The sequence below is a fragment of the Lissotriton helveticus genome, chromosome 10, assembly GCF_964261635.1.
Source record: "Lissotriton helveticus chromosome 10, aLisHel1.1, whole genome shotgun sequence".
NCBI lineage: Eukaryota > Metazoa > Chordata > Amphibia > Caudata > Salamandridae > Lissotriton > Lissotriton helveticus.
The window spans coordinates 495834332-496987764 of record NC_136071.1 but is presented as its reverse complement, the minus strand read 5'-3'; the positions used below and the strand labels follow the sequence as shown (position 1 = coordinate 496987764).

The 1153433-nt window shown below is 45.4% G+C and overlaps 4 protein-coding genes, 1 non-coding gene and 1 pseudogene across 7 annotated transcripts; 4 read left to right on the top strand and 2 right to left on the bottom strand.

The window, feature by feature from the left end:
• Nucleotides 1-92969: 92969 nt before the first annotated feature.
• TRNAG-CCC (transfer RNA glycine (anticodon CCC)) lies at nucleotides 92970-93040 on the top strand. Its single transcript has one exon. It is a non-coding gene; the product is annotated as a tRNA-Gly (tRNA).
• A 405-nt stretch (nucleotides 93041-93445) lies between these two features.
• METTL26 (methyltransferase like 26) lies at nucleotides 93446-152763 on the top strand. The gene is made up of 6 exons (XM_078663003.1): nucleotides 93446-93850; nucleotides 115036-115198; nucleotides 130193-130252; nucleotides 132414-132481; nucleotides 145625-145703; nucleotides 151529-152763. The coding sequence occupies exons 1-6, from the start codon at nucleotides 93654-93656 to the stop codon at nucleotides 151574-151576; spliced, it is 615 nt and encodes a 204-aa protein (XP_078519129.1). The 5' UTR covers nucleotides 93446-93653; the 3' UTR covers nucleotides 151577-152763.
• Nucleotides 152764-334643: 181880 nt separating this feature from the next.
• Nucleotides 334644-383334, bottom strand: WFIKKN1 (WAP, follistatin/kazal, immunoglobulin, kunitz and netrin domain containing 1). Its single transcript, XM_078662745.1, has 2 exons — nucleotides 383173-383334; nucleotides 334644-336837 (listed from the first exon to the last, which is right to left on the bottom strand). Exons 1-2 carry the CDS (start codon nucleotides 383332-383334, stop codon nucleotides 335347-335349), a joined length of 1653 nt encoding a protein of 550 aa, XP_078518871.1. The 3' UTR covers nucleotides 334644-335346.
• Nucleotides 383335-585207: 201873 nt separating this feature from the next.
• On the bottom strand, nucleotides 585208-764057 carry RAB40C (RAB40C, member RAS oncogene family). The gene is made up of 7 exons (XM_078663002.1): nucleotides 763634-764057; nucleotides 716999-717355; nucleotides 655303-655363; nucleotides 625963-626023; nucleotides 613621-613698; nucleotides 603583-603805; nucleotides 585208-586406 (listed from the first exon to the last, which is right to left on the bottom strand). The coding sequence occupies exons 2-7, from the start codon at nucleotides 717150-717152 to the stop codon at nucleotides 586111-586113; spliced, it is 873 nt and encodes a 290-aa protein (XP_078519128.1). The 5' UTR covers nucleotides 717153-717355; nucleotides 763634-764057; the 3' UTR covers nucleotides 585208-586110.
• A 126-nt stretch (nucleotides 764058-764183) lies between these two features.
• Nucleotides 764184-1100419, top strand: MGRN1 (mahogunin ring finger 1). 3 transcript variants are annotated; one of them, XM_078663000.1, is made up of 18 exons: nucleotides 764184-764313; nucleotides 839208-839301; nucleotides 841564-841682; nucleotides 866313-866401; nucleotides 866964-867110; nucleotides 869839-869956; nucleotides 876647-876713; nucleotides 895624-895667; nucleotides 905123-905170; nucleotides 962598-962666; nucleotides 983222-983381; nucleotides 992718-992827; nucleotides 1004338-1004555; nucleotides 1048317-1048434; nucleotides 1048650-1048695; nucleotides 1048995-1049099; nucleotides 1071766-1071810; nucleotides 1099833-1100419. In XM_078663000.1, the coding sequence occupies exons 2-17, from the start codon at nucleotides 839214-839216 to the stop codon at nucleotides 1071804-1071806; spliced, it is 1587 nt and encodes a 528-aa protein (XP_078519126.1). In that variant the 5' UTR covers nucleotides 764184-764313; nucleotides 839208-839213; the 3' UTR covers nucleotides 1071807-1071810; nucleotides 1099833-1100419. The 3 variants fall into 3 exon arrangements, with proteins under 3 accessions (XP_078519126.1, XP_078519125.1, XP_078519127.1); XM_078662999.1 differs by lacking the exon at nucleotides 1071766-1071810; XM_078663001.1 differs by lacking the exons at nucleotides 1048995-1049099; nucleotides 1071766-1071810.
• On the top strand, nucleotides 803964-805282 carry LOC144784044 (metal transporter CNNM3-like; annotated as a pseudogene).
• Nucleotides 1100420-1153433: the final 53014 nt, after the last annotated feature.

The following is a 1153433-nucleotide window of genomic DNA, read 5'->3' as shown; positions in this document are numbered from 1 at the left end:
TATAAGAGCAATCTTGAAGCAGGATCCAAAATACCCCGTGGCACTTCATATAGCCAAGTGTCAACCTAATACAGACGACTTTCATGTTTCTTTCTATGGAATAGAAACCGTACCCATTCACGTGAGAGGTGGCAATCGGGAACTACTTCTTAGACGTAAGGAAGCGACTTGGATTATGCGTCTTCGTAGCATTGAATGCGGTTTAAATTATGACCCTGAACTGCAATTTTTCCTGGGCAACTAAAATATTTACCTGTGTACAATTATATTTATGTTGCTGTATCTCTCTTTTCCCCCATACAGTACTCCGAATTGAATATGTACATGTATATAACCTACTGTTTTTCATTTATACCATGTTATTGTTCGCATTCTGCGTTCTGAACCGGTATATATAGTAACGAGGTTCAGGAGTAATTTCAAAAAAAGTTGTGTTGCTCCATCCGACCACAATCACGTAGTCAGGATCAACTCCTGATCCTCTGGGCGATGGAATAATTCGCAATTCGCGATCTTTTCAATGACTTTACCCCTACCCGGAGAGTCCAATGCATTGCATTTCGCATACGTCTCCACACTGAGACTTTCGATATTTACAACATGAATATTTTCTTATCTCGACTTGTAAACACATTTACATGGTTAAGCTCCCATTCACATGGCTGGGTGTTCAGTTACATATTTTTATTCATCCCATCGTGTACTTGATGGTTTAGTAATGAGGTTGCAGGTGGGCCTCACAATACAGTTGTACATATCACCTCCCTAAGGTTACTTATATTTTGCAATATATTTTGTTGGAAACGCGGTGTATTCCAAGGTTGGCAACACTGAACTAGCAACGAAAATTATAAATCATATTTTTTTCGCGCACGAGTAATAGTGGGTTTTGACACCACAATTCCGTGCTAGACTTTTGAGCGTCGGCCGGTAATTAACACCTTACTCTTCATATAGAAATTTCAATTTTTAATTTTACCCTCCAACTCGAGGTAGTAACTCTTCTTTTTTGGGCCACTCGTAGCTATTTGAGCTCTAGGACTACTGTTCTAGTCTCTGAACTCACCAACACGGAAACAGTATTTAAACAACCCCCTCTTCCGGTCACGTGTCCGTTTTACGAAACACGGCGCCGGGAAACTTCAAGAGGGGGAATTCCGTCCGACAGGTAAGCGCATTCATACCCGTAATTACTGCGACCCCTTGTCAATCAGTATCGGAACAGGAAAACGATATGTTTTCTTCAGAGTACTCGGAGTCTAACTCTCGCCCGTTTTTACTCTCGCCAATAGGACCAGGCTCTTTGTGGGTCAAGAGTGCACCCGCCCTAAAACCACAAAGGCCTCTCTCCTCCCGGTTTCCACTTAACCCACCTAATACCAAGGTAGGATTTCAATCACTACTATGCGCCCTTGAAAACAGGTTGTATTCTTGACGTAGTTATTCAATTCTAGTAAATGCGCTGTATTTCTTATTTTTGTTGCAGTTGTGTTTATCCACACAGCAGGTATCTTTGTTAATAACGCGATACTGCCGCCACCGGGGTAGACACCCCCAGTGCGGGGAAGCCAGATAGACATCAATATTTGGTTAGCTTGGTGAGTTTCTGCACGTACAATAATATAAATTCTTTAATTTTTACTTTTTTAATCTTCTACTTTTGCGATTGTTGAACGTTTTTTCAAAAAATACCCCTCCGCATAACTATTGGCTCGCAATTGCATGTAGCTCCGGGTAGTGGACCTTACTGATATTTTGTTTCTGTAGTTCTGTTGAAGTCTTAGAGTTGGTCACATCAGACCACTGCATCAATCCTTATCCCTCGCATAGAATATGCATGATTAGACTCAATCCGCCTGCCTCTTATGTTAAAATAATTTGTAACGCCCAGCGTGTTTCTCACTGTGCTGTAATTCATACAGCTCTCCACAATCTAGTGTTTATAATTTTTCCTCCGTTTCTCTTTCATCTGTCGTTTTGAAACCTTCTCACTAACGATGAACACAGTCCACGACCTGACCGGTCCTTTCGCGCCCTATGTATGTCCACTAACAACCAGTACATCCTGGCCTGAAAGTCATTCTCCAGGTATGTCTGGGATGCTCAAACTGCAGTCCAGCAGCACAAAACCAATTTAATAAAGTGCACACTTTAGAATAAAAACAATTATGGATACTATACTCTATACGCACTATACAATGGACAACCACAATTATTTTGTATTTTCCAATATTGTCAATCCTAATGTGATTCAATTACGTTCACATGTGTCACGCACGAGAAATTTGGGAAACCGTCCTTTGTAGATCACATACCACCTATCTCATCATTTTACTTTCACAACCGGCCAGGTTTTGATCAAGTATTGATCAACAAGTCACACCAGTCACCTTGTTCTTGAGTAAATATCGTTTGGCACCACACAAACCACCAAGTCACTTATGTCATGTGCGCCAAGACTGTTCCTCACATGGACACTAAGTCACAGTACCACCCTCTGCGCATGCCGTGTCCACCAGGGTGACACCATGAGTCACCCATTGTCTGCATAGATATTATAAACCAAACATGTATAGTAAAAACAGACCCTGTATTTTTTGTTTAGCCCTGAAGATTCGCATTTGTTCCTTGCGATGAAACACGTGTTGGCTTTTTGGAAATGGAACAATAAACAGAAAATGGACACTCCAAATACAGACTGTTGATTGACTTACCCGTCTCAACAGATGAATATTGTCACTGAATTACAGTTCTCTACCAATTGTTTAGATTGATGTGCTATATGTCACTATTGCATGCATACAATCATATACTAATTTTGAAATTGTACACATTTGTGTAAGTGCAGGGGCACAGTTGTTCATATTCATTGTAGACCAGGTTTCTGGTCTTCCAGAGTGGTTGTGAGGTATTACCACTCGCCCCATTGCCTACACCATTTTTACTTTTGCTTGTCACCATTTGCGGTTACCAAGGTGTGCGCCCAGTGTATCTGGAATTCCCTAAAAGACCTCAACAGGTGCTATTTGTAATATCAGATCGCCAGAGCGGGCTGCCCCCCGCAAGCACTTCCTAGAACTGCACCCTCTGAACTACATTACAATCTAAACTTATCTCTCACCCAATGGATCGAGACAAAGTAGCCGCAGACCTCTTTGAAAATTTAGCTAAAGGCATGCCTACACACACAGCAGCAGCGATCTCTGGTCCCCCTCGGGTGGAGGGCCTCAAAGAAAAATTTAAAAGACTTGAAAAATTAAAGATGCAAGAGAACTCACGATGGTGGGATGCTACTACCTTGAAGCAATATATGCGCCTCAAGCAAATCCCCAGAGGTTTACGCTCTCAGATCTTTCCTACCTATGATAATCTGGATGTAGATCTTATGAAAAAATGGGAAGATTCTGTGAACAACAATTCTTTTGTCCTTATGGACATTCTTATAGAGAGTGCTGACCGCAAAACACTGAAACTACAGGGTGAAATTGCTCTCCTTGAACAAGAGATAAAAGACCTCAACCTGCCAGAACCAACTGTAAAAAACTACACCATTCTGGATGAGGTTTTACTCAAACATCAGGAGGAAATAAAGAATAGAAAGGCAAGACAAATCAAAAGAGACGATGGGGACTACCGCAACGGTAGAGTGTTCACCTTCGATCGAAAATATGATGCTCTGATTCCTTCTACTAAATTAAAGAAACCTGATGGCAATACATCTGCCCCAGGCTCCATCTCTTCGAGTACCACATCCTTAAACACTGTAGGTACTAGCGAACCAGAGACAGAAAGTGAAGATAATTTAGACGCGAACAGCAATCCTTTTTTAGTGGAAATGGAACGCATTCGCAAAGGGAACAGGGCGCCATCCCGAAGAGGTCCTACACCTCCAAAACCCACAGAGGGTCCAGGGGTGGCAAACGACGAATATCGCAGAAAACTCAGATCAGGGAGAACACAGAAATAAGCAATACCAATACGGAAGTACAGGTGATCAACCTATCCTCCTTCCCCCTCACGTCCGATATGACGAATTTACTCTCTAAAGGTTTGAGTTTCAACCCTTACTCCACTGGCGACATATGTCAAATCAAAATAGATCTCTTCAAATTTGTCCGTAACCTTAAGATCAAAAAATACTTTGCAGGGAAAATCCCGACTAAGAAAAATATCAAAAACATTCCTGATGTATTGAGTGATAATGTTGTAACTACAATAAAAGATATTCAAGCAGTCCATCTACTTTTGTCAATCACTGAACTAGAGGACAGCCCTATGGAAATGGGGCAACTTTTGGAAGAACTTAACATTGATATGGATGTTGGGGTAGCCAGTGGTCTCAAATCCAAGTCCACATGGACTCCTACCCTACCAGGCGGTAACAGCATTGACAATTTTCATAGACATGTGTTAGAAGACCTGAACAAGGTCGATACTAAAAAATTACAAGAAAAATTCATATTCAAAGATAATTTAACTAAAGGAGAGCGTCAAGCTCTATCTGCACTGACGCTGAATCCCTCCATCATTATTCGTGAGGCAGATAAAGGAGGAAACATTGTGGTAATGAACGCAGAAGACTACAACAACGAAATATTGACCCAATTAGCAGACCTCTCCTGCTATGATCCTATTGCATCCAACCCTATGGGGGTGCTCACAAAGACGATTAACAACCATCTACTCAAATGGAAAGAGGATGGTCTCCTTAATGATGAAGAATACATGTACCTGAAAGTACTGAAGCCAACGTATCCATGGCTTTACACACTACCTAAGATTCACAAAGATCTCCCATTTCCCCCTGGTAGACCAATAGTATCAGGAAATGGAGGTCCAACTGAGAGATTAGCGGAATATGTTGACCTGTTTCTGGGCCCACTTGTCAGAAATCTCCCCTCATATATTCAGGACTCCAAACATATTCTCAGCCTTTTAGGAGATTTGGAATGGCAACCAGGTACCACACTAGTCACTATGGATGTGGTTGCTCTCTATACCAGTATTAACCCTAAACTGGGCATTGAAGCAATCACCAAAGTTTTGTCTAAACGGCCCGCATCTCTCTGGTCGCACACTCAAATGCTTATCTCTATGATGAGTTTGATCTTGGATAACAACTTTTTCATGTTTAAAAAGCAATGGTACCAGCAGAAACGCGGAGTAGCCATGGGATCCAAATTCTCACCCTCTTTCGCTAATCTCTTCATGGGAGCATTTGAAGCAGACCATCTCTGGGGTACTTCCAGTAGTCTATACACAGATTCCATTTTGTTCTGGGGTCGCTACATAGACGACTGCATCTTACTATGGACCGGAACTGATGCTCTACTACAAAGTTTTTTTAACTTTCTGAACAATAATCTTTGGGAAATCAGTTTCACTATGAAACAAAGTAGATCGCACATTGAATTTCTAGACTTAGAATTCTATATAAGCAACAACACCCTACAGAGTAAATTGTATAGGAAACCTACATCTTGTAATTCAATTCTAAGAGCAGACAGTTTTCATCCCGTCCATCAGATCAATTCTATACCCTTTGGCGAGTTTCTTCGTGCAAGACGCAACTGTAGTGATGACGAGCTACTGGATAAGACAATCGATGACATGAATCAGAGATTTACCAAACGAGGCTATCCGAAAGCAATTTTGTCGAAAGCAAAATCAAAATTAAATAAAATAAAGAGAGAGGAAACGCTTAAAACCAAAGATCCCCAACTCAAGAAAGAGAGTACAGTAAGAATGATAACAGAGTATAATGCTCTACACAACTCGATCAGAACCAGCTTGACGAAACACTGGAAGCTGTTAAAAGAGAATTCGACATTAAAAGAAATAATCCCAGCCACCCCTCAAATTACATTTCGTAAAGGGAGGACTTTGAGAAACAGGCTCAGTCCCTCAGTCCCACAGTGCCACGGGTAGATAGAAATCCCACATGGCTAACCCAACGGGGCAATGGTTTTTTCAAATGTGGGTTATGCCCGATGTGCAAATGGGCCAAGCACAAGACTAAACACTTCACAGGCCCCTCAGAAGACTCATACGAGATCAGAACCAACATAAACTGTACCACCAAATATGTAATATACATTATCGAATGTCATTGTGGGAAAAAGTACGTGGGCAGTACAATACGAGCGTTGAAAGAAAGAATCTCCGAACATATAAGAGCAATCTTGAAGCAGGATCCAAAATACCCCGTGGCACTTCATATAGCCAAGTGTCAACCTAATACAGACGACTTTCATGTTTCTTTCTATGGAATAGAAACCGTACCCATTCACGTGAGAGGTGGCAATCGGGAACTACTTCTTAGACGTAAGGAAGCGACTTGGATTATGCGTCTTCGTAGCATTGAATGCGGTTTAAATTATGACCCTGAACTGCAATTTTTCCTGGGCAACTAAAATATTTACCTGTGTACAATTATATTTATGTTGCTGTATCTCTCTTTTCCCCCATACAGTACTCCGAATTGAATATGTACATGTATATAACCTACTGTTTTTCATTTATACCATGTTATTGTTCGCATTCTGCGTTCTGAACCGGTATATATAGTAACGAGGTTCAGGAGTAATTTCAAAAAAAGTTGTGTTGCTCCATCCGACCACAATCACGTAGTCAGGATCAACTCCTGATCCTCTGGGCGATGGAATAATTCACAATTCGCGATCTTTTCAATGACTTTACCCCTACCCGGAGAGTCCAATGCATTGCATTTCGCATACGTCTCCACACTGAGACTTTCGATATTTACAACATGAATATTTTCTTATCTCGACTTGTAAACACATTTACATGGTTAAGCTCCCATTCACATGGCTGGGTGTTCAGTTACATATTTTTATTCATCCCATCGTGTACTTGATGGTTTAGTAATGAGGTTGCAGGTGGGCCTCACAATACAGTTGTACATATCACCTCCCTAAGGTTACTTATATTTTGCAATATATTTTGTTGGAAACGCGGTGTATTCCAAGGTTGGCAACACTGAACTAGCAACGAAAATTATAAATCATATTTTTTTCGCGCACGAGTAATAGTGGGTTTTGACACCACAATTCCGTGCTAGACTTTTGAGCGTCGGCCGGTAATTAACACCTTACTCTTCATATAGAAATTTCAATTTTTAATTTTACCCTCCAACTCGAGGTAGTAACTCTTCTTTTTTGGGCCACTCGTAGCTATTTGAGCTCTAGGACTACTGTTCTAGTCTCTGAACTCACCAACACGGAAACAGTATTTAAACGACCCCCTCTTCCGGTCACGTGTCCGTTTTACGAAACACGGCGCCGGGAAACTTCAAGAGGGGGAATTCCGTCCGACAGGTAAGCGCATTCATACCCGTAATTACTGCGACCCCTTGTCAATCAGTATCGGAACAGGAAAACGATATGTTTTCTTCAGAGTACTCGGAGTCTAACTCTCGCCCGTTTTTACTCTCGCCAATAGGACCAGGCTCTTTGTGGGTCAAGAGTGCACCCGCCCTAAAACCACAAAGGCCTCTCTTCTCCCGGTTTCCACTTAACCCACCTAATACCAAGGTAGGATTTCAATCACTACTATGCGCCCTTGAAAACAGGTTGTATTCTTGACGTAGTTATTCAATTCTAGTAAATGCGCTGTATTTCTTATTTTTGTTGCAGTTGTGTTTATCCACACAGCAGGTATCTTTGTTAATAACGCGATACTGCCGCCACCGGGGTAGACACCCCCAGTGCGGGGAAGCCAGATAGACATCAATATTTGGTTAGCTTGGTGAGTTTCTGCACGTACAATAATATAAATTCTTTAATTTTTACTTTTTTAATCTTCTACTTTTGCGATTGTTGAACGTTTTTTCAAAAAATACCCCTCCGCATAACTATTGGCTCGCAATTGCATGTAGCTCCGGGTAGTGGACCTTACTGATATTTTGTTTCTGTAGTTCTGTTGAAGTCTTAGAGTTGGTCACATCAGACCACTGCATCAATCCTTATCCCTCGCATAGAATATGCATGATTAGACTCAATCCGCCTGCCTCTTATGTTAAAATAATTTGTAACGCCCAGCGTGTTTCTCACTGTGCTGTAATTCATACAGCTCTCCACAATCTAGTGTTTATAATTTTTCCTCCGTTTCTCTTTCATCTGTCGTTTTGAAACCTTCTCACTAACGATGAACACAGTCCACGACCTGACCGGTCCTTTCGCGCCCTATGTATGTCCACTAACAACCAGTACATCCTGGCCTGAAAGTCATTCTCCAGGTATGTCTGGGATGCTCAAACTGCAGTCCAGCAGCACAAAACCAATTTAATAAAGTGCACACTTTAGAATAAAAACAATTATGGATACTATACTCTATACGCACTATACAATGGACAACCACAATTATTTTGTATTTTCCAATATTGTCAATCCTAATGTGATTCAATTACGTTCACATGTGTCACGCACGAGAAATTTGGGAAACCGTCCTTTGTAGATCACATACCACCTATCTCATCATTTCACTTTCACAACCGGCCAGGTTTTGATCAAGTATTGATCAACAAGTCACACCAGTCACCTTGTTCTTGAGTAAATATCGTTTGGCACCACACAAACCACCAAGTCACTTATGTCATGTGCGCCAAGACTGTTCCTCACATGGACACTAAGTCACAGTACCACCCTCTGCGCATGCCGTGTCCACCAGGGTGACACCATGAGTCACCCATTGTCTGCATAGATATTATAAACCAAACATGTATAGTAAAAACAGACCCTGTATTTTTTGTTTAGCCCTGAAGATTCGCATTTGTTCCTTGCGATGAAACACGTGTTGGCTTTTTGGAAATGGAACAATAAACAGAAAATGGACACTCCAAATACAGACTGTTGATTGACTTACCCGTCTCAACAGATGAATATTGTCACTGAATTACAGTTCTCTACCAATTGTTTAGATTGATGTGCTATATGTCACTATTGCATGCATACAATCATATACTAATTTTGAAATTGTACACATGTGTGTAAGTGCAGGGGCACAGTTGTTCATATTCATTGTAGACCAGGTTTCTGGTCTTCCAGAGTGGTTGTGAGGTATTACCACTCGCCCCATTGCCTACACCATTTTTACTTTTGCTTGTCACCATTTGCGGTTACCAAGGTGTGCGCCCAGTGTATCTGGAATTCCCTAAAAGACCTCAACAGGTGCTATTTGTAATATCAGATCGCCAGAGCGGGCTGCCCCCCGCAAGCACTTCCTAGAACTGCACCCTCTGAACTACATTACAATCTAAACTTATCTCTCACCCAATGGATCGAGACAAAGTAGCCGCAGACCTCTTTGAAAATTTAGCTAAAGGCATGCCTACACACACAGCAGCAGCGATCTCTGGTCCCCCTCGGGTGGAGGGCCTCAAAGAAAAATTTAAAAGACTTGAAAAATTAAAGATGCAAGAGAACTCACGATGGTGGGATGCTACTACCTTGAAGCAATATATGCGCCTCAAGCAAATCCCCAGAGGTTTACGCTCTCAGATCTTTCCTACCTATGATAATCTGGATGTAGATCTTATGAAAAAATGGGAAGATTCTGTGAACAACAATTCTTTTGTCCTTATGGACATTCTTATAGAGAGTGCTGACCGCAAAACACTGAAACTACAGGGTGAAATTGCTCTCCTTGAACAAGAGATAAAAGACCTCAACCTGCCAGAACCAACTGTAAAAAACTACACCATTCTGGATGAGGTTTTACTCAAACATCAGGAGGAAATAAAGAATAGAAAGGCAAGACAAATCAAAAGAGACGATGGGGACTACCGCAACGGTAGAGTGTTCACCTTCGATCGAAAATATGATGCTCTGATTCCTTCTACTAAATTAAAGAAACCTGATGGCAATACATCTGCCCCAGGCTCCATCTCTTCGAGTACCACATCCTTAAACACTGTAGGTACTAGCGAACCAGAGACAGAAAGTGAAGATAATTTAGACGCGAACAGCAATCCTTTTTTAGTGGAAATGGAACGCATTCGCAAAGGGAACAGGGCGCCATCCCGAAGAGGTCCTACACCTCCAAAACCCACAGAGGGTCCAGGGGTGGCAAACGACGAATATCGCAGAAAACTCAGATCAGGGAGAACACAGAAATAAGCAATACCAATACGGAAGTACAGGTGATCAACCTATCCTCCTTCCCCCTCACGTCCGATATGACGAATTTACTCTCTAAAGGTTTGAGTTTCAACCCTTACTCCACTGGCGACATATGTCAAATCAAAATAGATCTCTTCAAATTTGTCCGTAACCTTAAGATCAAAAAATACTTTGCAGGGAAAATCCCGACTAAGAAAAATATCAAAAACATTCCTGATGTATTGAGTGATAATGTTGTAACTACAATAAGAAGATATTCAAGCAGTCCATCTACTTTTGTCAATCACTGAACTAGAGGACAGCCCTATGGAAATGGGGCAACTTTTGGAAGAACTTAACATTGATATGGATGTTGGGGTAGCCAGTGGTCTCAAATCCAAGTCCACATGGACTCCTACCCTACCAGGCGGTAACAGCATTGACAATTTTCATAGACATGTGTTAGAAGACCTGAACAAGGTCGATACTAAAAAATTACAAGAAAAATTCATATTCAAAGATAATTTAACTAAAGGAGAGCGTCAAGCTCTATCTGCACTGACGCTGAATCCCTCCATCATTATTCGTGAGGCAGATAAAGGAGGAAACATTGTGGTAATGAACGCAGAAGACTACAACAACGAAATATTGACCCAATTAGCAGACCTCTCCTGCTATGATCCTATTGCATCCAACCCTATGGGGGTGCTCACAAAGACGATTAACGACCATCTACTCAAATGGAAAGAGGATGGTCTCCTTAATGATGAAGAATACATGTACCTGAAAGTACTGAAGCCAACGTATCCATGGCTTTACACACTACCTAAGATTCACAAAGATCTCCCATTTCCCCCTGGTAGACCAATAGTATCAGGAAATGGAGGTCCAACTGAGAGATTAGCGGAATATGTTGACCTGTTTCTGGGCCCACTTGTCAGAAATCTCCCCTCATATATTCAGGACTCCAAACATATTCTCAGCCTTTTAGGAGATTTGGAATGGCAACCAGGTACCACACTAGTCACTATGGATGTGGTTGCTCTCTATACCAGTATTAACCCTAAACTGGGCATTGAAGCAATCACCAAAGTTTTGTCTAAACGGCCCGCATCTCTCTGGTCGCACACTCAAATGCTTATCTCTATGATGAGTTTGATCTTGGATAACAACTTTTTCATGTTTAAAAAGCAATGGTACCAGCAGAAACGCGGAGTAGCCATGGGATCCAAATTCTCACCCTCTTTCGCTAATCTCTTCATGGGAGCATTTGAAGCAGACCATCTCTGGGGTACTTCCAGTAGTCTATACACAGATTCCATTTTGTTCTGGGGTCGCTACATAGACGACTGCATCTTACTATGGACCGGAACTGATGCTCTACTACAAAGTTTTTTTAACTTTCTGAACAATAATCTTTGGGAAATCAGTTTCACTATGAAACAAAGTAGATCGCACATTGAATTTCTAGACTTAGAATTCTATATAAGCAACAACACCCTACAGAGTAAATTGTATAGGAAACCTACATCTTGTAATTCAATTCTAAGAGCAGACAGTTTTCATCCCGTCCATCAGATCAATTCTATACCCTTTGGCGAGTTTCTTCGTGCAAGACGCAACTGTAGTGATGACGAGCTACTGGATAAGACAATCGATGACATGAATCAGAGATTTACCAAACGAGGCTATCCGAAAGCAATTTTGTCGAAAGCAAAATCAAAATTAAATAAAATAAAGAGAGAGGAAACGCTTAAAACCAAAGATCCCCAACTCAAGAAAGAGAGTACAGTAAGAATGATAACAGAGTATAATGCTCTACACAACTCGATCAGAACCAGCTTGACGAAACACTGGAAGCTGTTAAAAGAGAATTCGACATTAAAAGAAATAATCCCAGCCACCCCTCAAATTACATTTCGTAAAGGGAGGACTTTGAGAAACAGGCTCAGTCCCACAGTGCCACGGGTAGATAGAAATCCCACATGGCTAACCCAACTGGGCAATGGTTTTTTCAAATGTGGGTTATGCCCGATGTGCAAATGGGCCAAGCACAAGACTAAACACTTCACAGGCCCCTCAGAAGACTCATACGAGATCAGAACCAACATAAACTGTACCACCAAATATGTAATATACATTATCGAATGTCATTGTGGGAAAAAGTACGTGGGCAGTACAATACGAGCGTTGAAAGAAAGAATCTCCGAACATATAAGAGCAATCTTGAAGCAGGATCCAAAATACCCCGTGGCACTTCATATAGCCAAGTGTCAACCTAATACAGACGACTTTCATGTTTCTTTCTATGGAATAGAAACCGTACCCATTCACGTGAGAGGTGGCAATCGGGAACTACTTCTTAGACGTGAGGAAGCGACTTGGATTATGCGTCTTCGTAGCATTGAATGCGGTTTAAATTATGACCCTGAACTGCAATTTTTCCTGGGCAACTAAAATATTTACCTGTGTACAATTATATTTATGTTGCTGTATCTCTCTTTTCCCCCATACAGTACTCCGAATTGAATATGTACATGTATATAACCTACTGTTTTTCATTTATACCATGTTATTGTTCGCATTCTGCGTTCTGAACCGGTATATATAGTAACGAGGTTCAGGAGTAATTTCAAAAAAAGTTGTGTTGCTCCATCCGACCACAATCACGTAGTCAGGATCAACTCCTGATCCTCTGGGCGATGGAATAATTCGCAATTCGCGATCTTTTCAATGACTTTACCCCTACCCGGAGAGTCCAATGCATTGCATTTCGCATACGTCTCCACACTGAGACTTTCGATATTTACAACATGAATATTTTCTTATCTCGACTTGTAAACACATTTACATGGTTAAGCTCCCATTCACATGGCTGGGTGTTCAGTTACATATTTTTATTCATCCCATCGTGTACTTGATGGTTTAGTAATGAGGTTGCAGGTGGGCCTCACAATACAGTTGTACATATCACCTCCCTAAGGTTACTTATATTTTGCAATATATTTTGTTGGAAACGCGGTGTATTCCAAGGTTGGCAACACTGAACTAGCAACGAAAATTATAAATCATATTTTTTTCGCGCACGAGTAATAGTGGGTTTTGACACCACAATTCCGTGCTAGACTTTTGAGCGTCGGCCGGTAATTAACACCTTACTCTTCATATAGAAATTTCAATTTTTAATTTTACCCTCCAACTCGAGGTAGTAACTCTTCTTTTTTGGGCCACTCGTAGCTATTTGAGCTCTAGGACTACTGTTCTAGTCTCTGAACTCACCAACACGGAAACAGTATTTAAACGACCCCCTCTTCCGGTCACGTGTCCGTTTTACGAAACACGGCGCCGGGAAACTTCAAGAGGGGGAATTCCGTCCGACAGGTAAGCGCATTCATACCCGTAATTACTGCGACCCCTTGTCAATCAGTATCGGAACAGGAAAACGATATGTTTTCTTCAGAGTACTCGGAGTCTAACTCTCGCCCGTTTTTACTCTCGCCAATAGGACCAGGCTCTTTGTGGGTCAAGAGTGCACCCGCCCTAAAACCACAAAGGCCTCTCTCCTCCCGGTTTCCACTTAACCCACCTAATACCAAGGTAGGATTTCAATCACTACTATGCGCCCTTGAAAACAGGTTGTATTCTTGACGTAGTTATTCAATTCTAGTAAATGCGCTGTATTTCTTATTTGTGTTGCAGTTGTGTTTATCCACACAGCAGGTATCTTTGTTAATAACGCGATACTGCCGCCACCGGGGTAGACACCCCCAGTGCGGGGAAGCCAGATAGACATCAATATTTGGTTAGCTTGGTGAGTTTCTGCACGTACAATAATATAAATTCTTTAATTTTTACTTTTTTAATCTTCTACTTTTGCGATTGTTGAACGTTTTTTCAAAAAATACCCCTCCGCATAACTATTGGCTCGCAATTGCATGTAGCTCCGGGTAGTGGACCTTACTGATATTTTGTTTCTGTAGTTCTGTTGAAGTCTTAGAGTTGGTCACATCAGACCACTGCATCAATCCTTATCCCTCGCATAGAATATGCATGATTAGACTCAATCCGCCTGCCTCTTATGTTAAAATAATTTGTAACGCCCAGCGTGTTTCTCACTGTGCTGTAATTCATACAGTTCTCCACAATCTAGTGTTTATAATTTTTCCTCCGTTTCTCTTTCATCTGTCGTTTTGAAACCTTCTCACTAACGATGAACACAGTCCACGACCTGACCGGTCCTTTCGCGCCCTATGTATGTCCACTAACAACCAGTACATCCTGGCCTGAAAGTCATTCTCCAGGTATGTCTGGGATGCTCAAACTGCAGTCCAGCAGCACAAAACCAATTTAATAAAGTGCACACTTTAGAATAAAAACAATTATGGATACTATACTCTATACGCACTATACAATGGACAACCACAATTATTTTGTATTTTCCAATATTGTCAATCCTAATGTGATTCAATTACGTTCACATGTGTCACGCACGAGAAATTTGGGAAACCGTCCTTTGTAGATCACATACCACCTATCTCATCATTTCACTTTCACAACCGGCCAGGTTTTGATCAAGTATTGATCAACAAGTCACACCAGTCACCTTGTTCTTGAGTAAATATCGTTTGGCACCACACAAACCACCAAGTCACTTATGTCATGTGCGCCAAGACTGTTCCTCACATGGACACTAAGTCACAGTACCACCCTCTGCGCATGCCGTGTCCACCAGGGTGACACCATGAGTCACCCATTGTCTGCATAGATATTATAAACCAAACATGTATAGTAAAAACAGACCCTGTATTTTTTGTTTAGCCCTGAAGATTCGCATTTGTTCCTTGCGATGAAACACGTGTTGGCTTTTTGGAAATGGAACAATAAACAGAAAATGGACACTCCAAATACAGACTGTTGATTGACTTACCCGTCTCAACAGATGAATATTGTCACTGAATTACAGTTCTCTACCAATTGTTTAGATTGATGTGCTATATGTCACTATTGCATGCATACAATCATATACTAATTTTGAAATTGTACACATTTGTGTAAGTGCAGGGGCACAGTTGTTCATATTCATTGTAGACCAGGTTTCTGGTCTTCCAGAGTGGTTGTGAGGTATTACCACTCGCCCCATTGCCTACACCATTTTTACTTTTGCTTGTCACCATTTGCGGTTACCAAGGTGTGCGCCCAGTGTATCTGGAATTCCCTAAAAGACCTCAACAGGTGCTATTTGTAATATCAGATCGCCAGAGCGGGCTGCCCCCCGCAAGCACTTCCTAGAACTGCACCCTCTGAACTACATTACAATCTAAACTTATCTCTCACCCAATGGATCGAGACAAAGTAGCCGCAGACCTCTTTGAAAATTTAGCTAAAGGCATGCCTACACTCACAGCAGCAGCGATCTCTGGTCCCCCTCGGGTGGAGGGCCTCAAAGAAAAATTTAAAAGACTTGAAAAATTAAAGATGCAAGAGAACTCACGATGGTGGGATGCTACTACCTTGAAGCAATATATGCGCCTCAAGCAAATCCCCAGAGGTTTACGCTCTCAGATCTTTCCTACCTATGATAATCTGGATGTAGATCTTATGAAAAAATGGGAAGATTCTGTGAACAACAATTCTTTTGTCCTTATGGACATTCTTATAGAGAGTGCTGACCGCAAAACACTGAAACTACAGGGTGAAATTGCTCTCCTTGAACAAGAGATAAAAGACCTCAACCTGCCAGAACCAACTGTAAAAAACTACACCATTCTGGATGAGGTTTTACTCAAACATCAGGAGGAAATAAAGAATAGAAAGGCAAGACAAATCAAAAGAGACGATGGGGACTACCGCAACGGTAGAGTGTTCACCTTCGATCGAAAATATGATGCTCTGATTCCTTCTACTAAATTAAAGAAACCTGATGGCAATACATCTGCCCCAGGCTCCATCTCTTCGAGTACCACATCCTTAAACACTGTAGGTACTAGCGAACCAGAGACAGAAAGTGAAGATAATTTAGACGCGAACAGCAATCCTTTTTTAGTGGAAATGGAACGCATTCGCAAAGGGAACAGGGCGCCATCCCGAAGAGGTCCTACACCTCCAAAACCCACAGAGGGTCCAGGGGTGGCAAACGACGAATATCGCAGAAAACTCAGATCAGGGAGAACACAGAAATAAGCAATACCAATACGGAAGTACAGGTGATCAACCTATCCTCCTTCCCCCTCACGTCCGATATGACGAATTTACTCTCTAAAGGTTTGAGTTTCAACCCTTACTCCACTGGCGACATATGTCAAATCAAAATAGATCTCTTCAAATTTGTCCGTAACCTTAAGATCAAAAAATACTTTGCAGGGAAAATCCCGACTAAGAAAAATATCAAAAACATTCCTGATGTATTGAGTGATAATGTTGTAACTACAATAAAAGATATTCAAGCAGTCCATCTACTTTTGTCAATCACTGAACTAGAGGACAGCCCTATGGAAATGGGGCAACTTTTGGAAGAACTTAACATTGATATGGATGTTGGGGTAGCCAGTGGTCTCAAATCCAAGTCCACATGGACTCCTACCCTACCAGGCGGTAACAGCATTGACAATTTTCATAGACATGTGTTAGAAGACCTGAACAAGGTCGATACTAAAAAATTACAAGAAAAATTCATATTCAAAGATAATTTAACTAAAGGAGAGCGTCAAGCTCTATCTGCACTGACGCTGAATCCCTCCATCATTATTCGTGAGGCAGATAAAGGAGGAAACATTGTGGTAATGAACGCAGAAGACTACAACAACGAAATATTGACCCAATTAGCAGACCTCTCCTGCTATGATACTATTGCATCCAACCCTATGGGGGTGCTCACAAAGACGATTAACGACCATCTACTCAAATGGAAAGAGGATGGTCTCCTTAATGATGAAGAATACATGTACCTGAAAGTACTGAAGCCAACGTATCCATGGCTTTACACACTACCTAAGATTCACAAAGATCTCCCATTTCCCCCTGGTAGACCAATAGTATCAGGAAATGGAGGTCCAACTGAGAGATTAGCGGAATATGTTGACCTGTTTCTGGGCCCACTTGTCAGAAATCTCCCCTCATATATTCAGGACTCCAAACATATTCTCAGCCTTTTAGGAGATTTGGAATGGCAACCAGGTACCACACTAGTCACTATGGATGTGGTTGCTCTCTATACCAGTATTAACCCTAAACTGGGCATTGAAGCAATCACCAAAGTTTTGTCTAAACGGCCCGCATCTCTCTGGTCGCACACTCAAATGCTTATCTCTATGATGAGTTTGATCTTGGATAACAACTTTTTCATGTTTAAAAAGCAATGGTACCAGCAGAAACGCGGAGTAGCCATGGGATCCAAATTCTCACCCTCTTTCGCTAATCTCTTCATGGGAGCATTTGAAGCAGACCATCTCTGGGGTACTTCCAGTAGTCTATACACAGATTCCATTTTGTTCTGGGGTCGCTACATAGACGACTGCATCTTACTATGGACCGGAACTGATGCTCTACTACAAAGTTTTTTTTACTTTCTGAACAATAATCTTTGGGAAATCAGTTTCACTATGAAACAAAGTAGATCGCACATTGAATTTCTAGACTTAGAATTCTATATAAGCAACAACACCCTACAGAGTAAATTGTATAGGAAACCTACATCTTGTAATTCAATTCTAAGAGCAGACAGTTTTCATCCCGTCCATCAGATCAATTCTATACCCTTTGGCGAGTTTCTTCGTGCAAGACGCAACTGTAGTGATGACGAGCTACTGGATAAGACAATCGATGACATGAATCAGAGATTTACCAAACGAGGCTATCCGAAAGCAATTTTGTCGAAAGCAAAATCAAAATTAAATAAAATAAAGAGAGAGGAAACGCTTAAAACCAAAGATCCCCAACTCAAGAAAGAGAGTACAGTAAGAATGATAACAGAGTATAATGCTCTACACAACTCGATCAGAACCAGCTTGACGAAACACTGGAAGCTGTTAAAAGAGAATTCGACATTAAAAGAAATAATCCCAGCCACCCCTCAAATTACATTTCGTAAAGGGAGGACTTTGAGAAACAGGCTCAGTCCCACAGTGCCACAGGTAGATAGAAATCCCACATGGCTAACCCAACGGGGCAATGGTTTTTTCAAATGTGGGTTATGCCCGATGTGCAAATGGGCCAAGCACAAGACTAAACACTTCACAGGCCCCTCAGAAGACTCATACGAGATCAGAACCAACATAAACTGTACCACCAAATATGTAATATACATTATCGAATGTCATTGTGGGAAAAAGTACGTGGGCAGTACAATACGAGCGTTGAAAGAAAGAATCTCCGAACATATAAGAGCAATCTTGAAGCAGGATCCAAAATACCCCGTGGCACTTCATATAGCCAAGTGTCAACCTAATACAGACGACTTTCATGTTTCTTTCTATGGAATAGAAACCGTACCCATTCACGTGAAAGGTGGCAATCGGGAACTACTTCTTAGACGTAAGGAAGCGACTTGGATTATGCGTCTTCGTAGCATTGAATGCGGTTTAAATTATGACCCTGAACTGCAATTTTTCCTGGGCAACTAAAATATTTACCTGTGTACAATTATATTTATGTTGCTGTATCTCTCTTTTCCCCCATACAGTACTCCGAATTGAATATGTACATGTATATAACCTACTGTTTTTCATTTATACCATGTTATTGTTCGCATTCTGCGTTCTGAACCGGTATATATAGTAACGAGGTTCAGGAGTAATTTCAAAAAAAGTTGTGTTGCTCCATCCGACCACAATCACGTAGTCAGGATCAACTCCTGATCCTCTGGGCGATGGAATAATTCGCAATTCGCGATCTTTTCAATGACTTTACCCCTACCCGGAGAGTCCAATGCATTGCATTTCGCATACGTCTCCACACTGAGACTTTCGATATTTACAACATGAATATTTTCTTATCTCGACTTGTAAACACATTTACATGGTTAAGCTCCCATTCACATGGCTGGGTGTTCAGTTACATATTTTTATTCATCCCATCGTGTACTTGATGGTTTAGTAATGAGGTTGCAGGTGGGCCTCACAATACAGTTGTACATATCACCTCCCTAAGGTTACTTATATTTTGCAATATATTTTGTTGGAAACGCGGTGTATTCCAAGGTTGGCAACACTGAACTAGCAACGAAAATTATAAATCATATTTTTTTGGCGCACGAGTAATAGTGGGTTTTGACACCACAATTCCGTGCTAGACTTTTGAGCGTCGGCCGGTAATTAACACCTTACTCTTCATATAGAAATTTCAATTTTTAATTTTACCCTCCAACTCGAGGTAGTAACTCTTCTTTTTTGGGCCACTCGTAGCTATTTGAGCTCTAGGACTACTGTTCTAGTCTCTGAACTCACCAACACGGAAACAGTATTTAAACGACCCCCTCTTCCGGTCACGTGTCCGTTTTACGAAACACGGCGCCGGGAAACTTCAAGAGGGGGAATTCCGTCCGACAGGTAAGCGCATTCATACCCGTAATTACTGCGACCCCTTGTCAATCAGTATCGGAACAGGAAAACGATATGTTTTCTTCAGAGTACTCGGAGTCTAACTCTCGCCCGTTTTTACTCTCGCCAATAGGACCAGGCTCTTTGTGGGTCAAGAGTGCACCCGCCCTAAAACCACAAAGGCCTCTCTCCTCCCGGTTTCCACTTAACCCACCTAATACCAAGGTAGGATTTCAATCACTACTATGCGCCCTTGAAAACAGGTTGTATTCTTGACGTAGTTATTCAATTCTAGTAAATGCGCTGTATTTCTTATTTTTGTTGCAGTTGTGTTTATCCACACAGCAGGTATCTTTGTTAATAACGCGATACTGCCGCCACCGGGGTAGACACCCCCAGTGCGGGGAAGCCAGATAGACATCAATATTTGGTTAGCTTGGTGAGTTTCTGCACGTACAATAATATAAATTCTTTAATTTTTACTTTTTTAATCTTCTACTTTTGCGATTGTTGAACGTTTTTTCAAAAAATACCCCTCCGCATAACTATTGGCTCGCAATTGCATGTAGCTCCGGGTAGTGGACCTTACTGATATTTTGTTTCTGTAGTTCTGTTGAAGTCTTAGAGTTGGTCACATCAGACCACTGCATCAATCCTTATCCCTCGCATAGAATATGCATGATTAGACTCAATCCGCCTGCCTCTTATGTTAAAATAATTTGTAACGCCCAGCGTGTTTCTCACTGTGCTGTAATTCATACAGCTCTCCACAATCTAGTGTTTATAATTTTTCCTCCGTTTCTCTTTCATCTGTCGTTTTGAAACCTTCTCACTAACGATGAACACAGTCCACGACCTGACCGGTCCTTTCGCGCCCTATGTATGTCCACTAACAACCAGTACATCCTGGCCTGAAAGTCATTCTCCAGGTATGTCTGGGATGCTCAAACTGCAGTCCAGCAGCACAAAACCAATTTAATAAAGTGCACACTTTAGAATAAAAACAATTATGGATACTATACTCTATACGCACTATACAATGGACAACCACAATTATTTTGTATTTTCCAATATTGTCAATCCTAATGTGATTCAATTACGTTCACATGTGTCACGCACAAGAAATTTGGGAAACCGTCCTTTGTAGATCACATACCACCTATCTCATCATTTCACTTTCACAACCGGCCAGGTTTTGATCAAGTATTGATCAACAAGTCACACCAGTCACCTTGTTCTTGAGTAAATATCGTTTGGCACCACACAAACCACCAAGTCACTTATGTCATGTGCGCCAAGACTGTTCCTCACATGGACACTAAGTCACAGTACCACCCTCTGCGCATGCCGTGTCCACCAGGGTGACACCATGAGTCACCCATTGTCTGCATAGATATTATAAACCAAACATGTATAGTAAAAACAGACCCTGTATTTTTTGTTTAGCCCTGAAGATTCGCATTTGTTCCTTGCGATGAAACACGTGTTGGCTTTTTGGAAATGGAACAATAAACAGAAAATGGACACTCCAAATACAGACTGTTGATTGACTTACCCGTCTCAACAGATGAATATTGTCACTGAATTACAGTTCTCTACCAATTGTTTAGATTGATGTGCTATATGTCACTATTGCATGCATACAATCATATACTAATTTTGAAATTGTACACATTTGTGTAAGTGCAGGGGCACAGTTGTTCATATTCATTGTAGACCAGGTTTCTGGTCTTCCAGAGTGGTTGTGAGGTATTACCACTCGCCCCATTGCCTACACCATTTTTACTTTTGCTTGTCACCATTTGCGGTTACCAAGGTGTGCGCCCAGTGTATCTGGAATTCCCTAAAAGACCTCAACAGGTGCTATTTATTCCTATTAGCATGTTCTGTAAATATTCTAGATCAAATTTCAATTTCTTGTGAAGGTTAATAGCAGTCCATGACTCATAAGCAAATGTTTGTCCATTAGTTACCATTCTTCTACAGATACCTGGTTCAGGTAATAGCAACAAGAGTTGACTTTGCCTTTAGAGTGTGAGTTCATAATACATAAAATGGGTGCGGCCATCTTATTACTAGCATCTTCTTAACGTATCATAAATTACTATTGAAACATTCCATAAATATTCTAATTTGCATCATAACTGCTTAAAGATACTGTTTACTTTATTTGGGGTTCCGACAATTCTTGAGTGCCACTAATGTAGGGTGGACCAATATATATATATACATTACGAAGTGCGTCAAAATTGCAACAGGTAAGGGATGCAGCTCTCTTGTAAATGGCATCTCGTAATATATCTACATTATTATGCCTGGCAGGTGGCAACAAGTGTATCGTGGATAAAATCAGTTCCCATATACTAAATGTACTTAAATATTCAACCCGCAAGTGGTCTCATAGAAGGGAAGAGTTAAAGTGAAAAGATAATAAAGTAAAGGGGGAGTGCGGTGTTAGGAAGTTTCATCTAAAATCAAGTTAGTGCATATTATTCAGCCACAGTTTTAAGTAATCAGAGATTTTGGTATAGGAGGTAAATCTTACCTAAATTCTCTATACATAATGCATATCCGATTCATGCATATACAGGAGATATCTCATACAATACATTCTAGCCATGTCTACTAAAACCACAGTGTATTTCATAAGATATTCCGATAATCACAATTGCCATTCTTCAATGGTATTCCCCTGGTTGTCAGAGAAATACATGTCCAATCCCTAAGTCTTATTATAGTACATACTGATTACGTTCATCCAATCATTGTCACACCATCTGAAGGTGTCAATCTTCTGTCATTCACCCAATAAATAGTGCCGTTCTTGGTCAATGTTCAGACCCATCTCAACCGCTTTGAGACGCATTATCCACATTGCCTCTTGTTGTCGCAGTTTAAACTCGCGATTCCCAACTCTCTCGTTTTGTTGTATCATTTCAAGGCCATGAAATTGGAGTGTTCTATGGTGGTCCTGTTTTGCACATGTTAGAGTATTCAGTGGAAAGGGTTATTTTGGGTTCCCTATTTTTTACTGCCCTGAAATGTTCCATGACTCTTTCTTTGACCATTCTGATCGTACCACCTACATAGATTTTCTCACATTTGCATATTAGTACATATACAACAAAGCATGTGGTGCAGGTGATGGTCTGTGCGATGCTTTATATCTGACTGTTGTACTCAAACGTTGTTAGTTCTCCATTCAATGTACACATAGTGCAGTGTCCATATTTGCGGAACCCCATATTTAGGCATGCCAGCCAGTTGGAGCTAGGTTTTTTACCCGGATAACTGGGGCTGATCATTCCTTTAAGTGCCTTGCCTCTACTGAACGTGATACCCTTATTTTGGTTAATGTGCTATGCAATGTACTGTCTCAAGTACATGATTTATGTGTATTACATAAAGCACTCTGACACCCGCATTGGGTTGCCTAGCGCTATAAAAAGATATAAAATAGTGCTATTGAAATTATTATTTGTCCTAATACTGAGAAAGGCCAACCAATGCATCTGACATTCTTACAGTGCGTGCATCTCTTATGCAGAGGGACTGAACACAGCTAAAAGCATGCCTCTCCTAAGTACCTGTGAAGAGATAAGCTGTGAGCATTTGTTCCCCTTCCGTGGCATTTACATTTAAGTGTGAGGATCCAGGCCGCCTCCAGTTAGGATATTCAAACCAAACAAAAGGTGGCCTGATGGCCCCTTAACTTCGGCCCAGCTGGAGGTGAATTAAAAAGCTCCCTTGCTGCCTGCACGTTGTTGCTGGGAATGGAAAGCAGACAATGTACAGGAACTACTAAACGTATCCCGGTGTCAGAAAATTACACCGGAACAAGTTGGGCATATATGTCTGTGGGGCCCAATGTCTTGGCTGGGGGAACGGCATCCATCCTGTGAAAATAGTCGGTGGACACCGTGTACCTGCCTGTACCCCTGACTTGTGCCCTGGTACTATGTGATTTGGACTGAGACTGCTGTTCCCAGAGATGGTGCGTAATTTTCCCAAGAACGCACTTCTGGCCCAGCAGAGAGATGGTATGGACTTGGGTATCAGTGGTGCAGCAGGTGCATTGTCACCTGGTACTCCGGATGCAAGAGTCCCACTGCACCCCTAATATAGTTCGGCTTTTTTCTAACTAAATTTTATTAGTTTCTGTAAAACACCATAAAGCCACAGCAGTGGAATACACTCAGTATGCTACCCAGTTGTCTTTCCCTAGGTCTTCCCCGACGAGTCTCCCCTATCACCCATCCCCTTCATTTGATTATACCAGAATAGTTCTACCATTGCACCATATGTTGTCACCCTTGCATGGACTTCTCCTGGCCCTATATATGGGTTCTTCAAGCTTGGCAAACCAGTCCATAGGCGCTATCCATGATGAGCTATTAGGAGGCAGTTTGGCTGTCCAATGGAGTGCTGTGTCTCTTTTGGCCTCCAGTGTGGCCATGCCCACCACCACATGGTCACCCCTGTAGCCACTCAAATCCTGCAGCATTCCCAGTAGTGCAATCCTAGGGGAGCTCTCCACTGGTCTTCCTATGACTTAAGTTAGTATTACCCCTATGGCTTTCCAGTATGTTGCTATATCTGGGCGTCCCCAAACCATGTTGTAAAAATCCGCCTCAGGAGAGCATCAAGGTTTAATGCTGAACTAACATACTCTACAGAAACCCACTTCCAGCACCTCTACTTTTGAGAAAGCACCGCCCCCAGGGCTGTGGTGCTGGCATATCCTGACAGCTCATTCTGATTGGCTAGGCCGAAAAACACTAAGATGGTCTTGGCAGACAAGGCCTACTTGGTGTTCTGGAAATGCTTCATGATTTTTCTCAGGTCTTTGTAAGCTTACAGAGTGGAGCGGTGAGTGATGCCAAGTTCTTTATGAATTTTCCACAATAATTTACCACCCAAGAAGCTTCTCACCTCCATCACTGAGGATGGTAGAGGTGCAGCTTTTATGCTTCTCTCCTTGGCAGGGTCAGGAACCGCCCCTTCAGATGAAAACCTGTACCCAAAGAGGCTGATACCTTGGAGCCTTTCTACCACCTTTTTGGTGCCAAGCACAAAACGCTCTTCTAGCGATGAAGCAAACACCAGAATGTCAGCGCTTACTTAGAGATCGCTGTACTACCCACACAGCATCTCACTGATGGTATTTTGGAATACCTTGGCTGCACTTGAGATTCCAAAATTAAGTCTCTTACACTGGTGAAGGCCAAGATGCGTGGATATGGTGGTAATGTACCTCAACTCCGGGTCTAGCTGGATCTGATGGTAACTGGACTGCAGGTCCATTTTAGAATACCAACAGCTCACTCGCAATGTTGTCTATTGTTGGCGTAAGGCGCTTCGCACTTTTATTGGCTTGATTTAGGATGAGTATGTGCACCCAGTCTCAGTTCACCTGACTGCTTGGGTTTTTGGGTCACAACATTTTGCGACACTAGGGGGATTTGCTCTTTTACTGCTTCGCTTATTTCTGCATCTTCCAACTTTCCCAGCTTCTCTTCAACCTTGAGTCACAGGTGAAATGACACTCAACAATGTCTCAGGAAAGAGGTTTGGATTGTGGTGTCAATATGCAAACGCACTATTGTCTCTTTAAAGCACCCAATCCCTTGAAACAGTTATTGAAACCCATTAAGAAGTCCATTTAACGCTGTAGCATGTATGTGGGCTGTAAACTGGATAAGCCACAGCTTCTAAGCTGTTTATAACAATTCTTTATGACCATTTGAAGCGCAATGTGCACCAAAATCAATACAGTGCTAAAAGAGGGGTTTACAGTAAGCATAGGAACACAATGAAACTGAAATTGCTCCGATGGCAGAGAACAAGCAAACCTGTATTCATAGTATTCAGAAAGAAGCCTCCATAGTGTCTTATACAACCCACAGCTGTTTGGTAGCTTAGCAGCACTCCTGTGCCCTCTTGTGTAAAAGACACACAAGTGATGGACGGAATGTAGAACAAATCAAAACATTCACCCCCAGTCAAGAGATCTGGGTTAAATCCATCATTATTTTGCTCACCATGCCACCCCAGTTTAGACCTGGCCATATGCAAATCAGTCTTGACCCTGTGCCTCATAGGAACAGTCCAGCCCGAAATGCCAAGCCAGGTCCTCCCTGGACCGGAAACAAGCATCCTAGGACCGGTTTAGGGGTTTCACCCCTCTTCAGCCAGGATAGCTTGATTCCAGTGGCACAGTGAGTCCAGGACCCACGTCTGGGCATACATGGCGCACTTAGGGCGAGAAAGCAAAACACTTGTGTGATATATACCTTTGTTTGGGTGCCATGGCATTCGTAGGCAATGTCTGGGTTGAAAACACCTGCCAACGGCAAAGGAGTTGGGTGTTTTTAGGCGTAGACCTTGACCTTCATGGGTGTTGACATTGGTTGCGTTCTTAGGGTGTCTTAAATGTGTTTGTCCATCACATTGATAGATGATCTCCTGCCAATGATAGCGGTCATCGAAAGCCACCAACCAGTATCTGGCACTATGGGGATGCACGGGATTTGCTATGGTGCCGATAAGTGGCACAGACTGTGTGTACTGTTCCCTTCCTCATTATCGTCCATGTAACCATCTAATGAGTCACTTGTGAGGCGTGTGATATCGTTGATTGTTTTCTAGAGAGTTGACTTTGGGCCCCGGAATGATCGTCACACTTCTCCAGAATGATTCATCTTCCCACACACCGTGTATTGTTTTCCACTGGTGGGGAATCGCCTAAGTGGAGAAATAGTCCTCCCCAGGGACCACAAGGGCAGCATTTCCTCTGAAGCCCGTCAGCCTTCTGTGATTACTCCTCCTTGGTGATCTGGTTTATAGGCTTGGTCTTTATAGGTTTATGCAAAGCAGCCTTCCAGTTACTTGGAGTGCCCCAAGGTCAGAATGTCTTGTAGCGATTTGCCTGGTCTGAGCTTTGCCGTGGATTAACTGCACCCTGACTTCCTCCATTTTGTCCTGAAAAGAGCTTGTGTTGGCTAAGTTCTTGAGATGAGCCTTTGCCAGCGTCCACTGAGCCCTTGCCAGCCTCCACTGAGCCCTTTTGTGCTTGTCGTAGTAGGAACCGCTGATAGTTGGGATTGGCCATGGGTTTTAGGTGACCTTTGAGGGAACAATGATAGCGTAGGGGAAATTTGGGATCTGATTTGGGAAAGTTGCATGACAGCTTGTAGACATCTTCCCCTGGAAGGACAAATAACAGATAGTATCTCTGGGTGTCTTCCACTGCAGTGACCGTAAAGTACCCACAGTCTCTACTTGGATTCTTGCACCAACAGTGATCCGGAGGTGAAAAATGGCTTAATGGCAGGTATGTTGGTCATGCTAGGGTACCTTGGTTTGCAGTGCTGTGGGGTGTGTCCCTACCTGCGCCGATGTCTGGGCACTGAGTTCCTCTGGTGTTCTTCGTAGTCCTGGCAGTGGTGTCACTCTTGTTGGCAATGTATGTGCAGACCAGGCCAACTTTGACAGCTCATCCTGGGCTTGCTTAGCACTTCCTAAGGTCCACCTGTAGTATGGCTTGGCCTTTGCCAGGGGGACAGGTGGTGCCTGTATTGGGTGAATTGTGCATGGTTCAGCCAGGACTCGCCGTGGAGGTGAGCATAAGCACCCCTGGAATGTGCTGGCTGGCAGCTGAGAAGTGTATTATTGAGCATGGGGCGAGATCTGATACCTTGGAGTCCTGACCAGGGAAATCTCTCAGTGGCTCCCAGATGCAGCGAGAAAATCACTTTGCGTCGGAGTCGTTGATTTTTTTTTCATGAATAAACTTCTTTTTGAAAAACAAAAAACTTTGCAGAACAGGCACATCAAACATGGGCCCACTTGGCAAAGCTTCACTGCCTTAAATGGAGCTTCATCAGCGGTGGTTTCATTGAAATTAGGGTGATCTACCTGACAGGAATAACTAAATATTGTGAGTGGTCCTCCACCAGGGGAGCATTATCCATAGCTGTAGTGATGTAATAGAATGTATGAGGTCATAGCCACATATAGAATGTTAGTTTTCAAGGAGTCGTTCAGTTAATATTTCTGGTGAAGGGCTGAGGTCAAGGAGCAGTTGAAAGAGCTGTGTCTACAGCTTCGAATAAACTCATCGTCTGCACATCTTGCCTCCCGTACTTCCTATTCCTTACCAACCTGTCACACATTGGCGCTGAGCGCCAATTGAACTTGGAATGCGCACACCTGAAGACTACTAAAATGGAAGTGCCAATAGAAGAAATGCATAAGAACTGCCTGTAATTTCAACAAATTATCAGTAAGAGCGCAAGCAATAGATTTATTTAAGCACCCATGCAGCTCTCACCAATCTGAGGTATCAATCGATGATCACGAGCACATGTGCGCTCGACAAGTATTCAAATTAAACTAATGCACATGTTCAAAGAAACAATGCAATATTTTGAATGTCATTTGATGGAGCGAGGGTGAAAACAAACATTTTTGTATACCCCTTGTTAAGTTGGCTTCCCATAACTGTAATATGTATTAATCGTGTGGTTTTAAAATTAACCAACGTAGAATAGAAAGCACACACGCAAATACACGTGGGATACTAATATGATTGTGTTGCAAACTTAATCCATTAGTTATGTGAAGTCGTCTTACTAATATAGGGGTCGATTATGATTGCGGTGAATCCGCATCCTCCGGGCCGGTGGAAGCCACCACCGGCCCAGAGGATGCGGATACACCGCCGCGTTCCGAGAAAACACCCACCGCCAGATTAGGATGGCGGTGGAAACAGCGGCGGACGGCAGGTCCGTCCGCCGCTGACCCGCGGAGTGGTGACCGCAATTTGGTGGCAGTGTCTGCAAGACACCGTCAGCCAAATTAGGCTGTGTGTGTAAACATGCTTTTCCGCGGCGGCTTTTCCGTCGCCGAAAAGCATGTGGACCTTTGCTTCTGGGGGCCCCTTGCGGACCCCCAGAGTGAAGGTGGGGGGTGCACATGGGGGTACCTATGGTACCCCCCTGCATTTGCATGCACAAAGCGGCAGGCACCGCGCGGTGCCTGTCGCTTTGTTCATGCAAATGCAAAGCATGCACTTTTTAACCTTGCGGAGGGTGCTTCTTGAGGCAGCACCCGCCACAATGTTAAAGATACGGGATGTGACCGCCAGGGTGGCGGTCACATCCTAATTGGTATGGAGGGAACGCTGCTGCCCATGCGGACGGTCCCTCCACCTCGGGGGTGGCGGACGGACGCAGGTCCGTCCGCCATCATAATCGACGTCATAGTGCGGAAATGCTATAATCTAATGAAAGGCTTTGCATGAATGCATTTTAAATGTATTATTGTGGCAGAAAGGATGAAGAATGGTAAGAAAACAATGCATAATTGTTGCTAAAAAGGCTAGGTAACCGCTAACAGAATGGGGGAGGTAAACAAAAGGGCTATACTTCGAAATCTAACGTTTAATTGTGTTTGTTTCTAAAATAGTTCCCGCTATGGCCCATGCGGCCTAAATAAAAATGGAGGGTTTGCGAGACTCCGAGATAATGACTTTCTACGCATGAGCGACTATGCTCGAGAGATGTGCAAGCAGTCTGTGCCTGTGCAGCGTGGGTCAAGGCCCGCGTGGCCTGAAGAGCAGAACGGTGCCAAGATTGAGATGTCCGAGTCATGAGCCTGGGAAAGTTGGGTGAAGTGACAAGTTAAAGGACACGAGTGAAAAAAATGTAATAACAAACAATCGGAACTTTATTATGGTTAGAACTATGACTTGGCGGAAATATGGACAATGAGGAGAAGAGGTGATCCTCATCCACCTCTTGAATGGACCAATAAGAATTGAGCGTGGACCCTAAAAGTTTCAAATTTTAGATAGATTGTTAGGGAAAAAGGGTATAAAAGAGGTCGTTTGGAGGAAAGAAAGGAGCGTGCTTTTGAATTTATTTTTTGCACCACGACATGCTGTCGGCATGATTGATTTTTCCATGGTGCAAAGACTTTGACATTTTCTTGACTTTAACTTTTGATGTGGACGGAGTCCTGATGGGAGGTGAACATTGAGAAAGAATAGAGAGGCTGTATTTGGGAACCATTCTACGCTAACTCTGATTTCCATTGCCGATATCATTGTTTTTTTTTTTTTTTTTTTTTTTTTTTTTTTTTGAAAACCTTTATTAAAACAGAGAAAGCTCACAAATACGGGCCTACAACCCACCAGGGCTGGCCACCACATAGCAAAAACAGCAGGAGACATATATCAGATGTCACAATATACAAAGGCAACAAATCAGGGGAAAGAACAAGCATCTTAGAGCAATCTCAGGAGCAAGCAAATAGAAAGGTAGTTTTCTTTTTTAAAGAACGGGTGTGGGAGGTCAGGAGCCTGGCGGGCCATAACACAAGCCAGAGGGGCGGGGTCGCGGCGGGCAGCAACGCAGCGATCTTAAAAACACAGGAGAAATAAATACGACAGAGATATACCAATAAGTACCGGGTAAAACAACGGGTAGAAAGAAAAGCAATTGTGCACACAATCCACTGCCCGCCCACCGCGGCCACCACCCGTCCCACCGATCAGCACAATAAAGGACCCAAATACCAAAACAATACGAAATGCACCCCCAAGTAGAAGAAAACCCCACAAAAGGGGGGGAGGGGGAAGGGAAAGGGGGAAAAAAGAAAAGGAAGGGACCCCAACCCATCCACCCGCCCCCAGGTGACACAGCAGGAAAAGCAAAATTCCGGTACAAAATCGACCACAAAATAGGAAGACAAACACAACAAATCACCATCTTTGTAACACCGGAAAAATACACCAGAAAGACACCCGGGGGGACAGACGGCGATATAGAGCCCCGAAAAAGGGGATACACAAGGGCCATAGAACCAAGTAGGGAGAAAAAAGGAGGAGAGAAAAGACCCCTCCAAAAACAACAACAGACCCTCCCACCCACCCCACAAGCCCTCCCTACACCCCTGCAGAGGGCTATGGCCTACCCCCCGGCAGCGTGCCTGTCGCCCTAAATAGAACCCGAAATATAGAAGAAAGGAACAGGGTAGAAACAAAGACAAAAGGGAAGGGGCAGGGAAGGGGAAGGAACAACGCACACGGGGGAGGGCGAAAAATCAGTATCATCTGCTTCCATCCCGCCACCTGTTACAAGGGAAGGGTATAGCCCATGGGAAGTTAACGATAGTAGGAAAAGTTTCAGGAGTCCCATAAAATTACACGAACATCACAACAGCACTTGTCAATCACGTAACAACGAAACCAGACTACCGCATATAAAAGTCGTTTCAGCCCTGTCCGCTTTTGTCCAAGGTTGTAACCATCCGAACAAACAAAGAGCAAACGATGAGGGACACAGGGCTCAGGAGAAAAGTTCGCGGCAGTCCAAAGAAGAAACGTGAAAGAAGATAGTGAAGATCCAGGAAAGACACAGCACAACAATCGCATCGCAGACAGAGTTCCAAGGATAGTTCGAACGAGGCAGGCCCAGCCGGGCCGGAACATACTTCTCGGTCGGGGAGTCGACGCGAAGAGAGACTGGAAGGATCGTCGAGGCCGGGCCAGGATACAAGCGGACCGCAGCCCAGTGGCCGAGGCAACCAGACAGGACAACGAGGGGCGTCGGAGACTCTCCGAGCCAAGGATGCGGTCCCCGCCGGGGGCACAGAGTCCAGGAGCACATCAGTCGCGAACATCAACGAGGAGGCCAAATCCGATGGCGGGGGCCCACGTTGTTCAAAATGAGGGTCCGCCCCCACAGTGGAGACAGACGCAGCCACGGCAGTCCGCCAGGAGTTCAGTGCATCCAGGACAACTCGAATCGCAGGAAACTCTTTACAAGATCCGACATCCGGGCCATTCGGCGGGCCCCCAGTGCTCGCCCGGGCCCGGCAAAGACTCCCAGGGCCGGCCGCCATCTTAAGAGCCCAGCAAGTCCCCGTCCGTCGGGAACCCCGACCGGGGTAACACCAGAGCAAAAGGAGGTCAGCTGGACTGCGGCAGGGCGCCCCAAGGCAGGAAGGAGAGCCACCAGAAGAAGGATGTCCGTCGGTCCCCCCGTACCGCCGGCCCCGTTCTCGAGCCCGGGCGGAAAAATTCAAAATGGCCGGGCCGGGGAACAGAAGGGGGACCCGACCAGACAATTGAGTAGGCTCTCCTGCGAGGAGCAGCGTTCGTACCTCTGGGCCCAGGCCAGTCGGGTCCGTCAAGGGGCACAGCCGGCCAATTCGCACATCAGCCTCCGCGTCCAGCTCCACAGCGCCAGCAAGGGCCGACCAACATGTTCCGTCACGGCCCAGCGTAGCAAGGAGGCCCGGCCAGACCGCCCCGGAGGCTCCGAGCGAGATCACTGCACAGGATCAGCAGCACTCAGGATCACCGGAGCAACGGGTAAGTGTCCGCTAAGTGACTGGAGTACCGAAACACAGCAAGGAGGGCTTCCCGGGGCAGGAGCAATACAGGATAAATGAAGATAAACAGGCGGCTGGACGGAGCCGAGCTAAAACGCGGCCATCTCGGTCGCGAGCTAGGCTCCTCCCCCGCCGATATCATTGTTAATATGTCTTTGACTTATATTTTCTGAACTATTCTGCTAATAAATGGTAAACTGTTTGAATGTAATCTTTTTCTTTAGGTGAATTTAAAATGTTTAATGGTTTTCAAATTAAGGTTAAATAAAATAAGGTCATGCTAGGAGATAACATTTTTAAATAAAAATTGGATGTACGACATTACAACGCATGCTTTTACATCGCATGCTTTTACAACGCTAGTTTTACAACGCATACCATTACAACGCATAATGCTTTTAGGCGCTGGATAGTGAATTGTTTAATTTACTATTCCAACTCCAGTCCCCGTGGATAGTAGGGAAGGTGTTGGATAGTACATTAAACACATTCCCTATCCTAGAGCGCCCCCCAGCGCATTTCGTTGTAATGGTTTGCGTTGTAAAAGTTGCGTCGTAAAGGCACTGCGTGGTAAAAGTTGCGTTGTAAGTGATGTTCCCCATAAAAATTAAATAAATGGAGAATTAAGCTGGTCTTGTTGTCCATTAGTTAACTTTTACTGCTGACCAAACAGTGGGATGTTTTAATGTTTCTTAAGAGTAAAACCATGGTAAGATCTAATAAACTGCAGATGTATATAGTGTATAACATTTAGATTAAATAGATGAAATATGACACTCCGCTAATCCAGCAGCTCATCCTCTGGTTTTCACTGATCTTGGGAGCAGGGTGATTTGTGTGAATGAATGACTCGCGGTGTCATGGGCCCCACTGATAAGTAAAGTGTGATAGCTCCTAGGATATATAGTGATGGTTTGGAGGTTTGGTTTGGAGCAGCACTGGATCAGTTTTTCTTGTTAGCAGGAGTCTGGTTGCTATAGGTTAACTTGGACAAGTAATGTATAGAACTAGTAGGGTAATGTATATAGAGTTTTGATGTGCAGAAATTATGACTAACATTATATGTTGAGTCTGTATTACGTTATGTGTAGTCGGAATTTTGAGGTTTCTGGGAAGTAGGAAGCTGGTTACTCTGCCTAGGAAGAGGAGAGTGTGGCAACTAAGTCACACATCACATAGTCTGTTTCAAAGTGGTAACATCGTTGTGTGTTACAAGTTAGGGACATTTCACGTGTAAAAGTGGTGAATGTATAGCGAATCACACCTGTAAAATCTTGGCTCTAAGCACAGGAGTCAAATGTACTCTGCATAAAACGTAGCCGTAAGAGAGTAACAGAATTGATACCAGAGCTTGAGAGAAGGGTAACGTAGAGGGAAGTGCTACTTTATCGGCAAAACTAAAATTCTGTGATAGGCAAGAGGTAAGCGCTGTCTACTGGAAATACAGAATACTTGTCAGTTTGAGGAAACTATCACTTCGGTTTTAGCGAAACAGATGAATGGAGATGTTTTATGTGGTTACTAACTGGTTTTAGTTGTATAAAGGTGTAAATACAGTGTGCCGATAATTTTGGTAAAGGAGGTGTCAGCCGAAGCTGCAGAAACCGGAGCAGGGCTGACGTCAGAAGTGTCGCGCTGGGATTGGTCCCCGTGACTAGAACGGAGTGAGCGCTGATTGATGCGCTAGCAAAAGTTGTGTAAGCATTGTTTGAGAATGATTGGACGGTATTCTATTCTGATTGGTGCGTTAGTGTGAGCCGCGCTGTGATAGGTTGGTGCAGCGAAGCAGTCCATGGAAGAGGGCGCAATTGTTTGAAAGTCAGGAAACCGTCGAAAAATTGAGTTTTATTTTGGAGAAGGGAAAAACCTACATGGTTTATGAAATTAAAGAACGTGTTTAAGAAGGATAAGGAAATAGTGACAAGAGAGGGAAAAGTGCTTCCTCCACCTAAAACGCTTGCATCGTACATGATGACAAAATATGGCTATCATACATGTATATGGTTAGAAAGTGGGGGTAGATGCACTAAGAATGACGGCGTATTAGCATTTCCAGAAGTAGGTTCTTTTAGCACTTCTGTAATACGAAATTTGAGAGAAAAGATGACTAAGCTTGAACCAAGACCTAGACCAACTCTATTTGAGGCATTGACCGAGTGGGAAGATGAGATGCATGAATTGGAGCGAGAAAGGTTTGAGGAGTTCAGAGGACCTAGGAGTAGAGTGCGAGGTTTATGGAGAACAACTCATGAGAGTAGAATGCGGAGATGGAGAAACCCTGATATGTGTGATGGAATGGTAGGACGGAAGTGTACGGAAAAGAGAAATAATGTGGAACCCGAAAGGAAGAATTATGGGAATTGTGAGACAGAGGATGAAGTGCTGGAGGAGATATTAAATAGAAGACCCCTCCATATCAACCGAGTTCTGTAACAGTGACTCCAAATGCTCCGCCAATGGAGACCAGATTTACTGGTACCCCAAAACAATTTTCTGAAATTAAAGACAGTAGGAGAGAGAGGAATTGAGATATGATTCTAATGCCTCATTAATGGAAACCAGACTTACTGGTAATCTCAGACAAAATTGTGAAATTAGAAGTAGCATGGCTAGAGCAGAGAGGAGATTTGAAGGAAACCCAAGTACGTCCGAATATGTGCGGTCTACTAATGAATTGACTGAAAAGATACAAGAACTCACAAAAAATATAGAAGCTGTGACTGTCCCAGTAACAATAGGTCCTGTAATTCCAGTATTCGAAAGCCAGAAAATAAAAGAACCATCGTTAACTATCCCTTTGAATTAAAGTTTGCAAAAAGTAAGAGAAAAGGTTTATCCAGACTTATCTGAAGTTAGGCATACTAGTCAGATGACTCCGCCTGATTTGACCTTTAATCAAAGTCTCCCATATAAGTTTCCAACGGGTGCGGAATCAGATTTTGCAACACCCGAAAGAAGTATAGAGAACATTGATTTGTCACAAACTCCTGTAGTACCAACAGAACAGGAATTAAATGATTGGCTTAAAACACTAAAAGTAAAGGATCGAGAACCTAAAGTGTTAGATGTGGTCAGATTGAAAATTGACATGGAAGAATTAATAATTGGCACAATTGGAGCAGATAGGTTATAAGCCTAACCAAGATGATTAATTAATGTTCATGTGTAAACGCATCACATGGAGAGCAAAAAAACATGCATGATCGACTAGAAGTATTGGCAAATGAACTCAGTATAGACTTTGCAAAGACTAAAATAATACAAAAGCCTTACAGAGTAGATTTTACTGAAAAACATATTGACAATATGAATACTGCCGGAAGATTAACCCAGATAAAGGAATTGATTGTGTTGTTGAGGAAGTGGGGAGATGTAGAACGGTGGAAGAATAAATGGACAAAGAAAAGGGAAGAAAGCAATGATAAAACCTCATTAGCGTTTCCAATTAGAGAAAATGAGCCTGTAGCGAATCAATTTCCTATGAGAGAAATACCAGGAGGGTATGTGCATGTTCCTTGGACTAGACAGGATATATTGTCATTTACAAATGATTTCTCTAGGTTGCGAGAGAAACCAGTGTAATGGTACCGACAAGTGGATCGATTAGTAAAAGTCTCAAAAGTACTATAGGAAGATTTAGATGGGTTGTTTGACATTGTAGTTCCAGCAGACCTATGGTCTGAATGTAAGATAACTGTGGACTGGCCAAAAGCTGAATATCCAAGAGATCCTAGAACAGGTGCTCCTGGACCTGAGGTGATGCGGAGGTATGAACAGGTAATAGTATTCTTGAAGAATAAAATCCCTCCGAAAGAAACAGATTGGGTAAATATTGACAGGACATTGCAAGAACCTAAATAATCAGTACATTCATTTTATGAGAGATTGTTGCTAGTGTTTAAGCAATATAGTGGATATGAGGAATCGAGTGAAAAGGACATAAGTCATTTTGTGTATCGTTTTGTCTTTGGATTAAGACCAGAGATAGGAGATATGATCAAGCATAACTTGATGGGTTGGCAGTCATGTTCTGTCGACAAAGTGATGAGGCATGCGAAATATTACAGTGATAAGATTGAGGTTAAGCAAAGAAAGCTTAAAGAGAAAGCCATGTGGGCACAGGTGAAAGTGGCTGAACATCAAGTAGCTCAATTAGAGAATAAAGGTCCTGAAGGAGGTCAGGTGAAAATGAAGGGACATTTAAATAAAGGAAAAGGAGTGGGTAATTTGGAAGAGGCAAAGAAAAAGTTTCCATGTCACAATTGCGGCAGGTTAGGGCATTGGAAGAACGAGTGTAAGTTGCCACCAAGAGTTAATCTCGAAAATACATCATTGACTCCGCAGGTGCAGAATGAGGTAATTCAGCAGTCATCACCACAGCAAAAGGTAGTTACACTACAGAGTCAGGTGCCACAACCACCACTTCCACACAGTGTAAATCTACAGAAATACAGTGCAGAGACAGGAATCTTCGGAGGAGAACAGGTAACGAGATCACCTAGAGTGAATGTGAGTCCACAATATTGGCTGAAGGAAGATGGGAGTGAGTCTGATGATAGCAACTGACGGTGCCTAGGAGAGGGAGAAGAGTGCTTACTTGGCGCAACTCTAGAGGTAGATCAATCTGGTCTTTTGTGAATGGAAAGGTGAATGATGTAAATGGGACTTTCCTAGTGGACACAGGTGCTAACCGTTCTACTGTTAGATCAGTAGAAGTTCAAAATCTTCCTCTCTCAGGAGACAGCATCCAAGTAGTAGGCGTAGCGAATAGACAGATTAAAACATCCCTGACAGAACCAGTTGAAGTGGAAATTGAAAATTTCAAAGATATGCATCGATTTGTAGTGTGTGACAGTGGTCCTGTTAACCTTCTTGGAAGGAACATACTATGTAAAATGAATTGTGCCATTCATTTACTGTTCATCAGATGGTATTGAACTCCAAACCCCAGATGAAGATAGATTGTATAAATTGACTATTGTTCTGATAGACTCAGAACAAAATAGCATGTTTCCTGTATTTGACAAAGAAAAGATACCGGGTGAGTTAAAAAAATCAGTCAAAGAAAAAGTGTGGGATTTCACAGGAGAGGATATTGGATTGATGAAAGGTGTGGATCCTGTGAAAGTTTCTGTAAAGGAAGGAGTGAGTTACCCAAATATTCCCCAATATAAATTGACAGCAGAAATAATCGAAGGAATAACGCCAGTGATAAACAAAATGATTGAACAGGGAATTGTAAGAGAAATAATAAGCAGTCCATGTAATTCACCTATACTGGGATTGAAGAAGCCTAATGGAACATTTAGGATAGTGCAGGATTTACGAAGAATTAATAAAATTGTTGTCCCATGCTGTCCTGTTGTGCCAAACCCAGCAGTGATCCTGTACCAAATTCCACATGATGCAGAAAGGTATACAGTCATTGACCTATGTAATGCGTTCTTCACAGTTCCATTACACCAAGATAGCCAGCCAATATTTGCTTTCCGGTTTGGAGACCGTATTTTGGCATGGTGCCGAATTTCTCATGGGTATACTGAGAGTCCCTCCATCTTTAATCAGCTGCTAAAAAAGTCATTGGAGAGTTTGAACATGCCTGGAAATTCAGTATTGGTTCAATATATTGATGACCTGTTAGTTGCATCAAGAACCAAGGATGCATGTGTTTCAGATACCATTGCATTACTGAATCATTTGGCAGAAGGAGGACATAAGGTGTCACCATCAAAGTTACAGTTCTGTCAGAAAGAAGTGCAGTATCTAGGTCACAAGGTTGCCCAAGGAGTTAGACAAGTTACCATAGAAAGAATCAGAATGGTACTGGGAATGAAACCTCCTAAAACTCAGAAACAGGTGAGAATGTTCCTAGGAATGGTAGGTTACTGTTGACAATGGATCAGTGGATTTTCCCTGATAGCAAAACCATTGCAGAGACTGACAAGAGCAGATGTAAGAGACCCCATAGTGCTGAACAAAACAGAAATGGAGGCTTTTGAACGACTAAAACCAGTGTGTGTGAAGCACCAGCATTGGGAATGCCTGATTATGAGAAAGAGTTTGAACTGTATTGCAGTGAACGTGAGGGATGTGCATTATCAGTTCTATTTCAAAGACATGGAAAACTGAGAAAGCCAATTGCATATTTCTCAGCTGTTTTGGATCCAGTTGCCAAAGCATTGCCAGGATGTTTGAAAGCAGTAGCTGCTACAAGTGTGAGTTTGGAACAGAGTGAAGGTATAGTGATGGGATATCCGTTGAGGGTATATGTACCACATTCAGTGGAAATTCTCCTCACTAGGACCAAAACACAGTTCCTTACCAATTACAGGATGACAAAGTATGAAAAAGTAATTTTGGGTGCAGATAATATGACAATCGCACGATGTGTGAATGTAAATCCATCTACTTTGTTACCTGATGCCATGGATGTGGAGGTGAGAAATGAAGTTGATCATAAGTGTTTGGATGTTCTTGAATATTGTACCAAACCAAGACCTGATATTAACCCCTTGCATGCTGATGACGGCCCCCAGCTGTCATGCACTACAGTGCTTGTGTGCTGATGACGGCTGGGGGCCATCATGATCGCACCCGCGATCGGAATGTGCCGCAAAGGCGCAGAATCGTGGCAGCATGAAAGGGGTTAAACATTAGCCATTGCCTGAATCTGATTATGTAATGTTTGTAGGTGGTTCATGTTTGAGAACAGATGATGGTGCTCTGAGTGCTGCATATGCTGTATGTACAGTGGTAGACGTTCGGGAAGCATCTTGTCTGAAAGGAATTCGTTCTGCTCAAATAGCAGAGTTGAATGCTTTGATTCGAGCATGTAAACTGGGAAAAGAAATAAGAGTCACCATAGTGACTGACAGGCAGTATGGTTTTGGGATTGTCCATGATTATGGTCAACTGTGGTCCCAAAGAGGTTATTTAACTTATGCAGGATCCCCCATCAGAAATGCTGAGTTTGTGAAAATGCTGATTGATGCAATCTAGTTACCTGATAAAATTGCTGTTGTAAAACGTGCAGCTCACAAGAAAGGAGATGATTAACCAGAGGCAACCGCTTTGTTGAGTCTATTGCTAAATACTGTGCTAAAAATCTTGCATCTATATATCGGTACAGAAAAGCTGAACATGTTTCAAGTCCTTTAATGCTAACCACAGTAGTTGAGACTTGGCAGGAAGTAAAACAGATGCAGGAGGAAGCAAGTGAGGAAGAGAAGGACATTTTGTTAAAGTCTGAACGTAGACAAAGAGAAGAGGATGAAATTTGGGTTTATAAAGATGAAAGACCAGTAATGCCTCATAGCATGTTCTCTAATATGGCCCACTTCCGCTCGCTGCCAGACGGGAGGTACCGACGGAGAGAGCGGGGCCTCATACTCCCGAGCGGTCGCCGGGTGAGGTGAGGTCTTCACCCACACAAAGCTGGGAAGAAAACACGTTGATCTCCTTCCAGTGGACACTTAAGTAATCAAGTTCCTGGTAGACAATAATTTATATGTTGTTTTTGTAGTACATGTTTGCGTATCCTTCATTTAAGGTGCAGTAGTCAATTTATGTTATAAGGTCCTGAAGAAAGCCGGGGTAATGGCCCCTATGGCTGAAACATGTCGACCGCTCTGCACTGCGCCAGTAGGCAGCTTTACTACTTGGCGCATTTTTTAACTTCTGGCACATGGACTCCTGTTTAAACACACCTTGGAGTCTGTGTAGTCATTTTTATCCATCACGATCACTGTAGCACTGCACCTGTTCTCCAACACCACACTGAGATGTTGATCATGACTACATTATTATTACTCATTCCCATACCGGCACTATATGGTCGTATGGAATGTTTTAGCAATTCCCATATGATGTAAAATCCACCAACAAGGGTGGTCTGATGGGAATTGTTTTGCTCAACCATTGTTGTTAGAATGTGTTCTCAAAGAATCCACACAGACAGCAACCTTCTACCTGCACATACACTACGTTTGCCTGCAGTGACTGGTAGAGCCACATATTGTTCCCAGACCTGGTCTGCTCCTTTGTGTATTGTGTCCGAATTTTCCATGGACAAGCCCCTATTGGGAGGGATGCCATGATCAGGATGTTTAGACTGACATGGTATAATCCCAAGTTCAGGATGATCGCTGAGAGCCTTTGTCAGCGATGTCTTGTTTGTCAGCAGTTACACCCAAGAAGAAAAACAGTTGTGAGTTTGGGAACCATAGGACGGGAGGGAGATCCATTTACACGAATGCAATTGGATTTTGTCGAGTTGCCACCCTGTAATCGGGTACGATATGTACTTGTGATCCTTTGCTTATTTTCCCGGTGGGTGGAGGCCTTCCCTACCAGACGGAATGATGGAGTGACTGTTGCAAAACTATTGTTAAGAGAAATCATTCCACGTTTTGGTTTCCCAGTAACAATTGGGACTGACCGTGGAACACATTTTCACAACGAGTTAATGCAAATGATTTGTGAAGCACTGGACAGTCGTCAGAAATTACATTGTGCTTACAGACCAGAGGCTTTTGGGGTAGTTGAGCAAGTAAATGGAACCATAAAGAACAGAATTGCAAAAATGTGCTTTGCCACTTGTTCTGATGACCCTAAGGAGCATACCTGATAAAAAGACAGGATTGAGTCCACATGAAATTCTGATGGGAAGAGTAATGAGACAAGCATTTGTGCCAGTTGATAAACTATTGACTATTAATGATGATATAATACTGGATTACTGCAAAAACCTGTCTGATGTGGTAACTTCTGTGTTCCATCAGGTGGGAACTGAGGCAAGTAAATGGAACCATAAAGAACAGAATTGCAAAAATGTGCTTTGCCACTTGTTCTGATGACTCTAAGGAGCATACCTGATAAAAAGACAGGATTGAGTCCACATGAAATTCTGATGGGAAGAGTAATGAGACAAGCATTTGTGCCAGTTGATAAACTATTGACTATTAATGATGATATAATACTGGATTACTGCAAAAACCTGTCTGATGTGGTAACTTCTGTGTTCCATCAGGTGGGAACTGAGGCAAACTCGAAAGAGAAACATCCAGCTCATGATCTAGTCCCTGGAGATTGGGTTCGCATAAAGGTACACAGGAGAAGAAACTGCCTAGTTCCTCGTTGACAGAAGCCCAGACAAGTCATTCTGGTTAGTAAGACTGCAGTTAAATGTGCTGGTGTAAAGAGATGGGTACATGCCAGCCATACCATCCGTATGCCTGAGCCTGAAAAGATTTGGTAAGGTCTGATACCAGTGTGGACACTGACCAAAGTGAAGACAAAACTGGTAGTGAGATAAGTACTGAAGGACAGTCTGAAAGCTCTGAAAGCAGGAACAGAAATCTTGAAACTGGTGAAAAGGAAATAACTCACGATAAGGATGAGCTTCCAAGTACGAGCTATGGAGAGGTTCCTAACAGAGTGAAAGAACTGACCAAAGAGAAAACAGATTCAGTAAAGAAAACAGACATTATAAAGTTCACCATAAAAGAAACTGATGAGAAATCTGAAACTGAGTCTGATGACAGTGAGGATGAAACTCAATTGAGGAGAAGCTCAAGAAAGAGAGCTTGGAGAGTGGAACGTAACACTGTCGGACCTGAAACCAAGAAACCACGTAAAGGAGATAATTGGCCTAAGGAAAATGACGGTCTGAGATTCAAACTGGTTAATAAAGCAAAAATCCAAGAAGATCAAATAAATGAAATAACCAGTCAAAAGGAGTTGTTGGGAGAAAAGATAGAAATTGTGCAAAGGCCAAAAAGAGTAAGAAGACCAAATCAAAAATACAAGTCACCTGAATGGTCATGCATCGCTTTGCCTCCAATAAGGGAAGTAAATAGCAGTCAAGGAAATTTGAATTATCAAAGTGGAAAAAACGAAAGTGAGCAAACTGAAACTCAAAAGAGGGAAAAAGGAGTACCTAAACTGGGAAACCAAAGAGAGGGAAAAGTGAAGGAACAAGATTGTTGAATTTATTGGTGGTAAGGATACTAACAAGTGCGAAAGAGATTTGAAAGAGAAAATATAAAGACAGAAAAGATTGTGGAAAGCGCTGTGTAAAAAAAAATGGCTATTAATGATGTAACAAGATCAAAATGTACTATTTTTAGAAAATGGTGTAGAATGTGGTTAATATGTACAGGGCTATTGATGTTGGTATGGTTGTTATTAGCTATTATTATTCCTTTAAAGCCAAATTTTGAAAAGGCAAATGAGAGTATGAAAGAAAAGGCCTATGAGTCAAAGGGTGAAATAATGCATGTGTATAGACCTGAGGTACATTAAGATAATTTGATTAGTGATTACTCCAAGTATATATTTTCGAAGTTATTATCTGAATATGTGAGAACAATGGATGCTAGTGATTGCTACGTCTGTGTGAAATTACCAGCATCTGTATCAGAGAGTGTGACGTACCACCACCTTCCATTAACATATGGGGTTACATGTAGTGTGTTAGCTAGTTTGTTTTACAGAACAGGTAAATTAGAGTATTATTATTCCAATTCTGATGATGTTTTGCAAAATTGAAAATTGTGGCTGAATTGAACCAAATCAAACCTGCATAAGGTTTTTGAGAATATTATTTGGAAACACAAGAACTGACCCATGACTATGCGTTCAAACATAATTTGACTTGTAAAATGAGAAATGAGGAGAACGCCTTTTTGGATATGGTAGAGGAAAGAAGGAATCAATACAAGAGGAAGGAAAAAGCAAAGAAATCTAAATCTACAATGTGGACATTTGAGGATGATAATATAGAGGGACATAATGTGAATGTGGCTATAAATATAGATACACCATTATTAGGGAAATTATGTATTCGAAGAGACAACACGGTGTATGATAATGTGAAGTCAATGTGAAATACATATATTATAAAAGGGGGATGGGGATTTAAAGGAGGTGATGATCCAGTTTTCCCTGGCATATATTTCTTATGTGGGAACAAAGCTTATTATAGATTGCCTGATCATTGGTGTGGGTCCTGTTATGTAGGTCTGGTTTTTCCTAAAATTTCCATGTACATAGAGGAACTAATGGAATTCATGAGATAGGTAAACCTTTAAGTCGTAGGAGAGGGGAAAGTGTAATAGAGATAATAGGTGATGTTTTTGGAGCATTGATACCAGCAGTCAGTACATCTTTTAATGTAAACAGAATTCGGAAATTGTCAACGATAGTAGATCGTTTGTCAACAGATACTGCAGGGGGATTTTTAATGGTAAACACTGAAATGGTGTCTATGAGGGCTATGGTGATGCAAAATCGACTTGCTCTTGATATAATTTTGGCAAAAGAGGGAGCAGTCTGTGGAATTTTGAAGGTATGGCACTGTTGTACCTACATTCCTGATGAAAGTCAAAACATTGAAAGATATATTACAAATCCTACAGAATTGCATAAAGAAATTATATCACTGGAGGTTCATGGTGTTCTTGAGAAACTTGGTAGAAGTTTTTCAGCCGTTAAGAAATGGTTTTATGAAATAGGTAGATCCATAATAGGGAAAATATTAGTTCCAGTAACACTTATAATAGTGATATTTTTAGTCTTAAGATTAGGTTGTAAACTTAGAAAAAGAAGAAACCTTAAAAAGTCTATAAAAAAGGAATTTGTAGAGAGGCAAGAAAGAGAACGTGAAAAGGGGGACATTGAAATGGAAGAGTTTAAGGAGAAACCTTTTCAAGACAGAAAGAAAATAGAAGATACTAGAGTGGATCTCGTACTAATTAAAAAGAATTTGAAACATGTTTTGAAAATTTGATGAAAGTTTTGGGTGTTATTTGGTGATAAATCACCAAAGGGGGGAGTTGATGGAGCGAGGGTGAAAACAAAAACTTGTGTATACTACTTGTTAAGTTGGCTTCCCATAACTGTAATAAGTATTAATCGTGTGGTTTTAAAATTAACCAACATAGAATAGAAAGCACACACACAAATACACGTGGGATACTAATATGCTTCTGTTGCAAACTTAATCCATTAATTATGTGGAGTTGTCTTTCTAATATAGTGCGGAAATGCTATAATCTAATGAAAGGCTCTGCATGAAGGCATTTTAATGTATTATTGTGGCAGAAATAATGGAGAATAGTAAGAAAACAATGCATATTTGTTGCTTAAAAGGCTAGGTAACCGCTAACAAGGTAAACATAGAATGGGGGGAGGTAAACAGAAGGGCTATACTTCGAAATCTAACGTTTAATTGTGTTTGTTTCTATAATAGTTCCCGTTATGGCCCATGCGGCCTAAATAAAAATGGAGGGTTTGCGAGACTCCGAGATAATGACTTTCTTACGCATGCGCGACTATGACCAGAGATGTGCAAGCAGTCTGTGCCTGTACAGCGTGGGTCAAGGTCAGCATGGCCTGAAGAACAGAATGGTGCCAAGTTTGGGATGTCCGAGTCATGAGCCTGGGAAAGTTGGGTGAAGTGACAAGTTAAAGGACACAAGTGAAAAAAATGTAATAACAAACAATCTGAACTTTATTATGGTTAGAACTATGAATTGGCGGAAATATGGACAATGAGGAGATGAGGTGATCCTCATCCACCCCTTGAATGGACCAATAAGAATTGAGCGTGGACCCTAAAAGTTTCAAATTTTAGAAAGATAGTTAGGGAAAAAGGGTATAAAAGAGGTCGTTTGGAGGAAAGAAAGGAGCGTGCTTTTGAATTTATTTTTCGCACCACAACATGCTGTCGGACTGATTTATTTTTCCATGGTGCAAAGACTTTGAAATTTTCTTGACTTTAACTTTTGATGGGGACGAAGTTCTGATGGGAGGTGAACATCGAGAAAAAATAGAGAGGCTGTATTTGGGAACCATTCTACGCTAACTATAATTTCCATTGCCGATATCATAGATAATATGTCTTTGACTTATATTTTCTGAACTATTCTGCTAATAAATGTAAACTGTTTGAATTTAATCTTCTTTTTCTTTAGGTGAATTTAAAATGTTTAATGGTGTTCGAATTAAGGTTAAATAAAATAAGGTCATGCTAGGAGGTAACATTTTTAAATAAAAATTAATGGAGAATTACGCTGGTCTTGTTGTCCATTAGTTAACTTTTACTAGCTGATCCATTGACCAAACAGTGGGGTGTTTTAATGTTTCTTAAGAGTAAAACCATGGTAAGATCTAATAAACTGCAGATGTATATAGTGTATAAAATTTAGATTAAATAGATAAAATAAGACACTTGTCTAATCCAGCAGCTCATCCTCTGGTTTTCACTGATCTTGGGAGCAGGGTGATTTGTGTGAATGAATGACTCGGGGTGTCATGGGCCCCACTGATGAGTAAAGTGTGATAGCTCCTAAGATATATAGTGATGGTTTGGAGGTTTCGTTTGGAGCAGCGCTGGATCACATTCATGGCTGTCACAGTCCCACTCACCTGAAACCCAGGTTTCATGGGAACAGAGATAGTCCATTCTCTCACCTCCAGGCTAACCCTACACACCAAATTAGCAATAAGTGAGAGCGATTAGCCTTAAGGGTAAAGGGGTAAGAAGTTAGTAAAAGAAAGGAACATTCTTGGATATGTGGCGATTATCGGTGTGTTACTTGTACAATCCCTTCATGTAATGACACCAACTCAGATTCCAGTCAGAACATCCAATAGCCGCATGCCCATTCAACAAAAGAAACATACAACGGGGTTAAGACTTATAATAACACATAAGGTTCCTAGACCAGGGGCAGCTGCTCCGGAGTGGCAGAGGAGGGTCTCCCCACTGGCTCAGAGCCAGCCCCTGAAAAATTAAACAATATGCTTTTGTCATTCTTTTTTCAGTTGCTAGCTGACCCAGCGTGCAGTAGTGAGGTACGGGCCCAGGGCCATGGGATGGGGGAGGAGTGATTGTGCACTTCTAAGTGTGCCTGTGTGTTTGGCCAGTCATCTCAGTCGGACCAAACACATATGTGCATGTAGATTTCTCTAACCCGGCTGTATTGAACAGTCGGGCTGGAGAAACAGCACAGACTCCCTGTCCTGAGCATAGTGTCTTTTCAGCCCGCTCAGGCCAATCCCTGCGTTACTCTCATAGTATGAGAGTAGCGCGGGGATTGCACAGGGAGTCTGTGACGTAGTCCCAGTGTCTACTGGGACCAGGAAGGAAGCGCCGTGCTGCAGGTAAATGTAATTTTAATTTTTGTTTTTTTACTATTATGAATAAACTCCCTCCCCCTGTTCTCTCCCTTCCATACCCTGCATCACTAATAATTGTCAAAAATCCGGGAGAGGAGGAAAAACGCCTAAGGGGTCAAATTACTCACCCGGAGGAGGTACATAAGGGGAACAGATCGTACATGAAGCACAAGTCTTAACAACAGCGGCCATCTTGGAATCAGGCAAGTAACGCAAGACTAGACAAAATCTCAGTGGCCATCTTTGAGTCAGGCACAACAATGGATTCCTATGGAGAAAGCCGTCTTAAGGCCAGGTAACAGTAATACACATTAAAACAAGCATATTTGACAAACAATAAAAAAGTGAACATATCTAAAAAACTGGATGTTCCCTAAAAATAAGGAAAATTTAGATAAACGTATACAAGTTTATAGATGCATTTATTTAGAATATTTTGAAAGAGGGTGAAAGTGCAACGGCAAACACAGAAATGGATGATATATACATTCAAGATAATGAGAATATTTCCAGCATAATTTTTCATTGACCTTTAACGTTTGACATAACAGATCAACGAACTTGCTCAGAGATGGGATGGAGATTTCAACTCTTCCTGAAAGCAACATGCAAAGGATACACTTATGATCAAGTTAAGGACTTATTATTTAACTTGGTAGGTGTTGAAGCTGTAGATCTAATTGTAATATTCCCGGATGCAGACAAGAACATGTATAAATGACTTCTGAAATGTCTAAATGAAAAATTTGATCCGCAAAGAAATTTACATTTTGAAAAGTATAATTTTAAAATGGCCTCTCAAAAAGAGGATGAAACTATTGACGAATATGTGACGAAATTAAGAAAGTTAGTAATGTTTTGTGAATGTAACACATTTAACAACAAAGAAACAGTTAGATTGAGAATCATTCATGGATGCAATTCACCAGAGCTCAGAAAAAAACGACTGGAAAAACTTATGATTTACAGACAATTCTTCAAATGGCTCGAACTGAAGTGCAGTCTAAGAAACTTGCTATTAATATGGAACAAGGTAGAATAAAAAGCAATTGGACAAGTCAGACAAATGGTTAAAAAGGACAGCAACGCTGATAAAATACATTTCGCACAGAGAGACAAAAGGATATGTACCAGATGTGGATTATAATTTCCACGCTCAAACACAGGTCCAGTATTAGGACAGCAGTGTAAAGAATGTGGAGAATTAAACCATTTTGCAAGTGTTTGCAAGTTAAAGCAGGGAAATAGCGAGAAGACATGGAAAACGCAACCAAGAGGAAACATTAAACATATTAGACAAATGGAGAGTTCTAAACATGATTATTTGGAACATTTTGAACAGTCAGAACCATTGTACATGAGGACTACCATGTCACTGGATGTGGCTTCTGCTTTGCTCAGGTTTATTATCGCTATCACTGTAGGACAGTGGCAATGCTCTGCTAAGCACAGAGGCACGAGGGAGGAATGTGCTATGATATAGTTTCTGTCAAAGGACAGAATTTGACACTTGTCAACATAACTCACATTGTTTTTAGAGTACTGGACCAGCTTTCAAAGTCAACTGAGGCACAGGGAAATAAATCGATCTTAAAACACTGGTGCAGTCTTTTCCCTGATCTCAGAAGTGAACAACTTTGTATTTTCAATTTTGTAATGAACTGTACATATTACAACACATGAACATTGCAATTTACATAGCACAGTAGGTGCCTGAGGACAGTCCACATACACGTTCCCGCTCCTTTCGGTGTCCCTCCCCAGTTGGGCATCCAACACCTACGCCCCTGTTGTCCTGGAGCTGCTCTGTGTCTTCTATGTGCTCTCCTATGTAAAAGAAATTACATTTCATGTGTTCCTCATAGCTTGTTGAATAATCATTTCGAATCAATAATGCATCCTAGGACCAGTTTTACCGCAGTTAGGGCTATTCAGCTAGGTATAGATTGGTTCCAGTGGCGCAGTGAGTCCGGAACCCTCGTCTGGACATACACAGCACACTTATTTGTCAAATACAAAAACAACAAAGTGATGGATGGAATGCTTGAACTAATCCCAGCCGTTGGCAATCGCTCGGACAGAACCTAATTCATTGTTTTTCACCCTCCACGCTACCTCAGTTTGGATCCAGCAATATGCAAACCAGTCTTGACCCTACTCATCATGAGAACAGTCCAGCCTGAACTACCAGGCCCAGTCCTCCCTGAACCAGAACACAAGCGACCTATGACCGGATTCTCCTTATTTAGGGCTCTTCAGCTAGGTAAGGCTTGGTTCCAGTGGCATGGTGAGCCTGGACCCATGTTTGAACATACCAGTTGCACGTAGGCATCAAACGCAAAAACAACATGGTGAAGGATAGAATGCTTGAATTGATCTCAGCCACTGGCTGTCACTCAGGCCGCATCCCAATCTATCGTTTTTCGCTCACCATGACACCTCAGTTTTGACCCATCCATATGCAAATCAGTGTTGACCCTGCTCCTCATGGGAACAGTCCAGTCCGACCTGCCAGGCCAGATCCTCCCTACTTGTGTTCTGGTTCAGGGGGTACCTGGCTTGATAGTTCGAGCTGGACGGTTCCCATTGGGTCAGGATGAAGACTGATTTGCATGTAGGTGGGTCCGAAATGAGATTGCATGGTATGGAAAATAACAGTGGTCTGGGATGCGGCCCGAGTAATTACCAGTGGCTGAGATTAATTCAAGCATTACATCCATCACTTTTTGTATACTTTGATGTGTCGCCTTAAGTGGGACTGTTATGCCCAGACCTGGGTCCCGTGCACACTGCATCACTGGAAACAAGTTGTACCCAGCTGATGAGCCTATGACTAGGATGAAACTGGACCTGAGTTACTTGTGTTATGGTTCAGAGAGGACCTGGCTTTTCAGTTCAGGCTGGACTGTTCCTATTGGGGCAGAGTCAAGACTCATTTGCATATTTCTGGGTCCAAACTGAGGTGGCATGGTGTGCAAAGTAATGATGGATTGGGATGCAGCCGTAGTAATTTCCAGTGGCTTAGATTAATTCAAGCATTTCATCCATAACTTTTCCTATACTTTTATTACTCTCGCTTCAGTACAGGCTCAAGCGTCTTTTATCAGTCCGTCAATTCAACCATAGCAACTTTAGAACTTGATAAAGGGTTCTCACCTTTAATATTGTTTCATACTCGTTTGCTCACTTGCGTCACTCACAAAAGCCCCCGTGTTCCTCCTCACTGGGTGTAAACATTTGTACTTTTATAAGAGCAAAACACTCACCACCTGGCCCCGACATTCACAGAAGCTCTGGTTACTCTGTTCCAAAGCGCACAGCGCCATCTAATGGGAAGAAATAACACTAACTAAATTACAAATATATAGGAATAATAGCTAGAGAAAAATCATATCATCCATATAAACTATTTTACACTTGAATATCCATTCGTCCTACATCAAATTATGAGTCTAAATCAATCTAGAGTCAACTCCCCCCCCAGCTTTTTGATGGTCCCAAGAAGGAAACCAATAAATAAATAGTAGCAGAGTGTCAATTCGGAGCGATGACACAGATGAATTGATCAGGGCCTTATTTATAGTCCAATGTTCCAGTACCTAAAACCCAAGAAAGACTATGGGCTGCCAACAATACCATAACAATGGCTAAGGTGGTTGAGGAATCTGAAAAAAATGCATGAAAGAAATGCAGCGGATAGAAATAAGGAATGCTGAAGCGGTAACTGCAATAGATGACACACCATATCAAATTGATTCAAGTGCAAGGGCTACGTGAAGATCTTGCCACAGGTGTGGAAGCAAATGACACTCAGGAGGCTTTAAGAACTGCCTTACTATAGATAAAGAGTGTTGTAACTTTGAAAGGGAGGGACATTTGGAAAGCTATGTAGGGCTACCGGAAGGGGTCAGATCTCCTTAGTTGGTGAGGCAAATGATGATCCCAATCTTAAAGTCTTAAGTGTTGAGAATATGCACACCGATGACCTTGACGATGAATTGAAAAGCAAGGTTCGTCCCAAAGCTAACTTAAGTGTCAAGGGCAAAGATGTCTAATTGAAGGTGGAATCTAGATCTCTACATACTTTAATACATAACCAATTGTTTGAAGTCACATTGCCCGGAGAATCACTGAAACCAAAGAATGTGAATTTAAAGGGTTATTAATAGACAATTCGGGGATTTTTACCCAATCTCCACGCAATGCAGTTTCAATCAAATCTTCTGATTCCATTGGTGGACTTGCTGGGACGATCAAAAAGCAGGGAGGGGGGGGGGTTGACTCTAGATTAATTTAGACTCATAATTTGATGTAAAACGAATGGATATTCAAGTGTAAAATAGTTTATATGGATGATATGATTTTTCTCTTGCTATTATTCCTATATATTCCTATATATTTGTTGTGTTCTTCCAAGATGTTATATTGGGTTTGGGAAAAACTGTTGCTGAGCACAATTGCAACACTGCATGAAGTTTTGAGTAGAAAATCTGCTGATGTGGGTTTAGCACTCTTCACCGGCATCAACAAGCCCCTACTCCCAAACTCCAGACAAAACAGAACACCGCCGCCAGACTAGTCCTCGGTATCCCTCGACACAAACACATCAGCCAACACCTACAAAGTCTCCACTGCTCCCCGTGGAGAAAAGAGTCACTTTCAAAATCCTCACTCACGCCTACAAATGCCTACACAACAACGGACCCAAATACCTCAATGACAGAATTAACTTCCACGTACCCAAAAGAAACCTCTGATCTTCCAACCTCGCAAGGGACGAAACCCCGTGTATCCACAGAGCCAGAGCAGGTGGAAGATCCTTCTCTCACATTACAGCCAAGACCTGGAACGAGCTACCGGAAGACATCAGACGCGCCCCCTCCCTGAACACCTTCAGGAAGACCCTCAAGACCTGGCTCTTTGGCTAAACAGATCTGCGGACCACCCCCCACCCCACCCCCTCAGTGCATTGAGACCCTCACAGGTGAGTAGTGTACTTATAATTCCCTGATTGATTGATTGAGCTTGTCATAAAGAAAAATGAGGTTCCTTGTACAGGTAGAAGAGCATTTGGGGTACCTTATTTCAGATGAGGGAGTAAACCCCAAATTAAATTTAGTTAGTGCAGTTGTAAATGCAGCTGCACCGACCAACAGAGACAAGCTTGAATTTATCATGGGATTGGTGGTGTACTATTCCAAGTTTGTACAGGATTATACCCATAAATCAAAAGCTTTGAGAATTTTGTTGAAAAAATGGAAGACATTTATTTGGGGAGAGGCTCAACAGGTAGTGTTTCAGGATGCAGAGAACAGTATTGCTAATGCTCTGGTCTTGGTTCCATGTAAGGTAGGGTTAAAAACTATTCTCACATTCAATGAAAGTTCTGTAGGCATTTGAGCAGTACTGTCACAAGTTCATGGCAGATTCGAGAGAACAGTGGGATTTTCTCACTCTTTTTTTAAATCAGAGAAAAAATATGTATTAAATCGGAAGCCCTTTATTCGGCGTGGGCTAACTGCTATTTCCATACATACATTTAGGGAAGTTGGGTAATCTTTTAAATGGACCATAAAGCATTACTTAGAGTTTTAGAGCCAGCAGGTGCAAAAGACTGTTCAGGGCGATTGTCGCGTCTAGCAGTGAGGATGCAGAATTTGACTGTTTAGTGGAAAATGACCCAGGTTGTTGAAACATAGACACAGATTGGTTGTTGAGGTTGCCGGATGAGGTGGCCCATGAGGATGAGTTGGAGACTGAAGAAGTTAAGGTGAATGTGAAAGACAGGGGGGGGTTTCTCTGTTATGGCGGAGAGGCATCGCCCAGCCCCCGGCTGAAAGCCAGCAGAGGCAACCAACACAAATAAAATGATTATTAAACATTTTTACTATCATTTTATTTGTTGTCCTACAGGCTGCGAGCTGAGGGAGGGGCGGGCCATTCATTCATCCTGACGCTGCAGCTGCAGCACCAGAGAGGAGGATGAGTGGTGGACACTGCCAAGTGTGCATGGAGGTTTGGCCGGCTCTCTGGGGCTGGCCCAACTGTCATGCACACTTAGGGGCCCATTAGGATGTCGGGCGGATTGCCCCCGCCAGGCTGGCGGTAGCCACCGCCGGCCTGGCGGGGGCAATCCGCCCGACATCCTCACCAGAATTCCCCCCGCCATATTAGAATGGCAGGGGGGACCGCGGCGGACGGAAAGACCGTCCGCCGCTTTTCCGCCCCGGTCGCAAGGCGACCGGAGTGGAAAAGGGTTTCTATGGTGGCGGTGTCTGTCAGACACCGCCTGCCATATTAGGATTCCTTATTACTAATGCCTTTCCGTGGCGGCAATGCCGCCACGGAAAGGCATGCGGTCTTCACTCTGGGGGCCCCCTGCGGTCCCCCAGAGTGAAGAAGGGGTGGGGGTTGCACACGGGGGGGGGGTACCTGTGGTACCCCCCTTCATTTGCATAAACAAAGCGCCAGGCACCGCGCGGTGCCTGCCGCTTTGTGTATGCAAATGCATTTATGCATTAATAGCATTGTGGCGGGCGGTGCAGAGAGCACCGCCCACCACAATGCTATTAATGCAGGATGTGCCCGCCACTGTGGCGGGCACATCCTAATACCCCTCCACGGGATCCCCGCCCTAATGGCGGGCGATCCCGAATTCCGACAGGATGGCAGGTGGACAAAGTCCGCCCGTCATCCTAATGAGCCCCATAGCCTTTGTCCACCTAAGTGTGTTGTACAGCTGGGTGGAGAAACCAACACAGGCTCCTAGTCCATGTCTGAGCACCAAACCGAGCATTCCCAGCATCTGAGCAGTGCTGGGTTTGGGAACTGGCAGCCTACTCAGTGTGCAGCAGGCTCCTGACAAAGACGCGAGGATCAGGAGCCTGGCAGCCATCAGAGCAGCTAAGTGTAATTTTTTATATTTATAATTGTTTTTTCTTTCGTTTGTATTTCCCCCTCCCCCACCCATTCACAATATAAGTGACCGGTACTAGTGAAAGATCTCACTAAGGGTTTAGGACGCGCAGTTTCTAAAGAAGATTATATTGTAGTTATTGGTGATAATAGCAAATTGAAAGCTGTGGTTGCACTCATCAAGGGTGGGAGAGAATGTGTGCTTCCGGAAGCAGTTCCCCATTCTACAGGTTAGTGGATGAACTGTCATTGAATGAGGAGAATGTCATTATGAGAAATGACAAATTTGTATCGCCCTTTGGAGTAAGAAATAAGCTGGTCAGGTTATTGCATGAGGGACACTGTTGCAGGCGATGACGCTCGAGAGGTTGAAACAGATTTTGATGGACGGCGATGGACAGATAGGTGAAGGACTGGGTGTGTGCATGTAGTGGATGTAGGAGTTCAGAGAAGCGTTTTGAGGTGAGTTTAGGAACCTTGGGTGATGCTCAACAAATGGCAGAAGATGATTTCGTCTGGGAGAAAGTATTTTTGGATTGTATTGGTCCCATTGCGTTTTTGCCAGCCAAGAATGATTTTCTGCTGTCGAAGTGGAAGCCAAATCGAAGTGGATTGAGGTAGTTTTTATGAGGAACATAACCACACAGTCCAACTTAGAAGCCATGGCTGGGATTTTCTGGAGGAAGGGTATTTTGTCTCTCTTAGTTACTGAGACAGGCTAGTTGCCATTTTAATTGATATGGGGCAGGTCGCCAGCTACCAACTTGGTTTCTTCATTGATGAGTGATTTGAACTCACCTGCAACAAGCCACAGCAGTGGAAATTATCAAAGCACCCATCTGATAAACGCTGGTGATTGGGTAAAAGTCAAACCCAGAGGCACAGGCCACAGCTTGTCTACATTTAGGGGCCTATGTGAGGTAAGAAAACTTGGAGGATATTGAGTGAAGTTGGAAAATGGACAAACATAGAATCTGTAAAGGGTGGCTTTATTTTAAAAAATGGTGCTAGTGGTTATGGGATGAAAGAGGATGATGATGGTTAAAGTGGTTGACTTCTAATGAACTTTACTGACTTTCAAGCTAATGATACGGTGGTGGGAAGACAAAGTGCCAATTTGTGGCAGCACTGCGGAAAGAACTGAAGGAGTTTCCAGTTTCTTGCTTGAAGCAGGCCAACAGGGGATTTACCTGCTGGAAGATGAGCGTTGAGACCACACCAGCTACCAGTGTAGATTGGAGGGTTCTGTGAGTGGGTAGGTCTCTTCCTCACTTTTACTCTACAGATATGTTTGTGTTGTTGGATTTCTGGTTGGTGTGTCTGTCACATCTTTTGTGGTTGTATGCCTTCTATCTGGTCGGTCTCGTTTTATCACTGTCTTCATTCCCTTCTTTGGGCAGTCCCAAAGTCAACTTTTTATTTTTTGTTTAAAGGGAAGGAGATGTGTAGTAATCTCCTTTACTGGCATGAAATTCCTTCCTACCGAATTCTAGCTATGTAATGGAATCTTATATATATATATATCATGAACTAGTTCTTGTGCTGTTTATCTTAGAGCTGCTCTGTTGAGTTGCTGATGTGGTACGTGGCCAAAGGCGTCAGAGGGTTGTTGCCGATTAAAGTTTAGCTTCAGTCAAGATTTGATCAACTTCGTGAGTTCTTCACAACAGTTCATTCTCAAAATTGAGCAATGTTTGTCGGGTGCAGCAGGTGAAAATGGCCCATCAAAGACCTTATCAGAACCTACTGATGGTATACTACATTCTTCACTTCGACTACTCTGGATGTCGACCGGGGACAAATCTCCTCCTGGTGAGTGGAAAACGACACTAAATGGCAGGAAGCTACAAATGAGAAAAATTTGTTTTGTTGGCAGTAAGTGGAAAGGGACCACCAGTCACATCGCCATACGTCTACTTGGCACTTTGTCTTTCATATTGTCATTTCTCTTCCTTGGGGACAGAACAGCACGGTTTGTCTTCATGCGGCCCCAAGAGAGTTCAAATGGCCACCAGCCACCAGGGATTTTAATGAGCCCAATATTTTTTATTTGGATGGATATGGGAGAGAGCCTTTGAACCTGGACCTCATTCCCACCTTCCAGAGGCCATAGATGTATAATTTCGACAAAAACCTTTGCTTCAGGTTACCTTCAGTAAAATGTGTCCCTAATATGATCCCTGGTGTGGTAAGTTGGTGACTTTGGTAAGTGAAATGTAGTTTTGTACTTAATTTCATTTTGTGGTAGATACTGTTCATGATAGCGAAAATTGAAGATTTTGGGGCTGATTTATAAGTTGGCGGAAAAGGTATTCTTGTGCAACAGCGACAGAGAACCCTTTCCACCAACCTGAAGTCTGCCCGCCTCATTTAGAGTCCAGCAGATCTTTGGTGTGTAGACAGCGGCAAATACTGTGACTCCACCACCTACACACACCTCTGATGGTCCGATAGGGTAAGGGCCATCAGAGGTTTGCCATATGTCCGTCCACCTGATTTAGAGTGGCCCGACACATGGCCAGTTTTCAATGCCTGTCACCATCATGAAATACATAGAGGTAAGGGGCAATGAACACTTTTAAATGAACCCCCTCGCCATGGAGCATTTTCTTATTTTCAAAAAGAAAATTCCGCTTTGGGATTTTCTTTTTGAAAATAAACAAAAAGTTGTAAGTTTGACAGACGGCTCCTCATATTGATAGAGCTGTCCTTCAAACTTACAATGCATTTCCAGGAACAGCCATCGTGGTGGTTCCTGAAAATGCAAGAGATGTCCACAGACGCAGCAGACATCTCTAAATATGGTGGGCGGAGTAGCCTTGCCACAGCCGGAGTAAAGTACTCCGGCATGGCAGCAGGAATTATTCCATTCACCAACATTTAAATCATCCCCTATGTTTTGTCGAGGTGCACGGTGCAAAGTCTTTTGTTAGTGTGTTTCAAGAAAAGTCTGCTGATGTGAAATTCGTTTTGTTAAGGTTTTATTTGATCAACAAAATAAAACTTGTCAATTTTTTAAGCAGGTCTCTGTAGCTTTCCACCTTAGCATGTCCGTTGCTGAGATGGCCAGAAAGCTGATCGAGCGCACCTCTTGCGTGTAGCCTGACATGGACCCTGCATGAGAAGTAGCGGTTCCTGCGGAAGATTCAGGGGGGAATTGCCTTTCCTCACTGAATCTTTCGAAAACAAATCCACCTCAAGTGCACATGAAGCGGCTCACCTTCCACTGGCATCTCTAACAGGTCTTCTCCATGGAAAAGGCACTATGGTGCCGAAAGAACAGTGAGTAGATCAGCAGCCTGAAAGCATATGCTTGTAATTCTTACCCACAGATGTAGATAAAGGCTACCTTACCTCAATTATGCTCTAGCCTATCCTGCCACATTCTACTGGTGCAAGCAGATGCACAATAAAAACCGACTATTTTTTGCCAGTACATTTTTCCAGCTCTCCCTGGATGATCTTTTCCTGGAAGCCATTGTTCAGCACAGCAGCAAACACTTTTTGAGGGGTTACATTGCATTGCTAGGACCCCATTACATTTGTACTCAGCGTAGCAAGGGGGCGGGGGGGCGGCCGGCCCAGGGCAGCATGAGTGTTGAAGGCTTTAGTGACTACATTCCTCCTGTATCTAAAAACAGTTGGGGCCACATGTACGACCCTCAGTGTTTGCGACTTACAATTTGCAGAGTGGGAGTCGCAAACACTGATGTACAACCGTGTCTGAGACACTGTTTGCGATTCCCAAATAGGTTGCAAAGGACCTGCCTCATTAATATTCATGAGACAGGTCGCATTTTGAAAACCCATAGGAAATGGCCAGCACTCACACGAATGGTGACCTGTGGAGTTCAGCAGACCGCCATGACTGTGACTGCTTTTTCAATGAAGCATTAAAAAAAATGCAACCCATTTTCCTTAAAGGAAAACAGGTTGCATTTAAAAATGAATCGTTTCTGTTTAATTTTTTAGGAACAGGCAGTGGTCCATGGAGCCACTCCCTGTTCTTAAAGCACATTTTCACTGCCAAACAAAAAGGGAAAGGGACCCCCTAGGGACACCGTCCCGTTTCTGGCTGGCTTACCACCAATTTGAAATTAATGGTAAAAGCAATTGTTTTGCAACCACATTTGCTATCTCAAAACAATCTTACATGCCCCTGTGACTCACTATTAGGAAGAGAGGCCCTTGGCATGCCCCTTCCTAAAATAGCATGTCGCAAAACCTATTTTGCGAGTTTGTAACAGGTTACCGCCTTGCAAAATAAGTTTGGTACATGTATGTATACACAAATATCCCCTGTTTAAAACTGAATTCTGTCTTCTTTTCAGAAATGTATAGTTTTCTGGGTTTACTTGTAGGTTTTGTACCTTTTTACCCAACTAAATGCAGGCAGGTAAAACAGGCAGGTAAAATACACAAGCATTTAACATATTGGCCACCTCTTAAAAACTGCAAAAATCTAATTGAAAAAGTATTTAATTTTATTATTGTGCTGGAAGTTGAGAAGAGGGTGCTTGGAACAATGGAAAACTACACCATTTTTTCCACAGCAATTCCCAAATGAAAAAGCATTTACATATTTTAGCCAATTTCTTGGACTCTTTCAAGATAACTCACAAACTCTGTACTTTTTTAGTCCCCAACATGTTGAAGAAAAATGATACAATTTACCACCTGTAAACAATGCTACTTTTTAGTTGCAAAGAGCAGTTTTGTTACAAATGTGGCAAATGCCTTTAAACATAATTTCAAGACTGCCTAACATATATCAATCAGAACATTTGTATAGCGCACTACTCACCCGGAGGGTCTCAAGGCGCTGGGGGGGGGGGGGGGGGGGGGGGGGGTCCGCTACTGCTCGAACAGCCAGGTCTTGAGCTGCTTCCTGAAGGCGAGGTGGTCCTGGGTCAGGCGGAGGTGGGTCGGGAGGGAGTTCCAAGTCTTGGCGGCCAGGTAGGAGAAGGCCCTTCCTCCTGTGGTGGCTCTTCGGATGCGGGGGACGGCGGCGAGGGCGTGGCTGGTCGATCGAAGCTGGCGCGTGGGAGCGTAGAAGTTGAGGCGGCTGTTGAGGTATCCTGGTCCTTGGTTGTGTAGGGCTTTGTGTGCGTGGGTGAGGAGCCGGAAGGTGATTCTCTTGTTGACCGGGAGCCAGTGCAGGTCTCTCAGGTGTCCGGAGATGTGGCTGCGGCGGGGGATGTCCAGGATGAGTCGTGCTGAGGTGTTCTGGATCCGCTGGAGTCTCTTCTGGAGTTTGGCGGTGGTGCCGGCGTAGAGGGAGTTGCCGTAGTCCAGCCGGCTGGTGACGAGGGCCTGGGTGACCGTCTTCCTGGTTTCGGTGGGGATCCATCGGAAGATCTTGCGTAGCATTCGCAGGATGTTGAAGCACGACGAGGAGACGGCGTTGACTTGTCTGGTCATGGAGAGGGAGGAGTCCAGGATGAAGCCCAGGTTGCGTGCGTGGTCAGTTGGTTTGGGTGCGCTGCCCAGGGCGGGGGGCCACCAGGAGTCGTCCCAGGCGGAGGGTGAGGATCCCAGGATGAGGACTTCCGTCTTGTCCGAGTTCAGTTTCAGGCGGCTGTTCAACATTCATTTGGCTACGTCTGTCATCCCTTCGTGCAGGTTGGCTCTGGCGGTGGCGGGGTCGTTGGTGAGGGAGAGGATCAGCTGGGTGTCGTCTGCGTAGGAGATGATGTTCAGGTTGTGCTGGCGTGCGATGGCTGCGAGGGGGCTCATGTAGACGTTGAAGAGAGTTGGGCTGAGCGAGGAGCCTTGAGGGACGCCGCAGATGACTTCGGTGGCTTCCGATCTGAACGGGGGGAGGCGGACTCTCTGTGTCCTTCCGGCGAGGAAGGAGGTGATCCACTCCAGTGCCTTCTCCTGGATTCCGACGTTGCTGAGGCGCTGTACTAGGGTGCGGTGGCAGACAGTGTCGAAGGCCGCGGAGAGGTCCAGGAGGATGAGGGCCGCTGTTTCTCCGTTGTCGAGCAGGGCTCGGATGTCATCTGTAGCTGCGATCAGGGCGGTCTCGGTGCTGTGGTTGGCCCGGAAGCTAGACTGCGAGAGGTCGAGGGAGCCGTTCGTCTCGAGGAAGGCGGCCAGTTGCTTGTTGACGGTCTTCTCGATGACTTTGGCTGGAAACGGGAGCAGCGAGATGGGGCGGTAGTTCTTGAGGTCGGTAGGGTCTGCTGATGGTTTCTTGAGTAGAGCGCTGAGTTCGGCGTGCTTCCAGCTCTCCGGGAAGGTGGCGCTGTCGAAGGAGGTGTTGATGATGTCCCGCAGGTGGGGTGCGATGACAGCGTCGGCCTTGTTGAAGACGTGGTGAGGGCAGGGGTCTGTTGGAGATCCGGAGTGGATGGAGTTCATCGTGCGGATGGTGTCTTCGGTGCTGATCGGGGTCCAGGCGCGGAGGGTGGCGGTGGGGGGCGGTGGTTCGGTCGTGGCGTGCGTTGGTTGAGTGCTGAAGCTGTTGTGTATGTCCGCGATCTTGTTGTGGAAGTAGGAGGCGAGGGAGTTGCAGAGGTCTTGCGAAGGGGTGATGTCGTTGTTTCCAGCGTTGGGGTTGGAGAGCTCTTTCACGATGTTGAAGAGTTCCTTGCAGTTGTGTGCGTTGTTGTCCAGTCGTTCCTTGAATGCGGTTTTCTTGGTGGCGCGGATCAGCTGGTGGTGTTTTCGGGTGGCGAGCTTGAGGGCAGTCATGTTGTCCGGTGTTGGGTCTCTGCGCCAGGTTTTCTCGAGTGCTCTGCAGTTCTTCTTGGAGCTCTTGAGTTCGTCGTTAAACCATGGGGCTTTCTTGCTGCCGGGTCTGCTCGGCTGGGTCTTCAGAGGGGCGAGGTCGTCTGCGCAGTCGCTGATCCATTTCGTGAGGTTGGTGGCCGCTTGGCTGGGGTTCGTTGTGCTGGTGGGAGGGTTCTTGCTCAGGGAAGTAGTGAGCTGGTCTGCAGTGATCTTGTTCCAGCTTCTGCGGGGAGCCTGTTGCTGGAGATGGTGGAGCGTGGTCCTTCTGTAGCTGAAGTGGACGCAGCTGTGGTCCGTCCATTGGAGTCCCGTGGCGTGGCTGAAGGCGATGTCCTTGCTGGAAGAGAAGATCGGGTCGAGTGTGTGTCCGGCGTAGTGGGTGGGGGTGGTCACCAGTTGCTTGAGTCCGAGGTTGGCGAGGTTGTCCAGCAGGGTGGTGGTGTTGCGGTCGTTGTTGTTCTCCAGGTGGAAGTTGAGGTCTCCGAGGAGGATGTAGTCGGTTGAGGGGAGGGCGAGCGGGCTGACGAAGTCGGCGATGTCCTCGCTGAATTGTGCGCGTTGTCCCGGGGGTCTGTAGATGAGGGTGCCTCTGAGGGTGGTCTTGGGGTTGACGTGGATCTGGAAGTGCAGGTGTTCGGCGGGTGCGAGGTTGTCGTCGGTGTTGGTCGTGATGCGGATGGAGTTCCTGTGGATGATGGCGATGCCTCCTCCGGTCTGGTTGACGCGGTCCCTCCGGATGATCTTGTAGCCGTCCGGGATGGCGATGGCGATGTCGGGCGCTGAGGAGGCGTTCATCCAGGTTTCCGTGAGGAAGGCGACGTCTGGGTCTGTGGTGTCGAGCAGGTTCCAAAGCTCGACGGCGTGTCTGTGGACGGAGCGGGTGTTGAGCAGGATGCACTTCAGGTGGGTGCTGCTGGAGTTCGGCTTGGTGGGTGCTGGTGTAGCGTGGGTCCGGTTGCAGGTGAACTTGCAGGAGTGGCAGCTGAAGGGTCCGTGGGTGCGTCTCGGTGTGGCTCGGTAGCAGCGCGGGGTTCGGCCGGTACAACCTATATCTATAATAAAATAGTAAGCACACACACTATACCCTATATTTGCTGGATTATGCCTTGTATTCGTTTTCATTGGCATTGTACACCAAGGCCTTTCTTTTTCCCTCCAGATTCTAAGACTAGGATGGATTTGTGCATTTTAATAATGACCTTTTCTTTCAAGTCAAACTCCCTTTTCTATGAATTCCCAAGAACATCTCTCTTATTCACTTCTTGTTATAGTCTCTAATAAAATCATGCTTGGTTTCACTCAGTTTACATACATTCTGTATAGCACCTTCGATTGTTAGTACAGTGAAACACTATAGCACCCATAAAAGGATAAGCTGTCCCAAAATTTGCAATCACAGGTCATCTGGTTAGTTTCTTCTAAAAATAATCTTGGTGCATGATGATTGCATAGAAGCTAGAACATGAAATACTGTACCATAGACGTATATGTACACAGTAATACCTTCAGTAACTGAATGAGGCAAATGATTAAAAATATAACAATCAGACAAATTCATTATCCCTCTATAATTCTTTAGTAAATCTATACAAGAATTTTCTCCAAAGCCTTAACTATAACTATCTTTACAATCAAACCTATGATTTTTACTATCAGTATCATTGTAGAACATTGAGCTTTTATTTAGGGTTGAGAGATATTCAGCAGGGAGATACAGATACATCAACACACTAATTTGTGCATTTGAAGTAAGAATTATATATTTAGAAAGTATTTATTTTCTTGAAGACATCAATTCCCAAGAGGGGTATGTTTGGAACTTCCACTTGTCTGACAATGGAATGGATAGCAGTTGAATCAACCAAAAATGATAAAGCATGGCCATTAACTTCTCCATCTGTATATGGGCCATTCTTGTCTCCCTCTTCAACTGCACAAACAATGCAATCCTCCTCCCAGGCACCGTCATTTCATCTGACTCAGTCAATAAAGAACTCTGAGTGTAGCTGCAAATTGTTGAGAAGTGTCACAAATTACTGATTGTTTCATTTAACATTTAGCTAGACTTTGCAGTGCTTCACGAAGGTGAGAATAATGGAACATAGAAGCAAATTTCAAAAAAATTATGACCAAGCTTACAACTCACTTTGTGGAGATGAACCATACAGTAGAACAAAGTTTCACTGGACTTTACTAGATAAAACCACAATTCCCCAAGATGTCTGGGATGTTTGTTCTGTTTAAAAGGGAACAAAAATGGATTTATAGATTGGTAGCCATGAGGTTGGCCTGAGTGATGACATCCCCTGGCATCAACTGAACAACCTGTAAGGGGATAACTGAATGTTTGATTCCAGGCAGGAGTGGCGCAGTGGTACAAGGGAGGCTCTGAATATATGCAGATATCAGGATGCACTACCCTGTTAGGTGTTCTTGTGCACAGTTAAGATTATGGGACACTAGCTACCTAAGTAGGAAGGTTAGTCTTCTGTATTTTTAAGGCTAAAAACAGGTTGTCTGTGTTTCACAATATTACCGTGACCCATTGGGGACAGACGAGTCATGACATATGAACTAGTGCTAAATCTGTTTAAATAAAATACATTTTTCTCTTGGAATTAATTTGAGCAAAATCCTTTTTTTCAAACTCGGGCCATTTATACCATTCTGAATACGGTTGAGCCATTGGTTTGTTTAGTCGTGAGTGGAGTCTGATGCCTGTCTCCAATATGTCACTGATAGTGGGACCTAATAGGATGGGCGTAAGTAGACACCGCATGCCAGGGCAGGGAAAGGTAACCATCGCAATGCACACATAGTGGATAAGGGGAGTCGACCGGGACAACACAACACTGGAATGAGAAACACTTGGTGTGCGTGCATACAATACAGTTCGGTTACCCTCATCATTTAGGGCCGGACCGATTCTCCGCTAAATGAGAAGCAGAGGTTTACTGACACAGAGTTAGCGCTCCGGTCATGTGACCGGATGTACATTATTATTATTATTAGTTAGCATTTGTTAAGCTCATAGCTACCCACAGGCATCCCAGCGCTAGTGGCAGCAAGCAGACAGAGTTAGGGGTTGTAAGACAAATTCTGGAATAGCCAGGTCTTCAATTGCTTTCGAAAGGAAAGATGGTGGGCCGATGACCGAAGAGGACTAGGAAGAGTGTTCCATAATCTAGAGGCATTGTAAGAGAAAGAGCGGCCCCCGGAGCGGGCTCTCTTGTTATCCGAGAAAACATCCAGTTTGTAGATCTGCATCTGCTTGATTGCGAGGAAAGAGATGGAAGCCCATTTCTGGTGATACACAATGCCTTCATAAGGCCACAGGAGGCCTTCATTGCCATTCATAATTTGGGGTTAATGACTTTGGATAGTGGGAATCCACAGTATCATGGGAGATGTAACGTTTAACAGCATCTTACCTCTAATGTTGTGACCTCAAGATGAAATTCACATTCTTTACATCTTAATTCAGTTTTAGTGGTTTGAGAGGCAAGCGCTGGTAGCCTAGGTAGAATATTCTGTTGGCTAGTCAGTCATTCAGTGCATCATTTGGACAAAGCTGTCGAGCCTTAGCTGATGTATGCTGTATTTATTACTAGCTTACCCGTCGCGCGTTGCTGCGATCTCAGAAGAAAGGAAATTCAAGTAAACTCGTTATGATGACATTCAATTTACATTGTGTCATTTTTATTGAAACATTCATTTTAATATGGATAACATTTCAAAGTGTTGTTTTAATTCTATTTATTTATTCGAGTGCTTTTGACACCGTCTGGTGCGTACACAAATAAATCGGAAGGTTTTCCGACGCGTGAGCTGGCCACATACAGTTGTCCATGTGAGAAGCACGGATTCTCCAAATCTAGTCCACACACTTGCAGCGATTGTCCATGTGCTTTGTTGATGGTCATTGCAAAAGCGAGTCGCACCGGAAACTGTAAACGTTTGAATTCAAATGGCATATCTGTTGGGATCTTTGGAATACGTGGCAACAGTACATCTTCCCCCTTGAATTTCCCATTCAAAATTGTAGCTTCGATGACATTGTTCATCATCTTTTTCACCGAAAGTCTTGTACCTTTGCAAAGTCGTGGTTGCGAATTAAAATGGCATATCTGTTGGGATCATTAGAAAACGTGGCAACAGTACATCTTCCCCCTTGAATTTCCCATTCAAAATTGTAGCTTTGATGACATTTTTCATCATCTTTTTCACCGAAAGTATTGTACCGTTGCAAAGTCGGGGTTGGAAATTCAGTATTCGAAAGATTATGAGGGCCCTGGGGGGCCGATCTTTAAACAAAATGTATGCCAGAAACCTTCGCGGGAGTGTACTCAACAACTTCCCAAAGTTTCATGGCGATCAGATGAATGGTGTAGTAATGCATTAAGGATAAACAGACAGACAGACATACATTCGTTTTTATATTTATAGATAAACAACCGTCAACCAATTGCCACCGAAGGGCAATTGGGGGTTGGCTTGAATTCCCCCTGCATACTTAATGGCGGTGAAAGAATTGCCTCTGCACCTACATGGGGCAGTGAGAGGCACAATTTAGTGCGATCTTTCCCTTGATGATGTAAGCATTGCAGTTTGGCGGGAGCGGGTTGGGTAATTCGAGATGTATGTTGACATACCGAACAGCAATACGGTAGCAATGGGCGTGCTTGTTTTATTAGTGTGTTGTTTCAGTATGAGCTCAGAACTGCGTAACCCGAGGGGATTTGAAAATACAGTCATGTGCTAATGAATGTGTGTCTTTATACTCCATTATAAAGAGTTTGACTACTGGGAGACGCTCCTGCTTGCACTTCAGTTTCAGCTATATTAATGATGAAACTTGGTAAGCGACACAGTTGTAGTCCTTATCTTTCTTTCAAAAGCACTTTAACCTTTGGCTGATGATTATCATTGGTGGTGGCTTGCCCATGTTAGTGGGCTGATAATGGGCTTGATTGTTCATAGAATAGCATGATTGGAAATATATACAACGTGCATTGAAGATGGTGAAGATGCAGCTTTGGAAAGATGCATATTTGGGCATTTATGTGTATGGTTTGTCATTTCAGGTATCCTGAGTGTGTGATCAAAAGAGTGACACGTAAGGCCTATATAGTGGGAGAACATATCTCACTAAATTTTCTAACAAAAAATCTCCTTCTTAAAATAATGTGTGTAAGGGGACAGAAATAAGTGGGATCGCTAGTCCTGAAGCGGGCTGAATGACCCCGTTTGGGGCAACATAGAACAGCCAAAACATGTTGACAATATGAGCAGTATGAGAGGAATGAAGGGGCACTAATTATCCTCTAAAGCACAGCTTTCCAAACTGTGTCGCGACACGTTACTGTGTCGCGAACCACACCTAGGTGTGTCGCGCGATGTGACGCGATGACGTCTGCCGGCCGTCCGGCCGATATTAGGGGAATGCGACTCGAGCCCCCTCACTCAGTGTTCGTGATGTGCACGCGACCTGCAAGGCGGAAGGCGGAGCAGCTGCAGAGCGGAGCCTCGTGGACAGGAGCTCCAGTGAGTATTGACCCCCCACCCCCTTTTCCTGAAACAATGATTAACAGAAGCCTTTCTCCAGCTAGTTTTTAAAATGTAAACATGACAAAGCTGACCGCTGAGGAACAATTCCTAACTTTTGAAACTGTACGCAGTAACGCAGAGTACTTTCTCAGCCCTCTAGTTCGGCGAGGGACTTGGGAGGGATTCTGCCCCCCTTTTGCACCACTTTGCTCCCACAATGATAATGATTAAATGTGAAGCCCGCAGTTAAAGAATTCTCTGACACATTCTTTGCTAAAAAAGTCAAGACCTCCTTGAAGGGGTCACAAAACCTGTGGGGCAGCTATGCGGGGACTGACTCAGCCTTTCATCTTTCTGAAGTCAAAATGAGTATAGTTGAGTTTAGCAATAATCTCCTCTTCTTTAAGAACCCAGACACGGTTCAGGTAGTGCCGCTTGTCACATTCCCGACAGTCTTCAGTGCGCAGCAACAGTGCGCCACCCTCTCGTGGCACGACGGTCCTTTTAGCGCAGACCAAAAAGCAAACTTTGAACCGTCCAAGTCACAGACCCGGCCCCGCCGGCACCCCATGGCCCTGTGTCCGGAGAGGATGCACCCGTGCCCCCCTGGCAGCAGCCTGCAGGGCCCTCCTCTCGGGCAGCCAGGCCTTTGATGGTAATTGGCCCCGAGACCCGGGGCTCCGAGGCTGATTAACTCTGAGGGTCTCTCCGCCGGTGCCAAGCCAAGAAAGGGGCCTCTTCAGTGCTCACTCGAGTGAGTGCAAGTTCACGGATTAATCCCACTATGAGGCGCCTGGAGGGGGCTGAAGCTGCCAGGGAGGGCCCGGGGACGCTCCCTTGCGCTTTTGGCCTCTCCTCGGGCAGGTCAGATCCACCCATCACCCCACTGGGGCCTACACCTGAATATATAATAAATATGGAACATTGTGTACCTTAGACGGAGCTTGGAAGCAGAGGATGTAGGAAAAGCCTTGCCCCTCTCAGAGACAGCCCCAGTGGGTACCTTCGACGTGACACCTGGCTCTCATTTCAGTATATTACAGCAAGGAATCAAAGTGGGTGTGTGGTGCCGCCTTGGCACCTGAAGACCAAGAGTTGCATGTAAAAGTAACGACCTGAGTTTTACGTAGCGCCTATTCTTAGCTTGTTTCTAAGCACTGATAACTTCGGCTAATATGACGACGGAGGCACTGAGACCTAAATGGTTTGCCCAAGATCACACCAACAGCTAGTTCTAGCTTGTTCTCTAATGGATTTGAAATAATAAAAAATGCCCAAATCGGGCATGACCAAAATGTGCACTTTTCCAAACTTACACTTTTCACATCTACATGTGTGCAAACTGGACGAAAGCTGATTGAGTTTAGTGAACGGGGGAGGCGAACAGGCAATCAGCATATTTGCACTTGGAATTTAGGAGTGGCCAACAAAGGCAAGTCAAACTGATAAACAGCAGACCTATTGTGTCCTGATTCACCAATGTGGAGCAAACGATTTGCCCCCAGGTTTTTTAATCCAATTCCAAACAGGCCCAACAATCCTGTAGCATTGGTAAAGAGTAAAGATGTGCGTTTTGCCATCACCAGCCCATGTTTGGATGGCTGAAGGTTTGAATGCTAAAAGTAGGGTTCTGTCTTTTCTTGTAAGCAGCTGATAACCTTGATGATGGTCAAACTGTGCACAACAGGCGTTGTTTCTTGTCGAGGTGGGCAGTCCCAAAGGTTTTATGGACTGCTGTTGAGTGTCTCTCAGTTATATAGATTTTTTCCCCCTGAAAGTGGGTGTGTGTGTGTGTGTGGGGGTGTGTGTGGGGGTGTGTGTGTGTGGGGTTCTGTGTGTGTGTGTGGGGTTGTGTGTGTGTGGGGGGGTGTGTGTGTGTGGGGGTTGTGTGTGTGGGGTGGTTGTGTGTGTGGGGGGGTTGTGTGTGTGGGGGGTTGTGTGGGGGGTTGTGTGTGGGGTTGTGTGTATGGGGGTGTGTGTGTGGGGGTGTGTGTGTGAGGGGGTTGTGTGTGTGGGGGGGTTGTGTGTAGGTGGTTCGGGCTCGCTCGCTGCCCTCGCGTAACCATGTCCCCGAAATTGTTTTCACAAAAAGGTGTGTCACCAACATGAAAAGTTTGGAAAGATGTGCTCTAAAGCATCCCAAGTTGTTTTCTCTGTTTTAATCCTATTAGGGCAGTCATCAAATAAAATGAGTTTAGGGCATCCTGAGATAGTTCTAATAATTTTCCATCGGTGTTACGCTGTTATGTTATGCTGTATTTGATCCTGGGATCTATGTTTGTATTGCCTTTCCCCTTCCATTTGCTCCATCCCAGGCGTTGGTTTGCGCAGGGATGTTGTAGCAGCCCTATGATGAAGCATGCCGCTACTAGTGGGAGTGGGCGCTTTTAAAAAACCCTAGGGTTGATTAAATGAACTAAAAAGGAAGGTTTGGGCCTGGTAAAGGGTTTATTTCAGCAGGTCAAAATGGCAGTTTAAAGCTGCACACACTGGCTGTATTGGCAGGCTGACATGTTTAAAGGTCTACTTAAGCTGGTGGCACAATCAGTGCCACAGGCATACTAGCAGGATTTAATTTACAGGCCCTGGGCATATGTAGTACCACTTTACTAGGGGCTCATAAGTAAAGTAAATATAGCAATTGGGTGTATGCCAATTCTACCACGTTTAGAGGAGAGAACACAAGTCACTTAGCACTCATTAGCCGTGGTAAAGTGCACAGAGTCATAAGGCCAACAAAAACGGGATCAGAAACATAGGGAGGAGTAAGGTAAAAACTCTGGAAAAACAAGCATTTACAATGCAATGGTCTCGGCATTATTAAAGGTAGAGCTATTGGCATTGCTCATGACATTTTTTTCATTTTAAAAAACCCCATAAATAAATGGTATTGTCATTTACAATGGCAATAGGTGGGCATTAGAGAGTAGTAGAGAGTATTCGCAGACACAGAAGCACACACAGACACACACACAGACAGAGCCGTGCACACACCCAGACAGAGCCGCACACACACACAGAGACAGAGCCACGCACACATACACACCCACACAGACAGAGACACACACACACACACACAGACAGAGCTGTGCACACACCCAGACAGAGCCGCACACACACACAGAGACAGAGCCACGCACACATACACACACACACAGACAGAGCTACACACACAGAGACAGAGCCTCGCACACACACACACACAGACAGAGCCACGCACACACACACACACACAGACAGAGCCACGCACACACACACACAGACAGAGCCACGCACACACACACAGACAGAGCCACGCACACACACACAGACAGAGCCATGCACACACACACAGACAGAGCCAAGCACACACACACACACAGACAGAGCCACACACACACACAGACAGAGCCACACACACACACACACGTACAGAGCCACGCACACACAGACAGAGCCACGCACACACACACAGACAGAGCCATGCGCACACACAGACAGAGCCACGCGCACACACAGACAGAGCCACGCGCACACACAGACAGAGCCACGCGAACACACACACACACATACAGAGCCACCCACACAGTCATTCACATAGAGCCGCCCACACACACAAAGCCACCCACACACACAGCCACCTACACACACACAGAGCCACCCACACATAGAGCCACCTACAAAAAAAAGCTACACATACAGACAGACAGAGCCACACACACAGACACACACAGACAGAGCCACACACACAGACACACACAGACAGATGACACTGGGCTCACGTTCCTTACAGAAAGCAGATTGAGAGTACCAAAAGGGACGCATTAAGTTCTCAACGTCTTTTAGCCACGCGCACACACAGACAGAGCCACGCGCACACACACACACACAGAGCCACGCGCACACACACACACACATACAGAGCCACCCACACAGTCATTCACATAGAGCCACCCACACACACAGAGCCACCAACACACACAGCCACCTACACACACACAGAGCCACCCACACATAGAGCCACCTACAAAAAAAAGCTAGACAGACAGAGCCACACACACAGACACACACAGACAGAGCCACACACACAGACACACACAGACAGATGACACTGGGCTCACGTTCCTTACAGAAAGCAGATTGAGAGTACCAAAAGGGACGCCTTAAGTTCTCAACGTTTTTTACTGATGATAAATGTGCACAAAGTTCTTCATAATCCCATAACTAGATCCTATAACACTATCCTGCATATCTCCATCCACTGAAATCTCACACCACAAGTCCATCATACCACTCTACAACCCATATCTCCCTATTTAGGACTACACCCCATATCTCCAGCCTATAACATTGTGCCCTAGATCGTCATCCATAATCACTACACCATACAACTCCATCCTATAACATGACACCCTGTATCTCCACCCTGTAACACCAAACCCTAAATCTCCATTCCATGACGCTGCACTCTATGTCTCCCTCATATAACATCAAAACTCATAACTACACCCAATATCTCCATTAATAGCACTGCACCTCAAACCTCCACCCTATAACACCCCAAAATAGCCACCCTATAGAACTTTACACCCTAAAGTAATCTTATAAAACACCTCCATATCGCCACCCTATAACACTGCACTCTATATATGCCTTCTGCCCAGGATGCTGCTACCCTACCTGCAGGTTGGAGAGGGGCTTGGCTCTTGTCCGCTCCTGGCCCAGGAGCAGCAGGAACCCGCAGTAGGCGAACTGTCTCATGTCCGTGCCTTCTCGTCTTCTGGATGTCTCTTCTTCGTGGTGCGCTCCCGTCTTCCGCTGTAATGTTGGCCTCCCTCTGAACGCAGATGCCTTTATAGTCCATCACCCCTCCCTGCTCCCTCATAGCAGACCCACACCCCCGATGCCTGCCCCCTCAGAGCGCCCTGAAGCAGCAGGAGCGGGCTGGGTAAAAAATAAGACTGTTGCTTTAAGCTTTCGGCACGCCAAAGGAAATGAAAAATGATTTTTCTTTCATACAGGGTTTTTCTCCCTTCTTTTTTTGAGTTCTGTGAGGGAATTCCAATTGAACTGCTTCAGATAAGGAGTAAAGGTCCCCCGTAATCTATGCAGTGCCAGATTGTTAAATAGAATATCATGGATTTCATTCTGTTTACGGGTTTTTGTGCAGTGTGCTCTGTATTAAGCAGGCTCTATTTATTCCAAACTTATTGGACAGCTCGGTGGCTCTTCGCACCGGCTTCTGTGCTGTTCAGTGAGTGGCACGCTGGGCGCTATTATGCCACAGCATCAAGTCGTGTGCAGTAGAATGAGGGTTCCTGGAACGAGACGGGGAAACGCGTGTTGTGGGTGAAATCTATTCTGAAAATAATTCCTGGGGCTTTGAAACAGAGGCGCTCTTCCTACCGCTGCACTTGTGCCTCGAGGCAGGCAGCATGCTCTTCAGTGCGCTGTGGCACAAAGTAAGGTGTTTTGTCTTCATTGAGGAGGTGGTTCAGACATTATGAAAGGAAGTCGCAGAAAAAAACACCACAAAAAAAGGCAAGTTTCTCGAACCTCGCTCTCACTTCTCGGGAATTTCACTGCCGCCCTTTGCTAGATTATTAGATTCCTGAAAGTAAACGCTTATGTGACCGCGCAGCCCCCCCTGTCGGATTTGATCTGAGGAGGCTGCCTCATGGGCACGAGTTCAGGAGAAACGGGAGAAGGTGGCAGCCAGAACGACTGGAGAACCCCGGTCTGAATCCGGGTCCTGGAGGGAAGCACTTCCGGGTCGCCGCGGGCAGCGCGGCGGCCCCTTCAGGTCACTGCAGGCGGTGCGTCAGAGCTCTTCACAATAGGAACAGAAATTATCCATGAGAAGATTACGATACGAGTGAACACGTTACAAAAGCAGACGTTAAGTTACATGAGGCAAAAGTGACAATTGTGAGCAAACAAAATACAAGAGGTAGCAAAAGGTACATTACAGGAGGAATAGACTGGGACCTCGGCGAGAGGGAGGGTGTGGGGGGGTGGGACTTAAAAAAAGAGACAGAAACGCCCACGGATCGCATCAAGCCGGGGAAAAGAGTAATTGACACACATCTCTTCCAATGGCTAGCCTCCATTTACGAAGCTAGCAAATGGAAGAGAGAGGCGGGTTAAAGCCCCACACTGTTGAAGTCATGAAATCTTCGGCTCCGCCCCCCACTGCTTCGCAGTGCGACGGTAGCCTCGACCTAAAAACACTCTAAAACTAACAGGTCTAACATGATACCCCAGAGGAGTGAGAAAAATAGACAAGTCTGGGAAGAACCAATGCCTGTAGAAATGTTTTTAGGGCCTGTTCTGGGTGAGTTGCCTGGTTACCCAGTGCGTTCTTTGCCATTGCCGTGATGTGGCTCTGGAGGCTATGTTGGCTGCCGCGAATGAAGCCAAGTGACTTGGCATTCTGAACAATGGAGGGTTGGCATTCCATGGCTGGGGGGGGGGGATTCCATCCAATCTTGTGGAGATAGGTTGGCTTTCTTCAGAGATATCAGAAGGAATTGTGTTTTTTGTAAGGTGTAGTTTGGGGTGGTGAATTTATACTACTTGGAAGCTGTTCGTTAGATAGCAAATGAACCAGTTAAGGACTCTACCTTCAATGCCCAATCAATTTTTCAGGATTTTTACCGGAGCTTGGTGTGTAATTGTGCTACAGCAGAGGAATAGAGGAGAGCACTTGAATTTCCAGCCTCAAGGATGCCGAGAGCGTCATGCACAATCTGCAGAATTGCGGTCTGGGTGATGTAGCCCTGCCTGAAGCCAAATTGGAGAGTGTTTGTGTGAATGCGAAACAACAGTTGGGATGTTACGTAGCTTTAAATCACCTTATCTAAGAAGAGAAGGGTAGACGCTGTACGGAGGATTTTAAAGTAATCGGGGTCCAAATATTGTTATTTTAGAAGAGGAGAAATGTGTCCAACTTTTAGACAAGTCAGTAATGTATGCTGCTTCAGGGAAAAGTTGGCCAAGGTGTTCCAAATTTGGCGAGGCCCTTGCTGATAAAGCCAGGAATGCTTTGCAAATAAGGTTTGTGGGTTTTCCCTTGGATATGGTGTGTAGTTGTTCTGTCACTGAAACTGTGGAGATAGAGGGGATAGATGCTGCGCTGTTCAAGAATTCTTCTCCTTGACTTTATTGTCAAGAGTGGCTGGCATCAAGATGTTTTTGTCTTTGGCTTTTTTGTTGAAAAAGTTGTTGCACAAGTCTTCGGAGGACTTTGGTGGCATATTAGAGGAAGGATTTTTAGCCTGTTTGATTACTTCAAATAGGAGTCCGGGTCTGTTCTTTTTAAAAAAATATTTTTTATTGGGGTTTTCTTACTTTTGTGAAAGCGTCACATTACATCATACCATATGTAGTACAGAAAACATAGGAAATTACTTGTCAGCAGAACACCAAAATGGCAGAATAGCTCAGCAGTAGTATGCTTGTATACTGTGACTGGTCATAATGTAAGAAACAGTAACAATCAAATATATGCCACATAGTGTGCTGCTTCATGTAGCAGGTCATGAGGTCCGTAACGTACATCCACGTAGAGGCAGGGGCCTAGGAGTAAAACCTTAGTATCCCAGGCGCTCCGTATGAGTGAATGCAATTAAAAAGGAAAGGAAAATAGAAACTTTGTTCGTGAACAAGACAAGCAGGAAAGTTGGGGAAAAACGTGAAACATATGAGGTAATCATGGTAAGGGAGGCATCGGGTGAGCATAAAAGCACATTAAGTTTGAAGTCCTTTATTGTTTATGAGATCGCAAGGCAATTTTTGACAACTGAGTGGCAGTTATGCAGCATGCACCTGAAGTAAGATGTGGGTTTATGCACATAGTGACCGGGTGTGTAGAGGGGACTTGGATAAGATAGGCGTGATTTTAAGTGGAGGGAAACGTGTGAATTTGGGTAAGGGTCCCTGCGGTTCATGATGATGGTGGAAATGGGGAGCTAGTCTTGTGTGTGGGTTTGGTGTTTTCATAGCTTTCAACGAGATTGTGTAGGTCTTTTTCACTGCCGGGAGAAAACGCCCGTTTGGTTCTAAGGGAGCGGTTGTCCTGGGGGATATTGATTGAATGTGATCTATTATTCTGATAAGGATTTTGTAAGCAGCTTTCATGGATTGTTAGAGAGTCACTAAACAGAGAGGAAAATCATGAGCCAACCTAATGGCAAGGATCTGGCATTGGTCGACAATCTATGTGTTACTCTTAAACTCCGCATCTTTTAGTCACATCCAGCACTGTTACCTATCCCCGTCTTACTCTACTTGTGTTCTCTCTATCCCCCTCTCCATGTGATTCACCAACCAAGTCCTCTCTCCCTTTACTCCCACCACGGGCCCGCTTTCACCTACAACACTCCCCAGCCAGGTGCTCCCCAGCCCCCTCCCTCGCTCCCCCACCAACCGCGCTCCACTGTCCCCTTCCCTCTAATTAAACTGGTGAGATTATCCGCTCCACCGTCCGGTCCCTTCTAATCACACTTGTGAGACTAGCACTACCACCCCAATGGCCTCTTATTCCCAACTGTCTACTAATCCCCACTCCCCCACTCCTTGCAACCTTCCCGTCTCTCCATCCCCTCACTCCACCACCTCCCACTCTGTGACCCGTTACTATCTAGCCAGCCTCCCACCATCCTCACCAACTCCCCAACTTCTCTCCTTTAAGTAACTAATACTAAATTACCAGCATCTCGTGCCCAACTTTTCTACTTCACCCACCCTCCTCTCCTCGGCAACCACCCACACCCATCACATCCTCCTTTCTCTCCCCCCTACAATTCTGGGATTTCCCTGGCTTCCTTCATCAGTTGGTCCTCCACCGGCACTTCTGAACCACAAGCATAACTTCCGACCCCCCTTCAGAAGTGCCACACAAGCCCCTACGCTCTTCTGAGCCTCAACTGCCACCATCATGGAACTTCTGTCCCCTTGATCACATTTTAGGAAGAAAACCAAAATCGTTACACAGGCATCCTCTCTGTTTAGCCCAGAATTGTAGGGGGGAGAGAAAGGAGGATGTGATGGGTGTGGGTGGTTGCCGAAGAGAGGAGGGTGGGTGAAGTAGAAAAGTTGGGCACAAGATGCTGGTAATTTAGTATTAGTTACTTAAAGGAGAGAAGTTGGGGAGTTGGTGAGGATGGTGGGAGGCTGGCTAGATAGTAACGGGTCACAGAGTGGGAGGTGGTGGAGTGAGGGGATGGAGAGACGGGAAGGTTGCAAGGAGTGGGGGAGTGGGGATTAGTAGACAGTTGGGAATAAGAGGCCATTGGGGTGGTAGTGCTAGTCTCACAAGTGTGATTAGAAGGGACCGGACGGTGGAGCGGATAATCTCACCAGTTTAATTAGAGGGAAGGGGACAGTGGAGCGCGGTTGGTGGGGGAGCGAGGGAGGGGGCTGGGGAGCACCTGGCTGGGGAGTGTTGTAGGTGAAAGCGGGCCCGTGGTGGGAGTAAAGGGAGAGAGGACTTGGTTGGTGAATCACATGGAGAGGGGGATAGAGAGAACACAAGTAGAGTAAGACGGGGATAGGTAACAGTGCTGGATGTGACTAAAAGATGCGGAGTTTAAGAGTAACACATAGATTGTAGACCAATGCCAGATCCTTGCCATTAGGTTGGCTCATGATTTTCCTCTCTGTTTAGTGACTCTCTAACAATCCATGAAAGCTGCTTACAAAATCCTTATCAGAATAATAGATCACATTCAATCAATATCCCCCAGGACAACCGATTGTTAAAGATGGAGATTGAAAGGTTACTGGCCAAGCCGAGGGGAGATACACATTTAGCTTGTGTCCAAAGGGAATACTTGTCAGTGAGGAGACGTGCCACTTATTTTGTAAGGAGCAGGACCATAGGTTGGTAAAATGGGTAAAGAGAATGGTTTTGAGGATTCATTTCCTAATGCAATGTATTGGTCTGCTGAAGGGGTGTCAGGGAAATCTCCACCATTTTTGTGTTTCAGGGTTTTCATCAAGTATTTAGAGAGATTCAAAGGGAAAGTGTTCTTAAAAGCATTAAATTTGGAGAAGTGGTTTGTGAGAGATGTGGGATCAGGGTGTGTTATCGCCATTGTTAGTTGCGACATGGATCTGACGGATAACAAAAAGTAAGCGGCCTGGCTCTGAGCTCCTTAGAGATTTCCGCATTCCAAGCTGTTTTACTATGAATGGGCGAAGTTTAGAAGAGGCGACCCTGACACTCACTTCCAGCCAGTGAGAGATTCATGGAACCTGGTATTCTTACAACTTTCATACAACTTTGGCTTTTGCAGTAATACACAAATACTGGGATTCTGTCCCTAGAATCTTGAAAGATGTAATGTAACTGCCATTGACACTATATTTCTAAGAATATTGATTGGGCTAGGAGAGATATTACCACTAATAATAATAAAATACTTTATTTTAGACAATTAAGTCCAAAAAACTTCAAACATTTTTGCTAATATCATGCTTTTAAATGCATTCTTGATAAAACATGCATCCCACTTGTTATAGACACATAAGACTTTAAGAAACCAGGGTGGTTCAACTCATACTAGTTAAAATACATTAGCTATAAAAGAGCTTCGGCTAACAGTGTTCATAAAAAATGTCAGTAGCTGCCAAAAAACTGTTCTTTTACTAAACTACTATTACTAAATATTGGACTTCACCAATGGCACCGTTATTGCTGGAGTGGAAGAAGGGGAATAGAGAGATGAGTTACACTAAAATGATTTGGCCCACATGAGCATGTTAAAATCTGGCACTCATGGATCAAATTCTTTGTCCTTAGCTAGGGCCAACACCTTTACTGGAGAAAAATGCTGGCTGTATAGTCATGTTTTAGATTCTGCAAAGCCCCAGGCATAAATCTTGCAATGTGCCACCTGGACCCTATACCCTATATGGGGTGACTCCATGACCCAGATGTCAATTGCACAACATCCTCTGTCCAGGCGCAGCCAGAGGCTATAAATAAAGGGGTTTAGACTGCATGTGGTCATTACCCGTACTGCAGCACATAGTGTGACTTATTCAGTCCCAGCGTGGAACTCTGCTGCTTTCGACACTGTCTCCCACCACACCCTCTGCACAAGACTTCAGGGTGCTAGAGTGGATCCGGTCCTTCCTCACCGGCCAAACCCAGAGAGTCAGGCTCCCACCGTTCTCTTCAAAACCTACAGAGATCAGCTGCGGAGTCCCCCAAGGTTTGTCTCTGAGTCCCACCCTCTTTAACATCCACTTGGCTCACTTGCAGCCATCGTCAGGAACCACAGACTCAACCGTATCTCCTATGCCGACACACAGCTGATTCTTTCCTTCAATGACGAATCTGCAACTGCTAAGAGCAACATTCATGATGGGATGACGGCAGCAGTCGCCTGGATAAAGGAGTACTGCCTCAAATTCAACACAGACAAAACCGAAGTCCTCATCCTGAGCTTCACTCCCTCCGCATGATATTCTCCTAGTGGCTAGCATCGCTTGGAACCCCCCACACCCACCGACCACGCATGCAACCTCGGCATCATCCTCGTCTCCTCGCTCTTTTTGAACTGCCTAATCAATGCCATATCCTCCTGCTTCCACACCCTCCACCTGCTCCAGAAGATCTTCAAATGGATCCCCACCGAGTCCAGAAGAACGGTTACCCAGGCACTCTTCAGCAGCAAGCTCGACTAAGGCAACGCACTCTACGCCGATACCACCCAAAAACTCCAAAAGAAGTTGAAGCGCATTCAAAACCCCTCCGGCAGACATATTGTGGACATCCCCTGCCAAAGCCACATCTCCAGTCACCGGAGAGACCTCTACTGGCTCCAGATCAACAAAAGAAACCCCTTCAAGCTCCTCACGCATGCCTACAAAGCCCTCTATCACACTGGAACTGAATACTTCAACCACCTCCTCCTCTCCTTCTACACACCAACCAGACATCTCTGCTCTGCCCACCTGGCCCTGGCCACTATCCCATGGATCCGCAAGACCTTGACTGGAGGAAGATCCTTCTCCTTCCTCGCTGCAAAGTCCTGGAATTCACTACCTCTGCATCTCAAGCAATCACTGTCACTGCCTCAATTCAGGAATGACCTCAAGACCTGGCTCTTCGACTAAACTGAAGAAGCCCCCCACCCTGCCCCCCAGCCTCTTTAGACACTTACGGGTGATTAGTCATGCTCTACAAGAACTTAATTGATTGATTGATTGAAGAAAGGCTACAAGCGGCCCCTCACTGGTGAAGCACACGCCACATTTGAACAGAAGGGAATAATCAAGGCTCCTGTGGACATTCTCAAATATACTACTGTTAGAAATGGGATTTCTGGTTGGCTAAGGTTTGCACCAAAGCCAAGCGGAAACCACCACTCTAGTCAGGATAAGGGAGTTACACTCCTAAAATAACCCCTGCTCGGCTCCTTGGTAGCTTGGCACGAGCTGTCAGGCTTATCTTAGAGGCAGTGTGTAAACATTTGCACAAAACCAACAGTAATACAATGTAAGCACTACAAACTGACACCACACCAGTTTAGAAAAATATCCAATATTTTTATATACTTAAAACAAGACCAAATACGATAAAATTCCACAGTACAGTACTTTAAAACTAGGGGGCATATTACCAAGCAATAGCGATAATTATCGCTATTGCTTGGTTAGAGACAAAAATGTATCGCCGACCTGCGGCGATTTTTATCGCAGATAAGCCTTGGTATTACCAAGGTTTATCGCAAATGCGATAAAAATCGGCCGGAATGCATGAATATCGCTGAAAAGTCAGCGATATTCAGGCATTACCGAGCTAATGCTCTTAGCCATGTTATCCACCTCCCATTGGATAACATGGCTAAGAACTGCTCAGGGCAGGTGTTAGCTTTTGGAGATATTCGCGCTTAGCGCGAATATCTCCAAAAGTTGGTAATAGGAGATAGCGATGTTAGCGACTGTTTCCAGTCGCTAACATCTTGGCACGCCCACTTTGCATGTCATTAGTGATAAATGTATCTGACATGCAAAGTGGGGCCCAAGATGGTCGCTATCTCCCACTAGCTGTCGCTAACTGGTGTTAGCGACAGCTAGGTAATAGGGAGATAATTTTATCTCCGCTTTCTTGGCTTTTAAAGCCAAAAAAGCGGAGATAAACCCCCTTGATAATATGCCCCTAGATGCGTTGCAAGATGTCTTTAAATTGCCAAGATACTTTGGAAACACAGTTCCTTGATGTCGATAGCTCCGTCCGGGCTATCTCGGCGTCGCGGACAAACAAATCCAAACAGTTCTGGCTGACTGCGGCGTCGCGGGTCAGCTGCAGTGTCGGGAAGACCAATAGGCAACAAGGGGCCCCCTGGAAACACGAATATAGGGCAGACTAGCAGGGGAAACAAGAGCTAATTCAAGAAACAGAACAATCTGCCCCTTCTAATATAAATCAAGGCTCAACTTGAGTCCTATAATGAAATTCAGAGTAGTAAGCTCACTGGGACCAGAAACAAAACAGACTTCTTCAAAGCCAACTCATTATAGAAAAAATGTTCATTGTTTATTTGATTTCTTTAATATAAATATATCTTTTTCCACAAAAACAGGGCAAAATAGACAAAACATACCAATGATAATACAATCGGGATTATTCAAACAATATCCCACACATCCCGTCAAGCATTCAACATGCTTCAAATAAACTCACTCATTCTTCAAGCATCCAATACCTCAATGAATTCACACATACTCATACATTCTTCAATCATCCCATATAAATCATGCTTCAGTTGCCAGATGTTGCACATATATTGCGTCCTGGAGCGTCTCCCGACAGGGGATAGGAGACTGGATGACCATGTGACAGGACAGACTCAAAGCGCCAACGTGCGTTTCGGTGCTAGGCCAGGTCTAAATCCACACCTTCGTCAGGGCACACAGAAGAAGGGAGGGGGACGAGAGACAGCATACAATTTCACTGAAGATGTTCACTTCACTTCGAACGTTTCGAGCATGTTTCAATTTTCAAGATTTCGGTGTCGGGAAGACCCGCAAACAGTACCTGCAAGTCTTCGATGACCTCTTGTTGTCGCACCCGTTGCAGGTAGATCTCCTCTCTGATGGAATAAGGAGTGCTGGCGTCGCCAGGCATCGTGTGCTGCTGTGCAAAGTGCGGTGCCCTCAGGTCGCGAGCAATGGCTCGGTGGCGGCATCAGATGGCGTCATCAGTGAGACCAGGGTCGCTGTGTGAGATGAAGGCGGTGCTCGTCACGGTGCTGGCAGGTCACGGTGCAGCAGCGGCGTCGCTGTCGTTGAAGCGCTGTCGTCAGCTAACAACTGGAGTCGATGGCACCGGCGTCGGTAGGCCATGGCTGCGGTGCGGGATGAGGGCGGTGCGTCGTGTAACTTTACGAGGGATGCCCTCTAACCACGGTGCAAGCAGCGGCGTTGAATCCAAGGCATCATTGTGAAGCGAGGCGGTGTGGAGTGCGGTGCCCACAGGTCGCGGTGCGAGCAGCGGCTCGGTAGCAGCGTCAGCAGGCGTCGTCGGTGAGACCAGGGTCGCAGTGCAGCGTTACTGCAGTGCCCTCTGCAGTGCCTTCGGGATACAGAGTCGGCAGCGGCGTTGTAGACGGCGTCGGGCTTGAAGTCTTTGCTGTTCCTGAGACTTCTTGAACAGGGGCAAGCTCTACCTCAAGCCCTTGGAGATACTCAGCACAAGTAGAGAAAGTTCAGTCCAGTCCTTTCACTGCCCAAGGCAGAAGCAGCAGCTGCAGGCCAATCCAACAAAGCAACAACACAGCAAAGGGGCAGTACTCCTCCTGGCAGCTCTTCCAGCTCTTCTTCTTGGCAGGTTCCTTGATTCTAGCAAGTTCTGAAATCTTGGGGTCTGGGCCCCAATATTTATGCCAGCAATTCCTTTGTCCTCCGAAGGCAGAGGGGCCTGGACCTAGTTCAAACCAGTTTGGGGTGCATTCTGCCAGTGTGCACCTTCTTCTTTTGTCAGTGTGGGCCAGGGTCCTCAGACGCAACACAGGAGGTGGAGCCAGCATTGTGGAAGGTAAGCCCAGCCCTATTCAGACCCAGGTGCTACGCCTCCCACCCATCTATGTGTAGATGTGCCCATTCAGCCCTGCTGACTCATCCTGTCTCCGGGAGTCTCCCCTAGCCCCTGTCACTCACAAACCAGACAGCTAATACACAAGCTAGCAGTGGCAGGCTGGATGGTTAGGTCAGAAAATACCTACTTTCTAAAAGTGGTATTTTCAAACCCAGAATGTTAAAAACAACTTCAGTAAAATATGTATTTTATCATTCTGAGTTCAGGCATACTAAACTCGAACTTCTACCATACTCATTGAGTCAGTTAGGATTATAGGATGGTGTAATCAAACTGCCTACTCTGGCCTAAGGGGAACAGGTAGCCTTGCAATAGTGAAAAACGAAGTAGGCTGTAATTCACTATCAGGACATGCATTAACCATCTGAGGGGCCTTTGGTCTGTCTGAACCCGGAAGTGAGTCCCAAACAGGTATGGTCTCAGCTTCTTCAGTGCCCAGACCACAGCGAAAGCTTCCCTTTCTATGGCACTCCCCCTCTGTTCCCTGGGGAGTAGTCTCCTGCTAAGGAAGACTACAGGCTGATCTAGGCCCTCTTCGCTCAGTTGTGAGAGCACCACTCCAACACCTTGCTCTGAAGCCTCAATCTGCTCGACAAATTCCTTGGAGAAGTCAGGTGCTTTGAGCACGGGCGCCGTGCACATGGCTGCCTTCAGGACATCAAAAGGATCTGGCAGGACTCAGTCCAGATCACTTTCCTGGGCTCCTTCTTAGAAGTCAGCTCTGTTAAGGGGGCAACAATGGTGCCATAGCCCTTAACATATCTCCTATAGTAGCCGGTGAGACCTAAGAAGGCTCTCACCTCTGTTCGAGTCTTGGGCACTCCCAAGCCAGAATGGTGTCAATCTTGGGTTGTAGGGGCGCCACCTGGCCGCTTCCTACCTGGTGCCCCAAGTACACCACAGAACCCTGCCCGATCTGGCACTTACTGGCCTTGATCGTGGGGCCTGCTCCTTGCAGAGCCCTCACACTTTCTCAAGGTGCTGTAAATGTTCTTCCCAGCTGGAACTGAACATAGCAATGCCATCCAGGTGGGCGGCACTGAAATCCTCGAGTCCAGCCAACACCTGATTGACCAACCTTTGATAGGTGGCAGGGGCATTCTTCAACCCAAAGGGCATCACCCAAAACTGGTAATAACCTTGTGGGGTTGAGAATGCTGATCTCTCCTTGGCCCTATCGGTTAAGGCAATCTGCCAATACCCAGATGTTAAGTCAAACGTGCTGAGGAACCTGGCAGCTCCCGACCGATCAATGAGCTCAACAGCTCTGGGGATGGGGTGCGCGTCAGTCCTGGTGACAGCATTGAGCCCATGGTAGTCCACACAAAACCGCAGTTCTGGAGTGGCACCGGGTTCAGCAGCCTTTGGGACCAAGACCACTGGGCTGGCCCAAGGACTTGGAGGGCTTGATCACCCCTAATGTCAACATCTTAGCGACTTCCTCCTTGATGCTGGCCCTGACCCGGTCAGTCAACCTGTACATTTTGTGCTTTACAGGAAAGCTGTCACCAGTGTCCACGTCGTGGGTACACCAGTGAGTAAGACCGGGGGTCAGAGAGAACAGTGTGGCAAACTGTCCAACAACTGGCGACAGTCCCCTTGCTGTTCTTGAGTCAGTGTAGGGGAGAGGATCACACCCTCCACGGACCCATCATGCTCCTTAGAAGACAGGAGGTATGGGAGAGGCTCACTATCCTCTTCCACCCCATCATCTGTCGCCAAGAGCATACTCACTTCGGACCTCTCGAAGTGGGGCTTGAGGCAGTTCACATGCAGGACCCTCAAAGGGTTCCTTGGAGTCTGCAAATCCACCAGGTAGGTGACGTTACTTTTGCGCTCCACCACCTCATATGGCCCAGTCCACTTGTCCTGCAAGGTGCAAGGTTCCACAGGGGCCATGACCCACACTTTTTGCTCAGGTTAAAATTCGACCACAGTGGCATTCTGGTCATACCACTTCTTCATTTCTTCCTGGCTTGCTTCTAGGTTTGCCTGAGCAAGTTTCCTGAAGCAGGCAGTTTAGTTTCTGAAGACCCACATGTAACTAAACACATCCTGGGGTGTTTTCCTGGGAGCTGCCTCCCAGCCTTCCTTTACCAAACTCAGAGGTCCTCTGACAGGGTGGCCATACAGGAGCTCAAAGGGGCTGTACCCAAGAGACTTCTGAGGCACCTCCCTGTATACAGAGAGAAGGCATGGCAAGAGGACGTCCCACTTATGCCTCAAGGATTCTGTTAGTCCCTTGATCATGCCTTTCAAGGTCTGGTTGAATATCTCCACCAGACCGTTTCTTTGGGGGTGGTAAGGAGTGGTGAACTTGTAAGTTACACCACACTCCTTCCACAGGGATGTCATATACTTGGATATGAAATTGATCCCCCTGTCAGAAACCACCTCTCTGGGGAATCCCATGCGGGAAAAGATCCCCATTAACGCCCGGCCCACCACTGGTGCCGTCGTTCTCCTGAGAAGGATTGCCTCCGGGTACCGGGTGGCATGGTCCACCAAGACCAGGATGTACCTGTTGCTCATGGCTGTCTTGGGATCCAGTGGTCCCACAAAATCCATCCCTACCTTTTCAAAGAGTGTTCCAACAACAGGAAAATGTTGGAGAGGAGCTTTGACCTTCCTCCCACTCTTGCCACTTGCCTGGCACGTTTGGCAAAACCTGCAGTGTCCATCTGACTGCCTTCGCATTTTGGGCCAAAGGGAGTGGGTGACAAGACTGTCAAAGGTCTTGTCCTGCCCCAAATGTCCTGCCAAAGGCACAACATGAGCCAGACCCAGTAGGAAGGTCCTGAAGCGCTGGGGTACCACAGCACACGGGCTGACCCAGGCTCAGCAACCTTAGGTTCACTGTATAGGAGACCATTCTCCCACTAGATCAGATGTGACCCTGAGTGATTACCAGCTGCCTGGTCTGCAGCCTGCCACCTCAGACACTCCAGAGTAGGGCACTCTTTATGCTCCTTGCAGAATTCCTCCCTAGTGGGACCCCCTTCTTACTGCCAATGGGTTAGCTCAGAGATGTCTCCCAGTTTGGCTACCTGCTCCCCTGTAGGCACCGGGGCGTCCCCCTCGAGGTCCGCCTCCTCCCGGTCCGTGGAAACTTCAGGGGCCGGTTTCCCATGCCCCCGGCCCTTTAACTTGGAAGGGACTTGGGCCACTGTTTCAGGCTCCAAGTTCTCTTGATCACCCTTTCTGGCTGCCATTAAGCGAGTAGACACGCATGTCCACTCTGGCAACCCAAGCATCTCCAAGTGAGACCTGAGCTCAACATCCTTTCACAAGGACTGCTCCAGGTCATTACCTAGCAGACAATCTACAGGCATGGTAGGGCTCACAACCACCCTCATGGGACATGAGGCCCCCCCCCCCAATTCAAAGGGAGCCTGCCCCACCATACACTGGCGCTCAGAGTTGTCCACAGAAACTACTTGGTGGAATGCCCCTGGGACTACCTGCTTCTCAGAGACCAGGTGACATCGGACTGAGGTCACACTGGCTCCAGTACCTCTGAGAGCCTCTACCCTTTTCCCATTAATGGTCACCCAGGTGCTATATTTCTTTGTGTTAGGGGCACCTGGTTTCCTGGGACCAGCTTACTGTCCCCTAGTGAGACAAGAGTCATTTCTGCGGGATCCCCACCCTCCTGTGGGCGCTCCTCCCCCCCAAGCACTACACTAGCCAACACCTTGGTCTGCCCACCGGTGGGTGGCTGCGTCCCCTTGGTGCACCTGGGGTCCCCCTTCATGTGACCCACCTGGTCACAGGCATAACACTTGCGGGGCCGGTCTCAGCAGGCTTCCCTGTAGAGACCCCTTTCTTCTTATCACCTGGGGGTTGGGAACCTTTACCCTGGGTACTAGTTTGGGGCTATTTAGAGAACTCCTGAGTTTTACCCACTTTTCTGCTGAGGACCCTGCCCACCTTTGGCTGAGTCTCCCCCAAACGCTTACTTGTGCACCCTGGTACTCACCCAGCGGTCCGCCTCCATAGCAAGCTTCCTGGGGTCATGTCAGCATAGGTGAGGTCCTGCCCCTTACCCAAAGCTATCAGAGTATCCCTAGCTTCTTCTGGAAAGAGAGACCACAACCCTGCCCCCCAGTTCCTCTCAGGGACCCCATTCATATGAATAGACGATTCATACCCTTGAAACCCCCTTTGTATGTCATCCCCCTTTTTGTACTCTTTACCTACATTCTTGGGGATGTGTACAATCCTGTCTGTGTGTGCTGAAGAGTTGCTGCCACCATCTGAGCTGGATCTACTCTTTAGCTCCAGCTCCTTAATAATTCTCTCATGATCTAAGATCATCTTTCTTTCCTTCATAGCTATTCTTTTGTCTTCCCTCTCACCTTCTATTCTGAGTTTCTCCAACTCAAACTTCCTTGCTTCACGCCTGTCCTCCAGCTCCACTGGGGACAAGCAACTGCTGCCTTGCCTGGAGGGTTCCCCCCTCCCAAAAGCACATCCACCCTAGGAACAGGCTCCTCCACCTCTCCACTGAGATCACCATATTGCCCACTGGCATGGCTGGCTGCTACCCAGGCCTCCAGGGCCTTTTGTATCTCATCCTTCCTGGTGAGGCCTCTGGCCTGGACTTTCAGGTTCTTACAAATAGTTTTCAATTCCTTTACGTTGCAGGATTCCAACCTATCCTCCTCAAAGGCAATTTAGTAGGATGCAACAGATGATGCAATTGATTCAGGCATGTTGAAGTAGCAATTTCAAATTGGCAAGATATAAAATAGGCCAAAAAGAAAAGGAACCAGTATGTGGCACGTAATGGTCTGCGATATGGTAGTAGTGCACACCAATCACCGTAAGTCAAGTGCAAACACAAGTCCTATCCTCACCGCTGACAACCAATGTTAGAAATGAGATTTCTGGTTGGCTAAGGTTTGCACCAAAGCCAGGCAGAAACCACCACTCTAGTCAGGATAAGGGGGTTACACTCTTAACCACTTGGACGCTAAGGCATGCCGATCATGCCCATTGACTTTCCATTGAAATCAATGGAAAGTCCATGACGAGTTACCCCTGTCATTAGCGCTGAAGTGGTTAAAATAACCCCTGCTCACCCCCTTGGTAGCTTGGCACGAGCAGTCAGGCTTATTTTAGAGGCAGTGTGTAAAGCATTTGCACAAAACCAACAGTAATACAATGTAAGCAGTACAAACGGACACCACACCAGTTTAGAAAAATATCCAATATTTTTATATACTTAAAATAAGACCAAATACGATAAAAATCCACAGTACAGTACTTTAAAAATAGATGCATTGCAAAATGTCTTTAAATTGCCAAGGTACGTTGAAAACACAGTTCCTTGATGTCGATAGCTCCATCCGAAATATCACAGCGTCGTGGACAAACAAATCCAAACAGTTCTGGCTGACCGCTGCGTCGCGGGTCAGCTGCGGTGTCGGTAAGACCCGCAAACAGTACCTTTCAGAGATGCAGGTCGTCGATGACCTCTCGTTGTCACACCCGTTGCAGGTCGATTCCCTCTCTGATGGAATCAGGAGCGCTGGCAAGCTTCGGGTGCTGCGGTGCAAAGTGCAGCAGTGCGGCGTGTGGTTTCCTCAGGTCACGGTGCGAGCAGCGGCTCGGTTGTGGCGTCAGATGGCGTTGTCGGTGAGACCAGGGTCGCGGTGTGAGATGAAGGCAGTGCGCGTCACGGTGTGGCAGGTCATGGTGCAGCAGCGACATCGCTGTCGCTGAAGCGCTGTCGTCAGCTGACAACTGGAGTCGATGGCACCGGCGTCGATAGGCCAAGGCTGGGGTGCGGGATGAGGGCGATGCGCTGTGTAACTTTATGAGCGGTGCCCTCAACCCACGGTGCAAGCAGCGGCGTGGAGTCCGGCATGGAGCGTAGTCGTCTGGGATATCTAGGCGTCGTCGTGAAGCGAGGCGGTGCGGAGTGCGGTGCCCACAGGTCGCGGTGCTAGCAGCGACTCGGTGGCGGCATCAGCAGGCGTCGTCGGTGAGACCAGGGTCGCGCTGCCCTCTGCTGTCCCTTTGGGACACGGAGTCCGCAGCGGCGTCATAGACGGCGTCGGGCTTGAAGTCTTTGCTGTTCCTGAGACTTTTTGAACAGGTGGCAAGCTCTACGTCAAGCCCTTTGAGATACTCAGCACAAGTAGAGAAAGTCCAGTCCAGTCCTTTCACTGCCCAAGGCAGAAGCAGCAGCTGCAGGCCAACTCAACAAAGCAACAACACAGCAAAGGGGCAGTACTCCTCCTGGCAGCTCTTCCAGCTCTTCTTCTTGGCAGGTTCCTTTATTCCAGCGAGTTCTGAAATCTTGGGGTCTGGGCCCTAATATTTATGCCAGCAATTCCTTTGTCCTCTGAAGGCAGAGGGGCCTGGACCTAGTTCAAACCAGTTTGGGGGTGCATTCTGCCAGTGTGCACCTTCTTCCTTTGTCAATGTGGGCCAGGGTCCTCAGACGCACCACAGGAGGTGGAGCCAGCATTGTGGAAGGCGAACCCGGCCCTATTCAGACCCAGGTGCTACTCCTCCCACCCATCTATGTGTAGATGTGCCCATTCAGCCCTGCTGACTCACCCTATTTCCTGGGGTCTCCCCCAGCCCCTGTCACTCACAAACCAGACAGCTAATACACAAGCTAGCAGAGACAGGCTGGATGGTTATGTCAGAAAATACCTACTTTCTAAAAGTGGTATTTTCAAACCCATAATGTTAAAACCAACTTCACTAAAAGATGTATATTATCATTCTGAGTTCAAGCATACTAAACTCGAATTTCTACCATACTCCCTGAGCCAGTTAGGATTATAGGATGTTACAATCAAACTGTCCACTCTGGCCTATGGGGAACAGGTAGTCTTGCAATAGTGAAAAACGAAGTAGGCTGTAATTCACTATCAGGACATGCCACACACACCAGGGCATGGCCTACCTTTTACATACAATGCACCCTGCCCATGGGGGTACCTTGAGCCTACCTTAGGGGCGACGCACATGTAGAAACAGGAAGGTTTAGGGACTTGCAAGTGTGTGTATTTGCCAAGTCGACATGGCAGCCCCAGGCTGCGCACAGGCTCTGCACTGGCAGGCCAGAGTTACACTTTACGGGCTGTTTGCGTGGGTGGCACAATCCAGTACTGCAGCCCACCAACAGCATTTGATTTATAGGCCTTGGCACTCGCAGTGCACTTTACTAGGGACTGACACATAAATCAAATAAGCCAATCATGGAAACACCAATCCATAACACATTTTATACAGTTGCACTTGCACTTTACCACTGGACAGCAGTGAGGAAAGTGCGCAGAATCATTACACCAGCAAAAACAGTCAAAAACGGGAGGTCAGAAAGCAAAAAGTCAGGGGAAACACGCCAAAAGATGCCAAGTCTAACAACTAAACGTTACCGAAACAATGGTAGGTATCCTCCAGGGGCACCAGACCAGCTACACATGGCTGATAATAGGACAGTGAGTCCACAAAGATAGTTCACCATCAAAGAAAGCGGGGAGGTCACCTGACTACATGAGGATAATAGCAGATGAGAACAATGCCACGCCACATCACGGGCCACTGCAAGGGCAGGTCCAACAGCGGCATGACCTGCTATGTGTGCTTCCGCCACTTAGCTAGTTGACCCGGCTACGGCTGCCCCTAGGTGGGAGACATGGGTATAGAGACTGGATAATTATTTAATCGCAACCCGGGAAGATGATGGGGCAGTCAAGCACACCCTGCTGCTTCACTGTGTGGGGAAGGAGATCTATAAACCTTTTGAACAACTTCCCAGTAGAGGATCAGCAGATGACTACAATGCGATGGCGACGGCTCTCAATGCGCATTTTGACCCGGTGCTGAATCCAGATTTCGAAAGAGTAAAGCTCTGCCAGGAAACGCCAACAAGAGGGTGAGTTCATTGACGCTTTTGATGCCCGCCTCTGCGAGTTGGCAAGCATGTGTATGACGGATGATTAATCAAAGGAGATCAGGGTGCAAATCATTCAAGGGTGCTGAAACAAAACCCTGCGAGGCTTAATACTGAGGCAACCGAACATCACTTTAGATGATATTCTCATCATGGTGAGATCTCACGATCTGTCAGCTACGAGGGCCACAGAGATTGACATGGCGATAACACAAGCACCAAATAAACACCAAAATGTGAAAGGGGAGTATGCCGATACTGTGTCTACAAAGTGAAGGCAACCCAACACAAGGTTTCAGCAGCCTGCCACACAAGCTTAACGTAGAAACTGTAGCCGAGAGGAACACCCCCTGGAGAACTACCAGGAGTAGAAGTGCACATGTTTGAGCTGTGGGAAGCTCAACCACTTCACAAAGGTGGGTAGAGGTGGTCCATAGGGTAAATGGGCCTGCAGGAGGCAGCCCCAGACAAAAGCCATTTGGCATTTGTCACTGGAGAACCCGGAGCTCCAAGGAGCAGCCAAGCATGACACTGCCGGGAAGAATCACCATCAGATAAGGGGGAGGAAGTGTTCCTCATCTCGTTCACAGGAGACCTGAAGTAGCATAGAAAGCCACAACCCACATCAGCAATTAGAAATCCCAGGGCCACAGTGAATGTAATGGGCATCCACAATATCAACGCCTCCGTCCGAGGCCTGCCTTGTCCTTGTCCCTTTCAAAAATCGACATGTACTGAGAGAACACTCCATTGCCACTCAAAGGACCTATGAGGTTGTCTGTCCAGTCCAATGACCAGTCAGTCTTTCATGTTATTGACAAAGAGGCAGATACATTGCTTGAGTGTCATACAGCAGATCTAGGCTTGGTGTCATTAGCCAGGAATGTGTAAACATATCAGGTGAATGAACTGTTGAACCAGTTCCCAAGGCTGTTGAAAGGGTTGGACTGCCTGTGAGCTACACCGATCAGTCTACATATTGACACATTAGTCAAGCCGGTGGCCTAACGCCATCGCCATGGACCATTCCACTTGTGGCTACTTGTGGAACAGGAGCGGGACAAGCTTAGGGGTGATCGAGAAGGTGTCTGTTCCGACACCCTGGGTATCCCAATGGTGAAAGCCGAGAAGCTTAAACAGCCTGGCAAGGTACGGCTGTGCATAGATAAGCGCCTTCCAAACAGGGTCATCAAAAGGGAGAGGCCCATCACTCCCAAGATGGATGACATTATAGCAGACTTGAACGGGGCTAGGTGGTTCTTCAAATTGGACCTCAATGCTGAATACCACCAACTCCAGCTAGCGGAAGAGAGCCTATACATATCAACATTCTCAATGCACTGGGGTTTGCAGAGATTTAAGTGACTAAGCTTCGGCATATCATCTGCAGCAGAGGTATTCTAGAATACCATAAGGGAGGTACTGTCCTGATTACAGGGCATCATGAATGTCAGTGATGACATTTTATTTTACTCAACAACAGCAGAGGAACATCACCAATGCCTGCCTGCTACCCTAAAATGCATAAGTGAGCAAGGTGTCACCCTCCATCGGGAGAAGTGCTCTTTCTTCCAGACCACCATTGTATTCTTCTGATATGTTTTCCCACAGAAAGGGGTGCAGGCCAACCCCCCCACCCCTCCTGAAAATCGCATGCCATCAAGCAGGCACCAGCACAAAGCAATGTCTTTGAGGCACACAGTTTATTAGGAAGGGGCACTTATTGTGGAAGGTTTATTCCCTACTTGTACTTGGCAACCCTTGCGGAACCACTGTGGGCACTGACAAAGGTGGATGCTCATTGGGTATGGGGCCCAGGTGAAGAAGAGGCTTTTCAGAGAATAAAATCTACACTCCTGGGCAAGGCAACATTGCCATACTTTGCCCCTAAGAAAAGAACAGAACTGGTGGTCGATGCAAGCCTCGTAGGCCTTGGGGTGGTGGTTACACAGGAATTGGACCCAGGGAGATGGCACCTCTGGCGTTTGCAAGCAAAGCGCTCACTCAAACTAAAGCAAGGTAAGCCCAGCTCGAAATGTAAGCCCTTGCCATCAATTGGGCATGTGGACACTTTCATTTGTATCTAAGTGAGCGAACGTTCAGCATGATTACTGATCATCAGCCATTGGTGCCATTGTTCAGGGGCACGGCATCCCATCCACCACCTTGCATCGAACGGTTGGCCATCAAACTTCAGCACTACTAGTTTGAGGTGGTCTACAAGCAAGGGTCCAAAAACGCGACGGATTTCCTGTCACACCATCCGCCCCAAGGGAATGAGAAAAAGAAGCTAATCCCACGAAGGAGTACGTCCGCCTGGTGTCTCAAGGAGCCTGCCTGAAAGCATTGAGCCTGCCAGGCATAAAAGAAGCAACTTCTGGTGATCTGGTGCGCACAAAGGTTCTGGGGCACTGCAGCGAGGATCATGGCATGATTTTATTCTGGACACCAACAGCTGGAGTGACCCGGACGAGGAACATCTCACTCAACTATGGAGGATACGGTACAAGCTCAGCTCCACCTAAGAGGACCTCATTCTGCGGGTCCATGGGCTGGTCAGCCCTGAGAGTCTGCAACGGTGGGTAGCAGTGCTGACCGATGGAGGGCATTGGGGATGGCAAAAATTAAGTCTCGCTTGAGGGAAGCAGTGGTGGACGATTTGGTACAGCAATGACCGCGTTCCAGGTTACCAGCATCCCAGAAACGCCTGCTCCGGTCATTAAGGAGGATTCATGTATCACCCCATGGTCCAAGGTGAGCATGGACTTCAGGAGCTTCCTGGATGGAAGGAACACCATGGTCTTCGTGGACAGTCATTCGAAATATCCTGTGGTGGAGCTCATTGAGTCAATGGTGTTTGCAAATGTGGCGCCTGCGCTGGAAAGATGTTCGCCCTGTTCAGTCTGTCTGAGGAAATTAAACCGGACAACGGACCAAGGGAATGAGAAAAAGAAGCTAATCCCACGAAGGAGTACGTCCGCCTGGTGTCTCAAGGAGCCTGCCTGAAAGCATTGAGCCTGCCAGGCATAAAAGAAGCAACTTCTGGTGATCTGGTGCACACAAAGGTTCTGGGGCACTGCAGCGAGGATCATGGCATGATTTTATTCTGGACACCAACAGCTGGAGTGACCCGGACGAGGAACATCTCACTCAACTATGGAGGATACGGTACAAGCTCAGCTCCACCTAAGAGGACCTCATTCTGCGGGTCCATGGGCTGGTCAGCCCTGAGAGTCTGCAACGGTGGGTAGCAGTGCTGACCGATGGAGGGCATTGGGGATGGCAAAAATTAAGTCTCGCTTGAGGGAAGCAGTGGTGGACGATTTGGTACAGCAATGACCGCGTTCCAGGTTACCAGCATCCCAGAAACGCCTGCTCCGGTCATTAAGGAGGATTCATGTATCACCCCATGGTCCAAGGTGAGCATGGACTTCAGGAGCTTCCTGGATGGAAGGAACACCATGGTCTTCGTGGACAGTCATTCGAAATATCCTGTGGTGGAGCTCATTGAGTCAATGGTGTTTGCAAATGTGGCGCCTGCGCTGGAAAGATGTTCGCCCTGTTCAGTCTGTCTGAGGAAATTAAACCGGACAACGGACCGCCGTTTCAAGGGCTTGAGTTCAAGGATCCGCTTGACCATCTAGGAATTGTGTCCCTCCTGTATTCTCCCAGCATAAGGCCTGTGGGGGGCACTGCGTGGTGCAGTGTGATGTGCCCCGTAATTCCCTTATGAACCGATTAAGGCTGAGTTCTGGGCTAACACCTTCATGTGTGGCAATCCTCAGGGTTTTGTCAAAGTCTGCATAAATCTTCCCACCTTCCCATTTGCTTGTGGCCACTACGGGTAATGTGGAGGTGTTGAATTCCTGTTCACCTGGAGTGGACTCGACCACTGTATGACCCGGAAAGGGGCCAGACCAGGCGGACCCAGAAGGCCACAACCCACCGTGTGGTCGAGATAAGAGGATTGGATGTCAAGTCCCTCATCCCACCTGCACAAATCTTAAGTAAAACTTTATTTGAAGTGTCTGTATTCTTTTTTAACATGCCCTTTCACTCTTTATTTGCTTTTATTATCAGTGTGGGATCATTAGGGGAGCAGTAGAACACATTTGAAAGTGTTTTCTTCTAGTATTTACTGTTTAAAATATGTACTTATAAGGGAAAAAATACGGCTTTAGGTGATTTTTTGAACATGCATTAGTTGTTTCTAATTGTTGTGTTACAACTGTAAAATCAGTAAATAAAGAGTTCTTAATACAAGGTTTCTGGCTGATTCAAAGTCGACAAGAAGTCCATGTTCCAATCCTCGAATTTTATTTTCATAAACCATTGTTTTCAGCTTTTAGTAATTGAGCAAACTGAAGTGAGGCGCCTTTTAGCTCGGCTTCGCTTGACTTTACTTTGCCTGACTCTAATAGGGCGGATCCTTCAGACATAGCTCAAATCTCACGTGATTTTATCTAATAAACCGAATGACGACATGCTGAGTTCTAACGCTGTATTCTGCAGTGTTCCTGAGGCTTCCATGAGCGCCGCTGGTGTAGTGGTATCATGCAAGATTCCCATTCTTGCGACCCGGGTTCGATTCCCGGGCGGCGCACTTGTTTTGTAATTTAATTGCTTTTAGCCGTTTTCTGCCCTCTGGTGTTTCGCACGCTTACATCTTACCAACGTTTAATATACTTTAAAGATTTGAGCCGTTGGGCAAGCAGCTCGCAAATTGAAAATTGGGGTAGTAAACTTCGACGTTTAGTGTTTTGCTAACATTGTCCACAGATCTGGTGATCACTTTATATATACACATAATTTGAAAATACGCAGAGTAGGGAAAAAATAATCGGTTTATGCACATTTGAAGGGGCGAGTAATTCGGGGCTCTTATAACCTCTTAAATGGGGTACATTCCGTGGGGTTTGTAGTTTAGGAACACACTATTTCCCAGGTTTCTGTAGTTTTTTCCGGCGAGTTTGAATTAGTTTGAACTACAATCCCCAGTAACCTTTAAGGGGCGTATCTTGTTTCAGTTCAGGAGCCAGTATCTAGCTTTTGACTACCGCTTCTTGAGCGTCCTTGCACTCTGTATATTTTGTGCGTGTGTTCTTCAACCATTTTAAGTCCCCTTGCGATTTCTTAGCATCCGCTGCACAGGGCTTCCCTTAAGCGTAGCAACTTCCTTCACAACGGTTACTCTTACTTTTCGAAGGACTTTTAGGATGTTGACTGCGGCAGCCGCCGATAGAAACAAACAGCCCATTCTGGATGTGCTCCGAGGCTGCGTGGATCCCCACGCCCCCGCTGTCCACGTCCTGGAGGTGGCCTCTGGCACTGGTCAGCATGCTGCCCACTTTGCACAGGCATTGCCCAATGTAAGATGGCAGCCGTCGGAGATGGACAAGAAATGCATAGAGAGGTGAGATGTGGCACAACATTTTTTTGCAAGGAGTGCGTCTTTATACCGTAAATTTAGTAGTTATCCCTGTCAATATTTCCTGTGACTTATGATATGCTGTGTGCATGTTGATTTTAATGTTTCCATGTAAACACTGACAGAGAACACTACAGAGACACTGAACAGACTTGCACTGTAAAACAGTGAAAAGGTGATGGGTAGTCTCAGCCACTAATAATAGCTTGGCTTAATTCCAGTCCATCGCCATTTGCCCTCAGCATCACTCCAGACAAGGGGGCAACATATGCACATTATATTTGTCCTTACTTCACTATCAACAGTCCGTCCCGGCCTGCCAGGCCATGGTATCTCTTGCCAGAAACTCAGCAATCTTTAGTAACTACTTGCTCTCTGGAAATTGAGTCATGGATGCTCAAGAGTTCGCTGAAACTCAATTTATCTAAAATGAATTTATCATCTATGGGACACCTGTAAAACCCTTCCAACTTTTCTTCAACCATGTATGTTTGGTGATATACATTTGTAGCAGTGCCTACCTCTTTCAATGAGCTGCAAGTGTCTGTGGCGTCAAAGAAAATCTTTTTTCTGTTTGACTGACAATTCTTGCCAATTTGATCCCAGCCAGACACAGATCAGTTCTTGTTAAACCAGGTTGGTAGTGGTGTCCCCTATAGGGGGATTACCGCACCTCAAAACAAAAGCATAAGTAAAAGGATCTGATAGTTAGGGGCAACCAATAAGTAGATTGCTGTAAATCCAGCGTGGGTGCTTGGGAGACTAATGTCACTCACTACCAAAAGTGACTAAAGCAGATCACAACTTATATTTATAGTCCATATAACACAACCAAATTTAAATGATTACAATATCCTATACATTTCAGGACTGTATATAGAATAGAGGTGTAATATCAATGTGATGAATTAGCAAATCTCCAATTATGGCAAGACAAGATGACCCGATGGAAGTATGTTCTTGAGATTCAACCTCTTCAAAGGAATAAGACGTCAATCATAATTTACTCTACATATAATATTGAATTTTGTACCTTCACTAAACTTTACATTTTGGACCTTTCTACTTTTGACCCATTCATATGATAGTATTTTTGGGGCCATCCAACGTACATCAAGACAGTGAGTGGATATATTGAAGTTACTTCGACCGCTTGCCTTAGCCTTGAAAAAGTCTGAAATACCAACTTTGTATAGACAAAACACGTGTTGGCTGCCTCTTACGCTTGAATTTGAATACGAAAATAAAGAAAACTACATGTACCAATACTTCCATCGGGTCATCTTATCTTGCTATAATTGGAGATTTGCTAATTCATCACATTGATATTACACCTCTATTCTGTATACAGTCCTGAAATGTATAGGATATTGTAATAATTTAAATTTGGTTGTGCTGTATTGACTATAAAAAAAAAAAGATCAGTTTTTACTGACTCTTTAGTTAATTCTTGCTTGGAATATTGTATAGCTTCATACCCAAGCTATTTCAGGTCCACCTAGCCATCGGTCCAGAGGAAAAGTGATCTTGCGTGCTAAGCTTGAATAAAATTGCACTGTCTTCCTATGGAGTTGAGAATTAAGTCTGTGTGCAAATGTCTTCACTGGAATGCACGTGACTATCTTTGGGTGTTATCAGGGCACGAGTTCAGGTACCACGCGGGTGGACAGCGTTGCCCCACTTATTTTCCAGGGTGGATGCTGTCCACCCTTCTTATCAAAATGCTGTCTACCTTGCCCTGCTCATCCAAAGCGTGATAAGAGCGCGCACCAACTAAACCACACATTTTCGGGTGATTGCCGGTCACCCTGCACCTACTTGCGTAGGTTGACTTGCCCGCCTATTTTGAGCGCTACCTATCGCAGCTCTTGCCGGGTCTGGTGGCCTAGTGGAATTATGCATCCAGTGCAGGGGCTGTGTTTGACCTCATGGTCACAGGTTCAAATCCCGGTGGGTCCACTCAGCCTTTCATCCATCTGAGGTCGATAAAATGAGTACCATTGAGTAACAATAAGCATCTGTTATTCAGCGCCTTGAGACCCACGGGTGATAAGTGCGCTTTACAAATACACGTGGTATGTTATGTTATGTTTGCTCTGTGAACCTGCCCCCACCACTTCGTAACCTTGCCGGTGACCTACCGGTAGACGCGGTGATCTGCGACCAAGTAGCGGACGTCACTGGGTGAGTGTGTCTGCAACTTGGCAGTCCCGCCATTGTGCTCCATAACCCTTTATTAGGTCTCGCTGAGCCAGCGCATGCGCAGCTCCGAAACATTTAGTATTGGGGTTTTCAAAGTGCTGCCTGGTGGCCTAGCGCTTGCGTTCACGTGAGCAGCCGTCATCTGCCTCCGCCATCCCTTCTCTGCCCACTCCCTGCTTCTATCAGTCTCTCCCTCCCCAAATCTCTCCCCTTCAGTGTTTTCTGTTCCTTCCTCCTTGAGTGTCTCTCCTCCTCTTCCTCCCTCACAGTCCCTCGCCCCTCCCTCTGTCATCCCCTGCTGCTCAGCCCCCTTCAGCTTCTCCTCTGTTTCCCAGACTCTGTGCGTCGGTCTCTTTTCCCCTCCGTCTCAGCCCATCTCAGCCTCTCTCATCTTGTGGCTCTCTTTTTTTCCGGAGTTTTCTTCCTTCCTGTCTTTCTCATCACATCCATCCCACAATCTGTCTCATGTTTTGTCCAATCAATTACTCTTTCTCCTCTCTGTCTCTCCCTCCGTCCCACCGTCTTCCACTGATTTGCCCTCACTCAGACTTTCTTACCCAACACTCTTTTTTTTTTCCTCTGTACTCTAATGCCGTTCCCCCCTTCAGCCTCTTTCTTCCCCGTCCCACGTCTGCCCCATTCCCCGTCTCCCTTCTCTCAACTCTTTCTTCCGGATTCTCCCCCCTTCCTGTGTATCCTCTGCCTGCATTCCGCAGTCTCTCACTAACCATTTGCTTTTAAGCTCTCAATTACCCTTCCCTCCTATCGCAGTCTGCCCTTTTCCATAAGTCTTTCTTCTCTGTGTGCCCACTCTGCCTCCTCAGTTTCCTCCTCTGTTTCACTGTCAGTCTTTCTTTTGCGACCTTCTCTCCCTCCCTCTTTACTTTTAGTCTACACACTATTTACCACACCCTCATTTCTCTTTCGTCGTGTGCCTCTCTTGTCTCTTTCCCTTCCTATCTTTCCTATTACTGTGCCTTGAACCTCGCTCCATCCTGTCTCACTTCCTCTGCCTCTTTCTTAGTCACTCTCCGTTTCTCCCCCTTCGAATTCTGGAGTTTTGCACTTCTTTCTCCAAATCGCCTCCCCGTAACCTCTATTTAATTTTTTCTTTCTCTCTATTTCATCTCTCTTGGTCTCTTATTTATTTTACTCTTTCTGTTCCGGCCCACTTACGACTGACTCTGTAGCATCGCTACCTCGGTATATTCTATTTGACTGATTTTACTGTTTATCTCTTTTGGTCTTTCACAATGTTTCACCTTCCACTATCTCCCGCTCCTTCTAGGTGCGATAGTTATTCTCTATTACAGTTGTCCATACATTCTCCCTTCCTCCTTAGGACGATGGGCACCAGTCCTGTCACATTAAGGTGCGTTCCTACTACCCTGTCGATAGGCAGCAGCCCTGTCGCAATAATATGCACTAGTTCTATCACGACAATAGCCTCCAGTCTTTTCATAATATGATGTACTATTCCTCCTATCACCACGATTTGCTCCACCCCTGAGGATAAAGTGCACCAATCCCAAGTTGACAGTAAGCGGTACTGATGGCACAGTGAGGCGCACTGCTCCTAACACAATCATACCCCTGCCCCAGTGCCTGACAGGACTGCAGTGAAACTGGTGTCCTGACATTTGCTTTGGCTCTTTTATCACGCTCATCTAGCGTGTATGCAGAGGCCTAGGTGTGTAGTTGGTAATGCGAGGTCCAGAAACTGGTCTGTGACCCGGAGGGGCGCACACATCGTGCCCGGATTGTGGACCCTGGACCAGAGACGTTTTAAGGCATGGGCAAAGGGCTCAGACCTAGGGTGCCATCCTTTCAGGAAGGCACCTGATTGAACCAGCTCTATTCTGCAGAGGGCCTTGCTCTAATTACCTTGATAAATTCGGAAACAGATTGTTTTAAATGCCGTTTTCCTTGATTTCCTTGAATATTTTTTTGTGGGTAATGCATGGGAGTCTATTACAGATATTTTGCAGAGAAATGTTCATGTTTTTTAAACATGATGCAACTTACATACAAGCATTGGCATAGCCAATAGGTCTCGCTTTGGGGACCTTATAAGTGTTTAGCCATGCAACAGTTGGTGTTGTTGCACCAAGGATATTCTGCTGCATAGCTAAATACTTATACGGTCCAAAAAGCGAGACCTATTGGCTATGCCAATGCTTGTTTTTCAGGCTACTGAATGAGTCGTGACATGATGGTTTCTCGTAGGCACCAGTTCCCACTCGCTATCTCTCCCATCCTTGAGAGCTGAGGTGAGGGTCTCTGCTACTGCTGTTACCTTGGCAATGAAGCGCTGGGCGCAGAGCACATTACGTATTTAAATTCCCTGTTCTACAGGTATTCTGTTTATTCTCCTTGCGTTGGCGTTGAAATAAGTTGAAAGAACTTTAGTGAGTGGTAGCACGCGATTAAGATAAGCGCGAAAATTAGTTTCGTGGAAATTCACTCTAGTTCTGAATACACATCAGGCAGGTACTTTTTAAACCACACACTCTTATTAAAAAAAAATAATAATAATTTAAAAACCGACCCAGCTCAATTGCTTTGGGTTGCAGCAACAGCTATCATTGCTAGCTGAGGGAGAGGAACGTGACCAACATTGCTGTTTCCTTGTATGGCTGTGGGTGTTTTGTGGGGATTATGTTTCTGTCACTTCCTTCCATTATTCAGTAATGTGCTCCTTTAAAATGGTATGCATCCCTGAACGTATTGTTACTATTTGACTGTAATATAGAATGTATTGTTACTATCTGACTGTTCTATAGCACACCGTCGCCCGTGAGTGTGGACGTGCAGCACTTTGGGTAATCCGGGGATTACTTCCCTGGCGAATTTGAGGTTTCTGTCGTAGACTGGCAGCATCACATTAGACTTGCCCACTGGCAAGCCCCAGTCACATCTGCCTGGCCACAGGGCCTGGCTCGTTTCCAGGACCGCTTCACAAAAGACCCTAGGAGCGAGGTGAAGGGTTCTGTTGGGTGTATGAGGATTGGAACCACGATATCGTGGGTAGACTGCTTTATCTCCCAGCAGTACCAATCAGATGTTTTTTGCTGTATCTAAGACAAGATCCCAAACAGTGGACAAATACATATGCTCCCCACCACTACCTCAAGAGCAGCTAACCAATGTGCACATGTGTACACCCAACTTGCACAAATTGCACTGGTTTTTAGTAACTTTTGATCCGTTTTGGCTAGAAACACTTTTTGTGTGAAAATATGCACATGATGGATTATCTGCGAAATCCATAATTGTGTGGAAAACGCTACGGCCACAGAATCCTGCAATTACTGTGACCCTGATGTACAAGAAGTGAGTTTGCAAGGCTGGTATGTTTACATTCGAGATGATACTAGACCAGGTAAGCATGCAACTAACCAACTAACTCGTAATAACTTAGAGGATAGACTCTGGAGCCGTATTGTGAAAGGGGGAGAAGCACACAGAGGGGGGAGAGAGTAACACAAAGCATGGAGGGAGTTTGCAGGGGGGGAAGTACACGGGGAAGAGAGCAACACCGAGCAGATGGAGCATTTTCCTGGGGGAGAAGCACAGAACGGATAGGGAGGCTTGACTAATGTAGTTGTTCGCCAAACTTCATCGACATTTGGGCTGTTAATTCCTCCATACAGGGACCTTAAGTCACAGGCTTAAGTACTGAGCAGCTTCAATTGTTAAATCTTGCAATATGTGCAAATGATATATCTGCTGCACATGTGAATTCACTTCCTGCAGTGATGTCACTCCTGCCGTGATGACACTTCCTGTGACACCACCTAACTTGGAGAGTCCACCCACTTCTATTTTTAGGACTTGTGCCCTGGGTTTTAGTAACTAATCATGTTCCTGGGAGGAACCTCTATTCTTCAAATAGAAATCCAGCAGGCTGTATCCCTATGTTGTCTACTCTGAGAAGAAATATTTAGTTTCTGTGGTGCTTGCCTTGGGACTGCTTTAATGCTACGTTGTCTGTTGAAGGAAACACTGAAAAATTCCTTTGTGAACTGAAAATATATCTGTTTTAGCAAATCGGGTATTGTATTGTGCTCTATAACCACGTTTACCAAACTGCGGGTCGGCAGCTGATTGGTAGGTTGCAAAGGTGCAATGAATAAAGTTGCCTTTTCATTTTGTATTTATCTTGTCACATTTGCTGTGCTTCAAAGACAGAGGTCAAATGTCAGGCTAATTTATATCTTCTGACAAATTGCTGCTTATTCTTTTAACATGGGGATTTGGTGTTTACCTTTCTTTCTCTGACTGCAATGTGAGAGGATTTTGTAAAGTGACCTATGTGACAATCTCACGATGGTACATGGAGTGTGAAAGGAAAGGCTGTAGGATGTAATCTGTAACACAAAATTTAAATACCTGTAAATGAACAGTACACATATGTCGGAACAAATCAACAATAAGGAAAGCAACAAGCATTTGTAACGCAAAAGTTCTTGCACAAGCGAGAGTTGGAGCTATTGGCATTGTAAATGTTTTTTGCTTACGTTTTTCGGATTGAGTGGATGTATGTGGTGTGTAGTGGAATTATGCGGATAGTCAATATGTGGTATTTAGTGTATAGGAATTATGTAGTGGGATTGTGTGTTATGGAGAGTAATTATGTAGTATTGGATTTTGTGTTGTGTTATGTAGTGGAGTTTAATTATGTGGTGTGCTGTTGAATTTTGTGGTGTGGAACTATGTGGTGTGGATAGTTGGTAGTATGGATTTTTGGAGGTTGCATTTTCCTCGGATGAATCACGTAATGTAATTTACTGCAGCGAACTGTTTTCAAAATATTTTATTCAGGACAAAAATTGCAAGCTAGATTTATTAATTTGTCAATGCTTGTTTAAAGTTAGTCAAAACTTTCCCTGGATGCCCCAAAAATGTGTTTTTAACTGACCAGTTAGGTATTGGCAACATTCGATTGCTATTCTTTCACCCTTAGCCAACTCTCCCCCAAATAAGACCGTTCACTTGTAAGTTTTCTAACTGGGTGAATGAATACCTGTTATCTTGGCAACAGTGGTGGGGCTTATTTACGCCCCAGCACCGGATGGGCCTGGAGAATCTGGACGTCTACACTGATGTCAGAAAAGATCGTCCAAGAGGAAGGAGGTGGAGCTCAATACATAGTGAATGCCCGAAAACAGGTACTCGTTGCAGGGCTTATTATTAACAGTTATTTACACTTGTCTGTGGAACGCACTTTATCAACCTCTAAAGGATGAATGGCTGAGTCCGCCATGCCAGGTTTGAATGTGAAGTACATGGTGCTTTGGCCTGGCACTTGCCCACCAAATTTCTTTGTTAGCATATCACCTATAGATCTGTGCCTTCAAAAAAGGCATTTTTACAGAGAGCGAAGCAGAATAAAAGTGCTTGAGGAGAGAGATCTTGGAGCTAAGGAGCATCTAGGGTACCATCTGTAGCAGCACAGTGGTCAACAATGGCTTGGTGGTCTCTGTCTGCAGCAAGAGGAAGAATCTGTTCTAGCAATCCCAAGGGCACCCTATTATTCACCAAATATGAGATCAAGATAGTTCATGCTGCCAAATGCCAGTCAGGGGTGCAAAATGACAAAGTACCCACTTAAAGATGATCGCACTCCCAAAACAGTGTCTCAACATACGTGTAGACTTAAAGCATGGACATATCTATTTATGAGCAAGTGTAAATGTAAGAAATGTCTGTAGCTAAGCCGAACAGCAAACCACAGCAAACCGAATACAGCAAGTCCAGAACCTTTTGTAAAGAACCATTTCCCTGAGATGCAGAACCAAAGATTCATTGAATAAAAAAACCCTTCTTCGGATGTGGCTCTCAGAGCTACACACTGACATCCCAAAGCAAGGCTTTCTGAAAGCACTGGAGGAAACTTCCTAATGAGTGCTTAGAAATGGTCCTAGGTGGAATAATCGCTAAGCAAACAATGGGCCTTTTTCACCAAGATTACTTCTGAAGCAAATTAGGCATGCCAGATTCTCACGAGCCGCTTTGGGTGGTATTAACAAAGATCCCTTGTGGAAAGGTGCAGTCACACGGGCCATCTTTAAGATCCATTTAGAAAAGCATCAACTCTGTTTGTCCAAATGCACCTTAAAGATTTCATAACAAGACCGGAGGCTACATTATGCAAAGTGTTTTATTGCAGACGCAGACCCAAGCAGCCGCATACATCACAATAGAGTAAGCTCTAAAACAGAACAATGGCAACACATAAAGCCCATGAGACAGCAATAATCTGCCACTTTTAAATGTGGCTCCAAGCAGATAAGTTGGCTCTTTCTTATTTACGTTATGTAACTTATTTACTTATGTTAGATTATTTTCTTCTAACTTTTTCTTTCATGGTGTGTCTGTTTGAAGTGTAGCCTCCACCCACCCCTTCCACACCCATTCCTACTAATCTCCAATTTATGGAGATTTTCACCTGTTCGCCCTTGGTGATCGTTTCCCCTTTTTTTGTCTGGACTTTATCTTCTCCTTGTCTGTGAATAGTTATTTACTCCCCTGGTTTTACCAACCAATTTACTCTCGCCTCAAGCGCTCTCTTCTCCGCTTTCAACTCCAACGCCTCGTTCGGCGAGGGTAATGCGAAAGCATGAATTGGAACCCAATCTGGAGCCTTGTGTCCGGTTAATCCCGATACACCCTCCACAACCCCTCCCCCCGTTCCCCCCCCCCCCCCGGCACCTCAACCGATAGCGCGTGCCTTTACTATCCAAAGCGCTTGCCTTACCGTTAGCGCTGACACCCGTGCCTCTGATATCTGACACGCTCGTCTTCCCGATAACGCGTGCCTTTCAGGAGCGCTGTCTTCACTCTCCTCGATAGTGCTCCTATGTCCGCTCACTCTTCGGCCTTTCCGGCTGATTTACCGCGTCTTTCCCGACTTTTAAATTAGAGGAAAGGACGTGGGCAACACACGCGTTGCATGTTATTATTGCCTAGAGCCTTTCCTCAATACCTTAACTCACAATGGGCGTCCCTATAGCAACAGATGATGGCGCTCGAGCAGTTTGCCAACACGATCAGCTGCTTTTCTCTGCGCTTTTGGCCGTTTATTCCATTAACCATCGATTTAAGCTATTTTTCTGTCATTTAACTCACTATAAAGAGACCTAACTCTCTTATTATTATTAACCCTTTATTTAAAGGTTATTTACTGCTTATCTAATATTGAATTTTAAAAGATATTTACTCTGGCATTAAGCTTTTGGTTACTTACCTGTTTCTAACCCCTTCATTACATTTTCATTCCCCTATTATGTCCGAATCAGATTCTGATGGGGCATCAGCCCCTACCCCAGGTCTGGACAAAGGGTCATTTAAGGCAATGCTCCACATGGAGGTGCAATCCTGCATGATGGAAAGTTTGTCTGAGTTGATGTCTTACAAACGTCCACTCCCTTTGGAGGACGTTACTCATCCCCACCCTCTATGTAATGGAAACCCAAAGGGTAAAAGACTTAAAAAGAGTAATCACCTTGAAAGCAACCATTCGGGAGGTCCTGGCACCTCAACAGACAATGGAGGTCTTGGCACCTCATCTAACAGTGGAGGCCTTCGCGCCTTTAACACCCAGGGTGCCCTTGGCGGCACAAATTTTGATATGGAGGATGACGTGTTGATTAATTCCTCTGAATTCATAGATGAATATGTCTTTGATCTTAACGATAATCAAGAGGGCTTTGATGAATTTATGCATGATCTATCTTCCTCATCCAAAAGCGCGATCCTCGACCCCTTGGGGAAAGAGATGCTTTCGCCACAAAATCTTAAACATCCCAGGAGTTCAGACTGGGTACCTCAAGATCATGTCTCAAAATTGATCAAAAAGTGGCTCAGAAAACTCCTTGACAGAGGGACTTGGAACGTTCTCAGAGCTGAGTGCTCAAGGCCTTCCTTGAAGACAAAGTTTGTTATACACCTAATTTTGACCCAGAACTTATAAAGTTTTTATTCAACCTTGGGCGTGACCCAAGGAAAGGAGTAGAAAAATCCTTTAAAGGATGCCAGGACCGTCTCCTGGATGTTCTGGGGCCTCTAGCCAGAATCCTGGACTCGGCAGAGGAGTCCCAAATCAACGGTACTCCATTGGATACCCAAATGATCAGAGGTTGGAGCCATAGAGCCATTATCCTCCTTGGGAATGCTAACGCTTCCATTAATTCTGAAAGACTTAGGGTTGTCCTTACTAGGATAAATCCAAAATTAGGAGATCTGGCCGATAAAGAACCCTTCAAAAATCCTAAGGACCTTCTATTCGGAGAGGACCTAATAAAATTTCTTGGAAAATATGTTTCCACCTTTACCGCTCTTGATAAGGCGCAACAGAACATGCGCAAGGTTTTTAATAACAAAACCTTTTTGGATGGGCCGGAAGACGAGGCCAATCTTCCGGCCGTTACAATCAAAGGCCCTTCTCAAGAGGTCGTGGCTTCGGCAGGGGATATCAACAGGAGTTCAATACTCCACAATTCTACCCACAAAGGGGTAGTGGCAGAGGTTATAGATCCTGCGGAACAAGCAATTCTAACACACCCTCAGGTGAGTGTTTTTCTTCCTTCTCCTTCTTTTTCAGTAAAAGTGGGCGGAAGACTCAGACATTTTTTAACGAATTGGAAATTGATTACTCAGGACTCTTGAGTTTTAAATACTGTAAAAGGATTTATGATAGACTTCACTCATCCTCCCATACAGACTTCCTTTCCAAGGAATATTCACATGTCTTTGGAGCAAGAAAAAATTGTAGAGGAGGAGATCTCCTCCATGATTCAAAAAGGTGCAATCTTATAAGTCCCTATCGATCAGTTGGGATTTATAAGCAACCTTTTTTTGGTAGAGAAAAAGAGAAAAGGTTGGAGGCCCGTCATCAACTTGCGAGACCTAAACAAGTTCTTGACTTACAGACACTTCAAGATGGAGGGCATCCATCTTCTCAGGGATCTTCTCTTGGAGAAAGATTGGTTAGTCAAACTGGACCTCAAAGATGCCTACTTTACTATCCCCATGGCCGAGGTTTATCAACCCTTTCTTCAATTCCTTTGGAAAGATCACTTGTATCAGTTCCAGGCTCTTCCCTTCGGGCTCTCTTCTGCCCCTTGGTGTTTCACCAAGGTGATGAGAGCGGTCGTGTCTTATATAGGATCAAGAGGGATTCGTCTGATTATTTACCTCAACAACATCCTTATTATGTCCCAGGATCCTCATCAACTGGTTCAAGATTTGAATTTCTCCATGAATCTTCTGGAAAATCTGGGGTTCATCATAAACAAAGAAAAATCATCTTTGACTCCCGCGATGTCCATAGAGTTCTTAGGCTTCACCGTAGACACGATACGCTGTCTTCTCCTTCTTCCCTCAAAGAAAGTTTCCAAAATAAAAATATGATACGTTCTGAGACATCGGGACTTCTCTCTGAGAGAGCTTGCGAGACTCTTGGGTCTTCTATCGTCCTCCATCCAGGCTATTTTCCCTGGACCACTCGATTATCGAGCCCTCCAGAGGATCAAAGCAAGGGCTCTGAGATCCGGACTGTGGTACGAAGACCGAATTTGTTAGGATCTAGAAGCCTGCTCAGAATTGAATTGGTGGCTAGTCAATTTGGAAGCCTGGAATGGCAAAGCAATCTTTGGCCCCAAACCAGAATTTGTCTTTCTTAGAATCAGATGCCAGCCTTAATGGCTGGGGAGCTTGTTTACTCAATCAAAACACTGGTGGTCTTTGGTCTCGAGAAGAATCTCCTCACCACATAAACTTCCTGGAATTGACTGCCGGTCTCTATGCCCTTATGAGTTTCAAGCACTCCCTTCAAGGGAGGTCCGTCCTTTTGAAGATGGACAATATGTCAACTGTGGCTTACATCAACCGCCTAGGCGGAACGAAGTCCTCAGACTTATCGAACCTAGCCAAGAAACTTTGGATGTTTTGTCTGGAACACAAGATATCCCTCAAGGCAGAATATTTTCCGGGAGAGGCAAACTTCTCGGCGGATTGGAACTCGAGATTCCTTGTCGATTACAGCGATTGGAGACTGAACGTTTCTGTTTTCAACACCCTGAACAAGATCTGGGGTCCTCTAGATGTAGATTTGTTCGCAAGCAGATTGACTTTTCAAATTCCGAAGTACTTCAGCTGGATGCCCGACCCGGGTGCTCTAGCAGTCAATGCCTTCCTACAATCTTGGAAAGACATCCGGGGATATGCTTCCCCCCCCCTTTTGCGATGATTCAGAGGGTCCTTCAGAGAGTGAGACAAGAACAATCTTGCCTTGTTTTGATAACTCCTTTCTGGACCTCTCAAGCTTGGTTCCCGACCATTCTGGAACTGACATGCATTCCTTCCCTGGAAGATCTTCTCACCGACCTAGACGGTCGAATTCACCCCTTAATTCTGAACAATAGTTTATCCCCTCTTGCCTGGAAAGTGTCAGGAGATCTAATGAAATCTCAGGACTTTCGGAGTCGGCTTCAACCCTCCTCAGAGAATCTTGGGCACCTGGCACACACTACAGATACAATAGTATCTGGAGAGTATGGGTACGTTGGTGCCTGGAAAGGGACCTGGATCCCTTAGAGGCCCCTATTGTTGACATAGTCAACTTCCTGGTTGAACAGTTTGATAGAGGGCTGAGTTATAGATCTATTAATTGTTATAGATTTGCTATATCTGCCGGTCATATTCTCATCAATTGGAAAACTATTGGTAAAAATGTTATTATCTGTAGAGTTATGAAAAGTATCCGTTTAAGGAGACCCCCTAAAGCCAGGTATGAGACCCTTTGGGACGTCAATTTGGTTCTTGATCTCTTCAACAATTGGCCTCCTAACTCACTTCTGAACAGAAAAAAACTTTCTATTAAATTAGCCACTTTGTTGTGTCTAATTTCTTGCAGAAGAGCTTCTGACGTCAAAGCTCTAGATATTTCAAGACGTTCTTACAATGTCTTTGGCGTTAAATTTGATATTTTTAGGAGGACTAAGACTATGTCTGACTCTCTCTTATCCTCGTTTTGACCTTTGCCTCTGCGTTGTGGAGTGCATGAAAGAATATGATCGAAGGATGGTTCTTCTCCGTCTTCAAGGTGTCACTCAATTGCTTATTTCTTTGGTTAAACCCCATAAAGGAATTTCCTCCACTTCGATCGCTAGGTGGATCAAAACTGCTATGAGTCTTGCTGGTGTTGACTTAAACAAATTTCAAGCTCATTCTTTAAGAGGCGCTATGGCCAGTAAGTCTCTCTGGTCTGGAGGTAAGTTAGATGACATCCTTAAGGCTGCTGATTGGTCTAATGCAAGTACCTTTGCTCGTCATTATTGTAAACCTATTGAGCACATGTCTAATGTTGTTTTGGAAAGCTACCAACATGCATAACGTAGCCTCCGGTCTTATTATGAAATTGCGATTCTCATATTAACATGTCTAGAGAATCTGGATTTCATTAAAGACACAGAGGCTGACATTATCCCTCCCTCCCCCCCTCTGGTGGTGGTGATGATGTTTTATTAATATTGTTATTTATAATAATTTACTGTGTTGCATTAATTTGCTACTGCATTATTGTTTATTACATTTGATTATAATGCATTCTATTGTTGTATTGTAGAAAATTATTTGCCTTTCTGCAATTTATTTTTTCGGAACTTATTTTTATTTTCTCTTTTCAGAAAATCCTTGATTTCTGCTTCTCATCATTATCATCGTTTGATTTCCTTTCATCATCCATTTACTCATCGTTGTCACTCTTCATTTTTCTTCATTCGTTCTACATTTGAAGTTTAACCTGGATTTAAGACATTTTTTAAGTTCTTCCTTTCTTGGACTGTTCATTTAAAAGAGGCAGATTATTGCTGTCTCATGGGCTTTATGTGTTGCCATTGTTCTGTTTTAGAGCTTACTCTATTGTGATGTATGCGGCTGCTTGGGTCTGCGTCTGCAATAAAAGACTTTGCATAATGTCAACCTCCCTGTCTTTAATGAAATCCAGATTCTCTAGACATGTCAATATGAGAATCGCAATTATCTGATCACCTTCAGGCTTGCTCCAGTGCCAAACTTTGCAAAGTTAGTGTAAAACAGTTGGTGTAAATCTGCAATGTTTCCAGCAGCTCCTTATTAGTTCCATGGCAAATCTCGGAGAATTGGTTACACATATACCTCTGCATTGTCGCTGGGCCATTATTCAACAAGGCTATCACGTGGGCAAATAACAACCACATCACATGTGTACAGGGCATACCTAAGAGCCAGCACTGGCTTGGAGCACGCCGCTTGCAAAAGAAATTCAGATTGGGGAGAGGGCTCTTAATGCTAAGGGAGAGGTGGGAAGAAAAAGTGCTTGAAGGAGCATGCCGCAGTGTGCAAAACAAAAGAAAGACTGAAAGAAATTCCATGTGAGGGAGGGCTCTTAATGCGAAGAGTGAGGGGGTAAGAAAAAATAAGAAAAAAGGCCAGAGTTGCCGACTTTGGATCTGGGGAACCAGATTCTAGTCTCGGCGTTGACTCAACATCCTGTGATTTTGGGCAACTAGACAATCTCTGTGTCAACAAAATGAATGTGTCCTTGACGGGGCACAAGTCCTAAAAAAAGAAGTGGGGGGACGCTGTCACCGGAAGTGATGTCACGACAGGAAGTGACGTCACAAAAGGTGCCGAGCTCCTCGTCCCAGAGAGGCCAAAGAGTGAAGTCCAGCTGTTTGGCAGGGGGGACGGCGTTCCCCCGGTAAAATAAGTGGGGGGACACCGTCCAGCAGCGTGGTACCTCGCCTCGAGCCCTTGTCCTTGATTAATGCAAATGGTGCTCCTGTAAAGTGCTCAAATACCTTCCTGACGAAAACCTGCAAAAAAATAAAAACTGATCACACTGTGAAACAAAAATTGGCTAGCCCGCGCAGCTATTGTCAAGGGATGTTAAATTAATCGGTCCCCGGGACGTGGCACACACAAGGTGCTTGCAAAGAATGGGCCAGAGCTATGCAAATGGAGAATGGCGCCCTAACGACTCCGAGGGACAATGTGGCAGAGAAGGGGTGAAGCATAAGGCCCCACTACCTTGTGAAGTGTGAAGAAAGCACGTGAAAAGGTTTAGCCAATGGTGGCTGAGGACAGCAATTGAATAGGACAGAATCGGAGGGCAGGGGAGGCGATTTAAGCCCAGGAAAACTCGAACGGTATCCGTACTAGTCGATGTTTAAATAGAATTTAAAAGAAGTTGTGGTTGTGTCTTGATAGGAGTCGAAGGCGAGAGACCGTGTGTTGGACCTGGCCCTTTTGGCAGGTTCACCCCGAAACTTTTCGCTTTTTTCTAGCCTGTTTCTGAAACCTGGTGTTGGTGATTTTAGGCCTTGGCGCACTTTTTCACTGTGGTACAGTGTAAAGTGCGTGAGCTGTCTGTGTATGTATGGTGAGTGACCTGCCCTCCCATAGGAATGAATGGGGAATATGTATGCCCATGGTAGTTCCTGATGTGTGGGGAGTGCAGGGTCGAGTTTGATATGTGCGAACTCGTGAGATTGAATGCTGCGTACTGGTGTATGCGGCATGGTTGTGTCTAGTCTAGAAGGGCTACTTTGAGAAGTTGGCATATTTGTGTAATTTGTGTCTGGCGTGGGATTGGCTGGTGAGCCTGACCCAGAGTGCCTAGGCCTGCTTGTGGATTGACTGTCTGGTTTGAGTGTGACAGGGGCTGCAGAGCCCCCAGGAGGTTGTCTGAGTCAGCCCGTGGATGAAAGGCAGCATCTGCTGCCAGGGAAGTGGGTGGAGAAAGCACCTGATAGTGAGTGAGGCTGTGCCTGCCTGCCACAATGCTGGCTCCACCCCCCCGCTGGGCGACTGTCACCTCTGTCCCTGATACTGACAGGACTTCCCTATAACCAGTTCTAGCTGGTTCTCACACTGCCTGCACAAAGACTTTTCTGTGTATAAGAAGGGGCTGTGTCCCCTTCCAAAATGTTCTTGTTTCTGACTTGAATCTACCAGGGGCGGGCGCTGCCCAGCCCCTGGATGCCTGGAGGACTTCTGGGGGACCCCTCTGCCTTGCCTGGGCTGAGGGGGGGGACTTGGCTTTGCCCTGGATTCCTGCTGTTTTCCTGCTGCCCTGAAGGACTTTGCTGGACTTGTGGACCTTTACTGGTCCCTAGCGCTGGGAGTGCTTTGCTTTCACCCCTAGCGCCTGGTGGCACTGTATTTCTGCCTTTAGCGCTAGGAATGGTTCATTTTGCTGTTGTAGCGCTTGGGAGCGCTTGATTTTGGCCCCCAGCGCTTAATAGCGCTTTACCTTGTTGTTTCTAGCACTGGGGGCGCTTTTATTCCTACTAGGACCTTGTTGGCCCTCTAGCGCTTGGTAGCGCTGTGATTCCCCTTTTTTATTTGATTATTTAAGGCCGGTGCCCACCCGGCATTGCCCCGTGTTCTCACCGCCGCGGCCGGGGTCCTGACATGGACCAGAAGCTGTCCCCCCCGCTCCGCAAAGCCGTGGAGAAAGGAACGAAGGGGCCGCGACCTGATTGGTCGAGCATCGAAAGGAGCCGCGCTCTGATTGGCCTTTGCCGTAGGCCTGCCCCCGAGAGCCGCGCTCTGATTGGCTGAATGGCCGAAGAGGCTGCACGTCAGCGGGAGGCTCGTCCCGAAGGCCGCGCTGGGATTGGCCCAGCGCTCGTGGACGCCTGGAGGAGAAGAGGGTGTGATCTGGAGGGAGCCCCGGGAAAGAGAGGAGGACGTCGTTTCCGCCTCTCCCTGCCGGGGGGAAGCCATGGTGTGCCCGTCCGGTCTCCCGTGAGGAGAGGGAGACCGGAGCTGCTGCGCCGAGGAAAGCGTGCCGAGTAATGGCTGCCCGGGGCTCCCGTGAGCTGTAGAGAGAGAGCCCCGGGGCCGCCACGAGAGAGCCGCCACAGAGCACCGCCAGTCCTGGTAAGTGTGGCGTGAGAGGATAAGGGAGGAGCGCCGGGACACATTGTCGGTGTCCACCCCCCCCAGTAGCGCGATCTCGCGCTTATTGTCGCTGGAAAGCCACGAAGGCTTCAGGGGCATATCTTGAGTTTCGAGCCCTGAGCGTCTCCATGGCCCCACAGTTGTTTAGAGCCACGAGGGCTCTAGGGGGCATTTAGCAGATTCAGATCCTCAAAGGCTCCGTGGGCATTTTTGATAATTCGAGTCCCCCTGCGAGGGACTCCCACGAGGTCCCAGTGATATTGGTCGAGCCTAGAGAGGCTCAGGGGGCCATTTGGTTTGTTTAGAGCCCAGTGAGGCTCTTGGGGGCAGAGAGTTCACAGAGCCAGATGGCTCCAACGCCCCTCAGCTGTCTGAGAGCCTGTGTGGCTCCAATCCCTGCGGCGCAGTTTTGTCTAGGGCCAGTGAGAGCCCTTGCCGCAGTTTGAAGTTCCCCCAGCTGCCCAGCAATTAGTGGGCAGCTGCACCGTTTAGGTCTTGGGATGTCCCAGGTGCCCAGCAAGTAGTGGGCACCTGCACCGTTTAGGCCCCTGACATTGAGACTCAGGGCGTCTTAGCCCCAACAAGGCCAGTTGGCCTAGGGACTGCCACAGGTGGTGGCTTATGTTTAGTTTTGCGCAATGTGGTTACCTGCTATGTTTAGGATGGTAATTGCCTACTGTGTGTTTTTGCGCTATTGTATTGTCCTGGCACCTCTGAATGTTTTCAGGCATCATGTGTCTTTCTTTCCCTGCGCTGCACCTCTGAATGTTTTAGGCGTCATGTGTCTTCTAGCGCTACACCTCTGAATGTGTTTGTGATGCATCATGTGCTCTGTTCTTAACACCGCTGAATGTGTAGGTTTATGCATCATGTGTTTCCCTTTACTACTCCTCTGAATGTATATTTATGCATCATGGGTAATGTGTTCTTTTCTAGACCCCTAAATGCTGTGTGATACTGAGGTGGTTGTTCTTTTTGATACAGGTGGTCCTAGTGAGGTCCTGGTCCCCTGCGTGACATTCTCCTAATGTGGTTAGGGTTGCGTAGGTGGTACTTACCTGTTGCCAGTAGATACTGGTTGTGATTTATAACTGTTATTTTGTGCTATACTTATTCTAATTTCTGACAGTATTTCTATATCTACAAAGTGTTGATTCTGACAGTGGCCCATGTGGCCCTGTCCTGTACATAATCCCTTATGAATGTTGCCCGTGCCAGTTGGCACAATGTACATGTGTGATTTTTATCTGATGTGTGTTTACAATACAAAAGTTATTTTAATATAACCTTGTGTGGAGTCCCTTTTGTGGTGTGCCTAGGATGTTGTTGCTGTTGTGTGCTGGCGCAAATGCTTTACACATTGCCTCCGAGTTTAGCCTCACTGCTCGTGCCAAGCTACCAAGGGGGTGAGCAGGGGTTATCTCGCCCTGACTAGAATGGTGGTTTCTGCCTGGCTTTGGCGTCCGCCTTAGCCTACCAGAAATAGCCAGTTCTAACACCGTGGATCTGAAGTTAGTCATGCATGGGCGGCTTATCATCCAAAAAGTGCCAAACTATTACACTGAAGACAAAGTGCATCTATCTTAAGAAGGAACAAATGAATTCTTAAGAAGCATGATCCCAGCCCTAGAAGTGAAAAGCCGTCAGGTCCTCCGCGGCACCTCCGCTGCACAAAAGCTATCGGGTCCTCTGGCATAGCCGATGCACTGGTCCAGGGTTAGAGCAGGCTTCTACGCCCCAGGCCATCAACGTGACTGCTTGCAGCTGCTGGTTCCCACGGAGATGCCTTCTTCCATGTCTGATTTCCATTCTACGGTAAAGGAAGGGTTGTTGAGAAAAAGGAGTGCAGCCAACATTGGCTGCTTTTCCGAGGGGGAAAAAGAAAGATCCGCAGCTGCTATAGTAAAAGCATGCCGAGCTTGCAAAAAAAAATAATTATGCAAATAAAATGGAGCGAGTCAGAGGAAAATAAAGGGGTGCCGCTGCTATAGTGAAAGCGCGCAGAGCTGCGAAAACAAATGAAAATAATGCAGATGAAAAGGAGCAAGTTGCATATAAAATAAAAGCGCACGGCGGCTATAGTTAAAGCGTGCCGCGTTGCCCAAAAAAATTAATAAATAACATAAATGAAAAGGCGCAAGCAAAGCGGGCGCCATTGCCGAAAGCATGTTGTGTCTACAGTAAAAGAAAATCATTAAAGAAAATAGTGCTCGCAGACTGTAAATAAAACATACTGTGTAACACAAGTAAAAGGGCCAGTCCTCATGGGAGGTTACAAATGTAGAAAAGGCAGTACCAAGTGAGGAACTAACATGCCTATTACCGAATCAGAAGCCAACATTTACAAAGGACACTGACACAAGCCAATGAAAAATATGGGCAGAGAGTCGACAGAGCTTCAATTTCATACCTGATACAGCATGTCTCGAAGAGACCGCGCTAGCGCCTCCTAGGCGAGACCTAAAAAAGAAGCATATCTTTCTTGTAATTCTGAAGTGTGATGAAATTAAAGATTATAACGATTTTAAAAGAATCAAATCAAGACACTTTTGCTTGGTGATGTACAGATAAATTTTCACTGAAACCCGACTTTCACACATTATTATTTGTGTTCTACATAGTTTTATCGTAAAACTGTATGTCTGTGCAAATTTAGTAGCTATTTCAATGGAAAAAGTGCTGTCTGTAAATGAGTGCAAAATTGCACAATGCTTTAGTAATAAATTCGCGACTATGTGCTCCGAAATGCACTACCAGCTACAACTACAGCCTTACCACTCTCCTGCTGAATACATTTGCTACGCTTTGTGGGAAGCTAGGATTTTTCCCAATCCCTATGACTTCAGTGATGCAACATTGATGTCAGTACCCCCAGTCTGAAAATTGTTCGAGCAGCACCAGTGCAAAGGTGCTGAACCATGCCCATAAGTTTAGTTTTAAAATAAACCTTTGCCAAATCTTTTCCCAATCGAGATTTAGGGTGACCTCCCAGTATTGTTTGCTGCTGCTTTTCTTAACTTCACTAAGCCATTAGAACAGAGAATGTGCTCGCTCTATGTAAACACAATCGTCCAACTTGTTGTATGACTTTCACTCACCCTCACACACCCTCTCACCCTCACTCACCATCACTCACCGTCACACACACACCCTCACACCCCCTCACACCTTCACCCTCACACGCTCTCACCCCCTGTCACCCCCACCCCCACCTCCTCACCCTCCCACCCCCTCACCCTCCCTCACCCTCACACCCCCTCACCCTCCCACCCCCTCACCCCCCCCTCCCTCACCATCACCCTCACACCCCCACATCCTTTCCCTCGCACCCCCTCACCCTCCCTCACACCACACCCCTTACCCTCACATGCCCTCACACCCCTTCATCCTCACACCCCGTACCCTCACACATCCTTCACCCTCACACACCCTCACATCCCCTCACCCTCGGTGCTCTGTGTGTGTGTGTGGCGCTGTGTGTGTGTGGGTGTGTGTGTGTGGCTGTGTGTGTAGCTCTGTGTGTGTGTGTGTGTAGCTCTGTGTGTGTGTGTGTGGCTCTGTGTGTGTGTAGCTCTGTGTGTGTAGCTCTGTGTGTGTGTGTGTGCCTCTGTGTGTGTGTGTGTGTGTGTGGGGGTTCAAATGCAATAGGTCTCGCATTTGCGAGAAATTAAGCTATTGGCATTGTAAATGACAATGCCATTTATTTATCTGTTTTCAAAACCAACAAATAACAATTTTGTCATTTACAATGCCAATAGCTCTAACTTTTGCAAAGGCGAGACCGTTGCATTGTAAATGCTTGTTAAGATAAATGAGTAGAACATCGATTTCCCAGGTTCAAAAATGTAAATGCGGGAGCCTTGACAATTACAGGCCAGAAGGTAACATCTTAATTAAACAATCATCGACAAAGAAATAGAGGGGGGATTTAGCTTCTAAAATAAAATAGCATCCAGTGCGTCGGTCCGCCTGTTTTGCAGTCTCTCTCCAAAGTGTCTCTCTTGTGCTCCACTTAGCATTGCCGCCTACACGTCGTCGATGAAGCTGAAGAACGTGCTGCCACCCCTGCTTCTGGACTCCTCCAAAAGCTGGGAGAGCTGGGGCAACCTGCAGCCTAACTCGCTGGACTTGGTCGTCTGCAGCAACATGATCCACATCACCCCCTTTCAATGCACGAAGGTGAGTGGGCCTGATCCCTAGATAAAATCAACGAGGGACAGTTTTGTTTGTAATGAAACCATATGTTCTCCCCTTTTGTTTTGACATTCTCCATTCCTCCTGAAAGTATGCTTTTCCAAGATGCCTTCCTTCCCAGCTAGAGCCTGCAGCACCAATCTAGCGACATCAATGCTTTGGTGCACTGAAGCCACCCTGTACAAGTCCTCATAACAATCTTGTGGTTTTTCTGTGGTGATGTGCAGTTTTTTGTTAACTTTCAGATTAAAATAAGATTGATCAACTTTGAACTACAGAGTGGTGGGAAGTTGTATTAAAACAAGCAAAGAAAATTAAACAAGCATAGAAAATTGATATGTATTTCCTGACAGAGCCACCCAATACCTATTTCCTGGTAATGGGTGGGATGCGCTCTGATGCATCCTGCAGCAGTTTGAATTAAAGGGATAGAACTGTAATAACGACTAATAGTTGCATTTAAATCTTCCGTCAGATGAAAGATGGTGCATTATTTAAAGAAATCATGGGACGATTAGCATTCACCATCTTATATTTGATAATTCTTTGTAGCATTGTATTGTCTTTGTACCAAGTAATCCTTGAATAATGTGGACTGGTTTTAATTATAACTTTGAAGTATATGATTTAAATTATGTTTTTAAATATTTATTTTATTTTATTCTGATTGCGCTGAGGTCTGCGCTATAAACTTCTCTCCTCTTAATAAAATCAACTCTGTGTCACAGTTGAAAGAAGGATGTTGATACTTGGTAGCAGGGGGTCAAACTACATGATTTTTTGATTACATATTGTGCACATATTTTATCTGATTCAGTGTGTCGGGGGTTTCCTTTCCAGATTGGAGAAGTTTATATCTGCAGTTCTGCAAATACCTTAACTTGTGTTTTAACTATACAAGTTTGTCCTTCAGTGTAACGCCAGTTGACCGGGTCGAGCAATGTATCTCATGCTCTGTACATTAAAGTCATAGATCATGCTGTTTGGAAGAGTTCAGAAAAAGAGTAAGTCTAATTATTTTTGGAGATGCACCAAACTGTAACTGGTCATTACTTTCTAATCACGTGTATCATTAAAAAAATGTAGGGCAGCTTTTCAAGGTGAGATTATGCGTTCCAGAGTGGGGTAATCAGGTTAGAGTTGGGCCTGAACAGTTCAGCAGGAGAAGCTGAGGGTAATTGACTTATGTAGGCTTCTTAATTAACACAAGCCATCAGTAGCTGCAACGAGTTTGTAAGTGATTCTTAAAAGTTAGTTAAACTGGGAAAAGTCTATAAAGTGTTATAGTTATAATGTATTAAATATCAGTTTACCAATGCCTAAACTCTCCTTGAAACCCTAGTGGGTGAGTAGTCGTGCTTAACAAACACTGATTGATTGATGGTTTGATTCCTTATCAACCTTATTCAATCAATCAATGTGATTTCGAAAAGGTGCTCTGTTCCAAGTAATATAAAATACATAAGTTAAAACAAAGAATCAAATATAGATTCCTGTCGAGCAATCAAAAATCTATTGCTGTTTATCTCAGCAACAGCAAAACAAATATAAAAATCAGTGGATCAAGAGTATGAAAAATTATAAACACTTTCTCAACTCGTAAAGTGTTAAAGCACCAGGATCAATGTCCATACAGGGGCTTTCATGCACCAAATTCAAAGTACATCAATCCAAAGTCAAATAGAAAATGTCAATCCAAAGTTCTGTTCTGTCTCACGAGTTCTTTATTCACTCGAAGAATTCCAAAGTTCCACGGTAATAAATTTCAAAGCAAAATTTCAAGATTTCACAACTTCCAATGTGCATCAGCACCAGCCAACACGTGTTTCGTTGGGCAATTATCAATGCCAACCAACTTCATCAGGGCTGCAAGCCAAAATAATACAGTATGATAATCAAGTATATGCTCCAGATTATAGGTTCAATTTAAGAGAGGTTAAGTCAGGTTACAAAAATTCACCACCTAGGTGAGAGCATAAACACAGCACCCTCTTAATAGTGACACATCTAATATACATTAAGTGGATCCCAGTGAAAAAACATAACACACAGAAAAAACATTCTGTCCTTGTGCCAAATTCATTCCACCTAATTTAATTACCTTCATCTATTAATTTATGTCCTTAAATCTCTAGCAGTTTCGAGCTCTAATCTGGCTCTGCAAGCAACAATTCCTGGAATGAAATAGGGAGGCTCTAAACAATGTCACCACAATCATCACGAACCATATTACTTAGGTCCATCTACATCTGTAAAGCCATACACGACCATTAGAAATTAAAATGGTGAAACTAATCTCAATATTTCAAGTGAATATATTCACAACTTAAAAAACGATAATTATCAAAGTATACCTCTCTCCGTTCTCACTCGCGTTAATATCTGATGCCACAAATTATCTCACGTTTGTCTGTCTGTCAGAATAAATCAGAACATGCCTCTGTTATTTATCTTGCTGTATGTAAGAGACAATAGCGGTAATATTAATTCGCCATACTCTCTCTTACCTAGTCTTGCACCCGTTAGACATCCCGCACTCTCGTTCCGAGATGAGTCCGGTATACAGGGTCTATCAAAGAAGAGCCATTAATTATGAATCTCCTGTCAATAAATATACTTAGTATAGATAGCGGTACAGAGGATAACTCTTACCTATATCCCTCTGTCGCAATGACTCCTCGTGTATCAACAACCGGCGTGTGTAGTAGCCGCCATCTTTCTAAAGTAAGGTAAGGTAAGGTACTACCGGGCCAACTTAAATTGTCAAATGGCAGCCGCCATCTTTAAGCATGTTCGTTAAACACGTTAGTCTATGTTAATATAATTTATTTGCCCCATTGTATTTAGGCATAAAAATATATCAATATAACAAGCATTACGACATTGTTGCTCCATATGTCAAATGTCCCATTTGTTCAATGTCTATTATATTCGATCGCGGTAGCCAGTTTCTTACCGCCATCTTGTAATGGGTAGTATTTGCGAGAGGGAAGTATACGGTCGCTAGGCCACTGTTCTCCATCTACAAAATTCATATCAAACTATTTATTCAAAAGAATTGTTATTTGTGTGAATAAACTAAATAGTTATTTAATCCATATGCCGAATTATCACAACGGTGTAACATGGATCACGTAGGTCAGATTTCCGCCGCCATCTTGGAATGGTTGGGATTATCACTAATCTATAGAACGAGATACCTATCACTAACTACTGTAATTCAATTAAGAAAGGGGTCACGACTCTATATATTTTGGAAGTATCATCAAATTCAGTTAATAGGTCATGAAGTCTACAAAGTGTAAAATTAACTAGTTTGGTTATGTGGTGACAGAGTGTTGAGCGTCCCGCGTCATTCCTATATTAAAACCCGATAGAATTCAAACATTATCAATCTTAAGGGGTCATGGCATAAACATTTGAAGTACCCGGGTTTCATTAAGTAATAAAATTTTCAGTTGTAACACTGTATTGATACCATACGTAAACAGACAAGAGCCAAATCAAGTACTATTACACAATAAACTTGATTAATCTCCTAAGAAATATTGCAGTTCTGTATCGATATTAAGTCCTTCTTCTACAGCCCGAAGGACCATAATCCAGCGTGCCTCTCTCCGTCTTAATTTCAGTGTTCTATCACCTCCACGTTTATCAAGTACCACCTGTTCAATACCATGGAATGAGAATTTATGATTCTCCTTATCATTGCTGTTTTGTATAAAATGTGACGCTATCGGATATCTCGTATCTCCATTCTTGAGTGCCCGATAGTGCTCCACCATCCTATCCTTTAGCCTCCTTACAGTACTCCCTACGTAAATTTTTCCGCAGGCACAGGCAATGACATAGATAACAAAATTAGAATCACAGTTAATGAAAGTATCAATGTGATGAGTACCTGTATCGTTGTATTCGAATGTCAAAACTTTCCTCCGTGCCCACCAACATGAACTACAGTTGCCACAGTAATGGAAGCCTTTGGGACGAGCACGTAACCATTCACTGTATCCTGGGTGAACACTGGGTTTAGGGTAACTCGGGCTGACAATATTAGCAATCGTCATTCCTTTTCTAAAGGTAATACTTGGGTTATCTTTAAGGTAAGGTTTAAGATCTTTATCAGCATAGAGCATATGCCAGTATTTTTTCATGATACCAAAAATCTTATTACTCCCCACACCAAAATTAGTAATCATTCTGATAGTCTGATTATCAGTAACCGTATCCCTCTTAATTTTAGGTTTAAGAGTCACTGATCGTTCAAGTTTATGTACCCTATTCACAGCCTGATTAATGACCCTATTCGAGTAACCTCTGTTCTTAAACCTCATCTTCATATCCCTAATATTTTTGTCAAAATCAGTATCACTAGAGCAGTTTCGTCTAGCTCTAATCATTTCCCCATATGGGATTGAATTGATCTGGCTCTTAGGGTGGCAGCTGTCCGCTCGTAAAAGAGAGTTGCAACTAGTCTCTTTACGAAACATACGACTGTTAAGTTTCTTACCCTCCACAAATAATTCAATATCAAGGAAGGTTAGCTTCACTTTATCATAATGTGTGGTAAATGACATATTAAGATCATTTGTATTTAAAAATTCCAGGAACATCTTCAATTCATCAGTAGTACCTCTCCAAAATAATAAACAGTCGTCTATGAACCTTCCCCAGTAGTATATATGGTCTATCCATTGACTGCCCCTAGAGCCCCAAATCCACTCCGCCTCCAACCTCCCCATGAAGAGGTTCGCGAAGGACGGAGCAAATTTAGAACCCATCGCAGTCCCAGTCTTTTGCTTGTACCAGGAGGATTCAAAGAGAAAGTAGTTGTTTACCAAAACCATTCTGGTCATCTCTAATAACATAGAGGAGTGATCTAAATATTCGGCTGGTCTTTTATTCAGGAAACTCTCAATTGCTAGGATACCCTGTTCGTGGTCAATATTTGAGTATAAAGATACCACATCCAGAGTTACTAAAATCATATCATCATCCCATACTACATCACTCATAATGTTCAGGACATGTTTCGTGTCTTCTATGTGTGATGGTAAATTATAAACAAAAGGTCTTAAATATGAATCAACAAATTGAGATAATCTCTCCGTGGGCCCCCCAATACCCGAAATTATCGGTCTGCCCGGTGGTTTCTGTCTGTCCTTATGTATTTTGGGTAAACAATACATACAAGGGGCCCTAGGGGATTGTATCTTAAGATACTGAAATTCATCGTTATCCAAAAGACCTTTATCATACCACTCTTTCAGTTTTGTATTGATTGTACCTTTAATCCTTTCCAATGGGTTAACAGCTACCTTCTCATAATATTTATCATTTCCAAGTTGGGACAAAACTTCATTGTTGTAGTCAATACGATTCATAACAACAATGTTGCCACCCTTATCAGCACTGCGTATTATTAATTCAGGGTGATCAGTAAGTTGACGTAGTGCTTCCCTTTCATCTGTTTTCAAATTGTCACGTTGAAATTTCTTATTTTGTTGTCCTTCTCTTTTAATTAAATTATCTATATCCAGAGTAACTGCTTTGTAAAAGGCATCGATAACATTACCGGAAGACAATTGTGGTGTCCATTTTGATTTATCCTTAAACCCACTAGGAGATGTTAGACCAGGATTAATCTCAAGATCTCTAAAAAGAGAGTTCATAGTTACAGGGTCATCTTCTGATTCAGTCAAGGACAATAATAGTTTCGTGTCACACAGGTCTTGAATAGTAATCTCAGTCAATAATGGTTTATTTGGTGTTTTTGTCCTTACGTTATCTTTCAAAGAAAAAAACTTTTTTAGTTTCAGTAAACGTACAAACTTATACACATCAATTTTAGTCGAATACCAATCAACATTCTTGGTAGGACAATACCCCAAACCTTTCTTTAATACATTACTCATACTGTCAGACAATTCAACAGATGAAAGGTTAATCACTTCAATTTCTTTGGAACTGGTATCTATTTCCTCCATGACCTCAGTCTCTCCCTCATCCCCGGGACCGCTTCTCCTGCGTTTGCCACGGCTCCCTCTCCTTGTCTTCCTATTTGTGCATTGCCGAATCTCCCTCCTGTATCTCGAATTCCTCTTTTGAACCTCTGAACCTCTACTAAAAAATTGTTAGTATTTGTGGTATCCCCACCCTGGGCCACAGGAGCTCCTACGCTACCTCCATCAGTGGATATACTACTAGACGAAGTGTTAACAGCTGAGCTTAAGGGAGTCAAGTTTCTTTTGTTATTATAATTTTTTTGAAAAAGATAATCAAATTTACGCGCAAAGGTAAACACCCTACCTGATGTATAATCTAATTCGTCCCTTTTTAGTTTACGCGCTTTTCTCCTTTTGATGTCTGCTTGCAGGTTAGTCAAAATCTCATCCAACATATTGTAGTTCTTAATAGTTGCCTCGGGTAAATTTAGTTGTTTCATTTCCTCTTCACATGTTTTAATCTCAATCAGAAGTTTCTCGATTTTACGTTCTGCATTATCTATAAGTATCCTTATTAAATTACTGGAACTGGAGGTGAGCTCCTGTTCCCATTTATCCAATAGGTCAGGTTCCAAGTCTTCATAAGTAGGAATGATGGTAGATCTGAGACCTCTAGGGATGCGGTTAAGAGAAATATATTGTTTTAGTGTAACCGCGTCCCACCACTTATTAAGTTCTGCTCTTTTAAGTTTCTCTAGTTTTACGAATTTGGCTCTTAGACCTTCCTGTTTTCCTGTAGACGTAGAGGCTACTGCTGCATTTACAGTTGAGCCTGTATTTAAATTATTGAAAAGATCTTGAGCTTCTTGTTCACGATTCATCATTGTTCGTATTTACAGCCTCTAGCGGCAGCCCAACCCAAGAAATGCTAACAAAAAAGGGGAGGCAACAAGGACAAAGGGCGCTCAGCTATAAGTAAGGCTAAATTATAATCACAAAATTATCCAACCGACTGCTGCAAGACTGGAAGGAAGGTTACCAAACTTCCTTAAGTAATCTTGGAGACTCCAAGATAGAAACTAAATATAGATTCCTGTCGAGCAATCAAAAATCTATTGCTGTTTATCTCAGCAACAGCAAAACCAATATAAAAATCAGTGGATCAAGAGTATGAAAAATTATAAACACTTTCTCAACTCGTAAAGTGTTAAAGCACCAGGATCAATGTCCATACAGGGGCTTTCATGCACCAAATTCAAAGTACATCAATCCAAAGTCAAATAGAAAATGTCAATCCAAAGTTCTGTTCTGTCTCACGAGTTCTTTATTCACTCGAAGAATTCCAAAGTTCCACGGTAATAAATTTCAAAGCAAAATTTCGAGATTTCACAACTTCCAATGTGCATCAGCACCAGCCAACACGTGTTTCGTTGGGCAATTATCAATGCCAACCAACTTCATCAGGGCTGCAAGCCAAAATAATACAGTATGATAATCAAGTATATGCTCCAGATTATAGGTTCAATTTAAGAGAGGTTAAGTCAGGTTACAAAAATTCACCACCTAGGTGAGAGCATAAACACAGCACCCTCTTAATAGTGACACATCTAATATACATTAAGTGGATCCCAGTGAAAAAACATAACACACAGAAAAAACATTCTGTCCTTGTGCCAAATTCATTCCACCTAATTTAATTACCTTCATCTATTAATTTATGTCCTTAAATCTCTAGCAGTTTCGAGCTCTAATCTGGCTCTGCAAGCAACAATTCCTGGAATGAAATAGGGAGGCTCTAAACAATGTCACCACAATCATCACGAACCATATTACTTAGGTCCATCTACATCTGTAAAGCCATACACGACCATTAGAAATTAAAATGGTGAAACTAATCTCAATATTTCAAGTGAATATATTCACAACTTAAAAAACGATAATTATCAAAGTATACCTCTCTCCGTTCTCACTCGCGTTAATATCTGATGCCACAAATTATCTCACGTTTGTCTGTCTGTCAGAATAAATCAGAACATGCCTCTGTTATTTATCTTGCTGTATGTAAGAGACAATAGCGGTAATATTAATTCGCCATACTCTCTCTTACCTAGTCTTGCACCCGTTAGACATCCCGCACTCTCGTTCCGAGATGAGTCCGGTATACAGGGTCTATCAAAGAAGAGCCATTAATTATGAATCTCCTGTCAATAAATATACTTAGTATAGATAGCGGTACAGAGGATAACTCTTACCTATATCCCTCTGTCGCAATGACTCCTCGTGTATCAACAACCGGCGTGTGTAGTAGCCGCCATCTTTCTAAAGTAAGGTAAGGTACTACCGGGCCTGGAGCATATACTTGATTATCATACTGTATTATTTTGGCTTGCAGCCCTGATGAAGTTGGTTGGCATTGATAATTGCCCAACGAAACACGTGTTGGCTGGTGCTGATGCACATTGGAAGTTGTGAAATCTTGAAATTTTGCTTTGAAATTTATTACCGTGGAACTTTGGAATTCTTCGAGTGAATAAAGAACTCGTGAGACAGAACAGAACTTTGGATTGACATTTTCTATTTGACTTTGGATTGATGTACTTTGAATTTGGTGCATGAAAGCCCCTGTATGGACATTGATCCTGGTGCTTTAACACTTTACGAGTTGAGAAAGTGTTTATAATTTTTCATACTCTTGATCCACTGATTTTTAGATTTGTTTTGCTGTTGCTGAGATAAACAGCAATAGATTTTTGATTGCTCGACAGGAATCTATATTTAGTTTCTATCTTGGAGTCTCCAAGATTACTTAAGGAAGTTTGGTAACCTTCCTTCCAGTCTTGCAGCAGTCGGTTGGATAATTTTGTGATTATAATTTAGCCTTACTTATAGCTGAGCGCCCTTTGTCCTTGTTGCCTCCCCTTTTTTGTTAGCATTTCTTGGGTTGGGCTGCCGCTAGAGGCTGTAAATACGAACAATGATGAATCGTGAACAAGAAGCTCAAGATCTTTTCAATAATTTAAATACAGGCTCAACTGTAAATGCAGCAGTAGCCTCTACGTCTACAGGAAAACAGGAAGGTCTAAGAGCCAAATTCGTAAAACTAGAGAAACTTAAAAGAGCAGAACTTAATAAGTGGTGGGACGCGGTTACACTAAAACAATATATTTCTCTTAACCGCATCCCTAGAGGTCTCAGATCTACCATCATTCCTACTTATGAAGACTTGGAACCTGACCTATTGGATAAATGGGAACAGGAGCTCACCTCCAGTTCCAGTAATTTAATAAGGATACTTATAGATAATGCAGAACGTAAAATCGAGAAACTTCTGATTGAGATTAAAACATGTGAAGAGGAAATGAAACAACTAAATTTACCCGAGGCAACTATTAAGAACTACAATATGTTGGATGAGATTTTGACTAACCTGCAAGCAGACATCAAAAGGAGAAAAGCGCGTAAACTAAAAAGGGACGAATTAGATTATACATCAGGTAGGGTGTTTACCTTTGCGCGTAAATTTGATTATCTTTTTCAAAAAAATTATAATAACAAAAGAAACTTGACTCCCTTAAGCTCAGCTGTTAACACTTCGTCTAGTAGTATATCCACTGATGGAGGTAGCGTAGGAGCTCCTGTGGCCCAGGGTGGGGATACCACAAATACTAACAATTTTTTAGTAGAGGTTCAGAGGTTCAAAAGAGGAATTCGAGATACAGGAGGGAGATTCGGCAATGCACAAATAGGAAGACAAGGAGAGGGAGCCGTGGCAAACGCAGGAGAAGCGGTCCCGGGGATGAGGGAGAGACTGAGGTCATGGAGGAAATAGATACCAGTTCCAAAGAAATTGAAGTGATTAACCTTTCATCTGTTGAATTGTCTGACAGTATGAGTAATGTATTAAAGAAAGGTTTGGGGTATTGTCCTACCAAGAATGTTGATTGGTATTCGACTAAAATTGATGTGTATAAGTTTGTACGTTTACTGAAACTAAAAAAGTTTTTTTCTTTGAAAGATAACGTAAGGACAAAAACACCAAATAAACCATTATTGACTGAGATTACTATTCAAGACCTGTGTGACACGAAACTATTATTGTCCTTGACTGAATCAGAAGATGACCCTGTAACTATGAACTCTCTTTTTAGAGATCTTGAGATTAATCCTGGTCTAACATCTCCTAGTGGGTTTAAGGATAAATCAAAATGGACACCACAATTGTCTTCCGGTAATGTTATCGATGCCTTTTACAAAGCAGTTACTCTGGATATAGATAATTTAATTAAAAGAGAAGGACAACAAAATAAGAAATTTCAACGTGACAATTTGAAAACAGATGAAAGGGAAGCACTACGTCAACTTACTGATCACCCTGAATTAATAATACGCAGTGCTGATAAGGGTGGCAACATTGTTGTTATGAATCGTATTGACTACAACAATGAAGTTTTGTCCCAACTTGGAAATGATAAATATTATGAGAAGGTAGCTGTTAACCCATTGGAAAGGATTAAAGGTACAATCAATACAAAACTGAAAGAGTGGTATGATAAAGGTCTTTTGGATAACGATGAATTTCAGTATCTTAAGATACAATCCCCTAGGGCCCCTTGTATGTATTGTTTACCCAAAATACATAAGGACAGACAGAAACCACCGGGCAGACCGATAATTTCGGGTATTGGGGGGCCCACGGAGAGATTATCTCAATTTGTTGATTCATATTTAAGACCTTTTGTTTATAATTTACCATCACACATAGAAGACACGAAACATGTCCTGAACATTATGAGTGATGTAGTATGGGATGATGATATGATTTTAGTAACTCTGGATGTGGTATCTTTATACTCAAATATTGACCACGAACAGGGTATCCTAGCAATTGAGAGTTTCCTGAATAAAAGACCAGCCGAATATTTAGATCACTCCTCTATGTTATTAGAGATGACCAGAATGGTTTTGGTAAACAACTACTTTCTCTTTGAATCCTCCTGGTACAAGCAAAAGACTGGGACTGCGATGGGGTCTAAATTTGCTCCGTCCTTCGCGAACCTCTTCATGGGGAGGTTGGAGGCGGAGTGGATTTGGGGCCCTAGGGGCAGTCAATGGATAGACCATATATACTACTGGGGAAGGTTCATAGACGACTGTTTATTATTTTGGAGAGGTACTACTGATGAATTGAAGATGTTCCTGGAATTTTTAAATACAAATGATCTTAATATGTCATTTACCACACATTATGATAAAGTGAAGCTAACCTTCCTTGATATTGAATTATTTGTGGAGGGTAAGAAACTTAACAGTCGTATGTTTCGTAAAGAGACTAGTTGCAACTCTCTTTTACGAGCGGACAGCTGCCACCCTAAGAGCCAGATCAATTCAATCCCATATGGGGAAATGATTAGAGCTAGACGAAACTGCTCTAGTGATACTGATTTTGACAAAAATATTAGGGATATGAAGATGAGGTTTAAGAACAGAGGTTACTCGAATAGGGTCATTAATCAGGCTGTGAATAGGGTACATAAACTTGAACGATCAGTGACTCTTAAACCTAAAATTAAGAGGGATACGGTTACTGATAATCAGACTATCAGAATGATTACTAATTTTGGTGTGGGGAGTAATAAGATTTTTGGTATCATGAAAAAATACTGGCATATGCTCTATGCTGATAAAGATCTTAAACCTTACCTTAAAGATAACCCAAGTATTACCTTTAGAAAAGGAATGACGATTGCTAATATTGTCAGCCCGAGTTACCCTAAACCCAGTGTTCACCCAGGATACAGTGAATGGTTACGTGCTCGTCCCAAAGGCTTCCATTACTGTGGCAACTGTAGTTCATGTTGGTGGGCACGGAGGAAAGTTTTGACATTCGAATACAACGATACAGGTACTCATCACATTGATACTTTCATTAACTGTGATTCTAATTTTGTTATCTATGTCATTGCCTGTGCCTGCGGAAAAATTTACGTAGGGAGTACTGTAAGGAGGCTAAAGGATAGGATGGTGGAGCACTATCGGGCACTCAAGAATGGAGATACGAGATATCCGATAGCGTCACATTTTATACAAAACAGCAATGATAAGGAGAATCATAAATTCTCATTCCATGGTATTGAACAGGTGGTACTTGATAAACGTGGAGGTGATAGAACACTGAAATTAAGACGGAGAGAGGCACGCTGGATTATGGTCCTTCGGGCTGTAGAAGAAGGACTTAATATCGATACAGAACTGCAATATTTCTTAGGAGATTAATCAAGTTTATTGTGTAATAGTACTTGATTTGGCTCTTGTCTGTTTACGTATGGTATCAATACAGTGTTACAACTGAAAATTTTATTACTTAATGAAACCCGGGTACTTCAAATGTTTATGCCATGACCCCTTAAGATTGATAATGTTTGAATTCTATCGGGTTTTAATATAGGAATGACGCGGGACGCTCAACACTCTGTCACCACATAACCAAACTAGTTAATTTTACACTTTGTAGACTTCATGACCTATTAACTGAATTTGATGATACTTCCAAAATATATAGAGTCGTGACCCCTTTCTTAATTGAATTACAGTAGTTAGTGATAGGTATCTCGTTCTATAGATTAGTGATAATCCCAACCATTCCAAGATGGCGGCGGAAATCTGACCTACGTGATCCATGTTACACCGTTGTGATAATTCGGCATATGGATTAAATAACTATTTAGTTTATTCACACAAATAACAATTCTTTTGAATAAATAGTTTGATATGAATTTTGTAGATGGAGAACAGTGGCCTAGCGACCGTATACTTCCCTCTCGCAAATACTACCCATTACAAGATGGCGGTAAGAAACTGGCTACCGCGATCGAATATAATAGACATTGAACAAATGGGACATTTGACATATGGAGCAACAATGTCGTAATGCTTGTTATATTGATATATTTTTATGCCTAAATACAATGGGGCAAATAAATTATATTAAAATAGACTAACGTGTTTAACGAACATGCTTAAAGATGGCGGCTGCCATTTGACAATTTAAGTTGGCCCGGTAGTACCTTACCTTACCTTACTTTAGAAAGATGGCGGCTACTACACACGCCGGTTGTTGATACACGAGGAGTCATTGCGACAGAGGGATATAGGTAAGAGTTATCCTCTGTACCGCTATCTATACTAAGTATATTTATTGACAGGAGATTCATAATGAATGGCTCTTCTTTGATAGACCCTGTATACCGGACTCATCTCGGAACGAGAGTGCGGGATGTCTAACGGGTGCAAGACTAGGTAAGAGAGAGTATGGCGAATTAATATTACCGCTATTGTCTCTTACATACAGCAAGATAAATAACAGAGGCATGTTCTGATTTATTCTGACAGACAGACAAACGTGAGATAATTTGTGGCATCAGATATTAATGCGAGTGAGAACGGAGAGAGGTATACTTTGATAATTATCGTTTTTTAAGTTGTGAATATATTCACTTGAAATATTGAGATTAGTTTCACCATTTTAATTTCTAATGGTCGTGTATGGCTTTACAGATGTAGATGGACCTAAGTAATATGGTTCGTGATGATTGTGGTGACATTGTTTAGAGCCTCCCTATTTCATTCCAGGAATTGTTGCTTGCAGAGCCAGATTAGAGCTCGAAACTGCTAGAGATTTAAGGACATAAATTAATAGATGAAGGTAATTAAATTAGGTGGAATGAATTTGGCACAAGGACAGAATGTTTTTTCTGTGTGTTATGTTTTTTCACTGGGATCCACTTAATGTATATTAGATGTGTCACTATTAAGAGGGTGCTGTGTTTATGCTCTCACCTAGGTGGTGAATTTTTGTAACCTGACTTAACCTCTCTTAAATTGAACCTATAATCTGGAGCATATACTTGATTATCATACTGTATTATTTTGGCTTGCAGCCCTGATGAAGTTGGTTGGCATTGATAATTGCCCAACGAAACACGTGTTGGCTGGTGCTGATGCACATTGGAAGTTGTGAAATCTTGAAATTTTGCTTTGAAATTTATTACCGTGGAACTTTGGAATTCTTCGAGTGAATAAAGAACTCGTGAGACAGAACAGAACTTTGGATTGACATTTTCTATTTGACTTTGGATTGATGTACTTTGAATTTGGTGCATGAAAGCCCCTGTATGGACATTGATCCTGGTGCTTTAACACTTTACGAGTTGAGAAAGTGTTTATAATTTTTCATACTCTTGATCCACTGATTTTTATATTTGTTTTGCTGTTGCTGAGATAAACAGCAATAGATTTTTGATTGCTCGACAGGAATCTATATTTAGTTTCTATCTTGGAGTCTCCAAGATTACTTAAGGAAGTTTGGTAACCTTCCTTCCAGTCTTGCAGCAGTCGGTTGGATAATTTTGTGATTATAATTTAGCCTTACTTATAGCTGAGCGCCCTTTGTCCTTGTTGCCTCCCCTTTTTTGAAAAACAAAGAATCAAGTGGGTTCAATTGATAACCATGTCCTCCAGCAATTTTCATTATTTAAGTGTGATGTGAGACAGTTCACTTCATCAAATGTTAATGATGATAAGAATAGGTCTAAGTCCTCATCATTCGGTCTAAATGTGCTTAAGGAGAACCTTAATTGTAAAGACGTGTTAAAAGATGCTTTGGAACATTTATTATTGAATTGCCTGAAATGTAGTAAAACGAGATCAACGTTTCTGTGAACATTACTAGAGAAATGTGAAGTTTAATAATATGAAATAAAACGGATCTTTTTTGTGAGAATACAGAAACGTTTCTGCTGCATTGGGGTTCTTTTTAACATTAGTTTTGCATTTGATTTTTAACATTGGCTTTTAATGTAGTTTTATTCTGATTTTCATTTATCTTTTATAATCTATTTGAGTGTTTTTTGTGTGGGCATGCCGGTGCCTCAACACACCATAGTAGTTCTTCTCTAGTCAAAGTTATCTTTGTAATATTTCTTTAATTGTTTCAGGGTTGTGTGTAAAATGTTGGTTACATTGTCTCCTTCTCCAGGGATTGTTTGAAGGGGCGGGAGTCCTGTTGAAACCCGGTGGTGTCCTCTTCACATATGGGGTAAGTTTTGAGAAACTCATTGTCTGGCTACATAGCAGAAACTGTCAGTGCCAGTGGGAGTGTGAATGATGAAGGGTTGGTTGTTAAAAATAGGTCTACAGGGGATTATTTGGAGCTTGGTTAGGACTTGGTTAGGACTTCCGGGAAAAAAGTATGTAGCAGTGGCTCAATATTTAAGAATTTAGAGTGACTAACTCAAGGGGTTGGAAGAAGCTTGCCTCGGATTGCAAGGTCTTTTTTTAAAGTCTCTGTATAGAGACTCCTTGATTGGAGGCCTCGGGATATGTACATTGCTTGGTGATTTTAAGATACATACATTTTTCTGGATAGCCTCAGAAGAATGGGGTTGCTCAGTCATTTGTGGTTGGTGGTTCTTGCTTGGTGTCTCAGAATACTGGTCCTTTACGGTGTTCTCTCGATGCAGGACTGCGTTCCATTGTCGCGGGATACAACGCCTGGCTTAGTACTCTCCAGCTACAAGGCTTTGCTGGTTTATCTCCAGATGCAGGACATTGCGCAATGGTCTCAGAATGCACAGTGTTGCTTGGTGGTCTCTAGATGCATGATTTTGCTTGGAGATTGATTTCTGGGCTCTCGTTCATATATAATTGGTATAAGTTTGGGCCTTTACTCAAAATTCTGCATTTGCATCATTTTAGCTCCAGTAGCGCTAACTTGGCTTTCAGGTCGAGAGCAGAACTCTGGTTTTAGTCATTTTCTTTTTGTTTTTTGCAGAGTTTTATATAGCGCGAACTAGACCCGAACCGAATCAGGTATCAGAGCGCTTTACATAGCACCAGTTACGTTACATGAGGACGGACCCACATTCATTTTAGGCACGGGGAGATTAAGTGATTTGCCCAGAATCACAGGAGGTTTTTGCGTCATTACCGAGACTCGAACCCAGATTCCGAGGTCGAGCGCCCTAGCCGTTAGGCCAACTCCTCTCCCCAATACTCTCCTCATTGGGTCATAGATTCAGGTGTGTCCTCAAAGAATCCGCTCTTTTGTTCTGCAAGTAGTGCAGCTGATAAAGTAAGGGGACTTCTGTCTATTAGTTGGATTTAGTATTGTTGTGTGATTAGTTTTAAAGACTTATTTTTAGTTTTACTTCCTCCATGTACCAGATAGAAAAGAATTGTGTAAAGGTGAGGCTGCTGCCTGGCTTTGACAAATTGCTTAGCAGTTGTCTGGAATTGGCACACGAGTTGTGGAAAAGCCTTCCTTTTTTAAAAAATTGAGCTTTATTAGCTCTTATATTGAAACTTGCAATTACTGATGCAAGTGATCACAAATGATGTCTACTCAATCGAGATATTAGAGAAATACCTGCCAGGAACTTGGCATAACATTATGCAGACCACAACAACAAATATATGACCTTATTCAACTAGTCAACCTTCCATGAAAATGTTTTCCTTGTGGAGTAGAATTTGCTGTACCACACTGGAATGGCCTGCCAGCGAGCCTCTTTAGTCTACATCTCTGCTCTGAAGGAATCCAGAGTAAGACAGTGGAAGCAGTTAGTTGCTTTTTTTTAAATAGTAGTGTTGTCGCCTAAATTGAATGATTCTGCGATGTTGCAGGCGAGGTTTCTTCAGTGCAGCTTAGGTCTACTGCAGTGTTGTTGTGTTGATGGTTTTGGAGAGTTTGCACTGCCCGACTTAAAAGGAATTTTGTGGCCAGTGAAGGTGTGGTCCTTTCTACAGATGGATTGCGCTCCTAACTCCAGAGGTAGTGGACAGCGAAGGGTTTCACAATCTATCTTTAAAGATTTTCATTGAAAGATATTCACCCAGACTGTACATCTTGCTCTTAATTGGGGAATGGGAGGGAGAAGGGAAGTGTGTGTTCCCCATTAAGTGAACTGACTTAATTCTTTCATCTGCTTTGGCACCCTATTTTTTCCTATCTTGAACTTCACATTACTCTGTTTAAGCAGCATGGCTCAGAAATGTTGATTGCCTTCAGTTTGATGTGTTGTTTTTCATGTGGCCATCTAGAGGTATATTGTTGTTAAGGTGTTTGAGAGTGGCTGAGGATGACCGGTTAAGAGCTGCTAAGGTATTGGTTGTTGGCTGTGTCTGGTTCTCATACTAGTGTAGGTGTGTTTTATCTATGATCTTTGTGTCTGCTTCAGCTTTGCTTTGTGTTTTTACAGCCGTATGCTGTCAACGGAGTTCTCACGCCACAGAGCAACGTGGATTTTGACAGAAGTCTGAGGCACAGGTAGGAGGAGGAATTGGCTGGGTTTTTTTTCTCGTTTTTTTTTCAATTTATTTTTCTCTTCAGATTGCAGTTATCTCTGTTTCAACAGGTGACGTAAAGCTTCTGCTATTGGAGACAAAATACTCCATCCCACACATGCCCTTGCTCATCCCCACACACTCCCACGCCCACACACTGCTAACTTTACCTTTCCTGGTTGTATGGATGTTGCACTTGCAGCAAAATAAACAAAACACCCCAATTGTAAAATTGCACAAATAGTAACAAATGGCAGGCTATTGTGGCCCTCCTACTGGTTGGAGCATACACAGATATAGGATTAGTCCAGAAAAGTGGAAGAACCCACATAATATGATCTAAATGAGTATCAAGTTAAATTCTACCTTCCTAAGGTTTCTCTTTTAAGGGCGCATGAACCTTACCCGCCGATGTTTCATTAACTTTTTGTCTGTACCTCATCCAGGTGGATGCTCAGAATGGCTGATGGGCTCCTCTGTATGTTAAATATACCTATATGCCGCCAATAACGCCCCTCATATGTGTCTCCTATAGTAAGGTTAAAACACACAAGTATCGATGTTGAGGTTATTAACCACCCCCCTCATTCTAGAGTTACCATATTTCAGCCATCAACTATGACCCCCCCGCAGGGGTCTGTGGATTCTTCAGGACCAAGAACCCTATTTAACTACCCAAATATCTAGCCATAAATGGTGTGTTTGTTAGGAAGCATGCAAAAGGGAAGGAAATAGAAATAAACCAATTTCTGTGGCTGTAGTCTGGATAATACCTATTTATTTAAACAAGAACTTTTTTAGGGAAAGTTAGGGTGGCCCAGCCGAACTACATTTGCGCATGTCTGCTTCAACAATGTATAAGGCTTAGCTAATCATTGATTAAATAGTAGCAAAGCCTCATTAACCTATAATAACCCAAACAAATGTATATAAAAGCACAGTACATGCACGCATATGTGCCACATGGTGTTGTAAGATAATTTAGCACAAGAGTTAATAAAGAGGCATGGTTTATCCTACTCTAAGTTGAAAGCATGTTCCCTGCTTTCCCGCTTGTGAGTGACGAACCTTAGAATATTGTAGCTTTTCCACACAAATTTCAGCAGGTAAGATCTGGGTCTGTGCAGCTATTTAGCCCAACCTGTAATCCTGAATCTGGCGCAAAAGACAAGTTGCAGTGAATCAAAATCATTGGCCTGTTTGCAAAGAGGGCCTCTGTATTTTACCAATATAGGCTACTTATGTGGTGGTGTGGTTGCATGCTGGCGTAACCAGGACAACATGCCCTGTAACCGTACCAGAAAAGAAAGTTAGGGAATCCCTGTAAAGCAGGTGTTACCCGTTAAGTCAAAAACGTTATAATTGGAGTGCATATTGCATTGTGCCCCATCATATCATGAACATCCGCTGGTCTTACTTCCATGCAAATGCTTCACAAGAAGTATGTTGGCCACGTGGGCGACATCCTTTCCAAGCAGTGTGTGTCTGTAGAATAATGGAAATGATTTAAAAAATTTGTGGCTATGATGAGGTGAAGCGTAAGGAAACAGCTTGCTGTGTTCTTAGCAGTTGCCTTTGTCCCTTGGCTGTGGGAACAGTGTCCCCAATAGTAGGAGTGGACAGACAAATGAAGGTACAGAAATCAAGGAATTCCCCTCCTCTTCGGCTGTAAGGTATATTAAGATGTGCATGTTTCTTACAAAAACCTGTAACGCGTTAAATGAGGTAAGTACCACACCTCGGAGCTGCTGGAAAAATTTACCTATGGGTCTGTCACAGTTGGCCATCAATCTGTATGTCGTACTGAAGCATTTGCACCACCTCATTAATGAACAGACGCGCAACCTATTTTGTGTACAAAAATAATATTTTTTAAGTACCTACCAAGCTTACCTCCTGCTGGATTTGAAATGTCACTTGGATTAATTTCTGAACTCCGTAATCAGATTTATGTAGAACAGATACATTTTTTTTGGGTACGCAAACTGTATTGTAAATCTTCTTTCCACATTTCTAATAATATTTATTTCTTGTTTTTGAATAGTGCTTACCCACTAAGACCTCTTAAGAGACCTAATAGCATGACAATATTTTTCAAATCCTCATAAATATTGTGGGGTAAAGCCCTTGCTACCATTATGAATTTATGTATTAATGTTGTCCTCATTTCCTGTGGTCATGACTTCTAGGTGTAGAGTCTTCTACACCTTTGCCTTTTCCCCACTTTTCCCCTCTTTCTTTGCTCCTCGACATTTGCATCTCCTTCATGCTATCTTGCTACTTCTGCTCTTCATTTTTTCAGAAGACTGCGACGTTATAGCCTCAATTTAAAGGCAATGGTAGCCTAGCTAGGAAATATGCTAGATCTCTGAATTTGCCACTAATATTTGCTCATAGTGGCTAGGGTATCCGTTTCTAGGAGGCAAGTTTCGATTTTGAACCAATGTTTCTGTTCTGTAGCTTTCTTCAGTTTGTCACAGATAGCCAAAATCCTGCTATTTGGGTGTCAATCCGAAGGTATTCTACATTCTAGTCACTCATCCGTAGGGAGCCCATATATCTTGCTGAGTCTTTTGGGGGGTGAGGTAGGTTCTGTGGAGAATGTTGAATTGTAAAACTTTAAACCTATTATTTCTGGGAACCTTGGTGATATAATCTAATGTTAATGTCAAGCCTGAGTCGTCAAGATTGCGTCCAATGGCATGAGACAATTTTTCTCAAAAGTTGTTCAGGCCAACTTTAGTCTATGTTAGAAGTGCCCTTTTGGGGTTGTCACTAGTTTCTTACCTTCCCTTATTGTCAACATCTTTTGGAGGACTGTATATGTTTGAGGTTCACCATCAGCTCTGCTGATGAACTGGTTGAGGAAGTCGATTATTATGCATACGTCAGGAATTGTCCTCTCTGTGTGTCCTCGCTGGAATTCAGATCCATGACTTCTCGCCCTGCTCCACTAGCGTCTAGTTTTCCTAATGTGTCTTTTCCTGCCTCCTCCGAGATTTCAAGTCTGTGCTGCCATTCAGGTCCCTTCCACCAGGTAGTCCCAGTATTGAGATTGCTGATGCTTATACAGTCTCCACAGCTGCCCTTTTTGTATATATTTTCCAGCAGTACAATGCCACTTTGATCAAACCTAGTAGCTTGTGTGCTCCCACCCCAGACACCAAGATCATCCAGCTGAGTGTCTCCTAAAGGAATTCTGCTGCTTGAGCTCCTTAAACTAAAACATTATTTGTTCACAGTGAACTTCTTCATAATGTGCTGCTGTTTCAAAGATGGCTTTTCCAGTGCATCAGAATGTGCCAAACCTAGTCCATTGCTGCTGTGGATAATGTGGAGCTGGGTATTAAGAACAGCAAATAATTTGCTTTGCATTGTCAATCAGGTAGAGATTATATTTGTAGAGGTAGTATGAAGCCAAACTCTACATAATGGGTTAAAAAGCACATTTATCTACCCCCTCATCTGTTCATTCACCCACTGGCCGATCCATGCATGCATTCGCCTATCCATAGATTTATCGACTTGACAGTTAATTCTTCCATCCATCCTTCTATCTAGCTACCCTCACATTGGATCAATCCATCTACTTCCCCGTTCATTGACCCACCCATTCACCTACCACAATTTCCTTCACTCACTCACCTCTTCACCTACCTACTTGTCCGTTGACCCACTCCTTTCACTACACACCCTGTACGTTGTTCTCTCACGTGCACCTCTCCTGGCAGTATCTTGTATGCTGCTTCATTGTACCAGTAATGAGATTCTCCACCCTTTTGACCATGGCTTTCTTGTTAGTGTCACAAACGGGCCTGATTCTCTATTTCTTAAAGTTCTCTGTAGGAAGTCTTTTTTGCAGCCCACATCCAAGCTGTTTTTTAGGGTGCCTTGTCCAGTCTGTAGCTTTTCACCTTGGTCAGTAGGATTCCCCTATGTGTGGGTTGCTCTAGTTTCCTTCATCCCCTTGAGCATCAACTTATTTGACTCGATGAATGCATCAATCTTTGTGTGCCTCGCTCTCAGGCCTTCTTGTGGAGATCAGTGGTAAATGTGTAGTACACTGGTACTGGAACAGAATCTTCACACCAGACTTTCCCAACACACTTTGTCTTCCCTATTGGCAATCTGTCTGCTCTACCAATATAAGAACTCTTCACTCACTAGCCAGTAATTCATCACAATGTCTATCTCCCTCTTCCTTACCTATTTCAGTTCTAAGACTCACACAAAGCCTTTCAGATGTCTCGCTGTTATTTTGCAGTGCTCTACTTTTCCAGACCTTGTCCCGACTCCTTCCCACAAACCTCTAACTCCTAAAATGCCTTTATCCTAGTTTTTCACCACTATTACAGAATAATTTATTTCTGCATTGCACTCACAAAAGAAAACAAAAACATGAGGTAGCATAAAAAAGTTCAATACTTCGTGATGGCTGCAAAGTGCTGTCTCTTGGTAGTGGAATACTGTGACGGCTAAGCCAGTACTTTGAGAATTGAATGTTGCAGCCTTACATTGAGTCCAAAGTAAATGATGGCATTGTAGCATCAGAAAGAGTATATGTATTCCTTATAGTTCACAGACGCAGAACATTTTGGACGCAAATGTTGTCCACAGCAAATTGTGGGGATACATATGAAGAAGGTTAGGAAAACGTTTTCATGAAGTGACGTTAAATGTACGTTGTTGGAAAAATGATTCATGCCAATATTTGGTTATGACTGGCAGAGACAATATATAGCATGCGTACATAAGCAGGTGTGTTACTATTTGGAGTTTACTTGTTTGGGAAACTAAATATACTACCAGAGTGGCTGTTACAAGTACACAATTATTAATGTATTTAAAACGGTTTGGATTTCCGGTTTCACAACACGTTTTTAAAAAAAATCTGTCGTTGAAATCCTGGAGCAAGATAGAGGCAATAATCTCCAGTGGTAATTCGTTCTAGAGGAGTTGGCCTAAGAGGTAAAAGGCTATACATTTAGATAAGGCAGTGGTTTATGTGAAGCCCATCAGGTTGTGATTGTTAAAATAGAGGTTGCACGGTGATGAGTAGTGTGAAAAGGTGTCAGTTGTGGCATTGTGGCCAATATATGCTTTGAGCTTTATAGAAGGGTGAGAATGAGCCCTGAGATTCTAGCTGCTGAGACAATTTTCATTGAGTAACATTGATTGAAACAGAGATGGAAAGGACAGCAGATGCAGAGGACGAGGGAGAGAAGAGCACCCTTTTTTGTTCAGGATTGTCAGAATGCACTAACCTGAATTTCTGGAACCAGCTAGAGTGACGTACTTTCCACACTTGTCTGTATACACAGCTAGCCATTTATTTACAATTGTAATATGTTGGTTAGCAGTCCTCCCGGGAAAAGGCAAATGGGATAAGAGAAGGAAACAGTTACTGAACTCCCCACTCTCTCTCATCACTCAGCCCGGGCACTGACCTTTACACTGCAGATGCTTACATTTGCTGGTGCATAGAGAATATCTAAAGACAAGATCAATATTTTATATACCTCTATCTCTTAATAGAGTCCTCTTCCCTAGTTGTGACAAAAGGTATAACTCCAGAATATCTCTGTCTCAGACTCTCTGAGATATTGATGGAATTATGCCACTCTGGAAATGAAACACACATAGAATCTAAATTTAAGTAATTGTATACTTTATTTTGACGCAAGCTCGTTCCATTTTGTAAGTATCTACCTTCTATAGTTTAGGTACATGCTTTGTGATTTTAATATAGGTTCACGGTTGTTTAACACACTGCAATATAAATACTCATCAGAATGATATAGTTCCCTCTGGCATCAATGAATAGTTTTTTACCTAAGAAACAAGGACTACCTTAAAAACAATATACACCTGATGAAAAAATCAAGTCCTTTAAGGTGCTAAGGGGCTATAACGCTAATGAATTTGAAGTAGTGGACTGACGCACCTGCTGAGTGCAGGAGGGTGAATTTATGTCACAGATCATTACAAGAATTTATCATCAGTGAATGTTTACCCATCCATTGATAAATGACTGGAAGACTGTCAGAGATTTCTGCTTGAATATCAGTGAATTTGAAAAGCACAGAATCTGGGTATCGTCGGCATAGAGGTGATATGAGAAGGCAAAGGAGGAAATGATATCACAGATGGCGGTGTTGTATAGAGAGAACATAAGAGGTCCATTTTCTGAGCCTTGTGGGACACCCACGCGAAGAGGAGTGGGTATAGAAGTCTTGGATTCCTAGTCACCTGTAAATGAGTGGTTAGAGATCTAGGTATGTATCCCGGTGTGCACTGATCAAGTTATTGAATGAGTCTCGAAGTCTGCGGAAAAGTCAAGCAGTAGGGAGATTGAGTGGCGAGCAGTCGTGATGAAGAAAGGTAAATGAGTCTGAGCTGTTTCAGTGGAATGATAGGTTGAGAAGCTGACTGTACTGGGTGGAGGGGAGTTCGAGGCATGTGGGCTGCTAAATTCATATCTATTGCATAGATCGCCGCCTAGTGTTGGGTCCGGATGATTGCACATTGTTGTCCTGGAAGAGTCTTCGAAGTATCACGAGATAGGTGGCTCCTCCCCTGGACTACAGTGCGCATGGGCATCGACTCCATCCCCAGATTGTTTTTTTCCGCCATTGGGTTCGGATGTGATTTCGACGTCTCCTGTCGGAATCGATAAAAAACAGTTCTCTGAAGGCCAAAAGGCTTTCTAACCTCGTCGGTATTGTTGGCGTTCGGTTCTCGTGTATACTCCAACTCTTCGAGTCGGTTTTCTGGGGAGTCGTGTGACTCTTCGGTCATCGAGGCCCTTTGACGCAGCAAGACCCCGACGAAACTACAATGGAACGAAGTCCGTTCAAAAAGTGTCCCGTGTGCGGTTCGAAGTACCCACACATCGACGTGCATCCTGTATGCAACAAGTGCCTGTCGCCGGACCACAACGAGGCCGACTGTATGGCCTGTTCGAAGTTCAGGTCGAAGAAGACGCTCAAGATTCGGCGCGTGGCGCGCCTTGAGGCCCAGCGATCGGCACCGGCCCCGGTGGACATCTTCAACGACCCCGAAGCAGACGAGCAAGAGCTTCAGCTTCAGATCTCGCCTCCATCGGCGGAGGTCGAGGCCGACTACGGAGAGGCCGTGGAGAGCCTGGACCAAGACGAATACGTCGAGGAGGTAGGGGACGACGAGGAAGTTTATGGGGCCGCGGAAGATAGCTCAGAGGAAGAGCTATGCCCCGTCCGTACCATAACTAAGGCTCAGGTCACGGGATCGCCACTCGGCCTTACCCAAGACCCTCCACCTAAGTCCTCGGCCCCGCCTTCTGGCCCGGCTACAGACATTTCAGCGGAGCCTCCGTTACAGAAAACGAAACCATCGGCTTCGACTTCTTCTAAGATGGCCGACACGCCATCGAAACCGAAGACGGCAGAGACTGCTTCAAACCCGTCGTCTACGGAGGCTTCGAAGCCGAAAAAGGCAGTCGAACACGGAAAGGCACCCAAAGGGGCCAAGGAGGCCGGCTCCAAGAAAGTCGTCGAGCATGTATCGAGTAAGGTGGTGGAGTCGACGTCCAAAAAGAAGACTGTCGATACACCTTCACCCAAGACTGCCGTGCCGAACTCTGAGGCCACGACGCAAAGGGGAAAACCTGCCGATCCGAAGCCGGCGGCGTCCACGCCTAAGGCCAAGACAGAGGACCGGACCCTTGCTGTCCAGGGTGCGTCCGCGCACAAACAGAAGTCGTCAACGCTCGGATCCTCACCTGGTGGTGGATCGAGGGCCTCGGTCGGATCGACGAAACCGTCCGCTTCTTTTACTAAGCAGGTCGCGGACTCCCTGAAGAGGATACGGGACAAGGCGTCAGAACCGATAACGTCCTCGGTACCAACGGCGGATGTCCCGCTGAAGAAGACCTCGACGCCAATCCTCTATACTCTGCCGCCGAAGGTAGCGCCGAAGGCTTTCGCACCTCGTACGGTGCCCGATGCCTCAGAGGGGCTGCAGCAGACTCAGCGTACTGGCAGCTCTGCTCGACCACTTTCGCAGAACGACGATTCGGAGCATTTCATCGACGCCGACACGGGCAAGTTATTGCTCTACAAGAGGAAAATTACATCCCAGCCAGTAGACTCCTATGTAATCCCTCTAAAAAAGAAGAGGCCTGCACCAGATACTCCAGAGCTTGTGGAACCCATTCCTGAACAGCCTAGGAGGAGTCCGACACCTTCACCCACCTACTCAGATGGGGATGGAAATGAACAGAATGATGAGTATAACTTCCCTGCCAATAATGACCCTGATGAACAGCAGGACTCATGGATAGACACTGGTGACCAGGGTGACCAACAGGTGGTTAGTGACCCACAGCTTTATGGAATAAAGACTTCTCCTACTGAAGACTCGGCGGCATTTAATGCCTTAATTGAACGGGCGGCTGCAAATCACAAGGTGGAGATGCATGCCGACCCTGTGGAGGTTGACTTTTTGTTTGATACATTCTCTGCATCAGAAAAGACTGTCAAAACACTGCCAATGCTTAAAGGGGTTCTCAAGCATGCCAATGACATTTTCAAGGAACCCACCAGGGCTCGGGTGGTCAACCCGCGTATAGAGAAGAAATACAGGCCGGCACCTGGGGACCCTGCTTATATACGAGGCCAGTTGCCTCTGGACTCTTTGGTCGTTTCCAATGCCCGCAAGAGGGCGAATTCACAGACAACGGGTGAAGCTCCTCCCCCGGACAAAGAGTCAAAAGTGCTGGAGGCAGGGGGCAAAAGGGTGGCAGCACAGGCTGCAAACATATGGCGCATATCCAATACACAAGCCCTGTTGGCTAGGTATGATAGGGCGCATTATGACACCTTGGAACAGCTTTTGCAACACCTTCCAGACGAGTTCAAAGAAGGAGCTGAAATGTTGATCCAAGAGGGCAAGCTCATTTCTAATGCTGCGATTAAATGTGCGCTTGATGTTGCAGATACAGCAGCAAGGGCGGTGAACACTAGTGTTATGTTGAGGCGTCAGGCTTGGCTCCGCATCTCAGGGTTCAAGCCCGAGATCCAAACAACTATCCTCAACCAACCCGTCAATCCAGACAGACTGTTTGGCCCGGAGGTTGACACCACCCTTGAGAAGATTAAAAAAGACACTGAGACGGCTAAGTCCATGGGTGCACTTCAGTCTCAGCAATACAGGGGCAACACTTTTCGTCACTCAAGTGCAAGGGGTGTTGCCAGAGGACACTTGGCACAGCAGACAAGTTTCCGTAAAGGAGGCGCCCAGGCCTCTTACCCCAAACAGAATAGAGGTGGTTACAGAGGAAACAGCGCCATGGGCAGAGGCAGAGGCAACAATACTTCCCGTTCCTCTGCTGCCAACAAACAGTGACTCCCTGTCGCTGCCCCCCGACCATCCATCACCTGTCGGGGGCAGACTCCAACAGTTCCTGCCAGTCTGGAAAAACATCACCACAGACAGGTGGGTAAGGGAGCTTATCCAGTTCGGGTATTGTTTGGAGTTAACGTCCACTCCCCCCAACATACCCCCAAGACAACGTCCTATGTCAGCAGAGCACTTGCACTTGTTGCAGCAGGAGGTTCTCGTAATGCTGCAAAAAGGAGCAATAGAGCTCGTGCCAGTGGAGGAGGAAGGCACAGGGGTTTATTCCCTGTACTTCTTAATACCAAAGAAGGACGGCTCACTCAGACCCATTCTAGACCTACGCCCCCTCAATCTATACATACTCTCGGAACATTTTCACATGTTAACGCTACAACAGGTTCTTCCACTTTTGAACCAGGGAGACTTCCTCGCAACCTTGGACCTCAAGGATGCTTATTTTCACATACCACTCCACCCATCCCACAGAAAGTACCTCAGGTTTACCATACAGAACAGGCATTACCAGGTCATGGTCCTACCCTTCGGAGTGACCACTGCCCCCAGAGTGTTCACGAAGTGTCTGGCGACCGTGGCGGCGCACCTCAGGAGACAGAACATACATGTCTACCCTTACCTGGACGACTGGCTCGTTCAAGCCAAGTCGGAACAGTGCGCCGCGGACATGTCCCACACTATTCACCTCCTTCACAGTCTGGGGTTCTCCTTAAACTATCCAAAGTCGCACCTCCAACCTGCCCACGTGCGGCAGTATCTGGGCGCGACCATCAATACTCTGGCTGCCACAGCACAGCCAAACCCGGCGAGGATCGACAACATCCAGTCGCTAATCCAGAGGTTCAGACCCCAACACTCACTCCCAGCGAGGGTGTTCATGCAGTTGATAGGCATGATGGCCTCCTGCATCTTCATAGTCCCGCACGCGAGACTGCATATGCGTCCGCTCCAGGAATGTCTAGCACATCAGTGGACGCAGGCTCATGGACAGTTGAAAGACCTAGTGTTGGTAACCGGTCGGGCATACAACTCTCTGCATTGGTGGACTCCACACAACCTTTGCAAGGGCCGACCGTTCCAAGAGCCTGTACCACAGATCATCCTCACGACGGACGCCTCTCTCCAGGGTTGGGGGGCTCATGTGCTCCACTACACGGTGCAGGGACTATGGACGACACAGCAAAGGAAGATGCACATCAACTGCCTGGAGTTGATGGCGATCTTTATGGCGTTAAAGTCCTTCAAAGTACATTTGTGCAACAAGGTCGTGCTGATCCCGACGGACAACATGACGGCCATGTACTACATCCAGAAGCAGGGGGGTACGCACTCTCCACAGCTGTCTCATCTGGCTCAGAGCATGTGGAAGTGGGCCATTCAGAGGAACATCTTCCTCATGGCGGAACACCTTCCGGGCAAGGACAACCAGATGGCGGATCTGCTCAGCAGGTACAGCCATCAAATGCACGAGTGGGAGATACATCCATCTGTACTCCGCCCGTACTTCCAGCAGTGGGGTCATCCGGAGATAGACCTGTTTGCCACAAGGGAAAGCGCAAAATGCCAAAGCTTTGCCGCCAGGTTCCCTCACCCACAGTCGCAAGGCAATGCGATATGGATGAACTGGTCAGGCAGATTTGCGTACGCTTTTCCCCCAGCACCTCTCATTCCGCTGGTGGCAAGAAAGCTAAAGCAACACTCGATGACGCTCATCTGGTTGCTCCAACGTGGGCACGCCAACCATGGTACACCACGTTTCTAGAACTCTCCGTGGTACCGCATCAAAGGCTGCACCTCACACCCAGGCTCTTGACGCAGAACCATGGCGACATTCAGCATCCAGACCCGCAACAGCTCAATCTGGCGATCTGGCTCCTGAAGTCCTAGAGTTTGGCTACCTTAATCTGCCTCCTGAATGTATGGACATCATCAGAGAGGCAAGAAAACCCACTACCCGAGCTTGCTATGCAGCGAAATGGAAGCGTTTTGTCATCTACTGTACATAGCATGACATAAATCCGCTAGATGCATCCATTCCAAACATCATTTGCTACTTGTTACATCTTTACAAATGCAATCTAGCGTACGCTTCCATTCGAATACACTTGTCAGCCATAGCAGCTTATCTTCAGAACAGGCAGCACCTCTCTGTTTTCAGGGTGCCTGCCATTAAAGCTTTTCTAGAAGGGCTGAAGCGGGTCATTCCTCCCAGAACCCCACCCGCTCCAATTTGGAATCTCAACGTGGTCCTCACTAGGTTGATGGGTCCACCCTTTGAGCCTCTACATTCATGTGAGATTCAATTCCTGACATGGAAAGTGGCTTTCCTCATTGCCATCACGTCTCTCAGACGTGTTAGTGAGCTACAGGCGCTCACGATACAAGAGCCATTTATTCAGGTTCATTCCAACAGGGTGGTGCTCCGCACTAACCCCAAGTTCCTTCCAAAGGTGGTGTCACAATTTCACGTCAATCAGTCAATTGAACTGCCCGCATTCTTTCCAAATCCAGAGACAGTAGCGGAAAGAATGCTCCATACCTTGGACATTAAAAGGGCGTTGATGTACTATATTGACAGAACACAACCATTTAGAAAAACACAACAACTATTCGTTGCCTTTTCCGCTCAGCACAAGGGCAACCCCATTTCCAAAGCGGGAATAGCCAGGTGGATCGTTAAATGTATTCAGATTTGCTATCAGAAAGCTAAACGCACTTTATCGATCCCACCCAGAGCACACTCCACACGCAAGTTAGGAGCCTCCATGGAATTCCTGGGAAACATTAGAAGACATTTGCAGAGCAGCCATGTGGTCCACACCACACACGTTTACCAAACATTACTGCGTAGACGTGCATTCCAAACAGCAGGCAGCTGTAGGACAAGCTGTTCTCAAGACTCTATTTCAGACTTCTGCAGCTAGCACGGGCGGCCGCCGTTAATGGAGGGACTGCTATATATTCTATGCAATAGATATGAATTTAGCAGCCCACATGCCTCGAACTGAATATGCTACTTACCAGTATGCATCTGTTCTTGGCAGGTAGGGCTGCTAACAGAAATTGTCAGGACGAGTGCATTAGGGGTTAGCATTTTTAATGGTAAGGATGTGTTCAACTGGTGAAGTTGCTGTGAATTCTGAGGAATGTCAGGTGAGTAATGGTTGTGTGGGTTCCTGAGGGGTACTTTTCTCCTAGTTTGATTGTAATATACACAGTGCAGTTGAGATATTCTAGCCTTGGATATTGTGTCAGGGATATCTTATCGCTTGGGGGTTGCAACTTCAGATGAGAAGTAGAAAGTGATGATGGGAAGTGCTGGCGTTTATGTGAGCCACTGATAATCATTCTGGGTGCATGCCATCCCTTCATTTTATGGCTGTTTTCACCGTTATAGAAGAACCTTAAAGTATCAGTTCATCCCAAACTACCAGGGTATGCAGATTTGAAGCAAAACGCAAGCAACCCCAGACATGTTTGAGACTTTTGGTGGGCCTCATCCGGAAGTGGAGTACCTTTGGCAAAGCGAGTTGGGGAACCATCTCTTGCCATGCCCACTCCCACTCAGGGTGGAGCCATAAAAACAGCAAAAAAGTAAATGGATGAAATGCTTGAAAAATCTGATGCCTGAGTGCCCTTTATTCCATTGTGTTTGAGCTTGTGGGTAGGCCTTTGTGAAACTACCCCATTTTTAATCCACCGCTTTAGCTTATGCTCTTTGATTTATTTCCAGCAATCCTGCATGGGGCATTCGGGACACAGATGTTCTGCAGCAACTAGCTGAATTAAACTGCCTGCAACTAGAGAAAATGGTAAGTTTAATTTCCAGTCTCAGCTGCTCCTGTGGCGATGTTATTCTGAGGAACTGCCTTGCCTTCTCCCCTTCTAATTTTTTTTTAACTCCCATTTCTGCTCTGCCTCCCCACCACCATTCAACTGTTTGCTGAAAGTTGTCTGAATTGTAAGGTCCACTAGTTAATTCTAGAGTCCTTAGGAAAATGTTTTGACTAAGATTCTCTGTGCTCTCAGCAGTTCTGGAGATTTGGGCAGTCATCGGGTCCAACCAAGGTGGGCTGGTAGCAGGTGGTCTCAGAAATCCATTCTCCTCTCTGAAGACCTCAGATATCAAACCTAGCTTTAAAAGAATGGAAGTAAGAGGCTGGCTTGTTTACTTGCAAAATAAAATGTGCCCTGAAACACTTGCAACATGAAAAAAGAAATTGCACAAAGTTAGCAGATAGATTTGGCAAGCTGTTCTGCATTTTTGTACGGTTGTTTGAATATAATTTCTCTAAGGCATGAGTTTGTAAAACATGGTTGATGCATGTAAAACATTGACATAGGAGAATCTATGTAAAACCCAGCATTGATGACATGGAAAGCAAGCTTTAGCAACACCTATCCACGTTTAATGTACCAACTCATGTGCTACTGGCACATTTGAGCGAGGCAAACAGAAGGGAGCAAGCAAAAGCAGGCAGAGAGAGCTGCAACTACAAGTAAGCCCTGCTTTCTGCTGTTGTACAAAAGAAACCTAAATAAATATTGAAAAGAGCCAGTGACGTGGATACTCCAATGGAACCCAACAAGGTAGACCTGGAGAGGGCTTTGGAGGGCCCGGGTGAAACATTTTACACAAGGCCCCTCAGACTGCTTTGGTCTAAGTATAAAACAAGCACTGGCAAAGATATTAGGTCTAGGGTTAACTTGCTCATAAAGGTTGGGGGCAAGGGACCCTTCTTAAAAATCATTCTTTAGTTTTTATGACTTAGCAACAAAAGTGCTATAATGGAGGCACCTTTGTCACCCTACATTCTTTTGACATAAAAACAAAAGGAGAACTGTTTTGAAGGCAAGGGAGCCTCAATATAGCCCATCTTTAATTTCCATGAAACTGAACACAATACCAAGTCCCAGCGGCACTTAAGAGAAGTCGCCGGGAAGGAATAGGATGTGTTCTTCATATATTTTTTCGTATATATGTGTGGAATAAGTGTATATAGGAAATACGTTTTAATATCTCTGCATCATTTAGATGAAGTCGTGTTTTTAATCCCATCCTTTGTTGTATATACTGTTTTTGTCTATGTATGTCTTGTAGAATTGTAGTTTGTAATATATCTATTTTTTATGGTCATTTCAGCCCTGACGAAGTTCCGTCAAGGAACGAAACGCGTTGGCTGTGTGATTTGTTTGGTATTATTACCGAAATAAAGAACTTAACTATTTTGGACTAAGAAGATTGTCATATTTCAATGAGTGCGCCTTCCGCCATTTGATGAAAGGAGGGAGGTAGGTAGGTGCTGGGGGGAGCTACGTGATGGCTGCAAGTGGAGGAAACTGGGATGTCACAGAAGGAGGGAGAGGTGTGAAGGGGGCGACTGAAGAGGAACATAGTGAGACACACCGGAGGGTGGAGTAGGAATAGACTGAGATGACCATTGTTATAAAGGGATCACTGAACTCAAATGGAGGGGAGGGACACCGAGAGATCCCCTAGGGGCGGATTCGTTGCGCCTAGTAAATTATAACTAAAACTAAATTAAACAGCCAGTAGCATTGGGTGACGGATGAACACTCCCCAGAGAGGAGCGTAGATGTAATTTGACAAAATCAAACTGTAATGGCGAAGAGAAACTGGTCGGAAAAAGCCAGTGATTGAAAGGGGCGGATGCAAAGCCCGCTCTATTTATATTTTAATCTAAAGTTCTGTGTTACTATGTGCGGTTAAAACACTGACTTAAGACAAATGTCCTCATGAAAATAAAATACAGATCCAGCATCTGGTGCCATCTACTGGTAGGCAATGGTAGCTACAAATAAAGTGCAGGCTTGCTTTAGAAGTTGGATACAGCAGACGCTGGGGGGACTACCAAAGAGCGCTGTGTCCATTATGAATAGGCAGTCATCCTTTGAAACCATGCCATTCCCCGGCTGCCTTTCAGCATACTTGATCTTGATGAAATCCTGGTGGTTTCAAAGGACCTAGAAGAACATAGAAAGTTAAATTGAGAAAGAATCCTGCTTTAAGAACACGTTCCTTCAATGCCTAGGCAGAAAATGAAACGGCTACTTACCTGTAGGAGTAGTTTTTCATCTAGATGAGTTTTCTGGATTCACAGTTGGAACCAAAATTATCTCCTTTTTATGTCGAGCCTGGACAGAGCATGTTCTGCTCTGCGAGCCATGCTGTGCTGGAGTATGTACTTGAAGCCCCTCCTACTCTCCACCCATATTTGTCATTGGCTTGTATCATTGTCCTTCGTAAATGCTGGCTTCTGATTCGTTATTAGGCTTGTTAGTCCCTTCTAAGTACCGCCTTGTCTTCGTTTGTAACCTCTCATGAGGACTGGCCCTTTTATTTTTGTTGTTACACAGTACGTCTTCTTTAGTCTGTAAGCACTATTTCTTTAATGCGTTTCTCTTATTGCAGAAGTTTCTTGTGTGCAGTTGTGACCACCAGCATGCTTATTTAACCTGTAGTAAACAGGGAGCTCTTCAGGGGCCAAGGGCGACAGAAGGGGACAACTCAGCAATGCCTTCAAGCATTTGGAATGCAGTAGGTCTCGCATTTACGCGACTTTGAGCTATTGGAATTGTAAATGCAGAATCCAGTTGTGGATGGGTGAAACAGGTATTTTATCATCCATGCAGGCCACATACAGGCACCATCGACCAGGTTCTCTGGTTTGCAATAATTTATTGGAGGGTGGTGATATTAGGTGGCGGCCTGCTCTTTGCAGCTTTCATTGATTTAAAATCAGCTTTCGACTTGGTGCCCCGAGATGAAATGTGGAGTAGTTTTCATGACATGGGGATGCCGTCTGAACTGCTTGCAGTTTTAATTACCTTACATAGCTCAAACTTGCACAGGTACGTTGGGGCATGAATGGGGAAGTTACCAACACGTTTCCCATCGCCAAGGCGGTACGCCAGGGGTGTGTTTCGGCCCGACCCTGTTTTCTCTTTTTATTAATAGGGTTGTGGAATATTACACTAACTACCCAGCAGACGCTCCATCTATATCTGGCATGAAAACACCATTGTTGATGGGATGACACCTTAATATTATCTAAGACCCAGAGAGGAATGCAGATAGCCCTTACTAGGCTTGAGGAGTTCTGCCGCGACCATAACCTTGAGGTCAATGTGGAGAAGACGATGTTTATGGTTCTCCACAACCGAAAGGCCTTTAAAGGGAGTGTTTTTATGAATAAAGTCCAACTAGAGCAAACCGATGTCTTTACATATCTAGGAGTCACCTTTGAAAGTAAATTGAAATGGACATCCCAGATTAACAAGTTGGCTCTTAAACACGCCCAACTGGCCGGTGCCCTTGTGAAGGAGCAGAGACTGTCCCACACAAAACCTGTGGCTCCTGTACTGAAGATTTATAATTCCAAGATAAGTACCTCAGTACTTTACGGGGCGGAATTATGGGGCTTTTCAGATTTAACTCCTTTAATTGTTGCCCAAAACAAGTTTGTTAGAACCCTACTATCCCTCCCTTCTTCGACACCCCTGTTGCCTTTTTATCTTGACCTGGGTTGCAACCAGATAGAGGATATTGCCCGTTTTAGATCTGTGGCAATATGGAGAAGATTGTGGGCTACCCCCAAGCTGTCCCTGTATGCCCGAGCATTGCTTGAAATCAGGCAGGCTGACACCTCTTGTAAGATCTCCTGGTTGAGAAGGATTAAATCGACTTTGAACGACATGGGGATGAATGGTATATGGGAAAATCCTCAAGGCAACCCTCTTCCTTCAAAGAAAGAGTTTAAGACAGCCTATTGGAACATGGTTAGGATTAAACGTTTTTCATCAATCATGAGTCCGACTTTGACGAGGAATTTCCTGGAGAGGAAACATGAGTATCATTACGAGTCTTATTGCGATTACATCACAGCACCACTCAACAGGAAACTGTATCATCAATACAGAGTGGGCACTCTCCCAATTAAGGCTTTTACTTGCAAATGGCACCCACTGAAGGATGAATGCAATACATGCCCATCGCAGAGGGAAACCATTGCACATGTCCTCCTTGTCTGTCCAGCTTATATAGTCCCTCGATACAGATGGCTCAAACCCATCTGCTTAAACCTTGGTACCAGGGTGGGCATGGAGGCACTAAGGATTTTAAAGACTGACACAAGCCAACCCATTATAATAACCCTAGTGACATTTTTGGGCATGATGTGGGCCATTCGCAGTAAAATCGCTGAGGCTCAGAACGCAGCGAATACATAGGGTTAATCCTCTCACAACTCAGGTTTCTGCAGCAATGTATAAACATATGTTAGCACCCAGGATGAATTTTAAAACGTTTTTATGTAACTGATTTGATACATTTTCACCGTTTTTAATGGAAATATGAATGGTAACTTAGAAAGGATCATTTTATGGTTTTATGAGAATTATTCAAACTTGGTTTTAATAATGTAAAAAATATTTGTATGGTTAAGTTCCTATCATTTTTAGATTATGGTGGAAATTAATGGTCCACAATATGAATTGATTGATGTACTGTTGTCTTTAATGATTTGAAAATCGAAAAAGATTAAATAAACTAACTAAATGACCATTCTTTTTATATATGTTTTAAAAATCAAAACTTAAGTAAAAGGCATTGTCATTTGCTATGCCAATAACTCAAACTCGCGTAAATGTAAGACCTATTGCATTGCAGATGCTTGGTTCTTTTTTCCAACGTTGTAAGTCTGTCTTCTCTGTGATGTCAAACCGGTACCCCGGAAGTACCTGTGTGTAGTCGCCAACTTCAGATTCTTTTTTTCTCCCACGGCGACTTGTATATGTTCTAACTTTTCTTCTTTTCCTGCTGTGTTGTAGTGTGTTTGGGTATGGTGATAAGATCTTACTTTACGCCCCCCAAAAACTTAGATAATTCACTAAAACAAAGGTTAAAGTAACATTATAGTTCGGTGTGGTAAATGCATTCTTACTCTAGCTTAAAAAAATAGATATATTAATTAGTTTACCGAGCTAACTATAACATGTGCCCCCACCATGCTCTGCTTGCGACTTCACAGTTTGCATCTCCATGACCTGTTTAATTACATCATTGATAATATCTAAAATAACATCATTGATGACAACACTGGGCATGGTGATGTTAAGTTTTAACATATGTTCACCTAACTATACCATCACTTTAACCTATGTTGTTTTTTTCTGTGGAAAACAATATATATGTATGTTTAGAAGCTTTCAGGCAGTTCTCTTCATCCATTGGTCTGTCAGTGTATCATTAACAATTTTGTTGTGCCCACTACAGTGTATAGTGTGGGGCACAGGAACAGCCCACTTCAGTCGATGGCTTACCTCTCTGTGAGTGATGACATTCTGTTCTTTCACAATGTTCACTTACACACCTTAAGTTTTTCCTTCATACAGTTTTTCAAAAGAATGCGAAAATATTGGCAAAACCAAATGTTAGCACCCAACACCAGATCTATTGGCTTTGCCAAGGCTTGTTTTCATTGTACTGCTGTGACTTACCATGACGTCATCGCTGTCAGAGGTCGTGTGATATTACTTCCACCTTATGCCAATCTGTTCTCACTGCTAAGATTTTAAAAACTGTTCTAACCCTGGCCTTTTTCTGACTTTTCCTCAGGTGGACATGCCCGCCAACAACAAATGTCTGCTCTTCCGCAAGCAGTGACTGGTGGGAATTGCCGATTCCCTCCCTGTGGGGGCTGCCTAAGTTTCCCTGTCTGTCTGCCTATCTATGGAAGCGGAAGATTGACAATTCTCTCCCTGCTCGACTGCCTCCTTTGGTCACATTTTGTGTATATTTCATCAATGACTCTATTCGTGTAAACAAACCTTGTTCCTCTCCTAGTGGCCACAATGGCAGGCCAAGCTTATCTAATTGTAGAAACCCTATGCAGTGTCTCTGGGACGATTTCTAGACTCCCTGTATGATTACAAGAAGCCCCAAACCTCCTTGCTTTTGTGCCTTGCAGTAGATAAAGATTTTGCGATACTGACTATTTGATTTTCAGTATCTTCAGGAAATCTGGCCATGTGCATAGTGCTGGCGGATTCCTACCATTTCGTGTTTATACTAACAACAGTACCTCCATCAGACCAAGAAAATGAGAACCATTGAGTTTGGTAATGTTAAAGTAAATCTAGGTAAAGTGTACCATGCCATGACATCAGTTGCTATGTAACATGCTAGTTACTGTCAAAACCTAAGGCACAGTTTACATGGATCCTTATAGTCTTTCTGGGCATTTGCTTTCTGACTTGGACAGGCCTGTGTTTCCTTGTACATAATTTGTGTAGCTTCAGCACTGTCTAGTGACCAGTAATGTTATAGGGCATTCCTGCAAACAGGATATCTTCAGTGCTTTTGCAGTGGAGTAATAGGCTTTGCGGAACGCCAAGAAGAAAGCCTTGGCCAGCCAATGACTATTCTGGTTGTGACACTTTCGTGTTGCTAATTGGTACTAGTTTACCAGGATATCCCCTCCTCTCTGGTTCAATTTTAGAACATGGGTTTCGAGCGAATTTGGTCTGCCCGTTGTACATTGTATTTCCAGATGACCTTGGGTTATATTAGGTAACTTTGTGCGGGTGCAAAAAAAAACATGGCTGATCTATTTGCAAAATTTTGTTTCTTGTAGGTCAAAATTGGGGCCAACAGATTTGCATCACTTAAAAATTATGATAATGCATTATGTAAACATGCTTTACTCACTTTTTTAATATATATATATATATCAGTATAAAAAAAGATCTATTTCAATCTAAATAGTAGTCCATTTTAAAAGAGTACAACTGATGATTTTGTTCTTTTTCCAGCGTTTGTAATGATTCAAAAGAAGATTGGTTTTCCCTCAACTATGGTCCCATCTTTCACATTTGAAAGTAAAAAAGTAAATGTTTCCACTTCGTACTATCTAAGTACAGCTAAAACATATTTTATTATTACATTTGTGTAGCTCTTCATATCCCTGCCAAGGCCACAAAGATTTGCATTGGTACCTAGGTGGTGTCTTTTGAAAATTTATGGTTGGGAAGGTGTTGGTTGTAGAATGACACGTGGAAAATGTTGGTTGACAGTCTTAAATCAATTTGTGTTATATTTTCTATAGAGCAAATGCATTTATTCCATCCCCTATTATACATGCTGGAAAAATTATGCAAATTAATTTGTCCTGTCAAGCTTCATTTCTTTGCACCAGTGAACATTTTCTGTAAAACTTTCCTCGCTTGACTGTACTCTGTTATCATGTGCACAACTCATGTGCCTTCTCTCTGGTTGCCTTTTGTGATACATTGGGAGTGTTTGGAAGTATGCTGATCACCACTATTAAGTGCTGTGTATATTCCTTATCTACATAATGGTGGGAGAAGCAGACCTACTGAGACATGCCCCTTGACGTGCAAAAATCCCTTTTATGATCACTCTGCTTAAAACACATTTTGGAGCTTGGCAGTACAACATGCTTGTATTTGAATTAGGGAGTTACAGACCCAAAATCCTTTTCAAACAGAGTGCTCTAAAGTAGGAGAGGCAGACTTGCAATGTTTTGTGGCAAGATATGTCATCCACCCACCCCTCACTTGTAGTAATGCCATTTGCCTCATATGTATGTATTTCCTGTGGAAAGCCATCCTTGAGCTTAAAAGTTACATTGATTTAATTTCACCTTTTTTATTTGAGTGTTTATATAGCTTGCCCTAAGTTTCTGAAGATAGAGGAAATGTTTACATTGGTCAGAGAGATAGATCCCAAGATGTGCATGTGAGAAGTGCACACTTATACTTGTATAAGTAACGGGGTACATGTCCTGTAATGATGGTTGGAACTTCAATTATATATGCTGTGTCTGGTGACTTTGTGGGCTAATCCATGAACTAATGGGATCTATGTTTGACCACTGAGGTCACGGGTTGAATTCCCATCTAAGCCATTCAGCCAGCAAAGCATTCTCTTGAGGTGAATAAAACGAGTACAATTCTGAAATGGGCCTTTGTTGTTCTGTACAACAGTATGTATCTGTAATCATGCAAAGCTTTACTCCACATAAGGTAGAACAGTTCAAACCAATATAGGGAGCGCTACAAAATATCACATGGACAGTTAGTAGTTTATTCTAACTAGTATAAAAATAATGCAAATCAGTCCATCAGGATAGGTGATTCTTTGTTCAATCTATTACCCCCAGGTCCCTCCGTCCTCGACACCTTCGTCTAAAAGTGAGATAATTCTATTTCCGACAGAAAAAAAGAAAGAAGGAATGCTGGACTTACCCCCCACCCCCCTCCCGCCGGGAGTACAAAAGGATACATATCCCAGCATTCCCTCTGTTCTTTTTTTCTGTCATTCTGACAGTGGAGATTGAAGCGCGAGGAGCTCCCGCGCTGGACTTACTTGGACGTTGTCGTCTGGATCTTTCTGCCTCTCCCCCCCTTTCGGGCTTGGGGGGAGTGGCGTGGGGGCTGTTTCGCGCTGGTTTGGCCACGCGTGGATGATGTTCCGCGTGGTCCAGCGCTTGCCCGATGGTCGCGCCTCCCGGTCTGCCTGGCTTTCTGGAGGGCGTGGCCTCCTGCTCGAAGCGGGATTGGCTGTGGTGTGATGACGGCTTCCGGTTTCCTCGGCCTGACATCCGTCCTCATGGAGGTCAGGCGCTCCTGTCCCGGGCTGATTGTTTGGTGCTTAAATAGCGGGGCAGTGGTGAGTACCGCGTAGCGGTTTTTGGCGATTCCTGCTTCTTGCTACTTTCTGTTTGCTGTGCTGTGCTTCTTTGGCCGTTTTCTGAAGATGGGCAAGTGTTCTAAGAAGCGACGCCATAGGGAGAGGTCGTCTTCCTCTTCCTCGAGCTCATCTCGTTCTCCTTCTCCTAGGGCCAAGTCCAGGCGCCCTGATGGGGTGATGATGCGCGTTTGAAGCGCTTAATTAAGGAGACCATTGCTGAGATGGGTGCTGGCAGAGCTCGCAGCAGGGGGGCGGCTTCTGCTCCTGTTTCTTCGGACTCCTCTGGGGATGAGTCTGCGGTGGCAGGGGACTCTGACCTCAAGGGGAAGTATGTTGACAAGGACGCTCTGCCGGATATTTTGCGTCATGTCAAGGAGAACATGGGCTTCGCTGATGTGGCTACCCCCAGTACTTCTGGTAGTTCTTTGCTGAGGCAGTTCCAGAGTTCTGCCACGGTGGATGTCCCGGTGCACCCCTTTATTAAGGATGTTTTGAAGCGGGAGTGGGCTGATCCTGATCGTATTCTGGTTCCGCGTTTTATGGCCCGGCTTTACCCCCTGCAGGATATGGCTTCGGAGCTCCCGGATTCGATCCCCATTGACTCTTTTGTGGCAAGTTTGGTGGGTCGCACTTCCTTGTCGGAGGACGCTGTGCTGAAGGATCCTGTGGACAAGAAGGCTGACGTTGCTCTCCTGAAAGTGTATTCTGGCTCCCATCTGGCCTTGAGGGCTGGTGTCTATGGGACTTACGTGTCGCTGTCCTTGCTGTCTGACATTAAGTCCCTCTATCAGTTTATGGATGATGCCACGGACTGTTCCACTCTTCTTGGACACATCGAGCGTCAGGTGGAGCTGCTTTCTGATGTCTCTTTTGACGTGGTGCGGGCGGCTGCCCTCTCCGGCGGCGCTTGTGTGGCGGCTCGTCGCAGTCTTGTACTGAAGGACTGGAAGACGGACTCTGCGCAGAAGTCTTGTGCTCTGCGTATGCCCTTCCAGGGTTCTATGCTGTTTGGGGGGGAGTTGGAAGACAAACTGCACAAGCTGTTTAAGGAAAAGAAGCATTCTTCTTCTTTTAAGGCTTCTTCTGCTGCCCCTGCTCCCTTTAAGCCTCGGCTTTTCTTCCGCCCTTCTTCTCGGAGGCAGTTTCGGAGTGGCCAGGGGAGGTTTTCTTCTGGTCGGTGTCGGGATCGTAAGGCTAGGTCCCCTCCTCCTGCTAAACCCCGTTCCTGACTCCTTGGCTGTGGTTCCCAGGTTGTTGGTAGGAGGACGGCTGCGCTTCTTCCTGGACGCCTGGGTTCAGTCCTGTTCCGACGATTGGGTGTTGGACCTCTTGCGCGAGAGTTATCTGGTAGAGTTCTCTGCCCCCCGCCCCCCCCGGACTCCGGTGTCCGCCCAACTCCTTGGCCTGCATGCCGATCCAAAAGGTTTCATCTCCCTCGAGGGGTGGAGGATCTTCTTCTAAAGGGGGCCATTCAGGAGGTCCCTCCTGCAGAGTTTGGGTCGGGCTTTTATTCCCTGATTTTTCTGGTGCCCAAGGTCACGGGGGTTACCGTCTGGTTCTGGATTTGAGGGTTCTGAAAAGGTGGGTTCTGAGAATTCCCTTTCGCATGGAGACGTTGCAGAGGGTGATTCCTTTGGTGCTTCCGGGACACTTCATGTGTACCCTGGATCTTCAGGATGCCTACTACCACGTTCCGGTGCATCCTCGGTCCAGTCGCTTCCTGAGGTTTTGTGTTCAGGGGCGTCACTTCCAGTTTCGTGTGTTGCCCTTCGGTCTGCGGTCTGCCCCGAGGGTTTTTACGAAGGTAGTGTCTCCCTTGGTGGCTTGGCTTCATCTTCAGGGGGTGATGGTGTACCCCTACTTAGACGACCGGCTGATTCATGCTCCATCCCGGGTCCTGTTGTTGGAGGCGCAGGAGTTGGTTTGCTCCGCGTTGTCAGCACGGGTTCCTGATCAACATCCCAAAGTGTCAGTTGTCCCCGTCTCAGGACTTGGTGTTCATTGGGGCCCGGTTTCGTACGGACCTCAACCGTGTGTTCCTGCCTGTCCCTGGTTTCCTGGCTCGGCTGTTTCGGGCTGGGGGTTGTTTTCCGGTCCGCCTCTGGTTGCGGCTTATGGGTCTGATGGCAGCGACGGTCTTTAAGGTGGCTTGGGCTCGGTTCCTTCTGCATCCCCTGTGGAGTTATCTTCTGTCCCATTGGGATCCTGTGTCTGGGAATTTGGGGTTCCTTCTGCCTGTGTCTCCCGTGGTCCTCCCGACTCTTGTTTGGTGGTCGACCGGGTTGCATCTGTCTCGGGGTCTCCCTCTGCAGCCTTCCCCTTCTCTGGTTTTGACTACAGATGCGAGCTCCCTGGGGTTGGGGGGGCCGACCTTGGGGTCTCAGTCCCTTCAGGGTCATTGGTCCATCCTGGAGTGTCGCCGCTCCTCCAACTGGAGGGAACTGACGGCGGTTAGTCGAGCTGTGATGGGGTTTCGTGCTCTGCTCCTGGGTCGGAACGTTGTGGTGCGTTCCGATAATCTGGTGACTGTGGCGTATCTGAACCATCAAGGGGGTGTCCGTTCGGCATCTCTGAACGCTGTGGTTGTTCCACTGTTCTGTTGGGCGGAGGGTCACCTTCTGTCCGACGGCGATTCACATTCGGGGAGTGGACAACTTTGTGGCGGATGCCCTGAGTCGTTGCTTTCCGGGGTCGTTGGAGTTGTCTCTCACCCAGGTTGCGTTTCGGCTTGTGTGCGTGAGGTTTGGGCGTCCCTTTCTGGACCTCTTTGCCTCCCGGCAGAATGCGCAGCTGTCTCCCTTCTGCTCCCGATTCCTGCAGGAAGGTTGTTGGGGTGTGGATGCCCTGTCGGTTCCTTGGCCTCCGCGCCTGCTTTATGCCTTTCCTCCCCTGGCGCTGATTCCTCGGTTTCTGGCGCGCTTGTGTCTAGAGTCTCGGGATGTGGTTGTGGTCCTGCCCTTTTGGCCTCGGAGGTCTTGGTTTCCGACGGTTCGTCTGTTGGTGATCCATGGCCCTTGGTTTCTCCCCCTGTCCCCGTCTCCCCTGCGTTCGTCCCCGTCCCTGTCTCTTCTCCGGTTGCGGCTGTCGGTGTGGAGGTTGAGAGGCAGGGTTGGCGGCGACGTGGCTTCCCTGAGCATTTAGCTGTGGCTCTTCAGGGTTCCCGTAGACCTTCTACCCTCCGATCTTATGATCGTCATTGGAGTAATTTCAGTCGTTGGTGTGTGGGGTTGGGCCTTTCCCCTTTGCTGTGTTCCTTGCAGACTGTGCTTCAATTTTTGTGGGAAGGTTTCGAGAGGGGTTGGGCTGTGTCCACTTTGCGGGCTCAGTGGGCGGCTGTGAGGGCATTTAGTTCCCCGTGGGGGTCCCTGTCGGATGATGAGGACTTGGTTTCTCGTCTTCTCCGTGGGTTTTCCCTTTCTCGTCCTGTGTCCAGGCCTTCCTTTCCCTTGTGGGATTTGCCTTTGGTCCTTCGGGCTTTGCTGGATCCTCCTTTTGAGCCCTTGTCGGACGTGGACTTGAAGTTTGTTACCTTGAAGGTGGTGTTTCTGGTGGCCATCACCTCTGCTCGACGCCTTGGTGAGTTGGGGGCCTTGATGGCGCGTGAACCTTTCTTGTCCTTTTCGGAGGGTGGGGTGGTTCTTCGCCTTGATTCTGCTTTCGTGCCTAAGGTCGTTTCTCAGTTTCACCGGGCCCAGGAGTTGGTCTTGCCTGCTTTGGGCCCTGATTTTGATTCCCCGGGGGGTCCTTGTTGGTCCTTGCTGGAGGTGTGCAGGGCTCTGCGTGTGTATCTGGAGCGCACTTCTGCCTTTCGTGTTTCGGATTCCCTTTTTGTCTCCTTTGGGGCTGCTTCCCGTGGCCGTAAGGCTTCCTCTGTCTCGATTGGTAGATGGCTGAAGCAGGTCATTTCTTTGGCCTACTCTCTTTCTGGTTCCTCTCCTCCGGTGGGTGTCCAGGGTCGTTCTACTAGAGGGGTGGCGGCGTCTTGGGCTGAGGTCCGGGGTGTTCCTCTCTCTGAGATTTGTAGGGCAGCCACTTGGGCTTCTCCCAATACTTTCATCCAGCATTATCGCCTTCCCAATTTGCTGGGTGTGGAGGGCGGTTTTGCTTTAGGGGTGTTGGGTTGTACTCGCCCTTGATTTCTGTATTTCCAATAAATCTCTGGGTTTCTGTGCTGTCCTGGTGGTTTGTTGTGTTTTTTCTTGTGGATGAATGCCGGGTTGCTGCTTGGTAGGTCTCACTTGTAGACGAAGGTGTCGAGGACGGAGGGACCTGGGGGTTATGTCCTATTACGTATGGTAATCTTCATTACTCCGGGTCCCGTAGTCCTCGACACCTTCGTGACTTCCCTCCCTTTGTGTGCTGGCCTTCATCTTGGGCTTGGTATTTCAGAGGGAATGCTGGGCCATGTACCCTTTTGTACTCCCGGCGGGAGGGGGGTGGGGGTAAGTCCAGCATTCCTTCTTTCTTTTTTCTGTCGGAAATAGAATTATCTCACTTGTAGACGAAGGTGTCGAGGACTACGGGACCCGGAGTAATGAAGATTACCATACGTAATAGGATCCACAAGTTCTTTATATTCTTCACACATCGGTTTCCAGACAATGTACTACAGGAGTCTGACAAAGGTGGAAATATTGTTATTATGCAAAGATCATATTATGGTAATGAAATTACAAGACAACTGAGTGATGATGCATGTAATGTAAAGGCGAATGGTAACCCTTTGATAAATAAAAAATTGCTGATTTTTGAGAAATTGTATACCTAGAAGAAAACTGGGCTTATCAATGAAGCAGAATATAGATACATTAGATTTGAAACCCACATTATCCTTTTAGATACATTCTACTGAAGGTACACAATTCTAGAGATTTTCCACCAGGACAACCGATTACATCTAGTTAGCCTTACCATCTGTCAGAATACGTTGACATCTTATTAAAGCCTTTGGTGGTCAACCTGCCTTCCTATGTAAGGGATACTATGGACATCCTAAATAAGCTCCATGATATCCTCTGGGACTTTAAGAAGTTTGTTTCTCTGGATGTTGTTGGTCTCGAAACATGTATTCACAAGGAATTTAGACCCAAGGCTTTGGGTCATTTTCTGTCAAACAGAAGTGCAAGTCTAATTGAACATTCTGAGATGCTGGTTGAAATGGTAGATATTATTTTGCCTAGCAACTTTTTTCTGTTCAGTGGTGAATGGTACCACCAGGTACAGAGAACCACGATGGAGTCTAGGTTTGTACCCTCTTATGCCATCTTTTTATGGTTTGGTTTGAGAAGGCGCATGCCTGGGCCTTTGCTGCAAGTGAATTGAGTGAATACATTTTCTTTTCGGGGCGATTTATAGATGACATCCTTATTATTTGGACTGGACAATTTGGATGGCAGGCACACAACTTCAACACTACTTGACCTCCATGCATCAAAGGGGTACATTGCGCTGAGACTTTCTAAACTCCTTGAGCTAATATGTATATTTTATTTTTGTTAGATTGTATGACTCTCGCATGACGACTGTTGTAAAGCGCTCCAATACCTTTCGGGTCTGGCCAGCGCTATAGAAAACTCTTAAAATAAAATAAATAAATAAAATAATGAATACCTGCACTATTTGAATGACAATGTTTATAATGTACGGTTTACCATTTGTTGTGACATCAGTAAAATCTATTTTCTGGATGTGTAATTGTATGTAAAAGGAGACTCCATTCATAGTAAACTGCATAGGAAATCCACTGCCACTAATAATATTCTTCCGGCAGATAGTTTGCATCCAAATTCTTTGATTAGATGTATCCCTTATCCAGAAATTGTTAGACTACAGAGGAATTGTAGAATAGACCCAACATTCTGAGAATGGAATCTTGGATTTGAAAAGCATGTTGAGGGTATAGTGGTACTCCTTTTTTTGTTTGTTTTTTTGGGGATCAAGCTGAAAGGAGAATCCATAATGTTAATAGGAGTAGTACTCTTGTACAGAAACCAAAGATGACATACGGCAACAGATCGGCATTGGTGATTAGTTACAATTAGCAACACAAAGCTATTTCCAAGACATTACATAAACATTAGTCTCTTCTTTCAGGGGTACCAAGATTGGTTAATATGATTTCTGATAAACCGTTAGTCACCTTTAGGAGAGGATATGCTGTGAGAGATGGGGTTATTAGGAAATATTTATTACCAGCCAAGAAAAAAGATAATTGGTTAACTAGTCCACCTAAGGGATTTTTTTACCTGTACAGATTGTAATATTGCTGGTGTGGCTTAAATAAAATCAAGAGCTTCAGATGCAACACATATCCGACAATTTATTAATTGCAATAGTGTCTATGTGCTATATGCAATTATTTATGACTGTTTTAGGCTGTACGGAGGCAGTACTAAGGAAACTCAGGACTGTCAAAAACCAGGATATGCGTCCTCCTCCGGCCCAACATATTAAAGAACACAATCCCAACAGGATTAATTTGAAGTTTCATGGGTTACAGAGGATTGAAAATTATCCATAAGTTGGTGACATCAAATTGAGGCTCCGCCAAATGGAGGGGAGGGGGACCAGCAGATTGAGAATGGTAAGAAAAGGGATCAATTTGATAATAAATTAAACTAATATTGATTCATATAATATTGAATATTGTCAATGGCTATTATGGTTTTGACATTCATAGATTGAATGTGAATTAGAGTGAAAATTAATAGGGTGATTGATGATAGACCTGTTCTTTAGGATACGACTGCATGAGTATAAGTAGTGGTTTGAAACAGTATTTTGAATATTTGTGGTGTGTGACTTTTAATTTCACTTAGGATTGTTGTAGAGACTAGATTGTGAGGTTTGGGGATAATAGGATTCTGTTATGATTACTGTTGTGTTAGCTATTGTTGTATATGATACTAGCAGCCCGTCCTGACGTTGTCCGGGTAGGAATTGCTGCCGGCCAGTAGTATATTGTTTTGTAGGATTTCGTTTTGATAGCATTTCATACCTGTGACAGACCTGTGAAACGCTCCGATTCACAGTGCACTGCTGATGCACTGAAGAGTGCGCGTTCAGTAGTGTGTGAACTCGAGTTTCCCTACTTTATTTTTCCTTTCAATATTATATAGCGCGAACTCGACAACATGGCATGAGCACAATTTCCATTTTTCCATTTTCCAATCTTTATTTCGGCCATTTGGCCATAAAAGATGAACAATACACATATACATCACAGATAAATCAGTTCATAAAGAGATAAAACCATTGGAATGCATATACAAAAATGCTTTTAAAAAAAACTGTGGATCTAAAATTTTAAGAAGGACCCAACATCTTTAAAATAAGATTACGAGTATGCCAAACCTTGGTAAAAAATTTTGTTAATGCAAAAACAGTTGGGCCAGAGAGATCAGATTTTAGAATCCTATACATTGGTGCATATTCCCTGCAGCCCATATTCCTTATCAGTGGGAGGAGCCAGTATTTTCTAGCTACCTTGTAGGCTGGGCAGAAGAAAGCCACGTGTAAGTCAGTTTCCTCCATGGCATCACAGGCCGGACACTGCTTTGCAGTGGAGGATGATGACCAAGTGCTTGTAAAGGACCGGAAGGGCAGCGTGCCGTATCTCCATTGAAGAAACAGCTTTCTAGCGAGTACAGGAGAGATAGGATCCAATACCTTCTCAAACCTATATAGGTCCTTGCTTTGCAAAAACACAAAAGATAGAGACCCTTCTGCCTGTATAGCTTGGGCCCTAGCTAGTTTTTGTTCATGGTATATGTTAGCCAGGGACCTTTTGGAGATGTTTAATGCGGCATTCGCCGGCTCCGTCCATAAGTCAGGGAGCCCTAATTCCATACAAGTGGCTTGGATGTTTTTGACCCAGGGGATGCAGAGCGCTTTTGGATGGTTCAATAATTCGACCAATTCCGCCCTGTATTCTGCAAGATCGTTACTGCTCCACAGCCTACGCCAGAAGGCTATGGGTCTCAGGCTTATTTCATCGGCTAGCGGTCGTAGGCCCAAATCAAGCCTCAAGGGGAGGAGCGGGGTACTGGGCGGGAGTGCGGCTATCTGCCTTATAAACTTGTTTTCCGTTAATGACAGACTCCGACAAGGTGTATGGCCCCACAATTCCGCCCCATACATGATCGCTCCCCTAGCCTGAGCCTTGTATATCTGGATTAGTGCCCCCAATGGGCGGTATGATGAGCCGGTCATCATCCGGGCAATACCCCCAGTAGTTTGTGTGAATTTGAGGTTTGCTCTAGTCTGGTGGGATCCCCAAGACATGGTTTCGTTAAGAGTCACACCAAGGTATTCAAAGGTGGCTACTCTCTCGAGTCGTACAGCTCCCAGTTGCGGATTCAGCCGCAATTTTTTGCTCGGGTTCAAAACCATGAATTTGGTTTTTTCCGCGTTGATTTCTAGCCCCCTGTCTGCACAGAAGGCTACAAAGGAATCGAGGATCCTCTGTATCCCCATTGGGGTTTTGGATAACAGCAGGGTGTCATCTGCAAACATAATTGCGGGCACCCTGCTGCCATTCAATTTGGGGGCGTCAGTATAATCAGTGGCATTCAGGTGGGCGATTACCCCGTTGACGAAGAGGCAAAACAGGGTCGGTGCCAGCACACAACCCTGTCTTACCCCCCGGCCAACGGAGAATCTATCGGTCAGTTCCCCCGACCGCCCACACCTCACTCGGGCGTAATTATTATGATGCAGCCTCTGTAAGATTAATAGGATGTCCGGGGGAACGCCCATCTCTGCCAGGACGCTCCAAAGTTTCCCCCTAGGCACCAGGTCGAAGGCGGCCCGTAAGTCCACAAAAATTGTGTACAGACTGCCGCCCTCGAATTTTGCTACCCTCCAATAGATAAGGTTCAATCTGAAAACCTGGTCCACTGTGGATACCCCCCTCCTGAATCCCGCCTGGTAGGGACTAAGGGCACCCACCTCCTCCATCCAATCCTGGAGCCGATTCAGCAAAACCCTACCAAACAGTTTCTGTGCTACGTCTATTAAACTGATGGGTCTGTAGTTGGCTGGGAGCAGAGGCGAGCCCTTTTTAAAGATGGGGACCACCTCTGCCCCCAGCCAAGTACTAGGGATTTCCATGCCGCCAAGGACTCCATTGAAAAGGACAGTGAGGTAGGGCGCCCAGACAGTGCTTAAACATATCCCCAGGTAAGCCATCCAGTCCCGGCGCCTTTCCAGAAGCTAGACCTGAGATGGCAGCAGTGACCTCACCCAGCGTTATTGGCTCCCCCTCGTAGCCCGGCCAGCCCGCCTCAGTGACAGCAGGAGATTCTCCCGGCTCAGAGCTATATAAAAACTGGAAGTGTGCCTGCCACACCCCTGGAGCAATGTTAGGCTCTAATGCCGATTGTAAGTTCCCCGACCCTCCGCTCACTATCCTCCAAAACAGACGATGGTTTTGGATCGCTAGGGCCTTGGTGAGTTCTTCCCACTGATTTTCCTCCCATTCGGCCTTAGCGTGGGCAACAAGTTTCTTGTAGGCTCGCCTACTTTGTTTTAAGCTATCCCCCCCTAGCCCCTCCTTAATTAGTCTGAGGAGTTCTGCTTTTGCCCTTCTACATGCTGAGTTGTACCATGATATTTTGCCTTGCCGCGCCTCTCTTGGCTTTCGTGAACTACAAGAGAGATGAGGGGCCTCAGCTTTTATAAGGTCCTCGTGAGCCTTATACAATTTGGCCTGGGAATCTTTATTGTTTGCCTCGGTATCCAAGCTCCCCACAGTTTCCAAGATGGGAGTTATCCCATCATAGAGCATGGGGAGTTTGTTCTTGCTTGTAACCAAGTGCTCCCACCTGATTCTTCTCCTGCTATTATCCAGGAGAAGAGCAGGTTTGTTCCCTTCCGCATTGATCGCGAGAGCTTGGGGACCAGGGTGGACAAGGTCAAGCTCAAGCGGATTGTGGTCACTATCGGTCCTCTCCGTCACCCTAAAGTCCTGTATTGTCGGCCACTTCACTATTTGGGCCAGGACATAATCCAGGCGAGACTCTCTTCCCAGTCTGTTATAGGTGGTTTTACTGGGTATGTCAGATTTCATTCGCCCGTTACAAGCTCTAATTCCAAACTTTAGGGTAAGGGCTGTGATTTGTAGTGCTAGTGGGGTCCAAACCTTCGGGGGGGGAGCTTCCACTAGGGGCACTGCCCATCTGGCCTCTTCTTCCGATGAGAACCCCTCCAGAAGGCCAGGTAGTGGCTCAAAGTGGGAGTTAAAATCCCCTCCCACCACATAAAATGAATCACTCGGTAATTCAGATATATAATTCGAGAGTTCATCTATGGTCGGTGATTCCTTTACATTTCCCACTGGCCTAGAATAGATGTTAATAAACACAAGTTTAGCTTGGTTAGGCCAGGATAATGAAACCACAAGGATGTCTTCAGAGTTAGCCGACTGCTGTGTTGCCACGCAGCCCAGATGAGATGCAACCCAGGTCGTAAGCCCCCCTGATGGACGGCCTTTGCCTTCCCACCTGGCTGGAATGAAAAATGACATGTAGCCTTGGTGACCATAATCCTCTCTGGCCCAGGTTTCCTGGAACATACATACGTCTCCAGTCTCGATGTAATTTACCCAGTCCGGATCACCCAATTTATTGGCCAGTCCAGCAACATTCCAGCAAATTAACCTCAAGTGTTCAGGGGTGTTAGTTGCCGTGCTAGAAGGGTTGAAGGGGATGGTTTCAGACACTGTTTCAATCAAGAGTTCTGACGCATTACCAACAGTAGGGGCAGGAGGCTCAGGAAGTCTACAGGAGCCATTATCCACAAGCACCGGCTCATTCAGTATTCCAGATGCATTGTCAACATTATGGACAGATGGATCAAAAAGTCCGCTGGTGCCATTATCCGGAGTCACTGGATCATGCAGTGGTTCCGGAATTTTGCCAACAGTCAGGGAAAATGGCTCAAAAAATATACGGGAGCCGTTATCCCGGGGCACTGGGTTGTGAGCGGAAAGTCAATCAACCCCATCCAAGCCGTTCAAGCAATTAAAACGGTTGAAGTGGAAATAGGGTGTGTCCGGCAGTTGGAGATTTGGGCGTTGTGCATAATCCTTGAGTCTGCGTCTATGTTCCACCCTTATCCATTCATCATGCGATGGAGCATTGTGCATGCGAATAGGAGGGAAGAAAAAGGATACTGGAAGGGTCTGAATAGTGGAGTCCAGTGAACGATTTACGCCTTCACAAATATGCAAGACAGTGCCCGGATCTTTAAAAGTTACCAAAATGCAGTCCCCTATTATTGTTTTTCTGGACCTCCCTAACCAAGGGACCCTTCTAACCATAATGATCTCATTATTAAAGTGTGATGGTAGGGGTCGGTTCCAATTTAGCCATTTAATGACCTTTTTCTTTAGGGATAGGTAATCTTCGTGTTCTCCTGTTCTTAGATGGGGGGCGCCAGCTAGTACCACCGTTAGACTATTAGCTTCTGGCGGGAGGTCTGGTCTCCGTAGTCTTGGGGCTGGCCGACCCGGGGAGAATGCAAGGGCGCTACCAGCTTCATAGTGGCCATCAATGGTCCCTAACTGGGAGCTTTGAGGGGCAGAGACTGTTAATTGTGAAGGCCCACTGGATGGATTATTGCGCGGTACCTCGACTGAAATAGCCATTAGTGGCTGCAAGGGGGGAGCGGTAGGCGCGCTCGGAGGGGGGACTTTATTGACACCCTGTGAGGCTCCTGTTTTAGGAGGGTTTCCTACGGGGAGATAAGGTCCCACATTTTTGGATTGCTTACTAACTAAGGTGTTCAAGGTAGTAAGGGATGTCTCTAGTAGAGTTAGCCTAATCTCAACTTTTTTCAGGCTATCGCTAATGGGCTGGAGAAGGGAACGGAATAGGAATTCTATGCTCCCTATAGATATGGGCGGGGAGTTTGTATTGGATGTGTTGGCCACTGAGTCGCTGTTAATAATAGCTATGTTAGAGCTTGGGACCTTAGAGGGGACAGCAATAGGCGCGGTCTCATTATCATTCCCAAATTGGAATACGTTCGTATGTTTTTTCCCAAAATCTAAATGGGATAGTTTGGTTTTCCCCCGCCCCCCCAATGACTTCCTACTGCGTTTGCTAGGTGGAGGCCTATGCAACTCCACCACAACACTTGGTTTTGACTTGCTCTTCTTATTTATGTTCAAAGCGGGAGTTTGTGTAACCAGATTCACTGGGGTAGCGCATGTCATGGGAGGAGTTGTGTCTGTGATCTTTTTAGGCACCATACCGGGGGTGCTTGGGATTTCCCGAAGTAAAAGGGGGAAATCCTCAAGAGGCGGGGGATTTGAGCTGTTGGGGAACGTACCTTCCTCTTGAGAGATAGGATACGGGATAATTTCTGTCGAGGTTCTACTCTTCATGGACTCAATAGAGCGCCGACGCTCCGCCCTGCGTCTCTCTAGGGAGTTTTCTTTGGCCCCATCTCCTTTGGCAGATTTAAAATAATTGTCCAGCGTCCCTGTGTTGCTGCCCGCCTCTCTTAATGGGGTTTCACATACTGCCGGCGAAGGCATCACCTTAGTCAGAATGGAAGTTGGAAATAAACAGTTAGGGATATGGCCCAGCCCGGCCTCCTTTGGCCCCTGACGGCCACAGACGGTCCCGCCCTTGTCCCGGGCTTCTCCCGGGACGCTCCCGCGCAGCGGTGATGGATACGTCGATTTATGCAACTGTAGGGGAAGGGGAGGAGCAGACAGGGAGAGCGGCCCAGGTGTTCAGGGTTGGGGCTGGCAAGCGCGCCTGGGAACGGTAGTCCAGTTCCTGCGCCTGCACTCGCTCGCAGCCCCGCCTGTCACTCGCCTCACTCACTCGACGTCGCGGTGCTCAGAAGTCCTGGTGAGACCCCACACGAAGCGGGAGCCGCGCAGCGGGTTCCGCGAGAGGTAGGCTCAGACGTGGCTCAGATGTGGCTGTCAAATGGTATCCGTGAGAAGTGCGCAATTTACATTACAGAAGAACACATTCATTTGTGGTAGGCACGGGGAGACAAAGCGATTTTCCTGGAATCACAGGATGTTGAGCTGATGCCGAGATTCGAACGTAGCTCCCCAGCTCTAAAGTTCGCGATTCTAGAACTTGTGGCGGGAGGTGTGTCTAAAAGTGTATGGCGGTGCTGGCCATCAATGAGAGAGACCTTTGCATTTGTCAAATCGGTGGTGAAAAAATAGGAGTATGTTGCTGGAGATGTGGGCCGCCGTGCCACCAATGTACTTACCGGGGGAGGGTAAACACCCATTATTCCGCAACTTTCTTTCCGCATACCATCACTCCGCATACTTTCATTATGAAAGTGCCATGAATCCACAATGCCATTATAACGCATGGCATTACATTTTATATGCTTTTACCACGTATACATTTACAACGAAATTCGTTGTAAATGCATGAATGGTAAAATCATGTTTTTTTTTAATGTTTGGATAAGGTAAGTATGGGTATAGGGGTATATGTTTTGGGGTACTGAGGTATATGTTTTGGGGTGTTTGGGTATTTTAAGGGTTCAGATATAGTTTTGGGTTATGGGGTACTGGGGTAGTTTTAGGGTTTAGGGATATGTATGGGTTTTGGGGTACAGGGGTATTTTTAGGGTTCAGGGCTAGGTTTGGGTTTTGGGGTATAGGGGTATTTTTAGGGTTCAGGGGTAGGTTTGGGTTTTGGGGTACAGGCGTATTTTAAGGGTTCAGGGCTAGGTTTGGGTTTTAGGGGGAACAGGGGTATTTTTAGGGTTCAGGGCTAGGTTTGGGTTTTGGGGTAGAGGGGTATTTTAGGGGGAACAGGGGTAGGTTTGGGTTTTGGGGTACAAGGGTATTTTTTTAGGGTTCAGGACTAGGTTTGGGTTTTGGGGTATTTTTAGGGTTCAGGGGTAGGTTTGAGTTTTGAGGTACAGGGGTATTTATAAGGTTCAGGGCTAGGTTTGGGTTTTGGGGTACAGGGGTATTTTTAGGGTTTAGGGATAGGTTTGGGTTTTGGGGTACAGGGTATATTTATAGGGTTAAGATGGGTTAGTGTTCAAGGGTGTTGGGGTATTTTAAGGAGTAAGGGTGGGTTATGATTATGGGGTGCAGGGGTATTTAAAGGGAGCAGGGTGGACACCCGGAGCTGGAATGTACAGAACCTGGGAAGAAAAAAACAATGAAATATTGGGCACAATGCTCGCTTTTTTTTTCGTAATCCCTCGCCCCGCACACGCCCACAGCACAAGATATGAGACATGGCATGAAGGGTGGAACGTACCACATGCCCCCAGCGTTTGTCACGCCTCCAGCACACGCCCACAGCACAACGCAGACACGCCCACAAGGGACTACTTTTCTGGCACGGTTCTTTCACCTTTTAAATGTATATGGTGGGCGTCTGCATAGCCTTTGTCCTTCTGCTGCAACTGCCCTTTCCAACGCTGTATTGGGTGTTGTGATTGGTGCTGTGGTTCCTGAGATTACCCACCTCAAAGGTTTGGGCTCTCTCTTTATTATATTAGTATAGATATAGATATGAGCTTTTTTGAAAAGTAACACTGATTTATTCTGGTTTGAGATTTAGATTTATTTTGGGTGGCGAGACTCTAAGGCTATTACCACTACTGTTATGTGAATCGTAGTTTGAGGTGAGAGAAGTAATAACACAATCCGGTTTCAGAACCAACCACAGTGTTAAAACAGCCCTGATCACAGCAACAGACTACATCCGAGCCCTACTCGACAGATAAGAATCTGCTGCCCTCATCCTCCTGACTCTCTCCTCAGCCTTCGATACCATCTTCCACCACACACTCATCGATTGTCTTTGCTAGACTGGAATCGCAGATGATGTGCTCAGATGGATGGCATCGTTCCTCACAGGATGCACCCAGGGAGTCCGCCTCCCTCTCTGCACCTTGTAACCCAAGCACACCATCTGCGGTGTTCCCCAAGGCTTATCCCTTAGCCCTACCCTCCTGAACATCAACATGACTCCACTCGCAGGCATCGTCACATCACACCATCATCATCTCCTACGCCAACGACACTCGACTCATACTCTCACTTTTAAGAACCCCACCTTAATGAAAACCAACTTCCATAACTGCATGATGAACGTCACAACATGGTTGAAAGACAAACTGCCTGAAACTCAAACATGGACAAAACTGAAGTTCTGATCTTCTGCAGGCACACCATGCTTTGGAATGACTTCTCGTGGCCAACGGACCTCGGACCCACTCATACAAAGCCCTCCACAACCAAGGAACAGACTACATGAACCACATCCTGATCTCCACCGACCCTCTAGAAACGTCCACTCTTGCCACCTCAACATATCCGCCGCTCCAGAGGACATTTCTTCTTTCAACTCTCTCCCCAAAACAACCTCTTTAGCATAAATGTAGTCACTAAGTGATCTCCTTCTATCGCTATTTAGGCCCTGGTGGACCCCTAAACCTGGAGAGCTGGCTTTCCTGAAGCACTACGCCCCAGTTGCTGCATCATTCTTCCCTGTTGGACACACGTCCATTCATTTTGAAAACTTATCCACTCACACCAGTAAATACTTTTTTTTTCAATTTTTTTAAATTAAATCTTTATTTTCAGTTTTACACATAAATAGCAATACGTAATGGTCACAGCGGTACATAGCAATTGTATCTTCTTATCCCATTGGTATGCAATATATGTCACACGTTATATTTATGGCTACAGTAGGCATTCGAACAAGAATGAAAACCAATTTCTGCCCATACCCCTTCCGTGGGTCACTGTCAGCAACTATCACAGACCAGCCAACCCCAGCCCACCCTCGCACCTCAATATGGCGGCAGCAACACCTAGCTCAGAAAAAACAATCGTAGTGTACAAAAATAATTTGATACATCCCGCCCTAAACAACTCCTTCGGGGACAATTCCATTCGAGACCTGTGTGCAAGTCTCTCTACGTTTCTTGGCAATATATGCTCTGTACGGACCTCATATATCCACCGGTCGTGAGAAACTGGGCACTAGAGTAGCATATTCCTCGCAGTTCATATTACAAAACCCTAGGCTGCGAAGCCATGCCTGTAGTGTAGGGACCCTTCTACTACCCACAATACCACAACCTCTCGCTTGGCCAACAGGAACCCCAAACCCGCCCCGCTCATACAGTAGTGTCAAGGTCTGCCAGCTCACCTGTGATCTCTTGCCACCCCATACAAGCCCTAACAAAAGTTGCCGCAGCTGCAAAAAAAAGGCCCGGGTGAGAAGGATGGGGATGTTGTTAACCCCATCCGCGCTAAGCGTTTTACCGCTGTGCGCTAAAGATTCGCAAATCCCGCGTTACATGACGAGCTCAGCTCGTCATGAGCATACGACAGGCGTACCTCATGACGAGCTGAGCTCGTCATAATCGTGGAAGTGGTTAAATAAATATAGGAATCTCGGGAGTATCACCATTTTAATAATGGCCACTCTACCCGCCATTGACAAAGGCAGTCGAACCCATATCTCGACCTGCGATTTGAGTGATCTAATTGCGCGACCATAGTTTAATCTAATGATAGTGGCTGCATCTAAGTGTACATACACCCTGAGATACCTAACAGCATCACTGCACCACTCCAGAGGAAACTCACATTCCCATGCAGCTGTGCTGGCCGTTAACGGAAAAATCACAGACTTGTGCCAGTTAACACTCGGACCCGAAAACCTGCCAAACCGAATAATTTCCCCCTATAAGGGGATCCAAGTTAGTTTGTGGCTGCCGGGCGTATAAAATAGTATCGTCAGCATACAGAGATACCAACAGAGGGCCGGTACGAAACTGCAATCTACGATGTAAATGCTTCTCCTGAAAATGTCGAACCAGCGGGTCCATCGCTAATATGAAAAGCAATGGGGACAGGGGACAACCCTGACGGGTGCCACCGGACAGACGAAACGGCTGGGAGATAGTACCATTCAGGCGCAATCTAGCTATGGGTTCAGTATACAGCAGCGAGACTGTAAAGACGAAACACTCGGGCATTCATATGCGGCGCATCACAGAGAGAAAAAAGGGCCATTCAAGCAAATCAAACGCCTTCTCAGCATAAACCAGTACCACGGCAGCGGGCGTATTGGGGTCAATCCTATATAATACTGTGAATAAGGTTCGCAAATTGAGCGATGTGGACCTATGGGGGACGAATCCAGACTGTGCAGGAGAAATAACATATTCCATCAATAAAGATAACCGGATGACGATCACTTTGGCCAGTATTTGGTAATCGAGATTGAGCCGGGACAATGGCCGATAGGAGCCGCAAAGTGCAGAGTCTTTACAAGGCTTAGGGAGAAGGATAATAACAGCCTCTCTGAAAGTTGGAGCGAGGATACCAGATTCGAGAGCCTCCGCATACACCTCTATTAACCGCGGCACCAGTAAATCCTTATAAGCTTTGTAAAAATCAGCAGAAAACCCGTCAAGGGCGGCGTCGAGGAACGTTTAAGCGCATCTATCACCTCCAATACGCTATCCAGAGATATGGGAAGGGCAAGGAAGTCCTGCATATGCCTTTCAAGGCAAACCAAAGCGATTTCAGCAAGGTACTCTCCTTGCTCACGGAGGTCCCCATCAAGTTTAGAGGTATACAGAGTTTTAAAATGTGTAAGGAAAGTGTCACAGATATCCAGAGTGGAATGGAACACCTGGTCATTTGGGCCTTTGATTTCAGTGATATAGGCCCTGTCACATGGAGGGCGAAGTGTGTGCGCTAAGATCTTACCGGGCCATTCCCCCTCCCCATATCGTCTGGCAATGTGTTGCTTACCGAGGAACAATAGTTCCCGCTCAGCAGTCTCCCGAAACTCCAACATCAAGGCTAATCGCCGAGCCTCGCCGGCCTCCAACCCCCTCTCTATCAATTCCAAATCTAGGGCTTCAATTTCTTGCTCAATGCGGTTTAAAGTGGATCGCAAAGCTCTCAGGACCCTGCACTCTTCGCTATGCACACTCCCCTGATGTAGGCCTTAAAACCCTCCCACAGCACCGCCCAGGTATCCACCGACCCTGTATTTATTTCAAAGTATATCTCAATGGCTTCCCTTATTTATTCAAGAAACGCCTGATCCTGAAGTGACCTCCCAGGGAAGTGCCATTGCCTATCATAACCCCCGGGTCTCTGAATGTAGAGTCGTAGCAGGACCGATGAATGGTCAGAAAACGTTTGTGGCAGTGTCTCCAACCCACTCAGCCAACCAGCCACTCCTGGTGAGACCAACCAGTAGTCCATTCTGGTCCAAGTGTTGTGGAACCCAGAATAATGTGTATAGGATACGTGGTGCAGGTGATGTACACGTTCAATGTCCACCAGTGAAAAGTCTTGTAACGCCCTGCGTGAATGGCGCTTGGAGTCTGGTGCGGAGGAGGTACTGTCTCTGACTGGTTCCATCAACAAATTAAAATCACCCCCTGTGACGTGGGGGACCCGGATGAGGGGCCCCCTGGTATGCCTATTAATGTTTCTACCCTTTTTGTCCAGCATACAGAGGCATGGAATACCCCTGATGTCATACGTAGACGGCCAGATGCGGAGAACCGGCAAGCTTACCCCTTTAAGGGGGCGGATCTGGAATGGCGGCACGCCCTCCCCGAAGAGGTAAACCCCATCCCGGAGTCGACCCAGGTGTGCGAGACACCCGGAGGCGGAGTAGGAGACTGGTGGCGTGAGTGGAGAGACAGCGGAGCGGAGTGGACGGAAGAGGACGGCGATCGGAGGGCGGAGGAAGGTCAGAGAACAGAGGACGAGGAGGAAGGAGAGCGTAGTACGGAGGCGGAGGAAGTGGAGGAACATCGTAGGACACAAGAGGGAATACCAGCGCGACCTCGGAGGAGGACGGGGAGAGAATCAGAGGCGGAGCGGAGCTACGAGGAGACTCCAGGAGAGAAGGCGAAGACAGGACCGGAGGACGAAGCTGAGGGCGGCTACCGCTATAAGCCAGGAGGCTCTGTGGAACGCGCATCGCCCAGCCACACTAACACGGAAGTGTGGCTCGACCAGGTACGGTCGAAGTTCACAGGGTGGGCAGGCATCAGGCGAGGGAAGCCCCCTTAAATGCACGAAACCCCCTCTGCACACCCTTGTTGTTGTTTTATGAACACAAGGGGTCACGTCACTGAACAGGGGTATTAGAGTGCACGTGTGTTTTCCTCACCCCCTTTCCCCTACAAGAAGTGTCTTACTGAACACTTGTACTGAGACGGATTTTCTTTTCTTTATCTTATACCGGCACGACGAGGATATCGAGACGGCGGGGAAAAGGCCTACATCTCCCAGGAGACCTTGGGATCGACGATCCGGAGGGGGAAGATCCACGACGGAGGAGGCAGAACAACCCCTACCCTTTTACCGTGTGCCTGTACAGAAACGCAGACTGTATAAAATAATAAAACCTGCTCTACCCCGACAACCCGTGTGTGCGAATCTATTTGAGACCCCCCCCTGAAGTCCCACAAGTGGTGGAGAATGCGGGCAACCAGCCAGTGATAGACATCGAGGACACAACGATGGACGCGATCCTGCAGGCCCTCGTGAAGGGCCAAGAACAACTAGCGTGGGCGGTAGAGCAGCAACTCGCCGCCGCCCAACTAGACAGAGACACGTTTCGGAGCACAGTGGTCCAGCAACTGGAAGGAATGAGGGGTACCGGCGACCCAGCCAGTCTCCCTGTCCGTGAGACCCGGACCCCCCCTACACCCGCAGGTATCTCCTTACAGAAATACGTTAGTGGGGAGGACCCAGACGCCTTCCTAACCAACTTCGAAAGGGTGGCTCTGGCGTGTGGCTGGCCTTTGGACAAGTGGCCCTTTTTCTTAGCACCATTACTGAACGGAGAGGCCCAGGCAGCATACCAGGTAGCCAACAGCAATGGCACCACCCCATATGCCCAGATTAAGACAATAATTTTAGATCACCTAGGCTTGGACTCTGAAGACTATAGGGTACGGTTCCGTAAGGAGAGGGGGCAAGCCGGCGACAATCCCAAAACATTATTCTTTAGACTGAAAACCGCCGCGGATAAGTGGCTTACCCCAACCGCGAGCTCCAAAGAACAAATCATGGATAAAATATACCTGGAGCAATATCTGGAAGCCCTTCCCTATGGCACACAGCGGTGGCTACGCCAACATTCCAACTTGTCTACAGCCCAGGCCATGGAGATGGCCTCCACCTATGCCAGAGCCCAGCCCCGTCTTCACAACGTGGAACCAGACAGACCAGTAAAGGGACCGACCAGACCCGAACGCAGAGTAAGGGCTCCGCCTGGACCCCTCCCTCCCCCTCCACGACCATCGGCTGCGGCACATACTCCATTTCGGGGTCCGCAGTGCTTCGACTGTGGACAGTGGGGCCATATAGCTCGCCTATGCCCCCAGAAACGAACCCAGGAAGAACCGATGGACATCAACTACCTTCCCAAGGCGGTGCTTTATTCAGCAGAATTAGGAGGCTCCTTCCACGTGAGTGTTTCGGTCAATGGGGTGGTGGTCAGGGCCCTCCTTGATTCCGGGTGTAAGCAGTCCGTCATACAAGGGTCTTATGTGAATCCTCTACAACTGCTCCCTGAGACCAGTGTGTTCATAAAATGCGTACACGGGGATGTAAAGGAATACCCGGTAGCACACCTCCCCATTGGGTTGGAGGGTATGGAAACGATGGTAGTAAAAGTGGGAGTAATGGACGCCCTGCCTGAAACATTGATCCTGGGTACCGATAACCCCCATTTCCTGAACCTGTTCAAAGCCCATTTAAGCCAGGACAGTGACAAGGAGGTAGCGATACCGAACCTCTTATCTACGGGTCCCTGGGAAGGAGATAGGTCGTTTCGCTTCGCCCAAGCTAACGACGACACCCTCCTCAACGCTTGGGAACAAGCCCATGTCGGGCTAACCAACCCTTCCCACACCTACCCCCTTTTTCTGATCAAGGATGATCTACTGTACCGACAAGCCTCTCGGGATGAGCCGATGCAACTGTTGGTGCCCGCCTGCTTTCGAGAGCAGATTATGTTCTATGCGCATACCCACCTGTTGGCTGGACATATAGGGAGTGAGAAAACGACACAAAATGTACTCAGGAACTTCTACTGGCCAGGCATCTATAGCGATATAAAAAAGCACTGCCAGACCTGTGATCTTTGCCAAAAGAATAATACCCAGCGACCTCCGGCCGTCCCGTTGCAACCCCTTCCAGTCATCGGAACCCCCTTTGAGAGGGTGGGTATGGACCTGATAGGCCCCTTAACAACCACTAAAAGAGGCTTCAGATACGCTCTCGTGATTGTGGACTACGCCACCAGGTTCCCCGAGGCGTTTCCTCTAAAAGCCCCCACCTCCAGGAACATAGCCGACAAATTTCTGGAACTATTTTCTCGAGTGGGGTTCCCTAAAGAGATCCTCACGGACCAAGGGACCCCATTCATGTCCAAAGTTATGCAGGAAGTGTGCCAGCTATTAGGATTGCACCAGATTAAGACTTCCGTGTACCACCCGCAAACAGACGGGTTGGTAGAACGGTATAACCGGACATTAAAGACGGTCCTAAAGAAAATGGTTGAGGTGAATCATACAGACTGGGACTCCTTGTTACCACTTGCCCTGTATGTGATCAGGGGCCAGAGACAAAGTAGTCTTGGGTGTTCGTCATTCGAGATGCTCTATGGGAGACAACCCAGGAGCCTGCTGGATATGACAAAGGAGATGTGGGAAACAGAACGAGGAGGAGAGACCAGAGCTCTTCTCGAATACAGCACAGGCTTAAGGAACAAGTTGGGAAAAATCAGGGAACTTGCATTTACCCACTTAGAAGAAAGACAGAAGCAACAACAGACACACTATAACAGGGGAAAAAAATGGAGAACCCTGAACATTGGAGAATGGGCCCTGGTACTACTGCCGTCGACGGCTAAAAAGTTCCATACCGAATGGCAGGGCCCCTATGAAGTTATAGATAAGATAGGCAAGACGACATATCGACTACGCCTCACAGCAAGGAAGTCCCAGATTTTCCACATTAATCTGCTGAAAAAATGGCTAGGGACAACTCCAGTGGCAGCCCACCTGGTAACGACCCCCAAGACGGTACCCTCAACCACTATGGATGATTTGGTTGTCAACGAGGAGTTGTTTAAAGACGAGCAGGAGGGACTCCGACTAGTCCTGAAGAAATACGCACATGTTTTCTCCGACCTTCCCGGAAAAACCAGCTTGGCAGAGCACAGGATTGATACGCCTGCTGGTACCATAGTAAAGCAGCGTCCCTACAGGATCCCGGCGGCCAAAAGGGAAGCCATAGCCAAAGAGGTTGCGGAAATGCTCAGGTTAGGCGTGATACGGCCGTCCAGGAGTGAGTGGTCATCCCCCATTGTTATGGTGCCCAAACCTGATGGCAGTAGCCGTTTTTGTATGGACTTCCGTGCTTTGAACAAAGTATCAGCGTTCGATTCGTACCCGATTCCCAGGATCGATGAACTCATCGAGAAACTCGGGGACTCAAAATACATAAGTACGCTGGACCTGACCAAGGGGTATTGGCAGGTGCCCCTTCGTGAAGAGGACAGGAAAAAAACAGCATTCGCTACATCTGAGGGACTGTTCGAATTTACAGTTCTGCCCTTTGGACTGCACGGAGCCCCCGCCACATTTCAGAGACTCATGAATACGGTCCTACGGGGACACCATCGGTATTGCTCTGCATACCTAGATGACATTATCATTTTCAGTCCCTCATGGGATGCACACCTGCACCATCTTGAGGTTGTACTGCACCTGCTTGCCTCCGCGGGTCTACACGTAAACTCCAGGAAATCCAGAGTAGGATACCATAATGTCAAGTATTTGGGTTACCTTCTGGGACATGGGGTCATTGAACCGCAAATCGAGAAGGTGAGGGCCATCGCGGACACCCCATTCCCCAAAACCCTGAAGGATATGCGCGCCTTTTTGGGCCTGGTGGGCTACTACCGGCGGTTCATACCGGCTTTCTCTGAGGTGGCGGCACCCCTGACCGATACCCTCAGGAAAACGAGGACCGGCCCGGACTTCCACAACCCTACGCCGGCCATGTGGACAGCCTTCCAAACCCTTAAGAAGGCTATCACCACCAGGCCAGTACTAACGTCTCCGGATTTCAACAAAACCTTTGTCCTGCATACAGATGCTTCTGACTTCGGCATCGGGGCTGTGTTGTCCCAGGACACTGGTGAGGGGGGCCTTCGGCCCGTCCTCTACATCAGCCGGAAGTTATTTCCCCGGGAGGTCAGGTATCCAACTATAGAGAAGGAGTGCCTTGCCATCCGGTGGGCGGTGGACAAGCTGCGCTACTACTTGGAGGGGCGTTCATTCCTGCTGTATACGGACCATGCCCCTCTTTTGTGGATGGCGAGGAACATTTCGAATAACCCTCGTGTCATGCGGTGGTTTTTGGCCTTGCAGCCCTTCAGGTTCCAGGTCCGGCACCAGAAGGGGTCCGAGAATGTCAATGCGGACTTCCTGTCTCGGTACCCTCTCCCCGATCGGGAGAATCCTGGGGGGGAGGTGTGTGACGTGGGGGACCCGGATGAGGGGCCCCCTGGTATGCCTATTAATGTTTCTACCCTTTTTGTCCAGCATACAGAGGCATGGAATACCCCTGATGTCATACGTAGACGGCCAGATGCGGAGAACCGGCAAGCTTACCCCTTTAAGGGGGCGGATCTGGAATGGCGGCACGCCCTCCCCGAAGAGGTAAACCCCATCCCGGAGTCGACCCAGGTGTGCGAGACACCCGGAGGCGGAGTAGGAGACTGGTGGCGTGAGTGGAGAGACAGCGGAGCGGAGTGGACGGAAGAGGACGGCGATCGGAGGGCGGAGGAAGGTCAGAGAACAGAGGACGAGGAGGAAGGAGAGCGTAGTACGGAGGCGGAGGAAGTGGAGGAACATCGTAGGACACAAGAGGGAATACCAGCGCGACCTCGGAGGAGGACGGGGAGAGAATCAGAGTCGGAGCGGAGCTACGAGGAGACTCCAGGAGAGAAGGCGAAGACAGGACCGGAGGACGAAGCTGAGGGCGGCTACCGCTATAAGCCAGGAGGCTCTGTGGAACGCGCATCGCCCAGCCACACTAACACGGAAGTGTGGCTCGACCAGGTACGGTCCAAGTTCACAGGGTGGGCAGGCATCAGGCGAGGGAAGCCCCCTTAAATGCACGAAACCCCCTCTGCACACCCTTGTTGTTGTTTTATGAACACAAGGGGTCACGTCACTGAACAGGGGTATTAGAGTGCACGTGTGTTTTCCTCACCCCCTTTCCCCTACAAGAAGTGTCTTACTGAACACTTGTACTGAGACGGATTTTCTTTTCTTTATCTTATACCGGCACGACGAGGATATCGAGACGGCGGGGAAAAGGCCTACATCTCCCAGGAGACCTTGGGATCGACGATCCGGAGGGGGAAGATCCACGACGGAGGAGGCAGAACAACCCCTACCCTTTTACCGTGTGCCTGTACAGAAACGCAGACTGTATAAAATAATAAAACCTGCTCTACCCCGACAACCCGTGTGTGCGAATCTATTTGAGACCCCCCCTGAAGTCCCACACCCCCCAATATCAATAAACAAGGATCCAAAGCTAGAAGGCGCACCTGTAGTGCATGATAGAATTCAGGCGAGTCCACATTCGGACCATATATACCCACCAGAGCCACATTATGTCCCATCAAGGAGCCAACTACCATCAACAAGCGACCCTCTCCATCAGTCACTACCTTGTGCAGTGAGAAAGGAACCCTTTTATGGATGAATATTGCCACCCCTCTCACATAACTACTGTAGTTAGAGAAGTATCTGTGGGATCCCCAGCTTGCCGCCATGGGTGGAGCATCTAAGTTGGACAAGTGAGTCTCTTGCATGCCACACCAGTAAATATTTAAATCCATTCACTGGGAAGCAACATGCAACTGCGCATTCATCCTCCCTTGTGCAATATCAGATGGTCTCTGCTCTAGTCTTGTAAGGGAAAGGATTATACTGCGTGGGGACACAGGCATCTCCTCCTGGTAGGCCCATGCTTTATTCATTATTCGGCTCACATCCATCATCAATCCACCTGTTCATCTGGTGTTGCACACCATTGTGCTTCCTTTACATTAGCTTGCAACAATTGTCTCTGAATAAGCTGTATTTTTGGAATGCTGTATTCATTAGTCCCATTTGCACGGACTGTAACATGCTCTCATTTAATGCTGTCAGTGATGGCATTACCTTTGGCTAACTTAGTATTAGCTCCTGTGTAGGCTTCACATTTTATTACCGCTATCCTGGAGTATAATAGTATTGCTTTTAACAAGATCCTTACCAAAGGACCATTATCCTTACCAAAGGACCATTTTTAATACGGCGCCCTGCTTCTTTTATGAATCCATGATACTTCCACAGCTGGCCACAAATAAGAACTGCAAAGCATAATGTGAATCAGTGTAAATGTTAGCAGTTTTACCCTTGACCAGTATTCATGCCTTTGTTACAGCATACAGCTTATCTTACTGGGTAGATGTTTCAAGTGGCAGAGCTGCACTTTCAACTTTGTTGTCTGCTATTGCTATGGCATACCCTGCTCTGTAATTAGTGTCTATCAGTCTGCTGAAGAAACCATCAGTGTACCACTCATATAGTCTGTTTTTCCTAATAGTGTCTAATCTTGGCGTGGTGCCGTTTTCTACAATCTCAACACCAACTTACTTAGGGTTCTCATCTGTCTCTAAGAGAATGGATCTCATCCGAATAACTTATTGCAGGTAATACTTTTGCCAAATTAACAGGTGGGCATCTTATTATGACATTACGGTTAGACAACATGGTGCCATTTTAACCTGTGTGCCTGCCAGGAGAAAATGTTGTTGATCCAGACAACAACTGTACTAAATGCATGCGCACCAAATGTGGCACCTAGACAGCAGTACAAGTATAGTCCAACACAATGAGAGCCGTCTTCTCTACCACCACAGCTGCCGACTCCCAATCAATGCAGAAAGCAAAGTCACATAGTTGTGTCCCACAGGCCTTTCTTTTCCAGCTATGTCAGCACACCATTGGCAACACCACTTCATTTGCAATGTTATTTAGCTCTGAAACAGAAATGGAAAGGCAGCTTGTAGTCTGGCAGTCCCCATGATGGTGCAGTACACAATGTCTCTTTCAAATGTTCTTGAAACAGTTTGCAAGTTCATTAGTCATAGCATCTGCATTTAGGGACCCATTGGTGGCAGCAGTTCATTATCCTCCAGGAAGGAAACCAGTCCTTTCTTGGTGGACAGCCGCTGAATGCCCTGAAACAATTTTATTCTTTCAGGGAGCATGCAGCGTGTTCCTTGGAATATCACAAAACTCAGGTAAGTCTCCTCCTTTTTTTTTTTTTTTTTGGGGCAGCACTGGCATTCTGACAATGAGGCTTTGTGTTTTCTCTTCTGGAGGTGGTTCAGCAGAGCCACAGTGTCTTTTTCACAGGCCTCAAGTGACGGAGATGTCACAAGGTGGTCATCAGCCTACTGCAAGGCGATGCTACCACCTTCCAGGCATAGGTGGTCCAAGTCTCTCTTTACTGCCTGCGCATTGACATTGGGACTCACAGTGAACGAAGTGTACTGGGTATACCAGCACAACGACAAAGAGGCTTTTACTCTGTGGATGGACTTTACTGCTAAAACCCACTGAGGAGAAAAAAAATAATCTGCCTCTACAGGTATAAATAATAATATAGTACTGGTGTCAGGCACAACAGGCTCTAAGGGAACCACAAGTTCATAAGGTTAGGTAATCACCTTATGGGGACAGAATGTTTTCACCACCCTCTTTTTATTAATTTTTTTTATTCACCTAGAAACACTGTGCAACAATAACACTGATACCCTACTCTTATGTACTTTCTTTTATCTACGCTGTGTCCCTTGATAATGTTATTCAGTAGGATAAACACCACCCTGCATATCTCCTACAAAGGTATTATTTCTCAAGAAAACAGTGATACCCCCATCTGCTCCTAAATGTTACCTAAAACAGATCTGTGGTGTCCAATCTAGTTCCAGGAAGGCTTAATCACTGCCATAGTTTCATTGAAACAACTATGTAAATTCTTCCATTTCTTAAATTTAGTTAAATTACTAATGACGATACCCTGAATATCATTTACAGGAATTGAGAATTAATTTGACCCTAATTTTCCTAGGCACATGATAGCCTCAGATATCATTAGAGCTAAGTTTATTTAGACCAAAATAGAAGCAAAACTGCTGAAAAGGAATATCTTCCCCGTTCAACCAAATACAGCCATGTTTGTTTATTTATTTGTATTGTTACTACAAAGGCAATAGACTAAATGTATATCTTGCAGTTACACAATTATATATGTACATGTATACATCAGGAAATATTGTGATGCTTTCATAGTCTAATGTAGGCCTCTAAAAGTTGAAATCACACACACCTTTTTTTAAGATACTTTAAAAGTTCTGACTTATTTTATTTCTACAAATACTTCTTTTAGCTTGCACTAGAGAGTCGGTGCATGTGACTCTCTGAAATCGTTTAGATAACATCAATGTTATCAGTAATCTGCTAACGAAACGTGTTTAAATAAAGGACTGTCACAGTGGCTAAAAATGCTCAAAACATCCTGCATTGGCATTTTTAGCAGTGCTAGTTAGTGCTAAATACCGAACTTAGCCTCTGACCCTTAACCCCTTGTATGCTCATGACGAGCTGAGCTCGTCATGGCATACAGTGCTCGGGTGCTCTTGACGAGCTCAGCTCCGCGGGTGCCCGATCTATTTCGTTTTCACGGGGGAGGAAGGGGACACATAGTTTCGCTTTCTCTGGTCCCCCCAGGGGGGGGGGCAGAAGTTGCCTATTTAAAAAAAAAATACGGCATTTTGAGGCATTGTCTGTGCGTTCGGGGAGTGGCCCCTTGGGCAAGGGTCACTCTCATTATGGGGGCCATTTTGTGCAGCCCTTTAGTTTATTTTTGTTTTGGGGAGCGTCCCCTTGGACAAGGGACGCTCCTGTATTTGAGGGGCAATATAAATTTTATATATTTTTTTTCCCTGGGGCAAAGAACAGTGGAGTGGCCCTTGGGCAAGGGCCACTCTTTTTTTGGGGGCTATCTTGTGTGGCCCTATTGTTTTTTTAGTTTTTGGGAGCGACCCCTTGGACAAGGGTCGCTCCCCTTTTGGGGGCAGTAGTATACAAATGTGTCTATGCACTGGGGCAAAGAGCAGGGGAGTGGCCCCTTGGGCAAGGGTCACTCTACTTTTGGTGGCCATTTTGAGTAGCCCTAATGTTTTTTGTTTTGTTTTGGGGAGCAACCCCTTGGACAAGGGTTGCTCCCCCTTTAGGGGGCAATTACTTTTGCTTTGTCTGCCCCCCGGGAGGGCATTGTTTAAATATTTTTTTTCATAGAATCCATGCATTGGGGCAAACTGGCCCCTTGGGCAAGGGTCACTTTCTTTTTTGGGGCCATTTTGAGTAGCCTTAGGGGCATGTTGTAAGCTTATGGCTGCCCCCGGTGGGGGGGAGAGCAACTTTTAGAAAAATAACCATAATGGTCAGTCTGATTTGCATGATTTGCATGTCTGAACTGGGTTGGTGAAGTGAGCTAAACAATGATGATGGATTAATTCAAGATCAGTTGCCTGGGGGTGAGTGTTAGATATGCGCTCCGTCCGCCATCCCCTTTGGTATCACCTGGAAGGGCAGTTCTGCTTTTTTTTTTTTTTTAACGCCACTAGGGCACCAGGGTTTATTGATCCGCCCCATGGTCATGGGTCGGTCCCCTTCCTTTATGGGAGGATGATTGTGGCCTCTTCTGCCCTCTTTGAGTGGAAGAGTAGCAGTCCCATCTGTTCCCAAGGGGGGCAGAAGCCAGTGGACCCCAGAATTTTTAATTTTTTTCTCTTTTTAGGGGTGGCCTCAAGGGCAAGGGTTGCTCCCCTATTGATGTTATACTGTTAGGCCCACCTACCTCTTAACTTGGCATGTTGGACTGGTGTATTTTTTGTGTATGTGAATCTGTTTTTTTTTTTTCTTCTTTTTAAATCTAGTCTCAAGCTTTTGATTCCTGTTTGCGGTTTCGACAGTGGTTGTTCTGCCGTTTTGTGAATTTGCATCCCCTATTGATACTGTTAAGCCTACCTACCCCTTAACTTGGCATGTTGGACTAGTGTATTTTTTGTGTATGTGAATCTGTTTTTTTTTCTTCTTTTTAAATCTAGTCTCAAGCTTTTGATTCCTGTTTGCGGTTTCGACAGTGGTTGTTCTGCCGTTTTGTGAATTTGCATTTTTGTAGGTAAGAAAATTATTTTTGTTGTATGTACTCCAAATGAGTAATATTGTAATGTTTGGATTATTTTTTGTAAGTGGTGTCTCAGTGGCATTTAGTTAGTGTTTTGTGCATGAACATTTTTGTGATGTGTTTTGCATTGTCTTATGTCTATTTTTTTTCTCTTTCTTTTTTAGTGGGATATTGTTGATCCATACTGTGTCAGTGCAGACTACGTGGTGGTGAGTTTAGTTGCTTCTGGCAAGTGAGTGGTATTGTTTTGCACTGTGTAGTTATTTTTTATAAAGGTGAATTTTGTTCATTGCTTATTTCACATAGTGATTATAGTTGTTGACTTGTGTGTCAAGTTACCTTTGTTAGTAATCATTATGGCTAGCCGTAGAATGACTGCTCAGCAGGTGGTAGGTATGCTTCTTGAATCTTCCTCTGAGCCGGATTATGACACTGACAGTGCGTCTGAGGGAGAGGAGGGAGGGGAAGATTCTGGCAGTGAGTTTTCTCTTCACATGGAATCATCGGATGATGAAGGTACTCTCAGTGCAGATGAAGGGCCTGTGTTAGAGGAGGACACTGCTGTGCCAATGGTGCAAGAGGCAGCTGGATTTCAGCCTGAGGCTGCTAGTCTTCCTACTGGAAGTGTTGGGCTCTGGGTTGATCCGAACATGGTGCAGCCAGTGTTGTCTGCCTTTAGCGGTGATGCAGGGTGTAGAGTGGATTGTGAAAACATTTTGCCTATACAGTATTTTCAGTTATTTATGGATGATGTGTTTTTGGGTGAGATTGTTGAGCAGACTAATTTGTATGCTGAACAGTTTTTGAGGGTCAACAGTGACAAACTTAGCCCCACTCTAGAGCTACCCAGTGGACTCCCACAAATCTGGAGGAGCTGAAGAAGTTTTTGGGATTGACTTTATTGATGGGTTTGTTAAAGAAGCCGAACCTGGCTTCATATTGGTCTACCAGTCCTTTGATGGCAACAGCCATATTTCCAGCTGTTATGACTCGTGATCGGTATTTACTTTTGCTACGCATGTTGCATTTTGTGGATAATTCTGAGGCGTTGCCACGTAGTCACCCTGACTGTGACCGTCTTTTTAAGATTCGGCCTGTTCTTGATCACTTTGTTGATCGCTTTTCAGAGATTTACATTCCTGGGAAAGAAATTTCTATTGATGAGTCTTTGGTTTTGTTCAAGGGTCATTTGGTTTTTAGGCAGTACATCCCTAGCAAGAGGGCACGCTATGGAATTAAACTGTATATGTTGTCTGAGAGTAAGACAGGGTATGTTTTTAGTTTTCGTGTGTACACTGGTAGAGATTCCACTATTGACCCCCCTGGTTGTCCGTCCACTTTTGGAGTGTCAGAGAAAATTGTGTGGGATCTTGCTAGAAGACTGTTCAACAGAGGCCACCATTTGTACCTTGATAACTTCTACACTGCTGTGCAATTGTTTAAAGAATTGTTTAAAGTGGACACTTTTGCATGTGGCACAATCCGCTCTAACCGCAAAGGTTTTCCAAAGGAGCTTGTTTGCAAGAAACTTCAGAGGGGTCAGTGCAGTTCCTTACGTTGTGGCGAACTACTAGCTATGAAATTTGTGGACAGGAGGGATGTGTACATGCTGAGTACCATCCATGATGAGAGTACTTCACCTCTGCCAGTTTGGGGTCAGGTTGCTGAAGTGCACAAACCTGTGTGCATTCAGGAGTACAATAAGTACATGGGTGGTGTTGACCGAGTAGATCAGAGGTTGGAACCTTACACTGCTATTTGGAAGACTTATGTTTGGTATAAGAAGTTGGCCATTCATTTTTTCAACTTAGCAACTTTCAATGCTTTTATTGTGTTCAAGGCGTGTTCTCCTGGGTCAAGGTTGACCTTTCTTCAGTTTCAGCACTCTGTGATATCTAGCCTTGTTGTTGTGGAGCAAGTAAGTGTTCCTAGATTTGGAGTGGTGGAGGATGTGGCTCCATTGAAAGATCGCCACTTTCCTGATTACATTCCTCCCACATCTACAAAAGACTTTCCCACTAGGAGATGTAGAGTCTGTTGGCGAAGAGGTTTGCGGAAGGAGACTCGTCTTTACTGCCCTGGGTGTCCTTCTAACCCTGGGCTGTGTGTGCCTGCTTGTTATAGAGCTTACCACACACAAAAGAATTTTTGGGAGTATCCATGAGTGGTAAAATGTACTGCCTGGTCTGTGTTTTTTAAATAATTTGTATTCTTTTTTAAGGTTGGCATTTGTGCAATGTTTTTAGGTACAGAATTTGTGTTACTAGATTTGTAACTATTTGAAATTTTTTTAAATTTTTTTTTTAAAGTTCAAAATGTGAAGGTGTGCGTAGGCTGGTGGTGTGGGCGGAGTGGTGCTTGGCTGGCGGTGTGCGTGGTGTCGCGCTTGGCTGTCAGTGTGCGTGGAGTGGCTTTTGGCTGGTGTTGTGCGTGGAGTGGCGCTTTGCTGGTGGTGTGCGTGGAGTGGCGCTTTGCTGGTGGTGTGTGTGGAGTGGCGCTTGGCTGGTGGTGTGCGTGGAGTGATACTTGGCTGGCTGGGCACGTAGTGGTGCTTGGCTGGCGGTGTGTGTGGAGTGGCGCTTGGCTGTCAGTGTGCATGGAGTGACTTTTGGCTGGTGGTGTGCGTGGAGTGGTGCTTGGCTGGTGGTGTGCGTGGAGTGGCGCTTGGCTGGTGGTGTGTGTGGAGTGGCGCTTGGCTGGATGGTGTGTGTGGAGTGGTACTTGGCTGTTTGTGCATGGAGTGGTGCTTGGCTGGTGGTGTGTGTGGAGTGGCGCTTGGCTGGATGGTGTGCGTGGAGTGGTACTTGGCTGTCTGTGCACGGAGTGGTGCTTAGCTGGCGGTGTGCGTGGAGTGGTGATTGGCTGGCGGTGTGCGTGGAGTGGTGCTTGGCTGGTGGTGTGCGTGGAGTGGCGCTTGGCTGGTGGTGTGCGTGGAGTGGCGCTTGGCTGGTGGTGTGCGTGGAGTGGCGCTTGGCTGGTGGTGTGTGTGGAGTGGCGCTTGGCTGGTGGTGTGTGTGGAGTGGCGCTTGGCTGGTGGTGTGTGTGGAGTGGCGCTTGGCTGGTGGTGTGTGTGGAGTGGCGCTTGGCTGGTGGTGTGTGTGGAGTGGCGCTTGGCTGGTGGTGTGTGTGGAGTGGCGCTTGGCTGGTGGTGTGTGTGGAGTGGCACTTGGCTGGTGGTGTGTGTGGAGTGGCGCTTGGCTGGTGTGCGTGGAGTGATACTTGGCTGTCTGTGCACGGAGTGGTGCTTGGCTGGCGGTGTGTGTGGAGTGGCGCTTGGCTGGATGGTGTGCGTGGAGTGGTCCTTGGCTGTCTGTGCACGGAGTGGTGCTTGGCTGGCGGTGTGTGTGGAGTGGCGCTTGGCTGGCGGTGTGTGTGGAGTGGCGCTTGGCTGGCGGTGTGCGTGGAGTGGTGCTTGGCTGGTGGTGTGCGCTGAGTGGTGTTTGGCTGGCGGTGTGCATGGTCTGGTAATTGGATGGTGGTGTGGGTGGACTGGACCTCGGCTGGCGGTGTGTGAGTAGTTACTTTCTGTTGGTCACTACACACACTGCTAGTTGAGTGACACTCCACGCAGTCCATCATTTTGTGTAGTTGCAGTGTCAGAAATGTGGGCGTGTGAAGGTGATGGGCCCTTGAATGGCGCTGTCTGCTGGTGTGAGTGTTGTAATGTGATGGGTCTGCGGCGTGAATGTTTTGTATGTGTCACACGTACAAAAGGTGTATGAATGGCCTGTAAAGAGGTTGGTGCCTTGACGTGGCTTTACAGCTCACGAGTTGTGAGTCAGTGGTTCAGTTTATCATACTTTCAATTATACGCAGTGTATTTCATTTTTGTGAAATTACTTGCAAATACAATTGTATGTACTGAATCATCACTCACCCTCGTGCCAAATCCAACCAGTATGTGTGTGTGCTTGCGGATTGGATGGCTGTGCAGTAATGTGTGTCTTTTTTTGTCTTTCTGAAGTAGGGTGTACCTTGTCCCTTTTTGTGAATGTTGTAATGTGTTGCTTTTCCTTCCGGATGGTGTCAATGGTCTGGTGTGTATCAGGTATGAAAGGTGCGTGAATGGCCTGTAAAACGGTTGGTGCCTTGTCGTGGCTTTACAGCTCACGAGTTGCGAGTCACTGGTTCGGTTTTTATGCATTTATTTATTGACAGAGCATTTCATTTTGTTGAAATATCTTGTTAATAACATTTTATGTACTGAACCATCACTCGCCCTCGTGCCAAATCCAACCTGTATGTGTGTGTCTTTGAGGAATAGATAGCCGTGCTTGAATGTTTGACTTTTGAGTAACTCTGTTAAGGTGTACATTATAGCTATAAATAACTTACTAAATTTAGATATTATTGTTAAACCATGGGAGTATATGGTCATGTCTTTCTGGTGAATTCTATTGTTTTTTTTATCCACAATCTCCTGCAAACTTGAAAATGTCTGTCACAATTTCCATGCAATATTGTCCCAAGAATCGCACGCTCTCAAATTGAAAACTTAATTCATTCAAAACAATTTGGTTTTGCAAGGGGGTTCACATGAGTTTTTGGCCCGGGGCTCGGTGGCCATCTTTGGAAACTACCAAACGCAAACAGTTCTAAAAACTAGACAACCGGGGGAGTCCAGGGAGGTATGGCATGCGTGGGTCCCTCAATGTTTTCCTACCCAGAATTCCCTGCAAACCTTAAATTTAGGTTAAAAAACACTTTTCCATACATTTTTGCGTGGGATCTCCGTGCCGGCACAAATGTCCTACCACCCAGCGTTCCCCTTGATCTCCCGAGTAAAATGATACCTCAATTGTGTGGGTGGGCCAAAGGCCTGTGACTAGGATGACCCCAAAACAGTAGAATTCTCTGTGCTTAATTTGTCAATCCTCAATGCTACAATTTCTAAAAAATACATTTTTGTCCTGTTCTGCTTTGGCCCACCCACACAAGTGAGGTATCATTTTACTCGGGAGAACAAGGGGAACGCTGGGTGGTAGGACATTTTTGCCGGCACGGAGATCCCACGCAAAAAAGTATGGAAAAGTGATTTTTTTACCTAATTTTAAGGTTTGCAAGGAATTCTGGGTAGGAAGACATTGGGGGACTCACGCATGCCATACATCCCTGGACTCCCCCGGGTGTCTAGTTTTCAGAACTGTTTGGGTTTGGTAGTTTCTAAAGATGGCCGCCGAGCCCCGGGCCAAAAACTCAGGTGCCCCCCCCCCAAAAAGAAGGTAGTTTTGCTATAGGTTATTTTTAATTCTCCACCGTACGATTTGGGCCTTTTCCTGTTGCAGCCACTTTGCCTACCCAGGCAAGTGAGGTACCATTTTTATCGGGAGACCTGGGGGAACACGAGGTAAGTGGAAATTTGTTGATCCACGCAGATTCCAGAACTTTCCACCACAGAAATGTGAGGAAAATGCTTTTTTTTGGTAAATTCTTTAGGTTTACAAGGGATTCTGGGTAACAGAACCTGGTGGGAGGCAGTTGAGTCACCCCATCCTGAATTCCCCTGGGTGTCTAGTTTTCAAAAATGTATAGGTTTGCTAGGTTTCCCTAGGGGCCGGCCGAGCTACGGTTCAAAAACAAAAGGTAGACACTTTGCCAAAAAAGGGCCCGTTTTCACTGCGAAATTGCGGTGCGAACACATTGCGTTTTGCGCTGTTTCCTGTCGCAGGCATTAGGCAGACCCAGGCAAGTGAGGTACCATTTTTTTCGGGAGACCTGGGAGAACACGGGGTGGGTGGAAACTTGTTGATCCACGCAGATTCCAGAACTTTCCACCACAGAAATGTGAGGAAAATGCGTTTTTTTGTCCATTTTTTAGGTTTGGAAGGGATTCTGGGTAACAGAACCTGGTGGGAGGCAGTTGAGCCACCCCATCCTGAATTCCCCTGGGTGTCTAGTTTTAAAAAATGTATAGGTTTGCTAGGTTTCGCTAGGGGCCGGCCGAGCTACGGTTCAAAAACAAAAGGTAGACACTTTTCCAAAAAAGGGCCCGTTTTCACTGCGAAATTGCGGTGCAAACACATTGCGTTTTGCGCTGTTTCCTGTCGCAGGCACTATGCTTACCCAAGCAAGTGAGGTACCATTTTTTTCAGGAGACCTGGGGGAACACGGGGTGGGTGGAAATTTGTTGATCCACGCAGATTCCAGAACTTTCCACCACAGAAATGTGAGGAAAATGCGTTTTGTTTGTCAATTTTTTAGGTTTGCAAAGGATTCTGGGTAACAGAACCTGGTGGGAGGCAGTTGAGTAACTCCATCCTGAATTCCCCTGGGTGTCTAGTTTTCAAAAATGTATAGGTTTGCTAGGTTTCCCTAGGGGCCGGCCGAGCTACGGTTCAAAAACAAAAGGTAGACACGTTGCCAAAAAAGGGCCCGTTTTCACTGCGAAATTGCGGTGCAAACACGTTGCGTTTTGCGCTGTTTCCTGTCACAGGCACTAGGCAGACCCAGGCAAGTGAGGTACCATTTTTTTCGGGAGACCTGGGGGAACACGGGGTGGGTGGAAATTTGTTGATCGACCCAGATTCCAGAACTTTCCACCACAGAAATGTGAGGAAAATGCGTTTTTTGTCCATTTTTTAGGTTTGCAAGGGATTCTGGGTAACAGAACCTGGTGGGAGGCAGTTGAGTAACCCCATCCTGAATTCCCCTGGGTGTCTAGTTTTAAAAAATGTATAGGTTTGCTAGGTTTCCCTAGAGGCCGGCCGAGTTACGGTTCAAAAACAAAAGGTAGACACTTTGCCAAAAATGGGCCCGTTTTCACTGCGAAATTGCGGTGCGAACACATTGCGTTTTGCGCTGTTTCCTGTCGCAGGCACTATGCCTACCCAGGCAAGTGAGGTACCATTTTTTTCGAGAGACCTGGGGGAACACGGGGTGGTTGGAAATTTGTTGATCCACGCAGATTCCAGAACTTTCCACCACAGAAATGTGAGGGAAATGCGTTTTCTTTGTCAATTTTTTAGGTTTGCAAGGGATTCTGGGTAACAGAACCTAGTGGGAGGCAGTTGAGTCATCAGATTCCAGAACTTTCCACCACAGAAATGTGAGGAAAATGCGTTTTCTTTGTCAATTTTTTAGGTTTGCAAGGGATTCTGGGTAACAGAACCTGGTGGGAGGCAGTTGAGTCATCCCATCCTGAATTCCCCTGGGTGTCTAGTTTTCAAAAATGTATAGGTTTGCTAGGTTTCCTTAGGGGCCGGCCGAGCTACGGTTCAAAAACGAAAGGTAGACACTTTGCCAAAAAAGGGCCCGTTTTCACTGCGAAATTGCGGTGCGAACATGTTGCGTTTTGCGCTGTTTCCTGTGGCAGGCACTAGGCAGACCCAGGCAAGTGAGGTACCATTTTTTTCAGGAGACCTGGGGGCACACGGGGTGGGTGGAAATTTGTTGATCCACGCAGATTCCAGAACTTTCCACCACAGAAATGTGAGGAAAATGCATTTTTTAGGTTTGCAAGGGATTCTGGGTAACAGAACCTGGTGGGAGGCAGTTGAGTCACCCCATCCTGAATTCCCCTGGGTGTCTAGTTTTCAAAAATGTATAGGTTTGCCAGGTTTCCCTAGGGGCCGGCCGACCTACGGTTCAAAAACAAAAGGTAGACACTTTGCCAAAAAAGGGCCAGTTTTCACTGCGAAATTGCGGTGCGAACACATTGCGTTTTGCGCTGTTTCCCGCCGCAGGCACTAGGCAGACCCAGGCAAGTGAGGTACCATTTTTTTCGGGAGACCTGGGGGAATGCGGGGTGGGTGGAAATTTGTTGATCCACGCAGATTCCAGAACTTTCCACCACAGAAATGTGAGGAAAATGCGCTTTTTTTGGTCAATTTTTTAGCTTTACAAGGGATTCTGGGTAACAGAACCTGGTGGGAGGCAGTTGAGTCACCCCATCCTGAATTCCCCTGGGTGTCTACTTTTCAAAAATGTATAGGTTTGCTAGGTTTCCCTAGGTGCCGGCAGAACTAGGGTGCAAAAACTACAGCAAGGCACTTTGCCAAAAAAGGGTCAATTTTTAACTGCAAAATTGAGGTGTGACCACGTTGCATTTTGCGCCGTTTCCTGTCGCAGGCACAAGGCCGACCCACACAAGTGAGGTACCGTTTTTATCGGGAGACTTAGGGTAATTCAGATTTGTAAATTTACTGTTATTACCTATTGAGTTTTCATGCATTTCTCCCTTCCCAATGAAAGACATTGTGTAAAAAAAAATCTTTTTGAAAAATGACCAATAATTCAAATGCTAGTATGAGTATTCCCAATTTTGAAAATGTACAAATATATACTGTTTCTAAACTGTATAATTTGTACCCAATTCAGAAATACATAGGTGTCTTTCATACCGATTTTTCCATGTATACATTTTCCAAGGATAAGTGCTCTATACCCAGTAAATAATAAAATACCATTGAAAGTTGCTGCTCAGTTTTTGGCTCTGGGTTCGTCGGGTTCTTGGTGAAACTACAAGTCCTATATATCCCCACAACCAGGAAGGTCACACAGATGTAACGGTATATTGCTTTCAAAGAGCTGTCAAAATTACAAGAAGTTATAGGTGAAAACGTTGAGACAAAAGGCTGTTTTTTTCAACTAATTTTCAATTATTCCAATATTTAAATGTTAGTTTCTATAAAGAAACCTTCATGGATTTAGACAAATGACCCCTTTCTGAATTCAGAATGTTGTCTACTTTTCGAAAATGTATAGCTTTCCAGGATCCATTATTGCTTTCAAACTCATTTCTACCATTAACTGGAAGGAGGTTGAAAGCTCTAAAAATAGCAAAAATAGGCTATGTCCCAGAAAAATGGCAAAACTGTGTGAAAAATGTTGGTTCTCTGACAAAAGACTGTCATTCCCTAAAAGCTGAGAAAATGGAGATTTCAGCCCCACAAACCCTTTTTTAATAACATTTGCAGGGAAAAACCCAGAGGCTTTCATTTGCAGCCCGTTTTTCCTATTTTTCTGAAAAAAAATTAAATTTCACTGTATTTTGCTTAATTTCTGGGACCCCTCCAAGGGAATCCACAAACACTGGGCACCTTTAGAATCCACATGATGTTGGAAGAAAAGGACGCGAATTTGGCGTGGATACCTTATGTGGTCAAAAAGTTACAGGGGCCTAAGCGCGCACCACCCCAAATCGCCAAAAAAAGGCTTAGCACAGGAGGGGAAAAGGCCTAGCAGCGAAGGGGTTAAACCTGCTGTCCCTTTTCTGAGCAAGGTTACCCCCAAAGTAACTCTCCAGAAGCAGGACTGAGGGTGCCTCCCTGCTCTGTGCTGATATTTTAAAGGTAAGCTGTAACTTTTGCTATTTTATTCTTTATTCTTGTGCACTGTGCTTTCTATCACCTAAAGAACTGGCTCAAAATGTTCGATTTCAGAATGCCATAATGCGCCCAGATCTATTGTGCATTAAGGCGTGCAATTTAATTCACATGTCTCTAGAGCTACTCTTTTTGCATAACTTTTAATAGACTTTGCATTTGAGAAATCATAATTGAAGTTTGTCACTAAGAGACAGTAATATTGGCGTTGTTAGGTAAAATAATATTCACCCTTTTTAGGTCTCGACTACATAGCATTGCTTTAGCAATGCTTGTTTGTGGAGATTATAGTGAGGCTTTCAAAAGTCTACCCAAACTGCTGCGGATTGGGTACAGTTCATGTGAGCCAGGCGCGTGCACATCGCACACCACCATTTGTCTGAGCCTTGGCATCAGACGTCAAAGGAATGCGCTCCCCCGACCCCGCCACAGCAATGCAGAGAGCTTGATTTTTTTTACAATACAACAGCTTGAATTAGTTTGGTCTGAACGTTAGTGGTTGGTTTATTTGCTTTGTAAGTGTGCTCAGAGTGGTATATGTGATTGGTGTGATATGAATGTAAAGGAATGTGATTGGTGGTAACATTATTTAAATTTCGTATTGCTTTATGTTGCACCTTTTTTATTTTCATGGCAGTGAGAACCGTTACGAAATGGTAAATTAAAAGGTTAGTGTTTTTGGGATTGTATGGATAGTTATTTTGTTTTGTTGTTTGTAATATTGTGTAACATTTTGTGAGTTTGTTAGATTAGTATTTTAATGTAAGTTTCTACATGCATCTCTGACATGATGCTTTGCGAATAGATGTTGAATCCTGCTTATAATATGAGCATGTAGTGATTGGTATGGGGTTGACAAATCTGATAAGCTGCTCTTAATAATGCGTGGGGGGTTTTAGAATGAGGAATGGCGAAAGATTTTTTTTAAACGATCCAATGAAGTAGCTTGAAGGATTTGTGTATGAATGTCAGTGATTGGCTTATTTGCAGAAGAAGATGGTTCAGACAGAAGTGTGATTGGTGCAACAAGAATGAGAAGGGATATGATTGGTGGGAATGTGATTAAAATATTGTAGTGTTTTGGTCGCGTTTTTTGAAGTTCACATGGAAATTACACTGTTACGACGTGAAAAACTAAAAAGTTGAAAAAATGTTGTATGTGCATGGTTCGCTATTGTGTTTGGCTGTACAGTTGTATAAAATATAATGAATATGTTAATTATTATTGAACTTAAGATTTGACAAGTCTAAAGGCGACAGTGCCGTGGATACTTGGATGTGCAAGTTAAAGACTAGAGGAAATAAACTGTTAATAGATGCTTACGGGGGAAATGGGGAGGCGTGACTGTATATTGAATTCAACTATGGGTGAATAAAAAATTCCTTGTTTCTTTAAAGCCAACATTGCACATAATTTATGTGATCCTCAGTGCATGTTGGAGAACATGTTCATTGTAGGAAGAAGATTATGATAGGCTTACGAATACTTTTTTTATAAAGTTTAATGAACAAAGATTTTAGTTCAAATGGGATGTTTAGTTAATTTTGTTGTTTTTGTGAATCCTGATTTCTAGAGTTCTGTTGTTAATATATGTAAATAATAGTTTTTGTTATTATGTAACCAATGCAGTATTACTTGATATTGGGAATATGGTAAATAAATAAGGTGATGCAATATTCTGTTTGTGCATACCAGGAGTTTTTGGAATTAAATTCAGTCCCGTATTCCTATTGTTCTGTGATATATGTTCAGTTTGGGGGCCATAACAAATGTTTGTTTTGGTGTTGTTTTATGCGGTTTTAGGAAGCAATTTGTATGTTTAGTCTCAGCCCTGATGGACCTTTTAAAGGGACGAAACACGTTGGCTGGGCTAGAAATCAATGTGTGAAGAATGAAAAGGTCTTGTGGATTCAACATTATAGCTCCTGTGTATTAATAGACTTGAATGAAGACTCACCTATTCTAACAAGCTGATTTTCATTATTTTGATACTAGTTAGAATGAACTGCTAACTGTCTGTGATTATTTTGTAGCGCTCCCTATGTTGGTTTGAATTGTTGTTCAAAGAAGTGGGGTTTATGAGCAGTAGGACCCTAGGAGGTAAAGCGCCACCCTCGTTGATTGATTTACTACTTTCGCTTTTGTGGTCTTGTGGGGCTGTTACAGCTCTCCTTGGGCTTTTTGTCCACATAAAGTAGTTTTAAGTGGATTTAAAACCAATCAATTAGCTTTATTGCATTTTTACTGCAAAATCAGCAGGATTTCCATACTGCCTGTTGAACTGTGGTTAATTCCTGGTTATTTGTGAGATTTCTCACCCTCCAGTCCTGCATGGTTTCCCAGTGCTAGAATCGTGGAGCCAAAGAGCATTACAGAGTTGCCAATGGCTAATTAGTGGCCAAGATTTAAAGTCTGCCCTGGAAGGAGATTGCTGTATAAAATAATAGTATTTGTACTGTTGCAGGGAAGGCAGATTTGGAGGATGTTAAGAAGATCGTGGTCTATAAAATTGCTTTTCAGATGCCTCCCAGCTTATCAGGAGTATACGTGGAACAACTAGAGCCTGATTTAGAGTCCAATAATAATGGTAAATGCCCTGATATCTGGAGGAAGCACTAATTCAGCAGGAGAACTCACCCACCAGTAAAAGTACTTCCACCTAAGGGATAGTAGAGTTCATTTTGAATTAGGGCACACTCACTGTGTCCCATACTCATTGACCCGTGTATCCCAGAGCCAAGGAAATTGCCTCCTCGTCCCTCACATGCTTCCATCTATTACACAGCGAGGCAGGATTTACTCCATAACCACGTATTCTCCTGAATGAAAAGCCCCTCCCCTACTAGCCTTGTTTTTGTTTTTTGTTTCCATAAGATTTACCATGGTGGCCGTGTGCTGGACAGTGGCTGTCGTCTCTATTGTGTGGGTCGGGCGCACCCCCCTCTGAAGCATCCCTCAGAGAGGTTATAACTGTGGTAGTGGTAAGCATCACAAAGTTAACTGAGTCGAGCAGAGATGGTGTTTATCCACCCCAAAAGTGCTAGGGACTGACATACCAGGTCGGGGAAGGCAGAGCAGCATCTTGGAGATGCTGCATCCACTGAGGGAGTACTAAGGCTCTCCCAAGTGGATTTGAAGCCAACAAGGAGAGAGAAAAGTCACTCCTCACGAGACATTATTTATTACATTTTGTTTGAGTGGCAATACTTTATATTATTGGTTGCCGTGCTGGGGGCCCTTCATTGTTGGACTCATAGGGACAGCTTGGGCTTCCCTCTGTTTACTTGCATGGAGAATGAAGGGGGGGGGGTTGTTCCTTCAATATGAGAAGCCTTCTTTGTTGGCCATGCCTCCGCATTAAAAAGAAAAGACTTCATTTATGAGGGATGGAAGTAGGTTGATAAAGCAAATATACCCAGGTTTCTTCTGAAACGTTCTCCATTAGATGAGTTGAAGAGGTGCAATATCATAATATAAAGGCAAACTCTGTTCTGGAAACATTGTTTGGATGGCCGTCAATAAACCTAAATGGCTGTTCTCCTACCGATGCAGGTAATCAAAAGGTGGCCAACTCTAAAGTGATTGTCCACAGCTAAGAATATTTGCCTTAAAACTGCCAATTACGCAACCTATGCGGCTCAAGCTTTAGTTAAAGATTTTGAAGCTCTTTCAGTGGTGATTCAGGAAGATGTGGACTGCTCAGACTTGTTTGTATAGATGGAGCAGGAAGCTAAGTTTATGGCCAGCGTCTCTTCGGAGGCCCTAAAATTAGCTTCAGTAGCTATAGCCACCATGGTTTTAGGCCATGGAAACCTGTGGATGCGTGATTGGAAGGTGGATGCTTTGGAGTACATTTCCCTTCTGAACAAATCCTTTGATGGAAAGAAATTGATGATCAATTGGATGCTACGATCAACAAAGCTGTTAAAGGCAGGAACCCCACTCTACATTACATGGGGAAAACTTCACATTCTTAGAACTCTTGGGGCTATTCTTCATATGAGTCCAGCACAAAGGACTACATGTCTCACTCTTCAAGGACGAAGAAATTTCAGCCAAGAAAAACAACTTCTAAGTGAAAGTCCTGTAACTATCCTCCTCCACCACCAGTTATGAGTGGAAGAATTCAGCTATTTTTCCGGGCATGGCAAAAATACATCTAAGATGCATGGGTCTTCAATCATCATCAAGAGAGGCTTCTCCGAACTTCCTCCACACTAGGTGCTCATCCTTTATTCTGTTCTCAAAGATCCTTCCAAAACTCTGTGGGACAGCTTTGGGCTGTATTAAAAAAAGGAGCCATCATTCCTGTTCCTCAAGAAGAGATTGGACTGGGAGTTTATTTCATCCTGCTTTTAGTCCTACTATCTTTGGCATCTCATAGGCCAGTCCTAATGTTGACCCCACTGGTAGCTCTCCTTCACCAGGAAGGAATGATTTTGCATTTATATCTGGACGACTGGCTGGTTCACTCTTCATCACAGGTGTAATTGCAGTTTCACACAGAGAGAGCTCTGTCAGTATTAAAGAGCGTTGGTTTCCTGATCAACCAAGATAAATCGGAGCAGGACCGATATTTCATAGGGGGAAGGTTCTTCACAGGCAGGGTCTGGTGACATTACCAGATGAGAGAGCAAATAAACGATGATTTCCAATTTTGGGGTTTCTCTCGCACTTGTTTCCATCAGTTGCATCATGCCAGCAGGGTCCATGAGATCTGGCAGCAACTATATTTTTGATTCCCTGAGGCAGACTTAATCTTCACAAAGTCATGGTGTACATTCTGGGATACTGGAATCCAGCTTCACAGGGCCTATCTCTTTATATTGATCAGTCGCAAAGGGCACCTAAGAAATTACAATGGTGGATGGACACTGTCTGTTACGAGAGATCCACCTTTCTCCTCCAGACTCTGTAGTAATTACAATAGATGCCAATCTGTAGGACAGGGGAGCTTGGATGGATTCTTACTGGACAAAGGGACTTTGATCTCTATTTCAGAGCTTAATGTCCTCCAACTGAAGGGAGTTAGAGACTGTTTGTCTAGCCCTCTTGGCCTTCTCCAACTTTCTGATGGGTAGGGTAGTTCTGATCAGGACTGACTGCATGATTGCAAAGTTGTACATAAACAAGGAGAGTTGAAAGCACCATTCCTTTACAAGATATGAGACAAGCTTTTTGCTTCGGCCGAGCTGAATGTGGTTTAAATCTCAGCATTTTATATCCAAGGGACTTACCACTCCATTTCCACATTTAGGACTTACAGACATTGGGGGGGGGGGCAAGTTATATATCTCCTTGCATCGCCTCTTAATGCTCAAGTACAGGTATTTTGTTTGAAGGGGATAGATGTACCCTGTTGACAGTGGCCTTGGGGTCTGCTTTATGATTTCCTTCTGATCCTGCTTCTTCTTCCATTCTAAATCTGGATAAGGAGAGAAAGCGCATCCATGATCTTGATTGCTCTGATAGTACCCCACTCTGACTGTTTTGCTCTTCTGATAGCTAGGAGGAAGGGTCAGGAGATTCTGCTTCCTACCTACTAACCATCTCTTCTGTTATTTCCGATATTGCTTTAAAAGACATTGGCCAGGCTCCAGTTAGCAACTTAGAGGTTGAAGGTTGAAAGAATAGGTTGTAAAAGATAGTGGTTTTTCCGATACCGTTGTTAGAACCCTTCTAGCGTCCAGAAGACAATCTGCTTTAAGGTCCAATTGAAAACATTGGGAGTTTGTTATTATCTGATGCACAACTAAGCAGTTAGATCTGCAGACTGTTGATTTTTTCCCTCATATTTTACTTTTTCCAGGATGTTTCCACATGGTGCTAGAAGTTTCTACAGTGAAAATCAGTATGTGGCCATCAGAGCAAACCTTTAGTAGAACCGAGGGAAATATCTCGTATGACAAACGTTTAGTAAAACATCTATTTAGGGGGTTTAATAATGTCCTCTCAGTTTTTGTTCCTACCTTTCCTTCTTGCATTTGTTCTTAAAGTTGAAATCCTTGAAAGATTCCCTTTTTTGAGCCTCTTGACTCAATATACTTTGAGACCTTGACTTAAATCTTTTTTCCTTGTGGAAGTCCTTACAGCGAGAAGGCTTGGGAGTTGGGCTTGCTGTCATCAAACATCCTTTTTGTAAAGTTTTTGAGCAAAGGATTGTCCTTTGCCTAGGTCCAGCTTTTGTGCTGAACTTTAACTCTTTTTTTCATTAAGATCGGGAAGTGATTTTGTCCCAGTTCGTACCTCACCATCAAAGGAAAAGATCAGGCTTCACAAATCCAAAGTGAGAAGGGCTCTTCTCATATATATTAATAAAGTATCCTCCTTCAGAGCAGCCGACTTGTTCTATGTCAACTTTGGAACAGTTAAAAGGGCTGAAAAAATGTCAATTGCCTAACAAAATAGATCCCTGGTATCTTTGGGTTACAGGGCAATGGGAATTCAAGGTGGGTCCTCAAGGGGTATGTCCACCTCCATAGAAGATGTCCTGGAGGCTTCTAATGCAGACATTTACAGGGCAGCCACCTGTTCTTTGTTCATGTTTGGTAAACATTACAAGATAGTTGGATGTCAAGGATGTTTTTGATTCAAAGGTTCTTTCCTCAATGGATTAATAGGGAAATAACTCTTGCTGTGTAGATATAATATAGTGTTTCAGTATGCAGCCTTGATTGTCCTGGACTCTTGCTTTGGTATAGCTCATTGTGTAATAATACAGAATACCCAAGCTACACCAAAATTAATATTTTTACATAGGAGGGCGTGTAAATGTTGCTGCACACAGATCAATGATTTTTCAACGCCCTATATCCAAAAAGAAAGACTGTAGAAAATAGAGTCAATTAAGTAATGAAATGAAATGAAATGAAATGAAAAGAAACTTGCTAAAGCGCACTGCGGCCAAGCGGCTTCCTGGCGCTGGGGGTGGAGTCGGATTCTTCAAAGCAACCAAAGGAGCTAACCGGGGAAGGCCTGGGAGAAAAGGAAGGTTTTTAAGGCTTTACGAAAGGAGGAGTAAGTGGGAAGGGAACGAATGGACAACGGAAGGCTGTTCCAGAACTGGGGGGCCAAAACCGAGAAGCGGGTGCCACCAATTCTGGATTTGCGGTAACTGGGTACTTGGAGAAGAAGAAGAGATGAAGAGCGGAGGGTACGAACCGGGGTGTAGGGAATGATTAAAGAAACAATAAAAAGAGGAGCAGAGTGTGTATAAGCCAAAAAGGCTAAGCAGGCTAGTTTAAAAAAAGATCGGAAGTGCACCGGGAGCCAGTGAAGGGACTTGAGAACAGGCGTGATGTGAGAGAATTTAGGGAGATGAAAAATGAGACGGGCTGCCTGGTTTTGGATGGCCTGTAACCGTCGTGTTTCAAAGGCCGGAATGCCAACATAAAGGCCATTCCCGTAATCAAGACGGGAGGTGATGAGAGCCATGATGATCGATTTGAGGGCATTTGCAGAAAAAAAACTGGACATTTTTCGGATGAGGCGGAGGGACAAAAAGCAGGATGAGACGACGGAGCTGACTTGGGCATGCATGGAAAGGTCATTACTGACCTTGATGCCCAGGGTCCGGACAGAGGGAACTGGTGAGGGGGGGGGCCAAAGGAAAGGGGCCAATGAGACGGGGACCAGGGATTAGTGGGACCACCCGTGAGGACAAGCTCCGTCTTGTCCGGATTCAACTTGAGGTGATTCGTGATCATCCAGTCCGAGATAAAGACTAAGGTGGAATTAAGGAAAGAAGGAGAGTCAGAAGTGGAAAGATCAAAGATGAGCTGGAGGTCATCCGCGTAGTTATACACGGAGACCCCCAGCTCACGAAGAGAAAGAATGAGGGGTAGATATACAGATTGAAAAGAAGAGGGGAAAGAGAGGAACCTTGAGGGACCCCACACACGAGGGGGCGGGGGGGAGCGGAGAATCCTGCAAGGTGGACTGCCTGGGATCTGCCTTGAAGGAAGGACGCTATCCAAGAGAGTGCCACACCCCTAATGCCGGCTGCGCTGACACGGTCGAGAAGAATGGCATGGTCGACCGTGTCAAACGCAGCCGACAGGTCGAGGAGCACCAACGCCTGGGGAAGATTTGAGTCCGCTTTTCCCTTGAGCTCATCCAAGACAGCGGTGACGACGGTCTCGGTGGAAGGCCCGGGCGGAAGCCCGCCTGATGGGATGCTAAGAGGCAGTGCTCCTCAATGTGTGAGGACAGGCAGGATGTGACATAACTTTCCAAAATCTTCCCCAAATAGGGAAGAAGGGAGATGGGCCTGAAATTGGAGGGAGAAGACGGATCCAAGCTCGGTTTTTTAATGATGGGAAGAACTATTGCGGTTTTAAAGGAGGAAGGGACAGAACCAAGAGCCAACGAAGAATTAAGCAAGGTGAGAGGGGGTCCAGGACAAAAAGTGAAGAGGGTTTGAAGGATCCGGGCCGGAGCGCAGTCAGCTGGAGAGCCGGACTTGACTTTAGCAAGCAAAAGAAGAAATTGTTCGGTAGTGATAGGGAGGAAGTGATCCAACAAAAAAGGCGGCGATGGGAGGGGAAAGGTGGCTTGGGTTTGGGAGACTGCGGGGATGTTGGCTTTGATAGCAGCGATCTTGTCAATGAAATAGTTATTAAGTGCAAGGCAAAATGATTGAGATGGGGCAAAGCTGATGTTCGTGCGATCAGAGGTAGCAAGCTGCTTGACAAGAGAAAAGATCTCGCGGGGTTTATTTTCAGAGAGGGCAACTTTCTCTGAAAAGTAATCTGTTTTGGCCAACACAATTGCTTTCTTGTAGTTGTTAAGCAAGAGTTTATATTTAGTGCGAAGCAAGGGGCAGTATTTGCGTCTCCAGTGGCGCTCCGAGCGCCTGAGATTAAGTTTAAGGTCTTTAAGTTCGCTTGTGAACCATCTGTGGGCATCGTGTGGTCGGGCAGATTTGACTTTCTTTAGGGGGGCAACGATGTCACAGGAGGAAGAAAGCCAAATGCTGATGGCGTCAGCTTGGGATTCAAGAGGGAGGTCTATCAAGTCAGGCACTGAGGAGGCCAGAGAAGAGGAAAGAAGAGTGAGGTCAGTCTGGTTCCAACAACGGACTGACACATTTTTGGAGAAAGGGGTTTTTGCAGAAGAAGCAGAAAAAATACTAAAAGAAATCATAAAGTGATCCGACCAAATGCACGGAAGGGTGGAGGGAGAAGAAATTTGACGACGCAATGACCAGATTTGGTCCAATATATGGCCCTTATCATGAGTGGGGACCGTGATGTGAGGAATGAAGTTTAATGACTGAAGAGTAGCAGAGAAGTCTTTGGATGCAGTACTTTCTCTGGGATCATCAGGCCAGTAATTGAAGTCCCCAAGCAGGATCACTGACGAGTTGTTTACTGCCAGGGCGGCCAAGCTTCTGTCTTGAAGTCAGTTATTTAATTTCCACAAGTTCATGATAATCCAAGTGACAGCCGACGCGCGTTTCGCCCACAGGGCTTTCTCAAGGCTTGGTTTTATATCTTATGACCTGGAAATTATTGAATAGTATTCGAAAAAACATTTGAAGTGGTCACCGTTTGTAATACGCGAAGGAACGACTCGAGGGCACACCATGGATAACAAGCATTGGAAATGCAATAGGTCTCGCATTAGAAAAGTTGGAGTTATTGGTCTTGTAAATGACATATTTTATTTATTTGTTGGTTTTTAAAATTGCTAAATTGATGGCTTTGTCATTTACAATGCCAATAGTTATAACTTTCGCGAATGTGACACCTATAGCATTTGGAATGCAACATGTTTTGTATTTACGTGACTTAGATGGCAGCTCTGGTCGTTAGGCCACATCTCCAGAGAGCAGGAGAGTGCAGCAGGGGAGAGAAGCACAGCAATGCAATAGGTCTCGCATTAGGATAGGAAAGTTTGAGCTATTGGTATTGTAAAGGACACATTTTTTATTTATGTGCTTGTTTTGAAAATAGCGAAATTAATAGCTTTGTTATTTACAATGCCAATAGTTTTATCTTTCGCAAATGTGACACCTATTGTAACACAATATGTGTTGTGAGGGTGAGTGAGGGTGAGGGGTTGAGGGTGAGGGGTTGAGGGTGAGGGGTTGAGGGTGAGTGAGGGTGAGGGGTTGAGGGTGAGTGAGGGTGAGGGTGAGTGAGGGTGAGGGGTTGAGGGTGAGTGAGGGTGAGGGGTTGAGGGTGAGTGAGGGTGAGGGTGGTTGAGGGTGAGTGAGGGTGAGGGGTTGAGGGTGAGTGAGGGTGAGTGAGGGTGAGGGTGAGGGGTTGAGGGTGAGTGAGGGTGAGGGTGAGTGAGGGGTTGAGGGTGAGGGGTTGAGGGTGAGTGAGGGTGAGGGTGAGGGTGAGTGAGGGTGAGGGGTTGAGGGTGAGTGAGGGTGAGGGGTTGAGGGTGAGTGAGGGTGAGGGTGAGTGAGGGTGAGGGTGAGGGGTTGAGGGTGAGTGAGGGTGAGGGTGAGTGAGGGTGAGGGGTTGAGGGTGAGTGAGGGTGAGGGTGAGGGTGAGTGAGGGTGAGGGGTTGAGGGTGAGTGAGAGTGAGGGGTTGAGGGTGAGTGAGAGTGAGGGTGAGTGAGGGGTTGAGGGTGAGTGAGGGGTTGAGGGTGAGTGAGGGTGAGGGGTTGAGGGTGAGTGAGGGTGAGGGGTTGAGGGTGAGGGGTTGAGGGTGAGGGGTTGAGGGTGAGGGGTTGAGGTTGAGGGTGAGTGAGGGTGAGGGGTTGAGGGTGAGTGAGGGTGAGGGGTTGAGGGTGAGTGAGGGTGAGGGGTTGAGGGTGAGGGTTTGAGGGTGAGGGTGAGGGTGAGTGAGGGTGAGGGGTTGAGGGTGAGTGAGGGTGAGAATGAGGGTGAGGGTGAGGGTGAGGGTGAGTGAGGGTGAGTGAGGGTGAGGGGTTGAGGGTGAGGGGTTGAGGGTGAGTGAGGGTGAGGGGTTGAGGGTGAGTGAGGGGTTGAGGGTGAGTGAGGGTGAGTGAGGGTGAGTGAGGGTGAGGGGTTGAGGGTGAGTGAGGGTGAGGGTGAGTGGGGGTGAGGGTGAGTGAGGGTGAGGGGGTGAGGGTGAGGGTGAGTGAGGGTGAGGGGTTGAGGGTGAGTGAGGGGGAGTGAGGGGTTGAGGGTGAGTGAGGGTGAGGGGTTGAGGGTGGGTGAGGGGTTGTGGGTGAGTGAGGGTGAGTGAGGGTGAGGGGTTGAGGGTGAGTGAGGGTGAGTGAGGGTGAGGGTGAGGGTGAGTGAGGGTGAGGGTGAGTGAGGGTGAGTGAGGGTGAGGGTGGTTGAGGGTGAGGGGGGGTTGAGGGTGAGTGAGGGTGAGGGGTTGAGGGTGAGTGAGGGTGAGGGGTTGAGGGGTTGAGGGTGGGTGAGGGTGAGTGAGGGTGAGGGTGAGTGAGGGTGAGTGAGGGTGAGTGAGGGTGAGTGAGGGTGAGGGGTTGAGGGTGAGTGAGGGTGAGGGGTTGAGGGTGAGTGAGGGTGAGTGAGGGTGAGTGAGGGTGAGGGTGGGTGAGGGTGGGTGAGTGAGGGTGAGGGTGAGTGAGGGTGAGGGTGAGGGGTTGAGGGTGAGTGAGGGTGAGGGTGAGTGAGGGTGAGGGTGAGGGGTTGAGGGTGAGTGAGGGTGAGGGTGAGTGAGGGTGAGGGGTTGAGGGTGGGTGAGGGGTTGAGGGTGAGTGAGGGTGAGGGGTTGAGGGTGAGTGAGGGTGAGGGTTTGAGGGTGAGTGAGGGTGAGGGGTTGAGGGTGAGTGAGGGTGAGGGTGAGTGAGGGTGAGTGAGGGTGAGGGTGGGTGAGGGTGGGTGAGTGAGGGTGAGTGAGGGTGAGTGAGGGTGAGGGTGAGTGAGGGTGAGGGGTTGAGGGTGAGTGAGGGTGAGTGAGGGTGAGGGTGAGTGAGGGTGAGGGGTTGAGGGTGGGTGAGGGGTTGAGGGTGAGTGAGGGTGAGGGGTTGAGGGTGAGTGAGGGTGAGGGTTTGAGGGTGAGTGAGGGTGAGGGGTTGAGGGTGAGTGAGGGTGAGGGTGAGTGAGGGTGAGGGGTTGAGGGTGAGTGAGGGTGAGGGTGAGTGAGGGTGAGGGGTTGAGGGTGAGGGGTTGAGGGTGAGTGAGGGTGAGGAGTTGAGGGTGAGGGTGAGTGAGGGTGAGGGGTTGAGGGTGAGTGAGGGTGAGGGTTAGTGAGGGTGAGGGTGAGTGAGGGTGAGGGTGAGTGAGGGTGAGGGGTTGAGGGTGAGGGGTTGAGGGTGAGTGAGGGTGAGGGGTTGAGGGTGAGTGAGGGTGAGGGGTTGAGGGTGAGGGTGAGTGAGGGTGAGGGGTTGAGGGTGAGTGAGGGTGAGGGGTTGAGGGTGAGTGAGGGTGAGGGTGAGTGAGGGTGAGGGTGAGGGGTTGAGGGTGAGTGAGGGTGAGGGTGAGTGAGGGGGTGAGGGGGTGAGGGGTTGAGGGTGAGGGGTTGAGGGTGAGTGAGGGTGAGGGGTTGAGGGTGAGTGAGGGTTAGGGGTTGAGGGTGAGGGGTTGAGGGTGAGGGGTTGAGGGTGAGGGGTTGAGGGTGAGTGAGGGTGAGGGTGAGTGAGGGTGAGTGAGGGTGAGGGTGAGTGAGGGTGAGGGGTTGAGGGTGGGTGAGGGTGAGTGAGGGTGAGGGGTTGAGGGTGAGGGGTTGAGGGTGGGTGAGGGGTTGAGGGTGAGTGAGGGTGAGGGTGAGTGAGGGTGAGGGTGAGGGGTTGAGGGTGGGTGAGGGTGAGTGAGGGTGAGGGGTTGAGGGAGGGTGAGGGTGAGGGGTTGAGGGTGAGTGAGGGTGGGTGAGGGTGAGGGGTTGAGGGTGAGTGAGGGTGAGTGAGAGTGAGGGTGAGAGGGGTTGAGGGTGAGGAGTTGAGGGTGAGTGAGGGTGAGGGTGAGTGAGGGTGAGGGGGAGTGAGGGTGAGGGTTTGAGGGTGAGTGAGGGTGAGGGGTTGAGGGTGAGTGAGGGTGAGGGGTTGAGGGTGAGTGAGGGTGAGGGGTTGAGGGTGAGTGAGGGTGAGGGGGAGTGAGGGTGAGGGTTTGAGGGTGAGGGTGAGGGTGAGGGTGAGTGAGGGTGAGGGTGAGTGAGGGTGAGGGTGAGTGAGGGTGAGTGTGGGTGAGTAAGGGTGAGGGGTTGAGGGTGAGGGGTTGAGGGTGAGTGAGGGTGAGGGTGAGTGAGGGTGAATGAGGGTGAGTGAGGGTGAGGGGTTGAGGGTGAGTGAGAGTGAGGGTGAGTGAGGGGTTGAGGGTGAGGGGTTGAGGGTGAGTGAGGGTGAGGGGTTGAGGGTGAGTGAGGGTGAGGGGTTGAGGGTGAGTGAGGGTGAGTGAGGGTGAGGGTGAGTGAGGGTGAGTGAGGGTGAGGGTGAGTGAGGGTGGGTGAGGGGTTGAGGGTGAGTGAGGGTGAGGGGTTGAGGGTGAGGGGTTGAGGGTGAGGGTGAGTGAGGGTGAGGGTGAGTGAGGGTGAGGGGTTGAGGGTGAGTGAGGGTGAGGGTGAGTGAGGGTGAGGGGTTGAGGGAGGGTGAGGGGTTGAGGGTGAGGGGTTGAGGGTGAGAGGGTGAGGGGTTGAGGGTGAGTGAGGGTGAGGGTGAGGGGTTGAGGGTGAGTGAGGGGTTGAGGGTGAGGGGTTGAGGGTGAGTGAGGGTTGAGGGTGAGGGGTTGAGGGTGAGGGGTTGAGGGTGAGTGAGGGTGGGTGAGGGTGAGTGAGGGTTTGAGGGTGAGTGAGGGTGAGGGTGAGTGAGGGTGAGGGTGAGTGAGGGGTTGAGGGTGAGTGAGGGTGAGGGTGAGTGTGAGGGTGAGTGAGGGTGAGGGTGAGTGAGGGTGAGGGTGAGTGAGGGTGAGGGTGAGTAAGGGTGAGGGGTTGAGGGTGAGTGAGGGTGAGGGTGGGTGAGGGTGAGGGTGAGTGAGGGTGAATGAGGGTGAGTGAGGGTGAATGAGGGTGAGGGTGAGGGGTTGAGGGTGAGTGAGGGTGAGGGTGAGGGGTTATGGGTGAGTGAGGGTGAGGGTGAGGGGTTGAGGGTGAGTGAGGGTGAGGGGTTGAGGGTGAGGGTGGGTGAGGGTGAGGGTGGGTGAGGGTGAGGGTGGGTGAGGGTGAGTGAGGGTGAGGGTGAGTGAAGGTGAGGGTGAGGGTGAGGGTGAGTGAGGGTGAGGGTGAGTGAGGGTGAGTGAGGGTGAGTGTGATGGGAGATGTATATGGGCATATAACGAGAAAGCGAAAGTGAAAGAACAGGTGATGTGGAGGACTCAGAGGTAATCAGAACGGGGCCGAACGCAGAGGAGATAGCTTCGAGCTCCAGTACACCACCCTGGCAGCAGGTGTAAGGTGGCTGAAGCAGACAATGCGCATCTTGACGACGGAGAAATCCCATTTCAAAAAGCATCCAGGGCCCTGCATTATAGCTTTGGGCTTTGCTGACAATCACTGATCAGGAAGTCCTTTGCTAACTGGTAACGACCTCTGCTACTGGACGCAGCCTATGGTGGGCACATTGCTTGTACTGCAGAAAAAGACAGAGTTTAAGCAGCACGTGAGAAGATACCTCGGGCTGCAGGTGGGAGCAAAGTACAGGCCCTGCACCCTCCTCAGTCTGCATGCATGCACGGAGCTTGAATTGCCGTGGCTCTGAGATTTTGGTGGCTTACTGCAAAGTTGCCAGGTTTTGCATGTATGTGCACTGAACACCAGGTTTGTAGAACTGAGCTTTGATTTAACAAACGAGTGTCTTCTGGGAGTTGTAGTATTCGTGTGCCAATATGTAAAAAAAAAAATAGGCTAATCTCCATGCCCGATAACTATCTGTAGTAGAAAATATCAGGAGTAAGAGAGATGGTGATCGGCACAAATGAACGGCTGGTAACCTTATTTGTGGCACAGAACCGTTTGCAACCAAAAAGATTGGCTTTCTGGATAAGAAAGTAAGGTTAGCAATAGGCAAAGAAAAGAGACTGCTAGAGGCACACACAAAAGCCAGCTGCTGCTGTGTGTAGGACCACCGGTGAGCCCAGCCTGCCTTGAGCATGTAAACACACTCCATTCAGCGTCATCGGAGTGCAAAGTTCCCAGAGAAACAAGAAAGGAAACAAGACGGAGGGCATTGCTGTGGGGAGGGGGGGAGGAGAAATGCACACGGCGGGCAGGGGAGGGGGCGGAGCGGGGAGAGCGGCATGAGGGTGTGAAGCAGCCGGGGCCTTTGAAGTGAAGCTAAGCTTCACTTCAAAGGTGTGGGAGGAGTGCGGCTGAGGGAACAGACGGCGATTTGGTGATGTGCACGCACATTTTAGGTCAATGCGCTTGCGCATTGACCTAAAAGCCACGGGCACAGCAGCAAATCGCCACAGTTAGGTAAGCTTTGTTTAAAGCCCTATAGTCTCGCTTCTCTCAATGCGCATGCGCATTGATAGGTCACGAGACCTAAAAACTGACAAGCTTAAGACTTTGGGATCTATCACAATCCCGTTTAATTCGTTGCTATTATGATGAGGAAGTCTGGTCAACAAGCCTGATTGGACATTACCTTTCGTGACCACTTCAAATGTTTTTTCGAATACTATTCTGAAGCCTGAACAGTTATACACTGATCTATAAGTGTGCCACAACACTTGCGTGAAATTGGATTATTCAATAATTTCCAGGTCATAAGATATAAAACCAAGCCTTGAGAAAGCCCTGTGGGCGAAACGCGCGTCGGCTGTCACTTGGATTATCATGAACTTGTGGAAATTAAATAACTGACTTCAAGACAGAAGCTTTGATTGGACTACTTAATTGACTCTATTTTCTACAGTCTTTCTTTTTGGATATAGGGCGTTGAAAAATCATTGATCTGTGTGCAACAACATTTACACGCCCTCCTATGTAAAAATATTAATTTTGGTGTAGCTTGGGTATTCTGTATTTTCACATGTGACCTGGATTCGGCTGAATGCAAGGACGTATTGACACCTTGGTGGGTAGGTGTCATATACCCTTTAAGCACCCTGGCCTGGGTTGCCGTGGATACTATTAGACTATCAGAGCATAACTGGCACTACCTTGAAGAAGTGCGGTTCGTCTGTAAGCAAACCCATAATTCTTGTGTATATAGCTCATTGTGTAATGAAGGGAAGCAAGGGAAGGACAAGGGGATAATGCTTACCAGTAATTGTATTACTCCAAGATCCACTCCCTCGCTTCCATCCATTTCCAGCCCACCCACCAAGTCCGTTTGAGGCCAACTGGTAATGTTGTGTCTCTTGACTTGGTGTTAACAGAATGAGGGAGCGTGTGAGGGTCATTTTATTCAGGAGACTAAGTGGTGAATGGGTCTGTGGCAGGAAGCTTGCCTCTTTGTGTAATGGATGGAAGCGAGTGATGGGACTCTGAACAATTGAACAATACAGTTTCCGGTAAGGGAGTCAGTACAGCTGAGACTTTGTTATACATTGTGGGGCCGTGAACAAATACAGCCTCCACAGCAGTAGAGCCTTCACTGGTCAAGATTTGGAGACAGTGCTGCTGGGACACTGTCACTCACTGCCAGCCCTCCCACCCACAGCCGGGGGGGGGAAGGGGGGGGCACGTCTGACCTAAGCTGAAGGCGCACTCTGTCACAAACTGTGTTTCTCTCTCTGCCCTCGCTCCTCGCGTCCAGCAGAACTCCCACAGCCCTATGGTTGGGGTTAATCTGTCTCTGTTTATGTAATTGGATAGTATTGAGTAACCTTCCAGCATTCAGCAGCCGAGCTCTGGGTTAGTCTTTGTCTGCTTTTGTGACAGGATAGGTTAATCACTGCACTGAAAATATACAAAATCAGTCGCAGGTCTCAAACCAAGCACCAGCCAATCTCAGTACAAGCGGAAACACACATCAGGAGTGTGTGTTGCTTGTGTTTCCTTCTGGTGAGAGTAATATCCTTATGTAAGGGTGACACTGTGCTATGGTGACTTAAGTAGGCCAACAGCTGCCTTTAGACTTTTAAACAAATTGGCTTGTGTTTTTGATGTGTGTATTCATAATAAAGGATTGTTAGTTTTAAAAAGAAAGTTCTGTCTTTTATAAATATTGAAAATATTGCGCCTGGCAGTTCTACTATGTTTCAACATCTAATATACAGCTTCAAACTCACAAGTGTTGGAACCTGTTGCTAAAAATTAGTTTTTTACTTAAAAGCAGAGGTAGGATGAACCTTATTCTGTGGCGTTCAGCTTCTGAGTTTTTCATGTCTAACTGTCCCTGTCAAAGGTTCATTTTTGAGATTCTACAAAGTGCCAGATATGGGCACTTTTTAAAATTCATATGCTGTCGCTTCATCAGTTAATACATTAAAGTGCATTTAGAAAATCAATGTATATGTCCTGTAGCACATGAATACAGTTTGCACTGTCTTATTTCGTTTCTCTGAAATGTTAGTCCTATTACTCACAATTTTCATACATTTCAGTTTGTTATTTTTCACCATTTCTTTTCCCCCCAGATATTTTCTTGTGTTTACAATGAGAACAAACAATAGAGGATACCGCAGTTCAAGAATCTATCTGGTTTACGATGTTGCATATTTACTTGATAGGTTAGCAACCCTCCTGTCACTCATCCTACCCCCCCACTCAAACCCAGGTGGAGTGAAGGGCTGTTAGTCATTACATTAGGAATACCTTTACATCCGGGTTCTTTACATTGGGATAACTTAACTTTGCAGATAAGGTGGTAAGTATTTTTCGAAACCAATATATATATATATAAATATGTATATTTATAAATTATATATGAAAAAAACAAATGTTAAAGTAACATATGTCAGTGACCACATTTACATTTTTGAACTAAAAAAACGCAGAAATTCACACATTATAGTTAGCAGGGCTAACTATAAATTGTGCCTCTGTCATGCACTGCTTATGACCTCACATATTACATCACTCATGACATGTTCTATGACATCATTTGCATCATCACAGATGACCTCTCCAATGACATCATTCAATGAATATCCTACATAGTTTTATAGTTTCCTTAGTGGCGGGTAACTACTGAATTAATTTTCTACCTAATTTTGTACAGCTTGTGTCCAGGTACTGGGTGTAAGTGTTTACAAAAGGGATGTGTAGAGGTATTGAACAAGATATAAACCTTAGTATTGAAGAGTAACTCTGTGGGCAGAGGACAGTTGGTGAGTTCTGTCAAGTATGTTCCACACAAGTGTTTTATCTCTGCAGAAAAAGTTTTTAACAGGACAAAGTTTCCAAGTAGTAGATACTTAATATTGTAAGCAGCCTTGAGTTATTTGATGGAATCATCTCAGCATGACAATGTCTACATAACATAGAAGTCCGTGTGCACCTGGTACTAACCTATGTGCTTGTTTTAGAAGATGATGTATCTGTAAAGTAAAGCACCAAACGAAACTGTGCAGGTAGTAGGACCTTTAGCCCCTGCAGACCTTAGTTATTTTAAGTTTGAATAGTGTATCTTTGGACACGTTTGCATAAAGTGTACACTGTTCGTAGTAGATACTTTTTAATATTCTAGTGTATTTCTCATGAGAGGTTCACTGTCTGCAAACAGTGTGGTACTGAGTAAACTCTCTCCATCGAGCAAACAGTGTTAAAGTACCCACTTTTCCACTTGTATCCACCTCATTTCTCAGTGTAGGTTCGGTGACTGTGAGACCGTTTGATTCAGTTCCAGCCTGTCTGTATTAGGTTATTCGTTTTGGAAATGACGTTGAGTATCTTGAGGGACTTGGCTTTCTCTGAACACTTGAATACAGATTGAACACTGCGTGCAGTAAGGGTTTCCCATATATATGTGATAGTGGTAATCTAAACTAGGTTACATGTGAAGTGTATGGTAGAGTGTTAATGGTGCACAAAACCAATGCTTTCTACACTCAAGGGAGATTTACATCCCCCTCAGGGTTGTTTTTTGTTTTAAAGGGGGGCACGTGGCCCCCCCAACGCTATTACGGCCCTGGTGATCCCATCCCCCAGGGACGTAGAGGTGTGTGTGTGTGTGTGTGTGTGTGTGTGTGTGTGTGTGTGTGTATATATATATATATATGAGACAGCGTACAGCGTGCCCCTTCCCATAGCCTATTATGGCCCCGGGCACTCTAAACCGCCCCCCACCCCCCGGGCGATATATATGTTAAAGGGGAGGGGGCCGTGTAGTGCCACTCTTTGAGCATATTTAGGCCCTGGGGACCTCATCTCACAGGGATGTGTTTTTACACCGACACCGGGATTGCAGTTTTGAATATGCAGGTTTATTCAGCAGTCAGGAACGACGCGTTTCGATCTCTAGCGAGATCTTCGTCACATGACCTTCTGTGGAATCCACACATCATTTAAAGGTGCATAACATTTGCACGACGCAGCGGGCATGGACATAAAAGACACACTGTGGGAATTTGGATAGTTTAACACATGACTTTAGTTGACTTTGTAAATAAAGTTTTGAATTTTACAAAATTTGTTTTCATAATGAATCATTTGAAATACACAATTATAACACAAACAATTGCTGGTACATTTAGTGAATGTGTAGTACATTTAACTATAGTGGGAGTACGATGAATTTTCAAACCAGAAGGAAACAGTGGTCTAGTACCACTATGATATCACCTCTCAGATGGGGATCTGATGGAGTTAGGGTTTGTCGGGCGTTGAAGTGACCTCTCTAAGGTTGAATGCAACTGTGGTTCTGAAAATTCTGGATTCATGTAATCGTTCTGGAATAGAGAATTAAAACTTCGTCGAAACATGACGAATTTGGTATCAAAAGACCGAGAATGACGAGCACACCATGTACATATATTTTCAGCATATTCGAGTGACGATTTCACCTCGAAATCGTCACTTACGTTCTGAACCCTTGGCTTCCATTTATGTGTTGCCCTTTACATAGGCCTTAATCCAGCTGAATTCAATTCAGCAAGGACACGTACTCCTTAATCGACTTTCCTATGACCTGTGCAAGTTGGAACCATTGCCCCAGGCCGAACTCGTTAGGTCAGTTCCCCTCCCAGTGGCCGAACAAGATAGTATCAAGGCTCAACAAGCCATAAAACCATTTCAGCGTGCACACCTGCTGTATCTTGCTCACATCTGTCTCTACTCTTTTTGCTTCACTTACTTTATGGTGGGGAGGTGCCTGTTTTATTGGGGGTCCACCGATATCTGATGAAATGTTGGGCCTTGCCGGGTGATTTGTTGTAGGCAGCACGATGTGAAATATGTACATGTCATCATGACTCTGCTTTTCTTTTGTAACCAAGACCTGTAAATGATATATTGCAAATTCGAAGAATGTTTGCCTGAAGCTGAATATTCTGTATAAAGAGAGAAGCCTGACTTTGTAAATTCGAGCAGTCTCCTGAGAATATACTTCCCCGTGTGTTGTACTTCTAGGACACTTGTTACCTTGGTTGCAGCCAATAAATCGATCTTTGACTTCACCTAGAAGACTCTGAGTTTCTGTGGTCTGGGTCAGGAAGAACCCGAGGTCTCTGGGTGTACCCTGACACCGCTGGGTTACCGGTTCTGTGCCGGTTCTTAAAAACCCAGTACCTCAGCTGGCGCCCAACGTGGGGCGATTCCAGTGGTACCAGTCAGCCAGAGGTTCGTGAGGAGCTTCGTGTGAAAATTCCGGAGGACGGCCAACCACCTCATCGACCCCTGCATGTCGACGTGGTCCGAAGGTCTTTGCTGCGAGGTTCCCCGCTTCCCGACGGCTACAAAGGACTGCTGCCCTGGCTATCGCCCTGATTTGGACCCTTGAAGTTTGGTAGAGCGAAACACTAAGACGAGTCTTCTGGTGACGTCATCAATATCTCAGTTAAGTATAAGTGGAGCGTCTCCCAGTCCTTAGTTGGTCTTAATCTTGGGTATCCTTTAGGATAATTGTTGGTACTTGCAAGCACCAAAACCGAAGGACTCGTGTATTCACGAGAAATATCGTAATCGACAATCCTTTGAAGTTTGGAACTAGACTAGAGAGCAAAGATGCCTAGTCTTAGACTTGGAAATTTGTTTTGTCTTGGTTGTAATAATAGGGACTCCCGATTGGAGGACTCATGTCCGGTTCCTCCGGTTGGAACTCCAACTTACGAGTTATATGTCAAACACGGAGTAGGTCCCATCACATACAATGAAGTGTGGATCAAATACACCAGAAAAGATGGTGTTTTAAAATGGTCCCAATATGGTAGCTTTGATACCGAAATCTTAGATAACCTTGAAATTAAACTTTTCAAAAAGAAAGCCCGGCCGGCAATGTTTGCCTCCTTTCGCCTATGGCGTAAAGAGGCCAAACAGAAGGAAATCAAATTAGCTAAGAAAAATAAGAGAGAAGGAGAACTTTCAGTAATGCAAGCTGCTATGCAGTTTAAAGACAATGAAGAAGAGCAGATGAGTGAGCAGTTGCACAGGCAACGTAAAATGGCGATAGATAAATGCTATCCAGTTTTGCAGTCTCTTCAGCAAGAGGCAGCAAAAGAGCGTGAAAAAGATCCATTAATGTCGCATTTATTAAGTTCACCACTCCCCTATGCGCAAAATGCCACGGCACCCCCGCAACCTTTAGTTGTGCAACATGTGCCTCTTATTCCTCCACAGCACCCACCAGCTGTTCTTCAGCGGACTCCTGTCTCTATGGTGCAGCCTCCTCCAGGCCCACCTACCACATCTGCTTCACCTATGCTTTCTACGATTTTGCCTACTGTACTTTCTACTTCTCCTAATGCTCCCTCTACGATTTTGCCTAGTGCTCCTTCTATTTCTCCGGTTGCCTCCTCTGCTATTGTCTCCGCCCCTGCCTTGTCTCACCCCGTTTCCCCACCTGTTCTTCCTTCAGTTTCACCTTCCATTCGGCAGAAAATGGCCAGCACTGTCACTAACCTCTTCTCACCTCTTTTCAGGTCGCCTACTACGACCCCTAAAATGGAACGAAGACAGGTGCGAAGTCGACTGCCTGACTATCAAGAGAGAGACTCACTGGATCGTTTAGCACGGAAATGGGTTATGGACACGGGAAAGTATGATGTAGAGTCTGTCATGGAAGTCTTCCATCAATGGGAAGCACCAACGCAGAGATATGTTTTCGAACAGATGTGTGTTTTCCTTTGTGAGGATTTGGAAGATAATGATCTAGAATGCAACCCGCAAGAATTGTCGTGTACGGTTTAAATTTGGAGAGGGCATGATTGTAGGTCCCGATGTAGAGCAAGCGGTTGAAATATTGTTATCGTATCAGAGTAAGGGGAGCAGTTCTGGGTCACAATCTGAGCCTGGTGCCTCTAGTAGGAAAAAGGCGCGACAATACCCGATGAGAGAAGTTCCCCCACAATGGAGGGAGGGTGACACAACTGTTAACCCACCTATTCTGCCACACTTTCAGCGTGTATGGGTACATGTCCCATGGAAGCGGGCTGAAGTTTTAGCCCTTAAACAGACATTACCTGATCCGCGTAAAAATCCTGCAGGGTATTACAAAGAGTTGTCACAAACCGCTGGGGCATGTATAATGAATTAAGCCGATATCGATATGTTATTTGGGAATGTTCCACAGCCTTTACGGGGTAAAATTCGTCATACAGATCATGATCAAGAGTTAGGTGACTCATGGGCTAATATTGCCGCTGCAGATGCCCGACAAGTTGGTGGTGCTAAGCTTGAGCCTTTGATAGCAGAACTCCCTGGTAGAATAGTTGATTACATGAAAACGATAATGCCTGCAATACGTGTAAATTGGGATAAGTTGCCTGCATGCAAGCAAAAGAAAGAAGAAACTGTCTCAGATTTCTTCACCAGGTTTGAGGAGACATTTGTCGACCACAGCGGTCAAGATATGACCACAGAAGGTGGTCAGAGATTGTTTGTCGATAAATACGTGCACAATCTGCTTCCAGAATTGTGTAAAAAGTTAAAGGATTCAGAAAGTTCTTGGGCAGTCTCATCTTCAGCCCAGATATTGGCTACTGCACAATATTACGAAAATAGAGACAAGGACGAGAAAGATAGAGTAGAAAAGAAAACTAAAGAATTAAAAACGAAGGTTTTGCTACAGCAAGCATATCCGCCACGTGGTGGTGGTAATCAGAATAATAATGGTCAGAATAACTATCAGAGTAATTTCCAGCAGCCTCAACAGTATCAGAGGAACTCTCAAAGAGTCGAGTACACTCAGCCACGTGTCCCTGTAGGCCCCAACCAGTGTTCATATTGCAAAGAAGAGGGTCATTTCAAATATAGTTGTCCTATTTTGTTACAACGTGCAAATGGTGTTTCTGGTCTAAGAGGTCGTGGTGTTCAGCAAACGCCTAGAGGTAGAGGACGTGGAAACGTCCCCCAGAACACACGTCCCCTTCCACCACAAAATTCTATGAATAGATTCGATCAGCAGAACAACGCATCTGACAGGACAGCTCAATACTATGTTGATGATTACTATACAGAAGATGAGTATTTGGAGGGTAATGATTGCTAGGACAGCCATAGACAAAGAGAGGGAGTTGTTTCAGTTCCAGTAGATCAGAGTGGACCTTATGTTGAAGTGATTACATCAGGTGTGTCAGAACCTTTTCTGTTGGATACTGGTGCTACAAAGAGTTCTATTATACACGCCAAACTCCCTGGCGCACCTTTGTCTGGCGAAATGAACGTTTCTGTAGGTTTTTCTGGCGCCCCAGTTAGAAATCCGATTTCTGACCCTTTGTCTCTTACTGTTGGTCCTTGCGAATTCGAAGCACCCCTTATTCTGACAACAGGTTGTGGTGAAAACTTGCTAGGATTGGATTTGTTAAAGAGATTGTATGCAACTTTGTACTGTTCTCCTTCAGGAGTACAACTTACTTTAGGTAAGAAAGTGGTTTCTCCCATGTATTTGTCGAGGGACAAACTTCCAGCAGAATTGTCGTTTCTTCCAGATATTCTTTGGGCCGCTGGTCCTAATGATGTAGGCCTTTTAGAAATTCCACCATATGTTGTAACATTGAAAGCCAATGTTCAAATGCCACGAATTCCACAATATAGGATATCTAGTGAGGGTGAAAAAGCTTTGCTAGCGATCGTTTACGAATTGATTGAAAAGGATGTGATTGAAGAAACACGAGGCAACGTTTGCAATAGTCCTGTTCTGCCTGTTTTAAAACGAACTGACCCTTCTCAGCCACCTGTGTACAGATTTGTGATTGATCTGAGAGAGGTGAATAAAATAGTTGTGCCACAATTCCCAGTTGTCCCCGACATTACCACATTATTGACTATGATTCCAGCATCTGCCTCTTGGTTTTCGGTGATTGACCTGAAGAATGCTTTCTTCAGCATCCCGATCGCTGAGGAGAGCAGGGATATTTTTTCCTTCAGTTTAGGAGGTCGCAGCTTCCGCTTTAAACGCGCTCCTCAGGGCTACTGTGAAAGTCCATCAATATACAGTCAAGCTCTAAAAACACAGCTTGATACGATTGTTTTACCTGAAGGTGCTACTCTTGTACAGTATGTGGATGATTTGCTCATTGCTGCAGACACTGAGGAAATTTGTAAAAAGGCCACGCTGTCATTATTGCGTCATCTGTGTGATCTTCATCACAAGGTGTCACTTTCCAAACTGCAGTATTGCCGACAAGAAGTGACCTACTTAGGTCACCTCTTATCGAAGGAGGGAAGGAAACTGACCCCAGAAAGAATTCAGGCAATAGCGAAATTGAGTGTGCCAAGAACACAGAGAGAAGTGCGTGCTTTCTTGGGCATTACATCGTACTGTAGACAGTGGATTCCGAATTTTTTGTTATTAGCCAAACCCTGGATGGCATTAACGTGCAAAAATACACCCAATCCCATTCCTTGGTCTGAAGAGTGTCAGCAAAGTTTTCTCGAATTACGCACAGCATTATGTTCGGCTCCTGTGTTAGGTACCCCCGACTACAGTAAGCCTTTCACATTGTATGTCCACGAGAAAGAGGGCTGTGCATTGTCAGTGTTGACCCAGTTGTTTGGAGGTAGGCAACGTCCATGTCCCTATTTTTCGTCGACCTTGGATCTGGTAGCACAAGCATTGCCGAGTTGTTTAAGAGCCACAGCAGCAGCAGCTGTCTCTATTCGACAATCTGCTGGTCTAGTAATGAATAATACACTAGTCGTGATGGTCCCACATGCAGTAGACACGTTGTTAAATAGAACCAAGACACAGCACTTAACTAGTGCTCGATTGTCCAGTTACGAATTGACACTATTAGCGAGTCATGTGCACATAAAAAGGTGCAGTACCTTAAACCTAGCTACGTTGTTGCCAATTGCAGAGGAATCAGATGTCTCAGAACAGCACAATTGTTTTCTCAGAACAGAGGAAGAAACGAAAGGGAGAGTAGATCTATCCGATACTCCTCTTGCTGAATGTGATGGTACATTATGGGTGGATGGTTCATGTTTCAAGCTCCCGAGTGGTGACACGACTGCAGCATATGCTGTCACGACTTTGCATACAGTTGTTGAAGCTGCACGTGTCCCACATAATTCAGCTCAAGCAGCAGAATTAATTGCACTCACGAGAGCATGTGTGTTGTCTAAAGGGATGAAAGTGACTATCTACACTCATAGTCAGTATGCATTTGGAGTGGCTCACAGTTTTGGGCGATTGTGGAGAGAACGTGGGTTCCTGACTTCGCATGGAGCTAAGATTCAGCATGGTCAGTTGGTGAATGAGCTTCTTGAATCACTGACCTTGCCCCTGCAAATGGCGATTGTGAAATGTAGTGCTCACAAGAAGGTGACTGATGATGTTGGTCGTGGAAATGCATTTGCTGATGAGATCGCGAAAGAAACGGCAAAGAATGTAATGAGCCGAATGTATGTTACAGGCCCTGCAAGATGGACTGGTGATGTTGGAATGTGTGAAGACACAGTAGAGAGCATGAAGTCCATTCAAGCTGAGGCCACAGAGAAAGAGTTGAGTACGTGGAGAGAAAGTATGGGTAGAATGGATGCAAACGGGTGTTGGATTGAATTGACAGAGCATCAGAGATGGTTGTTACCCGATGCATATGTGCTTGCAGTAGTTACAATGGCTCATGGAATGGCTCATATCAGCGTGAAAGGGATTTGCGAGTTGTTGGCCCCAGTATGGAAGAATTCAGGGATTCCCAAAGGTGCAGAGAATGTTGTCAAGAATTGCATGGTATGTTTGAAACACAATTCTGGTAGGGGAACCCCAACTCCAGCTGGTCATTTTGCACCTCCTACGTACCCGTTTGAGGTTTTGCAGCTAGATTTCATTCACATGGAGAGGTGCAACAATTTAAAATACGTACTCGTTGTTGTTTGTGCCTTCTCAAGATGGGTGGAAGCCTATCCCCTAAAAGACAATACTGCCTTGTCCACAGCAAAAGCCCTTGTGAAAGAGTACTTCCCCAGGGTCGGAATGCCTAGAATGGTCTGGTCTGATAATGGAAGTGAATTTGTGGGTCATGTGATGAAGAGAGTGTGTGAAGGGCTAGGTATTCGGCAGAAGTTCCACGCTGCAAATCACCCCCAATCAGCTGGATTAGTAGAATGTTACAACGGCACTTTAAAACTTAAACTGGCCAAAATCCAAGCGAGCACAGGTCTTAAATGGCCTGACGCTCTACCCTTAGCACTCCTGTCCACTAGAATGACTGTGCATTCACGAGTGAAACTTAGTCCATATGAGATAGTTTTTGGCCGGCCAGCCAACATATGGGGAGTGCCTAGACCCACTAAGTTCAGCTAGCTTGAACACCCTATTTTGCTTAATTATCTGTATGAATTGACGGCTAAATTGCGTGTTTTGCATCAACAGGTCCACAACACCCTGCCTCCGGTCTCTGAGACTCCGGGTCACGCCATTGACCCCGGTTCCTGGATTCTTGTCAGGAACTTCCAAAGAACGAAGAACGACCAGCCCAGGTGGACCGGGCCTCATCTCGTCCTTCTTTCTACAAGATCAGCCGTTCGGGTGGAGGGGAAGGCCAACTGGGTCCACGGGATCCATTGTAAGAAAATCCCTTTCCCTCTGCCCTATGACCAGTGGGTCCAGAAGGGTGTCGCTGACCCAGAACCTGATACCGTGCCACATGCCGTCCCTTTTAATGATTCGCATGTAAAAGGAACTGACTCTGAACGAGAAAATGAAAACATTTTGCACAAGGCTGTGCCGCCATCCAATCGGTTGAACACTACAGAGCCTGACCTCTTGTTCCAGGATCAGACAATACCTGGGAAACAACGATATAATTTGAGACCGAGAAAAACGAACTAATAAAACACTTTCTTGTTGCAATTTGAGACCAAGATCCATGGACTAATAAATAGATATTTCCTTTTTTCCTCCCAAGTACCATTTTTGAAAGTGCAGCTCTCCCATCTAAGAAACTTGCTTATTTTTTGTTTTTCGAACCGCCATCCGGGTTCTGCTGCTAGGGCCGCGGTTGATTAAAGTCTTTGGGGTGCAGCTGACGATGTTAGGTCGGTAGTTCTGGTTGGTCCAAGGGAGTTGCCCTAGACTGACAGAAGCATCCTTTAGCAGAGGCAACCTACCACCGCGGGCAGCACTTTAGAGAGGATGGAGTTTCCCGATGCGGAGAGACCTGCCAAACGAACGAACTTAAAGCACAAATTGTGCAACGTGATGACAAGGAAAAGTTTTATAATGTTGTGTATTTCTATGCTATTCAGTGTAATGATATTTTTGATAAGTTATGTTTTATTTTCCTTTCGTGTAACATTTGCACCCACTGCATCACCCATACCTCCTCCTACTGTTTCCTTCCATTCTTTCCACCCTCTGCCTGACCACGAATCAAATAGGAGATTGGAGTTCATTAATAACTCCTTTGTTCAGCTCTTGCCAACACCAACTTGTAATGAACACAACTAACTGTTGGGTGTGCGGTCTTATGCCTCACACAACGGATAAAGGTATCCCTTATTTGGTCCTGCCATTTAGTGACAATGGTTCTGTATGGGCATATAGGACAATGTTCATATATGCACACGAAATCTACCCCCTGCATTCTATAACAGACAATCCTAGAAAAAGTGCTCTAGTCAAAGGTATAGTAGACATGATTAAGGAAGGTATTTCTTATGAGACTATCCCTAGAGATGAGACACTATTATACATAGGATGGAACATGACTGGATATGGAGCTACTCTGAGTGAGAAACAGCCAGCTAAGAGATCGTCCCCGATTTGGATTGTACCCCATCAGGGTCATCTGTGTCTGCAAGGTAATGGCACGAATCCCAGGGCTCAGTTAGGGAAGAGTGTCTGTACTGAAACGTATGTTTTTGGATCTCAGACTTCCCCAGCGTTTTTAGAAGCTAAGGGTACTTATTTCATCTGCCACGATAGAGCCTATACATGGTTGCCCCCTGACTTTTCGGGCTCATGTTTTGTTTCCTTCCTGTTGCCTCCCACCTACACAGCAGCGGCAGACTACCACAGGACAAGGATAGTTAGAGGTGTTTTGAGTGAAGAAGACACTGCAGGTCAAGAATTTGGAGACTTTGCAATGGGTTTTCTGCCGTTCTGGGGATCCATGGCTAACAGCAGGAACATAAGGCAATTGACAAAGGTAGTTGAGTCCACCGTGATAGAAACTACTGGTGCCCTTAGTAACTTGACTGCTGAGCTCCAGTCGGATCGACTTATGACCCTTCAGAACAGGGGCGCTTTAGATGTCATACTTGCAGACCGAGGTGGGGTATGCAGATTGATCCAATCTAGTTGCTGTATCTTCATCCCTGATAACGCTCCAACAGTGTACCAGGCCATCTCCAAACTACATAAGATTTCCGAATCTATTCATCTGGATAAAGGAGATTGGTCGCTTATGGGATGGTTCTGGGAACTGATATCTGCCTGGGGATGGAAAATTCTAATGGTCATTGGGATGGTCTTAGCCATTCTTTTCCTGTTCTGTCTGTGCATACAGTGTGCTCCTGCAATATGTGGCCTCTGTGTTACATCATGTGTAAGGAAGCCTGTATCAAGAGATGAACTGAATACTAGAATGATGTTACAGCAACATCTCAATGACTTTAGGAATATAGGTCTGGACTCAGATTAACATGAGGATAGATTAATTGCCTATGTAAGGGCAAAAGGAGGGTTTGTGGTTCTGAAAATTCTGGATTCATGTAATCGTTCTGGACTCAGGAATTAAAACTTTGTCGAAACATGACGAATTTGGTATCAAAAGACCGAGAATGACGAGCACACCATGTACATATATTTTCAGCATATTCGGGTGACAATTTCACCTCGAAATCGTCACTTACGTTCTGAACCCTTGGCTTCCATTTATGTGTTGCCCTTTACATAGGCCTTAATCCAGCTGAATTCAATTCAGCAAGGACACGTACTCCTTAATCGACTTTCCTATGACCTGTGCAAGTTGGAACCATTGCCCCAGGCCGAACTCGTTAGGTCAGTTCCCCTCCCAGTGGCCGAACAAGATAGTATTAAGGCTCAACAAGCCATAAAACCATTTCAGTGCGCACACCTGCTGTATCTTGCTCACATCTGTCTCTACTCTTTTTGCTTCACTTACTTTATGGTGGGGAGGTGCCTGTTTTATTGGGGGTCCACCGATATCTGATGAAATGTTGGGCCTTGCCGGGTGATTTGTTGTAGGCAGCACGACGTGAAATATGTACATGTCATCATGACTCTGCTTTTCTTTTGTAACCAAGACCTGTAAATGATATATTGCAAATTCGAAGAATGTTTGCCTGAAGCTGAATATTCTGTATAAAGAGAGAAGCCTGACTTTGTAAATTCGAGCAGTCTCCTGAGAATATACTTCCCCGTGTGTTGTACTTCTAGGACACTTGTTACCTTGGTTGCAGCCAATAAATCGATCTTTGACTTCATCTAGAAGACTCTGAGTTTCTGTGGTCTGGGTCAGGAAGAACCCGAGGTCTCTGGGTGTACCCTGACACCGCTGGGTTACCGGTTCTGTGCCGGTTCTTAAAAACCCAGTACCTCACAGCCAGTGTGAGGACCTAGTTTCCTTGGAGTTAAGTGGTCAATTGTGTAGGGACTTCTGGATGACTGGTTTAGACTATAGGTGACGAAGAGACACCAGTTCAGTGGAACATGTTGGTCCTCATGTGCTCATAACTTTAAAGTAAGTGGCTACTCTTCATATGTGGGCGTTCTTCAATCTGTTGAAATATAAGCAGACAGGTCAGTTATGAGGAAGAGAGTTGTCCTTGATACATCACAAAATAGTTAAAAATAGAAAGTTTAAAAATTGTGTGTGTGTGTATATATATATATATATTCGCTCCACAAATCTTCCAAATTACGAAGAAAACGAGACACCCAGAGCTGCAATTCGAAGATTTATTTGGCAGATGAACAAATCTCCACGACGCGTTTCGCCATTACGGCTTGGTCACCGGCGTGACCAAGCCGTAATGGCGAAACGCGTCGTGGAGATTTGTTCATCTGCCAAATAAATCTTCGAATTGCAGCTCTGGGTGTCTCGTTTTCTTCGTAATTTGGAAGATTTGTGGAGCGAATAAAGTAGCCTGCTGGTGGCTTGAACGAGACTGCCCGTGACAGCGTGATTCTTTACCAGCACTGGTGGAAAGAGATATATATATATATATATATATATATATAAAATATATCTTTAAAAGGGAAGTGTCACGAGGGTGGCTTTCAGGTACACAAGATGTGAGCTGGCCCAGGGGGATTGAGTCCATAGGCCCATAGATGGCTCTGGGAGCAGCACCCACTTCATAAAAAAAAAAGTTAGGCGCCCTAGGGGATGCGATCCCCACCACCTTTAGATATTGTGTGGAAGACCAGCGCCTGGCCCCATTTGATGACATTTCGGCCCCAGGGGGTGGGATCTCCAAGCGCTGTGATGGCTCAGGGAGGTCATTTCTGGCCCAGTGGTGGGTTCCTTGTGGCCTATAATGGTTTGGGCCCCCTCCTCCTATTGAATATGGCTCTGGGGTGGGCTCACCATGGCCTATAATTGAACAAGCCACCATTTTCCCACTCCTATCCTGCGGGATCACAGCAAAAGTTGCTGATTCGTTTTTGACCACAAGGGGTGACACTGAGTCCCTCCCCGCCCCATGGGGCCTAGGGACCTACCTGTCCCCTTTTTTTTAATTTAACACTTCAGGGTAGGGGACTAAGTCTCCGAGTCCTGTAATGGCTGCCTGCAACATTTTTCTGTTGTTGCTGGAAGCCAATGAGAGGACTCACTCCTACGATAGTCTGAATCCCAAGGGAGTGAATTGGCCCAAGGGAATAAAAGCTCCTTAGGACAATCAGAACGCTGAATTTTTAAACTGACGCTCCATCAAAAGTGTCTTGAGCATTTTGCAGACCCAACCACCCAGATATACAAATATTTTTTACCTTTAATTTCTAAAAACTACTGATCAAATTTACACCAAATCACAAAAAGCATGATCTGCGGTCTAAGATTAAGCTTCCAGGCAAATTTGGCAATTCCGTTCAGCAGTTTTTATTGTGCCCCTTCCTAAAGAAGTCTATTGAAAACGCATGGGGATTTTGTGTTTTGGGACCCCCTCTTTTTTCTTGGCCCCCGCTTGAAGGGTCACCCCAAAACTTTCCACGCACAAACTAGTCAAAAAAGGCGAAAGGTTTTGTGAAGATTCGTCAAATGGGGCTAAAGTTATTAGCAACACAAAAACTCCTTTTCACCTGAACAGCTGACTGAACTACCCAGTGGTGACTGCCACTGAGTAATATATGTAAACACACATATACATGTGTATATGTATACATATTCTATCATGTAATTCAATTTAATGTAGTAGGGTAATTAATATTTTTACTTAATTTGTTTTTAATAATTCTAATTACAAATTTAATTTTAAGTTAATATTACATTATTTGCTATTTGCATTTATTTTTTAAATATAAATTGGAATTGCTATTATAATAATTTAATTTTAAACTGCCCATCTCGGAGTCCTGAAAACTCTGTACTACCCCAAGTAGTTGCTGTATCCATAAGTCATTTAAGGATACATAAGACATAAAAGCCAAAGTTGCTCCCTTCTTTCTAGTAGAGTATACTTTTGGCTTCACATCCAGAGATTTATTTGCTAAATCATAGCAAACTTTCATAGCTTTTACCATCATCTGGCAATAGGTCCTCTAGATAGCGCTGTACTAAAACTTGTGGTGAGTACTCTACAAAGAAACCTTCCTGTTGGATGGAGTACATATAGCCGTTCTTGTGTCTAATCTATATAATGCTTTGTCTTCTGCGTTTGTTGACTTTTGGAGAAAAAAAAACGGTTGTTGTATTGTTTGATGTACACGCAAAGGTCAAACCACCACAGGTGGAAATCTTTAGAACACATACTGCAGTCTTCAGACTTTTTTATATAGTGCGGGGGTGGCAGGGCAAAACATGCATATCTGTTGTTGGTCCTTAAGGTCGAACTTCAGCAGCAGTTGGTTAGGAATTTGAAAAGTGTGCCCATGCTACACATCTGCACTACTGCGATGATATTCAAAAGGCAAAACAGAGCATTATTATAGCTATAGTTTGAGCACTGATATTTTAAGCTGAAGTGTTGCTTATGGTACACCTCCTGACACTCTGTATTTCCAGTTTCCAGTACAATTTAAAACTCTGCCTTTCTTCTGGCATGAACTACGAATATGTTTCGATATAGTAACTGAGGAGGCGGCAGCTTGACAATAAGCTTGATTACCAATGAAAGATACCTTCAAACTTAGGAAATATATTTCAATGCTTGGTTTGAATCCAAGGTGACAGATGGATAACTGTACCATGAAAGTATTCATTTGCACTGGATTTATGGTTTCTAACTATGGTCATATATGTATTCACTGTGTTTGATATCAGCATACTAAAAACAAAATACGTTTGTGCTAATATACATACATTAGAGTATGAAATACTTAATAACCCACAAAATGGACCACGAGGAATTTATACTTTGTGCTTCAAGATGGCCGCAAATTCTGCAAGGCTCGTCAAAGTCCTGTGGGCTCATGTCATTATTTAGGTGTGTGTGTTATGCAACGTGTCCTTCAAGACACAAGGCTTCTGTCCAGGTAGTACCCAACTCCTGTGCATCCTTCAATCCTCTTCTCATGAAAACATGAACTCTACTGAGTCTTGGAGTAGCAGGTCATGTCGAACCAGTGCGAATGCGTAGGGTGGCTACGCCGCTTCTTGACAATAATGGTTTTTTGCTGAAGGCTGATTGGTGGACGTTTGGAGTTGTACACCATTTGTATAAATGAGTTTGCCAACCGTATTTTTTTGTCATAGTTTTATGATCGTGGTTTATTTAATAAATGTTTTATGGTCATGTACATAAATGGATTAATATTTTAACAGTTTTAGAGATTAAATAATGTATGCTATCTATTTTATTGCATTTGTGTTTTGTGGTTTGGTGTACTTTTCTGTATTGAAAAGAAATGCAAAATAAAGAATGAATTGAATTGACTTTTCACTGCAGTCTCAACTCACCCCTGAACCCACCAGCGGGAACAAAGAATATAAAATGGACGTTAAGTTGAGAGGCATTTGTAGGCTTATGACTGACATTATAGTGAGTCCTACTGACTGTGTAAGTCAATGCCCAACAGGAAAATAAAGTTGAAAATTGTGGATAAATACACAGCTTGTGAATATATAAAACATTAATGCTGTAAGATACATTTTGTAAGGTATGCGTAGATTTCACAACTGCCTACAAGTAAAAGTATCTCAGCAGTTACTCCTATCCCATGATCACACCTTTCAGGTAGTGATGAAACAATTAATGAAGATGCTGCTCTAAGAAATTAGGCACTTCATTCTATGAGAATTTATATAAGGAAGATGCAGGGGATACCTCCCCAGATACTGCATGTAGGCACTACCCAGATTTAGGCCCCAAGCTAAACCAAGACGAATTGGCAAGCCTCGAGTGCGATATAACCATGGAAGAAATACTGGAAGCATTGTCTCAGTTAGCCGCAGGTAAAGCTGCTGGCTCTGACAGTATACCCTTAGAGATCTATAAATGCTTGAAGAGCGAGATAACACCATACCTGCTAGACCTTTTTAACGGAATGATATGTACTGGTATAATACCAGAAACGTGGAGAGATACCAACATTGTGGTATTCCATAAAAAAAGTAAGCCAAAAGAAAGTACTGGCTCGTATAGACCAATTTCTCTTATAAATTCCGATAACAAACTATATGCAAAAATCATAGCCACAAGGCTGGGGAGGGTCATTGGTGGCCTCGTCTCCCCTTGGCAGCATGGGTTCATCCCTGGTCGTGGCACAACGGACCATGTGAGAAGAGCTATATCTATATTTGAGGCTCATGCTGGGGGGAGGGGGTCGCCATGATCCTCCTCGATGCCGAGAAGGCATTCGACCGTGTTAGAGGGCAGTATCTCTGGGATGTACTACAGGGGAGAGGCTTCGGCCCTAAAATATTGATGGCTATTAGGGCCATGTATCGCGACCCGTTGGCTTGCATACAGATGATGGGTCTGAGTTCGGCTGTGATCAGGATAGAAAGGGGCACCCGCCAGGGATGTCCCTGTTCGCCAATCTTATTTGCCCTGTATATCGATCCATTGATTAGGCAGATATTGATGAGCAACAGCATAAAACCAGTTATAACCAATGGGTTTGAGAGCAAAATCCTTGCATACGCCGACGATCTAGCGGTTTTAACACCTGACCCGGTAGAGACTATGCGAACATTAGTAGAGATTACCAAACAATTCGGATATTGTTCTGGATATAGGTTAAATGAGGAAAAAACACTGGTGATCTGCTCAAAGAATATAATAAAAACGGATCAACGGTATGTCGATTCTGCTACATATCTGGGGGTTATTATTAGAGCAGAGACTGGGTTAATTATACAGGATAATTTCAACCCACTCCTCAAAAAAATAGAAACAGACTTAAAACGTATGGATGCATTACATCTATCTATCATTGGCAGAACAAATGTTTTGAAAATGACAATGTTGCCCAAACTTCTGTATCTATATAGATCTATACCCTTTTTGATCGAGGAACAAATGTTTAAAAAAACGGAATCTATCTTTAACAGCTTTTTGTGGCAATATGGCAAGATTAGAAGGGCAGCCAAATATATGTCTCTTCCCCAGGAACTAGGAGGTTTGGGTGCCCCAAATATAAGATTCTACCACTGGGCATGCTTAATAACTCAGATGTCTATTTTATTCCAAGCTGGAGGTGGCGAGAGTCATATTAGGGATCCAGCCTCTAATCTTTATATTCCTCCTTCAATATACGAGCTTCTTATGGGGCAGGAAGCCGTGGGTGCCTTATTGAGAAAAAATGGTCGCAGATTTTTTAAGAAAACAAGGCTTAAGATTATACTGGGAGCTTGGGACTTATGGAAAATAATTCAGAAATACCTGCAGATTTCCAGAATTAATAGACACTCACCTTTATGGAAATCAGGTTTTTTTCCGAACCTTAGTATGGACGGGGCATGGAAATGTTGGGAGCAACATGGCATCCAGACGATAGGTGATATTATGTGCGATGGCAAGTTGATGTCATTTGAAGCTATCCAACAGAAATACGATCTATCTATAGGCCACAGCTTTAAGTATATCCAAATTGCACGAACTCTTAGAGCAGACGTAATCACCACTTGCTCTCTCGCTTCTAGCCCTATCCTCAACTATGTAGCAAACGATGGTGATAGGATAAGGGTAGTTTATCAGGAGCTGCTGGGCAGGCTGCCTAATGATCTTGAGAAGCATGAGGCAGCTTGGGCAATGAAATTACAGGACCCAGATGCAGACCTTGATAAAGCCCTATCCTTAGACAAGCAGGTACTTAGGTCCTCTAATTTGAAGGCTCAACATTTCATGACTGTTTTCAACCTTTATTATACCCCCGCTAAGCTACATGACTGGGGGATGAGAGAAGACAGCAAATGTCCTAGATGTCAACAAGATTCGGCCGATCTGGTCCATATGTTTTCTCTCTGCGACAAACTTGCCACAATTAAAACTGAGATCGAGAAATTTCTGGAGGGGCTGCTAGGTTTGAAGATCAGCCTATCCCCAACAGTTATGATACTCGGGATTGATGGCAAACTAGGGTTGAGTGGAAGGAGAGAGGCAGAGGCCTTAATTTTCCTAGCAGCAGCCGTTTTACGAATCTTGATATCAGCTGCTTGGAAGGACTCCTCTCCCCCCACTTTCTCTATGTGGCTGGCCAGATTCCTCACTATACATAACATAGAATCCTCTCTGTATTCTCATAAAGGTAAAAAATTGCGGGATTTTGGCCTTGAAATGTGGGCACCAGTGAAGTTATGGAGGGAGGGTACGTCTTCTAACGGTGCTTTTATGTAACTTATTACTATTTAGTTTGAACTTTGTCAACCACTTTAAACAAGGGTATATATGTACATAGCTATAAACTGATTTTTTCATATGGATTGATTGTTTTACATACTTTTTTTTGTAAATTCAGGTAATATCAATTTTAAATCTAAATGCTGCATTGACGAATTAATGGGATGATATAGGATATGAATTTTCTGATTTGTTATTGATGTATCACATATGTATTTTGATCTCTGTTTTTATATTAGGTCAATTCTCAATAAATAAAAAATAAATAAAAAAAAAAAAGAAATTAGGCACTTCAAAAGAATGATGGAGAGAAAAGAAAAAGAATGCTAACGAAAGGAAAGAAAAATATAGAAACAAATCAAGAAAGAAAGGTAAAGTAGAGACTGAAAAAAGGAGATAAATCAGGAACGGCAATAGAAAGAGAGTGGCACTGAAAGGAAGCAGAAAGAAAGAATGCTATCTGCATATAATGTACTCTCATAAAGAATTACATTAACGTGCTTCCCGTTCAAGATGAGTGATAGAGCTCTGAGGATTCAAGAAAGGAGAAGGAAGACTGCTGATGACTTTATGAAGAATAAGTCGTACTGTAGTGTGTTTATTTTTTTTTTTAAGATGCAGACTGTTTTTACTTACTGTGTATTCCTGATGCATTACCATTTTATATGCGTGCTTGAAAACATACTATGGCAAAAAAAAAAACATGTGCAGATTGTTTTAGCTGATTGGAAGATTCTTAAGCATGGGTCTTATATGATAACAGAAAAGTATTCATATTTGACCATCAAATACATTTTAAACCAGATGGAACTTGGAGACATGGCTGCCTTGCCCAGCAACAGTTGACCGAGAATTTGTAAACGGTGCAAAATTAAGTGTCCCACTGACCTAGTTTGAATTCATAAAGAAATGTACCTCACTGAAGAGTGTTGTGATTTGTAACATGAAACGAATCATTTTCAGAATGATTAGTATTGTTATGTGAACTGTAAATGCATGAAAATAAGATAAAATGCAAATAAAAGATTTATTTTAAAAAATGAAACAAATTATTTTCAGGGATAATACCTTGCCATGGACAAGTTTGACCCTTGGGTGAAAATGTTTGCCTCCCTGACCTTCAGCTGTCTCAGGCGAATATATCTAGGTATGAACCTGGCAATAATTATGATAGTTGCTTGTTTTACATATACTGCAAGTAATATTATAGTACTTCTAAGTGCTAAATCTGAATCTAGTGTAAGAAGAGCAGCCGGGTACGCTGTATCAAGGATGAGGCTATTGTTAAAAGTCAACCCGTTGTCAAAGGGGTGAAATAATGCGTCTGAGTCTAATGCCGCATTATCAATAGGTAAACATCAGTGAATATGCAACATGCCTGACTGATGGTCCTTAATAGGCGATAAAACTACCGTCTCACAAAACTGAAAGAAGTGCAACACTGAAGAAGTAGAACACAAAAGCAACATTGGTACTTGAAACCTGAAATTATCCATAAACACACTTCTTTTTTACTTCTATTTACAGTTTGGGCCTTCATTGCAAGTTGGGTGGAATGGGTAGTTGGTGTATTTGCCGCACCTCATAAATAAAATTACTCCGAGGTAAGGTATTTACTGGGTGTGGTAAACTCCTCATATTTTGAATTTTCAACTTGAAAATGAGGCATGAAATGCAGAAACACTACTTGACTGTGTTGGACATGGCCCTTTTTGCAGGGTTATCCCTAAACGTTTTGCTTTTTCCTCCTATTTTTCCCTGACCTGTTTTTGTTGGTTTTAGGACTCTGGGCACTTTACCACTGCTGATCAGTGCTAAAGTGCATATGCTTTCTGTGTAAACTGTGTTATGGATTGGTGTTTCCATGATTGCTTTATGTGTCAATCCCTAGTAAAGTGCACTGCATGTGCCAGGAACCATAAATCAAATGCTGTTGGTGGGCTGCAGCCCTGGATTGTGCCACCCACACAAACAGCCCGTAAAGTATAACTCTGGCCTGCCATTGCAGAGCCTGTGTGCAGCCTGGGGCTGCCATGTCTACTTGGCAAGTGAACACACTTGCAAGTCCCTAAACCTTCCCTTTTCTACATGTGAGTCGCCCCTAAGGTAGGTCCAAGGTACCCCCATGGGCAGGGTGCATTGTATGTGAATGGTAGGACATGCCCTGGTGTGTGTGGCTTGTCCTGATAGTGAATTACAGCCTACTTCGTTTTTCACTATGGCAATGCTACCTGTTCCCCATAGGCAGGAATGGGCAGTTTGATAAAAACATCCTATAATCCTAACTGACCCAGAGAACATGGTAGAAATTCGAGTTTAGTATGCCTGAACTCAGAATGATAAAATACATCTTTTAGTGAAGATGGTTTTAATATTCTGTGTTTGAAAATACCACTTTTAGAAAGTAGGTGTTTTCTTACCTAACCATCCAACCTGCCTCTGCTAGCTTGTGTATTGTCTGTCTGGTTTGTGAGTGAGAAGGGCTGGGGGAGACTCCAGGAGACAGGGTGAGTCAACACAGGGCTGAATAGACCTATCTGCATGTAGATGGGTGGGTGGAGTCGCACCTGAATAGGGCTGTGCCTGCCTTCCACAATGCTGGCTCCACCTCCTGTGGTGCGTCTGATGACCCTGACCCACACTGACAAAGGAGGAAGGTGCACACTGGCAAAATGCACCCAGAACTGGTTTGAACTAGGTACAGGACCCTCTGCCTTCAGACAACAAAGGACTTGGTGATATAAATATTGGGGCCGAGACCCCAGAACTTGAGATTACTTCTGAACTAAGGAACCTGCCAGGAAGAAGTACCGGGAAAGCTGCAGGAGGAGTACTGCCCCTATTGAGGAACTGAAATCTGAATTAGGCCCTGTGAGCAAACCAAAGACACGTAGCAGTAGTTAGAATTAGCGTGATGTACCTACTTAGTTCAATGAGAATGTTTGAGCTTTTAATATACTCATACATATATTAGTTTAGGGATTAGTATACGACTTATATTTTTGTTCGTCTTCTAATGGGCAAGATAGATTGGCTTGACCAGCGCCATTTTGTGGTTTAGTCTGCTCGTAGCCGTAGTGGAAACCTACTGTTACATTTAGCAAGAACTGTTCTCTCGAGAAATAGTCTGACAACTATAACAAGCTTCTGCTTCTGCATGTTGGGCCTGTCAAGGTTGTAGTTGGGGGTAGGCTGAATAAGCACATTCCAGGAGGCGCTGTACGGACTCTCCTAAAGGCTGGCAGAGGGGAGTCACCCATTTCGACCTTGCTATAACGAGCTGAGCTAAACTAAGAATGCTTTGTGTCCCATATATGGTCTTTCCTTTGCAACAACCTGTACCAACTTGTATTTTCCTTCTTAGGTAACGGTTTCGAAATGTGACAGTATATATGTGGTCTCTTGATAATGTGCCAGCAGTCTTCTCGGCGGACCTCGAGGGGATAGGTCGCGAGAGGCTCCTCTGGCAGAGTTGTTTGTTTAATAAACGATTGAACTTTCTACATTGCCAACTGACTGATTATTGGTAATTGGTATTGGGGGCTATTAGTAAGTATAGCTCTATAGGGTTTATTATTTTTCGGTACTTCAGTTGGCGACTGCGCCGGGACTTTGCATTGGGGTCGTACCTCCATAATCGGAGAGGAGTGGGACATTGGGAAGGGTAATCTTGGTCGAGGGGGAGGACTGACCGAAGTTTGAGGGTTATTCTGCTCTCTCGATCAGGAGAGCCCCAGCTGCTAGTGACCCCACGCCGGAGTCCTATGGGTGTAACCCAGAAGTAGACCGTGTTGGTCTTCAGGAGTTTGCAGTGGAGAAACTTGCAATCGAACCTGAGTGCACCAGGTGAGTGAATCGTCTTGTTTTGTGTTGGATATTCTCTTGATTTGGAATTTGGATATTTGGTGGTTTGAGACCACGGAGAACTCGAATGGGGTTCTGACGAGGCAATATTGAGACTGCACGGGCAGGCGCTCCTGTTTTGGGACGACTTGGTGATTAATAGAGATTTGGATCAGACGCCTAGGTGTGACTTGAGGAAGAAGTTCACATCCGGCCGGACTGCTCTCGGGAATGCTGGCAGTCACGATTGGGTAGCCCCAGGGCAGATCTGGAGCAGTGCTTGAATAGCACGGGAGGTGAACCATGAGGACTGCCGGATGGCCGTAGGTCGGTCTGTGGTTTAAAAACCTGTGTGGCTATCGCTAGGTAGTCTAAGGACGAGACTACTTGATTTTGGGTTTTTGAAAATCTGGAAAGATACACGAATTCTCCATAGGCAGGAGTCGACGGGCTCTGCTTTTTGCTTGGTACGAGATTGCATCCTTTATGTTGTTCAAAGGATTGTTGTTTGTGTGTTGTGAGTGCGTAATTGAAGTTGAGTTGAACATGGCCATGTGTATGAGAGTGTTGTAAATAATAATTTTTCCTTTCCAGCTAAAGTAACAAGATAGAAAAAGACAGAGCCGTGCTTTAGTAAGCTATGTTTTGGTTGTATTTACCGGAGGGGTACGAGACTGGATGAAAGCCAGCCGGCCCCTCCGGAGGGGAGCCCCAGTCACGATATGTATTGTAAGCACGGGATTGCACCACTTTTGTTCAATACTTTGTGGCATAAATACACCAAAGATAATGTCGAATTACAGTGGCCGCTGACAGGATCCTTTGATGAGAAAAAGATTCAGTATTTACAAGACCGTCTGTTTGCCAAACGAAGTCGGCAGGCCATGTTTGATACCCTCAATACATGGCAGAAAGAACCAAAACTGAGGCGGATAAGAGCAGAGAAATTAATAAAGATAAAACAAGGACAGACTGTGACCCAGAAAGCTATTGCCCATGATAAAAATCAGACTGAACAGAATATTGACTGTTTGGATAGACAGTTTAGGTTACAGGTAGACAAAAGTTATGTGACTGGAAATGAAGCTGGGGACGAAATAGAGGATTTATTAAACGTTCGACCTCCCCCACCGTATGCTCCACAACGCATATACCCTGCAGTACCTCTTCACTCGGCTACTGCCCCTCTAGCCTCCGCCCCAGAGGTGGATGTGTCTCTAGCTCCCGCAGGTACATCTCGTGCCGCACCTACTTCATTGAGAGACACAGCTACCCTTATTCCTGATGCACGACAATCCTTGGGAAATTCCCCCATACTTTTGGCAACTCCAAGTCCCATATGGACATCCCAATCGACTGGTGCGACCCCTGAAGTGAGGAACAACACTCCACTAGGGGATACAAGCGGGCTGAACGTAAGGCGGTTATTCACAAGAGCATCGGTGGGCTATAGCGAAAAGGAAGCTTTAACCGAACAGGCAGTTTAATGGATGAGGAAAGATATATATACAGTGGCGGATTTATGGAGTACCATAAGGGACCTTGAGCCTGTTATGCAGCAGCATGTTTTGCGTCAAATGTCTCGCTACCTTATTGAAGTTTGGGAAAAATGTTTTCGGGATGGGATGGCTCCTCAGATACTGTATGATATTTTGGATTGAACTCACAAATTTGATTTAAGTCCGACAGAAGTGTATAAGAACGTAGAGACATTGGTAAAATATCGAGGTAGAGTGTGCGATGTCCCAATTGGGATTCTCAACATCCTATGAGGGAAGTGCACCCCATTTTTCATCCTGAAATACCTGAAGTACGGGATAATCAAAACTTGGTTACAAGGAATCGAGTGGAGGCACGGTTTCAGGAACAGTGGGTATACACTCCATGGAAAAGGAGTGAAGTTTTAGCTTTAAAATCACAGCTTTCTGACCCTCAAAAGAATCCCACAGCTTACTATAAAGAATTAACTGAAGCGGCAGCCTCAGCTGTAATGACTTTGGCTGATGTAGAACTGTTTTTCGGACTGTTGGTCCCTGTAGATATATGGCGACAGGTTAATGACACTGATCATGCAGAAGAGTTGGGGGGGGACCTGGAACCAGTTGAAAGACTGGGATCGGGATCGCAAACCTGGGGACAAGCCAAGAGATGAGATTACTACTCTCCCGTCGAAAATAATTGCTTACATGCACACCTTGATTCCTCCACGTAAAGTTGACTGGGATAAATTGACCGCCTGCAAACAAAAGAAAGACGAGAGTGTTTCCGATTTCCTTACTCGGTTCGAAGGTACATTCATCGATTTTAGCGGACAGGACCTTGCCACAGAAGGCGGGATCCGATTGTTTGTAAATCGCTTCGTAACCAAGTTGTTACCAGAAGTCTCTACCCAGCTACAAGCCGCCGAGAGCACTTGGACTACCTCCACTCCTTCTGTAATATTGAGTATGGCCCAGTACTATGAGCATAGGGAAAATGAGAGTAAGGATAAGACAGAAAAGAAGGCTAAGGACCTTAAGACTCGGGTGTTGTTACAACAAGTTGTTAGAGGACGAGGAGGAGGGAGAGGCGTCCGAGGGCCAGTGTCCAGAGGGGTGGAGAAAGGAAGGGGTGGAGGCCCAGCCCCGTCATTGGGGATAAATCAGTGTGCGTACTGTAAACAGGAAGGACATTGGAGAGCCCAGTGTCTGTTACTGTTAGCACAGAACGGAGCTGTTCGAGGGCGGGGACGGGGTCGAGGTGGTCCAGACCGAAGTGACATGCGTAGAGAAGAAGTGGCGCAAGGAAAATACGAACAAAATCATTTTGATAATCCTCAAAGTAGGCAGTACTTTAATGAAGACTACGCATTCGGGGACCAATATGGGTATGCTTATGCATAGGACAGCCAAGGACAGAGTGGGGGCCAAGTGTCGATACCAGTCAATCAACAAGGACCCTATGTGAAGGGGGAATTGATGGGGACTTCCGAGAATTTTCTAATTGACACCGGAGCAATGAATAGTTCTGTTGCTCGATCATTGGTCCCAGGGGCGGCTCTGTCCGGGCAGAATAATGTTTCAGTGGGATTTTCAGGAGTTCCGGTGGTAAGCCCCATCCCTAAACCACTCCCATTCACTATCGGTCCAGCCACTATTGATTCACCCTTCTTGTTGAATTCGCATTGTGGTGAGAATCTACTAGGTTTAGATATGTTGAAGAAGTTGAATGCGAAAATTTACTGTTCCCCCGATGGTGTTTATTTGACGATACAACCTCCTAATAATAATATGAAACAATGTTTTGCTAAAAATGAACCTCTTCCACCTGAATTTGATGCCATCCCTACTACGTTATGGGCAACAGGGGATGCGGATGTCAGTAAGTTAGACATCCCTCCCGTCCACATTACGCTGAAACCTGGTGTTAAATTACCACGGATACCCCAGTATAAAATCTCGCCGGCTGGCGAGCGAGCCTTATTGTCTATTATACAGGATCTAATTGATAAAGGTGTAGTTGAAGAAACAGCTGCAAATGTTTGTAACAGCCCTATTCTCCCGATTCTGAAAAAGGCTTCTGATTCTGGGAATTCAGAGAATGTCGATACATATCGTTTTGTGATTGACCTGCGGGAGGTTAATAAGATTGTAGTGCCTCAGTTTCCAGTGGTGTCTGACATAACTACCATTCTTACTATGATCCTTCCAACCGCCAAATATTTCTCAGTTATCGATCTGAAGAACGCTTTCTTCAGTACTCCAATTCACCCTGATAGCCGTCAGATCTTCGGCTTCTCGTTATCTGGCCAAAGCTTTAGATTTTGCCGCACACCTCAAGGCTATACCGAAAGTCCCAACATCTATAGCCAAGCTCTTAAGGCAGTTCTGGATGATTTGCTCCTGCCTGCAGGTAGTGTGCTTTTGCAGTATGTGGACGATTTATTAATAGCGTCCGATACTGAAGAAGGTTGTAAGGATGCCACTGTTAAATTATTACACCACTTAGCTGTGAAAGGTAATAAGGTATCTCTGTCCAAGTTTCAATATTGTCGACAGGAGGTGACCTACTCGGGTCATCTACTATCGAAGGAGGGAAGGCGTTTGACTCCAGAACGTATTACTACTATTTCTAACATGTCTGTGCCTTGCACCCAGTGTGAAGTTCGTGCTTTCCTTGGCATTACCTCCTACTGTCGCCAATGGATTCCTAATTTTTCTCTTCTTGCTAAACCTTTGTTACATTTAACCACTAAAGACGTGCATGAACCTCTCCCTTGGACTGCTGAATGTCAGTCTTCTTTTGATTCTTTGAAATCTGCTCCTTGTTCTGCACCCGTCTTGGGTACTCCTGATTACCGTAAACCTTTTGTACTATATGTGCATGAGGTCGACGGCTGCTCGCTTTCAGTGGATTTGGTGGTAAGCAAAGACCTTGTGCTTACTTCTCGGCCACATTGGATAATGTCCCCAGAGCGCTTCCTAGCTGTCTGAGGGCCACTGCAGCTGTAGCAGTGGCCAATCCGGCAGTCGGAGGGGCTTGTTCTAAATTCTAGTCTAACAGTAATGGTGCCTCATGCTGTGGATGCATTGCTAAATAAAACAAAAACGCAGCATCTCACAAGTGCACGCCTTACCGGTTACGAATTGACTCTGTTCGCCCCACATGTTACAATTAAGTGATGTGCCACTTTAAACCCTGCCACATTGCTACCCCTCCCTTCAGGGGAAACTAAAAATGATGCCCATGATTGTGTTTTTCGGACAGAGGAAGAAACGAAGGGAAGAATTGACCTCACAGACATTCCTCTATCTGACCCCAAGGGGAATTGTATGTGGATGGGTCTTGTTTCAAGTTAACAGATGGAACAACAACAGCTGCATCTGCAATCACGACGCTAAAAACAGTAGTTGAGACTTCTCGAGTTCCCTATCGATCAGCTCAAGCTGCTGAGCTGGTGGCATTATTACGAGCCTGTGAATTGAGCGAGGGGTTAGAGGTTAACATCTATACTGACAGCCAATATGCCTTTGGCGTACCCCATAGCTTTGGGCGGCTGTGGAGAGAAGGGGGTTTCCTCACCTCTCATGGTCAGAAGATACAGAATGGTCCCTTGGTGTTGCGACTGCTTACAGCCCTAACATTACCCAAGAAAGTAGCAATCATAAAATGCAGTGCGCATAAGGCAGTAGTGGATGAAGTAGGTGAGGGTAATGCTTTTGCGGACCAAGTTGGTAAACAGACCTCTCAGTCCACATTTTCCTCTATGTTTGTAAACTCTTCTGCAAGATGGGTGGAGGAATCTGATTTATTTAATAACACCATAGAAAGTGTGCAAGAGATACAGAAAGAGGCTACCCCAGTTGAGTTGGCTCGATGGGAACAGGAAATGGGAAGGTTGGATGAAAATAACTGCTGTGTGGATTTGACTGAAAAACAACGATGGCTGTTGCCCAATGCTCTGGTACAGGCCGTTGTAACCATGGCCCAGCTCATATTGGGGCTAAGGGCATTTGTGCTTTACTGGACCCAGTGTGGAGTAATCCCAACATTCAGAAGACGGCTGTCCCTTTAGTCCAATACTGTATGGTTTGTTTACAACATAATCCCGGGAAAGGAGAAGCTGTCTTGAGTGGGAATTTCGCATCCCCAACCTTACCGTTTGAATTGCTCCAGATGGATTATATCCATATGGAGCACGTCAAAAATTTGAAATATGTTTTGGTGGTGGTTTGTGCTTTAAGCAAATGGGTTGAGGCTTACCCCACTAAGGAAAACACTGCTTTGGCTACAGCGAAAGCCCTCATTAAGAAATGTATCCCTAGATACGGATTGCCCCGTTTGATTTGGTCGGACAACGGGGGACATTTCCATGGGGCCCTTGTCAAATATATCTGTAACAGGCTTCAAATCCGACAAAAATTTCATGCAGCTCGACATCCCCAATCAGCAAGATTAGTGGAAAAATATAATGGAATTTTGAAATGAAAGATGGCAAAAATCCAAGAAAGTACTAGTCTGAAATGGCCTGACACCCTACCACTGGCCCTCATGCCTTTGCGAGTCACCCCTCATTCCCGTTCTGGCCTTCCACCCTATGAAGTAGTTTTTGGGCGGCCCGCTAATGTATGGGGAGTACCTAGACCAAGATCATTTACTGATGTTGAATATCCTATGTTAATAGACTATCTGTACACTTTGACTAAAGATCTCCGTTCTATTCATCAGCAGGTAGCATCTGTGTTGCAGCCCCTGCCAGAGGGCCCCGGACATCGATTGGAACCTGGTCAATGGGTACTGGTGAAGAAATACGAGCGAGACACTAGCCTGGCTCCGAGGTGGTCCAAGCCATACCAGATCCTCCTAGCCACGCGAACGGCAGTGAAGGTGGACGGGAAGAGACACTGGATCCACGTGTCTCACCTGAAAAAGCTGCCCCTCCCGCTTCCATATGATCAGCGGCATCCCAATGGAATTCTGACACAGGAGGGTGAAAGAGCCACCAGATTTGTTCCTTTTTCTGACGCCTATGAAATAGAACCAAGGCAAGAAGAAGGAGTGACGGAATCCGGCGAGGCAGTAACAGAGGAATCCACAGTTGCCCCTGATCCTGTCCCTGTTACTTCTGTTGGTAGTGGCTCTAATGAAGAAAGCGCACCTTCTCCTGTTTTATTTTCTGATAAGGAAGTCCCGGTTCATGTACGTTACAACCTGCGGCCAAGAAAACATCACAGTACCTCAGACAATACAGTTAGGAGATAAGGAAAGAAAGTAAATAGGGCTTGCTAGATTCTCGTCTGAGGTACTGAGCGAGACACTGGACTGAACCCGTTGAGAGCTGGAACTTTGATGCTGTGCTCTGTTCAGAAACAAAGACTGTTTGCCTACTAAGGCCAGGTTGTACGTTGCATTTCCTTGAGGCATCACGACGTGGAACATCACTTGATGATTTTGTTTTCTTGAGATGAACGATAGGAGTCTGCCTGTGGGGCTCTAGACGGACACAGGGAAGAAGAACCCTCTGGCAGGACGGTCTGCTTTGACCCAGATTAGATTTGGACTTTTAGCTAGGAATGTACCCTTTCGGTCGTATTGTACCCGAAGAAGAACGCCCTTTTGCTCCACGATATTTACCCTTTTATGAGCCAATGTTTTCTACTTGGACCATGCATGTAAAAATAGCTTTTGTGGTGGTAATAACAGTCATATTAGCAATTTTTATGAGTATATTCATATATTTAGAATATAAACATCCCATGCAAGCTATGCTGCCATCTACTGTTGCTCCTCCAGAGCATTTGATGTTTACCTTAGCCCCCCATAAGGAACGACATCGCCAGACCTATGCCAAAAATGTATTCGTAGAAATGCTTCACCAAACGCATAGCACTACTAATATGACAGATTGTTGGGTTTGCTGGCTTCTGCCATCAGTCATGCATAAAGATGATTTATTCCTCTCTCTACCTTTATCATATTTAGGAAGTTGTGAAGCATGGTCTCAAATGTTATCAACAAGAAAGTTTAAGCCAGGGTGCACTCCTTCCCTTTCATATAATCCAAGTAATCAAACATATTATTGAGAGCGTGCAAACCGTAGTGCGTGACCTGTCCCAGGTCACGTGATTTGAAAATGAGAAGATGATGGTGCGTTCCAGGCGCGCCAAAACTGATGCACTGCTTGAAATTGGGAACTTTTCCCTTTCTACTATTTAATTTTCATCCATATTTAATCAAAGCTTTACCAATGTAATCACGAATTTCATCCAGCTTCACTTGATTGAAACCACGGAGACAACGAAATTCCTTTTTGATGTTTATTAAACATTTTCAAATGCTGCTGCATTCCAATCCAGGCTTTTAAGCAGCAGCACGTGCAATTAAATAAACTTCAATTTAGACCCAGTTCATGTAACCCAATGCATTTCGAGCCGTTGGCTCTTCGTCAGGGGTTTCTGTAAAATACAATGAGAACAGATGTACTCTTTGCAAAAAAAAAAAAAAACGAAGTGCTAATCAAACAACATGAAAGTGCATTGAACTAAGCATTTCTACCACCCCTACGTGATGTGCTAGCTTTTAATCCACATATTCTCACACACTATCAAGTTACCACCCGCTTCTAAGATCACCCATCATCTACCTCCGAAAAATTATCTTAAACATAACTCTTAATAAACCTCAGTTTATGCCCACTGTTTACCTAAAAAAACTTAATACTGTTGCAACGAACAAATTCCTTCAACAATACCCATTATTTACCTGAAACGTGAGCCTGTGCTTTTGAAACAGACGATCTCCTCTCTGGCTCTCCCGTGACCTTCTCTCTCACTCACCCTTCCATACGCGCCCTTTTAAAACATCATTCTTACACTCACATGTTCTCAATTATCCTAAAGAATCCCGCCACAAAAATCCCTCCCACATCACTCACAAACTATCACATCCATAATGCACTACCCTAACCTGTGACGATCATCCTACCGGATCAAAACCTTCCCTCCCCTGCTCCTTCTCCTCAGTAAAGCAGCAAGAGAATTAACACATTAGTTACCCTAAATGAAGGGGGGCGTGGCTTGGACGCCGATCGGGATGGCGGCGTGAGCCTGCAGCTCCGTGCCTGATCCCGCCGAACATCCTGAAAACGACCCGCCCGGGCTGCTTGCAGCACGGGGGCCCTGCACAGAGCACCAGGGGAACAAAAGGTCGTTGTCGAGGGCCGGCGAGGGTCTGCCGATGATGCCCGGACCCGACCTCGAACTTTGAGAGAGCTGCGTACCGGGTTCAAGATGGCGGCAGCCTGGGACTGAGAGACCTGCCCTCCGAGGCGAACGGCGCCATAGCTGGGACACGACACTGAGCGCGGTGCAGTGGGGTGTGAGGAAGGTGGCCCCTGCCGCTGAAGGCTCGCTGATCATAAGAGCAACTGGGAGTAGTCCCCGCCGTACCGGAGATCTTGGACTGGGGCGCCCCTCCCCTGGCACCTAGTGCGTAGGACTGGAGCTGAGGACATCGCGGCCTAGCGGGTACCTCTGACGCATGCAGTGGTTGGGTGCCGAGCGTCTGCTTTGGGCCTAGGAGAGCTGAACGGAGGTGGCCCTCCGAGGACAACCACGAGATAGCGGCTGCTGTGATCGACCTCGAGGAAGATTGCTGACCCCGCACCGGAGCGTCTGGGACGCACTGCGGGACGAAGAGGAGTGTGGAACCGGGGAGGCGGCGGAGCCGAGCACCCGTCGATTGGCGGCAGGACTCGGTGTCCGCGCAATGGTGGTGTGTCGGGGTACAGAGCCGACTGGAGATCGATGAGACGGCCTGTTGTGGGACGACGCCCCAGAACTAGCCGAGTGCCCGGTCAGGCGCAGAACCGCTCGGCCGAGCGAGGGCCGCTGAACACTTCGTGCCCCCGAATGGGATTCTGATTCTCCCTAGCCTGGGATTGTGGAGCGCTGCTTGGTGGCTGAGAAGGCCTTCCGGCATGAGGAGTACTAGACAGTGGGCGGCCATCTTTGCTAGCCGGTAAGGGCCCGATAGTCACGGAAAACCTGACTCCTGGAGGTGGCTGCCTCCTCTGGAGGGGATACTGGACAACTGAGCGAGCAGAGGGCTTGGGGGCCTTCTCCCCTGATCGAACGACCGTTGGGGCCGGAATAGTCCCTGGAAACGGCACTGGGACGTTCTCTGCGGAGATGGCCGCCGACGGCAGCGGATTGCTGCGGCACCAGGAACAGGAATGGGCGAAGACGCCGGATGCGGGTGGCGGAACATGTACTGACCCGGAGAGCTCGGCACAGGAACGGAGGCTGACTGCGCGGCTGGATGGGATATTGGAGGCGATTACTGCAACCAAGGAGGCCCTGCATCAGGATATAGCGCAAGTGGCCACGGGGCTTGGCCTCTTGAAGGCAGATCATGCTAAACTCAAGGACAGGGTAAAGGAAAATGAACTACTGCTGCAAGAACTGAAGCCGGCGGTGGTGACCGCGGAACATAAACTATCTGACATCCTCAGTCGCTTGGCGACGCTTGAGAAGCGAGCAGAGGACTCCGAAGGCCGCAATAGGAGGAATAACGTGTGGGTGGTGGGCCTTCCGGAGAAAATTGAGGGGGATGACGCAGTAGCGTACATGGAGAACTGGTTTAAATCGGTCGTGGCCCCGGAAGGGCTTTCCCCCTTCTTCTCTCTCGAACGCGCACATAGGGTCCCGGCCCGTCCACCTATGCAGGGCCGCCCTCCCAGACCGATGGTAGTCCGCCTGTTGCACTTTAAGGATCGTGACCTATTGATACGAAGGGCACGCTCTGTGGGCCCCTTCCAAGTGGACAACAGTCCGGTCACGGTTTTCCCCGATTACACGCAGGAGGTCCAAAGAAGCAGGGCCTCGTATCTGGCCGTGAAGAAGGAACTACGAGATGAGGGCATACAGTACTCTCTGCTCTTTCCGGCAAAGCTGCGAGTGATCATAGATGGCACGACCCAGTTCTTTCAAACCCCTGATGAGGTGTGGTCATGGCTCGAGTTATATCGTGCTGGTACGGACCGTAAAGGTAAAGGGGGTAAGGAGAGTCTACCACTGGTCAAGGTGCGGAAATCACAGCGTCTCCGCAAAAAGGATAAACTCAAGAGAGCGCAGCTGGCGGAACAGATGGCGGCAGACAAGAGGGGGGCGCTTGCTGCGACGGCGATCATCACGGGCTCGCAGCAAGAGAGAACCTCACTGGAATCGGACTCTGGTGAGGACGATGGCAAGTCTAAAGGGGACGCCTCGGACGTTGATAGCTCCGGGGGGCCAGCGGTTACCCCGCAGACGGCGGATGGTCTATTTAATGAATGACATTGCCTGCGGAACTTGTGTTCTTGCTTCCTGTTGGAGTGAGCTGCCCTGGTGCTCTGAAGATGGGCAGGTACTATGTTGAACCGCTGACTGGGGTCGAGGGCTCGGGGTGAGGGCCCACCTGCTCCGGGTCGGCCCTGACTACCCCTCCCGTGGCCCTTAAGGCCTTCTGTGGTGACGACCACAGGATAGTGGATTGTGTGTTGTGTTACGGGTTTGGATGGGAACTGATACAGCGTTGTTAGGTCCTGTTCTGGGGAGTGGGGTTGAGGGAGTTTGTTGGGGTGTTTTGAATTGGGGGATAAACTGCATTGATGTGGGTAGTGGGTTGATTATGAGTAACTGGTTGGGTGATGGTGGCAATGGGGACGTTACCTAAGTTGAAATGCCTCACATGGAATGTTCGCGGACTCCGAACTATGTCTAGACGATATAAGGTACACGCCCATCTGGTGAGGCGAGGTGTCCAGATTGCACTGTTGCAGGAGACTCACCTAACCAAGCAGGAATGTGCTGCATTGCAGAGGAGGTGGCATGGCCAGGTGTTCGGCACAGCGTATTCGGCGTTCGCCAGAGGGGTACTGATATGGGTGAGGGCAGGGATCCCCTTTCAGGCTACGAACCAGTTGGTGGACCCTGAGGGTCGTTTTGTGGTGGTAGAGGGAAGATTGTATGGTCGTGATGTGATATTGTGTAGTGTGTACGCCCCTAATTCTGACCAGGCCCGTTTTTTTGACGGCTTATCCGGCTCGCTAGCGCACTTTCTGGCGGGCCCTATCATCCTTGGAGGGGACTTCAATTCAATTACTGATGTTGCACTGGATAGATCACATCCCCCACTGTCTGACTCTCCAGTGCGTAGGCTAGCCGCCCATAAGAAAGATTGGCAAGAGAGGTGGGGCCTCATAGATATCTGGAGAGAACAGCATCCTGAAGTCAGGGATTATTCCTTCTTTTCAGCGCTACATGCATTACACGTTAGGATAGACTCCATCTTGTGTAGCGGCCCTTTGGCAGCCATGGCGGCACATACTGAATACCTGACTAGAACCCTTTCGGACCATAACCCCCTCCTGATGACGATGCAGTGGCAGCAGGCGAGATCGGCGGTTCCATCATGGAGGCTGCAGCCTGTTGCTTTGGAGGATCCAGTGTTCAGTGACATGGTCCTCCAGGGAATCGAGCATTATTTTGCTGAGAATGAAGGTACTGCTACCACGAGATCGGTTGAATGGGATGCACTGAAAGTGGTGGTGAGGGGTGTATGCATGGGTAGGTTCCCGAATGAAAGAGCGACGGTTGTGGCTGATCTGGAGAAGGCAGAGGGAGTACTGAGGGATCTAGAGCAGCGTAGGCCGGAGCGACCTGAATTACAGGGCCAACTGCTAGAGGCGAAAGAATTGGTTGCAACGGAAACGGAGCGCTTGCGTTGTTTTGACTATAAGTTATACGCCACCAAAATACATGCAGAAGGGGATAAGGTGGGAACGCTCCTTGCTAAACTCGCCAATCCGGACCCTAGGGGCGCCCCGATCATGAACATTAAAACAGAAACGGGGGAGGTGGTTTACTCACAGACTGCAGTTGTGCTGCGCTTCCAATCCTATTACAGGAATCTCTATAAGAGTAGGCTGGAAGTGGAGGCTCCTGAGATAGGGGAATATCTAGCGACAGTTTGTCTACCGGTATTGCAGGCCGAGATCGCGAAAAAACTAGGGGGCCCTATCACACTGTCGGAAATCCGGGTAGCCGTCAAGCAGATGGCTAGGAATAAGACGCCGGGGATGGACGGCCTACCGATTGAATTCTATGCAAAGTATATTGATGTCCTGGCGCCCAGGCTGTTAACGGTGTATTCTGAGGCAATGACGCTGGGACACCTGCCCCAATCGATGAGGGAGGCTTTGGTGGTGCCGCTGCTAAAACCTGGCAAGGAGGCTTCTGATGTGACGTCTTACAGGCCTCTGTCTATGTTGACAGTGGATTATAAAATTTTGAGTCGCATCCTCGCCACTAGGCTACTGCCGCACATGACAACGCTGGTGCACCGGGATCAAGCCGGGTTTATCCCGACTAGAAACACCTCCATAAACACTCGCCGTCTGGTCAGGATATTGGACGGTGTGAGGGAGTCGGACCAGTTACCGGCAGTCTTATCAGTAGATATAGAAAAAGCTTTTGATAGCCTTGAATGGAGATACCTGGATAGGGTGCTGGAGAAGTTTGGCCTGGGAGAAGGTTTTGGGCGGTGGACGAGGGTTCTTTACTCGTCAGCTACGGCCAGGGTGTGATTGGGATCCGTCATATCCTCGGATTACCCGGTGTGTAGAGGGACGAGACAGGGGTGCTCGCTCTCCCCCCTGCTGTTCGCACTGGCAATGGAGCCGCTGGCAGCACGAGCGAGGTCGGGAATGTGGTATGAAGGGATTGTCTGTGGAATGGAGAATCACTACATCTCGTTATACGCGGACGATTTGCTGTTATACCTGGAGGACACAGAGAGGGTGCTAGAGGGAGCAGTAGGGCTGTTGTCTGATTTTGGCAAACACTCAGGCCTTAGGGTCAACTGGAATAAGACATGCGTTTTCCCATTACGGGCGAATGCGCGGTATCCCCCTCTACCCGTTGAGGTGGTTTGGGAAGAAACATGCTTAACATACTTGGGAGTCCGCATTTACCATGAAGCCGCTCATCTGCTAGAAGGGAATGTTGGCCGTTGTGTAAGGGCTCTGAGAGGATGCATGGCCTTTTGGACCACCCTCCCCTTGTCGGTACAGGGCCGGGTAGCACTGCTAAAGATGGTGGCTCTCCCGAGATTATTATATTACTTCCGTACCCTACCGATTTGGATCCCTCAGCGGATATTCAGAGACCTTAGGTCAATGACAATCGACTTTATCTGGGGGAACGGGCGGCGTAGGGTGGCTTTGAACACTCTGATGAGGCCCAAACTTGAGGGAGGGTTAGCGGTTCCCGATTTCGAACTGTATTACCTGGCTGCCCAGTTACAGGTGTTGACGCAAAATGTAGCTACAGAGTTTAGAGGCCCGGAACAGGACCGAGGGTCCGGAATACAGCGTCATGTCCTCTCATTCATAATTATGCAGCAGAAATTGGACTTGAAAGGTCTGACTGTAGAAGAGAGGACTCTCCGGCTGAGCTGGAATAGAAGCCTACGGAGGGCGAAGGCAACCCGCCCGTACGCGCCAGAGATCCCGCTGGGGATGTTGACGGCGCTTCCGCATGGGGGCGATTGGTCCCCGCTGCGGGAGTGGGAAGAGCTGGGTTTACAGATGGTGGGGGACTTATTTGTCGACGGATTGTTGGTCCCCTTCCAGGTGCTGCGGGACCAATATGGCCTTCACGATGGACACTACCTACTGCATGCGGCGGTGGTGGCAGCGATACGGCAGTATTGGAAGGGGGGACTGACGGAGCCGACCACGACTTTGGCCTGCCAATATGTGGTGATGGCGGCGGGAACGATTAAGGCGGTGACCTGCCTTCACTCTAGAATGCTGCGTGAAGGATTGGAGCCACTGACTACCCTCAAAGAAAAGTGGGAGGAAAGTGTGGGCAAACCGATACCGGACACGGTCTGGAGCCATATAATGGAAAGGACATGGAAGAGTAGCAGGAATGCCCGCTTCCAGCAGGTGCATTTTTTTATACTACACAGGGCTTATCTCACCCCAGGGAAGATCAGAAGATATTTTAGGGTACAGGACGCAGCGTGCCCAAGGTGTTCAGCGCTGGAGGTGGAGCTGGATCACCTATTATGGGATTGCCCGAATTTAGGAACATACTGGCCTGAGGTGGGTGAACTTCTTAACGCGGTGACTGACAGGGAGGTGGAATTCGACATGGCAACGTGCCTGCTACTTTGGTTCCCTCATACAAAGCGGACAAAACTTACGAGTAAATTTATAGACCTGGGACTCGTATTGGCCCAGAGAGAAATTACCTGGCATTGGAAATCCAAGGAGGGCCCCTCCGTTAGGAGATGGTCGAATGAGTTGCTAAAAAGGTCCAGATGTGAGAGTGTGGTGAGAATGCGGCAGGCCACCAAGGCGGGTAGTGAGAAGGGTTTGGAAGCAGCGAGAGCTTGGGAGACAATTGTGCAGGCGCTGCGTGATCACCTGACGTCTGGTGAAGAGCGAGAACGACCAGAGAGTGAGGTAGAGTGAAGCCTGGAAGTGCGATAAGCTGACTTTAATAGGTGGAGAGCCCCAGAGCCGAATCCCATGAATATTACCCACATCAACTGCAGTTGGAGAGGGGGGTGGGAGGTGGGTAGGTGTTAGAGTCCCGCTGTAGTACTAGGTAGGGAGCCTGTAGTGGGGATCCTTCACATATCAGATTGGGCGTGACTAATGGGTGTAGAGTATTAGATATGGGGGTAATGGTCCTCGATAGACTTCACGAGCAGCCACAATGGGAAGGTACTGATAAGGATCCATGACAGCGGGCACAGTTGATACTGACGAAGCCCATATAGGCTACACAGCTACACTAGGCGGGGCTTCGGGGAGAGGGGGGGTTTTGTTGGTTAGAAAAGGCAGATACTGAGTTTTGTTGTTGACCAGGCATCTCAGTGAGATGGTCACCGTGACACTATGCCGGAATAATGATACGCCACCCAGCCTCCGGGATGTCGGCGAAATGGCTGTGTGCAATTGTGTGGATACTACTGGGCATTATGGGGTCAAGGGTGTACTGGTTGACTTGATTGGATGCTTTTTCTCTTTTCTTTAACTCTGCAATAAAAACATATTTAAAAAAAAAAAAATTAGTTACCCTAAATGAAATAATAAATGACAAAACATACACCAATTAGTATACAATTCAAACAAAATAAAATAAAAACTGAGCTTTTTAAGTGCAACAGTCCCACATTGTATAATCTATGATGTCAGTTCATAATCAGGTCTTTTTACGATGTAAAACATCCGATGTCTCCGTTGTTCTGGGTTAAACTGTAAACTCATCTTCGTGCTTTGGGGTGCACCCGTCTTTGGGACAGATGAATTGTGAACAACAAGAAAGTTTAAGCCAGGGTGCACTCCTTCCCTTTCATATAATCCAAGTAATCAAACATATTATTGAGTAGCGTGCAAACCGTAGTGCGTGACCTGTCCCAGGTCACGTGATTTTAAAATGAGAAGATGATGGCGCGTTCCAGGCGCACCAAAACTGATGCACTGCTTGAAATTGGGAACTTTTCCCTTTCTACTATTTAATTTGTATCCATATTTAATCAAAGCTTTACCAATGTAATCACGAATTTCATCCAGCTTCACTTGATTGAAACCACGGAGACAACGAAATTCCTTTTTGATGTTTATTAAACATTTTCAAATGCTGCTGCATTCCAATCCAGGCTTTTAAGCAGCAGCACGTGCAATTAAATAAACTTCAATTTAGACCCAGTTCATGTAACCCAATAATTGCGAGCCGTTGGCTCTTCGTCAGGGGTTTCTGTAAAATACAATGAGAACAGATGTACTCTTTGCAAAAAAAAAAAAAAAAAAAAAAAAAAAAAAAAAGAAGTGCTAATCAAACAACATGAAAGTGCACTGAACGAAGCATTTCTACCACCCCTACGTGATGTGCTAGCTTTTAATCCACATATTCTCACACACTATCAAGTTACCACCCGCTTCTAAGATCACCCATCATCTACCTCCGAAAAATTATCTTAAACATAACACTTAATAAACCTCAGTTTATGCCCACTGTTTACCTAAAAAAACTTAATACTGTTGCAACGAACAAATTCCTTCAACAATACCCATTATTTACCTGAAACGTGAGCCTGTGCTTTTGAAACAGACGATTTCCTCTCTGGCTCTCCCGTGACCTTCTCTCTCACTCACCCTTCCATACGCGATTAGCACTTCGTTTTTTTTTTTTTGCAAAGAGTACATCTGTTCTCATTGTATTTTACAGAAACCCCTGACGAAGAGCCAACGGCTCGAAATGCATTGGGTTACATGAACTGGGTCTAAATTGAAGTTTATTTAATTGCACGTGCTGCTGCTTAAAAGCCTGGATTGGAATGCAGCAGCATTTGAAAATGTTTAATAAACATCAAAAAGGAATTTCGTTGTCTCTGTGGTTTCAATCAAGTGAAGCTGGATGAAATTCGTGATTACATTGGTAAAGCTTTGATTAAATATGGATAAAAATTAAATAGTAGAAAGGGAAAAGTTCCCAATTTCAAGCAGTGCATCAGTTTTGGCGCGCCTGGAAAGCGCCATCATCTTCTCATTTTCAAATCACGTGACCTGGGACAGGTCACGCACTACGGTTTGCACGCTACTCAATAATATGTTTGATTACTTGGATTATATGAAAGGGAAGGAGTGCACCCTGGCTTAATCTTTCTTGTTGTTCACAATTCATCTGTCCCAAAGACGGGTGCACCCCAAAGCACGAAGATGAGTTTACAGTTTAACCCAGAACAACGGAGACAGCGGATGTTTTACATCGTAAAAAGACCTGATTATGAACTGACATCATAGATTATACAATGTGGGACTGTTGCACTTTAAAAAGCTCCGTTTTTATTTTATTTAGTTTGAATTGTATACTAATTGGTGTATGTTTTGTCATTTATTATTTCATTTAGGGTAACTAATGTGTTAATTCTCTTGCTGCTTTACTGAGGAGAAAGAGCAGGGGAGGGAAGGTTTTGATCCGGTAGGATGATCGTCACAGGTTAGGGTAGTGCATTATGGATGTGATAGTTTGTGAGTGATGTGGGAGGGATTTTTGCGGCGGGAATCTTTAGGATAATTGAGAACATGTGAGTGTGAGAATGATGTTTTAAAAGGGCGCGTATGGAAGGGTGAGTGAGAGAGAAGGTCACGGGAGAGCCAGAGAGGAGATCGTCTGTTTCAAAAGCACAGGCTCACGTTTCAGGTAACTAATGGGTATTGTTGAAGGAATTTGTTCGTTGCAACAGTATTAAGTTTTTTAGGTAAACAGTGGGCATAAACTGAGGTTTATTAAGAGTTATGTTTAAGATAATTTTTCGGAGGTAGATGATGGGTGATAACTTGATAGTGTGTGAGAATATGTGGATTAAAAGCTAGCACATCACGTAGGGGTGGTAGAAATGCTTAGTTCAGTGCACTTTCATGTTGTTTGATTAGCACTTCGTTTTTTTTTGTTGCAAAGAGTACATCTGTTCTCATTGTATTTTACAGAAACCCCTGACGAAGAGCCAACGGCTCGAAATGCATTGGGTTACATGAACTGGGTCTAAATTGAAGTTTATTTAATTGCACGTGCTGCTGCTTAAAAGCCTGGATTGGAATGCAGCAGCATTTGAAAATGTTTAATAAACATCAAAAAGGAATTTCGTTGTCTCCGTGGTTTCAATCAAGTGAAGCTGGATGAAATTCGTGATTACATTGGTAAAGCTTTGATTAAATATGGATAAAAATTAAATAGTAGAAAGGGAAAAGTTCCCAATTTCAAGCAGTGCATCAGTTTTGGCGCGCCTGGAACGCCCCATCATCTTCAAATGTGATCAGCCATGTATAATCATTATGTAGAAAACCCCAAGCAATATTCGAAGAAAGATTATAACATGATCTCGGCCTATATTGAGACACACCAGGGTTTTGATCCAGCAGGAAATGGAGGAGAAGGATCATTGGACCCAAATGCCTGTATGAATTTATACACTAGTAATGAAAATAATACCTGGTTGATCAATGAACTTTATGATTTTGCTAACTTCAATCATTCGCAATATTTCCAGCAGTTTATCACTAGGAACGTCACCAGTGAACGCATTATGCCCATCCCTATTCTGAATACCTCCTCTGCTTTTTGTGTGCAAGGAATAGGGCATGTGCAGGTTAGGAATAGTATCTGTAATTATACATAGAGAATGAAAATCTTTAGCAGCCCCCCACTGTTAACTCCTCCAAATGTGTATTTTGTATGTGGGGAAAATGCTTATACCTGGTTACCGCGAGGATGGGCAGGTCAATGTTATTTGTCGTTCTTGTACCCTCCTGTATATATAGCTCCTTCAGATTATCACAAAACTCATCAGTTATATCGTGCAAACATGGCTCCTCATAGGCAACGGAGACAGCTCGGAATGACTGAAGTCGATCAGACCGATACTTCCTTACAACAGTTTACTGATTTTGCCAAAGGGTTGGTCCCATTCTGGGGCCCGATATTCACGAGTCGAGAAGTTAGACGATTGTCTAGGGTGGTGGAAAATGTCATTAATATCACCACTGATATTATGACAAACATAACGGAAGAGCTTCAGGCCACGAGGCTCGTTTCTCTTCAGAACCGAATGGTTTTGGACGTTATCTTAGCTGATCGCGGAGGAGCATGCCGGGTGATCGGCAGCTCCTGTTGTGTTTACATTCCAGACTCCGCCCCCACAGTTCATTTAGCTATTCAGAAGCTGCATCGATTTGCTGCGGAAATGCATACTGACCATGGGTCTTGGTCACTTTCTAGCTGGTTCTGGGGACTCCTATCTACCTGGGGATGGAAGCTATTGATGATAGTTGCTGGAGCTGCAGGCATTCTCTTCACCTGCTGCCTTTGTATGCAATGTGGTCCAGCCTGTTGCTCTTATTGTGCTACCAAAATGACAGCTATGATCGTCCCTTCTCCTACCCCTTCCAAGTCTCAGATGCTCCAACAGGAGATCCGTGAGTTAATGGCCATTAATGACGAAGTCTTCCAGGATTAGTCCTGGATTAGTTAGCTACATCACGCTAAAAGGAGGGTTTGAGGAACTGAAATCTGAATTAGACCCTGTGAGCAAACCAAAGACACGTAGCAGTAGTTAGAATTAGCATGATGTACCTACTTAGTTCAAGGAGAATGTTTGAGCTTTTAATATACTCGTACATATATTAGTTTAGGGATTAGTATACGCCTTATATTTTTGTTCGTCTTCTAATGGCAAGACAGATTGGCTTGACCAGCGCCATTTTGTGGTTTAGTCTGCTCGTAGCCGTAGTGAAAACCTACTGTTACATTTAGCAAGAACCGTTCTCTCGAGAAATAGTCTGACAACTATAACGAGCTTCTGCTTCTGCATGTTGGGCCTGTCAAGGTTGTAGGTGGGGGTAGGCTGGATAAGCACATTCCAGGAGGCGCTGTACGGACTCTCCTAAAGGCTGGCAGAGGGAAGTCACCCATTTCGACCTTGCCATAACGAGCTGAGCTAAACTAAGAATGCTTTGTGTCCCATATATGGTCTTTCCTTTGCAACAACCTGTACCAACTTGTATTTTTCCTTCTTAGGTAACGGTTTCGAAATGTAACAGTATATATGTGGTCTCTTGATAATGTGCCAGCAGTCTTCTCGGCGGACCTCGAGGGGATAGGTCGCGAGAGGCTCCTCTGGCAGAGTTGTTTGTTCAATAAACAATTGAACTTTCTACATTGCCAACTGATTATTGGTAATTGGTATTGGGGGCTATTAGTAAGTATAGCTATATAGGGTTTATTATTTTTCGGTACTTTACTATGCTGCATGTTGTGGGGTTGGCCTGCATGGTTGCTTCTGTCTTGTGTAGGGAAAGGATTGGACTGTGCTTTCATCATCCTGCCGTTAGAGGTTTCAACAATGGCTTGAAGTAGAGCTTGCCTCCTGTTGCAAGTCTCAGGGATAGAAAAGACTTCAGAGAACTTGCTGGAATCAAGGAACCTGCCAAGAAGAAGAGCTGGAAGAGCTGCTGAGAGGAGTACTGCCCCTTTGCTGTGTTGTTGCTTTGTTGGGTTGGCCTGCAGCTGCTTCTCCTGCCTTGGGCAGGGAAGGGACTGGACTGAACTTTCTCTACTTGTGCTCTGAGTATCTCCAAGGGCCTGAAACTGAGCTGGCCTCCTGTTAAGAAGTCCCAGGGACTCCAAAGACTTTACCACCCTCTGGGTACTGCTCCTGGAACCGCTGTTTCAGTTGCCACAGAGAAGAGGGAACGGCGACCGACTGTCACAGATTCCGTTGCTGGCCTTGTGTCCTGAAGGCACCGCAGGCCGCACCGTCTCGCCCTGCACCACACACCTTGATCTCACCGACGCCGTCTGCACGAATCGCCACCAGGCTGCTGCCTGCAGCGCATCGAGAGGCACCGCAACCCACACCGCCTCGCTTCACTTCACTGGCCTGGTCTCACCCACACGATCACCGCTGGCTTGACACCTGTGACTGCCTCGTCACGCACAACTGTGCGGCTCAGCCAGCGGCAATTCCTGCCATCCGGCTCTGTCGCTTGCATCGCAACCTGCCATCACCGCATCGAGCACCGTCTCGCCCTGCATCGCACGCCTTGGTCTCACCGACGCCATCAGCACGATCGTCACCGAGCCGCTGCCTGCACCGCATTGAGAGGACACCACGCCCTGCACCACTTCCACTTTGCACCTTAACCCCTTAACCGTGACGGATGCCACGACCGGCTCTGTCACCTGCACCGCAATCTGCCAGCACCGCATCGAGCACCGTCTCGCACTGCACCGCAAGCCTTGACCTCACCGACGCCGTCTGGACGATCGTCACCGAGCCGCTGCTCGCACCGCATCGAGAGGACACCTTACTGTGCACCGCTTCCACTTTGCATCGCAACCACGATGGATGCCAAGACCGACTCGCACCTTCTTGTGAGCAGCACTAAGAAAGGTACTGTTGATGAGTCTGTTCACGCTGTTGTCGGCCCGTACCGACACGGTCAGCTGGAACTGCGAGACTCGCTTGTTTTCAGCATCGCGGTAGGCTCGGACCAAGCTACCGACTCGCACGAACTGTGTTTTCAACGTATTTTTGCAATTTAAAGACATCTTGCGAATTAACTATTTTTAAAGTACTGTATTGTAGGATTTTTATCGTATGTGGTCTTGTTTTAAGTACATAAAAATATTGGATATTTTTCTATACTGGTGTGGTGTCCTCTTGTAGTGCTTACACTGTAATACTATTGGTTATGTGCAAATGCTTTACGCACTGCCTCTAAGATAAGCCTGACTGCTCGTGCCAAGCTACCAAGGGGGTGACCAGGGGTTGTTTTAGGAGTGTAACTCCCTTATCCTGACTAGGAAGAAGGGTCCCTACTTGGACAAAGGTGCAAGCTCTTGCCAACTAGAGACCCCCATTTCCAACAGATGCACTGAATTCTAAGGGGCATATTCTCAAGGACTTATCGCCGAGTTATCAGCACTTCATCACAGCCAAAGTGGTGATAAATTTATCGCATGAAGAATGATGGCCCGCATCTTGCAGGTCATGGCGAGTTACACAGCTGTGTACACATTAGTATTCCAAATAATTTACTTTCACCTCAATTATTCCAAATGTAATCCATTTTATTTCCATGTTTTATCCAAATTTCATTGTCACGCCAAAGCTGCGAAATTCATTTAAACTTCTGCGTTTAATTACTTAATGATTGCCTATCCAGGCCCAAACATGAGCGTAGTCTGAATCTTGAGTCCTCCAAATTATGCAAGAATTACATTACACCCAATGCATTTCGGTAATAACCTTCATCAGGGGTATCTATGATATAAAAAAATACATGTTTCCGTCACTTTAAATTAACGTTCCGCATGATTGACAAATGTATTGAAGTAAACTGCCAACTTTAATTCTAACAAACCTTCCCAATTGGTAACTGCTGTCTTGTCTGTTTGTCTGGTAAATGTATCGCCCCATTTACAAGCTGGTGTTAACAGCCGATATCACCAGTTTCCCTGTGATAGCCGCAAAAAACATCGCCACAGAGGACACCGGCAACTATCGCTAATGAGATGCAGAGTACGCATTTCCGTGCAAAAAGCTGCGACAACATACCTTCGCAACATTCTCAATGACCAGCCAGATTGGAGATAAGATCATAAGACAGGCGATAAGGCACGTTGGCAGAGGGAACCTGCTCTTACCTGGTGTAAAGTCGGACTACAACCTGCACCAGAAAAGGGAACCCAGCCCAGAGCCACACCAGAGGAACAACAGATGCCATGGAGCTACTTATCATGCAGCTTGGACACCCAAGAGGGCCACAACACCCACCACCACCACCCCCAGGCCCGCAACCCAACCGCACTACCACAGAGGCAGCGCAAGCAAAGACAGCGGATCTTCAAAAAACGCACCAGCCTCACAGACCCAACACCAGAGGATGTCAATGCCCACTACAGGCTTGAAAGGGCAACCATCCTCCGCATCCTGACCATCATTGCCCACAGGTTGAGGGTACCAACACAGCAGACAACAACATCCCTCCGTAGACATAGCTGCTGGCTGTGCTGCATCTGGTGGCATCTGGTACCTTCCAACCAACAACCGGCAGAGTTGGAGGAGTTTACAGCCAGCTATATCAAAGTACCTCACAACTGTCTTGGATGCCATCATCAGCTTGGTACCCTAGTACCTTCACTTCCTCCACACTGCGCAGGAACAGCTGGAAATCAAGCAAGGCTTCTACGCCATAGCTGGCTTCCCGCACATGTTGGGGGCAATTGACTGCAAACATGTCCTACTTGTGCCCCCTGTTTACACTGCACACAATTACCGCAATTGTAAACATACACATCCCATCAATGTGCAGGCAATAGTGGACCACCGGGGACTCTTCACCAATGTCGTTGCCAACTACCCAGGCAGTGTGCATGATTCCTACATCTTTCGATAGTCCATCATCAACCAGCGCTTCCAGGATGGCACCTACGGAAATGCCCTGCCCGTTGGGAAGTACCAAATGGACACACCGCACACCCAAACTCCACAATCATGCAACTCACAACTCTGGTAATGCACACATTACAAACTCACATACAACATGCCCACCCACCAGACACGACAGCACAACTTACTGTGATGACCTGGGCTAGCCATGTACATGAGCCATCAACGGCACAGCACCTCAGCCACACAATAGCAGAATCTGGGGAGAGGTGGGAACCAGGCATGTGCGAAGGAGGCAAGTGACCCATAAATGAGTATGTACACAATGCCAAGAGTGGCGTGGATGTGCTGGCCAGACTGCAGTATGCAGACCACAAACATATCCATGTCGACATACACTGTTGGTGTTTGGAGACTAGTGGACACCATGTCACCCCAGACAGTGGGGAAGATCGCGGAAATGTAGCTTTTTACGTCCCCCCTGTAAGCATGAGCGGAATGGGCTGGCCTGGCGTATGCCAGGCTAGCGTAAGGGTGTGAATAAACAGCACGTAGCATTGGGTGTGGTTCTCTTACGGAATGGCCAACGTGTGTACCAGGGCTGCACCTCTCACCCCTCCATGAGGCTGATGCCGTGAGCAGTGTTGCCTGCGATCCTGTGTGCCTGATGCAGCCCAGGCCGCTGGTCCCCAAACCCGTCTTGCTCACCCCTGCGCACCCAGGCCACACTGCTCACCTGCCGACACCGGCATTTGTCAAAGAGGGCCCACCACGTGCCGGTGCAAGCTCCAGGCCCGAGGCCCCCGACCCGCCACCTTGGCAGCCTCCTCAGACCATCATGGCCTCTTCGACACGGTCCTGCAGCACTCCATTCTTGTTGACGTACACCACCGCTGCCTCTGGCCTACACTATGGTCAAGTAGGTCACACATTTGGAACTGAGTCTTGATAACCTGATGGGCGAGTTCATATGTTCATGGGACGTTTGATATCACTGTACTCCCTTCAATGTGGTATCAGCCAACTCTGTGCATAGCTTTCCAACCACATGTGTCTGTGGTCCCTTGCTGAATACTGCCTTCCGCCCACACTGCGGTCCAGTAGGTCACACATTTGGAACTGAGTCTTCATTTCTCACTCGTAGAGTTCATATCATTGCACACAAGGAGAGGTGTAAGAGGAAGACGCGTTTCAGTCCGGAGGAAAAAAGGATCATCATTACGGAGGTGATCAAACACTGCCAACAACTGCTCTGGTGTCACTAACTCTGCGCATCGCAAGCCAACGACACATGGCTGTGTGCCCCTGCTGACCGCTGCCTCCGACCTACACTGCGGTTGAGTTGGTCACACATTTGGAACTGAGTCTTGATTTATTTATGGCAGAGTTTATATCATTGTACAGGCCTCCTCGCAGACTGCATCCCCTTTCAGCTCCGGTACCACTAAGTCTGTGCCGCGACATTCATGGTCACTCTCTGGTTGAACTTTGGTGGCGTCTGAGTCTATGGCCTGGGGGTTGTCTTCATTATCATGTAGCTGATACTGACTTGGTAGTAAAAAGTGAGGCTGTAGCATTACACTCCTCCATTTGCCTGTTTCTGCCTGCTTCTGCCCTCTACATCATGCCCTGGAAGGACACTCTCCACTGTCCCCCGCAACCCTCCACAACATTCACCTTTGATGAGGACCCGCTCAGCTCACTTGGCCCTACATCAGTGTACCGCAAGTCACCGTCCTGTGGCGGTGTGCCTGTGCCAGCCGCAGTGCATTCGGAGCCACTAACTCTGTGCAGCTCAAGTCATGGAACCTGTCTGAGAGAATATTGGATGGCCTCTGGGTCGATGGCCTTGGGGTCATCAACGCCATTTGTCTGTGCCCCTGCGCTGTCTGCTGCATCCTGCCTCAACTGTGGTCCACCAGGCCTCACACATCAAATAGAGTCCTGACCTGGCCGGACGTCGCATCACCCCAGGAGGCACACGCCACCACAGCAAGGAGCACCTCCAACCAACAACTTCCAGAGTCGAAAGAGTCTTACTGCCAGACTATCAGAGTTGCTCACATCTGTTGTGGATGCCTTCATCTGCTTGATACCCTGCTCAGCTCTTCAGGTGCCACTAACTCTGTGCACCACAACTCATGGACCATTTCTGACTGGGTTTTGTGCTGTGGACAGCTCACGCAGCAATGTCACCTCAGGCAGTGTGGAAGACCTAGCACGATGATGAGGAAGATGATGCAGGTGTAACACACCCCATTGCAGCTGCAACAGGAATATCCCAAAGGGACACAATCCTAAACAATGTAATCACATGAGCACGCTCAGCTCTGGTATCCCAATCTCAGTGCACTGCAAATTACGGACACTTCTGATTGCATAATGGGTGACCTCTGTACTTGCTCCGGCTACCACCATGATGCTTCACAGTTGTTTCTGTAATGCTGGTGTTTTCTGTTTCCGCTTTAATAGTGATCAATGTTCAAGTTGTTGCCAGCACCAACCACTCCGTGAGGGCTGGCTTACACTCATCCCACACACATCCAGCACAGGCATCACTGTACATGTGACCCTGGCAATAAAGGTGCAGGGCGCATGTGCCTGTAGCCGGTTGTCATAATGTATGCATGAGGGCCCCAGGCCCTACAACAGTACATTGTGCTGTGTACAGCGGACGCAACCATGTCGCCGTAGGCACCGGGTGAGACCTTGGACATGTAGCTTTGTCGTCCCCCACTCAATACATAAGAGGAGAGGACTGGGCCGGCGTACGCAAGTCCAGCATGGGGGTGTGAATGATTATCCCAGGGATCTGGGCGTGGTTCAGTACTGGAAATGTGCAAATGCATGTGTCTCTGTCGCAGTGTGGGTCTCCGTTGGGGAGTGTAAGTGGTCCCTGATTGGACTTAGACACCCATGTATGTGATCATGTTCGGCTTCCATGAGGTCGAACCCCATCCGCACCTGTTCGGCCACCTCCTTCTGGCAGTCTGACACCTGGCCTTGGAATGGGATTTGGGCTTCGGTGAGGTGCAGGGAGCCAGCTGTGGTGGTGGGTGCTTGCTGCTGTGTGGTCTGTGCAGGGGGTGAGTCTCCTCAATGCAGCTGGGCTGCCCTGCTCCTGGAGGTGGGATGTCCATGAGCTGTTGTAGGGCGTCGGTGTCGCAGGTGTGGTGGTCCTCTTCAGCATCACTGATGCGTTGTCTGGTCTACTCTGCTGGAGGTGTTGTTTGTCCCTCTGCAATGTGATGGGGAGATGCATTTTGACATTGTGTTGACATGTATGTTGGTGCATTGTTCAAGTTTACATACAGACTGTATGACAATGTACATTGTGACTGTTTGGGAGGAGCTGACTATTTGATGCGGGACAGTGGTCATTTGGACTACATGACGGATGTGAGGTTGTACACGTACATTTTCATCTCACAGTATCCTGCTATGTCAGATGTGATTGGCCAGTTTCTACGCACAAGCGGACCCAGTTGTGTCCTCTGTTGTGCAGTGTAAGTGTTGCACTTTGTACCACAATGTTGTCAACATGGATGTGCTGGTATTGCTATGTGTGTGTTGCATTGTGGGAGAGTTGCCTCTGCAGCTGTGATTTTGCTGCCCCTTATCCCTTTTAGGCGGTGTGCCTTTGACTTTTGTGCTTTTACGGTGCTGAGATGTTGGCGACTTGGGTCGTTTGTGCTCTTGGACGGTTATTGTACTCTTGTGCATTGTTTGTCTGCAGATGTATTGTTGACGTCAGGGGATGTTTGTGGATGTGTCAGAGTGTGACCTGCTCGTTTCCGGATGTGGTCCACACTCAGCCACCTCAGTGTAGTGGTGTGCACAATGTCATGATGATTGTACTGCAGCCATGCTGATTGTAATGTAGTGTCACTTACATTGTCAGTGTGGCTCACAAATACACATCTTTGCTGGTTTTTGCATGTGTTGGTTGTGGGATTGTTGATGTGTGGGGTGGGACCCCATTGGGCACATGGTGGACGGGGGCCTACTTGGTCTTTGTATGTGTGCTGCAGTGTGCCACGGGGATCAGGAACATGATCCAGGGTCATTGTGGGTGTGCACTGTGCTACACATCATTGTGCATGTGTGCCATTGTGCCCATCTCCCCCCATCCACCCAGTCCCTGGTCGTTACTCACCTTGTTGATGTTGTGTCAGGTCACATCGAGCTGTGTCGGGACTCCCAACTCCTTTCACCATCTCCACACTGATGACTGTGGCCACCATTTCCTCCAGCTCCTCCTGTGGCACAGGACTCCCACATCGAGTCGCCGTTGCTGCCTTCTCTCCTAACTTTTAATATTCATTTTCCACTTAATTTTATCTCTCTGTTTCTTTGCCCCCTTAGCCCTGTTGAATGCATTATCATACTGTAACTCTTTTTCGCGTGATTGTTAATTTTATCTCATAATGTTCACCATCCTTGTAAAGCGCTCTGATACTCTTGGGTCCAGTAGCGCTATATAAAACCTTTGAAATAAATAAATAAATGTGGCTTTTCACATCATGCTGATACAATAGGGGATGATGGACGGAACGTTTGAGCAAATCAAACACTCACCCCCAGTCAACTGATCTTGGTTTAATCCATCACCATTCTTTAGCTCACTCCGCAGTTCAGACATGGCCATTTGCAAATCAGTCTGACCCAGTGCCTCATGGGAACAGTCCAGCCCGAACTGCCAAGCCATATCTTCACATCATGCCAGCGCCTCTTGACGTCCTCGACACTCCGACTACATTCACTTTGTTCCCGATGGAATGCCATATTTCTGTTTGTGTTGCCAATGACACAGTGGAGGTGACGAGCAGTTGTTGGTAGTGTTCTGTCACGTCCGTGACGATTATCCGGTTTTCCTGCTGACTGAACCCCGTCTTCCTCTTCTACTCGGCCTTCCCCGACCCGAGGTTCCTTGCTCGTGGTCTGTGGCTCTTGTGGGGTTCGCGTTGACCTCTGCACTCGGTCCGGGTGCATCCATGGTGCTATGCAGTTTTTTTCTGCTTTTATGGTGCATTTTCCCGCATGAGGCGTGGGAATTGCAGGCCTGTCGCTGGTTATGACTGATTTTTGTATCGCGATTGGCCTAATTGCAACTTTTTTCACGTTCGTGTTATGCATTTTTGTGGTGTCGCGTTAATTTTAACGCGGTCATGTGACACGTTATTGTGAGACTATTGCATGGTACCGCCGTGTTGAGAATACAACGTCAACCCGGCGTTATTTCCCCGCAATGGATTGCGGTGTGAAGAGTTGTGTTAAGCTAATTTTGCAATAATTATCACATGTTCTTGAGAATATCCCCCTAAATGTTTTTTCCATTTTTTTCTTGGCTACCCCTTGCCACAGTAAATTTGGACAGGTTTGGCCTGCCAGACGCTAACAGAGTAAAAAATGCTATGGTGTGATAATTATTACACAACTCATAACTGCAATTCCTGTGCAAGTAGTTTACACAGGGATCTGAATTTAGCACTGAACTTGTAAACGAGGGTCAAAGACGGGTATTAGCAGTGGCATGCTCATTTCATGAGAGAATAGGTTGAAGTATAACCCACAGTCTGTAGCGTTGCAGGAAAAGATTTACGAATGTCCAACTGTAACATCTAAAAAAATGATTCCTGACCTTTGTATTTGTTTGAGTTGAGTTTTTATACACATTCGGAAAAACAGGACATATTTTATTTTAGCTTCTAGATTGGATACATTACTTATCATCTGGAGAAGGGCTACTCTGGACAAAATGCTGTGACAATTACTTCATTGATGGCTCAGCATCAAACTAGTGAATCCGAAGAATTAACAGCAGATGAATGTAAACATTACCACAAGTTTTAAACACATTACCAGTGATAAAGATTAATTACGATTTAATAGAAATATCGTTGTGGGAGATATTCGTTTTGGGCATTTCGTAACTGCAATTGTTGAGGTACTTTCTAGTGGACCCACTACTACAAGTTTGGAACTGATTAATTGTACAAAAATGTTTTTACAAATCAGTCTGCACCACTCAAACTGTTCTACTTTACTGCAGGCACCAAGTCTTCAACAGGATGTTTGGATCCCAGCAAATGATCTGAGGGTCTTCATCATAATTTTGAGTTTATATAGCTCTCGCTAGACTCAAAGGTATCAGAGCGCTTTACATGTTACGTGATAATGTTTACAAGAGGTTCGTGAATTGATTCATAAGACTCAATGTTGAACAATACAGCATTAAGTGGTTATAAAGTCACACAAGTATAACATAAGGACACATTAGGCTTACTGTTTTGAATAGTTGTCATGCTTATAAGCACGGTAACTGCATTTACTACTCTTTCTTTTCCGCCTCACCTTGGCTTCTCAGTTGTCTCCTCCCAAACCCAGCAGCTTCGAGTCAGCGATGTACTGACCCAAATCTAAAAGATGCTCAACCAAAGCATGTGTTACACAGGCCAATATAAGAGACCAACGTTTTCCAATTCACTGTACTTTTCAAGTTTTGGTGGAATCCTTCCTCTTTGTCTCCCAAGATTCATGCAGCATATTCTACCAAAATTGTTTAACAACTGGATCATTCATGCTCACAGATTGGTGTCTCGCACTCAGTTCAATTATCGCTTTCATACTATAGAGAGGCAACCGGCTGAGTGGATGCACTCCTTTTACCACCTCACTAAGCTTGTGAACCTCACATTACAACTGACACGTTGACAGAAACAAGTCATCTTTGCCCACAGATTACATCTGAAAAACATCTTATCTATGGGGAAGTAAGGGATGGGAGGGAAGAGTTTACAAGGGCGGCCACAGCAAGAAGTGGAGCAGAGTGAATGTTAAAGTCCTCCGTTCTTAGTTGCTCTACTTCAAGACCATGAGCCCTACCTTTCTTCTTTCCTTCTGCTCCCTTTACAGCTTGTTCTTCTGGAACACTATATTTTCCTCAGATAATGTCTCTATTCCTGTCTCTATGTACCAAATCTGAAGAGCTAGGGATAAGCAGGCTGGGAATCCACAGGACTGGCATTGAGTGGCTACGGTGATTCCTCAAATATATAATCAACTGGGTCTTTTTCCCGCCTCCTTTTTACCCTTCTCACAATTTACCTAGGTGATCTTGTTTATATCTTGTGTTATCATGACTCCGAGATACCTTATTTCTTCTTTTTTGACTACACCTTTCACCTCTAGATTCCAGGACATGATCTCCGTTTTGTCCCGATTGATCTCATAGCCGGAGACCTTCCCAAAATTAGTCGTCAGAATCATGATCCTCCCCAGGGTGTCTGCCAAATCTGTGGTGTAAACGAGGATATCGTCAGCATATAGACCTAGTTTTTTGCTCCAATCCTTGTATCTGAAAGGTGTAATGGCCCGATCCTCCCTAATTTTTCTGGCAAGTGGTTCTATGTACAGATTAAAAAGGAGGGGAGACAGCAGGCACCTTGTCTCGTGCCTCTGGAGATATACACTGGATCTGTTATGGAGCTGTTAATTAAGATTCTGGCTACTGGGGATTCATATATGTCTGCCAACGCCTACAGAAATTTGATCCCAGGTTCACAAACTTTGCCACTGTTTTTAGATATGTCCAATTGACCCGGTCAAAAGGCCACAATGGCCAGGGGAAGCTTATAAGTCGTGGCCAGATCAATAGAGGCCACCAGGGAATATGTTAGATCTTTTAAAGTTCTACCCTGCATAAACCCCTTCTGGTCTTCAAGTATCAAAACGGCCATTGAACCATTCAACCTATCGGCTAGAATTTTAGCGTAAATGTTATAGTCGCTGTTCAATAATGATATCGGCCGATAGGAGTCGCATTTCTTAGGGTTTTTCCCTGGCTTCGGAATTAATTATATCGTGGCTTCATTCCAAGAAACCGGCATTGAGGACTTTTCAATACATAGAGCGTTAAATAGCCTTGTCAGAATAGGTATTAACGTATCTCCTAGGGCCTTATAGACTTCTTGAGGTAGACCATCAGGGCCCGGGGACTTCCCCTTCTTTAGCTGCCTAATTACCTTTTTTGTTTCATCTACTTCTATTTTCTTATTCAGGAGCTTTTCTTTATCTAGAGGGAGAGGAGTTACCAAATCTTGTCCCAACCATTCCTTTATTGTTTCCACTGTTTGATTTAAGTCTTCACAGTATACTTTACTAAAGTAGCTGTAGAAAGCTTGTTGTATCCCTTTAGTGTCTCCAATCAGAGCCCCATTTTGCTCACATATCACCTGATCTATTCGGGTTCTTGCTCGGTCTTTCTTAGCCTTCCAGGCCAGCAACTTAGTGCACCCTTCGCTATACACAAAGTGAGCTAAACGGCTTGCTTCCCACCTGTTCCTCACTCTACCTTCGAGAACAATTGCTAGTTTGGATTTCACTTGTGTTATTTCTAGGTGTAGCCTTAATCTCACTTCTTCCTCTATGCCTGAAGGAACTATTCGTTTTTCCAATGTGCGAAGTTGCTCTTCCAAAGCTTATACTTATCCAAAGTACTTCCTTCTTTTCTCCGCCCCTAAGGCTCCTAGTCTCCCTCTTAGAAACACTTTATAAGCATCCCAGGTTATACCAGGGGGAGCTGAACCCCAGTGGTGTTAGAAAAACACCTCAGTCTCTTCCTTCAACATATCAATAATACCCTCATCTTGGAGAACTGTACGGTTTAGCATTCCCCTTGATTGAACCGCCAGCTCTCCAGACTTAATTTGGAGCATCACAGCCGAGTGGGCAGATAGGTGAACTCCCACATGCTCCAAACGATGCACCATGTTTTTATATAACCATCGATCAGAAAGTAGTCTATTCTTGATTGGTGCTTGTATTTTTTTTATTATAGAAGGTGAAGCCTTTCTGTATACCTGCTCTCTGTCGCCACAAATCGCATAACCCCAGATTAACCATTATCTGTTTAATAAATGTCGACATCCTAGGTTTAGTCAATGCCCTACTGTGTGATGACCTATCCACCGCCTGATTTAAAACGACATTAAAATCCCCAGCTAAAATGATTGGGTCAGTGGAGTTGAGTAGCTCTGTCATCAGTTCTCCCAGAGGATTAACATCGTCCTGATTTGGGCCACAGTAGCCAGCTAAAACAAAGAGAAAGGATAGAATCCTAAACTTAGCTACTAGCCACCTCCCGGCTTTAAAGGAGGCTTGCAGTCTTTTAAAGATGTGGTCCCACCTCCAACTATCTCTCCTAGGGAGGGTGAACTTAATCAAGCTGATAATTCTCCCCAAATGTACCTTTCTCTTTAAAACCATAACTCTTCCTTTTAAAAAAGAATGGCTAAAAAACATGCAAAGCCAAATTAGCTCCTTTATTTGGTCGAGCAAAGGTCCCAGGATAGCGTGGAAAAAACTCAGAAGGAGGGTGGAGAAGGGAGGACTGACTTTGCCAGACCTGCTCTAGTATTCCTAGTCTTTCCTCTTAAAGAATGGGAAAAGTATTTTTGGCTACCCAAGCACAACTAGGATGGGAGGCATGTGGGCTGTGATGGCAAATTCAGAACTAGGTGCCAATCAAGGTTTTTTATTCAAATATGCGCACCCCAAATATTTTAAAAAAGTTAGGTTGAAGACTCTTGGAAGCCTAGCAGAAATTTGGTTCAAGGTTAGGAAAATGGCAAAAATTCCTTACCATAGTCTTCTAGCACCTATCTGGGACTCCCCGGGCTCCCCAGAATGGACAAAGGATGCCTTAGCAAGACCTCTTTTAAAAGCATGATGTGTTCGCTGGGAACATATAATTATAGAAGGGGAGCTGATTCCGTGGGAACTTTGTAATCAGCAAACAGACAACCAACTGTCAAGGTTCAAATACCTACAAATGAGAAGCTGGCACCAAGCTGAGGAGACAAAGGTAGGGAGTCAGAACGAGTTGGAAACCTGTTTGGCATCACAAACTGAACAGAAGAAAGAACTGGCGGCAATCTACTGGTTGCTGATTGACTCAGAAGAAGGAGCTTTTAAACACCAACAGAACTATGGGGAAGATACTTGCCGTAGGCGCCTCTAGAACATCTATGGCAAGTATCTATGAGCATGTTGTTTAAAACAGTCAAGCCTGCATACCTAAGAAGGAATCACCTTTTTTCCATCCATAGAGCCTACTGGTCCCCCAAGAGGCTGTCGAAGTTCGGGAGAGGAGGGGATGTTGCATGTCCTAAATGTGGCAGTATGAAAGAGGACGATGTCCATATGTTTGTGACGTGCCCAGAACTGCAGGTCTTCTGGAGTAACGTAAGTAAGGCCCTTTCTGAATGTATGAATATCAACATCGAGGTAAGCGTTATGCTTGTCATTTTTGGGCAATGTGATTCGGGGGTGGAGGTCACAAACAACCAGGCTAAGCTGGTCTTCTACAGTTTATTACTGGCACATAGGGAGATTTGTAAGTTATGGGTGTCTGCAAATACTCCAAGATTTGAAAATTGGGTTCTCTCTGTTAAACATGTAGCCTCCCTAGACAGGATGGGTCCAAATAAAGGTGATTTTTGGCTCCCGATATTGGAATGGTGTGAAAGATGAAAGTTGAATAAGAAAAGGTCGATAAGGTTAGAGAAGTCCAATGATTAAGCCTCATGCATGTATAAATTCCCTCTTTTCTCTTTCTCTATGCTCCCCTCTCTTCGAGGTTGGTGAGAAAGGGTCAAAGACTGAATGCGAAGGAAGGAGATTTACTCTCCAAGGGCGGTACAGTTTGAAATCTCTTCATCCATCGATGGTGATCTCTAATGCACTTTGAGTTTCGGGTTACTCCCGAGAATTGTAGTGCGTCAGATTGAAGTGTTGTTTTTGCTCTCCAATGAGGCAAATGAGGACAAAAAAGAAAAACAAAATCAACAGGGTCTTTTTCAGGAACAGTCTCTCCTTTCTGTATTGGCAGGTGCTTCAGCGGGGACTATTAGGACACTGGTTTGAGCGCTGTTGTTTTTAATTGGCTAGTTCGGCATCGTCCTATCACCAATTCTTCATTCCTAGCCTCATTGATTTCTATAATCTGATCCATAGCTACTGTTTCAACGGTTAACAGATGAATTTAATTGCACTAGAACATCTTGGTTCCTAATGCACAGATTTCGACCCACACCACCAGCCGCTAGAGTCCGGCTTTTTCTCCAGTCCTCAAAATTGGCAGCACCACTTTGAGTTTCTGGATCCAGCTAGCACCAAGGCAGGAGTGTGCGGTAAGCACAGCAATGACGGGCCAGTGGATCTGCAAGTGGGGCAAGGGGACACTTCTGGGATCCCAACTACTGGGATGGTGAGGGGACTACATTCAAGGCCACGTGGGACATAGGCTACAGACTACTGGAAAAGGAAAGATATTATCAGAGGGAGTCCAAAGAACGTGAAGAAGCCAAGATAGACGCAGGTTGGGTCATCACCCAGCTCACCTGCACTTGAAAGTTGATCCTGGGCAGCCCTTGTCGGTCTTTGGGGAGAGATTCAGAGAACTTAATGGTGCTCTGTTTTCCTCTCTCTAACTCCTTGCCCTGGGTGGGGTCATGGTTTCATGCAGTTGAAGGAAGCAGCAGGAAAGGCCACTAGAGCTTCTTCATAGCATCTGATTTAGATCTAATTTTAAGGAAATGGGGGGGGGGCACAGCTCCATGTTTAGGCAGCACCACAGCAGGTTGCTCCAAACAGATCTGTGTCGATGGAGATCTTCCCTTTCCCCTATATATGCTCAGCCCTTGGCAGTTGGCCAATGGCCCACTACCAGTTAGTTCGAGTGCGTTCTATTCACGCATTCCAACCAGTCAGTGCATTTTCTCAGAGAGAATGCTGGGTACAGCACGCTTTTCACAGCACACGGATTGTATTGTTATGGATGATACCTATGTAGTACCTGGTGGGTGCATTATTCATTGATCAGCTCTGGTGTCACACCCAATGCATGCCCGTCACACATGCCCTGGGACAAACGGGCAAGGCGGAGGAAGAAGCAGCGGGTGGTGTGTCCATCTTGGTTCTTCGTAGGCAGAGCCATCTCTTATTGTACACTCACCATTCAAACCAAAATATCTTCACGGTAGGTGTAGCACTTACAGCAGGTGCATCGAATGTCAAAATGATCAGTCTTTTATTGGTTCTTGTTTCAATGTTTGCTGTCATTGTTGCAAATACAATATGGCTAATGTTTCTCACACTCCTATTAATTAAACACCACATAGGGTGGCGCTTTACCAGCAGTCCCTGGATGTAATGTACACTTGGAGGCCATTAGGCATTACCAGTTGGTGCAGCGACTACTTCTGAAAAATACATAAACGCTGCCTCCCACCAGGACCTATGTAAATGGGTTGTGGGGATCTCCCTTGGGGATGGTACATCAAGGCTTTCCCCCCTCCCTGATGCTCCGCCCTGGATGTGGCTACACCAGGGCGTCTGTAGCAGGCCCTATGACGAAGCATGTCACATACTTCGGTATGTGAGTGAGGGCAGTTTTTTTTTTCTAATTTGGGAATTTCCCGTTATAATGTTGGTGGACTCTATATACCCATTTTGTATGCGATTTCATTAGGGATCACCAGACTTGCAGTGAGCACTAAGGGGACAAATGAAACATGGAGGACATCAGGCAGCCTTCACAGTTGGAGTCTATGGTCATTACCAAGACAAATTATCAGCAAAGACTATTGAGAAGGAACTGGTGTGCATGTGCAGCTCCACATGGAGGGAGCGTAGCTAGATATCAGTTTCAACATTGATTTGGTTTTCAGAACCCTTTATAGAATTTGTTTATGTTACAACGTTACTAGGTGTAGCCCTGGGGTTTCGGGTACACTAGTCAGAGTTAAGGCGAAATTTACAGTTTTCAATGAGGAGCTCTGGAGAGAAACAATTCATCCAAGGAAGCTCGGATGGGAGCAGCCTTAGAATAAATTATTTTAGCTTTTCTAAAAGAGACAAATAAGAAATGTGAATGTGTTTTAATAGGTAGGAAGTGAATGGCCTTTAGAATCTTGGAAATTTTGGGAGGGTTGACCTGATAAAATTGACCCTCGAAAACTGATTCTTCTGCTGCATGCAGTAACAGGAGTTATTGCACATACCTGAATTTAAAAAGCCACTAGCAGTGAGACTGTAACGACCTGGGGTTGCCCCAAACATTGGTATGTGGTCCAGCTACAAAGACGAAAAGGTCAAACTCTACCTCTAACCCATTGTACCCTCTGCAGAATATCGACACGAACATAGACTCTCAAACAGAACACTGGCCCTTTAATGAGGATTGGGAATTCCAATGGGAGGAGTCACGTCAGGACACGGAGACGTTTTATGCCACGGAATACGAATCAGGGGTGGGCTTGTTCACCCAGGAGGAGGAGACGGAGAAGCGGAGCGGAGTAGGAGAGAGCGTCGAAGCCGAGCGGAGTGCGGAAACGCGGGACGAGACGAGGGCAGGAGGCGTTGCAGGAAAGAGTGAGGACGAGAAGCCAGGAGGCCACCGACACCACGAGCCGCCCAGCCATACACCCGCGGGAGGTGTATGGCTCAGCCAGGTACGTGACAAACTCCGGGGCTGGGTCAAAAGCAAAACTACGAGTACCGACGTACCCTGAGGCATCCCCTACCAATCTTGGTGTACCCCTTTCCTGAGCACTAATTCCCCATCACGTCGGCATCTAAGTTAGGTGTGTTGCACCGGTAGGGTGACCCTCACTCCCTTTCCCCTGTAAGCAAGTAGAACGTGTGGACAGAACACTGATACCTGCTATCTTTCTCTCCCTGTGCACTCAACCGAGCGGCAAGACGGAGATTGACGAGCCTGTTCCGCGAAGAAGACTCGACAGGGAACACCGAGCCTCGGCAGCGGAATCTGGGATCAGGAAAACCGCGAGAAGTCGTTCTCCAAGGGGGAAGTTAACATCTAAAAAGAAAAGTTCAGACTCTTTGTATATGAAAATAAACCCTACGAGAACTAAGATCAGCGTATTGCCTATTCCTCCCGCAACCGTAACAGAGACCCATAGTTGAAGTTAAAAATAAGCAGGAAAAAAGAAATCATAAAAAAGATAGATCTTGACAGAAGAACACATGAAAAAGGGAGACAACTGTGAAGCAGAAGAGAGTTGCTGGGATAAAATGTGAAACACACAAACCAAGCCAGGAAGATAAAGTGAGTTATAAAAGAGCAGTGAGAGAGAAAGCAATGCCAGAATTAAAACAAAATTCGAGAAGGGTGCATCTAAACTTGGAACATGAGGAAGAGAGCAACATAAACAGAAAAGTAATATCATGGTAATGGTTAGGCTAACCAGAAGAGAAGTCACAAGAGTATATACACTGTAGCACTTAAAACAGTATAGTCATAGTCAATTGTAATGTATAGTTAATAAAAACCTTCACAAATAGTAATAGAGATCTATAAAATCGCCATTACAACGATTTTATTTTATTGATTACAACCCATGCCATTACAACGCATGCCAACACAATGCAACTACCATTACATCGCAATGCCATACAACGCATGACACTACAATGCATTTGCCTTTACCACGCGCTGTTCTTGGAACGTCAACGGCTAAGCACAAAGTTGGAGGAAGACGATTTCATAGAGTTCATCACACAACACAACATACTTCTGCTTCAGGAAACCTGGCAGACAAAAAACTCGCCACTCGTGGGATATAAAGAACATTTCATCCCAGCACAAAAGGAGGCACGGCACGGTAGGACAAAAGGAGGGCTATCAATCTTTATATCCACGGACTTCCTTTGGAGAGATGTCTGTATTGATTTAGATTCGACATGGATGCAATGCATCAAAGTCGAAATCTCTCCTACCGTGGGTCTATTAATTCTGATTTATATATGCACCCAGCAGGAAAACTAAAGAGAAAAGAATTAAGCAACTAATAGCTGCAATTACAGCGCTGAAAACCACCTACCCAAGTGATAATATGATGATAACAGGTGACTTCAACATGAACCTAATCCAAGGACAGGAGAGAAATTTAGCGACCTTTATACAGCCACGATAGGGCAATTGAAGGAGACAAGATGCAATGGGGAAGAAATGTGCAGCAAAATTGGAAGGCCTCTTTCTGCACACGCTAAATGGAAGGGGTCCCTTGGACAGACCTGCAGCCCTAACGAGGGTCACCAGGAATACAGGCTCAACAATAGATTTGACATTAGCGGACCTTGATCTATTTCCTTACATTAAAGATTTCCATATCCTGGAACGGGTTGAAAGTGACCTCTATCCCCAGATCTTTACATTATCTATCAATCCAAAAGAGTCGGAGCAGGCGCATTCCCTAACATTGAACACTAAACTCTTTAACTTACAACGATTAAACTGGAATGAAGACAACATCTCCAATCTAATGGAGACATGTCGCTCATTGCTCTCACTGTCAGTAGAAGCTCAAGATACAGTAAAGGTCTGGGAGTCCTTCGTAGATAACATCAACAAAAAATACCAAAACAAGTGCAGAGGACACAAAATAACCAGAAACGGAGGAGGGAAGTGGTACACGCTAAAAATGCATTCAATAAAAACACGAATGAATACATACCTAGGGTCATTTCGAAAAAAGGACCCCCAATTATCACAACAAACTCTCACATCAATAGAAAATGTTAAAAAGGAGCTAAAACGTGAAACCAAGGTGGCCAAGCAAAAGTATAAGGAAAACCTCGAGACCACCATACTCCATGCCAGCAAGCTGCGAAATTCCAAACAGTTCTGGGCAAAAATAAACCTTATGCTTAATGGTTAACAGCGGCAGTTCAACTCGGACATGACAGATCAAATCTGGAGCGCTCACATTGATGCAACATACAATACCACACTGGACACGTGCATAGACAATACAACTGATATGTCAACAGAGCTCAATCCGACTCCTAGTTCGAGAACAACCCAAGAAGCTGAGAATCCCAGCAAGCAAAAAGATTCACCTCATGCACTCAGTCTGGTACTGGTGGAAGCTTCAGCTCTGGACCCAATAAAGTCATTCCAAATCAAAGAAAGCAGTAAGTCAGCCTTTCTAGAGCATAAAGGAGAAAGAGTGCAGATAACTCAAAAGCAGGTTCTGAAGATTATAAATCACCTCAGAGCAGACGGGACTCCTGGACCAAATGGCCTACCCAACGCAATATTTAGGCAAGATCCTGCGTTTTGGTTTAGCTTCTTATACCCCTTGTTTTGTAACAGCTTAACGACCGGGAACATTACCGACTCCTTCAGGGGCAGCATCCTTCAACCAATTCATAAATCGGAGCCACGCTCAGACCTCAACAACTACAGGTTAATAGCCCTAATAGACGTTGAGGCCAAGATCTGCGCATCCAACTTTTTGGCAGATCTGGAGACTTGGGTCAGAAGTAAAAACTTGATCCCAATGACACAAATAGGATTCCAGGCCGGTATGGGCACCCTACCAAACTTATCAGCACTAACTCTCCTAGCTAAGAAAGCAATTGATAACTCTAACATCCTATATACATGCTTTCTACACCTCAAAGCTGCTTTTGAAAAAGTGCCAAGATCTAAACTATGGGCTAAAATGAAAGCTTGGGGCGCCGCTGCCAACTTATTGGGAGCAATCATCAACTTATATTCGCATACCTGGGTCCAAATAAAACAAGCATTTGGAATGCAATAGGTCTCGCATTAGGAAAGTTTGAGCTATTAGTATTGTAAATGACACATTTTTTATTTATGTTTTGTTTTTGAAAATAGCGAAATTATTAGCGTTGTCATTTACAATGCCAATAGTTATAACTTTCGCAAATGTGACACCTATAGCATTTGTAATGCAATATGTGTTGTATTTACGTGACTTACATGTATTGATATTACAAATAACAATGGCTTTTAATTTTTTTTCAATAATTAATACTTAAATAAAAGTTATTGTAATTTATAATGGCAATAGCTTAAAGTTTTGTAAATAACTTTTGTGAAGATTATGTTCAGTGTATTTTATTGTGACGAAAATCCAAGAACAGAAGTTAAATATTAACATCTTTTTGTTACATTTGTAATAAAGCTTGAAACATTGAGAGAACATATTTGAACCAGGTGTTGTTGAATGGTTGCACAGATTGATTGCTGTGGTGGCGCTGAGTGATGTGATGGCGAACAAGTGATGCTGTGACGTTCAGTGATGCTGTGGTAGCGCATAGTGATGTTGTGGTGCCCCTGAGTGATGCTGTGGTGGTGCTGAGTGATGCTGTATGCTATGCTATGTTTTGTTTTGCTATCCTATGTTTTGTTTTGTCATGCTATGCTATGTTTTGCTATCCTATGCTTTGATTTGTTATGCTATGCTATGCTGTGTTTTGATATGCTATGCTATGTTTTGTTATGCTATGCTATGTTTTGCTATGCTATGCTTTGTTATGCTATGCTATGTTTTGTTGTGTTTTATGATGCTACGCTTTGTTTTGCTATGCTATGCTGTGCTATTATATGTTTTGTTTTGCTATGCTATGTTTTGTTGTGTTTTGTTAAGCTATGCTATGTTTTGTTGTGTTTTGCTATGTTTTGTTATGCTATGAGTTGTGTTTTGTCATGCTATGTTTTGTTATGTTATGCTATGTTTTGTTATGCTATGCTATGTTTTGTTTTGCTATCCTATGCTTTGATTTGTTATGCTATGCTATGTTTAGTTTTGCTATCCTATGCTTTGTTTTGTTATGCTATGCTATGTTTTGTTGTGTTTTGTTATGCTATGCTATGTTTTGTTGTGTTTTGCTATGCTATGCTTTGTTATGCTATGCTATGTTTTGTTATGCTATGCTATGTTGTGTTATGTTTTATTATGCTATGCTTTGTTTTGCTATGCTATGTTTTGGTATGCTCTGTTTTGTTATGCTATGCCATGCTTTATTATGCTATGTTTTGTTATGCTATGCTGCTTTGTTTTGTTATGCTATTCTATGTTGTGTTTTGTTATGCTATGCTATGTTTTGTTGTGTTTTGTTATGCTATGCTATGTTTTACAATGCTTTGCTATGCTACGTTTTGTTATGTATGCTATGTTTTGTCATGTTTTGTTATGCTATGCTGTTTTGTTGTGTTTTGCTATGCTATGTTTTGTTTTGTAATGCTATGTTTTTTTATTCTATGCTGTGTTTTGTTATTCTATGCTATGTTTTGTTATGCTATGCTGGTGAGGGTGTGTGAGTGTGAGTGAGGGTGAGGGTGTGTGAGGGTGAGGGTGTGTGAGGGTGAGGGTGTGTGAGGGTGAGAGGGTTGTGAGGGTGAGGGGGTGTAAGGGTGAGAGTGTGAGGGTGTATGAGGGTGTGTGAGGGGGTGTGAGGGTGAGGGGGTGTGAGGGTGTGTGAGGGTGAGGGTGTGAGGGTGAGGGGGTGTGAGGGGGTGTGAGGGTGAGGGGGGTGAGGGTAGCGCATAGTGATATTGTGGTGCCCGAGTGATGCTGTGGTGGTGCTGAGTGATGCTGTATGCTATGCTATGTTTTGTTTTGCTATCCTATGCTTTGTTTTGTTATGCTGTGCTTTGCTATCCTATGCTTTGATTTGTTATGCTATGCTATGCTGTGTTTTGTTATGCTGTGCTATGTTTTGCTATGCTTGGTTATGCTATGCTATGTTTTGTTATGCTATGCTATGTTTTGTTGTGTTTTATTATGCTATGCTTTGTTTTGCTATGCTACTCTTTGCTCTGCTATTATATGTTTTGTTTTGTTATGCTATGTTTTGTTTTGTTATGCTATGTTTTGTTATGTTATGCTATGTTTTGTTTTGCTATGTTTTGTTTTGCTATCCTATGCTTTGTTTTGTTATGCTATGCTATGTTTAGTTTTGCTATCCTATGCTTTGTTTTGTTATGCTATGCTATGTTTTGTTGTGTTTTGTTATGCTATGCTATGTTTTGTTGCACTTGCACTCCTAATGTGCGTGCAAGTGCTTGTTGCCGAGAGTTGTGCTGGCATGAGTTATGATGGAGTCAAACTGCTAGAAATATATCTATATTAAGTAAACCACCAACTAATCAGCCTTACAATACAGTGCAGACTTTACAAACAAGCATTGGCCACGCGGCCGGGCCGCAAAGGAATAATTAAAAAAAACAAGCATGGGATGAATAAAAACGCGGTAGTGAGGATTGGAGGTGAGTGTGACAAAACTCTGCAACTTGTTCCGCCTCAGTGAGGTATATGGGCACTGAAACGGCAACTGGCTCAGCCCTACTGGGGAATTGGTGTTGGGCAGTGGTATCACTCTGGAGAGACTACGTGGTGACTGCGTTGGTCAGTTTCAGAATCAGGAGGGGCAGAGTCAGCACAGTCTGTGAGGGATCAACGTGTCTAGAGGCAAAGCATAGCGGATGTAGCATTGCAGCTAGCAAGTCGAATGTTTTCAAGGTGAGTTTCCCTGGTGAGATGGCAACACAGCAACAGCATTTGAGGAGCAAGGCTACTGTAAACAAGCACGGTAGGCTTTCACTTTTGTCCAGAAAAAAACGAGAAAGGTGCAGAGAATGCCGAACAAAACACAGCTTCCCCGCGAAATGGACGCAAAAAAAACCCCAAACTCTCGGCATTGATGTGGCGGGGGGGGAGCGCATTACTTTGAAGTCTGATGGGGTGGGCGGGGGAGCAGCTTGGGAGCGGATTCCTTGAAGTCTGATGCCGAGGCTCAGACAAATGGTGGTGTGCGAGCGGCTTCCTTTGAAGTCTGATGCCAAGCCGATGGTGTTTGATGTGCACGCGCCTGCCTCACATGCCTGCCTCACATGAACTGTACGCGATCCGCAGCTAGGTAGACTTTTCGGACTGCTTACTATAATCTCGCCTATTCAATCCCTAACGGGATAGAATAGGCGAGATCTAAAAAGGGGACGGTCGGCGCCTAACAAAGACATTTCCAACAATAAACTGGTTAAAGCCTGGATGTGTGCTGGCCTCTAGCCTATTTAACATCTATACTGCCGACCTAGAGAGCGACCTAGGCACAATCCAGGGTGACCCACCGAAATTGGAACAAACACCCATAGCGAGTCTGCAATACGCAGATGATATCGTGCTCCTCTCTCAAACTCCACTTGGTTTACAACGGCTGATCTCACAACTTGCGCTGTACATCTCAAACGCACAATTAACAATAAACCTCAAAAAATCTAATTTCCTATGTTTCTTCAGCACTTGTAAAAAACGACCAAAATTTGTTTGGAGGATAAATTCTGGTATTCTAACCCAGGTGGATGAATACAAATATTTGGACATCCTAGTAGATCGCCAATTAAACTACAAACATCATTTAGACCTTGGGAATGCAAAACAACTTTAATTTGCTTTCAAAACCATATAAAAAAAACTAAGCAGAGGTTCAACCTATCACCTGCTAAATGTTGTAGCAGCAAAATTTCTGCCTTCAATCACATATGGCTCAGAAATTATGGCCAGCAAGGACTCTAGAACGCTAAACCTTGCCCAATCAAGATTGTTTAAAAAACTCTTCTCAATTCCGCAACATATTTCCCAAGCGCAAATACGCTTGGAATACGGATTAACAAACCAGATACCGGCCAGACAAGGGGTCCTGGCCAAATATTACTGCCGCATGAGGGATGCTGAAGGCTCAGACAAATGGTGGTATGCGAGCGGCTTCCTTTGAAGTCTGATGCCGAGGCCGATGGTGTTTGATGTGCACGTGCCTCCCTCACATGCCTGCCTCACATGTACTGTACGCGATCCGCAGCTAGGTAGACTTTTCAGACTGCTTACTATAATCTCGCTTATTCAATTCCTAATGGGATAGAATAGGCGAGATCTAAAAAGGGGACCGTTGGCGCCTAACAAAGACATTTCCAACAATAAACAGGCTAAAGCAAGGATGTGTGCTGGCCTCTAGCCTATTTAACATCTATACTGCCGACCTAGAGAGCGACCTACGCACAATCCAGGGTGACACACCGAAATTGGGAAAAACACCCAGAGCGAGTCTGCAATACGTAGATGATATTGTGCTCCTCTCTCAAACTCCACTTGGTTTACAACGGCTGATCTCACAACTTGCGCTGTACATCTCGAACCTTGCCGAATCAAGATTGTTTAAAAAACTCTTCTCAATTCCGCAACATATTTCCCAAGCCCAAATACGCTTGGAATACGGATTAACAAACCAGATACCGGCCAGACAAGGGGTCGTGGCCAAATATTACTGGTGCATGAGGGATGCTGAAGATAACACGCTTGCCCATCTCTGTTGGGAAGAGGTTGACAAACAGGCTAGGCAGACCAATTCCACTTGCAAGTCTCTTAGGCAAGCGCTTCTATCGCTAAATCTGGAAGAAGCTTGGCATTCACCAATGTCATATCTTGTTTTTAAACAAACCACCAACAAAGCCGTCAAACAAGCATCGTTGCTAATAGACAAAGCATTAGTGGCTGGCAAAAGTCATGCCTGGATCGTGATGCCAACATATAAACAACTGAAACAACAATCCTATTTACAAGAATGTTTCAGGGATCACTATAAGAGGAAACTTAGCTTATTGAGGTTGGGGTGGTTTCCGAGTAAAGACCTCACCCCAAAATGGTTACGGACCTGGCAAAGTCTGGATTGTCGCCTCTGTGATAAGGGAGTAGAGTCGCTATTGCATCTATTATGTATCTGTCCGGCATTACAAAATCAAAGGAAGATCCTTCTGAGGCCACTCCTAAGAGAAACACAAGTCGGGACCTGCAGGGCGGCTGTGATAAAATGCCTCAGTGGGTCTTCGATACAACTTTCCTGCAAAACGATAAAATTCCTGACACTTGCTGCTCAAGAGCTCGAAAAAAAGGAAGGAGCAAAACAGGAACTGGGACATATGGACACCTTGCAGCCGTACCCAGATCCTCTTTCATTCTCTTTACAGCCACTCTCCCCCCTTCTTCTCTTTTATTTTAAGACACTGCAAGCATTTTATTTAAGACAAGAGGGGACAGTTACATCCAATCAAATATAAGCCCTTATGTGTGCAGCACCCATTGTTATAACTGTCCTTTTCTGGCCCCAATCTTTTAATGAGAGGGCCACCGCCTTATAAAAATGCTACCCCTGTTTCCTTTTATCTTTGTATATTTATTTTAAAACGCTCTCCCTATTTTTACTTATCATGTATATCTGTGCAAAGTCGCCCAGGACACTGGGCATGTTTTATGCTGTTTTACGCTGATTCAATATGTTGATGTATATCACATGGTGGTAAGTTCCACCCTTTTACGATTTTAACAAATCAAATAAAAGTATTTATGTTGATGTTGGCCTTTACCACGCATGCCTTTACAACAAATTTCATTGTAAAGGCATGAATGGTAAATGCATATGTGTTTTACATGTAAGTATAAGGTAAGTATAGGGTTTAGGGTGGGTTTTGGGGTGTAGGGGTATAGGTTTTGGGATGCCAAGGTTAATTTTAGGGTTCAGGGTGGATTTTGGTTTCGGGGTGCCAAGGGTAATTGTATGTTTTAGGGTGGGTATGGGTTTTGGGGTAGTAAGGGTAATTTTAAGGTTCAGGTTTGGTTTGGGTTTTGGGTTGCCCAGGGTAATTTTAGGTTTCAGGGTGGATTTTGGTTTTGGGGTGCCAAGGGTAATTTTAAGTTTTAGGGTGGGTATGGGTTTTGGGGTAACAAGGGTAATTTGAGGGTTCAGGGTGTGTTTGGGTTTTGGGGTGCCAAAGGTAATTTCAGAGTTCAGGGTGGGTTTGGGTTTTGGGGTGCAAAGGGTAATTTTAGGGTTCAGAGTGGGTATGGATTTTGAGGTGCTAGGAGTAATTTTAGGGTTCAGGGTGGGTTTGGGAGTGCCCAAGGTAATTTTAGTGTTCAGAGTGGGTATGGATTTTGGGGTGTCCAGGGTAAGTTTGAGGTTCATGGTGTGTTTGGGTATTGGGATGTAGGGTTAATTGTAGGGTTCAGGTGGGTTTGGGTTTAGGGGTGCGCAGGGTAGTTTTAGGGTTCAGTGTGGGTTTGGGTTTTGGGGTGCTAAGGGTAATTTTAGGGTTAAGGGTGGGTTTGGGTTTTGGGGGTGCTAAGGATAATTTTGGCGTTCAGGGTGGGTTTCGGTTTTGGGGTGCCAAGGGTAATTTTAGGGTTTAGGGGGTATAGGTATTGGGGTGGTAAGGGTAATTTTAGAATTTTAGGGGGGTATGGTTATTGGGGTACAACAGGTAATGTTGGGGTTTTAGGGGGTATTTAAAAAAATATATATAAATATATGTTATGTATACCATTACTTACCTTAACCACTTCTACCAGGTATATGCCTTTACCACACATGCCTTTGCGTTGTAATGGCATTCTTGGTAAAGGCATATGCGATGTAAAAGTGTGCGTTGTAATGGTAATGTGTTGTAAAAGCACTTGCGTTGTTACAACCGCGTTGTAATGGCATGCGTTGTGTTGGCATGCAATGTTACGTCATATATTTGTTCCCTTGCTCAGGCCTGGCCCAGTACGTTTGGTTGGGGCGTTTTGAATTTGTTGACCCAGAGCAGACCATCATTAAGGTGCGAACAGAGCTTAAGATTTGAGAATGTCGAGCCATGTGCAAATTACTGAGCCTGATCGTGTTCCCTCAAGTTTAGTATATTAGATAACAGGCCATGAGTCTTGGTATAGGATGTCGACCAGAGTGGAAATGCACCATCTAGTTTCCAGTTACTTGCCCGATGCAGCCCGGACGATAGATTTTGTAATTTGTCCGGTGATATTGATGGTCGCAGTGAAGCTGGTTTGGTGCAGACCTAACAAATTTTTTGAGATCTGTGCGGGGTGTACTGACTTGCATGGAATCAAGCTGAGCCTGTGCTTGTGCAAAGGATTAAAATCTGTAACTGGTTTCAGAGGTTCTAGTACGGTCCTAATGATAGATTATGTGACAGTTCCGTCACATATTGGGGTCGCGAGGTAAGGGCCATACATTTGTAGCTGCCGGCAAAAGTAAGAAGCTGAAGGCCTCATGCTAGATGATTGCCTGATACTATCCGAGCTCAATGTTTCATTGGTGATGGTGACTGCGTTTAACGCTGTAGTGCCGCAGCCTCAGAAGTGCTTGCTGAGCCTATTTTGGTGGCTGTGATCCAAAGAAATTTAACAGTTTTGATATTTAATTGAGAATTTTGCGGGTTCAGGCTGGCAATTACTGCCTGCCGGGATGTGTGTACGCCTAGCGTGATGATGTCGGCTCCGAGAAGAAATTGCCTTTGCTGCAGTAGCGGAGGACAAATACATAAAAGATGAATTTGGAGTTCCTCTTCCTTGGCCGCATAGGCGGCAGCTTGTGTCGTGGTTGGCCAAGATGGAAGATGATCTAAAAAGTTCTACTCACCCATTCTTAAAGCCACAAGCCGGGCTTTAATCCATATTGGAAAAGTACAGGTTATGAAGTTGTGTTGATTTATTGGAGAGGACCAATTCATGACAGACCACGGGTGGGCGTGTTTACACAGAGCTGCCTTGTCCTCCAGTTCCGACGTTGTTTTGGTCGTGGACAATGTACCTGCTGGGAAAGTCCCTCATTTTCTAATCAAGATGTCTGTATGACGATCCTTGTCCAAATTACTCGAGTTCGCTCCAGATTAGAGCATGCATGGAATCAGGCATCATCAGTGTGAGCGGGTGGCAGAAGTTGAGAAAACAACTGCCACTGGCCCAGTGCTGCTTTGTGATGTTGTATTCTACTCACACTTGTACCGGCTAATGCTCTTTTCGGAAGGCGCAGTGTGGCTTTGTAAATTCTAGTGATCAGTTTGACCACAGGCATCACTTAAAACAGTATGTGTATGCACATCAATGAGAAGAAGCTAATGGCTACTAGGAAATGGAAAGAACCAAGGATCCAGAGATGATGGAATCACAAAGTGTCAGTTAATGCTGGAAGGGTAAGATATTCATTAAATCTGGGAGAAGCCAAAATTGGCAATAGCACAGGGAAGAAAGAGAGGCCAATGGAGTTTGGCGAAGCGGAGTGAAGCAAGGAATTTATAAAACATGGGGTAAGAATCCTAGGAAGAAGGAGGAAAGAGATGAAGCCAAGTGTTTGAGGAAAGGAGGAGGGCCCAGAGATGCTGGGATGGAGACACCAGGTGATCCAAAATATATGAGAATTCCAGGGACCGCAGAGAAAATATGACCACTTACTCTTGCTCGACATAAGAGCTGTGTTTTTGAAGGAAACAGACACAAGACACCTTTTAGCTCCACCTTCCCTCACTCTGTCACAGTAGGTGATCAATCAGTCCATCATGTGGGGAGAGCCAAACCGGTCCATCCTCAGCTGTTAAAAGCGTTTACCATGAGACAAGTCTCACTTACCTGAGGTTGTGGAGGAACATCCTCATGACAGCCTTTGGAACAACAGTAGTGGTGGAGCACAACAAGACCACTCTTGTGTCGCTCTGACAGTAGCCTCAAAACATTGACCTTTCATATCAGGTTGGTGCTATATGTTACAACACAGAAGGAAACAAGTATTTTGTTCATTACCAGCGCCTCCTGCATCAACCCTTGAATAAGCTCCCCAAACTTGCTGCTTTGTTCCTCAAGAGTTCTAGAGATCCAATGAGCTTTAATGTGTTATGAAAGTAATCCTTAAGGGAGAGGCATGAGAGAACCATACCATGACCCTCTTTGTGTTTGCATCAAAGGCTGAGGCCTCATAAGAAGGCAAAAAGCAGGAGGTGTGTCCGAGGTACTAACTTTTCATTCACTTTCCACCTGATACCTTTGGTGGTTGAGCTTGCTCGCAGATGCTGGGTCACCAATAACACTGTCATGTTTGCCATCTCTCTCTTTCGTCTCATCTTTTAGCATCAGCGTGAGAGGTGCCTCTACAAGGGAGGTCTTTCCGCTAGTGGCTTTCACCATTGGTAGACTGTTCTGTCAATCTTCTTGTTTTGCCCTATTGAAACCTGTGAAACAATTATGCACTCAAAAATGTAGTCTGGAATGCCAGTTGGACTGCACTTACCATTAAAACCAACACTTTATACGCCCAACCACGTTCTTTTGCTGTCCGTACGCACACATAAGAATTTGCGTCCATTGTATTTGTACCATAAGACACATTCGGTTAGCATGCTACTTCTGATTTGTCTTCTCCTTTTTGCTCAACATGTTAGTTGAGGATACCTGAGATAAGGACAGCGATAGGGCAATGGAATTACTGTTCTACATGTCTTACATTCCACTGACAAATAAATGTCAAAGGACAATATTTGTGATGTCGGTGCGCTCCTCTTGGCCAGGAATAATACTTTGACAGAAAAATGTTGTGAAAACCAGTAAAACTGTGGGCTGGCAGATAGGGATATTCCACTAATCAGGCAAAAGGATACCTGAAGTTCTCTAAGAAATAGGCCCAGAAGGGAAATTTTCTGGCACAAAAAGGGAAATTTTGCTGCATTTTATTTTACCTGTGATCCAGCTTTGTGAATCCTTCTAGTTGTTTCAGAAGGACTGAAATAGGCCCCCCACCCTATGCTAAGTTCCCAAAAGCCCATCTAACAGAGCTTGAAGGGCGTTGATAAAATTCTACTCACATTTTGCCTTTGGCGCGAGGCTGCTGGCAGCTCTCGCTCTCTCGTGTTCCCTCTCCCCCCCCTCTCTATCTCTTTCTCTCTCCCCTCATTCTGTCTCCATTTCGCTCCTTCTCATCAGCTGAAACCACGACCTCAAGAAACGTCTCTTACCCTCTTTTTCCTCTCATTTCCTTCATTTGTTCCCCTGAGAAATGGATCAAAAAAAGCACACAAAAAAAACATTGCTGAAAATTCCGTCTTTTTCAGACGCTTCCCTTCCAAAGTGCAGCCTTGGGACAGAGAAACAAAAGGAAGAAAAAAAATATTCAAACAAAACACAGTGGCTGCAAAGTGACCAGACCGGTTTTAGTCACACCCAAACAAATTAGCGCCACTTTAAGGAGTTTGCCAGTGAAGCACTACTTTTGTTTTCTCGTCTTTCTTTCACAGCATTGTTTTCCGCCTCAACTGGCTTCCCATGGAAGGTAGATGTATCTACAAACTGACCTGCATCACACACAAGGCCCTTCACGCACATTCCCCCAACTACCTAAACAGCAAACTGGTAAAAGCAGGAAAATCCAGAACCCTTAGAAGCACCAACTCACTCCTTCTCATCCCTCCGAAATGGAAAAGGGAAACGACCCAGTGCCGAGCCTTTTCTGGTAACGTACCCAGGATGTGGAACTCATTACCTATCGACCTCAGATGCAACCCCTCCTTCTCCTGCTTCAATAGGGACCTGAAACTCCATCTCCTCAACAATTACTTTACCGTCGAAACCAACTAACCTAGGCTTCAATAACCTAGTGGACTCCCCTCTCACTTGGCCTTCAAGGATGGGTGGTTATCTGACTGCTCCAACCACCTGTGTTTTTCTCCCCTTCACTGTATTCATTAGTATTATGTTTTTGCTTATATCTTTATGCTCCCTCTTATCCTGCGATGCAATGCACATTTTTATTTTCCTTTGTGTATGTAAAGTGCCCTGATACCCACGGGTCAAGCTAGCGCTATATAAAGCTTTATAAATAAAATAAATAAATAATTATGTGAGGTGAGCGAAGCTGAGAATGCAGACTCTTAAGGTGTACAATCTTGTAAATGGGCACTGACACGATTGTGCTTTTGTAATCCTTAATGTGGCAGGAGGTAGGAAGCAGGCAGCTTTTATGGCTCTACTTTATCACGTAGTGACGTATGTGTACGTACAGCCAATAAGATGGCACTCGTTTTTTTCCTGTCTGATGGAGACCATTTTTTGCGGTGGTCTGTCTAAGGTGCGCACTAGGGCAACCTCTCAAACTATAATCATCCTCTGTGCAAGGATCCCTCAGGAGCGAGCATAACAAAGGGGTCCCTTTGTTGACAATTAAAAGAGTTCTTGGCTCAAAGCAGATGGCAGGCATTAAATACAAACAAAAGACCCAGACGGCATCAACAGGGAAGGCTAGTTTTGTTGGGTTTTTTTAAACGCTAGTTTCATATTGCTAGAGTCTGGTTGCAGGCTCAAATAATTTTCACTGTGGACCCCTTTACATTAGGAATCTGTTACTGCACAGGACAGGTGCTGTACTGCTGAAATGCATTAGTGGATTGAAAAAATAATGCATACATTAAAATCTGTTCATCTATTTGGCATGTCTCTCATTGAAAGCTTATAATGTGAGCAAACTGTGCAGCCAACATACTTCTGCTTTATTTGCAATTGATTTCACTGGTATGTTCATCCTTTCCTGAACTCGGTGTGTCTGTGAAGTCAGGAAAGGCCTTGGCATTATGGTACATCTTCATACTTGCTTTGTACTTTTTTATTTTTGAAAGAGTAACATTGTCTGATTGATCTAAATGTTTATGATTTTATATATATATATATATATATATATATATATATATATATATATTACCTACTGGCGGTCGCCAGTAGGTATATATAGTTAGGATTTTTTCTCTATGGGTTTTTTGAAAATTCTATGTCTAATAACTTTGGCGTTTGTGGACGGAATTGGCTGAAATTTTCAGGAAAATGGCACATTTTGTTTCTGAGCAGCCCTTGAAAATTTGGGGGGGGTTCGTCCAGGGGGGGCCGAGAAAAAAGGGGGGTCCCAAAACGTGTTTTTAACATTGAGTTTTCCATAGGGCGGTTGGCCTCACTTTTAGCCCGAACGGCTGAATGGATTTGCACGAAACTTGGCAAAATTGTAGGGACTGGTAGCCCGATGTGCCTTTTGTAGGTCTCAATATATGTGCTCCAGTGGATTTTGAGAAATTAACGTTTAAAAAAAGATATATATCTGTAAGCGCGGACCAGGCAGCGCTCTGGTTCGCGGACTTTTCGCGCAACGGAGCTTTGTGAAGCGAAGCTGATTGGTTCTCCGGCGTCTGTCAACATTCCAAACAGTCCGTAGCGGCCGCCATCTTGTCTCTCGGTAGGATCGAGAGACAAGAGGAGGTCAAAACAAAGGGGGAAATAACTATAAGGGGGCATAGTAGATCCTCGCTGACCCCCTAGGTTTGATGTGGAGGTTTTAAAAGGGCCCCGCGGGGCAAAAAAAAATAATAAAAATAATAATTGAACGGCTGAATGGATTTGCACGAAACTTGGCAAAATATTAGGGACTGGTAGCCCGATGTGCCTTTGCTAGGTCTCAATATATGTGCTCCAGTGGATTTTGAGAAATTAACGTTCAAAAAAAGATATATATCTGTAACAGCGCTCCGCTTCGCGTAACGGAGGTTTGCGAAGCTGATTGGTCATTCTGTCACTGGGCTATAGTTGGGCTACATCTGGCTGATATTTGGGCTACATTTGTTTTTTTGTGTGTCTGGCGGCCATCTTTGGGCTACATTGGGCTACATTGGGCTTCATTGGGCTACATTCGGCTAATTAGCAAATAGCTCATCGCAAACTAGGAATGGTAAAGAATCGCTATTTATTCCTTAAAGTTCGCTATTTAGGAAATGCAAATAACTGATGATACATATGGCGGTTCATCTCTAACAAGATAAGAAGCATAGGGATAGATTTATGATGACTGGCGCATCACCAGGGATGTGTTAGTCATTCTGTGCCGCTGTTCCGTCACCTATGGTGTGCTGCATTTACAATGCGGCGCATCATGGGGCAAAAACAGCACAGATGCGTGATGTATCTGTGCCGTAAAGGTGGCGCATTGCTGGAGTTGTATCGCAAGTGTGATGAAGCTCCAGCAAGGGTCGGGGGTGCCCCTGTCGCAGGGTTTCTGTTCTCACACAGAACTGTGGACAGAGGATTGGAACCTCGGCGAATTAGGGTGTCCCAAAACTCACGTTAGTAATCAAAAACTATTTAGCAAGCTAGGTACAGTGTCACATTGGATATAACAAACTCTCAATGTTTAGACAATCCAGAATATGAACTTATAGTACCTCAGGATACGTGGAACTCATGAACAGTCGGTCGTTATAGATTTCTTAGAAACCAGAACATGGAGTTAAGAAGAACAGATGTGTATTTGAAATGTTTATTTACTAATGCCGTCTTCTCAGGCGTAGTACCTTAGATAATAAAAGTACACATATTATCAGTAGCAAAATTACCAGCATAGTTACTAGTACATAAAAAGTGAATGGTGATAGTATGTTAACATGCTGTAAATGAATAAGAGTTAGCAACACTTATAAGCAGCCGCGGGCCGTGGAGGGAGTTACGGTGAGGCAGGGAGGCGGGGAGGGGGAGAAGCAGGGTGGAGAATACAAGTACACATATTATCAGTAGCAAAATTACCAGCATAGTTACTAGTACATAAAAAGCGAATGGTGACAGTATGTTAACATGCTGTAAATGAATAAGAGTTAGCAACACTTATAAGCAGCCGCGGGCCGTGGAGGGAGTTACGGTGGGGCAGGGAGGCGGGGAGGGGGAGGGGCAAGGTAGAGAGGGCTCCACCCTGCTTCTCCCCCTCCCCGCCTCCCTGCCCCATCGTAACTCCCTCCACGGCCCGCGGCTGCTTATATCTCACCCTCCCTAATACACATATTATATTATTTGCTAAGAAGGTCTCTTTGTGTTGGTTTAGGGCGTGCCCATACTTTAGTGTCTTAGATTTGAAGGAATCACATCAGCATACACCAGCTCTCTCTTCATGTGAACCGCATCAACTGTTGTGTATGTGTGTTCGGCAAAGCAATATAAAACCCGCCTCATGCCCAGAATTGGCAGAAGTTGCACTTATGTTATGAGTATGAAGTCGTGGAGATCAGACCTCATAACAATTCTGTATCGTGTTGTTCTTGAAACTTTAGCACTCGCTGTACAGATATAGTTTAACAAGTAAAGCAGATAGTAGACCAATAACATATTATTCTCATGTAAACCACGATGAACTACTAGGTGGAAAGCTAAAGCAACAACTAAGTGTCGTGTGCAGAAGTTGCAAAAAAGGAAAAATGGCGTTTAAACCGGTAATGAGCCCATGCTAACTTAACACGGTGTAAAGATATCCAGGACCTAGATGACACCTCCTCATGATCCGGAAACGAACTGAATAAGATAATAGAAGTGCCATCTCATGAGAGCAGATTGCAAGTTTATATGTGGACGGTCCGCAAGGTAAAGCATTAAAAACTAGGAAAATTCAATGCTAAAGAAAAATAAAACAGCCAAGTACTTTATCGAGTCTTAAGCCAATAGGCAAGGTAAATAATAAAAACTTGACAAATAAGTCAATGAATTGTCAATGAAATGCTAGTACTCAGCATATCAAACATGAAAAAGGTCTATGACATAACTGTGTATGCAAAATAAGCTGCAACAGCCTCCAATAGGAAGTCACCGTCTTCATCCGAAAACAGTTCAGCCATCCAATTTAAAAGCGGAAAAGAACATACGTGCTCTCCCAGCACCGGATCCTCTATCACCATCAGAGGACAGCTCGGTGGGTTTTCAAGAAAGCTGTGTTCCAAGAAAGACTGTGCTGCCGCCAGTAAATTCCAGGGACCAAGTAGTCCATGCATCAATGCCACAGCCATAATCCTTTCGCCAGGACAAATCAACTCGTGAGTAATGATAGGAGTCATCAGCTGATTAAAGTCGACGTCAGGAGAAACCGGTCCGCAGAGACACAAATCAATGGCCCAATCGAAATCACAGGTCAGGCAGTGAAATACAGGCTGGACACAGGTGAAGTAGGAGAACCGAAAAGATAATCCATATGCCGTGCTTAATATCGCCAACGGCATTGTGCCATAATATTCTAGCATGCGATTGCGGAACAGTGTCAGCAGCTGCAGGGTCGGAGGTTGCATAGGAGGGACATCCATATTTAAAAATGTAAAAAAGCACAAGAGCGTCCGCTGGTAATGCAAGTAAAAATGCCAATCCACGAACCAGAGTGCAGAAAATACAATGAAAGGGAGCAGGGATGACTCCAAAGATTTTCTCAAATGAAGTCACGAGACCACTGGTAACAACTTTAAAAAAGTGTGCCAGGGATTTTGTGGAGGATGCGTTAAAGATAGTCGGAAACATGTTGCTGAAATTGAAAGGCAAACCTGTGTACGGGTGTTCGCTATGTGAAGTACGAAAGTTTCACGGGCCGAACTCAAGGCCACCTCTCTCTGAGACAAAAGAGCTCTTATTCTTGCCATGCCGTTGAAACGTGTCCCAAGGTTGGTATTTGTGGCCAGATTGAAAACTCCCTATGTTCATGTGTGGGAGGAAATAGAACATTTCTGCAGCAAATAACCCGTTCACTTACTGTTACGATAAAAGGAATACTTTTAATTAACTCAGAACAATCTTCATTATTGAGCATCAAATAACTACCATTTTCCAACAACTTGAACGTGGGGATGATAGCAGGAACTGGCGTGCCTTGCAACACGCAAGCCATATTTGGTCGGTGTTTGTTGCATGAATCGTGTAACTGTATGTGCCTACACATTAGTGAATGATCTGGCGTCTCAGTGCATTCCTCTCCATTCAGATAAACTTCTTGATCATCTTTGAAACATCTGTATGTGTATGGAAGCGACCAGACCTCATGAACAAAAGCACTACCTAAAGGTTCATAAAGACCTATTGGTATATATTTCATACAATTTGAAAACTTATATAAAGCAAAAGGCAGCGTTATTAAACCGTGGATAAGGCATGTTGGCAAAAAACCCGCAATCCTCTGCTGATGATGTCACTGAGCATGTCATGAATGATGTAATATGTGACATCATCAGCAGTGGATTATGGGTAATAGTATCTCTAGTTTACTCCCCTATAGCTGTCTTTCTTTTAACATAAGTGTGTGTTTCCTTCCCTTATACTTACTGTTTTTGGTTCGCTTCCAGTTCGCGTACCAGCGAGCGAACTAGGAAGCGAACTAAGAGAAATAGAGGTTGGCACAGTTCCAAATATTGTACCAATTTTTTAATAACGGGGAGGTAGTTCTGAAAAGAACTTTTTTTTTTATTTTTCTGAACATTTTTTTACTGTTTTTGAATTTTTCGGAACAGTTTTATATTTTTTTGGGTTTTTCTTGGAGGGGGCAATGAAAACGATTCATTGTAAAGGGCTCAACAGGAGCAACAAAACAAAAAAAAGAAGTATTTATTATTTTGGGCGTTTCGGACAAACTTGCATATGATAGTCAATAGCTCTGTTGATCAGAGTGATGCTTCTTTCTCCGTAGGAAATGAATCCATCGCAAAATACGCAGGTGTGTTTTACTTCACCAAATCTCATTTGTATATTTGGCACCATCTCCCTGCCCTCTGGTCCCGTTACTTCCGGTACAACAGATCTTCTGGCCATAATAGGGAGATTATCTAGGTCGTTCCGAAACTGTGCAGCACTGTAGTTGTTAGGATGCCACCTAGTCATATGGCGATGCATTGTGTAGTTTCCGAAACTGTATTTTTTGTCGGTCCCTCTGGACAGTCTATCTTGACATATAAGGCAAGTTACGTATCTTGCATTTACTTTTTTCTGACCTTTGGGAATTTTAAAAAATTGCCAAATGAAGTTTTCTTTCCGGTGAGACGTCTTGGGCTGCTCAGGCAAAAACTGCCTCTCTTCGTGCTCGTCCTCCTGTTCCTCTTCTTCTTCTTCTTGTTGAATTACAACTTGAGCAGGTGGTCCACTCTTCCTTGGATGTGGTGGAGGTGGTGGGGAAGCACCAGCTGAAGCTACTAAAGAAGCCATTGCTCAGTGATCACAAAGGGTCTTTCTCTCACAATGATGAAAGTCAGAGTGAGGAAAGAAGGAGGGATTTTCATCATTTGGGAAAAACAAGAGTTCTCAACCAATCAAAAGTGTTCATTTTAGATTATATGACCTAGTCTTACATCATTAGGAAACCAAAAGTGAAATGAACCAATGAAAAGTGTTATTACCAAGTCACATGACTTGCTGTGTTTACGTTAAGCGCTTTGCAGGGCCTCCCGGTTTGCTTCCAGAAACCTGCGCTTTGGCACTCGCTTCGCGTACCAGTTCGCTAACGTAGCACGTCATATGACGTATCACGCGACAACGTGAAACGTCATGCGGACGGGAGGCGTCACGATGTTGTTTTCTAACGCGGCACTTGCGGTAAAGAAACGTTTACCGGCTCGCGGTCTATTTCGCGGCATCAAGGTCAGCTAACGGGAAGCTTCCCGATTCGCGAAGCGGGAACGAAGAAAAAAAAATATTTAAAAAAAAATTATTCATAAACATATAAAATATATTTTTGGATTTAAAGAAGAATACATTTTACAGCTACAGATATTAGCTGTTAAAAAACCAATGAAATTCACAGAAAAAACCATAGGTTATAGACCATATATAGTTAGGAATTAGCATTTACAAAACCTTGAAAATTCACTGAAAAAACCATAGGTTATAGACCATATATAGTTAGGAATTAGCATTTAGAAAACCTTATTTTACTCACACAAAACCATTGAAATTCCATATATAGTTAGTTGCACTAACTATATATCGCGCACCCGCAATCCACTGCTGATGATGTCACATATTACATCATTCATGACATGGTCAGTGACATCACTGATGACATCACTGATGACATCTCAAATGACATCACTGATGACAACATCCAGTGACTGTATGTTTCTGTAAAGTTAAAATATGTCTTAGATATTGAAGAATGAGTGGATGTATAAGTGTCTGGATGAAGGATTTAGTAGGTGCGTGACTGACTGTATGAGTGAGTGATTAAATGTGTCTCACTGAATGCATGGGTTAGTGACTAAACTGTCTTAATTTGTGCATCATTATGTCTGTTGTGATGTAAACTGCTGCATGTGTTGATCATTAGCTATACGAGAGGCTATATGTGTTATTAATTGGTTGCCCAAGTATTTCTATGGGAGATTGAGTTTGTGTGGGGGTGGCTGGGAGGTGTGTGACTCTGTGCATAGATGTGTGAGCAGTTGATTCACTAGGTGTATGAGTTCAAGAGTGCATGTGGAAAAAGCTACATGGGCGGTTGACTGTGTGCATGAGTGTATTGATGAGTGAATGGATATCTCAATGCTACATGTCATAGTAAGTACATATGTAAAACACAGTACATGTGAGAGTTGGCATATATAAATAACTGTGCATGAGAGCCACTGAATGTGTGAGTGGCTGTATGGATCATTGTGAACTTGTATCAGGGATTGTATAAGAGAGTAAATATGTGTTAGTATATGTTTGAATAAGTAAGGTGTGTATAACTGTATAGTTGAGGAAATGGAGGTGAGATTGTTTCTTTGCATGACTGACTAGGTGTGTGAGTAACTCCATGGATGAGTGACAGTGTGTGAGTGTCTGTATACACTGAGTGTATCTAAGGTTATATTAGAGTCTGAAGAGGTTTATCGTATTAGCACAAGAATGATGTCAAATGAGATGTCATCAGTGATGTCATCAGTGATGTCATTTGAGATGTCATCAGTGATGTCATCAGTGATGTCACTGACCATGTCATGAATGATGTAATATGTGACATCATCAGCAGTGGATTGCGGGTGCGCGATATATAGTTAGTGCAACTAACTATATATGGAATTTCAATGGTTTTGTGTGAGTAAAATAAGGTTTTCTAAATGCTAATTCCTAACTATATATGGTCTATAACCTATGGTTTTTTCAGTGAATATATATATATATATATATATATATATATATTCACTGAAAAAACCATAGGTTATAGACCATATATAGTTAGGAATTAGCATTTACAAAACCTTGAAAATTCACTGAAAAAACCATAGGTTATAGACCATATATAGTTAGGAATTAGCATTTAGAAAACCTTATTTTACTCACACAAAACCATTGAAATTCCATATATAGTTAGTTGCACTAACTATATATCGCGCACCCGCAATCCACTGCTGATGATGTCACATATTACATCATTCATGACATGGTCAGTGACATCACTGATGACATCACTGATGACAACATCCAGTGATTATGTGTTTCTGTAAAGTTTAAATATGTTTTACATATTGAAGAATGAGTGGATGTATAAGTGTCTGAATGAAGGTTTTAGTAGGTGCGTGATTGACTGTATGAGTGAGTGATTAAATGCGTCTTACTGAATGCACGGGTTAGTGACTAAACTGTCTGAAAGTGTGCATCAGTATGTCTGTTGTTGTGCAAGCTGCTGCATGTGTTGATCAGTAGCTATATAAGTAGCTATATGGGTTATTGATTGGTTGCACAAGTATTTGTATGGGAGACTGAGTGTGTGTATGGCTGGCTGGGAGGTGTGTGACTCTGTGCAGATCAATGTGTACTTGTATCAGTGATTCTATAAGAGAGTAAGTATGTGTTAGTATATGTTTCAAAAATGTAAGGTGTTCTGTGTTTAACTGTATAGATGAGAAAATGGAAGTGTGATTGATTCTTTTCAGGACTGACTAGGTGTGTGAGTAACTCCATGGATGAGTGGCAGAGTGTGAGTGTCTGTATAGGTGTATGAGTGCATATGATAGTGTTGTAAAGATGAGTGATTGTATGTATGAATGATTGTATGAGTGAATGTGTGTGTAGACATAGGAATCAGTGAGTGCGTATGTAGTAACTAGTATTGGTGTGTCAATGGTTTCAAAAATTATACTCTCTATTTAACACTGGGTGTAACGGAGGTTATATTAGAGTGTGAGGAGATGCATTGTATTATCACATGAATGATATCATCAGTGATGTGATCATTGATGTCAAGTGAGATGTCATCAGTGATGTCATTTGAGATGTCATCAGTGATGTCATCAGTGATGTCACTGACCATGTCATGAATGATGTAATATGTGACATCATCAGCAGTGGATTGCGGGTGCGCGATATATAGTTAGTGCAACTAACTATATATGGAATTTCAATGGTTTTGTGTGAGTAAAATAAGGTTTTCTAAATGCTAATTCCTAACTATATATGGTCTATAACCTATGGTTTTTTCAGTGAATATATATATATATATATATATATATATATATATATATATATATATATATATATATATATATATATATATATGTGTGTGTGTGTGTGTGTTTAGCTACCCAGAATACTTTACTCTTTACTTAACAATGATGGGTCTCTAACCCCGAGTACTTGATCCCAGCCCCTGGGTGTCACGTCACAGTATGTAAGAGCAGTGTTAGATGACTGTTCATTCAATCACATTCTTTTGCTGTTCGTACGCACACATAAGAATTTGCATCCATTGTATTTGTACCATTAGACACATTCGGTTAGCATGCTACCTATGATTTGTCTTCTCCTTTTTGCTCAACATGTTAGTTGAGGATACCTGAGATAAGGACAGCAATAGAGCAATGGAATTACTGTTCTGCATGGCTTACATTCCACTGACAAATAAATGTCAATGGACAAAATTGTGATGTCTGTGCGCTCCTCTTGGCCAGGAATAATGCTTTGATAGAAAAATGTTGTAAAAACCAGTAAAACTGTGGGCTGGCAGAGAGGGATATTCCACTAATCAGGCGAAAGGATACCTGAAGCTCTCTAAGAAGGAGGCCCAGAAGGGAAATTTAAAAAATAAAAAAAACGAAGCGCTGGCTCTCGTGACTCGTTATTAATTAGCCCCCGGTGGGCCAAGGCCTGGGGGCTGTGAAAAATTAAAATTGCGGGGGCCCAGACAGGCCCTCGCAGCCCCGGGGACCATCACCCCTGGGGCTTGCATTAAATATTTGAGGGGGGCTCACGGCCCCCCCGCAGCCCCGGAGATGCCCCGGGACCACCACCCCCGGGGCTTTGCTTTTTTATAATGTGTGGGGGGGGCTTTGGAAGGCCCCGGAGACCGCCACCCCCGGGGCTTTTATTAGTTATTTGGCGGGGGCACGCGCCCCCCGCTACCCCAGGGACCGCCACACCCCGGGGCTTTTAAAAAAAAAGTAATAGTCCTGTGTGGGGGGGCTCGACCCCCCCACATGACCCAGGGACAGCCACCTTCCCGGTGCACTAATATTTAAATGTGGGGGTCCGTAGTGGACCCCCAGCCCCAGGGACCACCACATCCCCGGGGCTTTATTCAGATAGGGAGGGGGCCGCGCGGCCCCCCTCCTGGAGCCCTTTATGGCCCTCGGGACCGCCACCCCCCTGGGCCAGCTCCTGCAGTGTCCCGGGGGGCCCACCCCCGGGACACACTTCTGTTGCTTCTTTCTGCATTTCTTTTGCTTCTTTCTGTGCGTTTTTTCTTCTTTCTTCACGTCCTTCCTCTGTAGGCATAGTTAGAAACTAGCATTTAAAAAACCTTTGCAATTCACTTAAAAAAAACATAGTTTTCAGGGGTGTTATAGTTACCTGGACATTTCACTCGTACAAAACCATAGAAATTCCTCTGTTATAGTTAGTTCTGCTAACTATAACTCGCGCGCCCACAATACACTGCTGATGATGTCACATATTACAGCATTCATGACATGGTCAGTGACATCACTGATGGCATCTCAAATGACATCACTGATGGCATCACTGATGATATCACCCACATGACAATCTGATACACCTCATCACACACTAGTATAACCTTTGATCACTCACTGTAAAATACAGAGTACCATATTTGAAACCATTGATACGCCAATACCAGTTACTACATACCTACTTACTGATTCCTAAGTCTACACACACAACTACCCATTCACCCACAGAATCACTTATACATACAGTCACTGATCAATAGAATACTATCAAATGCACTCATACACCTATATAGACATTGACACATCAGCAAGCATGCTAATCGGTTATGCAGTCATCCTACTCACTCATGAAAAGAATCAATCACACTTACATTTAATCATCTATAGTTATACACACAACACCTCATTTATTCATACGCATAGTAACTCATAGTTACTATGTTATAAAATCACTATTACAATTATACACTCATCCATACAGTCACTCTCATAATCATTGACTCTTACGTATACTTATTTATATACACCAATTCTCACATACAATGGTTTTTATTTTTGTACTTCGTTGGAGATGTAGCAGTGAGACATATATTCGCTCACCGACACACCCATAACACACTCAGTCACCCAAACAACTGTTTCCACATGCACTCTTAAACTCATACACCTAGTCAATCAACCACTCACACATCTATGCACAGAGTCACTCACACCCCACTCAACCACACACACACTTAGTCTCCCATACACATACTGAGCCAACTAATCAATAACTAATATAGACAATCATGTAGCTAATGACCAACTGATACAGCAGGTTACACAACAACAGACAGAGCGATACAGACATTTAAACAGTTTCGTCACTAACCCATTTTTTTATTGAGACACTTTTAATTACTCCGTTAAACAAGCAGTCACACAGCTACTAAAACCGCTATCCAAACACTTATATATCCACTCATTGTTCAATACAGATTGGTATATATATAATACATATTTAAATTTCAAACAAAACCACATTCACTGGATGATATCATCAGTGATGTCATTTGAGATGTCATCAGTGATGTCACTGACCATGTCATGAATGATGTAATATGTGACATCATCAGCAGCGCATTGCGGGTGCGCGAGTTATAGTTAGCAGAACTAACTATAACGGAGGAATTTCTATTGTTTTGTACGAGTGAAATGTCCAGCTATCTATAACACCCCTGAAACCTATGTTTTTTTTCAGTGAATGTATATATCCCCGGAGTATTGCCACGGACTCACCGTATTTGCCCGCAACGGAGGCTGCAGAAGGAGTTGGGCGGTGGGGGTGAATTGTTACAGCCCCAAGCGGAACTTTTCCGAATCCTGGCAGCCTGTCCAAACATCCCACCACTAGGGATGCTGGTAATTGCAGTCCACCATCTTTCCCCCAATGAGGAGGATGCATTCAACATTCAAAAGGGACTGCAGCAAGGAGTCAGGAGGGGAGCACAGGCATCTGAAGAGGGACGAATCCTAAAACACGTCATGCCTTACGAATCTCTGTTCACAATTACCTTCCACTGCCCGCTGAGTTCCTCGTTGTCTTCCTGGTGGAGGCGACTGTTTCCTGATATTTTTTGCGAGGCCACAGCGCAATGGAGGTAACCCGCCCTAACGAGCCAAGCACCTTTTGTGGCACACTGGAAGAGTATCGCGGTAGCGATGGTGTGCTTGGAGCACTACAAGCCAAGGGAGGGCGTATACTGGGCCCTGTTGGGACCGCGACTTCACAGTGTAGCCCGGAGTATTGCCACGGACTCAACATATTTGCCCGCAACGGAGGCTGCAGAAGGCGTTGGGCAGTGGGGGTGAATTGTTACAGCCCCAAGCGGAACTTTTCTGAATCCTGGCAGCCTGTCCAAACATCCCACCACTAGGGATGCTGGTAATTGCAATCCACCATCTTTCCCCCAATGAGGAGGATGCATTCAACATTCAAAAGGGACTGCAGCAAGGAGTCAGGAGGGGAGCACAGGCATCTGAAGAGGGATGAATCCCGAAACGCGTCATGCCTTACGAATCTCTGTTCACAATTACCTTCCACTGCCCGCTGATTTCCTCGTTGTCTTCCTGGTGGAGGCGACTGTAGGAGAGTAGGGTCTGCTATCCTATGGTCACCCCAAATTTTTGCTTTTTGCTTCACTGGTTTATGACTTAATGTGGCTGTGGGCCTGCTAATCAGACCCACAGCCTGCTGTTCTCTCTCTAAATTGTTACCCATGTACTTTAGGTGCATAACGACATTGGAACTGGTTCACCTTATTGGCCCCTGTAACAGTGTACCCAGGTACCCAGGGCATAGGTGCTACCAAGGCCTACCAGGGGCTGCAGCATGTATTGTGCCACCCCTGGCCTGGCCTCCATATTTGACACAACTGGCTGATCACTCAGCTGGGGTAAGTCGGTGTAATCACCCCTTACTTAGGTGTAGTATGCCTATACCTAACCTAAAATGGACACATATGTCCCTATCAGCCACTCCTATGGAAGGCCTCATCAATCCTGGAGGCAGAGTGCTTGGGAATATGTGAGATAGTGCTCTGGCATAAGCTGAGCCTGTCTGCAGCTTTCGGAACCATGTCCTTTAGCTGTTTCATGATACTGCCATACCATATACTCTTAAGTGCATTATGAACCTCGCGGTTAAATGCTATCTTGGGTTTGGCTTTATCAAAACATGTCGAGTAAGGTGTCATACGAATTGGAATACTACCCCCTCGCCAGTTCTGGCGACGGGGGTAGCATTCCACCCTTCTAGAGGGACACGACATGTACCTAGCCTGAACCCCGGTTAAAGTTAAACAGAGCCTCAGCATCACAAAATGGATGCTGCCACCACAGACACAAGTCTGACCTCCTGCTGCTGGGAGTCCTTCCAGCGAGGGCAGCTTGGACAAAGGGTTTCCTGCCTGGGGAGGTGCTAGCACCACCCCAGACAGGATTTTGTGTATTGGGTAGGACAGGGCTGAATAGAATCAGACATGCCTGGGGCACACAATGTGTCCCTGTGCATAGGCCAGTTCAAACCGGTGCTGGGGCTTTCCAGCCCCAGTCCTGGCGCGAAACTGGACAAAGGAAAGGGGGTGTAACCACCCCCCTTCCTGGTTCCACCCAGAGGAGGGACCTAGTAGGTGATCCGGCCCCCCAGATTCGAATAAGAGTGGGAACTGTGTCCTGAGACTTCAGATCATCCTGAATCAACTTGAAAAACAGAAGAAGACTGGACTTCGACATTCTGCTGCACAGAAGACGGAAGAGAATCTCCCTTGTGGCCAAGGAGTGACCACCCTGTGAACACAGGCACCAACCAGCAACTCGACGTCTGCTTTGCCGCTGCCTCCGCCGGAGACCGAGCCCAGAGCCCGACAAGACCCAGACTCCCAGACATCTCACAGCCCGATCCACAGTCCCTGCAAAGAAAGGGACCCGTGGAGGCATCGAGAGACGTGGGACCGGACCTCTTGGAAGCCCCCGAGAAGCTGACTGCGCAGCACCCGAGGCACCCTCGACACTGTGCTTTGGGGTTTGAGAAGCCCCAACCTCGAGCAGCCCTTGCACCGAAGATCAGCCCCCCAGCATCTCCACGATCTGCGTGGGGCCCTTTTGCACTGTGCCACTCGACGCGCCATCCTGTCCACTTGCCACGTGGCTAGCGGCCATCTTGGCGACGAAACCTTCAACTTACACTGCGGGTCTGGTTGCTCCAGACTTGCCCTCGCTCCTGTAAAAGGGAGCACCTGCTCTGACCTTGCTGGTCCGAGTAACAAGCCTTTTTCGATTCCTGCGTGGCTTGTTTGCTCCAATCAAGTTGCCGACACCGCCAACAGCGAGAAGCCTGCGTGGGACAGCTCGTGATCGACTCCTGGACGTCCTCGACCCCTCGTGTCCACGTGGCTGCAGAGAGAAGCTACATCTCAACGCCTGTTTGCACCCGACATCGCCTGGTTCCAATCTGGTTCCACGGTAGTCACTGGCTAGTGACTTTGAACATTGTCCCCTCTGCTTTCAGGTCTTCACCTCTTCAGATCCACCCTTGGATCCACCGGAACTCTTCACATCGAGCCGCCTGCAGCATCTTCAGCTCAAGCACCATCGACCTGCGTGACGAAACCCGACACTACTTCGACCCTGTGCACCCGCTTCCTGTGGGTGAGGTAACTCAGCAACGCCGGTGTTCCCACACTGGTATACACCTCTAGTGTCTGTGTCTAAAGTTTCATCCTTCTAGGTCACTCGGAAGGTTCTTTAATAACCAACTTTGTAACTTTTACGCACCATTGACATTGCATTGGTAAAGCGTGCACTTTCCGCACTGCACCCGAGTCCCGCGGGCCTTTCCCGACTTCTTCACTGCTAGTCCCGAACAGCTCCAGCGATTCCCCAGGCCCTAGGCCTCTTCACTTTCCCCATAGTGGTTCTTATACCACTATTTTAGTATATGGTTTAGGCGGCCCCTAGGGCTCATCCATAATTGTGCAACTTTTGTGTATTGAAACTGTGTTTTGTTTTAACGCATTTGCTTCTGTGCTCATAAAGAGTATCAGGGTTATTTGTAGAAATAAATCTATATATATTTTCAATATATATCTGTGTGGTGTCCTTTCATTTGGTATTCAAGGGATTGTGTATGGTAAAACAGCTTGCTTCACATGCCTTTACAGAGTTTAGCCTAAGACTGCTTAGTCCATGCTACCCCTAGGATAGCTTGTCTATAAGGTTGACTTTACAACCTGCACCATAAGGGTTGCTTGGCATGGTACAAGGTGATCACTAGAACTAGTGAGCATCATATACCAGGCCAACTTCTCACATTGGTGAGCAGCGGATTGGGATTTGAGCTTGCTGTTGTTTTACCATTACAATCTTTGAAAATATCATTTGAAAGATCATACAGGTACCTGATAGGTACACTAAAACAAAACTAGATATACTTAAGTTCTACCTAACTTAGTTGTTGTAGAGGATAGGGAGTAGCACACCCTGACTACAACTACTAGATAGGTTTTGTAGGAAAACACAAGTGTAGGTAGATTGCAACACATCCACCACACTAGAGCAATGTCTGGAGCAGAGGGATCCACTGGACCCATCTCTGTTGAGAGTGACCCTCCAAGGGCACCATCCAAATTTGCTATCTTTCCATTTAAGGAACTGAGGCAACTGTGTTCCATGAGAGGAATCAAAACAGGTCCTACTCCTACAGCAGGACACCTCAGAGAGCTGTTAGACCAGTCTGAAGCTCTAAAGAACTCCAAACCAGGCCCCTCAGGGACTGGTGGGGAAGGTTCTCCTTCTGAAGAAGAAAACACTGATGCCCCTGCCCCTGTTATCCACATAGATGAGGAAGCCCAGGTCACTGGAGAGACTCAGCCAGAGGATGAGGAAGAAGAGGAGGAGGAGGAAGAAAGTGGGTCTGATGATGAGAGAAATAGCCAGGTGTTAGTCAGCAGGCTTAACCAGGCTAACCTAAGCTTATTTGGGACTGAAGGTGGGTCCAACCCATTCAGACCCCCAAATGGACTTAACCAGGAGCATAGGAGGAGGAGGAATCACTCAGGTGAGTCCAATACTTCCCATGTTTCTAGAGGTTCTCATGGCAACTCCAGAAGGGAGTTGACTAGCCCTCAGAGAAGGGAACATGAGGCCAAAATGAGAGAGGCTGAACTTAGGATCCAGAGGCAAGAGTTAGAAGTTGCCCTGGCCAAAGAGAAACTTGCTAGAGCAAGGCAGCCTAGAGAGAGTGGATTAGAATCCACTGGTGGCAGCACTATCCCTAAGGATAAAGACAGGTCCTATGACAATAGAAACCTGAGTAAGATTGTGCCCCCCTACAAAGTTGGGGATGATATCCACAAATGGATGACTGCACTTGAGAGAGCTTGCAAAGTACAGCAGGTCCCTCAGGAGCAGTGGGCAGCAATCTTGTGGCTCTCCTTTGAAGGTAGAGGCAGAGACAGACTCCTCACAGTTAGTGATGGGGATTCTAGAAACTACCTGGTCCTGAAGAGTGCTCTGATTGATGGGTTAGGCTTAACCACTGAACAGTACAGGTTAATGTTCAGAGACACCCAGAAGACACAGACTCAGGACTGGTCTGAATTTGTTGAATGTGCCACTAAGGCTCTGGAGGGCTGGTTGCTGGGAAGTAAGGTTACAGACTATGAAGGATTGTACAATTTGCTTATGAGAGAACAGATTTTAAATAACTGTCAGAACCAGCAGTTGCATCAACATTTGGTTGACTCAGATCTAACCTCTCCCCAAGAATTGGGAAAGAGTGCAGACAAATGGGTTAGAACCAGAGTTAAGCAAAAGAACCAGAACCAGGGTGGTGACCAAAAGAAAACAGACCAGAAGGGTGGGGAGCAGAAAGCTAAAGACCAGAAGTCTTCAACAGGGCCCCAAACTAATACTGAGGGTGGGTCCCAAACTTCCAAGAAGAAGAAGAAAGAAGGTCAAAGAAAACCCTGGTGTAGCTTTTGCAAAAACACCACTCACTGGACAAGTGATTGTAAAAAGGGTGGAGCCCCCAACACTGCAGCCCCTAAGGCACCTGCACCCACTAGTAGAGTTGGCAGTGTTGGTCCACAGACTAAGGGGGTAGTGGGTATCACCTTGGGAACTGATGGAGATTCTGACCTAGTCAGAGTCCCCACACAGGCTGTTCTGATTTGTGATGGGGAGATTGATTTTTCCCCTACTGTCAGTCCCAATAATTTGGGCAAGTACAGACAGACACCTTTAATTAATGAAAAAGTGGCTCAAGCATACAGGGACACATGTGCCAGTGTCACTATGGTGACGCCTAGCTTTGTGGACCCTGGACAATACATACCAGGTGATAATTACCTGGTGACCAATGCCAGCAATGTCACTACTACACATAGTGTGGCAATTGTTAACTTTTCCTGGGGAGGGGTAACTGGCCTAAAAAGAGTTGTGGTCAGTGCTGATCTCCCAGTAGAATGTTTGTTGGGCAATGACCTGGAGAGCTCTCTATGGTCAGAAGTTGAGTACAGGACTCATGCAGAGATGTTAGAGATATCATCACATGTCCTTGCTGTGACCAGGTCACAGGCCAAAAAGTGCCTCTCTGAACCTCAGGTCTTGGATCCTGGAACAATGGACCAAGTACCTTCCAAGACAAGGAACAGGAGGGTAAAGGCTGTGCCTTCCCAAATGCCTACAAGTGAGGATCAGCCTTCACAGGAAGATGATTCTGAGACCCCTGAAGGAACTGTCCCTATAGAGCTTGAACCTGATCAGGTTGAGTTTCTGGGGACAGGGGGACCTTCTAGGGCAGACTTGGGGCAGGCCCAGTTATCCTGTCCTTCTCTTGAACCCCTCAGACAGCAGGCTGCTGCTGAGGCTGCTGGGAATGCTCAAGGTACCCATAAGGTTTATTGGGATGATGGGCTCCTTTATTCAGAGGGTAGAGACCCCAAGCCTGGTGCAACCAGGAGGTTGGTCATACCTCTGCAATTTAGGGGCTTCCTTCTTACCTTGGCACACGATATTCCCTTAGCAGGACACCTAGGCCAGAACAAAACATGGGACAGACTTGTCTGTCACTTTCACTGGCCTCACATGTCAGAAGATTCAAAGGAGTTTTGTCGCTCCTGTGTAACCTGCCAAGCAAGTGGCAAAGCAGGTGGTACCACAAAGGCCCCCCTAATACCATTACCTGTGGTGGGGGTGCCCTTTGAAAGGGTAGGGATTGACATTGTTGGACCAATGGATCCCCCTACAGCATCTGGGCACAGATTCATACTGGTGGTGGTGGACCATGCCACCAGGTACCCAGAGGCAATTCCACTTAGGACCACAACAGCTCCTGTTGTGGCCAGGGCCTTACTTGGAGTTTTCTCCAGAGTGGGGTTTCCTAAGGAGGTAGTATCTGATAGAGGTGCAAACTTCATGTCAGGATACTTGACAGCCATGTGGAAGGAATATGGTGTCAACTATAAGTTCACCACTCCCTATCATCCACAATGCAATGGGCTTGTTGAGAGATTCAACAAGACCCTAAAGGGCATGATCAAAGGATTACCTGAGAAGCTCAGGCGAAGATGGGATATCCTTCTGCACTGCCTTCTGTTTGCTTACAGAGAGGTCCCACAAAAAGGTGTTGGCTTCAGCCCCTTTGAATTGTTGTTTGGACACCCTGTAAGAGGACCCCTATGTCTGGTGAGGGAAGGATGGGAGTTACCTCTCAAAAAGCCCAAGCAAGACATAGTGGACTATGTACTTGGTCTCCGCTCCAGGATGGCTGAGTATATGGAGAAGGCATCCAAAAACCTTGAGGCTAGCCAGGAATTACAGAAAGCCTGGCATGACCAAAAGGCTGTCCTGACTGAGTACCAGCCTGGACAGAATGTATGGGTGTTGGAGCCAGTGGCCCCAGCAGCACTCCAAGACAAATGGTCTGGACCCCATACAATCCTTGAGAAAAAGGGAGAGGTTACCTACTTGGTGGACCTTGGAACTCCCAGGAGCCCCCACAGGGTGCTCCATGTTAACAGGCTGAAAGCATATGTTGACCGGAGAGACATGGGCTTGCTCATGGCTACAGATGAGGGGCAGGAGGAAGAGAGTGACCCTCTCCCAGACCTGCTGACTCAGAATCCTGAGGATGGCTCAGTTGATGGTGTGGCCTTAGATGGCAGCCTCACTGAACATCAGCAACATGACTGTAGACAGGTTTTGCAGTCATATCGACATATGTTCTCCCTGACACCCAGTCAGACTAACTGGTGTACCCATGTGGTGGACACTGGTGATAGTCTTCCTGTAAAGAACAAAATTTACAGGCAGCCTGACCATGTCAGAGACTGTATCAAGGCTGAGGTGCAAAAGATGCTGGAGTTAGGTGTCATTGAGCCTTCAGAGAGCCCCTGGGCTAGCCCAGTGGTTCTGGTCCCCAAACCTCACACCAAAGATAGAAAGAGAGAGATGAGGTTCTGTGTGGATTACAGATGACTCAATGCTGTCACCAGGACAGATGCACACCCAATTCCGAAGGGCAGATGAGCTCATAGACAAATTGGCTTCTGCCAAGTATTTGAGCACATTTGACTTGACAGCTGGCTACTGGCAAATCAGGTTAGCTGAGGAGTCTAAGGCCAAGACAGCATTTTCTACCCCCAGTGGGCATTACCAGTTTGTGGTGATGCCCTTTGGTTTGAAAAATGCACCTGCCACCTTCCAAAGGTTGGTGAATCAAGTCCTTACTGGGTTGGATGACTTTTGTGCAGCATATCTGGACGATATTTCTGTCTTTAGCTCCACCTGGGAGGATCACCTGGTCCACCTGAAGGAAGTGCTAGAGGCTCTGCAAAAGGCAGGCCTCACTATCAAGGCAACCAAGTGCCAGATAGGGCAGAGAAAGGTTGTGTACTTGGGCCACCTTGTGGGTGGAGGCCATGTTCAACCACTGGAGAGTAAGATTCAGACCATAAAGGACTGGACTCCTCCAACTACCCAGACTCAGGTCAGAGCTTTCTTGGGCCTGACTGGGTACTACAGGAAGTTTGTTAAGAACTATGGGTCCATTGTGACTCCTCTTAATGATCTGACATCCAAGAAGATGCCCAAAAGGGTTCAGTGGACAGAATACTGTCAAAAGGCATTTGATGACCTGAAGAAGGCCATGTGCTCTGCACCTATCCTGAAGAGTCCTGACTACTCAAGAGAGTTTATTTTCCAAACAGATGCTTCTGAGTTGGGAGTGGGAGCTGTGCTTTCACAACTTAATGTAGATGGTCAAGACCAGCCCATTGCTTTTATTAGCAGAAGGCTGACCCCCAGAGAGAAACGTTGGTCAGCCATTGAGAGGGAGGCCTTTGCTGTGGTGTGGGCCCTGAAGAAGTTGAGACCATACTTGTTTGGCACTCACTTCAAGATTCAGACCGACCATAAGCCCCTCTTATGGCTTAATCAGATGAAGGGTGAAAACCCCAAACTGCTCAGGTGGTCCATTTCCCTACAGGGGATGGACTTTACAGTGGAGCACCGCCCAGGGACTGACCATGGTAATGCAGATGGTCTCTCCAGGTACTTCCACTTAGAACATGAAGACACAACTGGTCAAGGTTAGTCTAATGTCCCTGCGCTTGGGGGGGGGTTGTGTAGGAGAGTAGGGTCTGCTATCCTATGGTCACCCCAAATTTTTGCTTTTTGCTTCACTGGTTTATGACTTAATGTGGCTGTGGGCCTGCTAATCAGACCCACAGCCTGCTGTTCTCTCTCTAAATTGTTACCCATGTACTTTAGGTGCATAACGACATTGGAACTGGTTCACCTTATTGGCCCCTGTAACAGTGTACCCAGGTACCCAGGGCATAGGTGCTTCCAAGGCCTACCAGGGGCTGCAGCATGTATTGTGCCACCCCTGGCCTGGCCTCCATATTTGACACAACTGGCTGATCACTCAGCTGGGGTACGTCGGTGTAATCACCCCTTACTTAGGTGTAGTATGCCTATACCTAACCTAAAATGGACACATATGTCCCTATCAGCCACTCCTATGGAAGGCCTCATCAATCCTGGAGGCAGAGTGCTTGGGAATATGTGAGATAGTGCTCTGGCATGAGCTGAGCCTGTCTGCAGCTTTCGGAACCATGTCCTTTAGCTGTTTCATGATACTGCCATACCATATACTCTTAAGTGCATTATGAACCTCGCGGTTAAATGCTATCTTGGGTTTGGCTTTATCAAAACACGTCGAGTAAGGTGTCATACGAATTGGAATACTACCCCCTCGCCAGTTCTGGCGACGGGGGTAGCATTCCACCCTTCTAGAGGGACACGACATGTACCTAGCCTGAACCCCGGTTAAAGTTAAACAGAGCCTCAGCATCACAAAATGGATGCTGCCACCACAGACACAAGTCTGACCTCCTACTGCTGGGAGTCCTTCCAGCGAGGGCAGCTTGGACAAAGGGTTTCCTGCCTGGGGAGGTGCTAGCACCACCCCAGACAGGATTTTGTGTATTGGGTAGGACAGGGCTGAATAGAATCAGACATGCCTGGGGCACACAAGGTGTCCCTGTGCATAGGCCAGTTCAAACCGGTGCTGGGGCTTTCCAGCCCCAGTCCTGGCGTGAAACTGGACAAAGGAAAGGGGGTGTAACCACCCCCCTTCCTGGTTCCACCCAGAGGAGGGACCTAGTAGGTGATCCGGCCCCCCAGATTCGAATAAGAGTGGGAGCTGTGTCCTGAGACTTCAGATCATCCTGAATCAACTTGAAAAACAGAAGAAGACTGGACTTCGACATTCTGCTGCACAGAAGACGGAAGAGAATCTCCCTTGTGGCCAAGGAGTGACCACCCTGTGAACACAGGCACCAACCAGCAACTCGACATCTGCTTTGCTGTCGCCTCCGGCCGGAGACCGAGCCCAGAGCCCGACAAGACCCAGACTCCCAGACATCTCACAGCCCGATCCACAGTCCCTGCAAAGAAAGGGACCCGTGGAGGCATCGAGACACGTGGGACCGGACCTCTTGGAAGACCCCCGAGAAGCTGACTGCGCAGCACCCGAGGCACCCTCGACGCTGTGCTTTGGGGTTTGAGAAGCCCCAACCTCGAGCAGCCCTTGCACCGAAGATCAGCCCCCCAGCATCTCCATGATCTGCGTGGGGGCCTTTTGCACTGTGCCACTCGACGCGCCATCCCGTCCACTTGCCACATGGCTAGCGCCCACCTTGGCGACGAAACCTTCAACTTACACTGCGGGTCTGGTTGCTCCAGACTTGCCCTCGCTCCTGTAAAAGGGAGCACCTGCTCTGACCTTGCTGGTCCGAGTAACAAGCCTTTTTCAATTCCTGCGTGGCTTGCATTAGCCAAGGCCTGTTTGCTCCAATCAAGTTGCCGACACCGCCAACAGCGAGAAGCCTGCGTGGGACAGCTCGTGATCAACTCCTGGACGTCCTCGACCCCTCGTGTCCACGTAGCTGCAGAGAGAAGCTACACCTCAACGCCTGTTTGCACCCAACATCGCCTGGTTCCAATCTGGTTCCACGGTAGTCACTGGCTAGTGACTTTGAACATTGTCCCCTCTGCTTTCAGGTCTTCACCTCTTCATATCCACCCTTGGATCCACCGGAACTCTTCACATCGAGCCGCCTGCCGCATCTTCAGCTCCAAGCACCATCGACCTGCGCGACGAAACCCGACACTACTTCGACCCTGTGCACCCGCTTCCTGTGGGTGAGGTAACTCAGCAACGCCGGTGTTCCCACACTGGTATACACCTCTAGTGTCTGTGTCTAAAGTTTCATCCTTCTAGGTCACTCGGAATAACCAACTTTGTAACTTTTACGCACCATTGACATTGCATTGGTAAAGCGTGCACTTTCCGCACTGCACCCGAGTCCCGCGGGCCTTTCCCGACTTCTTCACTGCTAGTCCCGAACAGCTCCAGCGATTCCCCAGGCCCTAGGCCTCTTCACTTTCCCCATAGTGGTTCTTATACCACTATTTTAGTATATGGTTTAGGTGGCCCATAGGGCTCATCCATAATTGTGCAACTTTTGTGTATTGAAACTGTGTTTTGTTTTAACGCATTTGCTTCTGTGCTCATAAAGTGTATCAGGGTTATTTGTAGAAATAAATCTATATATATTTTCAATATACATCTGTGTGGTGTCCTTTCATTTGGTATTCAAGGGATTGTGTATGGTAAAACAGCTTGCTTCACATGCCTTTGCAGAGTTTAGCCTAAGACTGCTTAGTCCATGCTACCCCTAGGATAGCTTGTCTATAAGGTTGACTTTACAACCTGCACCATAAGGGTTGCTTGGCATGGTACAAGGTGATCACTAGAACTAGTGAGCATCATATACCAGGCCAACTTCTCACAGCGACTATTTCCTGATATTTTTTGCGAGGCCACAGCGCAATGGAGGTAACCCACCCTAAGGACCCAAGCACCTTTTGTGGCACACTGGAGGAGAATTGCGGTAGCGATGGTGTGCTTGGAGCGCTGCAAGCCACGGGAGGGCGTATACTGGGCCCTGTTGGGACCGCGACTTCGCGGTGTAGCCCAGAGTATTGCCACGGACTCACCATATTTGTCCGCAACGGAGGCTGCAGAAGGCGTTGGGCAGTGGGGGTGAATTGTTACAGCCCCAAGCGGAAATGTTCAGAATCCTGGCAGCCTGTCCAAACATCCCACCACTAGGGATGCTGGTGATTGCAGTCCACCATCTTTCCCCCAATAAGGAGGATGCATTCAACATTCAAAAGGGACTGCAGCAAGGAGTCAGGAGGGGAGCACAGGCATCTGAAGAGGGACGAATCCCGAAACGCGTCATGCCTTACGAATCTCTGCTCACAATTACCTTCCACTGCCCGCTGAGTTCCTCGTTGTCTTCCTGGTGGAGGCGACTGTTTCCTGATATTTTTTGCGAGGCCACAGCGCAATGTAGGTAACCCGCCCTAACGATCCGAGCACCTTTTGTGGCACACTGGAGGAGTATCGCGGTAGCGATGGTGTGCTTGGAGCGCTGCAAGCCACGGGAGGGCGTATACTGGGCCCTGTTGGGACCGAGACTTCGTGGTGTAGCCCGGAGTATTGCCATGGACTCACCGTATTTGCCCGCAACGGAGGCTGCAGAAGGCGTTGGGCAGTGGGGGTGAATTGTTACAGCCCCAAGCGGAACTTTTCCAAATCCTGGCAGCCTGTCCAAACATCCCACCACTCGGGATGCTGGTAATTGCAGTCCACCATCTTTCCCCCAATGAGGAGGATGCATTCAACATTCAAAAGGGACTGCAGCAAGGAGTCAGGAGGGGAGCACAGGCATCTGAAGAGGGACGAATCCCGAAACGCGTCATGCCTTACGAATCTCTGTTCACAATTACCTTCCTCTGCCCGCTGAGTTCCTCGTTGTCTTCCTGGTGGAGGCGACTGTTTCCTGATATTTTTTGCGAGGCCACAGCGCAATGGAGGTAACCCGCCCTAACGAGCCAAGCACCTTTTGTGGCACACTGGAGGAGTATTGCGGTAGCTATGGTGTGCTTGGAGCGCTGCAAGCCACGGGAGGGCGTATACTGGGCCCTGTTGGGACTGCGACTTCGCGATGTAGCCCGAAGTATTGCCACGGATTCACCGTATTTGCCCGCAACGGAGGCTGCAGAAGGCGTTGGGCAGTGGGGGTGAATTGTTACAGCCCCAAGCTGAACTTTTCCGAATCCTGGCAGCCTGTCCAAACATCCCACCACTAGGGATGCTGGTAATTGCAGTCCACCATCTTGCCCCCAATGAGGAGGATGCATTCAACATTCAAAAGGGACTGCAGCAAGGAGTCAGGAGGGGAGCACAGGCATCTGAAGAGGGACGAATCCCGAAACGCGTCATGCCTTCCGAATCTCTGTTCACAATTACCTTCCACTGCCCGCTGAGTTCCTCGTTGTCTTCCTGGTGGAGGGGACTGTTCCTGATATATATAGATAGATAGATAGATAGATAGACAGATAGACAGATAGATATAGATACACACACAAACTATCAATGTACATTTATGTAGAGGTAAAGTAAGCATGATACTCTGGAGCAAAAGTTCCCTCAAATTATTTTTCTCAGTGTGCGGCAATGTAATGTTTGTGAGTGCAATTTTCTGAGAGGTGGGCGCAACGGAGTCATAATAAAACAAGCATTTGCAATGCAATGGGACTCGTATTTACACAAGACCTATCGCATTGTAAACTGAAGTGCGGATAGGCAGGGGCAGGGGGGCTAGAAGGTACAAACAACAGGAGTGCGGGGGAGAGAAGGCATGGACAGCAGGAGGGGGGAGAAGGCACAGGAAGAAAATAGTGCTCATGCAACACTGAAAGTAAAGGGGCCAGTAGCCATGGAAGGATACAAATGACAACCTGTCCGTCATAAGGAGGGACTAAAGCCTATAAACCAATCGGAAGGCAGCATTTAGAAAGGACAAAGGCACAAGCCAATGAAAAAGATGGGTGGGGAGTGGGCGTGGCTTCTCTCCTGTACTCTACTACTACAGATCAAACCCAGAGAAGCGCTTGCGCGCTGGCTCAGGGCTCGAGCTAAAAATATATATATTCACTGAAAAAACAAAGGTTAAAGTAATGTTATAGTTAGTTGAATTTCTCAGTGACAATGTTAATGTTTTACACTAAAAGAAACATAGCAATTCAACAGTTCTAGTTATTAGCACTAACTATACATTGTGCCCCCACCATGCACTGGTTATGACCTCACATATGACATCACTCATGATGTGTTCTATGACATAATTTATGACATCACTGATGACATCTCAAATTACATCATTGATGACATCACTGATGCCATCAAACCCGTATTTAACACACACTACCTCCTCCTCAAAACCACAAATAAAATGGCCCTCCAAGACAGAATCAGCGCCAATGCACACAACATCAAAGAACTCTTCGCTATCGTCAAGGAGTAAGAAAAGCCCAATAACAAAACCACTGCCTGTAAAGCGTATGCTGTAGGACCAATTTTGTATATAATGCTTGTTTTCAACATCTAAGTGAGTTGTTTGTGTGTAGTGGCAGTTGAAATGGGTGATTTTCTCCTGAGCTATTTGGTAATTACAGTCAGGCCTCCAATGTTATACTAATTTATAGAACAATATGTGTGAACGTTTGGAGGATGTCATCAGTGATATCATTTGAGGTGTTATCAGTGATGTCATAAGCAGTGCATGGTGGGGGCGTAAATGATAGTTAGTGCTACTAACTATAAATGCGGAATTTCTGTGGTATTGTCAGTTTAAAACTTTAACGTTGTCACTGAGAAATTCACCTAACTATAATGTTACTTTAACCATTATTTCAGTGAATTTCTAGGTTTTTAAAGTAAAACAAAAACATATTTTTATTACAACTAACTATAACGTTACTTTAACACATGTTTTTTTCAGTGAATTTCTATGTTTTTTAAAAAAGTAAATACATTCTTTTTGTGGGCGCATGTATGGTAGAACAACTTTATATTATATGTTGTGTTCAGGCATTATTTCGTAAAGGAATGTTTCTTTTTTTATTGTAACAAAAAAGGATATGGTTCACAGTTTGCAAAATCTTTGTAAAATGTGTGTGAGTATTAAACAGATATATATTCAATAGTATTTGTTTATTTGCTCATTTATTTTAACTTTGATATGAAGACATGTCACCAGCAATCTTTTTTTGAGGTGCCATTACTCTCACAAGAGGATTTGCAAGATGCTCGCAAAACACTCATGAGTTCGTAAAGTTCTAAATTTCATTGTCATCTATTGTATATGGTTCTTTAACATGTTTTCAGTTATTATTCAATGATAATCTATAATATAATAGTGAATAAAAGATAGTTGATTTTATTTTTTAAGTAATGGCTCTCACAAGCCACTTGCGGTAGGCAAATACACAATCCCCTGCATGGACTCCAAGGGGCTGGTCTTGCTGTTTAGCTCCCGCGAAGCAGTCATGAGATCATACATTTAGAATTAAGCTAATTCCAGTGTTTTAATGTAATTTATTTAACAAAATAGAACATTAGACATTTTGTTTAAGGTAGAAAAATGAATTTCATACTGTTCCAAACAATATATAAAGGACGTTTTTTTTAAGGTCTCGCAAGATGCCCGCGAGACATTTGGGAGAGGTCTGGGAGAGGAAGCACATCCTAAGGCTGTGGTTCTCAAACTGTGCGCCGCGGCGCCCCGGTGCGCCGTGATGAGGTGCCAGGGGCGCCGCGCACACTAGGGTGACCAACCGTCCGTAAATTCCACGGGCCTTTTATCTGTAATTTTTGCCATCACAGGGAGCAGCGCTGCTCCCCTGTGAGAGGCCTCACCCCTGCTGCTGGAGGCGCCTCGCTCTCCTCCAGGAGCACGAGAGCAGCCCTCCCGCCCATTGTCATTCAGTATGCCGCTGATTGCCACTTACTGAATGACAATGGGGCAGTCTGGGGGTGTCACACCATGTGGTCTCCTCCTGCCTCAGGGTACAGAAGGGCATTCTGTACGATAAAAAGTAAAACGCCCACTCTGCAACTTAGAAAACACTTCATTCAAAGAAGCCTGTAAAATAAGTTTAAAAGAACAGGTTATCGTTCTCTCACTGTCCTGTCATTTTAGAACTGAAGTATTTTCAATATTGTATTCAACAAAGCCATGGTTGCTCCTTTTTTTTTTAAAGGAACTAGCAACCATTGACAAAACCAATAGTCCTGGCTTGTTGAGGTGTAATGATACTTGCTGTATTATATATCTGGATGCAATGACAGAGACAACATAATACCAGTCAGGCGGAACACTATGCTAAGCGCAGATGTTTAGCCTAGGTGCTTTAAGCTGCGCTCTTAATTACGTCAAACACCCCCTTTGAAGAGACCCCCCAGTTTTTTTACACCGCTTAAAGCCTTGAAAACAAAACACCATGTTACAGTAACCTCACATCCTGGCACTGTGCATCATGCATGACTTCTACGTTTTCAGTCTGCCTATGTGCAGGGGCATAGTGAACTCTCCACCAGCCCACCCCTTGCTGTAGTTAATTCTTGATGGGACTCTTCTGCCTGCAACTCTGCAAACAAAGGCTCAGCTCATAATGAGAAAAGGTGGGTGAGTAAATAAGTGAAGGAATGTCTGAATGGCTGGATGGATTACTGAAAGGATGAATGCGTGAATGAAAGGGGGAATGGATAGATAATGAAAGAAAGGATGGATGGATGAGTGAATGAATGGAAGTATGGATGAGAGAAAAGGTAAATAGATGGATGTATGGGTGGAAGGGTAGATGTATGGGTGGAAGGGTAGATGGATGGGTAAGAGTGTGGATGGGTGTGTGAAAGGATGGATGGATGAGTGAAAGGGCAGCTGATGGGCGAGTGAATTGGTGGATGGGTGTGTGAAAGGATGGATGGGTGGATGAATGAAAGGATAGATGATGGGCAAGTGAATGGGTGGATGGATGAATTGATAAGTGAAATGGTGAATGGATGGACGAGTGAAAGGGTGGATGTAAGTATTGATGAGTTAGTGAAAGGGGTAGATGGACAAAAGGATGGATAGATGAGTGAAGTGAAAGGGTGGATGGATGAGAGAACGGATGGCTGGATGAGTGAACGGATGGTTGGATGAGTGAAAGAATGGATGAGTAATAGGATCAATGGATGGATTCATGAATGGATGAGTAAATGGGTGGGTAGATGGATGGATAAGTGAAAGGGGGATGAGAGAGAAAGGGAGGATGAATGACTGAAAGGGTGAATGGGTGGAAGGATAAATGACTGGGTGAATGGATGAGTAAGTGAATGGGTGGATGGATGAGTAAGTGAATGGATGGCTGGGTGGAAGAGTGGATGCATTGATGATTGTACAGATGGATGGGGTGAAAGGGTGGGTAGATAAATAATGGATGGATGAGTGAAAGGGTGGATGGAGGGATGGATGAGTGAAATGGTGGACGGAAGGATATATGGTGGATAGGTGTGCAAATGGTTGAATATGTTTGGATATAGATGGGCACACAGATGGAAGGACAGACCTTTTTAGTGTAAAAATAAGGCTGGGGATACTGATTACGACAGACCAAACTCAATGTTCCATTTTCTCAGAGCGGGTCTCAGTACCAAAAGGTACTGAAAGCAGCAGCTGGCATAAATAAGGGTTTGGGACCAGGCACTCTGTTGGGGAAAAAAACGATGGATTGGGATGCAGCCAAAGTGATTGCCAGTGGATGAGATTAATAATTCAAGCATTCCAACCAATATAATACCTTCGTTGAGTCCCAAATACTTTAAGGAAGATAACAGGAGGTACACACCACCCACCCACCCACCGGTAAAAAAATGGCGGGGAGCCACGGCCAACTGCCGATTAGGTCAGGGGAGCCACAGGTCAAAAAAGTTTGGGAACCACTGCCCTTAGGAATGATTCTGATTAGTTCATATGGATGTCCTTATTTGAAAGAAAATTACATCATTTTTGCTTTATTTCACTATTGGACCTTGGTGAGAGTGGACATATTTGGCTTGCTCTCTAGAAAGATGCCTTCATCAGTTTCAGATGAACAGCCAGGGACTTCCGCACCAGTTCAGCCATGTCAGCCACACAAGGAATCCTTGGTGTGGCAATTCTTTGAAATTAGGCCAGTTGTCAAGAACGTTTTTGTTAAGTACGTTACCTGTAAACTTCGCAGCAAAGATTCAGTCGGGTGAGCAGAAATAAACAATATAGCATAAGTACCATAGAGATGTGGAGACACTTTAGATCCATGCATCTCTAAGGCTTGCACGAGCAGAGTTGGCTCATGCTGGGGAGCAAGACAACTTTACAGGGGCTTCAAAATCATTTGCTCCAGGAGATACTGTGCCTGCGCAAGTTTGAAGTGCACAAGCTGCAATAGCCCTATTTAAAAAAAACAAAAAAAAAACGGTATTAAGCTGCTTGTGTAATCAGATACTTTTTTCATCAGAGACAATCCGGTCTGTCCAGTAGAAGCTTATCCAAGAGCATAAGTGCCCCTCTAGGTAGTACGTTTTTAAAACAGTATTTTGTAAGTTTTCCTCCTTTTTATTTTTAAGGAGATGCTGTTGGTGTTTAACACTTGAATTTGTGTTTTTTTGTTGTACCCTTGTAAAAATAATTAAAATTCTCAAAAAATATAAAAAAATGTTTGAAAACTATTTTTTATAGTTGTTGAAAACTATTAACAAAAACACTTCTTTTCAGAGCGACACTCTACGTTTATGATCCATGTTGTTTGCACTGTTTCCCCTTTGTAAAATCTCATGTGAAACTCCCTCGAGAGCCAGGGAAGAGTGTTAGAATCTACATCTCTTGCGAGAGTTCGTGAGCACTCGTGAGAGCCAATTCCTCACATTCAGTCTGAGGGGGCACTGCATCCTGGTCTGGTCTACTGTGACTTTCGCGACAGTGGGAGCACACAAACGCCTGCCTCCACTTGTATATTTCTCATAGTCTTACGAGTGTATCGCGAGCTCAAACACTTAGCTTGTGTGAGATGGATAACAATCCTGTATTCTTGAATGTGGGTAGTAGAATCTGCAAACCTATAAGCCTCTCTGCTGAGACTTCTCTCAGACAGATTTTCTCTACCTCGCCTTATTTTTTTACGATCCAGTGAGAGTCTAGCGAAATCACAAATTTTGGGGGGAGGGGATAGATTTCACACTTTCTTTCATTACAGTACTGATCATTTATAGTTCCCACTACTAGGGTATGGAGAGAAAGTGGCCTCTCCACTCACCGTGTTCCAGACTATATCAGGAGTGCATAGTAGTGTGTAAGGAGAGACTGGCCTCTTCACTGACACATCTCCTCATGTTGACCAGTATGCATAGTAGTGTGTAGGAGGGGCTGGCCTGTTTCCTGACACTTCTCTCTCTGATGTTGGGTGACCATAGTAGGGTGTGTGAAAGGACTGGCCTCTCAGCCGAGACCCCTCTTTTCGAGGATGGGTGTGTGTAGTAGGATGTGGGGAGAGACAGGCCTCTCTGCTGAGACCTCTCTCAGTAATGATAGCTGTGCATAGTAGGGTTTGGGGAGGGGACTGGCTTTCTTTTTAGATCTCTCTCAGATAACTGGTGTACATAGTAGGGTGTGTAGAGGGACTGGCCTCTGGTGAGACCTCTCTCTGTAATGGTGGGTGTGCATAGTAGGGCTTGGGGAGGGACAGCACTCTCCTTTAACAACTCTCTTTCGTATAATGGGTGTGTGTAGTAAGATGTGTGGATGGAGTGCCCTCTCCTTTCAGACCTCTCTCTCAAAAGATAGCTGTGCATAGTAGTGAGTGTGGAGGAACAGGCCTCTCCTTTCAGACCTCTCTCTCAGATCAAGGGTGTACATAGTAGGGTGTGTGGAGGGACTTGACTCTCTGCTCAGACCTCTCTCTCAAATGGTGGATTTGTGTAGTAGGGTCTAAAGAGGGACTGCCCTCTCCATTCAGACCTCTCTCTCAGATGACAGATGTGTGTAGCAGGATGTGTGGAGAAAGACTGGCCTCTCCACTGAAACCTCTCTCTCAGATCATGGGGGTAAGTAGTAGGGTGTGTGGATGAACTGTCCTTTCCTTTCAGACCCCTCTGTCAAATGAACGGTGCGCATAGTAGGATGTGGGAAGGGAACTAGCCTCTTCTTTCAAAACCCTTTCCCACGTGATGGGTGTCTGTAGTAGGGGGTGGAGAGGGACTAGCCTGTCAGATCAGATCCCTCTCTTGGATGACACCTGTGTGTAGTAGGGTGCGGAGAGGGACAGGGCTCTCCTTACAGATGACCGATGTGCATAGTAGGGTGTGTAGAGGGACTGTCCTTTATGATGGGACCTCTCTCTGTAATAATGGGTATGCATAGTAGGGTGTGGGACTGGGCACTCCTTTCACCCCCCTCTCTCAGATGATGGGTGTGAGTAGTCGGGAGCAGAGAGGAACTGGCCCATACCAATACTTACACACAACTCACTGATTCATAGATCTACACACACATATACTCACTCACCCATACAACCACTCATACACCCACTCACTAATACAGCCAATGACGTCCACTCATACAGCTATACAACGACTTACATACTGAGTCAGCCACCCATAGAGCTGCTCACACCCCTATTCACTCACCCATACCGTCAATCACACAGCCATTTGCTCACCCATATAGTTACACACACACACACACACTTACTTACTCATACAGATACTAACATGCACTCACTCACCTATAAAGTCACTGACACAAGCGCACACTCACCCATACAGCCACTCTCACATTCACACCCTCACCCATACAGTCACTCAAAAAACCCCATCACTCACTGATACTGCCTTTCATATACCCAGTTAGTCACCCATAAAGTACTGACACATGCACTCACCCATACACGCACTCATTTACCCATACAGCCGCTCACACACACACACTCACTAACCCATGCTGCCACTGACTCAACCGCTCACGCATCCATACAGTCAGTCATCACATCCCATCACCTACCCACACAGACACCCATACAGGTACTCAGACACCCAATCAATCACCCATATAGCCAGTCACGTACCCACTCACACACCCACACAGCCACTTAGGGGCAGATTTACAAGAATGTGACGCATCTGTGAAGATGCGTCACTTTCCCTGCTCCACTTTGAGAAACCCTTGCTCCACTATGGATGCGCTGTATTTACAATACCGCGCACCATGGTGCAAGGATGGACAGAAGCAGCAGAAATTCTGATGCATCTGTTGACGCAAAAGTCACGCATTGCTGGAGTTGTGTTTCAAGCACGACGCAACTCCAGCAATGCAGGGGGATGCCTATCATTGTGCTGAGTCACTCCTTACGCCTGCTTCAAGCAGGCGTTACAATTTGACGCAGTGGCGTCCTAGAAGTGGCGCAGTGAAATCTTGTAGATTTCACTGCGTCACATCTATGGGGCTTTTTTGCGTTGGAACGCCCACCCTGCATACATTATACCTGACGCAGCTATAATGTGATGCAGGGCTTTACAACGTGATGCATCTCCCTAGATGCACCACGTTGTAAATGGGCCGCATTTTTATGCTGCTGCTGCGTCACAAAAAGTGATGCAACTGCGGCGCAAAAATGACGCAAGGGGCTTGTAAATCTGCCCCAAAGTCACTAACTGACAGGCTGATACAAACATTTACACAACCAGTCACTCACACATTGTCAAGCAACCACGCTGCCTCTTACCTTATCTTCTTTTGACATGCGTGGATGTAATTTCGCAGAGACGTAAGGGACCAACTTCCCAAATACCTATACAATAACCTGCAACTAAGATACAATAACAAGCTATATAATAGAGATAAGGAAGGAGGGCTGGATACCGGTCGTTAGTGGTTTCTTGCTGTCGACCTGCGAAGCAACAAGGAAAATCTTACTAATCTGCCTTAGGTTTAGCTTTCTATTTCTTCTACAAACAAGTGGTTCTACTATCAGGAATTTAATACCTTACCTACCTGCGAGCAGTAGAGGTTATAGCCTAACATCTCAGTATGTCTCGACAGAAAGATGAGGTGATTGGGCTGAGTGGAACAGGCGACGTAATCTTTTACGTTGTTCTTATGCTATGGCAACTCTTGGGCGCGATGACACCATCAGCTGGAAGAGACAGGTTATCATTAAACACAACTCTCTACCAAGTACTGGAGTTGTAATATTGTGCTCACTCTATACTTACTGTAGTGACACTTGAATGCTTGTTCTCTGTTCCTACTAGATTGTCAAAAAAATTAAATACAGATTTCAACCATGTAAAATCATAACTCTTATCAGTTAAGCAATCACTATATAGCTCCTTTGAGCTCTATAAACTAGGGCACTCTTGGTGCTCTGGAATTGTCCAAAACAAAGTCTGTAAAGTCTCTATGTTAATCTAAAAAAATATATATAATTGTCCAAATATTCTCAACTCGAGATTCTCTGTTCTTTCTTGCGATGGGTGCCGATGTTTTGTAACTTTTTTACTTATCTTTTCTTTCCTTGTGTTGTAGGTCCAGCCCTTATCAAATCAGGAAAGATGAAGACCTTCAGGATCGCCGCCTCTTGGAACAGGATCACCGCGTGATGAATCAGGTAAGCTTTGAGGATTCTTCAAAGCTTCTTTCTCGTAACGCGTCCGGAAGGCAAAGCACCTTCTGGAAGACGGTTGTGGCTTTTATAGCGAGCCACACCCGAAACGGCCATTATGCACGTTCACGTTCAGACGTGCATACACCGCTACCGCTACAGCTTGGTAACTTATCTATTAAACGTGCATTGTAGCGCGATCTTCAGTGTTTGTGTGCAGTTCTCCAAACATGCTCCAATAATGTGCGTTACATTGTCTGTGACCATACAGAAAACAAAGCAATACAATATTTCCCTAGACAACGAGTATCAGAATAATGCAAATCAGAATAATGCAAACTACAACAAATGTCTCACAAAGTCATACCTTAATAACATTCATGGCAGTGCTGGTGCACAGGATTGTGTGGGATTTTAATGCTTACAAACAGATGATGCGCACCCTTTGATCGTACAGCTAGTCATGTATTCATGACACACATACATTCAATGAGACACCTAGTCACTCACTTATACAGGCACTCATGCACCCACTGATTCACCAGTACACCTTTGTATATATAATTAACACTCATAAACTTTTTTTTTAAACTCACAGTCACTGGATAATGTCATCAGTGATGTCATTTGAGATGTCATCAATGATGTCATCAGTGATGTCACTGATCATGCCATGAGTGATGTAATATGTGGGGTCATAATCAGTGTTTTGTGGAGGCGCAAGTTATAGTTAGCCCAGTTTATATATATATATTCACTGAAAAAAAAACCCATAGGTTTCAGGGACGTTATAGTTAGTTGGACATTTCACTCGTATAAAACCAGAGAAATTCGGCTGTTATAGTTAGTAGAGCTAACTATGACTTGCACGCCCACAATGCGCTGCTGTTGACATCACATATTACATCACTCATGACATGCTCAGTGACATCACTGATGACATCATCCAGTGACTGAGTGTTTCTAAAAATATCAAGAACGTTATATCTATATATGTCAAGGTATATTGAAGAATGATTGGTTGTCTGAGAACCTGTATGGTGCTCGAGTGTCTGTGTTGGTGAGGTGGTGTCTGACTCCCTGCATGGATGTGTGAGTGGGTGATTTACTGGGTGTATGCATTTATGAGTGTGTGTGTGTTAGGTAGTGTATCAGTAAGTGAGTGTACGTATAGCTGTGTTGGTGAGTGAACGGATGTGTTAGTGGTACATGTGTAGGTAACTACATATGTGAAAGGCGGTATTTGTGAGTGTTGGTGTATATAAGTGAGTATATGTAACAGTGAGTGAGTGTGACTGTGGCTGCATGGATAAGAGTGTGCTTATGTCAGTAATTGTTGAAGAAAATACCTGTCTGTATGAATAAGTGACGTGGTGTGTGTATGATTGTATAGGTGAGTAAATGGCAGTGTAATTAATTCTATGGGTAACTGACTAGGGTTTTTAGTAACTCTTTGGGTGAGTGGCAGTGTGTGAATGCCTATATGGGTGTATGAGTGGATATATCAGTGTCTGTATTGATGAATGACTGCGTGTATGTGTGACTGTATGGGTTAGTGGGTGGATGTGTGTCTAGACATATGAATCACTGAGCGGGTAGGTCCTAACTGTTATTGGTGTGTCTATACTTTTGATATTAGTAGTCTGTATTTTAGAATGGGTGTATGAAAGGTTTTATTAGGGTGTGAGGATGTGCATCAGATGATTATGTGGATGATGTCATCAGTGATGTCATTTAAGATGTCATCAGTGATGTCACTGAGCATGTCATGAGTGATGTAACATGTGACGTCATTAGCAGTGCATTGCAGGGGCGCGAGTTATAGTTAGCACTACTAACTATAACAGCTGAATTTTTCTGGGTTTTATACAAGGGAAATGTCCAACTAACTGTAGAATCCCTGAAACCTATGTTTTTTTCTGTGAATCTGGAGAACTGACTTCGGGTCTCGACATTGACGCTGAACATCCTGTGATTCTGGGCGATTCACTTAATCTCCCCGTGTCTAACAAAAAAGAATGTGTCCTCATGTAATGCAACTGATGCTATGTAAAGCGCTCTGATACCCGATTAGAGTCAAGTTCGCGCTATATAAAACTCTGTAAAATAAAAAAATAAAAAAAATTAAATAACTATAACGTCTCGGAAACCTATAGTTTTTTCAGTGAATTTCTAAGGTTTTTTAAATGCAAATTTCAAATTATAACGTCCCTGAAACCAATGTTTTTCCAGTGCATTTCAAAGGTTTTTTTAAATGCTAATTTGTCACTATAACATAGCAGTCGAGTTTGCAGAGTGGTGGAGAAAGGTGAGTGTGGCCTCCGAACACCTCTTGGCAATCCCACTGTGTGGGATTTACTGGAGGTAACAGGAGGGGTAGTTAACCCGCAACTTCAACCGTGGGTGCCAACTACCCCTCCTATTACCTCCAGTAAGTCCCACACAGCAGGATTTCTAACTTCTCATACCAGGCCACACTCCCTTTCTCCACCACTCTGCGCCCCCTGGCATGTTGTAAGTTGGAGAATGAAATCCCCTTGAATACTGAGAGTTCCTGGGAGCCAACTAGCCCACCAGGTACCTCCAGTAAGAGCCACAGAGCTGGATTGCAGAGGTGTGGTCCGAGGCCACGCCCCTTTGTACATCCATCTGCAAACACGGCTCCAAGGGGTTCGTTTGCAGAGTGGAGCAGGGAGGGGGCTGGGCCTCCGGCGAGATGCCATCTTCCTTTAAATATTTTTTTGTAGAAGGGAGACTGTGTGCCCCCCCCTCTATCATTTTTGGGGCCCTGGGGACTTCATCCCCCAGGGTCTGACCCCTTTTTCTAAACATTTATTTTTTTTACCGCAAGGGGGCCATGCGGCCCCCCTCCCAAGGCTAATTTAGCCCCCAGGGACCCCATCCCCCGGGCATGGCCAGAATATTTTTTTTAATTTATATTTGGAGGGGGCCATTTGCGCCTACTCCTAAGGCCAATTATGGCCGTGGGCACCCCATCCTCTCTCCGTTTTCTTTTATTTTTGGGGAGGGGGCCACGTGGACCCCCCTCTCAGGCCACTTCTGGCCCTGGGGAACCCAGGCTTTGCCGGAGCCGGCCCTGGGGGTGGTGGTCCCAAGGGCCATCAAGGGCTCCAGGTGGGGGGGCGCGCGGCCCCCATCCCGCATTTTTAAAGCCCCGGGGAGGTTGTGATTCCCATGGCCCAGGGGTCCGTAACGGACCCCCAAATTTAAATAAACAGTGCCCCAGGGAGGTGGTGTTTCCCAGGGCAGTTTGGGCTCGAGCCCCCCACACACTTTATTTATTATTTATTTTAGCCCCGGGGAGGTGGTGGTCCCCGGGGCTTTGGGGGCCTGTGAGGCCCCCAATGGTATATTAATGAAGCCCCAGGGAGGTGGGGGTCCCCGGGGCTTTGGGGCCCATGAGGTCCCCCCACCCTATTCAAATAAAGCCCAGGGGAGGTAGCGGTCCCCGGGGTTGCGGGGGGCCGTGTACCGCTCCACATTAAATATAAAGCCCCGGGAGGTGGCGGATCCCGGGACTGCGGGGGGCCCTGCGTGCCACGCTACAAAATGCAGGGTTGCCCCGGGGACCTGCCCCACCATTTATTTTTTTCATTTTCGACATGGTACGCGCACCCAGTGTAACCCGGCAAACATTGTAAAAAAACAAACTATTTTTTGGGGCCTGGGGGTCCCTGTGGGACCCCCCTGAGCAGGCTTGGAGGGTCAGGGTGTTTTGACCCTGCCCCTTTTCTTGTTTTTAATCTACCTCTCACCTTTTTCCTTCTCCCTCGGTGTGAAGCACAAGATGGCTGCCAACACTTCCTTGTTTGAAGTGTTGGCAGCCAATCAGAGGCAAGCTCGTGCTCGGAGGTCTCAGCCAATCAGATTTTACAATTCTCAAATATTAATATCTGTAAACCTTTAAATATCACAAAAACTACTGAATGGAATTACACCATTTATAAAAAAGCTTGCTCTCTGCTGAATTTGGTGTAATTCCGTTCAGCAGTTCAGGCTGTAGCTGTGTCTAAAGTTTCCTACGGAAATGACCATGGAGAAAATACGTTTTATGACTTTCTCTTGCCCCCCCCCCCGCTGGACGCATCACTCCGAATCTTTTAAGACGGAAGCTCACCTGAGTGAACAATTAGTTTTGAACATTGCGTCAAACTGCACCAACATTATTAGCAAATCAAAAAACGCTTTTCCTATGGAAACTAGGTTTTAACTATAACTACCTACTGGCGACAGCCAGTAGGTAAAATATATATATATTATTTTCGTTGTTTTGAAAATGTCTATATTTTTAATATGCTTGCATTGTTATTTGTGTTACCCCATCCAGGGCGTAATATCTAACAGTGAACTTTAACAAGATTTATACCACTTAGTAATGGTGGTATTTTGATGCAAGAAATATGTTCTTTCTTTATGTTTATGAACGGATGTACTTAAACTCTGCCTAATGGTGGCGCTGGCCTCTAATTGACGAAGGCGGTTGCCGAAACGCGTCTTAGAAGTGTGTTAAATAATATTGGACTCGTCCCTGCGAGTGCTGCGTACTTTCTGTACAAAATAGCTTTGGTCTGCAAGGGACCAGCGTGGTGTCCGTCACCCCGCCCGAGCAGCACCCGGTCGCGAGTGAGGGGGAGCTGACGGAGAACAAGCCTGATATATATATATATATATATATATATTTGTATATATAGGTTTCAGGCCTGATATAATTAGGAATTGGCATTTAAAAAACCTTTGAAATTCACTAAAAAAAACATAGGTTTTAGGGGTGTTATAGTTAGCTGGACATTTCACTCGTACAAAACCATTGAAATTCCTCAGATATAGTTAGTTGTACTAACTATAACTCGCGGGCCCACAATCCACTGCTGATGATGTCACATATTACATCATTCAGGACATGGTCAGTGACATCAGTGGTGACATCTCAAATGACATCACTGATGACATCATCCACATGACAATCTGATACACCTCATCATACACTAGCATAATCTTTCAACACTCATTATAAAATATGGAGTACCATATCTGAATGCATTGACACACCAATACAAGGCCATAATGTGCCCCGGGGACCCCATGCCCCGGGGCATGGGCCTTTTTAAAAAAAATATTTTGTTTTTGGAGTGGGTCTGCCTTGCCCCCCTCCTGTGACCACTTATGGCCCCGGGGACTCCATCCCCCAGGGCCAGCCTTTTTTTATTATTATTTTTTTTAATTACATTTTGGGGAGGGGGCCGCGTGGCCCCCTTCCCGGGCCACTAATAGCCCCGGGGACCCCATCCCCTGGGGCTGGCCCTCTCAATTGGGGACGTGGGGGGGCACCAATCCCCCCACGGTTCCAGCCGGCTCCCCGTGTCCTGCGGGAGCCGGCATTGCTTTCCACATGGGGAGCAGCTAACATGCTGCTCCCCTGTGGAAAAGCAATCAGCTTTGCTATTTGGAAGAAAGAGCAGGTTTCCTGGCTCTCTCTTCCAAATAGCAAAGCAGTTTGCAATGACAGTGTGGGAGCTGCGAGGCTCCCGCCCTGTCATTGCATACAGCAGTGTCCTGGGGGTGGGCACCCCGGGACACTGCAGGAGCCGGCCCTGGGGGGTGGCGGTCCCCAGGGCCATCGAGGGCTCCAGGAGGGGGGCCGCACGGCACCCTCCCCACAATTTACAAAGCCCCGGGGTTGGTGGTCCCCGGGGCTGGGGGTCTATCACGGGGGCCACGGGGGGCCGTGAGCCTCCTGCCATTCATTTGTTTAAGCCCTGGGGGGTGGTGGTCACTGGGGTTGGCGGTCCCCGGGGTGGCGGTCCCCGGGGCTGGGGGGGCCTGAGGGCCCCCCCAACAAAGAACTAGGAGCCCCGGGGGTTGTGGTCCCCGGTGTTGGAGGGCCGGAGAGCCCCCAACTAATTTTAAGAAGCCCCGGGGTGTGGCGGTCCCCTGGACTGGGGGGGCCTGAGAGCCCCCCACACCAAATTTGTAGAAGCCCCGGGGGTGGCGGTCCTCGAGGCTGGGGGGGGCCTGAGAGCCCCACCAGTCAATTTAAAGATGCCCCAGGGATGGCGGTCCCCGGGGCTGCGGGAGGGCCGTGAGCCCCCCGCATATATTATGATAAAGCCCCGGGGCAGTGTGGGGGGATTGGGGCCCCCCAATTTTTTTCATTATGCCCCCCGGATCTGGCCCCCCGGGGGCTAATTATATCCAAGTGCAGGAGCCCGCACAAGATCCGCGCATCCTGTGCGGATTTTGCCGATTGCGTCAAGCCTGGGGAAATTGAGCGTCCTCCCGCTCATGCCTTTTCCCCCAACCCTCACCTGACACCGCACTGCAGTAAGTCTTTCCTTTAGCATTTATTCCCTCATTCCTTAAGGAGCTTTCCCAGAATAATGTCTTGCCTGTCAGGAACATCAGAGCACTGGCGAGGGGGCTGCCCCAGTACTATTTTAAGGGCATATATATTTTTTAATGACCACACCCTCCACATAAAATGCAGTCCCATCTGGACCATGGTTATTCCTGCAGGGGCGGACATGCTCCTTTCTAGGGTCATTTCCCAGGCGCTGGTCCCCCTGCAGGAAAGTGTTGATAAACTGTCTGCCCAGGTCTTCGAGGGCACAGGGATACTGGGATATGGGGGGCTGGGCCTAGTGGAGTGACCCTGGGTCACCCACGTAAGGTTAATAAGCGTGACGCGGGGCACCATGAAGGCTTTACCGGCTGGCTGAAGTCTTTCACAAGAGTGAGCAAACTCTTGAAGAGGCACCCTACCTTTAGAAAGAATTACCCGGGGTTAACAACGATGAGGTAGCCACAGATTTCGACACCAAAGAGGGGTTCCCCGACATGGGGGAGTGTGATCTTGAGGAGAAAGAGGGTTCCTCTGATGAGACACTGGATTCAGGCAGGTTTTGGCACCCACAGTCTACCAACTCCATCCCTGGTGATGGGGACGGGGCCTCATTCCGACATGTTTGACCCTGAAGGTATTTTTAGGCCATGTTGTGCGGTGTGGGTCCCTGACAGGAAGGTGGCTGAGTATGTGGGCAACAAGTTTAGACAACCACTGAGCTATGAGGTGAGAGCCTGCCTCAGATCAGAATGCCCTCGGCCATCAGTGGCCAACAAGGTCACAGCTACCTCCGAGATAGACCCCGAGCTGTGCACTTTCTTCAGTAAATATATGAGTGACCCCAAGAAGGGGATCGATAGATCCTGGAGAGCATGCCAGGACAAGCTCCTGGACGTGGTGGGACCATAAACGAAAATCATAGCGCTCACGGAGCGGTCAAAGGAGTCAGGTCAGCATCTAACCACAGACGATGTGGTGGGTGGCCGCAGAGGGCGGTATGCCACCTGGGCAACGCCAACTGTGCCCTCTCAGCAGAATGTCGTCCCTCTCTCCTTCTAAAAATTGACCCTAAGTTGGGGAAACTCTCCTAGGCAGGTCCCATAGCCCAGGGCTCCCTCTTCGGCTACCCCTTTGTCGAGGAGCTAGAGAAGTGTGTGTCGATGGTCTCAGCTCTTGACAAAGCCCAGGCATCGATGAAGAATATCTTCACGGGGATGATTTTTAGCAAGCCGGAAGAGGCAGGGGTCGCTCCTCTGGCCGCCAATCCTACCAAGGCCCTAACAGAGCCAAGGCAAGATGAAACAATGGCTGGCAGGGCCTCCTGTGGTGCTAAAGGCAGAAACAACTGTGCCGTGGAGGGGCCCTGTAGGAAGGTGGATACCTGACAATGGTTACCCCAGATTTTTTTGCCTTGTGTTTAGCTGGTTTTCGACTTAGTTGGCCTGGGATCCTGCTAATCAGGGCCCCAGGCTATCTGCTCTCTCTCTAAGTGGACTCCATGTACTATAGGTACATAACCAATTTGGTACTGGACACCTTGTCAGCCCCTATCCAGTGCACTATAGGTGCCAAGGGCATAGGTGCATCCAAGGCCTACCAGGGGCTGCAGCATATCTTTTGCCACCCCTGGCTGGTACTTAAATCGACACAACTGGCTGTTCACACAGCTGGGGCAAGGTGGTGTACTCACCCCTTGCTTAGATATAGTATACCTATGTCTAAACCTATATCTGGACACATATATACCTATCAGTCACTCCTATGGCAGGCCTTTACAATCCTGGAGGCAGAGTGCTTGGTTTTATGTGAGATGGTGCTCTAGCATGAGCTGAGCCTGTCTGCAGTGTTCGTAACCATTTCCTTACTGCTGTTCCAGTGATACTGCCATACCATATACTCTTAAGTGCATTATAATCCTCGCGGTTAATGCTAACTTTGGTCTGGCTTTATCAAAACATGTCGTGTTTGGTGTCATACATTTTGGAATACTACCCCCTCGCCAGTTCTGGCGACGGGGGTAGCATTCCACCCTTCTAGAGGGAGAAGACATGTTACTTACTGCAAATGCGGTTAACCCTAACCAGAGCCCCAGCATCACAAAATGGATGCTGCTGCCACAGACACATGTCTGGCCTCCTGCTGCTGACTGAAACTCGGCAGAGGACGCCTGGACAAAGGGTTTCCTGTCACAGGGAGGTGTCACACCACCCCAGACAGGAGATAGTGGATTGTAGCAGGGAGGGTTGAAAGAAACTAGACACTGCCAGGGGCGCACAAGGTGTCCCTGGGCAGATTCCAGTCAAACCGGTTCTGGGGCCATCCTGCCCCAGTCCTGGCGCGAAACTGGACAAAGGGAAAGGGGTGTAACCACCCCCTTCCTGGGTCCCACCCATAGGAGGGACCTAGCAGGTAATCCAGCCCCCAGATTTGGAATATAGGTGGGAGCAGTGCCAATGCACATCAGATTATCCTGACTGAAACTTATGAAATGAAACTCTGGACCCTTCGACATCCCACTCCTCGTGGAAGACTGAAGAATCTCCCTGTGGTCAAGGAGTGACCACCCTGTGCAAACAGGCACCATCCAGCACCTCGACGTTTGCTTTGTTGCAGTTCTCGCCGGAACTCGAGCGACAGAGATCGACAAGAGCCAGCTTTCCTGCCTTCCAACAGCCCGATCCACAGTCTATGCAGAGCTGAGACCCGTGGAGGCGACCTGAAGCGTGGGAGTGGCCATCTTGGATAAACCACGAAGCACTGACCGTGCAGCAACCGAGGCTCCCTCGAAGCTGTGCATTGAAGTTTGAGAAGCTCCAGCCCCAAGCAGCTTTTGCACCGAAGCTCAACTCTCCACACTTGACGAGTGCTGCGTAGGGCCCCTTTGCATTTTTCTGCTCGACGCGTTGGTCCGGTCGCTTGCCCCTTGGCTAGTGGCCCCAGAACCGACGAACCTACAAATTTACACAGCTGGTCTGGTTGCTCCAGACTGGCCCTAGCTCCCCTGAAAAGGAGCACCCGCTCAAACCTTGCTGGTCCGAGTGTTAAGCCATCTTCGAATCCTGCGTGGGTTGCCTTTGCCAAGGCTTGTTGACTTCGATCTTGAAGCCGACACCGCCGACAGCAAGAGCCTTCGTGGGACAGCTCGTGATCCACTCCAGGACATCCTCGGTGCCCCAGAGACCACGTGGCAGCGGAGAGAAGCTACATAACATCGACCTGATTGCGCCCGACATTGCCTGGTTCCTTCCTGGTCACTGGCTAGTGACCCAGACTCTGTCCCCTCTGCTTTCAGGTACTCTACAACTTCGATCCACCCTTGGATCGCACCGGACACTTCTCTTCTGGACGTCTGCAGCATCTTCATCTCCAGGCACCCTAGATCTTCATGACGAAACCCGACACATCTTTGCACCTGTGCACCCGCTTCCTGTGGGTGAGGTAACTCTTGAACACCGATGCTCCTGTAGAGGTTTACACCTCTAGTGTCTAAGTCTAAAGTTTTGTCCTTCTAGTCCAGTCGGAAGACTCTTAAAACTGTAACTCGATAACTTTTACGCACCATTGACTTTGCATTGGTGCATGCCTGTGCTTTCTGCACTGCACCCAAATCCCGCGGGCTACTCCCGTCCTAACTGTGGTTAGTCCAGTGTAGTCCAAGCAATTCACAAGGCCCTAGGCCTTACCCCCGATCGATTAGTGATTGTTATACCACTTTTTTGATATATGGTTTGAGTGGCCACCGGCCTTATCCAAAACGTGCAACTTGTCTATGTTTAACTGTGCTTTTATTTAAACGCGTGTGCTTCATTGCTCATAAAGAGTAGTGGGGATTATTCTAAGAATAAATACCTATATTTTGATAATATATAACTTGTGTGGTGTCCTTTCATTTGATATTATAGGATTGCATATGGTAAAACAGCTGGCTTCACATGTCCTCTTGAGTTAAGCCTTTAAGGCTGCTTAGTCCATGCTGCCCCTAGGATAGCTTGTCTATAAGGTTGACTTACAACCACCACCATAAGGGATTGTTTGGACTGATACAAGGTGCCCACAGAACTGTGGACATCATATACCAGGTCAACTTCTCACAGGCCCACAACAACTCCAACGGATACAGTGGTAAGCACCAATCTGTTAACACCTCTTCGTTTGGGAGGGAGAATAAGCGTACTTTCTCACAAATGGGCAGAGATCTCCTCAAACGGTAAGAGGGTACCACATAGAGTTTTACGGAACTCCAGTACAAACAGCCAAACCCCATCCACTGGTTTCTTCCTCTGAGGATAAATCTCCCATAGATCTTGAGGTCCTGGACCTTCTGTTTAAAGGGGCAATATGCCACTCGGAATTGCATCCCAGAGGTTTCCTAAGCAACCTGGTTTTAGTGAAAAGAAGGACAACAAGGGCTTCCGCCCCGTCATCAAACTCACGTCCTTCAACGAGTGGCTGGTGTACCGCCACTTCAAGATGGAGGGGATTCACCTCCTCAGGGATCTCACTGGCTGGCATGCCTCGACCTCAAGGACGCCTACCTGTCTGTCCCCATCTTTGCCTCTCACCGCAGATTCCACAAATTTGAGTGGAGGGACCATAAATTTGAGAGGAGGGAGCAGGTCTTTGAATTCCAGAACCTCTCTTTCGGCCTGTCTTCAGCACCATTGTGCTATACCACTTCCTCAAGCCAGTGGTGGAACACCTACGGACCCTGGGCATCAGGCTGATTATTTACTTGGACGACATCCTGTTGATGGATCAGTCCAGTGTACGACTAATAGCTCACCTAAATACCACCATAACCCTACTCCAGAGTCTAGTGTTCACCATCAACCAACAGAAGTCGGACCTGGTCCTGCAGCAGAGCATGCTATTCTGAGCTTTTGGATTGATTCTAAGGCTGCCACCCTGAACCTACCGGCCAGAAGATTGCCAAGATCAAGAAGGAACTGGGGAAGGTTCTCAGACGGGACAGAGTCTCGTTACGTCAGCTGGCCAGGATTGTTGGCTTGTTATCATCTTCGGTACAGGCCATCTTCCTGGGACCGCTGCACTACAGAGCCTTGCAAAGACTGAAGTCATCCCATCTCCGGAGGGGACTCACTTACTACGAGCTAGTCTCTCTGATACAGGAAACCAGGATGGAGCTCCAGTGGTGGATCGACCACATCGAAGCATGGAACGGACGGGCGATCTTTAGCTCGCAACCGGATCTGTGATAGAATCGGATGCCACTCGCCTGGGTTGGGGCGCCAGATGCGGATCGACCTCCATGGGAGGCAGATGGGCGGAGGAGGAGCTTGCTCCCCATATCAACTGTTTAGAGCTACTGGCAGGCTCTTTTGCTATTCAGTGATTCACGAGAGACAGAGTCTCGTGTTGTGTACTCCTACGCATGGACAACACAACAGGGCCGGCTCTAGGCTCACGGAGGCCCTGAGCAGGGAGTGTAGGTAGGGGGCCCGAGGCCGCCAAATCCCTGCCAGGGGCCGCCACGCAAATATGTATCTAAGGATATATATTGGCGTGGCGGCCCCTGGGGTTTGGCGGCCCTGTGCAGGTGCACAGCTTGCACATGCCTTAGGCCGGCCCTGAACACAATGGCGGTGCAGCACATCATCCGTCTGGGTGGCACCAGATCAAGAGCTCTAGCGGAACTTTCCAAGGACTTCTGGCATTTCTGCCTCCACTGTCAGATCTCAGTGATGGCCGAATATCTCCCTGGATACAGAACTCCGTGGCGGACTGGAACTTCAGACACTTCAGAGATGCCAGAGACTGGAGACTCGACCCAGCAGTATTCCGGGCACTGACGACACTTTGGGGTCCATGCCATGTGGACCTGTTTGCTTCCAGGTTCAACGCTCATCTGCCCCGATACTTCAGCTGGAGACCAGACCATGGGGCGGAAGCGGTAGATGCCTTCCTGCAGGACTGGTCCACTGACCCAGCCTACGCCTTCCTGCCCTTCTTCATCCAGCGGGTGGCAGTGCAAGCCTGATGCCAGAGGGCCTCGATAATCCTGGTCACCCCAATCTGGCAATAACAGGTATGGTTTCCCTCTCTCCTGGAGCTGGCTTGGGCCGCCCCTGTACATCTTCCTTCGTGCAAAGAATCCTGTTGGAGCCTCAGGGCCACCCTCACCCTTTGGTTCTCCAGGGCCATCTCCATCTCATGGCGTGGAGGATTTCAGGCGACACTGGTAGGATGTCAGACTTTCGCAGGGAGCTGAGTTCCTTATCCAGCAGGCTTGGGCCCCAGGGACCATCAAGAGGTATAGATCGGCTTGGAGAAGATGGGTAAGTTGGTGTATGGCGAGACACCTGGATCCCGTGGGCACCAGCATTACTGATACAGTGAACTTCTTGGCGGAACATTTTCAGGAAGGATTGGCTTATCGAACCATCAACTCATTCAGATTGGCTATTTCAGGGGGTCATTCTCCGTTAAATAATGTTATGGGGGGGGGCACGCCTGGGTGAGTAAACTCCTCAAGGGCATCAGCATTTTTCGTCCCCCCCGAACCTTGTTATGCAGGCCTGTGGGACGTCAACCTGGTCCTTCACCTGTGTTCATCTTGGCAGGGCAATCAGTACCTGTACAGGAAGGAAATATCAGCAAAGTTGGCAATGTTGCTTTGCCTCATTTCATGCAAGAGATCTTCAGATGTGAGGGCCTTATACCTATTCGCTAGAATTTTTACCCCAGAGGGGGTCACATTCAACATCTCAAGAAAAACGACGACGAGTACCAGGTCGGTATCCTATCCAGCTTTTCCTGAACCTCCTAAGTTGTGTGTGGTTAGATGCCTAAAGACCTATGAAGACATGACATGGGAGGTAAGGCCTCCAGGGGAACAGCAACTGCTGATTGCCATAAAAAACCTTCAAAATGTTGTCATCCCTGATCATTGCCAGGTGGGTGAGATGGATTATGGCAGAGGCAGGCATCGAAAAAACTGAGTTTGGGGCACACTCTGCTCGAGGGGCTATGGCTTCCAAAGCTGTCCAGGTCGGGGGCAGATTGGAAGATATTATGAATGCAGCAGATTGGTCACCTAACTTTACTTTCAAGAAGTTTTATTTTAAACCAATCCATGAGGCAGCCGCACTGGTGGTAAGTAAGCTTTAAAAATGTTTAATCCTCACCTCCGGTCCTGACATATAATGAAGGAATTCCTAGTTAACATAAAGGAAAGTTTCAATTCTATTAAGGATGTGGAGGCGAGGATTATCCCCCCAAAGGAAGGAAATGTTTAATTCTCAGTAAAACATGTACTTCCAACAAGAGCAGCCTGTCAGTTGATTCTCTTGTGTTTTACTGCAGCCTCTTAGAGTGTCCTAAAGAAAAATAGAGCGCTAACAGTCTTACTTATGACAGAAGTATGGTACACCTGAAGCCATCTTGATTGAATCAAAACAGTAAAACTTCAAACAATTAATTTAGAAAGGAACAAAATGAGAGGATCATTTAGTCATAGGAATTATGGTCAGTGCTTTAGAAAGAAAAATGTAGGACACATTTTAAGTGAGTTCTCAAATATCTTGCTCTTCTATCCCCTTAAACACATTCTGACGGGCAGACTGAAACATGTACTTTCAACACCTGCAGCAGACTGCCAGTTAACTCCCTGGTGATCAGCAGCTTTACTACAATGTTCTGATGAGCAACTAGAGTCCTAACATTATGAATGCATGCCAAAGATTTGGCACACCTGAACGCCATCTTGATGGAATCGAAGTGGAAAACTGAAACCATTTTCTACTATGGATACTGAAGTAAATGAGGAAATTTGGGAGCTTCATAACAAATAGGTCTCCCAAGATGACCACCAGAGAAAAAAAGTACCTAAATGTAACACATATATCACCTAAATGTTGCCCAAGATATAGCCCAATGACAGAAGTGTACAAAACACTTCATTATTTAGTTTTGTATAGTGCAGGCTTGAACCAAAGGTATTGGAGTGCTTTACATGAGCATCACTTATATTACACAAGGATACTTTCATTTTGGTTTTATGCATGGGGAGATTAAGTGATTTGCCCCAAATCACATGATGTCAAGCTGACCCCGAAATTCGAACCTCGTTCCCTAGTTGCAAAGTCTGCAGCTCTGGCCTTAAAGCCACAACCTCTCACCTAAGTATACCATATAATCAGGTGATCAACTGGATAAAAAAAACATAAAGATAGCAAGTAATTTAAAAAGGGCTTTGTCTCTATTTGAGAACTCAGAAAATATGTCCTCATTTTAGTTTTTTAGAGCACTAACTATAATTTCTATGGGATTAAGACCCTCATTTGTATAATTTCCAAAGGAAATGCTGTAGGCATTACAGTTTTGATTACATCAAGATGACGTCAGGCGTGCCACACATTTGCAATAAATATAAAATGTTAGCAATTTAGTTGTTCATTAGAATACTGTTGACAGGCAGAGGTCAGGGGCACGAACTCGGATAATTGAGGGCAGGGAGGAGTGTGCAGAGGCAACAAGTTGACCATGCTGGGCAGGCGGGAGGGGCAGTAGCAGCACAATGTACCATAGAGGGCAAGAGAAAGGGGGGCAGGGGCAACAAACCAACCATGCAGGACAGGCACGAGAGGCTGTGGCAATATAACAAATCATTAAGGGGAGAAGGACGTGGCAGTGGCAGCACAACAATACATGCCAACAGACCCATTTCATTCAGGAGATTCCCAATGTTTTTAAGCCCAAAAGGGCTTCCTTTTATCTGTCTACTGCCTAAAATCTCCTCTTTTTCAAACTCTGCCTTATTATATATGTTTAACACTCATAAACGTTTACAAAATATTCACAATTACTGGATGATGTCATGAGTGATGTCATTTGAGGTGTCATCAGGGATGTCACTGACCATGTCATGAGTGATGTAATATCTGAGGTCATAAGCAGTACATTGCGGAGGCGTAAACGATAGTTAGCTCAGGTAACAATAAATGCTGAAATTCATTGGTTTTGTATGAGTGCAATCTGTGCCTAACTATAACATCCCTGTAACCTTTGTATTTTTTCAGTAAATTTCGATGATTTTTTCAAATGTATTTCCTAACGGTAACGTCCCTGTAACCTTGAATTCTTTCAGTAAATATATATGTATATAAACTCAAGGAATGTAGATGTGGAGTTTAGAATAGTACATCTGGTCTTACCTTTATGCATTTATGTTTTCGATATTTTGGTCCTCTACATTTTGAACACAATGTTTCTGTCGACGATTTTTTTTAAATACAACACCCTAAGAGTGAAATGAAGGAGGTGGCCCCAAGATTTATTAAAGGGAGTAAATCAGCAGTAATGCAGTCCACTGAAATCTTTGGGATTCACTAAAACTGCTGTATCGAAGACTCAGCTGAAGTCTACGGGAAATATTCAGGCTGCAACAAATGTGACTTCACTGTGGTCCATCATGGCCACTGACTACAGTTAATAATATTTGACTGATGTCTGTGTTGGGGGGTGGGGGTTACTGATGATATAGTAAGTGAGAGTCCACTTAATTCTGTGGTAACAACTGAAACTGTTTAATCTGTGGGATAGAGCGAGGTCCAAGAGTGAGGCTCACAGCAGTTCACATTGCCCTCCCCAAGGCTTGTTACAAGGATGAGAACACTGGAATCTTTGGAGGCCCTTTTGATTGGCTATGAGAGAGACCTCACTTACGTCAATAGATGACATTACGACTTGCCACAATGGGAAACAACTGAAATCTGTTGTGGAGCTCTTCATTGAAAGAAACAACATTGTTATCCATCTATTGGACTTTGCCATGCAGGAGAGCACACAGAAGTCTATGGGACTGTTATGATGGACAGTAGTCTAGAAGGACTGAGTTGTATCAGTCAATTTAAGTTCAGTGACAGAGACACTGGTTTCCAGTGCACAAGGCACTGTACAAGTAAGCTAGATGTAATCTGTCCCATATGTCATCAAAGAGGGACAATTGTGTCTATCTAGTCTTGGAACCTGTTGAGCAGCTCACAGGTTTTCTTCTCCACCAGTTCCCGGATTCGTTTTAGGCGTTTCTCGTTGGCTGTCCGTACATAACTGGTGGGATCTAGAACAGCCATGCCCTCAAGGACCTCCCCCATGATAATCAGCAGGCCATCCTCGGGTGTCATATTGGGGCATGGGCAGTTCCAGTCCATGTCCGTCAGAGTCACTTCCAGGTATTTGATATTGAAGAACTCGAGTCCCATATTATCATCCTTTAGCACATCTTCTAAAGCAAAGCGGGCAATGCCTGTATCCTGGTCCTCAATTATTTCCATTAGTCTACCAACAATGGCAAAGTCGCTGCGGCAGAAACTGAGGGCCATTTTGCTTCGGAGCTTGCAAGCTTTACATTGTAGTGACCGGGGGAAAGGGCACATGTCCTCACATGCCTCTCGGCTTTCAAAACTGTTATCATTGCCCTCGCACCCCCCATAGATAAAGGAGTGGCACTGCCTCATTAAGTGGTTGTATGTCCAGCGTGGCTCCCAGTTCTTACATGGGCCCTGCACCACTGGCAGTGCACAGATATTGATAGCGTCGTTCATGCAAGACATTCGGCACTCTTCATAGGTCTCAAAGTGGTTCCTGTTCCCATTGCAGCCACCGTACCTGAAAGTGGAACACGTCACTTTCTGTGCATCGAAGAACCAGCGAACATGCTGGTTTTGGCAGTCACGTCGATCGGGCTCCTTCTGGCACTCGGCTATCGGGAACTGACTGGTTCTTAGTGACTGGCTCTCCCTTAAATGTTCTCTTTTGATAACCGACAAAGGGAAGTCAGCCCGCAGCAGCCCGGCTGAGTTTCTGGCTGTGCAGGTGTAGATCCCAGCATCTTCCTGTTGCGCATTGTAGATGACCAGCTGACCAATGTTGGTCACTACTACATTGCCGTACAGCTGGTCTGGCCTCATGATGAAGTTCTCTTGGTGGTCACTTTGCTTCTCCCAAGTTATATCTGGCCGGGGACGGCCACTCACATCACACTGAAAACTTACTGTACCCCCTGTGTAAACGGACTGGTGCTGTGGATTGTGGTAGAGGGCTGGTGGGACTGGCACCTCCCGGGGTAACAAAGGTGTTGGCTGCATTGTGGTGTCCGGGGGCCCCGGGCTTGTGCTGGGCCAGGAGAAGATAAATTTGCAGGCCACCACACTCAGGCTGATACCTCGTATGCAGGCTTCAGCGTCCATGTAGCACTTGTTATAGTAGGTGAGGCCATCAGAGGCGCACGTGAAGCTCGGCTCCTTCTCGCAGCGGTCCCGGCACTTGCAGATGGGCTGGCCATCCCACATGTCACAGTCCGACCCTTGCTGGGTGCATACAAAGCTCTCACAGGAGGCCCCTTGTGATGGGTCCAAGGAAGAGAAGCTGCCATCAGTGTAGCGAGCTGCAACACAGCTCTGCAGTCCACAGACGTTGGTGCAACACTTCTCAAAACCTTCGCAATCCTAGGGAAAGAGAAGAGAAGAATCAATTTGAGCATCAACTATAATAGTTCTGGTCATTTCACAGGTGCCAAATGCCACTAAATTGACTTAATGTATGGTTCATTTTTAAATAGCACAATTTTCACTGACTTTGTGATTCAAGAAGCACATTTTGTGTGAGCTTCTTTAAGGCTTAATGGTGGTTGTAAAAGAGTACGGTCAAAGCCGGCTCAAATCAAATAAAGTAGTTAAGATATCATGACGAAAGCAGTACTTCACAAAATATGGATCAACAGTGAAATGGTGATGGTAACACACACACACAATCGAACAGTAAGTACACACTGATGCTTGTGGCAAGTCTTGCCTTCTGGCAATCTATTGTGGGAATGCTTGAAGCTCCAACATCATGGCAACCTTTACAGATGCAGGTCCAGGCACATGGCCCAAGATCATGACTTGTGTGCTTCTGTTCATGCCAGGTTAATATAAAGTACCCCTGATGTTTTGGCAAGTCTTTCTGTCACCTCGGTGGTCAAAGATTTCTTCTGAATTCACGTGTTATTTAGGGTCGAGATTGCGTGAGCTCTCGTTTGCGACACACTATTGCTTACAAAAACGGCTTCAAGCCTGTGCGTTACTTACAATTCACTGGCATCAATTTTCTTAACTGCCATCTAATTTGGCTGCTCAAACCAGGCGTCAATTCCTACATCATTGCCGTTCCTTGTGAGGCGCATGGATGAAGTACAAATTGATCTCTCTTAATTAGTGTCCGCCCACTGCTTGAGCTGTAATTGTACTATTTATCCTTTTTTTTTTTCAACAATTGGTTTATAGCAGGAACTCGACCCAATGGTACTGGAGCACTTTACATGAGCACAAGTTAGATTACACATGCTCACATTGTTGAGCGTGCACCTTTGTGGGAAGTGTTTATGGAGCTTTGTACTTGACAGCACCTGTGCATGAACGACTCCTTGTGTGTACATTTGTTTTGCCCTTTTCTCCGTGCCACTCCAATCCACTGCAGTCAACTCCACTCCACGCCAATCCACTCCATTTTAATCCAATCCATTCCATTCTAATCCACTCTAGTCCACTCTACCCCCCACTGCAGTCTAATCCATTCCACTCCAATGTAATCCATTCAAATCAACTCCACTCTTATCCACTCTAATCCACTCCAATTTAATGCACTGCAATCCGCTATAATCCACACCAACCCACTGCACTCTAATGTAGTCCACTCCACTCCACTCTAATCCATCCAATACACTCCACTCTATTCCAATCTAATCAATACCAATCAACTCCACTCTGATCCACTCTAATCCTCTTCAATTGAATGCACTGCAATCCACTTTAATCCCCACCAATCCAGTGCACTTTAATCCAGTCCACTCCACTCTAATTCATTCAAATCCACTCCAATCCATGCTACCCCACTCCACTTCAACCCATTCTAATCTACTCCACTTCAATCTAACTCACCCTATTCCACTCCACTCCACTCTAATCCACTTCATTCCAATTCACTCCAATCCACTCTAACCCAATTCACTCCAATCCACGGTAATCAACTCCACTGTAATGCAGTCCACTCTCATTAACACACTCTAATCCACTCCACTCCAATCCACTCCACTCTGATCTACTCTAATCTACTTAATCCACTCCAATCTAATATACTCCCCTGCAACACACTCCGCTCTAATCCACGCCACTCTAATCCACCCCACTCTAATCCACACCACTCTAATACACTCCATACTAATCCAATCCGCTCCTGTCCACTCCACTTCAATCCAATCCAATCTACTCAACTCCATCTGCTGTGATCCTCTCCAATCTAGTCAACTCCACTATAATCCACTCCACTCCAATCCACTCCACTCTAATCCACTCCAAGGTGATCAACTCCACTCCAATCCACTAAACTCCAATCCACTCCACTCTCCTGCACTCCAATCACTCCACTACAATTCACTCCAATCCACTCCACTCCACTTCAACCCACTCCACTCCAATTCACTCCACTCTAATCCACTCCTGTCTAATCCACACCACTGAAATCCATACCCATCCACTCCAACCCACTCCACTCCAATCCACTCAACTCTAATCCACACCACTCTAATCTACTCAATCTACTCTAACCCACTCCAATCCACTCCAATTGAATTTGCTACAATTCACTCTAATCCACACCAATCCACTCCACTCCAATACACTCCACTCAAATCCACTCCACTTAATTCTACTCCACTGCAATCCACACCATTCTAATCCACTCACTCAAATCCACGCCAGTCCACACTACTCCACTCCACTGTACTCCCCTCCACTCTAATCCACTATGATATAATCCACTCCACTCCACTCAATCCACTCCCCTTTGATCCAGTCTAATTTACTGTACTCCACTCCAATCTAATCCTCTCCACTGCAATCCAATTCACTCTAATCCACACCAATCCACTCCACTCCAATCCAAACCACTCTAATACACTCCACTCTAATCCAATCCACTTCTATCTCCTCTCATCCACTCAACTCTAATCCATCCAATCTGTGTGCACTCAACTCCAATCCACTTTAATACCATCTAATCTTCTCCACTCCAATCCAGTCTACTCCACTCCATACACTCAACTCAAGTCCACTCCACTGTAATCCACTCCACTCTAATCCACCCTAACCTATCTCCACTTGAATCCAATCCACTCAACTTCACTCCAATCCACTCCATTCAAATCCACTCCCCTCGAATTCACTCTAATCTCGAAAAGATAGATTTCAGTTGGCAATCCCACTCGCGCAGCTGCTAGGCTGCCCTGATGGCCCCCTACCCCACAGTGCATGATTGCTCGCCCTTGTTTCTGCTTTCGGGCAGAGGACGCTGACCGGACCGGAGAACGAGGCAGGCTGGGTGGAGCCCCAAGTAGTCTTGTCTTTGCTGATCGGAGAGGGGACTTTCCGCTTGTGGCTTGAGCGAGAAGGCCTGTCTGGAGGCCAGAGTTGCCCGAGTGCTCACCGAGTGTTTCTCGCCCTCCCTCCCCCTTGGAGTTTGGGAGCAACTGAGGACGCCACTCGCAGGCATAGAGAGACAGATGAGCGGATTAGACCAGCCTTTTTTTGTTGTTGTCCTGGGGCTATGGTTTTTGCTGTTCGCCTCCCGCAGTCCTGCACTCTGGTAGAACAATAAATATGTAAATATGAGGCATCCTATCCCACATATTATACTTTGGGGACCTCTTGCTTTCCTCCTTCTCCCATCTCGGAAAGAAAACAAGCATTGGCAAACTTTGGGACCTTATAAGTGTTTAGTTATCCAGCACACACAGTATCCTTGGTGCAACAACATCAACTGTTTAATGGCTAAACACTTATAAGATCCCAAAGGCGAGACCTAATGGCTATGCCAATGCTTGTTTCCTCTTTCAATGTGTGCTCCATTCTGTAGCACACATAGAAAGAGGAAACACCTCTCAGGATTGTTTTTGTGCAGGAAGGTGCCCCTACCTGCACAAACAAAATCCTGCCTACGTTGGCACTAGGCTGCAGAAACGGCACAAGCGCAGGCAAAAATGTCAGGAAAGCGCTTAAATACGGTACATCTCTGCGCTTTCACTTTGGCATAGGGCAATGCAGCAAGGTGCCTTGCTGTGCTGCCCTATGCCAAAATGCCATAAATTAAGCCCTTGGTGCTTTCCAAACTGTATGCATGTCCTACAGCGCTTCGACGACATGGACGACGACACAAATGATGTTGAAATGAAGAGAATAATTAATTAGGTAACCAATTGGAAAGCATTTTAACAGTCAACGCCAAGGTGTCACAATTCATTTGTCACACATGTCACAAATCTATTCTGCAACAGCATCAATGACATATTCATAAGAGTGTTGCTTGTACTTAATTGGTTAAAAAACTGTCTATTATTTTTAATTGCCATAATAAATAATACATAAAGAAATTGTTTCAAAAAATCTTCCAGGTGTTCAACTCGCAGAGGAGATTCAGAAACAACCATAATAAGGCACATCTACTGACAACATGGCAATGTTTTGGCTGGAAGCCCCTGGTGTCAGAGTGCCTCTGAAACTGAAGTGAGGACAGAGTGGTTGGCATAGCTCTTATAATATATTGTCTTCTGTCAGTCATCCTCATGAAGAGGGCGCCCCGGCTCATCATAGGATAGCAGACCTGCAGCTGCCACTCAAACGACGGCAAGCAAGGAAAAATACTGAACATGCAACAAGGGTGAAGGCAAAAAACAGCAGATTCAAGTTTAAAAAGTGAAATACAAGGACCTATTGCATTTGCACACACACACACACACACAGAGCCACACACACACACATAACCACACACACAGAGCCAAACACACACACAGACACACAGAGAGAGACACACACACAGAGACATACACACACACACACGCACAGACACACACACAGACACACAGACACACACACACAGTCACAGAGACACAGAGCCACACACACACAGAGCCACACACAGACACAGAGCCACACACACACACACAGCCACACACACACACACACACACACACAGAGCCGAGACCTAAACAAGTGGTCAACAACATTTGTTTCCTTAAGCCAGTAAAGGGAAGCAAATGCGTCTCTAGCCACATAAAATGCAGATGGCAAACTGCGTTTTTTCCTTTCCCCAGGTCTTGGGAGCTGTGCGCAGCGAGAGTTCCCAAGATCAGGAAGGGCTGCAGGCTGCAACAGACACAGGCATTTTCCTCCCAGCTGGGACATGCACTTCCTGGAGTCACACTTCCTCTCACTCCCAGACCCTCCCAACATCCCGTCAGCCTTGCGCAACGTCCGAGAGCTTCACCATCCCTGCATGACGCACGGTCAGGAGCGGCCTCTTGGGATCCGAGGGCATCCGTGTATCATGGACCACCACAGAGAACAAGTGGATTCCAGTGAAAGGCTGGGCACCGGAGGGGCGCAATCCCCTCGTGGTGCAACACAGGCCCACCTTACAGTAGGTGCAATCATGGAAAAGCACAGGCTAAATCTTAAAGAGGTGGGCATAGTTTGCCAGCCCCCATCACTCGAGTTCTGGGAGTATTAATCAAAGATGAGTCCGACCACGTACACTCGCGGCGCAGTAAACAAGACCTAGCAGTCACAACTAGTGTAAATGCTACGGCAAACGTTATGATTGGTTTGACTTCTAATACACCCAGCCAAGTATTACTCGCAGAAACTAGTAAGAAACATGGCCAGCTCATTATTTAAGGAGTAGGCAACATGTCAGATGTTAAAATCCAATGTTGGGAAGAACAGATGCCCTAGCCTTTTGCCTCTACTCACCCTTCACCAATACATCGGAGCCTCTCATTCCTATTTGCTCTTCTTGAAGACCTTTACCGCCATTATCCTTTCTGCAGACACACATGGCCCATCAGGTTGCGCCACTGCCCTAAAGCCATCCGAACGGCTTTCTTGCACAGCTAACCAATGGCTCTTCTACAGAGCTCTAAGATACCACTGTTAATAACAGCACTCATAGCCCCCTACTAGAGCTTCCATTGCCTCTTACACATCGCATCTCTCCTGCAGAACAGCTCATATCCAGCAGCGTCTGGCCTGAATACACCACTAGTAGAGCCACCGCTGTATGTAACTGTCATAATCCGTTATACCGCCCCAATGCTTCTCCGCAGCCTACCCGCGTTCACCATCCCCAGCTCATCGGTGCCTCTCCAGCTAAGACCATAACATACACAGCCCATCAGCCTCTCCTCCACAGCTTATCAGTGCCCCTCCCGCACAGACCACTGGCGCTCGTGCGTTTCCCCTTCGGTCCCGAATTAGTTTAATTACATATCAATCTAGCTCCCTCGGTACCACCGATACATCCCAGTGCCCAGGACTCACCATGAAGTACCTGCAGAAGCTGTCTTCACCACAGGGCTCCTTCCTCTCCATGGCTCGCACCCGCTGGATAAAGCTCCGTAGGATCACCGCCTGCTCCATGCTGCCTTGCGGTGTGCCCGTTCCCCTAAATCAGCAATTGCCCTGCAAGCCCCCATCCAACCCAGTGCCGGGTCGCTCATCATGCCCGGTGGCTGTTCCCAGCCTGGCTACTCTTCCTAAGCTTGGCGACTCCTCCGGGTAAGGGAGGGACTGGCCGGAACTGGTGGCGCCGAGCCCTCCAACGCCCACACAGAAACAGAAGACCGTGCGTGCGTGAATAAAGAAGAAGGACTGGGGAACCGTCACCATGGCGCTAACGTGCTGCCATCATCCAATGGGAGCAAACTCAGTCCCCAACTAGAAAGGAATTGAAAAGAAATAGAAAAAACATCTATTTCTTTCATGTTGGTATAATCGCGGCACCCGCGCTTTACTTATAACATTTTAAAAGTAAAACGCGGGTGCCGCAATTATACCAAAATTATAGAAATAGATGTTTTTTCTATTTCTTTCATATTGGTATAATTGCGGCACCTGCGCTTTACTTATAACATTTTAAAAGTAAAGCGCGGGTGCCGCGATTATACTAAAATGAAAGAAATTTCTCTTATAGAGCCGTCCCACTTGGACGGACTACCCTGCTGGCATAAAAGGTTTATTATCTTCTTTATGGGGCCATCTGTTTCGCCCCATAAAGAAATAAGAAACCTTTTACCACAGCAGTATGTCAAGAAAACCAGTCTGAAAGGGACGGCTCTAAAAGAGAAAAGAGTACGTCACTGGGACCTCTTTTCCAATGGCTGGCCACCGTTTAGCATGAACGGTGGCACCAGCCAATGGAAAAGAGGGGCGGGACTTAACCTCGCTAGTGAAATGTACTCTGAAAACGTAAAATCTCGCCAGCGAGCCTGCGCATGTGCGCAGTCTACGTTAGCCGAGACCTAACAAGGATAAGGGGCGAGGCAGGTTATGACGACGAAGGAGAGAAAATTAAGGAATTAATAGAAGAGAAGGATGGATGACAAAGAAAGGAAGTGCGACGAAAAGATGAAATGTTATGTTATGTTAATAACAACTTCTACAGCGCTCTGTCATCCATAGATTTCATGGCACTAATCGTAAAGAATGTTGCAGCAGAGTGACTATGCATATGCTTGCTCAAACAGCCAGATCTTTAAAGCTTTCCTGAAGCCCAGGATATTGTCACAGCTCCTGATTGTCAGGGGAAGGGAGTTCCAGAATTTAGGGGCAAGGTAGGAGAAGCGGCAGCCTCCTTGCCGCTTCCGTTTAAAGGAAGGAATGGTGAGCAAGTGAAGGTGGGCTGATCGGAGACTTTGAACGGGGGCGTGCTTTAAGATCATGCTATTGATGAATCTGGGGCTTTTGCAGTGTAGGGCCTTAAAGGCCAGGCAGCCGGTCTTGAAGTCAACCCGCTGGGCTATAGTTAGCCAATGGAGATTCAAGAGCAGGGGTCTGGCTGAGAGCCATTTAGGTTGTTTATGGATAAGTCTGGCCACTTGATTTTGAACGATTTGTAGGCGTCTTGTTAAAAAAGCTGGTAGACCAAGATAGATGGAGTTCGAAAAATCAAGCCGTGAGAGTACCAGAGCTATCACCACCTGTATGAGAGCGGAGTGGGTCAGCAAATGGGCAATTTTCTTGATTTTACGCTATTGATGGAAGCTAGAGGAGATCACTGTTCCCACCTGTCCTCTAAGTGAAAGATCTGCGTTAATGATGATCCCGAGACTTTTCACCGAGGGAGAGGGAGTGGGAGGCGGCCCAAGTTCTATCGGCCAGTAGTGCGGGCCCCAACTGGTCTCGCTTTTCCCAGGAAGCACCAATTCCGTCTTACCTGGGTTGAGTTTCAGGTGGTTCAGATCCATCCAACGCTGGATGTGAAGCATGGTGGCCTGAAAGGCCAAAGCAAAGGGATATAAAAAGAAGGAGATTGAGAAACAGGGCAAACATTGTAAAAGAGGGAAATAAGATAGAGGGAGAATAGGGATAAGGGAGAGAAAGGAGGAAGCAGAGAAAGACAAGCATTTGCAATGCAATAGGTCTCGCATTAGGAAAGTTTGAGCCATTGGTATTGTGAATTACATTTTTTTTATTTATGTGTTGGTTGTGAAAATAGCTATAGTAATCGCTAAAGTAATAGCTTTGTCATTTACAATGCCAATAGTTTTAACTTTCACAAATGTGACACCTATAGCATTTGTAATGCAATATGTGTTGTACTTTCACGAAAATCCAAGAACAGAAGTGAAATATTAACTTTTTTTGTGACATTTATAAGACAGACGTCATTGTTGTTTGAGTACTTTACGCTGGTGTTTGGATTCCTGTAAATCCCCAGTGTTGCAGGGTGCTTAAGAATTTTGTGATCACAGTGGTACTGTATTCCGGGCTGGGGGGAGGGGAGGAGAGAGAGAGAGAGGGAAGGGAGGGAGGGGAGGAGAGAGAGAGCGAGAGAGAGTGAGGGGAGAGAGGGAAGGGAGGGGAGGAGAGAGAGAGAGAGAGAGAGACACACAGGGGAGGAGAGAGAGAGAGGGGAGGAGAGAGAGAGAGAGAGAGAGAGAGAGAGACAGGGGAGAAGAGAGAGAGAGAGAGAGAGAGAGAGAGAGAGAGAGAGAGAGAGAGAGAGAGAGAGAGCTTGGGCTATAGTATGCGGCAGCGTTGGGTATAAAAAATAAAAATAAAAAAAAGAGGCCAAATTATGTGGTAACAAATGTATAAAAATCACAAAGTTGTATAAAACAATTATCAGTTATTGTATGGAAAGGCGAGGTGGGATGGCGCGACTTGAAAGCAGTAAACCTATTGGAAACCAATGAAGAAGAGGTTAATTGGGGCTAGACGGGCCCACGGTGCTACCAGGGACGTACCAATATGCTGGCTTTACTGTAAAGGTCCTTGGTAGGTCTGTGCGGGCCATTCACAATGTTGAAAACCTGCTGCACACACTTGTAGAAAAGGACTGCGAACGCTTCAGCAAGTGAAATGTGACGAGGGGGAGGAAACGATACGAACTGACTCACCCGAGCTAGTTCAGTCAGACCAATTATAGTTAATTATGCGGTCAAAGCGCCAGACAGGCGAGCGGTGTAACTTGAGCTTCAGATGAAATCCTATTAGTCTGTCCCGCTTTTAATTCTAAGCTTTGTGCCATTTAATTGGGTAATAATACAGGAAGTGCAATCTTGAAATTACAGGAGCGTGAAGGGAAGTGCTACATAGGCAGCATTTTATTTTAATGTCAAAACGTCACCTATCCGTAAACATTAAGTGGAACAGCAGCTGTCTAAGAACGACTTTATTCTGTGACAGACAGCTGTGCCCACAAATGAACAGTGAGGCATTAACCGCCCTATTTCAAGTCAGTCGAATATAGGTGCAGGAATGAAGGTGTCTCTTTTCAGTCGTCATCTGCATGACGTCACGAGCTGTCAGCAAAACCAAGCGCTGCTGAGTTTCGGAGCAGAGACAGAGGGTCCGAAGCGCTAGAAGCGGGTCCGAGGCGCTAGAAGCGCATCCGAAACCAGACATCCAGGAACACAAACCAACCGGCAGCATCGAAAGAGAAGCTGAACACTCGTCAGAGGTTACAGCTGCCAGTCAACACTGCAGGGCACGGGAGCTCTCCAGAGACACCGGGAACTTCCTGAGACAAGCATTGTGCACCCCGAGGTGTGTACATTTCCATGCATAACCTGTTCTTCAAAAGGGACCTCAAAGTTATCCTCCTCCAGTGACACCTCCAAAAGTAATTCACGTCCTCTTGCTATTGTGAGGAAGACTTCCCACTACTGATAATTTCTACTTTCCATGACCATGGAAGTGCCTTCCCAGTGTATGCCTGTGATTGGAGGGTCTGCCTTTTTGCAGTATTTTCCATGTACTGGTGTTCGGTGCCCTTTTGTAACATGCACACACCACTCTGCCCTTGCAACACACGGCTGCTACCTCTCACATGTCTTTACCTTTGATACTTGCACAAGTGCCACCTTGCCCATGTAACGCTTGTTCCTGAGCCTGAGTGTCTAGCACTTATTGCAGGACTATACCTCTAATCATACTCTGTTTTCTCTTATAACTGCACACTTGTCACTTTCATTTCCTCTTGTGCACTTTTGACTACCTCATGTATTTTGGTTGCTCACAATTGTCACTATTACCTTATGTAAGTAACGTATGTTTTTGCAACCTGTTCTTTTGTAATGTTTCTCATTATGTTTCATTTCTGTTCCTGTTGTGAAGCCTCCGACGCCTTCGGGTAAAGTCCGCGCTATATAAAAATGCATAAATACATGAATAAATAAATACCGCCTTCGGGTAAAGTCCGCGCTATATAAAAATGCATAAATATATGAATAAATAAATACCGCCTTCGGGTAAAGTCCGCGTTATATAAAAATGCATAAATACATGAATAAATAAATACCGCCTTCGGGTAAAGTTCGCGCTATATAAAAATGCATAAATAACTAAATAAATAAATACCGCAAATCCAACATCCTCGTCACTCTGCCGGCCTGCGACCAGGAAGTCAGGCAGGCCGGCGCGACAACCGGAAACAGGAAGTAGGAGGGCGGGAGCCTACCCCGCCTCCCACGGAAGAGCCGCGATTGGAGCCGTGTTGGGAGCACCGGAGCAGGCAGGAGCCTACCCTGCGCCCCGGTGCCGAAGGAGGGAAGAAGAGTCCTGCTGCCGCCTTGCAGCTGAGGAGAGGAAGCCGGTGAGTGCGTTGCTGAGCTGCGGGCGGGCGGGCGAAGGGGCGGGGAAGCATGTGTGTGCGCGCGCGCGCGTGTGGTGGCGGCCTGTGTATGTGTGTGTGTGTGCGTGCGTGTGTGTGTATGTGTCTTGGAGTGCGTGTGTGTGACTGTGGGGGAGGGGGTGTGTGTGTGTGAGCGAGTGTCTGACAAAAACGAACGAAAGCATTCAGTCTACAAAAACGAAAGAATTCAATTAAAGCGATCGCGCTCGAGAAAACGAAACTGACATCACGCTTACACAGCCAAAGCGCGTGCACGCAGTCAAATCCAGGAGAAGGAACGCTCGTACACCTTCTCGTCCGTCCTTCCCTCGAGACAGATAACTATAAGTCTCCAACCTGGACGCTTCCTTCGGAAGCTATTCCAGGCGAGACCTAAAAAGGGGTATTTAAATCACCAGAGATTAAAGGCAGTGGATTGAGCGTAACAGTATGAGATGGCGGGTGGAGAGGAAAGAGGGGTGGAGACAGGATGTCCTGATACAGCAAATCGGCACAGATAAGTGAAGAGAAACCTCCCCGGGAAAGTGCCAGCACCAGCCTGATTGCAAGCGGCACCGAGAGAACAGAATAGGCTTGCGGAGCAAGAGACACTTCTGTGTCTGGCCAGCCGAGGCCGAGCACAGAGGGGGCTGGCCCAGGCAAATGGACTCTTGGAAGGCCGTAGGACGGGGGCTCCCAAACCCAGGCCCTGGGCCAGTCCCTGCTTTCCAACCCAACCAGGCTGGGGAGATCAGGGAGTCTGCCCAGGCACGAGGGACCCCTGTCCCGGGCACACGGACCCTCAGGACGTGCCCTTGTTTTCCACAAATTTTTTCCAAAATTCTGCATAGTGTGCGTAGTGGCGCTACGCAAACTACGCCCAGCCCTAGTTATATTAACAGTTGGATGTGAATTTAAAAGTGTGGGGTCTCTTGGATGACCATACCTTACCCTGGGAGTTAGGGAATGCTACCTTAACTTTTTTCTCCACAATGCTGGGACCAGGTTTTTTTCATGTAATAGTAGGCACAACAGATTTTTCCCTGTTGCAGGCAGCCTTTCAGTTGCTTTGGGTCTGCAAACCTGGCTTTAGGTTCATGCACCAGAAATGGATGACATCCAATCAGATTTGAGCATTTTTAAAATTTAGCCCAGAGAAAGTCCCTTTGAACCAATTCAAGCTCACACCTAAACCTTTTTCAATAGAAATTGCTAACAAAAATACTGCATGGATTAAGACCAAACCAAGCAAAGGTACTTTCTTGTGTACATTTCTACTTTCATGTTAAGTTTGGTGTAATTCCCTTCAGGCTGTTTTTCTGTAACATAAAGCAAGGAGTCCTTTTGGAGTAAAAATAGGAAAACTAAGGGGCATATTAGCAAGAACCTCGTTAAAATGATCGCCGTTTAAGTGGCAGGAAACTGCCGCTAAAACGGCGATAATGGTCCTGCTAAGATGCGTTATAGAATTCCAATAGAAGCCCAGGTTAGTTGTCCTGCACATCTAACCTGGGCTTCTATTAGAATTCTATAACGCATATTAGCAAGCCCATTATTGCCGTTTTAGCTGCAGTTTCCTGCCGCTAAAACAGCGATCATTTTAACGAGGTTCTTGCTAATATGCCCCTAACTTTTTTGTTCCCTCTGTTTCCCGTTTGTCAGATTTGCAAGAAACTTCCCATGCTGAACTCAAATTGGATAGACTCTAGTTTTTGGGAAACAAAAAAATGCCTTTTGAATGTGAACTCTGACCTCACCATAGCTGCAGAGCTACACAGTCATTATGACTTCTGCTGTAATTGTTTTGAGTATGTTTTTATCTATTACATTTTGATTTTAGGTGTTTTTTAGGTCTCGTGACCTTTAAATGCGCGCAAGCGCATTGAGGGAGCGAGAATTCAAGTGCTGAAAACAATCGTGAAACCAAGGGTTTAGTTCGTGCGATTTTCTTAAAGTTCACGTGAATCACGTGAGCAAACAAGAACGCGCATTCACGGCCGCACAGCACATCAAAGGGCTTCGCCCAGCGTGCGCTCTGCGGCTTCTCCTCCCCTAACACGATGGCATTCACGGCCGCACAGCACATCAAAGGGCTTCGCCCAGCGTGCGCTCTGCGGCTTCTCCTCCCCTAACACGCTATCTCAGCTCTCCTGCCCCCATCCGGCTTCCCTCCGGCCACTCTCTAATTACCAACAGCCACCCAATCGCCCTACTACAGCAAGAAGGATGCACTGCATTCTACGAGACCTACTGGCAACGCCAGTGCTTGTTAATTATTGTGAGGTCAAAAGCATTGCATTTGGTGTGTGTTGAGTCATAAGCATTCCATTTGGTGTGTGAGTTATTGTTTTCGTTTGTATGAGTTGTGGATATTTTTCCCAGTAAGGTGCTCAGTGCAAATAAATAGCAACTAACACTCAATATGCTCTCCCTTGAGAGAAAATGCTGGGAACAAATCCCAATTAAATAGATGTGGGGATTGAATTGCATAATTAAGGTGCTGCAAGGTCATTGTGCCACGAAAAGTGATATCCCAAGAGGTTAGGTCATAACTCTATCATGTCCTACACTTTAACAGGAAGTGGCTAGCGAAGCTCCCTTGTTATTTAAAACCATTTAAAATCAGAGCAGTCCAATTCACTCTAGAATGCTCGTCTAATCGAACAGAATAGGGTTCATAAAGAATTTTACTGGGTAGCCTGGGATATGTTTAACCGAGATTAGGTCTACAATATGACTTAGTCATTGTTTCTACTGATATTGGGTAATCTATTCTAGGTATAAAAAACATGTGTTGCAAAAAGCCAAGAATTAAGCCTAGTTGCAGGCTAAAATGTTGAAAGAGTCAAAACCTTGCAGGTACTGACTGGTGGGGCAAATATTTAACCCACTGACAGGACCTTAAACAAAATCCCAGCAGCACCCTTACTCTCAACGCCACAGCTCTCAATCGTGGTCTGTTTTAAACAGTGTTTATGTCGGGCCATGATTGAGAGCTCTGGAGTTGAAGGCACTGCGAGTTTCTCACAGCGCCTATCAATTAGTTAAATATACATTTTTGTAAATTAAATATTTACCAACCTACTGACTCATGCGCTGTGCTCCTCTTCTTTCTCTCAGCAGTGGGTGGCTCGAGTACTGGCTCCCAGAGCCTCATCCAATTCTTCGCTACCAATCCTGGCACTGCTCTCATGGTGATCAGGCAGCATAAGAGAAGCACCAAGATTGGCTGGAGCGCGCTCTCCACCTATCTATCTAAAACAGTTTGGATTGCAGTGTTTAAAGTGCGCATGGCAGGCTGGCTGTCACAAGGCAGCTGACCAAAGTGACATACTCATTTTAAACTGAAGTGCTCATTGTTCCTCCCTGCTGCCGACCCAGCCTTCAGACTCGGCTGTTGCCAGCATGAAAAATAAAATAGTAATAGATGTGTTTTATTATAATTTTATTTTTCATATTTCCTTCACCCTCAACGGAGGGGGGCGCTCCTTCCCCCTCATGGAGGCACTGCCATTGCTGTGCACGAATATTTGCAATAACTTTATGAATTGTTTAATATACTTTTGCACGGGCACACATGTGATACGATACAACTCAAAGCATTGCATTGATTTACTTACTATTATATCAGCCTGCAGATGCAACACAAAATTATGCTTGGCCACACGCACCACCGCAAACCTTAGTAAATCTCAGCCTTTGTTTTCAACATTTATTGTTATTACATCTTATTGTACCATGGAGGTGCACAAAAGCGAGACATCTTGCAGAATCTGAGGCCTGGATGCCGAAATTTCAGTAGTTCAGGAGTGTCTGCCCGAGTTTACATCATCTGCATCGATGTCTCTTAATGAATCTTTGATCAATATTGGAATATAGCAAGTAGTAACATCTGTGGATTTTTGGGGATTAAGCATGGATTTTTTGAATTTGCAATTAAGAGATTATCAAAGGCAGAGTCAGTCTATCAAATTCCTTTAGCTATTAGTCTAAATTATTTGCAATTATGTGTTTAGCAACATTGAACACTACCTTCATGGTTATTACTTATTATTAACTGAATTCTGATAAATGTACCATGCTGAGGAGCTTTTCTTTCAGCTTTTTTATTGCATGATCGTGGTTTGAGGAGCAATTGTTTAAATAGTTGCACCTATTCGGTCCTGATCATTTTTAATGTTTTTTAATGTTTGTATTATGCAGATTGTGCAGCTATGTGCTATTTTAGATTGTAACTACTGCTTCCAGTTTTCCGTTTTTACTGATTTTTGCAGTAAAATACAGACCGAAAACAATGTGTTTACTGCCTGTATTTATTTTTAAAAACTGATAAAATACAGAAAATGGTTCTTTTGTGAGAGACTCCCCATGCTGACCGTTATGAATTCCAATCAAAGTGCTGAGCGGGTGGATAGCTAAGGGAGTTATAAAACAAGATGATATTTCGTTAAATACAGGCATATGTTAACATAAATTTCTAGTAGCATACTAATATGTACCTGTGGGTGAAGGGTTTTGTAATATTTGACTGCTCAATTTGCTAAAATGCAAGAGGCATCAAAGTTTGAGCGGATGTTTATTAGTCAAATAAAAATGGAAATAGCCTATTATGCAACTTCATTAATTCTCAAAACACTAACTAAATATGGATAACTACCAATAAGATGGCCAACAAATAAATATGGATAAATAGAGACGGAAATGTTAAAAAACATAAATACCATAAAACTGGTAACCCTCATTTTAACCCAACAAAACAATTAAATAATAACAGTAATGTGTCTTATTTCGGGTTAAAGCTATCGTTCAATGTTGTATCAGATATGCAAATAAATGCCTTGATACAATGGGCCGACTCATAGAGGCATGCAAGAGAATGTAAAAGAGTGCCACTATATGAAAAGATTGCTTTAAGAACACCTGCATGTTTACGCTATTATATTGTATATATGTAATTTATCAAGTTAATATCAAAGAAGACATATCTCATCGAATACACTTATTTGAAATACATTACTGAAAGTGTGCAATGTGACACAAGCAACATTTTCTATCCTGGAAACTTCAAATTGTGTGATAATGTTATACTTTTATTATTTCAAAAAATCTATCAAATGTGTGTGGGGGGGATGTGCCTGAGCACCAAGCAAAATGGCAACGTTCTTGCGTGGCTCCCACATGTTGCTTACAATATTCCCTAAAATCCTGTTAAATATCCACTAATCCAGGTGTAGGAAAAGACACGGAGGCAGGAAAGCAGTTCCAAACAGGTTTAATCAATATTCATGTCTTACAAGCTTCCCAGGTGATTTCTTAATGACTCATTGTTCTCTTTCCCTTGAAACCGCCAACCCCCTGTCATATACCTATAACACAGTACTAACCCAACACAAATTCCACCCGTATAAATTAAACAAAAAAATTAACAACAATATAGCTTGAAGACACAATACATTTAAACAATAAATGTATACATATTTCTACTCTGCAGAATACTTAATTCATAATATAGTCTTTATACCTTACAGGTAAACAATGAACTCTAATACTTCTTGTAGAAGAATTACCAGAATCATTAGAACAAGAAACATTATGTTCATCATTGTGTAATTTGATATCCAAACATACATTACTGTCATGATCACGTTCTGAACATCTCACTCCTTTAAATATAGAAACTCTATTCAGATTCCATACACTTCCTCCTTCAACCCTGACAGCATGTTTAAATACTTCCACAATTTTTTTCGGTTGTGACCAAACCGAAGATCCTTTTAAAACTCCTTCACTTTTTTTTATGCGAACTAAGTCTCCAATTGAAATTTCTTGTTTACTTATAAACCCTTGTTTCTTTTCAATTTTCTTTTTCATTTTCTCTTTGTATTTATTCACCCTACGGCGAACCAAGTTGTAATCTACATTAGAAAAATGACGGTCCACATTTAGATTTTGTTTTAACCACCATGGAGTAAGTTTAGTGCTTGGTTTGCATCCTCTTAAAGGCTCAAACGGGCTAACTAAAGTAACAGTATTTGGAGACGTTCTATATTACAGCAACATGGACTGTAATGCATTACGCCAAATTAAACCACCCCTTATAGAAAGTTGAATAGCTTCCTTTACCATGCAAATAAATCGCTCAACTTGACCATTTGCTTCTGGGTGGAAAACAGCGATCTTCTTATGCAAAATACCACACTTCTGAAAAAAATATCAATCTCTTTACTAACAAATTGTGGTCCATTATCAGTAACCACTTCTTCCGGAATTCCTTCTCTGCAAAATACATCATCTAAAAACTCTCTTACACATTCTTGGATGTGACATCTTTTACCAATTTTACTTCCGGTCATTTTGAATAATAGTCGATTAAAACAATACCAAATTTTTCTTGTCCAGAAAGAATACCAAAAGGCCCAATAATGTCAAGGCCAAGTTTCTGCCATGGACTGGATGGATATTCCACTGGGCAGGGTTCAGAAAGTAAAGCTACTGCAGACTTATCACTATAGGCACACTCTGTACAAACATGCACAAAATGTTCTACACATCAATTCCTGGCCACTAAAAAGATTCTCTTATGCGTCTCCTTGTGAAAGAAATGTCTAAATGGCCTTCATGTGCAATTCCAATGATAATATTTCTCAATGAATGAGTAGGAATGAATGTATCTCCCCTCATAAGCAACCCATTCTCCACAGCTAACTCATCTTGTACTTTAAAGTAACTCATCATGTCACCAGACACTTTCCTTTAATCAGGCCACCCTTGCAAAATATACTTTTTGACATTTGTTAATTCTACATCCTTCTGCATTTCTTGTAACCACGAATCTTCACTTATAACCATTTTTTCGCCACAAGTTAAATTTACATCATGAGATGTAAAAGCAACTTCACATTTTTCATCCTCTATTTGATCATAAATGGGTGTATATAATCTAGACAGACAGTCTGCATGAGTGTTTCATTTTACCTTGTACATATTCAATTTGATATTGAAATGACTGCAATCTTGATGCTAATCTAGCGAGATGTGTGGGTTGAAGGAGGAAGTGTATGGAATCTGAATAGAGTTTCTATATTTAAAGGAGTGAGATGTTCAGAACATGATCATGACAGTAATGTATTTATGGATATCAAATTACACAATGATCAACATCATGTTTCTTGTTCTAATGATTCTGGTAATTCTTCTACAAGAAGTATTAGAGTTCATCGTTTACCTGTAAGGTATAAAGACTATATTATGAATTAAGTATTCTGCAGAGTAGAAATATGTTATAAATGTATTGTTATTGTTTACATTTATTGGTTCTTCAAGCTATATTGTTGTTAATTTCTTTTTATTTACTTTTTTTTGTTTCATTTATAAGAGGGGAAGGAGTGTTGGGTTAGTACTGTGTTATAGGTATGTGACAGACACGAGAACGGTACTGTGTATCATGTCTCGTGTCTGTCTCGTGTTGGATGCGCAGTGTTCGCGCACTTGGTTCTGTTGTTGTGAGCATCTTTCAAAAGGAATTGGGGTTGGAGGTTTCAAGGGAAAGAGAACAATGAGTCATTAAGAAATCACCTGGGAAGCTTGTAAGACATGAATATTGATTAAACCTATTTGGAACTGCTTTCCTGCCTCCGTGTCTTTTCCTACACCAGTGCCATCACAGACAGAAATGATGCCATGGACGCACTGTTGACCATGGAAGAGGACAAAATAACTTCCAGTAATGGGTTAACAGAGCAGATGAGCCCGGCACACAGCTTTGCTGCAGCGGCAGCCGCGACATGACGGAGGCATCCAGTACGGTTGACTGTGAGTGGAGGATAATGCTTTGTGAGCCTGGGGAGGCAAGGAGTGCATGGTACACCTTGACACCCCCCCCCCCGCCCCCAGTAAGCCCTAGACAGACAGGGTGTGGTCTGAGGACGGGGCAAGACACTATGTGGTGGACCTTTCCTCCGGCTTGCGGGCCTACAGTAAAGGGCTCCAGCATCAGCATACGGACGGCTGTGAGTGCAGCCCTGGGGGATGAGTGCAGGGGTGGCTCCTCCACTAGGACGGAGGAGCGTCGCCCCACTGCTTTCTAGCAGTGCGAGAAAACCAAAACATAAATTGGTAATATCTTTCAGTTATTACCATTTTATGTTTGCTTTGCGCATTTCGGGCAGGCGGGCAGGGCTGCTCTGCGAGCAGGGTAGGAGTGGATTTGCCCACTCCAGAATGTGCAAAGACTGTTTGGTCAGCCCTCTTGCGCTGCCCAAACCAGTCATGCGCACTATGCCCTTCTCCACGCAGGCTGCATTGCAGGCTGTATGGAGAACATGCCCAACCCATTAGCCCCTTGCTGGGCTCCATCCCGACCAATCACAATGCTGCTTGCAGCATTGTGATTGGCTTAGGGGAGTGAGTCTGGTGGCCTGCTTCCTGTTCAATCAATCAATCAATCAAGAATTTGTAGAGCGCACTACTTACCCGTGAGAGTCTCAAGGCGCTGGGGGAATAAAGGGGGGGAGGGGCGCTACTGGTCGAACAGCCAGGTCTTGAGTAGCCTCCTGAAGGTCAGCAGGTCTTGGGTCTGTTGTAGGCTCAGTGGGAGGGTGTTCCAGGTCTTAGCGGCGAGGAGGGAGAAGGATCTGCCGCTGGTGGTTGTTCTTCGGATGCGAGGGACGGTGGCTAGGGCGAGGTCGGCGGAACGGAGCTGGCGGTTGAGGATGTAGAAGAAGAGTCGTCTGTTGAGGTAGGCTGGGCTGGTCTTGTGGAGTGCCTTGTGTGCTTGGATGAGGAGCTTGAAAGAAATCCTCTTGTTGACGGGGAGCCAGTGCAGGTTTCTCAGGTGGGGGGTGATGTGGCTGTGCCGTGGAACGTCGAGGATCAGGGTGCAGAGGCGGTTTGAATGCGTTGCAGTCGTTTGATGATCTTGGCCGGGGAGCCCGCGTAGAGGGTGTTTCCATAGTCGAGTCTGCTACTGACGAGGGCTTGGGTGACTGTTCTTCTTTGTCAGGATCCCCCTGTAGATCTTGCGGAGCATGCGTAGGGTGTTAAAGCAGGAGGAGGAGACTGCGTTGACTTGCTTGGTCATGGAGAGTGTTGAGTTGAGGATGACTCCCAGGTTGCGTGCATGGTCGGTGGGTGTCGGGGCTGCTCCCAGTGCCGTAGGCCACCAGAGGTCGTCCTAGGGTGAAGGGTTGGAGACGAGGATGAGGACCTCTATCATGTCCGAGTTCAGCTTCCGGCGGCTGATCTTCATCCAGTCGGCGACGGCCTTCATTCCTTCGTGGAGGTTGGATTTGGCGGTGAGGGGGTCCTTAGTGAGAGAGAGGATCAGCTGAGTGTCGTCGGCGTAGGAGATTATGTTGAGGTCGTGCTGTCGGGCGACTTGTGCGAGCGGGGCCATGTAGATGTTGAACAGTGTCGGGCTGAGGGATGATCCCTGGGGTACGCCGCAGATGATCTTGGAGGCTTTGGATCGGAATGCGGAGAGGCGGACGCTCTGGGTTCTGCTAGAGAAGAAGGAGGTGGTCCATTCCAGGGCCTTGTCTCGGATCCCTGCGTTGTGGAGGCGTGTGCGTAGTGTGCGGTGGCAGACGGTGTCAAAGGCGGCGGAGAGGTCCAGGAGGATGAGGGCCGTGGTCTCACCGTTGTCCAGCAGGGTCCTTATGTCGTCGGTGGCGGCGATGAGGGCATTCTTGATGCTGTGGTTGCTGCGGAACCCTGACTGGGATGGGTCCAGGATGCTGTTTTCTTCAAGGTATCGGGTTAGCTGTCTGTTGAGGATCTTCTCGATAACCTTGGCTGGGAATGGAAGCAGGGAGATGGGCCGGAAGTTCTTGAGGTCTCTCTGGAACGCCTTGGTTTTTTTTTAATAGGGCGTTGATCTCGGCGTGTTTCCAGTTATCTGGGAAGGTTGCGGTCTTGAAGGAGAGATTGATGACGTTGCACAGGTGGGGTGCAATGGAGCTGCTGGCATTGTTGAAGATGTGGTGTGGGAGTGGGTCTGACGGGGAGCCGGAGTGGATTGTGCTCATGTTCTTGATGGTGTCATCTATGTTCACGTTGACCCAGGCTGGCAGGGGGTCGTGGTCGATGGTGTGCGGGGTGTCTGGAGTGTCGATGTCTGTTGGGGCTGTCTGGGCGTTGAAGCTGTTGTGGATGTTAATTTTGGAGGCAGAAAAGCAGGTGCTAAGAAGACGCGACACCCCCTGGGAATCCAACCCCCACGACCCTTCGCGCCCACACCCTCAACCGCGAGCAATGCCAGCCGCTACTGGACGAGCGTGACACTGCCTGAATATTCTACTCTGACGTTCCCCGGGGACACAATTGCTGGCAGAGAGGCCTAGGTCTCACAGAATGGCCAATGAGAATTGAGGATTGGAGAGGGGCAGCTTCGAGAGAGAACATGCGGCCTATGCATTATAGGAACCTGGTAGTGCAGCTCATGAACCCTTGATTGTGGTAAAGAAGCCCAGGGGCAGCTGGAGCCCTGTGCATCACTGATTCCCTCACTTTGATGAAGAACACACCAACCGGTGTAGTGAGGGGGTTTGCGCAAGAGGGGCTTCTACCTGACTTCGGGAACGATATGACCATTCTCCTTTCCCGCCACTCACCATTCTGGAGATTTTCCCTGCTGCCTCCTCTGGATGAGCGGAGTGTGGAGGCTGCTCTTGTGGAGGAAGCTTTGTGGAGGGTCCTGTGGGGGAATGGAGGGGGGTGAATTGTGCTGGGCCCCGCCATCTGATGCCAACAATGCGGTCCCCAGCTTGGCGCCTCCATCATGGGAAGCGACAAGCCAGAAAAAAAAGGGTTCAACACAATAAACTGGACGAATATGCTTTCTTTAAATACCCCCAGGTGGGAGAAGCTAAACCACTTAAATGGATTTAATGTATGCGGTCAAAGACAGAAAATTCACTTTAGAAACTAAAATTGATAGTGTGCCTGTTGAGATGTCCTTTATGCGCACATAGCTCCGTAAAGTGACTGACAGGATGAGGTTGGTGGAACTTACTGTTGTCAAGCTGTACACTGAAGTAAGAACTCTAAAATCAATGGTATTCGTGTTTAAAAAGAACACAACTAGGGAGGAGCTTGGCGGGCATCCGTGATGGCCGCTTGAGCACAGCGCTCTCCGGACCCTCGCCGCTCCCGGCGATTTATCCTGACTAGATCCTGATTTCTTGTAAGAATTCAAGTAGAGGACGTTTGGCTGATTACCCTGGCACTTTTCGGAATTTGCTTTGGATCTCGTACTCCTGAGCTACGGTGGTCTGAACTTTTGGGCTCCGCCCTTGAGGTGCGCCCGGGACGGGGTGCAGATCTGTGGCCGTCCTGGAATTGAACAACAACGGCAGGAGATCTGGCCTTGTGAGACCCCCTTCCTGAGTTTCGGTTTCGATTCTGTCTCGACCTGTGCCACGAGTGTGCGTATCGCGCTTGGCTGAGACTTGGAGACAGTTCGGACACGGGGCTTTCCTCTTGTCTATTTGCTGGTTTGGTGGCCTCCTCCCGAGTTGAGCCCTTCTTTTGGGTGTACTTTTGATCCTGAGTTTTGGGTGTTTGGCCCGTCGACCCTGGTGGCTTGTCCCGTGACGCATCTTCAAAATGGCGGGCAGAGGGGACAGAGAAACGCGCAAGACGAAAACACCTCTGCGCGGAGCGCCGGTTCAGACGAACGTCATGGACCGTTATACTCAATCTAAGGGGTCCCCCGGAGCTGCCCTACCTGGCCACAGTACGGCGTCTGAACGAATTTTGGAAGAGTCGGCGGAGCCTTCCCTACAGGATATCATGGGCGCCATCTCGGGAGTGAGGGAATCCACCGGCCTTCAGTACGAGGCCTTGGCCCACAAACTTGACACCGTGGCCATCGAGGTGAACCTGATTCGTGCTGATCTCGGCAAGACGAATGAGAGGGTGCAGTCATTGGATATTAAATCGTCTAGCCTCACGAAGGACGTCTCGGAGCTCCAGACAGAGGTTGGGAATCTTCGTCGGGTGAACGACTTCATGACCCGACGCCTGGAGGATTTTGAAAACAGGGCACGTCGCTGCAATGTTCGCCTGGTTGGTGTACCGGAAAACCCTGAACCCCACTCTGTTGATCTCCTGGTTGAGGGTCTGATTTTAAACCATCTTGCCCCCTCCGGGCTTACCAAATTTTTCACGGTTGAACGTGCACATCGTGTCCCGGGGGGCAAAGTTAAACCGGGTGCTCCGCCAAGGCCTATTGTGGCTAAACTGTTTCATTATAGGGATCGGGACGCTATCCTGCAGGCCTCACGGGTGAAGGGCCCGGTGGCCTTCGAGAATGCCTCAGTGAACTTCTACCCGGACTTCTCCCAACAGGTTCAAAGACAACGGATGGAGTTTCGTGGTGCTAAGAAACGTCTTCGAGATCGGGGTCTACGCTATGCTATGCTTTTCCCCACCAGACTTCGTGTCGAGTATAATGAGCGTACTCTGTTCTTTGATAGACCGGATGCTGTTAATGACTGGCTGGACTCCTTGCCTGACCGTCCTCCTGAGACTGAATCTGCCGCTCACCCTGGTGGTGCCGAAGGTGGTGTGGAGATCTGATTGTTTGACTCTGATGTCTCGTTTTGAATACGTTCCCAGGAGTGGTGGCCAGCGTACCTCTGCAATGTGATTATTTATTTTTTGTGTGTTGTTTCTTGCTCTTACTGTAGTCTGGGGGCGGGTGGAACGGAGACCTTTCCTCCTCCGGGTCTTTGTGTGGACTAGGGGTTATGGGGCGACAGGCACACTGCAGGTTGGGGTGGCTCTTTAGCTTTTTGCAGGGGTGCAGGGTGGGGGGTGTTTCCTTTCAGCTTGGGGGAGGGGGGATGGGAAGTTCTTATTTTTTTGTGTGTTGTTTTCAAGGCGAATTGCTTCTGTCTTTACTGATGTTTCTGATGTCTAGCTCTTGGATGGGGGGTCCTGGCTCGGGTGGGTGGGATGGGGGGTAGGGGGTTGAAATTTGTTTCCTGGAACGTTAATGGCCTGGGAGATCGCATCAAGCGCAGTGTGGTGTTGAAATATATAAGACGTTTGTCACCGGACATTGTTTTCCTGCAAGAGACCCATTTGATTGGAAATGTATGTAATGCAATGAATAGATGGGGCTACAGCCTTGTGGCACACTCGGGGTTTACTTCAGGATCCAGGGGTGTGGGTATCCTTGTTCGTAACTCCCTCCCTCTGGCGATAGATGAGATGATTCGGGATGACCGTGGGAGATATATTGTTCTGGTGGGTAGATATGAGGGCCGCACCCTGTCCCTCTTTAATGTTTATGTCCCCCCAGGCTTGCAAACTGCTACTTTCACTGATTTAGGCCGTGTCTTGTTGGGCCTTCCTGATAGTGTACTCTTTCTTGCCGGTGACTTTAATTCAGTGCTTTCTGGCCTTCACGATCGCCATCCCCCCAGGGATACCCCGCATGCCCAGCGTTGGTTGGGTGGGTTTTTGGATACTTTTGGCCTTGTGGACTGCTGGCGATTGTTACACCCTACTCAGCTTCAATACACTTTTCACTCTGGTGCCCATGGTAGCCTATCTCGGCTAGATTATTTCCTGATGCCCGCTGCCCAGTCGTCGGCGGTCCGTGAGATTATACATTTGCCAAGGGGCATCTCTGACCACTCGCCGCTCTGGCTTCGTTTTGAGGTTGGGATAGAGGCAGTGGGCCGAGTGGCTCCCATTAACCCATGGTATCTCTCCTCCCCTGAGACTCGTGCCCTCTTGCTCAAGTCCATAGATGCTTATTTCCTGGAAAACGAGGGGTCGGTCCCTTCGGCGGTGTCCCTGTGGGAAGCCTTCAAAACTGTGATTCGTGGACAGGCCCTTTCTTTGATTGTTGAAGCTAAGAAAGCCGGGAAGAGGGAGGTAGTGGACCTCGAGGGGGAAATTTCTGCCTTGGAGGACGAGTTGGGATCTGGTGTCACGCCTGAGAAACTTCATGCCCTGGGTCTAAAACAGTTTGCATATAAATCCCTAGTTACTGACGCTGCAAAAGTGATGTTTCGTGAGCAACAAGGCAGATTGTATGATGTTGGTGATAAGGCGGGTAAACTCCTGGCGTGGTTGGACAAGAAAGAAAGAGCTAATCGTGTGGTGCCTGTGATTCAGTCTGCGAGTGGTGAAAATGTGATTGATCCGATCGCCATTGTAGATCGTTTTGCGGAACATTTCCGTGTTGTCTATGCTCCTGTGTCTGTGAGGGATGTGGCTGACTCTCGCCTCCTTTTGCGTGATATTGCATTGCCCTGTGTCTCTGATTTGGACCGTATCGCTTTGGACTCCCCCTTTACGGTTGATGAAATTGCTACTGCCATTCGTTCGCTCCGTTCGGGCAAGGCGTTGGGTCCAAATGGTTTGCCTATTGAGTTGTACAAGTTGCGACCCGATAAAATGGCGCCATATCTCCGCGCTATGTTTTTGGAGTCACGTGAGCGTAACCTCCTTCCCTATGATCAGCGTTTGGCGACGATAGTCGTCATCCCTAAAGACGGTAAACCTCGCGACCTTTGTTCCTCATATAGACCCATCTCCCTGTTAAATGTTGAACCCAAGGTTCTGGCGAAACTTTTGGCGACCCGACTCCTATCGGTTCTTGGGGACTTAGTTCATCCGGATCAATCTGGTTTTATCCCGCATCGCAACACTGCTTTGAATCTACGTCGTCTTCACGGCGTGATAGCGAGGGCGGGGCGTCTGACTGAACCGGCCATTTTGGCGTCCTTGGATGCCTCCATGGCCTTTGATACTGTGGAGTGGCCTTATTTATGGGCGACTCTTGAGAAATTCGGTTTCGGGTGCGAGTTTATTAGCTGGATTAAGTTATTGTATGCGGAACCTTTGGCGCAGGTTGTTGTGAATGGTAGGGTGTCTGCTCCCTTCCCCCTGGGCAGGGGCACCCGCCAAGGTTGCCCCTTGTCCCCGCTACTGTTTGCGCTCGCCCTTGAGCCGTTGGCGGCCTGGCTCCGCTGGGAACCGTCTCTTAAAGGGATCCGCTGGGCCCCGGACTTCGAGGACCGAGTCTCGCTCTATGCGGACGATATCCTCTTGTATCTTACCTCCCCTCGTAAGTCTTTATCTGTTTTATTTGACGTTCTTGTGTCCTTTGGTGCTAACTCGGGCCTCGTAATCAATTGGACCAAGTCCTGTGTGTATGTTTTGTCTGGTGTCTTGCCTCCATTACCGAGCAGGCTCCCTCTTCAGGTGGCCCGGGATGGTTTCAAATACTTGGGAGTTTTCGTTACTCTGGACTCGTCTCTTCGCTTTGATCGTAATCTCCTTCCTCCGTTGCTTCGACTGCGTTTGGACGTTGCTCGTTGGCGCAGGCTTCCCTTGTCTCCCCTTGGTCGGGCAGCCCTGTTTAAGATGATGTCGTTACCGAGGTTTCTTTACGCTCTCCAGAATTATTATGATCCTGTCCCTCAGTCCTATTTTCGGGAGATTGAGACCCTTCAGAGACAACTTGTCTGGGATGGACGCCCGCGTATTGCTCTTGCTAAGCTTTCCATTCCTTGGTATGACGGTGGCATTGCACTCCCCGATATTAAGAGGTATTATTGGGCCTCACACTTGTCCGCTATCAACCACATCATGTTCTCGCCGGGTCGTAATCCGGCGTTTGAGATGGATAGACTTCAGCTTCCGGGAGGTGACTTTAACAGAGTGCTTTACTCTCGCCCTGCTGGGCGCCATCTTGTGGGTCCTACGTCGATTGCTTTGGCGGTGTGGCGGGCCGCGACTCGGAGCCTGGGCTGGGAGGATCGCTTGACGTTAGCCACGCCGCTTTATGCTTCCGAACGTCTGGGCGGTCTTTGGTCTACCAAGGGTTTCGATCGTTGGGGCATGATTGGAATTTCTAAAGTGGGAGATGTATATTCCAAGGGCTCTGTGCGAACATTTCAGGACCTCCAGGCTGAATATGGCTTGAGTGGTCGGGAATTCTTTCGATACCTACAGGTTAGGCACGCCTTGACCGCTGTATTTGCTCCTGGTGAGATTCCGCCTGATTCTTCCCCCCTTGAAGACCGTGTCCTTGACGGACATCTTCCTGACAGCACTATCTCCCTGATGTACAAGAAACTGATTAATAATCGGACTGATCTGTTGGTTCGACTCCGGGAGGCATGGGTTCGTGATGGTTTGGAGCTTGATGACGAGGATTGGCAGTCGGCCCTCTCTTCTCCTAAAGAGGTGGCTATCCCGGCTCGTCTCCGTTTGGTCCAATTGAAGATCCTTCATCGGGTGTATGTTACGGGACCTCGTTTGCTTGTGATGGGTTTTTCTTCCGATGGGTTGTGTAAGCGTGGATGTGGTTTGAGTGCGACTTTCCTACATATTCTTTGGGAATGCCCGATGGTGGTTGCTTACTGGACGGCTGTGCTTGAGGTTATGGCTGTGGTGACAGGGGTGTCCTTGTGTCCGGAACCTCGTCGTTGTCTTTTGAATGTTTGGGAGCTTACTGACTGCTCGGTGGCCCAGACTAGGTGGGCCACCCTGGGTTATATGGTTGCGAAGCGAGATATTGCTCAACTTTGGGGGGCCTCCAAGCCCCCTGAACTATCGAAATGGGAAGACGACATGGATTGGTCTATGTTCCGTGAGAAGACTGTCTACGTGGCTAGGGGCAGACCCAGGGCATGGACTAGGGTGTGGGGTCAATGGAATGAATATCGTGGTGCCATCTGTACTCCTCCCCTTGTGGATGACATTGAGCTTTCCCGGTCTCCTTAGGCGAGCGTTCTTGGAACCTTGCGTATAGGGGTTGTGCTGGTTTTCCGGCTCCCCCCCCTCCCTTCTTTTTCTCCTTCATGCCCCGTCCCCCCCCCCCATCCGGGCTCTTTGGAGCTTATAGCTTTGATTCCATTTTTGTTGCTGTCCCCTCCCGTCCTTTGGGCTGACCTTCAGTAATACACTTTCGCCTTTTTTGTGTGTCTGTTCTTTTTATAAAACAAAATCTGTTTTTGTTCTGTCTATTATATGGAGTATTGCACTGACGATTGATCGTTACCGCTACGGAAGTGTATATTGTGTATTTTCTCCTCTTTAGCGGCTGGCCCGTGTGGTTGTAGGCCCATCCTTGTATTTTATTGCATACTCAAATAAAGGTTTTTAAAAAAAAAAAAAAAAAAAAAAAAAAAAAAAGAACACAACTATAAAATCTATAAAATGTGTATCATCACTCTGAAAAATGTGAAAAGTACATGTACAAATAATTTCCTATCAAATTCTTTCCACATTACAACTTAAAGAACCATAGAAATAATCAAAGTTTAAAGCATTTTAAAAGTAAGCGGGGGTGGGTTTAGTTGTAAATATAAGTGTGTAGTTTTCAAGGAGTAAATAAAACATTCTCATTGTATTAGCCATTTACTTTGGATTGTATCCCAATATAAAGCTGCGCAGTGCACTGCCTTGCATTACTTTGTGTCAAGAGGGTGTTCCATGGGTGGAGATCAGTGTTCCCCTGCAACCTCACATTGGTTTGGACATAAACCCTGTCTACAAAGTACAGTACTCAGGGAGTTACACCAAAATCTATTGCCTCCCTGAGGCAGGCCTAATGAGGAAAAAAAATTAATTTCTCCTTGTTTTTGCCACTTTGCATGTGTGCTTCATTGTACAGCATACGTGCAAAGTGGGGAATGCCTTAAAGCAGTGGTTCCCAAACTTTTGACTCCTGAGGACCCCCACTGAATCACTACTGGAAGCCGGGGACCCCTAAGCAATTTGTACAATTTAAATTTCTTTTTAAAAACGCCTTTTGAAGCAGAGGCAATTTCAAGAGGGAGACAGCCTGAATTGGGTCTATTGGCATGGACATGTATGCATACAGCAGTGTATTATTTTGTGGTACAAGTCTCCTGCTCTCAGCCAAATCAGCACCTCTACATTCTCATTCCACAGCCTTGAAGTGGTGATCCTACCTTACAGCAACAGGTTGAATGATTGTGAATTATTAACATTTTTACCTATTCACAGTTTAAGAAGGTCTAAAATATTATACAATTATGAAGCATTTTATAATAAAGACATGCTCCAAGGAGCAACGACTATTGTGAAAATTCTAACAAGATAGTGCACAAAGCGATGAGTCCAGTGTACAGAGCAAATTCAAGGTCTACATTAGGAGTTCATCATGGAAGTGCAAGAGATGGCAGGAAGGTATCTGCACAGGAGGCATATTGTTTCAGCGAGATCATGGAACAATGCTATGCCAATTACATAAACCCCTGTTAGCCAATCTTTAGTCACAGACAGCAGAACAACATTTTACCACCAAGGGGTGAGCAGTGCAGGTAAGGCATATTTCAGAGAGGCCTCGCGTGGCACCTGACATGACCCTCTCCTGTTAGGATGCCCACTGCCCCGTCCCTTGCCAACATCAAACTGCAAAGGCTAAACAGAATAAGAGCTTGATATATCTAAATATGAAAGCTTGACAGCACACATAATTCACCCAAGGGCTTGTGAAAGTGAGCAATCAGACAGCAGCACGAAAATCCTACTGCTGATCCCGGCTGCATCTATTTTTACCTGCCTGCCAAGTAACGGTAACCTATACACATGTGCCTTTCAACGCTTTATTGCTTTTATTGTATTGCCTGTATTTTCATTGTTGTGTCTGTGACTGCTGTTGTCTGTCTTCCCCTGCTACCTGTACGTGGTCCGTGCCCCTTTTTCTTCCCTCTGTTCCCCTCGCTGTCCCCTTGCTCTCTCTGCCTGGTCTTTCCTTCTGTACCCCTTGCTGCCCAGTGTATCTGCCCGGTTTTCCCTTCTGTTCCCCTCGCTGCCCCCGTGCGTCTCTGCCTTTTCTGCCTTCTGTTCTTAGCTGCCCCAATATTTCTGTATTCTGTATTTTGCTTCTGTGCCACTCGTTTTTTATGCCTGTCTGCCCTCAGTGCCACTCGTTTTCCCCTCGTTTTTGTGCCCCTTTTGCCTTCTGTTCCACTCGTTTTCCCCTCGTTTTTTGTGCCTTTCTGCCCTCTCTTCCACTCGTTTTTTGTGCCTTTTTGCCCTCTGTTCCACTTGTTTTTCCCTCGTTTCTTGTGCCTTTCTGCCCTCTGTTCCACTCGTTTTTTGTGCCTTTCTGCCCTCTGTTCCACTCGTTTTTTGTGCCCGTGTGCCCTCTGTGCCACTCGTTTTTCCCTCGTTTTTGTGCCCCTCTTGCCTTCTGTTCCACTCATTTTTCTCTCGTTTTTTGTGCCTTTCTGCCCTCTGTTCCACTTGTTTTTTTGTGCCTCTCTGCCCTCTGTTCCACTCGTTTTTCCCTCATTTTATGTGCCCTTCTGCCCTCTGTGCCACTCGTTTTTTGTGCCTTTCTGCACTCTGTTCCTCTAATTTTTTTGCCTTTCTGCCCTCTGTTCCACTCGTTTGTCCCTCGTTTTTTTGTGCCCTTCTGCCCTCTATTCCACTTGTTTTTTATGCCTTTTTTCCCTCTGATCCACTCGTTTTTCCCTCGTTTTTTGTGCCCTTCTGCCTTCTGTTGCACTCGTTTTTTGTGCCTTTCTGTCCTCTGTTCCACTTGTTTTTCCCTCGTTTTTTGTGCCTTTCTGCCCTCTGTTCCACTTGTTTTTTTGTGTCTTTCTGCCCTCTGTTCCACTCGTTTTCCCTTCATTTTATGTGCCCTTCTGTCCTCTGTTCCACTCGTTTTTTGTACCCTTCTGTGCCACTCGTTTTTTCCTTGTTTTTGTGCCCCTTTTGCCTTCTGTTCCACACATTTCCCCAGCCGCTGTGCACCCTGTGGCCCCGCCCCCCTGACTACCCACTGCCCATTTGCTGCCCCCGCCTCCCGATTGTATTGTTGTGGTCTCGCCGCCCCTGTGCCAACATTCACAGCTCTTGTGTGCTGTGAGGACGCATGGGCGTTTCATTTTTCACTACAACGACAGGCACTCGAGTCCTGCGGACCCCCTGGGAATGTCTCACGGACCCCTGGGGGTCCGCGGACCACAGCTTGGGAAACGCTGCCCTAAAGCATACTTATGTAATTTAAGAGACCCCTTCTTGTACAAAACCTCTGGTTCCCACAGCGCAGATAACCTTGCAATGTGGCATAAGGGTGCAGGCAGTAAACATGGCGCTATTCTGCTCTTTCTCTTTCACACAACGCAGTGCAGCAACTTTACTTTCTGCACAGTATTCAGGGGGGTAACACAGGCCCCCTCAGCCCCCGCGATACAGGGGGGCCTCCAAACTCTCAGCACCATATTCTGGCTGGAGAGTTCCTGATTGAGTCCAGAGGGGGCCTCTCCACTTACCTTGCAGGGGGGTCCCCCTCAAGTTTCGTCACGTAAGTGACTGTATTATGTGACTTCTATATAAGCCTGCGCTTAGATTGAAAACCTTTACAGTCTTTTTCAGTTCTGCGAGACCTGAACGTGAATATTAATGTGGCTTGGGCCCCATGGGGCCTACATGTGGCACATGAGGCCTAGTGTTGAACTGTTCTTATTATAAGGAAGTTCTCTTCTGACAGCTTGTGTAAGAAAATAAATGACAGGGTTACTTTGAGAGATCACAGTATCCCTATTTAGCCTCATAGTACAGGGCAGATATGTTGTTAAAGGCCCACTCTCAGGATCACGAGCATGTCTGTCATGGGGAGAGAGGAGAGATAGGTGGAGGGGGCGCTCACAGCAAGCAGTCAATAATTCCAGTGTCCCTGGTGATAATGCTACTGCAGACTGGCCCCTCTGAGGGACAATAGGCTAAGGCAGCGCGAGGCCTGGGAGAAACGGTGTGTAGTAAAGAGCCACTACATATATGGGTTTCAAAGTACGACTTTATTCAGTCAAGTACAACAGGTGCTCCCAGCTGGGCGGCAGTCATGACTCATGAACATTCTAACACGCACTCCGGGAAGTAGAGTGGGCTGTACCAAGAGGAGAGAGGAAATGAGGGGTGGATGGGGGAAAAGAGGGAGAGGTCACAACACACCTTCCCCCCTAAGGAAAACAGAAGAGAGGGAAAGGAGAGGCTCCGGACAGGAGAGGAAGAATACCAACAAAGGAAAGCATGGAGAGGGGGTGGGGGTGAAGAGAGGAGTGGATGAAGGGTGGGAAGGAGACAGGTGGGAGAGAAATGGAGGGAGGAGGAAAAGAAAACAGGGGTATGTCACAGCAATCCCATAAACTCACACTGTGAAACCAACACGAAACTTCGGTGAGGAACTGACAGGAAGAGTTTAGAAAATTAGGTTCCTTTGGTCCACTTGGACCCGGGACGTGTCCTGGCTTTTCTACCTAAGGGCGAACACCTTGATACAACCATAGGTGTAGCTGGTAGGGCCGATCCCTGGAAGTCCGTTTCTGCCACCCCGCCACAGCGCCTCTGTCAACAGCGGGATCATTCCCCAGGCAGGGTGGAAAGCAGGGAAAAGTGCAAATTACTTTTGTTTCCCTTGGTTCCTCTGAGTATGAACAAGCTGTACGGTTTCTTCCAACCTGTAATTTGGTGCTCCTCTACGAGACTTCATGTACCCCTCAGGTTGGTTGTCTAGGCAGTGACGCTGTTTCATTCCTTGGCTATAACTGGGGTCCAAACACACCCCGCCTGATCCCTCTGACATGGTGGGACTCTCTCTCAACGTCATCCTCGTAGGCTGGTCTGGTCCCTCTCCTACCCTCCTTGCCTTTGCCGTGGGCGGAATCCAGACCTTTACGAACTCCGTTTCAAAACACTCCAGATCATTGTAATCAGTCTCGGCTGACCTCAGTCTGTTATCCTGCTCTCTTCCTTTACTCCCCTGGAAAGCCTCCGTTGTATTTCCTGGGCCCCGGCATTCCCGCTTGCTAAGATGAATATCAAGTGGACTCTTCTTCCCTGACATGCCTCTAAGTGAGATACCTTTTATCATTTTCTGCATTTCCCCACTCTCACTCTCCATCTCTCCGCTGTGATGCCATAGAGAGTGTTTGGCTTCATCCTCATCCTTTTCCTCCCGCAAACTCATATCCATTACTCTTTTCTGTCCTCCATAGTCCACCATTTCTTCCCTTGTTTCAGTACTGAACTCAACCAAAGTGGTATTACGCTTCCTCTCACTGCAACTAAAATGGTTAATCCTACATTTTATTTTCCCTTGCTCAATGGTTGCATTTTCTATGCATTCTCCTTTACTCTCGAATTCACCGTTTTTCGCAACCTCACTTCCTCCACCTTTCCTCTCGCATTTCTTTCGTATTTCTCTTTCGTCCACCCAGCTTTGGTACGTCTTTATTTTTATTTTTAGTTTGTCCTTTGCTACTTCTTTTCTAAATCCTTTATTGCTTGCCGTGTGAGCGATCCATGTTTCACCCTCGGTTGTAACCATGTTGATCATTCTCCATATAACTGTTTTCTCTCGCCCCAGTCTGTGGAGATTAATATCTCTTTCTAGTTCATATTTGTCTTCATTTTCCTTCATCATATTGTTCCTGGACTCATACGATGTGGTTCTTAGCCACGTCCCTTTGTGATTGAATTGGTTATCCTTGCATTCTATTCTTTGCCGTTCATTAGTTATAGTAATAATGCATTCTCCTTTTCTTTCGGATTCTTCTTTTTCCCCACCTATTCCTTCTCTGCCATTACTCTCATGTTTCTCTACTTCTTTTCCATACTCTTTATTACCTGTAGCTTCTTCCATAACCCACGTACCCTTTGATGTCGGCGCATGAGTCTTCAGTGCTTCACTATTAGATCCCTGCACGCTTTGGATAAGCGCCCGTTCACCCTTGTGTTCTTTTCTTCTTCCATCACCTTTTATTTTCAAACTCTTTAGAACACCCTTGTGCATTAAATCCATTATTTCGTTACCTACTACGTTGAAGTTCTCCCCGGTGAATGTTTTTTGGGATAAGTTGGCACCTTTAAATTCATCTCCACTTTTCTTTGCTAGTTCTATATTCCATTCCCTCTTGTTTACCCACTTATAATGCCTTCCTGAAACTAAGACATTATCTGTCTTTACTCCTCCTAGGAATATGGCACACTCCGGGTTTATTTTCCTAGTATTAACTTCCTCTTGGTTATCCATTATGTCCTTGATCACTTCAACCCTTCGAGCCTTTACCCACGAGACTTGTTTTTCGTATTCATTCCATGCACCCAAGATGTCTTTATGTACATTTCTGTCTGACCCTTTCGTGAGTGTATTTCTCATTTTGTGGTACTTTTCCCGTTCTTCAGTCCCTAGACTGTAAAATGCTGTTTCGGCCTTTTCCTCTGGTATGAGAGCTACATCCTCTTCCTTAACAACTGATATGTGCATCTCAACATATGTTTTCCTCTTACCCCTTCTGCCGTGTTTCTTTTATACTCCTCCATAAACTGCACTGGTGGCGAAGAATTATACCTTAGGGCTCTCTCCATGTTGTTTTTAAAACTCTATCTCGGAATTCACTTGAAGATATAATGTCCACCTCGAGCAGACAGGTAGCGGTGGGTGTGCACTATTGTAGAGTTCTCTGTCGCCCTGTTCCGATTGAAAGTAATGCACAGGCTGTGGGCGCTGGGGTTTTGAATGTGAAGGACACGTTACCTACTTCACCTACTATTGTCCTTCTTGTTTCCCCCCCCCTTGAAATCACAGGATATGTATTGCTTGCGCCGTCTGTAGGTTTGTGGCCCTTGCAAATTCTCTGTCACAGGACGTGCTGCCTCAAATCAGTATTGAATCTGCCACCGGGGTTCCTTGCACAATCCTCACACCTCTCAATGCACTGCTACCGTCGGCTCCACGTTATACAGTTAATTACTAGAATGCCTTCGTAATCTTGTATTTCCAGTAAGGGTGGGAGGAAGAGACTAACTCAATCAAATTTTTCCTTCAGAACACCTTTCTTTGCTCATCTCAAAAATTTTTTTTTTTTTTCACAGCGTCATACCTCAACTCTTTCCAGTGTGAGCGATCCAACCGACAGGCTCACTACTTGGAACAGATTCTTTCTGGGAACGCTTCTCAGAGAAGTGCCGTGCACACCGTCTCCTAAGCACAGCTCACGGCAGGGCCCAAGTTTCAACCTTTCATCATTCCTCCATTGAAATCCCCGGCCTTCTCTTCACCCAGAATCTCAGTTAGCCCTACGTGCCCACTAGGCTAGGAACTGCCACAGCTTGACCTACATGCCTCTACGCATGTCACCTCTCACCTCGTAATAGAGCCTTCTCCCACGACGGCTTGCCTCCTTTGTAAGTGGTACGGTTAACCCACCGGATACTCCGCCACCTTCCACAGCTTAGACTTCATCTGCTACACACTCAGGGGCGTTCACAGTTGTCCTCTTTCTTTGTCCATGTCCTGCTTCGTGCTGCATGGGAGTGACGCAATGCCAGGAAGAATGGCGGCGATGTTATCGGGCCAGTGTCTTTCCTCAGGTAAAGACTTTCGCGTTTTCCCGTGCTCACTATTCTTCTATGCCACTTACACCAATTTCGTCCTCCGCACAGCCCAGCTCTTCTCATGCGCTTCAACAGCTCGCTTCACGAGCTTTCGCCGCGTCTTGGGTCACACTCCTTCCCGTTTTTCCTTTTTCACAGACTTTCACCATAACATGAACCCCGCTCAGTTCCTATATTTAGTTTCAGCTGCTCACAATATCTCGTCAATTACAATGCTCTTCCACTTACTCCTCTTCACCACCTCAATTTCAATGGGACGCCATATAGATCCTCACATCCTATGGCTCCGTTTCTCATTTAACCGTCTGTCACCTACAGAGCTCTTTCGTCGACTCCTTCACCAAGGCTTCTGTTTACACTTCAAAACGCGGTGGGAACGATTAACAGCAATTTCGTCTCCCGCTCCGCTCAGCTTTCCACATTAACTTCGGCTGCTCACCTGACGAACTTTCTCACCGTTCACTGTTCATCCACTCGGGTCTTACTCCTCTTAAACTTCTCAAAATCCTTGGGACGCCCGACGCAGCTTATCAACTCATTTCTTCCTCTTTTCTTTTCCCAGTCACTGGTTACACGAACCACCTCTCCAGCGGACCTCAAGTCAGGAAGAAACGTTTTTCTTCTCCTCACGGCACCAGTACTTTCACCGAAACTTCACACCCGACTTCCAGAGGGTTTCCGGAATCGAGAATTTTACGTCCCCCGCAGAGAACACATCGGTGAGTACAGCCTGGTTTACCGGTCTGCTTTCCAGTGAACTTTCAATTCAACTGATGAGTCCTTCATTTCAATTAACAACTCCGCCCAAGCCTCAAATCATCCAGGGGGGAGAAACACCACGCTGACCCTGGCTCAGCTCCTCGTCCTCGTCGCCAGAAATGTAGTAAAGAGCCACTACATATATGGGTTTCAAAGTACGACTTTATTCAGTCAAGTACAACAGGTGCTCCCAGCTGGGCGGCAGTCATGACTCATGAACATTCTAACACGCACTCCGGGAAGTAGAGTGGGCTGTACCAAGAGGAGAGAGGAAATGAGGGGTGGATGGGGGAAAAGAGGGAGAGGTCACAACACGGTGGCATGTTGGTGAAAGGGCCACTTGGCAGCCATGACCAGCCCTCTGCCGCTCCTGTGCAAAGAGAGGAGCCGCAGCATAGTGGGACGTCACTGACACAGGTAACTCAGAGGGTTAACAGCTTTGCTCTAAGTCTAAGCTTTAAAAATACCCCTGCTACGTTCTACCCCATCAGTGGCAGCAAGCGCTATATAAATGCAAACCTTTTTCCCTCTTCTACCCCTTCACTATCCTTCTCAATCCAAATAACTTACTAACATAACCACCTCTCAAATTACTTTCATATTTTCACTGTACTGATTCACAACTAACCCTTTATGGGTTCCGGAGTAGGGTGCTACTCGTCGAAAAAGCGCTTCAACGCGTTGTCAGGGGCAGTAAGTGCTATATAATGCAATTACAATACAATACTGGCAGCTTAGACTTCTGCAGACTGAGTTCGACAGGGAATCTTGCCTGCCTGCCACCCCCCCCCCCCCCCCCCACAGCTCTTTCACAATGGCGCGCCCTCTGAGATCCCTGTCCGAGTCTCAGGCGCCCCCCACACACAATGCGTGCTCCATGGCTCAGTGTCTGACCCTTCCACCCTGAGGTCACAGGTCACATCTTAGCTTTTAGTACATGGAGACCCATTTGACAGCTGCTCAGTGGTTGGACATTGTAGCTCAGTGGGTTCATCGCCAGAGGCTGAAAATATTGATCAAAGAAGCAACTCTACCTTAGTCTTGAAATCGATAAAAACAGGGAGCGCATCTGGGTTGTGCAATTAAATGTATGATTTATAGCACAAACGGGCCTTCCAGAATTTGGGTATGGACTCGGAGTATGAAAATGGCCAGATTTCAGTGAGTCAGTTTCCCTAAAAGCTCAATGACAACTGGCAAGAACGGTGACATTATTATTAGCCTCATCAAAGTGGGGCATTCGTGGGGTGGGCGGTCAGAAATACGGTTGTCCCGACTAGTCGTGATATGTGTGGTAATTCATGCTACCGCACATAGTGCAATGACTATTTGTGTGATTAACACCGCACCCACGAAACTTGCTGAAATTTACTGAGGTAAAAATGCCATGTAGATAAGACGACGTGCATATTATGCATCATTTTTACAGCAATGCTCGTATTCGGCTCTTATTTCACACACCCAGTAAATTCCAAATTCCTGCAGTGCATGTTATGCCCCATTTTCCCCGCTATAATACTAATAGTTATTTATCGCGCCCAATAGACTCTGATTGTCGCGCTATTGGACTATGGGGCATATTACCAACAAGTAGCGATATTTATCGCTAAATAGGCTTAGCGATGATTTTTTTTATCGCTGCTATAGCTGGATATGTTAGCGGAGAAAACATGCTATTAGCAACGTTTTTCTCCATTGTGCTAAAATATCCAGCGATAGCGGCGAAATGCGTGAATATCGCTGAGAATAGAGCGGTATTCATGCATTAGCGACGAAATGCTCTTAGCCATGTTATCCATCTCCCATTGGATAACATGGCTAAGAACTGGTGTGAGCAGGCGTTGGTTTTTGGCGATAGCGGGAATATTTCCATCGCTACGCCTGCCTTGCTAATAGGCGATAGCGACGTTAGCGACTGCTTTCAGTCGCTAACAGGTTGGGTACGCCCACTTTGCATGTCATAAATATCGCTGACATGCAAAGCGGGCCCCAAACCGCTCGCTATCGTCTAAAAGCTGTCGCTAACATCAGTTAGCGACAGCTTGCTAATAGAGCGATAGAATTATCGCCGCTTAGAGGCCGAAAACAGCCGCTAAACCGGCGATAATTGCCTATCGCCACCCTTGGTAATATGCCCCTATATCCGTGCGAAAAATAACTCCTCCTTTTCCCGGCCTACCGTAAACGGGACCGGGGATAATGAGGGTGAATAGTGGATTCCCTTCTCACTCTTTTATTGAGATTTCGGATAACGAGGCCAAGCTTAGAATGGTCATTGACACCAACATTCTCTGTAAACATGAAGAGGTTCGAGCAGAAAGAGGCCAAGAACGATTTGTGTGCCGAGACTTATCTCTCCTCTCATACAGAAAGGAGACGACTGCACATCAGGGTAGACGTGCGTCGTGGCAGGGTTGTGCCTACCATGTGCCTGTGGCATGTGTGTGTGTTTGGGAAAAGGTGTGCTGCATCTGTTGTATGCACAAGCCGACCTCCGGCTGTGTGCTATGTAGCTAGCTTGCACTATTCTTCTTAATGCTACACCTGCTGTGTTTGAAGGAACCTTCCACAGCTCCTGCCACAGCTGGGTGTAATCTATACATGAAAGAAGCTTGCACAGCTCATGTCTGCGCTGGACGCTATCTATATATGCAAGAAGCTTGCACAGCTCCTGTCTGCGCTGGGCGTTATCTATATATGAAGGAAGGTTGTACAGCTCCTGTCTCTGCTGGACGTTATCTATATATAAAAGGAAGCTTGGACAGCTCCTACCACAGCAGGGTGTAATCTATATATGAAGGAAGCTTGTGCAGCTCCTGTCTGTGCTGGACGTTAGTTATCTATATATCAAAGGAAGCTTGGACAGCTCCTGCTACAGCTGGGCGTAATCTATATATGAGGGAAGCTTGTGCAGCTCCTGTCTGTGCTGGACGTTAGTTATCTATATATCAAAGGAAGCTTGGACAGCTCCTGCCACAGCTGGGCGTAATCTATATATGAAGGAAGCTTGTACAGCTCCTGTCTGTGCTGGACGTTAGTTATCTATATATAAAAGGAAGCTTGGACAGCTCCTGTCTGCACTGGACGTAATCTATATATGAAGGAAGGTTGTACAGCTCCTGTCTCTGCTGGACGTTATCTATATATAAAAGGAAGCTTGGACAGCTCCTACCACAGCAGGGTGTAATCTATATATGAAGGAAGCTTGTGCAGCTCCTGTCTGTGCTGGACGTTAGTTATCTATATATCAAAGGAAGCTTGGACAGCTCCTGCCACAGCTGGGCGTAATCTATATATGAGGGAAGCTTGTGCAGCTCCTGTCTGTGCTGGACGTTAGTTATCTATATATCAAAGGAAGCTTGGACAGCTCCTGCCACAGCTGGGCGTAATCTATATATGAAGGAAGCTTGTACAGCTCCTATTTGTGCTGGACGTTAGTTATCTATATATAAAAGGAAGCTTGGACAGCTCCTGTCTGCACTGGACGTAATCTATATATGCAAGAAGCTTGTACAGCTCCTGTCTGTGCTGGACGTTAGTTATCTATATATAGAAGGAAGCTTGGACAGCTCCTGCCACAGCTGGGCGTAATCTATATATGAAGGAAGCTTGTGCAGCTCCTGTCTGTGCTGGACGTTAGTTATCTATATATAAAAGGAAGCTTGGACAGCTCCTGCCACAGCTGGGCGTAATCTATATATGAAGGAAGCTTGTACAGCTCCTGTCTGTGCTGGACGTTATCTATATATAAAAGGAAGCTTGGACAGCTCCTGCCACAGCTGGGCGTAATCTATATATGAAGGAAGTTTGTACAGCTCCTGTCTGTGCTGGACGTTAGTTATCTATATATAAAAGGAAGCTTGCACAGCTCCTGCCACAGCTGGGCGTAATCTATATATGAAGGAAGCTTGTACAGCTCCTGTCTGTGCTGGACGTTAGTTATCTATATATAGAAGGAAGCTTGGACAGCTCCTGCCCAGCTGGGCGTAATCTATATATGAAGGAAGCTTGTGCAGCTCCTGTCTGTGCTGGACGTTAGTTATCTATATATAAAAGGAAGCTTGGACAGCTCCTGCCACAGCTGGGCGTACTCTATATATGAAGGAAGCTTGTACAGCTCCTGTCTGCCCTAGACGTTAGTTATCTATATATAAAAGGAAGCTTGGACAGCTCCTGCCACAGCTGGGCGTAATCTATATATGAAGGAAGCTTGTACAGCTCCTGTCTGCCCTGGACGTTAGTTATCTATATATAAAAGGAAGCTTGGACAGCTCCTGCCACAGCTGGGCGTAATCTATATATGACGGAAGTTTGTGCAGCTCCTGTCTGTGCTGGACGTTAGTTATCTATATATAAAAGGAAGCTTGGACAGCTCCTGCCACAGCTGGGCGTAATCTATATATGAAGGAAGCTTGTACAGCTCCTGTCTGTGCTGGACGTTAGTTATCTATATATAAAAGGAAGCTTGCACAGCTCCTGCCACAGCTGGGCGTAATCTATATATGAAGGAAGCTTGTACAGCTCCTGTCTGTGCTGGACGTTAGTTATCTATATATAGAAGGAAGCTTGGACAGCTCCTGCCACAGCTGGGCGTAATCTATATATGAAGGAAGCTTGTGCAGCTCCTGTCTGTGCTGGACGTTAATTATCTATATATAAAAGGAAGCTTGGACAGCTCCTGCCACAGCTGGGCGTACTCTATATATGAAGGAAGCTTATACAGCTCCTGTCTGCCCTGGATGTTAGTTATCTATATATAAAAGGAAGCTTGGACAGCTCCTGTCTGCGCTGGACGGTATCTGTATATGCAAGAAGCTTGTACAGCTCCTGTCTGCGCTGGGCGTTATCTATATATAAAAGGAAGCTTGGACAGCTCCAGCCACAGCTGGGCGTAATCTATATATGAAGGAAGCTTGTATAGCTCCTGTCTTTGCTGGACGTTAGTTATCTATATATGCAAGAAGCTTGCACAGCTCCTGTCTGCGCTGGACGTTATCTATATATATGAAGGAAGCTTGCACAGCTCCTGTCTGCGCAGGGCGTAATCTATATATGCAAGAAGCTTGCACAGCTCCTGTCTGCGCTGGACGTTATCTATATATTTATGAAAGAAGCTTGCACAGCTCCTGTCTGTGCTGGACGTTATCTATATATAAAAGGAAGCTTGGACAGCTCCTGTCTACACTGGACGTAATCTTATATGAAAGAAGCTTGTACAGCTCCTGTTTGTGCTGGATATAACCTATATATGAAAGAAGCGTGCACCGCTCCTGTCTGCGCTGGGCATTATCTATATATGAAGTAAGCTTGTACAGCTCCTATCTGAGCTGGACATCATCTATATATGAAAGAAGCTTGCACAGCTCCTGTTAGCGCTGGGCATTATCTATATATAAAGGAAGCTTGTACAGCTCCTGTCTGAGCTGGGCGTTATCCATATATAAAAGGAAACTTGCCCAGTTCCTGTCTGCGCTGGGCGTTGTCTATATATGAAAGGAAGCTTGGACAGCTGCTGCCACAGCTGGGCGTAATCTATATATGAAGGAAGCTTGTACAGCTCCTGTCTGTGCTGGACGTTAGTTATCTATATATAAAAGGAAGCTTGCACAGCTCCTGCTTGAGCTGGGCATTATCTATATATAAAAGGAAGCTTGCACAGCTTCTGTCTGTGCTGGGCATTATCTTTATATAAAAAGAAGCTTTAACAGCTCCTGTATGTGCTGGACGTTAGTTATCTATATATAAAAGGAAGCTTGCACTGCTCCTGCCTAAGCTGGCCATTATCTATATATAAAATGAAGGTTGGACAGCTCCTGTCTGCACAGCAGCTGTCTGCATTGCGCACGTTCTGTGTCTGAATGACGTTTGCTCAACAGCTGTCTGCATTGCACATGTTCTGTGCATGAATTAAATCTGCACAGCAGCTGTCTGCATTGCACATGTTATTTTCCTGAATGAAGTTTGCACAACAGCTGTCTGCATTGCACATGTTCTGTGCATGAATTAAATCTGCACAGCAGCTGTCTGCATTGCACATGTTATTTGCCTGAATGAAGTTTGCATAACAGCTGTCTGCATTGCACATGTTCTATGCATGAATTAAATCTGCACAGCAGCTGTCTGCATTGCACATGTTATTTGCCTGAATGAAGTTTGCACCGAGGCTGTCTGCATTGCACATGCTCTGTATCTGAATGACGTTTGCTCAACAGCTGTCTGTATTGCACATGTTCTATGCATGAATGAAGTTTGCACGGCAGCTGTCTGCATTACACATGTTCTATGCATGAATGAAGTTTGCACAGCAGCTGTCTGCATTACACATGCTCTGTATCTGAATGAAGTTTGCACCGAGGCTGTCTGCATTGCACATGTTCTATGGGTGAATGAAGTTTGCACCGAGGCTGTCTGCATTGCACATGTTCTATGGGTGAATTAAGTTTGCACCGAGGCTGTCTGCATTGCACATGTTCTATGGGTGAATGAAGTTTGCACCGAGGCTGTCTGCATTGCACATGTTCTATGGGTGAATGAAGTTTGCACCGAGGCTGTCTGCATTGCACATGTTCTATGCATGAATGAAGTTTGCACAGCAGCTGTCTACATTACACATGCTCTGTATCTGAATGAAGTTTGCACCGAGGCTGTCTGCATTGCACGTGTTCTATGGGTGAATGAAGTTTGCACCGAGGCTGTCTGCATTGCACATGTTCTATGCATGAATAAAGTTTGCACCGAGGCTGTCTGCATTGCACATGTTCTATGCATGAATGAAGTTTGCACAGCAGCTGTCTGCATTACACATGCTCTGTATCTGAATGAAGTTTGCACCGAGGCTGTCTGCATTGCACATGTTCTATGGGTGAATGAAGTTTGCACCGAGGCTGTCTGCATTGCACATGTTCTATGCATGAATGAAGTTTGCACCGAAGCTGTCTGCATTGCACATGTTCTATGGGTGAATGAAGTTTGCACCGAGGCTGTCTGCATTGCACATGTTCTATGCATGAATGAAGTTTGCACCGAGGCTGTCTGCATTGCACATGTTCTATGCGTGAATGAAGTTTGTACAGCAGTTGTCTGCATTGCACGTGTTCTGTGCGTGAATGAAGTTTGCTCAACAGCTGTCTGCATTGCACATGTTCTGTGAATGAATAAAATCTGCACAGCAGCTGTCTGTATTTCACCTGTTCTGTGCGTGAAGGATGTTTGCACACCTGCTGACTATATTGCACCTGTTTAGCATGTGAAGGACGTTTGCATAGCAAATGTCTGTATTGCACCTGTCCTGTGCATAAAGGACGTTTGCACAGCAGCTGTCCGTACGATATCGGTTCTGTGTGTGAAGGGAGCTTGTACTGCTGCTCTCTGACTGTACTCCCTTATCCTGCCTGTGCTGTACCCATGGCATTAATGGAGGGCCAAGGTTTCACTGCTGCTGCCAATGCTGCATCTGGCATAAGGGCCAAGTTACAGGGGTTAACTTCTGATACCCATGGTGTGTTTGAGGGATGTCCAGGCAGCAGCTGTCTATGTACCAGTCATTCAGAGGGTCACAGAAGCCTCCTGTGCTGTCCATGTGTGACGGCTTTAATAAAGCGCTGACATATTCACCTAGGTTGCTTCAGGGTGCTAAAACCAAGCTGTGGTTGTATGTGCTGTGCCACACTTTGAGTGGCAAAAGCTTTCACTGCTAATGCATCTGCTACAGCTGTTCAGTGTGAGGGCAGCTTGGCACAGTGTGCATTGTGCACTCTCTTCTGTGTATGTGGGAGGGTGCCCCACTGCCCTGTAATGGCGTGTGAGAATGAAGCATGTACGGCTGGCTTCTCTACATACATCTCTGTGTGATGGGAGAGAGCACTGCTGCAGGCCATGTTGCAAGGGTGCACTGTAAGTGTGCACATGCAATCAATGAGTCTACCACCGTGGTTAAGAAAGACAATCCATCCATGATACCAAACACTACACCCTTCAACCCACCCATCCATCCACCTAGCTGTCATTCTAACAATTATACACCCACCCATACATGCATCTATCCATTCATGCAACCCAGAAACAACCATCTACCTAATCTGTCCACCCATCTATGTATTCATCCGCTCATCTATTCATCGGTTGTCCTACAATTTCAAGCTCACCCACTCACCACCATTCTTCCAAACTCACGCACCCATCGTTTCAAACCCCAAAAACCCATACATGTATCCATCCATCCATCGAGGCAGTCCAGATCCACCCACTGTTTGGCTCAAACACCACCCATGGCTCCATCAATCCACCGGCGCATCCAGCTATCCATCCATTCATTAATTCATCCATCCGTTGTCCCCGAAAAGCCAACTCATCCATCCACCGCCAGCCTCCCAAACTCCGCCACTTATCCATCCATTGTTCAAAAACCCAACCACCTAAACATGTATCTATCTACTCATTCATCCCAAATGTCTATCCACCCATGAATCATCCTTGGTCGCCCCTTTCCTTCCCTCCTAGAGTCCAGAAAAGCAAAGGTGCTCATAAAATAAATGGAACCAGCATATCCCCTGCTTGGCCTCGTCTCTCCTCGCACTTTCTCCTATGCTCATGCTTAGCCAGTTCTTGGCCACTTGAATTATGCGATTTCGTAGCTGTTGTGCTTTTTTGCAGTCACGTTCTTGCTGCATTTGCCACATAATCTATCATCTGATGTATATCTACAGATTGCAGCAAAACAAAAAAAGTACTTCTAGCTCAAATGGATCAACAAATACTAAAAACGCAGTAATACTTGTTGCTGTGCAGTGGTAGGCCCTCCACAGAGGTTGGCTGGTCACCCTTCTGTTGTTTATTTCTGTCTTTGGGTGTCAAGCTGGTGCTAATGAGGCAAAACCTTTGCTCAGACCTCGTGCATTTATGTAAAAAAGCAAAAAGAATGAGGCAATGCGAATTTAAAATGTGGCACATTATGCCGCATAATTTGCCATTTCTCGCCGCATAATTTAGTCACCTTCCTCCATACTTTGGTCCTCCTTTGCCGCATAATTCCAGGTGCCCTTGCTATAGGTAAGAAGGTCAAAACAATGTCTACCATAAACGCACCAAAACAAAACGTTTACCACCAAAGAAGCCAGCCCAACGTTTATGCCCCATTCCTCCGTCTTGTTCGCTTCAAATATGCGCATAAATAAAACATTATGAAAACACAACTGTAGTCCTCACACAAGACATCATACACTCCCCATACATAACATCCCAAGTTACAGGCACTCTTCCATCGACGTCACTCGAGCGAAGTAGCGTGCTAGGTGTTCGCAAAAGCATTTAGGCGCCTTGTGAGTAATAAAGCGCTATGCAATGCAATAGCATTCTAAGAGCACTGTTACTTTAAACCTGATTTGTTACCCAGAGAACAGCAGCTCTCCACTAAATGTACTAATCGCGGTGGCCCACATGGTACCAAAGGATGCTCGCGCGAGACTGACCCCGAGGAAGGAAAGTTCGGAGGCTCGAGGCCGCAGAAACACACTCTAGCAGCGGAGGTGGACCTGGGCTCGGAGAGGAATGGAAATGTAGCCGGGATTCTCATCATTCTAGCATACATTTCCCTTGTGATCTTCTGTAATGGACTTTCCTGGAATGCATGGAGAGTTAAGTGCAAAGCTAAGTAAATAAAATGAAAAGTGCATTAAAAAGTAAACATGTATGTGCAAGACCAGGGCAAGCATAATGCATCTTTTTTCTCTTGTGTATTATTTTCTGTAGTAATAACACCAACTATGGGCATCACAGCACATACAATTAACCGTGAGTGTGTGGGGGGGTACACTCTGAGGTCTGTTACCTCTACTTTTATGAGCTTGTAAAAGCATGCAGGGCAGATTTACAAGCCGCTTGCGACACCTTTGCGACGCCGTTGCATCACTTTTGTGATGCAGCGGCAGCGCAAAAAATTAGGCCAATTTATAACTTGACGCATCTAGGGAGATGTGTCACGTTGTAAAGCCCTGCGTCACATTATACTGGCTACAGGTAGAATGTATGCAGGGGGGCGTTACCATGCAGGAAAGCCTTGTAGAAGTAACACCGTGAAATCTACAAGATTCCACTGCGCCATTTCTAGGACGCCACTGCGTCAAAACCTTACACCTGCTTGAAGCAGGTGTAAGGAATGACGCAGTGTAATGGGAATAGGCCTCAAAACGCATTGCTGGAGTTACGTTGTGCTTGTGACTCAACTCCAGCAATGCATGACTTTTGCCCCAACAGTTGTGCCAGAATTTCTGATGCATCTGTCAATCCTTGCGCCATAGTGCGCTGTATTGTAAATGCGGCGCATCCATGGTGGCGCAAGGGTTTCTTAGGGTGGCGCAAGGAAAGTGACACATGGCTACAGATGCCTCACTTTCTTGTAAATCAGCCCTGCAGAGCTGTATACCATTTGGGAACTGTATAGCGCCCACATGCTGCCTGAAGCTAGAAGCCTGGTATCTCACCTGGTCGGTCTTGCACTCCCTTTCGCACGTGCTCTGCGCATCCACCCAGAGGTTGGGGTTCAGCTGGTTGGGGCACACTCCCAAGTGGCTCACTCTGACCGGCCGCAGGTTGGCCCCCTCTGCCAGGACAATCAGCAATGCCAGTCCGCCTGCTGCCCACATAGCTGCCGACCCTACCGGTGCCCCACGTGAACCCATCGTCGAAAGTCACTGCTTTTTAGACTCACTCCTGTCTTCTCTCTGCCTTCAAATCTTGCCTAAGAGACTAAAAACGTGTAAAACGACTTCCCGCCACCGACACGTCGATCTGTTAGCACTCTGGTTTTAAAATGTTAAAAAAAAGAAAGTAGTTCCTCGGAGAAGATTCAAGGCGCTAGGCAGAGTAGATTTGGTCCGGCTCTAGGCATCCTCAGGGGGACCTGTCCGTCTGTCCACACAGTTGGTTGGAGCAAGCTGCTTCTGAGACGGCTGTCCTCGCTTCCACACAATGTGGCGCCCTTCAGGGCGCTATCACCCCGCCATCAAACGTCCGCCTGGACACCGGCGCAGCCTTCCTGCAATGGCGGGAGATCACAGCGCGTGCGGCCTAGCTGCGCCCCTCACAGAGGACCGAGGGAAGAGGCGCCACAACAGCCCTCATGCTGCGGGAAAAGGATATTCTCTGCGGGGAGGGGACGGGGCTGTCAGCTCCCAGGATGGGAGGGAAGTGAAGGGGTGGGGGCCGGGAGTGAGCTCGTCTGCTGGGCCTGACCTCAGTCACTAACCCCTGTCTGAGTTAGGCTGACCGGGCAAACAGCGTGGGAAGATCAAAGACCGCACGAGAAAAACACACCCACACAAAGAGACACTGGGGGATTCAGTTACTCTGGCAGGGAGGGGGCAGTCGTGGTCGCTTCCGTTGCAGGGACTGCTTACCTGCGAGGCCTGGCGGGGCGGCACGCCCTCACCAAGGGTCCCAGTATCAAGTTCTGAAGCTTGTAAATACTGCAGACTATTTTGACGCAGATAACAAAACACATTTGCCTACTTTAAAAAACTTTGGACACCAGAATGACACCGAATAAGGCTTCTACGTGCTACAGTTTCTGGCAGGTAATCTATGGGAAAGAAAAGTGTTTTGTCGGCAACATGAGATGATTTATTGAACTACGAAAGTCTGGGTTAGACTTCGGAATCATTTATTTGTTTGAGCACGCATTTGGACCATGCTCCTGAGAAGCCAGATGTGTCACCTTGAGGTGTGTATCTTTGAAGGTGATGCGCGCTTTGCTTCCTGCAAATTCTGGTGCAAATTGAGGTTCATTGATGAATCTTTAGTTGCATTTCAATAACGTGAAGCATATTAGACTCCACAAAGAAGAAAGCGAGTGGTTACATTGCATACCGCAAAGATTCATAAAGGATTAGCAAAGTCACTAAAAGTGATGTTCCTGTGGCGATAAGGGCTTGTAAATATGCCCCAAGTGTTGTAGTGCTGTAGGCCAAATAGCCTGTATGAGTGGGCATAAAGGCACCCTCCAAGAGGAACCTCCTATTAAAGAGACCCATTACCTCCCCTTCGTTTAATTGGAGGACATGAAATGTACAACATCAAAATAGAGGGGAAGAAAAAAAATCACAAAAATGTCTCAATATTATCTTACTCTTACAATATTCTCTTAGTGAAAAGAAGCATCATAGCAATACATCGCTTAATCACAAAGTTAAAACAAATCACAGAGAACATTCAGCCCACACTCGTGGCTGCTCAGTATAAAAATCCAACGTTGGTCGTTCAAAAAGAAGAATTGTTTTACATCTCGGGTTCAAATTGGTATATATGGTTTGTCTTTTACTGTCCGGTCAAATTATCTCATTGTGACCAATTGCTAGGTAGTGTGTACTAGTTGAACATTTACAACTTACGGTACTTCGATCTTCCTGGGGTACGTCTCCTCACGTTCCTTACTGTCATTCCCATATAGTGGAGGCCACAGGGGAAGGTGATCATATAGATCGATCTGTCACTTGCAATTAGTGTGTTGTCATAACTCCCAAGGGGTAGTTAGTCACTCCGTATTTTTACATTTTACCCAAAAAATCAACAAACCACAATGCCCTCCGCCAGGTAGGCTGATTTTTTCAGGCCTCAAGTCTCTTTTGAAGCCTCTTTCACAATTTGTGGATGTTTTCTTGAGGCCTTTAGTGACTGCTATGCCATCCTATTTCCAAGAATGTAAAGCCACCGTAAACACCTTGGAAGATTTACCTTTTGATATTACAAAATACCTCTTGTTGTCTTTTGATGTAGAATATATCTGCACCTGAATTCCTCAGGACAAAACCCTACAAACTATATGGTCCTTACTAGTAAACAGCCCCCTGACTACATCACACCAGTCTCCTTCATTATGGAGTGTGCCCAGTTAGTCATGAAAGAGAATTTCTTTCAGTTTGATTACTGCTTTTACCTGTCTGGGACATCTATGGGCAGTACTTTTGAACCAGGCACAGCTAACCTCTATATGCACAGATGTGAGACCACCCATAATTACCCATATTCCAGCCCATTCAGTGAACATCCGAGACTATGGAAAGGATACATCAATGATATAGTGGTGATTTTAGGAGGTGAAGTTTTGACCATTCTTGAGTTCAGTACATGGTTGAACTCTAGAAACTCACATTTGAAGTTCACCTGTGATTACAGTAAGGACAGATTGCCATTCCTTGACCTCCTGATGTACCCCCTGGATAGGGTGTTAGAACCAGAACTCTACAGAAACCCCTTGATCAGAACTCTTTATTGTCTGTGAGAGTGTTAATCCCAAAGCATTAAGAGATAATCCGTATTTGTAAAGCGCAAGCTACTCACCCTTACGGGTCTCAAGGCGCTGCGGGCTGTCGTGGAATTTAAGTGAGCTATTGCCCAGAGTCCCATGGTGCTGAGCTGAGCTGCCGCCGGAGCCGGGGATCGAACAGTGAACCCTGTGCTCCGAAGTCAGCTGCCCTGGCCACTGCACCACATCTCTCCAAACTATATATACCAAGAGACACCTGAGATCTGACACAATTGTTTTTAAAAAAAAAAAGAATATTGGATTTTTAGACCGAGAAGCCATGAGTGTGGGCTGAATGATGACAGCCCTAGGGCGAGTTTGTCTGTGATTTGTTTTCACTTTGTGACTACGAGATGTATTGCTATGATGCTTCTTTTCAATAAGAAAACAATATTGAGACATTTTAAGTGCTTTTTTTCTCCCTCCTTTTTTGGTGTTCTACATTACATGACCTCCAGTTAATTGAAAGGAAGGTAATGGCTCTGTTTAATAGGTTATCCCTTTTGGAGGATGCCTTCATGTTCACTCATATAGGCTATTTGGCCTACAACACTAACAACTCCCATCTGATTCTTGGTGTCATACTCCCTTTCTCAATTACAATGAAGGGATAGTAGTGAATACATTACACTTCTTAAACAAATTGGGCAGTGATTTTCTTTGTAGGATGCCAATGCTTTCATGCACATATATAAACTATCATGATAATACATTTCATTATTATCCACTGGTAGGGGTTCCTGTTTTTGACGTGACTCAAAGTATTGCCACAAAGGGTTTCCACTTTCTAAGAGGCAGTGATGTGTTTACTGATAACACCGCAGTAACATAAATTCAAACACAGTACTTGAGAAAATATTCAAGACTGAATGCTAGTTAATAGCTTTTATTCTTATTTCTGATTTTATCAAAAGATACTTTTTCATTTTGTGAAAACGAACATGTAAAAAACAATTTAATGACCAAAATCAAAACTGGGGGTGATCGTTCATCATATCACTCATATCACAACCATACGATAAACAATCATTCAAGGGGAGAAGGGGAGCACTAAATAAGAGAGCTACAACATTTATCAAAACATACAATATTTACAATATAATACAATACCATACATAAAACAAGAAAAGCCAGTGTCTGCAAAACACTTAGATAATACTTTCTTTTGATACACAATCAATTTTAATTTTAACGTACATTCCTATAGTTAAGTATATAAAAATACTTCTTGGATCTTTAGAAAAAGGATAATGTACAAAAATTAGTGATAAGCAACAATTATCATAGCATTCACGCTTATCACTAGAGCAGACAGTAAGGTGGCTGGGGCCTACGCGTTTCGAATCCCAATGACTTGTAGGGATTCTCTTCAGGGCCTTTTGGGGTTCTCTACAAAATTGAAAAGAGAAAGAGAGAGGGGAAAAAAGAATTAGAAACAACTCAGACAAGCAAGATTAAATTTAATCACAAGATCAACATCAGTCACCTACACTCAGTGGCCACCCAGAATTCCTCAGACTAACCGCTAGGCTGTACACTTACAACTGACTAGTACAGGACGTTTTAATGAGTCTTAAAAATACCGCAAGCGGAGTAATACATCGAAGGTAGCAAGGCTTTACTCACATTCTGTATTTTGAAAAATGAATAGTCTCAAGGTGGGGATTTGGTTGACACAGTTGGAAGGTGGTAGACCTATAAGGGGGATTGAAATTTATTAAGGAGGGGGGGATTGTATATTAAATTTGAGGTGATTCCAGTTTAAGAGAGAGTCTCACCTAGTGAAATGGTGTAGGAGACCGCGTCTATAAAGGCTGTCCGTTTTTCGTCACTGGACGTGTCTTGGGAAAATGGAAGAACGCAACACTCAGTATAACCTTATAAAGCGTTAGCATGGTCAAAAAACACAGCACATATAACTCATTACCAAAATGCGTTGTTCTACGAAGAGATAAAGTAGCACTTGTTCGCGGAAACCGTCTGAAAAAAGGGGGACTTTCAACGCGTTGCTCATCTAAAAAAACACAGTGGACACCATTAACCGCCAGCACACATTCTCCTTGAGGAAGTAAGTTAAAACGGGGGCGGCAGCTTACCGGCATAACAAGTCAGCTACGTGTGACCACGGTAGGTACGGCACACGGTTGTTTTTGAGTTCAAGACGCCTGTGGGCTAGAGTGGAAAATGAAGCGCGTGAGAGTCAATTACTTTAACAGAGCCGCAGAAGACAAACACGTGGAACGCGTTAGTTAGTTTGTGCTCAGACATGGCGTGGCATAAGAGATTAATACAACTCAGGGCTTACCGGCACATCTTTGTTCAACGCGCTCATCGGTAGATATTAAACTAGGGAAAAATGAAAAGCCAGGGTAAGAAACTAATTTTAACTGTCTAAACAGAGCGTAACTTGGCGGGTTAGCAGTTTAGAGTACTTACTAATTTTAATCAGGGCGAGTTTTCAAAAAGGCAGCGTCCAAGACAGCACTATCCGGCGGCTCCTGCGCAGTAGCAGGCTATGGTTAAACTGCTCTGCCTATATACCTGGCTGATGAGCAGAAGGGCCGCCCATTCAGTGGCCAGGGTTACATGAGAATACTGGACTGGATCCAAGACGAGCTATGGATCGGAGTTTCAAAAATGCGCGAACAACACAAGTGTTTGCCTGAATACATTTCGTTGCAGGACTGGGGAATGGGTTAAATGCAGGTCATTTACAATTTGAAGATTTCACTTAATTCATTAAGTCCAGATACTGCTGTATCAAACTTCACGATAAGGAAAGCTTCACGTTTTGATAGTGTCAAATTTAAATCGCCACCTCTGGGATTTCGCTCTATTTTAGAGATTACTGTCCACTTGAGGTCACTCACAGTATGCTGCAATCGCGTCCAATGTTGCACCAAGGGGGCATTTTCAACTTTCCTGTTGATCCTTGATTTATGTTGCGCGATCCGTTGCCGGATCTCTTGATTGGTTTTGCCAATATATAGCAATTGACATGGGCATATAATACCATATACCACATATTTGCTCTTACAGTTACTCATCGTGTCATGTTTCCATGACACTCCGTTATGCTGGAACAAAGAACCTTCCATGGTTGATTCACAGCATAAGCAGTTTCCACATTTGTGGTGTCCAAGAATGGGTGGCATCCCCATCATTTGGCGTAACGTTTGTGGTTTAACAATTGGCATGGCAGCTCGAACAATATGGTTTGCAATATTATTTTCTTTTTTGAAGGCAAATAGTGGTTCATTTGCTAGACTAGCATCGAGATTCTTGACCAAGTGCCAGTTCTGTTTGATCACCCTTTTTAGACGGTTGGCGTTGGGGCAGTAGGTTGTGACACATACTTGCTTTTCTAAGGCAGGTTTGGATTTACGCTCCAGAAGTGTTTCACGTGGGGTCCATTGGGCTCTTTTCATGCAATTTTTGACAAGTTTCTTGGGGTAACCCCTCTCGCATAACTTAGATGTGAGGTTTTCTGAATGTAGTTCGAAATCTTTTTTAAAAGTACAGTTTCTGCGAACTCGCAGAAACTGCCCATACGGGAGGTTTTCTCTTAGATTTCTAGGGTGGTTGCTGTTGAACATAAGAGACTTGTTGCGGTCCGTAGGTTTAGTGTACAGGGTAGTTGCTAGCTTGCCTTCGGAAGGAAAGACTTCCACGTCTAAGAATGCGATCCTGCTGGTGGATTCAGAAATGCTGAATTTTATGTCAGCTGTTCTATCATTAAGCCATTGGTAAAACTGGTTTAGAGTGTCACCATCGCCTTTCCATGTCAAAAAAATATCATCAATAAAACGGAACCATGTTCCGATGTATTGAGAAAAAGGGTTGTTGTTATAGATGTATGCATTCTCATACATGGCCATAAACAGAACTGCCAATTCTGGGGCAAAGGGGCAGCCCATAGCCACCCCCTTGACTTGGTAATAAAATTCACCGTTAAAGCAGAAGTAATTCTTTTTTAAGGCGAAAGTTGCCAAGTCCACTATGAACTTAGTGGGCACCCGCGTCGGTCTTGGCCTAGAGTCAAGAAAGTAAGTAAGTACTGCTATAGCCTCGTCTTGAGGGATCTGAGTGTATAGTGCAGTAACGTCTAGGGTGACAAGCCTGTCACCGCCTTCATTGAAATCTATATTTTCAAGTTTTTTAATGAAGTCAGTAGTATCCTGGAGATAGGATCTGACCTCAACCATGAATTCTTTCAAAAAGCAATCCACATATTTTGCCGCTGGTTCTAATACCGAACCGCACCCTGCCACAATGGGTCTGCCCGGTGGATGGTCGGGGTCTTTGTGTATTTTTGGCAATACATAAAACATGGGGACTTTAGGATGTTTATTTTTCAAATATTCGGCTTCTTTCGGGCCAACGAAACCTAAATCAAAACCCTCTTGCACAATAGCAAAGAGCTCATTCTGTAGTTCCATGGTAGGATCTTTGTTTATCTTACGGTAACAGGCAGTGTCTTGTAGCTGTTTCAATACTTCAGCAGTGTAGTCATGGATATCCCACACCACGATTGCCCCGCCCTTATCAGCTTGCTTGATTATAACCGTGTTGTCAGTTTTAAGGTTATTTAAAGCCGTCATTTCTTTTTTAGTGGTATTGAACTTGATGTATTTTTTCTCCTGTTCCATAGCCGATATGGCAGATAATACACTTTTCTCAAAAGTTAAAAGGTTTTTAGGGACTTTGTTGGCTGGGGGGCAGAAAGTAGACTTATTTCTGAGGCCAGTGACCTCTACGGATTGGGTAGTTGGATTTTCACTAAAGAACACCGTCAGGCGTAGTTTTCTGCAGAACTCTATAAACTCAGACTTCATTTTAACGAAGTCGGTTTTTTTGGAGGGTACGAATGACAACCCTTTTGCCAAAACACTTACCTCATCCGGTGTCAACACTTTTTTTGAAAGGTTGAAGATTGGCGACGCGTTTAGTTTTTGTAATGTTGTCGTCGCGTTTTCATCTCCCACTGGACGTTGCTTCTCGCTCGACCTCTCGGGAGTGTTTGGCCTCTCCCTAAAAAATTCGACGACTGGTTCTGCTGTTGCTGCTGGTTAGTGTTCCAATTTCTATTTCTGTTAGGACGATTGTGTGAGCTTGCGGAGTCACTATCCGTTCCAGAAGAGGAGGTATCAGAAAAAGAAATAAATTGTCTTCGGGATCTGCCCTGGTTTCCTTGAAGGAAACGTCTAGATTCCGCTTTGGAATAAAAATCAGCCTGTAAATAAGGATATATATTGTCTAAAGAAAAACCTTTTTTATCTTTTTCGAATTGGTTGGACTTCTGAGTAATCGTGTAGTCCTTAAACTCTTGTATTTCTTTAGCAACTTTTTCTAAGAGGGTCTTGGCATCTGCTATGGTGGGATTACCACTAATTTCAGACTCTAGCTTGGCGATCTCAGCTAATTTGCCCCAGAATTGGCAGTTCTGTTTATGGCCATGTATGAGAATGCATACATCTATAACAACAACCCTTTTTCTCAATACATCGGAACATGGTTCCGTTTTATTGATGATATTTTTTTGACATGGAAAGGCGATGGTGACACTCTAAACCAGTTTTACCAATGGCTTAATGATAGAACAGCTGACATAAAATTCAGCATTTCTGAATCCACCAGCAGGATTGCATTCTTAGACGTGGAAGTCTTTCCTTCCGAAGGCAAGCTAGCAACTACCCTGTACACTAAACCTACGGACCGCAACAAGTCTCTTATGTTCAACAGCAACCACCCTAGAAATCTAAGAGAAAACCTCCCGTATGGGCAGTTTCTGCGAGTTCGCAGAAACTGTACTTTTAAAAAAGATTTCGAACTACATTCAGAAAACCTCACATCTAAGTTATGCGAGAGGGGTTACCCCAAGAAACTTGTCAAAAATTGCATGAAAAGAGCCCAATGGACCCCACGTGAAACACTTCTGGAGCGTAAATCCAAACCTGCCTTAGAAAAGCAAGTATGTGTCACAACCTACTGCCCCAACGCCAACCGTCTAAAAAGGGTGATCAAACAGAACTGGCACTTGGTCAAGAATCTCGATGCTAGTCTAGCAAATGAACCACTATTTGCCTTCAAAAAAGAAAATAATATTGCAAACCATATTGTTCGAGCTGCCATGCCAATTGTTAAACCACAAACGTTACGCCAAATGATGGGGATGCCACCCATTCTTGGACACCACAAATGTGGAAACTGCTTATGCTGTGAATCAACCATGGAAGGTTCTTTGTTCCAGCATAACGGAGTGTCATGGAAACATGACACGATGAGTAACTGTAAGAGCAAATATGTGGTATATGGTATTATATGCCCATGTCAATTGCTATATATTGGCAAAACCAATCAAGAGATCCGGCAACGGATCGCGCAACATAAATCAAGGATCAACAGGAAAGTTGAAAATGCCCCCTTGGTGCAACATTGGACGCGATTGCAGCATACTGTGAGTGACCTCAAGTGGACAGTAATCTCTAAAATAGAGCGAAATCCCAGAGGTGGCGATTTAAATTTGACACTATCAAAACGTGAAGCTTTCCTTATCGTGAAGTTTGATACAGCAGTATCTGGACTTAATGAATTAAGTGAAATCTTCAAATTGTAAATGACCTGCATTTAACCCATTCCCCAGTCCTGCAACGAAATGTATTCAGGCAAACACTTGTGTTGTTCGCGCATTTTTGAAACTCCGATCCATAGCTCGTCTTGGATCCAGTCCAGTATTCTCATGTAACCCTGGCCACTGAATGGGCGGCCCTTCTGCTCATCAGCCAGGTATATAGGCAGAGCAGTTTAACCATAGCCTGCTACTGCGCAGGAGCCGCCGGATAGTGCTGTCTTGGACGCTGCCTTTTTGAAAACTCGCCCTGATTAAAATTAGTAAGTACTCTAAACTGCTAACCCGCCAAGTTACGCTCTGTTTAGACAGTTAAAATTAGTTTCTTACCCTGGCTTTTCATTTTTCCCTAGTTTAATATCTACCGATGAGCGCGTTGAACAAAGATGTGCCGGTAAGCCCTGAGTTGTATTAATCTCTTATGCCACGCCATGTCTGAGCACAAACTAACTAACGCGTTCCACGTGTTTGTCTTCTGCGGCTCTGTTAAAGTAATTGACTCTCACGCGCTTCATTTTCCACTCTAGCCCACAGGCGTCTTGAACTCAAAAACAACCGTGTGCCGTACCTACCGTGGTCACACGTAGCTGACTTGTTATGCCGGTAAGCTGCCGCCCCCGTTTTAACTTACTTCCTCAAGGAGAATGTGTGCTGGCGGTTAATGGTGTCCACTGTGTTTTTTTAGATGAGCAACGCGTTGAAAGTCCCCCTTTTTTCAGACGGTTTCCGCGAACAAGTGCTACTTTATCTCTTCGTAGAACAACGCATTTTGGTAATGAGTTATATGTGCTGTGTTTTTTGACCATGCTAACGCTTTATAAGGTTATACTGAGTGTTGCGTTCTTCCATTTTCCCAAGACACGTCCAGTGACGAAAAACGGACAGCCTTTATAGACGCGGTCTCCTACACCATTTCACTAGGTGAGACTCTCTCTTAAACTGGAATCACCTCAAATTTAATATACAATCCCCCCCTCCTTAATAAATTTCAATCCCCCTTATAGGTCTACCACCTTCCAACTGTGTCAACCAAATCCCCACCTTGAGACTATTCATTTTTCAAAATACAGAATGTGAGTAAAGCCTTGCTACCTTCGATGTATTACTCCGCTTGCGGTATTTTTAAGACTCATTAAAACGTCCTGTACTAGTCAGTTGTAAGTGTACAGCCTAGCGGTTAGTCTGAGGAATTCTGGGTGGCCACTGAGTGTAGGTGACTGATGTTGATCTTGTGATTAAATTTAATCTTGCTTGTCTGAGTTGTTTCTAATTCTTTTTTCCCCTCTCTCTTTCTCTTTTCAATTTTGTAGAGAACCCCAAAAGGCCCTGAAGAGAATCCCTACAAGTCATTGGGATTCGAAACGCCTAGGCCCCAGCCACCTTACTGTCTGCTCTAGTGATAAGCGTGAATGCTATGATAATTGTTGCTTATCACTAATTTTTGTACATTATCCTTTTTCTAAAGATCCAAGAAGTATTTTTATATACTTAACTATAGGAATGTACGTTAAAATTAAAATTGATTGTGTATCAAAAGAAAGTATTATCTAAGTGTTTTGCAGACACTGGCTTTTCTTGTTTTATGTATGGTATTGTATTATATTGTAAATATTGTATGTTTTGATAAATGTTGTAGCTCTCTTATTTAGTGCTCCCCTTCTCCCCTTGAATGATTGTTTATCGTATGGTTGTGATATGAGTGATATGATGAACGATCACCCCCAGTTTTGATTTTGGTCATTAAATTGTTTTTTACATGTTCGTTTTCACAAAATGAAAAAGTATCTTTTGATAAAATCAGAAATAAGAATAAAAGCTATTAACTAGCATTCAGTCTTGAATATTTTCTCAAGTACTGTGTTTGAATTTATGTTACTGCGGTGTTATCAGTACTGGCAATTTCTCTTTTGTTATGTTCTATGAAGGCTCAGCCATACTGATTAGAGCCAACCCTTAGTTGTTTATTGGTGATGTGTTTACAACACACTACAAATCCCAATAACCTCTCTCGATGTGACATTGTGCACATTACCCTCCTTCTGCATCACCACTATCACTTTGTGAAAGGGGGAAGCATGGGTTTTTGAATTTCTCGGGCAAGGAAATACTCGCTGAAACAGGAGCTGAACACTGGTGAATAACAGTTGTTTCAACTCTCTGTACTTGTTGCGTTGTTTTAATCAAACAGCATTTGTAAATCGCAACACAGTCATCCCTAGGGGTATCTAGGTGCTGTGTCTACGGCGAAGGTCTTGAGTCTCTTTTTGAAGTCTGCCAACGAGGGGGCTGTACGGTGTTGGAGGGGAAGGTAGTTCCAGGCCTTGGCAGTGATGTAGGAGAAGGAGCGACCACTGGTGCGGCTGCGACAGATGCAGGGTGTGTGTGCGAGGGTGAGTGAAGAGGAGTGCAGGTGTCTAGAGGGTTGGTAGAAGTTCTGTCAATGATTGATGTTGGTCATGGAGGGCTTTGTAGGCGTACCCAAGGATCTTGAACTGGCATCTCTTCTGAATGGGGAGCCAGTGAAGGTCTCTTAGGTGGGGAGTGATGTGAGTTCATGTGGGGTGGCCCAGGATGAGTCTGGCTGCAGATATTTGTATGGTCTGGAGTCTTCTGAGGAGTTTGGTGGGGATGCCGGCATAGAGGTCGTTGCTGTAGTTGAGGCAGCTGGTGGCGAAGGCCTGAGTGACAGTCTTTCTGGTGTTGGCTGGGATTCATCTGAAGATTATGTGTATCATGCGAAGTGTGTGGAAGCAAGAGGATGAGACTGCTTTGACTTGTCATTTCATGGTCAGTTGGCTGTCTAGGATGATGCAGAGGTTGCGTGCATGGTCAGTCGGTGGAGGCGTGGGTCTCAGTTCTGCAGGCCAGCAGCAGTGGTCCCATGTGGAAGTGTTCTTCCCGAAGATCAGTACTTCTGTTGTGTCAAAGTTGAGTTGGAGGCAGTTGTCTCAACCCCCACTCCCTTGTTCTTTACTTTAGACCATAAAGTGTGCCAAAGTAACACAACTGTAGTTGTGTTAAATGTGCACTGCATATGCCGAGAGGACAGTTTTTAGGTCTCGCGACCTGTCAATGCGCATGCGCATTGAGCGGAGCGAGACTATAGGGGCTTAAACAGACTTTAACTAACTGGCGATTTGATGCTGTGCCCGTGCGCTTTTAGGTCAATGCGCGTGCACAGCATCAAATCGTCAGCCATCTGTTGCCCAGCTTGGTGCCGCTCCACCCCTTGCGGCATCAAAGGCTTTCACGGCAGGCCGGCCGTGCTTTCAGTTTGGCGCTCCACCCCCTGCGGCATCAAAGGCTTTCACGGCCGGCCGCCCGTGCTTTCTGTTTCAAGAGCACTGCATTGTTTGGCCGGCCGTGACTCGCATTTCTTCTTCCTTCGTGCCCAGCCCCCCTCTCAGCGCTGCCTTGTTTAGTCCAAGTGAACAATTTATTTATAGCACTTGAAGGTGATATAAACTGCCTGTCTTTGTGCCAAAAGTCATCATCCACGTTTTAACAGTCCGGTGTCTCTAAAAGTGGGTCACGTACTTCACCCGGTGTATATGCTTATAACTCCTCACGCATCTAAACATGCCTCGTGCTCGCTTCTCTTTTTCAGTATACCTGAGGCGCCTCAACCTATCCGTCTGTGCCTCAAGCGCCTCACCCTTTCTGTACACACCTCAAGCTTCTAACTCACCGGTCTATATGACTGAGGCTCCTAACCCTATGTATATATTCCGCATCCCTCCTCATCCTCTCTTTGTATAACCTGGCAAAGCTCAAGCTCCTCACCTCTCGGCATATACCTCAAGCGCTTCATCACCCTGTGTACATGCCTCGAGTTCCAGCTCACCCTGTGTATATATATTCCTCAAACTGATCCTTATTGTATAAACCAGCTGTAGCTTCCTGAAGCTCCTCAACCTGTATATATGCCTCGAGCTCCTACCTTGTACCACCACCACCAGTACTACCACTATCAGTACCACCATCACCAGTACCACCCCCACCAATACCACCAGTACCAGTACTACCACCACCAGTAACACAACCACCAACACCACCAGTACTTCCACTAACACCACCACCACCAGTACTACCACCACCAGTACCACCACCACCAATAACACTACTACCAGAACTACCACCACCACCAGTAATACCACCACCAGTACCACCTCCACCAATACCACCACTACTACCACCACCAATACCACCACTACCAGTACTACTACCACCAGTACCACCACTATCAGTACTACCACCACCAGTACCACCACCACCACTACCAGTACTACCACCAATACCACCACTACCAGTACTACCACCACACCACCAGTACTACTACAACCAGTACCACCACCACCACCACCAGTACTACCACCACAGTACCACCACCACCACCAATACCACCACCACCAGTACTACCACTACCAGTAACACCAGTACCACCACCACCAGTACTACCACTACCAGTACTACCACTACCAATACTACCACTACCAGTACTACCACAACCAGTACCACCACCACCAGTACCACCACAACCACTAATACTACCACTACCAGTACCACCACCACCACCAATACTACCACTATCAGTACAACCACCACCAGTACTACCACTACCAGTACCACCGCCACCACCAATACTACCACTACCAGTACCATCACCACCAATACTACCACTACCAGTACCACCACCACCAATACTACCAGTACCACCACCACCAGTACTACCAGTACCACCACCACCAACAACACTACCAATACCACCACCAATACTACCAATACCACCACCACCACCAGTACTACCACCACCAGTACCACCACCACCACCAATACTACCACCACCACCAATACTACCACCACCCCAATACTACCACCACCAGTACCACCACTACCAGTACTACCACTACCAGTACTACCACCACCAATACTACCACTACCAGTACCACCAGTACCACCACCACCAGTACTACCAGTACCACCACCACCAGTACTACCTCTACCGGTACCACCACCAGTACTACCACTACCAGTACCACCACCACCAGTACTACCACTACCAGTACCACCACCACCAGTACCACCACTACCATTATTACCACCACCAGTACTACCACCACCAGTACTACAACCACCAGTACTACAACCACCAGTACCACCACCTCCAGTACTACCACTACTACCACTACCAGTACCACCACCACCAGTACTACCACTACTACAGCCACCAGTACTACCACTACTACAGCCACCAGTACTACCACCTCCACCAGTACTACCACCACCACCACCAGTACTACCAGTACCACCACCACCAGTACTACCACTACCAGTACTACCACTACCAGTACTACCAGTACCACTACCACCACCACCAGTACTACCACCACCAGTACTACCAGTACCACCACCACCACCAACAACACTACCAATACCACCACCAATACTACCAATACCACCACCACCACCAGTACTACCACCACCAGTACCACCAGCACCACCAATACTACCACCACCACCAATACTACCACCACCAGTACCACCACTACCAGTACTACCACCACCAGTACTACAACCACCAGTACTACAACCACCAGTACCACCACCTCCAGTACTACCACTACTACCACTACCAGTACCACCACCACCAGTACTACCACTACTACAGCCACCAGTACTACCACTACTACAGCCACCAGTACTACCACCTCCACCAGTACTACCACCACCACCACCAGTACTACCAGTACCACCACCACCAGTACTACCACTACCAGTACTACCACTACCAGTACTACCAGTACCACTACCACCACCACCAGTACTACCACCACCAGTACTACCAGTACCACCACCACCAACAACACTACCAATACCACCACCAATACTACCAATACCACCACCACCACCAGTACTACCACCACCAGTACCACCAGCACCACCAATACTACCACCACCACCAATACTACCACCACCAGTACCACCACTACCAGTACTACCACTACCAGTACTACCACCACCAATACTACCACTACCAGTACCACCAGTACCACCACCACCAGTACTACCACTACCAGTACCACCACCACCAATACTACCAGTACCACCACCACCAATACTACCACTACCAGTACCACCACCACCACCACCACCAGTACTACCAGTACCACCACCACCAGTACTACCACTACCGGTACCACCACCAGTACTACCACTACCAGTACCACCACCACCAGTACTCCCACTACCAGTACCAGTACCACCACCACCAGTATCACCACTACCAGTACTACCACCACCAGTACTACCACCACCAGTACTACAACCACCAGTACTACAACCACCAGTACCACCACCTCCAGTACCACCACCTCCAGTACTACCACTACCAGTACCACCGCCACCAGTACTACCAGTACCACCACCACCAGTACTACCACTACCAGTACCACCACCACCAGTACTACCACTACCAGTACCACCACCACCACCACCAGTACTACCAGTACTACCACCACCAGTACTACCAGTACTACCACCACCAGTACTACCACTACTACAGCCACCAGTACTATCACTACTACAGCCACCAGTACTACCACCACCACCAGTACTACCACCATCACCAGTACTACCACCACCACCAGTACTACCAGTACCACCGCCACCAGTACTACCAGTACCACCACCACCAGTACTACCACTACCACTACCACCACCACCAGTACTACCACTACCAGTACTACCAGTACCACTACCACCACCACCAGTACTACCACCACCAGTACTACCAGTACCACCAGTACTACCACTACCAGTACCACCACCACCACCAGTACTACCAGTACTACAGCCACCAGTACTACCACTACCACCACCACCAGTACTACCAGTACCATGACCACCAGTACTACCACTACCAGTACTACCACTACCAGTACCACCACCACCAGTACCACCACCACCAGTACTACCACCACCAGTACCACCACCACCAGTACTACCACTACCAATACTACCACTACCAGTACTACCACCACCAGTACCACCACCACCAGTACCACCACCACCAGTACCACCACCACCACCAGTACTACCAGTACCACCACCACCAGTACTACCACTACCGGTACCACCACCAGTACTACCACTACCAGTACCACCACCACCACCAGTACTACCACTACCACCACCACCAGTACTACCACCACCACCAGTAATACCAGTACCACCACCACCAGTACTACCACTACCAGTACTACCGCTACCAGTACTACCACTACCAGTACTACCACTACCAGTACTACCAGTACCACTACCACCACCAGTACCAGTACCACCACCACCAGTACTACCACCACCAGTACTACTAGTACCACCACCACCACCAGTACTACCACCACCACCAGTACTACCAGTCCCACCACCACCAGTACTACCACTACCAGTACTACCACTACCAGTACTACCAGTACCACTACCACCACCACCAGTACTACCACCACCAGTACTACCAGTACCACCACCACCAGTACTACCACTACCAGTACCACCACCACCACCAGTACTACCAGTACTACAGCCACCAGTACTACCACTACCACCACCACCAGTACTACCAGTACCACGACCACCAGTACTACCACTACCAGTACTACCACTACCAGTACCACCACCACCAGTACCACCACCACCAGTACTACCACTACCAATACTACCACTACCAGTACTACCACCACCAGTACCACCACCACCAGTACCACCACCACCAGTACCACCACTACCACCAGTACTACCTCTACCACCAGTACTACCACTACCAGTACCACCACCACCAGTACCACCACTACCAGTACTACCACCACCAGTAACACCACCTCCAGTACTACCACTACTACCACTACCAGTACCACCACCACCAGTACTACCAGTACCACCACCATCACCAGTACTACCACTACCAGTACCACCACCACCAGTACTACCACTACCAGTACCACCACCACCACCAGTACTACCAGTACTACCACCACCAGTACTACCAGTACTACCACCACCAGTACCACCACCACCAGTACTACCACTACTACAGCCACCAGTACTACCACTACTACAGCCACCAGTACCACCACTACTACCACCACCACCAGTACTACCAGTACCACCACCACCAGTGCTACCCCTACCAGTACTACCACTACCAGTACTACCACTACCGGTACTACCAGTACCACTACCACCACCACCAGTACCACCACCACCAGTACTACCACCACCAGTACTACCAGTACCACCACCACCACCAGTACTACCACTACCAGTACCACCACCACCAGTACTACCAGTACTACAGCCACCAGTACTACCACTACCACCACCACCAGTACTACCAGTACCACGACCACCAGTACTACTACTACCAGTACTACCACTACCAGTACCACCACCACCAGTACCACCACCACCAGTACTACCACCACCAGTACCACCACCACCAGTACCACCACCACCAGTACTACCACCACCAATACTACCACTACCAGTACCACCACCACCAGTACTACCACTACCAGTACCACCACCACCAATACTACCAGTACCACCACCACCAATACTACCACTACCAGTACCACCACCACCACCACCAGTACTACCAGTACCACCACCACCAGTACTACCACTACCGGTACCACCACCAGTACTACCACTACCATTACCACCACCACCAGTACTAGCACCACCAGTACTACCACCACCAGTACCACCACCACCAGTACTATCACCACCAGTACTATCACCGCCAGTATGAAAGCCACCAGTACTAGCACCACCAGTACCACCACCTCCAGTACTACCACTACTACCACTACCAGTACCACCACCACCAGTACTACCAGTACCACCACCACCAGTACTACCACTACCAGTACCACCACCACCAGTACTACCACTACCAGTACCACCACCACCACCACCAGTACTACCACCACCAGTACTACCAGTACTACCACCACCAGTGCCACCACTACTACAGCCACCAGTACTACCACTACTACATCCACCAGTACTACCACTACCACCACCAGTACTACCACCACCAGTACTACCAGTACCACCACCACCAGTACTACCACTACCAGTACTACCACTACCAGTACTACCAGTACCACTGCCACCACCACCAGTACTAACACCACCAGTACTACCAGTACCACCACCACCACCAGTACTACCACTACCAGTACCACCACCACCAGTACTACCAGTACTACAGCCACCAGTACTACCACTACCACCACCACCAGTACTACCAGTACCACGACCACCAGTACTACCACTACCAGTACTACCACCACCAGTACCACCACCACCAGTACTACCACTACCAATACTACCACTACCAGTACTACCACCACCAGTACCACCACCACCAGTACCACCACCACCAGTACCACCACTACCACCACCACCAGTACCACCACTACCACTAATACTACCACTACCAGTACCACCACCACCACCAATACTGCCACTATCAGTACCACCACCACCAGTACCACCACCACCAATACTACCACTACCAGTACCACCACCACCAATACTACCAGTACCACCACCACCAGTACTACCAGTACCACCACCACCACCAACACTACCAATACCACCAAGCATTGGCATAGCCAATAGGTCTCGCTTTTGGGACCTTATAAGTATTTAGTTATGCAGCACAATATCCTTGGTGCAACAACATCAACTGCTGCATGGCTAAACACTTATAAGGTCCCAAAGGCGAGACCTATTGGCTATGCCAATGCTTGTGTCCCTTTCTCCCCGTAATTGTTTTTATTGGATTGTTAATGTTGACACATTGGTTACTGATAAGGCAGACAATATTTGAGGATACTGCACAGGCTAGATGAGTGTCTCAGCAGCCAGACCCACTGTGGATCAAGCACAATAACAGCTTCCTGTGCACATTACTATTACAATTTTTTTTTCTATTTGGTTGTCTGAGCAGAGCATTAGTACAAGGTTCTTTTGATATGTGCCTCAGAGCTGCAGTCCTGGGTTAATTGCCAAAGTAGCTTCGAGTGGAGGCAGAACACCCGACAATAGACGATAAGCATGTATTGTTTTTTTTTTCATTGATGGGTGAATGAGCACTTTTTGCACATTCACTGGATCTATCATTGGAAGCATGACTTTGCACTGTGTTTTAGGGTGCGTTGAATACCGTCAAGATATTATGGGGCAGATTTATGAAGGCCTTGCGCCGCCGGTGCGTCATTTTTAACATGGGAAAAAGTGACGCACCGGCGGTGCAAGGCCTTCATAAATCTGCCCCTATGTAGTTATGATACATGTATACCTATGAATGTATGATGTTCTGACTTTATACCATTTCTATTTCACAAGTAGTCCAAGAAGGTGGATCTCCCTGGCTCTTCCGGGTACCACCGGTTGTACCAATTCTTCTTTTTTTACACCACATCTGTTATGCATTCATCGCAAAGACATCAGGGGCGGTTGTGTGCCAGTGGAGAATGTTCCTTGTTGCCCATGTTGTGTTCCTTCTAGAGTCATTCAGCCATACAGGAGTTGTATTCTCATATAATAGATTGGTGGGAGCAGATGGTCTGAGAGACTGAACTACTGTTCCCATGATTCCTGATAAACTGGAAGTATAAAAGCAGCTTCCGAGTTCAGCACGCTGCAGATTATTCTTGCCAGATCTCTGTAGCAGAGCTGCTGTGCATTTATATCAGAGTCTTCTTGTGGGTAAGGGTGTAGTGCACCAATCAAAGTTTGGATTGCTGAAGTGGTGGCTGAGTGAAGGCTGCTCTCTAATCACCGCTTGGCTTTGACTGTTTAAACAAAGCGGACATTTCTTTCCGTGTTGGGAGCATGTTCCCCAAAAACATTTTTTATGGTGAAGTATTTGCCGGTATTATGCCTAAGATTATTCACGGTTCGGTAAGTATTCTTCACCTTGCCCGGATAACTTGTTCATATCTGAATTCTTTGGCAAATAGGGGAGAGAAACAGCTGTGAATTTTACCAAAGAAAACACCAAACAACTGTGTGAAAGGATCGTGGCTTCCCTGCAATATTTTGATAGACTATCAGAATATCGATTTTGTTGCTGAGATAAAAAAAACTCCTAAGGAACTTATAAACGATACAAAAGGAAGTTGCGGTTATGAAAATGAATAATAACTGATTCCTGATTGCTAGGACACAAATCTGTTACCTATTGGAACATTTATTAGTTCTTTTGTATTCTCTTTTCGATTTCCTAACAGGGGATCATTTGAGTCCTGGTTGGTTCAATCCCTGTGAGGCTTGTCTTCTTGTTCTATTTGGTAGGTATTCATGATTATGGGAATGGTGAAGAAAATTCACCAGTAAAAGTTTAAGTAGATAAATTGTATTTTTATATTACAGTATTACTCTGAGGAAAGAGGATAGTGGAGTATTTGGACTCTTGTCCTTGGACACAAGGTTATCCAGGGTTATTTTCTCTTGCAGGTAAAAATTACATATACTAGTATAGAAGAATTTTGATGATCATTAATCATTTTATATATATATATATATATATATATATATATATATATATATATATATATATATATATATGTTCATATGTTATGTTTTAGAGATCTCTTTCCCTGCCATTCCCTTCCCTTCCTTCTCTCACTTGATCACCTTAATAATCTGTGCTGTTATAGCAATCGGATTTAAGGCTATCGAAAGGTGGACCGCTTTGATCAGCGAGCAGATCCCGAGGAACTCAATTATTGAGACTCAACAACATCACAGGTTGTTTTAGTGCAAGCAGAGTGACTCTCCTAGGTCTAACAAATACCCCCTACATCTCATTAAGGGTATTATTTGGGTAGAAACATGTTGACCTGCTAATGTTAAGGTTGGATTGTTTGCCTGCATTTTCTCACTGTTTTTAATCCTATCCTTGATGGATGGACTAAAGTTGCAGTATCCCACCAGGAGTTAGGTTTAGGCTCACCATATTCTCTTTAAACATTTTGCACTCTGGTGGTTCACCCACACCGTAGACTGTCATAGTATAGTTTTGAAAATCCAATATCTCCTCCTATTCCAGGAGCTGTAGCCCACACCACAACAGGCTGCTGTGGCGTGAGATGGGATCCTCTGATGAAACATGGGACCTCAGATGGGAGAGGGTTCTGGTACTAAAGAAATCCATTTTTTTCTTTTGTCAGAAACATCACTATCTAGTGCAGAGGTCTTCAATCTGTGGGGCGCGACCCCCAGGGGGGGCGTGGAGGCTTGGGAAGGGGTTGTGCAAAACATTTGCTAAAAGAAAACAAACGTCCCAGAGTAGTTAAAATGCTTTCCCTGGATTGTTATTCAGGGACTCTCTTGTGCTGGGAAATCAAAGCCAGACAGACAGCTAAACACGTCTTTCTACCAGTGTGTTGCTGGCCTGAAAGAAAGGCAATTGTGCACAACAAGTTAATCTGCAAATGTAAAGGATTTGCAGATTAACCCCTTCCATGCTCATGACGGAACGGTTCCGTCATGAGCGTCGGTTGAGCTGTGCTCATGACGGAACCGTTCCGTCATGGTTCCATAAGCCCAATGGAACGTTCAGCACAGCGCGAAAATTCGCGCCGCGCTGAAGCGGTTAACTCTTTGTGCACATTTACATTTCTTTCAGGCCAGCAGCACACTGGCAGAAAGGTGTGTTTAGCGGTCTGCCTGGCTTTGATTTCTCAGGACAGGAGAGTGCTGTTGCAGTTAATTCATCAAATCACTTGAAGCTTTGGAGTGGTAGTATGCAGAGTTTACTGAGCTGTGAAGTGCTTGCTTTTAACTGTCATTGTATTTACATAACGCTTACTATCCCTGCGAATGTGTTGAAGGGACGGTTATGTAAAAAAATTGCATTACATAGGGTCTGGATACTACTAAAATCTATGGGGCTCATTTACAATGAAATGAAGCAGGGCAGCTCCTCGAGTATTTTTGATGCGCTGCCCTATGCCAATTCAAATGAGCAGGAATGGACTGTATTGATACTATACAGTGCACTCCTGTTCTTTCTGCTGGTGCACAATTTGGTGCCTAGCGCCAACGCAGGCACCATGGTGCAAGGGTGTCTGCATTGTTGGCAGGATTTTTCTTGTGCAAGAAGGCACGCCTTCCTGCGCAAAATCAACACATGGAGGCCTTTTCCTCTTTCTATGTGTGCCACACATAGAATGAGGCAACAATTGAGGAGAAATAAAGATATTTCTCCTTGTTACGCATCCCCTGGGGGCAGCGTACAGTTTTGACACATCCTCAAGTTTACAGATCCTTGTTAATCTGGGAATGTGTCAAAACCAATGGGAAAACCCACTGCAACGCCAATGGAACACCCCCTGATGCAGTGTAAGGCAACTCACCGACTTGCGCTGCGTTGCCTTACACCATATCTAGAAGGCCATGAAAAGCCACGCAAAGTGAGTTTGCATGGCCTCGTAGATATGGGTCTGCTCTCTGCACAACCAGAGGATCATAAAAAATGCATTAACTAATAGAGGTTTCATAATTTATTATAGTGCATTTTCCACAGAGTAACAATTTTTAAAAATGTATTTATTATTCATTGAAGCTGGGCATTATTTTATGTGTAGCTACCTGAGACCTAAAAATGTACATATGTTTTAATTATGATGAATGATGTTCAGCTACCTCCAGTTACATGCAGCTGTAAATGCCAAGCTGTCAGCATCCCATGAAATATAGTATGGCTTTCCTCTAATGCTGTGAAATAAAGTTGCAGCCCATGCATTACAGCTATTATACCAAGGGCCACTGGAATTATGTGATTGTGCAGCCGCAGAGATTTTAGCATACTTATAGATTTGCCGCATTTGCCACATAATCCTTCTGACGCATAATTTGCTGATTTTAACAAACAAAAGTTATTTACTCCAAAGGCTTAAAAGTTACTAAAAAGCAGCTACTGGAGTTGCCGCTCTTTAGAAGGCCCTTTGTAAAGCTGTGCTGGTCACTTTTTTGTTGCTTATTGCTATATTTGGGTGCTAAACTGATAATAATGAGGTGCAACCACATATTGTCCGTTTCTCTGGACAACATTTATGGTTGTCAATCATAAGGACTACCAGGTTCTAGAAATGTTTGGTTAGGAGGGGTCCTTAAGCCAAAAGAATTTTTGATGGGGGTCTCGGTATCAAAAAGTTTGAAGTCCACTGATCTAGTGTCTATAGATATCATCGCTTAGACACCACATTTAGAAGTCTGTCACTTGGCCTCAAGGCCTCCATGTCACCCCACAGGCTAAGGCCAAACTCTATACATATTACCACACTGAAGATCAGTCAGCAGTCTTCCTGGGGTTCCCACCGCCACTGTAAAGCCATTGTCTTAGCATATCTATAACTGGTGCTGCTATGTATTCTCGATTACGTTAACTTTTCCTAAAGAATGTGCCCATATATGATGCTCAGAGCCTGTTTACACCTCTTGGCTCTCCAGACGAGAAATCATTGAACAGCTTGCGTACCCCAAAAAGTTTACATTCATGTAACAGTGAAAGAAGTCTTATTCCATTCTGTTGATCCCAATCTCTGACATCTGTGTACCCCCTGTGGTCTATGAAACCATATAACTCTCACTGGAATCCTGTTTGTAAAGTACTATATATTTGTGTTTTGACTTTGCTTAGTTGCGCTCACTATTTTATGTTTTTGAGGGGAGCTCTTTGTGAACTGAGTCTACGATTCACTAATATTTTTTTCTTTTGTTAATAACATTTTTAGACATAATTTGGTGTAAGTGTGACACCACATACAAGAGATCAACCCTGAGATGCTGTCCTTCTCCTCCTCTGAGAAATGAGGACACTTCATCCACATCCAGGGGATGGGTGACACCATTAAATTCTTTGGAGTTTCCTCTGCAAGGATGTAGGAAAATTGCGACATGCAAACTAACAGCTGAATAGCCGATTTCTGTGTCCAAGTAACATTGTTTAAAAAAAAATAGGTTTAAGAAGCTTTTCACAAATACCAGTATGTGTGCAAAAAGTGAATTTTATATTGTGTGTGTAAACAGAGGAATTTTCTGTCCTTCCCTTGAATTTTCCATTAGATTTTGGTCCTCTGGAAATAACTTTGAAGCTCAATCTACATTTTAAGATACAGTACAGGAAACTTCAGTTTATAAGCTTTTGGGTGTATCGGAATACATCCTCCCTCACATTGTTTCTAGTGTTAAAGTTTCTTCCATGCGTAAACCATGTCATGATTCTTCAACTTTATGGCAGCAGAGTTTTATAAACCTTTTTATAGGGGACCAGAGCTCATGATTTTTGTTACTTTGAAGCATCACACCTGAGACTGGTGTTTTTTTCATCAGGTATTCGCTACAGTGTAGCAGACCACCAGCTGCCCCAGCCTTCTTCCAATTCCAGTCCTTTTCATCTCCCAAACTTTGAATTCATCGCAACACCCAATCCCACTGCCCAAGATTCCAACCCCAAGATTGTTACTGCCCAAGATTACTACCTCAGGATTGTATGTACTTTAGCCATTTTGGATGATAAGGTCAGACAAATTTCGTTCCTGATGGCCTGAACATGGACCCTCTGGGCAAATTTACTACTCTTTCAAAGAGGTACTTTCCAAACTTTCCCAGGTGCGTATTGGGATTCAAGCATAATACGTCTGCTTCATAAAGTTCAACAGTTGAAATTTTTAAGGGCAATGCTGTCAAAAGGGCATTAACGAGCAGCCTCCATATTTCTCATTGAACCTTATGAACGCCCGTCAATATTGCTGCTCTTATTTTTGAGGATTGAAAATTATCTGTCCAGTTTAGACTACTTGTTAAAATCACCCCTATATATTCATAGCTTTTGAATTCCTCTATTCTTTCTTTTGAAAAACAACATTTATAATTAGTTCCTTCTTACCAAATATCTTTTTCTTTGTCTTCTCTGTGTTTATACTTAGAGATTTTGTCGTGCAATATTGGGCAAGTGCATCAATTTTTCTCTGTCGGGCGATGGCCATATTTCTCATTGTATCTTACTAATGAACCTGTCAATATTGCTGCTCTTATTTTTTAAGGATTGAAAATGATCTGTCCAGAGTTTTTAAACCTTTTTTACAGGGAACCAGATGCCATGATGTTTGTTTATGTTCATGCATCACACCTGATATGGTAAGTTGTTTCATCAGGTTTATTCAGTACAGTGTAGTGGACCACTAGATTCCCCACTCTTCTTCCAATTCCAATCCTTTTCATCCCCCAACCGTCGAACCCATTGCCTAACCCAATTCCACCGACCTTGATTCCAACCCCAAGATTCTCTGTTAGATTCCCTGTTAATACATATACAACACAGATTAAATATAACACATCTTTTTCCCGTAACAAAATAATGTAAAGCAAAAGAAATACATAAAGAACAAAGAACAAAAACTTGGAGCAAAAATAATAGAAAATTAACTAAACAAAACAAGAAACTATATGATACTTAAGAACTCAACTGCCACTTGAACATAACCCTTCACCAACCTGTTAATTCGCTCTGCCAACGCATTGGCTTGTGGAGAATATAGCGCAGTCTTAAGAAATTTTTATGTATAATCCTGACAAAAATGTACTCTTCTCTTGAGAAGTCAACTGTGCCCCATTACCATTTCAAGAGTACTTTCACACAAAAAATCATCTTTCAAAAATTCCAATCCACCTTGGACACACATTTGGTTACTATCCATTTAGACTTGTAGTCCACCCAAGAGAACATACAGCTAACAATTCAAATGGCCCTGAAATGCCAAGTCACTGTTTCATCCAAGATGGGAAAGGATCTCCACTGGTGCCAGAGGAGCATTATGTTCTAATTTATTCTCATCATTCTGTGCACACAACAAACATTCCTTGACTACAGATTCAACATGATGATCCATTCTCGGCCACCAATACCACTCACAAAGTCTAGATTTGGTCAAGTTTCTTTCTTCCCAGGTGTCCTTCATGTGCTATGTTGACCAACATCTCCCATAAAACCACAGGTGGTACCTCCCTACCACCTCTACAAATATTATTGTCCCAAATACAGTTACTTATGCACATTCCAAAATCCACTCAGATCCTAAGAAACTTCCTTAAGCTCCAGCCATCCTTTTAATTGTACTATATATTCTTTCAACACTTGCAACTCTTCATCTTCTGCAATAGCATCAGGCCATTCGCCATTATTAAATGCATTCTCGTTTATCCAACCCACCAAACACATGTCATCTAAAATACTCTCACTTTCATTTGGTAATCGGGACAAGCAGTCTGCAGCGTAATTCTTTCGTCCTGGAAAGTACTTCACAACAAAATTGAAGTCTGTTAGACCCTGCGTCCATCTTCTTAGCCATGGCGAAATAAAATCAGAAGTGAAAATTTGGGTCAAGGGACAATGATCTGACCTCACAATGAAAAGTAATCACCACAGATAAAAATTAAAGTGCAATAATGCCCAAGAAGCTGGCAGTGCCTCTTGTTAAGTTACAACTCTAACAAGTGGTGCTTCAATTAAAACATTTATTCTTGGCTCAAACCCCCCGCATCGGCAACACAGTAGCGGTCCTCAACCCCCTCCTGTCATCTGCTCCCACCCAAAATGTTCCCCATTGTAAACCTGCCTATAGAACACTGTACCAATGGTAACTGACCATGGCAACCCCATTGTTATTCCAACACTGTCTCATGCCACAAACACAACACCTCCCAGATCTCTGATCATTGGGTCTCTTCTTTAATTTGCATACCCATTCCTCCTTTCTGGGCTCTTCTAGACCCTGTTCCTTAGCAGAATGAATTGTGGGGGCCTCAATGAAGTACTTTTTGATGTCTAATCCCAACCTGATGAAACCATAGGAAAATAAGACGCATCCTTCTGGTGGCAACTCCCATTGGCTTTCTGTGTACTCTGGCATTCGCCTAGTGAACAGTGGCATTGGGCATTGGGGTTCCTCTTACGGTAAGCTTGGTATCCATCAAGTGCTGGTGTAACAGATCTCAGTCTGCTATCTGTTGCAACCAGATTATATACGCTTCAGCATCATATCTGTTTAGTCTGCCCTCAGTGATTCGAATGCTATGCTCACACATGCCCACCAACCTGCATATGTTTCTAAATTGTAACCCATAATCCAGCCACTTGGTAATTTTAGCATCATTCTTTGTTTTGAAAGATTATGGGACATGTGGCATTGTGTACCCTGGTATGTTACCTGTCTCTAATACATGGAGATCATTAACCAATTTGTAGGGAAATTCTGCAAAAGAAAAAGTGCTACGTTGCCTCATTTTATTTAAGATTCGTTGGGGAGGGTGAGTCCTAATCATCCTTGGGTAGACAATGCTTCCATAATACTCTACAAGAGCATTGGAGTAGCTTAATCAGATCTCTAGAGCCAATTTGTATGAAAATATAACTCTAAAATGTGTGAAATAGCTAATTTAGGTGAAAATATCACCCTAAAATGTGTGAAATAGCCATGGTGATTTTTAAAATTGTCTTGAGTCTGGGAAAAATCCCAGAAGTCCGAGCTGGGATAAATTACTTTGCTCACTCTCTCAATCCCATTTGAGGCAGGTCTTCACTCCCCACAGCTCTCAATGTCCACCAGCGGCCATCGACGGCCATTGACAGCCGTTTTCCTTTACTTGTAAAAAGGTGCTGCAGAATGAATTATTCTACGGTCCTGATTCTGAGTTTGTCAGAGCAGTAGGCACTATATAAGTAAAATCAGACACAGTGGGCGTGATTCACAAAGGGCCTCAACTGTTGTGGCATTGGCCCCGCTGTGGTAGGGGAGTCTCCACAATGAGAATTCTCATTACGGAGATTCAGCCCCAAGTGCGGACACTCTCCCACGACTGCGGGGCCTCCACCACAAGTGCGAAGGAAGGCCCTTTGTGAATCACGCCCCATGGGTTTATATTTATCAGGGGGAATAAATAGCCCTATTCTGAGTTTTGGGGGAATAACACATGGGTTGTGTTGCTTAATCCATCCAAATCAACATGTTCCAGTAAATATTTAACAATGGGGTGTGGTAAATACCACTCTACTCTGAGTCCTGACAAAACCAACCCACTCATAATCAGTGCCTTTGATGTAGGTAAAGTTCAACTGCATTTGTTTGATCTAGGTGACCCTATTTAACCTGTCTCCCACCAGGTCATGTGACAGAAAAAAGTACGTATAATCCAGTGTCTCTGCATCTGGCCAGCGTGTCCTAACAAGCGTGGAGTAGGACTCATTGATGTCTTCACAGCACTGTCTGTGCCAAGTGAACGCGCCACTATGTGTCAATATCAACACTGGCAGGCTGCACCACAAGGTCTGGGCAAGTCACACAACAAAGAGCAGGGCATCAGTGTTAGGCAAACAGCGGCTAGGTGAACGGTCATGCAGACCACGTGGGAGGTCAACAGGGGATTTTCCATCACAGGTGACATCAACCCTGGAGTCTACACGCCATGAGATTAGCACAGTGTGGTGTGTGTGTGTTGCAAGAGGAATTCCACGACATTCAGGTAGGTATTCCACTGTATGTGTATTGCAGCAAAAAGTAGTAATATAGATGGAACCCACAGTCAGCGCACCCTGCGCATCGGCTGCTCAGCAGTAACTGCTCTGACTATCACCAAGGGCAGCACAGGCCGTGACATCCACATCTAAGCATAAGCAAAATATAAAGGGGTGCAGGAGACACTAAAATTCTGGGGGGGACAGGGACAACCTTGTGGACTTTCCAGTGGCCCTATACAAATCGCCCCTTGTTTGAGACCGTAAACCCGTTAAACAAATACAATTGCACAGTTTTGAAGTGAAATATTGAGAAAAGCAGGCATGTAGTCACAGTTTGCAAGTATGTTTTATTGTTATTTACATTCATAGTAATTAGACCAAATGTGGAAAAAAATGCACATGAATCTTGCTACTTCATGTACCAAGCAAACAAAGGTCGCTGACTTTGGTTGGGGGCGTGGTGTTTGCAACTGCGTTATGGTTTGAAAAGTACCTGCTTCTGCATCCCTGCTGTCCAGCAATTTTCAGGCAACAATAAAAATATCAAGATAACTCCAGTGATTAATGTTATTCATTGAGAGAGTTTGGAGGTTTGTGTAGTGGAAGTTTTGACTCATAGTAAGGTAGACACAGCGGGTTAATATGCCTGCCGCAAAGAACGTGTACCATGCAGGTCACAAAGTACATATAATGTAAATAGGTCAGTGGGTTACTGTTTTTGTCTGGAGATTCTTTTGTTACTTGTAGTTTATAAGCTAAAATCCGAACATAGAACAATGTCATCTGGTACCTTTACTAGGCTTCATTGGTGAAGCAAGAAGGCGCAGGGAAAGTGCCCTATGCAGTCCGTGATTCCTAATTTCAAGCTAACTGTGATCTGCAACTGCTGTGACTGTGGGGTTAGTCAAGCTACGATAATAGTTCAATTCATGAGGCCTCGACATTCAAAACACAATAAACAGGAAACAGTGGTTGAAGTGGGGGGAAAAAAGTAGGAAAACTGTGGGCTGAGAATCGGAGTGCGAAAATAACCTGAGATTTGGGTCTGTGGGAGCAGTCAGAGCTGTGCCCACAAAGAGCAAAACATTTCTATTTTTGTATTTGTTTGGAACTTCACTGACCAGTTACAGCGTATCACGTTATTTATTTCAACCAATACACATGTTTATTTAAGGTTTAGTATGAGTTATTGAATTAAAATACATTAACAAAGTGGGATATGCTTCTGATCACAGAATATGCCAAATATGCTTAAAAGTGGAATCACAAGCCATCTGTTTACGAACCATGGAGTTTCTGTCATCTGCACGTCTCCCTTTTTCCACAAGAGCAGCTGAAACATAAATGGCAAAATATCCTAGTTTACAAATGTTTTCCACTTAATTATGGCTGTACCATATTTGCTGCATAATACATCATCTGCTGCCTAATATGACGATTTCAACAAAATAATTGTTTGTAGCTCAAACGGATCAAAAATTACAAAAGACATTCAGCCTGATTCATGTACGGGCCGTTTTGCGTGGCCCTAATAGCGAATCATAGCGACTCGCTATTGAGGACACGCAAAACGTCATTCATGTAGGAATTGCTAAATCAATAGCGATTCCTACATGTTCTCTATTTGCGAGTAGCAATTTGCTACTCGCAAAAAAAGGAATAACTCCCCATTCATTCCTATGGGCCAAAAGGCCCATAGGAATGAATGGGGAGTATCCCTTATTTGCGAGTAGCAATTTGCTACTCGCAAATCAGATAGCGATTTTAAGGGTGCCAGGGGTGTCCAAAGGACACCCTGTAGCACCCCTAAAATGCACATTTGAACAGGTGTTGCGCACACACATGTCCAAAGGACATGTGTGTGTGCAACATGCAACTTAGAAAAATGCTTTTAAAAGCATTTTTCTATGTTTTTGCTATTTACCGAGAGGTCTGACCTCTCGGTAAATAGCGTCCCAATTTTGCTAAATCGCAATTTTTGCAAGTGTCATGAATAGCATTTAAGGAATCTCTAATAGAGATTCCTTAAATGCTAATCCTCGCATATTTGCTAATTCCTCATTAGCGATTTTTGCATTTGGGATTGTGAATCCCAAATGCCAAAATTGCACTCGCAAAAGGCAAGATTCTGAGAATCTTGCCCTTTGCGAGTGCAATTTTGCTTCATGAATCAGGCTGATTGTGACTTATGTTGCTGCGAAGTGGAGGGCCCTTAGCAAATGTTGACTGGTCACCTTTGTCACTGCTGCATTTGTATATTACACAGGTACCAATGAGGCAAAATATTTGCAGAGGCTGTTAGTGTATATATAAGAATGTCAAAATAATTAAGTATCATAAAATGTACAGCATTATGCTGCAGTCTTTTCTTCTGCATATTTTAGCTAACACTGTGACAGAATGTTGTCCTCCTTTGCTGCATAATTCCAGTGGTCTCAGAGCAGGCAGCAGATGTTTAAAGTGCTAATGCATGAAGCAGAGAAACTGTGAAGTTTGCAAACTTAGTTTGGTGTGTGTGCAAATCCTGGATTGCCGATCCCCAGTGAATAGCTCTACTACTGCTGAAAAAGGCCAATAGAGATACCAATGGGCGAGGTGGACTGTCCTCCAGCGTCTTGTAACCGCAGTGACAGAGTCACTATCGCTCTAGGGTGTGCTGCTTCAAATGCCTGCCCACAAGACTGGAGGTGAACTTCAGTATGGATTGTGGTGGACAGGCCTTCAAGGTTAACCCACATTTGTCACCGCAAGGGTCCACCTACTGGTGTTAAGACACCAGGGCTTCTAAGGTCTGTTGGGGCCTTCTAAGGTGTAGCATGGGAATGTGTTCCGCCAGGAGAGTGTTCTGGTGGACTGGTCATGAAGGCTGAACCTGGTTCTCCAATTCCACATTTGTCAGATCTGGCCACAGTGCCAAATCCTCTACCCCACTGAACATTATACTGCCCCACTAAGAGAAACTGGCACTCCCTTCATCTACAACCCAATTGAGCTGCGACTCAATTCAAATTATGTACTAGACAAGAGTAATATCCTGCCTGAAGAAAAAAAGTAATAACATATTGGAAAAAGCACTCATAGGAAATGCAAAAATAAATAAAGCAGGTGAAATCTAAGCACGAACAACATGGTTACCTGAACGCTTTTACACTCATTATTCAGAAATCAGTGAGTGCTTTTGCCTCAAAAGTTCAGGACATGACTACAGGGCCTGGACAGTGCCTGTTCCAATGTCCATTGCATATATCCTTACAAAACGTAAGGAGTTTGGTTTAAAAAGACCACATCCCTGAACACAGAGCCACTGAACACATTATATAAGCTAAAATAATTAAAACAGTTGAAAAGGATCACCTTAAATGTTTTCCACTCACCCATCAACCAGGTATTGCAGTCCCTCTAGGAATGGTGCACTTCCCCACCCTGGGAAAGCAATGTTATTCAAAGAAAGAAGATAAAAAGAAAGTAGCGCTTCACTGGCAAACTATGTAAAGTGGCGCTAATGTGTGGGTATGAATAACACCAATCTGGCCTGTCTGCGAGCACTCTGTATTGCTTTATTTAGTTATTTATTTTTCGTCTTTTGATCCTTTTTTTCCTCTTGGTCTGGAGGTTAATTAAGAAAAAAAGAAAGGTTGCACTTTGTAATAGAATAAGGTCAGAAAATGACAAAATTTCCAGCCAAAGTGTTACTTTCTTTTTTTGGGTCCCTTTCACAGTGTATTTTTTCCTTCTCTGCCCATCTCAGAGCGCCAAGCCATATCCATAGGCATTGGCTTTTTCTATGGAGGGTGCAGCATAACAAAGGGCAGGTGGCCCCTGTGACTTGAGGAAGGTCACAGGGCAAATGCAGGGCCATTATAGGAAGCGCTTTCGAGAGCTAATGGCCATGCTAATCTCGGAAGGGAGAAGGGAAATTATTTTGTTTCCTCGTCCCCAAAACCCTTGTCCCCGTGTCCCCCCCACTCCAAAATCTGGGGGGATATATCCCCCACGTCCCCCACACTTCCTACGCCCATGATATATATACCACATTGAGTACATGAGGAGGCTCACACCATAACAAAAGATGCACAACACATTTAAGGAATAACACTCCATAAAAACACACAGAGTCATACCTAAAACACCTTCTCGTTTTTGAAAAATAAAGGGGGAGCATTACTTACCTTGCGGAGCAGCCTGTCCTTCGCCGGGGGCCATAGAAACCACTTCGCCGCCACCGGACGCCACCATTACCCGCGCCACCGCCCCGGGACTACATATCCCGGTATCCTCAGTGGCGGCGCGCACCAGTGACGAGCCTGCAGCGCCAGGAGGCGCATTTAGAGGCGCGCACCTCGGTGGAGCGGGGGGAGCATTACTTACCTTGCGGAGCAGCCTGTCCTTCGCCGGGGGCCATAGAAACCACTTTGCCGCCACCGGACGCCACCATTACCCGCGCCGCCGCCCCGGGACTACATGTAGTCCCGGTATCCTCAGTGGCGGCGCGCACCTGTGACGAGCCTGCAGCGCCAGGAGGCGCATTTAAAGGCGCGCACCTCCGCGTCGCGGACGAGCCGGGCGGGCCCGTTTAAGCACGTTCAAGGACGGAAAAGGACGGGACGGGCTACACCCCTAACATCTGCATTCAAGCAAGGACAGTGAGTACCCGCAAACGTTTCTTTGACTTGCAGAATTTTGGGCAGGGTATCATAATTAGGAGCAAACCTTATCTGTTGTAAATATCATGGCTACTTCGCCAACTGCAGGAGGGAATAGTAGGAAATCCACTGGTGGAACTTTATTGGGCACTCTGGATAATTTCCTTGTAAGAGTGTCATCATCTTTGGCCAAATACATTGAATTGACTGAGCAGAGACTATCTCTTGACACACCCTTTGATAAGCGATCCTCAATAGGAAGTCTGGCAAGAGCTAGATCACCTGTCCCTCAGCAGGCTGACCCCCAGGATACACTGTCTTCTTCGGGGGGTATGAGAGGAGTTGCATTTTACAGACAGCTGGGGCCCTAATACCACCGGAACCATGATCTAATATCCCATTGGCTAGGACTAATCCGAGTATTATCTCAAAGAGGCTGCCTTCACCTAACATTAAGACCAGGTCAGCCAGTAATGCCAAAATGGGTACAGCTCAGCACCCACAGTGTCTGCTATCAAGAAGGAAACGACCCGGGGTGCAAGCGCAAGCACTAGCAGGAAAAGCAAAAAATGTGAAGGAAGCCGTGCCCAAGGAAAACCCCACCCCAAGTGCTTTATCTTGTTCTACATCACTGTTACCAGATAATGAAGGGGCTAATTTATTGCCAAGGGCAGGGGGTGTATTATCGGGTGAGTTGGGACCTTCGTTCTGGAATAGGCTAGAATGTACTGTTAAGAAGATAATTCACCAGATATATGATAGACTGGACTGCATTGAAAACAGACTGGTGTGCTTGGAACTCTCGCTTGACTCATTACAGTCACGGGTGGGAAATTGGGACAATGGCCCGCATTGCACACAGTTACATGCAGCAGGACAAAGTGTTGTGGGCGTAAATCCTAAAGACCCACCAAATGGCAAGAATAGTATTGTAGTAAATGTTCCCCCTGTGCCCTGTGTCTCAACTCCCTCAACTAACCTAGTAGGTGCTAATCAAATAGTTCAGAGGGACAAGGCTAAAAATGTGGTGGCTAGTAAACCTGCTATGCAACCTCAACTATTGCCCAAATCTCCTCCAGCTCATACTGTAACTAGTCTGTTCTCAGGGGGAGACTGACCTGCAAAGTTGCTGCAGCTCCTGGCGGCCCAACAATCCTGCAGCTGTTTCTGTTTCTGGCAGGACCCACTGACCAGCGCCGATTCTCGCCGTGAGTCTGCAGAGGGCCTGGAACTACATCACCCAGGGGCCCCGGGACCACGGCGCACCAGTGACGCCATCGCAGCGCCCGGAGGCGCTTGAAATCACCGGAACACCTCCCGCCCCGCGGGACGCGCGCGGGCGGCGCAGGGCTAAGCCCGGGCAAAGGGCGGGCCCTCTGTGGCCCTCAGAGGCTGGAAGAGGCTGGGCCGGGCCACCCCCCTGAACCTACAATACTGCTACATTTAAGGTACCATTTTAACTAGCTTGTTATAACGGTCAACAAAGCTGTGCATTCCGTGTTGAAAGTGACTAACCATGAGGAAGCTAACCAAAAGCACTAGAATGCCTACTCTAAGAACGAGTGCCAAACAAAAAGCGGATATCCCACAACCAGTCCCTACACTCACTGTTATCGACAAAATGTTACAGCAGACAATTGGGGTCGTAACTAATGCGATAGCAAATACAGAGAGAAGGATGTCTTTACCACCAATGACAATTATTCAAGATACACAGGAGGTGGCTACTGATCTCTCTGTGGTTACCTTAGACGCTTCAGAAGACCCAGAAACTAGCCTTGGAGTTACTTCTTCCTTTGCGGATCTCCCGTGCGCGCAGGCTGTTACTGAGAACACGGAGGAGACAATGAACACTCACCCTAATTTAACCCCCATACGTGATATAAAAATGGCGAAACCAAATAACATGGAGAGAAAAAGGCCCAGAAAATGCTTAAAACAGGCCAAAAAAAGAAACAGTCAAAGCAAAAGTACAAATCATAATTTAGTGGCACCCATAACCCCCTCTACATCAGGAATTCCTTGTTGGGTCGCTAATATGGTGGCTGACTTGAAAGCTGATATAGAAGATACAATTACTGCCTTGGTCAAACCCCTCATGTCTAAAATTGATAGACTAACATCTTTAATAAACAATAAGGGAGTTGGCCTAACAAAGCAATTGGAACAGGACAGCGTTCCTCCAAAAGTGGGACATAAGGGAGGCTCGTCTAAAAGATCAACAAAAGATAAGGTGGCTTTAACAAATGAATTAGCACTAAATACATCAAAGAGTGCACATCAAAAGAACACCCCAACAGCACAAAAAACTCTACCATCCTCTAATCCCTGTAGCTCTAATGAAACCACACAGGGCGAAATAATACAGGGCCAAATAAAACAGTGTCAAGAAACTGCGCATGTAGTAAAGAAAAAGACTGATCAAACCACAAAAGATAAGCCTATGGCGAACTCCTCCCTGCCAAAGATTGCCCCAGTAAACAAAATAACATCAACTCGATTCAGGACAATCAATCTTCCACCTGAAGCTCTGCCTTTTGTGGTCGTACTGACAGGAGTTCCACCGCTAAAAGAGGGGAAAAGGGAAACACACTCTGAATTAAAGAACAAATGTGCGCAGTGGCTGCAGATAAACAGACCCCTACCCCCTAACATCTATGGTGAAATCCTCTCAGTAAGAAGGGGGGAGTGGATTGGGAGAGGAATAAAAACAATAGCAGGGGATATAACAGTTAATTTTAGAGACATTGCAGCAGTGAATTATATATGCAATGCACCTCCCAGCAGATCGCACACACAAATTCACCCCTTACATTTATCATATTTCTACCCACACACCCCCCAAAGACCGGTCCACATAAATAGAATTCCCACGAATAGGGCTCCACAGATGGAACCACAGTATAGATTAGCTCAATGGCAAATGCCCTATCAAGCCACCCCAGCTTATGACCCTTTCCTAACTCAACATGCGCACTGGAATAGGTTCAGTGCTCTTGAGGAGGTGGACTGACTCGCCCTGGAGAAATCTAGTGTCCCTAGCACCCTTAGAAGATCAGAGGAGGAAGGGCTCATTGTAACAGGAAAGGGAAATCTGAACACCATAGGACATAGTGATGGTAGAGAACAATTAGATCAAAATAGGACCCCAGATCAAAGCAGACAGGATAATGTCATCATGTCAGAACCCCGCACTAACATAACATCAATAGAAATAGGTCAGGAAGAGCATTTATCGAGGAGTTTAATAGAACTGTCCATGGGGGCAATCAGGAAAATCTTCGGGTTATATCCTGGAATATTGCAGGAATAGCAGCTAAATTTGGGTCCCAGGAATGGCAGAACTACATTAACAACTTTCAAATTATATGCCTCCAAGAAACATGGGCGGTCGACCCAAACCTATATAGTTTAGAGGGGTACAAATGTTTTTCTGTCCCGGCCACAAAGTCATCATCGGGGAGAGCGATGGGGGGACTAATAATGTATGTAGATCTTCTTATGCATGGAACCAGGTTCAATTATAATTGGGACTCATGCAACATACAAGTTGTAGGGTATCGTTTTAAAAAACTTAATTTCCTTTTAATAAATTGGTATAACGCCGTAGGCACGATGGGAAAGGGTCCAGTCGTTAAAGAACTGGACTCTTGTTTAGCAAAGCTGGACTCCTTAAATAAGACACCAAACTCCCCCAGCATAATACTTATGGGGGATTTTAATTGTCATCTTTGTGACGACTTAAAACCATTTAATAGTGACTGGTCAAGATGCACTGTAGTAAAAGGCCCAGACTTTGTACATACAACTGAGGGATGGGATCTAGAGAAATTAACCAAAAGGCACAACTTGGTCCATACCATGGACCTTGCCGAGTTAGGCGCAAATGGAGACCTCAATCCAACATTTGGAGGTAGAGGTTGCCAGTCATATATTGACTTTATTCTAGTCTCGCCCCTCATAAAAAGAAACATCAGTAGTATGACCATAGATATAAGTATCTTCAGTGATCATAACCCTCTGACACTCACATTAATGGGTTTTGACTTTAAAAAATTCACACGTAGAACAGACGTCATGGAAAAGGCAGTAGACCAGGGAAGAAGGATTAGGTGGACTAAGATGGATGGAGACAAATTTTACCGGAGTTTAATAACAGAAGGCCTAAACGCTATAAATACATGCCTGGATCCTGACGTGGGAGGAGCATTAGTGGTCAGTGCATTTGAGGAAATTGCACGTCATGTGGACAATCTACTAAGGGCCTCTAAAGATAGTAAATTACCCTCCACTCCGCGTTGGTTTGACTCTGCCTGTACTAAGGCATATAAAAGACTTAAACTTAGCCTCCACTCTAAACCCAGAGACAATCTCAAAATAACACAATATAGAACTGAATACAAAAAAGCATTGAATTGTCGGAAAAGGAGCTTACAAACTCAAGCTTGGGAGGACCTAAGGGAGGCGGCAGAAAGGCGAGATACCTCAGGATTCTGGAAGGTTATTAATGCTCCATGCTTCCAGGATCCAGGAGCACCAAAAATAATAAATACCATTTTACCTGAACAATGGCAGGCCCATTTCCAAAATCTTTACAACTATACAGGACAACTAAGCCAATGTGAAGGACCAAGGTAAAAAATGGACTTTTGCCTAGAAGAAGTGGAATTGGCAATAGTAGGGCTTAGCAAGAACAAAGCGCCGGGTCCTGGTGGTATACCCCCCGACCTTTTCCTGAGTAACACAGAGCTTTGGGCCCCACTCCTTACGAGGGTCCTGAACGAGGCAGTGGTGGCAGGACTGCCTCGCTCCTGGGCCACAGCAACCATAGTCCCGATCTACAAAAAGGGGAATCGCGATGACCCCCAATGTTATCGCCCTATATCCCTCATAGATGTGTCAGCTAAAGTATTGGGCCGTGTTATCTTACATCGTCTGCAGGAGTGGGCAGAGGAACACCAGGTTCTGACAGATGTCCAATACGGTTTCAGGGAGGGCAGATCCACCACCGATCAATGTTTAAACCTGTACATCTTAACAGCAAAATACACCGTTGCCAGCAGTGGGACTATATACATGGGTTTTATGGACCTCTCCGCGGCTTTCGACCGTGTAAATAGAGAAAAACTTTGGTCGTTACTGCTAAACTTAGGAGTGGATCAACCCCTTGTAGATGTCCTAAAAGCCTTACACTGGAATACGTCTGCAAGTGTGAGATATAATCAAGAGGGAAGTAGGACTGAGCCCTTCCTATGTACCAGTGGAGTGAGGCAGGGCTGCATTTTAGCGCCCTTCCTGTTCTCTCTATATATTAATCTCTTGGATAAAGAACTACTCAAATTACACGTGGACTCACCCCAAATTGGACATCGAGTGGTGCCGGTATTACTCTATGCCGATGACGCGGTATTGCTAGCCAGAACTCCATTGGGGCTACAGAAGTTGATCGATGGTTTTGTCGATTTTATGGCCAAACTCGACTTATCAACAAACTTGGAAAAATCCCATATTATGTCAACAGGAGTTAAACCAAAAGGAAAAGGAAAATTCATATACAAAATTGGGTCACTCAAGATTGGCCAGGTTAAGATCTTTTCATATCTTGGTGTACTGTTTGACAATCAACTGAACTTCATCCCCCTAGCAGAGAAACATGCAACGAAGCTGGCAGCGTCATCAGGGGCCATCATGGGGTATGGGAAAAGACTGGGTAGATGGTCCCCAGAACAGATATTAAATTTGTATAGATCGATATGTTGTGCTAAAGTTACCTATGGAGCAGAGGTATGGGGCTTTTTAGGAAAAAAAAAAAAATACAACAGATCCAGGTGGAAGAAAATAAATTCCTCAGGAGAATATTGAAACTACCGCAGAGTACCCCGGCCTTTATTATTCATGAGGAAGTGGGAGAACCCTATATTGAAGACAGGATTAAAATTAAACCCCTTCTTGCTTGGGTCAAAATTTGGATTAACCCAGAAGCGGGCCTTACAAGACAAATCATAAAGGACTGTTTGAAACGTGACAAAGGGGGCCACATTCCCTGGCTAAAGTATATAAAGGATACTATGGAGGCAATTGGCTGCAAAAATTTCTTTACAGACCCAGAATCCTTAATTGGTCAGAATAAAATAATGGTTAAAAAACTTTTTTCAGATTGGTCACTCATGATGAGGGCCGAGATGGAAAGATGTAAACCCACTGTTTCATCTTACTGCGAACTAACAGTTAAGCAAGGAATGGAACCATATCTGAGGGTCATGCATAACGCTCAGGACCGATATCATATGACCCGATTCAGACTAAATATGCTCCATCATTTATTTGCGGTTCCTTCTGGGTTTACTTTGACAGTGGAGGCGAAGGGTACCTGCGGCTGCGACGCTAGGTCTCCGCAGGATACCCTTCACTTTGTTTTGTTATGCCCCTATTATTCTGCCCCAAGACGCAAGTTTTTGTTAGGGATTCTGAAAGAAGTAAAACTCAGACAAGCAAAAAAGGCCCTGAGGTTTCTTCAGGAGGCTGCAGATGCCCACACGTTGTTTTGCATCATAAATTTTATCCGGGTTGCATTGCAGCTAAGGAACACCAGAGAAATAACTGACTCTAATGCTATTTAATTGCGTAATGTAAATTCCTCTTTCCCCTTATTCATGAAATGCGTTTTTAGCCATCAATTTTTAAAACTTATATCTTTTTTTAAAATATTGAATTTATAATATGTGTATATTGTGTATGTGCTTTTATGGTGTCTTTTTAAGTGCCGAATAAAGATTTATAATTGAAATTGAATAGTCTGTCAACTATAGAACTCCCCCCGAATCAGCCCCTTATGTGGTGGTACTGGCGGGGGTTCCACCACTAGAGCAGGGGAAGAGGGAGACATATATGGAACTCAAGAACAAGTGCATCTTTTGGCTTAATGCTAATCGACCGTTGCCAATTCATATATGTGCAGAAATTCTATTTGCTAGAAGAGTTAGTTGAGTGGGAAGGCGGACAAAGTCTGGTGGGGGTGATTGCAATATTATTAAGTTTAGGGACAGGAGATGTGTTGAACACATTTGTAATTGGCCACAAAAAGATTTCATGTCCCTTATCCAACCACTTCCCCTCATTTATTTTTACGCACCAGTACAGGCTTCACAAAGGGAAATTTTTCCAGGGGATGAGGCATCGAACCATTCCACTTTACGGAATATAAGGCTATATAATAGGTTCGATGCCTTATCTGGGCTGGAGGACTGTGATTGACAGCAAATATCTGAAGGCCATACCAGTGCGAGTGTAACACGATTGCCCGGCGAAAATGTAGCCAGAAGGGAGGGCCAATTGAACGACTATGAAAACTCCCAGGCAGGTGCGATGGGGCAAACCTAAATAAAGAAAGTGTAGCTATCACACGGAAGGGTGGCAAACTTCCACTCCAGCATGCATTGAGTAGGGCAAGTATTGTATTGTATTGTAACTAAACTTATAATGCGCGCAGCTACCCGCATGGGGTCTCCCGGCGCAAGCAAGAGGTAGTAGTGGTAAGGTCAAGCAGTCATCACTGAGAGAAAAGCAAAGTTTTAAGCTTTTTACGAAATTTCGTTAGGGAAGGCTTGAGTTTTAATGGAGCTGGAAGAGAATTCCACAGTTTAGGGGCAAGACAGGAGAAAGAACGTCAGCCCATTCTTGCCAGTTTGAAACGTGGAATCAAAAAATTCTGAGGAGGCGGGAGGGGGAGAGTAAGGTTGGACGAGAGACTGGGGGTAGGCTGGGGCAAGCCCCTGCTTGATCTTGTGCATGAAGCAGAGGGCCTTAAATTTGATTCTGCTTTCGATGCTGAGCCAATGTAGATCTTTAAGATAAGGGGAGATGGGGGATCTCCAAGGAACTTTGCAAAGTAGACGAGCGGCCCAGTTCTGAACAAGCTGGCGTTTCCTTTGAGACTCCGCCGTGGCTCCGAGATAAAGTACATTGCCGTAGTCCAGGCGCGAGATGACTAAAGCCTGGACTACAGTACGCCTTGTCAAGTCCGGGAGCATCCAGAGGATTTTGCAAAGCCACCCTAGGATGGAAAAGCAGGTGGCTGCCACTCTGACTACTTGGTGCCGCATAGATAGTGACTCATCCAGAACAAAGCCAAGGTTATGTACCTGCGTAACAGGTAGGGGCAGTGGGCCCATTTCTGGTGGCCAATGTTGAGGGCCCCAGAGATGTTTATGTTTGCCTAGGATGACCACCTCCGTCTTGTCTCCATTCAATTTCAAGAGATTAGTCTGCATCCACTCCGCCACTCGGCTAAGCCCTAGTCTGAGAGCAGACGGGGCACACGCCTTAGCCGGGGAGAGGGAGAAGATGATTTGAGTGCCGTCCCTCACCCTCTGTGCACCAAAGTACCCCGCCCCGGTGTAATTCCTCTGCAGTGGGGGATGACATAGTTGAAAGAACTGCGAGCGTATTTAGCTTGACATCGCTAATATCGTGGAATTTGGCGGGTATGGGGCCCAAGTTAGCGTCACCATGCTGGCTGAGTTACATTGATGAATTTGATATTTGTCTCTTTCAAGAGACCTGGTCTGTTGAACCAGTGTTTAGATTAGGCTACCTGAACTTTTATGTACCTGCTGTGAGAAGACAAAAGGGACGTCCGGTAGGAGGACTGGTTATCTGGGTTAAACAGAGCCTACGCTGCAGTACTCAACTGCTTCCTGTTTCACACTGCGATATTCTCGCAGTAAGATTTAGTTTCCCACATAGCCTAAAAATTGACATTATTAATGTTTATGCCAGAGGTGTACCTGGAGGGAAGAAATCGGAGGTAGTAATGGCTCTAGAAGCTCAGATTGAAGCCAATCCAGATAATGTATGACCACTAATTGCGGGAGACTTTAATACAACTTTTGAGCCCCTAGGGCTCGAAGATTTGAATCTGACAGAAGAAGAAGATTCTAGATGGGGTGTCCCCCAACTTGAGACCAGGCCTATACGTAAATGGACTGAGGCCGCACTGCATCTGAATGGGCTCTGCCTAGGGAATCGGCTGAGGACCGCTAATGGTCGAACACCGTCAGACAGGATGATGAATAAAACCTACGATAATGGCATACGGTCAAGTAATATTGATTATTTGCTTGTTCACTTAAAGCTTTGGCATTCTCTTGTGGACATGGAGGTAAAGACTCTCATAGAGAGTGACCATAATCCCTTGACCTCACAATTTAATTTGGGTTTAGAGGGAACGGTAGGAGTGACCCAAGAACTAACAGCCCCAGAAATTGTTTTAACAAATGATGAGCGCCACCTTAAGTGGTGTAAAGTTGCTGACCACCCTGAAACAGAAATTGCCATTAAAGCTAGTGTAGACACAGCATTAGCTATTTTGGGACCAGGTGTAATAAATGGGACAAAGCACAGCCATTTTGTGGAAGTCCATGCTGATCTCTTTGCCAACCTTAAATCCTATTTCTGCAAACCAAGCTCGGCTAGGAGAAAACAAAGGAAAAAACCAGAGAGCTGGTACAATAATTCTTGTAGACAAGCCCGGGCTGAGTTGGGCCTAGCACTAAAATCTAGGAATCCAAACATAGTAAAAGTGGCTCGTGGTAACTATAGGAAAATAAGGTGTGGTGCGAAAAGAGATTGAGAAGACAATAAGTGGCAGGAACTCAAGGTGGCATGTTTGTCTAAAAATCCGAAGCTATTTTGGGATACTTTTAAATGGGATGTAGGTGGGTGTGCTGATAGCCCGCAGAACAATGTCCCTCAAAACTCTTGGATTGAGTATTTCAAACCCCAATACGCCAATACAGAAGACATCCAAGGCGAAGGGGCTTTTGTTTTAACATTCTATGAAGATGCTGTTTTTAACCTAGGGGATGTTGACAGAGCACTAGACTCAGTAACTGAGGGGCGAGCCCCGGGGATGGATTGTGTACCTGCGGATCTATTCTTAAATGATAAGGAGAGATGGCGACTATATATTGTCCAGTTATCAAACGCCATAGCTCAAGGGATGGCCGTTCCCCATTCATGGAAGGGAGCAGAAATTGTGCCTGTTTACAAAAAAGGGGATAAGTCCTTAGCAGGCAACTACAGACCTATTAGTCTGATTGACTCTATCCAAAAAATTATGGGTCGCTTAGTCTTGGGAAAGATACAGACCTGGATGGACGAAGAGAATATCTTGAGTCTATTCCAGGCCGGGTTCCGTCCCAGGACTAGCACGATAGATCAAGTGTTTCGGTTTAATATTTTATATTGGCGTTCCGTGGTTCTAGAGAAAAAGGTACTATATGCGGTATTCGTTGACTTGAGGGCGGCCTTCGACCTAGTTCCGCGCAGAAAACTTTGGCATGTCTTGGAAGAGCTAGGAATGGCCCCGGAACTGTTGTCCTTGGTCATCCACTTGCATGAGGATAACTTCGCTAGGGTCCGGTGGGGAATGCGTGGAGAGGTTACGGATGCCTTCCCTGTTGAGCGGGGAGTGAGACAGGGTTGCGTTATGGTGCCTACCCTGTTCTCGCTCTTCGTGAACGGGGCGGCAGACTACCTCTCCATGGTCCCTACTGACGCCCCTGTGATGGCTGGCAATTGCGTCCCGATCCTCATGTTTGCGGACGACACACTGATAATCTCAAAAACACAGAGCGGTCTCCAACGGGCCCTCCGGCGCTTCACAGACTTCTGCCTGCTGCGTAGACTTGAAATAAACACCGCCAAAACCAAGTTTATGTATCTGAGTGAGCATAAACCTTCCAAGTCCTTCAAACCATTTAAAGGAAGCATATAAATGAACAACTGCCCATTAGAGCAGGTTGACGCTTTCACGTACTTAGGGGCCACCCTGCGTAGAGACAAGCGCTGGAATAGTCAATTAGATCTGACTGTATTAAGGCACCAGCAACAGGCAGGTCTTCTCCTTAAAAGGTTTAAAACATCACTTACGAAACCTATCAGCCCACTCCTTGAGATTTACGGGATAAAGGTATTAAGCTCGGCCCTTTATGGAGCCGAACTGTGGGGGTTCGAAAATCTGAAACATCTGACAATAGTAGAAAATGAATTTTTGCGCAAGGCTTCTAGTGTTCCCGCAAAGCACCCCCCTAATACCTCTGTTCTGGGATCTTGGTATAAGAGCAGTACAAGATCTGGCTATTCTGCGCCCATTATTGTATTGGCGCAGAATATGGACAACTGAAGAACTGCGATAAACAGCGTCTATATATATTGTAATTCTTAGATTTGCTTTTAAAATAGATTGATTTTAACAGGCTTTTTAATTCTATTCGTATATTCGACATTAGTCTTGTGGAGTTTAATCTTTTTCTTAAATATTTATATAATTGTATTTTTGTATGAGATTTTATTCTGTGATAAATGTATGTTTTTATGTGATACTTTTATGACTTAATTGTCGAATAAAGTTATGAATCGAAAAATAAAGATAAATATTACAGCAAAGTGTACAAAAATCCTAAACCAAATTCACATCAATTCAAACAGTTCGTGCAAAACAGTAAGGTTTGGATTTTGCGGGCATGCCAACATTGCGTGTAACTCTGGACACAAACCCTTTGACCCACCTGTGAATCTACACTAGACACAACAGAAACATTGACAGGGTCACATGGTGTAGCAACAAAGTCAGGATCACAGGGTACAGAGACCATGGTATCAGATCCACCGCCAGAATGCACTTCAGAATTCACCCCCACAAAATCATTAAGGGGTGTTTCATCACAACCCCTAACAGATTGGATTTTCTGAGGTTGAACATATATATATATATTTGCCGACATCTCTTCTGCTCCACCAACCTTTGTAAGGCAACAGAAAAGATCGTTTTGAAACTTTCTTCACTCTTACAGATGTTGGAAATTCATATTCATTTGTCTTCACCCTTGTGGAAACCCTGACCAAAACCCAATCACCATAATCTCTATGCTCTTGACATTATACTTCTTTTTGGTGTGGGTTTGACTAATTTTCACTGCATCAGGTACAGCACCCAAATTGACCGGTTTTGTTTTACTCAACTCCCTGATCCCCTTCTGACACATTGAACACTTGGGAAACCTCTTGAGTAATAAAAACAAAAGTGCACACACCTGTAGTGCTATGATGTATCACTAATTAGGAACAAACCTTTTCCTTTAGAAAAGACTACGCCTATTGCTCCATCGTCAAAGCTGTCTGCACACCTTCTTTCAGAAATTTGTTCAAGCTTTCCTCAAGGCCATTTGATGAAGGAGAGTGAAGGTCCACTTTAATGTGAGAAATATGAAAATCAGCAACAAAGTTTCTCATACAACTGGGTGTAAAATGAATCCCATTGTCAGTCTCTATCTCCCTGGGTGCCCCTTCAATGGCAAAAACTCTTTACAAAAATGTAATGTTGGAATCAGTGTTGGGAATTGGCGTGAAATCAAAATACACCCACTTCGAAAAATAATCTACAAGGACCATCATGTATCTTTGAGATTTTGGTAATAACTCGAAGAGCCCTGCAAAATGTAGATTAACCTTGTGCCATGCTTCTACAGGAAACGGTATTGTGTGAAGCGGAGATTCATGCACCTGCCAATGCTTGTCTGAAACCAAGCATGCCGTACATTCACCAACAAACTTCGCAACGTGAGACTCCTTAGCGGGCTACCAGTAAGATTGTCTAAGCACCTTATTGGTGCTGCGAACAGTAAACACCCAAATGACCTTAATGGGCCTCCTTGAGTAGAGCGTTTCTGAGTGACATTGGTGGAACACGAACACCAGCTCGCAATAAATAATACACCATCTACCAGAGAAATGTCCTCAGACACTTGGACATATGGTCTCAGGGAGGCTTCTACATTCCTCTCTCTAGGCCACCCGTTCTACATATAGGTCCATACAGCTTGCAGGATAGGATCCTGGCTGGAAGTCTCTAATCAGACTTGGTGTGTGACTGGCAATATCAAAAGAAAGAAAGAACCCCTGCCATTAATTATAATGTCCTAGATCCGGATCTTGGATAATTTTACACCTTCGGGGCCCAAGGGCAGTACCCATTCAAAGCACAGTGAACAAGAAAATTGTCTTTAATTTCTTTTATTCATACATTTCATTAATTTTTTTCTGTTTTGTTGTTTTCTCTAATTTTGGTGCATATGCTTAGTTTCTCATCAGTGGATATAAACATTTAGTAATACAAAAATACAATCAATAACATTTCATAATACGCAGTGTGGTCCCAAAACACCAGGTATAATAGGTCAAACTAACAATCACTAACATTCATACAATCACAATCATTCTTTAGACTATTTAAAAAAAAAAAAACTCTATTCAAAAAGCTTAAGAGCCTGAGTGGAGGAAAAGATGGACTTGTTCTTTCACACTAAGGGTAGAGGGTTGATCAGATGGACAGAGGCCGATGGGTGGAAGTGGATCAATATCTTCAAAGAAATCAAAACGCCTACGCGCGTTTCGGTGAAGAGGCCTGGTCAAGCCATGTTGGTGTGTGACTGGGCCTGAATGATCTAGAATGTCATTAACCAGCAGAACTGCACACTCCTCCTCACGGACACAGTCATGCAACAATCATCCACAGGCAACCTGGACAATCAGTCTGCCTGTTCATTCTTTCCACCAGGAATTTATTTATTTGTATGTTTTATATAGCGCAAAATTGACCTGAAGGTATCAGAGCGCTTTACAGAGTGAACACAGCAATAATAACATAAAGTACATAGCGGGTGCATAAAAACATACATAGTGACGGAAGACATAAGCACAATGATAGTAACATGAGGTACAAAAGGGGACCCTAAAACTATATATGGAGTAGTGGTAGAAATGCTAGATAAATAAAATAATGGTAAAAAGAAATATGCACGACGGTATAACATGAGGTAAAAAAATAAGCACAACAATAATGACATGAGGTACATAAAGACATATATAGTAGAGGTAAAAATGCAAACAGGGGACTCTGGGAAAAGGAACAAGATAGCAGCATATACCGGAGTTACATAAAACCGCGATAAAAATAAAGAACAACTATTGACTAGAGGAAGAGTCTAAAGGACAATAGGATTCATGAGGGTTTGTAGTGTAGTTCCTATTATCCCAATAGGCTCTGCGCATTGGAATAATACCTCCAATAGTATAGACCTAGACCAGACGTTAACTAGGTCTTCTACTGTCGATATTAGACTTAAAGTTTTGGGTTTGCCAGCTAGCTCAGAGTTCACTAGAAACTTTCTCGAATAGGCAAGGAGGAGTTGAACCTCCTTGGATAGACAAGAAGGGATTTAGTTTCTGACAACCATAGAACATGACAACATTGCTCTCCCCTAATCAAGAGTGTATCTCTAGAGTCGTGTGAAAACAAAAGACAACTTATTTTACTCAGTCAGTACGTGCATTCTTAGTTTCACCAGATTGTAGAGAAAAGGAAGAGACGGGCGTGTTCAATAAAAGATGTTATTTATTGATCAGTCTCTTTTCTCGTACAAGAGAAATGGATCGATATTATCGCAATACTTATGGTTAAGTAAAGTGCATACAATAAAAGCAGAAGTATAAAATAATACTGTAAAAACATGTATATGGTTTCTAAGCCATATGGTGGTTTAAAATGGATAAAATAGATACATACATATAAACATTTGACTAATCGTACTCAACTGGTGCTTCTAACTACGCCTACCCCAATGTACCTGACCTAAGCCTAATACGTGGGCGGGGATAGAAAGTAGCAGTTTAAGTTAAGTTTGTTTTGCCAAGTGACTGATTCAAGAATTCTCTGCAAGGGGTTATTCAGCTCCGTACCTTGAATCTAGGATGATTGAGGGATGGTATCTCTCATCTTTGGTCTCGATATTCCAGGCTGCATGCAAGGGCTGCTCGGAATCGCCGGAGCTGGATTTCTCGGCAGGAGAAAGGCAGCGTCTCATTCTCAGCGCGTCAGGAAGGCGGGGCAGCTAGTGGGCTTCGCTCTCTGCTGGGCTTCGGCAAGTCTCGCTGCTCCGATCTCGTCACCACCGCGTGTGTTTGCTTAAGGCAATATCGGTAATATTTATACCTGTAAGGTGCCGAGATTGACGTAAGGATGGACATAGATACGTCAATAAGGATGTCATACGAGCTGGTCGTTAGCACATTCTTTTACTGAAGTTCTCGGTGAAATCAAAACAATGGCCGCAGGGTTTTTCCCAGGTTGTCATAGGTTTGATTTGTTTTGAGAACTCCGTATGCCTTATCAGGGGCTGGAGGAATATTGCTTTGCCTAATTAGATGGCAAGCGTTATGACCTAATCAGATAACGCGCTCCTGTGCCGTGTTCTGGCGTAATCAGATAACGGTTTCTGCATCATGGGATGGCTGCTAGTTAACTTGTTAACCAGAATAGGGTCAGGAATAGGGGGATCGATACAGAACCTATAGGAATACATCACAGGTTGAGGGTCCTGAGGAAACTATGAGAAGGGAGTAGTCAGGGGGGGGAATGTAGATGCATAGATTAGTCTGAGATAGTAAGGCATAAGGCATCTTAGCGATGGACACCTTCCCAGACCCATTTCCATTGAGTAAATGCAACAATAGTTTGTATACATATCAAAATGTGTAGCCTAAATGAAAGGTTTTTATCTCTCAACTGTCCAGGAACATGCCAACGCATCCTGCTCAATTGTACTGTAATGTGATTCAGCAGTACTGAGAGAGCGTGAGGCAAAAGCGATGGTGTACTCCCTACCCAGGACGAATTAGGAAAAAACAGCTCCCAGACCAACCTGACTGATGTCAACTGTAATAACACATCTTCTGCCAGCCACAAAAGGAGATAATGCAGGGACAGAGATCAGACTTTTTTTACCATTTGGAAAGCTTCTTTAATCTCATCTTACCAAATATACTTAACACCCTTTTTAAGTAGATTTCTAAATGGCTGACCAATATATGCATATTCCTTGACAAAACGTGAGTAGTACTCACTTAACCCTATGAAGGAACGGAGAGTGTCTTTGTCCCTTGGTGACTAGACTTCCTTATAGCTTTTATGAGGGAATACATGGGAGAAATCCCAGTGGGACCAATGGAATGCCTCAAATAATCAAAACGTTGTGCAAGAAATCTGCACTTGTCAGTGCGAAGTGTGATGCCATGGTCCTTAAACCTCTCAAATACTGTGGACAAAATATGGTTGTGCTCAACCAGCGTCTTTGTAAAATTAAGAACATCATCTTCTAAGGCCTCACGCCAACAACACCCTCCAAGATAGTGTCCATCTATTGTTGTTGAAATTCGCTGGCCACAGAGGCCAACGCAAAAGGTAACCTGGAAAAGGTGTACACCCGAACGAGGTAACCAAGTTGGTGAGTAATTGTGAACTATCACCAAAGGAATCTGATGATAAGCCAATGTGAGGTCCAACAAAGAAAAGAACTTTGAATCACCAATGTTGGCCAATAAGTGTTGGAATTTGGGAAGTGGGTGGAAATCCACTACAATGCTTTTGTTCAAACTACGCAAGTCAGCACACAGTCTGATGGCACTATCCTTTTTGCGGACAATAACTATTGGACTGACCCATTCAGAGGAATCAACATTCTTAATAATATCATCTGTAACAGTTTTTTCAAGGAGATTCTTCAATTCAGGTATCACACTAAATGGCACAGGTTGGACCTTGTTAGTGACCAGCGCTGCATTTTTTTAACTTCATAGAATGTACAAAGTTTTTAATGCACCTAATTTTGTCATTAAAAAGTCGCTGTTTCTGATGGTCCTGTGGCGATAGCGGCTTCACCTTATTTACAAGCAAGCATTAAGCCACTTAACGGGGGTTAACGCTGCCTTGTAAATAAGGCCCCCTTTCACGCTATTCTTAGCAAGAAGGAGGATGGCAATGGTTATTGCTCTGGCAATTCCACCGCAACACCCATTGGTTCTGGTGCTGCCCCCTATTCACAAGGGAGGCGTAAATAGGTGGAAGCACCAGAATTAATACCAGGGAAAACCTGGTCTATTCTTGTAAATATGGTGCAGCCCTGCGTTTGCAACATATTATTGTAAATATGGTGCAGTCCTGCATTTCTGAAGTGGCGGAGTGAGGCACTAAGCCAGGAAGGATAACGCTCACTCCGCCACTTCCCTTGTAAATATGCCCTACAGAGTAAAAAGAACTCTCTGAGTAGAATGCTAAGTCCGAGGGAGAGCTCACTCTGCACAGAGATACATTTCTACAACAGTGTGTTTGAAGTATATATGTTTATTACATTTCGGGCAGGGTATTAGCATGTTTTCTGACTCTATGGTTGAGTTAACTTACCCACTCCTGGTTATCTGTTTGCAGTGTAGCACTTTTAGTCCTGAATTTATAATAGCATGAACAGGATTACAAGAGCCTGAATACAAAAGCTGGAAATGCTACCTATGCAAGAAATGGATTTACTGGTCAACTCTTCAGTTGGTATCTTTTCAGCAGTCTAGCAACGGGGCCTTGGAGTCTAATGCAAGCACAGAACATGGCCCCTTCCCCCCAAGGCTCAATATTCAAAGGCGTTCATAATACTGCCAGTTGGGCCCTCGCACCCTTGGTAACTAATGCCACTGTTTTATAAACTACAACTAGCCTGACCTACAGTACACCTGATACTGAAGATGCGACACTTGAAGGGTTTCCAATACTTTCCAATTCCCTCGAGAGTGTGTTCCCTATCACTACTCACAGTGTCATGGTGTATCAAATTTAAAATGTCATCAGACCATCATAAAGCAAATTTCACCCAAAAGTAACCAGAAAAAGTGTGGGGAAGGAGAGAAAGCACCTCACGGTAGTAACACCAAGGGGGTTGCTGGCTGGTACTCGCCGGCATACCCACTTATCATCATAGGTTACTTTCTCTCCATACAGTAAAAGAAAGTGTGTGTATTCTCTTGAAAAAATCTCAAAACCAGTGAAGTAAAGAAAGACAGTAAAACCCAACTGTAAATAAACTGTCAGTGCCTAATATCTTTGCAAGTGCCCATTGGACCCCTGTGAGAATATATAAGTATAATTCTCACCATTAAAAACCAGTGAAGCTTACTGGCTCAACGTAACTGAACTTTATTAGGTGCTGTAAGCTTCCCCAATTAAAAATGGTTTCAGTCAAATCATAATCAATTTTCTAAAGCCAACATGTTTTGTTGCTGAACCGTCATGCAACTTCCTCTGGGCTGTTGGGGTTCCAAATATATCTATATCTGTACTTATATATCTTTGAGTTCATCATTCTACTTGTCTACCCACTCTTCTTCCTATTCCCATTCCTCTCTCTTCTCTACCTCTCCTCCCGTCCACTGGCTGACCTTCCTTTGAACTTCCACTTTCCCTCTTTCTCACTCCTCCTTTTAAACTTCTTGTTTAACGTTTTCTTCTCTTCTCATTGCTCCCCTCCAAGCTCTCCTCTTTTTCTATTTGTTTAGCTCTCCGACTTAACTTCTGTCGTCTGTTGTATATCTATGTCCTACCCTTCCCTCTACACAGCTTTTCTTTATTCACTGACCTCTTTTAATCATTCCTCCCTTTCACATTTATATCTTGTCTTCACTTCTCCTTTACTATCCATCTCATTTCCTTTCTACTGTTCTCTCCAACATTCTTATTTCCGGTGCTTTCTTCTGCTACTTATGTCCCTTTGCTTGCTATTCTCATTCCTTCAAATCTATATCTTCTTCAACTCTTTCTTTTTTTCTGCTCCTTGCTACATTCACACTTTCCTTTTCTTCTACTATTTCTGTTCATCTACATTTTGCCCATATCCGCTCTAATTATTTTTTCCATTTTAGCTTACCTCCATATTTCATCTTTTCTCTCTCTGGGGCCTCCTCTTGCCTGGTCCCTCTTTCTCACTCTACACCAAATCTCCACTTTCCTTTGTACTTTCTAATCGCTATCTCCTCCTTCTTGTTTTTGACAATTTTTGAGTGCTTCTTGTCGTTAACTCCTATCTGTCCTAGCCCTTCTTTCTTTTTATTCAGTCTTTCCCATGTATTTCCCTCTTGCTGTTTCATTCTGTTTTCTCCTTCGCATTCCCTTGCTCCATTATCCAGCTGTGGCTGGCATCTAAGGGGAGGGAGGGCGGGCTGGCGCACGCATGCACATTTTTTAATTTTAAAGAACCTTACCTTAACCGACGTCCTCCAGACCGGACCTCTTCTCAACCAGATGCTGCAGTGCGGGCACCAATCCTGGTGCTGCTCTCATGCTGTGAGAGCAGCGCCCTGATTGGAGAGAGCAGCCTTACCTTCCGCTTTGAAGGGCACCGGAACCCTGCACTTACTCTGACTCAGCTGTCTTAATACAGCTGGGTTCGAGGTTTCAAAGTGCGCATGTTTGCTGGCCGTCGCAAGCCAGCCGGCCAAAAAGACGTGCACTTTGAAAAGTGCAAACACAACCCAATCTCCTCCCTGCTGCTGTCATTCAGCAGCGGCCCTGCCCCCGTTGTGACGTGAGAGTCAGGAAGGCAGGATGAAAAATAAAATGGTAATGTATTACCATATTATTTTACATCTTTGGGGGTTAACATAAGTGGGGCAAATCTCCTCCACTCCAAAGGAGGAGCCGATCTGGTGTTATCTCACCCTGTCTTCTTCTTCCAGGAGTTGCATGCGTGACACTGCCCAACACCCACAGTATTCCAGCTATGCACTGTCTTGGGCGGATTTGTAAATGGATGACTGACTGCGGTCATCAAATTAACAAAGAAGCTCAGGTAATGACAAGTCCAGTTATAGAGCGTCTGATCTTGTCTCACTCGATGTTGTGTGTGCTACTGCCTTCCTGTGCCCTACTGCACCCTCTATGAGAGCCAGGCCCGCACGAGGACTTCCAAAATAATTTCTTAGCATGTGCCCTGTTTATTTAATTGCAACTGTTTCAGGGCTGGCGGGTCCCCTCGCTGTTTGGGTCCTCTCGCTGTTTGGGTCCTGGTGCCACTGCACCACATTTCAACACTGAGAGCTACACTCCTGTACTCTTCGGCTCACATTTACTAACAAGCATTGAGAAAGCCAATAGTTTTCACCTATGCGATTGCTAATAGCTATGGCAATGTGTTTCAGCCATGTTGTACGGCTGTGTGGCTGCTGTTCAGCATGACTAAAAGTTAGTGGTGTGAGGTGGGGTAGATTGGAGAGGGGTAGTTTGAATAGAGTGGCGTGGAATAGATTGGAGTTGAGTGGGGTAGATTGGAGTGGGGTAGATTGGAGCGGGGAGTGGGGAAGATTGGTGTGATAGATTGGAGTTGGATACATTGAACTGAGGTGCATTGAGGTGGAACAGGATAGATTTGAGTGGAGAAGGGTGGATTGTGGTAAACTGGAGTGGAGTGGAGTAGGGTAGATTGGGGTAGACTGCAGGGAGAGTAGGGAGGTGTAGATTGGAGTGGAGTGGGGTAGATTGGGGTGGAATGGGGTAGATTTAGATTAGAATGGGATAGATAGCAGTGGGGTAGATTGGGGTAGAGTGTAATAAGGAATAAAGTGGTAGCTTAGAGTGGGGTAGATTTGGGGAAGAGTGGAGTGGATTGAGGTAGATTGTAGTTGGATAGATTGGAGTGGAGTAGATCGAATGAGGTAGAGTGGAGTGGATTGAGGCAAGATTAGGGTGGAGTGGAGTGTGGTAAATTGGGTGGAGTAGGGTACAGTGGAATGGAGTGGGTAGATTGGAGTAGGGTAGATTGGGGTGAAGTGGGGTGGGCTAGATTGGAGTGGGGTGAAGTGGGATAGATTGAGGTGGAATGGGTTAGATTGGACTGGAGTGAGGTAAATATGAGTGGAGTGGTAATTTGGAATAGAGTGGAGTGAGGTAGATCGGGGTGGAGTGGAGTGTGGTAGATTAGAGTAGAGTGGAGTGCAGTAGATTGGAGTGAAATGGGGTAGATCGGATGGATTGGAGTAGGGAAGATTGGAGTGAGTAGGGGTAGATAGGTGTGTAGTGGGGTAGATTGTGGTAGATTGGAGTGGGGTAGATTGTGGTAGATTAGAGTGGGGTGGATTGGGGCAGAGTAGCGTGGGGTAGATTGGCTGGAATTGGAAAGGGTGGAGTGGAGATTTGAATGGAGTGTGGTAGACTGGGGAAGAGTGGAGTGGAGTAGATTGGAGTAGAGCGGGTTCATTGGAGTGGAGTGGGGTAGATTGGAGTGGTGTGGGGGTAGAATTTACTGGGGTATATTGTAGAGTGGTAGTTTGGAGTGGGGTAAATTGGAGTGGAGTAGATTGGAGTGGAGTGGAGCAAACTGGGGTAGAGTGGAGCGAGGTAGATTGAGGTTGGATGGGGTACATTGGAGTGGGTAGTATGGGGTAGAGTAGAGTACATTGGAATAGATTGGGGTACACTGGAGTGGGTTAGATTGCAGTGGGGTAGATTGAAGTTAGGGGTGGGCGGAATTTGCGTAATCGCGTTGCGCAAATCTCAGCGAAACTGTAAAAAATCTCAGCGAATACGCAGAAATTCCGCGAACACGCGGAATTGCTTGTTCGCGATGCTTTTTTACTGTTCTCGATCGCTGTTGCGTGCTCGGGGGGGAAATATCTCGCGAACATGCATTTTGAGAACGCGAACAAGCAAAAAATTTAGCAAATTCGCGGAACGCAGAATTTTGTGCAATTGCTCGTTCTCCGTGGAACGCAAAATTACCCAAATTAAGGTAGATTGGGGTGTTGTGGGGTTCGGGTAGACTGGAGTGGGGTCGAGTGGAGTAGAGTGAGATAGACGAGTGGGGTAGACTGGGGTAGATTGTTGTGGAGTAGAGAAGGATACATTGACGTTTAGTGGGGTAGACTGGAATGGAGTTGGGGTGGGGTAGATTAGAGTGGAGTTGATTGGAATGGAATGGAGTGGAGTAGATTGGGGTAGTTTGGAGTGGGTTAGAGTGGAGTGGAGTGGGGTAGATTGGAGGCGGGTGGATTGGAGTAGGGTAGATTAGACTGGAGCACTGGGGGTTGATTGGCGTTGTAGGTTGGAGTGGGGTTCAGTGGGTTGGAGTGGAGTAGATTTGAGTGAAGTGGAGTAGATTGGAGTACATTTCAGTGGATTGAGGTGGTGTTGGGTGGATTGGGTGGGATGGGGTAGATAGGAGTGGGGTAGATTGGAATGGAGTGTAGGGGGTAGATTGTATTGGAGTGAGGTAGATTGGGGAAGAGTGGGGTAGATTGGAGTGGGGTAGATTAGAGTGGAGTGGGGTAGAGTAAGGTGGATTGGAGTGGGGTAGATTAGGGTGGATTGGAGTAGGGTAGACTGAAATGGAGTGGGGCATATTGGAGTGGAGTGAGGTAGTTTGGAGTGGAGTGGGTTAGATTGGAGTGGGGTAGATTGGAGTACAGTGGGGTAGATTGGAGTGAAGTGAAATAGATTGGTGTATGATAGACTGGAATGAGGTGGGGCAGATTGGAGGGGGATAGATTGGGGAAGCGTGGGTTGGATTGGATTGGTGTGAAGTAGATAAGGGTAGATTGGAGTGGTGTAGATTGGAGTGGGGTAGATTGAGGTGGGGCAGATTGGGGCGGAGTGTGGTGGTGGATATTTGAGTGGGGTGGATTGGGCTGGAGTGGGTTAGATTGGACTGGATTAGAGTAGATGTGAGTGGAGTGTGGTAGATCGGAGTGAAGTGGAGTGTTGTAGATTGGGGGAGATTGGGTGGATTGGAAGTGGGGTAGATTGGAATGGAGTGGGGTTGATTGGAGTGGAGTCAGGTAGCTAAGGGTGGAATCGAGTGGGGCAGATTGTGGAACATTGGAGGGGATAGAGTGTGGTAGATTGGGGGATAGATTATGGTAGATTGGAGTGGGGTAGATTGGGGTGAAGTGGGAAAGATTAAATGGGGTAGACTGGAGTGGAATTGGATATACTGGAGTGGAGATTTCAGTGGAGTGGGGTAGTATGGCGTGGAGTGGGGTAGATAGGATTGGGGTCATTTGGAGTGGGTAGATTGGAGTTGAGTGGGGTAGATTGAGAGTGGGGTAGATTGAGAGTGGGGTAGAGTGAAGTGGGAGAGAGTGGGGTGGGGTTGATTGAGATAGCGTGGGGTAAATTGGATTGGGGTGGAGTGGGGTATAGTGGGAAGATTGGGATAGAGTGGCGCAGGGTGGGGGTAGTGTGGCATAGAGTGGAGTAGGCTACAGTGAAATAGATTGGGGTAGATTGGAGTGGGGTAGATTGGGGTGGAGTAGGTTGTAGTAGGGTGGAGTGGGATGGACTGGAGTGAGGTAGATTTGAGTTGAGTGTTGTAGATTTGAGTGAAGTGAAGTGGGATAGACTATGGTAGAGTGGAGTGTGGTAGATTGGGGTAGAGTGGACTGGGGTAGATTGGGGTGGAGTGGGGTAGATTGTGTAGACTGGAATGAAGTATATTGTAGTAGATTGGAGTATGTAGATTGGGGTAGAGTGGAGGGGGTAGACTGAGGTAGATAGGAGTGGGGTAGATTAGAGTAGATTGGAGTGGGGTAGATTGTAGTGGAGTGGGTCGATTGTTGATACTCCAAACTACCTCACTCCACTCCAATATGCCCCACTCCATTTCAATCTACCCTACTCCAATCCACCCTAATCTACCCCACTCCAATCCACCTTACTCTACCCCACTCCACTCTAATCTACCCCACTCCAATCTACCCCATTCTTCCCCAATCTACCTCACTCCAATACAATGTACCCCCTACACTCCATTGCAATCTACCCCAATCTACCCCACTCCTATCTACCTCAACCCACCCAATCCACCCAACACCACCTCAATTGGATTGGGGTAGACTGAGGTAGATTGGAGTGGAATTGGATTGATTGGAGTGGAGTGGGGAGAGGAGAGGATATGGCATAAGGGCCAGAGCTGGCAACTTTGGAAAAGGAGAATCAGGTTCAAATCTTGGCATCGGCTCAACCTCCTGGTAAAATCACTTAATTTCCCCGTGCCTACAAAAAATGAATGTGTCCATCTGTAATGTAACTGGTGCTTATGTAATGCACTCCAATACTTTTGGGTAGGGAAGTTTGTATTAGGGTAGATTGGAGTGGAGTGGAGTGGGGAAGACTGATTGGGGTGGAGTGGGTAGATTTGAGTGGAATGGGATAGAGTAGAGTGGGGTAGATTGGGGTGGAGTGGGGTAGACTGAGGGAGAGTGGTTTGGATTCAGGTAGATTGGAGTGGGGTAGGGGATAAGGACCAGATTGAAAGACCTGTTTACAGAAAGCAAGTACTGTTGGACCCGGCCTCATGGCGTGGTCCTACCCCTCCCGCATGGCGGGCCCAGGACGATATCCGCCCTCCACCAGACCTCGGGCGGCCCCTTCGGCCCGATCCTGCACGCCCCAACTCCACAGGGCCGGCTACCATCCCGGTCCACCAGCGCAGGCCTGACCCCAGCGTAGGCCCATCACGACCTCAGCACGAGGCCGTGCCCGACTCCATCTTGGACCCGCCACGTCACAACCACGTGGCCTCGGCCCCAGCCCAGGCCCCAGCGAAGCCCCGACATCGAGGCACCAAGATCCACCCAGGTGGTCGAGTGGCCACTCGACAGATCCCGGAGGAAGGGGAGTTTCGATGGGCCTCCCGCCGTCCCCAGTCGCCTGGTATCGATCGCCCTCCGGCCTCCCTGGGCGCTGGCTCCACCCCCCTGCTGGGTGTCTGGACACCATCATCCCGGCCCCTCTGACCCCCAGGCGCGAGGGTCTGGACTTCAAAGACCTCCAGACCTATATCTGGGGCAACCCTGGATTAAGACCTCAGTTGTATCCTGGACTGGAAGCCCTGCTGACGCTGTCACGGCCGACACCAGACGAACTCGTCCGTAACCCGACGACCTTCTGAGAGCCTGCTGGCGCTGCCGCGGCCTACCTTGCTGAACCTGCAGAGAGCCTGCTGGCACTGCCGCGGCCTATCTTACTGAACCATCTGAGAGCCTGCTGGCGCTGCCGCGGCCTGCCTTGCTGAACCTTCCGAGAGCCTGCTGGCGCTGCCGCGGCCTATCTTTTATTTATTTATTTATTTTATATGCTTATATAGCGCCTGAATAGACCCCCGAAGGGGTATCTCTGCGCTTAGCCATACAAAGAAACCGACAGCTCAACCCGAGCAGTGCTAGAGGGTGGAGGGAAGTGAAATGGATTAAATGCTGGAAAAAAGGTAAGTTTTCAGGGCTTTTCGAAAAGACAGGTGGTCAGTGCTAAGCTTTAATGCGAGGGGGAGGGTGTTCCAAAGAACAGGCCCTGTGTATGCCAAAGACTTGCCTCCTTGACGAGCTTTTTTAATTTTTGGAACCTTAAGGAGTTGGAGATTGCTCGATCGTAGTGAGCGACCCGGAACATAAGGAAGGAAGGCTGTGGAGAGGAATTTCGGGCCTTTCCCGATCAGGCACTTGTGGATTGTACATAAGATTTGCTGAACCATCTGAGAGCCTGCTGGCGCTGCCGCGGCCTACCTTGCTGAACCTTCCGAGAGTCTGCTGGCGCTGCCGCGGCCTACCTTGCTGAACCTGCCGAGAGCCTGCTGGCGCAGCCGCGGCCTATCCTGTCGAACCATCTGAGAGCCTGCTGGCGCTGCCGCGGCCTACTTCGCTGAACCACCTTGCAAGCCTGCTGGCGCTGCCGCGGCTCGAACATCTCGGAACCCCCCGGCTCGAGGATTGAGAGCTGTGCGTAGGGTATCCCTTCCTCCGCCCAGAGTAAGACTGTCCCGCTACCTTACCCCCCTTTAAGAGGCTTTCCAGATCCCTCGATCTGCTTGTACATACTGCCAAGAACCAGCAACCGTTTATTCCCTATAAAAGCTTGAGAACTTAACCTCTTGTGTGGTGTCCCTCTGTAGTGTTGTGATTACTCTGTTGTACGATCCTAGGAGAGGACCCTCATTCAGGAGGCCTCTCAGCAACCGCTCGGCTACTCCTCGACGGAGAGGTGGACCTAGGGGGGGTCAGTCAGACATCTCCTGCCTCCCCCGGGGACTCCTTTCTAACATTGGTGGCAAGCGCTGGGAGCCGAGCCCACGCAGATCGTACAGAGAGTAATTCGCTCACTACCAAGAAAAAAAACCACTGCAACCATGAGCACAGAATTCCAGAAAGAGAAAATGGAAGACTACAGTCACAAGGAGCTAAAGCAATTCTGCAGGGACTTAGGCATCGCTACCACTGGCTTAAGTACTAAAGAAGACTTTAAATCGGCCCTGCAGGCCTGGGTGGATGCCGGCGAGGCGCCACCCCCGAGGGAAGATAACCCGGGCCCGAACGGAGGCACGGAGGCTGCGACGAACCCAGCGGGAGGGAGACCCGCGAACCCAGACACGGGCCTCTCCCACGAAGATGCCAGAGAACGAGAGAAGAACCGGCTCCACGAATTGGAGCTCGTTCGACTCAGGCAAGAAGGAGAGATCCAACTGGCAGAAAGGAAGTTAGCCCTCGAGCAGCTACGGCTAGAAGGAGACCTAGAAGAAAGGCAAAGACAAAGAGATCTCGAGGAGAAGAAACTCCTGCTCGGGCACGAGCGCGTCCTCAAAGAAATGGAATTTAAAGCCAAGGCAAACGAGACTGATCGCTCCGGGGGGAAGACCTCACCCCCCCGGGGGACACAAAGGTGCACATACCTAAGGATGTCGTCAAAGAGTACTATAAGAACGACGACATCCAACAGTGGTTCAAAGCCTACGAGGTCGCCATGACCGCCCATCGAGTACCCCTCAAGGACTGGGGCGCTGGCCTGTGGGGGAAGTTTATCAACGAAGGGAGAGACGCCCTACTAGAGCTCCCCGACGCCGAGATGACCTCGTACGAGCACATGAAGACCGCCCTCCTCACTCGCTACGGACTCACCCCCGAGATGTACCGGCAGCGATTCCGAGACTGCAAAAAAATCCCCGGTACCACGTGGGTGGAGTACGTGAACTATTACAGCAGAGCCTTCGAGGGGTGGACTCGGGGCTGTCAGGTCACCACCTACCAGCAGTTGGTCGACCTCATTCTGTGGGAACATCTATCCAATAACTGCTTCATCGAACTCCGGCAACACCTCCTCGACAGCAAACTGACTGAGCCACGAAAACTCGCTGTTGAGGCGGATAGATGGGCGAGCACCCGAGTCGGCCGGGGTCCGACGGAAGACTCCGGTCGGGGATCTCCGGGAAACCACCGACCCCGAGGCGGCAGAGTCGGCCAGAGCCGGGGACGAGACGCCCCCCAGGGGTCATCCCCTGCCTCCACGTCGCCACCCTGGGGCCAGAGAGGGGGCCCCCCAGCCAGACCAGGGCCCCGGCCGAATGTTACGTGCCACAGATGCCAGCGACAGGGTCATTACGCGAATGACCCCCTCTGCCCGATGAATCAGCGACCCGGCCCCACCGGGCCCCCAGCCCGCCAGATAATGGCCATGGCCCTGGGTGAAGAAGGTAGTGAGGAAGAGGACAACGGCCCCGAGCAGGCCGAATGGGAGCCCGCCGCCATGACCTTAGCCTGCCTGGGGACTCACGACCTAATCCCCCGAGGCCCGATCCCCGGCAACACCCAGAAGTACCGCCAGTGGGTCACCATCAATGGTCGCCGAACCGAAGCCCTCCGTGACACTGGAGCCAGCGTAACAGCAGTCCGCTGCCATTTGGTGACCTCCGAACAGATCCTTCCTAACGTCCTGTGCCCAGTCCGGTCCGCAGATAACTCAGAGACTTTGTGCCAGATGGCCCGCATCCCCTTCGAGTGGGGGGGAGTGTCGGCACGCTAAAAGTGACTGTCCGCGACGATGCCCCCGTGGACTGCCTCCTTGGGAACGACCTGGAAAGTTCCCCCTGGGCAGGCGTCGAAAGAAGAGAGCACCTAGGGATGCTAGGCCTTCCCGAGTGGGTCTGCGCGACCACCCGTTCCATGTCCGCCCGAGCCTCCACCCCAGCGGGGGAAGCTTCGACTGAAGAGCCGGAGTGGCCCGCACCGCCGCCACCCGTCATCCCCGAGGACCCTGGCCTGGAACACGGCTCCCAAGAGCCCGACCAAGAAAATCTCCCCGAACTCCAACACCTCCCCGAACTCGCGCAATGGCGCCAAGAAGGGGGTCCCACTCGCGAACAGTTCCGGCAGGAGCAGAAAACCTGCCCCTCCCTTGAGGGGGTCCGACAGCAAGCCGCTACTCAAGCCGCGGGAGACCCCGCGGGGTCCCACTGGGTCTATTGGGACAACGACCTTCTCTACAGTGAACAGAAGATTGCCGAACTAGGGGCCAGCCGGGTGCTGGTCGTGCCCCTCCGATTCAGAGACTTCCTCCTAAACTTAGCACATGATGTGCCCCTCGCCGGGCACCTGGGGCAGGACAAAACTTACAGCCGCCTGGTGACCCATTTCTACTGGCCAAAAATGCGGAACGATGTGCATAACCACCGCAGGACCTGCCCGACCTGTCAAGCCAGCGGAAAGAGCGGGGGGAAGGTGAAGGCCCCGCTCCAACCTTTTCCCGTGGTCACCACCCCCTTCGAGCGAGTGGGGATCGACATCGTAGGGCCCCTGGATCCTCGCACCTCGCAGGGGCACCGCTTCATCCTCGTCCTTGTGGATCATGCTACCCGCTATCCCGAGGCCATCCCCCTCCGAACCATCACGGCCCCCGTGGTGGACCGAGCCCTCATGAGCATCTTCTCCCGAGTCGGCTTCCCTCGGGAAGTCGTGAGTGATCGGGGCTCCAACTTTATCTCGAAGCATATGCGGTCCCTCTGGCAGCAGTGCGGGGTCGCCTACAAGTTCACCACTCCGGATCACCCCCAAGGAAATGGGCTAGTCGAACGATTCAACAGAACACTGAAGGGGATGATCAAGGGCCTAGAGGAGCCCCTCCGGCGCAAATGGGATGTCCTACTGCCTTGCCTCCTGTTCGCCTACCGAGAGGTACCCCAGAAGTCCCTGGGGTTCAGCCCTTTCGAACTCTTGTACGGGCACCCGGTCCGAGGCCCCCTCAGCCTGGTCAAGGAAGGCTGGGAGACGGCAGCCCGAGATGCCCCACCTGATGTCTACCGGTACCTCCTGACCCTACGCAATCAGACTCGGAAGTTTTGGGAACTTGCCGAGGCCAACCTGGAGGCTAGTCAGGAGGAGATAAAACGCTGGTATGACCAGAACGCCTCGTCCATCGAATTCGAGCCGGGCCAGCAGGTCTGGGTCATGTCCCCGGTCGAACCTTGTGCCCTCCAGGACAAGTGGACGGGGCCCTTCAAGGTGGTGGAGCGCAAGAGCCCCGTCACCTACTTGGTAGACATGGAGTCCCCCAGGAACCCCCTCCGGGTTCTACACGCTAACCGGCTCAAGCCGCACTTTGCCCGCACTGAACTGAGTCTGCTGCTGGCGACCGATGACGGAGCTGAAGACGACTCCGAGCCACTACCAGATCTCCTCAGCACCACCGAGAAAGACGGCTCCTTCGAAGGGGTCCGGCTCTCCTCTACCCTGACCCCAGAGCAGCAATAAGACTGTCGGAAGCTGCTGGGGCAGTTTGCGGATCTGTTTTCCCTCACGCCGGGGGTCACCCGGTGGTGTGTCCACGATGTGGACACCAGAGACAGCCCGCCCGTGAAACACCGAGCTTTTCGAGTACCCGACCGGGTTCGGGCCTGCATCCAAACAGAAGTGGCCAAGATGTTAGCTCTGGGGGTAGTCGAACCCTCCAACAGTCCCTGGGCCAGTCCCGTTGTCCTGGTCCCTAAAGCCGCCGCCCCTGGGACAGCTCCGGAGCTCCGGTTTTGTGTTGATTACCGGGGGCTGAATGCAGTCACCAGAACCGACGCCCATCCTATCCCCAGGGCAGATGAACTAATCGATCGCTTAGGAGCTGCCAAATTCCTCAGCACCTTCGATCTCACGGCGGGGTATTGGCAGATCGGCCTCACCCCGGGTGCACAAGAACGATCAGCCTTCTCGACCCCCGATGGCCACTATCACTTCAAGGTGATGCCCTTCGGCATGAAGAACGCACCAGCAACCTTCCAGAGACTCGTGAACCAGGTGCTGGCCGGACTAGAGGAGTACAGCGCTGCCTATCTCGATGACATTGCTGTGTACAGCCTTCACTGGGGTGAGCACCTGACCCACCTCTGGACGGTCCTGACGGCCCTTCGGCGGGCCGGACTCACCATAAAGCCAGTAAGTGCCAGATAGGCCAAGGGACTGTGACCTATCTGGGACACCAAGTGGGGAGCGGCCACGTGGCTCCCCTCCAACCAAAGATCGACGCCATCCGGGACTGGGAACCCCCAGTCACCCAGACCGCCGTCCAAGCCTTCCTGGGGCTCACTGGATATTATCGGCGGTTTATAAAGGACTACGGGAGCATTGTGGTGCCCCTGACCGAACTGACCTCCAAGAAGCTACCAAAGAGGGTGCACTGGACCCCTGCATGCCAAACGGCCTTTGAGACTCTAAAGACTGCCATGTGCACCGCCCCTGTGCTCCGGGCCCCCGACTACAGCAGAGAGTTTGTAGTCCAGACCGACGCCTCGGAGCACGGCATCGGGGCGGTCCTGTCCCAAGTCAACCCCGAAGGAATCGACCAACCTGTGGCCTTCATCAGCCGACGCCTGCTGGCGAGAGAGCAACGCTGGAGCACCATCGAGAGGGAAGCCTTCGCCGTGGTGTGGGCCCTCAAGAAGCTCCGGCCCTACCTCTTCGGCACCCATTTCCGGGTCCAGACCGACCACCAGCCCCTGCGTTGGTTGATGCAGATGCGGGGAGAAAACCCGAAGCTGCTGCGCTGGTCCATCTCGCTGCAGGGAATGGATTTCACCGTGGAGCATCGCCCCGGCAACGACCACGCCAATGCTGATGGCCTGTCCAGATTCTTCCGCCTTGGCGAGGAGAATCCCCAAGAAGATGGGTGACTCTCCCCTGCCTTCAGCTGGGGGGGACGCCTGTTGGACCCGGCCTCATGGCGTGGTCCTACCCCTCCCGCATGGCGGGCCCAGGACGATATCCGCCCTCCACCAGACCTCGGGCGGCCCCTTCGGCCCGATCCTGCACGCCCCAACTCCACAGGGCCGGCTACCATCCCGGTCCACCAGCGCAGGCCTGACCCCAGCGTAGGCCCATCACGACCTCAGCACGAGGCCGTGCCCGACTCCATCTTGGACCCGCCACGTCACAACCACGTGGTCTCGGCCCCAGCCCAGGCCCCAGCGAAGCCCCGACATCGAGGCACCAAGATCCACCCAGGTGGTCGAGTGGCCACTCGACAGATCCCGGAGGAAGGGGAGTTTCGATGGGCCTCCCGCCGTCCCCGGACGCCTGGTATCGATCGCCCTCCGGCCTCCCTGGGCGCTGGCTCCACCCCCCTGCTGGGTGTCTGGACACCATCATCCCGGCCCCTCTGACCCCCAGGCGCGAGGGTCCGGACTTCAAAGACCTCCAGACCTATATCTGGGGCAACCCTGGATTAAGACCTCAGTTGTATCCTGGACTGGAAGCCCTGCTGACGCTGTCACGGCCGACACCAGACGAACTCGTCTGTAACCCGACGACCTTCTGAGAGCCTGCTGGCGCTGCCGCGGCCTACCTTGCTGAACCTGCCGAGAGCCTGCTGGCGCTGCCGCGGCCTATCTTACTGAACCATCTGAGAGCCTGCTGGCGCTGCCGCGGCCTGCCTTGCTGAACCTTCCGAGAGCCTGCTGGCGCTGCCGCGGCCTATCTTGCTGAACCATCTGAGAGCCTGCTGGCGCTGCCGCGGCCTACCTTGCTGAACCTTCCGAGAGCCTGCTGGCGCTGCCGCGGCCTACCTTGCTGAACCTGCCGAAGCCTGCTGGCGCAGCCGCGGCCTATCCTGTCGAACCATCTGAGAGCCTGCTGGCGCTGCCGCGGCCTACTTCGCTGAACCACCTTGCAAGCCTGCTGGCGCTGCCACGGCTCGAACATCTCGGAACCCCCCGGCTCGAGGATTGAGAGCTGTGCGTAGGGTAGGTCCCTCGATCTGCTTGTACATACTGCCAAGAACCAGCAACCGTTTATTCCCTATAAAAGCTTGAGAACTTAACCTCTTGTGTGGTGTCCCTCTGTAGTGTTGTGATTACTCTGTTGTACGATCCTAGGAGAAGGACCCTCATTCAGGAGGCCTCTCAGCAACCGCTCGGCTACTCCTCGACGGAGAGGTGGACCTAGGGGGGGTCAGTCAGACATCTCCTGCCTCCCCCGGGGACTCCTTTCTAACAAGTACTCAAAAGGATACAGTAAACAAACGGTGCTCGCAGGAGGGACAAACTCAAGCTGGATAGCCTAAAGCAAATAAAGCCAGCACATAGAAAGCAAGCAAGTGTGAGTTACAAACGACAAGGCCAATAGTAAGCAATGGGCGAAATAATCTCGCAGGGAAGTTTTCAGAATGCCCACAAGAAATCCTAAGCAAATCAGACATCTATGCTGTCTGGTAAGCTTCGATCTAAAAAATCACATAATGCAGCGCAGCTAGTAAAGTTGCAGTGCTGGGTTGCACGAATGGGAAAAAGCAAAACAGTGCCATATCTACTAAGATGTGGCGTGGTTCTACTCTTTCGCTCCACTGGAACAACGCTGACACTCTGCATAGTGCAATGGTGTCAGGGTTATATGTTTTGTACAGGAAGGGGTTACTTCCAGTATAAAAGCTATGCTTTAATGCATTTTCCACTTTGTGCGTTCTGGAATGCAGCACATATGCAAAGACGGGAAAATGAGGAGAAACTAAAACGTTTCTTGTGTCTACCTCGAAGATTTTGGCGCAAATCCATAGCGACAATTTTTTGTAAATAGGAATTTGTATCAAAAACCACGAGTGGTTGCACAGGAACATCCATGCCCCACCCATGGATCGCCTTGTTGATGCAAAATAACGCAAGGCAACGCATTCCATAGCTTTGCGATACTCTGGGCTACAATCCATACCAATCCAATCGAGATTTGCTTTGGATTGTAAATCCCACATGAACACTTTGCATCAGGTTTGAGTTGGAAAAGCAACGTTAACCAAATGCAAAGCAATTGTAAATCTGGGCCCACCACCACACATCGCATTGGGTTTGTGCTAAAAAGGAAGCGCAAAACAGACGTAAACTCTTTGTAAATCTGGGCCGCTATGTGTATGTACATTATTTGTGCACACTTGTGTGCATGTACATTTGTGTATCTTTGTGTATCCCTTGTCAGGCTTGTGCTTTTAGGTAACAGCATGTTGCATACCTGAATTTGTAGTTTCACTTACAGTGTGCAGCACTTTGGAGAACAGATTTACTTAGACGTTGCGCAAAAGCCACGTAAAGTGACATATTGTCTTGGTAGGGTATTTACTTTCCAGCACAAAAGGTATTTTGATTTGCAAAGGTGCCTTTTTCTCAGGGCACATAGCATTTTGCTCTATGTTGCTTCAAGAAGGCATCACATGGGTGTGAAATGGGTGGATCATCACAAACACTCATAGGGTTTGATACAAAGCTCGACATACTAAGATAGTCACACAGAACTTTGCATTAAAACATGGCTCTGAGGGATAAAAGTTAGATTTCCCCTACATGAGGAGTATTAGACATATATTGTGTTAGCATGATGTATCTATATATCCTCTTATGCTTAATATGCACATTGCATAACCTCTATCTGCTTTAGTTAGTAGGAAAAGGTTTATTCTGTCCGTCTGTTCTATACTAATAGAGTAGGCCAAGAATCATACAGACGCCATCTTTTCTCTGCCTGTGTCAGACACGAGCTGTGATCACGTGTTACTCTCCACTAGTTGTCCGGTACCAGTTCATTTGAGTTACAAAGAGCAGCTGAAAGTAAACTGTTCTCCCTCTGTCCTGGGGCTCAAGGTCGCATCTGGCTTTGGGTGCGATAAGCGCATTCCTGGAGGTGCCGTGCCTACACTCCCGGGCACCAGGACGAAAGGGAGTCACCCTTCCTGACCTTTCCAGTAATAACTTAGCAAGGCTTTGAACCAATCATGTGTGCCATATATGGTCCTTCCTCAGGGCCCAAGAGCCAAGTGGTGTTTTTCCATTTACGGTGACTTCATGTGTTGAACTGAAAGTATATATGTGTAGTTTTGAATGTAAGCCAGCAGTCTTCTCCGCGCACCTGATGGGTGAAGGTTGGAGAGGCTCCTCTATAGAGTATTTTGCTTAATAAATGATTGAACTTTCTTCACTGCCAACTGACTGGTTATTTGGTAATGGTATTGGGGCTATTGGTAGGTATAGCTCTTTATGTTATTTTTATGGTTACGTCAGTTGGAGACTCTGGTGGAACTCCGCAATAGGGTTGTCCTCCCGTAACCGGGTAGAATGGACAAAGAAAGGGGAGCTCTGGTCGAGTGGGTGGACTGACAAAAAAAAATTATTCTGACTTACTCCGCTCTCGCAATCAGGGAGCCCCAGCTGCTAGTGACCCTTCGCCGGAGTCCTACAGGCGTAACCTGGGAGCTGACCGTGTTGGTCTTCAGGAGTTGGCAGTGGAGAATACGCAATTGTACCTGCGTGCACCAGGTGAGTGAATTGTTTTTCTATGGAATGCGCTGTTGAGCAGTGCTTTTGAAACAGTTGACTGTATTGGATTTGGTGGTCAGTGTACCACAGAGAACTTTGGGGGTCTGAAGGGGCACCATTGTGGCTGCACGGGTAGATGCTCCACGGACTTGTTTTGTGAACAATAGAGACACTGATCGGACGCCCTGGTGTGGCACGTGAGGTGCGCACCCGGCCGGACTGCTCTCGGAAAGGCCCCTGGTTGTACCTGGGTAGCCGTCGGGACATATCTGAAGCGATGCTAAGGCAGCAGGCTTAGTCGGAATAGTCCCGAGGGTGAACCAGGAAGATTGCGGGATGGTCTGTAGGACAGTCTGTGGTTGATACCTGTCCAACGGTCTCTTGGTTGTCTTTGGACTGCTTGATTTTGGTATCTGTTGGTCTGGAATCTGAATTGATTAGTTCTCCATGAAGGGGAGTCGACGGGCTCCGTTCCTTTGTTTGGGAAAAGACATGTCGATGTGAAACTCTTTCTTGGTGAATATATGTATGTATTGTTTTGTCTGCATTTGATTCTGAGAATAATTGACAGGAGTAAGGATGTGTGGACATGCCATGTTTGAAAGACTGTTTTCCTAAATGAGATTTAACTGTCAACAATAATAATGCCGTGTTTTCGTAAATGATGTTTTGGATGTTGTTGTCGCCGAAAAGGCACATGTTTGGATGAAAGTCAGCCTGCCCCACCTGAGGGCATCCCAAGTTATGATATGTATGTTAAACATGGTATTTCACCCATTCTGTTTAATGCGCTATGGCATAAATATACCAAAGACAATGTGGAACTACAATGACCCTTAACCGGGTCCTTTGATGAGAAAATGATACATTTCTTACAAGATCGATTATTTTCTAAATGAAGTCGGCAGGCACTGTTTGATTCTTTAAACATGTGGCAGAAGGAAGCGAAGAGTAGACATATCAGAGAGGAAAAGTTATGTAAAATGAAAGGAGGTCAGACGATTACACAGAAAGCAATAGCTTACGATAAAGCTCAAACAAAAAAAGGAATTGATTGTACAGGTAGACAATTCAGATTACAGGTGGATAAAAGCTACGTAACTAGGACTGAGCCAGAGGATGAGATAGAGGATTTATTGGATGCGCGTCCACATCCCCCTTATGCTCCACAACGCATATATTCTGCGGTCCCTTTAACTCCAGCTCCAACGGCTTCTGCGCCAGTTGTTTCCTCTCCCCCCGCCCCTCTGGGAACGTCCTCTGTTTTATCTCCCTCAGCATTTGGAACAGCCACTTTATGGCCCGATGCGTTGCCGTCTCCTACTGTGTCCACGGTTGTTTTGTCTCCCCCCACTTCCGCTTGGGCTTCCCAGTCCTCGAGCACGACCCCAACTCTAGCTGACCCTACTCCCTCTCGTGCTCTGGGGGATCTTGGCGCACGAAAATTGTTTACTCGTTCAGCGGTAGGACTAGAAGAAAAACAGACAATTGCGAATCAGTCATCCCAGTGGATGCGCAATACTATTTATACTTTAGCTGATGTATGGATTACACTTTGAGATTATGAGCCCGTCATGCAGCAGCATGCCCTAAAGCACATGGCCATACGTCTTATTTCTCTATGGGAGCAGTGTTTCCAGGGAGGAAAGGCCCCTCAAGTAATGTATGATATACGGGACCAGGCTCATAAATCTGAATTAGGACTAGAGGAAGTGTACAGGAACATTGAGGTTTTATTGAATTATTGAGGACGGATGCACTCGAAATGTCCAACTTGGGACTCCCAGCACCCTATGCGGGAAGTCCATCCTATTTACCATCCTGAAATACCAGAATTAAGAGACAATCAAAATCAAGTAACTAGACCTCGTGTAGAGGCACGATTCCAAGAGCAATGGGTTTATACCTCTTGGAAAAGGAGTGAAGTCCTTTTACTAAAATCACAACTGCCCGACCCCCGAAAAAACCCTTTGGCTTACTATAAAGAGCTTACAGAAGCGGCTTCCTCAGCTGTTATGACCATAGCTGACATAGAGCTATTTTTTGGGTTACTAGTCCCCATTGATGTGTGGCGTCAGGTGCATGACCAGGACCATGCCGCAGAGTTGGGAGGGACTTGGGATCAGATCAAAGATTGGGACATGGATCGAAAACTTGGTGATAAGCCGAAACCCAAAATATTGGCTTTACCGGGTCGGATTATTACCTACATGCATTCCTTAATTCCTCCCCGTAAGGTAGATTGGGACAAATTGACAGCGTGTAAGCAGAAGAAGGACGAAATTGTTTCGGATTTCTTCACTAGATTTGAGGGTGTATTCATTGACTTTAGTGGGCAAGATTTGTCAGTGGAGGGTGGTATACGATTATTTGTTAATCATTTCGTGACAAATCTGTTACCGGAAGTCTCCGCACGGCTACAAGCCGCTGAGAGTACTTGGACTACTTCTACACCTTCGGTCATACTGAGTATGGCTCAGTATTATGAACATAGTGAAAATGAGAGTAAGGATAAGACGGAAAAGAAAGCAAAGGACCTTAAGACACGAGTGTTGTTACAGCAAGTCATCAGGGGACAAGGCAGAGAGAGAGGCGGTAGAGGGTTCGTCCCGAGGGGGCGGGAACAGGATGAGGCGGAGGACCAGCTGTTGTTTTGGGAATAAACCAATGCGCTTATTGTAAACAGGAAGGGCATTGGCGAGCTCAGTGTCCATTGTTGCTGGCTCAGAATGGGGCAGTAAGAGGGAGATGAAGAGGTCGAGGTAGTGTGGATCGAAGTGATATGCGGAGAGAGGAAGCAGCACATGGTGAATCTAAGAAGAATTATTTTGATCATCCAAGAGGTAGGCAGTACTATAATGAAGACTGAGTAATTGATGGGACCGAAGGGTATGCTTACACATAGGACAGCCAAGGACAGAGTTGCGGCCAGGTGTCAGTGCCCATTGATCAGCAGGGTCCTTATGTGCGAGGGCGGTTGATGGGGACATCTGAAAACTTTTTAGTTGATACGGGTGCGATGAATAGTTCTATTTCTCGTTCACTGGTCCCAGGGGCTGCTCTGTCCGGGCAGAATAATATTTCGTTGTGTTTTTCTGGAATTCCGGTGGTGAGCCCCATTTCTAAACCTATGCCGTTTACAATTGGTCCGGTCACAGTGGATTCTCCGTTTTTGTTGACTTCACATTGCAGGTAACATCTATTAGGGTTGGATTTGTTAAAAAAGTTGCATGCAAAGATTCATTGTTCTCCTGACGGTGTTTATCTTACTATACAATCTCCTGGTACACATACATTACAGTGTTTTGCTAAAAATGAACCCCTCCCTCCTGAGCTTGCTGCCATCCCAGCGACACTGTGGGCCACCGGAGATACAGATGTAGGATTACTTAAGATTCCGCCTGTTTCTATTACTCTGAAACAAAATGCTTGTTTACCACATATACCTCAATACAAAATTTCACCGGCAGGTGAGAAGGCTTTACTCTCTATTATACAAGATTTGATTGACAAGGGTGTGGTGGAAGAAACGGCTGCCAATGTATGCAACAGTCCCATTCTGCCGATTTTGAAAAAGGCCCCTGTTGGAAGCGACCCTGACCATGTTGACACTTACCGTTTTGTAATTGACCTGCGAGAAATTAATAAGATAGTGGTGCGGAAATACCCTGTGGTCTCTGACATCACTACTATTCTCACTATGATCCCTCCCACTACTAAGTATTTTTCCATTATTGATTTAAAGAATGCTTTCTTTAGCATTCCGATTCACCCTGATAGCCGTCATATTTTCGGCTTCTCTTTATCTGGTCGCAGCTTCCGGTTTTGTCGCGCTCCCCAGGGGTACACCGAGAGTCCTAGCATTTATAGTCAGGCCCTGAAAGCCCTGAAATTATTGGATGATTTGACCCTGCCCCCTGGTAATGTGCTCTTACAGTACGTTGACGATCTGTTGGTGGCTTCTGATTCTGAAGAGGGTTGTAAGGACGCCATTGTTAAATTATTGTCTCATTTGGCGGCTAATGGTAATAAGGTGTGTCTTTCGAAATTCCAATATTGTCGACAGGAGGTGACCTACCTTGGTCATCTACTGTCGAAAGAGCGGAGGAGACTAACCCCTGAGCCTGTAACTATCATTTCTAACATGTCTGTACCTCGTACTCAGCGTGATGTTCGTGCATTTCTTGGCATAACTTCTTACTGTCGCCAATGGATTCCTAATTTCTCTCTTCTTACTAAACCTCTCCTGTACTTAACCACTAAAGATGTGCATGAACCTCTAACTTGGACTGATGAGTGTCAGAAAGCTTTTGATTCTTTAAAATCTGCGCTTTGCTCTGCACCCATCTTGGGTACTCCCAATTACCGAAAACCTTTTGGGCTTTATGTACACGAGGTGGACGGTTGCTCGCTTTCTGTGTTAACACAAGGATTTGGTGGTAAGCAAAGACTTTGTGCCTATTTTTTGGCAGTGTTGGATAACGTCGCCAGAGTGCTTCCTAGCTGTTTAAGGGAAACTGCTGCAGTCGCTGTGGCCATTCGACAGTCGGAAGGGCTCATTCTGAATACTGACCTCACAGTGATGGTACCGCACGCTGTGGATACATTATTGAACAAAACGAAGACCCAGCACCTTACGAGTGCGCGTCTTACTGGATACGAATTGACTTTGTTTGCTCTCCATATTACCATTAAACGGTGTGCCACTCTGAATCCCGCCATGTTACTACCCCTTCCTTCGGACGAGAAAAACAATGATGTACATGATTGTATATTTCGGACGGAGGAAGAGACGAAGGGACGGGTAGATCTCACAGACATTCCTCTATCTGACCCCCAAGGGGAGTTGTATGTGGATGGCTCTTGTTTCAAGTTAGCAGAATATAGAAGAACAACGGCGGACTCCAGGTGCTGCACTAGCCTTGGACGGCGTACTCAGAATGAAGTTTAAAGTTAAAAATCAGAAAAGTGGTGTGCACAATCCTCTCCTGCGCCTGCCGCTGAAGGGCGCAACCCGTACTGGCCGGGAACAGATATGGACTGAACAATGGAGCGGTGCACTTCCCAAATCATGTAATGTCCAATAAGGAAGCCGAATCAGTATCTTCTTTGCAAAAGACTTTATTTAGATTTCATCAAACATAATTAGTGAACATCAGCCAACGCGTTTCGTTCGATTTCCGAACTTCGTCAGGGCTTATATAATGTGTTCTAACCGACGTATACTGGTTCCTGGATGGTGAATCCAAGGTCGTCTTGTGTAAATAAATAGTCAGAATGTCAGGGCAGCCTCCATATTAAGGGCTCTCAGTCAATAATCTGCCGCAAGTATCGGGCGTGTCTGCAAGTTAGCAGATGGCACGACAACAGCTGCATATGCGATCACGACCCTTCACACTATAGCTGAGGCTTCTCGAGTACCCTATCAGTTAGCACAGGCAGCTGAGTTAGTGGCATTGCTACGGGCCTGTGAGTTAAGTGAAGGATTGAGAGTAAATATTGACACAGATAGCCAAAACGCCTTCGGCGTGGCTCATAGCTTTGCCCGACTGTGGGCGGAGAGGGGTTTTCTTACTTCCCATGGTCAGAGAATACAACATGCCCTTTGATTCTATGATTACTGACCGCATTGACATTACCAGAAAAGGTGGCTGTTGTGAAATGCAGTGCACATAAGGCAGTGGTGGATGCAGTAGGTGAGGGTAATGCTTTGGCCGATCAGATAGCTAAAGAAACTGCAAAATCTAAAATGTCCTCAATGTTCGTAACTTCTTCTGCTAGGTGGGTGGTGGAGATGAAATGTTTGACAACACTATGGAGAGTGTCCGAGAGATACAGAAAGAAGCTACTCCCGCTGAACTCGCTCACTGGGAAAAGGAAGTGGGGAGATTAGATGCAAATGATTGCTGGGTTGATTTAACTGAAAAACAGCGATGGTTGTTGCCTAATGCATTCGCGAATGACGTAGTGACCATGGCACATGGCTCAGCACACATTGGGGCAAAGGGTATTTGTGCGCTTTTAGACCCTGTATGGAATAACCCTAATATCCCAAGAACTGCTGCTCATTTGGTGCAATATTTCATGGTTTGTTTACGACATAATCCTGGAGGGCGGTAACCTGTTCTGAGTGGGAATTTTGCACCATCATCTTTGCCTTTTGAGGTGCTCCAAGTGGATTATATCCAGCTGGAGCGAGTGAACAATTTGATGTATGTCCTGGTCGTGGTGTGCGCCTTCAGTAAATGCGTGGAGGCCTACCCGACCAAAGAAAACACTGCTCTGGCAACAGCAAAGGCTCTGATAAAGGAATACTTCCCACACCACGGATTGCCTCGGGTGATCTGAAGTGATAACGGGGGGCACTTTAATGCAGATCTTATCAGTCATGTTTGTTATGGGTTGCAAATTAAGCAGAAATTCCATGCGGCTCGACACCCTCAGTGTGCTGGACTGGTCGAGAAGTATAATGGAATACTGAAGCTCAAACTGGCAAATATTCAAGAGAGTACTGGGTTGAGGTGGCCAGATGCCTTACCATTAGTATTAATGTCAATACGAGTTACCCCACATTCTCGAACTAGCCTGTCCCCCTGTGAGGTAGTCTTTGGGCACCCTGCCAATGTTTGGGGTGTCCCGAGGCCCAGAACGTTTCGTGATATTGAATATCCTATGATGACAGATTATCTGTATGCTTTGACTAAAGATCTTCGTTCCATTCATCAACAGGTTTTGGCAGTATTACAGCCCCTGCTGGAGGGTCCCGGACATCGTTTGGAGCCAGGCCAATGGGTCCTGGTCCGCAACTATCAGCGGAAATCCAGCTTGGACCCTCGTTGTTCCGAGCTTCATCAGATTCTACTGGCCACGCGGATGGCGGTGAAGGTGGACGGCAAGAGACATTGGATCCCCATGTCTCATGTCAAGAAGCTGCCCCTCCTGCTTCCTTATGATCAGCGAAACCAAGAAGGAGTTTTGACCCAGGAAAGTAAACGAGCCCCTTGCTTTGTCCCTTTCTCTGATGCCCTAGAAGCCAAAGAAGGGCCAGGAGAAGAAGCACCGGGTTTGGAAGGGGTTTTGCCATCTGCACAAGTGATTGCCCCGGATTCCATTGCACCTGTAGTTGAATGAAAGGCTTGTGATATTCCTGTTGCTAGGGATTCACCATCCTCTGTTTTGTTCCCGGATCAGGAAATGCCTGGCCATGTTCGATACAATCTGCGGCCCAGAAAACGACACGGTACCCCAGATGAAGATGGTAGGAGGTAGGGAAAGACTTGAGTAATAGGGTTTGTCCGAAACATTTCTGGGGTACTGAGCGAGACACTGGACTGAACCCGTTGAGAGCCTTGAACATTTGTTTGCTCTGTTCAAAAAGAAAGACTGAATCTCCTATTTGAAAAGGGGCCCAGATTGTTATTTCTTCAAGGGTTGTGTGAGAACATAACTCCAACATGAAAGTCTGATCTGCTTTTTTCTTTGTGATGAACGATAGGAGCCTGCCTGTGAGGCTCTAGGACACAGGAAAGAAGCACCCTCTGGCAGGTTGGACTGCATCGCCCGAGTTTATTTTTGGACTTTTAGCTAGCATGTACCCTTTTGCTTGTTTTGTTCCCGAGGAGGAACGCCCTCTTGCACCACGTTATCACCCTGTATATATGCCTGTCTTTTCGAGTTGGACACAGCATGTTAAAATTGCATTCGTGGTCACAATAGCGATTTTGTTCATAATATATATGAGTGTGTTTATATATTTAGAATTTCGTCACCCTATGCATACTGTTTTAGGAACCACTGCCCCGCCTCCGGAACATATATTCTATGCCTTAGCCCCGCATAAGGAAAGACACCGTCAGACTTATACGAAAAATGTTTTTGTTGAAATGCTTCATCAAACACACAGTGCTACAAATACTATGAACTGTTGGGTTTGCGGCCTTTTACCCTCTGTTATGCACAAACATGATCTATTTATCTCTTTGCCCCTGTCTTATTTAGGAAGTTGTGAAGCATGGTTTAAGTTACTCTCTATGATGTATATGCATTATACAGTAGATACTCAAAGCTATTCGGAGAAGGACTACAAGATGATTTTAGCATATATATAGGTACACCAAGGATTTGACCCAAAGGGAAATGATGGGGAGGGGTCTTTAGATCTGAATGCATGTATGAATTTGTATACTGAACATGAAAACATCACCTGGTTAAAAAGTGAATTATGAAGAATTTCATTTCACCCAGTATTTCCAACAATTTAAGGAAAGAAATGTTAAAGATGATAGAGCAGTTCCAGTGCCTATTTTAAACAGTACCTCTGCATTTTGTGTTCAGGGAGCAGGGTACATATCGGTAGGAGAAAGTTGGTGCAATTACACCTATCGGTTATGTACTTTCAGCAGCCCCCCATTGTTGACTCCCCCTAATGTATATTTTGTTTGTGGAGAAAATGCTTATACCTGGCTTCCTCGCGGCTGGGTCGGCCGTGGTTATTTGTCTTTCTTGTCCCCCCTTCTAATTACCACAAGGATCATTGATTAGACAAACTGAGTCTGCCACTCGCCAGGAATGAGAGAGAGATAGATACAACTGACTTAGATCAAACAGATACTCCCGAGCAGTATTTTATTGACATTGTAAAAGGGGTATTTCCTATTTGGGAACCCATCATCACTAGTAAGGAAGTACGGCGCCTGTCCAGAGTAGTCGAAAAGGGTGATCAATACTACTGCAGGTATATTGACCAATTTAACTGTAGAGCTTCAAGCGACGAGACTCGCTTCGCTTCAGAATCTAATGGTTTTAGGCGTCATTCTGGCTGACCGAGGAGGAGCATGCCGCGTGATCGGCAGTTCCTGTTGTGTATATATCCCTGACTCCGCCCCCTCTGTTCATCTGGCCATTCAAAGGTTACATCGTTTGGCATCTGAAGTACACGCAGAAACTGGTACCAGGTCTTTATCTGGTTGGTTTTGGGGTCTGTTGTTCACCTGGGGATGGAAAATTCTGATGGTACTGGCGGGCATAGTCGGTATCATATTCACCTGTTGCCTTTGCATACAATGTGGGCCTGCATGCTGCTCTTACTGTGCTACTAAACTCACCTCCTCTGTGACTAGCCCTTCCCCAGCAGTGGTAAAAGCCCAATTAGTTCAACAAGAAATAAAAGATATGATACAGATTGATGAAGGGATCTTTGAAGACTGAAACAATTTTAGTTAGCTACATCATGCTAAAAGGGCCGTTCTGAGGGATAAAAGTTAGATTTCCCCTACATGAGGGGTATTAGACATATATTGTGTTAGCATGATGTATCTATATATCCTCGTATGCTTAATATGCACATTGCATAACCTCTATCTGCTTTAGTTAGTAGGAAAAGGTTTATTCTGTCCGTCTGTTCTATACTAATAGTGTAGGCCGAGAATCATACAGACGCCATCTTTTCTCTGCCTGTGTCAGACACGAGCTGTGATCATGTGTTACTTTCCACTAGTTGTCCGGTACCAGTTCATTTGAGTTACAGAGAGCAGCTGAAAGTAAACGGTTCTCCCTCTGTCCTGGGACTCAAGGTCGCATCTGGCTTTGGGTGCGATAAGCACATTCCTGGTGGCGCCGTGCCTACACTCCCGGGCACCAGGACGATTGGGAGTCACCCTTCCTGACCTTCCCAGTAATAACTTAGCAAGGCTTTGAACCAATCATGTGTACCATATATGGTCCTTCCTCGGGGCCCAAGAGCCAAGTGTTTTTTTTCCATTTACGGTGACTTCATGTGTTGAACTGAAAGTATATATGTGTAGTTTTGAATGTAAGCCAGCAGTCTTCTCCGCGCACCTGATGGGTGAAGGTTGGAGAGGCTCCTCTATAGAATATTTTGCTTAATAAACGATTGAACTTTCTTCACTGCCAACTGACTGGTTATTTGGTAATGGTATTGGGGCTATTGGTAGGTATAGCTCTATGTTATTTTTATGGTTACGTCAACTTCTTGTAGGAGGTGCTAACTTGGAGAATGTTTTTATTTCTCCAAACATTTCACACTCTGCATGCGTGCTGCACTTTACAGCACACATCCAATGGGTAGAATTCACACACTCAAACACAAGTGCACACACGCACATGCAGGCACACACACATACACACACTTGCAAGTGGCGCACCAGCTCAGGGATGACCACCAAATATGGCTCTACACTGCTTTCTTCCCCTTTCATGATGCAGTGCAGCCACCTTGGTTGTTGCCCTGTGTTGCGCAAATAATGTATAAACCTGCCCCTTTGTCGCCCTGCGTGTGGCTTTCTGTATATGCATGCCTCAATATCATTTTTGCTCAGTATAGCACCTGCCTACTGATAAGGTCTACCTTAGCCTGCACAACCCTTCGTGCTTCGTGATATTTGTCACACCCTTCCCCACTGTATCCTTCCTCTACTTAACTCTTCCCTTAACTCAGGCATAGTCCCCAGTTCATTCAAAGAGGCCGTACTGGTGCCCCTCTTAAAAAAGCCAGGTGCCGACCCAGCAGCCCTGGCTAACTACCGCCCCATCTCCCTCCTGCCCTTCCTATCTAAAATCCTTGAGGCTCATGTTACGACCTGCCTCTCACATTTCATCGAGGAGTCCAACTTCCTGGCGCCCAACCAGGCCGGGTTCAGACCAGCCCATTCCACCGAGGCTGTGATCCTCGCTGTGCTGGACAACCTTAGACGCAATGATGACAGAGGACAACCCCAGGCATTAGTTTTACTCGATCTATCGGCGGCCTTCGACACGGTGGACCATAACATCTTAATCCACCGTGTCGAATCCGCCGGAGTCTGTGGGGTTGCTCTGTCCTGGATTAAATCCTTCCTAGAGGAGAGGTCCCAGGCAGTCAGCATGGGTCCATTTCGCGCCACCAGCGTCTCATCATCCTGTGGAGTCCCTCAAGGATCTTCTCTGTCTCCCCTTCTTTTTAATTTGTACCTCCAACCCCTCCTTCACTCCTTAGGTAAGTGGGATATCACCGTGTTTAATTACGCGGATGATTTACAAATTATTTTTCCCCTCACTTCTCCTGACGCTGTCATTAACTTCCAGACAGCCATGACACATATCCAGCACTGGATGAATCAAAACCAACTCAAGCTCAATCCGGGCAAGACTGAGCTCCTTCTCCCGGGGAGAAGTGCCCCTTTTTGGGGCCCTCAGTACTGGCCGATTGAGCTCGGAACACCTCCCTCTCCTGCTGGATGTGTCAAGAGCCTCGGAGTCTTGATTGATTCCGGGCTCACTCTCAAGGCACAAGTGAGCGCAGTAACATCTTCCTGTATGTTCCAGCTCTACAGGATACGGAAAATCGCTCACCTCCTATCGCCTGAAGCCTTGCTGCAAGTCCTAATAGCCCTGGTGATGTCCCGGTTGGACTTCTCGAATTCAATCTACTACGGTCTCCCTAAATCTCAGTTATCTAGGTTACAGATCGTCCAAAACCAGGCTGCTCGGCTGGTCTTTAAAATCCCCAAATGGCAGTCGGCCCAACCTCTATTACGTCACCTTCACTGGTTACCAGTGAGCGAAAGAATCACTTTCAAGGTTCACTGCCTGGTCTTCAAAGCTCTCACAGGCCCCACCCCTGCTTTCCTCAAGTCTCTAATCACCTCCTACTGCCCCCCTCGCACCCTGAGGTCCACCCACCTCCAGCTCCTTGTCGTCCCCCGCTTCAAACTCTCTAGATCGGGTGGCCGCAGCTTCTCTTGTCTAGCCCCTAAGCTATGGAACTCGCTCCCTCTCTCACTTAAGTCATCTTGCTCCCTTCTTTCTTTCAGGAAATCCCTAAAAACACTACTTTTCCCCCACTAATTTTCTTCTTTTTTTTTATCCCTGCCCTTTCCTCCTCTTTTCTCAATCCGATTAGCGCCAGGAAACCTATGGTGACAGTGCGCTCAAGAAATTTGTTATAACATAACATAACACTACGCTGGTGAGCAGAGGAGCCAACTTCCAAATATCCCCAGTCTATGGAGGAGCTGAGCTGTAACACAAAAGATTGCAAACATGTAGCTTCACCTGAAGTGACATCACTAGAAGTATTGTAATAAGTAGCAGCATGGAAGGCACTAGACATACAGAAAATGTGCTAAAGATCTTGTGCATTGTACCAGAGTGTCTGAAGTACCTACTGACTGGTCACAGTTGCCCCAATTAATTGAGATGTGTGCGGTAACTTCTGCTACTGCACATATCCGGAATGTGTGACACCACTCGTCTCGTTACTAGGCGCCCACACAGATCGCTGTGGAAATGGTCGTACCCACCATTCCTCACCATGTACCAGGATTATCTGTCATGGTACCCCCTGCTAACCCGTAAATGCCGGGTCAGAAATATCACCGGCTACGTGAACCCCATATTATTGGAATTACTCAGCCCTGAAGAGTCACGGGCCAAGTGCCCGCTTGACGAAATACGTGTCGGCTGTCTGTTTGTTTTTCGTTGAAGTCACTCTTCCAGAAAGGAGGAGTCAATACACTGCTTTTTGAAAAGAAACCATACATATGGGTCTACCTTGTTTCATTTCATTTCACTTTGTTTTGTTTAATTGGTGACTACCAAAACGTATTTGATAGAACGTGTGCACAAGACTTTTGTTGTTAAACTTGTCTATATGATTGATATTCTCAAGAAACCCCTGTCGGCTGCCTCTGGGATTCACAGGCTATTCATTTTGTCTTTGTTAATAGCCGGTTTTAGACTCAACTTAAATGTGGGGAGAGGAGATTTTATTTTGACATTCAGATATCTTACAGATCTAGTAAGTAGAAGATAGGACACTTTGTCCCCTTGGGGAAAGTAGAGGGTAAGTATCTCCTGACACCCATATGGGTTCAACTTCAACACTCCCCTTCCACCAAAGAGATTGGGGCTAGATTCTTGGGAGAGTTTGGATTGTCTCAATGCCAAAGGTCTCCCTGCAATGTCTCACCCTTGCACTGTACATTTGATTAGTCCTTGGCTAGCGTGGCTCACTTCTGCTGTTTAGGGTGGAGCTGTGAAACTGGCAATGGTATATAATACCACATTTCAAAGAAGGAGAGGCCGCATTGACTCCTCCCTGGCTGAGGCTATTTCTGGCCTCTGTGTCTTGTGTGCAGGCGCCTGATAGGGTTGGGTGGATCTTGTTTTAAGGATCTTTCTTGGGTCCAAATACAAACCCACTCAACTAACTGAACAGCCTACCCTGGGGGCATCAGATGATCAAAGTGGAGTCAATGTAACTGGCAACTGTGTCTTTAATCTGGATATGGCATCGTACCTCTAGTGGTGTGTTGTCTTTTGTTGATCAAGCCACTGAATGTGGTTGCATTTTTTCTATAGAGCCAAACCATCATAGGTTAATTGGCTTCTCTTGAGAAAATCAATTAATGTGATTGCGATTTTCCTGATTGGCAAGCCATCATGGGCATTTATGCTTCTAGGCAGGCTTCATGGGCCCCAGCGTTTTGAGACTTCTATGCACGGTTTGGTGGTACAGATGCATTTCTGGGCTGCTGTGTTCTGTTTCCGTTTATTCTGTCCAATTCCTTCACTGTCCTCCTCTTTAAGCACCCTTTTGTTTATGAAAGCATACCTCTAAACACCTCTCTTCAGTAGTGAGTTCATTCCCTTAAGGTTGTCTTAAAACAGCTGTTTCTGTTAAGGTGAGAACGGCAAGGCTCCTGTTCTCAAACCTAGCAAACCTCTCCGCAACCCTGGAGCACAGAAGAGTTTCTGGGTCTTAGATGGAGTGGGAGCTCAGATACTATTTGATGAGGAATTTTGGCACCTCAACTTGTAGTTTCTGCCGCTTACATTTGCCAGTTTTGCAGACAGATTGTCTATTTCACAAGTCAACCTCAGGGACTTCCTGACCTTTGAATATTCCTTCCAGAGCCTAGCCACAATCCTTGTTCTTCAATGTCAAACGGAAATAGGATGGGATTCAGTGCTTCTTGCCAGGGGAACTGAAAGGAAAGGCACAAAAGAAGGTCATGCATCCTCACTTAACCACTTCTGAACCTGTTGGGGGTTACACCGGATCAGGAAAGAGGCAAGGGTTTTGTTTGCACCACAAAGGGGGAATGTCTCCTGCTTGTCATATCCTAGAGACTGGTCCACAAGAAACTACGTGAGAAATGATTTGCGGAAAGTCCTGCAAATCACGCTGTTGTCTGGCAGGCTCTCACCAACCACAATCTTAGGTACCACTCATGTGAAGGAAATCAAATGGATTCCTAGGAAGCCACAGCAGCGCACAGCACACACACCATGCACATGCTACTGCATGCACACACACAGAATGCACATGCAACTGCACATACAGACAGTAAATACATCTGCACCTTCTATATTCCACACAGATGGTCCAAAGAACATACTTATGGGTGACTGACAGGCCAATTTTAAACAGAAGAGGACAGTAGGCAAGTGTCCCTGGCATGTGACAGGTTTAAAGGCCTGTCCTTCTACTATAATCCATTGCTGTCCCCACTCTCAGTCCACCACAGCACAGTGAGCTGACAGCAGTTCCGCTCATTAAAGGAGGGTGCTCACAGGGCGCCCCTCCTGATAACAGAGCCCCTATCTGGGTCGCTTTCTGTGTCTAGCGGGCCTTCTATGCACGAGCAAGATTGTTGTGTATGCGGAGGCCCAAAAAATCAAACCCATCTGAAACCCGCATAGGGACATGAAGAGCATGGTGAGCTTTCCCATCCCAACAGCTTCCTTTCACCGTTTGGAAAGACACATTTGCACACTGCAAACATGAAAAGAGCAGGGCTCTAAGTGGGACAGGTCCTTTGAAACGAGAGCTGATTGGGCCCTATATGAATGTCCTTATTCTTGCTAGCACAATCACTGATCAATTTCACAAAAATGACAACAAAATAATTCATGCAGCAGTGCAATCCATGTTTACATTTTACATGTTTTACTGCATCTTACATTCCCTAAGACTATTTGCTTTTCTCAAGAAGTCTGTAGTTTTGTATTACAACATATGACTCTTGTACACAGCCTGGTTTGAACTCAGTCGCCTGTAGGTGCCTGGGTGGGCTCGGGTTGTGGTGCCCATTTGGGAGCACGGTTGAGAGCTTTGAGGTAGAGGGAGAAGGCAGTACATTTTCTCTGAGTTCATCAGTGGGTCATTGAGGTGTTCAGACTAAGGGACTTATTTATGAGGCCTTGCATCACTTTTTTACGCTGCCGGTGCCTAACTTGTTGTGACGCACCAGCGGCGTAACAAATGCGCCATGTTGCGCCCTATGTACAAAGTGATGCATCTAGGCAGATGCGCCACTTTGTAAACTCCTGTCTCAGATTATACCTGTGCCAGGTATAATGTATGCAGGGTGGGTGTTTCCCCACAAAAAGCCTCGTAGAAGTGGCACATTGACATCTATGAGATTTCAGTGCGACTCTTCTAGGACGCCACTACATCAATATCTTACTCTTACCTCACAGCAGGCGCAAGGCTGACACAGGCCAAAGGACACATTGCTGGAGTTGAGTCTGTTTTGAGACACACCCCAGCAATGTGTCACTTTTGTGCCTACAGATACATCAGAAATACTGATGTATCTGTAACTCCTTGCGACATGATGTATCATACAGTAAATATGACGCATCCATCATGTCGCAAGGAGGGCGGACTGAAAAGTGACACATCCCTGTTTTCATGCAGCGATGCAACACTTGTCATAAATAAGGCCCTAAATGTTCACCCAATCCTGGGCCTCTCTGCAGAGCGCACACCTCTATAATCGCATATGTGATAATTGTCGTATAAAGTGAGATAAAGAGATGGAGGATTTGAGAAAGATGTAGGAAGAAAAGGGTGAAAACGTTGACCAGAGTGAGAGCCTCAGAGTAAAGTGGCATGAAGGAGAGAACTGGAATGACTGAAATACTACGAACAGCAGTACTCCTGCCTGAGTTCATAGTAATGTTTAATTCACAAACTCACATTTTCAGAATTGAAATATTAACAAGCCAACTGATCTTTTTTATTTTAGAGTTTTATATAGCACAAACTAGACCCGAGACATGGGGTATCAGAGCGCTTTAGATGAGCACCAGTTTCATTACAAATGGACACATTCATTTTCTTTTTTTTTGTTAGGCACGGGAAGATTACGTGATTTGCCCAGAATCACCGGATGTTGAGTGTCATTGCCGAGACTCAAACCCGGTTCCCCAGCTTTGAGGTCGACCGCTCTAGCCGTCAGGCCACATCCCCTCCCCTTACTTGTTTTAGCCTTATATTAGATGTTGGCGATATGTATGGATGCGATGACAGAAAACTCATAAAAAAGGAGGCGCGCAACGCCCATTGGGTTAAAAGGGCTTCAAATCCCCCGTCATGTGTCTCAGCCTGGGTTACTGCAGCTCGAGTTGCAGTGGGCTCGGCTAGGAAATGTGTAGGGTCTATTCTCCGGCACGCCCCAATTTTTCTGACGTCTTTAAAGGCAATTTGCATATTTACAAACCTATGTAAGCCGGTTTCCGAGCCTTCGTTTTTTTTCTGGTTCCAGTAAACCCTGGGCCCTAACTGTGGCTATTCCTTACATCTGTGTTTTAAATTTTTTGCCCAAGTGTGAAAATGCACTTCATGAAAAGGAATATATATAATATAGGGTTGCCAAAAGAAAAATGCCAGCCACGTGTTGTTTAAAGAGCCTGCAAAGACCTCGTCTTGACACTAAATAGGGTTATAAATAAAAAGTATGTATTCATTTGTAATGTGACTTCTCTGTGTTTGTTCCCTTTATCAGTCATGGATCATTCAGGCAGCCCTCGAACACAATTAAAAGTGCTTTGTATTTATATCTGCTGTTCGAAGTATGCACAGATAAGTGCTGAAAATACGACTTTAGGTGACTGCTTATTTTTGTACCGTCTGGGACATGAAAATAATGACCTGGTAACCTTAATCATAACACTAGAAGTTTGTTGCAGGATAAGCACATTATTTATTTGCTCCACCTTCGATCCCTGATTAATGCCTAAAAGCAGGTGTTTCAAGTGGGCTAGGTGCTGCCGGTGCTTAGCACCAAGACGGATTCCTTATCGGGCTCTCCATTTTCACCCTGTTAATATGTTATGTTAATAAAAAATGTATTGAGCGCACTGACACCGATTGGTTTCCTGGCGCTATCGAGAAACAGAGGACGTAATCAGAGATTTTCCTTACTTTTTAATGCGTGCACAGTTTATTGTTATGCTTGTTTATAAAGCCAGGTCTTTAGTGCTTTCCTGAATGACATGAGGTCCGGACAGATCCGGATCTCCAGAGGGAAGGCATTCCACAGGCGGGGGGGGGCCAATGTTTCAAATCTGCAGCTGCCTAAACGCTTGCGCTTGAAAGACGGAATCTGTAAAAGACCCAGGTGGTGCAGATTACGAGACGGGACATGCTTCGTGATAAGTCTATTGACGAATCTAGGGCTTTTACAATGTAGAGATTTAAAAATCATGCAGCCTGTTTTAAAGGTGCAACGTTGGGCCACAGGGAGCCAGTGGAGTTTCATAAGCAATGGGGTTGCCAGTTGCCATCTAGGTTGGCTCAGGATCAGCCTGGCAGCGTAGTTCTGTACCATCTGAAGGCGTTTCGACAGATAGAGAGATAGAGAGGCAGGCCCAGATAGATGGCGTTCGCGTAATCCAGGTGCGATAGCACAGTGGCGATCACCACCTGGATAATGGCCTCCGGGGTAAGAAGGCGCCGAACCTTCCGAATTTTCCTGAGTTGAAAAAAGCACTTGGAGACCACATGGCCCACTTGAGTTTTCAGTGAAAGACCACTATTCAAGGTGACTCCAAGTGTCTTTGCCGAAAAGGAAGGAGTCGGGGCTTGCCCCATGTCTGGCGGCCAATAGTGTGGGCCCCAGTATTTGACACTGTCTCCTGTGAGAACTAGCTCGGTTTTTCCCGGATTTAATTTCAAGTGATTTTGGTCCATCCATGTTTGGATGTACCTCATAGTCGACTGAAAATTAAGGATGGAGATTTCCGAGTTGTCTATTGTGAAGAGCAATTGCAGGTCGTCTGCATAATTGAGCACTGTCACTTGTTTATTTCTAAGAGCCTGGATTAGGGGACAGATATAGAGATTAAACAAGTGAGGTGACAGGGAGGAGCCCTGAGGTACTCCGCATGTGATGGTCTGTTTGGTGCCAACTAGGGGGCCGATTAGGATTGCAGTGAATCCGCATCCTCCGGGCCGGAGGAAGCCACCGCTGGCCCGGAGGATGCGGATTCACCGCTGCGGTGATTGAAAAGACCCCCGGCCAGATTAGGATGGCAGGGGGGTCATCTGTGGACGGGAAGACCGTCCGCCTCTTTTCCGCCGCGGTCCCGCGGCGGAAAAGCTCTAATATGGTGGCGGTGTCCATCAGACACCACCAGCCATATTAGGATGCATGCAGAAACATGCTTTTCCACGGCGGGTTTTCCGCCGTGGAAAAGCATGTGGTCTTTGGCGTTTGGGGGCCCGTTGCGGGCCCCCAGGGTGTCGGGGGTGGGGGGTGCACATGGGGGGTATCTATGGTACCCCCAGCATTTACATGCACAAAGCGGCAGGCACCACGCGGTGCCTGCCGCTTTGTGCATGTAAATGTTAAACATGCATTTTTAACCTTGCGGCGGGTGCTGCTTCAAGCAGCACCCGCCGCAAGGTTAAAGATACAGGATGTGACCGCCAGGGTGGTGGTCACATCCTAATTGCACCGGAGGGACCGCCGCTGCCCCTGCGGACGGTAGCTCCACCTCGGGGATGGCGGACGGACGCAGGACTGATCAGCATGTATTATATAATAGTTCGGTGGGAGTGCTGCTATAATATCAGGGGCAGAGTCAGGGGTCAGCCAGGTCTCAGTAAGTAAAAGAATATCCGGTTTGTCCGTATCTAGCAGAAGAAAGATGTCAAACTGGTGTTTAACCAGGGAACGGGTATTTAGATAGAGAATAGCTAAGGAATGAGAGTAAAAGCCAGGCTCCGCCTGACTGTTGGGATCAGAGCTTACCGCATTGGAAAGATCTATGGAGGGGGGCAGTCAGCTAGGAACCCTTGTCTATTGGCCCGGGTATATGTTTCCCTAGGTAGATATCCCTGGCCTCTGTTAAGTTTCATGAGGTCCTTGCGGGAGTATGAGAATAGACCGGCAGCATGGCTGGCCCTAGGTCCCGTCTGGGCGCGGACGGCCCTCCTTAGCTTAGTAAGATGGCGGCTCTGGAGCTGGACCCCAAGCAGCGCCTAATCGGCTGCGGTGGGGACGAGCGGTGTAAAAACAGAGTGGCCAGTTAGAATTAGCAGGTCAGTCTGAGCCTGCGCATTGAGCGCAATTATACAGTTTAAAAATTAAGTGAGTGAAAAAATTACAATCACTAGTGCAATTTTAAAAACAATTCTTAAAGCAGGCACCCGAACACATACAAGTCCCGGTTTACGCCTCAGGACCTTCACAACCACGTGCAACTGTTAATCGGTGCACGCGAAGGGTTTCAGGGTTTTTATGCCTGCAAGGGCGGGAGGGGCCGAGCACTGGTCCGCTCGCCTGCTCCTCACCTAAGATGGCGGTTCGGGAGCTGGACCCCAGGCAGCGCCTAATCGGCTGCGGTGGGGACGAGCGGTGAAAAAACAGAGTAGCCAGTTAGAATTAGCAGGTCAGTCTGAGCCCGCGCATTGAGCGCAATTATACAGTTTAAAAACAAAGTGAGTGACAAAATTACAATCACTAGTGCAATTTTAAAAACAATTCATAAAGCAGGCACCCGTACACATACAAGTTCCGGCTTCCGCCTCAGGACCTTCACAACCACAAGCAACTATTAATCAGTGCACGCGAAGGGTATCAGGGTTTTTATGCCTGCAAGGGCGGGAGGGGCCGAGCACTGGTCCGCTCGCCTGCTCCTCACCTAAGATGGCGGCTCGGGAGCTGGACCCCAGGCAGCGCCTAATCGGCTGCGGTGGGGACGAGCGACGAAAAAACAGAGTGGACAGTTAGAATTAGCAGGTCAGCCTGAGCCGGCGCATTGAGCGCAATTATACAGTTTAAAAACAAAGTGAGTGACAAAATTACAATCACTAGTGCAATTTTAAAAACAATTCTTAAAGCAGGCACCCATACACATAAAAGTCCCGGCTTCCGGCTCAGGACCTTCACAACCACGTGCAACAGTTAATCGATGCACGCGAAGGGTATCAGGGTTTTTATGCCTGCAAGGGCGGGAGGGGCCGAGCACTGGTCCGCTCGCCTGCTCCTCACCTAAGATGGCGGCTCGGGAGCTGGACCCCAGGCAGCGCCTAATCGGCTGCGGTGGGGACGAGCGACGAAAAAACAGAGTGGACAGTTAGAATTAGCAGGTCAGTCTGAGCCCGCGCATTGAGCGCAATTATACAGTTTAAAAACAAAGTGAGTGACTAAATTACAATCACTAGTGCAATTTTAAAAACAATTCTTAAAGCAGGCACCCGTACACATACAAGTCCCGGCTTCCGCCTCAGGACCTTCACAACCACGTGCACTCTGAAAGGAAATCTTAACTCTGCAGCACTTTACTGTTTTGATGTTACTTATATTTTTTGCAGTTCTGTATTGCTAAACTCAATGGGGCATATGATCAAGAAGTGGCGGAGTGAGGCGTTAGCCGTCATGGCTTAAGGCCTCACTCTGCCACTTCAGAAATGCTGAGCTGCACAATATTTACAACGATATGGTGCAGCCTTGCGTTTCCTCCTGTGCTGGCGCTACACTTAGCAGTGTAGAGCCAATGCAGACACCCTTGCACCACAGTGCAACGGTGTCTGTGTGCAGGGGAAAGATTGTTTATGTACAGGAAGGTCTCCCTCCCTGTACATAAACAATCTTTAAATGCCATTTTGTCACTCCTATGTGTGCTGCTTAATGCAGCACACATGATGTTACAAAATGGCTTTTTTTTAAAGATTGTTTATGTACAGGAAGGGGGGCCTTCCTGTACATAAACAATCCAAGGCATTTTGCTTTTTCCATATGTGCTGCACAAGGCAGCACACATGGAAAAAGCAAAACAAGGAGAAATAATGCATTTCTACTCATTTCGCCAACTTAAGACCAGGTTTTCCCTGGTCTTAATTTTGGTGCTGCCTCCTATTTACGGTGCCCTTGGAAATAGGGGGCAGCATCAAAAGCAATGGGTGTTGCGGTGGAACGCCCACCGCAACACCCACTGCCCACCCCTTTCACGCTAAGCATAGTGTGAAAGGGGGCCTTATCTACAAGGCAGAGTTAAGCCACATTAAGCGGCTTAACGCTGCCCTGTAAATAAGTCAAAGCCCCTATCGCCACCACAACGTCGTAAAAAGTGACGTTGGGGTGGCGATAGGGGCTTGTACATATGCCCCCACGTGCTTTACATGAGCACCAACAAGGACATCTTCATTGATTTTTTTGGTAGGCACAGACAATTAAGTGATTTGCCCAGAATCACGGGATATTGAGCGTCATTCCCGAGACTCGAACCCGACCACCCTAGCCATTACACCACAACCTCTCCCTCAAGAACTAAAGCAGTTTTAATATTATATACAACAAAACCATAGTTGTATGTATGCATGTAGTATATTTAACTTATGCAACTAGAGGATGTGGTCTAACGGCTAGGGTGGTCGGGTTCGAGTCTCGGGAATGACGCTCAATATCCTATGATTCTGGGCAAATCACTTAATCTCCCTGTGCCTATATAGAACGAATGTGTCCTTGTGTAACGCAACTGGTGCTCATGTAAAGCTCTCTGATACTCTATACCATCGGGTCAAGTTTGCGCATTATGAAACTATGAAGAAAAAAATAACATATTTGACAAAGTCAATAGTCCTGGTTTGTTGTAGGTGTAATGTTACTTATGTGGAGGCAATACCAGAACCAGTGAAATACCAGTTGGGTTGAAATGTTTTAAGCCACGCCCTTAATTATATTGACCACGCCTCTTTGAGAGACCCCCCCCCCAGTTTTTCCATCTCACTTAAAGCCCTGCCCAATAGCAATGGTATAACTTATAACTGAAACCCTACACCACCGTCAATAACATGCTGAGTTAGTTCAAGTGTCTGGGAATGCACTTTACATTCAGACAACTCACTCCTCATTCTCGCCCTTCACTTTCACACTCACCCTGCACTCACAGAGATCACAACGCACTCACACTGATCACCATGCATTCACACCATTCACCCGCTCACCCTGCACTCACACTCATCACTCACAATGCACTTGCGCTGTTCACCATGTACCTCTACCCTCCCTGCAATCACACGAGCACACTACTCACCCCGCACTCATGTGACACTTTACTCACCTGTCCCCCTCACTGCTCAATCTGCAATCTCACTCAAATAAACCCATCACTAACCATGCTTTAATTTGGTCACCTCAAACACCCTGCAGTGACTCCTCTTACCCTACTCTCACACTGTCGCATGGCTCACCGTACACTCACATGTGCACTCCTGCCACCCACACAGTGCAGAGGGTTAATGTGCATGCTAAAAAGAACGTGTACCATGTAGATCACAGAACTGAGTGTGAGTAAACTATGAGTAGCGCTATAAAAAATGAAATGTTTGTCAGAAAGGTGCTATAGAGAGATGAGGTGCATTGTTGGTGAGTGGTAGTGAGGTAGTTCATGGAGAAGAAGGAAATTGGGGAGGGACGCCAAAAAAGACTGTTGCCTTACACCCCCCTGGGTGTTATGCATTCTACACTGTGTATTGAACCTCTGTGAACTAGTACAGATGCTTGATATGTATACTGTCTCCCAATTATGTTTCAAAATCGCTTGACATGTCGATATTGTTCAATAAAAATAATTTATTAGAAAAAAAAACTTGCACAATGTGCGACAAGTGCTAGGCCCAGCACTGGCTGGGAGTGTTACACCTCCCCCCCCAAGTAAGGGGCTAGTTGCGCCCAAAAAGGCACCCAAATACTAGTCGGGCGGCACATGTGATGCACAAGGTTTTAGTTTACATGTTTTAAGCCACACCCTTACTTACAAAGGCCACATCTTTTGGAAAGGAATCCTAGTTTAGTATTTTTGGGCATGAACCATTTAAAAAAGCCCCCAACTCACTCCCACATATTTCAACACACCATGTTCTGGAAAAGGCTATCTGTACGGAAAGCAACTCGCAACACGAATCAAACACCTCAGTTTCAATTTCTGGGTAAACTGCATGAGACCCTCTCATACCGGAGTGCGCAGTTCAAAGCTGTGGAGGCCTGAAGAGCCGTCTGCCTCCGAGTGAGATTGATAGAGGCGACAGGGGCCTGTGCTCGCCATAACTCACCCAACGAGACACCTCACACATGCACCATCCCGAGCTGGGACGCTTCCCGCCACGGCTGCACCGAGCTTCACGAGAAGGCCTCACATGCCTCACCGCCATGCCACGCAGATCAAAAGGGAAGGCAGGGGCGTCTGGAGAGAGCATCCTATAAACCGCCCTTTGTTTCCAAGGTCCAAGCTGGGGGGGGGGGGGAGGAGGTGGCCATTCCAGCTCCTTTGCATTTCAGTGGAGCTCGCGTGACCCTTGCCCATGACCCGCTGTTCCAAGAGGAACAGGGCCTGCCCTCCCGTGACCTTGGTGTAGGGTGGAAATCAAACCCAGTGAGAATCCGCTCAATGCCGCCTGGGAGGTAGGCCCGGCCCTGCAAGGTTGCTTGGAATTTCAAATGGCTCCAAACAAATTCTCGGGAAAGAAAAGAAGTTATTTGCACAATTAACACAGAGGTTGCTCTGAAAGACAACTGATTGCAGGGCCGGCTTTGGGGCTGTGCGACCGGTGCAGCTGCACTGGGCACTGACCTGTTGAGGGGGCGCTGACCCCGTGATTCAGGGTGGCGGGGGGGGTGGGGATTCAGTCGCTACTTTTAGAAATAACTTATGATTGAGGTGAAGGGCACTTTTCCCTGGTGGTAGTGAGAGAATCTGAATTGGCTTCATTGGGGGTGGGGCCGCCAATAATGATTAGCGGACCAGTCGCCACCAGACCTAAAGCTGGCTCTGACTGTTTGTAATAAAAGCTGTTCATGGCGAAACTGAAGTACGTGGACAAGTTCGTGAGGGAAACGAAGGAGGGACACACACACTAAGTGTGGGCCCTTTCCTCTGTGTGTAAGGTGAGAGAGGGGTGATGGGCAAACAATAGGGTTCCCAGGGCAAGACACTTTCTCCCTCCGCGCACCCTCCACTGGGAAAACCCAGAACGATAAACTTCGCACATGGCAACTCCTTATAGAAATGCTGGATGCTTGAAGATGTTTTGGAAGTTGTCAGCTGCAGCTGTATTTAACATTGCACAAAGCCACCCTGCTTTGATTTAATTGCGTCGTCATAAATCATCCTGCGCCCCCATAACTTAATATCATGAACCAGGATCACTGTAGAGCATGCCATAAATCACACTGCCTGGCTGGCACCAGGTCATAAATCAAATCGTAAATCAATCATCATGTCATAAATCAAGGCCATCAATCAAGTCGTAAAGCAAAACAGAGACCGTAAATCGAGTCTTAAATCAAACGCACAGACACATTTAGGGCATATCATGTGGATGAGGGGCATTGCACCATCTCTTTATTAGGCCCAACTCACTCCCATACTTATTTGGTGTGGTCTGCCGCGGGTGGGCCAGGGCTGCGAGTGCAGTGTTCTAGGAGCCCTCCCTCCTCTAATATACCTTACCCTGCCGTGAGGCATCCCAAGGTAAGTACCAGATCTGCCACTCTGTTGGTGGCCTTTCAAACTCTTGCGCTCCATTCAACAGACTCTTTACCGCCATGCTGCATGCAGGCCTCCGTCCTCAGTCAGCTTGCCTTGTTTCAGTGTTCGATCTACTGACAGCCTGCTAGCATCATGGCTGACCATAAGTTGGACCAGAAAACCTCCAGCCATGTGTCTGAAAAATGCACTCCATCCTCTGACAAGTACTGTGGGCATCTTAAATTGATTAGGCCATGCTGAATAGCTTCCCAGCCGTGGGCCCTACAAAATGTTGCCGCTGTCACATTAAGCTTCTTCCTGGACTTCTCTAGGGTGCTGGTGGACCAAGCACCTTTCCTCTTCTGCCTAGGTACCATTTCGGCCCACAATAGGCTGGTGCTGCCAAGCCACCTGAAGGCTCTAATTAGACCTTGTCTGATGTCATCTAGTAGTACTTTTCTAAACGCGCCAGGTCATTCCCCCTTAGGCACACAACCAACACTTCTGATTTGTTTGGGTGCTCCTTGTGTACTCTTGCCAGTGTTGTCTCCAGTTGCTTACAGCACATACCGGGTGTTCCCACTCACCTTAGTCTCGTGTTAATTGACTCGGGGAGCCTTAGGCCTTACTTTTGGGACCACCACTCTTGAGTTCTCTGGATCAAAGAGTGTTCTACCACCCAAACCGTCTTCCTCTTCACACCTGCTATGATAAATGGTGAGAGCTTGGCACGAGTTCGATTGCAAGCATTTGTTGGTGGGGCGGAGAGGGTGGTCGGATGTTTGTATGTCATGGGCTTTCTCATTGCAGCAACCTCACAAAAATGCCTGTGTGCTCCTGAATGCCATCTTCCTACCTTCTGTGTAGCATCTGCTACAGCCCCCACCTGGCTTCTGTTGTCGGTGCCCCAATGCGGAAGGAATGGGTGCCAAAGTCCACAGCAGGTAAGCCTGACATTTTGAGGTGCCAATTTTACTACTGCCCAAAATTGGAACCTGCTCGGCAGGCCCCATGTTTGTGCTTCTACAGTGGACGACCTCCCGCTGGGCGGATTGTCCAACATTCATGCATACAGTGTACAGGATACAGCTTGCTGCTTGTCAGATCTTGCAATTTTACCAGTGTGCACTTTGCCTTCTGATCCGCCTTGGACCTTCTCAGGATCACTTTTATTTGCACGGGGCTCAGAAGCGCATCCTGTGCTTGGGGACAAGCCCCTGTGAACCCACACTTAGCTGGAGCCACCAGCTCGCTCAACCTAAAGGCGCAGAAGAAAACTAGCACAAAGGCTGCCTTGCATAACGTGACTTCTGATGCATCTGCACAAGTTTCAGGCAACACCCTTAGGAGTCGCACCAGTGTGCTGAACTCTATGTGCTTCCTTTTGTCCTCCTTCATGCCTTCTAGGCACTGCCAACCCTTCATTGCTGCTTTGAGGTAAGTAGTTGTGGTGGAATGTTCCCCGGTGGCCAAAGGAGCTATCGCTGATAAGTTGGCCTGTGCCCAAGATCAGATTTTACTGTGATTAAAAGCCCACTTCACAAACTGCTGCACTGCAAGAGCTGAGCTGGCTGTGTCCTCGAAAGATTGCAACCCTGTCAGCCTCAAAACTGTTTTCTCATGGGTAGAATACCTCTGCACTGTCTTGGGTGCCACTGCATGCTCTACCAGCTGGGATAGGTCGAGTCCCCTAGGGATCACAGCTCCTCTGGGAAGGGGTCATGGCACTCTCTGCTGTGGGAGCCAGCTCCCTGAAGTTCTCCATCTGGAAACAAGAGAGTGCATACCCTTTAGCATTATTCATCCCTTGGACATGTCTCGCCCTTACCTCCAGGATTGCTTGTCAACCGTAGCCTGATCAGTCTTCTTAGTAACCTTAGAACTAATGGGCATCTTGCCGCCCCTTTATTGATACCTGAACTACAGCTTGATTATCTGACCATAGCGTCAGCTTCATGTTGGTTAGCCTTGCTTTCCATATTGTCAGCTCCACAATGGTTGGGAACAACTCTAGGACTGAGATGTTCTTAGTTATCCCTGCAGCTGCCCAGCTAGGGGGCCACCTTTGAGCGGAGTACATGTCCATAGCACTGCGCAGAAGCCTATGCTTCCTGCTGCATCTCTGTAAAGGGATAGCTCTCTGTCCGAGACCCATCCTTCCATCCAAATGAGCACCCCGTTGAAATCTTGTAGGAAGGAAAGTCAGTTCTCCAGATCCTGTTTTGCCCCTGAGCTTAATCTGATGTGGTGGCGTTTGTTTCTCAGACCTTTTGTGAGTTGGATCAGTATTCTTGTGAATACCCTCCCCACTGGGATAACCCTTGCTGCAAAATTCAGTTTACCTATCGGCTCCTGTAGGTCGCTCAGTGTGGCTTTCAACTTCCTTATTAGTGCCATGACGTTATATTTGATGTCTTGGACCATATCTAGAGGAATTTTTGGTGTCCACCTTGGAGTCCAGCCTTATCCCCAAGAAAACGATTTTGGTAGGTGGCCCCACAGTTTTGCCCGAAGCCAATGGCATGCCTAACTCTGCCACTAGTTGCCAGAATGCGTTAAGTAGGTCCCCACACTCTCCACCCCCCCAGTTTGCCCACAAACAGGAATTCATCCAGGTAGTAAATCTTGCCTCCCTCAGGGTGTCATTTATGCTATGTCCATTCTAGGAACATATTGCATTTCTCAAAATATGTGTAAGTTATTGAACATCCAATGGGAAGCGCTTGTCCCTGCTCCTTCTTGGGTACCACTCCAAGTGGGGAGACCACCAAACCAGCTGGCCTCCCAAAGCCTAGGGGACCTTCTATTCTGTCCAAATCTTTTTCCTTCAATATTTTCTTCCGCACTACTTATGGGTGGAGAAGTGCTGAGCGCATATTCTTGGATCTGCCTGACTTGACCAGCCCCATTACTGGAATTCTGAAACCTCTTTCAAATCCTTCACATAATAATTGTGCGTCTGCCTTGTTGTCATATTGATTAGCTAGCAGCCGTAATCTGTGAGTACTGATAGGGGAAAGTGCTAGCTGAAAGCCCCCCCATCCCGCTCCAGCCTTCACAACTCCTGAGCTACTTTTTCTTGTCTTCTCTTTTCTTTTCTCTTCTGCTACTGCCTTTTTTGCAGTCAACCTGCTGGGTGACCCCCAGCAGGTTGAGCACACATGCCTTATCTTACAGGACAGGCCCCAGGTGCACTCGTCCTTGTCGTATTTGTATCATACCACTGTGGATCTCTTGCTTTCTTCCCTTTCCCTGGCAGCTAAATGGATCCACTGAAGCTGGTGCCACCTTGCCGCTGATGGGGAAAGAAGCCTGTTGACTCGAGGAAGCTTTCTGACCGCTCACAGGGGCCCAATACTGCGTGCCCAGAAGAAATCCACGAGGCCACAGGCATGTGCCCGCAATGTACCCAGGTGCCCAGAGTCGTGTCGCCGCACCCAGCAGTGGTCCTCTGCCAGCACCGTGCATGGCGTTGAGTTGCAAACTCTGGTCCTACCATGGTGGTGAAGCAGGCTGACTTACAAATGGGTCACGTATCCTCCAGCAAACGGGAGGACCTGTGGAATGAAACCAGCCCTGCTGGGCTGGGAACGAGTCGCCGTCTTCCCACAATCGAGTGCCGCTGCCTCCGATGAGTCAGAGTGTTCCTCCTCTCTTTTGGTGATCCTGCAGTGCTGTCCCAGCATGAACAGTGATTGTGTGCAGGTGACTCTCCATTAATAGGGCCTTGATGCCCTGCAGGCACATCCCAAATGCTGCAAACCTCCCACCCCTCAATTCCCCAATTGACCGGCAAGTTTCACACCACTCCTTGCACTTTTGGCAGTCTCCCTCCCCCACACCACAGTACCCGGGTCTTGGCACCGTTTACCACACCAGTCCCTCTAGTTCCTTCTGGATGTGGGCCTCTACTAATCCAAGCTGATTGCTCACTCTCACAGGGGAAAAGTCTCTTAATTTGTCAAACCATGTCTAATCTGACATTACATGGAACCTTCATGGCCACGCTTAATGATTCAGGCTTATGCATGGGGTGCATGCCCAAACTCCTCTAGTCTGATCTTAGAACCCCTTGGGTATTGATCTAACTATAATAAAATTTATATTAGGGGCACTACCCAGCCGGGAGGGTGATGTTGGCATGGTCAGACAGGGACAGAAAACACCCCCAGGCACCAAGATAAAAGTGGCCCTCATTTGTGAATTAGATAGCTAAAAAAGTGGCTCATGATTGCAAATTGGGCAGCTTTAAACTTATAAAGACATGCTGTTTAAGGGGTTTGCAAGATATGGAAGACTGCATGGATTTGAGCTTGCTACATGCAATGTTTGTTTTAATATCCGGGAAATTAACAGTATAAACTGGCCCAGCAGATCATAAAGCAGGCTTAGAAACAGCCAGAAAAGTGACCCACGCAATACCCTTTCGGACTAGCCGTCAGGCACTGCCTGACTGTCCTATAGGTCAGCCCAACCCTGAATGCTGGTGCCAGCCATTCAGGTTACCTTAAAAAGTGGGATTTTAGTGTTTTCCATAATTTGAAGTAGAGTCTAAGATGAGCAGGAATTGCGTTCCAAACAGATGGTCCATATAGTTTAAAAAATCTGCATCCTGTAGACTTGAGTTTGGCATGGGGAATGTAGAGGTTTTAGGTCTTGCCTATTAGGCAGCTCATGTGCTGTCTATTGCAAGACGGATTATTAGCTGTCTATGAGTTTAGAGCATGCCGATTGCTTACCATTGGTTGGTTTCATTATCACTCTCATTGCTTGCTTCTTATTTGTTAGCTTTTGTTTGTCCCTCCCTTGGAGCAATAAACACATTATTTTATATCCTTCTACTGCTCATTTTTCAGGTGCTACTTTTTTCTTTTTGTTTAAACACTCTATAAGAGTGCATATGTTTTCCATCTGTCTCCCTAGCGCATGTCTCTTCCCCCTATGCATTCTATGCTACACATTCTCTTGCCCAGGCAATTCTCTCACACTTCTGTTGCTCTCTTCCAAGTTTACTTTCCCTCCCCATTAGTTCACTTCCACTCACCCATGCCCCTGTGTTGCTTCCCCAACGCTGTTCTCAGTGATTCTGGCCACCCACCCTCCATTGTGTTTCCAGGCCCCCAGCACCTAGAGCTCAACATTGCTGTCTCTTTTCTGTATGTCTTCTTTGCACTGTACTATGAGAGAAGCTGACAGTGCTACATTTGAGCCCATGGTTGCAAGTGCGGCCTACTGGCACTCATTTTTGGGACCAGCACTAATCTATCCTCATCAGATTTTGACACAAAGTAAAAGAGAGGGAAAACGGAAATGGGTGACAAAAGAGAAATATAAAGGGAGAAAGCAGGAAGCCGCAAGAGTGAGGTAAAGGATTAGGGAGTGTCTGGTGGTGGACTGATCTGGAATCAAGATTATGGTATTCAGCATTTAAACATTTATTAGCCCTGAGCAATGGCCAGGCGCTTAATCTTTACAAATTAAGTAAACACTGGAAGCTGAGGATATTTGGATCTACCTTGCCAGGAAGCAACTGCCCTGCATAACGTTTGGATTAATTTCACCCATGAACAAATACTGTAGCTCCGCTTCTAATGGGGCCTGGTGACAGCTAGAGCCCCAGAACCAACAATCACAGCCTGCGTTGTCATAGTGGAGGAGGTCAAGCCCTCAGCTTTCTTTCACTGCAGTGCACGACCGCCCCCCTGTGACACAAAACACCAGGTGTGCTCCTGCCCACCAGAGACGCTGCATTGTCAGTGATGTAGAGGAGCAAGCAAAGAAGCTGCTCTTTCTTTCTGCGAAACACGTTTTAGATTTGACTCCAAGGACCCCACAGTTTTACAACTTCGCACGTTTTAGTTCTTGGCTACGAGACAGCTTTAAGCCGCCCTTGGGGAAACGCTATTATATTATGGGGCATACAGCCTGATTCATGAAGCTAAATTGCACTCGCAAAGGGCAAGATTCTCAGAATCTTGCCTTTTGCGAGTGCAATTTTGGCATTTGGGATTCACAATCCCAAATGCAAAAATCGCTAATGAAGAATTAGCTAATATGCGAGGATTAGCATTTAAGGAATCTCTATTAGAGATTCCTTAAATGCTATTCATGACACTTTCAAAAATTGCGATTTTGCAAATTTGGGCCGCTGTGGAGAAGTGTGGCTCACTGGTTAGAGGAGGCAGACCTGGAAGCAGAGGTTCAATTCCCGGCTCGGCGGGGTCTTGAGTTCTAAAATGTCCAAGGACTCGACAATTCTCGCTCCGATGCCTACTCGATTCACGGGTTCACACTCTGCGACTCTGGGCAATAGCTTGCTTAATCTCCACAACGGCCCCTCGCGGCGGGATGCCTGGCTTTCACCTTGCGGATACCCTGCCGGGGTTATCTCACAGGGGAATACCAGGACGGGTTCCCTAAGCAAGCGCTTAGAAACCGCTTGGTGATTTGCGCTATATAAATTCCTGTACACATTTACCGAGAGGTCAGACCTCTCGGTAAATAGCAAAAACTTAGAAAAATGCTTTTAAAAGCATTTTTCTAAGTTGCATGTTGCACACACACATGTCCTTTGGACATGTGTGTGCGCAACACCTGTTCAAATGTGCATTTTAGGGGTGCTACAGGGTGTCCTTTGGACACCCCTGGCACCCTTAAAATCGCTATCTTATTTGCGAGTAGTAAATTGCTACTCGCAAATAAGGGATACTCCCCATTCATTCCTATGGGCCTCTTGGCCCATAGGAATGCATGGGGAGTTATTCCTTTTTTTGCGAGTAGCAATTTTCTACTCGCAAATAGAGAACATGTAGGAATCGCTATTTATTTAGCAATTCCTACATGAATACCGTTTTGCGTGTCCTCAATAGCGAATCGCTATGATTCGCTATTAGGGCCACGCAAAACGGCCCGTACATGAATCAGGCTGATAGTGCTAAGTGGGATGAAAAAAGTGATGGGGGCCTATATAACTGAGGGCATGGCTTTAAACGTGAACTACAATTCTGTGTTTTACACAGCATGTTGCCTGACCAATGTTATGGTGTCCTTTTCTCACTTTTCTGCTACTGCAAACAAACATATGCCTAAAACAAGCCAGACCTAATGGCTTTGTAAGTGTGTGTTAGTAGTTTGATATAAATGAGTAACAACAGTGATGTTGTTGTAAATAATTAGAACTAATAATTAAAGATGGTACATATGTGACAATTAATATACACTCACTTGCGACAGGCCAGAATTGGATGAGTATGCATTCTCGAACCTTGTATGGTCCACTGACTCACATTACCTTTAGCCTCTATTCCAGGTATCTTAATCGTACCCCATTATGAGCACCCTCTCTCAACCAGAACTCGCCCGGAGATCTAACTTCGACTCAGCTCTGATGTAGTATACAAGCATTGGAAACCCCGATAGCTCAGCTCTTTAGAGCCGAGACCTCTTGGCTTTGCCAATATTCAATAAAGTCAATTACAATACAAAATTGCACTAAAGCAAAGAGAGGTTCAAATTCAAAGTCTTTACTTACATCAACTATGCACTGTAGCCACACTGACATGTTGCTAAAACCTTTAGCTTTTGTCAATTCTTGTTTTGTGTGACTCTAAAGTAAATGGGGGGATGGTAGGGAGCAATGAGGAAAACTAGGTAATGAAGGCCCTGATTGTTTTGGGAAGGTGGGGTAGAGCTGCATCTGCAGTCGCGGCCGGCATGGCTCACGGGTGGGGGGGCCACAGGGGGGTGGGGGGGGGGGTAATTTAATAATAATAATTAAAAAAAATGAAACTTTCCTTCCCGCCGGCAGGGTCCCGTGTCTTCTATGCTCCAGCGATCCTGCCTCTGGCAGGAACAGGAAGCAGACAGCCAGGCTCCCTCCCCATAGCTAATCACAACGCTGCAAGCAGCGTTGTGATTGGTTGGGTCGCCGCCCAGCCAAGGGCTTATGGGGAGGCCATGTTCTCCATGCAGGCTGCATTGCAGCCTGCATGGAGAAGGGCAGAGTGAGCATGACTGGTTTGGGCAGCTCCAGGGGGCAGAGCAAACAGTCTTTGCACACTCAGGAGTGGACAGGCACACCACTCCTCCCCTGCCCTGCTCGCACAGCAGTCCCGCCCACCCGCAACCAAACATAAAATGGTAATAACTGAACGTTAGCAGTTGGACGACGTTCCTCGGCCCTAATGGAGGAGCTGCCTTTGTGCATCTGTTTCCCAAACTTGCGTCACCTCTTTGTGTGAAAAAGGCCTTTAATTTGATTCATCGGCCTGATAGATTTGGGGACACTCTCCCATTTAAGAAATAAGAAAAGGACAATTTGCTTTTATGAGAGCAATCACTAACATCTCCATATTACTGCTGTTATTCAGAGCGTGTGACTCCTGGGAGCAGTCCCTCTCCCCATTCCTGAGAGTTAAGAGTTCTAAATATTAGGGCAAGCATGACTTCAACGTGCTATGTGACACCAGTGGACACAATATTCACAAGTGCTTTATGTTGCGCCTGTTTGATGTTTATAACTGGGGGGCCATCAAATATTGATTGCTTCTAGTATGGTGTGTAAATTTCATCTCCTATTTTGCTGGAAAATATGTTTATTTTGGGATTACCAGTAGAATACAAGTCAGTATGCTTGACATAAGTTGAATATTTTTTTGGCCACTTCAACATTTAAAATAGCATAACATTTACACTACAGACACTGAGTGAATAGTAGGGAATTACGTACCGACATAATCCATCGAACTACAAGGCAAGGTAGTTGGCTGAAAGATTCGATAGTAAGACCCGATACGTGACGTCCACCCAAATCTATTTTATTTTCTGTTCGAGGAGTCCCATATTAACAATGATAGGACTATTCCTCGGGCAATTTTACGCTCTGTTTTTTTTCCTTATGTACAATATCAAGAGCTTCCTCCCTGGAGGCCGATCCAACTCTGGGTGAGAGTGTGACCCGTCGATGAAACATGCAACTTTAGTTGGTGAGTTGTCACCTAAGGATATCAAATGACTTTTGCTTCCTCTCTTTTTTTTACAAAATACCAAGATTTTATTGTGTGCTTAAGCTACCAATACACTGTCGCCCTATCACAGGTCTCCACTCCCAAATTAAGGACCGTAATAGCTTCAATGAACCTGGCAGCCATAAACAAGAAGAATATATTTTTGTTTCTTTTTTTCCCAAACCTGTTTATAGTAATACTCGTTTTGTGAAGGGCAGGTTAATTAATACTAAATCCATGCCCAAGCACTAGGACATATTACCCTTTTAAATAGAAGTTATCTTAGAATTTTGGTGTATCATGTAGCTGGTTTAATTAGTACAGTAGTCCAATTATTGAAGTAGTAGTCCATGAGAGTTAAAGCATACTTAATGTTCCATAGCTGGAGAGCGCAGAAGAAAGTTTGAAAGAATTTCTAAAGATACCATTATCCACATGGTCCGCCGACTAAATTTTCCCTCTTGAGGAAATGTCGATCTACTGTATTACCGCTCCCATTGATTTAATGGTCACATAGAGCTGCTCTGGCCATAACGAATAGTTACTTACCTTCAGTAATGCCTTATCTTGTGGGGGCTCTCTAGCCGCAGATTCCGTACCTTAGAATTATCCCCAGACTGGATCTGGAATTTTTCCGTGAGCAGTATCTTCATGCGCCAGTATGTGACGTTGTTCGCACCGGACGTGAGGCGCGTGGTGCCTTTATAGGCACCACCAAAGCACACTGACATCAGTTTCCTTTAGCGACTTTCCACGACAGGCGTGCAGAGCCAAAAAGAACTCTGAGGGCCCTGGTTTGCCACACCAGTGGTCAAAGGGTAACAGCTCTGTCCCTAGAAATCCGTTTGCAGAGCGGGCTGGATGGGTGAGTCGGTAAGGAATCTGCAGCTAGATAAGAGTCTCTACCAGATAAGGCGTTACCGAAGGTAAATAACTTGTTCATCTGGTAGACTTCTAGCTAGAGATTCCTTACCTTAGAATAGATACCAAAGCAATACTTCCTTAGAGGTGGGGGGTCTGCAAATCTGTTTCACACTGGAAAGTCCTGAGGACCGAACGAGCAAAGTGCCCGGACCGACAGACCTGACAGTTCAGGCATTAATGCTTCATGAATGTGTGTAAAGAAACCCATGTTGCTGCCAAGCAGATATCCAGGAACGGAACTCCACGTGCTAATTCAGTGGTTGCAGCCTTAGCTCTGGTGGAATGATCATGCAAACTCTCAAGAGTGTTGCTTTCTGGCAAAAACGTAGCAGATCTTAATGCAGAACACGATCCATCGGGAGATGGTCCATTTCTGCACGTCTTTACCTTATTTGCTCTGACATACCCCACAAAGAGTTGGTCATCCACCCGGAACTCTTTTGTGTGGCCAAGGTAGAATGACAACTTTCTTGTTAGGTCCAATTGGTGAAGTCGCTCCTCTTCCTTAGAGGGATGTGGCAGAGCCTAAAAAGTAGGTAGGGTGATGGACTGGCCTACACTAAAAGGAGTGACGACTTTAGGCAGAAAGGAAACCCTAGTGCGAAGAACCAGCTTACCAGGGTAGGTATTCAGGTACAGAGGCTTGGATGTCAAAGCCTGAAGCTCATTGATCCTCTGGGCAGGTGTTATTACCATTAGGAAGGCCGCCGTGATGGTAAGGAGCCTGAGCGGACAGTGGAGCAGTGGCTCAAATGGAGCGCACATCAGAAATGTAAGGACGAGATGGAGGTCCCACAGAGGAACCTATTTACATCAGGGAATTTGAACAGGAATGGCTGATCTGACAACCGCAGAAAGGCTGAGATGGCAGAAAGATAGCCCCTTTAAGGTGCCCACAGCAGAACCCTGCTGGACAAGAGAAAGGATAAAGAGAAGGGCCTGAGAGAGGGGAGCCGAAAGAGGGTCTCTACACATCATGCCACAAACTTGTCCCAACAGCAGGTTTATACAGTCTTGGTAGAGGGACACCTGGTTGGCAAGATAACATTGCAGACTTCGGGTGTAAGGTTGAAAGCTGTTAACTGTCTCCACTGAACCTCCATGCATTAAGGTGGAATGTTGACAGGTTCCGGTGGAGAACTCTCCCCTGCTGCTGCAACAGAAGATCCTCCCAAAGGAGCGGTCTGATAGGGTGACGATGGTCATGCTCAATAGCTCGGGATACCAAACTCCCCTAGCCTAGTCCGGAGCCACAAGGATGACTTGGGCCCAGTTGTTCCTGATATTCTTGAAAGCGCTGGGCAGGACCGGTATGGGTGGAAAGGCGTACAGAAGGCCTGAGCTCCACTCAATATGAAAAGCATCTTCAAGCGAGAGCCACCTTGGAAACTCTAGCCCGCAAAACTGATGACATTGCGTGTTCTCGGCAGTGGTGAACAGATCCAACCATGTCTCTCCCTGATGAAAGAGACCTTGCACCTCCTGCTGATGGAAATGGCACTCATGATCCGCTAGGCAGGTGTTGAACCACCAGGAATATTCCCTGACGTTCAAGCCATATCCAGACACAGAGCCTCTTGACAAAGGGTCCAAGACCCCACCCGCCCTGTTGTAGTACCACAAGTGGTGGTATTGTCCTTGAACAGCTGCACTAACCTTCCCTTGATAGAGGGTAGAAAGGCTTCTAATGCCAGCTCGATCGCCCAGAGCTCCAGTAGGTTGATGTGGAGCCCAGATTCCGCCTGAGACCAGAGGCCATCGATCTCCACTCTTCCCAGGTGGCAGACCCAAACCAAGGAGTCACACATCTGTCATCATTGTCAGATATAGTTGGAGAAAGGAGAGGCATCTTCCATGACCCAATCTCGGTTTGTTCACCACCACTGCAGATCTTTTGCAGTTCCATCCTGGCAACCATGATCTCAGTAGATGAGCTGCAATCACCACATTCACCTTGGTGAACATCCGAGGGGCGCTGGTAAGACCAAAAGGGAGTACAGGAAACTGAAAGTGCTTGTGGCCTACAGTGAACAACAGGTAATGCCTGTAGGCAGGTAGGACGGGAAAAGGGAAGTATGTTTCCTGCAAGTCCAACACTACCGTCCTGTCTCTCGGGTCCAGTAAAGACAAGGCTCAAGCAAGCGTGACCATCTTGAACTTCTCCTTTTTGAGGAAGAAATTGAGAGGGTGCAGGTCTAGGATAGGATGATGGCCTCCAAGCTTCTTGGGCATCAGAAAGTAGCAGAAGTAACAACTACGCCCTACTTCTGGCACTGGAACCCTAGAGAGCTGTTCCTTCCCAGCGGAGCAAGGAGAGATGGTCCTCTGTCAGCCTGTCACAAGTGGGTGGCATGGGTGGAGGGTTAGTCACAAAGGGGAGCGAGTAGCCCCTTCGAACAATCTGAAGAACCCAGAGGTCTCACGTTATGGACCTTCAGTGGGGCAGGGGAAAGCATATCCTGCCTCCCACTGGGTGTCCATGATAGTGAGAGAACAAACTAAAGGGGTTTGGAGGCTGTGGATTCTGGGGAAGTTGCAGACTGTCTTGACGTCTGGCTGCCCAACCCAAGAGGTCTGTGGGTATGTGACCTTGGCCACATAGAGGCTGGGAAGCTTGCACGCTGTGGTGGCTGGACAGGTAAAGAGGCATCCGGAAACCTCTACTGTGGCCATGAAAGAAGCAGAAGATGGACTGGGGTTCAGGAGGGGCAATGGAAAGGCCCAAGGACCTTCGCCATAGCTTTGCTATCCTCGAATTGCTCCAGCACTGAGTCCGCCTTGTCTCAAGAGATGGGAGCCATCAAAGGGCATGTCCATGTGCGATGCTGGACATCCGTAGAAAAGCCAGTTGTTCTCAGCCAGGTTTAGAGTCGTAAAGCCACCGACGAAGAAACCTATCGGTCCCGCGAGTCGGTCATGTCCAGTGCACATCAAATTGTGAACTTCGCTGCATCTCTCCTGTGAGACATATCGCGGGACAGTATGGCCGGAGCCTCCGCCGGGATCATGAGCAGCACCTGCGCAACCGAATCCCACAGGGCATGAGAGTAACGGAACGTGATGTTTATGGAGCGCAGTGCCAGGCTGTTGGAAGAAAATATTTTCTTTCGTAAGGTATCTAGCCTCTTGGATTCCCTATCTGGTGGAGTGGTGGGGAATGTCCAAGGATTTACACAGGAGGTGGAGGCTTGGACCAGCAAGCTCTCCGGGGTAGGATGCTGCGTGAGGAAGTTGGGATCCCATGGGGTTGGGCGGTGGCAGCGGGCAATTGTCCTGTTCACAGGAGACCCTGTGCAGTGTTTGGACCAAGTCTCAAGCAAGACGTCCGTGAGGGCTTTGTTAAATGGGAGATGTAGTTCTGAGTGGTCACTCAAGGCTGAAGCACCTCAGTCAAGACGTTAGTCTTGACTGCCACTGAGAGTAGGTTACAGTCCAGAACCTAAGCCATCATTCTCATCACCATAGCAAAAAAAAAAAGGACCCTCCTCCATAGCCATGGTAGGAGGAGAGAGCATGCCAGTATCTGGAGAGGTGCCCAATCCACTGGCATGCACCAATTCCTCATGCCAGTCCATGTTAGGTCCAAGAAGCTGGTAGTCAGTGACCCCTCCCAATCTTCCCAGAATCCCAGCCCTTACAAATAGGGCTCAGGCTCTGGCCTGGAAGGAATGCTTCCAGTTGGCTCTGGAGTCGTAATCAGCCAACGCCTCTCTGGCTACATGTCGGGGATGAGAATGAGAATGGTGACAGCACCGCTGGTGGTGCAATGAGCATCAGCCTCGTACAGATCCATCCGTGGTTCCATAGGGCCTGACTGGAATTGGGGATGGTCCTGCCGGTGGCGAGCCAGTCGGGCCCCTCCCCAACTGGAGGGGCCCAAAAGCATGCCAGTGAGGATGGGCTGCCCAAATAAGAAGTATATTACCTCACAGAACCTGTGAAGTTGGGCGGGAGTTGCTACATCTCCCAGAAAAGGCCTTAAATGATGATGCTCCTTCGTCTTGTCGGATCACTTCGACAGACAGGTAAAAGTCGGAGACCTCTTCAACTTCTTACTCTTCCTAAAATTGTGGGTCTTACCTGAAGTCAACTTGGATTGCAACGAGGATTTGGGCTCTGCGACTGATTCCGGAGCCTTCCTCTTGACCAGAATCGAGACTGTCATGGCGTTGCACATTGGGAGGCAAGGAGTATGAGGCCCCCAAGGCCTGGTGCGCATGGCGCAGCAGTCGACGTCGGTCTTCATGTCGTAGTAGCGCTCAAGGCACCAAAGGCAAACAAAGCACGTCAGTCACCAGCATCGCTCAGTGACAGGCACTGCAGAGTTTCAAGCTGGCCTTCCTAGTTGACATCCTGCTACACCAGGAGAAAAATCCCCAAAAGACTGTGACAACATTTTGAAAAAGTCAGTCATAAATTGCCTGAGGGTAGCTCTCGTTGTTTCTCCGCTGACTGGTGCGGAAAGAAAATAATTTATTTCAGCTTCCTGGGGTGGCACCTATATAGTCACAATACCGGTCACTGCCACCGCTCAGAACCACGCCACCTACTGGCTCACAGGGGTACTGTTCACAAAAGATTTGCAGATCCAGTCGGATGCCCGAGGATAATTCTAAAGTAAGGAATATGCGGCTAGAAGTCTATCAGATGATACACTTATTAATGAGTCAGCAGTCCTGCTCATTTTGCAGACCCTATAAAACAATGGGGTAGCCCAGTACAGTGCAGAACCTGGGGGTTAATACTATAAGTGAACAGTGGTTCTGCCACTCTTGGAAATCAAAATATCTTTATACAGTTATGTCTCTCCAAATGATTGAGAACAATCAACAAATGAAAGAGCGAATTACACCTTATGTCCAAACCAAGAACCGCAAAACTCTTGTATTATTTTTCAAGATATATTTTTTATATCAGTATTTTGAAAGGTGAGTGTAAATTTATTTAAATACATATCTTTACATTCACACAGAATGATTCTTCTGTACTAACATATAAGACTTGTGAACTTCAGTGAACACAAACATTTAAATATTTACATATCACGACACATTACACAAAATACATGGCCATATACTACAAAGAAAAATTATATCTAAACACAGTGCAAAGTTTTTGAAAATATAAATATCAGCCCAGTGAGCGATTAATCAAATTATTTCTTTGTTATCCTGGGCGATCATCAACACTTGGCAATAAAGTGTCGACGTTTCGGTGAGATTTTATCCCCAGACATATGGAGAGATCCAAACCAGGAGGCAAATCAAGAGAATTATAAATCGGAATTGGCACCTAGAATCAGATGAAATAGGTAGCACAGAACACCCGCTGTTTGCATTCAAAAGAGGGAAGAATATCAAAGATCATGTTGTTAGCTCTTATCTCAAAGAAGAGCCAGTGCCTGGCACACGTTCACTCCTAATGTTGCCACCATTGCAAGGACATTATAAATGTGGACATTGCAAGGTGCGGTGTGTGAACTCACTGTGGAACAAAAGGAATTTACCCATAATGGGAAACAATATAATCTACACCATCACACAAACTGTAACACACAAGATGTAATCTCCCTAATCAGATGTCCATGCCAAAGAGTATATGTAGGACAGACGAAGCAAAAGGTTAAGACACGTATCCTGCAGCACTGCTATCGCATTCGCTGCACGGTTCAAGGCGCACCTCTTGTCGAGCACTTTAGCGAAGAGAATCACACAAGTAACAACATTGAGTGGTGGGTGTTAGAGAAGAGAACGCCAAATCCCAGAGGGGGTTCTATATCTGCCATCATGAACCTGTGTGAATGTAAGTTGATTCATTTGCTTGATTCGGTCAATGGAGGTATGAATGAACAGGAGGAGATTTCTAGACAGATATCTGCTCAGCATTACTAGCAGAGATGATTTATATGACTGTGTAGACATTCGTACACCAGCTGTCATGTGTTTCCAGACCAGGAAGATTTCATTAATGAAGCCTGCACCGAACAGGGACCTGTTGGGTGGGGCTTACATTTGTTGACACATAGGAACTTCAATAACCACAGTAAGAACAGATATACAGATATGAGGTTGAATCAACATCAAACAAGGTGCATGTAACAGGGACCTGTTACTCATTCAAATAGCGTAATGGCAATAGGCATGTTGTTCAATCTAATTACTGCTAACACAAACACGCAGAGATTTAGGCATATGTATATGTAGAAGAATGCAAAATGATTCACAAAGTTGATGTACAATAATTATCTTACACTGTGTAATGACCAATGTATAAGTACCAATTGTCACTGAAGACTAAATACATTCAAATTCCATAAATGAGTAATTAATGGCTAATAGGCGGTCCCTTGGAAGAAAAAAACAGAAACCACAATTTAGGTGTTTTTGCTTGCCATTCTATTACGAATTCTAGGTTTTTAGGGCTTGGGTTTAATGAAAAACGTAGGTATCCTATTGGATGATGGCCTATCCATGTATGAACATGTTAAAAGCATATAGTGAATTAGTTTTGGCCTAATGCGCATGCTTAGGAAGGTGTTTCCTTGGATTCCTCTTTCTGCCAGAAAACCCTGACCAAGGCTCTGATAGTGAGCCGCCTGGATTTTGGTAATTACCTAATGGTTGCTATGAATGAAGGCATTTTCTCTAGGCTGCAGGTGGTGCAGAATACAGCAGCATGCCTTGCCCTCAATCTTCCACCACGCTCACCATCTGAACCTCTATTGCGCCTTCTTCACTGGATGCCCGTAAAAAAGCGGGCTCTATTTAACCTCTTACATCTGGTCTTTAAAACCCTGCATGGAAGGGGACCATGCTACCTGAAAAATTAACTACAGCCATATACTCCCACCCGGCTACTTAGATCTGGTGACCAGTTATTACTGTGCACCAAACAGATTCATAAAACCAGACTGGAAGGTCGCCCCTTCTCTTTCTTGGCCCCCCACCACTGGAACCAGCTGCCGTTATACATTCGCTCCTGCACTAACTTAATCCATTTAGAAAACTCCTCAAAACCTGGTTGTTCGATACCTAACCTTGACATTGCTCTACTAATTGTTGTCTGATGCTGCGGCGCCGAGAGATCCCCTCAGGGATGATTTGTTGCGCTTAACAAATGATAATAATACAATAATAATAATGGCCTCTCCTCTGGTCCACCTACTTAAAAAAATCTAATTCCAAACAAAACACTGGTGACATTCTACTACTTTAATGTAGAGGACAGAGTCTCAATTCCCTGACACAAAGGGAAGTATAGTGATTCAATTTCTGTAAATTCATACATCCCAGTAACTTCTGCTCATTTCCAAACAACCCTACTTCTCTAAGCTGTTGGAAGCTTAGAGATCCCTTTCAATCCGAGTTTGGCCCAGGAATTCTGTGATTTTAGAGTCGACTGAAAAACTCAGGCAGACAATTAACAATAACAGGGTTAGCATTGTCCCTACGCTTTATCTCTTAGCGGCATTTGAAATGGTGGTGTATCAGATTCGGCTTGAACATCCAAAGGAGCTGCAGGTTCTGATCTACAGTAGATATTGTCCTCTTCATCTGGGCAGTCTCAGCAAGTGTATATTAACCCATTTACTTCTTAGGTTTAGCAGTTTTACTAAGAGGTGGTTAAGAAATCCTAACGTTATCTCTAGCCAAGTTTGTTTCTAACCAATAAAGGTGATTGTTTTGTTTTTCTCTTATTAACATGGATAATACCAACATTTCCTGTGTTAAATGTCTTAGATAGGTTATGTCACTGCTATCACACTTAACCATCTGCCTCGACTCCTCCCTCACATCAATCTCTGCATCCTACAGAACACTCCCCACCATACATCACACAAATACTGACCAGCGTACGACACAGACATTTCTGTGCACAGTCTCTATCCCCGTTAAAGGTATTAGTATTTGCAATAGTTGACAAAATTATCACATTAAAGGTGTGCGACTTTTACATTGCTAGCAATACATCAGTAGTCATTACATCATAGGTAATTTTAACTACACTTACATCGGGGGTTACAACGTTACAGGTTAGTATTAGTAAATATTTGAAAGTAAATAAATGTACCTAACTTTTACCAATATATACAGGAATATATATGAAGCTTAATGCATATTTTATAGCAATTGGTTTCTACAGGCAGCAATAATTCTTGGTGGCAACAGGTAAAGTCATAATTTGTGGCGACGACCAACATTGGACCAATGAATTCAGCCAAAATAAGGGTAGCAATCTAATCTGCATCAGTAGAAGCAGGGACACAAGCAAGCATGTTCCTGTTTAATTGAGTTTTATCTAGAAAAGGAGTAAAAAGAAATCCACTTCTGACACATGGGTGCTTCAAGTAATTAAGTTTGGCTACAAAAGAGAGTTGCCATCTACCTCTTCGGAGTCACGGCTCAAGATCACTCCTTTGCCAGAGACTCAGAAGAGATTGTAGTTTCTCAAAGTCATACTGGACTTACACAGTCAGTCTATGTCTTAAGAAGGTAGAAGGAACAGGCAGTCATTCTATCATCAGTCTAGCCACCAAATTGTCTGGGAGGCTTAGGATGGTGGCAGATCGATCATTTTGGAATCTATGACTGACAATTCTGCCATTCACAATAGAGGAACTTCAAAAGATCAATCTATTTAGTCAAAGTGGCAATTTCATGATAGGTAACAGGAGACTTGATGGGCGCATATTATTACATTCCCGTAGGGCAGTTCATTCAAATATACTCAAGATTTTGTCTTCAGAAACATTCTGGTCTAATTTTAAGTACTACTGTTTGGCCTCAAGACTGCTCCTCGAGTCTTCACAAAGATGGGGCGGGTCCCTTAGTGGCTCCTCTACGTCTACAGGGCTGGAGAGTGAATCCGCATCTGGATCGCTGGCTTTTTCATGTTCAATCAGAATCTCAAACTAGACAAGATCTGAACGTAATTCTGAACTGACTATCTTCATGAGTGACTGATCAACTGGAAGATATGTCAGCTCAGTGGGGCACAGGTTGAGGATCTCCCAACAATTTATGAGCTACCGCTTGGGGAAAGAGCAAGTGCATTGTTTTCACGTGAGTTGGAACCAGCTACTATAGGAAGGTTCGATTTAAGATTGTACTGAATGCGTAGAAAATCTGGGGTATAATACAAAATACATATGAATATCGAGAAGATAAAGTATACACCCATTTGGAGATCATCCCTATGTCCCCCGTGTTTTATGATGTTATAGCCAAACAATGGGAGCAACTTGGGCTACGGATAGTGAGAGATATTCAGCCAAATGGCCAATTATATCTGTTCAGTGAGCTACAAAGAGCATTCGGAATTCCGGATGGCAAATATCTTAAATATCTACAAATAAAGGGGGGGTTTGGTAAAAGGAGACAGGCAATCTCTAGTGCTAAAATTGCATTGTTTGAAACCATGGGGAGATCCGCCTGTAAAACTAAACACATATAGTATGATGATGGCGCAAGCTCTGGATGATATTGAAAAAACTGTAACTAAATGGTCCAGTAGATTAGAGGACGAAGATATTGATATGTCACTACAGTTAGTAAAGAAAACGCTCCTATCCGCTAATTTAAAATCACAAAATTATAAAACGATATATAATCTGTATTTTACTCCGGCCAAATTATTTAAATGGGGGAAAAGGGAGGACGATAAATGCCTGATGTGGGGTAGGGCCAGCAGAAGAGATTCATATGTTTTATGGGTGTCCACAGCTTGACTCGATAAAAATCGAACTGGTGAAGTTCTGGGAGAGGATCCTTGGTAAAACGGTGGTACTAACCCCTTCACTTATGATGATTGGATATGACAGCAGTGCTGAGCTAGATCAAGCTGAGATCAGTATCATATTTATCTCAGTTACTATAATTAGGCTACTCATTGCAACTAGATGGAAGGATCCAATGTCCCCATGCTTTCATGAATTCCTGGCCCGTCTTATAGCCGTATATAAACTCGAACACGCTTTGTATACTTGCAAGGGGTACCAGGCTAAAACATGGGGTATAAAATTGTGGGCTCCAGTTGCAAAGTGGTTAAAAGGGGTAGGGTAATGTATATAGATTAAATTTGTGCTAATATAAATGTTTTTTATGTATTGTCTTTCCTCTGCTCTTTTTCCTCCTTTTGTAACAGTATTAATTTGGATTAATAGATAATTATCGACAATGTATAACAAATGAATTACTTCTGTATATGATTATATGTACAATGTCTCTCTAAATATCAATTTAAAAAACTGGGAGAAATGTCAGCTCAATCATTCTAAATACTAATTTCCTTTTTTTTTTAATCAGAGCGATGTTCATGATGAATTTGGACATGGCCTTCCTCTAGAAAACGTTTTAACCATTTATAACCTGGTGTCATTATTGATAAAAATGTCTCAGGCACCAGTGTGATCAGGGTCGGGACATGAAAGATATATGGTGCCATGCATTTAATGGTCCCATAGGCTGCACACATCTGTATAGACCCCTGCTTCATCTTCACAAATTCTGGCCACCATGTCTAGTAGCAGACCAGATCAAACAAGTTCTGGAATGGTGGCAAAACCTAGACAATGCAAAGAACGGGCTCAATTGCATCCAGGAGGTCTTTGCACAATAGCAACAGATGCAAGTTCTTTGGATTGGGAGCCACATGTCTGAGTCAATGACCCACATGTATGAACCAATTCAAGGCTGCTTGGCCTTGACAGATCACTTCAATTTTTCCAATTGGACAGAGTTGTCAGCAGTTTTCCGAGAGCTTATAAAGTTCCAAAATCAGATTTAAAAGAAAAATATTTGTGGGTTCAGACAATTTTGTGAAAGTCAGATATATGAACTATCAAGATGGGGGAATCACGCAAAATCTCTGGATTCAGTAGCATTTCAGCTGAGTTCCTGGGAGGAGATTCACCTGTTGTTCTTGAAAATGACATACATCAAGGAAGTGGACAACATTGCTATGAATCATCCCAGTAGGATATTTTCTCACTCTCAGGAAATGGCAGTGTCGCTGATCGTTTTTGAAAAGATATGCAAAAGCCTTGGGCCCCTATTCTCGGATCTGTTTGCATCCCAGAGGAATGCGCAGGTTCTGATGTTTTGTTCCAAGTGTCCTCAGGTGGGAGACTGGGGTGTGGATGGCTTTTCCATACAATTGTCACAAGAACTCTTATATGCTTCCCAACTACCCTTTTCCTTTAATTCCCAGGTTATTGGAAAGGATCAGGTCAAGAGTTCAAGAAGAGTCAGTAATTGTTCCATTCTGGTCAAGGAGCTCCTGGTTCCTCATCTTGAAGTTCCTGGTCTTCCTTGGAAAATTCCTCAGGAACTTTTACCTGTTCAATCCAGTTCGGTCCCACTTTCAAAAACATTTGCATATTTCAATTTGGAAGTTGAAAGGGAGAGGTTGTTGAGGGAATAGTTTCCTGTAAATTTATCAGAAGTCCTTCAGAGATCATGAAGAGCTTCCAGATTAAAAATACATTACAAATGTTTCCAGAAACTTTGTGATTCACATATGAACTTTCTAGGACTCTGTAGTTCTTGTGGGACGGGGTTTAGAAAACCTTTCTCTTTCTCTCTCTACTCTCAGGGTTCAGGGGTCATCTATTACGCCTTGGAGAACCTTGCAGGAACTTGGGTATGTGATGAAACGTTTGCATCCGGTCTGACTTAAGAGCCTTTCTTTATCCAGTCCAAGTTCAAAATCATTACCTGCCCCATGGGATACACGTTCAGTCCTTGCTAGACCACACATTTGAACCCCCCGAGTCTAGAGATATCCAAATCTTGACAATGAGGATAGCTTTTCTGACAGAGGTCACCTCAGCCAGATTAGGAGAGTTGGGTCATTTGCTATGTAGGACTCTCTTTCCGAATATTTCAGAAGACATGGTGGTTTTAAATCCCGGTCCTACTTTTCCACAGTTTCTACGGGTTTTGTTAAAGCTCAAGCAGTAATAATACTAGAGTTCTTTTTATCTCCTTCCTCACCAGAGGAACAACATTTGCACTTGCTAGACAATAGGAGAGCTCTTTTGATTTACTTACAGAGATCATGACCCCTTAGGAAATCTGATCATCCCCTGGTGACATTTGTTTTGGCTGGACAAGAAAGAAAGGGCTCCTCTATGATAATCAGCATACACATTCCCTGTACAGTTGTCTTGGCAACTCAGTGTTGGGTCACCCTCTACCTGGAAGCAATCAAGGCAAATCCACAAGAATGTTGCCTGCATTTTTGGCGGAGCTTGTTCCTTTGGCTGAGACTTGTATGCCAGCAATATGAACCATTTCAGATACCTTTGTGCAGTATTACAGTCTGTAGGGCATTGACAGTGATGAAAAGAACATTTGTGGTGGGGCTCTAAGTTCAGTTTTGTCATAATGTAAAGGGTTTCAGTAACGTTCACTGGGTGTAGAAGATACTAAGTGTCTGGTTTATTTTTCCTTTAGACGAATCGAGAGTACTTGCTTGGGTATTTTTCACAAGTAATAATAGGGACGAGGATGTAGAGGTAATTGTCTAGGATTACTGGACTATGGCCAGGTCTTGCATCCAACCCTCTGCAGGCTGCTAACCCTCAATGCACAGGGTCTTTGGCCGTGTGTAAGGGTGGTTTGCTCCAGGATCCAACCCTGTAGCATATCAAGCTTGGCCGATCAGTGGGGGGTTTGCTGCCTTTTAACGTTTTATTTTGAACACATAGTTTGGGGATGGGCCTGGGGTTTAGGGTGTGCTCACCCTGCCCCATTATGTGACCTTCTGATTTGTTTCCCCCAGGATTCGGGTACCGGGACCTCATGTGATGTAACGGCAGCCCAATTTTATTTCAGTGTTGTGGCAGCCAATCAAATCTTTCCAGATCTGTGAATCCTTGTCCGAGTCCAAAATGGCAGAAGGGAGGAAAAAAAAGATCGCTTGGCCAATAGGGTTTGAATATCTTTTTTAAACTTCTGAATTCGAGGTTATCTGTGTATTTGGATCTACAGATAACTGTGAATTATGGGTTAAAATATCATCCAGAACATAGCACCCGTTTGAACTTAAATTTCTTGAACACTACTGGACAGATTTACATCAAACCAAAAAAAGGCACTTCCTTATGTAAGGTTCAAACATCATGGCAAATTTGATATTTAATGATGGACAACTCATCCCCTTTGAAGACCTGGCAGAAATTACGTTTACACAGAGTGCGTGTTCCCGTTTTCAGAAGATTTGGAATATCAATGATCAAGTGTTACGGATTACTTTGGATAAAAGAGAAATTATAATGGTTCTAAAGGTACAGCCAAAAGTGGCGTTCATGCTGTACATTTCTGGGGACTGGAGACAGTCCCACTCTGAATGAGAAAATACTGGCCTGCCACGCGGGCAGTTCCTACTGCATGTCACGGTGACTTGCACACTCACCACACAGTGGGGAACCACGCTACAGGAGCCACACACATCGTACCATACAATATTTGCAGGAACTTGGAGCTGGTCGCCATCTCACCAAATGGTCTGCAGACTCACTAAGGACCCACACAACGCCACCGCTGCTCTCTCTGCGTGCCCATTGGGATGTGGACCTTCAGTGGCAGGTCACAGACCGTGAATGGAGCCACATACTTGAGAGCTCCAGGCAAATTCCTCATAACACATGTTTTAGGCTCATCCAGTACTATATCCGCCACAGGGCTTACCTTACACCTGCCAAAATTAATAACATTTTTAATCGTGCAGACGCCAAGTGTGCCAGATGTAACGAATTAGGGGTGGATCTTTTACATGTGCTGTGGTCCTGTACTATTATTCAGCCATACTGGGCCGAAGTTAATAGGAGACTGGCATTATACACAGAGCGGGCACTGGATTGGAACTGGGAGGTGTGTATCCTGGGTCTTTATCACAGGTCTAAGAAACACAAAGTGACATCCAGATACATAGACTTAGGCCTCATAGTAGCTAAACGGTTACTCACACGCCGTTGGAAGTCTCCTGAACCCCCAGTAGCCAAGGCCTGGGGGTTCCCTCTTATGTCGGGCATAAGTTAAAGTGTTGCACTTCGCCGCAAAGGTGCGAAAGGGTTACGTCGGCAACCATTGGCGCCGGCTTGGGATGCAATATTGTTAGATTTTTGCTCGGCTGAGCTAGATCAGGATGCAACAACTGACATGGCAGTACATACCAATGACAACATTGTCCCATCAATGTCACCCACCCAGATACATTAATGCATGGCTGCGACATACTTGGTTGTTAGTGCTCATTGAAACCTTAACTCGCACAGCGATCACACAGAAGGCAATGATTATACCTATTCTAGGGTCTGTCACTAAGCCAGCAGTACTTTCATGGCCTGGGGTTATACCCTTTCCTTTCTAACCTCATGTGATTTAGACTAAGAGGCCATTACCTAATATATCCTTTTGATTTCTTTCCCCCCATTTACATTTGTTGTCTCAACTTCGCAGTATATCGGACTGTGTATTATCCTCACAGATGGTTGAGCTACAACCTTTTTTTTCTTTGATATATTATTGTATATTGCACATAACCATGTTGTACACTGTATTGGACACCTGCATCAGACATTACCAAACACGTATACGGACTGTTTATAAGCTGCTTTGTTTCTAAAACTTTAATAAAACTATCAAAACAATACAAACAAATAAAGAAATAAAAAATCATGCCAAATTCGATATTATTCTGCTCAGAAGTTAATTCTGCATTGAAGAGAAAAACTTCCTAGGGATCGGAGGCTCTCCAGCACGCAGGTAAGACCGCCCAGAGGGAATACCTGAAGATGCTGCAAAGAGCATGGAATCTTGAAGGCAAAATGCATTCTAAAATTTGGGCATGGTGTCAAATACCAAGGCCACATCCAACATGGCCGCGTAACGTCGCCGAGATCCTTAAAGATCTCGGCTGCGTTAACATGCAGAAGACACTAACAAATTAGAAACAAGGCCACAACATGGGTGGCTGGCAGAGCAGAATACAAATGGTTATGTGGATCATTTGCTGAGCTCAAACCTCATGTGAGCGGCATACCACTGTTCATGTGCACCATTGCTGAGTCCAAACCTGATGTTATAACAAGGCCCAGATGTCTAACATACGTGATACAAACATTTTTCAACACTTTGGCTTAACATATAACCTATAGCAGTGTAACTAACCAGTGAAACAAAGCATAATCACAACACTACGCCTAATCCTGACAAATTGTAGTGCTGGGTGCCTGAGTGAAGGAGGTGACACGATTAGGGCCACCCAAATCACTTGTGCCCACCTCTCAGCCTTCCATACAAATGAAGAGTCTGTCAGACAGTAGAGAATACAAACCAAAGTTATTTATTAGATATACACTCGAGTGGAGTCCAGTCTGATCAGCCTCCTTGGATTGGGACTGATCCCCGCCAACATGGTAATACAAGATATACATTTCCAGCACCTCTGAAGACCGGCCCAGACTGGAATTTTCCAGTCTGGGAGCTGATGAACAAAGAAGGCATAGAAGGATGGGCTATAATCCTGAGACAGGGTACATGCTATCTTGGTTTCAAGGTTACTCTACCTGTGCCAGTCTCTCTGAGAGTGAGAGCAGGCCTACCTACTGGGAAAGGCATGCAGTGAAAGAACGATCGATTCATTGGTGCAGCGAAGCTCAAAATTGAATAATAAAGAGACACAATCGAGGCTGTTTTCTGCTGAGGCAGGCCTTATGAAGCAGAAGCTTATTTTCGATCCTGGTACAAAATAGCAGCAGAAAACAAAATGGTGCCGCAAATACTAGCTTAACTCGCACAATGCTAGAAGTAGTCGATTAGATGCATTTTTCAGTCCAACATGAGATCGGGGTGGGTTTTGCATGGGAGAATCCAGGATCATAGAGTCCTTTCCTGAGTGCGTTCTGGAGGGGTTTATGGTTGTGTTAGTGGAGTCCAGGGAATCATGACACTATCTTGTCAGGCGATCACATCTCCCCCTACCAAGAGGCAGAGGAGCGTCAACCCACTGCCTTGAAGCAATAAAAAAGGGGAAAAGAAATAACTTAATGTTATTATCATTTTATTTTGTCCGCCTGCTGCTGCAGAGCAGGGGAGGAGTGGTAGAACCCAACTAAGTGAACAGTGACTGTTTGGCTGGCCCTCTTGAGCCACCCAAAACAGTCATGTGCACTTTCCCTGTTCTCCACGCAGGCTGATGCAGCCTGCATGAAGAACATGCCCAGGCCCCCAAGTCCCTGGCTGAGCGCCGAACCACATCATTGCAGTGTTGCGATTGGTCAGGGGAGCCCGGGATACTTTGGGCAAAAAAATGGTAACTTTAACCCGGTATTTGTAATAAGAACTTTCTAATGTCACATTTATATTCAAAGTTACCTTAAATTCGACTTTAGCAATAGGTCTGGTTTAATGCAACAATTATTTTGATAGCTTGAAGTACTTTCTTTGGTGGTCCCAGAAGAAAGTTAGCACTCCACGGTTGTGTCACTGTAAACCCATGTTAGACAATGGGACTACCAGCCTTGCTACAGTGAAAAAGACGATGTTGAGTTTTCACTGTCAGGACATGTAAAACATTACAGAAACATTTCCTTTGAAGGCCTATCTTAGGGTCTTAGGGGGACACAAATATTAGCAAAAAGAAGGTTTGGGATTGGCAAACCGGTTATTTTGCTATGTCAAGTTGGTAGTTTACAAGCTGTCCGACTAGGCTGCAGTGGCAGGCCTAGAGTTAGGTTTTTACTTGGCTAATGCAGTGGTGGCATAATAAGTGCTTTAGTTCCTTAGTGACATTTAATGTACAGGCCCTGGGTCCACCTTGTACCATATACTAGGGTTATAGGTAAGTTAAATATGCCAATCAGGCATTAGCTAATTGCACATACATTTGAGGGGTCAGAGCACATGTACCGCAGCTTTGTCAACAGGCCAAGGGAGCTTCAGATTTAAAAAAAAAAAAACAGACCAGCAGCATCAGTTCAATAATTGTTTGCTCTCTCCAGATGAAAGGTGATCAACAAACCTAACCGGCCTGGTAGTTCTAATCATCTCAGGGAAAAAACCTGGAAAAGCTGTCTTCATTTGCATAGTCATTCCCAGGTCTATGTTCCCCTGTAACATCCATTTCCTGTAGGGAGATGGATTACCTTAACAGTTTGGGGTTCTCCCCTCTAATCTACATGAGACATCTAAGAGACATCTTGTGGGTTAGAACTCCTAAGTGAATCCTAAATAGGTAGGGCCTTAGTTTCTTCATGGACCACACCACAGCAAAGGCTTCCTCTAAGTGGAACTCCACCGCTGCTTTCTAGGGAGGAGTCACGTACTAATAAGGGCAACTGGTTGATCCTGGTCCTCATCATTTAACAGTGCCAACACTGCCCCAAACCCATGTTTCAAAGCATCTATCTGGACAATAAACTCTTTAGTCGCTATAGACAATACCCACTACAGTCAAATCATTTTAGGACAGGTGATGAGCACATTGCTTTAGGGTATCAGCGGCCTTCTGACACCATTCACTCCAAAGACCTTTCGTGGGCTGCTTCTTGGAGGCGAGATATGTCATTGGTGCTATAATAGAGCCATGCTCTTTTACAAACCTCCTGTCGTACTCAGTCAGGCTAAGAAAGGATATTATCTGGATGTGGGTTTTGGGAGGATCCCAAGACAAAATTGTCTGAATCTTGGACTTGACAGGATGTAAATGTCGTCCACCTACAAGGTATCCCAGGTACACAACAGTCCCTTGCCGTATTTGGCACTTGCTTTGCTTATTAGTTAAGCTGCCTGCTGCAGGGCCTGAAGAAATTTCTTCAGGTAGGTCAGGTGATCCTGTCATGTGGCGCTAAATACAACAATTTCATCCAGATACACTGCACCAAATGCTTCCAGTCCAGACATAACCCTGTTCACCAACCTTTGGAAGGTGGCAGGGGCAAACCAAAGGATATCACTTTAAGCTCAAAATGGTCCTCTGGTTTGGAGAATATAGACCTCTCCTTGGCTCCCTATGTTAGGGCAGTCTGCCAGAAGCCTGAAGTAGGGTCAAATGTGCCCAGGTATTAAGCAACCCCAAATTACTCTATGAGCTCATCAGCTCTTGGGATGGGGTGTGCATCAGTCTTGGTGGCATCACTGAGTCCCCTGTAGTGCATGCAACCTTAGCTATGGCTTACCATATTGTGAGTTGGGTTTGGGCACCAGCACCACTGGGCTCGACCAAGAAATAATGGAGGACTCCGTCCCACCCAACCCTAACATCTTATCAACCGTAGCTTTGATGGTGGCCTTCACGTGGTCAGACAAACAGTAGATTTTACTTTCGAGAGAAAATCAGTCATCTTTGCACACATCATGGACACACAACTGGGTCAGGCCTGGTGTTGAGGAGAACAAAGCAAACACAAGGAGATGATGGACAGAGCGCTGAAACTTTTCAGACATTTACCCCCAGTCACAGATCTGGGTTGAATCCATCATCATTCTTTAGCTCACTTCGCCACCCCAGTTCAGACACAACTATATGCAAATCAGTCTTGGCCCTGTGCCTCATGAAAACCGTGCAGCCTGAACAGCCAAGCCATGTCTTTCCTGGACCGGAAACAAGCATCCTCGGACCGGTTTTGGGTTAACACCCATCTTCAGCCAGGCTAGCTTGAATCCAGTGGCAAAGTGAGCAAGGGACCCACATCTGGGCATACCCTGCCAACTTAGGGCGAACAAAGCAAACACAAGGAGATGATTGACTTTTCAGACACTCACCCCCAGTCACAGATCTGGGTCGAATTCACCATCATTCTTTAGCTCACTTCACCACCCTAGTTCAGACACAGCTATATGCAAATCAGTCTCGGCCCTGTGCCTCATGGGAACAGTCCAGCACAAACTGCCAAGCCGTGTAGTCCCTGGACTGGAAACAAGCATCCTGAGACACAGAAACTTTTTCTCCTCAGCTCGCCAACGTCAACAAGGATGTCACAATGGAACGGCTCCGCACACGACTCCGCAAGACATCATCGGAGCCATAAGAAGACCTCATCGGTGTGCTGACGTCAGTTCCCCTTTTCCGTGCCGCCAGGCTCTCCATTTCTGGGAGTTTCTTTGTTGCAGATTGTCATGACTTTGTAGCCCTCTGGCATGACTACTCTGAAAAAAATCAGGTTTCAAACCATGCAGAAAAGGAGGTGGCCAGATGTCCATCACTAACCCCCATGAAGACTGTTTATGGTGTCTTTCGTCGGGCACTGACATCAGGGCATGCACTTCGTGTAAGCGCATGAATCTTAAAGCGCTGAAGGAGAGGGAGGCCAAATTATTCCTGGGCAAAGCCAAGAAACAGAAAAGGGCTTGCAGTAGGTCAAGGACCCGTTCGTAGTTTCCGACTCCAAACACTTCAAGGTCGAAGATACATAAGGAAAAGCGGCGCCATGGTTCTCGCCGTCGCTCATCCAAGGATGTGACTCTGAAGTCGTTTTCCTAGTGTCCCAGACCTCATTGCAGGGATGAGATCTCACGGACTCCTTCACTTGGGGTGATTCTGGCCCAGTCCCAGTTCCGAGAGCAGCGACTCCACCGGCTCTAAGAGACACAACGCCTCCATCGTTGCCAAAGTCGACCACTCCACCTCTGGCTCTGGGGTCGCCGGTGCCGCAGCCGGAGTAGAATTTAGCACCTCCCCGAGGGGCTCCACATCCTGTACTACCGGATCCGAAGTATCCTGCTTTCCCGACTCCAAGTTTGGATCCATCACATTTTCTTAATGCGATGTTTGGCTTGTTCGCCAGAGCAGGAAACCCTGTTGCCTTTTGGCCCAATGAGTTCATTGGCATATTCTTTAGGTAGTTTGCCACCCACCTTTCCTCAAGCATCGCTCATGCCTATGGATCCAGGGAGTTGGCCTCTTTTGATGCCGAGATTTGACGCAATTGCAGTCTTTGAAGGGACGGGTTCCTCTGGATGGTTCATCCTCGGCGCCGTCTGGATCCAAACCGCCACCGACTCGACCTCGATCAGCTTCGACTCCTGTTTCTGTGGACCTCCCATCGATGCCGATCCTGAAGTCATGATGTCCGGTGCTGCCAACACCTGTTTCAGGGATGAGGTCTCGTAGAGAGGTGCAAAGACTATTGGAGGACAAAGAGTACCAGGAGGAACATGGAGAGGCTGAGGGAGGAGAGATTGTGGATCTTGACCTGGATTTTGAGGATTTACAGGAGGCTACTGGCCTGGATACCTCTCCTGAATGTGAGCTTTCATCTCCAAAGGGTCTGCCGATGTAGGAGGTGACAAATGCAAAAATAACAGTTGATGGACAGAATGCAGAACAATGTCATACATTCACCCCAGTACAGAGATCTTGACCTAAATCGATCGTTTTTTTGCACTCCACACCACCCCAGTTCAGACATGGCATATGCAAATCAGTCTTGACCCTGTGCCTCATGGGAACAGTCCAGCCCGAACTGCTAAGCCATGTCTTTTCTGGACTGGAATCAAGCATCCTAGGACCGGTTTCTGGCTTTCAGCCGTCATCAGCCAGGATAGCTTGACTCCAGTGGTGTGGAGAGCACGGGACTCTTGTCTGAGCATACCTGTACCACTCAGGGTGACAAATGCAAAAAAAAACAGTTGAGGGACAGAATGCAGAACAATGTCATACATTCACCCCAGTACAGTGATCTGGGCCTAAATCCATCGTTTCTTTGCACTCCACACTACCCCAGTTCAGACATGGCCATATGCAAATCAGTCTCATGGAACAGTCCAGCTCGAACTACCAAGCCATGTCTTTCCTGGACCGGAATCAAGCATCCTAGGCCCGGTTTCTGGCTATCAGCCGTCATCAGCCAGGATAGCTTGACTCCAGTGGTGTGGAGAGCACGGGACTCTTGTCTGAGCATACCTGTACCACTCAGGGTGACAAATGCAAAAACAACAGTTGAGGGACAGAATGCAGAACAATGTCATACATTCACCTCAGTACAGTGATCTGGGCCTAAATCCATCGTTTCTTTGCACTCCACACTACCCCAATTCAGACATGGCCTTATGCAAATCAGTCTTGACCCTGTGTCTCATGGGAACAGTCCAGACCGAACTGCCAAGCCTTGTCTTCCCTGGACCGGAATCAAGCATCCTAGGACCGGTTTCTGGCTATCAGCCGTCTTCAGCCAGGATAGCTTGACTCCAGTGGCGTAGTGAGCAAGGGACCCACGTCTGGGCATACCCTTCCCACATAGGGTGAACAGCAAAACCCACAAGATGATGGACGGAAAGTTGCACAATGGCAAAACATTCACCCCCAGTCACAGATCTGGGTTTAATCCATCGTTATTTTGCTCACAAAGCCACCCCAGTTCAGACATGGCCATATGCAAATCAGTATTGACCCTGTGCCTCATGGGAACAGTCCAGACCGAACTGCCAAGCCATGTCTTCCCTGGACCGGAATCAAGCATCCTAGGACCGGTTTCTGGCTATCAGCCGTCTTCAGCCAGGATAGCTTGACTCCAGTGGCGTAGTGCGCAAGGGACCCACGTCTGGGCATACCCTTCCCACATAGGGTGAACAGCGAAACACACAAGATGATGGACGGATTGTTGAACAATGGCAAAACATTCACCCCCAGTCACAGATCTGAGTTTAATCCATCGTTATTTTGCTCACCAAGCCACCCCAGTTTAGACATGGCCATATGCAAATCAGTCTTGACCCTGTGCCTCATGGGAACAGTCCAGCCCGAACTGCTAAGCCATGTCTTTTCTGGACTGGAATCAAGCATTCTAGGACCGGTTTCTGGCTTTCAGCCGTCATCAGCCAGGATAGCTTGACTTCAGTGGTGTGGAGAGCACGGGACTCTTGTCTGAGCATACCCGTACCACTCAGGGTGACAAATGCAAAAACAACAGTTGGTGGACAGAATGTAGAACAATGTCATACATACACCCCAGTACAGAGATCTGGGCCTAAATCCATCATTTCTTTGCACTCCACACCACCCCAGTTCAGACATGGCCATATGCAAATCAGTCTTGACCCTGTGCCTCATGGGAACAGTCCAGCCCGAACTGCTAAGCCATGTCTTTCCTGGACCGGAATCAAGCATCCTAGGATCGGTTTCTAGCTATCAGTCGTCATCAGCCAGGATAGCTTGACTCCAGTGGTGTGGAGAGCACGGGACTCACGTCTGAGCATACCCGTCCCACTCGGGGTGACAAATGCAAAAACAACAGTTGATGGACAGAATGCAGAACAATGTCATACATTCACCCCAGTTCAGAGATCTGGGCCTAAATCCATCGTTTTTTTGCACTCCACACCACCCCAGTTCAGACATGGCCATATGCTAATCAGTCTTTTTTTTTAATTTATATTTTTATTAGGTTTTTCAGTGCATAACCAAAGAACAAGCATGTCATCATTACTCAGCACATCCCATCCCGGAACCCCCACCTCCCTCCAGCGCCTTGGAACCCCTAACACAGATATCCATCACTGTCAATACAGTCACTATATCTATTCCGCAGCCAAGGAGGATAGAGTAGCAGCCAACGACCCGGGCCCCTCCCATCTCCAGAGCCCCCACCACCTCATTCAGTTTAAAGTCCTCCATCCAGTCCATGATATCGGCGCCACTTCCCCCATACTCTTCGGAACTTTTTGGGGCACCCTCTTGCTTTATACGTAACTGTATCAGCGGCCATATACAAGTCCATGCCCCTACGCCATTCCTCCAGCTGCGGGCACTCCGGGGCTCCCCACTTCCTGGCCACATCCCACTTAGCCACCACCAAGGCCAGCACTAGGAAGATCAATTGTGGGCGATTTACATCGACCTCGTTTGTCATGCCTATGAGAACCAATTTAGGGTCGGACTGGAGAGCTGTCTCCAGCACCTCTCCCAGTTCTCGGAGCACCTCTCCCCAGAAAACCTGTATTTTCGGGCAGGACCAAATAGTATGAAAGAAATCTCCCCTCTCAAAACCACACCGTAGGCAGCAGGGGTCCGACGCCTTCCCTATTCTATGCAATCTTGCTCTGTCAAAGTATGTTCTGTGAAGCACTTTGTATTGTAAAAGCCTAAGTCGCGATTTAATTTCCACATCTCGTGGGTGCATTAAGACCGTTCCCCAGTCCACCTCATCCATCGTCCCTACGTCTCACTCCCAGACTTCCCTAAGCTTCCCCAACCCATTTGGTAAATTATTCATCAGGGTCCTGTAGGTGAGGGATACTGCCCTATGTGTGATCTGCTCTTGCAGAAGGCGGCCCTCCAGTGGAGCATATTCCGGGAGTGGCACCGTCAATGCCCTCTCTGCCCTCCAAGCGTGCCTCAGCTACGTGTATCGAAAAGACTGTGTGTGACTAAGTCCATATTCCTTCCGTAGTGCAGAAAACGACTGCAATTCCCCCCTCTTCATCACGTCTCCCAGCGTCGAGATACCTATTGCATCCCAGGCCAGGAAACCCTTCAACTTATTAAATTCCTTCAGCCAGGCACATTTCCAAAGTGGAGTTTGTCGTGTCGGCTTACCATCCCACCCTATGGCCTTTGTCACCCTTGTCCAGACCCCCAGAGTAACTCTCGTGGCAGGGAGCAGCCTATCCCTCCCCTTGCCTCCGTATAGGAAGTGTATGCAAGTATGTTTGTCCATCGTGTATCGTTCTAAAGTATATGTGGGATGAAGGGCCGGGGCATGTATCCACTCATTTATGGGTGTCAGGTGTTCAGCCCAGTAATACGCTTCTATGTTAGGCAGTAAGATACCGCCGTCATATTGATGCCTCTGCAGGGTAGTCATATATTTACAATAAGGGGTGGTGAGGGACAGAGTCTCTGAATTAAGCATCCAACACCGTTTTTTAGCTCACTGCACCATCCCAGTTTCAGAACCTGGCTGTATGCAAATTAGTCTGTTCCTGTCCCAGTGCATGATGGGAACAGGGCAAACCAAACTACAAAAGCCAATTCTTACACTGGGAAGGAAACAAGCTTCCGGGGACCGGTCTGCAGGGTAGTCAGCGCCACCCGGGGTTGCCTCCCCAGCCATAGGAACGCGCGCAGTTCCGCATGTATGTCCTGGAAGACCTGTCTCCGGAGGGGTAAGTATTCATTCTGGAGGGCGTACAAAAATCTCGGGAGCGTGATCATCTTGAACATGGCCGCTCGGCCTAACAATGTCAGCGGGAGTAGTCTCCACCGCGCCACGTCCTCTGTGAAGTTGGTAAATATTCTCCTAATATTTCTGTCGTAGGAGAGGGAGCTATCTTTCGTCATAAAGATCCCTAAGTACGTAAAACCCTCTCTAGTCGTCTAGAGCCCCTCCGGGAGGGTGGGCCAGCCTTCTCCCCCCCTGGGGTCGTAAAGAACAGATTTATGCCAGTTAATCTGGTATCCTGCTCGGGCACCATATCTGGCCAGTTCCTCAAACAACGCCGGCATCGTGGTGTCCGGGTGCGTAAAGTACAGAAGGACATCGTCCGCATAAAGGGATATTTTCTCACCTGCGGTTTCCGCTCGGCCCATTCGAAATCCCATAATCTCCTCATTTTTTCGGATCGCACACGCCATTACCTCTATAGTTAGAGCAAACAACAGCGGGGATAGGGGACACCCCTGCCTGGTGCCCCGCCTTACAGGGAAGTCCGTTGAGAATACTCCGTTAACCCTAACCCTTGCCCTGGGATCTGTATAGAGCAAGCTTACCCACTTCCTGAACTTAGGCCCAAAGCCAAATCTAGGTAATCCCCCCTCCAAGAAGGGCCAGTGGACGGCGTCAAACGCCTTTTCCGCGTCGAGGGATAAAAAGAGGTGAGGGTCTTCCCTGTTGCAGACCTCCAGTAACCAGTTGTGCGTCCGCCTAAGGTTGTATCTAGTCGCCCTGTCTGGGAGGAAGCCGGTCTGGTCCAGGTGTACCAATCCTGCGATAACTCCCCTTAGGCGAAGAGCCAAGATCGTTGCGAGGAGCTTCACCTCCACGTTCAATAGCGAGATAGGTCTATAGGACGCACAGTCCTCCGGCGGTTTACCCTCCTTATATATGGGGACTATTGTGGCCTGTCGGAGATCTAACGGTAATTTTACCTCCTCCACTGCATCCTCAAATAGCCCTAATAAGTGACGGGCCAAGAGGTCAGCTGTTTTAAAAAAAAATTCAGCCGGAAAGACATTAGGCCCGGGGATTTTCCTACTCTAAGCCTGGTCAGGGCGTCCCTGAGTTCGTCTACCGTGATGTCAGTTTCCAAGTCACGTTGGTCCACCTCCTCAAGGCTTGGGAGCTCTATGGAGGACATATAATGCAGTGCATCGTCCTTCGTCCCTAAATCCCTGGCTTCATAAAAGGCACAGTAGTAGGCCGCAAAAGTTTCAGCTATCTGTTCGTCTGTCTGCACCCAACTTCCCTGGCCGTCTCTCACTTTCTCTACCCACCTCGCGTCCTTCTCTTTCCTACTGAGCCATGCCAACAGCCTGCTGGACTTATCCCCGACATCATACAGACGGTGCAGCGTCGCCAAGGCCTGCGCCTTCGCCTCCCCCATCCCCAGGTGTCTATTCTGGCATTGCACGTCCAATAATTGCCTGAGGGTACCCAGATCCCCACCCATCTGGTGCTTCTGTTCCAGAGCCAGGATCCTCCTCTTTCCTCCTCTCCCCCGCTACCCTATTCTGGGCTCTGTCTCGCAGTACTGCCTTGAGGGCTTCCCAAAGCATCACCCGGGAAGGGACCAAGCCCTCATTTTCTGTAATGTACACCTTGACGTCTGCCCTAAGGCCAAGCAAAATGTCCATGTTTTGTAAATCCCAGGCCACCAAACGCCATGTATCATTTCTCGTTTCCCCCCGTTGTCCCCCAATTTCAGCCAGTAGGGGAGAGTGATCCGATATGCCCCGCGCCTGATATTCTACCCTGTCAGTAGTCTGCAGCGTCCCTCTGGCCATAAAGATATAATCCAGTCGAGAGTAGACTTTATGCGCCCCCGAAAAGAACGAATACTCCTCAGTCTCCGGGTGCCGCCACCTCCACACATCTATTAAGCCCAGTGTGGCCATCGTCTTCACTAGCAGGGTGCCAGACGGGGCTCTATCCCTCCCACCCGTCGTGTCACACCCAGGGTCCATGACATCGTTAAAGTCTCCCCCTAGTATCTGGACCGTGTCAGAGGTGTTAAGTAGGATATCAGTGATAGCTCTCAATGTACCTGCCTGCAGCTTAGGAGGGGCGTAGACCGAGAGGAACGTATAGTCCCTCCTTCTCCAGTGCCCCCTCACTCCCACGTATGTCCCCTGTGGGTCCACCCATGTCTGTGAGATGTGAAATGGCGGGTGTTTCCTGATCAGAATAGCTACCCCCCTGGAACCTGAGGTAAAACCTGCGTGTGCCAGTGTTCTATATTGCCCTCTAGCAAGGAAGTTACCTTTAGTGCCCTGCAAGTGTGTTTCCTGCAGTAGTATAGCGTCTGCTCTAATTCTTTTAACATAGTTATGCACTAACCCCGCTTAATCTTGCTGCCCAGGCCGTTAACATTCCACATTAAGACCTTAATCCCCCCTGGTGAAGGGTCCTCCCCCAGCGCGTTTGCTATCTTCCTATCCTGTATGACTGTGTGGTTTGTCCAATAGGGGCCATGTGACGGGCCCACAGACTCGGATGCGCTTGAGTGTCCTGACATGCAATAAACAAGTCCCCCCCCCCCAAACTCCCCCCTCCCCCATAGCAACCATAACCAATTCATGTCCCCATTCCCTGGTCCCCAAACATGGAACAACTGCCCCCGTCCCCGCTCCCCCTCCCCACCTTCTCCCCCCTCCAGTCCCAGTCCCGCCAGATGGTCACGTACAAGACTTTCCAAGGAGGAGAAGGTCTGTCGCCCACCCTTGAAGCCCCCCTAGAAGTCTAACCCCAGAATATAATCCTGAGGCCCTGGAACTCTTTTCTCAGCTCTCTGCAGTCACTGGGAAACAAGTTACTCCCAAACAGAGATTCAAAAAGGGAAAAAACAGGGGGAGGGTATGTCAACTTGCGTGCTATCCGGCCATGAGCCTGCATCACCAGTGTCCCGAAAGTCCCAACTTCACGAATGTGAGTCTTGGATATCGCCTAGGGATGCCGCAGCCCCACCGTCCGCCTCTTTCTCCGTCTCATTGATTGCTACCACTAGAGGATGCATGGACGGGGTCCCCGCTTCCTCATCACCAGAAGAGTGGCCGCCAGTGTCCTCCTCCCCTTCGGCTTGTGCATTCCTCACCAGACAGCTGAATCTGGAACCCGACCAGTCACCCACGACCGGGGAGGATGAATTCCTCCGACTTCTCCGGGCTGAGTTTTGCGCAGGATATGTAGTCGACATTTGCCGCCTGCTGCCGCGGAACTCTCTTGACCTTTGCGTTCTAGGCTGTCGCCATTGGGCCTCCGTCGTCGACGTGCTAGGCCCGGACTCCCGTCGGCCCTCCCGGTCCCGCCGGGACGGGCGCTTCTTGAGCCACTGCCAGGCGTCCTCCGGGTGTGTGAAAAAGTGCGTCTTCCCCTGAAATATAACCCTCAACTTGGCCGGGAAAAGGAGCATATATTGCAAATGCATGTCTCTCAACTTCGCCTTCACCTGATTGAAGGAGCGGCGCTGTTTCTGTACTTTTTGGCTGTTGCCCGGGAAAATCATGATGGACGCATTCTACAGCCTGATCGCCCCAAGTCTTCTGGCTTCTCTCAGGATCGTGTCGCGATCTGCAAAATTCAAGAAGCGGGCAATCACAGGTCTCGGTCGGGCCCCCTCTGGCGGTTTTACCAAAAATGCTCGGTGTGCCCTTTCTATAATAAAGCAATTGGAGAAGCGCGCTGTCGGGAAGGTCTTTTGGAGCCACGTATGCAGAAACGCCTCCATGTTCTTCCCCTCAATTCCTTCCCTAAAGCCCACGAAGCAGAGGTTGTTGCGGCGCGCCCTGTTTTCCGCATCGTCCACCTTCCACTGGAGGTGCTTGTGGGAGGCCTGGAGCTCCACTACATCTTTCTTGAGCCCCTGAATAACATCTTCCGCCTCACCCAGTCTATTCTCTGCAGTAGTCACCCTCTCCGTCAAGTTACGGAAGTCCTGGCGCAACAGTGTCACCTCCGTCCCCACTTCGCCAATTTTAACTTCCAGGGCCAACCAGGGCCGCTCGTGATGTCTGGATATCATCTCTAGATGCTTGGATGGCCCCCATCAGCAAAGCTGTGTCCGAGCGGGGGGCTTGAGGCTCAGTGTCTGTGGCGGGAGGGCCCGTTGCGTACCTATCTAGTGTTCCCTGCCTCGGGGTCCTGGCCACCGCCTCCTTCTTCCCCATGGTGGGCACCCAGGTGTTATCGCCTCGTGCGGCAGTCCACGCATCTCAACGTTATCAAATACCGGTCACTGGGTATGGGGCTCCGCTCCGCACTCTCCCCCCTCTGCACTGCAACCGCAACGAGGCCAAAGTCCACAGGCTAAGTCCACCACGCAGTCGCTGACGGCCTCCCAGTGCCCCTCGGTGCTAGGCACTCTGCCCGAAGTTATTAGCAAGCCGGGCCCCAGGGGGGGGGAGGGGGGGGGGATGGGGGAAGCGGGTATGTCCCTGGGTCGACCCACACACTTTAGTCTGCCACTCTCTGCCTTCCGGGCCTCCAGGTCGCGTTCCGCACACAATGGTCTCCCCACCTGTCCAGCACCGTTCCTCTGCCACGCACCGCCGCTACTGCTGCAGTCTATGGTCAGGCCGCTAATCCACCGCCAGCGTCCATGTGGGGCTCCAGCGCCTCTCTTACCGCTGTTGCTCTTTAGAGCTCCAGGGGCTGGGCCTCCCTTCCTCCGCCTCCAGCCCTGGTCAGATCGTAGGCCTCGCGCTGCCAGAGGGCTCCCGGATCGCAAAGCTCCCTCTCGCCGGCCAAAGGTCGCCGGAGTCTGCCTCCTCAGGCGCTGCACCGCGGACCAAGCGGGCCGTCACCCCTGCTCCCCATACGGAGCTCAGTGGGTCTCTGCCTCCGGGCCCTGTCTCCGCCCGCCTCCGCGGGCCGTACCTCCACCTCGCCGGACCTCTCGCCGCCTCGGTTCACTCTCTATCCCCACACCACGGGGGTCCGGTCGCGAGTCAGGGCTCCAGTCCCAGCCTCATAGACCCACCGCGGGTCCGTTACCAGCGCGCCGGCGTTGCCTCAATCGCGTCCGGGCGCCGCCATCTTGGTTTCCTTCGCGCCCAGCGCCAGGTTGTTGTTGTGCGGCTGGGACCGCATTGAACGCACCGCACAACTCGTTCTTCTCCCCGGGAGCGCACAGGGTCTTCAGGCTGTGCTGGGAGTCAAAAACGGGACCTTCGGGTGCCGTTAAACTGACGGATCAATGTCGGCTCGCCGGAGCTACCGGGAGACTCAACCTAGTCGGCCATGCTGTTGGCCACGCCCCTTCATATGCAAATCAGTCTTGACCCTGTGCCTCATGGGAACAGTCCAGGGAAGATATGGCTTGGCAGTTCGGTCTGGACTGTTCCCATGAGGCACAGGGTCAAGACTGATTTGCATATGGCCATGTCTGAACTGGGGTGGCTTGGTGAGCAAAATAACGATGGATTAAACCCAGATCTGTGACTGGGGGTGAATGTTTTGCCATTGTTCAACATTCCGTCCATCATCTTGTGTGTTTCGCTGTTCACCCTATGTGGGAAGGGTATGCCCAGACGTGGGTTCCTTGCTCACTACGCCACTGGAGTCAAGCTATCCTGGCTGAAGACGGCTGATAGCCAGAAACCGGTCCTAGGATGCTTGATTCCGGTCCAGGGAAGACAAGGCTTGGCAGTTCGGTCTGGACTGTTCCCATGAGGCACAGGGTCAAGACTGATTTGCATATGGCCATGTCTGAACTGGGGTGGTTTGGTGAGCAAAATAACAATGGAATAAACACAGGTCTGTGACTGGGGGTGAATATTTTGCCATTGTGCAACATTCCGTCCATCATCTTGTGTGTTTTGATGTTGGAGGTGACCACATATAATGCTGTGATCAGAAAGGCTGCGGATCTCTTCAAATTACCTCTTCCTACTGTGGAGTTAAAGTCTAATATACTGACTGATGTGCTCCATTACCCTTCCTCTATTTCAGAGACTTTACATCCCTTTAATGAGGCATTGACCAAGCCCATTCTCAATGTGTGGAAGTAGCCGATGTCTTCTCCAGCGGTTTCCAGGACAGTCCTATGGAGGTACAAGGTTGCTTCGTGGATCCTTCTTTTCGGTCCACCCATCCTTCGCCGAAAATCTTGGTGGTCAAGGCTTCATGTGCCTCTAAGCAGTCTGCAGGTTCCTTCCCATCTACGCCTGAAGATAGGGAGTCAAAACACATGGAGCAATCAGCAAAGAAGGTGTTCTCGTCTGGCAGAATGGCCCTCAAGTCCATGAATACCACATGCCTTCGGGCCGCGACATCCACGCCCTCATAAACTCAGCTAGGGAGGTGCTCCCGAAATTGCCCAACGAGGTACAAGGGCGTTTCTCAGAGGTGTTGTCGGATGCCCAAGCTGCTGCTCGCCAGGCGATACAGTCTGGTCTGGAAATGGCAGAATCAGTAGCCAGGGCAATGGGTTAGTCTGTGGCTACTAGGAGGCACGCTTGGTTTGTGGTTCAGGGTTCTCTCCTGATGTCCAAGCACATTACTGGATCTGCCATTCAATGGATCTCGCCTGTTTTGGGCTAAAGCGGATTTGACGCTGCAGTGCTTTACAGACAGTGAAGTCCACAGGAAGGTCATTGGGACTTAAGTCCCAGCCCAGGAGATTTAGACAGTTCTGTAAGTTTTGTGGCTTTGGAAGGAACTTGTCCTTTCATGCCAGGCAACAGCTGGCAAATCCCTTGTACAGATCCTATAGGGGAAAGGGCAGAGGTCGTCTGCCGGGCGCTGCACTACAACAGGTCTTCTCCTCCTCTTCTGCCCCTCCAACTGGTGTGGCAAGGAAGCAGATCTAGGTCCACCATTTTAGAGCATACTTGTCCGATGGGAGGACGCTTATGCCATTTTCTACAGCACTGGAGGTCTGTTACTACAGATCTCTGGGTGTTGAACATAGTAGAGCATAGGTATGTCCTACCCTTCCGGGTGTTTCTCCTTCTTTTCCTCCCAGTCAGGGCTTGTGCTCAGAGAGCACCTTCTGCTTCTCCTGCAGGAGGTTATGTCATTGCTGCAGAAAGTAGAGATCGAGGTGGTTCCGGAGCAGGAAAGGGGTCAAGAATGCTGCTCCATGTACTTCCTGATTGCCAAATAGGACAGTCGTTTGAGGGCGATCGTCAACCTCAGGGTTTTACATTTTTACCTCAAACAGGAGAAATTCAAAATGTTGACCCGGTCTCAGGTTCTTCTAACTCTGCAGAAGGAAGACTGGATGGCGTCGATCAATTTACAGGATGCGTATTTTCGTATTTCCATCCTGAAGTCGCATCTGAAATATCTCTGTTTTACAGTGGGGTCTCAACACTACCAGTTTGCGTTTCTTCTGTTCGGCCTTACTTTTGCACCTCAGGTCTTCACAAAGGTGATGGCGGTGGTGGAAGCAAATCTCAGAAGGTTAGGGATTCCTTTATTCCTCCATCTGAATGACTGACTGCTCAAAGCAAAGTCGCCAGAGATGGTGTTACATCATTTGCAAGTAACAATACAACTGTTGTTCGACTTGGGGTTTTCAATACATGTACCCAAATCTCACCTGTTGCCCTCTAAGCAAAACCTGTTCATAGGGGCAGTACTGGACACTACTGTAAGTCGTGCCTTCCCGCCTCTACAGAGGATTCTAGACATCCAGGCTATAATTCCACTTTTTCTGAAGGTCTTGCACTTGCTCTGTTTGTTCGCTTCCTGCATACTGTTGGTCAACCATGCAGGCTGGCATATGAGGGCCCGCCCGTGGTGCCGCCGCAGACAGTGGTTTCAACACAAAGGAGATCTTGATGAAGTGGTCGGAATCTCTAGAGAGACTGGAGTAGAGCTTCTATGGTTAAATGTTCCAGGCAACCTATCTCAAGGGAAGCTGTTTCAAACTCCTTCTCTGGTGACCAGTGATAACTGATGCCTTCCACTCTAGGATGGGGAGCCCATCTAGGGGATCTGGATGTCAGAGGTCTTTGGTCTCCAAAGAAAATATGGTTTCAAATCAACCTTCTGCAATTGCGGTCGATATGTTTGGCTTTCAAAGGCCTTCCTTCCCTCCCTTCGCGGTCAGTGGGCTCAGGTCCTACTGAACACCACTACTGCAATGTGGTACATCAACAAACAGAAAGGAGTAAGATTGTGTTTTATTTGCTGAGAGGCACTGCAACTCTGGTACTGGGCTAAATACCATCAGATTTGCGTAATCGTAAATCATCTGGCCGGAGAACTGAATGTGCGTGCGGACAGTCTCAGTCAGCAGTATTCGGCCGATCACAAGTGGCATCTCCATCCAGAGATGGTCCTTCACATTTTCAGTAAGTGGGGGTTTCCTCAGTTGGACCTGTTTGCCACTCACGAGAACGTGCACTGCCATATGTTCTACAGTCTCCAGTATCCAATGCAGGGAGCCCTGAGGGACGCGTTTCAGTTAGACTGGGGGGTGGGGTCATAGCTTCTTTATGCATTTCCTCCCATGCCCTTAATTCCTAGGGTTCTGAGGAAGATTCGCCAAGACCGGGCCCATTAGGGAGGCGTGTCCAGAGGAACATGGCGGAAGGCTGACGCCGTCCGCGGGAGCTCCGATCCGATGAGTGTTCTCTCCATGTAATGCGGTTTATAGTGGCAGCCTAAACGGTGAGCGGATGATTTGATCTCCCTCTTCGTGTGCGTCCCTATATCCTAATCTCCCTTCGTTCTTTTTCTTTTTTTTTGCATCCCTCCTCCTGCCACCTCACCTCCGACCTCCTCCGACGGTGGGGCAAGCCACGCCGGCTCCGTCCGGCTTCGTCTGTCTGCACGGCTACACGGCCAGTGCCGCGATGAGAGTTTAGAGGACAGAGGAAGCCAGCGTCCAGCGTCCAGTGCTAGGACCGTGGGGGAACTCTGAGCACTGAGGGAAGTTCAATCTCAATGGTTGTTGCAGCCGGCAGGGAATCTGCAGAACCTGCTGCGAGAGCGTCAGAGGACAGCGGTATTGGCAGCGGTATTGGCAGCAGCATAACCCAGGTACAAGCACGAGCTCAAACGATATACTCTGAGGGGGAGAGGGGGAATTGGCTGCTCGGTTGAGCAAAAGTTTGGCACAGAGTAAGGTTGATGCTGGCGAGGGTCAGCCATCGTACCCCCACAGTAACCCACTTTGTAAGCTCAGTTAAGACAGGGAGGGGTTGTACACCGAGATGTGAATATAACAATGTGACTTCTTTAAAGTCTTTAGAGTCTTGGGATCTCGGGCTATGTTCAGGTAACTCTCAGAAGAAATCCCCCCATGCTGTGTTTGCCCCTGTTTCTCTGCAACCAGAACTACAGAGGGGGATGAGCTCGGACCTTTCTCACCTCTCGAGCTCACCTCTCTCGGCTCTCTCAGCTCACCCCATAGTGTTGGGTGCTCCATTACCTCTACCTGATAGAAGCAGGAAGGAAGCAACAACTACACCCCTAGCCTCTACTGCCTCTACTGCCTCTATAGCAGGGGGCTCAAAAAATAGATATCAGCTCAGATCCAACTCAGAACTGCGCAAGGTGGGTTTCTCAGTGGCAGGTGCCTCGTTAGAATTTGGGAAAGTTGCATCTTCACCTAAGGGAAATAAGGGGAGAAATTCAAAGGCCAGGACTGGGGAGTCTAAGCGAAGACTGCAGAAGAATTTACCTCTCCAAGGCAAACCGACTCCCTCATTAAAATCTTATTTCAATATTCTGGAGCAGGCTATGGACTCTAAGGGGGATTACTTACCTCCCTTGCCTTCCCCCCCACAGATTCATCAGAGAGTTCTCCACCTGCCCTACAAATCTCGGAACAACCATCAAAGGGTTCCATTTCTATCTCACAACCCCCTGCTCCAATTACGGCCCTGAGACCGCTACCTTTAAACAACAGATATTCTGCCCTGAGTTCCGCTTTAGCAACAGAAGAGGCCCTCCCCGTAGACGAGGGGACCCCTCGTGGTCCAATGGATGGCTCCGCTGGCCCAGGGCTCTCTCAGTTAGAGTCTCTACTACATACTATGAGGGAGGACCTGCTTTCCAAATTTGAAATATCTGAAGCAAATCAGAGAAGCATACAAGAACAATGCGCGAGCCTGGAAACTAAATTGGACGAAGTATCTAAACGGGCTGGCGTACTGGAAGAAGAGGTGTCCCTGCTCGCAGGGGCTTCTCAGCGGCACGAGAGAGACCTAGAGACCCTCAGGTCTCAAAATAAGAACCTCAAAGTGGATATTGAGAGACTTGAGATACATTCCAGAAGGAATAACTTGAAATTTCTGAAGATTCCTGAGGGAGCAGAGAATGGGGATGTCAAAACATTCATCTGCAAACTCCTCAAAGATGGGATACTAAAGGATAGACCTGACATTGATCTTGAGGCCGAAATCCAGAGAGCCCACAGGGACCCTTTCAGGCTACATAAAGAGAGGAAAGCGCCTAGGAAGATCTTGGTAAATTTTCTTACCTACACAGTCAAGGAGTTAATCCTGGGCAGAGCACTATCTGATACAACTCTGCAGGTAGACTCCACTAAATATCTAATTCGATCAGATGTAGGGAAGGCCACAGCACAAAGGCAGTGGGAGTTGGGGAATAGAATGCCTGATCTGAGGAGCCTGGGTGCCCAGGTTCAAATGAAATTCCCAGCGTTTTTAAAAGTGGTCTGGAGGAATAAAACTCATAATTTTCTATCACCCCATGAAGTTGATTCCTTCATAACTTTAATGAGAGAAAACCCTCAATAGAGCTCCCCTGTGGAAAACGAAATGAAAGAAAGATAGAAAAGTGGAAAGGGGTCCGAGAGGGTCAAAAGAAGGTATGCTTTGGAAAACATTTAAGGAGGAAGAATGAAGGAGGAAAGGCAGGAATAAAATAAAAAATATATATATATTTTAATTAAAAAAAAAAGGGAGTGATGACAGAGATGGTACGGAAAGAAAAAAATATATATATAGGAAAAATAAACAAATAAATAAACGCACATACACATTGAATCGAAAAAAAAAAATGTTATCACTAGTTATTAGACACGAATCTGGGGCTCCTCTCCCCAGATTCTTACTAACCTCCTGTCTCCGTACGTTCCTGCCCGCTCCTTAAGATCTTTGGGCCATGAACTTGTAGTGGTTCCCCGGTTTAAGCTTAGTCGAGCTGGAGGCCGCTCATTTCGAGTGCGGGCTGCGGTCCTGTGGAATTCCCTTCCTCTAAAGATCCGTGCGCTGGATGATCTTTTCTCATTTCTTAGGGCCATTAAGACCTTTCTCTTTCCTTAGCTTGTTGGCTCTTTTTTAGTCTGCTGCTCTCTTTGTTGTGTTGTGTTGTTTACCTTGTCAAGCGCCAGGACGCCCCTTCGCTGGAGCAGCTGTGCGCGATATAAGTTCCCATAACATAACATAACATAACATAAGGGAGATATTAGTTTTACACACATGGGTGCCCGATTTCCCTAATTTAATGGTGGGAGTGATCCAGGCCGGATCAGGGGAGCCCCAACAGGCGACAAGATCGCCAATGTAGGTATGGGAGGGGTTCCTCAGGGGAGGTTGGTAACTGAATGGGTAGCAAGGGTAAAAAAGGGAGAAATTAATCCTCATGTACACAAAGAGATGCACTATATTTTTGTTGGGAGCTGGCTAGCGAGCTATCTTGTCAAAAGATGACCAATCCGGTCACCATGACATGTAAGATAAAACGTATTAGTTGGAATGTGAATGGCTTAAGGGACAGGAGGAAGGCTCGTAGGGTAATCGACTACTTATATAATTCAGGAGCGCATATCTGTCTGCTTGAGGAGACACACCTAGAAAAGGAGGAATGCAAGTCCGTATTCAGAAAATGTAGGTGGTTTCAGGATGTTCTTTGCTCAGAGCAAAGCGGCAGTATGAGAGGTGTAGCCATATTAATCAGAGCTAATGCTGGGATCAGGCTTACGAAATTTGAGACAGATCGCTGTGGGAGATGGTTGGTGGCTTCCTTAATATATGGACAGACTCCCCTCACATGTGCAGTATACTATGGTCCCAATCAGGATGCTCCGGGGGCCCTTCTGAAACTTAAAACCAGTCTTGTAGAAACCGATGGACCCGTAATACTGGGGGGTGACTTTAATCTGATTTTTGACGAGGACTTAGATCGTACCTCAAGAGTAAGATTCACCCCTCCCCAAAAATCCAGATTGGAGCTAAAAAACATCAAGCGGGATTTCACCCTGATAGATGTATGGAGACTCAAAAACACAGGGAAAAGGGATTATTCCTTCTATAGCAGAAGATATGGCCATCATTCAAGAATCGATTTCTTTTTATTAGATAAAACTCTCTTTTCAGCAGTAGACTCTATATCCTACATCCCGGCCATCCTATCTGACCACTCAGTCGTTGAGGCGGTAATTCAATTAAAACAAAAGGTACAGCAGAGGAGGTGGACTTTAGATAGAACACTCCTATTGGAAGAAGGGGTCAGGCAGGATCTAGTAACCCACTCGGAGGAGTTCTTTAGGCTTAACAATGGGTCAACTAGCAAACAGATAGTTTGGGAAACATTCAAAGCATTCACCAGAGGCCACTTGAGTACCCTGATGATAAGGAAGAGTAAACTGACGAGGGAGAAGAGGGAAGAGCGCCTCCTAAAACTTAAATTAAAGGAACAGGAGCTCCAGAGAGCGTCAATAGAGCAGTCAGAGACCAGACCCATTTTACAAAAGGAATTAGACTCCATGCGGGCAGAGTATCAAGCAGCACTCGATAAAGTTTTAAAAGATAGATGGGACGTGAGTAAGCTCCAACATTTCTCGTATGGGGAGAAATGTGGCCGTCTTTTGGCGTGGAAAACACGAGCTGATAAAATCAAGAACCAGATCGACAGCCTTTGCCGGGCCAGTACAGGGGAAACCACGCATGATGATGATCTCATTAGAGAAGAAGCCCGAACGTATATGCAATCCTTATATAGAACTGATTTATCCCAGAGTAGCCAGCAGGCGGAAAACTGGCTGAGTAGGGTGCAGCTTCCTGAACAATCGGAGGTAGATAGATCTTTCCTCAGCTCTGAGATTAGAGAAGGAGAGGTGAGGGTTCAAATCTCGAAGATGGCTAATGGTAAAGCGGCAGGCCCTGATGGGCTCCCGGTGGAGCTATATAGGATAGTTATGGACCAAATAGTCGTAGACTTAACAATACTATTCAATTAAATCTTGCTTCAAGGGGGGCAGGCTCCTAAGTCATGGGCTGAGGCTATAGTCACTTTAATATTGAAGCCAAATAAAGAACCTGGTAACATAGAGTCGTATAGACCAATTTCTTTATTGAATGTGGATTACAAGATCTTCGCGGGTGTACTAGCGACGAGATTGGCCAAGATAGTTAAATCTATTGTTCATTGCGATCAGAGGGGCTTTATCCCGGACAGGCAACTTAATGAACTAACTCTTCAAGTTGTCGCTGCAATGGATGTTGCCATAGAGAAAAAGTTGCCCATGACTATTGTCGCAGTCGATGCCGCCAAGGCAGTCGACCAGGCAGAATGGGAATACCTATGGACGGCCTTGGCCAATTTTGGTTTCCCGAATAACTTCATAACAGCTATTAAATCCCTATATTGTGCACCATCAGCAAAAATCTTAGTAAACGGTTCTCTCACAGGTCAGATATCTATTGCCCGAGGGACTCGACAGGGCTGCCCTCTATCGCCCCTTATGGTCAATCTATATATCGAGCCCTTCGTGTGCCTGCTCAGGTCGGACCCTCAAATTAAACCATTCAAGATTGCCGACCTAGAACTAAAATTTACATTATACGCAGACGACCTGTTGATGTATACCTCAAATCCGGAAGAATCCCTGCCTAGACTAATACTCCTAGCAGAAAGTTTCGGAGAGATTTCCGGGTATAGAATAAACAAGGATAAAACTGAAATTATGGAATGGAACCAGGAGACAGAGACAGCGGGTAGTAAGACTAAAATGAGATACCTGGGAGTTCAGCTAACCAAAAAGATCGAGGACATTCCAAAAATAAACCTGGAGAGAGCCATTAAGGATATCAGTGCTCTACTCAATCGATGGTCATCTCTCCCTTTAAACATCTTTGGGAGGGTGAACCTACTTAAGATGATTATCCTTCCAAAGATTACCTTCTTATTTAATTCTATACCTTTATCCTTTCCCTTGCTAATAATTAAAAAGCTACAAGGGAAATTGGGATCCTTCATCTGGAACTCAAGAGCTCCACGAATTACTTGGAAAAAGCTCAGAAGAAGTTTAAAAACAGGAGGGCTGGCTTTCCCAGACTTGTTTGTTTATTGCCAAGCGTTCCATTTTAAACACTTTAGACTAATGGCTGGTAAAATGGATCAATCATCTTTGGGGGTTTTATTTTTAGCGTTATTGCAGGATATCCCACAGGGACAAGACTCTTTTCTTTTTAAGTTCGGGGACCCAAAATCTAAAAAAAAAATAAGGCTTAAGATTTTGGGGACAGCCCTAAGAAATTGGGTATTTGTGAGGAAAAAGCTTAACATCCCCCACTATGCAGCACAGGCCCCGATATGGGACTCTCCAGGGTTACCTGCTTGCCTTGATGATCAACTGTCTCGACCACTGAGGTCGGCAGGGTTGGAATGTTGGGGGGACCTACAGGAAGGCGCACAGCTATTAAGCTGGGACACGCTCGCTAATCTGACGGGGGGAACACTCACTAGGTTTAAATATTTAAGTTATCTGGATGGTGGTCAACTAGATCTGTGGGTAACAAAATTCCAAACCGCAAATTTGACGCAGTGACTAAAAGCGGAAGGTGGAAGAGCCAAATCGCATATTGGTATTCAGCGTTGCTCGAGGAGGAGGAAGTGACAGAACCTGAGTTAAATAAACTTTGGAACAATGTTTTAATTACGGACAGCGGAAATCTCAGAGACATGTGGCATGACTCCTTTACTATCTTACAAACAGTAGTCAAACCTGCAACGCTAAAAAGAAACCACCTGTATACCATGTACAGGGTCTACATAACTCCAATGAAGCTAGCAAAAATTACCAACTTAGAATACCATTGTCCGAGATGTAATTACCCGGATGCGGAGGATGTCCACATGTTCGCTCTTTGTCCTGAACTAAATGTTTACTAGAAAAAGATAAGCGATTTTCTGGAAGAGGTCCTCTCAACGCCCATGACTATAACCACAACTACCATCCTGTCAAGGCTACGGGTGAGATACAATGTAAATGACCCCCTAACAAAACGTGCTTTTTATGTTAATCTCTTAGCAAGGAGTGAAATCTGTAGAGCCTGGAAGGACCCAACCCCCCCCCCACCTTCCCGTGCTGCTTACGGCAAATCATATTTACTAGTAAGTCTGACATGGCATGTGATCCCACAAGTTTGGTCAAAGTTTGGGCGGCTTTAGAAGCATGGCAACTCGGCTGATTGGTTGTCCAATGATTTATCTGGGGCCTTGCTGGTTCCTTAGACTCCAAAGTAGTACGGGGCGCCTACACTATTGCGAAATGGAGTATGGATGGGAAAGCAATGGCTACTTGATGGATCAGGCTTATCACTTCGCTATTGGCCGTTCACACAAGGACCGGCTTGGAACGACCAAAATTGCGTTGAGGTTGCCAGTCTCCTATCAAGACTTCCAATAACGGTATATGAGGATAACCAAAAAAAAACATAAAAAAAGACCGGGCCCATTATATTGATCGCCCCGGATTGGCTGCGAAGAGTGTGGTACACAGACCTCCTTTACCTCTCATTGCACCCTGCACTCCATCTCCCTCTCATGGCAGACCTCCTCTCACAGTCGCAGGGACAGGTTCTATATCCCCACCTCCAGAGCCTTCATGCCTGGAGATTGAATGGGGCAACCAGAGTCCTCTCTCCCACCGGATGTGGTGGATGTTATGTTATCGGCCAGAAGACACTCCACCAAATCTGTCTGTTCTGGTAGGTGGGCAAATTTTGTAATGGTGTAGAGTGGTTGATTGATCCTTTGCAGGCCCATTTATATGATGTTCTGAGTTTCTTTCCCTAGCACAACAGGGTTATGCCATTGTGAAGGGCTACTTCTGCTTTTCTCTGTTTACCAGATGAATCCTCGTTGTTTAAATCTCCCATAGTTGAGATTCATTAAGGGTCTCACAAATAGGTTTCCTCCCACTTGTTTTTTCATGCCTCAGTGGGATTTGAATTTGGTTCTCACTTTCTTGATGGGCTTGACCTTTGAACTAATACATAGTTGTCCCTTAAAATTTCTAGCATTTAAAACTATATTTTTTAATGCAATCACTTCCGCTAGGAGGGTGAGTGAGTTGCAGGCTCTTAGCTCCAAGCCTTCTTTTACATCATTCCATGCGGATAAGATGGTTCTCAGAACCGGAGCTGCTTTCCTGCCTAAGGTGGTCACTTCTTTCTACTTGGGGTAGACCATCACTTTACCCACTTTCTATCCTCCTGGAGCCCTCACCCTTCTGAGGAGAGACCATCGCCTGGACCCCAAAAAGGCATTCAGCTTCTACTTGGACAGAACCAAGGACTTCAGGTTGGACGATCAGCTCTTCATTGGTTATGTGGGCAAGATGAAGAGCAAGGCTGTCCACTAAAGAACACTGTCCAGGTGGATCATCCTCTGCATCAAGATATGCTAAACCCTTGGCCAAAAAGGAGCCTCCTGGAGGTATTTATGCTCATTCTACCAGAGCTAAGTCTTCTTATTCGGCTTTAGCCAGAGGTGTCCTTATGGTAGACATCTGCAGGGCGACAGCTTGGGCCTCCCTCTACACTTTTGCGAAGCACTATTGCTTGGGTTTGGAGGTGAGGAGGGACGGCCATTTTGCACGTTTTGTGCTGCAGGATTTTTAGGACTAGACAGGCACCCTCTGCCGGGAGAAGGACTACTTGGGAATTCAATTCAAAAGGTGAGGAATCCACAGGCAGATGTATCCATTAGAAGAACAAGTTACTTACTTTCTGTAATGCTTTTTCTGGAGGATACGGTATCTGCCTGTGGATTCCTCACTGACCCACCCGCCTCCCTGTTGCCTGTCTGCTTATACTGAAAAATAATCAATGTAGATCTTATGTGATTTAGTGTTGGAATCATGTGATGCTTGGGACTAGGAAATGTCTATGATGAAGAATTTCCAGAGTTGGCTGTGTTTGTATACTGTGTATACTTGTGAAAATGTTGTTGGTTCGCCTCGAAGGCACGGAAAGAATGGGTGGAACTGACTTCACCACGCCGACAAGGTCTTCTTATGGCTCCGATGACATCACACGCTGTTGTGTGCAGAGCTGTTCCATTGTGACGTCCTTGTCGATGTGAGAGAGCGGAGGAGAAAAGTTTCTGTGGAATGTTGCGCATTGTGAGGATTCAAAAGGCGTGGAAGCCACGGGCAGATACGGTATCCACCAGAAAAAGTGATACAGAAGGTAAGTAACTTGTTCTTCTTGAAGGTACTTCTTCCCCTTGTAACTTTACATGCTCTGGCCAAACTCCTGGGGGAGGGGGCCTTCCCCTTCAAGTCCCAGGTCCTCACCCAGGGGGTGAGAACTTGGGAATCTTTCTTCAAAGACATATTGCCTTTCCTCTAGTTTGTAGGGGCTTGGGCTCCCTTGGCATGCTGTTTGGGCCCCAGGGGCCAAACACACCCACTCTAATCCTGGCCCGCTGATATACCTCCGTAATAAAATTGTTGTGCAGAGATTTTCATTATCTGTGTTTTTGAATCATTAGCGAAGTAACTTAGCTGGGGTAGAAATTGCTGATCCGGGTCGAAATTTTCTGGGCAACCTTTTTAAAAATGGCAGATGTGTTGCAGTGATGATGCAATATTAAGGAACCATGAGACCTATATACTTCATTTTGGTGTCAAAATATAGATTTTGGGGGTCAAGTAGGCTTAAAGAGAAAGACAATAACTTCTCAGAACAACCCTTCCGCCATTTTCCAAAATGGTGGCTAGAAAAGAGGAAGAGAAGACATATATAGAGATAAAACAAATATTGTTTATTAATCCTTTTATGTATACACCAAACAATGTTTATGATCTGAATTTGAAAAAAAATTATTTTTATCACTCCTGTTTTAGACACATTTCCATAGTTCACTATGTTTCCGCAATAGCTCATGGTACTTTTGCAGAATGTTGAACATTTGTTAAGAGCACATTGACAGGAAAATCTTTTTGTAGAACAGGTTTTGCAAGTGCATGGAAGTTGTGTGGGTAGAGACTTTCGAAATTTCGTAGGTTTGAACACCCCAGCAATATCATCCCAAACAAATTCACACTGATCTTTCTCTACATATGCATGATCCAAAACATTTACACATCTTCTGATCAAGTAGAATGCTCTTTTAAATGTGTCCATGCCCAGAATAGGACATCGGTGGAAGGCCACTTAGCGGGTCTGATCTCTTGAGCTCACTGTACCGAATATCGTCAAATTTGTGACAATCAGAACCAGTTTGTGTGTGTTTTTTTCTCTCTCTCTCTCTCTCTTTCTTTGAAATCACATTCTTCTTCTGTTTCAGCAAATCCTTTTAGAAACTTCACAGGTTTAGCTGTTAAAGATTTAAGCTGTTTTCCAATTTTGCTCAAAGTGTCATCACCCAGAAGAATATGTGCCTTTATAAGAACACTGGGGATCTCTGGGTAAAGTTTGTTGTACAGAATATGGAGCGGGATTAAGTGCCCTTTCTCATCTGTTCCATAACATATCCTTAACTCTGACAATCTTTGACTTCAGAAAATTGTAATAAATCTGAGTAGCACAATAATAACATCCGTGTCATTCAACAGTACAATGACTCGGTTGGAACCATTTCGAACAGCCCACTCAACATGCGGCACAACACGAAGGTCAGCTTTCTCCAATTTGCTGTTAAAGTTCTTGAACAATATGGCCCGTACATTTTGAATATCTCTCTGCAGGCATCAACTCCTCATTGACAATCACTCCACTTGCAATAATTGGAAATTCACTGTTCACTGAAGCATCAGCAATGTTTTGGCGAGTTAACATCTTCAAGTTCATCTTTTTCTATGAATGCCCAGACGTGGGTCTCTTGCTCACTTTGCCACTGGATTCAAGCGAGCCTGGCTGAAGAGGGGTGTTACCCCGAAACCGGTCCCAGGATGCTTGTTTCCCGTCCAGGGAAGACATGGCTTGGCAGTTAGGGCCTGTTCCCACGAGGCACAGGGCCAAGACTCATTTGCATTAGCTGTGTCTGAACTGGGGTGGCGAAGTAAGCTAAAGAATGATGATGGATTCAACCTAGATCTGTGACTGGGGGCGAGGGTCTGAAAAGTTTCAGCGCTCTGCCCATCATATCCAGCGTTTGCTTTGTTCGCCCTAAGTTGGCAGGGTACGCTCAGACGTGGGTCCCTTGCTCACTTTGCCACTGGATTCAAGCTAGCCTGGCTGAATAGGGGTGTTACCCCGAACCCGGTCCCAGGATGTTTGTTTCTGGTCCAGGGCAAGACTGATTTGCATATAGGTGTGTCTGAACTGGGGTGGCGAAGTGAGCTAAAGAAGAATGATGGATTCAACCCAGATCTGTAACTCGGGGTGAGTGTCTGAAAACTTTCAGCGCTCCGTCCATTATCTCCATGTGTTCACTTTGCCTGTGGCCCAACACGAAGGTCAGCTTTCTACAATTTGCTGTTAAATTCTTGAACAATATGTCCCGTACATTCGGAATCTCTCTCTGCCTGCACCAACTCCTCATTGACAATCACTCCACTTGCAATAATTGGAAATTCACTGTTCACTAAAGCATCCGCAATGTTTTGGCGAGTTAACATCTCCAAGTTCACCTTTTTCTATGTTGATGATCAGAATTTATCAAGATGCACAGGTCACTTTTTTAATTGTAGGCAAGATCAATTGTTCCACGTGTTGACACATCTGATTCTCTCACACTCTTTGACAGACAGTTCAAGATAACTGTCAGAGACAATGTGCAGTTCTTGCAAGGTGCACACTGACTTTGATATCTGTAGAACAGTCTGAATGACGTCTGAAGTTTTGCATGGATGAAATCTTGACCGTTCACAATTGTGAAATATAGTCAACAACAGCAGTTTTCAATGAGGACAACTTTTCAAACTGAAATTGTTCAGGAGCAAGTTTTTCCCCCAAGCTCTTGTAAGAGTTTGTTCTTTGGTTTGGTTGCAGCATCTCCATCAACTAATTAGTTTGTTTGAAGAAGACCACACAACACAATGCCCTTGATAAATTCACCCCTTTCATTTGCTACATCCATCTCTCTATGTGCTTGCAAAAGTTTATTTTTTTTTAACTTGTATTGTAGTGGCTAGTTAGACCGAACTCGTACTATGGCAATTAAAGCATGGAAGTTTAGCACTGGTGATTATGTCAAACAGCCATTTCTCTTTCAACACAAATCTCTCTTGCTTCAGTTCTTCAGATAGTTTCGATCCATGGTCCAGGACATCTAGCAGACATGACTTTATATCGTTGTCCACATATTGTTTGGTCACAAAGTTGTATAGCCGCACAGGCTAAGTCATTTCAAAGGGGTCTCCTTGCTGCTGTATGAAAGGAAGAAGGCTGTCAACATGTTTATTAAAATGTTCCCCTCTCTTTCCCACAAGTTCATGAAGAGGAACAGTTTCACAATGGTCCATAAATCTAGAATTTGCCATCTCTGAAAACATTGCAAACAGAAAGGTCTTCATGGCAAACTAGCTGCCATTGAGCAACATATTCACTTTTATGTGTCTGACCAACAATTCCCTTGGAGCTTTTCTGTGATCTCTGGATGGTACCTTTGTTTCATGTCTGGAGCCACAGCATTGAACCTTCCCTGTCTGTCTTTCACCACAAAATGTCCTGGGATGGATTTTCTGTAGAGGTTTGTTTTTTCCACTTGTAGCTTCTACACTCTTTCAAAATACCAGAACCCATATCTTAGGTAGTTTATGCAATAGAATTCACAAAACACAGTAATCAGTGACTCCACAGTCTTCACATACAGCTCCCAATCAGCTTGTACCAGGTTTTTCCCTAGAGCTATCATGTGCAAAACATTTCCCCAGTATTTTCAAAGTCTGATTTTTCTTCACATTCTTTGACAAATTCTACAAACTTGGTTTTCAGGTTTTGAACTGAGTGTATTGAACTTTGCCTGGCTGTGCATTATGTCTTTTGAATGAAGTGCACCCTGTGCCTTGTTCGCTTCTGAGATAAGATATAGAAAACCTAATCTGTAGTTCTTGTTCCAGAACGAATTCCAACGCAATGTTTCTATAGCCTCAGATATGAACATGCCTTGCTTGTAACAAACATAATGAGTTCCGCTCAATATTGACTGGACAGTTTTGCTTCCAAAGATTTCAGCCTCAATCAGTGCACAGACTATGCCCCATCCACTGACATAACTTCCTACACACCGCAACACAACTTTTTTAATGTGGAAAACACCAATCATTGGATGAAGAGCATCACTTCTACTGGATTGCTCATAAAATTTCTGCTACAATAAAGAAAACACCTTCATCGCAGAAAACGAGCAGGATAGGCTGGTCTTCAAGCTGAGCATGCACATTTTGGAAATCTGTTTAGAGGTGTGTATACTTTTGTGTAGTTTGTGACTAGAGATGGTATTACTGGTAAAAACACAACCTTCTTCAGAAGGATGGTATTCTGGGAGATCAGAGAATGAATTCCAGCCCACGGAGAAACAGGCCTTTCTTCATCCTTCAGTCCGCATCAAGTAAGCAATATGATAAATTCACAGCATCAGGTAGAAGAAGATCCACATCCTCAGCCACTTTAAAACTTTCTGGTAGACTGGGACAAGTTGATTGCTTGTAGTGATCTTGCATACATTGGCAAGGCAGTTGTGTTCTAAGTTTGCAGCTTTGTTTGTTTATGCCTACAGCTGACAGCTTGTTTCCATCAGCTACTTCATTGGTACAGTCTTGAAAAAGCACCATGGCAGTATCATGTGTGCTGGATGTTACAGACAAAGAAGAGCGGTATTTAAAATCACTATCATCAACAGCAGAAATTGTAAATCCTTTCCTGGTAAAGTGACTTGGAAGTGGTGGGCTGTCGGATTCACAAGATTTGACAGCATGAGCTGCTAACAAGTTCCTGCTCTGTACAGGTCATTATAACTTGTTGATACACCAATCCTATTAATTGAAGTGATTAGGTCTCTACTTTTGCACATGTCATAGATTGTGTGGGCAGTCATGTAGCGGAGTTCTCTTTTTGATGTGATGGAATTCATAAAATATGATTTAGAAAAGACAGTACATTTGCACAGCATAAGCCTGTCGGTTAATGGGATTGTCTTCCACTTCTTCGCTTATGTCTATAGGTAATGATACCATTATTAAAGTATTATAGCGAGTATTAATGCACAGCTTTCAGGGTTCGTGGTCCGTTTTATATATACTACTAAATGGCGGAATCGCTGTGCCAAATCTGCAGTCATGCATGTATACTGTGGTCCTTTCACTGTTTTTACGTACCTGGAAACATACAACGTTTTGTAAGTGGAACGTATAAAAAATGGCGGCTCCGGTGTTTCAGGCAAACATCGAATAAGGTGGTTGCCGAAACGCGTCTGTGTGTCCAGAGTCCGTTTTGCTGAATAAAATTACGAAACTCGCCCCGAGAGTCCGGTCTTTCCTTTGTGGGTACGATTACCCAGTGGAGTTTGGAGCAGAATACATGTTCGGTTGTACCCCCGCATTGACACGCACCAGTTCGCGAGTGCATATGGCTGGTGATCAGGGAGCTGTTATATAAATATATATATATATATATATATATATATATATAAATTTTAAAAAACGAATTTAAAGTACAACAATATTTGAAATCCAGAGTTTCATTAAGGCATCTTTAATCTACATACACTGCCTTCCTTTATTCATCTATATACCTTCCATGTACTCATGGATATTTATCTTCATTAGTTTTGGATCTATTGATTCATCACTTTTACTTATTTATTACTTTTCTTCTAATTCAGCATATCCAATGTACCACCCTATTTTTCACCCTATATCGCTCAATATATCCTCTAGCTCAATTCTCATTCATCCCAAACCCCATACCATTACTATGATTCCCAAAATAACCCTTTCGAGACTCTTCCATACTCCACCCCTCCTTGCATCATCTCGTACCTCTTTTTTACTATTCCGATCCCTCAAAACAAGCCTTTCTAAACCCTCCCTCCGACTCCTCCCCCTCCACCTCCCTCTTACTCGTCCCCCTCCACCTCCCTCTTACTCAGCCCAAACCTCCTCCTCCACCACTAATCCTTTATGGGTTCCGGAGTAGCGCACTACTCGCCGAAAAAGCACTTCACCACCTCTTCAGGGGTAGCAAGCGCTATATAAATGCAAACCTTTTTACCTCTTCCACCCTTCGCTGTCCTTCTCAATCCAAATAACTTATCCACCTCTTAAATTATTTTCATATTTCACTATACTAATTCACCACTAAAACTGTATGGGTTTCAGAGTAGCGTTCCACCCGCCAAAAAAACACTTCAACACCCCACCAGGGAGTAGCAAGCGCTATATAAATGCAAACTTGTTTTCTCTTCTCTATCCCTCCACTATCCTGTTAAATCCAAATAATGAACTAACATATCCACCACTCAAATTACTTTCATATTTTCACTATACTAATTCACCACTAATCCTTTATGGGTTCTGGAGTAGCTTGCTACTCGCCAAAAAAGCGCTCTGACGCCTCGTCAGGGGTAGTAAGCATTAGATAAATGCAATTACAATAAAATAATAATATATTTGATCATATTAACCCATCAGTTTCAATCTTTTGTGAACTTTGTCTTGCTGCATTTCTGCAGCATATTGAACTCTCTTCTGTCCAGCCGCAGTTTTTCTTTTGGATTAGTTTGGCATATGACACATTTTACTTTGTTGAAGGAGTCCTCAGACTACTGAACACCCAAAACCTACGCTTTGACACCGAAATGAAGAATATAGGTATCATGGTTCCTGAAATATTACATTATCACTACAGCGCATCCATCATTTTAAAAAATGTTGTCCAGAATATTTCGGCCTGGATTAGCAATGTCTACCCAAGATAAATTATTTCTCTAATAATACCATAACAAAACACATAAGAAATGATTTTACGAAGGTATATCTAGGGGCCAGGACTATTCAGGGAGACCCAGCATCTCTCAAGGACTCTTCCTTTCCACATCTGACGAAGCAGAGGTTTCAAGATAATTCTGCATCAGACACTCCACTGGTATGGTGACAAGATACGGATACCTTCTTCATGCCAGTAATACCCTCCCCACTCAAAGTTCACCATGGCATTGGCGAAACTTTACTTCATTGTCAGCATTAACTACTCTGGGTAACAGATCTGGGATTATCTGCTCTGGGGAAACCAATTTAATCACCACAGCAGTCATGATAGCCGCTATCCTCCACTCATAGCCTCTACTTTAGTACCACTGATGCTTGACTATTGCTTGTACTTCACTATGCTGGGAGTTAAGGCAGCCAGGGTCTCAACATCCAATTTTTATTATTACTACACTTGTTCCTTTGAGTTAAGCCTGACTGTCCTGTGTCACAGATAGCCAGGACTGAGCTAAGGTTTATAGATTAAAGTAACCTAACTGGCCCTGTTACATAATAGTGATTTTATTAATTGGTGAGGTCTCACAACCACCACACATTTTATTTTATTTTAAGGGTTTTATATAGCACTGGCCAGACTCGGAGGTATCGGAGTGCTTTACAACCTTATTGTCTTGTAGTAATCGAGTCCAAAGTAAAACATCTACAGACTCTCAGACTGTGATTTCGAGGGGCAGATGATGGTACAGTGACTTCTAAGCACAAGCCGGCAAGTAGCCCCTTCAGTGATACCCGTCTGCCACTGGTACAGTGTTTGCAGAGTTGGCAGTCCACTACAAAATGTGACAGGTGACTAAATCATTGATAAGCAAAACTGGGTCCCTTGCTCACTACGCCACTGGAGCCCAGCTATCCTGGCGGAAGACGGCTGATAGCTAGAAACCGGTCCTAGGATGCTCGATTCCGGTCCAGGGAAGATATGGCTTGGCAGTTCGGTCTGGACTGTTCCCATGAGGCACAGGGTCAAGACTGATTTGCATATGGCCATGTCTGAACTGGGGTGGCTTGGTGAGCAAAATAACAATGGATTAAACCCAGATCTGTGACTGGGGGTGAATGTTTTGCCATTGTGCAACATTCCGTCCATCATCTTGTGTGTTTTGATGTAGGAGGTGAGCACATATAATGCTGTGATCAGAAAGGCTGCGGATCTCTTCAAATTGCCTCTTCCTACAGTGGAGTTAAAGTCTAATATACTGACTGAGGTGCTCCATTACCCTTCCTCTATTTCAGAGACTTTACTTCCCTTTAATGAGGCATTGACTAAGCCCATTCTCAATGTGTGGAAGAAGCCGATGTCTTCTCCAGAGGTTTCCAGGACGGTCCTAAGGAGGTACAAGGTTGCTTCGTGGATGGTTCTTTTCGGTCCACCCATCCTTTGCCGGAAATCTTGGTGGTCAAGGCTTCAGGTCCCTCTAGGCAGTCTGCAGGTTCCTTCCCATCTACGCCTGAAGATAGGGAGTCAAAATACATGGAGCAATCAGCAAAAAAGGTGTTCTCGTCGGGCAGAATGGCCCTCAAGTCCATGAATGCCACATGCCTTCGGGGCCGCTACTTCCACGCCCTCAAACTCAGCTAGGGAGGTGGTCCCAAAATTGCCCAACGAGGTACAAGGGCGTTTCTCAGAGGTGTTGTCGGATGCCCGCGCTGCTGCTCGCCAGGTGATACAGTCTGGTCTGGATATGGCAGAATCAGTTGCCAGGGCAACGGGTTAGTCTGTGGCTACTAGGAGGCACGCTTGGTTTGTGGTTCAGAGTTCTGTCCTGATGTCCAAGCACATTACTGGATCTGCCATTCAATGGAACTCGCCTGTTTTGGGCTAAAGCGGATTTGACACTGCAGTGCTTTAAAGACAGTGAGGTCACAGGAAGGTCATTGGGACTTAAGTCCCAGCCCAGGAGATTTAGACAGTTCTGTAAGTTTTGTGGCTTTGGAAGGAACTTGTACTTTCATGCCAGGCAACAGCTGGCAAATCCCTTGTACAGATCCTATAGGGGAAAGGGCAAAGGTCGTCTGCCGGGCGCTGCACTACAACAGGTCTTCTCCTCCTCTTCTGCCCCTCCAACTGGTGTGGCAAGGAAGCAGATCTAGGTCCACCATTTTAGAGCATACTTGTCCGATGGAAGGACGCGTGTGCCATTTTCTACAGCACTGGAAGTCTGTTACTACAGATCTCTGGGTGTTGAACATAGTAGAGCATAGGTATAACCTACCCTTCCGGGTGTTTCCCCTCCTTTTCCTCCCAGTCAGGGCTTGTGCTCAGAGAGCACCTTCTGCTTCTCCTGCAGGAGGTTCTGTCATTGCTGCAGAAAGGAGAGATCGAGGTGGTTCCGGAGCAGGAAAGGGGTCAAGAATGCTACTCCAGGTACTTCCTGATTCCCAAAAAGGACAGTCATTTGAGGGCGATCCTCAACCTCAGGGTTTTACATTTTTACCTCAAACAGGAGAAATTCAAAATGTTGACCCTGTCTCAGGTTCTTCTTACTGTGCAGAAGGAAGACTGGATGGTGTCGATCAATTTACAGGATGCGTATTTTCATATTCCCATTCTGAAGTCGCATCTGAAATATCTCCGTTTTACAGTGGGGTCTCAACACTACCAGTTTGCGGCTCTTCTGTTCGGCCTTACTTTCGCACCTCAGGTCTTCACAAAGGTGATGGCGGTGGTGGAAGCATATCTTTGAAGGTTAGGGATTCCTTTATTCCTCTATCTGAACGACTGACTGCTCAAAGCAAAGTCGCCAGAGATGGTGTTACATCATTTGCAAGTAACAACACAACTGTTGTTCGACTTGGGGTTTTCAATACATGTACCCAAATCTCACCTGTTGCCCTCTCAGCAAAACCTGTTCATAGGGGCAGTACTGGACACTACTGTAAGTTGTGCCTTCCCGCCTCTACAGAGGATTCGAGACATCCAGGCTATGATTCCACTTTTTCAGAAGGGAGCAGCTGTTCCTATTCTGAAGGTCTTGCACTTGCTCGGTCTGTTCGCTTCCTGCATACTGTTGGTCAACCACGCAGGCTGGCATATGAGGGCGCGCCAGTGGTGCATCCGCAGACAGTGGTTTCAACACAACAGAGATCTTGAGGAAGTGGTCAGAATCTCCAGAGAGACTGCAGCAGAGCTGCTATGGTTAAATGTTCTAGGCAACCTATCTCAAGGGAAGCCATTTCAACCTCCTTCTCTGGTGACCACAGTGATAACTGATGCCTTCCACTCTAGGATGGGGAGCCCATCTAGGGGATCTGGATGTCAGAGGTCTTTGGTCCCCAAAGAAAATATGGTTTCCAATCAACCTTCTGCAATTGCGGTCGATTTTTCGGCTTTCAAAGGCCTTCCTTTCCTCCCTTCGCGGTCAGTGGGTTCAGGTCCTACTGAACAACACTACTGCAATGTGGTACATCAACAAACAGGGAGGAGTAAGGGTGTGTTTTATTTGCAGAGAGGCACTGCAACTCTGGTACTGGGCTAAAAACCATCAGATTTGCGTAATCGCAAATCATCTGGCCGGAGAACTGAATGTGCGTGCGGACAGTCTCAGTCAGCAGTATTCGGCCGATCACAAGTGGCATCTCCATCCAGAGGTGGTCCTTCACATTTTCAGTAAGTGGGGGTTTCCTTAGTTGGACCTGTTTGCCACTCACGAGAACGTGCACTGCCATATGTTCTACAGTCGCCAGTATCCAATGCAGGGAGCCCTGAGGGACGCGTTTCAGTTAGATTGGGGGGGTGGAGGGGGGAGAGAGGTCATAGCTTCTTTATGCATTTCCTCCCATGCTCTTCATTCCTAGGGTTCTGAGGAAGATTCGCCAAGACCGGGCCCATTATATAGATCGCCCCGGATTGGCTGCGACCAAAATTGCGTTGAGGTTGCCAGTCTCCTATCAAGACGTCCAATAACGGTATATGAGGATAACCAAAACAAAAAAAAATAATAAAGTCCGGGCCCATTATATTGATCGCCCCGGATTGGCTGCGAAGGGTGTGGTACACAGACCTCCTTTACCTCTCATTGCACCCTGCACTCCATCTCCCTCTCAGGGCAGACCTCCTCTCACAGTCGCAGGGACAGGTTCTATATCATAAGGGTTCTATATCATAAGGGGGAGGAGCCTCGGCCATGATGGCCGCCCGGAGTTGAAGCTCTGTGATGAGCCCGCACACCGGCATCTGGGAGCGGCGTTTCGCCACGTCCTAATGCCACCAAATTTCTTAAATTGTGCAATCGGAGCACTGGCGAATCATTCTGAATGCTAAACCGCCTCCCTACGAACCCGCCTCGCCGAGATATGATCCGCGTCATCCTTGCACGGAAACAAACCTAAGATGGCACCTGGGAAATTGTGGAAAAACACCCGGGGCCTAGAGAAGTTTACCGCGATGTCACTAGTTGCCGATTTAATCATCCGATAACGGCCTCATCCACCACCCGCCGCCCCCTTCTCAAAGCAAGGTTTGATCTTCCTGCTGGCACAGAGTGGAGGAGAGGAGTGGAGACACAGGAGGAGCGGCGTAACAGATGGAGGTTTTGAGTGCCGGTACATGAGGGGCACAAATGGAGAAGGTAGTGTGTGGCGGCAACTTGGGGGCCCAGAGGAGCGAGAATGTAGCGGAATCCACCGAGAACCAAGTAAGGGGGAATTAACACTCACCCGGTGACGTGAGCCCCCTGACGAGAGTTACTGCCTGAGAGAGCTGTGGCCTGGCAGAGAATATTTGACTGATGCGTGCCGGAGTGGTTGGCCCCCTGATGACTGCCCGTGTGTTGATACAGGGCCTGCGGCTGGCAGCACGCTCCGGAGAGGAAAGAGGCAATAAAAGCTCAATGCCTGACCCTAAAATGGCACCTGCAGTCAAAGGCGGCGCCATCAAAGTATAACGCTGGAGCCACCCAAGGAATTAACCTTAGCCTAGCGAGACCGGAAAAGTTCTACAAATTGACTGTCTGCAGACTAGGGCAGCTATCCAGATTGGGCCTTGAGTACAATCAGGGGCGGTGAACATGCACAGGATCTTGTTGATTTATGGAATAGAGAGCCCTACTAACAAAGTCCTGTTTGCGCGAGTGATTGCAGTGCACACAGCTGAATAGGGGCTGCCCACGAGAGGTGCAGAACTTAGCAGCCACGGAAGGGGGGGAAGGGTCACGACGACGGTTGTCACAGAAGTACAGTCCGACCTTCTGGTGACAACGACTCGCACCAGGAATCACGTGGAGCTGCTGCTACATACTTTTGGAAAGCTGAGACCTAGCTACTTCTGTATGATGCCCGGCGGAGCTACCCCCGAGCTATAGGGGAGATTGACTTTTGGCTCCCTTTTTTGACTATCACCTACCCAGCCGGACTTCGGGCAAACGCTTCTGCATCTCTACTGACCTTATCTTCCCCCTCTCCCTTCCCCCTAACCTCCCCCCTCTCCGCTCCTACCCTTTCCAGCTTCCGTCCTCTACCCTCACCTGCCCTTGCCCTTTGTCCCCACCCTGGTTTTTCTACGAACCTCTTCCCCCGCCACTTGAGACCAAACGATTTTGTCTGATGCCCGATGGAGCTACTTGGTTTAGCTATAGGGGAGATGGGCCGTGGATTCCCTCCGTGGTCGTCACCTACCCAGTCGGTCCTTAGACAGACTTCCTTTCGTCTCTATGGTTGTCTCTTCCCTTATCCTCACTTTCTCACCTCCCCTACCCCCCTCTACTTTTTTTCTCCTTTTTCTCCTCTCCTAATGTATTGCTGATTGTTTGATATTATGCTTACTGGCTGATATTTTTCTGGTATATGGTTGAACCACATTGTTGCACCTCCTTTCGTCTCTCCTGTCGGCTCCTCCCGCATCCTCCCTATATGTCTCTCCTTCTCTCCTCTCGCAATGTAATGAGACTGAACTATTTTGTCTGATGCCCGATGGAGCTACTTGGTTTAGCTATAGGGGAGACGGGCCGTGGATTCCCTCCTTGGTCGTCACCTACCCAGTCGGTCCTTAGACAGACTTCCTTTCATCTCTATGGTTGTGTCTTCCCTTATCCTCACTTTCTCACCTCTCCTACCCCCACTACTTTCTCTCTCCTTTCTCTCTTCTCCTAATGTATTGCTGATTGTTTGACATTATGTTTACTTGTTGATCTTTTTCTGGTATATGGACGAACCACATTGTTGCACCTCCTTTCTTCTCGCCTGTTGGCTCCTCCCGCATCCTCTCTCTATCTATATCTCACCTTCTCTCCTCTCTCAATTTATTTGAGACTGAACTATTTTGTCTGATGCCCGATGGAGCTACTTGGTTTAGCTATAGGGGAGATGGGCCGTGGATTCCCTCCTTGGTCGTCACCTACCCAGTCGGTCTTTTGACAGACTTCTTTTCGTCTCTCCTTATTGTCTCTTTCCTTATCCTCCCATTCTCATCTCCCCTGCCCCCTCCACTACTTTCTCTCTCCTCTCCTAATTGTATTGCTTATGTTTTGAATGTTTTGTTACATTGTTGATTCTCATGTAAAGCGCTCTGATACCTCCGGGTCTAGCCAGCGCTATATAAAAGCAATGAACCTGCGGCTGCTGACAATATGTGCTCCCACTTCCCCCAACCCTCCCCCCTCCGCTCCTACTCTTTCCAGCTTCTGCCCTCTGCCCTCGCTTGCGCCTGTCCTTTGACCCCCACCCTGTTTTTCTGTGAACCTCTTCCCTCGCCACTTGAGTCTGAACTATTTTGTATGATGCCCGATGGAGCTACCTGGTTTTAGCTATAGGGGAGATGGGCCGTGGATTCCCTCCTTGGTCGTCACCTACCCAGTCGGTTTTTAGACAGACTTCCTTTTGTCTCTACGGTTTTCTCTTCCCTTATCCTCACTTTCTCTCCTCCCCTATCCCACACTACTTTATCTCTCCTTTCTCTCCTCCCCTAATGTAATGCTGACTGTTCTATTTAATGTTTACTTGTTGTTCTTTTTCTGGTATATTGTCGAACCACATTGTTGCACTTCCTTTCGTCTCTCCTGTCGTCTCCTCCCGCATCCTCCCTCTATTTTTGTCTCTCCTTCCCTCCTCTCTCAATGTATTGAGACTGAACTATTTTGTCTGACACCCAATGGAGCTACTTGGTTTAGCTATAGGGGACATGGGCCGTGGATTCCCTCCTTGGTCGTCACCTACCCAGTCGGTCTTTAGGCAGACTTCTTTTTTCGTCTCTCCTTATTATCTCTTCCCTAGCTCCTATCCTCTCTCCCCTGAATCTCTCCTCTTGTCTGCCCTGGGATCACTCCTTACTGGACTTTGGACGTTGCCTTGACTCGTCTACCGGTTTGTGTCCCCATCACCCTTCCTCTCCTCCTCCCATGCTGTGTCTCTCACCCGCTCCTCCCCTTTCCCGCCCTCATTATCTGTCTACTTCCCGTGCTCCAACCCCCCTTCCCCGGAATCTCTCACCTTGCCTGCTTTTCCCCTTACGTATTTGTGCTTATTGTTTATCTCTACCTTACATGTAACTATGTTGCCACTCTCCAAGAACTGTGTAACCTTTGTAAAGATGTAACCTGTAACTATGATCTGATGCTCATGTAAAGTGCTCTGATACCTCCGGGTCTAGCCAGCGCTATATAAAACTTTTTAAATAAATAAATAAATAAAATAAAAATAAATATATCCCCACCTCCAGAGCCTTCATGCCTGGAGATTGAACGGGGCAACCGGAGTTCTCTCTCCCACCGGATGTGGTGGATGTTATGTTATCGGCCAGAAGACACTCCACCAAATCTGTCTGTTCTGGTAGGTGGGCCAATTTTGTTATATGGTGTAGAGAGTGGTTGATTGATCCTTTGCAGGCCCATTTATATGATGTTCTGAGTTTCTTTCCCTAGCACAACAGGGTTATGCCATTGTGAAGGGCTACTTCTGCTTTTCTCTGTTTACCAGATGAATCCTCGTTGTTTAAATCTCCCATAGTTGAGATTCATTAAGGGTCTCACAAATAGGTTTCCTCCCACTCCTTTTTTCATGCCTCAGTGGGATTTGAATTTGGTTCTCACTTTCTTGATGGGCTTGACCTTTGAACTATTACATAGTTGTCCCTTAAAATTTCTAGCATTTAAAACTATATTTTTTAATTCAATCACTTCCGCTAGGAGGGTGAGTGAGTTGCAGGCTCTTAGCTCCAAGCCTTCTTTTACATCATTCCATGCGGATAAGATGGTTCTCAGAACCGGAGCTGCTTTCCTGCCTAAGGTGGTCACTCCTTTCTACTTGGGGTAGACCATCACTTTACCCACTTTCTATCCTCCTGGAGCCCTCACCCTTCTGAGGAGAGACCATCGCCTGGACCCCAAAAAGGCATTCAGCTTCTACTTGGACAGAACCAAGGAATTCAGGTTGGACGATCAGCTCTTCATTGGTTATGTGGGCAAGATGAAGAGCAAGGCTGTCCACTAAAGAACGCTGTCCAGGTGGATCATCCTCTGCATCAAGATATGCTAAACCCTTGGCCAAAAAGGAGCCTCCTGGAGGTATTTATGCTTATTCTACCAGAGCGAAGTCTTCTTATTCAGCTTTAGCTATAGGTGTCCTTGTGGTAGACACTGCAAGGCGGCAGCTTGGGCCTCCCTCCACACTTTTGCAAAGCACTATTGCTTGGGTTCGGAGGTGAGGAGGGACAGCCATTTTGCACATTCTGTGCTGCAGGATTTTTAGGAATAGACAGACACCCTCTGCCGGGAGCGGGACTACTTGGGAATTCAATTAAAAAGGTGAGGAATCCACAGGCAGCTGTATCCATTAGACCCCACCTCCAGCTTCTCTCCAGGCTGTCTGATATCGGCATTACTGATGTGGCCTTGTCCTGGGTTAGGTCCTTTTTGGACAACCGCTCCCAACAGGTGTGGATGCCCCCTTTTTTTCTCGTCCTCCAGTCTAGTAGCCACTGGGATACCACAGGGGTCAACGCTGAGCCCCCTGCTCTTCAATATATACCTTATCCCTTTAATCTACCTGGCAGAAAAGCTGGGTGCCAAAATTATGGCTTACGCCATTGACACCCAGCTTCTCTTCACCTGGAAGGGTGATGATCTCCAAACTGATGTGGCCCAGCGTTGTCTGTCTTCTGTATTTTCTTGGTTGGCTCAGGCAAGCCTCAAATGCAATGAGGACAAATCTGAGATACTCCTCTATGGCCAATTTCCTCCTGCTTTCAGAGAATCTCTTTGGCCCGCGGGGTTCCCATGCCCCAGTGGCGATTGCTGTGGCGCCAAGAACCTGGGAATCGGGTTTGGAGCCAACTTAAACTTCCATGAACAGATTAAGCGTCTCTCAGGGATGTGCTTTGGCACGCTCAAAGCCTTAAGGAGGTTCTTTCCCCTGCTCCCCCGTTCCGCCAGGGAGACTGTGGCCAGGGCACTTATTCTGTCACGCCTGGATTATGCTAATGCCCTATACATCGGTATCCCTGGGTACCTCCTGGGGAAGTTGCAGGTTAACAAACACACAAGGGATACTGGAGGTCTATCATGGGCTCAATATTGTGTGCCAATTCCAAAATGACGCATGTATGAACAAGTGTCTGATCCCAAAAGGAAGATAAAGTGTGAGAACAAGACAGAAAATACTCCCATCAGCCCACCACTTGGCAGAAAATCGTCATCTGGGATTTTTTTTTTACAAAAACTGGTATCTGTTAGGTCTCTCACCTGATGATATTGTGAGGAGACCTAAAAACAGATCCTCCAGTGACGAAAAGAATGTATGAATAACATGGCTGGATGGGAGGGGTTGCAGTGAAACAAAAAAAGGGGAAGTGAAATAAAATTACCTAGTGTGATGCCAAGGCAAAGTACTTTATTAGGGGGGTCATCACAGAGGTAATGTTAAAAGCAACAGTATGTGGATAGTATATAAACAAATATTACTATCAATCAGATGGATCTGGTCGACATGTTTCAGCCTATAAAGGCTTTCTTCAGGACCTATGATATAGGATACTACTGCAACAAATACTATACAAGTTAACAATCACTTGATAGAAAAACCACAAACTATGTGGGTGCCTACCGTGTACCATCTAGTAGGTCAATGGATTCTCACCTGTATTAAAATATAAGAGACAGACACGAGACATACATGCAGAAATTATGAAAAAACAGCATTGTATACACTGTACAACACATATATTGGCCTTACATCCCATGTGGGACAAATATAGTGAAAAAAAGAACTCACCCAAAGAATTTATGGGGAGAGGCCTCACCTCGCCTGGCACTCGCTCAGGTCTAAAAAGAGGCCCCGCTTTGAGGAAATAGAAAAGGTAACAACATATCCATTTTCAAAAGATTCTATTGAAAGTAACAGATTAATGATATGTTAATCCATGTTCATTATGAGTGTTCCTCAAACTACCTATTTAAAACATAAAGCAGTGGACAAAAGGATGTGGTCCAAAGGCCAGTCAAGGCTGACCGATGACACTTAACAAGCATTCTCTAAGACATAAAAATGTATGTTGGTAGAGCAAGAATTTAACCAACATCAACTGGAGATGGGGGATAGGATACTTTGTAGGTCTCTAAATTTGTTTCCCCTATAGACCCTCCCACACAGTTGTTTTTTGAAGTTGCAGGTTATCCAGAATGCAGCTGTCAGGCTCCTGTTTAACATCTCTAGGAGAATGAGCGTTCGCAAGCAGCTCAATAACTTGCACTGGCTTCCGGTGGCTCAGCGAGTGCGCTTTAAAACTCTGACCCTGACTCACAAAGCTCTCCACGGCCCATGCCCATCCTATATGAGCTCTAGGTTTGCATTCTACTTTCCCAGTCGCTCTCTCCGCTCTGCCTCCCAAAGACGGCTGGTAATTCCCAGGTTTCGACGAGCCCGACTTGGGGGACACTCTTTTGTGGTCAAGGCCACCACCATGTGGAATGCTCTGCCCGATTTTCTTCGACACACTAAAGAACTAGCCACCTTCAAAAAACTCCTCAAAACACATCTGTTCAAGCAATCTGTGTAAACTTTTTGTCCTTTCTGTCACTGACCTCACTCCGCGCCAGGATACTCCTGAGTAGCAGTGAGCGCCACAAATCCCTATATATAACATAACAAGAACAAGTTACTTACTTTCTGTAATGCTTTTTCTGGAGGATACGGTGTCTGCCTGTGGATTCCTCACTGACCCACCCTCCTCCCTGTTTCCGGTCTGCTTATTCTGAAAAATAATCAATGTAGATCTTATGTGATTTAGTGTTGGAATCATGTGATGCTGTGGACTAGAAAGGTCTATGATGAAGAATTTCCAGAGTTGGCTGTGTTTGTATACTGTGTATACTTGTAAAAATGTTGTTGGTTCGCCTCGAGGGCACAGAAAGAATGGGTGGAACTGACTTCACCACACCGACGAGGTCTTCTTATGGCTCAGATGACATCACACGCTGTTGTGTGCAGAGCTGTTCCATTGTGACGTCCTTGTCGGTGTGAGAGAGCGGAGGAGAAATGTTTTTGTGGAATGTTGCACATTGGGATGATTCAAAAGGCGTGGAAGCCACAGGCAGATACTGTATCCACCAGAAAAAGTGATACAGAAGGTAAGTAACTTGTTCTTCTTGAAGGTACTTCTTCTCCTTGTCGATGTGAGAGAGCGGAGGAGAAATGTTTCTGTGGAATGTTGCGCATTGGGATGATTCAAAAGGCGTGGAAGCCACAGGCAGATACTGTATCCACCAGAAAAAGTGATACAGAAGGTAACTTGTTCTTCTTGAAGGTACTTCTTCTCCTTGTCGATGTGCGAGAGCGGAGGAGAAATGTTTCTGTGGAATGTTGCGCATTGGGATGATTCAAAAGGCGTGGAAGCCACAGGCAGATACTGTATCCACCAGAAAAAGTGATACAGAAGGTAAGTAACTTGTTCTTCTTGAAGGTACTTCTTCTCCTTGTCGATGTGAGAGAGCGGAGGAGAAATGTTTCTGTGGAATGTTGCGCATTGGGATGATTCGAAAGGCATGGAAACCACAGGCAGCTACTGTATCCACCAGAAAAAGTGATACAGAAGGTAAGTAACTTGTTCTTCTTGAAGGTACTTCTTCCCCTCCCCCAGGAGTTTGGCCAGAGCATGCTCTGGCCAAACTCCTGGGGCAGGGGGCCTTCCCCTTCAAGTCCCAGGTCCTCACCGAGGGGGTGAGAACTTGGGAATCTTTCTTCAAAGACATATTGCCTTCCCTCTAGTTTGTAGGGGCTTGGGCTCCCTTGGCATGCTGTTTGGGCCCCAGGGGCCAAACACACTCACTCTAATCCCGGCCCGCTGATATACCTCCGTAATAAAATTGTTGTGCAGAGATTTTCATTATCTGTGTTTTTGAATCATTAGAGAAGTAACTTAGCTGGGGTTGAAATTGCTGATCCGGGCCGAAATATTCTGGGCAACATTTTTAAAAATGGCAGATGTGTTGCAGTGATGAAGGAACCATGAGACCTATATACTTCATTTTGGAGTCAAAACATAGATTTTGGGGGTCAAGTAGGCTTAAAAAGAACGATAATAACTTCTCAGAACAACCCTTCCGCCATTTTCCAAAATGGTGGCTAGAAAAGAGGAAGAGGAGACATATATAGAGATAAAACAAATATTGTTTATTAATCCTTTTATATATACACCAAACAATGTTTATGATCTGAATTTGAAAAAAAATCATTTTTATCACTCCTGTTTTAGACACATTTCCATAGTTCACTATGTTTCCGCAATAGCTCATGGTACATTTGCAGAATGTTGAACATTTGTTAAGAGCACATTGACAGGAAAATCTTTTTGTAGAACAGGTTTTGCAAGTGCATGGAAGTTGTGTGGGTAGAGACTTTCGAAATTTCGTAGGTTTGAACACCCCAGCAATATCATCCCAAACAAATTCACACTGATCTTTCTCTACATATGCATGATCCAAAACATTTACACATCTTCTGATCAAGTAGAATGCTCTTTTAAATGTGTCCATGCCCAGAATAGGAGATCGTGGAAGGCCACTTAGCGGGGCTGATCTCTTGAGCTCACTGTACCGAAGATCGTCAAATGTGTGACAATCAGAACCAGTTTGTGTGTTTTTTTTCTCTCTCTTTCTTTGAAATCACATTCTTCTTCTGTCTCAGCAAATCCTTTTAGAAACTTCACAGGTTTAGCAGTTAAAGATCCAAGCTGTTTTGTGGTTCTGAAAATTCTGGACTCGTGTGATCATTCTGGACTCGAGAATTAAAACTCTCCGAAACATGACGAATTTGGTATCGAAAGACCGAGAATGACGAACACACCATGTATAAATATTTTCAGCATATACGAGTAACGATTTCACCTCGAAATCGTCATTTACGTTCTGAACCCTTGACTTCCATTTATGTGTTGCCCTTTACATAGGCCTTAATCCAGCTGAATTCAATTCCACAAGGACACATACTCCTTAATCGACTTTCCTATGACCTATGCAAGTTGGAACCATTGCCCCAGGCCGAACTCGTTAAGTCAGTTCCCCTCCCAGTGGCCGAACAAGATAGCATCAAGGTTCAACAAGCCATAAAACCATTTCAGCGCACACACCTGCCGTATCTTGCTCCCATCTGTCTCTACTCTTCTTGCTTCACTTACTTTATGGTGGGGAGGTGCCCGTTTTTATTGGGGGTCCACCGATATCTGGTGAAATGTTGGGCCTTGCCGGGTGATTTGTTGTGGGCAGCCCGACGTGAAATATGTACATGTCATCATGACTCTGCTTTTCCTTTGTAACCAAGAAACTGTAAATGATGTATTGCAAATTCGAAGAATGTTTGCCTGAAGCTGAATATCCTGTATAAAGAGAGAAGCCTGACTTTGTAAATTGAAGCAGTCTCCTGAGAATATCCTTCCCGTGTGTTGTACTTCTAGGACACCGGTTACCTTGGTTGCAGCCAATAAAATCGATCCTTGACTTCACCTAGAAGACTCTGAGTTTCTGTGGTCTGTATCAGGAAGAACCCGAGGTATCTGGGTGTACCCTGACACCGCTGGGTTGCCGGTTCTGTGCCGGTTCTAAAAAAAACCAGTACCTCAGCTGGCGCCCAACGTTTGGGGCGATTCCAGTGGTGCCAGTCAGCCAGAGGTTCGTGAGGAGCTTCGTGTGAAAATTCCGGAGGACGGCCAACCACCTAATCGACCCCTGCATGTCGACGTGGTCCGAAGGTCTTTGCTGCGAGGTTCCCCGCTTCCCAACGGCTACGAAGGACTGCTGCCCTGGCTATCGCCCTGATTTGGACCCTTGAAGTTTGGTAGAGCGAAACACTAAGACGAGTCTTCTGGTGACGTCATCGATATTTCAGTTAAGTATAAGTGGAGCGTCTCCCAGTCATTAGTTGGTTTTGATTTGGTACTTGCAAGCACCAAAACCAAGGGACTCGTGTATTCACGAGAAATATCGTAATCGATAATCCTTTGAAGTTTGGAACTAGACTAGTGAGCGAAAATGCCTGGTCTTAGACTTGGAAATTTGTTTTGTCTTGGTTGTAATAATAGGGACTCCCGATTGGAGGACTCATGTCCGGTTCCTCCGGTTGGAACTCCAACTTACAAATTGTATGTGAAACATGGGGTAGGCCCCATCACATACAACGAAGTATGGATCAAATACACCAGAAAAGATGGTGTTTTAAAATGGCCCCAATATGGTAGTTTTGATACCGAAATCTTAGATAACCTTGAAGTTAAACTTTTCAAAAAGAAAGCCCGGCCGGCGATGTTTGACTCTTTCCGCCTATGGCGTAAAGAAGCCAAACAAAAGGAAATCAAATTAGCTAAGAAAAATAAGAGAGAAGGGGGATTTTCAGTAATGCAAGCTGCTATGCGGTTTAAAGACAATGAAGAAGAGCAAATGAGTGAGCAGTTGCACAGGCAACGTAAACTGGCAATGGATAAATGTTATCCAGTTTTGCCGACTCCTAAGCAAGATGCAGCAAAAGAACGTGAAAAAGATCCATTAATGTCGCATTTATTAAGTTCACCACCCCCCTATGCGCAAAATGCCACTGCACCTCCGCAATCTTTAGTTGAGCAGCCTGTGCCCCCTATTCCTCCACAGCACCCACCAGCTACTCTTCAGCTGGCTTCTGCTTCTTTGGTGCAGCCTCCTCAAGGCACACCGATCACCTCTGTTTCACCTATGCTTTCTACCACTTCGCCTAGTGCACCTTCTGTTTCTCCTAAAGATCCCTCTGCTATTGCTTCTGACCCTGCCTTGTCTCACCCAGTTCTTCCACCCGTTCTTCCTTCAGTTTCACCTTCCATTCGGCAGAAAATGGCCAGCACTGTCACTAACCTTTTCTCGCCTCTTTTCGGGTCGCCTACCACGACCCCTAACATGGGACGCAGACAGTTGCGAAGTCGACTGCCTGACTATCAAGAGAGAGACTCACTGAATCGTTTAGCACGGAAATGGGTTATGGACACTGTAAAATATGATGTAGAGTCTGTCATGGAAGTCTTCCATCAATGGGAAGCACCGACACAGAGATATGTCATTGAACAAATGTGCGTCTTTCTTTGTGAGGATTTGGAAGAGAATGATCTATAATGCAACCCGCAAGAATTGTGTCGTGTGCGGTACAAGTTTGGTGAGGGCATGATCGTAGGTCCAGATGTCGAGAAAGCGGTTGAAATATTGTTGTCATATCGGAGTAAGGGGAGCGCTTCTGGGTCACATTATGAGCATGGTACATCTAGTAGGAAAAAGGCGCGACAATACCCCATGAGAGAAGTTCCCCCACAATGGAGAGAGGGCAACACAACTGTCGACCCCCCCTATTCTGCCACACTTTCATCGTGTATGGGTACATGTCCCATGGAAGCGAGCTGAAGTTTTAGCACTCAAACAGACATTACCTGATCCGCGTAAAAATCCTGCAGGGTATTACAAAGAATTGTCACAGACTGCTGGATCATGTATAATGAATTTAGCCGATATCGATATGCTATTTGGGAATGTGGTTCCACAGCCTTTATGGGGTAAAATTCGTCATGCAGATCATGATCAGGAATTAGGTGACTCATGGGCTAATATTGCTGCTGCAGATGGCCGACAAGTTGGTGGAGCCTTTGATAGCAGAACTCCCTGGTAAAATAGTTGATTATATGAAAACGATAATGCCTGCAATACGTGTAAATTGGGACAAGTTGTCTGCATGCAAGCAGAAGAAAGAAGAAACTGTCTCAGATTTCTTCCCCAGGTTTGAGGAAACATTTGTCGACCACAGCGGTCAAGATATGACCACGGAGGGTGGTCAGCGTTTGTTTCTCGATAAATTTGTGCACAATCTGCTTCCAGAGTTGTGTAAAAAGTTAAAGGATTCAGAGAGTTCTTGGGCAGTTTCCTCTTCAGCACAGATATTGGCTACGGCCCAATATTACGAAAATAGGGACAAAGACGAGAAAGACAGATCGGACAAAAAGACTAAGGAGTTGAAAACAAAGGTTTTGTTGCAGCAAGCATATCCGCCACGTGGTGGCGGTAGTCAAAATAATAATAATGGTCAGAATAACTATCAGAATAATTTTCAGCACCCTCAACAGTATCATAGGAACTCGCAAAGAGTCGAGTACACTTAGCCACGTGTCCCTGTAGGCCCCAACCAGTGTTCATATTGCAAAGAAGAGGGTCATTTCAAGTATAGTTGTCCTATTTTGTTACAGCGTGCAAATGGTGCTTCTAGTGTAAGAGGTCGTGGTGTTCAGCAAGCGCCTAGAGGTATAGGACGTGCAAACGTCCCTCAGAACGCACGTCCCCTTCCACCACAAAATTCTATGAATAGGTTTGATCAGCAGAACAACACATCTGACAGGACAGCTCAATACTATGTTGATGATTACTATACAGAAGATGAGTATTTGGAGGGTAATGATTGCTAGGACAGCCATAGACAAAGAGAGGGAGTCGTTTCAGTTCCAGTAGATAAGAGTGGACCATACGTTGAGGTGATTACATCAGGTGTGTCAGAGCCTTTTCTGTTGGATACTGGTGCTACAAAGAGTTCTATTATGCACCCAGAAGAATATGTGCCTGTATAAGAACACTGGGCATCTCTGGGTCAAGTTTGTTGTACAGAATATGGAGTGGGATGAAGTGCCCTTTCTCGTCTGTTCCATAACATATCCTTAACTCTGACAATCTTTGACCTCAGAAAATTGTAATAAATCTGAGTAGCACAATAATAACATCCGTGTCTTTCAACAGTACAATGACTCGATTGGAACCATTTCGAACAGCCCACTCAACATGTGGCACAACACGAAGGTCAGCTTCCTCCAATTTGCTGTTCAAGTTCTTGAACAATATGCCCGTACATTTTGAATATCTCTGCAGGCATCAACTCCTCATTGACAATCACTCCACTTGCAATAATTGGAAATTCACTGTACACTGAAGCATCAGCAATGTTTTGGCGAGTTAACATCTTCAAGTTCATCTTTTTCTATGTATGCCCCCATTGCCCAGACGTGGGTCTCTTGCTCACTTTGCCACTGGATTCAAGCGAGCCTGGCTGAAGAGGGGTGTTACGCCGAAACCGGTCCCAGGATGCTTGTTTCCGGTCCAGGGAAGACATGGCTTGGCAGTTAGGGCTGGACTGTTCCCATGAGGCACAGGGCCAAGACTCATTTGCATTAGCTGTGTCTGAACTGGGGTGGCGAAGTAAGCTAAAGAATGATGATTGATTCAACCTAGATCTGTGACTGGGGGTGAGTGTCTGAAAAGTTTAGCGCTCCGCCCATCCTATCCTTGCGTTTGCTTTGTTCGCCCTAATTTGGCAGGGTACGCTCAGACGTGGGTCCCTTGCTCACTTTGCCACTGGATTCAAGCTAGCCTGGCTGAATAGGGGTGTTACCCCAAACCCGGTCCCAGGATGTTTGTTTCCGGTCCAGGGTCAAGACTGATTTGCATATAGGTGTGTCTGAACTGGGGTGGCGAAGTGAGCTAAAGAAGGATGATGGATCCAACCCAGATCTGTGACTGGGGGTGAAAGTCTGAAAACTTTCAGCGCTCCGTCCATCATCTCCTTATTTATTTATAAAGTTTTATATAGCGCGAACAAGATTCCGGGGAATATCAGAGCGCTTTACAATAGGATGGGAGGAAGGACATAGAAGCAAAATCGACATCAAGTAGTAGTAAAAACACAGGAATGATCGCATATGCAGGGACAGTTGCACAAAAAAACCCATAACAAATGATAGTCCAATGGAAGTAAGAGCGATGTCTGCGAGCAGGTGCGCCTAGCCCAATTAGGGTAAGAATTTATTCATAAAGAATTTTTTGGCTTCCAATTTGAATGCCGTCGTTGAAGAGATTCGGAGTACTTCAGGTGGAAGAGAGTTCCATAGCTTTGGGGCAGAGCCGGAAAAGGCTATGTGACAATTTCTCTTTTTCCTAAAGACGAGTGGTTTCAAGAGGAAAGTCTTGGCGCTTCTTGAGAATCTTGCACCACAACAAGAGAGCTCCAGTTTTTGCGCCAGGTACATGGCAGTATTGAAGTGAAGGGCTTTGTGCGCCAGAACGACAATCTTTAACTGAATACGTGCTTCATAAGGCAACCATTTGAGAGATTTTAGGACTGGGGAAATGTGCTCATTTGGCTTAGTGCCTGTAACCAGTCGAGCCGCTGTATTCAGTGATGCGCTTAGTGGAGCCAGGGAGTGTTTGGGAAGGTATTTAAAAATGTAGTAACCTGAACGATTTTTCTCTGATGCCTAATCATATATGAAGATACCTGCTATTTTTATAAATTGGTGTTTATCTCCTTCTTGAGAAGTGTGTCTCATTTATTTAGTGACCATTGTGTGGATTTTCAGATATCTTGTACTCCTCTGTGATAATCCTAAGGCCTCGATGACACTACCCCCTAACCACAGCAAGCCCCTGTCCTCTCATAAGGGAAATCCTGGACTCTTCACACGATATACCTCATTTTGATATATCAGATAAAGAGCCAGCTTCCTACACATATGATCACAGAGAGGACAACCTCCTGCCACAGCCAGCATAGGAAATCAGATTGCCAACAGAAAAGTTAAACTACTAACAAAATAAAAAGGACCTGCAGAGCTAATCAAAGCTGTCAACATAACCCATAATATAAAAATACATGTCTGTCTCTCACACATATTCATTCAGCACACAGCTAAGCACTGCAACCCTTAACATGATAACCACATGTATGACATGGATACACTGCCTCCATAGTTTCAATGCCAAGACCTTCCTCTACCAACCCCACACCCACTTGTTGAGTTCACTTCGCATGTGGCCCAACACGAAGGTCAGCTTTCTCCAATTTTCTGTTAAATTCTTGAACAATATGGCCCGTACATTTCGAATCTCTCTCTGTCTGCACCAACTCCTCATTGACAATCACTCCACTTGCAATAATTGGAAATTCACTGTTCACTGAAGCATCAGCAATGTTTTGGCGAGTTAACATCTCCAAGTTCATCTTTTTCTATGTTGATGACCAGAATTTATCAAGATACACAGGTCACTTTTTTAATTGTAGGCAAGATCAATTGTTCCATGTGTTGACATTCATCTGATTCTCTCACATTCTTTGACAGACAGTTCAAGATAACTCCCACAAGATTTCTATTCCGCAAAGAACAGTGGGTCTATAAACTTAGAACAGACACAATGGGCCTAAACGATGAAATACCTTGGGTCTCTATCTAATACGCTACCTCTGATGTCTATTACATAATAAGACACCTGGGATGTGAAATGAGATGGAAGTCCATATGGTAGTACAAATGGGGTGCAGAATGAGAATAAGGTCTGTACCCATTATCTCTTTACTAATTTTAGAAGAGATATTGTAATCATGTAGATATGAGGTTTAGTGACGTTTCACTATCAACTTGCACTCCGTTTGAAACACGTACATAAATAAAAAAATTCAATATCTTTCCACGTGAGACCGATAACAAATCTCAATATTGATGCGGCCTGTGAGCTATCTATGTTCATATACATTTGTAACACGAACACAAATTTAATATGATTTGCTTTACATGATACGCATTATTTACTGCAAAACCGATGCTTTTTCGAGCTATCCTTGGTGGTTTAGAATATTTTAAATATTCTGATATGAATTTAAGCTCCTGTACAACATTAAGTGATAATATTACCATTTGTTGTGCCTATACCACGTGTCATTTCTCATCGGGATCAAAATGTATGAAAAAGATCCGTATCACATTTTTTTCTCGCATACTTGCCCATCTATACACGGATAGAGCGTTCCCGCTCTCTCCAATGGGGATTAGCGAAGTAGCGACACAGTCCAAGCGCGCATGTGCACGAGGCAGTGTCTCTAACTAAACACCAGCACAAGCGCATGCGCAGAGAACAACCCACTTACATAGACGCGTGCGCCATCTAAATACGGGCGTTTGTTGAGTCCGCTAAAAATTGAAGGACCCCTTCTCGCACACAGCTGCAGACAATCAAGCGGCCAGCATTTAAACGCGAGTCTGCCTTCCGTTCGGTACCTCCTGGGGCGAGCTCTCGTCTGAATCGAGGTACCGACAGAAAGGTAAGAGACAAGCTAGGGAATACCTTTTACCTCTAACATATCATTGATTCTTGATAGTAGACTTTCTGATTTAAGTTTACAATAAGATTCTTTTCACATTCTAAGTTCCATTTAGAATGTCATATCTGATTATTCATACTCGAGGTTCTAGTACTTTGCTGCACTTAGTGGTGCATCTTGGCCTCCTGTCCTACAGAGTAAATAGGATTTAGGAGAATAAATGGTGTCATAATTTTGACACCCTTTTATGTTCTTTCCCGCAGTGCGGGCCTCCTTTCAGAGCAGCCTGTCAGGTAGAGGTGAGGCAGGGCTATCCTACAGTTGAGGGTAAGTCCCGTTTGCTTATGACTAGCCACAAGCATAATTACACTTGTGATATAGTGACAATGCACAAATGCTCAAGTCTTCATGTGATTGATGATTTATCATGTTGTTCCTTTCTCTCTCACAACTACCCCCACTTCCTGCTACTTGTGTTTTATCCATAGATACCTGGGTATGACCTGACAAACGAAAGAAAAGCAGGAGTACCGGTGTTGTATAAAACTTTATTACTTTTTCACGCAGTTGCAGCAGCAATAGCACGTTTAAATCTGGTCCTGAAGAAAGCCGCTGATACATGGGTATTGATCAACAGGCTGAAACATGTTGACCATTAAGTGACAGTGGTTTTATATCCATACCACTGTGCTGTTTCATTTTAATCCTGTCAGGTAGAACACATTAATAAAGTTAATTAGTGATTCTACCTAGGCAGTTTTAATTCAGAATTCTATTCTTTCACACAGCGCTGCAAACCTCACTACACCCATCATCTCACATATGGGATTATTATCCTGCCCCTTACCAAACAAAACATCTCTGAGCTCCTTCCTTAAATTCCGAAGTAGCAGCTCCCAGTGGTGACTAGGTTTTCCACACTGGTAAGGAGGACCCATATGATGAAGCATGTCACCTTCGGGTGAGTGAGGGTCCTTATCCTTAAGGGATGTCTTCCCCAGTGATTATCACTTGTTGTTAATTTTCAAGAGAGACAGGACAATTTTGCATATTTCACTTATATACACATGTTTGAGACTGTAGGTGTACACTTTGGTATTTAGTCTGTATGAGGGAACGTACACCCACAGGTCTAAAAACTTTCCCTTCTGACCCCCAATCTACGGTAGTGTTATATAGTTTTAGTACAGCCTATGGTCTTTCTATAGCTTAGTTATCTTTTAACGGAGCTATCTTTTCTTTTTCCTTTTTTCTCTGTAACTAGACAGGGTGGCTATTTGCGCCTTTGAGTTGCGTAGGTACTAAGGCCCGAGGTATAAGAATGGCAGAAAGACTGGGCTTGACCTTTGATGAGGAAATGACACGTGAGATTTTAGGCACCCCTAGTATTCTAGATATTACTCCCAGCACGATATCTAAATCTAATGATGATTGGGCTAAACTCATGACACTCAAAAAATCACATTCTAGAACAGAAGTACATGGGCTAGTAACGACTGAATATTTCCGGGCTAATTGTGCCCCATCAGGATTAATAGTAACAAATGCCCCGCGCCTCTTCTTAGATGATAAAACCTTTTTACGTGATTGGTCTCTGATTGCATGGAAATGCACCAGAGACTGGTTAATACTCATAATCACAACTGCAAAATAGGCAGCGGACCTACTCCTTGTAGAAATACAAACATTGGAAGCCAGTATTAAATTAGCACTTGTCAGTTTAGTGTACAAAAAATAATCAGACAAAAAACAAGCTGAGGAATCTTTAAAAAAACAAGTTGAGGACACAAACAAAAAAAAAACAACACAGACTTTAAGGATTCAATTCTAGCCACCAAAATCATGAAATTCAAAAAGGACTTCGACAAGTTTGCCATGGACAAAGTATATCCATATACAAGCGTTGAATATGTCCCATCACAAGTCAACCGGAGAGGTGGCAGATACGGGTCAAATTACTCAACATCATCACGTGAAGAGGACTCCAGTACGGATGACAATACAAACTATGGTGGTCAAACTGGCAGACCAACCAATCGTCGAGGCAGAGGCCCAAGAAGAGGCAATCCCTATGGGCAAGGATATAACCCATGGTGGCAGCCACAATTCTTCCCATACCCTCCTTATAATCAAATGATGCCACCGCAGCCTTTTTTAGGGTTTGGCCCCATCAATCAAAGAGGAAGGAGAAGAGGACCGAAAACAAGGGTGAGCTGGAATTCACCAGTAGCCACAACAAGGACGGCTCAACCCTCAGGAACGGCGACAACGAGCGGCACAAACAAATGATAGTCAATCTCAGGTCTTATGTTCCTACTGAACTGCAGCTCCAAGTCCTGGAGAAAGGGCTTGGTTATGTGCCAACCTTCATAGGAGATGCTTTCCAGACACGCTAAGAACTGGCGTCTTTCTTTAGAAAGATTCGCCTTAATGCAAAGACCCCGAAGAGACAAACAGTACCAATACTGGATTACGCCCAAAGTCTACTTTCAATCCACCCACACATTTGGTCCCAGCACGCATTATTGCCTTTGAGGAAGCTGTGCTCTATGACTATGACTTTGAAAGAATCTCGAGTAGTAATCAGAGCCAGTTCCAGAATCTCACTAGAACTGAAAAAAACATCTTTACAAAATCTGGCTAACAACTCAGAGATAGTTATAAAACCCGCTGACAAAGGGGGAGCGGTGGTACTTCTGGATAAGGAGACTTATAGAGACGAATGTTTACGACAACTAAATGATCTAAGATCTTACCAAAGGTTACAACTAGATCCCACCACACGCCTGAGAAACGAGATCATCAAAAAAGTGGAAGAGGCCAAAGACAAGAAATGGATCACGGATAACGAGGCACTATACTTGGTAGCTATTACTCCAATAGTACCCTACTTCTATGTATTACCCAAAATACATAAAGCCACTAGACCACCACCAGGCAGATCGATTGTCTCGGGGATCGGTTCCCTACTCGAACCGCTATCAAGCTTTGTAGATGCTTTTCTTCGCCCTTTGGTGTCGCAGATGCCTACCTTTATCCAGGATACCAAACATCCTCAAGGATATTCAAGAGCTACCGTTTGATGCAGAAAAGGATTGGCTTGTATCCTTCGACGTGGAATCTCTTTATACTTGTATTCCACAAGAAGAGACACTGACTACCATCAAAGGAATGCTTGAAAACTTGGTCTGGGAAAGTATAACATTGACTTTGTGATGTTTTGCGCAAGGATGGTGCTTAAAGAAAACTTTTTTAAATTTGAGGACCAACTGTACCACCAAATATCAGGTACTTGTATGGGCAGCGTGTGTGCTCCCAGCTTGGCCAATTCATATGTTCATAAAGTTGAACAGGAGACAATATTAACACCAGGCAACCCGTTTTTCAATCATCTATGTACCTGGAAAAGGTACATAGATGATATCTTTGTCATCTGGCGAGGTGATGAAGATACTTTGAAAATGTTCCAGGAATGGTTAAACCATCAGGATGACTTCTTGCGGTTCACCGTAGATTTTTCCAGATCTAGTCTTCCGTTTCTGGACTTATTCATCAAACCGAGAAATGGAGTATTGATAACAGAACTGTACAGAAAACCAACTTCGTGCAATTCCTTACTGTCATTTCAAAGTTACCACCCACGAGCTCTTCGTAAAAACTTACCGTTTGGGCAGTTTTTATGCATAAGACGCAACTGTACAGAATTAGAACAATATGAAGAACATGCGAAGGCATTATCACGTGATCTTAAGGAAAAGAAATATCCCAACCAAATAATTCGCAACTCTAAGAAAAGAGAAGCTAATAATAACAGAGAAGCGTTACTGGAAAGGAGAACAACAAAAGAAGCAAATCAAAGAATAACGTTTGTAAATACCTTCTCCAGTTTCTCTAACTCCGTTAAAAAAAGCATTAACAAACACTGGGGAGTTTTGAATCTAGCAGACAATATCCTTCCGCGCCCTCTGTTCGCATACAAACGGAGTGCAAATCTGCGAGACAAATTGGTCCATACACGACCACGAGGCATTAAGAACATTGGGTCTCCGACCACATTATGGAATATGCCTCCTGTGGTAGGTCATTTCCCTTGCGGGACTTGCACAGTTTGTCCCCAAACTGAGAAAACTTTAGAAATTGACATAGGCACGTCTCGCCCATGGAAGATCGTGAAACATACTAACAGTAATAGCGAACGACTGATTTACTTGATATGGTGCCCTTGTCAGCTTCGCTATGTGGGAATGACCACCAGAAAAATTAAAATCCGTATCCAGGAACATAAGAGCACGATTAGATGTGGAAAACGTTCAACCAAGTTGACCAACCACTTTCTTGATCAAGGCCATGCAGAAACCGATCTTCACTGGGTGGTTTTAGAAAAACCTTGGATTCCACCACATCTGATAGATCCCACAAGATTTCTATTCCGCAAATAACAACAGTGGGTCTATAAACTTAGAACAGACACAATGGGCCTAAACGATGAAATACCTTGGGTCTCTATCGAATACGCTACCTCTGATGTCTATTACATAATAAGACACCTGGGCTGTGAAATGAGATGGAAGTCCATATGGTAGTACAAATGGGGTGCAGAATGAGAATAAGGTCTGTACCCATTATCTCTTTACTAATTTTAGAAGAGATATTGTAATCATGTAGATATGAGGTTTAGTGACGTATCACTATCAACTTGCACTCCGTTTGAAACACGTACATAAATAAATAAATTCAATATCTTTCCACGTGACACCGATATCTGCAGGCGGTGGCTGCAAAGATACAGGACATTCCTAGTAAACCATTATCTGTACATGCAATTTTTAATAAAAAGCAGGGAGCAAAGGGAGCTAAGCCAAAATCGACTTTATAATCTGAGGGCATGAGCAATACAGTTGGTTTGGTTTCTACTGTGCAGCATGAGCTCCGGGCAGCAGGGGCAAGTACGAATGCCTCCATCGGAGCTTCACCGATTTTGCTCCCAGCCTCTGCTCCAAAGGAGGGCAATATAGTGACAGTAAATGAGGCAGCTACAGCAGACATCAGCTTAATGCCAGGGTTAGCGCCTGGGCTAGGTTCAATTACAGACACTATTACTGGAATGATGGATAAGGGCAGCGAGTCAGAGTACGCAGGATCGGACGGTAAATTCTATTCTATGTCTGACTTAACGGCTGCGTCAGATAAAGAGCATGAGGAAGACAGCTCTAGCAATCCTGATGATTGGGGGGACCTACCGGATGATGACGAAGGAGAGGAGTTTCAAAAACCTCCCCCCCGTGAAACAGTAAGAAAGGTGCTGTGCGAAGGAGCACAGCACGACCGGAGTCTCCCTGCTGCTCAGTTCAATTTGGAGGAGGACCTGGAAGAGAATTCGATCACCCTGGTTTTGATTTATAGGAGTATAATGGCACATCGCAGTGAGACCAAGGCTGAAGGGTTACGCACACAAGGGGCCGTCAGAAAACTTCAGAACACGGTGAGGCGCTTGGTCAAGACGTGCGCTGAAGTCACTACTCGGGTGACAGAGGTTGAGGAGAGAGTTTCCTCAGCAGAGGATTGCTTGGCTAAGCAACAATCGGCCATCGAGACTTTACAAAAATCCAAATCAGACGTGGATTGGAAGCTTACGGACCTAGAAAATCGTGCACGTCGTAACAATCTTCGCGTGCTAGGTATAGCCGAGACAAAGGAAGGTTCTGATCCACGTAAGTTTATTATTCAGCTTTTCAAGGAAGCTTTCCCAGAACTGAACACCTGGGACTGGGAAACGGAAGTGATCCGGGCACATAGGTTCCCTTTTGTATTACGGCAGCGCGGAAAGGAGAAACAAGTTGATTCAAACTCATATCCCAGGGCAATTTTAATCTGCCTGAATAACTATTTACTTCGGGAAGCTTTATACGACCTGGCACGTCCTGAGAGAAAACGGAGTGGTATGGGGTGTGAGTTCTTCGTCCGTCCCGATTTTTGCCAAGCAACAGTGCACGAACTGTGGCAACTATGGAAACTCATCGCTCCCCTACAGGCTAAGGGGGCTCAAGTTTTTCTGCTCAACCCTTCTAAATTAAAGATCATTTTCAGAGGGCAAACCAGATACTTTATGTCCGGGACGGCTGTACAGGATTATATGAAGGAAATGGACAAGAGTCCACAACGCTAATGATAGTATTATAAATAATAATAGCAAAAAATCTTTATGGCTAGATACTAGATACTAGAGTGTATACTGGGTGAAATGTGTAACTATGGTTTTTCTTTATTAGGTTAATGAGGTTCTTTCTCTCCTGTTTATCAGTAGTTTTTTGTCAGATCATGCGTTTCTTTTCCTTCCTTCTTCCTTTTTTGCTTTAGGTGATTGTGGACTATTTCTATGTATCCCCCCAAAAAAACAAAAAAAAACAGGGGCTTTATGTATATGTATATGCTGCATAAGGTATTTAAGAGATATTTATGCCAGTTTTAAGTTAAGTGATATGGGAATAGGAATGAAGGAAACTGGAAAAAGGGGGGTGACACCCCTGTGAATTACTTTTTTATTGGGTCTGATCTTAGGTTTAATTATTCAACATAGAAAGAGAGAAATAATGGGTGGGGGCAGGGGAGTCAATTGGGGGGGGGCACTGGGTAAAGCACTTCTGCATCACTGAGGACATGGTCCTTAAGCCTCGTTGGGTGGTGGGAGGGTGGGTTGGTAGGGGGCACGGGGTGGGGCTGCGGGGGTGGTGAAAAACAGAAAACAATACATGAGTATAATATGGAAATTAATTTATTTGGGGCAGATATTGCTCTGTTGCAGGCAGTCTGTGGACTGAGTCGATTAAGTTTTGAGACAGATAAATGGCGGGCAGGGGTATTAGGATAGGTACATTGAATGTGAGGGGGTTGAATTCACTTGACAAAAGACGGCGAGTGGCACAAGAGTTACGAGTCTTGTACTGTGATATAATTTGTCTCCAGGAGACTCATTTGGTTTGGTCTAAGCGCCATTTATTTGAGGAGCTGGAATTCAATCTTATTGCTTGTACTAAATTTTCAGGGACGGCTAGAGGCGTTGCAATCCTGGCTAAAAAACATATTGGCAATACAGGGAGAACCTTAACCGATGGAATGGGCAGGCGGGTAATAACAGAATGTCTTGCGGGCACTACAGTATTCACGGTCTGCTCAGTTTATGGGGCAAATTTAGATGAGGCAGATACTCTATAGAGTTTTTAAATGTGGAATTAGCAACTTGTCCAACACCACTGATCCTGTGTGGGGATTTAAATATAAATCTGTTACCTAATATTAAATGTAATGAAGAGGCGAGATACATTGGTAAGAAACCGCGGGTCTTTAAGGCATTATTGATCGGACATGGGTTGGTGGACGGTTGGGCCTATTTAAGAGGGCTGGCTCCGGGTTATACTTTCTTTTCTTTTCCTCATCGCAAGTTAGTTAGGCTCGATTATTTTTTTACAGCAAAGTCAGTACTAAATCAGGCTGTAATTCAGGTATATCCAAGAATTACATCGGATCACGGGCCGGTAGTCCTGTCAATAGAAGGTATAGTAGCTACAACTCGGCCGAGAGGATTTTCCTTTGACCGTAAGCTTTTATTGGAGCAGCAATTTACGGAAAAAAATGCAACAATGGATCACTACTTTTTTTAATATAAATCGTGGGACCAGCAGTGTTGGCTGCGTTTGGGATAGCTTCAAGGCTTCGTTCAAAGGAGAAACTATAAGCTTTGGTCTATATAACCAAAACAAACAGGCAGCTAATTTTCAAGAGTTATATCAAGGATTGAAGCAGGCTGAGGAGGCACTTGTGCAGGCAATTCAGAAGGGTGTGGATATAACTGATTCGATTAAGTCAGTGGCTCGATGTAAGGCATGATTGAATCTTCACTGGTCTAAGGAAAATGCAAAAAATGTCTTCATCAAACAACAAATGCATTATGAGTACGGTGAGGCAAGTGGCAGATGCCTCGCCCAAAAAGTAAGAGTGAGAGAGGCAGCCCAACGGATAGATCATATTGTAGATGCAAATGGCAACTCTGTGGGAAATGATAGTGGTATCTTAGAGGTGTTTAGACAATTCTATGAGAAGCTATATCGTAGGGATGAGTATGAGATTGACGAGGCCTCTACTCTTATTAATCAATATTGTATGGCAGATCTCACCACAGAAGATGCAGAAGCTTTAGAAGCTCCGATTTCATTAGAGGAGTTGGAATCAGCAGTAAATGGGCTGGCAAGGGGTAAGGCGGCGGGGCCCGACAAATTGCCGGTTGAAATTTACAAAACTTTTTTCTCTGTCTTAAAGGCAGATCTTCTTGCAACAATGCGAATGGCCCAGAAAGGGGCTCCCCCTATGAGTTGGAGTGAAGCCTGTATTGTAGTGTTTCATAAAAAAGGAAAGCCGGCGAATTTGCCTGGTTCTTTCCGTCCCATCTCGCTTTTAAATGCAGATGGGAAGATTTATTCTAAAATTTTAGCTAACAGGCTGTCATCGGTAATCACTTCGTTAGTTTCTACCATACAACACTGGTTTATACCCCACCGTGGCACGGTAAATCATGTCCGTCGTGTGATAACTTTGTTCGATTATGTTAATGTAACCCGGGAGCCATTATGTTTAATTTTGTTAGATCCAGAGGCCTTCGACCGAGTCGCATGGTGCTTTTTGTTGGATGTCTTGAGGCGTCGTGGATTTAGGCAAAAGTTTATAACATCTTTGCAAACTTTGTACTATAATCCTGTTGCCCGTATCAGCACCATGGGACTCGTGTCGGAGGTGGTTCATATACAAAGGGGTACTAGGCAAGGTTGCCCTTGTTCCCCCCTTTTTATTTTCATTATATATTGAGCCGTTTTTAAGAATGTTGGAAGCTAGTACTAGGATACAACCTGTGGCGATACAAACTTACCAGTTTAAGGTTCTCGCCTACGCGAATGATGTTGCCGTTATTACACCATGCCCTGTTACAGCGATGAAGGAGATTGAACATCTAGCCTCAAAATTTGGCGTGGTCTCTGGCTATAAGTTGAATGCTACTAAGACCCAGCTGTTATGTGCCAATATGCCGAAGTACTCTGATCCAAGGGTATGCCAGGAGGTCATTTATTTGGGGATTAAGTTAAGGGTCTCCGCAACTGCCCTGGTCAAATCTAACCGGGAGGGTCTTCTTTTGGGGGTAAAGAAACGACTAGATCAGGCGGAATGTCTGCATCTCTCCCTAGTGGGGAGATGCAATTTATTAAAAATGTTAATTCTCCCGCAAATACTCTATTTTTTTAGATGTGTTCCTTTAGAAATCCCAAAGGCTAGCCTGATACAGCTTCAATCTATTTGTATGCGCTTTATGTGGTCGGGAGGCAAGGCCCGAAGGGCGATACGATATATGATTTTACCAAGAAAATTAGGTGGCTGGTCAGTACCAGACTTTGTGTCGTATTACTATGCTTGTATGCTGCAAGGAATGAATGTCTTCTTAACTGGGGCTGCCCCTCTGGATATTGCAGAATGTCCTTCAATTTATCAGATGCTCCTGGGGGTGAAAGCCCGAAATTGTCTGTTTGTGTATCTCGATTGGAGCTACTATAAGCGCACGAGATTTAAGATTATGATGGCAGCATATAAAGTCTGGCGGGTTGTAAGGAATATGATCTGTTTTGGGAAAATTTCTTGGTATACTCCATTGGTATCCTACATTTTTTTGCCAGTAGATTTATGGGATCGGTGGTTTTTTATTGGAGGGGGAAAGGTATAAGGATGGGGGGGGATCTATATAATGAAGGCTGTCTGAAATCCTTTGAACAATTGAGGGCACAGAATCAGCTTCCTAGGGAGCATTTTGCAAAGTATTTACAAATTAGGAATCATCTGTTGAATAGTGGAGGCATTTTCCAAACTAACTGTTTGATAGAAGATATTATGAAAACTGCAAGGATAGGTGTGCTATATGGTCATATGTTAAGTACGAAGGCTAATGATATTGAATTACATAATGTTAAATGGGGGACTAAATTAGGAAGGAATGATATACAGATTGAAATTTCTTTAGAAATGGCTAAAAATGTATTGCTCTCGGCTAAGCTATCCACGCAGCATTTCAAATCACTCTTCAACCTATATTATACACCGGATAAGATTTCAAAATGGTCTGCGGATGCTATCGGGAAATGTTTCCGCTGTGGTCATCCATCTGCGGATGATCTCCACGTTTTTTTTGGTTGTCCATCGCTGGGAAGGTTATTAACACAGTTGGACAAATGTTTATCAGACATATTGGGCACCCCACTCCAATTAACAGCCACGCAGATCCTTTTAGGGGTTGAAATGGGATCAGCGGTGATCGGTATACCAAGTCAACATGTCAATTTAATATTTGTAGCTACCGCTGTATATAGGCTTAGTATTGCATCCTTCTGGTTGCAGCGGGAACCGCCCTCTTTTGAAATGTGGCGGGCACGCTTTTTTCAGTTTATATGGAGCACAGTTTATATGCCTTGAAGGGTCTGCGAAAGCGCAAGTTGGGTGAACAAATATGGGGGTCTGTGAGTAGATATTTAGAGCCTGAAGTGTAAATCCTCCTCATGCTAATTTATCTATCCAAACTGTGCGTAGGTCTCGGGTTCTTTTTTTTTAATTTTCTGTGCAGCTTTCAATGTCTCAGTCTTATGTCTCCACACTGACTGTCATTCATTTATGTCCTTTTTTCTTTTCTTGTAAGGGGTTGTAGCATGTTCTATGTATTACGTTGGTATTATAATTTTCAACCCGTTCTGATGACTTAAGATCCTGATTTTCAGACAGTGAAGTGATTGGCCGCAATTACTTATTTTTTTTTTTGTCATGTTTTATTGATTCATTCCTATTGTCTCATGTATTTTGCAAAAATAAATATTTAAAAAAAAACATAACCCATAATATAAAAATACATGTCTGTCTCTCACACATATTCATTCAGCACACAGCTAAGCACTGCAACCCATAACATGATAACCACATGTATGACATGGATACACTGCCTCCATAGTTTCAAAGCCAAGACCTTCCTCTACCAACCACACACCCACTTGTTGAGTTCACTTCGCATGTGAGAACAAAAACCAAATGCACACCAAATAACAGTACAGAGAGAGATGTCTCAATGGGCATAAATAAGTACAAGTAACAAAGTTCAGAACAAAAGGGGAAGCGATGTAGTGCGATTCCTCTTTAATTGCATGGATGGCCAGCCGACACGTGTTTCGTCGTCAAGCGGTAACAATGCTTGCACGACTCATCAGGGCTGTAGCGCGAAGGAAATGGACCACAGGTCGCTAAGCCGGTGATACTTCCGACCCGGCCCCTGCTCGAGACCAGGTTGACGCTCGTTGGTGGATGTGGCTCCAGATTCCAAGGGTCATGCAGTGTAAACGATGCTTTATGTTAAGAGAACAGTGCTCCAAGCGACTCCAGTAAAAAGATGCCACCAAATGAAATAAAGCATCCGCTTCGAGGTACTAGAGTAACTGAGTTGAAGGGTCAGTGGTGAGTGTCAAGAGTCTTGTGATCACTCAATAGCGCGGGATCTGAAGGTGAGGCCCCTCATCCTGAAGTGGGTCTCTAGGACTCCGCAGGTTCGCACGCGCACCCTCAGCACATCCTGGACCATTTTCTGCCCCACGGTCCAGGATGTGCTGAGGGTGCGCGTGCGAACCTGCGGAGTCCTAGAGACCCACTTCAGGATGAGGGGCCTCACCTTCAGATCCCGCGCTATTGAGTGATCACAAGACTCTTGACACTCACCACTGACCCTTCAACTCAGTTACTCTAGTACCTCGAAGCGGATGCTTTATTTCATTTGGTGGCATCTTTTTACTGGAGTCGCTTGGAGCACTGTTCTCTTAACATAAAGCATCGTTTACACTGCATGACCCTTGGAATCTGGAGCCACATCCACCAACGAGCGTCAACCTGGTCTCGAGCAGGGGCCGGGTCGGAAGTATCACCGGTTTAGCGACCTGTGGTCCATTTCCTTCGCGCTACAGCCCTGATGAGTCGTGCAAGCATTGTTACCGCTTGACGACGAAACACGTGTCGGCTGGCCATCCATGCAATTAAAGAGGAATCGCACTACATCGCTTCCCCTTTTGTTCTGAACTTTGTTACTTGTACTTATTTATGCCCATTGAGACATCTCTCTCTGTACTGTTATTTGGTGTGCATTTGGTTTTTGTTCTTGCGTTGTATAGCGTGTGCCTCGCACACTCTTGGAGGGGTTTAGGGCCTTTTCCCCCTCGCCTACTTGCACCCAGACCTATCCATACCCAATACTAACGTGTGCTGTGCGCCTAGTATTTCCCTGTACTCCTAAAAAACCCCAGTTCTCCATAGACTTTATTCACTTCGCATGTGGCCCAACACAAAGATCAGCTTTCTCCAATTTTCTGTTAAATTCTTGAACAATATGGCCCGTACATTTCGAATCTCTCTCTGCCTGCACCAACGCCTCATTGACAATCACTCCACTCGCAATAATTGGAAATTCACTGTTCACTGAAGCATCAGCAATGTTTTGGCGAGTTAACATCTCCAAGTTCATCTTTTTCTATGTTGATGACCAGAATTTATCAAGATGCACAGGTCACTTTTTTAATTGTAGGCAAGATCAATTGTTCCACGTGTTGACATTCATCTGATTCTCTCACATTCTTTGACACAGTTCAAGATAACTGTCAGAGACATTGTGCAGTTCTTGCAAGGTGCACTCTGACATTGATATCTGAAGAACAGTCTGAATGACGTCTGAGGTTTTGCATGGATGAAATCTTGACCGTTCACAATTGTGAAATATAGTCAACAGCAGCAGTTTTCATTGAGGACAACTTTTTAAACTGAAATTGTTCAGGAGGAAGTTTTTTTCCCCTAGCTCTTGTAAGAGTTTGTTCTTTGGTTTGGTTGCAGCATCTCCGTCAACTAATTTGTTTGTTTGAAGAAGACCATACAACACAATGCCCTTGATAAATTCACCCCTTTCATTTGCTCCATCCATCTTTCTATGTGCTTGCAAAAGTTTATTTTTTTTGTAACCTGTATTGTAGTGGCTAGTTAGACCAAACACGTACTATGGCAATTAAAGCATGCAAGTTTAGCATTGGTGATTATGTCAAACAGCCATTTCTCTTTCAACACAAATCTCTCTTGCTTCAGTTCTTCAGATAATTTCGATCCATGTTCCAGGACATCTAGCAGACGTGACTTCATATTGTTATCCACTTATTGTTTGGTCACAAAGTTGTATAGTCGCACAGGCTCAGTCATTTCAAAGGGGTCTCCTTGCTGCTGTATGAAATGAAGAAGGCTGTCAACATGTTTATTAAAATGTTCCCCTCTCTTTCCCACAAGTTCATGGTGAGGAACAGTTTCACAATGGTCCATAAATTTAGAATTTGTCATCTCTGAAAACATTGCAAACAGAAAGGTCTTCTGGCAAAATAGCTGCCATTGAGCAATATATTCACTTTTACGTGTCTGACCAACAATTCCCTTGGAGCTTTTTTGTGATCTCTGGATGGTCTCTTTGTTTCATGTCTGGAGCCACAGCATTGAACCTTCCCTGTCTGTCTTTCACCACAAAATGTCTTGGGATGGATTTTCTGTAGAGGTTTGTTTTTTCCACTTGTAGCTTCTACAATCTTTAAAAATACCAGAACCCATATCTTAGGTAGTTTATGCAATAGAATTCGCAAAACACAGTAATCAGTGACTCCACAGTCTTCACGTACAGCTCCCAATCAGCACGAAACAGATTTTTCCCTAGAGCTATCATGTGCAAAACATTTCCCCAGTATATGCAGTCTGATTTTTCTTCACATTCTTTGACAAATTCTACAAACTTGTTTTTCAGGTTTTGAACTGAGTGTATTGAACTTTGCCTGGCTGTGCACTAGGTCTTCTTTTGAATGAAGTGCACCCTGTGCCTTGTTCGCTTTTAAGATGAGATCGAAAACCTAATGTCTAGTTCTTGTTCCAGAACGAATTCCAATGCAATGTTTCTATAGCCTCAGATATGAGCATGCCTTGCTTGTAACAAACATAATGAGTTCCGCTCAATATTGACTGGACAGTTTTGCTTCCAAAGATTTCAGCCTCAATCAGTGCATAGTCTATGCCCCATCCACTGACATAACCTCCTACACACCGCAACACAACTTCTTTTTATGTGGAAAACACCAATCATTGGATGAAGAGCATCACTTCTACTGGATTGCTCATACAATTACCGCTACAATAAAGAAATCACCTTCATCGCAGAAAATGAGCAGGATAGGCTGGTCTTAAAGCTGAGCATGCACATTTTGGAAATCTGTTTAGAGGTGTGTATACTTTTGTGTCGTTTGTGACTAGAGATGGTATTACTGGTAAAAACCCAACCTTCTTCAGAAGAATGGTATTCTGGGAGATCAGAGCATGAATTCCAGCCCACGGAGGAACAGGATTTTCTTCATCCCTCAGTTCGCATCAAGTAAGCAATATGATAAATTCAGTTAAATCAGCTTTGCAGACCACAGCATCAGGTAGAAGAAGATCCACATCCTCAGCCACTTCGAAACTTTCTGGTAGACTGGGACATGTTGATTGCTTGTAGTGATTTTGCATACATTGGCAAGGCAGTTGTGTTCTAAGTTTGCAGCTTCGTTTGCTTATGCCTACAGCTGACACAGCTTGTTTCCATCAGCTACTTCATTGGTACAGTCTTGAAAAAGCACAATGGCAGTATCATGTGTGCTGGATGTTACAGACAAAGAAGAGCGGTATTTAAAATTACTATCATCAACAGCAGCAATTGTAAATCCTTTCCTGTTAAAGTGACTTGGAAGTGGTGAGCGGTCGGATTCACAAGATTTGACAGCATGAGCTGTTAACAAGTTCCTGCTCTGTACAGGTCATTATAACTTGTTGATACACCAATCCTATTAATTGAAGTGATTAGCTCTCTACTTTTGCACTTGTCATAGATTGTGTGAGCAGTTGTGTAGCGGAGTTCTCTTTTTGTTGCGATGTAATTCATAAAATATGATTTAGAAAAGACAGTACATTTGCACGGCATAAGCCTGTAGGTTTATGGGATTGTCTTCCACTTCTTCGCTTATAGCTTCAAAGCCATCATCAAGTTTTTCGGCTTTCTGTTTCGAACTCAAGGACTTTAGTCTGTAACAGTTTTGCTTTACTGATAATAAACAATGATGTAAAAAATGTTAAGACAAATTCAGGCATTCTTGTTGACTTACAGAGCTCTGGGGTATTACAAAATTTGACCTCAAGTCAAAAATCTAAATCTTTCAGGATGTTTCTAAAAGGGTTCCAGCTGATTTTACTGCATTGTGTGATTTTATTTTGGCAGCAAGAACTTCAGGAGTCAATTTAGCTGAGAACACCATAAGTAACTTACATAAAACAATTTGTCATTGTACAAGTTCACCAGAAAAATCTTACTTTCATTATTATGGATCAATAGTTTTCTCAATGTGGACCATTATTTCTCGGAACACAGAGTGTGAACCCGTAGCTATCACTCAAGAGTGGCTTTAAAAGGTAATTTGCTTTTTCAAAGAGTGAAATCTTAACTGAAGGCTAATGGTTACAAAGTGTTACAAAGAAAGACTTACCCTCTTACCCGCTGGTGACTTTCAGGAAAGCTAGGGCCCTGAAAGACTACCTAGTACACAGTCATCATGAAGAGTTCAAACCCAAGTCAGAACCCTTGAGAGGCTTCTTTCCCTGTGGTCGCTGTAAGGCGTGCAAAGGAAGCAAGCGTATTGTACATTACAAAGTTCCAGGGGTTGAGAAACCCAGAAAAATACAAAAATTCCTCACTTGTACTACACCATATGTTGTATATTGCTTGACATGTCCTTGAGGCAGGAGGTATGTCGGCAGTACTACAAATCCAGTGAAATTAAGAATTCTAGAGCACCAGAGAGCGATCCAGAATGCAGATGTAAGTTATCCTGTGGCTAGACATTTTGATAAGGAACATGCACGTAACAGGGATCTGTTATCATATTTTTGTCTAGATTCTGTCCCCGCAAGTGAGAGAGGGGGAGAGAGGTTACAGAAACTTAGACGACTTGAGTCGCGATACATAATCGATCTGCAAAGCAAAATGCCTATGGGTCTAAACATGCATGAGGATTTGGGAGTTCATTTAATATGATTGAAAGAACGAATTTGGTGGATGATTTCTATATGTCAATTATTAACTTTTCCTCTTTTTATGACGCATTTGATTTGAGACATGATTCTCATTGGTTGTTGTAATGTATTATTTACAGATCTGTAGGGAGGGGACAATGGCCCATCCAGGGCAGTATATCAGCACCGTAGGTGCAAATTTGGGTGCAAACCGTTATGTATACAACAGATACGTTGTTATTATGATGCGGGTGTGCCCATACTGGGCGACACACCTTTGGTTTGCATTATTGTGCGAGAAGGTCCTTGATTTAAACTATATGTTGAAGGCGTTTCTATTGAGTTCACACAATGTAATGTTTGGATGACCCACTCCAATATGGCGACTACATTTTCGTCATTGAGTCCTACCTCTATGTTGATATGACACGTGATGTTTTTAAATGGCGGTTGTTTGCCGCGACTTTGATTCATTACTGAAGAAGGCCGAGTGCCGAAAGCGCGTTCTTGTTAAATAAATATTGTGAATACAACCCTGCGAGTGCTTTAATTCCGCAGGATTGCGGTTGGGGATCTTTGGAGCAGATATTGATGTCGGGTGCACCCCCGACAAGCAGGCACCAGCCTCTGAGAGTGACAGGCAGGTGTAATTGGAGCAGTAATATATATATATATATATATATATATATATATATATATATATTCTGCTCCCAACTACACCGGGTAATTGTACCAACAAAGGAAGACAGCACTCTCAGGGGTGAGTTCCGTAATTTTATTCATCAAAACGGACTCTGGGCACATAAACGCATTTCAGCAACCACCTTTTTCGATGTTTGCCTGCAACGCCGGAGCCGCCAATTTTTATACGTTCCACTTACAAAACATTGTATGTTTCCGGGTAGGTAAAAACAGCGAAAGGACCACAGTATACATGCATGACTGCAGATTTGGCACAGCGATTCCGCCATTTTGTAGTAAATATATCAAACGGACTGCTGAAAGCTGTGCATTAATACTCGGTATAATACTTTAATAATGGCATCATTACCTATAGACATTTTCATTTCCAGCCAATACATATATACTAACCAAGTCTGTTGGACATTGCCCTGTATGGGCAAAATTCACTTCAACAGGCAAATACCTATACAAGGTTGATTTAACTCAATCTCGCCCTGGATGGGCTATGATCCATGTTCTAGTACTACCAACCCGGATACAATTCTGTACTTGGATGTAAACTACTTCATTATATTACATGGATTAAAAACAGTCTGCTCTATGGCAGTGTTAAGCAAGTTCACTCTCCTTAGATCTAGTTACTGTGGGTATATTTCCTTGGAGCCAAGCCAATTTGTATCCATCAATGAATTAGAACACAAAATCTAATAAAAAAAAACAAAACAATATATATATATATATATATATATATAGCCGCTCGTTGTTCAAGGAACACACCACACTCGCGGGGATAGCAGAACAGCAGCTTTATTCTGCAGCAGCACACTGATTCGCTCAGGGTCAAGGAGGGAACCCCCGTTACAGAGGTCAAAAAGTTCAACTTGTGTTGTCCGACGCGTTTCGAAGGGCTGGCCTTCTTCCTCAGGGAAAGGTGAACTTGTGAGTGGCTGGTACAAGTAACTCCTTTATGTTTAAAGTCTATGACACGCCCGGTATCGGGCAGGGCAGATGCCGCGATGTCTTCTGGTACTTGTATGCCTTCCCGGTGTGACAGCATATAGCGTCCCTTGTCTTGAGCCTGTATTGCTGCCAAAAACCACCAGTAGTGTACCCCCTCGCCTGCCATGCGTCATCCCGGTCATAGGAGTGAGGGCGGAATATTCCGTATACTCAGCAATCTGGATGAAAGTCCATTTACGGCTCTTTTCCCGGTTTGGCATCATGGCGGTGCTGGGCGCATGCAGGTTCACTGCCAGGCTCCGTTTTCCATCAAAGCGCCCGTGCACTCCTAAGGGCGGGTGCAGTAGATATATATATATAAATATAAATAAATAAAATTGAATAGAATGGAATAGAGTTTAAACTACAACGAAGTCTCATGATCAGTCCGCCAGATGTACTGCTCGTTCCTGTTCAGACCCAGCGGACTTTTACTCTGTAGATCTAAAATATAGCGGGATTCCAGACGTCTCAGCCTCAGGATTCTATCACCTTCCCTGGAATTTACGGGTACATGATCCACACAGTGGTATGTTAACAAATCCCTATTGTGATTATGCTCTTTGTTAAAGTGTCTCGCAACTGGGTAGGCCTCATCACCATTTGCTATTGCCCTAATGTGTTCTAGTATCCGAATTCTTGAGGGGTGAAAGGTGCTACCAATGTATCGCAACCCACAAGGGCACGCCAGGCAATATACAGTGTATGGAGTAGTGCATGTTAGAAATTTCTTAATTTTCTTAGGTGTAGACATTCCTGGTACATTATAGGTCAAGACTCGTTTACTTTTTTTTTTACACGCCTTACATATCCTGCACGGATAAAACCCATTTAAAGGTTTTAGAACGGACTTGGTAATTTCCATATTCTGATGACTATGCACCAAGCTATTACGTAACTGTCTAGCTTTTCTGAAGGTGACCAAAGGGTTAGGTGATAAATCACAATACCGAGTATTAATGCACAGCTTTCAGGGTTCGCGGTCCGTTTTATATATACTACTAAATGGCGGAATCGCTGTGCCAAATCTGCAGTCATGCATGTATACTGTGGTCCTTTTACTGTTTTTACCTACCTGGAAACATACAATGTTTTGTAAGTGGAACGTATAAAAAAATGGTGGCTCCGGCGTTTCAGGCAAACATCGAATAAGGTGGTTGCCGAAACGCATCTGTGTGCAGAGAGTCCGTTTTGCTGAATAAAATTACGAAACTCGCCCCCGAGAGCGCTGTCTTCCTTTGTGGGTATCATTACCCAATGGAGTTTGGAGCAGATTACATGTGCGGGAGCATCCCCGCATTGGCACGCACCAGTTCGAGAGTGCATCAGGCTGGTGATCAGGGAGCTGTAATAATATATATATATATATATATATATATATATATATATATATATATATATATATATACTAATTTAAAGTACAACAATACTTGAAATCCAGAGTTTAATGAATGCATCTTTAATCTACATACACTGCCTTCCTTTATTCATCTATATACCTTCCATGTAGTCATGGATATTTATCTTTATTAGTTTTGGATCTATTTACTTATTTATTACTTTTCTTCTAATTCAGCATATCCAATATACTACCATAGTTTTCACCCTATATCGCTCAATATATCCTCTAGCTCAATTCTCACTCATCCCAAACCCCATACCATTACTATGATTCCCAAAATCACCCTTTCGAGACTCTTCCATACTCCACCCCTCCTTGCATCATCTCGTACCTCTTTTTTACTATTCCGATCCCTCAAAACAAGCCTTTCTAAACCCTCCCTCCGACTCCTCCCTTTCCACCTCCCTTTTACTCGTCCCCCTCCACCTCCCTCTTACTCAGCCCAAACCTCCTCCTGCTACTACTGCTATGGGCTCCAAAACAAACAAACAAATTCTAAATCCTTCTATCCGTCCACTATCCTATTTAATCCAAATAACAGACTAACATTAATTTCATATTTCCCCACTAATCCTTTATGGGTTCTGGAGTAGCACGCTACTCGCCGAAAAAGCACTTCAACACTTCATCAGGGGTAGCAAGCGCTATATAAATGCAAACCTTTTTACCTGTTCCACCCTTCGCTATCCTTCTCAATCCAAATAACTTATCCACCACTTAAATTACTTTCATATTTCACTATACTAATTCACCACTAACACTGTATGGGTTTCAGAGTAGCGTTCTACTCGCCAAAAAAACACTTCAACACCCCATCAGGGAGTAGCAAGCGCTATATAAATGCAAACTTGTTTTGTCTTCTCTATCCCTCCACTATCCTATTAAATCCAAATAACGGACTAACATATCCACCACTCAAATTACTTGCATATTTTCACTATACTAATTCACCACTAATCCTTTATGGGTTCTGGAGTAGCTTGCTACTCGCCAATAAAGCGCTTTTTGACGCCTCGTCAGGGGTAGTAAGCATTAGTTAAATGCAATTACAATAAAATAATAACATTTGATCATATTAACCAATCAGTTTTTAATCTTTTGTGAACTTTTTCTTGCTGCATTTCTGCAGCATATTGAACTCTCTTCTGTCCAGCCGCAGTTTTTCTTTTGGATTAGTTTGGCATATGATACATTTTACTTTGTTGAAGGAGTCCTCAGACTACTGAACACCCAAAACCTACGTTTTGACACCAAAATGAAGAATATTAGGTATCATGGTTCCTGAAATATTACATCATCATTGCAGCACATCCATCATTTTAAAAAATGTTGTCCAGAATATTTCGGCCTGGATTAGCAATGTCTACCCAAAATAAATTATTTCTCCAATGATACCACACCAAAACACATAAGAAATGATTTTACGAAGATATGTCCAGGGGCCAGGGCTATTCAGGGAGACCCAGCATTCCTCAAGGACTCTTCCTTTCCACATCTGACCAAGAAGAGGTTTCAAGATAATTCTGCATCAGACACTCCACTGGTATGGCGAAAAGATACGGATACCTTCTTCATGCCAGTAATACCCTCCCCACTCAAAGTTCACCATGGCATTGGCGAAACTTTACTTCATTGTCAGCATTAACTACTCTGGGTCACAGATCTGGGATTATCTGCTCTGGGGAAACCAATTTAATCACCACAGCAGTCATGATAGCCGCTATCCTCCACTCATAGCCTCTACTTTAGTACCACTGATGCTTGACTATTGCTTGTACTTCACTATGCTGGGAGTTAAGGCAGCCAGGGTCTCAACATCCAATTTTTATTATTACTACACTTGTTCCTTTGAGTTAAGCCTGACTGTCCTGTGTCACAGATAGCCAGGACTGAGCTAAGGTTTATAGATTAAAGTAACCTAACTGGCCCGGTTACATAATAGTGATTTTATTCATTGGTGAGGTCTCACAACCACCACACATTTTATTTTAAGGGTTTTATATAGCGCTGGTCATACCCAGAGGCATTGGAGTGCTTTACAACCTTATTGCCTTGTAGTAATCGAGTCCAAAGTAAAACATCTACAGACTCTCACAGACTGTGATTTCGAGGGGCAGATGATGATACAGTGACTGCTAAGCACAAGCCAGCAAGTAGCCCCTTCAGTGATACCAGTCTGCCACTGGTACAGTGTTTGCAGAGTTGGCAGTCCACTACAAAATGTGACGGGTCACGAAATCATTGATAAGCAGGGTCCGGTGATTGATGGCTCCAGGTTTCACATCTTGTCTGATTAGAGCCATCCACGATAAGGAGGAATAGATTTCATTGCATAAAGATTTGACTTCCATTGGCTGTGTAATTAAGAAAGCAGGATAGTGGCAAGACGTTTAAGTCAGCCAGAGAATTTCTTGATGCTAAGAGCTTGCAGTAACAACTGTGACAAAGTGGAGAGCCAAAATGACAGTGATGGAGAGTGTGTGTGTGTGTGTATTATATATATATATATATATATATGAACAAGACGGTTCATCCGTCGAAACGCGTCTACTTTGCACTTGAGAAATAAAACTTGTTCCTGAATGAGATCCCACGGTGTCAGCGCCCGTTTATCATCGGGTAAACACAGGAGTTGAGAGAATATATATATATATATATATATATATATATATATATATATATATATATATATATATATATATATATGCTGAGTGTGTCATGGGGATTATTCCATTTCTTATTTGGTGACTTATGTGAAAGTCTGTGTAGCATCATGTGCGTTTGACTCTTTAGAGAAAAGTGCCTTTTTGTTTTCTTTTTCCTCCTTCTCCCCTTTCCCCATTAAGCTAGTGGATGCTGTAAGTTAGTTGATAGTGGAATGTGGTGTTTTTTGGGTATATGTGGAATGTGGTTTTTGGGTTTAAGTACTTTAGTTGGTTTTTGTGAACTGGTATTAAGTGGTCAGCTTTTTTTGCTTTTACCCTCCTGTCACAATGTTGTATGTGTGTGTTTTATATATTTTGAGTGCTAATAAAATAGTTTACCCATAACACTTTGAAGCTTTGGTCTTACACTGAATAATTCCAGCCAACGGGTAGAAGGAAAACACTTAGAATAATTCTATTTAGCCTTTACACATACCACACAAACGATTATGGGCTATTGAAGAGCATGTAGAAGATGTTATCATGTTGCATCCGTACAATGTACAGAAAAGCCAGGGGGCACATGTCACTTCAAAATGATTCTTAGTACAGAATGAATCAAATCAATTTGAAATAATAGATCGCCCTCAAAAAACTACTCTCTTTGTGTAATTGTGCAAAGGGTGTTATAGGGTGTCCTTTCATCCCGTGGCCCCTTTTCTCTTAGCTGTCCAGCATAAAACAAGTTACTTACCTGTTCACTGCGGTTCTCCAGTATTGGTATCTTTCATAGATTCAGTGAAGGATCATCTGGCACCTTGATTCTGCAATGGGAGGGGAAAAGGGAGCCCTGAAATGGAACTCCCAAAAGACACTGCCACATGAGCTCAACAGTTTAAAACAAAAGACAGTTTAATTTATTTTAATAGAAAACAAACATTTCACAGTTTACATTTGCTGTACAGATATACAAAAACGTTGTAAAGAAGATAGGAATGCTATAAGTTTGCAGCAGCTAAAAATGCAACATTCTGTTTGTAGTGTCAAAAAATGTTTGTTCCCATCTACAGTGCACATTCTACACTCCCGTTGGGTTTTGCATCCTTGTTGGTCATAAGGAATGGGAAATATATTTTAAAATTAGACCACCACGAACGCTAATGGGTCACCGACTGCTGGAAGGGGAGCACTTGAACATGAAAGTACAGTAACCCCCCCAGCACAGCAGGAATCTCTGAAGATGGTGCAGCATGATCATGGACCAAGACGAAATCTCAGAGATTAGGGAGAGAGTGCTTGGAATGATAAATTCATTAAAAAAAAAAAAAATTCTCGTGCAAGGAAATACAACAAATAATTGAATAAAAAATTCCCATTTAGGAATATAAAAAGCATATAAGCTTCCTATACATCTTATTTGCGATGGGTGCTGTGGTAGAAGTAATGACAGGCAGTTTACAGTGGAATCATTCAATGACCGTTGTGGAAAGTAAATGAGAGATATTAGAGATGTTCTACCATTTTAACTGTGCCCTGTCCAACGCGTTATAAATAAATAGGCACAGTGAGTGTAGTCTTTGTTGTATTTTCGCAGTATGGCGATTAGTTACCCAACACTAAGAACGATGTCTCTTACACTTCAAGATGTTGCCTCAAGCTGAGAATTGGTCAATAAGTGCAGTAAGCAAATGCCACTCAATGAGATGGCTTCTTGTGCTGTATTTGTGATATACTGAAGCACTCACTTTATAAGCCTTCCTTTTCAAACTGCAAGATAAATAGTCTACAGGAGATAACAAGCATATGATAGTGTCTAATACTTGTGCAGCTCTCAAGCCAGGCAGCCTTCAAGTGCTCTGTCAAGGACTGCAGCGTAACAGGCACGGCTGCGTTGGTGCACTAGCCGCTGTAGTTCTATGGTTTACAGTAACTACAAAAGGATGTATCTGTGCTGTACATAATTTAGTCAGAAGCTTTCTTTGTTGCAGTGGTAGCAGCACCAATGTTCTGATCAGTAATTAATTGTTGGCAACTATGGCGTGGCTTTGATTTTAAACACCACCCATTTGATTAATTGATCAAGGGAAAACAATGGTGGGGTATGGTGCAGTAAATTGTCATTGTGTGAAACCTAAAAGGAGAGTTGGAGTAAACTAAACCAAGGACACCCTAGCTAACTCTGGTGCTTCATGATTCAGTTGCAAAGCACTTTAGTTTATAGTGAGAAGATTCAGCTGTGTCCATTCTCTACATTGCACCAGTCATGGGGGGAGAGATCTCACTAAAATATGCATGGAAGGGCATGTATTAGTGAGGAGAGATACTCTCTAAGAGCTTCAATGATGAACCATTCCAATGACCACACCTTTCAGCGTCCTGTCACCTCTTCATCATTGACAGTTAGGGCAGAAGGGGTGGCGTGTGATCAGTGTCCAATCATCATTTCGATACAAAGTATTTGTTCCGGGGATATGCAGAAGAATAAAGGCTACTGTTTGCTGGAAGCCCGTACATTTGTAAAAAAAAAAGATCACTAGCAAAAGGTACCTGTTGTGCCTGCTGCACAAAGGAATCAAACTGAAGCTAAAGTAAAATGTAGCTAGAACAGGTGAAACAAATAGCATTCTGTTCCTGGGGGGAAAATAATAATTAGGAGAAGAGTAAACGAAAATCTCAGGCCACTGACAACAGGAATATGATGGAAGAAAGTGAAAATGTGTCCAAGCAAGACTTCATATGAAGCAATCTCATCACAAACAACTGGCCAAAAAGGGTTGAGGATGCTTAAAGATCAAAACCCCGAAATTTAAGCAACAAAACAGTAATTTAAATTTTCCTAGTAATGAACATTCTGAGCAACATAACATTAGCTTCCTCAAACTGCCATGGGGGACGAGGTTTTCTACTAGACCTTCCAGGCAATACTTTACATCAGGATAGCCACAAACACACAAAAACATTATTTCCATCAACAGTCCTTGAGCATGGCTATCCAGCATAGATTCATATTCTTCTTCCTCCTTATAAAGGAGCGGAGGAAGGAGGGCAGACTTCCAAACACGTTGCTAACATTTTTAGCCTTCACACCACTCATGGTAGAGAGAGCATTTATGCATCGAGGTCACTGGGATGTTCAAAAACATGACACCTCCTAGTAAATGCCTTCTTGGCCTTCATAGGGTGTAGGATAAAGAAATACCAATGCCTTAGTTCAAAAAGGGAGGTGGGACAGGGCAATATAAAAACTGAAAATATTCTTAAGTGTTGAATTTAGAGTCACTTGCCTTGCATAAAATACCACAAAGTGACCATCCATTAAATGAGGCGCAAGCGGTTTCTAAAGTCGGACTGATAAATCCAATTGCTGTCCCTCGTCAGTATCCAAGCAGGAATGTTCACAAAAGACATAAAAGTGGCTGCTTTGTTATTCTAAAGCACCATTTTTCCTGTCATGCATTTTACAAAAAAAGAACACTGAAGGTACTCTAGAGCTAACATTTGTTGTGAGGTACACCCCTTTGACGAATATTGAAAGTGTTCTTGCTTTTAGTTTCTTGATATGTTTAAGAGAGAGAAATATAAAATTATTTTATGGGTCTGAAAGAAAAGAATATGAGTGGTGTTTACTAAAATGGTGGAAAAACTAGTAATAAGAAGATGATACATTGCACTAGTAAAACTGGATGAGTTCTAATTCAGATCATATTCCTATTAAAAAAGTAAACTTAAAGGACAAAGTATCTATTCCAGGATTTCTTCTAATAAAACTACTTGCAACTATGAAGGCAACTTTAAAAGTCAAATCATTTATATTACAATTGTACAGATACCGAAAGGGAGCCGACTTCATGAGCTCCACGAGAACAGTAAGTTACCAAGTTGGACTTCAACAAGACATTTTCTCATCAAAAGTCTGACAGAGATCACAAACTAATGCTATTTAAAAAATAATTTGGCCTCTCATTAGATTCAAATGCCTGGAAGAACAGAAGACTACAGACGTGAATTTTCCAGATACAAATGAAAGGGCAAAGTGAATAATTGTTAACATTTTAAAGAGTACAACATCATGGTATTATCCATTAATCCCCTCCCACTTTAATCAGAACTGCCACACAATTGTGACGGAGATTAACACAACCCTCTGTCAAGACCTCAGAAATTAGTCATGGCAAAACTACCAAACAGGACTGTGTCAGGTAGCCTATCTAGTGTACTGAAAAACGTTATGTAAGGACAAGCAGGAGGACCAGATCTTAGGAGCTTCCAGATGACATTAACAATGAGATAATGTACATGTAGATCATATTCGGAAGCAAAGAAAAGTTCTAGTAGTCACCTTCGGAGAAGTTCTCTCAGACACAGTCTCAATACCAGGATGATAATTATGGAATTTTGCACTTTATTCAAATGCAATAGCATCGAACTGAGGCTTTTTTTTATTTATTATTTTAGGAAATATTTAGTTTGAATTACTTTCCTAATAACATTTAGAACCTTAAGAGCCAAGGTTTGTTATTATATATAGGGAGTCGAAGTGTCTATAGTGAATATATTGTTCAATAATAACACATGATTTTGTGGAACTCTCTCGAGTAGCGGAAGAAAACATTACTATGACCTAATTTGAGGCATCCACTATGTTCCAGAGAGTTCTTAAAAGCCCAGTAGGAAATCTGTATGCCATCCTTATTTTGGTGTTGAACGTAGGATAGCGCTTGGCAATGTTACTGCATGGCTCTCGCAAAATACTATGTTGTTGCAACTATAACTGTTGCTTTCAGAAAGATTTTAACACAAAGACTAAAGTAAGTAACTAACTATTATAAGACGATGATTCTTGTGATTTCTCCTGCATCACCCAAGAGCAGAGCTGTTGTGCTAAAGCGTCCACAGCATTTGTCTTCATGCTTTGCTAATACACAACCAGAAATTTCTTCCAAAGTTAATACCTGGAATGCCAATGTTACTTCACAGGGGCTTGAGCTTCAATTTTTTTTCTTCAATTACGGATAGTCAACAGGTTTGCACGAACATATTAACCGCTGCAGAGTTTTCACTCTCCATTTTTTTGTCAGCCACAAAAGTGAAAACTCTTGTCTGTGCCTTTCTATGAAAGCAATTTGCACATCTGAAACATCTAGGAAAGACATCCGCAAACTAATGACATCAAATATTAGGCTTGGGATTAGTAGAATGCTTTGAGTACCTCAACAGTGTGTTTTTAAAGAATAACCACCACTGCCACAGGCTATGGTGGGGGCAAATATGAGTTTTGCATGACGAACCAGAAACACAACTCGTAAGCTGCATTTCTTTGGCAGGGAATCCTTCATTTCTTCAAAGCTCCGGGTAGGAAACACGAGAAGGCAAAGGCTTCATTGGTTTATGTTTATTCACAACAAAGTCCTCTTCATGTACGAAGAGTCCTATATTATTCCCCGTTTGTAGAGGAGAGAAAAAGGAAAGTGTCTATACTTCTGACTGTTTAAGGTTCATCACTATGTGCTCCTCCAGACAGTATGAAAATGTTGAGGTGTTAAGTCAAAAGGAGTTGACATTGTAAATCTTCAGAGAATCATGTGCTGCTTGCCTCAAGAGTATATGTTGAGCACTCACTTGCATTAGGGATAGGTGCTGAACAGGTTCTGGATCTTGAGGACGGCCACTTTGCACCTATGGGAATCCGGAGGGCGGGGGGGGGGGGGGGGGGAGCGTGGGTGGGAGAGGGGCAGGGAGTTTCAATCACTCACCCTCTTCTGGTAGGGATAGAAGCTAATAAAGAATTGCATTATTTTTCATAAATGAGCCCAGATGTGGAATAAAAAAATTGCCACATGAAAAATAAACATCTTCCTGTGGTAAGATTTAAATTGGAGGGTTCTTTCCTCTGAACAAGGAAGTAGAAAGTCACATTCCTAAGAAATGTAAGCAATTACTCCCAACATATTTGGCACTTATAAGGATCATGGCCTTGAATAACTGCTATTTTTCCAGAAACAACCAAGGGTGTATTTTGAGAAGCAAACTATATTTGGAAAAACATAATAGGAGATACTAAAATAGAAAGGACCAGCATAAATTCAGAGGTATCCGGTCACACTAACAAAAATAAATGGTAAAAGTGTGTGGATCGAACAAAAACAGGTCACAAAATACCAACAGATGTCACAGTAAACTAGAATGACATCCTGTGAATAGAATAACTGGGGACAGAATGAGCAAGGAGTTGGAAGTACCCACTCATAAGCCACAAACGTTTGAGACATAGAAAGGCAGTGTGTGGAACACAGCAGAAGGCCTCAGATTTACAGACAGTAACAGGGAAGAATTAAAAACTGAATTTATAAAAGATTCAGTGCTTTGGAACAGTGCAGTAATGGGAGGTCTTCACTATTCAGTGGCCGCAAGAAGACCCTTTGAGAGCATTTAATCAATAATCCATCTGGTTCAAGAAGCCTTAAACGGATTGCTATCTTCTGTGGCCTTTATTTAAGGCCCGCTCATACCAAGGTTCCACCGCAACATGTTTATAAAGTATCAATATCATTACTCGAACCCTCCAGTCTATTGATACACCTAAAAGCCATACAAATACTAGTGCATGCTAGACAGAAAGGCTCTCGACCTAGGTGACTGCACACCATAAACCTAAGAATGCTCTCAAATAACATTCTAATGAAGTGATCTGGGATGCCAGAAAAGAAAACAATCCAAGATGCCATTGGGCAGTATGGGACCATTTGAAGATTTTAAGTAATAAGGGCCTTAGCAAAATTGATTATTATTAGGAACATTTTAACAAAATGCACAGAATCTCTTGCTGACCGGAACTTTTCAAAGCATAGGCATCAAAAGAAGATAGTTTGCTACAAAACTGCACATCGGTATCCGTTGAAGAAAAATCAGCTTTTCATGTCTCTTGTATCCTAGAGAAAAGTGATTCTTCAGACAGATTACTATCACTTTGAACATGTAGGTGATAAAGAAATAATGGTTATACAAAGGCAAATCATTTATGTCATGGCTTATGTTCAATGCAGCTTATTACAGCAGGACTGCACATGTAGAATACAGTACGACTGGGTCATTAAATCCATGCAACGGACTGCCTGTCTACTGCAAGTAACACACAGAAGCTTCCAACTATTCCCAACGTTGATAAATGTATCCTCGTTTTGCTTAGATTGCAGACTGTGCTCCGACTAAACCAATCAATGCTTCCCTAATCTTTAATTTTATGGAACAAGAATGGCAACTGAGAAGTAACTAATATATTCCTTTTAAGTATTTCCATTCATTTTCAAAGTTAGCAGTGCAGAACCAACATATGGCCTACGTTTGTGTGGTCACACCGATCAGTGGAGTGTCATGGTGGTTAACTGGAAAGGAGACCTTAGGACTTATTACTATAACCAAGCTTTGCATGAATGCATAATATGGTACTACCACACAACCGATGGATGTGTCATGGCATTTCATAGATGTGATGGTAGGCAGCTCATGGCAAAATCTGTTCTACATTTTGCTGAAATTACTGCTTTTTGGTACACTTGGCCTGCATTGGCTACCGTTAATCCGTGTTCAGACCAAGACACAGGAACTTTGAGCATAAAGGCTCTGCAATATGCTTAGTTTTTTTTTAGATTACTTCATTCTCTTTAAAGGGTTGTCCAATTCAAAAGACATCAAGTGAGATGTTCTGTCACGCATGCGGTAAATTGCCTCTTACATGTTGTTTGCTAAATGGAAATTAGACAGGGTTAGTGAACACTAGACCAGGTACAGTTACAAAAGCTGTACACATGAAGCTTTTGTCCTTTCTTTACAATGCGAACAGGTCCTGTCTGAGCAATGTGGTAGCCTCAAAAGATGGGAATGGAGTACATTGCTTTGCCGGAAAGAGTCTGGCCACTCCCAGATTGTTACGGTTATCCTTGTTTTGAGGATTTAATGGAGTCTTGCCAGAAAATCAACAGCATGTTAGACTGAGGTAGGCCTGCCAGCTGTGATCTGCCAACCATATTCTTCACCAGAGAGGACCGAATGACTAGAATCTGATGCAGAGCAACACACAAGACAACCAGATGTGTGTATAAGCGGATGGTGGCCAGGGGCCTCAGCATGCAAGAGCACCGCACAACCAACAGTTCCTGCAGACAAGCAAAGTGTACTAACACCATCTTTCCCACCGACGTGAAAGCAAAAGGGGACAAGCAGCATTTTAGTGAACAGGACAATCAAATTATTGTGCTTTCCAAAGCAAAAAATAACTAGTGTTGCTGCATTAGCATAAAGCAAGATATTGGCTTTCCCTATTAGAACAGCAAACATTGTGATTGGTCTATTATATAGCAGGATGTCCTGCTTAGAAAAACTAGAAACATGTGGAGGGAAGTGCACAGCATTGCAAGGTACCTCTGCAGGCCAATGCTTAGGACAACTAAGATTTATTGTAAAGCTTACATAACACCCTTTCCATTGCAGGAAACTGCAATACGGGAATGCTAAGCACAGCATCAGACAAGAACGTCAATGGTTTCAGCTTGTTACACTGATTGATTTCTCTTTGTTTGCCAAAAACATATGGATTTGTTCTGACCCTCTAGATAAACCAGGAATGTGCACAGATTCGGAATGGATCATTAGCAACTGTATCTAGAGTGAGTCCTACCTGTGTTGAAACCGAATGTGCTGCCTGGTGCAGAAGGAGCACAGCTTTCTCTATGATAAGCTCCACCACAGTAGTATCCCTGAGTGACAACACCCCACTCAACACTCTAAATATACAGGGGTGCATAAAAGAGTTCCTGAAATTACAAGATAAAAATAAAACCACAACTGTTAACGTATTTTACAGAAGGGAAGAAATCTGATTAGGTGTATACTCCTCTAATAGCCTTCAACGCCATGCTATCAGTGTGGTCGTTTTTCTGATGGTGGCAGGCCAGCTGGGAAAGGTTCTTGCATGCACTGCTTTCATGTCTCATCCCAACAGTGGTCTGGATGATATAAAGACTAAGAAAGCCTCTGCTGAAGTAGATTGGGAACGAATCTCCATTGTGGTCAGTCCAACGAATCCACCTACTGAAGTGAATGCAAAATCTCTTTTCTCAATTCTTCCTGTATCTTTGTACACTGGATATTCCAGAGGCTAGCAGATATAGCGTACTCTCCCAAGATGCAGACCAGTTCTGTGACCCAGACAAACCAGGCCTAGTTCACAAACCATAGCTCTTCTATAAGTGAAGTGCTGGGAGAAATACTGGTGGAAGCCCCTGATGAGGAAAGGATGACGAGCAGGCAAGGAAGGACCTGGTAGGACTGACTCATTGGCTAAGAGATCTTGCAGTTATTCCTCGAGCAGTTCTGTGGTGGGCTCTGTGGGGGGCGAATGGACTTTGAGCGTTTTAGACTGTTGCCCTTGCTGCTGCTGCCACCACCGCCACTGCCCCCACCGCTGTTAGCAACAGAATAGGAACGTCCATGCATCATCACTGCATTCATCCCATTGGCCATGGAGAAGGATTTCAGGTGACTCTTTATGGCTACAGGCAGCGGGAGCTTGTCAATGAGATGGACTGGTGTACATGAGACAATGGCTCGACAGCAAAGATCCTGCAGGCTGAACACTGAAGGCAAAGAAAGAAAAACAAATATCAAGATAATGACCTCATATAACAAAGCACACAAGATGGAGTGGTGCATCATTAGGCAGATCAAAATGGAACTTCACATGCATTCAATGTAACATGTTCATCCATGGCATACTGCACATCCAGTGTAGCATCTATTGCACACAAACCAATAACAGTGACTAAAAGCCGTAGCCCCTTATAAAACACATACCTCTGTACTCAGAGATAATGTATGCGCCTTGATTTTCCCAGAACACCCCTTGTACACACTGACAGCATTGGAGGCATGTTTTTAACCTAATTTCAGCTTTAGATTTGAACATCACAACAGTGGAGATCCTGGTTGTCTTTTTATTTTTAACAAACGTTTCTTAAAATATATATATTTTTTAATTGGCAAGGTAATGGGAAGCCCAACCATAGCAAGGATAGCCAGCCGCAAGGCTGGATTTCAGCCAAGACTTTGGCTGCCTACTGTCAAAGAGTTTCCCCCTTCTTGAGTTCACAAACAAAACATAATGAACTATGGATTTGGTAAAGGACTGCCTTGCCAAATATGGCATCATTTTAATGTCTAGCATCCTCACTGCTGTTTTCTAAAGTATGCAGTAACACCACTTTAGCACCCTTAGAGGTCTTCAACTGACGTACGTTTCAGATGTAAGCGTCTTTATTTTTTTTTAATAAATAGTTTTTTTTTAAATACAGAGGGAACATAAACAAGAAATGAGTAAACAGAGAAGAATAACAATCAATTGCATATGTATAGCAGATAATCATATCAAGCAAATGAGTAAAAAAACGAAAAGAAAAAAAATTAATTATATATGGCAGGGGAATCACACAATTCACATGAAAAATTCCCATATGCGGCTACATTTTTGCAATGAACGTATAGCTCCAGTTTTGGCCAGTGCCCGTTCCCTCTCATATATGTCTTTCATGAGAGCCAACCATTAAAAAAAATTGGAGGGTTAGGAGAGATCCATACTCTCGCAATACAAAGACGAGCAGCAACTAGTGCAATAGATAAAAAGCTTCTCATGGCACGATCACTCTCCTTAAACCCTAACATGATGTCTTTATTAGTGAGCGAAAGATTAGAGCCCGAACATTGAGCAATATATATTGTGTAACTTTCTCCCAAAAATCACGTAACATAGGACAAGTGCAGAACATATGGAGAATGTTAGCTGCCATAAGACCACAGTTGGGGCAACATGATCTATCTACGACATCTCCCACAGAGCCCTGTGCCTTTTGTTACCATTTACTAATCCTTTCAGGAGTATAGTAAAGCACACAGATGGTTCGAAATTGTTGCAGCTTTAGATTTATAGAGTGGATGGAATTATCTAAAGTGTCCAAAGCAGAATCAATTTCAGAAGTATCCGTAATAATACCTAATGTCTGACTCCATTTGGAAGCCAGACGACCGGTATCATCACACCTGCAACAGCAAAGTTGCAAATATATTGAACACATTCTGGCTTTAAGCAAAAGATTTAAAAAGTATGTCAGTAGTACATGAGAATGTGGGAGTTGCGCTCATTGTTGTTTTAGAAAATAATCTCTAATTTGTAAATATTTAAAAAAGGATTATTGTGGAAGACCAAAATTAGATCGTAAAGATGCGAAAGTTCAAAAACCGTTGATATCATAAAGCTGGCCAAGCTGTTCAATTCCACACCTTGCCCACCTACAAGCAGTAAGATCATTAAATATGCTTGGGAGAATTGGGTTATTCCATAGTTTAAAGTAGATATGTTGTATGAGATCTTCGAGAGTAAATGAGCAATAATCGAGAATTTCGTGCCATATGCGGACCATATCCCTAATGGTCTTGAACAAACATTTAAGATATATATGTTTTTTAATTGGCAAGGTAATGGGAAGCCCAACCATAGCATGATAGCCAGCCACAAGGCTGGATCTCAAGCAAGAATTTGGCTGTCTACTGTCAAAGAGTTTCCCCTTCTTGAGTTCAGAAACTAAACAAAATGAACTATGGATTAGGTAAAGGACTGTTTTGCCAGATGTGGCATCGTTTTAATGTCTAGCATCCTCATTACTGTTTTCTAAAGTATGCAGTAACACCACTATAGCACCCTTAGAGGTCTTCAACTGATGTAGGTTTCGTAAGCTATGTCCCTAGTAGAGTGGGTGGAACAGAGAGTTATTGTTAGACCTGGCATCATTGGCGTGAGTCTCCCTTCCATTTTTACTGATTGACTCCTCTGTTTTGGATATGTTTTTGCTGGTTATATGCTTTGGGCACTGTGCCACTGCTATTCAGTGCCACAGTGCAAGTGCGAGTAAATTGATGTACTAATTAGTGATTCCATGATTGGGTTATTTGATTTACTTGTCAGACCCTAGTACAGTGCACCATGTGTGCCCAGGGCTTGTAAATCAAATGCTGCTGGTGGACTTGCAGCACTGGTTGTGCCACCCACAGAAGCAGCTTGTAAAGTATGTCTCAGGCCTGCCATTGCAAGGCCTGTGTGCAGTATGGGACTGCCATGTCGACTTGGCAAGTGCACCCATTTGCAAGTCCATAAACCTTCCCTTGTCTTCATATCCGACACCCATAAGGTAGGCCCATGGGCAGGGTGCATTGTAAGTATAAGGTAGGACATGCCCTGGTGTGTGTAGCATGTCCTAATAGTGAATTACAGCCATTTTCGTTTTTCACTATTGCAAGGCTACCTGTTCTTCATAGGCCAGAATAGGCAGTTAGATTATTTCATTTTATAATCCTAACTGACTCAGGGAACATAGCAGAAATTCGAATTTAGTATGCCTGAACTCAGAATGATAAAATACATCTTTTAGTAAAGTTGGTTTTAACATTCTGTGTTTGAAAATACCACTTTTAGAAAGTAGGTATTTTCTAGTCTAACTATCCAAAGCCTGCCTCTGATAGGTTGTGTATTCCTTGTCTGGAGGTTTGAGTGACGGGGCAGGGGGATTCCAGGAGACAGAATGAATCAGCCCAGTGGTGAATAGGGAGATCTGCATCTAGATGAGAGGGAGGAGTTGCACCTGGGACCTGAATAGGGCTGGGCTTTCCCTCCACAATGCTGGCTCCACCTCCTGTGGTGTGTCCGATGTCTCTGCCCTGCACTGTGAAAGAAGAGAAGGAATCATGTCAACAAAGTGCTCCAGGGCTGTGCTTTCCCTCCACAATGCTGGCTCCACCTCATGTGGGCCGTCTGACGTTTCTGCACTGAACTGTGAAAGGAAAGAAGGAGTCCTGTAAACAAAGTGCTCAAGAACTGGTTTGGACTAGGCAGAGGCCTCTCTGCCTTCAGAGAACAAAGAGAAAAGTAGTATAAATATTGGGACTCAGACCCAAGAACTTTAGATCACTTCTGGGAACAAGATAAACCTTTTGCCAAGGAGAAGAACCAAGGAGCTGCAGGAGTTTTGGACTGCCCCTCTGCCAGCGTGCTGTTTGCTGGGTTGGCCTGCAGTGGTTTCTTTATTGCCAAGGAAAAGGAGAAGGAACTTTTTAAGGACTTTCATCATCTTACAGAATATTCTCCAAGGGCTTGAATTTGTGCTTGCCTCCTGCTGAAGTCTCAGGAACAAAAGACTTCATCTCCAGCCCCCCCCCCCCTGAATTTCCTTGCCGGAGAAGCGTAACGACATTGAGAGGGTCGCCATAGCATCGCCGGAGTAGCGTGTCGCAGGGCCTGTCGCGGCTCCAAAGTACAGAGTCGACGCAAGGCTGCCAGAGCGTCTAAGCATCATCGTCGCATCAAGGGCGCCATCTTCTCGCATCAGGATTGTGGGATTGCCATCTTGCGCATAGCAACCGGGCCGCAGGCCGAGAATCTACGCATCACTCCCGCATCGGTAAGGATCACGACGCATCCCCTACTCTCCGCAAGCATTGAGGCGCGGCGCATCATCTTCCCCGGAGCACGGAACCGACGCATCTCCCTTTGCGAGCCTTTTTGTTCATTTTGCGTTACTCATCCAGGTACTTTGCTGAGAACTGTGTCGCATTTATCACCAACTTGAACCAAGTAACTTTTACCATCTTTAAGTCAATCTTAAGTACAGTATTGTGGATTTTTGTTGTTTGTGGTCTTGTGTTAAGTCTATGTAAAGAATACTTATTTTTTATAAAACTTGTGTTGTGTCCATCTGTAGTGTTTTAACTGTATTACTGTGTATATTCACAAATGCTTAACACACTGCCTCTGAGATAAGCCTGGCTGCTCGTACCAAGCTACCAAGGGGGTGAGAGCAGGGGTTATCTAGGAGTGTAATCCCCTTATCCGGATTTAGAAGTAAGGGTCCCTATTTGGACAAAGGTGAATACCATTGCCAACTTGAGACCCCCAGATCGAACAGTTATTTAATGGAGAATTATTTATTTAAAACACTGCAATTTGTCTGTAGACTTCCCAAAAGTGGGTTTCAAATTCTAAACATTAGTTCTGGTAGATCCCAATCGCTGAAGATCTTCTTGCTGAACACTTAAGAAAATTAATGTGGTCCTTTGTGAAAGTATCCAACCCATTTTCTTCGGATTACAGAGTAGAAGGATCATCATACAGTCAAACTGAATCTCCAATTAAAGTATCATACTTCACAGGTGAAAATGGTTTATGGGAAAAATGCAAAATGTATAGATTTTATAGTGATAGGGATGGAAAAAGAAATCAGTGTTCATCAATTGCAAGTCAAACGGTAATTTAGAGCTTGTATTAAAAGGGGGCCTAGGCAGTCCTTAATTTGAGCAGGTGGGTGCCGGTGGTGGGGACTGGCACTTATTTTTGGTTATCCACATCAGATTAGTACCGAGTGCAAGAGCGGGTAAAACACAGAATGGAAGGACAGAGGAAGAGAAAGATGGCAAAACCGTCACAGTGGGAGAAAGAAGGAACCTGCAAGAGTGAGCTAAAAGGGCAGGGAGTGTCTGCTAGCGGATTAAAGAGGCATGTGGTGGACTGAAGACCACCAGCTTGTTACTCGGTGCTTAGATATTTAATTGCACCCGCAGCGGTCTTCTGACCAGAGCTTCGGGCACAGGCACTCATTTAACAAACCAAGCCCTGAGCCTAACAAGAATTATGTAAGATATGGCACCCCAGTTAAGTTGCTTGAGTTGGTACACTAGTAATTAGCAAGGCATTGACATCCATTGTTGTTTCTACTGGCAAATTGATTGACACAGAACTTTTAGGAATCTAAATCGCAGTGGTGTGCTGTCCACCTAAGCAGCATTATGGCAATTTATAAGGAATGACCATCACCAAGATGAGGTGAGCAACTGCAACTCTTGAATCTTTTTAAATAGGAATGGCCCCGGAGGTCATCTCAATATGGTGTGTGTAGTTCAATCCTCAAGTTTTGGAGACGTTGCTCCTCAGCTATTAAAAAGTAACCTTGAACCTGAAGTCTTCTTGCATCCTCAGTGTAGTGGATTTAATTTCTGAATCTTGTCTGGTTCCACAAGCAGGACACCTGCCTGAAATTGAAATATAAACATCCTCTTCAAGGTAAAAAAAAGCACAGTTTTGAATGCAGGTATGTTGTTGGCTTCTGAGCAGCCTACACACCTCAAGGATCGCTTTCTCTTGGTTGGTCAAGAAAAAAACATCTGTAATTATAATGAGACTAGCTCCTACTCAGTAGAAGGAAGGAACATGTGAGGCAGGTCCTTTAGAAAACATATCTGTGATTTAAAGAGAGAGAGGGCTTATTTGGCAAATAAACTTGTCCCTGTGTCCGGCACAGATGGATTTCATTACCGGGCATTAATCTGCAGAAATTACATACCACTTCAGGCAGCAAGTCAAAATAATTTAGCTGTCACTACTCAGTCTCCAACCATGAAGGTGTAGGTGGTGGAGAGAAGGGTGCAGGGTCCTCTCCTTCTGCGGAGGAAGGAAGTCCGCCCGAAGGGGGGTCCGGATCAGAATTAAATGCCCAGGAGCTCTCGGTACTGCGCTTTCCTGGCCAGTTTGGCCTATTAGGATGACTTGGGCCTAGCCCTTTTCCCATCGCAGATAAAATGTGTCTCCAATTATCTTTTTAGAGAAAACTCCAGTGCATAGAAGCATTGGCACTGCATGCTCTCAACAGTGGCAAATCTAGTTAGGACACACCCCACTGACTGAAGTTGTCCTGTGTAATCTCACGATGGTGACACCACTCCCACACCACCAGCTTTTGTGTCCTGGTATTCTGGGATCCTGTTAGGTGGTTGGCTACCAGAAAGACCTTCTTCTGGCCCAGTCACCAGCAGAGACAGCTGCACAGGACCCCACCCCACCAAATCGAGCTTGTTGCAGTACCACATGGCAGTTGTCGTCTTTTAGGACCTGTACCAGCCTTCCCTTGATGGTCGGTAGGAAGGCTTTCAGGGCCAAACAGACTACCGAAGGCCGGAAGAATTTCACATGTCTAATCTGGCTTCCATCCAGATCATAGCATGGAGTCTGAGCTCCTTAAGGTCACAAAAGGCCTCAAAGAAACTCTAGACAGGGTTGGACTACAGCACTCATCCGTTTGTCTTTCAGTGCAGCTTTTTCCAAAGTGGTCCACCCACTCATTAGGAGACTTCAGAACTGAGCCCCCCTGATCCCTCCACCTTTACCTCACACCCCCTGTTGATTTACTTCATTCTTGGAGAACCGATCTTATCAATTTGCTTCTAACCGTTTGCTTCCATGGCACATTCTACAGCTTTCAGGGTGCCACAGGGATTTTCAATGAGCCATACACTTTTTAATGTGTTTGTCCATCCTTGGCTAATCTCTTACGCAGACTAAACTCGGATAGTCTTCTCTCTGGACACAGGGAAGAGTACCCTCCAACTCAAATTTTGTCTGGAGGTGGTTTCTCATAATTGGGAACCAGCCATGCCTGTGGGTTCTGTCCAGGTGACCGAAGTTACTTGAGCCATTGTGATTGTGACTCGATAATGAACTGAGGCTTGACTATCAGATCAGTGCAGTGACTGCCTGTTACTTTTCCTGAAGCACCTCAAAAGACCAAAGTATCTGGCTTCTGCCCATTTCTACTCAACAGACCGTTGTACAGACTTTCACCACTTCTTGTCTGGATTGCCAATATATCTAAGGCTTTGCATAAAAGGCTCCCAACAAATTAAAATGCAGCTATGTGCCTTCCAGACTATATGCCAAAGTACTCTGTCTCTGCTCAGCTAAAGGACCTGCACTGGCTGCTGATCATGAAGTGTGTTTAAGTTAAGGCTCTGTGCTTTGCTTACATAATGCTGTTGCAATTGAGACCAAATCGTCTGTGTCGCCTTGTTATTTCCTACTGCCCTTCTAGATCTCTGTGCTCTGCCATTATTACACTTGCTCAGGTACCTTTGGTACGCTGCGCTACTTAGCATCTTGTTCCCCCTTGCAGCTTCATCTCAGCCCTACTGATGTGATATTCCGTAGGCAACTCAACACCTGGCTGTACAAATTGACCGCGATTGATATGGTTGCTAATATTTGGTTTTTTACATAGAGCTGGGAGACCCTATTTACGTAGCCATATGATGTATAAATCTCTAAAATAGAAATAAATAGAAATCAAACTCCGAAACTAATAATTTCATATGGATAGGTGCCCATTCCGTCCACCTGTTCTTCCTTGTCCAGTATTTCTTGATTACCTCATTTCGCCTTCATGTTTGCCTTGCCAAACACATTTTTACTGTGTGAATGGTCCCTAAGTCCTCTCTAATTTTTGTGTGCATGCCGTTAAAGTCTTGTCGCTCTCCTTTTTAATCCTTTCTCACAGATTCCTTAATATCCTATGCCACACTGCTATGCAGGCCAAGAATGAACTCCGCATTGTTTAAGACGACTCTGTTTAACTCCATGGAAAAAAAAATCTTCTTAACTCTGAAAAGACTTAGATATTCTGCAAAGTGGAGAGAAAGACTATGTTTTAGAATTGATTGTGATATTATATTGTGATATATATATATCTTGATAGGATTTACAAAATGGAATATGATCTACACCATAATACAAAACCAGGGGGCTCTTTCATAGTTTTTGCACAAACTAAAAGCAGGATGTAGAGGATTGCTATCCCATTCCATAGAATGTGTGGTAATAGGTTTGACAAGGAATGCTTCTATATTAAGGTTGATATTTCTCTGCTGTACTTTAGTATTGTTCAGGGATCCTTATTGAAGTAATAGAAGATTGTGGCTCCTTCAATGGCTTTGAGGGTCAATTTCAGATTAATTGCAGACCTGAACGGGTAAATCTGGCCAAAGCCTCAGCAACACGCCCAAGAACATAGTGTTTTCTGATACCCAATTCAAACAGCCAAGGTGGTCCACCCCAGTTGATTATTATTCCTTGCACAAAATGAGCTGACCTTTATTTCAATGCTTATCTTTATATAAAGGCTTACTTGTTGTCCTCTTGAGCCAGATGGCAAATGGACAACAGTGTAGTATTAGCATTAACTCATCTATAATAACTGAAGTTAAACTTTTACTTGAGAAGAATGATGGAGTTTTCAATCGTGTTTGCTTGAAGAGGGAGTATCAATAGCAATCATTGATGACAAAAACGAGCTGAAAATGCGAAAAATTCAGTTGGACAGAAAATACAAGTGCACATGTCTATCATCTCACCCAATGCCCAGCGCCTCCTGTTTTACAATAAGCAAGGTACAAATATAACACATTGGTTAGGAGGCCAGGGAAAGTAGTGAAAAATACAATGGACTAAAAAACTGAATATCTCTAATACAATGCTATGCAGTAAGGAACTGAATTACAAACCTTGAAGGCTTGGGAGGAAAACGGAAACTAGTGGACTGTCTGCATAGCTAAGGAAATGCAGACTTTAAACTTTATATACCAAACAATATGCTTGATATGCTACCGAAACATGGACACTGTGACACATTGTTGCTGATATAAAAGTCTTGAATCGCCGTGTAACAAGGCAAACCTAGATAAACCTGTCCAGGATGATTAAATACAGCAGACAAAGAGATCGATGAAATCTGGGGAATAGAATGGATCCTGCAGGCATACCGGCTGACTTTTAAAAGACATGATGTTTACGTAGTTCCCAAATTAAAGAGTTTTTCATTGGAATCCTTTCAGGGCAGCCATTCTCATGAGCAAACAGGGTAAAGGCTACAGTTAAACTGCCAATTGCTCCTTTCTAATTCATTCAGGATTGGACAATGAAAGTAGGTAGTAGGTATCCTTGCTTATGTGGCGACATTGGTCATGCAATCAGCAGTTCATCTAGAGCGAACCAATTTCCATATGTGGCTATATTGAAGCAGATGAAACAAGGTTGAATTGTGACATACAATCAACTATTTGCAGTGCTCTCAACTGTCCTTGCTTCAGGAGTTCGTAGAGAAATCTTTTGACTCTTTTCTTGAGTTGCCCTGTTCTGAATGTTGGAAATCTTGACTTTGTATGTGAAGTTGTGACGATCATGCCAGTAGTTTAGAAGGTTCTTAGATTGTCAATCATAAACGGTTTGATTTAATAAAAGCCTCCATTATCCTTTTCTCTGTTTTTTGCTGTTTGCTGGTTTTGGAGCCCCTGCGCATCTTCCAGAGATCTGCCTCCAAATTCCAAGCTATTATGGTCCTAATGCTCAGCAACACCCATTTTATAGCACAACTGCCCAACACTGGTGGAGTACATGCATGGTTTAACTTAAAAATATGACTAAATTCCCATGCACAGATCATAATGCATTCAGCTATTGTGTAGGCTTGCCCTGCACGGTCCTTCTCCAAACCATCTCCCCTCTCACTTTTCTCATGATTTATGTAGCTAGCCCAGTAGGATACTGTTACAGTTGTTCTATGTTTCCAGTAATACGATTAAACGATTAATCGTTCTTGTTTGGATGGCTAAGAGCTGCGATGCCTAACTTGGTATAGTTGCAGTATAGAATACGCTTTGGCAAAGTCAATAGGTCCCGCATATTGGACCTTTTGGCTTTATCAATATTTCTAGCCATGCTATACAGCATTGCGCCTTCTGTGCAGAATAGTTGTTAAATAAAAACATTGAAAGAGAAAAAAAAAAAAGTGACTGCCGCATCTACTTAAAGTGACATAGTGAGTAAAAAAAAAATCCCAATCAAAACAAGTGCTTTAGGCAAAGTAATAAATGTAAGCTTTCAAAATGTGATCAAGGTTTTGCCAACAACAGTTTTCCTTAAGCATTAGCCCGTCTGAATAAAGCCATCTTGCCCTGGAAAACACGGCTTTCTGATTATTGGGAAAAGCCATAAATTTGCTCTCTGATTTTGTAAATTTCACTGCAAATGTAAAAGAGATTGAGGTTGGGGAATCTGTCAATGCTTTTTAATAGCTGAGTTCTCTCACAGGCAGAGGCTCAAGTATATTGAAAGCTCAAATCTGAGGGTTAACCCCTTCGCTCTTAGGCCTTTCCCCCCTGTGCTCAGCCTTTATTTTCTATTTGGGGTAGTTTGCGCTTAGGCACCTGTGACTTTTTGACCACATAAGGTATCCACTCCAAATTTGCTTCCTTTTCTTCCATCATAGGGATTTTAAAAGCACCCAGGGTTTGTTTATTCCCCTGGAGGAGACCCATAAATTAGCCAAAATACAGCAACATGTTTTTTTTTTGGATAAATGGGAAAAAAGGGCTGCAGAAGAAAGCGTCTGATTTTTTCTCTGCAAATTGTATCAACAAAGGGCTTGTGGTGCTGAAATCACCATCTGCCCAGCTTTCAGGGACCAACAGACTTTTGTCAGAAAACCAAAATGTTTTACACAGTTTTGGCATTTTACTGAGACAGTCTATTTTTTCTATTTTTTGTGCTTTCAACTTCCATCCAGTTAATGGCAGAAATGGGTATGAAAGCAATAATGGATGCTGAAAAGCTATACATTTCATAAAAGTAGATAAAATTCTGAATTCAGCAAGGGATCATTTGTGTAGATCCTTCAAGTTTTTTTTTATAGAAACTAACGGGTACAAAAAGGAAAAATTGAAAATGAATTGAAAAAAACCCAGCCATTTGTGCCAACATTTTCACCTGTAACTTCTTCTAAGTATGACAGATAATTGTGACTGACAATTTTATTTGGGTAGGGGCATTGGCATGCCCATTCTGGGCAGCCCCCACCCCTACGTATAAAAAAAAAAAAAAGAATCCCTGGTGCCTAGTGGGCTTTCTAGCCCTCCTAGGGGGCAGATATGGGGCTTCTGCCCCTATCTGCCTCCTGGGAGGGGGGGCAGAAAGACTGTGGCATTTTTTTGAGTGGGGGGCTCTGGCATGCCCATTCTGGGCAGCCCCCGTCCGAACTTTGAAAAACAAATACCTGGTGCCTAGTGGGCTGTCAGAACACTGTCTGTGGCAACATTTTAGGGAGGGGGGCAAAGGCCCTTGCCCAAGGGGCTGCTCCCCCCTCCCTGGTGGATCCCAGCTTGGGGATCACCAGGCAGGGATCCACTAGGGAAGGGTAGCATAGGAAAGTGGAGATTCTCCCCTTTCCAAGGATACCTGTCCAAGTGTTTCAGTGCTCGGGGGCTGAGAGAGCTCCACGAGCACCAACATAATGAAACTGAAACTAAGTTTCATTTTTACTGCAATGACAGCAGCGCGCCATGCACGCTTTCGTTTGGGGAAGCTCTCCCCCCAACCTCCCGAAGCCAACAAAACAAAAAAGGAAATCCCTCTGCTGTCTGCAGAAGAGGGGTTTAATGCCCCTGTATTCATGATGGAATGGTTCCGTCATGAGCACAGGAGCACTGGTGCTCATGACGGAGCCATTCCGTCATGAGCACCGAAAGGGTTAATGGGAACAAAATGTAAACAGAACAACATGTTTAATTCCTCAAAACAGCTCCTTTATGCTCTGGTGCCACTGATGCACCAATGCAAGCTACGCCCGTTGACCTAACAAGGATCTATTGGTGAAGGGACAGCTATGCCACACTACTTAAATAACAAGTTGTATAGCTCGTGAATTGCTGTGAAAGAAACTATACAAGCAAACATCTGTCATTTCCAACATGGTGAAGCAACTAACACTTAAGAGTAGACCAGTAATTTGGGCAAACTACTCAACAATGGTGAAGCTGAAGCCATCTTTAAGAAACTGTGGTATTAGTTGAGGGGAGAGACTACCCACCTCAAATAATAATTACAACCCTGGTCAGTGATCCACTACAGTCACTAATCAAACCTGAGCTCAACACCCTAGTAGCTATTGCACAGAGCAGACAGGCTTAACTGAGATGCTATGTGTAAAGCATTTATGCAGTACAAAAACAACAATAAAGTCAAAATGTAAACAAATACAAATCCCAAAACTAGTTAGAAAAATAGAGTAAAATGTAATAAGCAAAATTACCCAAATATAATAAGAGGAACCGACGATATGAATTTTAAAAGTTTTACTACAAAATGGCGCCAAAGTGCCAATGATAGTCAATGGTTGCAGTAGAACAGGACCTAGCTGCAATTTGACACTGACCACCTTGGAGTGTCGGTCGGAAACACTAACCTCGGTTCATCCTTATTCAAGATTTTACCTTCTAACTTTAGTCCCTTAAGTCCCAATCCACAACAGGTGTACACTTATTAAGCTCCCAGGACCTCAGTGGAGGCACTTAGGAACTAGCTGGTTGGCAGCCAGAGACTAAGAGGAAGGTACAGTTCATGTCCTGTTACCACTGGTCAGCTGGGCAGTAGCAGAAGACGGCCTCTTGTAGCTTATTGTGTCCCTGCAACTTTAACAGGTGATCAAACTGGAGTCTAATTTTATGGCCTGGGTACAAGACAGAGAGCAGTCTTCTAGGCTCTTCTCAGATCTCAGACAGCATGTCCAGTCCTCTTCTGTTTTTTACGCAGATTTAGAAGTATTCACAAGTGGATGCCTGAAGGTGCCACCTTTGTAACTGGCACAAGCTTGTGAATGACCACTGGGGTAGGTCTAATCAATGGGGTAAGGCTTCCTGGGGCTAACCCTTCCCACTTTGGTAATTTTCAAGACAGCCAGAATATTCGGCAGCACTAAACCTGGCCTCCGAGGGTGGGAATGTGTGTGGGGAGTGTACTATGGTAACCCCAGTGTCTTCATACACCTATCCCCAAAGTCCAATTTGATGCAGTCTTTGTGCCCACAACAACCTCAGCTGCAGAATTCTTGTATGACATGGTTGAGTTTTCAACAACCAAACAGTAGACACACACACATTGTTTTGGCATTCTGTTTTCCTCTTTTGAAGTTTGTCCCAAATGTTATATGTAAACCTACCAGACCTGTCAAACGGGCTGTGACACTGTAATGTCAAAAGAAGGCCACTGTAATTTGGCTGGAAGACGACAGAAGGAACCTGCCAATGTGTCAGATAATATTTGCTTGTGACTGGATGGCCTCATGAAGTGTGCCCAAGTTCCATATTACAAGCCCCGGCACACCAGTCAGGCAGAATGTGACATTCAAGCAGAACTTGACACTGCCATGTCAGAAGATTCTCCCAGCCTCCTCTGTTTATTCTATCAGGTTTAGAATGGTCAGCTCTGTCCTCTCAGTTCAGCCTACTGTTTGCTCCTGAGAACAGTTCCTACCACACCACAGGAAAGCCGTCCGTTGCCAGGTGATAGATGGAAGGCACTGAAAGGCCTTAGAAGCTGTAGGCAGGCAAAAGGTAACTCTCCTAAAGTACCTTTTCTGGGACAATTAGACAAAATTTGACTTTATAATTCAATTGCATTTTTAACAAGTATAAAAAATAGTAGTTTAATTAGTTTTCTAGCTAGTCCCATTCCTAGGGCACAGGATTAGTATTTAATATTGCATCCCAATGCGTTCCTTTGAAACAGCTAACCTTGCTTGAGTGAAAATAGCCTTTTGGGCCTTTTCATTGTAAGGACATGTTTAACATTAAACTTTTACATGACCTACTTTTAAATACCATGCGCCCTGCATTTATGGGCAGTAATGCTTACTTGGAGGACTTATAAACATCTAAATATTTAGAAATAATTCAGGAGGTGGATTCTAGGCCTGTCAAAAGGGATAATTTTGGTAAGTCGCATTTGCAGCTTAAATCTGCACTGTCGGGCTTCTGGTGGCAGGCATTCACTCATATTTGCATGGCCAATGCAGTGGGTGGCACAAAGTGTGTTGCAGTACACTGGTCACATTTAACTGACTAACCTGGGCTACATTGTGGGTACCATATACTAGGGATTGCTAGGTAAGTTAAATATGCCATTCAGGAGTATACCAATTTTACCATGTCAAAAGGACAAGCATAACACTTCACCACTGGTTAGCAGTGGTAAAGTGCACAGATTGCCAGTGGTTAAACTTATTGCAAGCATTACTCACTTGCCTTTTTTGTGTTTGATGTAACACCCTAAATGAGAAGGGTATGCCCAGACATGGGTTCTGCTTTCACGGTGCCGCTGGCACCAAGCTAGACCCAAAAGGAGAGGACCAAGACTGATTTCCAAATGGCTGGGTCTAATCTGAGATAGCATGGTGGGCAAAAGAATTATGAGTTGGAATGCCACCACTAGTGTCTGATGTCCACAGAGTCCCATAGTCAGCAAAAATAGGGTTCAACAAGAGGGCCAAAACATTCAGGATCACCCTGCAGAAGGGACACATTTCCAATAGGATTGATGCTGAAAGTGGTTTACGTTTTCCCATGGAGCTGCGTGCCCCTCCTCCCCCTGCCAGTTTGACTTCCTCGTGCAGGTCCTCCCCAACTTTTCTCTCAGAAACTATTACTTAACCCGTATCAGAGCACGTCCTCACTTACAAAATGGTCGAAGCGTCCACAGTAGGTCCTTCCATGCAGGTGCCAGCTCTGACCCCCGCCAGTGGGCTGTGGTACTGCTGACCCCTACCGGACAGTTGCCAATATCAGGCCTGAGTTGCGCAATGAAATTACTAAGGCGCAACCAGTCCTTTATGCAGGCAGACCTTCAGATTCTGCCTCTCTTGACATCAGAGGATAGAGACCCTCTTTGCCTCTGATGCTGATGCAGTCCAGGGCATACCCAGTGCCGCTCACAATACTGATAATGATGAGGAGGTAGAAAATATGCTCCTCCTTCACACTGGAAAAGAGCTGTATTTAGACTTACAAATGCCAGTGGGCTGGATACCTCACCAATGATTGAGTTGGACTCCCCACCTGGTCCACCAGCTGAAGCAAGTGCCTCTTTGGCTATGGTAGTGCAAATAGCAGCAGAAGTTCTAGAATGGCAATTACCTACACTGGAAACCAAAGCCAATTTTTGACAAAATATTTTTCAGCCAGGCCCAACTATATCTAAGCCACTATTACTATTTTTTAGGCCTTTCCGGACCTTCAGGGCCACTTGGTTCAAGCCATGTTCAGCAACCCTAGTCAACTAGAAGGCATAGACCTGATGATCCTGACTTTTTTACAAAACACCCAAAGCCCGATAGCCTTGTGGTTCAGAAGTCGACAAGTAAAGTCAATCCGAATGCTTTTCCTTCAAAATATATTGATGCCTTTGAAACGAACATGTACTCCTCAGTTAGCCTAGCCTTACGCTCTTTGAATATGTTGTGCCTTCTGAGCAGGTCCACCCATGTCTTGTAGGACATGACCAGCAAGATCTTGCAGCTATCAAGACGGACCTCAGGAACTCACTGGCCCAAACGATCCAAGTTGAATGCTGCAAAGTTTGTGCTGCATGCAGGCCTAGACACCATAACTTGTGTTAATTACAATTTATAACATTACTTTAGTGAGCAACTTGATCCCACTCCACTTTTTTGTTTGAAGGTGGAGGTCACGAAGGACATGTCCCTGGGGCAGGCAAACAACCATGCACTTGACTTAGATTTCTCACACCGAGAGATTCCGCTATGGTCTTACAATGAGAAACATCTACACACAGATGTACACAAAAAAAACAACCCTAGCTGTTTGTCTCAAACTAATTTAAGGGGCATTTAGATCAAGCAGTTAGTCTAAATTAGAGAAAAAGAATATTTGTGCGACTTTTTACACTAGTGTTCATCAGAAGACTACCACAAATTTTGCCTACTTGGCTGTACAGGCAAGTACCCTCTTCTCACTGCCTTGACCTTCACCCCACACATCACTGACTGTCAAATCCCTCGATATAACCTTGGACAAAGACTTCTCCAAGCAAAAACACATCAGCACCAACACTAGAAGAGCTAACCATCAGTGCATATTCTTAGGAAACTAAAAGCCTTTCCTCAGCCACCACAGACCGCACAACCGCAGTACATGCCCTTGTACTGTTGAAATTGGATTACAGTAGCACTACCCTGGTGGGCATCCGAAAACCTCACTTGCACCACTAAAGTCCCCACTGACCCCGACCTTAACTCACTGAAACGGCTACCCTTTGAGGCCAGGATCCATATCAAAATTGCTTGTATGACCTACAAAGTGCTTTAACAGAATACCCCCTTCCTACCTGACCCAGCCATATAGGCTGGTATCAGACCCTCCAGAAGCACTAGCTCCTTACTCCTAAAGTATCAAAAAAACTAAATAAATAAGAATTGCCCTAAAAATTTGGAACTCTATCCCTACAGAAATCAGATGCAATTCATCTTCAAGAAAGAAGTAAAATTCTTACAATCCAACAAGCTCTTTCACACGGAGGACTTGCCCCATCTTCCCTAGATCGATCTCTCCTTCCAATTTGTCTGCTGCCTCTTATCTTGACATAATATGTTCTTGGCCTGGATTTATGCTATATTACGCGCTCCTATTTCTCAGTTCACCATTAGTCCATGTGTATATATATTGTATTTTTATTTATGTTACATTTCTTTCTGATGTATCCCATGTCTCTATATACTGTTTGTAAAGTGCTCTGTCACTTGAAAGGGTCTTGTTCACGCTATATAAAACGCCAAATAAAAATAAATAAGTACTATCTGGTTGTGAGTGTTGTGGAAACCAGGACACATTTTCAATAACATACAAACTGGGAGCAAATACATTTAGCATGCAACATTGTCCAATAATTAGCACAGATGTGTAAAGTGGGTGCAGTAACACACTAGATACCAAGCCTAAATGTCATCCGCACTGTTTTTTTTTTGTTTTTTTGCCTCTGCTATTGACCATCTTTATTGACTATTGGGTCTAAACAATACTCATTTACATCCAGTGTTCCGTTCTCACCTCTATTGGGCCTCCAGATCTTCTCCATGCCATGCCTCATGAGGACGATGCGGGACAGCTCAGTAAATGACTCAATTACGTTGAAGTTGCAAAGAGGGCTCACTTCAAAGAAGGTCATACCGTTCTTCTCTGCATAGGCACGAGCCTGCTCTGTTGGGACCTGCCGCTTAAAGGCCAAGTGAAGCCGGTTTCCAACTAGAATCCGTGGAACCCCAGGGGCATGCTTTGTAGAAGATAATGACATTTGTTAGACGTGTACACAAAAAAACGAACTGAATAGCAGTAATACTAAAGAAGTATGATTAAGGCACTTGCATGACAGTTTGGGCACCTGCCTTAACTCCTCTGCCCTTCCTCCTTCAAATCAATTAGTTACACATCCTACATTTCACTCACATGCATGTTTGGCACCTTTTCTTAAATAGACAATAAAAAATATCAACAGCTGAAATGTAGCACCATGTGTAGCACTTTTGTCCATTTTACACAGCCTACATGTCTTTTTCGTAACACTTATTATACCCAGCTTCTATCACAGGGCTTTTGGAATTCTGTATCGGAATGAAACTCTCCTATTCCAGCTGTAAGGCAGTTCCATGAGTTTACAAGCCTTTCTCTGTGGGCCTACTTACCCTAGTACCGATTATCATCAGAAAGTGATCTCTGGACTTTCACTCATTAACCTCATCTTCACTTAAACAAGATTACTCCCTATATTATATTGATAGCCATGAGACATACCAAAAGTTATATCTCACCAAACACAATTTTGGTGCATAAATATGTATGGCAGGACTTCCTTGTGAATCATAACATCCACTTCAGCAACTTTCAATAGCTCACATAAATAGGGTACCTAGAATCCATTACACAACAAGTAGCCAGTCAATATAATATCAATGGATTTGCTTTAGATGGGACCACTCCCACCCCTGACCAATTGGGTAGCAGCCAGCCTGCACTCTTCTCAATTCAGCCCACTGAGAATGGCACCACCACAAATGAATCTTTGTTATACAAATGTCATCACACTTCTTTAAACAAACCTTTACATAGAAAATGTAACGGTAAATAATGGTGAGAGAACCAAAGCGCTCAGAAAAATGAATATTTTAGAATGGAATTGTGCTTCACCTGGATTTTTTTTGTTTAAATATTGAGTTTTTCCATTTCACGGAATTAATGTTGCCATTAGACGGTTACTTCAATTTGCAGTGCTTGCCTTTTAAATGTATGTGTTATAAAAATAATTACATTCGAGTGAATGCCAGAGTTTGTTTTTTTCCCTATGTGCACATTATTTTTAGGTCAAGCTGGTAAAACAGCTCAAGCTGGCAAAACAACACAAGCTGTCTGGTTGCCAAAACTATTATGAGCTTACCAAGAACTTAAATGGAGCTTAGAGCCATTGCTTTCCACTGGTTGGCGTTATTGGCACTCTCATTTACTTGCTTCTTATTTGACAGCCTTCTCTGTTTATCCTGGGTTTGTTCCTCCCCTGGGGCATAGCCTCTTTATTATCCTCTTGACTAGCTACCTTGTGTCCTTCCACTGCTCACCTTTAGAGAACTACCTTTTTCTTTTTGGTTAAACATCAGAGTACATGTGATCTCTCCCTGATGCATTTCTCCACTCAGGGTACTCTGCGCTCTCTCTACCTTATGCATTTCTCCACTCAGGGTACTCTGTTTGCTCTCACTCCACTGCATTTCACCTCCTGCCCCCATGTTTTGTCTGCCTCTTATGCTTCTCCCCCAGAGTTGCTTTCCCCATCGTGCTCCCACTCTCCGTGGCTTCCCCCAACCAGCAGCGTCAATTAATCATTTTTTTGTCTATACTAGACCGCAATGTCATAAAGCATTGCTTTTACCGATGCTTTTCAAATTCGCCAAAACAAGCACAGGAAAAGCCAATAGTTTCAAAAGTGAGACCTATGGAGCTTAAAGCAAGCAGGGAGGGCACCTGCTCTTTTGAAGCTACAAGACTGCTGGGTGGGCAGGGAGCATCAATGTTAATGGCAAATACTCTTAAAGAACTCAATTCAATTCATTATGTCTTTATTTCGAATAAAATTCATAAAAGACAACATACAATATTAATATAATTAAAACTGCTACAGACATATCCCCAATTGGCTAAAAAGAGTATGGCAAGCAAACACATGTGATCATAACAATTAATTAAAAAAAATGTTCAATTTCTTTGTGCGGATCAACCACGCCCAACCCAGAAATTTAACGATTCAGAAAAGGGGGTGGTGATGAACAGAGTGTCTGAATTAAGCAGACCACTCTTACCCAGTCCAAAGATCAGGGCTTGATCCATCACCGTTATTTAGCTCACTGCCCCATCCCAGCTCAGAACCTGGCTATATGCAAATTAGTCTGTCCCTGGCCCAGTGCATCATGGGAACAGGGCAGACCAAACTACCAAGCCAATTCTTCACCAGAAAGGAGACAAGCTACCGGGGACCGGTTTCTGGCATTTCAGCCTCGTCGGCCCGGCTTGCTTGAATCCTGATGGAGCAGTGAGCAAGGGACTCATGTCTGAGTATACCCTGCCACACCTATAGTGGCCAAAAACGATTCAGAAAAGGGGGTGGTGATGAACAGAGTGTCTGAATTAAGCAGACCACTCTTACCCAGTCCAAAGATCAGGGCTTGATCCATCACCGTTATTTAGCTCACTGCCCCATCCCAGAACTTTTGCTACACAAATCACAGACATTTTGGTTCTAATATCACGTAATTTCTGCAGGGCTTCCCGGTGTCCCCCACAATCCAAAATTGCACATAAAGGTTTCAGCCATTTAATTTGAGGGGAACGATATGCTGGACATGCAAAAAACAAGTGACCAATACTTTCAACCTGGTCGGGACACCAAAAACATTTATTGCTTGCATTCTTCGCCCACTTTGTAGTGAAGGAGTTGATGGGTAATGTACCTATACGAAACTGGTGATACAGTTTGCGGTCTAGGGTTTTGCAAATCAAATCCCAGTAGGGCTCAAGGGACGGGATTACCTTGTGTGTTAAAAAAAATCCCGTTAAATTTTTGTCCGAGGATTGGATGACCAGTATAGATTTTTTCGAGGCCCAGAAAAGATCCTTGAACTCCAGTTTTGAAGGAAAACTGGAGCACCCAGGATTTAACCATAACTCGGGCAGGCCCATTGCATACAATATTTGTTTGACTTCCCTGAGCCATGGGATTTTGTGGGCACCCCACAGTGATTTAACCTCATCCAATTCGTGGGCAAAAAGGCTAAGCTCTGGAGTCGTCCAAAGCCGGCGCCATAGTGCCACTAGACGGAACTGTGCCAGCTCATCTAAGGGTCTACAACCAAGGTCTAATAGCAGTGGTTTAATGGGTGAGGATTGTGGAAGCCCTACCAGGTTCCGAAGGAACCTGTTCTGTGCTGTGGCCAAAACTGACAGGTCCTTGTAACCCCATATGTCCCCATATGTCCAAGGTTGCCGCATTGACCTTGGCCTCAAAAATTTTCAGTGCTGGAGTGATACGTTTAGTCAAGGATTTTTTTTGTTCCTGCAACAAGCAGCCTGTAAGGCGGACGAATTTGAGTTTTAATGTCTCCAACTGTGGATTCCAGCTAAGTTGATGATCAAGGGTCACACCCAAATACGTCATGACCTTGACCTGCTCAATTGGGACACCATTCAAAATAACCGAACTTTTAGTAGGGGTTTTCTTGCTAAAGACCATGAATTTAGTTTTTATCAACGTTGATCTGCAAGTCGTTATTCTTACAGAACTCTGAAAACTTATTCAGGGCCGCCTGTAACCCGCTCCGGGTTTTAGAGAGGAGCAGGGTGTCATCGGCGAAGATTAACATGGGATATTTTAATCCGCCCAGGGTAGGTGCATCAGTCTGCGTATTGTTAAAAAATTGGGCTACCTGATTGATGAAAAGGAGAAACAGAGTAGGGGCCAACACGCAGCCCTGGCGCACCCCTCGTTGGACTGGAAAGCTGTTGGTCACCTGACCCTGCCTCCCCCACCTTACCTGAGCGAAATTATCCTCATGTAAACGCCTGACTAATTCCAGCAGTTCTAGGGGAAGACCCATTAATCTAAGAGCCTCCCATAGTTTCACCCTTGGAACTAAGTCGAAAGCCGACTTGAGATCAACAAATGCGGCATAGATAACTCCACCGCCCAAAAAAAACACCTTCCAATAGAGCATGGTGAGTCGAAACACCTGGTCTATGGTGCTGGTGCCTAATCTAAATCCTGCCTGCATAGGGGAAAGTATATTGTTCTGCTCAATCCACCCCTGGATTCTTGCTAGGACCATTCTTGATACTATTTTTTGTATCGAATCTATCAGGCTTATGGGGCGATAGTTGTTTGGCAGTGAGCGATCCCCTTTTTTATATACTGGCAGTATCTCAGCCCCTTTCCAGGATTGCGAAATCCTTGCCCCTGCTGCGATATTATTTGCCAATAGCGTGATGTATGGGACCCATAAATCAAGCTTTAGTTTAAAAAGGTCCGCTGGTATAGCATCTAAACCTGGAGCTTTACCGGACTGGACAGAACCCAGGGCATGTACAGTATCTAAAGCGGAGAATGTAAGTCTATCCCCGGGGTTTATAGATATAGCCTTCAATGCAGGTTCGGTTGTCAGTTCATGCTCGGCACTAGTGTCTTTGAATTGGGAAGAAAAAAATTCCACCCAGTCCAAAGCAGAAACATGGTTGACCGATATTTGGGAGTCAGAGTCCCTGCCCCATCTAACTGTCTCCCAAAATTTCACTTGGTTAGATGACTCACAGGCCTTAAGGAGATCTAACCAGTAGGAATCGTCCCAGTCCCGCTTAGCTACCCAAAGGACTTGTTTCTAGAACTGCCTAGCTTTCCTAATATCATAAGTAATCCTAGATTTGACAGCTGCTATTAGTTTACTGTGAGCTTCTCTACAGCTCTTATTGTACCATTTTTTGCGTGATTTAACAATCTTATTATTTGATGGCTTGGTGAGGAAGTTTTTAAGATCCGTAAAACACTTCTCATGAAGGTTAATGATTAAAGGATCAACCCCACCAGAGGGGGATAATGCAATCATCCTACCCCTTATGTCAAAAACCGACTCCTCTATTTGACGAATAAGCGCAGGGTCGTCTATAACTCTAGACCATTTAACTCGTCTTCTGTTGTCACACAAGACTAAGTCAGACGTAAGGCAGGTTGTTTCCATTTGACGATCACCCAGTCCGGGAACCCTAAGCCCCAAAGAGAGAGGGTTATGGTCACTCTCTGGCCTATTCTCTACCACCATATCTATAACATGTGACCAAGATTCTATATTGACCAGTATATAGTCAATACGACTAGCACTAAGCCCATTATCAAAAGTTGGCTTCCCCGAGTTGTCAGACAGGGTACGGCCATTCACAGCCCGAAGACCCCACTCCCGGCAGAGTCCCAACCAGTGGAGGGCCGCCTCCGTGCCCCTAACACCCTTGCTTATAGTTAACGGGGGAATATTCCAGGCGGTATCCTCTTCAATTCCCACATCTTCTGCCAGACTGAGGATGGGTTCAAATGAGCAGTTCAGGTCACCTGCTATTATGACATAATGATCGCCTTTATGCTTCTTCAAAAAATATTCTAAATCATTCAGAGCTGGTTGCTTCCTCCCACCCTGACAGCCTCGGGCGTAGATATTAACTAAGAGAATGTCCTTGCTGTTATCCTTGCTCAGGCTAATACATAGGAGGTCGGCATTCTCTACCAAGGTTTCCTTAACACGGAATCCCAGTGTATTTCTGATCCACACCGTGAGTCCTCCCGAAGCCCTACCCCTAAGGCCCTGTATGGCCGGTTTGTGATAATTCAGGTAGCCCACTCTAAATAGGGGGACAGTTGTCCAGGTTTCCTGGAAAACGATGATATCATGTGTGTCGATATAATCGACCCAATCATCGTTGTCCAGGCGACCCCTTAGTCCTGCAATATTCCATGAGGCCACCCTGATTATATCCATTGGGCTACTAGATGAGATAGTCTGCGGTAAACCCAAGTCCTCTGACCTGATCTTAATAGGAATATTAACAAGATCCAGATTTAAACCAGAACCTTTGGGAGAGGTTAAACAATCCGTACAGATTAATGGGGGGATAGGGAGAGCAGTCACCTGTGGGAGGGTGGGTTCCGTAGGGTGCATTAATGCATCAGTCCCCCCAAGTCAGTCAACCTCATCCAAACAACCAAACATATTAGAAGTGGGCGCCCCTTGCCACCAGTTGTGTTGACTTTGCCCACCATCCCTTCGACCTTTCCATCTGGTATTTTGGACTGTTGACCACGACCCCTCCATCTCAAACTGCTGCCGTGGAGGATAGAAAAAAGTAAGGGGTCTGATGACAATGGAAGGGCTGACTTCCCGTGAAGGCCATACACAAAGATGCTGAGCTGTATGAGGATCCGCAAAGGATACTACTATACAATCCCCAGCAATGGACTTGCGTGTGGGGCCTACCCAAGGTACTCTACGTACCATTAGTACCCGGCTTCTTTGGTGATTGGGAAGCTGTCTATTTTCGCTGAGCCAGTGAATAACTTTATTTTTTAGGGAATGATGGTTCTCTAGGATTTGCGGACCCAGGGCAGGCACTCCAGCTAATACAATAACATAGGGCCCAGCTTCTGGTGGCAGATCAATAAAACCCCCACGAAAATTTAGACGACTGGTTTGCTGGGGTAGTATATTCGTGGTTACTGGCTGTTTAAACTGATGTGGTGCAGCTTGTGACCTTAATTTAAAAGGAGCTATGCTTTGGGGGGGACGAATGCTTGGTGCTGTGGATCTAGGAGTAGAAGCAGTGGAGTTGCAGACTGTTGTGCGGGGCTTTGGTATAGGTTTGAGTATTGGGAGGGGCACGGGCGGGGGTTCTGGCACCTGAGCCTGTGGGGTACAATCCTCACCCTGGGGAAACTTCGCTTCCATTTGTTTTAGACCAAGACTAGCCAAAGTGACTATAGTCTTATCCATTTCAAGTAAGTTGTTTTCAATACGGGAAAGCCTGAGTTCCAGGGGGGTGAGTAGCTGTTTTAGTGTGCTCCAAACAATTTTAAGAAATTCTTCATCTCCCCCCCTATCCTTCCCTGTTTCACTCAACCCACCCTCTGTTTGCCTCTCTTCGATCTTAACTGGAGAGGCTCCTAATGTAGGATCTAACACAGCGCTACGTAAGCCAGAATCCTTTTCCTCATCCAAAGTGCAAGTGATAGTTTTAGAGGCTTCTTCATTGACCCCATATGTGGCCAACGGTCATCTACTATTAAAGAACTGGGACCTCGCAATTTTTGCCTTTTTGCGTGCATAAATAGATCTAGCAAGACATTTCTTTTTATAGATGGCAACTTGCTTAGCACATACTGTTGGCTTAGACAAATTAGGTTTGGTGGGGAAGCCTATACCTACCACACCAACAAGTGGCGCAGACACCTCAATGGAGTTTGAAGGTAGTGGTGATAGGATGTGAAGGGCTCAGGTAGAGATGTGGTTGGAACAGGGTGGATGTCTGCCGACGTTAACAATGGGCGAGGGCCTGATGTACGCTCAGGAGTTAAAGCTGAGGCAATATTGCCCAAAGATGACTTTTTAGAGGAAGCTAGGTTCTCAGAAAGCCTTCGTGCAGCTTCTAGTTCCAGTGATACCCTATGTTGCATTTTACTAATTTCCTCGTCAATTGCCAAGTTGGTCTTGGTGAGGAATTCGTCTAGGGTCCCATTGGACTTAATCGCTCCCTTAGCGGTTTTGCTGCGACTACCCCGTGAACACATTATGAAAATATAAGTATACAAAATGGCATAGATAGAGTGTGTCTACAACAGGGCAAGGGGGGTGGCCCAGCCCAGACCTCTCTGACCTCGAACGGCCTCAAACGGCCCGCTCTTAGCCCGGTCTTTGCCCCGAGCTGCGTCCCGCGCTGCGGGAGTACTGAGCCTAGATGTAGTGAACGTAGAGGGCGTTGGGCGGGCCAACAGGGAGAGCGGACCGGAAGCTCTCCCACGGTCACGCAGGGACTCCTGGGCAATGGAGTCCCTGCAACGCTCGCAGCCCCGCTGTAGCCACTAGCCCAAGCCCAAGTCCTGCACTGTGCCGGTTCTGCTCCCTGCAGCGTCCAGAGTCCTGCCCCTCACAAAGGCGGCGAGGTTCCGGTGGCAGTGGTGATGTCCCAGAGAAGCAAGCGCCTCCAGGTAAAAGCGCTTAAAAAAAGTTTTTGGGGCGTCCCAAGGGAGAAGTAGTCACAGGGGTTTAAGAACCCTCCAGTGGGCGGTGGGCAGGCCAACAGGGAGAGCGGACCGGAAGCTCTCCCACGGTCACGCAGGGACTCCTGGGCAATGGAGTCCCTGCAACGCTCGCAGCCCCGCTGTAGCCACTAGCCCAAGCCCAAGTCCTGCACTGTGCCGGTTCTGCTCCCTGCAGCGTCCAGAGTCCTGCCCCTCACAAAGGCGGCGAGGTTCCGGTGGCAGTGGTGATGTCCCAGAGAAGCAAGCGCCTCCAGGTAAAAGCGCTTAAAAAAAGTTTTTGGGGCGTCCCAAGGGAGAAGTAGTCACAGGGGTTTAAGAACCCTCCAGTGGGCGGTGGGCAGGCCAACAGGGAGAGCGGACCGGAAGCTCTCCCACGGTCACGCAGGGACTCCTGGGCAATGGAGTCCCTGCAACGCTCGCAGCCCCGCTGTAGCCACTAGCCCAAGCCCAAGTCCTGCACTGTGCCGGTTCTGCTCCCTGCAGCGTCCAGAGTCCTGCCCCTCACAAAGGCGGCGAGGTTCCGGTGGCAGTGGTGATGTCCCAGAGAAGCAAGCGCCTCCAGGTAAAAGCGCTTAAAAAAAGTTTTTGGGGCGTCCCAAGGGAGAAGTAGTCACAGGGGTTTAAGAACCCTCCAGTGGGCGGTGGGCGGGCCAACAGGGAGAGCGGACCGGAAGCTCTCCCACGGTCACGCAGGGACTCCTGGGCAATGGAGTCCCTGCAACGCTCGCAGCCCTGCTGTAGCCACTAGCCCAAGCCCAAGTCCTGCACTGTGCCGGTTCTGCTCCCTGCAGCGTCCAGAGTCCTGCCCCTCACAAAGGCGGCGAGGTTCCGGTGGCAGTGGTGATGTCCCAGAGAAGCAAGCGCCTCCAGGTAAAAGCGCTTAAAAAAAGTTTATTTGGCGTCCCAAGGGAGAAGTAGTCAGAGGGGTTTAAGAACCCTCCAGTGGGCGGTGGGCGGGCCAACAGGGAGAGCGGACCGGAAGCTCTCCCACGGTCACGCAGGGACTCCTGGGCAATGGAGTCCCTGCAACGCTCGCAGCCCCGCTGTAGCCACTAGCCCAAGCCCTGCACTGTGCCGGTTCTGCTCCCTGCAGCGTCCAGAGTCCTGCCCCTCACAAAGGCGGCGAGGTTCCGGTGGCAGTGGTGATGTCCCAGAGAAGCAAGCGCCTCCAGGTAAAAGCGCTTAAAAAAAGTTTTTTTGGCGTCCCCAAAAAAAACTAATACTGCTATTTGTAGTTGCAGCAAAAGCATAAAAGCAAGACTATTAAAAGTGTTTGTTTTATACTTACCTGTTGTGGAGGGACAGGTTGGCTACTCTGAATCTGTGTGCTATTCTCATGTATGTGCTGTAGGCTGTGGCTTTTCGACTGGTCATGATCAGCGAAACACAACAACGCCATTTATAATGCGAAAACATGCATTGGTTGAAAGAAAAACTATGTTGGCAGGCACCTTTTAAATGAGCATACACAATGGATGAAGTATCCATCACAATGACTTATTTTTTATAGAAGTAAAATGTTCAGAACAAATTTCATTTCACATTTGTCTATACAAAATCAGTGGAAACCTTTAATTCACCAATTTTGTTTTTTTAAAACAAAGTTTCCAGGTATTTGATTCTAAATCATATATCATTTGAACCATTTTTAAGCACATCAATATATTCAGTGACTATGAAGAACTTTTGGGCAGAAATTCTAAAATCCTCTCATTTCAGCCATCTATTCAGGTGTATATAAACAATTTGTATCTTACCTCATCTATTTCCTTGATCCATCGGTCAATGCCGTCAAAGGACCAACGATTGGTGATATCGTACACCAAAAGAATACCCTACAGAAAAGAAAAAAAACTGATTTTGCTATACATTGGTCCAATTAAACTCATACACATAGAATGTATAACGGTACACTGATGAGCTTTACTGAAGTGATACAGGCAGCATCATGACCCAAGCAAGACAGGATATCTTCCTGTTGAATTGCTGTTTATCCTTTCTTTTTAGCATCACTCTAGTTTCCTTTGCATGTTCTTCGGGTTTCACTCAAAATTCTTCTTGCAGTCTCTAAACACATATGGTCAGCGTTGTTACTGGAGTTGATAAACTGTTATTACTTTGTTTCACGTTCGAAGTATTTAAGGAAGCGCTTACCAGAGAAGAGGCTAAAAGGCTGATCCCTTCTTAAAAGCACTTAAAAAAGAGCCTACACCTGCATCCCTCACACTACACTGAACTGGGTGATTATGAACTATTTTCTACTACAGCCCAGTATGGTCGAGGCATCAAGCCAGCTCTCACCGTACCAAGTTATAATCCCCCTTCACCTGGCAAAAGGTTTTGGATCCTTCCAACGAGACACAAACCATATTCTTTGCCTTGCTCATGTTTGCTAACTAGGTTCCACCTAATTGGCAGGCCTTGCAAATCTGGCATATCGCAAAGAGTTCCAAACGAGCTTAATGACAAGCTTGGATATGGAAAGAAGGGGGAGGGAGTGAGGGGCAGCATCAGATCTAATGATATAACACAAGCTGCTTGGTAAGACAGTTTACAGCACTTGATATGAGACTTATGACTAATTTCCAGGATATTAGCTGTTATAATATGTTTCAATGAGACTTTTAGAAAGAAAAAGAAGCTAAAATATACCCAGCTAAAACTGCAAGTTTTTGACTTTTGTACAGTGAAAAGAGGTTTAAAAGCTTCATGAAACCACTTGCCCAAATCGTCGTTAATAACCGGGTCTCCGCACCCTTTGGTCTTGGTTGAGGCACTCGGCAGGGCTGCCCTCTCTCTCCCCTTCTTTTCTCATTGGCCCTGGAGCCTCTGGCAGCTTGGTTGCGTTGGGATCCATCAATCCGGGGCATTCGGTGGTCCCCTGATTTGGAGGACCGAATTTCCTTGTATGCAGATGATATTTTACTGTATTTAACCTCTCCACGTAAGTCCCTCATTGTCGTGTGTGACGTTTTGGCTTCCTTCGGTAAGAACTCTGGGCTTTCCATTAATTGGGGGAAATCTGTGTTATTTGTACTTAAAGGGGAACCCCCGGTCCTTCCGCAAAACTGTCCCATTCAAATCAACGTTTGGGTATTTACATTTCCCTCGACCCAGCGATTCGGTATGCCAAAGATCTCCTCCCCCCTTTGCAGAGACTTGGGAGTGACATTGCTAATTGGAGGAAACTCACACTTTCTTTATTGGGACGGGAAGCCCTTTTTAAAATGATGTCTCTGCCTCGTTTCCTTTACGCCCTTCAGAATACCCTAGATGCAGTTCCGTCCGGTTATTTCAGTGAGGTGGAAGGGTTGCAGCGTAGTTTGTTATGGGAGGTAGACCCCGTATCGCTTTAGCGAAGCTGATGCTTCCCTGGTATGATGGAGATATTGCTCTCCCGGATATTAAACAATACTATTGGGCCTCTCAGCTAGCCGCGATCAATCATGGGACTTATGGCCCTGCTGCTCATCCTGGCTACGCTATGGATAAGTGGCTCCTTCCTGGAGGCAGTTATAACAGAGCGCTATATTCTAAGTCAACAAGGCTCGACTTGACTGGGCCGACTAAGCATGCCGTGCGGATCTGGCATGACGCCATTAGTTCTTTGGGATGGAGGGACAAACTAACACTAGCTACTCCGCTTTTTGATTCAGAGCGGTTGGGTAAGCTTTGGAATACGAGAGGATTTGAAAAGTGGGATTTGATAGGAATCTCCAACATCAAGGACATCTGGGGCAAGGGGAGGATCAAATCCTTTGAGGAGATGCAGGCTGAATTTCAGTTGCAGAACTCTGAGTATTTTCGCTACGCCCAGATTCGGCATTCTCTGCAGACAGCCCTACCCGAAGACGCAGATCCACCGGAGGCCTCGCCTCTTGAGGATAGAATTTTGGACGGCCCCCCCCCCCGAAAAAACGATTTCCCTGATCTACAAGAAACAAATTAATCACAGGGCGGATCTAATTAAGGAGTTAAGGGAAAAGTGGGTGCGAGATGGCATAGAACTGGATTATGAGGACTGGCAATCTGCTGTGTCCTCTCCAAGGGTGGTTGCCATTCCTGTGCGGCTGCAGCTGGTTCAGCTAAAAATACTACACAGGGTGTATGTCACGGGCCCTGCCTTGTACGGATGGGGCTGTGTGATTCTGGATTGTGCAGAAGGAAGTGTGGTATGGTGGGGACGCTCTTCCATATCATCTGGGAATGTCGAAATATCACAGAATACTGGCAAGGGATTCACAGTGCCATGCACGAGGTTCTAGGGGTCTCCTTGTTGCCAGAGGCGAGGAGATGCCTTCTTAACATTTGGGAACCTAGGGACCTTAATTCTGCACAGATGCAGTGGGCCACATTAAGTTTTATGTTAGCAAAAAGGAATATTGCCCAGCAGTGGGGCTCCGTACAGCCCCCCCACCCTTGAGAATTGGAAAAACAACTTAGATTGGAGTATGTTTCGGGAGAAGACTGTTTTTGTGGCAAGAGGCCGCCCTCAAAAGTGGGCTTCAGTATGGGGACCGTGGAATAGATACAGGGGTGATATTTGTGTGCCACCTAGAGCTGCTGCAGTACCTCTGTGTGCCGGTAAGGGGGGGGTGGGGGGTTTGTTCGGTTCCGTGTGGCATAAACAGCAGCAGAAGTGACATGTGTGGTGCCTATGCAGGGGCCATACCAGTGCACTGAAGTCATTTTACCAAAGGGAAGTAACTTGTTCATCTGATAGAGGATTCTAGCTGCAGATTCCTTACCTTACACCAGATACCCAAGCAATATCTCCAGGGAGGTGGGTCTGCAAAACAGATTCAGACCAGAGAGTCCTGTAGGACCGAACAGGCAAAGTGTTCAGGCAGTAGTGCTTGGTAAACGTGTGCAGAGAAGTCGACATTGCAGTCTGGCTGATGTCCAGGACTGGGACTCAGCGTGCTAACGCAGTGGTTGCAGCCTTGGCTCCAGTAGAATGAGCCAGCAAGCCCTTCAGGGGTTGCTTCTTGGCTAGAAGAGGTTTTAATGAAGCACAATGCATCGGGTGATGGTACGTTTCTGCACAGCTTACCCTTTCTTGGTTCTAACATATCCCACGAAGAGTTGGTCATCCACCCAAATCTCTTTTGTGCAGTCAAGGTAGAACAACGCTGTTTTTGGGTCCAGCTGGTAGAGTCTCTCCTTTTCTTTAAAGCGATGAGGCGGAGCCTAGGAGGTAGGCACGATCATGGACTGGCCTACATTGAACGGGATTACCACTTTCGGCAAGAATGATGCTCGAGTACGAAAGACCAGTTTGTCTAGTTAGATGGAAATATACGGAGGCTGGGATGACAGCACCTGTAAATTCACTGACCCTCTGGGTAGATTCAACTGCCACCAGAAAGGATGTCTTGATGGAGAGGTGCTTAAGAGAACAGTTGTGTAGCGAATTAAAGGGAGTGTACATCAAAAACGTGAGAACGAAGTTTCGGCCCCACTGAGGCATAATGAATGGAACATATGCTGAATAACTTTGAGAAACCTATTTACGATAGGGGAGTTGAAAAGGGAGGGCTGTTCTGGCAGCTGCAGAAAAGCTGAGATAGCAGACAAATAAGCTTTCAACATGCCCAATGCAGAGCCCTATTTGGCCTGGGTAAATTTAAACAAAAGAACTTGGTAAAGAGATGCAGATAAATGCTCAACCCGTTTGACTGTACACCATGCTACAAACTGATGTTCTCAGCAGTGGCGAACAGATCTAACAATGGTTCTCCCCGTTGCTGAAAAAGACGGTGCACCACCTTCGGTTGGAGATATCACTTGTGATCCGCTAGGCAAATTTGGCTGAGTTTGCTTGCTCTTGCGCTCAGAGAAATCTTCAGGTGTTGAAACACCAGGGAAATGCCCTGACGTTCCATCTATGTCCAGAGATGCAAGACCTCTTGACAGAGGTTCCAAAACCGAACACCACCCGGTTAGTTGCAGTTCCACATGGTGGAGATGACCATGAACACATGCATTAGCCCTACCTTGGTAGAAAGGCTTTCAAAGCCAACCGGATCGATTAGAGCTTCAACAGATTGATGTGGAGATTCAACCAGAAACCAAAGTCCTCTGAGCTCCAGCTCTCCCAGATAGCAGCCCCAGCCCAGGATTGACGAGGCTGTCATTGCAGTTTGATCGGGTTGAGGAAGAGAGAGGGGTCTGCCGCGGAGTCAATTGCGGTCCATCAGCCACCACTGCAGATCTTTTGCATTGCCCTTCGAGATGTGGAGAATGTCGGAGAGGTTCCGCTGATACTGCGACCACTGGAATTACGTGTCCCACTCCAGGGCATTAGTCATAAGCAGGGTGCAGGAGGCCATGAAGCCCGGCAGCCTCATATTTAGTCTCACAGGAATCCAGGTTAGAAGCTGAAACATCAGTATTACAGCCAGGATATCCTGGACTCCATGCTAGAGAGGATAAGCCCGAAACTGCACTGTGTCTATAACAGCTCTGATCAAAGGGAGCGTCTGAGAAGGGATCAGGTGTGACGTAGGCACGTTGATAGTGAATCCCAGCGAGTGAAGGAGGTCCGCTGTAGTCTGGAAATGGAAGACGACTGCCTGGGGCGGGCCTGCCTTCAACAGCCAGTCATCGAGATAGGGGAAGACTGGCACCCCTGACCTCCGCAGATGAGCTGCAACCACTGCATCACCCTGGTGAACCTCTGAGGGGTGCTGGTAAGGCCAAAGGGGAGCTTGAAAAACTGAAAGTGTTTGTGACCTCTCGTGAACAGCAGGTAACGTCTGTGGGCAGGCAGGACAGGGATATGGAAGTACCGATACTGCAAGTCTAATGCTACCATCCAGTCTCCCAGGTCCAGGGCAGACAGAACCTGAGTGAGCGAGAGCATTTTGAATTTATTTTTTTCAGGAAGATATTGAGAGGGCACAGGCCTGGGATAGGACGAAGGCCTCCGTCCTTTTTGGGCCCCAGAAAGTAGCAGGAATAACAACCACGACCTACTTCCAATAACGGCACCCTCTCTATGGCTCCCTTGACCAAGTGAGATGCCACTTCCTGATGTAGTAATGAAATGTTGTCCTCCGCCAGCCTTGCACACGTAGGGGGCATGGGTGGAGGGGTTGCCACAAAGGGGAGGGAATAGCCCTTTTGAACAATATAGCGTACCTAGCGGTCGGATGTCATCGACCCCCAGTGGTGCCGGTGATGGCATATCCTACCCTCAACTGGGTGCCCATGATGGACGGAAGACAAACTAAAAGGGCTTGGAAGCTGCAGCTGCTGGGGAGGGGGTGGACTGACCCGACCTCTGGCTACCTTGCCCACGAGTTCCGCGTCCTCAGCCATGGAAAGGATGGGAAGCCTGCTGGCCGTGGTGGCTGGGCGGTAATAGACTCAGCTGAAAGCCCATTTATTGGTCCACGAAAGAGGCGAAAGGCAGACAGGGGTTGGAAGGGGGACATTGATAGGCCCAAGGACCTGGCAGTGGCCTTGCTGTCCTTGAAGCGCGGTAGCGCTCAGTCCTCCTTGTCTACGAAGAGGGAGCAGCCATCAAAGGGCATGTCCATTAGTAAGGCCTGGAAGCCCACCGAAAAGCCAGTGGTTCTCAACCAGGCATGGCTCTCAAGGGCCACCGAAGGTGAAATCGTTCTGTCCAGTGAGTCTGTCTTGTCCAGCCCACAGCAAATGACGAACTTCATTGCATCTCTCCCATCAGCAATGGCTCAGGCATCCTCGGAGACCACAGGCAGCACCCAGGCAACAAAGTCCAAGACTGTATGGGAGTATCTGCCCAAAAGGCTCGCAATGTTCTGTGACTGGTGTGCCAGACTGGCAGAAGAGAACATTCCCTTCAGAAAGGTATTTTGCGCCTTGGATTTCCTGTCTGGTGGAGTTATAGGGAATACGCAAGGATTTACTCTGGAAGTCGAGGCTTGGCCCACCAAGCTCTTTGGGGTGGGGTGCTGGTGAGGAAAAAATGGGGTACCCTGGTGTGATGGCGGTGGGCAATAGTTCTATGCAAAGGTTTTGGACCAGGCCCTAAAGAGGACTTCTGTGAGGGCTTTGTTAAAAAGAAGAAGTGATTCAGATTGCGCGACTCCTGGTTTAAGCACCTCTGCCAAGACTTTTGCTATGGTGGTAAGAATGGCGGCTGAGGTCCTGGCCCTTACACAACTCTCAGTAGCAGCCAAGACAAATGAGGCTCCCTCTTCCGTAGCCACGGTAGGGGGAGCGAACAAGCAAGTGCCTGGGGAGGTGTCTAAGCCCCTGTCTTCTTCCAGATCCTCATACCAGGTATTGTCCTCAGTCTCATCTAATGGCTGGTATTCATAAGGGTCAAGTGGCTCCTCCCAGTCGTCACAAAATCCAGTTCCAAGGGAATTAATACTGGCTCTGGCCTGGGGTCTCTGCCTCCGGTCGGCACTGGCGTGGGATGTCGTCAATCTGGCTCCATGTCAAAGTCGGGGGAGGGGAGGGTCACAATGGAGACGTAATTTGGGACTAGTCAGGGATAACAGCTCCAGCCTCTAACTTGTTCCCCATTATTCCTGGCACTTCCTATGCGACCCCTTGCCTCAGAAGAGCCAAAACAGTATGGCTCCTCTGAGGCCAGGGATCGCAAAGTAAGTACCAGGGGTAGTAGGGAGAAAATTGGAGGTCGGAGCTGCGACCCCCGACTAATCCCAAATGACGTCCATTGACGGCTCCGCAAGGGAAGTTGGCACTGGAGTGGGCGTCAGTGGAAGGTAGAGGTGGTACAACTGGCGCCGCTCCCAATATGCTGACTCTTTTGAAATCTTGGCTAACAGTGTGTCCTCTGGCTCCCCACTTGATCCTCTTCCACATAAAATTTGGAAAACTGTAGGCCATGGAACGTTCCCCTGGTTACAACAGATTTGCAGTCAATCTCTGGAAGTGGGAGTTGTTCCAGAGGCATGGAAGTTAACAGTAGTAACACCTCTGCTAAAAAAAACATCATTAGACCCCAATACACCAGCAAATTTTAGACCTATTTCTCTCTTGCCCTATCCAATTAAAATCCTGGAGAAAGTAGTCAGCAAAAGCCTCTCTTGTTATCTGGAGGACAACCATCTGCTGGACAAGGACCAATTTGGATTCCGTCCAGGTCATGGCACAGAGACCGCCTTGGCGACCGTACTGGACAATCTGCGGATGCGAGCCGACAGTGGGAGTGACACCATTTTGGTGTTACTCGATATGTCGGCCGCATTCGATACGGTGAGCCATGTAATACTGTTGGGAAGGCTGGAGTATAGGGGTGTCAGGTCAGGCTTTGAAATGGCTGAGATCCTACCTATCAGGAAGACAGCAGATGGTGAATTTGGCACCTTTCACCTCTAGTAAGTCTTCAGTGCAATATGGGGTACCGCAGGGCTCTGCGATCAGCCCTGTCCTGTTTAACATCTACCTTCAGCCTCTGTTCCCTATAATTAAATCCTTCGGCATTGACTTGGTCAATTATGCAGACGACACTCAACTGGTGTTCTCCCTTGAGGGGAGACAAGCAGTGTCGATGGACCTCTTCCAGGAGTGTATGCGGCAGACGGCTGGATGGCTCAGGAGTAACTCCCTACAATTTAATGGTGGGAAGACAGAGGTGGTTTACTGCCCCACGGCCAGACTGTCCCAACAGTTACCCCTGGAGAGGAACCTCTTCTCCCAGCTAAAACGGTGCGAAACTTGGGAGTCTGGGTGAACAGCAACCTTCAAATGGAATCGCAGGCTAACAAGACTGTGGGGGTATGCCTATCCTTGATGCGTATGCTACGCCAGATCCTTCCACTACTCCCTAAAGATACGCGCGCCTTGGTAGTGAGGAACATAGTGCTGAGTAGGCTGGACTACTGCAACTCCCTGTATTTGGGAGCGCCACAGTACATCTTTTAGGGGTTGCAGAGAGTCCAGTCCATGGCGGCAAAGATGGTGCTGAATAAACAACGTAGGTCCTCAACAGTGCTGGCCTTGAGAGAAATTCACTGGTTGCCCATCAGGGAAAGGGTGCATTTTAAATCACTTTGCATTGTATTTAGAGCTGCGCACAACTTGGGTCCTATCCCGTTACGAGAGAAATTTACGTGGCATAATCCAAAAAGGCAGCTACGATCTTCTAGTACAGGCCTGTTGGAGACTACTAGATTTAGGAGCTCCAGGATCTGGGGGGGGGGGGGGAAGGGAGGGCCTTTAGCGTGGTGGCCGCCCAACTATGGAATGGACTGCCACAGAACATTAGACAGGCCAACTCGTTGACGGAATTCAGAAAGAGCCTGAAAACCTGGCTCATCCCTAGGACTGACCTTTAACACTGCCCCTACGGTTGCTTCGGTTGCGTGTAGGCTGATTGTTCTAAGTCTGAGCGCCAGGATACCCGTAGGGTGACAGTTGCGCTATATAAAAGCTCAATTCAATTCAATTCAATACATCAATGGATCCAAGGGGCTCAAATGGTGCTGAGGGCGAACCTGCCACTGGAAGACAATAGTGGCCCCTCCCGAGTGTGAGAAGTTGGCCTGGCATATGATGTCCACTATTCTAGTGGGCCCCTTGCACCAGTCCAAACGACCCTTAATGATGGTAGGTTTAAAGTCAACCTTTATAGAAAGCTATCCTAGTGGTAGCTGTGGAGAGCAGCCTTCAGGCTAAGACTTAGAGGCGAGTTAAGCTAGTTGTTTTACCAATTATAATCTCTTGAATGATCAAATGAAAGCACACCACACAAGGTATACATCAAATATATTTGTATTTATTCTCAACACACCCCTCTGGACTCTTTATGAGGTCAGAGGTAAAAGTACAATACAAGGAACTTAATTAGCATACAATAAATGGCACCGTATACGTTATGCCCTAGGGGCCTCACAAACTATACACTAAAATAATGGTATAAGAACCACGTGAGAGTTAGAACGCAGGCCTAGGGTCTGTAGAACCGCTGGGGCTACCTAGAACCACCCACTGTTAGGATGCAGGAGGCCCAGGGGGGACCCATGCAGTGTCTAAACACAGCCGCGGATCACCATTGACTTTCTATGGAGAACGAGCAAGTTACAATTTTAAAGATTAAAGGCACTTAGAGGTGAACTACGATGGAACCCTTTCAGACTAGGACACTTCGAGAGTCAAGACCCACGGGAGCACCAGAGTACGCGTGTTACCTCATCCAGGGAAGCTGGGTGCCTAGGTGTCTTGTTTCGTCGTCGACTCCTATGGAGAGCTGCGAAGAAATGCTGCAGGTGACCAGAGGAAAAGTGTCTGGGTGGATCCAAGGGTGGATCGGAGATGTGAAGAACCTGAAAGCAGAGGGGACAGAGTCTGGGTCACTAGTCAGTGACCAGGATGGCGAGGAGAAGATGCCAGCCGATGTCGGGTGTTTTCGGGTTAAAGAGGTGAAGCTTGACTCTTCAGCCACGAGGACCAGGAGGCGTCGACGACGACCAGGAGCTGGATTTGAGGTGTCCCACAAAGGATCTAGCCGACTGCGGTGTCGGAATCCGGATTGGACCCAACAAGCCTCAGTGTCGGATTCCAGATGGGACCCAACAAGATGCTTTTCGTAATGTTGTTGGGTTATTCTCCATTCAATGGTGGCCGCAACCAGGAGGTACTCACTATTAGGCCTTAACTTAAGAGTTTACTCTGACTCCTAAAAAATAGTCAAAAGTGTCATGGTGCCGCATTGCGCTAGCAGCGAGTCCCTTGGGGCCCAGTAGGCCCATAACCAGTATTACTGCAGCAGCGAGGAAGCATGGAGCATCTCAGCTGGTGCCTGGTCCACGGGCACTCAAGGCTCCGGTTTGGCACATTGGCTGAACACAAGAGCTACGCAGCATCAGTCAATTGCAGGCTCTCTTTTGAGCTTATGCGATCAGCTCCAGCAGCGATCGGAGGTGCTACTTCTACACGCAAGTCCAACGCCCTAACCCCTCCCCCTCCACGAACGGGGAGTGAGGAGGGTGCATTTCAACGCTTCTGATCTGGGTCCCAGTGACGTATGCATTCACGTTGTCCTCAGTTCACAGGGGCAGGTCAGGTTCAATCCTCGATGCTTCCTTGCGACTTACTGTCACACAAGCTTGCAGTTCTTGGGTAACTGACTGATCCTTGCAGCACGATTCATACTGGCAGCCTCTTCTGGCATATGAGGTTGCAGCAACACTACCAACCAAGGTGCCAGCCCTCACCACAAAGCAGTCTGTATCATGGCAGCACACCTCCTGGCATGTGGAGTCACCACTAAGGTCCTGTGCTGGCTTCAGCCTTCGTTATCTGGCAATATTCCAAGGCAGCACAGTGTTTACTCTTCCTGCACAACACTCTGTTCACGGCTATCTTCACAGCAGCCTTCTCCTGGCACACAGGGGTCACCACCTTGTATCTGCACATGGTCAAGAATCTGTGTAGCAGCCGTCTCCTCACACCTTGCACCAGGAGCCCACTCTACAGGCTTCCCCACTGGTTCATCTGGCAGCTTGGAAGATGATAATCTTGGGGTCTGAACCTCCCCTTCTTATAGTCCATTTCCAGAGACCAAATGTGGTTTATGTTCTGGGTCTTTGAAGTTTTTTGTTGGGGGTCTGCTTCTTTTGAGTTGCACACTTCTCCTCTTGAAAGGCTGTCGGTCACAGCAGAAGAGACGGCAAAGCGAACAGGCCCACAAAACAGGCCTTTGGAGTGACTAGAGCACACCTGGGTGTCAATAACTGTGATATATGTACCAAAAGGTTAATACTTGGCTCCCAACCCCAATCTTTCTGATTCGCTTATTAGCCCTATCTCCTTTCTGAGATGTGTCCAGGCCCCTGCTTAGTGATCTCTCACTGAATCAAAGAGCACACCTTCTCCAGTATGTCCCACCCAGATCAAGGATTGCAGCAATACACAAATCTGTCTTCTACCTCCGCATGTCTTCACCAGGCATGCCCTGGCTTCCCAAAATGGAACCCAGGCTCCTTTATGTAATGTACCATTAAAGGCACATTTGCACACACTGTTCAGTACTGTTATGTCCATAAACTGTGCCACCATAGGCACATATACATCCAGCCCATAATCACTCTGTGCCCATTGCTCGGTACTGTACCCTTTCAGTATTGTACCACTTGCAGGCGCACACACAGCCAGCGCACACATTCAACATGCAGGCGCTGCACAGGTCTAAACCCTTCATGTATTGTACTTCTCGCAGTTACAAATACACCTAGTACATGCATTCACCATGCACGCACTGCGCAGTACTACTCTAACCCTGTATGGTACTCTCCCACACACACCTACAACCATTTCAAAGTCATCCCTCCTGCACTGCGCAGCACTTCACATCTAATAATGTGGACCAAGGGTGGCATAAGCCAACAGTAGCAGAACTTAAAAAAAGGTGAGTGAGCCTGCAGGCCTCACTCTAGTCACACAGGACACAAGATATAAAGGACGTATTCTCTCCTACTGATTACAACACGGTAGCTGCCACCACCACGCCTGTGCCACTTAACTCATGGTGAAGGCAGTAGTCTTCCACCACTATGAGGTAGAGCTTTGGCGCCCCTCCCAGTACAATAACACCGCAATCCAAGAGACCGGTCTATGTCCTGGTGCATACGCATGATTTGCGTTTTCCTATGACAACAAAAATCTGCATTAGGGATCCCAACAACAGTACAAATGGGCACTCAGGGCAGGGGTACGTGTCCATTACCATGAAGAGGACTTTTCCGTCCCATCACACCGTAAGAAAGACACCATCTAGGAAGGCCCACCACTTACATTAGGAGTAAAACTAAGATGTTCTTCAATGGATGTAAAGTAAAAGCCTGCAATGGTTGGAACTTCCATTGCAGGCGAGTTCTGGGACATCCCTCCCATCCCAAAGCCTTAACAAGCATCACCAGCAGATTTTTACCACGGAGTGTCAAAGAACAAATGTGCTGTGTTGGGCGATTGGAGGAAAAAAACAAAAAAAAAAACAAAAAAAAACAAAGCACAATAAGCACCATGTTAATAATAAAAAAGAAATATTAGCTTAATTAAGAACTAATTGTAAAGCATGATCTACAATTTTGGCCTCATTTGAAAGAAAAAAAACCCTTTCCCTGGTGTTGACGTCTTACCTGTGCACCCCTGGAATAAGACCGGAAGATGGTGCAGAATCGACCCTGCCCAGATGTGTCCCTGAAAATAAAGAACAAAAGCTGGCTTTAGGTAAGAGCATAATGGTTTAATGGGAATAACAGAAGCTTTTCAGTAACCATCATAAATTGTGAGGTAAACATGGACACCGACGTCCGTGACTGATTATTCATCCTGTTCAAATACACAAATACCAGCAGAAACACAGATGGCTAATGTGCCGATTCTGGGCATCATAAAGCTGAACATTCAAAAGACATTTGAAATTCCTTAATACAGTAGAGCGCATGTGAACACATCACTTCCAACAGGCAGGTGTGAGCTCATTAGCTCTGGAGAGCAAAAGACTATATGTCCAATTTAATTTAATCACTGGGGTACCCTGGGTCTGGCCTTTATTTTGAGCTGCTTGTATGATATTTTCTGATCTAGCACTAAGACTCAAGAGTCTCTGGTATAAATGAATGAGCATCATTCTGTAACACTTTCAAGACCTTGTCAAAAGACATACGAGGGGTTTGGATCGAGGTTTCTTGAGGGAACCTTAAATGGAGGTGTGAAAGCACTGCATCAGTACGAACACATCAGACAAGGTCTTCCAAATTACATCTCAGAGCAGGAGATAAGGTTTTTTTTTTTTTTTTTCAAAAACCTTTATTGTGCATTTAAGAAGACAATATACGGGCCCACAACCAACCGGCTGGCCACCAAAAACGTGAAGGCACTTGCGCAGACAATATGGCGACACAGTAATATATCATAACTCCAAGCGAGCATCAAAGACCACAGCTTAGTTCAACATGATACCGTGACGAAGGAGCAATGAAGGTAGATTTTAAACATTTTTCGCAGCAACAATAAAGGTCAGCATTGCACTTGCAGATCAATAATATAAAATATAGAAGCAGAACGCTGAGTCCGTGTAGGCGTAACGGCAATAGATTGACAAATCAGTCTGACAGTCCTAGCCCAAAAGTCAAGCTTCCCCCGGCGGTACGGCGGCCAAGGTACGTGTAACTAAAGTAACAGCAGGAGCAATCGAATCATCGCATGCCGCCACCCGCCCGCATTAGTCCCACACACGGACCCAAAGAAAAGAAAAGAAAGACAAAAGAAAAAGGAAACAAAGGCACCATAGAAACTAAAACCCATAAACTAAGGACCCCACTCCCACCCCCCACCCTACACGCATGCGGAGGCTACGGCCTACCCCCCCCCCAGCAGTGTGTCTGTCGCCCAGCAATCCCGAAATGTAGAATAGGAAGAGAAGAAAGAAAAAGGAGAGGGTTAGGAAAGAACCTAAATTATGAGAGCAAGAAAGGAACATCCCGATCTAAAACTCCCATAGAGCACCGAAACCCGAAGGAGGGCCAGAACCAATTATTCCCAGACTCCACAGCCCGCACGAAAACTATACCCCACCCAAAAGGATCAACAACAGGACAAATTAATACAACCTGAGGTGGGGAAAAGAAACATTCAAAACAGCGCATTCAAACATAATAGAAAGCGTCCCAGTCCGAATCATCGCCCGTAGAACAAACAAAGACAATGAGAAGAAAACCTTCAGCCCTGGCCCGAACGTCGAAAGCCCATCAAACATGGCCACCGCTGGGAGCCCACCGAAGGCAGAACAAAAGGACAAGATGGCCGCCCCCAACGAAGAAGACGCAGGAGAAGATGAAGTGAAAGTCTCCATTTTACAATATGTCCAGTGTCCAAGAATACCATCGTCCCCTTATGCACAGGATAAAAAACAGTCCACCACCTTAGAGAAATGCCTTTAGAGGGAAAGGCGGCCAGGAGGGTCAGCAGCCGAGAAGGCGGTGATGAAGGCAATGGGGACAAAAGCAACGGCAGAGTCACAAGTCTCGAAGTGGGGGGAGACAATGTAACAGCAGCTCCATCAACCGACTGATACAATTCGTTGTTGCCAGGAATCATCCACTGTACCGGACAGGCATGTAGAAACATATTATCCATTTCAGGCGAGATCGGAAATAATAGGGAGCCGGATCGCGTCAGGCGCCCCGGGGCAGAAATGGCGTCGTTAATCTTCCAACCCAGCTGCTGGGTGCATCGAAGCCATGTGTCCCATAAGCCGGCGAGCGCTGCCAGGATATCGCCATGAGTCAAATCCCGCTGCGGCTCCAAGCGGTCCATGGCGTAGGTTGTTGCCGTCGGGCCGTCACCACTCTCAAGACCAGGCAGGATAGCACCCCCGGGAGATAAGGGGGCATTCATCAGCCCATCCCAAAAAACCAGCATCAGTACCTTATCGCCGATGAAACCCCAGTGAGAGGGGGAGGGCGACACAAACCCCGGGGGAAAGGTCGGGGTGCAGGTAGAGACACTGCTCGTAGCACGGAGTGGTGCTTCAGGCGAGGAGGGCGACCCTAGGCAGGAAGGATGTTCAAAAATGGAGGCAGCTCAGCTCGTCAGCAGAGGGACAATGGGAGGCATTACGAGAGGGGAATCCCACCTCGTCAGTGTACAATACAGCCCAGAGGGAATCCGCCACTTCCGCGAAGGATACACATCATCTCTTACTGCAGCCGGCAGCAGCACCGCAAACAACAGGGCATCCCCATATCGTCTCTCCGACGTCGGTGAGACAGCGTCCAGCGGCGGCGGCAGACAGAGGGTCCAGGGACAACCATGGAAGAAATGCGGCGTGTCCAGATCTCCGCAATAACAGCAGGCAGGGACTTCGGAGGAACGCGAGCGTTGTCAGCGCGTTTCAATCTCCGTTTTACCGCATCACAGGCATAGGAAAAGAGGCAGGATATCGATGCAGGAGTGAAAGGCTCGCGGAGCCGGGCGCTTACACGACCGTCCCGACGGCCATCTTGGCTCCTCCCCAGGAGATAAGGTTGGTTATCTTTGTCACTTGAAACCACTAAGCAGGAAACATCCTCTTTTCGATAAGTTTAAGTCTACCATTTACTTTATGTAGGACTGTAAAGATCCAAATTTCTGTCTAAAATGCTGGACTCTTTCTGTGGCAGTAATAGGAGAAGCAAAACAGGGCCTTGACAATGTGACCGAGGTCAGGCTGCGCATTTGAGAAAGTTAGCATGCCCATCACTGTGCAGTGACTATTCCCTTCATAATTTAAAGAAATGAAGATCGATGTCAACAATGATGTTTTCTACAAAGGAGTTTCAATGCCATGAAATCCCAGCAATGAATTAATGACAGAAAATTGGATTGCCATAATTGCTTTATAATATGTATACAAAACAGTGATGGAAGGAACAAATTAATCTCAGCCACTGGTGATTACTCGGGCCACATCCAAATCCATCATTGTTTTGCAACCATGTCACCTCAGTTTAGACCACGCTATATGCAAATCAGTCTTGACCCTGCACCAATAGGAACAATCCAACCCAAACTGCCAAGTCAAGTCATCCCTGAGCCAGTTTGGGCTGGACTGTTCCTACTGGAGCAGATTCAAGACAGATTGCATATAGCTGGATCCTAAATTAGGTGACGTGTAGGAAGTTTGCTTTTCATTGGATAGAGGTGGTCTTCAGATGGCTCCCACCCAACACTGTGCGAACTGTCACGCAAGCTCTCGTCAGAACAAAGCAGTTAGACTCACCCTGGACCTCCCCAGACAGACGCACATCAACCTCCACCTCAGGAAACTCCATTGGCTACCAGTCGCAAAGAGATGCCAGTTCGAGCTGCTCACCCACGCTTACAAGACACTACACAATGAAGGATTAGTGTACCTCAACATACGAGTGAATTTCCACCAATCTACCAGGGAACACCATTCCAGATCCCTCTCCCTAGTAGCTACCCAGCACATCCCCCTGCACCATAGAGCCTCAACATCGCTCCAACAGTTCAGGAAGGACCTCAAGACCTGGATGTTAAACCAACAGGAAGTGTCATTCTGCAGCATGACCCCACAAAGCCTAGAGACCCTCACGCGTTAAGCAGCCGTGCTATACAAATCCAATTGATTGATTGATACCAAAATTAGGTATATCGTACAAAGAGTCTAGGTATTCACTTATGAATAGACAGGGGCTTTCTCTAGCAATCCCAATGTACTCTTCCACGGGGTAGTGTGGTTGAGCAGCCTCAGGATTATCAGAGAAGAGTGTTAGACATCTGTACATACACACAATATTCAATAAATGATGCACACCATTCAATAAGGAGATCTACAACAATTTATAAAAATAACAAGTATCTTTATGTATGTTTAGGAACCAAAATACATACAACATAATATAATAAGTAAGTACGTTTTACAAGAGAAATACTTTTACGTTTACAAAGTCGACACGTAATGCATTTTTCAGAAGCTGCAATGTTATCCTATGGGAGGAAAAACAGGTACGGCTTTCAGGTACAGTGCAGTGACTTACAAGATACATCTCTGGGACTTAAGGTGAGCATTTGGCACGGTCTAAAGCAGCATCAGCAGGTCACCTCCAGCACTAGGGCAGCCAGATGCAGTGGTGCAATGCAGTGTTCGGTGCCCAATGTTCGGCTAGGAGGATCGGTCTTCATGAAAAGAGGCGGCAGATTGCAACTTGGAGACCAGTCGGGCTAAACCAACAGGGGGGACTCCGGCCTCACGATGCTCTGGATGTGGGGACACCTTTGGTCCTCTTCTCTACTGGCCTGGAGTGACGGGTGCAGAGGTGTCTTTAGGTGTTGGGCCTTAGTTACCAGGAGCGGTCGTGGTAGAGGGGATCTACAAACAGAGGCTGCAGATGGCATTGAGAAGTCCACAACAGGGAAACCAGAGGTGGGCTTAGAGTCTGGCGGGTCTGGGAACCACTTTCACACAGTTGGCTCACTTCAGCTTGGGCAGGGTGACTCAGGTGCAGTGGTGCTTTCCAGCGTCGGGTTCTCACAGTCTTGGAGCATCACAGCTCAGTCTTTTGGCACCTGCAGGGAGCAGGTCTACAGGAGTTCTTGGTTCCAGGGTGAAGGGATGGCTTCTCATCCGTCTTTTGGTGAAACTGTCGAAGTCAGCAGGCATGCCGGCAGGGTTGACGTGAAGTCAGTTGCTGGATCTTCTCTTCCTGCTCTTTACGAGCCTCTTCACTTTTATGAAGGTCATCTGAGCCCACGCTTTATGGAAGACGCAGACAGAATCTTCGTTACTGCGCTCTTATATCCACACAAAGGTATCGTCCCTCTTGGCGCCCGGCATATTGATTATTCATAGGTATCAAGGACCCCCTGAGAAATAGATACAATAATTCCTAGGTCAGGGATAAAGCAACACATGAAATTTAACAACCTAGGCAATTAATTCTTAATAGTCATAAAATAAACATTCGAGAGGGAAAATATACGGCCAAAAATTCAGTAGCAAGAAATATTTATTAATGCAGTAAACTAAAAGTAGTTACCTAATACAGTTAAACAAATCACATAAAAAATTATTAAAACAGCATTATACAATACAATGAACAAAAATACACATTAAGGGGTCGATTAGGATCGCGGACGGACTTGCGTCCGTCCGCGACCCCAGAGCAGGAGGGAACCTCCGCATGGCATGCGGAGTTCCCTCCTGTGCAATTAGGATGTGACCGCAAGGGTTGCGGTCACATCCTCTATTTTTAACATTGCGGCGGGTGGAGCTTCAAGCTGCACCCGCCGCAATGTTAAAAATGCACGCATTGCATTTGCATGCAGTAAGAGGTAGGCACCGCGCGGTGCCTGCCGCTTTCTGCATGCAAATGCAGGGGGGTACCATAGGTACCCCCCATGTGCACCCCCCACCCCCCCTTCACCTAGGGGGCCCGCAACGGGCCCCGCAGTGAAGTTCCGTATGTTTTTCCACGGCGGAAAACCCGCCGCGGAAAAGCATACTTTACAGGCCATCCTAATATGGTGGACGGTGTCTGACAGACACCATCACCATATTAGAGCTTTTCCGCCGCGGTTGTAAGCCAGCCGCGGCGGAAAAGCTGCGGACGGAAACCAGGACCCACCAGCCATCCTAATGTGGCGGTGGGTCTTTGGTCAGTCCGCTGAGGTTTTTCCGCATCCTCTGGGCCGGCGGTGCCTTCCGCCGGCCCCGAGGATGCGGAAAAACCGCGATCCTAATGACCCCCTTAATTTTAAAAAGTGGCACAAATTGATTCAATCTGTGCCTCTTTTCAAAATTAAATGTGTATTTTTGTTCATTGTATTGTATAATGCGGTTTTAATTATTTTTGATGTGATTTTTTAACTGTATTAGGTAACTAATTTTATATTACTGCATTAATAAATTTTTCTTGCTACTGAATTTTTGGCCGTATATTTTCCCTCTCGAATGTTTCTTATTTTAGGACTATTAAGAATTAATTGCCTAGGTTGTTAAATTTCATGTGTCGCCCGGCATATTGACACTGTCTACTTCCGCCAGGAAACACCACGGAGTTGACTAAGTCCCCGTTATCGCGCTTGCATGCCGGTATCGCGTCTCCTGGCTCCCGGCATATTGACATAGTCAACTCCGGTGGCGTCAATCCAACCTTAGCTGAACCACATCAGGAAAAGCCGCCCTTTTTGTGTTCAGGGCTCCATCCTTCGGCGTTACCTCAATTACTAAAATCCCCCGGACCGACTTTGTCTACGCCAGCTATATTCACGTCCATACGCAGTTTTGAGACACCTTTGCATTCATCATCCTATATTTAAATTACTTGTGGGATACTCTTCACCCCTTATGTGGATACCCTCTTGCTATTAGTGAACCAACCACCTATCCTGGTGGCTCATTCTCATTTATCGTTCCGGTTGGCTCATTTTCATCTATCTGACCAGACTGCATTATCATTAAGAGTACATTACCTGAGTCTGTAATATCTCATACCAGTTTCAGTGCAATAGACGGTAACCTGATGAAGGCCCACATGCTGAAACGCGCGTAGTTCCCATCTACCGCATTGCCTCCATCAATACATGTCTATGGTTATTTTGGCTGTTTTTAATATGGTAAATAATATTTTCTGAAATGTATATATAAATGTCTATAAAAATACTATGTGCGAGATTAAATTTGCACATATATGTATAGTATGAGGTTAAAATAGAGATATATGACCCATAACAATTCTATAATCTAAAAAAAGATATCAACTAAGAAAATGAATATATTTTCTATCATTTATGTGTGATAAGTTTGATCTACGTGGGGCACATTTGGTAAATTTTTTAACCTAGAACTATGTGCTGTTTTTTGTCAAATATTTGATTGACTTAGCTTTATAGATCTTTATCTAAACTTTGCGACTCTTCACGTCAGTCTTCTTCTTTCAGGTCGGCAGGATCTGATCTTCTGGTGCCTGGAACTACCCTAAATACTGAATTTAGGGGCGTTAGGGGAGTGTAGGGTAGTAGCCAGTGTGTAACCTACCCCTGGGGTCACTACGCCCCCTATATGACCACTTCTTGTGAAAAGTAGACATTACCCTGTCCCAGAGTCCCTAAGGTTGCCATCATCAAGATCAACTCTGAAACGTCATATCCACTTCAGGTAACCCACATTAGGGGTGCTACTAGCCTGAGGGTGGGCACGCCTATCTGAGGAGCTAATTTTCCAGCATGTCCAGGTGCCAAAGGGCTCTCAACAAAGGGACAGCTTCCTTTCCTGTGAGAGAAGCCAGATTCTAATACTAAATGTGGTGGGCTCTTTCAAGCTCCTCAGCCTTGGAATGCTAATCTGCTGGTCATCCTGTGGGAGGGGGAGTAAACAGCCTCTGTCCGAGCAGGCTTTGTTTCTGGCCTCCTGAGAGAAAAGGCCCCCAACCTTGGGGGTCAGAAACTTGTTTCTGGTTGCAGGCTTGCGAAAAACAGTTAGTCAGCACAGCAGTAGCTGGCAAGTTTTCAGTGGCCACCTCTATGATGCCCCCTGTGTGCATGTATTAATCAATCCAACACCGGGAGGAACCTAGCCAGCGACCAAGATGACAGCTTAGGGAATCGGCTCCGCCGATCTCCCTCTCCTGCCACGACATCCTGCTGTTTATCCTGGGCCTATGCCCCACTCCCGTATGTGGGAGTAGAAGCGACGCCCGTTGGAGTTGGTCCGAGCCGCCCCCGAGATCCGGTGGCGGAGCTGCGTCGCCGAGTAGATGGAGGCATGGTCCGGCGAGAAAGCCGGGGCCTCAAGTGGCGGGGTACCCACCCGACAGTGCATCAACCTCGGGGGCGGAGGGCCGGTCTGGCCCAGACTGTAAGAGGAAAGCCGCCGAGTATCTGCGAGCCCCGCATATTATATGCAAAAGCGGTTTGGAGGCGGGAGGGGCTCGGGCCCAGGAGGACGTACCTGCCCAACCAGAGACAAAGCGTGTGGGGTCGCGGAGGACCATAACAGCCCCAAAGATCGCCGGGTGTGTGCTAAAGACTGGTGGCACTGTCCCTGCCGGTGCAGTGAATGGAGCGCATCCGTGACGATGGCGAGGTTGACCGGTGGGGGGGCAGTCCCGGAGGACGGCGCGAGGTGCAAGGGCGCTGATCGCCGATACAGTCAGCCCTGAGGATTGCGGGTGGGGCGCTCCCCGAAAGAGTGGCGGTGAGTGTGTCGCCCCAGGGGGCTACAGGAGCTTGGGGCTGCGTTGAGGGCCCTACAGGGGAGACATTTGCCGGGCCGACGTGGGGGAGATCCATCAGCCTGTCCGATCTGCTGCATGCTGCAACTGATCGCGGGGGTGCCTGTGAAGCGCCCACCATCTGAGAGGCGCCTCAAGAGAACGGGTGCGGCTAGGAACGGAGGCGCAAAGAGTTGCTGGCGAGTCTCTTGGTAGTGTAAGGAGGCACCAAAGAGAACTCCTGTAAGACTGGCCAAAACATCGGTGAGTTCCGGGTGTGAGCCTGCCATAGACCTTGCGCAATGGAGCGGTGGATCTGCGAGGTGTGTGGACTGACCGCGTTGGAACCGGCCGGGTGTTGCTGGTTACCCCTCCCAGGAGCTGTGCAGTTTGTGGGGTGCGCAGTGGACCGGGTGACGAGGCAAGGCCAGGTGGAGGTTGAGGGGGGGGTGAGATTGGATGAGGCCTGTCAGTGGGCATCGGAGAAAGGCAGAGGTTCTACGACACTGACTGCAGGGGTGGAGAGGTGTTGTAAGGGCGAAGGCAGCAAGATGGCGACGAAAACAGATCAAGACAAATCCTTGCCTCGATCCTCCAAAGGGTCCAGGAATATTCAATCCAATAAATTGGATCGTTACACTCTGCCTAAGGGGTCCCCGGCGGAGTCGAAAAGGACCACCATAGGGGGGGAAGAGGGCACTCCTGCTCAAGTGGAGCCAACATTGACGGATCTTATGGCGGCCATCAATGGAGTTCAAACATCCCTGGGCCAAAAGATGGAGGCCCTTGATAATAAACTTGACACCGTTACAATTGAGGTAGGGCTGATAAGAGCGGATCTCACAAAGGCTAGTGAGAAGGTAGTCATTGGAGATCAAGCCAGCCAGCCTCATAGACGTTGTGAATCTGTTGCAACAGGAGGTGCGAGAACTTATGGCCTCAAGAGTCCTCACAGACCGTAGGCTGGATGATTTTGAAGGTAGGGCACGGCGGAACAACGTTCGCATTCTAGGGGTGCCCGAGAAGTCAGAAGGTCAAACACCGGACCTGTTTGTTGAAAACATTGTACTTAACCACCTCAAACCTAAAGGTCTCAGTAATTTCTTCACGATCGAACGTGCACAGAGTCTCGGGCGGCAGACCCAGACCTGGGGCGCCTCCCAGTCCTATGATCGCAAGGGTCCTGAATTTTCGCGATAGAGATGTGATCCTTCCGTCGGCTCGATCTGGGCCCCCATTGAGATTCGAAAATGCGACTATCTTTCTTCCCGGACTTTACTCAAATACTACAAAAGCAGCGACAGGGCTTCTTGTCGGTGAAGAAGAGATTGCGAGACAAGGGAATAATATACGCCATGATGTTTCCGGCCAGTCTTCGAGTGGAACTTAAGGGGAAGGCCTGGTTTTTTGACAATCCTGATGTGGCGGTGGATTGGTTGGATAGTACGAATGCAACGGAGACAAAGAGCCAAGATAGAGGAGAGGCGGATGAACAATACATAATTGAACATGGTGACTGAGCGGGCTTGAATTATAGTATGCTATAAACGGGAGGTGGGGCGGGTGCGTAATAATTCCCCAAAACCGCTAAGTTGGGAAAGATGCCTTGGGGGATTGATTTATGCAGGGGCAGGGTAGGTGGGGCAGGGTAGGTGGGGCGGGGGTGGGAGGCGGGCTTGTCCCGGGGCCCTCCTCAATTTTCTACTTTTAGTTAGCTGTAGAGTAGGTTGGGGGTGACAGGCACACTGCTAGTTGAGGAGGAGCGTAAGCTACAGGCAGGGGTGCAGGGTGGGAGGAGGAGGGGTGAGAGTTGCGGGGTATTTTGTATTTCAGTTCCAAACATGCACAGATATATTAGCAGTTTGTTTTTCCTTTTTTATTGCATCAGGTGACAAGACAGGATATATCACTACAATGTCTTCAGGTAGACAGGGATTGGGGATGTCCACGCTCTGTTGGAACGTGAATGGCCATAGGGACAAGATAAAACGGGGGATGGTGAGTCAATTGATTAGGAGACACTCCCCAGATGTGGTGTTGCTACAAGAGACACTAAGTCAAAGGGAAATCCCTGGGGAGCACTCGTTATTCTTTCATACCACTATGGGCACACACACAAACCTGAATATAGATGGCCCGTTAGCCGTACTATAGAGAAAATATATCAATTTCCACAACCAAATTGAATCGTTTACAATCTATTTTTAATAAAACCATATACATGAAAAATATAAGCGCTTGGACATCATACTTTAAAATTTCAACGCATTTCTTTTATAAAAACATATGGTAAAAGACAATTAATCGCAATATTTCATCACAATGTGCAACTCAAAATTTGAAATTAAAGATAAAATAAAACACATAAAACATCTCAACAACTCATATGAGTTAATTTCAAATTTTGAGTTGCACATTGTGATGAAATATTGCGATTAATTGTCTTTTACCATATGTTTTTATAAAAGAAATGCGTTGAAATTTTAAAGTATGATGTCCAAGCGCTTATATTTTTCATGTATATGGTTTTATTAAAAATAGATTGTAAACGATTCAATTTGGTTGTGGAAATTGATATATTTTCTCTATAGTACGGCTAACGGGCCATCTATATTCAGGTTTGTGTGTGTGCCCATAGTGGTATGAAAGAATAACGAGTGCTCCCCAGGGATTTCCCTTTGACTTACTGTCTTTTGTACCCTGTTCCCTGGAGATAGGGGGGTACCCTCTCTCTAGATACACGCTACAAGAGACACACCTGGTTGGCAATCGGTGTATGGCACTGCACAGAGGAGGCTGTGTATGTTCCACCGGGTCTGCAGTCAGACACCTTTCGTGATCGGTGTGCAATTTTCTTAACTTTGCCTGCTGGGATACTGATCCTGGGTGTGGACTTTAATGCTGTGATGGATGGTGAAAAGGATAGACACCCAGCCCGAATTCTGAGGTCGTCCCAGAGGTGGTTGCCAGATTTTATAGAAACAACTGGGCTAACAGATGGGTGGAGGTTGCGGAACCAAGATGGAGTGCATTACAAACACGCAACAGCTGCGCACCACTCCCTGTCAAGAATAGACTATGCCCTAGTACCGGCGTCGCAGGCAGCGTGGATCCGCGAGGCACGCCATATGGGTAGAGGGATCTCCGACCACTCTCCAATCTGGCTTAGGGTGGAGGTGGGGCAGAGAGATGTGGGGAGGACTGCCCCTATTAATGCATGGCACCTGAGGGACCCTGACACCAAGAAGGAGGTGGTACAGGTCAGAGAGAGATATTTTCAAGAAAATGTGGGCACTGTTGAATCGGCACAGACTCTCTGGGAGGCATACAAAACGGTCGTCAGAGGGGAGGTGTTATCTTTAGTCTCCGGGAGGAGGAAGAAGAACCGGGTTGAGGTGGACAGGATGGAGTTTGAGTTGACAAAAATGGAGGAGGAGGTATCAAGAGATGCTACCCCGAGGGAATGCACCGTTTAAGACTCCTTCAGGATGAATATAGGAGCCAAGCTAGAGACCGGGCTAAAGTGCAACATGCCAAACCCAGAGTAGGGTTTACGAACACGGCGATAAAGCAGGGAAACTGATAGCGTGGTTGGAGAAGGAGGAGTGGGCAACTAGGTTGGTGCCAGAATTACAGATAGGGGAGTCAAGTAGGGTGACAGACCCGCAGGCGATAGTCGAAGAGTTTGTAGCGTATTATTGCTCGATATAGAGGTCCGCAGGAAAATATACTGAGGTCGAAAATGCAGCCATGTTACACGACATTCCAATGCCCGTATTATCAGAAGAAAACAGAGAATACCTAGACTCCACCTTCACGAATGACGAAGTGGCACAGGCTGTTAGAGGGGTCCATTCCGGGAAGACCTCTGGCCCGAACGGAATCCCCACAGAGCTGTATAAACTCAATGCAAATAAGCTTGCACCTTTTATTCGCACCAGGTTTGTTGAGAGCATGGAGAGAGGCCAGCTCCCATACGATCAACGAGTGGCAAACATTATAGTCCTCCACAAGGAAGGGAAACCCAAGAACATCTGCGCATCCTACCGGCCAATCTCACTGTTAAACGCCGAACCCAAGGTGCTGGCAAAAGTGCTGGCGACCAGGTTAGCCAAGGTCATAAACACATTGATACAACCGGACCAGTCGGGTTTTATGCCGCGCCGAAATACGGCTTTAAATTTACGGAGGCAGCATGGAATTTTGGGAGGCGCATCAAAGATACACGAGCCGGCGGCCCTGGTATCGTTAGACGCGACCATGGCTTTTGATAGGGTTGAATGGCCCTATTTATTTGCAGTTTTGGGGAAGGTGGGTATTGGCCACGAGTTTATAGGATGGGTCCGTCTCCTATATACAGACCCCCTTGCCAGAGTAGTGGTGAACAACCACAAATCCACTGACTTCGCCTTGGGCAGGGGCACACGTCAAGGGTGCCAGTTGTCCCCGTTATTGTTTGCTCTGGCACTTGAGCCACTGGCGGCGTGGGTCCGTTGGGACCGATCGATCAGAGGACTGCGCTGGACGCTCGAGTGGGAAGATAAGATCTCGCTGTATGCAGACGCTATTCTGCTCTATCTAACTACCCCCAGAAATTCCTTGATTAGTTTCTTGGACGTCCTGGCAATTTTCAGGGACTATTCCGGTTTCGCTGGTAACTGGGCGAAGTCAGTGCTTTTTGTCATCAGCGGAGAACCCCCGGTCATTCCGGATTCATGCCCTTTGAAAATGGAGCCTGTGGGGTTTAGATATCTGGGTATATATATCGCCATGGACCCAAAGTTGACATACGAAAACAACGTGGGGCCCCAATGGCCAGGTTCCGCAGAGATGTGGCGAGATGGAGATCATTGCCGCTCTCCCTTTTGGGTAGGGCAGTGCTGTTTAAAATGATGGCCCTTCCCCGCTTCCTTTACGCGCTTCAGAACTCAATGGATCCGGTTCCCTCCACATATTTCAAGGAAATAGAGTCCTTTCAAAGACAGCTCCTCTGGGAGGGCAGACCCCGTGTTGCTATCGCCAAGCTCACTCTTCCCTGGTATGACGGAGGGATTGGCTTGCCGGACCTCCGGAAATACTACTGGGCATCTCAATTAGCGGCGATAAACCACGCTGTCTATGGATCTCTGTTAGATCCTGGCTATGCGATGGATCGAGGGCAGGTACCAGGTGGGGATATTACGAGGGCCTTATATGCTAGGATTGGCCGGTTTCCCCTTGTTGGGCCACTGGCACATGCGGTACAAGTGTGGCACACAGCCACCCGACACCTCAAGTGTGACGGGAAACTGACTCATGCGAACCCCACTGTGGAATTCAGAGAGATTGGGTAGCCTGTGGAAAACGAAGGGATTTGACAAATGGGACCTCATTGGGATCTTACAGATTAGGGACGTCTGTAGGAAAGATGAGATCCTTACATTCGGCGCTCTTCAAGAAACATTTCATCTGCAGGAGAGAGAGCATTATCGATACCTTCAGGTCAGACATGCCCTACTGGCAAATATACCCAGAGGCACCACACTTCCAGGGGCCTCCCCTCTGGAGGACCGGATATTAGGCAGACATCTCCCAGAAAAAACTATCTCATTGATATATAAAAAGTTAATTAACCATATGGGGGATCCATTGGTGGCTATTAGGGAGCAGTGGGACGGCGATGGCCTAGTATTAGACGATGAGGACTGGAGGGAGGCAGTCGATCCCCGAAAGTAGTAGCCGTTCAGATAAGGCTCAGGCTGGTCCAATTAAAGATCGTCCACAGATCGTACTCCACGGGGCCTCGGCTGGTGCGGATGGGACTGGAAGATAGTGGGGAGTGTCGGAGGGGGTGCGGGGAGACCGGGACGATTATGCATATACTGTGGCACTGCCCTGAGATACAGGACTATTGGGCTAAAATCCACGATAAAATCTGTGAGGTTATGGGGGTGGAAGTGGCGCTGGAGATCAGAAGATGTGTCCTAAAAGTATGGGAACCCACGGACCTGAATTCACATGGAAAGTTGTGGGTGACCCTGGCGTGCATGACTGCTAAACGGAATATCGCTCAGTTATGGGGAGCCAGTCAGGTGCCACAAGGAAAATGCTACTTACCAGTATGCATCTGTTCTTGGCATGTAGGGCTGCTGACATTCATATCTTAGCATAGATCGCCGCCTAGTGTTGGGTCTGGATGTTTGCACTTTGTTGTCTTGGAGGAGTCTTCGAAGTATCACGAGATAGGTGACTCCTCCCCTGGACTACAGTGCGCATGGGCATCTTCTCCATCCTCAGATTGTTTTTCGCCATTGTGGCAAAGATGGAGTATAGGAAAGTAAGAGATGACCATGTAAATGTATGTAAAAAGATAACCCTGCAGCTGTGACAGGCATGGGGGAGGAGGGTGGGCGATATGAAGGTCAGCAGCCCTACATGCCAAGAACAGATGCATACTGGTAAGTAACATTTTCCGTTCGAGGCATGTGGGCTGCTTAATTCATATCTTAGCATAGACTGTATAGCAGTTTCTCCTCTAGCGGTGGTCGCCTGTATCAGCTGCAGTGGTTTGATAAAGAGTTTTAAGGCCAGCCTGGCCTACAGCAGCTTGTTGCTTAGCTTGCACGTCAACACAGTAGTGTTTAGTGAAAGTGTGTATGGTAGACCATATGTAGCTGTCCTACATATGTCTTCTAAGGGAATATTTCCTAGGAAAGCCATGGATGCATGCCCCATTTTGCGAGTTGAGTGGGCTTTTGGGGGAACTGTTAAAGTGCGCTTTGCCTTTTGATAGCATATTTGAATGCATTTAACTATCCATGTGGCTATTCCTGTCTTGGAAATGGGATTGCCCTCATGTTGTGGTGAAAAAGCAACAAATAGTTGCTTTGTTTTTCTAAATGATTTTTTTCTGTCAATGTAATATAGCAGAGCTCTTTTAACGTCTAGTGTGTGTAGAGCTCTTTCAGCCACGGATTGCGGGTTTTGAAAGAAAACTGGCAATTCTATGGACTGATTGATGTGGAAAGTGGAGATAACTTTTGGCATAAATTTAGGGTTTGGTGTATTTGCATGAAAGGTTCCTGAATGGTTAGTGCCTGTAGCTCACTCACTCGCCTGAGGGAGGTAATGGCAATTAAAAACGCCACCTTCCATGTTAAGAACTGTAGTTCACATGAATGAAGTGGTTTGAAGGGGGGTCCCATGAGTCTGGTAAGTACTACGTTTAAGTTACAGACTGGAGAAGGTGGATGCCTTGGAGGGCTAATTCTTTTAAGTCCTTCCATAAAAGCTTTGATAGGTGGTATTCTGAATAGGGACAGATGTTGTCTGTTTTGAAGATATGCTGCTATAGCAGCAAGGTGTAGCCTTATGGATGAGTATGCTAGGTTACATCTTTGAAGATGTAGCAGGTAACAGATTAAGTTTTGGATGGAGGCATCTAATAGATTGATTTGGTTATTACTACAATAAATAAATTACAAATCTTTTCCATTTAGCTGCGTAGCATGCTCTGGTAGTGGGACGCCTTGCTTCCTTGATAATGTTCATGCAGTCTGGAGGCTAGTTAAGATATCCGAACTCTAAGACCTCAGGAGCCAGATCGCTAGGTTCATCTGATTGGGATCTAGGTGCCTGATTTCTCCCTGGTTCTGTGTTAGCAATTGTGGCGAAAGGTGCAGTCTTTGATGAGGAACTACTGAGTGTTCTAGGAGCGTCGTGTACCATGGCTGTCTTGCCCATGTGGGAGCAACCAGGATCATTGCGAGTGACTGTTGCCTTAGTTTGCGTGCCACTAATGAAATCAGTGGGGTTGGTGGAAAAGCGTACGCAAATCTGCCTGACCAGTTCATCCATATCGCATTCCCTTGTGACAACGGGTGGGGAACCTGGCGGCAAAGGACGGGCATTTTGAGTTTTCGTTTGTGGCAAACAGATCTATCTCTGGATGTACCCACTTTTGGAAGAATGGTTGGAGTACTTGAGGGTGAATCTCCCATTCATGTATTTGTTGACTGTGCCGACTTAGTAGATCTGCTATCGGATTGTCTATTTCTGGGATGTGCTCTGCCAGGAGGTAAATGTTTTGTGGAATTGCCCACTTTCATATGCTCTGTGCTAGGTGAGATAGCTGCAGAGAGTGTGTCCCTCCTTGTTTTTTTGGATGTAGTACATGGCTGTCATGTCGTCCGTCCGGATTAACACAGCCTTGTTGCACAAGTATTTCTGAAAGGCTTTCATTGCTAGAAATACTGCTAGTAACTCTAAGTGGTTTATATGTAGTGTCTTTTGTTTGACTGGCCAGACCCCTTGGACTGTGTATTGAAGGAGATGGGCTCCCCAACCCGTCAGTGATGCGTCCGCTGTTAATACTACTTGTGGAACTGGCTCTTGGAACAGTCGCCCCTTAGAAAGGTTTTGTGGGTTCCACCACTACAGAGAGTTGTAAGTGCGACTGTCTACCAACACTAGGTCTTTTAGTTGTCCTTGAGCTTGGTTCTACTGCCATGCTAGGCATTCCTGTAAGGGACGCATTTGAAGCCGAGCATGAGGGACGATGAATATGCAGGAGGCCATCATGCCTATAAGCTGCATGAACACTCGAGCTGGCAGGGAGTGTTGTGGCAGAAATTTTTGAGTGAGAGACTGTGTGTTGGCTATCCTGGCTGGATTTGGATATGCCATCGCCACTGAGGTATCTATAGTTGCTCCCAGGTATTGTTGTATGTGGGAGGGTTGCAGAATTTGCCCTTTTCCTCACATTAGATACAACTAGAGAGTCTGGTGGTAGCTGAGACTTGATATAAGAGGGGTCTGTAGGGGCTGGTTTGTATTTCTTTCCAATTCTTGAATTGAGGACACACGGCCTGGCTGGGTCTTTAAAGATGTCTGGTGCGTGCTTCAATACTCCCTTCAACATAGGGAGTATACGTACACTCTTCTCTGATGTTGGGAAGGTGTTAAATAGGAAATCCTCCTCTATAGGGTCAGTGTGCATGTTTATGCCATGATACTGAGCTGCTCTGTCTACTAGCTGGTTAAAAGCGACAGTGTCGTCAGTAGGAGACGGCTTTGTGGGGTATTGCGAGGTATCGGGTATGGGTTGTGTATCATATGGGTCATTCTGATCGTCCCATGTGTTATCCTGGTTTCCTTGATCATCAGGGTCTATAAAGTCCTGTTGAGGATACTCGCCCATGTCTTCTACATCACCATAGTGTGGAGGTGTAGGAGAATATGGAACATAAGGCATGTTAGGAGTGAAAGGAGGAGGTGTGAAAGGTCTAGAAGGGGATGTCCCAAAGTCCTTTTTCTTAGGAGGAACAGAAGAAGGTGCTTCAGTGTTTAGTCTTCTCTTGTTCTTGTTGTAAACTAATATATGTCCTGTATCAGGTTCAATAAACAGTCTGTTTTGGTCTGGGCTCACTGGATGAGGATGAAAAAGTTCTTCTTCCACTGCACGTGGCTTTGGCGCCGAGGTTTTTGGATCGGTTGCTTGCTTATTATTTTTCTGTGGAGCTTTTTTTGGCTTGACGTCCTTTGTCGGCTCGACGGCTCTTTTCGGCTCGACGGCCTTGTTTGACTCGACGGCCTTCTTCGGCTCGGCGGCAGTCTTTGGGTCGATTCCCTTCTTCGGGTCGATTCCCTTCTTCGGGTCGATTCCCTTCTTCGGGTCGATTCCCTTCTTCGGGTCGACGGTCTTCTTCGGGTCGACGGTCTTCTTCGGGTCGACGGTCTTCTTCGGGTCGACGGTCTTCTTCGGGTCGACGGTCTTCTTCGGGTCGACGGTCTTTATTCGGGTCGACGCCTTTCTTTGTGTCGACAGTGTTCTTTGGGTAGACGACCTTCTTTGGCTCGACGGCCTTTTTTGGATCTGCGGCTTTTTTGGTGTCGGCGTCCGTTCTCGGCTCTGCGGCTGTTTTTGAGTTGACCGCCTTTTTGGGAAGTGTTTTACTCGGTCCCGGGGTACCGGATGTCTTTGGTATGGTCTTCGGAGCCAGGCCGGAAGGCGGGGCTTCTGAAGCGGTGTGTCGGTCGCGGCTAAGGCTTTTAGGCGATGTTTTGACCAGAGCCTTGTCTGGAGGTGGAGGCAGGGTAGGGGCTTTGGTACTCACGGTTTGCCCCGGTGGGATGTCTTCATCTGAATCCGACTGGTCTCCTACTGTGACTAGCTCTAGGTCGGAGTCCGCTGCCTCTGGGAGTTCATGTTTGTCGTCGAAAATGTTATCCGGTTCTGGTGCCTGTCGCTGCATTTCTTGTCGAGCAGCTCTTCGGTTCCGGATAGTTTTCTTCGACCGGAACTGAGCACAAGCTGGACAGTTTTCTTCGTTGTGCTCCGGAGATAGGCACCTGTTGCATTCTGTATGCTTATCGCTATGTGGAAACTTGGATCGACATTGTGGGAATCTTTTGAACAGGGTCCTTTCCATCGGCAGGAGGCCCACGTGGAGTCGAAAAGGCCCAACGGCCCGCGTCGACTACCAGAGATAGATGGAAAGGGTTGTCGAGTCGAGGGATACCGAGCGGAATAATTTACCATCGCAAGTATACGTTTTTTGTTCTTCGAAAGTTGGAAAACTTCGGTCCCGAAGTCGGAGTTGTCGAAGTGCATCCGAACCCAAAGGCGGAGAAAAACAATCTGAAGATGGAGAAGATGCCCATGCGCACTGTAGTCCAGGAGAGGAGTCACCTATCTCGTGATACTTCGAAATTTCTTCCAAGACAACAAAGTGCAAACATCCGGACCCAACACTAGGCGGTGATCTAGGCTAAGATATGAATTCAGCAGCCCACATGCCTCGAACATTGGGAAAAGGATGGAGGATTTGGATTGGTGCATGTTCAGGGAGAGGTCAGTATACGATGCCAGGGGCTGCCCCGGGAAATGAGGGGAAGATCTGGGGTGCATGGAATGGATATAGAGGGTATATCTGTACTCCCCTAGAGGTCAGAGAAATGGCGGTTGCGTTGGAGTCACTGTGATCCCTAAATGTTAGACTGTGAGAATTATTTTGCAATACCAGAAGTGTATATCTGATTAATGTGTAACTATGTATGTCGCCTGATGTTTTTTCTTTCGAACAAGTTAATAAAAAGAGTTTTTTTAAAAATCCAACACTGGCATCCGTGTGGGTTTATTAATAGGAGATGTTTAATACCAAACATCACTTTTTTCAGGGAAGTCATCATGTAGCTGGGTAACTCATTTTCACCTATGCCTCTCACATGTACATAAAATGGCTTCCATGTTCACTTGTACTAGTTGCAATAGAGCTAATCTGCACGGAGGCATATCAGGTCATGCAGATATGTCCTCACATGTTGTATAGTTCACCTGCCTTAGGGCTGTAAGGTCTACTGTAGGGGGTGACTTACCTATAATGCATGCGGTGTCTGTGGGCATTGCACACATGGATGTGTGCCATTTTGTGTTTTCACTTTCGTCAGCACCAAGACCCGCAGCCTGCAGTGGCAACCTGTATGTGTTTGGTGAGGAGTCGTTTAGGGTGGAACAATTTGTGCTGCAGCCCTTAAGGACCATATTTAGCCTCCTTGCCCAGGATACCAGAGGTACTACTTACTAAAGACTTAAAGGGAGTGCTAAAGGCATTGTCATTTGGGGTATAATTGCACAGTTTTGGGATAAAGATCTGGCACTGGGGACCTGGTTAGCAGGAACCCAGTGCACTTCCAGTTAAAATCACATCAAACACCAGGCTAAACGTGCGAGTGTCCATATCAGAAAGGAGACTTCCTACAACATGGTGTGCAAAACAACAATAAAGTGACATGCAACCAGAGTAATTACCAGTGGCTGAGATTAATATGAGCATTCCATCCATCACTTTTTGATATACTTCAGAAAATTGCTTTATATGCCCATCTAACAAGACAGATGTTGATTGAAAACCAGTCAGTATGTTTCCATCCAGGAAAACACGTGACCCGCTCTGTGACTAGTACAAGAAACAGAAGATGACTAGGCTAATTATGAAGTAACCATTTGGCAGTTTCCAGCAATGGAAATGGTGAAGCAATCAAAAGGTAGTAGGCAACGCATCCTAGCAATTTCAAGCATGGTACTTCAGAAAATGTGACTTTTCAAATGTGCAAATAATTTAAGACTTAAGTTTACAATGTTATGTCACTTCATCAGCTTTGGTGTAGCACACTGGTGTCATTTGTAAAAAAAAAAAAAAGTTACTTATGTGTACACTGTGGTTCTCCAGTATTGATATCTTTCATAGGTTCACATGCTTGAATTTTCCCCGTAGTTATGCTGGGAGTCCCACGATAACAATAATAATAAAAATGCAGTGCTATACCTATGCACGGACAACCACATAGAAACAAATTGACATTGGTAACCAATTGACATTTTTTTTAATAGAACCCAATTTAAACCAATCAAAACCTAGAACCTGAAGCACTCTTCCTTTGCAGAGCCACCAGACCTCAGATTTCGAGCACGAGTGTAAAGTAAAACATTGACGTGAACGTCCAAACAGAAGTGAACTTTTTTTTTTTAAAGGGAAGCAGTTCTTGCTGAAGTGCGTTGAATTCTTTCCATAGTTTTGTGTGCCTTGGAGAACTTTGCATCCTGAATTGTCCCCAGAAAAACTGACAATATGTTATGTTATGTTATGTTAGTAGTTTTTATAAGGCGCGCAGCTGCCCCAGCCAAGGGGCGTCCCGGCGCCTGATCAGGTACCACAACACAACAAATCGATGCTGGGAAGGAGAGGAAGGAATCAGTCAGCGATTGGGAACAAAAAAGTTTTTATGGCGCGCCTAAAGGAAGTAAGGCTATTCAAGGCTCGAATATGGACAGGGAGAGAATTCCATAATCCTGCCGCTAATACTCGAAAGGAGCGACCTCCCATCCTACTCAGTCTAAACCGTGTATTGACTGCCAGATGGAGAAATTCCGATCTAAGAGACCGCGTAGGAACATAGGAGGAAACAAGCTTAGCGAGGGCTGGAGGAGAGGAAAACTTCAAGATTTTAAATGTCAGGCAGAGAGCCTTAAATTTAATTCTCTGTCTGACCGGCAGCCAGTGGAGAGAAGTCAAAACTGCAGCAACAGAACACTGTCTAGGAAGGCCAACGATGGCTCGCGCCGCGGCATTCTGCACCCTTTGCAATCTAGTGGCCTCCGCCTGATTCACTCCGAGCATCAGCGCACTCCCATAGTCCAGCCGAGAAAGAATGGAGGCTTGGACCACCAGTTGCCGAGTAGGGGGGTCGAAGAATTTGAGGACCGGTCTCAGCCCTCGCAGAATACCATAACAGATAGCTGCAACCTTCTTCGTATGGCTGGTGAAGGAGAGTGTAGGATCCAGCCAGACCCCCAGGTTCTTAACTTCGGCAGCTGGAATGGGAGTCACCCCCAATTCTGGAGGCCACCACTGGTCTCCCCAGAGCTCCGCCTGCTTTCCTAAGATCAGGACCTCGGTTTTTTTGGCATTTAACTGCAGACAGTTAGTTCGCATCCAATTTGCCACGGCAATGAGTCCCGCACGGAATCTGGGAGCGTTCACCTCGGGATCACCACTGAGTGTCACCGCCAGTTGCGTGTCGTCGGCATACGATGTCATGGTTAGGCCACATTGTCTGACGACTGCAGCCAGCGGTTTCACATATAGGTTGAACAAGGTGGGGCTCAGCGCAGAGCCCTGCGGAACCCCCAGCCCCAGTGGATGGAAAGAGGACTGACACGGTGGAATAGCCACTTTAAAAAACCGGTCCGAGAGGAAAGAGCGAAACCATTGGAGAGCAGTCCCCTTAATTCCCACTCCCTCCAAGCGACGGATCAAAATGTCGTGAGACACCGTGTCAAACGCGGCGCTCAAATCTAACAGGAGGAGCGCCGCTGTCTGCCCAGCATCCAGCACCGTTCGCAAGTGCTCGGTCATAAAGAGCAGTGCAGTTTCGGTGCTGTGTTGTGCACGAAAACCATTCTGGCTCTGGTCTAGAATGTTATTTCGAGAAAGGTGGGCAGACAAGATGGAGTTCACGTGTGTCTCAGTGACCTTGGCGGTCCAGGGCAGGAGGGAGATGGGACGATAGTTTTCTGGTAGTAGGGGGTCAAGGTTAGGCTTCTTTAAAATTGGGCTGACCACTGCCTGCTTCCAGGAAGAAGGGACCACACCCGATGTGAGCGATAGATTGATCAGATCCAGTATAGGCTCACGACATAGGGGAGGGAGAAGTCTAAATAACTCTGGCTTCAGCGGATCTAATGGAGAACCGGATTTAATTTTGAGGCTCAGAGTATCGAAGACCTCGTCAGACATTACTGGCAGGGAGGACAGAGTTTCATGAACCGTAGCTATCACACCGGTTTGCTCAGCATCGGGCACAGCTGACGTAAATCCTCGGTAGATCGCCTGCACTTTCTCCACGAAAAAGGATGCCAGACTTTCACAGTGAGAGTCCGTGCAGATTTCCACCGAGGTGGCCCGTTTCCCCATAAGGTCTTTGAGAACCTTAAAGATTAATTTAGACGGGTTGGGGCTATTCTGAAACTCGAAGGCATAGTGTGCGGCCCGGGTTTGACAGATTGTCCTGTGATAGATCTTAAGCTGGGCAAAATACAAAGATTTCAAGGTGGGATCAAAGGATTTCCTCCACGCCCTCTCAGCTTGCCGGCACGTTCTCTTAAGCTCGGCAAGAGTATCATTATACCATGGGCTGGGAACTTTAGCATGGCATTTCGACCAGCGCATCGGTATAAGAGAGTCAAGGGCGGCTAGGACCCAGTTACGAAACTGCTCGTATCCTTGTTCCACATTCAGCAGATTGCCCAGGGGCTGCGCCTCCAAGATCTTATAAAACTCCTCCAGTTTGAGCTTATGCCAATTTCTTTTAAGGATCAGTCTGTCCACAGGTTTAAATTGTGGGTCATCTATAGGACATGACACTTTAACCAGCAGATGATCAGTCCAGCCTACCACCATCGGGTCAGAGACCCTAGCCCGCTCCAGTGTGGTAAAGAAGGGGTCAAGGATATGACCTCCTGTGTGGGTAGGGGAGGTAACTAGTTGGACCATTTGCATGGCTTCAAGGTCCGCTAGCAAGGTATTAATAGGTGCTAATGACCCCTGATCAAAATGGATATTGAGATCGCATACGATGTTAAAATTAGCACATCTCGGAGCTAAAGAGATGACCACGTCGGCAAGAGCGGCCTTGAAGACAGTGTCGTTCCCTGGCGGGCGGTAGATAAGCATACCGCTAAGTGTAAACTGATGACTGAAGGCTACCTTAAAAGAAGCGCTCTCACACGCTGGTATGTCAAGAGCATTCCATTCAGCCGGGAAGCAGGATTTTGTCACCATAGCTATGCCACCCCCTCTAGAAGTGCGGTTAAGAGTGAACACTGTATAGTTGGAAGGGAATGCCAGATTGATTATTGCAGTGTCCGCATCCTGAAGCCAAGTCTCAGTGAGGAAAATGAGGTCAAGAGAGTCCTTTTCGATCATGTCACGTAAGGACTGATGGTGCTTGACCAATGATCTCACGTTCAGACTCCAGATGCTGAGTACACGCTCAGAGATATTAGTACGAGTATTAGGGGCATTCCTTTCCACAGAGCGCACCCCAGACGGGGTATCAAGTGACAAACTGCCACAGGCACAATCATAAGGACCCGACAGCGGGTGCACAGAATCATGAACACACACCGTGAGCCTCTCTCTAATAGAAAGCAGAGCGGCGCGATTGTACCTGAGCGTCAAGGTATTCTGCATGATGGTATGATGACTAAATGCCGGAGTCCAGGCCCCGCTCACGCTTCCTCGACGCGGACGAGCGCAGACGGGCAGGACTCTGGCACAACTCCGGCTAAGCGACGGCGTCCCCCTGCGCGGGAGAGGACGACTTTAAGTAGGCGTCGCAACGAAGAGCTCGAGCGTCGGGATGCTCCAAGATGGCGCCCGCCTAAATTTCCACTAACCCAAGCCAAAATGGCGCCCACAAGAGTCCAACCCCGGGACCCGGACCCGCCAAACGGCGGTGCGCTTTCCAGAAATTAAGTGCAGGTAAGGGGACGAGTACCCAGGCAGAATAGTAGTAAAAACAAGGGAGAATCCAAGCAAAATAACGAAAATACAAAACTGGTAATTTAAAAAACAGCGCACTGGCAGCGCGACCTGCACTAATGCAGCACCCAATCTGAGTGAAAGACAAGCGAGTCCGCCTTAAGTAGGCGTCGCAATGAAGAGCTCGAGCGTCGGGACGCTCCAAGATGGCGCCCGCCTAAATTTCCACTAACCCTAGCCAAAATGGCGCCCACAAGAGTCCAACCCCGGGACCCGGACCCGCCAAACGGCGGTGCGCTTTCCAGAAATTAAGTGCAGGTAAGGGGTCGAGTACCCAGGCAGAATAGTAGTAAAAACAAGGGACAATCCAAGCAAAATAACGAAAATACAAAACTGGTAATTTAAAAAACACAGCGCACTGGCAGCGCGACCTGCACTAATGCAGCACCCAATCAAGCAATATAGATGCAGTTAGGGGCAACTTTTCTTTGTTCAATTTTAGACCTAAAGTTTTGAATAGCCGAAGACAGGCCCAAGTAGATCATCTTGCGGATTGCCAGTTGTCCAGTTATGGGAACACCTGATGGCCATTACTTCTCAAGAAGGCCACCACAGGGGCAATGCCTTTTGTGAAGACTCTGGGTGTCAAAGGCTATCAAGGGGAGTAATTTGTATTGGTAATGGCACCCTGCCACCTCGAACTTTAAAACTTCCAAAGTCTCACATGTATGGGGATATGAAAGTACGCTTCTAGGAGATCTAAAGACATCATATAATTCCCTGTGTTGAACAGTTGTAGGATCTCCTATAAAGATAGCATTCAGAAAGGTTGTTACTTTTATGTATTTGTTTAGGAGCCTCAGACCCATCACCGGTCTCTATTGTCCGGACTTCTTTTTGACGAGGAAGAAGTTGGAATAGAAGCCCTTGTTTGCGATGTATCAACTGAACTTCTATCGCATCCATGAGGATAAGAAAACGGATTTCCTGCTTTAGAAAAGACAGATGATGGAGACTTCTTGCTAGGACGACGATTTGGAGGCTTTGGAACAAATTCCAGGAAATGGCCATGTCTAACACCCATTTGTCTTAAAAGATGTTTCTTTACAGACTGTAAAATCTGAAAAGGTGTTTTCCTAGATGCCATCGATGAGAGACTGAGGTGACAAGTGCACACAAATGGTCAGTGGCGTCTGGAGGCATCTTGGGTTCCCTCCCCCAGCCTGAGGACATCTACTTGCAGGTTGCCGTGAATATGAAGAGGCTGAAGTAGCACTATATTGTTGTTGGATGCATATTGAGGAAGATTCCCCCTGTTGAGAATAGGTCTGGTATCTGTTTTGCTGGCAAGGTGCTCTGGGTATAAATTGGCCTCTTCCTCTACCTCCTCAATGGGCTGAAAGCAGCACTGCTGTAATGTACCCAGAGAACGCTCAGTATCCATTTCGGCCTCAATAGACTGAAGGGCATCATCAACATGTTTTTCCAAATAGATTCTCCCCATCAAAGGGCTTGGATAATATTTTAGCCTTTACCTATAGTCGAAAGCCTGTGGCTTTTAGCCATCATTGACGGCGCAGAACCGCCACACTTGCCAACTGTCAAAGGAGAGATCAATCGCTGTATCTATAATTTCAGAGGACGCTCTCTCACACTCCTGAAACAGTTCCTTTTCTGCTTTCTTTTTATCCTCTGGTAAAAATTCTAGAAGTGCTGAAATGTCAGACCACATTGGTATGTCTTACCCTCCCTAGAATGGCAAGCACATTGGATGCCTTAATGGAGGTTGCCGCCACAGCCGAGAAGCGCTTACCAATATTGTCAGGAGGGGCTGAGCATGGGACAGAAGAGTTTCTAGACCACCTTTATGCTGCCTGCATAACAGAGTTTGGAGCGCGTTGACCAATTTAACATGTAAATGATTTTTCTGGCGCCATATACTTCTTATCCAGCTAAAGGACAACAGCTGCCACCGAATCAGGGTTTTGAGGAGTTTCAAACCTTCCTTCCTTATGTAATCAACAAGGGGTATTGAACGGATAGATTTTGTAGCTCAGCATTTCAAATCGTATACGAAACATTCAGACCGGTCGGACAGGTAGAGGCGAGTCAAAACACTTACTGGCCTCTTTCAAGGCCTCATGAAACCCACCTAGGTCTCTTGGAGGCAAGTCAGCAGGAGATGGTGTGGGTGAAGCAGCCAAAAGGAGCTCTATAATCATGCCATTACTGGCTATCACCGGAGGAATTTCACCTTCCTCCAGCACTTCCTCCACATCACTCTCAATAAAGTCAGCCCTTATAGTAATGGATGGCAAAACTTGTTTTTCTTTTTGTGATTGTGTGCCCAAAGGAGTTTTCGGAAGAGACACTACACCTGGTGTTTCAGAACAAGTCGGATTATGTTGAACTGGAACATTGCTTCAGGAAATCTCCTGTAATAGTTGTTCAACATGTGTCGTAAGTCAGTTACAAGTTATATTGGCACCGAAACGGTGTCTTCATGTGAGCCCTGATGTTCCCCATAGGGCTTATTGTAAGGATAATGTTCTTGTAAAGTGTCATAACTATGAGTAGCAGATTGTTGTCTGTTTTGAAAAGAAAAATCTCCTTCCAACTATGTAGATGTCTCCTTGCCAGAGTCATCAGTATCCTGGCATTTGTCTTTAACTGGGTGGGGTTATACGCTGGCCCAAATGGCCCCATATCTCCGGACTCCATCTCAAGAAGATGCACAGGGGGCAGAGGTGACAACTTGCTTGGATCCTGATGTAAAGGCAGTGAAATTCCTTAATCTGCGATGAGAACTGTGTCTTTATTGGACATTGATGATGACGGAAAAGACAATCTCTTAGTCTCATCATCGGAATTGGAGTCCGAATGGGCCTTCCTGTTATGAAGCCAAAGGAAGAGCCTGGCTTCATGATGTTTTAGGGTCTTGGTCGAAAAAGTTCAGTAATGCTTGCACTCCTTAGGGTTATGGTGAGGGTGTAAGCAGTAAAGGCATTCCTTATGAGGATCTTCAGAAATCAATCTTGGTTTCGCACAAGACATCTAAGGCCTAAAACACCTCTTATTAGTTCTCTCTGACATGATGTTATCTAGGAAAAGAACCTAAACGCTGTTACCTCAGAGGTGCACAAAGATCAACATATTTCTTCTGACAGCAGAGGAAAAAGTCAAAAGTTTACAAAACACAGACTCAGCAGAGCTCAGCAAGACTCCCTCACACATGACGTGCGGTAGAAATCTGCAGGAGAAGATTGCTTCAGGGTCTAGGTTCTGATTGGTTGAAGCTTGGTTCTATTAAAAGAAGGTGAACTGGTTACCAATGCCAATGTGATTTTCAATGCCAAGGTATAGTACTGCTTTTTTATTATGGTTACCATGGGACTCCAACCATGACGAAGAGGAAGATACAAGCATGTGAATCTATGGGAGAATTAGATTATATCACTTTTAGCAGTCTAGGAAGAACATTTGTGCACGTACTTAGAGGTTCTTATTTCCCTAAATCAAATAGAAAGACGGGATGTGCTCAATTAGACATCTGTTCAGTGATGCAATAAGCGATAACTCTCAATTGGTTTCAAGGATAACCACTTCTAGGTGGACTTCCGAGACCAGTGTGCAAGTCAGGATGAGTAAGTCGTACAGCAAAAAACAGAAGAATGGTTGATGACGGGCCAAAAGATTGTATTAAATGTACTGTTGGTGTAGAATCCAGTTACCATCTAAATAGCTTTGGTGAAATGTGTGAGGTCAGATATGGGTTGTCTAATTTGTGCCGTTGTGTAACTAACAGCGTGCATCATTACTGGGGAGCATAATGTTGCTAATTACAGTGTGTATGTGTTGATATGATGTACATCTTCAGTTGATTATCAAAAGATTCTGTGAGAAAAGAAGTATTGTTAGCATGGCATCACCTCGTTAACTAGATGGCTATGGTGCAATACTGTAAACCTCAAGGTTAAGATAGGCTTTTTGGAGAGTTCTGCTGTTTTTTGCGTCCACTGGTATGTGTGAGGAACCTATTGCACTGGTGGACAGCATTATTTTGTCTATGACTTCGGTGCAGAATTGTATTCATAAGGAAATAAGCTTCTGCGTTTAGGTAGCGTGTGTGCAACCAGGCAGCTCAAGCAAACGTAGATTACAAAGAAGATGTACTAAATAATACATCGAGGGAGTACTCTAAAATACAATGAATTGCAGTACATTGTAACAGACATTACCTCAATGTGTTGAATTAAAATTTCGGTCAGCAGGGACATATTGGCATTTAGCAAACAAAAACAAAAGGAAGGTGCTTGCTGTTTGAGAAGTAGGAAACTATTTGAGGGTATTCAATCTTGCATTTTTCAAATGCGTTCAAAGCAAAAGTATATGGCTCATCAAATGGTAGACTTTTGTTACTGAAATCAAAAAAAACTAATACAGCTTCACGTTTCAACAAATGACTAAATTGATCAAGTCACCACTACCACGATTTCACATCTACTGCACAACTCTTAGAAGAAAAGGAGGGAATGGAAACAAAAGCTAATCTTTAAAAAACGATTATGCTAAAGTATTGGAGTTTTATGGAAATTACAGAACACAGGGGCACAGAAATGTAACTGCAATTATATGGGTCTCTATATGTTAAATACATCGAACAGGTACAGCAATAAGTGACAAACTGCAAAAAAATTAATGATGGGTTCACTTTTAATACTGAAAGAAAAAAACTCACCAGAGCTCTAGCTTCACCCGTCTTCCATCTAGCAATATTGTTGTAGTCTTGTAATCTATCCCTGAAAGGACACAAAAAAGAAACTTCAGAAGCAGAGTAAAGGTCACTCAATCATGCCAATCTTTGGCAATGCTATTTTCTATACAAGGGAGGAAGTGTTGTCTACTAGGTAGAGTACAAAGGTGGAACAAAACCCAACATGCAGTCCAGTATGTTTTATTTAATACAAATTATAATGATTTTCACGGGATGTTCTCAAATAATGGCCAATTTGCTTTACCGACCCAAGAAGTACTTGTAAAGTAATTTATTACCCCATCTATGCTTGTGAATGGGAGCATACAGCATTCCATGATGGCTGCCTTGTTAACTCTGCAATTTTTGTTTTTTTTATTAACTTGCATGTCTCGTCTTACTCTTCCATCTGCAAGAAGAGCCCACCCAATCTCGTGTGAACAGAAAGCAAGCAGAGCGTAGACAGACAGCACTGTGGAGCTGGTCTGGACCTGCACCTCTCTGCTCTAGAGCATACTACATGTTTCCAAAAGGTAGAGGACAGAGCCTACTTTCCTAGTGCATATAATACACCTAGGGTGAGCATGTCGGATAAGCGAAACAATCTCTTAGATGCAGTAGACTGCACGCCACCAAAAGCAGCCGAGTTAAAGTGAGGACCTATAAAATTCCCAAAGCTCAGGCCCTCAGTCTGGTCAGAACCCCTATAGCTTGGAGACTAAAAGGTTCAGGCAGCCCATCATTTTAAAGAGAAGCAAGGACTTGGAGTACAGTATAGAATATGTGACTATTAGCAGACCTTACTAAGCTGCACATTCTTTCTTGGGGATAGCAATGAAATTCCAAAGAAATGTAACTTATTGACACAAGCACTGGTTAGTGTCTTCAAAGCCAATGCAAGCAGCACATTGTAGGTAAATAAAAAGGAAGAACACAACACAACCTCTACTTGTACATTGAAGGGGATACTGTAACGGATTAGCAGGTTTACGATGGCTGTACAGAACTATCAAAAGGTGGTGAGAAAAAGCAAGAGAAGGAGTTAACAGAAGTGTGGTGAGGAAAAAGACGAGCAAAAGAAAATAGGACAAAAAAAAAAAGAAGGTCAGAGGCAACAAAAGAAAAGGATAAATGCAGAATACAAGTAAATGCACTAGCGATGAAGAAAGGAGAAGAGAAAGAGTTAAGAGGAGAGGGGAGACTGAGTAAAAGAGAAAGAAAAGCAGAAGATGCAAATTAGATTTTATAAAGGGAGAGAGTTAAGGATAGCATAGAAAAAGTTGTGAATAATTTACTTTTTATTTGGCGATCAAAGCTGAATGTGCTTGCTGTCTGTTACAGGTAAAGTTACCTAGTGAGGACCACCTCCAGGAAGGTCAATGCAGGGTGACAGCTGTCAATTTACCAGCCATTTTCCAAGAGGGGCGCAGGTTAGGGGTAGTATCTTGGAGTTCAGGCCTTTTGGGTTCTTGGAGCCCAAAAGTGAATCTTGTTAGATCTATAGTAGATTGTTTGATATCATTCCAGAGGAACACAAAACAATTATATTTGAAATGTTTGAATTAATCTAAGCCACTGGTAAGAACTTTGGGCTGCAATCCAGGCCATAGTTATTTTTGTCTCACCATGCCACATCAGACACAGTGCTTAATTTGCATAAAAATAAGTTCCCATGCCTAAATCTCTGTTCAAAGGCCATAATCCATCTCATGGCCCTTTATTCCACTAACAGACCCTCTTCATGTCTGGCCATATCTGTCACACTCGGGGTGTCACACTGGAGCAGGCAAAAACACTTTTCATGCTCCAGCCTAGTTATGAATATTGTCTGCGGAGCATGGCCTCAGGGCCTGTAATGGGCGACTCGCGTCAGACAGTTCGAAAAAACCAACATTCACTAGAAATAACTGTAAGAGCAATCTAGATTTTGTAATCATCTCCATGTCTATTTGGCAGAGTATGATAGATTTCGAGGTAAAGGAGAGGTTAGAAAGTGATCACTTCCCCCTGAGTCTATTGATAGAAGCTTCCTTGTTCCAGGGAGTTGAGCAGGCGCCGTTAATTGATGTAAATAGTGGAATGAGTGATGAAATCCACATTAGCAATAACAGACGAGCACTCAAATGGCCATTTATATTGGACCATGGTGAGATTCTCGCCGAAATTTATGCACTTTTTGCAGGAACCTTTGGATCATTTGTAGGTTCTTCTATAGATGAAGAAAACTCTGTTTGATTTATGTCACTTCACAAAAACTTTTTTTTTTAGATCTAAGAACGTTAGTCACAAGAATGCCAAAGAAAAACCAACAAAAAGTACAGAATCTGTCTCATAGTAAACCATGGTATGATAGACTTTGTAGGGAATCCAAGGGGGCGCTTCTGCTTGCTATTAAATCTAAATCAGTGGAAAATGTAAAAATAGCAAGGAAAAACTATAAGCAGGTACAAAATGCCTCAAGGAAAGCTTGGGAGGAAGAAAGCTGGGCAGAGATGTTGACAAGGCAGCGATGTTGACAACTGTCAAATCAAAGGACAGTGTAGGGTTCTGGAGGTTAGTCGCCAATGGTAACCACGTAGGAAGAGTGGTAAAGGACGTCTATCTTGACGAACTAAGGTGGGTTAACCACTTCACGAACCTTTACAAAAAGTATGACACCGTGCCAAGAGTCCCCGGCGACGATGCCCTGTGCCTCAAATATCCTATAGAGTGTTTGGTATTCACATTAGGAGAAACTGAGGCAGCAATAAATTCAGTAAAAAATGGTACAGCGCCAGGGCTAGATAAGATACCGGGGGACTTGTACAAGCATGACCTAAAGGTATGGGTACCATACATAAATTACCTGTGTAATAAGCTATCCCATAGTTTAGATTTCCCTGAAAGCTGGAGGGGGGCAGAAATTGTTTTAATTTTTAAAAAAGGGGATCGGTTGGATCCTTTTAACTATCGGCCAATCAGCCTGATGGACATTCTCCAGAAAATCTACTCCAGACACATCTTGACTCATGTCAATGACTGGTTGGAGGAGAATGCATTTTATAACAAAATATCAGGCCGGTTTCCGATGTAAAGTGAGCACAATCGACCAAGTATTCAGATTTTGCTGCCTATACTGGAAATATGTGCATATTAAGAAGGGCCATTTATACGTTGCTTTCGTTGATTTGAGAGCAGCGTTCGACTTAGTGCCACGTGACCTTTTATGGAGAACATTGAGTGAAGCAGGGTTCCCAAGCGGACTGCTAGTACAGATAAAAGAGCTGCATGCAGGGAACTTTGCTAGAGTGCGATGGGGCCCAAACGGGGAATTGACTCAAAAAATACCTATTGAGCGTGGCGTCCGTCAAGGCTGCATACTGGCCCCTACACTTTTCTCCCTTTTTGTGAATGACGTCCCTGTACATTTAGAGGGATGTGCAAACGATTCACCGAAAACTGAACGGTGAAAAGGTAACATCATTATTATTCGCAGATGATACCATTTTGATCTCACAAACCAAGAACGGTCTACAGGCACTACTCAATTCCTTTAGTGACTACTGTAGTAAGAAAGGATTGGAAATCAATGGGAAAAAACAAAATGTATGGCCCTTAACCCATCAAAACCAGATAAAGGCTGCTTAATTCTGAATGGTGAGAAACTGGAATCGGTCCCAAATTTTTCATATCTAGGGGTTACGCTAGATTCTAACTTCTCCTGGCGGCCCCAAATTGAAAAAAGTAAGTTGGTGTTTACACAGAATGTAAAGCCTATTCTTAGAAAACAAAGCCTGAGTATTAGCAAGGCTGTGTCTCCAGTGGTTGAGTTATTCAAATTTAAGGTCCAACCAGCAGCCCTATACAGCGCAGAAATTTGGGGGCCCATATCGAAGGACTCTTTCCTCGTCATGGATAACAACTTTATGAGGAGTCTGGTAAGGGTTCCAAGAGGCACTCCTCTAGTGCCACTCCAGCTGGATTTAAATGTCAAAAGAACAGACCACTACACAATAATTAGGCCACTGATGCTATGGGTTACACTTTGGCGGGTACCTGAACTGTATGATTACAGAGAAGGTTTAAAAGAGATAATGGGATTGGACAATTTGAATACCATACCGTGGTTAAAACATGTTAAAACCTGGTTTATCAAAATAGGCCTAAATCACTTTTGGGAGGATCCAGAATGTTTACCGCCGAACCCAAAACTGGTTGTAAAAAGGGCTTTTTGGATTTTCGTGTCTAACCTAGCAACAAATATGACTAATGCTGGAACTCTAGTGACTAATTTTCTGATTTTCAAGGATGAGCCCCTCTTTGAGGCTTTCCTTGATGAAATTGAGCCCCCCTTGCCAAAACCCTCTTTCTAAAACTAAGATACTGGAATCTTTTGACCAAAACAACTTTGGCACGCTGGACTAGAGGGTCTAATGGTGCAGCTTCAGTGGCAGATGAAATGTGTACTATGTGTGAAGGCAAACAGAAAGAAGACGACCTTCATGTCCTTTTCTTCTGCTCAGCCTACGCACTGGCCAGAAGAAAATGGATCAAGCCCTTATGTTTACTATAGGAGTAAGATCCTGCAACCAGGCCTTAAGAATAATCAAAACAGACACAACACAAACAATAGTATTCAGTGTTAGCCGATTTCTGCACTCAATTTATTTTTTGAGGAGAAAAAAAGGCCTAAAGCTGTAATGCTAAAGAATTAAGTTTATATGATTAAATGTGCTTCTGAAATGCCACAAGGGCTGTCGGTATTTTGGTATTGTATTGTGCTCAGAGGAAAATTTTATTGGAGAAACTCATTCTCCACTCTTTTATATCTTTCTCTTTTAACTCACATATGTTTTATCCATATCAAATGTATTCAAAAATGTGATTTAATGTATATTACAATGAATTGTGTTGTGACTCTTATAGGGCATCATTTAAGCCGAAATAAAGAATTTGATTGAATACTAAGCACTAAGTAACTAAGTGTTTCCTGACTAGCATTCCTGAGGCACAATAGCAGCCTTCTGGAATGAGTCAATGAAGCTTGGAAGGAATTTGCTTAATTTCTTGACTGTGTATAATCTTGGGATGGAAAAGGCATGGAAAATGGTGATGCAGAAGTTTTATTCTCAGGCCAATCCAGTCTTTGGATTCTTTTGTGAAATTTCTCTGGGCAAATTAGGCAGCATGAGGTAAATCTATTTTCTTTAGATTTAAGAGTTATTCATTTGAGGTTTTTTAAATGGTTATTCATTCACACCGGTGAGTGCATAAAGGAAAATGATACTTACCCAGTAAGCATCTGTTCTTGGCACGTAAAGCTGTAGATTCACAAGGTTTGCAAACTCCTGCCATCTAGTGTTTGGTCCGGATGTTTGCAAGTGGTTTGTCTTTGAAGAAGTATTTCCAGTCACAAGCTAAGGTGACTCCTCCTATCGGTGAAAGTGCACATGGGCATGGACTCCATTGTTAGATTGTTTTCCCTCAGAGCGTGAGAATGGAGTTAGTAAGAGTAGAATAAAGATGTCCATGCGGATGTATAAGAGTAAAAAACTGCTACTGGTATAGGTACCTGGGGAGGCGGGTCGGCGCATGTGAATCTAAAGCTCTACATGCCAAGAACAGATGCTTTCTGAGTAAGTAACATTTTCCGTTCGAGGCATGTGAGCTGTAGATCACATGCTTTGCATATACCATACAGCAGTATTCTCCCAAAGCGGTGGCTAACCTGTAGCTGTTGCAGTTGTCTGAAAGAGTGTTCCAAGTACTGCCTGGCCTACATTAACTTGCTGACTCGCTAGCACATCTACACAATAATGCTTGGTGAATATGTACAGTTTAGACCATGCTGCAGCTTTACAGATGTCAGCTATGGGAATGCTTCCTAAGAACGCCATAGTAGCCCTTATTTTGCGAGTGGAATGCCCTCTAGGGGGTGTTGTTAAAGTTCTCTTTGCTTTCGCATAACATGTTTGAATACATTTAACAATCCAGCTAGCAATACCTGATTTGGATATAGGATTGCCTTTGTGAGGTGGAGCAAAAGCAACAAAATGTTTTTTCTTGCGAAGTGGTTTTGTTCTTGCTATATAAAAAAACAAAGCTCTTCTAACATATGATGTGTGTAGAGCTCGTTCTGCCACTAAATCTGGTTGAGGAAAGGACATATGTAACTCAAGTGATTGATTGATGTGAAAGGCAGATACTACTTTAGGTAGAAATTTAGGGTTAGTATGAAGAAACACTTTGTCTTTGTGAAGTAGGAAAAAAGATTCTTCTATGGTTAGTGCCTATAGCTCACCTACTCTCCTCACTGAAGTAATTGCTAAGGAGGAAAGCGACTTTCCGTGAAAGAAATTGCAGTTCACATTTATGCATTGGTTCAAAAGGTGGACCCAATAATCATGTAAGGACTATGTTAAGATTCCACACTATGGCAGATGGAAGTCTTAGTGGTATAACTCTTTTTAGTCCTTCCGTGAAGGCTTTGATAACTTGTACTCTAAACAGAGACAAGTGCTGTCTTTTTTGTAGGTACGCAGCTATTGCAGTGAGATGTAAGTGGATGGATATATAAGCTAATCCGGACTGCTGCATGTGTAATAAACAGATGATATTTTGTATGGAAGCATCCAAAGGATTGATAGATATTATTACAATATATAACAAATTGTTTCCATTTAGCTGCATAACAAGCTCTTGTAGTAGGCCTTCTGGCCTCTTGTATGATGTCCATACAGACTGGTGGAAGACTCAGATAACCAAACCCTATGACTTCAGGAGCCAGATCGCTAGGTTCTGTTCTTTGGGATCTGGGTGTCCTATTTCTCAATGGCTCTGGGTGAGGAGACTTGATGCGAGATGAAGATTTTGAGATGGAACTACTGACAGCTTCGGCAGTGCTGTGAACCAAGGTTGACGGGCCCACGTGAGAGCTATTAGAATTAATCTGAGGGATGTTTGCCTGAGCTTCCGAACTACTAGTGGAATGAGTGGGAGATGTGGAAAAGCATAGGCAAATACCCCTGACCTGTTCATCCACAGTGCACTGCCTTTGGAGAGGGGGGGTGGATACATGGAGGCGAAGCTTGGGCTTTTTGCGTTTTCGTGTCTGGCGAACAGATCTATTTGAGGAAAACCCCAATTTTGAAAGTATGGTAAGAGAACTTGAGGTTGAAGTTCCCACTCGTGGACTTGCTGCCTTTGTCTGCTGAGAAGGTTGGCAATCTGATAGATTACTCCTAGTAGGAGTTCTGCTAGGGGATACATTTTGTGGTGTACGGCCCATTTCCAAATGGCTTGTGCTAGGCACGACAGTTGGGGAGTGTGTACCCCCCCCCCCCCCCCTTGTTTTTGTATATAGCACATAGCTGTCATGTTGTTGGTGCGGACTAGGACAGCTTTGCCTAGGAGGTGAATTTGAAAGGCTTCGAGTGCTAGAAACACTGCTAGCAGCTATAGATGATTTATGTGGAGATCCTTTTGCTTTGGACTCCACAAGCCTTGAATTGTGTGTTTTTGGAGATGAGCTCCCCAACCAGTGAGCGACCCGTCTGCTGTTAGCACGGTCTGTGGAACAGGATCGACGAAGGGCCGCCCTTTGGATTGGTTTTGTGGGTTCCACCACTGCAGAGAGCAAGAGAGCAATGGGTGCGGCCGTTTACCAACACTAGATCGGTTAAACGACCCTGCGACTGATTCCACTGATTCGCTAAGCACTCCTAAAGCGGATGCATGTGAAGCCTTGCATGAGGAACAATCATGATGCAAGACACCATCATTACCAGCAGTTGCTTAAACACTTGAGCTGGTAGTGAGTGGTTGGGCTGAAAATGAGCAATTAGAGTCTGAATATTGTGAATTCTGGCTGCATTGGGAAAAGCTAGACATTGACTGTAAACCCAAGTTGGTGCAGTAATTGTAGCATTATGTGAGACACTTTGGGCAAGTGCTGGCTTTGATGAGCCAGTCGTCCAAGTATGGGAAGACATGAATGTGTTGTCTTCTCAGGTGAGCAGCAACTACTGCTAGGCATTTGGTGAATACTCTGGGAGCAGTGGTGACTCCAAATGGAAGCACTTTGAACTGGTAATGCTGCCCCGCTATTAAAAATCTGAGATATTTGCGATGAGTGGGATGTATTGGAATGCGAAAATATGCATCCTTTAAGTCTTGAGTAGACAAAGTCGCCTTGCTATAGAAGGGAGAGCACTTGTTGAAGTGTCACCATGTGAAAATGATTTGATGGTATGTAATGATTTAGCTCTCCGAGTATAAGCCTGATCCTTGATATTGTATCGCTACAGGCTCCATGGCTCCTTTTAAAAAGGAGAGACTGAACCTCTTGTTTAAGGAGGTGTAGATGCTCTGGTGACATTTTGAGTGAACTTGGGGGAATGATTGGAGGTAAGCTCCAGGCAATAACAAGATTGGATTGTGAAAGACGTCCCCTGACTGGGGAAGCTGTACCCTCCTCTCAAGAAACCTCTTGAGGAAGAGGACTCATTGTTTCATGTGTATGGTGTAGAGGCAGTGTCTGTAGAAATAGTCTTGGACCCTCCACGATAGAAGAAGAGACGAAAGGAACCACCGTTGGAAGGGGACCGTAGGGATCCCCTAGATAGATTTTGCTACGGCTGTGTCTTTCTTCATCTTCTCGAAGGACGTGTCTACCACAGGACCAAAGAGAAGTTGTTTGTCGAAAGGTGTGTTGAGAATGGAAGCTTGGACTTCATGTTTAAATCTGGAAATCCTCAACCTTTCCTTTCCAAGCAAGATGGCCGCATAAGCTCCCGGCTCCGCCGACCTCCGCCAGCAGCTCGTATATCCTGCAAGTTATCCTGTTTTCCAACCGGACTCCCGTATATATGAGGAGTGACTGACTCTGAAGGCGCAATCCCGAACTTCTTATCACACCGGATGACGGAGATACGCCGTGTTTCATTTTCGGCCTACCTGGGAGTGGAAGCCGGGGGCCTCGATTTCTAACCCATCCGGGCTGGAATTGAACAACATCGGCTGTGAACCTTGGGCTTTGTCCGGCCTCCCGAACGGGGACATAATCTACCTGTTTTAAACGCGATTTCGTTTCCTGCCTGCAACCCACACGCCCCGGCGTGACACATCGTTTGCTGCGGCCCTGTATCCGACGCCCGGCGAAGGTGCAAAAATTGTGAGGTGAGAGCGCCCGTGGTTGGTGTCCGCTCCAGATTTGCCTGCTTCCCCGGAGTGGCCGGCCTCCGGGGTCTGCATCCTGATCTGTTGCTTACGAGAGGAGATGGAGGGGACGAAAGACACACCAACGCTGCGCGCCGTAATGGCGGCCATTAGAGCGCTCCACTCACAGATCATCGTCAAGTACCAGGCACTGTTGGTAACAATGGATGATCTTTGCTGGAGACCGGACAGCGGCTTTTTGCCATCATCGCAGCCAGCGGTGCCACCAACGAAACATCGTGTATCCAACTTTGAGGTCCCTGTGCAGACGCCGGATCCCTTTCGCGCTGCTGATTCCTATGAGACAGATCGCGCGCCCGTGGACATTGTCAGCGTCCCTTGCTTGAACCCTATCTCGCCGAATATCACCATGGACGACCTTGACTGCCTTAACAAGATCACCTGTGACTATTGGAAAGTTTTATCATCCTTCCACGCTTTTCCTCGCTTGCTCTGTGGAGATCGTGAACTTTTATCCTTTATTTGGCTTGCTCATACTGACTTGAACTTTCATGAAAACTTTACCTCTCTCATTGTTGCAGTGGCCTGGGTTATAAGTGCTCCAGTGGACATTCGTACTGGCCAGGGTTAACTTGTGGGACTTTTTAGGATACGGGAAAATAATTTAATCTGCTGCTGGGATTGATACCTGTGAAATGCGGGAGTCGGGTGGTATGTTTCGTACTTACCCGGATTGATTGTGCATCTCGCTACATTTATTTTGCACTTGTTTCCGGGTGGTCGCGTCTGGTGGAGGGTACGGGAGTCCGGGAGTGTGGTTTTTTTTTGTCTCTCCTCCTCCTCCGCTTCTTTCTCTCTTTTAGGGACGTTTCTGGGCGACAGGCACGCTTCTAGTGGGTTAGGCTGTAGCCATTGCAGGGGTGCAGGGTGGTGGGGGGGTTTGTTATTTTGCCTTTGTTTTGTTCTATGGCCCCTTCTTTCTTCTCTTTCTCTCTCTTTAGGGTATTCCTCTGGGCGACAGGCACGCTGCTAGTGGGGTAGGCCGTAGCCATTGCAGGGGTGCAGGGTGGAGGGTGGAGGGTGCGGGAAGGGTTTGTTATTTTGCCTTTGTTGTGTTCTATGGCCCCTTTTCTTTTTCTCGCAGGGTCCGGTAGCGATACTTTCGATCTCATCCTGCAGCATATGGGCGGGGTTTGGGGTGGGTGGTTCTGATGATAGATAGGTAGCTTTGTTCTTCTCCCTTAGTGAACATACTGGCGCTTGCATTTTTACGGTCTATTTTGATCCATGACTGCCTTTTAACGCCTACCCGCATTTTTATACCTCCAGTGTGTAGCTCCGGATATCCTGTATCTTCTTCTTTAACTTGTTTTTTTTTTGGGGGGGGGGGGGTTAAATATAAAATGAAACCTTAGGCATATCCTTGATCTCGAAATGTTTTCAATACATCGTCTATCCTCTACCGCTGCCGGACCCATGGGTTGTCGGCTGAAGAGCTGTGTTATTGGATTTCCTGATACGTTCTGCATACATGTGGTGACCGGCACCTGTCGATGCAGGGCTACTTCTGTATTTTGTGTTGAAAGATATAATAAAGGTTTTCCAAAAAAAAATAAAAAAAATAAAAAGAATACACTGGTATTGACTGCCCTAGCTGCAGAGTCAGCGGCATCTAAAGCACACCTAATTGAAGAATTAGAGATGAGCTTCCCTTCTTGTATCAACTCCTGAGCTTTGGATTTATGCTCATCTGGCAGAAATTGGAGCAATTACTCCATTTCATCCCAGTGTGCTCTGTCGTACCTGGCTAGAAGGGCCTGGGTGTTAGCAATAAGCCAGTGATTTGCTGCTTGGGAGGCTCCTCTCTTCCCAGAGGAGTTTATAAGTTTCGACTCTTTGTCTGGAGGGAGGGGGCATCCCCTGACGTTTGTGAATTGGCTCGCTTACAGGCCTTAGAGACTACTAAAAGAATCTAAAGGTAACTGGCCTTTAATGAAATCTGGATCTGATGGGGCAGGCTTATATTTTGTATCTATTTTTGAGGTGAGAATGCATGCACGAATCGGATTTTTAAATATTTCGTCCGCATGTCTCAACATGCTTTTGAGCATAGGGAGCGTGTAGGTTGAGCTTTGTGAATTACTACGGGTCCCAAAGAGAAAATCCTCTTCTAGGTATTCCTTATGTTATTGTACCCCATGATATTCAGCAGCTCTGCTTAACAGCTCTATATAACCTACAGTGTCATCTGGTGGGGAAGGCTTTGTAGGATAAAGGTCAGGACCATTATCTGTGGGTGAGTATTATAATTAAGGCTCCAGGTTTTATGGCATTTATTTTTCAGACATTTCCGTCTGTATTTATCCATATTTATTTTGTCAACTTTATCTGGATTTATCCATAATTATTATGTGTTTTGTGAAAAAAAATAAAGCTGAAACTGGTATATTTCCACATTTATTTACCCAATAAATATGCAGTCATGCTTGAATGCCTGCCTGGTTTCGGTGAGATGAACACCCGCAGAAGATAAATCAATGCACTTATCTGAAAATATGCACAAATCAAAATCAGCCTTGTGCATATCTACTGCTGTTTAAGCCTCTATACTAAAATTCCTCTCCCCCCTTACCTCTCAATCCACACAGATATTAGCCTGGCAGTAATAGCAAAGTGTTTTCAGAATCACTCAAAAAGCACCTAATTTCAGTTGTTATCCATATTTAATAATAAATACAGACAAGAAAATAAATGGTTTTCTGTCTGTATTTATCTGTAAAGATTTGTAAAACGGAAAACAGGGGGCCTTAATTATAATTAAGGCTTCCGGTTTTCAGTTTTTACTGATTTTTTACAGATGAATACAGACAGAAAACAATAAGTTCCCTGTCTGTATTTATTTTTAAAAGTGTAATAATACTGAAAATGGTGCTTCTTGTGAGAAACTCTCCATGCTGTCTTTCAAGAATTCTAGGCAACAGCCGAGCAGGCAAACAGCATGGAGGGTTAAAATACAGGATGAGATTTCCTTAAATAAAAGCATATGTTAACATATATTTGTAACTAGTACAAACAAGCATTTGCAATGCAATGGTTTCGCCTTTTGAAAAGTTTGATCTATTGGCATTGTAAATGACAAAATTATTATTTATGTGTTGGTTTTGAAAACATATAAATAAATGGCATTGTTTTTTACATTGCCATTAGCTTAATCTCTTGCAAATGTGAGACCTATTGTACCCTATAAATGAGCTCAGCAGACAGCAATTACAGCCACACACACACACCCAGAATCAGCCACACACACACATACACTAAGAGCCACACACACCCATAGCCACATACACACACCCTGAGCCACACACCGAATGACATCCGACCTCAAAGAATTTCAAATATAAAACGTAATGATTTGTAGAGCTGTGCAATGTTTGAAATTTTAATGGCAAACTATCGACTACTGGTTCCCGTCAATACGCTTAGCCAATCGCATATTTCGACCCTCCTAGCGTTTTGGAAAGGTGCCCCCCTTTCTAGATGAAACACATGGAGTTATTTAAAAGTGTTACACAAAAACGAATAAAATTAATTTTTAGAGCGAACGCAGAAACTTAATTCCTTTACAGATAGTTTGTTATCATTACCTAACTTATGATACAAGTTATCCACTGCTGAAGGATGAAAGCCTGAATCAGCTACCTCAGGGTACCAAGCAGATCTTTGCAGCAGGCGCATTAACTCGCAGATGTAAACATGCAACCTGCAGGCAAATTTCACTGATCACCTGAATTGCTACTGCGTAGTAGGTGTGTGCATACAAGATGGGGGAACGGGGGGTGGGAAGCAGAGTTCAGGGTTTCAGGTTTCACCGAGGGGAGTTACGTGCAGAAACACCACTCTAAAACAAAGACAACTCAAGGGCAAGCAGGGGCTAATCTACGACAGATAACCCCCCTCCCCCTGCAAACACTGCGACAGCAAATGGCAAACTCTGTGAACTAAATGTTTACCTTTCTTTCCACTGCCCCTAATACAGGCATCCATCAACTTGCTTCCCAGTGCCAGGGGTGAGATAACCTGCAGCTCGCGCTGCCTCACCCGAACGCCAGCAACGTGACGTCAACGCGCACTGCAATCTAACTTTGCAAATGGCGCCAGGTCTAAATACACAGCCTGGAAAGAGACAGGAGTCTGGTCTCCGTATCTTACAGAATGGGCTTAACATAGGGCAACTTCATTGTCTTTTCCGCAGGTAGATACCATTTGGCAGCCGCCATCTTTCTCCCTCCGACATACTCCGAGATTAAACAATGTACAGGTTACTTTGTTATTATAAGTGAAAAACAAGACGTCAAGTAACAAAGTAACCCGCGCCACTCTTGCACTGTGTCACAGATGATCGTAAATAGAGAGGGGGAAGTGATGAGGGCCGTTTATTAAGTGTTAAAGTTGGAAAACGATGGAAATGACACGTGAAAACATAAATGGCTCGATAGTCATGGCACTGTGAATGGGGGCTATGCAAATCCCAAACATATGTGTTGGGTTGGGCTTTACCTTTAAGAAACCTGGCTCTCGAAGCTGTAAGACAAGCCAGACAGTGTTCTGGCTTTCCAGCCTGTGGCTAAAAAGTGCCAAAAACTGAAACTCTCCTGGGTGCTGCGAACTAGGCAAACTTTTATAAAACAGCCCGTTCTGATGCCGCATTTGTGCAAGTAGCTTTGCTGCTCCTTCTGGAAGATGGTTTACTTTTTGCTTTCTGCTGTTTGAGTCCAAACTTCCTAATTTCCCTCCCAAGTCCAAGGCCTCCGTGAACTTCAACGGCCTTTGTGTTTCAGTGTTTCGACATAGTGGACGAAAAACTCTCCGTGATAGATTAGAAACTTTGAGGTGGTGAACAAGTGTTACTGTGTATTACATTATGAAATAAACACTGGAGAAAAGGCCTGTAGATTCTGGCAATGACTTAGGACCGGATCTTCATTTCATTCATTATTTTAATAAGTGTGTAGAGGAACTCTTCAATCAATATAACATTCTTTATTTTTTGTGGAGGCAATGAAAAAAGTACGGGCTCGAGTACGTCGAAACTTGAAATAGCCCTCAATGGATTTGACGGAACAAGAGAATTGTTAAGATTGTATGCAATGTAGGTTTGGAGGGGCTGCTAGAACACCTGGGTAGTATACAAATAGTTTAAGGCCCACGGTAATACGTTTTCGCTATCCTGGGGAAAGGATGTAGCGTTGAGGCCAGAGCTGCCGACTTTATAACTGGGAAACCAGCCTCGAGTCTCGGCGCCGGCTGAACAGCCTGTGATTTTGCACAGATCACTTAATCCCCGAGCCTAAATAGTTTTTTTTTTTTTTTAAAGCGAAGGTGTCCTTGTGTAAAGTAACATGTACTTTTGTAAAGAGCTCCAATTCCTTCGAGTCGGCTCTTTATAAAAACTTTTGAAAGGGTCTCATTAAAAGTTGGTGCAACTTTTCATTGCTGGCTGATTTGTAATATGGGCCACGGAAGATGCCTTTTCTGGCCTGAGTGCAGTGGACGCCGGCAGCAGCCAGCTTCAACACCCTTCCTCCCTCCCTCCCCCAGCCATTCCAGGGCACACTTTGTCAACAGCCAGTGTAATTGGATTGGAAAGCATAGCGGTCATGGGGGCAGCAAGAGTCAGGAGGTCTACAACCAACTCAAGGCATACATAAACAAGCATTAAGCACGGACAGCGGGATGGGGGGGGCGGGTTAACGGCACACGGACAGCGGGAGGGGGGGCGGGTTAACGGGCACACGGACAGCGGGAGGGGGGCGGGAACGGGCACAAGTTACAAGCATACCGTGCAAAGCGAAACATTCACAACACGAGGCAGCAACGAGACACACAAAGACGTAATACAAACAGTTTAAAATATAATCAAAATGCTGCTTACCTGATCGCAAATAAAAACACCACCAATCCGGCTAAAGGCATTTCGAAAAAGACTAAAACAACACGGTTAAAAAAAATAAAACACCCGCCCACCGCCATATGACGATCGCAAAGGGGCGGGATGAGTAAAAATCGCGGGAACGCTCACGAATCTGCTCGCAGAATGACGAGCAGATCTCTCTTCCAATGGCTAGCCTCCATTTAAGGAGCTAGCCAATGGAAAGAGAGGGTGGGACAACACACACATACTGTAAACATTAGATTTCGCCTGCGCCAAAAAGCTGCGCGGTGCGCAGCTTTCGACAGGCGAAACCTAAAAAGGACCTAGACTTTGTAGGCACTTACAAATATATCCTTTTTTTTGGTACACCATTTATTGTATTATCATTACAGAACTTACTCCCCTTACTTTAATTCTCGGGGTAGTCGGTATAACCTAGATTTGTGCCTCATTTAGAAAAATCGCCTAGTTCCCAAACAAGTAAAAATTCAGTTGTGAGCTAACAAATAAACACACACTCAAGTGTCAAGATGTGATATAGAAAGATTAGAAAAAGTGTGTGCAAGCAAGATGGCACCTCACGGGCGCACCACCAACGGGAACCTGGCAGGTACTCACCAGGATTGCCCTGTTCTCATCATTGGCACCATCAAGCTCAAAGAAGCCGGGGACGATATAACGCCAGACACCTTCCACCTATCTGAAAATTGAAGGGGAAGGGATAGTAACCTACAGTAGCGGTTGCCGTTCCATGAGAACCTGACCCTCGCGGCTGGTATGAGATCTGGTGGCCGAATGAGGTTGTGAAGACTAATTTGTCCATATGCAGTGGCCTTAAAATACAAGACGCCCTGAAGAAATTGCCAGAAATTTTGGTAGCAATGAGACATGTCGGCAAGTAAAGTAGTATTGGTTGGATAGGTAGTAACCATAACTACTTTCTCTCCTTTTTAACCTCCACACCCAACACAAGAGACAGAATAAAATTGCACATCTGTGTTGGTTTGTGGTTTTATATGTTGTTTGACACTTTTGGTTACCTTGTGGTTTTCCTCCACTGTATATTTTCACAAAACTCTTCCTTTTGTGTTGTTTTGGACACACTTTTTCTTTGAGCTTGATGGTGTCGTGTATTTCTATAGGTTCTGAATCAGTCCCCCTATTCCTGACCCTATTCTGGTTAAACTAACTATCAAGTTAACTAACAGTCAGCCCATGAGGCAAGAAAAGCCCCCATGATGCAGATACCGTTATCTGACGCAGTCACACTACGGCACAGGAACGTGTTATCTGATTAGGTCATAAACGCTTGAGATCTAATTAGACAAGCGACATTCCTCCAGCCCCTGATAAGGCATACGACGTTCTCATAACAAATCAAACCTATGACAACCTGGATAATCCGTGCGGCCATTGTTTTGATTTCACAGAGAACTTTAGTAAAGAATGTGCTAACGAGCAAGTCGTATGACATCTTTATTGACGTATCTATGTCCATCCTTACGTCAATCTCGGCACCTTTAAGGTATAAATATTGCCGACCTTGCCCTATGCAAACACACGCGTGGTGACAAGACAGAGCAGCCATACTTGCCGAAGCCGAGAGCAGAAGCAGACCCCGCTGGCAGCAGCCCCGCCTTCCTGACGCGCTGAGAGACGCGCTGCTATCTCAAGCCGAGAGACCCAGCACCGGCGCTTTCGGGCAGCCCTCGCAGGCAGCCTGGAATATCGAGAGCAGAGAAAGAGATACCATTCCTCATTCATCCTAACTTCCAGGTACAGAACTGAATAACCCCTCACAGAGAATTCTTTAGTTATTCACTTGGCAAAAACAAACTTAACTTAAACTGTAACTTTCTATTCCCGCCCACGCATTAGACTTAGGTCAGGTACACGGGGTAGGCGTATTTAGAAACACCAGCTGAGTACGTTTAGTCAAATGTATATGTGTATGTAAATATATTTTAATCATTTTAAACATCATATGGCTCAGAAACCATATCAATGTTTTTACAGTATTATTTTATACTATTGCTTTTAATGTATGCACTTTACTTAACTATAAGTATTGCAATAATATCGATCCATTTCTCATGTTTGAGAAAAGAGACTGATCAATAAATAACCTCTTTTATTGAACACGCCCGTCTCTTCCTTTTCTCTACATTCTGATGAGACTAAGAATGCACGTACTGACTGAGTAAAATAATTGCCTTGTGCTCACACGACTCTAGAGATTGACTCTTGATTAGGGGAGAGCAAAGTTGTCATGTTCTATGGTTGTCAGAAACTAAATCCCTTCTTGTCTAATCAGGGGAGGTAATTCTTTCCTGAACATTCGAGAAAGTTTCTAGCGAACTCTGAGCTTAGCTGGCAAACCCAAAAATTAAGTCTAGTATCGACCGTAGTAGACCTAGTTAACGTCTGGCCTAGGCCTTTACTGCTGTAGGTACTATTCCAATGCGCAGAGCCTATTGGGAAGATAGGAACTACACTACATGGCGCCCAACGCGTTTGGAAAGGGCGATAAAACTAACGTAAGACATTTAGAGTAACTCAGTCGTGCTTTCTCACTCAGACCCCTTTTCCCAAATACTCCAAAGACGTCTGGAGTGGGTGAAAGGTTATATCCTCCAAAACCTCGCAGGAGGGAACTCCTATGTATGGTTCTTGGTCTAGTCAACGTTGAAGGATAAACAGTTCCAAAATATTGTGCATCTAATCTTTGTTCCATAAAGAAACCTGATCTGCAAACAAACATAATACCATCCTGTCTGTAAAATGGCAGAGAGTGATGATGAAAGAGAGGCAGTTAGATTAGCAACTGAACTCGCAGATGCTGATGCTACCATGCAAGCAGCAGACGCGGATATAATACTCATTCCGGTCATCAAAAGGAGATCTATAACTCTAAAACTTATAGAAAATGGACTGACACCTAGAGGTGGCACAGTCATATTCGTAATTGAGGCACACGAATATCGGCAGACAGAGGTATACTATTCATGGATACATTTCCCAGCAGCAAATGCTGTAACAAAGTACTTCCACTATTACAAAGTAGAGGAACCTCCTGAAACGTACACTCCTTTCGAGGAGGTGGAAGTACCACTCAAATTCCAAGAGCATTTGCTCTTATTTGATGGCGCCCTAAAACATAACAATCACATTACAAGGCTCGGTCCTTTAGGAAGACCAGGAGCAACGTGGCCGGTCTTAGCCGGATACACACCACATCCAGACATCGAAAGAATGCCTGCAGCAGAGCTGTTAATACAGCTAAAACAACTACTAAAAATTCATAGACAATTAGTTCAGTATGTAATGCGGACTTCAACAATTCAGCCAGCGATTAAACTTCCACAGCTGACCCCTCACCAGGGGAACACAAACAAAATTACACCACAGAACATCCAATCCTGCCTAGGTAAAGTTCCAGCTAAACGGGAACAGATACCATTCTGGTTGGCACAGAAAATTACCCAAATAGAGGCGGTGTTTCCTGACACCACCCCATTAGAAAAACACAGGATTCTGACTATATGTCTCCCAATGGGAATCGCACCACACATTGAGGACTGTGACACTTGGGGTACAGTCTTTGCTTCCATCTACACAAAAACGCACGGTGTTCCATCCATTTCGGTAATACCAGATGTGCTAAAACAAATTCAAGATGAATACGGTCCAGAACCTGCTTTAACTCTTGGTATGAAATTACTGAAGGACTTCAAGCAGGTCTCGGCTATATTACTAGCCAACATAAAAGGTGAAGCAGCAAACGTGGCGATCCGCCAGAGGTTAAAAGAGACAGATATAGCAGACCAACCAGCTGAAATTGCCAGAATCATAGAAAAATCCTATGAAGAACTAGGCAGAGATAGTCTAGGTGGAATACCAGTAAAACCGCAACTGACTACAAGTCCAGAAAAAATATTTTTTAATAATAATAATTCACCAAAAAAGAACTGGGATGGAAACAAACAATCCAATCCTAAAGAAAAGAAATTCCAGTCCCGAGGAAGGTCTCCTAGGCGAAGAGAGAAATCTCCAAACCAAAGACAGAGGTCACCGCAGAGTGACCCCTCGGGGAATAGATATAACCTTAGAAATAGGGATAATATTAAAAAACCTGATAGATATCAAGACATTGATACACGTCCCTCTCAATCTTTTCAGAATTCCTCGCAGAAATCGGAAAGAAGAGGACGATCAGAAGAGCACGCCAAGTCCAAAGACAAGGAACCTGCTCAGCTAAAAAAGAAATTACAATTTCCAAAAAAGAAGGTAGCCAGTATCAAGGTAGTTAACAATGCCGAGAATACTGAGGACACAACTGAAAAACGGAGAATGGGCTCAGACAATGCTAGACAGCGCAGCAGAGGTGAGCATAGCTCGCAAAGTCCTTATGAATCATCTGGAGACAGTGGACACGAATGAATACCTTCAAGTGGAAACTGCAGACACCAGAGTTAGCAAGCCCCACAAGATATACGAGATAACATTACGTATAGAGGGAGATAAGACTAGGAAAATTAGGGGACTATTTTGGGATAACCTCTCCAAAGGCTATGACATCCTTCTAGCTGAAAAAGACTGGCCACCAGAGTTTGTCAGGGAGTGCCCTCATGGCGAAGAAGTAATTATGCCTGCCTTCTCGAATCAAATACCGATTCATAAAAAATACACACTTGCTAGAAAGTGGGCAGTGGCCTTAGCACCTGCTTTATATAAAAATCATGTAGGATGGGATGAGGATTCTCCTCCTCACAAAATCCAGTTAAAATCACAACCTACTGCACAAAGGCAGTACCCAATTAAGCAAGAAGCTAAAAAACAGGTAAATGAAATACTAGATCAGCTAGAATACCAGGGGGTGATTGAAACTTGCACCTCACAAATGAACAATCCTTTGTTTCCGGTCGCCAAACCAGACAACTCATATCGTCTAGTTTTGGATTACCGACACCTTAACACATGTTGCAAAACTTTTGCAGTGCAAAACTCACACAGTGCTGCACTAATGAATAACATAGTGCGCAAAAAATACAAAACAACCTTGGACATCTCCAATGGATTCTTTTGTCAAAACATAGCACCAGAGAGCAGATATTTAACTGCATTCTCAGTAAATGGCACTCAAAAGCAATTCTGTCGGTTAGCCCAGGGGTACAAGAACAGCCCGGGGGTATTCTCAGCGAGAGTAACAGAATTACTACAACTATATGATGATGAAGCATTATCTTATGTCGATGACATTTACTTAACAGATGATGACTTGGAGACTCACTTGAAAAGGGTGAACACCATAATACTTGGGTTCGCTGCAGAGGGTTACAAATTCAACTTCAAAAAGTCCAGAATTGCCCATCTGACAGTCCTATTCTTAGGATATGAGTTATCAAGTGAAGGCAAAAGCCTGGCAGACAATTTCCTAGAGAAATGTGCCGTAATCCAAGCCCCTAAAACACTAAAAAACCTACAGTCAATTCTAGGCTTCCTAAATTTCGGAAGAACATACATTGCAAATTACGCAGAAAGGGTCAAACCCCTTTATGATCTAATTAAACCAGACTTTAAAAGATCCAATTGGACTCAAACACACACAGAAATTTTGAGATCCTTACAAACAGACATGCTAATTAAAACAAAATTAGAAACACGTGATAACACACGCAACCTTGTGATCCGAGTCATCCCAGGGAGATGCGGATTCACATACCTGACCTCTAATGAGGGAGAAATGGTACCAATTGCATTCAAATCACACATGTACACAGAAGCTGAACAGAAATTCAGTAATACAGAAAAAATAACTTGTGCAGTTCAAACCGCAATAGCTAGAGAAAAAGACATAGCTGACGGTAGACATATCACAGTCAGAACAGCAGAATCAGCCTTTGAGGCACTAACAACACCTTGTAATTTACCAACAACAACATTGAATCCGGAATGGATACAATGGGTGAATTCAATCACAACGGACAAAGTATACTACTACTTTGATCCAGAACTAGAAGAATTAAAAAATCTAAAATATGAAAAGACGTATCCTCTGCCAATCGACATTCTTCCTCTACGACATTACGCCTGTGTAATCTACACAGACGGACATGCTCAACCCTCCGTTTGGGGAGAACATGCATACAATCCCACATGTGAGATTACAAAAGAAGTGTGGCGCGGAGGTAAACTAAGACCTCTATTAACAAAATCACACTCAGTAGAAACTAATTCAGAACTACAAACTGAAATAATATCTTTGAAAATGGCGCTAGATAATGCGGATCGCGAATTCCCGACACTTATAGTGTCAGATTCATATTACTGCGTCAAATCATATAACAGCGATTTGCAGACATGGATTCAGAACGGTTACAAAGATGACACAGATGCACCAATAAAGCAGAGACTGCTCTGGGAACAAATAGCTCTTTTACAAAAAGAACTACCAAAGACTCACGTGACTCACTCACTGAGTCATCAACGTGATGGCGTTCACGTTGTAGGGAATTCATTGGCTGAAACAGCCGCAGCGGCAGCCACTAAACCGGCTCCCGTAGATCGAAAAAAGCGTACATTAAAATACATTGACGGTGAAACATTGCTGGCGGTGAAAACGTCATCAAAAGGCGACTGCTCAGCGTTACCGATCAACTATCCACTCAATTATACATACATAATCGATGCAAACTCCGTCCCTTTTGCTCGAATCCCTGGAGTGGGGGATAGAGTGATTCCAAACATGGACAGGAGAAACTTGTTAATCGCAGACGCACACATGGGCGAGGGTCTCAGACACCTTAAATTAAAAGATTCTCTGGAAGAATTACAATCACGGTACTGGTGGCCAGGCATGAGCCTGCACTACACCATGTTTGTAAAAAACTGCCAAAACTGCAACAGAGATCGCAGTGGGGAGAGAAGCAGGTTAATACCTCGTCGTATCAAGGCAGATAATATTACCAGCAAAAAGAATGGCTTGCGATTAACATATACAGGCTAGTTTCCACTTATAATGTAGATCACCAGCACTCGGCTGACGTCCGGACTATTATACAAGATTTGCGAGTCTAAATGGCATATACGCTAAGAGCATGTTACGTCTGACCATTGTTTTCACTCAGGCAAACCAGCCTGGGGGGAAACATGGCCAAATGAGCACAGCCCAGCGGGAATCTTCTCACTTCCTTCCTGAGGGTACGGGATGGTGTAAAGAAAAAACCAAGGCAGAAAGCAATCTATAATAGAAAGGATATTAGGTTCGGGAGCTGGGTGGGTCAAACATCTAATAAGTGTCCAACGTAGTCTAAATAACTTGCCAAGAAATTCTCTGAAGGGATTCAGTCCGTACGAATTATTATTCGGAACTAGGATGTTGATCTCTGACCTTGATAGTCAGACTTCAGTGGTAACAGAAAAAACCTTTGATGTCAAAGACCGTTTGGCTATTTTACAGGACTTAAACAAAACAAGAAAAGACCTGAGCAACATACAGTTGAAACAACAGCCAACAACCACTGAAGAATCACCACCTGTCCCAGCAAGACCTGTCTGGATTCCAAAAGTCGGGGATCTAGTCAGGGAGAAGATTGCGGTAAAGAAGGAATTTGGGCCTTCTTACAGAAAAGCAGTTCCTGTCTTGTCTGTCAACGGGACAAGATCAGTTGTACTACCGCCACTTGCTGGAAAAAAGGAGAACAGAGTTGTATCCATCGACCTGGTAAAACCACAACATGTGGCCGATAACAAACAGTAGGCCAAGTGGACTCCCAATAAGTAGCAGAACACCAAGGTTTGCTACCAGTACAGAGGTCCTAACAAAGAGGCTCATCACATTCGAAACGCCTACAGAAGAACAAGAAGGACTATGCAACAATGCAATAGAACTCAGACCTCTTAAAACCCAAATAAAGACATTTAGCAGAGACACACCAATCTATACTGAAGTACCAAGTGAAAATGCAAAAAACAAAAATCCTGAACCAATTGGAACAATTGACAGAACTGCATCCGGTTACTTCATCAACTTCGATGATTCCTCTGACGGCTTCAGTGAATCAAAGACACAGCCATCATCAAAATCCTTTAAAGACAAAGCTAAGGAACTTTTGAAACAACTGAAAGAAACATATCTGGTTTCTCCATGGATTGAATTTTGGGTGGGTTTTGGTGCATTTATCCTCATACTTTGGCTCATCATGGTATTTACTTTGGGACGCTTCATTGAGGGAAAATATGCTAAAATGGACACAGCAAGTCAGAACATCAACTTGGTCCTCAAACCACACACATCTTCACACGTCGAGAAAAGAGAACTCTCTCCAGAACTTTCTTCAGCCAACTTCACAGCCAATCCGATACCTGGTGGGGTAGCCTGGGACAACACTGACTATGAAATTTATGGTCCGGTCGAGATCCTGAAATATCCACACCAAATCAAGATCTCCTTGAGTGACTTTGCAAAACCAAACTCATTTGCTGATGATTGGGACTTCGAAAGTATTAATAACATGATGTCTGACTTAGTAATGTCTGCTAAATTTACAAAACATGATTATTTGCAAGGTTCTACAAATTATGATAGTATGTATTGCTATAACCATTATGGTAACCATTTTTTACATAAATCTGCACAACCTAGAAATGTTTTAAGTTATAATCAATGGGAACATTGTGCTACACCTCCAAAAGGAAGCTCTAGAACCGTGTATGACAAATATTCATATTTTTCAGGTTTTAACATAAGTAATGCTGAAACATTTTATTTTAAATTGTCAAACAAGACAGGGATGAAAACCATGATAACCAACACAAAATTGATATATTCAGATTCATTCTTTGAAAAAATGAATACTTTTGGATTTGATTATTGGGACAAAAATGTTGATTTGAAAAGTGTTTGGGGTACAAAAGAATGGCAAGTACAGGGTATAGAAGCTTTGTTTAGAGCCTGCTTGATCCCAGAACAAATGATATTTTTAAATGACACTGTTCAACAAACCACCTGTCTTGGCTTAGCCAAAATCAAAGATTTAAATAATCCGTCTATTCCAAAGCCAACAATGTTTAGCAATAGCTCTAATACAGATGAAGAGATAGACGTAAACCATATATTAAACCAAAACAGAACACATCCTGATTGGAAACAATGGTTGATCTGGCCCACAGATACAAATTACTGTCAAGATAGATTCCTGAATAAAACACAGGGTTTCAAAATGACCAGGCCAGACCCTAGATATCCCCAAAGACATCACCCAGGGATAATTACAACCTACAGTGTGGGCAAATTATGCCTTCAATGGCTACAGACTTCCACACTGCCTGAAATTAAGCAACACCTAACTTTACTTACTGATGGTGCTGACTTGCGTGATTTCATAATGGGACCACGCAAACAGCGTCAAAAGCGTTTCATAGCAGCCTCTGTATATGCAGCATACAATGAGGCCTGGAAGGTTACTCAAATTGAAACAGCAGAAAGAATACGGGAAATTGACCGTATCAATTTGGAAAAATCACTTTCTGTAGTGGACAATGGGTTAATGACTCTGTCCTCCAGAATTTTTTCATTGGACAGCATTGGGTCTTCAGCAATCGATATATTATCGCAAGACTTACTGTTATTACAACATGGTCAGTCACAATTGCGTTCTATTGTACAGCTTGGCTGGACGTTACAAAATCTGCGTTCAGGCTATGTGCCTTGGCGTTTAATCAACACAACGTCACTATTCCAAATCTTTAACCTTACTGATAGACAAATCGGTATGGCACAAAAGGGTGCTGATTATACAATCTTGAGCATTGAAAAACTAGAAAGATTACCGTTGACAATGTCAGAACGACCTGTCAGTGAATGGATAATCCACGGAATCATAAATATTCCAATCTCAACCTTCAGGTTTCAATACTGCCAAAAATATATACAGGCTGGCATGTACGAGAAATTGGGAAAGGGGTACCTTAAAACAACATGGAACCTGCCCTATTCACATGCATGTGTCAGTAATAAAGGACAGAAAGTGTTTCTTAGTGGCAACAATTGTGCTATGTCACTAAGCGGCACGCTTCTGTGTAACGGAATTAGTTTGCATGGAGCCTGTGAAGGGAATTCATACAACCTTTCATGTCACCAGCAAGGCGCACCTGCAACTGAAATAGAACCATTCTTTCAAAGACTCTATAATGGGAGTTACATTCTTATTGTAGACCGCAGATGTTGTAGTCTTATGCCCGGGACTCCTTATCTAGTAACTACAACGGCGAAGGTCAAGTGCTGTGGACGTTCTTTATTCCCCAGCTCCTTCCCAGACAGGGAGGCAAGGGCATGGCCCAGTTTGAAAATTACTTCTATTCGAATAGATACTTTAAGCAGAATGAAAACAGTGCTTCTTCAGACGCCTACAAGGCTCACGTCATCTAAAGAAACATATGATCTACAAGTCGCAAGGACGACTGCAGAGATACATACATTATTATCAACTAATTCCCCCGTACATTTCGCGGAAATCCTGAGCGAAATCTTAAATATTTCTGATACCAATGGGATCTCAGGGGTATTTAAGACAGTATTTTCGATGGCATTAACACCATTCAAAGCCATACTGGGTATTTTTCCAGATTTCGTCCATTCGATTTTTGGCGGACTTCCCCTGATCCTGGGACTAATTGCAGGAATCCTATTCCTAGTCCTTATTTTTCGTTATGGCAACCCATGTCACAGATCAAACTCTCGCGACAATGGAAGATACGATCCTAGCCATTGGATACCGGGACCGGATATCAAAAATCCTGGGTCTCTCCCGGCTTAGAGACCTAAACATGACTTGGTTTCTATCATTTCGACCAATGTGGCAAAGGTGTGTTTTACCTGTACTAAGGTGTCTGCTATGCGGAGAAGAATGCGTGTTAGACACCTGTCTGACGCTACAATCGGATGCGCCAGTGGATGCAGATACACTGTTGGTTCCTACCAAGGTTCACGCTTTGTGCTGCCCTCAAAGGCTGCCAATCCTGATGACGGCATTCCTGGAATCTTCACCACTGCGATTGAAGAGTAGTGAAGTTCAAGATGAAAGCAGCATCGAACAGGTACGACCTTCTGTCAGCAATGCGAATCAGAATGTCAATGCAGACAATCATGCGCACGAATGCATGGTTACCCCTATTTCCGACTTAGTGGAACTTTCCCATGAAGCTGTTGACAGTTTTTTCGAAAGCCTGAATGATATGATGTTCTCTCCAGAACAGAAATAGAGACTTTTGAGTAAACTCGCACACGGCGTTCCCTGAATTCGGCCTTCAACTTTAAAAATAAAGTCGCATGAACAATTTCACTCCAGCTCACGGACAGCAATTTTTTCAGCAAGCCCCTAAAAATATTTTTCTATATATTTTTTTTCCGGGACACTGATCTTCTGCTTAAAGTAAGGAACTATTCCTAGAGAACTAAAATTTCTATTTTTAGATACTTTATAGACTTTAGCTGCCCGCTGGTATGTTCACAAATATTTTTATTATGTGATGAAATGGTCTCGGACTTCCTTTCTGTATAGCCATATTAAGAGCCATTTCATGTGTATTTCTCATATACCAATAAGCAATAATGCATAAAAATGCGTGTTTACTTTTGCATTTAATTCATAGCTTAAGTGCATACAATATATATGACTGCAATTTTTCAGTATATTTGAAAATTTCAAAATGCATTTATGTATTTTGGGGTGGTAAGGTATACACTATACTCTATAGTATGTTGTACTATGTTATACTATGCATAGATTAGTAGATATGACCATAGTTAGCGTGGAGTGGGTGTCGTGTATTTCTATAGGTTCTGAATCAGTCCCCCTATTCCTGACCCTATTCTGGTTAAACGTTATCTGACGCAGTCACACTACGGCACAGGAACGTGTTATCTGATTAGGTCATAAACGCTTGAGATCTAATTAGACAAGCGACATTCCTCCAGCCCCTGATAAGGCATACGACGTTCTCATAACAAATCAAACCTATGACAACCTGGATAATCCGTGCGGCCATTGTTTTGATTTCACAGAGAACTTTAGTAAAGAATGTGCTAACGAGCAAGTCGTATGACATCTTTATTGACGTATCTATGTCCATCCTTACGTCAATCTCGGCACCTTTAAGGTATAAATATTGCCGACCTTGCCCTATGCAAACACACGCGTGGTGACAAGACGGAGCAGCCATACTTGCCGAAGCCGAGAGCAGAAGCAGACCCCGCTGGCAGCAGCCCCGCCTTCCTGACGCGCTGAGAGACGCGCTGCTATCTCAAGCCGAGAGACCCAGCACCGGCGCTTTCGGGCAGCCCTCGCAGGCAGCCTGGAATATCGAGAGCAGAGAAAGAGATACCATTCCTCATTCATCCTAACTTCCAGGTACAGAACTGAATAACCCTCACAGAGAATTCTTTAGTTATTCACTTGGCAAAAACAAACTTAACTTAAACTGTAACTTTCTATTCCCGCCCACGCATTAGACTTAGGCCAGGTACACGGGGTAGGCGTATTTAGAAACACCAGTTGAGTACGTTTAGTCAAATGTATATGTGTATGTAAATATATTTTAATCATTTTAAACATCATATGGCTCAGAAACCATATCAATGTTTTTACAGTATTATTTTATACTATTGCTTTTAATGTATGCACTTTACTTAACTATAAGTATTGCAATAATATCGATCCATTTCTCATGTGTGAGAAAAGAGACTGATCAATAAATAACATCTTTTATTGAACACGCCCGTCTCTTCCTTTTCTCTACATTCTGATGAGACTAAGAATGCACGTACTGACTGAGTAAAATAATTGCCTTGTGCTCACACGACTCTCGAGATCGACTCTTGATTAGGGGAGAGCAAAGTTGTCATGTTCTATGGTTGTCAGAAACGAAATCCCTTCTTGTCTAATCAGGGGAGGTAATTCTTTCCTGAACATTCGAGAAAGTTTCTAGCGAACTCTGAGCTTAGCTGGCAAACCCAAAAATTAAGTCTAGTATCGACCGTAGTAGACCTAGTTAACGTCTGGCCTAGGCCTTTACTGCTGTAGGTACTATTCCAATGCGCAGAGCCTATTGGGAAGATAGGAACTACACTACAATGGTGCCAATGATGAAAACAGGGCAATCCTGGTGAGTACCTGCCAGGTTCCCGTTGGTGGTGCGCCCGTGAGGCGCCATCTTGCTCGCACACACTTTTTCTAATCTTTCTATATCACATCTTGACACTTGAGTGTGTGTTTATTTGTTAGCTCACAACTGAATTTTTACTTGTTTGGGAACTAGGCGATTTTTCAAATGAGGCACAAATCCAGGTTATACCGACTACCCCGAGAATTAAAGTAAGGGGAGTAAGTTCTGTAATGATAATAGAATAAATGGTGTACCAAAAGAAAGGATATATTTGTAAGTGCCTACAAAGTCTAGGTCCTTTTTTGTACTAGTTGCATTGTGAGTGGAGGGCGACCTATGACTAGCTTTTCCCTCTAAGCTCCTGTTTGTTTGGAACATATATTTGTAGTATGATGCTAATATGTACCTGTGAGTGTAGTCTTTTGTTATACGTGGCTGCTTAGTTTGCTAAAACGTGACAGGCATCCATGTTTGAGTGCACGTTGAAGAGTTATATAAATGCGGAATTATACCATTTTACAGCTACATTTATTCTTGAAACACAAAATAAATATGGATAAATACCAATAGGATGGCCAAAAAATAAGTATGTATAAATACAGACTGAAATGATTAAAAAAAATACCATAAAACCGGGAGCCCTAATTAGAATTATGGCTCCCTGTTTTCCGTTTTGACTGATTTATACAGATACATACAGACAGAAAACAATGTGTTTTCTGTCTGTATTTATTTTTAAAAGTGGATAACTACAGAAAATGTGCTTGTTTTAAGTGACTCTTCGTGCTGTTTTTCATGAATTATAGCCCATCAGCTGAGCAGATGGACAGCATGGGAAATTAAAAAAGAGGATGAACTTTTTTTTAAATAACTGCATGTATCAACTTAAATTTGTGGCATAATGCTAATATTAGCCAGTGGATGTACTACTATGTAATATTTGGCAGAAATCAAAGTATGAGTGCGTGTCTATCATTTGAATAAATATGGAAATGTACAGTTGTACAACTACATTAATACACAAAACATAAAATAAATATGGATAAATACCGATAAAATGTCCAAAAAAGAAATATGGATACATACAGGGTGAAATAAAAAAATAAATAAAAAATACCATGAAAACCGGGAGCCTAATTATTATCCTTCCAGTGGTCTGTAGGTAAAGGACCATCTCCCTCATCCTCATCCCCATCATCCTGATCATCAGGTGTTTGTGGTTGTGGTGAATTAGTAGGTGTAATTAGTAAATGCTGGTTTTGTGGCGAAGGAGGTGATGAAGGAGAAGGGTTAGTACCAGCATGCTTCCCTTTTAAAGGAATGTGCTAAGTGCCTTCTGACTCAGGTTTACGTTTATGTGGCAATTTAGTAGATATGTGTCCAGTTTTAGGGTTAATATAGAGCCCTTCGGTTTCGGTTCCGGTTTTGAAGGCTGGAAGTCGAAACGGGGCTCTTGTTGTGGTACTGGAACATCTCTGTGTTTAGATGCAGAGCTTTGCTGGTGCCGAAAATGTCAGATCCGAAGTTGGTTTTTGCTCGGTGTCAAAGGAACCAGCTCAGAATGTGGTTTCGATTTCGGGGCCAAAGGTTTTGGGCTCGGTGACAGAGTGTGGGCGACTCGATCCCGAGACGGAAGGCTTCAGTGTTTGTTTTGTGCCGAGCTGGAAGGCGGGTTGTTGGAAACATTTTCACGGTGCAGACCATGGCTGGGAGGTGGGTCCGAAGCCTTTTTCTTGGACGGAGTAAGACTTTAGGGCAAGGGAGGTTCGGTACTCCCGATACGCTGACCTTGTGGAACCTCTTCGTCCATATCAGAGCCGGACACTGAGCCGGATACAGGATCTTCCTGTTCTTCTTCTTCAGCCCCTAATGCATCGTAGGTCCCTTGCTCGGAATCTTCTCTGAAAAGGTCCGGAATGGATCTGGTGTTTTGGCTCTGCATTTGGCAGCTTCGAGCCAGGTGGTCACAGAGCTTTTCTTCAAGCGGTAAGATCTACACTGTTCGTTGTGCTCCAGAGAGAAGCACAAGTTGCACACTTTGTGTGAGTCGGTGCACGAGAACTTCGTGTGGCACCGAGGGCAGAATTTAAATGGAGTCTGTTCCATCTACTGCGAGGTGGACCGACGTAGTTAGGCCTGACAGCCTTCCATGAATTTCCCGATCAAAGTAGAGTTTTTATACATCCAACATGATACGGAAAGAAATGGGATACATGATCGAAAACTATACCATCGAGTGTAAGTGAATTGCGCACCGAGGGGAACCCGAGGAACGGTTTCGAGCAGGCGCGCATCACTACACGTCTGAACCCGATGGCGGGAAAAACACAATTTAACAATGGAGTCGATGCCCATGCGCACTATCACCGAAAGGAGGAGTCACCTTACCTCGTGACTGGAAAGACTTCTTTGAAGACAAACAACTTGCAAACATCCGGACCCAACACTAGATGGAAGGAGTACGCGAGGCATGTGATCTACAGCTCACATGCCTCGAACATTAATCTATTCCAAATCCTTCAGTTGTTAGAGGTCCAACACACACAAGCTGGCATATTTATTTTATGGCACTGGGAAAATATTGTAGTTGAATCTCCATATATAGACACACACAAAGATATTGCTCCCCCATATAAAAAAAAATACTGATCCCTTAACTCCTTCACGGCGGGGCTAATTCCCCCCACGGTGCGGGGAGGGCGCGCGCCGCGGTGCTCGAGACTAGCTCAGCTCGTCATGACTCCGCCCACTTAATGGAACGCCCCGCAAAGGAGGGGAATTATCCCCGCGTGGGCGTTTCATGGCCGTTATGACGAGCTCAGCTCCGCGCCAGGATACTCTGGTAGTAATGGAGCGCGCTACAAAACTGCATATAACATGAGCACAGCTCCACTGTGCCTCATGACGAGCGGAGCTCGTCATGAGCGACGAAGGTGTTAAATACCTGTTTATCTGCAATGGCTGCGATTATGGGGAGACTTGAAAGTGCATACCAAAACATTTTGTTCTAGGGTTCTAACATAAGCCTAATAAGTTCAAGGTAGACGGAGAGAGAGCACACACACAAGCGCACCCCCCCCCCCCTCTCTCTGCTGGTTAATGGGGTTATCCCGGACCTACAAAATAAGCAAGCAACTAGCAGGAAAGCGGTCTAGTGTAACCCAAACACCAGGCATCATTAACTAGGAAGAGGACCATAACACATTACCTATAGAACTTCATCGCAAGAGGAATTGGACTCCAGCGATGGTAACCTCGAAATTGTTGGAAAGTCAACAGTCAGCCAACTGCACTGAGAGGCCATACCTGTAGCAGGCAGTGCCCCATCTAACTGCCAATATCGTAATATTCACACAGTGGAGACGGTCAAGATTATCAACCACTTCACCATATTCTATTTATATTCCCCTCACACTGCAGCTAACAAATCCTATTCCAAGGTTCCATTAGCCCTCACTTATTTTTATTTCCAATTTAGCAAATAGCTTTTCTTCCTGGACGACTTGTTCCCGGGGCCTTAAAAGGTTCAGCACAATCAGCAAGAGAGACCTTAGAGTGCTGGGTCTGGAGGACTGGGCCAATAAGAAGATCGCATACTGAATACTTCCAAAGATAGCATTAGCAGTGAAAAGAATGTCAGAGTAAAGTTGAGTAACACGCACTTTGTTAAAAATTGACCAAACACCAGAGTGCTGGTGCTGTGGAATTACGTTTTGACGTTTCAAGCACATCGGTGTCCTAACTTTATTAGTAGCTTTGTGGTTTAATTATTTTTATTGGTATTTTGAACACATATGCCCACCTACCACTGTAAGCCGGCAGGGGTCAGATATCAGAAGGATATGAGCGTGGGAGAGAGGGGGGGAGAGGGGGAGGGGGAGTGGGGGAGAAAGAGCGAGAGGAGGAGAGAGGGAGAGAAAAAGTAAGAATAGACAGTAGAAAACAATGTTAAAATAACAGGCAATTACCCCTGCCTTCTCCGCCGCACCCAGAGCATTGAGTGTTTCACTGTAGGGCATACCCAGCACTACCATTTGTGTGAACTAAGTTAGTGCTATAGCCTGCTTTCCTCTAGGTGCAATGTATTCGTTCTATGTATCAGGTGCCACTTTTTATTGGTCAGAGCTCTGACCATATGAGTGGTAGAGCCCGTAAGTATATGTGAATTGCTTACATTCTTGGCCCAAGGTGGTGATGCAGGGACTCCATACCTTTTTTAACTGACCTAGAGCTGCTGAGATTTTTTTTTTCCATACTCAGGAATTCCCATAGTTTGCATAGAGATATCATACTCAGGGATCACATTGGGCCTCGGCAGAACAGTGGTGACCTGTTTGCCAGCGCACACAGCTAGTGCTATGACCGTACCTCTTTGTGATCGCAGGTGACAGGTGTGTTGGGTAGGTCAAGGATGTTGTATGATGGAAATTGTGATACATCTATGGTGAATATTGGGTTTATATCTCAGCGCTTCCTGCCACTATCGTTTGAATTTGGGGCAGTGCTACAGTAGATTGCTTGTGAAATTGCAGTGGTGCAGACAGCCAGGCACCCAGTCAGCCGATTTTGTGGAATTCTAGATACTGAGGCATGCAGGGGTATAGCATCAGTATAACAATTTTGTAACAAAGCTTTTTTTTACCTGTGGTGCTAGCGTTCTGTAAAATATGCTGGTCCAGTCTTCATCAGAGAGAGTGTGCTCAAAATCTGCCTACCACCGCTTTTGCGCTGGAGTTTTCCCTGGAGATGTCTTAAAATTAAGAAATATGTAAATGTCAGACAGCATGTGCTTATCCTCCCACTTTGTGAGGACTCATTTTTCGAAGGGTGTGAAGTCTGCTGGAATGAGACCTATTGGTAGCATGAGATACCTACCCAGTGTCTTTTATGTAAGCATCTCATTCTTTCTTTCTTAGGAAACCCCGTAGTTATTGTTAATTTATTCAAAGATTGAATCCATTCCTGGTTGTAGAAGTCTCTTATCCTTTGACAGCTTGCTTCCTGCCATCTCCCAAAAAACGGGAGAGAAGTCAGGGATGGTGTTAACAGGGTTCAGCAGGAAGTGCATGGAGGCGATACCATTCGAGGGAGATAACTTGTCCCAGGCTCTCAGGGTAACCCTGGTTACCTGAGAAAAATATATGTGCCTGGGTCTGTGTTTTTAGTCACCAACGCCACATTCCATAAGGGCATTCCAGTGGTGTTTGGGATGTGAGGCACCAGTGCTTCTTGGATACAGTCCTGTTCTATTCTACTACACATATAAATTGTCCTGATCTATTCTAATACACATATAAATTGTGATGCTAAGTAGTCACTTGTTAGGCTGGAACAGATAAGTGGTGGTAGATAAGAGTGTTTTTTGACATACAGGGCTTGTCTCTCCTATAAGAAGATCACCAGAAATCTCTAACTTGTCTATGAATTGTTGGGTAGTTGTTGCGGGTGGTAGACTGTGGGCAGGAGACTCATTCTGATTACAGCGATCCTGCAGTAGGTTTAGGAAATACAGCTATAACAGCTTATTTCACTGAGTCAGTAACAGTGCCTGAAGTCGCAAATGTCCATAAGGATAGCTTAGACATCCCTCAAAATGTCAGCCGTCCTTAGTCAGGGCCACTGTTGTGGAAACCACTCTGCCTAGTGTGTCGGTCGTGTCAAGTCTGCATCGATCAGTAAACTCTGCTGCATCTCTCCCATCGGTGACAGCTTGGGAGAGTACATCCTGGGCCTCCTACAGGACCGGAGGTAGCACTTGCACAACCATATTCTAAATTAATGTACAAGTTGCTCCATCCTCCCCGTTCCACACCATGAACACACAGTACACCAAGAGATACAGCTTTAGGCTGAGTGCTTCCCTAAACACAGAACGCTCAGCATATCCCACTCAGGTCATCACTGAATAGACATATGAGACACACCAATATTATTCTTGCTCCATTTGTGTGAGCGGCTACATTGAAAATAAAAATAACCTTTGTGACATCAAGGGTCAAGGCCTAGTGCTAATATGTGGGGCAAACAGAAAAAAATACCAGGACTGGAGACACAATAGCAGTACGAAAGATCAGCACTGGTGGTTCAAGGAGGTACGGTCGGCAGCTGCAGGCACCAATGCTCAAAGTCAATGAGACACTGCATTAATGATACAAATGTTAAAGGCAACTGAATACAATGACAATAAAGGTAAATCATAACAAATTCCTGAAGGGAAGGAATAACTAGGGGATTCCAGATCGTTTCCGTTAGTCACCGTGAAGACCATTAACTACAACAGGAAAATGGTCCGAACAATTAATAGACCACTCTTTAAACACAAACCTTGAATAATAAGGTAGATCCCATTTAGCACGCCCAGCCCCGCTGTTCTACACAAGTTTCAAGACTTGCTGCCACGCATTTACCCCACAGATGACTGCATTCACATACACGTGCGACATTGAAAGCATGTTCTGCATCGACTGGTGAACCACGACAGCCTGCTAAAGGCGGACATGAAGCAGGGGCATGCACTTGCAAACAGTACAGGATTAGCGGAGGAAACTTGCAGTGCATTTCCCTTTCCGCTCAATATTTATATGCCTTGAAATATTTATTCCTCTTACAGCGCTTGTGGGTGTGAACCACGCATCTAGCTGGCTATCCCCGAGAGACTGGCTGCTCCCCCGATGACGCAGGCGGCGTAGTGCAGCCTGGAGCTGCGGCCAGCACGAGAAGCCAGGTGGAAGGACGGAAGCACCGGAAGGACGTAGAGCGGCCCGCCGCGAGAACGGACATTTCCTCACACGCACGGCAGCGTGCTTCTATTATTCCAAAAGGCAAAGCCAGAGATTTCTGATGCAGCTGAAGTGCGGGTCTTCACACAGATGAGTGCAGCCACTTCGGTAGGCGGTGACTTCTGGATTACGATCCCACAGCATCCATGCAAGGACATACCCAGATTCTATGTCAGTCCACGGAGGCTCTGATTATGCTTCTCTTATCTTTACTGACCAAAACAGCAGCCAATAATAAACTTTAAACTTGCATGACCCCGGAAGGACAACCCCCTCCAACAGTCTGCACCAATCACTATCCAGTCCATACAATAATAGTCCATGTAAAACCGGAACCTTCCTCTTTCTTTGCTGCTGCAGCAGCGAGTTAAGTGCCTTTCCCTTATTTTGCTTATGAATGAGGGTTTATGGTGTGATATTTTGAATTTTCACTGTGCGTGTATACACGAGTGCACGATTGATTATAGCGCGACTGCGCTTTCTGTCCTTGCGCATTGCGAGTGTTTTTTCGTTCGCGTCGGGTTTTTCTTTCCCGGTCCGCCGCCCTGCGGCGTGCGCTGAATGCCTGAGCGCGTTAGGGGACGGTGGAGTAGGAGGAGGCAGACGCGGCTTCGCCGCGCACAGAGAGCAGTCGAGTGTGTGCCCCAGATGAAACGCGCATGCGCGAGGAGCCGAGTTTCGTTTTGAGTTTACCGGCTCCTCGCGTTTGGCGCGTTGTTACCTGCATAAATCTCTGGCCTCTTTAGAACGCTGACCGGAGCGTGTCCGGAGCAGAGCTTTGCTCGAGGGGAGTTCTGTGGTGTGTAAAAGGGGTCTCCCTACACCATATATCGACCTGCCTCTGTGGTGTGTGTGGCAACTGGGGTTGCATTGTGTGTGTGTAGAGGCAATACCCCTGGGCTACTCCCCCCTATTAATCTCCTCCTCACCTCCTTATCACTTGGATATGGCGTATTACGCCGAGGAGGGCGACCAGTGGGTCGAATTTAATGAGTATGAGCAACATGAGCCTGAAGAAGAACAACTGGAGGAGAATTTAGGTGAGGCTCTGGCTACCCACGACCAGAGCTCTGTCAGTAAAGTCCTGATTAAGGCGTTAAAGCCTTTTACAAAATCCCATCATTCATCGGGCAAGAGGAAGGCTAAGTCTTCACGTAAGGGGGATACTTCAGACCATCCCCAGGCCCATAAGATAGCGGAGATGGCTAAATCAGTGATGAGGGACCATGGCTCTATGGCTGTTCAAACTTCGGGGGACTCCTCCTCGACACCACCTGGTACTTCAGACTCGGAGGTGGATTCTATAGCTCCTAGAAAGAAGTTCAAGAAAACTAAGCACACGGCTTACAAGCCGGACGATAGTCAGGTCCCTAGGAACCTTCTCTTTGATCCCAATAATATTGTTCACCCTAGATCCACGGAATGGGTGCCCTATGCCGAAGTTGCACATTATGTCACCAATAATTTGCGACAAGGCTTTGAGAGTGGGGTTCGAGCCACTCTGAGATCAGAATGTCCCAGGCCTTCGGTGCTGGGGAAGGTGGCGGATACTCCGGACCTTGATCCCACCATGACGGCGTTTATGAGAAAATTCGCTAAAGAACCTAAAAAAGGACTGGATAGGGCTTGGCGGGGTGCCAGGACAAGTTATTGGATGTCTCTGGTCCCCTTACTAAGATTCTGGAGGCTGCAGTCAAGGCCAAGGAACAAGGCGTGCCTATGGACACATCTGATGTCATGGAATGGGCCCAGCGGGCTATGTGCTTTCTGGGGAACGCGAATGTGGCGTTGTCCACGGAGCGGAGACGCTCTTTCCTAATGCGCATTGACTCCCAGTTAGCGGAGATGGCCACCAACGAACCTGGTTCGATGGCTAACGGCATGCTCTTCGGAGACAAGTTCGTTAAGGAAATGGGCAAGTACGTCGCCACCTTTTCCGCGCTTGACAAGGCGCAAACCACGATCAAGAGGGTGCTTCACACCGGTGTTTTTGATAGGGCCGGACGTCAGCGAGGTCGAGGGTCCGGCCGAGGCTTCAATCAGACCTCACGTGGAGGTGAACAGAGAGGCAGAGGTTACCAACGTCCCAATTTCTACCCCTCCCGTAATCGGGGAGGAGGCCGTGGCAGAGGTCAGAAAGGAAATTACAGAGGACAGCAAAATAACTCCGGAGACAACTCCTATTCAGGTACGAATTCTTTGTGCATCAGAACACAAGGTGGGGGGCAGGTTGGCCTTGTTTATTCACAGATGGCGGGAGCTCACAACAGATCCCTGGGTGTTGCAATCCGTCCAAGGGTATCAGATAGAATTTTATGCCTCCCCGCGCAGCGTCAAGCGCCCGCGCTTCTACATTTTTCCCTACAAGAACAGAGTTTCATAGACACAGAGGTGATGGCTTTGCTCAGAAAGGGAGCAATTGTGGAGACTTTGCCACACGCTCACGGCTTTGTGAGCACGGTCTTCGTGGTCCCAAAGAAAGACCAGGGCTTTCGATTAGTTTTAAACCTCAGAGATTTCAACGCATGGGTGGTGTATCGACACTTCAAAATGGAGGGCATACACCTCCTGCGAGACTTTCTGTTAGAACAAGATTGGATGGTACGTCTGGATTTGAAGGACGCTTACCTGGCGGTGCCCATTTTTCCACCGCATCGGCGGTTTCTTCAATTTCAATGGCGCAACAAGTGGTTCGAGTTTGCCGCCATGCCCTTTGGCCTCTCATCCGCTCCCTGGTGTTTCACCAAACTGATGAAACCGATAGTTCAATACTTGAGGGAGAGAGGCGTACATCCTGATCCTGGGATGCTCTCCGGAGATTGTCTCACTTCATTTATCATGGACGATTTGTCTCCTTCAGGACCTGGGTTTCCTGTTGAACTTGCAGAAGTCCATTCTGACACCTTCACAGGTTATGGAATTCCTGGGATTCCAGGTCGACTCGGTGAAGGCCCAGTTGCTCCTCCCGCTCAAGAAGAGGTTGGCTATCAAGAAGGAGTTGAGGAAAGCACTTGTCTCTCCGACAATTTCCTTGCGGACCTTAGCTCGCCTGGTGGGACTTTTAGCTTCGTCCATCCAAGCGATCTTTCCGGGTCCCTTGCACTACAGAGCGATGCAGCGTTTGAAGGCCTTGCATCTTCGCAGGGGTGTGACTTACGCCCAGCAGGTTGCGTTATCGACGGACGCGCGCACCGAGATGAACTGGTGGTTGGAACATTTGGAAGCCTGGAACGGCAGGGCCATCTTTGCAGCCACTCCAGAAGTTGTGATAGAATCGGATGCGAGCCGATGGGGCTGGTGAGCCCGTTGCGGCTCGGTGGAGACCGGGGGTCGTTGGTCCCGCGAGGAACTGAATCTCCACATCAATTGCCTGGAACTCCTGGCGGGTTCCTTTGCAGTGAGGACGTTGTCCCCTCAGAAGATTTCGTGCTGTATTCTCCTGCGCATGGACAATGTGTCCGCGGTACGGTACATAAATCGCCTCGGGGGCACCAGGTCTTGTCTCCTAGCGGAGATAGCCAAGGATTTTTGGCACTATTGCCTGGACCATCAGATATCAGTGACGGCGGAGTACATTCCGGGTTCTGTCAACGTGACAGCGGATTGGAACTCACGATATTTGAGGGATGCCAGCGATTGGAGGCTACATCCCAGGATTTTCAAGGCTTTGGACCGCTTGTGGGGTCCGTGTGTCATAGATCTGTTTGCCTCACGGCTCAACAGACAGTTACCCCAGTTTTTCAGTTGGCGCCCGGATCCGTTGGCGATCAGCTCGGACGCCTTTCTTCAGTCATGGACGATGGGCATTCTTTATGCTTTCCCCCCGTTCATCATGATCCCGAGGGTTCTAGCTCAGATCCGGAGGCAGCGAGCAGAGGTGATTTTGATATCACCATGTTGGAAAACCCAAGCGTGGTTTCCGGTCGCGATGAGTCTGACATGTGCACCTCCGGTGCGAATCTCATCGTTCCCAGACCTTCTGACGGACCCGGTGGGCCTTCGACATCCGCTGGTCCTTCTGGAGCAGTTGTCTCTCATGGCGTGGAGACTTTCAGGAGACGCTGGCAAGTGCCAGGAGTTTCTCAAGACACTCTTTTTCTTGTCACAGGCATGGGCTCCTTCCACCCACAAACGCTATGAGTCTGCTTGGAGACGCTGGGTTGGTTGGTGTAACGAGCGACAAGGAGATCCGGTGGGATCTCATGTCTCTGTGATTGCAAATTTCTTGTCAGATTTGGCTCGGTCAGGGTTGGCATACAGATCAGTGAATACTTTCCGGTCAGCTATTTCAGCGGGACATCCTCACGTGGATGGTAGACCGGTCGGGGAACATCCATTGGTGTGTAAGGTGGTCAGGGGGATCCGGCTTGTGAACCCTCCTCAACCTAGGTATACGGAGCTTTGGGATGTTTCGATTATCTTGCGTTTTTTGACGGCATGGCCGGCGAATGAGGGTCTGTCTAGGAAACAACTCTCGGCGAAACTTACGATGTTGCTATGTTTGATTTCCTGTAGAAGAGTCTCGGACATTCGAGCACTGGATTTGGCAGGTAGAGTATTTACTCCCACGGGAGTTTCCTTTACCATTTCAAAACGTACAAAAACACATTCAAAATGTATTTCTTATCCTGCTTTTCCTCATCACAGCAAATTGTGTGTGGTTAAATGTCTTAAAGTTTATGAGGATTGTACTAGAGAATTTAGGACCGATTTTGGTCAGTTGTTGATTTCTCTACAGAGACCTTTCCGTCCAGTCGCCAATGCTACTCTGGCCAGGTGGGTTTCCTGGTTATTGAGTATGGCTGGTATCGATTCCTCCAAATTCGGAGCTCATTCTGTAAGAGGGGCCATGGCCTCAAAATCCTTTTGTGCCGGTTCTCGGCTTCAGGACATCATGACTGCGGCTGATTGGTCCTCTGAATCTACTTTTAAAACGTTTTATCATAAACCTATTGTGGATGTGGCCTCGGTGGTGGTGGAGAAACTTTAAACTAGCATAATCAGAGCCTCCGTGGACTGACATAGAATGAAAAATTGTCTAGCATTCGCGACAAAGAATTTTCAATTCTATTAAGGACACGGAGGCGAGGATTATCCCACCCGAGTTGTCAATGATGTATTTGATATGTAAGTGTTACAGAAGTGATGTATTTTCCCACCCGAATGAAGTTATGACTGATTGTATTCCTTGGTGTTGGAATAGCCATTACGACATATATTTTTGTTTCAGGTGATCAGCACAAGCAGACCTGAGTACGATTCCTGCGGACTGAGCTGGGTCTCAGCTGTGGAGCAGTTTTCCCCTTCGGACAAGAGTATGCGATAGTTGCCACGTTGGGCTTCAGTCTTGGTTGGACTGCGGAGGACTTCGCAAAGAAAGAGGAAGGTTCCGGTTTTACATGGACTATTATTGTATGGACTGGATAGTGATTGGTGCAGACTGTTGGAGGGGGTTGTCCTTCCGGGGTCATGCAAGTTTAAAGTTTATTATTGGCTGCTGTTTTGGTCAGTAAGGATAAGAGAAGCATAATCCTCGCCTCCGTGTCCTTAATAGAATTGAAAATTCTTTGTCGCGAATGCTAGACAATTTTTCACTCTTCTACTGCTGTCTTTGTATAGGCACCAGAAAACTATACAATGCTAAGGACTGCAAGTGAAAAACAAACATACTCCATCAACCTGCAATTGGAGTAAGATGATGGTGGCCGAGTTCGGAAACTAGACGAGTGGTGCCATGAATGAAGGAAGGAATGAAGGAAGGAAGGAAGGAGGGAGGAAGGGAGGAGGGGGGGGGGAGTGAGAGAGCGAGTGTTAGACAGAGACAAGAATAACAGGAAAACATTCTTCTGCCAGGGTGAAACAGGATCCACACAAATGTGTATTCATTTTACCACACAATATGGTTCCTAAGATTATGGAGGTAAATCACACAACATCTATAAGATTCTAATGAATTCCTACAAAAACTGGCTGCTAATTAAAGAAGGAGATTTCTAAGTAAGATGAACTCAATGTGAACAGATCCCAGTCCTGCGGGCAGCGAGAGACACCCAGTAAGGGTTTAGCCTTTAGCACTAGTAGTTCCGGAGGGGAGGGGGGTGGGACGACAGAACAGGTTTCTAAGTTGGCTAAACAGTCAGCTCCTTATCCCAGAGTGAATTCCAGTTAGGACTTCATTGGTCTACATGGACTTAACAGTTTCCTAGCAATTTCCCTTCCGATATCCACAAGAGGCTCCTTAGCTGGTTTGATGGTTTTCTGTAAAGGCTCATGTGGAGTTCCTAGCCAAGGTCCAAGCAGACCCAATATCTTGCTCTCTCTTCCTTTAACAGCAACAAGCAGTTTCTAACAGTTCCTTCTCATAAACACACACAAAGGCTACTTCTCTTTCTGCTAGCTTTCTGTTCAACATCATGTTGAAGTCCTTCCTAAAGTTAAAGTAGACCAGATCTCAATTTTCCTTTAACCAGCAGTCCTATATCTAGGAATTATTTTGATTCAGCTGGCTACACCATCAACATAACACAGTGCATGCGTGGTTCTTGTTAACCTTTAAAACGATTAACAACTGATGGCTGGATGCCAGGATGAATCTGCTAGCCATGCAAGTAGTTAAGAACTGTAACAGGCTCCCCTCAGATCACTGGGAGCAAATCACTGCAAGGCTGCAAAGTAAACAATACATTAACATAGTACCAACCACACCCAAGCAGCAGTTTAGAATGCGCCATCCAGGGGTTCACTACAAACTCCAGGTTTAAAAATCATGGACGAACACCTTTACACAAGCAGACGATAGAGTCGCATAAGAGCACAGCAGTTTGCTAATTCGCAGACTTGTCTTGGATCATTTTTAAGGTGCACTGCACAGCAAAGTGCACAACACAGACTTCTTAATCTCTCACATGAGAGTTTGGACAGAATGTTAATTCGGTGTCTTTTGCTCAACAAATACATACAAACATGGCAACAACGCAACTTGTTCATGACTAACCACTTTACACTCGTATGCCTATCAGAATGATGCATTCACATTGTAAGGTGCACCAGGGGCTGCTGTCTCAGATCCAAAGGGGACATCTGACATTAAGGGTAGGTAATGTGGCTCTAGTGAAGGACATATCCAAGAATTCAAAAACTAGAGTTTAACTAAAATGCAGGACATCTTATTACAAAGATGAGCTTACGGTTTCTGAGACATTAAATCCACAGTAAAAGCTCATTATCTCACAAAGTCGTTCTCTAATAGAGTCCCTGTTAGACCTGGCAGCTTTTGGCGTGTTTCTCCTGTCTTTTTGCTTTCTGACCTCCCGGTTTTGGTTCTGTTTTTGCTGGTTTAGTGTCTCAATGCACTTTCTCACTGCTGTTCAGTGTTAAAGTGCAAGTGCTCCTGTTGTAAATTGTTATTATGGATTGGTGTTTCCATGATTTCCACATTTGATTTACTAGTAAGCCCCTAATAAAGTGCACTGAGTGTGCCAGGGTCTGTACATCAAATGCTACTAGTGGGCCTGCAGCACTGATTGTGCCGCCCACATGAGTAGCCCTGAAGAGGTATCTCAGACCTGCCACTGCAGGGTCTGTGGGCAGTTTGTAACTGCCATGTCGACCTGGCAAGGGCACACACTTACCAGGCCCTAATCTCCATTTTCTTAAATGTAATTCACCCCTGTTGTAGGCCCAAGGTACCCCTTTGGACAGAGTACTGTGTATGTTAAAGGTAGGACATGTACTGATGTGTGTAGCATGTCCTGGTAGGGAATTACAGTGCATTTTGTTTTCCGCAATGGAAACGTTATCTGTCCCATAGGGTAGACTGGGAGTTTACTTATAACATCCTATACCCATTGAGACAAGATAGGGAAATGGAGTTTAGTATGCCTGGAGTAAGAATGTAAAATAGCATCTTTTAGTAAAGATGATTTTTATGTTCTCTGTTTACAAATACCACTTTTAGAAAGTAGGTATTTTCTTGCTTTGCCATCCTGTGTGCCTCTGCTTGGTTTGTGGATAGACTGTCTGAGTTTGGAGTGACAGGGGCTGGGGATGTGCATTCTCTTCAGACAGCCATGGGGGGGTGGGGTGTCCTGCCTTTCCTGGATGAGTCATGGCAGAGCTGGAAAGACCTGGGCTGCATTTAGAGTAGTGGGAGGAAGTTTCCTTGCACCTGAATGGGCCTGGTCTGCATTGGACAATGCTGTCTCCACCTCCTGCTGGGAATCTAGGCCTGAGAGGACAGAACTGGTTTAGATTAAACACAGACACTCTCTGCCTGAGAGAACAAAGGAATTTGGAGTATAAATATTGGGGCCCAGACCCCAGAACTTTAGAACTCACTGGAATCAAGGACCCTGCCAAAAAGAAGAGCTGGAAGAGCTGCCAGAAGGAGTGCTGCCCCTTGGCTGTGTTGTGGCTTTGTTGGGTTGGCCTGCAGTTGCTGCTTCTGCCTGCAGTGAAAGGACAGGAGTGAACTTTCTTTACTTGTGCAGAGTATCTCCAAGGGCTTGAAGTAAAGCTTGCCTTCTGATCTGAAGTCTCAGGGACTGCGAAGACTTCACCAACCTCTGGAACCGTTGTTTCAGTTGCCACAGAGAAGGGAAAAGTAAGTGACTCCGTCGCTGGCTCTGTGTCCTGAAGGCACCACCACATCTCGCACCCCAACCCTGCTCTCACCGACGCTGCCACCACAGAGCCGCTGCTTGCACCGTGACCTGTGCATTGCCAGCGGACTTCAACACCCGTGACTGCATCGTGGCTGCGGCACCACTCATAAGTTTCACGACGCACTGCCCTGTCCCACACCGCAGTCTGGACCGACCGATGCCAGCTTCCCACAACCGGCTCTGTTGCCTGCACTATGATCTGTCAGCACCGCATCGAGCACCGCCTTCACTCTGCACTGCAGCCCTGGTCTCACCGATGTCGCTGGACGACCGTCACTGAGCCGCTGCTTGCACCGCGCTTTGCGGGCACCGCATGCTGCACCCCATCACATCGCAACCGCGATGGCTGCTATGACCGGCTCTCACCAACGTGTCGGCCGCTGCGCAAAAGATACTGTTTATGAGTCTGCCGACAACCCCGACTTACGCGGTTAGATGGAACTGTTGGATTCTTTTTTCAGTATCAGACGGAGCTCCAAGCTGAGATATTTCTACAATTTTAAAGGATATTTTGCAAGGTATACATTTTTATGTACTGTGTGTTGGATTCTTATAGTTTTGGTCTTGTTTTGGAAATATACAAAATATTGGATATTTTTCTAAACTGGCGAGGTGTCCTTTTGTGGTGTTTTCTCTGTATTACTGTTGGTTATGTGCAAATGCTTTCCACACTGCCTAGGAGATAAGCCTGGCTGCTCATGCCAAGCTACCAAGGGGTGAGCAGGGTTTATTTAAGAATGTATCCCCCTTACCCTGACTAGGAAGAAGGGTCCCTACTTGGACAAAGTTGCGAACCATTGCTAACTAGAGACCCCCCCATTTCTAACACAAGAGTAATTGCCAGTGGCTGAGAGTTTGTTTTTGGGTGGTTTTATAAAACGCAAACTCGGCCCAAAAGTATTGGTGTGCTTTACATGAGCACCAGTTACATTACACAAGGTCTCATTCATTATTATTTTTTTATTTAAAGGCTTTTAAAATTTTTATTTAAAGGCACGGGCGATTAAGTGATTAGCCCAGAATCACAGAATATTGAGCCAATGCCAAGACTCTAATCTGGTTCCCAAGTTCCAAGCTCTGCGGCTCTGGCCGTAACACCACATCTTCTCCCCTAATTCAATCATTCCACCAATCACTTTTTTTATTTACTTTAGAGTGAAAACTTATAAATATCTCAATATTTATTTTTAGCATAATCGCCAACTGCCTGCTGCATTTAAGACCAGTCTGCAGCAGGAACTCCTAACATTCACACTTGGGTATATTGTCACGAAGTAAAATCAGGCGTTTAACTCTTCTGAAGTGCGAGCATCAACGATCTGCAACAGTACCCCAAAATATAAACCATGTGTAGGGTGGGGCAGTATATGACAAAACATACCCTTAGCTGAATAGCAGAGGCAAAACAAAGTACAAAGCATCTCAACTATGCAACCCACATTTACCCTTTTAAGTTCACAAACCCTGGGACTATAGAGACATAACAAGGGACATGCAGATGTGTTTTACAGAACAGTACACACTTGCTGCCCAATCGTCCCACTGCCAGAGTGAAGTGATTGATAGGCTCATAGACCTTGCTGCTCAGAGAAGGTGGCAAAGTGAAGAGACACTATTTGGCTGATGGTAATCACAGCTAATGGAACAGGAGCCAGTGTGCAGACGAAGATCAGTCAATAATATAAAGTACTACCTGGCATTAATCACTTCGAGAGAGCTAGAGCTCTATAGGTCCGAAATAACTGAGGAGAGCTTAGTACCATTATCAATGTAGATGCAATTTGGGTGAGAAGGCAATGGAAATTTATACCAAATTTAGCCCACCCCCTTATAAAATCGACAGGCATTCACATGCTTGTTGACAAATATTAGCGAAATAAGATATGTGGGGCATAAAATTAAGACTTAAATTCAGACAAATTATTAACTGTTATTCAAGAGGTATGTACCTACAGCCAGTAAATGTATTGGCCCAAACATCGGGGCATCTTTAGCCATTTTGACGCATCAAGAACACAAGAGCATAGAAATCGCAGCACCATTTAGAGATGTGTACCACAGAATCCAGTGTATTTAAACGGGCCACCGCAAACTTTACTTCTTTCTTGGGGGTCATAGTCATAGAAGAATGGCTCTGGATACTCATGGTTTACCAGTTTATTTATGGTGATTTACGGTGCTAGCAATAAGCGTAAATCAAATCAATTACTGTAGGTGCAAAACTTTGATACAGAAAGAAAACCTTTCAAAAGGACCACAGCGTATTGTCCATTCTTTAATTTGTGCATGTTCTTATACTGCAGCTACAGTGAGAGGATTACTCTTTTGATTTACTATATTTTCTTCCATTCCTACCTCAATTCACAGCTAAAGCATGAAGTTGGTGGGCTATCCCAGTAATTTTCTATATTTTTCACTCAATGGTACCCAGAAAATGAAGTAAACTTTGTGTATTTCATGCTTTTTGGCAATTATCAACGAAGATTATTCATTACTTTTCAGGCAGAAGGTGACAGCATGGTGTTCCTTTAGTTCATTTTGTTGTAATAACAGTCAAGAACAAGAAAAGAGCTGGAAAGAGGCCTCCGCGCCGACACTACAAGATTGGAGTTCTTCCATGCTTTATATATCGAAATTGTATCTTTCCAGAGGTGGTAAACCTGAAAAAAAGAGCTTTTTGGTTGAAACTCGACTGGTCTCAATAACTAGAAGCTGGGTTTTTTTCTTTTTTTTTTTCCTTTCCCCAGTTCCAATGATTATGAAGCCTTGTCGCACTTTCTTCGCTTAATCACGCCTGTCCTTTTTATTTAAGGACAATCAGTGATTGAAGTAATGGTGGATTCTGGCTAATGGCAAGCACCATCCCCATAGTACATAAGGGTCGGTGATTCATTGTGAAACTGACATAGCTGTAGGGTCCTGGTGCTCCTTCGTAACGATTGACCCCTACCAGTCCTGCACTGAGACAGTGTGTCGGTTTGTCAAGTCTCACTTTACCTAGTTCACGGTACTGATGGGCCAGCCATGGTTGACATGAGGAACGAACAAAGAAAAAAAAAAAAAAAAAAAAAGAAGAAAAAGTGTACAACAGGGACCAGACAGTGCACTTCTCAGCATATTGTATTTATTTCACTTGGGACTGCTGCTATGGTCACCAAAGCACTCTGGTACTATTAATTTGTGGAAGCAGCATAAGGAAAGCAAAAGGTGGATTTCATGGGAATGCCTGAATTTCATCCTCATACCAAAAGAAGCAGCCTTTCTTTAACTTAAATGCAAACATCAGGACCTCAGAAAGAACTATAGACGTTTGTTAAACAATACCAATTGGCTACCGTGAGAATAGGAAACTATTTTTGGTTGTCTTGCTTTACTTGCAGAAAAAGTAAAAGTTCCAAAGCAATTTTATGCTATCTAGGAATGAGCTGTGATGCAGTCACCAGATGTTAAGTTTTTTTTTTTTTAAATGGTCAGACTTGACAGCAAATCTGTTGCTAGACAATTATGTGAGTATCAGGGGGAGAGGGCTTTGGTGCCGCCGACATGTTGGGAGCCCAGAGTACATGTTTTGTTTGGGCAAAGGTTGTGTGATTCCACAAAAAAGTGTTTGCTCCGCCACACAGCTGTGATCATTTCGTTTATTTAGCCAGCTGCATGTGCTTGAACTTTCAGAGACACACAGATGCAAACGGAAATCTATTAAAGCATTTTAGAAAACTATATTGATTAAGTTTTTCTCTGGCAGCAGCACAAGTGGGATGAGAGCAGTCATTAAGATACATGGATTTCCAGCTCTGGGTTGGTGCATTCACAAACCAGACCTAGTGGAAGAGGTGTGGAGCCGCGGCCAGGGCGACTGACGCTGGAATCTGGGGATCACGGTTCGATCCCCGGCTCCGGCGGCAGGTTAGCCCAGCACCATGTGACTCTGGGCAATAGCTTGATAATCTTCCCGACGGCCCCCAGCGCCTAGAGACCCTTACGGGTGATTGTGCGCTTTACAAATGTGGATTATTATTATTATTATTATTATTGGCGGGATAAATATTCTCTTTTTTGAGTGTCTATCATAATACCTGAATTATTATTGGACTTCTCTCATACTTTATCCAAACCATAATCAATTGTATTAATTCATGGAAGTTGACTGGCCAAAACGCGGCGACTATTTCTAAAGAGGAGTACACACCAAAAACAGAAAAGAAATTAAATGAAATGGCAACTTATAAAGCACTAACATTCACCCGAAGGTGCCAAGGCGCTAGCTCATCAACTGAAATTAACTGGCCGATTCATGGCCCTGTCAGATGTTAAATAGCCAGGTCTTCAAGGCCTTCCTGAAGGCCGGCAGGTGTGCTTCCTGTTTTAACCCTCGGGCCATTGTTAGCGCTTTATAAATGTCATTAATAAATAAATAAATAAATAAATAAATAAAGGAAGGGAGTTCCAAAGTCTGGTCGTACCGACCAGAAAGCTTCTTCCACCCCATGAGGATTTTTTAAACCTGGGGATTATCAGATTGTGAGAATAGGAAGAACGAAGATTGCGAACAGGTACAGAAGGCTGTAGATTATGTTTAAAAAAGCATGGCCCAATATCATGCATGGCCTTAAAAGCAATGCAGAGAGCCTTAAACTCAACCCTCTTCCTCACCGGCAACCAGTGTTCCTTAAGCACGGGTAAAACAGACTTATGTCTTGGGATATTCAACAGAAGACGTGCAGCGGCGTTTTGTACAATCTGTAATTTGGACAGGCACTTCTTCCGCAGGTTGATAAATAAACCGTTACAGTAATCAGCTCTTGATAGCACCAGAGCTGCGACCACTAATTTCCGCAGTTTAGCCGGAATGAATGGAAGAATCCTTCTCAGCACTTTTAGTGTGAAAAAGGAAAGGGATGTGACCTGATTGACATGATTTTCAAACGAAAGCATAGAGTCAAATATGATTCCCAAGTTTCTCACCTTATTTGTGGGCGTTGGTAATGGGCCCAATTCTGACGGCCACAAAGCAGGGCACCAGAAATTAGTGTGGCCTCCAAAAAGTAGGACTTCAGTCTTACTGGAGTTGAATTTCAAGCATTTGGCGGCCATCCAATCCCCAACCTGACGAAGACAGGTGTGAAACTGTACAGCAGTGTCATCAGGGGAGCCTGGCACAGAGACTACAATCTGGGTAACATCAGCATGGGAAATGGCCGAAAAGCCCAGCGACCTAATTAGTCTTGCCAGTGGTGTGACTTATATGTTAAAAAGGGTCGGGCTTAACGACTACCCCTGAGGCACTCCGCATGGCAATGTAAAACTTGGTGACAAACTCACCAAAAGCCACAAATTGTTCCCAATCAGATAAAAAAGAAGCAAGTAATGCAAACGCTTTCTCTTTGATACGATCCTCTTCAAGACTTCCAGTAATTTTAGATCGTTCACCGCATCGAATGCGGCAGAGCGGTCAAGCAGCATAAGTGCTGCATTGCCTCCTACATCAACGGTCTTCCTAATCAATTCGGACGCTGTGATCAGTGCCAATTCGGTGCAATGATGCTTTCTGAACCCAAACTGGGGCGCATCAAAGAAAGCGTGCTTCTCTCAGATGCAAGGATCACCAGCCTAGTCAGATTATATATTCAAAACACGAACATTATATATTCAAAACACGAACATTAGACAATTATTTGAAGGAACATAAAAGTGGAAGCCTCATGAGGGACCCAACCTCCTATGCATTATTGTTCAAGTATGTGAGGACAGCACGTCTTGCGTTATTAAAGTTACTAAATTCGATTTAAAACAAGCAGTTAGGAATTCAATATTGATCTATAGCTACAACTAAGAAGTGTTTGAATGAATGAAAACAATTGAACGAGAGTTAGACGTGCACGCCGAGATACCGGCTGTGGACTTGCCAACCCACACTCGGGCACAGACTTGTACGTCGAGAGAGAAGTTGTGGAACCACTGGCCCGTACTCTGGTACAGATGACACTAGAGCAAGACGCTCTTATGCTGATTAGGAAATTTACACAGTATTGACAAATTCGGAATCTCTACTCATGATCGGACGATTTACTTTGAGAGAAAGACTATGGAGTACAGCCCCAAGGATGTCATTGGGTGACACACCCACTGACGAAAACACGTGTTGGCTGGCAGAAGAATCCGAATTCCATGAGAGAAAAGATTGAAGAACATAAGAATGATGGAATGATTCTTATTTGTGTTCATATAACATTCCGTGTGCTTGGAGACTGATGTTTACATATCTTACCTCGGAGTCAGGGATGACATCCTTTCTCTTTTAAGCACAGCACTAATTTAACACACACAGCTCCTTGTGTACTGTCTCATATGCGGCTAATTCCCTTGATCTCCCCCAAGTAGACAACTAGGTTTAAGTGTAACTTTACAGACCAGCCCATGCACATTCTGCCACATAATCACAAATGCAAAACAATTATAGGACATGCCTGGACCTAAAAATACAGGCTAGTCAGTTCTCCATCCCAGTACGTAAAGTGCACAACGCCTCTTCAGTTTACCCCAATCAGTAGTTAGTATTTTTGTGACTACGTGTTGCTCAGTACTTGCTGTGCATTACAAGAGTATAGTTTAAAGGGCTGAGCAGTGTGTCACACTAAACACACCGACATTAGGAAATTTGGTTTTGAAATGTGCATGTGCAAGCAGAATAAAGCAAAAGAAGCCATCAAATCAAGGAGAAGTGATGCTTGTGGTCTGCCGATCAAACTAATGGTAAAGAAAAAGGAAATATCGCTAGCTTAATACAATGGGGTATTCTTACAACTCACTATTGGAAAGAGAATCCTAGATCAGGCATGCTGGTCTGGTAGTTATGGCTGAAATGTTCCTGTCGGACACAGGACCAGGGCTTATTTGCCCATGGCAATCTGTCTCGAGCGATACTCCCAATATTGTATTACACCCCACTCCAATTACATATAGTTGATAGTTCTAGCGTGCTCCTGGGTGTGCACTTCGAAGTGCACGTCAATGAACTCTCCAATAAGCGTGCCCCTTAATTGGGGAAATGACCAGGGGACGTTCCCCAATTAAGGAACACGCTTATTGGAGAATCTGTCTAGAGCGGCTTTGTGGGAGAAAAACGATAGACTAAAATTCAGCTAGATTGATCAACCAATGGCTGAGATGGATTCCAGAAGGTGGGGGCGTATTGCTGCTCCCACCAAACGCACAACTGAGATAGCCTAGTGCAGGCAATAAGCCAACTGTTCAAATTATATCCATGTATTCAATTATAATCCAATTAGAGCACACTGATATCCAATATTTCAAGCTTCTTCTCCCACACGCGGAGTGGATTTGCCAATTTACATTGTTTTACATGTTACGGCTGGGCCATCCGAACCTCATGCACAGAACACGAGTAGAGCAATTTTCGTCAGACAGTGGAGTTTATTTAAAATACCCAATGCATTTCGGGCATCACGTGCCCTTCATCAGGGGTCACTGGAATAACAAATGAAATAACAACTGTTACCATTCTAAATTTACTAAATTATCAAACAAGTGCATAAGTGCTCAATTCATTTTCAAAACACCATATCATTGGTCAAACTTTTCATCAGTGATCGTTGTTATGCTTAAAATTAACGGGATTAACATGCAGTCCCCATATGTAACTGCCCCCACATCCTGTAATGATTTACTCCTTCTGCAATCGCCTTCCCACTTAACCAAATATCTCTATAGCTAAACCCCGCTTCAAAGAATCAACACCGTTCAAGCGCCCGCATCGGTTGGTCCTGTTGCTCTCTACTTTTTTTTACTGCGTTTACACACTCCTCACAGTTTGAATCTCTCTCATGCAGCAAAAAAGCGTCAATCCTGCTTTTTAATAACAGGCGGGTAACATACCTGCCACTGTTGCTACGGGACATCCGACTTAGTTACTTTGCTGACCGTTGAATTTTCCCTCCCTCTTCCCACCCCTTCTTTACACGTTCCTCAGTCACCCCCATTGGTCCATATGGTTTGCGTTTCCCGCCAAACAAGCTCAACCCAATGTATGCCTCACGTAAAGCCTACATGTCCCTTCATGCATGGCGATTGTAAACAAATATTAAACACGTATCCTAGCGTTTAATTTTTTTAACTCTAAAGGCACATTGTTTGTAAAGACCAAATTCATTCGTAGTCCAACATATATAAAAGTTCTTATAAATCCACCTTAGTCTTTAATGACGAACCACGATGTATCGCCTTCCGTGTGGGGTTACAGTATTAATTTTCTTCCTCCATAATTCTTTATATTCTTTGCGGGTGCTATCCCATGTGGGGCATTCATTTCGACAAGAATTCACTGGGATAGGGATGCACACCTGTTTATTCCTTACATTTTTCTCTTTATGCAAATGTGTCTGTATGAAGCGTGCCGTTTGGAAAGGCACCATGCCTACAACAAGCCTGGGTACATATGTTTCAGAAGGTGGGGGCGTATTGCTGCCCCCGCCAAATGCACAACTGAGATAGCCGATCATACTAATGGTAAAGAAAAAGGCAATATCGCTAGCTTAATACAGCATATCTTCTACCACCTTGTTATTTATTGCAGAACTATAGTAAAGCCTGAATAGACAGTCCAAGGGACCAAAACATTAAACCCAAGGCTAAATTATACAAAAAATTAGTTCTGATTAAGCACTGGCTTCCTCAGACAGCAACAGGTCTTATCAACATCACTTGTTACATAAAAATTTTGACTTTTTGAAACAAATTCTTTAAAAAAAAAACCTTTCTCTCAGAAGTTCAAGATTTTATTAACATATTTCAAATAAAGGCTTTCAACAGGTGGTTTGTAATTTAATAGGTCTCAGATTTCAATGTGAATTACAAACTTTAGTCTGATGATTATGAATCTATTTTACCATACTGACTTAAATTTGTCAACAACTCCAGGATACACACTTTTTTTTACTATAGCGCACTGCTTAAGGTAAACAAACATAAAATGCTTCTCTATCAATACCTTAACAACTCCATACCTCTTAATCAATTACAACCAAGCTAGACAGTCCAGTATTCATTTCTCCTCATCAGATCAGTAATAGCATTTGCTTGTACGCCTTCACCTCAAGCCATAACCATGTTAAAGATCACTCATTAAATACTATAAAGATTCTCATTGGAACCTTCTGTGAATGAAAAGTCAGTCTTCAAGCTTGGTCTCAATAATAATTATTACAGTTCAAATAAGTATACATCTGATTTTCTTTCTCGTAACAATTTGATTTTCACTGTTAACTGTCTGATAAAATCAATTTGTATTTAACATTTTATTAAATCAGAGTGGCGTGATAATTATCAATGAGGCCCTTTACACCTGAAAAATAACCGTTGTTTAAAAAAAAAAAAAAAAAAAAAAGAATATAAATATGAATATATATATATATATATATATATATATATATATATATATATATATATATATAATATAATTCACTGAAAAAAACATAGGTTATAGACCATATATAGTTAGGAATTAGCATTTACAAAACCTTGAAAATTCACTGAAAAAACCATAGGTTATACACCATATATAGTTAGGAATTAGCATTTACAAAACCTTATTTTACTCACACAAAACCATTGAAATTCGCATATATAGTTAGTTGCACTAACTATATATCGCGCACCCGCAATCCACTGCTGATCATGTCACATATTACATCATTCATGACATGGTCAGTGACATCACTGATGACATCTCAAATGACATCACTGATGACATCACTGATGACTACATCCAGTGACTGTATGTTTCTGTAAAGTTAAAATATGTCTTACATATTGAAGAATGAGTGGATTTATAAGTGTCTGGATGAAGGATTTAGTAGGTGCATGACTGACTGTATGAGAGTGATTAAATGTGTCTCACTGAGTGCATGGGTTAGTGACTAAACTGTCTTAATTTGTGCATCATTATGTCTGTTGTTCTGGAAACTGCTGCATGTGTTAATCATTAGCTATATGATTAACTATATGGGTTATTGATTGGTTGCCCAAGTATTTGTATGGGAGACAGAGTGTGTATGTATGGCTGGGAGGTGTATGACTGTGCATAGATGTGTGAGCAGTTGATTCACTAGATGTATGGGTTCAAAAGTGCATGTGGAAACATCTGTATGGGCGGTTGACTGTGTGCATGAGTGTATTGGTGAGTGAATGGATATCTCAGTGCTACATGTCAAAGTAAGTACATATGTAAAACACAGTACATGTGAGAGTTGACATATATAAATAAATGTGCATAACAGCCAGTGAATGTGTGAGTGGCTGTATGGATCATTGTGAACTTGTATCCAGGATTGTATAAGAGAGTAAATATGTGTTCGTATATGTTTGAATAAGTAAGGTGTGTATAACTGTATAGTTGAGAAAATGGAGGTGTGATTGATTCTTTGCATGACTGACTAGGTGTGTGTGTAACTTCATGGATGAGTGACAGTCTGTGAGTGTCTGTTTACACTGAGTGTATCTAAGGTTATATTAGAGTCTGAAGAGGTTCATCGCATTATCACATGAATGATGTCATCAGTGATGTGATCAGTAATGTCAAATGAGATGTCATCAGTGATGTCATTTGAGATGTCATCAATGATGTCATCAGTGATGTCATTTGAGATGTCATCAGTGATGTCATCAGTGATGTCATTTGAGATGTCATCAGTGATGTCACTGACCATGTCATGAATGATGTAATATGTGACATGATCAGCAGTGGATTGCGGGTGCGCGATATATAGTTAGTGCAACTAACTATATATGCGAATTTCAATGGTTTTGTGTGAGTAAAATAAGGTTTTGTAAATGCTAATTCCTAACTATATATGGTGTATAACCTATGGTTTTTTCAGTGAATTTTCAAGGTTTTGTAAATGCTAATTCCTAACTATATATGGTCTATAACCTATGGTTTTTTCAGTGAATTTCAATGGTTTTTTAATAGCAAATATTAAAAGCTGTTATATGTATTCTTTTTTTAAAGGAAAAATATATTTTATATGTATTTAATATAATTTTTTATGTATATATATATATTTTTATTGTTTCGCTACCGGTCCGCGCACCGGGTAGCTTCCCGTTAGCTCAATTTGTTGCCGCGACCCGGTCCGCGAACCGGTAAACGTTCCGTTAGCGCAACTGCCGCGTTACAAAACAACATCGTGACGCGTCGCGTAAACGCGACGTATCGCGTTGCCGCGTAATGCGTCTTATAACCGCGCGAAAATTTGAAAAAAAATGTGGTGTTTTTTTTCGCATATATGGGCCTCCTCAGCCACCCTCAGAAAACCTAGGGGGTCAGGATACGTCTCCCGTGCCCCCTTATACCCATTTCCCACATTGTTTTTCCTCCATCTTGTGATTAAATTCGACCGAAACACAAGATGGCGGACTCCCGTTACGCTACCGGTTCGCGTACCGGGTAGCGCCTCTATCGCGAAAAAACAGATTTATTTTTTTTGCCCCGCGGGACCCTTTATAGCCCCCTCATCAATCCTAGGGGGTCAGGAGGGGTCTACCTTGCCCCCTTTCATTAATTTCCCCCTTCGTTTTTCTTCACCTCTTGTCTCTCGATCCTACCGAGAGACAAGATGGTGGCCGCTCCGGACTGTTTAGAATGTTGACAGACACCGGAGAGCCAATCAGCTTCGCTTCGCGAAGTTCCGTTGCGCGTCAGGTACGCGAACCTGAGCGCTAACCGGAGCGCTGTTACAGATATATACATTTTTTTGAACGTTAATTTATCAAAATCCACTGGAGCACATATATTGAGACCTAGCAAAGGCACATCGGGCAAACAATATCTACAATTTTGCCAAGTTTCATGGAAATCCATTCAGCCGTTCGAGCTAAAAGTGAGTCCAACCGCCCTATGGAAAATTGCATGGGAAAAACGCGTTTTAGGACCCCCCTTTTTTCTCGCCCCCCCCCCCCCCCCCCAAATTTTCAGGGGCTGCTCAGAAACAAAATGTTCCATTTTCCTGAAAATTTCAGCCAATTCCGTCCTCAAACGCAAAAGTTATTCGACATAGAATTTTCAAAAATCCCATAGGAAAAAAATCCTAACTATATATACCTACCTACTGGCGACTGCCAGTAGGATAGATAGATAGATAGATAGAGAGATAGAGAGATAGAGAGATATAGATAGATATATATATATATATATTACTAAATACATGGCCAGGCATACGAATAAGGCCTTGTATCATCTGGGGGAAGTCAATGTGTCACTCCAACCAATGTTTGAAGTGGAGTAGAACAAGATGTGCACGGTCACATTCTGTGAAAGACAGTTAGCCAACTAAAACATCACTTTTAATAAGGAGCTCAGAAAGATGTTCATAAATGCTTTACTACAGGAAAGCACCATAGAGCCTAGTATGCCCATTTAGTCCTTGGGTGTAGCAGACTTGCTAAATATATGTGCTAAATCGGCTAAATTCATATTGAAAATTAATTCAGAGCAGGGTCATTTTTTTATATAGGTTTTAAATCAAGCGTATATAAAAGACTGAATAAAAAGTAACCAATAGCTCACAATATGTATTCCAAATACTCTAATAATTCCTGTCACTTCGTCCACACCTATAAAGAAACATCGCTGTGTTTAGGTTTAAAGATAGGCTCAGAAGAAGAAAAAAAGGGGAAATAAACCCACACAGATTCAAAGGACTCGAGTAGTATGGATAGGAAACTGCAGGAAGAAATCTTACTCTGAACTTCAATGATTAAGAAAAGGAAAAGGGACCTTCAACAGGCTAGCTTTTTGATAGGAATAACATGACTACACCCTCCAGGAAGTTAAACAATGATGGAGGTTTACAAATGACAAAGAAGGATAGAGAACGACAAACAAAACACGCCTTGTTTAAACATCCATCAACCCCAGGCTCTGAACAGTAGTTTAATATTTCAGACAACAGGGCACAAAGCAAGAAGTCCAAGTCAACCCAGGACATGCTCTTTGCCTCAGTACAGTTCAGTATAGCATTGGCACAAGAGGGAATATTAAAGGTGATGATTTTTCCACAAAACAGGTCAATAATGTCACCAATCCGTGTAGTCAGTACTAAAAGGTAGTAAAATGTGTCCCACTGAAAAATTCAAATATTTACAGTTCATTAGATCAATAATCATAGATCTGCAGTCACATCAGAAACTGTGTCCTTGGGGTGCCATTTTCGAAATGTAAGATCAAGCCTTAACTTCATCAGAGGCGTAGCTACTATTGGTGCTGCAGGTGGAGTGCACCCGGCCCCATTTACCCTGGATAACTGTAGTTTATTCCCCTAACAGCAGGCAAATGGGACATTTCCCTTGCTTGCAACAGGGCCCATGGGATCCTTGCTACGATACTGAACTTAATGTCTGACTTTGTAGAGCAGAAAACACACATGGAGCAGTACTTAAGTACTGTACATGAGCATAAGTAAAACTGTCCCGCTTCATAAAATAAGTAGAAGTTGTGGATAACGAAATGCCTGTTTTAGGCTCTAAAACGTTGTAGGACCGCAGGCCAACACTAAATAAGCTTGTGTGCCTGTACAGCATCACACCACAGGCAGTGCTGGGTAGTCTTGGAGCATTTGCTGAAGAAAAGCAGCATGAAGTTGGCAAGACTAGAGCCCAAAAGCCTTCCTAAACAAATATTTATTTAGGCTCTGGCAAAATGATACAAGGTCTTTGTGGACGAAGGTAAAAACCTCAACGTACCACTAATTAGACAAGATGGAAGTTGTCCCATAGTTTTAAATAGAAAATTGGCCCAGCAGCTGTGATGGGGTTTGCGGTGAAAACCCCGTGCCACATACTATTTGAAAATGGAATCAAACACAGAGCATGTCCCAACCAATATTTTCCCTGCTCCCTAATAACCATGCGACGCTAACAACCCCCCTTTCACCATGAAGGAAACATGCCTTAAAGGGGCGTTCAGTCCTCTGCTATGGTGCGTGGGCTACATGGCAAATCATTAAGACAATATTCCACACAAAAAAGAAGGGTAAAGGGCAAAGTAGACAGATTACTGTCTTTTTTCCCAAGTATTGCTTACATACTATAATACTAAACATTTATTTTTGAGACTGCAAAGTCTGATGGTCTTGATATCACTTTTGATGGCAACAGAGTATAGAAGAATGGTACAAAACACAAATGTTGCTCCTAAGGAGTTTTGAACGTTTAACCCCTTCGGTTCTAATGACGGCTCCCGGCCGTCATCAGTTACGGTGGGCGTGTGCTAATGACGGCTGGGAGCCGTCATGACCACGCCCGCGATCGGAATGTCCCGCACAGGCAGGGAATTCCGGCTGCAGCCAGGGGGTTAAACAAATGTGGGAAACTTACAATCCATAAAGAAAGAAGTGCTACATTCACTCATTTGGTGAAACATTTGAATAGATACCGTGCAGGGGACTGATCACAGAAACACATAGTGCAATTCCATTCAAGTACAAAAATAAAGAGCTGGTGCGGAAGGAAAGTCCCAATAAAATTATTGTACAAAACTTTGTAAAAATTCAACTGATTTGCCAGTAATAAGCATAGGTACACAAAGCTCAAAGGCCCAAGCAGCATGCCACACTTTTCCACCAAAAGTCTCAATGAAACATAAAATAAGCATGGGTAAAGCCAAGAGATCTGGTCTTGGCAAGTCTGCTGTTTTCGGTAAACATATACATAGTAACTTTACAAATCATGTGTATGCAAAAGACTAAAGTATGAAAGCAGAGATTGGCCGACCAGCTATTCGGTTGCAATCTCCCTTAAGCACTCTATACCAGCAACTTTAAAAGTAGATAGAAATCAAATCACCATCTAACTAGGCGCCCAAATTGTAACATTACTGTAAGAAAAAAGTGAACTAAGGCAGTGGGACTGCTGTCTTAGAGCGTATTGTAAACAATACTATTGTAAACAATCTCCCACGAACATGCTCTTGTGCCTAGGATGCCTTGAACTAGACATCTACATTATAACTGAGGAGATACTGCAGGCCATGGCAGAACATTTTTCAAACATCTGCTATTTTGGTAGCTCCTAAAATGGAGGGGTATGTTTGAGGAGGCTTTAAGAACAGGGTTCCTTTTGCCTGGTCTCCATGACACTCTGTGATCGCAAAACCAAGCAAGCCTCCAAATGAGTGCCCGTCTTACTGCCCAATCTCATTAATAAATGTTCAAGCAAAGAACCTAGCAAAGGTCCTTGTCTCCAGATTGGCTAAAATCTAATAAAAACATTAGCCTGTAAAAACCAAAGCAGCTTCATGCCCAGAAAGAGAAACGGACAGTGCCCAAGGGAGATTAATGTAGCCTTGGCCAGAGCTTCGTGGCAGAAGTGATTTAACGCTGCTCGATATTGAAAAAGGCCTTTTATTTGGTTCATTAACTGTTCATTCACCAAATTCTTCACAAGATTAATTTCAGTCCACTATTTTTTAAATATGTCTCCATTCTCTACAAGGCACCATGGGTACGGAACAGGTTTAATGGAAGCATCTCCTTTTCCTATAGAGGAGAGAAATATTTACTAATGCGAAAAATCTGAACGACTGCAAATTCCCTTTCCTTACACACCCTTTTCCCCAGCCTGGGGAAAATCTTACACTTCTGCCATTGTCTAGAATAAATTTCCACCCATGTCCAATGGGGGAAATATCGGGAAAAAGTTGGTGAATTCCCTTAAACATGTTACTTTGAGCCTGTGCACAGACTCGCATGGCATTCCAATACTGGAACTTCCACTTACTGCCTACTTCTAGGCTCTGAATAAAAATGTGGGTAAAGTAGTAAAAACAGAGCTTTGCTAGAATAATAAAAAAAAACACAGATAGAATTTGCCCTAGCATAGGTAGAGAATCTATTTGTCACGTCCCCGAATGAACGAGGAATGCAGGCGGCAGGTTGGCGGTCTAGCGCTATACAGCAGCGCAGTACCGCAGGTCACCACTTGACACCATTAAAAACCCGATGACTTCCTCACACCGGCGCTTTTGATACTGCTTCGGACACTGAGGATTACGTCCTCCTACAGCTGGTGTCGGCTCACGCTCAATTTCCCGAGACTTTCACGGTGAGCGCTAGAGCGCAACACCGTACCTTTGCCCTGCTTTTCCCCGGTGAGCGCTGGAGCGCGTTACCTCTTCTCCTCGTCCATCACGGTGAGTGCTAGAGCGCAACACCGCACCTTTGCCCTGCTTTCCCCCGGTAAGCGCTGGAGAGCGTTACCGCTTCTCTCGGTCCTCAGACATCACGGTGAGCGCAACACTGTACCTTTGCCCTGCTTTCCCCGGTAAGCACTGGAGCGCTGTACCGCTTCTCCCTGTCCTCAGACATCATGGTGGGCGCTGGAGCGCAACACCGTACCTTTGCCCTGCTTTGTGTTTGCGATAGTGAGCGCATCATCATCCCAAGCCCTGCTTTCCCCAGTAAGAGCAGGAGCGCATTACCATTCTCCTTGTTATCAGACATCACGGTGAGCGCTGGGGCGCAACACCGTTCATTTCACTATGGTTTTCCAATGGTGAGCGCAGGAGCGCGTCGCCATTCATAGCCCTGTTTTCCCCGGTAAGCGCAGGAGCACGTTACCGTTTCTTGCCGTGATTATGGTTTCCTTCACGATGAGCGCAGGAGCACAACACCATGCATTTGTTTTTCTGTTTGCTTCTGGTGAGCGCAGGAGTGCTTCACCTACACTTCCTTGCCTTATATACCGGATACCAAGCGCAGGAGCACGTTGTTACTTTCTTCCTACCACAGTCAGGGAATACCTGGACTATTCCCTTCCTTCAGGTGACTATGGTTTCGACTTATCTTCCTGTTTAGCGAACGCATGAGAATAAGTGTGCATGCTGATTATTACAGCTAGTAATTGTTTGTGGGTTATCCTTCCTTCAGGTTTCAAGGCAGGAAGACATTCACCCAGGAGGGTCCATTATTGTTTCACCATACCTTCAGGCACATCTCTACCAGGATTCCTTCCCCCGGCTGTCACCACGCCCAGGTCTGGTACTATTGAGGTAGGACAAGGGAGTAGGTGGGAGACAGTGGAGGTTATTCATGTCATCCCAGCGAGACTACTCAACAGGCAGACGGTAAGGCTTGTGGGGTTCTTGACACTATTATCAGAGTTCTGATATAATAAGAATACTGCCATAATTTGTTACCTGCAAATATGGCACCAAAATTGGCAAGTGGATTTGTTTTCCAAGGATAAGTAGATTCTGATGTATTCCTTCCCTTGGACAAGCGATTCGTTTATAAAATGTCACGCCTCTGACTAGCTGAATTATGTAGGCACACACAGAGTGTGCACACCTGCACAGGGGCCTCGTTTGCTCTTGACACCAAGAAAATGAAATTAATTAATGGATAAATGAAAAATACATCAATTCAAAAGATAGCACTACACCTATTGTGGAAACGGCATGACCTGAAGGAAAAACTCGAAAAGAACAGTGGCTTTTAATATTCTCATTTAAAAGACTTTAAAAAAACATAGACCTGGGTCTTGGTAATAAATTTATTATCAAACATTTTTTCTGGGTGCACTGCTGTGTTCACTATTGAGTGGTCAAGAGACACGAAATCATTTTTGTACTCTCCTCTTACGGTAAGAATTGCTTTGGCACCAAGTTATAATGAAACATCGACTCGAGCTTAAAAGGTTTCACAGACTAGGGCTGATCAACAAACATTTGACTTACTCAACAGACATAAGATACAGTACGTAGGATTTAAATATCGGGTTTACCACCGTACAAGTATAACCAAGTGCTAGTAATTATGTAAGGTGTGTGCTGGATATTCTAGGAAATCACGATTATTTACACAGCTTTAAATGCTAAATTCAGCCATGCTTACAAAATCATAAAACATGCACACTGGCTAAAAAGAAATAAAAAAAACAAGTACCATAAAAGAACTATTGCCCTCGGTACATACCATTACTGTATGCGTAAGGAGATTCGGATGACCCATCCTGCAGGCTCTCCAAGATCTCTCCTTTCCCTACATCGCTGTCGCCAACCAGTAGGAACTTCAGCAGGTAGTCATAGCTCTTCACGGGGCTGCCCTGGGTCCCCATTTTACCTTTCATTAGTGGGGTTGTACGCTCCACATGCTACACATGTGATGGCAGACCAGTGTGTAGCCCATGTGTAGCTCCCCTGGATTATCCAAATACTGGGATGGAAGCAGGAAGGAGGAGACTGCTATACAGAGCTTTGGAGGCGGAAAATTGAAGTGCTTCTCTCTCCTCTCATGCTGCTACGTTCTTCTGACTGTAACCTCTGGGGGATCCTGAAACAGAACACATTTTTAACACTTAACACTGATCAGCATTTCCAGCCTAAGTAGATAAACCCCAAGCGGCCTCTTTTTCAGAGGTCTGCTGTTCAAACCTTCCACATGAATAGTCTGTCCAAACAAGTTAAAAATGTTCAGTGCACATAAAGAAACCAACGAAAATGTTAAAATCTCAGAATTAAGATGACTGCGTTAACATTATAGTTGCTAAAAATACGAATTACGACACTACATCCCAAAAACAGATCATGGACCCATCCACGGCCTCCATTTCATCACGAGGAAAACGTGTTAATTTAAATAAACTCTTCATTCGGGGCCTATCTCACATAAGACGAGGGGGGTGGGAAGAGGAGGTCGTTCCAGCAATAAATTCGATTTACATTTTTGAAAGAAAAAACACTGACAGATGGACAAGGCCCTCTCCATTTCTGACAAGCTTCTCTCAAACCCCTACAGCGATGCATATTAAATATACACTCTAAAGACGGTGTGCTCAGTTTACCCGCCGAAATTTGAGAACAAAAAGGGGGAGGGGGGCTCATTGAAATTCATGTTGCCTTGTCTCATGTCAGCTGGGTGCGGTTTAGGCGCATATCTCCCCCACACCCCTCCCGTCAAACAAAGGTTTTAAAAAAATGAATACATTAACGTAAGCATTTTGTGTCCAAAAACATGGAGTCAGTCTTCAGCAACAAAGTATTATCTGCCATTATAATTCAATCATAACTAGAGTAAACATCTACAAATTAAGGAACTTAGCCACTGAAAGGGGTTCTTACATTTTTTATTAAAAAAAATAACAACACCAATTACATCAGTAATTTTCTATGCTATAAGTAGAAACAATAACAAATTAATGGAACTTAAAAAAAAAATATATATATATATATATATATATATATATATATATATATATATATATATATATATCGTGAATGGAGAAGGGAATACGTAATACAGAGGCACTTCATATCTAGTACTGTAGAAAGAACAGAAATACAGTTAGTGCCCTGTCAAGCTGGCCCTATAAGAAAAGATTTGCAATTATTATACACTTACTGCAGAACTGCTCTCTGCTCTTACACTGCATTAGTAAAACGTGCCACACTTTTCAGCATAGAGATGTATTCCTAATGCGTTTTAAAGACAGGGCTTTGTATGAGGCGCCGTGCAGCAAATGAAGGGGCGATACTATTACGCAGAAAGGGGTCAGTCGTTACTCACTTAAATCCAAAAGGACGCCAGGTCGCAGAGCTCAAGCACTAAAACTCTGCGAATGAGCACATGCATCATCAGTGATCGCCGAGAGTGGAAGAAGCCCCGTCCTTGGTACGCTTCGGCTTTAGTGGCATGCAAATGGGCCGCTTGGAGATCTCCTCAGAAGCCGGGGCGGGCACCGAAGGACCGGAAGCCAAGTAAAGAATACAAGGCTAAGTGGGGAAGTAATCACCCGGCCGCCTCCCCGCCAGGAGAAGAAATAACAACCGTCGTTGTGTCCAGACCCTGATGAATGGAGACTCCTGCCTCGGCGATAATGGGCCCCCCGCGCCGATTAGCATTTCCATCAGAATGAAGTGTGGCTTAATCCCTCTCGGGAATGACACACGGCGTCATGATGGCAACGCGCTCGACCCACAAACTCACAGGCTGGTCTGTGAGGAAAGTGCAACTCACAGCAGCGCAGCCTTGCCGAGTGGTGCTGGGTAATACATTAGAAACAGCAGTACCGATGACAGATGACTATCAAAGCAGGGGGACGCAACAACGACTAGCACAGTTGGCATGTGATGGTTCTGGACTGGGACACACGCTCTTGTGGTAAATCAATGAAAGTTTTACATCAAATATATCAGAAGACAAAACGTGACCGTTGACTGAACAAATACAACTTCCCAAAATCTCCCCAGTCTGATGTAGATATAAAATCCTACATCGCTGGCTTACAACAGAGCCTCCATAGTACAAGGCGATCTTTTATTGCCTCTTCCTTATCCTGTCTCTTCCTTCTTGAACGTGTCGCCCCTCAACTAACCACATCCACCGGAACACTATTAGATACACAGTTGTAAAGCCCTTAATCCAACAATCGCAAATCATATATATTCTTTTATTTAGTGAAATAAATTATCAGGGGATTCCATATATTCGATCACTTGGAGTCAGGGCCAAGCAGACTGTGTGATTTTTTCTCCTATTTTCATTCCATCTGCCATAGTTTATGGAACCAACGGTCTATCCCTGGCATTTAACCTTTTCTGCCCCAAAGGAGGCTAATGGCTATCCTTACTGCTCCTTACATCTGAAAGAGAAGTGCAACTTTAGAGTTATTCAAGTCATCTAGTCTAGGACCTTCACTCCCACCAAGGTTAGCCCCGTGTCCCTCAGAACATGGAATCCTATGACCCCTTCGATAAGTCCCAACAACTCCAAATATCTGGACAAATGCACTCTCACTAAATGTGCATGAGCGGTCCCAACTTTGTGTGGCACCTTCAACAGCAGTCTGTGGCAGCTGGGAAGACCCAATATATATTTTGTGGAGTTATATACCACTAAAGTATGATTTTATAGGTTGATTCACTGTAGGAGATACTTATGGGTAAAGGAATTGCAGCTCATATATCCATACACTCCATTTGTTTTGGGAGGATGATTTGACCGTAGGTTTACTCATCTGGAGGTTTGTCTTTATGTTTGATGCAAGGCCTGAGGACCAATCATATTTTTTGACATAGGTCTTGAACTCCGTAGAGGGCTAGTGACTGCTTCTCTATTTAGCGGTACAAAAGGGGGTGGCAAGAGACTTCAGAGACGTATCTAGAGATAATGCATCCCATTAAATCTGTTACCCAGAAGTCTGATTCACACTTCTCAAAAGATTTTCTTTGGGTTCACAGATAGAGCTCTGAAAGCATTGTGTATTATCCTTTCTTCCATCTTTTGAATGCTTCTCCCTTACATGCTGGGCGAGGACAGGATTCTGGTGGATAGGTGTGTTGGGTAAAGGGAAAGAGGTCAGGCCACCCTTCATGAATACTCCATCCTTGATCTCTAAAATAGTTTTTACTGGGATTGCCAGATAGGCATTCCTCTGGCTATCATTCCAAATGCCATAGTAATCTTCCTACCCATTTATGCACCAAGAACCATGTCCATCTCCCCCAATCTGCAATGACCTGCAGATAAGGAGTCTGATAATATTGAATTAGATCAGGGCAAGCTACATCTTTTCTCTCCCTTGGTTCTAGAAGAATCGTTTTGTTAGACCCAGCCCTTCCTTCAGCCCATATAAACCCAATCATTTAGTTGTAAAGGTCAAAAAGCCTGGACTGGGAAGGATCTCAATTGGGAGAGTGGAGTAGGGTAGATATTGGAGGGCATTCACTTTCAGGACGTTTACATGCCCTGGCCTGGCTAGAAGTATGTGAACCAACTTCAAAGAAACTCTAGTATTTGGCCTTTTAGATGCCTCTCGTTGGAGATGGCATTCTTCTTACAAGGAAGGATGGTGCAAGGAACCTGAACTTTCTGGCAACTTGCTTCATGAGAAGCGGCAACACTCCTGACTCTTGTCTCCTGCCCTGACGCTCCTGGTCCCTCGCCGCCGCAGCACTCTGCAGACCGCCGAGGAGGGGATCGAGCGAAACTGCAAACTACATTTCCCAGCCTCCCGCACTCACGCGACATCACCTGTGCGTCCGGAGGCGCGTTAAAACACAGAGGACTCCCGCGTCGCGGGACCGCGCGCGGATCAGCGCCGGGCGAAGCCCGGGCAAAGGGCGGGCCCTCTTAGGCCCTCAGAGGCCTGATGAGACCGGACCGGGCCAGGGACCCTGATCTCCTCCCCTACTTCGGTTACCAGAACTGTAAGCATATCTTTGCTTCTATTGATTTGTCTGTAATCCTTTCTCGGGACCCTCATTACTGACCAGCCGTCATTTAATAGTGAAACCAGCCTGGAGACTTTGTTTGTTGCACTTGTTGGTTACTTCTTATTTTTAGTAAAGAGAAATGTCTACTCGTGAAACTAGAAGCAAGGCTGCGGCGGGTGGTTCAAAGTTGACGGACACACTGGATGATTTTATTATACGTACGAATTCATTAATTGATCAGGGAATTGTACTGATGGAAAGAAGGGTCTCTCAAGACCTCGCATTAGCCAAAAGGTCATCCTTGGGCCATATTGCCTCTGCTGGCACCCCTGATAACTCCAAAACAATATCTAATCCCTTGCAGATTCATGTTGAAGTCCATAATACTCCTAGTGCTGTACCAGCTCTTCATGATCTGTCCTCCCTTGATCCCCAGGCTCCGGACTTTTTGGAAACTATTCCGGTAGTCACACTAGTTGATACCCAAGCTGAGGACAGTAATAACCGCACGAGGGGGAGACGGGAGGGTGCAATTCCCAAACGTAAACGCACTAAGAATAACAACTCTGGAGCTAGGAAAGTTAATCTAGCCAAGGCAGGGAGCATCAGTGACAAGGGTAGCCGAGTGGTGATGAGTGAATCTAATGGGCAAAAGACTGGGACTGAAGTGGTCAGATCTCAAACCTTATCACTACCCTTGAGCATCGTAGATGATACTATTCTAGATAATACCTTAGCTGACATCTTTGCCGACAGTACCTCAGCCGATAGTACAGCTGATAGCACAGGAGCTAAAGAACAAAGGGAAGATCAATTAGTATCCACCTTGATGAAACATATTAAAACTCTACTCACTCCCCTAGAAATAAGGCTTCACAATATAGAAAAACAGCTTCATGATTTGCATAAGGATATTAGATCCCAGAATATTAATCACGTAAAAAGAGCAAATCATGTAACTGTACCAGTTAGCAAACCCCAGTCATCGATTAAATGTCCAACAGTGGTAAAATATACAACACCTAAGACCACCCTACCGAACCCCCCCAACTCAGAAGGGAAGAATGTATGTGCTAAACCCTGTGTACCAAACAGGCCCACCAATAAAAAAATCAGTTGGTCTCAATACTCCCGCCCCAAACCCTGACATAGCCCAACAAGAAAAGACCCGGAAGCGTCGAAATATCAATCTTCCGCCAGATGCCTGTCCCTATGTGGTCATTTTGACAGGGGTCCCGGAATTGGCTCCCCCAACCACAGAATCCTTTTGGGCACTCAAAAATAAGGTATCCCACTGGTTAAACAACAATCATCCCCTACCACCAAATATATCCAGTAACATCCTAATGGTCGAGAGAGTCCCTTGGGTGGGATATAATAGAAAAAGATCACAGGGGGACTGTGTAGTTATAACTTTCGAGGACCCCCGAACGGTGGAGCATATCTGCTCAAGGGTCTCTAGAAATAACAGAACTACGGTTGTGGCTAGACCCCTATCTTATTTTTATACGCCCATGGAGCAACCAGACAATGGATGGAGTTGGACCAGGGATATTAACTACGCTAGGGGAGGGAGGAGGCGCGAGGTGCACAGGGACTTGAACCCCTTTAGCTGGGGAGGGGGGGGGGAGATGATGGCTGGAATCTAATACAACGTAGAGGTGGGAGGATCAACCAAGATGGTAACCAGCGTAGTGCAGAATGGTTAGGTCCTCAGCTTATTCCACCCTTTATTCCCTGCTACAACCGGTATAGCGAACTGGATGCCGTTGACTGACTCCCGATAGACGTGGAGGCCTCTCAGGTTTCCCCTGCCCCACCTGTTGTATTTGACACTATTGATAGAAGCCGATCTAGGTCTCCAGAATACTGTGACAGTTTACCTTTAACTTTGCCTTCCTCATTATACGGGGATAATAATAATTCTAACGCCCCGGGCTTAAATCATTCCATGGGCTTGATGACCGCTGAGGACCACTCTGCCCTGATTGGAGATGGAAAAACTGAACATATGAAGCCTATAGTACCTGAAAAACCCTGTTATTCGTTTTTGACAGACAGTAGTGGCAAAGAACCTGCTTTTTTACACACTGACGGCCAAAACGTTTTCCTCAATATTATTTCATGGAATATAGCGGGTCTGGGGAACAAAATCATGCTTCCTGACTGGAATAATTTAATTGAAAAATATGACCTGTGCATTTTCCAAGAAACCTGGTGCCTTGAGCCAATGTACAAGTCTGGTTATTCCTCCTTCTATGTCCCCGCCATTTCCTCTGGATGGGGTCGCCCGTCTGGCGGTCTGCTAATTTGGGTTAAAATCTCACTAAATTGCAAAATTACCCACCATCATTGTACGTCACCAGACATGATGAGGCTAACGATACGGGTTCCCCAGGCCACAGTGACTCTGGAGCTTTATAACATTTATGCTAGAGGTCTGCAAGGGGGGGGGGGGGGGGGCAAAATCCCCGACCATCTCCTTGCTTGCTGATTCACTCCTCACTTGCCCTCCAGATTCTCTGCCCATAATTGCGGGCGACTTTAATTGCACTTTTGAACCGCTGGCGGTGGATGGTGTTGGAGGCTTCTCTGACGAGGACGCCAGGTGGGGAATTCCGCAATTGACGACTGTGCCAATTAAAAAATGGACACCGGTCGTCATCCAAATGAATGCCTTGGTAATGGAGCATGCCCTGGTAGCTGTGAACGGGCGCACGCCATCAGATTTTGCGGGTGCCTGTACCTATAATAGGATCACTTGCTCCAGCAGAATAGACTACATTTTGGTGGATAGGAGACTGCGGAGACATGTGAGTGACATGATCGTCACCCCATCTGTCCATAGTGACCACAATCCCCTATCCCTTAGTCTGCGGAACCTCATAAGCGAGGGGAAGCCTTTCTCCAGTAATAGATCGAGGCTGGTGACCAGAGAAATCGTACCTTCTAACTGTAGAAGATTCATCAAATGGCAAAATGTTGTCATCAATGAACAAAAAAATAGCGCACTGGACGACTGTGCCAATTAAAAAATGGACACCGGTCGTCATCCAAATGAATGCCTTGGTAATGGAGCATGCCCTGGTAGCTGTGAACGGGCGCACGCCATCAGATTTTGCGGGTGCCTGTACCTACAATAGGATCACTTGCCCCAGCAGAATAGACTACATTTTGGTGGATAGGAGACTGCGGAGACATGTGAGTGACATGATCGTCACCCCATCTGTCCATAGTGACCACAATCCCCTATCCCTTAGTCTGCGGAACCTCATAAGCGAGGGGAAGCCTTTCTCCAGTAATAGATCGAGGCTGGTGACCAGAGAAATCGTACCTTCTAACTGTAGAAGATTCATCAAATGGCAAAATGTTGTCATCAATGAACAAAAAAATAGCGCACTGGGGGAGATTGTAAGAGCACAGACGGAGAAGCTCTCTGCAATCTGCACTAATGATTTAGGCTCTGCCCAGGCTGATGTGGTTTATGCGGAGACAATTGATAGGATGGCCGCTCTCTTCCTTGATTCATGTGGGCCAACCCAATCTAAGAACAGGAAACCTACAGCCAAGTGGTACAACCAAGATTGTAGGGGGGCTAAATCTAAACTGATATGTGCCATCCAGACCAGAGATACAGCCGAGGTCCGCTTAGCACGAGCTGAGCATAGGCAAGCATTATTGGTGGCAAAGAGGGCCTGGGATGACTCGCACTGGGAGGAGCTGAAGCTGGCTAGCCAGTCTAAAAATGGCCAGCACTTATGGGCCTTAGTAAGAAGAGCAAATGGTGGTGTCACTGAACCAATACCCAATCATATTACTGATGGGGAATGGTTTGACCACTTCAGGAGGCTCTATGAAGGGTCAGGGGTTACAGATAACAGTGAGCCGTCTGCATATTGCACTCCCCCCCTGACTGCCACTGCGACCCCCATTGATCCCATAGGGCAAAGAGAGGTTGAGTTAGCCATTAACAAAATTGTACAAGGGAAGGCACCAGGCCAGGATGGCATCCCTGGCGATTTGTTTCGTGCTAGTACCAAGCAGTGGGCCAAGTTTTTTTCCCTTTTGATCAACGCCCTTCTCCATGGGTCCCCAGTTCCGAGTTCATGGAAGGGGGCCGAGGTGATTCCAATTTATAAGAAGGGACAAAGGGGTGACCCTGCCAACTATCGACCAATTAGCCTCATTGATGCTGGACAGAAGGTAGTTGAGAAGAAAGGAGGGGTTTGGCCCTGTGGGAAAGAGGGTAGGTCGGGCCTATTGAAGTACCATGAAAAAGGGGTTTTACCTATGCCTCTTATAAACACAATTATGCAAGCATTTAATGAATCATACAGAGAAAACCACATTAATTAGTGAACTCTGACAATAATGTCATTCGCATTTAGGCTTTTATGCATTTAAATCTTTTCGAGAAACAAAGAAAGATACATATGCATCAATATGTGGCGTCTTATACATTCAATCAGAAATCCTGTCGCTGTCTAGTTATCAAGAAACCATTTCTAAAAAGTGCAGAAATGGGAATCAAAACTCAATTAAGACAAAACATGGCAAAAAGCCATGTTTTGTCTTAATTGAGTTTTGATTCCCATTTCTGCACTTTTTAGAAATGGTTTCTTGATAACTAGACAGCGACAGGATTTCTGATTGAATGTATAAGACGCCACTTTCTAATATATTGATGCATATGACTGGATGATACTGTTACACTTGTTACTTTTGTAAATACCTTTTGATCATTTGTAATTCATTTTGCACTTATTCATTTGTGTCTATTTTTGCATACAATGTGTCTTTATGCTTTTCCCTAGCAAAATTTATGTTTGCTCAAAGTACAGTTGACTATGTATCTTTCTTTGTTTCTCGAAAAGATTTAAATGCATAAAAGCCTAAATGCGAATGACATTATTGTCAGAGTTCACTAATTAATGTGGTTTTCTCTGTATGATTCATTAAATGCTTGCATAATTGTGTTTATAAGAGGCATAGGTAAAACCCCTTTTTCATGGGACAGAAGGTAGTTGGCAGGGTCCTCCTGGAAAGGATCCTCTCCTGGGCGGAGGAGAATAACATCATCTCCCAATTCCAGGCAGGTTTTAGGTCATGTACAAGCACTGTTGACCAAGCATTTAGGCTGATGCTACTCCATTGGAAGACAGTATCCATTGGCAAGGGTGGTTTGTACCTTGCCTTTATTGACCTGAAAACCGCATTCGACCTGGTTCCCCGAGAGGGGCTGTAGGCGGTTTTGCAGGAGATGGGGTTCCCCTTGCCCATTTTGAACTTGTTGGCCCGCATGCATGACGGAACGTATGCATGCATTCGGTGGGGTACCCAGGAGCAAAAAACTGCCAAAATCCCGGTAAACAGAGGTGTCCGTCAAGGATGCGTCTGGCGCCAACCCTTTTTTCTCTATTTGTAAACGGGGTTGTTTCTTTTCTATCTAACATCGATGCTGATGCCCCCAGTTTTTTTTTTTTTAAAACAGATTTTATTGATTGCATGGTGGACATATATCAGGTAATGCTCTGACAACCAGAGGCTATCACTAGAAGCAAGTTATCAAGTACAAAGACATGCAAGTATTCTCAGAAGTAATCAAACAATTGAGGCAAACAAAAGAAATGCAACAAATTGTACAACCCCCCCCCGCGCGCGCCTCTGCCTGTTCCGCCCATGTTTTGTTTGGAACATGGTACACTCGCCAATCATGCCACAGTGTCCGCAAGCAACACCGGCTATCAGTCCGTCAAGTGAGCTGAAAGACATCTTCCTCCGGAGGCGGTTCCAAATCCAGGCCTCGATAGTCCGCCCACCGCTTCCATATTTTGTAATGCTTGCGCGGGCAGCCCCATGCCACATATATTGGCTGTTCCAGGCCCATGCAAAAGTCCATCCCATTCTGCAAAGCTATGAGTGACGGGGCTCGGGGCGCCTTCCAAGATCTTGCAATGTCCCTTTGGCCAGGGTTAGCCCCAACAGAAGTAGATGACGCTTATAGCGATTACCCCCAACCCCAGCTAGTACGTGGAGAAGGGCCAACTTGGGGTCTTTCTGAAGCGACCAGGCCAGGGCCTCATTCAAACAACTGAACACCCTATCCCAAAACCTCCTTATGACCCTGCAGTCCCACACTGTATGGAGGAGCGTGCCCACCTCTGATCCGCACCTAAGGCAATCTGGGGATGCTATCAAGCCCGCCCTCCACAAGCGCTGTCTAGTGTAATATGTTCGATGGAGGTACCTGAATTGTATTAATCAAAGGCGCGCGGAGATGGCCGCTTCCCGGGGTCCCTCCAACGCCTCCACCCAATCCTCCTCGTCCAGCTCCCCAACATCCCGCTCCCACGTGGTCTTGAGTTGTGCAAGGTCTGTGGAGCAATGGCGCACTAAGGTTTGATAGATGCAGGATATCTTTTTGTCTGGTAGTGCTCCCATAAACACCTTGGCCTCGATGGGGCTGAAGTCCGGTATGTCTTCCACCCCCTGTATATATGGAGTAAGGGCATGCCGGAATTGGAGGTATTTATAAAATTGGGTACGCGGCATCTCAAATTCCTCCCGTAGAGTATCAAAGGACTTGAGCACCCCCCCAGACATGACATCACTTACTGTAGAGATGCCTATCGCATTCCAACCCCGGAAGCCCACTAGGGCCGCGAGTTGAGGCAATCTACCATTCTGCCACAAGGGTGTTTCTAACGTTAGGACCTTCCACCATTCCAGCCTACGCAGGGCCTGCCGCCAAACCGGAAAGACAACCTGTGTAATGGACGGTAGGGATCTCCGAAGTGCTGCCGAGTATAGTAGCGTATGCAGGGAGGCAGAGCCCATCAGGGCTCGCTCCACGGCATAGGCGGGGTCGCCCCTATCCGCATACCACCAGTCGTTCAGAACCAGGAGGTGGGATGCTTGATAGTAAGACAGGACGTCTGACGTGGCCAGCCCTCCTGTATAGGTGGAGCGAAAGCAAGTACGGAAAGCAACTCGCACTGCGCCCCCTCCCACATGAAGCCACTCAACGCCGCGTTAAGGCGCCGAAACCAACCTTGTGGGACTAACGCCGGATGATTTTGTAATTGATATAGAAGGCGCGGAAGCGCCACCATCTTAAAAATGGCAGATCTACCCTGAATGGAGAGCGGCATTCTGGCCCATGCATTGATGTCTTCCCGCGTACGCTCACACACCGGGGCAACGTTACGCTCCAGGGCCACGGACGCGTCCTCCGTGAGGAACACCCCCCAAGTATTTCACACCATCGGCGGCCACCTGAATCCGTTGGCCCATTCACCAATTGGCTGCGGACCCCCCAGATTCCAGAGGGTAGACTTACCGGGGTTCATATAAAGACCCGACGTTTCGCCAAATATTTGTAGGATTCGCAGAACGCGAGGCCCCGAGCGCTCCAGGTCGGTGAGGAAAAACAGCACATCATCTGCGTATAGGGCTATCCTATCCGCAACATCAGGCGACCACTGGAAACCCTTTAGTTGAGCGTCGATCCGCACCCACGTTGCGAGGGGTTCCATCGCAAGTGTGAATAGGTATGGGGAGAGGGGGCAGCCCTGTCTCGTCCCCCGCTGGATACTAAAGGAGCGGGATAGTCCTCCACCCACTCGCACCGCTGCCGTGAGGTCCGTATATAGGAGCCGTACATATGTCAGGAATCGGGGCCCAAGATTCAGGCGCCCCAATAGGGCAAATAAATACGTCCAGCTCAGGGAGTCGAACGCCCTATCCATGTCTGCCAACAGCAGCGCAGCCCGTTCACCCAGTCCCCGCCAGGCCGAAACCGCAACCTGAGCTCACCTGATATTATGCCGAGTGGCACGTTGCGGCATAAAGCCGGCTTGGTCCGGATGAACTAAATCCGCTATGTGGGGTTTGAGTCTATTGGCGAGGGCCTTTGCCAGTATCTTGGCCTCGGTGTTGAGCAGCGAAATTGGGCGGTAGGACTCATGCCTCTCCGGGGGCCGCCCCGGCTTCAAGAAGACAAGCACCTCCGCATGTCTCCAATCGGGGGCAGCGTGCCACACTCACACGCCTCCTCAATGACCGGCCGGAAGTGGGGTGTCAAACTGCATCGCATATTGTCTAAAGAATTCGCTCGGGAACCCATTCGGCCCCGGCGCCTTTCCCGAGTTCAGTTCGCCCAGTGCTGTGGCCAATTCATCTTCGGTCAGCGGTCGATCCAATGCAGCACGAACCTCATCCGTGATGGCCCTCGGGGGGAAGGCACGCTTTGACTACGTGCGTCGGATGTGGCGCCTACCATAAACTTTTGAGTACTATTAGAATACATGTGTTTTCTTTGAGTGCTCCGGGATACCACAGTTTGTTAGGCCCTCGGGGGGAGGTCATCTATGAACCGCTGCACCATTTCCGCCTCTAAGCACTCCCGGGGCGCATATAGAGTCTCATAGTATGAGGCAAAGCTACCCGCTATCGCATCAGGCTCCAACAGCGGCTCCCCATCCGGGGTGACTATCCGAGGCAGTGGCTGGGCATGCATGATGCCCTGACACAGGCGGTGAAGCACTTTGCTAGACTTGTCGCCCCACTGATAGATGCGGCTGCGTGTGGCAAGCCAGGCCTGCCGGGCCTCATCCAACAGTATTGATGCGTATTGCTGTTGCGCCAGCACCAACTGACGCCTCTCCTGTCCGCTGTCCTCCCCCTGTCCCCTGCGCTCTAGGTCCTCCAATTCCGCCTCTCGCCGAACTAGGTCCCTACGCTTTTCCCTCCGCACTGCTGCGCACCATGAAATGTCAATGCCCCTCAGTGTGGGCTTCATTGCTTCCCACAGCACTGCCGGGGAGTCCACTGAGCCCGCATTAGCGGACAGGAAGTGCGCGAGCTCGCGAGTCAAGTGAGCGCGATAAGGGGCCTGCATTAATTGCCAAGCCGACATGCGCCATGGACCACAATCTCTCCCTCAATCTCACCCTGCACGAACACATATCTGCCCTGTGCGTCTATGAGTAAAGGGGACTCTACGGTGTATAAGAATGGCCACGCCCCACGCCCCAGGACCCCCTCGTGAAGCCAGAATGGAAGGCCTGGGTGAAGCCATTTCGCTGAAGGCATAGCGCTTTGGTGCCCAACATGTGGGTTTCTTGCAGCAGCAATATATCAGTCCCCCTCCTCTTGGCCCAAGTAAATACAGCCCCCCTCTTCACCTTATCCAGCATCACTCGTACATTCCAACTCAGTATGCGTGTCCCGCAAGGACCTAGCCGTGATCCCACATTATCTGATGACATTTGTATAAAAGCGTATGATTTGTACCCGTCCCACTACCGGCAAGAACGGTAGTACCCAAAACAGAGCAGAAGCAGCATATTGTGTGCAGACCCTTCCCCTGAACAATCCCAAATCCCAACAATTCCCCCCCCCCACACCTCCCAAACACAATAACTAGGCTGTCGTCCCCCTCCCTAACCCTGAGCAAGCGTGGCCTCCAGCCGAGCCAAAGCACCCTGGTCATTGTCATCGAGCAAGTGGATCAGCAAATGTCAGTTCCCCCCACATTCAGGGGACATCCTCGTCGGCTTCCTGCGATTCCTTATCGTTACGTGTCTTTGAGCTGGAGTGTGAACTGCGGCTCGAGCGAGATCTGCCTCGGCGCCTACGCTGGTCCGCAGGAGCCTTACCAGAGGGGCCCCCGGTTGAGGAGTTGGACTCCCCGCCTTTTGCTGTGTTGACACGCACCCTTACAGTCTCGTTCGTCCACTGAAAGACGGCCTCCAGGGTGTCAAAAAAGAAGGTGCGGGACTGAAAGACGACCCGCAGCCGCGCTGGGTAGAGCAGAGCATAAGGCAGCTTCAGACTTCTGAGACGAGCCTTGGCCGCAGTAAACGATTGTCTCTGCTGCTGGACCAACCTCGTGTAGTCCGGGAAAATGAGGATATGAGAGTTCTCGAACAGTAGTTGGCCCTTCAATCTCGCCTGTTTCAGGATAGCGTCTCTGTCAGCATAATTTAACACTTTGGCGATCATGCGGCGAGGGCGCTCTCCCACTGGAGGTTTCTGTGTCAGCGCCCAATGGGCCCTTTCTACCACGAAGCAGCGTGAAAGAGTGTCGGCCGGCATCCATCCCTCCAGCCATTGTGTGAGGAAGCTCTCCGCATTACCCTTTTCGCAATCTTCTGGAAATCCCAGGAATCGAAGGTTGCTGCGCCGAGCGCGTCCCTCTGCCTCCTCAGCTCTCGACACGAGGCCCTTCTGAGTTTTTTCCAGGGCAAGGACCCTCTTTTTTAGGGTAGTCATGTCGTCCTCCACCGCAGATATGTGCGTTTCAGCGCCTGTTATGCGTTCCACGGCGTTTCGCAAGTCCTGCTGAAGGAGCATAACATCTGAGCCCACAGCCCCAATCTTAGCATCCAGGACATCTCTGGATTGCGTGATCGCAGCCAGGAGCGCAGCATTGTCCGGCACTGTGTTTTGCGCCCCTTTCGCGCCGGCAGCTTTAGTAAATTTATCGATAAGGCCCTGCTTTCCACCCCCACCCCGTGTCATGATGTCTTCGGGGGGTGAGACCTCCCTCCTGCCCTCTTCTAGTTGCGATCACCCAGCAATCGTCGATAAGGTGGCGGTATCGTGGGTGGATCTCGCACTGCAGCTCGCGGAGAGCAGCGCCGTCCCCCAGAGATATCTGGTCAACAAAGTCTGTTCCGCTAGGCCGCAGGCCAGGGGGGAGTCACTTCGCGGTCCGCTCCTCCTATATGGTGCACCGGGGTCCGACGTGACCCCTGAGACGCTGTGGGACCCCGCAGACCCCTCGTGCCCCCGCCGCCGGGCTACTCAAGATCCGCCGTGGCCCCGGCCCGTTTTCGTTCCGGCCCCCCTTTTCACGGGCTCGGGCCACTCGGAATGTTCGGTGTATCGCCGCTCAGGCACACCGGGTGGAAGTGAGCCCGGGGCCCGTTTTGACCCCCAAGCAGGCGATGCGGCTCAGCGACCACCCCGCACGTCTCCCCACAGGGCACCACTCTGACCTGATCTGTGGCTGCCGTTTGCTGGGTCCGGGGCAGCCGCCCGCCCGGCCGACGCTGTCCCCTTCAAGCCGGCGGGAACTCCTCCCTCGCCGAAGATGGCGCCTGCGCTCTCCGGCCGTCTCCGTTGCCGGCGCTCGCCAGGCGCTGTCCGCAGCTGCTTCCCAACGGCGTCGCCCAGCAGGGCCGGCACTTCTGCAGCCCTCGGCGCGGCCCCTCTCACCAGTCGGTTTGCGCCGACAATCGAGGTCCCGGCTCAGCAGGCCGCTCCGAGCAACTCGCCTCGCGGTCTCCATCCGGGTCGCTTCCCAGCCTCAAGGGTGGATTCCGGTGACCCCAGCCGCAGTATTCGGATGCCTCCGGATCCAGGAATCAAGCAGGGTGGCAGGGAACCACAGGAGATGACCAGGGCTAGGATAAGTGCTAAGGATTATGAACGGCTGGTCGGAGCTCCGGCTCTACACAACCGCCATGTTCGCTGGCCAAGCCACGCCCCCCTGATGCCCCCAGTTTGGCCGGTGTTAAAGTCCCTGCCCTGCTCTTTGCGGACGACACGTTACTAGTCTCTAAAACGCCCATGGGGCTCCAAAAGCTTTTGGATCGGTTCTGTGTTTTTTGCAACTCTAGGGGCTTGGTCATCAATACTTCGAAAACCAAGCTCCTCTATTTTAACCCTAGTAGGAAAGCTAATCGTACGCTCATACTTAATGAGGAGCCACTAGAGCGCGTCAAAACGTTTGACTATCTAGGGATTAGGATATCGGACCAACTAAATTGGAATCCACATATTGAGAAAATGGCCCTAAACCACAAACGTGTAGTGGGTGTTATTGGTAGGGAGCACAGAGCCTCATTATCTAGACCCATAGCCCCTGCACTGGAGATATATTCCGCAAAAGCTATAAATAGTGCACTCTATGGAGCGGAGCTCTGGGGTCTCAATAATGTTGACTCCCTTGTTATGGCTGAAAATAAGTTATTTAGGGAGCTTCTGTCCTTACCTTGGGGCACCCCGAACAATCCCCTTCAATATGACCTCGGTCGCAGATCCATTAAAGATCTTATCTTGCGACCGCTTCACTATTGGGCTCGCCTGTGGCGTACACCTGAGTTAGCTAGCTACGCAGACGGCCTTAGGGAAGTTATGAATATGCAGGGGTCGCATAAAATTGTTTGGCTAACAAAGGTAAAGAAGTTGCTAATGGCTATTGGTTTTAATGTCGTGTGGGAGATCAGTTTCTAAACAGGAGGCAAAGCGAGCCTACTGGTCGTGGGTTAATGCCCAAGAATCTAGAGCTGCTAACTTGGGTAGACTCACAGACGAGTTTCATCTCCACAAGTCAGTACAATCCTTAGAACCTTATATGGATTTCATTAGAAAACCCAAAGACAGGGCGTTATACATCCAGTTTAGATTGGGAACTTTACCGGTACGGGAACGTACTTCCAAGTGGAAACCTCCCAATCAAACATCTGCCATCTGCCCGTCTTGTAATGATGCACTCGAAACCATTCCGCACCTTTTTTTTGTGTGTAGTGCCTACAATAAACCAAGATCAAGATGGCTAAAACCTATCTGTCGGCAGCTCGAGACTAGGAGCCATGCCTTTGCCTTAAGACTCCTTCAGACAGATCCTAGCACTACACTGGTTTGTGGGGTAGCCAAATTTCTTAGCTGGGCATGGGTGATTAGACTCAGAGTTAAGATAACATTTTTACAAGGCTGTTGTTTTTTTAAATCACGATCAAAGCTGTCAAATGGTTTAATGTCTTTTTTATTCCTGTTTTTTTTTAAAACTATTTATGATTGGTTCTTAAAAAATGTGTACTGTATTTTAACTGTGTTGTGCTTTTTAAGATATTTTTATATAGAAATAAAGCTTTGTATCGGCAAGGTCTTCCTATTTTGATGGGGCCCTTGAAAGATGGAAATGTGCAATAAGGTATTCTAGGTCTTATTATGGTATGCCACTCAACACATCTATTTTTGCATGTCTATATGCAGTACTGGAAATGGAAATATTTACTAACGGAACCCATACATTGGGTGCCAAGGTGTGGCAGTGGACAAGGGTGGTGTCACAAATGTCGAAGTCATGAAAAGCACACTCCGTCAGTCAACTTATACATTTCTTTTTTCATTTTTTTTTTTTTGGGTAAAAACTTTTATTGTGCAGTGAGGTATATAAGTACAAGTATGGGCCTACAACCACTCGGGCCGGCTGCTAAAAACATGAGGTATAGTGTTCGACACAGCAGGAAAAGGCAGTCAAGCACCAAGAGGCCAGGCAGAAAGAGGATTCAAGTCAAGGCACACAGGATATGAGCAGGATAACATACTTTTCTAGTTTTTAGAAAAACACAAAAGAAACAAACACAGAAAACTTCGAGGCGAATGGCGTAATGAACAAAGTCGAGCCCTAATGGGGGGGTGGGGGAACTCACTTGTGAAAAGGATAAAACAAATGTATACATTTCTTTTTTAACAACCCTGCTGCTAAGATGTGCGCACTAAGGACAAATGTGACAGTAAATATTACTGGCTTACTCAAGTCACCAAGAGGATACACTTTAAAATACCTTGCAGGGTCAAGGCACCTGCACCCGTGCTATGCACATTTTTGTCATCAATGATTTGTTGGTAAATGATGCAGTGATATTATCAGTGATGTCATAGAAGAGGTCACAAGTGATGTAATATGTAAGATAATTAGAAGTGCATGGCGAGGCCAGGAGTTATAGTTACCTTAGGTCACAAGTTATAGTTACTTGAAATAACTGTAACTGGTGAATTTCTCTGTTTTCTTTTTAGCTTAAACATTACATTGTTACTGAACATATCACCTAAGTATAATGTTACTTTAACCTTTTTTTTGTGAATTTCTAGTTTTTAAAAAAAAGCGTAAAGTAATATTTTGTTACCATACAAAAAGCCAACCATTCCCCCCTCCCCAGGCAACCAACACCAGGGTGTGAGGTTAGCTACAGGCAGCCAATGCACACTGTGGAAGGCGCTTGGTGACGCGGCATAGGGTTGGCCTTTGATTTGCTGAAATACAAGCGCAGATTTCATTTTGGTGTTGTTTTGCTGATGTAGATCCTTCACAAGCTCCTGGCAAAATTAACAACAAAAAAGAGCACCAGGCCGGGGGGGGGGGATCTCTTCCCTGGACACTTCGTATTTTTCAAAAAGTATTTTTCTTTTAGGAGTGGTATCTAACTACTAAGATGGCTGCCACCAATTCCTAGATGAATTGGTGGCAGTCAATCCGATCTCAGCAGGAGATCGGTCAGATCCACGTCCCTAGTTATACTGAACGGATTTATAAAATATCACAAAACCACTCTTTCTGGACTAATAACTAGCGTTCTGCCAAGTTTGATGTAATCCGTTCAGCGGTTTGGGCTACAGCTGTGTCTAAAGTTTCTATGGGCAAATGTGATTTTTCTTAGCACCCGCTTGGCTGATCTCCCTGAAACTTTCCATGCACAAGCTAGTCAAAAAGTAGTACTTTTTCCTGAAAGTTACATGGAGATTTATCAAACTGCACCAAAGTTATTAGCAACACACACAAAAAAAATTCCTATGAAAACACCATCCTAACTATACTGTGCTCGAATATGTGATAATGAAGAAAATGGCGGCTCAATTAATTACATTATTTTCCCACAATCACATAATTTGAAACCAGTTTATGGGTCAAGAGAATTACACATAGGTTGCGTAAATTATTTAAATTACTAGACTTGCAGGTCTAGTAAATTTTGGGTGATTTTTCGAGGCCTGTATATAAATAAATATATAGCCAGTCCCTGAATCCAATCCCCAGCGAGGAACAAACTCCACACCGTATGTCGCCTTCGTCCTGGGCCTGCACCCAACCAACTGTGGGTGACCTCTGCTGCTTTGCTGCCCAACGCCCCCACCCCCTATATTCCTTTAAAAAGATACATTTAAAACAGTTATGGTTCTGTCGCACAAGAGATACCTCAGAGTAGTGAGGAGAGTGCAAGCGTTGCAATTTTATTTATAACTCTTTTGGGACCCCACCGGATGACCATCATGTGTGTGTACACACACATATACACACACAAATAAAGATGAAATTAACATTATAGTTATGTGAATTTGCCAGTGACAACACTAAAGTTTTGAACTAAAAAAAAAAAAAAAAAATGTGCCTGCCATGCACTGCTTAACATCATTTACATGTTCTATGAACTCATTTATGACACCACTGATGACATCTCAGATGATACAATTGATGATGTCACTGATGACATTATCCAAGCTTTTTAGGTCTCGCGACCTATCGATGCGCGCAAGCGCATCGAGCAGAGCGAGAATTCAAGTAGCCAAAATTCAAGTAGCCAAAATCCTCGTGAAACCAAGGGCTTCTTGCCCTGCGGTTTCCCTTAAGTTCACGTGAACCACGTGACAGCAAGCTCCTTCGTGCACGAGCTTGCCTGAGCCTTCTGCCTATCAGCCTGCCAGTTCTCCTCCCCTAATTATTCACTTCACTTGTGACTCCCCACATCAAAGCCTCAGCCTCCCTCCCTTGCCATTTGCTTCCTAACCAGCCTGCCTCCCATAATTGCATCAGACCCGACACTTCAAAGGAATGCGCCCCTGAGAGCCACTTTCAGGGCCGTGCATTTCTCTTCCTTCTTTACCTCATGTGAGGAAACAGCGCCACTCGCTGGGCGGCATTGGAACATGTGCCTAGGCTGCAAAATAATGAGGTGGAAGATGTGCTTATAAGGTCCCACAAGCGAGACCTATTGGCAATGCCAATGCTTGTTTAACACCTTGTTCTATAAACTAGTATGACATCAGAAACCTGAAAGGAGTACACAATAGCTCGGATTAATATGAAGTATAATTAATGCCATCACAGATACAACTCCCTTTCGGTGTAGCATGAGTTATGTGAAACACTGACCCTATACCATACACTACACTAGTATTCTGGTTCATATTAACAATCAATCAACAAAAGATATATGGGAAACTGTTACTGCACACAGAATTGAATCTGTATACAAGTTTTCAAAGAAAGACACGTCCCTCAAGATTCTCAAAGCCTATTTCAAAATTAATAACCTACTACAGACAGCCCTTATCTGTATCAACTGTCTCACAGTCACCAAACCTCCATTGAGAAATGAAGTTGATACGAGTAGAAAAGTGGGGTTTCAGACAGTGATCCTCTCATGAGAGGTACACCAAAGAGTATTAAAAAGTATTAAAATATACACTCCATACAAAACTTTTCCAGAGTCACGATTCGCTTATTTAAATTACTCTGTTTTCAGGTGCTAAGAGTCATACTAACTTCAGGTTTCATATTGTGATAAAAAGTTAAACGATACCCCATCTTCTAAAGCTAAACAAGTACATAGGTTAGTACCTGATACACACAGTCTTCTAGGTTATGTAGAAATTGTCATACTGAGACGAGTTGGTCTAATAATTCAAGGCTGCTTAGAATACCTAGGGCCAGATGTAGGTAATTCATATTTACCGACTCTTAAATACCGAATTGTACCGATTCAGTATTTAAGAGTCGGTAAATATGAAGGGGGGAGATGTAGGTATTACAGAATCTGTAAATACCGAATCGTTAAGATTCGGTATTTCCAGAATCTGTAAATACCGAATCGTTAAGATTCGGTATTTCCAGATTCTGTAAATACCGAATCGGTATTGCTCATTGATTCCTATGGGCCTTGAAGCCCATAGGAATCAATGGGCAATACCGATTCTGTAATCACAGAATCTGTAAATACCGATTTTAGCAAGGGCGCAGGGGGTGTCACTTTGACACCCTCTAGCACCCCAAAGACGGGCATGTTTGCCATGTGGCACACAGACATGCCCTAAGGGCATGTCTGTCTGTCACATGGCTAGGTGTGCATGCACACATGTGCATGCACACCTGGAATCGGTATTTTACCACCCAATTGGATTGGGTGGTAAAATACCAATTCTGTAAGGCCTTAGGGACTCTGAAGAGTCCCACCTACATCTGGCCGTTACCGATTCGGTATTTTACAGATTCGGTAAATTTACTGATTCCCGAAATTTACCGAATCTGTAAAAATGGCCCCCTACATACCAAATACCCATTTATCGACCGGTAACGGCCGAAATCGGCCGTTACAGGTCGGTAAATGGACTCCTACATCTGGCCCCTAGTGTCTACTATGTAGAATCTTTGACCTCTTGAAAACTTTTTCTGCAGAGTCCAAAAAAACTTGTGTGGCACACACTGGACTGAACTAGTCAACTGTCATCTACACACAGAGTTACTCTTCAAAACAAAGATTTATAACGTGTTCAATAACTCTACACATCTCTGATGCATTAGAATCACATTTGTTTTGTAAACACTTACACCCAGTAACTGGACACAGGATGTACAAACTTAGGTTGAAAAGTAATATGCTAGTTACCTGCCACTGTGTAAACTATATAACAAACTAACACACTCAGTGGATGATGTCATCAGTATTGTCATAGAACAGGTTCTGAGTGATGTCATATGTGAGGTGATAAGCAGTGCAACGCAGGGGCGCAAGTTATAGTCAGCACTGCGAACTAGAGCAGGTGAATTTCTGTGTTTCTTCCCCCTCAAAACGTTAATGTTGCAAACTGTTTTTCTACAGCGTTCGTATGCCCCAAAGGGTGTCTTGGCGCTAGCTGAGTGCGAAAGGTTAATGAATCAGAAATTTTGGTGGAAACAAAAAGCCAAGATTTGAGGGCCTTCCTCCGTATACTTCAGGAGTACTAACCTGTGAACTTTTATCACACACACGTCTAACAGATGTATGTTAATAAGAGTTCTTGCTATTGTACGTGTAGGTGAAAGAACATACAGCCTATAGCTAGTCAATTTGGGTAAACTACCAAGTACAGCACGCTCATGACCAATGTGTGCTGAACAAAACTGCAAAATAAATACCAACTACAACTGGGTATATTGGAAGACCATGGTAAGAAGATCATTTTCTACCACTTGTGCTCCTTTTACTTATTCACTCTTCAGCTGTTTATTTCATCTGTAAAAGACAAAGTCTAAAAGAATTTAATCACAAGCATGAATATCTATGACCTTGAAAATCAAAAGGTCAATTGTTACTATTAGCGCAGCAATATAACTTTGTGAAGATTTTATCATGCTCAACTTCAATGGAAAACAACTTTTCAGATTACAGTACACTAATTGCAATAAAATATTCTGAGACAGAAATGCTGTCATGAATGTTGTGTTTTTACCTATACTGGGAATACTCCTGCCCCAGTTACTTGTTGTAAGCAATTAATCTAAATGCTGAACACCAACGATTAATTTGATGGGTGTTTGGTTTATATTATTATGGTCTGTAGTGTGATAATCAAGTTTATATGAATATATTTGCAAAGTTTTATTTAAATGCTGACTGCTTTATTTTTACATTAGTTTGTTATTTATTTCGAAGACTTTCTAGATGGCTGACAACTACATATCTTGCTATTCAAAACAACCAATTCTCAAAGAACAACATGTATTGAAAGGGCATTAGGCCACTGTGTGTTGTTCACATTAAGGGTTGTTAACAATGAGGTATGTTATAAAAGTCGAGCACAGAAAGTGGAAAGTAGAGGAGTCTACAAGCCAGATGACACTGGGACAGGTTGTACATCATATCTCAGGTTGCTACTCAGTGCTACTGGGACGGAAAGCCCTTAGCCTGCGCTCGCCAACTTATCAGTGCAGTCAGCATTGTGAGATGGGAATTAGCAGATCTTGTTTTTCCTTAAACATAGAACATAATTGTCCAAACAGGTATGCAAATGTGTCTTTGAAACTCAAAATAGCTTTGATATTTAGCTTTGTTCTATTTCTAGAAATAGAATGGTATCTATTATTCACACTATTTGTAACAGTTGCTACTGCCACAATAGGTCTTTAATGTGGTTACAAATCATATTGTGCACGTGACTGGGATTTTGATTTTAAAATAAATATTTAAAATGTAGCCTTGGTGTTCTTGAATGTTACTGTTTAACATAAGGAGATTTGGAGTTTCACAGATGACCCCAGTAACATCTCATGCTATTGATCGTTACCTAGAACACAACTTGCTCAGGTATTGCTCAATGAGTTGAATAGTTGCAGTACAACTGTTTTTCGGATTTGGGTTGACACATTGACTAAGGCCGTAGTGCCAAGGGGTCTAGTAAACCTAACTCTGTGTCTTGTTAAAATATTGCATTGCACAAAGATGCGTCGAGCTCTCTAGCGATCACACAACCATATGACAGAGACTTCCTACAGGAAACACAGCTTAAATATTCTCATTAAACCTTGCACACACAACACTCAGAAGGTAGGGTGATGCAACAGAAATGCAATCCTAAAAGACAGTTACAAGCTGAAACATTGCCTCCTTGCTACAGTGACCAATTACACAGACTGCAAATCTTGATTCCACCTGTTATACATGGTAGCGAGGCTTGCCAAAGTGCTGCTTGACCATGTTGTGCTGACCTGCAGAACCTGGTGAGTGTTCCTTTTCTTTGCCACTCTAGCGGCTGAGACTTCCCTCTCTTACAGTGACTCTGGAGCCAGTCTCTAGTATCCTGTTACAACGACTACAAAGTATATATTTTGATCTTTTCATCCGATGATCAGCAGAACCAGATGTATGCTCTTTACCCTCGATTAATTCATTCCTAAAACAAACCGGTTGCAGAACATAGTCTTCCCATCTCAGACTGGCTACGGACACTGGTCTAGATATTGTAATGTACAAGACACTGTTTGTCGATATTGCAGGACTTTTTTTTTTTAATGCAGCACCCATGCATGCAGCACTTTCTTTGATTTAGCAATACCAGATACACACTCCAGACAATGAATGAAAAAACAAGGTTTCGTTTTTTCCAAAAAGCCCAGACCACTGTCAAAGTAAATTGAATTATTTCAGCGGGTTGGATACTCACCTTGCCTCTACAAGTAGGATCTTTTTCTTTAGCTTAAGTAAAAAAGACCGTAGACAAAGGATCAGGAAAGAATAATGTGATGTGCAAGGAAGGGTGCATTAAATGTGAACACCGCTCGAGAGCTTGAAAAAAAATAACCAGATAGACCTTGATTTAGGAGTTTTGTTAACAAGCAGTCAGCCACATTCTGTAACACCTTAAATTAAGATAGTAAGTACCTGTCCTCATATTTAGCGAGCTACCATAGTCCAGGTGTAAAACCACCAAGACTTTGTCCACTTTGATGGGTGGCAGTGAGGTTTAGGAGTGACAACGTTTACGTTAATCTAATGAGGGGGGCACATTCCAGTTTGTCTTTTGTGAAAAGCAGTTGGGAATAAACAGTTTGTGGCTTAGAAGACAGATTAGTAGCTTAAATGTTGCAATGTTCTGTTTGTTAATATCCAACCAATCTGGTGATTGTAGCAAATGGTTGATGTACACCCAGAAAGATTGTATTGTGTCCTGCTAGCAATGTTTTAAAATGATATTCTTTCATGCAGGGGATGAGGATGCCTACCAGTAATTTGTTACAATAAACTTACTCGCTCAGGACAAGTTCAAAGAGTATCATTTCTGCCATGTAAAAAGAGATGGTTTCTGCAAATATTGTGCTTAGAATCTGGCAGAAGGAGCTATGGATTTTATGCTTATACTAAGTTTAAATGTGCACCAAGATTTCTGGCTAAATTTGAAAACAGCATAGGCATCAGAGGGATTCAATGTTTCAGCAAAATATGCCATTTTAATCTTAGATGTGTCCGGCAAAAGGAACACATTGCACTTCTGTGGTGAATGCTGCAAATCAGTCACATATTTGACTGAGGATCAGAAATGAAGGTTTAAGAAAAGAAAATGTCAGTAGCAGCAGCATAAAGGATAAAAATGATTAGCGAAACCTCAGCTTGAGATAATGTAAAGAGCAGAATGACCAAAATTGAGCCTTGGTGGAAGCCAACCAGGAAAGGGGTTGGTGCTTAGTCTGTGGAGCATCAGGAGACTGAGAAAAGCTGACCTGATAAAGGATGTGACTGGTTCTCCTCTCTATTTGTAATGCCTACAGTGTCGAGAGCTCATTTTGGGGTGATCAACAATATCAAATACATTTGAGAGGGCAAGGAGTTTGAGTACAGATTATAGTTGTACATGTAGAAAAGTTCAGTTCCAGCGCATAATAACAGTTTGAAAACTAGACTGAAAGAGGTTAATTGGGTGAAAAACAGTGGGACTGCAGTAAGGTGCAAATACAATGTGTTTTGAAACTTTAGAATAGAAAGGGAGTTGTGCATCCGGTTGGTAGAATGCTTGTGCCAGTGCCCAGGTCTCCAGTCTCCCAGGGTGCCCTCAGCCCTCACCAGTTTTCCCACTGCAGGTTTCTCACATGTTTTTTCCACTCCCGCACTTCCTGCCTCCCAGCACCTCTCCCAGGACCTATTTAATGGAGGCCTCAGTGCGGCTCCAGTGAGCAGTTCCTTGCAAGCTCCCACCTTGCTGATGGCCAGGCTGCTCCTGAGAGACAGCAATCATCAGCCAGCACATCCCTCCTGCAACAGTACCCAGGTCTCCAATGCACCAGGCCCTGCACCGTCGCCAATTTTCTCGCCCCGGTTTCCCCTGAACCTTTTTCCTGCTCCAACACCTCCCCAGCACCCCTACCAGGACCTGTTTAATGGAGCACGCAGCACCTGGATCGCCCCTAGCGCCAGAAACCCTGACCCTCCAGACTCCCACAGGTACTCTGCCGCTGATTTCCACGCCCTAGACCCCAAACGCAACAACTGCTGCCTCGCACCTCCTCGCTCAACAGCGGGTACCTTTACTCGTCTTCACTGCAGCTTCAACACCACCCAAGGATCGACCGCCCTAGTAGGATCCCGCACTTCGCCATCCCTGCCACCTGAGACCCCCCTGGATCAACTCAGATGCCTCCTATCAATGTAAGATCGCTGTGCAAACATGCCACAGAAGTCTGGGACACTATTTCCACCCTCCCCCCAACATGACCTTCATCAGAGACCTGGCTCACCCTTGTGCCAACCCCAGACATCGCCCCCGCAACTCCCAGCGGCTACAAGATGATACACCACAACAGCACCAGCAGACACGAAGGCAGCATTGCATCGTACACAAGGAAGTAATCATCTGTACGGCCCCCGAAGAAGAAAGCACACCATTCAGGGAAGACCTGAATTTCCAGCTCTATGCCGACGGCAAAACCACCATCAGAGGCACCCTTGCATACAGATCCCCAGGACCGCAAACCGGCCTCAGAGACGCCATCACTGAATTCATCACCCTGCTTGCCATTGAATCAGAACACTATGTCTTTTTGGGAGACCTCAACTTTTCCCAGGACAATCCCAAAGACACCAACTCCACCGACCTACTGGAATGAATGGACTACATTGGCTTCATGCAGCTGGTCTCAGACCCCATGCACAGAGCTGGACACACACTGGATCCCATCTTCACATCCAGCAACAGAATCAGACACAGCAACACCACATAACTCATCTGGTCTGATCATTCTATCGTACACTTTACCATCGCGAGATCCCCCTGCACCACCCCCAACCGCCACATCGCCCCTTTCCTCAGCAGGACCCAGGTCACTCAGCACCGATGCCGTCTGCCTCTCCCAGCCCAGTCCCTCCGCCAACTTGAACCAGGCAGCAGAGAATTTCAACACTTGGATCACCTGTGCCGCCGACCGAGTCGCCCCAGTCAGAATGCACAGATCAACCAAACGAGCCAGCTGGTAGTCCCCAGACCTCAGCGCGGTGAAATGCATATGCAACCAACTAGAAAGAAAATTACACTGCAGCAAAACCGGCAGAGATCAAACCATCTTCAAGTCTGCCCTCAACAACTACCACCACCTACTTAAAACCATGAAACAGTGGGCCCTGACACACCGCAACGAGTCCAGCGATAACCAGACCAAGGAACTCTTCGCCATCGTCAGAGAGTTCACCCTTTCAGGCACAGAAAACTCGACTTTGCCCTCACAGGAACACAACCACAACAAGATAATCACCATTCACAGAAACTTTGAGCACCAAGCCACTGACCTCCTCAGCATCCCCACTCCCACGAAGACAGCTGCAGACACCTGCTCACAAAATGGGAACTACTCAGCAAAGCGAATACCTAGGCCTTAAAAAACTTCCTCCACTCAGGTGCACCCACCGACCTGTGCCCCCATCAACTCTTGAACCTCGGAAGCGACGGGGTCAGCCACCAGTTCACTACCATCGTCAACTCCTCCATCGCCACAGCCACATTCCCTGACACCTAGAACACTCAGAAATACAACCACTCCTCAAGAAACTCTTTGCAGACCCCCAACTACCTCCAGAACTATCTTCCCATCACGCTCCTCCTGTTCTCTGCCAAAGTCCATGAGAAGGCTGTAGGAAGCTGGCTTTGTATATACTATACCAAAGTAAGGTATAGTGTGCACAGAGTCCAGGGAGTCCCCAGAGGTATGGCAGAGGCTAAGTTAGGTAAGTACTAACATCTCTGTTTGTGGTAGCGTGGGTGAGCAGTTAGGCTTATCCAAAGGGTGTGTTAGCATTTATTGTATTCACTCACTCAAGAACTGGTTACACACTCTCAGAGACAGAATCCAGACCAATTGGGTAAGCATAAAAAAAGGTATACTTATATTTTATTTCTAAAACCAAGCAGAACTTGGTAGAGGTAGGTAAAATGTACTTTCAGTTGTAAACCTTTACACAGAAATGCAATTGGGGATGTATTTGCAATTGTTACAGGTTGGTATGGCTTCAAAAAGCAATTTAAATTGCACAGTAATTACTTTTGGAATATTTTTTTATTCAGATTCAGGGCTCGACAAATCCACTCGCCCGCTCGCATTTGCGAGGGAGAATGGATAAGGACGAGCTATTTTTAGGTCTTACTCGCCCTTTCTGGCGAGTAGGAAGACAAACTAACTTTTGTCATCAATAAAGATGCCATTAAATCTGGTTAACTTATTGACCAATGGGTCCCTTCCTTTGAGTGGGTACACCCCCATTTATGCTACCATCCAGTGGGAGGGGGGAATAAGCCTCTCCCTATTTGGCAGGGACTGAGATGTGTGCTTCACCTCGCCGCCCCCACCTGATGAGTGGGATTGACAAAGGTGGGCACATCTCTCTTCGAAGCTTAGTTTTCCCACTGATTCGCCTGCCCTAAGTGGGGGGCAGAACTGGAGGAGGCCAGTTTCTGGAGGCAGCAAACGGCAGTGACAGCTTCCAAAGGTGGCAGGCCTTTGAAGCTTCCCCTTCGTGGACCCAGCCCATCCTGGGGAGGAGGCACAACACTGGCCGACACCCGCACCCCTACTCAGTGTGCATCATCATTGCTCGTCACTGAGGAGGGTTAGAAAGGCCCCTCTGTTGCTTAGCACTAGAGAGTTTTCTTCTTTTACCCTCGCGCCCTGGCTCAGGTAGAGCTTCCCGAGCAGCCTGAGCTCTTTTTTTGTTTTCAATGATGATCAGCGTGCAGACCGTGCTGAGGTCATTACATTTCAAAAGTGAAAGTAAAAGTACTCGAAGGGCAGTTTCACTTTCAATGAATTAGTACACTAATTATTTTGGGAGAGGTATCGTTGAAAAAAAAGGAGAATCTCCATTTTCCATAGGTACCTCTGCCCAGAGCATCCCTGCTTGGGGATCGCCACAGGAGAGCCCGTCTCAAGCAGGGATTCACCCACTAGCCGGCAGGGATGGGGGAGCAACCCCTTAGGCAAGGGATTGTGCTCCCCCCAACCCCCCTCCAAACATAGTCTTTCTGTGGGGACAGATAGGACAATTACCACTGACCTGACCACCCTGTGGAGTCAGAAAGCCCTCTATGTGCCAGGGATTTAAAAAAATTAAAATATAGGGATGGGGGCTGCCCACCAGGGATGGCCATGCCTCCACCACCAATATTGGCATAGAAACAATGGCCCAACCCGAAATCGATTATTGGCTCAATGAATCAGTACTCACAGTTGATCATTTTTGTGACTGAATAGGTGTTTCAAGTTAATCACCACTTGTAGATTTTATCAAACAACTTAGAAATGCATCCACCTTGAAAAATTAATTTATTCAAAAAATGAATTTATTCAAAAATAAGGAGTTTTAATGAATTACTCCAACACAGCGAGGAAATTTCATATATACATTAATAAAAATTTTTGAACAACGAACGGTAACAAAGAGAGCAGCGTGCTTCTATAAAGGTGCCGGAAAAATAGAGAGAAATAGTGATTTTGATAGAAAGGGTGTAAGCCTCAACAGAATAGTGACATAGGGTTGTTTATAAAATTGAAAAAAACACAGTGCTGTACAAAGGACAGCAGAGATATGTACAAAGGCCACTAATTGCTTATTTCTCTTTTAACATTTATACATTCTTTTACTGGCATGTATAATGTTTGAAAACGGTAGTGGTCCTATTTTAGGGGAGTTTCGCGTCGACGTTTCGACCCGTCTGGTGGTACTAGGGTAGCTGGGGACCTCGACCTGCGGGTCTTCCTCAGGACGTATGTGGCACAAAAGAACTCCGTACCGTGGTTAATAAAGCTGTGGGCCCAAAATTTCTTTGTTGGGATGATCAAAAAACCTCCTACACCTGGATGGTTATGGACGACTGAAGGGTCACAGTCTCGCTCCTTCAGTACCAATTAGTGGTCGTGGGCCTTCCACCAAGGTTATTCAGTTGTAGATGTCAACAGTAACATATACGAATTAATCCGTTACTTTTGGTGTCCGTGTGCTGGCATCTTAGTGAGTCTAGGTGGAATTCAATGAAAGCGCCAGAGTTCCTTACGGGATGGCGGCTTCCACTTAAGGGTCGTTTACAAAAGACGATCTCAACCGGCAATAAATGACGCGGGAGTGTGGCTTTCCTGGCGGCGACTGCTCAAGTCAGGAGGCCCCCTGACTTGAGCAGTCGCCGCCAGGAAAGCCACACTCCCGCGTCATTTATTGCCGGTTGAGATCGTCTTTTGTAAACGACCCTTAAGTGGAAGCCGCCATCCCGTAAGGAACTCTGGCGCTTTCATTGAATTCCACCTAGACTCACTAAGATGCCAGCACACGGACACCAAAAGTAACGGATTAATTCGTATATGTTACTGTTGACATCTACAACTGAATAACCTTGGTGGAAAGCCCACGACCACTAATTGGTACTGAAGGAGCGAGACTGTGACCCTTCAGTCGTCCATAACCATCCAGGTGTAGGAGGTTTTTTGATCATCCCAACAAAGAAATTTTGGGCCCACAGCTTTATTAACCACGGTACGGAGTTCTTTTGTGCCACATACGTCCTGAGGAAGACCCGCAGGTCGAGGTCCCCAGCTACCCTAGTACCACCAGACGGGTCGAAACGTCGACGCGAAACTCCCCTAAAATAGGACCACTACCGTTTTCAAACATTATACATGCCAGTAAAAGAATGTATAAATGTTAAAAGAGAAATAAGCAATTAGTGGCCTTTGTACATATCTCTGCTGTCCTTTGTACAGCACTGTGTTTTTTTCAATTTTATAAACAACCCTATGTCACTATTCTGTTGAGGCTTACACCCTTTCTATCAAAATCACTATTTCTCTCTATTTTTCCGGCACCTTTATAGAAGCACGCTGCTCTCTTTGTTACCGTTCGTTGTTCAAAATTTTTTATTAATGTATATATGAAATTTCCTCGCTGTGTTGGAGTAATTCATTAAAACTCCTTATTTTTGAATAAATTCATTTTTTGAATAAATTAATTTTTCAAGGTGGATGCATTTCTAAGTTGTTTGATAAAATCTACAAGTGGTGATTAACTTGAAACACCTATTCAGTCACAAAAATGATCAACTGTGAGTACTGATTCATTGAGCCAATAATCGATTTCGGGTTGGGCCATTGTTTCTATGCCAATATTGACTACCCAGGTCCAATAAAGAACCGTTTTGGGTTACCCCATTTTTTATAATGGTTCCACCACCAATAGACATGGCAACTATTTTCTGCCGCCATCCCCTGGGGGGCATGTGGGGGTGATTACCCTCAAAATGGGGGGAGGGGGGCAGAAGACCACTAGACATGAGGTTAGTTATTTAAATAAAAATTTAGCGGGCTGCCATGCCCCCACCCAATAAACAAAAGCCTATCTTTCTGCCCTCCTGGTTTCCAAGATGGGGCTATTACCCCCAATCTACCACAGGAGGAGGGCGGAGGGGGTTAAAAAGCCCACTAGACATCAGGGTACATTATAAAGAAATAAACATAGGAGTGGAGGGTGCCCAGCATGGGCATGGCCATACCCTACACCTGAAAGGGCACAGACACCCTCAATCTGCTCCCCCGAGGAGGCAGACAGTTATCTAAACACAAGGGGATAAACCCACAGGGGTAGGGCCTGCCCACCACCGGCACTGTGATGCCCTGCGCCCCAAAAAAGGGCTCAATAGTCTTTCTGCATCCACTAGGAGGTGGATGGGGCAATTATCCCCCAATTGCTTCCCAGAGGGGGCAGAGAGTCTACTAGACAAGAAGGACTGCATTTATGCAGTATTGTTTTGGAGGTATCGGCCCCCCTGGTCATGGGCCTGTGCTCTCCCCTATTCCGGAGCCAAATAAGATTTTTGCCACCCTCGGGGGATGGTTAGGGATATTGACCACCAATATGCCACCCTCCCTACCCATGAGGGTGGTGGAGAAGTAAGCACAGTAAACACCAAGGATTTAAAAATGGCAACAAAAACAAACAAAAAAAGGAGGTGGCACCCCACCGCGCCATGGAAACATAGGCTTTGAAAAATCCTAAAAATGTTACTAGACCTGCAGGTCCTGTGATTTGAATAATCTACTCGACCTAATTAGAATGCTCTTGACCCATGAACTGGTTTCAAATTGTGTGATACTGGGCAAGTATTTTAATTCATTGAGCCACCATTTTCTTCTTTAACACATATGAGAGAACCTTAAAATACACGAGTTCAGCATTTCTACTGTACAGAAAAATCGTTTAGTTTAATAAACTAAACTTTTGCTCCATATATAATACAAATGTAGCCACATGTAGGATACACATGATCGCTGACTTGTCTCAGTTCATTAACTGCATTGTCGTCAGTGCAGTGGCAGGAATGTTGCCCAACTCGTGTTTAAAAACTGTCACTTTTAATAACTACATAACTAAAGCATAGAGTAGCAGCACACGGTCATTTGCAGTCAGCAGATTTTATATTGAAATGCCAAGAGAATATCCCACGGACATGTGATTTAAAAACGATGTAGTGTACAATGTCTGGAAATCGAGTTTCTGCAAATATTTGTCATTTGCACATCACCAAGTGTTGTGATTTGTTTTGCACCTATGTAAACTTTGTTTACATCACACTTCTGAACAAACAAAAAGTTTTCATACATTTTGAAATAATTGTTTATTAATTCACAAGCAGTAGAAAAGTGTGTTAAAAAAACAGACATTTTACAGCCTTTTGTTTAGCAATCATTGCCAGATAAATTCCTTGACAAAAAGCACTAACTATAATAAGAGAAAGCAAAGTAAAAATCATTTTCCAGGAACAGATAAGCAACAATTAGTAAAAAGACAAACTGACATTTGACCTCTGGCCTTGACAGACAGCAAACATGTCAAGACAAAAAAAGATTTAAAGATGTCTTTATTGCTCATTCACTTTCTGAATGAACAGTTCACCTGTTCCTTCCAGTTTAAGTTAACTTGCCAGTTCGGTCGAGTAAATGCTAAAATTAGCTCGACCTGATAAAATGTCACTCGACATTGCAAGTGGATTTTTCGAGGCCTGCATATACCCCTGGTCTCAGAAGGGGTAATAGTGCCTTTCTGCACCCTCATCACTCGGGGGCAGATGGGATGTGTGGGGGAGGGTTAAAGGCCCACTAGAACCAGGGCATTTTGCATTTAGGGCAAAAGAAAGGGGCGTGGGCGTTGCACTCTGGCAATTCTATTGGTTCCATTTTCAGTCTAGCCTCCAAAATTGGCAATTACCCTATCGCACCCATGATTGAGATTTACAAAAGGAAGTGCCTACCTGTCCTCACTTATGGCTCTAGTTTGTAGGGTTATAAGGCAGCTACATTTTTACACGATGAGAACAGAATATGTAGACGTATTTTTGGTATTTCACCACGGTCGCCGACTTACTCTGTTCATGAGGAATTGGGCTTATCCTATGTAGCTGATGATGTTAATCTGGCACCGTTGATACTATGGTGCTCTATTTGGAACACCATAGTAGCATTTCTATATAACAGGATTATATTGGATCGCCTTTAATCCGACAGGGGATCTGGCATCCTCTGGCTAAGCAATATCAAGGATACCTGTAATAGGCTAGGCAGATCTGATATTTTTCTTCATCCAGCTAACATTTCCACAAGGGACAAAAACTGGGTTAAATCCATGTTCAGTGATTCAAGAAGGTGGGAAGCAAACTGTTGGAGCTGAGGAGGCCGGCCTATAGGTAGTACGTGTTGGTCCATAAAACAACAGGGCTGGAACCATATTTGAAGTTGGTGCCCAAAACTTGGCATAGGGTGCTACCAACAAGATTTACACTGAATATGATTAGGAGTCAGCTTTTGTTTCCTCTGGGCCAGTATGATCCTAATGTTATGAAGGTTTGCCCTTTCGATGAGCACTTCTTGCAAATGTTGACACATTTCTTATTTTATTGTAGGTTTTACCGTTGTTTCACCGAAACGTTTTTAATTCTGCTCCATAAAAAGGTGCCCCAGTTACTAGACATATCCCGCCACTTCTATTTTTGCCGAAGCTGGGGAGTGTGTCTAGATGTGGTCTCCTTTAGGAAGTGTACCCTTGAGCACAGACAAACACTATCGCTGCAGCTGTCTTGATTTGTTTTGTGATTCCTGATTTTTTTTTTTATTGTTGCCGTGCTTCGAAGTGCCTTATGAAAACTTGGTGGGAAGTGGGTTGTTTTCAAATATGTGATGCGTATTTATTACTTAGTTTGCACTCTGCACTTTGGTTAACAACATCAGCTCCTAGATTCTGAATTTGTTTTAAATGTAAAGTTCTGCTATGCTTGTTATTTGTATTTTTTTTAAATTTTCTTCTTTTTCTTTTAATAATGTTTAAATATTTTAATGAGTATGTGCTTTTATGGTTTGTATTTATGAACCAAATAAAGAAAGAAAGAAAGATAAAGAAACCTGACAAGCCCCCACTACAGAACCAGACTATGGTCTGCGAGGGTAATATTTGAAAAGTCATACCCTGCACTACCGAAAAGCACTGCAATGTTGCATCAACAGCAAAATGTGTGTTATATGGAACAAACTGGAATTTGTTGCAGTTGTCCCCCCACTTTTTGCCCCCATTAGAACTACTTGGTGCTGGATTTCAACTCTGAAAGTGCACTGAAGCCTGCTAACCAGGTTCAGGTCAATCAATTAGGATCTGTAAAGCGCGGCTTAACCCATGTGAGGGTATCCAGGCGCTGGGGGTATCTGCTGCTGGACCTGGTCAGTTAAACAGCCATACAGCAAACAAATGATGGACAGAATGCTGACAATGCTAGCATTCTCCCCCAGTCAGAAGATGCAAATCAGTCTTGACCCTGTGCCCCATGGGAACAGGGTCCCTAGCTCACCATGCCACTGGATTGAAGCTAGCCTGGCTGAAGAAGGGGTATGCCCAGAGGTGTGTCCCTTGCTCACTGTGCCACTGGATTCAAGCTAGCATGGCTGAAGAAGGGTCACATACCCTGAAACCGGTCCCAGAATGCTGGTTTCCGATCCAGGGAGGACATGGCCTAGCAGTTCGGTTTGGACTGTTCACATGGGGCACAGGGTCAAGAATTATTTGAATATGGGTGGGTCCAAACTGGGGTGGCGTAGTGGGCAAAAGAACGATGGATTTAACCCAGATCTTTTGACTGGGGGAGAATGTTTGCATTGTCGGCATTCCGTCCATAATTATTTTGCTGTAACACAGTTGAACAGCCAGCCAGGTTTTTAACCTGTCTCTAAACTCCTGCAGAGATAGAGAGGTCTGAAGGCGGAGGGGGGAGTCAGTTCCAGATCTTTGTGGGTAGGTAGGAGAAGTAGCGGCATTCATTCCTGCTTCGGCAGAAGCGGAGAGTGTGAGCGAGGGAGAGAGACGGGGAGTGCAGATGTCAGACGGGTCGGTGGAAATTCTGCCTGTAGTTAAGGTAGGCTGGTTTTTCGTTGTACAGGGCCCTGTCGATGTGGGGAAGTATTTTGAACTGACACCTCTTGTGGACAGTTAGCCAGTGGAGTGTTCTGAGGTGAGGGGTGATGTGGGTTTGACTAGGGAGGTAGAGGACAAGCCTGGCTGCTGTGTTCTTAATGGTCTGAAGACTGTTCAACAGCTGAGAGGTGACCCCAATGTAAAGGGTGTTGCTGTAGTCTAGGCGGCTGGTGACAAGGGCCTGAGTGTGCGGATGGGGAGCCGCTTAAAGATTTTCCAGAGCATGCAGAGAGTGAGGAAGCAGGCAAGGACACTGTTTATCTGTTATTTCATGGTGAGGTTGCTATCAAGTATGATACCAAGGTTCTTAGCTTGTTCTGAAGGTGTGGGAGGGGGCCACCAGAAGTCTGCTAGCCACCAGAAGTCGTCCCACAGGCCAAGTTTCAGGCAGTTGTTTTGCATTCAGCTAGCGACGCTGGTCATGCACGTGTGGAAGTCGGCTTTGGTTTTCGTGGGGTTTAGGGATAGGCAGTGTCCTTAGCAGCTGATATAATGTTTAAACCGTGAGTCTGACCAAGTAGGCCAGAGGGACCATGTATGTGCTGAACAGGGTTGGGTTCAGTGAGGACTGTTTCTCACAGAGACCGCTTGAGGGCAGCAGAGAGCCGCTGAGCACCGGAGCCAGATCCAGTTCGCCATTGTGCGCTGAAGTAGCAGAAATCTGTGCTCCTGCTGTGCCCCCACAAGGTGTTCGTGGATTGGGGGACCAGAGAGCAGGCGAAATCTGTACCCAGGAATCTGTACCCAGTACCCAGCTACTACCCCCGGACTGATCCCGGTAGGAGCTTTGATTTGCTTTGCTTTTGCTTCACTCGTACCTTCCGCCTTCAGCAAACTACCCGGCAGCAGCGTGGCTCAGTTTGGCTCGGCGGCTGCAGCGGAGGGCTGCTGCTGAGGGCTGTCGAGAACTGTCCTTAGACTGGGGTGTGCTCAGTCGCACAAAACTGCTAAAGCTGCTAAAAATAATTTCGGAGAGAGACGGAGGGAAACCATCAAGCACGCCCAGAAGCACCCCGTTGGGAGCTGCAGGGCGGTACAGCACCAAGGGATGCTCTTTCCTAAAGGTGGACAAAGGGGACTCCAGGAATTTAGGAAAGGAGTCACGAAGAAAAGCCGCGCCGCCTCACTCTCAGCAACCCGCCCCCCAACGACTCAACAGCGTCGCCCCAGTATCGGGGATAGCCGAGGAACGACCACGGCAGCGTCTATTACCTCCATCCTGAGTGGGTCGTGCGGAGCTGCAGGGGTGTCCTGAATCCACACCAAAGTTACCAAGTTCGAAGAGGCAAGGTCCCACGCACTGTCTCTGGGCCGGTACTGTTCTTTTGGAATTTCCCTTGACTGGGCAAACGCGAGCGCGGCCGCCGTTAGAGGCAGCTGCCAAGTAAGAGCCCAGTGGTAGAGGCCCAGGCAGGTCTGACTAGGTCCGACATTGCCGGTGGCCTCCCCCTGTGAGCTCCGCTTGCTTCGCCTGACTTCCTCGGCCCCTTGGTGACGATCGGTGTGAGACGGCAGTGCCAGAGCGCCTCTCCAAGCTGATCCTAGAGACTCGACAGGAGACACAGCGGTAGTGGCAGCAGTAGTGGCAGTGGTTCTGCGCAGTCATACCTCTGTGCTACATCAAGCTGCATTAAGCGTCTATCTCTAGAGCATCGCAGAGTACTGCAGAGAACCGCAGAGGTCCACTAAACCCAGCATGAGGTCAGGCAAGAAAAGGATCCCCCCTGAGTGTAAGCCAAAGCATAAATCAAAAACAAAGTCAAAGGCGAAGCTTGATGCCACACCAAGAATTACCGAGTCAGAGGTCAAAGAAGTCAGCGGGATTTGGGCACCGTCTCAAGGAGAACCAGGTGAAATAGGTCCATCCAGAGACTGAATTTCCCCAACCGCGACCCCTCGTCCCAATCTACGACAACCAAAAATTACATCTAAATTCAATTTTCTGAAAGATCTATTTTCCACCATTTTTTCGTCTAGCGGAAAAATCCAGGGCCTCCAGGACTCACTTCTTCCCCTTTCACCGGGGGACCTGCATCTAACTCAATCTTTACAGCAAACCAGTTTTACTTTACCTTACTCTTCCACACTTGCCAGCCAGCACTGAGCCCAGTGGTAGTGGTGGTACCAGGGGGCTTGGTGGATCATGAGCTCTCAAACAAGGCCCCTTGCAGACTATCACCACCTCTGGCAGTTGACTGGGGGACAATATCCGTCTTCCATCCACCTCCCTCTGTCATGGTCAAAAATGCCCCCCCGACTTCAGCAGCTCCCCCCTCATGTACTTTAAGTGAGACAAACAATCATTCTTTGCATAACTCTCCCTTAAGTAGTGGCGCAATGCTCAACCAATTGCAAGAAGCCCCGAGCAGCGACGATACAGGCAATCCTATCAGCTTGCCGAGTGCAGACAAATACCATCTGGCCCAACTGGACAGCATGAGCCCCCATTCACAGCCACCTGAAAGAGCAATAACAGATCAGCTAGCCCACAGCAAGGAGGAGTGGGCAAACAATCCAAACCTTGGGTGCGATGGCCTCGCCAACACAACCTATTTGGGCTCGCAAGAATGGTCCGACCTAGTTGCCACATACATTCCACCTACGCGTATGATTCCATCTTCGCCAAAGAGGGAACCAACTAATAAAATCCAGGCACCCGGACTGGGCCCAATCCAGGAGGGTGCCCTCTCCAACTTAACCCCCTTACCGAATTCTTCACTGTCTTCAACTCCCAAAATAGGGACCACTGAAATTGGGAGATCAACAAAATCACAAGCAACAGAAGCGTCAAATACGTGGGATATCCTGCTTAACACTATGCAACGTACTGTTGATACTCTTCATTTTCAATCAGACAAAATGGACTTACAGCTGACTCTACTTGACACCCTAGCTGTTTTTGTAGGGCGGATAGATGATAAACTCGGCCAACTAAACACTCTAATCAGTAGGGCCCAGCAGGAGGCAAAGCTGGTATGTAGTTGCGGTCCCATTATCGACAAACTTGCAGCACTTCCAGAAATCGTATCCTGCCTACTAGAAGGGCTGCCAAAAGGGACCAACGCAAGGCTCCAGCGCACAAACATGGGTGAAACAGCCTTCCACATAGCATCAATAGGTGGGTCAATTACATCAAGTACCCCCGACAAAGTTTCATCGGTGTCGGAATTGGGGAGCATGCCATCGGAACCAGCCCACACGACAACCTGTTTCGCTTCTCCAACAAATGCGAGTAAGCTGCCCCTCAATGCGAAAGGGCGGCGTCAGCTGAAAAGGAAAGGCCGAAAAAAACAATCTTTAACAAGTATACCAGAAGTTTACCCGCTCTTTCAGCCAGGAAAAAGATTTGAGCAGCTGGCCAGGAGTCCTAATACAGCAAGCAGTAACAGAAGGGACCTACCTTCTACGGGTCCCAGGCTCTCCCCCAATGGAGTACCCGCGAAAGCAAGTACTCCTGTCTCCACGCTGGAGGACTGTAAAATCTCACCTGGTGGAAAGGCCGATATCCAACTCAAGTCGGACAAACATGGCCTCCATCAAGCGACTGATGAAAGCCCTCTTATTCTTCCTCCAACAACTGAACCTGCAGCGGTACAGTTAGCTCAAAACTCGGATCTTGCACGGGTCGAACCATCCCCGACCACCTGTCTAAGCTCCCCCCCCAGGTACCAGCGGAACCACGGCTCCTGAGCCCTCAAACTAAGCTTCCATCTATCACAGTCAACACCCCCGCAGGTCCTACTATGCCCATTACATTAACTCTTGCCACCGAAGAGAACCGCACTGGAATCCTGTCTCACTCCGTCCACAACAACTTAAGTTCTCAAGCTTCTAACAATCAGCTAATCCCTCTGCCGTACTATCCAAATGAGCTCTGTACTAGCATCCTCTTTACTCCTGAGTACCAATCGAAGGGCAGATTTAATATTCTGAACAGAGGGAATTTACTACGGCTACTTAACACTATACCAGCATTAAAGAACTTATCTTCAGCAGACCTTCTCTCCATAGAATTCATAAGAACGGACAGGGTGAACGGGAATGAGGCGACAAAAGCTACATGGACTTCCCCGGAAATCGTCAATAAAATCTTCACGGAGCAAGGCCTCCTTAAATTATGGGGGATCAACATAGCTGCCTACCACAACATAGGATATCCGCTGCCCTTGCTTGAGAGGCCCAAGCAGCGACCGACCAAAACAACCTTAACGACAAGGTCCGTGCTGAGGGGCGCACTGGGCTGCTCTATCACAGCAGCCCAGGCGACAACCACGGAAAACAGCCCAAGGATCACTAATATGCACAGTACGATTGAACATCGGCTCTTTAGGATATGTAACTCACAAGCTAATCTCCAATGACAAGGATATCCATTAGAGCCAGTTATGCGAACGGATGCATCGCACTTGGATCTATGCTCATGGAACATTAACGGGCTATACAATAAAGCAGAGGACAATGACTTCTTACAATATATCAAATCGTTTGACATCATCCTCCTCCAGGAAACATGGCTGGAAGAGCCGATACATCTGGAGGGCTACACCTGCTATCATTCCCCAGCCACAAGGAAAAGCAAGTTTGGCCGTCTGTCAGGAGGCCTAGCAACCTACCTTAAAATATCAACTATTGGCCATGCCCGGTCACTTTCTACAAATTCCTTGGCCATAAACACAATGGAGTTATCACTTAACTTTGGGGGTAAGAAGAAAGAACTCCAGCTAATCAATACCTACATTAACCCCCAAAAAAAGAGACAGGAGGGAAAACTCCTAATGGACCACTTACAATATATTATGACTATTCGAACTGCACCAAATCTAATTCTATCGGGAGACTTCAATCAATGCATTTTAGGCTTTTCCACTAACAGTGACATTCAGGCCCAGTCGTACCATTGTAACATACCAACCCAACTATTTAGCAGCCAATGTAAGGCTTCTAAGTCTGCAAAGGTACTATTGGAAGATTTGGAACACATGGGCCTGCGGGTCTTAAATGGAAGATTCCCAGACGACTCACCATCTGTGGCCTCATTTACCTCAGGCGCGTCTACTTCTTCAATTGATTACACCTTAGTCTCCCTCACGATGTTTCATCACGTTCTGGGTTTCAACTTAGGAGACAAGGGCGATAGCGACCATCGCCCTCAAGAAGTCAGTCTGGGAGCTCTTCCGGACAACGTTCCTTCAAACGCAATAGGGCCACATGACAGCTATACCATCAACCTTAAACGTATTAAAACTTCAGTATCAAATACTGCGGAGGTACTTCAAGCTGCAAAAACTCAATTGAACTCCTCAAACTATCCCTCTGGCAACATAGTAGCAGGCTGGGAAAAATTTACGATGGAGTTCGCAAACAACTATTCAACAACCGTACGGCATTTTCCACCACGAGCTACCGTTGGCACAAAGAAGAAGATCTCGGGCACCCAGAAATTGGCCATGAAATCCCACAAAAAAGCGATTAATAAATCTTTAAGACTGCTGAAGAAAAGCCCGGGGGACGGAACTCTTCTAGCACAACTTCGCAAACACCGTGTGGATCTTAAAAAGTTGAAATGGGCAATTAAAAGAACTAATGACGAAGACTTCTGGGCAAAACTTCACCATGCTTCCAAGGGCAGCAACAGCGCCCAGTTCTGGTCGATTATAAATAAATTGTTAAATCCGAAAAACAATGGTATAACATCTCACATAACGAAATCATCTTGGGAATCATTTCTCGACGATCATTTTAATCATCAGGACGGCAAAATAAGTGACCCCCATAATCCTCCGGAGAGCCGACATCCTCCTATAAATTCACTAAGCGAAGACAGAACTAAGGCTCTTTCTGCGGCCCAAATCAGGAAACTAATTTCCAAAGGTAGGAAAGACGGTGCAGCTGGACCTAACGGTATTCCGCCGGCACTTTTCAAACTTGAACCGGAATACTGGGCTGAAATGTTGATCCCCTTTATTCATCTGTCAACAACTCTGGGCGCCTCCCTACCTCATGGAGGGGCTCAATTATCTCACCAATATACAAGGCGGGGGACAGACTCCTTCAAAAAAACTATCGCCTGATTGCACTCCTTGATATTGAGGCCAAATACTTTGCCGGCCTCCTACTGTCTCAGTTGTGAGAATGGGCTGCAAACCAAAGCTTAATACCATCTAGCCAAACAGGTTTTTGCAAAGACATGGGAACAACAACCAACTTGGTGGCCATCTCGCTACTTATCGACAAGGCCAGGGTGACCAAACAGGCTCTACACCTCTGCTTTGTGGACTTCAAGGCGGCCTTTGACAATGTCAACCGGGAAATTCTCTGGCGGAAACTGGCCTCCTGGGGGATCCCCTCTCCCTTATTAAGCCTCTTGATTGAACTGCACACGGACACGTGGGTTCAGGTAAAGCTTGGGAACGGCTCGCACCTCTCTAGGCGTATTCCAACCACAAAGGGCCTAAAACAGGGGGGCGTGCTAGCTCCAACTCTCTTCAATCTATTCACAACTGACCTGCCACCCGCCCTAGAGGCTTGTAACTCTCATGCCCCCCTGTTAGGGGGTAAAGGGTTGCCCAGTATTTCGTACGCAGACGACGTTGTCCTTGTTAGTCACACGAAAGTTGGTCTTCAAAACCTTATTAACACACTTCATGGTTATGCCGTTGAAAACCTACTAGAAGTGAATATCAGTAAGACTAAAGTTTTGTCCATAACAGGGAACAAAAAGTCGTACACTTGGTCGCTTGGCACAAAAGAAATTTCAAATTGCTCTGAATACAAATACCTGGGAATCCTAGTCGACAAAGGGGGCCGCTACTTAAACCAACTAGCGGTCATTAAGTGGAAAGGCAAGTTAATAGCCACGACACTGAAACAGCTAAAGCCCAACCTGAGATGTGAAACTCTACTGCCACTACTTCGAGTAGATAAAATCAAAATAGAGTCTTCAATCACGTATGGCAGTGAGGCCTTAAGAGGAATTGACGCAAAACTTCTGGATACAACCATTTCAAAGGCCTATAGACTTCTTTTTAACCTGCCATCGTACACTTCGCAAGCCCAGATTCGGCTGCAATTTGGGCTGACGAGCCAAACTCTTGCACGAAGAGGGTCATACATAAAGTGCTGGCACAAACTAAAGAATTCTCCAGAAAATACCCTGAACCGACAGCTCTGGCAAGACATAAATACCTCATCCAGAATGCCGGCAAAAAAATATTTAGAAGAGTCCCTGACTGTCACAGGACTGAAAGAGCTATGGGAGTCTCCTCTATCACATGCGCAATTTAAGCTCACAGTAAACAAGAGCTTAAAGACACACTCGCATGTGGAGCACAAAGCCACGTTTTCTCACAGACACCATGCCTGGATGACCCTGTGTACTTATAAAACTCCGGGGCTCCAGGCATATTTCAGTCTGGAATATGGTTGGAAAACTAAGGAAGCCTTTTTAAAACTTAGGTTAGGGCTCCTACCCGCCATTCCTCACTTACCACCGTGGCTGAGACAGAACTATGGGACTAAATGCCGGCTTTGCGGAACGGGGATTGAAGACTTAGAACATCTATTATGCACATGCTCAAGGCTGAACGAGGAAAGGGTAGCCCTGTTGAAAACAGCCTGTAATTAACTAGGAGTCCGCACACGCAGGCAAGCCGTCCTCGCCTGCTTCGACCCTGGTCACCCGCCACTAAATGGGAAGCTGGTGAAATTTCTGAGACTAGCAGAACAGAAACAAACAACCTAGGCATTTGACTAAGAGGAAATCTCGGGCCTGGATCATCCTCCCATGAACAATATATCCGACCTGCAATTTTATTCTCTTTTATCTCTGCCTTTTACTCAAATCTCTTGTTTTTAAAGGTCTCTTTTAACTTCTTTCGTGAGACTTGTTCTTTTAACGTATTCTTCTTTTTTGTAATGGTTTTTATTAACCTATAAACAATAACTAAATTACTTACTAACTTACATTGGGGAATGCCGCAGATTATGTTCTTTGGGCCCGAGGTGTAGGGTGGGAGGTGTACGCTCTGGGTTCTTCCGGTGACGAAAGATCCAATCCACTTAAGGGCATCTCCATGTGGTGGAGTCTTTTTAGGAGGGGGTAATGGGACTCAGTGCAGAAGGCTGCTGAGAGGTCAAGGAGGATTAGGGCTGCAGTTTCTCCCTGGTCTATGAGAGTCCTGATGTCATCTGTGGCTGCAAGTAGGGCGGTTTTGTGCTGTGATTTGAGCGGAACCCAGATTGGGATGGGTCCCAGAGGTCATTGTCTCAAGGTAGTTTGTGAGTGGGTGGTTGATTGCTTTTTTCAGAATATTTGCAGGAAAGGGGAGCAGGGCTGGTAGTTCTTGAGCTCTTCCGTGTCTGCAGATTTTTTTGGGAGGAATGGCGCTTGATTTCTGTGTGTTTCCATTCTACTGGAAAGGAGGCAGAGGTGATGAATGCGTTGAGGATTGAGGCAAGTTCCTTGCTGATGGTGCTGTTACCTAGGTTGAACATGTGTGTGTGTGGGGGGGCTCCTTGGGTGTTCCCGAGTAGATGGAGCTCATGATGGTGGCAGTCTGTGTAGTCACAGCAAGCTGCCTTACAGAAGCCAGATCCCAGCCTGCGAGAGTGCACCTGGACCATATGGTCTCTGCTCTCAGCAACCGTCATGTGAAACTAAGTGAAACATAAAATAAATAAACATGTGCCCAGATAGAAATGTGCATCCGAGCGTTGCCTTGTCCTGTTTTTTTCAAGTGGTAGGCACCACCCAAAGACTGATTTGCCCAGTTGACCTCCTCAAATACTGGTGTGCAGTAATGAAGCACCATTCATTTGTTAAAGAGTTAGCAATGCAGGCCTGGGCCTTGATCTGAATATCGGACTGAAAACACAAAGCTACAGGAGCACGGCTGAGGCATACGTGGATCGAACGGCGCCTTGTCCGGTTATTTTCCAGTGTCAGGCACCACCTAGAGAATGATTTGCCCAGTTGACCTCCTCAAATACTGGTGTGCGGTGAAGAAGTTCTATGTATGTATTAATTAATTATTAATTAAAGGGTTAGCAATGCCAGCCTGGGCCTATATCTAAATATCAGACTGAAAACACACAGCTATAGAAGCACCGCTAAGTCAAGAAGTCGTGCTGTCATAAAAGGTACCATAAGGGCCCTCTGGACTAATGTTCTGCAGGCATCAGAACTAGGGAAAGCACCTCAAAACATCAGCAAAGGCCCTACCGAGGAAGGCTACTTTAAAGCACATTTGCTGTGACACACGCACTGTCACATGCTTAATCTCAGCTGTGTGGTCAGTCTCCGTGTGCTTACGCAGGCAGTACCGATGGTGGCCTGAGAATCGTTTTTTCACAGAGCACATACTGCAATATTTACTATTTCTTTGTACATATTCTAACCTATAATCTGTACATAGTGAGTTGAACTCGCTGAATGATCATACGGTCCCTGACTTTTCAGTCTGCCTTGAGCACTGCCTCAGAGAAGATGCAGTAACAGTACAAGCCTACCTCATATACACAAAGCTCCCATGAAACTCTCTGAGAAAGGGACAAATGAGATTGCTGTAATCTGCTACTGGCTACAGCACGCCGGCTAAGAAGCATGCATCTTATGGGCATGATGCATTTTAGTGCCGATGTCCACATCATCGCACGTAAATGCTATATCACACATTATAAAGCATTGTTAGTGATATGTGCAACAAAATGCAGTACAGCAGCGGAAGTAAGTGGGTGTAGGTATTTATTCACCATCCTGGCAATTTTCGGAATATGTTAGACGTACTCAGGTCTAGAGGCAACTGTTAGCCATGGTGATCTCAGTGTGCGTCCATTTAAGTTGCCTAGTTTATATTGTTACATTTCAGTAACATAAAACTGCCTCTGGGCCAAGGACAGTCCTCATCTCCTCACATGGTCTTTAGGGAATGGTCCTGGCATTCTTGGTTCTCTTGTGAACAGCCCCCTGTGCTGACTGGGCAACGAAAAGAGACCCGACTGGAATCTCTTTAACGGCCATGTCACATACAGAGACGGTCTTGCTGCAGACAGTGTGCACCAGGTATTAATCACAAAGGCACCCAGGATGTTTTCATCTCGTCATCTTCTGATGGAGCATCATGGGGACTCGAAAGCACTGGGAGAGCTCAAGAGCAGGAGGCCAATGTGAATGGGCGCTAAGGGTGCATAATCATGGTTAGATCACAAAGTCCCTGGCTTGCAGTAATACCGAGTTAAGCTGTGGAGAGTATCATTTGCACACCGAGAGTGGCTCTGAACAGCACTAACTTTGCAAATACAGGTCATTCCCACCGTAAAGAAAGCCTAGGGGAAGAAGTTAACACAAGATGTAGGTTGGTGACCTTATATTTCAGGGGGTTTGCAGCAGTTTATAAACCATTTTTTTAGAGCTTCTCATTGCTCAAGAGAGGGACATTTCTGGTATTTATCTCTTTACATGGACCTCATTGCTGAGATTCAATTGCAATAAAGTGCCACATATTTGGCCTTGGAATGTCACTCGTGCCTATACTGAAACCATGGAAATGTCACACATGAACAATCTGAAGACTTGGAAGCTATGATTTGGCCAGATTCGGAGTTGCAGAATATAGAATAAAACTCCTAAAACACGCTAGGTGACGAATAGTCCGCTACTTTCAAACAAATGTCTTCTGGTGTCTGCAAGAAATGTGCCTATACGCATGCAAATAGATAATGGAAAGTTACGCCCTTCACACCTTGGTTAATAGGCAGTACTATCACCCCCATTTCAAGTTGTATTTAGCTGCAGCAGTCAACTTTCACCCAACAGCAACCAAAGAGCACTGAGACTGCATATCGACCTCGTCATCGCATCATTTCATATTCAAAGGTAACCCGCTTCTAGTGGGTCAAAAAGCCCCATCCAGGGTGCTGTTTGCCACAATAAAAAAGACCCTAGTCCCAACCTCCAACTCACTGCCACAAACCTACGAAAATCTCCAGCTGTCAAAGCCCCTCCACAATATTTCCCCCACACTGCCAGGATGCACATTGTTAAGCCTCCAATTGACTCTAGGGCAGCTAATCTGAACACCTGAAAGCTACTAAATACTTACATGAACCGTCCGTAGATGCAACCAAATGTCCGTCGTCCGTTGTTGATCTTTTGGCGGATATCATTCGTCCATAATTCTAACACTTCCGGGTCGCTTTAAAAACCAATCCCACGATTGAATGTGTTCCGGGTTGTCTAGGCAGTGGTTGGTTACGGCTAATGTGTAAGGAGTTCGTGGATTGGAGAAGTCGCAACTACGTCTATTGGTGCCTCCCCCGACGTCAAAGAGAAGCTTAGAAATATCGCTGCTGCTTGTATGTCTGTGCCTGCCTGTATGTCTGTGCCTTCCAGGCTGTCTGTCCCTCCCCGAAAGCGCCAGTATGTTTCCGGCTCACCAAAAGCTGTTATGCAACTCGTGAAGAGGCGCTGACATACAGCTTTAAGCAATATGTTTACATGTATTTTTGGAATGGCCTGGCTCAGATAAAGGCACGTGGGGATTGGTCTGCTAATCAGTACGAGTTCTGTATTCCGAACTAGGAGTGACAGAGACTCCTCCAATCCGCGATCACCTTACACATTAGCAGTAACCAATCACTGCCTAGACAACTCTTCAGAATACATTCAATCGTGGGATTGGTTTTAAAGCTACCCGGAAGTGTTAGAATTATGAGCAAATGACATACGCTAAAATATCAACAACGGAAGACTGACATTTGGTTGCATCTACGGACGGTTCATGTAAGTACTAAGTAGCTGTCAGGTGATCAGATTAGCTGAGCTCGAGTCAATTGGAGACGTAACTGTTGGCATCGTGGCAGTGTGGAAAAAATACTGCAGATGTGCTTTGACAGCAGGAGTTTTTCGTTGGTTTGTTGCAATGAGGTGGAGTTTAGGACTATAGTGTTTTTATTGTGGCGGACGGTCCCCTGCCACTGTTGTGTGTGTGTTTGGGTTGGTGCCCTTTGCACCACTAGACGACGGTTGAATTTGAAATATATGATGCGGGGACTCGGGGTTGATATGTAGTCTGAGTGTGCTTTGTGTTAAAGTTGATGACGGGTTGGCTGCTTTAGCGAAGTAAAACTTGAAATGGGGGCGATAGTCCTAACCTATCAACCAAGATGTGAAGGGCGTAGACATCTGGAATACGAGCAGGGTGGACAACTTTCCATTATAGATTTACAGGACACTTTCCATGCGTATAGACCCATTTCTTGCAGCATAGCTGCTAAGGTTTCAGATTGCTTATGTGTGACCTTTTTATAATTTCTGTGTAATTATGAGTGATATTCAAGGACTATGAGTGACACTTTCTCGTGAGCAAAATGAAGCAATTAAGACAAGGGAAACATATAAATATCAGAAATTACAGCCAGTCGAGCAACAAGAAACTCTAAGAAGATTTTAAAACTGCTGCTAAGCACCAAAAATAGAAGGACACTAACCGAGTGAAAAGTAGTAACTCGCAGCTAATTTTCATAAAAGACAGTTTTGTAAAACATGTGATTTATGTTCTTTTTTGTGAAAACTGGCACTAAAAAATCACTGAGCCTGCACTCCAATATTCACCAGAGTTCTCGTGACATTTTTATCGTTGCATGAAAACTGGGAACTCAAAGAACTCCGCCCAACTGCCAGTTGGTTTTAAACCCATGTTATTTAAGCAAAACGCCATCCACCCCTCAGGTGAGCACCAGGTGCAGTGTGTGACAGAAGTTCCACAAGTAAACAAAACGGATGCCATCTGTGTGAGAAAAGCTGTATCTCACAGGTTTCCTAAAAAAATACACAGTTATGCAAAAACGTGTGGTTCATGTTCTTTTCAGGAGGGATATGGGGTTCATGGATTCAAGAGAGGGCTTCAACCTGAGCTAGAGCTAAGCATCTTGTGCATACTTTAATTGGATCGCCCACCTATGTCTTGCACATTTCAGAGAGCCCTTTAGATAAGCTCTTCTTCATGTACTACCCCTTGCCGAAACCACACCGCTCATGACTCCCACTACCACCCTGTTTTCCGAGCTCTTGCGAACGTCTCCATTATCTCTGGGGGGGCTCTTTATCCTGTTTAGTAAAAACCCTGTGAATTACCACAGCTTGCTCAGTCCCCAGTTTTCATACAAATGCATACACTGCTGCCATGCTTTGGAGCAGCTGTACATATCTCCAATGAACGGGTCACTCCGCTGATAACTGGTTAAGTGCTGTCAAACTATAGTTACCCTAAAAGAGAACCTGCAGCACAGAGCAATATCCCACGTAGCCTTGTGGACAGCCCCTGACATCCAGAGGCCAGACAAGGAGTTGGGGCCGTGTTTGCACACAGCTGTGAGTGAATGGCAGACATATCCTAGGGTCTACTACTCATCGCTTAAGATGGAGGCGCAATCCCTGCGCAGGAGCTCTGAAATATCACTTACATAAACTCACATAAGGTCACTCTGGTATATGGAAAGCATCCCTAGTACAGGTAGAGTGTCCCTCAACCAAACAGTATACTCCAGAAAACTCCAAGGAGATGGGGTAGTTCTCCCAAATTTCAGCTGAAGGGGACATGTGTTAGACCTGTCATCTTTGGGTGTATTTTTCCTGTCTTTTTGCTTTCTGACCTCCTGGTTTTGACTCTGCTTTTGCTGGTCTAGTGTCTGTGCTCTTTTTCACGGCTGTTCAGTGGTAAAGTACAAGTTCTCCGATTGTAAATTGGATTTTGAATTAGTATTTCCATGATTGGCAAATCTGATTTACTGGTAAGTCTCTAGTAAAGTGCACTGAGAGTGCCAGGGCCTGTAAATCAAATGCTGCTAGTGGGCCTGCAGCACAGATTTGTGCCACCCACACGAGCAGCCTTTCAAAGGGTTTTCAGCCCTGCGACTGCAGTGTCTGTATGCATTTTTTACGGTCATGTTTTTACTACCATGTTGACTTGGCAAGTGCACCCATTTGCCCACCCCTAACCTTCTCTTTTATTACATGTGAGTCACCCCTAAGGTAGGTCCAATATACCCCTAAGGGTAGGGTGTAGTGTATGTGAAAGGTAGGACATGTCCTGGATCGTGTGACGTGTCCTGATAGTGAATTACAATGTAATTCGTTTTTCACTGTTAAAAGACTATCTGTCCCATAGGATAGAATGGGGAATCCTCTGTAACATTTTATGAGTATATCTGCCCATTTGGACAAGATGGAGAAATTGAGTTTAGTATGCCTGAACCCAGAATGTAGAAATGCATCTTTTAGTAAAGATGATTTTTAGAAAGTAGGTATTTTCTTGCTTAGCCATCCTGTGTGCCTCTGCTGGGTTGTGAATTGAATGTCTGGCTTTGGAGTGACAGGGGCAGGGGATGTGCATTCTCTTCAGGTAGCCACTGGGGGAGTCGAGGTGTGTCCTGCCTTTCCTGGATGAGCCTGGCTTGGCTGAATAGACCTGGGCCGCATTTAGAGCAGTGGGAGATTTCCTTGCGCCTGAATGGGCTTGTTCTGCCATGGACAATGCTGTCTCCACCTGCTGCCGGGAAGCTGGGCCAGAGAGGACAACACTGGTTTGGACTGAGCACAGGCACTCTCTGCCCAAGAGAACAAAGAGAAATGCAGTATAAATATTGGGGCCCAGACCTCAGAACATTAGAACTTGCTTGGATCAAGGAACCTGCAAAGAAGAAGAGCTGGAAGAACTACCAAGAGGAGTACTGTCCCTTTGCTGGCAAAGTTGATGGTTTTTGGAACAAAGACACATTTCTCTGGTACAGGATGATAAAGTTGATGTGTTGTATGAACATTTGGGTGCCCCTGGAAATGAGCAGTGCGTTGACTTTCCAAATGTTGTCGAGTATGCTCTACCCACACGTCTATTGAATGCCAGACGTATTCTTGACCGACTAAATGATTATGTGATGGGTTGTTTAACCTTTCTTTGTTTGCACTTTAGGAAGTTCCCAAATTGTATCTTGATGTTTTGTTTTGTTTTCTTGATGTTTGGGTAACTTTTACACTTGTCCTTTATATTTCTTTTGTTGTGAGTTGATGTTTAGTTTATTAAAGGGGTGGTAGGGGGCGTGGCCAAGATGGCGGAGTGAGCGGTCGCACTCGCTGCGAGCTCCCGTGATCCCGAACCCCTGTACCGCCACTATTTGCAGATCTCCCCCCAAAACGGCTGAGGATCTGGTCGGTGGTTGGGAGGACGCCCAGAGACGCCGACTGAAGTGCTGAATGCTCCCGGGGCCGCTGTGAAGGAGCCCCCAGGAGTGCAACCGGAGGCAGTAGCGGCGAGGCGCAACGATCACGCATCGAGGCCGCGAGGGTCGGATCGGCCCAGAGCTGTCCTGCAGTGGGGCAGCCTGTCCGGAGGTGTAGAGCGGACCCCCCCTTCTTGCGGATTCCGACGCTGAGCAGCGGGGTACGAGTGCCCGAAGTCGGAGGACTCGGAGCGAGGGCGCCAGCGCGGGCCACTACGCGAGGCCGGGGACGCAGCCTGGAGGTGGGGCCCATCCTGCGCGGACTTTTTCCGGCCTGCCGCTGGTTGAGGTCCGGACGGGGGCACGCAGGACTACTCGCCCACCCCATCGGGGAGCCCAGGACCCGCGGCGGTGAAGCCCCGAGACGGCAGCGGTGAGTGGCGGCGGTACTGCAGCGGTGCCGGACATAGGCGGAGAGACTCACTTCCAGGCCTTGTGCTGTGAGGTGGGCCCTGTGGAGGGGCCGGGTCCTGTCGCTGCGCAGGGGGGCACAGGTGGTGAACGATCGACGAGGAGCGGGAGTCGGCGATCCCAGCGCAGATCTCCGCACTGGTGAAGCACACAAGGCTGAGTACAGGGCCCACAGGAGGAGCGGCTCCAGCCGCGGAACGTGGCTGGACGGCGAGGAGGCCCGCAGAGAATAGTGGCCCTGGGTGCAATCCCAGCGCACCGTGGGACAGCCGCGGCGGGCCCAGATTGACCGCGCGGGCCGGACCTGACCCTGCCGGAATCGGCCCTGCAGTCCCCGATCGCAGAGGCGGCGCAACCGAGGGTGTGGGGCACCCTGACATCACTGGTAGACGACACTTGCCGGTCGGAGGTAGTGGCGATGCCTCCCACGAGAGCCTGATGCCTTGGTGTCTCGCATCGCGATCAGCAGAGGTGGTGGCGCACCGGCCCACTGAGCCAGGAGACCTAGGGTCTGTGGACAACGGGAGTGACCTGGGGAGTGCTGCGGATCTGGGCGCTGCGAGTGTCCGGCCCACCGGACAGGTGGAAGTCCAGGGACTGTGTTTGCTCGGACTGACTGATCAACTGAGTAGCATGCCATTCGGGGTGCAACCCCCGCTGGCAGTATGGCTGGCAACAGAGGAGGCAAGAAAGGATACCGGACATTACCAGAAATGCTGAGTAAGGGCCCTGCGAGGCAAGATAGGGGTCAGCACTCACCAGGCCCCTCGAGCGGCTCCCAGGGGGCTGTGGGGGGGGGGGAACCTCCAGTAACTAGATCTTTCCTGGAGTCTCTCTTTAGCTCGCTTAGGGAGGATTTCCACGCACTGAAGCAAGAAGTAGTTGGAGAGGTTCGGGAGGTGCGAAGAGAGGTCGATGGCCTGGGCGAGAGGGTGACTACGGTGGAGGAAGCTGGCCACACCCGAGAAGAGGAGATTGCGCAGCTGCAACAAGAGGTACTGCGGTTAAGGGATCAACAAATTGACCTCCAAGCGCACAATGAAGACCTCGAGAATCGGTCCCGTCGCAATAACATCCGGGTCCGGGGAATTCCATCTCAGGAAGAGGGTGAGGACGTTGCAGGGTATTTGAGAGACCTCTTTAGGGAGATACTAGGGGAACCGGATGATTTTCCTATCAGGATAGACAGAGCGCATAGGGTGGGCCTGGCACGTCGAACTTCAGCACCTTCCCTGATATCCTGGCCTTCCTGCCGGACTATCCCCTGAAGGAACGGATCCTTCGTGAGGCACGACAGCAGCAGTCCCTGCGTTTCCGGGGGCACCAGGTCGCTCTTTTTCAAGATCTGTCGATAATCACACTCCAGAAGTGTAAAGCGTTCAAAATAGCAACGGACTTCCTGAGAGAGCACAACACGCAGTACTCTTGGGGCCATCCCTTCCGCCTTATTTTTAGGTGGAACAGGACTTTGCATCAGCTTCGCTCCCTCCAGGACACCTGCGGAGTGCTCGGAATAACCGCGGCGGATGACGCTGCACCCACCCCTTGCCGACGGCGCGTCACCAGAGACGGCTGGCAAACAATCCCGGCGCGGCGATCCCCTGCGTCTTCTGCACGACCGGACTCACCCACTATCCGAGCGGACATGGCCGACGCTGTCCAAGAAGTGGCCAGAGACACGGCATCTAGTGGTGGGGCTCTAACGGCATGAATGAACTCCGGGGGGAGATCGACACAGCTCTCTCGACAATGCAGGTTTGGGGGTTCGGGGGAGGGGGGGGCGGCGGGTGGGTGGGTAGTGGCTGGACGTCCACTTGAGTAACTTTCCACAGACTTGTCCACTGAGGACCGGACTGGGACAATGGGGTTCTGGAAACAGTTGGTGGGATGGGGTGGAGGGGAGGGGGGTTGGCGGGATGTTTTGAGTGTTTGGTTGGGGAGGGAGGGTTGGTGGGGGAGGGGGTGTTTTGGGAAGGGGTTGGGGAGTTGGAGGGAGGGGGAGGGATCGTCCAGTGCGCTCTACTGACTCGAACGCTGTTCGTGGCATGCAGGAACCTTGATTCGCCCAGAAAAGGATGTTACGCTTATATCTACACCTTTCCCTATGCCTCCTGGGACTTTTAGATAGTGACTCTCAATGTCAGGGGCCTCCAAAACCCGGTTAAGAGGCGGGCAGTCCTATCTCTCCTAGAGGCCACACGGGCAGACCTTTGTCTCCTTCAAGAGACACACCTACTTTCCCAAGACACCCACAGACTGCGCTCACACAAATTCCCGACACAATTCTTCTCTTCCAGTAACACTAAGACTGCGGGGGTGGCAATCTTGGTAGCCAGACACTTCAGGGGAGAAATTCTTCACAAACACGCAGAGCACAGAAGCCGCTGCTAGCCTACCGGTTTAAGATCGGAGGAGTCGCTTTTACAGTCGGGTCATTGTACAGCCCTAATGAACAACAAGAGCGCTTTTTGCGATCGGCGTTGGAGGATATTACAGCTTCGCAGGATAGACATGTTATTATCGGAGGAGACTTTAATCTGGTCTTTGACTCGGCCCTGGATAGATCCGTGCAACGCTCCCCGCAGGTCGGGGAGTTCTCGGCCGGGTGTAGGACGCATTTGTCGGAGGTGGACCTACACGATCTCTGGCGTCATATGCATCCCGCCGATAGAGGGTATTCATAGTACTCTCACGCCCACAAGACTTACGCGAGACTGGACGATCTTCTGGTCACGACTCCGGTACGGGTCTTGGTCTCGGAGTCGGACATTGGAGTGCTATCCTTATCTGACCATGCCCCGGTCTCCGCCACACTGTGTCTTCCGCTGGTATCTCACCCTCCGAAAATATGGCGCCTCCGCGATACCCTGCTACACAGGAAGGTAGTTGTTGACCGCATCGAGGGTGCCATACGGGAGTACTTGTCCCATAACGATAATTCCGAAACTTCCCTAGCAACGCAGTGGGCAGCCTTGAAGGCAGTCCTGCGGGGGGAATTTTTAGCCATCTCCTCTGCTGAAAATAAAGAACGGCAGATTAAGAGGTAGGAACTTACCCTGCGGGTCTGCGAGCTCGAACAGATGCACCGCCGGACGGGGGCCCCCAGGATCTGGAAGCAACTAAAGGGAGCCAGGAAATTATTGGCGGCCCTAGATCTTGACCGGGCGGAATATGCCGTGCTTCGCTTGCGCCATGCCTACTACACCGGGGGGGACCGCTGCGGTCAACTGCTGGCTAATAGGCTCCGAATGGCGCATCAGAACCGGCAAGTGAAAGAGATCTCTGACTCCCCTGGGGTGATGGTCACGGAGGACGGCGATATAGCCGATACGTTCCGTAGGTTTTACGCAGAACTATATACGGGAGACCCACCAGACGATATCGCGACGTCAGCATACTTAGATGCGGTCGCCCTCCCCTCCCTAGACCCCTTGCAGTCAGAACACCTAGAACGGGACATTCGGATAGAGGAAGTGATCTCTGCCATCGCCAAACTTAAGCACAGCAAGGCCCCGGGGCCGGATGGTTATACTTCGCTTTTTTATAAAACGTTTTGCACGACATTTGGCTCCGCTCCTTACCCGCCTATTCAACTTGTTCGCTACTCCAGGGTCCATTCCGCCTGATCTCCTGCGAGCCTCCCTCACAGTTATTCCCAAGCCCGGGAAGGATCGGACACAATGCGGCTCTTATAGGCCAATCTCCCTTTTGAATGTGGATCTAAAACTGTACACGGGGATCCTTGCGGCGCGATTGGGCCCCCTTGCTACCTGGCCTTATAGACCCGGACCAGGCGGGATTCGTTCCAGGGAGACAAACTGTGGATAACACTAAAAGGATTGTCCACCTTCTAGAGAAGGCCTCCCGGATCCCGGGGAGAGAATGATGCTGGCGGTGGACGCCGAGAAGGCGTTTGACCGAGTGCATTGGCATTATCTCGAACGAGTCTTTCTGAAGGCGGGCGTAGGAGACAAGTTTCGCTCCATGATCCTTAATTGCTACACTTTGCCGACGGCGGTAGTGCGGGTGAACGGGTATAGTTCGAGTAGTTTTAACATCGAGAGAGGTACTCGGCAGGGGTGTCCGCTTTCGCCCCTGCTCTTCGCGCTGTATATGGAACCGTTCGCCCAGCGGGTGCGCACCAACCCGGCGGCGACTGGGATACGGTTTGGGGGCTTTACTCCTACCATCAGCCTTTATGCGGAGGACGTTATACTTTCCTTAGATGAACCCCGAACGGCCCTCCCGGCATGCATTGAAGAGCTGGATCTCTTTGCTGCTGCCGCAGGTTTTAAAATGAATATGGGGAAATCTGTGGCCTTGGACATCTCCCTTGCGCCCGCCACCAGATCTCACCTACAACGCCTGTTCCCCATGCTCTGGTCATCGGATCTGGTGCCTTATTTAGGACTCCAACTGGCCCCCACCTTGCCTGCTATGGTGAAGGCTAATTATGCCGCATTGGGCAAAAAGATCCGGGAGGAACTTGGGCGCTGGAACCGCAGCACTCTTTCCTGGCTAGGCAGGATAGCTGCTGTCAAAATGACGGTCCTCCCCCAGGTTCTTTACCTGTTTCGGGCCTTGCCGCTCCAGCCGCCAGTTGGGTGGATTCAACAGACACAAACAGATCTCTCACGCTTTATCTGGCAGGGCAAGAAGCCCAGAATGCGCAGGGCACTCTCCATGTTAGCCCCTGAGGCAGGAGGGCTGAAGATACCGGACCTGCGCAAATACTTTCAAGCAGCACAACTGCGTTACCTCGTGGAATGGAGTAGATGGGAGTCAGATAAGCACTGGCTCTTTCAGGACCAGGCGGTGGCGGGACGGCCTCTGCAGGAGGTGCCATTCCTGCGCCGTACTCATCGCCCCGCAAATCTCTATGCTTCCTTTGTCACCAGCGTTCCGTTGCGGGTCTGGGATGCCACTAATATTAAATACAACCTCACTTCCTTCCCATCCCCACTCACACCCTTGGTGGACAACCCGGACTTTACCCCGGGGATGGAGAGGGGGGCTTTTGCCCACTGGAGAGCGGCCGGCTGTCGCGCTCTGTGTCACATGTACGGCCCTGAGGGGGTCATCCCCTTCCCGCACTTCAGACAGGAGTTTTCCCTCCCGGAGTCTGAAAGGCTCCGTTATATGCAAGCACGACACTGGGCACTGCATACGGATGTTAGGGGGTCGGCCGATAGACAATTCCTCCCCTATGAGAGATGGCTCATGACACGCACCTCTGATGCAAAAATGATCACCGATCTTTATAAGCTACCACAACCACTTTCCACACACTTTTACAACCCCGGGAGGGAGCGCTGGGAGCGGGATTTGGGCAGAACACTAAGCCATACAGAATGGGAGCAGATATTTTACAGAGCTCGGCACTCGGCATACCACATGGGCCTCACCGAAACACTGACCAAGGTCTCTACATACTGGTACTACACACCGGAGCGGGTTCACGAGATGGACCGTAGCAAAGACGACACCTGCTGGAAGGGGTGCGGGCGGCAGGGCACACTGACACACATTCTGTGGGACTGCCCGCTCCTAGAGCCCTATTGGAAAGAAGTGTTAGATGAAATTGATTCCAATTTTGACACCGAACTGCCACGCTTCCCTGCATACATCCTGTTGGGGCTCCCAAACCGTCTAATGTATCCCCTCAGATCCCGCAGGGGCAGACAGATAGCTATCGTGCTGGGTTCTGCAGTGCAAAACATCCTGCTACACTGGCGGACCGCCACACTACCCTCCATCACGGGCTGGCTACATAGATTATGGCATGTGCTAGGCATGGAGAAATTATCACTCACAGGAGCAGAAGATGTGGAGCAATTTAACGACTTATGGCAACCGTTCCACTCTCTGCTGCTCACTGAATTTAAGGAACTCACCTGTCCCAAATATCTCCGCCTGTTACGACTCACGGGCCCAGCCACCTGAGGGGAAGAGGGTCTATCCTCTCTCGCTATGGGCGTCGAGGTATACGGCTAGGAACGGATCTGCGCACTGGACGATGGGGGGGGGGAGGGGGGGGGGGGCAGGGGGGATTGGGGATCCGGGAGTTGGGGGTTTGGGGGGTAAGTTTGGGGAGGGACAGTTGCATTATTTTCGCCACGATGTCTATCCTTTAGTTCCGCTACTGATGATCCCACGATTGCACTGGACTATGCAGAGACACCGTAAGGGACACAGCCTTACTCGCCTGGACCTGATACCGCATGTACCCGGTATGTTTGTCTCAATGTGTTGTTTTACAAAATAAAAAATACTTTAAACCTTAAAGGGGTGGTATATGCTGGGTTTGGATCTTTCTTGTGCTGCATTGCATCCCATGGGTGTGGTGTGTTCCATGGAATATAATATATAAATAATCAACAAGAGAGAAAGGGCTCAAAAGACAACTCTTATACCCCTTATGAATACTATATATAAATCAACAAAAGAGTGACTAAAAGAAGAGGATTAGTCAATTGTTCTCATTATAGAAAAGAATCCTACAGGCTATAATCATTCATACAATATCGTGAAGCATGCACAAAATAAAGAAAAAGAGCCCTCAGGCACCAACAAGACAGTTGGTTGCCATTTGTCTTCATTGGGTTCTTTTCTTTAAAAGAAAATGATACAGTGAGTTAAAAGAAGTATAGACTACTCCCCAGAAAAACATTATTTTATTAAGAGGGTAGCTCTAACTTCATTAAAATGTGAGTGAAAAGTCGGACGGATTGGTGATTATGTTAGTTTGAACCACCCAGTCCTAAACATAGAAAAAAGAGACCTGTGAGTGAAAATGTGACTTTTCACTCACATTTTAATGAAGTTAGAGCTACCCTCTTAATAAAATAATGTTTTTCTGGGGAGTAGTCTATACTTCTTTTAACTCACTGTATCATTTTCTTTTAAAGAAAAGAACCCAATGAAGACAAATGGCAACCAACTGTCTTGTTGGTGCCTGAGGGCTCTTTTTCTTTATTTTGTGCATGCTTCACGATATTGTATGAATGATTATAGCCTGTAGGATTCTTTTCTATAATGAGAACAATTGACTAATCCTCTTCTTTTAGTCACTCTTTTGGTGTTCCATGGAATGCAATGTTTGACATTTGGCCTTCAGTGAGGGTGCCACTGGTCGTACACCTCATGTTCTCTTAGGTAACAAAGAACTTCTTCCTTACTGTGTTTTGGGTATCCTTTCAGACTCTAATTTAGCTTCTACTGAGGGGTAATGGAAGGACTTAAGTGACTGCTATCATCAACATAAAAACACAGATAACGAGGCGCTTAGGGTAATTAAATTAATCTTTTACACATCTGTGTTACTTCTACTGTTTTCTGATAAGAGCTGCTAATTCTGCCCTAGAAAACATGAAATCTTGACTCCCTATGTGTTTAGTCGACTCTCTGAAAACCAAGATATGTGCTAAATTTACGACAATTTTCTGGGACAGATTGTGTGAAATTGAGACTGTTTGGGATGTAACCACCCTTCCGTGACCCCCTTAACAGACTTTGTAAGAATAACCACTGACTAATCTTTTAAAATCTCCCTCAACCCTCCCAAGATTAACTGGTAGCATCCCAAGAGAGCCCTTGCTAGCCCTCTCCAGGGAGCTCAAATCTTAAGTCTCTTCCCTGAAAGACTTCTTCATAGCCCTCTACAAACATAAGTACTCCGACAACCCCTCTCCAATCGGCCTCGCCTTATTAGCCATCCCCAGAGTGTGTTCCCATGCCACCTCCTTCATAACCTTCCCATTGACATCCCGACACAGAGACCACACCTTTCAGGTATCTACCTGGGAACCATCCCGATGGCACTCCACAAACAATAGCTCTTCAGAGAGGGACTTCTTTCCTTTAGTCCTCCCCACAGAGAGGTCCTCTATAAGCTACTTCCCAGGAGTTCCCAGAGACTGCCCTAGTCAGTTGGAGAGCATGACAATCCTCTCTGAAGAAATGCCTCCTGCAAAGCGAACTGTACCTTAGAACCCTTCTGAAAGAGACCATCCTAAGTTAACTATTGAAAAAAGCTTCTGATAGCTTTTCAAAGAGGGAGGAAGGCTCAGTTTTCCCCAGATGGAAAACTATATCTGACATCCACCATCCCCTCCCCCTGGAATTCTTCCCAAAGTGTACTTCTTGACTCCAGCTAAATTCCCCCTCCAAACACTGAAAGACTCGCAGAGGGAAGACCTTTACCATTTTTGCCAGGAAAAACATTCTATTTTAAGTTCTTGGATAAATAAAGTAAGGTTTAGACCCGCGAACCCTGGAAACGACACAAAAGGGAATTTGACTGCACATAGTTCCTTATGTGTCAAAGAGCATGTTCTAGACCTAAGCGGAAATAACCATGAACATCCAAGTTTGCAAACTCAGTGTGAAAGTGCAAAACCATAATTCATCCATTATTTTTGTGACTTAGCTTTCAGTAGAGCAGGCTAAGTAACTGCATAATTTAAAAACACTGGGTGTTGAACAAGTTGAAATAAGAAAATCGATGTGGCTAGCATCAATATTTATCGTTTGATTCCAAGAATTTCAACGTCTTGAGAAAGAGCTGGAGGAAGTTGAGAGGGTATGGAAGTCTGCTTTTGTCTCCAAATGTGTATTATTTTTGTTTTACCACAGCTCTGGGATGTTCTTTGTGTAGTTTCTCACTTTCTTTTCCTCTTGCACACATGCTTTCACAATTTCCCTGTCTTTTTTTGAGTAATAGATTTGTAGCTCTGTTTCTCACTCACCTCATGCTATCGTCTAAGTTTGGCAATTGTTAAAGCCTTTTTGCTGACTATTTGGTGCCAAATTGTTGTTTTTGTATATGCCAAAACCCTGAAATTAACATATTGATCAACAATTTCAATTTTTTTTTAACCACATGGACACTACATATTTTTTTATATAATGTTTTCATAAATGTGTATTTAATATAACTTTGTCCACCAAATGGACAGTAATATTTCCTTCTTAATTTCTTGATTAAAAATGCATACTTAATTTTAAGTACAATAGGAATTAGCTTATTTGCTCTTATGGTTGGATTAATTCCATCCTTCCAGTGTGATACCGGAGTCCAGATTGCATCTCCCAACTTCCTGGCTTTCATTCCTCTTGTAGCATAAATTGAAGTCTCATAACTATATACCGCTAAAAAGCGGGCTAACCACATCTGGAAGCTGGGAGGATCCGAATCTTTCCAACGTGCGGACAGAATAATTCTCAGTACTGCTGTGCCGATAAATAAAAGTCTTTTTTCCCCTCTTGACAGCTTTAGAGAACTATCATATCCCATTAAATATAAACAGTCGGATTCGGGGAGTCTGTGACCAAATAGTACCTCCCAATAGTCTGAAATCATGCTTTTAATTGGATCGAGCTTGCGACAGCTACTGAACAAGTGAATACTGTCTGCAGGACCCGTTGTACATCTGGGACACAGATCATTTTCTCTTTTTCCCCAAGCATGTAACTTAGCCGGGGTATAATACAGACTAAACATAGTTTTGTACAACTGGGCTTTGAGGTTGCTAGACATAAGAAGACAGTTTGACAACTCAATACATTTATACACATCAACATTTGGATTCTCGAGCTTCCCTGCCCAACTTACTTCAATTTTCTCAAGATCATCCTGGATTTTGGTCATTATTATTTCATACAGTTTGCCAATTCTAATCTTAGATCTTCCCATTAAATCAAGCAGTTCAATACTTGACATATCGATTGATGACTCATTAGCTTTAAGTTTTGCAAACAGTTGAACAAATTTAAGATAGTCTCCATTAAGTAAATTATATTTCGTTTTCAAATCCAGAAAGGTAGTTTCAAAACCTTTAAATAAAAAATCATTGACCGTTTGGATACCGAGGAGTTCCCATTTTTTTGCTATGGCATCAAAATCTAAACCAGATGTGAGAGTCGAATGCCACAAGGGTGTATACCTATTAATATTACTAATATGCATATGTTTATTAATCTTATTCCAGACTTTAAGGGCACTAGTTATGGTTGCAAATTTACAATTATTTCTGTAATAAGAAGAATCTGTGTATCGCAGAAACAAGCCTTCCGCATTGCTCCCGAGCAGAAGCTCATATATCGAAGGTATTGGTTTGATTTCCCTATTGTCAACTACGTATTTTGGATTAATCAAGATAGCAAAAATTTGTAAAAAGGCAGCCCAATGATACAAAATAGTATTGGGGATAGCACGCCCTCCTCTCTCGAGTGGTAAAGACAGCAGTTTGTGTGACCTCCTAATTTTGCCATGCTGCCAAATAAATTTAGACATAAAGGAGTTTAACAGTTTTAGGATCTTATCGTCAATGGCTAGGGGAATGGCCCGGAATAGGTATAGAAACCTAGGGAGCACGTTCATTTTTAAAAAATTAGCTCTACCAATGATTGAGAGATACAGGCTATTCACACGATCTAGGTCGGATTTAGTTCTGTCCAGGAGAGGATTATAATTTAGTTTAATAATACATTTGGTATCTGGACTGATCACTACTCCCAGATATGTGGCTTTATTAGCTACCCTGGCATCGATGTAATCAACATTGTCAGTACATATTATTACTGTTTTCCCTTTGTTGAGACGATAACCCGAGTAATTACCATACTCAGAGGTCACACTTTCAATTGTGATCATAGCCTCAGAAGGATCAGGTGTGACAACCGCTATGTCGTCTGCATATGCTAGCACTTTCGTATTATATTGACCGCAGACAACTGGCTTAATTAGATGACTCTCTAAAAGTTTTAAAATTAAGGGATTGATATATATTGCAAATAAAAGGGGGGAACAAGGGCAGCCCTGCCTAGTGCCCCTAGAAATATTTATATGGCCAGAGTCATACCCTAATGCTTGAATCTTTGCTTTGGGAGATAAATACATAGATTTAATGGATTTCAAAAATTTAGGGCCGAAATTAAGACGTGACATGACCGCCCATAAAAATGACCAAGAGACACGGTCAAAAGCTTTTTCCGCGTCCAAGAGGATCATTGACATCCGACCCCCATAACAGACATGGCATCGAATAGAGTAATAGCCCTGCTGACATGGTCAGTAGTCCCCTTCCCAGGGACGAAGCCATGTTGCCATGGGGAGACCAAATGTTCAATGAGCCCGCTCAGTCTGGTAGCCATCACTTTGGCATATAATTTGGAGTCGAATTAATTAGCGAAATTGGACGATAAGAAGTAACAAGTTCCGGGGGTTTACCTTTCTTTGGAAATACAACTATATTGGCTTCGTTCCAGGATTGAGGGGGGCTACCATTATATTGAATGCCTAAAAATAGGTCGTGGAGAAGAGGCCCAAACTGGTGGCTCAATATTTTATATAGGTCGATTGGAATTTTATCAGGACCTGCAGCCTTGCCGGGAGAACGTGCCGACAAAGCAGCTAGTACCTCCTCTAATGTGATTTCTTTTTCCAAATCGTTACGGGAGAGATCATCAAGACGCTTTTCCTCCTCTGGGGAATTAAGCAAATTGTCTAAATAAACAGAAGAATCTCTTTCAGTATATGCTACGTCCTCCGTATATAATTTCTGATAGTATTGTTGAAATCGCGTAGCAATATCAGCGGTTTGGGTATATATCTGACCATTATCATGAATAGAAATTATATTTTTAGTGGCACTCTTCTGCCGTGTACGTAGTGCTAACTGTCTGCCAACCTTCTCTCCGCTCTCATATACACCCTTTCTATATGTTCTGTAAGTTTGGGCTGCTCTCTGACTAAGACTATTATTAAGATCTGATTTTAGTACTGCCACCTGATACATCTCATGCTTCGCGTCACAACCCCGTGCAATTTGTGTGATATGTTTTTCTTCTGCTTTCACTAGGGCTTGTATCTTTAGATTATACTCGTTGACTTGCTGTTTCCTAGCCCTATTTTGAAAGCTAATAGTTTCACCTCTAAGAGATGCTTTAAAACTATCCCAGACTGTGTTCCTCGATGCACTAAAACGGTTGGCCTCAAAAAATTGATTCGTCCACTGTTTGATATGAGAAGTGTATTCAGTATTCACCAACAATTTGCGGTCAAATGTCCAAGGCCTGCACTGACTAGAGGAGTCCGGTGTTTTTGTTGTCAAGATAAGCGGATTGTGGTCCGAAATAATCTTGGGATATTTACTAATTGAAGATTGTGTAACAAGATCGTGTGAAACAAAGAAATAGTCAGTCCTGACCTGTTTCTGATGAGGATTCGAGAAATATGTATACCCTGGATCATCGTTGTTTATGTGGTTCCACAAATCAACTAAATCCAAACTATTAGCCAATCTGGTAAGTGCCTTAAACACCTTAGGTTTGCGACCTATATATTTCTGTTGAAGAGAATTTATGGTTGGTTGTGTTTTGAGGGAGATATTAAAATCCCCGCAAACAATAATTGGTCCCTGCCAAGTTGGTAGCTCTGTTTCTAAGAATTCAAAAATAGCTGGCTCGTCTTGATTTGAACCGTAAATGGTACAGATTATGATTCCCAAGGCCAATTTAACGACCGTCCACCTACCATAGGGATCGGACAGTTGGCGGATAGCTGCACCAAGATGAGTTTTTGCCATAATCGCCACACCCCTTATATTTGAAGTTTGAGTTGAGCTTGCTAATAAGTTATAACCCCTCAGTTTAAGCAGGGATCTTTTCTCCCAGGGTATGTGTGTCTCCTGGAGACACAGAATGTCGACTGGATTTAGACGAATCGATTCAGCCAAGAGCTGTCGTTTCTTAGCAGTCAGTAGCCCCCCTACGTTAAATTTTTGTATAGTTAATCTACCCATTATCATAACAGTAGGTTGGCCAACATGTAATACCAAAAAAAAGTAATACCAAAAAATAACTGAGTATGCTTAATTTGCAGCAGTAACTTATTTTGTTTGACACTTATTTTATTGTACTTCATGCACACTGTGTTTCCTTTTAACTGGCCTGGTTTTATTTTTATTTAGCTGCTCCCCCACCCTTCCCTACCACCCCTGGACAACCCTCCCCCTGAATACCCTCCCCCCAACCAAAGGCATTCAGACTCTACCAGAGTCTGGGTGATGGAAAGCAGAGCTACACCTGAGCTACCTCCTTAAATTTATAATATACAATCACCATAGGATCACCAACCACACGATCGATAGTGAACATACATTAAGAAGAAAAACAAGTCATTGAATTTACCAAAACCGCTTCAAAAGTGAAAAAAACAACAACAGAGTTATGACCAAAGATCTGCTTAGTAGACTTAGTAGGCCTCGTTTTAAATCTCATCTAGGTAAGCTTTGGCTTTAATCTCTGAAGTGAATACTTTAGTATGTCCTCCATGATTAACCTTCAGTTTAGCTGGATTATTCAAAAAGGTCTGGGCTCCTTTAACCTGAAAAGGCTTAATCAGTAAGCGTAATCGCCATCGTCGCTCAACCGTTGCATGACAAAAGTCAGGCCTTGTAAAAAAAGAACAGTCATTAAACTTAAGCTTACGATCAGGCCTGGCTTTCTCTGCAACTATCTGCCTCAACAAAAAATTTCCAAAATAAACCAAAATGGCTCGTGGATATACACCAGGTTTAGTAGGTAAATTAAATGGAACCCGATGTGCTTGTTGTATTTCCGCGTCCCAGTTCCAATCAGTTAATTCGGGCATTGATTCTCTGAACATTTTCACTACAAAAGTACGGATGTTCTCGCCCTCAATCTTTTCAGTAATTCCTAAAATGCGTAGGTTACTGCGGCGTTGCCGATTCTCAAAGTCTTCGAGTTTCCATTTCATGTCCACCAATTCGGCTTCTTGCAACTTAATCTTTTCTGTATTAACCATAACCTCATTCTCATTAAGGAGCACTCTTGACTCAATCTCAGTTACTCTCTCCCCAAATGTAGTGCAACATTTTGTGAGCTTTCTAACTACCCCTTGGACTTTCCATGTATCAAAAGATCTACGTCCGCAAACCGCACTTGCTGAGGAATTTGTTCACATTCAAAGTCAGTTATTCCACCCCTTACCCACTGATCATATAGCAAAGGAATTGGTGCTTTCTTTATATGACTGGCACGGATCCAGTGTTTGTGCCCTGTGCACTTAACAGCAGTCTTGATGGTGAGGAGAACTTGCACCGAACCCTTCCAGCGTGGCTCAAGGCTGTTCTTCCTCTGAAAACTGCGGGTGAAAATCCAGTCTCCAGGCCTCAATTTATGACCTTGTCTTACAAGGCGTGGTGGGAGACTGGCCTTGACCTGTGAATGGACCAAACACAATTATTTAGTAATTGGTCACAGTAATAGACAAGCAGAGGATATTCAATGTTAGAGAATTTCTTTGATTTCGGTATGTGGAAGTAGATTATTAATAACCCACTGGTGTAGGGTCACCCTTTAGTCCACGGGTTCTTAACAAGTAAGGAGGAATCAACACTGGAGTGAAGTACAAACCAAGGATCGTTTATTTAGCATTTATGAATAGGGCCCATCCTGCAAGCACCATAGAGATACTCTAGGAGAAGCACACCGAACAATGGGTTTTTATAGCAGAAGATCACAAACAAGGGACGCCCAGAGGTAAATAGAGCTTTGGGAAAAACACACAAATGAAGTAACGGCAAGATTCGACAGCCTCAATGTCTTGTGCAATTGCTACGTCCTAAGGCTGAACAACAAGATATGCCATCTGAGTAAACTTTACTTGAGGATTAACCATTGTCTGAAAAACCTCGAGTAGACGCCAGCTGTTCTTTTGCGCTGACTCTACATGTATACACAGCCTACAATGCCCCAATCTAGATTATTTACTCATGTTTATACAGATGCAGTGTCAAGGATAGAGCTGGGCTGGAAGCAGGGCAGGGGTGAAAAATGGATGAGGCATAGCTTAATCAAAAAACAAGAGAATCAGATTTTACATTTGAATAGGTACCCCCCATACATTTGTTAGCCTTCCCATTACCACCTCGAACTGAGAGCAACCCGTTTTTGAATATTCAGTATTGCGCATTGAAAACAAGGCAGGCCCTTTCAATTTCGTTTCTGCACATATTTTCCCCAATTTTCCTTTCAATATTCCATTATATCGTTCAACGAAACCCGCTGCCTGAGGGTGGTGAACAGCATGGAATTTCTGCCTAATCTGCAAGCCTTTGTAGACCAGGTCCATCACTTGGTCAATGAAGTGTGACCCTTTGTTGCTCCAGAGAACTCTGGGCAAGCCGAATCTTGGGAAGTACTCTTTCAGTAGTATTTTTGTAGTACATAGGACTGTGTTATCCGGGGCTCGAAAAATCATTAAAAATGCACTAGACCCGCAGGTCTAGTATCCTACAAAATCTCCTCGACCTAACTGAAATGCACTTGACCTCTGACTCTGAAAGCTGAGCAAATGTGACAAGTTAACAAGATTTAAAAGCATTTTTTTTGCTCATTTACTTTGTGAGCAATAAAGATGCCTTTAAATCTTGCTATCTTGTCACATTTCCTCTGCTTTCAGAGGCAGAGGTCAAGTGTCAGTTTGTATTCCTACTCTCCAGAAAGGGCGAGTAGGACCTAAAAATAGCTGGTCCTGAATTAATCTGACTCGCAAATGCGAGCGGTCGAGTGAATTTTTCCGGGCCCGGTTATCCCATACTGGAAAGGCTTCCACTCATCTACTAAAAGCACACACCCAAACCTGAATGTACTTAAGCTTGCCTACTTGTTCCATCTAGATGTAGTCCATCTGCAAGACCTCAAAGGGCAGATCTGGGGGTGCAAAATGACCTGTTGGAATGGTGGGGGTACCTTTACCTTGGTTATAAGTAGCGCATATCATGCATCTCATAACATGGGACTCTGCCGCTCTGGGAATCAATTAATTGAACCATACATGCTTTAATGTGGCCACTATTCCTTTAGCGCTGATGTGGGCTGGACAGTGGGCCATGGTAACAATAGCATTAACATAACAATTGGGAAGCATCCATCTTTTTTTTCCTGACAGATCTATTGAACATCCTGCCGTATCCTGACACCCATATCTCTTCCATTGTTCTTTCTCTTCCTCCGTAGCTTCTTCCTGTATTTCCCTAACGCAATCCAGTGCCTGATTAACAGGGATGTGGAATTTCTATAGCCCGACACCCAGGACATATTGTTTGGGGTCAAGGGCAACACGTTTTCATGTGCATTTTGTCCTTGGGACAAGTAGGCCCAACCTCCTGTAGCACAAACCCTTTGGCTGCCAGTTTACAGTACCACATTATGGATCAGGGAAGGGCACTGTCTACAGTTAAGGTAATATTTTTGTCCATCTATTAATGCTGTTCAAACTAGTAATTATGGTTCATTAATTGAAAGCCTTTATTATTAGGGTGAGCGCTCTAAGTGAATGTTGTAAGCTCTGACTGCACTACTGACAGTGGTTCCAGTATAAAAATGTGTACACACATTTTCAAAGTTTAGCAATATGAGGCTATGTATAATGCTCTCTGATTTTATGCAAATATTTGCGGAAGCTTGACAGCAAAATGAATGATTCTTTGCTCTCCAAATAAAATGTTCATAAAAAAATGAAAGCAGGCAATAACATTTTGCTAAACAATTGTAAAATTTCAGGTACCATTTATTTGCAGCTTCGTTTATTAACATGTGTTCAAGCTTGCCAGTATTCCCCCAAAATATTCATAATGGAAAATCAGTAAGATTATGGGAAACAAAAATAAACAAGCATTGGCAAAGACAGTAGGTTAAAATGAGTGGTCAGCGTTTTAGTTTGGTCAATGTGTGACTAGTTTTGGCATGGTTTTTGTAAAACCTTATTGGTGCGGGAGCTGCCGGCCATCACTATTATAACAAAAATTGGAAAAAGTAAAAATTGTTTTTGGTCTCAAAAAGCACACACTGCCACAGTAGTTAGTGGCACTGAACAAAACTACTTTGTGTGCCGATATGCTCCTTCTAAAAGAGCAGAATGCTGCCATTCACAGTGATGCCAGCTGATACAGAGAGAGAGAGAGAGAGAGAAACAGAGAGAGACGGATAGAATTTTAATAAACACAAAAGGTAACTGTCAACGCCAGACCAAATTAGGGGCACAATTATAAAGAAACTCTCAAAAGTGCACCCATGGTATATGTCCTTGTATTAAGTGCAGCTCTATGGCTTTTGTGAATTACCAAGAATTTACAGAAGGAGGCCAAAAAATAGTACTCCTGAAAAATATTTGTGAACTGCATTTTAGCATGAGCAAATGTGTATGTGTAGATTTTCTCATGTGAATATCTTGTTTCGCAAGTTCACTTTCCCTCCAACCACTTTTCTCCCACCTCTGGAAGAAGGTTTATGTCTGCCATTGTCAGGAGTACATTTCCAACACTTCTCAGTATGGAAAAAAATTAGAAAAGAGTTGTTAAACTCTTAAAACATGCAAGTTAGTACATTTGCACAGACTCAAAAGGACATTCTAACCCTGGAACTATTGCTTACCACTACCTTCAGCCCCAGTATGTAGATCTGCGGAAATGTGGCAACATAAGGGGGTTGCAAGTATTCAAACACTACTATGGTCTGAGCCCTGGCATAATCAGAGAGGCTATATCAGAGCTCTAATATAATGAGATTGCTGCCATAATTTGTTTCCGCACTACATGGCAACAAAGGGACAAGTAGATTTTGTTACAGGACAAGTAGATTTATGTGGCAACCTGCCCCATGGATAAGTAGATAGTTTATTAAATTCCACACCCCTGATTAAAAATAGGTACTTCTGGTATCCATCTAGTTGTCCCCACAGCATAGATTAGACTATACTCTGATTAGGCTGTTCGTTTAGCTGTTTCATCGATAAAAGCATTTCCCTGTCCTAGCTCATCTATAATTTTCTATTCTGTATCTTAGCACAATGCAAAGTCAAAAAGCCCCTTTCCTTCCAGAGTCGCTCGAATTAATGAGTGACCCGAAGGCAAATTGACTATCTGTATAAATATTTACTGTCAAATCTTTACTTATTTCACAGGCTCTAGTCAAGCAATCAGCTCCACAGTTTGGGCCGACATTTGTTGTATATTGCATGACTCCACCACGGTTTTCCAGGTAATAATGGCATAGGCCACTGTACTAGTGCCATCTGGTTGTTTGAAACATGAACCATTCACAAACAGTTCCCCGTGGAGGACAGATATAGGGGTATCCATCAGGTCTAGCCATCCCTTACTCTTCTCCTCAGCAGTTAGTATGCAATCTTGCTTCTCATCTTGTTGGGACTCGGTGAGGGGTAGTACAGTGGCTGGACTAAAAAATTACAGCGTTTCAGAGTGATGTTTGGAGCAAAAAGTGGCAACTCATACCCGGTTACAGGGGTGTGGAATTTTATAAAATATCTTCTTGTCCAAAGGACAAGATGTTTCAGAAATCTACTTGTCCTGTAAAAATGTTTACTTGTCCCGTAAAAAAAGTCTACTTCTCCCAATTGGTACCAAACAATGAGGTTTCTATTTATGACTGCATTCTCATATAAGAGCTTGGATAGCAGCCTCTCTGATTATGCCAGTGCGCATTTTACATCACTGTTTGTATTCTTACTTTGCTCTGTTCATGCCACCTTTCTGATTGTACAGGACTCTCAACACACTAGGTTTTTATGTTCAATATTAAAATATTCATAGACTGTTTAATTGAGCTCTGCTCAAGGTCATGCAAAGCCTCTGAATATGTCAGCACTTTCGTTATATTGCAGTTCACTGCTCTAATTCTATCAATGCTCTCTTTCTAGTCTGAGAAAGAGACTTGTAGACTACCCTGGCAATTATATTTGTAAACATTCACTCATTTTCACAAAATGTTCCTGTAAATAAACTTAGATTCTCCTTGCAGTCCAGTGCCTTGGTTACCAATTGAGGATCAAGGAGACTGCCCCTGTCTGACACTGTCCACATTGTCATTTTTGAACAGTTTCCTTTGTCTCACTCTGCCTTGGTTCCATGGTTTGCTAGAATTGTGATCATATACTAAGCAATATATCCGATATGTAGACTTTCCTAGTTTGGCAAGAATTTGTAGGCAATCTAGTTCCAGAGTCAAAAAGTAAGCTATCAACACATGCAAGTTTGGCTTAGACACACAAAGATTGGTTTTTTACCTATGAAAGTATAAACTAGCAACAAGAGTTGCTTTTTCCAGACCTGGATTGCAGTACAAATGTGTGCATGTGTCAACGTACATTATTTAACGGCACCACAAATTCCTCTCTAACCCTCTCTGCACCCTGAAAAATGTAATACATTATATGTTTGTAAAGAGTGTGTTTAGGAACATGGAACTGGTGTACGTTTCCAGGCCAACTTATGTAAAGTCTTATGAATTTCTGAAAGTCCTAATTCTGCACCCATGCAATTTAATAGGTCTTTGAATGCACATTTGTTACATTCTGTCAAAAGTGGGGGCCCTCATTTTTTTTAAGTTGCTTTGCGTTGATTTGCCTTTATTTTGTTTTTAAAATATATACATGCACCAAAGCTGATGTATTAAATGGATTCCTTAGTGCGATGGTAGTTAATGTTTTCAAACTCTGCATTGAAGCTTTCTGCACACTACAACCATGTTTAAGTTGCAAATATTTTGCTCTCTTCATCCCTTTTTCAAGGAGCACAATATTTGGGGTACATTGTCCGTTTTCAAAATAAAATCACCAATCTTGCTTTCATTCATCTTTATACACTTGCATATAATAAAGGAGCCTTCTGGAAGCCATACACATAGCCATAACTTGTAAATGTTGCAGAAAATTGCACACCTGCTTTTATTGGAACCCCTGTCACTAATGCAAGCTGAGATTCCTGCTCACTGTTTTTGCATGTATCGGACTTGAATTCCCTACTCAACCTAACTTTAATGCACTTGACCCATGGACATGTTACACAATTTTGTTTTAAACATTAGCACCCCTATAAGCCCAAAATACTGTGGTTGACCATACCTCTAGCAAACAAAGGAAAATTTGTCACTGTAGTATTTCCCTGAGAAACTACTAATTTGTTTAAGAGGCGATGGGGGATTAGAGGAAGCCAGCAAGAAAAAACGCATCCGTTACAAAACCTTGAAGACTGGCCATTGAAAAAATATTAAGGTACTATGGTTACAGCCGGCACTGACTTGTCATTGAAGATCTTAAGAAGAAAGGTCATGCCTTTCACAGCAATTTACTTTGTTGCCTCTTCCAAGTCATACCATGCAGACTTCATGCAAAGTAAAGCCCAAACTGCACACAGCTAATGTTCTGCATTGCTCCTGCACAACCCATGGGCATGGCACATGCATAGCTCCTGCACAGCCCATGGGCATGGCAATCCTCACCTCTAGAACACCTTATATCCTCTGTAGTGCAGCTCATACACTTTACTCCTTCTGTGTAACAATTCCCTCATGCACTATCCCTTCCCATCACATGAATGATGCACAGCACTGTTAATACCCATTATACAGCTCATGTCCTGCACAGGTCACTGTTAAGATCATATGCCGTGTAGCTCAAGTACCGTGTGGATCTCATGTAAGACATAGTTGAGCCTCACATTACTATTCCTAGCACTCCAGCATACTGCACAAATCAAGCTCTGCACAGTCCGTGCTTGCACAGCCTATTCCATTTACACACGGAGCATCCTCTACGTGCTAAGTAATGCGCAGGTGGGGTTCTCATAAAAAGAGGAGATTATGGTGTGTGATTTACAGTGGTACTCTGCTGCTAAGTAATGGGAAAATACCTTTAATGGTTTGATTCAAGGGAGTAGCAAGAAAATTAAAATACCCCCCACTTTGACCAATGTTCTGACAGCACCAAGCAATTGGTGTAAGTGAGCTTGAACCTCCTTAAAACTCCTTTGTCACTTCCATCCAAGCATCTAGCCATTATTCTTTTGTGCTACATCTGCTCATGTCCACCATTTCACCTTTACATCCTGTCATCTATTCATGCTTTCATTCATTCACTCTTCCCATTCATTCATTCATTCACTCTTCCCCATTCCATCCATCCATCCATTGGCCATTCCATACATCTACTCATCTGTTCACTCATCGACTATCTAGGCACACATCCATCCACCCTTGCATGCATCATTTGACTTACCCATCAATCAATAAAGCCTTTCAGCCATCAATTGTTCCTTTTGCCATTCATTTATTCATCCATCCTCTCGGATTTTCATTTACTTTGCCATACATCCATCATCTCAGATTTTAAATTACTATGAAATCCTTCTATCCATTCAGACTTTTATTTACTCTGCCATCATTTTACCCACCAATCTATCTCAAATTCCCTTTCACTTTGTCAACCTTTCATCCACCCAGCTACACATTCTTTCACTCACATACACAGAGCCACCCATTCTCTCGCCCACCCATCTTTTCACCCACTCATCCACCCATCCCGTCACCCATTTAGCCATCCATCCTTTCACCCAACCATCCATCCATCCTTTTACCAACTCGTCCATCCATCCTTTCATCGACCCATACATTTACCCACTCATCTATCCTTTGCCCCTCTTACATCCTTCTCTCCCTTTTCTAGAAACCCATCTTCTTTTTTTCTTTTAGTCAATCATGATCTCTTATCTGTCAAGTTGCAGATGAGAGGCCCATAAAAAACTCACCTCCGCTGTAGCTGCTATAAAGGAGGGGTTCAATATACCCCAAGTTTTATTGGTGGGGGTCCCTTAATCAGTAGATTTAGCTTTAGAACCTCACAAGCTTTCAATTCACTAAAACATTAAAAAGTGTTGTCCATTTCCTATCAAAATAATGCGCCCATGCTCAAAAACACAGACATAAATAAGTAGGTTTAAAGTGTTTTTTTATCAGATCTCAGTCCACTAGGTAAGAGAGGTAGCAACAACATGGTAAAAATATAAATTCTTAAGTCGCATTTGTAAAGATTAATTTTCCATAAACTTCATGATATAATATTGTGCCAGGCCCCACATCAAAAAGTGAATTTTGACAACACTTTTTTGATGTGGGGGTGGGCATAATATTTTGTCGACCGTCATAAAGTTTATGGAAAATTCAACTGTACAAATGCAACTTTATCATTTATATTTTACTATGCTTTTTCTGCCTCTTATCTAGTGGGCTGAGATCTCATAATAGCTCCGATGATCACAGTAATAGACACAGTGGAGGTGAGAGCAGCCGCGATTTCGTATGGTGTTAGGCCGCCTGCTTTTCACCAAAGGCATAAGGGAATTGACCTCTGAAGGAAGGGGCCACCATGGCAGGGTTTGGGGAGTGCAGAGACCGGGATACAGAATTATTGTGAAAGGATGTACTTGCGCTTTCTGCTCACGAGGAACGGTGACGGGCCTAAATGCTTTCAGAGTGCAGTTGCGAGTGGCAGCCTGCAGTCTGAATGCAACCGTGGCAGAGAGTTGTTTTTTTCTTTTCCAAAAGCGTAAACCTTCAAAGAGATGTCATTTCTTTGCGCAGTGCTCAGAAATGAGAGAAGCACTTCTGGGCATTGTCAGTGAATCAAAGGACTATTAAGTCCTAGAAAGTTATGCCAATAAAATCAGCACGCATTTGGAAGCAGATTAGAAAGACTTTGAGAGTTCTGTGCTGGGAAAGGTTTCTGCTGCAGGAAGTTGAGCCTACTTGTCCGAGGTACAATTAACACATAAAGACTTGTTGTCCCTGTCAGCAAACAACATGTCCTGGGCGTCGGGCGATATGAATTCCCCAGACCTGGGTTAATCTCGCACTGGTCAGGTGCTGGGTCTGAGTTTTGTTTAGTAATATGTCTACCGCATGTGGTGCCATAAATGTCAAATTGTGACCCAAAAAATAAATTTCGGATTGCTTTGCTACAGCAGCCACAAAGCGTAAGCGATTTGGCAAAGCTCTCGCTACTGGGTCAAATGTCGGTGAGAAATACACACATGGCCTATAAGGGTAAGTGATGCAGTAATTTCACTGTAGTTTGTTTGCAACCTTCTTCTCTATTAGAAGTAATGAGGAGATCATCTATGTATTGTAATAATACTGAGCCCTTAGTGGGGGTAAAGAGATCCAATTGTTTCTTAAGAGCTTGGCTTTAATAACTAAGACTTTCTGTATACCCTTGAGGAGCACGAGTAAAAGAAAAAGTGTGGCAGTACATTGTAAAACAGAAAAGGTACTGGCTCTCTTCGGCGATAGGAGCACTGAAAAATGCATTTTTTTAAAATCCCAAACCATTAAATAATTAGCTGTAGGTGGCATCATAGTAAATATAGAATTCATGTCGGGTACAACAGGATATTGAGGAATGATAATTTTATTAATAGTGTGAAGATCAATTACTAGCCAATACTTGTCTGGCATGCCATCAGTACCCTTTATCAAAGCAGGAAGTATAGGACTATTACATGGGCTACCATCTATTTCTTTAATAATTCCTTTATATATCAAATCATAGATAATGTCTTTGAATCTCGCTTTCCCTTCCTTAGCTATTTTATACTGGGGAATGCGTGATAAGGGGCCACCCTTTTTAGGTCTCGGACCGACGGCTGGCTTACCAGCCAGGAGTCGGAGAATTAATGTCTTTCAGTGGGTGCTTTAAACCCGCCTCTCTCCTCGTCTCTCCTCCATTGGCTGGCTTCCTAAACGGAGGGCAGCCATTGGAGGAGAGAGGCGTCCCTAGAAAGAAGCTCCGTCTCTTTCGGATTCGGGGGCGTGTTGGTGCTGTTCTTTCCACTTTTAAGCCCTGCCCCTTTTGGGGATGGCCAAACACTCCCCCGAATCCGAAAATTTTCGGTGTTGCGGCCGCCATTTTTTTTTTTACCGATGTCGGCCTCTTAGAGCTGTGTGTCTATCAGCTGCGCTTTCCATCGCTTTGGAAATCTATGGACCGTACACCTCCCAAAGCTGTGTGTACCTCTAAGGCATGTGTGCCTAGAAGCGTGTGTTCTGGTGGATGCGAGGTTCCCAGTGTCAGCACCTTCCAACGTGCGGTTACCTACCTCCCAGAGAAGTATGAAAAGAGCTGGTTTCATCCTCTGAGAGTTGGGTTTCTGCCAGACTCCTACAGCTCTGTGTTTTCCGCGTCTGTGCATCTCCATGGGCAGTGTGCCTAGAGCAGGGTTAGCAGAGCTGTGTGTCTTCCAGGGCTGTGTATAGAATGTCTGTCTCCAACGATCGGGTGCCACACACGCTGTTCACTTTCAAAGTGTGTGCCTAGAGCTGTGTGCCTTGCAGCGCTGCGAACTACTGCGAGCTGCCCTGCCCGCTCCCCCAATCCCTGGCAGACGGTGCAAAGCTGAAATAGAGGACGGATATAATAACATGCCAGCGGTGATAAATCAGGCGGCCCCTCCCCCGGAGAAAGGTCTTCAGAGCCATGCACGGCCCCTCACTCAGAGCACAGCTACCCTGCTAGAGATCACACCGTGTACCTACGACCACCATGGACGCGCGAGCCCTGGCCCTGCTGAGCCTGCTGCTGGCCGCCGTCTGCCTCTCAGAAGGTGACTCCCAGCGCGGCGCAGATGCCAGGCTGCTCTTGGGCACATCCAGTTAACTACCACAGGAAAGGGAATTTAGGTGTGCACTCACGATGGTCTGTGCACTTTGTCACCTCAAGTCCAGCTCGAGAGGGGGGCGGTGTAATGGCTCTCTGAGGATGCAAACCTCCCCCGTGCCCCCAGCCAAGTGTACTGACGGTGAGTTATTCCATGCCAGCCTCTCACACTGCACGAGGCTTCAAATGGCTGCCACACACGGGAAGGGGCACCACTGACTGCTTCCTGCCCAGCGCCGCTCCCTGGGAGGGGGCAGCGCACCACAGATCGCGCGATAGGTGACAACTCCACAGCCAAGGAAGCTCGTGCTTAAAAGACATCGACGTCGCAGACTGGCTGAGGTCTGTCAAATTGACGTTTCTCTCAAATTGCCCTTTCCACTGAAGACAACACAATACCATTTCCCCGACTCTGTGTATTTCAGGACGGCTGCCTCCCCACAACTGGCCTGCGTGCAAAGGGGAAGCAGAAGCCGGCCCCGTAAAATCTCCCAATGCGGGCCCCTTAAGAGTAGGAGATGCAGTTTGGCATGGGACATAGTATAGCCTGAAAAATGTGCCCTTCCCTCAAGCAACACTGAGCATTAAACACGGAGCTTCTCTCATCCTTCTTGTGAAAGGACCCCAGCCTGGGAGTTCCCAGCACACAAAGCTCACGCGGGCAAACAGCAGATGTCCTATTTGCGATTACACCGCAGCGCTGCGACACCTTTGCAATGCTATTGCCGGATTGCAAAATGCACCTTTTTACTCCCCAGAGTACCACCCCCACCTCAAACACACCAAATCCACACAGACGTTAAAAGAGTAAAAAAAAAAAAAACAGAGAAGAGTTGCGAACTGTTTGCAGAACAGCGTGCTTGAAAATGTCTGGTTTCAGCCAGATTGTTCCCTGACGGATGTAGCGCCCCTCGTCTTAAACAGAGACTCAGGGTACTTCATGCCTTGTGCCCCATCTCCAGGAAGGTCCCCCCTAGACCACAGAACACTCGAATTTATAGCTCATTGCGATTGCTTGTAACCGGTATGAATATCACACCTGCATCAGTCACGTTGCTCACCACATTCTACACTCCCCTCGCCGTTATGCTCCATACAACTGCAGGGGGCGCTCGGTCACACAGTAAACAAGTTTCAAATGACCTGCACTGCCCCATGTCCTCCTAGCCACAAAGCCACACTGCCCTCGCCCCTGCTATGTCAAGCGGAAGCGCGCAGGCCTTCTGCAAGACAAGACAGCCACGGAACACAAACACCAGCTTTCATACCGCCACTCACACTTTATTTGTCAAGTAATTTCAGGGATAAATTCCTTTCCAGGGTGGGGTCAGAATACCCCAAAATTAGTGGAGATACGGGTGAAGGGTCTTTAATTAAAAAAAAGGGCAATTGTAATGTAAAAGGGCTTCTTGGCGCTGTGCAGTGCATTCACTGAGGTTCTGTGTCTGGTGAGTGCACGACAACCACAGGGGGCTCTGAACGTCTGTCACTGCCCTTTTGCTGTTGTCGCTGATGCAGGGCTCGCCTAACACGGGGAGGCTTGTATGGTAGAGTGCAATCCTATGACTGTGGGGGTATCTATAGTGCAGTGCACTTCAGTCACTTGGGGCAAGAGTTGATTTGGCTGTGGTACAGTGAGGTGCTGTCTCTGGTGCTGTGCAGGACAACCACTGGGGGCGGGGTGGATTATCTCGGATATAGTGCTCGACTGTCAATGATGATCTTTTATCGTGCAGTGCATGCCCGTGCTCGAGGCTTGCCTCTAGTGAAGATCACGACTGACACTGGGGGAGGGGGGATTATTTTTAGTGCAGTGTCCCGTGCACGCCTGTAATCTGGGTGCTGCTTATATTGCAGTGCTCTCCTGTCACTGATGTGCTGGTGCTGTGAACTGGTAACGGAGGTGGTCTCTTATGCAGTGCACTCCTGCCACTAGGGTTTTCTTACTGCTTCTGGCGCTCTGCACGCACATCACTGACATGCTGCTGTTGGTGCCTGCACGACGGGTATGTGTGTATGTGGGGTGGGGGGGGGGGCAGGGCTCACATGACACGAGAAAGCTTGTGCGGAATAGTGCACACTTGTGATTATGGGGTCGTCTCTAGTGCAGTGCACGTTATTCATTGGTGACAGTGTTCCTGAATTCTACAGCAGGGGGCACTGGTGGTGCATACAGTAGCCAGATGAAGGCTGGAATGGTTATGTTTTAATACTCAACATGTACGATACGTTAGTGCTGTACAGTACAATGCTTTGCTGCACTTGAAATTCCCCAGTTGCATTCTGCCTGCCTGCATGTTGAATGGAAAGGTGCTCCAGATGCGGCATGTATCATTGATCTACTGCAGGATGAGACAGTTTGTGGCTGTGCACTGTCCGTGCTAATGTATGCTAAGTGGAAAGGCTTTGTGTTAGCTAGAGGTGTTTAAGTGTGTGTGTGACTCTGTGTGTGTGTGTGTGTGTGTGACTCTGTGTGTGTGTGTGTGTGTGTGAATCTGTGTGTGTGTGGGTGGCTCTGTGTGTGTGTGGGTGGCTCTGTGTGTGGGTGGGTGGCTCTGTGTGTGGCTGGGTGGCTCTGTGTGTGGCTGGGTGGCTCTGTGTGTGGCTGGGTGGCTCTGTGTGTGGCTGGGTGGCTCTGTGTGTGGCTGGGTGGCTCTGTGTGTGGGTGGGTGGCTCTGTGTGTGGGTGGGTGGCTGTGTGTGGTTGGGTGGCTGTGTGTGGTTGGGTGGCTGTGTGGTTGGGTGGCTGTGTGTGTGGGTGGCTGTGTGTGTGGGTGGCTCTGTGTGTGGGTGGCTCTGTGTGTGGGTGGCTGTGTGTGTGTGGGTGGCTCTCTGTGTGTGTGTAGCTCTGTGTGTGTGGGTGGCTCTCTGTGTGTGTGTGCGTGGGTGGCTCTGTGTGTGTGTGTGGGTGGCTCTCTGTGTGTGTGTGGGTGGCTCTCTGTGTGTGTGGGTGGCTGGCTCTCTGTGTGTGTGTGGGTGGCTCTCTGTGTGTGTGGGTGGCTCTGTGTGTGTGTGTGGAGCTCTGTGTGTGTGTGTGTGGCTCTGTGAATACTCTCTACCACTCTCTAATGCTCACCTATTGCCATTGTAAATGACAATACCATTTATTTATGTTTTTTTTTTAAAAATGAAGAAAAATGTCATGAGCAATGCCAATAGCTCTACCTTTAATAATGCCGAGACCATTGCATTGTAAATGCTTGTTAACTGTTATCATGATGGGTTCCACCTCCATTCTTCCTACATCATTGTCCCCAGAAGCCCAAACATGTGCATTTACTTCCTGTAACTCAGAAGGCAACTGCGTAAAATCCATTACAACAAAACATCTAAAATCGTCAGCTACCATTGTGATAGACGCCATCAGAAGAATAATATAGATTTGCATGCAATTCTTTCAACCAATCTAATTGAAACAGGTTTTTAGCACAGTGTTTTGTAAGCATAAGCGGGACAGTAGTCATTAGAGGTCCTATAATAACATCCAGTGGTTGTGAAATAGGATTCTGAATGGGTATACTAGAAAATCTCACAGATGTATTCAATTTACCGTAGAGGGGAGCCCTAGGAAGGCGATCATGAACCAGAGAGGTGCGGGTAGCACCAGTATCTACTAGGAACTAATGTTCTCCCCCCTCCCCCTATCTATGAGGTAACATAGGGGCCAGCTTGATTGACTGGTATCAGGAACCTCCTTCCACCCTTTCCTTGACTGCCCTTTTGGGGGTATTCAGAGGTATTATAGTCATCGTTGTAAAAGCTGTTTGTATGGTATCGAAATAGTTTAGGGTCTAGTGTCTTTAGAACATTGGGCGAAATGTTGTTGGTTCACACCACTTCTGCTTGTACCCCTTGCCAATGAATTACCCCTTCCTCTCACCATGGTGGTTTGACCTTGTAAATTAGGGCATTCATTCTTCCAATGACCTTCCTGTAAGCAAAAGGCACACTCATTTTGGCCTAATCCTGCCCTACGCTGCTGTGTAAGAGTCGATGAGGCTCGACCAGCCCTTCTTCCACGTCCTCCTCCTCTTCCTCCTCTCATATTTCCCATTCCTCTCGGTCTTCCTCTAGCTGGAAAACCTGTTGCAATGACATTTTAGTATTTAAATACTTTTTTTTATTTTAATTGGTATTTTCTTTGGTAATTTTAAATAACTTTTAAAAGGTACTGTCATTAGAAGATCTGCTGGGTCTTTAGTAGGCCAACTACTCTGACTTGATAATAAGATGCTTCAGGTCCTTATTCAAATTATTCATGAATTTATCTGCAAAAATTATTTTGCAGGTGATTGTAGACGTCTTGTCCACTGTGACTTTAAATACTTCCTCTAATCTGGTGAAGACATCAGAGACTTTATCACTCTGTTTCTATTTACATGCAGTCAGTTTGTTCCAATCTATTTATTCCAGCGGTATGGTGTTGCGTAACTTAGTAGGCACCAATCCAGGGATAGCAAATATGCATCGTCGGGTCAAGGTTTTGCCAGGTATCCCCGAAATGAGCAACATTATCTACTCTGCGTATCCCATTCCACACATCGCGTGGAAGGAGACTGTCAAAGAATATGTCTACATCTTTTAAAGTCATGGTGCAAAGAGTTATAGCAGACTGAAGAACTTCATAGAAACCTTTTGGATCCTTTCGATAGGCAGATCTTTCTTTATATCTAAAAGTTCTTACCTGTGCCAGGGGGCATGAACATACTGAGGTCTCACAGGCTGAGCCTGTATACCTCCAGTTGCAAGGCACAGGCGCTAGGGGAAATTTTTCCCTCCTAGTATACCTTTTGTTATATCTTTTAAATATATTCCGAACCTGGTCTGCCCACATTAAACTGTATTCTACTGCTGCTACAATGTCATTAGACAAAATATTATGATACCTAGCTTCTCTCCACTAGCTACAACCACAGTGGGGTGTTCTTCTTGGAGGTGATCGTGATATTCGCTAATTCGGTCCATCGTATATTGTACAAGGGTATTATGCTCATAAACAGGCATGTCCTGGAGGGTGACTATAACTGGACATTCACATCATCACATTCATTATCAACTTATTCCCTTTGCATGTCTCCAAACACCTCATTCTCCTCAAACAAATGCAAGCTTCTAGTGTGATATCGAGACCTATATCTCCTGCTCTGTTTTCTGTGTACTGGAGGGGTACGCCTCTTTAGGTCATGGGTAGGATTCGGAGTATTACTACTCGACTGGGATCTTAAGGGTTGTACAGTCGGGGAAAACTGCACCTGTAGAGTGGGACGGGACAAATGGGAAGGTATGGGATTATTCTTGCTGGTGCCCTGCAGGCAATGTATATGGAGGGGGTTGCTCATTGGGCAGCGTACCTGGCTGACCTAATTAATGGCCCAGCAGTCATTGGGCTGATGGATCAGGTGAGGCAGAGGGGCATAGGGTGGAGGATTATTCAAAAGTGATTCTTACACTTCATCTTCACCTTCCCTTTGATCTACAAAGCTTTTGGTAGTGGACATGTAAAATTCTCTATGCATACAGTCTAATGACACCTGTTGCTTGTTTTGGTCCTATGCCTTTTGCATGACCGTCTGTCTTTGCTTTCTCTTTACCTTTCTGTTGTTTAACGGCTAATATGGTGGTATGTTTCTCCCATTTTTGAAAGCTTTCCCACATTGCCTGTCTCACTTTTTTATTAAACAAACATTGTTGTAAATACTGTATTTTGTTTTAATCAAAGGAGCCGTCCAGCGGCCGTCTCAGGTCTTTATTCTCCTTTCTATATATTTATGTCAAAGCTCATTCCAAAGGTTCACACCAACTCCCAATTTCACCATCATTCTCCAAGCCGGGCTCCCTTCCGTAGGGGTGGGGAGTGAATCGTCCAAAAATGGACTTCCAAACTACAACAATGAGAAATGCATTTCCTTAGTTTGATCTTTGTCCTCTAAAATTGTAGACCCTCAAATTAGAAAATAAATAAACACAATCTCCCAAAACTACCATTGTCTCCTCAATTCAATCAATTATGACTAATGAATTATTCAAACATGAATTCAGAACAACCTCACCAAGTTAATGTGGGGACGGCAGACTCTCTGCACTTAGACGAAACTGATTTGGGGCCTCTTCTGGGGAAATCCTGTTGCCAAGGGACAATGGTTCGAAATGTCAGATGGCAGCTGCCAAGAAACTAGTCTCTCTTTTGCAGGGCCCCCCATAATCAGTCAGTCTCGGGTTGAGTCGCCTCAGCCACAGTCTCAAAAGCTGTTGGATGTCCCACGTAGAGGTCCCATCTGAGGTGCCATTTGTGGAAAGCGTACGCCTACACTGGGTATTACCGCTCTGTCCACCTACAATTGAAGTGCGAAGGGTTGGAGGCAAGATTTAACAAGCCATTTATTGCGCTGCAGCAGGTACAGTGTCCAACACAGTACTCTAAGGAACTGTGCGGGAATGGACAACATTCAACACTCAGCATTGCTATTTATACAAAACTCAAAGCAGGGCTCAGTGACTACATACACGTTTGCCATGCCAGCCCAAGGCTAGTGAAAAGCTGCACCACAAGATAAGCGTTTAGGTCAGTGATAAGACCTTCTCCTAGTTCTGTGGTTATCAGTTACATGCCACAAACCGATAAGGAAGGTAAGGCACAGCAGTACTTTTTAGGTCCATCCTGGGCAGCGCATGCGCTGCCAGGGGGCATGCAGTAGTGGAGTGTGGAATTGACACCCCGCCCACTCTCCGCTGATATTTTTAATTGGCTTGTGTCATTGTCTTTCCTAAACTCTGTCTTGCGATTCTTTATCAGGCTTGTTAGTTCCTCCTTGTACCGCCATGTCTGCATTTGTTTCCTCCCATAACGACTGGACCTTTAACTTCTCTTGTTACACGTTCTGCTTTATCTTGGCTGTGAGCACTATTTTATTAAATGGTTTGGCCCTATTCCACCCACTAACTCGGAGCACGCCATCCGCTTTTATTTTTAGGTCGAGCCTGAGTCAGGGCGCATGCGCTGTTCAGCGAGACTGCTGTAGTGGAGTACAAAGGAGAAGCTCTACCTACTCTCCGCCCATGTGTGTTATTGGCTTGTGTCAGTGTCCTTCCTATATGCGAGCGTCTGATTCGTAAAGAGGCTTGTTAGTCCCTCCTTACTCACACCTTGTCTTCCATTGTAACTTCCCATGGCTACTGGCCCCTTTACTTTGGTTGTTCCATGGCAGTGTTATTTAGTCTTGTAAGCCCTGCACTATTTTCTTTATTGAGCTTCTCTTACTGCAGGCACGATGAGCTCTGCTTATATTCAGCAAGCCATGCCCGCTTTCTCTTTTAAAGCAGCTGGGACAATCATAGCCGCTTCTTTGAATCGCAATTACTTTTGCCTTTACTCTACTCCTCAAACAATTCTACCCATGAAATTAGTGAGGACAACAAGCACTGTCTGATACCTTGGGCCAAGTTTGCGCTGTATAAAACAACAAAAAAATATACAGGCACTGCCAGACGCATAAATGCATGTTAGGAGGCAAGTAGTTTTATCGTACGCGCCTGCGCGCGCGTAAGAGTCCTTGGTGTGCGTTTTAGTTAAGAAGAATACAGGCCACCTGCGACCATGACGTAGCCGAATAATACTCATAGCGCCGACAGATTTTCAGAGCCCCTCCCTTGCACAAAGACACAAGCAGTGGTGAAAAGGAAACGGCACCCACAGCAGTCATCTAAACCTGCAAATGTAAGTTTTATATTTCATTATGATAGCTGTAAAGCTGCTGTGAAAATACATAGAGGCTTAGCCAACCGACACAGAGATGTGTAAGTATTCCGAAGATAGGGGAACGAACAGGGGTGCGAAGGGACAAGGTATCAAGTGAAGGGAACGGCCCGCACCATGCACTCTTAAAGCAATCTGCGTTTTTTCTTTTTGCAGGATGAAAGTTAATGTGCACGTGGCATGGAGATATGTCCTAGTACGTGCCTCGCCACCTGTATTCTATTCTGAAGACCTGCGCTATGTAGGTGGATTCCCTAAGTGGAGGCTCGTGTGATCCTGGGCAAATGACATCCTCTTTGTAAGCCTCATTAACCATAAACCATCCCATTTAGGATGCCTAGGGACTGAATAATTGCTGCTCTGAAACGTCATAGAAATAATTCTAATAAATTAGCATTCTCTTCAGCGGGAAACAATAGGAAAGACATGAAGGCAAAGATACTTGAACTCAGGCTTCCCGCAGCACCTACCTTGTGTGTGGCTAAGATGTACTCTTGAGCACTGTATCACCATTTGGACTGGCTGCCATCGGAGTACAGTGTGCAAAAAATGTGAAGGAAGTCTAAACCTCCAGACAAGAAGTTCATAAAATCACGTAAAACCTGGTGGTCTGGTAGGCCAAGTGCACAAGGTGTGAAGCGCATAGAGCTGCTGTGCATGGGTCATGCGAAGTCTGTGAACTGAGGGACCTGCAGCTGGAAAAAAGTGTGCCAAGTAACTACAACACGCTGCAGGGGTCAGGGCAGTACCCGTTCCTCACTGGTCTAGTAGGTAAGGACTCTGGAGCTCCGTCACATTAACTGCAACCTATCACAAGCATGGCATGTAGAAGAAAACCACAGTGTACCTCGTGGAACTGCATGGAGGACAGGACAGGACTTTACTACACGAAGACGTCATCCACGCACACTTTGCGCGGTGCAGTTAATATATTGCCTATTCTGTTACAGGGCACTGTGTACAATCTGGAGGAAGGGTAAAACACTTTGTGCACGGGTAGCGGTAGGTATAAAAAACAAACCTAAAACTCTGTATAGTGTACATTGCATCCCACAAGACATTGCACAAGATTAAAGCATTTGTAGAAATAATTCATCTAGCAATATTGAGTGGCCGCATACCCCGTTCCTGTCACGGCTGTGACCGTGCGAACGGATGGGACGGAGTGGCCATTCTGCCAATCCTGAAATGCGGCTTGGTTAGTAAGTGGAGTGGGATGGTATGTGAGGGAGAAATTGCATTTTTGCAAAGCTGGTAGCCGCTTTCAGATGGTGTGAAGTGCAGAGACAGCTAACTGCAAAGGCCTTTAACAGTCAGGGGCAGACCTAGCTACCTTTAGTCCAGCACTTGCGCCCCCTGATGAACAATTATTACTGAGTCTGCATCCACAACTGCAGTAGAAATGCAGTTAGTCGAGAACCTGAAGGCAGCAGAGAATATCCAGGTATTGTGGTGTCCAGGGGCATTCTGCAGCAGTCTCGCGCCTGCATGCTCAGCTTTGTAAATACAGCATCTGTAGTGAATGTGAAACATTAAAGATGTGCTATAGCGGGGCTTGAATATGAGCGTCCTGTAACAACTGCTCTAGAGCGTGTCCTAGAACCAGTCTAGAACAGTCGGCTGCAACCGGTCACGCAGCACTTAGGGTAGACGCTGCAGTTCTTGCTTCACATAATGGCTTGTTGCAGTATAATGGCTGCAGCTTCTGCTGCAGGGGGAGGGGGCTTCAAAATCGCAGCTCTTGTTGCAGTGTGGCAGCATAAAGGCTCTGTAAAGCCAAGAAGCGGCCGTGTCCCTACTGCAATCCGCTTAGATGCTGCAGTTCACTCTGTACCCAGTCTACAATCTGCCGGTCTTGTTTGAGTTATCTGGAAGTTTCCTGAAGGAACAGCAGACTGACCGTGAGATGCTGCATTGTGAACTCCCCTAGAGGGCTAAGAGCTCTTATCAGTGGTCACTGCACACAACAGAAAATACGCAGTAATGTATGATAATATCCAGCATAGGTAAATACTTATAAGGTCCCAAAGGCGAGACCGATTGCATTGCAAATGCTTGTTAGACCTCGCGCCTAGCGGTGTACTGCGCAGACGTGCTCGCGCAGCGCAAGGCATTTTGGAGGTGAAAAACGGGGAATGTGAGCTGACTTAGGAATGGCACACGCTTGTGCGTGTGCGTTTCCTTTTCAGCTCCCCCATTTGCCTTTGCGTGCGTCTTATTGTAAAAGACTGCACGCAATTGGCCAGAGGCGTGCGCATAGCTCCTCCCATGGCCTATTGGTGTCTATTACGCGCACCAAGCGCATAATAGACACCAATAGGCCGTGGGAGGAGCAATGATCGTGCCCAGACACAGGCGTGACGCATGCGCCACTTGTTTTTCTTTACTTTTGATATAAGCACGGCACCCGCGCTTTACTTTTGATGTTATAAGCGCGGATGGCGCGATTATACCAAAGGTAAAGAAATAGATTTTTTTTCTATTTCTTTACTTTTGTTATTATCGCGGCACCCGCGCATTACTTCTAATGTTATAAGTAAAGCACGGGTGCCGCGATTATACCAAAAGTAAAGGAATAGAAAAAAACATCTATTTTATTACTTTTGGTATAATCGCGGTACCAGCGCTTTACTTCATTAACAGTAAAGCGCGGGTGCCGCAATTATACCAAAGGTAAAGAAAGAGATTTTTTTTCTATGTCTTTACTTGGTGCCGCGATTATTAACCAGGACCTTTCTGCTGAGTTGAGAAAGATGCTCTGTAGTGTGGCCTGTCGGTTATTCCTCATTTCACTCTCTATCTCACTTTCCCTGATTTACAGCTCCACATAACATGAACACTCCCTGCAGACAGGAAATGGTGAAACATAACTGTCAGAGGTCAGCTCCATAGGAGATTGTCAGGCCTTCCTCCAGTTTGCGCTTCATTTCACATGGGGGTTGATTGTCAATGCTGGTGAATGAGCCGTACTAGCCACGGCATGTGTGGACCCCTGTGCCAGGGTCTTGATACCCCTTGCTTTACTTGCTTTTGAGCTTCAATAATGGTGGACGCATAACTTTCCTGTAACACGGCTCGCCCAAATCCTTTTTGTTTTTTGAAAATTATATTTTTCATGTTGCAAATTGGCATTCCGTCTCTGGTTGTGGGGAGGGCTTCTTGATTCCTTCTGCTGTGTCGGAGGCAGACACACTTGTATAATAATTTTGACACTGCAAACTCGGTCTGACAGATTTTTCCTATGTGATGTAATTAACTATAATTTTTGAAGAGACGTGCCGGATAATAAACTGCACAAATAAAATTTACCAATCCTATTATTTCTAATCTGTTTTCCTTTCAGCGTCTTTACAATTTATTAATTCGACCCCCCTCTTTTTATTGGTGGCTCTCTATCCCTCTTGGACCAATGAGAGTTGAATGGGTGGGCGGACTGTGTTTGCAACTCTGCTCCATCTAATATGGTGTTGGGCAGCCAGACTATGATGGAATCAGGAGACTAGAGTTGTAGGCTGCTGGTGCTTACTGTGCTCCCAACGGGCCCAATGACGCTCGCCCAGCCACCTGCACTGCTGGGCTTGCAGCTCGAAGATCTCCAAAGTGCATACTTTATTGGGGGTGTCATCTGTGTGCCCCAGGCCGCTCCTTCAGCCTTTGCCTTAATGGAGAGGGACTACTTAATGCGTCCTGGGCCTGGCTGGTTTTCTCAGGAGGTGTTCTAGCAGCAGCTTGCCGGGCATTGGGGCCCCAAGATGAGGGGCTACTGCAGCTGGAACCACAGGAATGGGGAGGGTATTGTGGACTATGGCTGTCCCAGAGGGGGCTCCTGCATGGCTATATCACATTTGCACAAGGACAGTTTTGGACCAGCCCTGGGATACCTTCGTTGGTGCTGTGGTGGTAGTTGATGACAAGTTGGCTCCAAGTACTCCACCTTGGCTCCTAGGTATCCTGGCAGCTCGGGCAGTAGTCTTGCACATGGCTTGCAGCTTAGCTCCTTAACCTTAGAACTAGTAGAGCTGCATGTACTGCACTAATGTGGATCCCAGAAAGAGCGATGCAATGTAAAGTGACTGGAGCGACTGCAACGATGTGGCACTATGGCCCTCGTTGCCTCATCGATCCTAGCAGTGGTGGCCAATGCAGCAGCTGATGTCCTGCTGTACCTAGCATTGGGTTTACCAGCGCCTGCCATCTTTTTGGCAGTGGGCTGTCTCTGGTTGCCAGGTGAGCTGGCTCCAGCAGCTCTCGCTTCACACTGGGGCCTGGAGCTGAGCGTCTGCACCCTCTGGCTGACATTTGTGTATGGTCGTTACTTTCCCTCTTTCTTTTCCAACTTGGCAAACTTCTGAATCTGGCCTGCCGTCACGATATCAGTCCATGCCTACTGTCTGATAAAGTGGTGGACATGATGCGCAATGGTGAGTCTTCCAACACGTTTGTCAAGGAGGAGTTCAGCAAAGATGCTTTGAGGAATATAACTGTGAAGGGCACCCTGATGCTGGGGCAGGCCTGCTTCATGCTGAGTGCCATGCGCGACTTCAGCACCATGTCACAGATCTTGCAGAGCGGCTGTACTTGCATCCCTCTCTATGAGTAAAAAGAGCTCTAAAATTGTGGACATCCTCTATGTCAAGGACCTTGGAACGGTGGACCCGATGACTGAACGCCCCTCAGCACCATCACCAAGTTCTACAACCAGCCACTGCACTTTGTATTTAAAATCACCAAGCTCGATACCTTGCTAGAGGAGTTCAAGAGAGGTGAGGCCAAAGTCTAGGTATTGTTGACCCGCACATTGATCACCAGGATTTGCTTATAGCACGGTTTGGTGTTTGAGAGCACTGGATGCTATTTAGTTCTTATTGTACCTTTGCAATGGCCAGCCAATTAGTTTCTGAGTGTTTTGCAAGCTAAAGCTTCTGTACCTACACAACACTACTATCCACCCCATTTTTAGTTCGTAACCTACCAAATAGCACAGCTGTCTGGTTTGCTAAAGACTTTTTGGGGACATTCAGAAAGCTTCACTTGGAATGCATTTGGTCCATTGTTTACCAATGGCTTTGTTGTTTGTAAGTCACATATGCTTGGTTGCTGACTTTATTTGTTTTAGACTGTCCAGCTAGAGTTTGTACCTCCAGTGACCCTATCCTTTCACCAGGGTTCGATTTCTGATTTTCACTCTACACCACTCCAAGCCCCTGCACTCCACCCTGCACCACTCTAATCTGCACCACTCTGCTCTATCCCAATGCCCTCCATTCCACTGTACTTCACTCCAAGCAAATGCACGCACACCATTCCATTCTAGGCCTCTCCACTTTACTGTGCACCACTCCACTCTATGCCACTCCACTCTGCAACACTGCACTCTAATCTGTACCACTCAAATCTGCACCAGTGCACTTTATGCCATTCCCCTCTACGCTACTCTAATCTACTCTGCACCACTGCACTCTATGCCACTGCACTCTACCCTGCACCACTTCACTCTATGCTACTTCACTCTACTCTGAAACAATCTATGACCTGCACTTTATGCCACATTACTCCCTACCATTGTAATCTATCTGCACCACTCCACTCTGCACCACTCTACACTATGTTATTATTTGCAACACCAATATCTCAAACATTTGGTAATGCGAGGCCTATTGCATTGTAAATGCTTGTTTTTACTCTTTACTATTGGCAGTTGCGTGCACATTTTTTTAATAGATTTATTTTAGCAGCACGGTCCGCTTTACGTACAGCAGCTGCGCTTACTTATTTAATAATATATTTACATTTATTTTTGTTTATAAGTGCCCATGTGGCGCTTTCACATTCATGAAAGACGCGTGACTTTCTTTAGACAAGCTGCGTCTAAAGAAAGGAGCGCAGCCAACATTAAAGTGTAAGCGCAGCATGGGCGCTTTTACTCCCAAAAAAAACCCAATCTGTTTTTCAACTTGACAAACAGATGCTTTTTTTTGGTCAAACCCCGCATGTCTCGGTTTCACTTTAATGTCGGCCACGCCGCTTACTTTAGACGCAGCTTGTCTAAAGAAAGGGGGATGCCCTTCATGAATGTGAAAGCGCTGCATGGGCGCTCGTGAGGCAATAGGTCTCGCATTTGTGAGAGTTTAAGCTATTGCGTTGCCAATAGCCTAAACTCTCGTCAATGCGAGACCTATTGCATTGCGTAATGCTTGTTCCATCATGTCAGCGAGTTGCGAAACAAACAAAGCTCTTGCGTCGAGAAACAAACTTAAGACCAAACATTTCTTGTGAAGTGGAACATTTCAAGCTGCTTTGATTTAAAACAAAATGCTGGCCCACAGACAAAATGGATGGGCTTATGTTATCTCTAGTCTGTTTCATATAGCAAATGGTCCAAAGTCCTCAATATTCTCCAATAACTATTGCATATTAACCTATTCAGCTTTTAAGTATAACATTAGGACATCCACATGAAGTTTAAGTTTAACCATACCAGGAGTTAGGGATGGAGGGGGGAGGGGGAAAGTATAAATATCCATAACCCTGCGTGTTGCTATAAACAGAGTGAATAAAGTCAGAGACATTGGGATGGGGCATTGTTGGCGAGTCCTTTGGCATACACTAACCCTAACTGCTTCAACAGAATTCATTATAATTGTTGCTGACAAATCTTCATAGAGATTTCATTAAAACCTTTATTAGCTGGAAAGGAGTAAGCCTCAAGATTTTGGAACAGTGCTTTCCAGTTGATCTTTTTTCATTGCTTTCTGTGCATCACACAAGATTATTGCTGCATTTGTTTTATTTTGGAAGAAATAATCCATTGCTTGAATAAGGTAATTTATGTTAGCTGAGATAGATCTATTTGGTAAAAAACAGTTTTGGTCAAAATGTATTAACATATGTTATTGCTAGAATTTTTGTCCCAAAGCTTATAATCCAAATTTAGTAAATTTAACGGATGCTCTGAACTGGTGTCCCTTTGTGATTTACCAGGTTTTTAATGCTTACAACTAGGGCTTTATATAAAGGTATGGGAGACCTCTCTCCCTGAAATGTATTATTATAAAGCACAACTCATAACTGTTCCAAATCAGGATAGAAAGTTTTAAGAACATCTCTAGAATCCACTGCTACCTGTAGCTTTGGCTAAGCTATCTAAAGCGACTTTAACTTCCTCTGAATAAATAAAATGACCCACCTTTAATCTCTGCTCCTCTCTGGGTTTAGGAATACTGAGTAATCCGGTCATAATTGATTTCAGTCTGTTTCTAGTATAATTTCTTAATATGTTCCTAAAAAACCTGCTGAATTAATCTTTGATTGAGAGCAGCTAAATTGGTTTCAAGGTTAGCAATTTCTTTATAAAATTATTTGCTCTAGATTTCTGACCCAATGACAACAGCTTTCTAATATGCTCATTGTTCTCATAACATTTGTGCTCAAGATGCCACTGATTCAAAACATCAGCCGCGCAGTAATAATCCCTTAATTCTTACTTTGCCTGCGCCAAATAATGTGTTTGTTGGGGAACTAAAGGTACAAACATTCATGTCGGCAATCACTACTGCTTGTTGCAGACAAGAACACATTTTTCTTCTCTCTGGAAAGTTTAGCTGAGTAGGCAAGGCTGTGTCCCTAAAACCGGCCTTGACTGAATCCCTGACCACTGAAAGTGAAACAGTCCCCTGGGTTTATTCACAAAAAACTCCCTGATAAAGATCTGAGCCTTTGATACCCACTGTGCGTCCAATAACAGTCTTATTGGGGGGGGGAAACTTAGTTTAAGAGAAGGGGAGCTAAATATCTCAAGCTTCAGAGAAATAAATGCATGATCAGAGAAGGTATTTGCCATGATTGAATAACCCTTTCTGACTAATTCCTGAGATACTAAAAATCCCCTTGGGGCAGCAGTAAGGGATTTTGGAATTTGTTTCCTCTGAATACGCGGATCCGTTGAAGTATGAGGCCATGCTGCTGAAAGCGGAAAACCTTTTGAGTAGATGGAAGTTTTTATTTCTTTTTATAGTGGGAAAAATAGTGTTAGTTAAAATGTCAATTTTATCTCTTTACATTTTTTTTTATTCAGTAATGTTCCGATTTGGAATTTATAATTATGTTTGTTTTTGGCTATGTAGACACACTAATTTGTGATTTTGATTGGAAAAATAAACGTCCCCAACTGGAGTTGAGGAGCCTTCAGTTAAATAAAAGAACATGGTGGGATTACTTTGCCGAATTTATGGGTATATTATCAGGCAGCACTGACCGATTTGATATCTCGGTGAATACCCCTTTGCTCTCTCCTGTCTTTGATAATGTTTTCTGCCATAAACTGGTTATAAATTGGACTACACTTACCTTCCTTTCTTCAGATTTCTTGTCTTCCTACAATGACCCGTGATAAAGTATTGTATGAGGTTGTATTTTGATGAAATAAAACTTTTAAGGAAGACGACCTACCCAGATGTCCTGATTTTCAGACTTCAGATGATTGTGAAGGTTTGGGCCTGACTCTTTCAAAAACAGAGCTTATGAGATGAATAGTTTGGGGTAGAGTACTACGGCAGACTTCAAACAGAACTCAGATTGGAAGAAGTTGGATCAGTTTGGGATCCCTCAAAATGGCAAAAAAAGGCGACTGGTTTAGTTCTGCCAGGATTAAAGAGCTGCCAGATGTGATTTTGAGAGGTCTTTTTAAACCTACGTTTATGAGAATAGGGTGCTGGCATAGAGTTCTTGGTAATAGTAAAGAAAAAACCCTCTCTTCTGCATCTGGGAAAAATTGAAAAGGAGATGGGAGAGGGTGTGACTTTGACCTTGAATGAATGTGGTGATATTTCATAATTTAGTTATAAGCTGTTTAGGGCAGCAAACTTGAGAAAGATGGAGTTCTTTTCTAGATGACTTCTCTGTTCTACAGCTAAAGTTGTCAATGTGTTTTATCCCACTTCTCCAAATAGTTATTCTAGATGCCAGCAAAAAGGAGCTGGTGACTGCTGCACATAATGGCAACCTGTCTGAGTCTTCAGGGATATGGTTTTGTTTTTATAAATTAATTGTGTATCATTCTCTGTCCTAAGGTTCGCAAAGTGGCCTATTTTGAACCAGTCTGTGCATTGGAGCACGTATTCATTTTTTTGTGTGTACCTAAGGCGATAAATGGAGTAAGAGAGAGCTATATAAGGACATTTCTTCACATGTTATAATTAATTAATTGGCAGATGGATGCACGATGGTGGTCGTTTGACATGGGCGTACGCTAGAATCTCCTTCCACTGTGAGTGATGCCGGTTCAACGTGGCTCAAAGGTTTTGAAATGTCACACCAGCAGCTCTCCTAATCGTATGTATTTCGGTGGGCTACGATACCTGATCTGGCTGTACCAAGGGGCGTGAGCAGCTTCAAGGGCTGCCTCAGCATGGCTGTTTGTGGCGAGGGATAGTCTTGGTGAGATAGCCGATACACCAGAGGCTATTATAAGTGAGTCGCAGAATTCTATAGGGCCTTATATCAGGAGGACCTGGTGTCACTGCCGTCTATCATCAGATAGTATCTGTAACAAGTCAGTTCTGCAATACTAGGCGAGGATGACTTTTTAGACCTCCATTCCCATCTTTCATTGGAGGAACCGAAAGAGGCACTGGATTATCTGGCACCTGGTTAGGCGGCCGGGCCAGACAGGATTCCTGTAGAGGTCTATCAAATCTTCTTCTCGGTCCTCTCGGGTGATATGTTGGCCACCTTTTTGGATGCCCAGCGGGGGTATTGGGCGCCTATTGTGATAAAGTCTCTATTGAATCATGATCTTACAGACCAATCTCACTCATAAACGGTGATGTCAAAATATGTATTCTATTGTTCTTGTGACGCGTTTCACCAGGGTCATTGGTCTCTGTGTGGCAGCATGATTTTGTCCCAGGTCATAGCACGACTGACCATATTAGGTGAGTAATTACTCTATTTGATATAGCAAGGGTCAGGAAGACTCTTATGGCAATGATCTTGCTAGACAGAAACAAGGCATTTGACTGAGTCACCTGGATGCTGGGTGGTCCTTGACAGGTTGTGGGCGAGGCCAGATTTTCATTTGGCCATAGTCGCCTTGTATAATACTACGGCTAAGCTTCCGTTAAAGGGAACCAGGTTTTTTGACACTGTTAAACATACTAGAGGGACAAGGCAGGGCTGTCCTTGCTCTTCTCTTTTGTTGGCTCACCATATTGTTCCCCCGCTGCAAAAATACACGCATAACATACTGATTAGCCCTCTAGTAACAAATGACTTTTTTTTAACCAAGATACTAGCATATGTTTGCAATATCACCATTGACGGATCCGGATTGAGCCATCTGGGAGGTAGAAATGGAAGCTAGGAAATGGTTGGTTTAAGAAGTTGAACGCTATTTACAGCAATGTTTTTGAAATATAAAAGGGTGATAAAAGCCCTAAAACATTTAGTGATGACACTAGACCAGGGTGGCTCAGCAGTATCAAATTTTAAATATTATTTGGCATCCATGCTCCCCACATGGGCTTTAATTGCTGGCTGTAGTGGAAAAGAGAGTCCCCCACTTATGAATTAACTTTGGGTAAATATGCAAGAAGGTGTTTTTAAAAGTCTTACAAACTAGTCATTTTTAAGACAATCGAGGCTGACCATAAAATCTGGATTACGTTGAAGGGTAAATTGGGCATGGTCCGGTACAGTTTTTTAAAATTCCCCTGTGGCATTCCCCACTGTGCCCTTCAGTGTTTGTGATAAACACTGCTTGGTCTGGGACATCGGGGACATCTTCCTCTCGGACCAAATGTTTTCCATTGTGTGCTAGCAGCAGCAGTATGACTCGCCTAAGCAAAGCTTTTTCAAATATTTGCAAATAAGACTTTATTTTACATGGGGCTAAAATCAAAACAATATATGAACTGCTCACCGACCTTACTACAGATGATCTAGATTTGATGCGGGGGAAATGGGATAGAAGATTAGATAGTATTCCTGGTAACATTTTCTTTCAGTAATCACTGGACCTAGGCCAGGAGATATTGCTACCTGCTGGGCTGAAGAGCCTACATTACAAGATATATATTTATATTAAACCCCTTTGAATTTGTTTAGCTGGGGGGAAAAAACTAATTCCAATTGTCCGTGATGTGGAGGCAGTGATGCCGATATAGTTCATATGTTTTTTACCTTTATAAAGCGGACACCTCCTAGGAGTAAATTAATGAGTTTTTGAGCATGATTTTAGACACCAAGATCTGTATTACACCACGGTTTATGTTATGGGGAGTTAATGTACAATTTATCAAGGATATGTGCAAACTATATCCTATCTTTGCAGCCTTCCCAGTAGCCTGTATTTGTATTTCAGTGGTGTGGTTGAATCGGGAAGTCCCCTCATACTATCGATGGTTATCCATATTGTTGTCAATGTGCTATCTTGAGGGGAACCCGTATCAATGATGTAAGGTCAGGGGGCAAGGGTGAGGGGGGACATGGTATGGGCACCAGTGGGTAACTGGTTAGATACAATACAACTCTGATTAATTTGAACTTTTGTTGAGCGATCAGTGTTTATCGGGCATTTTTTGCACATTAGTGTGAAGCATGGCTGGCTTTATGTATTGATGTCACATGATAATTGGGGCTCTGAACATATGAGCTATTGTGCCCTCTTGTATGTTGTCCCCCCCCGTTTTTAAAAGAAGTGGGGTATTGATGAATTCACTGATTGATGATTGATTTCAGGTTTTAATTCATCCTGTATGTATTTGATAATTGTGGCTTCTTTGTATGTAATTTCTTCCTCCTCAAAAAATATGGTTAAGATTAATTGTATAATTCAGACTTTATGGATCTTTTCTTATGTACTTCTTGTTTATATTGTATGAAAAATTATGGAACTGCAAAGAACAATGTTGCACGTAGTCACTTTTTAGGTCGAGGACCGTAGGCTGCGCTTGCGCAGTCTCTGTCAGAGATTTAATGTTTTCTATAGTGGGGCTTGAACCCGCCCCTCTTCTCCATTGGCTGGCTTCCTAAACGGAGGCCAGCCATTGGAGGAGAGGGGCGTCACTCTGTTCAAGCCCCGTCGTTTTCCGATTCAGGGGCGTCTTTTTTCGCTTCTTTCTTGTTTTCTTTCTCTCCTCTTCCCATTGGCTGGAATTTTACCTTCCAGCCAATGGGAAGAGGAGAGCAAGAAAACCATGCCCCCGAATCAGAAAATGACATTGCTTTCTCCGAGGAATTCCCTCTTCGCCTCGGAGATAAATGGTGGTGCTCAGCCGGAGCTCCTTTCGCATTCCTTCTTCATATTTCTCTCTCTCTGTTTCATCGTTACCCCCATCTCTTGTATTCCCCTCTTATTTTCTCTTTTTTCCTCCCCCCACCCTCTTTCTTCGTTACTTCTCTCTCTTGTTCACCCTTCTCCCTTTACTGCTCTCTCCCGGCATTGCCCCTTGGCGCTGTGAAATGTATCTTCCACCCTCCCCCAATCTATGTCTGCGCTCCCGTTCTCATGTCTCCCCTCTCTTCTCGGCCCCTCCGCGTCTAGCTGTCTGTTTTCACCCCTCCTCTCTCTGCCTCTTTAGATAATATTGCTATGAATAGTGCTGATATCTCTAAAGGGCTGAAGCCTCTTCGCGCTACAGGCATTCTTAAAATCGCAGTAGCCGTTTATGCACCAGTGAGAGTTTGGTATTTAACCTCCCCGAGAGTCCCTTAAACAAATACAAGCCCCTCCGGGGCTCACATATCGGGCGCCCCTTTGGCTAAGTTAAGAAAACCATGGAAGCCGCCGGTTTCCCAGTACAGGGGCCGGACCAGGAAGAGATGCCCCTCTCTGACAGGAAGAGGTGCCCCTCTCTGACAGGAAGCCGTGCAGGGCGGAGGGGGTGCTCCGAAGTGCCACCCTTCAGCTGAGCGACGGCGCCAATTACTCGTCCTAATCCTTCATGCTAACTCCCCTGGCCCGAATTAGGACAGCCGCCGGGCAGGATCCGGGTCTGTCAGTGGACCTTATTTCGAGTCGTGGGTGCCAGCTAACCATCCAGCTCCAACTGACCAGGGCTCCGTGGTCTGTCCACCCCAAGGGTGGCAAGCCGTTCCCGGTGCGGGCACCGGCGAGGCTGAGATCCGCAGAGGTGGTCCATGGAGTGCAAAGGTAGCTCAGGCACCATGTGTGATCCTGGGCACCGGGTGAGCCATCGGCGTGGTCCAGAGGGCTCGAGTCCCGCACTCAAGGGCTCGCCTTGGCCTGCTACATTTTCCTCCACAGTCCCTCACTAGCCTCTACTGGGTCTTGGTACGGTCCCTTACTTGGAGCAGCGATATTGTATATGTTCTGTGTGTGTGTGTGCTTCTGTTCCCGGTTTTCGTGCCTCTGTTCCCGGTTTTCGTGCCTCTGTTCCTGGTTTTCGTGCCTCTGTTCCCTGCTCGTGCCTCTGTTCCCTGCTCGTGCCTGTGTTCCCTGCTCGTGCCTGTGTTCCCTGCTCGTGCCTCTGTTCCCTGCTCGTGCCTCTGTTCCCTGCTCGTGCCTCTGTTCCCTGCTCGTGCCTCTGTTCCCATTTTTTGTGCCTCTGCTCCCGGTTTTTGTTCCCTGCTGGTGCCTCTGTTCCCTGCTGGTGCCTCTGTTCCCTGCTGGTGCCTCTGTTCCCTGCTGGTGCCTCTGTTCCCTGCTTGTGCCTCTGTTCCCTGCTTGTGCCTCTGTTCCCTGCTTGTGCCTCTGTTCCCTGCTTGTGCCTCTGTTCCCTGCTTGTGATCCGGTTTTTGTGCCTCTGTTCCCGGTTTTTGTGCCTCTGTTCCCGGTTTTTGTGCCTCTGTTCCCGGTTTTTGTGCCTCTGTTCCCGGTTTTTGTGCCTCTGTTCCCGGTTTTCGTGCCTCTGTTCCCGGTTTTTGTGCCTCTGTTCCCTGTTCGTGCCGCTGTACCCTGCTTGTGATCCGGTGCTTGTGCCTCTGTTCCCTGCTTGTACCTCTGTTCCCTGCTTATGCCTCTGTTCCTTGCTTGTGCCTCTGTTCCTTGCTTGTGCCTCTGTTCCTTGCTTGTGCCTCTGTTCCTTGCTTGTGCCTCTGTTCCTTGCTTGTGCCTCTGTTCCTTGCTTGTGCCTCTGTTCCCTGCTTGTGCCTCTGTTCCCTGCTTGTGCCTCTGTTCCCTGCTTGTGCCCTGCTTGTGCCTCTGTTCTCTGCTTGTGCCTCTGTTCCCTCTGCAGTACTCACAATAACACTCTATTACACACTCTACTACACGCCATTTACTACACTCTCTACTACTCACAAATACTCACTAAAATACTTACTCTTTGCTACTCACTCTCAAATATTATCACTACTCGCTCAACTACTTACTCTACAACTCCTTACCACTGTGTACTAACTGTAATACTCACTATCAACTACTCGCTACTACTCACTGTACTAAGTAGCATCTAATGTATAGTACTTACTGTAATACTGTACTACACACTGCTACACTCTCTACTACTCAACATTACTCACTCATAATTAGTCACTCTATACTACTCACTCTTTACTACTGAAACTAAAAATACACTTTGTATATGTAAGGGTGTGGCTGTGCATGTAAATGTGTGTGGCTCTAGGACTCTTTACTACTCACTCTCCCTCTTTAATACTCACTCTTTCACTTTTTACTACTCGCTCTCTAATACTCTCTTTACTAATCACTCTCTCCTACTCACTATCAACTACTCACTCTACTACTTACTCTGTGTGTGGGTGCAAATGCAATAGGTCTCGCATATGCGAGCGATTAAGCTATTGCCAATGTAAATGACAATGCCGTTTATTTATGATTTAAAAAAATATATATATATATGTCATGAGCAATGCCAATAGCTCTACCTTTAATAATGCCGAGACCATTGCATTGTAAATGCTTGTTTGTGTATTGTATGCAAACTCTCCGAAGGTATGCCAACAACTTTTACTCCTTAAATGCTTTGGCCCCTAGTCAATTTATTTTGTGTAAAATGTGATTAATTTAACAAGATGGCATTGTAAAATCGTATTTTACATAGCTAGAAATTCATTATGTAAATAAAACTGTTCTGGCGTTGTTGATGTATTTTTAATTGTTACGCTTATATTGATAAATGTTTGTCATTGCACTTCACTTTTTTGCGTATTGTTGGGGACCCCTTTAAAAGTATGGCAAAAAAAACTTTTTGGGGAGGTTCTCTGATGTATTTTGTTGTTACACTTATTCACCTCAATTTCTATTACATTTGACATCTCTGGAAGTGAATTTGAAAAAAATATATTTTGGTTCTATACATTCACTGTTGCACTCAGTCACTTTATATTTTAAAATGTAATCAGTTTAGTGAACAGCACTTTATAAAACAACTTTAAGTACTTGCAATTAATTGGGTTATGTTAAATGTTTCTGGGGTCCCTACTGATGTTTTTTCCTTTTTTTTCTCTTTCCATATGAAATTCTGACTCTGCTCAAGGAAGTAAATAAAATGAAGTAAATAAAAAAAAATAGCATAAGCTCTATCCAGGAATCTAAGAGGAGGGTTATGTGTATCAAGGGAGGTAGTAGGAAATGGGTTCAATAAATAGGCAAGAGACCCATACACTTAAGGATACATAGTCATACTGCCACTCACATACATATGTTAGAAGAATTATCACTCAGTAGTAGTGCACGTAGTATTCTAATTTACCTTATGCAGTAGGTTAGTATAAAGGTTAAACTCTCAAACTCATAGAGATCACATACACTCACTGGATGATGTCATCAGTGATGTCACTGAACATGTCAGTGATGTAATATGTGAGGTCCTAAGCAGTGCATTCCGGGGTGTAAGTTAAAGCTAGCTCAGGTAACTATAACTGCTGAATTTCACTGGTTTTGTACGAGTGAAATCTGAGCCTAACTATAATGTCCCTGTAACCTCTGTTCTTTTTCAGTTAATTTTTCAGTTTTTCTTAAATTCTATTTTATACGTTTTATGTTGCTGTAATGTTTGGATTTTTATAGTTCATTTCTAAAGTTTTAAAATGATATTTTCAACCAATAACGTGCTGTGATTTTTTAATTTTTTTTTTTACAGTTTTTGTTAAATTTCTCATGTTTTCATTTAAAATTAGGATACCGTTGATTATAGCTGTTAGGACTGACTATTTCATTTATTAGTATGAGTTAGTTCCTCTTACTTATTTTAGGTTAGTAATACATTCCAGTTAAAAAAAAAAATGTGTTCTTCGCTGTGATGTTGCGAGGATGCTGCGAAACGTAGCCTTTTTTAACACTCTAAAACACACATGTACATTTATTTTATAGTATGTTGGACAGTAGGGGTTTATTAGATTAACATTTAAAGTTGCGTTTCTTAAGGAAGTAGCACTAAAAAGTATGTGTAAAGAGTATTTTTTTGGTGTCCGCTGTGTCGCCTGTCCTCGCGGGGACATTAGCTGTCGCGAATATTACAGTGTATGTTAGAGGTGTAGTAGCCTAATATTGAATCTTATAATTTAGTTTTTTTTCCTTTAAAAAAGCACTTTGAAATAAGATTTTTAGTATTCGTGGTGACTGCGGACGCTGCAGCGTCTTTGGTAACGATGACAATTGTGTCTTTTAAAAACAGTGTAAAACATACATACACACATTATTCAGTATTTTGGACACTTGGGGGTTATTACTGTACTCTTTAAACTGATGTATTTCTAGAGAGTTTCTATAAAAACCAACTCTAAAGGGTAATTTCCATTTTTGCAGTGGCGCTGGGCATTGTGATGAAGTCGGTAGCCGCTACGTTCTCAAATATGTCACAAAACGCAGACATCCGATAACCACGAGGGCATTCAAAATGTATAACTAAAAAAAATCATTCTAACCATCACACTACATACATTACTATCTAAATGACTGTGAAAAATATGTAGAACACCCTCAATATGTCTGTGACACCATGTATGACAAGGGCTCGGAAAATCATAAAAAGTATAGTAGACCTGCAGGTTTACTAACTTTAATAATCTATTCAACCTAACTGTAATGTACTTGACCAGTGAACTGGTCTCAAATTGTGTGATCCTAGGCAAATATTTTGTCTTACGGAGCCGCCTTTTTCTTTATTATCACATAAGAGAACACCTTCAAATATGCAAGTTCACTATTTCTGCTGTACAAAAAAACTGTTTTTATTTACAGGACTAGATGTTTACTCCATGCATAACAAGACTCGAGCCCATATATAGGACACACATGATCCCTGGCTTGCCTCTTAGTTCACTAATGGCATTGTCATCTGGGCTGGAGCAGTAATAATTCCCAGTTCATGTTTAAAAACTCACTTTTTCATAAATAAGTTTCCAAAGCATGATGTGGTAGTGCACTGTCGCTTACAGATAGCATATTTTCCATTGAAATGGCCACAAAATGTTCCCACTAACATGTAGTTTTACTGATAATAGTTCATAAACAATGTTTGGAAATTGGGTTTCAGCAGAGGTATGAAACATTTGCACATCACCAAGTAAAGTGTTCTAACTTGTTTTGATCTTATCAAAAAATTATTTTCACCACAGAATTACAACAATTGTTCTTCATAACTAGTGAAATATATTTGAACAGTTCCCTTGGCTATTTCAGTGTTGTTGGAAAAAAGCCTGACATCTTACAGCCTTTCTTTTAACATGCTTTGCACAGTTCAATTATATATAGAAAACAAGAGTACTCCAGTAGTACGACCAGGGGTGCTATACGTATTGAAAGAACAATGGTCTGGGTGAGGCCATCTAGGTTAATGGTTGAACGAGAGAACCAGCAACACTGGGAAAACAATGTGTGATGGGACACAAGGTAGCAAGGGTGACATCACATTTATTAACATCATAAACGGAGTGCTCACACAAAACGTGAAGGTGCATGACGGGATAAGTGATAGTGACCTACATTTTACATCGCATTGACAACATATTACAAAACTCCGTGAGTGTTAGGTTGTATTAATGGATTTTTGGTTGCAAGAGGTCGACGGCGTTTCAATCTCCTTAGTTGGAGATCATCATCAGGACAAGTGCATGTGAGCCGATAGGATCTGGCTAAGTGGGAATGAAGGCGCTGATTGTCGATGCTTCAATATGCAGGATCGTGCGCTGGGGCATCGTCGGGTTATGGGCTGCATAACAACTCGGGGCACAAGGTCGCCCGGAAGTGAGGGTAGTGAATGAGAGGTCGTCTTTAGATGTCTGCCCGGTTGGGTCAGCGTGACAGGAGTTAATCCGAGAAGAGCAGTGCCAGATGCCAACAGCAAATGTTGTGCGCGTCGGCCTGCGTAGGTGAATCAACCAGTTCATTTGTCAAAAAATGTGACACACTAACAAGATTTAAAGGCATTTTTATTGCTCTTTCACTTTGTGAGCAATAAAGATGCCTTTAAATCTTGTTATCTTGTCACATTTGCTTTGCTATAAGAGGTAGAGATCAGAAGTCAATTTATCTTCCTACATTTACTTTTAGTTCTGTGACTGAAGTTAGAGGATTTTCTGCTCACCAGAAAGGGCAAGTAGTCCCTAAAAATAGCTTGTCCTGAATGAAACTTGCTTGACAATGGGAGTGGATTTTTCGATCCCTGATGACTCTTTCCCTGGGATCTCTAACTGGGTGCATCACTGTCAGTAAGTCTCTCATTTGTTGTTTAAGCATCTGAGTGGGTCTGTGAGTGGGTGTGTCAGTCTCATTGAGTTTTTGTGTAGGTGCATCACTGTCTGAGTGGATCTATAACTGTGTATCCGAGTCTCTGAGTGGGTCTGTTACTGGTTGTCTCAGTTTCTCAGTGGGTCTGTGAGTTGGTGCGTGAGTGTTTGAATGGGTCTGCAAGTGGGTTTCTCAGTATCCAAGAGAGTGTCTGAGTGGGTACATCAGTTTCTAAGTCAGTCTCTGAGTGGCTGCGTCAGTATCTGAGTGGGTCTGTCACTGGGTGTATCAGTGTCTGAGTGGCTCTGTCACAGGATGCAGTTATGTCCGAGTGGGCTTGCGAGTGGGTGTCGGAGTATCTGTGTGGGTCTCTCAGTGGGTCCGTCAGTGTCTTAGTGGGTCTGTGAGTGGGTGCATCAGTGTCTGACTGAGTCGGTCAGTGGGTGCATCAGTGAGTTTGCGAGTGAGTGCATGCATCTGTGAATGGGTGCATGATCCTCTAAGTGGGTGTGTGATTCTTTGACTACGTTTGTAAGTGGGTGTATGAGTCTCTGAATGTGTGTTTCACTGGGTGCATGAGTGTCTTGAGAGCGGGTATGTGAGTGTCTAAAACGAAAGGTGGGTGTGTGAATATATACATTTAAAAAACAATTCCACCATTATTTACGAAGTAGTTGCAATAGCTGTGAAATCCCGGCGACATTACACAGGGGGAAGTCGCTAACGATAGCGGTGCATTCGCAAATATCGCTCAGGAATACATTTTGGACACATAACTTGTGTCATTTACATCCCCATTTGTCAAACATGGGGTCAGAGTACCTGCACCCTGACCCCTTACATCCACTTTCATAGAAAGTTTCAGCCCAGGGCTCTGATCCCTTATTCATAAAATGGCAGCCGCAGCTTTTTCTGTATGTTGTGGCCAGCTAATCACGGCATTCCTGGTTTCTCTCATTATCGCGATTAATCGCAATGTCTCTGTGAAATATCCTCGCCCACAGATATCACTAACTTTTTCTTCTTAAATTTATCAAGAAATATTGAATGGATTTATAGCAAATAACTGAAAGCGTGATCTGCGTAACAAAATCTACATTTCTGCCAAATTTGGTCTAATTCAGTTCAGTAGTTCGGGCTGTAGGCGTGTTGACAGGTCCTATGGAAATTAATATTGCAAACGCACATTTTTTTCAACACCATTTTTCTCAGTCCCCACTTTACGCATCGCCCAGAAACTTTCAGTGCTCAACAACAATTACCAGGCCATTAAAAAAAAAAAAAAGAAATAATTGAAGATTTGTCAAACGGCGCAAAAGTTATAGGCAAGTTAAAAAATGCTTTTCCTATGAAAACATGGTCCTAACTATAACTAACCTACTGAGGACCACCAGTAGGATGGATGGATGGATCAATGGATGGAGATATATAATATAATAATATATGTATCTCCTTAAAGACCCTACCCACCCTAAAAATACCCTTGCCACTCAAATACCATTAGTCCCCCTAAAACCACCCTTGCCCTGATATATATATATGTTATACTTATCTATGAAATACTTACATTTGCTTTATAAAGGCTTGCGTGGTAAAGACATGCATAGTAAAGACTTATGCGTTGTTAAGGATAATCCATGATAATGACCACGTTGTAAAGGCTGTTTCCTCAATGCATAATGATTGTGCGGCGACAGTTGACAGCCTTCGACCTTCGACCTACCTCCTGAAGTCTATGATGGTATTCTGGTAACCAGGCGTCCCTCCACCAAATTGGTAGACGCCACCCACTATCTTCTCCTTTTTTAGGTCCTTTTATTTGTTCTTTCTTTGGCCCAGCAAGGCTCTGTTCTGGGCATAGTTAAGGGCTATCTTTCAGCCATTTCTGTGTTTTTGCGGTTACTGGAAAAACCTTCCTTATTCAAGTCACTTGTTGTGATGCGATTCCTCAAAGGTTTGCAACACGTTTCTCCCCAGGCCATTTAACATGCACTAGTGGGTCCTTACTTTTCTGATGTGTGCACCTATTGAGCCATTACACAACTGCCCTCTTCTGTTATTAGCCATCAGAACCTCCTTTTTGGTGGCCATTACATCGACCTTGAGGGTCAGCGAGTTGCAGGCTTTCTCGCTGTACCCGCCTTACACTATTTGCACGTGTCTCCTTCTTCACGAAGGTAGTTATCCCATTCCATGTAGGTCAGATGACCACCCTGCCAACATTTATTTGCCATCGTCCTTCTAAAGTAGAGGAGAGACTCCATCGTCTGGATCCCAAAAGAGCATAGTCGTTCTACCTTGAGCTCACCAAAGAATTCCGGGTGGATGACCAAATATATGTAGGGTACATTGGGGCCAAGAAATGGAAGGCTGTGCAGAAACTAACCATCTCCTTTTGGATTGTGCTTTGTGTACGAAGGTGGAGTCTGACTACATGGCTGCCCCCACTGTTTTCCTGGTGTGGTGATGGTTTTTGACTTAGTTTGGCTGGGATCCTGCTATTCAGGGCACCAGCCTATCTGCTTCCTCTTCTAAAAGGATTTCAAGTACCTTAGGTACACTCCAGTTTGGTTACTGGGGTACCCTTATGAGTCCCTTGTATATTGTACCCTAGGTACCAAGGGCATGGGTACCCCAGAGGCCTACCAGGGGCTGAAGCATGTATTATGCTACTCCTGGACAGCTTTCCAAAATGACACCACAGGTCTGCTACAGCAAGTTGTGTAAGGTGGTGCTTGTACCCCTTACTTAGATATATAGGTTCCGTATATCTACCTTATATCACTACACACATAAACCTATCAGTCACCCCTATGGCAGGCCTTATCAATCCTGAAGGCAGGGTGCTGGGTTTTGTGTGAGAGGGTGCCCATGCATGAGCATGGCCCCTCTGCAGCCTTCAGAATCTATTCTCTGGGGCTGTTCTGTGATGCAGCCAGACCATATACTCTTAAGTGCATTATAACCTCGCGGTAAATGCTAACTTTGTATTGGCTGCAAGGAAACATGTAGTGTTTGGTGTCAAACTCTTTGGAATCATACCCCTCGCCAGTTCTTGCAGCGGGGGTATGATTCCACCCTTCTAGAGGGAGAGACATGTACACACTGGTACACCAAGTACCAGTTTAAAAGAACCCTGGCATCACAAAATGGATGCCTCAGCAACAGACACAAGTCTGGCCTTCTGCTGCTGGACGAAACTCCGTCAGGGGAGGCCTGGACAATAGGTTCCTTGTCACAGGGAGGTGTCACCACCTCCCAGACAGGCTTTAGTTTATTGCGGCTGGGTGGGTGCACTCCAAGAGTGCTTTGAAGTCTGCATTGGGGGCACATTTGGCGTCCCTGTGCATAGCCCAGTTCAAACCGGTTGCAGGGGCTACCAGCCCCTGCTCTGGCGCGAAACTGGACAAAGGAAATGGGTGTAGCCACCCCTCTTTCCAAACCCTCCCATAGGTGGGTCCCCAGAGTCTGTCCCACCCCCTTCCTTGGGTATAAGATGGGAACCCCGGACTACAGGACTTTAGATTACACCTGGATGAAACTCTGATACTGAATCCTGGAACTTCGACGATCTGCACGACACTAGATGACTGAAGTAAAGTAAAGGAGTTACTCCCCTGCTTGGCAGGCACCAAAGACGCATCTGACCGGTTTGCATCTCCGAAGCTCCCGCCGTACTCCGAAGTATTTGCAAGACAGCAGGTGGATTTCCAGACTTTCCCGAGGCCTCCCTGAGTGCCCAGCAAAGCTGAGACCCGCAGCCCCCTGTGGGTACCGTGGAACTGGAACCCCTGGACACCGTGCACATTTGCAAGTGCATCAGTTTCCCGACGTTCCTTAAGGCTGTGCATTGGGTTACTTGTAGCCCAGACCCCGAGCACCTTTTCCACCGAAGATTGCTGGCCTACACTCCACGAGTGTTCCGTGAGCCGGCCCTTTGTGTTCTCGCTCGAGGTACCTTCGCGATCCCTGGTCCATTGACTGGTGGGTCCCTGAGAAGTCAACTTTGACTTTCCTTGGGCTTCCCTGGTTGCTCCAGATGTGTCCTGACTCTCCACCACTTGGTGAGTCCCCTGGACCTTGCTGGTCCACACCTAAGCATCTTTTCTCTTTCTGTGTGGGTTGCTGTTGCCAAGGCTTGTTGGGTCCAGTCCAGGCACCGACGCCGCAACACTCGACATCCTTCGTGGGACAGCTTGAATCCAGTTCCTGGTCATCGTCGACGCCTCCTGGTCCACGTGGCTGCAGAGTCAAGCTTCACCTCTTCACACCTAAATCACCCGACATCGGTGGTCATTCGTCTATCGTGCCCCTGGTCACTGGCAAGTGACCCAGACTCTGTCCCCTCTGCTTTCAGTTTCCTCCTCTTCGATCCAGGCTTGGATCACACCGGACACTTTTCTTCTCGACGGCAGCAGCACTTTGCAGCAGATCACCATTGAAATCAACGATGATTCCCGACACCAAAAGACACCTATGCACCCGGCTTCGCTGGGTGAGGTAACTAGAGTACTCCGGTGCTCCCGTGGGTGTTGGCCCTAGAACCCCTTAAGTCAGTGGTTCCCAAACTTTTTTGACCCGTGGCTCACTTGACCTAATTGGCAGTTGGCCGTGGTTCCCCACAATTTTTTTTGCGGGTGGGGGAGGATGTAAGCCCGACAGCAAGCAAGCAGCTGTCTGCAAAACAGCCTTCAGGGGAGCAAAATGTATTTTAGAAAGTTATGTCTACTTCTAGAGTACTTGTGGGGAGTTTGTATGTTGCTCTACATTATGGTGTCCAGTTGATCAGGCCTCATTTGAGGTGTCCTGCATAGTTCTGGAAGCGTCACCTCAACACTGTTTGGTTCTAAAGACCACCCCAGTGCATGCAGGACCAAACTTTTAACCTATTCAGTGCCACCTGCCAGCCACTTATGCATGGAGCATGCCAGCAGGGCAGCCTCTGTGCCCTTTACGTGCCATGTGCCAGCCAGTCTCACCTTTGGATGGAGGCTGCCAGCAGCGCAATCTCTGCCCATGTGCCACTCAATCTTATCTTTGGATGCAGGATGGCAGCAGTGCACTCTAAGTGCCCACTCCGTGCCAGGTTTAATATAACATCCCCTTTGAGTAAAGGATGCCAGCAGAGCAATGTCAGTGCCAGTCAAGGCCTTTCTGTGGTGAATCCTCCAGATAGCTGGAATGTAGTCTCCGTCAGTAGTATGGCGACCGTCTTCTTAGAGGTGTTAGATGATGTGCTTAGAAGCTGCGGCAAGGACCAGGTATCCTTCCCAACTCACTGACCTCATCTTCTCGAGGTCACGGGCAGGGATGGGGTGCACCCAGCAGCATTAGCTTGGTTCATTGCAAGTGCTTGTGGGGTACATTGGCTGATATCCGGTATTTGTTGAACAAGAGTTTTATTCTGCAGAAAGTCCAAGACACGGTTCATTGCTAGGAATTGACCAAACTCTGAGGGGCTTCATGTAAGGTTGGTTCAGTGTTTGGTGGTTCTTAATGCTCTTGCTTTCCAGCCTTAGCGCCTACTTGCTTCTCATCACCCTGCTCCCTCTATGAATATTGCATCGGTCCTAAAGGTGGTTCTTAGAGGCGCCCTGTTTGTGGTTAGTATTAAACGTATCCAAGCAAAGCCTAATGCTAAAAGCACGCTTATGAAATACAGCTGGAAAGTGAAGAGCAAAACAGAGGAAAATACCAGAGAACTTCATTTGAAAATCTTGAATGCTCAAGATATCTGGGGAAGCGCACTGCCAGCTAAAACACCATGAAACAGTCAAAATGAATATCACGAGACCTCATCACATTCTCTGCAGCAAAGACGCACAGACAAATGGCAACACTGAACCGAGCAAGCGTAAGCACCGTCCTAGGACACGCCTGGTCCCAATAAACGCAAAACACACAACAAATGATAACATCAGGGCAGTGTGAAATATGCCATCCATCTCTAAAGTACATACTTGGGGCCGCACGAGCAAAGAGTATGGGTGTGTTATAAAACGGCTCAAATTACAAATCAACCCCAACTGCCCATTTAACTTATCTTATGTGGGAAGAGGTTCCAACGACAGAAGACTGCGGGCTGCAGAAGACTGCGGGCTGCAGAAGACTGCGGGCGGCAGAAGACAGCGGGCGGCAGAAGACGACAGCAGTAACTTCCCCTCAAACGGCCAGAGCAGCGTATGGCATGCGTATGCCAGTAATGTAGACTACCTCCGTAGCTACACTTGCCTCCCTTCCTCTTACGAATTGGTAATTGATCTTAAAAATTACCCAAAGTGACATTTTCAAACAAATGAGGGAAGTAAGCATGATAGGTACATTTAAAGAAGGTCGTTTTTCATTGAGTAAAAACATTTGCTGAGTTTCAGGTGATAGTTAATACGTTGGTGTTTGTGCTCTGATGAGGGATGGCTTGCAGCTGCAGCCATATATACATATCTTGCTCCCCGAGCAGCCAATAGCCTTGTTAATTACCCTATTTAACACCTTTAGACAGTCCTTCAGGAACCAGGCTCCTGACAATACAAATTACGCTGCAGATGAGAGGTTTTCCATGGGTCTCCTCCTCCTTGGCTCACAGTACACAGAGACCTTGCAATGGGCTAGTCCGGTAAGGATAAACACCAGGAAAGGCACTGTGCAGAGTCTCCGCAGATTGTAAAATGCACGTACAACGCACACGTATACATACGCACATATGGCGGCAGTGCGCTCTTGGGACAAACCATGTCCCCGTTTTTTTTGCAGCGGGGACGTATTTTGGCTGCGGGTGCAAGAGGCTTCACATTTCCACACTGTGGCCGCAGCGCCCCTGGCTCTTCATTATGGCGCACTGCTCATGTATCCCCGGTGGGTCCCCTGTGTCACTACCTTGGGTGGTTTACTCTGGGCCCAGCGATTCTACAGGCTCTAGGCCTTGTGTCTAGTCAAGTTGTGGTTCTTATACCACTTTCTTAATATATGGTTTGGTCCCGCCCTGGGGCCCAGTGTATATTGTGCTATGTACTGAAGTTCTATTGCATTTAAATTGTGTACTTTGCTCTGTAATCTCGTACAGAAATTACTAGAGTGTGTTTAGTAATAAATACATATATTGTATACATATACCTTATGTGGTTCTCCTTTCATTTAGACATTCAAGAGGTTATAATCTGGTAAACCAAGCTGCTTTACACTCCTTCAAGACTTAGCCTGAAGGCTGCTCTCCATAGCTACCACTAGGATAGCTTTCAATAAAGGTTGTCTTAAACCTATCATCAATAAGGGCTGTTTGGACTGGTGCAAGGTGCCCACTATAACTAGTGGACAGCATATGCCAGGCCAACTTCACACACTGCATAAAAATCTTCTACCATTGTCCAAAAAGCATCCACATGATGGCTTGCACGCTCATTCTTCCCGAGCCAAAGCTGCGACCACTGCATTAGCTTGCGGTGCTCTAGTCCTGGACATCTGTCAGGCTGCAGCGTGGGCTACTCTGCACATGTTCACGAAGCACTACTGCTGGACAGTCAGGTCTGTTGGGATGGGTATTTTGCCCGTTCAGTCCTGCAGAACATTTTGGTCCAAGTTGGGTTTGAAGGGCCTCCTTGATTTGGTATCTATTCTAAGGTAAGGAATCTGCAGTTAGAATGCTTTATCAGATGAACAAGGTACTTACCTTTGTTAACGCCTTATCTGGTAGAGATTCCATCTAGCTACAGATTTCTTACCGATCCTCCCATCCCCCCTCCCATGAGACCTGGTTAACGAATGAGGGCTTCATCTTACAAAGGGCCCTAGTTACTCACATCAGTTGGCAGTCTTAATCATGGCTCGACACTCACAGCGTGCACAGTCTCGAAAATAAATTGACGTCAGGCGCCTTTATATGTACCGCATGCATCACTTCTGGTGCAGACGAATTTGACCCAGAGCGGTATGACGCCACCTATCGATGTGCCGGGGTACTGCAAAAACAAAATCCAGTTCCTCTGTGACACCTTCTAAGGTAAGGATTTTGCGGTAGATAGTCTCAACGAGATAAAGTATTAGCGAAGGTAAGTAACTTGTTCTTTAATTCAAATTTGCTTGAGTGTTTTAGCCCTAATCACTTCTTGACCGGTTTGTTCTTCATGTCACATGAAAATTGTGTGGTAATTTGTGATGGAATGTGTGTAGGTTTGCAGAAGGGAATTGCAGCGCTTCTAGAATATACAATGAATAACAAATTAGTTCTGAATAATTATATTTTAAAGTTCAAAATGATGCCTCTGGAAGGAAAGTTGGCAAAGAAGAGGTTTTATATTATTAATATAAAATCTCTCTAGAAAAAGGTTACCCTTACTTCTTCGTAGGTATTAGTTCTTCTTATAATTTGAAATACAGTAAAGAAACCCACCAGACAAAAGCAAGAAAAAATGTGATGTGCCGAGCCAGTTTTTAGATCTCGCCTGAGACGGCGTATGCACTGTCGCTTGCAAGACATTTTGTTTACTAAAGGGGGCTTGGATCCAGCGCTGGCTGTGCCATAGCTCTTTTTATTCCAAGTTTTAGCCATGCTATGCAGCAGCCAGGTTGCTGTACAATATGGCTAAGAGACATTCTCAAAAGCCAGTAGCTCATGTGTAGACGAGACCTATTTGCTTTGATAACTTTTGTTAATTGGACCTATTATGCTGATTGTAGGAGATTTAAATTATAATTGACACACAAGACAATATAATCCAATTGCTGCCTACCTGTACCCCATTATGGGCAACAGTGGGGAGACGTGGCTGGCAGAGTTTTTTTGCTTCAATCTTAAATGGCCGTGTGGAGTGGCACCCATTAGCAGGCTTTCAACATTATAACTAGGAATGAAATTAGGGAGAAAATATTTACGGTTCTAGTAAAAAGTGTTTGCCCACATCAATAGCTATGTTCCCTTTACACTGGATCCTCGTTTCAAGGCTTTTATCAACATTTGTTGACATGTCTTCTATAAACTTTAGAATATTCGCATCATGGCAGCACTCTCCGTATCAGGCACCTTGCATTTTTTAGTCCACTTTTAACTATTGAAGTTGAACCATTCACAGTGATAAGTTTGAACTGGATGTTGCTGATAACACTCCCTATGCTGCTGAGGAATATGCAATATGTTTTTGTAAATTCAGATGGCATTTTTCCATTTCTGGAGTGCAGGGTACCATCTTAATTGATCTTGAAGCCTTGTCTGGAAACTCATTATTTTATCAGCTATTTAACTCTTTACTACTGTGTTACCGCTTAAAACGCTGAATAATCTTACATTGCTTTACATCCTGACTACTTTTGTTTCGCTCTTATTCAGTACTCAGGGAGTCTGTCTTAGACGTTGCCCAGTCAAGGAAAGAAGGTTATCTTGTACTTGCATGTTAGGGTTATTTGAGAGAGAAATGTCATGGCATTTGAACACGGATGAATTATTCAGCATTTTTGGCATTTACTCGCAGGTCAGCCATGAATTTACTATTTGTGAATTACGTGCTTGCACATGTAGGAGGGCGCTTATTCCTTGTGAGACCAATTCTTCTTTGCTTTTTTCAGACAACGCCCTAGTTTTCATCTTACTGCTAACATGGATGGATATAAACAAACTCTTGGTATGCAGAGTTTATTTGCCTGCTCTTCCTCTCTTTGTCAACCAAGAAATTTCTCCTGCTCCCTGCCTGTCAATCAGCCCAAGTTAGCTTCTTAGTTGAATACTGGAGTAGCGAGTGAGAATCTTTCATGCCATCTAAGCCTTGTGTTCCAGGCCAACTAGAGTCGTACTCCTTGCCTTTGTTCAAGAATACTTTGGGGATTTTTTCCTTAGCATGTGTTTTTGGGGTCCAGGCATAGAGTTGGCAATCGCCTGAGCCTTGCTGACGTCCTGAGTCACATTAGATTTTGGGTTACTTTAACTGGCTTGAAACACCTTCACATGATGATTGAGAACCAAATCAGTAGGCTATCGGCAACACACTCATTACTTCTTTCATGCATACTTCTATCTTGGAGAATTCACTCGTATATCTTCTGTATCCGTCGGCTACCCCTAGGCCTTTAGGTCGGCTCATTATGAACCTTTTTTTAGGGCCCTCAGTCTTGGACACCTTGTTAGGCCTAACAGTGTTATTCCCCTAAGACTAGGCAATGGTCTATTCAGGACACTCACCGAGTGAGAGTAATATCTGTGTGTCTAGATGATTCAGCACTGATCATAACTGGTGCATTCCAATACCTGCCAACCCCTGTCCCCTTATCGACCTACCAAACCCAGGCCTCAGTGTCACTTTATTGTGCCATGAATACCATTCTGTGCTTTTGGAACACATACCTTGAGCATCAGGCTATGGTCTGCTAAGAAGTTCTTCAAGCTCTCACACTCACAGGTCCCCTCAAACCATCTGCCCCACTTAAAGACGGTTGAGAAAGTTGGAGCTCTCAGACAACTAGGCAAGAGTGGAGAAGATAAATGGCAGGGCAGGAATCGAGGGAAGAGGCCCACTTGGGAGGGAGTATACAAATGTGTTGTTTGTGTTGTTAAAGGGTCTCTCTAAGAGAGGCTATTGTGATGATACTCTTGGGTTGTAATCACTCTAACACAATCAAAATTAGACAGACAGATTACAGGATGGGCCCCTGGTTTCTACTGCCTCAGACAAACTTACAACACTCTGCATAATTACTATAATTTATCAAAGCTCACTTTCACACATCTGGAGGTGCAGTGGTTTAGAGAGAAAATCATAGATCAACGGTGTGAAATAGCTTGCATTTACTCAGAGAACCTTTGTATACACCCACTACCTTCACAGATACTAAGGCTCCGTTGCTTACAGGCGATTCATTACTAGGCTTCCTCTATTGCTAGATGTGTATGTTGCACTTTTTCATACTGTGTGGTGGGATGTGACAAGTTGAACACAATGCTAGATAAAAAGTAAGTATTTCCCACGTTTCTTTGTCCCGGACATATAAAATAAAAGATCTTTGTCAAATGCAGAACTCTTCACCTAACACATTTAGTACATTTAGTACAACATGGGGAACTAAACTAAGTGAAGGAGCCCAACCTGCAAGTGAAGTATTTCTTATCCATGGCCCTCGGAATGACGAGGGCCATCAAGAAAAGATATCTTTGTAATCCTGGAAAATTCAGAACCAGCTCAAGAGTGCACTAAGAACCAGAGACTGTACTGAAAATGGGCACAAATCTCTCCTACTCCACTCATATTAAGACAGGTAAAAATATCTGAACCCTGCACAGTAATGTAAGGGTTGTGTAAACTACCCGAGAACTCAACAACGGCAGTTTTTGTAGTTAGTAGCCCTCAAGCCTTAGGGTTTCATTGCCCAGTGCTCTGACTCTGCTTTGCAATTCCTGTGTCTTACAAACAACGGGAACTAAAGAATCAGGAGGATCAGATCAGGCCAGAGCTTTGCATTTGGGGCTGTATAGAATGCACCAATATATTTAGTTCCTTATAAAACATTTCTGTGTAGAGCGGGAGCTGCGCAGACAATCAAATATTCTGTCATCTTCATCTGCCTGCATGCACTATTTGTGAACAGCAATGAGGGATATTGAGGTTTTTCCTCATTGTGGCTTTCTGGACTTCTTTGGACAGTGTTCTCATCATTTTGCCTGCCTTATTCCGAGAACTGGATTGGTTTGCCCAGCAACCAGGTAGTAGTTCGAGACATAGAAAACTCCCAATTGGCCTCACAGTACTTGTTGCCGTGGAACTTTGAAAAGTCATTCAAGACGGTCTGGTTCCCATGGTCAAGAAAGCAAGGGGTAACTCACTGGCACCCAGGGCACAGCACATCCAGAAAAGACAGGCCTCTAGTCTTCTTTATTAGGCTCCAACACTACGAAAACATAGTGGATGATGGTTCATCCAACTGGACCTTTTTGAATGGTGAACAGACGCACCCTCAGGGCACAAGTTGTCAAACAAAACAAATTAAAAAGAAAAACCTCAAACAAGCAAGCATGGAATCTGATCAGACCTCGGTGGCAAGCCTGCCACTGGGTATCCCCAAAATTGTAGTGTGAATAATTGCCAGTCTCTCTCCCCAACCGCAATCATTTAGAGTACCCCCTAAATCACAGGACTTGCACTTCAAAAGTTTTCTTAATCCACTATTCAGGTCAATTCTAAAGAGTGCAAGATAACTCTGTATGCCCTTTATACGCAAAGTAATGCCTATATCCAAAACTCTGGCGGCTACGGGAATCTAATCTCATGCACCCCACAAAAAGGGTGACAATCTATTTTACATAGCACATGTTGCACTATGTTAGGTTTAGTACAATCAAATACAAAGGCCCGCATAAATAACTGCTGCCAGGATTGCTCTCCTGTGCATCATTAGAAGATGGCAACATAATGCGCTTCCTGTATTTGCACAATAGAATAACATGCTGATGAAATCTTTAATATGGAAAGAGGTGGCTCCAGCTTTCTCAACGTCAAATACATTTCAGCAAGTCTGGGTCTATCGAATGACACACTGATTCAATTGAGTAACACTGCTTTGGGTTTAACTGAATGCTCAGCATTTGCAATTTATTTATTTAAACTGCAAAAAAAAATATATCAAATACATACTATGTATATAAATATACGTATATCCTATCCGGGTCAACCACAAGAGATTACTATTGGTTGTCAATAAAATTAAGCATTCCACTCATCACTTTCTGTGCTAAGTGACTCCCTCTAAGTAAGACAAATATGCCCAGATGTGGTTACGAAGCTCACTGTGCCCTTAGCCTCAAACTGCACTTCATTGATGAGGCATAGCAAAACTGGCCAGGTTTGCTTGACTTAACATTTCAGGCTAGAAAGTCCCTCTTGGATCGGGTTCAAGCCCGATTCAGATATGAATAGTGACAGAAACTGCACAGAGGACCCAAAGACATGGACTGGAAAGCAGACCAGAGTTATCACCACTGGCTGAGATAGGTCAAGCATTCAACCATTCACTTTTTGTGCTCTCTTTGGAGCCGGAGGGGCCATTCAAGGTTCTATGACAGTTCCCATAGTGTGAAGAAAAAAACAGATTGTTGGAACAAGAAGTGCGGTCTTCAATGGTACAGCATTTTTGCCTATCTCTTTGTTTAAGCTTCTAATCAAAGGAGGCAACCTCCATTGTTTTCCAGCATGGTATTCAGTGGTATTCTCTATTTTTCCTGGATCTGCTTGAGGAAACGTGCTGTGACTGGTACGACGGTATTTGAGATGTTAAGAAGGCATCAACGTATTTAGAACATTTAGACAGTTAATGCATGACTCCTGATTATCAGGTGGCCCAGACGTATATGTGGGTATTCTGAAGCATATAAAGCAGCAGGGGCTTGAAAGCCTGCTATTAGATGTTATCAGTATTCATTAATGTTTTCAGGTACGTCCATTATAATTCTGTAGAGGGGTTTTCTGAATTTCTGATCATAATCTGAGACCAGATGCTGTCTGCATACTTCTCCATTCGAGTCGCGTCCAAGACAATGACTGCAACACCCTTGTCTGTGCACTTTCTTACTATGAAATTGTTTGTATTAAGGGATTTTCTTACCCTTGCTCCTGCATAAATAATTTGTGTGGCCACTGCTCATTTACTAAACTGGCCCACTAATGTATTACCACCATAGGAAGAGGTTGAAACATTGGATGTTCTGACCACTGAAATAGTACTTGTGGTTCCCATTTCACTTCAGAGTTGGATTTGTCAGTTCACTTCTGCAGAAAGTAAATGGCAGTAAAATCGTGCCAGGATTGGTAGACCCAGATAGATGATATTTGGCAGTGTCCTCCATGTAATTCTAAGTGTTGCAACTGACCTGCTCATGGGTCTAATGGTATGCTGCCCAGTACGCCCTCTGTTTCTCATGGAACTGACAAAGTATGATCTTTGAAAATCCCCAATATTTCTTATTCTTCAGGTGTAGTAAGACGTGTGTTTTAAAAAAAAAAATTGTGGCTCTTTTTAGCTGAGACTGCAGCTATGGCAGTGGGCCATTTACTGTTTGTAGTAAGGTTGTTGACAGATCCTTTAGTTACTATGTATGGGTATTTTGCATATATGAGGTTGTTTCTTTCAGTCTAAGATGTTAGCATTCTCGTGTTTATCTTATCTCGCATGCTTCTGACAGACAGTTGAGTCAAATTACAAATGTTTGTTATTGTAAAATAAAAAACGATTTCAAATTCGTCATTTTACACCATGAAAACTAAAATACAGGAAATCACCTTCTGTCCCTCCAATCAATCTGAATAATAGATTTCCTGAAAGAATATTTCTGGGCAGAACATAAATTCAGTCAAGGGATTTGGAGAGCAGTCAACCGTCAGAGCTCACTTGGATCAGTTGAGGTATTTCTAGCTTACATAACCCACACACAAAGATCATTTCATAAAAAGGAAAGCTGTAGACACCATACCTTTGCCTTTATCCTTTAGATGTAATTCCAACCATAGCAATGTGTCCACATCTCTTACTAACCGTGAGACAATACAATGTTCACAAATATTTTCTTCCTAATTTCATTCCTAGTACGGGTGATATTATCCTACACACTCGCTAAGGTGTGTGGAAAAATGTGAAAGATAAAAGGTCAGTGTCCATGTACTTACAGACACTCGCCAGTAGCGAAAAAAATCATCGCTACAACATTCTGATCCAGTATTTACAGGGCGTGCCCTGTAAATACTGGATCAGAATCCAGGCAGCGAGTGTGTAGGATAATATCACCCGTGGCACCACATTTTGCCACTCACTTCACCTTTTCTCTTGGTCCTTGTAAAAAGTCCCGCATAATTTTCCAGAATGCACTGAAACATGTAGACTACAACACCTAAGCCAACACATAGATAAAATTCTCTATTATAGTTGCACCACACATAATTTTAAACAATACCCTGGGCCGCCAAGAATAAAACATTAGGTAAGGATTCCCAGAGGTATTTTTTAGCTCACCTTCACCCACATCACACTGTTGCACGACACCCGCTCCGCTGTAGTCAGGCGTAGAAGCACAACCTGGTGGCACTCGGCTGCCTGGTTGGGACCCCGATGATGAACCATGACACCAACCAGGTTGGTGTGTGAGGGGTCTTTTAACAACACCCATTGGGTCCAGACACAAGACCACCATTACAAGTGACCAAGAATATAAGAGTATATTCACACATATAGTGGGCTTGTCCACATTGTTTCTACATATTACCTTTGGGGACAGGACGCGCCCCTAAAACCCCTTGCTCTCCCATTTGATTCTCCTAAAAGAATAAAGCAGCCTGACATTAGACTTCTGTCTCTGAATCACCGGCAAATGTGACAAGTTCAAATATCCGCTTATTTGCGCCCCACAGTTTTGGAAAAAAATCAAGAAGTGGTCTATGAAAAACTTTAATATTGCATTCAGCTGTGAGATATAGGTTCTACTCCAGTTTCTGGCTGGTAGTAAGAACCTAGCCCAGAAACGCTTTTAGCTGAATACCATATAGGTCAGTCCGGGTGGCCCACAGATCCTTAAAGGATTCTAATGCTACCTATTTACATTGCAACGGTCTCCTCAATTGAATATTGGCATGGACTGATCTAAAAGTGGTATTTGTTCCCATTTTCCTGTACTTGACCCTGGCATAGCTGTTTCTGTGCATTGATAAAGCAACCAATAGGTGTACAAAAACGAATTCCTTTTTTTTTTTTTAACTGCACATATTATTGTTTTTTTTCAAATATATTTTACAATTAATAGTAACATGGAACCAAAGGTTTTATGAGAAAAAAGAGAAAAACAGAGTTTGTGTTTGATGCCAATCATTTTTTACAGGATCACTGTGGCATGTTCCTAGACTTACATCGTTTTGACACATTTGTACATCACAAATATGCTAGTTTGGAAGAAGACCTAAAAAGCATGCACATTTAATTGCAGTTAGTCTTACTATCTATTGTTAAGTGTGAGATGCATCTTAATTCGTCAGAGAAGTAATGGTAATTGTGTTCCCGTTCTATTGTTTGATACAGCCCATGCCATTCTGTTCCATTGAATTCCCCCAAATCTTATCACATTTATTGGGGCAGCTCCTGCTTAGCTAAACCACATTTTCTGCTGCCATACACCAATCCATGTTTAGGGGCCTTGATTTATGGTTTCTAGACAACTGTGTTGCTTCCCTCATCCCAGCAATGAGGTAGATGCTGCCAAATCTACTGCTAATACCAACCCTTCGGTTCCTTGCATTTATTTAACCAGTAACTTTCTTAAAGAAAGAACTCCACTAAGTATTAACAAAATGTACATGTTTATACCAAGAAGGAATTCTTACATTTACATCTCTGGGATCAGTCCCTAAATTGTTCTGCCTTTGGCATCCAGGTTTATCATACCACACTAAAACACTTGTAACTGCTATAATTGTCATAACTTGGTTTCAAACTGCGTTTTAATTATCTTAGAGTGTATTAAGATGATGGCACTAATTAGCGGACATACCAAAATTCTGATGCCATAAGATTTAACAATAACAATTTCAATCATCAGTATCTCAGGCGCATCACAAAATAGTAACTTAATTATCCTCCAGTGCCGTGTACCAGTACGAATATTTTAGTAAACTAAAATATGTTATTGTGCAACATGTATTGTAGATAACGAACAGGAACACCTGTAACACGGGTAACAGCAATAGTCCATGACACCATCTAGATAATGGGGATTTTTAAGTTCTTGGAGCAGACTCCAAACTTGAGTATTTTTCTCACAGTGAAGCAACTATTAATAATGGGTTTCTCAAGCTCTCAAATCAATGCGGGAATAGTCCATTGAGTTGTTTAGTTAAATACAGGAATAGTCCATTCATGTAAATCTGGGGTTATTCAATTGCTGAACATTTGGTCAGTTGGTTTATCCCAATTCCTAGAGATAGTAACCAGTGGATATATTCTAACACATGGCACCTATAGAAACTAAGAATATAGTAGTATGCCTCAATATAGGTTGTGTTGTCCCCTGTGGGCTAGATTATAAAGCGCATGAATATTTCATAATAGCCATCTATACAGAAACTTGTAGCTGCATGTTAATGATTGGTAATATATTGTCAAGCAGCATACTGTCTAATGGAAGCCACATATCCATGGCGCATTTATTTCTAAATGAGGAAAATCATACAATGTAGAATATAAGTAACCCCTCTGTATCTACTATTTCTGTGGAAACCCTTGAGCAGTATCTAAATTAGACTACTCAACACACACCCGGACAACTGATAAATAGCATCCTAACATGCTACGCAGATAACTATTGGGAATATTTTGCTAGGATATTGCAACAAACATTACTGTTTGGGTTATCCGAACACACAAAACAGATTACCAATGGCAATTATCACACAGTGTATGCAAATGTAATTACTATGCAGACAACCAACATGAATATCCCATATGCCCAACACTAATAACCAATGGGAAGGTCCCTGACAGTGTAAACCCATTGTTACTTGCATGCCTGCTGTGTGTCTGTATATATGCTCGTGTTTCTGCTTCCATACATTTTGTGATACTGATTATATAATTGGTACACTCTGGTTTGTTTTTATGGCGTCTCCTATGTATAAAGATTTACATCACTTCTTGAGGTATAGTTCTTGCTAAAGAAATTTGTTGTTAATAATAATAGTAATTCATTCTCAGAATCTTTTTTTTAATTAAAAAAAAATGTTATACACATGTAGAAATTGTGTTGAGGGAATGTGAAACTCATAAGGCAACGAAAACAGTCTTGTGTGGGAAGTGAGAATGTTTCTCTATGATACTGGTAGATAACAAAAATGGCAGCCGGAAACTGACATCTTCATCAGAGGCACGTTCTATGTTTGAAGCTAGAAACAAACTGTTGATCCAAACAATTTTTTGGGAATGTATTTGTTTGCATTTTCTTAGTTACATTACAGAAACATGTCTGAAATTCAAAGCATCTCACTCCTATATTAATTACAATCTGAGCGGAGTTCAACAACACTATCACAGAGGTCCCGCCAACGCCCCCCCCCTCCCCATTCAGCCTGCCACCCCTCTGGTTCACTGTGAGTCCGTAAGTGCAAGACCATAATAAGTTAACCAGGGCTTCCATATCTTCCAGAATTTATTCGGGCATCCCCTTGCTTTATACGTGGTCTTCTCCCCCAGCATGTACATGTACCTACCCCCTTCGCCATTCTTCTAGCATTGGATTAGACGCTAAGCCCCATGCCCTCGCCAAGTCTCTTTTGGCTACTACCAAACCCAATTGGAGTAATGTCAGTTTCTTTCGCCCTGGGGAAGTCTACCTCCGTGGGTATTCCGAGCAAGATAAACATGGATCCTGGGGGTATTGATTCTTGCAATATAAGTTCCAGTGCCTTCAGCAGTATGCCCCAATATCTCTGTGTTTGTGTGCATCCCCAGACAGTGTGAAAAAAGGTCCCTTCCATGGTCCTACACTTCAGACAATTAGGTGAGTCCAGACAATTAGGTGAGTCCGTTCTTACTATCCTATGTAATCGGGCTCTGTCATAATACATACTGTGTAAATACTTGAACTGAATCAATTGAAGTTGTGACCTAATAGCTGCTTCCCTAGGATGCATCAAAGCCATTGCCCAATCTAAGTAGTCTATGTCCCCCAGATCCTCCTCCCATTATAATCTCAGTTTTCGCAAAGGGTCTGGTGTGTTATTTATAATTGTCCTATAAGTCCAGGACACTGCCTTTTCCCCAATTTCTCCCATCAAGAGGCGTCCTTCGAGTGGGGTCTATTCTGGGAGGCCCTCCATGTCAATACTTTGTGCCTGCCATGCATGTTTCAATTGCAAATACTTAAAATGTTGTGCTTTGTTCATGTCGTACTCAGTCTGGAGGCGCGAGAACGTCACCAGCTCCTTATGATATACTATGTCTATGAGCTGAGAAATGCTCACCAGATCCCACTTCCGAAAACTTGTCAGCTTGGCAAATTCCTTGAGTCGTGTTCCCACCCAGAGCGAGGTTTCCTTGGTCACCCGGCCATCCCATGTGTCTCTCCGCTTTCTTCCAAGCCAGTATCACCAGTTGTGTGGCTGGCAGCAGTGTTGCGATCCAAACTCTATTTTATCCAAAGGGGTTATATTCCAACATATTAATTTAGCAAGCATATACAGTTGCCTTAAACTGATGAAATCTCCTCTACCTCATCTTGCCGCCACATGTGTAACCAAAATATCCAGTCAATAGAGCATCTCCATTGCCAAAAGTTTTTCAATTAGCTAAAGTAAGTGGAGTCTCGCAGTTCTCCATACAAATAATCATTGGTAATACCACTAAACACAAATCTGGGTCCTCCGTGAAATATTGCATGACATAACACAGATACCTTTTTGGGTATAGCACAATTCAAGAACAAACATCTGAGGAATACAACAAATGATAAGGGGAGACGGATATCTGAGAAAAATACTTATGCCACTCCCCAGGCCAGATTTTAGAACTAGGACTAAGACAACGAACAAGCATATTTGCAGTTTGAATATACCCCTGTTCATAGCATATCAGCAACAATAACGATGTACATCACAGTGCTAATATGCAAAAAGAGAAAGCAAAGCGCTGAGCCACTTTCAGCTGTAAATATAGCAATGCATATGGCAGCTAAGAGAGAAGAATCGAATAATTCACAGTTTCATTAGGAATACCACAACAGGCAGGACAGCTGTGCAACAAGATAATATTCCACAGTGCACATATTCAAAAGGAATATCACTCCACCAAGTGCAGATACAAAATATTATAACTCCACTGATATCCAGCCATCAGAATTGTAAAACTCACAGGGCTCATATACAGTAGTAATATCAGACAGTTGATATACATATGGAATACACAATTAATTGGTTAGATGACTGGTTGGCCATCAGGACTTAATGACTCCCCCAAAATTGGAATTTTGAGGGCCAGTTATGCCTTTTGAACTATCGATGTGTGTCTCTCATCTACGTGTTAGTTTATTGAAAAATACCTTTATTTTTCTCTTCAGGACACCATGGGGTCCGTTCTGAGCCGCAGAATCGCTGGAGTGGAAGATATTGATATTCAGGCAAATTCGGCTTACAGATACCCTCCAAAGTCAGGTAAGAGCATGTCCACTGAACCCTAGAATCATTCAGAAGTTGGCTATAATCAGACAGACAGAATGGATTATAAACCACAGCCCTTTTATCATACCAAAAAGAATCACCACATTTCTGATCTTGATTTGTACCACTTGGGTTGTTAACCCTTAGCTTTCACACCAACTCTAATCTTGTTAGGATGTAGCCTAATCCAACATTCTGACAGTCATATTCAGCATTCCCATAGCCTTTCTTTGTGTCTCTACAACGAATCCTTTTGCTGCTTAGTGGGGTCACATCCCTCTACTTTGACTTTAAACTAAGATTTACTTCGTGGATTCATTATTGGCGTAGGTGGCCTTGCAGAGTAGTACAATTACAAATGCACAGATTAATCCCTGTGTTGCAAAAGCAAAACCTCACCGTGTTTGTTGACCATCTAACCTATTTCTGCCAGGAGGTAAACCTGATTGGTGAGAATGGGTGAGGTTTTAATTTTGCAGGATAAAAAAAACAACATGTAAACATTAGGACAGAGTGCATGCGGCGAGAGTTGATATATTTTTCTTTGGTGTAGTGTTAACAGTCTGTCATTAAATTACATTTCTATTTTGAAAGATGCTGTCATTTTGTTCTCACGTGCTGTCCATTACTGCTCACTTTAGGTATTGCAGCTAACCGTTAATACATTCCAGTAATGCATCCCCTCCTTTACTGGCCTTTCAAGTCTCTGTCCAGAAAACAGTTCCTTTGCTAGTGTTTGAGCCCACTAAACTCTGCCAGACCTAGTCCTTGAATCAATCTGATATTTATCGGGCCTGCTCTGAAATCAACTTGGGTCGGTGATCTGGCATCCTTCCCTAAGCTTTAATTCAACAATTCATTCATCGTTTGTTGTGCCTTGGCTTTTTTCTCTTCCTGCTATCCTTCTAGCATCAAAAGACTTACAGTTGATGAAAGCTATAGCAAGTAGACCACCATCTGTGTCAAAGTTGGCAGGATGTTTTGTTGATTTGATTCACCTGGCCGTTGTACATGAAATGTAAAATGGGCCATTCAATTTTACTTTTTCTTTCATCAGGCCACAAGTCTTCCTATCAGGTGAGCTGATGTGAAGACAATGAATACGTAAATTCTGCACACACTCTTGTCATCTTTATTAGCCGTAAACGAATAATTATACAGCACCATTCTATATACTGTATGCTTGGGGAAAACACGTCAGAATGAAAAGCATCCCCTCCTTTATAAACCGAAAGAGTAATGGGTAGTAGTTTTAAATTGGAGAGACCTTCTTAAACCCGCTCTACTCCTTTCCACCTTAAGATTAACGCACACCTACGACCTATCTTGCCCCGCTGCTCCTGCAGCACCTTCTTCCTGACACCCCCGGTCACATGTGTTAGATGCGCGTCACCAACTGCAGATTTCTTCCACGTGGCGTGGGATTGCCATGTGCTGCAGCCCTTCTGGAAGCGAGTGGGCAGAGTCTGTCCTGGGCTGCACCTTGGAGTTTACCTTGCACACTGTGCTGCTGGGGCCTGCGTAGGAATTCGGGGGACCAAGGTTGGAGCGGACCTTCTTGGTGCTGGCTTGTTTGGTCACCAATCGGGATGTGGCCTGTTCCTGGAATCAACAGGTACCACAGACTGTCAGGTGCTGGTGCAGGGGGATGGAATGATGTGCACACCAGAAGAATCAAATTTGTATAGCCCGGGGCTGTCCTGAGAAGCACGGCTGCATTTGAGGGCATATGGCCTATCAATTTGATTCTGTGTTGCCTTGCCATGCTGATGTCAGAGATTGCTGTTTTCCACTGCACTTGCTATTTTTACAGTGTGATACAATTGTTTCGTGCCGCAAAACTTTAAATAAAATTGGTTATAAAAAAAATAAATAGATTAACGCACATTCCTTTCCCAATCGTTAGACGATTCTTCATTGCCGTACCTATTGACAGTGTGGCAAACCCATGCCTCCATTATGTTGACATTTCTGCCCAGGCATGTAATGCACACAAGATGTGTCCATGCCCTTCCTTCCCTCACCTGGCAATTGACAGCACAAACCTATCAACTCTCTTTTTTGTGTGTTTTTTTTGTAAAAGAGTATTTTTGAAAAAGAAATGTAGGTATCATTTTCGATACATGACTGTCTGGTGTCAGGAATTGGTTAGAAATTCTGACAATCCAGCGTAGGTTTCCTGCACCCAAAAACACTACAAGAGATCAAATAAAAAAAATAATGAGCGCAAACAATCATTAATTATTGATTTTCTAGGAAACTACTTTGCCAGTCATTTCTTCATGGGTGGTGAGAAGTTTGATACGCCACACCCAGAGGGTTATCTGTTTGGAGAGAATATGGATCTCAACTTCCTGGGCAATAGACCAGTTCAGGTAAGAAAGCTTTTCTTTGGCATTTAGCTGCAGTATCAGGAATAACATTATGGTGTTGAACTAAATTTCTTTCATTAGTGTTAGCAAAACAGTGCCTGTTCCATGGGTTGCTTTGATAAATGCTTGTGTGTTCTGTGACCTATCAATTTTAACAATTATTGTTTTTATTCGTTAAAGTGCATTGGTGTTCGCTGTCGGGCAATTTGCATGTGCCTGGGCCACATTATGTCTTATGTCAATAGATTCCTCGGTTTGTGGGCATCATTAATTTGTCCTTCTACTGTATCCACTGCAGAGTGCTATCCACTTTTCTCTTTCGTTTTCAGTTTTTCACAATTGTTTTTCGTCTTCTCTCTCTTGGTTCTGTTGCACTTTGATACTTTTTTGTTTTGCCTCAATAAATAAAGGGGGTTTAGAAAAGGAGCAGAATTTTAACTGCAAGCCATTCATGTTTTAGGTGAATCCAGTTAATGCCTACCTCGTCGACCAGCTGAAACTCCCCTGCGAATCATTCATTCTTACTTCCAACCATACAGACAAATTTGAAAAAAGCAATGAGCTTACAGGAGCTCATAGGAAAGCCGAGGAAATTATCCCAAAGGTGCAACCTGGACATCCTAGAGATGCAAAAGTTGAGCGAGTATCAGTAGAAACCACATGTAGTTGATAGAGCGCAAGGGCTGCTTGCTCACACGTTTTGTTTTTGTCACCTTGATTACTGCATAGTAAATGTTTAAAAAGTTTCACACATCAGAGACCCATTCTGCCTTTAGATATATCGTGGGTAATAGGAATAAAAACTGGTTTGGAACTGCTGCTTGACACTTTTCTTTCTTTGCAAATTGTTAGTATTACACACTTTCACAGTTCACCCAGGTTCTTTCTTAGAATACAGGGTAATCCTATTGGCACATTTACAGCATCAGGAAACCTGGCTGTAAAAGCCATGGTGCCCAAAGATCTACAACTCATATCGTAGTAGAAGCACATATTATCACAGATGGAACTCTGGTAGTGAACACATTTGTCTTGGGACACCAATTGTTGTAATGTTTCTAACCATGAATTTGTAGAAACTGCATCATCTGCCATACAAGTTGCTGTGTCACACGCATAAAAAAATCAGTGACTGGGAGACCAGTAGCACTCCAAACCGTATTTATGAAATCATGAACAGAAGAGACTTAAATGGATGAGAATTGATTAAGAACTGAGTGGATGGTTAAAAGAATCTGACATTCAAATGCAAACAAATGCATTTTATTAGACTGAAAATAGATAGTTCTCAAGAAGCACTAAATGTTGGGGGTGACCTTCTAGTATAGCCACTGGATTTGAAATCCAACTACACCTATGGGTACTTCGCAAACGACAAAAAACACGATCTAGAAGTGATTAAAACTCAGTTTGCTAACTGTATGAGAGAAGTCGTTGAGTGGATGACCAAAAACTGGCTCCAATTGAACTGCGAGAAACCCGAGATTGTACTATTTGGCAAAGCGTAGACGCTCTGTTCGGCAGACTAGTGGCCTGTGGAATTCGGTTCTGCCCCTATTCCAAACCCGGTTGTAAAGAATCTGGGTATCAAGCTCGACCAAACCCTCACCTTGAAAGACAACATTCACACTACCTCTGCCTTTTGACATGGTTGGACCCCCACTTTTTGCCTGGAAATTGATGTGGTTTTGATTGTAATACACAGGGTCACTGCCAACCAGGTCCCCTGTGCCAGTGCTTCTTCCCTAAAACTGTTCCACAATTGTAAATCCCTAGTAAATGGTACCTGGGTACCTAGGGCGTGGGGACTGAAGAGGGTCCCCTAGGGACTCATTATCTAAGCCATGCAGACTGCCACTACAGCATGCAGGCCCTGGTACAGACCAAACGAGAAAGTCGACATGGCGCAAACTAGCACTGCCTAAGGTCACCCTAAGTCACAACACTAGCAGGCCTTACAGCCCTAACACAGAGTGCACTACATCACAAGTGTTGACATAGCTGCATGAGCAGATATGCCCCAACAATGTTTAAGTCTATTCTTAGATATTGTACGTGCCAGGGAAGCCATGAAGAGTACATGGGCTGTAAAATTGACAACTCATGTTCTCCAGCTCCATGATGGCTTGAACCCAGGAGTTTTTGGCACCAAACTACTCCTCTCAGTAAACCCACTCTGATGCCAGTGTGGGATCTATTGAAACATGTGATCAGAGGGCACTTCAGTTGCCCTCTGAAAACCTACCAACCCGGGTGGAGGCCCTGACAGGTTTCAGTCTGCCTGCCATCAACAGACTAGTTTATGGACCTCTGGGTCTAGAGCCTCCGCTCTCTGGGACCAAAAACAAAGCAGATTCTGAGTGGATGTGTCACCCCTCCTCCCCCAGGATGGGCACAGTGTGCAAGAGGGAAGTTTCAAAGTCCTGCCACCTTTGTAATGCAACCCCAGCCTCTGCTGCTAGCAGCAAATGGCAGCTCCGGATATAGACCCCCCACTTTGGGTGGGAAAACCTAGGAAGAAAAGGAGGTGTAGCCATCTCTGCCAACTCCACCCCTAAGGTGTAGGAGGCAAAGGGAAGCACACCTTTCAGTCCCTGTCATCTTGAAGTTGGGGAGACTCCTCCAATCAGGGCTAGGACTATTTCCCCTACCACAGGAGGGTGGCATACTTGAGGGTGTAGACACTCTAGGTAAGGTGCCCAGTGGTTCTACCTGTCACTTCCTCAAAACACCACTAAATCTACTTTGTAGATGGCTCCCTTAAATCCAGAAACTAGTTCATGCCGACCTAAGAAGAAGGATGAAGAAGACGCTGTTCAGTGAAGACTGAAGACGCCTACTGACTTGGCCTCAGTCCTACCGGGCTGTCTGTAGCTTTGAATCCCCTGCAATCAGTACGGTGCCTTACCTGCAGCCAGTGACCTCCAGAACTCGAGGAAGACTGCCTGCCTTTGATAAAGACCAGAACTCCAGCGGACAGCAGACCTGTCTCCAAGAAATCAAGACAATGTACTCTGGTGCCCTTCGGAACAGCAAGTCCTGACCTCTCTGCATCTGACGCCTCTGACCTGTGTCCAGGTGGCCCACTGATCCAGAAAAGGTTCCCCAGCGATCCTGACCCCAAGTCCAGTGTTGGCTGACCCCTTCTGGACTCCACGACAACGCCTGCAGCCAGACTCCAGTGACTCCCCCGACCCAGACTGGCTCGGTAAGAAAAACCCACCGTCAAAGGGCACCCCTGCACCCGAAGCCTCTGGGCCTTGAGGAGCTCGCCCAACTGTCCCTACGCCATCTCAACTTGCCTCTGCTGTAGCTGGTTTTCTCAGAGAGGCCTCTGGTTCGATGCTTCAAGCCTGTTTTCAAAATCCAAGTTCTCCATTGAAAAGAATGGACCACCTGATGCTGTTTTTGCACCATTCTGTTCCTGTGCCGCTGATGGTGTATGTTTTGTGCTGCCTTAAGGCCCCTCCTGAGCTTTCTCTAACCTTCGAAGCTCGGCCCCTGCATCCAATTTACTTACTCGGAAGCAGCGTGGCTCCAAGCACCCCAGTCTCCATTGTAAACGCCCATCTCCGAATTTGACCTCTGCACTCGGCCGCCCCTGTGCCTCTAGTGGTGCAGTCTTCGTGCTTACCTGACCCTTGGCCTCTGCTGATCTTGGACCCCGAAGACTGGAACTGTAAGTGTTAAAATTCCCCCGGGAAAATGTTGTTGTTTACTATGGGGTGCCAGAAGGTAGAAGTGGTAAAGCAGTGCCGGTAGGGCTGGTATGATGTTGCTGTAGAGTAGTGGCATAATCCATGAAACACAGTCCACGTTGAAAAAAGAGTAGAGCAATATGACTCCTAAAGCAGGTGCAGTGAACCAGGATAGGAACAGAAGAGACACAGCAGATCCAGTACAGTTGAAGGCAGGTTACACGCATTGGAGACACACACTAAAGGCAGGAACTGGCAGGAAGCAGAACTGTGCTCCAGGCAGCAGCAAAGGCAAGCAGGCAGTAGACAGCAGGTAGGTAGCAGGCAGAAAGGAACTGGCACAGAAACGTTGTGGGCAACCGGTGGAAGGTCACTGGTGGGGCTCGGGGTGCCAGTAAACTTTAAAATGTGTAGCTTTTAAATTTGGAGAGAGTCCTTTACCTTGAGCGTGGGATGATGGCCTCTTCAGGGTGAAGAAATTCAGCACGCCTGGTACCGAAATGTAGTATGGAAGAAAGGACACTCCAAGCAAGGTAGTTTACCACGTAGATGTATTGAGGTGGTAAGTTAGATACAGAGAGGTAAAGTCAGAGTCTAAGTAGGAGCCCCACCAGAAGCATCTTCCCTGCTGCTCAGCCCTTCATCCAGCTGATTCACTCACGCACACATTCCAAACACTAACATTCCATCAGGCAGTCATTTTGGCTCCCCATCAGGCAGTCATTCTGGCTGAGCAGCAGGATACCACACTTACACTCCTCTGTGCTAGGCATAAGGCTGCTCGCCCACACTACCACTAACCGAGAACTTTGGGTTTGCATTGAACCCTGTAAACGTTTGGGGGAATCTCTGGACTCTGTGCTCGGTATAACTACCTAGTGGTACACCATGTACAGAACCAGCTTCCTACATTACCTATGTCACTTGCTTTGCTACCATGCTCCTCCTAAATAAAAGTCTTCCCTTGGCTCCCCTCTACTTCCAGAAAGACCCTGGTTCAGCAGTTAATTACTAGTCACTTTGACTATGGTAATGCACTACCTGTGGCAGCCAACGATTCTTTACTGTCCAAGCGGCAGGTAATGCATAACACACCAGCATGTCTGATCAGCAGCCTCCCCTCATGGTCCGTCTTTGCTCCTATCTTGAAAGTCTAACACTGGCTGCCCACCAAACAAGCATTTGCAATGCAATAGGTCTCACATTTGTTGGAGTTGGAGCTATTGACATTGTAAATGCCAATGTTTGTTAGTTATGTTTTTTATGTTTTTTAAGTGGAGTGATACATTAAATAAACAAGGAACATATTAACCTGTAATAATGTGCTAGAATCTGTTGAAGGAATATGGTTAAAGACCAGTTTGCACACTGATGAGAGGCATGTGAGTCCAAGACAGTATCTCCTATGAATGAGCTGTGCGGACCCTGAGTAACAGTTTCTTAATCATGCAGTTTTGCCATCTGCACTAGTCCTGTTATCATCGGCACTATTCTTATTGTTGTCATCGGCACTAGTCTCGTTGTCGTCGGCACTAGTCTCGTTGTCATCGGTACTAGTCTCATTGTTATCATCAGCGCTAATTTGTTTGTTGTCATTACTGTTGTCATCAGCACTAGCCTCATTGTTGTAATCAGCGCTATTCTCACTGTTCTCGTTAGCACTAGTCCCATTGTTATCATCAGAGCTATAGTCATTGTTATCATCAGTGCTATTCTCATTGTTGTCATGAGCACTAGTCCCGTTGTTATCATCAGAGCTATTTTCTTTATCATCACCATTAGTCCCATGGTTATCAGTGCTATTCTCATTGCTTTCATGGGCAATAGTCCCATTGGTACCATCAGTGATATTCTCATTGTTGGCATCGTCACTAGTCCCATTGGTATAATCAGTGCTATTCTCATTGTTGTCAGGAGCACTAGTCCCATTGTTATCATCGGTGCTATTCTCATTGTTGTCATGGGCACTAGTCTCATGGTTATCAATGCTATTCTCATTGTTTTCAGGAGCACTAGTCCCATTGGTATAATCAGCGCTATTCTCATTGCTTTCATGAGCAATAGTAGTCCCATTGGTATCATCAGTGCTATTCTCATTGTTGGCATCGGCACTAGTCCCATTGGTATCATCAGTGCTATTCTCATTGTTGGCATCAGCACTAGTCCCATTGGTATCATCAGCACTATTCTCATTGTTGCCATCAGCACTAGTCCCATTGTTCTCATCAGTGCTATTCTCATTGTTGTCAGGAGCACTAGTCCCATTGTTATCATCAGTGCTATTCTCATTGTTGTCATGGGCACTAGTCCCATGGTTATCAATGCTATTCTCATTGTTGTCAGGAGCACTAGTCCCATTGTTATCATCAGTGCTATTCTTATTGTTGGCATCGGCACTAGTCCCATTGTGATCATCAGTGATATTCTCATTGTTGGCATGGGCACTAGTCCCATTGTTATCATCAGTGATATTCTCATTGCTGTCAGGAGCACTAGTCCCATTGGTATCATCAGTGCTATTCTCATTGTTGCCATGGGCACTAGTCCCTTTGTTATCATCCGTGCTATTCTCATTGTTGGCATTGGCACTAGTCCCATTGTTATCATCAGTGCTATTCTCATTGTTGTCATGGGCACTAGTACCATTGTTATCATCAGCGCTATTCTCATTGTTGGTATCGGTACCAGTCCCATTGGTATCATCAGCGCTATTCTCATTGTTGGCATCAGCACTAGTCCCATTGGTATCATCAGCGCTATGCTCATTGTTGGCATCGGCACTAGTCCCATTGGTATCATCAGCGCTATTCTCATTGTTGGCATCATCAGCGCTATTCTCATTGTTGTCATGGGCACTAGTCCCATTGGTATCATCAGCGCTATTCTCATTGTTGTCATGGGCACTAGTCCCATGATTATCTTTGCAATTCTCATTGTTGGCATGGGCACTAGTCCCATTGGTATCATCAGCGCTATTCTCATTGTTGTCATGGACACTAGTCCCATTGGTATCATCAGTGCTATTCTCCTTGTTCGAATCAGCACTAGTCCCATTGATATCATCAGTGCTATTCTCATTGTTGGTATCGGTACCAGTCCCATTGGTACCATCAGCGCTATTCTCATTGTTGGCACCAGCACTAGTCCCATTGGTATCATCAGCGCTATGCTCATTGTTGGCATCAGCACTAGTCCCATTGGTATCATCAGCACTATTCCCGTTGTCATGGGCACTAGTCCCATAGGTATCATCAGCGCTATTCTCATTGTTGGCTTGGACACTAGTCCCATTGGCATCATCAGCGCTATTCTCATTGTTGTCATGGGCACTAGTCCCATGATTATCAGTGCTATTCTCATCGTTGGCATGGGCACTAGTCCCATTGGTATCATCAGCGCTATTCTCATTGTTGTCATGGACACTAGTCCCATTGGTATCATCAGTGCTATTCTCCTTGTTCGAATCAGCACTAGTCCCATTGTTATCATTAGTGCTATTCTCATTGTTGTCAGGAGCACTAGTCCCTGTAAAAGTCACCCGAGTATAAGGTCCATGGCCAACTGCATATCTGATGGTCACTGCTCCTGCTCCGGTCCACCTCGCCTGTAGCACAGCGCCTCACTGTGAGGACAGAGGATGAGGTGTTAAGAATCAGAGAACAGAAAGCGCGCCAGCAAGAAAGTAGATGAGGCACATTCGGGCTAATGAAGTGTCCGGGACCAATTGAATAGGAGGCAAAGAAACTGAAGGCAACGCATCTTCAAAAAGATCAAACAATAGGAACCGGTGCGTCGCACACTCCCAGCTGCACTCACAGCTTTAATTGCATTTACATAGCACTTACTACCCGTGGCGAGGCGCCGGGTTATGCATGACATACTAAATAGCCCGCACTCCCTCTCAGAAGTCACCCCACTTACATTTACTGTTACTACCTTCAAACTTGTACAGAGCTCCGCAGTCTTTTTTTATATGGCTCGCTCTACTGCACCACACTTTCCTGTGAAATGGATAAAAAAAAAAGAAGCCTGCGAGTGGTGCGCGTGCGCCACAGCGAGACCTTTGCTTTCAATTATTGCGCCTGTGTCTGGGCACGTTGCTTGAAACCACATGGCCTTTGGTGCGCGTAATAGACACCAATAGGCCATGGGCGGAGCAATCCGCCTGCCTTTGGCCTATTGCGTGCCGTCTTAGTGAAAAATACGCACGCAAAGGCCAATAGCGGGATACAAAAGGAAAAGAACACGCACAAGCGTGTGCGATTCCTAGGGCACTCTATGAAACCCCATTTTTCCCTCGGATTCGCACTGCCACAGTCGGGCCGTTCCTTCTCTTATCTTGTCCCATTGCACTGGAATAAACTCCCTCTGCATGTATGTTCCTGTTTGGAACTCTCCAAGGAACAAAAAAAAAAACGATTACAAACCTGCCTGTTTTAATTTCTCTGTGCTGCCGTTGAGTAGCAAGCACCAAGATACTCCTTCGGGAGTGAGGCGCTGCACCATCTCTGAGCAGATAACATAACTTGCAGATTTAAGATCCTAATGAACAGATGCTTGTGACTTGAAAGGTCTACCCGAAGAGTAACAACACAAACAGAAACACATTGTGGAAATTGATGGTGTTAAGGCTCTGAAGTGTTAATGGTAAGATCTTCCAGCACAGTTGGATTAAGAATTGCACATCAATTTCTGACCATAAGTGCTAGCCGAAATGCAGTGACAGAAGAATATGTCTGCCTTTAGGAGGAGACTTCGCACCAAGGCAAACCACCAAGGTAATTGAGACACTGTAGTTAGGAAAGCGTCCATGATCTCAGCTTAAAATAAATATTTTCTCAAAACTCCATTATTTTAATGAGGGCTGTGTACTAGGATGCAAGGCTCTATGCTCTAATTCCCATTTACAACTTGAGCTCAGGAGAAGAAAAACAGCCTGCTTGCAACATTTCTTTGTGATTTAAGATTAGCAGCTTTCACATTAGATAACAAGAAAACTCTTTAGGGAAAGTAGAAAAAAGAACCCCCCACTGACTTCTCTGATCCAAGACCCCTATGCAGATTAAATATCTACCCATGTCTTTTAGCTTAAGAGATAAATTAATGGAAGGCCTCTACAAATAACTGGGACAAAACAAACTTGCCCGCTGGCTCCCCAGTTTGTTATTCAACATCTTTGATGACCTTCGAGATCTTTTCCTGCATGTTTTACACGATTTCCTAATGGAAAGGCACTTCAGGGTACCATTTTTGCTGCATGATGTTGACTTTTAAGTATTGCCATTTGAACTCCAACTGTTATTTTATCAAGTTAAAGCATAATTAAATCAAAAATAGCAAAACAAATGGAGTAAGATGCAATTGGAAATATTCACATTTAACTACCTAGTTACATAGGGATTCTTTTCATATACAGAAGGCCAGTGCAAAGGCAATCAGTAAGACTCGAAGGTCCTTGACAGTATCCAGGTGTTTTCCTGCGCCTCATTTTCTCCTTCCGATTACCCTGGTATGTTTTCTTGTGCAGAAAACTCATTACAACCGATATTCTGGAAAGGACTGAAGTTGATTTTGTAAGATTGTCATTGACAGAGTACTAGGCTCTTTTGGGTGATGGGTGTACTTCTTTTAATGTGTTTGATAACCATCGCCACGACCATGCCATGAACTTACCAATGTGTTTGGAATTTAATTCACATCCATGTCATTATGCTGGAAGGATGCTTTGCACTCGGCTGACCTGTACAAAACCAGTTATAGCACATTATCCTGTGGACTTAGAGGAACAACAATTGATAAATGGCTGTGGCCAAGGACATAGCCGTAGATGCACACCCTAGACTAAGCGATTGCCTAGCTACCATCAGCATTTGCTTGTCCAGAGGTCATATGAAACTGATTCCCCATAGGCAAAGTCACAGTTCCCTTGTAGGCTTGCTGTCATGTATTTTTGTGCTTTATTAGTTGCTCCCTCCTAAAGTTGCAAGCTGACTTTCAATTTGATTGGTGATTTTATTGAAAATCAACTAGCATTTACTATATATAAGCTGTCCACTTTGGCTTTGCTAATGCTTTGATGTTTCGTGTGGTGGAACACTCCAGCCACACCATTTCACTTCTACCCTAGAGTCATAAAGGCTACACCCGTGTCTGAGGAGGAAGAAGGCTGCTGCTGTAACCCAAGTAAAAAGATATGTCAGGTGTTTAGTGAAACAGCCTTTCCCAGGACCAGAGTCCAGTGACCAGCACATTTCTGTGCAACCTCTACAAAGCCCAACCTTGGTGCAACTGTGACCTGCTGTATGAGGGCCTGTTTGCCTCAGCATCTTAATCGCAGATAGCCTGCTGTTTGTAGACCTTTGTGAGACTGTGCTTGTTATTGTCCATAAGAAGTGTGAAAGTGACTAACATGATTTAAGAGGGCCCTTGTCCCTCCACAACTTCCACAACCCCTGAGAGACGTCTTTGTATAGGCCTGTTTGCCCAACTACTATCGTTATTCCCTCTAGAGAGTACAGCATTCAACTGCAGAGCCAGAGTTAGGGCAATGGGTCTCTGACTTGGCAGCTGTACCAGAGTCCTGTGTTTGAGGGGCGCTTCCCCTTTGTCAGGGATTTGGCACCTGTACATTATGATGCAGCTTTTGCATTCCCCAACAATGAATGTGATCTAGCATGATCGCTGATTCCCTGCTCTGTGCCCTCGTTCTTAAGATTGTGGCTTTTGATCTCTGACAAACACCTAGAAGAAGAAAAGCACAGATGTTGCTCAGGAGTGCAACCCCCATTCAGCTCCATTCCTGTGAACAACTGAGAGCATCTAACCCCAGACTTGAGTTGTTTACTGTAGTTGTGATCTAATTCATGTTAAGCCACTCATTCACTTTGGTTATAGCTTAGGCTGCCCGTTGCTACTGTATCCCCTGATTTGTCAATGGCCTGAGACCAAGATGTTGCTACAGTTACAGCAATAGTAACCAAAGTAAATATATTTTGCCATAAGGCTTCCTGTTTCCTTAACTGTTAATATTCTTTTATTCCTGGTTAGACAATATTATTTATTGTGAGGAGTGATAACTGAATGAAGCATTCTTGGCAGCAGCATCCTTTAAGAGTAATCCCTGAACGTTGAACCGTGCAATCCCCTGAAAGTCATAGCATTAAGATGTCGTCCTCGACCATTCCGTGAGCTTTCTGTTTGCAGGAACAATGTCACTACTTATTGCAAAAATGGTCTAGTTTCTCTTGAGTCACAGAGGGAAGGGGATTGGGTCTGACAGCTACTGGGACACAAAATAATGCAAAAAGGTCTACAAATGTTGGTGCTTACTGTAGAGAACTGGGCTTTTGTTGCAGTTACACCCCCCCAACCCGAACACACTTTTGCCCCCTTTTTAGCTACTCGATTCTGATTTTCTACTCTGACAGTGCATTGAGGCCTTCTAACCAGACCTCAGTGCCAGTGCCCCTTCCTAAGTCTAATTGTGCTACTGTGGAAAAGTGAATTTTGCCTTGTTATATGTGCCTATGTGTTCCCCATCCTATGTTATATGTGCATGATCGATATGCATATATCCCCCTATGATCGATTAAAGACGCAATTACAGTTGTGTCCAACTCTAGTATGCCAGTTTCCAGTTCTCGTGAAAGCAACGAGTATTAGGCCGATGTTGCCACGTTTTACAGTGTGCACGTTAATTCACCGCATTGTCCCCGTTTCTAGGCCTCAAAGGGCCCGGACACCAGATTCAAGCTCCAGTCTCCTGAACCCACTCCGAGGAGCGATGCAGCCCCCACCTGCATCCCTGACCCTTCACTTACTTCCTGCCAAGCAGCGCGGTGCCCGGCCTGGCTCTGCCTGCCTGTCTGCCAAGAATATGTTATGCCTCTAGTATCAGTTCAGCTCTCCGTCTTCACATTCCTAAGCTACTGAACCGCATAAACATCTCCAGCTATGGTCTAGTCTTTCTGTCTCCATGGAAGAGAAATACTGTATTAATATTCATAGAAGATTCATAGCACACGCAATACATGTAGAATATATGCATGCACCAGCCTCAGTGTCAAGTAGCCTTTGCCCTGATAACTTTTAGATTCTATCAACATGTACTCCAAACACCAGATACCAGATATGCTATAGGTACATGTCGTCCTGACACCGCAGACTTTAGTCTCCTCTTCTAGTGCAGAAGTCATAGCCCCCAGTTCTCCCTGGTAACACGTCATTGCCCGTTTGCGCGTACCACTAGGTTAAAGGTCCCAGCTGCTCAGGTAGCCCCCTCCATGTTTCCGCCCATTCATGACACTTCTGTGACGTTCTCATCACATGTCTACGTGCACGCCCTGTGCACGCCTTCTTTTCACGCCCATGTGTTCTTATCTTACGCTTGTCACAAGTTACGCCTACTGTATGTAATGTAATTGAAATGTCTTACTATATATACACTGCACTGTTAATGAAATGGTGCAGCTGCCTTCCTTCCTATTTTATTTCAGGCTGTCCCGTTCCAGTCCCTTCCCTTTTGCCTGAATAAAGCCTGTTCAACTCGGATACATCGGATCCTGCCTCTTATTTATTGAGCTATCTGTTATTGTTAATATATTCAAAAATAGTACCGGTATTTAATTATTTATTTACCACATAATGGCGCCCGAATAGGGACGTACCCCTTCCTCATGCGCTGGCGATGTTACGCAGGTCCCCTGACCCTCTGCAGCCGTGACGGAACTCTACTGCGCACCAGCAGATATTTCTGCTTCAAGTCTCCCTCAGGCCCACGGAGGAGACGGAGACTGCGGTCCGGCATCCAGACGAAGCGGTGTGGAATGCGGTTCGTCCCGACCAGAGCCCAAGCCGAGAGAGCAAGGTCCGAAGTATCCGGAGGCCCACCTGTTTCCGAAGTTCGTAGTCCGACGTCGTAGCAGTCCAGTCCAGTCCGAGGCCTTCCAGTTTCTGCTTCCCGGTGAGTACCGTCGCGGGGGAAGTATCTAGACAGGATCATTAGTTTGTTCCTGGTCCGTTGGGTTTGGGTACACAGATCCAGTCCGAAGTATTCACCTAGGTGGATACGGTATGACGTGTCTCTTTATGAGACCGGTATGTTCTGTACTGTTTTAGCAGTGCATCCAGTAATTCTAGTAAGTCCGTTCTCGAGAAATTCAAGTGTTCTGTTTTCAGTGTATCAGGTAGTATTCTGTTCGAACTGTTATCAATGTATTTTTATGTCGTGGTATGAGTGTTTTGTATGCCATTGCATTACTGTGATTATTGTGTATTGTGTTCCAAGTGTATTACCGAAATGCCTCTGTTCTCGAAATTACGTCAGTTAAAGACCAGAAAAGGGTTACTCGAAGAAGCAGTTCCTGTCCCTCCTAGGGACAGTCCAGGACATTTTATGTATCACAAGCATGGCTTAGATGCCATAATATATCTAGACTTATGGGCGGACTATACTAAGGAACTAGAAGAGAAATATAGATGGCCCGTATCAGATACATGGGATGCCGAGTGCATCATGCGAGTAGAAGAAGCATTATGGAAAAAGAAAGCCAGACAGTCCCAGAAAGATGCCATCGAGTTATGGCGCAAAGAATCTCATAAAAGAACCGAAAAAGAATTCAGAAAAACAGAATTAAGTAGGGAATCCGCAGAAAAAGCCCAAGAAAGGGAATTAATCGAAGAAGGTGAACGAGTTAGAGCAGAACAGTCAGACAGACAGAGGAATGCCCTTATTAAAGGCATGTATCCTCTTCTTGCCGAAGGCAACCCCGGAAGCACTCTGTAATTTACCGCCACCATTGGTCCCGATTAAGCTACGTCACAAACAGACCGCAGCTGACATATTTCTTTCGTCCTATTTGGACGACACAGTCCCAGCCTATGCAAATCCTGTTCCGCCTGCTCCCGTTAATAATGTAATTCCTGTCCCGCCAACTACTGTTCCCGGGGGCCAAGTTCATGTTCCAGCACCCCCGGACCAGCCCACAGTACATGCACCCGTTATGCCAGTCACTCTACCAGCCCGTACAGTATTCACCGACGATTCTAGTTTAGGAGCCGCGGGGGGAGGTTCTCCTCGCACCCCGCCTCAACCGAAACGTCTGACGCTACATGACCTAGCGTTACAGCGTACGCCAAAAGTGTCTACATATGTAGATATCACGCGAGGTCTTACTGACTGTCGTTTTGATCCAGTTCCAGGCGAAGATCACATGGTCATATATTCATTACGTTTAAGACGGGTTGCCAGCTATCTGGTCACCCTGCCCGATATGGGAGAACATCTAGACAGAATATATCGTTTCATCCGTACAGGAGAGAATCCAGGAAGTATTCACGAAGCCATGGTTCAAAGAAAAGTTGAGACTCAGCTCATGATTTTAAAGTTCCTGATTAATAGTTTAATAAGAGAGCAAGATTATCCAGAAAAAGATCAAGAAGAACTGAAAGTCCTGACTAGGTGGAGTGACAATATAGCCGATGGAAAACACAAGACACAAGGTTGTATAGAGAGTATGTACAAGAAAATTCGTAAGGAAATAATACGTATACACGAGAAACGAGAAGCAAAAAGAGCAACCGAGAAAGAATATGACTCTTCTACTGAAGAGGTAGACAGCGAGAATCCCTCCAGAATAGCGTATGTAGGTAGAACTAGACTTTCCAACCGACATTCACGCCCAGATTACAAGAAAGTTTTTCCTCCTCCAGCACCAGAACAGTGTTCTCTTGAGCAAGTATTCCAAGCTACCGATCAAATTCTGAAATCACGAATAGGTTATAGCGAGCTTAGTACCATGCATGAACAAGAACTAGCCCGATCAGCAGTCCGATGGACTAGTGATTCTACCACTTTTCCAGATGAAATAGTGGCCCAAATGTTTCTGAAACTGCCCCCAGCCGAGCAGCGTCTGGTGGGTACGTATATGATCCAGCACCTCGTTACACTGTATGAGGAACAGCATTCTGATCCAGGTCCGCTACATGATGTATTGAACGAGTTACTCCAAAACAGATGGAAAGGTCTAGGTACCGATTTAATTAGTATCATATTAGAACAGCGCCACAAGTACAGAACGTTTCTGAATCCACATTTTGTTCACGTCTCACCCCCAGAAAGAAAATCATTCTACATAGACAGACAGAATCCGTTACGGGAAGTGCATCCAGTTAAGGGAGAAGGTGGTGGTCTAGAACGAGTATTTGTTTACACCCCTATCACGAAAATAGAACTTCTTGAAATGAAAAAGTTAATACCCTGTCACGATAAAGATCCAGCAGGGTTCCACCGTGAATTAAAGGACATGCTCCGTATGGGAGAATACACGTATCCTGATATCATTAAAATGTTAAAGGTCCTGTTGCCTGCGGGCATATATGAAAAACTCCAAGAAAAAGAATGGGAGGTGGGAGAGAAAAAGATAGATTGGACAGCATTAGAAACTGAAGATAATACACGAGTACCAGGTACCGGTCTTGGGGATAAAGCTAAAGCTTTGCCCGAGTTATTAATACAAGTCTTGCCAAGATTATTAGCCACAAAAAAGGAAGATTGGGATGCCATCTCAGCCTGTAAACAGAAACAAGGCGAAGATACTAGTGATTTTTATTCTAGATTTGAGAAATGTTTCATTATTAATAGTGGTCTGAAAACAAGTAGTGAATCGTATCCCCATCTTTTTGTTACCAAACTAGTTGAGAATTCAAGTCCACAAGTTAAAAATCGAGTACTGAAAGTCGAAAGTACTTGGCAAGCTAATACTCCGTCACAAATGCTCCAGATGCTCCAGTATCACCAGAACCGAATCAGGGAAGAGCAGGAACATGAAAGAAGACGTATGAAAGACACGAAAATGAAAGTATTAGTTGCACAGTCTGTTCCACAAGACAGTCAGAAGAGGGGTCCGAATCAAGCCAGTCATCCTGCAGCTCCCGTTAAAGGGACCTACAATTACTGTAAACAGCCAGGTCATTATATAAACGAATGTGCAGTTCTGAAACACAACATAGCTACTGGTAAAACGAAAGAAAGACCACGTCCGCCTAGACAAGAGCAAGTTTCACAGAATTCCCAGCCACCGCAGAATGCACAACAGACAGTTACAGTACCGCAGCCTATAGCTGCAACACAACACGTTACACAGCAGATGTACCAGTATGCACAGTCAGAGTATCCAGATTATCAGCCGTATTCATGAAACAGCCTAGAGAGGGAGGTTGGCTTGCCTCTCATCGAGATTCCTGTAGATCAAGAGGGTCCCTATGTGCACAGTCAAGTATTAGGGAAAGACAGAAAGTTTCTGATTGATACAGGGGCAAGTAGGACTACCATCAGTCATGACGAGGTTCCAGGGGCTCCGCTCTCAGGCTCTAGAAATGTTTCCCTTGGATTTTCTGGAAAGCCTATTGTTAATGAAATATCGAAACCAGTTACTCTAGAAGTTGGTCCATTGTCCCGAACTACAGACTTGTTACTCACGAAATCATGTCCAGAAAATGTATTAGGCATTAAAACTCTGAAAGAATTAGGGGCAGTAATATGCTGCTCCCCATAGGGGGTACGTTTGTTTCTGCGTGATTTTAAAGGTCATTATGTATTACGTGATTTTGATCCAAGATTATTGAATGTACCACAGCATTTATGGGCGCAAGGTCCAACTGATGTAGGTTGTATGCATATCACACCCCATCGTGTCACTCTGAAGCAAGGTGTTGTATTACCACGAATCCGACAGTACAAATTGCCACCTGAGGCTGTAGCAGCCGTATCCAAAATTATTGACGAGCTTATTGTTCAAGGAGTAGTTGTAGAAACTGACTCCAATGTATGTAATTCTCCTATCATTCCGATTCTGAAACGTACTGATCCAAATGCACCTCCAGTTTATCGACTAGTGATTGACCTTCGAGAACTTAATAAATGTATCATACCCCAGTACCCAGTGGTTCCAGATATTTCTTCCCTATTGACAGCCATTGATTCCGAAGCTATGTTCTTCACTGTTATCGATCTCAAGAACGCATTCTTTAGTGTCCCCATTCATCCAGACAGCCAGTTCCTTTTCGGATTCTGTTTAAATGGAAGAAGCTATAAATTCACACGAGCACCTCAAGGTTTCACAGAAAGTCCTAGCATTTACAGTCAAGCACTTAAAAGACAACTAGACAATATTCACATGCCAACTGACACTGCTCTGCTCCAGTATGTCGATGATCTATTGATCACAGCCCGTTCTGAACGTGACTGCGAGCGTGCGTCACTTACAGTCTTGTACTTCCTGGCCGAGATGGGGCACAAGGTGTCCCCTTCCAAATTGCAATTCTGTGTCCAGCAAGTGGTCTACTTAGGACACTTACTGTCCAAGAGGGGTAGGCAGTTGACACCTGACCGTATCCAGTTAATAGCACATCTTCCACAGCCCAAGACTCAGAAGGAGGTACGAGCTTTTATCGGCCTCACTTCTTACTGCAGACAATGGATTCCTCAGTACGCATTTCTAGCCAAGCCACTGATACAGTTAACGACACAGGAGGCAGCCGTATCGACTGTCCTCCCTTGGACCCAGGAACATACACTTGTTTTCAATGAGTTAAAGAAAGCTTTATGTCAAGCACCTGTTCTAGAAACACCGAACTACAGTAAGCCTTTCACACTTTTTGTTACTGAACGTGATGGTACTGCATTATCTGTTCTCACACAAGATCAAGCAGGACAATACAAGCCCTGTGCTTATTTTTCTAGCACATTAGATCCGGTGGCCCAGGCTCTGCCTGCGTGCCTCAAGTCAGTTGCAGCCACAGCTCTAGCTATCAGACAAAGTGATTCCATAGTGTTAGGACACTCCCTGACAGTACAAGTTCCACACTCCGTGGAAGTTCTTTTAAACCGAACTCAGACTCAGCACTTGACAATTGCACGTTTAACAGGTTATGAACTGACACTGTTCCAGCCACACATAGACATCAGACGCTGCAACATTTTAAATCCAGCTACACTGTTACCGTCAGTTACTTCAAATCCTGCCACACATGACTGTGTGGAAGTTGTTAACACCATGACAAAGCCAAGACAAGACTTGACAGACATTGCATTACCTGATCCCGACCTGACGCTTTATGTGGATGGTTCATGTATGAGAACAAGTACAGGAGAACTAGTAGCCGCGTATGCAGTGACTACTGAAACTGAAGTTATAGAAACACATCGTATTGATACCCTGTCTGCTCAAGCAGCAGAGCTCGTCGCTCTGACCCAAGCCTGCATACGTGCCAAGAACCTGAAAGTAAATATATACACAGATTCACGTTATGCATTCGGAGTCGTACACGACTTTGGAGTGCTCTGGCAAGAAAGAGGTTTTATGACTTCTCATGGAACCAAGATTCAGCATGGCCCCCTCATTCAAGCCTTGTTAGATGCAATACATTTACCGACAGCTATCGCTATCATGAAGTGCAAGGCACATACGAAAGTCACTGACATCATTTCCCAAGGTAACGATCTAGCAGATCGAACAGCCAAGCTTACAGCTCAGACTCCAGACATTCCAGTTAGCACGACACAGACACACATTCCAGATCAGACTACTTGTATGACAGTTAAGGACCTTACACAAGACGTAATAGATATACAGTTACATGCTACTTTCGATGAAATCAAGAAATGGTCTGAACAAGGAGGGGTCCAGACAGATCAAGGATGGTTGACGAAGGGAAAAGCCACATGGTTTCTCCCCGACTCTATGGTTCAAGTCATTATTAACACCGCTCATAGTCCAGCACACTTAGGAGAAAAAGCCATGTTAGACAGCATCCAGAACCTCTGGTTTAACAAGCATTTACGAGCAGCAGCGAAGCAGAAAGTACGTACCTGCATGATCTGTTGTCAGTTCAACCCAGGTAAAGGTGTCCCGGTGGAACAAGGTGGATTCCATCCTCCTGACCACCCTTTTGAAGTCCTCCAAATGGATTATATTCAGATGGAGCGATGTCGAGGTTTCAAGTATGTTCTCGTAGTTGTATGCGCTTTGTCCAGGTGGACAGAAGCCTATCCAGTTCCAGATTACACCGCCGCGACCACTGCTAGGCAGTTGGTTCGTGAGTATTTTCCCCGCTATGGATTGCCTAGGGTCGTGTATTCAGATAACGGCCAGCCATTCTCATCCGAACTCATGAAACAAGTATCTCTTCTGTTAGGGTACCAGTGGAAGTTCCATTGTGTACGACATCCTGAAGCAGCCGGTCTCGTAGAGAGACATAACCAGACCCTGAAAATCCGCATTGCCAAAGTATGTGCAGAGAAAGGTGTAGATTGGATAATAGCACTGCCAGTCGCCCTTTTTTATATGAGAATGGTTGCTCATTCCCGTTCAGGTCTATCTCCGTATGAGATAGTGTTTGGTCGTCCCCCCAATATGTGGGGTACACCTAGACCCCGTACAATTACCGATGTTGACAGTAATATGCTGGCAGATTACCTTGCCTCCTTGATGTCTGCACTACAATCTTGTCGTTCACAGGTTGCCGCTGCATTTCCAGACAACACCGAAGTGAAACCGCATGAAGTCGTTCCGGGAGATTTTGTGTTGGTTCGCAATTTCGATCGTTCAAGTCCGTTGGAGCCCCGCTGGAAGGAGCCCCGCCTTGTTCTTCTCACAACCAGGACTGCAGTGAAAGTGGAAAACCGAAAAGGCTGGCTACACTCCAGCCATGTCAAGAAGTTTCATGGACTTAAATCAAAGACTTTTCTCAAGGACTGCCCAGATACTGAATCTAAACTTCCCCTGTTAGAGAAAACTCCGCAGCAGGAGTATAAACAGAAATTAAGGTCTAGTAAGTCAGCCAGTTTAATTGTCTAAGTCCCTCTCGGGTGAAACGGTTAGACAGGTTCCTGACATGTATGAGATAGACCCACACAGTGAGAGAGTTAGTCAAAACTCTAAGAGATGTATCATTACTCTGTTTTTTCTATTATTCCTGAGTCTTATGGTTACATGCATAAGTTATGCTTTACATTTATGTTTTCCTATTTCACATGTACATATGTTTTCTAATGTTACAGTAGAGCACACATTTAGTGACCTGCCTCCTCACGAGTTATCCTATCGTCTTGCTATGCGAAATAATACTTTTATCCGAATGCTGCACTATTCACACCAGACCAGCAATGCCACTAATTGTTGGGTGTGTGGTCGACTCCCCCCTTTCCAGACACCGAAGGGAGTTCTGCCACTCTTTCCTTATCCGTTTTCACATAATGGTTCGTGTGGAGCATGGTCCACGTTAACGTCATCCTCGAATGATATGTCCCTTCTGAATAGAACATGTTTCCCAGACAAGGAAGGACTTTCCCATAGAACAGGGTTAGATCTAGAAAATGAAGTATATGATCTAGGTAATTATTCCTCGAATTTCATGGTTTTGAATGTTCAGTCCGAGACTACTCCAGATCTGCCTGCTATTTCAGTTCTACCCGTTAAAGGTGAATTATGTGTCAGAAAGAATGGTTCCGCACATGTAGGACATAGTGATTGTACTACTGTGGTCGAGTATAGTGACAGTGGGAAATCTATTTTCAAAGCCTCACGTCATTCTTATTTTGTTTGTGGCCAGACCGCATATGTTCGTCTGCCCCTCGATTGGGATGGAACATGTTACATTGCCTTCCTACTGCCACCAGTTTTTCTAGCCCCATCTGATTATCACAGAAACACACATCTAGTACACGTTAGACATAGAAGGGAGACTGAGTCCCCAATTGTCGATCAAACTGAAACTGCCTTAGAACAGTATCAAGATTTCAATAAAGGTTTCTTTTTCTTCATAGGTCCTGTTCAGAATAGTAAGTTAATACGTAGGCTAACCAGAACCCTTGAAGCAGTAGTGAATGAGACTACTTCCGCTCTAGGTAACTTAACTGAAGAGCAATCTGCTATGAGATTTGTCGTGCTCCAAAATCGTCTCGTTCTTGACGTCATACTAGCCGATAGAGGAGGAGCTTGTAGAGTCATCGGATCTAGTTGCTGCATTTTCATTCCTAATAACGCGCCGTCTGTTTATTCAGCTATAACCAGACTTCATAAAATTGCCCATCAGTTACACCAGAATCCAAGCACCTGGACATGGTCCGGTTGGCTCTGGAGTATAATATCTGCGTGGGGATGGAAAGTATTGTCATTCCTAGGTATAGCAGTAATGATCATATTCAGTTGCTGCCTCTGTTTACAATGTGGCCCTGCGATTTGCGGCTTGTGTGCTACCTCTTGTATTCCTAGTCCTAAGTCCCGTTCCAAGACAATTCGAGACGAGCAAATGATGCTATATGAACAGATAGATGGTATCATGAATATTGATGTTTCCTGATGGAAACGTAGGGCACAAGGAGGGAATGTGGAAAAGTGAATTTTGCCTTGTTATATGTGCCTACGTGTTCCCCATCCTATGTTATATGTGCATGATCGATATGCATATATCCCCCTATGATCGATTAAAGACGCAATTACAGTTGTGTCCAACTCTAGTATGCCAGTTTCCAGTTCTCGTGAAAGCAACGAGTATTAGGCCGATGTTGCCACGTTTTACAGTGTGCACGTTAATTCACCGCATTGTCCCCGTTTCTAGGCCTCAAAGGGCCCGGACACCAGATTCAAGCTCCAGTCTCCTGAACCCACTCCGAGGAGCGATGCAGCCCCCACCTGCATCCCTGACCCTTCACTTACTTCCTGCCAAGCAGCGCGGTGCCCGGCCTGGCTCTGCCTGCCTGTCTGCCAAGAATATGTTATGCCTCTAGTTATCAGTTCAGCTCTCCGTCTTCACATTCCTAAGCTACTGAACCGCATAAACATCTCCAGCTATGGTCTAGTCTTTCTGTCTCCATGGAAGAGAAATACTGTATTAATATTCATAGAAGATTCATAGCACACGCAATACATGTAGAATATATGCATGCACCAGCCTCAGTGTCAAGTAGCCTTTGCCCTGATAACTTTTAGATTCTATCAACATGTACTCCAAACACCAGATACCAGATATGCTATAGGTACATGTCGTCCTGACACCGCAGACTTTAGTCTCCTCTTCTAGTGCAGAAGTCATAGCCCCCAGTTCTCCCTGGTAACACGTCATTGCCCGTTTGCGCGTACCACTAGGTTAAAGGTCCCAGCTGCTCAGGTAGCCCCCTCCATGTTTCCGCCCATTCATGACACTTCTGTGACGTTCTCATCACATGTCTACGTGCACGCCCTGTGCACGCCTTCTTTTCACGCCCATGTGTTCTTATCTTACGCTTGTCACAAGTTACGCCTACTGTATGTAATGTAATTGAAATGTCTTACTATATATACACTGCACTGTTAATGAAATGGTGCAGCTGCCTTCCTTCCTTTTTTATTTCAGGCTGTCCCGTTCCAGTCCCTTCCCTTTTGCCTGAATAAAGCCTGTTCAACTCGGATACATCGGATCCTGCCTCTTATTTATTGAGCTATCTGTTATTGTTAATATATTCAAAAATAGTACCGGTATTTAATTATTTATTTACCACACTACAAATGCTTAAGCACTTTAGCACCCATCTAAGACCCTAGCAAATGGTACCCTAGGTACCTAGGAAAGGGGTGCTGAAGAGGGTACCTAAGAGCTGAAGTATATCATATGCCACCCTAAGAGACCCACATACAAATCTCACATAGACTGCCATTGCAGGCTGCGTGTCATGCTGCAAACCATGAGTGAAAACACGACAGGACACACTCCTGTGTGTCATGCCAAAGTCACTGCATTTAATATATATATGTAACTCACCCCTAGAGCATGCCTTTGAGCCTTAAAGCAGGGTGCGTTATATATTTTATGTGAGGACATATCTGCATGAGCAGATCTGACCCTGTGATGTCTAGTTCGACTGATAGACATTGCAAGTGAGCACGGAAGCCATCTTAAGGTATGTACGTGCACTAGTCAAAATGAGTTCCCCCAGCTACATCATGTATCAAATACCTCATATTAATAAATCACCACTGATTCCAGTGTCAGATATATTAATACATGCACCCAGAGAACACCTTAGAGGTGTGCCCTAAAAATCTGCCAGCTTCTGTTGTGTTGACTGACTAGTTTTTGCCAGCCTACCACCTAGACAAGTTTCTGACCTCCTAGGCTGAGAGCCTTTTGCTCTTAGGAGGTCAGGAACTAAACCTGTCTGAGAAGAGTGTCACACCCCCTCCCACAGGATGACCTGCTGATTAGCCTCCCTAGGCCAGCAAGCTTCAAAGAAGTTGCCACCTTTGAAATGCGAATCTGGCTCCCCTGACAGGAAAGAAAGCAGACCCCCTTTATCCAAAGCCGTTTGCCACCTGAACAGGCAGGAAAATTAGCTAATCAGACAGGCGTGCCCATCCTCAGGCTCGTACCACCCCTAAGGTGGCCTAACTTGATGTGGGTATGACTTTTCAGAAGTGGCTATCTTTGTGTTGGCACACTTAGGAACTCTGGGCAGAGTTATGCCCACTTTCCACAGGCAATGGTCACATAGTAGGCATGGGTTAGGTAGCCTATTGGCTATCACCCCTCACTCCCCTTAACGCACTTCAATTGAGTAATTAGGGGACTCCCATACCAGATCTTCATTTTCCGACATATCAAGAGATGATGTGGACAAAGAAGAGTCCTGTCATGAACACCGAGGAGCAACCACTGACTTGGCGCCAACCCTGCCAGCCTGACTTGTGCCCCCAAATAATCGTGGGAGAAGCAGACTGATCTCGCTGCTGTGCTGGCTCCAAGAAATCCAGAGGACTGCTAGTGCTTTGCCAGTAGCCTGAAGTAACTCCCTTGGAGTAGAGGAGCTACTCCCCTGTAGCTACAGGCACCAAAGGTGCAAGGTGCGGTCTCCTGAGTTGCCACTTCCAGCCAGCACAAAGCAGCAACTCCCCAGGAAGATTATCCTGTACTGTTGAAGGTCAGTTCTGTCTCCCCCACCAAGTGGGAGGACACTAGGACCAATACCCATGTACCAGACCCATTGCAGCAGTCAAAGCTTATTGTGTCCAGTGCGGACAGTGAGACCCACAGTGTGAGTGGCCCAACTGTCCTAATTGCCCCTTCTGCAGAAAACAAAGACAAAGAAGTGAGTCTGTGACCGACGCCTCAAAGCACCTATGCACCCTCGCTCCCAAGCCAGAGTTCAAGGGAGGTGATGGTGTCAACGGGGTCCGCTGAACCACAGGAGCCAAGCACACATTTGGGTTTGCCATGACTTAACTCCCAGAAAACCTGGATGAAGGGTGTTTTTGCATGGTTCACATTGCTGCAAACCGATGTGAGTACTTGATAGAGAAAAAATATGTACCTGGTGTCGGTATGAAGACAATACTAGTAAATCATTATTTTGTCCTCCTCTAGCTAATGCAAATAATTCCAAACAAGATGTCTCTTCTGCATTATGAAACCGGTGTATACAGTTATCTTTTGAAAAAGAGAAGACTCTGCCTCCTAAACAGACATTGGGCTAACCTGACTGTTTTCCTTGTCTCAATAAGATGAGCGTGATCTGCAGAATGAGGGTTCAGCAATAAACGGACAATGGGGACCCAAAAATAGGACTGCAATGTTCAACCCATCCTCCCTTAGTATTAGATACCATTGTTTGTCCTACCCCCTGCTCTAGTTTTAATTTTCCAATCTTATTTTTTTTTTACCCAAATCTTACTCATAATTAATACATGTGTATAGAAAGCTTTGTAAAATAATTTGGTAAGCAAAAGGCACATGGTTAAATGTGCATTGCAAAACCCTGAAAATAAATGACTGTTACCAGATACAAATTTACTTTTTTTGCTTGTTGTAACATGATTCTGCAAGTAAATATTACACCCGATTGGGAACGCTGATAAATGTCATAAACTTGCAATCAATATTTACAATTTTTTCCTCTTCTAAGTTTCCATATGTGACACCCGCTCCCCATGAACCAGTTAAGACGTTAAGAAGTTTGGTGAACATACGAAAGGACTCTCTTCGTCTTGTAAGGTATGAGAAGGGGGAGCATTTGCCAGTTAGTTGTTAATGGATAATGTTTTGTTTATCTTGAAGACATCTGACTTTTTTTTACCTCAATCTAAGAACGAACAGTCACTTTACTTGTAGGACTGTTTCATGGGTACTTTCTAATTTAAGTCATTTCTTGTCCTGGATGTATGATTTATTGAGAGTATCCAAGTATCTGGTTGTGTCTTATAAGAAATATTATCAGCAGAGAAAGTGTATTCTCAGGGCACCAGCCATTAACAAGGTTTCAAATTCTTCCAGGATTTGAGGACAATGCCCATGTGTACAAATATTCTTGTGTCCCCAGATATTTGGTACAAACCCAATGTGCTGTGTTGGGCACCGTGACAGTTTCAAACTTCCTGGGGTAAGCATAAAAAGTATGAGGCCGATTTAGCTGTATAGAAAGATTTCTCCCTCGTGAATTGAAAGACCATGTCTGCTCTGGAATTTACTAGCAAGTTAGATGTTTCTGTACAGTCCCTTTGGCCATTTTATTCACAACTGTTATGGGGAACTGACTTGTTATCTTTCTTGGCTATAGGTACAAAGATGGTGTGGACAGTCCAACTGAGGAGAATGCAAAACCAAAAGTGCTGTATAGCTTGGAGTTCACATTTGATGCTGATGCCCGCGTTGCTATCACCATTTCATGCCAGGCTACTGAGGAGTTGGTTGGTGGGATTGCAGTGTAAGTATTGGTGAAATTAGTCTTCGTACCATGTGGGATCTACTTTCTACACAGCTTCCTATGCTAGCCTTCAGCCTTATATGGAATTTCCTTGGGTCCTCACCTCTGACCGATGCTTGACTTTCTATCTCATCAAATAAAGGTGCCTTAGGAATTATTTGTCATGTTTGTTTGGTCATGAAAGTGGCATATAAACTGTTCTGTGATGTTTGGTAATGAACAATGGTATTTTTAATTGGGTAGCATTTATTTTACTTTGATTTTCCCCACAGATTGAGATGCTCCTAATTTATAAAAAGCATTGTGTCCTTCTTAGGAGAATGTGGGGCTTGTCCTGTGTGCTTACTCCATACCTTCATTTCTGAGCTGTCACCTCTGCTGTCGATTTCTTGTTGGCTCACTCCCCCTATCTTCCTTCACTGGATGTTTGTAAGTGGTGAATGGGTAGTCCAGTGCTCCTATTACACCTCAACCTCTGTCACCCATAAATATTTATCTTTCATTCCACTTAATCCTTGTCTTACTTTCTTGCTGCTGTTTTATTCTTTTGCATTTTTTTCTACACTGTTCATCATGCCCCCTAATCATTTCATGCTCCCTGTTTTGTTGAATGCATATTTGTAAGTAAACTTGTCACATGCAACTTGTGGTCCTGACGATCTTGTTTTGCCCTCTGCTGCTATTGTCCTGTCCATCTATATTTCATTTCCTCCTTTCCTCGTTTTTAAATTTCTCATTAGGTTCACAAACCATACACACTCGACACTTCTAGTGTAACATTTTTCCTTTTTTTTAGGTCGAGCCTAGCGCAGCGCGCATGCGCTGCTCTAGTAAATCGACCTCTTGGATTCACTTCAGCTTAAGTAGAAGCTCGTACGTGTGGTGCTCACACGCTATTGGCCTTAGCGTCTGGATTTAGCACGCAATTGGCCAAAGGCGTGTGGATGTCCCAGCTTCTTGGGAAATGTTTACTCCCAGAGCATTTTGCTCTCAGGAGCCAGCAGCGGCACACAGGGACCATCTGTTTATAATTAGTAGCGGCGCGGAGGGGCCATCTGTTTTTCAAACTTTGACAAATCCAAAATGATTGCCATTGCTTGTTAATCTGTCCACGAAGCGGAATCTATTTTTCTCTGGTGCACCAGTTATCTCGCTACAATGTCTTTGATTTTTACTCGGGCACTTTGCTGGGCCAGCTGGTTTACAGCCTGATCGACTCTAAAAGTGTCTGAAGATTTAATCAAAGTTTCGATGCCTGCAAAACCTGATGTTGAAATGCTGCGGTAATGGCCTTGGGAAAATCCACAGCACAACACAAACCTACGTGTCTTACAGAGCGTATTGCTAATATCTCCTGGCCATCTTCCTGCCCACCTTACGGTGATTTACATCGGAGGGATTGCAGCCCGTTAGTGAAGGAATGTAATGTCTGATATATGCTACGCCAATATGGTTCATCCGGGAGGGATAAGGTTGCATATGCATCTCCTGATCAGGGTGTGCTAGGTGCGTGCAGAAAGCAACACTGTAGCTCCCTCACAACGTTAAGCTTTGTAAACCGTTTTTATGCATCGGGCAAGAGTTTGGTGCAAATATACAGAGCAGGCCACTCCCTTAAAATTGATTGAGTACGACACAGTGTAGATGCTGTAGACAATTGCCGCAGGTGGTGTATGATCCTGGACGGATTGCCTCAGCGCCTACCCACATCTGGAGGCCCCAGAATATCAAACACTGAATGTACGTTGATAGGCAGTACCCAGAGAGGATACTGTGCTGCTCTTATCGACTTGTCTCGTGCTTCATATTACACACTAAGGCAGCAGGTGTCTCTTTATTGGCCCCTTACATACAGACAGGCGTGGATCCTCGTCACATAACTACTCCCTTGATGTATCCCGACAAAAAAATAAACAGCCTTCCTTCAGAGCACTCTTCTGTATATGAAGATGTTATAAATCAATACAGATACTTTTGGCGGGTGCCATGTCACCATATTGTATACAACATAGAGACGTGAGGATTCTTACTACTGCAATCACGTATAGAAGCTGCAGCATTTATGTGACTTTTGATTAATCACTTCGTTAGTACACTGCAACCTCGTTACCTTATACTCAGTAACCTTGTCACCACATTATATACCACGTATATACGCTAAGGTAATCACGTATCAAAGTTGCAGCGCTCATGTGGCTATCGGTATGTTGAGTGTGTGCGCCTGCTATTAGGGAATAATCTGCTGCATGGCTAAATTTATACGGTCCCAAAGGCAAGACCTATTGGCTATGACAATGCTTGTTTCATGTTTGACATCATGAACACGTCTTGTGCCTCTGTATGATTTTCTTTTGCTTTTTCTCTTGTACACTTTGCAGCTTTTTCTCACTTGCGCTCCTTCTAGTTCTTTTCTCGAATTCTCCTTCTCACACTCTTTATTTATTTATTTTTGCTCCGGCTTAGCGACTTCTGTAAAATCTGACCTTACGCTTTGACTCTTTTTTACCTCCTTAGTTTCTCACATGCCCACTTCATTCTTGTTCTCTTTCATTCCCTCTTCCCAGTGTCTCATATTTTCCCTTAACACTTTCTTGTTTCTGACCCCGGTTATCTCGACTCTTATTGTTTATCTTCCGCTTCTTTCTTTTCAGTCTGCATTGAAAATGGTGACCTTTGATCCCCAGCTGAATACAGACATTAAAAAGGATCTCTCTCCTTCTCTCTTCAGATACAGCACAAAAAGCCCTGCAATGCAGTCAGAGACTGTTCATTATAAGAGGGGTGTCAACCAGCAGTTCTCCTTGCCTGCCTTCAAAATCGACTTCACGGATTGGAAAGACGATGAGGTAAAGCACTTAATGTCTCCCATCCCAAGTTCTCCAACCGCACGGTGAAACCGATCAGTACACTCACAGGCATATTTTCACTCACCTACTCACACACTCATACACACAAACACAGTCAGATGCAAACTGACACACATGTGCAGTCGCCCCTACACACTTATCCTCAAGCCCAAACCCACACAGTCAATTAGTTGTATTAACTGTTATCCATTTAATACAACTGAATTGACGAGTGTATGTTTCTTATCATTTTTAGACAGTGATAGTTTTTAGTTTGTCTTTCAAATATGATTTGGGAAACGGACATTGTAGATATTACTTTGATTTGTGTGCTAATGTGAAAACGGGTGGAGGTTTTGGTTTTGTCAGAACATTTGCAGATTCTACATTTAATTTCACACATTGCAGGAGATAAACTGTGAGCAATGTTTTATAAAAGCCCATCAGGCCAGAAAGTGAAACCTTCCTGTGTACACATTGATTCTTTATTTATGGATATAATATTTTTATTGAAAATGTTTAACTAGGATTATATGGTGCAAAAATAATGCACACAGAATTGAACCAATATTTGTGGGCAATTGCTCTGAACAAAATGATGTGGAGTGAAGATGTAATGGAGCAGTGTGTTTTTCTGTCCACTTTTAACAAGGAAACACATAATGCCCTTCATACAGCAATCTGAAGTGCCCTTCATAGCTTGGAAACAGTGTGAGAAAAGGCACAGAATATAGAAGAAACCCTGGTATGATGAGGTGTATTGAACACAGAGAGAACATATCAAAGAAATGTTGGAGGCTTATGCACATTAATAGGGTTTTCCAGCTCCTTTAACTGGAGCCCTGTGCTTTCAGGGCCTGGGTCACAGATTCATTTGGTGTTTGTGCGATGTTTTGTTTATGATTTTACTGGTGACTAGTGAGGTCCATTTCGGCCCCATTGTTTTTTTTGGTTGTATTGCACAAAATGGTTGCTTTCTTTGTGGTGAGTAGGGGATCCCACTCAGCAGGCACAGCCTTCCTCTGCCTCACCTCCAAAACCGATACATTTGGTGGACAGGGGAGATTTAAGCCCATTCACATGTCTCAGTATAGGGTTCCCCTGCCTAGGTGAAATTCACCTATTTTCCATCTGCTATCTTTCAGTTATCTTCCAGGTCAACAAGGAAATATGCAGGCCTTTTTCTGAGGTCCGTACACATAACGCATTGACCAGCCAGTACTGGGTTTATTGCTGACTCTGGGCCAGCAGCCATAACTAGGATGCTTCTCCAGGATTGGACGTGCCTGCAAATGTTTTAAATGTGGCAGACACTCTTGTTTGCTTTGAAATCCCAATGCCATTCCAAAAGTGGTGTGAATATGGACCTCTCAAGCAGTTCATGGTTCATTCATGTTTGTTGTCCTGAGACTTAAGAGGCCTGCACACCAGTGTAGACAAAAGACATTTGAATAGTAGTAGAATTTCTTCTGTATTTCTGCCTGCCATCAAGGGTGGCTCTAAATTTGGGAAAACCTACTAATCACTTTGCTTCTGGGTACCTGGACCGGTAAGAGGACTTAACTGCCGGCAGATAAGCTAAACTGCTCCTGCCAGGAAGAGTGACCAAACCACTAGGAACAATGCCCAGCTGAGCTGACTTGCATGTGGACAGATTAACAGACTCTGTTTATCCAGGTTCCACAAAGTCACCACCGCCCAATTGCGCAAGATGGCGTAAGGACATCATCTGGGTTAAGGAGCTGCTCCGTTGAAAAGGGTGCACCTACACCTTTGCCTACTCATCCTGTGCTTAAATCCTCTTTTGTTCAACAGTGTAAAGACACCAGGAGACATTCAACCTACCTTCTCTTCCACCAGAATAGGGTTAATTTCCAGTGACTTGGGGTGGTTGCCCTGATTCCTTAGCAGTTTGTACCATCTTCCTAGTTTTTGGGTTCCAGAGAGATTGCCTTTAAAGCCTTTGTTAAGCCTAAACTTCAACTACTAAAAAACAATGGGGTAACCCAGAAATAATCCGAAGGACCTGGTTAGTTTATGTACACTATTTTGATAAGGTTAAAATGAGTTCACTTATCAATTTCTCAATAGACCAAAACCTTATAATTCAAGGATGAGGGTAAGTACTTTCCATCATAATATTTTGAACCGTCCTTAACCCATCCTTGAATTATACGGTTTTAGCCTCAAATTTAGCAGATCCCAGAGTATACTGCTTCCACTAATGACAGAAGTTCGTGCCTCCAGACCTTTGTGCACTGTCTTCACTGCAAAATCTTCACCAAGATGGGTAGATTTTAGGGTAGAGGCCCTGAAAAAAAGGCACCCATTTGACTTTATAATGGAAGCTGGCGCATTATTTTTGTTAGTCTTTTACAAATTTAGGAACCGGTCAGGCCCTAACTGGTCCATGAACTCCGCTTGAATAAATATTGTCTATAACTGGACATCATAGCTGAACTCCAGGTTTGCCATCTTTTTGACTGAACTAGTTTAATACAACTAGTTTAACTTCTTCACAGTAAAGCATTGACTGGACAGTGATATAATTTAGCATTATTTGTTGTGTCATCTGAATCGGAGTGTCTTGAGTGCCTCTGTCTCGTGGATAAAGGCTTGTCTGCGTAGTCTTTCTACCCTGAGAGTCAACTGCCTAAAAGGAATAGCTAGGTTCCCCAGTGAGAGTACCATTCGTTATGTGGCCCTGAGGTAGCAGTGATAAATAACAATGCCCCGGACGGAATATTGTCCAGTAACCCACTGCCTTTCGCAGGACCTCAGAAAAGGCCTCAAACAGACTTAATCATCTGGCATGTGGATGGATGTTTAACTTTTGGTGGTTGCACAATGGCTCATTATGGAATATATATATATAGGTGAATGGAAATGGATGTTAGTCCTCAGTCTGCTGCAGGTGGTGTATTAACCCCTTTAGTACTGCCGTCGGCCGTTGGATGTTGCGAGCACTACCTCCGTAGTGCTGCGCACGTCCAACGGCTGACGCGGCCCCACCCGTTTCTTAGAACGTTCAGCAGTGGCGCTGAATGTTCGACGCATGAAACGGGTTAAATGACTTATAATATGTTTAACATAACAGATTGCTATCTGTGATGCCCAGTGTAGAGCACCACATTTCTTCCCATCTCTAGGGGGATATAGTTAGGCAATTTTCTGCCATAGCGCCGAGACACCTATGGGTATTTGCGCACTTTATAAGTTGTTTAAATAGATAAATAAATAATTTCATGTAAGGAAAGCCCTAACTTTGCATGTGGGGCAGGGTTTCCTGCAGCCTCCCCCTACATTTGTAGGAGTGTGCCCATATGCAGGCTTTAGTGAGAATATGGCATCTGTATTCCTTGTCAGAATGTGAAATGCCTGATGGGATTTGGATGGCTGCATTTATTGGTCTTGGAGTGGGTGTGGGCAGCTGCCTATCTTGTATAGGAGTGCTTATGACTGCAGGCGTTCTAAAAGTGCAGGTGGTCACCTGCAATGTTTAAGGAGCTTGCAATACCCTTGATTGGTGTAAATGTTTGGAGCTGCCTCAGTGAGTGTGTGTGGGTGTCTGAGCCGGATTTCAGTGTTTCCCTCTACCTTTTTATGGTACCTAACCATGATTGTCCAGGTTATTTTCCTGACTTGTGAATGTCGGTACGTATGTAGCAAAATCTGCCATATCGGACTTTATTTCTATAGGACTCTCTGCGCCAGTAATAGATGACTTTTGAAAGCTGCTAACAGATAGAAAGAAAAAGATTGTTTCACTATAGGTGATACCTCTCTCTGTGAGAGAGCAGGCAGCCACCTCTCTTGTGGAAATGTGGGTGGCCACTTACCTTGACTGTAGAGTTGCTGGCCCCTTCTTTTGATGGGAGTCCAGGTGAATGAGTCTCTTGATGGTAGTGTTAAATACTGCCTGTTAGAAATCTGTCTTTTTTTGTGTGCTCATCCAGTAGTTGTTGTCTTTTGCTAGACCCCATATTTTTGCTGGCTTTGGAACTTTGTTTGCCTTAACCCTGCTAACCACTGGTAAAAGTGACTGTGCACCATGATTTAATGTGCCAGAATTTACATATTCCTAATTGGTATATTTAAGTTACATACGCGTCCCTAGTACATTGTATAAAATGTACACGGGGCTGTCAGTTAAACGTCACTAGTGGACTGCAGCTCCCATTGTGCCATCCACTACATTGACATTGTAAAACACAGGCCTACCATTGGAGCTTAACTGTGGCAGATTAAAAACCTCACAATGGCGTGTCAAAATAAACCCTTTTAATGGGTCAAAATAAACCATTTTGACGGGTCAAAACCTCAATTTTAAATATTAATAAATCGCCGCTATGTTGGCCTTGCAGTCCACATGGCAGGGTGCATGGCTTGCATTTAAAAGTAAGACATGTAGAAATTTAATGATAACATATCTTCACAGTAACTAGCTCCCAAAATCTATTTTTCACTGTGGCAGGCCTAGCTGTCCTATGCAGAAAACCAGAATACTGATCAAAATCCTAAACGGTATCTCTGGAATGGGAATAGTTAAAAAAATAATTAAGCATTTTAATAGTTCTTAATATTCCAGTTCAATATTTATGTAGAAGTTTCAATACATATTAAGGAAAAGTACCTTTCAGAAATGTATCTTTACCCTACCCAAAATTCATGGAAGCAAAATTTGTATTTGCTCTCTAGTCAACATTTAAATCCGTGTGAAAAGTGTGTAACATGCCTCCAATGAGGAAAAACCAGTGGCTGACCTGAAATAGCAGAGGTGACTTCTCTGAACCTGACAGAATATGTTGACTGGGGCTCATAGCATCCTTTTTGACATTACAGTGTCAAACCCAACTTGAGTGCCAAACCTGCTTGACAGGTCTGCTTGGGTTTACATATTACATTGGGGGTGCACTTGAAAGGAAGGAAAACAGAATGCCATAGCCATTCTTGTGTATCCCATGTCTCGTTTGTGAAGGGCCTGTTTTGTCTCACCAGACATCTGTCTCTTAATTTTTACATATAACACTGGGGCATATTTGGAAGAAATGAAAACAGGATGCAACACAAAAGAGAACGTGTGAGTGGGGAAAGTTTGCGCGGGAAAGAAAAAATTATTAATAAGAAACAATATTTGGTAAGCTCAAAAAGGATCAGATACTGGTCACCCAACCAGGATCAGACAAAGTGTGACTCCAAGGGGGCCACGTTTGTACAGTTTAAACCATGAACATTAGATCCTGAGCTAGAGAGAGATAGTTCAAGTCAAGATATCAAGTCCCAATTTTTGTAAGTTTTTTCGTTTTATTCTTCTTTGGTCTTTTAGTAGAGTTAATCCAATCTTCACACGTACAAAAACAACCGCTGCCAACACGTGTTTCGTCAAGGTCATCAAAACCAAACGACTTCGTCAGGGCCTGGAGATTTCATGAGACTGTCATGTAGAAGTCCGGAGATAGTAACTCCAAGTTCACAATCTGCAACAAAATTAGGCATGCAACATATGACGTATTAGTCAGTTCCACGGGTGTCCTGTCCTTCCAAGCAAAGAAAAGTAGTTCATGTCCCAAATATCCAGGGACTAAGTCGCTAATATTTCCACGATAGGGTAATTACCTCCGAGTGCAGAGACCGAACAGGAGCGAGTTCCCCAATGTAAACCGGCAGGATGCCACAACTGTTCTCGTGTATTCTCTGTCTGGTTCTTGGAAAATTCTGCTTTATTTGACCAGACTTCTGTCTCTAGGTTTAATGGTGTCCAGCGACTGCCCAAACTGTATTTTAGTGCTAGATGTGTGAAGACACTAGGGCTACCATAATACACTTCCTACACAGCCTCTCAGCACTCAGAACCCAGGTTTTGTGTGGCAGAAGACTTTCCCTATCTTGAAAGAAAGTGGGTTGGGTTGTCCCCGGGAACTTTACCCTCATTGGTTAGGGCATGCCTAGGATGGTTCACACCCTATAGCTTGTGCCAGGCATAAATGTTGACATCTCCCTGCACCCAATTAAGAACTTTCCTAGACCTAAGGAAAAGTGGAAGTGGATTGAACTTGCTGCCTGTGATCTGAGAAGATCCCTCGAGGACAACTGGACCCGCTCTCTTGTACCATGAACAATGAAGTGGACTTAAAGTGTCATAAGGATGACCTCTGGTTTAAGCTACAAGAATAAAAGCTACAAGATGCCTTACCTGCAACTGCTCAGCTGATCGGTGGCAACTGGACCTGTGTTGGCCTCTGCCTTGACACCCTACGGGTCTCTAAGTGCCTGCCCTGAGGTCCTCAGGAGCTTTTGAAGTGTACTCCAGTGGTTCATGGTCAGTCAACAATCTATTTGATGTTGCATTGAGAGATTTTTCCTAGTTTGCTGCTGGACTATGGCGTGTTTACAATCTAGTGGTGAAGTTTGCTTGTAGATTTTCTCTCTCATTTTCAAAAATGGGCCTTCATTACTTTGATATTGTAGTCTAGGTGGTTATCTCCCAGTTTTAAAGTGCAGGTGGAATGGAGTAGTCTCTTTGCTTAAGTTTGGAACATAAGTGGTCACCTCAACTTTGTTTCCTTCATGAAAAATTGGAATGTCACTTATAATCCGGTATGAGCATTTAGTTTTCTATACAGGCTGAACACTATGCATGGCTTAGCATACTCACATGTTTATATGTATGTCTCTTATTTTTATCCTCAGCTGAACTATGACTTGGATCGAGGAGTCTTCCCCGTTGTCATACAGGCTGTTGTGGACGAAGGGGATGGTGAGCAACATTTGTTAATTCTCAGACTAACTTTGAATATTTAGTTTCACGAGTCAGACATTTTCCCAATTTTACGTTTCTGTCGACAAACTGAGTGAAGAGCCAACTTTTGCATTCCTGTGAACTAGTGATGTCTGAGTCAGGAGCAGATGGCTGTGTGAGTGGGTATCTGAGTACCTGAATGGGTGTGTGAGTGACTGTATGGGTGTATACATTGGTGTGTGAATAGCTTTGTGGGTGAGTGAGTGGCTGTGTCAAGAGGCTGTATGGGTAAGAAAGTGGTTGTGTGAGTGACTGTATGAGTGAGTGAGTGGGTGTGTGATTGGCTCTATGGAGGAGTGAGTGGCTGTGTGATATTTGTATGGATCTGTGAATGGGTATCTGAGTGGTTGTGTGGGCATTTGAGTGGGCGTATGAGAACTTGTTTAGGGGTATGAGGGGGTGTGTGAGTGCTTTTGTGTGGATGATGTCATCAGTGATGTCATTTGAGATGTCATTACTGATGTCGTTAGTGAAGTTATTAGTACACCTAGTACACTAATTAAACGTTTGTAGTACCTTAGTATATATGTTTAACACTCATAACTTCTTACAAAACACTTACACTCACTGGATGATGTCATCAGTGGTATCATTTGAGATGCCATTAGTGATGTCAATGACCATGTCACGAGTAATGTATTATGTGAGGTCATAAGCAGGGCATTGTGGTGGCATGAGTTATACTTAACTCAGCTAAATATAACTGCAGAATTTCACTGGTTTTGTATGAGTGAAATCTGAGCCCAGCTCATTTCTAAGGTTTTTTTTAATGTTTCCTAACTATGACATCCCTGTAACCTTTGGTTATTTAAGTGCCTTTCTAAGGAGTTTTGAATTTTATTTCCTAACTAACCACTAATTTGTTAATGTTAATTGGGATTTCTATAGCGCATTATCACCATTGGTCTCTAAGCACTTGAAAGAATGCCCAACCTTGGTACCATAGTAGGAAGTGTGCCCAGGATTGGCCTACATTGTGACCCAGGCTTCAATAAACAGAAGGGTTTTTAGTTTTTTCCTAAATGGGAGTAGAACGGGCTCCTTACGGAGCTCTGCTGGCATCTCATTCCAAAGTTGAGGATTGAAACAGGCGAAAGCTCTATCCCCCCCACAAAAGCCCCAGGGAGGTGGTGATCACTGGGGCCCAGTGAGATCCACAATGCCTCCCTGCATTACATTTACAACAATTCCCAGGGAGGCGGTTGTCCCTGGGGCTCGGGGAGGGGTCCAAGCGCCATCCCCTATTCATTTTATATGTGGCCCTGGGGAGCTTGTGGTCCCCAGGTACCGGGTGGGGGTGGGGGGGGGGTGCGCGCAGCCCCCTCCCTTGCTTTTACATTGACATAAGCCCTGGGGCGGTGGTGGTGCCCGGGGCTTATAAATGTCTCTTGCACCCCCTCCTTTAGTTTAATAAAGAAAGCATGTTCCCGGGACCTGGCACACTCAGGGCATGATTAAAAACAAGTATGGGAGACCGCACTTGTTTTTTTCTTCTTTATTTTTGCCATGAATTTGTCGGGATTACACACCAATGTTTCATTTTTTTTAAAGTGCTTTTTTTTCCCTGGCGGGGTCTGTCTGGGCCTCCAAGACCAGAGCTTAAGGGGTCAGGTATTCCTACCCTGCCCCCTTTTCTTTTCTTTTTTCATGTTTTTTTGGGACTCGGCTGAAGCAGAGTTCCAAGGTGGCTGCCAACGCTTCCCGGTTGAAGTGCTGGCAGTCAATCGGGGCTCTGCATATCTGTGCACAAGCTTGTGATTATTCACAAATTAGTTGCGATCATAGATATACAAATTAGAATTTCCTTAAATTTCTCAAGAACCACTGAATGGATTTAGACCAAATAATAACGTCTGATCTGCAAACCAAAATCTACCTTTCTACCAAACTTATGTGATTCCGTCAATTGATTCGGGCTGCAGGCGTGTCTAAAGACTGTATGGGAATTTACATAGGAAACACATTGTCCCCCATTTGATGGATCACCCTGAAACTTTCCATGCAGAGCACAATTCATTGGGGCACTTTTTGGGGGGAAAAGTTTGTGAAGATGCGTGAAACTGCGCCAAAGTTATAGGCAAGTCAAAAAATGCTTTTAAAACGAAACATTACCCGGTGTTTAAAAGTGTTTTAACATTGCAAATGGGAACATGGCAAACTGTTGAACAATTCACAAGGCACACCTTATATCTACCTACAAATCAGAAGAATGATAGTTATTAGAAACCAGCACAGTTCTTATGGAGACGTCCAACTGCAGATTCCTCAACCTGTGAATTTCCTGTGATGCTGGACTGGATCCGAAAACTTGCTAGCAATTCCCTTGCGTGTTGGCAGGTGGCATCATACGGCATTGTGTCTGATCCCTCCTGCCCCAAATGTGACGTTGAGGCCCTCATAAATATGCCATCTCCACGCGATGGTGTCGGTTCCATTCTTCCTGCACCTTCTGACTTGGAGCTTCGAGTCCTGTCGCCACTAAATTTAATCTGTGCTCAGTAGGTCTCTCCACCCCAAAACTAAAGTTTTTTTAGACTTGTGGTGTCTGTCATATGTCAATGACTGATGCCAACAGTATGCGTCTCTAATGCCTCAGTCCTAACCATGACTCTGCCTCATGCGACTGCTGCACCTAAATGAACCTTAAGGCTATCTGCGACATAAAGCGAAACTTGCCATTGCCGTACTTCACCGTTCAAAGCCATAGAAATGATGCAGGTCGAAGATTGATCTCTCGCCCCTGTGACCGTTTGCCACTTAGTTCATCTAAGTTGAAAAAAGCCAAGAAACACATCAAGACCAGACATGGGTCTCCAGCTTCCTGTCACTTACACCACTCCGAGCCGTGCTATGCTCTAGGCACCTCTAGGCGACGGAGCTGGTCCTTCACGTTGGAACAGATTCCAACACTGGCCCACAGGTGGCATGAATTCCCTGGGCCTTCAGCGATACCACAAAAGGTCCAAGCGCAAAAACAAGCCATAGACACCATTTTTGATGGCCCACTGAGTTTCTCTGGCATTTCTTCGGGTCCCAAGGATCCGAGGGGGCCACCAGTGGGATTACAGCCATCAGATCCTCAGCAACACTGCCAACACCACTGGTCCGAGCATCGATGCCGTAACCATCGTCTGAAATAAAGCGAACCGTCCAATCAACCTAGGCAATATGCCAAATCCGAACCTGATACATATGTCCCCTACTATGATGATGAGGACAACGAAGATGACCAAGAACAGTATGATGATGGCAATATACGTGATTATCTGGATGCCAATGGACTGATTTCATCCTCTGATATAGGTCTCTCCAACATGGGCTATGGCAATGGAAGAATCTGCCTCCTTCACCACAGTCATCAGCAGGGCGGTGAAGGTTTCTGACCTCACTTTACCTACTACTGAGGTGAAAACAAACATACGAAGAGGTCATCAACCCAGGACAAACCAGCCTCTCTAGTACCCTTTAATAAGGTCATGACTGATATCCTAGTTGGCACCTGGGCAAAACCAGGATGTTGCACACAATTGATCATCACACTGCACCATGCTCCAAGTGAGGGAGCCTCTTAGTTTGATCTCTGTCTTCCTGAGGTGGCTAAGTAGAGGAGCAACAGTTGTTTGAAGCCCAATAGGGGAAAAGGGAGTTAATGGTTAAGGGGAACCAATCAAACATTTGGTCCCCTGCGTGGTAGCTAGACTCTTGGAGACCTTTTCGACATCCAAAGCTCAGAGTATAACACTTAGAAGTCTGGCTGGATCAGAACCTCACCTATGATGACCAAGTTAAGACAATGTCAACTAGGTGCTTTGGGACGCTACGATATCTGCAGAAAGTGCTGTGGTTCTTGCCTTCTTCGGCTCAGGAAACTCTGGTCGAAGCCCTAGTATCTTCATTTATGGTCTACAGTAATGTATTTTACTTAGGCCTCTCTCAGACATGGCTAAGATGTCTTCAGATGATTCAAAGCTCAACAACCCGTTGCCCAGGACACATCTTGGAGAAATATATTAACTGCCAATTGGTAAATTGATTCAATTCAAAGCCATGTGCTACATGTACAGGATTTTCTTTAATACCTGTCCAGGCTGTCTTCAGAAGTTAATAAAAACGTACACTTCTTCAGGGTCCCCGTGGTCTTCTCTGCTGGGAGGGGTCCCCCAATTACCAAGGCAAGAAAGTAGGGGTTTGTTTATTTAGATATCTTGTGCCAAAGATCTGCAATACTATGCCACTCATTTTGCATAAAATTCACTCTGAAGTAGTTTTTAGAAACTGCTGGAAACATGACTTTTAAAATCATTACACTACAATTCGGTGCTCCTTCTTATCGCGGTAGCCCTCATACAATAGAATCCTACTAATGGGACATTTCATTGGAAGCAGCCATGCAAATCGTATAAACCTAAACAAAAACATTGAATGTGCAGGTGGTGAGGCAGCACTAACCTGCTCTGAGAGGTCCTGATTTTCTCCTCCAGCTTCCTACTGCAGAGAGCTTTTTGGTACATGTGTCCACCAGTCATCAGAACCGCAATACCTTCCCCACAACTCCCATTGAAGGAGCGTTTAAACCGATAGAGACATTCGGCAAAAAAATCTTTTCCTCCTCTAGCCGTGCCCTCCGGTCCGTAAATATTTCTTGCCTCCTGGGAAGGTATTAGCAAATGTTGTAGGATAATATGGTGGACTTCTTGCCAGCTGTCCCAGAGGAAATGCAACCAAAGTTAAAACATTTGATTTTGGATGGTCCGGATACAGGAAGTACTATATTCGATCAGACCTGGGTTCCACCAACTGTCTAGGTAGGGCAGTCTGGACCAGCGTACTGCTTCGGCACCACACCTGGATTTGTTTCACGGGCTGTTCCTCAGACGTCTAACAGTCCTTGATGGATATGCCCTTTGATGGCTCTTGGTTGTTAGGAGGGAAGGCCGACTTTGCCTTAAAAGGGTTGAAATAGAACAAATTCACTGCTTGCTCTGTAGGCCTAGGCAATCCTACTTGTAGTTCCACCAGTAACTTACCCTTTCGAGGCTTTAGCAGTGCATATTATTGCCAATATGTACCTCAGCAGCAGCATGCCTTTTAAACTTTTTTGGGAACAGACCACCAGTATCCAGGCCCTAGGGGCAACATACTACCCAGACTCCAGCAGCCCCCCCATCCCCATTTCTGCCCACAAACCACTTTCATTTGGCTTCAGTGGCCCCTGATCGCCCGGTTGGAGGTCATATCACCTTTGACCTCCATGGATGGAGGAACATCACGTCCTAACAATGAGTTCTTCAGGTTATGCAACAGGTTTACTTCCTAACTTTTCTCTCACATCCATAGGAAATGCCTTCAACACCACAAGACCTTCTTGAGGATGATTTGTCCATAATCGGCAGAGAAGATCAGGCTGTCTTAGCAAACGAGGCATAGTGAGGGTGCCAACGCTAGAGATCAGGACTGGCTATGACTCCAGTTATGTCCAGGTGCAGAAGAAAGATGGAGGCCTTCGTCCTCTGGGCTTCTTCCTCTGGAAGTGCAAGTTCAGAATGCTCATGTGGCCCAAGTTCTGTCTGCCCCTGATCCAGGAGACTGGATGATAGCATTGGATTTCACCTATTTACATATTCCCATCCTGCAATCCCACTGGTACTATCTGTGGTTTCTTGTAGGCCAAGAGCACTTTCAATTCTTTATGCTCCCCATTGACCTTACCAGTGCACCTCAGGTGTTCACAAAGGTGATGGTGGTGGTTGAAGCCCATCTGCCGAGGTTGGGATTACCACTTTTCTCATACTTCAATGACTGAGTCCTCAAGGTGGGCTCACCTCATGGAGCCTTTAGACCCCTCCAGACAATGGGTGCCTGTTGACATCATTGGGATTTTCCATCAATGCGCCAAATTCACAATGATCCCTTCACAACGTCTTCTCTTCATCTGTGCCACCCTGTATATGGTGCTCTTTCCAACTTCTCAATTAGTCCAGGACATTCGTGCTATGATCCTGATGTTTCAACTCTTGGCCCTGGGTTTCAGTGAGAGCAACTCTGAGACCTTTGGGCATCTTGGCATCCTGCTTGTGGACCACACCAGGTGACACATTCGGGCTGTGCAGTGGGATCAGCCCCAAGGCTTTGTGAAAGAGTCCACCTAGGTGTCAAAGGAGACTGTGAAAGACCTGCAGTGGTGGCATCTTGACTGTATTTGGACCTACGGCTGACTCCTTTCCCTACCCCACCCAGAGCAGGCGGTTTTGACTGATCCATAGATTCTGGGTTGGGGAGTTTATCTGGGAGAGGTGGAGATCAGAGTTCTCCGTCGGAGACTTGGCTACCCATATCTGTTTGTAGGAATTGCAAGGGATTTGCTTGCCACTAAAGTTGTTGTTCCCTACTAACAAAAGGGAACAGACACATTTTCTTATAGAAAGCACTACTGCCATGTCATACTGTAACAGACAGGGCGGTGTAGAATCAGGGGTCCTGTGCAAAGAGGCGTTAAGCCTTTTCGAAGTGGCTGCACGATCATGGCATTTCCTTGGTCACCTACCACCTGGCAGGTTCTTTAATACCAGGGTGGAGAAATTCCGCTGCCATTGCCTAGTGGATCACGAATGGCGGGTACACTCTGAGCTGGCACACAGCATCTTCCAGCAAAATGGAGGGCCCTGGCTCAAACTATTTGCCACCAAAGAGAATGCGCAGTGTCCAAACCTTTGTATGATTGAGTTCCCACGGCAGCTCCCCCTAGGAGTTGCCTTCCACCTCCATTAGGGATCATGCCTCCTGTACTTCTTTCCACCCAGTCTCTCCTGCCCAGAGAACTGAAACAAATCAAGAAAGCCTAGGCCAAAGTCATCCTAAAGGCTCTGGACTAGGCGAGGAGAGCAAGGTACTCAGAACTTCTGGCCATGGCCACATGTCCTCCGATCGAGCTGTCCCTTCAGGAGGACCTCCTGTCACAGCAGCAGAGCAGAGTGGAGTTCTCCAGCCGAGCCTTCACAATCTGCACTTCTACGCATGGAGATTGAACTGCAACAGCCAATGGCTTTTGACCTTCCTCCCAAAGTGGTTGGTGTTATCTGGGCAGCCAGGCATCCATCTACCAAGACTGTAAACGCGAAATGCTGGGAGAAATTTGTTGATTGGTGTTCCTCCTGTAACATCCAAACCGTAAATTCCAAGTTGTCTTATGTACTCATATTCGGCCTTTTTTTAAGGCCAGTTGGGCTGATCCATTTGTACCTGCATGCACCATTTGTTATGCCACAGGGGGACCTTAATTTGATCCTCACTTACCAATGCACAGTTGTCTTCTATGCCTGCTCACCATTAAGACCACATTTCTTGTCTCCATAATATCTGCGAGATGAGTCCGCGAACAGCAAGTGCTATCTGTGGTGCAGCTATATACCTAATTTTTTCCAGACAAACTGATCCTTCACACAAAAAAAAACATCACCATGCCACGCCCCTTCTCCATTCCTCCAAGGTAGAAGGGCAGTTCCACCATCTGGACCCCAGGAGTGCCCTGAGTTTCTACATTGACGAGACCAAAGACAACCAACAGGAGCACCAACCTTTCATTGGGTTCTCAGGAGCAAAAAAGGACAAAGCTGTGCAAAAGAGAACCATCGCCTGATGGATTGTATTATGCATCAAGATCTGCTGTGAGCTGGCTAAAAAACAGCCCCACTAGAAGGATTGCACACTCATTTCACCATGGCAAAATCTGCTACTACTGGGTTAAAGCGTGGTGTGCCAGTTATGGGTGTTTGCTAGCCAGTTACTTGGATGTCCCTTCCACACGTTCATAGAACACTATTGCTTGGACAGCCAGGTCTGGTGGGATGGGCACTTTGCCTGATCTGTCCTGCAGGGTTTCCTTGTCTGAGTCATTCCACATACCCACCATCTGGAGAGGTACTGCTTTAGTATTTGTTCTCAAGGTGAGGAATCTGCGGTTAGAAGTCTCTGACAGAGGAACAAGTTACTTTCCTTCGGTAATGCCTTTTCTGGTATAGACTCTAACCACAGATTCCTCACCAACCCACTACCATCCCCGTCTTTGGAACGGTCACATTTATTCCATTAGTAAGAACCCAATTCTGAATGTCTGCACACTACCATATTCTGATTTCAAAGGCTTCTCGTTTGATGGCACGGACAGAGTTTAGAAAGAAACCGATGGCAGCGTGGCGCATATATGGGGTCACAGCGTCACTTTTGGGAAAGAACAGATTTGCTGTGGATCCACACGATGCCACCTGCTGATGGGCAGGGGAATTGCTAGCAAATGTTTCTGGATCCAGTCTTGCGCTTGGGAAAATTCATAAGTGATGAATCTGGTGTTAGAGAATCTCTACTAGAAAAGGTGTTACCGAATGAACCAAAGTCTATTTGTCACTTATAACTACACATTTAAAAATATAAACTGTGGGGTTTCACAGGGCTCATCAATGAGCCATATTTTTTCAAAACTCTCTGGCTCCCCTGACTGATTTCATTTTATCCTATGGCTTGAACTTATATACTTTTACAGACGATACCTAAATCATCCTAAAACTGGAACGAGAGCATGAACTTCTGTAGGACGGCTTCAAAAGTTGTTCTACTTCAATCACAAATTGTATGAATGCCACCTCTCTCACGCCGAACACAAATAAGACTGTGGTCTTAGTTTTCGATAACTCTTCCATCTGGATCTCCAGTTGGTGGCCGGAATCTTGGGTGCCTGCCTAGTGCCCACCTCTAATACACACAACGAATAATACATTCTTCTTTGAAGATAACCGTAACAAACTAACTGCCTCATGCTTCTTTATGAAGAAGGCATTAGAAAAACAAATTCCCCTTTTGTATAGCTCTTCAAAGAAAAATGCTAGTTCAACCTGTTAGCAGCCTGCTAGATTACTGCAAATCCCTCTTCATAGGGCATCCTGCTTTCCTTTGTCATAAATTGCAGTTGATCCAGAATGCAGCTGCTCGCCTCATTATAGGTTATAGCAGGAGTTCTAGTATTCCTATTCACCTTCCCTCCTCACTGGCTACCTATGCGTCAGTGCTGCATCTTCAAAGCTCAACTTCCAACTTCATTCCGATAGAAAAACCGTGATCTGGGGCACCCTCCCCTACAGACCGCCATATCCCAGCTTCTGCAACGCCGTCCCTGAATTCATCCCCCGCTCGCCATCTACTCCAAACATCCAAACACTACATCTTCCTTGGAGGCCTCACTTTTCACCTTGATGACCCTAAGCTAACACTTATAACCTCCTGGAGCAAATGTTCAACATCGGCCTCACTCAGTTAGTCACTAACCCCACACACATCGCAGGACACACACTTGACCCAATCTTCACAGCCAGCGACAGAATCCAGAACGGCCATGCAACCGAGCTCACCTGGACACACCACTCCATCATCCACTTTACCATCTTAGGGCTCCCCAGCACCACCCCCAAGCCGCCCAGCACTTCACACTGCAGCTGGAACAAAGTCTCAGAGAACCAATGGACAGACGCCCTCAACACCTTCTGCCAACCTAGAACTGGTATCAAGTACTTCTCCGCCTGAATCACCGACTATGCCAACAAGTCACCCCTGTTAAAACCACCAAACTGAAGAGGTCCTCCAAATAAGTCAGTTGGTACACCACGGAACTAATAACCATGAAACGCATTTGCAAACGACTCAAAAGGAATTAGTGCACCAGCACGAAGCCGACCGACTGTGTCGCATTCAAGACATCCCAGAACCAATACCACCAATTTCTGCAAGAGACGAAAAGGAGCTCCTTTGCCAACCGCATTGAAGCAAGTTCCAACCACAGCAAATAACTCTTCAACATTGTCTGAGAGTTCTCCAACCCTTCAGTCAACAAAAATATCATCACCCCTTCCCAGGAACTCTGTGACACCCTGGCTGACTTCTTCCACGACAAGATCTCCAACTACAGAAAGTTCGATCCCCAACCAACCACCACCAACTTCCTCAGCCTTCTTGCGACAGCGGATGATGAACATGACCACCTGCTCACCACCTTGGACCTGCTCACCACACAAGACATCACAGCCATCATGAACTCCATCCACTCAGAAGCACCTCAGATCCCTGTCCCCACCACGTCTTCAACCTCTGGAGGAAGACGACCAGCAACACGCTCACCGCCATCTTTAACGCATCCATCCCCACGGCCACCTTCCCTGAAGAATGGAAACATGCAGAAGTCAAACCCCTACTCAAGAAACATTCTGCCAACCCCAACAACTCCAGAACTACCGCCCTATCTCCCTGCTGCCATTTCCCGCCAAAGTCCTCGAGAAGGCCACCACCCGCCAAATTACAGAACACCTGGAGGTCAGCATTCTTCTGGACGCCTATCAAACTGGATTTTTCACCAGCCACAGCCCCGAAACCGTGCTAATCGCAGCCACAGATGAGATTAGATTCCTCTTTGACCAGAAAAAAAATCTGTGGCCTGATCTGCCTCGACCTCTCAGCAGCGTTAGACACAGTATCACACCACACCCTCCTCAAAAGTTTCACCGCATTAACATCCAAAGAGACACCCTCAAATGGATCACTTTTTTCCTCAGTGGAAGAACCCAGGTAATCGGTCTTCCTCCATTATCCCTTGGAACCCAAGAACACAATCAGCGGCGTAGCTCAAGGTACGTCCCTCAATCCTACTCTTTTCAACACCAACATGACACCCTTGGCCAACGTAGTCCGAACTCATGGATTAAACATCATATCCTAGGCAGACAAAACACAACTCATCCTCTCCCTTTCAGAGCACCCCTCTGTCACGGTGACCAACTTCCGTAAGTGCATGACGAGCGTCGCGAACATCACCTCTCCGTGGAGCGTATCCTGGCACCCTCCAAACCAGGATCTTCACCTACTCTGACTGGTCACATCGTCAACCTTGACATCATCCTAGACAGTAAGCTCACCATGAAAAGACAGATCAACACAGATTCATATGCCTTCTTCCTCACCCTTTGCATGCTCCTTAAGATCTTCAAGTGGCTCCCCATTGACGCGAGACGACCCGTCACCTAAGTCCTTTTCACCTGTTGATTGGACAACGGCAACGTACTCTATGTAGGAATCACCTCGCACCTCCTCAAGAGACTGCAGACCATACAGATTTTGGCCGCCAGACTCCTCCTAGACCTCCACAAGCGGACCCACATCACCCCCCACCATAGGAAGCTCCACTGGTTCCCCATTCAGAAGAGATGTCCGTTCAAGATGTTGACCCACACCTACAAAGCCCTAGACAACCAAAGACCAGCACACATCAACCACCTCCTGAACTTCCACCAACGGTACAGCCTCCCTCTTCTTCACTCACAACCCCTGCATCATCCGCAGCAAGAGTGGAGGATGTTTCTTCTCCTACCTCGCCGCAAAGTCCTGGAATGACCTCCCACTCCACATCCGGATTTCGTATTCTCTGCTGGAATTAAGGAAAGGACTCAATACCTGTTCAACTGAACCCTCCCTTGCAGCAGTGTACTCAGTGCCTTGATGCCCTCACTGGTGATTAGCTGCGCTTTACATATCCTGATTGATTGAAAGCTCTATGCCTCTGCCATAAAGCCATGCATGGCTATGTGCCTAATCATTATATCTCCGTACCAGATCTTCGTGCTATATCATATTACACCTGGTGAACATCCCTAAATTCAGAAAGTCTCAACAAGGGTGTAAGGCCTTTTCTCTTTTGACTGCACAGGCCCACCATTGGCCATTTGCACAGAAACAAAACTCTTGAAAGTTCACAACACACCTGATTCCTGTGTAAGCTGTGTACTTTCTATTCCCACCAGCGCTTAGACACCTGCTCGAGTAATTGCAAGTGTTATAAATTTAAATCCAATCAAAGCGGAAAAGAATTGACACACATCAGTGGAAATATCAACAAATATTTATTATTTATTGAAGAGGATTATATAGTGCTAGCAGGACCCATGGGTATCCGAGCTCTTTAAGTCAGTAACTGTTTATATCAAGGCAGCGGGCTATAACAACTCAGTTAACGTTTAAACATAAAGGTAAAGAGATAGATCAACTCAGGAAGGCCATATCAGGTCAAGTCCGTGGTTGCTCACAGGAGAGGAGAAGTTGCGGGGTAGGTCCTGGGAGAGCTGAAGGTGGGGATGTTGTCTCGTGGGGCAGTTAATGATCCATTGGTTAAATGCCGGTTGATTAGGAGATCTTTAAACTGTCTCTTGAAGCATGGGAAGGAGAGGTAGGTCCTGATATTTATTGGTATGGAGTTCCAGGTTATAGGGCATTGCTTGAAAATAGAGTTTTTCGATTGTGGGGTTTGGGCAGGATGAGAAGCATGGTCTTTCAGCTTCTGATGTTTCTTGTCTGTCCTTTCCTTTTAAGCTTAGAGACGGTATAGGTTAGTTTTGCGGTGTATAGGGCTTTGTGGGTAAGACAGGCTGTTTTAAAGCTGCAGTGAGTTTCAATGGGTAGCCATCTCAGATCTTTTAGGGTTGGGTGGATGTGGTTGAATTTTTTGATGACTGTGACCATTCTGACTGCTGCGTTAAGAGTGGTTCTGATGGGCACAAGGTGGGATTTGGCAGAGCTTGTGAGGGAGGCATTCCCATAGTCTAATGGCGACAACACCAACTCTTTTGTGGTAGATTTGAGATCATACTGCGGTAGGTAGAGTTTGATTTTGTTGAGAAGTTTCAGCTTGTAGAAGGCACCCTTTTCATTGTTCTTAATATGATCTTTCATGGTCAGTTTGGAGTCCAGAGTGATCCCGAGAGATTTGACAGAGTTGGCTAGTGAGAGAGAGCAGTTAAGAGATTCAGTAGTGTTTATCCATTCTAGCTTCTGCGTGGAATGCTTTGTATTGAATAGAATTTCTGTCTTCTCTCTGTTGAGCTTTAAGTGGTTGCGAGAGAGCCAGTGTTGGACTTCTTTGACGGTGGCATTTAATTAGTGAATGTCTCCAACGAAAGAGATTTCATGTATATCTGGATGTCATCCGTATATAAATGGAAGGGGATTTTAGCTTGGTTGAGGATGGCTGTGAAAGGCTCCATGTAAATATTTAATAGTGTGGGTGAGAGGACAGAGCCTTGGGTGACTCCCCGGGCTATCGCTGTCGTATTTGAGGTCTGATTGTCTATTTTTATTTTTTGAGCATGGGTGTGTAGAAAGGAGGCAAACCAGCGTAGAACCACACCGTCTGCCCCAATTCTGTTTTGAAGGGAATTCATGAGAAGCTTGTGGTCGAGTGTGTCGAAGGCCGCTGATAGGTCTAGGAAAATGAGTTGGCAGGCTTTGTCCAGTAACTTGTGTAAGTCGTCTATTATGTTCAGAATGGTTGTTTCCATCCTTGCATCCTTTTCTGAAGGTCCAGGAGATGTTTGTTTTCGATGTGTTGGTCAAGTTGTGCCAGAACGTATCTCTCTAGGGTTTTGGCTAGTAAGGGGAGTTTGGAAACTGGCCTGAAATTATTGAGGTAGTTCGGGTGTGCTCCCAGTTTTTTGATTCTTGATGTGAGTTGGCCAAGTTTGAGACAGTCTGGTATTGCTTCAGTTTCCAGGGAGCTTTTTATTACCTTAGTCCAGAGGGGTGCTAGGGCGTGGTTGAGTTTTTTTTGCCAGAGAGGCTGGGAGTGGGTCCTGAAAGTTGGAGAGGGGTTAGACGTAGCCAGCATAGAAGACATTTTCCTCCGTGAGTGGGTTGAAAGTCTTCCAGCTTCTCTGGTTTATGTGGGACCCTGGGGTTTGGAGGCACTCAATGTTTTCCTAATGGGTGATCGTTGCCGAGGAGGGCGTGGAGTGAAAAGGGGGGTTGTTGTCTTCACTTCTGGGGGTGGGGTCCCATTTTGAGAGCTGGTTGTGATTGAGGGAGAGCTCTACCTTTATGGTTTTTTTCATTGAAGAAGTTTGCATATTTTTCACATTGTTCTTTGGATATCTGTTTTTTTAATGGCTGGCTTGGAGGTTTGTTGATTGATGATGTTAAAGAGCTCTTTTGGGCGTTTTGTTGAGCTTATCTAGGGTGTTGCTGAAGGAGGCTTTTTCATTCATTATGTGTTTTTTTTGTATTTTCTGTATAGTGATAGAGGTATTATAAGGTGAAAGCTAACCATTCACTCGCCAACAGATGTAAAGCTCATAAACTTCATCAAAGGCTAGAGAAACGTCATTATCATGAAGGTGGAAGGGCTTGAAAAAAGGAACCTTGCACAGCTTTGCAAAATAAACTGTTTGGCTGACTGAGTGGGGACTCGGGTCTGAAATAATGGGAATGAACTGAAAAATGTTGGAGGGTGCACGTTGGAGAATGTGCTTCATTCAATAACTGCATAATTGTGGGATGTGTAAATGGGAACTTTATTCAGCCACTGTGGCTAATAACAAACTACTAAACAACTTTTCTACCTAAACATTCTTCGCCCTAAACATAATCCCCGACATACCTTGAGGCTGTGTGATCAATGTTTACTTTTTTTAGTATTTATAGTGTAATCGACTGTTAACTCCTTGTCATTTTACATCAACTTGAAAAGAAGGTTCCATTGTATTGTATTTCGTATGTATTTATATGTCCTTTCTGAAAAAAACACCACTGGACTTTTAAAAAAAAAAATGTTTGTGCATATTTATGGCGCATACCCTAGTATAAAGGTCTTATTTTAGAATCCCCCCTCTTCTCAATCCCTGTATCACTGAAATGATTTTCTTAATCCATAAATAAATCAATCATTAAGTAATAATTGGCATTGGACAGCTCTGATCATAGACCTGTAAATGCATTAGTCCAGCCTTGTACTGGTTGAGGAGTAAAGTGTCTTATCGCTACTTGAGAAAATGAACTTACAGACTGAAATCCCAAGGCGAAACCTGGTCATTGGCAGCCATAGACACCGGCTTTAAAGCTCATGGCAATATTTGTATTTGTTGACTGAACGCAAAGGTTGAGCTCAGCCATATTTAATTGAATTGTTTTTATTTTTACCGAAGTAATGGATTTGTGCCTTTTCTATGAAATATAATATCAAAAATGGGGACGTTACAAAATGTGTTTAGGCCACTTGAAATAATATGCAGTGATGATCACTGTTGGGTAATTTATTGGTGTAAATCGCTATGTAATGGTTATAAAAGATTGCGGGCATAATTCGTCTATTAATTAATTTCAGCCTTGCACAGTAGGGGCTACTCAACTTGCATCTCTAACATTCTCCCATGGTTAGAGATTTTGCAGTGGTTATTCACCCTTGGATAAGGATGGAGCATGCACTGTTGCAAGGGCCGCTACTGCAGCAGGGTTGAATACTTTCTGTTGGATGTGAGGTACTGGAATAGAATACAGGACTTTATTGGTAAACGTAGAAATTATAGTTAATATAACGCGTTGCATCTCTCCTTAAATGTCATTGTTTCTGACACTCCAATGTGGGTATAACTCTGAGCCCATTATAGCTAACAACCATAGGGCAGTGAAATGGTCAAATGTTCTAAAATGTATAATCTTTTTTTGATCTTTGCAGATCTTTCTACCTATAATATCCCAAGAGCAGAAATACATATTCTCCTATTTAATTCCTTCTTGTAATGTTTTACTCGAGTACTCCAATTCAGTGCTTAGAGAAAAATAGTGTCTATGTCGTGGTTCACTGATGAATGTAGGAAAATGAAAACCCAATTAGTTATAGCGGTCAAATCTGGAAATACCAATCTGGTAAGAAAGGCTAGAGCCAGTTATAATTGCGTACGAGTGGCTCGTAAGAGGGCCTGTGATGAGGATTACTGAGTACAACAACTGGAAGCATCCATAAAGGCGGACATGGTTGGCTTTTGGCATATTATAATCCATGGATGTCACTGGAACTGATCACTTTATCCAAGCACATCCCAATTGTGCAGCAACTGATGGCCACCAACAATCTCCTAGCGCTGAGGCTTTTTCTCGAGAGTACTCTTTCAGATACTCAGACTACTATTGAATTGCTGAAATATGAGAAGGCCTCTGGGTGTGACATGATCCCAGAAGATTTATACCGATCAGAAGTAGAAGTTTCGACCCAGTATATTATCTTGCTGTCCAGCAACATTATGGCAGGAGGGAGTATTCCTGATTCTTTTTGGGGGGTGCACAAAATCATACCAATCCATAAGAAGTTTGATGTAGGGATTCACAGTAATTAAAGACAGATGAGCTTACTAGGCAACCTACAAAAGGTGTATTTGTAGTTCTGGAGGCAAGTCCTGAGTAAACTGGATGGGTGGATGGAAGAAACTAGTATTCCGTCATTGATTTAGACTGGTTTCTGAACCAAGGTTAGCACTATTCAGGTCTTCCAATTATCTCTAATTTGCTGGAAGCATATTACGATCAGGAAGAAACACCTATACATGGCTTTTGTAGCCCCCAAGACCGCGTTTGATTTAATCCCCTGGCGAAAACTGGGGGAATGCCTCCTGTCCATGGAAGTGGTGGCGTCATTACTCTCTATAATAATAAGATTTCACAAAGATGACTAATCCCAAGCCAGATGGGGGCTGGAGAATGAGCTGTCAGAACATATTCAGAAACACAGAGGTGCCCGTCAGGGATGCGCTCTAGCCCCTACTTAATTTTCTTAATGGAGTGAGCAATAATTTAATGAGTTGTAGCCATGATTCCTATAAACTGAACATTGTATCAATTCCACCCGTTCTCTTTGCCGCGGACTCTTTTTTAAGCTCACGCACATCAAGAGGTCTTTTTATCTAGGCATTAGAGTTGAGAACAGTGTATCCCGGAAGCCCCAAATTGAAAAGAGTAGAACTATAATGACTCATAGAAGCACAGCGATTCTACAGACTCATAAAGCTTCTTATACCAAACAAGTGTCCCCTGTACTAGAGATTTACAGCGATTTGAGCTACAGCAATGACCATCCATGACGCTCTATCTGCTCTTTGCGGTCTCCTCCACCGCGAATGGAACACTTCGCTTTAGACTTTAGAAGGTAACTTTTTGCGCTGGACTAACCTGGTCCCTGTATCCAGCCTGTGCTCCTTAGTAGTTGTCATGAACTTGTGACTTTCACCTGGTCTCGCACAACTACATAGTTGCGGATGGCACTTTCTGCTTTTAGATGCTATACTTACCGTAAATCTTTGAAATTGCATTTCTCTGGTTTATCCGATTGGATTTTTGTCCTTTTGGTGTCAAATAATTTATTACATTTTACTCTATTTTTCTATATTGGTGTGAGATTTTTCTTGTGTTGTGTTTTCACTTTATTACTGTTTGTGTGCTGCCTAAATGCTTCAGAGATTGCCTCAAGTTAAGCCTGACTGCTTTTGTGACAAGCTACGAGAAAGTTCATAGAAGTTAATTTAGTTACTTCTTGTGGTTCACCCTGACCTGGATAGTGGCTGTGGCTTGAGAAGAACTTAAACCTCCCCCCTACCAACAAGCCAATTTCTCACAGGAGCACTATGTGTATTTGTGTGTGTTTGCTCCAATGGAGTTAATGGTTAGATTGTATTCAGTAGGAGTGGTAAGGACTTGGATTGTACCTTTTCGGTGCTCCTGGAGAGGGTCTTCGATAAGGTTAGGTAGGTGCAGGAATGCAAACATTTGAATCCGGTTCTAGTTTCGGGATATTGCCGTGGTAGAAGGGGGCAGTGTTTAGACATACTGTATTTATTATGGAATGGGGTATTGAGTTACAGTTGATGGATTGAATAAGGGTAGCAAGAATTCAAGTTTAGAGCACCAAAAGTTGGTAGATAATGTGGAATTAAGTGCAGGTTTACGTCTTTGACTCTTGAAAGTAAAGACTGTTCTTTGAGCCACTTTACCGGTGCCTGAGTGTCGTTAGGCAGGCATATGCTATCTTGCCACTCGATTTTGTACATAAGATATTTAGGGGAGGTAAGAAATTTGAGGTTTTTGTTCCTCTGTAATGTATCATAAGAAAGATTTTAGGGACGTTGTGAGGAGGCAGAACTTTATATTCCTGTACTGGACGCAGGAAAAGTCTGTTGGTGAAAGTATGATTTGATAGACTGTGTATCGTTAGATGATTTGGGAAGGGTCATTTAGCAGAAGTACGAAGAGACTAGAATTTTAGCCCTTCATTTGGTACTTAGAAGCGGTTGTAAACCCCACTTATTCTTGAAACCCAAAACATATCAAATGTACAAGAAATAAGGACGGTATTTAAAATGGTCAAATCTACATGTCCTGTCTAAATCGCTTACTACAAAAAGTGCATTAGTGTTTATCTGCACTTTGTCAGCGGACAAGTATGACTCTTTAATTTGTGTTACCATAACATTAATATACATTTGTTTGATAGTAGTTCATAGCTTTGGAATGGTATATTATTTATTTTAAAGATTCACCACTGTGAGCAGTCTTAGTTGATGCTGAGGTGGGTTTGAGTTTGTTGAAGTGGTATGTGAGTGGCCTTCCATTACTCATGAAGAGTTGAACCTGAGGCATTCGGTTACAGTAAGTTGGTAATTTGACTAGGTGGGGCATTGGATATCCAGTTTGGCAAGAGCTACTGAATTTATTGCTCAGTGGTGTAAGACATTTTGGGCGAATTAGGCAGGCCTTCGAGTTGATCCACAGTGGAGCATGACGTTTAAATTGAAATAGAAGAGTTGCTCGTAGTGACACAGGAATTATGGCTGAGTAACATGTCCTCTACTAGCACTGACCTCTGTGTTTCTCTTGCATTTGTCTATGAAAATTGCATCTGATCCAAGAAATAAAGACTGCCTGCATGTGTGTCACACATTTTAGGCTTGTGTGGGTGGTCAATTTAACCCAGGTGCATATGCGATCTGTATTCACTCATACTATGTCTCCTTTTCTCTTGCAGAAGTCACAGGGCATGCTCATGTGTTGCTGGCAGCTTTTGAGAAGGTAAATAATCCTCCTTGACCTTAAATGGCACAGATGAGTGCACATCATAGTCTTGAAAGTAGTCCATAAATTCAAACAACCAAATCTTACCAGACATGTAGTCTTCTACCAACCCAGTCTATGTGGAATTAATGACAGTGCTTCAAATCTCTTGCCAACACTTCTCAGTTTTTGTGCTTGGAGTCTCTGTCCTTATTGAGTCCTCTGTCCGCAAGGCTCTTCCCCTACAACTCACAACGTTAGAGCCAGGGTTTCTTGCCACCTGCCTCCTACACCTGCCACCACTGTAGTTAATTCTCCACCCTGTCAATGCTCACCTACTCAGATGTTGTTTACCACCAATCTGCCTCCACACACGTCTGTATCCTATCCCATCCTTACTGTAGCGCCATGACGCCTCCGGGCATTTGCTGCACTCTATAAATCCCCGCAAATCAAACCAAGTCATCCTTCACAATCTGTCTGACCTCCACACTCATGCCTGTAGTACAGACACTACATGTCTGCTCCACACTACTCCACCTACCATCTACATCCCTGACCGTACCGTAATTACAACAAGCATTTGCAATGCAATAGGTCTTGCATTCACACCAGTTTGAGCTATTGGCATTGTAGACGGCAATGCCTTTTATTTATGTTTTGGGTTTTAAAATATAAATAAAATGCATTGTCATTTGCAATACTAATAACTTACACTCTCGCAAATGTAAGACCTATTGCATTGCAAAAATGGTATTGCTCAATTGTGAACAGAATTGCATTATTCACATGACATGTGAAACAAAGTAAAGTACTTATAGAAGAAAAAAATGAATGCACCTCCAGTTTTAGCTCTGTACAAGATTTTAACACAAACTTTTTGATTTTACCTTTCGCACTTCATCCTGCACCACGTCAAAGGATTTCTTGTTCATTGTTGAATATTTGCTAGCGGACTCGCAATTGCTTCAATGGTTCAAGAAATCAATATTCTAGGAACGGTGATTAAAATACCGAACACCGAAGAATGGATACATTAAAATAATAGACAGCACCCGTGCTTCTGAGTGCAGTGACCCCCTAAGTTCGTGGCACATTACATGCAGAGTGCTTTGTTTCTCCAGTCACTAGCCGTGTGGTGCTTCGGTATTACAGTAGTGAGGAAATTACAGCCGTCAGCCATTATTGGGTTGGTCACGCTCCCTTCCCCGGGGCCTCGGCTGCTGCTCGTTGGTATGCATGCTCCAGGGACAGGTTCATCTGCTAACACGAGTAATAGGTCTCTCATTTATATATATTTTTGTGGTATAGGCTTATGGAATTTTCCAACAGTCATAACATCAGCAATCTTCTCCAAATGAGCAGCCATGTACCTCCCCCCTCCCCCCGCTCCTTCCGCTTCCAAATACAGAATTCTACATCTGTAGAAACAATGAACATTGATTGCCTGCAGCTTTCCAATGTCAGCTTCTCTGTCTCTTTAAACTAGAGCCGGCATGAGTCTCCACTTTAAATATAAACAGTTCTCTTATCTAGCGCCTCGGCAGTAAGGCCTATGTACAGTTACGGTGTACATTTATTTAAATGCATTTATAAACTAAGCACTTCTAGCAGAAATGGTATGCAGATTCCCCTAGAGGAACATTCCGTCACTGGTGGTGGAATCATTGACCGAGCGCCAAAGGGAAGTTTAGTTCTATGGTTACCAGGTACGAAAAATCGGCAACTTAACTCTTATATAAGGTGTTACAGTGCTGAAGGTGTCACTCACAGCGCTGGCTAGTGAAAGCACATATTTGGGTGAAGTATTATGTAAGACGCCTACGTGGCATGCCAATAACTTGGCAGAAAAATTCTGGAAAATCTACAAAAGAAGGAGATCCGTTTGAAAAAACATCTGAGTACAGCTGTGGGGTAAACAAGAGATGAAGTTACCAGATTAAAACTTAGCATAAAGACAAGGATGTTAACTGTGTGTGGGACTGAAAAAGGGAATGGCAGTCTTAAAAACCAAGATCCGCAGCCCGGCTTGAACAGGAAGCCAGGCAACCTGTGTTGGGACAGGGGCGGGGCCGCAAAAAGACAGGAAGCAGACGGGAGCCTACCCCGCGCTCCTGTGCTGAAGCGCTCCTGTGCCCGTCAGCCGGAAGATTTGCGTGTCAGCTAGCGGGGCTCCCGTGCTCGTGGAGAGCCCCGCCTGCTGCTGAGGATGACCCGCTGCCTGCCGAGGGAGAGAGGGACACACTAAAAGAACTCGGTGAGTGGGGTGTGAGGGGGGGGGGATGTGTGTGCGCGCGTGTGTGTGTGTGCGAGTGTGTCTGTGTGTGTGTATGTATGCATGCATGCATGCGTCCGTGTGTAAAAAAGAGCCGATGACTGGTGGGGGGATGGAAAGTGAAAGTAACCAGCGCGCGTGTGTTTCAGTCTGTGTGGTGGCTGGCTGTATGCGCACGCGTGGACGGAGCCGACGTGCGCGTTCGCGCACCCAAATCCTGGAGAAAAGCTCGTAACACCCTTTTGTCCCTCATTCCCCCGAGACCGGCAACTATAAGTCTCCAGCCTGGACGCATCCTTCGGATGCTTATTTCCAGGCGAGACCTAAAAACAACAATTGATGGACAGAATGCAGAACAATGTCATACATTCAGCCCAGTACAGAGATCTGGGCCTAAATCCATCGTTTATTTGCACTCCACCCCACCCCAGTTCAGACATGGCCATATGCAAATCAGCCTTGACCCTGTGCCTCATGGGAACAGTCCAGCCCGAACTGCCAAGCCATGTCTTTCCAGGACCGGAATCAAGCATCCTAGGACCGGTTTCTGGCTATCAGCCATCTTCAGCCAGGATAGCTTGACTCCAGTGGTGTGGAGAGCATGGGACTCACGTCTGAGCATACCCATCCCACTCGGGGTGACAAATGCAAAAACAACAATTGATGGACAGAATGCAGAACAATGTCATACATTCACCCCAGTACAGAGATATGGGCCTAAATCCATCGTTTTTTTGCACTCCACACCACCCCAGTTCAGACATATGCAAATCAGCCTTGACCCTGTGCCGTAATTACTACATGCCTGGCTCTCTCGCTCCAGACCACCTTCCAACCATACCTTGTCTGTTTCTATCAACTTGACCGCTATACTCCTTTCCACATCTCAATCACTTCCCACCTTTCACCACCTTCATGAAAACCCCCCACCATTTTGCCCTACCTCAGCTACTATACACTGAACCCCACACTCTTTCCCACACCCAGGATAGAATATATCTACCCCCAAATAACTAGCAAAACTGAAGTGATATATTCTGCCCCAGGCCTTCCAAGATACACTTTGCAGGAGACCAAACACGCTACATTCTTCTCCCTGATCCTGTTGATTTAAGGACTTGAACTCTTCATGGCACTTACACCCTAAAAGCCTGCCTCCCATAGCAAAAGAGGCCCATACATCTTTGCTACCTACCAGCCTCTGCCTTGTAAAAAAAAATCTTTGGTCAACCAGGCCAGTCTCCTGCAAAACTCCTTTGCTCTATTTGTCACTTAGGACACCTGCATAACCCTGTCTGTCTGTCTGTCTGTTTGTCTCTCGGTCTGTCTGTCTACCTCTCTGTCAACCTGTCTGTCTCTTTCTATCTCTCTCTGTGTCTCTCTGTCTGTCTCTCTCTCTCTGTCCATCTCTCGGTCTCTCTGTGTATCTCTCTCTGCCTATCTGTCTCTGTCTATCTCTCTCTCAAGCTGTTTCTTTTTTAAAATGTTTTCTAGTTTTACGAAACAACTTTCAACATTCCACCATCGGTTGTACATCAATATAGCACCTCACACAAAAACAGTCAATAGTACAAGTAGTACAAGTAGAGGCGATTGACAGGTGCATAGCAAATTTGAAATAGCTTTGCTGGTATTACTGGAGCATTTCACTAGCTCAGTGGCGAAGGAGACTGCAACGGTGGCACTCTTGTAGTCTGTTCCAGCAATGTGTATAAAGCTCTCTTCCACAGGGGATGCCTGGGACGCCTCATCCGGTCAAGCCATAGTAAGCTCTCTAGCTTCCCACACTTTTTATCACATTTTTTGGGCAGCCCCTTGCTTCATATATCAACTTTACCTTCTCCATACTATGAATTTGAAAGAGACAGTTAGTTATAGATTCCTTACCTTAGAATTACCACCCAGGCGTCAAACTGGATCTTGAGAATTTTTTCTTAGCAGTACCCCTGCACATCTGTGGGTGGCATTGGTCGATGCCGCCCCTGCATGCTTACGTCAGTTATTTCTTTTTCTGCGCCAGCCTAGTGCAGATCCGGAGAGAGCTACCCCTTAGTCGTTTTTTGACGTATCATTTTTTGACGTTTTGTCAACTGCTTTTTCGAGTCTTTGACTCTTGGTGCACGAGGGATGTCCCAACACCAGACCGGGTTCAAGCTTTCTGACTCCTGTCACAAACTGATGTCTGTGACGGATCCGCACCTCGTGTTCCTTTTGTGTCTGGAGCACGACCAAGACCCGAAGTCATGCTCCAACTGCCGGGCCATGAATCCAAAGTCTTTGCGGGAGCGGTCCCGAAAGATATTGGCGGCCCGGCGGTTGGCTCAGTGTTGTTCCCGCCTCCTTCAAGAGGAAGGTCTTGAGACCGCTCGCGGAGCCACCACACCTCGTCACACTCCAAGTCCTCAAGATCCTCTGGAAAGTCTAAGAAGGAGGTGCCGAAGAAGCACCAGCGCTATTCCCCTTTGAGCCGTTGGTCGGCTGACGCAACGCGGGACCTGCAGCACCGTCGCTCGAAGGCTCCTTCTCTGGTGCCTACTTCGGGGATGACTCCATGCCTCCCCCTGTTTTCGTGAGCCGGAGCGTCCCTTGCCCAACTTTGAACATTTTACAAGGCCCTCCACCTCGTTTTTGAGCAGCCCGACTCGGCCGACGCTCCTTCGGGCCCCACGGAGTTGGTCGGGGGTCCTGTGCCTTCGATGCCGATGGCTCGGATCTGAATCGACTCCGGTCAATCTTACTCGACCTTCACTGGCGCCTATCCAGACGGCGTAGGCCATGCCCCAGGTCGCCACTGTGCCCATCCTCACCCCCCAGGAGGACCTGGAGCCGAACCGATATCCGTTGATGTCGGATTCGACGCCGGAGGGTACCATTGTTCCTCTGTTCATCCCTGGTGTTCCCTACTATCCAGAAGGTGGTGATGAGGACTGGGAGGGATTGATGGACCTTTTAGCAGGCCAGCCAGAAGAGCTGGACTGGAGATAGGACCTGGGTGACGCCAATGGTCTGGACAGTTCCCCAGACCTTGGCATGCTTTCTCACCCTACTGTGGCTACGGAGGAGGAAGCGTCCTACGTTGTGGTAGTACAAAGGACAGCCGAGGCCTTGGTCCTGGAGCTCCCTTCAGTGGCAGCCAGGACTAACCTCCTGACAGAGGTGCTTCAGCCTGCTTCAAAAGCCTCTGAACCTCTTCTGTCCTTCAATGAAGCCCTCACTGACGTCCATCTGGTCCAAGCCCAGCACAGAGGCTCGTGTGGAAAGGACGATTGCCCGCCGCTATCACCCAGCCCGGGCGACCCAGTTTTCTTCACCCATAACCTTTCCCTGAAAGCTTGGTGGTCCAAGCCTCTTCTTCAAAAGGTGCATTCCCTTCTGCTCCCCAAATAGGGAATCCAAGAAGCTGAATCACCTTGGAAAAGGCATGTTCTCTTCCTCCAGCTTTGCACTGCGTGAATACTGCGTACCTCTTCGACCGATACTTTCACACCATCTGGAATATGTTTGCGTAGGTGCTGCCTCAGTGCCTGGAGGAGTCCCGGGCCGTTCTCTCCAAGCAGTGGCAGATGGGAGAGATGCAGCCAAATTCACGAGTAGATGTGGACTGCATACCACCCTCTCACTAGGCAGAACGATTGCCATGTTGGTAGCCCTTAAACTATATGCCTGGTTGAGGACATATGGCTTTTCGGGGGATGTCCAGTCAACTTTGCTGGACATGCCCTTTGATGGCCGTCGTCATTTTGGCGACAAAGCAGACACGGCGCTGGAGCACTTTAAAGATTCTCGGGCTACAGACAGATCCTAGGGCCTCGCTGCATCTTCCCGTCCACTCCAGTCTGCTTTTTGCCCCTTTCGTGGCTATGGAAGGGGAAGCATTTTCAGTTCACCGTGCTCCCCTTTGGCCTTACCAGCGCCCCTCGGTGTTCATAAAAGTGGTGGCCTTGGTTGCAGCTCATCTCCCATCTCCAGACTACAGCGCACCTCTTGCACTCGCTGGGGTTTACTATCAACGTGCCGAAGTCACATGCTCCCTTTCATCGGAGCTGTTCTGGACACAGTGCAGTTTTGGGCCTATCCTCCCGATCAGTGAGTCTGGGATATTTGGGCTATGATTCCAATGTTTCAGCCTCTAGCCCGGATTTCAGTGAGAATGACTCTGAGGCTGCTGGCCCTCATGGCCGCCTGCATCCTGCTGGTGGATCCTGCCAGGTGGCATATGCAGGCTCTGCAGTGGGACCTGAAGTTGCAGTGGGTGCAGCATCATGGGACTCTTTCAAACTAGGTCCATATCTCGGAGGGAACTGCACAACAACTGCAGTGGTGGTTAACAAACCCGGCTTGGGTCTGCCTTTCCCAACCAGACATTACGATGATGACCGATGCAACACTTCTGGGATAGGGCGCGGCCACCTGGGAGAGGCAGAGATCAGTGGCATCTGGTCTCTGGCGGAGTCCGGGCTCCACATCAACCTGTTGGAGCTTTGGGCGATCCGCATGGCACTGAAAGCCTTCCTTCCGTCCCTCAAAGGGAAAGTAGTGCAGATGTTCACAGACAACACCACTGCCATGTGGTACTGCAACAAACAAGGCGGAGTGGGTTTGTGGACCCTTTGTCAAGAGACATGGACATGGCTGGAACATCAGGGCATGACCCGGGTGGTTCAACACCAGGGCAGACAGACTCAGCCGTCAGTGCCTGGTCGATCACGAATGGAGTCTTCACGCAGAGGTGGTGCAAGGTATCTTTCAGTGGTGGGAAGAGCCTTGGTTAGATGTGTTTGCCACCGAAGGGAACACGCACTGTCAGCAGTTTTGCTCGTTGGGGTTTCCAAGGAGGCACTCGCTCTATACACTTTTCGTCTCAAGTGGAAGTGCGGCCTCCTCTATGCCTTTCCACCTGTACCACTTCTGCCCTGAGTGCTGAAGAAGATCAAGTGCGACTGGGCACAAGTCATCTGGACACAAAGAGTCTGGTACCCCTAGCTACTGAGCATAGCTTTCGGTCCTCCGATCAGACGTCCCCTTCGGTAGGATCTTCTGTTGCAGCAACAGGGGACAGTCCTTCACCCGAACCTGCTCAGCCTCCACCTTCCATGTAGATTGAGGGGCGACAGTTGACAGCTTTTGACCTTCCGCCCGAAGTCTGTACTGTCATCTTGGGAGTCAGGCGTCCCTCCAATAAAATGGTATACAGTTTGTGGTACAGTGCACAGCAAAGGCTGTGGATCCCCTTTCTGAGGTTCTCTTGTTCACTCTTTACTTGACCCAGCAGAGCTCTGCTCTGGGCATTCTTAAAGGCTATCTTGCAGCTATTTCTGCTTTCCTTCGGCTACCACATGAGGCCTCTTTTTTTCAAGTCCCTTATTGTAAATAGATTCTTTAAGGGCATGATTCATCTCTTTCTTTCATCTTCTTTCATAATGCCCCAGTGGGATTTGAATCTTGTTTTGACTTACCTTATGAACGCTCCCTTCAAGCCTCTTCACAACTGTCCTCTCTGGCTACTCACTCTGAAAACTGCTTTCCTTGTAGCCATCACCTCTGCTCGCAGGGTGAGTGAGCTTCAGGCCTTATCTTCCAAGCACCCTTTCTTCTCTGTGCATCCAGACAAAGTGGTGCTTAGGATGAGACCATTGTTCCTTCCTAAAGTGGTTACACCTTTTCACATAGGACAGATGATTACTTTTCCCACCTTTCCCCACCTCCTCACCCTTCAAAGGAGGAGGAGAGACTCCACCGTCTGGACCCTAAACATGCTCTGTCCTTCCTTGACAGCACAAAAAATTTCTGGGTCGATTATCAACTCTTCGTTGGCTATGTGGGTGCCAAGAAAGGTCGGACTGTCCACAAGCGAGCCATCTCTCAATTGGTTGTCCTATATATTAAAGTCTGTTACGCTTTAGTGAAAAAGGAGCCTCCAGTGGGGCTGCGTGCTCATTCCACTAGGGCTACTGCAGCAACTGCTGCATTGGCATGGAGAGTCCCCCTTCTTGACATATGCCAGGCGGCCACATGGGCATGCTTGCACATGTTCACCAGACATTACTGCCTGGACAGCCAAGTCGGGAGGAACGGCTATTTTGCCCCTTCTGTCCTCCAGGACTTTCTGGTATGAACTTAGTTTGCAGTCCCTCCTCCGGGGATGGTATTGCTGGGGTATCAATTCTAATGTAAGGAATCTATAACTAACTGTCTCTTTCAGATGAACAAGTTGCTTACCTTCGGTAACGATGCATCTGTCAGAGTCATAGGCTAGTTATAGATTCCTTACCGCCCCACCCATCCTCCCCGCTCTGTAAACTGATTTCTAGGGATACAGGGTCCTAGTGTGGCGCACCAGTGGTTAGTGTCTTTCATGGCTCTGTGCTTTTGGCGTGGAAAAACGTGTCAGACCTGACGCCAGCGCACAGGGGCGGCATCTAAGTAGGCACTGTGATGCCATCCCGGCGACCATGACGCTGACAATGGACACGGAGTAGAACGACGCCACCTACCGACGTGCAGGGGTACTGCTAAGAAACACCTGGGGGTAGTTCTAAGGTAAGAATCTATAACTATCCTATGTTTCCTACAGATACATTGTTACTGATGGTAAGTAACTTGTTCTTCATGCCTGCTATCCACATGTCTGCCTCACCATATTGTTGACCTTCAAATATCCTGCACACTCTTTGTTTGCTCCTTGGAATTAGTGGATCTCTGATATCTACTATTTGATTTGCTAATTCCACATTGAAAAAACGCGGTTTCTGATGACTATTTCTCCCATTGCTTTCATTACTCACAACTGAGTTTTGGCCTCCCATTTCTATCCCCTCCACAACCCCAGACTATGTTTTACCTCTCCTCTTTTTAGATTTTGATACCACAGTGGTGTTGGAGTGCTTAGCCCCACATGGCATTTATTCTTCTATAATGGTTGTGCCATTCGCTTATTCCTCATACTTGCTTGTCCCTCTTTCCTAATCCTCTGTCCTGGTCTATTGTCACTGATTATATGCTGTCTTTTGTTGAGATTATATGTTCTCTGTTGGTTGAGGTTTTGGTACCCACAGTCTCTGTAGCCCTCATCATATCTAAGCCCCATTCACACACGGCTCCTACAGCTGCAGGCATTGATCATCAGTTGTGCAGCCAGAACCTCTCACATGTAGATGAACATCTAATTACCTTTTGCCTATTTTTTTTTATTTCACAGCACGTTGATGGCAGCTTCTCTGTCAAGCCACTCAAACAAAAACAAATTGTAAGTAACCATTTGCATAAGCATTACAAAAGCATTTTATATTAACAGAGCTTTGAACTGCCTGTTCAATGGATGCGGCAAATGCTAGATGTCCAGTAGTTACTGTGTTTCAGATGACTTGCTGTTTAATCATGTTAAGTTTACTCTGGTTGTATGCAATGCACATTAGTTAGGGCATTGTCTTACTCCTGCTGACGTACTCGATTCTCAACTACTGGTATAATATAAAATCCTGTGTGTGCTTATTCTAGGCCTAGTGGTGGCAAGAGCTTGAAAAACCCCATGATCTGTATCGGAGGGAAGAAATAGAGGCACTGTCTCGTAATACTGTCTTGCTGTGGGCATAGTTCAAGGCATCCTGACAAAATGAACCATGTTTGATAAAGTAACGTAGTGTGTTCTTTCCATAATGTGCCAAACTTCTGCCCCTCAGATTGTGTAAATGAGACCCAAAACATTGGTGTCAGAAGGTCTTTCTGAAGAGCCATGGTGATGTGTAACTCGAGGGTAAAAAGTGGGGAGGGAATCCAACACATCTGTCTTGACTTTTTGACACAGAGGGGACCTTGACTCAGAAAATATTTATTGGAATTGGATTAAGACAGGGGTGTGTTATTGCTCCCCTACGTTTCTCCTTATTTAGATCTGACCTTCTAGCAATTCGGGGGAGGGGGGGCAAAGGGTGTCAGCCCCAAAATAGATGACAAACATATTGCATGCCTTTTATATGTAGACGATCTCGTAATCTCAGATCAGACAGAGATAGGGCTGCAAAGAAAGCTGGACCTGTTCATGAAATATTGTAATTATTAAAAGCTAGTGGTAAATATGGAAAAAAAACAAAGGTATTGTGTTTTGGTAATAAAATAACAAAGTTTAGCTGGTTTCTGGGCTCCAATAACCTGGAGATAGTAAAGGAATATAAGTATTTAGGGGTCTGGTTTGAAAAGTCCCTAAAATGGAGTGTCCATTTGGAATCCCTGAGAACAAGGCCTCTTGTCAGTGGCCTGAAGAGATTCAATAAGGATTAAGGTGAGATGTCAGAACGGCCTGTTCTGAAAGCCTATGTGGCCATGATTCCATCACAATTCTAATATGGAGCTGAACTGATATATATATATATATATCAGTTCAGCTCCATATATATATATATATATATATATATATAATATCAGTTCAGATATATATATATATATATATATATATATATATATATATACATATATATATATATATATATATTACCTACTGGCGGTCGCCAGTAGGTACATATAGTTAGGATTTTTTCTCTATGGGTTTTTTGAAAATTCTATGTCTAATAACTTTGGCGTTTGTGGACGGAATTGGCTGAAATTTTCAGGAAAATGGCACATTTTGTTTCTGAGCAGCCCCTGAAAATTGGGGGGGGGTTCGTCCAGGGGGGGTCGAGAAAAAAGGGGGGTCCCAAAACGTGTTTTTAACATTGAGTTTTCCATAGGGCGGTTGGCCTCACTTTTAGCCCGAACGGCTGAATGGATTTGCACGAAACTTGGCAAAATTGTAGGGACTGGTAGCCCGATGTGCCTTTTGTAGGTCTCAATATATGTGCTTCAGTGGATTTTGAGAAATTAACGTTCAAAAAAAGATATATATCTGTAACAGCGGACCGGGCAGCGCTCCGGTTCGCGGACTTTTCGCGCAACGGAGCTTTGTGAAGCGAAGCTGATTGGTTCTCCGGCGTCTGTAAACATTCCAAACAGTCCGTAGCGGCCGCCATCTTGTCTCTCGGTAGGATCGAGAGACAAGAGGAGGCCAAAGCGAAGGGGCAAATGACCATAAGGGGGCATAGTAGATCCTCGCTGACCCCCTAGGTTTGATGTGGAGGTTTTAAAAGGGCCCCGCGGGGCAAAAAAAAAAAATTATAATAATAATCGAACGGCTGAATGGATTTGCACGAAACTTGGCAAAATATTAGGGACTGGTAGCCCGATGTGCCTTTGCTAGGTCTCAATATATGTGCTCCAGTGGATTTTGAGAAATTAACGTTCAAAAAAAGATATATATCTGTAACAGCGCTCCGCTTCGCGTACTTTTCGCGTTACGGAGCTTTGCGAAGCTGATTGGTTCTCCGGCGTCTGTCAACATTCCAAACAGTCCGTAGCGGCCGCCATCTTGTCTCTCGGTAGGATTGAGAGACAAGAGGAGGCCAAAGCGAAGGGGGAAATGACCATAAGGGGGCATAGTAGATCCTTCCTGACCTCTTAGGTTTGATGTACCATTTTGCCAAGTTTGGTGTAATTCCGTTCAGCCATTCAGGCTGTAGACGTATGTAAATGTCCTATGGAAAATTGCATGGGGAAAACACATTTGAAAGTGTTGAAATTTAGAACCAATTAAAATGTTACTTTGGTTTTGTATTTGTGTGTGATGAAAGTTAATTGGTTATGTATATATGTCAAATGAGAGGAAACCACAGCCATTTTGTGATACTACTGTCTGAGGTACATTTGTGAGGAATTTTTGGTGGTGAATTTCTGGTGTTTGATTTACACAGTACTAACACTTCTCCTACTTTTAAAAAGGTGAGTTGTTAATTTGTAAGGGGAACTATGTTGTACACTTGAAGATAATTTGAAAAATGTTTTCTGTTATTTATTTGCAGTCCTTCTGTTATACTAAATACTTGATAAAGTTAGTTTTATATTATGTATTACTAAAAACGATAAATGAAAGTGATTATTTTTTTCTGCAATTTACAGCAAGCAATTTCAAAATAAAATGGCTCACAATGAAGAGACCGTGGCAATTTCTTTTGAATTGTCCACTACATTGATTGAAATTGAGAGCACCAATAATGAAATATTGTCACAAGGAGGAGATGACTTGTATGATTCCATTAGATTGATTGAAATGGACAGCACCAATAATGAAATATTGTCACAAGGAGATGACTTGAATGATTCCACTACATTGATTGAAATTGAGAGCACCAATAATGAAATATTGTCACAAGGAGGAGATGACTTGTATGATTCCATTAGATTGATTGAAATGGACAGCACCAATAATGAAATATTGTCACAAGGAGGAGATGACTTGAATGATTCCACTACATTGATTGAAATTGAGAGCACCAATAATGAAATATTGTCACGAGGAGATGACTTGAATGATTCCACTACATTGATTGAAATTGACAGCACCAATAATGAAATATTGTCACAAGGAGGAGATGACTTGAATGATTTTTTTGATCAATCTGTTGATGGCGAATTTATCGAATGTTTGGAGACCATAGAGTTACAAGAATCATCATTGCAGACTTTTCATGAGGAAATTGCTGATGAGGACATGTTACTAGTTCTTTCAAATTTAGAAAATTCTGAAGAATACATTTATATTTAGAAATCAAAAATTGTTTGAGACATTATTCATTTTTATTTTTAATTTATGAGGTTGTAGCGAAGTGATTGTAGTATAAAATGAGACTTATAGTATAGAGTGCAACATTTTTATGTTACATGGTAAGTTTACTCATATTTACTTCCCTTCTGCCACTATATTATCTCCAATGTGTATTTGACATCTCTTCTTCATCTCCGGCCTCCTTTCTCTCACTGTGTGTCTCCGATGCATCTTATCGCTGCTATTTTGTGTAATTACAGAAGAGAGTAAAATAAAATAGTTCGGAACGTGAAAAGGGGGCAAAGTAGAGTACCCCTCACCCCCTAGGCCTTTTTAGGCGGTCCCAAAAGGATCAGTTTCTGCTTTCCTGAGAGATTATGGTATGAGTTCCATATACCACAATAATTTGCATTACAACATGCAAGATATCTATCTCCTATTACCAACTTTTGGAGATATTCGCGCTAAGCGCGAATATCTCCAAAAAGTAACACCTGCCCTGAGCAGTTCTTAGCCATGTTATCCAATGGGAGGTGGATAACATGGCTAAGAGCATTAGATCGGTAATGCATGAATATCGCTGACTTTTTAGCGATATTCATGCATTGCGGCCGTTTATTATCGCATTTGCGATAAACCTTGATAATAGCAAGGTTTATCTTCGATAATTTCTGACGATGCTTAGCGGTAAAAAATTCGTTGGTAAGCATCGTTAGCGATAAATATCGCTTAACTTTGGTAATATGCACCAACGTCTGTTAACGTTCGATTCGAAGGAAATGAGGAAGTGTTGAAAAACATTGTCTGCGCCATCTTGCCTTTTTTGAAATGCCACACTTTTGTCGTGCACGGCAGCCATTTTAGATGCCTTGACCAGACCCACTCTCTGCACGCTGTCGATTCGTAGCATGGCTCCCCACCCTCGCAAGCATCTTCCCCAGGCACTGGTCACCCCCGCTCTCTGTCTTATGCATCGGCAATAAACCTCCCCCCATCTGCGCTGCTCTTCCCTGAAAATCACACTCTGTGCCCGCCCGACACCTCCCTTTCGCCCTATTCACTACCGCACCCTCTGACACTCCTCTTCCTCTGTGTCCGATTGTCCAGGCTATCACCTAGCCCTGCAGATGTAGTTTATGGCCCCAGCTGTAAAGAATCACCCCTCTTCAAAGGAGTTATAGTAGATCAAGGCCCACACCCGATGAGATCCGTCACACCACACGTGTTCCTACTATCTGAAAACCATCCTGTATTGTGATTGGGGAGGGGACCGAGCCTGAAGCGGAAGATTCCAGGAATGACTCTTTGTACATCAAAGTTTTTACAATTATGTGTCACATTAAAAATATATAGCACTCCAACAAAGTAGTAGGAATATAAAACTTTAATAACATATAAATATATACAACAAAACAAAAACAGTAAAAACATTTAAACAACGAAGAGACCGTGGCAATTTCTTTTGAATTCCTGATGAGGACATGTTACTAGTTCTTTCAAATTATGAAAATTCAGAAGATGTTGTCTGGGGGTGGGTCGTCAGTAGCAGTCTGTTGTGCGAATAGTTCCAAGGCAGCAGAACGCGCTGAAATCTAGATGGCACGAAAGTGATGTCTAGTAAGTTGCCGCCCAGCAAATAACGGCGTGGGGCGCCGCGGGGGTGAGTGAGTCCAGTAGGCACCACAGCTATTCTTACCGGCATTGCAGAATTACTGCTGGGGACAATGCCTGTGCTGTAGCAGGGTCACAGCAGAAACAAAAAGGATTCTGTTGAAGATGTTGTTGGTTTTCAATTTGAAAACAGTTCTGGTGTCAACTGCTATGCTAATGTAGTGGTTAATGTTTTGTTTTCTCTAGAAAATGTAAAAGAGGGGGAGGCAGTCCAAAGTTCCGTTAAAAGGGCAAAGGAAAGGATCGGTGGTTTGAACTATCAGTCAAAAAGGGGAGGGGGTGCAACAATTTTTCCTACCGGGTCACACTGTGCTTTCACCGGAACTGAGGTCTGCAGGATTCTAGTAATTCAAAGTGAGGCTGGCGCCAGCATGGGAGCGCCGACGTCCCGCGGATACAGTTTCGTCACTCCACGGGCGATCATGGCAGTCATTCCCCATCGGGGGTCGGAGACTCCCGCGGCTCCTCTAGAATCTTCAAGGTCGTGGAGGACTACGGTGGTGGAGTCAACCAGTGACCGGGCCATTTCTTTATGCTGGGCCCGCTCTTGCCAGGTCGACCGCCATTTTGAGAGTTCGGTAGCTACTGGCGATCGCGGGGTCAAATGAGCGGACGGGCTCCACCCTGCCTGGCGAGACGTTGCAGCATGGCCACAGTGGAAGAACCCTTTTCCGGGCGCCTGGAGCGCTGAGGGTGCAGCTGGGAAGCCTCCACCTGGGGAGGCGGGAGAGGCCTGTTCGCACCGTCTCTCCCTCCCAGTGCACCCCACGGCGTCTCGCTTGAGATTTGTTATGGCCGGACCAGGCGATGAGGACGAGGGGGGGGGGGTCGGAGACATGTGCAAGACATCCCCCCCCAGTGTTGTCGCAGCCATTATTCAAGACAGAAGAAGTGTCCCGTCCGTCTTCGGGCCGGGCTTCCGGTAGATGTCGGCCGGACGCCCCTGGCTCTGGCCCCATGAACGGGTTTCTTGGTTTATCGGCTGCAGCCGGATCCCGTCGGCCTCGGCCCCCCGACCGTTGGTGGCCGGACCGGAAGAGCATGTGGCGGGACTACCTGCAACTCTCAAGGGCCACCGCGGCCGGACTGGGAGAGAGAGGGGAGGGTCGAGGAGACATTCCCCCCCCCCTGCAACTGTTCAGCGTTGTAAAGGCAATCCCCTGGCCGGGTCCCGCTGGCCTCGGCCTCTCCTCCGGCTACACCCTACGTTAGGATCTCCTGGCCGAGGCGTGGCAGCAGGACCCGCCTTATATGGGCTGCTCCCGGCTGGGCGTAGCCGCAACCCTGCCCCACCTTGGAAGTTTCCAGAGTGGGGGCGGATGTTCTACTGACTTGCATTTTCCCTAGTCTATCGATTTTTTTGGCGTGGCAGGCGGTGGGACAGCGAGGGGTGATTTGGTTTCTCTTACTGTTTTTCTGGTCTCTCACCACTGGCATATTTTAACGTTTTCTTGTTTCTAGGACATTAATAGGTTTTATCATTACGTTATGTTATCGTTTCTTTGTTCGTTGTTTAATAAAAGTTCATGTTCATCAGTGGCCTACTGATTTTCGTTTTCCTATTCTTTTCTTTCCAGGTTGTTTCATGCTAAAGTTTCTGTTAACAGGATACAGTGATCACTTCGTTATTATTGCATATGTCCTTTTCACTAGGGGTGCTCTCTGGTCGGGCCAGATGACGTATCTCTAGTAAATGGTCCGGGTCAAACAGGTGCATCAATCAGTGGGGAGTAGATAGGCATGACAGATTACAACGGGGGAGAAAGGTCCGCATTACGTACCCTTTCACTATTTGCAAAGATTTTCCTACGTATATTTGCAAACAGGGAATACCTCCAAAAAGAACCAATTCCCAAACAGTCAATGTTTGGGGAAACAATCAATCAATGAGGAACGAAATAGGCACGACGTGTTAAAGGTTTGCGTTACCTACCCTTCACTATCTGCAAAGGGAGAGAGAATATTCCTATTCTTCCTCGTTTGCAAGCAGAGAAGATTCTTAAGAGAATCTACTTCGAACAATTCAATGCTCGATTCAAACAATCAACAAGGGGTACTGTGAACACAAATGAACGCCGCTTATGTACATACACATTGGTATTATCAACAGGTTGTTCCTAATGTTTCTATTTTAGGGAGGTCAAAAAGAGATCCCATTAGTGGCCTACTGATTTTGCTCGATTCCTTTTGTTTTTTTACACGATTTTTCGCTATCTGCAAAGACTAAACAGAGTATTGCGACTCTGTGCTTGTTTGTAAATAGAGAATGAACCAAAGAGAACAATCAATGAAATGGAGAGAGAAGCAGGCACGACTGATTACAACGGGGGCAACGGGGGCAAAGGCCTGCGTTAACTACCCTTCACTATCTGCAAAGAGAGAGTACTCCTAATAGAAATGAGGGGTGGGGGGCAGCATTCAAAGCAGATCAGTGTGCATAAACACGAAAATGTTTTTACTTACCACGTACTTGACATTCGACAGCTTATGATATTTGCTATTAAAAAACCATTGAAATTCACTGAAAAAACCATAGGTTATAGACCATATATAGTTAGGAATTAGCATTTAAAAAACCTTATTTTACTCACACAAAACCATTGAAATTCCATATATAGTTAGTTGCACTAACTATATATCGCGCACCCGCAATCCACTGCTGATCATGTCACATATTACATCATTCATGACATGGTCAGTGACATCACTGATGACATCACTGATGACATCTCAAATGACATCACTGATGACATCACTGATGACATCTCATTTGACATCATTCTTGTGCTAATACGATAAACCTCTTCAGACTCTAATATAACCTTAGATACACTCAGTGTATACAGACACTCACACACTGTCACTCATCCATGGAGTTACTCACACACCTAGTCAGTCATGCAAAGAAACAATCTTACCTCCATTTCTTCAACTATACAGTTATACACACCTTACTTATTCAAACATATACTAACACATATTTACTCTCTTATACAATCCCTGATACAAATTCACAATGATCCATACAACCACTCACACATTCAGTGGCTCTCATGCACAGTTATTTATATATGCCAACTCTCACATGTACTGTGTTTTACATATGTACTTACTATGACATGTAGCATTGAGATATCCATTCACTCATCAATACACTCATGCACACAGTCAACTGCCCATGTAGCTGTTTCCACATGCACTCTTGAACTCATACACCTAGTGAATCAACTGCTCACACATCTATGCACAGAGTCACACACCTCCCAGCCACCCCTACACAAACTCAATCTCCCATACAAATACTTGGGCAACCAATCAATAACACATATAGCCTCTCGTATAGCTAATGATCAACACATGCAGCAGTTTACATCACAACAGACATAATGATGCACAAATTAAGACAGTTCAGTCACTAACCCATGCATTCAGTGAGACACATTTAATCACTCACTCATACAGTCAGTCACGCACCTACTAAATCCTTCATCCAGACACTTATACATCCACTCATTCTTCAATATGTAAGACATATTTTAACTTTACAGAAACATACAGTCACTGGATGTTGTCATCAGTGATGTCATCAGTGATGTCATTTGAGATGTCATCAGTGATGTCACTGACCATGTCATGAATGATGTAATATGTGACATGATCAGCAGTGGATTGCGGGTGCGCGATATATAGTTAGTGCAACTAACTATATATGGAATTTCAATGGTTTTGTGTGAATAAAATAAGGTTTTTTAAATGCTAATTCCTAACTATATATGGTCTATAACCTATTGTTTTTTCAGTGAATATATATATATATATATATATATATATATATATATATATATATTATATATATATATATATACTTTTTTTATTTTTACCTACTGGAAATCGCCAGTAGGTAGTTATAGTTAGGGCCTAGTTTCCGTAGGAAAAGTGTTTTTTCTTTTCCCAATAACTTTGGAGCCGGATGACGAATCTTCATGAAATTTTCAGAATTAGTGACCTGCTCCGGTCAGCTCATGTCTTGAAAGTTTCGGGGTGATTCGTCAAGCGGGGCAGAGAAAAAAGAGGGGTTTTCCCCATGTTATTTTCCATAGGAAACTTTAGACAAAGCTACAGGCCGAACTGCTGAAGGGAATTACACCAAATTTAGCAAAAAGGTACATCTTGGTTCAGAAAGAGCCCTTTTTGTTAAATGGTGTAAATCCGTTCAATAGTTCCTGAGAAATTAGAAAAAGAAAAAGTTTTGATATCTGGGGCAGTGGTGGGTTCGCGAACCCTCTCGACCACGAGCTTCATTCTAATTGGCTGTCAACCCTCCAAACCAGGAAGCTTTGGCAGCTATCTTGTGTCTCGGTAGAACCGAGTCACAAGCAAACAGTAGAAGAAACATAAAAAACAAGAAAAGGGGGCAGGGTAGAAACACCCTGACCCCCTAGGCCTGCTCAGGTGGTCCCACGAGGACCCCAAGGGCCAAAAAAGCATTTTTTATAATATCAGCGGAAAGCATGATGGCTTTGTGAATTCCGCTGAAATTATACAAAAACAATGAAGCGCGGGCTCCCGTGCATCATTTAAAATAAGCCCCAGGGTGGGCCAGGTCCCGGGGCCTTTGCCAATTTATTAGCGCGTGCCCGCGGGGGCCCCCGCAGCCCAGAGGACCAACACCTCCCCGGGGCTTTATTGATAATGTGCAGGGGGGGACACAGCCCCCCCGCAGCCAAGAGGCCTGCCTCCTCCCCGGGGCTAATTTTAATGTATGCGGAGCGCTCTGTGGCCCCCCGCAGTCCTGGGGACCGCCACCTCCCCGGGGCTTGAAAAACAAAATACGTGGGGGGGGTCCCAATCCCCCCTCACAATGCCCCGGGGCTCTGTAAAACTCTTAAAAAGATTTGTGAGGGGGGGATCGAGGCCCCCCACAAACCCCAGTGACCACCACCTACACGGGGCACTAAATATTTAAATTGGGGGGGTCCGATACAGACCCCCAAGCCCCGGTGACCACCACCTCCCTGGGGTATAGAAATGAAGGGAGGGGGGTTGCGGGGCCCGCCTCCTTGCGCCCTTGATGGCCCTGGGGGCCGCAAACCCTCAGGGCCGGCTCCGGCAATGTCCCGGGGTGCTGATTGCTATGACAGGGCGGGAGCCGTGCGGCTCCTGCCCTCTCATAGCAAACTCTGCTTTGGCTTTGGAAGCGAGAGCAGGGAAACCTGCTCTCTCTTGCCAAAGCAGAATTGCCTTTCCACAAGGGGAGCTGCATGTCAGCAGCTCCCCATGTGGAAAAGCAATGCCGGGTCCCGCAGGACGCGGGGAGCCGTCCGGGACCATGGGGGTTTGCGCCACAGAGCTGCGTTGCAGAGAGGTTGTCCGAGGCCACGCCCCGTTTTACACCTCCTCTGCAACGCAGCTCTGTGGCGGTTACTGAACGTACCTGGTGGGCTAGTTGTCCCCCAGGGACCCTCAGGATTGACGAGGACTTAATCCCGTAACTTAGAACGCGCCAGGGTGCACGTTTGCACCGTGTTGCAGCAAGGGGGTGGGGCCTGAAACAACAAGTGTGCAAATGCGCCCCCTGGCACGTTGTAAATTGTGGAATTTAGTCCCCTTCAATCCTGAGGGTCCTTGGGGGTTAACTAACCACCAAGTACCTCCAGTAAGCTCCACAGAGCTGGTTGCAGAGTAGTGGTCCGAGGCCACGCCCCTTTTTGCACCTCTCTGCAAACGCGGCTTCTGGTGCACTGCTGGTGGGGCAAAGAGGTCCTCTTGTGTCCTGAGAACCTCAGGATACAAGTGGACTTCGTCCTACGAGCAGCAGTACCCCACAAGCCGCGTTTGCAGCGTGGTGTTAAAGGGGCGTGAGCTCGGAACACCTCTCTGCGATACAGCTCTGTGGCGCTTACTGGAGGTACCTGGTCGGCTAGTTGTCCCCCAAGGACCCTCCGGATTCAAGGGGATTTAATAGGGACGTTATAGTTAGAAATTTGTATTTCAAAAACCTTTGAAGTTTACTGAAAAAAACACAGATTTCAAGGACGTTCTAGTTCAAAATTAGCATTTGAAAAACCTTTGAAATTCACAGGAAAAAACCATAGGTTTCAGGGACGTTATAGTTAGAAATGAGCATTTAAAAAACCTTTGAAATTCACTGAAAAAACCAAAGGTTTCAGGCACGTTATAGTTAGAAATTAGTATTTAAAAAAGCCTAGAAATTCACTGAAAAAACCCAAAGGTAACAGGGATGTTATAGTTGAATGTCCGGATTATGCCAGGCCCCGGAGGTATTGGTTGAAACCCCTCTTCCAAATCTTGGGTACTCGTAGCCACCTAGTCGCCTTGCGCATTTTAATTACAGACACTTCCCCCCCCATTGTGTGCGGAATTGCTAAATTTTTAAAACAGTTTTGGCTTATTCGATGTAAGAGATTGTCAGTAGCGATTTAATTCTTTTTTTAGCTAAGTTATTTATGGGCGCTTTATGTCCTTTTATCCTTTTTAAATGAGTTCTTATACTGACTTCTTAAAGCTATGTCTTTTTGTATTTTGTAATGACGTTTTGTATATGTGCTTATAAGATATCTTGCATATCGAATAAAAGCTTATGACTTTGATGTTATAGTTAGTTGGACATTTCACTCGTACAAAACCAGATAAATTCCCCCGTTATAGTTAGTTCAGCTAACTATGACTCGCACCCCCGCAATGCATTGCTAATGACGTCACATATTACATCATTCATGACATGGTCAGTGACATCACTGATGACATCATCCACATGAAAATCTGATGCACCTCCTCACACCCCAATATAACCTTTGATACACCCACTCTAAAATACAGAGTACCATTTTCGAAACCATCGACAACAATACCAGTCAGACACTCGCACTCACTGATTCCTAGGTCTACATACACATCCACTCATTCACCCATACAATCACTCATACATGCAGTCACTCATCAATACAACACTATCATATGCACTCATACACCTATAAAGAGACTCGCACACCACCACTCATCCAGAGTTACTCACACACCTAGTCAGTCATGCAAAGAATCAATCACATTTCCATTTACTCAGTTATACACACACACCACATCACTTATTCAAGCAGAAACAAACGCATACTTACTCTCTTATACAATCACTAATACAAGTATACACTCATTCATACAGCCACTCTCAATATCACTCACTCACATATAGTCATTTATATACTCCAACACTCACATATACTGCCTTTCACATATGTAGTTAGTCACACATTCTTTCTGTCCCACCTTTCCCCGAATGGCCGCTCAGGCTGTTTTGGATAAGGAGGATGAGAAAAATTGCTGGGGGAAGGCCCTATACTTAAGCTTATGGCAGTCGAGGTGTGTTTCCTGTAGGAGGCAGATATCTGCTCATGTGGTCTCGAGATAAGTAGGTACTGCCCTTCGCTTAGTTGGAATGTTATGACCTCGCACATTGTGTGAGGATTCTAAGGTGGGTGCCTGTCATGAATTTTAGAGACAGCTGCATGCTGCTGACGTTGTCGCCGCCCCTATCCCCCGGAAGTGGCAATAGATTGTGATAAGACTGTTGACGTCCAGTCGTATGCGCAGTGGTGTACCCTATGTGAAGTGTATACCCCGGATGTAAGGTAAACAACACAAATAAACAAAAATATACATCTCGGAACATGGTCTTAAGTTCAGTCCTGCAACCAGGTGGGGCTGCATGGCCAATCCAATGGGGTTCTAGGCGTGGCCAGTGGTCCCGTCTCCCCCGCCATCCACCCGGCCTCATAACTCCATGTGGTGCTGTAGATTGTCCACGGCTTTCAAGTCCCATCAGGCCTCGCCAGCGCTGATGGTACTGCCTCCAAAGCTGCTTGCTGGCTTTTGGCTAGCTCTAACAGATCGGGTCTGTTTGTTGTTCGTTGCTATCCCTGTCTTTTCCAGCATGTTAGTCTCTCCCTCTGTGGGGAGGGGCCCCCAACTTGTTGCTCTCCTCAGGGTTCAATACCCAGCACCCAACAGGTCTCTGTTGATCGTAGTTGATATAGCCTCCCTTTCCAGCGAAAGATCAGGCTAAAAGGGTGGCCCCATGAATAGGATATCCCATGGCTGCGTAGATGTGTGGTAGACGGGCGGAATGTTCTTCATTTTTGTAGCGTGAGGACTGCCAGATCGGGGATTGACCCTGGAAGGTGATGGGATGCATGTTGTGCACTTTAGCGCAATATCTCCTCCTTGACTTGGAAATCATGCACGCAGACCAGGATATCTGGAGGGCTGGTTGAGTTCAATCTGGGTAGACCCGGTCAGTTTGGATGCTGGAATCCGACGAGCCATCGAGGATGTGGCGGAAGAGGTCACTGGCATATCCAAAGATGCCGTCTCCCTCTGCCTTAGGCAACACACCTCTTATTCATATGTTGTTCCGTTGGGACCTATTTTCTAAGTCCTCCAGGTGGGGCTGTAAGTCTATATGTTGTCCCGGAGACGAAGAACCTCCTGTTGAAGCTCCTCGGTCTCATCTTGCAAACCCCCCTCCTTGTCCTCCAGTTCCGCTACCAGCACTTCTACATCTCTCTGGACCTCTTTGATGTCTTGTGAGAGTTTATGCTTTATTGATTTGAGATCTTCCTGGAGAGTTGTGAAGAACGCCTCCAGAAAGGTGCGGGTTACTGGCACTTTGGTTGTCTGATCAACCCGGTCCCCATTTGTTTTAGTTGCAGGCGTGGTCCCCCGCGGGGCCTATTGCGGGGCGGGAGAGCATTTCCTTCAGGATGCGTTCTTTCTCGGGCCGGCCAGTCACCTTTTGAAGTGTGTCCCATTGAGAACGCTTGCGCTCAGTAGTGGCTGTGCCCTAGGCGAGAGGACCATCCTGGTTTGTGCTGCTACGGGCTAGTTCACGGGCCCTGATTTCTTCCCTTCACACACGGGGTCTTGGTGCGGCTGAATTAGTGCTCTGAGAGGTGACTAGCGCTAAGTTTCCCCCCCACACCACCCAGGTGCCGTGTGTGAGGCCCGGGGACCCCTACTATTGTTCTAACGCTGCAAGGCCCGGGCTGATCTGCCCGTCGATGCCGGGAAAGATGGGACTCACCGCAACGATCTATCGGGCCCTGACTGCTGCTGCTTTAGTGGTTTGCCGTGCCCCTGGATACTACCCACTCTTCCTGGGCCTCCCGTCCCGCTTGGGGGCTTTCCTTACCCAGGGTTCTGGTTCAGGAGCTTCGTGCAGGCCGACGTTGTCATCCGCTGGGGTTGCCTGGTTTCCCGGTGGCTATGTGTACTGGCCCACTCCAGTGAGTCGCTTCAGTATTCGGGAGGCTTCATCACCTCCCGAGGCCTCCCTCTCTTGTTCTGCCTCTTTCATGTGAGCCCAGGCCCGGCCTCTCAAGCGCTCCACCTGCTCCTTTGTGGCTTCCTTGTTGTGGGCCCGGACCGATATGCCCGGGGAAGTCAAGAACAGGGGGTCCATCTTCACTCGCCTACAGGCCCCTGCTGCTGCCGCTTAGGTCTGTCTTTTGCCTCCGCAGAAGGCGCTGCGCTCTGCTATTATGCCCTTGTCAAGGGCCCGGGCCGATCTGCCTGGCAAAGTCAAGGAAGGGGGGCCGACTCTCCCCGCCTACAGGCCCCCGCTGCTGCCGCTTATGGCCATTGTTGCTCCCACAGGAGGCGCTGCACTTCCCAGGGTCTCTTGCTTCGCGCTGTGGTTCTGCTGGATCTCGCTGGCAGGACAACCGTGTTTTCGGCTGGTGTCCGCCAGCTCCACTCACCCCCGCTTTCTGGTTTTCCCTTCGCCAGGCTCTGCATCGCTGTAGTGTGAGGCCCGACCAGTGGACCCCGCTACTGTGCTTCTTCTTGTGGCCTCAGTGCTGTTGCCGCACAGGGGTCCAGGCTGCCACGCTCTGGCGCCGCTACGATGCTTCTCGCCCGGGCTCTTGGTGCTACCGGGCTGGACGAAATTATACTGGGTATTTCGGCAGCTCCGCACCACTATCTGAGGCCAGGGACACAGTCTATGGCGGCGGCGGGCAGGGGAGACGGCAGGGCACGTTCTACCTCGGTGACATCTCGGATACTCCCCTTGAGATATTTTTTAAAGAGAACGAAGGAACGGTGGGGCCGAGGGTCACACTCTGGGAAGCATACAAATTGGTGCTGAGAGTTAGGGCGCAAAACCAGATAGCATGGGAAAAGAAAAATGAAACTGAACGGATAGAGACTCTACAGCGCCAACTCCTGACTTTAGAAGAGCTGACAATTACAGGACAAGATCCACAGCTCACCAGACGACTGGCGACACTTAGACAGGAATACAGTGATTTAGCTTATAATGTGGTCAGAGACTAGCACTTAGCCACCCTACACCGATTATACGATACCGGGAACAAAGCCTGAAAACTGCTCCCCTGGCTAATCAAAAAAGAAATAGAGAGCAGGTGGGTTAAGTGCATAATTGATGGACAAGGACAGATGAGATGCACACAAACGACAAACAGATAGTGGCAGAGTTTGCTGCATACTATAAGGACTTTTATGAGGCCAAACCCTTATCTGACACCCAGGAGATAGAGGACTACCTCTCAGAAATACAGACTCCGTCACTGGAAGGGACAGACAGGTAGAAGCTGAAAGGAGATCTGTCTCTATAATGAAGTGAAAGCGACAATAAGGAAACTGCACACAGGGAAAACCCCTGGAACAAAAGGCTTTCCTGCTGAATTTTACAAGAGATGTGCAGATCTCTTGAGCACCCACATGCTAAATCTCTACCAGGATGCATACGATGAAGGGATATTTCCACCAGACCTCCGCCTGCGCACAATAGTGACCATACAGAAGAAAGGAAAAGCGAGGGATAGATGTGAGTCTTATCGCCCAATTTCCCTCCTAAACGTGTAAGTGAAGGTCCTTGCGATCATATTGGCCTCAAGATTGAGAAATGTCATAACATCACTGATTCACTGTGATCAATCGAGCTTCACGCCCGGGAGGGCGACTAGATGGAATCTCAGGAGAGCCCATAACTGGACAATGGCGTCCAGTGAACGAGACACCCCACACATATTCTAATCAGTCAACGCTGAGAAGGAGTTTGACGCAGTACACTGGCATTTTCTGGAGTCTAAGTAACGTTTTTGGGACCCCCTCTAAGGTTTACTTTTAGATCAGGGAGAAGAGGGGAACCAACAAATACAATAGAAGAAGAGCTCCCTCGTGACCTTTAAGCTATTTGTTCAGGGTACCACCTCTGATTATTCTGGGCATAAACACATTACAATAACACAATCTTTTTACTTTCTCATTTTTTTTATTATTTAAATAATTTTTTCATTCAGTCACTTCTTTTTCTCATCATTATTCTGAGTTACATTTTTTTATATTTTCTTCATTTCAAATTGCATTATTTCCATTTTAAATCACAATACAAAATTCATAAATCCTATAATAATATATAAATAACCTTATCACCAGGTAGAGAACAACCCAAGCACAACACTCTCTCACACTCATCCACATTCACAACTTCATCTATTCATATTCATAACACATTCTATTATTTTTCTATCTGTTGTCCAGTACGATTGTGGAAGCGAGTTGCCACACGTTGGATGTTTATGGAGAAGAACATAGATTAAGAAAGCAATTGGATGGAACACAGCTCGGAACAATAGAGAGTTGGATAACCGTTGGCAGAGAAGAAATTAAAATATAAGGTCAAAAGAAAGAAAAAAAGATTTTAAGGTTCCTTATCTTATACAGGATATATCTGCTTACAACGGATACTAGCGAACTACAGATGTTATGGTCCTTATGAGATCTTGAAGCTACTAGTGTGGAGCTAGCTACGTGGGACATACCAAGATAGAAGTCCCCCCTACTATTACGCGAGGACAACCTGAGAAGTAATTTAAATTGTGGTCGCTATATGGTGTATTCTCCTAAGCGACACGTGGAAAGACTGAAGTCCAAAATGTAGTATAAAACTCCAGGTCGTAGAGAACACTTATTGATTTATCTGGCGGGTCCTGATGAAGGTGGTCTTCATTGCTGTTATTTTACACCGAAACGTGTTGGCCAAGTCCTTGTAAAATCCCACCAAAGTGGTTCCATACTGGACAACAGATAGAAAAATAATGGAATGTGTTATGAATATGAATAGATGAAGTTGTGAATGTGGATGAGTGTGAGAGAGTGTTGTGCTCGGGTTGTTCTCTTCCTGGTTATAAGGTTATTTATATATTGTTATAGGATTTATGAATTTTGTATTGTGATTTAAAATGGAAATAATGCAATTTGAAATGAAGAAAATATAAAAAATGTTTAACTCAGGATAATGATGAAAAAAAGAAGTAATTGAATGAAAAAATAATTTAAATAATAAAAAAATTAGAAAGTAAAAAGATTGTGTTATTGTAATGTGTTTATGCCCAGAATAATCAGAGGTGGTACCCTGAACAAATAGTTTAAAGGTCACGAGGGAGCTCTTCTTCTATTGTATTTTCTGGAGTCTACCCTCATAAAATTCAGCTTTGGACCAAAATTTTTAAACTGAGGTACAAGTGAACAGAAAAACATTCCCGGAATTCCTAATTGACAAAGGGATCAGGGAGGTGTGCCCCCTATCCCCACTGCTGTTTTCATTGACAGTGGAGAAGCTAGCATGTCGAATTCGAAAACACCAAAGAATTTAGGGCTTCAGGATCACACAGGAAGATACGAGTGAGGAAAAAATATCTTTATTTAGCAGACGATATCTTGTTATACATAACTGAACCTGAAAACACGATCCCTGCTATCTTTCAGACCATCGAAGAATATGGTAGACACTCAGGATATAAGGTTAACTAGTATACGTCAATGGCCTGTAACCCTAGATCCTTAAGTAGGTGGCCTCCCTTGCCTGAGTACTTAAAGATGGTAGAAGAGAGCTTTATATATCTGGGCATTTTTCTCACAACAGACAAGAAACTCTGTCTTGAACACAATGTTAGACAAATAATACGTAAGTGCAAAGATGATACAAAACGATGGAGTACACTACCATTCACTATAATGGGAAGGGCTGCAAAATTTAAAATAATCTCACTGCCTCAGTTCCTTTATGCCCTGCAGAACTCCTACCTCCCTCTCCCGCAGACAATATTCCGGGAAATTGAGGCCGAATTGCGCTCGCTACTATGCATGGGGAAACACCCGCAGATTGCACTTCACACACAGCAACGGAACCCATATAATGGGGGGTCTAGCAGTACCAGACATTGAAGCTTACTATTGGGCAGAACATCTAACACCAATCAACGATTGGATACACGTTGACAGAAATCACTCCACATATAGGGTAGAAAGGGAAACAGTGCAACAACATACATTCACCCACTACCTATATGGGCAGCCAGGGAAGCACAGCCTACTCCCAGCCACAAGAAGTACCTTGGAAGTGTGGGGGAGGGCCTCCAAAACACTTGGATGGGCTCATAAGATAACAAAAACAATGCCGCTCTGGAAAGAAAACTGGCTGAGGGAAATAGGTAAAATAAGAGGTTTCGGCCACTGGCACACAGTGGGGATCTCAACAGTTCGAGACATTATTTATGGTCAAAGGTGCCTTCAAAACCTTCACTGCCCTACGCAAGAAATTCCAACTCCACAGCACTCACCTCTTTAAATACACAAATAAGACATCCATGGGCAGCAGAAGCCCTGACCACAGAGGGCTTTCCCGAATACGTGCCGCTAGAAGGCCATTTGTTGCAAGAGCCGCTCACACACAAAGCAGTAGCCCTTACGTACAAAACGCTGAATAAAAATATGCCAGAGAATCTTGGTATCCTTTGAGATGAATGGGAGGCGGAGGTGGGTGCAATGGAAGACATTGATTGTGAGGCTGCCCTTATTCTCCCCAGAGAGGTGGCGTTTAGGACATGACTCCGTCTTATTCAGTATAAGATACTACATAGGATCTATTATGATAGGGACAGGCTCCACAAAATAGGATGGGCGGGCACTCCAAATTGCCTAAGATGCCACGGTGAGAAAGGGGACTTCTACCACACGTAATCAGGCTGCCCCAAGATACAAATATACTGGGGAAAGATCACACAAGAACTTAGTGGGAGAATCCAGGCCCCCCTCGCGCTAGATCCAAAATTCCTCTTACTAGGGATAAATAGCTACATAGATAATCCGAGACCACAACTACTGTTAAGTGCCATGGGAGTAGTGTCATGAAAAGAGATATAGCATGACACTGGGGCGCACAGGACACACCAACCGTAAAGGAATGGAAGACTGGAATGGATCAATGTATGGCAGCTGAAAGGGTACCATACAAGAGTAGAGGGTGCCCAGGCAAGTTCTGAAAGGTATGGGGAAACTAGATGAAACACTATGGACTGGATTTATTGGACAAGCCCACACAAGCAGTAAATGGGAGGATATATAGGCACAATGGAAGGAAAGGGAAAGTTAAGAGGGTATTAACAAAGCATGACAAATGGCGAAAGGCACAAATGTTTCCAGTGATACCTGACAAGTGTGCGTGTGCAGAGTATGAACTACGAGGTTTACTAGACGGATGTCCAAAAGATGTGCAAAATGTTGTGTTATTAAAACAAAATCAATAAAAACATTTTTTAAATATAATGCTTTACTAGAACCAGATGTGCAAGCATATGAATTTTTGGGAGCGGATGACGATCAAGTTAAATATTTTGTTTCAAAACCCTCAAATCCACCCATAAATGGAGCTCACCAGTTTTCTTACAGGCAAATACAGTAGCGGACACTCAATTGGATGACTCAACAGGAGTAATAATTCCTTTGGTGCACATGTTATCTAATAACTCCTTCAATTCTTTATGCCCAGACAATGGTACAGGTCTGACTTTTTGCATTTGCAGGAGATGCATTAGTCTTCAGTTTTATAGAATGTTTGAAACCTTTAATAACACCCCTTTCTCACTCAATACTTGGGAATATTTTCTTAATAGAATGTCCAGTGTCATCTCTTGAAATCTGTCATTTACATGTGTTATAGATGATACTGATAAATCGCCGAACATAACAGGTTCACTTACACCTGGTTTGAGGATGGTGCCTAGATTTGCTTGATCCTGCCTCCCCAAAATATCACTTCCGTTCACAGTTACGTAAATATTCGTAAAAATACTTCTAACTTTGAACACAACACGTCATTAAAATACCCCTTCATAAGAATATCATAATCCCCAAATGCCTTTGGATTGACATCTGCTGGAATCAATAATTTCTTTGACCACAACCTATCAAAGGTGTTATATGCAAGAATGGTAATCGGCAAACCTGAGTCTGCCACTTTACCCAAGTTAACTTTACCAATACTTACATCACAAATGGGACGTCTGCACCTTTTTCTTTGACCCTCCGCAATGTTGACATCCGCTGTGAGTAATACATTAAGACTTTCACATAGTTTGTCCTCATCAACATCAACCGGCTTTACTTTGGTTCTCAGTATGTGTGATTTACAGACCGAATAAAAATGCCCAATTTTCTTGCAATTAGAGCACCTTTTACCCTGTGCAGGGCATGTAGCACTATTACCATGTGAAATGTTGACCCACACTTATAGAATGCAGCAACTTTTTTTCCCTGTGTTTTTTAAAAATACATTCTTGTTTACAGCAGCATTAACTTCCACATCATCCGACTCCCCTACAGTAAGTAGCAACATGTGAACTAGCCTGTGACTCACATGTCTTAACTCTGAGATCCTCTGCAAGAATCTTAGAGGATATGCCAGATCGTTTATTGCTGCGGGCAATAGCCATGACCTCATCCAAGGATGGATTTTTACATGTTAAAATCAGTTCTTGAATCTTTTTATTAAAATAATTAAAAACCAACTGATCATGCAAAGAAATGTCAAGACTGGAACCAAACTCACTTAGCAGCTAAAACTTTAAGCACTGCTAAATAGTCATCAAATGATTTATCAACCTCTTGCTTTCGTTTGAAGAAATTGTGCCTCTTAAGCTTAACAGAAGGTTCATCGGTGTACTGTTTTGCCATTATAGCTGTAGCTTTTAGATACACATCCCAAGCAGCACCTCCAGAATTGGGTGAACATACAGCCGGTAAATTATCAAATACTTGCTGACCAGTGTCACCCAAATGATTAAATAGTAAAACGGCATGACGTATTGCATTATACTTAAAAGCATCTATAGCAACAAGGTAGTTTTCTAAAACCTTAAGCCATTTCCTCCATGGCATTGATGGTTTCCCTGGATTCTGCAAAAACCGTAGGTGGTTGCACCACATTACTGGAAGAACCCATAAATAAGCCACAAAGTGAATTAAAACAAGTAACAGCAAAAAAATAGATATATGCAATAATTTAAGATGGGAAACTACACAAAATAGTACCAATACAAATGTGTGCCTGTCACTGAAACAAGCGAGCAAACTAAAATGAGCCGGTAAAATCTTGCAGTTGAGCACGGAACATTGTATCATAAAAGTAAGCAATTCCAAAGCCAGAAAAATAAATCCAATATGGCTGCTGAATGGGCTTTCTGAAGATTCTGGAATCTGAAATGCCGAAATCAATGCTGTAATCAACATGCAGAGCGTGCTTCAAAAGTAAGCTATTTCAGTGCTTGAAAGAAGATAGCTGGTACGACAACCTCCAAATGATAAAGTACCTTACTGCTCCAAATATAGCTCCAAAGCTCAGAACAGTAAACACAATTAACACGCTTGTTTCCGTCTTTGAACTCTTCCATGTAAATCTCCATGTAAATAAAAGCAAATGCAATGAAGGGATCCCCAGGGTGTCGGTGGGTCCAATAACTCCCAAATCTCTTGTCGCCAAATAGATGTTGTGGGTTAGGAAGAAACCAAGTAAAATTCCAACACTAGGAAGTTTCCAAACAAAATGTTTATTCCGATACAGGGCCCACAACAGCTTCCCTGCTTAACAGCTCATAAAATGACCGCTTCAGCTTACAATCTAGAATTTATACACATACCCTTAGGGCATTCTAAACTCCATGAAGGTCCAAACCCCCATCAATGTTAATACTAGAACACAAGGATATACTACATTCTACAAATATCTCCCAAGTGCCAGCTGGATCAGGAGAATTTTGTAGTGGTGCTCAAGCGCCCTGACAGGTGGTATTGTACGGATCCATGCTGACTCCACAAATCCCTGGAAGTGATGGAGCGGAGCTACATACAAGTGCCACTCCTGCGTATTAACATCTGTTCCTTTCTGACCATGCCTTCGGGGACAGATTCAGACCCACTGTCCTTATGTTGTTGGTCTTTTGATGACTCCAAACATCTTTACTCTGTGTGTTAAGGAGCGATGCCCCCAATAAAAATGAAAATATTAAAGCTGTGCCACAAAAGCAGGATGTAGGTAACAAGCTCGCGTGATGTGTGTCTTTGTACCCTGGGTTCTGGCCATACCTCTTAAGTTGTGTGATACAGACATCCTAACATACCTGAAGACGATTCAAGACCAGGAGGTGAAGTTGAACATTACTGATCACATAAAGAAGTTGCAGTCCAATTGCAGATCCCGTTGCAATCCGAGTTACTGGCCTGGCAAGGGGGCTGGTCTCGCAACCATTCTACTTCCCACTCGAAGTCCTTGAGGTAGTCTAGGCACAAGCATAAGAAAGCGCAGTGGGAATCAACCCCCATCTTGCAACTCTGACTCCAAAGAGAATGTGCGAGGGCGTCAAGATATAAATAGCACTCTCTTTAGGGGCCGATTCTTCAGTTGGTCCTGGTGTGCCAATTGAGGGCTTTGAAGAGGCCATGCTGCAGATTTTCATCATGCTTCTAGCTCCCTCGGAGGTCCCTTTAGACCACACTGAACCGCAGGAACCTCCAGTTGCGTTCCCATTGACTGAGGACCCATTGCCAGGCCCTTACTGAATCTAGTACACCTTTCTACTCTGACCCGATATTCATACTGGTTCCTGCTGCCCCAATGCCAGTTGATGATTCATTGCCAACACCCATGTCTGTTCTTGAGCCGACCTCTGTTCAAGCTTTACCTATGTTGCATCACAAAAGCGCAACCTGTTGTCATGGCATAGACTGTAACCCAGTGCCTCTACAGCAGCACACATATAAGCAAAGGCTCCATGAACTTCTTTAATTCTGACTCTGATCATGTGCCAGAGCAGGGTGCACTGCAGGATACCGATGATGGTGAGGGGAGACGGGTTGCTCCTTTCATGTTTACTGATGAGGCCTTGCACCCTGATTGAGTGGCTTGGGACACTGTTTGACAGAACACAAAGGCCACCGGGGGAAGAAAGTGCCTCATTTAAAGTGCTGATTCTGAGTGTAGCTGAAGTACTAGAACTAAAGGTGCCCTACATTTTTGTAGCAGACATTTTGCAGCTGGGTCCACCAACATCTGACTTCTTGCTCCCATTTAATGTAACTTCCCATTTAAAGTCACAGATACTTTGATGACTACTTGGTTGAAACCATGTTCTTACTTGCCTGATAGTTGGCAGGTCATCAAGCAGCATAGGCTGCCATCCGAAGACTAGATTTTCTCACCAAGCACCATACTGCAGAGATTCTAATTTTACAGGCACTGACCAGTAAGGTGAACCCTAGTTTTCAGTTGGTGTCCAAAGTAGAGAATCCATAAGGAGTGATGCCTTAGGCCAATAATGCCTTTGGACTTAAGTTATCTGTTCTGCCTTTGACACCACGGACGGCATTGGCAGGGCAGTCACTCCAAGTGCTTTCCTTCATTGACTTACCTGGCTGAAGTCTACCGCATTCTCCACTGATGTACAGGAATCTTTAGTGGATATTCCTTTTGATGGGCCTCGCCTCTTTGAAGCGAAGATGGACCCTGCTCTGGAATACATCAAAGGCAGCAGTCCTACAGTGCATTCCTTGGGGTCGTTGAGCTCTGCCAAGTAATTTCCTCCAGTCCTGAAAATTTAGGGGCTGTTTCAGGTGACTGGCATACAGACCGCAACAGCCTATCCAGCCAGTTGTCCAAAACCACTATACCTAACCTCTGCTCTCATCTCACAACAGAACAAATTTCATAAGAGCATCTGTTCATCCCATTACAGGACGTACACTCATTGCTCTCCATTGGTGAAGGTATAAGACGTGGAGAAAGGCAACGGTTGTTATTCCTGCTGATTCCTCATCCTGAAAAAGGACCAGGACCTCAGGCCTGTTTTCGACCTCTGACCAATGAATGCCTTCCTGCATTCCTTCACATTGGCTCATATCCTTTGATTGTGCCTCACCCGCACCCCTTGACTGTTCTTGAAAGGGATGGCATTGTGGGAGGTCAGGAGTTACTTTATTCTTGTACCTCAATGACTAGCTGCTGAAGGTGTGCTCACTGCAGTCGGTTTTGTGTTAAGTCCAGCAAGGTCTTGCAGTGGGCATGGTGTTAGTCCTTTTTTCCATTTGACTGACCAACTGCCCTTGTTTAAATCAAATGTTGTGATGAGGTTTATTAAAGATTTGACATACACCCCCCCCCCAGCAGTTTGTTATGCCACTCATAGATGTTACCATGATCTTGAATTTCTAATCTGAATGACTTTCGAGCCTATGCTAGCTGTTGGCTGCATTTCTAGAACTTGAAGACTGTTCCTCATTTTGATCAAGTCAACTCATTGTGTGAGTGAACTGCAGGCACTTTTATTGCAACCACCCTACAACACCTTGTTCCTGCACGAATTGGTGCAGCTGACTTTGGTAGCCTTCTACCTGAAAGTCATCACTCCTTTCCATGTTGGGCATTCAATCATATACAAGAGTACTTTACTCCCACTCATCACTTGATGGAGGAGGAGAAGCTCCATAGGTTGAACCCCAAAGGAGCTCTAAGTTTTACATTGATCGTACCAAGGACCATTGAGTGGGCGACCAGCTTTCTGTGGGTTTTTCAGGAGCAAATAAAGGAGAGGCTGTGCAGAAGTGGACCCTGTTCGAGGTAGACAGCCATTTGCATTTAAATATAACACACACTGGGGAAGAAGCAGCCCATGGAAGGTCTGAGGACCCACTCCACCAAGGCCAAGTGTGCTACCACTACATTAACGCTTGGAGTGCCTGTTCTTGCCAGCCAGCAACATGGGCGTCAGTGCATACATTCATGAAGCAACTGCCTTGATAGTCCGGTCTGGCAGGAGAGACGCTTTGTCTGCTTGGTTCTGCAAGGCTTTCTGGTCTGAGATCACTCTACTGACCCTTCACTTTGGAGAAGTTCTTGTTGTATAGCTCCTATATATCCATATTTCGTGTTAAGTTAGCATAGGTACATTTTAGATTTAAACGCCATTTTTCCTTTCTTGCACCTTCTGCACACGACCCTTAATTGTTGACTTAGCTTTCAACCTAGTGGTTTGCCGTGGTGAATGTGAGAATAATATGTTATTGCTCTGATATCTGCTTTGTTTAATAAAACATGTCTGCACGGAGAGTGCTGAAGTTTCAGGAGCAACACGATATGGAATTGTTATGAGGTCTGATCTCCACGCCTTCATAGTCATAACACAAGTGCAGCCTTTGCCAACTTGGGCTTGAGGCGGGATTGATATTGCTTTGCACGAGAATTGTTAACACACTGGATGCGGTGCACATGCAGAGAGAGCTGGTGTATGCTGATGTGATTCCTTCATGCTAGGACACTAAGGTATGGGCCCGCCCTAAAACAACCCAAAGAGACCTTCTTAGATAATAATATAATATATGTGTTAGGGAGGGTGAGATATAAGTGTTGTTAACTCTTATTCATTACAGCATGTTAACATGCTGTCACCATTCGCTTTTTATGTCTTAGTAACTATGCTGATAATTTTGCTACTGATAATAAGTATACTTGTATTATCAAAGATACTGCGCCTGAGAAGACGGCATTAGTAAATAAACATTTCAAATGCACATGTGTCTTCTTTACTCCATGTTCTGGTTTGTAATGATAATATAACGAAAGAGTGTTCATGAGTCCCACGTACCCTGAGGTACTGTAAGTTCATGTTCTGGTTTGTCTAAACATTGGGTGTTTGATATGTCCGATGAGACACTGTAGCTAGCTCGGTAAGGGGTGAGTTGGTTGCTAAGGTAAGTTTTGGTACATCCTAATTTGCCGAGGTTCCACTCCTCTGTGCACAGTTCTGTGTGAGTACAGAAACCCTGCAACATGGCGCCCAACGGTTTCGGTGGTCTTATATCATGACACTCGAGTAGTTTATCGTTCATGCCTTAACCCCTTCACGTCCGTTTCCGGAAAACGGGGTGTCGGTGAAACCTACCTATTTTTTGAAATAGGTCTTTATTCAAGCTTGATTCTTTCTTAAACGGTTTCTTTGAATTACTACCCAGTTGTGCTACAAAGTATTCTTTGTGTTTTCTTATTTCCAATTCTGTAATGGCGGCAGCGGTGGCTATTGCGCAGCATAGTCGCGTAGCGGTACGCAACCATCTTCAGACGTACCAAGTCCCAGTAGATGGGATGGCTGTGATTTTCGTGGTATGTGCAGATCCGGCGTTTCCTTACGAGTTGTTTTACTCTTGGGTTACGTTTCCGGCTGTGGACGCTAATTCTGGTTTGTTCCACTCCTACACCGCCTCGGATGTCCCGGCTGAATATACGCCGTACAGGGCATTGGAAATACCTATTGATCATTGGCAGCATCGAGTTTGGTTTGATGGCGCCCTCCCCCACTCTATGTCCCCTGCGAGGTTAGGCCCACTCTCAATTCCAGGTACTAATTGGCCTGCGTTGGGTGGCTTTACCCCGCACCCGAATCACGGGGCTTGCACCCTGGCAGAAATTCGCAGGCTGCATGTAGTTTCCATTTCCGTGATTCGTGCTTTAGTGCAATACATCGGTCGACATCTTCCTGGTGGTCCCCAGGGGGGTGCGGCCGCTCCCCTGGAACGAGGCGGAATGCGTCTCAATCCAGTGATGGTAAATTCGGTTTTTGGTGCGCGTCCGGTTGACAACGATGACTTCCCATTCTGGCTAGCAGAGAAGTTTGATCAACTAGAGGCGGTTTTTCCGAATTCTACTCCTGCTGATAAACATAGAATGTTGACGATTACTCTACCGAAGGATATTACTCCTGAACTTGCTGACTGTGACAGCTGGGGAAAAACATTTGCGGCAGTTTATACAAGGTGCTTCGGCACCCCGTCTATGACTGCCCTGCCTGAAATCGTTAGACGTGTTCAGAATGATCACGGTCCAGAGGCAGCGGTTGAATTGGGTATGCGCCTGTGTGGTTCTTTTGAGATTGTAAGTGATCTCATTCTCTCCAATGTTAAAGGAGATGCAGTTAACTTTCAGGTGTCGAATGCTTTGGCTGCTCTGCCCGATGCCGACAAACCCCGCCAGTTAGCAAAAATTGTGGTGGCCGCTTATAAAACGATTGGCCGCACAAGTAGGGGTCTGAAATATTTTCCAGTGAAGGAGAAAAAACAACCACAGGGACAATCTGCAGTGACAGATGCCCAGCCCAAGTCCAAGAAACAAAATTGGCCTAAAAAACAGACACAGGGGAAGCAGACAACGCAGACTCAGGGTACTTTTCCTGCAATACAAGCTCCTGCGCCACCCGAAAAAGTTTATGATTTGCGCGACCGCGCGATGATTAAATCGCCTGATCGTTTTCAGGGTTCTGATCAACGCTCTCCTCGTTCCTTTCAGGACACATCGGCCCCGAAGACCGGTGGAGGAGGAGGGGGTGGACGTGGACGTGGTGGCCAACAAGGACGTGGCCAGTCCCGCCAGACGGACGGCGCAGTGAAGCAGGAGGATTCTACGCCTAGGCGTCCGCAGTTTGCGAAAAAGAAAGTCGCAGCCTTAACAGCGCATCGATATGCCACAGATAGTGAGAACGCGGCTTCGGAATCTGACGTGGGCTCTGACCTTGCTGGACAGCGCGGCGGAGATAACCATAGTCAGAGAGGCGCTGCGTCCACTACTGAGGGTGACAGCGACTGATGTCTACGTTGTGATAGAAACAGCGGATACGAGACTTGCTCCCCCTGAAAGACTATTTGAAATTGTCCTGTTAATTGAAGGTGACATACAGCGTACCGTTAAAGGTGTATTTTGGGAGAATCTGTCTTCTACATATGATATTTTACTTTCAGAGGCTGACTGGCCCCCACCTTTTGTGCTCACGGCGCCGCGAGGGGAGGAGGTAATCCTACCCAGTTTCGCGAACACTGTCTCGAAAGAGCATGCGCAGCATTTTGCAGAAGAATGGGCTCGGGCTCTCGCGCCGGCTCTGTACCGTAACCAATGTGGTTGGGATAAATTGTCGCCTTGCCACGAAATTCCATTGCGGTCTCAGCCGCAGCCTCAACCTCAATATCCCATTCGGCGTGAAGCAAAATCTTCCGTCGCGGAAATCCTTGAACAATTGGAATATCAGGGAGTTATTGAAACGTGTGTGTCACCGATGAATAATCCCCTTTTTACTGTGAATAAACCTGACGGATCATATCGTTTAGTTTTGGATTACCGGCATTTAAACTCGCATTGCCGTAACTGTGCAGTTCAGAATACCCACGGCTCTGCCCTAGTGGATAGTCTCGTGCGTAAGCGTTTCAAGACAACGCTTGACATATCCAATGGTTTTTATGCCCACAGATTGGACAGCTTTAGCTCCCAATGGACCAGTTTTACAAGCGCTGGAGTCCAAAAGCAATTCCGGCGTCTTCCAATGGGCTACAAGAATAGTCCTGGTGTATTTACCGCTCGAATTGTCTCTATTCTGGAGGCACTCGACCCTGATGCTTTTTCGTATGTGGATGACATATATCTCACAGACGACGATATTTGGGAGCATCTGTGTCGAGTAAATTCTCTTGTTTGCAACTTCGCAGACATGGGTTACAAATTTAACTTTGCAAAATCGCACATTGCTGAACACACAGTGTTGTTTTTGGGCTATGAGCTCAACAATGAAGGTAGAGGTTTGGCTCCTCACTTCTTGGAGAAGTGCGCACAATTGCGCGCACCAACGACTCTGAAAAAATTACAATCCTTACTGGGCTTTTTGAATTTCGGCAGAACTTACATTCCGGAATATGCCCAGCGTATCAAGCCTTTGTATGCTTTGATACAACCAACTTTCTCAAAATCATGCTGGCTGCCTGAGCATTCAGCCATTTTGCAATCCTTGCAGGCTGATCTGCTCGCTTCTGAATATTTACTGACTCGTGATAACCACACCAACCTGGTCATAAGAATAATTCCTGGGACGGTGGGTTTCACTTACCTCACTTTTAATGAAGGTGACACAGTACCTATTGCTTACAAGTCACACTTGTACACCTCGGCTGAGATGCGGTTTCCCACCATAGAAAAGGTTTTAACTGCTGTACAGATGGCTATTCTAAAGGAACGAGCTCTGTCACAGGGGAAACGCATGCTAGTGGTAACACCCTGTCCTCATTTGGAGGCAGTCACGAAAGCGAGTGTACCAAATTCAAAAGCTTTGCACCCTCGGTGGATTCAGTGGGCTGCGTCATTGTCATCCTCGGATGTCATGTTTATTTTTGACGCTTCCTTACGGTCGCAGGAGTATTCGTTCATCCTGCTCCTCTGGCGATGCGACCTTTGGAGGACTTCCATTGCATCATTTACACTGATGGGTCGGCGCAGGTTGCGCATGGCTCTAAACATGCCTACGTTTCCGCATGCGCCATTGTGGTCGGTGCTATGTTGAATGATGAGTTCATTTCCAGGGAGGTACACACGTTGCCCCTGGGCGATTGCACCGCACAATTGGCAGAGCTTCGTGCTCTCTTACTGGCTTTGGAGTACGCAGATCCAAGTGTTACTACTCTAATTGTAAGTGATTCTTACTACTGTGTCCAGTCTTACAATGAAAACTTGTTCTTTTGGATTCAAAATGATTTTCATGATTCCAAGGGTAGCACAATAAAACATAAAATGATCTGGGTTCGAGTGGCAGAGCTTAAGGCTATGTTGCCACTCGTTTATGTGATTCATACTCTCGGTCATCAGCGCGTGGGAGTTCACGCTGTTGGCAACTCGCTTGCTGATGAAGCAGCGAAATCAGCAGTATCTACATACTTAGTTGCAGCAGTTACTAGGTCGACAACCAAGATTGATAGCGACATCTTGGCAGCGATTGCTGCCTCTGAGAAGGGAAGTAAACATCCTTCGGGATTCCCTTCGAAGTATAAATACCACTTAAGTCCCGAAAAGGTTCCTTTTGTGACAATTCCTGATGTTGGGGAACGGCTGATTCCCAACTCTGATCGCAGAACAGACTTGATTACAGCGGCTCATGAAGGTGTGGCGTCTGCGCATGCGGGCGTCTCAGCCACTGTAACGCAACTACAACAACGTTTCTGGTGGCGGGGACTGTACAAACAGACGCGTGATTATGTCCTTCTTTGTGACATATGCCAGCAGATTAAACCTTCAACTGCTACGCGTCCGCCTCAGACTCAGTTGTACATTTCTAATAAACCACTAGGCTGTGTTTATTTAGATCACTGCGGTCCATTTTCATCTGATACTGCGTATAAATACATCTTAGTAGCAGTTGACTCATGCACACGCTTTGTGTGGTTATGGCCACATCGCAGCGCTGATTCCCGGACTGTCATCAGAGATTTGCGTATCTTTATAGGGATTTTTGCCTGTGGTACCTTCCATTCGGATCAGGGTCCGGCTTTCGCCTCTAAGGCGTATAAGGATGCCATGACTTCGATGGGGGTCCAAGTCAAGTTTTCGTCACCCTACAGACCCGAGGGTAATAGTGTAGTTGAACGAATGAACCGTGATTTAAAGCAATCTTTGACAGCCCGAGTTATAGGCACTGGCAGAAATTGGCTGGCTCACCTCTATGGCGTGCAGCGTGCTCTTAATAATCTCCCTAGAAGGTCTCTGGGTGGGCGGACCCCATACGAAATGCTCTTTGGCATCAAGATGTTCGTCCCTGACCTTGACGGTCTAGACTCGGTGGTTCGCGCCACTTCCTTTGACGCAGATGAACATTGCAATGTTTTACAGAATCTACAAAAGACGAGGGACACTCTTGCAAAGGAACATTTGCCCTCCACATCGGATGATGCGTTGCAGATCCCGGTAGTTGGCTGGCTACCCCAAGTTGGAGAACTGGTTCGAGAGAAGATCGACAACAAGAAAGAGTTTGGTCCCTCCTATCGAGCTCCGGTCCCAGTGCTTGGAGTGAAGGGCACAAGAACAGTCATTTTACCACCACTTCCAGGTCGTAAGGAAAACAGGTTTATTTCTATTGACAATGTCAAGATACACAGAGTGGCCGATTCTTCTTAGCATGACACCGGCTGTTTCCTGTCCTTCCATTGTGAGAAATTCAATTATGCCCACTGCTTATAATAATGAACCTGAGGTGGCCATCGAATTACCTGCTGTTTCCACTCCATTATTGAATAATTTACCAGGAACTAACCTTGATGAGACAGACTATACATACCCCACTGATTTGTCCATGCCTGACCTGCAAGCTCGTTTAGCCACGGAATCCAGATTTTCATTTGACTCTGCTTCCCTTGCCTCGAAAAAACCCTCTAAAATTGCATTATATGCTTGCCTGTTTAAAAAACATTTTTTGATACCTCCTTGGATATACATTTGGCTGGTCCTTTTTTCAGTTTACCTTTTTATGTCAATTGGTTTTGTGTTTTATTTTTTTCGGATTATGAATGGACACTATGTCGAGGAGAGAACTTGCATTACTCATTTGAATGGAACTTTGGCCCCACTTTCCTCTTCACATTCTACACACAGATTAAAAAGAGACTTGACTTTGGTTAACATCACAGCGTGGCCTGTTCTGGATGGAATCGCGTGGGATGCAGTTCGTTTTCAGATTCATGGTCCAACGGAAGTCGTTAATGTCCCTAATGTACTAAGAGTTAATATGGGGGATGTGGTGAAACAAAACATTCGTTCTGATGATTGGGATGTTAATGCTGTGGAAAGTTTGTTTTCTGATTTGAAATATTATGCTGCTTTTGATGCTGAGGATTTATATTTAGAATCTGCTAATTATGGTGAATTGTTCTGTTACCAACATTATGGCAATCACTTCTTACACAAGACATCTTCCCGAAGGGATGCGGTTAATTTTACTCAGTGGGAACATTGCCCAGCACCAACACAAGGGAGTTCAGAAACGTTTCTTAAAAAGTATACTTATTTCACTGACTTTAATCAGTCCAATCCGGAGTCCTTTTATTTTAAATTTCACAAACAGCCACTGTCCAAGGTTCGACTTACAAATACAAAATTGTTATATTCAAAGGCCTTCCTGGATCAATTAGTTACTGGAGGGTATGAGTTATGGAAGGATACCATAGACCTTAAATCAGTTTGGGGCTCAAGGGCCTGGCAGGTACAAGGCACTGAGGCTTTGCACCGTGCATGTCTCATCCCAAATCATATGTGGTTTTTAAATGAAACCATTTCCCAGACCACGTGCTTTGGATTGGCTACATCTAAAAGGTTAAACACCCCGTCTTTCCCGGAGTTGGAGGAATATGAGAATTGGAGTAATTTTACTAAATTGTCCATTGGAGATATACAGGCTCTGCTTCTGAATTCCTCCTTTAACATTTCCAGTATGACTCCCAAGGGTTGGCTGCTTTGGCACCGTAGTGCTGATTCTTGCCAAAAAAGATTTTTAAATATAACTGAAGGGTTTAAGACTGTTAGATCTGATCCCCGTTTTGATTTGAGTCATACTGTCACCTCTTACTCTGTTGGCAAGTTGTGTCAAGCTTGGCTGAAACATTCAACTTTACCTGCGGTTAAGTATCACCTTTCCAAACTGAATGCAGACGTGGATTTGAATGATTTCATTAAGGGCCCAGCTAGTGGCAGGTCGAAAAGGTGGTTATATGGTGTTTACAATGAAATTTGGAAACTCTCACAGATTGAGGCTGCTTCACGCCTTAGGGCTATTGATCAGGCAAATCTTGAGAAAGTGCTTGCAGTGGTTGACAATAGCATTAACGTGCTTTCCTCTAGAATTTACACATTAGATAATATTGTGTCGTCTGTTGTTGATATTGTGCATGATGAAGTGTCTGTATTATACCATGGTCAAAATCAATTACGTTCAATCATGCAGTTTGCATGGACACTACAGACTCTAAAAATGGGTAAAGTTCCCTGGGGATACATGAACGTTTCCTCTTTATTTGCACCATTTAATTTGACAGACAAACAACGCTTGCTTTCAATGCGTGATGCTTCCTTTTCAATGCTCCATATTGAAAGGTTGGAATCTTTACCTTTCTCTGTGGCAGAGACCACTGCTGCTACGTGGCTTATCCACGGTTTGATAACACTGCCTTTTGCTTTATATAAGTTTTCAAATTGTATGAAATATGTGCCAATAGGTCGTTTTGAACCCTTAGGTAGCGGTTTTCTTCATGAGGTCTGGTCACTCCCATACACATACAGATGTTTCAAGGATGATCAAGAGGTTTATCTGACAGGGGATGAGTGTACTGAGACTCCAGATCATTCTTTAATGTGCAGACACATACAGTTGCACGGTTCATGTAACAAGGACCGCCCGAATATGGCTTGCGTTTTACAGGGCACGCCAGTTCCTGCTATCATCCCCACGTTTAAATTGTTAGAGAATGGTAGTTATTTAATGCTCAATAATGAAAACTGTTGTGGTTTAATTAAAGGTATAGCTTTCATAGTAACAGTTAGTGAGCGAGTTATTTGCTGCAGAAATGTTCTTTATCCTCCCACACGTGAACATAGGGAGTCTTCCATTTGGCCACAGATACCGACCTTGGGAGCAGAATTCAGCGGCATGGCTAGAATAAGAGCTCTATTGTCCCAGAAAGAGGTGGCCTTGAGCTCGGCCCGTGAAACTTTCGTGCTTCACATTGCTAACACCCGCACGGAGGTTCAGGCTCTTTTAAACACTGATTTGCCCTTGCATTTCGGAGCCATGGTCCGTTCTATCTTTAACGCGTCCTCCACGACGGGCCTAGCACATTTTTTTAAAGTTATTAGCGGTGGTCTCGTGACTTCCTTTGAGAAGATTTTTGGAGTCATCCCTGCTTTCTTCCATTCTATTTTTTCATCCTTGTTTGGAGGGTTTCCGTTTTTGCTTGCATTAGCGGCTGGCGCATTGGTGGTTTTCTGCCTTTTTAAATATGGATGCCCTTCCTGTGCAAGACCACGCACGGCTACTACTGACGCGGTTTCGCAACCGCATGCTTGATTACTATGGCACACTGCCGTTAGCGACTCTAAGCACGGCTTTTGGATTATCTTTTCGGTTCTCCTATTTCACCTGTGTCCAGCCTGTATTTCGCTGCCTGACCTGTGATTTCCTTTGGGCCATTGATTTGTGTCTCTGCGGACCGATATCTGCTGACGTCGATTTTGATCAACTGATGAGTCCTATCATTGCTCACGAGTTGGTTTGTTCTGACGAAAGGATTATGGCCTTGGCGGTGGCACATGGACTAATGGGTCCCTGGGATGTGTTGTCGGCAGCGCGAAATTTCTTGGAACTAAGTTTTCTTGAGAACCCACCGAGCTGTCCTCTGATGGTTATAGAGGATCCGGTGCTGGCAGATCACGTATGTTCCTTTCATCTTTTAAATTGGATGGCTGAACTGTTTTCGGATGAGGACGGTGACTTCCTCCTGGAGGCTGTTGCAGCTTACTTTTCATATACGGTCTTATCATAGACACTGCCTCAAATTGGCATGCTGATTGATAGCATTTCCTTGATTTTATTGACTTTTGGTCAAGACATTTTATTTTTGCTTGCCTATTGGCTTGAGCCACATTATATTTGTGGACTATTTTTTAGCATTAGTTTTTATTTTTTGAATTTTTATTCATGCTCGTTTATAAATGATTTCTGCTCTCATGTGATGGCACTTCTGTTACCTTATTTAGTCCGTTCTCGGATCATGGGGGGGTGTTGTATAGCTCCTATATATCCATATTTCGTGTTAAGTTAGCATAGGTACATTTTAGATTTAAACGCCATTTTTCCTTTCTTGCACCTTCTGCACACGACCCTTAATTGTTGACTTAGCTTTCAACCTAGTGGTTTGCCGTGGTGAATGTGAGAATAATATGTTATTGCTCTGATATCTGCTTTGTTTAATAAAACATGTCTGCACGGAGAGTGCTGAAGTTTCAGGAGCAACACGATATGGAATTGTTATGAGGTCTGATCTCCACGCCTTCATAGTCATAACACAAGTGCAGCCTTTGCCAACTTGGGCTTGAGGCGGGATTGATATTGCTTTGCACGAGAATTGTTAACACACTGGATGCGGTGCACATGCAGAGAGAGCTGGTGTATGCTGATGTGATTCCTTCATGCTAGGACACTAAGGTATGGGCCCGCCCTAAAACAACCCAAAGAGACCTTCTTAGATAATAATATAATATATGTGTTAGGGAGGGTGAGATATAAGTGTTGTTAACTCTTATTCATTACAGCATGTTAACATGCTGTCACCATTCGCTTTTTATGTCTTAGTAACTATGCTGATAATTTTGCTACTGATAATAAGTATACTTGTATTATCAAAGATACTGCGCCTGAGAAGACGGCATTAGTAAATAAACATTTCAAATGCACATGTGTCTTCTTTACTCCATGTTCTGGTTTGTAATGATAATATAACGAAAGAGTGTTCATGAGTCCCACGTACCCTGAGGTACTGTAAGTTCATGTTCTGGTTTGTCTAAACATTGGGTGTTTGATATGTCCGATGAGACACTGTAGCTAGCTCGGTAAGGGGTGAGTTGGTTGCTAAGGTAAGTTTTGGTACATCCTAATTTGCCGAGGTTCCACTCCTCTGTGCACAGTTCTGTGTGAGTACAGAAACCCTGCAACATTCTGTTAGGTATATATTCTAAGGTGATGATTCTGTGGTTAAAAACACGCATCAGAAGAACAAGTTACTTACCTTTGTTAACGTTTTTTTCTGGTGGGTACTCTATCTAACCACCGATTTCTCCTGCCGTGCTGTTCTGTGGAGTGTTGTCTTTTAAAATGGAAAAACTTTCCAAGTTAGTACACTTTCCAAGTTTCCAACAATTGTCCGAGCTATTTGTCAGAGGGCTACAAGACCAGAAACTGATGTAAGCATTCGGAGGTGGCGCTTATTGGTGGCTCTGCTCCCATCACTTTCGGGGCAGTGTGGAGTCAGCTTGGAGCTCCGTACTGCCACCTCTAAGTGCAAGAGAACTGCTACAAAATTTACCGGATCCAGTCTGGCACCCCGGATAAATTCTAAGATGAGGAATCTGCAGTTAGTATATCTGCCGGAAAGTGTGCTACAGATGGTAAGTAACGTGTTCATCATGCAGCCTTTGTTAGGAAACAAGGCATTACCTTGAATGACAGAGGAGTCCTAGTGGAGCCTCAAGAATATTTCAGAGCTTCACACACATAAACATGATCTAGGAGTACCTTGCATATTTTGATGCATATAAGACTTATCCAATTGCACCTTCCATTCCACTAGAATAAAGATAAACAATATTAAAACATTCTCATTCCAAGATGCTTCCACAGTTCTCTTGTCTTCTGATCAGCAGAGTCCCTACACACAAGAAGTAGAGTTCTGTGCACCATTCCACAACTGTCGTAAGCAACATATTTGTAAGAGTATTATTAGAGTAAACATTACTTGTGTTGGTGCTTTGCAGTCTCTTATCCTGAAAGAAATTGGCTTTCTGGCACAGACAGTCATTTAAAATAAAGGACCTTCATTTCCAAGTCAATAGAAATGCAATATTTTACATCAGCCAACAGTAAGACACTTGCCTCAAGACCCTTTGTTACATATTGGTGGATATTCAGATCTGGCAACTGAAATATGATCTTTTTTGTGATAATGCATTATGATTGTAAACTCATTCAGAAGGTGCACAAGCCCAAATGACCACCCTGTTATGAAAAAGACAACCCCTCTTCCTTTGGTCTCCGCTCTGGGAGGCACTTCTAATCTGTGTACTATTCAGCTCTAGTGTGACATTGAACACTGGCACAAAGGAACATTAAAAATCCAACTTGACCATTAAGTTGGATTTTAAATTATTATCGAAACGAGTCCTTGGTTCATTTTCCTAGCTACCCCCTACCTGAAGTTAAGCGTTATAATTTGTTATAATGTAACCCAGTGCCCTCCTATGGGAGAGCTAGCCTTGCTTCACTGAAATAATGCCTTTGGACGTTTTTCACTGCAAGTACATCTAAAACATAACATTCAGATCCCTACTTTTTAAATGCCTTGCACCCTGCTCTATGGGCATTTAGGGCCTATCCTATGGGTGACTTGTAAGTATTAAAAAAGAAGGTTTATGCCTGACAAACGGTCTATTTTATCAGATCGAATTGACAGGAGCCGACCTGAAGACTTGCTTTGCTTTGTTGCTTCAGTGGGGCCCCAATATGTGCTGCAGTCTACTAGTGACATTTAACTTAACCCCTTCCATGTTGATGACGAGCTGAGCTCGTCATCAGCGTAACCTGCCGTACGCAGATGACGAGCTGAGCTCGTCATGTAACGCGGTAGTTCGAAAATTGCCGCACACAGCGGGAAAAGCCGCCGCAGCTATGCGGTTAAAGGCCTGGGTACACTGTTGTACCATATACTAGGGACATATAGGTAAGGTAAATAAGCCCGTCAGGAGTGTAGCCACATTTAAAATGCTTTAGAGGGCAAATCATGTACTGGCATATTTAACTTAGCCTGGTTGGCAGTGTACCGGTGTTCAGTGAAAAAGCCAGCAGCATCTGTAAAAAAACAGCAGCTCCAGTCAAGAAAAAAATGGGGCTGACCATACAAAATAGATATTTTCCTACACATATTCTAACAAAAATGCCTGTCATATAAAAAAAAGTGGGGATAGCAAACTTTAAGAAATGACCACCACATTAAAGAAAGGTAGGAGGAGCAAGTGTGTGCCCGTGTGAAGTCTGTCAGGTCAGAAAAAACTGAAGATGAAGGTCCGTAAAGATGGATACAAAAATAGATTGGGGGCTGATAATCTTCTTCCCCACTGTCTCTAAAATATTCTCTGTCTCCCATTTTGGGCTTAAAGAACTGAAGAGGTGGCTGAAGCAAGGGAGGATGGAAAGCACGGCTAGAGTGTTTATGTGGAGGTTGGAAAGCACTGTTCATACAATTAAGATAAAAACTATAATTGTCAATGTCATTAATGGAAAAAATGCTTTAGTTGCAGTGTAAATGACAATTAACGGGACACAGTTTCTGCTCAGTTTTAATACACATGACCTATCTGGCCAGGCCAGAATTACATACAACCCTATTATTACACCAGTTCTACAGAATAAAATCTAACTTCAAGTGACCAGCCCATCCTCAAATTTCGATCTTTGGTTTAAAAAGCTCTAATTAATACTGGTCATCATTAATTTTAGATCATAATGTGCAGTTATGACAAAGGTTTTTAAATGTGATTAGTAGAGGGTTTGTTACTCTGTGTACACAAACCACCTCTTCAGGGAAGCAACACAAATAATCAGCAAAAGAAAGCTTGCATACAACTCTAGTGCCCTTTTTTCTTTGAAAACTTTAAAAAATAGCAAAAACTGTGTAAGTCCCACTACCTGTGGTACCACTTTAAGGTGTTGCAAAAACAAAATGTATAGGGATCATTCAGTGTTGAAGGTTTGTAAATGCAGTGCTACAGCACCAATACAAATATCGTACTTTTTCTAAATTGTCCAATTAATAGTTTAACCATATCAGCAAACCCAGATATATTACTCTAAATAAAGAGAACCACACATGTACGACTTTGAAAATAACCTTAAGTTAGTGAATTTTTTTTAACAAACCAAAAGATGTGGGTGTTCCACAAGCGGCTGCAATGGGTAATGGTTTAGAATGCAGAGTATATTACCTGTTTATTCCTAAAATCAGAATGGGAAAGAACCAATCATTTATTCTTAAATATTTTATAAAAATGCACAAATAGTAAAAAAAAAAATGTATGTCCCAGATACCTTGGATTTTGATCTGTACGCCTTTCCCAATGAAAGTCACATTATACCTAGGATTAGTCCGATTAAGTTGGGTAGGAGGTACTTTCTAAATTTGAGTGTGATTTGTTCTTACATATTATTACAAAGAGGTTTTATTTTAAAGTTTAAGTGATGTTTTTCACCTCATCCTACTGAAGATCTGGGTGGGGGGAGGTGGGCGGACGGAGGGCTGTTTGATTGATGATATTTCATTACCTTATACAGTGACTGTCGAGAAAATTTGAGAAGACTACCTATGTAATGGTTTGATACACTATATGATGACTACTGTGGTACGAAACGGAGATCTGAGTTGGGGAGAAAACATAAAACCCGGCTGTAACACTCAAAATAATCAATGTAATGTTAAAATTGATGACTATCAGCTGTGAATAAAGAATTAAAAAAAAAATCCTACTGAAGATCTTTTGTAATCCCCCCACATGAAAATTGTTGTATCCTTTATTTTTTAAGAGGTTTCGTTTGTAACATACCAGCCTTTAAAGAGCCATGGGGTAGGACAATTAGGGGGCATATGTATGAAAATCCCCGTTTGCTATTCTCAAATAGCGATTCTTTGAGAATCGCTATTTGAGAATTGCAAAAAGGGATGTATGTAAAAAAAATCTCAATTTAGCGATTTCTTAGTTTTCCTTAATTGCGATTAGCAAATTGCGAAATCGCAATTAAGGAATACTTTCCCATTCATTTCTATGGGCCAGGAGGCCCATACGAATGAATGTGAAGCCATTCTCAATTTGCGATTCGCAATTTGAGAATCGCAAATTGAGAATAATTTCAAGGGTGCAAGGGTGTCATAAGGACACCCTGATGCACCCCTGAAATGAAAATGTGTGCGCATATGACGCACATACATGCCCTAAGGGCATGTATGTGCGCCATATGGCACCTTCACAAATGCCAAAAAGTGCATTTGTGAAAGAAATCGCAAATTATCACCAACTTGAAGTGGGTGGTAATTTGCGATCTCTTAAGGAGAAATCACAATAATTGAAGGCTTGTTGTATAGCATTTAAGGAATCGCAATTTGCGATAACTTAAATGCTTACGCAAAATTAAGGAATCACAAATTTAGCGATTCCTTAATTTTACTACATACCTTTTTTTTTTTTTTTTGCAAAACAATTTTTATTATTTTCCGAGCATTCAGGTATAACACATCATTACATGCTTCTCCCATCCCTCCCCTCAATCCGAGGCCTTATACATGTGCTCAATCCAGGTCAGCCTATCTTCCCAGCTCATTCTGCTGAAAACCCTCCCAGCTGCCCTCCCTCCTCCCCCCCTGGTGTGCCATCTTGATATTTTTCACGTCAAGTTGTTAATAGGTATCGTATGTCTGCCTAGGCCATCCTATCATGTGTAACCCCCTGGAGGTGCCAGTATCATCAATCCTTCCTATTCGTCTTCCCTTAGGGCATCGGCTAGGCCCTGTACCATCAGTTCCCACGCCCTCGCCGTTTCGAAGTCCTTTTCCTTTTTGGTGCGTTGCGCCTGTGCAAATCTAATCTTACTATCACTGCTGGTTCATTTATGCAGTTCCAATTTCCACCGCCCGCTGCTAGGGCCCTCTCTCGCCTTCCAGTGTCTCGTTATCTCCCTCTTGGCCAGTAGCAACCCTAAGTCCACAAACTTACTGGTCAACTTTGTCTTGGGCGTGTGGGGAAACCATGGTAAAATGCAAGCCGCCATGTCGTAGGTCAATGCCCGTTCAGTGACCTCGTTCAGTATATTGCCCACTTCCCTCCAATAATCCTGTAACTGCAGGCACTCCCATAACATATGCTCTATTTCCACTCCTTCTCTCCCACATCTGGGACACAGAGCCTCGTCCACCCAAAAATATTTCTGAATCTTCCCAGGAGTCGGGTACGCCCTATGTAGTATAAAGAAGTGAACCAACAGGAATCGCGCGTGTTTCGTGCCCTTCCATGCTCTACTCACTATGCTGTCCCACGTCGTTTCCGGTATTGGCTTTCCAATTCCCTCCTCACATCTCGCTTTCAAACCCTACAGGGGCGCTACCCCTTCATGCAACAGCCTTGTATACAAGCACGTGACCGCCTTGAAAGTCCCCGCCGCCATTACCACATATTGACACGCCTTCATCAACGGGGGCTCTGCCGTTCCTTCGCGCCAGTGCTGTCTGAGGGCATGCGTTACCGCTGCATGTAACAAAAAGCCTTTCCTGGGGAGATCATACCTCTCCTGCAAAGCCCCATACGGTATCAGCACTCCTCATACAAGTCCCCTACCATCTGTATCTCAGCATCCTCTCATTCCATCAATGGCGTCCAGTCAATCCTGTGTGGCAACGCTGTGAGCATTCCCAGCGGAATCTCTGGCGCATAAGGGTGTAGTACTCCCGCCCTGCCCTGGGTGCGGTTCCAGCACAATCGTAAAGTTTTCTCCTCCTGCGTCAATTCAGCAAGATCCAACTTTTGTTGTAGTATTATGTAAGATAGCACATGGCGCGGTATTCCCTTCCCTCTCTGCGCTTCTGGGCCCCGAAACTCCCTCGCGACCTCCTGCGTTAATATCTGCAATTGCGCCACCAAGTAGTACAGCTCAAAATCTGGGACCGCTACTCCCCCTTCTGCTTTCGGGCGCATTAAGGTGTTCAAAGCCACCCTCCTTCGACCTGTGCCCCCTAAGAACCCTATTATAATAGAACGCAGGGAACGAAAAACCGACGTCGGTATCCAGATCGGCAGCGTCCTAAAATAATACAGCAGTCGGGGCAGCGCCACCATTTTCAACAAAGCTATTCGGCCTATCACTGAGAGTGACAGCGCCGACCAGAAGGCCACATTACCCTTCAGGGCCCTCACACATCGACCAATATTGTCCTCTAGTAAGTCCGTTGCCCCATGGTATACATGCATTCCTAAATATTCCAGACAGGCCGGTTCCCATCGTACCATTCCTCCCTGCCTCGGTGGGCGCCCTCCGGGCCTCACCGGAAACAGACAAGTCTTGGCCCAATTCCCTTTCAATCCAGACACTCCTCCAAACTGTGACAACAAAGACGCTGCTCCGTCCAGTGCCGCTTCAGCGTCGCCCAGAAACATCAGCAAGTTGTCCGCATACAATGATATGTACTGCTGGTTGCCTCTAAAAACTAAACCGTCATAATACGTTCCTAATCTCGCTCTCGCGGCCAGGGGTTCCATCACCAAGGCGAACAACAACGGGGATAAAGAGCAGCCCTGCCTTGTCCCTCGCGCCACACAGCAGCCCTGCCTTGTCCCTCGCGCCACACCATATTGAGGCGATACCAATCCTCCAACCTTCACTCTGGCTACTGCATCCGTATATAATACCTTCGTCCACGTCACAAAATCACCACCTAACCCAAAACGTTCCAGAGTCTCATTCAGGTATCGCCATTCTAAACTATCAAAAGCTTTTTCTATATCCACCGAGAGCACCACCGGGTTCGCAACCTCCTGATCTATTTCCCCCATAATCCTAATTAACTTCTGTGTATTGTTGGCGGTATTCCTGGTCGGGATAAAACCAGCTTGGTCCTCCCTCACCAGTTCCGTCATGCTGCATCAAACGGGTCGGGCAACAAGAAAGGTTTGGGTCCTGTCTCTGACCGGCTTGGACCACAACAATCTACTAAACAGAACAAGTAGCCAGTCAGGTTTACTTTTTTATCATTTGATCACACCCAGCCTATAAGTACTGAGTGATCAACTGTTTTATTTTAATTTCTTATCTTATTCGATTTTTTATTTACTTCTTTGTATGTCATCAAAGGCACAGTTATCAAACAATCAAGCATGCATTCAGAAAATAATGTGCGCAATATATACAAGTGTTAGATCTGTACAAAATCAATACTCGGAATTCAAAAACACCAAAAACAAGCATTTACAAAAAATGAATTCATACAATACATAGCAATAATTTAAATGAGCACCAGTCCTTCAAATTATATACCAGAAGACAGGCGGACAAGAGAGTTCAAAGATACTGCCTGCCTGTCTTACTAAGCCTGTGATTGGATACTTATAGGATTGTACAAGTAGGGGTAAAGAGAGTGGTATTATTTTAGTCCCTAGTTGCACCCTTCTTCTTTGTCACAGGCTCGGGGTCAACGCGTTTCGAACCACAGAAGGATTGTGGGTTCTCCTCAGGACTCGGACTGGGTAGAGCCGTAGCTGTAAATAATGATAATGGAATTTGGTGTGAGTATTGTGCTACAATTACATTAGGGTGTGCTCTCTGACTCTGAAAGCAAATATGTAAAAATACCTGTAAGTAGCGCTCAGTGGCTACATGGATGGTGAAACATCGCACAGGATGGAGTTTCTGCGAAAACACAGTTATAGGAATGAGTGCGGGCCTCTTCTAAAGCATGCTGCAGTACATGACAATTGGAATTAGCTACCTAGAGTCCTACCTGAACTTCGGAACGAGTGTTGTGCAGAATGGAGATTCGAAAACCCGGTTGTTAATCCGGTAATCCGTGTTGTAGACTAGCTTCGTAAAGTTGGAGCTAAATGGAGATGTAAAAACGTACATGAAATTCCCGATTCAAACGCATTGTGGCCATTAGACTCGGCAATAGCTACAGCGTATGTACTCACTCGTTCGATAAGGGGACGGCTTAGTCTCTGCACCTCCGGCGTCTGGCGTAGAACGCCGTGATCCGACTGGAGTGATTTAAAGAGACCGCGCTGGAAACACTCGGCATTAGAAATAGAGATGGGCCGCGTGAGCCGCCACCTCTGGAGATGGTACTGGTAGTACATCGAATAGACTGGAGTAGTTTAGGGTAGTTTAAAGAGGCCACGTGAGAATTTGGAGTGTTTTTTTTTTCTTCAAATATATTTTTATTGCAGAATTAGAAACCACAGGATACAATCAATCAACCAGTGCACTCGTGACATCCCCTCGTCCACTAAGAAGTCCAAACTGTACACAGCCATTCAGCCCGCATCCCGGGGGCCGGGCGGCATGTTATTACATTCAATAGGAAAAGCACGGTGCACGTCCCACGGGGACCATGGTCGAAAAGTCGTTGTACGTATCTGCTTTTATCCCCCCCACCCACAACAACATCTCCGTCAGCCATCCCAGAGGTAAAGCAGTGACACCGCTCATATCGGGGCCTGCCCTAGGTGCTATCGTTCTATCTCGCCTGGCTGCTCCCTCCAGCCCTTTCATACTCCACACTGTGCCAACCATCCTAGTAGAGTCAAGGCACCCAGGCGGCTACCATCCAGTGGCTTCCGTCCCACCCCGAACCCCCATGAACCAGTCCCCCCCAAGGCCCCCCCCCCCTGGCAACTACTGGGCGTACGCCTCGTCCTGTCGAGTTAGATGGAACCACCACAGTGCGGAATATAGCACTTCTGTGTTCGCCCCGTGGTGTCCACCGGCTTAGTTCTCCCCATCCTCGTCGTCCACAAAAGAATCACGCAAGGCCTGCACCACTAGCTCCCATGCACGCGCCGCTTCCAAAACCTTCTCATTCCCCATCTTAACAGCCTGCCGCATCCGGAGCACACTCTCGCAGGCAGACCACCGCAGCAATTCATTCTTCCATCTACGCAGCGAGGGCCCCCCCCTGGACTTCCAATGCCACGATATCTCCCTCTGCGCCAATATCAGACCCAGATCAAGGAACTTGCTCGTCACCTTGGTGCGTTTAGTGTGCGGGAACCAGAGCAGCAGGCACGCCGCCATATCGAATTCCACCTCCCTATCTGTCACTGCATTCAGGAGTCCCCCTACCTCCGCCCAATAGGTCCCCAATTGCGGGCACTTCCAAAACAAATGATCCATGTCCGCTCCCAGAGACGAACACCGGGGGCATCGGGCATCCGGCACCTGGAAGTACCGCTGTAATTTCTCTGGAGTTAAATAGGCCCTATGAAGCACATAGAAATGCACTTGCTGAAAGCGCGCATTTCTCGTGCCCTTCCACGTGCGCCGCAGGATGTGTCCCCAAGCCGTATCCGGTATGTGCCGGCCCACACTCTCCTCCCATTTAGCCTTGAGCCCCAGGAGTGGCTCCAGTCCCTCATTCAGCATCCTATTATGGAGGCACGTCACAGCTTTGACCGTGCCTGCTGCCATCACCACATATTGGCACGCCATAGTCGTCGTGGGTTCTACGAGCCCCCCTTTCCAGTGCTTCTGTATGGCAGCCACCACTGCCGCGTGCAGGAGGAACCCCCCGTCGGGCAGCCCGAACTAGTCCCGGAGCGCCTCGAACGGTGCCAAAGCCCCATCTATGTACAAGTCGCCTACCACCTGTAGTCCCGCCTCCTCCCAATCCAGCAACGGGGACCAATCTCCCCCGTGCGGCAAGGCCGTCAGCATGCCGATCGGGATCTCCGGCGCATAAGGCCGCGAAGCCCTCGCTCTCCGAAGGCTCCTCTGCCAACACAGCCGGAGCGTCCTTTCCTCCATAGTGAGGGCCCGCAACTCAAGCCTCTGCTGCATGACAATATAGGACAGCACGTGGCGTCGTATCCCTCGGTCCCGGTCCTCCTCTGGACCCCGGAACACCCTAGCTACGTTCTGTGTAAGAACCTGCAGCTGCGCCGCTAGATAATACAGCTCGAAGTCAGGCACAGCCATGCCCCCTTCAACCTTAGGGCGGAGGAGCGTGCTCAGGGCCACTCTGCGGCGGCCGTGCCCCCATAAGAAGCCAATAATCATCGATCTCAGGTCTCTGAAGACCCCTTGGGGAATCCAGACAGGCAGCGTTCGGAAATAATAGAGGAAGCGGGGGAGCGCCACCATCTTCAAAAGCGCAATCCTACCCAGAACCGTCAGCGGGAGGGTCGACCAGAAAGACAAGCTGCCCCTCAGTGCCCGGACACAGCGACCAATGTTGCCCTCCAAGAGGTCCGCAGTCGCGTGGTAGATGCGAACACCCAGATAGGTGAAACAAGATGGCTCCCACACCACGCCCAAGTCGCCACCAGGAACGGGCGAGCCCGCTCGCAGCGGGAACACACAAGTCTTCGCCCAATTGACCTTAAGGCCCGACAGCCGGCCGAACTCCGACAACAGCTCCATCGCACCGGCCAATGCCCGCGAGGTGTCAGCCAGGTACAGGAGCAAGTCATCCGCATACAGCGATATATAATGCCACTGCCCGCCTCTCGCTATCCCCGCGTACCTGACACCCGACCTCGCATGGACCGCCAAAGGTTCCATCGCCAGAGCAAACAACAGGGGGGACAGAGAGCATCCTTGCCGCGTGCCCCTGCCCACCGGGTACGCCGCAGACACCAGGCCGCCCAAACGCACCCTCGCCGCCGCCGAAGCATACAAGACCCTTGTCCACCTGCGGAACCCCTCGCCCATGCCAAACCTCTCCAAAACTCCGTCCAGGAACGGCCATTCCAAGCTATCAAAGGCTTTCTCGATGTCCACGGATAGGACCGCCGGGGCTCCCTCCTCGTCCAAGATGGCGTCCATTATCCCCACCAGGCGGCGAATATTCAGCGCCGTGCTCCTCGTGGGTATGAACCCGGCCTGGTCCCTATGTACCAGGCCCGTCATATATGGGGCCAGTCTGGTGGCCAGTATTCGTCTCAGAATCTTATAATCCACCGTCAGCATGGATAGCGGGCGGTAAGACCTCACATCCGCAGCATCCCGGCCAGGCTTTAGGAGCGGCACAATCAAGGCCTCCCGCATGGACCCAGGCAATACCCCAGCCTCGAAGGCTTCAGCGTACACCGCCAGCAGCCTGGGCGCCAAACTGTCCGCATACCGCTGATAAAATTCAATCGGTAATCCGTCCACCCCGGGCGTTTTGTTGCGGGCCATATGCTTAATGGCCGCCCGCATTTCTGAGAGCGTGATCGGGCCGCCCAGTTCCTTCGCGTCCTCCTCATCTAGGACCGGAAGCTGCCTCGCCCCCAAGTATTCCGCAATGTCCTGGACCCCCACTCCCAGCTGGCCCTGATACAGTTCCTCATAGTACCCCCTAAAACATTCCAATACCGCTGCTTGGGTGTATACCATCTCTCCCTGCGCAGTACGAATGCCGAGGATCGGGGAGCCCCTAAGTTCCGGATTAGCCAGTCTGGCCAAGAGGGTACCCACCTTGTCTCTTTCCGCATGCGCCCTGATGATATATTGCCTGTGATCATAGCATCGTAAACGTTCCGTCTCGGTGGCGACCACTTCTTTCGCTTCTAAGAGCTGGGCCTGTAAGTCCGGCCTAGCTGGCCTGCGGCGCTCCAAATCCCTCAACCTTTCTTCCGCTTTCATGAGGTCAGTCAACACAGCCGTGCGAGCATTCGAAAACCTACCCAAACACACTCCTCTCACCACCACTTTCATTGCATCCCATTCAGTGGACCTACTCGTGGCCGTGCCCTCATTCACTCCGAAATAGCTATCAATGCCTTGTCGAACCGCATCAGTGAACACAGGATCTTCAAGCGTTTCCGGCCGAAGCCGCCACGTTGGAATTACTGAGCGCTCTCTCTGCCACTGAATGTGCACCAATAGGGGGTTATGATCTGAGATCGTCCTAGCCAAGTACTCCGCATGGGAGATCAGCGGGGCTAGGGATCCACTGCAGAGCACCGAATCAATCCTGACATGCAGGTCATGAAGAGCAGAGTAAAAGGAATAATCCCTGGTTTCCCTGTGCCGCTCCCTCCAGACATCCAGCAACCCCCATCTATCCTGCCAGTCCTTCCTGTGCGCGGCTAACCTGCGCACCGGGGAGTCCACCAGGGGGGGATGGGACCTATCCAGAGCCACATCCGTGATCGAGTTAAAGTCCCCCCCTAGCACTATTGGGGCCGCCAGGAAAGAGGCCAAAGACCCCGAGAGGCTATCAAAATATCGAGCTTGATCAGTGTTCGGCGCATACACACAGCAGAAAACCACATCCCGTCCATATAACCTCCCCTCCACCGCCACAAACCTGCCATCAGGATCCACAACTTGATTCAGTAATTGAAAGGGTATCCCCGCCCTCACCCAGATCAGCACCCCCCTGGCATACGCTGAGTAAGTGGTGCCAAACACCTGGCCCCTCCATCGTTTCTGCAAGGCAGTACACTCTTTCTTAGTGAGATGAGTCTCCTGGAGCATGGCAATCTGAACCCCCCCTGCGTACTAGATATGCATGGACCTTATGACGTTTCACCATAGTTCGCAGCCCCCGGACATTCCACGTCAGGCATTTCAGATTAGGTAACGTCCCCATTCCAACTTCGTACAGTCCAAATCAAATAACGAATGTTCACAGCCCCCCCAATGCAGTTGCCCCCCCCGAACACCCCCAAAACAGAAAAACTCCCCAAACCCCACTCCCCAGGACAGAGCACACGAACCCAATGTCCGCCCCCATCCAAACCTTGAACCAACTTCACACACTCTTACCCTGTGGTCTCCACCACAGTCGGCCTTAAGGGCCCAAGGGGGGTGAGTCGCCGCCGACCCCAGCAAGCGGAGCCCGCACCCCGCGCCTCCATCCCTCCCGAAGCACACAGCCTCCCCTCCCGGCATCCCGTCCTCCAACAGCAGGATACCACCCTACCATGAAGTCTCGAACTAGCCCAGTCCAATCTCAGCCGCAAAAGATACCATTTGAAGTCTGTGGGGTCACCGTCGGCCCCTTCGAGCTTTCCGCCTCCGAGAGTTCCTCGCCCGTCTTGCTGCCTTCCCCTCCCGAGTCCGTTTCTGCCCGTTCACTGTTCTGTTGCGACCCTGTAATGGCCGCCGTCGCTGCGAGTGCATCCCTCTTCTCCGCCGCCATTTGAGCCTCCCGTTTCTCCCGCTGGCGCCTGTTGCGGGATCTGATGCGTTGCGATTGCCTCACCCGGGGCCTCTTGGGTTCATCTCGTCTGCTTTTATGTGATCTGTCCGTCCCCGCTCTATACGACTCCAGCCAATGCCAAACCTCGTCCGGAGTCTGAAAAAAGTGCGTAGCCCCATCCATGATGATCCGCAACTTAGCCGGGTAGAGCAAGGAATACTGAACGCCTTCCTCCCTGAGTTCTTTCTTCACCGCCAAGAATGATGCCCGGTTTTTCTGGACCGCTTGGGTGTAGTCCGGGAAGATCGTAACCCTACTGTTCTCCACCTCATAAGGGCCCGACATCCTGGCCCGCTGAATGAGGAGATCTCGGTCCTTGTAGTGGAGGAGCCTCACCACCATCGGTCGGGGGGGGGCGGCCAATCCCCGGCGGGCGAGCAGGTACCCGGTGGGCCCGCTCCAGCGTGAAAAAAGGAGTGAGCCCCTCCGGCGCCACCACAGTGCGGAACCAGGTCTCCATATAGGCCACCGCATCCTCCCCCTCAATTCGTTCCGGAAGGCCGACGACCCGCACGTTGTTCCGCCTATTGCGGCCTTCGGCATCCTCCGCCCTCCGCTCCAGCGAGTCCAGCCGGGCCAACATGTCCGCAATCCTATGCTCCGCGGCCACCACCGATGGTTTCAGGTCCAGCAACAGTTGGTCATGGTCCTTAACTCTGTCCGCTAGCTTCGCATGATCCGCGCGGAGCAGCCCTAGGCCCGTGGCCACTTGGGCGATGTCTTGGTGCAACGCGTCCTTAGTCGAGGCGATCGCATCAAGTATGGCATCCAATCGCCGGTTCAGCCGCTGTTCTCGGTCAAGCTCCGGAGAGGGACCCTCGCCCAGCCGAGTCGATGTCGCCGAGCCCTCCTCAGTGCATCTCACGGCCATCGGCCCTCCAGTCGCCGCCATTCCAGGGTGCTGCGTCACAGGTCCTGGAGCCCACTGTCGTCAGCGCCCGTAGGCTAGTGCCGGTCGTCGGGCACCGGGCAGAGCAATGTCTTCACTGAAACTCACAGGAGCAACGACCAGCTAGGTACACTCCGCTCCGCCGCCCCCCTCGGGAGCCTGAGGGGGAAAGGATGAGTCTCCGGGCGGCAGCCAGCCAGGGTCCCCAAGCTCCTGGCGAGTCAAGGCAGCGTCACTCGGCCCCAAGGCACAGCACCGCCGACCCCAGTGCCTCGATCAGCTGAATGCAGGATCTCCTGCCAGTATCCCTTGCCAGTCGGCGACAACTCGGCTCAGAGCTGAAGTTCGGGGCCCGCCGAACTCCACGCCGCCATTTTCTTCGCACCCTCGGCAACACCTCAGCCGCTTCTTCGACTCGGTCTCCTCGGGGCCTGCAGTCCCCCAGCGGCTCACCAATAGTGTCCAGCTGTCCCCTCACACTTCAGAGGGCAGGAGCGTCGTCTCCGGGCCGCCTAGGGTTCCGAAAACAGGAGAATTAACGGGATTCTGCGCGGAGCTACGAGCTCACGCCGCCATCCCGATCGGCGTCCAAGCCACGCCCCCAGTGAGAATTTGGAGTGGTAAATAATAAAACGGATTTCGCAAAGTAGCACAGCCAAGACCTAGACCTAGTCACAGACAGTGCCGAAAAATCGTCTCAAAGAAGGGGCTACCCTGGAATTAAGGATCAACAGAAACTTTTCCACAAAGTGGTAGTAACAAGGGCTAGTTCATCATAAATTGCCCAGTTCAGACAGTTCATTAAGACCTGAGGTAGCTGTGTCAAATTTCAGTATGAGGTACGCTTCTTTTTGGGATAGGCGTGTATCTGGATCGCCACTGCCGCTTTTAATTACAGCCAACACAGTCCATCTCAAATCATTTGCAGAATGATCATGTTGCAGAAAATGAGACACCAATGGTGCTGTCAAGATTTTGTTGTTAATTCTCGATCGATGTTGAATAATCCTCTGTCGGACCTCCTGTGTTGTCTTTCCAATGTAAACTTTGTCACATGGACACTGGATGGCATACACTGTATTTTTGGTTTTACAGTTGGTGTGTTCCTCATGGCGCCAGAATTTCCTCCCATCAGTGAAAAGAGGACCTTCCATCGTAAGGTTGCACACGGAGCAGGTTCCGCATTTGCGATGTCCCTTGACCGGGGTCATTCCAAAAATGGTGCTCTGGGTGTCCTTTTTTCTTGGTGGATGTGTGGATGTGATCAACTGCTCAATGCTCCGATTTTTCTTGAGGGCAAACAGTGGTGGGCCAACATCAGCCATAATTTCTTCCACCAGGTGCAAGTTTTTTCGAATGATTTTCTGCAGTGGGTGAGTGTGAGGTCCAAACGTGGACACACACACGATTCGTTGTGTGGATGATCTTTGTCTCTTCTCCAGTAGATGCTCCCTTGGAGTCCATCTGGCCCTTTTCATCGAATGCTTAAGCAGCTTCCGAGGGTATCCTCTTTCTTAGCCAATGCCTGGCCATGAACATCAAAATCTTGGACTCTGGAGCAGTTTCGTCTTACCCTCAGGAACTGTCCATAGGGAAGATTGTTCTTGAGGCTCCTGGGGTGATAGCTCCGAAAGTGCAGAGCATTGTTTTTGTCCGTCTTTTTCTGGAAAAGGGAACACGCCAACCCGTCAAGTGTTGTCTTGATTTCAACATCCAGGAACGGTAAGGCTTTGGAATCATAACAGAGGCTGAACTTGATGTCCGGGTCACCAGTATCCTACTCAGGATCTTATAATCCGTGGTCAGCATTGACAACGGTCTATAAGCCGTGACATCCGTACTGTCCTTCCCCGGTTTCACCAGCGGAATAATCAGCGCCTCTCTCATAGTGTTAGGGAGGTAACCCAGTCCTCTCGCCTCATTGTAAACCGCCAGTAATCGAGGAGCCAGAAGGTCAATAAAATAGAGGTAAAATTCTATGGGCAAACCATCTACTCCAGGCGTCTTATTACGTGCAATTTGTTTGATAGCGCACCTTATCTCGTCTATTGTGATTTCCATGCCCAAACACTTTTCTGCTCTTCCTCCAACTGTGGAAAGGGGGTGGCCTCCAGAAAGGCCTCTATATCCAATTCCGTTGCCAGCAGAGTACTTTCATACAATTTTCCATAGTAGGTAAAGAACCCGTGTAGAATCTCCCGTTGCGTAAACACCGTGGCCCCTTCCCGATCCTGCAAAGCCAAAATCGGAGAGCCCCGCACTACCGGGTTAGCCAGCCATGCCAATAACTTTCCAGCCTTATCGCCCTCAACATACATTCTCGCAGTATACTCCTTGTAAGCATAACTCCTCAATCGTTCCACCTCCAGCGCTACTCCCTCCCTGGCCGCCAGCAAGTCCTCCTGCCTATCTGGGTGGCCCGGGCGAGCCCGCTCAGCCGTCCTCAACTTATCCTCAGCCTTTTCCACGTCTTGCAACAGAACCTTCCTGACCCCGACATGTTTACTAATACAAATCCCTCGTATCACTACCTTGAATGTGTCCCATTCTACCGCCCTCGTAGTGGCTGTATTCTCATTTTCTACAAAGTAATGTGTGATTCCCTCCTCTACAGCACCGCGAAAGGCCATATCCTGCAACATGTCCGGTCTCAACCTCCACGCTGGGATAGCCGACCGCGTCGTCATCCAACGCAAGTCAAACATCAGTGGGTTATGATCTGACAACGTTCATGTGAGGTATTCCGTGTAGGCTACAGACGTGGCCATCTGCGGTGAGCACAACACTGCATCCAAGCGAACATGCAGCTTGTGTACTGCCGAGAAGTACGAATAGTCCTTCTCTTGAGGGTGGTGTGTACGCCATATATCTATCAGCCCCCATTTGGTCTGCCAGTTTGCCCTGCTCCTAGCTGTTCTGCGCACCGGGGAGTCCAGTAAAGGTGGACGTGATCTATCCAAGGCCACATCCACAATGGAATTAAAGTCTCCCCCCACTATCACTGGGCCGGCTAGATAATGCGCCAGCGCGCTGGACAATTTCTCAAAGAAGGACCCTTGGTCTGTGTTTGGGGCATAAACACTGCACAGCACAATCTCCTGCCCTCGCAGCCTCCCTTCCACTGCCACAAATCTGCCTTCAGGGTCTATAGTGTGCTTCGTGACCTGAAATGGCACCCCTGCTCTCACCCATATCAATACCCCTCTTGCAAATGCTGAGTATGCTGGACTGTATACCTGCCCCCTCCATCTGTGTTGCAAAGCCAATCCCTCTGCCTTAGTGAGGTGTGTTTCCTGAAGCAGCGCAATATGTATACCTCTCTGAACCAAATAGGCGTGTACCTTATGTCTTCTTGTCATCGTGTGCAAGCCCCTCACATTCCAGGTGATACACCTTAAATCAGGTATCGTCCCCATCATTGTTCAATACCAGTAGCTGGATCTCCTTGCCCTTTTCCAACACACCAGGAACCCCCCCCCCATTTCCCCGTACATCCCCAACATCCCTCAACCCCCCCGCCCCCAGAACAGGACCTAGAACAACATCGCTAGCCCCCATCAAAACCGTGCAACAACTCAAACGTCGCGTAATCCACCAGTCGCCACTGATGGCGTACCATAAGGGTAACGGAGGGTGCTTGGTGCCAAATAGTGATAATATGCAGTTCCCAATTCCAATCTCGCCTCAACCCCTCTCCAGAAATATTCTGCATCCTAATCCCCCCGTCCCCCCTCCAGACATCAAAGCAGCCTATAAGGTGATACGGCAGCCTGATCCCGGGTTCTCTACATTGTCACTAGTCCCTGGATCCACAGTTAGAGCCAGACAATCAGCAAAGTCCCCTTTTTAGGCAGCAAATCCAACCAACCACCTCCCGCCTCCCAGATCTCCAAGTCACTCCGACTATATCCAGTCCTACTCATCCAGCAGTTCGTCCGCCGTGCCCGGAGTGACCGTCGGCTCCTGTACACTATCAGCTCCAGATGAGTTAGTGTCCGAATGGTCGGCTTCTTTCTTGATACCCGTGTCCTTCTGCAAGTTCTCATATAGTTTGTTGGAGATTTTCGTCACCTCCTTCAGAACCACCTGCCTTTCCACCTCCGTTTGTGACAATGTCGGTTTCTGTAGTCCGCCGTGTCGGCGTCGTATCCTCTGCGATTTGTGGAGTTGTTGGCGACCCTCCCCAGGATCAGCCATCTGGCGTTCAAGGCCGTTTTTACCTGCCCTGTAAGACTCCAGCCAGTCCCATGCTTCCTCGGGGGTTTCAAAGAAGTGAGTTCTGCCTTCCAACGCCACCCGCAGTTTAGCCGGGAACATCAGTGAATACTGCAGGCCTTCCGTCCTCAGTTCTTTCTTGACCGATTGGAAGGACGCTCTCCGCCGTTGAATCTCATAGATATAGTCAGGGAACAGGGTCACTTTGCTGTTGCCCACATAAAAAGGGCCATCTGCCCGGGCTTTCTGGAGCAACAAGTCCCGATCTTTGAAGTGCAGCAGTCGTGCTATCACCGGTCGCGGCGGTTGACCCTGTTGTGGGGGTTTTGCTGGGACTCTATGTGCTCTCTCCAACGTATAGTAGTTCGACAGACCCTCCGGCGCCACCACCGTTCTCAGCCAGTTCTCCAAATATCCCACCATATCTGTCCCCTCTGCTTTTTCCGGCAGTCCCACCACTCGTACGTTGTTCCGTCTGTTCCTACTTTCTGCGTCCTCCGCTCGCTTTTCCAACACTTCAATGCGCTCCAACACATTATCCACAGTTGCCTTAAGCGCTTTTTGTGCCGGCCCCACCTCCTGAATCACCTTTTCCACGGATTCCACCCTGTCTCTCAGTTTAGAATGGTCCGCCTTCAAAAGCCCTAGGCCTGTCGCCACTTGAGCTATATCCTGTTGCAAGGCCATGCGGGTGTCCGTGATGGCTGCCAATATTTTATCCAACTGCTATTGAATCCCAGAATCCCGATTCACTTCTGGCGAGTCCTGTTCAGTTTGTGAATGGTGCTCGGTGTCGGATTGCCGTTGCGAGTCCTCTTTCCTTGCCCTCGGCTTGCCCATGGTCCCATGTCGCAGTGTCTGATACCAAGATCACCTTCTCGTTCTGCGCCACACAGCAATCTTCCCAGGCCTGTTCCTATATGGTGTCCGCTTTAAGGCAGATGAAGCTCCCAGGTCGCCGAGCACCTCAGCTGCTGCCGTCCCTCTTTAGATCTCCCCTCTTGCAGGCCTGCCTCACATATGTAAGCCCAATCACCACTCTTGTCGTCCGTGGCCTGGTCAGCCCCCAGCTCTCGCCGCCGCTCCCTCCGGCCTCCACCACCGTTTCTAGGACGTATCGCTCCGGAGCCCCTCCTACTCAACGACTCGGACAGGACCGTCGGGCAACACCGCGGTCCGTCCTTCACCTCCAGGCCCTTTGTATTGCGTAGAGCCGTCACAGCACCCGTGTCCCTGTGCTTCGTCACAGCCGATCCCTCAAGCTGGCGACGCCATTTTCTTTTCTCTTCCGGTCTCCGATCGTCTCCCCGGGTTCTCTCGGCTAGCTCCGAAATAGCCCTTATCCGGGTGCAGATCAGTGACCCAGCGCGGTCCCCAGGTCCACTCACAGCATCTGGAGGGGTTCGGGAACGGTCTCGGCGGTTTTTTCAGGATTTATACGGGGTTTTCAGCGGCGCTCAGCGCTCACACTGCCATCCGTATCTGCTTCCAAGCCACGCCCCTTTACTACATACCATTTTGTGAATTTTTAGTCTAAACGCTGCTTTTTTGCGAATCCCAGCGTTTGCGAGTAAAAATTCCGTTGATACATCTGCCCCTTAGTAATTTTTGTGTTTGCCTTTTCTTTGTGCAACAGTCCTGCTGTTGTAACACTGAGCCGCACCGTAGCTCCCTCGAAGCACTAATCTCTGGAGTACAACATCCACTGGCATTCTAGCACTGAAACCCACAAAGTGCTCTAATACAGGACCTCGATTTAAATGTCCCTTACCTGCTGCTGTTCAGGCATTGAGGTTCACGCACAGCTCTACTATGCACATCTTTCTGATATGCATTACTCTCCTCTATGCATCACTCTCTGCTATTTAAAACAAAGATTAACATAGATCTCGTCTGATGCACCTCATTTCTGATGTGCAGTATTCCTAGCTATTTCACCCCAAGACCCTTATACAGCTGTTCAAATGCCCCTCATTCCTACTTGCACTAAGACTTGTGCTTTGAAATAGCAGAATGGCGTACATCTGAATGAGATACATTGGAAACACAAATTCCTACACACACATCTCTTTTGATGCACCTCATTTCTGATGTGTATCCTTCTGTGCTAATCCAGCACTAAGGCCCACACAGAGAGCTCTTCCAGTGCACATCATTTCTAATGTTTTCTCTGATATTCCCCCACTAAGTACATTACACACCACTTTTCTCATTTTTGATGAACAGCAGCCGCAATGCTGGATAACATGGCAAAAACAATTGACAATGCCAAATAGATCTATTATTTGGCTTTGTCAATATTTGTTTAAGCCGTGCTGTTCAGCAGTTTAGCTGAAAGAAAAAAAAACTATGATGAGGCAAGTGCTATCTGTGTCATCTCACTTTTATTTTTAATTTCAGCCACTCTCTAGAACAGCTGCGCTGCTGCGGAATATGGCTATCAAACATTGATAAAGCCAATAGATCTTGCATAGACAAGAACCTGTTTGCTTTCCCAATGTTTGTTTGTATATGATGTCTACCTTTCCGTTATGGACGCAACTCATCCGTAATAGAAGCAAAGTGGTTTTTTATAGCTGTATGAGAAGTAGCTTGATGCTTCTAATTTGCGCGATCACTGAATTTTTGTTTTATTATGAAAAGGCTCTAAATTGCCACCTGGACTCACACTAGTTGTCAGATGATATGCCCTGATGTACTTCCCCATATGACCATGTGGACGGTCCCATATCACATGGCATTCTCCATTTTGCCAGATTGATGCTATCCCAATGACATTGAATACCCCATATTACCAGTCATAATGGCATTTGAGACCCGACGGTATCCTCTAAATAATCATATGAAAACCTCCTACAGCAGCACATTGATTACTCCGATCAGATATGTTAATTCAACGTGGCATATACCATCACATGACCAGGTAAAGCTCACCATATCACTAAAGGAAATGCTGCCTTATCACCACAAAGTATGAGCTCTGGTAACCAAATGAAATACCACTACATCTCCCTATGAAATGCCCCTAAACCAGTGCTTGAATCGCATAAGCATGAGGCTGTGAAATTAGCAGGCTGACTAGCTGGCAGCAAAATAAAACCTCTCCTCCACTGGAGAGTTTCTGTTTCCTGTGTGCCTAATACCTTACCTTTCACAACTGTTCCATTTTCCCTGACTGAGTGGTTATACAGTTTGCAGTGTGTGCTATACAAAATAGAAAATCACTGACCCCTCCCCTCTTAATTTCTCTTTGTAACTTTACCAATTCCCTATTAGTCACAAATCATAAGACTGTCTTATGTTACTACTGTACCTGCCAGAATCTCATGAATTTGCTCATTCTTGCAGGTGGATCGTGTTAGTTATCTTCTGCAGGAGATTTACGGTATTGAAAATAAAAACAGCCAAGAGTCCAAGGTAAGTTAGGTTCACAGAGTTACAATTGTTATTATTATTGTCAAAATATTATGCATCAAAGAATCTAAAATTGTTTCTCTGAGATTGGAGACAAGAATTGTCTGCTTTATTTCATCCTTGTGCTTAAACCATGCATAGGGATGATGTAGAAGAACAGTTCTGTTCATCGCACATGAGAAGCCAGAAACGGGCATGGCTATTCCTATATAATCACTTCAACAAGAATATTTTTGTGTGAAATGAAAACATATAAAATATTTTATTAGTTTTTAATTTGGACTGTTTCTGAGCCCTATTTACATTTGATAAACGATTATGTTTCTGTATATCCAGTTTTACAGCATATCTATTGTGGTTTCACATGATTTGCATTGCCCAGACATCTAGGAGTATTCTAACTAAGCTTTAATGTTTTCAGTTCCTATGAGTTGTGAATTCAGATGGATTTCTTCCATGTTTTCCACTTTATTCAAAAATTGTGAAAATCAGTGTCGTCTTTTTTCGCTTTTGCTCTAATAAACAAATACTGACTTTCCCCCCCAGCTCACATAAAGAATTTTCTTTTATTTCCTTCCTTCGTTCATTTCTATCATCAGTTCTCTTCTCCTTTATTGTTCCCAATTCCCTTTTTCTGCGCCTTTCCCTTGAATCTGCTCCTGCAATAACTCATCAATAATACACTCAAGTCCTTGTCTGTATTGTTTTATGCTTTTGCGTGTTTGCTGAACTTGTTAATTATATGGTCATTGGCATCTATGTGAGGAAGCGACTCCTGTGTGGTTTCTTTTCATATCATCACAATGTAAAACTGAGTGTTAGGTACAATGCTTTAAAGGAGGACACTGATTCTGTTGGCATCCATATGCACAGTGATCTTTGTCACAATCTTGATATCTGAGGTTTCCAAAACCAGAGTTCTGTCCCGCACAATAAAAGAGGATGACATCAAGGTGTGGTAATTCCTGCCCTAGACCAGTGGTTGCTAAACTTTTTCGACCCACGACTCCCTTGACCTATTGGCCATGGCTCCCCTATATTTTACTTTTTTTGTGGGTGAAGGGATGTAAGCCCAGCTTTGGGAGTACTTCAATTTTTCACCCTGAAAATAATTGGGATGAAGCAGATGAAGGTATTATAATCATAGATGTCACAAAATAAAAATATGACAGCTGTTTAATGTAAAACTTGAATTGGTTAAGTAAGCCAGAAACAATAATCTGAGGTCTGCATATGGAATTTTTAAAAACTATCTTTTGAGTAAAAAATTGGCTATAGAGGGGCTCATTCCAGGGAGCCAAGTGGAACAGGTGATGGGCGGGGTATGAATTAAATATTTCTCATTTACACCTTTCTCAAGATTGCGTTAATGTGCCAATGCATACCAGCATCAGTAGAGTGAATGTAGAGTAGTATAGTTATCAAATTAATTGTCATCCATTTCAATGCAAGCACTCAAGTGGACATGAATAAATATACCCAAAAACCCACTGGATGAACACTCCACTGGGTAGAACCAAGACACGACATGGCACCTTTGTGCAATGCCTCAAGCGCACTAAAGATCTCAAACTAGAATTATGTTAGTAATGATGAAATGTTATTTTGTAAGAAAAAGGTCACACTCTATAATTTTCATCAGAAACATGTTAAGTAATGCTGCCTAAAATGTGTGTTGCACCACAGTGCAGAACTATTCTGAGACAACCAGCACGTGACCTACATTTCCTATGGGGCGCTTTATGACAACCTGCATGCTGGAGGTGGAAGCTCAGTGTCTGCAGACAGACTGGGCCAAGAAAGAGAATCCACAAAGTTAATTTGTCACTGAGATACATATGGGCTAGAAATACATTGCATGCTATCAAGTCAAAGTAAAAATGCCAACGTGTGTTACAGATACTGGAAGAATGGTCGAATCACTGGTTCCTGGAGAAAGTAACTGCATCTGACCCCTTTGGGTTGATAGTTCATTTTGGACACAGGTAAATATTCATCTAAATCAGTCAGAAGTGGTACAGTACTCGGGGATCTGTGTGCAGTGCACAAAAGCAAAAGTGGCAAAACTTGGCACTCTCAGAAGAGAAAGCAAGAGATTGAGCAAAAGCGCTTTGGCCTTTCAAAAAGCTATTAACTTTACCGGGTGTTTATTTCCATTGGCTCTGAACAAAGCAATTTTAAAAACTACAAAAGTTTTGAAGGCGCACCAGGGTGCCACAGTGCACAGATCGGGAACCTCTGCCCTAGACTAATATCCTGCTAATAGTTCAGCTACAAACCTTCTGGCCTCTAAATAGCAGTGTCAGTAAAGTGTCAGTGAACAGTAAACTGAAGCCATTTAAGGTGAGACATGCTCACAAATGGGAGTGGAAGGGTGTCCTGGATGGACAGGGACCTTGCAGCTCGTTAAAGAATATATTAAGTGTCATCATGGGAGGAGTAAGTCATTGCAGTAGCATAGATCACAGAAAAGTGTTTGTTGATAGAGGGTACACTTGAACTGCTTTGACACCAGAGGGGCCATGAAAGAAGTAAAAATGCTGCAAAGTCTAGTGTTTTCCAGTTTCTACCGAAAAACAAATATTAACTTTTGTGGTGTTTTTTCAGTTATAATCGGGTTTAACTGAAAACCCTGAGATTAACTTTATTCTCATTTTTTTTGTTACAGCTTCTGGTCTGGCCTCAATGATTTATTAAACATCACCATGACACCCCCAATGCACCAAGACACAAACTGTGCCTTAGATTATTATTTTTTTTGGCATTGGTTCCTAAAGTGTTGCCTGTGATTTAATTGCATACAACTGTAATTTTCTGCTCTGAAAAGGCTCAAACAGATTTTAAAATTCAGACTGAGAGTTGTAGGATACTGTTGGGACCAGTTCTTTCTATCCAGCAGTGCACTGACTCAGGCCATAAAAATGGCTCGAGGGCGGATGGTGGTTGAGGTCCACTTTCTGTGGGAAAGCCTGATGAAAACGTACACTTGCCTTTGTTCATAGATCGTGTTTACTCTTTGTCCACCACAAAAGTGTTTGCAGACTACACAATAAAGAAGGGGAAGATACAGAATGAAAAAGCCTAGAGTACAGCTTCTACACCAGCCTGTAGGAGGCACAGTCTTTGGTAGACTATAATGAGGAAGACACACTGAAGCTCTATCCTGCTATTGTCTCACAACATAGCTAAACCACTGTTGAGCTTGAGGCTGCCTCATAATTCAGTGCCATCAACCTCAAATTGCACACGTACAGAGGCCTGAAGATTAGACTTAAGAAGTTGCCTCGATTCACACCGATTCAAAAGACAATGGCATTGACATAGCTGGTTTACTCTGTAAAGTAGGATCGGTCTGAAAACGTCTCAAAAAGGACCTACCCAAAAAAAGAACTGGCCCCAAGGAGGTGGAGGGAGTGGGGACCTTTGTAGCAGAAAGCATCAAGATGAGAATTAACATAAAAATGAAAGTAGCCCACAATTCATAGGTTACTTTGACTCGCCACAGCATTCCACCCTTAAAATAGAACGGCGAGGGAGAAAGAAGAGCACCTTTCAAGGCAATACAAGAACCCTAGCAAGGGTATGTGAAGATCAGGGTTTCTCCAGCTCCAAACCGTGACTCTTCTACCCATAACAACTTCTACCACCCTGTCACTTTCACTCATGAGTCACTTGGGTAGCATTTTTTCACTCGCATGGGAAGAAATCACCTCTGGGTGGCGTGGTCTGGCAACGGCGCAAGATGGCCTCCTGATTCCGGAGTTCTGTGCTGAGGGAAGACCCGGACGGCAATAAACAGCCTTTTGAGTCGTGAGAGAGGATCTAATTATGGTGAAAATGCCGTCCGAATAGCTGGACTCACTGGTATGGCCTTCAATCCCGTGATATGTTACGAGTGTGTTTTTGATATCGGCTGCAACACTCCGACTTTGACAGGACACAGCTGACTAAGCTCGCGCCTCTTCGGAATGCGGTGCGTGGCTCCTGAATTCCAGAGATGCATGAGAGACTTCACTGCTAATGTGGTCGGCTCTTTTAGGCAAAGATTAACAGCTCCATCCCTTCTTTATGAATATCTTTTGCCTCGTGTGATTCTTGGCGAAATGGGGAATATACGTGAATGAAACAGTGTTGCTTGGACATAAGAAGAAAAAGGAGAGATAACCGGGTGTGAACTGCTCGCTGCTAATACGAACTGGAAGTGTCTGAGATGTTTTTGTGCATCTGTCTGCTCCCCTGTGTATCCGGTGAGGCAAGGATCTGATATCCGCTGCAATGCTTTGACGTTGACAGGACAAAGCTGACTGAATTTGCACCTCTTCAGAAAGTGGTGCGCGGCTCCTGAATTCCAGAGACACCTGGGGAGACTTCACTGCTAATGTGGTTGGCTTTCTTAAACAAAGATTAACAACTCTGCACAGTCTTCTTCGTTGTTCTGCTTGTGCCTCAACTGATGGAAGAGGTAGAGTGCGCTATTGCTGTACATTAAAGCATCTGAGGAGTTTTTGCTCCTTCTCATTGCACCATATACCTGGAAATTTAATCACTCCTTCTTTGAGCTGTTTTTCCAGTCTTCTCTTACATTGTAGATGCGGTGCAGTGGTGCTGACTGGAGTTAAGCCGGCTCAAAATTTTACACGCTTTTGCCACGTGATTAAAATACCAGAGGTGACTTCAAACTTTTTTCTATTACCCTGCATGCTTGGCGAGACAATATCAGATAATTAGTAACAACACTATTCTATAACGCTCAATTTCCTGCACAGTTCTGTTTTGTTGTTATAGGAGATAGATGTGCTAATCCAATACTTTGTTATACAATATTTGGAACTGCCTGAGATTGAACTCACTATAAATAAGACGTGCTCCTGTTGTGCATCCGAAACGTGTGGAAAGCATAAAAGATTTTTACTTACTTTTATTTGTAAGAGACAAAGACTGCTAATTGTTTTGTAAGCAATCGTTTACTAGTTATAAAATTCTATACAGGAGCAACTGCGAATGCCTTCTAGTAAAGCCACTGGTAAATCCATAAAGCAGCCCTCATACTCTTAAATTCTAAACCAGGGTCGTTCAACTTCAGAAGCTTGGAATATCATCCTCCCAGCCCAAAAATCATCTAACCCTTTGATGTCAACTGCACCAGATCCCACTATCGAAAGGATACTTCAGGAAATCACTGCGGTTGGACGGCGTTTGGAGGGAATGGAGACGTCCATATCCTCCCTTACTACTGAGACTAAATAGATATGTGAAGATATTGCTGGATTTCAGAGTAAACTAGATGGACTTACTGAACGAGTAGCCACAGTTGAGAGCCGCAATAATAATATACCAGATCGAGATAAAGAACTTCTCTTCCTCAGAAGTAAGATTATAAGTTTGGAAGATAGAAACAATTATGACAATGTCCGCTTCTTTGGTTTTCCAGAAGGAATGGAAGGATCAGATGTTAAATCCTTTCTCATAACAGCTCTCCTAAAAATTACAGGTCCTTACTTTCAATCCGCCGTTAGAGATGCAGATAGCACATTGCATTGGTACTTTCAAAAGCGGGAGAAACTTACATCCACGTAAACTTATTGTCTGCTTTTTAAGACATGAACAGGCTCGTCAATTAATTATTGTGATCGTACACATGGTCCATATCAATTTGAGGGTCATCAGGTTCGAATGGCATCCGATTTTTGAAAAGAAATAAATGGATGCCGCAAAGCTTTTCTTTCTCCTAGACCCCGCTTACGTCAGCTAGACATCCAATATGGCCTTTTTGAACCAGCGCGTCTATGGATCACTAAAGATGGCATATCCAAAGACTTCTTTAACCCAGAGGATCTCTGTCTCCTATGAGACACTCTTGTTCCTCAAAACATGGAATGTAATGCGCTTATACCTGAGCTACAATCTCCACTTTCTTCCCCGATATCCAAGCAATCTCCTGATGAATCTATGTACAACCCAAATCAGTCCCAAAGCAAAGGAAGAGATCCAGACCGACATTTATGCTCTTTTGCAGATCGAGCTCAAGCCCTGCAGACAGTAGCTGCTCTTACGCCGGAAAGAGATAGAGACAAATCACGTTCTCTCTTAAAATCTTTCATCATCTGAAGAAGATGTTTCCTGAACGTTGACTTATTATTTATTTTGATTACTACTGAAGAGCAGTCAGAAGTCATTTACTTCACTATCTATTGAAACTATGATCTGATGAGTATCTGAATATTCATTTATTCTGTTATGCTCATTTTGTACTATATTATATTGTATTTGGGTTATATTATATATATATATATTTTATTTTTTTGCAGAGTTTTATATAGCGCGAACTTGACCCGAATCGGGTATCAGACCGCTTTACATAGTATCAGTTACGTTACATGAGGCCACACATTCATTTTTGTTAGGCAAGGGGAGATTGCGTGTTTTGCCCAGAATCACAGGATGTTTTATCGTCATTACCGAGACTCGAACCCAGTTTCCGAGGTCAAGCGCCCTAGCCGTTAGGCCAACTCCTTATATAATGCTTTACTATATTATATTCCTTTTCCTAAATCCTCTCTCCTCTATCTCCTAACATATGCATATGATAGAGTTTAACTATTTTATAGTGTTATAATATGAATGTAATGAATTTTTATGAATTTTATGAATTAAGAATTAATATATATAAACTAAACTCTAAAATAACATAGCTTTCCTCTTTACTCTATAAAGTTACATTACGTATATAGTCTGGACGTTTAGTTCTAATGTTCTCTTCTGACATCTCTGCGTCTTTTTTCTTATTTATTAATTTTCCATTGCACTATCTATCTACTATATTATCTTGATGTATTAATATTGACTTAATTAATTGTGATAACATTTAATTGTATTAGTATACAACTATTGCATTCTTTAATGTAATTATCATATTATTTACACATGATTATACATAATATGTAATATCAATATTATACTATTCAAGATCCCAGGTGTGCTATTTTATACATTCCTCTTTCTGTTTTCCCTCTCCTTTTATTCTTTCCTTCTCTCGCTCGTCATTTATGCTATACTATATTCTATCCCTTTTCTTAAATCCTTTCTCCCCTCCCCTATCTCCTTGCATATACACATGATAGAGTTTAACTATTTTATAGTGTTATAATATGAATGTTATGAATTTTTATGCATAACATGAATTAAGAATTGGTATATATAAGCTAAACTTTTAAATAGCATAGGCCTTCCTCTTTACTTTATAAAACTCCATCGACGTGTATATATAGCCTGGACGTCTAGCTCCAATTCTCTCCTCTCCCTACATCTCTCTTCTTCATTTTCTATTTACCAATTTTTCATTGCACTATCTATTTACTATATTATCTTGATGTATTAATATTTATCTAATTAATTTTGATAACATTTAATTGTATTAATATGCAACTATTGCATTATTTAATTTAATTGTCATATTATCTCAACATGATTATATTCAATATTTAATATCATTATAATACCATTCAAGATCTCACATGTGCTATTTTATATATTCCTCTTTGTATTTTCCCTCTCCTTCTATTCCTTCCTCTTTCTTATCATATTCCAATATTTTTTATGTCTTCCCTTATTTATACAATGTTTTGTATATCTCAACATTTCAATACTCATTCACTCTTATAATCACAAGATCACTTGTTACTATCAATACGATGTCTCTATTATATCCTTTTTATCCACTTTGTTTCTGGATGGGGCTCCCCCGGCGCATATAGCTCAAAAGTCTCTAGAGCCACAGAAAACAGTTTCATCTCCCTAAATACTGTGTTGCTTTTACGTAGTATACTTATCCTTTTTCCATTTTTCCTTTTTTCTTTTTCTTTTCCTTTTTTCTCTCTGATAATTTCTTATCAGCCTTTTTAGTGTCTTATATTTCCTCTCTCTCACTTATCCTACTATTTATTAACAAATACTTGATATTTACCTCCCTCCTTGTCCAGAATTCATTCTTTATCTTTCTTCCTTTTCTACGTCTGTCTCCCTCAGAATTTAGTATCTTCACCTCCTAACACACACATGGTATCTAACATCTCTTCCACCTCTCACCCATTACGTATTATTTCATGGAATGTTCATGGCCTTACACATTTCATTAAATGGAAAAAAGTGCTATCCTACTTGCAAATGAAAAACGCTGATATTGCTCTTCTACAAGAAACTCATTTAAATGCTTTAGAATCTTCTAAATTACGGTGAGACTGGGTAGGAAAGGTTATACACTGTGGTCTAACAACACAACTTCTTCCTAGGAGGCCCAACCACGGAAATGCAGAGTGGCCATTCTACTTCATAAATCTCTACCTTATTAAAACCTGGAATGATCCAGAAGGCAGATACATTTTTGCAAAGCTAAAAATAGGAGACAAGATCTTTTCCGGGGGCTCCGTATATGCTCAGACAGAAGGCAAACATTCCTTTTTTCTCAGTTTAAATCGACTATTGATAGAAATAGGGGCATTCAGATATGTCATTGGTGGTGATTGGAATCTGGCCCGTGATTCGATAACTGACCGACCAGGCCCCCTAGACCGATGTAATGAGGGAGATAGAGCTTTATTGGGAGACATAACGTCAAATCATGAACTAGTAGATCATTGGCGCCTTTGCCACCCATCCGATCAGGAGTATACCTTCCTCTCCTCTACCCATGGCACCCAGGCCAGCATAGATGATTTTCTTATTTTGCATTCGGTTATTGCTACCACAACTGATTCTCAAAGCTTGGAAGCTGCAATATCAGACCATGCGCCTGTTCTTCTTGCCCTAGAATTAGGTTTAACCTCTCCAGGCCGTACACCATGGTGCATGAATATTCAAAGGTATCGCCCACATAAAAGGTAAAACACTACTATGCTCCCATATCTGTGATTATTTAACTATTAACACATTATCAGTTACCTCCAGTAGAATGGTCTGGGCAGCTGCTAAAGCAACTATTCGAGGTCAACTAAAGAGAGATGCTGGAGAGACCAATAAGTTGACGTCACTTCGTCACATTGAGCTGGAGACTCAAATCACCTCCCTAACACATCAGTATTCATCTCACCCTACAATACCCAACGGCTGTAAACTAGAAATTGCTAAGATGGAGCTTAACAACCTATATACTTCTAAAGCAGAATATGCTCTCCAACGCCTTAAGGGTAGACACTATGAGCAAGGTGAGAAAGCAGGTTGATTCCTTGCAGCTCAGCTGAAACCACGTGAGGCAGCTATGGCTGTTCCTGCAATACGTGCAGAAATGGGTGAGATTCTTATAAAACCACATGAAATCGTAGATGCTTTTCCATCCTTTTATAAACAACTTTATACTCCCGATAAGTCAAAAACCAAAGATCAGTTAGTGTCCCATCTTGCTGACATTAACCTCCCTTGCCTTACAGATGAGGGTAGAACTTTCCATGATGGGGTTATTAGAAAAGAAGAATTAGCTGCAGCAATTGCCAAACTAACTTATAATAAGTGCCCTGGGGAAGATGGTTTCCCTGCGGAATTTTATATATGGACCAGAACGGAAACAGCTGAAACCTTATTTTCTGCTTTCCATGAGACCGTTCAAGTAGATTCACTTGGTCTTATTTCTAACAGAGCGTTGATTGCAGTCGTCCCAAAATCTGTCAAAGATACGCTTGTTTGTAGTAGTTATCGACCCATCTCACTAATAAATAGTGATGTTAAGCTCTTCGCAAGTATTTTAGCGGCACACCTTCACAAAGGTATTCCTTCTCTTATACACCATTCACAGGTGGGTTTTGTTCCAGGTCGCTCATCTAGAAATCACCTTTGAACTCTTGCTCATACTTAATTAGATGCAGAAAAAGCATTTGACCGAATGGACTGAAGATACCTTTTTGCAACTATGAAGCGCTTTGGCCTACGTGATTCATTTATTTCTAAAGTTCGTCTTTTATATGATAACCCAATACCTCAGGTTAACTGTGGTGGTTTTCTTTCAGACCCTTTCCTAAATCGTAGGGGTACTCATCAAGGTTGTCCCCTTTCTCCCCTTTTATTCCTATTAGCAATAGAACCTCTTGCCTCATTCACCACAAATACAAGGCATACCTATACCAGATGGTGATTCTAAGCTATATTTATATGCTGATGACATTCTCCTTACTCTAAAAGATCTTCCGTACTCTTTACCAGCTTTACTTGAAATTGAGAGTTTTGCAATCCATTCTAGTTATAAAGTGAACTGGGATAAGAGCGAGATTCTTCCACTTTCTCCCGGTACCACAAAAGCATCAATTGATGGTTATTCCTTCTGTTGGAGATCATCACAATTAAAATATCTGGGAGTCCTAGTTAATCGAGGTCTATCAAGTATGGTCTCAGATATCACTTACCTTATAACACAAATAGAAACTAATTTTGCTAAATGGTCTCTCTTATGTTTTTCTATGTGGGGAAGGGTACAAGCTGTTAGGATGGTCACCTTACTTCGCTTTACTTTTATACTGGGAATGCTTCCGATAGTTATCCCCTTATCTACATAACTTCGAGTGGATGCTTGTATTCAGTCTTTTGTTTGGGGTTCTATATACCCTCGCTTAGCTGCTGCAAAATTACTGACTCGTCGCCCTATGGTGGTTTGGGTTTACCATCTCTGGAACATTATTCCTTAGCCTTGCAGCTTTCGCAGTTAGTTTACTTACTCCCAGATATGACCGATCCTCCACAGTGGGTTCAAATAGAACATTCTCTTCTTAATCGAAATGATGGCCTTAACTTTCTTTATGGTACTCAACATCCACGTTCTTCCCCTCCACATCCAGTGATGCAAGCTACATATCAAGCATGGCGTCAAGCACATTACCTCCTACAAATGTACACTATAAAGCTTCATTCTGGAGTAATGAAAGTATCCGAATAAATAGTAAAGCGCTTCAATGGTCTAGTTGGATATCATGTGGCATTCAAACACTTGATCAGGTCATATCAAATGTTCAGCTAAAATCCTTTGACCTACTTCGTGAAGAGTTTAATCTCCCATCACACCAAATTTCACAATACTTACAGCTAAAGCACTGTCTAAGATGATGTTTAGGTTCTCCTCCCTGAATATTAAACTCCTCACCAATATTAGATTATCTACTTAAATAGGGATGACACAAAGGAGTGATGTCAGGCTTGTATGGTGTTTTAACTCATCACTTATTTGCACAACCACTTGCTACGGCTCTTCAAATGAAATGGCAGGAACGTCTACACATTACTATTGAAGATAATGTATGGTCGAATATATGGGCATCCCTTGACAAAGGCACTGGAGAAGCTCGCTTGAATTTCTGTCTTTTTAACACACCTCTGAAATTGCAAAAAGCAGGATTAGTGTCTCATTCTAAATGTTGGAGGTGATCTGAAGTCAATTGTGATCTTCCCCATTTACTTCGTGATTGTCCTTCCATGCTGTGTTTTTTGACTTGCATAGGGGTCACGTTGCAAGGAACTATCCCCTCCCTTCGCCTTTCCCTTTCTATTACTTTATTGCATGATCTTCGGACTCTTCCTACCATTACAAGTCTGCAACATCGTCTTCAATACACTGCACTTTCTACAGCCAAGATATGTATTCTAAGACAGACATTGATAATTGCCTAATCCTCCTACGAATGAAAAAGGGCTGGTAGCGATGATTCAAACCGCATCCCACAAACGTATTATATATCGACTTCAGGATCAAGAGGACATTTTCAAACAAGTTTGCACTCCCTTTCTTTGAGATCCCCAAGTACTTCCTTCCCCTCCTTATATCTTTTCTTCACCCTTCACTCTCTTTCATCTGGACAAGGAGCCTATATCTTATATATATATATATATATATATATATATATATATATATATATATATATATATATATATATATATATATATATATATATTTATATTTATCTATATCTTTGTTTATCTTTATATTTATCTTTATATTTATCAATAAATGTATATTTATACTTCCATTTGTATTTATCTATGTATTCCTTTATATATTTATTTATTTTTCCTCTCACATTTATTTCTCTATTTATATGTATATATGTATATATATATATATTTCCCATTTTATCTATCTACTTATATATCTATGATTCTCCAACAGCTATCCTCATATCTTTCAATATTCACCTCACTTTATGCATTTTGTATTTCATGGATCAATCTTTACATTTTAAATCTCATACTTATAATTATTTTACTGTTACCTATGTAATGAAATATATGTATTTATTAACGTATATAATATATTATTTTCTTTCCTAATCCATTCTCTATTTCATATAAGATCCTTTATGTAATTCTTCCTCTCTCTGATCCTTATGGTAACTTGTATGATAATCTTTTGTGAGCTTAAAATGTTAAATGCTATTCCTATGTATTCATGTTTTTACATTCATCATAATATTTTCTTAATAAAAAATTATGAAACAAAAAAAAATCACCTCTTGACAAATATGTGCTAGCCACAATCAAAGAAGGCTATTGTTTAAAGTTCAACCAATTACCCCATCACCACTCAATTTAAGGACTAGTCCCCAGTTGTGACTATTTGCTGCATCTGTTGGATGAAGTGGCTTTGACACTGAAGGAAATCAAGGTAGAAATCCTGGTAAAAGAGAGGGAAATGAGTGTATTCTGTATGTTTCCTTAATCGAACAAATGATACAATTCTGAGACACACATTCCAACTCTGAACACTTGAAGAATATGCATTTGGACCAGTTTCTATATGAAAACATGGCATTCTGTTATGCCATCACTGAAAGATGGAGACTTAATAGCGACATTTAACCTCAAGGATGCATCCTGCTCATTGAAATTGCTCGAGGTTTATGCAGTGTTGGGTATGATGTATAGTGCTGGTTCTCGTTGCAAAACTACATGTGTCTACTCCTCACTTTCAAATCCGCAGTCACAGCACCGGTTCTTTGAGTAAACCTAATCCCCAAGGATCAGCCCAAGTTTTTTAAATGTAGAACAATCGCTGTGCGTTGGTGGAGAACGATGTGGTAGATATGTTAAGGAGAAATCAGTAGGCATGCAAGCTGATGTGGACGTAAGTGCTCTACATGGATTTGTACAACCAGTATTGCTCAGCTGTTGCTTCAATCTGACTCGTCCTGAATATTTTTCCACAGTGGAGCTCCAAAATCATACAAACCTACTGGAGGTGCTCGCTTTATATAATGTTTTCTTGTCATCAGAGCTGGGCTCCAATTCGATTGGGACACCAATGGAGATCATATTTTTTTATTGACAGTGGCTACTGCTTGTCCACCAAGGATGCTGCCAACAGTGGTGGAGAGGGCAGCATTGTCTTTGTTGTTCTGAGGGAGAATGGCCTTTTCGGGACATTGTCCAGTACCCACAACTGGAGTTGTTGGTTAATATTATGTCTGAGACATGATGCCCTCTAGGATTGGAAGTGCAATGCATGTGTGTAGGGGTTTGTTTGTGTGTGTATTTGTGTGTTGCAAAAGAACAGGTCAGTGCTTGTGCCTTTTGGACCACGTGCATGTGCTGCAGAGGATTGTGGTTTCCTTTTTGCTGGGCTGGTGATACCATTCTAGACATTCTAGCTTGCATGTGCAAACGCTACTGTTTTCCTCATAAAAACTCATGCACCTGGTGGGTGGGAGATGTTGCCAATCCATTGCCTCTGTTGAAGAACAACTGCACCATGCCTGTGTAATCAACTCCTCCACTTTTTCCTGTATTGTGGTCCTCTGGTTTAACAGTGGATCCTCCACACAGAGGTGAATATGTATCACTCCATAGCCAGCCCAAACTGGTGTCTATGTAAATACTGGGCAAATAGCCTGTGAACTTGGCAAAAAATAGCTGGAATAAAAGCCTCTCTATGATTAAAGGAGACTTGGGACACTGAAATGTACAGACTCTAATTGGCTCTTGCATTCCATTGTGGTTACTAGAGGATAATAAGTATGAGCCCTCTCAGTGGGTATGGGGTTAATCTTCATTGAACTGACACAGATGAGGCTTATACTCCCATTTTTTAGACGGAGTCCTTTGGAATAGGAGTGCAACCTCTGCTGGGTTGTCCTTTTTTAAAAAAGATTTAACCTGGTTCCCCAGCTTCGAGGTTGACCGCTCTAGCCATTAGACCACTAAGCATATGTCTGGGAAATACCTGCAGAGTGGCCTTGTTGCTTAACCAGTAAAAGAGGAATTCCACAAAGAGCTGGACCGGAACTACAAGCTGGAGTCCAGGGATTCCAAGGAAAACAGACTAAGGACCATTGTGAGGATATCTCAAGGAACAGAGACTGCCCAAAGCAATGAAGTCACCCCAGACTAGTTTTGCAGGAAAAGTAAGAGTGACTTGTGGGTCTGTCGAACGGCTTATACTTTCCCAAGTAAAACTGTGCATTTGTTGAAAAATATAACCATCAGAACTGGGGAAGACTGATTCCACGCGCACCGTCCAGATATGTTGTCCGAAATCCTGCTAACTCACAGTGTACCATCTTTGCCTCTAACCTTACAAGGTAGCAAATGGATATGCAACCTCAGAACATGACAATCTTGACTCCCCAAGGAAATTGTGTTAACAGATGTAGAACCGTTTCACTTAGTTACTTATGTTTACCCAAAGCGATACACAAGAAATACACAGTGAAGCGTTTCAATATTTAATAGAAAGAAACAAAATAATGTGGTTAGCATTAGGAGACTAGTGAAAAAGATAAACAGTTCAACCATTTTGGTTATTACAGTGAATATATGCTTGCATACAAGTGGTGTAATATATTGTACTCTGACCTAGCGCTTCTTAACCTATCATGTCTAGGGTGAGTGAATGCCAAATCCCCGTAGGGTGATCTAATTCCTCATTACCTGTGGGTAGTAGGAGTTATCAAGCTGCACGTCTTGCTGGAGAGCTGGACAGCATCCTTCACATGAGGTAAACAGGAGTCAGCTGGGCTGGAATTCCAGCATGGGTTGACCTCTCAGTGCCAACAAAATGCTCCTGTATCTAAACAAAGGATTGCTGTTGTACATATAATAACATCATCCATATTACTATGCCAAAGTCCCAGTCGGGCCACTATTGTTTATTCTATTATGATAGCTCTGTCGCTGAACGCTCAAAACAAACAACAGTTTGCGTGATGAACTTTCCATCAAAATGAATGTGTCAGAAGTCATTGTGGTTAAGAAGAGAAGGCAAATTAAGAACGTAAGCATGTAAAAATTAAGTATCTGTCCTGGCCTAATATAACTATGTGACGTGTCTGGGAGGTGATCTATAGCCTTTTGGAATCCAAGAAGGTAAGCTTTCTGGTCCCCTATCTATCCCCTATGGTGCCTCTACCAAGCCTTTTCTTCAGCCAAGTGAGGACGGATGACACACTTCACAAGATATCTTGTGGGATTCCAGTCCTGTGGTCTAGAGGTAGTTGTATTTATTTTGGAACTGTTTGAACCATCAATCTAGTCCTCAAGGCTGCAGAGTTATCGCTGGTTGAACGTGCAGTCCCACTTCAGTTACATTCAATGGCTTTTGGTATCAACCTGCACCATCGAACGAAAATCTCTCCATGACTGGTAGAAGTTAAAATAGCAGCATCTGCACCTTTTGTACACAACTTTGAATGAATAGTTGGAACTGCCACTCTATTTTTCTCCAACTAAAAGCCATAGAGATAGTTGGGCCCATAACAAGTGCTTGTACGCTAGTAAACTCTATAGTGATCCTAAGTGGACATTGTTAGAAGCCTCCAAGAATTCCTTAGATTGGAAATTGCCTTGGTTTGCTTGTGTCTTCTGTGTTGGGCATTGTTAATGTCTATAGATTGACATTTTTGTGGTTCTTTTACTCTTAAGCATCCTTCATACCACATTGAAATATCCAATCGATGAAGTCTCTTATTAACTGGGAGACCTGAATGCAAACTTTTCTCAAATCCACAAAGAATAAATGCCTTCAAGACCGAATTCTCACCAACACCCACAATACCAAAGAACTCTCCTCCATCATCAAGGGGTGTGTCAAACCCTGCAGCGAAACGACAGACGCCCACCCTCCCAAGACCTCTGCAACACACTCAGCACCTTTTTTCACCTCAAGATTAAGATGATCTACGACAATTTCGACAACCAAGACCTCCGCACTGCTCCAGCTCCCCTCCCTCTGCGACGCCACCCAACAGACCCTTCTCACTTGGACCCCACTCATGACAGAAGACACCTTAAAGACCATGAAGCACATCTACTGCTGAGCACCCTTGGATGCCTGCCCACCCCACATATTCCACAGAGCCACCTTGGCCATTGCACTTGAACTACTCTGAATGATCAATTGCTCCCTCGAAACCGCCACATTCCCTGACAACTGGAAACATGCCAAGTCATCCCCCTCCTGAAGAAACCATCCGCAGACCCGACGGACCTCAAAAACTTCAAGCCCATCTCCCTGCTTCCATTCGCAGCCATGGCCATCGAAAAGGCCGCCAACAATCAGCTAGCAACCTTCATCAAAGCGAACAGCGTCCTGGACATCTCCCAATCTGGATTCCGCAGCAACCACAGCACTGAGACCGCCCTATTCGCTGCCGCCACCAACACCATCCGTTCCCTCCACGATTAGGGCCTAACAGCAGCCCTCATCCTCCTGAACCTCTCGGCTGCCTTCAACACGGTCTACTACCACACACTAGCTACCAGACTCCATGACACCGGCATCCGCGGAAGGGCCCTTGACTGGATTTGCTCATTTCTCACAGGTGTAGAACGCAGCTAGTCAGACTCGAGCCCTACCTCTCTGAATCAACAGAGACCAGATTTGGCGTGCCCTGGGGATCCTCTCTCAGGCCCACCCTCTTCACCATCTACATGGCCCACCTCTTTACCATTGTCAGAAACCATGGGCTCAACATAGTCTCCTTCGCCGATGACACCCAGCTCATGCCTCTACCTCACCAAAGAACCCAGCATCAGCAGGCACAACTTCCAAGAAAGGATAAAAGCTATTGTCCCCTGGATAAAGAAGAGCTGCCTGAAACTCAATGCCGAGAAAACCGGAGTCCTCATCCTTTGCTCCACCTCCTTCGCATGGGACGACTTGGTGATCACCCGCCCTCGGGGACCCCAACACCCTGATGGACCACACACGAGCACCTCAGCATCATACTAGACTCATCGGTTACGATGAAACACCATATCAACGCCATATCTTCGGCCTATTTTAACACCCTTCGCATACTCCGAATAACGTTCAAATAGATCCCATTGTAGTCCAGAAAAACTGTCACGCACGCCTTATTCATGAAGCAAAATGGACTACGGCAACGCTCTCTATGCCGGAATCAACTAGAAACTACTTGGAAAACTCCAGACCGTCCAGAACACCGCAGCCAGACTGACCCTAGACATCCCCCTTCCCAAACACATCACCCAACACCTCCGTGATCGCCACTGGCTCCCCATCGAAAGAACAACCTTCAAGCTCCTCACTCACGCATATAATGCCCTCCACAACATCGGACCAGCATACCTGAACAACCGCCTCTCCCTCCACGCACCCAAGAGACCCCTCTGATTTGCAGTCCTCTCTCTTGCCACCATTCCGCGCATCTACAAGACCAGAACTGGAGGAATGTCCTTCTCCTATCTCGCAGCCAAGGCCTGGAATGCTCCCCCCCCCCCCCTTTCAGCTCCGGCAAGTATCTACACTGCTCCAGTTCAGGAAGGACCTCAAGACCTGGCTCTTCGGATGATCCCAGCACTCAAAGGAGCCCCCCCAGCACCTTGACACCCTCGCAGGTGAATAGCTGTGCTTTACCAACCCCGATTGATTGATTGAAAGGATCACCAAGGAGATATTTGCAGATGAGCCAACATTTTTATAACTGCTAAATGGTTGTTTGTTTACACATTTACTGTTGGCTTCGTAAGATTGAGTCAGGCAAGCAGTTGTCAATCATTGATTACTTTCTGTTCATTTATATCCAATCCGCCCCCAATCTGTTCATAGCATCTGATTAGTATATGCATATTCAGATGCTGCAAACTTCAAATCTTGCTTATTTATAACCATTGTTTAGCAGTTAGTTCTATTACAAATTAATATGTTATCCTCCCAATCCCCCTGGTTAACAGAAGAACATTTTATTTGTTAAGACTTATAACAAGCACAGCATCAAGGGGATAATATATAATAGGGGAAAGAAACCCTAAAGTCAAATATGAGGTTTGTGTCCTCGTGCCCGCAAGTCACAAATAGTTGTAGTCATGCCTTAGGGTGAAACAAGAGATGTTAAGAAGAGGAACCTATAAAATTCCAGACCCAATACTAAATGGCAGAAGAGTACATATTGTGTAAATCTGCAATACAATAAACTGTACCCTTATGGGCACAGGTAAGTAACATTTTGGTTTCGTTTTTCTTAACACCATACCATGGATAAATGTGTTATGTAAACCGCTTTGGATTGTAGAGAGGTTCAGTAAGACTAGCTCATGGGAAACCTACAATTACTCAAAATCATAATACTTTTGATGAGCTTCTGATTTCCCCCTTGTGACGGCAGGCATCAACCTCATCTGAGAGTTGGGAAGGTGTGGTCACCTATGTGGTTGTGTTGCATTGCTAGGCAATATCTTTCCTGTGTCTAGGTAAAATATGCTCCACCATAGATCAAAAGTGACTATATGCTGGACTTGCATTATTGTAGCAAGACTAATTCCTGAATTAACCATCACCCACCAAATTGCTTTTGATTGAAAATGAGAATAAGCTTACCCTTTTCTGCAAGCAAGAAAGGCTTCTTGACTTTGCAATCCAGCTCATCCCCATAGTTCGTGAAGCAGGGTAATGCTGCAGATAAATGTCAGAAAGCATTTCTGTCCATTTAGACAGTGGTTGTGCCTGATATTAAACTGACGCTTGTGATTGTTTGATGTAATTAAGGTAGACTCTAATCCAAGTTCCGATGTTGTATAAGGCAACACCTTGTGCTTTTGGCGGTGCTTTTGTAAGGTGTGGGGGAAATTCCAAAGGAATGAAGTTGTAAGCCAGGGTTGAGAGAGGCTACTGTTAGTGAGTGGGACCAATGATTCTAGTCCAGTGCCCCTCTCACTTTTTAGAACCATGATCTGGTTTTTAGAAGAGCAGATGTTCGCAATCCACCTAGCAGGGTGATTTAAAAAAAAAAAAAAAAGGTTTTTACAATAACAAATTGCTGTAAACCTCATAACCTTGACCACACACTCATATATCGGACTATGGCCAAGATATCGATCTGCCCATAAAAGTATCACATGGTTTACTGCGCTTGAGTCTGGAGCTTGGAATACTTTTCAGAGTTGGGTGCTGGTCTGTGCCATCTCTTCACTAAATTCACAAGACATCTGAAGAATTCTGGTGTTGATAACTAATTTTTTACATGAATACAGCCCAAGGGCACTGGATCACTTTATATGAGCACCATATTACATTACATAAGGTCAGATTCAATTTATTATAAGCACAGGAGATTAACTGATTTGCCCAGAATTAAGGATCTTGAGCCAACACCGGGACTTCAACCTGGTCCCCCAGATCCAAACTCTGCAACTGTAGCTGTTAGAGCGCATCCATGTTTCTCAATTTATGTGTGAGAATCATACACCAGAGGTGTGGTTGTGTAGCATCTTACATTGTAAAATGACTTTGTGAAGTAAAAAAAAAAAGAAAAGCAGCAACTAATACGGGAAGGTTCATCTGGAGTCTCGCTCCAGAATGCTTGTTATGGAGATTTTTCAAACTGGACTTAGGGACATTGTTCAGTACCTTGCACTAGTACACAAAGAGCGCTAATCATTTTAAATATTACTGACAAATAGATCAGGACTCTCGCGAACTGCCAAATATCTGCTCACAATCCACCAGTAGATCCTGGCCTACACTTTTCAAAACGCTGCTCTAGAACATAAAATTGTCTAGTGCTGCACCTAACACTGGAATATTGAGCTTTTCTATCAAAGTGAAATACACTACAGTAGCACTACAAGCAACAGGCAAGTGTAAGTCTTCAGAGAAAATACAATAATCTTGCCATCGTGTGAAGAGCTAAATGAACGTTTGCCTAGCAACAACCTGGGATGAAACTTTGTTACAAGTGACACCTTATTCTCTAATGTAATGTTTTGCAGTTTCTTTGCTTTTTAGACCTTATTTTGTGCATTAACTTTGCTTACATTTGTGATACTTTGCAGTTAATATCAATTCTGTCTGTGATTTGATATTCACAACTTCTAGATCTGATACTGCCACAGTTCGCTGTCAAAGTTGTTCTCTGTCCAGAAATCCAAAGTGTATTGTGTTAGTAGGATCAAGTACTCAGGCACCACTTGTTATTCATTGGCGTGGAAGAGAAGCCTAGTAGTTAGGAATTCACAGTGTGAAAAGCAAGTGGGACTATCACTATTACTACATACGTAACATCCAAAGCAATTAGTTATTCCAAATGATTTGTTTGTAGTCCATGAGCTAATATGTCATTGCTTTTTTCCTGCAGCCTTCCGACGATGAAAACAGTGACAATAGCAGTGAGTGTGTGGTGTGCCTCTCGGACCTGCGTGACACACTCATTCTGCCATGCCGCCATCTCTGTTTGTGCAACTCATGTGCTGATACTCTTCGCTACCAAGCAAACAACTGCCCCATTTGCAGATTGCGTAAGTATTATGTGGGTTGTTAATAATAATACTTATACTTACCTAGGGCACTCATCTGTTAGTCTAATCTCTAAGCATGGATGTTCCAAGTTTACAAATGTCCTCTTTATCTGCAGAATGTCCTCTGTGCGGCACCCCCAATTTACAGAGTGTTGTCCTTAACACTTTGTAGCCCGGAGCACTTACATCAACTAGTACAACAATTTTGTGTGTCTCTATGCCTTTTTCTCAACCAGTCATATCTTTTACTTTTCTGCCCCATTATATGAAAAGTGGAAGGTTCACGTTTGTATTTCCACTCCTTTCTTGATGACACCCTCTACTGTACTTTCTGCGAAATGCAAAGCTGAGTTCTAAAACGACTGATAGTTGCCTCTACACCACTGGTGACCAAAACTGGATAAATGGGGTGAAAAAGATGAACTCTATTCACTCCTAACAACTAAGTTAAACAATTCTGATGTGTTCATTAATGATTTTGTCAGAAGGCTATGGGACCATATTGGAAAACATAGATTGTTTTGGTAACCTGAGTAAAATGAACTTCATCTTGGAAGATAAGTACAATCACCACACTTGTGAACTATATTGAATATCTTTTTTAATCTTTATACTAGCCGTTGATGGGTTAATTGTGAGAGGCTTATTTTACTAATTATTTTCGTGTTTTGTTGCAAAGTTCATGCATTAATCCTAAACAATCAAAACTTTCATGGCATTATCCTGGTTTGCCTTATTACTGACATAGGCCGGCAAGTAGTTATGGTTCAAAATTAAGATTGAATTTTATGTTAATGAGTAGGAATACACGTATAACCAGAGGGAAATGGAGGTACTTAAGAGCAGGTCGCCCTCCTAAAGCGTCATATGAAAAAAGTGAGCCCAAAATCTGGGTTCGGAGACCTGTCTTGTATTGTGGCTAGACACAAAATAATATTACGTGTGGCCAAAAAAGAATGAAAAAATGTCTTTCTTGAGTCCTCTCACTCACCGGAGTTTTCTCACGGTGACATGCTTCATCATTGGGGCCATCCCAGTTCTCTACGAAAAGGGGCGTGCTACGACTTGCGAACTGCGTAGGAGCACTTTAGTTGTGAAGGACTATGTGTGGTGCAAAAAAAAGTGTAGTGAGGTGGAGTTGGTGAGTAAGTGAATTTAAAAATACCGTGCTAGTGGGCCTCAATAATTTATTCTGCTCCTAGGTTGGTATATTAAAAATGGGGTTTATACTGTGGACCGACCAACTATGGAGGTAGGTTCAATATATGGTCAACATGTTTCACGCTACCCCCAGCGTTTCTTCAGGACCATACAGGGACCAGCCCTGTATATGCCACTCCTAGAAACCTAAATCAAGGTTAAGGATTGATTAATGTAAAGAAAGTATTTACAATGGTGAACGCTGCTCATTATAAACACATGCGTGGTTCAAAAGTTTATACGCGGTAACTTACTGACGTATGTATTGCTCATTGAAGAACCTGTAAGGAAATGGATAAACAAAGTTTAAAAACACCTTACCCCTTTCTCAAAGAGATTGGGGATATGTAAGTCCTTCATAATGCACGTTTTTGATACATATACATATATATGCATACTCTATATGGTGCAATTTTGCCCCATATTGGTGCGTGCAGGCTCTCGGGTCCAGCGTGTGGTGAATAAAACGCAAAGTGCTTGTGACGTGAAATACCTGTACAAACACTAAGAAGTGACTAACTGTGACAAAGACGGTGAAGACATACTACATTTAACATATAAATCAAAGTAGAATCTCGATATTTACATATTTTTGTGGGTGCTTAATAGCACTTCACCTCACTACACTTTTTTTGCACCACACATAGTCCTTCACAACTAAAGTGCTCTTACGTAGTTCGCAAGTCGTAGCACGCCCCTTTTCGTAGAGAACTGGGATGGCCCCAATGATGAAGCATGTCACCGTGAGGAAACTCCGGTGAGTGAGGGGACTCAAGAAAGACATTTTTTCTTTCTTTTTTGGCCACAAGTAATATTTTTTTGTGTCTAGCCACAATACAAGACAGGTCTCCGAACCCAGATTTTGGGCTCACTTTTTTCATATCACAAATACACTTCATGAATATGCATATCAAGAAATTATGTTTTCTTGGCTACTTCTAGAGGTGAGTGAAATGAGAAGCCAGTAAATTTAAAAGATGTATATTCCCAAACAGTAAGGAGGCGAGCATGAAGGAAATGGGGTGTAAGAGTATGTGACTGGTGGTAAAACATTCTTTGTCACCCTGTTCAAATGAGATCAGGTGGGATTTCAGTGCACTTTTGAATGAAGGTATGGAGATGCTCGCTTCCAAATGTGGAGGGAAGACTTCCAAATGGATGGTGTCAACTAAGCATAAGGATTTAAATCTGAAGGCTGCACGGGGTAGTTTAGTGGTAGCCCGAAGATTGAGACTGCTGATTGACAGAGTTTGAGCAGGTGTTTATTTGGCATTTGCTTGAGAGAGAAGTATAGGGCCCTTATTCAAGCTCCAAAGTGGCATGACCATATTTGGTTGTTCTCTGTTTCTTTTGTGAAACATTAAGCCCTGCAAGGGACAGGGTTCTGTGTAAATTGTCAAGAGAAATACATTTGTGGCACGTGTAGCTGTAGATACACATGATATGCATACTCCTGCCTTTTAGTTTTTGACTCTACTTGTGCAACTTGTTTTTCTCTGAAGGAGTCTTCGAGTCACAGGGTATGGTAACTCCACCTATTAATGGTACTGGTAATGCCGATGGGCATCCGCTCCACTGCTAGATTGTCTCTATCTGTCCTTGGGTTTGGATGTGCATCCTGGGAGTTGCATGTCCGCGCCTTCTGCTGTTTGTCTCCTGTACCTGTCGGTGCATCCACCTCAAACCGCATAATCTGTTGCTTTGATCACGGTAACGTTGGTCGGCTTTGACAGAGTTCCTTTGATCACCCTCTCGGGGCACTTGCCCTTTCACACGGCCATCTCATCTGCTTCTTCCACCAAGAATGCAGACCCTGTGATGGAAAGAACTCCTTTGCATTACTGTCCACAGTGCCACTCGAAATATCCCTAAACAGACCACATTTGATTCTATAATTGCATCTTTTACTGGAGCATGACGATGCATCCTGCACCATCTGCCTCAACTTCCAATCCAAAATAGGCCATTACTACCATGAAAATCTCCTCCTAGCTCAGTGTACCATGGCGACCTGTCAACACGATGACAACCCTGATCTCTTCCGGGATCAAGACATCGAGGTGGAGTCGGAGACTTTGGCCCTTTGCTTCAGCCCAGAAACGGGCTCCCATTTGGACTCCGATGTAGATGAACTACATCTCGCCCAAAAGACTTAGATTGTGAGTACAATACTACACCCACACCTCCACACCTGCTTCGACAGGCCAAGCACCGCCCTAAAGAGGGTCGGACATTGAGCCCTGAAGCCCACACGCAGGCTTGCGGTCCTCCATTTCCTGTTAGCCATGGCTGGCATCGTACAATAGTCACAGATCAGAGGCCAGCCACCTACCAGCACCAAGACAGCTGCTCCACACCTGGCCATTGGGACGACACTTCCTTCAAAGTGAGTGCCAAAACCATCCTCGGCTACCAAGACTTCTTTGGCTCCAAAAAGCCACTCAGTGCATGACATGCAGAAACTTGTTTGCATCGAAGCATTCAGCGCCCAAAGCCCTGTTGTTAGTGGGCTTGGAGTATCAAGAGCAGCCCATCCTGCTCCCTAATGATCTTGATGCCAAACAATGACTCCTCACCATCCACCCTCATACAGGAAGCATTATAAACAAGCCACCTCCGAAGGAGCAAGACTTTCTTTCCCGTAAATGAAAGCTGACTTTTGAGGAGGAGCTTGCTCAAGAACCCTCTTCCCCGCCTAAATTGAGGAAACACTGACAGAAGCACTAGCCCAGAGCTACTTCGGCACCCTGTACCACCACCTCCACCTCCATCTCCACCACCTCATCCACCACCGCTCCTTCCTATGGGGTGAAGGAATTCCTTGGTTCCCAATTTTTCCGTACGAAGCACTTTTTGACACTGAACCGGGAGATGACCCCTGGGGCGATTACACCTCAACCTACTTGAAGACACAGACCCAGACCTCTACACTGCAAAGCCATCTTCTCCTGATGTTCGAGTAATACCAGCCTCACATATACCAACGATAGCTTACCGCAGCGAACTACAGAGGGGCAGGGATGCAAACGCCCTGGTTAGCACTGTTATTAGAGAGTATAGAATTATCTGCAGCCAGCGTCACACCTTGCCAGTACAGGTTGGAGTTTGGACTACAAAGGCAGACCTTGGCAATGCAAGGAGTCTTCATTATCAGCTGGGACAGAATCCGGAAGGCTTCACCAGAAATCCTCAATCACTACCTGTGGTTAGAGCTGCAACAGAAAGACTCCTCACCAGCCATGACTTACCTCAGTGAATGCCTGCACAACACAGGAACCTTACAGCTCTGGGAATCAACCATCAGCAATGCTGCATACAAAAAGCTAGGGAAATCAGTAAGATCTTGATTGCTGGTTGAAGAAAAAGCTACATTAGCAAAGAGAGCACATGGCTGGATGACATTGAGCACTTATAGCACGACCACAGAAGATCTGCTGCACCTCCTATGCACTTAAAAGGAACTATCGAAGGAACGGACACAGCTCCTAAAAGTTCATTTTAATCAAAGAGTGATTCAGACTCGGAGACAAGCCGTGCTAGCCTGCTTTGCACTAGAGGATCAGCAGCTGAACTGCCAACTAGTACAATTGCTGACACTAGTGGCTAAAAATAGCGAGTCTGCTGAGGTAGGGGTTTCCAGCCCAAAACAATTCAAAAGATAATTCAAAGCACTCTGCAGACACCTCTTAAATTCGAGCAACGGTTTACTTTTTAAGCATGGTCTCGTTGTGTCTTAATGTCGAATTAATCTGTGCTGCAAGCGAGGCTACCATCATGGGCTTTTTCTCCGAGGCTGCACAATTATATACCAAGACTCATTCTAAAAACTTAAAATATATATTTTAAAGGACTTTTGTCTGCTCACGCAATATTTTATCACTTTGTAAGGCTTTTTAATGCTTTGTTTCTCTTATGCAACAGTTTTAAGTCGCTATGTAACTAAACGTTTGACTTCAACTTTGACTCCTTCCAATGATAGCACCTCGAATCACGACATCATAAGCAGGAAGGCTACCTTCCACAAGGTAGAGCTCCATAGGGACCAGAAGTACGTGCACTTCCTCGTGGAGACACTCTTCTACCCAAAGGTCAGCAGTATCTCCCAAGGCTTAAAGGCATGCTATGAACCGCAGCTGAAACCTTCAAGATCCTGTAAGCAGCTCCCGGATGAGAACAAAAATTGGGGACACAAGCTTGTCTCCGTAGGGAAGCTAATTTCTAACACCACCATCTTCTGTGCCCTGCAGCGTGAGGCATTAACTCTAGTGTCCTGATTCGCCACCACGCCTGGCTGCATTTCTCTGGCTTTAAACCACAGGTACAACAGCATCTCCTCAACCTACCTTTCAATAGGTAACACCTCTTTGCACTGCAGGTTGATGAGATGCTGGAAAAAGTCCAGAAGGACATGGACACCGCAAAGGTGATGCGTGTACTCAAAAGTCCTGTCCATGGGGTCCTTTCAAAGGTCCAACTATAGAAGGGGCTCTAAGACCACCTCCTTTGAGGCATCTACCTCTTACCAGAGGCAACAGCACCAACAGACGCCATCATGGGGATACTCCAGGGAGGTTGCAAGGGCAGTTGCTCTAGAAACAGAGGTAGAGGTGCCGAGGCTAAGTCATGCACCTGCACTGAAAAGTGACTCCCTCTCCCCCGATCATACTACACCTGCCAGGGAAAGCCTACAGGAGTTTCTCACCTGTTAGCAGGGGATCACCTCAACTGGTGGTTTCTTTCCAACATCAATCGGGAATACAGCTTAGAACTCACCTAAACCCCACCAAAGATCCCCCCCTCAGACAATCCCTCTCCCAGGAAAACCAGCGCCTCCTTAAAGGGGAAGTACAGGCACCCAGTTGTAAAGGGAGCCATAGAACCAGTGCCACTCCACCACTGCAGCAATGGAGTATAATCCTTGTACTGTCTCATTCCCAAAAAGGATGGGTCCCTCAGACCCATACTAGACCTCAGGCTCCCTCAACGATTACATCCTGTCAGAGCAATCCACATGGTGACACTCCAGGATGTCACCCCGCTACTATAGTAGGCAACTTCATGACCACCCTCGACCTGAAGGACGCCTACTTCCACATCCCGATCCTCCCTGCACATCGCTGGTACCTCTGGTTTGTGCTAATTGGTCAGCATTACCAGTTCAGACTGCTGCCATTCAGGGTAACTACTATCCATAGGATGTTCACAAAATGTCTTGCTGGCGTCTCTGCTCACCTCCAGAGAAACGGCATGCACATATTCCAAAACTTGAACGACTGGCTGATCAAGCGCCTAACCCAATTGAGCATCAACCTGTTACACAATCTGGGCTATAGAATCAACATAGGGAAGTCCCACCTCCAGCCCCTTCAGGAGCAGCCCTTCTTGGGAGCAGTTCTCAATTCAGACACCAGGAAAGCCTATCCTAGCCCAGCACAGGTTCAAGCTTTCCAAAAGTTGATCCCTCTTTTTTAGCCAGATCGCTGACTAACGAGAAGGACGGTCATGCGCTTCCTTGGCATGATGGCCTCCTGCATTGCCATAGTTCCCCATCCCATGTTTCACATGCGCCCATTGCAGGAGTGCCTAACTGCACAACAGTCACAAGCATAGGGTCAATGGGAGGATCTAGTGTCTCTGAGTGGTAGAACAGCACCAATCTGTTACAAGACAGGCCCTTTCTTGACCCAGACCCTGCAGGTGACCATCACAACAGAAGCTTCCTTCACCAGGTTTGGGGGCGCAATTAAGAAACTTGAATGTTCAAGGTACCTGGACACTCATTGGGGTCTCCACATCACTTGCCTGGAATTGGTGGCCATCCAGCTAGAACTCCAGTCGTTCCTCACTCTTGTTCAGTACAAGGTAGTTCTAATTCATACAGACCTCACAGCCATGTGCTACCTGCAGAAGCAGGGAGGCACTCTCCCCCCACAGTTATCTGCATTGGCTCAGGGCATTTGATGGTGGGCACTCCATTACAAAGTCCATCTACTAGCAGAATATCTTCCGTGAGTGGACAACATCCTTGCAGACCTGCTCAGCCTGATGTAGCAACAAGTCCAGGAGTGGGACCTCAACCTGCGAATCCTAATCCCATACTTACGGCTTTGGGGGGCTCCTCAACATAGACCTTTTGCCACCGTCAAAAACGCAAAATGCCCAAGCTTCAGCTCCAGGTACCATCAACCTCAATCCTAGGGAAATGCACTGTGAATGAATTAGTCAGGGATATTTATCTACATTTTTCCGCCTCAACCTCTTCTTCTGTTCAGTGTTAGAAACCTGCTGCAAACATCCCTCACTCTCATCCTAGTGGCACCCATCTGGGCCAGACTGCCCTGGTGTAACTCGCTCATCGACCTCTCCCTGATGCCTCCAAAGAAGCTGCCCAACAATCAGTCAATGCTTCTTGTGCAGAGCCAGGGCATGTTCAGACACCCAAATCCCAAGCAGAACTTTTCAATTTGGTCCTGAGGTATTTGAATTTGGCTACCTCAACTTACCTCCAGAGTGTATGACCCATCCCCAGGGAAACACTCAGGCTTACAAGAAGAGCCTACTATGCAGCTACATGGAAAGGGTTTGTGCACCACAGCAGTCACAGGCACGTCAGACCTCTCAAGGCAGCTGTCCAAGATATTGTCTGTTATCTGCTTCATCTGTAAAAATTAGGGCTTGCTTGTGATTCTATTTGACTTACCTTGGCCACTGTTACGGCCTACCTTCAGAACAGAGAACATACTTAATTTTTCAGATTCCCAGTCATTAGGACCTTCATGAAGGGACTCAAAAGAGTAATTCCATCGAGGGTACCACTTGCCCTATTTGAAATCTCAACACAGTTCTCACCAGACTTACTGGCCCTCCTTTTGAACCACTTCATTCATATCCTTTGCTGTACCTTTCCTGGAAGGTAACCTTCTAATGGCCATCAACTCTCTCAAGCATGTGCGTACATGTCAGGCTCTATCCCTTCAAGCACCCTTCTTCCAAGTTCATGCAGATAGGGTAGTCCTTAGGACAAACCCCAAATTTCTCCCCAAGTTAGTCCCTTCTTTCCACCTCAATCAAACTATTGAACTCCCAATGTTCTTCTCATATCCAGAGTCGGTGGCAGAGAGTGCTCTTCACACATTAGATATCAAAAGGACCCTCGTGTATTACAAAGTGTTTCCGTAAGACATAATATCTTTGTCTCTCTCAGAACCACAACCACATGCTAAGGTTGGCCAAGCTGTACTCTGTGCACTCTTTCAGTCCTCTGCAACATCCTCTGGCTAGTCACCTCTTAGGGGAGAGCTCCTTTACAGTTTATGAACAGCATGTGTAGCTACAACTACACGTGCCACAAAAGGATAATATCACCCATTAGGCATCTGTTCGTGGAATGGAGTTCTGTCGAAAAACATGCACCCACCCTCCTCCCTGTGAGCCTTGGTTTCTACAGAGGCCCTTCTCTCTTCGCATTGTCAGCCTATTCTGTATCTGTTAGCTCCATTTTATATCCTCACCCTCCTTGCAGAGAAACAATCGAACAAAGAACCCATGCCATGCGCACATCCGAGCCTAACACTATATGGCAGGACTGTGCACAGCATGTGGATCTAGAGCACTGCATGGCACAAACCGATGCTTACAGGGTAGGTAACATAGTTTTACCTATTTTTTTTTTTTTTGATCATGTATTTACATTTGTGGGTATGTCTTCTGTTGAAATACATGCTGAAGCACTTGAAACTCGCAGGCCTAATATATGGTCTGAAAGGACATTCATACACCTGGAATACACCCCAGAATCACTTTGATTACTCATGCATCGTGCCTTCCTGTTCCAAAAAGGTAGCTTGAATCTCCATCGGGTTTCATCGTCACTATTATATTAAATTGGCTCATTCATAGTTGATGCTTTTGTTGGGAAAAAATCTCTGAAAGATTGTAAGATTCTAAATGTTGTCTAGCAAATGGATAAGATCTTGCAAAAATAGAAAGTATAACCACACGTTACACCCATTCAGACTGGTCATGTTCGTGTTTTTTAAAAAAAAGTTAAACTTTGTTTAATGAACATAGAAAGAATAATGCTAAAGATATGCTGAGTTCTTTGGTCAAGTGATCACCCTGCATTTCAAATTTCAGCTTTCCGGGCTCTCCTGCAGATCCGCGCTGTAAAGAAGAAGCCAGGTGCCCTGTCACCAGTCTCCTTCAGTCCTGTGCTTGCTCAGTCTCTGGACCATGATGAACATTCTGTGCGTATATTTCTGTGCCTATTTGTGTGTGACTAGCTGCTAATCACTGTACACTCCGGTATCTTAAGTACCCAGAAGAGAAAAATGGGTTCTCTTTCCAATAAGTTAACATTTTTATTAGTGTTTTAAATGTGGTTTTGTCTTATTAGGAATACCCATTTGTAGTGGTTACACCATTGTTAAAATAAAAGCTTATAAGGCTGATCTTTGCTATATATTTTGTGCCTGCGGTGCATTCGAAAATAACAGACTATGCTAGAGAATGTTTAATTAAATATTCCATGTGCCACAGAATAGTTTTTTTTAGCATGATCACAGCAAAACTGTCTGTTATTCTTTGATAACCCTTCAATAAACGGCTATCTCCATTTTCTTAAAGTGAGTGGGCATGGTTTACTATTTGTGGGATAGATAAAATTGTTATAGAATGGCTAGAGCGGTGGTAGTAATTCATAAGTTCAGACAATCACATTCCAGAGCGTTCAGAAGACACCAGATATACTGTACCCTACATTGCTTGTTTAAAAAAACATTAGAACCCCCAGAAAAAAGAATCTATAAATATCAATTGTAACATAAAATATTTCTTTTCTTAGACGATAGAAAAACAGATTGCTTTTCAGAAAACTAGTATTCCAATTATCACTTACTAGTTCATGTCAACTAACAGCCACTTAAGGACTCTGATTATTAAACTTTTTGCAAATATAATAGAAATATTCATACAGCAATGCTAGATTGTGACAAGTACAATATGTGGCTAACTTGCTTTCATAGTGGTAATGTGAACATTTGACCATTACATGAAAACTATTGCTTACACTGATAAATGCTAGATGCATAGTGGCACTTGCAACAGATATTTTTCAAGTTTTTAGAAACATCTTATCTATATATCTTTGCGGCTACAAAGACATGGTTAGAATTGCCCACTCTGCTCTGACATATCGTGATATTTTCAGGTTGTATGTTAATCATATTAAATCTAAAGCTTAGTATAAGTGAAAGAATATTGGTTGGTTGTTTTTTAAAAAAACTTTTAAGAAAACTTGAACAAGACTTTTAATTATTGCTGTCCCTTCCTTGAGGCTTAGTGAGCAATAATTGAATGGTGTAATTGAGAATGTTAGTCATGCAGTAATTTTATTTTCCAAAAATGGAGAAAAAAAAAGCTATTCCAAGAATTACCTAACGTCACCATCTTAGTTCAATAACTATAATAAGTGCGTAGTCAATTCAGATGTTCTTCTCAGGGCAGTGAAAGAAGCAGAATTCCTGACCCAATCACCCAGTACACATTTATTCATTCAGGTATTTCCAGCAGGTGACTTAAGTAGTGCATCATCATGGACAAGTACCAAACTGAACATGAGTTGAAAAGGCATCTGCTACAAATTTAGAAACCTATAGGTTTTACTGACTGTGTGTCATACTATCCGTGGAAATTAAATTAAAGTACCAGACAAAATTAGGTAAAAACTCATTCAGATATCAGAATCTAAAAACCTAAATTCTTGTGAGTGAAACAATAAAAGAATCAGTCTATCAATTTCATATCACATCAAATAGATCATAGTTAAATTAGCTCTAGTTAAAATAGTAACACTGATGACAGTTACACCCTTTTACAACTAGCTCAATCCAGCACTTAAGAAATTAAATCCAGTTCATGAAGAAAAGAGGAGACCGGAAAATCAAATCTAAGATACTTGAATCCAAGCTAAAAGCTATGATGGACATGTATAAATGGAATTACAAATCTATTTTGTTGCAGTTGTTACAGAAGCTAGATCTCCAGTTCAGAAAGGGTTGAAGTACTAAAGCGCTGGATGACCTGGTCCCTTTCAGACTGGAAATTAAGGAATCTTAGTTATTGCAGAACTATACAAGACTAATTAATTTTAAAAATCACAGAGATTAGTGAGCATATAGTCTAAAATCAGTAGAAGTAAGATAGAAAAATATTTGAAAAGGAGGAAAACCTGTTTTTGAAGTAAGACCTTCAAATGTAGAGCAACTTAAAAGAAGTATTCAGAACTACAAACCTGCAACCTAAAGGCTGCAAACCATTAAACATAATAATTGAGAATACTGATCTCCTTGCTCCATGTTTAATAAAAAAAAAATCATCAATGTTTACTTTCATCAAGCCACACGTACAGCTGGTTCTCATGGATATTCTTCTTCTCAAATAACTGCAGCTGGACCAATAAAACAAGTTACAATAAAGTGTAACTGGTTTAAAAAGCAGAGGCTGCATAATTATTGTATTTCTTTTCAAGGAGAATCATTACTATGAGAATATCATCCAGAATTCCGTCTTAGTAGAAGAATAGAAATGGTGCTTGCATATGCCATAGATTAATTGATATGGAAAGTGAACAATGAAAGTAGCATTTTTGGTGACGCATGAAGCACTAGCTTCATGTAAAAACAAAATTCTCACCTTGTTTATTAATGATAGGAATTTGAAAAGTCTGCAGCAAAAGAAAGTGATTAGACTTCCGCACTTAACTTAACTAAATGCCTGGTTCTTTACCTACTTCATTATTTATATTAAACGTTTTACTCAAAAATCTGATGTATATATGTGTAGGATTTCATAAATTGTGTATGATTAACAATTCTTCTACACTTAACTGGTAAAACTGACACCAAGGGTTCAAAGGTTTTAAATACATTAAACTAACAATTGTTGGCATTATACATTTGGTGATTAATAGACAGTGTTTTAAAATTAATGAGACGAGTAAAGGATTAGTAGCACAAAATGTTTCTTTACACACCTCTTACTACCAATGTTTCTAATTTCCACTAGCTCTAAAGTTAAACACAGAATCACATTAGACCCATCATTGCCAATTGAGATTTTAAATGCATCTAGTTGCAAAATATTGTTATCATTTGTAATTGTTTAAAAGAATCTAATGCTGCTTAAAATAACATTCATGATTTACACCGCTTTTACTGAGGCATTATACATCTGATCTCCTTGAAGAAACTGCCACAGCAAAAGCAGCAAAGATCCTTACAAAATGCTGTCACAGCCACTCTACATTAACTTCATTGACTCCTTGTCATAAAGAAACTATAATGCCATCATTACAAAAAGGCTTTAATGAAAAACAACAGGTTCCCAACAGTAGTTCCGAGATCAACCGATGAAAGCATTTGAAACCACTTCATGTTTCTCAAAAATAGATATGGGATGCCAATTCTTTTTATGATAAAATGCATAGTTCTGCAATAATCTTCCAGTCTTGTTAAGCTTAGAGCCAAGTAATACGCATTCTGTAGGCTCCTGAAGATCATTCCTGTTCATAAAAAGACGGATTTTAGCTGCGAGTGATTAAATGCAGTTTGCAACTGAACTGCTATAGAAATGGTCATATTATTTTATTAAGTAGGAAGGCGCTTGACACAATGTATTTGGAGATGTTAAATTTGTATTATTTGTTTTGTGCAAAACTGTAATAGATGCTGAAGAAACCAAGGTCTAAATTACAAAAAGAAGTAAAAGATGACTCAATTTGGAAGAGTCAAAAGAGGCAGTGCCTGGAGAAGGGATTTATAATTGAAAGTCTTTAAAGCTTTTCAGAATTTCATTGACATGCATGTCATTGTGCCACAGAATGTCAGTTGTGCTTATTTGCATACTCATGGCAGTAAAGGTGTGGTATACTAGGAGTCATCAGTGGAAAGAGGAGGATAGCATAGAGTGAATGTTAAAATTGTATTGTAGTTCTATATTGACGATTTACAAGGCACTGTCAACAGATTATCATGAAGTTAATTGAAATACCATTAAAAAAGATTAATACATCATCTTAAAACACAGAGCAGAAATTGGAATTCTCATTAACAAAAGGAAGCCTGCAAGCCCTTTATGAGAAAAACTGAAAGTAATGCTACTTCTCTGTACGGGTTTCCTATAATCATGCTGTGTAAGACCAGACTTCTAAAAGTTACAAATTATAAAAGTTATGGCGAATGTTTTACAGACTGACCCAGCAGTTTTTTATTCTATTTAAATATCATGCCTCTCTATTGCAGGATATAAGCAATGCTTATACCTTGTTAACACAAACTGTAAAGATATATTTTAAACTTTTGGTCATAACAAAGATTTCAATACTCTGTTAACTAAGTGTGGCAACCTTTACACTTTAAAGAATTTTTGATAACGTTTTTGATTCAGCTTTTTAAGTTCTTTGGAAAAACTTCACTTGTACCAAGTAAAAAGCAATATTTAAAACAATTTTAAAGATTGATAAGTAGGGGAAAACGCATACAAAGGAGATAAGCATCCAAAGTTATTGAGGCTTTAAAGAAGAAAGTTGAAAATGTGATGTGGCACACAGAGATGAAGCAATCTTCGATGAGCTAAGTAAGATGGCCAATAAACAGAAATTAAATTATGGAACATTACAACAAAAAAAAAGAACTGTAGTTTGTGCAGAGTAAACTGAAAAAGCTATCAACTGTGTAGCCTATGTGTTAAAGTAAGAAGAAACATGATTAGTAAATTGAAGCTGCAACTAATGTGAACAGGAGAATTGAGGATTTTTGTGGGAGAAAAGCACATGAAAGGTGTAGCTGTAATGAAAATTAGTTGAGTTTATGTAAGACTTTTAAGTTGCGAAGAACGTAGACTGCTCACAGGTTACTCCCCAAGCTTGCATGAGACCTCATTCTCTCCTGCTCAGTAATCTGATTAGGCCACCAGATAGTAAGCCTGCACCGAGAGATAGTGCTGACAGGCCAACAGACTTGGCAAGAAAGAAAACCTGAAATCTATCAGATATGAAGACAGATAAAGTGACAACTTACGACAATAGCAATTTGTTTAAATATCTGAATGACACCAAGGAGAAGTTCATCGTGAGTGATGTATTACATTTTAGATTGGTCCAAGGACAGTGAAGATACATCAGATTCTCTCAAGCAACATGGGAACTCTAGTTCAAAAAGCTTAACTAATGCAGCACAGTCACTTAAATCTTTCCTATCTTAATTTCTTCTTCACTGAATAATTGAACTTTTACTTCTGCTTAAAAGCTAGGTTTATCTTTATCCTGTCGCCTAAAGATGTCTATTGTTTTACATGATCTGAAATTACTTTGCTTTCAGTGTTTTATTTTGATAAAACATTCCTCAAGTCACATATATAAAGCATGTATAAAAACCTATATTTCTTAGTCAATCAGATCTCATTGCTCGGGATATCAGCGATAATTGAAATTACTGTAACATTCATTAACTAATTAATTACCGATCAAAGGGTCATAGCCAATAAATTGAAAAGTGCAGGTCGAATAGTAAGATCTACATCTAAGTACATTTGTAGTCTGTTAAAGACTATCAATTTGTCTTTCTTGACACCAACTTTGCCTACTTACAGGTTAGCTATTAGTGGAAGCACATAGCACATAAATAGTGCAGCCGAGGTGCCAGAAAGCTCAACTGTGTGTTTGGTCAAATTATTTTGATAGTTTATTTTAATTTGCAGTATTCTGCCTCTTCAATTGTTTTTGCAAATAATGGACATAGCTCTATTATAAATCAGCCTATGTAATGCACGCTTTTAAACAGATTTTCAGATTCCCCTATCTCTACTTGCATATACTGATATGTCATTACATTGTAATACTTTTGACTCCTTAGTGCTCTGTTATCAAACGCAGATGAAAATAAAATGCAATACGTCTTCGCTTTTATTTTTCTGGTACCAGAAAATATACTTTTTAGATCGTTGTTTTGATTTTTTCACTCGTGTCTGGGTTACCCATTGCAGGTGTTCGTTTAACCTCACTGTTAATGTTATCTTTGTTGAGCTTAACTGTATCTAAATACTGCCCCTTTCGCTCATCGTTGGAGTTGTGTGTCACTGCTGATTTAAGTGGGAGGAAGTGTTCCCTATCCATTGCTCTTGGATAGTCGACACACTAACATCAGTTTGATGCACGGAGGAATGGGTATCTGATTTTCAAACCAACTTTTCACGCCTACCTTATGTGGTGAGTGTTTTGACAGCTCCTGTCCATGGCACCTCTAGGGCCTTGAGTCTGTTTGAATCTTTTTCCAGAGTCTCTGTTAGTGTCTGTTCTGGTGCTTGCCAGATTTTCAGCAGCAATCTTAATCCAGTGGGATCACTAAACAGTTCAGTGCCTATCTAGAAATATTTCATCTCATTTCTGATTCATCTCAGAAGAATTCCTTAAAGTTCAAGACTCAACTGCAAACATAACAGTGAGTACAGGAGCATTGATTGTGGGGCTGCCTCAGGGATCAGCCATCTGACTGATCCTGTTCAATACCAGTATGATCCCCCTGACCCACATCTTTGAAGAATATCAATTTGGGTGCCACTTGTACACAGATGCAAGGATCTACAGACTCTCACAGAGTTGCTAACAATCTGGAAGTTGTCCAGCATTGGACGAAGGACAGTTGGCTCTGTCTCACTAGACAGAGAACAGAGATCCTACTTGGAGGCCCAGTGGATGCTTCACCTTTACCCTAAATCTCCACCACAACTTTTACAAAAGACACATAACCTACAGCTATTGTTTGATATTGGCCTCTCTTCACTCACCAGTGTTTGTAGCAAAAATGCATTCTCCCATGTACACCAGTTGCATGGAATCATCCCTGTACGGACACTATTGCATTGGTTCTCACTGTGATCTCTCTGAGCAGTACTGTTGCAATGTCAATTATGTCAGACTACCAAAAGAGGATTTGACCAAATTTTAAAGTGCCTGAAATTAGTCTGCCTGTCTCCTACACAGTTTGAGTTGTCTTGATCCTACTTTCAGATGCTCAAGTTACTACACTGACTTCTGGTAAAGGATCTCAGTTCCTTGTACTCATTCTGCACTGCTACACATTGGGGTTTATCTATAAAAGGAGTTCATAGCCATTGAATTACAACCCTCCTGCCTCTGAGCTTTGAAGATGTAACTGATGTGACAGCAGAGCACTTATTGTGCAAGGTTCCACATTTCGGAACATCCAGCCTACATGCGGAAGATCTGAATAAGACTTTCTGACGTTCAGAAAATGTCTGAAAACTGCTCTTATGGTTAGAACCTTTCCTCAGCCCTGCACCCTTGCAAACTCTCTTTGGCATCCTTGTATGTTAAAATGCCTGGGTCTAGCCCTGTGCAATCCTCTTAAGGCTGTTACACACCTTTCTTAATCCTTTGCAAGGCTACATCCACCTCAGTAACTGCCTAGATAATTACCATTGCTCTGGATTTCTTCAGTTGTTTCCCTCAACCTTTAATTATTGTTTTTGAATTTGCAATCTTCATGCCTTCCCACTCATGCGTATTCAATTGGCTACCTGCTTTGAAACCCATTTTACAGTAAATAAATAAATAGAAGTGTCAATATATGAAGCAAACCCATTAAGACTCATATTTGCTTAACCAAGAGGAGTATGACCGTTCAGGAGTGTGATCCACTGTGTCAAAAACAAGAGAGATTAAAAATTACCAAAATATTGAAGTGATTGTGTTATGAAGGCAATGTTTAATATCCATGCAGCCTTTCTCACAAAAACAATTTTTATTTTTTATGTCAATCAAATCATTTCACTGTCTATATTTTATATATTTTCTTCACTTCAGTGGAAATGTAAATATCACTTTCATACTTGAATGTACTTTAGAAAAGGCAGGCGGAGTGAGGGGTATTTTCCCGGCACTGGATCCCTGCTGAACTGATGTTAACTTTTCTAACGTACATCCTCTGCCTGTCACTCGATGGCCTCTGACCATAACCCAAATTGGGGCGGTCCATCTATATATAGAAACAAATGTATGTCTGTCTGTCTGTCTGTCCTTTATGCATTACTACACCATTCATCCGATCGCCATGAAACTTTGGGAAGTTGTTGAGTACACTCCGCGAAGGTTTCTGGCATAAATTAGTTTTAAATATCGGCCCCCCAGGGCCCTCATAATCTTTCGAATACTGATGTACGCACAAGAAGGAAAAACAAAAAATTGTGTATCCACAAGCACTCGAATAAATAAATAGAATTAAAACAGCATTCATCCGATCGCCAGGAAACTTTGGGAAGTTGTTGAGTACACTCCCGCAAAGGTTTCGGGCATAAATCTTTTTTAAATACGGGCCCCCAGGGCCCTCATAATCTTTTGAATCCTGATGTACGCATCAGACGGAAAAACAAAAAATGTGTATCCACAAGCACTCGAATAAATAAATAGAAGCAAAACGACACTTTGAAATGTTTTCCATATTAAAATGAATAAGTTTCAATAAAAATGACACAATGTAAATTGAATGTTATCATAACGAGTTTCCTTGAATTTCCTTTCTTCGGAGATCGCAGTACGCGCGACGGGTAAGCTAGTTCTATATATAATAAAAAGGTACCTCAATGTTAGGCAGCAGAATGCTTGGATCACCTTGGAGAGCACACCAAACCAACCACTGTGTAGAAAGTGTAGAGTTTCTGGTCCTGACGAATCGCCACGTGATTTCTGAAATTAAATACAATAAGAAATTTATAAAGCGCGAGACATTCACCCGAAGGTGTCAAGGCGCTAGCTCAGCAGACAATATAAACCAGACCTTTTTAAAACCTCATCAGAGATTTTAAAACCTCATCAGAGATTAAAAAGCCATGTCTTTAACGCCTTCCTAAAGACCAACAAGTGTGTTTCTTCTTTTATCCTCTGAGGTAGAGAGTTCCAAAGTCTGTTCGTGCCGACCAGAAATCTCTTTCCACCCCAAGAACACTTTTTGAACCTGAGGACTACCAGGTTATTGGACTGAGCTGAGCGGAGATGGAAGGCTGGAATGTATGGCTGCAAATTCTGTCTAAAAAAAGGTAGGCCCTGTACCGTGGATAGCTTTAAAAGCTATACAGAGAGCCTTGAACTCGATCCGTCTATTCACTGGTAGCCAGTGTAACTCTTTGAGCACCGAGGAGGCAGATTTATGTTTTGGAATGTTCATCAATAGACGAGCAGCAGCATTTTGCACAATATGCAACTTGGTCAAGCATTTCTTGCAAAGGGTAATGAATAAGCCATTACAGTAGTCTGCTCTAGATTAAACAAGAGCCGAGATTACTAACTTCCGCAAATCCACCGGAATAAGTGGAAGAATCCTTCCGAGTAGTTTTAGTGTATTGAAGGGGATGGATGAAACTTGGTTTACATGGCCTTCAAAGGAAAGCATGGAATCAAACGTTACTCCCAGATTCTTTACCTTATTCATAGGATTAGGTAGCGAGCCCAGCTCCGAAGGGAAAAGAGCAGAGGACCAGAAATGAGTGTGGGTTCCAAAGAGTAAGACTTCAGTCTTACTAGAGTTCAGTTTCAGACAATTAGTGGAAATCCAGTCTCCCACCTGCGAAGACCGGTATGGAACTGTGTCTGCTGGTGAACCTGTCACTGAAACCACAATCTGAGTATCATCTGCGTAAGAAATAGCAGAGAAGCCCAGCGCTCTGATTAGCCTCGCCAGTGGGGAAACATAGATATTAAAAAGAGTGGAGCTCAACAAAGAGCCCTGTGGTACTCCACATGGCAGAATGAAGTTTGGTGACTTAAATTCTGATAGAGCCACAAACTGTTCCCGGCCTGATAGGAATGCTTTAAGTAAAGCAAGTGCTTTCCCTTTAATGCCAATCCCCTTCTGGACTTCCAATAGTTTATGGTGCTTCACAGTATCAAAAGCGGCAGACAGGTCAAGCAGCACAAGTGCTGCATTGCCTCCTGCATCGACTGTCTGCCTAATCAGTTCAGATGCCGAAATCAATGCCAGTTCGGTACTGTGGTGCTTTCTAAAGCCAAACTGAGTGGCGTCCAGAAAGGCATGCCTCTCAATATATTCTGATATAGCACTATTCATGGCTTTTTCCACCATTTGTGCGGACAAAGGGAGTCTGGAGATAGGGCGGTAAATTATTAGGGACTGCCCCATCTAAATTTACTTTCTTTAAGAGGGGGAGGACAGACGCCAGATTCTAGTTGATTGGGAATATACAAGCGGAAAATATTTGATTGAAAATCAGAGACAGATGAGAGACAAATACTTCTGGTAGAAGGTGGAAGATTCTAGGAAGACATGGATCCAGAGGGGAACTAGATTTAGTGGACAGCAGGAGATTGGTGACCTCATCAGTTAAAGAAGGAAAAGAGGGTAGTTATGGGGGGGTCACTGATGCCTGAAGTGCCTCGGAGACTTTCCCTTTCCTCACTGCAAATAGCTGGAGTCCCTGAAGGGGGCGACGTCCTTTGAGAAAAACATTGGGAGAAGCCACTATAAACCACATTAACTTTATCTTGAAAGAACATGGCCAATGCATTGCAAAAGGTCTGGTTTATTCGTGAGTCAGTCTCCTCGGGGCATTTGGCTAACTTTTTCACTACGGTGACAAACCTGTTGACCACCCACTTGTAAGCCACCTCTGACCATTTTATCAGTGGTGACACCATTGATGTTTTTAACTGGGTCCAATGGAATTGCAGATTAAATTCATTCTGGAGCATTTTATCCCTCCACACCCCATTTCTTCACACACCTTATCCACATCTACACCACGAGGCCCCACACCCGTCCCACACCTAACTGCTTGGGAAAAATATCTTCGACAAGGAGCCCCTCAAAGTGTGCCCGTCAGGCATTTCAGCACCAGCCTGACAAGGAGCAAGCTCTATGATGAAGCATGACACCCAACCGGGTGTGTGAGGGCCCCACTTCCCACATTGGGAAAACCCCGTCTCCAACTTAGGGTAGAGGTGTTGACCGACCCAGCCTCCTCTTCCATCCTCCACAGGAACTGCATACCTCTTCTTCTCATTCAGGCCTTTTATAAAGTCAAATTATATCGTGAATCTCTAAATTTTATAGTTATATTGAGAAAACAAGAGGATTCAAAAGATGGTCAGCAGTTTCGTGCAAATATCAAATCATGTTATTCATAGATTAAATGCTTACTCCTGTTTATCTCCAGAACTAATTAATCTTCGTAACGTTCTATTTGGTGAAGTTTATGAATGCTTCTATAAAAATTTCACTGGAAGTACTCCTGTTATTAGTGTTCTAGAGCATTTTGCCAGTTGTTTCAACCTGTTCTCAGAAATCCATTACGGTAAATGCCCAGTTTTTCAAGTGAGAGCTTTTCAGGTGTTCCAACGCCTTCCTTGAGGCAGCACATATGTAATAATGTGAAGGAATCGGTTATCCATACAAAGGGGCTGTTGGTTCAATTAAGTAATTTTTTCTTTTCTTTTTGTTTTTCTTTTTTTACTTTGCTCGCAAATTAAAAGTGTGGAAAATGTATATTAATATTTTAAGGAGTTGTTTTACAAGCGAAGCTCTGTTTATATTAATGGCTGTCTTTTTTGGGGATATATGTTGTTGACTGAAATGTCTCTTTTTTTCTCTTTACCATTTGTGTATCTAATGTTTTCCACGTTTACTACATGAATAGTCCATCATTTGATTAAAATTCTTCTTTTATGCAGGGCTCTGACAACATCCCCCCAGGGTACGAGCCCATATCGCTACTTGAAGCGTTGAATGGCCTTAGATCTATCTCTCCTTCGCTCCCCACCGCGCCTCTGTATGATGCCATTACCTACTCTGGAATGGGAGATGGGTTAAGTAGCAGACCTCTGGGTGGAATTGATAGAGTGACTGAGACGAGCCATCAGAAGAACAAGATCAGCGTGTCTCCTGACGGGTGAGTATCTGGCCATAATTGAAATTGTAACTTTTATGCTTTATTATCACAAGAGTAGCAGGGACGTCCTGGCTTCTCCTGTTTATTATAAGCGAGGTTTGAGGTGGCATTCCTGATTTGAAATATTGATGGGAAGCATAACTAGAGGCTTTTCTGAGCATGTGGCACAGGGGAACAAAGCAGTAAATTATCCTGACCTCAGGTGTTGAGTGGCAGCAGGGCCAAGAGGGTCAACTGGTGGGAAACAGTACATAAATTCTTCCAACCCTTATCAACTGATTTGGGAGCAGAAAAGAACAAGTATCCTCTTCTGGTGATCTGAAGCATAGTTAGGGCTCTCCTGGTCTTATTGGGTAACTAAAAACAGATACATGAGGGTTTTATTTTACTTCAGAGTAAGGTTATGCCTCCCCAAACTCAGCTACGGAGTATAGTGGAGAGATTATCAAATTATCCCTTGCCTGAGTGAGACTATCCTTTTGTCATAGAGTGAGTGCTAGAAGAGCTTAGTGACCAACTTAAGGGTCTTTGATTATTAGAAGTAAAGGTTGAAGTGCTGTGAAATCACATTGTCATGCAATGCAAAACGGGAGGAGTTTATCGTCATCTGCTTATAGCATCGGTTTTAAACCCCACATAGGGACTGGTACCGAGATAAGAGGCTCTCCTGACTTTATACAATGATAGAAGGGATAGCTGAAAAACAAGCAACCTTTCCTTCGGATTTAGAGCAACATCGTAAGTCTAATTTGGAGGCATAGATACTACTGTTCTGGAACCAAAAAGCAGTCACAATTTCAGTCTAGTATTTGTGCTACCAGAGACCTATTTTGGAAACCTGCCTATTATATACTAATAGGTATAAGGAATTGGAGTGAGTTGCCTCTGGCCAACTTAAATAATATTAATTAGGCTGGTTGCAAATTGCGACTCACTTCAATTGGTTAAAATCACAGGGATGGTGGCCTACGAGTGTCAGCAGACATCCATAACAGCGATTGATTTTAAATAAAGAAACTATGTGTTTTTTAAAAGCAGTCCAATTCCCATAAAGGAAAAGGGGATGTTAAAAAAAAATAATAATACAAGTTCTGTTTTTTTTTTTTTAAAGTTTCAGTGAAAGTCTGAAGTAGTCTCCTTTGTGAATATGTTACTACCCCAGGTTGGGAGTCAGTAACTTTTCCATGATGTGCAAATGGAATTCTGGTTGCAAACCATTGATTCATATTCTTACACTTTGACAGCATGTTTGGGGGCAGTTTAAATTTCACCTTTAGTTATTTATGTATGATTTTAATTCTTTTATTATGGAAGAAGGAAATATTGATATTCTGCACTTTGCTCTTCTGTCTGCAAAGTTGTGTTGAGAGCGCTTTCCTGCTCGGTTTGCATTCCATCATTTTTTCTTCTGTTTTTACACCTTAAGCCACCATTTTCGGGCACCACACACACTAGTTGCCCAGGGATACAATTGAGTCAAGTCCATCTGCGCACATCTACTTTGTAGACAAAGCCAGCCAAGTTTACCCCAGAAATTGAATCAAGATTCACATACTTTGCTAAAGAACTTTGGGAACTATGAGTTATGGAGGATGCAAAATCGAGCTGCATATACACGATATTGTCTGTTCACTATTCTGCCTTAAGTGCAATCTTTTGATACAGATTGTAGCCAAGCCATGAATGATCTCCCCCACTAATTGCAAAAATGTAGTAGAAAGGCAAAAGTATGAGACAAAAAGCCCAGCCAATTTTAGTGGGTGTGGTATCAATATGTGTTCACTCCCTAATTATGCTTTTGAGATTTCAGAATTCTTAACCGGCACCAAAATTGATTTCATGTTTTTGAGAGAAACATGGCTTTTATGAATTTTCAAACACCAATATTATTGGGTCTGTTACACAAGGATATACAATTACCTACCTGGACCATATAGTAAAAATAAGTGCACTAGCAATCATTTTTCAAAACCCCATCCAGTGCACCACTTCCCTTTAAATGGTCTGCCAGAAGCAGAAAATGTGGGCTTTTGTCTTAAAACTTTAAACAGTCTTCTTTTTCAGGCGCTTTAATTAATTGTCCCCCCTTGCCAAGCTTTTGGATTTGTTCATTCCTTAATCGATGCTTTGCACATTATTGTGTGGAATACATAATTTTACTATTTTAGGGGTTTTTAATCTCCACATTGACGATGAGAGCTATTAACTAGTATAGGCACTTCTAGAAAAATTAGTAGCACTTAACTTGAGACAATTAGTTTCCTTACCAACTCACTAAATGGGCAATGTCTTGTATATTACTTTTAATAATCATTAGCCCTTTATAGTAGGTCGCCCTCTAGTATTACTTTGGTCTGATCGCTTTTCCGTCCCTTTTAGCTAGACCAAGTTTAGAAGTATAAAGCATTCAATGCCAATGAACACTTGTACAATTCATAAGTGGGTTTAAGATTAAAGAGCAGGGTTTAGTCAACACTTTAACAGATTATTTGCCAGCATTAACTGGGAACATGAAAACAAACATAGATCAAGTAAATAGTTGATGACCTCAGCAATGGACAAACTCTCCCAGTCCACATCATTCACCTCTCAAAGGCAGACTAAACTTTGATCCCTGTTTTTCCCTGTCATTACCAATTGAAAACAAGCATTTGCAATGCAATAGGTCTCGCAGCATTAAAGTTTGAGTTATTGGCATTGTATATGACAATGTGTTGCATGACATTTTTCACAAACTCTGTATTGGCGCATGAAGATGATTTGCAAGCTGTTAGTTGTTGTTGAATAGTAAGCAATGTTGGGAATAATATTTGCAGTTACTCTTGTAGTTATAAGCATTTATTGTTAGTCTGTTTTCTGACACTCAACAATGTTATTTGATAACGGTGTCTTAATGCCTCCACTGTGCTGTTATACCTTTTGTATATGCCTTCATTCCTCATAAGTGTCTCTATGCTTTATCTATGTGCGTTCATGCTTCTTGACTGTGTTCCCATGCGTCCTGTTTCTGATAGATACATCTGCCGTGTGGATTCCTCACCTTGTGAATATCCCCCTTGCGTCAGCAACATTCGGAAATTCTTTTCGTAGCCTCGCGCCGACGTGGACTTGGACGTCATAGAGACACGGCATCGCACGCAACTCCGCTGACGTCACCGACGCCTATAATAGGCCCACGCCGGCGTGATGACATCAGTTCCCTTTTTTCCGCGTCATCGACGCTAACGGTTTTCGGGAATCTCAGTAGCCAACTGATACTTTGTTATCTATTTGTTGCCATTTTCTGCTTCTCTGTATCCTGTCTCTTCGACGATGACTTCAAAGAAGACCGGCTTCAAGCACTGCAGAGAGTGCGGTAAAATGATGTCTATTACCGACCCACACAGCGACTGCATCTGGTGCTTAAGTTCTGACCATGATGTGGATGATTGTTCCTCGTGTAAGAAGATGAGCCCGAAGGCCCTGAGGGAAAGAGAGGCTAAGCTCTTGATAGCTAAGCTGAAAGCTGGGAAGGAGAAATCGTCGAGGTCTCGTTCTCGAAGGGCGAGGTCGAGGTCTGGTTCTCGAGAGGGGTCGTCTTCAAAATCGGCTTCGGATCATGTTTCGAAGTCGAAGAAGAAACATAAGAAGAGGAGACATGAGTCCCGACATCGTTCCGGTAAGTAGTCGGGGTCGAGGTCGAGGTCACCGAAGAAGGTACGTTCTAAGGTGGTTACTCTTGATGTTTCTGAACCTGAACCTGAAGGTGAGGCCTCACCTTCGGAGTCGCGAGTGCGATCTCCGACTCCGTCTCCGAATCCGTCTCCGGTGCCGTCCCCGGCCCGAGAAGATGAAGAAGGTCAGGAGGATGTGGATTCCGCGCCTGTTGAAGAGCCGAATCCGGACACTCCCCGAGGTCAGCCTGAAGGTTTTCAACCGCCCTTTCCTACACCAGGTCAAGACCCATCAGCGTTTCTGAACGCAATGTATGGCGTCTTTTCTAGGGCGTGGTACCCCTCTGGTGCACCTTCGGGTCCCATGGGTCCTCTGGCTTTCAGTTTAGGAGTTCCTCACTCCTATCCTTCGGCTCCGTTTATGCCTTATATGCCGGCTCCGACGCCGCCTTGGCATTTTCCGGCTCCACCGAAGCCATCGACGCCGATTCCGGCGTCGCCTGCTCCGAGTCGTCCTCGAGCACATCCCTCTGAGCCATCGAGTTTGGTGCCGACGTCGATACCGAATCCGTCGGAGCCGATGGTGGATCCGGTTGCAAAACGTGTCAAGGAGAGATCCAGAAGGGAGGCTCAACGACTTTTGGAAGAACGGAGATTCTTAGATTCACATTCTGATATGGAAGAAGGTGAATTGGATGAGGATTGTTTTGAGGAGTTGGCGGACACAAGAAGCCTGGATTTCTCTCCAGAGTGGGAATTGCCCTCAGGCTCTAGTACGCCTTCTAAGGATGTTCAACCTTATCATTTAGTTATGAGGAAGGCTGCTGATCTCCTTAAATTGTCTTTGCCTACGGTGGAATTTAAATCCAATATTCTAACTGAAGTCTTACATTCTCCGAATTCAGTAGTGGAACCTCTTCTTCCATTTAATGATGCTTTGACAGAGCCCATTTTGGAGATATGGAAGAAACCATTGTCAGCTCCTGCTGTCTCTAAGAGTGTAGCCAGGAGGTACAGGGTTGCTCCTGAGGACCCTGCCTTTTTGTCCTCTCACCCTTCACCGGAGAGCTTAGTCATTCAAGCTGCATGTTCTAAGAAGAATGTTAGTGCTTTTCCCCAGGTTCCATGTGAAAAGGAGGCAAAGAAGCAAGATCAGGTTGCAAAAAAAGACTTTCTCTTCTGCTAGTATGGCATTAAAGTCAACAAATGCCACTTGTCTGATGGGGAGGTATATGCATGCCCTTATGGATTCTTTGCGTGTTCTTACTCCAAAGGTTCCTGATGCCAACAGGAAGGACTTTGAGGAGGTGATTTCAGACGCGCAGGCAGCAGCACGCCAAGTTATTCAAAGTGGTCTGGACACTGCGGACTCTGTGGCGCGCATCATGGGCACTGCTGTCGCTACTAGAAGGTCTGCCTGGTTAAAATCCTCTGACTTTTCGGCGGATGTTCAGGCAACTTTATTGGATCTTCCCTTCGATGGGTCCGGCCTCTTTGGGAAGAAGGCTGATGCGGCCCTTGAGAGGTTTAAGGACAGTAGGGCTACTGCTAAGTCTTTAGGTCTACAGATAAGAGGCTCTTCGACCGGCAGAAGATTCAGGAGTTTTGGTCGCTCTTCCTTTCGGAATTACCGACAAGGTCAGCAGCAGCAGCAACAACAGCAGCAGCAGCAAAATTCCTTATACAAATCGTATAGGGGAAAGCAGAGAGCACGTCCTCGTGGACGTCAGGCCTCTTCCTCCTCCACTTCCTCAAACCCCCCTGCCTCAGAAAAGCAGTCCTAGATCCGCCATTCAGGATCATGTGGGTCCGGTGGGGGGTCGGCTTACCCACTTTCTACAGGATTGGGAATCGGTTACATCAGATCTTTGGGTTCTCAATCTTGTAGAAAATGGGTATGACCTTCCCTTTCGGGAATTCCCTCCCAATTACCCGCCTTGTCAAGGTTTTTGCACCGAGGAACACCTGTTGCTTCTACAGGAGGAAGTGCAAACTCTGTTAAAAAAGGGTGCGATAGAGGTGGTCCCAGAGCAGGAAAGGGGTCAGGGATGCTACTCCCGGTATTTCCTGATTCCCAAGAAGGATGGCAGACTTCGTCCGATCCTGGATCTCAGGATCTTGAATCTCTTTCTGAAGCAGGAGAAATTCAAGATGCTCACCCTTGCTCAGGTTCTTCAGGCGCTGCTAGAAGAAGACTGGATGGTGTCACTCGACTTACAGGATGCGTACTTTCACATCCCAATCCTGAAGTCGCACAGGAGGTATCTCCGTCTTACGGTGGGATCGCAACACTATCAGTTTGCGGTCCTTCCTTTTGGACTTACAACTGCGCCTCGAGTCTTCACCAAGGTGATGGCAGTGGTCGCAGCGCATCTCAGAAGATCAGGGATTCCAGTATTCCCTTATTTAGACGACTGGCTGATCAAAGCAGAGTCGTCGGAGAGGGTGCTCCATCATCTGCGAGAGACAACCCAGTTGTTGTACAGGTTGGGTTTTTCGATAAATGTACCCAAGTCTCACCTGGTGCCCTCCCAGCGCAACCTGTTCATAGGTGCTGTACTGGACACAACTGTATGTCGTGCATTCCCTCCTCCTCAAAGGATTCGCGACATACAGGCAATGATTCCTTTATTTTACAGTGGAGCGATCGTTCCAGTCCTGAAGGTCCTTCGCCTGCTCGGTCTGATGGCTTCATGCATTCTGTTGGTCAACCATGCACGCTGGCACATGAGGGCGCTCCAGTGGTGCCTCCGCAAGCAGTGGTATCAACACAACGGAGATCTCGGGGAGTCTGTGAGGATCTCCAGAGAAGCTGCGGCGGATCTATGTTGGTGAAGTGTGGAAGGCAATCTGTCTCAAGGCAAGCCTTTCCAACTACCTCCATCGGTGGCCACAGTGATAACGGATGCGTCCACTCTAGGGTGGGGTGCTCATCTGGAGGATCTGGAGGTCAAGGGTCTTTGGTCTCCAGAGGAAAGGTTGTTTCACATCAACCTTCTGGAATTGCGGGCGATTCGTTTGGCGCTCAAGGCCTTCCCTCCTTCCCTTCGCGGTCGTTCGGTCCAGGTCCTGACGGACAACACGACCGCGATGTGGTACATCAACAAACAGGGAGGAGTGGGGTCGCAGTGTCTCTGCAGGGAGGCTCTGCGCCTCTGGTCCTGGGTTCAGGACCATCAGATTTGTCTGATGGCAAATCATCTGGCCGGGGTTCTGAACGTTCGTGCAGACAGTCTCAGTCCTCTGCCGACCACGAGTGGAGGCTTCACCCGGAGGTGGTTCACGACATCTTTCAGATGTGGGGGACTCCTCGGGTGGACCTGTTCGCCACTCGCGAGAATGCTCACTGTCCGTCATTTTGCAGTCTCCAGTATCCGTTGCAAGGAGCCTTGGGGGACGCATTCAGTTGAGTTGGGGAAATCAACTCCTTTACGCGTTTCCCCCCATACCTTTGATTCCTCGGGTTCTGAGGAAGATTCGCCAAGACCGGGCCCAAGTCATATTGGTCGCCCCGGACTGGCCAAGAAGGGTGTGGTATACAGACCTTCTCCACCTCTCCTCTCACCCGCCGCTCCGTCTCCCTCACAGGGTAGACCTCCTCTCTCAGATGGAGGGGCAGGTTCTACACCCCCACCTCCAGACATTACACCTTCATGCCTGGAGATTGAACGGGGCAACCTGAATTCCTTTTCCCTCCCACCTGACGTTGTGGATGTCATCTTGTCTGCCAGGCGTGACTCCACTAAGTCTGTCTATTCTTATAGATGGTCGAAATTTGTCACGTGGTGTGGGGAGAAATCTATTGACCCTTTGAGAGCCCATTTGTCTGATGTTCTCCAGTTTGCCCTTTCTCTGGCTCAGCAAGGGCTTGCTGTTGCCACGGTTAAGGGTTATCTTTCTGCTTTGTCGGCCTTCCTCTGTTTGCCTGACCAGCCTTCTCTTTTCAAGTCTCCTGTGGTTTTAAGGTTCTTAAAGGGCCTCACAAATAAGTTCCCTCCTACTCCTTTTATTGTGCCTCAGTGGGACTTAAATCTTGTCTTGACCTTTTTGATGGGTGCTCCCTTTGAGCCTCTTCATAAATGTCCCATGAGACTTCTTACTCTTAAAACAGTCTTCCTCGTTGCAATAACCTCGGCAAGGAGGGTAAGTGAGCTTCAGGCTCTTAGTTCCAAGCCCCCTTTCTTGACCATTCATGCTGATCGAATGGTTCTTAGGACCAGGGCTGCTTTTCTTCCTAAAGTGGTTACTCCTTTCCACCTTGGTCAATCCATTACCCTCCCTACCTTTTATCCTCCCCCACACCCTTCCAAGGAGGAGGAGAGGTTACACCGTCTGGACCCTAAGAGGGCGGTGTCTTTTTACTTGGACAGAACTAAAGACTGTCGTTTGGAGGATCAGCTCTTCGTTGGTTTTGCTGGCTGCAAGAGAGGAAGAGCTGTCCACACGAGAACCTTGTCAAGATGGATTGTCCTCTGTATAAAGATCTGCGACTCTTTGGCCGGTAAGGAACCACCAGAGGGTATAAGGGCTCATTCTACAAGAGCTAAGTCGTCAACCTCTGCTTTGGCTAGAGGTGTTCCTGTAGAGGATATTTGCAGGGCCGCGACTTGGTCTTCCCTCCACACTTTCGCGAAGCATTACTGCTTGGATTCCGAGGTGAGGAGGGACTGCCACTTCGCGCGCTCTGTCCTCCAGGATTTTCTGGTTTAGAAGAGTGGACACCCTCCTCCGGGAGTGGGGACTGCTGTGGGACTCTATTCACAAGGTGAGGAATCCACACGGCAGATGTATCTCTCAGAAGAACAAGTTACTTACCTTCGGTAACGCTTTTTCTGGTAGATACAATATCTGCCTGTGGATTCCTCACTGATCCACCCGCCTCCCCGTTGTCCACTCTTCTATACCAGAGTTACTGTAATGTAATGTTTATTTCTTTTGTTGTCAAGGAAATGTTTCAATTGCTTTCCTGCATTTGCCTTACACTGTGTGTGTTTGCCTTGACTATTGTGTACTGTGTATACTTTGTATATATCTACTGTCATTGGTCCGTCCGTGTGCCTCGATGGCACGGAAAAAAGGGCGGAACTGATGTCATCACGCCGGCGTGGGCCTATTATAGGCGTCGGTGACGTCAGCGGAGTCGCGTGCGATGCCGTGTCTCTATGACGTCCAAGTCGGCACGAGGCTACGAAAAGAATTTCCGAATGTTGCTGACGCAAGGGGGATATTCACAAGGTGAGGAATCCACAGGCAGATATTGTATCTACCAGAAAAAGCGTTACCGAAGGTAAGTAACTTGTTCATTTGTTCTCATGTCTTATGTTTGTGCACTCATGCCTCTTGACTGTGTGTCTATGCCTCCTGGCTGTGCTTGTAATGCCTCTTCTGTACCGTTATACCTCCAGTCATGCGTCTTGACTGTGTCTCCATGTCTCCTGTATTTTCTCTCATGTTTCTTTACAGCGTTTGATTGAAAGCAGAGTACATTTTCACATACTTAAAACACTTATGCTTCTTGATTGTGTCTCTATGCCTCCTGTATTTGCCCTCATGCCTCTTGTCTGTTCCTTTATGCCTGTTAACTGTGTCTGTATGTGTCTTGTATTTGCCCTCATGCTTCTTGTCTGTGCACTTATCGCTAATGATTGTGTCTCCATGCCTCATGTCTGTACACTCATGCCACCTAACTGTGTCTCCATGCTTCCTGTGTTTGTCCTCTTTCCCCTTGTCTGTGCACGTCTTTATTCGTTATGCCTTTTGTCTTTGTCTTCACAACTCCTGTCTGTGTCTTAATGCCTACTCTGTGCTGTCATACCTTTTCTATATGCCGTCATTCCTTTTCTATATGCCGTCACTCCCCCTAAGTGTATCCATGCTTTATGTATGTGCGCTGAGTCTTTTCAATGCAGGCAGTCTTTTAAAGATTAGCAAAGTCAATTTGTTTTTTTGTAGTTTTTTACAGCGTGTTATTGAAAGCACACAAAATGTTCACATACTTAAACTAGCTCTCCATTTATGCCCTCGCCCTCAGGGTGAAAAAAGACATCTTAACTCTGCAGCAGTGCCAACCTGCACTGCCTTTGATGTAACTTCAAAGATAATCTTTATAGTTCTTTCACAATCTCATTTCATAAATGAAGCATTAACGTACCCATAGTTGTTGCTGATTTATCTTATGCATCTAACATTCATTGACAAGTCCAACAGCCCTGGCTTGCAGGTGGAATGGCTTGTTGTAGTTGCATTATATATCTAAAAGCAATGACAGAAGCTGCAAATACCAGTCGGGTGGCACGTTATACTAAGCACAGATTTTCAGTTTATGTGTTATAAAGCCACACCCATAATTATATCGCCCACCACAGATTTTTAATGCCACTTAAAGCACGGTGCCCGCATCAAGCACGATTAACATGACGTTCGTCCCTCAAGGGCAGCAGAGGGCGGCCTTGACGCAACTTCCGACTTCTGTGCTAGATACAGCATCCCTGCCTCCAGTCCAGCAACAACACATCAACGATTACCAACCACCTACTTTTTGCAGGGCACAAGCCCCTTCTTCTCTTTGAGGACCCTGATGCGACGATTAACCGCGTCGTACGTCACGGACGCTCTGACGTTCCTGCCCGTAGTGTGATCGTATTGCACTGAACTGCCCTCCCACTGCAGCGGCGCGAGGCAGGGCTTGGGCTCAGTGGTCCGGGAAGGGTGGGCTCCCTCAAGGCTTAGACAGCAGCAGGCTAGGAGCAGAAATATTGGCTTCAGAAGTGCATCAAAGCTTTCACCGTTCAGAAGAGTGTGTGCTGTAGCAGCTACGCTGGCCATAGAACGCGGCAATAGCTACAGTCTAGGCTAACCCATTTGGCCCCCATTTTGACCCTGGGAAAGCCATGTTTTCTGCAAGTCTGTGGTCCCTCTGTTACCAGAAGTGGAAGTACTCGGAAACAGGCCGAACTCCAGCATTATCCAACACTAGACATTCAGCTTTAGCGCCTAAACCACTTCCTTAGTTCTTAAGCCAAATCACACTCCCAGAACACATGAAACACGTTCTTCCCCGAGACCTTGAATTTCTCCACCGACATCCCTTTATCCATCATTGTCAGTAGTCTGGGAGGCGGCGGGGGGAGAGGGCTGGGAAACACAGACTTTTATAGGTTATGAAGACTATCTACTCATGCCCTTCCTCGTTCCAGTGCTTCACCCACAAAGGAACCAACGGGTCCCAAGCGCTGTAAAAAAGTGCAATTGGACCAAACAGGAAAGCGCTTTACAGCTCGCGAGGGATATGGAAAGCGCTATATTAATCAATGCACAGTACGTATAGAGGTGTGACTACTCCACTTCAGACACCCAAACTCTACTTCCTAACAACCCCTCCACCCCCTGTTGTCTCATTCCCCATCTGGCGCCCGGGACCCTGGGAACGGCTTTCATCTCACATTGTGGGCCTCTGATCCCACGTCCCACCTGGCGGCAGCACAATGAGAGCCAGGGTGTTGCCTGTCAAGTGAGACCCTCCCTGTCGTCATTCACTTGTTGTCTCGCGTTGCTTAGTGTCAGGCAGAAAGAACAGGACGCCTAGGGGCGAGGCTGTAGGGTCCCAGGGATGAGGCTGCTTTCCGATCAAGAAGGCGGTGTTTTCGGTACTCGGAAAGGCCCACGAAACAGGTTCGGGCAGCTCTTGTGAATGCTTCTCTTCGCCACACCTTTCAGCAGAGATTGTAGGGTTGAAAGGAGGCGTGTCTGTCCTCGCACACCTACAAGCCTTGGGCGGCGATTCACCAGAAGGCCAGGGGTATTGGAAGGTGCAGCATGACTTTTTGACCCCCACATGACCTCCTAGGATTATCGAAGAGCACACATATAAGTGATAACCATATACATGTTGAGGGGCGTGGCTAGCAGCCAGCGAGGATGGTCGCAGTCTAACGAGGCTCCTGTCCCCCGCCCGTTAATCCGTAATATTTATCCTTCACAGACACGAGATCCCCGTGAAACTCTGGGAGATCTCTAAGACTGACCCCAGGCCTGCTCCGATCTGGGAATTACCCCGGCGGCCGGACCGGTGAGGGAGTAAGACGACGTTCAAATCCGGGTGGCCTGGCGACTAAGATGGCGACCGCCGTGCTGCCGGGGCTGTCGAGACGGCGCTAGCAACCCTCCAGCCCCCCGGACGCCCAGCGGAATCTGCGGTGGAAAGGAAGCGGTAGAACGAACGGATTGGAGCCTAGCTGGAAACGGACTTTGAGCATCGAAGGATCGTGGGCTGCGGGCTGCGCTCGAGCCGGCTGGGACGGGACTCCTCCCTCCCTCCGTGGCTCCGGCTGGAATCCCCGGCTTTTATCGGCCCTCGCAGCCGCGACAGCCTGGCGCCGGCCCCACCTGCCCCTCATCTGGGCCGCGGCCCCGGAGCGAGAATCAACGGAGACCGGCTGGTCTGAGACTCTGGGAGCGGCGGGGTGAGTGCTTGGGAGGCGGCCATTTTGACTTGCTCGGGCCCGGCCCGAAATCACCCGACGCCCCGGCTGTTGGGCCTAGAGGAGCCGTGCGCCCCCGAGCTCCTCCGCTGGACAGTGGCTTGCCGGCTGGGGACCGGCGCGGGTGAGGGAGCGCCTTGCGCCCCAGCTCCTGGGCCGGGAGGGATCGCCCGACTGCCGCTCCGAGGGAGATTGGAGGCATTCCTGACGCCGACTTGTGGATGAGGAGCGGCGTGTGAGCCCTGGTCCCAAGCTTCCGCTTCCACCCAGTACCGTCCGATAGTGCTGTCAGCGGGAGACCCGCCATCGCCTCCCGCCTGGGTGCTGGTTTGGTGCAACGATCGTGGCCCGGTCAGGCGACGTAGCTCGTGGTCCTGCGCCCCCCCTTACCGAAGAACGCCCCACCCGTCCTGGGTCCACGTAGCGGAGCTCCAGTCGCCGATCAGCCGAGCCCTCAGACTTGCCTGCCCGGCCGCTCCCCCCTCTCCGCGCCGGTCCCCACCTAGGGCCCACGGAACGGACGATCCGGGAGGAAGCTCCCTTCCCCCCCCCCCCCCCCCCCCCCCACAGAACAGAACAAGGACACGGTGGAGTGGGCTGGAGGGTAGGTGGAGTCGACGTGATCCTGATGCGGGAGTGGGCCCCAAGGCCTGGTGGGTCGAGTAAGTGAGGTGAAAGAATTGGGTGGGCTCATTCAGGCCGGGTCCTCCTGGAGGCGCTTGTGGCAACTACTATCCCAGCTGTGGGGAGGCGCTCCGACCACCCCTGGAACTGAAGAGGTCTCGAACCGAGCGTCGCGATCACAGATGGGGAAGCCTAGAGGACCGAAGGGGGACGGAGGCCCTGCTTTGGAAACGCCCGAGGATGCGACGCAGGCCCCGACGGAGCTGCAGCAGATGCAAGACCGCATCCTGGAGGCCATCGCTGCCACGAAGGACGCTCTACACCAAGACATTGCGCAGGTGGCAACGGGTCTGGGACTTCTGCGAGCCGATCATGGGAAACTTTCGGACAGGGTCAAAGCCGCGGAGGACACATTGAAGGATTTGGTGCCGGAGCACAAAGCCATGGCGGGCCGGTTGACGGAGGCGCTGGAGAGAATACAAACCCTGGAGAGGCGGGCTGAGGACGCCGAAAACCGCAGCAGGCAGGTGGTAAATAAATAAATAATACCCTATTTTTGACTAGACTTATAGCATAACAGATAGCTCAATAAATAAGAGTCAAGATTCGAGGTAGTAGGAGTTTCTGCAGGTTTATTACAGCATAAGGACAGGATCAGGACAACCTGCATAGGAATAGGACAATAGGGCCCGGCAGGACAACCGGGGCCCAGCAGGGGAAAAGAGGCCCAGCAGCTGCTGGGGCTAGGTCTGGGATGAGCGCGCTAACATTTAATAACATAACATTGATTTATATACATAGCGCAAACACATAGCATTACATTGCAGTAGGCGTAACAGTGGGTGGAGCAGAAGGCGTGACGTGTAACAGTCGCGAGAGATAATAGTAAAAAGAGGTGTAACTGGGAGTTTACTTAGACATGTGATGCGAAACGTAACAGAATATGTCATGAATGGGCGGACACATAGGAGGGGGCTACCTAAGGAGCCGGGACCTCTAACCTAATGGTGCGCGAAAACTGGCAATGACGTGTTACTAGGAGAAACTGGGGGCTACGAACTCGGTGCTAGGAGCAGAGACTAGAGTCTGGAGGGTCGGAGCGACATGTACCTAAACCCTATCTGGTATCTAATGTTTAGGGAACATGTTGATATAAACTAGAAGTCATGAGGGGAGAGGCTAACCTGATTCTAAGACTGGACCATGCATTATTCTACATGTAGTGCGTGATGAATATTAAATGACCATTAAATACAGTATTTCTCTAACATGGAGACGAGAAGGCTAGACAATGACGGAAACTATTGATGCAGTTCAGTAGCTTAGGAATGCAGAGGAGGAGGACTGAACTGATAGCAGGAACTATAACATACTTTTGGCAGACTTAGAGGCAGAGCCGGGCTGCACCGGGCACTGCGAGGCAGGAAGTAAGTGAAGGGTCGAGGATACAGGTGGGGGCTGTATCGCTCCTCAGCGAGGCTTTCAGGAGACAGGAGCTAAATCCAGGGTCCGGGCCCTCTTGAGGCCTAGAAACGGGGACTTTATAATGGAATAACGTGCACACTGAGAAACGTGGCAACATTACTTTACATAGGCCTGATATTCGTAGTATTCACGAGAACTGGAAACTAACATACTAGAGGTGGACACAACTGTAATTGCGTCTTTAATCAGAAATGGGGAATAACATATGCATATTGATCATGCACACATAACATATGATGGATGAGGCGTAGGGACACAGAACATGGCAAAATTTACTTTTCCACATTCCCTCCTTGTCACTACGTTTCCATCAGGAAACATCAATATTCATGATACCGTCTATCATTTCATACAGTACCATTTGCTCGTCTCGAATTGTCTTGGATCGAGACTTAGAACGGGGCTTGGGACTAGGAATACAAGAGGTAGCACACATGCTGCAAATCGCAGGGCCACATTGTATACAGAGGCAGCAGCTAAATATGATCGCTACTGCAATACCTAAAAAGGACAGGACTTTCCAACCCCAGGCGGAAATTATATTCCAGAACCAACCGGACCATGTCCAGGTGCCTGGATCTTGATGTAACAGATGGGCAATTTTATGGAGTCTGGTTATAGCTGAATAAACAGACGGCGCGTTATTTGGAATGAAAATGCAACAACTGGATCCGAGAATTCTACAGGCCCCGCCCCTATCGGCCAGTATGACGTCAAGGACGAGACGATTCTGTAAAACGACAATTCTCATAAAGGATTGCTCTTCAGTTAAGTTACCTAGAGCAGAGGCAGTCTCATCTACTACAGCTTCAAGGGTTCTTGTTAACCTACGGATGAGCTTACTATTTACAACTGTACCTAAGTAAGGGAAAACACCTTTATCTATATCAATGAATTGCTCGGCGGCGGTTTCAGTATAATCGACAATCGGGAGATTTCTCTTGTGTCTAGTGTGTACTAAGAAAGAATTCCTATGATAATCAGGTGGGGCTAGAAAAACAGGTGGCAGTAGGAAGGCAATGTAACAGGTTCCCTCCCAATCGAGGGGCAGACGGACATATGCAGTTTGACCACAAACAAAATAAGAATGACGTGAAGCTATAAAAATAGATTTCCCACTGTCACTATACTGGATAACAGTAGTACATTCACTATGACCTATATGTACAGAACCATAACTACGGACACATAATTCGCCTTTGACTGGTAGTACTGAAATAGCGGGTGAGTCTGGAGTAGTATCAGACTGAACATTCAGAACCATGAAATTCGACGAATAATTTCCTAAATTATATACTTCATTTTCTAGATCTAAACCTGTTCTATGGGGGAAACCTTGCTTGTCTGGGAAACATGTACTATTAAGAAAAGACATATCTGTTGAGGATGACGTTAACGTGGACCATGCTCCACACGAACCATTGTGTGAGAATGGATAAGGAAAAAGTGGCAGAACTCCCTTCGGTGTCTGAAAAGGGGGGAGTCGACCACACACCCAACAATTAGTGGCATTGCTGGTCTGGTGTGAATAATGTAACATACGGATGAATGTGTTATTACGCATGGCGAGGCGGTATGAATATTCGTGAGGAGGCAGATCACTAAACGTGTGCTCTACTGTAGCATGAGCAGACATATTTACATGAGGAACTGAAAAACACAGATAGAAAGCATAGCTGGTGCAGGAAATCATTATGCTGATGAATAATATGAAACTCAGAAAAACGATACATGTGATTGAGCTTTGACTGACTCTCTCACTATGGGGGTCTATTTTATACATGTCAGAAACAGTCTAACCGTTTCACCTAGGGGAGGACTTATACAATCAAACTGGCTGACTTATTAGACCTGAGCTTTAACTTATACTCCTGTTGCGGGGTTTTCTCTAACAAGGGAGGGGTTGTAATAAAGTCTGGTGCGGGACAGTCCTTCAAAACAATGTTCTGGCAATCCTTCGAATCCTGGGAAATGTTCTTGGCAATGTTTTTAAAGACTGGTTTCGGTCCTTTGAAAAGTTTTACATGAGAAAGGTGGACCCACCCCTTCCTGCCTTCCAACTTGACGGCAGTTCGGGTGGTCAAGAGGACCTGACGTGGCTCCTTCCAACGTGGTTCCAGCGGACTTGATCTGTCGAAATTTCTGATCATCACTAGGGACCCTGGAACGATCTCGTGCGGTGCCACCTCGGTATTGTCTGGAAATGCGGCGGCAACCTGTGAACGACATGAGTTGAGGGCAGACATCAAGGAAGCTAGGTAATCTGTCAACATATTACATGAAACATCGGTAATACTTCGGGGTCTAGGAGTACCCCACATATTAGGGGGGCGGCCGAAAACGACCTCATACGGGGACAGACCTGATCTGGAATGTGCGACCATACGCATGTAAAACAGAGCGACTGGCAAAGCTACTAACCAGTCCACACCCTTGTCTTTACAGACTTTTGCTATACGGATTTTCAGAGTCTGATTATGCCTTTCGACTAGTCCAGCTGCTTCTGGATGGCGTACACAATGGAACTTCCACTGGTACCCTAACAACAGGGAAACGTGTCTCATGAGTTCAGATGAGAATGGCTGGCCGTTATCAGAATATACGACTCTAGGGAGTCCATATCTAGGGAAGAATTCACGAACCAACTGCTTGGCAGTGGTCGTGGCTGTGTAATCTGGGACTGGATATGCTTCTGTCCACCTGGACAAAGCGCATACAACTACGAGGACATACTTGAAACCTCGACATCGCTCCATTTGAATATAATCCATCTGGAGGACCTCAAAAGGGTGGTCAGGGGGCTGGAAACCACCTTGTTCCACCGGAACACTTTTACCTGGATTAAACTGACAACATATCATACAGGTACGGACTTTTTGCTTGGCTGCAGCTCGTAAATGCTTGTTGAACCAAATGTTCTGGATACTGTCTAACATAGCTTTTTCTCCTAAATGTGCTGGACTATGTGCGGTATTGATAATGACTTGAACCATAGAATCGGGGAGAAACCATGTGGCTCTACCCTTCGTTAACCATCCTTGATCTGTCTGGACCCCTCCTTGTACAGACCATTTCTTGATTTCATCGGGAGTAGCATGTGACTGGATATCTATGACATCTTGAGTAGGGTCCTTAACTGTCATGCATGTAATCGGATCTGGAGTATGTGTCAGATTGACTGGAATGTCTGGAGTCTGTGCTGTAAGCTTGGCTGTGCGGTCTGCTAAATCATTACCTTGGGAAATAATGTCAGTAACTTTCGTATGTGCTTTGCACTTCATGATAGCAATAGATGTCGGTAAATGTATGGCATCTAACAGGGCTTGAATAAGGAGACCATGCTGAATCTTGGTTCCATGAGAAGTCATAAAACCTCTCTCCTGCCAGAGCACTCCGAAGTCGTGTACAACTCCGAATGCGTAACGTGAATCTGTGTAAACATTAACCTTCAGGTTCTTGGCATGTATACAGGCTTGTGTCAGAGCAACTAGCTCTGCTGCTTGAGCGGACAGAGTATCAATACGGTGTGTTTCAATAACTTCAGTGTCAGTAGTCACTGCATACGCGGCGACTAGTTCTCCTGTACTAGTTCTCATACATGAACCATCCACATAAAGTGTCAGGTCAGGATCTGGTAACGGAATGTCTGTCAGGTCTTGTCTTGGCTTCGTCGTAATGTTAACTACTTCCACACAATCATGTGTGTCTGGATTTGAACTAACTGATGGTAACAGTGTAGCAGGATTCAGGACGTTGCAGCGTCTAATTTCTATGTGTGGCTGGAACAGTGTCAATTCATAACCTGTTAAACGTGCAATTGTCAAGTGCTGAGTTTGTGTTCGGTTTAAAAGAACTTCTACTGAATGTGGAACTTGTACTGTCAGGGAATGTCCTAAAACTATGGAATCACTTTGTCTGATAGCTAGTGCTGTGGCTGCAACTGACTTGAGGCACGCAGGCAACGCCTGGGCGACTGGATCTAATGTGCTCGAAAAATAAGCACAGGGCTTGTATTGACCTGCTTGATCTTGTGTGAGGACAGATAATGCTGTACCTTCGCGTTCAGTAACGAAAAGTGTAAAAGGCTTACTGTAGTTCGGTGTAGCTAGAACTGGAGCTTGGCATAGGGCTTTCTTTAACTCGTTGAAACTAAGTGTATGTTCAGATGTCCAAGGGAGGACAGTCGATACGGCTGCCTCCTGTGTCGTTAACTGTATCAGTGGCTTGGCTAGGAATGCATACTGGGGAATCCATTGTCTACAATAAGAAGTAAGGCCGATGAAGGCACGTACCTCCTTCTGGGTTCTGGGCTGGGGAAGACTCGCTATTAGCTGGATACGGTCGGGTGTCAACTGCCTACCCCTCTTGGACAGCAAGTGTCCTAAGTATACCACTTGCTGGACACAGAATTGAAGCTTCGAAGGTGACACCTTGTGCCCCATCTCGGCTAGAAAATACAGAACTGTAAGTGATGCTCGCTCGCAAGCACGTTCAGAACGGGCTGTGATCAGTAGATCATCGACATACTGGAGCAGGGCAGTGTCAGTTGGCATGTGAATGTTGTCTAGTTGTCTCTTGAGTGCTTGACTGTAAATACTAGGGCTTTCTGTGAAACCTTGAGGAGCGCGTGTAAACATATAGCTCCTTCCATTTAAACAGAATCCGAAAAGAAACTGGCTATCTGGATGAATTGGAACACTAAAAAATGCATTCTTGAGGTCAATAACAGTGAAAAACATGGCTTCGGAATCAATGGCTGTTAACAGGGAAGAAATGTCTGGAACAACTGGGTACTGAGGAATAATACATTTGTTAAGCTCTCGTAAATCAATCACTAATCGATATACTGGGGGTGCATTTGGATCAGTACGTTTCATGACTGGAATGATCGGAGAATTACATACATTGGAGTCAGTTTCTACAACTACTCCTTGAGCCATGAGCTCGTCAATAATTTTGGATAAGGCTGCTACAGCCTCAGGTGGCAATCTGTACTGCCTGATTCGTGGTAACACTACACCTGGTTTGAGAGTCACACGATAGGGTGTGATTTGCATGTAACCTACATCAGTTGGACCTTGCGCCCATAAATGCTGCGGAACATTAGACAATCTTGAATCAAAATCTCGTAATACATAGTGACCCTTAAAGTCACGTAGGAACAGACGTATTCCCTCTGGGGAACAGCAAATAACTGCACCTAACTCTTTCAGTGTCTTAATACCTAATAGATTTTCTGGACATGACTTAGTAAGTAACAGATCAGTAGTACGGGACAATGGACCTACTTCTAGAGTAACTGGCTTTGATATCTCATTAACTATGGGTTTTCCTGAAAATCCAAGGGAAACATTTCTTGAGCCTGAGAGCGGAGCCCCTGGAACCTCGGCATGACTAATTGTGGTCCTACTTGCCCCTGTATCGATCAAAAACTTTCTGTCTTTCCCTAATACTTGACTTTGAACATAGGGACCTTCTTGGTCTACAGGTATCTCGATGAGAGGCAAGCCTACCTCCCTCTCTAGGCTGTTTCATGAATATGACTGGTACTCTGGATACTCGGACTGTGCATACTGGTACATCTGCGATGTAACGTGCTGTGTTGCAGCAATAGGCTGCGGTGCTGTAACCGTCTGTTGTGCATTCTGTGACTGAGGAGTCTGTGAAACTTGTTCTTGTCTAGGCGGACGTGGTCTTTCTTTAGTCTTACCAGTAGCTATGTTGTGTTTCAGAACTGCACACTCGTTTATAAAATGACCTGGCTGTTTACAATAATTGCAGTTCCCTTTAACGGGAGCTGCAGGATGACTGGCTTGAATCGGACCCCTCTTCTGACTGTCTTGAGGAATAGATTGTGCAACTAGCACTTTCATTTTCGTGTCTTTCATACGTTTTCTTTCGTGTTCTTGCTCTTCTCTGATTCTATTCTGGTGATACTGGAGCATCTGGAGCATCTGGGACGGAGTATTTGCTTGCCAGGTGCTTTCGACTTTCAAAACTCGATTTTTAATTTGGGGACTTGAATTCTCGACTAATTTGGTAACGAAAAGGTGAGGGTATGACTCACTACTTGTCTTGAGACCACTATTAATACTGAAACATTTCTCAAATCTAGAATAAAAATCACTAATATCCTCATCTTGTTTCTGTTTACAGGCTGAGATTGCATCCCAGTCTTCTTTCCTAGTTGTCAATAATCTGGGTAAAACTTGAATCAATAATTCTGGTAATTCTTTACATTTATCTCCAAGACCAGTACCTGGTACTCGTGCCTTGTCTTCAGCTTCTAGAGCTGCCCAATCGATCTTTTTCTCTCCCACCTCCCATTCTTTTTCTTTTAACTTTTCATACACCCCTGCGGGTAGCAGAACCTTTAACATTTTAATGATATCTGGGTAGGTGTATTCTCCCATACGGAGCATGTCTTTTAATTCTCTATGGAACCCTGCTGGATCTTTGTCATGACAGGGAATTAATTTCTTCATTTCCAGAAGTTCCATCTTTGATATCGGAGTGTATACAAACACTCGTTGCATATCGCCACCCGCCCCTTGGACTGGGTGGACTTCTCGTAGCGGATTCTGTCTGTCTATATAGAATGGTTTACGTTCTGGGGGTGAGACATGAACAAAATGCGGGTTCAGGAACGTTCTATACTTGTGACGCTGTTCTAGAATGACACTAATTAAATCGGTACCTAGACCTCTCCATCTATACTGGAGTAACTCGTTCAGGATATCATGTAACGGGCCTGGATCAGAGTGTTGACCCTCATACAGGGTAATGAGGTGTTGGATCATATACATACCCACCAGTCGTTGCTCGGCTGGGGGCAGTTTCAGAAACATTTGTGCCACTATTTCGTCTGGAAAAGTGGTAGAATCAGTAATCCATCGGACTGCTGATCGGGCTAGTTCTTGTTCATGCATGGTACTTAACTCACTATAACCGACTCGTGATTTCAGAATGTGATCGGTAGCTTGAAATACTTGTTCTAAAGAGCTTTGTTCTGGTGCTAGATGATGAAAAATAGACTTGGGTTCTAGACGTAAATGGCGATCTGGAAATCTGGATTTTCCTACATACGCTATTCTGGCGGGATTCTCGTCTTCCTCTTCAGGATCAGAGATACTTTCTTTCTCGCTTACTTGTGCTGCTTTACGCTGTTCGTGTAACCTTATTATTTCTTTACGAATTTTCTTGTACATACTTTCCATGGCACTAATGGTCTTGTGCTTACCCTCGGCTATATTATCACTCCACCTTGTCAGGATTCTCATTTCGGCGGGATCTTTAGACGGGTAATCTTGTTCTCTTATTAGACAATTGATCAGGAACTTTAATATCATGAGCTGAATCTCGGCTTTCCTTTGAGACATAATCTCGCCAATACTTTCTGGATCATCCCCTGTACGGATGAAACGATATATTCTGTCTAGATCTTCTTTCATATTCGGTAAGGTGACTAGATACTCGGTCACCCTTCTTACGCGTACGGAATATAAAACCATATTATACTCGCCTGGGACTGCGTCATAGACACATTCGGCAAGGGCTTGTCTGATTTCCGTAACAGACTTATTACTTTTAGGAGTACGCTGTGATGCTTAAGCATGTAATTCGAGTGCTGATAAACGCTTGTGTGGCGGCGGGGTTTGAGGAGGACCTCCTCCTGCGGCCCCTAGACTAGAATCGTCGACTGACATTCTTCGTGCTTGCAGGGTCGGTAATTGTAACGTGGGTTGAACTTGTATGGCAGGCTGACCCGGGGGTACCGCAACAGGTACTCCGGTGTCTGGAGGAACGGGAAGTGCCTGATTTACAGGGACGGGCGGAGCACGAACAGGATTTGCATATTCTGGAACTGTGTCGTCCAAATAGGACGAAATAAAAATATCAGCTGCGGTCGGTTTGTGACGTAGCTTGGTCGGAACCAATGGTGGCGGGAAATTACTGGGTGCCTCTGGGGTCGCTTTTAGCAAGCCTTCGGCAAGGAGAGGATACATACCCTTAATAAGGGCATGCCTCTGTCTGTCTGACTGTTCGGCTTTGACTTGTTCACCTATCTCGATTAATTCTCTTTCTTGAGCTCGTTCTTGGGATTCTCTACTTAACTCTGACTTTCTGACTTCCTTTTCCGTTCTTCTATGCGCTTCCTTACGCCATAACTCGATGGCATCTTTCTGTGACTGTCTGGCTTTCTTTTTCCATAATGCTTCTTCTACTCGCATGATACATTCGGCATCCCATGTACCCGATACGGGCCATCTATACTTTTCTTCTAACTGTTTGGTATACTCTACCCATAAATCTAGATACAATATGGCGCTTATGCCATGTTTCTGATACATAAAGTGACCTGGACTGTCCCTAGACGGAACGGGAACTGCTGCTTCCAGCAGACCCTTTCTAGTTTTTAACTGACGTAACTTGGAAAAGAGCGGCATTCTAAACTTGAATCGGAACACAATACAATACACGAAAAACAATAACAATTGGGAAAACAATTCAGGCATACCACGACATTGGAAATACATTAAACAACATTATAAATAACAGTTCGAACAGAATACTACCTGAAAATACTGAAAACAGAAACAGAACAGAATTCTCGAGAACGGAACAGACTAGAATTACTGGATGCACTGCTATAACAGTACGGAACATACCGGTCCCATAAAGGAACACATCAAGACCCGTATCCACCTAGGTGAATACTTCGTTTGTGGGCTTGGGTACCACCAACCCACGGACCAGGAGTCAATTTAGACTGACCCTGTCTAGACACTACCCCAGCAATGGTACTCACCGGGCAGCACGGAACGGAAGGCCTCGGACGGGACTGGACTACGACGACGAACTTCGGGCTTCGGACTTCAGTTACGGGTGGACCTCCGGATACCTCGGACCTTGGACTCTCGGCTTGGGCTCTGGTCGGGACTCGCCGCGTTCCTCCACCGTCTCGTTCGGATGCTGGACCGCCTCCTCCGTCTCCTCCGTGGGCCTGAGGGATACTTGAAGCAGAAATATCTGCACTGGCCAGTATGGTTCCGTCACGACTGCAGAGGGTCAGGGGGTCGGCGTGGCTTCACCGACGCGTGGGGAAAGGGCAAGTCCCTATTCGGGCGCCATTATGTGGTAAATAAATAAATAATACCCTATTTTTGACTAGACTTATAGCATAACAGATAGCTCAATAAATAAGAGTCAAGATTCGAGGTAGTAGGAGTTTCTGCAGGTTTATTACAGCATAAGGACAGGATCAGGACAACCTGCATAGGAATAGGACAATAGGGCCCGGCAGGACAACCGGGGCCCAGCAGGGGAAAAGAGGCCCAGCAGCTGCTGGGGCTAGGTCTGGGATGAGCGCGCTAACATTTAATAACATAACATTGATTTATATACATAGCGCAAACACATAGCATTACATTGCAGTAGGCGTAACAGTGGGTGGAGCAGAAGGCGTGACGTGTAACAGTCGCGAGAGATAACAGTAAAAAGAGGTGTAACTGGGAGTTTACTTAGACATGTGATGCGAAACGTAACAGAATATGTCATGAATGGGCGGACACATAGGAGGGGGCTACCTAAGGAGCCGGGACCTCTAACCTAATGGTGCGCGAAAACTGGCAATGACGTGTTACTAGGAGAAACTGGGGGCTACGAACTCTGTGCTAGGAGCAGAGACTAGAGTCTGGAGGGTCGGAGCGACATGTACCTAAACCCTATCTGGTATCTAATGTTTAGGGAACATGTTGATATAAACTAGAAGTCATGAGGGGAGAGGCTAACCTGATTCTAAGACTGGACCATGCATTATTCTACATGTAGTGCGTGATGAATATTAAATGACCATTAAATACAGTATTTCTCTAACATGGAGACGAGAAGGCTAGACAATGACGGAAACTATTGATGCAGTTCAGTAGCTTAGGAATGCAGAGGAGGAGGACTGAACTGATAGCAGGAACTATAACATACTTTTGGCAGACTCAGAGGCAGAGCCGGGCTGCACCGGGCACTGCGAGGCAGGAAGTAAGTGAAGGGTCGAGGATACAGGTGGGGGCTGTATCGCTCCTCAGCGAGGCTTTCAGGAGACAGGAGCTAAATCCAGGGTCCGGGCCCTCTTGAGGCCTAGAAACGGGGACTTTATAATGGAATAACGTGCACACTGAGAAACGTGGCAACATTACTTTACATAGGCCTGATATTCGTAGTATTCACGAGAACTGGAAACTAACATACTAGAGGTGGACACAACTGTAATTGCGTCTTTAATCAGAAATGGGGAATAACATATGCATATTGATCATGCACACATAACATATGATGGATGAGGCGTAGGGACACAGAACATGGCAAAATTTACTTTTCCACAGCAACAACGTACGCCTGGTGGGCCTTCCCGAAAAAAAGGAGGGCCCTGACATGGTGGAATATTTGACCAACTGGCTGAGAACTGTGGTGGCGCCGGAGGGTCTCTCGCCTTTCTTCACGCTGGAACGGGCGCACCGGGTGCCGGCCAGACCCCCCAAGCCGGGCCTTCCGCCCGCCCCGTTGTCATCAGACTCTTGCATTACAAAGACAGAGACTGGCTACTGCAGAGGGCCAGGGATGCAGGCCCCTTCCAGGTGGACAATAGCAAGGTCACGCTATTTCCTGACTATACGTTCGAGACCCAGAGGACGAGAGCCTCCTTTCTATCCATCAAGAAGGAACTTCGTACTGAGGGTTTGCAGTACTCGCTCCTCTTCCCAGCAAGACTCAGAGTAGTGGTGGATGAGAAGTCATTGTTCTTCCCCACGGCAGCGGAGGCGTGGACCTGGTGGGACTCCTACAAAGCTGGTACAGATGGGGCTCGCGCTGTGACGGAGACGGAGCTACGCCAACAACGCACAGTGAGGAAGTCACAAAGGCTCTGCGGGCGCAGGCGCAGATCCAGGAAGCCAACGGAATCCCAGACGGAGGACGAGAGGCGTGCGGCGCTGCAGGCAGTGATGGACCTATCGGGAGCAGAGCTGGCCCAATCGGGACGGACCTCGGGCTCTGAGGACCGGGGGTCGGGATCGGGGACAGAACTCTCGGAACTTGGCAGCACGAAAGGCCCGGTGATCACTCCGCAGACGTCGGGGGACATAGTTGAATGCTGAGTGGCGGATGAGGAACTCCTCCCGAGTTGAGGCAGGTGGGGTGTGCCTTCATGGACCTCGGAGCAGGCTGCAGTAAGACTGTACTATCGTGAGTTGCATGGGCATTGTGGGGCGGGGAGACTGGGACGATACTTGAGGTCCTTGTAGCTAGTTCACGCCCCAGTGGACCCTTACGGTCACCGTAGTGCAGACTGCGGATTAGGTGGGTTAAGAGAGCACGTTTGCTCTACCGAAGTTTGGATGGGAGCAGCTTTTTTGAAGTTAGGTCCTGTTCTGGGGGAGGGGGGGCCCGGAGAAGTTGGGGACACTCAGGGCAGGGCGGGGGGACGGGGGTAGTTCATGGGGGGGGGAACAGTGTCACCGCAAGCGCAAGGGTTCGATTCATTTCCGTGATGTACCGAACACTGTGGGACAATGGCTAATGCAGGTTCAATAAAATGTGTAACTTGGAATGTGAGGGGGCTTCATACTATGGCACGGCGACACAAGGTGCATGCTTACCTGGTTCGTAGAGGAGTACATATTGCGTTTCTACAGGAAACTCATCTGACAAAGAAGGAGGGCATAGCGCTACAGCGTAGATGGAGGGGCCACGTATTCAACACCACATACTCCGCCTTTGCTAGAGGGGTTATGATATGGGTAAGAGCGGGCATTCCTTTCCAGGTGATCAGGCAACTAGTGGACCCAGAGGGGAGATATGTGGCGGTGGAAGGCAGGCTCAGGGGTCGGCTTATTGTTCTAGGGAGCGTTTATGCACCAAATGTGGATCAGACGACTTACTTTGCTAAGCTCTCTGGTGATCTAGCCAGCTACCTCACGGGCCCAGTACTGTTAGGGGGGGACTTCAATTCAGTGGCAGACACAACCCTAGACAGATCGCACCCACCGTTACCCGCTTCCCCGATGCACCGGCTCACGAAGAGCAGATCGAACTGGCAAGACAAATGGGGACTGTCCGACGTCTGGCGCCCGCAGCATCTGGCGGAGAGAGATTACTCGTTTTACTCCAGTCTCCATGACCTCCATGTCCGTCTTGACGCTTTTCTGTGCTCTCCGTTGGTGCTCCCAGTGGTGGCCCGGACGGAGTACCTAGCACGCACTTTGTCCGACCATAACCCCCTATTGTTGACACTGGACTGGATGAAAGTAATACCACTGATCCCGTCGTGGCGATTACGGCCTGACACGCTGGATGACCCACCGTTCAGGGAGGCACTAGAAGAGAGGGTTTCCCGATACTTCGCAGAAAACGAAGGCTCCGCGACCTCTAGGGCGATGGAATGGGATGCCTTTAAGATTGTAATGCGAGGCTTCTGCATAGGAAAATTTGCTGGGGTACGCAAGACCTTGCTGGACGATTTGGATAGGGCTGAGCAGGCGCTGAGAGAGGCCGAGTTGGGGCGCCCTAATCATCCTGAGCTCCAGGATAGGGTCTGTGAGGCATGGGAGGCGGTGGCGGTGGAAGTGGAGCGGCTCCGCAGCTTCGACCATAAGGCGTATCTAACTAAAACACATGCCGAGGGGGATAAAGCGGGGACGCTGCTTGGCTAGCAAACCCCGCAAGGAATAGTTGTCCGATCTTGGCCATGCAGGGGGAGGAAGGACGAATATGTACCACGCAGTCAGACATACTGAATAGCTTCAGTTCTTACTACGGGAGGCTGTACCAAAGCGCGCTAGTAGCCCAAGGAGATGAAATAGATACGTTTCTGGAGGAACTCCAATTGCCTCGCCTGGAGCGGGAGCAGGCAGACGCCCTAGGCGGTCGAATTGAGGTAGCAGAGATTAGGGGAGCAGTGAAACGGATGGCATGCAACAAGACCCCAGGCTTAGACGGCCTACCCATTGAGTTTTATGAACGATACTTGGAGCAGCTGGCTCCCAGGCTCTGTACGGTGTACAACGAACCCAAGGAAGGAGGGCGGCTACCGCGGTCTATGAGCGAGGCCATAATGATTCCCTTGCTGAAGCCACGGAGGGAGAGCACCGATCCAGCCTCTTATCGTCCGTTATCCATGCTGACGACGGACTACAAGATTCTGAGCACGATACTGGCGGCCAGGCTGCTGGGCCACATGCAAGACCTGATCCATAAGGATCAATCTGGGTTCATACCCACTCGTAACACCACCCACAATATCCGACGGCTGTTCAAGCTGGTGAATGACCCGCCGCAAGCTGCGAGAGCGCCTCTAGTGCGGTCAGTCGACATAGTGAAGGTCTTTGATAGCCTAGAGTGGGACTATTTATATAGAGTAATGCGGTGTTTTGGACTGGGCGATGGTTACATACACTGGACGAAAGTATTGTACTCCTCAGCGAAAGCACGGGTGAAAGTGGGCACGCTAGTGTCACACCCATATGAGGTGTGCCGCGGCACTAGACAGGGATGTGCATTATCCCCCCTGCTGTTTGCATTGGCAGGGGAACCTCTCTCGGCGGTAGCTAGAACGGGCTGTTATTATGGAGGTCTGGAACTCGGAGGGACCCGCCACTTCATTTCGCTGTACGCGGACGGCCTCCTCCTTTTCCTGGAGGATGCCGAGGGAGCGGTGGACGGAGCAGAGAGGTTACTGGAGCGATTCGGCAGGCTATCGGGTCTTAGAGTTAATTGGGCTAAGACCTGCCTGTTCTCCTGCGGCTGGATGAGAATCAACCCCCCACCTGCCAGAGGATTAGGTGGGAGCCTAGCTGCCTGGACTACCTGGGAGTGCATGTATACCATGACGCCACGAACGTTTTGGAGGGCAACGTGGGACGCTGCATTCGTGCCCTGCGGGGCAGTATGTCCTACTTGTCCACCCTGCCGCTATCGGTAACAGGTTGCATATCTCTTCTGAAGATGATCGCCTTGCCTCGGTTATTATACTACTTTCGGGCGCTCCCGATCTGGGTACCTGGCGCGGTCTTCAAACAGCTGAGATCGTTAGTGATCTCCTTTTTGTGGGGCTCGGGCAGGCGCAGGATAGCGCTGGCGACGCTCACGCGCCCGAAAGACGAGGGGGGCCTGGCGGTCCCGGACTTTGAGCTCTACTACTTGGCGGCTCAACTGCAGACCTTCACACAAGAAGTAGCGAGAGAGTTTTGCGGCCCGGAACAGGAAAGAAACAGTGGCACTCCCCGCCATGTGTTGTCTTATATTTCCCTTCAGCAAAGGCTGGCGCTCTGGGACCTGACCCAGGAAGAGCGCACGTTCCGACTATGCTGGAACCGCTCACAGAAACGTGCGGGAGTCAGACACCCGTACGTGCCCGAAATACCACTGGACATGATGACGGCGCTCCCGCACGGAGGTGACTGGTCGAGACTACAGATTTGGGAAGAAGCAGGACTACAAATGGTGGTAGATTTATACGATGACGGTGTGCTGACCCCGTATCAAACGTTGCGGGACCGTTATGACCTCCCGAGAGGAGACTTCTTATTGCACGCGGCGGTGGTGCGGGCCATACAGGCACACTGGGGAGAAGGGTTGCTTGAACCAAAGACGACTTTGGCTTGTCAATACGTTATGATGTCGGCGGGCTCCTTCAAAGCAGTAACATGCCTTTACTCGCGAATGCTGACCGAAACCCTTCAGCCCCTGGCGGCGCTAAAGGCCAAGTGGGAACTGGACCTGCAGCGTGAGATCCCGGACACCACGTGGTCGCAGCTGGTGAGACGGGCCAGGAAGAGCACTAGGAACGCACGCTTCCAACTGATTCATTTTTATGTGCTCCACAGGGCGTACCTCACCCCGGGGAAAATAAGGACGTACTTCGGGGCTGAGGAGGCCGCTTGCCCCAGATGCACCCAACTGGGAGCGGATCTCATACACATGTTGAGGGACTGCCCCCACCTACAGGACTACTGGAGGGGGATAGGCAACACATGGAACGAGGTGGCAGGCAGGGACTTACAGTATGACACAGCTGTTAGTATACTTCATTGGTTTCCCCATACGCCCAAGAATAAAACATCCAGCAAGTTTATAGACATGGGCCTCATATTAGCCAAGAGGGAAGTGACCAAGGGGTGGAAGGCGAAGTCAAGTCCCACGCACCGGAGATGGCTAAACGTATTTCTAAAATGGGCAGCTAGTGAGAGCACGCTTAGATACCAGCTGGCTCGTCGCAAACCAGATGAGAGGGCACAGGAAGCAGCGATGGCTTGGGAGATCTTGGTGCAGGCACTGCGGGATGAGCTGGCCGAGGGGGTAGCGGAGGAAGAACCTGACAATACACCTGATACGCCTGTTGCTCCAATGGCATCGCCAACCACACACACACCCAATGACTGATAGAATATCTCCTGTTAGCCACCACATAAACTGACTTTCCCGCGCTAGGTACTGTAAGGGACATTGGGGGAGGGGGTTCTGGGGAGGGAATGTTGCACTGGTTTACTAGTGTAGATTCGACACTCATGGGTAGTTCGGGTGTACGGGGAGAAAACTCTAAATGCAGGCAGCAGAATCTCTCACATGACGCCCGTAAATGTTGAACACACGAGGACGTACTATATGATTGGACATTGCCGCTCGGCCTCAGGGATGTGGGCTGAATGGCTGTGTACTTTACCCAGATGCTCGACTAGGGGGTGTGATAAAAATGCTGTAACGAGAATTATCCTATTTGACGTCCTGTTCATGTGATGCTGCAATAAAAACGGTTTAAAAAAAAAATAACCATATACATGTTCATGGTACGGGAGAGGGTATGATTAGTGCGTACATCTATTGCCAGGAGAGCCGAAGGACAAGCCGGGCTGGCAGCTGCTACACTGATAATACCAGTGCTTAATTACCAGTGCAAATATAACTGCAGTTTAGAAAACAAGAGACCCCCTCCCCCGCCTGGCGCACGCTTAAGTGCGTCTCGCGTGCGCCTTCCCCTCCAGTATTGCTTCTCTCGCGTGGCCTTGACGCTCATGGTGCCCGTATCGCCCCCGTGATGCCCCTCCCCTGGGTAGGAAATGCCAGTGTGACCAGCAGTCTCCACGGAATCCGATGCGGTTAGTTGGGCTTAGTTGGAGGGGGCGGCGGGGGGGTGTCTCTGTGCGCTTGTGTGTGTGTGTGTGTGTGTGTGTGTGTGTGTGCGCGGGGGGAGGGGGGTGGGTGGTGTGTGTGTCTCTGTATGTGTGCGTGCGTGTATGTGCACTCGTGTGTGTGTGTGTGTGTGTCTCTGTGTGCGCATGCGTAAGCAGGGGGAGGTGTGGCTGTGTGTGTTGGAGCTTCCCAGGAGACAGGAGATGTGCACACGCGCGCGCGTCCCGCTCCGATCCGATTATGCGCGTGGCCATCTCTTGTCTCCTGGGAAGCTGAGCCGGTGACTAAAGGTCTCTGGCGAGACCACGCTTTCGCGTGGTAATCGCCACAAGACCTAAAAAAGGAGCTGCAAATTTTGGGAAAGAAAATGGCAGAAAAAAGACTTGGTGAAAAACAAATAAAAATTCAAAACTGCACTTAAATTTGATCGAACATCATTTATAATCACTCAAACTTTTTCACTTAAAAATTTAAGACTTGATAAGAATGGATCTGGCGAAATACTTTATTCAAGAAATTGTTCCTCCAAAATTAAGCTTGCAGTGCTGATGTTAAGCCTTAATTAGAACTCTGGTGTACTCTCAGATTTATTGGAGCAGAAACTCTAAAAAATACAATCTTATGATTCAAATCGGGAACTAACTCATGTTTCCTTCTCAGTAATAAACAGTATGTTTTCAAAAAATAAGCATTTCACCCTACAGTAATCTGAACAAGCCAATATTGGCTGTAAATCGGGTTCTCCCGATGACCCAAGTCCTCGAAAGTTGCTGGTTAGGGTGATGGAAGTATTTAACCCAATCGTCAATACTCTGTTTAACACCTCTCTTGACCCTGCATCAGTCCCAACACATTGGAACCATGCAAGGGTAAAGTCCCTTTTGAAAAAAGCCCTATGCAAACTTGGACATTTTATCAAACTCCAGACATTTCTCAACTCCCAGAAATCTCTAGAATGTTGGAGAAACTAGTGAACATTCAATTATCCGATTATTTGAAGCAGTCAGGCCTTTTACTTCCTTCTCAGTCAGGCTTTAGGCCACAATACAGCATCTAAACTGGCATGCTTGAAGTCTGACTGTATTAAAATTTCTTTAGACAGAGGCACTATTGGTGCCTTTCAATATTGTTTTGCATTCTCTACTCATGGAGCGTCTGTCCCAGATGGATATTTGTGGCCTGGCATTAAGATAGCACTAGTCTTTCCTCTGTGATACATACTAAACAGAAGTGTTAGACCTGGCATCTTAGGCGTGTTTTTCCATGTCTTTTTTTTGCTTCTGACTCCTGTTTTTCACTGTGTGCTGCCTTTCGTTTTTGCTGGTTTTAGAACTCTAGGCACCTTACCACTGCTGATCAGTGCTAAAGTGCAAGTTCTCTCTGTGTATAATGTAATTAAGATTGGTTATCCATGATTGGGATATTTGATTGAGTGGTAAGTCCCTCGTAATGTGCACTGTGTGAGCCCAGGGCCTGTAATTCAAATGCTACTAGTGGGCCTGCAGCACTGATTGTGACACCCACATGAGTAGCCCTGCGAACACATATCAGGCCTGCCACTGCAGTGTCTGTTAGGGCAGTTTTAAACTGGCATACCAACCTAGCAAGTGCACCCAATTGCTAGGTCCAAACATTCCCTTTTTCTACAAGTAAGGCACCCCTAAGGTAGGCCCAACGTAGTCCTGTGGGCAGGGTGTATTGTATGTGAAAGGTAGGAAATGTACTGGTGTGTCTTACATGTCCTGATAGAGAATACTGCTAATTTCGTTTTTCACTATTGAAAAGACAACCTATTTCTCCCATAGGATATCAATGGAGCTGCCTTGTAACCTCTTACAATTGTAACTTTCAATTGTGAAGAGAGAGAGAGATTTGGAGTTTGGGTTTCCCGAACTCAGAATTTAAAATAAATCTTTTAGTAAAGTTGTTTTTTAAATTGTGTGTTTGCAAATGCCACTTTTAGAAAGTGAGAACCAAAAGGGGATAGGTCCATAAACACGTAGTGGGGGCTAGACCTTATATTTAAATTGCAAAAACACAGTGCCCACACCACAATTACTCATTCAATATTCAAGAAGGGTAAGAAACCAGTTTATTGTAACCACCCTTAGACAGCATTACTCAGTGTCTATCATTTACGATATGATAGACACTGAGTAATGCTGTCTAAGGGTGGTTACAATAAACTGGTTTCTTACCCTTCTTGAATATTGAATGAGTAATTGTGGTGTGGGCACTGTGTGTTTTTGCAACTTTTAGAAAGTGGGCATTTTTTTGCTTTATTATTTTGTGTCTCTGTCTGCCTATGGATTCAACGTCTGGTTTAGGCTGACAGTTGGGTTGTTTGTGCATTCACTCTAGACAGATACACAAAGGGAGCTGAGGTGTGCCCTGCATATCCTGATTGCCTATTGCCAGGCTGATGGGCCTTCCTAACCTAGAGTGGTGGGAGGAGTTGTCACTGACACCTGAATAGGGCTGCGCCTGTCCTCTCACAAACCTGTCCCCACGCCCCCAGTAGTGTGTCTGGAACCAGGTCAGAGAAAGGCAGTGTCTTATGCACTACAAAGTCTTTCCTTTGAAGTATACCTACTTCAAAGTCGGAATGGGGTATAATTACTGGACCTGTGACCCCACATTTTTAGAACACTTCTTCTGGCCTTAGAGCACATTGTGCCAAGAAGCAGAGCAGGAGAAGCTGTAGGAGGGGGACTGCCATTCTGCTTGTTGCTGTATTGGGCTGGCCTGCTGCTTGCCTCTGCTGTCTTGGAGAGTGAAAGAACTGGACTTTTTCATCATCCTGCTAGCCAAGGTTCTTCAAGGGCTTGTGTGTGCTTGCCTCCTGTTAAGAAGTCTCAGGGCCATTAAAGACTTCACCTGCTGCTCCTGAACTCCTCTGCTGGAAGTTCTGATTTGCTAAATGGTGCCAATTCCAGTTCTGGGCCCTTGGAGGTAGCTTCTGCTGCAAGAAAAGAAGAAAATGCATGCACTGGTCTTCAGTCCTTGTTTTTCCCACCCTAAGCTTGCTGGGTGCTTGAAAAACCAACGCATCTCCGCGTGAGACAGGAAAATCAACGCAGCGACTGTCCTGCGGCTCCAAGATCGCCGCAGCCCGATGCTGTGAATCAACTCTGATGCAGACCCTGCTGTGCTGGTGAAACATTCAATGCATCACCTGCTTGCGGCTGGTAGAATCAACACAGCGCCTATTTTGCCCCTACATCAACCCCAGTGTGCCCGTATTTTCCACGCATCGCACCTGTGCGCCAAGTCTTCATCAACGTTGCCCAGCAATAAGGGATCGAGGCTGCGTTCTGAAATCAGATGCATTACCTCCCTCCTCAGAATGGAATCGACGCATCAACTCCCCTGAAAACAAGGAATCGATGCATCACCTCCCCTGAGACTATGTAATTAACGTATCGCTGTGTTTTCAGCGCCTCATCTCCCCTGCGCCTGGTTTCGTCATTTGGTTTTGACACATTCCAGGTACTTTACACTAAAAAGTGACGCATCAATATTTTCTTTGAACTGAACTATTTTAAACCGTCTAAAATTGATATCTTTGCTTGTGTATGGTGGTTTTTCGTTGTTTGGTCTTGTTTTATTTAGATAAAGATTGTGTGGTAACGAACGGCTGTAGGCCCTTTACACAACTTTTAATGGGCAGTTTACCTCTGCTAAACATGTCCTTTAGCCTTGTGAAGCAGGGGTTGGCAGTATAGGAAAGCCCCATACCCTACCTGTACTGAGGATTCTCTAATGAAGTAATTTACTTTGGCTTTTAAGCATACATTTGTTAAAGGTTTTGTGATGTACATTTTCTTTTATTTTTCAGCAGACCTTAATTAATTTTATTATGTACCCTGTACTCTTAACTTTTTTTATTCAAACATTTTTGTCTCGGTTTTATATTTTCCACGAGCATGTATAAATGTCTTTATGATGTTTCATTAAAGTTGGTTCATCACAGTAGAGATGGTCCATTGACTTTTTTCTCCTGAGCAAATTACTTTTTTTACAAGAAATGCAGTATGTTGCAGACCTCTGCAGTTGCGGATCAGACTTGTTCTTGTTTGCGCTGACCAATTTCTCTGATAAGATCTTCCTCTAGCAATAGCTTGTTCATGGGTTTTCCTTTGGACTTCTGCCTAGAAAAGTTCATTACAATGAGAAGTCCTGAGATGCTTTAATCACCCCTGACATCCAAAAAGAGTACATGCCAGGATGGCCTCATTGTAACACTCGGTTAGAAACAGTGCACATTACCATGCAGGCATAGATTTTTTATTTCCACCAGATGGGTAAGTGAAAAACTTCCTCATCAAACTCTCTTTCTAGTTGAGATATTGCAGAAGCCATTGATGTGAAAGCAACCACCACAACATCCATTTCCTGGTGTGACTATTCAAAAGATGGCCCTGCTGCTTTTTGGCCTTTTCCACCGCCCTGAGATACCATAATGGCAATGACTGAAGTTTCTTGGTCTTATCCTCTGAAGAACCAAAGGCAACACTGTGTCCTCCAAAGGGTGAGTTCCTTGTTTCAAGTAGCTGCAAGCTTGCTTTTTTAAATAGTGGGCATTGCTCAGCTATCAGATGGCTTATTTCATTGGCTATTTGTGAATCTGCGGACCATCTATGACTCCACTAGAAACAATGCTATAGTTTTGCGGTAGTCTCATGAGAGCAGGAAGGTGAGACACCTTTTTCTGGATTTGCTACTTAACCCAGTAATCTTTTACCAAGTTGATTTTGGTAGAAAACAACCTTGTTTTTATTGTTCGAGGTCAAGGGATGCTTAAGAACAATTTGAAACTGAGCATTGTATCTGTAGTTTTCAAAATGCCTATGTTTTAAGTCTTTTTTGGACCATGGTACCGAGAACCTGTTCTGCGACTGCATGGTGTGCTTTTGGTACCGTAGCGGATTCCTGAATCTTTGCACACCATTGGACATATTTAACCAACTCTTGTGACTGTATTATTCCACAGCCAAATATTTCTTGTCTTTTAGGACATACCACCTCACTCCTGGTTATGGGAAACATACACAGCAAAATAGGCCAGCTGTTTTTTTGCTGGTTTTCTTTTTTGAGGATACAAAAGTTTTCCAAATTTCAGGTATGGCTTCTGGATCAAATTACCGGCATAGTTAAAAAAAACAGATGGAGCCGCTCGGGATCGCAGTGAAGATCAGCCCAAAGACACAGTTCTTCTCCACGAGAGTCTGTAGTGTGGCAGGTATTCAGGGCTCCTGCTGGAGAGAAAAGGCAATCATCGAAGTATGGCATGTGTCCATTATGTGTCAAGAAACTCAGCCGGGGAAGTTGTGGAAACTATTAGTTCTGGAGGACATTATCAATGCATAAGAGTCTTAATGCTTGGCATCAAAGACAATTTATTGCAATCAAAAGGAACAGGGACTCTGAAGAGGAGGCAGATAGTCTCAGCATATCCGACAGCAAGAGAAAGATATGCTTGACACAGGCTTTGTCAGTATTGGTCTACTCTACCTTGTCTGCAGGATAGTTTCGCCTTTGGGGTGCAGAGTGTGCGAGCACAAAGAAATCAAGTTGTTTAGCGTCAGTAAACATGCAAATTATTTTTAAAACCAAGTTCCTATTCCACTGTTCCAGTTGCACTTTTTTTGTCCTCCATAAGGAATAACACAAAAAACGTTTAAAAAAAGTATTCTTTTTAGAACAAGCTTTAATGGCATAAAAGTATATAAACATTTGGCTTTTGAATTCTGTTTCTAAGTCTGAGAGTCTGCACAAGTGTGGTACGTGAATGAAACACTGCATCCTAGTCAGTAAGATGTTGCATGAGCAAGTGAGTGAGAGGGACTGTACTGCAGGGGTTGACTGCAGGGCCTGGTCTTCTTTCAGACCTTGCACCCAACCCACCACAGACTGACAATCATTGATATGCAGCTGTCTGGCCTTGTGCAGTGAGTGAGGCATGACCAGGCCTTCAACTTCACCCTAATGCACTGCTACTCATGGCCTTCTTCAAAGAGCAGTGGGGGTAGACTCCCAGAGGTCCTGGCCTGAGGCACGGCCCTTGCTCCAGCTTCTGCAAGTGTAAGGCCATGTGAAGTGGGTGTAGGGCGGGGGATCTGGCCTCAGTCCAAGCCCTGCACCCCCATCTTCTATGGGTGTCCATATACTACTAAGCACAGTCTTTTGCTGTGCGCAACATAGTTGGGCTGCACGGCCTGTGCTCAACTCCTAAAGAATTCAACTACAGTGGACATCGGTCTACGTAAACTGGTGCAAAATACTATTTGCACAGACAGAAGGGTGTCTTTCCAGTGCAAAATACCTCTTGCACTATTAAAGAAATACTCTTATGACACTTACCACGGCTTTGCTTCACTTTCCATGACTTCCCGGCTGCAAACCCCATATAAATCTGGCACTTTGTGTGTAGAAGTTACATTAGCCTTGTTAACTCACTTGAGGTAAACCTTACACAATCACATCTGCATAGCATTTAGATACCATAAATAAATGCCCCTGAAAATTGCACATGTCAAGTCCTTCTTGACATTCTTTATGAAGCATCGAGTTGCATGTTTAATACACCTGCTGCTTTATTTCTTATTTCTACGGTGATCAACACTACCGTTTTAACTTTGAAATTCATCTCTTTGCTTCCATTTAATTACCTTCTCCTTTATTATCCCATCATGTATCCTAGACAATAAAGTAAGAAAATGAGCCACTTGCACAAAATAAAGTACTTCTCAAGCTACCCTATCTCTAACATTTAGTAGAAAGTCTAGAAAGTATTACTGTCAAAAGATGGTAAGCACATTTATTAACACATGAGCCGTCATGCAGCCTGTGATTTCATCTAGTCATTTTAATGGAATGCTACGCGTATATGGCTAGACAGGGTCCGGTTGAAATAATACAATGAGAGATAAGCTTTGTTTGATTGTTTGTTGCAAACAAAGGCATTGGTTGAACACGACTTTTTAAAATCATTAACCAATAGTAAAATGTTCCTTTTGTGTGTAATAGTTTCCAAGGCTACCAGATCAAACCATGTTCCCAATTTCTATCAAGGACACAAGTTCTCCACCTGTAGCCTATTCTTCAAGAGACAAACTTTAAAATCATTGGTGGTCCTTACTGTCACATTAAGAGCTTAAACCAATTACTGCAAATACCATGTTTTGCAGTGGATGGTGAAAATGTTTCTGCAAGCCACAGGCCCAGTCTGTTGGTCATTTGTCACTGTACCTGTACCAGGGTTAAAGATACACTGTACCGTCTACAATTTGTTCTGCTCACAGACAGCAGCCATTCATAATGTAATTACCTTAAATTAAATACGTTTTTCTAATCAAATGACTGTTTCTTGGTGAGAACTTTTGATACGGGAGCTCCTTCTCAGAGGTATTCCAACTTCATGGTTCATATGTGGATAGTTTGCCACTCGTTTGATCACTGGGGTTGCGAGTATGCAACAAATTGCAGCGTTTACAAGGATATAGTGTTGTCTAAAGTGGGCATTACTTGGATTGGCATCCATGGAATGACATGACATCAGCTTCTGGTGGAAAGCATATGACATGTGTGCAACCTGATGTAATGACTGTGCATTATGAACGGAATGATTTTGACACAGTTACCAGTAGGGCTTTATCATTTGAAATGAAATAAACCTTTGAAAAGTTATTGCATCTCTTCCCCGATACGTCATTTGTTGATTCCAATATCTTTCACAGGCAGAAGTGGAAATGGTCTGACTAGTTTCGTCCACAAATTGGCAATTCCCAGGAACTTGTCAAAGTGATTTGTACATAAATCCTCATACACAATAAAAACCAGTTTGACATGCATGGAAGTATCGGATATTCTTCCTCCGTAGCCTCAAAGAATATGTCCAATTCTACATGCAAGGGTGCACAAAAAACATGATGAAGGCAAAGGCTCTTCTCAGAGCTACCTAATTTTTGCAAACATGATTTATTTTTCTAATGAAATATTTTTACCAGTGTTCTTGGTTCCTCAGTTTCAAGACACAATCCCATTTTACAGCAGGCTTTTCCCCCCTCATACTTGAAGGTTCCACTGCAGAATCTCTGATCGTCCCGATTATAGGAAAAAAATGAATGAGCCATTAATTTCATAAGTAGTACTTAGCGCAGAGCCTGTACTGCAGCCTGGCATTACCATAACACTCTGTAGGCTTCAGTTCCCTCTTTGTCCCTAAGGGCCTTCGCCCCATGTTGGTAATGGCCGCCTGTGTCTATGCCTCTGGTATCCTCCATCACCCACTGCGCATGTCCTTTGAGAATGCGTGGTAAGGGTGGGTCACCGGGCCTAGCCTCCAACCACTGGGGGTGGGGCACAGGATCTGGCTGTTGCCCATGTCCTGCCCCTCATCCTCTGCAGGCAGCCAGCCCCTGCTTTCACAGTCTTGGCCACGTGTAACATGTGTACACCAAATCAAGCAAAGCACTTGCCACTTCCAATACTAAAGTTTTACCTTCATGCCAAACTTTGTGTAATTCCGTTTAGATGTTTTTTTCTGTGTCCAACACAAAGATACCTATGTGAAATGGTATGTTTGGAACGGGCCCTTAAAAAACAAACAAAAAAACAGGCACACTTTTTCTGGCCCCACTTGACAGATCTGCACACAACTAGCACGAAACAACCCAAAGTGGGTGTACTTTTTAGCAAATTTTGTGCCTATTTCATTGAACAGCGCCAAAGTATTAGAAAAAAAAACTTTTTCTATAGAAACACACTAAAGTTGCCCATAGTGGGAGAACCCTCACGCGACCATAGTCTCATAATGCAGGATCAGCCACAGGTACCACCCCTCTACCTCAACCATGTCCAAAGGCTCGACGCGTTTCGAAATTTGAATGAGGACGCAACAGCGTGGTTTTGGAACACCTGCTTTTTATTCAAAAATAGAGTCCCGCCCTTTCTTGCAGGATTTCTCTTGCCTTGCACACCGCAAGGCATCCTGGTTCATGTCGTCCAAAAGCTGTAAGTATAACCCAAGTGGGTGCTGTTGGGGGCCACACTGAATGATAAAACCCAAGTGGGTCCATGTTGAAGAGGGCACAGCACCCGCGGCTTTACATATCCTCCTGTAATCGAGTGCTGATGTCCCAGTGCGAGCCAGGGTTTTCCGACTTCGCAGGTCTGCAAACTGCAGCGGGGCAATCCCGCGACTTGGACCAAGCCGCATTACATCCATTACACATTACATCATTCAGTGTGACCCCCCAACAGCACCGACTTGGGTTATACTAGGACGTTGACCTCTCTTAACGGCCACGCATGGCTGAGAGGATCAGGTTTTTCACAGGATGTCCAATAGACTTTTATGTATCTCCCCTTTAATGGCACACATCTCTTTGGAGCTAAGGCTGTTTCCGCCCTGGAAAGAATTAAAGAGAGTAAAGCAACCACAAGATCCTCAGGCCTACAAACGCCTACAACCGCAGCTGAGAGACTATCAACAGTTTCAAATGTTTAGCGGCTTCTTAAAAGGTTTCTCCTTTTCAGGCAGACAACAGCACACCTCACAGTAATCAAAACAGACCAACCCTCTGTGCAAACCCTACAGAGTACATTAGAAGGGACAAGGACATGCCCTGCATGATTCCTCCTCATCTTCCCCCCCCCCCCCCAGCCACCACAAGGAAGGACCCTAGTTCTATCCTGTTGGAACACAGGGTGCCAATTGGAGGACGGGTATCCTCCTTTTCACAGACCAGAGAGGCCTTCACATCAGAACAATGTGTCTTACAGATTATGGAAAGAGAGTATAGCATATCTTTCAGCAGGACCGCAACCCTTCTCCCGTCCCATGCCACCATGTCACCTGCAGATCCTGCAACAGGAGACAAAAGTTCTACCACAAAAAGGAGCAGTGGAGATAATGCAGGAGCAGGAACAGGGGAGAGCAGGGCTAATTCTGGTACTTTCTGGTTCGAAAGAAGGAAGGTGGTCTGTGCCTGATCCAAGACCTCAGGATTCTCAACTGGTTCCTCAAAAAAAAGTTCAAAATGCTATCTCTGGCTTAAGTGCTGTTTGCACTGGAAAGCACAGACTGGATGGTGTTGGTCAACCTTCAGGCTGCATATTTCCACATTCTGATTCTACAGTTGCACTGGAAGTACCTTCCCTTTATGGCAGGGTTCGCCCAGTGCAAGATCGCAATCCTTTCATTTGGCTTGACTTCGGCACCATGAGCCTTCACAAAGGTGATGGCAGTGGTCGCAACTCATCTGAAAAGATCAGGAATAACGGCAGCACCTTACTTGGAGGACTGCATCCTCAAAAAACGGCCCTCCAGGGATGGTCTGCACAAGATGCAGGTCAGAGTGACACTGCTGTTCGACCTAGGCTTATACATCAACAAGTCCAAAAACTCACCTGATGCCCTCCCAGCACATCGTGTTCAAGGGGCAATATTGAACTATACATTAAGGCAAGGCTTTACCCTTCCACAGAGAGTTCAATACATTCAGACTATGATTCCGATCTTTCAGAGTGGAGTGCTAGTTTTAGTCCTGATGGTCTAAAGCCCGCGAGTTCTTCTGGCTTCATGCATTGTGTTAGTCACTTGTGCACACTGGCTAATTATCAGCCTTTCTCGGTCGCCCTTATCAAGACATTCCTTCTCACCCATAGTAATGAGGTTTTAAAAGGGTTTTATGAATAAATATCCACCTTTTTCCCCCTTGGCCTTCATAACGCCCAATGTGACCTAAATCTTGTTCTCACATGTTTTTATGTGCTCCCCATTTGAGCCCTTGCCTAGTTGCCCATTGAGTGTACTTACTTTCAAAACAGGTTATTCTTATTTCTATGAATTCTGCAAGACAGGTGAGTGAGTTACATACGTTCAATGCCAAGCCTCCCTTCCCTTCTTTCTTTCCTGACACTCTGGTATTCAGAAACAGGACTGCTTCCCTATCTAAGTGGTTATGCCTCTTCACTGAGGCCAATCTATCACTCTCCCACCTTCTTTCCTCCACCACATCCCACTAGGACGAGGAGAGCACCCACAGACTAGGCCCCAAGAGATTAATCAGTTAAGGCTGGATGACCAACTGTTTATTGGATATGTTGGCAACATGAATGGCAATGCAGTCCACAAGAGGACATTATCATGGTTGATCATATTGTACATCAAAATGTGTTATATCCTGGCCCACAGGGAACCACCGGAAGGCATGAGGGCTCATTCCACCCGAGCAAAGTCTGATACTTCTGCTCTAGCAAGAGGGGTACCAGTGGCAGAAATTCGCAAGATGGCAACTTCTCTTTCCACACTTTTGCAAAACATTACTGTTTGGCCTGGGTAGTGTGAAGGGAAGGTTCCTTAGTATGCTTAGTCCTCCATGTTTTCTTGGTATAACCAGCCTTGCACTCACATCCCCGCCGAGTACTGCTGGGAATCTATTTAAAATGAGGAAACTGCAGGAGAGAAATATCCATCAGACAAAAACAAGTTGCTTACTTTTGGAAACAGTCTTTCTGGTGGATACTATGTCTACCTGCAGATTGCTCATGGACCCGCCTTTCTCCCTCTTTCAGGGCTGGTTACCAAGTAAGTTTTCCAATAAGGTCCCAATTCTATAAACTGTGCTGCACCTGACTCATATGATGCCTGTTTCATCTGTCTGCCTCAAAGTCCCATTAAGAACGGTTTGAAACTGACATCTGCACCTTAGCTAAGGCACTTTATGACTCCTGTAATATCATAAGGATGCTGTATACAGCGCCGAAGTGGAACCTGCACCCCCTATTAGCGCGGAGAGCTATTGAAAAGTTTCCAGATTAAGTCTGTGGCCCAGAATATTTAAAAGGTGTGGAGTCTGCAGGGAGATAGGGTATCCACCAGAAACATTATTACCAAAGGTAAGTAACTTTTTCTTTTGTTATATTCATTGGCTTAGTTCACATGTGCATTGATTATCCCTCTGCTCACTAGACTGTTTTAAATACCCTTTTTTCTCAAGCCAGCTTCCTTGCTTACTTCCTCCTTTCAAATTAGTCCTGCTCCCAATAGCTCAATTTAGCCATTTGATCAGTATGAGAGATTAATGTCTGAAATAGCAAAGTGCAAAAATTGAAACCTCTTCTTTCCATTTCTATTTTTTTGTGGAGTACTTCAAAAGTGTGCTCCAGTACACAATCTGTATATTATTTGAGAACTTTGATGGGACTTGCTCACCCACACAGCCACTCAACCAGACTCCCCCTGCCATTTTACTGATATTTTTCAAACTGCTTAGCTGTAGACCAGCAGCCTATGTCTTTTTAGCAATCTATTAAACTACCTTGAAATAGATGCTAGCTCACCAAAAGGCAAAGAATTGCTGATTTGACAACTCTGCTCTTAAATTCTAATGTCCTCACGTGCTTGACGTCTTGCCCACCAAATCCCACCAACCTTTTTTTCCTGCTGTGAGGCTAAGGGTGATCATGGAGAGGATAGAATTGAATATTAAACCGGGCTAATAGAAGCATATACCTGCTGGTGGCTTTTAGTCCCTTGAGAGCAGGAGAAGCCAGGACAATGCCAGGTGTACCAAAGAGCATACCAGGGGTAATACAAGGTCCACACCTAATTGATGGCCATGGTGCCTCAAAGGAACTTCATTCTTACCTCACCTTTTTCATTGATACTGAGAGGTATACAGTCCTCTGGATGACCTGCTGCCTTTCCCGGTGGTCCATCCTTTCTTGATGGAGAGCGAAAGGTTCATTAACTTAAAAAAAACACATTTTGCTGAATAGGGCACTGCTGTCTAAAGGTATTACAATGCTAGATGTAGTAGACTTGATTGATGGAGGGGATGTCAGCCTGTCTGGTGCGCTCACTCCTTAGAGCTCCATGATTCACAGATATGTGATCGGTCTCATCAATCCTCAAGGGTTCTGCGCTCCCTTGCTTTCGGATGACCTCTGCCCTCTCCGACTGCTCAGGTCACTCATTTTGGAAAAGCATCCAATTTCCCAACTCAATCTGTGCGGACTCACTCTGTGGAATGTTTCCCTACCCCTGCTTCCACTGCCCTTATCTGTGAAACTCCAGTCTGCAAAGGTCAGCCCCGCATGTAGATGTGCAAACCAAGGAGAGATATGGATGAGATAACTATTATGGAAGACTTTGCCTATCATGCATATATTTCTGTAAATGTCGGTCCACTTCCTTGCTCCTTCCTTTCAGGGGGTTTTGCCCCACATGCTGATGTGAGTTTTTCTCTGTGTGCGTATTTGGTGTTATTTTGCAGCTTCCTCATTCGATCTGTCTTTGAATTTGATGGAACACTCTTCTTTTTTCCTGACAGTACGTTAAGATCACCTTCATCTCCAATTCATGAAGAGGACGAAGAGAAACTGGCGGATGACATAGATTTACAGCTGCCCACACCATGTGAAGCACAGCTAATAAGGAGAGAGAGCCGTGTAAGTTGTGATTAGTTCACATGCTTTATTAAAGCCTCCCAACCAACATATCTATTTATGTCAGTTCTTCTCAGAATAGAAGCTTTTCTCCACTGCTGTTAATTGGAACTAGCAGTGTAACTACCCAGCCAGCATTTTTGCCACCATTTTGATTGTAAACAAGCAGCATACAGAGCCGAAAAAACTCACTTCTCTTTTTTTAATTTTTATTACAGAGCATTCCAGCTGAAGATATCACAGAGTCCTGCTCGTTGAATGATGGTAGGATGTATGCCTTAGTCGGTTACAAATATGATGATGGGGAACAAAGATTGGGCAGAACAAGGTGGAGGGTGGTGACCAGGCCCAAGGGCAGGAACAGAAAAAAATAGATACAAAGACAGGGAAGATGATAAAGTTTGCAGCTGTTGATCTCATAAAGATGTTGTGTGACCTCACCTTTTTTGAAGAGTTGGAGTCTTTCTATTGCTAGGTATCTTTGGAAGGCAATTGCATCTTACTTTATGAAGAGTAATAACATGTTCTAGGGTTTACGACCATGCATTGCCCGTTTACTGTAGGCAGCCGACCACAATCAATGGAAGATATACCGCACGACAGCATCAGTGAGCGCCGAAGTCTTACCGAAACAGCAAGTGATCCTCCGTTGGATTTGTGCCTACCAGGTAAAGGAGACAAGCCTGTCCTTTTATAAGGACTAGTAACCCCTCTAATATCACCGTCCTTATGGTACATCATAGAGTAGTATGAGGATTGTCTGGTGACTGATTGGGGTGTATCAACCGGGCAGTGATGTGGGAGTGAATTTAGAAGCAAGGAAATGCAAATGTAGGGCAAATTCAGAATGTTTGCAGAGGACATCTGGTGAAATATTTAGAAAAAACAAAGAACAATTTGTCTGTATACTGGGCCTAACCCCCTTAGAAATCATGTGTTCGACCTCTAGGGTGTGCCTTTTACTTATGTGTCTTAACACATGGTGTAGAGAAGTCCAAAATGCAGGACAGTGCTTTGTAAACTGTCTTGTAAGGCAATCTTGGATGCTCTGTTTCGCTGTAGATGAATCTATCTGAAACACTTAGCTACATATTTCTTTTGCAACTGCAGGTCATTATAAGAACAGCAAATAACTACCCTATAACCGCCTAGCAACAACATTTTAATGTTCATTGCATGTTGGACTTTGTGAGCTGCTATGCATATTGAAGTATTTTTGGAAACCAATATGGCTTTCTCTTCTCTTCACCATTGGGGTTAAAAAGGGAAATTTCACTGATTTTGCTCCAATGGCTGGATTTTGTTTCTACTATTAGATACTCTTAGCAAATTATTTGTGAAATCCTGAGAAGTTGGATATTTTCACCAGACATCAGAATAGCTCTTTGGGAACAAATCTCCAACTTTTTCTTCGTCTGGTGTATTAGGGCCCAAAAGGTATTTCTGAAGTCCAGTTACCTACTCCCTGGGTCAACAATTATTAGTATAAGCACATTTCTGTGAAACCAAAGTAATGATGGCATGCCTGCTTACCTTATCCACATTAAGTTTCTCACCTACTCAGAAATTCGTGGGTCAAAGTTCTAAAGTCAGTGCTAGTTCACAGCATTTAGGGACTGCTTAAACTCTATCTGGGTCAGTGGCACTGATCCTCAAACTGTGTTTAACCTCTTTGAGTGGGGTGGTTTCCTTAACATTTACAGACATTTGCTATCTGAATAACAAGCCTAACCACATACGGTTTTAAATAGTGCTGATTAACAATACAGTGATATTTCTGGGCTTTTTACAAACCACTTGATGTTAAATAATTGAATGTATAAAATGGATGCATTGTTTGATTATTTATTGTAAAATATTTTCATTGTCATTAATTACAAGACCTAAGATGTAATGTGAATATGGTAAGAAATACAATGTGAGGCAAACATCAGGTTGGTTAGAATAATGAAAACTAAACGAGTTACTAAGCTTATTAAAATAGTTGCATGACATCCCAGTCCTTTTGTAGGATGTCTCTGTGCATGGTACCAGAGCAAGTGCACCAATCGTTTTAAGAACTTTGAAGCGAGGCCCAGGTGCTAGGGTGTGTGGCCCACTCTCAGGCTCTGTCCACTTCCCCCCTTTCAGCTAATGTTAGTTTGGTCCTATGTTGTTTGCTATTGAAGTTGGTAGGTACCCTCTCCCCTTGAGAGTTCATAAAACGAGTTGTCTACAGCTATACATTTTTAGAGAAATATTTTAAATTTCTCCTTTTTCTGGGGCTTCTTTTTTCTTTTTCATATTGTGAAACTTGAATCCGTTTTTTAAGAAGTTTTGTTTGAAATAGGTGGGGCTCCTTACTAAGTGCCTAGATGTCTCGTCCAGGCTTCTCTGGTCTCTAATCCCAAACGTCATTCTCCCCGTTGTAACAAAGATTTTGAAAAAAGAAAGTGTGAGCTTTATTACTGTAATTCATCCCATTGTATGAGGCAGTCTGTTGCTCCCAGGTTGCATCTTTATGGTGAAAGCTCTTCAAAAAGATGAGATCCTTTCCCTCTCTAAAACTGGATTTTCTTAGGAGGTCTGTTTCGGTAAGTAGTCTTATGACTAAGTAGTTAAGACCATGAAATGAAAAAAGATTTCAAAAATAAAATAAATGAGTAAATCCAAAAAAAGTGAAGATATGTTTTGTGTATGCCAGTGCGGTTAGAGGCATTCCCTGTGATAAAAGTATATATAGGTCATGAGGGAGTTATTTTCTTGCCATAAGTAGTTAAGACCAGCCTGCTTATCCCAGAGGTGTCATTAAGATTCAAGAAATCATCTGTAGGGATTGTTTATGGGATGATAATAGTATGATCACTGCACTTAAGAAAACTATCCCCTGTCTTCCCCCAAATATGGTGGTCATCATTGCAACATTTGCTTTTATAAATCTTGTGTATGGTACAGGCTAAGTAAGAGGAATGTCTACAAACGTCGTTTTTTCGTCCAAGTCAGTTTTGACAAGAAAGACATAATATTTGTAACTTTAAAGATATGCTTAAGTTTTTAATTCTGTCCCTGCCCTTTGCACTTGTCACTGTGTACGACTAGCTGTGGTTGCAGAGGACAGGATATAAAAGTGGCATCATCATTTTACAAATTGCCTTGTGATAAAATAGGGAATTCTGTTTTAGAGAACCGTTTAGTTATTAAATTATTTTGTAAACTAACGATGTTGAACATACAGTAGATGGACAACTTCAGCTGGGAGGCAGAAAATTGAGCAGTCCACACTCAATACCTGGTAACTGCACTACAAGATACAAAGTAATTATTTCGCAAATAGGGCTTTTTCTCATAAATACACTTGCAAATAGTGCCAAAGATTTGCTTCTTGACTAGAGAAAGGTCATCCACAAGAATTAAAAGTTGCTATACTGCTAACCTCATTTGCTGTCATATGCAAAGATCATATCAAGCGAAAGATTTTCTCAAACTTGTATTGCCCTCTTCATCTTGTTTATAACCTATATATAACCTGTAATTACTTACAGGATGAATTGTAGGAGTGGTAATGAGTAGATGAGTCTATTGTGCAAATGACACACGTTTTTCCTGAAATATTGGACCCTGAAATTTAGGGCTTACTAGTGGGGTCCTATAGGACTTGAAGAAATGTAGCTATTACATACTAAATTAAACATGTTCACCATGCAGGAGTACAGTGAATGCCAGCAGGGCATTAGTTTTGTTTTTAATCTTGCCAAGTCTTGAGGAAAGCTCCAGTGAGTTTTTTCCCTAGGCAATTTTAACCTTTCTTTAGAGTCTGCTGAGTGTACCCACTGTCAGTATAGACTAAAGGACATTCTTTTGGACATCTAAGTGCTCCCTCCAAAAATATGGTTTATCCCACCCAGTCTTTACAGCCACATGGACCCGAAGATGAAGCATGCCACAGTACTACCATGTTGGTGAGGGTCCACAAACACAAAAGGAATACTTTTTGTCCCTACTGGTGTGGTCCAGAGTAGGGATATAACAGGTTCTCCAGCATTGGTTGTTTCATAGATTTACATGCTTGAATTATTCCCTGTACTGGGAACTCTCGGTTAAAACGTTAATATAGCAGTGAAGGCTCTAGACTCAAGAACACTGACATTTTTCATAGACTTTAATAACCTATTTACCTCATTATGTATGAACCAAGCGGCAGCCAATCGGAGGCCAGGACTCTAAGGCTCTCCTTCCAGAAGCTTCCAACTGCCAGATTTTTCACCACATGCCACAGTGAGGAGCCTCAAGAGAAGCTGTCTACTAGAATACCGTTCGTCAATATTTACTTAGTTAAAGTAGCCGTAGAAGGATGTGGGAGAGGTGGCACAATAGAAGTCACTCTGTAAAGCCTATAGAAAGAAGAACATCTTTATGGATCACAATAATTCAAAGTATTTACTGCCTTCATCCCAGCCACAATCCAAAGAAAAGTGAGAGATGTCTAATTTTTTTCTTCAAAGGCTCTAAAGCAGTGGTCTTCAAACTGTTTAATGCAGTGTCCTCCTCCCACCCACCCCCAGTGACGGAAAATAAAATCATCGGTTCCCCCCTCAAATTTTTTCCTAATTATCCTTTTAAGTAGGTCTAAACTTATATAAACATTGCAGTTAAGTTCTATTACCATTTAAAAAACTGAATCGAATACATGATTGCCAAGCTTACTGTTATGGTCATTCAGGCATTACTAACTATAAACGTATTCACACTGTAATTATCAAAAACGGAGATGGGTATTTGAAGTCCCATCCCTTTCGACACCTTTCCCCACCCAGAATATAAATGACAAAAGATGTTCGTGATGGCCGTTTACAGAGCAGCTTATTGGCACTCATTTTTTCCAGCTGAAAACAAAGCTGTTATTACCATAATATTTCTTTGGCTAGAGCCTGGCGCACCCCTGGGATCATTGGAGGGTCCCCTAAGGGGTCCCGCTCCCCAGTTTGAAGACCCCTGCTCTAAAGGATTATGCAAAAAGAATTCTTGAAGAGAAACTTGAAAAAGCTTCACCTCAGGTCATGGTAGCCCCTAAAGATAAGTCTATCAGCAAGATTTTCAGTCAGACTCCAAAACCCTCTGACCCTGCTTTTAAAGCTCATACATCAAGTCAGCTGCTATCTGATACATCTCTAAAGATGTGGATACAACAAAAAAGTCAGAGTAAAGCTAATTTAGATGTTATGTTATGTTAACTGCTTTTATACCGCGCACAGCTGCCCCAGCAAAGGGGCGTCCTGGCGCCCAGAAAGGTAAACACAACAATTACAAATAGTCGCCAAGTCACAAATTTTTATTAAAAAGTACAGTTTTAATAGCCCGTCTGAACTGGAGTAGGTCTTCCAATGCTAGAGTTTCAGCAGGAAGCGAGTTCCAGAGTTTTGCGGCTACTACTCGAAAAGAGGACACTTTCACTACTCGAAATGAGGACACTTTCACTAAGAAATTAAAGGTCGTCCTTCAAGACACAACACCCAGAAATCGTCGACTTTAGAATGATGTGAATTTGTGAATAGGCAAGCTGCCTGAAGAGGACAAAGCCAAAACGAAAGCAATAATAATGGATGGGGAAGCTTCGGCTTCTCTAATTGATGCAGCTATGGATGGATTCACCTGTGCTTATCGTCAAATAGACAATGCTACCATAATGAGATGATACAGATGGTTGAAGAGAATGTCCTTTAGTCCTGAAGTGCAGTCCAGCGTAATGGACATGTCTTTTGACTGCACCAGTATCTTTGGGAATAAAGTAGATGAAAGAAGCTCTTCAGTCAATAAAGACTGATACCGAAACTGCTAGATCTTTGAGTGTCTTGCAAACCAGACAATCTGGATATTATAGGAGACAAGGAAGCAGATCTTCTAATTAAGGATCCTTTTGCTTTGCTCATATAGGCAATGTGTATCAGATCGGCAAAAGCAAACCAATAACAGAGGACAAAGAAGAAGAGGGAATCAGTCCTCTATATATGACTCTAAAAGGACACAAGCATGACTTCCCAGTGGATAAACGCTCCATAATCCAGTTGCCAGTAGGGACTAGAATAACACTATTCTTGGGAAACTGGCAACATATTAAATCAGCCAGATGTGTACTTGACATATTTTATCATGGTCATACCATGAATTTTGTAGAGAAACAACTCCCTCCGTTTTTGGTGGTGATTGCAAAACAATTACAAAAGGGAGCAATAGACTAGTTGCTGCCCGAACAAAGATCTCAGGGATTTTAATCAAGTTTTCTCTCGTCTTGAAAAAATCAAGAGATAAGCGACTATTCCTGGATCTAAGGAATCTCAACAAATACATGAAGACTTAGAGTTTTCATTTGGTCACCATGCCAGAGACTTTGAATTTCTTAAAGGAAGGGAACTTCCTAGCATCTATAGATCTGAACGACGCTTATTTCAGCATAAGTATATATGTGAAATTTAGAAGGTTCTTTTGCTTCATGGTCACAGGCTGCCGCTTTGAATTCAGAGCCTTGCCTTTTGGTATGAAATAGGAAGGGTGTCACTGAAGCCATGCATTCCATGAAGACTCTTGGTGGTGCCTAAGACGAAACATAGTGGTATACCTGTACTCACACAACTGGCTCAAACATGCAACTAACTTTCCTCAGGCAGTGAAGGCTGTCAATATCCTGAGGTTAACTCTCTCCAGTCTGAAAGTAGCTATCGACCACAAAAAGTCTCCGCTAACATCAAGCAAAAATTAAATCTTTTTTCAGATAAAAAATGTCCACACATTTAGGTATGGTGTATCCCTCTCAGAAAAGAGGCGAAAAGCTCATACAACAATCGATCTTATCGCAAGCAAAGAGCACTGCAACAGTGAGGGCACTAAAAGCAGTTCTCTGAATTTTGTCCTCCTGCATTTTTCTAATCCCTTATTGTCATTTAAAGATGAGACTTGATCGAGAACTATTGAACTCTCAATGACATCAAATTCAATAAGATTGGGAAGATGTTATCCAGGTGACTTCCCCAATGGAAAAATTACTTAGGTGATGGTCAATAACTGACAAAACAACAAAGCTCCAAATATTCTTGACAGTGGACGCATCTCTCACGGGATGGGACTCACATCTCCATGGCATGGAAATGAATGGTATATGGACAACAAGAGTGCAATCTTCTCATAAATATCCTGAAACAAAGAGCAGTACGATTAGCCCTGAAAGCCTTTGTCAATATTGATAAATACGATGTTGATATACACCATGATATATGTATTATAGACAAATTCTCAGCTCTGCTGTTGAATTCTCCCAATACGATCTCCCCCTCAACCTGAGTCAGAAATACATAAGCAGGCCCTGTGACCTAGGCCTGAAATAACTGATAGACAGGTCACAGGTGAGTGGATGTGGGGGAGACGACGATGTAACTCTTAGACAACTGCGCGAACAGGAAAACCCAGGTCGATCCTTCAGATAGGCAGCAACACCACAATCATCTCAGGAAATTGGCCCCAATAAATCATGTTTGGCCGGAGGGGCACGCATTCCCCAACACACCGTAAGCTCAGATGCTACCGCAAGTTAGGAACACAGCCAGTCAGAACACAGCATGCACATTAGATGCAGTAATCACATGTTCCCGAAGCTGGAGATCTGGACACGTACCCACTGGCCCCACATTGTGTCCGTGCAAGATCGAGGCCCACCTGCGCTACTTATCAAAAGAGCAGATTTATGGCCCTGTAACTTGGCCCGGATTTCTGTCTCCAAAAGAATGTACAACAGTTTTATGACCCCTATTGTCCTATATAAAATGACGGCCGGAACCAGTGTGCTTTGAGATAGTCTTCATATCCCCTACTCTGTTGCCTGTTCTCTCTGCTGCTGCATTTAATTAAACCAGTTGTTACTGTTTTACCAAACGCCTCTTGTGTTTCATTTTCTCACTGTAAATTCGTATTCTAGCGAAACCTTCCTACCACTGATCCAGAATGTTCATGTCAGTTTTCGGACATACAGTACTACAACAGTATTTTATATCTTGCAGCAGGGGTGAACCAAAACACACTGTCCGAAGAAGCTCATAATCTTTGAAAAAGGGCCATTCATTACAATTCAGACATTTTGGTAGACCATGTGCCGAGAGTGCACAATGATGTTGCAGATCGCTTAAACAGGCACTAATCATATGTTCACCAGTGGCAGTTAGGTGACAACCAACTGTGGCTTATCTTTCTGAGATGAGGTTTTCCACATTTGGACATGGCACAACAGAAAAGCAAGTGGGCCAACTTTGTCAGCAGTAGGCCATGCTCGGGATCCAGCGGAAATGCTTCTCAAATAGATTGGACAGGATAATTTGTCTGTGCCTTCCCTCCCATGCTTCTCATTCCCAGAGTTATCGGAAGTTACAAATGGAACACTGCAAGACTATCTTGATAGCCCAAGCGTGGCCTCGGCAACATTGGTTGCTAGAATTGTGAAACATGTTGGTACGAACACAAAACCATATCACATTGGACCCGCATCTGCTATTGAGACAAGACAGGAACATTTCTACTCCACAATCGGGAGTTCCCCCAAATTGACAGCATGGGTCATCCGCACTAAGAATTTGGCCACTTGCAGAAGATCGTCTTTTACAGTCCAAACATATTACCCAAGTGGAAACATTTTGCTATGTGGACTATGAAACAAAACCTAGATGCACTTCAGATGTTACTTTCACAGTCTTTGCCTCATCTTTCAAGTCTGGCCAAGCAAGTCTTGTCAATTGCCTTTATTAAAGTACATCCAGTTGCAATTTCTAGATTTTTATGACAACCTAATCCATTATCTTTATTCTCACAATGTATTATTAAGGAATTAGTAAAAGGACTCCTTAGATTTTACCTCCATCTCCAACATTTGCTCCAGAATGACAGTTAAATACAGTTTTGGCAGCTTGGATGAGGCAACCATTTGAACAGATCCACAAAGCAAGTATCCAACATATATCTTGGAAGATGGCTTTCCTCCCACTAGCTAACACCTCAGCTAGGAGTGTAAGTTACAAGCTCAATCTGGTAAAGAGACATTTTTACGTTTTGCAAACAAAAAGGTTAGATTGATAACCATTCAAAAATTCACCTCAAAGGTACCATCAACTTTGAATTTGAGAGAAAAATAGTGCTTCCTCCTTTCTTTCCAGATCCGAAGACTGAAGTGGAAAGATCATTGCACTCCCTGGATTTAAAGTTCTATTTACAGGCCATGAAGACTTTTAGAAAAAACAGAACACCTATTATTAGATTTGGGGGTCTCTAGTTGGCAAAGGTAGGTATTTGTGACAAATAGGGACCCTTGCCTCTAGTCAGGGTAAGGGGGTACACTCCTAAAATAACCCCTGCTCACCCCCTTAGTAGCTTGGCACGAGCAGACAGGCTTATCTCAGAGGCAGTGTGTAAAACATTTGTAAATACATACAGTAATCAAGTGACAACCCTACAGATGTACACCGCACATGTTTTATATCAAAAATAAGTATTCTTTATCTAGATTTAAAAAAAGACCGTAAACAACACAAACCCACAATACTGTATTTAAAATGGTAGTTTTAGCTTAGTTCTGTTCAGTTCTTAAAATGTGACACTTTGAGTCAATGTACCTTACGATGCTTTACGCTTCCACAACAAAAGTGTTGCAGCGATGGAAATACGGCAAAGTTCCGGTGCAAAGAAATAAAGACGTCAAGATCTTCCAGATGCGGTACGCTTCTCCGATGATGCGAGAAGTCTTGATTCGATGCGTCAGCTGCAGCGGCGACACCCTTGTTCCGCGATGCGGCGATAATAGCTTTGGCTGCGACACTCTTCTCCGACGTTGCGAGACGCTTCTGCACAATGCGACAACTACAGCGGTGACATTCAAGATGTGACAGCAGCAGATCAGAGGGCGGCACGCTTCTCCATGGATGAGAGGCGCTTTTCTTGATGCGGTGCAATACAACAGCTACAGCGGCGACATCCAAGATGCGACGGCAGCAGCAGCAGCGACGGCGACACACTTCCTCTTCGTTGCCAGACGCTTCTCTCGATGCGGTGCAATACAACAGCTACAGTGGTGACATGCAATATGCGACGGCAGCAGCGACGGCGACACGCTTCTTCCTCTTGAGTCTCGCTTCCAGCTCTTTGCGACATGCAGTCCCTCAGAAGGCCCAAAACCGTAGCAGGCACTTCCAAAGAACTCTGGGGAGCTGGGGGTTGAAGTCTGTTGTCCCTGAGACTTCAGCAGGAGGCAAGCTTTTTTCTCAAGCCCTTGGAAATCCTTCACAAGTTGAATAAAGTGCACACAAAGTCCTTTCTCCTTTCTTTGGCAGTCAGGCAACCACTGCAGGCCAATCCCCCAAGCAGCACTTCAGCTTAGGGATCGTTTCTCCTCAGTTTCTTCAGGTTCCTCTCCTCAGCAAAGGTTTCTTCTTGGAGTCTAAAAGAGATCTAATTTCTTGGGATCGTGGTCCCAATATTTGAAACCCCAAAATCCTTTGTCCTCTGAGGGCAGAGGGGCCTTTGCCCAGTTCAAACCAGTTCTGGAGCACTTTGTTGACATGATTCCTTCTCTTCTTTCACAGTGCAGGTCAGAGACATCAGACGCACCACAGGGGGTGGAGCCAGCACTGTGGGGGGCAGACACAGTCCTATTCAGGTCCCAGGTGCAACTCCTCCCTCCCATCTAGATGCAGATCTCTCTATTCACCACTGGGCTGACTCATTCTATCTCCTGGAATCCCCCAGCCCTGTCACTCAAACTCCAGACAAGGAATACAAATCCTAGCAGAGGCAGGTTTGGATAGTTAGACAAGAAAATACCTACTTTCTAAAAGTGGTATTTTCAAACACAGAATGGTAAAACCAACTTCACTAAAAGATGTATTTTATCATTCTGTGTTTAGGCATACTAAACTCGAATTTCTACCATGTTCCCTGAGTCAGTTAGGATTATAAAATGTAATAATCTAACTGCCCATTCTGGTCTATGGAGAACAGATAGCCTTGCAATAGTAAAAAACGAAAATGGCTGTAATTCACTATTAGGACATGCTACACACACCAGGGCATGTCCTACCTTATACTTACAATGCACCCTGCCCTTGGGCCTACCATAGGGGTATCTGATATGAAGAAAAGGTAAGGTTTAGGGACTGGCAAGTGGGTGCACTTGCCCAGTCAACATGGCAGTACCAGACTGCACACAGGCTCTGCAACGGCAGACATGAGACACACATTTACAGGCTGCTTCTGTGGGTTGTACAACCAGTGCTGCAAGCCCACTAGCAGCATTTGGTTTACAAGCCCTGGGCACACTCAGTGCAACATACTAGGGTCTGACCAGTAAACCAAATCAGCCAATCATGAAATCACTAATCCATACATTATTTTATAATAGGGAGAGCATATGCACTTTAGCACTGATCAGCAGTGGTAAAGTGCCCAGCGTCATAAAATAGCCAACAACAGGTCAGAACAAAATATAGGAGGAAGGCAAAAAGTTCAGGGATGACCCTGCAAAAAAGGGCCAAGTCCAACACCTATTTATAGCATTTGGAACAATAAATAAATGAGGCCCAATTACAAAACAGACTCTTGCAAGATGGATAGTTACATGCCACATGAAATTCTATGAGCTCATGAAAAAGTCTCTGATAAGATAAGTAAGACATCATTCTACAAGAGCAGTGACAGCTACTACAGCTCTTTTTTGCAGGATGTTCTCCCTTGCACATGTTTAAGTATTTCAATGTAAATTGAACAGTCTAGTTCTTTACCATAGTTGAGATAGCTATGCTAGTCCATCTAAGAGGGCAGGAGCTTCACATCTGTCTGTACTTGGATGATTAGCTGACTTGAACCTTGGAATCGATTGTGGCTTTTTAAACAATTTGTTGTCAACACTGTTGTAGTGCCTGCTTGTCATAAAACTGAAATCTTAATTGGTTCTAACTCAAAATGTTAAATTCTTAAGAGCTGGTCTTTACAGATTACATTAGTCCAAGAAGCTAAATAGATAAAAAATAAAGCATTGTAAATAACGTAGGCTGCCAGGATGCTTTACCACATTGAAGCTTGCACACTGGAAAAAAAACAACAAGCTCACCAAAATCACTTTACTGTTTATCACATTTGTGAATTTAGTACCTGTTACAGCTCTTTTTCAAACACCATAAAGCAGGCGTTGCACTTACTGAAAGGGTCTCCAGCATATAGGCAGGGATCTACTCACACCAACAGTGGGAAAGAAAAAGGGTGGAGAGGATCTGCACTGCAAGTCCTGCTTCCCTACTTAAGTTTTCTGGGGTAAATAATTTAATCTGCCTATACCGCATGGGTCTACGGATATTATTGGTTCTGGACGGAGGCCTTGTTTTTCTCATTGTTTTTAAGATTCTCTTTGCTTTTTCTTGAACTACCTTAATCGCCGGGAGTCTAGTAGATTCAGAATGTACCCTGTGCAACGATCCATATGCAGTTATCCTAGTGTGCCCTGTTGTCCCCATCATTTTTGTTCACATAAAACAAGATATTTGACTCCCTATGTTTGTCAGCAAATGGTCTTTTAAGTCTCAATCGTACAATTATCACCTGTATGTTAGAACAAATTTAGGGGCCGATTAGGATGTTGTGTGGAAACTTTACGCCCAACACAGTCTCGGAATCTGGACCGACCGACTCCCGCCTAACTGATTACGATGCGACCGAACACTGCTCGGTTGGATTCCCATTGACTCCTATGGGATCCCGTGTTTTGCCCAACAACACAGACTCCTATGGGGAAATGGGGAGTGTGCGGAAATCTCTGCACCCTGTGGCAGGCACCCCATGGTGCCTGCAACACAGTGCAGGGTTTTACAGGGGGGTCCCTTAGGTACCCCTTCAGCCCCCAACTGGAGGCCTCAGGATGAAGGGGCCCTGCTAGGGGCCCCAAAAGTCACTTTCTGACAGCCTTTTCTTGTTGGACAATCCGACTCGGAAAGGCTGTTGTAAACGGACATCATAATCGTTTGGTCGGATATGCTGTCAGTAGAGATGTAAGATGCGATTCTGACCGACACAAACTCTCCGAGCGCCAGTCGGAACCGATTTTGAATGACCGCTTAGTTTACCTTCTGACCGCAAGCATCGTAATCGGTCGGTTGGATTGTAAACAGACCGAGTTGGTCGTAAGGGTTCCGACACAGTCTAGAAGAATACGACTGTCTGGGGGAGGCTTTCCGCCCGACATTGTAATTGGCCTCTAAGTGTTTTACTTGCACAGTACAAAGTCTAATAAATATTTTTCATCTCGAATGAAACTAACTGGCAAAAAAGGCTTTTCAAACCTGTTTAATTGTATCTCATATCTAGGAGTACTATGATATACACTGTTATTCGCCTTAAATGGTACTCGAGTGCTTGCATTTGGCATTTATGCCCCAGATCCAGTTAGAATCTGAGGTTGGGCTAATGAAGGTCGGGGAAGTTCTATTCTGTACTTTACTTAAAACAGAAATATCGAAGTGTCCATACTTGCTTTTGAAAAGTGCTGGTGCTTACTCAAACTTTCAGAAATACAGAAGTAACTGGCAGTACCTGCCAATTTAAACTGCTTAGCCTGCTGCTGGCATTTGGTGAGGTCCAAGCGACCTTCCCTTTTCGGTACAAACTCTCTCTAGGGTTTAACATTGTGGATCATAAGGTCCCTCATAAAATATTTATTTAACCACATTGGTGCTAAGGCAATTCCCGCTGGGTGCTGATGATTGAAAATCCCATTGTTCATGACAAGGTCAGCTCGTCATTAGCACAGCTCCAGTGTACTGCATGACGAGCTGACCTAGTCATGAGCATGGAAGGGGTTAAGGGATCATTGCTAACCCTATGATTGTTGAAGGCCTTCCTACGTGTTTCGAATATTAATTTGGACTAGCGTCCTAGGAGATTGCTCATTGGTTTTTTTCTTGGAATATATATTTTTGATGTTGAATTTTTTATTTCTTGCTTATCACTTTATTATCACTGGTATTGATTGGGGAGCACTTCTGTCTACCTGCTTTGGTGGGTCCTCATTATTTAACTACCTTTCAGAATTGTTATAATTATTTGTAAACGCTGCATCAATATTGGTACGCTGTTCTATGGTTTTCAAATATGAACGAGCATTGGCAAAGCAAGTAGTTCTTGTCCCAGCAAGATCTATTGGCTTTGCCAATGAGTTTTAGCCATGTTGTACACCAGCTGCTGATCAATATGGGTAAAACTTAGTGGCATAGATGTGAGTGGTGTGTAGCATCATAGTGAGGCGTAGCGAAGAGTAGAGTGTCGGAAAAAAATGGAGTAGTGTAGAGTGTCATGGAGTGCCATAGAGTAGTGTCGTAGAGTGGAGTGTAGTGGAGCATTGTGGCAAAAAGAGTGGAGTAGACTGGCATAGAGTAGGGTGGAATGGCATAGTGTTGACTGGAATGGCATAGTGTTGAGTGGCGTGGCTTTGAGTGGAAGGGTGCAGAGTGAAGCGGTGTGGAGTGAAGGGGCACAGAGTGGAGTGGAGAGGCGTGGAGGAGGGTAGAGTGGAGTGGAGGGGCATATAGTGGAGGGGCGTGTACTGGCGTAAAGTGGATTGGCACAGAGTGGCATAAAATGGAGTGGCATAGAGTAGCATAGAATGGATTGGCATGGCATAGAGTGGGGTGGCATTGAGTGACATAGAATGGAGTACAGTGTTGTAGAGTTGAGTGGCATAGAGTGAAGTAAACTGGCATGGAGTGGCTTAGAGGGAATTTCGTAGATTGGCATGGAGTGGTGTAGAGTGGAGGGGCATAGAGTGACCTAGAATGGAGGGGCATAGACTGGAGGAGCCTAGAGTGCAGTGGCATAGATACCATACCTCCAAAAACTCTGGTGCGTTACAGTGTATGCTACTACATACTCTGCATATGCCAGGGGTGCCATGATCTGGATCCAACCGGGGATCCAATTTCAGGCCTTAGATAACATAGTTGACAAAGAAGTACAGTATGTGCTGCTTGAAGTGCGCCTCAATGGCATACCCATATTACTCAGGAGCATCGATGCCCCTAATGCTGACCAAGACGCGTTCTGGACAACACTCTCTGCCGTCCTAGCCTAGCAGGCCCATTGATATTGGGAGGAGATTACAATTGCATCCTGGATTTACTACTCCACCACTCCCACTCACCCTTACCATGCTCCTCCCACACATTCACTGGGAACGTTTTCTGAACTAGATGCAGCACTGGGTACTCACGGATGTGTGGAGAGCCTTTCACCCTACCTCTCAGGTATACTCTTTTAATTCCAGACCCCACAATGTGTTTATGCACCTCAACAGTATGCTATGCTCCAACACCCTACTCCCCTCCTTCCATGCTGCAGAATACTTGGGCTGAGTAGTATCCAACCACGATGCCCACATTACTGATCTACAATGGGGTACCCCCCACCCACTAATCCCCATGTGGCATCTATCCTGGGACTGTCTGGAAGATCCTTTCTTCCTGAACACCCAAGCCTTCCACACCTATGCTTACTTTGCAGACAACGAAGGCACAGCCTCTAATAAACTTCTGAAGCGCCTTCAAGGTGGCCACCTGAGGTATTTGCCTTCAAGAAATCGTAGATGTGTGGCATGGTCCAGCTTAGAAGCATAATAGCGCGTAGCTGAGATTGTCCATGTTGTAGACTAGACAAATCTTGTTCCATTATGTCGATAGCTGAGGACACAATGTTGCCCAGTGAATACATACGAGACAAAAGCGTGGTAATGCCGTTGTCTACCACAGCTAAGGCCTCTTCTAGATTAATTCTATTGATTTCACAAAGTGTCTCAGCAGCTTCCTGTTGGGAGACTTTCCAGACTTCATTGTAGATGGTACATAAGAAGCGTTTCCTGCGTGGTGTCTTGGGACCTAACAAGAAATCCTTAATATACAAATTGTCTGATAGAAGGGAAAAGTGTTTTTTTACTTGTGATAATGTTGACGTCTTTAGCCAATCTATGCACAACGTCCCGACACTATAGAAAGTCACTACTCCTGAGTCGTCTATGTGTACGTAGTGTGGGTCGGGCCTATGGATACTAAATCTTTCGGTGGTACCCTTGAATCTTGAGTTACACATATTTGTGTCTACAGGTCAAACCAACGAACCCTTCCAATCGTGAGATGATGAATTGTACGTAGTTGTACCACGTATCCCTGTGTGTTATTTGAGACACCCTTAATAGGTGTGGTTGAAGGGATGCTCGGTGTCTTCATGTATTTGATTTTTGCAAACCTGTAACAGGTAGTCTGTTGCACTGTTCTGTTCAGGAAAATCATCTGGAATGGTATGAGGCAAGCTCTAAATAAAGCCTCAGTTCCCTGAACCTCCCACTCTCTTGTCCCCCAGATAGAATTTGTGTCTATGGTGTCTCTCCAGCAGTCGAAATCCTATATAGACAGTTGGGCGATAAAAGGTGCTGAATATATCAGTTTAGTATGTCAGCATTGTCTTCTTCGTTGTTGCATTAGTCTACGCAGGTTTGTAGTAAAACGATTATGGGTCCGATGTATTGAGCCCTGAAAAGTATGCAAACTTCTGTACAAATGTTGCAGAACTACCTTTTGGTGGTGTCGGGCAATGTTCCCATTGATGGTAAGTGTTAGCATTGCTTGGTACACTTGCTCTATGCAAAAAATTATGACCATAATGCTGGTAACAAAACATGGTATCATAATTAGTTGTATCTTCATACAATTCCCAGTAAGAAAATGCAGATGACTGTTCTAAATCTGAAAGCATTGTACTTATAGTTTCAATGTCCCAATCATCAGAGAGTGTACTGGGGGTAATAAAATTATTTAAAGAAATTTGAAACAAATGTGGAATTTTTAAATGTTTAGTGGAACAAAATACATCATATGAAACTTTATCTCAAACTATACCATCAGGTATAGGGAATTGCTGTAATGTTTACCAGGGGCAAGTCTCTTTGTTCACGGTGTGATGACGTATGTGGTTTCAGCACCAAGCTCACAGATTGTACTGCAGAGCGTTCTGGGAGATAATGTGCTTTCACAAGCAGAAAAAATACAGTTACTATGCCGATTCAAAATAACAGGTATACTATTCCTATTGTAAACCAAATATACAACCAAGGTGACACTAAGTAAGTCTTTTGGAGCAAAAGATAGAATTGTAGAAGTTTCTCTTTCTTTGTAAAGAGTGGCGTTTGATCAGGTTCACTTGGATCTGAGGAGAAATCATCGAAGTTGATGAAGTAGCCAGACACAGTTCGAACTATCTTTTGTAGCTCTGTAGGTTTTGTAAAACTGGCAGATGTGTTGTTTGAAGGCACATTAATGTAGACATCATTGTTGGGCTTGATTGTGACTTGCATTGTAGTTTCTTCCTGATGTTTTTCAATTTCAACTGGAATGATTTGTGCTCCATTATTTGGTATTCCTTCATTTGTGTAGTGGAGTCTTGAAAGGTTATTAGTCTTTCCATCTGAACTTCCTGTATAGTAGCAAGAGGAGATCTGCGGCTACTCAGGACCCCACGCTGCCTACTGTTGAGAATCGGCCACATGATGCGGTTTGTTCAGATCAATGGAGACAAACCTTTTCTCTTTTTTACCGGCAAGAAGCGGAAGAAGTACTGTTCTTGTTCCCACAACCGCCAGGACAGGTGCGGGTGCTCTGTAAGATGGCCCAAACTCTCTTCAGTCCACAATCTTTTCCCTGACAAGGTCCCCAATCTGCGAGACCCAGGCAGGTCTTGCTGAAACTGGTTTTACTTCTCCAGTCGCCTAGTGTTTGACTATCACGTTGCTTTGTAACGCCTGGAATTCATTGAGTTCCTGTAAAACAGCCAAAGGGTCATTCACTTCAAATGGTTTTGCATCCGCCACTGTGCTAGCACATTCGAGATCAGGTACCCACATTCTTGTCCCAAACAGGATTTCATCAGGGTTCACGGCCTCCCAAGGATTTTCTTGGCACATTATTGAGTGCCGTCTGGACCCGTATAGGTGATTGACCCAACTACTACCCGCACCTAATACCCTGTTAAGATTTGCTCTAGGTCCCGGTTTTTCCTCTCCTCCACCGAATTTCCCTTGGGATGGTAGGGGGATGAGTACTGCAAGGCCACGCCCATATTTTCCATGGCTTCCTTGTGAGCCCGAGAGCTAAACGCGGGGCCATGGCTGGAATGTAACATGCCAGTTGCGTATGTCCTTGTGAAGACTCACAAACCCTTGATAACAGTTTGAGCATCAGCCAAGCGCTGGGGCCAAACCCTCATGAATCTAGAGCATGAATCCACTGCCACCAAGATGTACTTGTAAGCCCTGTCTGAATTTAAGGGGCCACAGTGGTCGAAATAGACACATGCTAGAGTTTGTCTGAAATCAGTAATGGTGTTTATGGTGGCCTGTCAATGGTGGAACCCTTCATCTGCTGACAAATACTGCACTTCAGGACATAGTCCTTTGTTTGTTCTGTCAGCCCCGACCACCAGTAACGCTGCTCCAATAATGACATTGTTGCAGTTACTCCTGCGTGTGCACGGCCCAGACCCTTGTGTGCAGCTGAAATTAAGCCTAATCTGTGATCTTTGTTTGGTATTACTCCACCCCCACTCCTAGAATTTGAGCACACAGTGTGTGGTGTGCATCTAACTTGTAGGAGTACTTGAGTGGAAAGCCTTTCGGCAGTACGGCAGAGACATTCTTTGTGGCATTGATAGCTACCAGTACATCTCTTTCTATTCTCGTGCGTGAACGAGTGATTGCAGCAACTGCAGCAGTTCACAGTGTCACCTTGACGGCTTCATCAACCAGTGAATTCCCTTCAACGTGTTTGCCAACACGCTGATGACTCTAGGTGTGAATAACTTGAGCCCATGGCAGGCATGCTTTCAGCTTTGCCACTTGTTCCCATAACAATTTATGTTTTATCGTGCCACCGTTGGTGTCTTTAAACCCATTCTGGCCCAAGTAATGAAGATATTTATTGTAAGATTGCTCACACTAAAATTAATCGCACACAATTAGTGTGGGAAATTCCCAATCCGTATACTGTAATACTAGTCTCAGGGCTTTCAGTTCTGCTAGCTGCACTGTGCAATCTCCCAGAGATTCCGTAGTCATATTGCTGGGATGAAACTTACCATCCTGCATACGACCTTTCACTATAGCACACGCAGCGCTATATTGATGTTTATTTCCAATGGCAGGTTGAGCAGAACTGTCAGTGTAAATGATGTATTCATACTGATCTAGAGTCAAGATTTAATTCAGGAGAGAGTATTCTTGTTCCTACTGCAGTGAGAGAATTAGCCCATTGTATCCAACGTGGATGCAGTGCCTTTGCATTTGGAATGCTGGCTTTGGTTACCGGTTCTAAAGTCGGTATCGGGGTTCAGCGGTGATGCATTTCCCCTGTGCTAGGGCTCTGTCTCTCCCTACAGCAGTCTGTACTGTGGTCAGTAATTTTTCTGTAGCTGCAAATCTATTTTCATCATTCGTAATCAAATTTGATTTGTATGCGATTGGAACTGTCTCACCATCATTGAATATGATGTAGGTATACCCTAATAACCCGGGGACGACCCGTATTACCAGGTTGTAGACGTTTACTCGTGTCTGCAAGTGTTTTGAAGCTATCATGTCCGCTTGATCTGAATGTAGAGTGTCTGTATGTTTTTGAGTCCACTTGTTTGCTGTGAAATCTGGTCTGATTAGGTTGTAGAAAGGTTTTACTTTTTCTGCATAGTCTTTAATGTATGTTCTGCCGAAATGTAGAAATCCTAAAATGGATTGTAGACCTTTCAGAGTCTTTGGAGGCTGGATTAGCGCACATTTTTCTAAAAAAATTTGCGGCCAGGCTTTTCCCTTCACTTGACAGATCATATCCCAAAAATAGGACACTGAGATGGGCAATTTCCGACTAGTTTGACTGCATTAAGGCTGCCCTTACTTTGGCTAGTAGTATCATTGGCACATAAGTGGTTTGACAAGAAATGCTCACAGGCCCATAGAGAGCTAATGGTGTCCATGCAAAAGCATCCCTGTAACTGGGAAGAGGTGAGGAGGGCCAGGGCTACTTATCGTTTGGAATGCAGGGATCAAAAAAGGATTCTAAAAAAGGAGATGTGGGACAACCTACTTGGGGGCCTGTGCTTCCCAGGATAGTGCAGCTTTTTGGAGTGTAGAGAATCACCCTCTGTTTTGAGTAGACCAGTTTTCTGTGCAAGTTTCATCCATTACTGCAGTGGGCTGGGTAGAACATTTTGCAGCCATATGTATATATGGAGAAGGGTGAGCAACCGCCTTACAGCGGCCAGGAGGCCTTGGGGATTACCTTTGAGTGGGAGGAAGTCAGGAATGCCATCTTGTCACTTCCAGCAGGTAAGGTTCCCGGTCTTGATGGGGTCCCTGGGGATTTGTTAAAATCTCTAGTTGGCTTGTGGGCACCAATAGTGATCCAACATATTAATGGGGCCATTCGTAGCTCTTCGATTGTGCCTATATTTAATACGGAGAATAGAATGGAATCCATCTGTTACCTATTTCTTTGGTGGATATTAAGTTTAAAATCATAGGTGGGGTGCCCACTGGGCCTCATACTACCTGGGCAAAAGAACAGAAGATTTTATCTGAGATTCAATATGGGTTCAGGCCAGGGTGGGGAACTATTGAACAAAATCCGGATTTACATTTGATAATCTCTAAATATAGAAGTGCAAGGGGTGGTGCAATTCATTGGGCCTTTATTGTACTCAGCTCGATGTTTGATAGGGTTAATAGAGCTAAGCTCTGGGTCGTGCTGTGATCTATGGGGGTTGATGTATGGTGTAATGAAGAATGCACTCAGCACTTCAGATTAAAGAGAGGGGTTGGCTAAAGCTGCATCCTGGCCCTCTTTCTTTTTATCCTGTATATTAATCGGCTGAAATCTGTTTTAACTGAACAAGGGATGGACTTTCGCTTGCTGCCTGCCGTCTTATATGCTTATGATGCAGTCCTAGTCACATGTACGGCCACGGGTTTGCTGCAACTCCTAACTCCTTGACCTAGTTTCATTGAGGATCTTGACCTCACAACAAACTATACCAAATCCCATGTCATGGTGGTTGGTCATATAAACACCAGACCAAAAATATTTATGGTTAAGGGTAAACTTATCAGCAGGGTGAGCATTTTACTTGTCTGGGCATCTTACTTGATTGTCATTTTAATTGGAAACCATTGCTCAATAAAAAATATTATGCTTTTCAGAGGACTTCTTGTAGTATTAATGATTTTTATTGAAGGCTTGGGCATTATCAGAATAAAACAATGCTTAATGTTTATAATGCCGAATGTGTGCCCCAAAGCAAGTTTTGGATGTGAAATGTGGGGCTGCATGCCGAGTACTATGTTCATGAGAGGCCTTATAAACGGCCAGCATTTTTGTTTTTCCAACTCTTACCCACACATGATGTCTGGTTTTTTTCTGTCACGTTTTTAATCAGGGATGTTACATTGGCAATGAGTATCTTCATCTGGATTTTATATTTTTGCTTTGAATGTTTTTTGGAGTCTTCAATTTGTTCTAAGAAATGTTTTTGCATTTACGCTTTAAATATCGCTCCCTGAGAGGATGTTGAGAAGTTGGGGGTTGAGCCATGTTGGCTATATGTACTGTTGCTCAGCCTTTGTAGAACAGTAAGCTTTATTTACATATACTGTAATGTTCTCATTTTTGTGGATGCATCTTGTTATTATGCAACAAGTTACTTTCTCTTTCATGATTGTTTTTACTTCTGGGTGCACTTTTATGATTTTAGGAAAGAAATCTAATAAAGTTATACAACCACTACTACTACTCCTGAACTTGATATAATACTGCCTTGGTGACATAAAAGTGCCACTAGTGAGCTGATCCTTTATTGCTCATGGTTGAGAGCCATATAGTACTTCAACGGTCGCTCAATAGCTCTCCCACTGAGCACTCATAAACTTGTGAAATTGTGGGTGTCCACAAACCTTTCTTTGGCCCGTTTTTACCTTGGTAATGTTTTGACACTTACTTGTGTCTATGGCAAGTGACAAACGGGAAGAGAACACTACTGAAATTGGTGAATATTAGAAGGGATTTCTCCAAGCGGAATAATGGTTTGCCTTCGAGTAGAAATGCATAGAAAGGCAATTGATTACAGTGCAATCACTGTACTGAAGGTGAAAAAGGCTTTGCAAGAACATACATATACATTGAAAAAAGTTTGCTAGAAATAAATCTGGAAAACTGAAACAGTTTCACCTGATCAGAGTTTTATGTGGAAATCTTTGAAAATTCCAGAAATATGCCAGTCTGCACTCAAACCTATATATGAAACTTTCTTTTAAAATGTTCACCCAGCATCGTTAGTTGCCTATCTTTACAATGATCAATGTGTCATCTCTTTAATTCTGTGCATATTCCATCCTGGTATAGTAGGGATGTAGTAAATTGAATACATGAGACCAGTTATTCTTGGTGTAGTCTGCCACTAAGCACTTGTGTGGGCATGAGTTTAGGCCTCCTTTTCTAGTCCAGTGCACGCTCGAATCAAACAGATCTTGGAAACTGGCAGCACAAGGGATATGTAACACTTTAGGTGCCAAAGTTAATTTGGTGTGTTTTGGGTTTTTGTTGTCAGTTCAGTGTTTTTTTAACTTTATGCTCTCTCCTTTACCCTTGATCTGTGTTTGGTTGTCCCCATCAAATTTATGGGTTTGCTTCTTTATTCCTGCATTTCTGTCATTGATTATAATGACTTTCAGTATTTCTAGGTACCTACAAAAACTTCTGAAATTACTATAACATGGCGCCATGTGCTTGTAACAAATATCCCATAACACCTGTCCCACAAAGTACATTAGCACCCGTGAATTTAATGTATCTCACTACAGGAATCAGGGTACCAGTACAATTCTGTATTTGAGGCAAAGGCCTTCAATGTGTGAGTGATCGGTTTGAGTCCTTTTGTATCCCGGGGAATGAGGCCCCAGTTGTAATGGGGTAATGCAAAAAGCTTTATTCGACAAATAAATGTCATAAAAGCGAAATCCATCTAATAAACCAGTACTGTATATGTAGGTTAGTTTAGCCGATCAAAGTTCATGTTTAGATTATGTGGAAAAGGTGTACTTCTCTTTCAGGCAGCAATTGCACGTTTGCTCTTTTGCCATTGATCTAATATAGACAATAAAATACTGTTTGGCAGGTATTTTCTGCTGTGTGTGTCATTCTATTCTGATTTCATTTCTAATGTGCCCTTCCTTTTCTGTCTCTTTTCCTTTGCTGTTTTGGTCAGCTCTGGGTCCTGATTCCTGCTCAATTGGTATTGACGAGTAACATGGTATGTTTTTCTTTCTATCTTATGCATCACTTGTTTTAGTCCACTCTGATTTTGGGTAGAGGAGGCAAGTGGTAATAAAAGAGGCATCACCTTTACAGGTGTGCAGTCCACTGACGGCCTGACTAAAACGTTGAAGAGAGCCATAAAGGTGCCTCTTTGTTTCCGCTATCTGATCCTCGTCAATGGCTTTTGCTTGTTACTTATATGTTTACTCAACTTGTGTAATCTTTACCTGTCTCTTATTGTGAATGGAAATGACTATTCTTGGTCTATGGCTCTGATAAATGTGTCGGAGGTACCTTAGTGTAATGAAAAAATACATGGTGTCAATTCAGCACAGCACATACTGAACTGCTTATTTGTAAGTTTAATATCTTTGTCTCTCCAGGTCTGACTCTTATCTAGCACTCATGATTAGTTTGAGCTGAACTGAGTTACACGTCATTGATTCAATTGCATGTCAAAAGCCAACTGTGCTACCAGGTAGTACTGTAGGCAGCCTCAAAGCCACTTCACATTTTGGGAAACTGGCAGTACTGCAGTCGGTCCTGATTCCAGCCTAATCCGACTCCTTAGTCAGCCAATGTGTTGGTTATGGGTAAATGAGAGCAGTGTATATCTTATTATAGATAACCAGCCTCTTTCTGGATGTGCTTAGCCTTTACTGGACTGTCCGTAACCTTTCCCAGTGGGGCAAGACTGTACCTGCTCCCAAATGGCCATCATCCCTGAACCTCAAGCAGAGTGAAATTAGGATATTCTCTGGAATGCCCAATCCTACATTTTTCTACCGCCCCCCGCCCCCCCCAGAGTGAAACTAAGCACATTGTGGAGTTTAGTCATGACTCAGACCTTGGACCTGCTGAATGCCACTGAGACCCATGCACAAGTGAAACCGTCAATACCTGTTAATACGCAAGTGAATACCTGGTCATGTGAAACTGACAATATCCAGTTTGTCTTTGTATTCTTAACTAAAGTCCTACATTCTTAAATCCAGGAATGAAAATGTTACAATACTACTAGTCCAATATCCTTTAGAAGTAACTGTTTGTCCCTGTTTTCAAGTGGGGAAAAAACTTTTTGAGACTCCCCCCTCCTCCTTAAATTCCCCTCTTGAGAGGTTTCTGAATGCAGTGAAAGTTTTGATAAGGTTTGCTGTTGATTATACCTTTACATGCACCATGTGCCATTAATTTCAAGAATATTTGCTGGGAGCATTCGGCCAAAGCTCTGCCTGTAAAGTTGCCTTCAAATGTTGAATTTTGTTTTTGTGCAGATCCAATGTTCATTACTAAGTCTTGTTTACATATTCACAAGTACCATTTCAGAATAGCAAATGCTTTGTTGATATTCATATCCTCATTTAAATTGAAGATTTTATTTTTTATTGTGGTTGAACTCTGTAAATAGAAGTTTTGCCCATGTTAGAATTAATTTTGCAAGAGGCCCGAAATTAAACATGGTGAAAATGTTCTGAATGTTCTGCTTCTTTCTCTTTTCTTTATCTCTCTACATTTCCTCTGTTCTCTTGCTGCCTGTCCTCCCCATTTCTCTCCCCCCTCTCACTGTCTTCGAACTTTCTCTTTCCTCCACCTAGATTGTATGCGCTTAGAGGCCCCGGTGGCTATAACGCGCGATACAAATCAAATAAATAAATAAAATAAATAAATTGTTCTCGATCTCATTTGTCCAACTCATACCCTTGTATTACTTGCTTTCTCATTTTTCTCTCTTCTCATTTCTTTTATTGTTTTTCTGGCCCTCACTTTCCTCCTCCTCCTGCACTCTTTACCTCTCCAATCTCTTGCTCTTTCCTCTATCTCCTGGTCTGACCTCACTTTTCCTTCTTGCATCCTTTTTCTCTTGCTTCCTTTCACCCTTCTTGCCCACTCCTGCACTTTCCAACTCTCTTCTTTTTCTGTTTCTTGGGCTCCCTTCAAGCTTGCCCTCGATCTTCCATTTTTGTGTTCCCCTCCCTCACCTATCTTTTATTTGTCCCCTGTCCTCGTGCTCTCTGCTCACCTCCTATACCATACTCTATCCTCTTATCTCCTGTCCTGTTCCAGCCCTTCACTTTTTTCTCCTTTGAACTCTTCCTCTGATTATATATCTTGCTCTCCTCTGTTTTGTTACGTCTCCCATTTTTCTCCTGAATTCTCCTATCTCTCTGTGCTCTCTCTTTGCCTCCCTGCTATTTACTCTTATATCTTCCTTCCCCCTCTCATGCACCCTCCTTCTTCCCAACCACCTTCACCTAGTCCACGAATCCTCACCCCTGTGACTTTCACAAGATGTCCCTTCCTCTGCTAACTACCACCACCTTGAGCCAATCCCTTACATTCCTACCGCACTTTGCTTTTATCACCAAGTGCAGTAACTCAACTCACTACCTTTCCCTTTCAGTTCCCATAGATGTCTCCTATACCACCTTCCTCTAGAATAGGAACTTGCCTTCCATATGAGCTCGCCTTACAGTTCCTTTTAGCACCCATGTAGAAAGTTGTACACTGAGACCATGCTAATACCTTTTCTCCACAGACTGTTTGGCTAATGAACTGCCAACTTGCCACATATACGTTTTATGTCACTTTGAGTACCACTACAATGTAACACTGTTTCAAGAGCACTGCATCTTCAACATTGTATTGTCTCAGTGGAGGTGGGGGCAATCATGTTTTTTAATGGTTACCTTTCTACTATTTTTATTTTCTAAACAGTTAACTGATTTACGGTACATATCTTTGATAGTGTATTGTTCCACGATTAATTGGTGTAATGGCCTAAGATGTACTATTCTAGTTTTAGTACAGTGACATACTTTACATCAGACTATACAACTATCTTATCAATTACACCTACAAGTTGAAGAATTCCTGACACAGAATTGTTTTGAGATGACCAAAAGAAACGTCATGGGTGAATTTAGGAGTTTGGTGCATGGGAATCAGGGGCTTGGAAAGTGATAAACTTAGCAAGTGCTCAATCCGCACGGGGGATGGGAATGAGAGATGGCATCAGACTCAGGACATCAAAGAATAGCCTAAAAGTATCTACCCAACTGTGGTAAAAGACCTTAGACACCATTCTGCGATTAGATAATAACCCACTTCCAAGGTCTAAAGTCCTACTCTCTGACAAAATCAGTTAGCAGAGCCACCACTGTACATTTTCTTGCTTCACCAACACAACACTGATATGAATACAAGACCTGCTAGAAGTGAGAGATTCATCTGAACCAAACTTGTGTCAGTCAAACTTCAGTGTCAATTGAGCTGCATGACCAGAATCCTCACCATGAACCACCACACAGACTACATTTGCAAGACCCACTCCAATCTATAGAACACCACCTATGAAACACATCATAAGTATAGCATTCACCACCCCATCCACACTAAATGTGGTTTGGAAATGAATTTTCCTGAGTAGGAAAACTCTGCTGGATGGAGCACAAACTCAGACCAAAATCTGTAAAACGCAGTTAGAGGCTGAGTAATATGTGAATAATGTACTATACAAATATCCAGTAACATAACCAAGTGTTGTTGGTAGTTTAGTCAGTCATTGATTGTTCATTTTTAGCTACTTACAGGGATGTGGAATTTAATAAAATATCTACTTGTCCATGGGACAGATTGTTTCATAAATCTAATTATCCTGTAAAAAGCAAACATTTCTTCTTTTGGTGCAGTGTAGTGCAGCTACATATTATTGCAGCAATCTCATTATATAAGACCTCTGATACTAGTCTCTCTGATTATGCCAGGGCTCATACTATAGTAGGGTTTGAATACCAGAAATTCCACTATTTTTACATCTTTTGAAAGATCTACATACTGATGCAAACCCACTAAGTTCCATGTTTTAGAGGTTTTCACCAGCTCTTCTCTTATCTTTTCTCATACTGAGAAAGGTTTGGAATGTACTCCTAACAAGGTCAGAAATAAAACTTCTTCCAGGGTTGGAAAAAAGTGGTTGGTGGGAAAGAACTTGTAAACACAACAGATTTTCACATGAGCTAATCTACACAGGGATATATATTGCTCATGCTAAAATGAAGTTCATAAATATTTTCCAGGAGTACGGTTTCTTGGCCTACTTCTGTAAATTCTTCTGAGTTCATGAAAGCCGTAAATCTGCACTAATGGAAGGACATATACCATGGTGCACTTTTGTGACTTTCTTTAAAATTGAGCCCGTAATTAGGTCTGGTGTTAACCAAGAACTTTTGTTTTTATAAAAATTCTATCTATCTGCTTTTTTACAAGTAGCACATCTACAAACTGAGTACGTAAAGAACATTTTTGTATGCATTTTTAAAATTGATTACAATATCCAAAAAGCCATCGGATCAAAAGTCGTTGTTTTTTTAATTACACTAGCATTCTTCTGTGAGATGAGTTAAAATTAATTAATGCCCTGACCCACTCAGTCTCTTGGATACAGGAATTATAAAACGTCAACATTATTTGTTAAAATCGTGGAAGGGTGATGTGAATATGCATTGTCCTATTGGTCTTCTGATACCAAAATACAATAATGTTCAGTTATTCAATGGACTCTATAGTTGCAAAATTTTTCAAGTGTAGTCTTACATAATATCTGTCGAAGAATCTTGTCAAGTTCTCAATAATAGAACCAGGTTGTGCTGCTAAACATGCTGAAATGGCCTCTTTTACTGTTCGGAGTGAGGACTTTCCGAAAGCTGGTAGTAGATATTTAGTGCGTACTTCATTTAAGCTTGGTCGGAGGCATAAGATTTTTTCTACTGTCTCTTTTGGATAGTTGCAAACTCTGCATTGAGAAAAGTTAGAACTGAAGTTCCCTGACCCTTCAAACTTTTTAAGGGGACATATAGTAAGTGAAATCTAAAAAACCTTTTCTTTGGCCTCTAAATTGGAGTCAATATTTTGCTGATTGCATTGGAAATACGATTCTAAGAGGTGCCATTTGTTTTTGTATTCGGTTGCTTTTAGTAGATAATTTATTCGGTAGAACTCCTGTTGGCCTTTCCTATTGACTTGTTTGTGGGTAGACTTTGGCATAGCCAAGAGATCCGGTCACGATGGTAAATTATGGACTTTGGCGAAAGCGATAATTTGAGTCTGGAATAGTGCTTCCAGGATTCTGCGTCAACTCACGATAGATCAAACCACGCAAGGTTTCTGCGCTAGCAGAAGCACAGTTGTAGATATTTTTTATTTTTTTTAGAACACATAAACCAATTGATTGTTTTCAGATTTAATTCAAATTAGTTGGATCATTGCATGAGGAGTTGAATCTCCTAAGCTGAATAGCAGGCAAACATTTTGATAAATATAGTATCTATTTTATCCACTTGCTCTCGCTTAGTATTATTGAGGCACAGGTCAAGAGTGGATTCAATTTTGACCTTACTCCAGGTAAAGTGGGCTTGATTGCTCATCTTCCGTAGATTTGTAGAAATCCTTTTAAGGATTTTTTATCATTGCTTTTGAATTAATTTGTTTATATGTTGTTTATTTGTTTATGTGCTGTGCTTGTCTATCAAAAATCCCATAAACATAAAAGTTTACTGACTCCGCTGTTTGATGGGCTAATTTTCACTTATCTTTCGATACTTTCCTGTCACACAAACTAGTTTTGTTCAGTGCCAAGGGCTACTGTGGCAATGTGTGCTTTTTAAGACTAAAATATATTTGTGCGTTTTGCTAATGTTTGTTGTAATGGTGAGGGCATGGTAGCTTCCATAACAAAAATGTTTTGCTCAAACCATGTCAAAACAAGACACTCATTAACAAAACATAAAGGCTGACCAATGTCAGCCCTATTGCTTTTGCTAATGCTGTTTTTTTATGTTTTCCATAATTTTGTTGAAACTGGTTACACTGAATTTGGATTATGTATATTTATTGTAATTACTAGCACGCATCAACACATTTTACTAAATGATACGTCTAAGAAATTGTCCCTAAAATTTCACATTAACTTAGTATGAGGATTTGGGTGTATTATATGGTATTGTTATTCCTTGAAATACACTTGCAAAAACGTGTCTTAGGTCCAGTCATGCTCATTTGAACAACCTTTAGTTTAACCCTGGGTAGCTATGGCTTTGAGCACCAAGTCTTATGCAAAAGAACTTGGTGTAAAGCATTTAAAAGTAGCAAATAACAAAATGTGAAAGCCACACAACAAATAAGAATCACACCATTTTATAAAAAATAGATTATATTTTTTTATGAATTTATAGAGCCCTTGATGAGCAAAATCAACCAGAGGGTTCCGGATCTACATATTTTTGAACGTTTTCTCACTTTCTGATGCACCCACAAACAAGCATTGGTCAAAGTTTGCAAACTTGAAGTTTGTAAAAATTAGTTCGGCTATTCATACCAGGCTTGGGTGACCAAATCCGACTGGGAGAAGGTCTGGGGAGTCAATGGGATAGATTTGGAATGTTACCTGGTCACCAGAGTTTTTCCCAGTCCAGTTCCAACCTTTACAACACAACCACCACAGACATTAATGGAGTCTTCTTGATGGTGAGGATACAGAATGGAAAGATGCTCAAGCATGCTTCAGTTTCTCTGCGGTCAATGGGGGTGCTTTTGCAGTGATTCCTTGGTCGACGGGGAATGTAGGGCGACTTTGGCCACAGAAATCAGGGTCCAACAAAGTCCTCTTCAAGACTGTAGTAGGCAAGCTGCGAGTGGGCCAGCGGTCTCCGTATACAGCGGTCACAGCAAAATATTTGAGAAGGGCTAGTGTCCCTCTTTGGCGACCTATTTGGGCTATGACGGCACTCTGGGGTCCGATTGACAAGGGTGCGACTTTTGGCCATCGAGATTCGGTCTCTTGAGGGCACCCAACGGCAGCTAGCAGCAAATCTTCTGCGGTGGCTAGCAACTTGCCGATGTGGGCTACTTGAACTGGACTGTGGTGACCTCAGTGTGGGATCCAGGGAGTCAGGTAACGGTTACTTTGAGTCACTCCTTTGGTTTGGGGCTGGGGCAGGATTTTTCCCTGAGCCACAGGCCCCGTCCTCTCTTTGCTAGCCCACGGTGCAGCAGGTGCAGTGAAGCGGATGGTGCAGCCTCACGTTGTGCAGTCCAGGAGACAGCAGGGCAGTCCTTCTTCTGTTCTTGTACCTGTTCCAACGTGATCTGAGGTCCAGGGTGCCTTATTTGTCTCAGGGAAGTGCAATGAGGGACAACGCAATCACTAGCCAATAGGCTATCAGGTCCCCTTCCTCTTGGTGACATCTGTCCGGCAATGCTTGGCACCTAACAATCCCGAGTGCAGTATTCAGCCCACTCCCAGGATGTCTGCACCCTTCCTCCGCTATTAGGAGCTTAGTTGCCCACCCTAGAGGTTTGGCTACACACCCAAAGGAAAACTGGTGTGGGCATGGGGTTTCCCTCTCTGTCCCGATCTCCAGCCTGCCTATCTGAACAAAGTATTATCGCTATTCTGTTTGCCCACCAAAAGCGACTTCGCCTTTGACACTCGCGTTGTGGGCTAACACCCTGAGTGGCTTCCAGCAACCGGAAGGTGACACTGCTTCCTGCAATGGACTGCTATTGTTTCTAAGCCTGGGGGTTGTTCACACAGTTCTCCCCAGGTGGTCAGAAAGCTGACTGTAGGCCAGTGCCCATGTGAGGATACTGGAACAGCAGGGTCACAGAGTGGCAACTTTCTAAAAGTTGCTTTACTTTAATAGTGTCATTAAATTCAACCTGGGCATCAGGTTGGGTTTAATGCCATGATTAATTTGGTACCTTAAGGTACGCAGTTCGGTAGTCCCATTCAGAAACCAGCCAGGCTGAGGTGCCAGCATGTAACCCTGTGTTAACCAATGTGGCTACCAACTTTTTCACAGCAAAACAACAGCTTTATGGGTTTTGCTACTAAGACAGTGTTAGGATCTGGGTGTACTGTGTGATACAGCTGTGGGGCCTTTTCATGGAGTATTCCCACAGATACCTTCTCTAGTCCGGTCAGTATTATTTTACTTAACCTTAGCTCAACCCTGGGTAGCTGAGGCTGCGAGTAGTAAGGCTTGGCAAAGGAACTCAATGTGAAGCATTTAACAGCGCCATACAACAAAACAAAAAAGGCACACAACAAGAAAGAGACCACAATAATTTATAAAAATAGAACATATTTTTTTATAAATTTTTAGAGTCCTTAATTATCAATATTGACCAGAGGGTTCTGGAGATACAGATTGTTTTGCAATAAATACTTTTAAATGCATCCACAAACAAACATTGATAAAAAAAAACTTTGCAAAATTTTGAAAAGTTTGAAACCATTAGTTTGGTGCCTCAGACTTGGGTTGGGTGACCAATTCCAACAGGGCGGAGGTCTAGGAGTCTAGTATGGATACTTTGAGCAGTAACCTGGCCACCAGAGCATTTTTCAAGCAAGTGCTTAACTTTACATATGCTCCTGATGCTGTGCAATCAACAGGGCTGAAGTGTGGTTGATCCCTCGGTCCATGGGGGGTTGAGGTGACTTTGACAATGGCACTTACGGTCCCAGGGCGCTCTATTTGTGACAGCCGAAGGCCAACTGCGGCTGGGCACTCGGTCTTGCGACACAGCGAATATCTCTGGGGGTTAGTGTCCCTTGGGTGCGATGAATCCAGTCACAGATATCCAAAAGTTGCACCCTTGTATGCCAGTTGCACCCTTGTATGCCGGAACCCGGGAGTGCTATATCAGAAATTTGCCTCTCGGTGTGTCCAGCGACTGGCAGCGGCACACCAACTGCCGTGGCTACCACTTTGTTGATTTGGGCAGTTTCAGCTCTTGTGTCCCTGGAGCTGGTTCCAGGGGATCAGCTGACTGATCCTTAGACTCACTGCAGTTGGTAAAAGTGGGATATCAACTTTTTTCCCGGTAAGGAGCCACAGTCCCAGTCTCGTTGGCCCAGAAGCACAGCAGGTGTAGTCCTCTTGACGGTGCAGCCTCTCTTTGTGCAAACTAAAGGCAGCAGGGCAGTCCTTCTTTGGCCCTTTCTTCTTTTCCAGTGTGAACTGAGGGGCAGGGTGCAAGGGTTGCCCTACTTATCCCAACTTTTATCATGAAAGTACCCTGTGGGACTACACAGTCTCTGGGCAATAGGCTACAGGATCCCCTCATCTCTAGTGATGACGTTTCTGTGATGTGTTAAGTAAAGGACAACGGCCCTTGACAAGAGGGAATTAGCAATTGCAATAATTATAGGCCACAATATGCACTATAATGAAGCTCCTGTCTCTGTAAATGCCTGAAAAACCTTAGTTAAGTGGTTTGTGTATTGTTTGTGTAGCACTGTGGATGCAGGACTGTGTCCCACTGCTTTATTGTTGGTTGTTGAAACTAAATTATTCTATTATTGAATAAATTCTATAGTCCGGCTGGACTATCTGTTCATTATAGTGCATATTGTGGCCTATAATTATTGCAATTGCTAATTCGCTCTTGTCAAGGGCCGTTGTCCTTTACTTAACTGATACCCCAGGTCCTTGCTTACTTAGTGGGTTCCCTTGTCTTTGATAACAGTTTCTGTGATGTGTGGCATCTGGCTATGCCAGAGTGAGTCATTCTTGCCCCATCGAGATGGCACAACACTTCCTTGGTTGTCAGGACCCTAGAGGTGTGGCTACCAATGGACTACAAGTTTCTCTTCGTTGACTTTGTCTCTTATTAGTATTCTGGAGCAAAAGGCATCTTGCTCAGCTAGGTTGCCAAAAGTGGCCCTTCAAAGACGGATTCTGCTTTGAAGTCGTTCTTTTGGGCTTACATCCTGAGTGGCCATCCTGGGGGAGGAGGTGACACCTCTTTCTCCGGCAACTGCCTTTGTTCCCAGGCCTGGGAGAAGTTCACTTGCCTCCCAAGGCAGTCAGAGACCTGTCTATGTGTCAGCGCTTTTGTGAGGTAACTGGACTAGCTGGAGTGTAGAGTGGCAGCTTTCTAAAAGTTGCTTAACTTGAACAGTGACTTTTAATCTAGCCTGAGTACCAGATCAGATTAAATTTCACAATCAATGTGATACCTTACTTGACCCTGCTAGGCAAACCCATTCAGAAGTTAGCTGGGCTAGGGTGCCAGTCGGTAACCCTGTTATAGCGAGTGGGGCTCCTAACCCATCCATAGCAAACCGACAATTTAGAAGCTGCTATGACATATTGCAAATAATGTTTCCCACTTAATAATATATATCCCCTGCCATAGTGCTCCATAGGCCTTCCTTGGGAGAGACTTACAGATAACCTTAAGGGAAGTGGTAACTTTGTCATTAAGTGTAATGGCTAAGTCGAACTAGCAGTGTCACACACTGCCCTTTCAGTCTGCAGTGGCAGACCGGGGTCCATTTTGTCCCTTTCACATGCTGGGTGGCACAAACAGTGTTTCAGCCCTGAGTGAACACTCTGGCTTGCATGCCCTAGGTACCCTATACTAAGGACTTATAAGTAAGTCAGTCCTTACCAATTGGGGGTATCCAGTGAAACCTACCTTTTGCAATGGGTCAGGAAACTGGCACTGAGGTCTAGACAGCAGGCCCAAGTGCACTCTGAGTCGATAAACCAGCAGCATCAGTCCAAAAAGGGGGTGAACATGCACAAAGAGGCATTTCCTTACATATGGCAAAGTATTTGTTTCCTATTTGTATTTTTGTGAGAATTATATTTTGAAAGCAAAGAATCCTCAATCTTGCTTTAATGCTTCTGCAAATAGTTGCATTTGATCAGAGAGCATTCGGGGAAATCACAAGTAGCCTCATATTGTTAAACTGTGCAAACGTGTGTATACATTTTTGTACTGGAACCACTGCCAGTAGTAGTTTGAGCTTGCAACATTTCCTTGGAGTGCCCACCCTAATAAAGGCTTTGCATTAATTAACCGTAAATACAAGTTCCATCAGCATTAGCATATGGACACAAATGTTACCTTAACTGCAGACAATGCCCTTCCCTGATCCATAAAGTGGTACTGTAAACTGGCATCAAAAGGTTTGTGCTGTGGTGGGGGGGGATATGTTTCCCAAAGCCAAAATAAGCTTAAAAACTTGTTATCTTTGAGGTAAACCAATATGCCCTAGGCACATCGGGCTATAGGTATTCCACACCCCTGTACTTATTAAACCAACCAGACTCTTTCATTAAGCTTTGCAGCTTCTTACGAGGAAGGCAATGCTCCACAAATAGGACTTCAAATAAACTTTCCAATTTGTATGTTCAAACCATTTACATAGCACATAACAGAAAACATATCTTGCAGGAAAAAAGCAAGATAAACCCCTCTGAGACAACTACTAATAACACGTTTCAGCAACTGTTAGTTGTGACATAGGTACTACTGTTATAGCTGTTAGGAAACAGGGAACTATCTGTATATGAAACATCACATATATGCAGTAATACTGAACTCAAAACTTGTTGTGACTATCGCATACGTTTTGGGTTGCTAATAATGTTGACAGCAACCAGGGCCAGACTGGGATCCCAAAGCCGCCCAGGCAGTTTTCTCGGGTCAGCCCCTGGGAAGCACGGCCTGGTCCGGAGACGCTGGAAATGCTTGCTTGATGCTTTTGTTACTGAGGGACGATATTGCAGCATTGGGTGTTCCCCTTAGCAAGGTAAAGCAACACCTCAATGAAAGCAACCTTGAAGGAGACTTTCTGTTTCGGGCTACATTCATTGTGTCTGCTCAGAAAATACAATTTCGTAATATCTCCTTGACTACCACAGATGTTTTCGAGAAAAACTCAGCAATAAAGGAAAGATCCCATTTATGGGAGCCTGCTAAAATATTCTTTGAAAATTGGTAACAAAATGGCACTTCACTACATAGCCACCACTTGCCGTTAGCCTCTAGATAGCCTGGTGAGTAACAAAGGGGTACACTTTGAATGAATGAATGAATGAAAATAATTATAGAGGTTTCAGAAGATTGGCATGTGAAGAGCTCCGCATCCTCTGAGTACTATTGTGACAGAACCGAGCAGTGAGATATTTGGTGCTGTGGCATGAAATTCTCTAAAGACCAGAATGAGAATTTAAAATAAAACGCTGTTATGCACCTCCTAAGTGCTTCAGAGGTGTAACTCTGGGAAGTTTAAGTAAAGTCTGGCAGCTGCGTGTTCGACTATCTGGAGTTTATCGAGCAACTGCTTTTAACTCTCTGCATAAAGGCTATTACAATAAACAAGCCTTGATGTTATTAAGGCTAAAGCCACTGCTCCCTGCAGCTAGGGCGAGGATAGCTACCTGTTGGTTCCTATTTGCCCACTCCCCATAAAAAATCGAAACCATTCCAAGGCCTTGTAAGATATGCCAATCTCAAGAAGATGCTGAAGGAGAATCAAATGGGAAATGGTACTGAACACTGCTGATTGAAACAATTAAGATGATGCTGGATTCTGGTAACAATGCTGTTTTGATACTATTGGATCTGAAACTTCTAACAAGGCAGAGTCTGTGGAATGCTTGGGTCTGAAACTGGATAGGCAAATGTGGAGTGCCTTGGAGCTTTCAAGATAGGAAGTCAGTTGACCGTTGACCATTTTCTCCAAGATTTTGCCCAACGCTGGAAGCAACAAGATAGACCTGAAATTGGCCAAAATTAAAGGATCCACCAGGGGCTTTTTTATTTTTAGCAGTGGTTTGACCACCGGCACTTTCCAAGATCTAGGGACTTCGGCCTCAGAAAGAGAAGTATTTAATTTCTGATAGATGCATCTGCCAGCGGATTCCTCACCTTGTGAATATTCCCATGCATCAGCAGCATTCGGAAATTCTTTTTGTAGCTTTGCGCTGACGTGGAACGACGTCACAGAGGCACGGCATCGCGCGCGACTCCGCTGACGTCACCAACACCATATTAGGCCCACGCCGGCGTGATGACATCAGTTCCCTTTTTTCCGCGTCGTCAACGCTAACGGTTTTTCTGGGATCGTACAGTAGCTTTATAGTAACTTTGTTACTCTGTGTTATTTTCACTGTATCTTTGTATTCTATCGAGATGGCTTCGAAGAAGACTGGTTTTAAGGCTTGCGGAGAATGTGGCAAGACTATGTCTATGACTGACCCGCATGAATGCTGCGTCTGGTGCCTGAGCTCCGACGATGATGTCGAGGATTGCCCATCTTGCAAGAAGATGACTCCTAAGGCCCTTCGGGAGAGGGAGACGAAGCTCCTTGTGGCGAAGCTGAAGAATAAAAAAGATAAGAAGGCTTCGAAGTCTCGGTCTCGGCGGTCGAGTTCGAGGTCTCGATCGAGGTCGCGTTCGGAGTCGTCTTCAGCCCATGCTTCAAGGTCCTCGAGGAAGAAGCATAAGAAGAGGAGCCATGAGTCATGTCATCACTCGGGGAAGGACTCGAGTTCGAGGCCGAAGTCGCAAGTGAGGCTTCTTCATAAGGAAGTGGAGGCTTCGGCGTCGGAGGTGCAGGACTCTGATGGTGAGGCTTCTTGTGCGAATTCGCCAGGATCTCCGAAGCAGCAGGCGAACCCTTCTCCGGATCAATATAATCCTTCTGGTCAGTAGGATGAAGGTGAGGTGGAGGAGGTTGGTGATGTCGAGGTTCCGTAGCCTGCGGGTTCGTCGACCCCGGTACCGCAACCCGAGGAGGAGATCGACGTCGTGATGACTCCGCCTCCTCGTGAGCAACCTGGGGGCCCGTATCCAGTCTTTCCGGCTCCAGGTCAGGATCCTTCCCAGTTCCTGAATGCTATGTTTGGGGTTTACTCCAGGGCAATGTACCCCTCTGGAGCACCTGTTGGTCCCACGGGTCCTATGGCATACAACTTGGGTGTTCCCCGGGCTTATGCTCCTGCGCCCTTCATGCCTTTCATGCCGGCTCTAGCACCGCAGAGGCCTTCGACGCCGAAGCCTTCGACGCCGACTCCATCGACGCCGGTGCCCACATCTTCGTTGCAGGGTCCTGTTCGACCTCGGGTGAAAATTCCTCGCCCGACTTCAGGTTCGACGCCGGCTCCGACCCTGGCGGATTCGGTTCCGGATCCGTCGGCTTAGTTTCTGAAAATGAGGTCACGGCGTGAAGCCCAGAGACTACTGGAGGAAGAACAGTATCAGTATGCTGACGTGGAGGAAGGAGAGTTACAGGATTCTGATGATCCTTTTGATGACCTAAGGGAAGCCAGTGGACTTGAACTTTCCCCTGAGTGGGATTTGGCTTCTGTGTCTGATGTGCCTTCCAAAGATGTGGTGCCATATCACGTTGTGATTAAAAAGGCGGCAGGCTTGTTGAACATTACTTTACCCACTGCTGAGTACAAATCTAATATTCTGACTGAAGTCCTTCACTCACCTTCTTCAGTTATTGAGCCAATGTTGCCATTTAATGATGCGTTAGCTGAACTCATCTATGAAGTTTGGAAGAAGCCATTGACTGCGGTCTCAAGGGCTGTTGCGAGGAGGTACAGGGTTGTACCTGGTGACCCGGACTTTTTATCAACTCACCCTCTGCCAGAGAGCCTGGTTGTGCAGGCTGCCTGTTCTAAGAGGTCAGCGGCTGCTTTTCCGCAGGTTCCTGGGGAGAAATAATCCAGGAAACAAGATCAGGCCGCCAAGAAGGTCTTCTCCTCAGCTAGTATGGCCTTAAAGTCTACCAATGCTACTTGTCTGATGGGGCGGTACATCCATGCCTTAATGGATTCCGTGAAGCAGTTGGTGCCGAAAATTCCTGAGGTGGATAGGAAAGACTTTCAGGAAGTGATCTCAGACACTCAAGCTGCTGCGAGGCAAGTGATTCAGAGTGGGCTGGACACGGCTGATTCGGTGGCGAGAGTCATGGGCTCTTCGGTGGCCACTAGGAGAGCTGCATGGCTAAAATCATCGGAGTTCTCTGCTGATGTTCAGTCTGCGCTTATGGACTTGCCTTTTGATGGTTCAGGATTGTTTGGCAAGAAGGCTGACGCTGCCTTAGAACGTTTCACGGACAGCAGGGCCATGGCGAAATCTTTGGGTCTTGAGACCAGGGGTACTACAGGAAGGCGCTTCAGAGGATTTGGCAGGTCTTCCTTTCGTTCCGATAGAACAACGCAGCAGCAGCCACAACAACAGCAAAACACGCTGTATAAGTCATACAGGGGAAGACAACGTTCCCGTCCTAGAGGTCGTCAAGCCTCCTCCTCCTCCTCTTCCCCTTCCCAGCCCCCTACCACCGCAGCAAAGCAGCCCTAGATCCGCCATTCCGGATCATGTGGGCCCAGTGGGGGGCCGGCTTACCCATTTTCTACGAGATTGGGAATTGATAACATCAGATCTTTGGGTTCTCAATCTCGTGGAGAATGGGTATGCTCTTCCCTTTCGGGAGTTTGCCCCCAATTACCCTCCTTGCCAGGGTTATTGTTCGGAGGACCATCTGCTGCTTTTGCAGGAAGAAATCCTGGCTCTGTTCAGAAAGGGTGCGATAGAGGTGGTTCCAGAGCAGGAGAGTGGTCAGGGATGCTACTTCCGGTATTTTCTGATCCCCAAGAAGGATGGCAGGCTCCGTCCAATCCTGGATCTCAGGATCTTGAACTTTTATCTGAAGCAGGAGAAGTTCAAGATGCTCACTCTTGCTCAGGTTCTTCAAGCGCTGCTGGAAGAAGACTGGATGGTGTCGATCGACTTGCAGGATGCGTATTTTCATATCCCAATCCTGAAGTCGCACAGAAAGTATCTCCGTTTCACGGTTGGATTGCAGCACTACCAGTTTGCGGTCCTTCCGTTTGCACTTACTACTGCACCTCGAGTCTTCACCAAGGTGATGGCAGTGGTGGCAGCACATCTCAGAAGGTCGGGGATACCTGTATTCCCGTATCTAGACGATTGGCTGATCAAAGCAGGGTCTCCAGAGATAGTGCTCCATCATCTGCAAGAGACAACTCAGTTGTTGCACAGGTTGGGTTTTTTGATAAATGTACCCAAATCTCACCTGGTGCCCTCCCAGCGCAACCTGTTCATAGGTGCAGTACTGGATATTACTGTATGTCGGGCATTCCCTCCACCGCAAAGGATTCGCGACATACAGGATGATTCCTTTATTTTTCAATGGAGCGGTCGTTACAGTCCTGAAGGTCCTTCGCCTGCTCGGCTTGATGGCTTCTTGCATTCTGTTGGTCGACCATGCACGCTGGCACATGAGGGCACTCCAGTGGTGCCTCCGCAGGCAGTGGTATCAGCACAACGGAGATCTCAGGGAGTCAGTGAGGATCTCGAGAGAAACTGCAGCGGATCTGTCTTGGTGGAGCGTGGAAGGCAATCTGTCTCAAGGAAAGCCTTTTCAGTTTCCTCCATCGGTGGCCACAGTGATAACTGATGCATCCACTCTAGGGTGGGGTGCTCATCTGGGGGACCTGGAGATCAAAGGTCTTTGGTCTCCGGAGGAAAGGTTGCTTCACATCAACCTTTTGGTATTGCGGGCGATACGTCTGGCGCTCACGGCCTTCCTCCCTTCCCTTCGCGGTCGGTCAGTTCAGGTCCTGACGGACAACACGACCGCGATGTGGTATGTCAACAAGCAGGGAGGAGTAGGGTCTCAGTGTCTCTGCAGAGACGCTCTGCGTCTCTGGTCCTGGGTTCAGGACCATCAGATTTGTCTGATGGCAAATCATCTGGCCGGAGTTCTGAACGTTCGTGCAGACACTCTCAGTCTGCAGTTCTCCGCCGACCACGAGTAGAGGCTTCATCCACAGGTAGTTCGTCACGTCTTTCAGACGTGGGGGACTCCTCGGGTGGACCTGTTCGCCACTCGCGAGAATGCTCACTGCCGGTCATTCTGCAGCCTCCAGTTTCCGATGCAGGGAGCCTTGGGGGACGCGTTTCAGTTGAGTTGGGACTCGCAACTCCTTTACGCGTTTCCTCCCATACCTTTGATTCCTCGGGTTCTGAGGAAAATTCGCCAAGACCGGGCCCAAGTCATATTGATCGCCCCGGATTGGCCAAGAAGGGTGTGGTACACAGATCTTCTCCACCTCTCCTCGTGCCCACCACTCCGTCTCCCTCACAGGGCAGATCTCCTCTCCCAGATGGAGGGGCTGGTTCTACACCCCCACCTCCAGACCTTACACCTTCATGCCTGGAGATTGAGCGGGGCAACCTGATTTCTTTTTCTCTCCCGCACGATGTGGTGGATGTCATCTTGTCAGCCAGGCGTGACTCCACTAAGTCCATCTATTCTTAAAGATGGTCTAAATTTGTTGCTTGGTGCGGGGAGAAGTCCATTGACCCTTTAAGGGCTCGTTTGTCCAATATACTGCAATTTGCTCTTTCATTGGCCCAGCAGGGTTTTGCTGTGGCAACTATCAAAGGTTATTTGTCGGCCTTGTCGGCTTTCCTTTGTTCGCCAGGCCAGCCCTCTTTGTTTAAGTCTCCTATTGTTTTACGTTTCATTAAGGGCCTTACCAATAAACTCCCTCCTACACCTTTTATTGTGCCTCAATGGGACTTGAACCTTGTTCTTACGTTCTTGATAGGTTCTCCTTTTGAACCTTTACACACGTCCCTGGAGACTTTTGTCTTTCAAGACTATTTTTCTGGTGGCAATTACCTCGGCAAGGAGGGTAAGTGAGCTTCAGGCTCTTAGTTCTAAGCCCCCATTTTTATCCATTCATGCTGAAAGAATGGTTCTCAGGACCAGGGCTGCTTTTCTGCCTAAGGTGGTAACTCCTTTCCATCTGGGGCAGTCCGTTACCCTCCCTACCTTTTATCCTCCCCTTCACCCTTCCAAGGAGGAGGAGAGACTACACCGCTTGGACCCTAAGAGGGCAGTGAGCTTTTACCTGGACAGGACACGAGAGTTCAGGTTGGATGACCAGCTGTTTGTTGGTTTTGCTGGCTGCAAGAAGGGGAAGGCGGTGCACAAGCGCACGCTCTCGAGGTAGAGTATCCTCTGCATTAAGATTTGCTACGCCCTGGCGGGTAAGGACCCTCCAGAGGGTATAAGAGCTCACTCTACTAGAGCAAAGTCATCGACTTCTGCATTGTCTAGGGGTGTTCCTGTTGAGGATATTTGTAGAGCTGCGACTTGGGCCTCCCTCCACACTTTCGCAAAGCATTACTGCTTGGATACCGAAGTGAGGAGGGAGGGCCACTTTGCGCGCGCTGTCCTCCAGGAGTTTCTAGTATAGGAGAGTGGACACCCTCCTCCGGGAGTGGGGACTGCTGTGGGACTCTATTCACGAGTTGAGGAATCCACTGGCAGATGTATCTATCAGAAGAACAAGTTACTTACCTTCGGTAACGCTTTTTCTGGTAGATACAATATCTGCCTGTGGATTCCTCACTGACCCACCCGCCTCCCCGTTGTCCACTCTTCTATACTTGAGTTGTTGTATTGTATTCAATTTTATTGTCTAAGGAAATGTTTCTAATGTTTTAATTTCCTGCATTGGTTTCACACTGTGTGTGTTATCTTGGCATTTGTGTACTGTATACACTGTGTATATTTCTGCTATCATCGGTCCTTCCGTGTGCCTCGAAGGCACGGAAAAAAGGGCGGAACTGATGTTATCACGCCGGCGTGGGCCTAATATGGTGTCGGTGACGTCAGCGGAGTCGCGCGCGATGCCGTGCCTCTGTGACGTCGTTCCACGTCGGCGCGAAGCTACAAAAAGAATTTCCGAATGCTGCTGACGCAGGGGGATATTCACAAGGTGAGGAATCCACAGGCAGATATTGTATCTACCAGAAAAAGCGTTACCGAAGGTAAGTAACTTGTTCATCTGGTTGATAGCTAGATTCACTGTGTCAATGACCTTATGTGAAATGACCGGTGAGCAGGGATCTCGGGGAGAGCCATCATTACACTAAAGAATGGCTTGTCGTGATTGTGACAACGTGATCTCCTGAAAGGTGGAAAACAAGGGGTGCGAAGCCTCTCCATGTAACTGGTTTGGTTCAGGGCTGGAGGCTATGAAGCCACATTGTAATGTTAAAATATTTTCTTCAAGGAAGGTGAAAATATGATCACATAGGGTCTGTGAGGGGGGAATGTCTCTTGACAGGGCTTTGGGCTGCAGTAATAATTTTAAAGTTTTTTTGGGGTCAAAGTTAGTCTTTTCAACTTGGCTCGTGGAATAGGATTTTTTTGCCTCCCTAATAGAATTGTGATAGGACTTCTGGGCCAGCCTAAAGTTAGTCAGATCCTCAGATTTGGTGGCAAAACGCCATTTACACTCACGCTACTTGCAGGTGAACTTTCCTTCGGATAAAATAGTGTAGCAGGGTGCATATCGAGTGGCGCTAGTTGGTTTGTTCAATCTGTGGGTTATGGGCTCCACCAATAAAGTTCATCTGGAAGTCTTCCCATGGAGGGGGGGGGGTCGTGTTCCCCCATCTATGAAAGTAATGAGGGCTTCGGCCAGGTTGGGGGTTGGATAGACATCTAACATCCCCTGTCAGCCTAAAGTAAGCAAGTCAACGGTCCAACCATGAGTGAACTACAGGTTCCTCTGAAACCATTAGAGGGAAATTGGTACAAATCTCATCCAAAATGTGACCAGCTGAGTGTATGGGGCCTCCTACTAATTGAGGGAGGTCTAATATTGTTAGAATCTCTCTACCACTTTTAAGGGTTCTGAAGAATCCTGATGCTAAAAGTCTCAATTAAAATCATCTAATAAAGTGAAGTTAGCGTATTAGAGCAATAGTGGTGACAGGGCATCTCCTAGGATGGCCAAGACACTGGGACACGATCCAGACAGGCGGTATATTAAGCACCCAGCGAAGGACTGTGAGTGACCAATTTTAGAACAAAACCCCAAACTCTCGCCCGCTTCAAATTGCTTTCCTCAAAATAGCTGAATTGGAAGGAATCTTGAAAAATAATGGCTAAGCTTGTAACACAATCCTTCAGACCGATCACATCTGAGGAAAGCTTATCTCAGGGGGAGAGAAATTGAGATGTCTGGGTTGGACCAAGGTTTGATGCAAGACTCAGTGAGAAACAAAAAAAATAAAAGAAGAGCAATAACCTGTACTTCTTGGACATGATTGAGGAGGGATCTCACATTAATAAATCCACCGGCAAGAATCTTACTCAAGGGTTGCTCAGTGGAACAGCTAATACCAAGCACACATTTTCAGCGTTTACATGACACCGTACCCCCCAGGAAGGTGGGTTCAGCAGTATTGCTACAGTGAGGCAGTTTACTATTGATATATAGATATATTTTTTAAATCAGCAGATAGAGCAGTACCTGGATTAAAATGACCGGAGGGACTGGCACAGGCCGCGGAATTGACATGGGTGGGAGCAGAGGACTTGCCCTGGCGCGCCAGCTCAGTGGGGGCACATCCATATCAGCAGAGTAACAGAAGCAATGTTGCCTAGCAGCTGTCCAGGCCAATAAGGGAAAATAAGTGGTGTTAGCCAAGTACGTGACAGGACGACCCAGGTATCCAGATGGTTCATGGCTCGCCCCCATACACAAGGCTCATAGTCCATCCCAGAGAAGGGCAGTGCCGCATTCCAGGATGTAGAAGGCAGCTAGCGCAACACTTTTACACGGAACCCTGTTGGTGAAAGTTTGCAGAACTTTTAAGTGGATATGTGTATATTCACTGTAGGCACTATTTCCTTAGTATATTAATTAGAAATACATGCCAAGTGAAGTTTACATATTATCTTAATTCTCCCAGCTTTATAACTTTAAATGTACTGAAGTGTTAGCATACATTTGGGGGTTAACCTGCAAATGCTGTAGAAGCTGTACCAGTCGGTGCTCTGGATAATGAAGAACTAGCACAAAGGGGATGATGCCTGGGATATTTTACATGACCGTTTCCAAAGCGAGGCCTTCATTAACTTCATTTTCAATTGTTCATTGGTTCAGCTACAGTAGTCAATCCTTAAGAAGGTTAGCCATCTCCAAAGAACCCACCTCAATGGTGAAATTGCCCTGGTACCATGTTTACTACTGGCTGTGTCTAAACCAAAAGTACAGTGACCGCGAAGTGAATGTTTAAAAGAAGAATTTGTTACTTATTAAGAATATTGGCTGGGTTTCCATCTGCAAGCTTTCTTAGATTCAAAGGCAACACATATCCCTTTGGGGAGCTTTGCTGGCTAATCCTTGGGGCTGCGCAACACAACGGGCATTCACCTACCTGCCCTGACGTTCCACTCTTGCTGTTGGTCTCCCTCGCTTCCGCTGCTAGAACCACCACGCGGCCGCCGAGGGGGGAGACTACAGCTCCCAGGTCTCCCTGCAGTTTTGCCGACGCCCACTTCCGCGCCCGGAGGCGCTCAAAGGAGAGTAGCTCCTTCAGTAGAGCGGGGGCTTTGCTGGCTAATCCTTGGGGCTGCGCAACACAATGGGCATTCACCTACCTGCCCTGACGTTCCACTCTTGCTGTTGGTCTCCCTCGCTGCCGCTGCCAGAACCACCGCGCGGCCGCCGAGGGGGGAGACTACAGCTCCCAGGTCTCCCTGCAGTTTTGCCAACGCCCACTTCCGCCCACTTCCGCGCCCGGAGGCGTTCAAAGGAGAGTCGCTCCTTCCGTGTCGCAGGACGCGCGCGGCGCAGGGAGACGCCCGGGACAAGGGCGGGGCCGTCTCTGGCCGTCAGGGGCTGAAGGAGGCTGGGCTGGACCACCCCACTAAGCCCCCATGGAACTGACTGCCTGAGGCTGTGAATAGTTCCGTAGCGGTAATCGATAATGTCTTGTCTTTATTAGATGGTTCTTGTTGTTGGGCCTCTGTCTTATTATCTTCTACTGTTGTCTTTAAAGTGTCAAATTTAATTTGCTTTTAAACTGTAAATTGTGGAATATACAATTTTTTAACTACCTAGGTTGAGCAGTATGGATAAACCTAATCCCACAACTTCTCACCCCATGACTAGGCAAACAGCGGCAGCGACCCAACCATTGCCGACTTTAACAGCTATCGACAAAATACTCCAAAAAACAATAGGGGTGGTGGCAACGGCTATTGAGAATACCGAAAGGCGACTCTTACTTACCCCTGCTATGCCCCCCCATGTCTACGGGGGATTTCTCTGCATTCACAGTTAACCTCCCTGAAGCTACGTCTTTTTTTATGCCCTCTTTTTCTGAGCTTCCATGTGCTCAGATGGTGCCTGACGTGAATGTTTCTATAGAGGTTGTACCCCCCCCACCCCCTCTCCGGTAGGCTTAAAGACCCACAAACCCTGCGGTAGAAGTAAGAAGTCGAAACCTGCTAAAAAATCAGTCAAGAGAATAGTATCTTCAGCTGAGCCTTCACAGCTCGACCCTGGCCGCCCTTTCCCCAGTATAAGTCCTCCCGTTTGGGCTACTCATTTACTGACCGATCTTCAGGCCCACATGGAACAGCTTATCAACTCTCACTTTAAAACCTTGTCTAGTAGGATTGATAAACTAGTTTCACTGATAAATAACAAAGGCTTAGGTGGAGCCCAGTCAACCACTATAAAGGGGAATCCTGCCATTAATAAGGCTTCAGGTACAACTAAGTCAGCCACTAAAGGATTAAACACAGCCGATATCATTTGCCTTGATAATCCTACACATGATTTGGCTCCTCTAAATACGCAGAAATCTATCGCTGCTCCGACTGGTTCTGGCTTAGCTAATCGACCTAATGTGCCTCCAGCCGCATCTGGTTTGATACCTAGCGCCCCACTCCTCACCCCATTAACATATGATAAACAGCGCCCAGATCCTGGGAGGTCTTAAATAAACCCTCTTGGAAATCCCACAAAAACGGACTTTATAAATCCCCTCCTTGCCCCCAGCTACCTCCTGAAGCATCCCCGTATGTGGTGGTGCTTACAGGAGTACCCTCACTGGCCAACGAACGTGGTGAAAGATATCCCGAGCTAAAGAATAAAGTCATCTTCTGGCTAAATAGATACAGACCCTTAATGGACCCTGGTCAGGGGGAGATTCTATATGCTCGACGAGTTAGCTGGCTAGGGACTAGATCCAAAGATATCTGTGGTGACTGTGTAATTGTCAATTTTAGGGATCCTGGTGTGGTCAAACCTATACTAGGTAATGGAGGGCCCCCTAACGTGGGTTCAATTAATACTTGCCACCTGGGGTACTTCTATCCACGTGTTCTAGCACCGGGTAGGCCAGCTCCATCCTATTTCTATCAAGGCGGTCAAGATCCAGATTACAATATACCCGTGGCTAATAAATATAGTGTCTTAAGTAATGTGGATTGACTACCGTTGTCCCCGGGCTTAGCCAGTTTGGCTCCGTCACCAAGGAGCCATGCTGTGGAGGGCTTAACTGTTGAGGCGGGACCTCCCGAGTTGGTCTCTAGGTATCGGGTGGTTAGCCTAATAACATCTCCATCACCCCAAAACACCAGCCTCATACAAAGCGAAAGGGAGTTGGACACATACTCACCCCTAATCAGTGGCCTCATAGAAGGTAAAAGGGAGTTGGATTCAGATACACATATAGTATTTCCACCCTTAAACATGTCTCACCACACTGAAGTTTCTCCAGCCTGAGTGGTGATTCGTAGACCACTAATCGGGTCCTGGAATGTAGCAGGGCTAGGGTCTAAGCTGCATAACCCGGAGTGGGGAGAGTTGATGGACATTTATGATCTGTGTCTGCTCCAAAAGACCTGGCTTCTGTCTGCCCCTGTTAGGGTGGGCTTCGCGACATTCTATTTGCCAGCTGTCCAGGGACCCAGGGGAAGACCATCGGGGGGCTGTGTATTTGGGTTGCTGCGCACTTGGGGTGCTCAATTAAGGTAATAGATACCCATTGCCCGGACATCCTTTGTATTGTACTCAACTTTTTGGATGGTTTAAGGCTCCCCTCCCCTCGCCCCTCATCTCACCAGCTAGGCTTGTCTATTTTAGAGGCCCTAGAGGTCCTCCTTTCTTCATTTCCCTCGTCGTATCATAAAATTATCGGCGTTCATTTTAATTGTCATTTTGAACCGCTTCTTGGGATCCCCTGTGTAACTTCGGATGAGGATGACATCTGGCTTATTCCAGAATGTATCATGTACCCGGTAAAGCGCTTATCGCCCTTGGCTTTTATGATAAACAAGCTGGTTGTAACATACTCGCTTAGGGCCTGTAATGGCAGACTTCTTCCAGATGTCCCGGGAACAAGTACCTTTAATAGACCGGGGAAAAGTACGACCATTGACTACATTCTGGTTAATGTAGAATTCTGGGCTCGTCTGAGAGCTTTTTCTGTCATCCCAAGGGTCGATAGCGACCACAATCTTTTGTCATTAGAATTAATTAATACATTGGGTCACCATAATGAACTGGGAGCTGCGGAGACCATTTCTAATTCAAACCTTGTTACAGCGGCGGGTGGCAGACGCATTAGGTGGGTGAGGGTAGCGCTAGCTCTTGATAAGCTAGCTAAGATATACAATCATGTCACAAACTCCCTAATAGAGGTTTGCGATCTCTTGAGCCCCAATTGCGATCTGCCCCATTTCCAGGTACTACAGCGCATTCATAATAAGCTTCTTCATACTTTGGCCGACTATTTTTATATTACTGATATCAAAAGGCCAAGGGTAAAAAAGCATGACCACTGGTTTAACAAAAGTTGTAGGGTGGCTAAAAATAACCTCATAAACGAGGTTAAATCGGTGTCCCAGTCAAGCATTAGAAATGCTTGGCAAATATATAAAAAAATGATTATGGAGGCCAGGATGGGGTGGGAGGTAGCAAGGTGGGAGAGTATTAAAGTAGCCCTGGACGATCGAGACTACAGGTCCTTTTGGAATCTGGTTCGAGGAGGGGCGGCAGAGGGGTCATCTGCTATTATTCCTAATCTTAGCGAGGAGGTTTGGCTAGCTCACTTTAAGCCCCTGTATGCACTCATTGACCCCGTACCTCTGTTTGATCCAGCTGCCCAAAAGAGCATACCTGTTTTGGCTCTTTCGGAGGGCCAGGGTCATGACTGCCCCCCTTGCACCCTGCTGGAAATCCGGGCGGCACTCAGAAGTCTGACTGCGGGTAAAGCGCCAGGCCTAGATAGGATGCCTGGTGACCTTTATTTGAGCGAACAGAAGGTGTGGGCCCCTTATATCTGGGTATACTTTAATGCCATCCTCCAGGGTATGGAGATCCTGCTAACTTGGCTGGGTACAGAAATTATATCCATCCATAAAAAGGCTTCCCCTCTCGACCCGTACAACTACCGCCCCATCAGTTTGATAGACGTCCTCCAGAAATTATTTGCCCGCTTCTTACTAACAAGGTTGCAGAGTTGGATGGACGATCATCACATCCTAACCTCCCTTCAAGCGGGCTTTCGTGCAAAGGTCTCCACTATTGACCAACTGTTTAGATTACAGTTGGTCTACTGGAAGACAGTTTCCCTGGGGGCGGGGAGTTTATATTTGATTTTCGTGGACCTACGGTCCGCATTTGACCTGGTCCAGAGGGATAAGCTCTGGCCCGTACTACTAGAGATGGGCGCCCCGGCCTACCTGTGCAATCTATTTAAACGAAGTGGTACAAAAGGGGGTGGTGATGGACAGAGCATCTGAACCAATCAAACACTCACACCCAGTCAAAAGATCTGGGTAAGATCCATCACCGTTCTTTAGCCCACTCTGCCACCCCAGTTCAGACATGGCTATATGCAAATCAGTCTAACCCTGTGCCTCATGGGAACAGTCCAGCCCGAACTGCCAAGCCATGCCTTCCCTGGACTGGAGACAAGCTTCCGAGGACCGGTTTCTGGCATTACAGCCGTCTTCAGCCCGGCTTGCTTGAATCCAGTGGCAAAGTGAGCAAGGGACTCACATCTGAGCATACCCTGCCACACTTATGGCGGCCAAAGCGGTACAAAAGGGGGTGGTGATGGACGGAGCATCTGAACCAATCAAACACTCACACCCAGTCAAAAGATCTGATATTTAAACGAATGCATCAAGGCACTTATGCAAGGGTTAGGTATGGAAGGAATGGGGAGTTGTCGGCTCCGTTCCCGTTGAAAAAGGGAGTGAGGCAGGGGTGCGTCTTGGCCCCCACGCTCTTCTCGCTTTTCCTAAACGGGTTGATAGAACATTTACTGGGAGCAAGAGACCTAGACTCTCCAAGCTTAGCAGGTCGCAAGATACCTGCCCTAATGTTCGCTGATGACACTCTTTTACTATCTAAATCGTCTATGGGCATTCAGCGAACATTAGAGGCATTCTGTTCTTTCTGTAGACTGAGGAACTTGGAGATTAATCTTTCCAAAACCAAGTTCATGGTCTACAATACCAAACTTCCGAACTGCCCTCACCCCCATCTGGATGGATCAGTGCTGGACCGAGTGTCTACCTTTGACTATTTGGGGGTTACACTCAATGACAGAATGTATTGGGGGTCTCACATGGCTACGGCTAAGCTGAAGTTGGCCCAATCATCTGGCGGCATCCTAAAGGTCTTTAACGAGTCAACACTAAAACTGCTGGGTCCGCCCATGGAAATCTATAAAGCCCAGACGAGAGGGGGTGCGCTGTACGGTGCAGACCTTTGGGGCCATGTCGGCTTTGCCCCACTTTCACTTACTGAGAATAGTTTAATCAGGCGCCTCTTGAGACTTCCCTCGAGTACTCCTCTGACCCCTTTACGGCTGGATCTAGGTGTGGTACCTATACAGGAGATTGTGTCAAACCGTCTCCTTCTGAACTGGAGACGACTTTGGTCCACCCCGGAGCTTATAAGCTATAGGGAGGTCAATAAACTAACCCACTCAGACCCCCTTACCTTTTTGTATTTTTGTGTGGGGAAAATCCCCTGGCTAAATTACATTAAGCACCTTTGTCAGGCGCTTGGACTGGGGGGCATGTGGTCTTCGCCTGAGGAGACCTGCGTCTTGATATCCAAGAAATAGCTGAGCTTGGTACTCAAGCGTTACCGAACTGATCTCACATTAACAAACACCTCTTTGGGTAGGTTGACCAACACCTTTTTGGATATTAAGGTCCATCCTTACTTTGAGAAATTTTTGGATGATATCCAGCCCCGTCTGGCTTAAAAACTATACATCCAGTTTAGATATGGTTCATTGCCACTCAGGGCTGTAACATACAAGTGGTCTAAAGCTCCACGAGCAGGGAGTTCTTGCCCAGGGTGTGAGGGCAGTAGTGAGACAGATCTGAACGTTCTGCTCTTCTGCCCATCTTACTCTAAGGCAAATGGATCATCCAACTTTGTAAATCTAGGGGTCTTAGGGACTACAGGGAGGTATTCAGAATCCTAAAATACGACACCTCCCCTCTGACTGTATTTGCCACCGCTAGATTTCTTCTGTCGATGTGGTATTTAAGGTGGGCAAAATTAAAAATTGGAAGCTCACAAACTTCTGATACTTTAGTAATTTAAATATTGTTTTATGAGGTTCCTTACTAATAAAACTCCTAGGGATTGTTCAATGTGACTGTTATTTTAAATCATGTAGTCCTCTCTTATTTCTGTACTCTCTCAACCTTTTTAACTATTTTGATGTATATCCCATACTATGTATATACCATGCTTTAGGACTCCTATGTAATATTGTCTCAAATTATCCATTTTATCTGTAAATGTGTACATATGTCTTTTTATGGTTTTTAACCGATAATAAAAGCTTTTTGACTGACTGACTGACATATCCCTTTCTGTTAAGGACAATAGGGTATTTGCATTTTAGTCTGTTGTGCTGCATGCTGCTGTTTTGCTTCTCAGCTGCAATATAAGATGACAGTGACGCCCGCCTTTGATTAAAAAAGATAACCAAATGGGTACAGCACTGGCATAACTTCCTTGTTGCTATTGGGTCGGGTAGGTGCAAAATGTCTAGAGCTAGCGGTCTAGTCTGCTTCATTTGTTTAAGGTCTGGGAGACGTACTATGTAGTTGTGCTATAATAATTAAAAGTAGGACAATGTTGAGGTTAATTAACCAATTCTTGTATATTGTATTGGCATCTGCCCTCTTGTCTATGATTTAAATGTACTTTGGTGTGCTGATTAGATACAAGGGGTTTTATTTTGTAGTAATGTAGTTTTGTTTTCAGTACAGATCTTTAGAAAAATAATCCATGTCTGTTTCCTCCTTGTCTCCCAATCCAGGGTCTTCAGACTCTACTGAGAGCCTCCGGAGTCATGGCACTAATAGCTCAATACAGCCTCTCCTTAATTTCAGCAAGGTTGATTTGGAGGAGGAGCAGAACCTGTGAGCACCCATCGACCGCCCACATCATTCCGACTCATGTTCTGCACAGACTTTCTTAATCGGCTACCTAAATCAGCACACACGGACTCTTCACTGTCTTCAGCATCCTTTCTTTGAGACAATATAAACACAATACAACGATATTGCCTGGTAGAAAGAGTTCCTTTTAGGGACATTGAGGCCTTTGCCGGATTGCCAATTGCCACCTTATTACAAGAGAACATGGGGTGGGGCTGTGCCGCCTCTTCGTGAAAGTTGCACCCTGCCATGTTGATTTCAAGATGGGACTCGGTCTCATTCATTCCAGGAGTGGGATTAGGGTGCACAACAGCTGCGGGCTTTGTAGTGTGGCTGTCTGCCTGTAAACTGGAACGGCAAAGTCATGGTTTGAAAAATATGTATTGGTTAATTTTTAGATAATATATTCAGCTTCTACATTTTCAAAGTGTGATCTTTTGCGCTGTATAAAACATTTTTGGATGTGTTTATATTGTGGTGCTTCTTCGTATATCTGGTGCACACCAGACAGTCCGTCTAGCTATCCAGCCCATGCCATACATGACATCCTGTGTCAGTATGCTTCTCTGTGCTTTCTTCACCCTGCCTACTCTTGCAAAGCTTTGCTCGGCCCTACTCTGGCGCCTGTTAGCCTCACCTTTCATTGACTTCCTCGTTCACTTTACTTGCTAGTATCAACCTGCCTTGCTATCTAGTGCTTTCCTCCCCTTAAACTTATGCCTATGCCTTCATTATACCATGCTTTCCTTGCCACACATCAATTCAATTTATGCATTCTGTGTTTTCCTTCACCTCCCTTGCCTTCGAGAGTCTACATTGCCCTGTTGTGCATAACCAAATATGTAGGTTGCCACCTGCCTACCCTTCACATATGCTTATAGATTTTCCAGTCTGTACAACGTACTGCTCAGTTCACATACAAAGGCTGGTGCTGTTCTGCCTAAATACCCTAGACATTCACCCCTCTCTATACAGTCTCTTTGAATAATAAGAGCGACTCTTTTTCTTAAAGAGTATTCCGACTTCCGATCGTATGGAATTAGTTTTCCTATTCCTGTCCCTTTCTCACCACGTTTGCCCACTCCGGCAAAATATTTTTTTTCCAGCTCATTGGACCTCTGACTCAGCTTTCCTTTTCAGGATAAGTTCGTTTCACCCTCCTGTTCTTTCTTTGGAATGTGTACAAAACTAAAAAAAATCCTAACTGCTCTCCATTCAATACATTCGACCTTTATTCACATACCAATGGTACACATAAAAGCAGAAATAGTAACAGTTAAAAATTCATATGGCAATTAGTTCAAATAATTCCCTTTTTATACAACCAGCTATGGTGGTGATCCAACTTTGATAACAACCATCCATCACGTAATCAGAGCTATAAAAACACAGTTTGGTAAAACCTAAAAAAATGATTTAAAATTCATTCAATAAAATGTATTTATACATTATAACCTATTGTTTCTTGAGTAAATAGCTAACTTAAAAAAGAATCCAACTCAATCGCATGCCTCCTCTTTGTTTAAAAATTGCAGAAATCTCCGGGCCACCATGCGTTGATCAAATTGATTTTTCCAGAAAAACGGTAATCAAATAGGGTTAAAATATAACCGATAAAATTGCCCAAGGAAAACCAAACTGAAGCAATGTTTGCTCCGAAACCCCATCACCAGGGCGGGTGCCCCTTGAAGTGAATAACTCAAGGGAAACCGCAGCATATGGTGAACCCTACCTGTCCTAAAACAGAAGAGAAGTCACTTTTCCCATCGCCCACTTTTCCAGGTCAGATACAGTTCCATTTCCACGTTTTGCTTTAGAGCACAATAATTAGAAACTATAAACTTCCATAGTTCGGCCCTTCCCTTGAAAGGATTCTTTTTACCAAAAAAAGGGATTTTTACCACCTTACTGTCTGTTGAGGAAATCAACACAGAAGAGTCAAACATCTCGGGTGTCCTAGATCATTTAGGACAGTGACGATATAGGCTATCCAGAGTTTTGTGCTGCCCCTATCCTACTGCAAGCAGCTACTAATGATCTCTCTATTCAGTCTAGCTGCAGGGTTGGCCCAAGCTGATAAACTTAGTAAAATCGGGTCTAATTTGATGCCATCCTCCAGGTAGAGCAAACCAAGTTCGCTTTGAAAAATAGTTAGACCTAGCAGGAGGTTGGCTCAGAAGTATTCTGCATATGTGGTTTTCCTCAACCTGTTGGGGATAACAGGTGGAATAGCCCTAGACCCCTGTGTCATAGCAAGCAATAGGAACACACTTAGAAGTATAAATAGTGATAAGGTGGGCCAAGGCCTTGTGGCCTACTATCCATGGAAGATTTAGAACGGCCTTTGCTGCCCTAGATAGTTTGAAAGTACTGGCAGAAACATGATCAACCCATGCACCTGAGCGATCGAACGTAATACCCAAGTTAAGGAAAGTATGCACACTGGTTAGAGGATATATTATGCATATGTTATGCATCTTTGGACCGCATGCCATAATGCAGGATTTACTCAAGTTGATGGTCAGAGCCAGGTTGGTCATTAATATAATAAAAGAATCTAGCACTCTCCGAAGAGTGAATGCGAACCATGAGTACTGCATCATCTGCGTAAAGTACTGCGGGTATTGCCATGCTACCTATTTAGGCACAACTTTAAAGGCCGCCATGAGGAATGGGGTCATGTTATTAATTTATAAAAAAAAACACAAGGGTGCCACCTCGTGGCTTTGCCAGACCCCACGTTCCAGACAGAAGGCCTCAGAGAGTACTCCATCTTGGCCGAACCGCAACCTTGCCCCCAGATGCTCATGTAGAGATTGCAGCCAGGACAACATCCAACCCCATATCCATCAGCACCCACCATGGCTTACTACGGTTTACACTGTTGAATGCTGTTGATAGGTCCATAAATGCTAGGTACAGTGGACAGCACATAGCAATAATGAATTTCCTATAATAAAATAGAGATTAAGGTACTGCTCCACGGTAAGTCTACCACTTGGGTCTGAGGAAAAATATACAGCTGTTATAAATGAAGACCTAGCTACAAAGGGGTATCCCTTTAAAAAGACGAATTCCCTCAGCCACCACAGGTGGCATACTTCATCATTAGAATTCTCCTCCTACCATGACACTTAGTCACGGTACACGATACAATCCCCTCACTCAGAGGGAGGAGCTCAGGGATGTTTCAATGTAGCGGAACGGTATGCTTAATACCACAGTGACGAGCTCAAGGTAGTGGGGCAGCCGAACAAGTGAAGTTGATTTTAAAACAGGCTACAGGGTACGCAATATCCCTTTTTTAATGAGTCTCTGGGCCAGGATTAAAAACAGGGCTCTTGCGGGGAACAAATAAACCTGAAGTAAGTGTAAGTATGTGGTCAACATGTTTCAGGCTAGTGACCCTCACGCAGAGGGTTGTGGCTTTCTTCAGGACCTACTCGTGAGTTCTGCTGCTCAATTTGCTTAACAAATTAAGTGGTGTGAAAGTGTGTAAGGTTATAAAATATACAAAACCATCCAGTGATCCTATTACACCATAGAGTGGTGGATTCACTGGAGGTAACTGAAAAGACAACATATTCACGAAGAGATAAGGTAAGTAATGTAAACAGCTAAGTCAAACATTAAAACAGTTACGTTCGCTTCAAGTTGAGAAGCCTAGCTGTTGTAGGCAGCAGGCGGTGGTGTCTCAGTGTGACACATTTATCTACTGTGTAATTAGTATTGTTTACTCCTGGGTACAATTGATCAAGGAAAATAAAATAAAACAAAGGGGAGAGCATGCTCCTGGTACAGTTAATTACAAAAGGGCTTTCCCGCTGATGTCAGGGAACACGCCGCAACTGACCCTGTCATGTGGCTCAAGAGACACACCGTCCTACAAAAAATCAAAGATGGGAATGTAATGTAGGAAAGATGATCTCCCAGTGGGCATCTAGGCATTCTACGGAGGTAAATAAGAAACATAAGGCATATCTAGACAGAGAAGACTTACTATACAATGTATAAATGGTGTCTGCATTCGATGTGCTCTTGAGAGATGTAGTCCCAACCCCAGCATGAGTGTAACCAAATGCGCTTAGAGAGAATAGCTCGTTCGTTACTCTGGCGGGACCTCCGTGTAATTGGAATTGTGGTCCCTGCCGGGCTTGGGACTACACCTCCCAAGAGCACTAGTTCATGTGACTGTGCGCATGTGATGTGGTCACGGTGGGAGGAATTAGCAGTCACACACTGGTTCCGGCTTAGTAACAATGCGGATCCAGTACTTATACAGCAGCCACAACCCCGTGGAAATTGTCCTCCTCCTGCTGTGGCATGATGGACGTCTAACTTTCCGTAACCAGGTACAGCCACCTTTCATAATGTTACTTTGTTTTTCTGTTTGCGTAAATCTTACTGAGTGGTCCCGCTTTTTTGGGCATGGGTCTGCTACCCTACTACTGAGGCTTTTACATGTGCTTTCTATAATACCCGGGGCTCCAGTTTGAAACCACATTGGACCATAGCTGTGGCTTCTTCGGAGCACACATGCTATGATCTGCCTTGTATAAAAACACTTCGTAACCAGGTACAGACACCTGCCATAATGTTACTTTTTTCCCTCTTACTGAGAGGTCCTGCTGTTCAGGCACGAGTCTTCTACCCTACTACTGCGGCTTTAAATGCATTTTCTATTAGACCTTGTACTCCTTTTTTAAACCACACTGTATCCTAGCTGTGCACTCTTCTGAGCACACATGCAATGGTCTGCCTTGTAAAAAGAAAACGACTGAGTTAGTTCCTATGTTGTGACTAGTACTTTTTCTAGCACTAGCAAGCAAATACTGCCTGGTCCTGGGCCCATCTCACTTGGGCGTGGCAATTGCTGGAGTACAGTATGCTCCTTGTCCTATTCTTGCTATACATTATGAGAGTACACTGATTGTTGCTGTGCTAGGCAAACGTGTAGCGCTCTTTCTTCCTTCTCTTACAAGCGCTAACGCGCTTTTGGTTAAAAAAGGGCAGTTTTTGCTTTTTCTCCCAATCATTTAACAACGGCCCATTCTGTTAGAGGCCATTCAGTTTCTTGGATGCATTTCCCTTTTCCATTGAATGCAGACACCGCTCCTACACTGTACAGTCTTCTCTGTTTAGACATACCTAGTCTTTCTACTTTACTTCCATGGAATGCCTAGACGCCTACTGGGTGATCATTCTTCTTACAAGGTTTCCCTTCCTATGATTTATTGTAGGACACCCCGAGTCCCCTGAGCCACGGGCCAGGATAAGTTGAGGCGTGTTCCCTGACATTAGTGAGTAAGCCCTCTTGTAATAAACTATACCAGGAGCTGGCTCTCCCGTTTTCAGGTACTTCCAGTGAATCCACCACTCTGTTACGACTTACTAGGATCACTGGATGGTTTTGTATATTTGATATTCGTCCACACTTTCACACCACTTATTTCGTTAAACACATTGAGCAGCAGCACCTATGAGTAGGTCCCAAAGAAAGCGCCTACACCTCTGTGTGAGTGTCACTAGGCTGAAACATGTCGACCACCTACTGACACTTAACTGCAGGTATATTTGTTCCCCTCGAGTGCCCTGTTTTTAATCCTGGCCCTGGAGCACTTGAGTTCAGCCTTTGACACGGTGAACCACCACACCCTGGTCCTCCGGGCCAAGGGAGTGGGAGTCACCGGGTCGGCCCTGTCCTGGCTGAAATCCTTCCTCCATAACAGAACTTTCCAAGTCCTTGAGGGCAACATTAAATCCCAAGCGACTCCTATGCACTCTGGAGTCCCCCAGGGCTCATCTCTGAGCCCTACACTCTTCAACGTGTACATGTCTCCCCTGGAGAAAATAGTTACCCCTCATGGTATTAAACTGGTGACCTACGCAGACGATACCCAGCTTATCGTATCACTGAATCAGCTGGATTGTTCCCCTGATGACCTATGTTCTTGCCTTAAAGACATTACCTGCTGGATGAACAGCTCCTACCTCAAACTAAACAGTGAAAAAATAGAGATTCTGGTATTGGGCAATCAATCTAACTTCTCACCCGAGACTATGTGGCCAGCCTGTATGGGACCAGCGCCGACCCCAAAACAAGACATAAAAAGCCTGGAAATATGGCTTGACCAGGACCTCACGTTTAACACCCAAGCTAGAAAAACCGCGGGGGTCTGCTATGGTCTTCTCTGAACTACCCGCAAAATCCTTCCCCTCCTACCCCCTGATTCCAGGAAACTCCTTATTCAGGGGCTTGTCCTATACAGACTGGATTATGGCAATTCCCTGTATTTGGGTGCCCCCAAGACAGTCATTGCTAAACTCCAGGTTGTCCAGAACTCGGTAGCCAGGCTTCTAACGGGCACTAAAAATCGTTGCTCAGCGAAGCCCGCCCTAAGAGCACTTCACTGGCTCCCAATACAGGAGAGAGTCCATTTTAAAACCCTGTGCTCTACTCACAAAATTCTCCATGGCAGGGGCCCCCCTATTCTAAAAGACCTCATCAGACCTTACAAAGCCAATAGAAACCTTTGGTCTGACCTTCTTCATTTAGCCTTCACACCCAGAATTAAGAAGGCTTGCGCAGGGGGGTGCCTCTTTTCCTATAACGCCCCCAAGCTCTGGAATTCCCTACTCCTGGCCATCCGCACTGAATCCAACCTTCTACTCTTCCAAAAACTTCTGAAAACCTGGCTCTTCCCGTAAACTCCATCGTTCCCACTAGCACATTCCCTAGCGCTGGGACGCTCCCGGGCAGGCATACGCTTTATAAATCCTTTTTCATTTCATATTGCATACCCTGTAGCTAGTTTTATTATCACCTTCACTTGCTTTGATGCCCTCAGAACATTGAGCTCATTACAGTGGTATTTAGCATACTGCTCCTCTACATTAAAACCTCACTGTGTTCTTCCCTCTCAGTAAGCAAGTTGTAGCCTGTATCATAACTACGTATCACTCTACGAGTAGAATCACAATGATAAACCATGCCACCTCTGGTGGGTGTGGGAATTCGCCCTTTTAAAGGGATATGCCTTTGTAGCTAGGTCTTTATTCATAACAGTTGTATATTTTTTCTCAACCCCAAGGGTTTCTTGTTTGTGGTTAACTTATAGATTGGGGAGTTACCCCATGTGTGTGTCTAGATGTCCTTGGACCCCCTTTGTTACGTTAGATAACTGCTCCACAGTACCCAGCCCATCTCTAATACTATATTGACTGTGATGCAGTATATTATTCTCCCCTAACCAATCCCAGACCTGGTTAAAGATGACCCTGCCCAAAATCTTTACTGATATGTCAATCAGAGAGATGGGGCAGTAACATTTTGGGTTCGATCTGTTGCCTTTCTTGAAGATGGGCACTATCGTTGAGAGAGAGCAGGACCTTGGAAGGTTATTTGGGACAAATTACTGAATACAGTAGTCAAATGTGGCACCCATAGTTCTATGTTATATTTAACCAGATCTGTAGGTATCCCATTCGGCCCTGGGGCTCTGGAGCTGGGGAATTTAGAGATGGCGGCTTCCACTTCTTCAGTGGAGAATACTACCTTCGGTGGTGGGTTTGATTCAAGTCCTTATGCACCATATATGGAGCATTTGAGAACAGTTCAATGACTGACAAAACGTTTGTAAGCTTGCCAATCAGTGGCGTTAATATTGCACTCCATTATCAGAATGCTGTTTGATGGTTTTCTGTGCTTTGGAGAACAATTACACTCACGCCTACTATTCGAATTGTTGGAAGGCTCCAGCTTAAGGAAGTCTTAGTAAGGAGGGTTAATGAATGGTTTATTGCATTTTGCAATGTCTTACTTTGGCTATGACGACATATACTGTAAGAAAATTATTTTTTACGGTGCATGGTAGTCCACCACAACATGTAAATTTACAAACCTGTTAAGTCCACACAAACGTTTCAATATTTTGAACATAATATCAACTCCTGGCAGCTATGGCATAGAGCAGATGTACTAAAACAGTAAAAAAGTTAAAACACTTTGACCTTGGGACTTAGTCTCTGAAATAGAAGTCGAAATCCTCTAGTGGGGGCATGATTGCAGGCTGTATCTGAGGAAGTCTTCTTGAAGCCAGATTGCCAATTGGACTGGGTCATGCTTAAGCTGTTAGTTTTGGGGGAAAAGCTCTGTGGGCAAAAGGGTACACTTTTGTGTCATGGGTAGACCTGTCACTGGCTGGATACTTTTCACTCCTTCACTCGGTCAAGATTTCTACAATATGTCTCACTTTTTCGAAGCACAGAATTTCGGGACAATGCTGTTTTAAACTATGGATTCAAAGAGGCAGGAAACCTTTGTGCCAGGTGTCCACAGAAATCGATTTTCTGCTGCAGAGAAGCTCCAATCAGGAGAAACCTGTTTCTGCAGCCTAGCGAAGTCGTGCCTTGGCTGGATCAGTTCGGGTGGCTGGTCCCCATCATCCGGTGGCTGATTTAAATAAAAATTAAAAATCCCCACACCTTTTCAGAAATGGTAGGAGAAGTCCTGTTAGAACAGCCAAGGGTTCAAGGACCTCAGGCATAGCACATATCGACCAGGTCTCCCTCTAGCCACGGCTACCAGTATAGTCCAGTCCAGGTCCTACTGGACCCTCCAGAAAAAAGGGCTCCTGCAGCTTGTTGTGTCCCTGTAGCCACACAGGAGGTCAGCACACAGACTCTTGAAGTCCACTTATTTGTCCTGGTACATGTGAAAGCAGGTCCAGCCCGACAGGTCTCAAACAGCAGAGTCCGTTCCTCTGTTTTTTCACAGGTCCAGAAAGTGTTCTGAGGGTGCCGTGGTGGGCCACATTTATGGTTGGCACTAGCTTGTGAGTGGGCGGTGATTACTCGCTCCTCCTTAAATAATGAGCTAGAAATTTCCAGGGGCAACCCTACCCACTTTTGTAGCATTTCCTATTTGCCCTTCTGTAAACAATCCAACAGTGTACTTTCCTTGTAAAATATGAAATGAGGGAAACTATTGTCCTTTATCCTGAGTCTGTGTCCACCCAGGGGCATGGCCAGAAAAATTAGCAATCTCCTCCTCTGTGGTCACTCAAAACTGGTTTTGGGTGCAACTTATCTCCCACTGGGTTTGGTGCCATCCTGGCTGGTGGAATAAAGTTTTTTTTTCTCCATGTCTCACCTTACATTGACTTGTGAAGTACCAGGCCCCTTAAAAGTTATTGATGTTCTTGGGTCCATATTTGTGCAAAGGGAAGAAAAACACCTCCCAACACCCAGGTTATTGTCGCCGGTCCGGGAGCAGTTGTCAAACATTATTAAGATCAAGCACTGCTGTAAAGATGCTGTCTGGCTAATGCAAATTGGCTTCCAGGAGATTAAGGCAGGAAAAAAGTAACTTTCCAAAAGTTATGTTTCCTAAATATCTACTAAAAATACGACTTCGCCACTGTACTGGTTTTTAATAAAGAATAGAAATTGTGGTTATTTCATTTTTCCAGCTTGTCCCAAACCATTCATATTTTAATCTGCACTCTAGCTTTCTTCCTAGGACAGGCAGGGCCTGCCACAGTGAAAATAGCTTTTAGGGCCTTGTCATTGTAGAGTAATTGTAATTTTAAATTCCCGCTTATAAATGCCATGCACCATATCTTGTGGGCTACACGTCCTACATTTGGGTGACTTGTTAATATCTAAAAGGGATATTTTTTCCCTGTAAGAAAGAGACAGACTGCAGGCTTAAACTGCAGTATTCCGATTAAACTGGTAGGCCTGAAGCTGTGTTTTCCCTGTCATACTAGTAGATGGCACAAGAAGTGCGGCAATCCACAGGTGGCATTTTGCTTTCCATGCCATTGGTGTGGTTTCTATAAAATGTACTATGGCTTATAGGAGGGTTATATATGGCAATCTAGGATCAACCATTGTTTACACATTTTTGGGGTCAGAACAGGCACACACACCCTGGACACTAGACAGCAGTATTCCAGTGTGAATTCAAATAACTAGCAAAAAAAGTCAGTAAAAAATAGGGATAACTACACAAAAAGGGGCAAGGGTTTGTGTAAGGTATAGGTGTGATTCCCAGTGCCTGGAGTGCAGATTAGAAATCCTAGGCCAAATGTTCTGATCTTTCAAGTTATCATGAGTTTCAATGGTGCCTGGAACAAAATAGTAAAGTTGGAACATAGTTAGTCTCTAATATCAGTTGAAAGGCATTGGCAGTACCCGCATGAAACAAAGTAGTTGTTCTTCATATTCCGGTCTCTGATGGGCTTTGAAAAGGCAAGGAAGGAATTGAGGAGGTTGATGTGGAATACAGAACAGGAAGTATATTCTGGACCCTGTGGGTCATCTTAGATTCATGCTTGCCCTCAGATTGTCGAGGTAAAAAAATTGAAAAAGGCTGGTATGCACAAGACCCTCTCTGGGATTCATGGTCTGAATAGGTATGTGATTGCATTATATGCACACACACACAAGCTTGCAAAATAGTATGGTCTGTGTGGTGTACCAGTTTTTGCAATACCAAGATTGCCTATACTATATCGTTTTTAGTTCTTATAATTTGTTAAGTAAAGGAAGGGCATCGCTGAGCTTTGGGGAAAATATAACTAATGTTTTAATTAATTTGCTGGGGTATTGGCAGTTCAGTATGCAATGACTTTGCCTTGTGCCTTCTTGATGCATTTTATATCATTTAAATTGCATTTGGGATTGTAGGGGCATTTATTTATTTCCCATGTATTGCCTTGTGACCAACACTTTGAGCCTTATTTAGAGTTTGGCAGACAGGATATCCATCACGCTTGTGATGGAGTATTATATCTGCCTTATTACACGTGCACTTGTAATAAGGCGGACGGGATATTTGTTACACCCGTTGGACAAACTCTAAATCAGCCCCTAAATCTCTTATCAACATTTAGGAACTCCAAATGGTTTTATGCTTTGCTTCTATTGTATTAATATAATCTGATTATATTCGCTATCAACCTCGCTACGAAGAGTATCCAACATGATTGAATATTGTCTTACTTTTCATTTCAATCACTTTGGTATTAATGTGCCTGCTTCCCCAAACATTAGTCACTGTTAGGTTATTGTTTGCAGACTATGCATGAGTCATTGCGTGTTGAATGTATTCTCTACAACATGCATTTATATTTGATTATTTATTCATCTTCTAGCTAGGGTCACCTCTGGTTGGGTTCATACTTTTCTTTGAGAAAGTTATCTTGGTGTATGTCAGCTTTCTTTATAACTCTTGCTAAGGACATATATTATTGTGCTTTGAACTTGTCTTGCTTTGTATAGTGAGCACATAGATTTTACACATATGTTGCTCTGTGAAGTCACTGGTATATGAATGCTTCCTTTGGAGTGGAGTCCTTGTGAGTTATGTTGTGTTTTGTTGACTGAGTGTCCTTTTAGGTACTGGGTATATTTGACATTGGGCAGAATGTCATCAATCAGTGTGTCTCTTGGTGTAGCCATTGACCAGGGTGCATGTCTTTCTATGCCTGGAATCACCATATATTTTGAGAATGATCTCATAGTCTTATGTAGAGGTGTTCCGAGGAGAAATAATGTTAAGAGTATGCTCAGATTAAGGCAAACACTGACCTCTTGTTGAGCAACTTAAAATCCAGAGCACACAGTCAACAATCCAAATAGGATCTCTTGGGTGTACTCTACTAAGTAGCTTACTCTTTGTCAAGAAGCCCTTTCTAAGACACTGTAAAACAACTGAAGTGAAGACAAGGAATTAGGGATTCATACAAAGCACAGAAGAAAAGGATCTACTACTCAACTTTCCCTTTGTGCTCTGCTTTCTCAATCCCAAGGAGATGCCTCTCAACGGGGGAAGTGAATGCTTAGCAAGTCCTGGAGAGGTTTTCACATCTAGTTCATTGGTTTGCGAGCCACTCTGGCTACTTTTGGTATGCTGCCGTCGTCTTCTGTCAGCAGTTGGGTGGTCTTCTCATAAACTGTTTTTAATTTTTCAATACAGTCATCCATTTTCTGTGCTGATGTCCATACCCCACACACAAAAAATCAGCATTTCAACTTGTCATGGATTAGCTAATTTTCATTTCACGTTGGCATATATGCCAACTGACCTGCCAACTGACCTGAATCAGACGGTAGACTCCACATTTTTTTAAAGCTAAAACTGGTGTTCATTTAGGTGCCTCCCGCCTAAAATACCCTTCAATGTCTGTTAATGGGGAAAATGAAGTCCCCCATTTTTTATCTAAATCTTACTCTGCCTAGTTTTAAAATGTTGGATGTATGCGTCTGGACCATTCATTTAATGTGTTTGTGATACAAGTTTACCTCTGTATTTACGTATAATTTTGTATCATGGGTTTGAGGCACTTTGACACAACAGTGTAATTGTAGGTCAAGCCGCTGGTTAGAGTACCCTTTTAGTTTTGCATCCACCGGAAATAAATGCTGGATTCATAGTGAGTCTTGTTTTTCTGCACATACACATTAGGTTGTCTCAATATATTATTGTACTCCACTTTGGTTTGTTATTAATTGCATTGTACTCTTGCTTACACAGAACCATCATCTATTTCCAAAAATGGGGCCTGTCTGTAATTTAATCTTTACTTTGTTTGTTTATTAATATATTTATGGTAATACAGTCATGCAGACAAATCAATAGTCTTTGATCGTTGTTGGTTTTTTCTGCCTTCATTAACACAACAGATCATGCTAAAAAAAAATAGCATTTGAGTGCTCAGGAGGCAACACTAAAGAAGGAAGTTGAGCAAAGACTGAATAAAACGTGATAAAACCGCTATCATTCCATTCTAAAAAAGGATGTTGTCTAGAGACCCAAAGATATGTGACTTGGTATGCCATTTCTAGCATTTCTGTCTCCTTTGCCCGTGTCCTTTGTCATGATACTGGTGAGACAACTGAGACAACTTTTGAAGAAAGAATGGTGTAGAAAATCCTGATTATCAGCTCCAAAGTGATCGCCAAGCAGAATACCACTGAGGTACAGGCATCTGTCCATCCCTCAAACCTACCCCTCACCTCCAAATCATCTGGGACCTGATCTCTGAAGACAAGAAAATTGTGGACACCTGACATTAGAACTAGAGGGGTTCAACGCAATGTGGACATTCTGCAAGAAAAATTTTGTTTTGTAACTAGCGGTCTAGGTTATGAGAATGAATAGTATCAAGGATGCTTGAAGAATTCATTCTGATGGATGCATCTGTCTGTGGATTCCTCACCTTTTGAAATACCCCTTGCGCATCATTCCACAGAAACTTTCCTCCATAGCTCTCCCACGTTGACGAGGACGTCACAATGGAATGGCTCCGCTCACTACCCTGCACAATTTCAATGGAGCCAAAAGAAGACCTAGTTGGCGTTCTGTCGTCAGGTCCCCATTTTCCTGAGTCGCCAACACGTACATTTTTTACCAGGGCTCTCCATTTCTGAGAGTTTCATTGTTGCAGGTTCTTCCTAAAATTATAGCAATGACATGGCTGCTCAGTAGAAGTCTGGTTTCAAGCCTTTTAGGGAATATAGGGGTCATATGTCTATCACTGACCCCCATGATGATTGTCTTTGGTGCCTCTCATCGGATCACGACTTCGAGGGTTGTTCCTTGTGCCAACCAATGATTCCGAAGGCCCTCAAAGAGAGGGAGGCCAAATGTTCATGACCAGAGCGAAGAAGCAGAATAGGGGCCGGAAAAGGACGAGATCCAAGTCTCTGACTCCGCACACCTCGAAGTCGCTGAGGAAATGCAAGAAAAAGCGCCTTCATGGTGCCAGATTTCGTTTGTTTAAAGATAAGTCACCAAAGTCAGGGTCCCCGGTACTCCAGCGTCATAGAAAGGATAAAGTCTCACCCTCTCCTTCACCTTGGGTGACTACAGCGCCCTCTGTGGCTTTTAGGGGTTCTCTGGCACCTAGGGAAGCAATGCATTCACCTCCAGCCACTCTACCCTGGCTCCAGTGTCTCTGGCACAGCAACCGTAACCACTCTTACAGCCTCCTCGAGCTGTCCCTGAACCAACAGTACCGGATCCGTACCCACCCTTTCCAGCTCCAGGTACGGATCCTTCGCATTTCTTGAATGCGATGTTCAGCATCTTTGCAAGGGCGGCTAACCCTACTGGTGCGCCTGTTGACCCCATGGGACCGATGTCATACTCCCTTGGAGGTTTGCCACCTCACTTCGCACAGGCACCATTAATGCCTTTTATGCCAGTGACTCCGGGAAGTTGGCATCTGCCGAGGTTCTCGACGCCGGTGAAATCCCTGGAGGGAAGAGGACAGTTGGAGTATTCTCCTGTGCTGTCTGGCTCCAGCCCAGCACTCTCTCAGCCTCGCCTGGCACCTTCAGCTAACCCTGTGGAGCCTCCATCGACACCGGTCCGAAGTCAATGGCACCGCCTCTGGCGCCGCGGACGCCGATACCCAGAAGGGTGTCATATAGGCTGTTGGAGGAGGAAGAGTACCAGGAGCAGCAGGAAGAGGCTGAAGAAGGGGAGGTTATTGACCCTATGCAAGAATTTGAGGGACGGCAGGAGGCTAGGCATTTGGATACTTCTCCGAAGTGGGAACTCTCTTCTCCAAAAGGCCTTCCAGCACAGGAGGTCTTTTCTCCATAATAAGGAAGGCAGCGGATCTGCTGGAATTGCAGTTACCTACTGCAGAGCCTAAGCCTAACATCCTGACATACGTTCTTCACTCTCCATCTCTAACGGAGCCTGTGCTTCCTTTTAATGAGGCTTTGACTGAGCCCATTGTAGAGTTATAGCACAAGCCAATTATTTCCCCTCCTGTGACCAGATTGGTTACAAGAAGATACAAGGTCGCTCCTGGGGATCCAGCTTTCATATCTGCACACCCATCCCCTGTGAGCTTAGTAGCTTAGGCATCATGTTCTGCTAAGCTCTCTACTGGCTCTTTCCCTTCCAGGCCTGGAAATAGGGAATCTAAGAGGATGGAGCAATCATCAAACAAGCATGTGCAATGCAACCGGTCTCGCTTTAGGGACCTTATAAGTATTTAGTGATGCAGCACATTAGTGCAACATAGATCTCCGTGGCTATAAATGTATCATTGTGTAAGTGCTCCATCATATAATAAGGTGCAGCCCCCTTTAAATTCTACACCATGCAGTAGTTTGGTGGCTAATAAAGTCAAATTGTACATCCATGGTGACAGTAAATACAGAGCGGAGGAGCTGTTGCCTTACTTAACAAGAGCCTGCTTTAAAAAGGCCACTTTTTAAATATGGTCCCTGCTGGCAGACACTCCAGACTTTGTTAGTATGTTTTTGGTTTTCTAAAATTTTAGGCGACACCTACATTTAGTCAGCTCGTAAAAGTTAATGACCTTCATACATAACCTGGAAAAGTGAGTGTTAGTCAAGAAGTGTCTCACAGTGTGATTTCCTGCGTTAAAAAGTTCAAAAATAAAAAAACACTTTTGTGTGGATCTGGTTGAACCAGAATCTATATTCGAACAGGCAATATTATAATAATTACCAGCTAGCATTTGTGATGAAAAACTTATCTCAATCTTATCTTATTTTTGAGATCTATTGACCCGAGTATCAGTACAGCAGATGGGTCGAAACGTCAACAATCAAACAAATTAAGAGCTTGATGTGGATTGACTGTTACAGGGCAAAATATAGAGTTGACAAATTGCTCTTGTTTGACTAACTTTGAACATAATAGCTCACAGGCTCTTATTAATATATATGTTGATCATTTATGTAGTTTTGTTGTGAGTTCACTTTCACAAGCACGGCACCGATCTTAGCGTGTGGAACACCCATATATAATGATGTTGTTCAACAATTCTTAAATATAGTGTGTTTTGGCTAAGCCGGACGTGAATGGCACATCAAACACACAGTGGGGTCATGCGGGTCTGCTTGGTCCTTCCTGGTCTGATCTACTGTCTGGATCTTGAACAAGCATTTACAATGCAATGGTTTCGACTTTGTTAAAGTTTGAGCTTTTGGTATTGCTTCAATCCCTGACTAAGCACAGCCACGTTTGTATCTCTGAACATCTTTCACAACATCCCAACACTTCCCACATAGACCACCGGGCACTCACCTGGACTGCGGGAACGGACAGCGGGAGGGGGGTCGGGAAGGCAGAAAAACATGAAGCACACGGACAGGGGGGGGGCGGGAACGGACAGCGGGAGGGGGGTCGGGAAGGCAGAAAAACATGGAAGCACACGGACAGGGGGGGGCGGGAACGGACAGCGGGAGGGGGGTCGGGAAGGCAGAAAAACATGAAGCACACGGACAGGGGGGGCGGGAACGGACAGCGGGAGGGGGGTCGGGAAGGCAGAAAAACATGAAGCACACGGACAGGGGGGGCGGGAACGGACAGCGGGAGGGGGGTCGGGGAGGCAGAAAAACATGACGCACACGGACAGGGGGGGCGGGAACGGACAGCGGGAGGGGGGTTGGGGAGGCAGAAAAACACTCCACTCATCCTCTTTCTTCCCCTTCTCCCCGCCTCTTACTGGCTCACCGTGCACATTCATGTACTACCTATTCTCATTTATACTCTGCTCTAGGATGATGTACAGCAAGGGAACGATTTGACAGTTATTGATGCTATAATATTTTTGTTTTATGCAATACCATGTATTTTGGTGTACAAATGGACAGGGCACTTGGTACTTTGTGGTGGAGCGTGCTTTTATAATTAAAAAACAAACGACAAAAGTAAATAAAAATATACAGGTCTATGTACTCCAAGGATGCTAGGCTTGGACGGTTAATAAGGGCGCTTGAAAGTTAGTGTGATCTTTCACTTCAGTAATGAGAGGCTTTGTCGGCTCGTGAACCCACACCCCTGCCTCTCTGAAGTCAATGGCTCCCTGCTTCTCTTTCCTAACGTTCTATAAAATGTATTGGCCTGGTCATATCCCATTGATAAGATACCCGTAAGATGTTGAATTCTCCTGAAAGATGTGGTGTCTCTGACCTGCTGCCCATTTCCCCAAAACAGCCTTTAACGCAGCACCAGTCAGCTGACAGCCTCAGGAGAGGGGCCAAGCAATGAATGCACACGGGGCAAAGACATTCTTCGATGGCTTGCCGCAGCTATGAATCCAATAAAACACATAAAAACAGAAATCCAGAATGTACGATTAAAATACTTCAATGTTGAAATATTTAATCTTGAAAACGAATGTAAAATATTTATTTAATAGACTTTAAAACTTCTGAAACTACAACGTTGAATCTTAAAAACGTTATTTACTAATTCAACACTAATCCTCTATGGTTATCGGAGTAGCGGGCTCCCGCAGAAAAAGCGCTTCGCCGCCTCGTCAGGGGTAGTAAGCGCTATATAAATGCCATTACAATACAATATTTTTCTTACTTTAATGAAGTTTTAACAAATCTGTACAATTCTAAGAGTGACGGTGATACTGTTTTGCTGTGCGCTGCGATGGGCGGTCCTGGTGTTAGTAGTGGGCTCAGGGCCAGCGCTAGGGCTAGAATTAGCTGTAGATGTAGGTCAGGGCTTCCAGTGGTTTTAAAATGCGTTTAGAATCACAGTTCGGGGTGACGTTCTTGGATGAGGTCCCTTAGATTCGCTTGTAATTACAATTTCGGCGCTACAGTAATAAACACTGCAATCATTTTAGGTATTTAAAATTCTGCATTTTGTTTGCAATACATGCGTTTTAGTCGTACATGTTATGGTATAAAGGCATACAAATGGCACTCGTCTGCAAACACTTGGGGGCTTGGCCTTACGGCGCTCCTGCATTTTTCTTAGCTGTTAACTTCAGACATGAAAGACGGATGCTTTCAAGCAGCCTTCAACACACACTTGGGGGCAGCCCCACACGGCTTTGCCGCATGCTTCAGAGGTGGGGGGCGGGAACGGGCACTCACCTGGACTGCGGGAACGGACAGCGGGAGGGGGGTCGGGAAGGCAGAAAAACATGAAGCACACGGACGGGGGGGCGGGAACGGACAGCGGGAGGGGGGGGCGGGAAGGCAGAAAAACATGAAGCACACGGACAGGGCGGGCGGGAACGGACAGCGGGAGGGTGGTCGGGAAGGCAGCAAAACATGAAGCACACGGACAGGGGGGGGGCGGGAACGGACAGCGGGAGGGGGGTCGGGGAGGCAGAAAAACATGAAGCACACGGACAGGGGGGCGGGAACGGACAGCGGGAGGGGGGTCGGGAAGGCTTCCTCCATTTGCGGTCGGCCGCCGAATGGCCAAAACAAACCTGGACGGCAAAAAATATAAGCCCCGCCCACGGCCGCGATGACGATGCGAAAAGGGTGGAGAGGGAAAGAATCGTCGGGAACGCCCACCAATCGCCTCAGGAAATGACGGACAGTTCTCTCTTCCAATGGCTAGCCTCCATTTATGGAGCTAGCCAATGGAAGAGAGAGGCTGAACTAAAGCACACAGTGTAACTCAAAAGATTTCGACCTGCGCCGAAAAGCTGCGCGGCGCAGCTTTTCGCCAGGTCGAAACCTAAAAACGGAAGTGGGCTCAGGTGAAAAGCCAATGCTGGTTTACTGAACAAGTGGTGGAAAGGAGTGGGGAAAGACCATTAGCTCCACCTCTTCAAACACCAAATCAGGGCTCTGGGGATACCACAACAGGACCTGGAGGGAATTCAGGTGGAACTGTTACCAGACCTGGGTCAGCATTCAGAGTTCTATCTTACTTGTCTAATATCTTTTTTTATATAATTCTTTCCCTAGCTTTGTAATTCTAACTTATTTCCCCAGGCTGGGCACAAACAATAAAAGGCAGCCAAGCGGATCTGTGAATCTTGGTTAACCAGCGAAGGGGCGCTTTAGCTACATCACCTCTGCATTAACAAAAAAGCCCTTGGGAGTCTTGTGAACTTCACTTTACAGGTAATGGTATGAGATGAAATGAATGCAGTAACAATGTTTTCAGTTGTTGAAACCTGTACTAATCAGCCTGTATGTAACAACCTTCCCACATTAGGGTATATCCATGATCGAATCCACATCTTCTGGCTCCACCAGTCCCGTCCCGCCTCCTTCAATTCTCCAGTTTTTTTTTTATTCATTGTGTATTACTTTTGCTCTTTGCTAACTTTGGCGCTAACTACAGTTTGTTGAAATGCATTTTCTGTCTACTTGCGGTTAATGTTAAGCAGCCTTTAAAGAAGTGATGTAACTATACACGGTTTCTCCAGACCTGAATCTTGTTTCCAATAAGTTGTTTTTTTAAGAATAATCTTGCTTATATGAGGAACTAACAATGTGTTACAGATAAAACTGATCTTCACAAAAAATTTCAGGCTGCGAAGGAGACCTAAATCGCGCATCTTCAGAAAACTGGGCAAGAGAAGCTGCCATGAAGTCCACAGTCAGAATGCCTGCTGTTTGAGAAAAATCTGGAAGTTTTTTGTGATCTGGATGGCATATAAGTTCTAGAGCTGTTTTGAGTATTTGATTTGTGATAGTTAGGTAGTGCTCTCATATTTAGTCAGCATAACACAATCTGAATATCACTGTGTAAAACATTTCACTTGCTTCTAACTTTTGTATATATATCTATATGTATATCTATATATATATAATATATATATATTCCATTTCATTTTTAATGCATGCATTTCTTGTTTAATTGATCCCTCTGTTTTTAAAGGTCTTAGGACTCGTTACAAGGGTGATGGTTTTTGGTGAGGGAATTTCAGCGGCAAGGAATCCACACTTCCAGACCTATGTATACCCACAGCAAAAAACTGCAATGACAAGTTACCTCCGCAGAATGGGGGATAATCAAAAGGGAACCGGATATATTGGTTAATTTTTCCTTGTGTTTTATCCGACTCTGGGGGAAAAAGACACTGCAATTTTCTGCTTGCTCAGCACGTTTGTGTGTGGGATGGAGGAGGCGGGGGTTGGCTCGGGAGAAACAGGACGTCAGGGCAGTGGCGAGGGGGCTGATTTGAACCACGTTGGAGTTTACAAACCTGGTACTTCTGCGTGGTATTCCACCCAGAGGTATTACTTAAGTTGAAATTCCGCCACTCCTAATGAGGGCCTAAGTATATAAAAGCAGATCGTACATATATTTTCATGTTCGTCTGTACACTTTTAAATCCTCAATACATTATTTAATGGGGATCACATTTTTTTTATTTATTAAAAAGAAACAAACTCTAACAGTGGGTCTGCCCCCGAGAAATTGCAGCTCGCAAGAAAGTAGTCTGTGCAGTGAAGGGGCCAGCCGCCATCGAAGGACACGAATGACGACATGGCCGTCATGGGGAGGGACTAACAAGCCTAGAAACAATCGTAAGGCATCATTTAGGACCTAAGCCAATTAAAAAGAGGGGCGGAGAGTGGACGGAGCTTCCACAAAGCTTCCACACTATAGTGTATACTGCATGCCCCACAAATTCAACGTGTCTGCTGAGATGCTACATTCACACATTGATGAATTCTACAAAGGAAGTGATTCCCAAGCTTCCAGAGGACGTTCAGGGTCATTTTGCGGAGATTCTGTCGGAAATACAAGCTGCAGCCCCTCAAGTCATACAATCTGTGCTCGATACAGCTGACTCGGTTGCTAGAGTGATGGGTACCTCGGTGGCAAACAAAAGGCATGCCTGGCTAAGAGGGTCTGGTTTTTCTTTAGGATAGTAGGGCCACGGGTAGATCGTTGGGTCTACAGACCAAGTCCAGAGGATTTGATTACTGCAGATTTCGCTGGTTTGGCAAGTCTCCTTCCATATGGGCGCGGCAGTAGCAGCAATAGGCGAATCCTCTGTACAGATCGTACAGAGGGAAAGGTAGAGGTCGCCTACGCAGCTCAGCTCATCAGCAAGTATCTTCCTCATCCTCCTCCTCTCCCATTACCCTAACTGGTACTGCATGGAAGCAGCTCTAGATCCCCCATCTTAGAGCATGTTTGTCCCGTGGGTGGTCGGGTGTCCCATTTTTTACAAAATTGGAGATCTGTTACATCAGATCTCCGGGTTTTGGATCTCGTAGCAAATGGATATGCCCTGCCTTTCCGGGAGTTTCCCCCTCCTTTCCCCCTTCGCCAGGGCTGGTGCTCGGAGGACCATCTGTTGCTCCTGCAACAAGAGGTTCCCTCTTTGCTACAGAAAGGTGCAAAAGAGATTGTTCTGGAGCAGGAGGGGGCAGGGATGCTACTCTCTGTATTTCCTGATCCCCAAAAAGGACAGGCGATTGAGACCGATCCTAGACCTCAAGATCTTGAATTTTTACCTCAAATAGGAGAAATTCAAGATGTTGACCATACCTCAGATTCTTCTGGTGCTGCAGCAGGAAGACTGGATGGTGTTGATCGATTTAAAGGATGTGTATTTTCACATTTCCATCCTGAGGTTACATCAGAAGCATTCCGTTTTACGGTGGGATCTCAGCACTACCAGTTTGCGGTCCTTCCGCTTGGTCCTACATCCGCTCTACGGGTCTTCACAAAGGTGATGGTGGTGGTAGCAGGGCATCTCAGAAGATCTGGGATTCCAGTTTTTTTCGGATCTGGATGACTGGCTGCTCAAGGCAAAGTAACCAGAGATGGTGCTGCATCACCTGCAGGTAACAACGCGACTGTTGTTCGACTTGGGTTTTTCGATAAATGTGCCCAAATCTCACCTGGTGGCCTCTCAGCGCGACCTGTTCATAGGGGCAGTACTGGACACTACTGTGAGTCATGCTTTTCTGCCCCCTCTGAGGATTCTAGATATCTAGGATTTAATCTCAATTTTTCAAGATGGGGCAACTGTTCCAGTTCTGAAGGTCTTATGCCTGCTCGGTCTGTTCGCTTCATGCATACTGTTGGTCAACCATGCACAGTGGCACATGAGGGCACTCCAGTGGAGTCCTCCGCATGCAGTGGTTTCTAAGGGAGGTAGTCAGAATCTCCAGAGACCCTGCAGTGGAGTTGTTATGGTGGAGTGTTTTGGACAACCTGTCTCAAGAGAAGCTGTTTCAACCTCCTTCTCAGGTGGCCTCAGTGATAACGTATGCCTCCACTCTAGGGTGAGGAGCTTGTCTGGGGGACCTGGAGGTCAAGGGTCTTTGATGTGAAGCAATCCTTCCTCTGGAGACCAATCTTCTAGAATTGCGGGCGATACATTTGGCTCCCAAGGTCCTTCCCTCTCTTCATGTCAGTCAGTTCAGGTCCTGACAACGACACTACCACAATGTGGTACATAAACAAACAGGGAGGAGTAGGGTCATATTGTCTATGCAGAGAGGTTCTGCAAATCTGGTCCTCGGTTCAGGGCCATCAGATTTGCGTGATTGCGAATCATCTGGCCGGAGAGCTGAATGAGTGTGCGGACAATCTCAGTCAGCAGTACTCGGCCGATCACTAGTGGCGTCTCCAATCTGAGGGGTCCATCACATTTTCAGGATGTGGTGATTGGACCGTTTTGCCACTCGTGAGAATGCACACTTTCCGTCGTTCTGCAGTCTCCAGTATCGGATGCGGGGAGTTGTGTATGACACCTTTCACCTAGACTGGGGCTCATAGCTTGCCTATGCTTTTCCTCCCATACCCTTGATTACTCGAGTCGTGCGGAAGATTCACCAAGACCGGGCACAAGTCATATTGATTGCTCCGGACTGCCCAAGAATGGTGTGGTACACAGACCTCCTTTACCTCTCATTGCACCGTCCGCTACCTCTCAGGGCAGACCTTTCGCAGTCGCAGGTGCAGTGTGAGAGACTGGCCTGGTATATGCTATCCACTAATGTAAGTGGGCACCCTGTACCAGTCCAGACAACCCTAATGGTGATTTAGGAGGTCTCGGACAACCTTCGAAAGCTATCCAAGTGGTAGCTGTGTGGAGCAGCCTTCAGGCTTAGTCTTGAAGGAGTGAAAAACAGCTTGTTTTACCAGAATGCAATCTTATAGTATAGATTAAATGAAAGAGAACCACACAAGGTATTGATAAAAATACGTATTTATTATATAATACTATCTAGTACGTAATACACAGTGGGCCCCACGGGGGACCAAACCATTCACTAAAAAATTGGTTTAAGAACCACAACTCGAGTCAGGACAATGCTGAGAGGACGTAGAATTGCTGGGACCCCAAGGAACCTCCCAAGGTGAGCAGATCGTGACCCCACGAGAGCGGGTGCAGTGTGAAAACACAACTGCGTGCTCCATACAAGTCTATGTGCAAGTCGCGGTTGGATTTTTAAAGATTAAGGACCCTTCCCAGTGGACCCTGAAGAAACCAGTGGAAGACAGAATGTTGGAGAGCCACACCACCCATGGATACCACGGTAACCAAGTTACCTATCCCAGGGAAGCCAGGTGCATAGTGTGAGTGGCATCGGAAACCGCAGTCAAACCCAATGGAGGACTTCAGAAAAGTGCCACTGTTGGAAGAGGAGAAAGTGTCAGTGGGAATCAAAACTTTGATTCTTGATGAAGAATACCTGAAAGCAGAGGGAACAGAGTCTAGGTCACTTGAGAGTTACCAAGGGCTCGGTAGTCGAATGTCCACCGATGTCGGGTGCTTCAGGATAGATGTTGATGATCTTGACTCTGCAGCTGTGGGGACCAGGCGATGCTGATGATGCCCAGGAGCCGCATACGAGCTGTCTCATGAAGGATGTTGAGTGCTGAGGGGTCGATGTCCAGGGAGAGCTCCAACAAGCCTTGCAGGATGTCAAGAAGTTACAGGAAGAGGACCAGCAAGGCCCAGGGTACTCACCACAAGCAAGAGAGTCAGAGCAAGACCAGAGCAATCAGGGGAGCCCAAAGAAGATGTAGTTGACTCTCCACAGGATCCACAGGTCGAAGACACGAGTTGCGAGAGGACCTCGGGCAGCTTTACAAAGCAACAGGCCACGAAGCACATGGTTCAATGTGGTTGAAGATCTTTGCAAGAGAAGTTGCCAGAGTTTGGGGCTACTTGCAGAATTGCCAACAAGCATTTGCACTTGCAAAAGTATGCGGTACACAGGGGTGCAGGTATTGCAGCCTCCTCAAAAGATTCTGGCCTCAAACAGGGTGAGAGGGCAGCTCCGGCCTCAAGGGACGTAGAAAACCACATCCTGTGTAGTTGACCTCTTCGGAGTCCGTAGGAGCTCGGGATCAGCAGAACAGTCAGCAGTGCTCTGCTCCACAGGCCCTACACCGATCCTGTATGGCGCACAGGCACAGACAAGGCAGCAGACTGAAAGGGAGACGAAGTTAGGCCCAAATGAAGTCCAGAGTGCCCAGACAGTTGAAGTGCAGTGGTTTCAGTTCTGAATCTTGTCCAGGACTATTCTAGGGACCTACACCCAGGTAAGCCCGTAAGTACCCCAAGGAGAGGGTTGGGAAGGTTCAGAAGACTCTCCCAGTAGAGGATCTGGACAGGGTCCTTTGTTCAGTTTCGCGCCAGTGCGGGAGCCAACGGCTCTCAGGACTGGTTTGAACTGGACTATGCATGGGGGCACATTTTGGTGTCCCTTTGTAGACTTTCAGGCACTGGCAAGTGCTCCCATCCAGCCCTAATACACTAAATCCTGTCTGGGAGGTGGGGAAGGGTGGTACCCGGAACACTGAGAGCCTAATGGAGTGCTCTCCCAGTAGGTGGAATCATGCCTCCCACACTGGTAATGGTGTGGGGGTATGATTCCAACATGTTTGACACCAAACATGATAGGGTTTGTTGCAGCCATTTTTGAGATGGTCATCACGTGGTCACGTAATGCCCCTCTATATTAGTATATGGCTGCTTCATTGACAACCCTGTAGAATAGGCTGCAGGGGTGTCCTGCTCATGCAGGGGCAGCCTCTCACCTAAAACCTATAAGTCACCTCTTTAGCAGGCCTTTATAATCCCGTGGGCAGGGTGCTTGGTTTTAAGTGCAGTGACCCTTAGATATACTAAACCTATATCTTAAGTAAGTGGTACATGTACCAACTTACACAGGCTTCAATAGCAGGCCTTTAGTTCCATTTTGAATGGTCTCTAATGGGTGGCATAATACATGCTGCAGCCCATGGGAGACCTCTGGCGTACCTACGCCCTGGGTACATGGGTACCACATACTAGGGACTATCACATCTGGGGTGTACCTAAGTACAAGACCACAGTTTTAGGAGAAAGCAGATTGACTGGGATCCTGCTATTCAGGACCTCAGTCTGACTAGTCAAGAACAGCGTCACATCAAGCAAAAAGTTAAGGTAACCATAAGAAGCAGATCATACTTTCATACAGGCAGGTTCTACACCCCCACCTCCAGAGCTTGCACCTTCATGGCTGGAGATTGAACAGGGCGACCTGAGCTCTTTCTCTCTCCCGCCGGTTGTGGTACTTGTTATTTTATCGGCCAAAAGACACTCCACCAAATCTAACTCCACACAATTTACAAACCTGGCCCACCTACTAGAGTAGACAGATCAATCTGAGAGAGACATCTAGCCGCAGATTCCTTATCTTAGAATATCCCCAGGCGTCAGACTGGGTCTGGAATTTTTTTTGCAGCAGCACCTCTGCACGATGGGGAACGTACATGAAGTCAGCGAGGTCATATATGTCCCTCGGCGCGCTGACGTCAGTTTCCTTCTTTTCCTCGTGCAACGCGGATCCGGAGTAAACGGTTCTTCTGGCCTGTTTTCAGGCCCCTTTTTGACGCTTCGCGTCTGGAGCAGTGTGCGATGCCTTCGGGCTTTAAAACTTGTACCTCCTGTTCGCGGCAAATGTCCGCGACAGACCCACACCTTATCTGTATGTGGTTTCTGATAGATACATCTGCCAGTGGATTCCTCACCTTGTGAATATCCCCTTGCGTCAGCAACATTCGGAAATTCTTTCGTAGCTTCGCGCCGACGTGGGAGACGTCAAAGAGGCACGGCATCGCGCGCGACTCCGCTGACGTCACCGACACCATAATAGGCCCACGCCGGCCTGATGACATCAGTTCCCTTTTTTCCGCGTCGTCGACGCTAACGGTTTTCTAGGGATCGTCCGGAGCTGTTGCTGTAACCTTGTTACATTGTTTAAATTGTGCTTCTTTGTCTTCTCTCTCGACATGTCTTCGAAGAAGACCGGGTTTAAAGCTTGTGGGGAATGTGGCAAAACCATGTCCATTACGGATCCTCATGAATGCTGTGTATGGTGTCTAAGCTCCAACCATGACGTCGAAGCCTGCCAGTCTTGTAAGAAGATGACACCTAAGGCCCTCCGGGAGAGAGAAACCAAGCTTCTCGTGGCGAAGCTTAAAGGAAGAAAACAGAAGAAATGTTCGAGGTCGCGAACTCGGCGATCGAGGTCAAGGTCTCGTTCGAGGTCACGCTCGGACTCGTCCTCAGCCCATGCTTCGAGATCTTCACAAAAGAAGCATAAGAAGAGGACCCATGAATCCCGACATCACTCGAGGAAGGACTCTGGTTCGAAGCCGAAGTCGCAGGTGAAGCTGGTTGAGAAGGTGGTGGTGGCTTCGGAAGAGCAGGACGCCGAGGGTGAAGTGTCGCATGCGAATTCGCCAGGTTCACCGAGGCAGATAACAAATCCATCTCCGGTTCCGTCCCATCCTTCAGGTCGGGAGGATGAAGGTGAGGAGGAGGTGGTTGGTGAGGGAGAGGCTCCGTTGCCCGAAGGTCTGTCGACTCCGGTGCACCAGCCCGAAGAGGAGGACGACATCGTATCGACTCCACGCCCTCATGAGCAGCCCGGGGGTTCGTACCCAGCCTTCCCGGCTCGAGGTCAGGATCCGACGCAGTTCCTGAATGCAATGTTTGGAATATACTCCAGGGCTATGTACCCCACTGGGGCTCCTGCTGGTCCCACGGGTCCGATGGCGTTTAGTCTGGGTGTTCCCCAGGCCTATGCTCCTGCGCCCTTTATGCTGGCTCCAGCGCCTCATTGGCATTTTCCGACGCCGGCGAGGCCTTCGACTCCGAAGCCATCGACGGCGAAGCCGTCGACGCCAAATCTTCTGACGCCGAATCCTTCAACTCCGATGCCGAATCCTGAACGACCTCGTGTAAAACATCCTTGTCCGACGTCGGGATCGGCGCCGGCACCGGCTCCGACGGAGTCAACAATGGATCCGTCGGCTTCGTATGTGAAGCACAGGTCGAGGCGTGAAGCCCAGAGGCTTATGGAGGAAGAGAGGTTTCGTGAGGCTAATTTGGAGGAGGGTGAGCTGCAGGAGTCGGAGGACCCATTTGATGACCTGACGGTGGCTAGTGGCCTTGAACTGTCCCCTGAGTGGGATTTAGTCTCAGTTTCGGATGCACCCTCGAAAGATGTGGCTCCTTACCATGTCGTGATAAGGAATGCGGCGAACTTATTGAACATTACTTTGCCAAATGCAGAGTTTAAGTCGAACCTTCTCACAGAGGTCCTTCACTCACCATCTTCAGTGATTGAACCTATACTGCCATTTAATGATGCCCTAGCAGAGCCAATTTTATAGGTTTGGAAGAAACCTTTGTCAGCTCCTGTGGTATCTAGGGCTGTTTCCAGGAGATACAGAGTGGCTCTTGATGACCCGGAATTGTTGTCCACTCACCCTCTACCTGAGAGTTTGATGGTGCAGGCGGCCTGTTCCAAGAGATCAACGGGAGCTTTTCCACAGGTTCCTGCAGAAAAGGAGTCGAGGAAACAGGATCAGGCTGCTAAAAATGTTTTCTCCTCCGCCAGCATGGCATTGAAGTCCACAAATGCGACCTGCCTGATGGGGCGTTACATTCATGCCCTAATGGATACTGTAAAACAGTTGGTGCCAAAGATACTGGAAGATGATAGAAAGGACTAACAGGAGGTTATCTCGGACACTAAGGCTGCAGCAAGGCAGGTGATACAGAGTGGTTTGGACACAGCAGATTCTGTGGCAAGGGTCATGGGCTCTTCGATGGCTACAAGGAGAGCTGCATGGCTGAAATCGTCTGAGTTTTCGACAGATGTCCAGTCTGCATTAATGGATCTACCATTCGACGGATCTGGTTTGTTTGGCAAAAAGGCAGATGCTGCTTTAGAACGTTTTAAAGACAGCAGGGCGACTGCTAAGTCGTTGGGCCTTCAGACCAGGGGCACCTTTGGGAGACGCTTTAGAGGGTTTGGCAGATCTTCTTTTCGTTCCTACAAGTCAACTCAGCAACAGCCCCAGCAGCACCAAAACACACTGTACAAGGCGTACAGGGGCAGACAGAGGGCTCGTCCCAGAGGTCATCAAGTCGCCTCCTCCTCTTCTTCCTCTTCCCCTTCCCAGCCAACGCAGCAAAGCAGCCCTAGATCCGCCATTCTGGATCATGCGGGACCAGTAGGGGGCCGGCTTACCCATTTCCTACGAGATTGGGAATTGATAACATCGGATCTTTGGGTTCTCAATCTCGTGGGGAATGGGTATGCTCTTCCCTTTCGGGAGTTTCCCCCAAATTACCCTCCTTGCCAGGGTTATTGTTCGGAGGACCACCTGCTTCTCCTGCAGGAAGAAGTCCTGGCTCTGTTCAGAAAAGGTGCGATAGAGGTGGTTCCGGAGCAGGAAAGGGGTCAGGGGGTGCTACTCCCGGTATTTTCTGATCCCCAAAAAGGATGGCAGCCTTCGGCCAATCCTGGATCTCAGGATCTTAAACTTGTATCTGAAGCAGGAGAAGTTCAAGATGCTCACCCTTGCACAGGTTCTTCAGGCGCTGATGGAAGAAGACTGGATGGTGTCAATCGATTTGCAGGATGCGTATTTTCATATTCCCATCTTGAAGTCGCACAGAAAGTATCTCCGTTTCATGGTTCGGTCGCAACACTACCCGTTTGCGGTCCTTCCGTTTGGTCTTACTACTGCACCTCCAGTCTTCACCAAGGTGATGGCAGTGGTGGCAGCGCATCTCAGAAGGTCGGGGATACCTGTATTTCCGTATTTCGACGACTGGCGAATCAAAGCAGAGTCGCCGGAGAATGTGCTCCATCACTTGCAGGAGACAACTCAGTTGTTGCACAGGTTGGGTTTTTCGATAAATGTACCCAAATCTCACCTGGTGCCCTCCCAGCGCAACCTGTTCATAGGTGCGGTACTGGACACTACTGTATGTCGTGCATTCCCTCCTCCTCAAAGGATTCGCGACATACAGGAAATGATTCCATTGTTTTTCAATGGAGCGGCCGTTCCAGTCCTGAAGGTCCTTCGCTTGCTCGGTCTGATGGCTTCTTGCATTCTGCTGGTCAACCATGCACGCTGGCACATGAGGGCACTCCAGTGGTGCCTCCGCAGGCAGTGGTATCAACACAACGGAGATCTCAGGGAGTCAGTGAGGATCTCCAGAGAAACTGCAGCGGATCTGACTTGGTGGAATGTGGAAGGGAATCTGTCACAAGGAAAAGCCTTTTCATCTACCTCCATCGGTGGCCACAGTGATAACGGATGCATCCACTCTAGGGTGGGGTGCTCATCTGGGGGATCTGGAGATAAAGGGTCTTTGGTCTCCAGAGGAAAGGTTGCTTCATATCAACCTTCTAGAGTTGCGGGCGATACGTTTAGCACTCAAGGCCTTCCTCCCTTCCCTTCGCGGTCAATCATTTCAGGTCCTGACGGACAACACGACCGCGATGTGGTATGGCAACAAGCAGGGAGGAGTGGGGTCGCAGTGTCTCTGCAGAGAGGCTCTGCGTCTCTGGTCCTGGGTTCATGAACATCAGATTTGTCTGATGGCAAATCATCTGGCCGGAGTTCTGAATGTTCGTGCAGACACTCTGTCTGCAGTTCTCTGCCGACCACGAGTGGAGGCTCCATCCAGAGGTAGTTCGTCAGGTCTTTCGGACTTGGGGGACTCCTCTGGTGGATCTGTTTGCCACTCACGAGAATGCTCACTGCCCGTCATTCTGCAGCCTCCAGTTTCCGATACAGGGAGCCTTGGGGGACGCGTTTCAGTTGAGTTGGGACTCACAACTCCTTTACGCGTTTCCTCCCATACCTTTGATTCCTCGGGTTCTGAGGAAGGTTCGCTAAGACCGGGCCCAAGTCATATTGATCGTCCCGGATTGGCCAAGAAGGGTGTGGTACACAGACCTTCTCCACCTCTCCTCGTGCTCGCCGCTCCGTCTCCCTCACAGGGCAGATCTCCTCTCCTAGATGGAGGGGCAGGTTCTACACCCCCACCTCCAGACCTTACACCTTCATGCCTGGAGATTGAACGGGGCAACCTGAGTTCCTTTTCTCTCCCACACGATGTGGTGGATGTCATTTTGTCAGCCAGGCGTGACTCCACTAAGTCCATTTATTCCTATAGATGGTCTAAGTTCGTTGCTTGGTGTGGGGAGAAGTCCATCGACCCTTTAAGGGCTCGTTTGTCCAATATTCTTCAATTCGCTCTTTCCTTGGCCCAGCAAGGTTTTGTGGTGGCAACTATTAAGGGTTATTTGTCGGCCTTATCGACTTTCCTTTGTTTGCCTGACCAGCCCTCTTTGTTTAAGTCACCTATTGTTTTACGATTCATCAAGGGCCTTACCAATAAATTTCCTCCTACTCCTTTTATTGTGCCTCAATGGGACTTAAACCTTGTTCTTACATTTTTGATGGGTTCGCCTTTTGAGCCCTTGCACTCATGTCCCTTGAGACTTTTGTCTTTCAAAACGGTCTTCCTGATCGCAATTACCTCGGCAAGGAGGGTAAGTGAGCTTCAAGCTCTTAGTTCTAAGCCCCCGTTTTTATCCATTCATGCTGATCGAATGGTTCTCAGGACCAGGGCTGCTTTTCTGCCGAAGGTGGTAACTCCTTTCCACCTGGGCAGTCCGTTACCCTTCCTACCTTTTATCCTCCCCCTCACCCTTCCAAGGAGGAGGAGAGACTTCACCGCCTGGACCCTAAGAGGGTGGTGAGCTTTTACCTGGACAGGACGAGAGAGTTCAGGTCGGATGACCAGCTGTTTGTTGGATTTGCTGGCTGCAGGAAGGGGAAGGCTGTGCACAAGCGCACGCTCTCAAGATGGATAATTTTATGCATCAAGATCTGCTACTCCCTGGTGGGTAAGGAACCTCCAGAAGGTATAAGGGCTCAATCCACTAGAGCTAAGTCTGCAACATCTGCTCTTTCTAGAGGTGTGCCTGTTGAGGACATTTGCAGAGCCGCGACTTGGGCCTCCCTCCATACTTTCGCGAAGCATTACTGCTTGGATTCCGAAGTGAGGAGGGACGGCCACTTTGCGCGCTCTGTCCTCCAAGATTTCTTGGTATAGCAGAGTGGACACCCTCCTCCGGGAGTGGGGACTGCTGTGGGAATCTATTCACAAGGTGAGCAATCCACTGGCAGATGTATCTATCAGAAGAACAAGTTACTTACCTTCGGTAATGCTTTTCCTATCTGCCTGTGGATTCCTCACTGACCCACCCGCCTCCCCGTTGTCCACTCTTCTATACCAGAGTATTTGTGATTTGTATATATATGTATATATTAGTTTCAAAGGAAATGTTTTATTTTAAATGTTTTCCTGCATTGACTTCACACTGTGTGTGTGTTTTATCTTGACATTTGTGTACTGTGTATACTGTGTATATATATCTACTGTCATCGGTCCGTCCGTGTGCCTCGAAGGCACGGAAAAAAGGGCGGAACTGATGTCATCACGCCGGCGTGGGCCTATTATGGTGTCGGTGACGTCAGCGGAGTCGCGCGCGATGCCATGCCTCTATGACGTCGCCCACGTCGGCGCGAAGCTACGAAAGAATTTCCGAATGTTGCTGACGCAAGGGTATATTCACAAGGTGAGGAATCCACAGGCAGATACTGTATCTACCAGAAAAAGCGTTACCGAAGGTAAGTAACTTGTTCGTCTGGGCGAACACCACGACTCAATGGATTGTGACGCCACCCAACACCTCTAGCCAAAATCCCGGCGGAAGCCCCAGATAACGCTCCTTTCAGCTCACCTGTACCGTTCTGAGTCGTCTCAACCTTCGGCCTGCTCCTCGGCAGTGGGTTCCAGTTACGGCGTTGGTCGCCTTCTGGGGCCCAGGTGCGTCATTCGCCTCTTCTGGGTAAGTCACGGCACATGTCGCCGAGGTCCTCCACCTCACTTCCCTCTGTTGTCGGGGGCACTAGTTCCTGGAACACTCTGGACGTGCGCCCCCGGAAGTTGCCCCTCCCCTATCCGCCTTTTCTGGGCATGGGGGCAACTCGGACCCAGACGGAGGTTGATGCTGCGGCCCTGCAGGCCTTCCTTGGGTCCTCTCCTGTCCCTGGTGCATACTCGGGCCTCCGCTACATACAGGGTCTCTGACGGACTCGCATGAGCCCTTGCCCCCCAGGAAAGAAGGAGATATGGTGTTGTCAGGGTGAGGCCCGGCTGGGTTCCCCTCTATGACCCATAGCACCCCCTGCCACGCCGCATAGTCCAATGGGGCTCCCTGTGGCATCACGGGTGGTTGCTGGTACTCAACGCCTTGCTTTTAGCACACCTGTGCCGGCCCGGAGCCGGGGTCAGCGCCATTCCGGATCTGGCACCATAAACTCGCCTCCCCGCCTCCGACTCCACCTCTTACTTCGGAGTCGGAGCCTGTTGTGGTTGAGGCTGACGTAAGCTTGCCGTCCCCTTCTTCGGAAGTGGAGCTTGTCATGGTGGACGTGGAATCAGCGCCGGACAAGGCTGAGTCGGCGCCAGATGGGGCAGAGTCAGCGCCGAATGAGGCAGGGTCGGCGCCGACCGAAGTCGCTTTGGTGCCGCCCTAGCGCCGGATTGTTGACTCTTCTCCGAAAGCTTCTGGAGAGAATCTGGCGTCGCCTTTACATCCGGCGACGCCGGATCTGTCCTTGCCTGTTCCCTCCTTAGAATTTATGGACCCGGCAGGATCCCCGCCTCCTCAGGAGCCCCATCAGGACCCTCATTCGTCAATGGGGCTTCCTTCATTTGGGTCTTGGTCGAACCCTCAGTTTCTTGGTCAACCTCCTTGGGGTGAAAGACTTAGTTTACAGCCCTCACCTACGGATGAGTTGCTGTCTCCTCCCCAGAGGGCTTCCGAGACCGGTGCGGCATTCCTTAGAGTGGTCTCCCTGGCAGCTCATGTTATAGGCATGCAACCCACTTCGGTCCCCTTGTAGACCCTCTGCTAATTGTCCTCCACCACGGGTCGAGAAATGTGGAGCCGCTTCTGCCCTTTGAAGCCTCGCTTTATGAAGCCCTTTTGGGCACCTGGGCTCGGCCAGCTTCCGGTGATCCGGTGGCTCATTCTGTCTTGAACCGCCACCCTCCTGCTCCACATGATCCAGTTTGCTTATTCATTCACCCAGACGTTCAGGGGTTTATTCTGTAAACTGCCTTCCCTTCCTTGCCTCAGCTAATGCTTCCTCCCTCCCAGGAACCCAGATGGCTACAGTCGTGAGGTCATAACATCTTCGCCTCCACTAGCCCCACCCTTCGTTCACTGAATACGGTCTGTGTTTTGGCTTGGGCTACCTCTGCCCTGTGGGACTCTGCAGATTCTCTTCTTTCGGCCACCTCTGAAGGCGCTTGTGTTGACCTCCTTCATCTTCACCGGGATGGCCATGACCTTGCTGAATTTACTATCCGCTTGGCCTTGGATACTGCCAATTCTTTAGGCCAAGCTATGGCTGGTTCGGTTGCCTTATGGCGCCATGCTTGGTTGCGGGATAAAGTCTTCCCAGAGAATATCCTGGAGCGCCTTGTTGATCTACCCTTTGATGGGGTCCTATTGTTTGATGCCCATGCCAAATCGGCTGTTCAGTGGCTACTTGCGGGCTTTCGCCCTCCTCCTTAAGCCTGTATTTCCCAGGTCTTCTTGTCACATGTTCTGGAGTGGTTACCCTTTCATTTAGCATCCTTTAGATACATTATGCGTTTTAAGCTACCAGTAAGCCTACTGTGGCGGTGTTCCACAGGTTGCTTGTGTCTAGTCCTCTGACTGCTAACAGGTGTTCCCCGTTGTTTGGGGATATGCCATACCCCAAGTGGGGTATTTGTATGCTATTGTGTAGCTCTGCTTTATGCCAAGTGGGTCTGGCTCTTACGCCCCCTGGTGCTCTTATCTTACCGTTGTACGGTTTTCAGTGTTGTGACTTTGGCGCTATCTTCTATACGTCATGGGTCGTCTCGCATATGTGCTACCACCTGCCATTAATGCACTAGGTGTCTTACTCCTATAACACCCATGCTGCATGGTCATGGCTCGTTACCCTTTTTTGCTATTAATATATATATATATATATATATATATATATATATATATTCACTGAAAAAACCATAGGTTTCACACACGTTACAGTTAGCTGGTCATTTCACTCATACAAAACCATTGAAATTCCCCCGTTATAGTTAACTATAACTCGCGCGCCCACAATGCACTGCTGATGACGTCACATATTACATCACTCATGACATGGTCAGTGACATCACTCATGACATCACTGATGTAACGTGTGTGAAACCTATGGTTTTTTCAGTGAATTTCAAAGGTTTTTTAAATGCTAATTTTTAACTATATCGTGGATGAAATCTATGGTTTTTTCAGTGAATTTCAAAGGTTTTTTAAATGCTAATTTTTAACTATAATGTGGGTGAAACCTAGGATTTTTTCAGTGAATTTCAAAGGTTTTTTAAATGCTAATTTTTAACTATAATGTGTTAAACCTATGGTTTTTTCAGTGAATTTCAAAGGTTTTGTAAATGATAATTTTAAAATTTAATTGTTATATTTTCTGTATACTGATTTACTACATTATTTTAAATTATTTATTTTTAGATATTTTATTTTTTAAATTACATTACATATTTTTTATATAAATTGAAAAATAAATGTTTTTTAAAATATTGAAATTGTAAAATATTTTTTTTTAAATATTTTTTTAATTTATATATATTTTATATAGCAGGCAATAATATCCTATGGAAGGAAATTCAAGTTACTGTAACTACGATTAGAATTACTTTTCATGATCAGTAGTGGGCTGAAAGATGCAGAACTGAGCTCTCTCCTGATAACAAGTGAGTAAATCGGAATTCGTAGTTCGGCTGATTTTTGAGGAATTTTTTAAAGTTCAAAAACTGCACACTTAGAAAAATTTCCAAGTAAAACAGGTCAATGTTAGCCTATGAAAGAAAATTCAAGTTACTGTAACTACGATTAGAATTACTTTTCAGGATCAATAGTGGGCTGAAAGATGCAGCACTGAGGTCTCTCCTGATAACAGGTGAGTAAATCGGAATTCGTAGTTCGGCTGAATTTCCATGTGAAACCAGTCAATGTTTGCCTATGGAAAGAAATTCAAGTTACTGTAAGTATGGTTACATTTACTTTTCAGGGTCGGTCCTGGGCTCAAAGATGCAGCACTGACGTCTCTCGTGATAACAGGTGAGTAAATCGGAATTCGTACTTCGGCTGATTTTAGAGGAATATTTCGCTCAATTGTCAAGGAAGGGAGCGGGGCCTGAGGACATATGTGTGCAAAAACGCCCTGTGGCGCGTTTTAGGTTGGAGAATATATTCCTCTTCAATCCTAGCCCATCAGGTACCTCCAGTTTGCGCCAGGGAGCTGCGTTGTAGAGAGGTGATCAGAGGGCACGCCCCCTTTTTACAACACTCTGCAACGCAGCTCCGTGGCACTTACTAGAGGTACCTGTTCGACTAGTTGGCCCCTAGGGGACCTCTGGATTGAAGAGGAATATATTCCCCAACCTAAAACGCGCCACAGGGCATGTTTGCACACATGTCACCTCAAGCCCCGCCCCCTACCTTCACCACTGTGCAAACATGCCCAGTTAACGCGTTCTAAGTTGGGGGATTAAGTCCCCTTGCATACTGGGGGTCCCTGGGGGCCAACTAGTACACCAGGAACCTCCAGTATGCGCCAGGGGGCTGCGTTGCACAGAGGTGGTAAAAGGGGCGTGGCCTCATTACACCTCTCTGCAACACAGCCCCCTGGCGCATTTGCAGAGGGAGAACTAATTCCCCTTGCATACTGGAGGTCCGTGGGGGCAAATTAGCCCACCAGGAACCTCCAGTATGCGCCAGAGGCCACGCCCCTTTTTACACCTCTCTGCAACGCAGCACCCTGGCGCTTTTTCAGATGGGGAAGTAATTCCCCTCACATACTGGGGGTCCCCGGGGGCCAACTAGCCCACCAGGAGCCTCCAGTATGGGCCAGGGGACTCCCTTGCAGAGACGTGTAAAGATGCCATGCCCCTTTTACGACGCCCCCTGGCGTATACTGGAGGTTGTTGGTGGGCTAGTTGGCCCCCAGAAACCCCCAGTATGCGAGGGGAATTACTTCCCCCTCTGAAAATGCGCCAGGGGGCTGCGTTGCAGAGAGGTGTAAGGAGGCCACGCCCCTTTTTACACCTCTCTGCAACGCAGCCCCCTGGCGCTTTTTCAGAAGGGGAACTAATTTGCCTCGCATACTGGGGGTCCCTGCAAACATGCCAGGGGGCGTGTTTGCAGAGACGTGCAGGGTGGAGGCGTGGCCTCCTCCCGATCCTGTTTTCTTTTTTTTTGGCCCTGGAGACCCCATCCCCCAGGGCCTGCCCCCAATTTTTATCGTAAGGGGGCCGCGTGGCCCCCCTCCCTTGGCCTATTTTGGCCCCGGGGACCCCATCCCCGGGGCATGGGCAACATATTTTTTTGAGGAGGGGGGCTGCACAGCCCCCATCCTATGCCCTTTTTTAACGCCCCGGGGACCACCAAGCCCCCACGGTCCCTGCCGGCTCCCCGCATCTTGCGGGAGCCGACATTGCTTTTCTGCATGGGGAGTAGCTAACACACTGCTTCCCGTACAGAAAAGCAATCACTTTGATTTTTGAAAGTGAGAGCAGGTTTCCTGCTACCACCCTACCACAGCAAAGGAGGCTACCACCCTACCACAGCAAACATCTAATAAACAATATACATACACATGTACCTACTCACCAACCCATGCAGCCACTTATACACAAAGTGTAACACTAATACATATATTTAAATATTTAAACATTACTCACTAATATTTATTTTTCAGAAAGACACACATTCACTGGATGGTGTCATCAGTGATGTCATGAGTGATGTCACTGACCATGTCATGAGTGATGTAATATGTGACGTCATCAGCAGTGCATTGCACGCGCAAGTTATAGTGAGTCCAACTAACTATAACGTGGGAATTTCATTGGTTTTATGCCAGTAAAATTTCCAGCTAACTATAACTGGTGTGAAACCTATGGTTTTTTCAGTGAATTTAATAGGTTTTTTAAATGCTAATTCCTAACTATAACTGGTGTGAAACCTATGGTTTTTTCAGTGAATTTCAATGGTTTTTTAATAGCAAATCTCTATAGGTATGAAAAGTAATATTTTTTATAACGAATTTTATATTGTATAATTATGTAATTTAAAAAAAAAATTTTTAAAAAGTTTTGCCCCCGGGCGCGTACCGGTGAACGCACGGGTAAGCGCAATGTTACGGCACGCCCTGGGGCGCGTACCGGGGAGCGTCCCGTTAGCGCTATTCCCGCGAACGAAAACAAAATCGTGACGTTTCGCGTAGCCGCGTGATGCGTCATATGACGCACTGCGTAAGCGCACCCGGAAGCACGTGAGCGCATACGATCGTGCAACGTCCTGACGCGCTTACGCTGCGCGCCCCGGGGCGCGTAGCGTAAGCGCGTCGGGTCATGTGATCTGAAAATAACACTTTTCATTGGTGCAGATCAGTTTTGGTTTCCAAATGATGAAAGCCCGGATCATGTGACTTGAAAATAACACTTTTCATTGGTTCCTAACTTTTATTTTTACAAAGACTGAAATCCCCACCCATTTCCTTCACTTCTTGTTTCACTTTTGTGAGTGCAAGACCTGCTTTTGGCACCTGTGTCATATTTACTTCTATTATCATGGCTGCAAGAGCATCCAGCAGCAGTGATGATACTGAGGATTTCATTGATGAGGAGGTTCCTGAACGAACTGTGAAGGAACATTTCATTTGGAAATTTTTCAAAATTCCAGAGGGGGAGAAGAAGGTAAATGCTCCAAAGGTGTAGTGTAAAATATGCCACACCATCTTATCGAGAGGAAATCCCAGAAAAAAATACAGCTTCGGGAACTGGACGATGATACGCCACGTGTCAAGGAAACATCCCCAGAACTATGCACGGGAGAGTGTCAGGGCTCTGGCACGAGAGGCTCCCAGGGATGGTGCCTCTACTTCTACCGGTGGAGCAACACCTTCTGTGCGTCGGCGTGAGCAGGAGATGATACCAAATATTCAGCCTGCTTTTAATCAGGCTATATTAAAATGCAGAAAATGTGACCATCTTCTTTGCTATGGAGAGCAAAGTGTCACACTCATGGTTCGAGCTCTCGAGAACCACCGCTGCCATCCCCAGGCCTAATTTCTATTTTATTTTTGGCTCCTGTTGAGCTGTTTCCAGTTCCCTGTTTTTGTTTTTGTTAAAAAAAAAAGAAGAAAACAAAAGTTCTTTTCAGAGCTACCTCCAATTCTCATCAAAAGCTGTGTTCTTAAAAAAAATGAAAAAGAACTCCCTTCAATGTATTAAAAAATGCTACATTTGTAAAGAAGTCTGTCATTGTTTTTTTCTCCAGGGTACGCTCCCCGGTACGCGCACCGGGGTGCGTACCGGGCGTTCCCCTCGAGAAAATCGAATTTTTTTAAATTTATTTTTTATGCGGTGGGGCCCTTTTATGACCCCCACATCAAACCTAGGGGGTCAGGGGGGGTCTACCCTGCCCCCTTTTGGATATTTCCCCCTTTGTTTTTGCCACCTCTTGTGTCTCGATCCTACCGAGACACAAGATGGCGGCCACTCAGGACTATTTGGAATGTTGACAGACACCCGAGAGCCAATCAGCTTTCCGCGTGCGAACTCGCGTATCGCGCCCGGTGCGCTCCCCGGTACGCGTACCGGGGCGCGGCTATAGATATATACATTTTTTTGAACCTAAATTACTCAAAATCCACTGGAGCACATATCTTGAGACATAGCAAAGGCACATCGGGCTACCAGTCCCTACAATTTTGCCAAGTTTGGTGAAAATCCATTCAGCCGTTCGAGCTGAAAGTGAGTTCGACCGCCCTATGGAAATTACCATGGGGAAAACACGTTTTAGGACCCCCCTTTTATCTCGGCCCCCGCTTGACAAATGCCCCCCAAACTTTCAGGGAAGGAGCGGAGCGCCGCGAGGCAAAGTTGAGGAAAATTTCAGGCAGATTCCTCCACCGGCGCCAAAGTTATTCCCAATAGAATGTTACGATTTCCCTATGGAAATCAATCCTAACTATAACTACCTACTGGCGACCGCCAGTAGGTAATATATATATATATATATGTATATATATATGTATGTATATATATATATATATATATATATATATATATATATATATATATTACCTACTGGCGGTCGCCAGTAGGTATATATAGTTAGGATTTTTTCTCTATGGGATTTTTGAAAATTCTATGTCTAATAACTTTGGCGTTTGTGGACGGAATTGGCTGAAATTTTCAGGAAAATGGCACATTTTGTTTCTGAGCAGCCCTTGAAAATTTGGGGGGGGTTCGTCAAGGGGGGGCCGAGAAAAAAGGGGGGTCCCAAAACGTGTTTTTAACATTGAGTTTTCCATAGGGCGGTTGGCCTCACTTTTAGCCCGAACGGCTGAATGGATTTGCACGAAACTTGGCAAAATTGTAGGGACTGGTAGCCCGATGTGCCTTTTGTAGGTCTCAATATATGTGCTCCAGTGGATTTTGAGAAATTAACGTTTAAAAAAAGATATATATCTGTAACAGCGGACCGGGCAGCGCTCCAGTACGCGTACTTTTCGCGCAACGGAGCTTTGTGAAGCGAAGCTGATTGGTTCTCCGGCGTCTGTAAACATTCCAAACAGTCCGTAGCGGCCGCCATCTTGTCTCTCGGTAGGATCGAGAGACAAGCGGAGGCCAAACCGAAGGGGCAAATGACCATAAGGGGGCATGGTAGATCCTCCCTGACCGTTTAGGTTTGATGTGGAGGTTTTAAAAGGGCCCCGCGGGGCAAAAAAAATAAAAAATAATAATAATCGAACAGCTGAATGGATTTGCACGAAACTTGGCAAAATTGTAGGGACTGGTAGCCCGATGTGCCTTTGCTAGATCTCAATATATGTGCTCCAGTGGATTTTGAGAAATTAACGTTCAAAAAAAGATATATATCTGTAACAGCGCACCGCTTCGCGTACTTTTCGCGTTACGGAGCTTTGCGAAGCGAAGCTGATTGGGTCTCCGGTGTCTGTAAACATTCCAAACAGTCCGTAGCGGCCGCCATCTTGTCTCTCGGTAGGATCGAGAGACAAGAGGAGGCCAAAGCGAAGGGGCAAATGACCATAAGGGGGCATAGTAGATCCTCGCTGACCCCCTAGGTTTGATGTGGAGGTTTTAAAAGGGCCCCGCGGGGCAAAAAAAAAATAATAATAATAATCGAACGGCTGAATGGATTTGCACGAAACTTGGTAAAATATTAGGGACTGGTAGCCCGATGTGCCTTTGCTAGGTCTCAATATATGTGCTTCAGTGCATTTTGAGAAATTAACGTTCAAAAACAAGATATATATCTGTAACAGAGCTCCGCTTCGCGGAGATAAAATTATATCTGTATTACCTAGCTGTTGCTAACACCAGTTAGCGACGGCTAGTAGGAGATAGCGACCATCTTGGGCCCCACTTTGCATGTGAGTGATATTTATCACTAATGACATGCAAAGTGGGCATGCCAAGATGTTAGCGACTGGAAACAGTCGCTAACATCGCTATCTCCTATTATCAACTTTTGGAAATATTCGAGATAAGCGCGAATATCTCCAAAAGCTAGCACCTGCCCTGAGCAGTTCTTAGCCATGTTATCCAATGGGAGGTGGATAACATGGCTAAGAGCATTAGCTCGGTAATGCATGAATATCGCTGAGTTTTCAGCGATATTAATGCATTGCGGTCGTTTTTTATCGTATTTGCTATAAACCTTGATAATAGCAAGGTTTATCTGCGATAATTTCTGACGATGCTTAGCGGTAAAAAAATCGTTGCTAAGCATCGTTAGGGATAAATATCGCTTAACTTTGGTAATATGCCCCAACGTCTGTTAACGTTCGATTCGAAGGAAATCAGGAAGTGTTGAAAAACATTGTCTGCGCCATCTTGTCTTTTTTCAAATGCCACACTTTTGTCGTGCACGGCAGCCATTTTAGATGCCTTGACCAGACCCACTCTGTGCACGCTGTCGATCCTTAGCATGGCTCCCCACCCTCGCAAGCATCTCCCCCAGGCAGTGGTCACCCTCGCTCTCTGTCTTATGCATGGGTAATAAACCTCCCCCCATCTGCGCTGCTCTTCCCTGAGAATCACACCCTGTGCCCGCCCGACACCTCCCTTTCGCCCTATTCACTACCGCACCCTCTGACACTCCTTTTCCTCTGTGTCCGATTGTCCAGGCTGGTCCTAGGGTATCAGCTAGCCCTGCAGATGTAGTTTATGGCCACAGCTGTAAAGAATCACCCCTCTTCAAAGGAGTTATAGTAGATCAAGGCCCACACTCGATGAGATCCGTCACAGCAGAAGCGTTGCTATTTTCTGAAAACCATCCTGTATTGTGATTGGGGAGGGGACCGAGCCTGAAGCGGAAGATTCCAGGGATGACTCTTTGTACATCAAAGTTTTTACAATTATGTGTCACATTAAAAATATATAGCACTCCAACACAGTAGTAAGATTATAAAACTTTAATAATTTATAAATATATACAAGAAAACAAAAATAGTAATAACATATAAACATTTTTAGGGAAAAACAACGAAGTAGCGGTCGGCTGTGCGAATAGTCCCAACGCAGCACAACGTCCAGATTTCCGGCGTGGGGCGTCGCGGGGGGTGGGTCATCAGTAGCAAACTGTTGTGCGAATAGTTCCAAGGCAGCAGAACGCGTTGAAATCTAGATGACACGAAAGTGATGTCTAGTAAGTTGCCACCCAGCAAATAACGGCGTGGGGCGTCGCGGGGGGTGGGTCATCAGTAGCAAACTGTTGTGCGAATAGTTCCAAGGCAGCAGAACGATGGCACCAAGGTGATGTCCAGTAAGTTGCCGCACTGGTTTTGGTATCCTACAATGCTGCTCCGAATAACGGCGTGGGGCGCCCCGGGGGAGGCGGCGTGAACGGGCCTCTCCAGGTGGAGTGTCATCTGTTGTAGTGGGGCGCCCCTTTACCGTTTCAGTTGCCATTCCGTCCGTTTTTGGTCCACTGTGTCAAAAGCCGCAATTCAGCTGAGTTGCGCCCACTCTTGCGGTGCAGCGATAGGCGGCTGTCACAGGACTCTCAAAATGGCGGCAGGCTGTTTCCTTTTTGGGCCTGGTCCACTGAAATGGCCCTGGGACACCTTGGAAATCGGACGCTTGTCTGCTAGGTCTTGGACCCCATTCTCGAAAGCGTCCCCTCCGCCTTGAGAATTCATCAAAAGTTTTGGGAGCCCCGACTCCTGCAGGCTTCTGGTGGGGAGCGGCTGCCATGATTGCTCGCGGAATGACCACGACGGAGCTACGAGATGGTGGTGCTCTCATGCTGACGCCAGCTTCAGTCTGAAACATCCAGAAACAAGGTGGGGCTTTCATCGTTTGGGAAAAAAAAAAGTTTTCATCCAATGAAAAGTGTTGTTTTTAGGTCATATGATCAAGCCTTCCATCATTAGGAAACCAAAAGTAAAATGAACCAATGAAAAGTTTTATAAACAAGTCACATGACCTGTTATGCGGCATAGGGTATAAAATGCGGAGAAAATACGTTGGCACGTGAGGCGGCGTCAGTAGCGGACCGATGTGCGAATAGGCCGAAGGCAATACAACGCGCCAAGATCCGGATGGCACCGAGGTGGTGTCCAGCAAGTTGCAGCACTGGTGTGGCCATCCTACAATGCTGAAAGTCGGCGTGGGGCGCCCCGTTGGCCTGTGAGTTTGCGTCAGTAGCGGACCGATGTGCGAATAGGCCGAAGGCAGCACAACGCGCCAAGATCCGGATGGCACCGAGGTGGTGTCTAGTAAGTTGCCGCACTGGTGTGGCCATCCAACAATGCTGAAAGTCGGCGTGGGGCGCCCCGTTGGCCTGTGAGTTTGCGTCAGTAGCGGACCGATGTGCGACTAGGCCGAAGGCAGCACAACGCGCCAAGATCCGGATGGCACCGAGGTGGTGTCTAGTAAGTTGCCGCACTGGTGTGGCCATCCTACAATGCTGAAAGTCGGCGTGGGGCGCCCCGTTGGCCTGTGAGATGGCGTCAGTAGCGGACCGATGTGTGAATGGGGCCGAAGGCAGCGCAACAATATTTTCGGAATAGAAGACACCACTAGGCGCTGAGATGCCAAGATCCGGATGGCACCGAGGTGGTGTGTAGCAAGTTGCCGCACTGGTGTGGCCATCCTACAATGCTGAAAGTCGGCGTGGGGCGCCCCGTTGGCCTGTGAGTTTGCGTCAGTAGCGGACCGATGTGCGAATGGGGCCAAAGGCAGCGCAACAATAGTTTCTGACTGACACCACAATGCGCTGAGATGCCAAGATCCGGATGGCACCGAGGTGGTGTCATAGTTGAGAGTTCTGAGCAGCGGTTGTAACACTGTCTGAAGCTTATTTGCAGCTGCTGCAGCTTCACTACGCGCCAAGATCCGGATGGCACCGAGGTGGTGTCTAGTAAGTTGTCGCACTTCTGTGGCCATCCTACAATGTTGAAAGTCGGCGTGGGGCGCCCCGTTGGCCTGTGAGATGGCGTCAGTAGCGGACCGATGTGCGAATGGGGCCAAAGGCAGCGCAACAATATTTTCTGATTTGAAGACACCACAAGGCGCTGAGATGCCAAGATCCGGATGGCACCGAGGTGGTGTCTAGCAAGTTGTGGCACTGGTGTGGCCATCGTACAATGGTAAAAGTCGGCGTGGGGCGCCCTGTTGGCCTGTGAGATGGTGTCAGTAGCGGACAGATGTGCGAATGGGGCCAAAGGCAGCGCAACAATATTTTCTGACTGACACCACAAGGCGCTGAGATGCCAAGATCCGGATGGCACCGAGGTGATGTCTAAGTTGCGGACTGATGTGCGAATGGGGCCAAAGGCAGCGTAACAATATTTTCTGTATGGAAGATACCACTAGGCGTTGAGATGCCAAGATTCGGATGGCACCGAGGTGATGTCTAGCAAGTTGCTGTACTGGTGTGGTCATCCTACAATGCTGAAACTCGGCGTGGGTCGCCCCATTAGCCTGTGAGATGGCGTCAGTAGCGGACCGATGTGCGAATAGGCCGAAGGCAGCACAACGCGCCAAGATCCGGATGTCACCGTGGTGGTTTCATAGTTGAGAGGCACTTCATCTGCAGTGGGGCGCCGAGATCCGGATGGCACCGAGGTGATGTCTAGCAAGTTGCTGTACTGGTGTGGTCATCCTACAATGCTGAAAGTCGGCGTGGGGCGCCCCATTAGCCTGTGAGATGGCGTCAGTAGCGGACTGATGTGCGAATGGGGCCAAAGGCAGCGCAACAATATTTTCTGAAGAGAAGACACCAAAAGGCGCTGACATTCCAAGATCCGGATGGCACCGAGGTGGTGTCTAGCAAGCTATGCAGTTGAGTTGTGTGCGCACTTGCGGCGAATAGGTCGAAGGCAGCATAACAATGTTTTCTGAATAGAAGACACCACAAGGCGTTGAGATTCGGTTACCACCGAGGTGATGTCTAGCAAGTTGCCGCACTGGTGTGGCCATCCTACAATACTGCTCCGAATAACGGCGTGGGGTGCCCGAAGGGGGGGGGGGCCGGCGTGAATGGGCCTTCCTAGGTGGAGGCTCGTCTGCTGTAGTGGGGCGCCCCTTTACCGTTTCAGTTGCCATTCAGCTGAGTTTCGGCTGCTCTTGATGCTACAGCGACAGGCGGCTGCAAGAGGACTCTCAAAATGGCGGCCTGTTCTTTGGATTTGGGCCTGGTCCACTAAAATGGCCCTGGGACACCTTAGAACTCGGTCGCTCGATTTTTTTTTCCTTTCCTGTACATACAAAAAAAGGTAAATGCCCGGTACGTTACACGCTTCATCTGCCACGATGAACTCTCCAGAGGAACGGAAAAAAAATATAGTTGTGGTAACTATACCATGCATCGTCATATGGAGAGGTGGCACCAATTAATTATAGTGCTGCATAAAAGAGAGATTTGGAGGAGAACCCCTGACCTGCTAGTACATTCATCAAAGAAGTGGCACTGAGAGCTTCAGAGGCAAGGGAAACGGTCCCAAATATTTAGAAGAACTTTGGAAAGATTAAAATGACATGTTTAGATTGTGGCAAATTAATTTCATGTGGACAGATGAGTGTTACTCTAATAAATACAGCATATGAACATCATCATAGTCGATGGTTGGTAGAGACATTTTGACTATATCCTGGACCTGCCCGTCCTCGCCCAAAATGGCGCCGAATAAATGGGACTCGTAACTCCTTGTTGTGTACTGGTTGCAGAACCTTGAAATCACGAGATACGTATGCAGTTTTGAAGCACATGGCGGGCGGGGACGAGAATTGATTGAATATTTCGACATCCCTATTGATATTAAGTTCTGATGTGTTATTGATTACTGTACTGTTGAAAGTTCGAATTAACGTCACCCATGGTACTTGCCCGCAAATGTATATCTAGATAATTTTATTGTAACTGGCCCTGTCGTATTTTAATTATAAAATGTACGTCCACCGATTCCGTAACTGTTAGACACCTTAGTTCTTGCAACCTAATGGCCCGCCCGTTACGTTCCTCTACAGTGTAAATGTCTATTCATCATATACGATTACAGTTTGCTCCGTGGCAGGCCCACGTGGTTATAGGCTCGTATTTGTATAATGAAATTTTCACAATAAAGGTTTTTAAAAGAAAACATGGTAGTAGTATATACATTGGTAAAGTTTTTAATAATAGTCACTGTTTTAGAATCATTAAAAGGCAAGTGAAATAAAGCAGACCAATTACATGAAGGGTAAAAGGTATAATACGAAGGAACGCAGTAAAGATAAATGGTCAAGGGCTGTTGTGTTTTCTATTCCTGCAACATAAAGTGATCGATAAGAATCTCATATTCAGGCGTATCGGCGACTAAGACAGCAGGTCGACCCTCTTTTGCTCAACGGCTCCGTCATGGGACGAAGAAACGCTCTTTTTCTCGAAAAAAGAATATATTTTACTTGCAGGACAGTTGTAAAATTTCCGGGAAAGTACATTAGCCTGGAACATTATAACATATATTTAAGAAAAAATAATGTTCGGAAGTAATGAAAAGCGTAATTTTTAGGTCATATGACCAAGCCTTTCATCATTACAATAAGAAAAGTAAAATGAACCAATGAAAAGTTTTATTAACAAGTCACATGACTTGTTATGCTTACGTTACGCGCTGCGCGCCCCGGATGACTTCCGGATGCGCTAACGCGGCGCGTCATATGACGCATTACGCGACAACGCAGGTCCAGAATATAGTCAAAATGTCTCCACCAACCAGCGGTCGGAACACAACCCCTTTCAGCAGGCTAAATAGTTCTGTTAAATGACAACAGAAGGGACAGGCAACAAGAACCATCAGTCAAAGAGGGGAGGGCTAGTTCTTCTCTACCGGGTTACATTGGGGCGCTACTGGAACTGATCGAATTGGTAGTCTACAGTGTTTCTGGATGTTTCAGACTGAAGCTGGGGTTAGCATGAGAGCAGCACCATTTCGTAGCTCCGTCGTGGCCATTCCGCAACCAATCATGGCAGCCGCTCTTTATCGTTATTTTGGGCGGGGTGGGTGGCGGAGCCGAGCTGTTTTGCAGCCATCATTGTGTGGAGTTCAGTTCATCTCACTAGTTTTGTATTTGTCATGAGGGGTTGTTCCTAATGTTTCTATTTTAGCGAGGTCAAAAAGAGATCCCATTAGTGGCCTACTGATTTTGCTCGATTACTTTTCTTTTTTTTTTTACACGATTTTTCGTTATCTGCAAAGACTAAACAGAGTATTGCGACTCTGTGTTTGTTTGTAAATAGAGAATGAACCAAAGAGAACTAATTCTAAAACAGTAAATACTTGGATAACAATCAATCAAATGGAGAGAGAAGCAGGCACGACGGATTACAACGGGGGCAAAGGCCTGCGTTAACTACCTTTCACTATCTGCAAAGAGAGAGTACTCCTAATAGAAATGAGGGGGGGGGGGGCACCATTCAAAGCAGATCAGTGTGCATAAACACGAAAATGTTTTCACTTACCACGTACTTGACATTCGACAGCTTATGATATTTGCTATTAAAAAACCATTGAAATTCACTGAAAAAACCATAGGTTATAGACCATATATAGTTAGGAATTAGCATTTACAAAACCTTGAAAATTCACTGAAAAAACCATAGGTTATAGACCATATATAGTTAGGAATTAGCATTTAAAAAACCTTATTTTACTCACACAAAACCATTGAAATTCCATATATAGTTAGTTGCACTAACTATATATCGCGCACCCGCAATCCACTGCTGATCATGTCACATATTACATCATTCATGACATGGTCAGTGACATCACTGATGACATCACTGATGACATCTCAAATGACATCACTGATGACATCACTGATGACATCTCAAATGACATCACTGATGACATCACTGATGACATCTCAAATGACATCACTGATGACATCTCATTTGACATTACTGATCACATCACTGATGACATCATTCATGTGATAATACGATGAACCTCTTCAGACTCTAATATAACCTTAGATACACTCAGTGTAAACAGACACTCACAGACTGTCACTCATCCATGGAGTTACTCAGACACTTAGTCAGTCATGCAAAGAATCAATCACACCTCCATTTCCTCAACTATACAGTTATACACACCTTACTTATTCAAACATATACTAAAACATATTTACTCACTTATACAATCCTGGATACAAGTTCACAATGATCCATACAGCCACTCACACATTCACTGGCTCTTATGCACAGTTATTTATATATGTCAACTCTCACATGTACTGTGTTTTACATATGTACTTACTTTGACATGTAGCACTGAGATATCCATTCACTCACCAATACACTCATGCACACAGTCAACCGCCCATACAGCTGTTTCCACATGCACTTTTGAACCCATACATCTAGTCAATCAACTGCTCACACATCTATGCAGAGAGTCATACACCTCCCAGCCACCCAGACACACACTCAGTCTCCCATACAAATGCTTGGGCAACCAATCAATAACCCATACAGTTAATCATATAGCTAATGATCAACACATGCAGCAGTTTACAGAACAACAGACATAATGATGCACAAATTAAGACAGTTTAGTCACTAACCCATGCACTCAGTGAGACACATTTAATCAGTCACTCATACAGTCAGCCATGCCCCTACTAAATCCTTCATCAAGACACTTATACATCCACTCATTCTTCAATATGTAAGACATATTTTAACTTTACAGAATTATACAGTCACTGGATGTAGTCATCAGTGATGTCATTTGAGATGTCATCAGTGATGTCATCAGTGATGTCATCAGTGATGTCATCAGTGATGTCATCAGTGATATCATCAGTGATGTCACTGACCATGTCATGAATGATGTAATATGTGACATGATCAGCAGTGGATTGCGGGTGCGCGATATATAGTTAGTGCAACTAACTATATATGGAATTTCAATGGTTTTGTGTGAGTAAAATAAGGTTTTTTAAATGCTAATTCCTAACTATATATGGTCTATAACCTATGGTTTTTTCAGTGAATATATATATATATATATATATATATATATATGTATGTATGTGTTTTAACAAAGAATCCCCCTGCGAGGACGCACTTGAGGAAACAGACGAACTCTGCACATTGAAGCAGCTTTCTTTATTTCATATAACCGGACATCACAGAGCTTGTTAAATGAATAGCCCAACGCGTTTCGGAGCTCCTGCTCCTTGCTCACGGGCTCACTGCAATGTCAGCAGGCTGGAAATGAAGTGGAAACCGAGTCTCTTCTTACTTTTAAACAACCTCAGGTAGGTCACTCCCTCTGGTTGGCAAATTAGTGTAAACAGACTTCTGGGACTCGTAGTTTCACCACTTCACTAATTATATCCTCTGGTGGATTCCGCCACTTGAACATTCTTTAATTTGCATAATTTCGCTCTCTGGTGAGCTTCAAGTCCTGGACTCCGGTTTGCTTTGTGAATCCTGTTTACCAGTGGGAGTGACCTACCTGAGGTTGTTTAAAAGTAAGAAATGTATATGAAATAAAGAAAGCTGCTTCAATGTGCAGAGTTCGCCTATTTCCTCAAGTGCGTCCTCGCAGGGGGATACTTTTTTAAAACGTATATATACAGGTTGCCATGGGTACCCTTCTCCCTACATCCCCACCTCCCTTCGCTGCTGCGAGGTCTGGTCCTATGTCTCCGTGTGTCAGGGAGCTTTTCACGGCTGCACTCGGATTGCCCTAGTTCTGCTCGGCAGTGTGTCTTTCAGTACACTTAAGTGCACTTCGTTGCTTTTACTGCATCTTCAGCAATAGGTTCCCTTTTGCGTCCCACCCCGTGGGGTGGTCCTCTAGCTTTATGCTGCTCCCTTCTTTGTGTTCAGATGCTGAATTATATCTCTCTTTCTGAAAGAGGGTTAAGTTTCACTCATAGTCGGAGGATGTGGTGAAGAATTCTGAGATCCTTTTTACATTTATACACGTTTCTTTTAAACAGCTCCTATTGGTTCTCTGGTGCCTCTGCTGCCACTTCCTTCGTATGTGCCCCTTTCATTGGGTATCGCTCTACACTATATCGGCTGTACCTGCGGAGCAGCCCTTCTGCTGCCGGTCGTCCCAGGTTCTGCACCCTGCATCTCTATATTTAGTGAGTTAGTTCTCACCCTAGTCTTCAGACTGCCTGGTTGGGAAGTCCTATGCTCATTTTAGCTATGCCACCTTGTTGTCTCTGTGGCTGTCTGCTCTGTGCTTGTTTCAGTGATGGCCTGCATCAGCGAGCTTCAGGTTGATACGGTTCGCCCCTGTCCCCACTTTTGGTGACTAGGTGTGCACTGCGCGTGTTTCTGGTTCCCGCCTGTACTTCTACGATGTTGCTCAGTTCCTACCTCTTGCCCTTTGGTTCCTGGCTGTAGCCTCTCCGGCCTTCCTTCCCTAGCCTGGTAGGCTCTGGTTGCATCTCTTCTTGTTTTCCTCAACCTTTGGTTGGTATCCACATAGTGCATCATTAAGCTGAGAGGGGTCCTTCTTCCTCCTTCGTTCTGGACTCTCTCTCTCTCTCTCTCTCTCTCTCTCTCTCTCTCCCTCTATCTATCTCTTTTGTTCTAGTATGCGGCTAGTGCCGTTTCTACATCTCATACTTGTACGAGTATGATGTAGCACCGTTCTGGCATTTTTTAGATGTCTTGTCTCCCGTTATCTTTTGCTCTTCCGAGCTATTTGGGTTGCTGTTCCGCCACAGCCTTCCCCATTGTCCCTCACTCTGTTGTCGGCTCAGTGATTTGGGCACTTTCTGTTGATCTATTGCAAATCCACCTCATCAATGGGGTATGGCTGTGGTATCTATTCTAAGTTAAGGAATCTGAGGCTAGATGTCTATCAGATGTACGAGTTACTTACCTTCGGTTACGATGTATCTGGTAGAGACGTTGTCTAGCCGCGTTAACACCCATCCATCCTCCCCGTTCTGCGAGGACCTTGCCAAGTGGGTTTCTCCACTTGCCTCTTTTCAGTTGCCATTGTTTTTTCTTTCACAAGTGCTCACATTGTAGCGCCCCTTTGAGAATTGCCGTATGCGGCTGACTCCCTCTAAGGGGCTTCTTTCCTGTAAGATGGTGCCTTTTGATTCACCTTCATTAGGAGATTCATCTTTTTATTCTCTTCTTCTCCTGCTGCCTTCCCTCCCTCCTGCCTTTTCTGTTAACTCAGGGCTCTTTCCTCCTCTATAGTCGTCTTCTTTGGGGATCTGTTGAGCTCTGTTTCAGACCCCCTTTTCTATAGGGGAAGCGGCAGTCTTTTCATACCTTCCTGCAGTGAATTGTTGTTGCTTCTGTGCTCCGTCCTTGCTGGATGGCACACTTCTACATGATAATACCGGTCTATTTCTGTCTGTTGAGATATTCTTCCCTTGTTGCTCACACGTGGGGAAAGATCTACGCTTTGCTTTGCGGGGTTCTTTCTCACAGCTTTGTTCCACTGCCGCTTTTTCACTAATGTGTAGACAGTATCTGATTCTGTCTTTTATGGTGGTGTCTTGCACCATCCTCCAGCTTTATTTCACAGATTTTCATCCTTCGCACACTGTTCCCATACTTTCACAGTTTTTGTTGGTGACTCCTCGTTGTGCTGCGGAAAAGTTTCTCCGAAGAAAATTGACGTCAGCACGCCGGGAGGGACTTATATGACCTCGCTGACGTCACGTACGTGAACGACGTTAGGGCAGGTCATGTGGTGCCGTCCCCCAGTGCGCAGAGGTGCTGCTGCAAAACAAATTTGGATCCAGTCTGATGCCTGGGGATATTCTAAGTTAAGGAATCTGCGGCTAGACAACGTCTCTACCAGATACATCGTTACTGAAGGTAAGTAACTTGTACACTGATCCTTTACGAGCCCATTTGTCTGATATTCTCAGTTTCTATCTTTCCTTAGCAAGGTTGTGCAGTAGCAACGGTCAAGGCCTACTTGTCTGTAGGGCTGGGCGTAGTTTGCGTAGCGCCACTACGCACAATAAGTAGAATTTTGGAAAAAATGTGTGGAAAACGAGGGCACGTCCTGAGGGTCTGTGTGCCCAGAACAGGGTTCCCTCGTGCCTGGGCAGACTCCCTGATCTCCCCGGCCTGGTTGGGTTGGAAAGCAGGAACCGGCCCGGGGCCTGGGTTTGGTAGCCCCCGTCCTACGGCCTGCCAAGAGTCTATCTGCCCAGGACAAGGGTCCCTGGTGCAGCGCCCCGGAGACCTGCAAGGCTCCCGGGCAGTCCTCCCCCTGGCAGCTGGGCCCCAGGAGCGCTTGCGGTCCTCCCCATGCCTGAGGCCCAGCGTGGGGTTTCCGAGCCCCCGGAGCCCTGTAGGCCCGCAGCCCTGAAGCCCCGCAGCCTCGGAGCCCTGCAGCCCCGGAGCCCTGCAGCCCCGGAGCCCTGCAGCCCCGGAGCCCTGCAGCCCCGGAGCCTCCGAGCCCCGCAGCCTCCGAGCCCCGCAGCCTCCGAGCCCCGCAGCCCCCGAGCCCTGCAGCCCCGGAGCCTTTCAAGAGCAGGCGGGGTGGGGGCCCTCCCGTGAAGGCTTGGGTAGGCAGCTGGGAGTTCTTTCTGTCCCGGCCATCTGGTCGCATGCAATGCTTTCCAATGGGGTGACCAGATGGCCGGTCTTCCCTGGAAGTCCTGATGAGGTGCCATTTGCCTCCCCGATCCCAGCAAGGGCTCCAGGAGGTCGGGCGCCTTTGCGCCCTGGGTCCCCTCCGTCACTCTGTGCGCACGGGTTCCAAGAAAGAGGGGGTAGCCTTCCTCCGGATTACTAGGGGCAGGGTATGCCCGGAAACTCCTCCTTGGCTGGCGGTTCTCTGCAGGGGACCCGATGGGCTATGCCTGGGCAACCCCTCCCCGGGCGTCTGGGGCTCCCTCCTCCAGGGCCAACGGCATGGCAGAGTGCCAGGGACGGGCTCAATGGGTCCCGGTCAGTTCTCCCCCGGGTGTCCAGGGCTCGCTCCCTCCAGGGCCAACGGCATGGCATGGCCGAGTGCCCGGGACGGGCTCCTTGGGTCCCGGGTAGTTCTCCCCTGGGCTCCCTCCTCCAGGGCCAACTGCATAGCCGAGTGCCCGGGACGGGCTCCATGGGTCCCGGGCAGTCCTCGTCCGGGCTCCCTCCTCCAGGGCCAACGGCATGCCCGAGTGCCCGGGACAGGCTCCTTGGGTCCCGGGCAGTCCTCCCCGGGTGTTTGGGGCTCCCTCCTCCAGGGCCAACGGCATGGCCGAGTGGCCGGGGCGGGCTCCATGTGTCCCGGGCAGTCCTCCCCCGGGTGTCCGGGCCTGAGAGCCCCTGAGCCCCATCCTGCGTGGGCAGGCGGGAGCCCTACCGTGAAGGCCTCGGGGCTTGCAGATGGGAGTCCCTTTCGGTCCCAGCCATCTGGTCGCACCTCTCCCCTCGGCTATATGGTTGCTCCCAATGCTTTCCTATGGGGCGACCAGATGGCCGGGCTTCCCTGGAAGTCCCGATGAGGTGCCATTCGCCTCCCGGATCCCAGCCAGGGCTCCAGGAGGTTGGGCGCGTTCCCGCCTAGGGTCCGCTGAGCCTCACGGTGCGCGCAGGTTCCCAGAAAGAGCGGTAGCCTTTTTCCGGATTACTAGGGGCAGGGAATGCATGGGACACCCCTCCCGGGTTGGCGGTTCTCTGCCGGTGACCAGATGGGCTAAACTGGGACAACACCTCTCCTCTGTCCGGGGGGCGCCGGCCCACGGCGTGGCACCGTGCCCGGGACGGGCTCCATGGGTCCCGGGCAGTCCTCCCCC

Coding starts and splice junctions, on each gene's coding strand:
- RAB40C (XM_078663002.1), bottom strand. CDS start 717,152: ATGAAAGGTAAAATGGGGACCCAGGGCAGCCCCGTGAAGAGCTATGAC. Junction 655,364..716,998: donor TCCTTACGCATACAGTAATG/GTATGTACCGAG, acceptor GTGTCCTTTCAG/GGATAGATTACAAGACTACA. Junction 626,024..655,302: donor CGGGTGAAGCTAGAGCTCTG/GTGAGTTTTTTT, acceptor CTTTATTTTCAG/GGACACATCTGGGCAGGGTC.
- WFIKKN1 (XM_078662745.1), bottom strand. CDS start 383,334: ATGTGGGCAGCAGGCGGACTGGCATTGCTGATTGTCCTGGCAGAGGGG. Junction 336,838..383,172: donor GGGAGTGCAAGACCGACCAG/GTGAGATACCAG, acceptor CTCTTTCCCTAG/GATTGCGAAGGTTTTGAGAA.
- METTL26 (XM_078663003.1), top strand. CDS start 93,654: ATGTTGACTGCGGCAGCCGCCGATAGAAACAAACAGCCCATTCTGGAT. Junction 130,253..132,413: donor GTGTCCTCTTCACATATGGG/GTAAGTTTTGAG, acceptor GTGTTTTTACAG/CCGTATGCTGTCAACGGAGT. Junction 145,704..151,528: donor GCCTGCAACTAGAGAAAATG/GTAAGTTTAATT, acceptor ACTTTTCCTCAG/GTGGACATGCCCGCCAACAA.
- MGRN1 (XM_078662999.1), top strand. CDS start 839,214: ATGGGGTCCGTTCTGAGCCGCAGAATCGCTGGAGTGGAAGATATTGAT. Junction 962,667..983,221: donor AAAACAGCCAAGAGTCCAAG/GTAAGTTAGGTT, acceptor TTTTTCCTGCAG/CCTTCCGACGATGAAAACAG. Junction 1,049,100..1,099,832: donor GTTGGATTTGTGCCTACCAG/GTAAAGGAGACA, acceptor CTCCCAATCCAG/GGTCTTCAGACTCTACTGAG.